This window comes from Balaenoptera borealis (assembly GCF_965194805.1).
Source record: "Balaenoptera borealis genome assembly, chromosome: 13".
Taxonomy (NCBI): domain Eukaryota; kingdom Metazoa; phylum Chordata; class Mammalia; order Artiodactyla; family Balaenopteridae; genus Balaenoptera; species Balaenoptera borealis.
The window spans coordinates 52,315,301-53,394,776 of record NC_138870.1 but is presented as its reverse complement, the minus strand read 5'-3'; the positions used below and the strand labels follow the sequence as shown (position 1 = coordinate 53,394,776).

General features: G+C 39.2%; 5 protein-coding genes, 4 long non-coding RNA genes and 1 pseudogene across 19 annotated transcripts; 4 read left to right on the top strand and 6 right to left on the bottom strand.

Annotated features, from left to right (window-relative positions):
• Positions 1-6,800: 6,800 nt before the first annotated feature.
• On the bottom strand, positions 6,801-45,875 carry RXYLT1 (ribitol xylosyltransferase 1). 2 transcript variants are annotated; one of them, XM_082351268.1, is made up of 6 exons: positions 45,541-45,875; positions 44,475-44,618; positions 40,085-40,187; positions 23,600-23,914; positions 21,358-21,528; positions 6,801-11,141 (listed from the first exon to the last, which is right to left on the bottom strand). In XM_082351268.1, the coding sequence occupies exons 1-6, from the start codon at positions 45,707-45,709 to the stop codon at positions 10,826-10,828; spliced, it is 1,218 nt and encodes a 405-aa protein (XP_082207394.1). In that variant the 5' UTR covers positions 45,710-45,875; the 3' UTR covers positions 6,801-10,825. The 2 variants fall into 2 exon arrangements, with proteins under 2 accessions (XP_082207394.1, XP_082207393.1); XM_082351267.1 differs by lacking the exon at positions 6,801-11,141 and adding an exon at positions 12,209-12,636 and having other exon boundaries at positions 45,541-45,871.
• Positions 45,876-85,757: 39,882 nt separating this feature from the next.
• LOC309609364 lies at positions 85,758-95,005 on the top strand. The gene is made up of 2 exons (XR_014233386.1): positions 85,758-91,990; positions 92,309-95,005. It is a non-coding gene; the product is annotated as an uncharacterized lncRNA (long non-coding RNA).
• A 62,208-nt stretch (positions 95,006-157,213) lies between these two features.
• LOC309609598 lies at positions 157,214-230,325 on the bottom strand. The gene is made up of 3 exons (XR_014233504.1): positions 193,903-230,325; positions 171,522-171,574; positions 157,214-157,356 (listed from the first exon to the last, which is right to left on the bottom strand). It is a non-coding gene; the product is annotated as an uncharacterized lncRNA (long non-coding RNA).
• Positions 230,326-395,757: 165,432 nt separating this feature from the next.
• On the top strand, positions 395,758-401,830 carry AVPR1A (arginine vasopressin receptor 1A). 2 transcript variants are annotated; one of them, XM_082350319.1, is made up of 2 exons: positions 395,758-399,063; positions 401,351-401,830. In XM_082350319.1, the coding sequence occupies exons 1-2, from the start codon at positions 398,088-398,090 to the stop codon at positions 401,635-401,637; spliced, it is 1,263 nt and encodes a 420-aa protein (XP_082206445.1). In that variant the 5' UTR covers positions 395,758-398,087; the 3' UTR covers positions 401,638-401,830. The 2 variants fall into 2 exon arrangements, with proteins under 2 accessions (XP_082206445.1, XP_082206446.1); XM_082350320.1 differs by having other exon boundaries at positions 395,758-399,059; positions 401,351-401,507.
• A 16,536-nt stretch (positions 401,831-418,366) lies between these two features.
• LOC309609181 lies at positions 418,367-424,393 on the bottom strand. The gene is made up of 2 exons (XR_014233304.1): positions 423,843-424,393; positions 418,367-423,533 (listed from the first exon to the last, which is right to left on the bottom strand). It is a non-coding gene; the product is annotated as an uncharacterized lncRNA (long non-coding RNA).
• A 5,552-nt stretch (positions 424,394-429,945) lies between these two features.
• LOC309609612 lies at positions 429,946-956,064 on the top strand. Its single transcript, XR_014233518.1, has 2 exons — positions 429,946-432,923; positions 955,729-956,064. It is a non-coding gene; the product is annotated as an uncharacterized lncRNA (long non-coding RNA).
• Positions 513,537-518,886, bottom strand: LOC309608678 (gamma-secretase subunit APH-1B pseudogene; annotated as a pseudogene). Its single transcript has one exon. The product of its transcript is annotated as a gamma-secretase subunit APH-1B pseudogene (transcript).
• Positions 607,829-608,506, bottom strand: LOC309609400 (selenoprotein H-like). Its single transcript, XM_082350824.1, has one exon. The coding sequence runs from the start codon at positions 608,397-608,399 to the stop codon at positions 608,031-608,033; it is 369 nt and encodes a 122-aa protein (XP_082206950.1). The 5' UTR covers positions 608,400-608,506; the 3' UTR covers positions 607,829-608,030.
• On the top strand, positions 632,892-908,678 carry PPM1H (protein phosphatase, Mg2+/Mn2+ dependent 1H). 3 transcript variants are annotated; one of them, XM_082351251.1, is made up of 10 exons: positions 632,900-642,296; positions 738,707-738,872; positions 764,767-765,111; positions 773,920-774,032; positions 821,011-821,095; positions 839,028-839,146; positions 863,426-863,489; positions 866,956-867,063; positions 884,251-884,402; positions 904,016-908,678. In XM_082351251.1, exons 1-10 carry the CDS (start codon positions 642,052-642,054, stop codon positions 904,161-904,163), a joined length of 1,545 nt encoding a protein of 514 aa, XP_082207377.1. In that variant the 5' UTR covers positions 632,900-642,051; the 3' UTR covers positions 904,164-908,678. The 3 variants fall into 3 exon arrangements, with proteins under 3 accessions (XP_082207379.1, XP_082207378.1, XP_082207377.1); XM_082351253.1 differs by lacking the exon at positions 884,251-884,402 and having other exon boundaries at positions 632,892-642,296; XM_082351252.1 differs by lacking the exons at positions 839,028-839,146; positions 863,426-863,489 and having other exon boundaries at positions 632,897-642,296.
• MON2 (MON2 homolog, regulator of endosome-to-Golgi trafficking) lies at positions 929,679-1,077,417 on the bottom strand. 6 transcript variants are annotated; one of them, XM_082351172.1, is made up of 36 exons: positions 1,076,901-1,077,417; positions 1,062,594-1,062,657; positions 1,054,022-1,054,149; positions 1,053,380-1,053,511; positions 1,050,534-1,050,663; positions 1,048,557-1,048,654; positions 1,047,330-1,047,455; positions 1,042,917-1,043,111; positions 1,032,600-1,032,724; positions 1,032,077-1,032,213; positions 1,031,131-1,031,284; positions 1,021,433-1,021,668; positions 1,019,158-1,019,239; positions 1,017,845-1,018,029; positions 1,016,946-1,017,058; positions 1,016,497-1,016,601; positions 1,016,058-1,016,138; positions 1,015,906-1,015,979; positions 1,015,726-1,015,816; positions 1,007,373-1,007,474; positions 1,006,098-1,006,208; positions 1,004,437-1,004,612; positions 1,002,442-1,002,604; positions 992,385-992,678; positions 990,140-990,338; positions 985,181-985,809; positions 981,099-981,242; positions 980,467-980,484; positions 980,050-980,178; positions 976,612-976,802; positions 970,592-970,652; positions 969,344-969,467; positions 966,210-966,417; positions 963,903-963,985; positions 939,984-950,323; positions 929,679-929,848 (listed from the first exon to the last, which is right to left on the bottom strand). In XM_082351172.1, the coding sequence occupies exons 1-35, from the start codon at positions 1,077,009-1,077,011 to the stop codon at positions 950,160-950,162; spliced, it is 5,163 nt and encodes a 1,720-aa protein (XP_082207298.1). In that variant the 5' UTR covers positions 1,077,012-1,077,417; the 3' UTR covers positions 929,679-929,848; positions 939,984-950,159. The 6 variants fall into 6 exon arrangements, with proteins under 6 accessions (XP_082207298.1, XP_082207299.1, XP_082207302.1 ...); XM_082351173.1 differs by having other exon boundaries at positions 941,114-950,323; XM_082351176.1 differs by lacking the exons at positions 929,679-929,848; positions 1,076,901-1,077,417 and adding an exon at positions 1,057,359-1,057,439 and having other exon boundaries at positions 944,864-950,323; positions 1,062,594-1,062,654.
• Positions 1,077,418-1,079,476: the final 2,059 nt, after the last annotated feature.

Sequence of the window (1,079,476 nt, the reverse complement as noted above, 5' to 3'; positions counted from 1 at the left end):
GGCTAGTCTCTGCCTTTTTGTGTCCCTTAATTTCTATCTAATTGTAATTGAAAAACATCGAAATAAAGCCTGGCTCTGCAGGGGAAGGTGCACCTAAATCTGGCAGATTCTGAAATACTTGGTCCTTGTATTAGTTAGGGTTCTCCAAAGAAACAGAACCAAAGTACATGTATTATAAGTACAAGGTACATGTACAAAGTACATGTATAATAAGTACAAGGTACTTATTATGAAGGATCAGCTCATGCGATTATGAAGGCTGAGAAGGCCCATGATCTGCTGTCTGCAAGCTGGAGACCCAGGAAAGCCATGGTATGGTTCTAGACCAAACCCAATGGCCTGAGGACCAAAGAAGCAAATGATTTAAGTCCCAATCTGAGTCCAAAGGCCCAAGAACCAGGAGTGCCAACTTCTGAGGACAGGAGCAGAGGGATGTCCCAATTAAGCAGGGGGAGCAAACTCACCATTCCGTACCAGGCCAGATCTGGGATGCAGCCTTTTGCTTGGGAAAGCAGCTATGGGAGGACTTTGGCTGTGATGTAGAATTCCATTGCATGTGTTCTTTGCCGACTGACTCTTAAGATTACATTTAAGAAGTGCAATCGTGTAGCTGCAGGTCCCTGTAGTTTGTGCAGTTTCGTTAGTTTTCTGCTGAATGACTACACCATATTTTATTTCTCTGTTCTCCTGTTGATGGACATTTATGCTGTTGGACAGTTTTTTGCTGTTATAAACAATGTTGCTATGAATATTTTTGAATTTGTTTCCCGATGCACAGGTGCAAGTTTCTTATAGGGTGATGCGTTGATAGCCCACTGGGATAATCAGTTTAAATGTGCAGCCAGGTTTTCAACTTAAGGGGAGTAGAATTGCCGGATTGCAGGGTATATGCATCGTTAACTTTATTATATGTGCTAAATTGCTCTCCAACGTGGTTTTACCAGTTTAAACTCTTCCAGCAGCACATGAAGGTACCCATTTTCCAACAAACTCAAATTTGACTTTAAAATTTTTGCCAATATGATGAGTCTAAAATGGTATCTCCTTTTTATTTAAATTTGCATTTCCGTGATTACTGGCAAGGATGAACATGTTTACATATGTTTATTGGCCATTTGTCTTTCCGCTTCCTTGAATTGTCTGGAAAATGTGAAACAATATAGGAGACAGTCCCTATGTGCATAGGACATGCTGCATGTGAAAACATAATTGGACCCCGATAGGCCTTGATGGTTATTTAAGTAGGATTTATTCAATTTAAGTAAACTTAAGTGAAATTTACATGAGGAACTAATAAATTTATTACATTTAATAAAATATAAGTAATCATATTTGTCTTTTCACATTAAAAAGAATGAAAAACTACTAAAGTTCTGAGAAACTTGAACACTGATTTTTGACAAAAATTTCCTACTCTTTAGATTTCTGATTGTACAGTCAGACTTCAATAACAAACCCATTTTTCATTAAATGAACACATTCTAGATTCTAATCATTTCACGTAAAAAGAATGGAATGCTTCTAACAATAAGGATACAATCTTAATTTTTAGGTTGTAAAGGAAAGGGACTTGACAGATAATCATGCCTGGGCACTGGTGGCTGGGTGTTCTGCTCAGTGGTTCCGAAGCTTCAGTGTGGGATACAGTCGCTAACTCCAAAGACCTATCTGTCCAAATACCAACAGCCCTCCTTTCCCCAATCCCAGAGTCTCCTTAGTTCGGAAATATCCGAAGCAAAGTCAGGAAAACCATGATGCTATTTGTGGTTTTAGATCGCCTTCTTCTGGCCAAAGCCTAAACTTGCACCGTGAAAGTAATTCACTTTCCACTGCATACTATAATTATTGATAAAATGTTTCTCTATCTCTACTTTTGTAACCTAAACTTCCCCAAATATATATAACATGTAAAGATTCATAATGAATATATTGTTATCTATCTATTATCTATTTTCCTGTCTACCGTCTAATCCAACTGTCACAGGCAGATAGATACAGATAGTAGGTGATAGAAAAGAGAAAAGGAAAACAAACCAAGCTAAGTCTTTATGACATGGAAATCCCCTCAGTAAGGTATTTTAAAGTGTTATCAATTGATAATTTACCCTTGACTTGATGTCTTTCCTTATATTCCATTTATTGTGTACCTTTTAATCCTGATATTTATCTAGTTCTCTGAAGTGATTTTTTCCTCCTGAAAGTGAAGTTGACTAAGCCCAAATCACAAAATTCATTATATCAGCCCATGTTTCTTTCCTTTCCTTTCCATTTATCCCTCCACTCCTTCCTACCATTCCTCCTTTATTCCCTCCTTAAAAAAAAAATCTTTTATAATTGCTTAAATGAATTTTAGTGCAATGCAAGGAATATTGGGGAACCCCAATACGGGGAAGATGATAGTCATCCATAATATATTCAGAAGGTTTCTCTATTTTTTACAATTGAAATATAGTTAATTTACAATGTTGGGTTAGTTTCAGGTATATAGAGAAGTGATTCAGATATGTGTGTGTGTATTCTTTTTCAGATTCTTTTTCATTATAGGTTATTAGAAGATATTGAATATAATTCTCTGTGCTATATAGTATGTCCTTGTTGTTTACCTATTTTATATATAGTAGTGTGTATATATTAATCCCAACCTAATTTATCCCTCCCTCCCCTCTTTCCCCTTTGGTAACCATAAATCTGTTTTCTATGTCTGTGAGTCTACTTCTTTTGTAAATAAATTCATTTGTATCATTTTTTGTGGTATCATATGATATCACATATATTTGTCTTTCTCTGTGTTACTTCACTTAATATGCTAATCTCTAGGTCCATCCATGCTGCTGCAAATATACATTATTTCATTTCCTTTTTATGGCTGAGTAATATTCCATTGTGTGTGTGTGTGTGTGTGTGTGTGTGTGTGTGTGTGTGTGTGTGTATACTACATCTTTATCTATTCATTTGTCAATGGATATTTAAGTTGCTTCCATGTCCTGGTTATTGTAAATAGTGCTGCTATGAACATTTGGGTGCATGCATCTTTTCAAATTAGAATTTTCTCTGGATATATGCCCAGGAGTGGAATTGCAGAATCATATGTAACTCTATTTTTAGTTTTTTAAGGAACCTTCATACTGTTCTCCATAGTGGCTGCACCAATTTACATTCTGACAGTGTAGGAGGGTTCCCTTTTCTCCACACCCTCTCCAGCATTTATTATTTGTAGACTTTAATGATGGCCATTCTGACTGGTGCGAGGTGATACCTCATTGTAGTTTTGATTTGCATTTCTCTCATAATCAGTGATATTGAGCATCTTTTCATGTGCCTGTTGGCCATCTGTATGCCTTCTTCAGAGAAATGTCTATTTAGATCTCCTGCCCATTTTTTCATTTTTTCATTTTTTTTTGATATTAAGCTGTATGAGCTGTTTGTATATTTTGGAAATTAAGCCCTTGTTGGTAGCATCGTTTGCAAATATTTTCTCCCAGTCCGCAGGTTGTAATTTCATTATGTTTATGGTTTCCCTTGCTGTGCAAAAGCATTTAAGTTTAATAAGGTCCCATTTGTTTATTTTTGCTTTTGTTTCCTTTGCTTTAGGAGGTGGATACAAAAAAATATTGCAGCGATTTATGTCAAAGAGTGTTCTGCCCATGTTTTCCTCTCGGAATTTTATAGTATCTGGTCTTATATTTAGGTCTTTAATCCATTTTGAGTTTATTTTTGTATGTGGTGTTAGAGTGTATTCTAATTTCATTCTTTTACCTGTAGCTGTCCAGTTTTCCCAGCATCACTTATTGAAGAGGCTGTCTTTTCCCCATTGTATATTTTTGGCTCCTTTGTCATAGATTAATTGACCATAAGTGCATGAGTTTATTTCTGGGCTTTTTATCCTATTCCATTGATCTATATGTCTGATTTTGTGCTAGTACCACACTGTTTTGATTACTGTAGCTTTGTAGTATAGTCTGAGGTCAGGGAGCATGATTCCTCTATTATTTTTGTTACTCATTAAGTTGAGCCAAGGTTTTGTTGGATTTACTTTTAATTAATTAATTTGTTTGTTTATACATTTGGAAATAATTGCATATGATGCAAAATTTATGCAATACCAAAATGTATACAGTGAGAAAAGTCTTTCACTTGTCAGCTTCCCTGCTGGGGGAGCAACCTCTATTGTCAATTCCTCAACACATGTATTTTATAAGAGAAACCCTCTGCACATGCTTAACAAAATAAAGAGGAATTTCAGGGTGACGACATATTACGTTCCTCATTTAATAAGAGAAAAAAGCATATGCCCTCAAATGCCCTTCTGGCATTTTCTACTAATCCTTCCTACATACACTTTGAGTGGTTCTTCAAGTGGGTAGGAACCCAGCAACCTCATTGCCTGGGAAACTGTTAGAAATGCAAATTCTCAGCCCTCTCCCAGACCTCCTGAATCAGAAACTCTGGGGGTGTTTTCCCAAACTCTTCAGGTGATTCTGATGTTTGCTAAAGTTTGAGAACAATGGCCTTAGAATATCAATGCCTGAGCCCCACCCCAGACTAGTGAACAGAATCACAAAGGTGGGTAGTTTAAATTTTCCTCAGGTAATCCTAATGTACAGCTAGTATTAAGAACTTGGGCTTGCTTAACTGAAAACATCCTGAGTTTCACCTCACCTCAAGCTTTTCTGATTCTTTACCTTTTCATCCTGTTATCATCTGCCTTGGGTGCCCAGTCTTCACTCCCATTTTACAGATAAGAAAGCTGAGAGTCAAAGAGATTGAGTTACTTATTCCAGAAAAGTAACTAGATATTGGTAGAGCTAGGTCTCAAAATCAATGTCCTTGGAATCCCTTGTCAGCGCATTTTCTGTTTGTCATGCTGCCACCTCTAGTTGATTGTGTACATGTTTTCTAAGAGGCTGTAAGCATTTAAGTGACTTATAAATGTCAGTTAGGAGATGACACCTAAATGAAGGGTGAATGAGTGAATGAATACAGGCCCTCTGCTGCTTCAAGTGGGTAAGAGTTCAACCATTTATCACAGACATGCTGATCATGCAGTAAGTCAATCACTGAGCAACTAAACAATGGAAAACCAAAGCTACCAAGTATTCAGAAAAGATGGGGTTAATGGATTTGATGTATAATTACAACATCTGGCATTTCACACTTTTTTGAATGGATTTGAATCTCTAACACTATGGTGTTTCTAAGAGACTTCTCATAATTACCTGTAGGTGCTGTCAATTTTAATTGGCTGTGTCCATACTGGGTCTTCCTGCCAATTACTTCCATTTTTTTTTATCTATAAAAGAGAACAATTGGTCCCATTTTTATTCACATCAAAGACATGACTTTGGGATGGAGGAAAACTCTTCTAAACATGAAAAACTTACCCTTTTACTCCATAAATATAGCAAACATTCAGCTTAGAGTTTTCTTTCTAGTCTAATCCAAAAGTTGTTCCTTTTTTGAATTTGCATCACTTAGTTCACTTAAGTAAAAAATAGATTTCAAGATTGTGGATTTGTAGGACCCAGTTAGGGTATCATGGTTGAGCGTAAGCTCTGGAGCCCAACTTTCCGTGTCTGAGTCCACCTCTTCCAGGTAATCATGGTGAACTCTTGGGCAGGACATGTAGGTCTGTCAAGCGTTGCAAGACCTGATTACTAATGAGATTTATGGGCCATTTATCTTTTTCTTTGGGACTAATACCATTTCTTTCCTTTGCCCATTTTTCTATTAGATTTTTTTTTCTTTTTCTTTTGAATCACAGTTATTCATATATTCTAAATCCCAATCCTTTGTCAGTTATATTATTCACTACATATAACTTCTATTTGTAGATTTTCTTTTGCCCTCTCCTTATGGTGCCTTTTGATAACTGTAAAATTTATCAACTTTAAAAAAAAAGGCTTCTGTTTATTGTATCATTGTAGAGGAATCCTTCCCTTTCCTGAATTTAGAAAGTTATTTTTCCTATATTTCTAAAGAGTATGTATTGGTTAATAATTTTGCTTTTTCATACTTTCATCTTTAATCCACCTGGAATTTATTTTTGCATATGCTGTGAGACATAGTTTAATTTCATTTTTTCCCATGGGGACAGTCATCTCAAAACTACTTATTGAAAAGTACATTGTTTCCAATGATCTACAATGTCCCTATGTCACATAAGTTTGCATACCTTTCACTTCTTATTCATTCTTGCCTTGGCTACTCTTGATCTTCTACTGTTTTGAAGAATGTCTCTTAATTGGTTCTTTTTAATGTTTCTTCAGGATTAGATTCTGGGGATACATTTTTACCAGGACTACTGCAGAAATGATATGTCCTCAATACATCCTTTCAGGAAGCACATGATATTTATTTCTCCTGTTACTGATAATGTAAATAGGATCACTTGGTTAAGTTGCTGTTTATCAGGTTTCTCAACTATAAACTACTATTTTTTCCCCTTGTAATTACTTTGAGACTATGTAAGTCTCCTGTTTCTTACCAGACTTTCACCCACTAGATTTAGAACGACTGGTCTAACCTATGAGAGAAGAGTGATTATCTTTTGTTTCATAGCAATGCATATGTCAGACTATAAGAATGGGAACCATCAGTGAAAGCAAAATGTACTAGTCAGGATGGGCTAGGTTATGCTTCTACAACAAACAACCCTCAAATCTCAGCAGCTTAACATAACAAAAGTTGATCTGTTTTGCTCTCCATGTTCCTTTGGTTGTCAGGGGGTTTCTGCTCACTCGGGGACACAGTCTGACTGAGGTTCATCTTGACAAAGGCTTTCATAACTGCTGAGGTAGAAAAAGGGAACAAGGTCAATTGTGCATTGTCTCTTAAAGCTTCTACCTGGAAGTGAAACATCACCTCTACTACACATCACTGACCAAAGTAAACCTTCAAGTGCGGGCAGTGAGTACAATCCTATAATGTGCTCAGGAGAGTAAAACTGGAATGGTTGAACAGGCCCCAGGACTCAACACTTTATATCCCAGAGTTTAGGTTTTAGCTAAATAGATTGCAGTAAATTGAACTGTTCTTCCCCATTTTTTCTCTCTTTTGGAAGGCAGAATGTGTTGATATACTCCTCCCTCCTCCCCACCCTCCTTGACTTCAGGCCTGGCCCTGTGACTGCTTTGACCAATGGAACATGAGCAGGTGACAGGATTTCAGCTCTGGGCAGAAGCTTCAAAATCTAGGGCAGGGGACTTCCCTGGTGCCCCAGTGATTAAGAATCCACCTTCCAGGGGCTTCCCTGGTGGCACAATGGTTAAGAATCCTCCTGCTAATGCAGGGGACACGGGTTCAAGCCCCGGTCTGGGAAGATCCCACATGCTGCAGAGCAACTAAGCCCGGGCGCCACAACTACTGAGCCTGCACTCTAGAGCCCGCAAGCCACAACTACTAAGCCCACATGCCACAACTACTGAGCCCACATGCCACAACTACTGAAGCCCACGCACCTAGAGCCCATGCTCCGCCACAAGAGAAGCCACTGTAATGAGAAGCCCGTGCACTGCAACGAGGAGTAGCCCCCGCTCACCACAACTAGAGAAAGCCCGCACACAGCAACAAAGACTCAACACAGCCAAAAATAAAATAAATTAAAAAAAAAAAAAAAGAATCCGCTTTCCAATGCAGGGGACACAGGAGGTTCGATTCCTGGTGGGGGAACTAAGATCCCACACGCTGCAGAGCAAGTAAGCCTGTGTGCCGCAACTACTGTGCCCGCATGCTCTAGACCCCGTGCACCACAACTAGAGAGCCCACGTGCCACAACTACTGAGCCCGCATGCTCTGGAGCCTGTGCACCACAATGAAGAGCCCACATGCTGCAACAAAAGATCCCGCATGCTGCAAGGAAGATCCCGCGGGCTGCAACTAAGACCCAATGCAGCCAAATAAAACAAAGAAATTAAAAAAACAAAAAAAATCAACCTTCAAACTAAAAAAACAAAAAATAAAATCTAGGGCACAATTCATCCCAGTGTGTGGAAGTAATTGCCCCTTTGCTATGGACTGAATGTTTGTGCCCCCCCTCCTGCCCCAAACTTATATGCTGAAGCCCTAACCCTCAATGTGATGGTATGGTATTTGGAGGTGAGACCTTTGGGAATAATTAAGTTTAGATGAAGTCATGAGGGCAGGGCTCTCATGATAGGATTAGTGTCCTTATAAGAAGAGGAGGAGACTGGAGCTTACTCTTCTCTCTGCCATGTAGGGACACAGTGAGATGGTGGCCATCTGTAAGCCAGGAAGAGAGCTCTCACCAGAACTTGACCATGCTGGCAACCTGATCTTGCACATCTAGCCTCCAGAACTGTGAGACATAAATTTCTATTGTTTAAGCCACCCATTTTATGGTATTTTGTTATGGCAGCCCAAGCTGATTAAAATACCCTTCCTCTTCTCACCCTCTACCATGAGAATACCCCAGAGAAAGGCCACTCCTTTATCTTTCATGGGTTCTGGAAAGGGAAGACATGTAGAACCAAGCTGAGCACAGCCCATCTGAGTCCATCAAAGTTGAAGCTGACCTGTAACCCCAAAGAAATGTGAAGAAGAAATAAATATTTTTGTTCTTGTAAGACACTAAGATTTGAGGTTGGTTGTTATCTAGGGTGATGGGAGTGAGACACTCTTTTTGAGTGCAAAATTCACAGGGTTTCAAACAACTCAGTAAGCAAGATGAGTGATATTTTTATGCAATGTTTTCAAAAAGGTCACAATTCATGCAAAAAGAATCCATGATGAACAAAATATCAAAAGTTTGAATAAAGACAAGATCAACAGTGCAACCTAGCCAAAGCTCACTAAAGGAAAGAGTTTTGATGCAATGAAAACCCAGATGGAGTTTCAGCAAATGGTAATGGACAGAAAACTGGTAAGACATAATGAATAAAATGTCAACATCAGTTAGAAACATGTTTCTGAGTTAATGATCCATTATCACATTTCCTGCTTTGTTTTTAGTGAGTTTTTAAAAGCTTTAAACAAATCAAACCTTTTAAACAACAGATTGCAAAAAAAGAGCAAAACAAAAAGAGAAAAAACAAACAAGGGACACATTAGGAATCTAGGCCCAAACTCTACCTTCCTGGAAAGGATTAGGAGCCAATTTGGAGGGGAAGGGTGGTATAGGGACGCCCCCTCCAGCCTGACAGGGGGAATTCCTTTTATGCTATGTGGTTTTCAAAAACAAGGCTTCTGGACAAAAATATAATTCAAAAAGATACATGCACCCCTATGTTTGTAGCAGCACTATTCACAATAGCCGAGATGGAGAAGCAACCTAAATGTCCATCGACAGATGAATGGATAAAGATGTGGTACATATATACAATGGAATACTCCTCAGCCATAAAAAAGAACGAAATAATGCCATTTGCAGCAACATGAATGGAACTAGAGATTATCATACTAAGTGAAGTCCAAGAGAAAGAGAAATACCATATGATATCGCTTATATGTGGAATCTAAAACACGACACAAATTAACATGTCTACGAAACAGAAACAGACTCACAGACATAGAGAACGGACTTGTCGTTGCCAAGGGGTGGGGGTGGGAGAGGGATGGAGTGGGAATTTGGGGTTAGCAGATGCAAACTATTATGTGCAGAATGGATAAACAACAAGGTCCGACTATATAGGACAGGGAACTATACTCAATATTCTATGATAAACCATAATGGAAAAGAATAAATATAAAAAAAGAAAAAAAATATATATCTGAATCACTTTGCTGTATAGCAGAAATTAACACATTGTAAATCAACTATATTTCAATTAAAAAATTAAAATACAAAACAAAAAAGGCTTCACTGTAGGCATATCCAGGTACACTATGTATACCCATAGTATATGTTACAAAATATCTAATGTATGAATGCATTCTACTGCCTGGCTACTTTCTGAGATGGAAAATTCTCTGGTACCGACAGACAAGCAACCAGAAATAGTGGAGTCCCATTCCAACACTGGCCTTAGACTGTATTTCTGGGTTAGTGAAGCTTTGAACTCAGATCTTGATAGGTTCTGGAGCTTGAGACTTTACAGACTCAACTTTGTCATGCAAACCTCCAGAACTATGTAGGGAGACTTCCATCTAACTCTGGAGGCAACAGATAGCTTAGAGTTGGCCTCTAGGTAAGTTACCAACAAACTCCATGTGGTAAGAAGGGATGTTGGTGGATAGTGGAAAATTTCTTTTGATATGATTCACTTTGTGTCTTGCTCCATGGTCTTGACATTCCAAAGGCTTTGCTGGCAACAAATACACCAATGCAGAAAGCACTCTGCGAAAGGATTATGGGCAATAATAGCAAGTACCACATTAAGAGAAAGATGGTCTAGTCTTGTTTGTAAAATTTAGTACAGAGACTCCTTTAACTTAGTCAAAGGAGAATTCTGTTACAACCTTGGACCTGGCATGCACTCCTGTTCAAGGGAAAGGCAAAATGGGGGCTCTGAAAGATGAAGCATCTTGTCATTGTTTTGGGTAGGCTCTTTTGGTTTGGAAGTCAGTTCAAGTAACCAGGGGCAAGGAGGGATGAAAGTTGAAGAAAGGAGATAATTCTGAGTACATACAATGGGGAAATAAAAAAGCAATCTCGAAGTTCATGGGAGCGGGAGCTGAAAACCCATCAGGGAACATCGCAACAGCTCTGGGGTCAGATTTCTCTCTCCTTGAGCTTGTTCTCAGCATCTCTGCTCCTCTCATAGCCCCGACGCTAGTTTATATAGCTTGTATTCCATTGCATCCTTTCCATCTCTGCTCCTGTAGCTGACTCCCAGTTTCTCAGTATTTCCTAGTTCAAAAAGGTCTTGAACTAGCTGTTTGCCTCAGTTATTATTCTTATTTTTTGGTACCAACGTCCAGGGTCATCAGGAAGCCTATTAAAAGGGTGCCCTTGAATAAAGTGCCCATAGCTGTCACCTGAAGTGTGGGACAAAGAGGAGAGACACTTGGTATAAAATGGCTCCCTGTGTGCGGTACCTTTAGCAGGGGCTATAGGAGGGGCAGTTTCCTCAGAACTGGATAGGGTTGTGGCAGGCACCAGGATGATTCTCCAATATGGTGCAAAGATGAGGTTCTTTATATCGAGGCTGCCAGACCTTCTGGTGATGTGGACACCCCTGTGGGAGCTACAGGTATAAGAAAGTGTGGGTAGTTTACACTTGTTCAGTAGCTATGGCCATTCATATAATGAGACAAAAAGCTTCTGGAAGGAATGATGTTAATTCCCTGATTTCACAGGAGTTAAGCCATAGGATTCCTGAGAAAATAAGAAGCCAGGCAAAGCAACTGATTGAGCCCAAAGTCGCCTGCATCCTTTCAGGAGCCCAAGGTCCTGAAGATACAAGACCACTCTCTCAGCCTTAATCAAAGCCGCTGCTCTCCGAGGGCATCAGACAGCCTTTGCACAAAGCACTCTCCTTTGAGTTGACTAGTCTTACTCCATGCTTCAATGACAACTTCTGTTGAGTTTAGATACTAATTTTCTGGCTCTTGACTGCCCCCAGTCCATGTTTTGTATGGGTTATGACCAAATTCTGTATCTAGGCACCTACCTCAACATACGTGATCCAACAAAACTTGAGTAATCTAAAAGTCTAACTCTGTAAGACTTGTCTGCATACATTCCTATCATGACATGATTACTCCCAAATTGTGGAAATGATCATGTGTTAAAATATTCAAATTTAACCCTATTATTAACTAGTAAGGAATGAAAAATGAATTAGAAATTATTACAATTATTGAGTACTTTATATATTATTTCATTTCAGATTTACAACCAACCCTATGAGGTACCATTATCTCCGTTCTACATGGAAAGGAACCAAGACTCAGAACAATGAGGTGGCTTGCTCAAGGTCCCCAGATAGTAGGTGCAGCGGTAAGGTTTTAACCCAGGTGTTGTCTAACTCCAAAGCCCAGTCTTTCCACTATACAATGCTGCTTCTCTAGAGCGGGTTTAAATGAATGAGAAGAGTTGATTATGCTGAATCACTCAACTTTGTACAAATGAGTTTGAGTAACATTTTAACTTTATTTTCAGGAGTGGCCCAATAAGGCTGTACTTGGTCAATACTACAGACATAATCTAGGGTCTAGGGGTAACTTAAAGAACATTAATAAATACACAAACACACGCATACATACCCAGTATTAGAAATGATTTAAAAAATCAGACCTTAGCTCAAAAAGATGAACTACAGTTAACCTTTATTGTTCTTTAGAAATGAACTTTCCACAATATTAATAAATCTCATTTTTAGCTCTGCTTTGAAGTACTGATACCACTGAAGTAACCTTTTTCTTCTCTGAATCTTTTCTTGTAAAATTATAGTTTTCTCTTTTTCTAAAATAGCAGGAAGTTCCTTCCAGTTCTTAATAAAGATAAAGGGAGCATTCATGGACTTGAGTAACTGCAGAGGAGCATTATGGTAAACAGATGAATTTGCACAGCTGCCAGCTGTCATTACGTCTTCTACCACGGGAACGGAGCCATAGGAGCAAGCCTCATATATTCTGTAACACTCCGTGTTCACTCCTGCTGGGCACAATGTGAGATCACTCTGAAGCAGAGCATCTTGATAATTCTTAAGGCTTTCATTTGTTTCTTGAGGCTGCCACCTAGAAAATCAGAAAAAAACCTGAAGTTTTCACTGTACTAAGCATAACTTTTGTGGAAGAAAATATTTTTTCTTTTAATGTTGGTTACAAGAAATGGTAAACACATTATAGAGATGGCAGGCAGAAGAGATGAATAAAATCTTGCCCAAATAGATTTCTTGAAAATATTTAAGAATTTGAGAAGTTTACAGCTACACATTTAAAAAAATCTAGTGGCCATACAATTTCTGAATGAAATTATATCAGCCAAAATTTTGTGAGTGCTTGTCTTCTTTCTCTACCTCACCCTCCATCCAAATTCCTGCCCTTATGGAGCTTATTATCACAGTTCTAGTGGTGGAGACAGACAGTAACCAGGTCAAGTCAGTAAATTATTTAGAAGGTGTTAAGTGCTGTGTGGAAAAATAAAGCAGAGAAGTGAGGCGGGAGTTTTTGGTAGGATGGTATTGCAACTGTAAATAGGTGATCAGGGAGTGTCTCACTGCATGGGCATCTGAGAGGGGAGCCAGAAGTGAGGAAGCAAACCACACAGATATCTGGGGGAAGAAGAGAGCACAGAGCAAGCATAAAGGCCATGAGATGGCATGTGCCAGTTCAAGGGACAGCAAGGAAGCCAGGGTGGCTAAAGCAGGGTAACTGAAGGGGAGAGGTGTAGAAGATGAAGTCAGAGCACCCATCACACAGAGTTTTGATCAGAGGGGTAACTGACATCATCTATGTTTTATCAGACTCTATCTGGCTGTTGTGTTGAGAATAGATTGTATGGGGCAAGGGTAGAAGCTGAGAGGCTAGTTAGAAAACTAGATGTTCCCTCCTGACTGTTCCAATTTTCTCAGTGAAATAAGCAATAGGGTCATAAGGTAAGAGCAGTTGGGAAGAGACAAGAAGGTATGAAAGTCTTCCAGGAGAGAGGAAGAATACATGGACAAGGGAGATGGATGACTGCTGGACACTCAAGGGTCAAGGTCATATATATATATATATTTTTTTTTTAATAAATTTATTTATTTTTATTTTTGGCTGCGTTGGGTCTTTGTTGCTGTGTGCGGGCTTTCTTTAGTTGCGGCGAGCAAGGGCTACTCTTTGTTGCAGTGTGCAGGCTTCTCACTGGGTGGCTTCTCTTGTTGTGGAGCATGGGCTCTAGGCACATGGGCTTCAGTAGTTGTGGCACGTGGGCTCAGTGGTTGTGGCTCGTGGGCTCTAGAGTGCAGGCTCAGTAGTTGTGGTGCACAGGCTTAGCTGCTCTGCGGCATGTGGGATCTTCCCGGACCAGGGCTCGAACCCGTGTCCCCTGCGTTGGCAGGCGGATTCTTAACCACTGCGCCACCAGGGAAGCCCAAGGTCATATATTTAAAGTGAGATCAATTGGTACCTTTCTCCAAGTGTGTTTGGCTGCACGGGTGAAGGTATGGAGCAGGTAAGAGAGCTGGATTTAACCAGAGTTAGGGTTTGCTAGATTAAGGAACTAGGAAGCTGAATGTATATGTGGTCATGATTGATTATGAAATTTAAGTGGGTAAAGAATAAAGTAAAGATGAGGTGGGTGAAGAACAATGAAAAGGTATTAGGAACAATGAACTGTAAGTCCCAGGTAAATTGCTGATGTCAGATTATTACAGGGAATGAGCTGGAATGATAGAAAATGATGTTTACAGAGAGAGATGCTGGAATTTGAGATCATGCAGTATGTGTAATCATAAGGTCTAGGAAATGACCATGACAGTGAATGGCTGAGGTCAAGTGGAGACCCAGATCACTGTGGGAGACGAAGTAAAGGAACTGCAAGACCAGTGTGATGGAAAGACCATCTATGTGGATTTGGGAATCACTAAGAATGAGGCTGGAAAAATGTCGGAGAGAGTGAGAGTATGCCAGGAACTAGACTCTTCAAAGAATTAAGGGGATAAACCCAAGGGTCAGTATATGATTTCTCTTTTCTTTTAGGAGTTTTTTAAAAATTAATTTTATATTGGAGTATAGTTGATTTACAATGTTGTATTAGTTTCAGGTGTACAGCAAAGTGAATCAGTTATACATATATATATCTCCACTCTTTTTTTAAGAGTCTTTTCCCATGTAGGCCATTAGAGAATATTGAGCAGAGTTCCCTGTGCTATAAATAGGTTCTTATTAGTTATCTACTTTATATATAGTAGTGTGTATATGTCAATCCCAATCTCCCAGTTTATCCCTTCCCCCTTATGATTTCAAAGAGAAAGAATAATGGATAGTTTTGTCTGCTGGTATGAGATTCAAAATTGGAGGTTTTAGGGAGGGAAAAGGGAGAGTGGTCTGGAAGCAGCAATGAGAAGCAAGGAGGACACCTACTCCACCTCCTGGCTCAATGGTAGGAGAGGGATTTCAAGAATAATTCTGTTCCCACAGTAAGCTTTGTTATTTTGCCCTCACTCATTCCATTCTAGGCACACTGTCCCTTGTTCCTCACACATAGTAAGCATGCTTCCACCTTAGGCCTTTATATTTGCTCTTCCCTCTGCCTGGGCAACTCTTCTCCCAAATAGACATGAGGCTCACCCCTCTGCCTTTTTCAGTCCTGTGCTTAAATGTAAACTTCTAACTAGCACTTTCCTTGGCTGTTCTAAAATATCAAATGCTCCACTCCTCATCCCAAGTCCTCTCTACATTCCCCTCCTCTGCTCAATTTTTTTACATGGTATTTATCACCATCTGACACTATATATATATGACACAATATATTTTATTGGTTTGCCTCCTCCAATAAGCATTTAAGTTCTAAGAGGGCATGGACTCTTTTGACTGTTTTGCTCACTGCTCTATCCCTTTATGGCTAAAATAGTTTTTGGCATATAGCAGTTGCTTGAAAAATATTTGTTGACTGAATGGATATAATATGATTACACTAGCCATTAGAGAAATGCAAATCAAAACTACAATGAGGTATCACCTCACACCAGTCAGAATGGCCATCATCAAAAAATCTACCAACAATAAATGCTGGAGAGGGTGTGGAGAAAAGGGAACCCACCTGCACTGTTGGTGGGAATGTAAATTGATACAGCCACTATGGAGAGCAGTATGGAGGTTCCTTAAAGAAACTAAAAATAGAACTACCATATGGCCCAGCAATCCACTACTGGGCATATACCCTGAGAAAACCATAATTCAACAAGAGTCATGTACCACAATGTTCATTGCAGCTCTATTTACAATAGCCAGGACATGGAAGCAACCTAAGTGTCCATCGACAGATGAATGGATAAAGAAGATGTGGCACATATATACAGTGGAATATTACTCAGCCATAAAAAGAAACAAAATTGAGTTATTTGTAGTGAGGTGGATGGACCTAGAGTCTGTCATACAGAGTGAAGTATGTTAGAAAGAGAAAATCAAATACCGTATGCTAACACATATATATGGACTCTAAAAAAAAAAAAGTTCTGAAGAACCCAGGGGCAGCACAGGAATAAAGATGCAGACGTAGAGAATGGACTTGAGGACACGGGGAGGGGGAAGGGTAAGCTGGGACGAAGTCAGAGAGTGGCATGGGCATATATACACTACCAAATGTAAAATAGATAGCTAGTGGGAAGCAGCCGCATAGCACAGGGAGATCAGCTCAGTGCTTTGTGACCACCTAGAGGGGTGGGATAGGGAGGGTGGGAGGGAGATGCAAGAGGGAGGGGATATGGGGATATACATATACGTATAGCTGATTCACTTTGTTATACAACAGAAACTAACACAACAGTGTAAAGCAATTATATTCCAATAAAGATGTTAAAAAAAATATATGATTGCGCTAGCAATACTGAATGGATATGATCACACTAGCAATAGAGTCAGGATTTCTTTTTTTCCCTTTTTTTTTTTTGTATTTCTATGCCTGATTGATTGGTTATTTTTTACAATTTCCAACCCCTTTTCTTTGAATGAAAGATTTCTTAAATTGTATAATGCTTTACAATTTTCAAAAGTTTCACACACATAATTTCATATAATCACATAATAACCCTTCTTCCTCCTCTACCTCTAAATTGCCTCTCCTGCTTCCCTCTCCTCACTGGTAACCACTAGCTTGTTCTCTGTATCTGTGAGTCTGCTTCTTTTTTGTCTTATTCACTAGTTTGTTGCATTTTTAAGATTCCACATTAAGTGATATTAAACAGTATTTGTCTTTCTCTGTCTGACTTATTTCACTTAGCATAACACCCTCCAAGTCCATCCATGTTGCTGCAAATGGCAAAATTTCGTTCTTTTTTATGGCTGATTAGTATTCCATTATATATATATACCACATCTTCTTTATCCATTCATCTGTTGATGGATGCTTGGTTTGCTTCCATATTTTGGCAGTTGTAAATAATGCTGCTATGAACATTGGGGTGCATGTATTGGTATCTTTTCAAATTAGTGTTTTTGTTTTTTTTCCAGTTTTTTTGTTTTTGTATATACCCAGGAGTGGAACTGCTGCATTACGCAGTGGTTCTATCTTTAGTTTTTTAAGAAATCTCCATACTGTTTTCCACAGCAGCTGCACCAGTTTACATTCCTACCAACAGTGCCCTTGTCTCCACATCCTCACCAATATTTGTTATTTGTGCTCTTTTTGATAGCCATTCTGACAGGTATAAGGTATAAGCCATTCTGACAGGTATGAGGTGATATCTCATTGTGGTTTTGCTTTGCATTTCCCTGATGATTACCAATGTTGAGCATCTTTTCATGTGTGTGTTGGCCATCTGCATTTCCTCTTTGGAAAAATGTCTTTTCAGTCCTTCTGCCCACTATTTAATCAGGTTGTTTGCTTTTTTGATGTTGAGTTGGATGAGCTGTTTATATATGTTGGATATCAACCCCTTATCAGTCGTATCATTTGCAAATATCTTCTCCCATTCAGTAGGTTGTTTTTTCATTCTGTTGATGGTTTCCTTTGCTGTGCAAAGGCTTTTAGGTTTAATTAGGTCCCATATGTTTATTTTTGCTTTTGCTTCCTTTACTTTAGGAGACAGATTCAAAAAAAATATTGCTGTGATTTATGTCAAAGAGTATTCTGCCTATGCTTTCTTCTAGGAATTTTATAGTATCTGGTCTTATATTTAGGTCTTTAATCCATTTTGAGCTTATTTTTTTTATGGTGTTAGCAAATGTTCTAATTTCATTCTTTTACAGGTAGCTGTCCAATTTTCCCAGCACCACTTATTGAAGAGAATGTCTTTTCTCCATTGTATATTCTTTCCTCCTTTGTCATAGCTAAATTGACCATAAGTGTGTGGGTTTATTTCTGTGCTCTCTAGTCTGTTCCATTGATCTATGTGTCTGTTTCTGTGCTGGTACCATACTGATTTGATGACTGCAGCTTTGTAGTATAGTCTGAAGCCAGGGAGCGTGATTCCTCCAGCTCTGTTTCTCTTTCTCAAGATTGTTTTGGCTATTTGGGGTCTTTCGTGTTTCCATACGAATTTTAAAATGATTTGTTCTAATTCTGTGAAGAATGCCACTGATATTTTGATAGGGATTGCATTGAATCTGTAGATTGCATTGGATAGTATGGTCATTTTAACAATATTAATTTTTTCAATCCAAGAACAAGGTATATCTTTCCATCTGTTTGTGTTATCTTCAATTTCTTTCATCAGTGTCTTATAGTTTTCTGAGTGTAGATCTTTTACCTCCCTAGGTAGGTTTATTCCTAGGTATTTTATTCTTTTTGACGAGATGGTATATGAGATTGTTTCCTTAATTTCTCTTTCTCATAGTTCATTGTTAGTGTACAGAAATGCAACCAACTTCTGTATATTAATTTTGAATCCTGCAACTCTACTGAATTCATTGATGAGCTCTAGTAGTTTTCTGGTGGCGTCTTTAGGATTTTCTATGTATAGTATCATGTCATCTGCAAATGTGACAGTTTTACTTCTTTCTTTCCAATTTGGATTCCTTTTGTTTCTTTTTCTTCTCTGATTGCTGTGGCTAGGACTTACAAAACTATGTTGAATAAAAGCAGTGAGAGTGGGCATCCTTGTCTTGTTCCTGATCTCAGAGGAAATGCTTTCAGCTTTTCACCATTGAGTATGATGTTAGCTGTGGATTTGTCATATACGGCTTTTTTATGTTGAGGTATGCTCCCTCTATGCCCACTTTCTGGAAAGTTTTTATCATAAATGGATGCTGAACTTTATCCAAAGTGTTTTCTATTGAGATGATTATATGGTTTTTATTCTTCACTTTTAAAATATTTATTTATTTTATTTATTTATTTTCTTTATTTTTTGGCTGTGTCGGGTCTTAGTTCTGGCACATGGGATCTCTGTTGAGGCATGTGGGAATCTTTTGTTACAGTGCACAGTCTCTTCATTGTGGCGCGCGTGCTTCTCTCTAGTTGTGGTGTGTAGATTTTCTCTCTCTAGTTGTGGCGTGTAGGCTCCAGAACACGTGGACTCTATAGTTTGTGGTACACGGGCTCTGTCATTGAGGCACGTGAGCTCAATAGCTGTGGTGTGTGGGCTTAGTTGCCCCGCAGCATGTAGGATCTTAGTTCCCCAACCAGGGATCAAACCCGTGTCCCCTGCATTGAAAGGTGCATTCTTAACCATTGGACCACCAGGGAAATCCTCCCAATTACTGTTTTTGATATCATATTCTACATCTAATTGTTTTGTGTATCCCTTAACACAGGGGTCCCAACCCCTGGGCCACAGACCAGCAGTGGTCCGTGTCCTGTTAGGAAATGGGCCGCACAGCAGGAGGTGAGTGGCGGGCGAGTGAGCAAAGCTCCATCTGTATTTACAGCCGCTCCCCAATGCTCTCATTACCACCTGAGCTCCACCTCCTGTCAGATCAGTGGCAGCATTAGATTCTCATAGGAGGGCGAACCCTACTGTGAACTGTGCATGTGAGGGATCTAAGTTGCACACTCCTTGAGAATCTAATGCCTGATGATCTGAGGTGGAGCTGAGGCAGCGATGCTAGCGCTGGGGAGCGGCTGCAAATACAGATTATCATTAGCACAGAGGTGTGACTGCACAGAGACCATAATAAATCAATTGCTTGCAGACTCATATCAAAACCCTATCAGTGGGACTTCCCTGGTGGCACAGTGGATAAGACTCCATGCTCCCAATGCAGGGGGCCTGGGTTCAATCCCTGGTCAGGGAACCCTGGTCAGGGAACCAGATGCCACATGCATGCTGCAACTAAGAGTTCACATGCCACAACTAAGGAGCCTGCGAGCCGCAACTAAGGAGCCCCAGACCACAACTAAGGAGCCTGACTGCCTCAACTAAGGAGCCCACGTGCTGCAACTAAGACCCGGCACAACCAAATAAGTAAATTAATTAAAAAAAAAAAAAAACCCTGTCAGTGAGTGGCAAGTGACAAGCTGCATCTTATGGAGTAGACTGGACATAAGCAACACACTTCGGGTGTCACTGTCTCCCATCACCCCCAGATGGGACCATCTAGCTGCAGGAAAACAAGCTCAGGGCTCCCACTGATTCTGTATTATGGTGAGTTGTATAATTATTTCATTATATATTACAATGTAATAATAATAGAAATAAAGTACACACAGTAAATGTAATGAATGCACTTGAATCATCCCCAAACCATCAACAGCCCCACCACCCCAAGTCTGTGGAAAAACTGTCTTCCACAAAACTGGTCCCTTGTGCCAAAAAGGTTGGGGACTGCTGCCTTAACTGCTTATCGTGGATATGGATGATTTTACTACTTTTGTATTTTAACCTCCCTACCAGCTTCGTGTGTGGTGATTTCCTACTTTCACTGTATGTTTGCCTTTACTTCTTTCATTTTGTAATCTTCTTCTTTCTAGTTGCGGCATTTTCTTTTTTCACTTAGAGAAGTTCCTTTAACATTTGTTGTAAGGCTGGTGCTGTACTCTTTTCGCTTCTGTTTGTCTGTAAAGCTTTTGATCACTCCATCAAATTTGAATGAGAGTCTTGCTGGGTAGAGTATTCTTGGTTGTAGTAGAGTCAGGCTTTCTAAAAGAGAGTATCTGCTCCAATTAATGTATTTCTAGATCTAAAAGGACATTTTTTTTTAGGCATTACTTCTCTGATGACTCTGCTTTACACATGAAACTCCATTTATTTATCTAAAAATAAAATAAATGATCCCCAAATTTCTTCCTTCAGTCCATGAACACCTGTTTCATGATTACCATGTAAAAGATGGAAGAAAGTTAACCCAGTTAAATCCATCCATTCATCCATCCATCCATCCATCCATCCATTCCCCACTTATCCTGGCCTACTTTATTCAAGGTCCTATGTTACATCTGGGGATTCAAAGAAGAATAGTACATGGCCTCTGTCCTCAGGGTGGTGTCAGGTTCCTGAAGGTGTGAGGAGTATGGCATGCCAGTCTTGGAACACTGAACTGGTTTGCCGAACATCTCAGAGATGAACCTAAGACTGTTACTGTCATTTTCAATCTCCTGTGTTCAAATCTGACTAACAAATATTATTGAGGAAACCTGAACAATTGACATTTGCATATGATAGTTACCAGCATTCCCCTTCAAGATGGACTATAGGAGAGTCTCTCTATTTTTAATGTATATAACATAGTTTCTTCACAACTTTAATTACTAATGTATCTTCTGGAGAAAGACTGGTATTAATGGAGTTAAAAATGTCTGTGAAAACCTGTGCTGTCACACAAAGCAACTCTCAGATTGGAGACAAAATGGATGAATCAAGTAGACATAGAACTTACTGTTCTCTTGCTGAAACCCAACAAAGCTTATCATTCCCATCTTGTTTCAAAATGTTCATTAGTGCTTGTCTGGATGAATTTTCATAAATGGTTCCTACGAAATTACACAAGTATGGTCTTTCATTATGCAGCATTGACCAATTCGCCTCCACCACAGGAAAATTCCTGTATCTATAAAAATAAGTACATGTGAGTTAATAATATATGACAATAGGGCTAGCAAAATTTCCATAATCCAACATCTTAGGTAGTATGATGATGTAGAGAAAAGAGATTTAAAATATGATTTTCTAAACCCCAAATTATAATTTTCCATTCTTACTTTGGAAAAGTTCCTAAATCTACTGACTTAAAAAAAAATTCTCACTTTGACATCTTTTACAAAATTGCTATAGAGACTATGTGCCTAAAGTGCTTTGTTTTTTCTATTCTTCAACTTCCATTACTTACCTGAAGTTATAAGGCAGGTTGAATTTAAGACCTTAAAGGTATAAAGAATCTTCTACATTCATAATAATCATGATTTAATTAATGTTTTAGGCAGGTGATGGAAAGATTACAGAATACATATTGCTATAACAAAGAACTCCAACTCCAAAGGCTTATCAAGTAGATAAAAAACAAAACCCCTACATCCCACACAGGAAAGGCCTGTTGCAACTGGCCCATTCTAATGGGCATTTGGTAATTCCAGGCATCAAATTATGTGCCTGAACTACAACCTTCACGTAACAGCAAAGCTTAACGTAACAGTTAGTCTATAACAGGTTTTCTCGATCTCAGCATTACTGCCATTTGGGCCAGATAATTCTCCATTGTGGAGGCTGTCCTCTACATTGTAAGATATTTAGCAGCAGCCCTGGCCTCTATCCACCAGATGCCAGTACAACCTCCTCTCTCCACTTGTAACAACCAAATATATCTCCAGACATTGCCAAATATCTCCTGGGGGCGGGGGTGGTGGTGAAATTGCACCTGGTTGAGAACCACTGATCTACAGAAAAGATACTGGCTTTGTCCAACATTACCAGAGTTACTGTGAAGAAGTAATTCTTTTGTTTCAAAACATTTTACAAATATAGGCTCTACAGAAGGGATAGATTTTTCAGAGCACCTTAAACTTGGCTATATCTAACAAACCTTTTTGTCTGCCCTATCCTAAGCCTGCTGAGTCAGAATTTTGTTGTGGAAGGCCAGGGAATATGTCTTATTAATGTGCTTTCCTGGTGATATTTGTGTAGCCAACTGGGCAGCAGTCTAAGGTCACATTTTGTAACCAGTGATAAAATAATGCATAACGAACATCTGATTCAAATACAGTATCATATTACTGAGCTATTTCATAATTCATCCATTCAACAAATATTTATTGAGTGCCTACTCTGTAGGCGCTGTTTTAGGCTCTACAGATAAAGTAGTGAACAAGAGACAAAAATCCCTGCCATCAGGAAGTTTATGTACTAGTGGCAACTTAAAGTCAACTTACTGTTATTCAAAGGCCCTCTATTAACAGAGTGATACAAAATAAGTTTCCAGTTCTATAGAAAGACTTTACATATATTACATACTATTTAATTACCCTTTCTTTTTACACAACAGATTTGTGCAAATTCTGTCAGTCTTAGTCGCAGACCTGAGTATATTATAATCCTCCCAAACCCCAGGGTCAGTGTGCTCTTCATTTAATATTGGATCTAAAGTAAGGATTTAAGGGGACTTTGCTGGCGGTCCAGTGGTTAAGACACCACGCTTCCACTGCAGGGGGCATGGGTTCGATTCCTGGTCAGGGAACTAGGATTCCACATGCCATGTGGCATGGCGTGCCCCCCCCCAAAAAAAAATAAAGTAAGGATTTAAGAAAACTCTGTATCTATATAGTTATATAGGTATAGTTATATAGATTCTATAATTGTTTTAAGAAGGTCCGTCTGTCTGCCATCCACTGCTAAACATTTCTGTAAGGTACTACTGATAAACTTGAAAATTCATCCTATGACTTGGGGTTCTAAAATACAAAAATGTAACTCATCTGCTCTCCTCATAAAAGTCTAAAATACTCTAAAAACATCATTATTATTACCAAAGCATGACACCAAACCATATTTTTGCCCATAGAAAAGGTTGTACATGGCCTCAATGAGCTCAGAAGAACTACATTTATTACAAATTTAAAACACAATCTTGCTGATACAGAAATTCAGATCTTAGAGTCTAAAAACATGTAATAATATTTGGTACTTACGTTGCTACTCCTAAAGGCCACTGAAAAACATCCATGTTATTAATCCAGGGGCTGTCATATATTATGAAAAGTAGTTCCACAGAGCCTCCATTTCTTTTGAGAAACTGGTTTATCCACTCATTATTACAATGTTCATTTCCAAGCAAAACAACAGCAAGATGCTGGAGTTTTTGAGTTTGCACTAAATTTTGTGCATAAAGTAACCACTGGGTGGCATAAAAGACCTTTGCTTTTTCTCTTCCATTTAGAATGAGTACCACATTATTCTCATCGACAGAGAAGTACCCTGGGACCACAGCTGGACCAGTGATGAAGCTGTTAAAAACAAAACAAAAACAAGAGACAAACAAAAAGAGAACAAAAGTATTTGGTATCAGAAGTTTTAAATCATTTTATATAAAGTATATAATGAAACTTAATCCATATTCTTTCTAGAAATAATTTCTATAACACATGTTTTTTTGAACAACTCTGGATGATGGGACATAGATGTAGATTAATGGGAAACTTTGGTTGTAGACAGATTAATTATATGCAAATTTGAAAGTACCCACAGGAAAAAATATTTACCTTATATATCTAGTAAAAGTATAAATATAAAAATTTGAATGGGAAGATATATATAACAAATTCACGATAGTTAGTGGTTGTCTCTTAGGAGGAAGGAAGAGGAAAGGGCCTGAGGAACAATACAAAGAGAGCATTTATTGCCTTTACTGGAAATATCTAATTCTTTTATGAGGAAAGTTAAATATCTGAAGCAAATATGACAGAGAGCCAGAATTTGTTAGTTCTAGGTGGTGGGTAAATGGGAATCTATTGTATTACTCTCTATTATTTAACGTATTTAAAAAATATCATAAAAGGAATAGATACATTTCATAACTCACATTTCATATTATGTGCTGCTTCAAACAACCAATACCATTGAAATATTTTACACGAATATGTATTAAATACAAAAAATACCATTTAACCTATCGTAAACTTAGTTACAATGGTCCTAGATCCTTTGCAACCTGCTCAAACATTTCTTTATAACTTGCTAGAATCTTTTAATATTTAGTACAAATATGCTGAAATCCTGCTTTTTTTGCTTATTGTTGGGGATAAAAACTAACATTATTAAATGCCTTTTATATACATGATACGTAGGCACTCTGCACAGGTTATCTTTAACCTCCACAACAACTCTGCAGAGGAGATTAGTCCCCCATTTTGCATTTGGGAAATCAGGCTTAAGTTGCACAACCTGTGACGGCAGCATCAAGTCTTGAATCAAGATCTAACTTCAGAGCTTGAGTCATTCCCATGACACTATGGTTAACAAGTACTCGAATTAGTAGATATTAGTTAAAACACAAAATATAAATATGTATTTTGTCTGTGTACGTACCGTATGAATTCTATGACATTATTCTACAGTGATAAGCTACAGGGATCAGAACTGCATTTTGAGTCTGCCTTGGACAGGAAGATGCCAAATAATTCAGCGATCATTTAGTAATTTAAGAGAATGGGCAGAATCTGTGGGGTTAGAAAGCACTTTAAAGAGGATGATGATAATTATGATAGGTTTAAAATACTTATTATTGGTAGTACATGAACACTTTTTCTCTCCTTTAAAATTATAGGTGGGAATAGTTCTAATTTTATTGATCGACACAAATTAACAAAAGTATGATTCATTCAGGGCACATTTGACCCATCTTGGAATCTCCACAGCTCTCTTTTTGTAGAATGGTCTCACATTCCGGCAAGCAGGCATGTCAGCTCTTATGCTCTGACTAATTGGTTTTCTAGACCTCAAGGCCATGTTCAAGTAATAGTGAAAGCCCCTGGGGTCGATGCTCCGGAGCTAAGGTATAGATCGGAGGTTCCCATATTTTCTTGGTTCCCAAGACTTTCAGTGTTTTAGTAATTTTTTCAAGCCAGAAGAAATGAGTAATGGTTCAGTTTTTTAAGTTGTTAGATCCAAATAACTTAGTATTTATGTCCTAAGAGCTTAGAAGCCACTTAAGAAATAATACACATACACTGAAGGAAAAAATAATATTCCTATTTCATTCTTAACTAACCACACATACTTAATAATGGGATGTGTGCACCCGTTGAGCACTACACAACTTCTCAAACCTCGGAATCAGAGAGGACACTACCACGGTCACTGCCTGTTCCACTTTGATTTTTGCACAGTACTTGGATTTGATCACAGCAACCATAGGAAATCCAGCTCCACAAATGTATGACATCTCTGAAATGGATGTAGGGTGATCTAATGTTGAAACTGTGAACTACCTCAAACTAGTTTGCATGGTGTTTGACAGATGTGAAGTATAATTGTGATTCCTACAAATATTTAAAATATTTTGTGGTGCCCCAGGGTGCTTTATTATACAGTTTGGAAAGCACAGATTTAGGTAAAGAAACTTTAGGGGTAAAAAAAAAAATCCCATAAGATTCAGATAGCTGTGTGTGTGCTGGGAGGTGTGTTAGTCAGACTGCAGTGGGTTGAGAAGTGAATGAGAAGTAAGGGGACAGTAAGAACTAAGTGGGGAGAAATGCAAATCAAAACTACAATGAGGTACCACCTCACGCCAGTCAGAATGGCCATCATTAAAATGTATACAAGTTACAAATGCTGGGGAGGGTGTGCAGAAAAGGGAACCTTCCTACACTGTTGGCGGGAATGTAAATTGGTGCAGCCACTATGGAAAACAGTTTGGAGGTTCCTCAAAAAACTAAAAATAGAGTTGCCATATGATCCAGCAATTCCACTACTGGGCATATACCCTGAGAAAACTGTAATTCAAAAAGAGTCAGGTACCAAAATGTTCATTGCAGCACTATTTACAATACAGATGAATGGATAAAGAAGATGTGGTACACATACACAATGGAATATTATTCAGCCATAAAAAATAATGAAATAATGCCATCTGCAGCAACATGGATGGACCTAGAGGTTTTCATACTAAATGAAGTAAGTCAGAAAGAAAAAGGCAAAAACCATATGATATCACTTATATGTGGAATCTAAAATATGACACAAATGAACTTATCTACAAAACAGACTCACAGACATAGAGAACAGACTTGTGGTTGCCAAGGGGGAGGGGGATGGGGGAGGGATGGATTGGGAGTTTGGGATTAGCAGATGCAAAGTATTATATATAGAATGGATAAACAAGCTTCTACTGTATAGCACAGGGAACTATATTCAACATCCTGTGATAAATGATAATGAAAAAGAATATGAAAAAGAATGTACATATATGTATAACTGAATCACTTTGCCGTACAGCAGAATTAACACAACACTGTAAATCAACTATACTTGAATAAAATAAATTAAAAAAAAGAAGTAAGTGGGGACAGTAAGTGTAGACAACTCTTCTGAAAGTGTGGATGAGAAGGTGAGAACGCAATAATGAGTGAAAGGTGGGAGACAAAGGAGCAAGGAAGTAACCGATGGAGCAAGGTCTTGGGATACGCAGAAGGGATACCCAGGTGGAGGGAGTTAATACTGAACACAGGTGAGGGAGATCACCTCATTGTCTGAGAGCTGAGGAAAGAGAGAAGGTTAGGTGAGGGATCACATAGAGATCATGTAGGCAAATGTTAGAGGAGCAGCTAGTTAAGGGAGATAATTGTGGATATTCTTGAGGAAATAGACGCAGGGTTGTCTGCTGAGAAAGCGAGGGTTAGGCAGGTGTTGGGTAGTGGCCTAGAGAAGAGTAGAAAAATCTGCTTTTATTCTTTCTGTATTTTCTGTCTTGAACGCATACTAGTTATCCAGTCATGCAAGCTAGAAACCAGGGAGCTGTCCCATTCAATTCTTGCTCTCATCTAATAATCCTTAAATTCTGATAGTTTTGTCCGCAAATTTCTAAAATTCCTGGCTCTGCCAGAATACCACTTCCCAATTTCATCCCTTATTTATATCTCTGCTGGATACTTATAGTTTCCTAACGCAATGTCCTGGTCTGCCTGCATTCAGCTGTCTCCTTCAAATCATTTTTCCACATGGCTACTAGAGACATCTACACAAAAAACATACATGACAATTACCACTATCTAGCTTAATCATCTTCAACTGCTTTTCACTGAACAAGAATAAAGTCCAAGAGCTTTAATGTGGCAAATACAAGGCCCATGATGATCTGGCCCTTGCCCTCCACTCCCAATATGAGCTACCCTACCCCATCTTCATGCTTTAGGGATTCTGAATGGTTTGCGATTCTATGCACAACCCAAGCTGTTTATCAGTTCTTAGGCCCAGATATTGCCTCTGCTGGGAATATAATCACTCCTCTCACTGCCTTCCTAAATCCTACTAATCTTTTAAGACTTAGCTCAGGTATCACCTCCTCTAGGAAGCCTTTCTTGATAGGCCCCATATCCACAACTCTACTCATATTGAGTTAGTGGCCTTCCCTCTATATTTACCTAACAACTAAGGAGTATGCACGTCCTTACCATTATGCTTTGTATAAGGTATAAAAATTATTTATGTGTTTATCTCAGCCACTAGTGTGTGAACTCCCTGAGGCTAGGGAAAAGTATTTTATTCACTTTGAAATCCTCAGAGCCTAGTATGAACTAACTAGCAGGCACTCAAGTAAATGTTGAATGAGTAAGCCATAATTCTCTTTAAGGGAGTTATCTGCTCTACCAATTTATTTAAGTTCTCCTACTGCATTTAAAATATAAATCAAGTTACAAAAATTCAATTTAATAATAAATTTCCAGCTATACATTTATTACATAAAGTAGGGCATATGTATGAGATATTATAGTATATTTATGAATGATAAAAGATGTATTTTAGTTTCCTAAAGTTATTAATCATGCATCAGTCACAAATATCCGTTAGCTGAGAAATGAACATATTTAAGGAGCTCATACACAGAATTTTAAAATGGTGACTTGCTCTTCTAGATTTCTTAGCATATATTTAATAGTCAGAACTTGTAATTTTCAATATTTATTCTTTTTCTGCTAGGTTTGGTTAAAAACTTCCTTCCCAATAAGTACTTTCAAAACTTACAAAGTCCAGAGAAATCATGTGAATATTGAGTTCTAAGCTGAACGTGAGCAAAATATATATTTTTTAGAATCCAATATAATTTTGTTTCATTTTTTCTAAATTCAATGAGTGCTACTGAACAAACGCTATATGCTATTATATTAAGTGAGTTACAGATAAGATTAATAATTGCCAGCTAAGAGTCTGGCAAATGCCTTGATAAAGAATAAGCGCACAGATTTCTCCTTAGCAACTGCGGGACCGCGGCGGCGCTTGCCTCCCGGGAGACAAGAGGTAACCTCAGTTTTGTATTTTCTTCGTACTTGAACCATATAGTTTAAAGTTTTTTTTAAAAACCCCTCCCCCTTGGAGTGGATTAACCAAGATGGCGGAGTAGAAGGACGTGCTCTCACTCCCTCTTGCGAGAGCACCAGAATCACAACTGGCTGCTGGACAATCATTGACAGGAAGACCCTGGACTTCACCAAGGAGGATACCCCACGTCCAAGGACAGAGGAGAAGCCACAGTGAGACGGTAAGAGGGGCGCAATCAGAGTAAAATCTAATCCCATAACTGCTGGGTGGGTGACTCACAGACTGGCGAACACTTATACCACAGAAGTCCACCCACTGGAGTGAAGGTTCTGAGCCCCATGTCAGGCTTCCCAACCTGGGGGTCCGGCAACGGGAGGAGGAATTCCTAGAGAATCAGACTTTGAAGCCTAGTGGGAATTGATTGCAGGACTTCGACAGGACTGGGGGAAACAGAGACCCCACTCTTGGAGGGCACACACAAAGTAGTGTGCGCATCGGGACCCAGGGGAAGGAGCAGTGACCCTGGGGAAGACTGAACCAGACCTACCTGCCAGTGTTGGGGGGTCTCCTGCAGAGGCGGGGGGTGGCTCTGTTTCACTGTGGGGACAAGGACTTTGGCAGCGGAGGTTCTGGGAAGTGCTCCTTGGCGTGAGCCCTCCCAGAGTCTGCCATTAACCCCACCAAAGAGCCCAGGTAGGCTCCAGTGTTGGGTTGCCTCAGGCAAAACAACCAACAGGGAGGGAACCCAGCCCCACCCATCAACAGTCAAGTGGATTAAAGTTTTACTGAGCTCTGACCGCCACAGCAACAGTCAGCTCTACCCACCACCAGAGCCTCCCATCAAGCCTCTTAGATAGCCTCAACCACCAGAGGGCAGACAGCAGAAGAAAAACTACAATCCTGCAGCCTGTGGACCAAAAACCAGTTACAGAAAGATAGACAAGATGAAAAGGCAGAGGGCTATGTACCAGATGAAGGAACAAGAAAAAACCCCAGAAAAACAACTAAATGAAGTGGAGATAGGCAACCTTTCAGAAAAAGAATTCAGAATAATGATAGTGAAGATGATCCAGGACCTCGGAATAAGAATGGAGGCAAAGATTGAGAAGATGCAAGAAATGATTAACAAAGACCTAGAAGAATTAAAGAACAAACAAACAGAGATGACCAATACAATAACTGAAATGAAAACTACACTAGAAGGAATCAACAGCAGAATAACTGAGGCAGAAGAACGGATAAGTGACCTGGAAGACAGAATGGTGGAATTCACTGCTGCGGAACAGACTAAAGAAAAAAGAATGAAAAGAAATGAAGACAGCTTAAGAGACCTCTGGGACAACATTAAACGCAACAACATTTGCATTATAGGGGTCCCAGAAGGAGAAGAGAGAGAGAAAGGACCAGAGAAAATATTTGAAGAGATTATAGTCGAAAACTTCCCTAACATAGGAAAGGAAATAGCCACCCAAGTCCAGGAAGTGCAGAGAGTCCCATACAGGATAAACCCAAGGAGAAACACGCTGAGACACATAGTAATCAAAGTGGCAAAAATTAAAGACAAAGAAAAATTATTGAAAGCAGCAAGGGAAAAACGACAAATAAAATACAAGGGAACTCCCATAAGGTTAACAGCTGATTTCTCAGCAGAAACTCTGCAAGCCAGAAGGGAGTGGCATGATATACTTAAAGTGATGAAAGGGAAGAACCTACAACCAAGATTACTCTACCCAGCAAGGATCTCATTTAGATTTGATGGAGAAATCAAAAGCTTTACAGACAAGCAAAAGCTAAGAGAATTCAGCACCACCAAACCAGCTCTACAACAAATGCTAAAGGAACTTCTCTAAGTGGGAAACACAAGAGAAGAAAAGGACCTACAAAAACAAACCCAAAACAATTAAGAAAATGGTCATAGGAACATACATATCGATAATTACCTTAAACGTGAATGGATTAAATGCCCCAACCAAAAGACATAGACTGGCTGAATGGATACAAAAACAAGACCCATATATATGCTGTCTACAAGAGACCCACTTTAGACCTAGGGACACATACAGACTAAAAGTGAGGGGATGGAAAAAGATATTCCATGCAAATGGAAATCAAAAGAAAGCTGGAGTAGCTATACTCATATCAGATAAAATAGACTTTAAAATAAAGAATGTTACAAGAGACAAGGAAGGACACTACATAATGATCAAGGGATCAATCCAAGAAGAAGATATAACAATTATAAATATATATGCACCCAACATAGGAGCACCTCAATACATAAGGCAACTGCTAACAGCTATAAAAGAGGAAATTGACAGTAACACAATCATAGTGGGGGACTTTAACACCTCACTTACACCAATGGACAGATCATCCAAAATGAAAATAAATAAGGAAACAGAAGCTTTAAATGACACAATAGACCAGATAGATTTAATTGATATATATAGGACATTCCATCCAAAAACAGCAGATTACACGTTCTTCTCAAGTGCGCACGGAACATTCTCCAGGATAGATCACATCTTGGGTCACAAATCAAGCCTCAGTAAATTTAAGAAAATTGAAATCATATCAAGCATCTTTTCTGACCACAACGCTATGAGATTAGAAATGAATTACAGGGAAAAAAACGTAAAAAAGACAAACACATGGAGGCTAAACAATACGTTACTAAATAACCAAGAGATCACTGAAGAAATCAAAGAGGAAATAAAAAAATACCTAGAGACAAATGACAATGAAAACACGATGACCCAAAACCTATGGGATGCAGAGAAAGCAGTTCTAAGAGGGAAGTTTATAGCTATACAAGCCTACCTAAAGAAACAAGAAAAATCTCAAGTAAACAATCTAACCTTACACCTAAAGAAACTAGAGAAAGAAGAACAAACAAAACCCAAAGTTAGCAGAAGGAAAGAAATCATAAAGATCAGAGCAGAAATAAATGAAATAGAAACAAAGAAAACAATAGCAAAGATCAATAAAACTAAAAGCTGGTTCTTTGAGAAGATAAACAAAATTGATAAGCCATTAGCCAGACTCATCAAGAAAAAGAGGGAGAGGACTAAAATCAATAAAATCAGAAATGAAAAAGGAGAAGTTACAACAGACACTGCAGAAATACAAAGCATCCTAAGAGACTACTACAAGCAACTCTATGCCAATAAAATGGACAACCTGGAAGAAATGGACAAATTCTTAGAATGGTATAACCTTCCAAGACTGAACCAGGAAGAAACAGAAAATATGAACAGACCAATCACAAGTAATGAAATTGAAACTGTGATTAAAAATCTTCCAACAAACAAAAGTCCAGGACCAGATGGCTTCACAGGTGAATTCTATCAAACATTTAGAGAAGAGCTAACACCCATCCTTCTCAAACTCTTCCAAAAAATTGCAGAGGAAGGAACACTCCCAAACTCATTCTATGAGGCCACCATCACCCTGATACCAAAACCAGACAAAGACACTACAAAAAAAGAAAATTACAGACCAATATCACTGATGAATATAGATGCAAAAATCCTCAACAAAATACTAGCAAACAGAATCCAACAACACATTAAAAGGATCATACACCACGATCAAGTGGGATTTATCCCAGGGATGCAAGGATTCTTCAATATACGCAAATCAATCAATGTGATACACCATATTAACAAATTGAAGAAGAAAAACCATATGATCATCTCAATAGATGCAGAAAAAGCTTTCGACAAAATTCAACACCCAGTTATGATAAAAACTCTCCAGAAAGTGGGCATACAGGGAACCTACCTCAACATAATAAAGGCCATATATGACAAACCCACAGCAAACATCATTCTCAATGGTGAAAAACTGAAAGCATTTCCTCTAAGATCAGGAACAAGACAAGGATGTCCACTCTCACCACTATTATTCAACATAGTTCTGGAAGTCCTAGCCACGGCAATCAGAGAAGAAAAAGAAATAAAAGGAATACAAATTGGAAAAGAAGAAGTAAAACTGTCACTGTTTGCGGATGACATGATACTATACATAGAGAATCCTAAAACTGCCACCAGAAAACTGCTAGAGCTAATTAATGAATATGGTAAAGTTGCAGGATACAAAATTAATGCACAGAAATCTCTTGCATTCCTATACACTAATGATGAAAAATCTGAAAGAGAAATTATGGAAACACTCCCATTTACCATTGCAACAAAACGAATAAAATACCTAGGAATAAACCTACCTAGGGAGACAAAAGACCTGTATGCAGAAAACTATAAGACACTGATGAAAGAAATTAAAGATGATACCAACAGATGGAGAGATATACCATGTTCTTGGATCGGAAGAATCAACATTGTGAAAATGAGTATACTACCCAAAGCAATCTACAGATTCAATGCAATCCCTATCAAATTACCAATGGCATTTTTTACGGAGCTAGAACAAATCATCTTAAAATTTGTATGGAGACACAAAAGACCCCGAATAGCCAAAGCAGTCTTGAGGCAAAAAAATGGAGCTGGAGGAATCAGACTCCCTGACTTCAGACTATACTACAAAGCTACAGTAATCAAGACAATATGGTACTGGCACAAAAACAGAAACATAGAGCAATGGAACAAGATAGAAAGCCCAGAGATTAACCCACGCACCTATGGTCAACTAATCTATGACAAAGGAGGCAAAGATATACAATGGAGAAAAGACAGTCTCTTCAATAAGTGGTGCTGGGAAAACTGGACAGCTACATGTAAAAGAATGAAATTAGAATACTCTCTAACACCATATACAAAAATAAACTCAAAATGGATTAGAGACCTAAATATAAGACTGGACACTATAAAACTCTTAGAGGAAAACATAGGAAGAACACTCTTTGACATCAATCACAGCAAGATCTTTTTTGATCCACCTCCTAGAGTAATGGAAATAAAAACAAAAATAAACAAATGGGACCTAATGAAACTTCAAAGCTTTTGCACAGCAAAGGAAACCATAAACAAGACGAAAAGACAACCCTCAGAATGGGAGAAAATATTTGCAAATGAATCAACGGAAAAAGGATTAATCTCCAAAATATATAAACAGCTCATTCAGCTCAATATTAAAGAAACAAACACCCCAATCCAAAAATGGGCAGAAGACCTAAATAGGCATTTCTCCAAAGAAGACATACAGATGGCCACGAAGCACATGAAAAGATGCTCAACATCACTAATTATTAGAGAAATGCAAATCAAAACTACAATGAGGTATCACCTCACTCCTGTTAGAATGGGCATCATCAGAAAATCTACAAACAACAAATGCTGGAGAGGGTGTGGAGAAAAGGGAACCCTCTTGCATTGTTGGTGGGAATGTAAATTGATACAGCCACTATGGAGAACAATATGGAGGTTCCTTAAAAAACTAAAAATAGAATTACCATATGACCCAGCAATCCAACTACTGGGCATATACCCAGAGAAAACCGTAATTCAAAAAGACACATGCACCCGAATGTTCATTGCAGCACTATTTACAATAGCCAGGTCATGGAAGCAACCTAAATGCCCATCAACAGACGAATGGATAAAGAAGTTGTGGTACATATATACAATGGAATATTACTCAGCCATAAAAAGGAATGAAATTGAGTCATTTGTTGAGACGTGGATGGATCTAGAGACTGTCATACAGAGTGAAGTAAGTCAGAAAGAGAAAAACAAATATCGTATATTAATGCATGTATGTGGAACCTAGAAAAATGGTACAGATGAGCCGGTTTGCAGGGCAGAAGTTGACACACAGATGTAGAGAATGGACATACGGACACCAAGGGGGGAAAACTGCGGTGGGGTGGGGATGGTGGTGTGCTGAATTGGGCGATTGGGATTGACATGTATACACTGATGTGTATAAAATTGATGCCTAATAAGAACCTGCAGTATAAAGCAACAAACAAACAAAACAACTAATACTAAACTTTCATTGGGTTATTTGTATGGAAATATGTTAATATAAATGTTTCAGACATTACATGAAATTTCTAAAAATCTTATATTTGTATTTGTATGGAAATATGTATGGAAATATGTTAATATAAATGTTTCAGACATTATATGAAATTTCTAAAAATCTTATATTTGTATTTGTATGGAAATATGTATGGAAATATGTTAATATAAATGTTTCAGACATTACATGAAATTTCTAAAAATCTTATATGTTCTGGTATAATGTTATAAGTAATAATCCTAGTTATTACTTTAAAATGTATATCTCAGAAATAACTAATTTTCTTGTCAACTGCATTATTATGAACTTTCATCAAATCTTTAACCATGGTCATTTTTAAGTCTTTTGTCATTTACAGACAGTTCTGGGTGTACTCTGATACTTTTGCAAATATGTTCCTATAAAAGGCTTTTATCTTCAAGAAATTCATGGAAAAGACTCTGACAAGTACAGGTTTCTGGTAACTGACTGTACTGCTGAACTGAATGAATAAGCATTTTCAGAACTCTAATGAAAAACTGATGAACTCATAAAAGTGCTAACAAAAGATCAAGATGAAAAAAAAAATTAATTACATGGGACTGAGTGAACTGATGAGGATGAGTATAATTTTTGTGACTTTCTGTCTGAATTAAAAAAAAAAAAAATCCCACAAGGACTCAGAGGCAAAGAATATACAAATCAATTTTCACTGCAAAGTAAAGGAGCTGTTACAGTGGAGGATTACTGGACTGAATGTCAATATTATGACATAGTATGAGTGTGTTTCATGTTTGGTAATTGCAATCATTGTTGCTTTTGTTGTGGTCATCCATGTACAATGCTTGGTGTCAGTCTATTTATCTCTTGTAAAAATAAAATACAGTGTGTGTGTGTGAAAAATAAATAAATAAAACAGATGCCAGGAAAAAAAAAAAAAAAAGCATGCAAAAAAAAAAAAACAGAATAAGTGCCCAAGCTAAACCATCCACATAGCTCTCAGCCATTGAATTCTACATCATTTTTGGTTAATAAATAGTTTTAGAAAATAGGTATACTGAACCCATGAATGGCCCTTACTTTTGAATAGCTGTTGCAATTCACCCTACTTTTGTGGCCAGCATCATTGCCATGACTCCATGCCTCCCGAATTTAGTGTTTATGATGGAACACTCCCACCCTCATACTAGCTTGGCTGGAGTGGGAGAATGGGCATTATGAAAAATTAACTATATTGTCTTTGTTTACAATGAAAATTTTATTTGAGATCTGTATTGATCTATGGTCCAGTATATGACTGAAATATAGTGTAGCCATTAATATTATCTATAAAAGCTTTCACTCACTGTAATGAGTAGTGAGCTCACTAAATTCTTATAATAGTAATATCTGGAAATTCTAAAAATAGGAATCAGACACATTTTATCGTGATCTTCAGAGATAAGTTCAACTTTTTCATAAGGAGCAGATGCTCATTGAAAATATAATTGAATTTAGGACTTCCCTGGTGGCGCAGTGGTTAAGAATCTGCCCGCCAATTCAGGGGACACAGGTTCATGCCCTGGTCGGGGAAGATCCCACATGCTGTGGAGCAACTAAGCCCATGCACCACAACTACTGAGCCTGCGCTCTAGAGCCCATGAGCCACAACTACTGAGCCTGCGCTCTAGAGCCTGTGTGCCATAACTACTGAAGCCCGCGTGCCTAGTGCCCATGCTCCGCAATGAGAGAAGCCACCGCAATGAGAAGCCCGCGCATCGCAACGAAGAGTGGTCCCCACTCGCCACAACTAGAGAAAGCCTGTGTGCAGCGACAAAAGACCCAACACAGACAAAAATAAATAAAATAAATATACTGATTTTTTTAAAAAAAAGAAAGTATAATTGAATTTAGATAACAACGAATTAAGTAATTTAGCATCTAACTTTTGTTTTATCAAATGGGCAGACATTTATATATCTTATGATAATGCCTGCACATGCACGTTACAGAATTCTGAAGGCAGTCTTATGGGGATAATCAAAGGTCATGATAAGCAGAAGACTCCTCCTAAGAAATTAAACATAAAGTTGCCCTTTGAAATTAAACTATAAATGAACATATGACGGATATGAGCAGAGACAGGCAAAGTTCCTTCAAGAGACAGAATAGGTGCCATGCTAGCTTGTAACCTAACTGAACACATTAACATAAAACATGTATCAAAAAAGTGTTTATTAGGAGGTATGTGGTGGAGAGATAATAGACAATAATGGAAACACAGAAAAAAGGAGAACTGAAAGGTAGGGAGATGTTGCAGTACCTATTTAAGTAACAGTAAAAATAATAAAACTAATAACAAGACTTCTATAGTGATTACCATGTGCCAGATACTGGTCTAAGCACTGTATATCTATTAGTGCGTTTAATCTTCAAAACAATCCTGTGAAATAGAAACTAATATTTACCTTAATAATTATTTTAAATTATTATATTATAATTATATATATTATCTATATATTATAATTATATATATTACATTATATTATAATTATTTCAAACTTAAGGAAATCCAGGCACTGAGAGGTTAAGAAACTTGCCAGGGTCAGACACTAGTAAGAGGTAAAGCTGGAATTGGAACTGAGATATTCTGGCTTCAGAGTCTGTGCCCTTAACAACTCAGTCACATTGCTACACTGCCCAGAGGTGACTGGACTTCACCAGGCTGCCTCACAAGTTCAGTTTTCCCTGCATGTATTCATCTATTCACATCCTGAGCACAGACTATGTATGGTACTGACTCAGTGGTGAACATGGAGTCATTCATTTCTTCCCTTCTGAAAAACACAGATTTGGAAGTGCTACATAGAGTTATATCCCACATTTTGATGCCATATTAATCAAACAACTTTCAAATATTTAGGTATCACCTGTAGTCTGCCTATATGGAAAGAATGTACTGGTCAAGCCAATACAAACATGTGGACTGACTGATAGTTCTATTTCCATTCTGAGTTATTTACTTGATATTCTGGATTACATTATTTGGGCCTATGAATAGATAAGAATCAGCATTCAGGAGGTTGATCGACCCTGGAACACTGAGGATACCCTTTCTATTTTCTGTCTCAGAAGTGTTGTGAAATTAATGTTAAATGATATAAGCTCTTTGTAAACTTAAAGGTTTATTTAAATAGAATGTATTTATGCTTAAAGGATTTTGATAGTATTTAGAGACTCTTTCTATATCTTCAAGATGAGCCATTACTGCCAATTCACTTTTGGTCAAATAAAAATGAATGTGTTGGGACCTCCCTGGTGGCGCAGTGGTTAAGAATCCACTTGCCAATGCAGGGGACACGGGTTCGAGCCCTGGTCTGGGAAGATCCCACGTGCCGCGGAGCAACTAAGCCCGTGCGCCACAACTACTGAGCCTGCACTCTAGAGCCCGTGAGCCACAACTACTGAAGCCCGTGCGCCTAGAGCCCGTGCTCCGCAACAAGAGAAACCACCACAATGAGAAGCACACGCACCACAATGAAGAGGAGTCCCCACTCGCTGCAACTATAAAAAGCCCGCGCGCAGCAACAAAGATCCAGTGCAGCCAAAAATAAATAAATAAAATAAATAACTTAAAAAAAAAAGAATGTGTCGAAACATTTAAGTTAGTACCCATGTAGCCTGATTCAAATCAAAACTTGAAATTTCATAAAAGTTTATTAATTTTGGATCAATTACGTATGCTACTTTCCATGAACCTAAAACTTTAATAAGCTGTTTAAAAAAATCTGCTACAATAGTGAACTTCCTTGAATACATAGTTCTCTTAAATTCTGAAAGGAAACAGCATTGTTATTTAATCATAATATAAAATCTCAGGTAAAAATTTCAGAAGGAAACAGGAAGTTAGTTTTTCTTTTGGGAGTTAATGTCGTTTGCTCAACACCTTTGCTGTAGTAACACTGTATATTAACTTCTCTATGAATTTCAAATAATTCTTTTGAAAATTCTAATATATATTGTAGGTAGACCTAATAGACTAATACTCATAACACATGTTTACTTTTAAAACAGCAAAATGTTAGATTTATATGCATAATATATATTTACTTTCAAACACCCAAATCCAACTATTTTAAGTTTAGGATTATGTATAAACTCTTCAATGGGATTAGATCAGTAGAAGCCTGGAGATAAAAGGAAAAATAATCATTACCAATGATGATTTAAAAGCCTGTTTACTTTTCAAGAATGATTACTTTGAAAAGATAATGCAATGAAATTGCTTTCCAAGTGTGTATACAGTAAATAAAGAATTAAAAGAGCAGTGAAAATTCAAATGAAACTGATATTAACTATAGCTCTTCCTCTTGATTTCTGTGAGAAATAAATGGAAACCTAAAGGAAACCATAATCTTTGGTTCACATTTTTTTCCCTTAATAATATAATTGTTAAATGAAATAAGCATTTTAAAATAATTATTTTTGGTTTTTATTTCAATATGAAGGCAAAATCTAATAGAAAATAGCATTCTTTCATTGTCACAATATTTCTAAATAAAATGATCTTAATTCTATTTAAAAATCTTCAGAAAATACGCAATCACAGATAAAAAGTTTTATAAAAATAAGAGTGTAAAAATGTCAATAATACATTGGTTTTATTGAATTAAAAAAAGATTTCTGAATATTGCAGTAAAATGGTAATCTATACTATCAAATCATGATAGAACTCATATATGAAATGTTTTGATAAAAATTTCAAAACTAATACCAGTAGCTTTGCTACCACGTGAATATATAAAAATATGTGAATCTATTACATGAAGGAGAAAAATAAAAATACTTTAAGTCTGCATATTATTCCCCCAACATATAGAATGTTACATGTTTATCAACAACCAAATGTTACAAAATTTAGAGCATGAACTTTTCCATATAATCAGAAATGTTTTGATTAAAATGAAATAGACACGATTCCAAAAAAACCCGTATTTTGTAACATCCAATTTTATAAGAAAATGTTTAAGGTAAGCTTTAACTACAAATACATATACATGAGATTTACCTCTCCATCCTTCACAAGTTGAAGTGAAAATATTTTCTATAAATATTGATATATTTTCCTCTGATTTTTCTTCTAGTATTTACATAAAAAATTGTACAGCAACATATAAAGGTTAATGTTGCACAATTAATACCTGTAATGTGTTCTTCCAACAACTAAATTTCCTTCTCTCTGCTGAGCAGTCACATCAGTGGGCTCAAGTAAACCTTCAAAAATATGCTCCCAGAGATACAAACCTGTAATTAAAAAAACAAAAAATGAAAGCATTTACCTTCTGGTGTACTCTAGTGTGTGAGATGAATTTATGTTCTGCTCTTTCATATCATTTGATCAGGAAACCAGATTCTATTCCTCTTTGGGCTCAAAATCATCAATATGGCAGCTAATGTATGAGAGACTAAACTCAGAGGTTGTCAGTGTAAAATGTGGGTTATATTAAAGACAAAAAACTCTCTTACTCTAAATTTGAGAAACCCCTAATTATCACTGGACCTTTACTACCTATCTTATCCTGAAATGTGTTATATTACAGTGTAAGTTACAATATGATTACAGTGTAAGTTACTGTATGATTAGGACTGTTTCTATATTATAACAAACTGGGGGTGGAGTCACCATCTTGTGCCAAACAGAACCAGAGAAGCTCATGTATGTACATATACATTCAATATGTCAAGGAGATATTACCTCCTCCCCACCTGAACACACATCCTTCACTGCATGATGCCCTCTGCAAACAAATGCCACTGTGTCTTTTCTCCTTAGGCTGGCCCCTACGTTTTATCATGATCTCACCTGAATGAAAGCTCTGAGAGTAGAGGTCTCAGAGCTCTGTATTGTCATACAATGAGGTAATCTGGAGATGAGGAGGTAATCAGGGAGCCCAATTACATAAATGTAACTAAAAAGTTACACTGAGAGATGTGTTTTGTTCCATTCTCATTACACCCTGGTACTAAAAGACACACACAAAACCCATGTTTAAAGACTTGGCTAATCAGATAAAGCTTTCCAAATATGGTAGGCTGAGTAATGCTTTCCTCCAACCCAAGATGTCCAAAGATGAAATCTCTAGCACCTATGAATGTTAACTTTACAAAGCAAAAGAGAACTTCTAAATGTGATTAAGATAAGGATGCTGAGGTGGAGAGATTATGGGTGGGTCCTATGTAATCACAAGGGTCCTCAGGAAAGGGAGGCAGGAGACTGAAAACGAGGGAAAGAGATGTGGGGAGCAAGCAGAAGTCAGAGTGACGTGGGGCTGTGAGTCAAGGAATGCAGGCAGTCACTAGAAACTGTAAAAGGCAAGGAAACAGATGCTCCTCTAGAGCCTCCAAAGGGAATATAGCCCTGTGGACACATTTTAGATTTCTGCCTTCAGAAACGTAAGCTAATAAACTTATGGTGACTGCAGTTAATAATACTGTATTGCATATTTGAGAGTTGCTAAGAAAGTAGATCTTAAAAGTTCTCATCACAAGAAAAAAAATTGTAACTATGTGAGGTGATGGATGTTCACTAGACTTACTATGTTGATCCTTTCAAAATATATACAATGTATCAAATCATTATGTAGTACACCTGAAACATATTTATATAATGTTATATGTCACTTACAGATCAATTAAAAAAATGTGTCGTTTTAAGCCACTAAATTTTTGGTAATTGGTTATGGCAGCTAAAGGAACCTATAGATTACGTAGCAATAGATTATGGTACCTGGAAATGGGGTGCTGCTGTAACAAATACTTAAAAATCTGGAAGTGCCTTTGGAATTGGGTAATGGGGAAAGGCTGGAAGAATTTTGAGAAGCATGATTAAAAAACACCTAGATTAGATTGTCTTGAACAGACTGTAGGTAGAAATATGGATGTTAGTGACTCAGTTCTGAAAACTCAGAAGAAAGTGAGGAGAACAGTAGAAAAAAACCTGTGTCATCTTAGAGAATACCGAAATCACCATAAACTGACTGTTGGTAAAAATATGCACATTATCACCTTAAAAACACCTACAAATAAAATTCTTTTTCTGTGGCCAGGCAGGCCCCATTTGAGACTGGCTTCTGCAGCCCAGTCCATGGAGGTGTTAGGGATGTGCACCAAAGTGCTTCCCAAACATCTGCAGGTTAGGGGAGGGGTCTGATTCTAAGTGAAAGTTGATGCTCAGGTTTCCCAGCCAGGTTTGTGTCCAGTCCTGAGACATGAAGCAGCAGACTGCCAGATCCAGAGTCCCTACAACTGAGGAGGGAGAGAGGATCCTGGAAACAGGACTGCTCTGGGTCTGAAGTGTTGCTAAATTTAAAATTAAAAAACAAAAACCTGACAACAGCTTTTAAATTGTCTTCTCCTATTTCATTGTATTTTTTTTAACTTGCCATAATGGTAGAAAAATATTTTGCTGAAATGATTTTGATGATTTTTGTCCTATCTTGTTTATAAAAGGAAAAGAAATATACATACTTCAAATTTTGTGACTTTGTGAAGGTTTCTTTAAGATGTGCATTCCTTTCTGCTTGCTCTAGCAAATGTTTTACTACTGGGAAAAAAAAATATGCACATTAAAATTGCTCTTGGTAGGGGCTCAGAAGGAAATGAGGAACATGTCATTAGAGACTGGAGAAAAGGGGATCTTTGTTATACAGTAGCAGAAAGTTTAGCTGAATTGTGTCCTGCAGTTATATGCAAAGCAGAACTTGTAAACGATAAACTTGGATAGTTAGCTGAAGAGATTTCTAAGTAAAGTGTTGAAGTTGTGGCCTGGTTTCATCTTGCTGATTACAGTAAAATATGAGTTGAAAAGAGAGACTGAGGAAAAAACTGGTAAGCAAAAAGGAACAATGACTTGATGATTTCGGAAATTCCTAGCCTATTCAGATTGCAAAAGAGGTGAAAAATTAGGAGATTCACTGTCAAGAAAGCATGCTCTGGAGAGAAGGCTAAGGATGTAGGTGACATCCTTTTGCTAATGCCTGGTCAGAATACTCAATCGCAAAGAGGGTTTTTTGAAAATATTAGGTGTTAATTTATGGATCTCCTTAGCCATCTCAGCAGAAGCTAGAAATAGAGATGGGATTATCCAGGTAAGACCTGTGGAGGAACTCTTGTCTATAAAAGCAAATCTTTGTGACATAAATGGGAGACCCACAAGGTTCTTGAGAATGTTATATTAGCAGAAACACTGCCAGCTTGGACTAAAAGGGACAGAGACAGCTTGAAATGAAACAAGCTTACTGGACTCCCAAAATCCTAATAGCAGGAACACAATGATAAAACTACTGAGCTGCAAACACATGCTAACCTTCCTGAAAATGGAAGGATGACTTCCCAAGCATGGAACTGAAAGCCCAGAAGTAAAGCTCTGAGCCACACAGTACTCCCAGGCACTGAAACCTAATGGAGTTTGCCTGGCTGGATATCAAAATTGCTTAAACCTGTGACCCCATTTTCCTTCCATTTTCTCCCTTTTGGAATGGGAATTTCTATAACTGGTATCCTATGACTGTGCCTAATGAATGCAGGGCTTGATAAAGCTCATCTGGACACTTTGTGCCTATTGGATTGAAATGAGAAAAGTCTGGAAACATGAAACCTGTTAAGAAGTCGATATAACTAAAAACTAGAATGGGGAAGTGGAAATTTAAAGGAAGAAATTAATATTAGAGATTTTGTAGAGAAAAAAATTGCTAGAACTTGATGACTGGATGCCTGGGTCTGGGTACTAGAACTTCAGAGGTCAGTAGTAATTTTCAAGGATGTATATATGTATGTATGCAAGTGTCTATGAATTTATGAAACATCATGGGTCAGGCACTACTATTCTGTTTACTTTCCTTTCACCTGGTACCTTCTATCCACATCCCTTACTGTACATAAATCTAACTAATGTTTTATGGCCAAAGAAAGCCCCTTCTAACTCACTAAATTCTTTGACTCTTCTGTCATTGAGGGTCCCCCATTCTCTAATTGAGCATATCATATAACTTGGAACACTACACTCTCATGATACTCAGAGCAAAAATGCTTCTGTGGGCAAACAAGTTTAATCAACTACATACTATATCCCCTTCTTAGACATTCACAATGAACACTGGCATATTAAAGGCTCTGACAAAGCCCTGCAATAAAGAACCATGTTCAACTTTGTTCAGTTCAATGTTTCCCAAACTTGTTTGGCCATTAAGGGCAGGGGCCACATCTTATACTCGTGCATCAAGTGTCCAATAAACACATAATTCCATGAAAATTCAGTTGACATAGGCATTTCAGTATAATTATGCATACACAACCCACTCTCTGTATTGACAAATAAAGCTGTGCTCTGCTAAAGACCAACAATAGAATATATGTGTGCATGTGTGTGTTTGTGTGTGTGCATTTACACAGATGTTGTCTAACAGAAAAGAGAAATGGAATATTGAGAAAAAGTGAAAAAATACATCAGGATGTCTTAACAAATGACGAAATAAACTGTAACTATATTAACAAAGTGCTTTTAACATGTCTTAGCTTTAAACATTAACTTACCAATGGCAGCTTTGCCCCAGATTTGTACATGGAAGTTTTTTTTCTCTTTTGTGGACTTATTTAATATCTGCAGTCTGTGTTTTTGCTCATTTTTTTCATCTTCTTCCCAAGGATTCCATTCTTCACTTCTCAAAGTAGACTGTTCTATGTTACAAAAAGAGTAACAAGTGTTACCAATAAGGTAGAGCTGCAGTTGTAGATAAATTCAAGCCATTTAAATTAGATGTTAGGGAGTTTTAATTGCATCCTAACTTCAATTTTTCAAAGACATAAAGCAACAGAATTTGAACTGGTTAAACACTGTAAAAATAAAAAAAGGAAATCATAATTTTGATTGAACCGTTACCCTGAAAGAGCTTGATATAAAATAATAAAATGTTAACACGAGGCAGGAAATCCTCTCTCCCAAACAAAGCCTTCTAAAATGACTGGGTACAGTAATATGCATCAAGTTACAAGTTTAACTTTTGCCAGTTCTTTACAGATCGCATATATGTAACGCAATCTATACATAAACACTTGACTTCAACATGAAAAGTGTCCCACAGTTTCAGATACTATTGCGCAAAATTCTGAAAGAAGGGAGAAATAAGCCTGAGTCCGATCCTGACATAGGTCAAAATACAAGAGAGGGGATCAAAACTTGGAGATGAAGCCCTCTGGCCTTCCGAAGTTGAGGCAGGATTAGAGAAGGCTCCTTGTTTCAATACGGGACTAGATGTCCTTAAGCCAGCGGCATTCCAGCGAATCTCTGGCATTTCGTGACAATATCTTGGATATTTAAGATGTATTTTAAAGGTGTGCACGCCTGTCAGCCCCAGGGATAGGGAGTGGGGACGGCGTGTGGGACAGGCGAGGACGGGGGCATTCATACATCCTCCAATCCCGAGGCCTGGGCTGGCTACCGAGAGCTGAAGGAGGAAAAGCGCACCCCGGGGCCCGGGGGCAATCCCGGACCCGAGAGCGGGACCGGTGGCCGCGCGGCTCCGCTAGCCCAGCCCCCACCAGCCCGCAGCCCGAGTCCCGGCGCGCAGCCGAGGAGGGAGGCCGCGGGTCGGTGTCCTACCTCGGCCGCGCCTCTCCCGCGCCGGGGCAGCCCCCTTCCTGAGGCCCCGCAAAGACGCGTCCTGCGTCCGGCGGCGGCGCCCGAAGAAGACGTGGTAGGCGGCGTAGATGGAGAAGAGGCAGTACAGGGCGATAAGAATCGAGCAGAGACGCTTCCGCGTCAGCCGCATCCCACTCAGCCTTCCCCTCAGGCCCCCACCACTGCGGAGATGGGCCTGAGGGGAAGCCGCCACTCAGCGCCGCGGCCCTACCGTCGCCGGGTGCAGAGCCAGGCCCTGCCGGAGGGAGTAGTCACCCGAAACGGACCCGCCCGCCGCTTCCGCCCCGACGCGCCCCGACCCCGCCCCTCGCCCCGCCCAGGACTCGCCCTCGGCCCCGCCCTCAGCCCCGCCTAAGCCTCTCTGCGGCTCCTCCGTCCCGCCCTGCCATCGGCCCCGCCCTTTCGGGGAGCGCTAAGATCCTTCTTGCCTCGGACTCTGGAATCGGGCGTTGGAAGACCGCACCTTCGCCCGCGCCAATCCCTGACCTCTGCAGTGTATCCACGGCCACTTTCAACCCTGCCCATCTTCCGATGTACAGAAAGACTTCACCATCACGTGACCGCAAAGAAAAAAAACCAAAACAGCGCCTTAGTCCGTTAAGGCCACATGAAGGCATGGACCATGGCAGTTTTTGTTCAACATGTGATCTTCATCCCAGCCTGCTGTATTGACAGACGAATGAATATAAATGTCCATTAAAAAATTTAAGTGGTGGTAAGTGGCACAACATTGGAATGTAATTCCCACTCAACGGTACACTTAGAAATGGTTAGAATGGCAAACATCATATTATATATATCTTGCTACAATAAAAATATGAAAAAAATTGAGTTTAATTACTATGATGTGACTTGAATGCACATAGGCATGCAGTCTTTTGTCAAATAGAGGCTGTAAAATTGAATGTTGTCTAACAATTTTCTATGTCAAGCCTTGCTAAGTTGGGCTATTTTCTTTTTTGGTCAGTTGTATCTGGTTTTGCTGTTCAACTTGTCTGGCAGTCTTCTTAGCTGGAAAGCTTGTAGGACATGAGTGTAGAGTAGACTGTTAGTTAGAGCTTTAAGTTGTGTTCTGACAGATTCAACTCTACCCCGATGCAGTCTTAACATTTCTGGATAAAGTTTCCAACCTCTCTGTTGGTAAAAGCTTACCTTTAATGAATTGGTTTTTTTAAAGATTTTTTTCCCTGTGGATGATTTTTAAATTCTTTATTGAATTTGTTACAATATTGCTTCTGTTTTATGTTTTGGTTTTTTGCCCGCAAGGCATGTGGGATCTTAGCTCCCCAATCATGGATGGAACCTGCACGCCCTTCATTGGAAGGGGAAGTCTTAACCACTGGACTGAACTTCATTTGAAACAATTTTGCTAGACTGTATGTGACAGCTGTCATATCAGCGTACATTAAAAAAAAAGACTTATCAGAATTGCTGAGTTTTCGTGTAGCCATTTTAATATTGAAGATGGAAGAAAAAAGCAACATTTTCAGCATATTATGATTTATTATTTCAAGAAAGGTAAAAATGCAACTGAAACACAAAAAAAGATCTGTGCAGTGTATGGAGAAGGTGCTGTGACCGATCAAACATGTCAAAATTGGTTTGAGAAGTTTCGTGCTAGAGATTTCTCGCTGGACGATGCTCCACGGTCGGGTAGACTAGCTGAAGTTGATAGCGATCAAATCAAGACATTAATTGAGAACAATCAACGTTATACCACGCGGGAGATAGCTCACATACTCAAAATATCCAAATCAAGCGTTGAAAATCATTTCCACCAGCTTGGCCATGTTAATTGCTATGATGTTTGGGTTCCACATAAGTTAAGCGAAAAAACCTTCTTGACAGGATTTCCGCATATGATTCTCTACTTAAATGTAATGAAAACATTCTTTTTTTTTTTTTTTTTTTTGGCTGCGCTGGGTCTTTGTTGTTGCGTGCGGGCTTTCTCTAGTTGCAGCGAGCGGGGGCTACTCTTCATTGCGGTGCGTGGGCTTCTCATTGCAGTGGCTTCTCTTGTTGTGGAGCATAGGCTCTAGGTGCATGGGCTTCAGTAGTTGCAGCAGGCGGCCTTCAGTAGCTGCGGCACGTGGGCTCAGTAGTTGTGGTGCGCGGGCTTAGTAGTTGCAGCTTGCAGGCATAGTTGTCCTGCGGCGCGTGGGATCTTAGTTCCCCGACCAGGGATCGAATCCGCGTCCCCTGCATTGGAAGGTGGATTCTTTACCACTGGACCACCAGGGAAGTCCCGGCTTCTCTCTCTCTCTCTCTCTCTCTTTTTAATGTATAAAGATTTTATTTGCAGCATTGTCTGTAGGGCCCAAAAGACTAGAAACTAGGTAAATGCTTATTAATAGGGAAATTAGTAAATAAATTATGGTCTATCCACACTGTGAATTAGACAGTATTTGGGCTTCTTATTTAATCTAGTAGTGATTATAAGAGAGAGGGTGTGTGGAATTTTAACTACCAAGCGGTAAAGATTTGATTTGGCTTTTAAATTTTTACCTATGTGATGGTTGAAATGACATTCTGTTGTTTTAATTATCATTTCCCTGGTTAATAGTGAGGGTAAGTATTTTTAAATTATATTTACTGTTTTTTTGTTTACCTCTTCTGTAAATTGTCCATATTTTTTGTACAGTTTTCTATTCATTGTTTATATTTTACTTTTGATTATACGACTTTTAAATTTACTTTCTATAGTAATTTGTTGTTTATTGTAACAAATATATTGCAAATCTATTTTTCCAATTTTTGGCTGGTCTACTAATTTTATTTATATTACCTTCTATTGTAAAGACATTCTAAATTTTAATATAGCTAAATTTATCAATCATTTTTATAGTTTGGTGTGTGTGTGGGTGTGTGTGTGCGTGTGTGTGTTCTTTAAGAAAAATTTACTTGGCACTAACAACAAAAGATCAGAAATAGAAATTAAGGAAACAATCCCATTTACCATCGCAACAAAAAGAATAAATTACCTAGGAATAAGACTACCTAAGGAGGCAAGACCTATACTCAGAAAACTGTAAGACACTGATGTAAGAAATCAAAGACCACACAAGCAGATGGAGAAATATACCACGTTCTTGGATTGGAAAAATCAATATTGTGAAAATAACTATACTACCCAAAGCAATCTACAGATTCAATGCAATCCCTATCAAGTTACCAATGGCATTTTTCACAGAATTTGAACAAAAAATTTTACAATTTGTATGGTAACACAAAAGACCTTGAATAGCCAAATAAATCTTGAGAAAGAAAAATGGAGCTGGAGGAATCAGTCTCCCTGACTTCAGACTATACTACAAAGCTACGGTAATCAAGACAGTATGGTACTGGCACAGAAACAGAAATATAGATCAACAGAACAGGATGGAAAGCCCAGAGATAAACCTATGCCCCGTGCTCAACTAATCTATGACAAAGGAGGCAAGGATATACAATGGAGAAAAGACAGTCTCTTCGATAAGTGGTGCTGGGAAAACCGGACGGCTACATGTAAAAGAATGAAATTAGAACACTCCCTAATACCATACACAAAAATAAACTCAAAATGGATTAAAGATCTAAATGTAAGGCCAGATACTATAAAACTTTTAGAGGAAAACATAAGCAGAATACTTTTTGACATAAATTGCAGCAATATCTTTTTTGACCCACCTCCTATAGTAATGAAAATGAAAACAAAAATAAACAAATGGGATCTAATTAAACTTAAAACTTTTACACAGCAAAGGAAACCATAAACAAAACCATAAAGTCAACCCTCAGAATGGGAGAAAATATTTGTAAACAAAGCAACTGACCAGGGATTAATCTCCAAAATATACAAACAGCTCATGCAGCTCAATATCAAAAAAACAAACAACCCAATCAAAAAATGGGTGGAAGACCTAAATAGATATTTCTCCAAAGAAGACATACAGATGGCCAAAAAGCACATGAAAAGATGCTCAACATCATTAATTATTAGAGAAATGCAAATCAAAACTACAAAGAGATATCACCTCACACCAGTCAGAATGGCCATCATCAAAAAATCTACAAGCAATAAATGCTGGAGAGGGTGTGGAGAAAAGGGAACCCTCTTGCACTGTTGGTGGGAATGAAAATTGATACAGCCACTATGGAGAACAGTATGGAGGTTTCTTAAAAAACTAAAAATAGATGTACCATATGATCCAGCAATCGCAGTCCTGGGCATATACCCTGAGAAAATCATAATTCAAATAGACACATGCACCCCAACGTTCACTGCAGCACTATTTACAATAGCCAGGACATGGAAGCAACCTAAATGTCCATCAACAGAGGAATGGATAAAGAAGATGTGGTATATATATACAATGGAATATTACTCAGCCACAAAGAGAAATGAAATAGTGCCATTTGCAGAGATGTGGATGGACCTAGAGACTGTCATACAGATTGAAGTAAGTCAGAAAGAGAAAAACAAATATTGTATAATATCACTTATATGTGGAATCTAGAAAAATGGCACAGATGGACTTATTTGCAAAGTAGAAATAGAAACACAGATGTAGAGGACAAACTTATGGATACCAAGGGGGAAAGGGGGGGTGGGATGAACTGGGAGATTGGGATTGACATATATACACACTACTATGTATAAAATAGATAACTAATGAGAACGTACTGTATAGCACAGGGAACTGTACTCAATGCTCTGTGGTGACCTAAATGGGAAGGAAATCTAAAAAAGAGGGGATATATGTATACATATAACTGATTCACTTTGCTGTACAGTAGAAACTAACACAACGTTGTAAATCAACTATACTCCAATAAAAATTTTAAAAAAAGAAAAATTTACTTGGAGTCAATTAAAAGTGTATTGAATTTATAGAATAAATAGAAATGACATGTTACAGTATTGAGACTTCCCACCTGTATGTTACAAATCATGCTATTAACAATTATTGTTAGATCATTGTTTAATGACTAATCTGCAGTACTCCCTCTGCCAACATCAGGATTTCTTGTATGTGTGGATCTAGTCTTATTTCTCTGCCTTTCCTGTGTCAGTTACTATAACTGTAACTCTCTTAGTTACTATTCACTAACTGTTTCAGTTACTAAAGGTTTATAATAAGTCTTTATATTTAGAAAGGCAAGTCTCCCTAACTTGTTCTTTTCTTTTTTTAAATGAAAAACTGCCTTGGCTATTCTTGGCCCTTTGCTTTTCCCTGTACATTAGAATTAATTTGTTAATTTCACTAAAAACCCCTCTTGAATTAGAATTGGAATCAGAATTTTATTGTATTTATAGAATAATTTGGGGATAATTGACTTTTAAAATATCGAATCTTTTAATCTATTTATGGGCATTCAAATTGTGCCCAATATAATTCTATACAAGCAAGGAACACGCTTATGTTTATCTCCTGTGGCCATGTGTGATATCCTCCAGGGCACAGGTCCTGATACACTCGTGTCAATGGAAAAATGTAAAAAACATAACATTGAGTGACAAGAACAAAGAACAGAAGAAAATGGATAGTAAGATACCATTTAGGTCTAACTTAAAGTCTTTCAATAAAGCTTTATAATTTTATCCATAATGTTTGCAAATCTTTTATTGGATTTTCTGTACTAGTTAGGTTTGGCTACATGTAGCAGAGACTCAAAATGACAGTGACTAAAGAGAGAAATTCATTTTACGCTGAACTGAAGTTTTGAATGAGGCAACGTCTTCACTTATCTCCATAATCCAGAAGAGGAGGAAGAAACAATAACTGATAAAAGTTTCTATTGCAAGAATAATCTGTATTTTAATCAAAACTTTCTGAACAAGAATAGTAACATGACAGAATTGAAAGTGATCCTAGTAACTGAATTGGAATCTTTTTTTTAAAAAAAAAGTTTATTTATTTATTTGGCTGCACCAGGTCTTTAGTTGGGGCATGAAGGATCTTCTAGTTGCAGCCTGTAAACTCTTAGTTGCGGCATGTGGGATCTAGTTCCCTGACCAGGGATCGAACCTGGGCCCCCTGCACTGGGAGCGTGGAGTCTTAGCCACTGGATGACCAGGAAAGTCCCTGACTTGGAACCTTAATCTTTTTATAATAAAGACAAAGGTAAGCCAGAAAGGCTTTCTTTGAAACAAATTATAGCTCATTACCTATAAAAAGGTGCACTCACTGAATCTTTTAAAAATTTAATTTAATTTCGTTTTTGTTTTATTTTTATTTAATGTTTAGATTTTTAAAAAATTTTATTTTCATTAATATTACGTCAATAATTTGATTAACAACCGTTTTAACATTTATTGTTAATTTATATTTTTATTTACTATGTTTATAAAGTTTTGTATTTGAAAAAATATATATATTTTTTGTATTTGAAAATATTATTTTTGTATTTGAAAATATTATTTTTGTATTTGAAAATATTATTTTTGTATTTAAAAATATAATTTTGTATTTGTATATATCATTTCAAATTTGAAAAGATCATTTTTGTATTTGAAGATATAAATGCATACCACTGAAAACACCATACTTTCCTGTCCATGTGCTGATCAATTCTGGACTAAATCATTCTTTCCTGTTTTTGACTAACCAGCACTGGGACCAGGCAAATCTAGCTTAGATAATTCCTCTTGGAAATACTTGCTCCTGGTTGTAAACCATTGAAAATATCTTACTTATCAAGAACTTGCTTTAAGACCTCAGTTTTGCTGTGTTTATCTACCCAAAACTATTATGTCATAAACTTTACCCAATCCCAACCAGTTCCCTGCCCTCCAAGACTCATCTTAAAATCATCTAGCTCAGTCCCTAAAACCTGACATGTATCCTGTCTTGATTTTATTCTTCTGAGTCATCACTCAGACTCTGTCCAGTTTGTGTCCTTCCTTACCACACTAACTCCAATAAACTTAGTTTTCATTGATCAACGGGTTTTTCTGGCATTCTTTTTGGGAAATGAAAACTTAGTTTACAAAATACTGTTAACAATATCACTACTGGTATTGGTCATATTTGAATGTTTGTAATTTTTTTCCTTGTGAGTTTATCAGGTAAAGGTTGTTACTTGTTTCCTGAGGGAGTTTCATTTGTCCTGGCTAATGGACAAATGAAAGTTGCACAACCCTGGGCTGGGTTGTGAAAATGTCTCTAGAGAATGGGATCTGTTTTTAATTGAGTTTCAACAGCTCAGGACATATTTTCCTTTCTTTTTATTGAAGTCTAATGTATAATGGAGATAATGAAGTATAAATGTAATATCCATATAGAAAAGGGCAATATCGTAAGTGTACAGTTTAATACATTTTCACAAATAGAACACCTTTCTGAAACTCACACCCAGACTAAGAACCAACATTACAGGCAGCTCAGAAGCCTGCCTGTCAGTCAATATCACTTCCATCCTGCAGAAGATAATCCCCATTTTATCACTGTCACTTGGGTCTGTTTGTATTTAAACTTTATGTAGCTTTCTGAACAGATTCTTTCATTCAACACTGTATTTGTAAGGTTCACGCGTATTTCTGTGTGGTGGTGTTGATCATTCTCATTGCTGTACAGCACTACAATGTGGGAAGACACTGCGATTGATTTACCTTGACTAATTTTGATATTATCTTAGCCTTTTGTTCTTGTTTAAGCAGATTTTGAACATTCAGATCCCACACATGTGAATGTAGCAGGCTTGGGATTTTTATTTTCCTGGGTTACTTTGTTTTACTTCCAAGTTTCTGAGCAGCCAATAAGTTAATTCATAGCTTCTACTACTATGGGCAGAATTTCCCATTTCTTTATGGATGGGACAGACTGAAACTCTAGACTTTATGTAAGGGGTTCAGTTCTACTCCCTTGCTTCACACAGGCCTGAAGTTGGATCTCCTGTTTTGTGGGGACATATCTGTTAGTTAATAACTACTCTCTCTCCATTGTGAATTGTTATTTTTATCACTCTTAAATGTCTTCTTTATTACGTTTAATTCCTTTTTGATTTGAACTCTACCTTAAATTGATATTTCCCTATCAGCTTTTTTTTTTTTTGCTTGTGGTTACAATTTAAATTGTCTGTTCCTTTTTTTTTTTTTTTTTTTTTTACTTTTCTGTTTTATTTTACTTTAGGTTTGTCTCTCAAGCAGCATATAGTTGGTTTTTACCTTTTAATTAGTATTTGCCTCATTATGGGACTCTAAACCTTTGTGTATGCAGTGATAATTGCTATATGCAGTCTTCTGCTAAACTTTGTTAAGCTTTGCATCTCTTGTGCATGTTTGCTCTTTCTTTTCTTTTTAATTTTTATTTTATATTGGAGCATAGTTGATTAACAATGTTGTGTTAGTTTCAGGTGTACAGGAAAGTGATTCAGTTATACATATACATGTATCTATTCTTTTTCAAATTCTTTTCCCATTTAGGTTATTACAGAATATTGAGCAGAGTTCCCTGTGCTATACAGTAGATCCTTGTTGGTTGTCTATTTTGAATATAGAAGTGTGTACATGTCAATCCCAAACTCCCAATCTATCCCTCCCCCCCACCCTTTCCCCCTGGTAACCATAAGTTCGTTCTCTAAGTCTGTGAGTCTGTTTCTGTTTTGTAAATAAGTTCATTTATATCATTTTTTAAAAAAGATTCTTCATATAAGCGATATCATATGATATTTGCCTTTCTTTGTCTGACTTACTTCACTTAGTATGATAATCCCCAGGTCCACCTATGTTGCTGCAAATGGCATTATTTCATTCTTTTTTTATGGCTGAGTAATATTCCATTGTATATATGTACCACATCTTCTTTATCTATTCATCTGTCGATGGACATTTAGGTTGCTTCCATGTCTTGGCTATTGTAAACAGTGCTGCAATGAACATTGGGGTACATGTATCCTTTCAAACCATGTTCTTCTCTGGGTATATGCCCAGTAGTGGAATTGCTGGGTCATATGGTAGTTCTATTTTTAGTTTTTTAAGGAACCTCCATACTGTTCTCCATAGTGGCTGTATCAATTGACATTCCCACCAACAGTGCAAGAGGGTTCCCTTTTCTCCACACCCTCTCTAGCATTTATTGTTGGTAGATTTTTTTTGATGATGGCCATTCTGACTGGTGTGAGGTGATATCTCATTGTAGTTTTGACTTCCATTTCTCTAATAATTAGTGATTTTGAGCATCTTTTCATGTGCTTTTTGGCCATCTGTACGTCTTCTTTGGAGAAATGTCTATTTAGGTTTTCCACCCATTTTTTGATTGGGTTGTTTGTTTTTTTGATATTGAGCCGCATGAGCTGTTTGTATATTTTGAAGATTAATCCCCTGTCAGTTGCTTTGTTTGCAAATATTTTCTCCCATTCTGAGGGTTGTCTTTTCGTTTTGTCTATGGTTTCCTTTGCTGTGCAAAAGCTTTTGAGCTTAATTGTTTATTTTTGTTTTTATTTCCATTACTCTAAGAGACGGCTCAAAAAAGACATTGCTGCAACTTATGTCAAAGAGTGTTCTGCCTATGTTTTCCTCTAAGTGTTTTATAGTATCTGGTCTTACATTTAAGTCTTTAATCCATTTTGAGTTTATTTTTGTTTATGGTATTAAAGAATGTTCTAATTTCATTTTTTTACATGTAGCTGTCCAGATTTCCCAGCACCATTTACTGAAGAGACCATTTATTCCTCCATTGTATATTCTTGCCTCCTTTGTCATAGATTAATTGACCATAGGTGTGTGGGTTTATTTCTGGGCTTTCTATCCTGTACCATTGATCTATATTTCTGTTTTTGCACCAGTACCGTACTGTTTTGATGACTGTAGCTTTGTAGTATAGTCTGAAGCCAGAGAGCATGATTCCTCCAACTCTGTTTTTCCTTCTCAAGATTGCTTTGGCTATTCGGGGTCTTCTGTGTCTCCATACAAATTTTAAGATTTTTTGTTTTAGCTCTGTGAGAAATGCCATTGGTAATTTGATAGGGGTTGTATTGAATCTGTAGATTGCCTTGGGTAGTGTAGTCATTTTGACAATATTGATTCTTTTAATCCAAGAACAAGGTATATCTTTCATCTGTTTGTGTGGTCTTCAATTTCTTTCATCAGCGTCTTATAGTTTTTGGAGTACAGGTCTTTTGTCTCCTTAGGTAGGTTTATTCCTAAGTATTTTATTCTTTTTGATGCAATTGCTCTTTCTTTTGTTTTTGATCTTTTGCTGTATGAATTTTCTTTAATTTGCTTTTAGCTTCTCCAGTGATTTGAAAAGAACTCTGTAACTGTTTTAATTAATTTTATAATTGTTTTGGTAAGTTTCATTTTTAGCAAAAAGAACTTTTAGTCTATATTTCTCCAGTTATTAAAGTAAAAAATACAGTGGTACATTTGATCCCTCCCCCCACCCCCACAAGTCATTGTGAGGATAACCTGGGTTTAGAGCAAAATGTCATTAAGTGACTGATTAGACATTCTACATTCTATTTTTCAGTACATGGTGGTGGTAGAATATATTACTGTTTAGCAATATTTGCAGTCCCTCCTCAGAGGGGGATTATACACTCTTGGCCTGTTAACTGATTTCAGGTGTGACCATATGACTTGCTTTGGCTAATACAATTTCGAGCAGAAGCATCCTGTGGCACTCTCAGGCAGAAACTGAAGAGTCAGCATGTGCTCTGCCATCCTCTTTTCCTTCTGTCACTGTGACTGGCATGTTCTGGATAGTTTCTGTTCCCTCAGCCTGTGTGCTGCTGGACTGAGGGTGATTATTATGCACAAAGTCCCACTGTTGATCTGCTGTGGACATATCCTGTGAGTGAGAAAAACTAACCTCAGGTTTTATAGGCCACTTAGAGTATAGGATTATTTGTTACCTCAGCATTACTTAGCTTCCCCTGACTGATACAAGGATGTTTGGAGAAGTGTCTGACAAGAGCTTTGGAATGAGTTTGCCCTCAGAAAATTAATTTAGTAAAATCTATCCACAATGTGGTAATTGCCTACTTTGGTAGTCAAGCAAGAGATTGTAAATGTGTTCTGGAATGTCCAAGAACTGTCCTGGGGCAAAGCAGTTCTGCTTCACAGGACAGAAATTAGTGGTCTCCTCAAGAGATACAGTTAGAGAGGCCCTTGAGAGCCAAATATTCAATAATGAAGGGTTTTGTCCTTGTCCTGAAGGCAGCAAGAATCTGGTAGATGGTCTTAAACACTCATTTCTCCATTCAACAAATAAGTACTGAACAATGATATGCTCATCATTAGTTTTAGTAATGGCACCAGCTGTGAGCAAAATAGTGTTCCTTCCTTGAGGCAAGATGACAAGCCATGTCCCTGACCCTGTGGTGATACCAGCATAGCCAACTCAAAAGTCTCTGACAGGACTACTCTTGCTTGTTGCCTTAAAAGTTACTATGAGAAATTTTGGATCAACAGTTGGTGGCGTAATTCATTCCACAGGAAAGTATGGAGCTACGTGCAAGATGTGTAACAAAGTCAGCTTAGAAAAACAAGATCTGAATGATTTGGGCCAATGTTCCAGTTTAGACAAGAAATATTGTAGGCTTGAAAGTTATCTTGTGATTAAAATAAATGTTGGGGTTTTGATGAGAGGAATTTAAATAATCTTTGTAATGGATTTTGTGTTCCTTGTCCTGACATTTTAGCTGCTTAAGTAAAAAGAAAAATTCCAGTTATTACAAATGGGGTTGTCCAAAGAAAATCCCCTGAAAATACTGTAATAAAACAATACTGTCAAGATGACCTATTCAGTTAAAAACTGTATTATACATAAAATTATACATTTCTGTATCTATGAATTGGGAATGTTTGATTGAGGGGAGAAATAATGTCACAAGGTTAATTCTAGATTTGTCATTAAAGACATCTGTGTTCAGAAATGAAGTCACTATTTTATAAGTAAACCATGTTTCTCAGGTTACTCCAATCTTGGGGGCAAAATAGAATAATAATGACAATTAAAAAGAAGAAATATCTCTCTGGCTCTGCCATTATTCCCTCTGCATGGACAGTTATCTCTTTGATATTTCTGCCAGAAGTGTCTTACATGTGATAAGTTGCCTGTTGCCTTCTCTTTCACTTTGGTTTGCTGGTGATGTCTTCTATGTGCAGTACTTAGGTAAGACCCAGTGCAGGTGCCATCACTACTGGTTCTGGGAGATGTGTACACTGATACTGCCCTGCCATATTGACATAGGTGGTACTGATATCTGTGCCAAGGTTCTCTTGACACTGCCAATACTGCTGGCATAGTATCCATTGACTATACAAAATATTGTCACCAATGCCACTTATATATAGCTCCTTTATCGTCTACTCATTTTTCTTCCTAAATAGATCTCTTTAGTCTTATTTCCATCATGCCTCAAAATATGCTCAGTCTTGCTTATGTTCTAGAATAAAGGCAGTTTAGAATCAACCTTGGATCTCAAAAACTTTTAGAACAATTGTATTGCTATCATTTGCAAAGGTCAGATATGGATGGGGACCCCTATCACTGAGTATATCTGAGCTAACATAATCTAGTCTGAACTGCCTCATGGAAGTGAGGATGAAAATATTTCCAGCAGCCTCCTCAAATAACCCATTATCTGTAAATGTTCTTGTCATTCAAATACACAGAGTTGTACAGTATTGCTCTCTGGTCTAACACCAGTTTTATTCTGTGCATACGAACAAGCTTAATTTAGGCAACATTTACCTCTAGAGGTAATTTGTTCCCTTTGGGATGTATATAGAAATCTTTCAGGGACTTTCCTTGTGGTCCAGTGGGTAAGACTCCGTGCTCCCAATGCAGGGGCCTCGGGTTTGATCCCTGGTCAGGGAATGAGATCCCACATGCATGCCACAACTAAGAGTCCGCATGCCACAACCAAAAATAATAAATAAATAAATAGATAAATACTAAAAAAAAATCTTTCAAATGCTGAACTCTATCTCTCCCTCCCTTTCTCCTGTCTTTTCTTTCTTCCATTTCTTTTTTCCTTCCTACCTCCCTCCCTTTCTTTCTTGCTCCCTTCCTTCCTTCCTTCTTTCCTTCCTCCCTTCCTTCCTTCCTTCCATCCTTCCTTCTTTCCTTCCTTCTCGTTTATAAGGCAATTCTCTATGAGTCTCTTATGTTTCTGCATGTCTTGTGAGCAAAGGCATTGACCATCTCTGGTCTGGACTATCTTTTCAAGGATGTTTGTATAGCAAACAGCATTGGAAAATGGAGATAGTGTCTTTCCCTGGAGCAAGAAAGCAGGGTTGTTTACTGTGCAGTATCATAAAGGTAATGATTTAATTTGGGGCAAAGAATTCAGGCAGGCTTACTGCCCATTACAGAAGATTCAAGTTCCCTAAGCTCAAGGTTTCTGTGCTTGATGAAGACACACTGCCTGTGCAACATCCACTTGGACCCTGTGCAGTGTCCCTGTGAGACAGCGGGGACAAGGGGAACTGGCACAAATGTGATCCGCAGGCTACTTGCTGTGCCTTTGTCTCTGACTCAGGAGTCTTATGCCTTCTGCCAGCACTCACAAAACTGTGCCAGGCTAAGTTATTAGCTTCCAAGTAAGGTAAAATCTCAAACTCATCACACTTCTTGACTCTTAAAGAGAGAGATGTAAGCTTCCCAACATTAAAATTTCTTTAAAATAAAACCAAAGGCAGAGGAAAGAATCTCTGAACTAGAGATATATCAGTAGAATCCTCAAAACCCCAAAAGCAAAGAAAACAAAGACCAACTAAAAAAAAAAAAAAAACAAAAACCAGAACAGAATATCCAAGGACTGTGGGACAACCACAAAATGTGTAACATATGTGTAATAGGAATACAAGAAGGAGAAGAAAGAAAGGAGAAGAAATATTTGAAACGATAATGACTGAGAATTCCTGCAAAGTAACCAGACACCAAAACACAGATCCAGGAAGCTCAGAGAACATGTTTCTAAAACCTTAGAAATATGTAGGCTATTTAGTTTGGCTGATTTCTGATAGAAAAAACCATGATAAAATATTCACAGATCTCTTTTCTTAGAGAGTTCTAGTTTGCAGCATATTAATTCTTAAACATATTAGGCAGTGGAAATCCTGATTTTCTCATTAATTTCAGACTTTATCTCTGTAAAACAAATGTATGACTCCTAAAGTTACTCACAGTTTTCAAATGTCTGAAGTCAGCTATCATAGCCTATCTCGTCTCCTTCAGTCTTCTATTTGAACTAAAATTTCTCCATCCTTTGATGAAATTCCTTCAATTGGTTTTGAGTCCAATCATCATCCTATACTTTCCTTTGAAAAAGTTCTACTATATATGCATTCTACTATAATATGCATCCAGTATTTCTATATACTGGCAAGTTTCAATAGTTCAATTATAAAATGAAAAGAAAAACCCTATACAATTTAAAATAGTTCCATAAAAAATAATTTAGGATAATTCTAACTAAAAGCATGTACAGAATCTATACACTAAAGCTTAAAAAAACACTCAATAACCTAATAAAAAAGAAAGACCCAAATGAGTGAAGAGAGATACCATGTTCATGGATTAGAAGACTTGATATAATTAAGATACCAATTTTTCTCAAACTGATATAAGATTTAAATGAATTCAAATAAAAATCCAATAAGGATATTTTGTAGACACAGATAAGCTGATTCTAAAGTTACATGTAAAGACACAGGAATTGCAATAGAACAATTCTGAAAAAAAAAAAAGAATGAAGTAGGATAACCATAGTACTTGATTTTGACTTATGATAAATCCACAGTAATCAAGATAGTGTGATACTGGTGAAACAATGGACTCGTCAATCAATGGAACAGAAGAGTCAAATATATAGTCAATTGATTTTTGACAAAGGTGCAAAGGCAATTCTATGAAGAAAGGGAACTTTTTTCAACAAATGGTGTTGGAATAATTGGACATCCATATTCAAAAAATCCTAATTTTACACCTTACACAAAAGTTAACTCAAAATAGATCATTGATATAAACATGAAATTATCAAGATTTTAGAAGTGTACATAGAAGAAAACCTGCATGACCTTGGGTTTGGGAAACAGTTTTTGGATACAACACCGAAGCATGATTTCTCAAAAATGGATAAATTGAACTTCATCAAAGTTAAAAACATTTGCTCTGCAAAAGACACCATTAAGACGATAATAAAGAGCAGACTGGAAGAAAACATCTGCAGATCATGTATCTGACAAAACAATGTACCCAGAATATATAAAGAACTCTCAAAACTTGACTGCAAGAAAACAAACACCCAGTGAAAAAATGAGCAAAAGACTTGAATAAATACTTCACCAAATAAGACATACAGATAGCAGATAAGTAAAAAGATGCTCAGCATCATTAGCCACTAGGGAAGTGTATGTTAAAAGCACTACACACTGATTAGAATGACTAAAAGAAACAAAAAACCAAACAAAAAACTAAAACAAAAAATAAAAAGAAGAACGAAAGACCCCCTAACACTACCAAGTGCTACTAAGAATGTGCTGACTGAGACTCTCATACACTGCTGCTGGGAAATGCAAAACGTCCCAGTTATTCTGGAAAATAATTTGGCAGTTCCTTATAAATGTAGACATACATTTACTATGACCCAGCAACCCCTTCCCCATGTTTTTCCCTAGAGAAATAAAAACTTATGTTCATGCAAAAAACTGTACAAAAAGGTTTATAGCAGTTTTATTCATAATCGCCAAGAACTGAACACAATCCAAGCGCCTTTCAATGGGTGAACACATAAATTGTGGTACCTCCATGTCATAGAATACTACTTAAGAATAAAAATAATGAACTATTGATGTACACAACGTGAATGAATCTCAAAGGAATTATACTAAGTGAAAGAAGTCTCAGAACGTTACATACTATATGATTGAATTTAAATGACATTCTGGACAGGGCAAAACTATGGAGACAGAGAAGAGATCAGTGGCTGTGAGCGTCTGTGGGTCTGGGAAGGATGTGCCTGAAAAGGGGTAGCAGGAGGGAATTTTTTAGGGTAATGAAATTATTTAGTATCTTGATTGTAGAGATGCTTACGTGAGTCTACACTGGTCTCAAAACTCAAAGAACTTTACATCAAAAATACTGTCTCCCACAGTATGGAGGTTCCTTTAAAAACTAAAAATAGAACTACCATACGACCCAGCAATCCCACTACTGGGCATATACCCTGAGAAAACTATAATTCAAAAAGAGTCATGCACCACAATGTTCATTGCAGCTCTATTTACAATAGCCAGGACATGGAAGCAACCTAAGTGTCCATTGACAGATGAATGGATAAAGAAGATGTGGCACATATATACAATGGAATATTACTCAGCCATAAAAAGAAACGAAATATATTTGTAGTGAGGTAGATGGACCTAGAGTCTGTCATGCAGAGTGAAGTAAGTCAGAAAGAGAAAAACAAATACTGTATGCTAACACATATATATGGAATCTTAAAAAAAAAATGGTCATGAAGAATCTAGGGGCAAGACAGGAATAAAGACGCAGACCTACTAGAGAATGGACTTGAGGACATGGGGAGGGGGAAGGGTAAGCTGGGACAAAGTGAGAGAGTGGTAGTGTATATATGGACATATATACACTACCAAATGTAAAATAGATAGCTAGTGGGAAGCAGTCGCATAGCACAGGGAGATCAGCTCCGTGCTTTGTGACCAGCTAGAAGGGTGGGATAGGGAGGTTGGGAGGGAGGGAGACGCAAGAGGGAAGAGATATGGGGATATATGTATATGTATAACTGATTCACTTCGTTATAGAGCAGAAACTAACACACCATTGTAAAGCAATTATACTCCAATAAAAATGTTAAAAAATAATAATAATTAAAAAATGAATTCCACAGAGTTTACAGAGTGTTGATAGCTACTTCTAATGGAATAATATATAGCCATTAAAAGAATGAGAGCTGCATGCTTTGCTGTGGAAAGAACTCCACAATGTATTGTTAAGAAGAAAAAAAGAAATGAAGGTTCAAAAAAAAAAAAAACCTCTCTCCCAAATCTACACACACACATGCACATAATATATATGTATGCCTATAGACATATATGTACACACATATTTTTGATTATGCTGGTGGATTATGCTTGGGTGTATGCATTCGTCAAAATTCATCGATACTTAAAATGGGTACACTTAATTTTATGTAAATTGTACCTGAATAAATTTGATTTTAAAAATGTGGCAACCAGACAGCAACAGAAAAGAACTGAACCTAAGGCTTTGGGTAATAACTAATTAGCATTAGGTAGAACTGGACTCTTCTCTACCTTGTTATATGCTCTATTGAGATCCATGAATTTTATTAATAAAGTATGCAATGATATTTATTGGGCAACCACAATGTTCAGAGTACTATGCTATGTGATATAAGAAATAGAGATGGTTTCTGCCTTTTGAAATATTCTCCAGTAATCATAAAAGAAATAGTATGAATATGTCATATGGAAATAGAACAAACATAAATTCCTGTACTTTTCTGCCTCACCTATGAAGTTATAAACTCTCTGAATATCAGCAGCAACTATTGGGAAATATAAACTACTTTTTAAGAGATTGATTGTACTAGTTCAAGTAAACAAAAATAATTGCCCTTAGGTAGTTTGAAATTAAAGTCATGGAAAATGTTAGCTTGTAAGATTAACTGGTTTGAAAGAGGTTTTAAACTATGAATCTCTTTCAGGGAAAAACAATCTGAGATTCTGTTAATATGGACGCTTTTAACTATATTCAACAAACATTATTTAGATTATTTGGGTTTTGGGTCCACATAATAGCTGACATTACCTCTTGTACCCAAAACACATATTAAGTATGTTTCACTAAATATATGTCTTGTGCAATCACTTGTGCACTGGGAAATAGATGCTGTGAACTGGAGCAAAGGGAATCTGCTGTGACTGTAAGAGGAAGAGTGACTAGTGTCAGAATTCACCACAGGAAAAAAAGGATGGGTAAAACTGCAGGATTTATGCTGCTTATGTTGCCTTCTTTGATAACCATATTTTGCATTAGGATATATATGAATCTTAAGATGTTGAAATTTTTTTTTATAAATTCTATTTTGTTTCTTGAGAAGTCGATTTGTAAACTTGTAAACTTCTTTTTTAAGTAACAAAATTGGTGATTTTTCTAGGAAGAAATGAAATATACTTTGCAGAAATTTTAAAACATTGAGATATAATTGACATATAATATTGTGTTACTTTCAGGTGTACAACATAATGATTCGATATATGTGTATATTGTGAAATGATCACCAAAATAAGTTTAGTTAACATCCATCACCACACAGTTACACATTTCTTTTTCTTATGATAAGAACTTTTAAGATATACTCTCTTAGCAACTTTCAAATATGCAATATGGTATTGTTAACTATAGTCACCATGCTGTACATTAATTACATATTCAGAATTTATTTATCTTATAACTGGAAGTTTGTACCTTTTGATCACCTTCACCCGTTTTGTCCACCTTTCACCCTACACCTTTGGTAACCATCAATCTGTTCTTTGAGTTTTTGATTCTACTGTATTTGCCTTTCTCTGTCTGACTTATTTTACATAGCATAACGCTATCAAGGTCCATCCATGTTGTTGCAAACGGCAGGTTTTCCTTCTTTTTTATGGCTAAATAATATTCCAATGTGATGTATATATACATATATCACATTTTCTTCATTCATTTATCTGTTGATGGACATTTAGGTTGTTTCCGTACCTTGGCTATTGTACTGTAAATAATCCTGAAATGCACATGGGGGTGCAGATATCTTTTGAGACAGTGATTTTGTTTCCTTTGTATCAATACCCAGGATTGGAACTGCTGGATCATATGGTGGTTCTATTTTTAATTTTTTGAGGAAACTCCATACTATTTTCCATAGTAGCTGCACCAATTTACCAACAGTGCACAAGGGTTCTCTTTTTTCCACATCCATGCCAGCATTTGTTATCTCTTGTCTTTTTGATAATAGTAGAAATTTTAATAAAAATCACAATCTTCCTATGAGGAAATATTTTTACTAAATTGATCTATGGTTTATGTGCCTTTTTACTTTATATAAATATAAATTACTTAAGTTACAGAATTATCAGCTGGATATTAACCTAACAAAATACTTGACTTCACAATAGAAAAAACTGAGACCAGAGTTTCTTAAATGATTTGTTCAGTCGCACAGGAAGTTTGTACAAGAATTGGTGCAAAACCTCAGAAGTCTAGCTGTCCAATCCACTTCTCCCCTGCCCCCCAGTGTAGTACATTGACTCTACACAATACATATACACACAGACACAAAAATTCACATGTAATCTCATGTCACACATAGTCACACACTATCAAACACATATAATGACTTATTCTGAGTATTGACTTCATAATTATAATTTGCATGTGACCAGACTAGTTTCCACATTTTTTTGATTAAAAATACTGGATAGGAGAATATATTTATTGCTATGCGATGATTATAAGATTTAACAAATAAGTTTTATCCTTCAGGTATTTGAAGTGGACACGTGAATAAAGAGATTTCCACTCCCCGCTCCCTACCCCGGGTCCACTATAAGAAGCAGGTACTCCAGCTGCAAAGCCTCAGTTTCAGATATGTCTGATTGTGGTCAACAGAATTATGGTCCCCAAGTAGATTCCATAGTCCCGAATCCATGGGACTATGAATATATTACCTTACATGGTAAAAGGGAACTTTGCAGATATAATAATAATTTGATATTAAAATAGGAAGATTCCTGGATTTTCTAGGTAGACCCAGTGTAATCACATGAGCCTTTAAACCAGAAGAAGGAGGCTGAAGAGTAAGTTAGAGAGATGCAGAGAAGTCAGACTGATTTGAAACACTAAGGATTTGGCACGCCGTTTCTGGCTTTAAAGGAGGGGGGTATGAACCAAGAACAGTGGGTATTTTCTAAAAGCTGTGAGTGACTCCCGGAAATGGGAACAATTGCTCCAGCAACCTGAAGGAGACTGGATGTGGATTCTCACTCAAGAGTTTCCAGAAAAGAGTCCAGGCCAGCCAGCATCTTGATGAGACTTTGACCAAAGGACCCATCTGAGTCCTCCTGCAATTCTGACTACAACTGTGAGATAATAAATGAGTAATGTTTTAAGCCACTAAATATGTAGTAAATTGTTACAGTAGCAATAGAAAATGACCATATGTGGAGGTTGGAAGGATCACCCACCAGAGGTGTCATGACTAAGATGCCTCCTGGGAATGAACTGGGCTTAAGAGAAGAGAAAGTTGGGGTACTTAGGGTTTTCCTTTGAAAATGTGTTGGGCTCAGAAGACTGAGACAATTTGGAGCATACGGCTTTGTGTATTTACTCAGATTGCTCGCTACTCAGTCCCTTGGACTCATGCTTAAGCCTTAGCTTTCAATAGAGAAGGAGTTAAAAAAAAAAAAGAGCTATTTCACAAAAATTTATATAAGATCCTGAAGCTATCAGATGCTGCTTTTTTGTTTTGTTTTTTTAAATAGCATATGTAACACAGTTTAACAAAGTTGAATTACTGTTGCTTTCCTCACAGGAAGGTTTCTACTGAAGTGTACTGGCATCCACATTGTTCAGAGTGCCTTGGACAATGAAAAAGCCACTTCTGAGAAGACACAGTGGAGGAACATGTTTCTAGACTTCCTACTGAATCCAACACAATCTCAGTAGCTTTAGAATGACAGTATTTTTATGTTGCTGACCTTTGCTTTAATTGTATAATTTTCTCAGATAAACTAGTTGCCTAAGATTACTGAACAAGATCTGTATTTCCAGACCTTAAAATATATGACCCAAATGAAGACTGGGGTCCATACCTTAGCTCATATAAAAAGGTGCTGAAATTAAGCATTACTTAGATATTTTAAAACTTGAAGCACTTACATATTTTGGTCCAAAATGGATTCTTTTTTTCAAATTATTTATTTATTTATTTATTTATTTTTGGCTGTGTTGGGTCTTCATTGCTGTCCGCAGGCTTTCTCTAGTTGCAGAGAGCGGGGGCTACTCTTCGTTGTAGTGCACAGGCTTCTCATTGCGGTGGCTTCTCTTGCTGCGGAGCATAGGCTCTAGGCGTGCGGGTTTCAGTAGTTGTGGCTCACGGGCTCTAGAGTGCAGGCTCAGTAGTTGTGGTGCATGGGCTTAGTTGCTCTGCAGCATGTGGGATCTTCCCGGACCAGGGATTGAGCCCATGTCCCCTGCACTGGCAGGTGGATTCTTAACCACTGTGCCTCCAGGGAAATCCCCAAAATGGATTCTTTTGATTCAAAATCTTGTATTCCCCAAGGGTAATACAACTTAGCTTAATGCTATTTGTATGTTGAACTTGGGGCTATAGAAATTTCTTTTCCCGGAAGTAAGAGACATTGAATAGATATTGAAAAGCCCTACAAAGTTCTGAGAAAAAGATCTCCACGATACATTATGACTTCTATGGAAATCTGGAAATGATTCATGAAATCTTCTTGGCTAGGTTGTGAGTATATGTTTCTGAACTTTCCTAATCCTTATTTTACTCTTGTGGGTTGCTTTTGCCAAAAGTTGCAAAATAAAAATTGCTTATTTTAGAGCTATAACTGAATATGGACCAAGGAGCTTTCTAAAAATGTAGTTTCAAATAGAAGATTTGGGATTATAGGAGTGATTCCAGGGAGGAGGCGAATGGGGGTAGAAATGGTATAAGAAAAGTGGGGAGGGAAAGAAAGCATGGAGTAACTGGGAAGCAGGGAGCACCCTAAATGGATTGCAGAGTTTATGTTGGGAGAAATGAAAGCTAATACTGGGGTCTGTTAGCTTGTTATTTAGGATTCATTGCAGGAGACAGAAACCATCCTAGATAGTCAAAGCAGTAAGGAATTTAATATAGGGAATTAGGTGCTTACAAAATTTTTAGAATGGAGAAGGAACAGATTCCAGGCTGGGCCTCCAGAAATGTCTTCAGAACAATAAAGAACTGACCTACGGGGGAGCTACCATGCTTGAGGCCTCATAAAGGCTGTGCCAAAGTCAAGACTACTACCACTGCCTGTATTGCCACTGTGCTTTTACCTCTGAACACCCATGAAACTGAAGAATGGATACTCATAGCTGCTCATAGCTTCTACCTTTAGGGAATCAGCTCAATACGATGCTTTCCAATACCCGGGAATCTGAAATGTAGTCACTTCCAAGGTGATGTTTGCTAGCAGAGACTGCCAAGATGATGACCTCTGATTGATATCTGCTCTTCTTGCCTGTGGGCAGAGCTTGAATGAAGAACCTTAGGCCTGAGGGAGTCAGAGTCATATTTTTAACTTTCTAGTTTTTCCAAATACAAGTGGATGAGACTTTGTGAGCCAATTCACAACTTCCACACACATTTGAGTAGGTCATGGAAGGCTGGGACCACAAAACTAAGGAATTAACTTACTCTTAGAAAGAAAAGTAGCTCACATATATTGAGTGCTTACAATATTCCAGGAATAGTTCAAACCACTTTTATATATAGTATCTTGTTCATTTTTCTCAATAACCCTATGAGAATTTATCTCTAATTTAAACATGAAGAAATTGAGGCACAGAGAGGCTAAATTACTTGAGAAAGATCACAGAACCATTGTTTGAACTCATGAACTGTGTTCTTTAAAAAAATTTTTTTTAAATTATTCTTTTATGGTGGTAACATTGATTTATAACATTATATGTTTCATGTGTGCAACATTATATTTCTAATTTTGTATACCCTACAATGTGCTCATCACCAAAAATGTATTTTCCATCTGTAACCATACTGTTGATTCCCTTTACCCATTCTCCCAACCCCGACTCCTTCCTCTCTGGTAACCATTACTCTGTTCTCTGTATCTACGTGTTTGTCTTTGTTTGGTTTGATTTGTTGATTTATTTTGTTTTGGTTTGTTTATTAGTTTTTTTATATTCCACATATGAGTGAAGTAGGCTACCTGGAGGTGGTAATGCCTCAATTAAGTTTTAGCATGAATAGTAGTTTTCCAGGTGAGGAAGATAGGAAAGAGCTGTGGAGATATGATGGAGCATGACTCATTTGGTAAGTTGCTGGTGGTTTTGTTTGGCTGCTATCTAGGGCATGGGATGAAGCAGCAAAAGATGGCATTACAGGGACAATCATGGAATAGATTCTAATAGGCCTCTGATTTCCTGCTAAGAGATTTGAATTTTAAACTGATCAGATTTTCACTTTCAAAAGATTAATCTATTTATATCGTGGAATATGAGTTAGATGGGGGCAAGGCAGTAGTTATTCAGGAATTGATATAGACCAGATGAGAAATGACGAGAGGGTGGAAGAGCAAGAGGACACAAGAAAAATGTAGGTAGTAGGACCACAGTTACATAGGGCCCAATGGGAGGTAGAAGAAGGAATGTGGGATTATTCCCAGATTTCTGGCTCCAGTACCATCCATTTGGTCATTGAGAGGAAGGGAGGTAGGTTCCATTTTGAACATATTGAAATTGAAGTACCTGTGGAATATGAATGGAAATGGTGGGTAGACTCCAGATTCCAGCTACTGAAAGTGAAAAGTAGAACCAGAAACATTCCGACTATAAAAGCCTCTGCTCTGGATAGCCCCAGGAGGCTTAAGGGGAGGTTAGTGGGTTAACATTGTTAGGCATCCCTCATATATGTTTTCTCATTGTGGACAAAGAGAGATATTCATCATACCTTTGGAGAACTATGAAGACTAAACAGAGTCATTATTTTTTAACTGGTAAGGGACTTGTGCCTAACATTCTTGGGGAACGTTTCTCTATACTCTGTTTTGCTTGAATGAGAACTATCCTCTAGTAATGGACTTGAGGTAGTCATCCCAAGTCTGTTGCTCACAGGGTTTTCTAAATGAAGAAAAAGTTTCCCCACTGTCTTTGCCATAAAATAGGGTTAGAGTGGTATATAGCTGGTGTTTTGTTGACCACTGAAAAAACCAGAAGGAATTTTCATTTAGCTCTTGGTAACAGAGAACTGATTATAGTGATGTAAACACATACAGATTCCTTTTTTTATGTAAAAAAGTCCAGAAATAGATATTCTAGTGCTGGTGAGGCAGCTTCATGAAATCTTCAAGGAGTCTGCCTTCTTTGACTTTCTTTTTCCCCACCATAATAGCATGTGGTTTTCTTTTTTAAAATAGATATATGGTCCAGATGGCTGTTGGATCTCTAGCTATCATATCCACATTTCCTGGAAACAAGAAAGATGAAGGGTGGAGGGGTAAAAAGGGCCTATCCAACAACCTCTGTTTACATGTCATTGACTAAACTTGGTCACATAACCAAACTAGCCACAAAGAAGGCTGGGAAATTAATTGCACCCATTACTATTCTAAATAAAATCAGAAGAAACCGAGAATGGATATTAGGTAGCTAACTAGCAGCCTCTGCCCCAAAGGATCCCAAAGATCAGTAATCCTTACAGTTATTCATTGATAAGTCAGAGACAGAGAAAGACAGAGATAACAAGAATTTTGAACAAAAAACAAACAATAAAATTTCCTTGCATTTGATAACTCCTTTTTGCCTAAAAAATAGATTATTAACCCAAGGGTCTGTGAACCTATTCCATAAATGGGATTTATGGGATTTTTTGAAACTCTTGGAATTTGGGAGAAAGCTTTTTTTTTTGGCCATGCCATGCAGCTTGTGGGATCTCTGTTCCCAACCAGGGATTGAACCCGGTCCCTCGGCAGTGAGAGCATGGAGTCCTAACACAGGACCGCCAGGGAATTCCCTTGGGGGGAAATTTTTGTGTTTATAGAAATGTGTATAATTTCTTAAGAAAATGGTCAAAATTTCATCTGTCCTGAGAAAACCTTTCTTAACTCATTAGAATTGTCCTCTCTTCTTGGATTTTAGAATAGTGACAATGTCTAAGATAACAACTTCGGATATAAGGGTGGCACCATTAGAAGGCCAGATGGAGGAGGTATGGGGTTGGATATGGAGCACATGGAAATGAATTGAGGTATGGATGCAGAACAAAGTTTATCCTTGGGGGTGTAGGATTCTGGCTGCTAACAGAATGGGAACGAGTGTGGCTTATAAGGCTGAAAGCAGTCTGATAATTTTTTAACCTAGTTCCCATTTGGGCATTAAAAAAACCCCACTTTATTGAGGTATAATTCACATACAAAAAAACTATACATATTTAATGTATACTGGGCATTCTTAATCAATTCTACCAAGACCCTATATTTGAAATAATGAAAATAATATTTCTTTTTTATGCATAAGCATGGTTCAATTCCATTATGTGAACTGTAATTATGTTCAAGATTCTCTTCTAAGCATCATAAAAGAGACAAAGTTAATGAAGCATAATATATTCTGAACCACAAACAGAGATGGCAAAAATAGGAAGACTCTGAATTCACCTCCTCCCATGGACACACCAAAACAATGACAATATACAGAACAACTCTCTCTGAGAAGGACCTGAAGACCTGCAGAAGAGCAGGATATAAAGAAAAAATTAAGGATATAAAGAAAAAAACTACACCAAGGTGGGTTAGGAGGGGAAAAGAAACGATCTAGTCAGGACCTGCACCCCTGGTGGATGACCCAAAAGAGGAAGGAGATATCACAAACTTGGAGGTCCTCCCTAAAGAGTGAGGGGTTCGAGCCCCACATTGGGCACACCAGCCCTGGTGACTGGCACTGGGAAGATGAGCTCCCTTAACTGGTTTTGAAAGCCAGCGGGGCTTATGACTGGGAGAGCCGGAGGGCTGTAGGAAACCGAGACTCCTCTCTTAAAGGGCTCACGCACACACTTAACTTGCTCTGAGTCCCAGCTCAGAGGCAGCAGATTGAAAAGCTCCTGGCCCTCTAGATGGCCTGCCAAGGCTACTCCAGCATGCCCCCCCCAGCCCATACCCAGCTCCAGCTCCAATCCCCCTGCTGAGAGGGTGGCCCCCTGCATGCCCTGAGAGAGGCGCTGGCTTGTGTGCTGAGCTCTGGTTCTAGCCTGTCTGGTTCCAGCATCCCCTCTATGCCCCTCCAAGGCAGTGGCCCACAGAGCACCCCAGAAGAAGCCTTGGCCTGCACCAGACTCTGGCTCTAGCCCCTCAGCTCCAAACCCCCTGCCAAAGGGGTAGCCCCTGGCACACCACGGAAGAAGCCCTGGCCTGTGCTAGGCTCCAGCTGTAGCCCCTCTAGTTTCAGTCCTCCCGCCCTTCCCACCAAGCTACAGCCCCTGGCACACGCTGAACTCTGGATCAAGCCCACCCTGCCAAGGTGGCTGCATAAGCACGCCTCAGAAAAAGTCCCAGCCACACTTACTACAGCTTCAGTCATAGAGACAACACAGAAAGTCAGACAAAAGTCAGACACAGAAAGAAGACAGAGGAATGTGCTCCAAACGAAAGAACAAGACAAAGCCCGAGGAAAAAACCCTAATAAAATGAAAATAATTAGTTTACCTGATAAAAGGTTCAAAGTAACAGTCATAAAAATGCTCACTGGAGGTAGGAGAAGAATAGAGAGACACATGAGAACTTCAACAAAGAGTTAGAAAATATAAAAAAGAACTAATCAGAGTTGAAGAATACAATAAATAAAATAAAAATACACTAGAAGGAATCAACAGCAGATTAGGTGATACAGAAGAACGAATAAGTGACCTGGAAGACAAAATAGTGGAAATCACCCCATCAGAGCAGCAAAAAGAAAAAAAAAGAATTTTAAAAAAATGAGGATAGTTTAAGGGACCTCTGGGACATCATCAAGTGTGCTAGCATTTGCATTATAGGGGTCCCAGAAAAAGAAGAAAGAGAGAAAAGGGCAGAAAAAGTATTTGATGAAAAAGTAATGGCTGAAAGTTTTCCTAACGTGGAAAAGGAAACAGATATCCAGGTCCAGGAAGCACAGGGAGTCACAAACAAGATGAACCCCAAGAGATACACACCACGACATATATACCATAAGTAAAATAGCAAAAGTTAAAGATAAAGAGAGAATTTTAAAGACAGCAAGAGAAAAACAAAAAGTCACATACAAGGGAAAAAGGTTATCACAAGGCTATATAAACCCAAAAGCCTATCAGCAGATGTTTTAGCAAAAACTTTACAGGCCAGAAGAGAGTGGCATAACATATCTAAAGTGCTGAAAGGAAAAAAACCTTACAACCAGGGATACTCTACCCAGCCAGGTTATCATTCAGAATTGAAGGAGAGGTAAAAAGTTTCCCAGACAAGCAAAAACTAAAAGAGTTCATCACCGTGAAACTGGCATTACAAGAAATGTTAAAGGGTCTTCTTTCAGTGAAAAAGAAAAGGCCATAACAAGAAATAAGAAAATATATGAAGGGAAAAAATCTCCAATCTCCCTGGTAAAGGCAAATACATAGTAAAGGCAGTGGATCAACAACTTAAAAAGCTAGTATGAAGGTTAAAAGACAAAAGTCATAAAATCAACAATAACTATAATGAGTAGCTAAGGGATACACAAAAAGATGTAAAGTATGATGTGAAAAACAAAATGTGGAGGGGGAATAAAAATGTAGAGCCTTTAGAATGTGTCTGAAGTTAAATGACTATTAGATTAAAACAAATCCAGTTGACTCTTGAACAACACAAGTTTAAATTGTGTGGGTCCACTTATATGCAGGTTTTTTCCAGTAAATGTATTGGAAAATTTTTTTGGAGATTTGCGACAATTTGAAAAAAGTTGCAGATGAACCATGTGGCTTAGAAATATTGAAAAAATTAAGAAAAAGTTAGGTATGTCATGAATGTAGAAAATATATGTAGATACTAGTCTATTTTATCATTTGCTACTTTAAAATATACACAAATCTATTACAAAATGTGAAAGTTTACCAAAACGTACACACACACATACACACACACACACAGACTGTACATGGCATTGCTCACAGTTGAGAGAAATGTAAACAAACGTAAAGATGCAGTATTAAACCATAACTACATAAAATTCACTGTAGTGTGTATTGTAATCCTGTAATAGTTTTGTAGCCACCTCCTGTTGCTATTGTGGTAAGCGCAAGCGTTGTGAGTGTCCACTTGAGACATCGTGTGATGCTAATCATCTCCATGTGAGCAGTTAGTCTCTTTAGTAAATTGTGTATTGCAGTAACAAGTGATGTCTCGTGGTTCTAGCATATATTTCATCATGTTTAGCCCAATACCGTAAACCTTGAGTAACACCATGGGATGCACATAATGTGCCACCAGTGATGCTGGAAGTGCTCCTAAGAAGCAGAGAAAAGTCATGACATTATAAGAAAAAGTTGAATTGCTAGACATGTACTGTAGATTGAGGTCTGCAGCTGTGGTTGCCTGCCATTTCCAGATAAATGAATCCAGTGTAAGGACCATTGTAAAAGGATAAAAGGAAATTTGTGAAGCCATTGCTGCAGCTATGCCAGCAGGTGCAAAAACCTTGCACTTTTTGTGAAATACCTTTTTACCTCAAATTGAAAATGCAGCTTTTATGTGGGTACAGGATTGCTATAAGAAAGACATACCTATAGATTCTAATATGATTTGAGAAAAACCAAAGTCATTATATGACAACTTAAAGCAAAAGTGAAGGATCTAAAGGTGGAGAAGTTAATGCCAGCAAAGGATGGTTTGATAATTTTAGAAAGAGTCTTGACTAAAAAATATTAAGATAACAGGAGAAGCAGCTTCTGCCAACCAAGTGCCCAGATGCCATTAAGAAAATCTTTAAAGAGAAAGGATGTCTGCCTGAACAGGTTTTTAGTGCATATGAAAGTGCCTTATTCTGGGGGGAAAAAAATGCCACAAAGGACATTTATCAGTAAGGAAGAGAAGCAAGCACCAGGATTTAAGGCAGGAAGGGATAGGCTAACTCTACTATTCTGTGCAAATGCAGTCAAGTTAATAAACAGGACTGCTTCTATCTATAAAGCTGCTAACACCTAAGCCTTGTAGGAAAAAGATAGACACCAGCTGCCAGTCTTTCAGTTGTACAACAAGATGGGCTGGACAATGAGAACACTTTTTCTGAAGTGGTTCCATCAATGCTTTGTCTCTGAAGTCAGGAAGTACCTTGACAGTAAGGGTCTGCCTTTTAAAGTTCTTTTGTTTTTGGACAATGCCCCTGGCTACCCAGAACCCCATGAGTTCAACACTGAAGGTGTCAATGTGGTCTACTTGCCCCCAAACACAACTTCTCTAATTCAGCCTCTAGATCAGGGGCTCCCAGAACATCATAAAAGTCTGGAAGGATTACATCATTGAAGATGCTACCACTGTAATAGAAAAAGCTGTGAAAGCCATCAATCCTGAAACAATAAATTCCTGCTGGAGAAAACTGTGCCCAGGTGTTGTGCATGACTTCACAGGAGTTACGGCAGAGCCAATCAAGGAAATCATGAAAGAGATGGTGGATATGGCAAAAAAAGGAGGGAGGTGAAGGGTTTCAAGGCATGGATCTTGGAGAAATTCAAGAACTAATAGACACCACACCAGAGGAATGAACAGAGGATGACTTGATGAGTGCTTCCAAACCAGTGCCAGACAATGAGGAAGAAGACATAGAAGAAGCAGTGACAGAACAAACTGAAATTAGACAATGTGGAAGAAGATTTCTGATTACTCAAGACTGCTTTTAACTTCTTTTATGACATGGACCCTTCTATGGTATGGGCACTGAAACTAAAGCAAATGGTGGAAGAAAGACTGGTATCATATAGAAACATTTTTAGAGAAATGAAAAAGCAAAAAAGTCAGACAGAAATTATGATGTATTTCCATAAAGTTATATCGAACGTACCTGCCTCCCTTTCCACCTCCTCCAACTCTTCTGCCTCTGCCACCCCTGAGGCAGCAAGACCAACCCCTTCTCTTCTTCCTCCTCCTCAGCTTACTCAATGTGAAGATGATGAGGATGAAGAACTTTATGATGATACACTTCCACTGAATGGAAACTCCCAAAATTAGAGTATAACCTTTAAAAATTGTGAATCACTATACTGTACACCTGTAACTTATATAATAGTGTACATCAACTATACTTCAATAGAAAAGAATAATAATAAAAAACACAAAATCTTTGGGATGTGGCCAAAGCAGTTCTAAGAGAGAAGTTGATAGCGATACAATTCTACATCAAGAAAAAAAAAGTCTCAAATAAACAACATAGCTTTATGTCTAAAGGAATTAGAAAAAGAAGAAAAAAATAAAGCTCAAAATTAGTAGAAGGAAGGAAATAATAAAGATCAGAGCAGAAATAAATGAAGTAGAGACCAAAAAACCAATAGAAAAGATCAATGAAACTAAGCGATGGTTCTTTGAAAAGATAAACAAAATTGATGAACCTTTAGCTAGACTCATTAAGAAAAAAAGGGAGAGGGCCCAAATAAATAAAATTAGAAATGAAAGAACAGAAGTAACAATGGCTATTATGGAAATATAAACAATCATAAGAGAATATTATGAATAATTGTATCCCAACAAAGTGGGCAATCTAGAAGAAATGGATAAATTCCTAGAAACCTACAATATTCCAAGACTGAATCAGAAAGAAATAGAAAATCTCAACAGACAAATTACCAGTAATGAAATTAAATCAGTAATAATAAAAAAAAAACTCCCAACAAATAAAAATCCAGGACCAGACAGGTACACAGGGGAATTCTACCAAACATTTAAAGAAGAATTAATACCTATCCTTCTCAAACTATATCATAAAAATTGAAGAGGAGGGAACACTTCCAAACTCATTCTAAGAGGCTATCATTACCCTGATACCAAAACCAGACAAATACACCACAAAATAAGAAAATTATAGCCCAATATCCCTGGTGAATATAGATGCAAAAATCCTCAACAAAAAATTAGCAAACCAAATTCAACAGTACATTAAAAGGATCATACATCATGATTAAGTGGGGTTAATTACAGGGATGTAAGGATGGTTCAATATCTGCAAATCAATCAACATGATACAACACATGAGCAAAATGAAGGATGAAAATCACATGACTATCTCAATAGATGCAGAAAAAGCATTTGACAAAATTCAACATCCATTCATGATAAAAACTCAATCAAGTGGGTATAGAGGGAACATACTTCAACATAATAAAAGTCATTTATGACAAACCCACAGCTAACATTATACTCACTGGTGAAAAGCTGAAAGATTTTCCTCTAAGATCAGGAACAAGATAATGTCTATTCTTGTCACTTTTATTTAACATAGTATTGAAAGTCCTAGCCACAGAAATCAGACAAGAAAAAGAAATGAAAATCATCCAATGTGGAAAGGAAGAAGTAAAAGTGTCACTGTTTGCAAATGGCATAATACTATGTATAGAAAACCCTAAAGATTCCACCAAAAAACTATTAGAACTAATAAATGAATTCAGTAAAGTTCCAGGATACAAAATTAATATACAGAAATCTGCTGCATTTCTACATACCAATAATGAACTATTAGAAAGAGTAATCAAGAAAACAATTTTATTTACAATTGCATCAAGAAGAATAAAACACCTAGGAATAAATCTACCCAAGGAAGTGAAAGACCTGTATTTGGAAAACAAGATATCAATGAAAGAAATGGAAGATAACACAAATAAATGGAAAGATATTCCATGTTCGTGGGCTGGAAGAATTAATATTGCTAAACTGTCTATACTACCCAAAGCAATCTATAGATTCAATGCAATCTTCATCAAAATACCCATAGCATTTTCCACAAAACTAGAACAAATAATTTAAAAATTTGTATGGAACCACAAAAGACCCTGAATAGTCAAAGCAATCCTGAGAAAAAAAAAAAGAACAAAGTAGGAGGTATCATGCTCCCTGATTTCAAACTATAACAAAGCTATTGTAATCAAAACAGTATGGTGCTGGCACAAAAACAGACGCATAGATATATGGAATAGAGAGCCCAGAAATAAACCCATGCTTATAATGTCAATTAATCTATGACAAAGGAGGCAAAAACATACAATGGAAAAAAGACAGTCTCTTCAATATGTGGTGTTGGGAAAACTGCACAGCTGAAAGATATAAAAGAATGAACTAGATTATTTTCTCCCACCATGTACAAAAACAAATTCAAAATGAATTAAAGACCTAGATGTAAGACCTGAAACCATAAAACTCCTAGAAGAAAACTTAGGCAGAACACTCTGACATAAATTGTAGCAATATTTTTTGGGGGGGATCTGTCTCTTTAGGCAAGGGAAATAAAGGCAAAAATAAACAAATGGAACTACATTAAACTAAAAAGGTTTTGCACAGCGAAGGAAACCATCAACAAAACCAAAAGGCAACCTAGTGAATAGAAGAAGATATTTGCAAATTATATGTCCAATAAGGTGGTAATTTCCAAAATACATATAGAATGAATACAACTTAATATAAAAAAATGGGCAGAGGACCTGAATAGACATTTTTCCAAAGATGACATACAGATAGCCAACAGGGACACGAAAAGATGCTCAACATCACTAATTATTAGTGAAATACAAGCAAAAGCCACAATGAGATATCATCTCACACCTGGGCTATCATCAAAAAGACAACAAATAATAAATGTTGGTGAGGATGTGGAGAAAAGGGAACCCTAGCACACTTTTGGTGGGAATGTAAATTCGTACAGCCACTATGGAAAACAGAATGGAGGTTTCTCAAAAAATTAAAAATAGAACTATCATATGATCCAGCAATTCCATTCCTGTGTATTTTTCAAAGAAACTGGAAACACTAATTTGAAAAGACGTATGTGCCCCAATGTTTATTGCAGCATTATTTACAATTGCTAAGGTATGGAAGCAACCTAAGTGACCATCAACAGAGGAATAGATAAAGAAGATGTGGTATATATATACAATGGAATATTACTCAGCCATAAAAAAGAATGAAACCTTGCCATATGTGACAACATGGATGAACCTGTATGGTATTACGCTAAGTGAAATAAGTTAGACAGAGAAAGACAAATACTGTATGTTTTCACTTATATGCGGAATCTAAAAAAACCCAAAAGGACAAATATTACAAAACAGAAATAGACTCACAGATACAGAGAACAAACCAGCAGCTGCCAGAGGGGAAGGTGGTGGGGCATGAACGAAATAGGGGAAGGGGATCAAGAGGTACACACTATCAGTTATAAAATAAGTAAGTCAGAGAAGTAATATATAGCACAGGGAATATAGTCAATATTATAATAACTTTGTATGGTGCATAATATAAAAATATAAAATCACTATGTTTTATACCTGAAACTAATATTGTCAGTCAACTGTATTCAATTAAAAAAAAAACCCAAACCAAACCAAGCCAAACCAAAACTAAATACAAAAAAACTAGTATTATAAACTGGGTGGCTTAAACTACAGAAATTTATTTCCTCCAAGTTCTGGAAACTGTATATCTGAGATCAAGTTTGTCATCAGGTTTGCTTTCTTCTCCCCTTGGCTTGTAGATGACTGCCTTCTACCTGTTTCCCTACATAAGTCTTCTCTGTGTTTTTGTGTCCTAATCTTTTTTAAAATTTATTTATTTATTTATTTTACTTTTGGCTGCCTTGGGTCCTACGTGCAGGCTTTCTCTAGTTGTGGTGAGTGGGGGCTACTCTTCGTTGTGGTGCACGGGCTTCTCATTACGATGGCTTCTCTTGCTGCAGAGCATGGGCTCTAGGCGCGCAGCCTTCAGTAGTTGCAGCACGCGGGCTCAGTAGTTGTGGCGCACGGGCTTAGTTGCCCCGTGGCGTGTGGGATCTTCCCCGACCAGGGCTCAAACCCGTATCCCCTGCATTGGCAGGCAGATTCGTAACCACTGCGTCACCAGGGAAGCCCCTGAAATCTTTAAAAATCTTATTTATTAAAAATAAGAGATGTATGTTCAACTTATTAAAAGTTTAATTTATTAGATATATTAGTACTATTTAGCACTTAGGAGGTTTTAGTTGTTTGAGCAGAGTACTTAACAAAGGGAAATTAATTAAAGTAGTTTAAAATGCTGCCGTGTTTTTAATTAAGTTTGCAAGTAGGATCAAACATTATTCAAAGACTCCTTGAAAGTTACTGTAAAAATTTGTCAATAGTTTTATCCATTATCAGAATAAATTTTGCCAGTTAAACTTAAATGGGAACCTTCAGGTTCTCACCTCCTTGTGGCAGCTCAAGGGAAAGGGCATTCCTCTTGGCATCTGTACAGACTCAGTGAAGGCACAGAGGTAATATTGGAGAATTACACAGAGATTCTTTCAAGTAAATTTATGGCTTATGACATAGACTCGGAAAATTTTGTGGATCTGACTTCCCATGTTCTTCTCTCCCAAGCTTCTTTTGCTGTAATGATGAACACTAGTAGATCTGGCAAAGCAGGCGGAGCCCATGTACACACAGGTGTGACTTGGGTAGTCTCAGAGGGTGGGTGAAAAACCACCTCTAATTCCCTCAAACCAGAAGAGTTACTAGACAAGACATAGCCTTCCAGTTGGAGAAATAAAGTAAGTCTCAACAACCGGTCCCTTATGTTTTGCTGGACAAACACAATGGCCATTTTCAACAGTATGTTAACAGTACCCCTCGAAATGGATTTTCGATATTTGCTCACTTATGACCATCCCTTCCTCTTCTGAGTATCATGGTATTTCCCCTTTAGTAAATGAACCCTCTCTCCAAGGCATAAGTGTGATAAGACCCACTTCTCCAGTGAATACCAATCACAAGGCAATTTTTTCTGAGGGGCCTTAGCTTGTACCTCTATATAGAAGAAAACCTGTAATTTTGAGGTTTTTAAGGCATTGGATATGCTAGCTATCTAGCTACTGGTTGGCGAGTGCCTTCTCCATTTTGTTTATGCAGTACAACTGTTAAACTAAATTAGAAGGGCTTATTTTAGACTCTGAGTCTGTGATGCCTTTTCCACAGTAGTAGAGGATAACATGAAACTTTTGTCTACTCATAAACCTCTTTGTGGTAGAGGGAATAAAACATTATTACACCAATTTTTAAAAGCATGTGTGTTTTCATTTTTATTGTAAATATTTTTCAGTTTTATTATTCTCTTTCAGTAAACAAGTTTTGTTCATTTTGCTGCTTTGCATTTCTCACTATTGAGTGTACAAAGTGTTATAGCCTCTTACTCTAAAATTATTTGATTTCATATTTAGTGGTGACTTTATTTCTAGGTTTCTGTGTTTTCCTAAATACCAACCAAGTATAAAATCTGATTGTCAGATACATTTCTGCCCCTCTCTTCGTTGAATTACTAGAATTTAAATACAGCTCAGCCTGCTAAAACAGAAGTGTTTTGTGAAATCCCTGACTTAATACATATTCAAATATACTTAAAATTTTAATGTAGAAATTATAGTATAATTCAACCAGTTATTTGACAACTTCTCAAAACAAATGGAGACCAGTTCATTGCAGAATGGTAATTAAATGTGCAACTGAAACCTGTGACTTAATAAATGTTTTGAAGTTTAATTCAAAGCCTCCATATGCTCTGCAATTATTAGCAAGTTCTCTTGTCAGTGTGGCATTTTTATTTCTATACTGGCAAACTGGATTCAAGAATATAAATTTTCTTCAGGCTCATCCAGTCAGCAGAGAAGCTGAAAAGAAATCTGCATCTTTTGGTTTCTAATTTTGTTTCATAAAATTTTTCTTTTTCACAGTTTTTTTTCAATCAATAAACCAAAAAAAAAAAATAGTGTTTATTGAGCATCTATGTTGAGGCCTTATAAGAAGTAGTGCAAATTAAAATTGTGTTATTATTTCAAATAATAACTAGGGGCAATTTGGTGTGTGGCCAGGAATTGGGAACAATTGATAAGGGGAAGATCAGGCAATAGGCCATTGCAATGGTCCTGCTAGACATTCTGAAGGCTTGAAATAAGGTAGTGGCAATAAAGATGGGGACAGAGATTGTGTAAGTTAGTTCCATGATAAAATTGACTTAATTTGGTGCCTTGTGAGATATAAATATTGAGGCTGAAATAAAGGTTGAAGATACTGTTGACCTGTTAATATGGGTGACTAAGCGAATGCATGCCTTTTACCAGTATTTGGAGGGCTCAATAAACATTACATTTTCCAGCCTTCCTTGCAAATAGAAGTGGCTATGTTACTAAATTCTGATCAATAATATTAAACAGAAGCTATTGGATTGGACTTATGGGAAAGATCCTTAAAAGAGATCAGACAGCTTTTGCCCTTCTTCCCTTTCTCCTTCATTTCTGATTGGCCTGGAATGTGGATGTGATGACTAAAGGTCTAGGGCCATCTTGGGCAAAAAAGCAACCATGAGGATGAAAACCATTCACTGATGATGGTGAATAAGAAAGATGGAAGGAGGCCAAGTGTCTGATGACAATGGAGCCAGCCACAGTCCTAGACTACTTACTTCCTGATACCTTTAATGTGAAAGAAATATAAACCTGCATCTTGTTTAGAAATTTCTTTCTGCAGCCAAACCTAATCTTAATTGATATAGGATTCTTTCATGAATTTCCTTTTGAACAGGTTAAATACGAGGACATCCAGATGTAGATATCAGTTGGATAGTTAACAAATGCATTGTAATTTCCTCAAGAGCCTGAGACAAAGCAGATGCTCAAAAAATATTTATTTAATGAGCTCAACAGAGCGGTCTGGAGGTGAAAGTTTTTTGAATTATTGGCAAACGAATCGTGGTTGTAGAATAACTTCACTTAACGGATATTATGTAGAATAAAAAGGCTAGCAAAGATAGAACATATATCTATATTTATATATCTGTCCTATTGAAGTTCCATAATAAGGAAAAGTAGTTGTAGCACACTACCTATGCCAACATTATACAATTGATGATAATGGAAGCACCAACTATGACCCCATTGGGATGATGAGGGAAGGGTAATAAAGTGAAGGAGATCATATCAAAGAGTCAAAGAATAATGACAAAACCAACAAATCAAGAAGTGGCATCACACACACATTTAGGGATATAGAGGAAATGAAAAAGAAACAGTCCAAGAGTTGAAAATGGTTGCCCCTGGGGGCATTAACTGGGAGTGGTATGTGGCGGAAAGGAGAATTGCTCTTTTTGGATCATCTACCGTTTGGTAGTATTTGATTTTTGAAAACCAGGTGCAACTATTAAAACAATTGCAACTATTTTTGATAATAAAAAGATATCTTTGATATTATTCTACTGTCTATACAATGGAAAGCTATTTTCAAAGATATAACAGAGAGGAATATAAAGGAACCAAAAGAGTTAAAAGAAGTAAGTATATCAGAGGCCATCCTATTAACTTTATTTTATAAAGGGACATGAAGATGAAGGAAAATGCAAATGACAATAAACCTCAAAACAGATGGAAGAAAAAAGATTAGAATGAAGATGGCTTTTTGCTTTTAAGTTTAAAACAGAAATCCAGTTCTAAGCATTCTATTGCTGACATACAATGAACACTCCAAAGATTTTGTCTCAGCAAAAACAATTTTGTAGAAAAGCTGCAATTCTATATTCTTCAAGTGAGTAGATTAGATTTTAATTTTGAGGAAAACAGAATCCAAGAGATTAAGAAAAAGGATGGAGAACAGTTATAAGAAGCTCATCAAAATATTGCTGATAAAATTGATATGAGATGTGAAATCCAATAAAGGGTCATTATTTGGAAAAGGAATCATTGTCAAATATCTCTAGAATAAAAAGGCCAGAAAATAGAAGAATAAATAAATAAATAAATCAGAACCAAAGGCTCATTGATAAGTGGGTGGACCGAAAGAAGTAACTTTTAATGACAACCTTTTGTAATTATTGATCTGTTTTGGCTTAAAATCATGTATTTTTGTGCTTATGTACCACCCTCTTCTAGTTTCTTTTTGTCTCCTTTCTTGCCTTCTTCTAATTTTATTACTTTTTGCCATTCCATTGTTTCCCCTTTGTTTGAATTTTAATTAAAGACATCTTTTAAAAATAATGGTGATATTAACATTTCTTTTCTGCCAGTTAAGAACAAAATTGATAATATTAGTTTGAAGTCCAAGTTATTTGGCAATTAATTCATTTATGTGCTGTCCAAATACACATTAAAAATTGTAGTGTATGTTCGAAGTCGATTTATCCTATATTGACTTTGGGTTATTATATATGCATGGAAAAAAGAAAAAACAAAAAAACCTAAACCCCATAGACAACTTCTTCTGAAGTAACACTGTGCAAGTAAAAACCAATAACACTATATCTGTACTGTCTCTAACTTACGTTCATATTATCACTCTGAAATTGTCCAGATATTACGATTATTTATAGAGCCTGAGGTTAATAGATCTGGATTAGTCTTTTTTCATAGTGAGCATTTTATATGAACTTCTATGGACTAATCTCCAAATAATTTGAAACAAACTATATTACACATTACAATGTAATTTGGATGTGGAATGGTTTTAAGGGTGTTTATATAGGTTTGAGTAACTCTAACTTTATTAGATAAGTCTATGAACCGAAAATCGTATACCTTGAGAGGGTTCTTAAAATCTCATTTGATCCAGTTCTATGCCTCTATACAGATGCCATTATTGCCATTTTGTTTCTGGAGGAAATGAGGCCCAGATTAGTTAAACTGATGGCTTATGCGCTCACAATCAGTAAGTGACAGAGGGAAAAGGGAGCACTGAGAGTCTTCCAGTCTTCCAGTAAAGTATAGTAATCCTCTTTCTGGTGCACTTTAGATCAGAAATCAGGATGGGAAGCAAATAATCCTGGGTAGGCATTTATTTATTTATTTATTTATTAAGATAAATAAATTTATTTATTTATTTTTGGCTGCATTGGGTCTTAGTTGCTGCGTGCGCGCTTTCTCTAGTTGCAGCGAGCGGGTGCTACTCTTTGTTGCAGAGCATGGGATCTAGGCACATGGGCTTCAGTAGTTGTGGCACACAGGCTCAGTAGTTGTGGCTCGCAGGCTCTAGAGTGCAGGCTCAGTAGTTGCGGCACACGGGCTTAGTTGCTCTGCGGCATGTGGGATCTTCCCAGACCAGGGCTCAAACCCGTGTCCCCTGCACTGGCAGGCGGATTCTTAACCACTGCGCCACCAGGGAAGTCCCCCTGGGTAGGCATTTAGGTATCTGTTTTTCCATATCTTCAAAGTCAGTTCATTTCTGTCCTTTCCCCAAAATCAAAGGGAAAAGAGAGATTTACAGTCTTTAGTGGAAATGATTTCATTCAAAGTGAGGATTTCATAATTTTCCATTTCTTCCTGACCTTTACTGATCTATTAGCTAGAGGAAAAGAATAAGATTAGGATGGGTTCTATTTTCAGATGTCTTGACAAAATTCCAGTGATTCGTCTTTCAATCTCTTGAGTGGGACTCCCATAGTCAAATCCAACCATGTGCAGCTTAATACTTCAACACGTACTAAAATACATGTGCTTTTAATAGATATTTGATGTAGTGGATACTATTTATAAAATGCTCTGAAGGACAATTGTCTTAATCTCACCACATATTTTTGTCATTTATTGTTAAATGGATACCCAGTTTTAACATATCATTTCATTGGGTCTTCTTCTAACCTATAAAAATTCAATTTAACAAGAAGACAATGCAGTTCAAGATTTGGGGATGAGTAATACCCAATTTCACTAAACTTATTTACAAATGAAGAAATCTACTTGGATTTCAGTTCCATTCTGCATTATGCTACTCTTAGGAAATTTGCTTTAAAAGTCCTGCTCCATTAGGCACTTTTTAAATTTTTTTAATTTATTTTTTAATAAATTTATTTATTTAATTTATTTATTTTTGGCTGTGTTGGGTCTTCACTGCTGCACGCGGGCTTTCTCTAGTTGTGGCGAGCGGGGGTTACTCTTCCTTGCGGTGCGCGGGCTTCTCATTGCGGTGGCTTCTCTTGTTGCAGAGCATGGGCTCTAGGCTCACAGGCTTCAGTAGTTGTGGCACACGGGCTCAGTAGTTGTGGCTTGCAGGCTCTAGAGCGCAGGCTCTGTAGTTGTGGTGCACGGGCTTAGTTGCTCCATGACATGTGGGATCTTCCCGGACCAGGGCTCAAACCTGTGTCCCCAGCATTGGCAGGAGGATTCTTTTTTTTTTTTTTTTTAAACATCTTTATTGGGGTATAATTGCTTTACAACGGTGTGTTTGTTTCTGCTTTATAACAAAGTGAATCAGCTATACATATACATATATTCCCATATCTCCTCCCTCTTGCGTCTCCCTCCCACCCTCCCTATCCCACCCCTCTAGGTGGTCACAAAGCACCGAGCTGATCTCCCTGGGCTATGCAGCTGCTTCCCACTAGCTATTTATTTTACATTTGGTAGTGTATATATGTCCATGCCACTCTCTCACTTCGTCCCAGCTTACCCTTCCCCCTCCCCGTGTCCTCATGTCCATTCTCTACATCTGCGTCTTTATTGGCAGGAGGATTCTTAACCACTGTGCCACCAGGGAAGCCTGGCACCTTTTTTTTAGTGACCTGCAAACTTACATGTGCCAATAGTTTTCATATTTGTTTTGTTCTAGAGCCAAATAGAGTTATTAATAACATTGTGAAATGTTTTTTTACAAATGTTAAAGATTAATAAACAGTGTAGTGGATGATTTCATATCTCCATGGTACATCAGCCTTTAGGATGAAACATGAGCATTCCAGTACTGTGCACAGCCATTCCCACAAAGTCTATTTCAAGCATTCTTCACACTTTGGCTTTGGCTAGGCTGCAAGAGTGTCACTAATGGATGCAATAAAATATTTTAAGATTAGCCCTTTCCTGGCATGACCTAGTATTGTATTTCTCAAACTAGAATCCCAGACCACTGTGATCCACAGTTACATTCTTACAAGAATTTTAAAATTTTATATTTTATTTCAATGAAAATCTTAAAAAAACACAAGTATATTTGGGGTTGTCTACATGCCTACTTTATAACCGAATGTGGTAATTTCAGATCTCGTGTTTGGTTTTGTGTTGTTCATGGCATAGTCTTAAGTGATGTTGTTTAAGTTTTAGTGGGGGAATATACCCTTCTGATCACTGGGGTCAGTGAATGTATGCTCAAGGTCAAAGAATTCTCTGACCTGGTCTGGCTCATTAGAAATGAAGACAAAGCTATTGCTTTCTACAGTGCTTCACAGAGAAGTCTGTGAATTGATAAATATTTAATCACACATTTTTTGGGTGTTATCTTTTCTAATAATTTTCTCAGACCCCTATTTTTATTAGGCCATGTAAAACTGCCTTGATTAAAAGTGTGGATATCCACTTGCAAATAATGTTATACTTTTCATACACCAGACTTTAAAAGAAATACACCAGACACAAAAATCAACTCAAAATGGATTAACGACTTAAACATAAGACTTGAGACTGTAAAACTCCTGGAAGAAAACATAGGGAAAAACTTTATGACATTGGTTTTGGCAGTGACTACACAGATATGATGTCAAAAGCACAGACAACAAAAGCAAAAATTAACAAGTGAGACTACATCAAACTAAAAAGATTTTGCACAACAAAGGAAACAATCAACAGAGTGAAACGGCCAACTGATGGAATGGGAGAAAATATTTGCAAACCATGTATTTGATAAGCAATTAATCTCCAAAATATATAAGGAACTCCTCCAACTCAACAACAACAACAACAACAAAACCCAAACTCATAACCTAATTACAAAATTGGATAAGGATTTAAATAGACATTTCTTCAAAGAAGACATATAAATGGTCAATAGGTATATGAAAAAATGCTCACTGTCACTAATTATCAGAGAAATTCAAATTAAAACACAATGAGGTATCACCTTGCACTTGTCAGGATAGCTATTATCAAAAAAAAAAAGAAAAGACAACAAGTGTTAGTAAGGACATGGAGAAAAGGGAACACTTGTACACTGTGGTGGGAATACATAATGTGCAGCCATTATGGAAAACAGTATGGAGGGTCCTCAAAAAATTAAAAATAGAACTACCATACGTTCCAGCAATCCCACTTCTGGGTATTTATTCAAAAGAATTGAAATCAGGATCTTGAAGAGATATTAGCACTCCCATATTCATTGCAGCACGATTCACTAAAACCAAGATGTGGAAAAAACATAAATGTCCATTGACAGAAAAATGGCTAAAGAAAATGTGGTATATACACATAATAAAATGCTACTCAGCCTTAGAAAAGAAGGAAATTCTGCAGTATGTGACAACAATGATGAACCTTGAGGACATTATGCTAAGTGAAACAAGCCAGTCACAGAAAGACAAATACTGCATGATTCAACTTTTATAAGACATCTAAAATAGTCAAATTCATAAAACCAAGGAATGGAATGGTGGTTCCAGGGGCAGGGGAGAGGTAGAAACGGGGATTTGCTAATCAACGGGCATAAAATCTAAACGACTCTGAGTAAAAGTGATCTCTCGATAACTTTGTTCTGTAACCATTTTCTTGATATTCTAAATTCCATTTCCTTCAAAATCAAAGTGTAATCTACTAACTTAATAGTCTCCACTACCATAGTAATGAATCATGTTCTGACTAGTGGCATATATTCATGAATATAATAGCTGGAAATGATTCAGCAAATTGTTTGCTGAGGATATCTTAATAATGTTTGTTGAGTTCATTGTCAAGTTCCTGGTCTAAACAGAAGGAATGAGGAGTTCGAACATCCTTATCACAACAGTTAACATTTATTGCTACTTGCTGATGTTGACACAGTGAGCATAATGCTTCTGGGGTATAATCAAATCTAATACAACAACCCATGAGAGTAGATACTCTTATTATCTGAATCCATTCTAAATGATTCTAATCTCCCTGATTTCCTACAGTTACCACTTTGTCCAGGGAAGTCCCTCCACCCTTCCTCCTAACCTCAGCTAATAACTTTGCCTTTATTCCACATCATTACAAAACCTAAGGCGATAAGATGCCAACTCCTTCATCTTACAACCACTAACTCTACAAACTTAACCTGCAACTGAGCTCATCTTCTCCCTCTTTCTACCCATTACAACTAACAAAGAACTAGTCCTTACATTTTGTAGAACCCATCACCTGTATCCTTTTAGGTGTGTGTGCATAAAAACATTTTTTTTCCAGTTTTATTGAGATATAATTGACATACATCACTGTATAAGTTTGAGGCATACAGCATGATGGTTTGATTTGCATACACTGTGAAATGATTACCACAATAGGTTCAGCTAACATCCATAATCTCAAATAGATACAATAAAAAGAAAAGAAAGCAAAAAAAAGAAAAAAGGGAAAACTTTTTCCTAGTAATGAGAACACTTAGGATTTAACTGTACCCTTTTTAAGAATGTTAAACCTTGGGTCTCTCTCTCTCTCTTGCATTATCAATTTTCTCTCTCTGTCTATCATGGATCATTTCCATCAACATGCAAATATGTTTTAGAATCTTTATTATTTATTAGTTTTTCCTGATGGGTTGGTGGCTTTCCTCTTACTCACTTTTAGAAGTACTTTATATTTTATGCATAATTACCTTTTCTTAGAAATGTTATAGATATATTCTGGTTTTTGTTTGTCTTTAACTTTATTTATTACGTATTTTGATATAAATATTCAAAAAAATTTTTAAATAACCAGAGCTTTAGTTTGCTCCCTTTATTGTTTCAGGGATTTGTGAATTGCTTAATAGGATCATTTTCTAATGCAAAATTTTCAAAATATTTTTCTGTTTTCTTCCAGTATTTTTTTAGTTTTACGTACACACTACCTAGAATTTATCTTTGTGTATATGTTAATGATCTATTTTTACATTTTATTTTCAGATCTATAGCTAAGTATCTTAATGTTATTTGCTAAATAGTTCACCACTATATGCCAACTTTGTCATGTACCTGATCTCCATACACATACGTGTGGTTTTTTTGTTTTTTTTTTTTGTTTTTAATTTTATTTACTTATTTAATTTTTTGGCTGCTTTGGGTCTTCATTGCTGTGCACAGGCTCTTCTCTAGTTGTGGCGAGCAGGGGCTACTCTTCGTTGCGGTGCGTGGGCTTCTCATTGTGGTGGCTTCTCTTGTTGCGGAGCACAGGATCTAGGCATGCGGGCTTCCGTAGTTGTGGCTCGTGGGTTCTAGAGCACAGTCTCAGTAGTTGTGGCTCATGGGCTCAGTAGTTGTGGCTCACGGGATCTAGAGCGCAGGCTCAGTAGTTGTGATGCATGGGCTTAGCTGCTCCGTGGCATCTGGGATCCTCCCAGACCAGGGATCGAACCCGTGTCCCCTGCATTGGCAGGCGGATTCTTAATCACTGCGCCACCAGGGAAGTCCCCCATACATGTGTTTTTGTACACTTCTTTTTTCTCCATTCATCTAATGTCTATGCATGGACAGATTTCTAGCTTTGCGGTATGTTTTAATATCTAATAGGGCCAATTCCTCTTCATTATTTTTCACTTTTCAGAATTTTCTAAGAAATTCTTGGATATTTAATTTTTTTTTTTTTCTTTTGGCTGCCTTGGGTCTTTGGTGCTGCACATGTGCTTTCTCTAGTTGTGGGGTGCAGGGGCTACTCTTCGTTGTGGTGGGCGGGCTTCTCATTGCAGTGGCTTCTCTTGTGGAGCACGGGCTCTAGGCATGCAGGCTTCAGTAGTTGTGGTGCATGGGCTCAGTAGTTGTGGCTTGTGGGCTCTAGAGTGCAGGCTCAGTAGTTGTGGTGCACGGGCTTAGTTGCTCCGTGGCATGTGGGATCTTCCTGGACCAGGGCTCGAACCTGTGTCCCCTGCATTGGCAGGCAGATTCTTAACCACTGTGCCACCAGGGAAGTCTCTTGGATACTTACTCTTAAAGATGACCGTTAACATTAGCTTTTATTACATTTTAAAATCCTATCAAGTTTTTGTTGTGGTTGCAATGACTATAACTTTGAGAAGACTTGACATTTATAGTAGTTACTCTTCTCATCCAGAAATATAAATTCATTATGGCTCCACATTCAGGTACACACTTATATCCTTTAATAAATTTTTTATAGATTACAGGAAGAAAGATGCAGAAGAAAGAACTTTTTAATAGTACTTTCACTTCTGCTGTCATTATTCATTAACTTAGATTACTCAAATTTAATTCAGAGTTAGATTGCAGTATAATTTCCACTGAGACATGAATTGCTGAGAAACTCATCCTTTGAAAGAGCATTTTCTGAGAGTAGAATTGGGAGAGTAACATTGTCTTTCAGGCAGAGTCCTTCTTTAGGGCCCCTAAACCAGATCCTGCTTTTGGGTGACAGGGATCACCTAGGTTCTCTTCCTTTGCATGCTTTGCTATTGCCATCATTTCCCAGGTTTCCTTTGAACTGCTTCCAATTTTTTTAAGGAGAAAACTTTAAATTTTGTCTATTCCAAATTCATTATTCTGGGCTATTGACTTAACATTTGAAAAAGTATGACTCATCTTAATTAACACTCATTAAATCCATCCCTCAGCTAATAGCATTTTAGTTCACCTGAACACAAGAGTTTCACTAACAATTAGAGAGGGAGATATGGGTAGTTCAGGTGTCCAGCAGAGAGTAGAGGGCTCTGGTATCCAGTCTGATCTATTTTTTTCACATGGTTCTGTGTGGCTTTACTCTGTCACTATTTTTAGTCACTTTTGAGTGAGAAGCAAAATGTCAGTTTCTGTGCATGAGAGTCAGATATTCAGTGCTTGCATGTTATAAATATCAGTAATGACAATGATAAAAGGTATGACTTACTGAACATTGATTCAATTCCAGATGCTCTTCTTAGGATTGTTAAACCAATAACATACTATAGCCACATAGAGAGGTTTTACGAGGCTCAATTTACAAACAAGGACATTGAAACTGCTCTAGGAAATGGCAAAGCCAGATTACAAACTGAGAAGTGTTGGGATTCACAGCCTCAAGCTGTTTCTCTACTACCCCACACAGCCTGCTCTTAACCATTAAATGATTTACCTACTGTGTTAGTGAGCTATGGCTACTGTAACAAATAACCACAAACTGCATGACTTAAAAGAATAGAAATTTATTCTCTCACAGTTCTGGAGGCTAAAAGTCCAAAATCATATCACTGGATAGAAATCAAAGTGCCGGTAGGGCAACACTTTCTCCAGACACTCTTGGGGAGAATCTATTCCTCACCTTTCCTGCAATTTACCTTCCAGACTCTGGCGGCTGCTGGCATTCCTTGATTTGTGGCTACATCACTCCAATATTTTTCTCTATCTTCACATCATTTTTTCCTCAGTGTGTGTGTGTGTGCGCGTGTGTGTGTGTGTCTTTCAAATCTCCCTTTAGCTTTCTTTAATAAGGATACATGTGATAACATTATGGACCACCTGGATAATCCAGAATAATCACCGCATCTCAAGATCATTAACTTACTTGATCATATCTGCAAAGACTCTTTTCAAAATAAGGTACCAGGGCTTCCCTGGTGGCGCAGTGGTTGAGAATCTGCCTGTCAATGCAGGGGACACGGGTTCGAGCCCTGGTCTGGGAAGATCCCACACGCCGCGGAGCAACTAGGCCCATGAGCCACAACTACTGAGCCTGCGCGTCTGGAGCCTGTGCTCCGCAACAAGAGAGGCCGCGATAGTGAGAGGCCCGCGCACCGCGATGAAGAGTGGCCCCCGCTCGCTGCAACTAGAGAAAGCCCTCGCACATAAACGAAGATCCAACACAGCCAAAAATAAATAAATAAATAAATAAATTTATTAAAAAAATAAATAAATAAGGTACCATTTATAGGTTCCAGGGAGTAGGACCTGTTATCTATGGAGGCCGTTATTCAGCCTACTATACTTACTCAATGTTCCAACTTGACCAAAAAAAAAGACAAGAATAAAGGTAAAGAAACTATTTCTTTAAGACACTCCCATTTTAAGTATGGAGAGAGACCCCAGTTCACCAATATGATGAGCCAAGAGAATTATAAAGACACCAAAAACTCCCAGAGGTCAGAAATGGATTTTTTGCACTAATCCTAGGAAGTCACCAGTATTTAGCTTAAGTACCTTGGATATAATAGATACCAAGAAATATTTGTTGAATTAAAATTTGGTAAAACATATGAAACTTTTAAAATAGAATTAACTAGTTATGCTACTTATTGATGGAAAACTTTAATTTTTTTTAAAAAAGGAAACAATACTAAGAAAAAGGTTAAGTATTGGGTTGGCCCAAAAGTTTGTTCAGGTTTTTCTATAAGATGTTACAGAAAAACCCTAATGAACTTTTTGGCCAATCCAGTAGGTAATAAGGAAGGACTAGGAATTTAATGAGATAATTGTAAGCATTGTTAAAGCATCCTCAGGGGAAAAAAAATGATTTGTTTTTAATCCAACAAATAACTTTTAAAAAATGTTTGAAGAATAAAAGGCAATAGACTTTTTCTTCAGCAGTTTAGACTCAGAGAGACCTTTACATGTCTATGTTAAAACAGTAACCTCAAATGCTTGATTGATTTGTAAAATTGTTTAAATTGACATGTGTAATAGCATAGCCAGGTGCAAATAAAACACAAAGCCAAATAAATGGGAGACTATCTGACAAGTATGTAGATTATGAGTTGTTAAAACTCGGAAATATTTATTTTCCTTCATTTGTCATTACTGATCTCTAATGAAATTTTTAAAGTATATTCATTATAAAAACAAAAACAAAGGGACAAGGGGCTTCCCTGGTGGCGCAGTGGTTAAGAATCTGTCTGCCAACACAGGGGACACGGGTTTGAGCCCTGGTCCGGGAAGATCCCACATGCCACAGAGCAACTAAGCCCATGCGCCACAACTACTGAGCCTGCTTGCCTAGAGCCTGTGCTCCACAACAAGAGAAGTCACCGCAATGAGAAGCCTGTGCACTGCAACGAAGAGTAGCCCCCGCTCGTTGCAACTAGAGAAAGCCCGCGCACAGTAACAAAGACCCAATGCAGCCAAAAATAAATAAATAAATAAACAAACAAACAAATAAAATAAAAATAAAAAATAAAAGAGGAAGGCCATGATATGACTGACATTTGAAAAAAAAAGAGGAAGGGTGGAAAGCTTACTGGTGTGAGGAGAGTTAGAGAGCAACTTAGAATTGCTGGATAAATGAGATTTGAGTTGACTCATGTTTAGTGAAAATAGTTTGTCCAGCTGCATGTTTTTTCCCAACTATTTACAGATGCTCAAGTGTAAATAATAGAGAAGACAGAGGGTCACAGACATCTAATGAGCACGTTCAAACTGTCTTTGTTGCAGGCTGATCAGTTAGCAAATAGTTATCTGCTAGCCATTCCACGTGGGACACTGTTAGGCATTAAGGAAAATGTAAAATAGAAGAAAGGACTTTCCCTTAAAGATATTAAAGTCTAAATGAGAGATAAGGCCTATCCAGGATAAGTCAACAGCAAGGCAGGAGTGCAAGGCCGCCCTAATAAAGGATTACTTGAACTCCTTCACTGGTGACAGGAAAGGGGAATCTGGGGGTCCACTGCACAGTCAAGATAATATTTACTGGAAACCATTCCTGACTGATGTAGGGACATGTACACGTAAGAGCATACACTTGAATCTCAAGAAGAAAAAAAAAATTTAATGGCTTCATCATTTTCTAGGACTAGTTTACTGCTCACATTTATATACTGGTCACAGTTAACTTAGGTCAAGATTATCTTCCTACCGTTATCTTTGAATAGTGTCACATACTGGTTAAGTGCACAGATTTCGGGTGAGACAAGCCTAGTTTCAATCCAAATTCAACCCATATTCCACCACTTCTTATAGACAAGCAAAACTGACACAGTTTTTTTTGTCAAAAACTGTGGAGGGTTTGAGATTTTATACCACTTTCAGCTAACAATTTAGCTTGCCTCAATTTTGTGGAGACTGGCACAAAACATGAGATTCCTGGATCAGAGACGAAGAACTTTGTTACCCACAGTATATAATTGATAGCATTAGCTTCATGTTAGTATAGGTTCTCCCTGCTCCCAAGAATCGGGGGCAATGAAGAGCAACCACAGTGTGTTTGTGTCACAATGAGGAATCCTTTGCTTCGGAAACCCAAATCTTTTATAAGGGGGCTGCCAGAAAACCTGTCCAACTTTTGCCTCAGAAAAAGACATTATTTTTATGATCCTGGATAGCAAGAAACCTACCCTCAAAAACAGGGGGAGATAGTATGTCTAGCTTCCAAGGCTTTTTGTTTTACAAATATCCTCAAAAAGATAGTCTGGAACAAAGTTTGTCAGTGTCTCTGCTCAGAAGACATGAAGAACTATGAGAAACACATGGAGAATTGTCTCCCAACACCTTTGGAAAGCAACTTGACCTCTGAAAGTGAGAAGAATAAAACCCTCCAATTATCATAGAATTTCCAGAACATTGAGACTGCACAGAGAGTACTTACAGGATACATGAAGCTAGAGGCCTTCATTCATAGAGGGAAAATATATAGCATTGGTTCTCTGATCTGTAAAAATGGAGATAATAACTATCTGTAGTATTATTTGATCAGCTAATATTAAATCATTAAATCAGCTAATATATAAAACTGTCCTGCACTTATTCAGTACCCCAAAATATTAGTTTCCCTTCCTTCCAATCAGAACTAGGGCTCATTCTTGAGAGACTGAGATAACTACACATGTTTTTTTGAATTTTCATTCTCCTCTTACATTTTTCTCATATATAACTTCACTTCCTTTGAAAAGTTCTTACATGTTTGACCCTTGAAGGATTTTGTATTCTCTGAGTTTAAGTCATTTTCACTCAGAGCCTGAATAGAGTATAGAACTGGAAAGAAAACTTAGATATAATTTTGTTCTATCTCACTATTTTGTAGGGATAGGACTAGTAGCTTGATTCAATAGGTTAAAATGAAATTTAGAAATTCTTTTGTTTAAAATATCCATAACTTCTTTTTTTTTTTTTTTAAACATCTTTATTGAAGTATAATTGCCTTACAATGGTGTGTTAGCTTCTGCTTTATAACAAAGTGAATCAGTTATACATATACAATATGTTCCCATTTCTCTTCCCTCTTGCATCTCCCTCCCTCCCACCCTCCCCATCCCACCCCTCTAGGTGGTCACAAAGCACCGAGCTGATCTCCCTGTGCTATGCGGCTGCTTCCCACTAGCTATCTATTTTACATTTGGTAGTGTATATATGTCCATGACACTCTCTCACCCTGTCACATCTCACCCCACCCCCTCCCCATTCCAAAACTTCTTAATATCTATGCCAAATATATTTGACAACATGAAATACCAGGAGGACTAACTTAAAGTTAAGATAGATTAAAACACACACATACACACATTGCCAAAATGTAGAAATGCCATGAGACATGATTTATTTGCTCATTCAAATAGAATAAACTGTAATTAAATGAGTTCAATTTTCTCAGCAAAAAATGGAGAAAGTAATACAACTTGCCTTAAATCAATGTTAGCAGAGTTGACTGAGATATAAACGACTTTGTTAACTGCAAAGTTTTATAAAATATTATTTATTCTGTGTTTTTAGAAATAAAATGATTGTGAAAAACAAGAAATCTGGCATTAAAGGAGACAACAAATGAGAAAGTATCTTGAAAACTGTAAATTATTATATTATGCAAATCTAAGTTTTTATATATGGAGACAGTTACAGAAACACTGATTTTCTCCACTTTAAATACTTAGTAGCTTAAACTAGACCAGAAAAACTCATTTTTTTGTTTACTTTTTAAAAAATATGAAATCTAACATTGTATAAGTCATGGTTTGGTCAGAAAAACAGAAAGATCTTTAGGTGTTTCAAGCAGGAGTGGACTTGAGATAGGGAATTGCACCACATGGGAAAGGCTGGGGTGATAAAAGTCAAGGAAATCTGTTGTTAGTTGGGAAATCAGAAAGTGGCAGAGATAAATGGAAAACTTGTCAGTGATTCTGGTGGCCAGAAGCATCAAAATAAATGATTCACAGAACCGTAGCTAGCTGCTGCAAAACCTCATGTTGGCTATTTTCTGAAGCCCAAGCATGTGCCTGCTGCTGGGTAGGAGTTTTGCTATTGGGTGTTTTTCACTGGCAGAATCTGAAAGGAAGCCTGCTAGCAAAGGGTTCTGGGAAATGTAACTGGCAGGTGTCCAGTGCCTGAAATGCAAGGGAGAGTATAGATGAAATGGGGATAGACACTGGAAGATACAAATAAGCAAAAAAATAAATAAACCAACAAACTAAAACCACCCTAATATCATCAAAACATTGATGTGGAAACGTACATATAATATTTATGTACGCTGTTACTGCAAAATGAAGCCAATCCAACAACCACCCCATTCCAGAAACAGAACTTTGCCAGTATCCTAGAAGCCTTCTTCCTGATCAGAGCATCTTTCCTCTCCCATGGAATTAACCACTACTCTGACTTTCATGATCATAATTTCTAGCAGTTCTTTTTTTTTTAAACTGAGATATAGGGCTTCCCTGGTGGCGCAGTGGTTGAGAATCTGCCTGCCAATGCAGGGGACACGGGTTCGAGCCCTGGTCTGGGAAGATCCCCCATGCCGCGGAGCAACTAGGCCCGTGAGCCACAACTACTGAGCCTGCGCGTCTGGAGCCTGTGCTCCGCAGCAAGAGAGGCCGCGATAGTGAGAGGCCCGCGCACTGCGATGAAGAGTGGCTCCCGCTTGCCACAACTAGAGAAAGCCCTCGCACAGAAACGAAGACCCAACACAGCCATAAATAAATAAATACATAAATATATAAATAAATAAAAATTAAACTGAGATATAATTGACATATAACATTATATTAGTTTTGGGCATACAACATAATGATTCAATATTTGTATATATTGTGAAATGATCATCACAATAAGTCTAGTTAACATCTATCCCCTCACATAATTTACAGATTATTTTTCTTGTCATGACAACTTTTAAGATCTATTCTCTTAGCAACTTTCAAATATACAATACAGTATTACTAACGACAGTCACCATGCTGTACATTACATCCCCAGGACTTATTTAATTTATAACTGGAATGCTATTTGTATTTTGTACCTTGTTCCTTAATATGAACATTATGTTTTTGAGACTCCTCCATGTTCTTTTACATAGTTGTAGTTGGTTCATTTTTGTTGCTGTATAGTATTCCATTGTAGAAAATACTGCAGCTTGTTTAACCATTTTACTGTTGTTTTCATTTTTTGGTACAGTGATAATGCTGTTATAAACATTCAGTTATTCTGGATGTGTGTGTGAGTTTCTCAAAGGTATATAATTAGGAGTGGAATTGTTGAGTCATAGGTAAACATATATTCAGCTTTCCTGGAAAATGTCAAAACTGTTTTCTAAAGTGGTTTTCCCAACTTATTTGCCAATGTTCAGGTAATAGAGTTTCTTTTTTTGGTCACACCACATGGTCTGTGGGATCTTAGTTCCCTGACCAGGGATCGAAACTGGACCCTTGTCAGTGAAAGCATGGAGTCCTAACCACTGGGCCACCAGGGAATTTCCTAGAGTTTCTATTACTCCATATTCTCAGAGAAATATGTTAGAGTTTAAAATTTTTGCTACTCTACTGGGAGTGTAATATAATCTAATGTGGGTTTAATTTGTATTTCCTGATTGCTAATAAAGAAAAGAAAACCCAGTAGAAAATGAGCAAAAGATCTCATCAGGCACTTCACAAAGAAGAAATCCTTGGACGCTTTGAGGACTTTTCCTACTTTGAATTTTTTGCATATTCTATTTTCACAACCCAGAATGATCTCCTGCTTTTTGTATGACTGGTTCTTTTCCTTCAGTTTGCAGCTTTTTGAGAGGCTATTCTTGTCCATCTTATCTAAATTTGTCCCTACTTTTTTTTTTTTTTAATCAGGGTACCTATTCTTTTGTATGGTAGCACTTATCACAATTTTTGTACTTGTCTATTTGTTTGTTTTCTTGTTTCTCTATTTTGTTAAATTGTAAGTACCACAAGGGTCAAGACTATGCCTGCCTAGTTAATGATCATATCCCATTTTGGTTGGCACATAGGAGATGCTCCATAAATATCTGTCAAATAAATGAATGAAATGGCTTGCCATTTGAAACAAAACAAAATTAAACTTTAATTCCTCCCTTACAATTTAGGCTTAAACAAATTCCATCTGGAGTAAAGAGTTAGGTGTTAATATTGAAATCCTAAAAGTGTTAAAATTAAAATACATGGGTGATAATTTTTCCAAACATGACACTAAAAGCAATTATCGTAAAGGAAAAGATTGATTACATAGCCTAGCTAAAAAATTAAAATCTTCTATTAGATAAAAATTTCATAAACAACATTAAAAGACAGATGACTGAGAAAAATTTTGCTAAATGTATAACAGATAGATGGCCGATAATGTTAAGAAAAATAAAATTTTAGTATTCAACAAGTAAAATGTAACACACAACTGTAAAAATAAGTGTATGTCATAAAATAACTTTATAAAAAATGATACAGATTCAGTGAACATATCAGCGATGCTCAACCTCATCAGAAATTATACAGCAAAGAGATTCATTTAAAAGAAATAATATTAGATAAGAAAGGATAAAAAGAATAATTACATATGTTTTGGTAGAGTGAGAAGGGAAACAGGGAACTTAAATTGGAATAATTTTTCTAGTATTCAAGCTAATTGAAACAGAGAGCCCTCTTCAAGTCAGGTGTTTATTCTAAGTACATATAATACAAACAATGGTAAATATGTAAGATTAAGTGCAGTGTTGTTTAAATTAGGAAAAATTAGAACCTTCCTAATGATTATTAGGAGGGCATATATTTTTTTCTTATATTAACATATTTCCATACAAATAACCCAATGAAAGTTTAGTATTAGTTGTTTTGTTTGTTTTTTTTATACTGCAGGTTCTTATTAGGCATCAATTTTATACACATCAGTGAATACATGTCAATCCCAATCGCCCAATTCAGCACACCACCATCCCCACCCCACCGCAGTTTTCCCCCCTTGGTGTCCATATGTCCATTCTAGGAGGGCATATTTTAACTAAACTGTAGTAAACAACTATAAAATGGAATAATATACAACCACTACAATGTGGGTTGTTAAGCTTTTATTGATATTAAACATCTGTCAGATGAGTCATACATTGGTTTATTTTTTATATACATGTATACACACAATATTTCAAATTGAAAGCAACATCTCAATGGATTCAAGACTATTAAGTGCTGTTGTCTAAACAGACTAGAAAATTTTAAACTGTAAAAATGAAACATGTACACATTATTTAAAATGCATAATGAAGAAAACCCATTGGTGTTGTGTTTTTCTTGTATGCCAGTAATTAAGCCACTACTGTTGGCACTGTTTGGTTTTCTATTTTAACACTGAAGGAGTGAAAGTATTTCCTATATTTATGAATTTACTATGAAAATCTTGGCAAAAAAAGAAAAAAAAGTGTCTGTCTAAAATGTGTGGGTGAAAACTGTTAATCAAGTGTGTTTCTAATTCCCCCCCCCCCCAAGTTGGACATCATCTGTAAACCCTAGGTTGCTTCAGGGGATTTCACTATTATATAAAATCAGTAAAATTAAAATGGAGTACTTGTATATATGCAACATTGTGTACAGAGGGGAGATACTGAATAGTATTAAACATTTTCGTCTTCCTTTACCTTTTATCCCCTACCTAATATCTAGTCTACTTTTTTAAATTTCAAACTTCACTGCGCTTTGAATTGATAATTCCAATTTTCACATTGTCATTGGAAACCATATCTAATAAAGGTTTTAGTTATTCCCATGGGGGAAAAAAAAACATTATGGTTTATTACAAGATACTGAATATAGTTCCTGTGCTATACAGTGGGTCCTTGTTGCTTATCTATTTTATATATAGTAGTTTGTATCTGTTAATCCCAAACTCCTAATTTATCTTTCCCCCCATATTTCCTCTTTGGTAACCATAAGTTTGTTTTCTATGTCTGTGGGTCTGTTTCTGTTTTATAAATAAGTTCATTTGTATCTATTTTTAGATTTCACATATAAGTGATATCATATGCTACTTGTCTTTCTCTGTCTGACTTACTTTGCTTAGTATGATAATCTCTAGGTCCATCCATGTTCATGCAAATGGCCTTATTTCATTCCTTTTAATGGCTGAGTAGTATTCCATTGTATATATATACCACATCTTCTTTATCCATTCATCTGTTGATGGACATTTAGGTTGTTTCCATGTCTTGGCTATTGTAAATAGTGCTGCTAAGAACATTGGGGTCCATGTATCTCTTCAAATTAGAGTTTTCTCTGGATATATGCCCAGGATTGGGATTGCTGGATCACATGGTAACTTTATTTTTAGTTTTTTTAAGGAACCTCCATACTGTTTTTCATTGGCTGCACAAATTTACATTCCTATCAACAGTGTAGGAGGGTTCCCTTTCCTCCAGACCCTGTCTAGCATTTATTATTTGTAGATTCTTTTTAATGATGGCCATTCTGACTGGTGTGAGGCGGTACCTCGTTGTAGTTTTGATTTGCATTTCTCTCATAATTAGCGATGTTGGGCATGTTTTCACATGCCTATTGGCCATCTGTATGTCTTCTTTGGAGAAATGTCTATTTAGGCATTCTGCCTGTTTGTTGATTGGGTTGTTTTGTGTTATTGAGTTGTATGAGCTGTTTTAATATTTTGGTAACTAATCCCTTGTTGGTTGCATGGTTTGCAAATATTTTCTCCCAGTCCATAGTTTGTCTTCTTGTTTTGTTGATGGTTTCCTCTGCTGTGCAAAAGCTTATAAGTTTGTGTTTATAAGTTTAATAGCTTATAAATCCCATTTATTTATTTTTACTTTTATTTCTATTGCCTTGGGAGACTGACCAAAGAAAACATTGCGACAATTTATGTCAGAGAATGTTTTCTCTATATTCTTTTCTAGGAGTTTTATGGTGTCATGTCTTATATTTAAGACTTTAAGCCAATTTGAGTTTATTTTTGTGTATGACGTGAGGGAGTGTTCTAACTTCGTTGATTTACATGCAGATGTCCAGCTTTCCCAATACCAGTTGCTGAAGAGTCTGTCTTTTCTCCATTGTATATTCTTGCCTCCTTTGTCAAAGATTAATTAACCGTAGGTGTGTGGATTTATTTCTCGGCTCTCTATTCTGTTCCATTGATCCATATGTCTGTTTTTGTGCCAATACCATGCTGGTTTTTTTTTTTTAATAAATTTATTTATTTATTTTTGGCTGTGTTGGGTCTTCATTTCTGTGTGAGGGCTTTCTCTAGTTGTGGCGAGCGGGGGCCACTCTTCATCGCGGTGCGCGGGCCTCTCACTATCACGGCCTCTCTTGTTGCGGAGCACAGGCTCCAGACGTGCACGCTCAGTAGCTGTGGCTCATGGACCCAGTTGCTCCGCGGCATGTGGGATCTTCCCAGACCAGGGCTTGAACCCGTGCCCCCTGCATTGGCAGGCAGATTCTCAACCACTGCGCCACCAGGGAAGCCCTACCATGCTGTTTTGATTACTGTAGCTTTGTAGTATTGTCTGAAGTCTAAGAGGGTTATGCCTCCAGCTTTGTTCTTTTTCCTCAGGATTGCTTTGGCAATTCTGTGTCTATTATGGTTCCATAAAAATTTCAGGATTATTTGTTCTAGCTCTATGAAAAATGTCACATGTAATTTGATAGGGATCACATTAAATCTGTAGGTTGCTTTGGCTAGTATGGCCATTTTAACAATTAATTCTTCCAATATAAGAGCATGGGATATCTTTCCATTTCTTTGAATCACCTGCAATTTCCTTTATCAGTATTTTATAGTTCTCAGCATACAAGTCTTTCACCTACTTGGTCAGGTTTATTCCTAAGTATTTTTTTTTTTTTGGATGCAATTTTAAAAGGGATTATTTTTTACTTTCTGTTTCTGGTATTTCATTGTTAGCATAAAGAAATGCAACAGATTTCAGTATGTTAATCTTGTATCCTGCTACCTTGCTGAATTCTTTTATCAGTTCTAGAAGTTTTTGTGTGAAGTCTTTAGTGTTTTCTATATATAGTATCATGTTATCTGTATATAATGACAATTTTACCTCTTCCCTTCTAATTTGGATAACTTTTATTTCTTTTTCTTGTCTGTTTGCTGTGGCCAGGACTTCTAATACTATGTTGAATAGAAGTGATGAAAGTGGGCATTCTTGTCTTGTTCTAGAATTTACTGGGAAGGCTTTCAGTTTTTCATCATTGAATATTATGTTAGCTGTGGGTCTGTCATAAATAGCTTTTATTATATTGAGATATGTTCCCTTTATACCCACTTTGGTAAAAGTTTTTTATCATGAATGGATGTTGGATTTTATCAAATGCTTTCTCTTCATTTATTGAGATGATCATGTGGTTTTTGTGTTTACTTTTGTTGATGTGGTGTATCACATTGATTGATTTACTGGGATGAATCCTACTTAATTGTGCGGTATGATCTTTTTTATATGTTGTTGGATAGGGTTTGCTGATATTTTGTTAAGAATTTTTGCATCTATATTCATCTAAGATATTGGCCTGTAATTTTCTTTTTTTGGTAGTGTCTTTGTCTGATTTTGGTGATGGTAACTTCACAGAATGACTTTGGGAGCGTTCTCTCCTCTTTAATCTTTTGAAAGAGTTTGAGAAGGATTGGTATAAGTTCTTATTTGTATGTTTGGTAGAATTCCCCAGTGAAGCCATCTGGTCCTGGACTTTTGTTTGCAGGGAGTTTTTAAAAAATTATTATTATAGTTTCTATTTCACTTCCAGTGATTGGTCTGTTTATTTATTTCTTCTTGATTCAGTTTTAGTGGGCTATATATTTTCAGAAACTTGTCCATTTCTTCTAGGTTGTCCAGTTTGTTGGCATTTAATTGTTCATAATATTCTCTTATGGTTTTTTGTATTTCTGCAGTATTGGTTGTTATTCCCCCTTGTTCATTTCTTACTTTGTTTATTTGGATCTTCTCTCTTTTCTTCTTGGTGAGCCTGGCCAGAAGTTTCTCAATTTTGTTTACCCTTTCAAAAAACCAGCTCTTGGTCTTACTGATTTTTCTTTTGTTTTTAAAATCTCTATTTTACTTACTTCCTCTCTGATCTTTATTATTTCCTTCCTTCTGCTAACTTTAGGTTTTGTGTGTTTTTTGTTTTTCTGTTTTTTTTCTAATTCTTCTAGGTGGTAGGTTAGGTTGTTTATTTGAGATTTTTCTTGTTTTCATTTATTTATTTATTTTTTGAGGAAGGCCTGTATCACTGTGAACTTCCCTCTTAGGATTGCTTTTGCTGTACCCCATCGATTTTGTATGGTTGTGCTTTTAAGAGAGCCCTTTTCTTCAACAGAGAATGAATATTATTTGCAAATGCCTATGGAACATTTACCATATTTGACCATGTATCCATTTATAAAGAAAACTTCAATAAAAATAATAAATATCCATATTCTCTGAATACATAACAAAGTAAATAGAAATTAATAAGAAAAGAATGGAATAAAATCTATTCAAGTTGGAAAAAATAAAAACACTTTTCTAAATGAATTTCTATCATTTTATAATGAAATGATATCAAAGTTGAAATCATAGACTGTGTGGAAAACATGACAAAGTATATTCAGAGAAATGTCTATAACTTCATAGGCAATTACTAGAAAACAAGAAAAATGGAAAATAAAAAAGCTCACCATTTAATTAAAATCAAGAAAAGTAATTATGATATGAGGAGAGAATTAATTATTAAAAAGAAACTAATAAAATAGAAAATAAACACAGAAAACAACCAAGGTTGGCTCTTTGTAAATACTAATAATTGAGACAAAATTTGGAACACACTTCAAGGAATAAGAAATGAAAAATATATGGAGGAGAATATAAAGTACGTAATGAGACCTCCTTTTCTATGGTGGATTAGGTTAGTTGGTTCAACTTTCATGCTTTAAACAATTACAAGTGCTGGACGAAATACATAAACCATATTCTTAAAAAGTACTAAAAATATGACAAGATAGAAAAATGATATCAACTCAAGGTTGAAGGGAAATTGGGAAGTCAGAAGGATAAGGGTAGCATAGATGCTACTTTGTCCTGAGGGCTTTTGCCCATTCTTGTCCATTAGAATGTTGGCTTCCACAGCTTCACAGGTAAAATGGATACAAATAAAGCCCAGTGATTGCTCAGAGTAGGAAGTCTAATAAGTGAATCTCTTCACATTAGGTTGGGAACCCCAAGAGTTATACTTTCAGGATAAAGGGAATTAGTAGTACACCAACACTGAAGAAGCTTTGCAGCCCCCAAATTACATCACCTGTGAAGTCTAAAATAAGTCAAGTCACAAAGTGGTACTAGACGAATGTGCCCCAAAGAGACTACAAGATCTTCTCTGCAGAATTATACTTTCATTCCAGGCTTCATATTATTCTTCCAAATAATACTTTTTCAGGGGTAGTGTACAACATACAGTCAAAAATAACAAGGAACACAAAGAAACAAAGCATTACAGATGAGAATCAGCAAATACTACAGTCAAAAGAAGAAAACCTGTGAATCTATAGATACCAGAATTACTAGATAGAGTATGTAAAACAACACTACAGTTGACCCTTAAACAATGCAGGGGTTAGGGGCACTGACCCCCATGCAGTTGAAAATCTGCATGCAACTTTACAGTTGGCTCTCCACATCTGAGGCTCCACATCCATGGATTCAACTAACCGGGGGTCATGTAGTACTGTAGTATGCATTTATTTAAAAAAAAAAAAAACCCATGTGTAAGTGCACCCATGCAGTTCAAACCCGTGTTTTTCAAGGATCAACTGTATTTACTGTTTAAATAAGTAAAAGGCAAAAATAAAAATGTATTTAGGAGACAGAAACCTATATAATGTGATCTAGCAGATTTGAAAATGAACCAAATAGAACAAGTTAGACAAAACTGGAATTTGTATACAGTAAGATAAATCAGAATAAAATTACCCAGAATGAATCAGATCATCAAAAAGATGAGGAGAAGACGGGTGAAGAAACCATGCTAGACAGGGCAGTAAGAACTAACATGAACTTAATCCGAGTTTCAGAAGAGCAGACAGAGAAAATAAGTAGGGGGATATTTTGAATTTTTGAGAAATAATAAAAACCACCAATCAGCAGGTTCAAGGAGCCCCCAAAACCCTAAGTAGGATAAATACATAAGAAAAAAATATAATTGATTATTTTCAGTGGATTAAGAGTTAGACTGACAATCAACTTCTCAATAGCACAATAGAAGATGGAAGACAATAGATTGTTATCTTCAATGTGCTGGGAAGTAAATAACAGCCAACTCTGAAGTTTATACTTAGTGAAAATATTTTCCAAAAATGAAGGTAAAATAAAAACATTTTTTAGATAAAAATATATAGTCTCTTCTTAGGGAAATTTCTAGAGATGTACATAGATAAAAGGAAAGACATGTTAGATGGGAGGCCTGGGATCCGAAAAAGAATGAAAAAGGAAACAAGTCTGTCAATAAATTTAAATGGGCATTTACTTTATAAAACAAAAGTAATGTCTATGGGGCTAAAAATGATGATTTGATTGTGTATAAGTCATCCCTCATTATTCGACGGCTACAAAATCAATTTTATTTCTATAAATCAAAACAAACAGAAAATAATAGAAATCACAAGAGCATCATAAAATTATCAAGTATTCAGAATAAATCTATTAAAATATGTACAATGCCTCATGGGAAAATTTTTTGAAAGATTTAACTGAGATATTTTATTTTTTAATTTCAAAAGGATTTTTTATTGTTGTTGAGTGTTTTTTAAATTTTATTTTATATTGGAGTATAGTTGATAAACAATGTTGTGTTAGTTTCAGGTATACAGCAAAGTGATTCAGTTATACATATACATGTATCTATTCTTTTTCAAATTCTTTTCCCATTTAGGTTGTTACAGAGTATTGAGCTGAGTTCTCTGTGCTATACCGTAGGTCCTTGTTGGTTGCCTATTTTAAATGTAGTTGTGTGTACATGTCAATCCCAAACTCCCAATCTATCCCTCCCCGCCACTCCTCCCCGCTGGTAACCATAAGTTTGTTCTCTAAGTCAGTGAGTCTGTTTCTGTTTTGTAAATAAATTTATTTGTATCATTTTTTTTAAGATTCTGCATATAAGCGATATTCTTTCTTTGTCTTTCTCTGCCTGACTTACTTCACTTAGTATGATAATCTCCAGGTCCATCCATATTGCTACACAAGGAGACCTGAATAAATGGTAAAATAGTTCATCTTTAAGAATTGAAGATTGCCTATTGTAAAGATGTCAGTTTACCCCAAATGATCTATAAATTCAATCTAATCTCAATCAAAATCCCACTAATTTTTTAACATATAAATTGACAAGCTGATTCTAAAATTATATGAAAATGCCAGAGGCAAAGAATAACCAACTCTATGTTAAAGAAGATCAAAGCCAAAGGATTTTAAACTCCAGATATAAAGACTTATTATAAATGGATAGTAATTAAGAGAGTGGTATTGGTATGTGTACAGAAATGAGTTGACTTAGCAGGTCTGATTGCTATCCTTTGATAGAACTGCTTATAAGGTTGGCCTTTGGCTGGTATCTGAGAACTTGAATTTCGGGAGGGTTCCCACTACCTAACTGAGAAGAGTGGCTCACCATGCCTAAACTATTTATGCAGATGATATGGTTTATGCTGACCACCTGCTTTTCTTCTGGGAGTCTGGGATGTGGGCATATGCCTATGTGACCAGCCCCCCATAAAAATCTTAGGTGCTGAGTCTCCAATGAAATTCCCTGCAGAATAACTTGCCCACAGACATACTTAGCAGTTGTCTCTTGACTGGTACTTTGAGATCCTTCAGCTATATCACTTAAGCTTGTAATGAGTGTTTTGCTTGGAAATGTTTCACTCTTAAGAGCTTCACAGAATCTAGGAGGTTGATGTGTAGTTGTGCATCAAAGGAGCTGGAATCAGCGGGTAAAAATGTCTTAGGTAATAAAGCTAATATACCACTGAATCAGCACTGATGAATCATTTCCTTAGCAGGATTTCAGTTGTTTGGCTAAGGAAAGTGTTTGTATTAGACTGAAATGTAAATTATCGGCCTCTATGAAGACTACTTGTAACTATAATCACACTACGTGTCAGGTGAGAATAAAACCATCCCTGAGATACTAATAACAGCACGGATGCCAACTCTTCTGTGAGAGTTCACAAGAAGTCCAGGAATGAGGTGACAGGCAATTTTCCTCTATGATCAAGACATTCAGTGCTTTGCTAACTGTTTATAATAATCTTTTAAATATACAACACTTTCTTTTTTATGGGTCATTTGGGTAAGACATGTAAAACAGTACGCCCAGAATTTCAGGGACTTCTACTTTCAGGAAATAGAGGCAATTTTGTCCTGATATTCCTCATCAGAGGAGCTGTTGGTTGCATTTATTTAAATGAAGAACAAAGTGGCATTGTGAACATTGAGAAATTCTCCTCCCTGGGTGTGGTCTGAACAATGATAAGTTGTGTTTTCAGGATCCCTGCATGTGGCAGTAAATAATGCAGAATTCAGCGTGTACATTGTAATAACAACTGCTCAAGTTCCTTCTATCATCAAGGGAAGTTACAGATGCTGAATGACAAAGGTGTTGGGTATGATTTGACTATGTGGAACAATGCTAGGGTCACTGCTTTCATTACTATAATTGATGAAAAAAGAAAAATACCAAGGAATGAATGTTGTATTTGACTCTTGCCATCATTATGGCAATTCCATGTTTCTCTGTAATAAGCAAAAGAAAAACTTGTTTCCCTGTCTCTATACCCCATGAAGGTGGCATTAATATACCCTCTTTTTATAGGTTAGAGACCATATTTTTTCCTGATTTTATATTACCAGAAAATCCACCCATTATACATGTTTTTCAGTGTCAGTTTCATAAACTAAAATGTGATAAAACACATCTCAAATATCAATTATCTGACCCTGTCTTTTCCAGAGTTCTCCATATTTTGACTGCTCTGATAAACATTTCTAATGATTCAGGAACTATCCATTTCAACAGACATAGCTCCCTTTTCTATAAAATCGGGTGTAAGCCATCAAGGACATATAGTAAGGCCATCATCCTAGAAGTAGTGATTTTGGGGTAAGAGAAAAATTATACCCTTTCTCTTTTGTGTCTTGTTATCTGTATGGTAAAATAAGGTTCGTTCATTCATCCATTCAATTGATATATTTATTTAATGTTAGCTACATGCCTAGAACTGTTTGGGACATAACAACTGAACAAAACAAGGTCCCTACCTTTGTGGACTTAACATTCTAGTTAGGGTAGACTGAATACACAGCCTATAACATGATAATACAATGTAATAGAATGTCAGGTGGTAATAAATGCTAGAAGAAAAATATAGCAGGGTGATAGAGTGAGGTGGTACTGGAGGGATGGCTGGACACAGAGAGTGAAGTGGTGTTAATTTCAAGCAAGGTGACTATCCTAGGGGATACCTTGTACCCTCAAGACATCCCTGCCCAAGCCCCTGATTTACCTCAAGCCAGGTCCTCCCTGCAGAGTACAGAGACAGAGCTTTAGGGAGCCTTTCTCCAAGGCCGTCAGGGCTGGCATCTACCTAGCACTTCTGGGTCTTGGCGATTTGTGGGTCTGGGAGAAGGCAGGGCTGGGATGCCTGACCTTCTTTGGCTGCATTGGGCAAGGTCAGGGTGGCAGGGACTGTGGTTGGTGTGGATGAAGGGGTGGGTGTTGTTTGCAGGGAGCCGTCCTCTGGTCTGCGGCAAGGGGAGGTGGAAGAGGGTGGCCTGGGTTAGGAGGGAAAATTAAAAAATTATTTTTTGGCAAGGTGGTCAGGGAAGTCCTCCCTAATAATCAGAGGCTTAAATGAAGAGAGGGAACAAGTAGAGGTCATATGGTCTGTGGGGAAAGAGCATCCTAGGCTGTGGGAACAGGGTGTGAAATTTGAATTCGAGGGCTAAGTGGGACTGTGTTGGAACCCACTAGAAAGAAAACAGAGAAGATATGGCTTTATGGAAGGGTCAAGGGCATTCTTGATGCTACTGTGCTGTGAAATCTGGCTCATCAGAGTAGAAAGACCACTCAAGAGATATGTTAGCCAGGAATAGAGTGTGCATTTGGCTGGAGCATTTCTATGTCTTGGGAACCTAAAGTGTATAAATTTAGGAGCAGGTCTTGATATGCATCTGCCTAAATAAAGGGGGCTGATCAACATTTGATGAAGTTGGCAGGACAAAATCCCAATATCTGACATATGACTAATACATATTAATTTAATTTATGGTTTCCTTCCCCCACCCTGCTTTATCTTTAAAGTTGCACTTCAGTTTTTAGATGGCAGCATATCCATAATTAAAAATGTACAAAGTTTCTGGAATATCTCCACAGACTGACTCACTTCTCCCAACTTTTCCTCCCATTATCCAACATCAGCTAAAAATTTGCTGAGATTTACTGCCTATAATGTCTTTCTTTCATTTTCCAAATATGAATTTATATGAAATATGCATTTCATATTTCACATCCATGGTTCTCAATCCAATATTTTGAAAACCCTCTTCCATCTCCCAAATCCCCAGGTTGAAAAGTCACTGTGTTAAGGTGTTCTGCCCTCACTCTCATTTTCTTTGGTAATATTTATTTAAATGGAGTGATCTAGTTTACTTACATGTGTTGCCTCTGATAAACTACATATAATTTCCATTACTAGAGGGATTTAAAATATTTTCTCCACCTTGATAGTTCAGTCTTGTGTTTCTCATTGTCCACCAACTTATAAACAGGAACTCTGGGAAAGACTGGCTTTTGATTGGCTCCAAAGACAGAAGTTATTACAGAGGAAATAAAGTATACTTGCAAGAACAAATATTTACTGAACACTCATCATGAGCTGGAATGTAGCAGTGAATATAATACCCAAAGTCCTGCTCTCATAGATCTTTAATCTCCTTTACTCTCATTGGAGGGTAGAATATCTTTAATGATAGTGGGAGGTAACCTTGAAAGATAACTTGGTTTATTCTCTGGCTTCTGGGAACGTAGAAACTTTAGAGTTGGAATATCATTCGTCTATTTGTTGGTTAAAAAAATTGCAGAGTAACTGTGGTTTGGATACTTAGATTACTGAGGTTTCATGCCTTAGTTCTTTTACTCTCAAAGTTAGTATGAAGTACTTTAATCTTATTCTACAGTTCTTTTTGTAAATCTTTTCTGTCTGATCTTGGAAAAAACTTGCTCATTTCATCAAATATTACATTAAAAAGTTCAGTAGCCTCTATTTTGCACAGATGTGATATTTTAGAACTATCTTAAAATTTTACTGGTATAATCTAATAAACACAAAAAAGGTTTATTAAGAAGAATAAACCAGTTTCTTTTTGTTTTAAAGTAAATTGAGCTGACAGCTAATAGAAGGTAAAACCTTTGTCAAGTTGGTGATAAGATGGTTGAAAGAATCAGCTGTTTTAATTAAAAAAAAAAAAAAACCTCAGAAACTAGAAGACTTATTTAGAATTGAAAGGTAAATGATGCTTCTTTCTTCCCAGGTATTTTTGACTAACAGTAATAAAGACTTCCTTGAGGTGCATTATTAAGGATGACCTAGGAATAAACCTACCTAAGGAGGCAAATGACCTATACTCAGAAAACTATAAGATGCTGATGAAAGAAATTGAAGACGACACAAACAGATGGAAGGATATACTGTGTTCTTGGATTGGAAGAATCAATATTGTTAAAATGACCATACTATCCAAGGCAATCTACAAATTCAATGCAATCCCTATCAAATATCCAATGACATTTTTCACAGAACTAGAACAAATCATTTTTAAATTTGTATGGAAACACAAAAGACCCTGAATACCCAAAACAATCTTGAGAAAGAAGAACAGAGCTGGAGGAATTATGCTCCCTGACTTCAGACTATACTACAAAGCTATAGTAGTATAACTACTATACTACTATAGTAATCAAAACAGTATGTTACTGGCACAAAAACAGACACATAGATCAATGAAACAGGTTAGAGATCTCAGAAATAAATCCACATGCTTATTGTCAATTAATCTATGACAAAGGAGGCAAGAATATACAATGGAGAAAAGACAGTCTCTTCAATAAGTGGTGCTGGGAAAACTGGATGGCTCCTGTAAAAGAATAAAATTAGAACATTCTCTGACACCATATACAAAAATAAACTCAAAATGGATTAAAGATCTAAATGTAAGACTGTACACTATAAAACTCCTAGAGGAAAAACATAGGTAGAACATTCTTTGACATAAATCACAGCAATATTTTTTTTGGATCTGTCTCCTAAGGCAAAGGAAATAAAAGTGACATAATGAAACTTAAAAGCTTTTGCACCGCAAAGGAAACCACTGACAAAATGAGAAGACAACCTACTGAATGGGAGAAAATATTTGAAAATGATATGACTGATAAGGGATTAATAGTGAACATATATAAACAGCTCATAAAACTCAACATCAAAAAAACAAAATAACTCAATTAAAAAATGGGCAAAAGAACTGAATAGACGTTTTTCCAAAGAGGAAATGCAGATGGCCAACAGGCACATGAAAAGATGCTGAGCATCACTGATCATCAGGAAAATGCAAATCAAAACCATAATGAGATATCATCTTACACCTGTCAGAATGGCTATCATCAAATGTTGGCGAGGATGTAGAGAAAAGTGAACCCTTGTACACTGTTGGTGGGAATGTAAATTGGTGCAGCCACTGTGGAAAACAGCATGGAGGTTTCTCATAAAACTAAAAATAGAACTACCATATGATCCAGCAATTCCATTCCTGGGTATATATCCAGAAAAAACAAAAAAACTAATTCAAAAAGATACATGCACCCTAATGTTCATAGCAGCATTATTTACAGTTGCCAAGATATGGAAGCAACCTAAGTGTCCATCAACAGATGAATGGATAAAGAAGATGTAGTATATATACACAATGGAATACCACTCAGCCATAAAAAGAATGAAATTTTGCCATTTGCAGCAACATGGATGGACTTGGAGGGCATTATGCTAAGTGCAATAAGTCAGACAGAGAAAGACAAATATTGTATGATATCACTTATATGTGGAACCTAAAAAATACAACAAACTAGTGACTATAACAAAAAAGAATCAGACTCAGAGATACAGAGAACAAACTAGTGGTTACCAGTGGGGAGAGGGCAGAGGGGAGGGGTAACATAAGGGTAGGGGAGTAAGAGGTACAAACTATTAGGCATAAAATAAGCTACAAGGATATATTGTACACCATGGGGAATATAGCCAATATTTTATAATAACTATAAATGGAGTATAACCTTTAAAAATTGTGAATCATTATATTGTACACCTGTAATTATATAATATTGAACAGCAACTGTACTTCAATAAAAAATAATGATGACCTAAACAAAAATGACAAACTATTATGTAAAAAGTATTTCTTTCTCATTCATCATTTTTAAATAGCCAGTTTGAGTGACTTACAAAGTACACATAGCCAATAAGTGGTGGGGCTAAGACCCATTTAGAGATGAAACCCACTAATGGATCCAACTAAAATGCAATTACATTTGTGTTATCTATAGACAAATTTATAATTGTGAATGAAAGCTGTTATTTACTTGGTAAAAAAAATAGGCAACTTTCAAATGTGGAGATGACGACTTCTGTCCCAATAGTTAAGTACCTGAAGAGGTTCCTTGGAGCACTGGTGGATATCTTAAAAGGGATTCTTGGTCAGTTGTTTGGGGAATGCTGCAGGTTCTGTTCCTCTCCTGATGGATTCACAATTCACATTTGTATATTAAAGGTCCTGAGAAAACCCATTGTAAAGAGGTCTTTTAAACTTCAACTCTGACTTGACTAACTCATTCACTACAGAACTCCCTTTTAATGTATATATTAAGGCAGAATCCTCTTTATGAAGTCTTGCTTTACTACTAGACAGTTCAGTTTCTGCTGGAGACATATAATGATGGTCTAAAACTTGAATGCATTTTTGAAACAGTAAGTTAATGAGTTTCTTAAATCACAAAATCATATACCCAAAAATATGCTTGGGGATTTGAGGTATGTGGGAAGCAGACAACTTATTCCTTCTTGGACTTTTATGGACCCCAGTTCTTGGGAAGTTCTTTTTATGGATTTGGCAATATCAGTTACTCCTCGGGGAGGTTGTGTCTGCTACACATCCATTCTGGATTACTAATTTTTTTAGACTTCTCTGACTTGGGACAGGCAATTTTGTTTAAGACTACTTGCTGGGAAAGTCTTATAATTATATGGATGTTACATATGACCATGAGACAGGACACCACAGTGATTGGGGGAAGTTCAAAATTATTGTAAAAATCCCACCAGTTTGCCTATGTAGAAAGAAACTAAAAGAAGATCACTAGTCCCTCCCAAAATTCCCCAAACTGAGAAATGCTTATTGACTTGACTTTAGATTTTTAAGCTACTTGATATATATTATTCACATATTAGATTCTTTGTCACCAAAGAAGCATGGAGTTTCACATTTTAATGTTAGATATAGGATATTGGAGCCAATATGGATACTAAAAGAAAATTAAGATAAAACAAAATTATTATTATCACTTATTATTTTCATTAGCTGTGAAGAAAAATACGTGGCAATATCCATGTTTATTAGGGCTAGAGACAGGACATTGAAATATTCCCTGGAAAATTTCAATTTAGGCTTATAGATTTTAAAACATTTCCTGAATTGGAGTAAGATGATTTAGGGCTTAACACTGGCAAGGATGACCAGGAGAGCAACTGTTTTAGAAATGTAATTCTCTGCAAAGTAATTTTAATATTTCAAATAATTCTAATATAAATCTCAATAGACTTTTCTTCTGAGGTTTGAAAATCATTTCTGAAATCATCTGGAAAAAGAAGTAGATGAGAATGTCCAAGAAATTTTGAGAAAAAAAATTTGTGTGGGAACTTTCAATACCGAATATTAAAACATACAAAACATCAGTAATTAATGAATCATAGTAGTGACCAATGAATAAGTTATAGACATAGAATAGAAAGGCAAGAAATCAACTCATATACATAGGAATTTATACCAAGATAAAGGTGGCATACTGAGCTAATGTGAACAGCAAAATCTTTTAATGAACAAAATAAGAAACGTATTATTTGAACAAGAGCAAAAAAGAATTTTCTCTCCTCCTTTATTAAAACGAACTCCTGTGGGCTTAAAGAGTTCAAAGTAAAATTAAGAATCCCTAAATATAAAAATATAAAAGATTTTCCAAGCCTAAAAGCAAGGAAAAACCAAAAGTAAAATATTGACAGATTTTTCCTCATAAAAATATTTTTAAATTAAAAGGCAAATTTGAAACCAGGAGATGGAGCCACAGCTTAAGACACTCCAGCACCCAGGTTCTCTGGGTGTTTCTGAGCAAATGCTTCCCACTATTCTAGAAGTAGCATTTCATTTACAAACTTGCAAGGAGAAAAGAGGTTTATGGCAATGTCTCATTCTCCTTCCAAATAGATTAATTTATAATAGACATAAAAGAAATGTATAGTTGGCCATTAAGTTCGGGAATTATTTTGCAAGAATAGTTTGTTTTTCATAACAACTTCTTCTGTACTCCAAGCCACATGTTTTTATATCTATTTCACGCTTATTTTATTCTGTTTAGTTCCACAGAAAGTGTGTATCAGTTTCTATTAAACATACGGATCATTATGTCTGAATCATAACAAAACCTGGTATTTGAATCAAGCCTTAAGTCAAGGGCAGGTATCCCAATGCCAACAAGAGCCAGGTATGTACAGTGATGACTGACATAGTGTATGAGCATGTGTAGTGGTGACTGTTATGCATGTCTCTCCAATTGTGGCTACAGGGAAATGCAAATTCTGTACTGCTAGACTTTCTTATTTCTAAAGAGAAACCGAAACCCTAAACTTTTATGTGAAATATCCAGATTTTTATCATTTTAAGCTATTCTAAAAAATTTACAAAACTCTCCAGGCTAAATAAATACCTTGAGACTACCAGTTGATGACCTTGCCTTAAGTAGTTTAGAGACAATTTTACATTTATTATCTCATTGGATCCTAAAGAGAGTGCTATGAAGTACTTTTAATTATTGTCATTTTATAATTATGGATAATGAGGTTGAGCACAATCAAGTAATTTGACCAAAGTCACACAACTAGTATGTAAATCTTCTGATTCCAATTCTGTCTAGAACATTTCCACTTTTTAAGTTTTTTCAGAACATGTTTTCTGAATATTGAAATGGACTTGGAATCAGACACCTGTTTATCACTATTCTGGTGCCGGTTTCTGCTGTTTCAATGCGACTTTGAATTTGACCTTTCTCATTTCAATTTATCTTCTGTCAGATGGGGGGCGGGCACTACTAGACCTTGTGGTTTCTATGGCCACTTCTAGTTCTGAAATCTCATGGTTTTCAGTCAATAACGTCATTGCCATTACCATTCATATATAAATATATATATGACTTCATATGACCCCGTGAGAGGCGGCTCAGGTCACCAGATAACGTTATGGCCATGATAATCTGGCTTACAAGGATTAGTCAGTAGATACAGGGCACCTTTCTTGCCCGTGCTATTTATATTTTTTGCATCTCTTTCTTGTCTCCACACAGTCTAAAAAGATACTAGATCTAATACCCTGAATAAATCAATCTGGTCCCTACTTTAAATTTAGGATTATGAAATCGATCTTTTATTTCTTTCCAGATACATACATTTTTGTAACGTGTAGCTATAAATTCAGTGGGCAGAGCAGAGATAAAGGGGCAAAAGGCAATTCTTGCTTGGAGTTCTCCTTTAATTATAATTTATAATTTATGACTCTTTCACACTTTCAATGAGTTTCTCTGCTTTTTTTTTTTTTTTTTTCCGGCTGCATTGGGTCTTCCTTGCTGTGCGCGGCTTTCTCTAGTTGCGGCGAGTGGGGGCTACTCTTCGTTGTGGTGCGTGGGCTTCTCACTGTGGTGGCTTCTCTTGTTGCAGAGCACGGGCTCTAGGCACGTGGACTTCAGTAGTTGTGGCTCCCTGGTTCTAGAGCACAGGCTCAGTAGTTGTGGCGCATGGGCTTAGTTGCTCCGCAGCATGTGGGATCTTCCCAGACCAGGGATCGAACCCATGTTCTCCACATTGGCAGGTGGATTCTCAACCACTTGCCCCACTTGCCACCAGGGTAGTCCCTCTCTGTTCTTTAATGAAATGGGATGCCATTAAATCAGTAACTCTAAGTTTTTTATATATATATATATATATATATATATATATATATATATATATATATATATATATATATATATATATATATATAAAACTGAATCACTTGCTGTATAGCAGAAATTACTGCAACATTGTAAAACAACTATACTTCAATAAAATAAATTAACAAAAAACTTTTAGTTAAGCACTATCTTCTAATTGACATTGAGGTATATGTAAAATATTAGAAGAGTGCCTGGCTCATAGTACTCACTATATGTGGTTAGCTATTTTACTACCATTACTATTGTTATTCCCAAGAAACGTTCTACATTACGCAGTCTCGGTGTCTCTCAAACATGCTATGTGTATGCCTAATTGCAAGCATTTTCTAATACCATTCCCTCTCCTAGGATTTCCCTCCACTTTCATCTCGGCCTGCGTAGATCCTATCTGTGCCATAAGGCCCACCTCACATTCCAGAGCAACTTCTCCCTCCTCTGAACTCCAGTAGTACTATTCAGACAGTCAAATCACTACTTAGCATAGCCCATTCATAACTTCTTTGCAGACAGATCAGGACTTCCACATTTCTGGCATCCATCACATGCCTGTCACATGGCATCTATCACATGGCCTAGTGGGGACTGGATACACCTTTCGTGTGTGCCAACTTTGTCCAGGCTTCTGATGTAAGATAAGGATAATTGTCTCAAACTTGTATGTTTTCTATTCATCTCTCATATTGCTTGGTATTTCTTACTGTGCTCACTAAGTACTTTTTGCACGTAGAATAACAATAGCATGTTTAGGAGTTTTGTTACATCAAATGCAAAATAGCTGGTTTGTTGACCACAATTTGGAATCTATCATTTGGACCTGATTCATTATAACCAGTCAGAGGTCTTTTTAATGTAATTTGGGCATATATTTAGAGTATGATGTTCTTAGTTTATTGAAGTCAATTATTTAAATTGGATACATTGTTGACATATACCTCTGCCAGGGATATATCTATTAGTATAATCCATAGCAGTAGCGGTAGAATAAATTATTGGCTCTAATATTTCACCTCTCTCTGCATCCACATCCTTGCCATGGCCTCTTAAAGGGTGTGATATAGTTCCCTGCCCTTTGGCTTTGAGTTTGGCCACATGACTTGCTTTGGGCAATGGAATGGGGCAGAAGTTATAGTGTACCAACTCTGCCAGGATTTAAGAGGCTTCCCATGTTTCTTATTTCCCTCGTGTACATTTATCATTGCCATGAGAAGAAAAAGCTCTCACTGGTCCAAGGATGAGAGACATGCCAACCCTCATCTGTGAAAATAAATCCTTGCTGTTATATATTACTGAGAATTTGGGGTTGTTTTTATACAAATTGAATGTAGCAATAGTAGACTGATAAAGCAGTCATGGTAATTTACCTTCCAATTCTATTATTACCATTAATCACCATATATAATATGTCCGTAACATCTAGCAGCTTCTTTTCAGTATTTTAAACTCCATTCCAATTTATTATTAATATTGCATAAGCATTAACAAGATAAAAGATGTAACATTATAAGATAATAGAGGAGAAAAGTGGTTGATAACTCATTCTTTAAATTTCAGCTTAAATATCACTTCTTCAAAGGGGCCTTCCCTGATCCTTCAATTTATATTAGGTACCTCTTCGATCCTCTCACATAGAAAACAGCCCTCTTCCTTTATACCTTGTCCATATTGGTAATTATATGATTGATTTTTATTTTTAAAATAATATTTATCACCCTCACTAGACTGTAATTCACAAAGGTGAGACCATGTCCTTTTTATTTACCACTCTACCCTTGCATCAAGTACAATACTTGCCAAAGAGTAGGCACTCAATACATAATTGTTAAATAAAGAAAAAGAAACAATTTAAGGATCTGATTATTACTGCAGCATGTTTGATGCTGTTCATCTGGTTAAAATCTCTTATTTTAAGCAGTTCTCTGACAGGTCATTTTCTGTCACTATCTCTGTAAGGTAGAAATAAAAAAGTCTTTATATGCTAGTATCTCTAGGTGGTTTATAAAACTCACATGTTCATTCTCTACAAAGAACGTCTTCAACTACAATTTGCCCCTTACCACATTATGGTGGGTTCTCCATATCACACAATGTTATAATACCTTGTGGTTTTCTGTTTTCACTGTTGAAGGTTTCCCAATGATCTGGGAATCCAAATTGTATGCAGATATATTTTTATATGAGTACAGAGGGAGCATACCATATCAATAGAGATTCAGAATGATTCAGTGGAAAAAAGTTTGGCTTGGGGAGTCAGAAAAGGGAGGATTTGTGTTTGAGTCCCAATTTTACATCTTCCTAATTAGGTTATTAACCTGAAAAACTGGGATGATAACTCTATTTCATGGAGTTGTTGTGAGGGGCAAATAAATTATGAAAAACTGCTCTGTAAACTGGACAGCATTACATAAATATTAATAATGTCAGTATCTATGTATACTTTATAGAATACGTATAGAAGATGTTGCATCAAACATTAAAGTTGTTCATAACCACTGCTAGAAATGCCCACTGCCATGCATTCTGGCTGACCTGAATGTTTATTTATTTTTTCTATTTTATTTAATTTTTAATTTTTTAAAATTAATTTTTATTGGAGTATAGTTGCTTAACAATGTTGTGTTAGTTTCTGCTGTACAGCAGAGTGAATCAGCTATACATATACATATACACCCTCTTTTTTAGACTTCCTTCCCATTTAGGTCACCACAGAGCACTGAGTAGACTTCCCTGTGCTATACAGTAGGTTCTCATTAGTTACCTGTTTTATACATAGTAGTGTATATATGTCAATCCCAATTTTGACCTGAACGTTTTTATTTTTTATTACTTTTTCTTTTTTTTAAATTGGAGTAGAGTTGCTTTACAATATTGTGTTAGTTTGTACCATACAGCAAAGTGAATCAGTTATACATATATATATATATCCTCTTTTTTGGATTTCCTTCTCTTTTAGGTCACCACAGAGCATTGAGTAGAGTTCCCTGTGCTATACAGTAGGCTCTGGTTAGTTATCTATTTTATGCATAGTGTCAATAGTGTGTATATGTCAATCCCAATCTCCCAATTCATCCCACCAGTCCCCTTTCCCCCTTGGTATCCATACGTTTGTTCCCTACGTCTGTGTCTCTATTTCTGCTTTGTAAATGAGATCGTCTATACCAATTTTTTCAGATTCCACATATATGCGATAATATATATTTGTTTTTCTCTTTCTGACTTACTCCACTCTGTATGACAGTCTCTAGGTCCATCCATGTCTCTACAAATGACCCAATTTCGTTCCTTTTTATGGCTGAGTAATATTCCATTGTATATATGTACCATATCTTCCTTATCCATTTGTCTGTCGATGGGCATTTAGGTTGTTTCCATGACCTGGCCATTGTAAATAGTGCTGCAATGAACATTGGGGTGCATGTGTCTTTTTGAATTATGGTTTTCTCTGGGTATATGCCCAGTAGTGGGATTGCTTGGTCATATAGTAGTTCTATTTTTAGTTTTTTAAGGAATCTCCATAGAGGCTGTATCAATTTACATTCCCACCAACAATGCACAGGGGTTCCTTTTTCTCCACACCCTCTCCAGCACTCACTGTTTGTAGATTTTTTGATGATGGCCATTCTGACTGGTGTGAGGTGATACTTCATTGTAGTTTTTTTTTTTTTTTAGAAGGGAAGGGACAGGAGTCAGCATAGGTGAATTTTTTTTTTATTTTATTTTTATTTATGGCTGTGTTGGGTCTTCGTTTCTGTGCGAGGGCTTTCTCTAGTTGTGGCGAGCGGGGGCCACTCTTCATCGCGGTGCACGGGCCTCTCACTATCGCGGCCTCTCTTGTTGCGGAGCACAGGCTCCAGATGCGCAGGCTTAGTAATTGTGGCTCACGGGCCCAGTTGCTCCGTGGTATGTGGGATCCTCCCAGACCAGGGCTCGAACCCGTGTCCCCTGCATTGGCAGGCAGATTCTCAACCACTGCACCACCAGGGAAGCCCCTCATTGTAGTTTTGATTTGCATTTGTCTAATAATTAGTGATGTTGAGCATCTTTTCATGTGTTTGTTGGTCATCTGTATATCTTCTTTGGAGAAATGTCTATTTAGGTCTTCTGCCCATTGTTTGATTGGGTTGTTTGTTTTTTTGATATTGAGCTGCATGAGCTGTTTGTGTATTTTGGAGATTAATCCTTTGCACCTATGGTCACCTAATCTATGACAGAAGAGGCCAGAATATACAATGGAGCAAAGATAGCCTCTTCAATAAGTGGTGCTGGGAAAACTGGACTGCTACATGTAAAAGAATGAAATTAGAACACTTCCTAACACCATACACAAAAATAAACTCAAAATGGATTAAAGACCTAAATGTAAGGCTAGACACTATAAAACTCTTAGAGGAAAACATAGGCAGACACTCTTTGACATAAATCACAGCAAGATCTTTTTTGACCCACCTCCTAGAGTAATGAGAATAAAACCAGAAATAAACAAATGGGACCTAATTAAACTTAAAAGCTTTTGCACAGCAAAGGAAACCATAAACAAGACGAAAAGACAACCCTCAGAATGGGAGAAAATATTTGCAAAGGAAGCAATTGACCTGAATGTTTTTAAATTTAGCTCCTACAATCAATAACTACAATGGGCCAGGTGATATTTTCTTTAACTATTCCCAAAAATTGGGGATTGTTAGCATTTACACTTACTAAAGGCATTCCCACAAAGCTAGAGGGGGGATGATTTTTAGTTTAGAAATTATGGTGGTCAAAGGTCATTGATCATAATATGGTACCTGAAATATATTCGGAGCATTTCATTGTTAAACCATTTCACCTCACTGAATCCATGAATCATGTTATCTTGTCATTAATATGTTTGTTAAATTGATTGAAAGAGATGTTGGTCATTTTCAAAATTTAGAACTTTTATGAAGAACAGGTGGGTTTATGTATTGACTCTAATTTGTCTTAGTGAAATTGATGGAGTGAATCTTTATGTCAAATACAGAGGTTTTCTATAGCAGAAATCCATTGATTCATCCATTTTATCCACATGCATAAAATCAAGCTTCAGCTGAGAAAAACATCATGACTAAGTATTCCTGACTGGTTTTATAAATCTTTGAACTCAGCATGAAGTTTATATCTAAACTCCTCTTGGCCTCATTTAAACGATTTTGAAGCAAAGTATTTCTCACAATAAACACACACTGCTGCCTTATGAAAGTCATGTTTACCACTATGATTTCTTGTAAAAGGAGCAAAGTGTTTTATCCAGAGCAACCAAGTCACATAGTATCCTCATTTCTCCATTTTGTTGCTATTTAAAATTGTAATAGCTGCAGAGATATTAAAGTGAAACATGTAATATGCCATGCAATGTAGAGGAACTTATGCATGAATTATCCCAAACAACTCAAGTCCCTTCTATAACAAAGCAGATTAAGCTAAAATTTTTATGTGGGGAATAATGGTTCAAATAGTTAGACATTTTTGATCTTTCTATATGATTCTTTGGGTAAAAATATCTGTAGTCTTTTCACAATAGTTAATTGAGTGAGTTGATTTACACATTTCCATAATAAAGAAAAATGCACATCAGACTATACTTTAGTCTAAATGTTAACACTTTTCAGGAGCAAATCCAGTTTTCGTACCTGCTGAGATGTACTTTGAGTAATAGCCTTCAGAGAGTCCTGTTAAAAATGCTTGACTAGTGCCTGGAACGAAGTAGAAGCTTGCTAAATGTGAGTGCTTTCCCTGTCCCCATTTTCTCCTGCTTCTTGAGAACTGAATCACATATTTTTCCTCGGTTTAGGATCGTTTGAGGTAACAGTCATTTAACTTAAATCATAACTAAAATTCATTTTTTTGTTCAAAGCATCCATATGAAATTGAGGCTGAAAAAATTGCCTTATTTCATGAACATCTTATGTTGTTTTTCTCAAGTGGCTTTGTTTCATTTTATACTGCTTTTTGAGAATTTCCTCCTGCTACGGGAGAATGGAATCTCATATATATTTTTGGTATAGGGTTGTTTATTTGAAGTAAGAGTCATTTAAATTAAATTATCAGTAAAATTCATTTTTTCTTCATAGCACCTGTATGAAATTAAGGCTGAAAAATTAGCTTTATTTCACAAACACCTTATGGTTTTCTTTGAGATGATTTTGTTTTCATTTTATACTTCTGATAATCATGGCTTGAATTCAGTTTACAGACACTCAGACTCTTCCAACACATTGAAGATTTGAAAATATCAACGTTTAACATAAACTAGGTAACTATATATAAAATTAAGAAGCACTTATGAATATAGCTATCCTTTAAAATTCCTTTTTAGTCTTTGTTTCTACTCAAAAGTTAAAATCAAATATATATAAAGCTTCCATTGATGTAACAGAGGCACTTACAGTTTTAGGATACCTGAGTTTAATATTTCCTCATTAAAAACAGAAACAGCAATTGAAAAAAAATGGAGTGGGGATGACAACTAGTTAAGTTAGTCCATTTAATATAAAGGTAGACAGTAAAATTGGCTTACCATGTAATTGAGTAATCCATTAAGATAAAATTATTCTATGTGAGAACGCCCAATTTATACCTAAAACAACATGCGATCTAGGGCAGTTAAACGTTGTTGGAAAAAACTACACAACTGTGCATCACTAAAATTTATGAGCACTAACCTCAAATGGGTCTAAAAGGCTGATATTCTTCTAATAAATTTACTTTTATATTCTCACATGATTATTTTACATTTTCTCCTCTATCCTCAAATCTCACACATTCTTCTCTCTCTCAGCTGAATTCATCTTCTGCTTTACTGAGGAAGACATATTCAGATGAGAAATTACATCATGTTTCCAATGATAAATATATCAACCTACCAGCACGTGGAGTTGCTTACTGTAACTGCTCTCCTGTTACAGTGGAAAATCATTCCCCCTCTCTTATCTAAACTCTCACCCTCTACTTAGATCCATCTCATCTTACCTACATGAAATAAATGCTATCTCTTCCTTCATAAAATTCTCCCTCTCCTTCTCTCATTTTCATCTTTCCCCATATCTCTACTCTCCTCTACAGCAATGCTTCTCAAAATATGGTCTGCATTTGTTGTCCTTCTGTTGACTTCCTATTTTCTTCTTGACCCAGTCTTATTTGGATTTCATCCTTACCATTCCACTACCTGTTCAACATTCCCACTTGTTCCTCCAACAGGTATCTCCAAGTTAACACATCCATATACATCTCTATTTGCCCCATGGAAAACATGTTCCTTAGATGCTGCTTTGAATTTTCATTTAAAATTGAGACATGCTTTACAGACAGTAAAACTTACATATATTAATTGTATAGTTTGATATTTACCGACACACAGACCTCTGTAACCTCCTTCCTGTACAAGCTGCAGAACAGTGCCATCAACCCAGAAAGTTCCTTCATGCCTCTTTTCTTGTCTATACTCCCACATGTAACCTCCACTGTCACTTCTATTATGATACTTTGGCCTAGTCTTGAATGTCATATACATAGAACAATATATGGACTCTTTGTGCTAGATGTATTTCAATCAAACAGTATTTCTGAGAGTTATCAATAGTTCTTTCTTAATGCAGTGTAGTATCCAATTGCATGAATATAACACAATTTACTTATTCCTTCTCCTCTTGATGGATATTTCTCTATTTCATTAAATTCTGTTCTTATCTTTATTATTTTCTTCCTTCCACCTTCCTTGTGCTTAATTTGTTCCTCTTTTTTTAGCTTCTTGAGGTCAAATTTTATCACTGATTACACACATTTCTTCTTCTCTAATATATGCATTTAGAAATAGAAAATTTCCTCTAAATCACTGTGTTAGCTATATCTCACAAGTTTTGATATTCTGTATTTTTATTTTACTTTAGTTCAAAATATTTTCTCATTGTCATTGTGTTTTCGACTCATGGATTATTTAGAATGTATTACTTAGTTTTAAAATATTTTGGGATTTTCTAGTTATCTTTTTGTTATTAATTTCTAATTAATTTCATTGTGATCAGAGAACATATTTGTATGATTTTAGTCCTTTGAAATTTATTGAAAATGATTTATATAGCTTTATATAGCATTCTATATATAGCATACAGCCTATTTTTGTTAATGTCTCATGTTCACTTGAAAATAATATGTATTCTGTGGTTGTTGGATATGATGGTGTATAATCGTCACTTAGGCCAAGTTGGTAAAGAGTGTTGTTCAATTGTCAATATGCCTTCTGATTTTTGTTGGCTTCCTCTATAAATTACAAAATGACCTGTATTAAAATCTCCAACTATCATAGTAGATTGTCTGTTTTACCTTTTGGTTCTGTTAATTTTGCTTCATATATTTAAATTCATATTTAAAGAAATACACATGGGATTTTTATCTCTTTCTGGTCAACTGGACCATTTATCTATATGAAATGCCCCTCTTTGTCGCTTATACAATCATTTGATCTCATATCTCATTTGATTGATATAAATAGTTCCAGACCAGCTTTCTTTAAAAAAAAATTTTTTTTTAATGTTTCAATCACCATTCACACCAGTTTTCTTATGGTTAGTGTTTACATGATGTAGTTTTTCTGAATCTTTTACTTTCAACTATTTGTATCTTTATGTTTAAAATATGTCTCTTGAAATGGCAAATAACTGGGTCTTTTTTTAAGTCCCATCTGACAATATCCATCTTTTAATTAGAGCATTTAATCTATTTATATAGATTTTAAGTAATTACTGATATGGATATTTTTGTTTTTCTGGGGTTTTTTTGATATGGATTTAAGTTACCTAATCTGCTATATGTTTATATTTGCCCCATCTGTCCTTTATTCTTTTTTTTTTTAATAAATAAATATTTATTTATTTATTTTTGGCTGCGTTGCGTCTTTGTTGCTGCATGAGGGCTTTCTCTAGTTGTGGCGAGCAGGGGCTACTCTTTGTTGCAGTGCGTGGGCTTCTCATTGCGGTGGCTTCCCTTGTTGCGGAGCACGGGCTCTAGGCACGTGGGCTTCAGTAGCTGTGGCACGCGGGCTAAGTAGCTGTGGTGCACGGACTTAGTTGCTCTGCAGCGTGTGGGATCTTCCCGGACCAGGGCTAGAACCCGTGTCCCCTGAATTGGCAGGCGGATTCTTAACCACTGCGCCATGAGGGAAGCCTCTGTCCTTGATTCTTTTATTTCTTTTTCCCTCCTTGTTTTGAAATAATCAACATTTTTTTCTCACTCCATTTCATTTTCTCCATTACCTTTTTAACTATAGCTCTTTGCATTACTTTTTTACTGGTCACTCTAAAGCTGTACTGTCCAATATCACAGCAACTAGAAAAATGGGGCTACTTAAATTTAAATTTACATTAGCAAAAATTAAATAAGTGTAAAAATTCAGCTTCTACTTGTGGGCAGTTATATAGGGATTATAATCTGCAAGGGGGTATGTGAGAGCAGACATCAATAGCAAGCGAAATTTTGGTGCACACATGGGTTTAGTGTCAATTCCTACAAACCTGGAATGGGGTAAAATCTGTCCTCACCTTCTCCAGTTTACCTTTCTGCTCTTCCTTCCTTGGTCTCCTTTGTGAACTCTTCTACATGTCACAAAGGATGAACCTCCTCAGGGTTTGGTCCTGTGCCCCCTTCTCTCCTCACCTGACATTCCCTGGGTGCTCTTATTTACCCCCATAGGAAGACTGTGTATTATATTTATTCAGAGCCTGTTGGCCCAGGGTCTACTATCCACTGGCCAGAGCCAACTGAATGTCCTACTATCAACAAATTCCCAAATAAAATATGGATAATCATAATATCTAAAGTATAACATTCTTGTCTGATAACTGAATGAGATAATCTATACGAAGAACAACAGTTGTCATAGTAAGTGCTCAATAAATAGTAGCTACAGCTACTATAATCATATTATCTTTCATTGCTAGCTCAATCCTGAATCTTATCATCACCTGACAAGTAAAGAAATTAGAGTTCAGAGATACTAAGTTTAGAGATGACAAGTCCAAGTTCACATAGCTCGACCACGAATAAGAGAGACCTCGTCTCTATTCAAAGTAGACCCCTTGTTACCCCTGAAAACGTAATGAATTTGCTCCCACATTCCTTTGCCCCTGCTGTTCTCCCTTGCCTCCACATTTGCCCAATCCTTGAGATTCAACGCCCCTGTCATCTCCTTTGCTAAGTTGTTCTAATATCTCCCTTCTCTCTGCTGCGTCTCTGTGCTGCCACCACACATCCTTAAAAGTATTAGTTTATCTTTCCAGCTCACTAAGATTCTCCAGGACACGTATTAGAGTTTATTAATTTTCAAACCTCTAGGATCAGGTATATGATGGTACTTATTGTGTGTTTCTTGAAAGAAAGAGTAAATGGATTAATGAAAGAATGAATGTAATGTAAGCCCTGACAGTTGGGTTTTCTTTTTTTTGCAAGTGCTGACTTAAGCTTTGATTGCCGAGGCATCCGCTTCAAAGAGGCATCTTCCACGAAGACGGCTCTACTGAATAAATGCATTGCCAACCATAGGACTAGTTAAAGAGCCAGGACCCCTCCCCTCCCTCCTATGTTTTAAAGATCTTGGTTGGTTTCCAGATAACTGACCGGTGGGCTGCTTGTTTTTTCTCTTCCTGCACATTAAATTCCCACTCTTATATTTAAAATTCACCAATAAAAAGGATCCTGCAAACGCCTTGGCTCCCTGACCCTTGACTCCAATAAAAGCAGAACCCTAGGCTCTCATGCTCATGCCCAGCCCCCCTTGCTCTCTCTCTCTCTCTCTCATCCTCTCTTTCTCTCTCTCTGTCCGTCTCTCCCTCCTCCCGACCTCACTGTGTGGCCCCAGGTGTGCTGTAATTTCTAGGACTTGTAGGTAATAAACCATGTCTCTTTCAAAATTTCCTCATGATTATTGTTGGGGGTGTCTTGCAATCCTAATAAGAACCACAAGGGCCAGTCCCACCACAACACTGGCTATGGATAGGCTGAGACCTGCAAGGAACAATGAATGAGTGAAAAAACACGTGTTTAAAGGCATTTGAAGTTAAGAGGCGAAGAAATGGGAGGTATTTCATCACTCCCTGTGCTTGCTGTGGGGAAGTCTTCCCCTGGGTTAGGCTGTTCAGTGAGCCCTGCAGGATTATCAGCTCAGTCAGATAACGCCAGTGCTGTGGGTTACACAGGACTATTTCTGCCTTCATTCATAACTTGGATGACTCAGGAAGTTGGGGTAGCCTTCCTGGGTTGACCTTACTGTGCATTTTATTCTATTTTTCTAGCTGACTGCATTAGTTGCTGGGAAGCCAGTTGTAAAAGGCAGAGCTTTTTGGGTTGAGTGCCCCACATGCCCTTCAATTAATTAGGGTCTAAAACCTTCGGGGCATATATATTCTTTTCCCTGGACAGGCACTGAAGTGTGTCTAGTGACCAGGGACATGCAAAAGAGGGACACTGGGCCATGGGACAATTTTAAGCAATGAAGAAGAAAAATGTGTCAAGGGAAAAGCTCTAAAGCTGTCATCATGAACAGCACAGGAGACATCAGACCACACTACTGAGGACAACTCAGTAATATGAAAATAAAATGAAAAAAAGGCAATTCACAAGAGGGATTAAACTAGACAACACAAAATTAAGGAAATTGATTTTCCAGAAGTGGCAAAACATAAGCAATTTAATGGAAACAGTTTGCGCAAGTGACCTTGTACCCCTAGCACTATAGTATATAAAAGGAAATTCAGAAATGTTACTATCCTCCTTACTGCTTCTCTCTTTTTAGACAGTAATTACTAGACAAATCGTAAAGGAAGGGGCTAACATTTTTAAATTCCTGTAGGCAGTTTACATAAAACTTTTCATCAAGTCTTCCCAACAATATATGAGATACGTATTATTATTCTCGTTGGCTCAGGGTTGGTCAAATAATGTATCTAAGGTCACACTGTGCAGGAGCAGAGTCAGAATTAAAACTCAAATCTGTCCTTAAATTATATTCATTAATCTCCCTGTGCTGCCTTACAGAATAACCCCCTTATAGAACAATCTTTCCTGTGACTTGGTGCCACTGCACTGAATCCAAAATTAGAGTGACAGTGTTCTTCTTAAGTAATAATGTGGTTACATTGGCAGTTATAGAACATCATTTTTTCTTAAAGAAAATTTTAAAATTGAGAAAAGTATCATGAATATTATAACAATACTCATATTCCATATGAGAAATACAGAATTTTAAACATTAGAAGAAAATATAGAAAAAATGTGTAACACTGGTGCTAAGGAAGGTTGTCTTATATAAAAAACAAAAAGAAAAATGATAAAACATGCTTAATAAATTTTATATCAAAATTTTAAATGTATGTTCAACAACAACACATAATCAAAGTTGAAGGTATGGGGCACAAAAGATAGAAGATAACCAAATTCGTATACAGAATATTTTTGTAAACCACCAAAAATCGATTTGAAAAAGAAAAATAACCTCACTGAAAATGGACAAAGGATACGAACAGGTAATAATCATAAGAGGAAACCCAAATGGTCTGAAAAAATGCTCAGCTATTTGAAAAATGTAAATTCAAGCAACAAGAAGATATCATTTCTAGTCATCAAATTGCCAAGAACATTAATTTGTTGGCAAGAATGCAAGGAAATAGGAACACTACACGTGGCTGTGGAAATGTAAATTGGAACAACCATTTTGGAGAGCAATTTGGCAATGTCTCATAAAACACTGAAGTGTAATGCTACGGATAGGCATATATTCTGGAATGGGTTTTGCATTTATGCTCAAGGAAACTGTAGAATGCTATTCATTGCAGTGGTGTTTATAACAGCAAAATAGAAGGAAAAAAAAGAAAACAACCTAAATGCACATTAGAAGTGAATAGATACATGACTAATGTTTCTAAACAAAATTCCATATAACAGTTAAGAGAAATTATCTATTTTTATACAGATATATAGATATAAACCTCTTCTGTGGAAAAAATAATTCATAGATCAATATTCACATTATATTTATCATATACAGTTTCTTTTAAAAGACACAAATTTTAAAAGGTATCCAAATTGGAAAGGAAGAAGTAAAACTGTCACTGTTGGCAGCTGGTATGATACTGTTCATAGAAAATCTTAAAGACACCAAAAAACCATTAGAACTAAAAAATGGATTCAGTCAAGTTGCAGGATAGAAAATTAATATACAGAACTATGTTGTGTTTCGATACACTAACAACAAACTATAATAAACAGAAGTTGAGAAAACAATCCCATTTACAACTGTATCAAAAAGAATAAAATACCTAGGAGCAAATCTAACCAAGGAAGTGAAAGACGATAAAACATTGATGAAAAACGTTGAAGACCACACAAACAAATGGAAAGCTATATCAGGCTCATGAATTAGAAGAATTAATATTATTAAAATGACCATACTACCCAAGGCAATCTACTACCCAAAGCAATCCCTATCAAAATTCCCAATGGTGGGACTTTCCTGGTGGTCCAGTGGATAAGACTCTGCGCTCCCAGTGCAGGGGGCCTGGGTTCAATCCCTGGTCAGGGAACTAGATCCTGCATGCATGCCACAACTAAGAAGTTCGCATGCCGCAATGAAGATGCCGAGTGCCGCAACTAAGACCCAGTGCAGCCTAAATGAAATACCTAAATTTCATTTATATTTCTCATATGCTGATTCTAACACTAGTTCCATTGACTGCCCCCCATGGTTGATCATGAACTCTGCCAAAGCCTGAGCTTCCAGGCAGGCGTCTACTTTCACAATGACACAATCTGCTGCCAGTCTCCTATAGGAGGCCAGTGTCATGAGCCGGTCATACCTGTCTTTTAAAGCATGTCTTGGAGCTTTTTCCTTTTTTTTTAAAAAGCATGTTTAGAAACTGATATCTTTGGGTATTTCCAGAATTACTATTTTGAAATATGTGTAATAAAAACTGTGACTATTTAGAAAAGCAGTTGTTAGCCATAAAAATAATAAGCTTACAAGTGAAAAAAAAAAAAAGACGAAATATGCTTCAAAAGCCCTTCTTGTTTCTGAAGGACAGTGAATAAAAATGCACATACATATTTAAGGCTATGGAACATATAAATATATATGTGATGATTTTTCTGAAATCGTTTTTCTGAGAATTTTTAAACTTCATCAGACTCCCCAAAAATTAAATTTCCAAGTCTGGAGAATCAAGTGAGAAGAGAGAGTCTAAAAGTGGTTTGGTGCTGCCAGAGTGCAGGCGCTGTGCTTCCCCAGTCTTCTGCATGGGCCTTGCTCCAATAATGGTATCTTGGCTTCAGCATCAAAGAACTCAGTTTACCTGTGAGATCACGAGCAATTATCCCCTCTTGGATATCACTGAGTTAATCAAATGCACATAAGCATTGATTATCTAGGTGGGAGTGTAGGGTGGTTGTAAAGGCTCATACTTTAAAGCTTTGTGTAAATCTAAAGGGAACTGAAAATAAAAACAAGTATTTTTCCATGTAGAAGTCATGGAAAGTATACAGGAGGCTGGCTTTATGAAGGTAAATTTCACATGCCCTTTTATGTAAGCTTAAGTTTAACTGGGCAATTCTTGTTTTTAATTATCCGTAGGGTTACTTTTAATTTTTCAGTGGTTTTATTCTCTTTTTCCCACTCTATTTCAATGCTATGAACAAATGTAGGAGTGAATTTTTTTCATGGACATTGGAGTTATTTCCTAGACCATACCAGTTGGGGTTAAAACTAAGATTCTAAAGCAGAAAAAGAGATCTCTCAAGGTCAAGATTCACGCCCCATTTATGAAGCCTATTTGGCCTGCCAATGATTTATACCATAATCATGCCTCCCTCTGCATTTCTGCATTTTTCTGAAACATCTTGGGGAACTCAGTACTCTGTGGGGATGTCTCAGACCAGCTGCATGGACATCACAAGTCAATATTTCTCTTGCTCCTAAAACATCCAGAGCCTGGGGGAAATTCTTTCCTGTGCCTTATCCAGGAAAGGGGCATGGCCCTCTTATTCTCCTAGATCACCAGATCTTTCTAGGATCCTATAATCTCCAACACTCCACCCTGGCTTTGTCTGGGCGAGGAATAGGAACACTGCAATTTTCTAAAATTTTTGTTTCCTCTCTAATCCTTTCCTTTCTCATCAGACCCAACAACCTTCTAGGCATTTATCCCTATTTGAAATTATCTCGTTTTTTATTTTTACATCTTTATTGGAGTATAATTGCTTTACAATGTTGTGTTAGTTTCTGCTGTACAACAAAGTGAATCAGCTATATGTATACATATATCCCCATATCACCCCCCTCTTGAGCCTCCCTCCTGCCCTCCCTATCCCACCCCTCTAGGTGGTCACAAAGCATCAAGCTGATCTCCCTGTGCTATGCAGCTGCTTCCCACTAGCTGTCCATTTTACATTTGGTAGTGTACATATGTCAATGCTACTCTCTCACTTCACCCCAGCTTCCCCTTCCCCCACTGTGTCCTCAGGCCCGTTCTCTACATCTGCATCTTTATTCCTGCCCTGTCACTAGGTTCATAAGTACAGTTTTTTTAGATTCCATATATATGTGTTAACATACGGTATTTGTTTTTCTCCTTCTGATTTACTTCACTCTGTATGACAGACTCTAGGTCCATCTACCTCATTACAAATAACTCAATTTCGTTTCTTTTTATGGCTGAGTGATACTCCACTGTATATATCTGCCACATCTTCTTCATCCATTCATCTGTCAATGGACACTTAGGTTGCTTCCATGACCTGGCTACTGTAAATAGTGCTGCAGTGAACGTTGGGGTACATGTCTGTTTTTGAATTATGGTTTTCTCAGGGTATATGCTCAGTAGTGGGATTGCTGGGTCGTATGGTAGTTCTATTTTTAGTTTTTTAAGGAACCTCCATACTGTTCTCCATAGTGGCTGTATCAATTTACATTCCCACCAACAGTGCAAGAGGGTTCCCTTTCCTCCACACCCTCTCCAGCATTTATTGTTTCTAGATTTTTTGATGATGGCCATTCTGACTGGTGTGAGGTGATACCTCATTGTGGTTTTGATTTGCATTTCTCTAATGATTAGTGATGTTGAGCATCTTTTCATGTGTTTGTTGGCAATTTGTATGTCTTTGGAGAAATGTCTATTTAGGTCTTCTGCCCATTATTTGATTGGGTTGTTTGTTTTTTTGATATTGAGCTGCATGAGTTGCTTGTATATTTTGGAGATTAATCCTTTGTCAGATGCTTCGTTTGCAAATATTTTCTCCCACTCTGAGGGTTGTCTTTTCGTCTTGTTTATGGTTTCCTTTGCTGTGCAAAAGCTTTAAAGTTTCATTAGGTCCCATTTGTTTATTTTTGTTTTTATTTCCATTTCTCTAGCAGGTGGGTCAAAAAGCATCTTGATGTGATTTATGTCATAGAGTGTTCTGCCTATGCTTCCCTCTAAGAGTTTGATAGTGTCTGGCCTTACATTTAGGTCTTTAATCCATTTTGAGTTTATTTTTGTGTATGGTGTTAGGGAGTGTTCTAATTTCATTCTTTTACATGTAGCTGTCCAGTTTTCCCAGCACCACTTATTGAAGAGGCTGTCTTTTCTCCATTGTCTATTCTTGCCTTCTTTGTCAAAGATAAGGTGATCATATGTGCGTGGGTTTATCTCTGGGCTTTCTATCCTGTTCCATTGATTTACATTTCTGTTATCTTGTTTATTTTTATGTTGACTTGTATACTGTTAGTACCTGATCACTGGAAACTAAATTTGAGGTTGAGACTTCTGTCTCATTCATCTCTATATTCCCAGTACCTAGAACAGTGCCTAACACACAGCAGTCACCCACTAAATACTTTCTGAACATGTGAATAGGATCAAGGGGACACTTTATTTAGTCATGGATAGAATTGCTTAAAAAGAGTGAACAGAATAAGAAAATTAATCAACTGTCCAGATGAATTTCAGCATCAATAACAGGTTCCTTTGGTACTGGTTTTATTTCAGAGAGAGAGACACACAGTGTAATTTTCATGAATGCAGAGAGCACAAAGGTCTTTTTGAAAAGGGAACATCCAAGTGACAAGAATGTTCCAAGAGAATGAGAGTGGACTGAAAAGTGTTAAATGTGTGTCAGTAAGGGAAGGAAAGGAAGAACATTTAGGGAAAAACAACTCTGGCTATATTTGAAGATGAGAGGCCTCAGGTTCTCACTTAGCACCCAGAACAGGATTCTGAATTATGAGAAACTTTGTTCTCAGCTGAATATTGTGCTATAACTAAGGAGGGCATACTGACTTTAAATATTAGGGTCTTTAGTGTAGAGAGTTGAGGGACCAAGAAAGAGTAAGGAAATACGAATGAAGCCAAAATAATAAAAGGAAAAAGAAACTTATTGAGTACTGATTTAAAGGGTAAAATCCAAAAGATCCAACTGTATGCTGTCTACCAGAGATACACTTAATATAAAACGCACATAGGTTGAAAGTAAATTGAGTGGATAAAGAAAGATATGCCATGCAAGCAGTAAGCATAGGAAAGCTGGTGACTATATTAATATCAGATAAAGTAAACCTCCAGACAAAGAATATTAAAAGATTAAAAAGGCATATTAGGGTCAATTCATCAGGAAGATGTGAAAATCATCAATGTGTATGCACCTAATAACAGAGCACCAAGATACATGGAATAAAAATGGACAGAATTGAAGGGAGACAGACAAATCCGCATTACAGTTGGAGGTTAAACTCTTTTTTATAATTGATAGAACAATTTCATAGAAAATCAGCAAAGGCATAGGATTTTTGAATACACTATCAACTACTTTGACAGAATTGATATTTATATAGACCACAGCCAACAATGGCAGAATACACATTCTTTTCAAGTACACATGTGATATAAACCAAGATAGACTATTTAGTATAGACTATATAGTGGGTCATAAAATAAGTCTCAATAAATTTAAAAAGACTAATAAAATCATACAGAGTATATTCCCTGGCCACAATAGAATTATACTAGAAATCAATAACAATAAGATATCTAGAGGAAATGCTAAGCATTTCCTCTAGATAATATACTTCTAAACAACTCATGGGTCAAAGAAAAATTACAAGGGGAATCAGAAAATAGTTTTAACTGAATGGTAAAGAAAATACATCATATTAAAATTTGTATGATGCAGCTTAAACAATGTTTAGAAGAAACTTTGTAACTTTAACTGCTTATTCTAGAAAAGAAGAAAGTTTTAAAATAAATTATCAATGCTTTCACCTTAAGAATCTGGAAAAAGAGAGTAAATTAAATCTAGGGTAAGAAAAGGAAAGTAATCGTAAAGATATGAGTACAAATAATTGGAACAGACAACTGACAAGCAATAGGGAAATTAGCACAGTAAAAAAATAGGTTCTCTGCATGAGCAACAAAATTGCTAAACTCCCAACTCAACTGATCAAGAAAAAAGAAAGACACAAATTATCCATAGCAAGCATGAAAGAATGGTACTCACTACAGGTCTAACTGATATGAAAAGAATAGTAAAGAAAAATTATGAGTAGCTTTTTTGCCAACAAATTTGATCATTTAGATGAAATAAACAAATTACTTGAAAACTGTAAATTACTGATTCAAGATGTAATAGAAAATTAAACAGCACCTTTAAAACACCCTGAGGTAATAATTAGACAGTTCCCTTTTACATAGGTGAAAGGGTTTTTGTTCCTGTTTTATGTGTGCATGTGTATATATGTGTATATAAAAACTGCTATATTGTAGTACAGTAATCTCATTTGTGATATAATCTCCCCTTGAAATACAAATGTAAGTCTCTGGATATTGGGCTTAGTTAAATGAACAATATATGACTAGATAAATGAACAATGGTTAGGATTCTCACCACTTACTGACAATAACAAAATCGTGTGTTCTAATTCAAATGTGAAATTGCTCTATCTGTTATATTTAACACTTTTTCCAAGAGCTTTTGTTTCTCTATTTTAAAGTTCACTTCTCAGTAGGTATGTAATTTTTATTCCCTTTACCAGCATAACAGCTGAGCTCTGTTTATGCATGTATGACTGAGCAAAAACCAAAAACTAAAACATAAAACTCAGCTACAGTTGCAGAAATTTATGTGAAAAAAGATTCAAGCTGGTTACTTTCTTCTAAAATTTTTCTTAGGGGTCAGTGTCAGTAAACTCAACCCAGAAAAGAAATTGATGGGCAAATGGTAAATTTCAAGATCTTATATTCTTTTTGCTCACTGGATCTGCCCCAACAGATACTTGTAATTGTTTAAGGAGAAGTCAGAGAGATTAAAATACACCAGAGAGTGTGAAGGGTATAAAAATCATCTCATGGTTCTGCTTTTCAAAAGGGCCTGCTAGGGTCTCATATTCCATGCATTCCAGAGAGTGTGAAAACCATAAAAACCGTGTTTTACTGGTTTTCTTGTAATGCAACCAAAGAATGGTAAGTTTCCACTTTTGGCTCTAAATAGAAAGCAAACGTGTCTGTTCCTAACATATCTCAGGCTCCCCTTTGATTTAGGTCTAAATATGGCCCTGGCCACCCCTGGGGCAGGTCCTGCAGTCCATCACTTGGTGGGTATTCCCAGTACAGAGTTGTGTGTTGTTGTTCTTATTCTGGGAGTGACTGGATAAAAACTATGCAGTAGAAGAAAAGCCTCCCTGAAGAGCCAAGCTAGAGTACTTTTTAAGTCCCACTGTTTACAGAACATATTTATACTGTTGGCAGGCAGGAAACACAAAAATGCAGAAATAAATCATAATGCATATATCAACTTGCACATTTATGGGAAAAAAAGTGCTAAAATCCCAGAATATTGTGAATATAACAGTGATAAGAATAATTTAATATTAGTTCAGGAAATCGAGGGTGTTGAATAAGAAGGAGTAAAAATAGATTTGTCCAACTAAAACGTTCAAGAATATAAGGCAAGGTTTTAATGGTAAAGAGCGAGAGTTGATGGACAGGACAGGTGGGGAGAAGAGCACAGCAGGACAACGGCACCCCACTAACTTGAGTCCTTAAGGGCGCTGTGTGAGCCCAGGGTGTGTCTCTTCTCTTCCTCATTCCTCTCTGTGACAGGCCCTGGAAAAAGGCTTAATGAATCTCTAGTTTACGTTTCCCTGAGGCTTCCCATCCTGCTTTCCTCTGCTGCCTCATAAGCTGTGGAAGGAAATGCAGTCTCCTAGTATTTTCCCAACTCTCCAGTACAGGATGCATGCCCCCCGACTTATTTGAGTTTGCTAGGGATTTTGACTGTTACAGGGGAACTTAATGGTTTAACCATCCCATATTTTTCCCTCCTTCCCTTTTTTCCTTCCCTCTCTCCCTCTCTCTCTCCCTCCACACCCAACCCCCACCCCTGCCCCAGTGCCCTTCAATGGTTGGAAGGAGATGAGAGCTATAGATCTTCTCCGCCCAATCACCTCTCTACCAGGTGGTATGTTACAAAGAAATAAAGTCTCAGACAGAATTCCACTGTGCCAACTGTGACTTATTAGCCAGCAAGCACAAAACAGGCATCAAACTGTGCCTGCTTGTTCAGTGAATTTGTAGCTCTCTCTCCTTTCCAACACCTGACAGCCCCTTGCATGAAACACTCAAAGCAAATGCAACAATATCTTAACGATAACCTAGCAGCAGGAGTAGCAAAACCTCTAAAATGTTTAAACATCTAGCCAGATGGAATCCTAAACCTGAGGTGCCATTTTCAGATATAGACGGCTGGGATTACTGAGTTTTTATACTTGTTCTTGCAAGAATGTAAGCACAAACAATAAGAGCAGAAAAAATTTCCAAGTCAGAGAAAGCCTCCAAAAGCTCACAATAAAATCCAGAAATTCTTGGAATTTAAGTGGAGAAATCCCAGAATATTTGTCCCCATGGAGAGACAAATAATAAATAGTTTTGAAATGCGTAAAATACCATGGTGGAGCTTCTTTGGAATAGGTTTTGTTTTAGGGAATGGCTCAATCTCACTACTCAGCTCAAACAGTTCTTGCACAAAAGACAGAAACTGAACCTGTAGTGAAATAGCACTGGGGTCTTCACAGTCTACAGAGCTGTTGTAATTCTTATAATGACCTTGCTCTCAGTATCAAGAGCCATGAAATATCATTCTAGTAGTGTGAGACCACATTAGGTGTAAAGAAAAGGCTATCATGATTTATGAGGTCTCAGATGAACACACACTTCTTATTCCTCATTCAGAGAAGGGAGAGATGTTTGGAGAGGCCTAGAACTCTAGGGGTGAGGTGGGTGTGGGTAGGTCATGCAGGTCAGGATTTATGAGAAACATGTATGCTGATTTAATCCCAAAATTTATTGCACAAAGAGCAACTGGAAATTAGCATAGGTCTCAGTCTAGACAGAGGTAACCTATTATTTTTATATCAAAAAGTATCTTGGGGACTTCCCTGGTGGCACAGTGGTTAGGAATCCGCCTGCCAGTGCAGGGGACACGGGTTCAATCCCTGATCCGGGAAGATCCCACGTGCTGTGGAGCAACCAAGCCCGCAAGCCACAACTACTGAGCCCACGCACCACAACTCCTGAAGCCCACACGCCCAGAGCCCATGCTCCTCAACAAGAGAAGCCACCGCAATGAGAAGCCCGCGCACCGCAACGAAGAAGAGTAGCCCCCGCTCCCCGCAACTAGAGAAAACCTGTGCGCAGCAACGAAGACCCAGCACAGCCAAAATTCCATTTAAAATAAATAAATTTATTTAAAAAAAAAAAAAAAGTATCTTGACTATTTGTCGCCTCAGTTACAGGCAGGGGTCATGACCTTGTCCCAGGAGCCTCTTCTGACTCCATTCAAAGGGGAGGAGTATTGTTCAGCTTGACCCTTCAGTAACATGAGCCCCATTTCTGGCCCGATCAACAAGTCATAACACCAGCGTCTCCAAAACCGTAATTACTCTTGTCCAGGTGTCTTTTTAAAAAAGAATCCAGGCAGCAGTCAATTATTCATATTAAGGGGATGTGTAGGGTGGGAATCATATGATTGAAATCCATAGTTATCTTAGTTTGCTGGGGCTGCCATAATAAAATAACAGACTGAGTGGCTTACACAACAAATTAATTTTCTCACAGTTCTGGAGTCCAGAAGTCCGAGTTCGGGATATCAGCAGCTTGGTTTCTTATGAGACCTCTCTCCCTGGCTGTGTCCTCACATGGTCTTTTGTATGTGTCTATGTCCAAATTTCTTCTTCTTACAAGGACATCAGTAATACCGGATTAGGGCCCACCCTAAGGACCGCATTCTAATGAAATCACCTCTTTACAGTCCTTAACGCCAACTGAATTACAGTCCTTAACGCCAACTGAATTACAGTCCTTAACTTCCATTCTGAGGTACTGGGGGTCAGGGCTCCAACATATGGATTTGTGGGGTGGGGGGAGAAGGAATACAGGTCAGCCTGTAACAACCAGTATTTAGGAGCTTCTTTTAAGTCAAATGTTTCTACTTTTTGTTTTCCTGAACTTATTAAAACTATTAATAAATTGCCATAAATATTTGGTTTGAGGTGGAAATGTCCTATCTGCTCAGCTGGCTGTGAAAACTAGAATTATGGTCAGGAAATAGACAGCTGGCTTCTTAAATTTAACCGACTCAAGTAAAAATCACCAAAAACACATATTCATCTTACAGTTTTGATGTTCTTTAGTTGCGCTGCAGCTCTCTCTTAAAAAGTGTGCAATATAATAAAACTTACATATTGCCTGTGTGAACCATAATACATAAACTTGAAAGATTAAGTTTCAAATATATATAAGGCCTCCAGTTAGGTATTTTTATTTCTTTTTAAGTGAAACATGAATTTTAAGGTCATTCCTCTTCTATGGAAAAATCAATATTTTAATACATAATGGACCTATGAGCATTGAATGTTTTTGCCTTAACAAATGCTGTGCCAATCCTGACACCCTGAGTGATTTATTTCTACTCGATGTGAACAGCTGCAATGGTGAGAACAATAGCACAGAAAATTGCATTGTTCAAGATACTTTGAATATTTCAGGAGACTTTACAGTTGGAAGCCCCATGCCAGGATTTGTTTCGTAATGTTAAGCTGGAAAAAAAGTGAATATGTCATTATAGTATGGCAATTAATTTGCTGTGACTGAAATCTTCCTGCCATTTGCGTTTCTCAAAAGAGAATACTGAAAATCAGGATCTAATCATTAGATGCTAGCCTCAAGTATCTTTCCTATGGAGTTTTATATTTGTGGGCACAACGAACTGGACAGTAAGTGCATATTAGGGGCTACCGATCTCTTATTAGAGGCTGAGAACTCTGTATACTGTGCACAGTGAAGGGTTTGTGTCAATAAAATTTCCATTAGTTTTGAGGTTCATAAACACCGTTCCTTAAAAGCATGCGTTGGCTCACAAACTATATGTATAAGGTGAGACAGTCTTCCATCACAAGCAACCTCTACAACGCATTGGTTTTCCTTAAGGTACTTACCACCTTATACATTTACGCCTTCTAGTGTAGTTTTTAGGTACATGTCTTGCTTCTCCTTCTTGCTTAGCATAACTCACCAAGGCAGAGACTTCTTATTCATCTCTCCGTGCTAGCCCAGGGCATTACGATGCCTCCCCAACACAGCACTGTGTGTTCTTCCTACTGTAGCAATTAACTGTTCCATAATTCCCTGTTTAAATACCCATCTCTTCTACTATACTACAAACTCTTGAGGACAGACTTGTTGACTCTTGCATAGTGTCTACTATGAGGTAACAACAGTGAAAGCCAGAATTTGTTAAGCACTTACTGCTAAATGCTTTTTCCTTGACAACTTGGAGAAAAGATTTGTTATTATTCTCAACTTACAAAGAAGGAAAGTTTAGGGTTAAAATTTGCCCAAGGATATATAGCTAGTAGAGTCAGAACCAACACTGAAAACCAAGTATGTCTGACTCCAAAGATTGTGTTCTTAATTAAGGATGAGGCTAAATGCCAACAGATAAGAGGGCTGGGGGTTGAAGGAATTTTAAATTGGCAATTTAGATTTAACAGCCTATCACGCAAGTATTCTAAACTTGGTACTCCAACCAATTCATTTCAGTTCATAAATACAGACTAAAGTCTCACTTTAACACTTAATAGCTTGTTTTTCTCTTAAAATAGAAATGATTTTCCCTATTTTCTGACATAGTAATGATTTGTAAAGTTTTCTTAGTTAAAATAATTCATCAAACAACTCATGATAATTCTATCAGCTAATGATAGCTACTGTGTATTGAGATCCTAATGTACAGCATCCTATACCTGTTTTGTTATATGCATGACTCTTTAAATTACTTGTTTAATGTTTGTCTTTGAGAATAGAGACCACGTGTTTCTCATTTCCCTCTAGTTCCCTCTCCTTTTTCCCCCATCCAGCATGGTGAGATTAGTAGATGATCAATAATTATTTGCTGATAGAACCTGCCAGGCATTTAAATGTATTTCAGCATTTGACATTCACAACAATGTGGGGGCGTTATTGTAGATAATTTAAATTAACTTACACCATAAATGCCCACAGTAAATGCCAGAGCTAGGCTCACCTCTATCTGTTTGATCCTACAGCTCACTCATTCTGCTGGAGCACACTGTCTCGTACTTGTGTAAGGTCTTCCCCTATGGTGTCTTTTAGATATAGAATTACATTGTTCTACGAGTGTATACAGCATATAGTGTCACAATACTAGTTGAATACTATTATTTTATTCCTCAGTTGATGAAAATTACTATGGGGCAGCACTGTTTTTGAATAGCATATTGCTGGAATTACATTCCCTAAGACTACCTTTGTTGACTTGTCTTTGAGAATCATAAATACTTTTAGAAGTTACTGACTATAAGTAATTCTGTTTTGCCACTATTGCTAACAAAATATTTGGTTTACCAGTTAATTCCTTCAAAGTTATATTTTATTAGATGGCAAGCAAGTAGAAGAAAAAGAAAAAGGAAAGCGATGGATAACTAGGATCTGATTTTTTTGGACTACTTAGGCAAAGCAATAACCCTATTTTACCACATACCAGGATTTTTATAGAAATTTCCGAGAAGGAGGAAACTACAGCATCCAAGACAAAAGATGATGGTCCCAAATGGCCCAAAACACTAAAGCCAAACTGGGGCTGCTCTGATGTCTTGCTTGCTCTGAGACGGTGCTGACCTCTCTGACTGAACTGCATCTGGATAAGGCTGTGGTAGGGCTGACTGCACCTCCCTCCTGTCCCATACGTAGCAGCTGTTACCCAAGTTCTCAGCAAAAGCTTTGCTGAGCTGATTTTTAACAGCACACCCCCTGACACGTGGAGAAATCTAAGTAAATAAACAGTAAGTTAAAAGTAATACTGTCTTTTGCTTCTAAAACATCCACAGGTTTTTCTGGAAGCATAAAAAAGAACCATGGAAGCTGGAAGAGATCTGGGGACAGATTTCCATCTGTCTACAGTCATTCCCAGCTAAAACAAGCTTGGCTAAAGGGGAGACTTTGAAGCAAGAGTAATGGAGCTGAATGAAGGAAACATTTCCTTATGCTTCTAACAGGGAAATCAGACTTATGTTGAGGAATGCAGCCCATAGGAAATAGATTGTCACATATACAGCCTTTAGGAAACAGCAACTAACTCTCTCTACTGTATGATGATGATTGTCTGAGGTTCAATTATTGGCTTATTTTAGGAAGAGAAAGTAGAAAGAAAATGTCTTACTTTTTTTTTTTCCAAGCAAAGAGCAATTATTTATGCTTACACTGACTTTTTTTTCCTATCACCTCAATGGGATAATTATAATTTGTCTTGGAATCTATGTTCTGTATTTCATTTGCTCTTACTGTTTAAGTTGAGAGTTTCCAAATTTCTATCTGCAGCCCTGACCATTCTGCTAAGGTTCAGATTTCTATTTTTAACACACCAATTGACTCATCCATCAATATATTCCACTTGATAAACTTATCAAGTCCAATACTGAATTCCCCATCAGCCACCCAAACCAGTTCCTCCTCCTGACTTGCCCACTTTTGTTAACTTTACCACCAAAATGAATCAGGCTGACAACCTGGGCCTCATCTTTTACTCATCTTTCCTTTTCAGCCTGGCATCCAATCAGTTCCCAAGACTCTGTTCTACTTCCATCAGGGCTCTACTTTTTGAGCTGTTGACACTGGGTAAGTCATTTAACCTCTTTGGGCCTCAGATTCCTAACCTGTAAAAAGAGAATACTACTACTAACTAGCCCATTGGATTAACTCCTTCTTCTAAGCAGTAACTGCTAAAGTTATACATGTATAATATGTACTGCACTGCTTGGAATAAAGAAAAGAGCTTCCTAATTTTCTTTTTCCCTTTTGCAATCCTCTCCCTAAATCTGGCCCTGCTATTTCTCAACTATATTAATTCAGTGTTTCCTAACTGGTCTGCTTGCCTTTTACTTCTCCATATTCAGATCAGTCCTACATTTTACAGATGAATATAGCCCATATTATGGCACATCCCTATTCAGTAATCTTTCATTAATTCATATTGCCTGAGGATATGGCCTAAGCTACTTTGCCTGGTATTAAAGACACCAAAAAGAATGGGCAAACTTCTCTGTATTCCTAAAATGCTTTGAAAGAATTAATTTTTGGTCATTTTATTTTCACTCACCCCACTCTCGAAATTATTAGCAGAAAAATAATTTGGTGTTTCCTACTGGAGGTGAGAGCTAGGAAATTGTCCAGTATATTTATTTGGCTGTTTGGTTTTCATTTCCCTTTCATCCAAAAACTTTTCTCCTTTCCTGGGTTTAATGAAAGAAATGCAAATCTGAAGCTTTGGCTATGAGCCACAACTAATTTTGAAATTATTCATAACACCTTGTTTTCTTAATTTTTAAAATATCACGAGGCGAACCTCAACGTTATAACTTTAATTCAAAATATCATGTCTGGAAATTGTCATTTATAATATGCTTCTTTATTTTCTCTCCACCTTCCCAAGGTGCTATTTCTCCTTTCTTTATGAGCTGTCATTTAATTTAACGTTCAGGCTTAGAAATATCTTTACAACAGTTAAACAAAAAATCCCACTGGACATTTAGAAATACTGCTATAGTTATATACCTTTTATTAGTGTTTATTGAGAGTCAACAGTATGCCAGAGGCTGCTGGTGACCACAAGACAGAGAAAATAAACCCTAACTACAGAAAGAAAATCTACCCTATCACTGTCTCGCAAGTTGTGAGGATCAGTGAGATACTGCATGCATCATACTTTGAACTGTTCAGAATACATGATTGGAATTTATTTACAATCACTTTCTTCTTGTTAGATTTGGGCGTCTAAGTCCTTCCAGAAACTTGGAAAACTAGCTGGTGGCTTAAGTACGGTATGTTGCTGAAAAGTTATAAATTAATCAGTTTCTAATTTCACAACTTTTTTGGGGGGAGGTCTGTTAAAACTCTCTTTAAACAATACTACATCCAATATGTTATTTCTGTCTTCTTTTCTAAAGGCTCATCATATATGGTCAGAGGACAGAGCTCAAAACTTTAATGGATTCTCACTGGCAAATTAAGACAATTCCAACTCCCTGTATGTCATATTTGGCCACAAATGATCTTTTCACTTTCTCTCCCATAACCCCCTTTTCACATGCTGCTCTTTTACTACACTGAACATTTTGCAGTTCCCTGATCTATATGTTGGGCTTTCTTACCCCCTGTCTTTGCTTACACTGATCACTTTACTTGGAACTCATTTATTTATTTATTCAATTATTAAACAAATGTTTATTGAACCTCTGACGTGTGCCAGGCACTATGTAGGCAAGGGAGAAACAACAGCGTCCAACGCATATTTAGACACTGACCTCATGAAGTTTACAACCTAGCGAGGAAAACAAACAAACGGAAGATAAGTAAGCATACAAATAAAGGGAATAGTCAGTAAAACCATGGTAAATGTAGTGAAGGAGACAAATAGCTTGAAACAGCTATTTGAAATAGCTTGAAACAGATTGAGACTGTTTGGGGATGAATGGGGGAGAAACATTACAGATAAAATGGTTAGGGGCGGCCGTTCTGAGGAGGTCACAGCTTAAGCTGATACATAAAGGATGAGGAGTTTGTCAATTCAAAGGTGAGGGAAGAGTTTTAGGACAGGAGGAACATCGACAAAAACTCAGACAGGAATGAGATTGGCCTATTCTAAGAACTGACAGAAAACAAATATGCCTGAAGCGTAGTGAGTGATGGGGAAAGAGGTGTAAAATGAGGCTGGAGTAGTTGTGAGGTTGTGTGCAAGAATTGAAGTAGGGAGACCAGTTGAAAGGACTACTGCAGCAGAACAGAAGAGATGTAGATGACTAAGGTGGTGGCTACAGAGATGGAGAGAAGTAGAATAATTCAATACGTACTTCGGAAGAAAAAAATCAAGGGACTTGCTAACATACGCAGGGAGTGATAAAAAGAGAGGAATACAAGATGACTTTTAGATTTCTAACTTGAGGAATCAGATCAAAAGTAATGATGCAAAGAGTAATGAAAAAAAGACATAATACAGATAAGATAGATTAAATCTGGGGCTTCCCTGGTGGTGCAGTGGTTACGAATCCGCCTGCCGCTGCAGGGGACACGGGTTTGAGCCCTGGTCTGGGAAGATCCCACATGCCGCAGAGCAACTAAGCCCGTGTGCCACAACTACTGAGCCTGTGCTCCAGAGCCCGCGAGCCACAACTACTGAAGCCCGCATGCCTAAAGCCCATGCTCCACAATGAGAAGCCACCGCAATAAGAAGCCTGTGCACCGCAACGAAGAGTAGCCCCTGCTCGCGGCAACTGGAGAAGGCCCGCATGCAGCAACAAAGACCCAACGCAGCAAAAAATAAATAAAAATAAAAATAAATAAATTTATTTTAAAAAAGATAGATTAAATCTTTTTAAAACTTCATGGAAGTAAATTTGAAAAGTGAGAGAAATGTTTTAATTATCTAGAAAAAAACAAATTATCAAAATGGACTGAAGAGGATCAAAAAATCTGAGTAGACTGATAACCATTAAATAAATGCATTAGTATAGATATCTTACTCCAACCCATATTTCAGACAGCTTTATAAGCTAGTTTTGTCAAATCTCCAATGGATATAATTTATTTATAAAAACCATTCTAGAAATGGTAGAAGAGGAGAAACTACCCAATTTATGAGGCTGGTGTAAGCTTGAAACAAAATCGGGTGAGTACTGTGTAAGTAAAGATTATTACAGGCCGACTTCACGTATAAACACAGAAAATATCCTGAATAAATTAGAAGGAAGTTGAATTGAGTAATGCATTAAGAATTCATTATGAACAGGAATGGTTTATTCATGTATATTCGGATGGTAAACATTAGTATGTCTTTTAATGTAATTTTCTATATTAATTAAAGGAGAAAAACCATATGGATCATTTCAATAGATGCAGAATAAGCATTCAATAAAGTCCAACATCTAAATGTTAAAAAATAAAACAGGATGCTGCTTTCACTCTTGTCCCAGTCACCATTCTATTCTCAACCTGTAACTAATGTGTTTAGTATAGAAGTCACTAAGATGATGTCATTCCCTTGCTCAGAACTCTTCAATTATTTCTTATTACATTTAGCAAAAATCCTCAAGATTCTTGCTGTGACCCAAGAGGCCCCGCAGGGTGTCATCTCTGTCTACCTTTCCACCCTCACTTTATGCTAATACGCTCTAACCTCAGGACATTAACACTTGTGATTTCCTCTGCCTAGAATGTTCTTTCTTATGGTATCTACATGATTTGTTCCCTACTTTCATTCAGGTCTCAAATGTTCAAATGCTACCTCTTCAAAGAGGCCTTTTAGGACATCTTATATGAATTAACTATTCCCCCCACCTCAACCTCCCCAATCCTTCTCCTTATGCAGCTTTGGGTTTTTTGGGAGGGAGGGGATAACATTTATTGCTACGTGATATTCTATTAGATGTTTATTTGTTCTCTCTCTCTTTCTTCCTTTCATAAGCTCCACGAGGATGGGTACCTTCCTCCTCTCCACCCCTCAACTGTTTTATCCTAATGTACTCAGAACCGTATCTGATACCTGGTAGGGTCCCAATAAATATTTACTGAATGAATGATAGATGCATGAATAATCTATTTCTAGGGCTACTTTTTGTGAGGACTGAATAAGGTAATACACAGTAAGTGTTCAAAGAAAGTTGCTTTTATAAAAAGACTAAGACGTTTAAAAATATTCCTCAGGGCCAGTCCTATATTTATATTGTACATGTACATAATACATCTATACCATATAAGACTTACCATTAAATTTTCAAGACATATTTATAAAGGAGTTAACCTTTTTTGATTTTTCTGCAATCCATTAAATTGAAACAAAATGTTAAATTTTATGAACTTATTTCTTCAAAATAAAATGTTAAGTCTTATGATGAAGAGTATAATATCAGGATAAAAAATAAGCCATTAGTGTAATAACTAATTATATTGGTATTTAAAAATTATATTGGTATTTTTTAACCATTAGAAGATCATGGTCCTGAATTTTTAAATTATCCTAGATATAACGAATCTCAGGATAGACTTTCTTCTCCTTTTTCGATCATAATTTATCATAAGGTATTTTATTAGGCTTATGAGGCTATACAAATACATTTTGATCCCTCAAGGCATTTATAATCTAAAAGGGAAGATATGCCATTATAGTGTGGGGTAGAAAATCATATATACCCTAAGTGGTTAGAGATAGAATGCTCTGGTTCACACTGGATAGAGACATTTCCTGTTGGAAGGATGGCGTGGGTGTGTCACTATAGTCACTTGTAAGAGGAATCAACTGGAGTTAATATATGACAAGTAACTATGGAATATCAGGGAAGGAATCACTATAGTGCTATCCTTTCAGTCAACCAATGCAAATTTTGAGTAAGAAACACCCTGTCCAACCTCTCTGAAATCGTTGGTAAAGGAGTTCAAAAAAGTGGGACTAGGAAACATGGGGGCTGCCCAAGGCATGCTAGGATATAGGCATGGAACTTTGTGAGTAACTAGAATAAACCAAAACTCATAGGTGAAAATCCCATGAGAGTTTGCAGCTTAGTGATTTTATAGAACACATACAAACAGAAGTTTAAGAATTTTAAATGAAGTTCATGCATAATCACAGGGAGTGATTCTGCAAGTAGATGTGCTCTGGCTATAGACTTTATCATTATTAATGAATATTTCATTTGATTAAATGACTTTTTAAAGGCACTACAGAAGTCGGCAACAGAGCCAAAATTAGAAAGAACTCTGGGTTCACAGTCCAACGTTTAGACTTATGTTTTGGTCATGAGGTTTCTTTGCAAACAGTGCTACTAATGAAGTTGAATTATTTTCCAAACTTTAAAACAAGCCAGCTTAGAAAGACTCAGACCATGATAATAACAGCTACCATTTACTAACAGGCACTATTAAGCACTATGCAAATACTATTTTTAACTCTTACAACAGTGCAAAATAGGCATTGATTGTTTTTTGGCTTAGAACCTAACCTACTAGGTCTGTAGGCTGTATGATGCCAGGGGCCGTGCTGTCCACCTGGATCTACTCACACCTGGGTTGGCTTCCAACACAGCCTTCTCTCCTTGTATTCTAAGCAAGGAAAAAGAGCAGTGCTCTTTCATGTTACTCTCAGCCAGAAAAGAGAGGGGATGCCCACTGGTACTGATAGAACTAACATTTATTGGGTGTCTGTCATGTGTCAATGTTATTCCAAGGATTTATGCATTTAATCTTTACAGGAACTTCGTGTGGTAGGTGTTAATATTTTCTCCCCCTTTCGCATGAGAACACTGAAGTACAGAGAGGTCTAGTAACTGGACCAAGATCATATATCTGGTAAGGTAGAGTACATTTTAATCCAATAGCCTGGTTCTAGAGACTGGGCAATGAATCACTCTGCTCTACTTCTCTTGGCAAAGAAATTTAGGTGAAGGCAATGAGACTCCTCTAGAATAAATCATTATTAAGGAGCCCAGATGCTTCTTATCCTGACAATTCAGTGCCTGATGCACGTAGAAGTTTTACTTCCCATTCCTTCCTTTCCTCTCCCTTCCCTCCCTTCCCATCTTTTCCCTTTTCTTTCCTTTCCTGCATTGTTTAATGTCTTCCTCAAATTTAACAATTATATATAAATAACATACCAATACTTCCATGTACATATTCATTATTACAAAGTACCTAAAGAGTTAATGTTCCCTCTACCTCCCCTCTCATTCTAACGTAACTTGCTTTTTGCAAGAGTCCTAGCCCACCTGGGGGCTCTTTCCATGTAGGTATATATTAATTTTCCTCATTCCTTTTAATTATTGTGCATATCCAAATATAGATATACCATAATTTATTCAAATATATATAATTTTATATATAATTATATACATTTATATAAATTTATTTGTATATTTATATACATAATTTTATATTATATAGAATATAAAATTTTAACATAGTAAATATATTTTATTATATATTTATTTACTTATTTAACATATATCTTATATATTATTTTTAGATTACATACTTGTTATTTCAGAGAATGCGGAAATAAACATACTTGCAAAACTTTGTGTATGTGCATGAATTGTTCTTTGGAATAGATACTTGGGAGTAGAACTGCTGGGTCCAAGAAGGCAATTGCAAATTTTAATTGAAACCACTAATTACCCACCAAATAGGCAGTAGCAATTTAAAGCAGACCAATTATATCCGAATGCCTATTTCCCCATATGCCAATACTTGATTATCTATTTTTTAATTTTGCTCATATGATGACCAATAATACATAATCTTCACATGATTTTATCAAGCTGAATATCTTTTCAGATGCTATTGGCTATTTCTTTTTCTATTTTTGCATCATTTCTTTGTATCTTTTTCCTATTTTCTATTAGTTTGTATACTTTCTTACTCATAGACTCATATTTTCTAGGTATTAAATGTGTATTTATTAATACACTGGCAACATTTCTCCCTATCAGTTGCTGGTCTTTTAATTTTTTCAGCTTTATTGAGGTATACATGACAACTAAAATCACAAAATATTTAAAGTGTATTTTAATTTTGCATATACTTCAACACACACTTTTCTTATTTTTTGTACAGAATTTTTTATAGGGTCAAATCTGATAATATTTTCTTTTAAAATGTTGGGGTTGTTTGTTGCTTAGAAGAACCTTCACTATCCCCAATCATTTTTTAGAAATTCCAATATTTTCTTTAATATTTTTATAATTCAGTTTCTTTTCCCATTTATTGATAGCTTTTTTTTCCCCCCCTTTTTTTAGTGAGGTCAAGAACAGTCTCATGTAGCCCTTATAGTCTGTTAGAAACCAATGCGAACATTCCCTTCCTGACCTCGGCACTTAGAAGTACAGTACGTGGTGGAGCTAAGGACCTTATGTGCTCATGGGAGCCCCTCTTCTGCTGCAGGCACAGATTTTAGTTCTTCTAAAATCAGCAAGTAAAATATAGCGGTATGTGGATTGGTTTTTCTCATGTTATTTGAACATTGCCAATGACTGCTTTCTGGAAATGACCAGAAATACTTTCCGGTAGAAATTGCTCTCTTTTGATCTGGGAGCCGTGGGAAGGATCACATCTCAGGGCAGCTGTCACAGTTAAATTGATCTGAGGATGTTCATGGAAAGGACCTGATTAACGAGTTCAAGGGGAAAATGGGCCCAGGTCCCTATGCTGGTGGATGTATTACACAGACAGTGAGCACTGGAAGGCATTCTCCACATCTTGTTCAACGTCTATAATTCTATGTCTGTATATCTATAATCAAAAATGAGGAAAGCAAGGTAAGAAAGTACCATTTGTTTAAGGTCACTCAGAGAGTAGGACAATGAGTAAACTAATATTGTACAGAAGACATGAAAAACAGAGAAGACAAAAAATATAAATATCACTTTATATTTATCAATATAAAGTGATAGGAACTATGCTGGCTTGCTGTGCTGACCTTTCAGCATTTCTGTAAAATATTCCAACCTTTGAGGTTGTTTAGAATCTCATCCCAAAATATGAAAAAATAAATATAACCTTGTAAATGTCCCCTCTAACTCATTCTGTGATAGAAAAGTCCTCATTTTCCCTACACCCTAAGGGCCCACAGACCTCTGCGGTTTTACCTTACATTAAAACTGTATATTGCTTTTCCTCATTTTCAAAGTACTTTCCCCTGAATGACTGCATTTGATTCTCACTTCAACCTGCTTCAATGAAATAAAATAAATTAAAATACATACATACATAACATCCCTCTGGTTTTTAGTATCACTAGAACATACTAAGATCATGCTTTTTCACCATCCCAACCTTAGACTTTTAATGATGTATTTTCTTTCTTGTGGCACTTTGTTAGTTCTCTCAGTAAAACCCTAAGGCAGTGCCTGCCACACTGTAGGACATCAATAAACTTTAAAAATTTTTGTTTGCCCTTTTGTAAATATGTGTTTAGTTATTTATTTCTGAATAGTGATATTTTTACAAAAGTATATACTATAAGAAGTTACCCTGGACCTCATCCCTGACCACCCGGTTCTCCTCCCACAGGGCTAATCCCAGGCCAGCACCTAGCAGTTGATTTAGAACTAGTGTGTATCTGGCTGTTTCCCAGCCCCCTGATCCAGAAAACTGTCAGTCTCTCTGCACCTGGAAGCCCCATTCTGGCCTTTGGGAGCTATGTTTAAGCAAGCGTTTTTCACACTTAAAAAAAAAAAAAAATCACAACCCACAATAAGAACCATATTTAAATAACACACACATTTCGGGAAACAGTACTTACTATTGCTATATGATATACCCTAATATTTTCAGTTCTGTTCCATTTTTTAACAACCCACTAAACGTGCACATATACATTTTCTCTCCCCAACTTAATTTGACTGAAGAATATTTCTTATTTTTCTTGCTGTAAAAGTTAGAGGCTTTGGTCACCAGGTGACTGAATGTTCAAGTTTGCCAGAGCTCCCCGCGCCATCTTGCTCCCACCCCTCTATCAAGATAAAGGAATTTAAATAAAAGGGCAAGACCACAGGGGCTAAGAGGAGAAAATAGCAGCAGCATTCTGAAAGCTGGACAGTAGACGGGCAAACGATAACAGATTTAACTGAAGCCTTTCCCTGGGAAAAGAAAGCCTAAAGGTTTCCGGCTGCAGAATCTCAGAAAGACTCGGGAGATGGAGGTCCCAGCTCCCCGTGAAAGAAGCTGCGTTTACCAAGAGGGCGTGACTTTTCCATGCGGTAATTTTCTACGCGGGTCGGGGGAGGGGCGTGGAGTGGATCAGACTTTGGATACACGGAGATGTTCAAAGAAGCTCCCTGCCTCGCCCTCCACTTCTGGCTCCCGCGGTCAGTGTCCACGTTGCCTGGGGCTAAGCTCCCTGTGGGCTCCGTGGCGCTCCGTCCCTCCTCAGCTTTGCGCTTTCCTCCACGCGTTCTGGCTACCGCTTCCTCCGCTGGGCTCCCTCAGCAACCCCCTCCAGACACTTTCTGTCTCTCAGAAACGGGTAGACAGCCCTGTTAGCTAATGGCTCTTCTTTTTCCGCTTGGTGCTTTAGAAGAAAAGCCTTTGTTATTATTATCAGCTTTTCCTTCAACGAGGGTTTTTAAAGGAGATCAGGTAAGATCATGCGCTCATACTGAATAGGAGCTCGCAGATAAATTTTTGGCTGGTTAATATCTGTGCATCCACATGAATATAGATAATGCAATACAGATAATATGCAAGTTACACAGCACAATAGTAACCCACTCCCTGACCTGTGACAACGCCAGTGACGCTCCCTGATGCCCCTCCTCAACTGCATCTCCTTCATCCCAGAGGTAATCGCTCTCCTAGATTGTGTGCTTACTGTGCCTTTGCTTTCTTTTATGGCTTTATCACATCTGTGTATCTTATTTTGCTAGTTTTATGAACATTGGATTGCATATAATCTCTTGAGACTATTTTTCAGTTACCATTTTGTTTCTAAAATCATCTCTGTTGATGTGAATACTTGTATTCTTTTATTTTCACTGCCCTGTAGTGTGAATATGCTGCCATTTATTTATTCATTTATCTGATAGTGGGTCATTCCAACTGTTTCTTTTTTCTCTTTTCTTTATGTTTTTATTCATGAACAATGCTTCTATGCATATTTTTCTACATGCTTTCTGATACAGATAAGCAAGAATTTCTCTGGCTTAGGAATGGAATTACCGAGTTGTAAGATATGCCCATGTCCAGCTTTACAAGATAATGCTAAATTGTTTTCCAAAGATCTTTTGCCACTTTACACTTCTAAAAACAATGAGTTCTCATTTTTGCACATTCTTGATAAAAATTTGCATTGTGAGACTTTAAAATTTTTTCCTATTCTCCTGGGAATAAAATGATTTCCCATTGTGGTATTAATTTTTTAACATTACATTCTGCACTGTGTATTGTATAATACAGAAAAGCACACAGAACATAAGAGTACAGATAAATGTTCACAAAATGAACCCGCAGATCAAGAAACAGTATTACAAGTACCCCAGTGACCCCCCTCCCTATGTTCCTTTCGACTCACTCTGCCTCTAAAGAACCACTATCCCAACTTCTAACAGCATTGACTAATTTATGTATGTACATCTTTGTGTGTGTCTGGCTGCATGCCTCAGTGTTATGATTTTTGAGATTCGTGCATACTGTGCATATGGTCTTAATTTTGAATTCCCAGCAAGGTCACTGTAACTCTACCCTGTCCTCTCTTTTTGTTCTATGACTCAACACATTTGGGACACACAGGTTTAGAATTGCTGCCCTAAGCAGCTTAGAGATCTAAGTTCTGTTGTCCTGTCCAGAGGGAAAACACAGAGTGGGAGAGGAGAGATGGATCAAAAGACGTTAGAGGCCAGAAAGACAACAGACCAGAGTAAGAAGGAACAGGGCAAAAAGTCCTAGAATAACTTCTATCAATGGTCAGGGAGCCTCTGAGTCTCCTGGCCATGTTGGTGGTCAGCTTGCTCTAAGTAGACTTTAGTAGACTTATACTCATTCACTATGTGAGGCGCTGAGGATTGAATGGTACACAGACCTTGCCCTCAAGAAACTCAGAATGGGAAAGAGAACTGATACATAGACAAACAAGTAATTGCAATATAAAATGATAGGAACTATGCTGGGAAGGGTAGCACCTAGAGGGAATTATGAAAGAGATGACCCTGCTTGAGAGGGAGGGGCTCAGGAAAGAGCCCTTTTGTTTTATCCAACAAAGAGCACTTTGCCTTAGTTTTTAAAGGATAAGCAGGAGTTTGCTAGGTAAACAGCAGTATACATACAGAAGAGTTTCCAGACACAGAAAATAATGTGCAAAGGAATGAGGTCTGAGGAAGCACAGTTTAATTATGGGACCTGAAAGTCTTTCACTAAATACACAGCAGAGTATGTATGTAGGCACTGAATGTTGAAGACTTAGGAAGAATTTTGATCATGAAGCCCCTTGTATGCCATGGTAAGAGTTTAGGACTTATCTACTAAACCACTAAAGTATTTTGTATAGGGAAAAACAACATTGGATCAGTGTTTTGGAGGGAGCGAGGAGAACTGATTGGTGAGTAGAAGATTGGCCAGAGGGTAACTCTAGTCCCATCTGTAGAAAATTTCTTGCTTACTCCATTCTTGCTCTGTTCTATTGCCCACCTGCTTCAGACTCTTTCCCTAAGTGTCCTTCCCATTGGGTGCTTTCACTTGACAGTAGAAAGTGGCTTCTATGATGTGGGGAATGGAGATGAAGGAAAGAGAATGAATTCAGTTGAAAGCCTCGATGGGAAGGTCAGGCCTAGGATGTAGCTTGGACAGCTGAAGAGGCGTGGAGTCCTCAAGGGTGGCAAAGTGGTGAAGAAACTCTTCATTTAAGGATGAGTCAGCACCGTGGGCACTGAGGTCAACTCAGTGGTAGAACTGAGTTGAAGAGGAAATACTGTGAGTTTGGTGCGAGAACCCTTGATGAATGTAAGGGATTGATCAGCAGGAAATTGACAGTGGCATGACAGCAGACATAGCCTATAAGCACAGGCTTGAAGGAAGATGGCTTTCTGCAGAAAGGGGGAGAAAAAGGATCTGGAAGTGACACTGGGTGGCTAAGAGAATGACAGCATTGTTCTGAGTCCCATGGCCATGGTGTATGGGAGGATGGTTGTCTCCATAGAAGAGGGTTCAAGGAGAGTAGTTTCACTGTGGGAAAGCCAGGTCCCATGAAGGGAAAGAGAGAGGAAAAATGGAAGGAGATATTTTTTTTTTAATTAATTAATTATTTATTTATTTATTTTTGGCTGCGTTGGGTCTTTGTTTCTGTGCGAGGGCTTTCTCTAGTTGTGGCAAGTGGGGGCCACTCTTCATCGCGGTGCGCGGGCCTCTCACTGTCGCGGCCTCTCTTGTTGCGGAGCACAGGCTCCAGATGCACAGGCTCAGTAGTTGTGGCTCACGGGCCTAGTTGCTCCGCGGCATGTGGGATCTTCCCAGACCAGGGCTCGAACCTGTGTCCCCTGCATTGGCAGGCAGACTCTCAACCATTGCGCCACCAGGGAAGCCCCGGAAGGAGATATTTTTAAAAAACAACTATTTATTCTTTTTCTTCATTATGATGGTTAATTTTGTGTGTCAACTTGGAGAGTGTTTTTGGTTGAGATTAACATTTAAATTGGTGAACTATGAATAAGCAAATTGCCCTCCATGATGGGAGTGGGCCTCATCCAATCAGTTAAAAGCTTGAATAGAACAAAAAGACCAGCCTTCCCAAGCAAGAGTGAATTCTCCAGCAGAAACCTTTGGATGTCCTGAACCACTGGCTCTCCTGGGTCTCCTGCCTGTCAGCCCAGACTACAGATTTTGGAGTGGTCAGCCTCCATCATTGCATGAGCCAATTCCTTATAATAAATCTCTATCTACACATCCTATTGGTTCTCCTTCTCTGGGGAACTCTGACTAATACATTTATCTGTCAGATTTTTCCTGTAGAGTATTTCACACAACATCAATCTATGGAGAGACTGGGGATTTAGGAGAGTTTGTTTACAAAGCAGCAAAGGTTCCAGAGGGCAGAAGGCAAAAATTTTAGAGGGAAAACAACTGTGGGTGGTCAATTAAGTCTTTGGAATAAGTGACAATGCATGGAAACTAGGAAGTTTGGGTGATGAGAAGCCCCATGATATCTAACTAAATTACTGATCTTCACACTAGAAATTGCAAACCCCAGGAGAGCTTGGAAAAATTCCAAAGTTGTGTAATCGAGATGCTGCTTGCAGCCTCTTCTGATGCATGTCAGGAGGCAACTCCTGTCTGCCTCTTTAGGTCACTTCCAGAAGCCACGGGGCTGAGACCTACTCTCTCAGCACAGGGACTGTGGTGCATCAGGGCCTAGGTCTTCAAAGACCCTTGACTCCTCCTTTTCTTCTCTGAACAGCTAGTTCAGATATGTTCATCTCTGTGGCATTCTGGAAGAGAAGGTTCTTCTTCACCTTCCTAAACATAACACTCCAGTGGTGTGCATTCCTGCTTAAATCTCTCAGGGAGAGGAAGCCACCTTGTGGTGTCCATATTTTACAGCCACAGGAGACAACTGTCCCTTTCCTCAGTTGGCCTGCAGCAAGGCTGTGTCTACCATCTCCTCTTCCATCAGAACTCAGCTACCTGGAAAAATGTGGCTCACTGTGACCATCCACCGGCACACTGGTGATTAGATGACCCCTCTTTAGGATGCCTAAAGGACTCTGCTAACCCCTGATTTTTCCTGCATAGTCTATCACAGTGTCTGAAACTTCCACCATTAGTGATCACTTTTCAGTGACGGCAAGAAAAACTCCTTCTTGGTCTCTATTCCCCAAGCCTATAATATCAGGAGGGGAGCCATGAATTAGGGATGATGTTTGATTACACCTAATTATCTTTTCTCCTTAGGCCCATTCAGAGAAAAATCAAACTTATTATTTGCCTCAATTGCTCTGTTTTCTTTTTGATAGAAAGTTTAGTAATGCTTAGTAATAAAGATGATGTTTTATCTAGGTGTCTCCGGTATTAACAAGTTGTCTATTATTCACATTCTTATAACGATATATTTTATCAATAATACTTCTCAAATATGCAAGTGTATAGTACCATCAGCAATATTATATAAAACCTTCTCTATACAAGGATAATGCAGTTCATACATCCCAACGGGACTTACTTTTTTTTTGGGGGGGACTTACGTTTTAAGAAGCCTCCTATGAACACCTTCCCATGTGCACATGCCATTGCTCATCTCATCATCATTATCACCTCAGTGCCCTTCCTGTTGCTTTGATGCTGGGCCATCATCTTCAGGGCCAAGAAGTGCAGGTTACTATTAAAATGTAAAAGATGAATAATCAAGTCATTATCAATTACTAAAAGCTTAGAAGTAATTAGGTTTATCAAATTTGATCAGGAAGCAGTCAGGAGTTGAGGGACTAGGACCCAAGAATGGTGAGTACACTTTGCTGAGGAATGGAATAAAAGGAGAGTGAAAAGACTGCATGCCTGGAGTTCTTCCAGTGGGGATGGATGTGGCGATGCCTCACAGGAAGGCCTCTCCAGAGCCAGAGCTACATGAACACCCAAGTGTAAGTGGGGTTTCCGTTTGGCTAGCGGGCCACTTGCACTGGAAGAGATGGAGCTAGACCTGGAGCTGGGAAAAATGAGAGTCATCTTCTTCCCTGTTCTGCCTGGAACCAGAAGCTTCATTAACTTAAATGAAGTTTTGCTGTCTGGGGTAGGGAAGAGGACAGCAAGAAGAGTCAATATAGGCACTATGGTTGAACACAGAAAATATGCACTGTTTTTAAAGGTTTGAGTTGGAGGTTTCTGAGACAGAGTAGAATAGAAATTGAGAAATAAAAATAAAGTGGTAGAAAGGAAGAAGACGGACATAATAATGCTGATGGTTAGGGGTACTGTGAATGGGGGCCCGGACGGTGCGGGAGAGAGAGAGAGATTCATCACCACAGGCCTAAAGAGTTCAGATAAAATCCCAGCAGCTCAGAAGCTTCTCAGGTATATACACAAAATGGAAGTCTTAGAAAAGATACATTTATCTGAATGGAAGACCAGAATTGACATGGTGGTCATTTGACTAAATGAAAGCACTGCAGGGTATTTTGTGGTGTATCAGCCCAGCAAGAAAATAAACAGTGATCTATTTGATGTTCTCTTTTCTGACTCATCTAGTTCTCTGATAAGACATCTCTTCATGGAAAACATAATCTCATGGCTAAGAGTGCATCTCAAAAACATTTTCCTAACTTCATATAATTTCTAAGTGAATTTCCCCAATCTATACACATAAAGAATAAGAGGTATGGGAATAAACTACTTTGATCTGCTGCACTTAATGGTGATTCAATTGATTCTACCATCTCTTACTTAGTGGATGTATTTCTTTGGTTTTATGTACCCCAAGCACCATCCCTTTTAGCACTAATAAAAATTTTAGAATAGTTCAGGAAGGTATTCTATTCCTTGTAATTTGGAGCCATGAACACTAATTACAGCTATTATATTGCATATAATATATTATTTTCATGCAATGATACAAATAATTATCTTTTATAGAACATTCCTTTAGGGAAGCTCAAGACTTAGACAGCCAAAGCACTGAATTAGCTGAATTAAACATGCATGCAAAGATCTAACCAAAAGGAGACTCTGGAAGGGTTTATACTAGAAAAGGATTAACCCTCAACCCCACTCCACAAAAAGTGTGGTAAATGTGCCCATCAAAAGTTGGCATAACCAGTTTAATGCAGTCGGGAAATATCTTAGACTTAGTATCATAGAGAATCCATAAACTAGAGGGAAAAATAACTTAGAAAGTTAGAAAGAAGTTGGGAGGTGATCTGGCACAGCTGCCTGGCTTTATGAAGACAAGGTATTAATATTTTTACTTGGCAGATGAGGAGACTGAGGTCTGAGCCCACCCAGCTAGTTAATGGCCAAGAATGAATTCAATCCTATGTTCTCATCTTTGGTACGTGTTATCTAGAGTTAATAAAAATTTTTTTAAATTTATGATATTTTAGAAAAGCAGAGCCAAAACCTTAATATATTAAATGAGAGAATTCAGAAGGGAGATGCAGGGGAAATAAATACTTACTCTTATTGAAAGCATAACATAGAAATGTATGGCTATATGACCTAGCATAGGAGACCTTGGGGAAAGAAAAGTTTTCTTCAATTATGGTGTAGGAAAAGGAGGTAGAAAATATTTTTAAAATCGGCTTTTCATGATCTGTGTTCATCTTTCAAATTTTTCTTCTATATTATTTCACCTAACCGCAAATACTTTCACAGAAGCACAATAGAGCTCTTCGCTAAGAGATCAAACAATTTGGCATTGCTTTTCTCTATTACAACCGCATTGCCACTGAAAGTTTCCCTAGGCTGTCGAGAGAAAGTATGTTTCCCTCTTTCCATATGGCACAAATATATTTAATTCACATTCTACTATTTATTATATGTTTTAAGATATAATTGATGTTCAATAGGATGAAAGAATTATGAACAAAATGACATATTCTCTTTCCTGTTATACTGTGATAGAAAGATCAGATTTCTTCTTTGCTTAAAAAATTTTTAATATATTAATCAAAATAGATGGGATAATTTTCTTCTTTGTTTTAGGATGAATTTCATATTTCACTTTTCCTTTGGGAAGCTTGGAAACTGAAATATGCTTTGGAGTAAACTTCGTAAGACTTACTATGGAGAGGACAAATTAAATTAATGTATAAGACTTTTAATAAATTAATTTTTATTGAAATATAGTTGATTCACAATATTATATTAGTGTCAGGTGTACAGCATAGTGATTCAGTATTTTTGCAGATTATACTCCATTATAAGTTACTACAAGATAATGGCTATCATTCCCTGTGCTATACAGTATATCCTTGTTGCTTATCTATTGTATACATAGTAATTTGTATCTGTCAACCCCATACCCCTAATTTGTCCCTCCCCACCTCCCTCTCCCCTTTTGTAACCACAAGTTTGTTTTCCATATTTGTGAATCTGTTTCTATTTTACATACACATTCATTTGTATTATTAGATTCCACATATAAGTGATATCATATAATATTTGTCTTTGTCTATTTCACTAAGCATAATATTTTCTAGGTCCATCCACATTGCTGCAAATGGCAGAATTACATGCTTTTTATGATTGAGTAATACTCCATGTTTTACATATACTACATCTTCTTAATACCATCATCTCTTGATGGGCACTTGGGCTCCTTCCATGTCTTGGCTATTGTAAATAATGCTGCTATGAACATTGGGGTACGTGTATCTTATCGAATTAGTGTTTTTGTTTTTTCTGAATATACACCCAGGAGTCGAACTGCTGGGTCATATGATAGTTCTATTTTTAGTTTTTTGAGGAACCTCCATACTGTTTTCCATAGTGGCTGCACTAATTTACACTCCCACCAACAGTGCAAGTGTTCCCTTTTCTCCACACCTTTCCAACATTTGTTATTTGTGGTCTTTTTGATGACAGCCATTATGACAGGAGTGAGGTTATATCTCACTGTTGTTTTGACTTGCAGATAAAGTACAAATCTTTTATCTTCACAACTAAAAAGGTTTGAACTGACCAAATATTATAAGACTAAGAAGACATGGAATGATCTTCTGGACAAAAAGAATCAAAATTATAGGACTTGAAGCAACTACAAAGATGATCTCCTTTCCCTTACATAGAATTACAACTGAATATGAGGCTTTTTGATTTAAACGCAGGAAAATATATGCTACCCTGAGAAAATTTTCTTGCATTTCCAGTTGGAAATGAAAGCAGTTGAAGGAAATAAAAAGTGCTCATCAATGGAAATTTTAGTGGACTAATAGAGTATCTCCATGAATAATTTACATATGCTGCCTATTCAAGATATCTTTGAACCAAGATGATGCGCTAGGTAAAAATTTTCTTCTCCTCAAATGACTCTAATTATTTTAGATTGAATAAGTCTTGCTTCATGATAGAACATTAAAGAAAACCAGAATCTGATTCTCAACAAAATCTCAGACATCAGTTAATACAGCTTGCATTATTACATTATTTACATTTAAATTCACAAAGCATTTCCTTGAATTTTTATGTCTTTTCGTTTCAAGGCATCGCTCTTCTTGATAATCTTATCTTGGTGAGGTACGAAGTGTATCATTTCATCCATTGCATAGGTACAGAGAGTTTAGGCAATTTGCTATAACTAATTCTAGATTATAATGTTCTCTTCTTCCTAACACATCATGTCTTTCTAATAAGGAGGGTTTTTCAAACTGGGGACATGAAGGTCATAGGTTAATCTAATACACACATATAAATAAAAATATACATTCTGGATCTTTTGGGTGGCTACTTTATAACTGAACACTCTGATAAAGTTTCAGGGCTCAAAATTATCTTGGTGTTTTCATTTATGCTGAGAGAAGGTCAAAAGATTTTAAGGCTTGTTGTAGGAAAAAGGCTTGTGATAGTTGAATCAGAGGCAAGCATACAGAGTCAACACAAGGTCAGAACTGCCAGCGCTATGCCACATTCAAGTTCCTGCATTATAGGAATCTGTATCACATGCATTTTAGGAGCTGATGTACTGGGCAGCTTATAATTAACAGCAAGTAGGGTAGTAAATAAACGATGAGCAAATATTCTCATTGTGATTTCAGTAACAACTGGATCAAATATCAGTGTAATGCAGATTTTAATAACACAACAAAGCTAATTTAAATTGAACTAAAAGGATTTATATAATTTAATTGAGAACAAATTAAAATCGACATTTGAGGAATGAAGGTTGGCAGGGTAATATATGTGAAGTGATATTATTCTGAGCTAGCCAACAATGACATTTTTAAAGACAATTTTGTCCATTCTACTTTTGTGAACAAGTATCTCTGTATTGGTATCATGAAGTTACAATACAAATATGGATCGAATCTAGAAATGGCCAAGACAGACAATCTTTCTGTTATTAACTTCAACATTGTTGATTTGTTTTCAGCAAACTACATTTATTACATTGAATTAATCTTTGAAAGTTGATGCACTGAATGAGTAGAGCTCTTGAGAAGCAAATCAACTATATTTTGTCTTCCATTGTTCCTTAAAATATATTTGGTGGGGATGAACGTTCCCTTCTGTGAGATGATGCATGAGACCAGGGCTAGCCCCATAGCATATTATAGTCCATCCACTCACTCAAAATAATAAAAAACCATCTGGCCACTTTAAAGTGCAAACACAGTCTTAATTTTGTATTTACAGGGGGCTTCCGTGGCTTCTTAGTTCAAGAGGAATTTCTTCTGTTTTGTCAAGAAAGGGCAGTTTCTTTAAGACATGGTGTCTACTTTGTGGGAGAGGGAATCTCTCTTCTGCTGGTTCTTTAATACTATTTTGTTTTAGTAGGGTCCTTATCTTTGCCTGCTTTCTTCCTCTCTTCACAAAGCCTACAAGGGCCACCACTTGAAGATCCTCCCTTTTCCCTAGAAGTGGAACCTTCCCAAGGGTGCCCTCTGTCATCCTAAACACTTTTAGGCCCTTTCCTTTACCCTTCCCACCTCCCACCCCCACCCCAGTGGCCAGAGCTCTGATCTACGAGACCACACGCCAACGCAGGGTAATTCTCCTTGAGGGAAGGACTCTCCCTCTGGGTGTGTCCTCATTGGTGTTACCCATGTTCCAGCATGACTGCAACCCCAAACCTGCTGCAGTGGCTTCTACATTCTGCAGTCCCTACAATCTTATTCCAGCTGTGGGCTCTAGGACAATGGCTGCTCGTCTCTGATGTTAAATTCCTCATTTAGGTGTACAGTACACTGAATAAATCTGTAGTATTTTCTGTCTTCTAATTGGGCAGTAGGCAATGGGTGATTTTGTTTGCTTTCCTTGTTGATCTGTGTGGTTTTTGAAAGTTGTTTAAAAGAGATTAAAATTTATGTGACTGCCATTATCCTATGGAAACTCAAAGGCTCCAATTATCTTTGAGAAGAAAAATAACCATAATTTAGAAAGATCAATTGTTAAGAATGTATGCTTTCTCAAATCATTCCCACACCCTTTTATTTAATCTTCAGAGAAAATTAGTCACTTCAACATGAGTAAATCAAAACAGATGGTTTTATGGTTATTTTAAAATGATATTTCCTTCACCCTCTGTTTTACACGTACTTTAAAATTTGTATCTAATCTACGAAATGCTGAAAGTTACCTGGTGTTAATTAGTTGTGATACAGTGTTTAATGAATTTGAGGGTCACTCATTTGGAGAAGATCAGAGATAGAATTCATGGAGCTTTCTTAATTACTGACTGCCCTTGCATAAAGAAAAGAGATAGAGACCCTCTTAAAAGCTGCTTTTCTCCTGGTTGTCTGAGAGATGAAATGCTATTACAAACTGCAAAACTTTAAGAGTTCATATGTTTGAATTATTTCAGCATGCATTTTCAGTTCTAGTGTAATCCGAGGCTCAATATATTTTTCTTGGAAAGTGCAATTTTTTTTTAAAATAAATTTTTATTTATTTATTTTATTTTTGGTTGCAGTGGGTCTTCATTGCTGCGCGCGGGCTTTCTCTAGTTGCGGTGAGCAGGGCTACACTTCATTGCGGTGCGGTGGCTTCTCTTGTTGCGGAGCCCGGGCTCTAGGCACGTGGGCTTCAGTAGTTGTGGCTCACGGGCTCTAGAGCGCAGGCTCAGTAGTTGTGGTGCATGGGCTTAACTGCTCTACGGCATGTGGGATCTTCCCGGACCACGGCTCAAACCTGTGTCCCCTGCATTGGCAGGCAGATTCTTAACCACCGCGCCACCAGGGAAGCCCGGAAAGTGCAATTTTAAAGCTATTACTATAACTAGGCATTATATTTTTTCAAATCTAATTCTATACTCAGTGTATGCTAAAGTTCCATTGACATCAAAGTAATTTAATTTTGAATTTATGCAGGGTCTTTATCAAAATCTATTGTTCATTAAAAAAAAAATTACTTGAGTCTAACTGAAATCAAAAGATGCTTCAAAATCCATTTAGCTTTTTAAAAATAACTTAATGTAGCTTTAACCTTAATAATAATTTTACTATTTAAGATTGGTTTTGTTCAGAGATTATTCTCATAGAGCGCGAAAATGCCACTTATTCTCTAGTGTCTTTTGTAATCATTTGAAACACTAAAAAATATTCAGAAGAGTATCACTATAATCAAATGTTCTATTTATACTGTCTTCTCCTCCAAGAAAATTAGAATTTCCTTATCATAGAAGAAGCTGTTTGATATTCTCTAATAATCACCGAACAGTTCAAATCAATAAAAAGCTATTGACTCAGCACCTTATGTGTAAGGTGCTGCAAAGGATAGGACAGAAGTAACATATGCCTTACTTTAAGACATTTATAGTTTAAAAGAAGATAATCAAGGATTTAACCAGTTAAAAAACATATGAATATGAATCTTACCATAATAAAGGGAGAACTAATATATTAAGGAAGTACAAAAGAGATACAGATCATCTCTGAAAAGGGAGATTAGGAAAGGATTTAAAGAAAGGTAAGCAGTATAGAATAATGATTAGTAAAGAGCCAGACTTACGATTTAATTTCTGCTACAACACTTACTAGCTGAAGAATAGTATTAATCAAACATTTATTAAATGTTCACTACTTGGCAGCACTATGCTAAACACTGTACATGTTATCTTTTTTAGTCCTATTATTAATTCTAAAATATTATTATTATAATATCAGATTTACAGATGAGAAAACTGAGGGTTGAAGAAGTTAGGCAACTTGTTCAAGTTCACACAGGTAGTGCCAAGATTTGAAGCCAGAAGCTGGGCTCTTAACTGCTACAATCTACTGCCTCCCTTTCCTAAGTGTAGATAAGTTGGCGTCTTTGAGCCCTAATTTCTTTGTTTTTAAAGTGGGGATAAGAAGACTAATGTCACTGGTTTGTTAAAGATTGAGTGAAATCGTTTGGAAAACCTCTAGTCCAGTACATGGAGTAATTGCTCAAAAATGGTTGCAAAAAAATTATTGACAGTTTACAAGATAATAAAATTTGGGATGGAGCTTGAAGAATGCATGAGGTGCAGGTAGGAAGGGAGGTCAGTGAAAAAGTTGGAAGTACACAAAACAAAGAATGAAGAACCAACATGTAACTGGAGCACAGGTATGGTTAGGGATTGATAAATTGATACCTTCCTGAGTAAAGTCTTGTGTCAGTTAGGAATATTAATATTTCAAGTGTTCAAAAAACCATCTCAACCGACTTAAACCAAAATGGAAATTAATGGGTTGAATGGTCCTGGGGGAGATCCTCTGGTGTAGGTTCAGCTTGATCTAGAACTCCAGCACCATCACTGATCTAATTTTCTAGCTCTGCTTTTTCTATGTGTGCTCTATCTGCAGGCAGGCTCTTTTGACTGGAATAAAAAGGCTGCAGCAGTCCTAAGCCTCATATTATCATAGCACCAAGCCTAGCAAAAGAGAGTCCAGCATATGCAGCAAAACTCCTGAGGTTCCCTTTGATTTGACAAGATTGAGTTTTCTGCTTTACTTTCTTTTGTTTTCCCCAACCCTAATAAGAGTGTCAGAGGAATGGGGTATTCAGAATCTAATTCTGTAACTGGGAGTGGAGTAAATCTCAGCAAAACAGATGACTAAAAATAGGGGATATGTGTTCTCTCAAAAGAAAATCAGGTACTTGTACAAGGAATGAGGGGGGATGGATAGAAGAACCTTATAGGTCTTTAAGGCAAACTGATAGTGCACTTGACGATAGAGAATCATTGAAGAAGGTTTTAATTTTACTTATTTTATATATTTTTTTAAACGGAGGAGTGATATGGTTGGAAGCTTTATGAAGAGTGATCTTGTAACAGTGTGAGGCTTTGTTTAATGGGAGAAGCTTGGAGGACTGGAACTAGGAAGCTATTTAAATATGGGTGGGTGGTAATAAGGATGTGACCTAGCATGGTAGTGGGAAGTAAAAGAGAAAAATGTGAAATAGATATTCCAGAAGCAGAGACCACAAAGTTTTACAAGTGATCAGATGCAGTGTACCTGATAATGTGCATGAAATGATTATTGATCATCTGTTGGAGTTAGATTATAAAGATGAGACAGCTAAAGATAGACCTTGGGGAACTAACTAAATTTAGGTTGCAAGACAAAGAAGAGCCAAGAAGGAGGAGCCAGAGGAAAAAGAAGGGAATCAAAAGCCAATCATGTCAAAACCAGGAGCATGGGATCTAGAATCAAACAATCTTGGACTCAAATACTGGCTCTACCACTTACTTATGATCTTGAGAAAATTCATCTCATTTTGGTTCAATTTTCCTAACCACAAATGAGGGAAACAACTCAGGGACTATTTCATATTTGGCTGAGATTAAATGAGATCATATATGGAAAGTGCCCAAGGAGGTGCACTGAGTAGTAACTGCTCAAACATATTAGCTATTAAAAGAAATACAGGCATATCTTAGAGATATCGTGGGTTCAGTTCCAGACCATCACGACAAAGTGAATAAGGCAATAAAGCAAGTCGCCTGAATTTTTTGGTTTTTCAGTGCATATAAAAGTTCTGTTTACACTTCACTTTATACTATTAAGTGTGCAATAGCATTATGTCTAAAAAAAATGTACATACCTTAATTAAAAAATACTTTATTGTTAAAAAATGCTATCAACTGAGACTTCAATGAATTGAAGTAGTAACATCAAAGATCACTGATCGCAATTCACTATAACAAATATAATAATAATAATGAAAAAGTTTAAAATATGAAAATTACAAAAATAGTACAAAGACATGAAATGAGCAAATGCTATTGGAAAAATGGTACCAATAGACTAGCTTGATGCACGGTTGCCACAAACCTTCAATTTGTAAAAAATACAGTATCCTGAAACTCAATAAAGTGAGGCACAATAAAATGAGGTATGACTAAACAGTAGAGATTTTCAGAAAGGGGATGATCCACACTATCAACTGGAAGAAAAAGATGAAAAAAGCCATGTGATGATTTATAGACGTGATTTTCAACAGGACAATTTCTGATAGGCTTAAAGTCATACTGAAGATGATTTAGGGTGTTCTGAAGACTAGAAACTTCTTATTGATGACTATGAGTTGTGAATTAATGTCATTTGCAACAATAAGATAGAAATTAAGTATGATGAGCTGACATGAATTCATAATAACAGCTTAAGTATCAGAATTTCAGTGATAATTTCAGTAGAAATGAATAACAAAATTGTAATAGCTGTTGATGTGCATTATAAAACTACTTTGGGTTAATATAATTTAATAATAAAATAGAATGAAATAACAATTGACATAGAATCTCTAAGTCAGTGTTTGCAGCATGAAACTTGGACAAAAATTCGGAACTGCTGACTTAGAATATCTGGGGTAGGCCTTGAAATCTATCTTTTAAAGGCACTCTCCAGATTATATGCACAATAGATTTCGAGACCTACTACTCTAATGCAGTAGCATAGTAGCCCACATAAAGTAACTAAAAAACAAATTTAGTGAGTAAATGATTTCAAAGAACTGCTACCCAGAGGCTGTTTCCTCATTAAAAAGCTGTCATTAAATGCAGAGGATCACCAGCCCCAGAAGCTCCAAGAAGAGCAAAACATTGACATTAGGTCTATATCTTGGATCAGTGTAGGATTGTTACATTTTAATTTATATGAAATATTCTACTCCTACCATGATTATTACTGGCTACCATATTTTGAGCCTTTTTTTAACAAGGCTATTAAACACTTCATATGCATTATATCACTGAATCATCTACACAGTCCTAAAGAACTATCAATGTTTGGTAGTGCAAACAAAGGCTTAGAGAGTTAAAACTTAGTAATTTTCCTTCCTTGCCCAAGATCTCACAGCTAGTAAGTGGACAAACACAGAGAGATCTTACTCTGGAGCTTAAGCTATGAACCCCTGTGCCATACTATCTTGCATTCTGTCAGAAACAACAGAGTCAAGGTCCAGAAGAGCAACAAGTAAATAAGTCACTAAACACAGAGAATTTCCACATAGGAAGGGATTTTGCAACACTCTTGACAAAAATGAACCTTTTGGGGGCTTTGGGTTCCTTTTATTTGGAACTCTCTGGGTTTCCTGGATCTTGATGCCTGTTTCCTTCCCCAGGTAAGGGAAGTTTACAGCCATTATTTCTTCAAATAAGTTTTCTGCCCTTTTCTCGATCTCTTCTCCTTCTAGGACCTCTATAACATGAAAGTTAGTATGCTTGATATTGTCCCATAAGTCCCCTAAGCTATCTGCACTTTTAAAAATTTTTTTTTCTTTTTGTTGCTCGGATTCAGTGAGTTCCACAACCCTGTCTTTGAGTTCACTGATCCTTTCTTCTGCTTCATCTAGTGTAACGTTGAACCTCTCCGGTATATTTTTCATTTCAGTTATTGTATTCTTCAGCTCTGTGACTTCTATTTGGTACTTTCGTGTATTTTCTGTCTCTTGGTTGAAGTTCTTACTGTGTTCATCCATTCTCCTTCTGACCTTGGTGAGCATATTTATGAGCATTACTTTAAACTCCTTAACAGATAAATTTCTTATCTCCATTTCATTAAGGTTTTTAAAAATGAGATTTTATCTTGTTCTTCTGCTTCAAACATATTCCTCTGTTTGCTCATTATGCTTGACTTGTTTATGTCTATGTATTAGGTGAAGCAGCCACCTCTCCCAGTCTTGAAAGAGTAGCCTTGTGTAGAAGATGAAACTTATCATTTAACCTTCTCCTAACTCTTGGTTGTGTCTCAAACTTTTATGATTGTCCAAGCCACCTATTTTATTTTTCATAGCTCCCAAGGCCTGTCAGTTTCCCAAAGAAGAAGATCACAATCAGCACCTAGATTCAGGCTGATTGGAAGCCAGACCCTCAGGCAGCAGTATTTTTAAAGCATACAAATATATATCAGTCCTGTGGGACTGCAAGTGAAAGCCCTGCTGGCCACCAGAGCCAGGCGATCTGGAGGTGTCCCCTGGATGACAGTCACAAAAACTGGGGCTCTAGATAAGTGTATAAGCTACTTTCTGGGCATACCAGTAAGCAGTATTGAGGCAGAGGGAGAATGCAAAGATAGCGTTCCCCCCAGCCTACGTTCCCTGAGAGCACCTCAATAGGCCTCTAGAAGTGTGTGCAACATGAAGCCTCCACCTCAGGCTGAAGCTCCAGGACAAGCAAATCAGCTTCTTTTCCAGTGCCCTGGGTGGGGGTGGTAGACTGCTGAGAACTGTCTCTCTGATTGTTACAGTCCCATGAGACCCAGGAACAAAAGTCCTCCTAGCCATCAGAGCCAGGTGATCCAGGTGTGCTCCTTGGGTGGCAGCCACAAAAACCAGGGTACCAGACATAAAAAGCAGGACACCAGACATGTGTGAAAGTTGCCCTGAAGAAAGGGTTCTATTTGTGCTCAAATGACTAGCACCCATAGTCTCTACCTTCAAAGGGCTTAGTCTACTGAGATCCAATCTACATACACAAAGCATTTGTGAGAAATTACATATTATTTTTTTCATAAATACTAAATGAAATTGCAGAGTAAATAAGAGCTGGAGGAACAGAGAATAAGAGTGCTTTGAATGAGATGATTTTAGAAGGTCTTCTCTGAGCACTTTGGCAAAATAATTTTAAAACATTCCTGCCACCCATATGCTCCAGAAGATATCTGGGTTGTGTCAAGGAGAATATATGGTCCCTTTTGAAAGGTTTCATTTGCTGGCAGAACATTGAGCTCTTAAGATTGGAAATTAAGACTGTACAACTGAATTTGATCCAAAGTGAAGTAATACACTGCTGCATTTTTGTAACTTTGTGACTTGTGAGGTTGCATATATGTCTTTTAGGCCAGTTAATACCTTCTGAGTACTCTCCAAGTTGACATTTTTCCTTAGAATTTTCTCCCTATGAAGACAATCCAGGTCTGTGCATGTTCTGTGGCTAAGTTTAATCAGCTTGCTCTCCAAGTTAGATGAAAATGGTTAAAGATATGATTGTGATTATCTTCTCCTGAGTGCTACATACTCCATTTTATGGCTAATAAACCACCCAGTGGGTCAATTTTCTTGGAATATGATATAATGATTAAGAGTTGTGTCTCAACTCTGACTGTAAAGAGGTTACTTCAACACTCTGAACTTTGAGTTCCTAATAACAATTGGGAAAATAAGAATATCTACCTCTATAAGGTATTGTATAGATGAAATGAAATAGTTCATGGAAAACACTTAGCAAACTTCCTGGCATATAATTAGTGCTTAAAATATTACTATTATCATTGTTAATGGAAGAGTACCAAGCTTCTCACCCTGGGCATTCTTGCTGCTGATCCTTTCTTCATGCTCTTCCTTCTCTGTGGTACATCCTAATTCTTGCTCTTAGTTCACTTAATATTCCAGGCATCCAAAGATTACTCAAGTTGCATTATGAATTTTCTTTCAAAGATTACTCAAGTTGCATTATGAATTTTCTTTCAGCTGCTTTTTCCTTTGTATGATCTCTGCTTGCATTTTCAATATCAAGTGTGGTACTTAAATGTAAGGCCTCTGGAGCTAGACTACCTGGGTTTGAATCTTGGCTTCCCACTTACTGGCTGGATGACCTTGGTTAATTTAATTAACCTCCCTGTGTCTTCTCTGTATAATGGGCATAAAAATAGGAACTATTATTATCTATCTCATAGGGGTGTTGTGGAGATAAATTAAAACAGATGAATTAGAACAATGTCTCATAAGTAATAACTACTAAATGTATACTAACTATAACCATTACTTTACATTTTTATATGAATTTCTTCTTTAATTGGTTCATATACTAAGTCCACATTATCAATTATACTATAAACTTCTTGAGATCAAGAACCATTGCTCATGTAACATTTACAGTACCCATCACAGCAATGGGTACACAGTAGATGTTCAATATTTGTTGACTGAGTGAGGTCAAGCAAAGTTATATGTAAATTATTGAGAGAAGAAGAGAAACACCCACATACTGAGCACCACTTACCTGCATCATATACATCTTATCAATTTATCTTCATAGCACCTTTGTGTGTGGAAGCTTTTTCTTCTACGTAAATAGGGTTTGTATGAAAATGAAATAATATTGCATGTAAAGTGCTCATCATAATGCTAGGCATGTAGAAAGTTAAATCGATGGCCTGAGGTCAAACAGCTAGTAAGGAATGCAACCAGGGATTGAAACTATGTCTTTGGGTTTTACTAACTCTATTATGCCAACAACTGCCAAAACATTACTTTGAAAAAAAGGCTTTGAGTTTATGGTGATGAGGTGGGGCTCTTAATAAATCTGTTCCAGAAAAACTGTTTTAATATTCTGCTGTTGTAAGATGATCTACAGATAAGGAGCTGGTTATTGGATGAATGATAGGGTCAGAGAAAAAAGCAATGAATTAGGAGCCAGGATCTAGTTCTTACCTTGGATTTGCCTTTTATAACTATTTGTGATTGAACCTTCCTTCAGTTTTCATCTGTAAAAGAGAAGGGTAAATTAGAAGAGAAAGCATCTCTAAGCTCCTTTTAACATCTAACATTCAAAATTATGACCTTAGTATAGAGAATCTTAAGATGTGGCACTCAATAGTCTAAGAAAAAAATTTCCTTGTTTTGGGCAGTCAGGGTAGAACTTCTTCCTATTTTCAGGAAGAAGCTGAAAAAAAAAATGCTTTGAACTACATGTTTGAGTGAGATTTTTTTTTGTCAGTATGTATTGCTGTTTCTGCCATGCTATCCTTAGTTGCATGGATACAGGAACACTGAAATCATTCCTCATTAATTGTGAGGAGAACATTCACAGACAGTAAGGCTATTTCCTTTGCTTCCAAAAAATGCAGAGCAAACATCATCTTCCAAACCCATTTCAGGGGTTTTCTCAGATAACCATGTTAGGACTTTAGTAATGTCATATAAGGTCAAAGAAATTCACATATTATTCCAGGATAAATGAGGTGGGGTCTGTGTAATGCCATATGTCTGAAGATTGAAAATACTGTTTATCAAAGGAATATTTTAATATACATAGATATTTGATACTGGGTATATTTTTAAGATGTTCTAGGTGGGGGAATAATGCTGAGTAGAATAAAATATCCCCAAATGGAGACTAATGATCTTGCATCAAAGGCAAAGAGAGCTACAATAAAGAAAAACATCTTGTTTTTAACTCAAAGGTAGATTGAACCTGTGATTTACATTTCTATGGAATCCTTAGAATACCATTTACTAATTGTATTTGTGGGAGTCCATTGTAATAATGAATCATTAAACTCTGAACACAACAGAGAATGAAATTGCCCTGAACTAAATGTGAGATGTGGAAAATCCCTTATTTATTTATTTTTTTGGCCACACCACACGGCATGTGAGATCTTATTTCCCCGAGAAGAGATTGACTTCTTCTCAAGTCAATCTTGAGAAGTCAGTAAGACTCCACCCAAGCCCCCTTGCAGTGGAAGCATGGAGTCTTAACCACTGGACTGCCAGGGAAGTCCTTAGATTTTATTAATAAATCAAAATTTTGTCTTATTTGTTGCTTGCTATATGTCCTAAAATGTACTGGACTTTTGGGAGCAGCAGAAGAAATATGCATGATTCCTGCACCCAGGAATAGTGTAGTTGAATGCCCTAAACTGTTGGGAATCACAGCAGGATGCTAATTTATAAGACACAGACTAAAACATTTTCAATGATTAGAGATTCAATTTGGGACAAGCTGAAAGGAAAGTTTTCAGGCAAGAGCAGTGATTGGTGCTAGACTTTAAGTGTCATTTCAAGACTTTGCTAAGAAATATACAGTAATAGGAAAATCAATAATATTTTCTCATGTTTACTATTTCCTGATTCCAGGTTTTTGCTCATGATATTCCTTCCCATCTGGAGTATTGCTCCTGCCAATGTAATCAATCACTTCTTTCAAAATCTGGCTCAGAACACACCTCTGCAGGAAATCTATCCTACTAATTCTTTTGTACTTCATCATTTTCAATAATTTTGTCTGACTGTGCTATTTTTCATTTTAATTGTTCTTGTGTCATTGGCTTGGGTGTACTGGTTTTGCCAAAATTAAACTACTAATGAGCAAAAGATATAACATCTTGTTCATTTGATATTATTTTCCTTTTATTATTTCATAACTCATTACAAGTTTTTGTACCAAGAAGATTGCTTGTTTCATGTAATTTATTTTTCTGAACGTTTAGAATGAAGTGGCATTCAGAAAAGCTCTTCTAATTCCTTAGTTTACCCCCTCCCATATTTTTCTCTCTTCCTCCTCACTTTATCATTTTCTATTTTTTAATGAGAGGCAATAGGTACAGGTAAAGAGTATGATCTTTAACATCAGACTGACTAAATGGTATACAATTCCATTTGTATAAAATTTTAGAAAAGACAGAACAGTGGCAACAGAATCAAATCAAAGAATGTGCTCTTGGCCAAGCCCACTCCAGCCCCAGCTGCCCCATCAAGGCACTTTGGCCCAGTGCTCTCTACACACTGCCTCTGGCCTGTACCCACTCCAGCTCCAGACAACCTGCCAAAGCTGCTAGGTGCAAGCAATCTACACAGGGGACACTCTCACATAAGGGCACTCTTTCAAGACTAGGAGAGGTTGCTGTTTCACCTAGTTCATAGAAACAAAAACCAAAGTCAAACAACATGAGGAGACAGAAGAATATGTTCCAAGCAAAAAAACATAATAAAAGCCCAGAAAAACCCTAATGAAATGTAGATAAGTGATTTACCTGATAAAGAGTTCAAAGAAATGGTCATATGGATGCTCATCCAACTTGGGAGAAGAATGGAGGAACTCAGTGTGAGCTTCAACAGAGACATAGAAAATATAAGAAAGAACCAATCAGAACTGAAGAATGCAATGAATGAAATGACAAATACACCAAAGGAAATCAATAGCAGATTTAGATGATGCAAAAGAATGGAAAAATGATGTGGAAGATAGACTACTAGAAATCACCCAATCAGAACATCAAAGAGAAGAAAGAATTCAAAAAAAAAAAAAAACAGAGGAGAGTTTAAGGTACCTCCAAGACAACATCAAGCATACTAACAGTCACATTGTAACAGTCCCAGAAGAAGAGAGAAAAGGGACAGAAAACTTTTTTGAAGAAATAATGGCTGAAAACTTCCTTAACTCAGGGAAGGAAACAGGCACCCAGGTATAGGAAGCATAGAGAGTCCCAGGCAAATGAACCCAAAGACATCCACACCAAGACATATTAAAATCAATATGGCAAAGGTAAAGATAAAGAGAGAATTTTAAAGGCAGTAAGAGAAAAACAACTAATCACATGCAAGGGAAACCTCATAAGACTATCAGATAATTTTTCAGCAGAAAATTATTGGCCAGAAGGGAGTGGCAGGATCTACTTAAAGTGATAAAAGGGAAAAAAAGCTTACAATCTAGAATACTCTATATGGAAGGTTATCTTTCAGAATTGAAGGAGAGATAAAGAGTTTCCCAGACAAGCAATATCTGAGGAGTTTATCACCACTAAACTGACCTTACAAAAAATGATAAAAATTCTCTTTAAGAAGAAAAGAAAAAGCCACAGCTAGGAATAAGAAAATATATGAAAGGAAAATTCTCACTGGTAAAGGCAAATATATAGTAAAAGCAGTGGTTCAGCCACTTAAAAAGTTAGAATGAAGATTAAAAGACAAAATTGGTATAATTAACACATTCCAGTAAGTAGTTATGGGATACACAAAATAAAAAGATGTAAAATATGGTGTCAAAAACAATACGTCTTAATGGGGGGAGCAAAAAATGTAGTGTTTTTTGAATGCTTTTGAACTTAAGCGACTATCAGCTTAAAATAGATGGCTAATATATAGGTTGAAACATATAAACCTCATAGTAACCACAAACCAAAAACTTACAATGGAAACCCAAAAAATAAAGAGAAAGGAATCTAAACATAACATCAAAGGAATCCATCAAACCACAATGGAAGAAACCAAGAGAAGAAGGGAGGAACAGAGAAGAAATATAAAAACAGCCAGAAAACAATTAACAAATGGCAGTAAGTATATACCTATCAGTAATTACTTTAAATGTAAATGGACTAAATACTCCAATCAAAAGATGTAAGGTGATTAAATGGCTAAAAAAACAAGACTCATCTACATGCTGCCTACAAGAGACTTACTTAAGATCTAAAGACACACATAGGCTGAAAGTGTGAGGATGAAAAAGATAATCCATACGTATGTAAAAGTAAGGAAAGCTGGGGTAGCAACTCTCATATCAGACAAAATAGACTTTAAAAGAAAGACTGTAACAAAAGAGAAGGAAGGGCATTACATAATGATAAAAGGCTCAATCCAACAAATGGATATAACATTTATAAACATTTATGTACCCAAAATAGGAGTACCTAAATTTGTAAAGCAATATTAACAGAATTAAATGGAGAAACAGACAATAATACAACAAGGGTAGGAGACTTTAATACCCCATCTACATCAAGGGGTAGTTCATCCAGGTAGAATATCAATAAGGAAACACTGACCTTAAACAACACATTAGACCAGAGGAACTTAGTAGATATATATGGAACATTCCATTCCAAAGCAGGAGAATATACATTCTTTTCCATTACACATGAAATATTCTCCAGTAAAGATCACATGCTAGGCTACAAAACAAGTCTCAATTAAGAAAGTTGAAATCATATCAAGAATCTTTTCTGACCATAAGGGCATGAGACTAGAAATGAACTATAAGAAAAACTCCAAAAACACAACACGTGGAGGCTAAAAAATGTGCTAATAAACAACCATGGGTCACTGAAGAAATCAAAGAGGAAATTAAAAAAATACCTCAAGACTAGTAAAAATGGAAACACAACAATCCAAAAGCTATGGAATGCAGCAAAAGCAGTTTTAAGAGGGAAGTTTATAGCAATAAAAAACTTCCCCAGGAAACAAGAAAAATTTCAAACACTCTAACCCTACACCTAAAGGAACTAGAAAAAGAAGAACAGAAAAAACAGAAAAAATAATAAAAATCAGAGCAGAAATAAATGAAATAGAGACTAAAAAATAATAGAAAGGATCAATGAAACTGAAAGCTGTTTATTAGAAAAGATAAACAAAATTGATAAACATTTAGCCAGATTCTCCAAGGAAAAAGGAGAGAGCACCAAAATATAAACCAGAATTAAAGAGGAGAAAATACAACTGACACCACAAAAATACAAAGGATCATAAGAGAATACTATGAAAAATTATATGCCAATGAATTAGACATCCCGAAGAAATGAATAAATTCCCAGAAACATACAATATTCTAAGACTGAATCATGAAGAAATAGAAAATCTGAATAGACTGATTACTAGTAATGAAATTGAGTCAGCAATAAAAAAAAAAAAAAACTCCCCCAAAACAGAAATCCAGGTCCAGATGGCTTCACCTGTGAAATCTACCAAACATTTAAAGGGTGTTAATGCCTTTCCTTCTCAAATTATTCAAAATATTGAAGAGAAAGGAACACTATCACACTCATTTTCTGAAACCAGCATTACCCTACTACCAAAACCAAAGACACCACAAAAAAGAAAATTACAGACCAATATCTCTGATAAACATAGATGAAAAATCCTCAACAAAATATTACAAACTGAATTCAACTGTACATGAAAAGCATCACACACCATGATCATTCATGGGGGGATTCATTTGAGGGATGCAAGAATGGTTTAACATCCATAAGTCAAGTCAATCAATGTGATACACCACATTAACAAAACAAAGAATAAAAACCATATATCATCTTAATAGATACAGAAAAAGTGTTTTAAAAAATTCAACATCCATTTATAATAAAAACTGTCAATAAAATGGGTATAGAGGGAATACACTTCAACATAGTAAAAGCCATATATGACAAACCCACAGCTAACATCATACGCAACATGAAAAGCTGAAAGATTTTCCTCTAAGATCAGGAATGAGAAGAGAATGCTCACTTTCACTACTTTTATTCCACATAGTATTAGAAGTCCTAGCCACAGCAATCAGGCAAGAGTAAGAAATAAAAGGCATCCAAATTGGAAAGGAAAAAGTAAAATTGTAATTATTTGCAGATGACATGATACTATATATAGAAAATCCAAAGACTCCATCAAAAAACTATTAGAACTAATACATGAATTCAGTAAAGTTGCAGGATACTAAATTAATATAAAGAAATCTGTTGCATTTCTATACACTAATAACAAACTATCAGAAAGAGAAATGAGGAGAAAAACCCCATTTGCAAAGGCATCCAGAAGAATAAAATACTGAGGAATAAATTTAACCAAGGAGGTGAAAAACCTATACTCTGAAAACTGTAAGATACTGAAGAAAGAAACTGAAGACAGCACAAATAAATGTAAAGATATACCATGTTAATGATATTAGAAGAATCAATATTATTAAAATGTCCATTCTATCCAAGGCAATCCATAGATTCAATGTAATCCCTATCAAAATGCCAATGTTATTTTTCACAGAACTAGAACAAATAATCCTAAAATATATATATAAACACAAAAGACCCTGACTAGCCAAAACAATCTTGAGGAAGAACAAAGCTGAAGGTATCACACTTCAAGACTTGAAACGATGCTACAAAGCTGTAGTAATCAAAATAGTATGGAATTGGCACAAGAACAGACACATAAAACAATGGAACAGAATAGAGAGTTCAGAAATATACCCATGTTCATATGGTCAATTAATCTACAACAAAGTAGTCAAGAATATACTGATACAATACAATGGGGAAAAGACATCCTCTTTAACAGTGTTGCAAAAACAGGATAGCTACACACACAGAGAATAATACTGAACCACTTTCTTACAGCATATACAAAAATAAACTCAAAATGGATCAAAGACTTAAACGTAAGACCTGAAACCATAAAACTCCAAAAAGAAAACAGAGGCAGTATGCTCTCCGACATTGGTCTTGGCAGTACTTTTTTTTGATCTGTCTACTCAGGTAAGGGTAACAAAATAAAAAAAAAAAAAAAGGGACTATGTCAAACTAAAAAGCTTTTGGATAGGAAGGAAATCACCAGCAAAATAAAAAGGCAACTTACTGAGAATACTTGCAAATGATATATCTGATAAGGGTGTGATATCCAAAATATAAAAAACTTATACAACTCAATATCGAGAAAAACAAACAAACAGCAAAAAGTGGGGAGAGGACCTGAATAGACATTTTTCAGAGAAGACACACAGATAGCCAATAGGCACATGAAAAGGTGCTCAAAATTTCTAATCATCAGGAAAATGTAAGTCAAAACCACCATGAGATACCACCTCATACCTGTCAGAATGGCTATTATCAAAAAGAAAAGAAACAATAAGTGTTGGTGAGGACATGGAGAAAAGGGAACCCTAGTACACTGTTGGTGGGAATGTAAATTGGTGCAGCCACTATGAAAAACAGGATGGAGGTTCCTCAGAAAACTAAAATTAGAACTACCATACAATCCATCAATTCTACTTCTAGGTATTTATCCAAAGAAAATGAACATTAATTTGAAATGGTACATGCACCCCAATGTTCATAGCAGCATTACTTACAATAGCCAAGATATGGAAGCAACCTAATTGTCCACTAATAGATGAATGGATAAAGATGAAGTGATATATATATATACATATATATATACACATATATATATATGTATATATATATGTGTATATATATATATATATATGTATATATATAAACATAAGGTGATATTACTCAGTCATGAAAAGAATGAAATCTTGCCATTTGTGACAACATGAATGGACCTAGAGGGTATTATGCTAAGTGAAATAAGTCCAACAGAGAAAGACAAATACCATATGATTTCACTTATATGTGCAATCTAAAAGACAAAACAAAAAAACAAACATAATAAAATGAAAACAGATTTATGGATACAGAAAACAAACTGGTGGTTTCCAGAGGGGTTGGGGTAAGGGGATGGATGAAATAGGTGAAGGGGATTAAGAGGTACAAACTTCTAGCTGTAAGGTACTTAAGTCATGGGGATGTAACCCACACTTGCAAGTACAGTCAATAATATTGTAATAATTTTGTATGGTGACAAATGCTAACTGGTCTTAACTGTGGTGATATTGATAATGTACAAGAATACCAAATTTCTATGTTATACGCTTGAAACTAATATATTTTATGTTAATTACAACTCAATTAAAAAAGAGGGATGTAGGAGGATTAGAGTCACAGAAGGAGAGGTGCTGATATATAGGTATATAGAGAGAGAGACAGAGAGAGAGAGAGAAGGAGGGAGACTTGAAGCTGCTATATAACTAGCCTTTGAGAGAGTTGGAGAGAACTGGGCCAGGAGCCAAAAAATGCAGGTGGCCTCCACAAGCTGGAAAAGGCAAGGAAACATAGTTTTCTCTAGAGGCTCCAGAAGGAAGGCGGCTCTGCCAACATCATCATGTAGCCTGTAAGTCCCATTTCTGACTTCTCACTTCCAGAACTGCAAGATAATAAACTTGTGTTTTTAGGCCCTTAAGTGGTAATTTGCTGCAAAAGCAACTGGAAACTAATATAATAAGAAAATACAGCGTTTTAGGAAATAGTGAGCAGCTCAGTTTGGATATGGTTTGTAGGGGAGTAATGGGAAATAGGGCTGAATCTGTAGGCTGGGGAGTGGAGCAAGCATCTTGGCATATAGTGAACATATAAATATTTGCTAAGTGCATTTTTTTTTTTTACTTATAATTATGGCTTCAGTTGTCTGTTCCTCAAATTCATATATTGAAATTCTAACCCCTAGTACCTCAGAATGTGACCTTACGTGGAAATAGGGTTATGGTGGATGAAAGTAGTTATGATGAGGTTATACTGGAGTGGAATGGGCCCCTAATTCAAGAGTACTGGTGTCCTTATAAAAAAGAGGAAATTGGGACACAGACTCACACACAGGGAGAATACCATGTGAAGATGAAGGCAGAGATTGGGGTAACGCTTCTATAGGCCAAGCACTATGAGCCAGCAAACCATGAGGAACTAGGTCACGGGCATGGATCAGATTCTTTCTCACAGCCCTTAAGAAGAAACCAACCCTGCTGACACCTTGATCTCAGACTTCTAGCCTCCACAGCTGTGAGATAATAAATGTTTGTTGTTTAAGCCACGCCATTTGTGGTACTTTGTTATGGCAGTCGTAGGAAACTAATACACATATATTTAGGAAAAAGTGGGGAGACATGGATGGGGTCAAAACTATAACTTAAAAGACTGACGACAGTGGTATGTGGCGTGGTCTGGAAAGTGAGAAAAGTCATAAGGGCTAAAATGGGAATGCAAGAGAAGGAAGAGAATCGAGAGTTAGCAGAGCAGTGCATTTTGGTGATTAAAATGTTCAAAGCTAAAATCATGGCACACAATGCTTAAGTGGACAACAGGACAAAATATTTGAAATCATGACTGTCCTAGAAAACCCAATCTGTGTCAGCAGTTCCCAAGAGTACTACACAGAACACTAGCCCCACAAAATGCTCTGAAAGAAAAGCATTTTTCAGTCAAATAAATTAGGAAAACAATATTTTAGAGTACTAAAGGCTCTAAGAAGTTTTGCAAAAAAGGAAATAAATTCAACTTGCTATAATTCAGCACTTCTCAAACTTATGTGACCATGCAACCCTTTCTTCATAGAACCCCTATTCATATACATGGAACATTCTTGGGACATCTTGCTCTAGCTGTGTCTCATTCTCTAAGACCCATACTGTCCAATACAGTATCAGTAGCCACATGTAGCTATAAAGCTTCTGAAATGTGGCTTGTCTGAACTGAAATACACTGTGAGTGTAATTATGCACTAGATTTCAAAGCCTTAGTATGAAAAAAAGAATGTAAAATATCTCATTAATAATTCTTATATTGATTGATATGTTAAAATAACAATACTTTGGATAGGCTGGGTTAAATAAAATGTTATTAAAATTAGTTTTACCTACTTATTAAAAAATTTTTAATGTGACTACTGGAAATTTAAACTTATATATATGGCCAAAAGTATATTCCTGTTGGAAGACACTGCTCTTGACTATCCTATTTGCTTAGTATTCTCTCTGATTTCTAGGTTCTTTTTAGAAAAGGACTGTTTTATTCTATTTGCAAACTATGAAGTTGGCTTACCACAGTTTCAGGGATGCTACTACAAGATATGGAACTCATGGACCAAAAAATAAACGATAGTTTACTACTCACAGTAACAATCACCAGAGTACCAATCTTTTTTTTTTTTCTTTTTGCACTAGTTCCCTGAGACCCAGTTCCCTTTGGCGATACGATACTTACATGCCTAAAGGGTGTCATTATAGGAGAGGAATTCTGAGTTTAGGAAGCCTTAATTTGTAGTAATCTGTTAGCATGCCTGTACTTTGCTCCAGAGGAATGCACTGCCTTTATTATGCTGAATGATAAGTATGTCTGCTCTTTGCTCTGGAAGAAGATACTATCTCTCTCCTCTAAGAGTGTAGTAAGCCTGCCCTTTGCTGTGAGTGAAGACATTAACTTTATCTTTGTTATACAAACGTCCTTGAAAAGATAATCAGGAAAAGGCAAGATGTGCAGAAATATAAGAATTGTCTCCTGGGACTTCCTTGGTGGCTCAGTGGTTAAGAGTCCACCTGTCAATGCAGGGCACATGGGTTCAAGCCCTGATCCGGGAAGATCTCACATGTCACAGAGCAACTAAGCCTGTGCGCCACAACTACTGAGCCTGCGCTCTAGAGCCCAAGAGCCACAACTACTGAGCTTGCGCACCTGGAGCCCATGCTCTGCAACAAGAGAAGCCACCGCAATGAGAAGCCTGTGCACCACAACAAAGAGTAGCCCCTGTTCGCCGCACCTAGAGAAAGCCCGCGCTCAGCAACAAAGACCCAATGCAGCCAAAAATAAATAAATAAATAGATTTATAAAAAAAAAAGAATTGTCTCCTAACAGTTGTCTTCTCCAAGTCCTTGTGACTGAGAAAATACGTGGAAATGAGGAACACTCATTGTCTTTCCAACCTGCGCTTAAGAGATTAAAGATGAGGAAAACCCTTAAATGGATATTCAGGACAGAATCTCATTCTCCAGTGTGTAAGAGAATATTAGAGTCTAGAAGGGGTTATGCTCTTCCGGCCACATTTTTGCCCTCCTGGATGTTGTCTTGGGAGCTAGATGATCATCTCTACTCAAGCTTCCTGGACTACTGCAATGCATCTATCAGAGCCTGATGAGAGCTCAAGCATGCACAGTATCTGACACTCCTACCATCTGTCTTGGATGATATTTTGGTTGGTGCCTTAATCACATGTCTTAATCACATTTTTCCTGAATAATAATAAAATATAATAATCATAAAGCATTATATATATAAACATGTGTAGTCAAATATATAATAAAGTACAGTATTTATAGGACTTATGTGATCAAATTCATAGCATCCACCTTCAAAAATCCTTTCAGTAATGCAGAAGATACAAAGATATATGAAACAAGATGCCTTTCCTCATAGAGTTTACAAACTAGCTGGGAAGCAACCACTAAATCCAGTAATAATACCATTGCATAAAGTACCTTTTGCAACTATCTTCTGCATTTTCAGGATCTTGTTTTGATTATTCCTGATGGTGGAAAAATGTTTCTCCTTTGGCAAATGATTAGATTTCTGTAAACATATCAAAGTCATTCATAGCCAAGTCTTGTAAGTTGAGTACAACAGTAGGGTATTACTACTTTTTATTATCATTATTTTTTTTGGCTGCATTGGGTCTTCAGTGCTGTGTGTGGGCTCTCTCTAGTTATGGCTAGCGAGGGCTACTCTTTGTTGCAGTGTGCGGGCTTCTCACTGTGGTGGCTTCTCTTGTTGTGGAGCATGGGCTCTAGGCACCCGGGCTTCAGTAGTTGTGGCACAGGGGCTCAGTAGTTGTGGCTCTCAGGCTCTAGAGCGCATGCTCAGTAGTTGTGGCGCATGGGCTTAATTGATCTGCGGCATGTGGGATCTTCCCGGACCAGGCTTGAACCCCTGTCCCCTGCATTGGCAGGCGGATTCTTAACCATTGTGCCACCAGGGAAGCACTATTACTACTTTTAAAAATAAGTAAAATATGATTTTAAGATTCTGTCTTATTGCTTTAAGGGGCTCATAAAGTAGTTTTACAGCAATTTCAAAAGAGGAGTTCCAAAACTATTTTGAGTTAAGGCAGCATTTCTTGAATAATTAAATAGTTACATAAAATGATTTGAAAGTGTATGCTCCTTCTGACTGCATAAATAATAGCAATAGTGTTTTAAAATCATTCTTTTACTCAACAGCCATGCCCTATTCCTTTGTGAGCATATTAATAACTTTTAATTATGGATCACTTACATTGTGCTAAATACTTTATATGTATTCTTCATCAAAAAATCCTATTTACATGGAGGAAACAGGCACAGAAAGGTGTGGTAACTTATCCAAGACAACTCAGTTACTTTGTAGCAGTTTCAGATTTTGATCAAAGGCGTACTTTGTATACATGCTGTTTCATCAAGCCAAAACTAAAGAGACAAAGTTTGAAATATGTGTAATTACATGTCAACTTCTGTGTTTTCATAAACATTTAACCAAAGATTAATACTTATTGTGCTGAAAATTCTTTTATTGACTTTTATACTCTACATCATATATATTGGTTCCATTCAGTGTCAATAGCTCATTTTCATATTCACTGTTTCCCCTGAGTACAAAAAGGATGTGAAAATCTCATGGAAGGTGTCAATCTGGTTTTGCCTTTAAGTGGGTTTGCAATCTGTTGTATTTATAGATTCAAAATAATAGACTGGGGAGTCAAGATGGCGGTGTGGGAAGATGCAGAGTTAGCATCTCCCTGCAACTAGGGCAACTGCTGGCCGCTGGTGGGGGGCTCTGATGCCCAAAGAGACGGGAGGAACCCCAAAGTGAACCAGTAGGACGCAGGGGGACTGAGGGGGGAGGAGAAGTGGAGGCCAGGCAATATCGGCTCCCCTGAGGCTGGGGAGATCAGGAGAGGCAGGTGGGAGGGACTCTGTGGGAAGAGCAGGAGATGCAGGCAGGAGGGACTTTCTGGGAAGAACAGGAGAGGAGCGGAGGGCGATCGCCCTGGCCACTTGGGCACAGGCAGCCTGCTGAGCTCCAAAGCCAGTCCCCTACCCTCCAAAGCCCCCTCCAGGCCACGTGGGTCCCTGGGGGCATAGAGGGAGGTCAGGGAGATCAGGAGAGGCAGGCGGGAGGGGCCCTCTCAGATCAGAGGAGCAGGAGGGGAGAGGAGGGCATTTGCTCCATCCACTCAAGCCCAGGAAGCCTGCTGGGCTCCCAGGTGAGGTGTCATGCCCTCTGAGAACAGGCGTGGTGGGCACGCCTGGGCCCCTTCTGTTCCTTGAGCCTAAGGCCCACCCCCAATGGTCCCCAGGGCTTTTCCAGCCCTGTGGGTCCTGAGCATTGGCCCACCCACTGCCCAAACCTCACCCTTGCTTAGGCCCCGCCCTCCACAGCCAAGGCCTCCTCCTGCCCCCTTTATATTTTTTTCCTTTTCCCTCCTCCTCCTTTTTTACAATTGTGGTACTGATGTACACTCCGGTTGCTGATTCATCTATATTTTTATTTATATTCTTTCTAACATATCTGTTAGTTTCCTAGTCTAATTTTATTTTTTACTTTGTTATTGTTCTCTTTGTTTTTTGTTGTCACCCCATGCGGCTTGTGGGATCTTGGTTCATGAGGCAGGGGTCAGGCCGAAGCTCCTGCAGTGGAAGCTCTGAGTCCAAACCACTGGACTAACAGAGAACCTCAGACCCCAGGGAATATTCATGGGAGTGAGGTTTCACGAAGTTCCTCATCTCAGCACCAAGACCCAGCTCTACGCAATAGCCTACAAACTCCAGTGTTGGAAGCCTCAGGCCAAACAACAAGTAAGACAGGAACACAATCCCACTCATAAAAAAAATAATAATAATGAGACAGCAAAAAATATGTCACAGATGAAGGAGCAAGGTAAAAATCTACAAGACCAAATAAATGAAGAGGAAATAAGCAATCTACCTGAAAAAGAATTCAGAGTAATGATAGTAAAGATGATCCAGAACCTTGGAAATAGAATGGAGGCACGGAGTGAGAAAATACAAGAAACGTTTAACAAAGATCTAGAAGAACTAAAGAACAAACAGAGATGAACAACACAATAACTGAAATGAAAAATACACTAGAAGGAATAAATAACAGAATAACTGAGGCAGAAGTCAAATAAGTGAGCTGGAAGACAAAATGGTGGAAATAACTGCTGAGGAGCAGAATAAAGAAAAAAGAATGAAAAGAATTGAAGACAATCTCAGAGACCTCTCGGACAATAATAAATGCACCAACGTTCGAATCATAGGGGTCCCAGAAGAAGAAGAGAAAAAGAAAGGGTCTGAGAAACTATTTGAAGAGATTATAGTCGATAACTTCCCTAACATGAAAAGGAAACAGTCACCCAAGTCCAGGAAGTACAGAGAGTCCCATACAGGATAAACCCTAGGAAAAACACACCAAGACACATACTAATCAAACTGATAAAAATTAAATTCGAAGAAAAAATATTAAAAACAGCAAGGGGAAAACAAAAAATAATATACAAAGGAATCCTCATAAGGTTATTAGCTGATTTTTCAGCAGAAATTCTGCAGGCCAGAAGGGAGTGGCAGGATATACTTAAACTGATGAAAGAGAAAAACCTACACCCAAGATTACTCTACCCAGCAAGGATCTCATTCAGATTTGATGGAGAAGTCAAAAGCTTTTCAGACAAGCAAAAGCTAAGAGAATTCAGCACCACCAAAGCAGCTTTACAACAAATGCTAAGGAAACTTCTCTAGTTTCCTTAGGCGGGAAACACAAGAGAAGAAAAAGATCCACAGAAACAAACCCAAAACAATTAAGAAAATGGTAATAGGAACATACATATTGATAATTACCTTGAATGTAAATGCATTAAATGCCCCAACCAAAAGACACAGACTGGCTGAATGGATACAAAAACAAGACCCATATATATGCTGTCTACAACAGACCCACTTCACACCAAGGGACACATACAGACTGAAAGTGAAGGGATGGAAAAAGATATTCCATGCAAATGGAAATCAAAAGAAAGCTGGAGTAGCAATACTCATATCAGATAAAACAGACTTAAAAATAAAGATTGTTACAAGAGATAAGGAGGGACACTACATAATGATCAAAGGATCAATCCAAGAAGAAGATACGACAATTATAAATGTTTATGCACCCAACATAGGTGCACCTCAATACATAAGGCAAATGCTAACAACTATGAAAGGAGAAATTGACAGTAACACAATAATAGTAGGGGACTTTAACACCCCACTTACACCAATGGACAGATCATCCAAACAGAAAATACATAAGGAAACACAAGCTTTAAATGACACAATAGACCAGATAGATTTAACTGATATTTACAGAGCATTCCAACCAAAAGTGGCAGAATACACTTTCTTCTCAAGTGCACATGGAACATTCTCCAGGATAGATCACATCTTGGGTCACAAATCAAGCCTTGGAAAATTTAAGAAAATTGAAATCATATCAAGCATCTTTTCTGACCACAACGATATGAGATTGGAAATCAATTACAGAAAAAACTCTAAAAAACACAAATATATGGAGGCTAAACAGTGCACTACTAAATAACCAAGAGATCACTGAAGAAATCAAAGAAGAAATTTAAAAAATACATAGAAACAAATGACAATGAAAACATGATGTCCCAAAACCTATGGGACACAGCAAAAGCAGTTCTAAGAAGGAAGTTTAAAGTAATACAATCTCACCTCAAGAAACAAGAAAAATCTCGAATAAGCAATCTAAGCCTACACTTAAAACAACTAGAGAAAGAAGAACAAAGAAAACCCAAAGTCAGTAAAAGTCAGTAGAAGGAAAGAGATCATAAAGATCAGAGCAGAAATAAATGAAATAGAAATGAAGAAAACAATAGCAAAGATCAATAAAACTAAAAGCTGGTTCTTTGAGAAGATAAACAAAATTGATAAATCCTTAGCCAGACTCATCAAGAAAAGAAGGAAAGGACTCAAATCAATAAAATTAGAAATGAAAAAAAAGGAGAAATCACAACTGACACTGCAGAAATACAAAGGATTATAAGGGACTACTACAAACAACTATATGCCAATAAAATGGACAACCATGAAGAAATGGACAAATTCTTGCAAAGGTACAATTTTCCAAGACTGAACCAGACAGAATTAGAAAATATAAACTGACCTATCACAAGTAATGAAATTGAAACTGTAATTACAAATCTTTAAACAAACAAAAGTCCAGGACCAGAAGGCTTCACAGGTGAAGTCTATCAAACATTTAGAGAAGAGCTAACACCAATCCTTCTCAAACTCTTCCAAGAAATTGCAGAGGGAGAAACACCCCCAAGTTCATTCTACGAAGCCACCATCACCCTGATATGAAAACCAGAGAAAGATATCACACGCACAAAAAATTATAGACCAATATCATTGATGAATATAGATGCAAAAATCCTGAACAAAATACTAGCACATAGAATGCAACAGCACATTAAAAGGATCATACACCATGATCAAGTGGGATTTATCCCAGTGACGCAAGGATTCTTCAATATACGCAAGTCAATCAATGTGATACACTACATTAACAAATTAAGGAATAAAAACCATATGATCATCTCAATTGATGCAGAAAAAGCTTTTGACAAAATTCAACACCAATTTGATAAAAACTCTCCAGAAAATGGGCAGAGGGAACCTACCTCAACATAATAAAGGCCATATATGACAAATCCACAGCAAGCATCATACTCAATGGTGTTAAAATGAAAGCTTTTCCAGTAAGATCAGGAACAAGACAAGGATGTCCACTATTGCCACTCCTTTTTTTTTTAAATTAATTTATTTATTTAATTTATTTAATTAATTTATTTTTGGCTGCGTTGGGTCTTCGTTGCTGCGTGCAGGCTTTCCCTAGTTGCAGCGAGCGGGGGCTACTCTTCGTTGAGGTGAGTAGGCAGTGGCTTCTCTTACTGCAGAGCATGGGCTCTAGGTGTGCGGGCTTCAGTAGTTGTGGCACGTGGGTTCAGTAGTTATGGCTCGTGGGCTGTAGAGCACAGGCTCTGTACTTGTGGCACATGGGCTTAGTTGCTCCGCGGCATGTGGGATCTTCCCGGACCAGGGCTCGAACCCATGTCCCCTGCATTGGCAGGCAGATTCTTAACCACTGTGCCACCAGGGAAGCCCTTACCACTCTTATTCAACATAGTTTTGGAAGTCCTAGCCATGGCAATCAGGGAAGAAAAATAAATAAAAGGAATACAAATTGGAAAAGAAGAAGTAAAACTGTCACTGTTTGCCAAGGACATGTTACTATCCAGAGAAAATCCTAAAGGTGCCACCAGAAAACTACCAGAAGTAATCAATGAATCTGGTAAGGTTGCAGGATACAAAATTAATGCACAGAAAACCTCTGGCATTCCTATACACCAACAACAAAAAATCATAAAGAGAAATTAAGGAAACACTCCCATTTACCACTGCAACAAAAAGAATAAAATACCTAGGAATAAACCTGCCTAAGGAGGCAAAGACTTGTACTCAGAAAACTATAAAACACTGATGAAAGAAATCAAGGATGCATAAACAGATGGAGAAATGTATCATGTTCTTGGATTGGAAGAATCAATATTGTGAAAATGACTATGCTACGCAAAGCAATTTACAGAGTCAATGCAATCCCTATCAAACTACCAATGGCATTCTTCACAGAATTAGAACAAAAAATTGCACAATTCATATGGAACCACAAAAGACCCTGAATAGCCAAAGCAATCTTGAGAAAGAAAAATGGAGCTGGAAGAATCAGGCTCCCCCACTTCAAACTATACCACAAAGCTACAGTAATCAAGACACTATGGTACTGGCACAAAAACAGAAATATAGATCAATGGTACAGGATAGAAAGCCCAGAGATAAACCCACACACATATGGTCACCTTATTTTTGATAAAGGAGGCAAGAATACAGAATGGAGAAAAGACAGCGTCTTCAATAAGTGGTGCTGCGAAAACTGGACAGCTACACGTAAAAGAATGAAATTAGAACACTATCTAACACCATACACAAAAATAAACCGCAAATGGATTAAAGACTTAAATGTAAGACAAGACACTATAAAACTCTTAGAGGAAAACATAGGAAAAACACTCTTTGACATAAAACACAGCAAGATCTTCTTTGACCCACCTCCTAGAGTAACAGAAATAAAAACAAAAATAAACAAAAGGGACTTAATTAACTTAAAAGCTTTTGCACAGCAAAGGAAACCATAAACAAGACAAAAAGACAACCTTCAGAATGGGAGAAAATATTTGCAAATGAAACAACGGACAAAGGATTAATCTCCAAAATCTCCAAAACAGCTCATGGAGCTCAATATCAAAAAACCAAACAATCCAGTTACAAAATGGGCGGAAGACCTAAATAGACATTTCACCAAGGAGGACATACAGATGGCCAAGAGGCACATGAAAAGATGCTCAACATCACTAATCATTAGAGAAATGCAAATTAAAACTAAAATGAAGTATCACCTCATGCCAGTCAGAATGGCCATTATCAAAAAATCTATAAACAATAAATGCTGTAAAGGGTTTGGTGAAAAGGGAACCCTTCTGCACTGTTCGTGGGAATGTAAATTGATACAACCACCATGGAGAACAGTATGGAGGTTCCTTAAAAAACTAAAAATAAAACTACCATATGACCCAGCAATCCCACTACTGGGCATATACCCTGAGAAATCCATAATTCAAAAAGAGTTATGTACCACAATGTTCATTGCAGCTCTATTTACAATAGCCAGACATGGAAGCAACCTAAGTGTCCATCAACAGGTGAATGGATAAAGAAGATGTGGCACATATATACAATGGAATATCACTCAGCCATAAAAGGAAACTAAATTGAGTTATTTGTAGTGAGGTGATAGACCTAGAGTCTATCATACAGAGTGAAGTAAGTCAGAAAGAGAAAAACAAATACCATATGCTAATGCATATATATGGAATCTAAAAAAAAAAAATGGTACTGATGAACCTAGTTTTAGGGCAGGAATAAACAGGTAGACATAGAGAATGGACTTGAGGACTTGGGGTGGGAGGGGAAAGCTGGGGCAAAGTGAGAGTAGCATCAACATATATACACCACCGAATGTAAAACAGTTGGCTGGTGGGAAGCAGCAGCATAGCACAGGGAGATCAGCTCAGTGCTTTGCGATGACCTAGAGGGGTGGGATAGGGAGGATGGGAGGGAGGCTCAAGAGGGAGGGGATATGGGGACATGTGTATGCATATGGCTGATTCGCTTTGCTGTGCAACAGAAGCTAACACAGTATTGTGAAGCAATTATACTCCAAAAAAGATCTATTAAAAAAATAATAGACAAAGTGAGATATAGAAAAGCCTTTGTATTCCATTAAACCATGTGTTTAAAAATGCTGCATACTCCTAAGAAGGAAATAGTCAGCTTCAAAAATCAAGGAGTAAGGTTGGGGCAGGGCACTCACTCAGGGGCAATGGAGTCTGGTCAAACTCTACCCTCAGGGTTTCTACTTCAACAATTGGGTAGCAGACCCTGCCCCAACAGGGCAGTGTTAACCATGGAGCAAAGAGGATGCCTGCCCAAAATCCAGTGCAGGCTCTGGATACCACAACGCCAATCATACTTCTTATCAAGGGGATAAGGGGCAGCACACTCTGAGGAAAAACATGGCTGGCATCCACACCAAAACCAGCCCTCACACCAAAAATACTGGACTCACACAGTCTACACAGGGAAGCTCCCACATAAAAACACCTCTTCAAGACCACAGTAGATAACAGTTTCTCTTAAATTCAGAGAGACAGAGAAAGCTAAGTAAAATGAAAAAGCGGAGGAACTACTCCCAATTAAAGAACAAGAGAAATCCCCTGAAAGAATAAATAATGAAACATGCTTCACCAGTCTACTATACCCTGAGTTCAAAAAGGAGGTAGCTGGATACAAGATACATATACAGAAATCAGTTGCATGTTTTTACACAAAAATGAAATATCAGAAAGAGAAAGAAAAACAAATCCTATTTAAAATCATGTACAAAATACCTAGGAATAAACTTAACCAAGGAGGTGAAAGACCTATATGCTGAAAACTATGAAATATTGATAAAGGAAACTGAAGTTGATTCAAAGAAATGGAAAGATATCCCATGCTCTTGGATTGGAAGAATTGATATTATTAAAATGGCTATACTACCCAAAGCAATCTACAGATTTAACGCAATACCTATCAAAATACCCATGACATTTTTCACAGAACTAGAACAAATGATCCTAAAATTTATACAGAACCACAAAAGACCCAGAATTACCAAAGCAATCCTTAGGAAAAAGAACAAAGCTGGAGGCATAACCGCCCAGACTTCAAACTATCCTACAAAGCTACAATGATCAAAACAGTGTGATACTGGCACAAAAACAGACATATAGATCAACAGAACAGAAGAGAAAGCCCAGAAATAAACCCATGCACCTACAGTCAATTAATCTATGGCAAAGGAGGCAAGAATATACAATGGAGAAAAGACAGTCTCTTCAACAAGTGCTGTTGGGAAAGCTGGACAGCTACATGTCAATCAATGAAACTAGAACACTCCCTCACACTGTACACAAAAATAAACTCAGAATGGTTTAAAGACACAAATATAAGACATGACACCATAAAACTCCTAGAAGAGAACATAGGCAAAACATCTCAGACATAAATCATAGGAATATCTTCTTAGATCAGTCTCCTAAAAGAAATAAAAGCAAAAAAAACCAAATAGGACCTAATCAAACTTAAAAGCTTTTGCATAACAAAGGAAACTATCAAAGTGAAAAGACAACCTACAGAATGCGAGAAAATATGTGTAAATGGTGCAACCAACAAGGGGTTAATATCTAAAACATACAAACATTTCATGAACTCAATATCAAAAAAAAAAAAGAACCCAATCAAAAAATGGGCAGAATATCTATATAGACATTTCTCCAAAGAAGACATACAGATGGACAACAGGTACATGAAAAGATGCTCAATATCACTAATTATTAGAGAAATGCAAATCAAAACCAGTGAGGTAACATCTCATACTGGTCAGAATGGCTATCATGAAAAAGTCTACAAATAATAAATCGTAGAGAGGGTGTGGAGAAAAGGGAACCCTCCTACAATGTTGGCAGGAATGTAATTTGTACAATCACTGTGGAAAACAGTATGGAGGGTCCTTAAACACTAAAAATAAAGCTACCATATGATCCAGCAATTCCACTCTTGGGTATATACCCAGAAAAGATAAAAACTCTAATTCAAAAAGAAACATGCACCCCAATGTTCATAGCAGCACTATTTATGATAGTCAAGCCATGAACACAACCCAGATACTCATTAACAGATGATTGTCTTATGAAGATGTGAATATATATATATATATATATATATATATATATATAAAATGGAGTATTACTCAGCCATAAAAAAGAATGAAATTCTATAATACCATTTGCAACAATGTGGATGAACCTAGAGAATACTATGCTTAGTGAAGTAACTCAGACAGAGAAAGACAAATATTATATGATATCATTTATATGTGGAATCTAAAAAATAATACAAATGAATCTATATACAAGACAGAAACAGACTCGCAGACATAGAAAACAAACTTATGTTTACCAAAGAGGAAAGGGAGAGGGGGAGGGATAAATCAGGAGTATACAATTAATAGATACAAACTATTGATACTATACATAAAATAGATAAGCAACAATGATTTATTATATAGCACAGGGAACTATATTCAATATCTTGTAATAACCTATAATGGAAAATAATCTGAAGAAAACATATATAACTGAATCACTTTGTTGTACACCTGAAACTCACAATATTGTGAATCAACTATACTTCAATTTTAAAAAATGCAAAAAAAAAAAAAAATTAACAAGGAGTAAGTACCAGTCTTCTTCCATAATCTAATAGGCTGCTTTGTGTAGAAACTTCTAGGTATAGGAAAATTGTAACTGAAGTCATTCTTTTAAGTCTTAGAAATGGAATATAAGTGTTTGTCCTTAGCTTTGAAGAGCAGTATAAAAATATGTCCCTGAAAATGGCTTAGTAATAAGATTTATTCATTCAGTTATTCATTCATTCATTCACATTTTAAATTCAACAAATAGTTATTTGGGACATTCTATGTGCGTAATACCATACTAGGGGATGCGGAGGATACAAAGATGCATAAAACAAGATGTCATCCTTCACAGAGTTTACAATCTAGTTGGGAAAATTAAATTTGTGCACAATTAACTTGACTGCAATGTAATATATGACCCAAGGAAATTTTTTCCATTTGATACAACCAACTTCACTGAGCACTTGTGTTCCTATGTCTTACTAGGTCCTAAGAATACAAATATGAATACAACACTTGTAATAACAGAAAAAGTCTTGGATTCAAGTTGGTCTTTATAAGGAATGACTGTGTAGCACTTAGAGCTTGAGGAAGAAGCAAGTTTCTTATCATCAGAGGCGTGATTCATAGGCTGGTGGTGACATTTCGGGAATATAGAGAGAAGGACTTAAAACACAAGCTGATTGGTCACAGGATTTGACCATTACCTTCTTTCCAATCTTGAGACTTTAAAATTTTGTGCTTCTTTCAAAGGTAGACAGGTGTTTCAGAAATTCTCAAGTCATCACGTGTCTGCTCCAGGTTTAGATGGAGTCTTCCTCCTATAGTGGAGTTGAAACATTTCTTTAGAAGTACTAGTGTTTGTTTGTTTTTTTAATATAAATTTATTTATTTACTTTTGGCTGCACTGGGTCTTCGTTGCTGCACGCAGGCTTTCTCTAGTTGTGGCGAGCGGGGGCTACTCTTTGTTGCGGTGTGAGGGTTTCTCATTGTGGTGGCTTCCCTTGTTGCGGAGCACAGGCTCTAGGCGCATGGGCTTCAGCAGTTGTGGCACATGGGCTCAGTAGTTGTGGCTCACGGGCTCTAGAGCACAGGCTCAGTAGTTGTGGCACATGGGCTTAGTTGCTCCGTGGCATATGGGATCTTCTGGACTAGGGCTCAAACCCGTGTCCCCTGCATTGGCAGGCGGATTCTTAACCACTGCGCCACCAGGGAAGTCCCCTAATCAGTGTTTTTAAACATAGCGAGTCCCATCAGCCCAGAGGACACTGTTTGTGGTCATTTTCTTTTTTTTTAAAAGCCTCATTCAAAGAGCATGTTTCTTCACTTAAAAAACTATGAAGTAATCACAAAGATCGATCCAAATTCAGTACATAGTATTGATATTTGGCCCTCTTAATAATGGCTTCCCGCAGTTTGTCCAAAAATCAAAACTTTTTTCTTCAAAGTATTTGACTCACTTCAAATAGCATGCAGAGTACTGTATTTGGGGCCAATTAATTGAATTTATCAAAAGTGAAAGGAAAATAGAGATCTATTACAGCAATTGCATGACGAGGCGACAATGCTCATTTTTAAAATATATTTTGAAGTACGGTCCTCTAAGTTGGTCTGCTTTCTTATTTTGGTTTAAAGGCTCAAGAGCAATGAAAATGAAGTATTTCCACATCCAAAATAACAATGTAAATTTCCATTTTGCTTTTTTCCTATAAAATTAGCCATAAATAATTGGATTAAAAAATTTGAGATGTGGAATTTTAATTGTTAAATTTTACTTCTGAGTCTTTCTCCTAAAGCTTCTCTTATAAAATTTTATCTCTGAAAGAAGAAGAATTTTCCAGTGGTTCTAGAACTGTCACTGCACAGGTTTCTAATCAGGAGGTTTGTTCTGTCATGAGCCCTTACCAAACATCTACTGTAGTAGATGGTGTAAGTTCTGGTGGCAAAGGGATTTCGATGAATTGGAGTTATAGAAATCAAACTGATGTTTGAATTATTACATCATCGCAGTGTGTGTGGACAGAACACCAGGGCCATCTAAATGGCAAACTAGGGGTGGTTTGGCCCCTTAGAGACAGAAGGTCAGAGTGAGAAACCGCTGGAGAGCATGCTTGCATTTAGAAAGTGGGTTTGAAAGTTTGTTGTTGTTTTAAACTAATTTGCAAAAACGGCAGCACATAGCCATGACTAAGACTGCAGATTTATAACGAGATTAGCGGGGTTCATATCCAAACGCTATTGCTTACGAGCTTTTTATTTTCTCTTTAGACAACTTCTTTAATTAACCATTCTGTGCTTCAGGGTCCTCATCTTTAAATTGGAGATGATATTAGGATCTCAGTAGTTGTGAGGATTGAATGAGTGAGTGATATATGTTAAGAGCTTTGACCAGTGCCAGACGTAGTAAACACTCATTAAATTCTCAACCCCACGAAATAGGTGTGACAGTTAATTTTATGTGTCAGTTTAATTGGGCCAAGGGATGCCCAGATAGCTGGTAAAACATTTTTTCTGGGTGTGTCTGTGAGGGTGTTTCTGGAAGAGATTAGCATTTGAATCAGTAGACTGCCCTCACCAACGCTGGTAGACATCATACAATCATTGAGAGCCTAAACAGAATAAAAAGGCAGAGGAAGGGAGAATTTGCTCTTTGCTTGGGACATCCATCTTCTCCTACCTTCATAAATCAGCACTCCTCGTTCTTGGGCCTTCAGACTTGGACTAACACCACTGGCCCCCTGCCCCTGGTCTTCATGTTTGGACTGGAGCTGCACCACTGGCTTCCTGGGCCTCCAGCTTGCAGGCAGCAGATCATGGGACTTAGCTTTCATAATCTCATGAGTCAATTAAATTTCACCATATATCTAGGTATATCCTATTGGTTCTGTTTCTCTAGAGAACTCTGATTGATACTAATATCAAAATCCCTACTTTATAGATGAAGAAGTTAAGGCACAAAACAATTAAGTAATTTGCCCAAGAGTACCGCCTGGTAAGTGGCAGAGATGGGTTTTGAACCCAGGCAGAGTGGCTTGAGATTGCATATGATGATCCCAGTATAAATAAGAAATTTTAGTTAAATTTTAGTGGCACTGTCAAGATCAGGTCTTGGTTGGTTAAAATATTGAATACTACATAAGAAAAATGTCTTTAAAGTATGAGTATTGCTAATAAAAACATTTAAGGCTATTAAGCCTCAGGGGAAAAAGAACAAGTTTCCTACAACTATGTCACTGAACCCTACTTTAATAGATAAAAGGAGAATGTTATCATAAAGGCTGTATTTAGATGAAATTTGAACCAATGGGTAAGGATAAGAGTGTACAGCTCATTCACTTAGGAATATTAATCTAATAAAATTGAATAAATTCCTTCCATTATTTTTCTTGGCCTACAGGGAAGTCAGTAAAAGCTAAAGTATGATAGAGTCACGTTAGGTCAGATTCAACTCAGAGTAGGGGTCTTGAGGAAGTGGTCTGAATTTTTTACAAATCTTTTTGACTTCTCTGGCCTGGCTGGAGTCATGTTTATACTGAACTATCTACAAGTTGCAGTTTCAAGTGTTTGCTTCCTGAAGCCACCAGCTTTCTGAGCACCTGCACATTACAAGGGAAAAGTGGGCAATTGCCATGCTGACACTGCGGTACAGCCCTGTGATTTAAGAGCACAGATGGTGGAGTCAGAACAAGGGGGTTTACAGTCCAGGGCTGCCACTTCCTTGCTACATGACATTCGACAAGTTACTTACCGGCTCTGCACTTTGTTTTCTTCAGGTACAAAAGGGAGATAGTAATGAAACCCACTTCATAGAGTTATTGTGAGGATTAAGCGAGTTCATATGAGTAAATCTTAGGTGGATGACCAACACATAGAAAGAATAATGGAAAGGTTAGCTCTTCTTAATGTTATTTGTGGTGGCTCACAGAGTCGCCTTGTTAACTTGGCTGATGTGTCCACTGGTGATGGATGTGTACACATCTATGCTTTAGTCACAATGTAGTAACAGAGTGAAACCTCGTTTAAGAATCAGGAAGCTAATCAGACCTTTAAATTAACATAACTTAAAAAACACGTTGATTTTATAAGGAAATAGTAAATTAAAATAGCACCATATGCTTTGTGACCACCTAGAGGGGTGGGATAGGGAGGGTGGGAGGGAGACGCAAGAGGGAGGAGATATGGGGATATATGTGTATGTACAGCTGATTCACTTTGTTATAAAGCAGAAGCGAACACAACACTGTAAAGCAATGATACTCCAATAAAGATGTTAAAAAAAAAAAAATAGCACCATGATGTTTTAAGAACTGAGTAAAGAGAGAACAGTGTTTAAACAAAATACCAGAAAACTCCCAATCTCAAATTTTTAGGATATCAGTTCAAGTTCAGTTCCATTTCTAATAGGTTTTAAATCTATCACATGAGGCACTCATCACTGATAAATTCTGCCAATACTCCTCATGTGTCTTAGGTTAGTCCCATAACATTTCTGAACCTCAATATTCTCATTTATAAAACCAAAGTACTCTTTGCCTTGTTTGATTCACTGGACAGTTGGGAGGGGGGTGAGATGCTATACCTAAAAGAAGCCCACTATCATAAAATATCAAACTGTTATAAGTTGGGCAAAATACTGTGTTACTGTAAGAATGATTCTTAGGCGTCACAATATCCTCAGGTTTAGAAAAGCAAATTAATCTAGTCTCGTAAAATCACAAGGACAGAAAAATAGACTAAAATTTTATAAAGATTCTTACCAAGTGTTGAAATGAAAAGATGTGCTGATTATACGAGATATGTAAATTCCTGCAATATTTCAGCCAGAGAGGATATTGCCACTCCCAAATCAGTAAGGCCATCACTCCACTAAAGAGAGGATGCAGAAGGCTGCTGAAGACATGATTTTATCCTGGGAATTCCAGGCTTTTGAGCAGACCAGGAAAGAGATGAGTTCTGGCCAGGAAGGCTTTTAGGGACTCTCATACCATATCAGAAGGGTAGCCCCCTTCTCTGCCTGTGTGTCCTGAATTCTTCTTCTCAGGTGCTGGACCCCGGAGAGGTAGAAGAAATCAGGCTGCGATTGCTGCTTCTATCTTTGCATTCACCATGTAAGAGAGCACATTGACGCAGCAATTCTTCTTGTAAGAACTGGTCCTACAGAAATACTTACACTGGTATGCATTAATATATGTTTAGCATGCAACATTGCTTGTGACACTGATAGCTAAAAATTGGAAACAATCTAAATGCCCACCGATCCGGAGTTTGTTAAATAAATTATGGTACATACAATCTATGGAATATTTACTCCATGTATGCAAAGCATTAAAAAATGAAGTAGATTTCCATGTAAGGACATGGAATGGTGTTCACAACGTACTAAGCAAAAACAGAAAGCTACACTACAGTGTGTGAAGTATGATACCACTTTTGGAAAGAAGTATAAAGCTCTTTTGCCCTCTCCTTATCCATATGTAAACGTGTATACATATATGTAAAAGCTCAGAAAAAATGTTTGTGAGAATGTACAACATATGTTAATAGTGGTTTCTTTTGGAAGGAGAACATGGGAGAGAGGACAATTTTTTACTTTACGCATTTCTGGATTGTTTGAATTTTTTATAGTGGGTGTTACTTTTCAATTAGGAAGACAGTCAATTAGGAAGACACTTTAAATACACACACAACCACACACACGAACTAAAGTCCAGGTAAATGTTGTAACCTGTCTCTTTAGCACCTTCTTATTCCCTCCTCCCCATTATCCTTACCTTGCCTAATTAATTCAAGTGCCACTCTGGACTACGTGCAGAGCTTCAAGGTCTAAATATCAAACCAGGAGGGTCCTCAGACTGTGTGGGTGACCACGCCCACTCCCTCCTTCTGGGACAGATTTTATTAGTAGCAGTTTGTGTTAATGGTCTTTGTGGCCCACGCCAAGCTGCTACCAACTCATCTTGTATGTATTACTTTAGGGCTCCATTCAGAACCCCTTGCACCTGCTGAGATTCTGCTTTTAATTTTCCATTGTTATAAGTGTTTTTCCTCAAATTTAAAAGTTTGCTGTTGGGTTGGACTTTATATTTTTTCACCAAAAAAGCAATGTTTGTATATTTTTCCCTAAAATGTTCTTTGTATCAATAATAACATGGTCTCTTGGTTCAGATGATCAACTACATTGATCTATAAGTCCTGTTTAATTCATTGAGCATCTGTTGAAACTGGAACAACTATTCTATTTACTGGACCGTTGCCAACATTGGATAGCCATGTGGCAACTGAATGTACCAGATTGGAAGCTTCCCTACCAAATATACTTACAGGTTGCCTTTATCATTTTCCATTTTAATGCATGTTTAAAATTTTTCTGATGATAAATGAATGCCTTTTGGGGTCTAGAATCAAAAAGATTTCCTGACATTTAAATAAATACTAGCACACACTCACTCCTGATGTTTGTAAGGAGTACATGTTTAGAATGATATAATTCCCAAGCACTATGACAGCAAACAATTTCCCCAGTAAGATGCAATACGGCATCACTAAATTTTTTTAATAATTCCTTCAAATCTCTAATAATTTTATAAATACAGTACTAAAGTTATATTTGAACTTCTTTATTTATGGCGGTTTTTATTTGTGTTTGTTTTTGATTGTTGTGCATTTTAGAATCAAACCTTTTTTCTTTTCTTTTTTTTTTAATCATTTACTAAAAGTCCCCATGTACAAGAAGACAAGTAGCAACAATGAAACCAACTTGATATGTGGATACTCTGCAGACAGCTAGGCCCATTCACTAGTGGAGAGACTCATTCTCCCCTTGATGCCACTTTATAACCTTAGCAAGATCACAACCTATCATGGGAATCAGTCACTTATAAATGGTTAAACAATGAAGGTTAAATTTGTGCATGCTAAGTACCATATTATATCACTTATATGTGGAATCTAAAATATGACACAAATTATCTATGAAACAAACAGATTCACACACATAGAGAACAGACTTGTGGTTGCCAAGGGGGAGGGGGAACAAGGGAGGGATGGAGTGGGAGTTTGGGATTAGCAGATGCAAAGTATTACATATAGAATGGATAAACAAGAAGGTCGTACTGTAGAGCACGGGGAACTATATTCAATATCCTATGATACATCATAATGGAAAAGAATATGAAAAAGAATGTATAAATATGTATAACTGAATCACTTTGCTATACAGCAGAAATTAACACATTGTAAGCCAACTATACTTTAATAAAATAAATTTAAAAAATTTGTGCATGCTTAAGTCCACTATATTTAAAGTGAATTAGCCAACACTAATAATCCCTTCTCTTTGTTGCTACTTGTCACTTTGTGGAAGAAAAGTGAGCCACCATTAAACAGTACTACCCTTCCGTCTCCAAGTTACCCTTCCAAACCTTTAGATGTACCTTAGTGGAAAAGGGTACAAATGGGACAATATATTTTCTTTGCTTCAGGATTCATGTTTCTGTTGGAAAGAGCACTGGACTTAGAGTCTGAATATCTGCCATTTCTAAGCTACGATGTTGACCAAGTCACTTAATCTCCTTGATCTACAGTGTCCACATTGCCACATGACATGTTAGGGCAGCAAAGATCTATAAAACTCCTAAGCTTCAGATCCAAATGTCTACCTGCCTATTAGACAATTCCAACTGGGCATCCTTTGCATATCCATTAAATATCTCAAAGATTACATGTCAAAACAGAACTCTTAATTTTTCCCATCATATTTGTCCCTATCTTTGTCTTCACCTATTTCAGTTAAGGGTTTCACCATGTTTCCAGTTTTTCAGGAAAAAAACCTAGGGGTCAGACGTCAGCAAGATGGCATAGAGGAGACCCTAGCCTCCATCCCCCAATGAAGATCAACAGTTAGACAGCTATCCACAAACAAGAATAGCTCTAGGAGAGCTCCAGAGTGCAACTTAAGAAAATTCAGCAACACAGCAGAGGAGAAAATCTGAGAATAACTGTACAGAGAAGGAAGAACGGTTTCATTTTGATTACTTCTTCAAATGGGCAGATATCTATGCACAGCTACAAGGATCACAAAATCAGGGAAACATGACTCCACCAAAGAAATACAGTAAACTTCCAATAACTGACGCCCCAAAAATGGAGATCCAGAAATTGCCTGACAAATAATTCAAAATAATTGTGCTCAATATGATCAGAGAGCTACAAGAGAACACAGGTACACAATTTAATGACAACCTACGGGATGGGAAAAATATCTGCAAACCAAATATCTGATACGGGGTTAATATCCAAAATATATAAAGAACTCATGCAACTCAATAGGAAAAAAAACAAATTACCAATTAAAAAATGGAAAAAGGACCTAAACAGACGTTTTTCCAAAGAAGACATATGAATGGCCAACGGGTACATGAAAAGGTGCTCAACATCACTAATCATAAGGGAACTGCAAGTCAAAAGCACAGTGAGACATCACCTCATGCCTGTTAGAGTGGCTGTCGTCAAAAAGCCAAGAGAGCAAATGCTGGCAAGAAGCCACCATGTGACCCTCTCAGGAACAACGACATGGTCCAGCAATGCCACTTCTGGGAATACACCCAAAGGAAACAAGACCACTATGCTGAAGAGATATCTGCACCCTCATGTCTACCGCAGTATTATTCACAACAGCCGAGACATGAAAATAACCTGCGTCCATCATGGATGAATAAAGAAGATGTAATACACATATATTATTCAGCTACAAAAAAAAGAAGGAAATCCTGCCACTTGTGACAACAGACAACATGGATGAACCTGGAGGGCATCATGCTAAGTAAAATAAGTCAGACAGAGAAAGACAAACACTATATGATGTCACTTAAATATGAAATCTAAAAGCATCAAACTCATAGATACAGAAAGTAGAATGGTGATTATCAGGAGTTGAGGGGTAGGAGAAATAGGGAAATGTTGGTCAAAGGGTACAAACTTTCAGTTGTAAGATGAATAAGTTCTGGGAATCTAGTATATGGTGTGGAGACTAGAGTTAACAATACTGTATTATATACTTGAAAGTTACTATTAGAGTGGAGCTTTAATAGTCTCTCCGTAACAACAAAAACAAAATGGTAACTATGTGAGGTGAAGGATATGTTAACTAACCTTATTTTGGTTATATTTTTGTATTCACAAAATATACTTGTATCAAATCATCACATTGTACACCTTAAATGTACACAATGCTATATGTCAATTATATCTCAATAAAGCTGGGAAAAAAAATCCCTAGGTGTCATATCCAAACCCACCTGTTAATCTTATTAGCTTAACCTCCAAAATACATCTGATCAGTTTTCATTATCTCTACTTCTCATCACCTCCAGTGCGATCACTGTTTTATTAGCCTCCTCTTTATTTCATTGGTGAGGGAGGGAATTCCATCCTAGGGTTATGGGGATGGCCAAACACAGCCAGCACTGGACAGATGAAAGTGACAGCAGTTTATTAGTCACGTATACTTACAGCCCAGGGGACACCACACACTATGCAGGGCCAAACAGAAGTTATACTTGGGAACAGAGTGAACAAGCAGAGGCTGAAAGAGACAGGCTTTGCAGTAGCAAGACGATGGGGTGTGCCCCAGTTCCTGCAGGAGGATGTGACTGTCTTGTTTCAATAATCCTGAGTGCTGCTGAAGAACCAAAATTTGCTACTCAGGGATGAGCAAGAATTGCACCCAGTCTGCTTGGTAAGGAGGGTTGTCTGGCTAGGGGACCTTATCTATGGGGCAGAGGGGGAGGGGAACTCGTGGTTAGGCAATTTGATGCCCTTCTGATTTTAGCAGATGTCAAAGCAATACATAATATTAATATTAGTTCTTTCACCACAGTCACCCTAGTCCAAGGCACTGTAATCTCTTATTGGAATTACTGTAGATTCTACTTCCTTAAAATTGCTTTCTTACAATCTTTCTACAACCTATTCTCCCAACAGCAGTTAGAACCATCTTTTACAAAAGATAATCAGATTATAACTCTCCCTACTTAACATCCCTCTATGACTTCCTGTGACATTTAGAATAAAACCGAAACTTCCTATGAAGGTCCACAAGTTTCAGATGATCTGGTTCCCACTTCCCTTTTCAGTCTCAAATACCGAACTCTTGGGCTCCCTCCCACTACCCTCACTTGAGCATAACTTCTGTCCTTTGAAAACACCAAGTTCATCGTAATCTTAGGGCATTTGTACCTGTGGTTATTTCTACTTGGAAAGCTCTTCCCAAAATCTGTGTTTAAATTCCTCCTCTTTATCACCCAGGTCTTTGTCAAATGTCGCTTTCTGAGAGAACTTACCTTGTGACTCAGCAAACACACCTTCCCTGTCACTCTCTGGCCCTGTACCTTGCTTCATTTTTTTCATAGCCACCTATTGCCACTTAAATTATCTTCAGTATTTATGAATTGATTTATTTTTAAGTTTTCCAAGGGCGAGGATTTTGTTTTGTTCACCATTGTACCCCTAATGCCTATAAAAGTGCCTGGCACATAGTAGATGCTTAATAAATATTTACTGAACAAAAGAATACAACTTATGTGTCTTTAAATCTCTGTTTAAACACTTCAGTCTGATACTCTCCTGCAGCCCTAGCATGATCTTAGGAACTCAAGGCTTCTAGGAATTTCAGCCTAAGAAAATAACCTTTTCTATTATTCTCCAAATATCTATCCTCATACCCTGAAGCTGAATCTACCAGTGGCTTTCTGAGGGCTAAAAAAGGATTTACTTTGATGAATCTCACTGTTGGTTCTTTCAATATGAAAACAGTCCAGTCCTGGCATCACACTTGTTTTTATGTTGTAGGAACCCTGCCTATCCCTGCTGGCTTGCTAATGCTCCTCATGGATTGTGATGTGAGAAGCACCAACCAAAAGGAAAGTTGCTTCTCAATATCTTCTCCCCCTTTTTGTATCCAAATATAAAACTAACCAGATCATTCTCCACTGAAATATAACTTTGCTGGCTTTCTTAATTATCTGTAGTATCCCACCCTCAGAGAGCTTGAATCAGCCTAAATTTATGAAGAGACTAGGCAGGATTCAGAATTTTGCTTCACCAAAAGTATGACCAAAGACTTGAGAGAAGGGAAAAAAAAAAAAAAAAAAGATGATTTGTCACAGAACTGAATTTGCCTTGGGAGAAAAAATTGATTTCCCCTAAGAAGTTGAGAGCTCTTCAATAAGCCTTAGGTCCACTGCTGACAAATTGGCTTTCCAATATTGCTTTCTTATGAAAATACATTCTAAATGGTATACCCCCTCCCACTAGCCATGGTGACTTAACAAATAAGGAAAGAATTATTTTCAACTTTCAAATTCTCCTTTGTTAAACAATAAAGGATGAGAGGTGAAAGTAAGGTTGAAATCCAATTTTTTTCCAAAGGCTGTATGTCTTTATTTTCACATTCTTACATATTCTTGCCTGAAGCAATGGTATTTTATGACCATTTAATTTCAAAAGTAAAGAGAAACGGCCCAGAGACATTCTTATCAGTATTAGGACACAATATCTACATCTTTTATGACAATATCCACTTAGTATTTACTTAACACTTCCCTCTCAATCATCTTCAATTATTATACAAATTGAGCTGGTGCCCAGTCAAGCATAAATACAAATTTATGGGTGAAATATTAAAGCAGAGATTATAAAAATGGCCAGTTACAAATATAGGCAAAAACTGATCTAAGGGAGCAAAATAATTGGACAACTTTTGTGTCTATAGTATTGCTGCTGAAGAGAGACAATTTTGGCTCAATACTTGACATATTTAGAATTCAACCTGTAGCTAAGTCAGTTTCATAGTGATTAAAATAGATGAATACTTTAGTGTTGACTCAGTTCACCCCAAACTCAAACAAACAACGAATGAAACAAATAACCAGCTTGATGTCTGGCTATATTGGTTATCTGCTGCTGCCATAAGAAATAACCACAAACGTAGCTGTTTAATACAACACACACATTTTTTACCTCTCAGGTCTGTAAGTCAGAAGTCCAGGTGGGTCTGACTGATTCCTCTGCTCTGGGTCGCGGAAGGTGAAATCAAGATGTTGGTTAGCCTGGGCCCTTATCTGGAGTCTTTGGGGGAGAATTCACTTCCCAGCTCACTCAGGTTGGTGGTGGAATTCAGTTCCTTGAGGTTGTAGAGCTAAGGTCCCCATTTCTTTCTTGGTTGTCAGCTGGGAGCCTCTTTTACCTTAGGGCTGCCTGTGCCCTTTATCACGCTGCTCACCCCACGAGGCTTTCAGTCTCTCTGCCTTCCCTTCTGCCTCACGCCTTCACTCACCAGCTGGAAAAAATATTCTGCTTTCAGCAGCTCATGTGATTAGATTGGGCCCACCTGGATAATCCAGAAGAATCTCTCTCTCGTTAGGCCTGTAAACTTGATTATAGCTGCAAAGTCCCTTTTGCCATATTCCAGGGTTTTAGATATTAGGGTGTGGACATCTTTGTGGGACCATTTTGCATACCACACTGGTTTATAAAGCTCCACCTAATATGGATTATAAATGTGAATTATAAAACTCTTGTTTTGGTACGTTACAGTCCCACTAACCTTCCTTCTCTTTCATGAATATGCTATGTCTATTTTTCTCCTCCGTTTTTGTACATTCTGTGCCTTTTGCTGGGAATGCTGTGCCCCAGATCCTCCTAAAGCTGATTCTTTTTCTTCATTCAGGTCTAAGTGTAAATGTCACCTCCTCTGAGGTGGTCTTCTTTGCAAGTTGCCTCTGTCCCTCAGTCACTCTGTCCCATTACATGATTTTATTTTATTTATAAGTTATCTTTATCATTTGTTTGTCTACCTGTTTATTGACTGCCTCAACCCATATGATTTAAGCTTCCTGAGGCCAGGGGCTGTAGCTGTCTTGCTTATTACTGCTTCTCCTATGTCAAGATCAATGCCTAGAACATGCGAAGATCTCAATATTTGTTGCCTATCCTGTGTTTTAGTTCTTCCTTTGAATAAATAAAATGATTTTGTACCACTTTACCTTTTAGTTAAAGCCAATACATTATTTTAATGAAAGATATTATAATAAATATATTTCACTTGCTGTGAAAATAGGTACATGTCTAAGCCTAAAACAAAACCAGATTGCAAGCAAATCGGGCAGCTGACGTTCTGTAAGGCTTAAAGTTGGGCTTCTCCACCCTGGCTGCAAATGAAAATCACCTGGGAAACATTAAAAAGAAATTGACTCTCAGTCCTCACACCAGACCAATTAAGGCAGAATCTCTGGAAATGGGGCTCTGGTATATTTAAAAATCTTCCCAGTGTCCTCCTGTAACGACCAGCAGCTGTTGCAGGAGCTCCAGAGCCTGAAAGCAGAGCTGAAGCTGGGGAAGTGGGTGCAGGGCCCACCCAGAGTGCCCCAGAGGAAGGGGCCCACAAGCAGAGTCAACAAATTCCACCGAAAGCAAAGTTACTGGTACTGGACTTAGTCTCCTACGACAATGTATTAGTTTGCTAGGGCTGCCACCATAAAGTACCACAAACTGTGTGGTTTAAACAACAGAAATTGTTGTCTCACAGTCTGGAGGCTAGACGTCCAAGGTCAATGTGTTGTCAAGGTTGGTTCCTTCTGAGGGCTGTGAGAGGAAGATCTATTCCAGGCCTCTCTCTTAGTTTCTCGTACTCGGCTGGCAATCTTTGGCATGCCTTCGCTTATAGATCTCTGCCTTTATCTTCACATGGCATTCTCCTGTGTCCTTGTCTGTCTCCAATTTTCTCTTCTTTATAAGGACTAGTCATATTGAATAAGGGGCCCACCCTACTTCAGTGTGACTCCTTAACTAATTACATCTGCCACAATTTTATTTCCAAATAACGTCACGTTCTGTGGTGCTGGGGGTCAGGTCCTCAACATATGAATTTGAGGAGGGGTACTGTTGGGCTGCACCCTGCAGGCCTGCAAGCCTTTTACTTGCCCAGCCTCAAGACTGAAGAAAGAGCCCTGGGTCAGTGACAGACATCGATGGTTAACAGATGGGATATCTTACATATCTGAAGCTAAAGGGTCCCGGAGCAACACCCTACTGTGGACATCAGATGGCAGGCAGGACAAGGCAGCAGCAGTCTTCGCTGTTGACAGGGCTGGGCGGCTGGGGGGTGGATAGGGAGACATCAGTTATAGGGAGAATTGACTATTGACGTCAGATTGGCTCATCGGTTACCAGGGAAACCAGCAGAGGGGCATAACTCTCTTAGCTCCTCCAGCCAAGTGCCTTCAAGAGGCAGAGGTCTTCCCTGTGTTAAACTATCAAAGGGGAGCCATTCTGATCTAAAGATTAGAACAGTCGCTAGCTGCGGGTAGGGGATAGGGCAAGTACGTAGGTATTTACTCATGTGCATAGCGTGTAGGTGAAGCAGGGGCTGGTGGAGCAGGGGCTGTACAGAGAGCTATCCTGGGTGGCCTGACCGTACAGGGACACACGGTTCCACCTATAAGTCACAAACACAAAACTAGAGAAGACACATGCCATGACTGTGTCCAGTCCTGGTCCTGGACTGAGGTCCTTGAGAGAGTGGAAGCACACACAGTGTGGCCTGCCTCTCAGGTAGGGACACTCTCCAGAGCTAGGAAGGTGGAGTGGAGCCCCGGCTGAGCACTGTGGTCACCTTGAGCTAAGGAGGCAGGAATGGGCGGCTGAGGCAGCTGGAATTTGCAAGATAGAGTACTAGAGAGGGAGGGCGTGGGGCAGGCTGGGAGGTGGGGGCAGAAGTCCACCTGGAGGTTCCCCGCAGGTGCTGGTCCAAGGGCGCAGGGCAAAACTCCATGAGGTATTGGAGGGTGGCCATTGCAGAGCTGAAAGCCAAAAGCTGAATTTGACCAATGGTGCTCTTGTAGACTGCATTTTAATTGATAACACTAGGGTTTTTGTACAAAATAGTAAGGATATGGATGTTATACCTTAATCTGTGAGGAATGTTCTTACATTTATTTTTGGGTCTAAATTAAGGATTAGTGGAGTTTTTTTTTTTTTTAATGAAAGAAGATAAATTGTCCCAGGATCCTGTATTAAGATAAATCTAAGGGTATTTCAAGTGATCTATCAATGGAATTAGATGAGAATATTTGGGTCTTTAGTTTCATCACCACTTAGGTTCCAGTGAATTTTGTGAATTTTTGCATCATCTGTTCCTAGAAGTTATTCTTCCCTGGCTCTGTGTCATCTGTCATAAGAGAGATACAAGTGAGAGCCCAGTGCTGGGGACATATGGCTGCCAGCTTGGCTACTGTGTTGAGAACAGATGGAGCACCTCTGACATTCTATTAAGACCCCAGAAAGTTCACACCTGAAGAGTAAGGGCCATCCCCTAGGATTAAAGACAAAAAGTAAAATATGTACTAACAAGAAAATAAATAAAACCAAGCCTGCTCAAAAGGATTGACTTAACAGATTAATACACAACACTGGAATTCCCTGGCAGTTCAGTGGTTAGGACTCCGTGTTTCCACTGCTGGGGTCTGGCGTTCAATCCCTGGTTGGGGAACTAAGATCCCACAAGCCGCATGGCATGGGCAAAAAAAAAAAAAAAGAAAAAAAAGATGTTTAAAAAAATACACAACACCAATTGAAGGAAGACAACCAATCCAGATTCTCTACCATGTATTATACGCAACATCCAGTGTATTATAAAAAAATGACTGGACATGCAAATAAGTAGGAAAATGTGACCCATAATCAAGAGAAAAGAGTCAACAAGCCTTGACTCCTACACTACACTACACAAAAATCAATTCAAGATGCAAATGTAAAAGTTAAAATTATAAAACACCTAGAAGAAAAGGTAGGGGAGTATCTTCATGACCTTGGAGGTAGACTAGGATTTCTAAGAGAGGACACAAGAGGCACTAACCATAAAAGGGAAAAAGTGTTAAACTGGACCTCATCAAAGTTAAAACCTCCCACACATCAAAAGACACCATTTAGGAAAAGAAACTGCAAGCTACGGATTGGAAGTATATATTTTCATTTCCTATAACCAACATATACACTTATGACCGGGATGTATGAAGAACTTCTATAAATCAATGAGAATAAGACAAATATCTTAAATGTTTTTTTTAAACAAGGCAAAGATGTCTTTCACACAAGAATTTATACGATGGCCAATAGGTGCATGAAAAGGTAAATCAAAAACACTAGGACCATTGCACATGTATTAGAAATGGCTAAAATTTAAAAATAGACTGGAAAAAACAAATGGTTGGTGAGGATGCAAAGCAAATGTAACCCTCATGCATTGTAGATAGTAAAATTGTACAACCACTGAAAAACTGGCAGTGTCTTACACAGTTAAACATCTCCATTCCTAGGTATTTTCCTAAGACAAATGGAAACTTAAAATTTTATCAATAAGGAGAATAGATAAACAAATCATGGAACATTTATACAATGGCATAATAGAGAACTAAAGAGCGAACAACTGTTCTACTCAACAACATGGATGAAATTCAAAAGCATTGTATTGAGTGAAAGAATTCAGACATAAAGATTACATTCTCTATGATACTATTTATGGGAAGTTTAAGAATGGTCAAAATTATATGGTGATAGTAATCAGAATGGTAATTGCTTCTGGGGAAGGAGACTGAGGCACGAGGGAATGGAAAGAGGCACAAGAAGTTAGTGTGACGAACATGTATTGGAGTGTTGGTTTTACAAATGTAACCTGTCAAAAGTCATCAAGTTGTACATTTTAGATGTGAATTTCACAGTATATAATTGACTTTAATAAAAATGTTTCACAATTGAAAAATTAGAAAGAGAAAAGAGAGGCCACTATGGCAAAAAATTGTACCCGTCTTTCACTTTGACCAGCTCTACTGGCAGACAGCTTAGTTTGCCAGATGTGACTGGGTTCCAGGTGGAACACTGCAGGGTTCTCAGCAGTTTGTTGTAGGCTTTGGGAGCCATGACTACCCAGTGGAACTCTGGGGTGGACTTCAGTGCCACAGAGGGGGTGAGAACCACGATGGAGCTTGGTTTTTGGCTGTTCCGAGGGAAGTCACGAGAAGTGGTAGCAGAGCTGCTGCCAGATGACATGAGACCAGGCCTTGTCCACAATAGCCTCCAATGGGAGTCAGTGGTGTGTGTATCCGTCATTGGCTTTTTGGTGGGTCTCTTATATTTGTTCAGACTTATACATTAGGTTAGAAGCTTATTTTATGTGCAAGGCTGGCTGCACAAACACTGGCTGCACTGATTCAGGTGAAGCATCAAGTTTTTGACATGCTTAGTTCTGTTCAAGAGGAATATTTAAATACTGAGTCGTATTTAGAAGATACCAGCCTAGGAAAAGAGTCATCAAAAACACAGAGCCTGGTGGACACATATGGAAAGTTGAAGAGAACCAACTCAATCCCAAAGGAGGAAATGACTTCTCTAGTAAAAGGAATAAAGAAAGAAAAGTCCAGACCCTCAAGACAGAAGGAGAGGATGGATGAAATTATAAGAACGATCCAGTCACCAGAAAATGACTTAAGAGACATCACAGTACAAGAAGACTTTTCAAACACTGCAGTGGCTGGAAGCCTGCATCCTTACTGTCCCGCACTAAGGGTCGGAAAGCAGAGCTCTTCACCTCCCTCCACTCAGACACCGTGTGCCACCAGGTTTGGTTCTCTACCTCCCCCCCTCCAAAATGAGGTCCGTCACTGTCTGTGCTTCTGGGAAGCACTTAAGAACCTTCCTTCACAGGCTGGAGTTTATTTTGTCCACCTTCACATTCTGAAATCAGATGTGAGTTCCTTTAAGGCTGATTCAAACTTCAAATGAACCAACTCTGGAATGCCAGAAATACACCAAGAAACTTGGGACACTTTAGAATTGTCTCTTTTCAAAAGGAATCTTGTTCATTATTTTAAGAATGGATGATACTTATGAGACTCACACTTGTGCTCAAAATAAAGCTTGATGGAACTTAGTTCTCAGAATAGTGTTTTGTAACGATTATTTTCATATAAATTTTATAAGTGAATTAGTTCTATTATTTTTTATATCCTATACATATTATATTTGTTTAATATATACAGTTTATAGCAGAAGGAGATATTTTAAGTGCAAAGGCAATTTTGGTTTGCCCAGACCTATATTTACTATAGTTATAAATCAATGAAAAGTAAAGTTCTTCTTTTCTTAATAAATAGTGCTTAGTTAAAAAGTTTGTTTTTTTAAGTGAATATACCACATATCATAATTGTGGGGTGTAGCTAAAGTGCTATAGAGGGAAATTTATAGCATTTAATGTTTCTATTCAATAAGAATAGATGGTTATTCATATAAGAATAAAGCCTAAAAAGGAAAAATGAAGAAAAGCCATTTATAGTGCTTTACAGAAGTTTTTAGCAATCCCAGTTCCTAGGCTACTCCCCAGATGATTTAAATCAGAATCTCAAAGGGTGAGACTAGACAGCAGTATTTTGTAAAGCTGTCCAGGGGATCCTCATGTGTGGTGAAAATTAAGGATCACTGATTTTAATGGTATGCAGAGCATTATATATAATTTCATTGTAAACCCATATAAAACCTATCTTACAGCTACTTTATCTTAATTATATAATGAAATACTCTTAACTACAAAAGAATAGTCCCATATAAACAGAAGAAAAAAAATTGTCAACAAAAGAATACTTTCATATAAAGTGATAATGAGATGGTGTGATATAGTAGAAAGATTACATTTTTAATCAGGAGATTTATTTATGGATTTATAATTAATAAATTAGTCAAGATTAAAAATTTTTTCTCATTTGATATGGTGTGGTTTCTTATTTTGTCTTCAGTTTCCTTATTTCTAAAATGATTGACTGAACTAAAATGTTTCCAGTGATTCCCAAGATCTTTTATGGCTATAAAATTCTTTGGTTTTAGAATAAGTAGAAAAATTTGGAGATAAAGGGATTAAGATGGAATTTTGACCTATTAAGAGCTACACTTTGTAATTAACCTTAAATGCAAAGAATGATGACACATCTCCTACAGACACATCTTTATATATTTTTCATCTCCCTTTCTAATTCCCTGTCACCCTCTTTTCTGGCTGGAATTTCATTGCTTCCTGATGTTATTATACTCATTGACCCAAACCTTTGTTCTGAATAAGTTACCTACTATCTGAGTATGAGCAATCGCCTTTTTATAATATTTATCAATACTAGTATGGTGTCCGCCAAACTGAAAATTTCCCAACTTCAGTTCTTCAGATCATGAACATAAATTATTTTCTTATTTCATCAATTAAACGAAGTACAAATTTATATACAGATATACAGAGAGTAAGCTATTGCTATAATATATAATATATAATCAGTAAGCTATTTCTACAATAATGCTGTTAAACTACTCCATATGCAGAGGCAAAGCCCAATACAAATATTTCTTGCCCTCAGTTATATGGTGGGTTAGGGCTTACCTGGGGTTCAGCTGATAGAGGCTGGGATTGGCTGGGCTTGGTTTTAGTCTATGGCTTGGGTCCAAGTCTGCTCCATATTCTCTCATCCCCTATGATCTAGCAGTTATCTGAGACAAAAGGCAGAAATGCAGGAGAGTTGAATGAAAACACACAATGCCTCTTAAGCTCTTAGTTCAGAACTTACACCTCATTACTTCTGCCTACATTTCATTGGCAAAAGTCCATGGCCAAGCTCCGTATCAATGGGGACTGAGAGTATAATTTACCACACTGAAGGAGGAGTAAATATTTATTGTACAATAGTCCATACTATCATATCTATCAATCCACACATAAAATGAAGGATACCCCTATTCTACATGATTTTTCTTTGCAGTTTTTGTTTTCTTAGGATGGTTCATCTGCAGAAAATCCTCTTCACATATCTGCAAATTTGCTTCAACAAATATTAACATCCTCCTAGCTTTAAGATGAGCAAAGCATTAGCAATGTGATTGGCCAGAAGTTGAGGGAAAAGCCAATAAAAGTTTTACAGTTAAAATTTTTCGACCTAATTTTTAAAAAACTATGATTTTTGTCTCTAAAAATCATAATCCTGGTGGAAAGAGTTGCTGATTTCTAGCAAAGCACTTAACCTCAAAGCAAATGTGGCAATTCAAAAAGAGTAATTTAGGTTTTCTTTCAGATGGCCTCTGAATCAGAACTTCTCCCCAGAAGGCAAAAAAAGTTTCTCTCATTAGAATGATTTTTATTCACAGAGAAATAAGGAAGAGCGGACATATAGGGATTGGTTGGATACTGGTTTCCCACAGCCTCAGTAATTATTATACTTGTGAAGTAAAACAAAAAATTTACAGAAAAAGGACTGCCTTGAAGGCTGGTAGACAAATTATCTCTGTCGACTGAAAGCAAAATAAGATTGACACTTAACTACTTAACTGTCAAGACACAGAAATGTTTTAAAAATCAAAACAAAAACATCCTGACTTCATGGTATTAAAACCCCTTGACCCTGTCTTAAAGTTCTTCCCTGTAAATTCAGACCTGAGCTGGAGTTCTGGTTTATCATAATGGGGTCTTTCTCAGCAGAATGAAATCTACCACATGACGGGGTTCAGAATTCGTCTTGCTGCCATAAACCCACTTCTTGTATGTCGGGATGATCTCCACGTTCTCGAGGTTTCCAGATCCTGGAATTCTCTCTTCTTTCTCGACTTCTCTGGAGCAACCAGTTTAGCCCACGCTGTCCAGCTGGATTTCTTTGTTGTTGACTTCCCGCCAGTAACCCGGCTCTCTTTTTGATAGCCTGTTGTGCTTCATCTCTTGTCAGTTCTTCATTTGGAGCTTGCGGCTTGATCTCCATGCAACCCTGGGTGTAAGAACTAGTCTTCTGTCCAGCTCTCAGCTGCTAGGCTGTACCAGCCAACGTGAACACCTATCCACTACACCACTTACCTTACCAAATACCTGACATGTGTCACCCCGTGGCCTACAGGTGTTAGCTTCTGTACCAAGGTTAACTCCCCTACGGCTACCGTACTGATTCCAGCTTTCTTCTTCCTCCCCCATCAATCTACACGCACAATGAGGGCTGCAAGCTCCTACAAGCAAAGTATTTGAGAAGTTGGGTCCTCAGTTAAATTTGTGTAGAAACGATGACTAGACAAATGAAGTAAGCCAGGCGCTGTGCAGCCTCCAATGAAGAAACTAGACATCAGCTGTATTTCTAAGTTATCTTAGTTTTTCTTTTGAGGAAATGAGAGTTATCTTAGGATTTGCATATGAAAGGTGGTTATTTACAAAACAACTCTCAATAGTAGAAACTTGCATCTTTATATTTGCATCAATAACTTTTTAATATAAGATTAAAGTACATGATTAGTTTTATACTGATCTTTGAGATGTTCACTTCCCATAAATGTGCCAGTACTTATATTGATTGTTATTATTGTCTTTTCATTAACTGAAATAATTTAAGATATCTTGGATATAAGCATGGACTGGGCAGTGTTAATAAAGCCATAGCCAACCATGTCAATTGGTGCTCTGCAAAGTTCAAATTTCTCTTTCTAGATGAATATAACAAAAGTCTGAAGTTCTTGTGCCAGGCGAACATATAACAAAGGGATATCTTTGAAAATGTAAAAACAAAAAAAACAAAAACCCGAAACAAAAAAAGGCAAAAAATATATATATATGAGAGGGTTTACAAATTTCCATGGCTGTAGGAGGCTGTAGCTCACCACATCTGTCAGGAGCTAAGAACTGGCCAGATTGAAGCCATGCATAAAGCACCACTACCTAACTCAATTGATGGGGCCTTTGCAAATAGAGTTTTCTAATTATCTCAGGAGTCTACTAGAATTTGGGCCTTGCTTTTTGGTGCCTTCCACGAACCTGTAATTTTGGGGCCTAGCACAACCATGTGGCTAAAATCTGTCTGATAATTGCTCACTCCAATACGTCATTGTCCCTATATCCCTATATCAAGAATAGCAACAAACTTTCAGAACCGCAGCCATGGAGAGGTTCCTGCCTCCAGGGCAAGGACTTGGAAAGGCAGGTGAGAAAAGACTGTGCTATAATCTCAATTTTATCTGCTTTATGCCTTTAAATAGACTTCTGTTTTTAAAAGGATTAGCTCACACAAATGCTTGTTTAATTGGCCTCATAGAGGTTAGGAAGGACTTGGGAGTCTCTGAGAGCTCTGAGAGTGCTAAGTCTTTACCAAGAAATCCAATCTAGCCTAGAGCATCTCTGGAGCAAGTTTCCCCAGGATCCCAAGGTAATTTAGTCATGACCTAGACTTATTTATTATTCTATACCCTTCTTCCCAATATGAATAAGGTTTATGGATCTCTTCTCTCTCAGGGGGCAGAATATACTAAAAAGTTATTACCTCTGCTTTTAATCTTGTAACATGGAAAACCCATAGATGCCTCAAATCCCATAAAGCTATAAGAACATTAAACTTTTATAATAGTTATTATGACTTTTCCAGACCCTGTGTTAGAGCCTCATAAGTATTATCTCCAGTCTCAAAAAAAAAAAATCCTAACAAAAACATACCACCACCACCACCAACAAAACCCCTGAGAGGCAGGTATTATTCCTATTTTACTAGATGAAGGAAAAGAGAATCGAGAAAGTCTAAGTGAGTTGCCTAATATCACAAAGCTAAGAACAGAATTTGAACATAGGTTCTCCTATACCCAAAGAATGTGGTCTCCCCCGGATTGTAGAAATGCATGTTAGGAGTGACTATTAATCATCTCAGTGGAGTTTCCTTGGTAACATTAATAAGGTAACATTAAAACTCATCTGATTACTCATTTCAGAGTAACAATTACAGATCGATTATCACTCCAAGGGTGTTTAATAAATTGGATTTTCTATGTAATTGAAAAGTTGGCATTGTCTATGTTTCATGACATTATATATCCTGGAAGGGAGCTTTATCAGTCATTTGTCTAAATTGGAAGAAAGACTAGCTCTTTTGTCTAAGAAGCAATTACAATGGCCCTGCTTATAAACTCCCCTAAGCAATTCTCATAGAACAAATACAATTATTCCCCTTTTGGACTACCAGATGTATACAATTTTGGAAACTACAGTACATTTTAGGCTCTGATACATTATTGCTATAGGCCAAGAAGATATACTTTTGGGCTTTTTAGAGAGACTATATTAATAAAAGAAAATGTTACATCTAGTCTGACTTTCCTAGGGAGCACAGTAATTCCTGAAATATTAAATAAAAAGTACACATGCGGGAGGAATTAAGTGCACTACACATCATCAGCAACAAATGCTTGGGGTTCCATATTTAGTTGACCAAGTGCCAATTATTGAGTGTCTCTAGATAAATTGGCAATTTTCTTAATAGTGTTTAAAAAAAAAACCAAAAAAATATATACATGAATGCACATGAAGTAACCGTTAAGAAAAACAGCAATGTGTGATTGTTACATTTTTAGACTTAATGTTTGAACTGATCCCAATAAAGGTGATACAACTTATTCCAGTTCACATGATTGTTAAATAAAAGAGCTAAAGAAGGGACAGTTATTTTGTAAGTAGTTCTTGGTGCAGCAAATGTCAGAATCCCAATTGTCTGATCTGGGGGATATTAACTAAAATTCAATGATAAAAAATAGCGGCAAAAGCAATATCTGAATGAGAATTTTGTCAATATTCCAAAGAAAAGGAATTTTAAAAGGTCACTTGTTACTGGTTAATGTTATGTTAATGAATGACACTAGGAAAGAAGCCAGCAAGTCAATTGTTAACATATCCTTTCCCACGAGATACTATGGCTAACTTGATCAAGACCAGTCTCTCCAGTTATGGCAAAATATAATTAAATAAAGTAGGGCTCCCTTCCCTGCTGTGAGTCTTTTATTGGAATCAAAGACAGATTCCCAGAGCTCTCTCAATCTTAACTGGCTATCTTCATTCAATCCCATCATATCACTCCTGTAAAACTAGCATTTCCTGAAATTTCACCTCAGAGCTGGGACAGCAAAGTCTGTTTGTTTGCACTGTGGTACCTTCCGTAAGAAAAGTACCATATTCTGGGTACAGAGTATTTAACTCTATTGGGAAAACTGGATAGCAGAGAAACCTGGAGTTTAAATAATCTTACTGGAACAAGGCAGACATTCTTAGCAAGGGATTTTAAAGGCAGTCAAGTGCTGCAGACAAAACAGTATGCTGTTAAAGATATTTTTCAAAAAAAGCTAAAACTGGACTCTCAAGCAAATGTAAAATGAGGACATGTAAAAAAATTATTTATATCATTAATTAAATGAGAGAACCAGAAAAGATGTTGGTTCAAAGGAGAATCCAAAGAACAGACACATTTATGATCAGGAATATTGAAATGAACTTGCAAATGGATCCCAACCTTTCCACACATGGGAGCGTTGTCTCTCTACTGGACAGAAGCCATTTGCATGTTCATAGACAAGAATCATTTGCATTGTCATCAGTTCTGGACAAGTTCATTTTAACTTCTACAGATGCGTAAAATATCCATGTCAAAGACAAAGGTAGACATCCTTATGGTTCAGGTAATTGCTCAAAGCTCCAGCATTCCACTGCGAGGACATCCAGTCATCAGAGAGGGAAGGTACGCAGTGGTGCGCCGGTAAATACTCAAAAATCAGCTCTCCAAAGAGCCCTCAAAAATCCAAACCTCGATTTGCAGCAGCTGTCAATACCCATAGTGTAAATGCTCCCCCTATGCTGGTTCCAAGCTACCAGTGTGTCATCACTGAAGGTGAGTGGGGAAAAGGGGTGCAGCAGTGCTGTTATATAGCATTTTCTCTGTGCAGATACAATAGACATAAATAAGCTCAAGAACATGATGACAGCAAAATGTAGTAAAATAATTGGAAAGTGATAGGGTTTGAGTATTTATTACCTCTGCTTATTTAGTTTGCTTACTGGTGTGCTGTTCTATGAGTTTTAACACTTGTGTAGATTTGTGGAACTACAATCAGTCAATAGAATAGTTTTTAAAAAAACCCTCCTTCCTGCTGCCTCCTTACCGTCATACACCTGCAAATTCCTAGCCCGTGGCAACCACTGATCTGTTGTCTATTACTATCGTTTTTCATTTTCCAAAATGCGAACTAAATAGGACCCTACAGGACATAATCGTCACAGACAGGCTCCTTTTTCTCAGCATAGCATCTTTCAGAATCAGCCAAGTTCTTGCATGTATCCATAGTTCCTTTTTATTGCTGAGTAGTATTTCATTGTTTGGATGTACCAGTTGGTTTGTCCATTCACCTGTTGAAGGATATTTGGGTTGTGTTCCATTTTTAGCTTAGATGATGAATAGAACTGCTATAAATGTTCATATATAGGTTTGTGTACGAACATGAGTTTTCATTTCTCTTAGGTAAACACACAGGAGTTGGATTGCTGGGATGGGGTAAATATATATATATTTTTTACTATTAAGCAGTTTTTAACTATTAAAAAGATAGCTTCTATGAACATCCATGTACAAGTCTTCATATGGACACATTCCTTTCTTTCTCTTGGGAAACAGCTAGGAGTGGAATAGCTGAGTTATGTGTTTTGTGTATGTTTAACTTTTTAAGAAATTGCCAAACTGTTTTCCAAAGTCATTGTGCCATTTCACATTCCAAACACCGCCACTCCTCATCACCACCAATGCCTGGCATGGTCAATATTTCAAATTGTAGACATTCTAATAGGTGTGTAGTGGTACCTCATTATGGCTTTGATTTGTGTTTTCCTAATGATTACTGATAATAAACATCCTTTAGTGCCTTATTTGCCATACGTATATCTTTTTGGTGACGTGTCTGTGTGTCTGTTCAAATCTTTTGGCAATGTTTCATTGGTTTGTTTTCTTATTCTGAAATAAGATAATGATTTGCAAATATTTTCTTCCAGTGGGTTGCGCTTTTTGTTCTTTTAAGAGTGTCTTTCAAAGAGCAGGCATTCTTAATTATGATTGTCTAATTTATTGTTTATTTTATGGACTGTGCTTTTGGTATTGTACCTATGAAATCTTTGCTTAAATCAAGGCAAGCCAGTAAATGACTTCTGAGTGTTAAAATTGCTAGGAGACAATTCTCCATAGGCCTCTCACATTTCAGCACCTCTTGGGAGCAGGGGCACTAAAGTGCCCTATTGTTCTGGACTAGGATATTTGTATAGAAAATCATCTCAGAAGGTAGAGATAGTGCCTCCCCCGGGAGCAAATGAGAGGTTTGTTAACTGACAATGCTTTTCTCTGGCACATAGGTTGGGTATGTTTACTTATAGCCAATTATAATAGATTAGCGTTCCCTAAGTTCAGGGTTCCATAGGTGTGATGCAAACCTAATTCATGCCCATGGCCCTCTCTGAAACACTCCTGTAGGACTTGAGAAACAAAGGAAATTGATGCTACCATGAAGTTTATGATACTTGCTTTGCAATGAGTATTTTTTTAAATTAATTAATTTATTTATTTTTGGCTGCGTTGGGTCTTTGTTGCTGCGCGTGGGCTTTCTCTAGTTGCGGCCAGCGGGGCCTACTCTTTGTTGTGGTGTGCGGGCTTCTCATTGTGGTGGCTTCTATTGTTGTGGAGCACGGGCTCTAGGCACGCGAGCTTCAGTAGTTGGGGCTCGCAGGCTCTAGAGCACAAGCTCAGTAGTTGTGGCGCACGGGCTTAGTTGCTCTGCGGCATGTGGGATCTTCCTGGACCAGGGCTCGAATCTGTGTCCCCTGCATTGGCAGGCGGATTCTTAACTGCTGTGCCACCAGAGAAGCTCTGCAATGAGTATTAAAGTCTTGTCTCTGATGGAAGAGTCTCATGTCTTGTGCCAGCACCCATGAAACTGTGGCAGGCTAACTTGTTAACTTACAAGAAGACTAAAATCTCATAACTTTCACAATTGTTGATAAAACCAACCTTACGTTTCTGGGATAAATCCCACGTGGTCATGATGAATTATCTTTTTTATATAGTGTTGGATCCAATTTGCCAAATTCTTTTTTCCTTTTTTTTTTTGGCTGTGCCACATGGCTTGCAGGATCTAAGTTCTCCAAACAGGAATCTAACCCAGGCCCCTGGCAGTGAAAGTCCAGAATCCTAACCACTGGACTGCAATCCTAACCACTGGAATTCCCAATTTGCCAAAATTTTTAAAAAGAAGTTTTGCAACTGTGTTTATGAAGATATTGATTTGTAGTTCCTTTTCTTATCATATCTTTTGTCTGATTTTGAAATCAGGGTTATGCTGACCTCACAGAATAATTCGGGCAGAATTTCCTCCTCCTCAAATTACCATAAGACTTTGCGTAGAATTGCTACTATTTATTCCTTTAATGTTTGGTAGAATTCACCAGTGAAGCCATCTGGGCCTAGGATTTTATTCATGGAGAGGTTTTAACTACAAAGGCAATTTTTAAAATAGATAAAGGGATATTTAGATTATCCATTTCTCCTTGAAAGAACTTTGGTAGTTTGTGTCTGTCAAGAAATTTGTCCATTTTATCTAAGTTATTGAATTCATTGTCATAAAGTTGTTATATATTCCGTTATTCTTTAAGTACCTGTAGAATCAGTATTGATGTTACCTCTCTCATTCCTGATTAATAATTATTTGTACGCTCTCTTTTATTCCTGGTTATTCTGGCTAGAGGTCCTTCAATTTTATTTTTGTCTAATGTATTAATTATCTAATGCTGAATAACAAATTACCACACAATTAGTGGCTTAAAACAATACACATTATTACCTCACAGTTTCTCTAGGTGAGGAATCTTGGCATGGCTTAGCCGGATCCTCTTCAAGGCTGCATTCAGACTGTTGGCCAAGGCTGGGTTCTTATCTGTAGGCTTGACTTGGGAAGGGTCCACTTTCAAGCTCATTCAGGTTGTTGGCAGAATTCATTTCCTTGCAGTTGTAAGACTAAGGGACCCAGACTCCTGCTGGCTGGTCACCTCAGCTCCTACATGGTGACCTCAGCTTCTTGCCACATGGGCCTCCTAACATGACTGCCTACCTCTTCAAAGGCAGCAACGGAAAAAGAGAGCAAGTCTGCTAGCAAGATGCAGTCTCATAAAAGGTAACAGAATCATGAGAGTCACAGCCTACCATCTTCGTCATGTAATAATCACAGGAATGACATTCCTTCACACTTGCCATATTCTATTGATTAGAAGCAGTAACAGGTCCAAGTCACACTCAAGGCGAGGGGTCACAGAAGGCATGAATACCAGCAGGCAGGGATCATGGGGCCCCCTTAAAATCTGTCCACCACATTTTAAAACAAGTTCTGGTTTCATTTAATTTCTGTATTGTTTTCCTGTTTTCTATTTTTTTGATTTCCACCCTGCATTTTATTCTTTCTTTTCTTCTGTTTGAACTTTGTGTTTTATTTGCTCTTATTTTTCTAGTTTCCTAGGGTGGAAGCAGATGTCACTGATTTAAGATCTTTATTCCTTTCTTTATAGCCCTTTACTGCTATCAATTTCCTTCTATGTAATTTTTTTGTGGCATCTCACTGTTTTATTTGTTGCATTTTATTTTCATCACTTCAAACTACTTTCTAATTTCTCTTTCTGATACTTCGTTGTTAGTGTATAGAAATACAACACATTTCTGTATATTAATTTTGTATCCTGCCTGAATACATTTATTAGTTCTAATAATTTTTGGTAGTATGCCATCATCGACAGTGACTAGGATTAGGACTTCCAATACTATATTGAATAAAAGTGGCAATAATGGGCATCCTTGTCTTGTTCCTGGTCTTAGAGGAAAAGCTTTCAGCTTTTCACTGCCGAGAATAATGTTGGCTATAGGTTTGTCATATGTGGCCTTGATTATGTTGATGAATGTTCCTTCAATACCCACTTTGTTGAGAATTTCTATCATAATGGATGTTGAATTTTGTCAGAAGTTTTTTCTGCATCTATTGAGATGATCATATAATTTTTATTCTTCAATTTGTTAATATGGTATATCACATTAATTTATTTGCATATATTGACAAATTTTAACGACAAGAAAAAAAATTCAAAAAAAAAAAAAGACCAACATGTGCTACTAAACAACAACTGAATCACCAAAAAAAGATGCAAAGTCACCCATGCATCTCTGGGATAAATCCCACTTGATTTAATATATTGTTGAATTTGCTTTGCTAAAATCTTGGTGAGGATATTTGTATCTATGTTCATCAGTGATATTGGCATGTAATTTTCTCTTTTTGTGGCGTCTTTGTCTGGTTTTGGTATCAGGGTGATGCTGGCCTTGTAGTATCAGTTTGGAAGCATTGCTTTCTCTTCAATTATTTTGGAATAGTTTGGAAGTGCTAACTCGTCTTCAAATGTTTGGCAGAATTCACCTGTGAAGCTGCTTGGTACTGGAATTTTGTTTGTTGGGAGTGTTCTTATTAGTGACTCAATTTCATTACTGGTAATTGGTCTCTTCATGTTTTCCATTTCTTCCTGATTCAGTCTTGGGAGATTGTATGTTTCTAGGAGTTTATCCATTTCTTTTGGGTTGTACATTTTATTGGTGTATAATTGTTCATAGAAATCTCTTACGATCCTTTCTATTTTTGTGGTGTGTGTTGTGACTTCTCTTTCATTGTTTATTTTATTTATTTGGGTACTCTTTTTTTTTTCCCTTGATGAGTCTGGCTAAAGGCTTATAATTTTGTTATAAAGCTTGTAATCTTTTCAAAGAACAAGCTTTTAGTTTCATTTTTCTTAAATTTTTCTACAGTCTTTTCAGTCTTTATTTCACTTATCCCTGCACTGACCTTTAATATTTCTCTCTTTCTACTAACATTGGGTTTTGGTTGTTCTTTTTCTAGTTCCTTTAGGTGTAAGATTAGATTGTATATTTGAGATTTTTCTTAATTCCTGGGGTAGGTTTGTTTTCTGTAAACTTCCCTCATAAAACTGCTTTGGCTGTATCCCATAGATTTTGGATAGTTTTGCTTCCATTTTCATTTGTCTCCATATATTATTTTTCCTCTGTGGTTTCTTCAGTGACTCATTTGTTATTTAGTAGTATATGTTAGCCTTTTTTTTTTTTTTTTTTTGCATTTTTTTCTTGTCGTTGATTTGTACTCTCAACTTTTTGTGGTAGGAAAAGATGTCTGATATTTCAGTCTTCTTACATCTATTGAGACTTGTTTTGTGGCCTAGCATGTGACCAAACGCTGGAGAATGTTCCATGTGCAGTTGAAAAACATGTGTGTTCTGCTGCTTTTTGATGGAATGTTCTATACATATCTATTAAGTCAATCTGGTATAATATATCATTTAAGGCCAGCGATGCCTTATTAATTTTCTGTCTGGATGATCTGTCCATTGATGTAAGTGAGTGTTAAAGTCCCCTACTATTATTGTGGTACTGTGAATTTCTCTCTTTTTGTCTGTTAATATTTGCTTTACATATTTAGGTGCTCCTATGTTGGGTGCATATATACTTACAACTGTGATATCTTTTTGTTGGATTGATCCCTTGATCATTATGTAATGTCATTCTTTGTCTTTTGCTACAGTCTTTGTTTTAAAGCCTGTTTTGTCTGATATAATTATTGCTACCCAAGCTTTATTTTTTAATTTCTATTTGTATGGAATACCTTTTCCTATCCCCTCATCTTCTGTCTGTGTGTGTCTTTAAATCTGAAGTGGGTCTCTTGTGACAGCATATATATGGACCTTGTTTTTTTATCCATTTAGTCACATATGTCTTTTGATGGGAACATTTAATCCATTTACAGCTAAAGTAATTATCTATAGGTATATACTTATTGCAATTGTGTTAAAAGTTTTGGGGTTGTTTTGTAGGTCTTTTTTGTTCTTTTTCTTTTGTGCTCTTCCCTTTGATTTGAAAACTATCTTTAGTGTCAAGTTTGAATTCCCTTCTCTTTTTTTCTCTGTTTATCAATTAAACGTTTTTGGTTTCTGGTTACCATGAAGTTTATATACAATAATATTTTTTAAGTTGATGATCTCTTAAGTTTCCACACATTCTAACATACTGCAATCTACCTCCCCCCAATGGTTACTGTTTTTGGACATCATATTTCACATGCTTTTGCTTTGTGTAACACTTAAGTACTTATTGTGATATAGGTGATTTTACTACTTTTGTCTTTTAACCATCCTACTAGCTTTATTAATGATTGATCTACTACCTTGACAGCATATTTGCCTTTACCAATGAGATTTTTCCTTTTATAATTTTCAAATTTGCAAATGTGGTCTTTTCTGCTTAGAGAAGTCTTTTTAACGTTTGTTGTAAAGTTGGTTTAGTAATTCTGATCTCTTTTAGCTTTTTTTTTTAATAGCTCTTTATTGGAGTATAATTGCTTCACAATACTGTGTTAGTTGCACAACAAAGTGAATCAGCCATATGCATACACATGTACCCATATCCCCTCCCTCTTGAACCTCCCTCTCATCCTCCCTACCCCACCCTTCTAGGTCATCTCAAAGCACCAAGCCAATCTCCTTGTGCTATGCTGCTGCTTCCCACCAGCCAACTGTTTTACATTTGGTGATGTATATATGTTGATGCTACTCTCACTTCGCCCCAGCTTTGCCCTCCCACCCCATGTCCTAAAGTCCATTTTCTATGTCTACCTCTTTATCTCTTTATTCCTGCCCTGCAACTAGGTTCATCAGTACTTTTTTTTTTTTTTTTTTAGATTCCACATATATGCGTTAGCATACAGTATTTGTTTTTCTCTTTCTGACTTACTTCACTCTGTATGACAGACTCTAGGTCCATCACCTCACTACAAATAACTCAATTTCGTTTCTTTTTATGGCTGAGTGATATTCCATTGTATATATGTGCCACATCTTTATCCATTCATCTGTTGATGGGCATTTAGGTTGTTTCTATGACCTGGCTATTGTAAATAGTGCTGCAATGAACATTGTGATACATGTCTCTTTTTGAATTATGGTTTTCTCAGGGCATATGCCCAGTAGTGGGATTGCTGGGTCATATGGTAGTTCTATTTTTAGTTTTTTAAGGAACCTCCATACTGTTCTCCATAGTGGCTGTATCAATTTACATTCCCACCAACAGTGCAGGAGGGTCCCCTTTTAACCACACCCTTTCCAGCATTTATTATTTGTAGATTTGTTGATAATGGCCATTCTGATTGGCGTGAGGTGATACCTCATTGTAGTTTTGATTTGCATTTCTCTAATAATTAGTGATGTTGAGCATATTTTCATGTGCCTCTTGGCCACCTGTATGTCTTCCTTGGTGAAATGTCTATTTAGGTCTTCCACCCATTTTGTAACTGGATTGTTTGTTTTTTTGATATTGAGCTCCATGAGCTGTTTGTGTATTTTGGAGATTAATCCTTTGTCTGTTGTTTCATTTGCAAATATTTTCTCCCATTCTGAGGGTTGTCTTTTTGTCTTGTTTATGGTTTCCTTTGCTGTACAAAAGCTTTTAAGTTTAATTAAGTCCCTTTTGTTTATTTTTGATTTTATTTCTGTTACTCTAGGAGGTGGCTCAAAGAAGATCTTGCTGTATTTTATGTCAAAGAGTGTTTTTCCTATGTTTTCCTCTAAGAGTTTTATAGTGTCTGGTCTTACATTTAAGTCTTTAACCCATTTGCGGTTTATTTTTGTGTATGGTGTTAGGTAGTGTTCTAATTTCATTCTTTTATGTGTAACTGTCCAGTTTTCCAAGCACCACTTATTGAAGAGGCTGTCTTTTCTCCATTGTATGTTCTTGCCTCCTTTGTCATAAATTAGGTGCCAATACGTGCCTGGGTTTATCTCTTGGCATTCTTTCCTCTACCATTGATCTATATTTCTGTTTTTGTGCCAGTACCATAGTGTCTTGATTACTGTAGCTTTGTGGTATAGTTTGTAGTCGGGGAGCCTGATTCCTCCAACTCCATTTCTCTTTCTCAAGATTGCTTTGGCTATTTGGGGTCTTTTGTGGTTCCATACGAATTGTGCAATTTTTTGTTCTAATTCTGTGAAGAATGCCATTGGTAGTTTGATAGGGATTGCATTGAATCTGTAAATTACTTTAGATAGTATAGTCATTTTCACAATATTGATTCTTCCAATCCAAGAGCATGGTATATTTCTCCACCTGTTTATGTCATCTTTGCTTTCTTTCATCAGTGTTTTATTGTTTTCTGAGTACAAGTCTTGGCCTCCTTAGGCAGGTTTATTCCTAGGTATTTTATTCTTTTTGTTGCAGTGGTAAATGGGAGTGTTTCCTTAATTTCTCTTTCTGATTTTTTGTTGTTGGTGTATAGGAATGCCAGAGAATTCTGTGCATTAATTTTGGATCCTGCGACCTTACCAAATTCATTGATTAGTTCTGGTAGTTTTCTGGTGGCATTTTTAGGATTTTCTCTGAATAGTATCATGTCATTGGCAAACAGTGACAGTTTTACTTCTTCTTTTGCAATTTGTATTCCTTTTATTTCTTTTTCTTCTCTGATTGCCATGGCTAGGACTTCCAAAACTATGTTGAATAATAGTGGTGAGAATGGACATCCTTGTCTTTTTCCTGATCTTAGAGGAAATGATTTCAGTTTTTCACCATGGAGAATGATGTTTGTTGTGGGTTTGTCGCATGTGGCCTTTACTATGTTGAGGTAGGTTCCCTCTATGCCCACTTTCTGGAGAGTTTTTATCATAAATGGGTGTTGAATTTTGTCAAAAGCTTTTTCTGCATCTATTGAGATGATCATATGGTTTTTATTCCTTAATTTGTTAATGTAATGTATCACATTGATTGATTTGCGTATACTGAAGAATCCATGCATCCCTGGGATGAATCCCACTTGATCATGGTGTATGATCCTTTTAATGTGTTGTTGGATTCTGTTTGCTAGTATGTGTTCAGGACTTTTGCATCTATATTCATCAGTGATATTGATGCATAATTTTCTTTTTTTTGTGATATCTTTTTCTGGTTTTGGCATCAGTGTGATGGTGGCTTCATAGAATGAATTTGAGAGTGTTTCTCCCTCTGCAATTTTTTGGATGAGTTTGAGAAGGATTGGTGCTCGCTCTTCTCTAAATGTTTGATAGAATTCGCCCGTGAAGCCTTCTGATCCTGGACTTTTGTTTGTTTAAAGATTTGTAATTAGAGTTTTAATTTCATTACTTGTGATAGGTCTGTTTATATTTTCTAATTCTTCCTGGTTCAGTCTTGGAAAATTGTACCTTTCCAAGAATTTGTCCATTTCTTCATGGTTGTCCATTTTATTGGCGTATAGTTGTTTGTAGTAGTCTCTTATAATCCTTTGATTCTGCAGTGTCAGTTATGATTTCTCCTTTTTCATTTCTGATTTTATTTATTTGAGTCCTCTTCCTTCTTTCTTGATTAGTCTGGCTAAGGATTTATCGATTTTGTTTATCTTCTCAAAGAACCAGCTTTTAGTTTTATTGATCTTTGCTATTGTTTTCTTCATTTCTATTTCCTTTATTTCTGCTCTGATCTTTATGACTTCTTTCCTTCTACTGACTTTGGGTTTTATTTGTTCTCCTTTCTCTAGTTGTTTTAAGTGTAGGGTTAGATTGTTTATTTGAGATTTTTCTTGTTTCTTGAGGTGAGATTGTATTGCTATAAACGTCCCTCTTGGAACTGCTTTTGCTGTGTCCCATAGGTTTTGAGTCATCGTGTTTTCATTGTCATTTGTTTCTATGTATTTTTTTATTTCTTCTTTGATTTCTTCAGTGATCTCTTGGTTATTTAGTAGCACACTGCTTAGCCTCCATGTATATGTGTTTTTTACAGTTTTTTTCTGTAATTGATTTCCAATTTCATAGCGTTGTGGTCAGAAAAGATGCTTGATATGATTTCAATTTTCTTAAATTTTCCGAGGCTTGATTTGTGACCCAAGATGTGATTTATCCTGGAGAATGTTCCATGCACACGTGAGAAGAAAGTGTAATCTGCCACTTTTGGTTGGAATGTTCTATAAATATCAATTAAGTCTATCTGGTCGATTGTGTCATTTAAAGCCTGTGTTTCCTTATTTATTTTCTTTTTGGATGATCTGTCCATTGGTGTAAATGGGGTGTTAAAGTCCCCTACTATTATTGTGTTACTGTCAATTTCTCCTTTCATAGTTGTTAGCATTTGCCTTATGTATTGAGGTGCTCCTATATTGGGTGCATAAACATTTAAAATTGTCATACCTTCTTCTTGGATTGATCCTTTGATCATTATGTAGTGTCCCTCCTTATCTCTTGTAACAGTCTTTATTTTTAAGTCTATTTTATCTGATATGAGTATCGCTACTCCAGCTTTCTTTTGATTTCCATTTGCATGCAATATCTTTTTCCATCCCTTCACTTTCAATCTGTATGTGTCCCTAGGTGTGAAGTGGGTCTCTTGTAGACAGCATATATATGGGTCTTGTTTTTGTATCCATTCAGCCAGTCTGTGTCTTTTGGTTGGGGCATTTAATGCATTTGCATTCAAGGTAATTATCGATATGTATGTTCCTATTACCTTTTTCTTAATTGTTTTGGGTTTGTTTTTGTGGGTCTTTTTCTTCTCTTGTGTTTCCCGCCTAGAGAAGATTCCTTAGCATTTGTCATAAAGCTGCTTTGGTGGTGCTGAATTCTCTTAGCTTTTGCTTGTCTGAAAAGCTTTTGACTTCTCCATCGAATCTGAATGAGATCCTTGCTGGGTAGAGTAATCTTGGTTGTACGTTTTTCTCTTTCATCACTTCAAGTATATCCTGCCACTCGCTTCTGGTTTGCAGAGTTTCCACTGAAAAATCAGCTAATAACCTCACGGGGATTCCTTTGTATGTTATTTTTTGTTTTTCTCTTGCTGCTTTTAATATTTTTTCTTTGAATTTAATTTTTGTTAGTTTGATTAATATGTGTCTTGGTGTGTTTTTCCTAGGGTTTATCCTGTATGGGACTCTCTGTACTTCCTGGACTTGGGTGACTATTTCCTTTCCCATTTTAGGGAATTTTTTGACTATAATCTCTTCAAATATTTTCTCAGACCCTTTCTTTTCTCTTCTTCTTCTGGGATCCCTATAGTTTGAATGTTGGTGTGCTTATTGTTGTCTCAGAGGTCTCTGAGATTGTCTTCAATTCTTTTCATTCTTTTTTCTTTATTCTGCTGCTTGGCAGGTATTTCCACCATTTTGTCTTCCAGCTCACTTATTCGTTCTTCTGCCTCAGTTATTCTGTTATTGATTCCTTCTAGTGTATTTTTCATTTCATTTATTGTGTTGTTCATCTCTGTTTGTTTGTTCTTTAGTTCTTCTAGATCTTTGTTAAACATTTCTTGTATTTTCTCAATCTGTGCCTCCATTCTATTTCCAAGATTCTGGATCATCTTTACTATCATTACTCTGAATTCTTTTTCAGGTAGATTGCCTATTTCCTCTTCATTTATTTGGTCTTATAGATTTTTACCTTGCTCCTTCATCTGTGACATTTTTTTTTGCTGTCTCATTATTATTATTATTTTTATGAGTGGGATTGTGTTCCTGTCTTACTTGTTGTTTGGCCTGAGGCTTCCAACCCTGGAGTTTGTAGGCAGTTGGGTAGAGCTGGGTCTTGGAGCTTAGATGAGGAACTTTGTGAAACCTCACTCCCATGAATATTCCCTGGGTTCTGAGGTTCTCAGTCCAGTGGTTAGGACTCAGAACTCCCACCCCAGGAGCTTTGGCCCAATCCTCTGCTCATGAACTAAGATCCCACAAGCTGCATGGGGCGGCAAAAAAAAAAAAAACAACAAGAAAAACAAGGAGAACAATAACAATGTAATAAATAAATTTAGACTAGGAAACTAACAGATATGTTAGAAAGAATATAAAAATAAAAATATAGAGGAATCAACAACCAGAAGCTACATCAGTACCACAATAGTAAAAAGAGGAGGAGGGAAAAGGAAATAAAAAAGGGGGAGGGGAAGGCCTTGGTTGTGGAGGGTGGGGCCTAACAAGGGCGAGGTTTGGCTGGTGGTCAGGGCCTATGCTTAGGACCAATAGGGCTGGAAAAGGCCCTGGGGTCTGTGAGGGGTGGGGCTTAGGCTCAAGAAACACAAGGGGCCCAGGTGTGCCCCCCCACCCCTGGTCTCAGAGGGCAGGGGACCTCACCTGGGAGCCCAGCAGGTTTCCTGGGCTGGAGTGGGTGGGGCAAATGCCCTCCTCTCCTCTCCTGCTCCTCTGGTCTGGGAGGCCCCCTCCCACCTGCCTCTCCTGATCTTCCTGGCCTCCCTCCTATGGCCCCAGGACTAATACAGCCTGGAGGGGGCTTTGTAGGGCAGGGGATCGGCCTGGGAACTCAGCAGGCTCCCCGGGCCCAAGTGGGTGGGGCAATCGCCCTCTGCTCCTCTCCCATTTCTCCTGGATGGCTCCTCCCACCTGCCTCTCCTGATCTCCCCAGCCTCCCTCCTATGCCCCCAAGGACCCACGTGGCCTGGATGGGGCTTAGGAGGGGGCATACCCGCTTGGGAGCTCAGCCGGCTCCCTGGCCCGAGTGGGCCAGATGATTGCCCTCCGCTCTTCTCCCGCTCTTCCTCGATAGTCCCTCCTGCCTGCCTCTCCTGATCTCCCTGACCTCAGGGGTTCTGATCCTGTCTGGCCTCCACTTCTCCTCCCCCCTCAGTCCCTCTATGTCCTACCGGTTCGCTTTGGGGTTCCTCCCGTCTACTTGGGCATCAGAGTACCTCACCAGCGGCCGGCAGTCGCCCAAGTTGTGGGGAGATGCTAACTCCCCGTCTTCCCACACTGTCATCTTGACTCTGCCTCTCTTTTAGTTTTTTCTTTTCTAAAACTCCTTATCTCTCCTTCAAATATGAATGATAGCCTTGATGGGTAGAATATTCTTGGTTGTAGGGTTATCCTTTCATCACTTTGAATATACCATGTCACTCTCTTCTGGCCTGCAGTTTCTGCTGAAAAGTCGGCTGATGGTCTTATGGGAGCTCCCTTGTACATAACTAGTTGATTTTCCCTTGCTGCTTTTAAGAATCTCTATCTTTAATTTTTGCCATTTTAATTATACTGTGTCTTGGTGTGGACCTCCTTTGGGTTGATCTTGTTTGGGACTGTGCTTCCTGGACCTGGATATCCGTTTCCTTTCCCAGGTTAGGGAAGTTTTCAGCTATAATGTCTTCAAATATGTTCTCCATCCTTTTCTCTCTGTCTTTTCCTTCTGGGAACCCTATGACAAGAATGCTATTACACTTGATGTTGTCACAGAGGTCTCTTAAACTATTCTCATTTTTAAAAATTCTTTTTTCTGTTCACCTTGGGTGATTACCACTCTATCCTCCAGATTGCTGATCTATTCCTCTGAATCATCGAATCTACTGTTGATTCTTTCTAATGTATTTTTTGTTTCAGTTATTGTACTCTCAGGTCTGTTTGGTTCTTCTTTATATTTTCTAACTCTGTTAAAATTCTCACTGTGTTCATCCATTTTTCTCCCAAGTCCATTGCCTCTTATTTCACTTCTTGATTCATGCACATTCTACCAATGCTCTCTACTTTATGCTTATTGATGAGTAAAGAAGAACTAAGTGGAATAAGAAGTACAAGTTGCCTGATCTTTCCTTTTTTTCTCTATGTCATCATTTTTAGCATAAGTGGTCGGCTAATACAGGGAAGTAACGTGAATTAAAAAGGCATGATAGGGTTCCTTGATTGTTTGTGTTTCTTAGAAAGTTATTCCCTTCTTTCTGTGTTCAAAGCAAGTTCTGTTTCAAACGGAAAGCAAGGCCTTTCAGGGCTGCCAGAACCCCTACTTACTTAGATATAGACATAACATGATTACCTTGCACTTAGGTACTCTTTGTATCTTGCTGAACTCCCATGCATCGGCGGTCCACCAGAATTCTGTGTTCATGGGGCATGGCAAATGCTATATGCAAATGAAGTGGCAAAGAATGGGATGGACACCCATATTGTACATATCTCCTCTGCTGACATGCATGCTCATTGTTCCCTTGGACTTCACATACAAAACACAAATTCAAAGATAAAAATGATTAAGAATTTTAAAAACCCAACAACAGAGCATTAAGCTAAGTGCAGGGCCTTTTTGAATGTGATACCCTGTGTGACTATAGAGATTACATAACCCAGAAGCCAACCCTGATTCATTGCAATACATTTTAATAAATATTGCTCTAACTCAGTATATGGTTTACTCCTTTGTAAAATAGTAACATTACCCACTTCTTAGTTTAATGAGTTAGATGAGTTAATATGTGAATTAGTCAGCAGTTGTCAAAACAATGTTGCATAACAAGCTACTCCAAAACCCAGTGACTTACAGCAGCATTTTTCTCTTACTTAAAGGCCTGTGGGTAGGCTGAATAGATGGGTTTCAGGCTACAGATCAGCCAGGTTTGGTTTCGGGTTTGCTCCACAATTCTCACCTTCTTTTTGAACCAGCACCCCTGGGGCATGTTCTCCTTATGGGCAACAACAGGAGCACAAGAGGGGCAGACTACATAGCCCACTGAGAGCTACTACTCACTCTACATCTGCAGCCATTTCATTGGTCAAAGTGAGTCACATGGCCTAAGTAAGTGGGCTGGTGCAATATTGAGATTTATAAGAAATACATATTTCATCATTCAAATATATATTTTCATATATATTTGGTCTTCATCCTAAGTTCCTGGCTCACAGCTCTTAAAATGCTTGAAATTTCCTGAGAGACCTGAGGTCTCTTGTCCTCAATTCCTGAAAATGCTTTAGGGAAGGTGAGTTTTGAGTCTCACCCAAGGGTGGGGGCTGTTTGCCAGGAGAAACAACCATGTGATTAGAGGGTTGGAACTTTTTGTCCTATCCACTGATTTCCAGGAAGAAGATAGGGGCTAGAGGTTGAATCAATCGTCAGTGGCCAATGAATTAGTCAATCATTACTATGTAATGAAGCCCCCATAAAAACCCAACAGGACAGATTTTTGCCCTTTTTTAGAGAGTTTCTGTCTGCCACAGTGCAGGGCTCCATGCTCCACTAGGACAGAATTACTTTTGTTCAGGACCTTGCTCTGTGCACCTCTTCATCTGGCTGTTGATTTGTATCCTTTAATGTTCTTTTATAATAAAGTGGTAATCTAGTGAGTAAATGGGGTTTCCTGAGTTCTGGGAGCTGTTCTAGAAAATTAATCAAACCCAAGAATAGTCTGTGGGAACCTCTGATTTGTAGCCCATCAGTCAGAAGTGCAGTTAACAACCTGGACTTGTCTGAAGTATCTGAAGTAAAAGGCAGTCTTGTGAACTGAGCCCTTTTCCCGTAGAATATGGTTCTATCTCTGGGTGGATAGTGTCAGAATTGAGTTGAGTTCTCGAACACCCTGCTAGTGTCTGAGAATTGCTTGTTGGTGTGGGTGAAGGCAACACACACACACACACACACACACACAAATTGGGTTCAGGAACCCTTTGCAGCAGGAATGTCCACTCTACCATAAGGGAAAAGAGCATGAATATTTGCTAAATTGTAATCCAGTCTATCTTGGTGCTATTTTTTGGACTCAATTTCCTAATTTATCTTTCTGATTCTACATCTTTTGTGGAGCTATGAAATGAATTTGAAGTTGTTGCCAAGTTTTCTGAATCTGGACACTACTAGGAGATTTTGTGTCTGTAGGTCTATAGTACAAAATACTGGGAGAACCTCTTTGGTGACCTGGCAGACTCATCATATGCCCTTATCTCTAGGGATCTTAGGAAGCCAGTGAAGAAGACACTGTGGTATTCCTGAGTGCTGGACCTGAAAGGGGTCACTACCAGGCTCAACAGGAGCCTTGATATTGGCTCCTGGGGATGCTGAGAGCACAAGAGCAACTGTCAGACTCAGCATGCTGAGAAGGAGACTTTGCCAGCTCCTGACACCCCACAAGAACCACAAATACTGATGTAGTGGATTCACTGTGCAGCATGCCAAGATAGGTAAGTGTGGGTCTAAGAAGACTGTGCTATGTAGATGCTTCTAGGCACACCATGTCAAGAGTCATCAAGAGATGTTAGCCTTTTTAAAATAAATATTCTAAAAAGAGGATAGATTTTTGTTTGAGTTTTATTTATTCTAATAAATGCTACAAACGTGGGGAAGGTAATGACTGTCTATGAAGAGATGTAAACTTTAAATTCAGAAACCCTTGGAGAGGGTTTGCTCTTACAATAGTAACTCTTTTTGGCTCTCAGATTCCTAAGAGAGGAGAAATCTAAAAAAAAGAGAGTTACATAGTTAACATGCTTCATTGTATGTAGTTTGACCCGGACTGCAGGCACCACTGATTTATAAATAACTGAACTGCTGCACAAATGTCTCTCTTGATTTAGCACCTTCTCAAAGAACAGTAAGAGTCCTTCAGAAATAAGGCCAGTATCTGCCCCAGCTACAAAACATACACCTCTCCTACCCAGCCCTGTAAAACCACAGATTCTGGCTTGCACCCTGATGAGGTAAGAATACTATCATGCTACCATCCCGTAGCTTAACTGTGGCAGCTATCAGGGATGTTAATCTGGTGTGCCAGTCTCCAAAGACATAATTACAAGTGTATTGTTAAGTATGTTGTTAGAAATGGTGGCTCCATCTCCAGACCAGAGTGCAAAAGTCTATTTAATTCATCCTATGGCTGTGGATTTTTGAGCTACCCTGGTGCCTGAGAAAAGAAGTTCTTAATTAGATCTGTGAAGCCACTGAAAGTGTATGAAAAATTAGGGTACACATGCATATGAGAATTTTTCCAGGAAGTGTGTCTATAGCTTTTAGGATATTCTCAAAAGGGTTCACAACACAAAGCCCAAGAACTACTAATTTAGAACATTGTTTATAAGAGAAATGGCTTTTCAGATCCAGAAAAACAAACTTACAAACAAACTTTTGGAAGCCAGCCTGCTGGGAAGCTGAGGGTTACAAATATATCTTGTAATGATGAATCATACTAAAATATGATTTTATGAAATTTTTAGTAAATGCTTGCTTTGATTTTGCTTTTAGTCCAAATTGATCTTAAAGTGTTCTTATACTTCTTATCCGCTCTGTCATTCCCTGAAATAACCCAAGGTACATAGGAACTCCAATATCAGATATTTCTATGAAACCGTTTATCTAGGCTTTTGTATTTCTTCTTTTGCATTTAAAATATATCTAAGTCCCTAAAGAGCCTTTGCTCTGGAGAATCAATGGGTCAGAGGTGAGAGAGAGAGTGCAAGGCTGTGGTTGAATATGAAAAATAGAAGTTTGGGGTTAAGGACACCTTGTCAGAGAGTGACACTGTTGATCTTCAGGGACTTGTAAATAATTCTGAAAAAACCTCAGCCCTGACCCAAGCCTTTTTAAGGTTCAAAACCTCAGGGCTAATTTTGCGTGTCCTTGCTGAATTTTCACATGGTCCGCAGTGCCTGCTTCCAGCTGGAACTGGATGTGGAAATACTTATACTGAAATAACATTAGGAAGGGAGCCCTGTGAGGTTTCTGATCTAACAGGAACCAAGGAAAACTGAAAATCCCAGGAGACTGTCTCATTTATTACTTTCATCTCTACTTCTACCTCATCCTAAGAAAGTCTGTGGGCTGACAAGGATCTTATATAAGAGACATTTTGTGAGATGTATCAGCCTTAGATCGCTTCGGAAATCCTAGTTTTAAAGAAACTTACAATAAAGTGAGTTTATCTGCATGTGAATTGCTCAAGAAATCATCCTTCACAGTGTTGGCATTACTGGAGGCTGCCATATTTTTTAGTTAAATATTTTTTCTTGATTTCTGACAAATGAATTCAGTGAAAGAAGGAGAAACCTCCTAGTTCTAGTCAGGTTATGTTTCTAGTTTCTCTCAAAAAGCAATTTATGTATTTATTCTTGCATAGAGTACACTAAGATTACTAAGAAGCATAACATATATAAGTCAAAATTTAAATATTGATTTATATGACCCAGATTAGACGTCTATGTTCTACTTATCCATGTATTATGCACTATAGCCAATAATCTCGTAAAAGTGTATCTGTGCTGGCAAGATGGGTGACTCTGCCTGCATGTGTAAGAGCAACATGTTTTAACAGGAGCAACGGGAGCAAAGAAGACACATCTGAGCATCGGAGCCCTGAGCTCTTTGTTTCTGCATTTACCTGGCAGGAGTGGTGGGTCTTTTCAACAACTTGTCCGCAGACCCAAGTCATGTGCGAAATGCCGAGTGCCCCTTTCTCAGCTCTGAAGTCTACTGAGAGTTGGAATCAGTTTTGTTTTCAGCTAAAGGGGGAGGTTTACATTGTGCATTTTGCTTATGTGTCATGCTAGATTGTTTATATACAATATAAAACCAACTGACTACACTTTCACATTTTGTAGCAAAATTGTACTCTGAAAATATAACACTTCTAAGGGAAGAAATAGGAATAGAAGGATGTTCCCAGGATTCTCAACAAAAAGAGAAGTCTCAAATCTTAGCTAAGTTGGGGAATATCTTTTCATACCTTCATTTTCCTAACAGATAATAAATTAATTTTTAAAAACCCTTTCTGAGTGATCACAGGTAAACAAATGGAATATTATTTCTTGAATGTTTCCAGAGTTGAACTATTATGTCATATTATGAGTTCCTCATGGGCAAACACTGTGTCTTGTTTATCTTCGTATTATTACATTTTTTGTTTTCTGTTTTTAATTCGTCAGAGCCTGGCATGGTGACTGGCGCACAGGAGAGACTCTGTAAATGTGTCTTTCATTTGCTCAATTTGGTCAAAAGGAGTACAGAATGGGAAAGTAAAGGTTCAAATTTCAAGCATGAACATCTTTGGGCAAAATCATTAAGTGGAAAAACGTATCTCCAGAATCCATCTACTTTCCCTTTCACTGCGTACATCACAGGTACCAGTGTAATTTTGCTGTTCTCTGGTTGAGATTATGGATTTCCACAGTGACATGGTCACCCAGACTGTTTCTCATGATTACATGGGTTCTTGATAAAATAAGAGTAGGTCATGGTGATACAGTGGGGGAGATCCCCACATAACATATGCTTTGAGCTCCTGGGAATGATATTCATAGTAAGAGGAGAGATATTTTAGGGTGTGGTGCCCTTGTAAAACTGCTGGGATTACAAATCACATCAAGCAGGAAATAGTCCTAGTTTCAGGCTTGGTTTTAAGGACTGGAGAGGAAGCAACATAATATCCCCCTGAGACAATACAGTCTTTCCCTTCATTTTGCAGATGGGAAAATTGAAAAATAGAGCATAAATGACTGCCCAATTTGACATTATGAGTTAGAGCTGGAGTTGGGAATAAAAACAAGTGACTGGACTATACTTCTATCATGTTAAGCATTTGTTTACCCAAAAATGTATATATTAACTTGGTCTACAACTTTGACTCTTTCTCTAGAAAGTGGTAATTATAGTTCCCCCAGCTGTAATTAATACATGTAACAAACATAAATCCTCCCCCTGGTATCCTGACATATCCAGTTTTCTAGCTCAGTTTGTATTTTTCTCATAAAGCTCAATAAAACTTTTAAAGCCTATTTTGAAATAATTTAAATATAGTGACAATTTTTTTCTTTTTAAGGGAAATCATATTTGCTGTGTGCTAAATTTAGATGAAGTGTTTTTCCTCCACATGTCTCTCATTTAGCTAGATGTTGAAGATTGGGTAATAAACTTTTTTATTTGACTGTGGCACTAACATAATATCTATATTGGAAGTCTTGATTTTTAAAAGCTATTTCAAGGGTATATTTTTGCAACAAGCTGCAATTTTTGTTAAATTCTCTTCAAACGATTTTAATGTTCTAGCTCTTCCTGGAAAGCACAGAGTGGAACAAAAACAACTATTTAAGTTATTTTTAAGTCTTCAATTTTGGGAGGCAAGCAGTCTTCTTCATAAGCAAACTCTCTTATTAATTAGGTTTCATTTAATTTATGTAATAAAAATTTATTTAACAATGCAATTTAAGGCACAGCAATATTCTAATGATATTTTGAGTGTATGAATAAAATACAGAATTGATTTCCCCTAGTCCATCCCACATAGCTGTGGCAATTGTTCTAGGGAAGTGTGCTGAATATTTAGGCAAGAAAAATATGGTATTGAGATCTGCATTAATAACAGAAATATCCAGGTCACCTTTAGAACCTTTTATTCATGACCCTGTCTGCATGCCCTGATCATGCTCAATCAGTAGTTTTGGCCACTTTATAATTGGAAATTCAGAACAGAAAACATAGTTTTCTCCAGATGTCTTGTCATATGGCAATTCCAGGTGAGGTCCCGCACAGTTTATTTAACACATAATATCCTAGTAATTATGGCACATTTAGAATAGATAATTTCTAAGACAAATCTGCAAGTACTTAGAAGGTAAATCCATACCTGAAGACTGATCCATCACTGAGGTTGGCTATTTTATGCCTCAGAGCAGTGGTTGACACTTCTGTTTCACACAACTTTCAGAGATGCCAAATTACACTTTTGGAGTGCATGGAACCTTTGGGAAATTAAGGTATTTTTCTGCCTTTAACCTTAGCCTTTAGTTAGAAAACCACTTGTATGTTTTGTCCCATTGGATTTTGTATTAATGAACCCCATATGTGCCAGACTATATATGACTTTAAAGGTAGGCAGTGAAAGAACAATTTCTGCTAGTGCATGTGCTCTTAGTTAACTGAAAATATGATGATTTTTATATGCTGTGAATTATAGCACCGTTTTGCATTGACTTAATGCAAGTTTGTCATTCTCAATATTCACTTATGGTTTCTATGCTAGGATACTGGGGGAACACAAAAAGTGAGGAAGAACATTTATCTGGAAAAATCTATCATAATAAATCTTCCATGTAACATATGTAATAATTCTTATCTTATTCTTTATAATACTTAAAAACATTAAGTATGAGGTAACATCCATTGTCAGCAAACAGGCTTATGGTACTAACTTTATTAACTCTAAATTTGAAAAATTATGAAGCCTATTTTGGACATTAAAACATGTATTTAAAAATTTCTGAATTCATCTCAACAAATTTAAGAGGATAGAAATTATATCAAGCATTTTTTCCAACCATAATGGTATGAAATTAGAAATCAATTACAGGAAGAAAAATAGAAAAAGAGCACAAACACGTGGAGACTAAACAACATGCTACTAAAATACCAGTGGGTCAATGAAGAAATCAAAGAGGAAATTAGAAGATACCTCAAAAAAAAAAATGAAAATGGAAACAAAGCTTTCCAAAATCTATGGGATGCAGCAAAAGCCATTCAAAGAGGAATGTTAATAACAATACAGGCCTACTTCAAAAACAAAGAAAAATCTCAAAAAACCCCAACCTAACCTACTATCCAAAGGAATTAGAAAAAGAAGGACAAACAAAGCCCAAAGTCACCAGAATGAAGGAAATAATAAAGATCAGAGAAGAAAGAAATAAATAGAGACCCCCCCCAAAAAACAACACACAATAGAAAATGTCAATGAAACCAAGAGGTGATTTTTTTAAAAAAATAAACAAAATTGATATACACTTAGCCTGGCTCATCACAAAGGAAAGAAAGAGGACCCAAATAAACAAAATAATAAATGAAAGAGAGAATAACAACTGATACCACAGAGATACAAAAAATCATAAGAGAATACTACATACAGTTATATGTCAACAAATTAGACAACCTAGAAGGAATAGACAAATTTCTAAAAACCTACAACTTTTCAAGACTGAATCAGGAAGAAATAGACAATCTGTACAGACTGGTCACTAGTAGTGAAATTGAATTTGTAACCAAAAAAACTCCCAGCAAACAAAAGTCCAGGACCGGATGGCTTCACAGGGGAATTCTACCACATGTATAAAGAAGAGCTAATACCTATCCTTCTCAAACATTCCAGAAAGTTGAAGATGATGGAACACTCCCAAATTCATTTTACAAGTCCACCATTACCTGATACCAAAACCAGACAAAGACACTACAAAAAAAAAAAAAAAATTACAGACCAATAACTGATGAATATAGATTAAAAAATCTTCAACAAAGTATTAGAAAACTGATTTCAACAATAAATAAAAAGGTCCATGCACCATGATCAAGTGGGATTTATTCCAGGGATGCAAGGATGGTTCAATATTTTCAAATGTGAATCAACGTGATACACCACATTTACAAAAGGAAGGATAAAAATCACATGATCATCCTAATAGATGCAGAGAACGTCTTTGACAAAATTCAACATCCATTCATGATAAAAACACTCATTAAAATTGGAATAGAGGGAACATATCTCAACCTAATAAAAGCCATTTATGACAAACCCACACTTAACATCATACTCGATAGTGAAAAGCTGAAAGCCTTTCCTCTAAAATTAGGAACAAGGCAAGGATGCCCACTCTCACCACTTCTATGTAACATAGTAACAGTATTGGAAGTCTTAGCCACAGCAATTAGACAAGAAAAAGAAATAAAAGGCATCCCAACTGGAAGGGAAGAAGTAAAACTGTCACTGTTTGCAGATGACATGATATTTTATATAGAAAACCCTAAAGTCTCCACCCCAAAACTATTAGAACTAATAAATAAATTCAGTAAAGTTGCAAGATACAAGATTACTATACAGAAATCAGTAGTTTTCTCTACACTAATTATGAACTATCAGAAAGAGGAAGCAAGAAAACAATCCCATTTAAAATCACATCAAAAGAAAAATACTTAGGAATAAACTTAACCAAGGAGGTGAAAGACCTATACTCTGAAAATTATAAAACATTGATGAAGGAAACTGAAGATGATACAAAGAGATGGAAAAATATCCCATGCTCTTGGATTGGGAGAATTAATATTGTTAAAATGGCCATACTACCCAAAGCAATCTACAGATTTAATGCAATCCCTATCAAAATACCCATGACATTTTTCACAGAACTAGAACAAATAATCCCGAAATTCATAAGAACTACAAAAGACCCCAAGTTGCCAAAGGAATTTGAAGAAAAAACGCAAAGCTGGAGAAACTATGCTCCATGACTTCAGACTATATTACAAAGCTACAGTAATCAAAACAGCATGACCCTGGTACAAAAACAGACACATAGATGAATGGAACAGAACAGAGAGCCCAGAAATAAACCTACACATTTATGGTTAATTAATCTATGACTAAGGAGGCAAGAATATATAATGGAGAAAAGACAGTCTCTTCAACAAGTGGTTCTGGGAAAACTGGACAGCTACTTGTAAAAGAATAAAATTAGAACATTTCTTCAAGTCATATACAAAAATAAACTCAAAATGGATTAAAGACCTGAATGTAAGACCTGAAAGCATAAAACTGCTACAACAGAACATTGGCAGAACACTCTGACATAAATCACAGCATTGTTTTTGTTTATTTGTTTGTTTGATTTGTCTCCTAAGGTAAAAGAAACAAAAGCAAAAATAAATAAATGGGACCTAATCAAACAAAAGCTTTTGCACAGCAAAAGAAACCATCAATAAACCAAAAGACAACTTACTGAATGTGAGAAAATATTTGCAAATGATATGACCAATAAGTGGTTAATATCCAAAATATACAAACAGCTCATACAACTCAATTTAAAAAAAAACCTGATTAAAAAATAGATGGGGCTTCCCTGGTGGCTCAGTGGTTGAGAATCTGCCTGCCGATGCAGGGGACATGGGTTCGAGCCCTGGTCTGGGAAGATCCCACATGCCACGGAGCAGCTGGGCCCGTGAGCCACAACTACTGAGCCTGCGCGTCTGGAGCCTGTGCTCCGCAACAAGAGAGGCCGCGATAGTGAGAGGCCCGCGCACCGCGATGAAGAGTGGCCCCCACTTGCCGCAACTAGAGAAAGCCCTCGCACAGAAACGAAGACCCAACACAGCCAAAAGTAAATAAATAAATAAATAATAATTAAAAAAAAAAAAGTCAAGCACGGATGGCATCTTTAAAAAATAAATAAATAAATACATCTAAAAAAAAAATAGATGGAAACCTGAATTTTTTAAAAAATATATGCTGATTGCCAACAGGTACCTGAAAATATGCTCAACATGGCTAATCATCAGAGAAAGGCAAAGCCAAACCACAATGAGATATCACCTCACCTTGTCAGAATGACAGTCATCAAAGCATCTACAAATAACAAATTTTGGAGAGGGTGTGGAGAAAAGGGAATATATTGGTGCCACCACTGTGGAAAACAGTATGGAGGTTCCTCAAAAAATTTAAAATAGAACTACCTTATGATCCAGCAATCCCACTCCTGGCTATATATCCAGAAGAAACAAAAACACTAATTCAAAAAGTATATGCACCCCAATGTTCATAGAGCATGGTTTACAATAGCCAAGATATGGAAACAACCCAAGTGCCCATCAACAGATGAATGAATAAAGAAGATGTGGTATGTATATATAATACATGTATATATAATGGAATTATATGTATATAAGGGAATATTAGCCATGAATAAGAATGAAATTTTGCCATTTTCATTTATGTAGATAGACCTAGAGAATATTATGCTAAGTGAAATAAGTCAGAGAGAGAAAGACAAATACTGTATTATATCACTTATATGTGGCATCTAAAAAAATAAAAACTAGTGAATATAATAAAAAAGAAAAGCAGAAACTAACACACCATTGTAAAGCAATTATACTCCAATAAAGATGTTTAAAAAATTTTTTTAAAATAAATAAATAAAAAAGAAAAAGATTCACAGATATAGAGAACAAGCTAGTGGTTATCAGTGGGGAGAGGGTGCGGGAGTGGCACGATAGGGGTATGGGATTAAGAGATCAAACTACTATGTATAAAATAAATAAGCAACAAGGATATAGTGTACTACATATTTAAATATAGCCATTATTTTGTAATAACTTAAAAAATTTTTTATTCTTTAAAATAACTTTTTTTATTGAAGTATAGTTGATTTACAATATCGTGTAAGTTCCAGGTGTACAGCACAGCGATTCAGTTATATATGTTTATAAGAATATATATATATAAGAATATATAAATATTCTTTTTCACATTCTTTTCCCTTATAGGTTATTACATAATACTGAATATAGTTCCCTGTGCTATACAGTAGGTCCTTGTTGGTTATCTATTTAATGCATAGTAATGTGTATATGTTAATCCCAGCCTCCTAACTTATCCCTCTCCCACCCCTCTTTCCCCTTTGGTAACCATAAGTTTGCTTTCTGTGTTTGTGAGTCTCTTTCTGTTTTGGAAATAAGTTCATTTGTGTCTTTTTTTTTTCTTTTAGATTACACATATAAGTAGTATCATATGATACTTGTCTTTCTCTGCCTGGCTTACTTCACTTAGTATGATAATCTCTAGGTCCATTCATGTTGTTGCAAATGGCATTATTTCATTCTTTTTTATGGCTGAGTAATATTCCATTGTATATATGTACCACATCTTCTATATCCATTCATCTGTTGGTGGACGTTTAGATTGCTTCCATGTCTTGGTCCCTTTCAATTATACTGATAGAGGACAGGAAGAACTCAGGATCCTGAGAGAAATGTATAGCTGAGTTTTGTTTATTTATTTGGAGGGACTAAACAAAACCTGTCTTTCTCTTAGGTATGCAGAACTCTGAGTAGGGAGTAAGCGAAATGAATCTATTTGTATTCAGGAGGCTAGGGGCTTTATATGAGAGAAGTGTTCAGGAGCCCAAAACTTGTTTCCTAAGATTCAAAGTTTGCAGAGACTTACTGTAATAAAGCAGGCTAGTCCTAATGGAAGTAAACAATACCACCCATAAGGTCATTGTACACACCCCCCCAAAAAAAATCCAACCTGAATCTAATCAAGCCTCTATCAATTTCCCAACTACACAAGAGGAATAAAGAACACATTAAGTGACACCACTGGGATGCAACTAGCAAAATCCACAAAAGGTCAAATCACACAAATTCTTAATATATATATATATATATATATATATATATATATATATATATATAGCAAAGGATAAAGAAGAAATGTAGAGGAGAAATCTTTAGAGTAAAATAGACTTAAGGGACCTGTTGCAATGTATTAACTTTGGATTCTGATTTGAACAAGAAAGTTATAAAAAATAAAGAATTTTTGTGAGACAACCAGGGAAATTTGAACAATGACTGGATATTTGATCATATGAAGAACTTGTTTATATTTTAAGTGTGATAATGGTACTGAGTTTAGATTTTCTTTGTAATAGTCCAGATCTTTTAGTGCTACAAACATTATTACAAATGGAATAATATGATGTCTAGGATTTCCTTCAAGACACTGGGGATGGGGAGGGTAAGTAAGGAAGAGTATTGATGAAAAAAATTGTCCATAAATTGAAAAAAATTGTTGAAACTGGGTGATGGGTATACTATGCTTTGGTATATGTTTGAAACATTCCATGATAAGCAGTAAAGATATAATAATAATAATTATTATTATTATGGCACTGGCATACAGCATGGGCACCCCGAAGCCTGGGTTAGGACCTGAATTATCATGAGCGTGCCTCAGCCGTGAGTGGACAGCATGGTCTGATCATCTGTGCAGGACTCTTCTTCAACAGCCTTACCATGTGGCGTAAATGAACAGACCAGGCTCCAGCTCCTACCCATTTGCTCTTTTGGAAGCTGGACTAGTACAGTTTGGATGGGGTTAAGCTCCTGGTGTTCTTGGATAAATTGAGGGGTAGAAAAAAACTTCCAGCAAGATATCCTGAAATTTTGGCCAGCAAGAAACAGTGAAGGCTCCAAAGGAAACTGGCATCATAAAAGAGATGAGTCTGTATTTCGGACATAGGGACTTAGTAAAACAGTTATATCAGTTATATAAGATTCACATCACCAACAGATTTTAATCCTCTGTTGATTTTTCCCCTACTTACTAGAAAACATATTTTCTAAGACTTCTGGAATTCTAGGTCCCAATGCTGATCAAGAGATAAAACAATTTTAATGCAGTTACTGTTTGAACAAAAATTGAATTGCATCATTTGCTGACCAAAGAGTTTTCCATCGCTCTTAAGATCACATTTAAACTTATTAACACAACCTAATAAGCTATTTTCCCCCTTCACCATACTCCAGCTTCATTTTCCTTCTTTCAGTTTCTTAACCCTCTTTAATGTCCCAGGTTTCTTCCACTTAGTATTCCCTCTTCCCAAAGTCCCTTCTCCATCATTTCCATCGTCTTAATCAATTCCTACTCATTGTTAGGACCTAGATTAAATATCTCTCAGGAATGTCTTCACTGATAGCTCTGTGTAGGATAGGTCCCCCTGATGAATGTTAGAATAACATCCTGCCCTTTGCATTTATAGAACTTCTACCTATAATTGTCTAAGCATTTGCATTCTTTTTGCTCTTTGTTCATCTCTGTAACAGGAATGAATGCTCTATGGCACTGGAACCATGTCTATTTTGTTCACTGTTTTATCCCCAGCACCTGGAGTGGGTTACACTGCTGCCTAATAAATATTTGCTGAATGAACGAAGGAAGGAAACCATGGTGTTTTCCTTATTAAAAATTCTGAAAGCCTTTTCCTCATATTTGGCAGACTACACTTGGGCTACTTATCAAGATTTGTTTTATTTAAATTCTTAGCTCTGTGTCATTGACAAAAACCACATTTCTAACAGTCTACTGTTTTGCTTCATCTAGTGACAGTGTTTTCATCAAAATGGCTATGGTGTGAGTACTATTTTCAGTTTTAAGTAAAATGAGAAGGGAAACAGAAGTTTTGCCTTTTTGCAGACAGGAATGACCAACAATAAGATGGTCAGATATTTAAACACAAATGTGTTGGCTCCAAATTTAATCTCAATGTCTTCAGCCTCCTAGACCAACAGTTATGATAGCATTTCCTATCGTAGTCCAAAGTCATCAGATCCTTACTTCTAGGTTTGTAGGACAACTTGGTTGTTTTTTCTTTTTAAAAAATCTGTCTTTAAAATTACACAAAAACATGTTTATTATTGAATAATCAGGAGATGTGAAGAAACAAGATGAACAATATCCCTCACATGCTCATTATCCAGAGACACCCTAAGTTGATATTCTGTTCTATCATCTATATAATTTCTATCTTCACAAAATGGATTCTAGTGTATGTACTGTTTGTAATATGATTGTTTTCACTCCAAGTGTTTACAAAATATGTGAGTCATATTGTGTTTGTTAAGCAAGGGAAACCCACATTTATTTCTAGGAACAGAGGTTTTGTTATGTGTTCCTCAGATTAGCACCATGCTCCCTGTGGACACCCAGTGGACGACTGTTGGCTGAGTCATGCTCAACTGCTGCTTTGTTTAGGTACAACATCATAAAATGTTTAAAAGAGTAACTCTGATGGTGGATATGCGACATACAGTACTCTGCTCTTTGTGGACATGTAAAGCTTATTGTTCTTACCCTTGGATTGACTGATTCCTCAGTGAGTTCCCATGGGACAAATCTCAAACTCTACCATCTGAAATTCATTCTTTCTCAGTATAAATGTGTTCAAAGTTAAAAGGTTTTATACTCTAAATTTTCTCTTGGAATGCTTCAACACTCAAACTTCCCAGTAAGTTCAATGTATTCTAATCTTAGTAATCTGAAACCTACTTAATATACTTCAGTTTGCCAGACCACGTAACTTCTGGTTGTAGTTATTTCACTAGACTTGTGAGGAATATCCCATCACCTGCCACTTTGTTTGGAGTTAAGCATAAGCAAATATAAATTCATTTTTACATCAACAATACTAAGAGGTACCCCTGCTTATCACATTAGTATATATGAAGGCTTATCTTCTCCAAGCCAAGCCAAAACAAAACAAATCAAGAACAACAACAATTTTTCCCTCACTAGTGTGCTTGATTATTCCAAATTGTTGAGGAATTACCAGTAAATCATTTATGTATTTTCTCATTTCTTGGCTCAACATTCTAACATCATTCCCGTGTGATAGGCTTATCTTCTCACTCTTCTCCAGATAAACCATGTGACTCAGAAGTAAACACATGGTCTTATAAAAGCACAATGACTTACACTGTATAATCACTATGTAATTATAGGAATGTAGAAAATACTAGAATAAATGCGCAAAGTGAGTTCATTCGTTCTGGAGTTCTTTGTTTATTCGTAATCCTTGGACACTGACCTCCAAATTTTTAAAAAGGTACCTTTATCCATATCTTCTTAATCTATGTCTTCTGAATATTTTCTGATGTGCTTCACTAGACCAAAATCCCTAAAGCAAATGCTCAGTGGAAACTACAGACATCGTACAGGCATCAAGTAATGGAAATTTCATTGCAATCACATATTGGCAAACCGTGCATTTTAACTGCTTCCACAGTTCACAGAAACAATGCAGATGTAAACATGTACTCAAATCCTGAAAGCTTTAAAGAATGCCCCTCTTTGTCATCTGAAGGTACTTTTGGTTGCCACAGAAAGGAGAAAGAAGGTTTGGCACTACCAGAACTGAAAGACCTTTTCATGATACTCTTTGCTTCTATTCTTCTGCCTGCAGTGTCAGAATGTTGCCAACAAGTGTAGTTGTCAATCATGGGGACAGAAAAAAGAATTGCTTGACTGATATAAAAGGAGGCATGGTCAGCCTTGTGTGCTCTCCCTTCCCTCAAAGCCTTGGCCACAGTGCAGATGAGAATTGCACAGAATTGAAAGGCACATTGATAGAAGGACAGAATAACAACTGACATCTAACAAAGAAGTACGCAGATTTTATGGAAACTATTTTGAATAAATAAGAATTGTCAAGTGTACATGTTTCCATGGCAACCTCTCCTGCTGTGTTGAATCTCATGAGATAGAAATTATAAAAACAAAACAAATGTAGTTAGGTACATATGCAGAGCCATTCCGAAGACCTCCAGGTACCTACCTAGAGGATATAGAGTACATTTCCTGGGCTCTTCTGTTCCACATTTATTGCTCCTCCTATCCTAGGAAGCCTCTTATTAATTAGTTTTGGCTGTTTGTGGCATTCATGACACCACATATACGAATAGTTTTAGTAAGAACCAACAGTAAGGTGGGAATGTAAATTGATACAGCCACTATGGAGAACAGTATGGAGGCTCCTTTAAAAACAGAACTACCATACGACCCAGCAATCCCACTACTGGGCATATACCCTGAGAAAACCATAATTCAAAAAGAGTCATGTACCAAAATGTTCACTGCAGCTCTATTTACAATAGCCAGGACATGGAAGCAACTTAAGTGTCCATTGACAGATGAATGGATAAAGAATATGTGGCACATATATACAATGGAATATTACTCAGCCATAAAAAGAAACAAAATTGAGTTATTTGTAGTGAGGTGGATGGACCTAGAGTCTGTCATACAGAGTGAAGTAAGTCAGACAGAGAAAAACAAATACTGTATGCTAACACATATATATGGAATCTAAAAAAAAAAGAAAAATAAATCTGGTTCTGCAGAACCTAGGGGCAGGACAGGAATAAAGATGCAGATGTAGAGAATGGACTTGAGGACACAGAGAGGGGGAAGGGTAAGCTGGGACAAAGTGAGAGAGTGGCATGGACATATTTACACTACCAAATGTAAAATAGATAGCTAGTGGGAAGCAGCCACATGGCACAGGGAGATCAGCTCGGTGCTTTGTGTCACCTAGAGGGGTGGGATAGGGAGGGTGGGAGGGAGACGCAAGAGGGAGGAGATATGCGGATATATGTATATGTATAGCTGATTTACTTTGTTATAAAGCAGAAACTAACACACCATTGTAAAGCAATTACACTCCAATAAAGATGTTTTAAAAAAAAAAAGAATGCTGGAGCAAGAGATTATCCATACAGAAAAAAGTAAACTTTTCCTCATATCAAACAAACAAACAAAACCAACAGTAAAGTGATATTATTTGCTAGGCACTGGGCTAAACCGTTCATCTTCTTTGTACACTCTCACAATAAGCATATGAGGATAGATGATTTTATTATCTCCATTTTACAGATAAGGAAAGTGAGGCAGAGAGATGTTAAATAACTTACCCAAGATTAGTCAGCTAAGAAAAAGCAGGGGCAGGGCAAAATCTTGATGTCAGTTCCATCTGGCTCAAAATTCCATGCTTTATACTGATAAGTTCAGCAATTGAGAAGTTGCTTGCTTCCTCTTAGATATTTTGACTAAAATTTAGGAGTGCTGTCCATCAGAGATGTTGCCTCTGTTGAGGTGATATTGTCCAAGCAGCAGGTTTGTACCTATTCATATTTGGTTATAATAGAGTACCCTCTTTAACAATTTGAGCCCTATGTATTTTAGGTATTTTTTACTCATTTTACTTTTGTTTATAAGTATTGATAGGAAACAATGTTAAAGGGAAGGACCTGGGGAGAGAAGCATTGATCCTTTTCACCCATCTGCTGCCTATGCCTGTCTTGCGCCATAGTTGTACCACAGCCAAGGGAGCTCTGCCTTGAAGGACCAAAGAACAAGACAAAATTGATCCACAGTAGCAAAGTTTCATCAAGAGCACAAAAATCCCCAAGAGTGGTTCGCCAGGTGCAGCTTCTTTGTATCTAACAGTATTATTACAATAGTTGAGCTCAGAAACTCTTAGAGCTTTTGGAAACAAAAATTATATTTAATATAACTTTCTATAAAGAAAATTACATACTGAAAACTAAAAATATTAGAGATGTAAAATGGTTGTGTTCTAGTATTTATGGATTCCATTTTGTATCACACATTTACTCTCTGGCAGATTGATAGGGATAGAATAAGATACTTACACAGCTAGAAATCCACTAGGGGAAGAGAGATCAAGAGAGACTTCAGGAGATCACCATAAGCTAGACACCAAGCAGAAAATGCCCAGAACATCTGGCAGCTATGCAACAATCAGAACATTTTGAAACTAAGCAGACTTATTTAGGCCGCTGCCACAGAAAAATGGATACAAGACCTGCATTTGGCCTTGGGAGATCTATAAGATAACAGACCCTGAAAAAACCCACATTCCTGCATATAGCTAAGACAGGAATACAGGTGAAAGGGGAAAGATACTAGGTGAAAGGGGACATTCTACTGAAACCTGAGATGAGTTACCATATTTTAGTATATGTTACCACTCTTTTGCTAATATACATATAGTGCCATGACAGGCCCGGTTAGATCATATAGGTTTAAAGGAGGAACTAATGATGTAAGCCTTGACGTCTACCCAAAAATGAAGGTGATCTTCTCCCCTCCCACTTGTTCTTTGATTATAAAAATGTAGCCTTCTTTGTTCTTGGAGCTGAGCTCCCTTGCCTGCCAGCTTGTATCTCTCACAAGTGTCCTATGATAATAAATTTACTCTTTGCCTGTCACTTTGCCTCTCACTGAATTCTTTCCGCACTGAGACAAAAGAACCTGAGCTTCAATAAGTCCTGAGACCAAGTGAGTGGTTTCAGTTAGAAGACAGTGGGTTCAGGGCCCGCCCCCCTCTTACTCTCACGCGCGCACACACAGCCCCACTGGCTCACTCGCATTCAAGCAGCCTCACTCTCTGCGGAGCTGCAGCCCAGACGTCTGGAACTACTGCACCAACTGCCACCGGGACTGCAGGAGATGCCCTGTGGCCCGGCATGACCCACCGCTGGCCCCCGCACCCGAGGCTCCTGCCCACACCACTGCCGCCAGGGACGGTGAGGTAATCAGGTACCCAGAGTCTTCAGCATTAATGTCTTCCCTTCTCAATGGTGTTTCTGGTGTCCACCTCAGGAGTCTCCTTGGCCAGCCCTGAAACACTTGAAAATTAAGCAGAGAATCCACTGCATATACTCTTCTTGAAAATTTCCATCGTATATGTTCAGAACTTTCTGAATAAGAATAAGGATTTGAAGTATTAAAATAGGGGGGAGACCTTCAAGATGGCAGAGGAGTAAGACGTGGAGATCACCTTCCTCCCCACAAACACATCAGAAATACATCTATGTGTGGAACAACTCCTACAGAACACCTACTGAACGCTGGGAGAAGACTTCAGACTTCCCAAAAGGCAAGAAACTCCCCACATACCTGGGTAGGGCAAAAGAAAAAAGAAAAAACAGAGACAAAAGAATAGGGATGGGACCTGCACCAGTGGGAGGGAGCTGTGAAGGAGGAAAAGTTTCCACACACTAGGAAGCCCCTTCACTGGTGGAGATGGGGGGTGGCAGAGGGAAGCTCCGGAGCCACGGAGGAGAGCGCAGCCACAGGGGTGCAGAGGGCAAAGCAGAGAGATTCCCACAAGAGACTCGGTGCCGACCAGCACTCACCAGCCTGAAAGGCTTGTCTGCTCACCCGCCGGGGCGGGTGGGGGCTGGGAGCTGAGGCTTGGGCTTCGGAGGTCAGATCCCAGGGACAGGACTGGGGTTGGCTGCGTGAACACAGCCTGAAGGGAGCTAGTGCGCCACAGCTAGCCAGCCAGGAGGGAGGCTGGGAAAAAGTCTGGACCTGCCTAAGAGGCAAGAGACCATTGTTTCAGGGTGCGCAAGGAGAGCGGATTCAGAGCACCACCTAAATGAGCTCCAGAGGCGGGTGGGAGCCGCGGCTATCAGCGCGGACACCAGAGACGGGCATGAAACGCTAAGGCTGCTGCTGCAGCCACCAAGAAGCCTGTGTGCAAGCACAGGTCACTCTCCACACCTCCCCTCCCGAGAGCCTGTGCAGCCCGCCACTGCCAGGGTCCCATGATCCAGGGACAACTTCCCTGCGCCTCAGACTGTGGCAATGTCACATTGGCCTCTGCCGCTGCAGGTTTGCCCCACATTCCATACCCCTCCTTCCCCCAGCCTGAGTGAGCCAGAGCCCCCTAATCAGCTGCTCCTTTAACCCTGTCCTGTCTGAGCAAAGAACAGATGCCCTCAGGCGACCTACATGCAGAGGCAGGGACAAATCCAAAACTGAACTCCAGGAGCTGTGTGAACAAAGAAGAGAAAGGGAAATTTCTCCCAGCAGCGTCAGGAGCAGCAGATTAAATCTCCACAATCAACTTGATGTACCCTGCATACCTGGAATACGTGAATAGACAATGAATCATCCCAAAATTGAGGCGGTGGACTTTGGGAGCAACTGTAGACTTGGGGTTTGCTTTCTGCATCTAATTTGTTTCTGGTTTTATGTTTCTCTGATTTTAGTATTTAGAGTTTATTATCATTGGTAGATTTTTTTTTTATTGATTTGGTTGCTCTCTTTTTTTTTCTTTTTTTGTTATATATAGATCTATATATATTTTTCCTTTTTCTCTTTTTGGGAGTGTGTATGTGTATGCTTCTTTGTGTGATTTTGTCTGGATAGATTTGCTTTTACCATTTGTCCGACGGTTCTGTCTCTCCTTTTTTTTTTTTTTTAATATAGTTTTTAGTGCTTGTTATCATTGGTGGATTTGTTTTTTGGTTTGGTTGCTCTCCCTCCCTCCCTCTTTTCTGTCTTTCTTTTCTTTTTTTCTTCCATCCTCCCTCCCTCCCTTCCTTCCTTCCTTCCTTTCTTTTTCCTCCCTTTTCTTCTGAACCATGTGGCTGACAGGGTCTTGGTTCTCTGGCTGGGTGTGAGGCCTGAGCCTCTGAGGTGGAAGAGCTGAGTTCAGGACATTGGCCCACCAGAGACCTCCTGGCCCCACATAATATCAAAAGGCGAAAGCTCTCCCAAGATCTCCATCTCAATGCTAAGACCCAGCTCCACTCAATGACCAGCAAGATACAGTGCTGGACACCCTATGCCAAACAACTAGCAAGACAGGAACACAACCCCACCCATTAGCAGAAAGCCTGCCTAAAATAATAGTAAGTACACAAACACCCCAAAACACACCACTGGACATGGTCCTGCCCACCAGAAGACAAGATCCAGCCTCATCCATCAGAACACAGGCACCAGTCTCCTCCACCAGGAAGCCCACACAACCCACTGAACCAACCTTACCCACTGGGAGCAGATACCAAAAACAAGGGGGAACTACGAACCTGCAGCCTGCAAAAAAGAGACCCCAAACACAGTAAGTTAAGCAAAATGAGAAGACAGAGAAACACACAGCAGATGAAGGAGCAAGGTAAAAACCCACCAGACCGAACAGATGAAGAGGAAATAGGCATCTACATGAAAAAGAATTCAGAGTAATGATAGTAAACATGATCCAAAATCTTGGAAATAGAATGGAGAAAATACAAGAAACGATTAACAAGGACCTAGAAGAACTAAAGAGCAAACAAACAATGATGAACAACACAATAAATGAAATTAAAAATTCTCTAGAAGGAATCAATAGCAGAATAACTGAGGCAGAAGAACGGATAAGTGACCTGGAAGATAAAATAGTGGAAATAATTACCACAGAGCAGAATAAAGAAAAAAGAATGAAAAGAATTGACGACAGTCAGAGACCTCTGGGACAACATTAAATGCACCAACATTCGAATTATAGGGGTCGCAGAAGAAGAGAAAAAAAAGGGACTGAGAAAATATTTGAAGGTATTATAGTTGAAAACTTCCCTAATATGGGTAAGGAAGTAGTCAAGTCCAGGAAGCACAGAGAGTCCCATACAGGATAAATGCAAGGAGAAACACGCCAAGACACATATTAATCAAACAATCAAAATTAAATACAAAGAAAAATATTAAAAGCAGCATGGGAAAAGCCAAAAATAACATACAAGGGTATCCCCACAATGTTAACAGCTGATCTTTCAGCAGAAACTCTGCAAGCCAGGAGGGAATGGCAGGACATACTTAAAGTGATGAAAGGGAAAAAGCTACAAGCAAGATTACTCTACCCATCAAAGATCTCATTCAGATTCAATGGAGAAATTAAAACCTTTACAGACAAGCAAAAGCTAAGAGAATTCAGCATCACCAAACCAGCTTTACAACAAATGCTCAAGGAACTTCTCTAGGCAGGAAACACAAGAGAAGGAAAAGACTTACAACAACAAAACCAAAACAATTAAGAAAATGGTAACAGGAACATACATCATGATAACTACCTTAAATGTAAATGGATTAAAAGCTCCAACCAAAAGACACAGACTTCAGAGGCCTCAACCAAGATGGTGGAGTAGAAGGACGTGCTCTCACTTCCTCTTGCAAGAACACCAGAATCACAACTAACTGCTGAACAATCATCAACAGAAAGACACTGGAACTCACCAAAAAAGATACCCCACATCCAAAGACAAAGGAGAAGCCACAATGAGATGGTAGGAGGGGCACAATCACCATAAAATCAAATCCCGTAACTGCTGGGTGGGTGATTCACAAACTGGAGAACACTTATACCACAGAAGTCCACCCACTGGAGTGAAGGTTTTCAGCCCCACATCAGGCTTCTGAACCTGGGGGTCCGATATTAAAAGGATCATACACCATGACCAAGTGGGACTTACCCCAGGGATGCAAGGATTCTTCAATATATGCAAATCAATCAATGTAATACACCATATTAACAAATTGAAGAATACAAACCATATGATCATCTCAACAGATGCACAAAAAGCTTTTGACAAAATTCAACACTGATTTATGATAAAAACTCTCCAGATAGTGGGCATGGAGGGAACCTACCTCAACATAATAAAGGCCATATACGACAAACCCACAGCAAACATCATTCTCAATGGATGAAAACTGAAATCATTTCCTCTAAGATCAGGAACAAGACAAGGATGTCCAGTCTCACCAGTATTATTCAACATAGTTTTGGAAGTCCTAGACACGGCAATCAGAGAAACAAAAGAAATAAAAGGAATAAAAATTGGAAAATAAGAAGTAAAACTGCCACTGTTTGCAGATGACATGATACTATACATAGAGGATCCTAAAGATGCCACCAGAAAACTACTAGAGCTAGTCAGTGAATTTGGTAAAGGTGCAGGGTACAAAATTAATGCACAGAAATTTCTTGCATTCCTATATACTAAAGATGAAAAATCTGAAAGAGAAATTAAGGAAACACTCCTATTTACTGCAACAAAAAGAATAAAATACCAAGGAATAAACCTACCTAGGGAGACAAAAGACCTGTATGCAGAAAACTATAAGACACTGATGAAAGAAATTAAGATGATACCAGAAGATGGAGAGATATACCATGTTCTTGGGTTGGAAGAATCAACATTGTGAAAATGACTCTACTACCCAAAGCAATCTACAGATTCAATGCAATCCCTGTCAAATTACCAATGGCATTTTTAAAAGAACTAGAACAAAAAATCTTAAAATTTGTGTGGAGACACAAAAGACCCTCAATAGCCAAAGCAGTCTTGAGGGAAAACAGCGGAGCTGGAGAAATCAGACTCCCTGACTTCAGACGATACTACAAAGCTACAGTAATCAAGACAATATGGTACTGGCACAAAAACAGAAATATAAATCAATGGAACAGGATAGAAAGCCCAGAGATAAACCCATGCACCTATACTAATCTATGACAAAGGAGGCAGGATATACAATGGAGAAAAGACAGACTCTTCAATAAGTGGTGTTGGGAAAACTGGACAGCTACATGAAAAAGAATAATTAGAACACTCCCTAACACCATACACAAAAATAAACTCAAAATGGATTAGAGACCTAAATGTAAGACCGGACACTATAAAACTCTTAGAGGAAAACATAGGAAGAACACTCTATGACATACATCACAGCAACATCCTTTTTGACCCACCTCCTAGAGTAATGGAAATAAAAGCAAAAATAAACAAATGGGACCTAATGAAATTTAAAAGCTTTTGCACAGCAAAGGAGAAGCCTTTTAACAAGACGAAAAGCCCACCCTCAGAATGGGAGAAAATATTTGCAAATGAATCAACGGACAAAGGATTAATCTCCAAAATATATAAACAGCTCATTCAGCTCAATATTAAAGAAACAAACAACCCAATCCAAAAATGGGCAGAAGACCTAAATAGACATTTCTCCAAAGAAGACATACAGATGGCCAAGAAGCACATGAAAAGCTGCTCAACATCACTAATTATTAGAGAAATGCAAATCAAAACTACAATGAGGTATCACCTCACACCAGTTACAATGGGCATCATCAGAAAATCTACAAACAACAAATGCTGGAGAGGGTGTGGAGAAAAGGGAACTGTCTTGCACTGTTGGTGGGAATGTAAATTGATACAGCCACTATGGAGAACAGTATGGAGGTTCCTTAAAAAACTAAAAATAGAATTACCATATGATCCAGCAATCCCACTCTTGGGCATATACCCAGAGAAAACCATAATTCACAAAGACACAAGCACCCCAATGTTCACTGCAGCACTATTTACAATAGCCAGGTCATGGAAGTAACCTAAATGCCCATTGACTGACAAATGGATAAAGAAGTTGTGGTACATATATACAATGGAATATTACTCAGCCATAAAAAGGAACGAAATTGGGTCATTTGTTGAGACGTGGATGGATCTAGAGACTGTCATACAGAGTGAAGTAAGTCAGAAAGAGAAAAACAAATATCGTATATTAATGCATATATGTGGAACCTAGAAGAATGGTACAGATGAACTGGTTTGCAGGGCAGAAATTGAGACACAGATGTAGAGAATAAACATATGGAAACCATGGTGGGAATGCGGCAGGTGGGTGGGGGTGGTGGTGTGATGAATTGGGTGATTGGGATTGACAGGTATACACTGATGTGTATAAAATTGATGAATAATAAGAACCTGCGGTATAAAAAACTAAATAAAATTCAAAAAAAAGAAAAGAAATAAAAGAATAAACTAGTTATACATGCAACAAAGTGGATACATAAAAAAAGTGCTGGGCTTCCCTGGTGGCACAGTGGTTGGGAGTCTGCCTGCCAATGCAGGGGACATGGGTTCGAGCCCTGGTCTGGGAAGATCCCACATGCCACAGAGCGGCTAGGCCAGTGAGCCACAATTACTGAGCCTGCGCGTCTGGAGCCTGTGCTCCACAACAGGAGAGGCCGCGATGGTGAGAGGCCCGTGCACCGCGATGAGGAGTGGCCCCACTTGCCGCAACTACAGAAAGCCCTCACACAGAAACAAAGACCCAACACAGCCAAAAATAAATAAATAAATAAATAAAAATTTTTTAAAAAAAGTGCTGAGTGATAAAAGCCATGCAGAAAAGAATACTTTATATATGTCTCCATTTATATAAAATTTAAAATTATATGAAATTAAAAAAAAAAAGACACAGACTGGCTGAAAGGATACAAAACCAAGACCTGTATATATGCTGTCTACACGAGACCCACTTCAGACCTAGGGACGCATACAGACTGAAAGTGAGGGGATGGAAAAAGATATTCGATGCAAATGGAAATCAAAAGGAAACTGGAGTAGCAATTCTCATACCAGACAAAATAGACTTTAAAATAAAGACTGTTACAAGAGACAAAGAAGGACACTACATAATAATCAAGGGATCAATACAAGAAGAAGATATAATAATTGTAAACATTTACGCACCCACATAGGAGCTCCTCAACACATAAGGCAAACACTAACAGCCATAAAAGGGTAAATCAACAGTAACGCAATAATAGTAGGGGACTTTAACACCCCACTTTCACCAATGGACAGATCATCCTAAATGAAAATAAATAAGGAAACACAAGCTTTAAATGACACATGAAACAAGATGGACTTAATTAATATTTATAGGACATTCCATCCCAAAACAACAGAATACACATTCTTCTCACGTGCTCATGGAACATTCTCCAGGTTAGGTCATATCTTCGGTCACAAATCAAGCCTTGGTAAGTTTAAGAAAATTGAAAGCGTATCAAGTATCTTTTCCGACCACAATGCTATGAGACTAGATATCACTTACAGGAGAAAATCTGTAAATAATACAATTACATGGAGGCTAAGCAATACAATACTAAATAACCAAGAGATCACTGAAGAAATCAAAGAGGAAACCAAAAAACACCTAGAAAAAAATGACAATGAAAACATGATGACCCAAAATGTATGGGATGCAACAAAAGCAGTTCTAAGAGGGAAGTTTATAGCAATACAATCTTACCTCAAGAAACAAGAAACATCTCAAATAAACAACTTAACCTTACACGTAAAGCAATTTGAAAAAGAAGAACAAAAAAATTTCCAAAATTAGCATAAGGAAAGAAATCATAAAAATCAGATCAGAAATAAATGAAAAAGAAATGAAGGAAATGATAGCAAAGATCAATAAAACTAAAAGCTTGTTCTTTGAGAAGATAAACAAAATTGATAAACCATTAGCCAGACTCATCAAGAAAAAAGGGAGGAGACTCAAATCAATAGACTTAGAAATGAAAAAGGAGAAGTAACAACTGACACTGCAGAAATACAAAGGATCATGAAAGATTACTACAAGCAACTATATGCTAATAAAATGGAAAACCTGGAAGAAATGGACAAATTCTTAGAAAAGCACAACCTTCCGAGACTGAACCAGGAAGAAATAGAAAATATAAACAGACCAATCACAAGCACTGAAATTGAAACTGTGATTAAAAAACTTCCAACAAACAAAAGCCCAGGACCAGATGGCTTCACAGGCGAATTCTATCAAACATTTAGAGAAGAGCTAACACCTATCCTTCTCAAACTCTTCCAAAATATAGCAGAGGGAGGAACACTCCCCAACTCATTCTACGAGGCCACCATCACCCTGATACCAAAACCAGACAAAGATGTCACAAAGAAAGAAAACTACAGGCCAATATCACTGATGAACATAGATGTAAAAATCCTCCACAAAATACTAGCAAACAAAATCCAACAGCACATTAAAAGGATCATACACCATGATCAAGTGGGGTTTATCCCAGGAATGCAAGGATTCTTCAGTATTCGCAAATCAATCATTGTGTTAAACCATATTAACAAATTGAAGGATAGAACCCATATGATCATCTCAACAGATGCAGAAAAAGCTTTCGATAAAATTCAACACCCATTTATGATAAAAACCCTCCAGAAAGTAGGCATAGCGGGAACTTACCTCAACATAATAAAGGCCATATATGACAAACCCACAGCCAACATCGTTCTCAATGTTGAAAAACTGAAAACATTTCCTCTAAAATCAGGAAGAAGACAAGGATGCCCACTCTCACCACTGTTATTCAACATAGTTTTGGAAGTCCTAGCCACAGCAATCAGAGAAGAAAAAGAAATAAAAGAAATCCAAATTGGAAAAGAAGAAGTAAAACTGTCCCTGTTTCCAGATAACATGAAACTATACATAGAGAATCCTAAAGATGTTACCAGAAAACTACTAGAGCTAATCAATGAATTTGCTAAAGTAGCAGGATACAAAATTAATGCACTGAAATCTCCTGCATTCCTATACATTAACAACGAAAAATCTGAAAGAGAAATTAAGGAAACATTCCCACCTACCACTGCAACAAAAAGAATAAAATACCTAGGAATAAACCTACCTAAGGAGACAAAAGACCTGTATGCAGAAAATTATAAGACACTGATGAAAGAAATCAAAGACGATTCAAACAAATGGAGAGATATACCATGTTCTTGGGCTGGAAGAATCAGCATTGTGAAAATGACTATACTACCCAAAGCAATCTACAGATTCAACGCAATCCCTATCAAACTACCAATGGCATTTTTCACAGAACTAGAACAAAAAATTTCACAATTTGTATGGAAACACAAAAGACCACAAATAGCCAAAGCAATCTTGAGAAAGAAAAACGGAGCTGGAGGAATCAGGCTCCTGGACTTCAGAGTATACTACAAAGCTACAGTAATCAAGACAATATGGTACTGGCTCCAAAACAGAAATATAGATCAATGGAACAGGAGAGAAAGCCCAGAGATAAACCCACGCGTATATGGTAACCTTATCTCAGATAAAGGAGGCAAGAATATACAATGGAGATAAGACAGCATCTTCAATAAGTGGTGCTGGGAAAACTGGACAGCTACATGTAAAAGAATGAAATTAGAACACTCCCTAACACCATACACAAAAATAAACTCAAAATGGATTAAAGACCTAAATGTAAGGCCAGACACTATCAAACTCTCAGAGGAAAACATAGGAAGAACACTCTATGACATACAACACAGCAACATCCTTTCCGACCCACCTCCTAGAGTAATGGAAATAAAAACAAAAATAAACAAATGGGACCTAATGAAACTTAAAAGCTTTTGCACAGCAAAGGAAACCATAAACAAGACGAAAAGACAACCCTCAGAATGGGAGAAAATATTTGCAAACAAAGCATCTGACAAAGGATTAATCTCCAAAATATACAAGCAGCTCATGCAGCTCAATATCAAAAAAACAAACAACCCAATCCAAAAATGCACAGAAGACCTAAATAGACATTTCTCCAAAGAAGATATACAGATTGCCAACAAACACATGAAAGGATGCTCAACATCACTAATCATTAGAGGAATGCAAATCAAAACTACAGTGAGGTATCACCTCACACCAGTCAGAATGGCCATCATCAAAAAATCTATAATCAATAAATGCTGGAGAGGGTGTGGAGAAAAGGGAACCCTCTTGCACTGTTGGTGGGAATGTAAATTGATACAGCCACTATGGAGAACAGTATGGAGGTTCCTTAAAGAAACTAAAAATAGAACTACCATACGACCCAGCAATCCCACTACTGGGCATATACCCTGAGAAAACCATAATTCAAAAAGAGACATGTTCCACAATGTTCATTGCAGCTCTATTTACAATAGCCAGGACATGGAAGCAACTTAAGTGTCCATCGACAGATGAATGGATAAAGAAGATGCGGCACATATATACAATGGAATATTACTCAGCCATAAAAAGAAACGAAATTGAGTTATTTGTAGTGAGGTGGATGGACCTAGAGTCTGTCATACAGTGTGAAGTAAGTCAGAAAGAGAAAATCAAATACCGTATGCTGACACATATATATGGAATCTAAAAAAACCAAAAAAATGGTTCTGAAGAACCTAGGGGCAGGACAGGAATAAAGATGCAGATGTAGAGAATGGACTTGAGGACACGGGGAGGGGGAAGGGTAAGCTGGGACGAAGTGAGAGAGTGGCATGAACATATATACACTACCAAATGTAAAATAGATTGCTAGTGGGAATCAGCCGCATGGCACAGGGAGATCAGCTTGGTGCTTTGTGTCCACCTAGAGGGCAGGATAGGGAGGGTGGGAGGGAGATGCAAGAGGGAGGAGATATGGGGATATATACATACATATAGCTGATTCAGTTTGTTATACAGCAGAAACTAACACACCATTGTAAAGCAACTATACTCCGATAAAGATGTTAAAAAAATATAAAAAATAAATAAAATAAAATGGCAACAAGATGATAAGACAGTTGGAAACAAATCTTACAAGAATTGTATAAAACCTTTATAAGAAAAACATTAAAACATGCCTAAAGCACACACAGACACACACACTTATGCACACACACAAGATTTTTAGTATACCATGTTTTTGAATAAAAAGATTCAAAATTGTAAAGATTTCAGTACTACCTGAGGTAATTTATAAATTAATGTGGCTCCCATTAAAATATTAGCAGTTTTTTTCCTTTGAGTTGCCTTTCTCCTGACCTCAAGCAAATTGAATTTGTCTTGACAAGTAGGACAATGGTTTTTCGAATTTTTTCTATCTCCCTCTACTCAGTCAGAACTTGGACTAATTTGAGCATGAGGTCAAGAAGATTAAAACACTTTTAATGAAGGATGAAAAAAGAAATAAGGGACGGAGAGAGAGAGATAGAGAAGGAATGACAAGGGAAAGAACAAATGGATTCTAGAGTTCATATACAAATTGAAATAAGAAAAATTAGCCAGGAAATCTCTTGGAAGAACAATGTAGGTATCAGATACTGAAACACATTAAAAAACCTCAATAATTACCACAGCATGGGGTGTATATATAATGGTACATAGAAGAGAATAGAAAATCCATGAACGGACCCAAGTACATATAAGAATTTAATATATAATAAAGATGGCATGTCAAATCAGTGGGGTAAGGATGAACCTTTAAAGAAATGAGACACTTGGTTGAATTTTGATACGACTGGAAGTCTCTGGGAAGAGTTACCTTTCAAAGTGATATTACTTAAAATGTGTTTCTCAGGCCATCTCATCAGAAAAATCAGTGACATGTTGTAATGCAGATTCTGAGGCTCCATTTGAATCATCCACTGAATTAAATACTTTTAAGGTTGCTCCTGAGAACTTCCACATTACCAAGCTTCCCAGATGATTCCGATGCACATAAGTTTGGGAACTACTGCTGTAAAGGGTCAGACTTGGCAGAGGGTAGCATAACAATGACACAGTCTCTTCACCTTGTGGGCAGCTGTATCTATCCTGCTACCTCAGCTCGCCCTCCTTTCTTCCCACTAGGTCTACAACCATTACATCTGGGCAACTAAAGGCAATTGAAAAGGGCATTGAGGACTTCCCTGGTGGGGCGGTGGTAAGAATCCACCTGCCAATGCAGGGGACATGGGTTCGAGCCCTGGTCCAGGAAGATCCCACATGCCGCAGAGCAACTAAGCCCATGTGCCACAACTACTGAGCCTACGCTCTACAGCCCGCGAGCCACAACTACTGAAGCCCGCACGCCTAGAGCTCGTGCTCTGCCACCGCAGTGAGAAGCCCACGCACTGCAACGAAGAGTAGCCCCCGCTCGCAGAAACTAGAGAAAGCCTGCATGCAGCAATGAAGACCCAATGCAGCCAAAAAAAAAAAAATTAAATTATATTTTAAAAAAGGGCATTGTCCCCACCTATTTTGTTTGAATGAAATATACAAAATCCTCTTTCAAATCCTTAGTTTAGCTAAGGTTGGAATTTCTTTAAAGAAATGTTCAGTAGAAAATAAAACAAATGCAAAGTTAAACAAATGGTTTTGGTCACTTAGTGCTGATTTCTTACTCTCACTTATCTAAAAGCTGAGCATCAGGATGACTAGGGCTGGAAAATGCAGGTGTTGTAACTAGCACTTATCACCCACGGAATTTAACATGTATTTTTGTGGTTTTGTTTTTAATGAGTGTCTCCTTTACTAGAATGTAAGGTCATAAGGATGGAAACCATGAGTGCTTGGCTCATCCCTGTATCCCAGCATCTAGCGCAGTGACAGCCACAGAGAATGGGCCCCTGGACAATACTGGCTGTATAACAAATAAACTTATTCCCAGTTCTGTTAATTTTTTTATTTTGTTTTGTTTTAATTATTTATTTATTTATTTATTTATTTATGCCTGTGTTGGGTCTTCGTTTCTGTGCAAGGGCTTTCTCTAGTTGTGGCAAGTGAGGGCCACTCTTCATCGCGGTGCGCGGGCCTCTCACTGTCGCGGCCTCTCTTGTTGCGGAACACAGGCTCCAGACGCGCAGGCTCAGTAATCCAGTTCTGTTAATTTTTAAGGTTGTCCAGGGTGGGTATTTGAGTGAATGCTGGGGAAAGATATTCAATAAGACAAATAATAACAGCTAATATTTACTGAGAGTATTTTGTATACCTATATATTACAGGCATACACATTACATGCATTATCTCAGTTTACTTTCATACAACCTTGGAAAGTAGATACCATCATTTTCCTTATTTTAAAGAGGACAAAAGCAAATATCTAGTTCAAAGTCATTTAGCTTGGAAGTGGCAGAGTTTAAACTCAATACTTGGTCTTTTCTGACTCTTAAGAGTCTGAGCTCTTAAGCACTAAATTCGACTGCTTCAATCTTCTTATTGACGTTTGTTTGGACTGACTTCATGTTCATGTCTGGTGGAATTATGTCCTGCTAGGACCTTCTTAGTTTTTTCTATCCCAGCTTTTGGGCTTCCAGATCATCTTTTCTGGACCCAACTGGGCTGTGTTTCTTTGCAGCTGCCTCGGCCCTCTTATATCCCTACCTTGTATCCTGGACCTTGAACTGTAGGATGATGGAGAAGCCTATGATCTGGCCTCCTCCATCCTGCCCTTATCTTGTGGTTAGTGCCTTCACCTCTTCTGGGCAATTCTGGGTTCCTGAAAATCCAACAGCTACCTTTATTCCATTTGTTTTTTGATTCAGTTAAGCATAGGCTAGTGGAATTTGATTTCATCTTACCTAGCATTTGAGCCCTGTCTCACTGAGCACCTAGGTAGCCTTGATGGGAAGACAACCTCTTTCGCTGGAGCCTACCTGTTCCTAATAATGTCCCTCTGAAGGCCAGAAGCAGATTCCCCATGTCTTCCTAATTTGAAGACTCACCCTTCTTTTAGGAATGCCAGTGAGGTTTCTACTCTCTGAGGAAAGCTTCAGGATCTCAGTCTGTGTAGGGAACAGAGTTGACTAACAGATACTGTGTCTAATAAATTTGCCTTGAGATGACATACCTCTACAAGATTCTCTTTGATGGTTTGCCATCTAAGGAAGTGGTTTCATAGAGTGTCATCATTATTCAAAATTCTATCAACCTTGGAGAGCAATAACTAATTAATTTCCAGGTTGGAAAATGGGTTATTTTTTTCAATGTACTCGTCAATTTTCATCATTGGACTGATAAACTGATTCATACTGTGCTACAGATGATTGATAATATTTCTGCCAACACAATATTCAGTCACAGCAAATATTTTAAGCAAAGGAGATAATTTCAATTATTAATTAGGAAGGAGTGATTTACATATTTTGGGAGGAAGTTGTTAAATTAGCTTGCCTATGATCCATGTACTTCCTCTACGGGGGCTGGGGTGGGGTTGAGGGACTATTCCAGGGAAGAGAAAAGAAGGCAATTGACTGATTTAGTCCCCTTGTCAATGGACTCCAGACCAACAGACTGATGATATTTGCTAGGAGGAAGAGTCCTTAACTATAATATGTTCTTAGTATATATTCTTGGCTAAAGGATCACTTAAAGTAAATAAACCCAGAATCTATGGATTTATGAGACAAGACTCCTTGGACAATGTCACATAGGCCAAATAACTCTCTGGCATATAAAATGCAGGTGTTTCATGGGAAGAAAGGGCTCGGAACCACACGGTCTGCCCCAGACCGCTTTGTGCTTTGTCCTTCTGTATTGCTTGTATTCTTGAAATGGTTAGCAAAATGATACTAGATGATATTTCTGCTTCATGTGACTTGACTGGAAAATTTGATTCTATATGGTAGCACATTTATCTATTCTCACAACCACCAAGTTGGATATTATTTATTTCATTTTACAAATGAAGAGTCTGAAACTTAGAGAAGTTAAGAAACCTCCCCAAAGTTACACAGCTGGTTAATAGAGGTACATACTCAGTGCCATTTATTTCTAAAGCTTATTCTTTCTATCATAACTTTTTCTAGTTTAAATACACTATTAGTTTGAGTTTTAAATGCTACTGCCTTTGGAAAGAAGCCAGATGATTCAAAAGTAGAGACAATGGGCCTTTAAGTCATTTTCAATGTCAAATTATTTCTTTCTTCAATGGTAAAGTTGCTATGGTGGTGGTTAGAAATCGGGTTTTACAGACAGCATGTGGAAGTGTACAATGAAACAATACATAGTAAGACTTCAAGTGGCTGTCTCAGAGGGTATGTTTAATAGTGTGAGATAATATCAAAGAATTGATGGCCTTTGTGCAGAGAGAAGATCACTTTCTCACCTAAATATATAATGGCTTAGCAACATTCGCAGCTGTGAATTTGAAAGCACCTGAAGCAGAGATACAGTCTAGATAGGAAAGCCATTCCAGGATAAAATGGGCAGCAGGGATTTTGGAGGTAGATTCAGCAATTTGCCCAATCCTGCACTGCAATATGAAAAAAAAAAAAAGAGTTATGTAAATATAGTCAAGAGGGGAAATCCACTAATATGAGAACTCTGAGAAGTTATGCTTAGAAGGACTAGAGAGACTCTACAATTGAGCTAAAATTGATAGTTTTAGTGCAAGGACATGGAAGATTAGCTGCAAATTATGCATAATGAGGAACACTAAATATAAAAAGGAAATGCTCTAAAGAAAAATCAGGTTCTAGTGCTGAAAAGAACAAGAATAGACAATTCTCAGAAAAAGAAATGACAATGGATAATAAAATACAGAAACTTCAACCTTTCTAACAATAATTTTAATCAAATTATCAACAATTAAGAAAAGGAAATAATCAATTTTGCTCTTCAGGTGGTAAAACAGTGGAGATTTAGGTCCTAGTGGAAGTTTAAATAGGCATCATCTTTCTGGAAATCAACTTAGGAATGTGTATTAAAAGCCTTAAACATGTTTATATTTTTGATTAAGTCTGGCATTAATTTATCTGAAAGAAAAAATTTGTAGCAGGATATGTATTGTGATTTATTTATAATAGTAAAATTGAAAATAGCTGAAAGGAGCAATAAAAATTATTAAACTTAATCATATGGCAAAAACATATTTTACAGGTATAAAATACATGTTCTCCTTAATAAGGCGTGAAGATGTACCCAGAGTATTATTTTTATAATAACAATGGTACTCTACAAAAAAATTTTGGTAGCCAAAATAAGCAGACTGGGAATATAGTTTTCTTTTAAAACGCCTCTTTTAGAATTCCTTTCGGGCAATAAATCTTCCAAGATTGCCTTCCCAGAGAGTGTTCTGATTGCCAAAGGAGACTAGGGGGGTCATGCTCCTAGAATTCAGATTTAGAAAGAATAACAGGCAGGACTAAAAAGATTCTTCAATAAAGGAGACTTTCCAATAAAGCACAATATGGAATTGCTCCCTTAGGTAAGGCAAGGAGAATAGATTACTCAAACTTTCATTTATATTGTAAAAATGACTTTATTAATAATGGCAACAACAAAATAGTGAAATCCCATATGACAATAATTGGAGTTCTAATATCCATTACTTAAAAAATGCATGATGACAGTTTCTGTGAATTCATATACTTTAAATTATTGACATTTTTCAATTGCAATAACATCTACATACATTTGAAAATAGAGGCTTGCATGTGCATGAGACACTCTGCTTATTCCGCCTATAGTCAAAGTTTGTAGTAGTATATGAATTCACAGATTCCTTACAATAATTCCAGGACCTCCCAGAGGGAATGGGAAACACTTGTATAGATTGGTGGCAAGATAAACTGGAAAAATCCTCTTGGCCTTCTTCTATTAGAAGCACACTAGCGTCAAGATAATTTAATCATGATTGGTATGTCAGAAATGGCATAATTTCTGATATCAGCAGAATACCGGGAGAACAAACTTTGGCAACTAATGTAACTAATCATTTTAGTTGCTCAGTGGCTCTCTTTCCATCTAGTGAATCAATGGCATTGCTTGCTTCTGAGGACAGGGAAAGGAGAAGGTTAGCCAGACCCATAGACTGAGAGCTAATCTGAAGTGCTTAATAGATATTTTTTAACTTACAGAAGGCACACTCATCTTAAATGAAGAAGCTTTTGATTTATAAGAACAAGTTTAAAGGCAAAGACATTATGTTTTGAAATCCAGAGGGACCTGGATTGGAAAATCAGGCCAGAGCTTGGAGGACTAAAGCAGAGTTCATAAAATATTAAATACAACATAGGAAGGGATGAAGGCTACGTATGAGGAGTTTATAGTACAGAACGGTCAAGAAACAAAACACCACCATTCTTCTGGGCTACACGGAGGATCCTAAAAAGAAAGAGAAAGGAAGTGTATTTGTCTGCGTGGGCTGCCATAACAAAATACCACAAACTGGACAACTTAGGCTAACAGACATTTATTTTCTCACAGTTCTGGAGGCTAGAAGTGTAAAAGCAAGACGCCAACACGGTTGGTTTCTGGTGACGACCCTCTTCCTGGCTTGCAGAGAACTATCTTCTCAATGTGTCCCCATATGGCCTCTTTTCTGTGCATACACACACACAGATCTCTGGTATCTTTTTGTCTTCTTATAAGGACACCAGTCTTATTGGATTAGCACTCATTTAACCTTAATTAGTTTTTAAAGACCCTATATTCAAATATAGTCATATTAGGGTTAGAACTTCAATGTATGAATTTTGAGGGGACACAGTTCAGACCATAACAGGTAGAGAAGAGAGAGAAGAATTAGGTGTAGATGGAGTTACCCCCATCTACCTCCTCCAAGAGAAGACCTGGAATGAGGTGTTGAGGGTATCAGGGTGAGCAATCAATCAATCGTGTCTATGTGATGCAGCCTTGATGAAAGCTCTGGACACAGAGACTCAGGTGAGCTTCCCTGGTTGGCAATACTCCATGCAGACTGTCACACTTCAGTGCTGGGAAATTAACGCACCATGACTACATAGGGAGAGAACAATGGAAACTCCAAAATTGGTACTCACTCATTCTTCCCTTGCCTGTTTTTAATTTGTATCCTTTCCTTGTAATAAACCATAACTATAATTGCTTACAGCGAGGTGTGTGAGCTCTCCTAGTGAATTACTGACTTTGAGGGTGGCTTTGGGGACCCTGTGAACTCACAGTTGGTGTTAGAAGAGGGGGTGATTTGTGGGGTTCTGCTGCTCCCTTTAACTCTTCATTTGTCTAACTGACGTAGAGGACCCAAGAAGAAAGGTACAGATCTGTAGAGGTGGGACAATTTATTGGATGACACACTCCTTCAACATTTTAAGTCTTGCCGAGTTTCCTCTTGTGCTTATGAGAATGTGTTAACTAGAATCTCAATATTTGTCCCTTTGTCATTGTAAAACTTCTGATATCTCCCTGGTCCTTCGATAAACACACACACACACACACACACACATAGACACACACTTCTGTCTGTTTATATGCTAATGTTTGGTCAGACCTGGCCAACTGGCTGTGTTGGCAAAGGGAGAACAAGGCCAGATTGTTTCTATTACTTTTCAAGTTCTCTTGGTGAAGAGAGTGAAGATGACATTGGCTCCTTGAGGTAGGACATAATACAAAAATTCACTAATGGCAAGAGGTGGAAGTTATCATTCAGAAATGGGAGAAGAGAGTCCTTGTCCCATTTTAAACTTAACTTTTATGACAAGGTCAAAATAATTTTTTAAAGGTCCTAGCTTTCAATTTATTACACATTTTAAAATCATTTTAAAACTAAAGTTACATTTTCTAACTCTCCCTAGAGAAGAGTTTAAATATATTCTTTTGCTCTCCTTAGAATGGTAATATTTGTATATTTTTCTCTCTCTAAATTAATGGCCTAATTTTTATGTCCCTCACATTCTAGCAAGTTAAATACATTGCTTTTAGTCTTGCTAAAAGTAAATAATATTAGCATCAGGCTAAATTATTAATTGTGATGGCACAGTTCTGGATGAAGAACTCTATTTACTGATTTTCCCATGTCTTAATACAAAACAGTGGGAGAGAGAAAATAATAAATAGATATATTATGCACATAAAAATAAACACCAGTAAAAATGTATGAAACATGATGGCAGTGAACAGAAGATTAAAATTTAAAGAGACTTACTAGATAAGCTTTAGTATCAGGGAATTGGAGTCAGTCAAAGGACACGTACACAAGCTCTGGAACATTACTATTAGCTTTCTACACTCACTGGCCTTCATCCTTTCATTAACCCATGTTAGAGCATTCAAAGATTGGCTAAAAGCTGAGAGCATTCAGTGATTAGTATCTATGAAAGACAAATGCTAGTTATTTTATAATAGTAATGGTAATAAAATATATAATAGCTGGTGTTGTCAGTCATTGTGCTAGATGCCTTTCCAGGATTACCTCAATAAATATTTATCAATCAAATCCTTCAAATCAATCTAATGATAGAGCCTGCTCTTTTAACAGATATGCTATATACATTCTTAGGAACATGAACAATATCTGATAATGATATCATGATTTAGTGTATAAAGCTCTTTTACTTTTATTATCTCATTCAATTTTTACAGCTAGTTGTAAAGACTCTCTCTCTTTACAGCTAGTTGTAAAGATTACTTTAATCTCTGGGCTCAGAGATTTTGATTTTTGAGTGACTAGTCTAAGGTTGTAACTGGCACAGTGTAACTTGAATCCAGATCTTTAAAATCTATTTCAAGTGCCATTTTCATTGTACCATAACTGGCTTTCTATGTGGCTACAAGTCAGGACAATATTAACTGGTTTAAAATTAGTATAGGTAAACTTCACATGTTTTAAGTATACAAATCAATGTGTTAACAAGCGCAAAATAACTAAGGTTCCCCTAGGTATTGCTCACTAGACTTTTCGAATTTTTTTGTTAATCTTCAGTTGGATTCCCAGTGAAAAGAGTCAATAGGAAAATGGAGAGAATGACATTGACCAGGAATTGGTAAGCTTTTTCTGTAGTGGGCTAGCTAGCTAGACCATAAGGTCTCCAGTTTCCATTGAAACTTCACAATTCTGCGGTTGTGTGGAGGCAACATAGATAATATGTAAATGAATGGGCCTGACCATATTCCAATAAAACTTTATTTACAAAATCAGGCAGCTGGCTGGATTTAACCCACAGTGCACAGTTTGCTAACCCCTAAGAGCTAAGAGGCTGAAAATAATCTCGAGTGGCTGCAGTTGTGGTCCTTAATCACCCACAACATATTCCTGAGAACTCTAACTTTTTTCTAATGTTGTCATCTAAAGATTGCATTCAAATAAATCTTAAATTGCCCAACTCGTGTAAAATATAGCTACCAATTCTAAGAAAAAAAGTATCTTACAAATAGAGAGCTAAATTACCTAGCTTCAAAACTGGACTTCTGCTACAGAATTTGCCTTTAAAAATTAATTAGGATGTAGTACATTCATTCTACTTCTCTTTTTTTTCTTTCTCCTGTGATCTAAAGTTTTCTATTGTTTATATATGCTTTGGCTTGGCATATTCTAAAACTGACTTCGTAACCCACCACACTCTGCCCATTTCAATTCTAATTGGGCTGTTCATCAAGACTCTGATGAACAACCCACATTATTTTTCAATAACTGCCCTCAATCTCTCTCCCTGTTTTCATATTCTCTATTCGTGTTCCATAATTGGCCACTTACAGGGAGGATGCATCAGTCTGCAGTCAGGGATAAGGACCTCTACATCTCTCAAGATAACATGTGCTGAGTTGTATTAGATAATACTGTATTTCTAATGTGTACAAATCTTATTTCCTGTATTGTACTGTAAGCTACTTTAGGGCAGGATTCATTTCTGTCTTTATATGACAAAGCCTAGGGTAGTCTTACTTAATAAATATTTGCTGAATGAATGGTTGGGTTTAATTTAGAGACTGATGTGTGAAATAAGTCAGAGAAAGACAAATACTGTATGATATCACTTATATGTGGAATCTAAAAAATAAAACTAGTGAATATAACAAAACAGAAACAGACTCACAGATATAGAGAACAAATTAGTAGTACCAGTAGGGAGAGGGAAGGAGGAGGGGAAAGGGAGGGGTAGGGAATTTAAAAACAGGGTTACTATGGGATTATATGAAATCATGTGTGTGAAACTTTTGAAAATTTTAAGACACTATAGAATTTAAAGAATCTTTCATTCATTAAAAAAAAGAAAAAGAAAAAAAGAAAACTATTACCCTGAAGATTTCACTGTTTAAATCTAAAAAAAAAAAAACAACGCCCCCCCTCCAAAAAAAAACTCAAAAAAACAACAGATTGTGGAGAATGCTTTTAAAATAACAGACAAGTATTTCAGAATGTTCTATGTCCTCAGTGCAGGAAAATGAATTGGGTCAATCAGTGCAGGCATAATCTTTATTAATGGAGATGTAAGAGACATGAACTCGACTCTACCCTCAAAAAATTCTTTAATGGAATTGGAGAGGCTAAGCCTACAAAAATGCTGAGAATAAAAAATAAACATGGTATGTTCCCAGTGGTTCTTTCAAAATAATGTTTCTAGGGTAAACTAATGTGAACATTAAGCTATATTTTCAATGGCTGCTGAATAATAAATGTTTATTAAGTCATCCAACAAATATTGATTGAGAATTACTGTGCACCAATGACTGTTTTAGGCACTGGTCTACGGCAGTGAACAAAAGACAGAAATATTTGCCCTCATAGATCTTACATTCTTGTAGGAAAAGAAAGACATTAAAAAAAGATAAGGACAGTATGTCATGAAGGGTCCCAGAATATGCCAGCCCAACATATGCCTATAAGGCATGTGGATTATTTTGAGCCGAAGGCCATTAAGAAGCAGCAGATACAAGAAAAGCTCTAAAAACAGAGCACAAGTTTTCTTTTTGTAAAGGAAATTTACATTTATAAAAGAAATTTCTATTTGTAAAGATGCCTCCCTCTCCTGTACCTGGAAGAGGAGGACTCTTAACTTCTATAAATGGAGAAGGCACCGACTTAAGTCTGCATAACAAACCTTACTAAAAAGCCCTTGTTTACCCTACCTTTCCTGGTGACCTTCCCATAATTTGTCTTTGCCCTGCAGAAACCTCAAACCCCTTTTCCATTGTTTTAGTGTGAGATGGTATATAAGCCCAAGTTCTAACCACCTCTTTGGGTCACTCATTGCTGGTTGCTCCCGTTTGAACACGCACAATGCACATATTAATTAACTTCTGTTTGTTTTTCTCTTGTTTATTTGTCTTTGGGCAGTCTAATTTACAAGGCCCTTGCTGGAGAAACTAAAATGTTCTTTTCCTCTCCTAGAGTTGTATGGCAGATAGTGACAAGCACTGCAGAGAAAAATAAATTAAAAAAAGTAAAAGGCAGTTTTAGGGGAGGGTTGGAATTTAAAATAAGCTAGCCAGGGAAAGCCTCACTAAGAAAGTGTCACTTCATTTAAGACTTGAAAGAAGTGAGGAAGTGAGCCACGCAGATATCTGCAGAGAAGCATTCCAAGCAGAGGGAACGCCAGTGCAAAGAGCCTGAGGTAGCAGCTTGCCTAGCATTTTCAAGGAATGAAAAGGTATCCAGGGTGGCTGAAGAGTAGTAAACAAGGAGGTAAAATCACAGGAGATGGAGTCAGAGAGGCAATGGGCTTTGTGAAGTCCGTGGCTTTTTTTTCTGAATGAGATGGAAAGCCATTGGAGAGTTTTAGGAAGAGGAGTAATGTGACCTAATAATATTCAAGGTCATCAGGAGGGAATTATGATGTAGGAGGGGGCATTGGAGGTATGAGGAGAAAGATGGAGGTATGAAATAGTCATCTAACAGAATGGGAGAGTGAAAGAAGCAGGATTCCTCAATAGGATCACTCTGGCTGCTGTGTTAGGGCAAATCTACCAAGAGGCTATTACCATAGGCTACATGAGAAATATGATGGCTTGGACCAGACTGGTGACACTGGAGGTTATGAGAAGTAGTTGGATTCTGTATTTATTTTGAAGATAGAACCACTGGGACTTGCTTACAGATAGGATATGGAGTGTAAAATAAAACCAAAGATAATACCAAGGTTTTTTGTTTTGTTTTTTACCTAAACAACTGGAAGAATGAAGTTGCCATTTACTGAAGTAGCATAGGGGAGATGTGAAAATTGCTGGTTGTGGAGAGGAGTATATCAGGAGCTTCTTCCATACATGTTAAGGTTGAGATATCAACTAGGCATACAAATGGAGATGCTGGATGTACAAATTGATAGTCAGAGATGAAAACTGAGATGGAGATATAAATTTGGAATCATCAGCATACAGATATTTAAGGTTCTGAGGTTGGATGTAATCAGCAAGGGAGACAGAGTAGGCTAGAAAAGTTAAGATTAAGGAGTAGAAAAATATGACAAACCTCAAGCAGAAATTCAAAGGCAAGTCCAGCGTGGCTGTAGATAAAGCTGTGAGAGTTTTGAGGACAGGAAAGAGCTGGCCAGAGCAGCCAGGAAGCACAGATATCTTATATGAGGTATTCTCATTCTTTCGTTCCTCTTCCTAAAGGACCCTTGCTGATTCTGGGTTGGAGAATCTTACGACTTTTCTCAGTACAGGAGTATAAGACAATAATCATGTCTTGCTCCGGTCACAATGTTGCAAAATCATTTTGTTTACTTGATTCAGAATATGCTTATCGATTCGACTGAGAGAAACGGTCACAGGAAGAAACAGTACCAGTATGGCTATGCTTCTAAAACCCAGTCCTGAAACGTTTGAAAGCTATTACCCAGCCTACATCCAGATATTTTCCCACCTTAATTCACAATTCCAGTGTTCCAACAACCTTACACCAGTTTTTAATAAAATTATTTGATTTCTTTCTTTTTTCTTTTTTTTTGGAAAGAAGGTTTATTCAGGGAGATAAACACTCCACAGACAGAGTGTGGCCATCTCAGAAGGTGACAGGCCAATTATTTGATTTCTATTCATTGCCTATTTTCACAAAGTTATATGCTCTATCTCCATTACACTTTTGTATATTTTGATGTTTTGTGAATATTCTAGAAAAATTATACTTTAAACATCCTCCCATGATATGCTGAGAACTTTTTTAGACAGTACGTGAGGGCAGAGTGAGGTGCCCCTGAGAACTTAGAGATAAAGGAGATGAGTTTGTCTTCTGAGAAACAAATGACTTAAATCAGCACAAGATGGGAGGAGATAGAATGTCTTCCAGCCCCAGAACAGCTCTCTGATCAGGGACAGCTAACTTGGCTCAATCTGAAATATTTATATCTGAGTAAAAACAGTATCAAAAGAACTTGGGGACAAGCAGAGAAAATGAAGCAGTGATTGAATTTAGGAAACTTGAGAATTCTAGAGCCATACTTTGCTGTGAGGTTAGCATACTTCAGTTGGTCAAATCCTCCTCAGGAATATCCACCTCCTTTTCCCTTATTCCTTGCTAAGACAGCCATATTCTTATTAATATTTTGGGGGAAGGAGGTCCTTTGAGTAGTGTAATTGATCATTTTGGTCACTGATAAAGGATTACAAGCCTCTCCATGAAAGAAACAATTGCATTGTGGCTTCCATGGAAGTCTGGAGTGAGGTTAGCATTAGTCCATTGACCAGAGACTTATTATCAATGGGTGCTGAGAAGTCAAGTTTTAGAGCATGTAATGCTGAGGACCACACACAAGACTCTGATAGCATCATCAGGTTCACCCCACCCAGTGAGGTCTTATAGGCGGTCAGCAAACCCTCTCCAAGTGACTCACCTTCAATTTCTCTCCTGTGGCCTTTCTTCCACATACAACTTCTATCCACACCTTTATAACCACTAGGTTAGTAATTAAGCCACATAGCATTCTGTGAGAAAAGCAGACCACAATTATTAGTAAAGACTTAATACATGTGTGTGGATAAGTGAATTAATAATTAATTTCTATTTTACCTTTGGCAGTGTATATATGTCAATGCCACTCTCTCACTTCGTCTCAGCTTACCCTTCCCTCTCCCCGTGTCCTCAAGTCCATTCTCTACGTCTGCATCTTTATTCCTGTCCTGTCCCTAGGTTCTTCAGAACCCTTATTTTTTTAGATTCCATATATATGTGTTAGCATACGGTATTTGTTTTTCTCTTTCTGACTTACTTCACTCTGTCTGACAGACTCTAGTGGGAAGCAGCCGCATAGCACAGCGAGATCAGCTCGGTGGTCTGTGACCACCTAGAGGGGTGGGATAGGGAGGGAGAGAGGGAGATGCAAGAGGGAGGGGATATGGAGATACATGTATACATATAGCTGATTCACTTTGTTATATAGCAGCAACTAACATAACAATGTAAAGCAATTATACCTCAATAAAGATGTTAAAAAAATTAATTTCTTGTTGGAAAATAGAGATTAAGACATTAGGTCACACAGGCAGCCAATCACAAAGGCACGATTTAATAATATCATATTCATGGCCTTTTTGATGGGTTTCCCCATACCCCCTCAGTAGAATGGCATATCAAAGGCACTTTCCTGTAAACCCTATGAGAATGATCTCATGTTTAATGCATTCAAAGAGACCCCCCCGCCACCAAAACACGTTTGAACTTATTGCTTCTGGATCATTTCTCCTTTCAATCCTATGCTACTTAATGATGATTAATAGAACTTAAAAAATGCATAAAGCAAAACAAATATCATATAATATCACTTACATGTGGAATCTAGAAAAATGGTACACATGAACTTATCTGCAAAGCAGAAACAGAGTCACAGATGTAGAGAACAAACTTATGGATACCAAGGGGGAAATCTGGGGGGTGGGATGAATTGGGAGACTGGGATTGACATATATACACTACTATGTATAAAATAGATAACTAATGAGAACCTACTGTATAACACAGGGAACTCTACTCAGTGCTCTGTGGTGACCTAAATGGGAAGGAAATCTAAAAAAGAATGGATATACGTATACAAATAACTGATTCACTTTGCTGTACAGAAGAAACTAACACAACATTGTAAAGCAACTATACTCCAATAAAAATTAGCTAAAAAAATTAAAAATTTAAAAAAAGAATGCATAAAGCAATTTCTTCCAAGAAATAGAATTAGGTAATCCAATAATTATGCTTAGGAATTTTTTCATTTTAATGTTTTCTGGTGAATCTTAAGAGAGGAAAATAGGTAAGTTTTTCTGTTTTGTTTATTTCCAAAATTCACTGACTCTAAAATGTATTAATGCAGATATGGCAAAAGAATAAGATGTACACCAACCACTAAGCCCACATTTACTAACTACATCATCAATCTTTAAATTTTGTGAAGGCATAAAAATATAAAATGGCCCTTTCTCTAAGTGTTTTAAATGCAAAGTGGTATATTTAGGGAAAACATCAGAATACATTTACTATCATGCCTTGTAATTTAAATATTTTTTCATACTTATTTTAGTAACATTGACTTATATTTGGACAGTGATGGAATATTTGCATCTCTAAAGTGAAGATAAATCAGTGCAGAAATGAGTAGGAAGAGATAGCCTTTAAGATGACAGTTTACTCAAGTAGAAGGATGTTTCAAGGTGAATGGTAACTTTTAGACACACAATTGAACTGATCTTTCCTTGGTTTGACATAGAAATCTAAACACTCATTCATGAAATGGTCTAAAATTTTTCAAGTTGTTTGAGAAATTGTATATGATTCAAATATGCAACTAATCTCAAATAGACAGACATTCTCTAAACCATATGCTTGTGCAAGGAATTATGAGAATATTATTGTATTCTAATTTTATTATTTATTTTTTAAATGAAGATTTTCTTTGTTATTTTCCAGAATAGAATGAACATATATTTTAAATTATGTTTCTATTTATTCCCAGCCTCCTCCCTAGATTTTGGATGAGTCCAGATGAAATTTTAGTAAATTAAATTATGGTGTTTTGGTTTCAAGTCTAATCATATCTACTGACCACAAGACTTAAAAATGTGTTTTAAGGGACATCCCTGGTGGGGCAGTGGTTAAGAATCTGCCTGCCAATGCAGGGGTCACTGGTTCGATCCCTGGTCCGGGAAGACCCCACATGCCGTGGAGCAACTAAGCCCGTGCACCACAACTACTGAGCCTGGGCTCTAGAGCCCACGAGCCACAACTACTGAGCCCACACGCCACAACTACTGAAGCCTGTGCACCCTAGAGCCCACGCACTGCAACTACTGAGCCCATGCACTGCAACTACTGAAGCCCGCGTGCCTACAGCCCATGCTCCACAACAAGAGAAGCCACCGCAATGAGAAGCCCACATACCACAACAAAGAGTAGCCCCGCTCGCTGCAACTAGCAAAAGCCCGTGTGCAGCAACAAAGACCCAACGCAGCCAAAAAATAAAAAAATGTGTTTTAATTAGAATGATATTTTCCAGTTGTTGAGAAAATTTTAAATTGTATAACAAAATTTTAACATTGAAAAGGACCTCTGGATCTATTTCAATCCTCTTATGTAAGAGAGAAAGAAACAATACCTAACAGAAGTTTAGCAAATTATTCCACATCACACTAACTCAACTTAGTAACAGTTTCATGACTAAATTCAGATTGTTTGACTCCAAGTATCATGATAATTTCATCATAGCATATTTGTAAAAAATATGCTCTTTAATTTCCAAATATAGGATACTATAAGATATTTAATTTTCCTTACAAATTCTTAACTGAATGTTACTCCTAGGAATTTCCTTACCATTTTCACCATCAGAAGCTATTTAGTAAGCTCTATTTGATGAGTTATCATGATGCGTATATTACAAGGCCTTGGGGAGAAACAGCTTCCAGGATCTAGGGATCACCACCCACAACACCGCTTATGGGTGAGAACTATTCTGTAGCATTGCAGTTAACTCGCTCAGTCTCAACACAGAATCAAACAGATGAGCACGAGAGTATTAAACTGATTATTGTGTAGGCTTGGTCACCAGAAGTGTTCCAAACCACGGTTAGAGCTTAGCCATGGAGATGAACTGCATGTGTTCTAGCCCCAACTCAGGGATCTTAGGCTAGTTATAGAATGTTTTGGGGTCTCAGTTTCCTCATCTTTAAAATGGAGTTAATAAGAGTAGCTACCTCATATGTATTCCATAATGAATATGAGTAAATATATATAAATGACTTAGGTTAACTAAGTGTTGGGTATAGTATAATTGCTCAGCAAATGTTAGCTTGAATTATAATCATTATTATTATTACCTGACTTTTATTGTGAAACTTCACAGATAAGCCACTTACTCTCTGTAGAAAATCTGTCCCACTCTCAATCACAGAAAAATCATAGACTTTCAAGAAAATAGCTTTACAGAATTAGAGTCAAGAAAATGTTAAGAAAAAAATGCAAAAGTATCCCAGTTCAGCTGTACGAATATAAAGTATAGATACCAAACCCTTTTCACCATGAAACAGAATATACAAAATGAAACATATATTTTATTTTCTTACTCAAAGTAATTCTTCTAGATACAAATTGCTACTACTAGCCTGGTCCCAGGCAAGTAGTTTACTACAAAGCTAAATTCTGCAATTATGCATTAATAAGAGAATCTTTATGGAAAACATATGTATTGACTCAACCCAGTGATGACTTTTTTTTTTAAAGCTTATCCCATGTAACGTCCTTAGTTATCTATTCAAAATTGACTTGGCAATGTCCATTTGGATGAAGTAAGAAGTAATTTCCTCTGTAAGCTATCACGTGCTCTCAACATACAGACTAAATAGTATAACTTTAAAATGTTGAACTGTCATTAAACAGTTGGGTATCTGATAATAATTTTAGCTTTTCTATTGAAATAGGAGTAATAAGGGGATCTTAACCTTAGAAAAAGAGGTAGAGATTGATGAAACAGACATTTTTGCATAAGATAATGAATAATTACAAAATGAGAGCACTGTCTCATATTGTATTAGAGATTGATTAATGGACCAAGTTTTCCAAAGTTAATGGAAACAAGAGGGGAAATATGTTTGTGTGTCTAAGTGAAAGTAGGTTTTAAACTGGGAGAGACTCTCACAGTATCATTAATCTATGACTTCATGCCCTGGAGATCCAATTGACTTGAGGAGAAGTTGCTGGAATTGATACAATTGAAGCAAAAATAAATAAAATATTTTTTCATCTTTTATAATATTAATTTTTCAGACCTCAAAACATACTTTTTCTTCTGTTTCAAATTTAACAATTAGGAAAATATTTATATTAAAATTCTGTTATATTAGTCTCATTAATAAGTTTTAAATTACTACAAAAGAAAAAGGATCATGATTGACTATGTATTCAAATTACTAACAGTTAATCAAAGTAAGTCCACCAGTGCCACTTAATAGTCTGATGAAAAGTGCATGAACATCTTCCTTCTCTGTTTCAGGTCAATCAAATATCCCACTGAAAACTGTCAAAAGGAAATGAGCTTTATCCACATATTGGCCTTGCTTGAGAATAATCTCTAAAATTTCATAAGCCTCACTAAATTTTGGATCATCAGATGCCCCCTATTCTAAGTATTTTCAAATATAAGTGAAAAGCTCTACATGTAAGAAGTACTAATTGAATCTTTGGATTCAATTATGAGTAATAGGTAATAAAATAATTTCCATTTAGCATTTCTTAAAAGTCAGGTTTGTTGAGGTAAAATTTACATACAATAAAATTCATCTTTTATAGTTTTGTCACTTCTATAAGTTTTGTCAAATGCATACAGTTGCATAACTATCACCACAATTAAGATACTTAATTAACATCAAGTCCTTTCTCCTCCAAAGTTTCCTCTTTTCCCTTTTCAGTCAACCTCTTCCCCTTTCCTCTATTACCTGATAACCACTGATTTGTTTTCTACCCCTATAATTTTTCCTTTTCCAGATTGTTACATAATGGAATCACAGAATATGTAGCCTTCTGAATCTTCCATCTTTCACTTAGGATAATACAATCGGGATTCATCCTGTAGTTGCATGTATTAGTAGTTCATTCCTTTTTCTTACTGAATAATATTTTATTGTATGGATGTACTACAGTCTATTATTTGTTTGGGTTTGAATAATTTTTTCATTCCCATTTGATCATATGTTTCTCTAACATTTTTGAATTATATAACATTTGAATTAAAACAATGGAGGGACAAAGAAATTTGACTTATGAAGAGGAATTTTCTCTTGTATCTTTCTTTATCCTAAGGATAAGGAGTGTCTCTGCCTCATCCACTCTTGAAGGTGCACCCAAGGTCTCACGTGCACTGGGACCCAGCACAAAGCAGTAACTCCATAGGAACCTGGGCTAGAATTACCTAGGGGTTTTGGAGGGTCTCCTGGGGAGGCAGGGGTTGGGTGTAGTTCACTGTGGGAACAAGGACACTGGTAGCAGAGGCCCCAGGGAATACCAATCAGTGTGAGCTCTCCCAGAGGTCCCCATTTCAGCATGAAAACCCTGGCCCACCCAACAGCCTGCAGGCTCCAGTTCTGTAACACCTCAGGGCAAACAACCAGCAAGACAGGAACATAGCCCACCCATCAGCAGACAGGCTGCTTAAAGTCATACTGAGCTCAGAGCCACCCCAAAGCACACCGCTTGACATGGCCCTGCCCACCAGAGGGACAAGACACAGCTTCACCCACCAGAGGGCAGGAACCAGTTCCTCACACCAGGAATCCTGCACAAGACCCTGGACCAACCTCACCCCCCAGGGGGTGGACAACAGAAGCAAGAGGAATTACAATCCTGCAGCCTGAAGAAAGGAGACCACAAACACAGTAAGTTAGATAAAATGAGATGACAGAGAAATATGTTGCAGATGAAGGAGCAAGATAAAAACCTACAAAGAATAACTAAATGAAGAGGAGATAGGCAAACTACCTGAAAAAGAATTCAGAGTAATGATAGTAAAGATGATCCAAAATCTCAGAAACAGGATGGAGGCACAGACCAAGAAGATAAAAGAAATGTTTAACAAGGAGCTAGAAGATTTAAAGAACAAACAAATATATATGAACAACACAATAACAAAATGAAAAATACACTAGAAGGAATCAACAGCCAAATAACTGAGACAGAAGAATGAATAAGTGAGGTGGAAGACAGAGTGGTGGAAATCACTGCCACAGAACAGAATAAAGAAAAAAGAATGAAAAGAAATGAGGATAGTCTCAGAGACCTCTGGGACAGCATTAAACCCATCAACACTTGCATTATAGGGGTCCCAGAAGAAGAAGAGAAAGAGAAAGGGCCTGAGAAAATATTTGAAGATATTATAGTTGAAAACTACCCTAACATGGGAAAGGAAATAGTCACCCAAATCCAGGAAGCACAGACAGTCCCATACAGGATAAACCCAAGGAGAAACATGCCAAGACATATATTAATCAAACTAAAAAACTTAAATACAAAGAAAAAATATTAAAAGCAACAAGGGAAAAGCAAAAAATAACATACAAGGGAATCCCCATAAAGTATTCAGCCGATTTTTCAGCAGAAACTCTGCAGACTGGAAGGGAGTGGCACGATATATTTAAAGTGATGAAAGTGAAAAACCTGCAACCAAGAATACTCTAGCCAGCAAGGCTCCCAATCAGATTTGAAGGAGAAATAAAAAGCTTTACAGACAAGGAAAAGCTAAGAGAATTCAGCACCACCAAACCAGCTTTGACTCAAATGCTAAAGGAACTTATATAAGCAGGGGGTGGAAAAAAAGAGGCCATAATGAGAAACAAGAAAAACACAAATGGGAAAGCTCACCGGTAAAGGCAAACATACAATAAAAGTAGGAAATCATCCACACACAAATATGATATCAAAACTAGCAACCATGAGAAGAGGAGAGTACAAATGAGTAAATGGAAATTGCATTTGAAATTAAGAGACCAGAAACTTAAAAGAACCTTGTACATATATAGACTGTGATATCAAAACATCATGGGAAATGCAAACCAAAAACTATAATAGATACACACACCAAAAAGGAAAAGCAACCCAAACACAACACTAAAGATGGTCATCAAGCCACAAGAGAAGAGAACAAAAGAGGAAGGGAAGAAAAAAGACCTACAAAAGCAAACCCAAAACAATTAAGAAAATGGCAGTAGAAACATATATATCGATAATTACCTTAAATGTAAATGGATTAAATGCTCCAACCAAAAGACACAGACTGGCTGAATGGAGACAAAAACAAGATCCGTATATATGCTGTCTACAAGAGACCCACTTCAGACCTAGGGACACATACAAACTAAAAGTGAGGGGATGGAAAAAGTTATTCCATGCAAATGGAAATTAAAAGAAAGATGGAGTAGCAATACTCATACCAGACAAAATAGACTTTAAAATAAAGACAGATACAAGAGACAAGGAAGGACACTACATAATGATCAAGGGATCAATCCAAGAAGAAGATATAACAATTGTAAATATATATGCACTCAACATAGGAGGACCTCAATATATAAGGCTAATGTTAACAGCCATAAAGGGAGAAATCGACAGTAACATAGTAATAGTGAGGGACTTTAATACCCTACTTATGCAAGTGGACAGATCATCCAGACAGAAAATCAATAAGGAAACACAAGCCTTAAATGATACATTAGACCAGATAGACTTAATTGATATTTATAGGACATTCCATCCAAAAGCAGCAGAATACACTTCTTTCTCAAGGGCACATGGAACATTCTCCAGAATATATCACATCTTGGACCACAAATCAAGCCTCAGTAAATTTAAGAAAATTTAAATCTTATCAAGCATCTTTTCCAACCACAACACTATGAGATTAGAAATCAATTACAGGAAAAAAAACTGTAAAAAACACAAATACATGGAGGCGAAACAATATTTTACTAAAAAACCAATGGATCACTAAAGAAATCAAAGAGGAAATCAAAAAATATCTAGAGGCAAATGACAATGAAAACATGACAATCCAAAACCTATGGGATGCAGCAAAAGCAGTTCTAAGAGGGAAGTTTACAGCAGTACAAGCTTACCTCAGGAAGCAAGAAAAATCTCAAATAAACAACCTAATCTTACATTTAAAGCAACTAGAGAAAGATAAACAAACAAAACCCAAAGTTAGTAGAAGGAAAGACATCATAAAGATTGGAGCAGAAATAAATGAAATAGAGATGAAGAAAACAATAGCAAAGATCAATGAAACTAAAAGCTGGTTCTTTGAGAAGATAAACAAAATTCATAAACCTTTAGCCAGACTCATGAAGAAAAAAAAAGGAAGAGGACTCAAATTAATAAAATTAGAAGTGAAAAAGGAAAAGTTACAACTGACAACATAGAAATACAAAGGGTCATAAGGGACTACCACAATTAACTATATGCCAATAAAATGAACAACCTAGAAGAAATGGACAAATTCTTAGAAAGGTACAACCTTCCAAGACTGAACCAGGAAGAAATAGAAAATATGAACAGACCAGTCACAACTACTGAAATTGAAACTGTGATTTAAAAACTTCCAACAAACAAAAGTCCAGGACCAGGTGGATTCACAGATGAATTCTATCAAACATTTAGAGAAGAGTTAACACCTATCCTTCTCAAACTCTTCCAAAAAATTCCAGAGGAAGGAACACTCCCAAGCTCAGTCTCCAAGGCCACCACAACCCTGATACCAAAACCAGACAAAGATATCACAAAAAATGATTATAGACCAATATCACTGATGAACATAGATGCAAAAATCCTCAACAAAATACTAGCAAGCCAAATCAAACAATACATTAAAAGGATCATACATCATGATCAAGTGGTATTTATCCCAGGGATGCAAGGATGTTTCAATATCAGTAAATCAATCAATATGATACATCATATTAGCAAATTGAAGAATAAAAAAATCATAAAATCATCTCAATAGATGCAGAAAAAACTTTTCACAAAATTCAACATGCATTTATGATAAAAATTGTCAACAAAGTGAATATAGAGGGAACATACCTCAATATAATAGAAGCCATATATGATAAGCCCACAACCAACATCATACTCAATGGTGAAAAGCTGAAAGATTTTCCTCTAAGATCAGGAACAAGACAAGAATAACAACTAATACCACTTTTTAAAAAAATTTTATTTATTTATTTATTTATTTATTTATTTATGGCTGTGTTGGGTCTTCGTTTCTGTGCAAGGGCTTTCTCTAGTTGCGGCAAGCGGGGGCCAGTCTTCATCGCGGTGCATGGGCCTCTATCGCAGCCTCTCTTGTTGCGGAGCACAGGCTCCAGACGCACAGGCTTAGTAGTTGTGGTTCACGGGCCTAGTTGCTCCGCGGCATGTGGGATCTTCCCAGACCAGGGCTCGAACCCATGTCCCCTGCATTGGCAGGCAGATTCTCAACCACTGCACCACCAGGGAAGCCCAACTAATGCCACTTTTATTCAACATAGTATTTATTGGAAGTTCTAGCCACAGTAATCAGAGAAGAAAAAGAAATAAAAGGAATCCAAACTGGAAAGGAAGAAGTAAAACTGTCACTCTTTGCAAGACACCACCAAAACACTGTTAGAACTAATAAATGAATTCATCAAGTTGCATGATACAAAATGAATATACAGAGGTATCTTGCATTACTATACACTAATAATGAACTATCAGAAAGAGAAATCAAGAAAACAATCCCATTTACAATTACACCAAAAGACCTATACTTGGAAAACTATAAGACATTGATGAAAGAAATTGAAGATGACACAAATAAAAAGATATATTGTGCTCATGGATTGGATGAATTAGTATTGTTAAAATGACCATACTATGGAAGGCAATCTACAGATTCAACGAAATCCCTATCAAAATACCAATGGCATTTTTCATAGAACCAAAACAAACAATTCTAAAATCTGTATAGAACAACAGAAGACCCCAAATGTCCAAAATAATCTTGAGAAAGAAGAACGAAGGAGGAAGTACCACACGCCCTGATTTCAAACTATACTACAAAGCTACAATAGTCAAAATAGTATGGTACTGGCATAAAAATAGGCACATAGATCAATGGGACAAAATTAAAAGCCCAGAAATAAACCCACATTTATATGGTCAATTAACCTATGATAGGGAATCAAGAATACGCAATGGGTTAAAGGCAGCCTCTTCAATAAATGGTGTTGGGAAAACTGGACAGCTGCATGCAAAAGAATAAAACTGGACTACTTCCTATACCATAAACAAAAATAAACTAAAAATGAATTAAAGATTTAAGTGTAAGACCTGAAACTGTAAATCTCCTAGAAGAAAACATGGTCAGTATGCCCTTTGACATGGGTCTTAGGAATATTTTTTGGATCCTTCTCCTCACACAAGGGAAACAAAAGCAAAAATAAACAAATGAGAACACATCAAACTAAAAAAGATTTTGCACAGCAAAGGAAACCATCAACAAAACAAAAAGGCAGTCTACTGGATAAGATATTTGCAAATGATATATTTGATAAGGGCTTAATACCCCAAATACACAAAGAACTCATACAACTCAACATCAAAACAAACAAACAACGCAATTGAAAAATGGGCAGAAGAGTTGAACAGACATTTTTCCAAAGAGACATACAGATGGCCAATAGACACATAAAAAGATGCTCAATGTCACTAATCATCAGGGAAATGCAAATCAAAACCACAATGAGGTATCATCTCACACCCATCAGAATGGCTATCATCAAAAAGACAACAAATAATAAACGTTGGTGAGGATGTAGAGAAAAGGGAAACCTTGCACACTGCTGTTGGGATTTTAAGTTGGTAAAGTCGCTACAGGAAACAGTATGGAGATGCCTCAAAAATTAAAAATAGAACTACCATATGATCCAGCAATTCCACTCCTGGGTATTTATCCAAAGAAAAAAAACTAATTAGAAACGACATTGCACCCTATGATCATCGCAGCTTTATTTACAATAGCCAAGATATGGAAGCAACCCAAGTGCCCATCAATAGATGAATGCATAAAGAACAGGTGATTTTATATATATATATATATATATATATATATATATATACATATACATACACACATGTAATGGAGTATTGCTCACCATAAAAATAAAAACATGACAACATGGATGAACCTAGAAGGTATCATCCTAAGTGAAATAAATCTAACCAAAAAAGACAAATACCATATGATCTCATTTATATGTGAAATCTGAAAAACAAAACAAAGAAAACAGACTCACAGATATGAAGAACAGGTTGTTGACAGAGGGGAGGGGTGTGGTGGATTGAATGAACTAGGTGAAGGGAATTAAGAGGTAAAAACTTCTAGTTATAAAATATTTGGCTACAGGGATGTAATATACAGCATAAGGAATATGGTCAATAATAGTGTAATAACTTTGTATGGGGACAGACTTATTGCGGTGATCATTTCATAATCTATATAAATGTCAAATCACTGTGTTGTACATCTGAAATGGACATAATAGTGTATGTCAACTAAATCTCAATAAAAAATAAAAAAGAAAATGTTCACTTTTTAACAAAAAATTTTGAGACACATACAAAAGAGAAAGTATGGCCCATACAAAGGTAAATAAAAGACAGTCAATAGGTACTGTCCCTGAGAAAGAACAAACATTGGGCCTAGTAGAAAAAGACATAAAATCAGCTGTTACAAATATGCTCTAAGGACTAAAGAAAACAGTTTCTAAAAATTAAAAGGATATATGAGAAAAATCTCTTACCAAATAGAGAATATCAGTAGAGATAGAAATTATTTAAAAATAACCAAATAGGGAAGCTGGGACAAAGTGAGAGAGTAGCACTGACATATATACACTACCAAATGTAAAATGGATGGCTAGTGGGAAGCAGCAGCATAGCACAGGGAGATCAGCTTGATGCTTTGTGATGACCTAGAGGGGTGGGATAGGGAGGGTGAGAGGGAGGCTCAAGACGGAGGGGATATGGGGATATATGCGTATATATAGCTGATTCACTTTGTTGTACAGCAGAAACTAACACAACATTGTAAAGCAATTATACTCTAATAAAGATATATATAAAAAAAATAACAGGGCTTCCCTGGTGGCACAGTGGTTGAGAATCTGCCTGCCAATGCAGGGGACATGGGTTCGAGCCCTGGTCTGGGAAGATCCCACATGCCGCGGAGCAACTAGGCCCGTGAGCCACAATTGCTGAGCCTGTGCGTCTGGAGCCTGTACTCCGCAACAAGAGAGGCCGCGATAGTGAGAGGCCCGCGCACCGCGATGAAGAGTGGCCCCCACTTGCCGCAACTAGAGAAAGCCCTTGCACAGAAACGAAGACCCAACACAGCCATAAATAAATAAATTAATTAATTAATTAAAAAAAAATAACAAAATAGAATTTCTGGAGTTGAAAAGTACAATAGCTAAAATAGAAAATTCATTAGAGAGTCTCAACAGCAGATTTGAGCAGCTATAAAAAAGAGTTAGGGGCTTCCCTGGTGGCGCAGTGGTTGGGAGTCTGCCTGCTAGTGCGGGGGACGCGGATTCGAGCCCTGGTCTGGGAGGATCCCACATGCCGCGGAGTGGCTGGGCCCGTGGGCCACAACTGCTGAGCCTGCGTGTCTGGAGCCTGTGCTCTGTGGCAGGAGGGGCTGCGGTGGTGGGAGGCCCGCGCACCGCGATGAAGAGTGGCCCCCGCACGCCGCAAGTCGAGGAGGCCCTCGCACAGAAACGAAGACCCAATGCAGCCAAAACTAAAATAATTCATTAATTAATTAATTAAAAGAAAAAAAAATTAAAAAAAAAAAAAAAAAGAGTTAACAAACTGGAAGATAGGCCAATTGATATTTATCCAGTTTGAGGAACAGAAGAAAAACAACAATGAAGACAAAGGAACAGAGATTTGGAGACCTGTGGGATACCATCAAGTATATCAACAAAACGTGTAGCCCAAAAGGAGAGAGAGAGACTATCTGAAGAAATAACAGCTGAAAACGTCTCAAATTTGATGAAAAACACTAACCTGCACATTCAAGAATCTCAACAAAATCCAAGAAGTATAAATGAGACGTACTTCTACACACATTGTAGTCAAACTGTCAAAAAAAAAATGACAAAGGAGACAAAGAGAGAATCTTGAAAGCGGAAAGAGAAAAGTGACTCATCACAAACAGGGATACTAAAAAAAATCAGGCTGAAATGAAAGGATACTAAATAGCAATCTGAATCCACAAAAATTATACAGAGTACTAGTAAAGGTAAGTACATAGGTAAATACATAAGACAATAAAAAATTATTTTTGGAAGGCTCTTCTTTTCACATCTGATTTAAAAGAAAACTGCATAAAGCAATAATTACAAAATTCTGTTGATAGGCTTTAACATAAGAATTTAAATTGAATGGTCATAATTGTACAAAGGAGGAGAGAAGGGAATGGTACTATACTGGAACAAAATTTATGTATAATAGTAAAATTAAGTTGGTATTAATCCAAACAAGATTGTTTCAAATTAAGATGTCAATTGTAATCTCCAGGGCAACTACTAAGAAAATAGTTAAATAAAATTAAATAAATAAAGTAAAGGGACAATAAGGAAATTAAAATGGAACCCTAGAAAATATCTGTTTAGCACAAAAGAAACGGTATTAGAGAAACAGAGGCACAGAAAAGACAGGACATAAAAAACTAATGGCAGGCATCAAACCTACTTTACCAGTAATTACATTAAATGTAAATAGACTAAAACTCCCAATCTAAGTTCCTAGTATTTCTAGAGCTGTAGGAGAAAATATTGCTACTATTTGAAAGGCTGCAAGGGAAACAGTGTCCTCAGGGAAAAGCCAAGTTTCCAGTGAAGAAAAAAGATGAAGAGAAGCACAGTGAAATGGTTTCAAAAGTTGAGAAGGAGTGGAAGAATGAGATAAAACTGGGGATGACAGAACCTTGTGGAGATTAGAGTATGAAAGATAAAGAAGAAGGTGGAATTCTAGGGCTTCTTTTGGCATCCCAAGTAATTGAGATAAAAGGCATGAGATTAGTCTTGGTGGATGGACTCAAGGCTGTGAGCCTTGGTGGAAGGGGCGGCTGTCTGTGGCTCCCTCCTGAATCTTGTTAATTGGATCTGCAAAGAGACATTTGAGAATCATGAACATATGGATGATATTTAAGGCCACAGGGGCTAGAAGAAATATAGAGGGTGAATATAAACAGAGAGAAGAATATAAGCCCTGGGGCATTCCAGCATAGGAATATAAGAGGGGTCTAACACATAGTGGAAGGAAAAATAACAGCTAGTGAGGCAAGACAATAACCAGGAGTAAGTGGTGGCCCAGAGGCCAAGTGAGGAATGTAGTTCAACAAGAATAAGTGGTTAACTGGATTTAATGCTGCTGTTAGGCAAGTAAGATGAAGACTTAAAATTTACCACTGGTTTTGATAATACGAAGATTTTGATAAGACAGTCAGTGAAGTTGGGAGCATGAACAAAAATGTAATTAGAAAGTCAAGAGAGAATGGGAAAGGATTGTCGAAAGAAGCAACACTGAGAGAGGGTTGATTTAAAAAAACTGGTTTTCATCAATTTGTTTAAACAAATTATTTATTCAAAATAATCCATGTATTAAACTAGCTAGCAGAAACCTGATGTTTTAACCTGGGCTTATGCTAAAGCAGAGCCTGAAATAAAGGCTTAATGTCTTAGTCATTTTTAGCTGCTATAACAAGATACCATAGACTGGGTGGCTTACACAACTAACGTTTATTTCTCACAGTTCTGAAGGCTGGGAAATCCAAGATTGAGGCAGATGCAGCGTCTGGTGAGAGGTTGCTTTCTGGCTTGTAGACATCCACCTTCTCACTGTATCCTCATGTGGTGGAAAAAGAGAGATAGGAAAGGGTTGGCTGGGGAGGGGAAGCAAGCTCTCTGGTGTCTTCTAAGACCACTAATCCCATCCTGACCTCTCAAAGTCCCCATCTCTAAATACAATTACACTGGGGATTAGGGTTTAGTATATGAAATTTTGGAGAACACAAACATTCAGTTCATTGTATTGGCATACAGATAGTTTATTTGGGAATTTGATTCCAGGCAGCAAGAAGGTAGAAGAGAGAAGGAAAAAGAGAGGATGGGAAAGTCAACTCAATGCAAGGATGAGATTTCTAGTCGGCTGTGGGTGCCTAGTTTCAGTCCTACTTGGATTTTTGAGAACCCATATAATCCAGGTAAAGTGTCCACTCTCACCACTTCTATTCAACATAGTACTGAAAGTCCTAGCCAGAGCTATTAGGCAAGAAAAAGAGATAATATGTATCCAAATCAGAAAGGAAGAAGTAAAACTATCTCAGTTTGTAGATGACATGATCTTACATGCAGAAACCCCTAAAAGAGTCCACAAAAAACTGTCAGAACTAATAGAGAAATTCAGCAGTGTTGTAGGATGCAAAATCAATGTACGAAAATTAGTTGCATTTCTATACACTAATAAAGGCATATCTCATTTTATTGTGCTTCACTTTATCGTGCTTCCTTGATGTTGCATTTTTTACAAATTGAAGGTTTGTGGCAACCCTGTGTCAAGCAAGTCCATTGGCACCATTTGTCCACAGCATTTGCTCACTTCATATCTCTGTGTCACATTTTGGTAATTCTCACAATATTTCAAACATTTTCATTATTATTATATTTGTTCTTGTGATCAGTGATTTTTTTTTTAAGAATTTTTTAAAAAATAAATTTATTTATTTTATTTATTTATTTTTGGCTGCGTTGGGTCTTCATTGCTGTGCGCGGGCTTTCTCTAGTTGCAGCGAGCGGGGGCTACTCTTCGTTGTGGTGCACAGGCTTCTCATTGCGGTGGCTTCTCTTGTTGCAGAGCAGGGCTCTAGGCGTGTGGGCTTCAGTAGTTGTGGCATGTGGGCTCAGTAGCTGTGGCTCTTGGGCTCTAGAGCGCAGGCTCAGTAGTTGTGGTGCACAGGCTTAGTTGCTCCGCGGCATGTGGGATCTTCCTGGACCAGGTCTCGGCCCCATATCCCCTGCATTGGCAGGTGGATTCTTAACCACTGCGCCACCAGGGAAGCCTGATCAGTGATCTTTGATGTTACTATTGTAATTGTTTTGGGGGCACCACGAACTGTGCCCATATAAGACAAGAAACCTAATCACTAAATGTTGTATATGTTCTGACTGCTCCACTCACTGGCCATTCCCCTGCTTCTCTCTGTCTCCTCAGGCCTCCCTATTCCCTGAGACACAAAAATATTGAAATTAGGCCAATAAATAACCCTACAATGGCCTCTAAGTGTTAAGTGAAAGGAAGAGTCTCTTGCCTCTCACTTCAAATCAACAGCTAGAAATGATTAAGCTTAGTGAGGAAGGCATGTCAAAAGCCAAGATGAGCAAAAAGCTAAGCCTCTAGCACCAAACAGTTAGCCAAGTTGTGAATACAAAGGAAAAGTTCTTGGAGGAAATTAAAAGTGCTACTCCAGTGAACACATGAATAAGAAACTGAAACAGCCTTATTGCTGTTAAAATAGGACGCTACCAGATGATATCATTGTGAATAACACCAATCTGTAACAACAACAAATTGAAATTTACACAGTTGATAGGAGGATGTACTCAATACTCCAAATTATTAGTATGAATTTCATATAACACACAGCCTTGCAAGTCCAGAGACTTAATCTTATCAGCGCCCAGGGTTTATCTGACTTGGAAGAGCTGCCATACTGATCTAAGTCACATAAGACTGATAGGTAAGCAAGAATGCTACACACACGCTCTGGATGAAAACTTAACTTTGGTTCAAATCACATCTCCACAACTTGTTAGTATCACTTTGAAAAAGTTTTCCAATCTCTTTGAGTTTCCATTTCCCTGTCTTTAATATGTAGATAATGATGGCTAGTTTATAGAATTGTTATGAGGATTATGCAAAATATAATAAGAAGAGGCAGGGCAGCATAGTGGTAAAGAACAGGGACTCTGGAGCCAGACTTGTTTGAGTTCAAATCCTGTCTCTATTACTTACTAGCTGTGTGACCTTGGGTAAATCATTTAAATTTTCTATGGCTCAGTTATTCAACCAGAAATGGTGAACAATAATATCTCCTTATCTCACCAAGTTGTTTGGATGATTAAACTAATCAACAGGCATAAAGTGCTTAGAAGAGCGTACCTGGAACATACTAAGTTCTGAATAAGTATGATTATGATGATATAAAATGCTTAACCCGGTGTCCAAAATATAGGAGGTATTTTAAAAAATGGAATTCTATCCATTGACTATATAACTCAAGATCTAAACTTACAGTGAACTACCACAATGATAGATCATGCAGGAGGGAAGAGGAGAGAATGCAGATATTTTAGAAAATAAGTTTTCTAAGTGATTCTTCCAAAAACTCTCAACACCTTGTTTCCCTAAAAACCACTGCTAGAGAGATACGGTCATTATCATCCACTGGGTCAATGAACAGTTTATAGTTAACGGGCTTTGAGATCAGCTAGATCGGGGTTGGAATCAGCTCGCTCTTAGTTGCTCAAAAAGTGGTAGCTATTACAATGAGAAATAAAGCTGTCAAGGATACCCGGATAATCTAGCTGGTTCTTACTTTCTCATGGATAAACTAATACACAGAAATCAGGTTTAAATCTAGAAGGTTGCATGGTGCACAGAAATCAGGTTTAAATCTAGAAGGTTGCATGGTTCAGAACATGGGGAACTGTCTGGAAGAATCAAAGTTTTCATGTCCCTCACTAGAATGTAAGCTCTATGAAGACACTTTGGTGTCCGTTTATTTCACTGTTGCATTTACAGAACCTAAACAATGCACATAATAGGCACAGCACCTAAACAATGCACAGTTATATTGACTATATAATTTATAGTCAATAAACTATTTCGAATGAATAAATGAATAAAAGGATATGGACAGATTTTACTCTTGGGTCAGGACAACTTTGTCCCTGGAAAATGCTTAGGTAAGGCACTGCCAATGTGTGCCTTTTTGACTACAGTTTTTCTTGTTTCCATTGCTAGCCTTTCTTCTGATTGAGATATTCTTTCTTTAAATATTTTAGTATATTCAGACTGATTACTATCTTACTTGACCTAGTATTCATGCATTATTTAAGAAGAGTTTGCAAATATGTACCATGATCAGTTCTCAGTTAATTGTATAATTTAACCCTCAAAGTATAAACTTAGTTGTAAGTTTATCAGAGGTAGAACCTGTAGGAAAATTACCCTTAAGCTCATTTATAAAATATTCTACCTTCAACAGGCTAAACTGATTTTTTTTCTGCTTGTACAACATTTTCATATCTTTGGTTATGCCCTGAAAAGTATCCCTAACTTTCTAAATGCAAGCTTTTTCAGATTTCTTTTTTAAAACTTCTATGTACAAAATGGGCTACTTTTTACCGTCATCTTTAAATATGTAACAAAAGAAGAATTTTTCATTTTAAGCATAGTAAAATTTGTAACAAAAGTGTTACCAAAAAACTGATATAAAGAAACATCCCGGGCTTCCCTGGTGGTGCAGTAGTTAGGAATCTGCCTGCCAACGCAGGGGACACGGGTTCGAGCCCTGGTTTGGGAAGATCCCACATACCGCGGAGCAACTAAGCCCGTGTGACACGAAAAAAAAAAATCCCAACTTAGATTTTCCAAGATAAAAATAAGTAAAAGTAAATATGTAGCAAGATCATTTGTTATTAACGCTTAACATACTGAGATAATTTATAGCAAATGTCAGTAAAATGTGGTGAAGGGGAGCCTGTTGTAATTCCATCAGAGATGGCTAATACAAGGTTAAAATGTGCCGCCAGCAAGGCAATCAAACAGCAGTGTAGTTATTGAAGGGGAAGCCCTCAAGCTTACATAACTGATTCATATTTATAATTTTATATTTAACACTGTTTATGGAGGCAATTAATCAAAGGAAAAAACAATGTTATTTAAACTTGAAACTGCATGCCAATGGTTTCTAAGCATCAAGGTTGAAAATTTCAGATACCTAATTTAGCAAAACTAAATCACTTTGCTGTACACCAGAAACTAACACAACATTGTAAATCAACTATACTTCAATAAAAAAAATTTAAAAACCTTCCTTGTCTCTGCTCCCCAGACCTCTCCACACACAGACACATTAAACTGCCACTGAACGCGCCACAAAATAATGGAAAGGGGGTCATTTGGCGAATGTTGAATATTTGATGTGTTAAATATTTGCTGAATACTCAGCCCACCTACTCTGCCCAGACTGGAATCTAAGGGAAATTTACTAGGAGCCTGTGGGGAGGCAGGCAACGTGTTAAGTTCTGTGGTATAGAAAAGTGACTCTGATTCAGAGATTGCCCTCAAGTAGCTTGCACTCTGGAAGAGGTCAATGACATACATGCTCATTAAAACAAAAACAAACTTTTAACATTGAGTCATGAGTTACAAGGTCCCTGATCACAAATTGTGAGCTTCGAGTAGAGAGATTTTTTTTTTGGAGTGAGGTATGGTAGAATCAGAAAAGAGTTCATAGAGGGATGGCAGGGAGTGAAATTTGAGGTAGACTTAGAAAAAATATCAGGAAGGGACAGCGATCTTCTATGGTAGCTAACCTCACTATTTTCTCTCCATCCCTTTTGTCCTCTCTGCTTCCCATGCTAGTCTGTACAAAATAATTAGCAGCATCAATTGCTTGTTTTTGCCTCCTTTCCCATTTCTCTGCTGTCCCATTGGTTTTTTAAGCCCCCAACGTAACAATATTGCTTTCTTTTATGCATTTTTTACTCCACATAATTTTTATGAGACACATTCATATAGGTACATGTATCAATATTTCATTTTAAAAATTGTTGAATAGTATTCTCTTGTAGGATACACCACAATTTGCTTATGCATTCACCTGTTGATGAGCATTTGGGTTGCTTCAAATTTTGAGCTATTATATATAAAGCTGCTATGAACATCCACATGTAAATCACTGCATGAGCATTTGCTCTCTTGGTAGGTGTGTGCTTAACTTGTTAAGAGACTGCTTTCCACAGAGGTTGTACTATTTTACATTGAGAGTTTCCCTACATCCTCACCAAAACTTGGTATGGTCAGTCTTTTCAATTCTAGCCATTTAAATGGTGTGTACGGAGGTTTCATTATGGTTGTAGTTGCACAATGATGTTTTGCATCTTTTCATGCGCTTATCTGATATTCACACATCTTCTTCGGTGAAGTGTTTATCCAAATATTTTGCCCATTTCATTAATAAATCATATTAATTTCAAATTTTGAGAGTTCTTACATATTCAGAATACAAGTCCTTTATCAGATATATGCTTTGCAAATATTTTATCCCAGTCTGTGGCTTATTTTATAAGTTGTCTCAGTAATTTTTTAAGGTTTTCACTTAGGGAAGTATTTAATTTTTTTTTCTTCAGTTGCACTAATCACATTTCAGTGCACAAAAGCCATATATGGCTAGCGGCTGCCTTACTGGACAGCACAGATAGAGGACATTTCCATCACTGTAGAAAGTTCTACTGTACAGTGCTGCTCTAGAATGTACATATGTATTTAATGCACTGTGTATAAATATTTCACACATCCACACACACCACTGAAAAAATACCTATGACTATTTTTGTGGTATTATTTAACATGGTTTTGTAAACAGTATTATAAGAAATTGGATGTTTTTCAAACGGAATAAAAGCAAAACAAATCTGGAACTCAACCTAGAGTCAGTTTTCCTGTTTCAGGTCATTCAGTTATATTTTAGAACGTATGCACTTCCTTAGCTTAAGCAGAAAGTCAAATTGAAAAGTTTCAAGGGGTTATTTGATAATGAAGCTAAAAGGGATGATTCCTGCTTATGTTTTTAAATCAGCTAACCCAAAACTACCAAACTGCAACACAGGATAGGTATAATGAGGAAAAGAATTACTAATTTAGTAATTTTTTTTGAAATACTGAGAATACCCACTTAATTTTCAACTTAATGCTGTAAAAAATAATTGTATGTGAAAAATTACATATCCTTCTGATAGCAAAAGGCATTATGTACACTTAAAATTCTTCTTACTAATTCATGCTTTTCCCCATAAACTCCAACAATATCTACTACCTTCTTTCTACTATGTATGAGAAGGAAGGTCTGTCTGAGGATTGTTCATCTTCAGAAACCCTTTCTCAAGAAATAATCTCCTGGTACTTCCCCCAACACCTGCCTCTCTAGTTATATTTATTGACTTTAGTTGAGTTTTAACAGGTTGCAGTTAATAAGCAACAGAATCACTTGGCCAGAATTTCCATAAAACCAAAAGCTACTTCTTATGTAAAACTATCCAGTGTTAATCATTTGTAAGAGATAAATTTAATAAACTGTAATAATTGACTTTTGTGGTATTTTTGACCTTTCAACTAAATAGAGTGAACTGAAATTGTGAAAACTGTTTTTTTCCTATTAAATAGAATAAACTGAAATTGTGAAAACTGTTTTTTTTCTGTTAAACCTCCCATATGGATGGCTTAATGGCACAGTCCTATTCACACAAATGAATGGACGAATGAATGAATGAATGAATGAATAAAACAAGAACCTGGTCAATCCAAAGCTTCAATCTCCTCCACAACATACCCAGGCTCTAATTAAAAGTCCACTAAGGACAGAGAATTTGCTGCCTCCTGAGAAAACGAGTTTGCTTTTGCACACTCTAACTGCACAGATAGCTCCCTTCATGGACCTGAAATTATTCTCCTTATACTTTCCAACTACAGGGTTCTAGTGTAGTTCCCTAGGTCCGCAAAGGACAAATCCAATTCTGCCTGCCCCTATATCCTTCAAATATTGGAAAATAAAGTATGAAACACTCCATCTCTCTCTCTCTCCCTCTCTCCTTCTCTCTTTCTCTCTCTCTCTCTCTCACACACACAGACAAATACACACACACACACACACACCCCACAACCAAATTTTTATTCTTTTTGTTAATCCTTCAAATTGTTTTCATCCTTTCTTTAAATGACAGACTCTCATTCTTTTGCTATCCTCTGAACACTGGTTTATTGTGAGTCTTTAAAACTGTAGTGCACAGCACAGATGGAGCCAAAACACAACTCTGGAAATGGTAGGTTAAGGCAGGATTACCTTCCCCTTCACTATCAACTCTGTCTTTATATTATGCTGCCTCTTTTTTTGAGATCATACTTGCTTTTTTGGCTCCCACATCACAGTTCTGACGAATATTCTCCAGAAAGTTCTGAGTCATACACTCCTGAGGTTACCTTCTATTCAGCTCTCATCAGAAGCACACAACAGACTTACGGACTCACTCGGAGCCCTGTCACTCACACTATCCAGTCTTTCTCATAAGAACTGTAGGGAAGCCATGCCTGCCTCATCTGTGCTTATTGAATTACTGTATGGAATTTTAGGGCCACTTAAGAAAACTGATGTCCAAAAAGGGGAAGTGACTTGCTAATTGCCACACAGCTAGATATCAACAGAGTCCCTTCCTCCTGGTCCTGCGTTCTTTCCACATACAACATCTGGCTGTATTCTGAACTAGTGGGAAGCCTATATTTGCCCCTATTACACTTATTTTCATGGGAAGTTTATCCTTACCAGAGTCATTTGGGTATGTGTTTTTAATAACCATAGTTAAAAGTACTCAATCTGAAAACATACACAGAGACACTAACTCATTTTACTCACACTCTGTGGTTTTAGTGTACTTGCTCATCCGTCATCATTTATTGTCTTGGGTTCCATCCCAGCTCATCTTAACTGCAGATTTTATAAGAATTTCACCCATGTCCTCAACCAAATCATTATTAAAACTATTGAACTGGACAGAATCAAAGATGGAGTTCTTCAACGAGATTCTAGAAACCTTCATAGAAACATCAATTCATTAATAACAATTATTTGGATTTGGTCAATCAAGCCATTACAAATCCTTCCAGCCACCTCTCCCTTCATATCTGCCTCACTCACCATATGCTGCCTCTATTCTTCCAAAAAGAATCTCAAGAATCTGTCAAGCATCCTGCTGAAATCCAGTGATACTGCCCACACTGCTCTATCAGCTTCATGGTAAAAGGAAATTAGGTTTTTCTGATGCAGTCAATTTAGTAGTTTAAGGACTTCATCTAAAGCCTTGTACTGGAAGTGTGGTGCTAAGACCAGTGTCAGCAGTGTCACTTAGGCGTGTGTTAGAAATACAAGATCTGATCTGAGATCTCCAACTCAAATTCAGAATCTTTCTTTCAGTGAGATCCCCAGGTTTTCGTGTTCATGTTAAATCTGAAAAGCATTTCCCTAAAGATGTTTTACTGTATAAAATAACTTCAGATATTATGCCTAATTTCTTTATTGCTACTTTTCTTTCATGTCAACAAGAAACTACCATCAAAATATTTCAAATGAAAAATACTTATTAAAATACTAATTCTAAAAAGCAGGATACAAAATTACATAGATAGATAGGTAGATAGATAGGAATATATACTAGAATAACAACTATTTTATAACAACAAAAAAATTCTTTAAAAAATGGGAACTAATGGACCAAAATAGGTCTGGTTGTCTTTGGATACTGAAATGTAGTTTGCACAGTATAAGGCATGACCTGGTTAAACAGAACAGTCACTGAGGTTCTGCACCATGAGGAAAGTAGGAGATTAGTGGTCCTACGTGAGAAGTCTTAAGGACTCCATATGTTTGTCCAGTAGAGGAATCCATTTTCAGCTCATGCCTCGACTAAGAAGTGGCTCTCTCTATGGAACAACAGCTCACAGCGTCCTGTTCATCACTGTCTTAGAGAAAACAACACAAAGTGATCCGTTCAGACCAAGACTCATGCTACTTGAAGCTATGTAGTAGGGCTTGTTAAACAGAAAGTGTAGCTATTCCCCAGGAACTATTAGCTAACTGTCTGATGGCAGGAATTTTGCCAAGTTTATTGTGGGGACTCAAGGCTCCCTTATCAACTGCTTGCAAAGTGGACTCTATGTCAGGTTCTAAACAGAGAGTGACAATAAGTAAGTACACTGCCACACTGAAATGACCCACCCCAGTTGAGACCAGCAGAGAACCCAAAAGAGGATGAGTAGAACTTGAAAAATAAGAATTTCTGTCAGATGGGGCTGGGCTCCTCTCCTAATCACATGCGATATTAGAATCTTACAATATATCTTTTATATTTTGTAGCATGCATTAAGTTCAAGTTAATGTGAAATTCTTATCCAAAGCATGTATTACATCATTCTCAAAAAGTCTTTTTGTTGTTTCCTAAAGGTTTATGTTAAACAATAATATGTAGATGAATTTGGGTAGATACTTGACCTCAGTTGTTTGTACTTGGCTGGTGCTGTCAAGACCTTGTGTAAGCAAAAGCAAGTTAAATGCCACCTCTAACAAAATTGTCTTTAATTATTAAACAAAGGTTGTTAGACTTAAAGAAATATGAGTGATTTCCTGATTTTCTCTTATTTTCACTTTTCTGAATGTTGCAGTTTTCTAAAATGAGTTCATATTACTTTTATTTTATTTATTTAAATAAATTTATTTATTTTATTTGTTTATTTTTGGCTGTGTTGGGTCTTCATTGCAGTGCGCGGGCTTCTCATTGTGGTGGCTTCTCTTGTTGCAGAACATGGGCTCTAGGTGCGCGGGCTTCAGTAGTTGTGGCATGCGGGTTCCAGTAGTTGTGGCTCTCAGGCTCTAGAGCACAGGCTCAGTAGTTGTGGCACACGGACTTAGTTGCTCCACAGCATGTGGGATATTCCCAGACCAGAGCTTGAACCCGTGTGCCCTGCATTGGCAGGCAGATTCTTAACCACTGCGCCACCAGGGAAGTCCCTATTTTATTTTTTTTTATTGCGGTAAAACACTTAACATGAGATCTAGCCTTTGGAAAATTTTTAAGTGTATAATACAGTATTGTTAATTATAGGTTGTACAGAAGATCTCTAGAACTTATTCATCTTGTATAACTGAAACTTTATATCCATCAAATAGCAACTCTCCATTTCCCTGTCCCTGAAGCCCCTGATAACCACCATTCTACTCTCTGCTTTTGAGTTTGACTATTTTAGATTCCTCATACACGTGATCACATGTATTATTTGTCCTCCTGTGTCTGTAGTGCTTCGTTTAATAATGTCCTCTGGGTTCATTCATGTTGTCACATATGACAGGATTTCCTTCTTTTTAAGGCTAAAGAATATTCCATTGCATTGTATACCACATTTTCTTCATTCCTCTGTTGATGGGCATTAGGTTGTTTCCATATCTTGATTAGTATGAATAATTGTGCAGTGAAAAAACGGGAGTGCAGATATCTCTTTGGGATCCTAATTTCAATTATTTTGGATATATACCCAGAAGTGGGATTGCTGGCTTATATGGTGTTTCTATTTTTAGTGTTTTGAGGAAACTCCACACTGTTTTCCATATTAGTTGCACCATTTTACAATCCCACCAACAGTGTATAAGAATTCAATTTCTCCACATCCTCACCCAAACTTTTTGTCCTTTTTTTTTTTTTTTTTCTTTTTTGAAGAAAAATCAATGAACCTTGCATTTAAAAGTTCTGCCATAGGGGAATCTATAGATTTAAAGAAACTTAAGAGACATATTGAACAACCATAAATATATACCTTATTTGGATCCTGATTCAAATAAACTTTAAAAAGCTAATAACATTAACTGAAAATTTTAACATCATCTGGATTTTTCATGATATTGAGACATTATTGCTAGTTTTGGTGTAATATGTTTTATGTTTTGTTAATGAGTATCATAAAAGATACATACACTGAAATATTGACAAATATCTAGAATCTGCTTGGAAATAATATGGAAAAAAGTTGTTGGAGAGAGAGATAAAACAAGATTGCCCAGGAGTTGATAAGTAATGAAGGTGGGTGAGAGGTATATGGGGATTTTTTACACTCTTCTGTTTTGTATATGTTTAAAATTTTCCATTAAAAAAGTTAAATAAAATCCAGCCATAAATTTTCATGCAAATTGAATCCTTTTCAATTTTGTCTTTGTTTTTTTTTTCAATAATAACCATTACTTTTTAAAAAGTGCAACTTGTTTTCTCAGACTCATTCCCTTAGTAATCTGAATCCTGGCTTAACATCCCAGTGAATTAAGTCCTCTTGGCTTACAACAGAGATATTTTGGCTTGGAAAATCCTTAATCAACCTTTTCCTTGATGCACTGCAAAGTACAAAAAAATGTCCTGATTTTTCTGGTGACTTTTCAGGGACTTAGCACAAGGTTCTTGCTGTAGAGTTCATTATTCAGATGTTTGTACTAACTCTTGCATCTAAAATATTAACTTCTTTGGATAGGTGTACAGAACTGAAATAAGTGTGCACCCTTGAAAAACATGGAGAGACAGTACTTTATCCTGAAAATTCTCTCCTACGACGTCCTTCTTTGCCTTACCTCTAACCTGCTTGCTGCTCTTGACCATTTTGAGCACTTTTCTTAGGTAAACTGCATAAATAGTACTGAGGTGAATCAAGACAAAATTGTTTGTAGCCTACTGAGAGGTAAATGCCATAAAAGGCAAGAATCTGGTGGTAGCCACTGCTTCAAATTTCAAAATTAGTTCCTACTTCTCTTCCAGCAGGATCTATTTTTTCAGACTAAGTCAAATAGTTTGCATCTTAATGTATAGATGACTGACGTCCTACAGAGTATCTATTCAAGTGATGTCTAAATCACTTCAAATATATGTTGGAAGAAGATGAGAGATAATTAGAAAGACTGTGGGAGATAGGAAAGGGGAGCATTACTATAACACAATGTGTATTGTTTTATTTTAAGCTAATATATTTGGTTTCGAGGTCATTTCCACTATTGCACAAAATTTATTCATGTACTTCATTGCTTATTGCTAAGTGTTTCTGAATTTGTAAATGCCCCATAACACCAAAGATGTGCATTCATCTTTGACCTAGGTTCATTTGGAGACACAAGTTAATTCAGGTGGCAAAAAACTTTTCAATTATTTCTCAGTATAACATTGTAAATGTTCATTTTGCCACCAAATACCAAATCATACACTTTCTTTTCCTTAAAAAAACTTAAACAAAAACCTAACAGTAAAATAAAACTAATTGAGAGTTTCAGGTATGTGAGTACTGTTTTTTAAAAATAAAAATATAATAAAGAATTCTGAGCCAAACAATAGAGACTAAAATAGGCTGGAGAGAGACAGGTACTGAAATATACTTTTTCACCTCTGAAACCAAAGGTTCAAATTTGCATAATCATTAACTGTACCTATTTCTGGTCTTAACTAGTCCTTTGAAATATCCATTTTGTTTGATGTGGGCTCCGAAACATGTTTGGGCAACAAGCATGATAAATGTTTACCCTAACACCACACCAGCCTTATCTGGTGCAAGGTTTAATAACCTTCAATGACCTCATTCATTCAAAAGTATGCTTCTTGTTGAGAGTGCTTTAATTACTCCATCACCATTTGCACTTCCCATAGAACTAAGGACTAATTTAACACCATATGAGCTTTACATTAAGCGTTAAACATGATTTCAAAATATGACACCAATATTTTTTTCCAATCTTAATCTGTATCATGTTTCAGTTTATGTGGGCATCTTTGAAATTATTGATCTGTTTTTCTGTGTACTCTATGCCCTTGCTGAAGTCTGTACTTACAAACTGTTTATTGTGCCCTGCATGGCTCTGATTTTGAAATTCCAATTTGGAAAGCTTTATTTACTCGGATTCCATAAGGCTGATCTTGTGGTCAAAAAGAAGATTTTGTTCCTTCTCATGTGAGGCTTGTGAAAAAGAAGGCATCAAAATGTGTTCTCTTCTAAAGAGACCCTTCACATTCCTATTGGCTTTGGAGTAGTCAGGAAAACAAAACGAAAAAAGAGGAACAAACTTGCCTCCTAGTTCGTTTTTGCTCATCTGTGACACTCCCCTTTATACCCTATGTTGATGCATCAGGAATTTTATGCAGTCAATAAGTCATTCAGCTAGAAGCCTCCTACCATCAAAATTTCTAGTCGAGCTGGCAGTTTAATGGTGGGTGTGTTGTGACAGTGGCCAAGGCTCGTCAGGCTTCTGGACACAGATATGGTCATAAGCATGAAGTACTCTGTGTCTACTCCCTGATGGTAAGAGGGTGGGGTGCCATCAAGGGGCTCCTAGAAAGAAAAGAGCTCACTGTGGGCCTCACTGACCTCCACAATCACAGCAAGCAACACTTTGCCAGTATATATTGGTAATACCATTCTTTTCTTAAGTGTCAAGTATTTAGCACTTGGTGCCCCTATGACATGTGGTGTTTTATACCCAAGATTTATTTGTTTGAGCTCATCATAACATATTGCAGACAATGAAGTAAGTTCTTTTTTATTATGTAACTAAAATTTTCCTATGGTTAAAATATCTTAAACAGCTCAGGACAATACATAATGAAAAATGAGTTTCCCTTCATCTATTCTGAAATTTTCTATGTAATACGCATAGATAGATAAATAGATATAGATATATCTGTAAACGCAGACAGTAAACCTTATTAATATAAAGGGATATTCTAAAACCATTTAAAAAGAATCAAGTGGATCTCTAGATGCTGACATGTAAATTGTGTCTAACAAATATTAGTGTAATGTATAAATGCTTTTTTCACTTGATTATTTTTTACAAATTCCTATTCCAACTCTAATTTTTTTAACCAATTTTATTTCGATGAACACTTAGGTATTCCTAATATTTTAGAGTTAACATCCTTGTACAATATCTTTGTATGCCGACAGAGTATTGGTTTCTGGAAGCTGAATTACTGGATCTAAGAGCAGAGATTCTGATAGATGGACCAAATTGCTCTCCAAAGAGATCCTATGAACAGTGTACGAATTGGTCTGATTCTCTACATTCTTGCTGGCAATTGGAATTATCAAATGTTTTTGTTTTTGCTAACTGATAGGGTAACAACGCACTATTTACCAGTCTTTCTTAACTATGAATGAGTTTGAAATACATTTCTTATATTTATACACCATTTGAATTTGCTTGGTGTGAACTCACTTATCTTTTGCCCATTTATCTACCTGGTTGTTTATGTTTATTGATTGATTTATAAAGCTCTTTACTTTTAATATGTAAAGGAAATTTGCTGCAGTTAAGGAAATTAATACTAAATGTTTTTCCCTTTTGTTGTTAAACTTCGTTATGGCTTTTTTTCCCTTTAATGGTCAAGCAGAAAAATTTAATTATCATGTAGTCAAATTTGCCCATCTATCCTCTGCAGCTTCTAAGTTTTTGTGTTTTGCTCAGAAAGGCCTTCTCCAATCCAGAATTATGAAAATACTCGCCTGTTTTAATAATATTACAACTTCATGTTCCCACTTGAATATGTGAGTCATCTGGAAAATGTTGTGTGTAAGGAGTGAGGATCAGTTTTATTTTTTCCAAATGGCTAGACTTTTGCTCCGACAAACTTTATTATTTTGTCTGTTTTACCACTGACATCTGATTCCACTCTTCATATACTGAATTCCAAAATGAATTTGTCTTCATTTTTGAACTTTCTATTCTATTCCATTGATCAAATTAATCTTCATAAACAAAGTATCTTCTAATGAACACTTGAATGTCCTTTATATCTCTGGCTGTTCCACTCGTCTATTGCTATTCAATAAATCATTTCAGAACTTAATGGCTTAAAACAACAGTTTGTTGTTCAGCATGATTCTGTGGGTTGCCAATAGGGGAGGTCCTTCTGCTGGCCTTTCCTGGGATCACTCATGTGGCTGCAGTCATTTGACCGCTTAACGGGGAGTCGAGGGTCCAGATGGATTCACTCACATATCTGAAAGTTGATGCTGGCTGTCCATTGGGACACCACGGTTCTCTTCTCATGGATTTTCATCCCCTAGTAGGTTATCCTGGGTTTCCTCACACCCTGGTGGTCTCAGAGTTCCAAGAAGGCAAGCCCCAAAGCATAAGCACGTACCAAGTCTCTGATTCCCTCTCTCCCTCAACACGTGTTCCATTGACAGAGTAAGTCATATGGCCAAGCTCAAAGGTCATGTTTAAGAGGACTTAGACTGCTCCATTGATGGCAGAAGTGACTAAGAATTTGTGGTGTTTTTAATCCACCACACTGGCTATTAACTTAATTTCATTTCTAATTTTGCATGTTTGTACCGTTTGTACTTTCTTTTCCTTATTCTTGATTGGGATTAGTTGTGGTCTATATATTTTACCGTTTCAGGGATTTTCTCTCCAGAGAACTGTCTTGGGTACATTTATTGTCTAAAATTTTTCTCTGTGTATGTATGCATAAAATATATAAGTATTCTACTTATTATATATTATTATGTTTTCTTTTTATAAAATTACATATTACACATAATACATACTCTGCCCTCTAAGAGTACTGCTTTAGCTTGATTATATTTTCATTCTCATTATTTTCTAAATATTCTGCAATTGCAATCCTGATTTTATATTTTGAATGGTGGTAAAAGAGAGCCAATTTTTGTATGTTTATTGCAAATTTTTTAAAAAGAGACTGGGGCTTCCCTGGTGGTGCAGTGGTTAAGAATCTGCCTGCCAACGCAGGGGACACAGATTCGAGCCCTGGTCCGGGAAGATCCCACGTGCCGCGGAACAGCTAAGCCCGTGCACCACAACTACTGAGCCTGTGCTCTAGAGCCCATGAGCCACAACTACTGAGCCCACGTGCTGCAACTACTGAAGCCCACGCACCTAGAGCCCATGCTCCACAACGAGAAGCCACCACTATGAGAAGTCCACGCACCGCAACGAAGAGTAGCTCCCGCTCGCCACAACTAGAGAAAGCCCGCGCTCAGCAACAAAGATCCAACGCAGCCAAAAAAAAATAATAATAAAATTAAATTAAAAAATAAAAAGAGACTGAACTTTGTAATACATTTAAATTGTAGCAATTATTGAGCTACTAATTGTGACCTAATTTACATTTGTATAAATTGGAAACATAATGAATAAAAAAGGGTTATTCTGTGTTGTCAGGTTACAGCCTTCCGTGTGTTTGTGTATGTGTAATTGATAAAGGAAATGTTTTCAATACATATGTATGCATAGACATATTTGCCTATATAATGTTTTCAGAACACAGACTTTGATATTTTATAGAAATGGGTGCAGATAAGTCATAAGAGAATTTGTATAAATGTAGTATTGGCCATAAATTAGTCCACAAAGATTACCTCAATAATTCCTAAATTTAAATAAAGTACAAAATATAACTTCTGAGTTTAATTAACAAGTAATAATAAAAATAAAATGCAAAAAAAATCCCCTCTTAAATAATCCTATTCAAAATGAAAGTCAAAACTGAAATTGAAAAATATTTAGAAATAGAATGAAAATAGAATGAATGAGATCAGCCTGAAGCAGTTCTTGGAAGATAGATATACATATATCCATGTCCATATACACACCATTTCTTTAACTAATTTTGTTTTTTGGATTCTTTATGTCTTTACTTATATTTTGTCTACTTGATTTGTGTATCTATTCATCCTAGTAATTCCTGCAATCTTTGCCTTAATAATTTTAATAATGTCATTTCATAAAGATTCTTAAGATTTAATCTTCATTGTAGATCATACCTTTATCATTATAAAATTCCCTTCTTCATCATCTTTACAGCTTTTTGCCTTGAACTCAAACTTTTCTGATATTGATATATGTCCATTTTTTGGGGGGGGGGAAGGGAGGGTAATTTCCTGGTATATGTTTACTTTGGTGTTCTTGATCTATGAAATTCAAAAACTTAATTTCCCCGCCCAAGAACAAAATATGTTTCAAGTCTCAAAAATAAAATTTTTTCTCAATCCAGAGACATTTTATCTTCCACCTGTGGGGTTCTCTACTTCCCAAACATTATGTGTCATTGTTTTGGTTCCCTTTCACTGAACGCACATTTATTAATTTTTCTTCTGTTTCTTTAATCTTATGGTCTTTTGCATTTTCATACACTGAAGCCTTTCTTCCACATCAATCATTTTATTTTTGTTAGATATTTTGCCTTATTGTTTCTAATTTGTGTTCATTATATAATAACATTGATTTGAGCCTTAATTATTTCCTTAGGTCTACACTGTTCTTTTTGTCTCATTCTGTCATTTTGTATTGTAGGGGAGGAAAAAGTTTTCCTCGACCCGCTTATGGTCCCTGGCTAGGTCTGAAAAGTAAACTCACAAACAGATTAAAAAGAAAAAAAGCATACAGATTTATTTAATATAAACTTCACAGGACACAGGAGACTTCATAATAAAATGAAGACCCAAAGACAGTTAGACCTGAGTCTTTTTATGCTAGGTTTGATCAAGAGTACACAGTCGTGGGATAGGTCAAGGAGTAAGAGGTAATTATAGTCAACTTGGGGAAACCTAACAAGGCCTGCTTGTTCAGATTCTTCCAGGTATCCCTTTCTCTTTGGAGACAAGGATGTTCCTCTCACATGAGGGTTTTAATGCTTGTTTCAAGGGAGAAGGGCAAAGGAAGGTCAGAGTGACCTTCTTTCTTCCGTCATTTTCTCAAATTTCTTCTTAAAATATACAGTACACCAAGATGCCATATTTTGGGGTAGTGCGTCTTGAACCCCATCAGTGTCTACTATTCGAATCCTCAATTTATTGACTTTGGCTCTCATTCATTTATTCCAAAGCATGAAGCACTTGTGGGAAACATTTTTGTTTCTTGGGGCATATTTTCCTTCAAACTGGATTCTTTCATGTATCCTTTCCTTGATATGTTTTTCCTTTCTTTTGTATATTCACATTTTTGATGATGTGACTCAACAGTGGCTATGATAGAAAACCTTGGTGAAAATTGAGACACCACAAAAGATTTGAAACTCTTGATTCTTGTCTTCTCTTAACCTAAATCTGTATTAGAAGATACTCTATGTATCCCATAGTACCTTGTGCTTACTGCTACTGTTGAACTTATATTTTATTGTAATTGCTTATTTGCCTGTACTTTCCATTAAATCATTGCTGCTCAGAGAATAGTTCCAGTCAATCTGCATCACAGTAACCCCAGGGGCTTATTGAAAATAAAGATGCTTGGGTCCGTCCCCACATCTACTGAATCTAAACTACTGACGGTGGATCTTAGGAATCTGCATTGTAAACTCAAGTCTTGGAAAGCACTTTTGCATTAATTCTGAGCTCCTTGGAGGTACTTGCTCATCATGGTATTTCTAGGCTTATTATAGTAACCAACAATAAAATACGGGCTCAAGATACCAGTATTGGACAAAGAAGTAAATGAATAAATTTACATATCACATGTACTCTAAAGTAATATGTGTTAACGAAAGAAGGAGACAACAACAGTTAAATTTCGGTCTTCTTTTTTCACCTTTGCCTAGTCTAGTGAAACAGTGTAATGTTTTATGAAGTCTTCCCATGACTTTTTCCTCTAGTTTTTCCATCATCAGAATCCTAAAAAATTATTTCAATGAAACATAAGAAAGTGTCTCATGCAATGAAAACTCTGTACTGAAAGCACTTGACTTGGAATGTCATTTAGTGATTGAAAACTATTTGGTTCCAGAAGTAGCATCATCAGCAATCCAATGTTGATAAGCTCTAACAGATTTAGATTTGGCAAAGACCTTTCCCCTTAGTTGGAACAGAAAGGAGTTGATTGCAATAACATAACATTGTGAAATACACTGGCTTTGGAGTCTTTCAGACATATGTTTGAGTCTCATTTCTGTCTCTTACTATCTTAAACTCCATACCTTTTCAAGAACTGTTATGATGATAATACATGTGATTACACATGTAAGTAATTAAGCATTAACATGTACCAATAAGTTATAATGATTATTTTTAAAATTATAAATAATTTGAGAATAAAGTATGAATAAATAAATAATTATGTCTGAGAGGTACTGTAAGTTTAATAATTGTAGTTATAGGCAAGGACAATTTCAGTATACAATATTAATTATGTAGAAAAATATTTAAAATTTGTAAGTATGACCTATATAATAAAAAATTGGGAAAGTGGGTAGAAGTATAATAGATTATAAATCCAAATTTACCAGTGTTTTTAATTAAAAGCATTCTGGGAAGTAGCATGCAGTTCATTCCAAGTGCCTGAGCAGTGATCATGAAAGAAAGGAGGGTGTTGCTTAACTTTGGCAGAAGATCCTGTTCTCGTCAACAAGAAAAATCAGAACATCAATCAAAGCATTTGATGGCATATGTTGAAAGTTCAGAAGCACAGGGCTATTCAAGTCCTAGTAGCTTGAGCAAACGTATGACAATGAAGATCTCATAAAAGAGCCAAGACAGACTTTAGAGACAAGTTCCACATCACTATGAAGATAAAATTCTGCTATCCATCTTTATTTCAGTTTGGCTGGGAATCTGGTTCCTGGCTAATGCTGCCATTTACAATAAATATAAGAATCAAACATAAAATTTGGGAATAACTTTAATGGATTGTGAGATGGAATTAGAACATCCAATAAAACTGTGTATCTCTGGTCAAATCTAAGAAATTTAGCCTTATAAATACCACATTTTCAAAATTTCTAATGGAAATGCTTTGACCAATTTTACCTCACCATGAGATTTTAATGCCAAAGCAATTATATAGTTCGCTGTTTGATTAGATAATCATTTTTTTATTCTCTTAGGGAAAGTGAATATTTTTAGCTTTCAGCTGAATTCATATAGAGGCTAGATGCAGATAAACTTTTCTTCTTCTACCATGTAAATTTCCATTTCCTCAGAGAATGCTGTACCAGATGCAATATATTGGTCACTCTTTCACATGTCTGCTATGTTGTGCTGACTTTTCACCTTCCACTAACATTCATTTTAGAAAGTACATCAATCCTATGTGGAATAGCCCCCACAGAGGACGTTTTTTCTCCCCTCTTCCTCTCCCCACCCCACCCCATGGTTTACCTGCAACAATGACATGAAAATTTAGCACTGCAACAAATAAATATGTCCTTTCAATAAACCATCATATTTCTTTCTCAGACACACAAATTTTCTCCAAGCTTGAAATCCATCAACTTGATTAAAATGTACATTGTGCTATAATAGTTGAGCCAGAGAGCATCCACTAAGATGCAAAGTTTCTTAGCATCACTGAATTCACACCTCCTCCAGGTCCAAGTTTGTTCTAAAATAAATTTTGATTTAGAAGAACAATTTTTAATTCACAGTATCTGTAATCATGATTATTTTTAACACACACATTATTTATAAGTTCATAATAATCATAATGTCATTTATTGAGTATAAGCACCATATTAAATTTTTTACACACGTATAATGTCATTTTTATTGCTTATCTTCTCTTAGTACAGAGCACAGTGCTTGCTGAATGAATGTCTGCATTCATGACTGCACGGATTAGGGCATATAAACTTGATTCCAAGTTGTTTATATTTCCAAAGGTACAACTAAGAGCAGGTTCTTTCTCTTCTAAAATTAACATTTGGTGTAAAATAGATAGCTAGTGGGAAGCAGCCACATAGCACAGGGAGATCAGCTCGGTGCTTTTTGACCACCTAGAGGGGTGGGATAGGGAGGGTAGGAGGGAGAGGCAAGAGGGAGGGGATATGGGGATATATGTATATGTATAGCTGATTTACTTTGTTATACAGCAGAAACTAACATATCATTGTAAAGCAATTATACTCCAATAAAGATTTTTTTTAAAAAGTAAATAAATAAAAGTATTAAAATAAAAATAAGTAAATAAATAAAATTAATATTTGGCTTTTATTAAGCATTTATTAACAGTAGGCACTGTTCTATACTCTTTACATGCTTTATCTTATTTCATCCTCAGAACAACCTTATCAGGTAGATGCCATTATCACAATCCCTCATAAGAATGAGACAACAGAAACACAAAGTGGCTGTTCAGTTAAGCAGTTTGCCCCGTGGTCATAACATTTATGTGTAGTGAAACTAGGATCATGAACGCATGCGGCCTGGCCACAGAGAACACTGCTGAGCCAGAGTGCATTACCCTGCCTCCCAGAGGTGTCATGGGTGGGATTTACACAAGAACACCTTTCTCTGATACTAGCACCTATTATTCCTAGGCCAGCCCTCTCCCCTCTGGGCAGGTTGGCCATGCTGCCAATAGAGAAAAGGGGAGAATATGCATTCCCCTGAGTCCTTGAGAAAACTGGACTCCGGTCCATCTGATCAGAAAACCAACAGGCAGTAGTTGTGGAATCTGGTAAATGCACATGTGTTTCCTTTTATAGAACTGGTATCAAGGTACCCCAGAGAGAAAAAAAGACTGACTTTTAAAGGAGTTAACTGAGTGTCATCTTGACTCTTCATAAGATTGGCTAGGCATCAGAGACCAGGCACAAGTACTACCAACGTTTTTAAAGCATGCTACTACATCATTCACACCCTGACATTTTAAATACAACATTTGAGAATAAATTTAAACTGCTGCATTATAATCAAGTTGTGTAAGCCTGATTCATCTTTAAGGTCTATAGGCATCAACTAATTTGGGATACAGTCAGGTGAGAAAGCTCCAGTGTAAAGAGGTGACCACAAAGGGAACCTAAAATTCTTAAAGGATTTTTTTCCCTTGGGTCCCCTTAGCATTATAATGCCTTTGCGTAGCGAATTATCTGAAACAGAAACCCTTCAGAAAGAAAAAAAAAATACACAGAAACAACTTCTATATATGTGTTCTAAGCTAATACGTCATTCATTAATCAATAATTATTTATTTATACTTTTTGACCTAGTAATTTTACTCTTCGGACATTTCAGGAACATCACACAAATAAATCATCAGAGTCATAAAAATTTGTATTCAGTATTACACACTGCAGCACTATTTGTAATAGAGAAAATTTAATAATATGAAAAATTTTAGTAACTTAAAGTCATTTATACAATGAAATATTCTACAGCTATTATACCAATGACTAGTGACAACAGAAAATGTTTCTCTTTTGCACAGTAAGGGAAACCATCAACAAAACAAAAAGACAACCTACTGAATGGGAAAATATTATTTGCAAATGATGTAGCCAATGAGGGGTTAATATCCAAAATACATACAGTTCATACAACTCAATATCAAAATAACTAAAAACCTAATAAAAAGTGGGCAGAAGACCTGAATAGACATTTTTCCAAAGAAGACATATAGATGGTTAACAGGCACATGAAAAGATGCTTAACACTGCTAATCATTAAAGAAATGCAAATCAAAACAACAGTGAGATATCACTTCACACCTGTCAGAACGGTTATCATTAAAAAGTCTGCAAGTAGAGGGACACAAGAAGGATTCGTACTTGGGAGGGCCCCATAGGTTTCACGCCTGCTTGAGCTAGTACGACTAAGCAAAAGTAATCAAATACAAAGGTTAAAGTAAAAGAAACTGATCCAGTATGGAGTCAGGTTTGTTCTTTCCGATTACACACTGAGTTTCTGTGATGGACCAGACATTGTAATAGGCACTAGAGAAACAAGGATATTCACAGTCCTCAAGGATCTTCCCTGCTGGTTTGCGAGGAAATGCTTTAAGTACATGTTGAAAATTATATCCCATAAACAAAAATCTAGGTCTGAGTTCATGTTAAAAGGAATTCCACAGACAAGAAATTCCCGGAGCATTTTTAAAAAACAATGGCAATAGCATTCATCCTTACTGCAGAGGAAAGCTTTGTGCCATCCATTAAAAAAAAAAGTCACATAGCTAAGACGTGGGAGTGTCCCATTTCCTGGAAGCAGTCAATAAAATCAATCTGCAGTTCTGGAGGCTGGGAAGTCTAAGATCAAAAGTGCCTGCCAATTCAGTTCCTGTATAAACTCCATGAAGCCAGACATTTTTGACTGCTTTTTACTACTGGAATCCATGGACGTAGATTAGTTCCTGGTTCATAATTTTCAGAAGGACTGGAGAAGTGCAGAGATGAGAATGACTCTCAGAATTATAGCAGCTTGGAAATCCTGAACAAAAGCCAGTCTGACAAGGCAGAAAGGTATAGAAAATGAATATTTTGAGATTGGTTCAAGATGGTGGAGGAGAAGAACGTGTGCTCACTCACTCTTGTGAGAGCACCAGAATCACAGCTAACTAATGAGCAATCATTGACAGAAAGACACTGGAACTTACCAAAAAAGATACGCCACATCCAAAGACAAAGGAGAAGCCACAATGAGACGGGAGGAGGGGAGCAATCACAATAAAATCAAATCCCATGACCACTGGCTGGGTGACTCACAAACTGGAGGACAATTATACCACAGAAGTCCACCCACTGGAGTGAAGGTTCTGAGACCCACGTCAGGCTTCCCAACCTGGGGGTCCGGCAATGGGAGGAGGAATTCCTAGAGAATCAGACTTTGAAGCCTAGCAGGATTTGACTGCAGGACTTCAGTAGGACTGGGGGAAACAGAGACTTCACTCTTGGAGGGCACACACAAAATAGTGTGCACATTAGGACCCAGGGGGAAGGAGCAGTGACCCCATAGGACACTGAACCAGACCTACTTGCTAGTGTTGGAGGATCTCCTGCAGAGGTGGCGGGTGGCTGTGGCTCACCGTGGGGACAAGGACACTGGCAGCAGAAGTTCTGGGAAGTACTCTTTGGTGTGAGCCGTCCCAGAGACTGCCATTAGCCCCACCAAAAAGCCCGGGTAGGCTCCAGTGTTGGGTCACCTCAGGCCAAACAACCAACAGGGAGGGAACCCAGCCCCACCCATCAGCAATCAAGAGGATTAAAGTTTTACTGAGCTCTGCCCACCAGAGCAACAGCCAGCTCTACCTACCACCAGTCCCTCCCATCAGGAAGCTTGCACAAGCCTCTTAGATAGCCTCATCCACCAGAGGGCAGACAGCAGAAGCAAGAAGAACTACAATCCTGCAGCCTGTGGAATGAAAACCACATTCACAGAAAGATACACAAAATGAAAAGGCAGAGGATTATGTACCAGATGAAGGAACAAGATAAAACTCCAGAAAAACAACTAAATGAAGTGGAGATAGGCAACTTCCAGAAAAAGAATTCCAAATAATGATAGTGAAGATGATCCAGGACCTCGGAAAAATAATGGAGGCAAAGATTGAGAAGGTGCAAGAAATGTTTAACAAAGACCTAGAAGAATTAAAGAACAAACAAGAGATCAACAATACAATAACTGAAATGAAAAATACACCAGAAGGAATTGATAGCAGAGTAACAGAGGTAGAAGAATGCAGAAGTGACCTGGAAGACACAATGGTGGAATTCACTGTCACAGAACAAAATAAAGAAAAAAGAATGAAAAGAAATTAAGACAGCCTAAGAGACCTCTGGGACAATATTAAACGCACCAACATTCACATAATAGGGGTCCCAGAAGGAGACGAGAGAGAGAAAGGACCTGAGAAAATATCTGAAAAGATTATAGTCGAAAACTTCCCTAACATGGGAAAGGAAATAGCCACCCAGGAAGTCCAGGAAGTGCAGAGAGACCCAGGCAGGATAAACCCAAGGAGAAACACACTGAGACACAGTATAATCAAATTGACAAAAATTAAAGAAAAATTATTAAAAGCCACAAGGGAAAAATAACAAATAACATACAAGGGAATGCCCATAAGGTTAACAGCTGATTTCTCAGCAGAAACTCTACAAGCCAGAAGGGAGTGGTATGACATATTTAAAGTGATGAAAGGGAATAACCTACAACCAAGACTACTCCACCTGGCAAGGATCTCATTCAGATTCGATGGAGAAATCAAAAGCTTTACATACAAGCAAAAGCTAAGAAAATTCAGCACCACCAAACCAGCCTTACAACAAATGCTAAAAGAACTTCTCTAAGTGGGAAACACAAGAGAAGAAAAGGACCTACAAAAAGTAACCCAGAACAATTAAGAAAATGGTAATGGGAACATACATATTGATAATTACCTTAAATGTGAATGTATTAAATGCTCCAACCAAAAGACACAGGCTCACTGAATAGATACAAAAACAAGACCCATATATATGCTGTCTACAAGAGACCCACTTCAGACCTAGGCACACATACAGACTGAAAGTGAGGGGATGGAAAAACATATTCCATGCAAATGGAAATCAAAAGAAAGCTGGAGTAGCAATACCCATATCAGATAAAATAGACTTTAAAATAAAGACTATTACAAGAGACAAAGAAGGACACTACATAATGATCAAGGGATCAATCCAAGAAGAAGATATAACAACTGTAAATATTTATGCAATACATAAATCAATACACAAGGCAAATACTAACAGCTATAAAATAGTAAATCGACAGTAACACAGTAATAGTGGGGGAATTTAACAACTCACTTACACCAATGGACAGATCATCAAAACAGAAAACTAATGAGGAAACACAAGCTTTAAATGACACAATACACCAGAGACATTTAATTGACACTTATAAGGCATTCCATCCAAAACCAGCAGATTACACTTTCTTCTCAAGTGCACATAGAACATTCTCCAGGATAGATCACATCTTGGGTCACAAATCAAGCCTCAGTAAATTTAAGAAAATTGAAATCATATCAAGCATCTTTTCTGACCACAATGCTATAAAATTAGAAATCAATTACAGGGGAAAAAGTGTAAAAAACACAAACACATGGAGGCTAAGCAATACGTTACTAAATAATCAAAAGACCACTTAAGAAATCAAAGAGGAAATCAAAAAATACCTAGAGACAAATGACAATGAAAACACGATGATCCAAAACCTATGGGATGCAGCAAAACCAGTTCTAAGAGGGAAGTTTATAGCAATACAATCCTACTTCAAGAAACAAGAAAAATCTCAAATAAACAATCTAACCTTACACCTAAAGGAACTGGAGAAAGAAGAACAAACAAAATCCAAAGTTAGTAGAAGGAAAGAAATCATAAAGATCAGAGCAGAAATAAATGAAATAGAAACAAAGAAAACAATAGCAAAGATCAATAAAACTAAAAGCTGGTTCTTTAAGAAGATAAACAAAATTGATAAACCTTTAGCCAGACTCATCAAGAAAAACAGGGAGAGGACTCAAATCAATAAAATTAGAAATGAAAAAGGAGAAGTTACAACAGACATTGCAGAAATACAAAGCATCATAAGAGACTACTACAAGCAACTCTATGCCAATAAAATGGACAATCTGGAAGAAATGGACAATTTCGTAGAAAGGTATAACCTTCCAAGACTGAACCAGGAAGAACTAGAAAATATGAACAGACCAATCACAAGGAATGAAATTGAAACTGTGATTAAAATTTTCCCAACAAACCAAAGTCCAGGACCAGATTGCTTCACAGGTGAATTCTATCAAACATTTAGAGAAGAGCTAACACCCATCCTTCTCAAACTCTTCCAAAAAACTGCAGAGGAAGGAACACTCCCAAACTCATTCTACAAGGCCACCATCATTCTGATATCAAAACCAGACAAAGATACTACAAAAAAGGAAAATTACAGACCAATACCACTGATGAATATAGATGCAAAAATCCTCATCAAAATACTAGCAAACAGAATCCAACAGCACATTAAAAGGATCATACACCATGATCAAGTGGGACTTATCCCAGGGAAGCAAGGATTCTTCAATATATGCATATCAATCAATGTGATAAACCATATTAACAAACTGAAGAATAAAAACCATATGATCACGTCAATAGATGCAGAAAAAGCTTTTGACAAAATTCAACACCCATTTATGATAAAAACTCTCCAGAAAGTGGGCATAGAGGGAATCTACCTCAACATAATAAAGGCCATATATGACAAACCCACAGCAAACATCATTCTCAATGGTGAAAAACTGAAAGCTTTTCCTCTAAGATCAGGAACAAGACAAGGATGTCCACTCTCAGGATTATTATTCAACATAGTTTTGGAAGTCCTAGCCATGGCAATCAGAGAAGAAAAAGAAATACAAGGAATACAAATTGGAAAAGAAGAAGTAAAACTGTCACTGTTTGTTTGCAGATGACATGACACTATACATACAGAATCCTAAAGATGCCACCAGAAAACTGCTAGAGCTAATCAATGAATTTGGTAAAGTTGCAGGATACAAAATTAATGCACAGAAATCTCTTGTATTCCTATACACTAGCAATGAAAGATCCGAAAGAGAAATTAAGGAAACAATCTCATTCAACATTGCAACAAAAAGAATAAAATACCGGGGCTTCCCTGGTGGCGCAGTGGTTGAGAATCTGCCTGCTAGTGCAGGGGACACGGGTTCACGCCCTGGTCTGGGAAGATCCTACATGCCGTGGAGCAACTGGGCCCGTGAGCCACAACTACTGAGCCTGCAAGTCTGGAGCCTGTGCTCCGCAACAAGAGAGGCCACGATAGTGAGAGGCCCGCAAACCGCGATGAAGAGTGGCCCCTGCTTGCTGCAACTAGAGAAAGCTCTAGCACAGAAACGAAGACCCAACATAGCAATCAATCAATCAATCAATCAATCAATCTTTAAAAAAAAATAAAAAAGAATAAAATATCTAGGACTAAATCTGCCTAAGGAGGTAAAAGACCTGTACTCAGAAAATGATAAGACACTGATGAAAGAAATCAAAGATGACACAAACAGATGGAGAGATATACCATGTTCTTGGATTGGAAGAATCAATATTGTGAAAATGACTATACTACCCAAAGCAATCTACAGATTCAATGCAATTCCTATCAAATTACCAATGGAATTTTTTACAGTACTGGAAAAAAAAAACCTTAAAATTTGTATGGAGACACAAAAGACCCTGAATAGCCAAAGCAATCTTGAGAAAGAAAAACGGAGCTGGAGGAATCAGACTCCCTGACTTCAGACTATACTACAAAGCTACAGTAATCAAGACACTATGGTACTAGCACAAAAAGAGAAATATAGATCAATGGAACAGGATAGAAAGCCCAGGGATAAACCCACGCACCTATGGTCAACTAGTCTACGACAAAGAAGGCAAGGATATACAATGGAGAAAAGACAGTCTCTTCAATAAGTGGTGCTGGGAAACCTAGACAGCTACATGTAAAAGAATGAAATTAGAACACTCCCTAACACCATACACAAAAATAAACTCAAAATTGATTAAAGACCTAAATGTAAGACTGGGCACTATAAAATTCTTAGAGGAAAACATAGGAAGAACACTCTTTGACATAAATCACAGCAAGATCTTTTTTGAGCCACCTCCTAGACTAACGGAAATAAAAACAAAAATAAACAAGTGGAACCTAATGAAACTTAAAAGCTTTTGCACAGCAAAGGAAACTACAAACAAGACGAAAAGACAGCCCTCAGAAAGGGAGAAAGTATTTGCAAATGAATCAACGGACAAAGGATTAATCTCCAAAATATATAAACAGCTCATGCAGCTCAATATTAAAAAAAAAAAACCCAATCCAAAAATGGGCAGAAGACCTAAATAGACATTTCTCCAAAGAAGATATACAGATGGCCAAGAAGCACATGAAAAGCTGCTCAACATCACTAATTATTAGAGAAATGCAAATCAAAACTACAATGAGGTATCACCTCACACCAGTTAGAATGGGCATCATCAGAAAATCTACAAACAACCAGTGCTGGAGAGGGTGTGGAGATAAGGGAACCTTCTTGCACTGTTGGTGGGAATGTAAATTGATACATCCACTATGGAGAACAGTATGGAGGTTCCTTAAAAAACTAAGAATAAAATTACCATATGACCCAGCAATCCCACTACTGGGCACATACCCAGAGAAAACCATAATTCAAAAAGAGACATGTACCCCAATGTTCATTGCAGCACTATTTACAGCAGCCAGGTCATGGAAGCAACCTAAGTGCCCATCAACAGATGAATGGATAAAGATGTGGTACATATATACAATGGAATATTACTCATCCATAAAAAGGAATGAAATTGGGTCATTTGTAGAGATGTGGATGGACCTAGAGACTCATACAGAGTGAAGTAAGTCAGAAAAAGAAAAACAAATATCATATATTAATTTATATATGTGGAATCTAGAAAAATGGTACAGATGAACTGGTTTGCAAGGCAGAAATAGAGACACAGAGGTAGAGAAAAAAATGTATGGACACAAAGGGGAGGAAGCAGGGTGGAGGGGTGGGGGGATGAACTGGGAGATTGGGACTGACATATATATACACTGATATGTATAAAATAGATAACTAATAAGAACCTGCTGTATAAAAATAAATTAATTAATTAAAAAAATGAAATAAAAAGTCTGCAAGTAACAAACATTGGTAAGGATATGGGAAAGGGGGACACAATGTAAATTGGTGCAGCCACTAAGGAAAACAGTATGGAAGTTCCTCAAAAAACTAAAAATAGAACTACCATACAATCCAACAATTCTACTCCTGGGTATATATCTGGAAAAAACAATACACTAATTTGAAAAGATACATGCACCCCAATGTTCACAGCAGCACTATTTCCAACAACCAAGTCATGGCAGCAACCCAAGTGCCCATCAACAGACTAATGGATAAAGAAGATGTATTATATATACATACAATTGAATATTACTAAGCCATAAAAAAAGAATGAAATTCTGCCATTTGCAGCAATATGGTTGGACCTAGAGAATATTATGCTTAGTGAAATAAGTCAGACAAAAACAAATTCTGTATATTACTGATAAGTGGAATCTAAAAAATAATACAAATGAGTGTATATACAAAACAGAAACAGACTCACAGATATGGAAAACAAAGTTGTGGTTACCAAAGAGGATAGGGAAGGGGGGAACAACAAATTAGGGGTACAGATTAAATGTATGTATAAAATAGATAAGCAACAAAGATGTATCGTATAGCATAGGGAATTATAACCATTATCTTGTAATAACTTATAATACAGTATAAGCTGCAAAAATACTGAATCCCTATGCCACAAACCTGAAACTAATATAATATTGTAAATCAACAATATATAAATTTAAAAAACAAAATGTTTCTGATATTATACCAAGGTAAAAAAAAGATATACAGTATGATCTCAGTTTTGTAAAAGAAAAATATATATACACAAAAAAGGACTGAAAAGAAAAAATATTAAAATATAATATTGGATATCTCTAGATGATGGGCTTATGGATGATTTCTATTTTTTTTATAACTTTCAGTCTTTCTCAATTTTCCTACAATGATGATATATTATTTTTTATATATGAAAAAATACTTTGGGACTTCCCTGGTGGGGCAGTGGTTAAGAATCCGCCTGCCAATACACGGGACATGGGTTTGAGCCCTGGTCCGGGAAGATCCCACATGCCACGGAGCAACTAAACCCGTGCACCACAACTACTGAGCCTGCGCTCTAGAGCCCACCAGCCACAACTACTGAGCCTGTGTGCCACAACTACTGAAGCCCGCATGCCTAGAGCCCGTGCTCCACAACAAGAGAAGCCACTGCAATGAGAAGCTCGTGCACCGCAACAAAAGAGTAGCCCCCGCTCGCCGCAACTAGAGAAAGTCCGCGCATAGCAACGAAGACCCAACGCAGCCAAAAAATAAATTAATAATTAATTTTTAAAAATAAGAAAAGAAAAAATGCTTTAATACAGTGGTTTCATGACGAGTTGCTAGCTATAGACTTCCAGAGGCAGGGGCAGAGTCAGCTGTAGGGACATGAATCAAGGTTTGTGTGGTGTTTGGAAAAGGTAAGGGGACTGTGTTCATTCTGTCTCTTAGGGTACTATACATCATGGACCCGAAGATTAAAATGTGACCAGCGAATATGTGTTAGAAGGGAGGAAGAGTAGCATTTCTGTCGTTCCCACCACAGAACATTAGCATCACTACGTTTTTCTTCAGTGAGTCTTGTTCCAACCAGAAAAATAGCTTCTTATTTTATTTTTATACTTTATTATATGGTTGATATTTTAAACATTTATCCCTAAAAGTAATGTCAGTTTCCTCTGATTATGTATTTCTTTTTACTTAAATAGCCAGAATAGGCTCAATGGAACTAAATACCCTGGACATCAATTACAGGTGACAGAAATCAGTTGCTCCCTTAAAGATTTTATTGCAATTTCCATGGGATGAAGAATAGAAGCTTCTACTGTATGTTCATCACCAAGCTTCTAGCAACATCAGCTGTGTGATTATGGTAACTGCTGGGCCTTACAACTTTGGCAAAGGTTTTGGAAAGAAAATATTGTGGAAGCATCATAACCAGGATAAATATGCATATTGGGTTGTAATTCATGAATAGTGCAGCAAACGTTGCATTTTTGGAACTCCCACATCTAATCAATGCATAACATTGACTCAATTGTTTGGGCTTTATTCTTATGGCTCTAAATGCCATAGTTTTTAAAATGGCATTTCTCTTAGTCCTTGAATCTGCCAATGAATCACTCTCTTGAGCAGAAGCTTGTATGTGTGTGGACTAAGAGTTAATTAGGTAGGGTTATGATTTCCTATCTTTCAAAAAAGTATATACCCAAGAAACAGCTTTATAAAAGTATATATATAAGAAACAGCTTCCAAGATTTCATTTACAAGCGATAGTTTCACAGACCTTTCTATAGGCTGTTTAACATGCCAAATTTGGTTCACTGAAAAGAGCTGTTCAAGAATGTCTCCATGAATGTCACATTCAAAGTTGTATGTTATCATGTATTTGAGAAATCCCCAGATAAATGGCATGGTTTTCAAGATAAACTTTGATTTTTTTTTAATGAGCCAGCCAACAGTCTTTTACTGGGAGCAAAACTACTTAAGATCACCCCCTTTCTAAATCACTGCAACAAAATCCACAGAACCTCCAGAATGAATAACATGACACTGTAGCATTTAGTCTCTTGGCATATCTAGCATGGATTATAGCTTCTGTTTCCCTCAGGATAGAAGTTATGGCTTCACATGTTTTTTGCCCCATTGACTCATAGAGGCTGCATTATCTCCCCATCCATTGATCTTCCCATTTTCCTGTTTCTCCATTTCATCTATATATCCCTGTATATATTTTAGACTTAGGCAACAATTAAATCAATGATATAACTTTCTATTGATATTTCACAATCCTCAACAGAATAATTAGTCTAGAAAATATAATTATACATAGTATATCGTCTTTGTATGCCAGGCGAATTTTAATGACAATGAATACTGTTAAAATAATAATTAAGGAACAAAACATTTATAAATTTAAGGCAATGGATTATTTATTTAAGCTTCATATCTCACACAAAGTTCTCATAAAATAAAAGTATTAAGACAGTCAAAAAAAAGGATTTATGGATTCATAAGAACTATTATATACTGAGTGCCTGCCACTTGCCAGAATTTACCTACACTAAACTCATTACCATATTTCGAATTGAATGAATTTGTCCCCAAATCACACTATTATGAAGAGGAAGCTCCTCAAAATTCAGGTCTATTGATTCCAAAGTCTGTACTCTTTAAAAAAAAATAGCTTTATGATTTCTTATTTACTATCTCTGTATTCAAATAATTCCTGTAAGATTTGGGGAAGCAGAGGGAGGGTCACTTTTACCAGAACTAAAATCAAGAGGGTTGTTTAGATTATTTTAGGGAGAAGGGACAATCATTCACTTAATTCTCTCAATTATTGATGCTTTTATGCAGGTGGAAAAAATGGTCTTGTAAAGTCCATGTTTGCATTAGTAATATGAAATTGTTCTCAAATATTTATTCATTAAAATAAGGTCATTAAAATAACATACAATCATGAAGTCAAATCAGTTGTTGGACTGTTTTCGCAACAGTGCAGTGAATTAGGTATTGGTATCAGCCTCATTTTACAGAAAAGGAAACTCAGACACAGAGTGAATTAAGTAACTTGACCATAGCTAATGACTGGTAGTTCTGGGGTTAAACCCAGGTACCCACTTTACTGACTCCCACAGATGATGATGAGAACTGACCCCAAGTTTTAACTGCATGGCAACCCTAACTTTCATGTGAATTTTAAAAATACACTATGTTGGGCTTCCCTGGTGGCAGTGGTTAAGAAGCTGCTTGCCATTGCAGGGGATACGGGTTCGATCTCTGGTCCAGGAAGATCCCACATGCTGCAGAGCAACTAAGCCCGTGCGCCACAACTACTGAGCCTGTGCTCTAGAGCCCACGAGCCACAACTACTGAGCCTGCGTGCCACAACTACTGAAGCCCATGCGCCTAGAGCCCGTGCTCTGCAACAAGAGGAGCCGCCGCAATGAGAAGCCCGCACACTGCAGTGAAGAGTAGCCCCTGCTCATCACAACTAGAGAAAGTCGCGCACAGCAACGAAGACCCAAAGCAGCCAAAGATAAATAAATAAATTTATTTAAAAAATACACTATGCTAATGAATTTATGCCATAGAACATTTTAAATAAACAAGTGAATAAATTATGTACACAATCCTTTAATTTGGGCTACATGTAAATAATGATTGAAACATTGTGTAATTATATAAATATTATGTGTTCCTGCTTTGAAAATATTTCAAAATTTATCATCTGAGTAAAAATAAGTATGTTGACTTAGTGATTTTGAATTTCTGGTATTTCTTATTTCAAGTTTCTTTAATTAATTCTGTGTTTGTAGGTAGAACATAAAACACGTAAGGCAAAATCAATATGCAATGATTTTGGGGGGATACCTTGATTATGAACAATTAGAATTAGGTTAAAGTAGATTCTGAGGATGTGTGTGCATATTACCAATTGGTAGTAAAAGTAGAAGATATATTCTGAAATGACCTAGGAGAGTATAAAGACACAATTTGCAAAAAAGAATTAACTTCAAGTTCAGGCTGTGTTCAAGGATGGTATTGACAAAGAATACCAGATAGTGACTAATTCTCTATCATTTTGGTTGGTTCTGGAATGCATCGCATGAATTTTTTTGCATGATATTTTCTCTCCTGATTTGGGTTTTCGAAGATCAGTCTAAAAATAAATTTCTATTTTCTGGATCAGATAAACTGATGGTAAGGAGAAGCAGTCCGGTTGTATTAAAGAGCGGCAGGAGGTCAGCTGTGTATTTACACTGCAGTTATCATCAGTCTGTCTTGAGACTCAGCACATTTGTGCTTTATACACTAAGCCATGTTTCCACAGGAATGAACAGCATGGAGAGGTGTTGGTTTATAACCTAACTGACCCAAACTGCAGTAATGAAATAGACGGAACAGAAGTTGCAGTTCCTTTGGTTGTAGAAACCTATTCTTAATTTTTTTTCCACCCCAACACATCAAAAGATACAACACATCTCACCGTTACCAGTGGGTTACCCGAACAGGGGTCTCATGATGGATGAGGGGACCTGCTAGTGTATAAAGTCCTGGAGGAAAGCTATACGTGTTTTTAAAATCCTACCGAAGGGATTCAGATACCCTGCCCAGCTCATCTTAGAAAATGACTCAGTGAGAAAGGGAATTCTAAGGAGCAAAATTCGGTACATTCAGTGAACAGTCTATAAGTATCTATCATAGATAATGATGACAGCTATTATTGCCACTAATAACACTTACTGCATCCTCTAGATTATTTTTTAATTTAGTACTATAATCATTCTGAAGAATTGTGTGCCCTTGTTCTATGTTAAAGACTGTTTTTGCTTTTAAGTTTATGAGGGCCTTATAAAATAAGAACCTATAAAACTATTAAAAGATAATTCCCTTCATCTTGTTGAATTCTTGCTTCTGTTAGAGATCTGGAGGCCCAAATGGTGTTTTTCAATTATTCTACATGCACTGCCAAAGAAAATTGTCTTAGTCAGTTTGGGCTGCTATAACAAAGTACCATAGACAGTGGCTTGAACAACATTTATTTCTCATAGTTCTGGAGGTTGGGAAATCCAAGATCACCGTGTGTGCAGATCAGTGTCTGGTAAGGGCCCCTTCCTGGCTTGCAAATGGCTGTTTCCTCACAAGGCAAAAAGAGGGCACCGATCTCCCTCTTCTTCTAGGGTCACTAATTCCATCATGGGTTGCTCCATTCTCATGACCTCATTTAACCTAATTGTCTCTCAAAGGCTCCATCTCCAAATACCATCACATTGGGGATTAGGCCCTCAACATATGAATGGGGGGGATGCAAAATTCAGCCCATAGCAACAATAATATACAAAATTCAATAATAATGATAAGTTATTTGCCTATAAAATGCCATGGATAAAAATGCTTCTATTTGTACCTCCATCATAGTTTCTCCTATCATTTGTGATAGCATCTTCCATAAGGCCCTAGCCAGGGAATGTGAAAGGAGGAAAAACTCCTAAAGAAAGATATTCAGAACTGAGAAACCAGAAGAACTATAATACATTCTGTAGTTTGATTCTAACTAGGTCATTGGAATCTTTAGCAAAATTCCACATTATGACGGTGACAGCCCTTTCAGTGAGGTCCTTTTGAAATTCAAGTAACTAAACGATTTTAAGTCCATCTATTGATAAAATGGACTAGACTTATTAAATAACTCCAAAGAACTATTCCGTATTAATTAGGATTCTCTCTCTCTTATTCATTCTTCTTCCCTCCTTCCTTTCTTTCTTTTCTCTCCTTTTTCTCTTGCTTGTTTTTTACTTTTCTGAGGAGATAACAGAACTGATGTGTCTGGTGTGGAGGAACACACTTCAGCAACCTCCACGTGGAGCAAGCCTCTCTCTCCAAAGTGAAATTGCAGTGGTTTCCAATGATATATTAGCTAGTGCCACCACACTTTTCAGAAGGGAACACAAGGAAGTTAACTTCAATTTAATTGCTTCACAGAAAAAAAAATTCTATCTTCTTGTTTCCTCAACTAGGCTCTCAGCAGTTTCTGTTAAGAACAGGTAAAATCAAGGGATGTGAGCAATGGATCACATGACCATGTGACCTAATGTTTTGTAAACCAAGCAGAGGTTTCCAAACCTCTCAGGTCTCTCACAGGGTGGTATCATGTTCAAGATCATTTCAAATGTTCTTCAGACTAAAATGAGGGTTAGAACAGCAAGAGAAAAATGTAATTATTTCAATCTACCCAATATTTTAGTTTCTCTATACAGAGGTGAAAAGAGCATGCGTATGTTATTTCAGGAGTTCCTCAGGGACAATTTCCTTTGGGACCAATGTAAAATCACTTAGAGCAACTAAACAAACTTTCCTACCTAAAACTTGAGAGACTCAAGAAAAGGTTAATTCGAGGAGACAAATGCTGTAACTTCTTCAAACAAAATATCTCCACTGATAAAGCAGGTGACATGCTCAGATCTCTTGTCCCTTACAGAGGAGCCCTTATTTTCTGCCCAGATATTTTCTTCATCATAATTCTAAAAATCACATATTATATCATTGTGAAATTATGGGAGAATTCAGCATCTTCTTTGCTCTCCAAGATATTGTACATAATCCTAAATTTTAAAATTTTTTGATTGCTACATTGTAAATAATTCCCTAAATCTACTAAATAATTCACTGAGACTATAAATCCTGTTCCTATATAAAGAAGGAACAATCAAGACCAAAATTAAACATACATAATTCTTGTTTTATTACACTTCCAATGTAGCCTTGTATTTAATTTTTCTTATCCTAAGTGTCTTTAAAAAATTAGTGGGGCTTCCCTGGTGGCGCAGTGGTTAGGAATCCACCTGCCAATGTAGGGGACACGGGTTCGAGCCCTGGTCTGGGAAGATCCCACATGCCGCGGAGCAACTAGGCCCATGAGCCACAACTACTGAGCCTGCGCGTCTGGAGCCTGTGCTCCGCAACAGGAAAGACCGCGATAGTGAGAGGCCCGCGCACCGGGATGAAGAGTGGCCCCCGCTTGCTGCAACTAGAGAAAGCCCTCGCGCAGAAACGAAGACCCAACACAGCCAAAAATAAATAAATAATTTTTTTAAAAAATTATTTAGTGATTTGATAGAAGTTCTTTTATCTATATTATTAAATTAAGCAGTACTCACCATGCCTGGGCCAAGGATGAATCTAAAGAATGCTCTTTCTATATATGTTCAGAGATTTATTTGGATGTTACATAGAATTCATTAACCGTTCATTCATTCAAAAATACCTAGTGAGCACCAATATATGCAGGCACTATTCTACACACTGGAGATACAGTAATGACCCAGGTCCTTATTCTCAGAGGGAAAGACAGACAATAAATGAACAAATATATAATATGTTGGGTGGTGAGAGGTTTCAGGAAGAAAAACAAAGCAAGAAAAACTGGGAGTTTGGCTTGAACTGGGAGTGAGGCTTTTTTTTTTTTTTTTTGACAAGATGAGTCAGGAAAAGGTCCTGTGTTAAGGTTACATGTCCACAAAAACCTGAATAAAGTGAGGGAAAGAGCCATGTGGATATTTGCAGAAACAGTGAGCCTGACAGTTGGAACAGTTTAATGTAAGACCTGAGGAGAGGATGCATATAATCTGTTTAATAAAGAGCAAAGAGGTAGTGTGGGAAGTAGAAGTGAGAAAGAGAGTGATGGGAGATGAAATCAGAAAGGTAGCCTCCAGGATTGTCCCACTAGGACCCACCTCTGATCCCTATACTGTTGTGCTAGCCATTCCTACAGTGAACAGAGGGACCTATGTAGCCAGTAGGACGCTGTGGAGATCATGGTGTTTGACTTACAATAAAAGACGTTGAGGTTTTCACTTGGCTCACAGTGGAAGCGCTCTCTCTGGGGAAAGTCAGTGTCACATGGTGAGGGCAATCAACAGTCCCAAGGAGAGTCCATGTGGTGAGGAACTGAGGCCTTGGCCAAAAGCCAGCTTTAACTTGCCAGCCATGTGAGTGAGCGGCACATGACTTCAGTCCCAGCTGACATCATGACTGCCTCTCATGGGAGATCCTGAGTCAGACCCACCCAGTGAAGCCCCGCCATGATTTCTTGACTCACAGAAACTGTGCGAGATAATAAATGGTTGTTCTTGTTTAAAGGCCGTACGTTTTGGGAGTAATTTGTTCTGTAGCAATTGATGACTAATACAGTAGAGCTTTGCAGACCATGGCAAGGACGTTAGATTTTATTCTAAGTAAGATGGGAAGACATTGGAGGGACTTAGTCTGATTTAGATTTTTAAATAATCACTTTGCTTACCATATAGATAATAGACTATAAAAGGGATTAAAGCAGAGAGATGAAGTAGAAGGTTTCAGTAAGGATCTGGGTCAAAGGTGATTGTGACAAGGACTGGGGTATGAAAGCAGTGGAAGTAGTCTAAAGGAGCTAGATTTTGGATGTATTTTGAAGGTAGACCCGAAAAACTTTCCTGGAGAATGGTTCCGAATTTACCACTACAATTTATATGTATAAAATAATTTCTCCAAAAGTTCAAATGCAGAATTCTTCAAAAAGCGGATCACTCACAATTCATCCATAATAAACCTCTGCTCACTATCTTCATCTTATTTTTCATGAATTAAAGATAGGTAAATTATAAAAGGATTTAATGATAACTGCTGCCTGCTAGAGTATCTGGTAGAAAGTTCATCTCTTGATTCTGTACATCAATATAGTGACACTTGCATGGTTTAATAGAACACCTCTGAATAACAACTTTGCATGCAATGGAATAGAATCACTTTTCTAAAAATATGCCAATGAATCTGGATTACCAATGTAAAATAAAGAAAATAATATCAATGAATTACAGTAATTTGCATGGTTCAAATACATTTAATGGTGGCAATCATTTTAGTATGTATATATGCATATTTTAAATTACTGTAATAGAAAAGATGAATATCAGTTTTTAAGAACAGTGAGAATTTAGCCTATAAATAAAATTAGCCTATAAATCACCTAAATATTACCTGCCCAGGGACTGTTTGAAAAGGAAAGAAAGAAAACATTTAGGGAAAGGGATGGAGAACCTAGAATAAATGAAGAAAAGTCTCTTTCATTTTAATTTACTGCTTCTGGGATGGAGAAAAGATTGCTGCAGACTGTACCTCAATATCCAGTCTTAGTAATAGATTCCCCCACCTTTTAACTGGGCACATCTCGATCAACCTTATCGACATATTTTATATCTTTCCTTGCAGTTGAGTGTGAACATGTAACATTTGGACAGTGGTATGTGGATGGAAGTGATGTGTGCAATTCTGGTGCCACCTCCTTGATAAGCTTGCCTGCTACTTTATCCTTCCCACTGGCTAGAATGCTGACAGGAGGCGAGCCAGTACCAACTGCATGGTCAAGAAAGACACCAGACATGGCAGAGCAGTAAGATGGAAGAAACCTGGGCGCTTTCCAGCCCAGGAATGCTCACCTCCCTTTTGACTATTTTGGAAGAGGGGGAAAAGATTTCTCTCCTGGGTAAACCACTATTATTTAACACTCTTTGTTATAACAACCTATCTTGTACACTAAGTCCCACAGTTGAGGATTAAAAAAAAATCTCGTTCAGTTCTCTTTTTTTGAGTGGATCCTATTCCTGTTAGGCACCGGGGATAAAATGGTGACCAAATTTGATCTCTGCCATCATGAAACTTAAAGAACAGTGGAGGAGAAACACAGTAAAGAAATAATCCTACAAATAAATGTGAAACTACAAACTGTGACACTAGTTTCATCATTTAGGGACATTCAAGGCAAGTTAATTCCCTTTCCACATGATTACTTTCAAAATATTTGAAATCTCAAAATTCTCGCAGCTTAAGTAGAAACAATTATTATTATTAAACAATTATTAAATTATTAAACAATTATTTCCAACATTCCTCTCATGATATGGTTTGGAGTTTCTTTGTAATTGAGTCACTCCAAAAAACTTACATCCTTCTTGATATGCAATGACTCAAATGGAATTTATTAATTCAGATGTGATCCAACTGGAACAGAATTTGAGTACATATTAGTTTTATATAAATGCTATAACAAATTGCCACAAATTTAGTGGCTTAAAATAACACAAACGTGTTCTCTTACAGTTCTGGAAGTCCAAAATCTTTTGGTGTTAAATGTTCATCTAGACATTTCTGTGCATAGGTTCTTGGTGTGTTTACATAATTGCTAGTCTACTGTATATACAATCTTATGTCCCTTTTGTACTTATAAACATTTTTTCCATGTTATCGGTCTTCTTAAAAAGTCCAAAATGAGTCTCATAGGGGTGAAATCAAGGTGTTGTCAGGGTTGGTTCCTTCTGGAGGCTCTGAGGTACAACCTTTTTTCTTGTCTTTTCTAGCTTCTGGAGACCACCTATGTTCCTTGGCTAGTGACCCCTTCCTTGTATCACATTGCATTTCTCCCCCTGCTTCTGTTGTCACATCACATTTTCTCTTTTCTGTAGTCAAATCTCTCTCTGTGTCCTTTTTATAAGGATACTTCTTGCAATAATTACATTTAAGGCCTATCTCAGTAATCCAGGATAATCTTCCCATCTCAAGATCCTTCATTTAATCACATCTGTGAAGTCCCTTTTCCATATAAGGGAACATTCACAGGTTCCAGGAGTTAGGACTTGAAAATCTCTGGGAGCCATTATGCAGTCACACTTCAGCCTAGAATTAAATTTATTGGCAGATAAAACTTCAAAATTCTTTATACATGTTGTTAACAGGCACCTCCCTTACCCTGTACTTACGGACTTGGATTTTTAGTACTCAGATGAAAGACTAGATTCTCAATACCCTTAGTAAATTCTGCCTGTTAGATTTAATCCATGGAGATGGTCACGAAATTTTTGAATCCATACTCTTTCATGTGGCATGTTTAATCTATCCATTTAATTTCTAAGGTATCAAAGGATTTCAACACATGATTTTGTCTGTTTTTAAAAGTCTGATATGATGAAGTTTCAGTGTACATGTGCAGGGGATTATCATAGCTCAATAGTCCTGAGACCAAGGCTGAGGAAACTAACCAAGCTAGCAGGAATGCTGCTAAAGAGTAGGCTAAAAGCCCATTCACAGTCTCCCTGGGGCACTGTCCTGCTCCAATCCAGTGTGTGGGCTATGGAAAGGAAAAGATTTCTCAGCAGGGATAGCTGAGGCCAGTGATTTCAGGACTTCATCTATTTACAGCAGAACCTGGTGTGAGGTTGAAGGCACAGGTAATAAAGTCCAACCTTCTCAGGGCAAAGAGCTAGCAAAATCTACATGAAGAATCAACTTAGTTGAGGTTCAGACTAGAGCTCCTAATCCAGTGAAGAAGAGTGCTCACCAGAAAACCAAGGCAGAAGTCATCATGTTTACTGAGCCGACTTGCAAGGAGGCTGAAGCTTAGCTGACAGGCAAATGCCCTTCCCTGTCACATACCAGGCGGAGGTCGAGAAGACTACCTCGAGATCTTACTCTCTGATGTACTGGTCAGGACTGAATCAGAAACCAGAGGACTGAGACTCTGGGTTGGAAGGCCTCTAGCCTGAAGAGTATCTGGGGAAGAGAGGGACTCATGAATTACAGAATTCCAGCCCTGGAAAAGGTGGAGTAAAGGCTCTAGTTTAGTATTTTATCCTTTAAAATTAATCTGCTCTTAATACAAACCCTGTTACCAGAAAGTTGCCATTCTTTTGGCAAGGTATTTAAGATGCTCCAGTGAATGGTGATGACTAATGCATATGGGGTGCTTGGCCTTCTTCTAAGTGCTTTGAAGTACATTAACCTGTGTAATCCTCACAAGAAGCCATGAAGATGAAGAAACTGAAATGTAAAGAGACTAAGTAACTTGTTCAAGATTACACAGCTAGTGAGGATTTGAACGCACGTGCTCTTCTCCTGAGGCTATGCTTGTAATCACCAGGATGTGCTGCCTCTTCTGTGCCATACCCTTTCAGTAGCCCTCACTTTGTATGGTGCCTTGCACATAACCAAAGCCCAATAAATATTGTTGCATTCACAGATAAATGAGGATGGATGTGTTTGTGAATGGATAGATGGAGGAAACCCCATATGGGAGAACACAGCTTTATTTTATTAAAAAAAAAAATCCTGAGAATCCTCCTATTATAGAGTGTTTCACAAAGCAGAAAAGTGTCACTTTGCTAATAACCAACTTGTCTCTGTCTTTTATTACTAAATGCTTTCTGTGAAGCTTCCACAACTCAAATAGGACCCAAACTGGCTAAGTACCATAAACAGTATGTGCAGCTTTTTTTAAAAATTCAGAAATAAAAGGGAACGTGATAATAGATGGAACAAAGATATTCTGAGCCAAACATAAGAAATTGCCTACACTCTTCCATTACTCTGTTCTTGTGTCAAAAGTAGCTCTTTAAATACTCACTATTCATATTTCTAGTAAAAGACATAGTATTTGTTAAACTCTGACTTGAATGAAGGTGAATGGCAGGAAAGGGAGCTTTGTCATCAATATTTTCCCTCCTGGTATAATTTTCTCTTCATTGTATTGTAAAATTAAGTCTAAGATTATAAGTGATTTTTCAAAATGCTTGGACAACATTGCTACTATTTTTGATTGTCTTATTTTAGTATTTTGCAGGTTCCGTACATTGAGTATGACCCTATTCTTAACAAATAAAGCATTTTCCCAGGTATTTTTTATACTGTGATGTTTTAAGAACACATTTCTGTTTAAAGTAGCAATTCTAATCCCAACAAATATTATCCAGCTGGGCCTGAGTGAAAATTTTCTTTCTACTTCTTCTGAATCAAAATTCCTTTTTACATAATGTGGGAAGAAAAATTGTAGGGAAAAAAATCCGCCATTTCCTTAAGCATTTAGGTTTTCATCCAAGTGTTGTTGACCTAGTCACTTAATGCATGCCAGATTGTTTGAACATATTTAAATTTGGGGGGTTGGCAGACTTTCAAATAACTGAAAGCTGAATGGTGTCCTTGATAAAAATTACTTTCTACAGAGAGCCTCTGTGGATTGACTGTTAAAAAATCATTTTCGTATTTTGTGCTTTGGCCTACAGCCCACGCTTTTTGGCCTTGTCTGGTCATCTAGCCATATTTTCACAACAACTCAAGTGATAGAATCTTTTCCAGTATCATTTGATATGGTTGCAGCTGTCCTTGTTGGCCTTTCTATTTACCCAGACAGAGAGCAAAGGGCAAATTGTTTTCTCAGTTGAACTCAAACAAAAACAGTAAAAATTTATTTTTAGTTTCAGGTCTCACCTACGTCATATGTGGACTCCTTTTTACCCTCTCTTCAAGGACTAATGGCTTGATGCCTCGATCTTTAAGTCAAGGTGGTTTTCTATAGTCAGTCTTCCTTTTATTCATTCATTAACTTGTTCATTCAACAAAATTTCATTGAGTGCCTACCATGTGCCCAGTTCTATAATACACAAGTAAATAATATTGATCATTGCCCTTGAAGACATGGCAGCCTAATGGGAATGAGGGATGTGTGAACAGGCATTAGAATGCTATGTGCAAAATGCAAAGTGATACTATAGAGGTAAGTATGAGTATTATGGAATCTCAGATGAGAGAGAGCGATGGGGAGTGGGGAGGCACTGGGAGGGAGGACTAGAAACTATTTAATCTAATAGTGACTTTTATTCTAACATTTTGATTTTGAGGGACTTTTTGATGTTTTTGATTCATTTCTATCGTCATTATTATGTATGAGGTGATACAATATACTAGAATATACTATATATTTCAATATACTAGAATATACTGTATACTAGAAAGAGAACAGACTTGAAATCCAGTTCTGTCACCTACTACCTTATATCTTTGACAAATGACTTAACCTTTCTATGCTTGGTGTACTAGTTTTTTTTTTTTTTGGAGGGGGGAACAGTTTTAGATTTACAGAAAAATTGCAAAGATGGTACAGAGGGTTCCCTATAACCCACACCCAATTTCCCCCATTACTGACATCTTATAATTTGTTACAATTAATGAAATAATATTCATAAGTTATTATTAACTAAAACCCATACTTTGTTCATATTTCCTTAGTGTTTGCCAACTATACTTTTTCTGTGCTAAGATACCATCTGGGGTACCACACTATATTCAGTCATGTATCCTTAGGCTCCTCCTGGCTGTGATAGTTTCTCAAAGTTTCCTTGTTTCTTTTGAGCCTGACAGTTTAGAGGAGTGCTAATCATTATTTCACAGAATGTCCTCCAACTGGAGTTTGTCCGATGTTTTTCTCCTGATTACACTGGGGTTATGGGTTTTTAGGAGGAACACCACAGAGATAAAATAACAGTTTTCTTGCATTCTTGCTATTAGCATGACTTATCACTGTTGATGTTGACTTTGAACACTTGGCTGAGGTAGTGTTTGTCAAGTTTCTTTATTGTAAAATGATTCTTTTATCCCTATTTCCATACTCCGGGCTCTTTGGAAGGAAATCACTATGCCCACAGCCCACCCTTAAAGATGGGGAGTCGTGGGCTTCCCTGGTGGCACAGTGGTTGAGAATCTGCCTGCTAATGCAGGGGACACGGGTTCGAGCCCTGGTCTGGGAGGATCCCACATGCTGCGGAGCAACTAGGCCCGTGAGCCACAACTACTGAGCCTGCGCGTCTGGAGCCTGTGCCCCGCAACAAGAGAGGCCGCGATAGTGAGAGGCCCGCGCACCGCAATGAAGAGTGGCCCCCACTCGCCGTAACTAGAGAAAGCTCTCGCACAGAAACGAAGACCCAACACAGCCAAAAATAAATAAATAAAATTTAAAAGGAAAAAAAAAAAAAAAAAAAAGATGGGGAGTCGTACTCCACCTTTTTGAGGACAGAGAATCTACATAAATTACTTTTAATTCTTCTCTATGGGCTTTCTCTTCCTCCCCATTTATTTAATTCTTCAATCATTTATTTATGTAAGTATGGACTCATAGATATTTATTGTATACTTTGTTGTATTAGAGTTTTATTGATAGAATGTCTGACTTCCAAACTCCCCTTTCTATTTACAAGAATGTTCTCATTGCCTAATACTCCGAGCAGCTAGGGCTCAGCCAATCTGATGCTCCCAGTGGAGCTTAAATCTCAAGCAAATGTTATAAGGCACAGCATTCAGTTCACAGCAGTGGTATCCAGGGTTCAATGCAGTGATTCTTCTCAGCAGTAGTGTCTGGCATTGGTGCTCAGGACAGCATCCAACCAGGCTGTGCTCTGCAGTTTCTGCCACCCAGCCTCCAACAGCACCTGCTCATCTTGAGAACCTGGTTTTCCAGCCTTCCTCACATACTTCCAATAATTTCCTTTCCTGATTAACCCAGCTAGGGTTCATTTCTGTTGCTTGCTATCAAGAACCTGCAAATATTTTTATATCCTAGTAGATTATATATTTGTTGGGTGTATGTTTAAATGTACATAGATAGTTTTGAGCTATAAATCCCTCATGTTTCTTACTGTGTTAATTCAATACTGTTTTTAAGATCAATTTGGCAGTTTGTTTATCTGGTGCTTCTCCTTTACCTAGTGCATAATATCTCATCCACATTCTACTTATTCATGTTGCCGTGGTGAGCGACAATGGCCTCCCTTCGCTACTACCGAGAACATCGTGAGGACAAACATCCTTGTATCTGTCCCTGTATGGACCTGTGCAAGGGTTTCTCTGAGATACACCTCAGAAGAATAATTACTGGGCTGTAAGGTATAAACATATTTTATTTCTCTGATGTGTTTTTCCAGCATAGCTGTAACCATTTACACTTTCTCCAATAGGGAATGGAGTTCCTATCTATCCACATCTTGAACAAATTTGGTATCATCCACTTTCTAATTTTTGTCATTCAAATGAGAATCAAGTGGTATCTTATAGATATTTAAACATGCATTTTCTGATTACTATTAAGTTTGAGCATCTGTTCCAGTACATGTTAGCTATTTCTCCCTTGTAAATATCTCTACATATCTTTTGTTCGTTTTTCTATCTGCTCTTCCAGCATATACATGGAACCATTTATGGCCTATCTATTCTGTTCCATAAGTTTACTTGTCTATACCTGAACTAGTCCCACACTGTTTTTATTTCTATGACATTGCACTGTTCCTTAATGGCTACATCTCCTCACTTTGTTCCTTATTTTCAAAATTAACTTTTCATGAACCTTTATTCTTCCACATACTTTTTAGAATGGTTTTTTTATATTCATCAAAAATACGGTGGAAATTTCTTGTGAGTCAATAGGAAATAATTTTCTATTTACTTTTGAAAAACTTAGAATTTTCTATTTTTCTATAAATTTATATATTTCATCTGGGCTATATTTATTTGAAAATTAAATTAAATTTCAAATTAAATTAAATTTTAGACATCTGTTTTGTTATTTTATCTTTTCACTATTTTTATTGGCATTTTCTTTTTATATAGGTTAGACTTACAAGAAATTTATGTATCTTATTAATCCTTTCAAAGAATGATTTATTAAAAGCTTTATAATTTTTCTTCTAAGCACTGCTCTAGCTCTGTCCCACACAGTTTGACATGTACTTCTTTGTTATTTGATTCTAAATATTTCATTGTTCCCCTAATGATTGCTTCTTTAACTCAAAGTTCCACAATATTGTGTCTTTTTCCTGCTTTGTTTAGTTTTCAGACTTGTGGGATTTTATTAACCACTGTTTTGCTATGAATTCTAATTTTATTTCATTGTAGTTAGAAAATATAATCTGTATAATGTTAATTCTTTAAATTTTATTGATGAGTCTTTTGTGGCTTTGCTTATGGTCAGTTCTTTGTAATTGTTCCATGTGTCCACAAACACAAAAAATGTATCAATGCCTATATATTGAATAGATCTATTAGTTCAAACTCAATGTATTATTCAAATATTTTCTGTCTTCACACAAAAACTGCTACAACTGATAAATGAATTCAGCAAGGTAGCAGGATACAAGATTAACATACAGAAATTGGTTGCATTTCTTTAACAATGAAATACCAGAAAGGGAATGTAAAAAAACAATACCTTTTAAAATTGCACCAAACAAAACAACTTAGGACCAATTATTTGACCAAGGAGGTGAAAGACTTATATGCTGAGAACTATAAAACATTAATAAAGGAAATTAAAGATGATTCAAAGAAATTAAAAGATATCCCATGCTCTTATATTGGAAGAATTCTTATTGTTAAAATAGCCATACTATCCAAAGCAATCTAAAGATTTAATGGATCCCTATCAAATTCCCCATGACATTCTTTACAGAACTGAACAAATAATCCTGAAATTTATATGGAACCATAAAAGACCCAGAATAGCTGAAGCAAGCCTGAGGAAAAAGAACAAAGCAGGAGGCATAACGCTCCCAGACTTCAGATACTGCTACAAAGCTACAGTAATCAAAACAGTGTGGTACTGGCACAAAAACAGACATATGGACCAGTGGAACAGAACAGAGCGCACCAAAATAAACCCACACACTTATGGTCAATTAATCTTCAACAAAGGAGGCAAGAATATACAATGGGAAAAAGACAGTCTCTTCAGCAAGTGGTGCTGAGAAAGTTGGACAGCTGCACATAAATCAGTGAAGTTAGCACACACTCTATCACCGTACACAAAAATGAACTCAAAATGGCTTAAAGACTTAAACATAAGATATGACACCATAAAACTCCTAGAAGAAAACATAGGCAAAACATTCTCTGACATAAATCGTACCACTCTTTTCTTAGGTTGGTCTCCCAAGGCAACAGAAGTAAAAACAAAAATAAACAAATATGACCTAAATGTACAAGCTTTTTCACAGCAAAGAAAATCACAAACAAAACAAAAAGACAACCTATGGAATGGGAGAAAATATTTGCAAATGATGTGACGGACAAGGGCTTAACTTCCAAAATATACAAACAGCTCACACAACTTAACAACAAAAAAACAAACAACCCAACTGAAAAATAGGCAGAAGACCTAAATAGACATTTCTCCAAAGAAGACATACAGATGGCCAATAGACACATGAAAAGATGCTCAACATTGCTAATTATTGGAGAAATGCAAGTCAAAACTGCAATGAGGTACCACCTCACACCAGTCAGAACGGCCATCATTAAAAAGTCTACAAATAATAAATGCTGGAGAGGGTATGGAGAAAAGGGAACCCTCCTACACTGTTGGTGGAAATGCAAGTTGGTGCAACCACAATGGAAAACAGTATGTAGGTTCCTTAAACAACTAAAAATAGAATTACCATATGATCCAGCAATTCCACTACTGGGCATATATCTGGACAGAACTATAATTCAAAAATATACATGCACCCCTATGTTCATAGCAGCACTACTCACAATAGCCAAGACATGGAAACAACCTAAATGTCCATTGACAGATGAGTAGATAAAGAAGATGTGGTACATATGCACAGTGGAATGCTACTCACCATAGAAAAAAGAATGAAATAATACAATCTGCAGCAACATGGGTGGGACTAGAGATTGTCATACTGAGTGAAGTAAGTCAGAAAGGGAAAGGCAAATACCGTATGATATCATTTATATGTGGAATCTAAAATATGACACGAATGAACCTGTCTATAAAACAGAAACAGACTCACAGACATAGAGAACAGACTTGTGGTTGCCAAGGGGTGGGGGAGTTAGGGGGCATGGACTGGGAGTTTGGAATTAGCAGATGAAAACTATTACATATAGAATGGATAAACAACAAGGTGCTACTGTATAGCACAGGGAACCATATTCAATATCCTGACATAAACCATAATGGAAAAGAATATAAAAAAGAACACATGTATATATATATGTGTGTGTATACATATATATATGTATATATATGTATAACTGAATCACTTTGCTGTATAGTGAAATTAACATAACATTGTAAATCAACTATAATTCAATTAAAAAATATTTTCTCTTTATTATTTTCTTTTACACCTTTATTGGAGTATAATTGCTTTACAATGTTGTGTTAGTTTCTGCTTTATAACAAAGTGAATCAGCTATATGTATACATACATCGCCATATACCCTCCCTCTTGTGCCTCCCTCCCACCCTCCCTATGCCTCTCCTCTAGGTGGTCACAAAACACTGAGCAGATCTCCCTGTGCTATGCAGCTGCTTCCCACTAGCTATCTATTTTACATTTGGTAGTGTATATATGTCAATTCTACTCTCTCACTTCGTCCCAGCTTACCCTTCCCCCTCCCTGTGTCCTCAAGTCCATTCTCTATGTCTGCATCTTTATTCCTGTCCTGCCCCTAAGTTCATCAGAACCAATTTCTTTTTTTAGATTCCATATATATGTGTTAGTATATGGTATTTGTTTTTCTCTTTCTGACTTACTTCACTCTGTATGACAGACTCTAACTCCATCCACCTCATTACAAATACCTCCATTTCATTTCTTTTTATGGCTGAGTAATATTCCATTGTATATATGTACCACATCTTCTTTATCCGTTCATCTGTCAGTGGACACTTAGGTTGCTTCCATGTCCTGGCTATTGTAAATTCTGCTGCAATGAACATTGTGGTACATGTCTCTTTTTGAATTATGGTTTTCTCAGGGTATATGCCCAGTAGTGGGATTGCTGGGTCATATGGTAATTCTATTTTTAGTTTTTTAAGGAACCTCCATATGGTTCTCCATAGTGGCTGTATCAATTTATTTCCCACCAACAGTGCAAGAGGGTTCCCATTTCGCCACACCCTCTCCAGCATTTATTGTTTGTAGATTTTTTGATGAAGGCCATTCTGACTCGTGTGAGGTGATACCTCATTGTGGTTTTGATTTGCATTTCTCTATTGATTAGTGATGTTGAACATCCTTTCATGTGTTTGTTGGCAATCAGTATATCTTCTTTGGAGAAATGTCTATTTAGGTTTTCTGCCCATTTTTGGATTGGGTTGTTTGTTTTTTTGATATTGAGCTGCATGAACTGCTTCTATATTTTGGAGATAATCCTTTGTCAGTTGCTTCGTTTGTAGATATTTTCTCCCATTCTGAGGGTTGTCTTTTTGTCTTGTTTATGGTTTCCTTTGCTGTGCAAAAGCTTTTAAGTTTCATTAGGTCCCATTTGTTTATTTTTGTTTTTATTTCCATTACTCTAGGTGGTGGGTCAAAAGGATCTTGCTGTGACTTATGTCATAAAGAGTTTTATAGTGTCTGGTCTTACCTTTAGGTCTTTAACCCATTTTGAGTTTACTTTTCTGTATGGTGTTAGGGAGTGTTCTAATTTCATTCTTTTACATGTAGCTGTCCACTTTCCAAGCACCATTTATTGAAGACGCTGTCTGTCCTCCATTGTATATTCTTGCCTCCTTTCTCAAAGACAAGGTAACCACATTTGTGTGGGTTTATCTCTGGGCTTTCTATCCTGTTCCATTCATCTATATTTCTGCTTTTGTGCCAGTACCATACTGTCTTGAATAATGTGGCTTTGTAGTATAGTGTGAAGTCAGGGAGCCTGATTCCTCCAACTCCATTTTTCTTTCTCAAGATTGCTTTTGCTATTCGGGGTCTTTTGTGTTTCCATACAAATTGTGAAATTTTCTAGTTCTGTGAAAAATGCCATTGGTATTTTGATAGGGATTGCATTGAATCTGTAGTTTGCTTTAGGTAATATAGTCATTTTCACAATGTTGATTCTTCCAGTCCAAGAACATGGTATATTGGTACATCTCTCCATCTGTTTGATCATCTTTGATTTCTTTCATCAGTGTCTTATAGTTTTCTGAGTACAGGTCTTTTGTCTCCTTAGGTAGGTTTATTCCTAGGTATTTTATTCTTTTTGTTGCAATGGTAAATGGGAGTGTTTCCTTAATTTCTCTTTCAGATTTTTTGTTGTTAGTTTATAGGAATGCAAGAGATTTCTGTGCATTAATTTTGTATCCTGCAACTTTACCAAATTCATTGATTAGCTCTAGTAGTTTTCTGGTAACATCTTTAGGATTCTGTATGTATAGTATCATGTCATCTGCAAACAGTGACAGTTTTACTTCTTCTTTTCCAATTTGGATTTCTTTTATTTCTTTTTCTTCTCTGATTGCTGTGGCTAAAACTTCCAAAGATATGTTGAATAATAGTGGTGAGAGTGGGCAACCTTGTCTTGTTCCTGGTCTTAAACGAAATGGTTTCAGTTTTTCACCATTGAGAACGATGTTGGCTGTGGGTTTGTCATATATGGCCTTTATTATATTGAGGTAGGTTCTCTCTATGCCCACTTTCTGGAGAGTTTTTACCATAAATCGGTGATGAATTTTGTCAAAGCTTTTCTGAATCTATTGAGATGATCATATGGTTTCTGTACTTCAATTTGTTAATATGGTGTATCACATTGATTGACTTGCATATATTGAAGAATCCTTGCATTCCTGGGATAAACCCCACTTGATTAGGGTGTATGATCCTTTTTTATGTGCTGTTGGATTCTGTTTGCTAGTATTTTGTTGAGGATATTTGCATCTAAGTTCATCAGAGATATTGGCCTGTAGTTTTCTTTTTTTGTGACATCTTTATCTGGTTTTGGTATCAGGGTGATGGTGGCCTCGTAGAATGAGTTTGGGAGTGCTCCTCCCTCTGTTATATTTTGGAAGAGTTTGAGAAGGATAGGTGTTAGCTCTTCTCTAAATGTTTGATAGAATTCGCCTGTGAAGCCATCTGGTCCAGGGCTTTTGTTTGTTGGAAGATTTCTAATCACAGTTTCAATTTCAGTGCTTGTGATTGGTCTGTTCATATTTTCTATTTCTTCCTGGTTCAGTCTCAGAAGGTTGTACTTTTCTAAGAATTTGTCCATTTCTTCCAGGTTGTCCATTTTATTTGCATATAGTTGCTTGTAGTAGTCTCTCATGATCCTTTGTATTTCTGCAATGTCAGTTGTTATTTCTGCTTTTTCATTTCTAATTCTACTGATTTGAGTCTTCCCTTTTTTTCTTGATGAGTCTGGCTAATGGTTTATCAATTTTGTTTATCTTCTCAAAGAAGCAGCTTTTAGTTTTATTGATCTTTGCCATTGTTTCCTTCATTTCTTTTTCATTTATTTCCGATATGATCTGATTTTTTTGATTTATTTCCTTCCTCTAACTTTGGGTTTTGTTTGTTCTTCTTTCTCTAAATGCTTTAGGTGTAAGGTTAGATTGTTTATTTGAGATTTTTCTTGTTTCTTGAGGTAGGATTGTATTGCTATAAACTTCCCTCTTAGAACTGCTTTTGCTGCATCCCATAGGTTTTGAGTCGTGTTTTCATTGTCATTTGTTTCTAGGTATTTTTAGATTTCCTCTTTGATTTCTTCAGTGATCTCTTGGTTATTTAGTAGTGTATTGTTTAACCTCCCTGTGTTTGCATTTTTTACAGTTTTTGTCCTGTAATTGATATCTAGTCTCATAGCACTGTGGTTGGAAAAGATATTTGATACAATTTCAATTTTCTTAAATTTACCAAGGCTTGATTTGTGACCCAAGATATGATCTATCCTGGAGAATGTACCATGTGCACTTGAGAAGAAAGTGTATTCTCTTGTTTTAGGATGGAATGTCCTATAAATATCAGTTAATTCCATCTGGTCTAATGTGTCATTTAAAGCTTGTGTTTCCTTATTTTCATTTCGGATGATGTTTCCATTGGTGAAAGTGGGTGTTAAAGTCCCCTACTATTATTGTGTTACTGTCAGTTTCCCTTTTTATGGCTGTTGGCATCTGCCTTATGTATTGAGGTGCTCCTATGTTGGGTGCATAAATATTTACAACTGTTATATCTTCTTCTTGGATTGATCCCTTGGTCATTATGTAGTGTCCTTCCTTGTCTCTTGTAATAGTCCTTACTTTAAAGTCTATTTTGTCTGATATGAGTATTGCTACTCCAGATTTCTTTTGATATCAATTTGCATGGAATATCTTTTTCCATTCCCTCACTTTCAGTCCGTATGTGTCCCTAGGTCTGAAGTGGGTCTCTTGTAGATAGCATATATATGCGTCTTGTTTTTGTATACATTCAGCCAGTCTGCATCTTTTTGTCAGAGCATTTAATCCATTCATATTTAAGGTAATTATCGATATGTATGTTCCTATTACCATTTTCTTAATTGTTTTGGGTTTGTTTCTGTATGTCTTTTCCTTCTCTTGTTTTTCCTGCCTAGAGAAGTTCCTTTAGCATTTGTTGTAAGGCTGGTTTGGTGGTCTGAATTCTCTTAATTTTTGCTTGTCTGCAAAGGTTTTAATTTCTCCATCGAATCTGAATGAGATCCTTGCCGGGTAGAGTAATCTTGGTCGTGGTTTTTTCACTTTCATTACTTTAAATATGTCCTGCCACTCCCTATGGGAGTTCCCTTGTCTGTTATTTGTTGCTTTTCCCTTGCTGCTTTTAACATTTTTTAATTTTTTATAGTTGGATTAATACGTGTCTTGGTGTGTTTCTCCTTGGATTTATCCTGTATGGGACTCCCTGTGCTTCCTGGACTTGATTAACTATCTCTTTTCCCATGTTATGGAAGTTTTTGACTATAATCTCTTCAAATATTTTCTCAGACCCTTTCTTTCTCTCTTCTTCTGGGACACCTATAATTCGAATGTTGGTGCGTTTAATGTTGTCCCAGAAGTCTCTGAGACTATCCTCAATTCTTTTCATTCTTTTTCTTTATTCTGCTCTGTGGCAATTATTTCCACTATTCTATCTTCCAGGTCACTTATCCGTTTTTCTACCTCAGTTATTCTGATATTGATTCCTTCTAGAGTATTTTTAATTTCATTTATTGTGTTATTCATCATTGTTTGTTTGCTCTTTAGTTCTTCTAGGTCCTTGTTAAGTGTTTCTTGTATTTTCTCCATTCTATTTCCGAGATTTTGGATCATTTTTACTATCATTACTCTGAATTGTTTTTCAGGTAGACTGCCTATTTCCTCTTCATTTGTTTGGTCTGGTGGGTTTTTACCTTGCTCCTTCATCTGCTGCGTATTTCTCTGTCTTCTCATTTTGTTTAACTTACTGTGTTTGGGGTCTCCTTTTTGCAGGCTGCAGGTTTGTAGTTCTTTTTATTTTTGGTGTCTGTCCCCGGTGGGTGAGGTTGGTTCAGTAGCTTGTGTAGGCTTCCTGGTGTGGGGGATGGGAGGGACTGGTGCCTGTGTTCTGGTTAGTGGGCCTGGATCTTGTCCCTCTGGTGGGCAGGGCCATGTCTGGTGGTGTGTTTTGGGGTGTCTGTGAACTTAGTATGACTTTAGGCAGCCTCTCTGCTAATGGGTGGCATTGTGTTCCTGTCTTGCTAGTTGTTTGGCATGGGGCATCCAGCAGTGGAGCTTGCTGGCCATTCGGTGGAGCTGGGTCTTAGTGTTGAGACGGCCATCTCCGGAAGAGCTCTCGCCAATTAATATTATGTGAGGCCAGGAGGTCTCTGGTGGTCCAATGTCCTGGACTTGGCTCTCCCACCTCAGGCCTGACACCCAGCCGGCACACCAGGACCCTGCCAGCCACACGGCATGGAAGAAAAGGAAGATTAAAAAAAAAAAAGAAGAGACAGAACCCCAAAACAGATGGTAAAAGCAAAACTAAACAGACAAAATCACACAAAGAAACATATACACACACTCATAAAAAAGAAAAGAAAAACAAAAACAAAAAACTAGAAACAAAAAACGAACAGACAGAACCCCGAGACAAACGGTAAAAGCAAAACTAAATAGACAAAATCACGCAAAGAAACATACACACACACTCACAAAAAGAGATAAAAAAAAAGAGCAACCAAACCAATAAACAAACCCACCAATGAAAACAAGCACTAAAAACTAAACTATGATAAATATAAAATCAAGAACAAATTAAACGCAGAAAGCAAACCCCAAGGCTACAGTTGCTTCCAAAGTCCACCACCTCAATTTTGGGAACATTTTTTGTCTATTCAGGTATTCCACAGATGCAGGGTTTATCAAGCTGATTGCAGGGATTTAATCTGCTGCTCCTGAGGCTGCTGGGAGAGATTTCCCTTTCTCTTCTTTGTTCGCACAGCTCCTGGGGTTCAGCTTTGATTTTGGCCCCACCTCTGCATGTAAGCTGCCCTCAGGCGTCTGTTCCCCACCCAGAGAGGAGGGGGTTAAAACAGTGGCTGATTAGGGCTCTCTTGCTCATTCAGGCCAGGGAGAGGGAGGGGTATGGTAGTCATAATTGGAATGTGGGGCGGGGGCATGCCTGCAGCAGCAGAAGCCAGCATGACATTGCAACAGCTTGAGGACTGCCATGTATTCTCCTGGGGAAATTGGCCCTGGATCACAGGACCCTGGCAGTGGCGTGCTGCACAGGATCCCGGGGTGGGGGTGTGTGTGTAGGGAGTGACCTGTGTTTGCACATAGGATTCTTGGTGGCTGTGGCAGCAGCAGTAGCAGTCCCTGCCTTCCTCTGGGGTCCAAGATGATAGCCACGGCTCACTCTCATCTCTGGAGCTCGCTTAGGCAGTGCTCTGCCATCTGTGGGCACACAAGAGCAGGAATCCCTTCTCCTTGTGCACCCTGAAACAATGGTCTCTTGCCTCTCTGGCAGGTACAGACTTCTTCCTGAACTCCCTCCCAGCTAGCTGTGGTGCACTAGCCCCCTTCAGGCTGTCTTCAGGCAGCCAACCCCAGTCCTCTCCCTGGGATCTGACCTCTGAAGCCCGAGTCTCAGCTCCCAGCCCACACCCATCCCGGTGGGTGAGCAGACAAGCGTCTCAGGCTGGTGAGTGATGGTCAGCACCGATCCTCTGTGTGGGAATCTCTGCACTTTGCCCTCTGCACCCTTGTTACTGCTCTCTCCTCTGTGGCTCCAAAGCTTCCCCCCATCCTGTCCTCACCAGTGAAGGGGTTTTCTAGTGTGTGGAAACTTTTCCTCCTTCACAGCTCCCTCCCAGAGGCTCAGGTCCTGTCCTTATTCTTTTGTGTCTGATTTTTCTTTTTTCTTTTGCTCTACCCAGGTACATGGGGAGTTTCTTGCCTTTTGGGAAGTCTGAGGTCTTCTGTAGGAGTTGTTCCACATGTAGATGTATTTTTGATGTATTTGTGGGGAAGAAGGTGATTTCCCCATCCTACTCCTCTGCCATCTTGAAGGTCTCCTCTGTCTTTAATTATACTTCATCTGATTGCTTATCAATTTCTAAGAGGAATTTGTTGAAATCCTAGCTATAATTATTGATTTATCTCTTTCTCCTAGTAGTTATGCTTATGTGTTTTAAGGGTATGCTAATGACTTTATGTATCCTTATCTTTTTAACCATTATTTAATGACTCTTTTTCATAACTTTTTAATCTTTGAATTTTACTTTGTCTGACACAAAATTGCTGCTCACATTTTTGTGATATGTGGTTTTCAGTCTATTTATTCCAATGTTCTGTAACCTTTCACTTTAAGCATATATTATAACTGCTGGTCCTTAATTTTTTCTAACCTGAAACACTCTGTGTTTCAAACCATTATTTGTATTTGGCATTATGACCATTATACCAGAACTTACTTCTACCATATTATTTAAAATTTTCTATTTAACTATAATGTTTTCTCCTTTTCTACCTTCCTGTGGAGGGATAAAATTTTCTTCTACTTGCTTGAAGATTAATCTCTTAAACTTCATACCTCTATCTTCCCCTCAAGGAAGACAAGTGATTTTGCACACTTAGTCTGTCCCTACCCCAATTCCCTCTGTCTTACCGATAGTTCTAGAATGTCATGCATATACTTAGTGGTTTCTGTTAATCTTCACTAAATTACTATTTTTTAAATAAATTTATTTATTTACTTATTTTTGGCTGCATTGGGTCTTTGTCGCTGCACGTGGGCTTTCTCTAGTTGCAGCAAGCGTGGGCTACCCTTCGTTGCGGTGCGTGGGCTTCTCATTGCAGTGGCTTCTCTTGTTGCGGAGCACGGGCTCTGGGCGTGTGGGCTTCAGTGGTTGTGGCACACAGGCTCAGTAGTTGTGGCTCACGGGCTCTAGAGAGCAGGCTCAGCAGTTGTGGCGTAAGAGCTTAGTTGCTCTTCATGTGGGATCTTCCCGGAGCAGGGCTTGAACGCGTGTGCCCTGCATTGGCAGGTGGATTCTTAATGACTGCGCCACCAGGGAAGTCCCTTCACTAAATTATTTATCCATCTTCTCTTTCCCCTTTATTGCCCAGATTCTTCCTGGGTTAATTTCTCTCTCAGCTGTTATACTTCCTACAAAAATGCTTTCATCTTTGCACAGAAGATCTTCTGAGGCTTATGCATTTGAAAATATCTTTATAGCAATTCAAATTTAAATGATTATTACTGGATATAAAATTCTAAGTTCAAAGTTTTTCTTTATCAGCACCTAGGAAATATTACTTCATTATCTTCTTCTTTCCTGTGTCTGTCTTCCAAAGTTTGTATCAGTCTTAGTCTGTTTTCTTTATAAATGTTTTGCTCTTTCTCTCTAGAAGCTTTAAGAATGTTCTCTTTTATGTTTTCAAATTCCATGATAATCTGTTTATATGAGATATTTCTTTTTCTACCCTGTTTGATTCTGGGAATGTTTGGCTCTTCATTTTTTCACATTTTTGCTATATAATATATAGATCTTCATACTTCCTCTTTCATCACAATGTTTGTTAAGTTTTTATCTCTATTATATTTCATACCAATTATTTCCTATAAAACTTCATATTCTTATTTCTCTTTTATCTCTTGGAGGAAATTTATTATGTTTATTTCAAACTTTTGTTCAGTCTGTATCATTAATCCTGCTCATCTGGCATAAATCATTGTTTTACTATCTCCTTTATAAAGTGGTTGTGTTCCTCACATATCTGGTCATTATTCCTGAGAACTCATTCTCCTTGTGGGTATCAGCCACTCAAGCTAGCAGAGGGGTGGGGAGCAAAGCATAGGCCCTGCTTATCCACTCGTGGGGACTTCAAGTGGCCAGGGAGGAGAAATGGTTTTCTCCTCATAGAACCTTTCTATTCTTTTACCCATTCACTGCTCTTTCCCAAAACTTTAATGTCCTTACCATAGTGTGGCAGGAGGTAGAGGAAGGGGTAAGATCAGGAGGTTCAGGGGCTGGATATCCACATTCCCTAGTCAGGCCTCTGGAACTCTCCTGATGTTCCTCCTACAACCCAGGGCAACTGTGGCTTTTCTACTCCAAACTGCAATGCTCCAAGGAATGATCTGCCCAAAGCCATGTGCAGGTGTTGAAAGAGGACCACTTCAAAGGCTTCCCCAGTGCATCCCATGACCGTGGTGACCTCTCCACCCTAGGCTGCCTTTCTTACCCACCTACTGATCACAACTACCTTCTGTCTCCCTATTTTATCTTTAGTTCTTCGGATTTACATCCTTTCCTCTCACTTTGAAATCATCCTCTGATGTTGGGTAGAAAGATGGAGACTTCAGTCTAGTTGGCCATCATAGTATTGTCCCTACTCACCCCCAACACTTTTTCCACCCTCATTCTTCACCATCCCTCCCTCCTCTGCCCCCAAAGATGGCATAGCTACACAGAGGCATACTTCAGGACAGTGCTCTCCATCCAAAAAAACATGGTGGGACAAAGAGAGGAGGTAGAACGAGGAAGATGTACACAGAGGAAGGAAGCTCCCCCTAAAGCTCAGTGACTCCTGTGTTGCAAATTTCTACTTGGAGTAGATTTATTTTGACTATGATTCTTAATCCCAGCTACACATTATAATCATCTGTCATTTCAAAAGCTTCCCAGGTGATTCTAAGGTGCAGCAGAGGTTGAGAGTCACTTGCCTTATAGCAATCTACGGAGACCCTATCTTAACCCTTGGAATGCTGGACAGAGAGGAGCTTTAGAAATTCCACATTGCCGTCAACTGTTACAGACAGTATGCCACTATTAGCAATGTTACAGATTTGGGAGTCTGAGAGGAACCAGATAAGGCTGAGAAAAAGTATACAGGGAAGAAGTATACAAATGCAAACTTCAAGAGACAGCTGTTTAGCAAAGTCACTTTGGTAATAACACTACATGGTAGGAAAGTTTATAAGAAGGTGGTAAATCCCAGTGATGTAAGAGGACGTCCTTAATAAGCAATTGAGTAACAATTAAAAACCTGCCTTTGGGATGTGGAACATCACTAGAGAACTGAATTAGCAGGTAATAGATTTACTCTCTATGGCAAGCAAAAACACACAGTCATAACAAAGGCATCATTCTTAATCAGGAAGAAAACTACTAATCTTTTTGGCTCCTTAATTTTTATATTGATAAAAAATTTAATTTAATTAAAAAATTAATTATTTATAATTAGTATTATTAATTATAAAAATTAATTACTTATAATTAACATTATAATTATTAGTATAATTTATAATTCTATAAAGTGTTTAAAGTATTATCACATTAGGAATGTCTGGTTTTTGTTTTTAATCTACAGATAATCCATGTGGCAGTTTGGTCTATCATATGAGGGTTGCTATATGAGGAAATGTCCTTTACCTAACATCAAAATGGATTGCTTAACACTGCTTCAAAGAATGTGAAGTGTGAAAGTAACACTGAAGTTTCTCAAAATATTTGCCTCAGTGGCTGGGAAAGAATCAGCCTGAACACAAGTAACTGGTTGCCTTCTAGATCTAGAAATTCATTTTGAGCTCTTGAGTCAGCAAATATTTATTTTAGGCTTGTAGCATATGAGGCTCTATCTTAGGAACTACATGCTGGGCATTAAGCAGCTTAAAGTCCCTACTGTTTCTTCCAACATCAATATGCGTGTGCTGGTAGACTTTTTGATTTTATTAAATTAACTCAGGCTTTTAGGTAAATATTCTGTTAATTCAAAGTTCAAATTTCCTGTCAAGGATCTTCCTGTCCTCTCAAAGAATCCTCTCTCCCCTCCTCTTTCCCACAGTGATGTCTGGGTTCAAAAGGTTGAGCTTTGGAGAAAAGGGACTCTCCTGCTTCCCTGCTAGTTCCCACTGGCCTCTGGTTGAGGTGTAATTAATCCCTCCTGACCTTTCTATGGAGGTCTTGATGGACCTCTGGCTAACGTCCTACAGCTGGTGGAATTAGGGGCGTGTCCTCTCTGTAGAGTGAGGGAATTCCAGCCTCCTGGCTGACACACTTTGTCTCCACTGTGGCTCTTCGGTACTCAGGTGCTCGGAGCCTCAGGCCTATCCTCCAACTGATCCTTGGCTCCAGCTGCCCATGTTCCCAGCCACTGCCATCAGGTCACCTCCCTGGAGCGCGCTGCAGCTGCTTTTTTCCAACAAAAAACTCTTACTGATATCTATGTGCCCGCTCTAGATTCCAAGGCCATCACTCTGACCTGACATTATAGCACCCGTGAACACGTTAAAAGATGGAATTTTAAAAAGGAAATTCAAAATCCACTTCGCCTTTACTCTCAACACTAATACCTCACATACTAACACCTTTCTTAGAGCACTTTTCATTTTCAATAGTATTTTCTCTTGAACCGAAATATACAATTGATTTGGCGTTTGTCACAATATGAGTTGGACAGGCAAGAAACTCCTGATTTTTAAAAGAGGAAACTGAGATACAGCCTGATCAAGGTTATTGGCCAAAGTCACACAGCCGCCAAGTCGGAGCTAAGACTAGAGCCCAGGACTCAGCTTCTCATCTGATGCTTGCTCGTTCCCCAATGCTTCCTTCCATTACACCTGGAGACAGATGTCTTTGTACAGCATTATTGTGATTGCCATGTACAACAAACAGAAACAAGCCTTTAAATAATCTTACCAGAATAATGGAACAGAATTATTTAATTAGTGAGATGCATAATTTGCATCTCTTTATTTGGAATTCAATTCTAATGAAAAATTGCCTAAACTGGTCAACAGAATCAAATTAGTTATATGTTTTTTCAACCAATGAACTCAATTTACTTAGAAATTCTAGAAAAAAAAAAAAAAATGGCAAAGGCTTCCCTGGTGGCGCAGTGGTTGAGAGTCTGCCTGCCAATGCAGGGAACACGGGTTCGAGCCCTGGTCCGGGGGGATCCCACATGCTGCGGGGCAACTGGGCCCGTGAGCCACGACTACTGAGCCTGCGCGTCTGGAGCCTGTGCTCCGCAACAGGAGAGGCCGCGATAGTGAGAGGCCCGCGCACCGCAATGAAGAGTGGCCCCCGCTTGCCGCAACTAGAGAAAGCCCTCGCACAGAAACGAAGACCCAACACAGCCAAAAATAATAAATAAATAAATAAATAGATAGTCACTCACCAATTAAAAAAAAAAAAAACAGGCAAATGATGTTTGGAATGATTATCTGGCATTGAGAAAGTACAGAACAGCACTAGTCTAAATATCTCACCATATACCTATAGACAAGTACTGTCTATAATAATTAAGTTTAGAAAGGAGTAAACTATATTGTGGTAATAATTTCATGATGTATGTAAGTCAAATTACTATGCTGTATATCTTAAATTCATACAGTGCTGTAAGTCAATTATGCCTCAATAAAACTGGAAGAAAGATAGATCTCCAAAGCAAAACAGGAGTAAATTAATTCTTCCATAATGGCACCCATAGTGAAAGAAAAATCTACATATTTATTTTAAACCTACACTCTGTGTAATTTCATCTCCTTCTTTCAGAAAGAAATTCTACCAGAGTTAACGTTCCCTTTTTATTTTACATTATCTCCCCGCTGGCTTCTGTTTCATTATGTTCTATTCTGCATCTCAGTTAGAAGAAAAGAAGGGAAGGTTATTACAGTCTTCTTTCTGAACAATCAATAGATATCTTTTATTTTCTAATCTCTGTCCACTCACAGCAATGTGCTTTGTGTTGCTAATAAAGCAATAAAAAAGTATCCTAGTGCAGCAGGAAGAAATGTCACCTCCTCATATAGAAAAACAATTTGCTTTGGCTATACATAGCAACTTTCTGACCCCAAACGTGGCTTGATAGAATTATTTGTGGGAGTAATTCTCCCAAATTAATGGTAGAATTAAAAAGTTACCAATGGCTTAGTTTACACAGGGGAAGGAGGAATAATTCGGGTTGGCCGTGTGTATCTAGAAGCTAGGGCTTGTACCATTATGTCAGTTCTATGGACAAGGAGGATCTGGGATGGTGGGAAGAATTAAGGGAGCAGTCTATGGTGGGCACAATGCCATACTGGATTCCCATTTTTGACCTAATTTGGTCTCTTATAATTTGTGAGGCTTAAAGAAGACACATAGCTGCCTTGTCCTGAGCTCCCTCATTTGTAAAGGAAGTGTCTCATCCAGAGGCTTCTCTGATCCTGTCCCTAGGCTCTGCTGCCCTCCATCCCATAAGCCTGGGGCTAGGTTCTGGCATGGGTGGTCAGGAAAAATCCTCATCCCAGGCAGCAGAGATGTAAGTTTCATCATGCCAGTGCTCCCAAACTCATCCTCAAGACCATGACTCTACAGCTGTTTTTCCCCACAGTACTCTAGCCACCATCCTGCCTGGCCATCTGCAGTGGTCTCCTAACTGGGATCTCTGCACTTATTCTCTTTCTCTTCCACCTATTTGCACATCAAGCCAGGGTAATCTTTTTAAAAGACACATGTTATTATGTCTCTCCCTTATTAAAATTGCTTCAACTTTTTCCCTTCCTGTACTTAAAACCCAGTATCTTTCAATGTGCCTGTGAGACTGCATGATTTGCCCCTGCCTACCTCACCAGCTCCATCCATCCTGATACAGTGCTACAGTCAGACTGGCTTTCTTTTTTTTCTGTTTTTTTTTTAAATTTTATTTATTTATTAATTTATTTATTTGTGGCTGTGTTGGTTCTTCGTTTCTGTGTGAGGGCTTTCTCCAGTTGTGGCGAGCGGGGGCCACTCTTCACCGCGGTGCGCGGGCCTCTCACTGTCGCGGCCTCTCGTTGCGGAGCACAGGCTCCAGACACACAGGCTCAGTAGTTGTGGCACACGGGCCTAGTTGCTCCACGGCATGTGGGATCCTCCCAGACCAGGGCTCGAACCCGTGTCCCCTGCATCGGCAGGCAGACTCTCAACCACTGCGCCACCAGGGAAGCCCTGGCTTTCTTTTTGTTCTCACAAATAACCCTCCCTCTTTTCTTTCTCGAGAATCTCCACTGCCTGTTCTCTCTTCCCTACTTGTTATCTGTCTCCCTGGCTGGAACATAAGCTTCCTGATGGCAGGATCTGCTATATCCCCCAGCTCCTTCCACAGTGTTTTAAACATGGTAAGTATCAGTAAACTCTTCTGGATAAACCATTAATGAAGTTACCTTGGCTGTTACCTAGTTTCAGTCTTGTGGCCAAATTCTGATGACTATGTTTTCCTTGTGACTAAGTTTCTGTCTTGACAGCTTTCCTAGTTCACCACTTACATTCATCATCACAATTCTCTGCCCTTTCATATAAAAAGAAAAAAAAAGTTGATAAAATTAAAGAACTATTTTTACAATGCAGAAGATTCATTTCACAATAGGACTTAACAACAGAACTCTAGAGTAATTTAAGTACTTGATTTAAATTATTTGATTTTCCAAAATTCAATTTACACAATATCCTTTGGAAACAAATCATTGCATGTTTGAACTAGAAGCAATCTTATAATTCATCTGTGTACTCAGATATCAAATGAAGGAATCAATACCCAGAGAGGTCTGCTGACTTGGTGGTTTGCCTAAGGTGGCCCTGGGTTACGACCTGTGGACAATCTACTAAGAAAAGGCAATACTGTGTTTAGAAAAAAATTCAGAGATGTTATATTTAATGAGCATGCTTCAACCATAAATTTCTCTTAAAAATAATTTATTAGAGTTGGCATACACCAGCACAACCAGTGGAGTTCATATAAATGGCCAATATTGAATAGATGCTCATTAAACATTTATTTATTGAGTTACTGAATGATAAAAGGAAATGAAAAGTTGGGAGCTGAAGGGGAAGCATTAGTCTGTAGAATTTCCTGGAGTTTCCCCAAATCAGTTACACTTAAGTATAACATGCTAAGATTGGTGGAAGCAAGACAGCTGCCAAGTTTTTAGAAATTTCAAGAGGGGAATGACTGCTGTCAATATTGCAGACTCATCATTTTTAATATAAAACTTGGAAAAAACCTTTTTCCTTCTTTTATTAATAATTAAGTTAAATTAGTTACATTTTTCACACCAAAAAGAAAGTGTTTTAGAAGAGATGCAACTAAAAGAAACATAATCAACTTTATCTCTAAATAATTATGAAAATGTCCCCCAAAGTCACTATTTCTTGTACAGTGTTCTAACTAGAAAGCTCGTTGTCTGCATCAATCCTACCCCCCTTCAAGTCTCATCCTACATCTGTTTCTCAGCCCAAGCCTTTACTTATAATTCATATAGATATAACTGTTATTTTTATTAATACTGTGGTACCCATTACCTCCATTGTATACATAAAAAGCGCTTATCACCCATCCCCCACATTTTAGAAGTCACCTGTCTTGTAAAGTATTATTCCCTACTTGTATGAGGTGTATACGCCTTGTTTCTCTTAACTGCAAGAGAAATTTTTTGAACACAGGACACTACACTGTCTTTCATAGTCTCCACAGTGTCAAGCACAGTGGACCTAATGAAAGATTGATGAATCCAATTAAATAAATGACAACATAGCAGGAAGGCTGATACTCTATAAGTGGGAATGACACAGCTGGAACAATTTTAGAGAGGAAGTATTCATGAGACTAATGGCCATTCATAGGACATGACGAGAATTATGATGTATGGATTAACATGTTTTCCAAGAAGTGATGTGCATGTGTTTTTATTACACAAAACCAACATGGTCAGTGAATAATATGAAGTTTCCTCTTCAGATTTATGCCAGAATAAACTATAAATACACATATCTTCCTTCACAGGCATACTATGATTTGGGTTATCTATTATTGTCTAAAACTAATTGCTTTAAACAACAATTTTATTTCGCTCATAATCTTGTGGGCTAGGATTACTGCAAAGGTTAAGTGAGATAGCTTGTCTCCAACCCACATGCTGTTGCCTGCAACAGCTGGAGCTGGAGGTGATCTCGGAGAGGCAGCAGTGAATGGGGGCATGAAGAGAGATCTTAATTCCCTGCCCAGGAATTGAACCTGGGTAGCCTGGATGAAAACCAGGAATCCTGGCCACCACACCCCCTGGCTCTTGCCCCCAGTGAAAAATGCATTTCTCACGGAGGCAAAACTGCAAAAACAGGGACAAGGATTATTATTAGAGACATAGCACAACAACAAGTGGGAGAGCACACAGAGAACAGTTCGCTCAGAAGCAAGGTAGAGATGCACACCCGGAGAGAAAGGGTGTGGGCATCCTCCCTAATGAGGAGGAGTGCAGTAAAGGGGCGGTTAGGTCATTTATACAGGGCAGTTCTTCCGGGTCTTTGTTTACCTTGGGTCAATTATCTGGTTTCTTTTTCCACACCTGCCCTGCCCTAGGACCCTCCCCGACATGCGTGTGCAACTTTTTTCCAAGATGGATTACAGCCCAGAAGCCTATGGGACGGCCTTAGCATCACATATTATGGGGTGGTGCCCCTCCTTTATGACCCAAGGAGCCTTTCTGCGCATGTGCAATGTTTCCCTTGCCCCAAGGATGGGAACTGTATGACCTCCTGATCTTTTAACAGGGTTTAGTCCCACTCTGTCCCTGCCATAAAAATGTCCAATGTCCAGATATTTACCCTATTTCTGTTGCTGGTTTTTATATAGCGGTGCAGATCTCGAAATATACACAGGAGTCCGGTCATAAATATGTAGTCCTGGAGCCCGTTTGTCTCTTGCTTCAGGAAAAGTAAACGGGGCTGGTAATGAATGTCTGGCCTGGAGCCCATCTTATTCTCACCCCAGGGAGTGTGAACAGGAGGCCACTTGTAAATGTCTAGCCCGGAGCCCATCCGTCTCCTGCCTCAGAGGGTCCCACGTACAGGATGGTTTCTTCCTTCACATGGTTGGTGCCTTGGCACTCCTCAGCCTCTCACTCTCTCCACATGGCATCTCATCCTCTAGGGCTTCCTCATATGCTTTGGGCTTCTCAGCACATGGTGGTCCCTAAGCAGTCATATGTCTTATAGATTAGCAGGCCTCCAGGAGTGTTCCAAGAAAGAAGAAGGGGAAACTGTCAGTCTCTGGAGGTCTGGGCCTGAAATTTAACAGCATCATTTCTGCTGTATTCTTTGGTCAAAACAGTCATGGAGCCCTCCTAGATTCAAGGAAATGGGACATATACACCCTTCTCAATGGAAGGAAAATAATAGAATTACACCCTTTTAAAATCTGCCATATGAGTTTACCATCTTTCTATAAAACTAAGTTTCTGTGTGGACACTGTCAACTTGATTTATCTTGGACACGTGAGCTCTGGACACATTCTGAACTTCTGCCCAAATGAACACTCATATTCTGCTTCAACAATTTCCCTGGACTATCATGTAAAGCTTTTCTTGAATTGCTTTGGAGGAGGTGAGACAAAGAGGTGCCTCTTCTGCACTGTCCCAGCCTACTCTCTACATATCAGTCTTTCCTGGGTCTTTCTCTTTTGCAGTCCAGATTCATAAGCTGGAACCCACAGTTCTTCAGGGATGGACATCACAGGTCCAGAATCCCCTGAAATTGTAACAAAACTTTGTGTACATGCCTTTTCCAAGGAAAGACCTATTGGCTTCATCAACTTCTTGGAACATTTTTCATTTCCAAAAAAGATTAAGAACCACTCTGCTAGGAGATTTTATGCTCGTTTTTCCCTTTTTAACTTTCTGTTTTTGAAATGTATTCAATTCAAGATGGCAGGCTGTGTTTGAAATCCTCTGGCAAGGCCATCTCTCTGGTTATGGCTCAGGTGTGTGTTATGTATGCTAGATGTGAAGAGAAGGTCATCACCACTGATGACCAGTGGTGAGATTCTCACCCTCAAACTTTAAATGAAAGATTCAACAGTAGAGCATTCAACATTCAATACAGGTGCTGAGTACTTCTTTCTAGAGACATTTATGGGCTATTACCAAGACAAAAATCTTCATAATGTAGGAATTTCTTTCATTCAATTTAGTTAGCTAGCATGATCCCACAAGCCACGTGGTGCGGCAAAAAAAAAAAAAAAAAAATTACTGTAAATAATTCTGGGAAAAAAAAGTGGAGTCAGTATCCCTTTCCTCCTTTCCTCTCCTCATTTATGCAAAGAAAGGCCTGGATAGAATTCAGCCATCCATTGCAAATCTGAGATCAACAGGTAGGTTTTAATATGTGAGGTGAACACCTGTTGTGTTTGCCAGCTTAGTATCCTCTCCCTCTTTTCTGGAAACGGCAACACTATTTTTTAGGAGGGATCCATTTCATGCAGTTCACGTAAGGCTGTTTTCACCCATTTACAGATGTAACCAGGCCAAGCCAATCACAGAATCCCATTTTGCTGTTTGCTATGATTACCCCAAAGATGGGCATATGGTCCAGCCTGAACAGAATTCTCCCTAGGAAATTTCTATTAGGTCTACTGAGAAATATACTCTCTTTTCACTGGGGTTGTGGAAACGAATCTCTGACTGCTAAGAAGCATCTTGACCAAAGCATGAAGAAAGCCTAAAAAATTAAGAGAGATGGAGGTCTGATGACAGTGTATACCCCTTGGATGCAGCCTTGCATGAAGCTTTGTGCCTCTGCACTTCTTATTTTTTTGCTAAAGCAAGTTAGTGCTGAGTTTCTGCCCTTGGACAGATGAATACTTATTAATACAATGAGAACTCTCCCCCAAATTCCATAATTGAATTGGCATTTGTCTAATGAGATTTAAACTTGGTATAAACTTTCTTTACACTTGCCTAAAACACAAAACCTTCCTGATGATTTGTTTTATAATAAGACTCCAAGAAAAAAAATGTAATGCCATAATATCATAAAGTACAACAAGTAGAAGAGAACTTGGAGGCCATATTAATTGTTGGTAATTACTTTGAGAAGAAAGGGAGAAAGATTTTTGCTCACTGGCTATGCGCTAGACTGGCTATATCCTCCCCATCTTGTTTCCCTTCCTTGGCACAACGGAGTACCTCATTTCCCAGCCTCCCTTACAATGATGTTACAACTCTGAGATTGATTCTAGAATGTAGTCAAAAGTCATGTATGCCACTTCCAGATTGGTCCCCTAAAATTTCTCTTGAAATCCTTAGCTTATTATCCTGCCTTCCCAACCTCCTACCCACTTGAGAATTAGTCTGGAAATAGAATATTCCAAGGAACCCCTTGATAGAAGAAGCCTGGACCTCTGTATCACTGCTCGGAATAAAGCTACCCAATTTGCATTGGACTTTGCATGAGCAAGAAATAAATTTTTGTGTGAAGCCACTGAGATAGGGTTTTTGTGTTATCAGAGGACGTAGCCCATTCTAACCTAACTAATACACTGGTTAGTTATAGAAGTCTTTTCTCTTGTGGGGAATTTGAATAAGGGGAAAAACAGAAAGGAAACTTTAAAGAATAAGATTCCATATAGGTTTAGATGATGTACATAATGATAATGGGGTGTAGAGAAAAGAGAGAGAAGAAAGTTTTCATGGGCAAAGCTTGAGGGCTTGTTGAATAAAAGTTTCAAGAGTATCTGAGTATGTGATAATTTGGGAGAAGGGGAAATGTTCTTATAGAGTTTGAATTAGGCCCTTTATTCTTTAAGTTACAGAGGAAAAATTAGAATTTCTATGTAACTAATTTTGACTGATAGACTGAGCTTCTTTGAAGAGAATCCCATGCGTAGAATGAGCCATGTAAGGTGCCAGTTTACATATACTGAGGTATTTGCCTATGTCTCTTCAATGTATTATTTCTGTGATTAAAAAAATAGATATTTTTAATGACACTATTTTGATTTTCTTACTCTCCAGCCCCTCTTTCCCTCTGAAAGAAGCACTTGTTATGAGTAGCCAACCCAAATATCTAGGAGGCTATCTGCACAGACAAGTGCCAACCATCCACCTTGCATTCTCTCAAGTAATTTCAAGAAAGAATATAAATCCCTGAATAGGCAGGGACTTACTGTTTTACATGCTGATTTAATGCCCACTAAAATATCATGCACCTCTCAAATGTTAATAACACACCAAAAAATGTACTTGTGCTGATGGTGGGCATTTTAAACACCTGACGCCCATTCTACTTACTAATATATGTAATATACTTTACAAATATATTAATAAATTGCTTAATCTTAAAAAAAAAGAAAGAATATAAAAAGCAGAGTTATGCACCTGGCTTCATTTTATGTCATTTACAAATCTAAACATCCATAGCATCTGGAGTTCAAGAATGCCAGTAAGGGGAGATATTATTTTTGAGCTCAGAAAGGGGAACACAGAGATGCTTGATAATAGACATTAATGCTGCTTCACAATATATGTGGCTCTCTTCCCTCCTCTGGGCACACAGCAACCTTTCACTTCCAAGCCTTCTTAGGATAGGCATGGCCAACCATGTGGCTAGCTCCAGTTGATAAAGTATCAGTGAAAGTGATGTGTATCACTTCTGGGCAAAATTATTTAAGACCTTGTGCATGATTCTGCATCTTCCCTTCTCTCTGCTGCAGCCACTGGTGACACTGCAGAGGATAGAGCCCCCCATCAGCTGGATCCCTCAATAAGGAGCACACGGAGTAAAGCCCCAACTATCCATAATAGACAGAAGCATGAGTAAGCAATAAATCTTGATTGTTTTAAGACCCTAGAATTTGGAGGTTGTTTGTTGCTTTAACATAACCTGACTTATCCTGACTGATGCATGCACCAAATATGGTGTTGGGAAGAGTGATGACCCCAATTTAAAGTAGGAAACTAGAAGGACGTTCTGTTATTGAAAACACTTTCCTGTGCCTGGTATATTACTCGGTCTTTCTAAAATTATTATGTGTTTGGTATTAGCAACCCTATTTTACAAAGAGGTTAAGGTCTTATTAAGAAACCATGCAGCTAGGAACAGGATTCAAGTAAGATCTCTTTGCATAAAAGTCTAGGTATAATTAGCTAACTGATTGGTGATGCCAAGAGACAAGTTATGAAAAAGTTCAAACCTTTTAGACATCCAGGAGTTCTAAAACAGGAAGGCTACTCAGATTGAGCTAAAACTCCATTTCTTAAAAAAATTTCTCTATTGACATCTATTGATGCCAAGGAGGCAGCTAGAATTGAAATCAGCCAGTCAGGAAGCAACACAGTAAATGAAATAATTCCAAGAGGAAAAGTTTAAAAAAAGAAAGCTTCAATAGGCAACTCAAAATAAAATCTTCCCCTCCCTTCATAACAACCACTTCAAATTCTTCCCCAAGTTAGGGCAGCAATCTAACAAGATCCACAGATTTGAAGACAAGGGGACAGAAATAAGCAACACTTGACGAGGACGTTCAGTCATGCCAACCTTTTGTTGAAATCCTGTAGCAGCAAATCAATTCACTTACTGAGTAATCATTAGACATTAGCTGAGCATTCACTAACTGTTACTATGAAAAAAGGACTGACATTAAAAGACAATGCTGACTAGACTTTTAAAAAACAAACAGGGGAGAGAAAAAAAATTTTAATAATGATAGTACAATAAGAAATTAGTGGTGGTGTGCTGAATTGGGCGATTGGGATTGACATGTATACACTGATGTGTATAAAATTGATGCCTAATAAGAACCTGCAGTATAAAAAAACAAACAAAACAACTAATACTAAACTTTCATTGGGTTATTTGTATGGAAATATGTTAATATAAATGTTTCAGACATTACATGAAATTTCTAAAAATCTTATATTTGTATTTGTATGGAAATATGTATGGAAATATGTTAATATAAATGTTTCAGACATTGCATGAAATTTCTAAAAATCTTATATGTTCTGGTATAATGTTATAAGTAATAATCCTAGTTATTACTTTAAAATGTATATCTCAGAAATAACTAATTTTCTTGTCAACTGCATTATTATGAACTTTCATCAAATCTTTAACCGTGGTCATTTTTAAGTCTTTTGTCATTTACAGACAGTTCTGGATGTACTCTGATGATTTTGCAAATATGTTCCTATAAAAGGGTTTCATCTTCAAGAAATTCATGGAAAAGACTCTGACAAGTACAGGTTTCTGGTAACTGACTGTACTGCTGAACTGAATGAATAAGCATTTTCAGAACTCTAATGAAAAACTGATGAACTCATAAAAGTGCTAACAAAAGATCAAGATGAAAAAAAAAATTAATTACATGGGACTGAGTGAACTGATGAGGATGAGTATAATTTGTGTGACTTTCTGTCTGAATTTTAAAAAAAAAAAAAATCCCACAAGGACTCAGAGGCAAAGAATATACAAATCAATTTTCACTGCAAAGTAAAGGAGCTGTTACAGTGAAGGATTACTGGACTGAATGTCAATATTATGACATAGTATGAGTGTGTTTCATGTTTGGTAATTGCAATCATTGTTGCTTTTGTTGTGGTCATCCATGTACAATGCTTGGTGTCAGTCTATTTATCTCTTGTAAAAATAAAATACAGTGTGTGTGTGTGGAAAAAAAAAAAAAAAAAGAAATTAGACTTTCCAGTGTTTGATTAATACCAGATGGAATATAGAGAGACATGATATAAGATAGTTTATATTGCACAGATCAGTTCTCTATTGCAAGGACCTAGACAGAAGGAACGAAGCCAAAACATTCACAGGGGACCATTACAACCAAATAAGTGTACAGCTGAATTTTAAGAAATAGCAGTGGAAGCACTAGGAGAGAAGGATATGAAAGAAGTAAAAGCTGTTCTGGCAATGGGAAAATTCAGAAGCTTTAGGATCTTCTATTTTAAGTTCATATTACAGTGGGGGTGAAACTGATGCCATTGTACACTTGCTTCATTTGATCAGAACAGTGTGTTTTTTTAATTTAAATCTGAACAATGTTAAGGAAGACACAGACTTACTTATCTAAATACAATTTCCCTCACTTCCTACTGTTCTGTACCTTGAATAAATGTTACATGTCTGGCCTCTGAAGGCATTTCCCTGCTTTACAAAAAATTAAAAATACATTTTATTAAAACAGAATCTTAAATCAGAATGTGACCATCAGAATGGTAGCTACGGGGTGCAGGGTGTTTGGGTGAAGCAGAAGAAAGAGGAGAAAGGGAAACAAAATGAATAACAAGAGATGAGTAAGTATATCTTTACGCGGGTATGTTCTGTGCTTCAGATTTATTAAAACCTCCCAAAATAAAGAACTCTCATAATGTTGGATGTTTATTTAAATGCTTCAGAAAAGACTATGTTGAGAAGCTTCAAATGTCAGGGGGAAAGTGGAATATAGGTTTTCTTTTAATGTTGGGTTGCTTTTAATTAAAAGTAAATCTTCTAAAAGCCTTTAATTTTTAGTTAAAAGTAAAATTTCTAAAAGCCTTCAATGTTTTGCTCAGCACTACATGCACAAGATGAAGGACGGAAAGTACTCCCTTGAAATTGCTTATCCTGGGAGGGTGGACGCCTCCTTCAATGGGAGTGTGTGGGAGGAGTTTCAGAAATATTTCAGAGTCACTTGCAAACTACACAAGACCTTGTAATATTGTCTCTCTTTCTACAGTTCCTCAGAAATTCTGCTACGCCTCCTCATTTTTCCTTTCCATGGAAATCACTGTCCTAAAGCAATTGCTACTAATGGGTAAATGTCAAGCATCTTGTTGGTGTCTCTGGGGTGGAGCAAAGTGGATAACTATTGGTTATGCGATCTCATAAAATGTATTAGAATTTCTAAAACACTTCTAAAAGGGAAGTCATTCTGTGGTTCTTCACAGGAAACACTTGGAGAGTGCAACTTCATTTATACGAGTTTACACTTTTCATTCCTTTAGTTAGACATCTTAAGATGGAATTGTTTTAAAATTTTATTTTTGGAGAGAATTCAATTTATTATTTGCAACAAGAACATTAATACTCTCAGGTATCTGGATCAAAATGCAAAGAAGGATGGGGGAACAGATTGGAGGCTTAATAGGTCATTTTCTAACCTGACACATTCACAGCGCTTTTGTACAACTCTTTATGTGAAGCTCAAAAGGATGTTTTTTGAGATACATTTAAAGCAACAAGTAGAGGAAAGTGCATTAATACTATCTCATATGTTGAAAAGTAATGATGCATGCAGAAGTACTTGAAATATCAACTGATGTATTTTTTTATTCTCAGTAAATCCTAGCTCTTCCAAGTTGTCCAGCAGCTCTGCTCTGATTGTAGAAATCATCATTCATTGCTCTGTGCGTGTATGGGAAAGGGAATAAGGGAAGGAAAGAGAGGGGAGGTGCAATTTCTATCCTGAAATAAAACAGTCATTGTTCAGCTGTGAACTTTAAAAGAGAGCTAAGTCCATAGCAGATAAATAGTATAAAATCCAAAGAGTGTTTGACTTGCAAATGCCAGAATCTTGAAAAAGAAGAGGTTTTCAGGTATTCTAAAACCTGTGTTTGTGTTTTAAGAGTAAAACCTGGTTGATATAAGGAATAGAGCTTATCATGCCTTGGATCACAGAATGGAAACGGATTCTGACTGTAAAACTGAAGAAGAATCTTCCCACCTGATAAAGATCCTTTCTAGAGAGCAGGGAGGAGTTTGGGGAGGATTCGGAGAAAAGATCAAGAAAGTGAGATCTTAGTGTGGGCCCCTCCTTTTTGCCCAACACATTTTATGTTTGAAACCACAGGGAAGAGGAAATAGAAACTCCTGGGTATATTTGGAAATACAAAGTAGACGAGGGTTTTATCTCATTTTCAGGTTGGAATTCTGGAGGAAAAGTCTTTACAGAGTATCACTAGACATACCCAGGGTGGAAGGAAGAGCATATCTATGAAATTAAGTATGTTTAAGCAAAGAGAATCTGAGATGGCCCACCATACTTAACTCCCTATGAACACAGAGGAGATTTTTTAAAGTTCTTGTATACCCAAGGGGAAAAGAAGTAGCTGAGGACTTACAGAAGGAGGCCAGATAGCCAGTCTTCATGGTGAAGGGTGGGAAACTCCAAAGTAGAGACTTAGCTTAGCCAGTCAAGCTGAGGACAAATGGTCTATCTGAGTAAGTCTAGGGGGATGAGCAGTGTCAGCAAGAGAGGAGAGGGACAAAAGCAGAAGGAAACACTGAGTGTTCCTCCCTTACTCCAACCCGGAGCCAAGACCATGCCTTGCCTGTGACAGAAGAACAAGAGGACCAGCTAGAAAAGCTATGGACCTCAGCATGGGATGTAGCAAAAGATTGAGTCATATCCCCAAGACCACACAGGGCTGCTAAAACATAAATTCTTAAAAGATAAAATCACGAGTCTCATGCAAATCTAAAATGAACGTGTGCTAAAGTTTTGTTCAACTTATTAATTAAGAAGGAAACTGACAAGATGTTGAGATCTGTTCAAGGGAGAATTTGAAGAAATTATGTAAGCAGTCAGGTATGCTGAACTGAATTTGCTAATAGATACAAGCTTATGATTATCCTATAGGACCATAAAATGAAACGATTGGAATTGTCTTTTCTATAGGGCAGAAATCAACTGCATTTCTATTGGACCAAATTCATTTGCATCACTCTAGGCAAGAATCACTTGCATCACTATCAGTTACCTTCTAAGAGTTGTAAAATAGGCTAGTTAATAGAAAGTTAATTTCTTATTATTATTTAGTTTTAATATTTTAGTATCAAAATCTTTTCCAGGAAAAAAATTGAACGCACATATTATAAAAATTGGCTTAAAAATACTGAGGGAGGGGCTTCCCTGGTGGCGCAGTGGTTGGGAGTCTGCCTGCTAGTGCAGGGGACACGGGTTCGAGCCCTGGTCTGGGAGGATCCCGCATGCCGCGGAGCAACTGGGCCCGTGAGCCACAACTGCTGAGCCTGCGCGTCTGGAGCCTGTGCTCTGCAACAGGAGAGGCCACAGTAGTGGGAGGCCCGCGCACCGCAGTGAAGAGTGGTCCCCGCTTGCTGCAACTGGAGGAAGCCCTCGCGCAGAAACGAAGACCCAACACAGCCAAATAAATAAATAAAAATAAATAATAATTTAAAAGGTGCTAATAATTAAAAAAAAAAAAATACTGAGGGAGCATCGTGACAGAGAAAACTTAATGCAGTATAAAATGCAAATGGTATTCTACACCATACATTGTTCTGAGACTCACATCAAATGATATATTTTTAATCCTATAAAATACAAGGTAAAAATTGGTAAGAGGTCACATATAATTGGTCTCTTTTTAAGTGATATTACAATTGACTTGATTAATTTTATGCTACTGCCAGTAAGTATAGTACTTCAAGCTAACTCACAAAATTATAATTAATAAAAATATTTTTTACATTTGCATAGTGAAAACATAAATATTCTCATATGTATGCATTGGTTCAATTGTTAAATTTGAAAATTATGATATGTTAGGCTCTACTGGGAATAAATATATCCTTTGTCCTTCTCTTGTTCATAGACAATTATATGTCAAAATATTTATTATATTTACTATTTTGGACTCTCCAATTGTAGTTTTAATCAGATTTTTTCAATGACTAAGATGCTTCTGTTACCCAAAGTGTATTTTCCTCTAAGCCACATCATTGAGCATACACATTATATTTCAAGTATTAGAACATTAGTTAATTTGCTTGATTAAAACAAAGTAATAAAACCAAAAAATATTTTTAAGTACTAGTTTTATTTTCTAATGATTATTGTGTACTGGAATATACCCTTATTACTAAAACTAATTGCCAAATCCAGGATATCTTCCCGAGGCTGTATTTTGGAGTTTTGTGAAGACAATATGAGATTTATAATAAGGTTTAAATTGTATAAGATGTTGTGTGGCCCATTTCTAGAGTTGCCTGGCTTACTTAGCCAATGTTTCTTTCCAATGAAAGTTCCAGTCAAATCAGAAGGATCTAGAAGGTGAAGCCTGAATTTGCTCACATGGAGCATAAAAAACCAGTTTTTAATTTGTCAACAATTGTTAAGAGATGAAAGGAAAACATCTCTTTCAAAGCCATGAAGCAGACTCTCAAGGGATCTTCAGATAGTCAAGAGTTACCACTGAAATTCAAAAGCTTCTTGCTCCCTCAGCCCCGTCCAATCATGTGGACAAATGGACTCTGTGACAGTCATGGTAAGAATATGGCAATAGAAAAAATGTTTTCTACCTAGACCAGGCTCTCCATTGTCAGGCAGACAGCAAACATGGAGAGAGTTCTACATCAGAAACAAGTTAATAGAGAGAATAAGAACACAGTCTTGGGAGAAAGAAAATCCAAAAAATGAAATCCGAACAAGGCTAATACTGGTTCTGTGTTCCTGGGTAATTTATTTAACCTCTCTGAGATGACCACTTCATTTGTAAAAGGGCAGTTAATCCATCGCGTTGCATTTGTGAGGATTAAGTAAGATAATGTACGCAAAACCCTTGTTACAGCTCCTGCTACTCATGGTCAATAAATACCATGTATTTTTATTGTGTAATTTATAACAGCTCAAAGAACAGAAGCAAAAGTAAAATTTCTCACTCAAGCAGTTCCTGTGTCATAATTCAACACTCCTAGATTCTATTTATAAGTTATTTTGAAAAACAACTGTCCTATCAAAAAGACATATCTGTCCCTATAGGAATGGCCTACTGGAGAACAATCCCCTCATTCTTCAACAGTTCCAGGTAAAGCTAGTCATCTCAATTGCCAACCCCAGCTTTCAAGTTCTCCACATACAATATCACCACCACAGACATAATTTTTATTATCAACCAATAAAGATTAAGCGATCATCCAAAGGGTACCAGAAACCTAAGCACACACCATATACACAAATAGGACCGCTCTAAGTTCAGGTAAATATGTATCATTTACCAGGGAATTTATGTAGAACCAAAAGCAAGGAAGTACTAATGGATGAGCTGGATAGCTGTGGCACTGTTCTCTGGTATTGATCAAAATAAGAATGCCCAGACATTGACCTTGGTATGAAGCATCAGGTGTGAAAGCTCAGCCCAAATAATGCTGTTTAAATTATGGCATCATCTGGGCTTGGCATGGCAAACAGGAAGTATTTTGTGTGCCATCTCCAGGCAATTTAGAGTGACTTCCTGAATGCTGTGTTGAGTCAGATACGCTGGTTGGGTCTGAAGTCAGCTGGAAAGAATATAGGGATCTAATAGCAGTGTGTGCTTTGGGCACAGGATGAGGGCATGGCATCCTGTGTGTCTCCTATTTGGCGCCTGGGATGTAGTCATATTTGGAAAGAGGATATACTATAAATTTTCTGGATCAAGTCATCTGCAATAGTAACTGACAGGTAGAAAATACCCTCATCCAGGAGGTGGCTCAAGTGAAGTACTGTTTCACAGAACTGGGTGAGAAAGGAAATCAGCTTGTGCAATGGCAAACCAGGTCTCACCAAGGTGCATGAACACTGGTTCCACTGAGTCTCTCATAGAATATACGACAAAAAAATTAGAAGAATTATCATCATGGCTTAAGCTCTGAAGGTTGATCAATTCATTTTTCAGAAATCCAAAAATTACCCCAAATAATAGTTTGTAGTTCCTCAATTAGAAAACAAACACAGGCTTGAAGAAATTAAACTTTAGCTTCTCCTGATGTTTAAGAGAAATTTCTCAGAAGGACCAAAACTTACAAAAGAATAAAACAGCCACCTTTTCTAACAGTTCTAACAATTTAAGTGAGCCTAAGCTATCTATGAAGGCCCCAGTCTTATGAAAATCTCTTTCTAGAAGAAGAGCTAACACTACTTCTTTAATTATTTTATGGGCAGTCACATCACTAGTTGCAAGAGTAGCTGGACAAATTTTCATCAAAAACTGAACATACGTTTGGGATTGTATGACTTGATCTAGTACCTCTGGGTACACTCAAAATTCAGTCACCCAGGAGAGACCAAAGAAAGGTACGCTGCCACCAAAAAAAATAAAACTAAGAAATAATGAGTCTCGTGGGCCTGCCAAATAAAAAACAAAGAAAAACAAAGCATATTGTGTACAATGATACATGCACACGCGCACACACACACACACACACACACACACACACACACACACACACAAAACTTCAATATGAGGAGCCCCAAACTGAAAGTCACATGAAAAATAAGAAATTTGCCTAATAAACTTAATGTTCAAGAGAAGGGAATTTCCAAGATGCAGCAGCTGATTGGCAAAGGAACCACTTTTCATAAGATCATTTCTAAATATCTGTGTTCCTGTGTGAGCAACAGCAGGGATTTATTTATTTAATAATGGTTAGAGATTCTTTTGATCAAGCCAGCTGGTCATCATAAGGAAGAATAGCTGCTCCACATTCCAGAATGCTGCTAGAAAGGGGATGCAAACCTAATTAGAAACAAACTTCTTTGAGTCAGACAATTTTTTTTTGTAAATTTTTAAATTGAATTAAGTTGACATACAATAATATGTTAGTTTCAGGTGTGCAATGCAGTGATTTGACATTTAAATACATTACAAAATGATCACTATAATATCAATATGTCTAGTAACCAACTGCCATCATACAAAATTATTAAAGTATCATTGACTATATTCCTTATGCTGTATATTACATCCCATGATTATTTATTTCATCACTGGAAGTTTGTACCTTTTAATCCCCTTCACCTATTTTGTCCAACCCTCAACCCCCCTCCCCTCTGGCAACCACCAGTTTGCTCTCTGGATCTATAAGTCTGTAGACGCTTGTTTTGTTTGTTTGTTTGCTTTGTTTTTTAGATTCCACATATAAGTCAGATCATGCAGTATTTGTCTTTGTCTGACTTCTTTCACTTAGCAAAATACTCTTTAGGTCCATCCATGGTGTCATGATGGCAAGACTTCATTCTTTTTTATGGGTGAGTAATATTCTATTGCATATATATACATTTTCTTTATCCATTCATCTGTTGATGTGCACTTAGGTTTCTTTCCATATCTTGCTATTGTAAATAATGCTGCAATGAACATACTAGGTGCATATATCTTTTCAAATTAGTGTTTCTGCTTTCTTCAGGTAAATACCCAGAAGTGGAATTGCTGGATCATATGGTAGTTCTATTTTTAATTTTTTAAGGAATCTCTGTACAGTTTTCCATAGTAGCTGCAATTTACATTCCCACCAACAGTGCACGAGGGTTCCCTTTTTCCCACATCCTCACCAACACTTGCTATTTGTTGTGAGTCAGCCCAGCTTAAAAGGAAGTAATGGAACCCTAGCTTCTGATCATCTACTATGCCTTGTTCTGTGAATATCTGTCAAGAGGTTCAACAACAATTCATTTCCCACAAATGTCTGGAAATGATGCATGAGGGCTCCCTTCTGATACAGAACGTCCAAACTATCTTCCCTTCCTGCACGTAGCACGTTATTGACAAGTTTGTCCAAAATCCAAAGAACTCTTCATAAAAAAACTGACGGGGCAATATTAGAAAAACCTAATATGACAGAATGTATTTTCCAAAGTTGACTTGTAATCTAGCAGAAGGGATACATGATTTCTGAGATGAGTTCATAAAGGGCAATGTAGTTACTGCTTGATTCTCTTGGAACATTTCATTCTTGGAGTCAAGCTGCCATGTTTGGTGAGTGGGGCTTCAGATAATTCCACTCCATAGTTGTCAATGACCTCCAGCATTTGAGTTTTCCCAGCTGAGACCCCAACATTGTAGAGCAGAGACAAGCCATCTTTGTTTGTCCTTTGTTTGTCCTTTGTTTGTCCTTTGTCACAATTTCCTGAACAAAAAAATCTGTAAACATAATGAAATGATTGTTTTCCTACAACACTAAATCTAGGGTGGTTTGTTTTATAGCAACAGTAACTAGGACAGATTTGGGTGCCTGGAAGATGGAGTGCTGGTTTGGGACCGAGCATCAGGTAGAGGCTAGAAGAGCCCAGCAGACTGTTAATAGAAGCCTAATGTGCCTCAAAGGACTGTCAGTGAGGGATTAAAGCAAAGTCAGGAAAATACTATTGGCAGCTGGGGCAAAGGGGATCCTTAATGAAGCAGCAGAAAGTTTGGAAACACTGGTACCTGAGGTGACACAGGATATTTTCCTAATAAACTTAATGACCTAGCTAAGAGAATTTCTAGGCAGAATATTGAAAGTGAAACCAGACTCCTTCTCACTGCCTGTATTAAAATGTGATGAGAGAGGAACTAAAGAATAAACTGTTAAATATGAAGGAGCCAAGACTTTCTGGGTTCAAAATTAAAACAGTTTCTCTTCCTCAGCCTCTCAAGGCTTTAAGTTGTTCTCAAATTAAGGAAAGGCATTAGAAGGGTAGGATTCTAAGGTCTTTGTTAAGACTTCAGAAAGATTTAAGGTGGTCTGAAACCCTTTCAAACACAGTCCTTTTAACTATCTTAATTGTGTACCTCAGATCCTTTCCTTTAAGCAATAGGGCTTCTAAGAATCTTAAAAGCATTAAGGGAATGAAGAGCTTATCCCAGAGAAATCTGTGGCGGTAACATTTATCTACAGGAGTAGATTATAAATTAAGATACAGCAAGTTTATGACCTTTTTAAAGGAACTGGATCAACTTAGGTTAAAAGGGACAGATTAGGGACTTCCCTCGTGGTCCAGTGGTTAAGAATCCTCCTTCCAATGCAGGGGACGCAGGTTCGATCCCTGGTCAGGTAACTAAGATCCCACATGCTACGGGGCAACTAAGCCTGTACGCTGCAACTACTGAGCCCGCGTGCCACAACTACAGAGCCCACGTGCTCTGGAGCCCACCTGCCACAATCAAGAGCCCATGCGCAGCAATGAAAGATCCCGCGTGCCACAACTAAGACCCAATGCAGCCAAAAATAAAATAAATAAATATTTTTTAAAAATAATAATAATAAATAAAAGGGACAGATTATACAAAATGAGGGTTAGTCTTTGGATCTCTAAACTATCATGGGCAGTAAGAAAACTATCCATGTACAAATACAGTCTCCTTTTTATGGAAGAGGAAGAGTGACTCAAAGTACAGAAATAAGTTCCCAGAGAATGGAGTCTAGAGCCAGGGAGAATAACTCCTGGCAAGCAGAACTGAACCCTAATCAAGGAACTGGCTACATGCATCTGGCCGAATTTCAGAATTGCCATGGACCAGTGACCTTTGTGTGCCTCCTGTTTTCCCTCTTTTAGTAGAGAATGTCTATGGCCGCTACCACCATAGTGCATTTGAGGAGTGTGCGGGGGCAGGGGGAGGGGAGTGGAGATTCAGATAATTTATCTCTTTAGTTCAAAAGTCTTTGGGTCAAGTGGACCCGTAATCAAGGAGTTGCACCCAAGGAACCAATCTAAAGAGACTCGTTTACGCTGTCCCCTGGGGTGAGCAGCCGCAGTTGGGATGACAGTGGCGCCTGCAGTGAGCACAGCTACAGCAAGTCAGGTATCAGCGGCTCATCCTTTGTGGAGCTGGACCTGGACGGTGAGGGACACCTTGGGGGCCAAGGCTGAGCCCTGAGGCTGAGCCCCTGGGGGCTGACACGTGGCCCCTGGAGCCCAGTACCCCTGAGAAGGGAGAGGAGCAACCTGCAGCCTACACCTTCCTACGGTGCAGCTGCTAAGGAACTGCGCAGACAATTCATCCCTCTTCCTCCTCCACCTCCCGGGCTCAGGCTGGGGCCACGGGTCTCAGGGGGACCTGACTTCTACCGCCCTGGGCCTCTGGCTAAGCCTTCTCTCCAGTGCCCTCTCGGCTCCCAGGGCCAGAGGAGCCAAAACTGTTGTCTGCACCCAGCCCCTGGGGCACCCAGCCGCCGGGGCTGCCACCCCTGTTACATCTTTTTTCAGATTCACGTTGGAGCTTCCAGGACCCAGAATAAAGCAAACGATTTTCTTTGTTTCAAAAGAAAAATAGATATAGATGACAAATAGATTTTGATCTGATGCCATAGTGGGATGAGACCTGGGGTTTGTGGGGAGGAGATAAGTATATTTAAATGTGAGAGGAGGGGCTTCCCTGGTGGCACAGTGGTTGAGAATCTGCCTGCCAATGCACGGGACACGGGTTCGAGCCCTGGTTTGGGAAGATCCCACATGCCACGGAGCAACTAAGCCCGTGAGCCACAACTACTGAGCCTGCGCGTCTGGAGCCTGTGCTCCGCAACAAGAGAGGCCGCGATAGTGAGAGGCCCGCACATCGCCATGAAGACTGGCCCCTGCTTGCCGCAACTAGAGAAAGCCCTCGCACAGAAACGAAGACCCAACACAGCCATAAATTAATTAATTAATTAATTTTAAAAAAATGTGAGAGGGGTGTAGCATATTAATATGTTCCAAAGATGGCAGCAACAATATCTCCAATCCTCCGTGCTAATCTTTGATACTCCTTCTACCCAGAGATGAGACCTATGCTCCCTCCTCTTGATTCTGACTAAGGCATAAGTGATATAATGTGACTTGTGCAGCTAGGTCAGAAAAGGCAAAAAGCAAGTGAGACACTTGCTTTTTAAATCCCAACAGACCACATGGAGAAGCCATGGACAGAACAGCCAAGAGCTCCATCTGAGGTCCCATCTGAAGTGCATCATCAACCCCAACCATGTGAGTGAGTGAGTCTTTTGATGATTCCAGCGCCCAGCCTTAGAGTCTTCTCAGCTGAGATCTCAGACAGTGTGGAACAAAGATAAGCCATGCCCACTTTTCCTCTTTGAATTCCTGACCCACAGACTCTGAGAGCAAAATTACATGGCTGCCAACTTACACCATGAAATTAGATGGTTTGTTATGCATTCATTGTAACTGGAACCCACATTTGCACTAAGTTTAATATGTAATTTGCAAGGGGCAAGCACTCACTGTCCTGGGAATTCTTTTAAACTGGTGGGTATTCTAGAAAATCTAAATAAGGGATTTAAAAATAATAATAATTTTGCATCAATATTTAAAGGGATATGTACAGATATCTAAGATATCTAACAGGCGGTCTAAAGGGGAGCTGGGCGGCAGACATCTCCAGCCTTCCTGTTACTGTCACTTTCATCACCCTGCTTCCTGCCTGCATTTTTGGACAGAAAGCAAAATTTTAAAAATTAAAACTAGAGAAAGAAAAATTATTATTAAAAGAGTAAGATAAAAAATAAAAGACATAGGAAATAGTTAAATGTCAAAGGGCTAAAACGTTAAGAAGAATAAGCAGAAGATAACAGCAATAACACGAATGGCCAATAATAGATAAGAGAACTCAGAAAACAGTGGAAAGAACAAGTTTTAGAATCAGCTATACCTGGGTTTAATTGTGCTCCATCATTTATAAGTTTCACAGCACTAAATATGTCATTGAGTCTTAGTTTCCACAATTGCAAAATGGAAATAATAATGTCTGCTTTTGCAGGGTGATTATGAGAATCAAAAGATACTAAATCTGTCAATGGCACTAACACAGTGTCTGGTACACAGCATCCTATAAAAAACATTGGCTGCTATGATAACATACAAAAATATGAGGCTTTTCCTCTGCAAGTACCTCCATAGAAAGGGGGAGTCCAAAGTGTTTACCTTGAGTCTCAGACTGCCTGACCATGTGTCAGCTCTAAATCTCAGTTAATAAGCTTATTAAAAATAAGACTGATAATAACTCTTCATAGAAATAGGTCATTTTGCATAAAACCTCACCTACTACACAGGGCTGTTATGAGGATAAAATGTGGCAATGTGTGTGGAAAGTATTTTGTGAATTATGAAATGCTAAGTAAACATCAGGTGTTACTATTCTTCATTCCTAGTAGTCTTTAGACCAGTATGCATACAGCCTATTACTCGTCACAGTTTTTGTTTAATTTTCTTTTTAATAGAGAAGCTCTCACACAGAAAGAAAATAATTTTGTGAGATAAAAAGTACGGGAATGGAGCCTGATGCATTGTCCTGTAAATGTAATTTATTTAAACAAATAGTGCTCTTACCAGATTTCCCCTGGAGATGTCAATGCTAGGTGACAATATTTTTATAATGCTTTACTTCAGGGGAGCCTGAAGCATTTTACCTGCACCTTCAACATATTAAAACTTTTATCAGAATATCTATTATTAAAAATATTGTACTTGTTTCCCTTTAGTTCAATTTGTAATTGAATCTCACATAGGAGCAATAGCTACCAAAGCAAGAAGTGTGCGTAATTTTTCTAAAACTGTCAATGATACTGGAAAAAAGAGAACTCCAAAGCCCAGGGAAGTTATTGGGAGTCATGACAGATCTTCAAGCAAAATCAAAATATTCTATCTTTGGATGATACACTAATAACTGAAGGATTTTTTTGTATTAATCATTTCTCCTTTGAACCTCTCAAAACAATGCTCACAGGGAAAAAAATCACAAACTCACGGATAAAATTGTTAACAAACAGTGTTATCTCCTCGGTGTACATCATTTCAATCACAATTGACAGAAATTTTAAAAATCTGTATTACATTACAGCACACCATTTTGCTTGCCAGAGAACCAGTTATTTTAGGTATTTCTTAACTAAAAAGAATCAATTTAATAACTAAAAACTTTAATGTCAACAGGCTGAACGATATGCTATCCAAATGTCTTCTAGTATCTGCTCTCTAGCAATGTGATGCTTCCGTTTAGAGTGCTGGGCAAGTTGGGAGGGAGGGGGTTCATCCGTCTGCTCAAAGTTTGTGTGAGATGGGTTGCAGCTGGGACTTGATTCCATTTAACAGGGTGTTTGCCTCTTTCCCAGAAACAGAATGCAGAACCCTCCCAGAGATGAGTCTCACCTGGAATACCTGCTGGGACGCTCAGATTTTGATCTAACCCACTGTTTCCTCAGAGAAACTATGCCCCTGCCTCCCTGCCATTTCCTGCAGTAACCCCTACAGATGCGAAGCAGAAAAGGCACAAGCTTGGTGGACAGATAAAGCTGTATTAGAGACATAGTCCCGTCACTTACTAGTTGGTTGATCTTGGGCAAGTCCTTTAACAACAACTGAGCCTCAGTTTTCTCATCTGTTAAAATGGGGATAATGGGGCTTCCCTGGTGGCGCAGTGGTTGAGAATCTGCCTGCCAATGCAGGGGACACGGGTTCGAGCCCTGGTCTGGGAAGATCCCACATGCCACGGAGCAACTAAGCCCGTGAGCCACAACTACTGAGCCTGCGCGTCTGGAGCCTGTGCTCCGCAACAAGAGAGGCCGCGATAGTGAGAGGCCTGTGCACCGCGATGAAGAGTGGCCCCCGCTCGCCGCAACTAGAGAAAGCCCTCGCACAGAAACAAAGACCCAACACAGCCATAAAAAGAAAGAAAGAAAGAAAGAAAGAAGCTTTCATTTAAAAAAAAAAAATGGGGATAATGATAATTACCTAAATATTTATGCATGAGGAGAGGGTGAAAAATGAGATATGTTTTAAAGCACAGCAGACTACAGCATATTAGGTCTAGGTACTCAATAAGCACATTTCCTTTGTGTAAATATCTAACAAAGGGGCTTGTTTCCACTGTGAAAATAAACATCCCAAACTGTGTTCAATGGGATCATATGCCCATCTTAAATTTATTCTAACTTTAATTTTACTAAACCTTGGATCTTTCAAACACAATTGATGCTGTTATATTAAAGTGAATCAGAGTTTAAATAGAACATGAATATCTCTAATTCTATATTTCAATCTCTTAAAGTCCAAGAATTTTATCATATAGCCCAGTGGTTTTTCAGTCAGAGGTGATTTTGCACCTCAAGGGGAACTTCACTCATGTCTGGAGACAACTTTCGTTGTCACAGCACACGGAGTTCGTCTGACCTCTAGGCATGATGCCAAACATCCTACAATGCAAAAGACAGCTCCCCAAACAAAGAATTATTTGGCCCAAAGTATTAATAGTGCCAAGCTGAGAAAATATGCATTTTCATTCATTCACTCGACAAACAATTATTAAACAACCACCGTACGCCAGGCATTGTGCTGGATGCCAAGATAAACCGATAAGGGAGAAACAGTTCCTGAATTCAGAGTCCGAGTAATAGGAAAGACAGTCAATTGAATAAGCAATTAAACATAGAATATGGGAATACACTTCGATACATGAGAATAAAATGTCTCCACACTTCTAGAAAAACTATCATCTTATAGCATGGTAACAGATAACCACAGAAGTGGCTATTATAAACCTTTCCAATTAATCAATGACACTCAATACAGTCATGGAAACAAGTAAATCCAGAACAGGTTTTTAAACCTATCTAACTAATCAGTGACAACTTACTTCAGTGAACATGCCTCTAAAAGCCAACCAGTCAGTGTCAGCCCATGTTCTGAAAGTCAGCAACTAGGAGAACTCAGGCCAGGGAGCTCACTTCTACAGTTGACACCAACCCACTACTTCCACTGTAGCCAACCAAAACACAAAACATGCTTCCAAATCTAACGTCAACCGACTCTTGCTTCTGGAACCAACTCAAAATATGCTTCTGCATCCAGTGCAAACCTAACACCCAAAGCTGGAAAAACATTGGAATTCATGCCAAATCTTTAAGAAAAAGCAAAGTATAGTACCACTGAAAATACACAAATGGAAATCTTTTTCATATTAATAATTTCTCCTCTGAGCCTCCAGAAACACTTCTCATTGTGAAAAAAAAATCATGGAATCATGACTAGGATTGTTAACAATGTTTTCTTCTAGGTTCAATATATTTTTAACTCAAGACCCTTTGATAAACATGAAATACTCCCCACTACTCCAACCTTTCCCTGGAAACCCCATTCTGATGTGTAATACTGCCTGGCACAATGCACCACACCTGAGGCTGGTTGAAAACTCCATTCTAGAAAGATTAGTCATCAACACATTATATAAAAAACAAATGGGGAAAAGGGAGTTTGGATTGGTGGAGTCAGAGTTGTGAGATAGTTAAATGCGTCTTCATAGAGAGTCCAGATGAAAATACAGGGAGGGCCTCAGCCGAGGCAGAAGTACAAAGATTCAGAATCAGCACTACTTGGTGATAAATTTCATCAAGGAATAAGGGATTGGGAGGACTAAAGGAAGAGCCATCATGCTCATATGGGCCATCGGTTGATACCACTCACTGGAGGGGTCAAACATAGAAGGGAGAGAATGTTTGGGGGGGGCAGATGATTAGTGTCAGATACGTGGAATCTGAGGGTTCTGCAGAACAAAATGGAGATGTAAACTAAAAAGGTAAATATTTAAGTATGATTCTGAAGAAATAGTCTGGGCTACAGATACAGATTGGGAAATTCTCACATATAGCTTGTCATTGAAGCCCTAAGAGTAAATGAGGTGGCCAGGAGACCACAAAGATAATCCTCTACATTTGTGGTTAAAAAGCTGTGACATAAAGATGAACACCATGACAGAGCAGACCAGGATAGTAAAAGGTGCAGGACTTAACGTGATGACAGAAATATGATCGGACAGGACCAGAGCACTTTTCATTTAATTATAGCTGACAAGGGACTTTGCCAATTCCCAAGAAAAGAAGAATTGTAGTATAAAAACAAATACTAAATAATATTTTTAGGCAGCTTGTATATCTAATTAAACCAAATCAATACATACTTAGTTTGTGTATAAACTGTGGTCTACCTCATTTCAAACTGGGAATTTCTTGTTGAGCAATAATTCTCTTGAGCATATTTACAAAATTCCATTCTATGTTTCTCCTCAGAAAAAAACCCAAAACAGAAACCGAAAACTGCTGAACCACTAAATAATTTCACACACTATCCAAGGATATTCTTTCAGTCTATTTAGAGGTCTTATCTAAGATATAGCCACTTGAGTGATGTTTCTGTGTCTTCTGTAAAATTTTGAAATGTAACATGTTCTGAAATCCACGTTTCTTATGCAATGCTAATTGTGACTAATTTATACTTATGCTTTTATCCAGGAAAGAATGTATCTCTGCACATTAAGAAATGTAAGTCTACAAATATTTACAAGACATGATGGAGATTATAATAGCTACATTTTATTAACCACTTACTAGAGGATAACATGCATATCATGAAGATACAGGTAAATAACCTAGGGCTTAAAGAGTTAAATACTTTGTTAAAGTTATAGAACTTGAAAATGGTGATGTTTTCACTACACTTTACACCATGTGACTACTTCAAGGATCATACTCCCAGCCTCTTATTAGGTACGTGTGTGTGACCTTGGGCAAGTGGCTTATCTATGTTTCAAGCTTCTCATCTATAAATTATTACTGTTACCGAAAGCTCGGCCTCTCTGTACCCTGGTGCTGAATCAAATCCTGGAGATAGAGTTTTGGGTGAAGTAGAAAAGGATAGCTTTATTGCTTTGCCAGGCAAAGGGAGACACACTGGGCTTCTGCCTTGAAAAACTGTGTGTCTCAACCCCAGAGGATTTTTTTTATTAGTTATCTATTTTATACATATTAGTGTATATATGTCAATCCCAATTTCCCAATTTATCCCACCCACCCCCCCCGCTTTCCCCCTTCGGTGTCTATACGTTTGTTCTCTACATCTGTTTCTCTATTTCTCCCTTTCAAACCTGTTCATCTGTAGCATTTTTCTAGATTCCACATATATGCATTAATATACGATATTTGTTTTTCTCTTTCTGACTTACTTCACCCTGTATGACAGTCTCTAGGTCCATCCATGTCTCTACAAATGACCCAATTTCGTTCCTTTTTATGGATGAGTAATATTCCACTGTACATATGTACCACATCTTCTTTATCCATTCATCTGTCGATGGGCATTTAGGTTACTTCCATGACCTGGCTATTGTAAATAGTGCTGCAGTGAACATTATGTTACATGACTCTTTTTGAATTATGGTTTTCTCTAGGTACATGCCCAGTAGTGGGATTGCTGGGTCATATGGTAATTCTATTTTTAGTATTTTAAGGAACCTCCATACTGTTCCCCATAGTGGCTGTATCAATTTACATTCCCACCAACAGTGCAAGAGGGTTCGCTTTTCTCCACACCCTCTCCAGCATTTGCTGTTTGGAGATTTTCTGATGATGCCCATTCTAACTGGTGTGAGGTAATACCTCATTGTAGTTTTGATTTGCATTTCTCTAATAATTAGTGATGCTGAGCAGCTTCTCATGTACCTCTTGGCCATCTGTATGTCTTCCTTGGAGAGATGTCTATTTAAGTCTTCTGCCCATTTTTTGATTGTGTTGTTTGTTTTTCTAATATTGAGCTGCATGAGCTGTTTATATATTTTGGAGATTAGTCCTTTGTCCCTTGATTCATTTGCAAATATTTTCTTCCATTCTGAGGGTTGTCTTTTCGTCTTGCTTATAGTTTCCTTTGCAGTGCGAAAGCTTTTAAGTTTCATTAGGTCCCATTTGTTTATTTTTGTGTTTATTTCCATTACTCCAGGAGGTGATTCAAAAAAGATCTTGCTGTGATTTATGTCAAAGAGTGTTGTTCCTATGTTTTCCTCTAACAGTTTTATAGTGTCTGGTCTTACATGTAGGTCTTTAATCCATTTGGAGTTTATTTTTTTGTATGGTGTTAGGGAGTGTTCTAATTTCATTCTTTTACATATAGCTGTCCAGTTTTCCCAGCACCACTTATTGAAGAGGCTGTGTTTTCTCCATTGTATATCTTGCCTCCTTTGTCATAGATTAGTTGACCATAGGTGCGTGGGTTTATCTCTGGGCTTTCTATCCTAGGAATAAAAAGGAGGTAAAAGACCTGTACTCAGAAAACTATAAGACACTGATGAAAGAAATCAAAGATGACACAAACAGATGGAGAGATATACCATGTTCTTGGATTGGAAGAATCAATATTGTGAAAATGACTGTATTACCCAAAGCAATCCACAGATTCAATGCAATCCCTATCAAATTACCAATGGCATTTTTTACAGAACTAGAACAAAAAGCTTAAAATTTGTATGGGGACACAAAAGACCCCAAATAGCCAAAGCACTCTTGAGGGAAAAAAATGGAACTGGAGGAATCAGACACCCTGACATCAGACTATACTACAAAGCTACAGTAATCAAGACAATATGGTACTGGCACAAAAACAGAAACTCCAGAGGATTAGATGAAGGGTTTTATAGCAGTGGTTCAAAGGTGGGGTCTCTGACAAGATTAGGGTGTGAGCAGGGCTTCCACTCCATTCATCTTATCTCAGGTTGTCTTAATCTTGATGAGCTTCTCTGATCCCTTTAATCTTGCCTCAGGTGGTTTCTTGGCTGCTCCTGGCCTTGATTAGCAACTGTTCAAATCCGCCCTTTGGAACTAAGAGTAGGTCATGGAGGCTGGAGTCTTGCCTATAAGAAACGGTGGACAAAAGGAGGCCTCTGTGCCTGGGCTCCACTCGGTTTCAGTGCCTGGGAGCCCCACAGGGCCCCACTCTGTTTCACTACTTACATCATGTTTGTGGAGTTTAAGAATTAATACATATAAAAAATGTAGAATAACTCTGGCAATATAAGTGCTTAATAAAGGTCAGCTATGAATATTTATTATTATTATTGTTTTATTAGACTTCCTGTCTTTCTTCCAATTAATCACTATATGATGGCTGAAAGCTCCTAACTAAAATAATGATGGTAAGGATAATGTGTCTTGGTGTGTTTTTCCTAGGGTTTATCCTGTATGGGACTCTCTGTGCTTCCTGGACTTGGGTGAATATTTCCTTTCCCATTTTAGGGAAGTTTTTGACTATAGCCTCTTCAAATATTTTCTCAGACCCTTTCTTTTTCTCTTCTTCTTCTGGGACCCCTATAATTCAAACGTTGGTGCATTTAGTGTTGTCCCAGAGGTCTCTGTGATTGTCTTCAATTCTTTTAACTCTTTTTTCTTTATTATGCTCCTCAGCAGTTATTTCTACCATTTTGTCTTCCAGCTCACTTATTCGTTCTTCTGCCTCAGTTATTCTGTTATTGATTCCTTCTAGTTTATTTTTCAATTCAATTATTGTGTTGTTCATCTCTGTTTGTTTGTTCTTTAGTTCTTCTAGATCTTTCTTAAACATTTTTTGTACTTTCTCAGTCCATGCCTCCATTCTATTTCCGAGATTCTGGATCATCGTTACTATCATTACTCCGAATTCTTTTTCAGGTAGATTGCCTATTTCCTCTTCATTTATTTGGTCTTGTAGGTTTTTACCTTGCTCCTTCATCTGTGACATATTTTTTTGCCATCTCATTTTTTTTTTTTTTAAATGAGTGTGATTGTGTTCCTGTCTTACTGGTTGTTTGGCCTGAGGCTTCCAACACTGGAGTTTGTAGGCTATTGGGTAGAGCTGGGTCTTGCCACTGAGATGAGGAACTCTGTGAGACCTACTCCCATGAATGTTCCCTGGGGTCTGAGGTTCTCTGTTAGTCCAGTGGTTCAGACTCAGAGCTCCCACCGCAGGAGCTTTGGCCTAACCCCAGTCTCGTGAACCAAGATCCCGCAAGCCGCGTGGGATGGCAAAAAAGAAAAAAGAGAACAATAACAAAGTTAAAAATAAAATTAGACTAGGAAACTAATGGATATGTTAAAAAGAATATAAAAATAAAAATATAAATGCATCAACATCCAGAAGGTACATCAGTACCACAATAGTGAAAAAGAGAAGGAGGGAAAAGAAAAAAATAAACGGGGGCAGGGGGGAAGGCGTTGGCTGTGGAGGGCGGGGCCTAAGCATGTTTTGGCTGGTGCGCGGGGCCAATGCTCAGGACCCACAGGGCTGGAAAAGGCCCTGGGGGCTGTGGGGGGGTGGAGCTTAGGCTCAAGGAACAGAAGGGGCCCAGGCATGCCCCCCACCCCTGGTCTCAGAGGGCAGGGGACCTCACCTGGGAGCCCAACAGCCTTCCTGCCCTTGAGCAGGTGGGGTAAACGCCCTCCTCTCCTCTCCTGCTCCTCTTGTCTGGGAGGGTCCCTCCTGCCTGCCTCTCCTGATCTCCCCAGCCTCCCTCCTATTCCAAGACCAGTGCGGCCGTCGGGGAGCAGGGGGGGCCCTTGGAGGGCAGGGGACCGGCCTGGGAGTTCAGCGGGCTCCTGGGCCCGAGTGGGCGGGACAATTGCCCTCTGCTCCTCTCCTGCTCTTCCCAGAGAGCCCCTCCTGCCTGCTTCTCCTGATATCCCTGGCCTCAGGGGCACTGATCCTGTCTGGCCTCCACTTCTCCTCCCCCTTTAGTCCCACTATGTCCTACTGGTTCACTTTAGGGTTCCTCCTGTCTCCTTGGGCATCAGAGTCTTCCACCAGCAGCCGGTAGGCACCCTAGTTGTGGCGAGACGCTAATTCCGCGTCTTCCCACACCACCATCTTGACTCCGCCTCTGAGATCTGTGTTTTAGAAAAGCCTCTTATTTTCCTTATTTGCATTTTCCCATCTTTTTCTTATTAAGTTAGTCAAAGTGTGTCTATTTTATTTCCCCTACAAGAGCTACTCTTTGGTTTAATTTATTATATCATTATTTTCTGTTTTCTCTTTTACTGCTTCCATTTTTTATCATTAAGTTCCTATTTCTACTCTCTTTACATTTATATTTTTTTCTTATAGCTTCTGATAGTTGTCTTAATTCACTGATTTTTATTCTTCTTGTTTATTAAAATAAATATTTAATGCTATGACTTATCTTCTGAATATTCTTTAGCTATATACATTTTATATGTATAATATATTGCTGTATATGAATATAACATATATTATAGATAAAATACAATATATATGAAATATATATAGTATATATGAAATTTTAAAAATGTAAGATGCATAACTAAGAAATATATATACACAATATACAGAGCTAAAGAACTATTCAGAAGATAATATGTAGCATTAAATATTTTTGTAATATTTAATATTTATATTCACATATGAATATCTTAGAAATAAAAGTATATATTATATAATAATATTTCCTAGGTATTCTGTAATTTGATTTGTATTTCGTTTGATCTAAGAGTTGATTCAAAAGCAGTTTTTTTTGTTTGTTTGTTTTGGCCCTGCCTCGTGGCACAAAGGATATCAGTTCCCCGACCAGGGATCGAACCCACGCCCCCTATAGTGGAAGCATGGAGTCCTAACCACTGGACTGCCAGGGAAGTCCCAAGGAGTTTTTTATTTGATTGTTTAGTTTCATTTTGTTTAAATCCAACTGGTCAGGGTACTTGATGTTCTGCTTCTGTTATCAATTTCTAGATTAAATACATAATAATCAGATAATGTTGTATGTACTGTTTTAATTTTTATTACATGAGCGTATGAAAAGAGGGTGTATTTTTTGTTTTTAAAATACAGGTTTGATATAAATAAATTAGATATAACTTATTAAACACGTTACTTAGCTTTTAATACCCTTATTTAATTTTTATTGATTTAATCTGTTACGGCTAAGAGAATTTACTTAAATTCTCCTACTATCAATACTATTGTAGTTCTATTTATTTTTGTATCTCCTAAGTTTGCTTGATGAATTTTTCCTCCTTCCCGACTTTTGTTGGGTTGATAAAATTCACTACATTCCATATCTGTCTTCAGCTAGTTTGGAGGCTATAGATTTTCTTTCCTTTTCATTGATTTCCTTAATTTTTAAAAAGCATACTTAACTATGAAAGTTTCTAACAACACATTAATCTTCTATGTTGAGTAACAAATTATCACAAATGTAATGACTTAATGCAACATAGTGGCTCCCATTTCTGTAGGTCAGAAGTCTGGCATGACCCAATTGGGTTCTCTGCTTTGGGTCTCACAAGCCAATATCAAGATGTTGACCAGGCTGGGCTCTTGTTTGGAGGTCCTAGGAAAGAATCTGCTTCCAAGCTCATTCAAATTGTTGACCAATTTCAGCTCCTTGCAGTTGTGGAACTGAGGTCCCCATTTCCTTGCTGGCTGTCAGTGAGGGCTTCTCACAGCTCCAGGAAGTTGCCTCAATTCCTCTTCATATGGCCTCCTACTTCTTTAAACCAGCAACAACACACTGAATCCCACCTTGTGCTTCTACTCCCTCTGACTTTCACTTCTACTTGCTGACCAGAGAAAGCTCTCTGAATTTAAGGGCCCATGTGATTGGATCAGGCCCAACCTAGATAATCTCCCTGTCTTAAGGTCAACAGTATGATAAACATAACACAATCACAGAAGTGATAACTCAGCATATTCACAGCTTCCGGGGATTAAGGAGGGACATTTTGGGGTACCATTTCAGAAATTCTGCATGTGGCAAACAACACCTAAATTTATTCCATATTTCTTTCTTCTGATACACACGCTTACACCCTAGTGCATCACACCCGTTGAAGACCCTATCCCTTATATTTATTTTTCTTTTTAAAAAAAAAAATTTATTTATTTACTTACTTACTTACTTATTTATTTGGCTGCTCCAGGTCTTACTTGCGGCACACGGGATCTTTGTTGTGACTTAAAAGCTTTTGCACAGCAAAGGAAACCATAAACAAGACCAAAAGACAACCCTCAGAATGGGAGAAAATATTTGCAAATGAAGCAACTGACAAAGGATTAATCTCCAAGATTTCCAAGCAGCTCATGCAGCTCAATAACAAAAAAACAAACAACCTAATCCAAAAATGGGCAGAAGACCTAAATAGACATTTCTCCAAAGAAGATACACAGATTGCCAACAGACACATGAAAGAATGCTCAACATCCTTAATCATTAGAGAAATGCAAATCAAAACCACAATGAAGTATCACCTCACACCAGTCAGAATGGCCATCATCAAAAAATCTAGAAACAATAAATGCTGGAGAGGGTGTGGAGAAAAGGGAACACTCTTGCACTGTTGGTGGGAATGTAAATTGATACAGCCACTATGGAGAACAGTATGGAGGTTCCTTAAAAAACTACAAATAGAACTACCATACGACCCAGCAATCCCACTACTGGGCATATACCCTGAGAAAACCATAGGTCAAAAAGAGTCATGTACCAAAATGTTCATTGCAGCTCTATTTACAATAGCCAGGACATGGAAGCAACCTAAATGTCCATCGACAGATGAATGGATAAAGAAGATGTGGCACATATATACAATGGAATATTACTCAGCCATAAAAAGAAATGAAATGGAGGTATTTGTAATGAGGTGGATGGAGTTCGAGTCTGTCATACAGAGTGAAGTAAGTCAGAAAGAGAAAAACAAATACAGTATGCTAACACATATATACGGAATCTAAGGGAAAAAAAAAAAAAAGGCCATGAAGAACCTAGTGGCCAAGACGGGAATAAAGACACAGACCTACTAGAGAATGGACTTGAGGATATGGGGAGGGGGTGGGGTGAGATGTGACAGGGTAAGAGAGTGTCATGGACATATATACACTACCAAATGTAAAATAGATAGCTAGTGGGAAGCAGGCGCATAGCACAGGGAGATCAGCTCGGTGCTTTGTGACCACCTAGAGGGGTGGGATGGGGAGGGTGGGAGGGAGGGAGATGCAAGAGGGAAGAGAAATGGGAACATATTGTATATGTATAACTGATTCACTTTGTTATAAAGCAGAAGCTAACACACCATTGTAAGGCAATTATACTTCAATAAAGATGTTTCCCTTTAAAAACGCACATGGATTCACAAAAATGCAAAAAGCTGTGACAATTCCAGAAATCAAGGGAAAGGGATCAAGCATTTGCAAGAATCTGGGAAAAATTTCTACACTAAGACAGAGGAAGTTAATTTAAAAGAACAGTGTTGTGGTCACCTTGCCTAAAAACAAAACAGCACAACCCATTAGTAAATAAGCATAGAAAGGTTCAGCTGTGGCCCCTCTGTTAATTTCTAGCTCACTAGAAATTAATTAATTAATTAATTAATTAATTTCAGAGCTTTCACTCCATACAGAAAACATGTAAACACCACGTTAGCATTTTCAGAGATGGTTAAGAATCCTGACCACCCATCAGTTCAGGGAAGGTTGGAATAATACCAGGTATGGTCCTAAAGTCAGCAAAACAGTAAAAAACTGGTACAGTCCAAATGACCCTTGAAAATTCTCCAAGTAAGGCTTCATGGAGATGAACATACTACCTCTCTATGAGTCAAACACAATCAGTGTCTTCTCTAGCATTAGAAGCCGGAAGACATGGCTGGCTTGTGCCTGAGAATAACGTTGTTTGAACAATCAATATCCTGGATCACACACAGCATTTTAAGATGACAGATAATGGGAACTGAACCAAACAGAAAAGAATAGACTCCTTTTATCCTTCTTTCGAGGCATATGCTTAATAGGTGGAATTCCAAGTAGAGTCCACTGCCAATACCTCCCCAGTTTCTCTCTTCTTCTCACTCTGTCTGGGACATATAGCTAAATTAATGTAAGCTGAGTGTGCAAAAGATATGATGACTCCACTGATTGTCCCTTCCTGAATTAGTCCAGTTGCATTTTTGTGAATCCATGTGCGTTTTTAAAGGGAATTTAGAAGTAATTCAAACACCTCTTCCCAAAACCCTGTGGCCAGAGGTAGAGGGGTAAGACACATCTGGTGGCACGGCACTCTGGGATATGCAGTCACCTAACATGATATATTTCAATGGTAACTAAAGCAGGATGAGTTCTGGTAGCAGTGGATATTGTGGGATATTTCAGTGTTTTTCAAAGTATAACCCACAGACCATCTATGTGCTTGTTATAAATAGAGATTTTTGTGCTTTACTCTAAATCCATTGAACCTGGAGGGAGTGATTCAGTGATTCTCCAGAAGAACTCAGAGAACTCACAAAAGCTCTTATACTCATGTTTATCATTTATTACAGTAAATGATACAGATTAAAATTAGCGAACAAGAAAGGCACCGAGGGCTGAATTCAGGAGAGCACAAGTGTGAGATTCCAGTTGTCCTCATCCAATGGAGTCATATAGATAGCGCTTAATTCTCCCAGTGACAACGTGTGACAACATGTTCAAAGTACTGCTAACTAGGGAGGCTCGCCTGAGCTATAGTGTAGTAGAGTCAGGCATGCAGGCATGGAGTGCCCACGTGATGGACCTTAGTTTCTCAGTCTCCAGCACCTCCAGAGGTGAAACTGGTGGCCCAAGGCCACCACCATAAAGAACACTGTTAGCATAAACTATCTGACATGGGGGAGGGAAAGAGGGAGGAGGAAAAGGAAAAAGAGGGATAATTGTCCAAATAGACATCAAGACTTGTTATGAAACTATAATAATAAGACAGTGTGGGTTTGGAATAGGAATAGATAACCTAGAAAATTTACATATACATGAAAATTTGATTTATGACAGAGTTTTGTCATTGCAGATCAACAGGGAAAGGAGAAGGTTTTTTTCCTATAAATCCTGCTGAATCAATTGGTCATCTATATGAACCAAACAATGACAATAGATCCCTATGTCCCACCATCAACAAGAATCATTTCCAAGTGGGTTAAATGTGTAGACAGAATTTAAAATCTTTTATAAGAAAAGAATTATTAAAATATCTATAAAGCCTTGATATTTAGAAGAATTTCTTAGGCAAGACATGAAAGACATTGCTTAGGCTAATCATAAAAGAAGAAACTAGTAAACTCAGGTACAGTAAAATTAATAACTGTTATTTATGAAAAGATGGCATCATACAAGAGAAAGACTAACCTCTAAGTAGACAAAAAGATACACTGTGGATTAGTATCCAGATATATGAGGAACTTCTATAAATCAACAAGAGAAAAAGATAAAGAACCGGTAGTAGGGGCTTCCCTGGTGGCGCAGTGGTTGAGAGTCTGCCTGCTGGTGCAGGGGACGCGGGTTCGAGCTCTGGTCTGGGAGGATCCCACGTGCCGCGGAGCAACTAGGCCCGTGAGCCACAGCTGCTGAGCCTGTGCGTCTGGAGCCTGTGCTCCGCAACAGGAGAGGCCGCGACAGTGAGAGGCCCGCGCACCACGATGAAGAGTGGCCCCCACTTGCCGCAACTAGAGAAAGCCCTCACACAGAAACGAAGACCCAACACAGCCAAAAATAAATAAATAAATAAATTAAAAAAAAAAAAAAAAACCGGTAGTAAATTGGGCAACGTATAGAAAGAGCATTATATCAAAAAAAAAAAAAAAAGAAAGAAAGAAAAATAATGGCAAATAAATATATGAAAATATGTTCAACATTCTTATTAAACAATAATATTCAAATTAAGACCACTGTGATAATTCCATTTACTCTAGATTGATGAAAATTAAATCTGATAATAACATGTGTTGGCAAGAATATAAAATAATGGGAACTAAACTACTGCTAATGAAAGAACTACCACTTTGGAAGACAATTTGGATATTCACATATGCCATGACCCAGCAATTCTGCTCATAGATCCCTCGAGATCTCTTGTACATGTGTGCCAGGAGAAATAAACAAGAATGTTCATAGCCACATTATTTATGAGAGCAAAAAACTTAATGCATTCCAAATGTCCATTGACAAGGAAATAAATTTTGGTATATTTATAGGATGAACAGTAAACTGTAGTTAAAATGAAAGAATCGTAGCCTATATAACAACATGGATGAATCTTAATATTTCTAACACTGGGTGGCAAAAAACAAATTACATAGGATTATATATAATGTGATGTCATCACTATATAGCTAAAAAATAAGCCTAACTAACCAAAATATTGTTAGGGATCTCTCTCTCTCTCTCTCTCTCTCTCTCTCTCTCTCTCTCTCTATATATATATATATATATACATAACAACTGTAATACAACCATTCGCTTTTACAAAATGAAAGAACATAAAAAGCATAAATTATTATCTATGATAGGTGAGAAAGCAGGAGGGTGAGAGAAGGAAGGAACATACAGGTAAATGCAAAGTGTTGTTTTATTTCTTGAGTAAGGTGATCAGTTCATGTGTAATGATTTTATTTTTATGATTCATAACTTCAGTTGCATATGTATTATCAACTGTTCTATGATACAGTACTTTATTTGCAACTGTAGAAACAGGAGGCTTAGAAGAGAATTGGGGACAGGATATATAGATGGATTTTTTTTTTTCTTTTTTTTTTTTGCTATAAAGAGGAGCAGAAAAATGGAGCAAAAACTGTGGGGTTTATGAGGTCAAGGGAAAGTTTTATTTTAAGATGGGAGATATTACAGAATATTTATAAGTCGATGGGAATAAACCAGTTGAGAGGGGAAAACTGATGATTTCAGAAGCAAAATCCTTAAGTAGATGAGAGGGGAAGAGATCCAGTGAACTGGTGAGAAGATGGGGAAATTGACACTATAAAAGAAGTAGCGGCAGAAGATGTGGGTATGGCTGCAGGTAAATCGCTAGAGGGAGGGGTGTTAAGTTCTCTTCTGATTTATGTCCATTTCTCATGTGAAATAAGAATGAAGATCATTAGATGAGAGTGAGGAAGTGTAGAGGGTGATGGGGAATTAAAATAAAAGAAGGTGTGGAAGAGTTATCTTGCCAGTTATCTTGACAAGTCATTGTGTTTTTCTTGTCAATTTCAGCTGCTCTGCTACAGGAACAAAACTGCATTTAACAAAAAGTGGAATTTTTCCATAGGAAGTACAATCTTTTTTTAAAGAGAGGGCAAGGAGAAATGTGAATTCAAAAGAATTAATTAAACTAATGGACTATGGAATGTAAAATAGGTAAGGAGATAAGTGAGGACCTAGAGAATGATGATGGATATCAAAAGTTGGCAGGTTAGTGGGTTAGAGGGTTCTGGAGGTACCTAAGACTTGTTTATTCAATAAATGATATTGGAATAACTAGCCATTGCAAGGGGGTAGTAGAATCCCTAATTCACCCCTCACACCAAAATAAGTTCTAAGTGACATGAAAACCTAAAATTTAACAATATACATCAATAAAAATGCATATATACATAACAGCTATAATTTCAATTTGAAAAAGACCTTCTAAGCATGTCATTGAAGGAAATGTTTGATAAATATGACTAGAAGAAAATTAAAAACTTCTGTATTACAAAAATATGCAAATATGTATATATAATTCTTACCAATCAATATCAAAAAAAGTATAGCCAAATAGAAAATTAATCAAAAGATATATGTAAGCAATATATAAAAGAAGAAATACAAAAAGTTAGAAATATTTGAGAAGATATTCAACCCCACTAGAAAGCAAAGAAATAGAAATTAAATTTAAAAGCAAATTAAATAAGGTAAATGATAAACTGGGGAAAATATCATATATATATTAGAACGCTTCCAAATAAAAAGAAAACTAAGAATGCTACCAGAAATGTACCAAAAATGTAACTACTTTGCAAAAGAAGAAATATAATTAGATAAGATGTTTATGGAAGATATTTAACCTCATTATTTGTCAATCAATACACATTCAAACAATTAGTTATTCATTTATCAAATTTGGAAAGACTTTTTTTTAATTATTATTATTTATTTATTTATTTATTTATGGCTGTGTTGGGTCTTCGTTTCTGTGCGAGGGCTTTCTCCAGTTGTGGCAAGTGGGGGCCACTCTTCATCGCGTTGCGCGGGCCTCTCACTATCGCGGCCTCTCTTGTTGCGGAGCACAGGCTCCAGACGCGCAGGCTCAGTAATTGTGGCTCACGGGCCTAGTTGCTCCGCGGCATGTGGGATCTTCCCAGACCAGGACTCAAACCCGTGTCCCCTGCATTGGCAGGCAGATTCTCAACCACTGCGCCACCAGGGAAGCCCGGAAAGACTTCTTTTTAATGAAGAGATTCCATGCCCATAAAGCTGTGGAAAATGGGCACTCCCATGCATTGCTGATTAATTATTATATGTTATATAATAAGGCTGATATATTGTGATTTGATAATAAGGTCAAATTTTTATATAACCTTTGACCCAGTAATTCTACTTTCAGAACTTTAACCTTAGGAAATAAACATGGATCTGAGTAAAGAGGTATCTGTAATCAGCATTGTGTGTAAGGGGCAGGCAGGTGGGGTGGGGGCAGGGGTGAAGGGAGAATGTAAGAAATCCAGGAGGTCAAAACTACTCTCCTCCTCAAAAAAAGAAAAACATATAAAATAAATAAGTTAGGTGCATCGATGGGATGGAAAAGTCTGAAGCCATAAAATTGATGATATAGAAGAATATTCAATGACATGGAGAAAAGTTTACAATATGTTGTGAATTTGAAAAATCAGATTATATTATATAATATGGTCTAATTTTAGTTTTATAAAAGATATACACACAGGAAAAGAACTGGAAAAGCATAAGCAAATGATAAGTGTGATTATCTATGGATGCTGGGAGCAGTATGAAACATTTAAATTTTCTTTACATTTTTCTCTGTTTTCACATTGGTATAAAATAATATTGTTCTAGGAAGAAAATACAGCTATTATCATTATAAATGAATAAATATAGCTTCTTTTTCTTCTTCCCCTTATTCATAACCACAGTAAAAGTAATATGAAAAGTGTGTTCCAGATTTTTTGTCTGCCCAGGTCTTCTATGGCTGAGTACTCCAAGTTAACATTCCATTATGATAAAATAAATCCATACAGGATTTAGTTGTGTGACACAACTTTTTTAAATGCTGCATTGTTGTGATAGATCCTCTTTGAAAGAATAGTTATATTCTTGAGAAGATGGACTGGCTTTTCAAACACAAGATAGGCAGAGATTCTGGAAAGTATAAAAGTCTTCTCTCAAGATCAGTTACATAATAATTCTTCCTTTTTAATACTGTATTCCATGTAGGAATAAAGAAAGAGCATCAGACATTCATTTGATTGCAGGCACTTAGGAAATTGTAATGATGATGTCTTTATAGTTATTTCATTCTACTGACTTACCATGCACTCAGAAAACATTTTCAGATAAAAGTCTGTTTGGGAACACTGAGGCAAAGCCCCAAATATTTCAAACCTATTCTATTTTACATCCATATCTTAAATATACTTGGAGAAATTAAACCTTAGAGATTCTTACATATACATAGAGGTTGTAGTCCAAATGGATTAAACCTTTTCTCAGGCAACGTGTCTGCTTTATCCAGGGATAAATTAGTTGTAAATATGTAATTAGCACCAGGAAAATCCTAATAGAAAATAAAATGCAACATATTTCATATCAATCACAGTCCTCCCTGGTAATAGCAAAAAAAGAGATCTTCAGAAACTTTCAAGCATCTGGCAAGTGTGTGTGAGGCGGCAGACAGAAGAGGTAAGAGGAGTGGATGTAGAAATGGAACGTATTTCTTCAAAACTAACCCCTTGTCAAACCTCAAAAAAGAAGAAAAGGAGAAGCAAAAAGAATTTTTGTCTATTTTAAAAAGATAGTATTCACAGTAGACAAACAAAATAATGATAGTATCACAATTCCTGATGCCAGCACCCTTCAAACAACACAAACCTTTTCTCTTGTGAAAAAGGAATTAATGAATACACAGAGGTGGATTCAATGATGCCGACTCACTAAAAGAATGTGTCTTGATGATTATCAAATTCTAAGCATAATATTGAAGTTGCCGAACTATGAAAATGCAGAGAATCCAAATAAATACTTATTCGTCAGAAGCAAAATTTTTAAACTCAACATTTTAAATGTGCTTATATTTTTTAAAGTTTTAAATTAAATCAACCATATAATTTTTAATGCAAACAATTTTCTGAACATATGATATCAATAGTAAATTTAGAAATCTTCCTTTGGAATGGCTTTTCTACTAATGCAGTATTGACTGACTTAGAATTTTTCAAATTCAAAACAAGTGATGAGATTTTAATTTTTCATCAACAAATATTAGGATATTTGAGATTTTGTTGAGCATGGGAGCCTCTCTTTAATGCCATAGCTCTGTTTTCTAATAGACAAGCCCATTTTATCACATAAGAAAATAAAACTTTTTAAATAGTACCAAATTCCGTCCTCATTTTTCATTTGACCCCATAGAGTAAACAGTATTATAATGAAGACATGATGTTTTTCCATGTCTGACATGCAGCATTTTTTAGAATCCAGTGTGTGTGTGTGTGTGTGTGTGTGTGTGTGTGTGTGTGTTAAAGACAATCATTCACTGGGTAATCTTAAAATCAAATATACACTTACCTGTCCAGGATTCGTGAGGCAGAAAGGTGACTAGAATCATTGAAGACCCTCTAGATATAAAAGCTGATTCTTTGTTTTCATGGAGATACTAGAGAGATTTAGGTGCTTAAGGATGGCTCCTCAAGAACTCATCCCTAATTTATCCAATCATCAAACACTTTCTGAAATGTATGTTCCTTCAGCACTCAAAAAACAGTTTCTGTTACAATGTTTGTTAATTCTTTCTGCAAATATGTGTTAAATGCTTGTGATGTATATGGGAAGCAGTAGGGCACAGAGGTTAGAACACAGGCCTGGACTTCAGACGGACTGATGTGTGACTCAGCCCAGCCACTTGGAGTCTTGTGACTTTGGTTAAGTTGCTTAACCTCCCTAACCTTTGTTTTATTCACCTGTAAAGTGGGATAATAATAAGTATATTCCTATACACAGTTTATTTTAAATATTACTTGAAAGAGTAAATAAAATAATAAATTTAAAGCTCTTAGCTCAAGAATTAAGAGCTTATTCAGCGTTGGTAAATATTAATATTATCTATTATTATTTATTCTACTACTGCTACTATCCTGTACTTAGTTTACTAACGAGAAAGCCAAAGATATAGAATAACCAGAGCAGATCCTACCTGATCTCTTAGTCTTAAAGGAGAACATATCATACACAGATGAAATGTTAAGTAACCACCCAAGTACCCCACATGAGTCTGTAAGATGCAGGAACATGAGGTTACAGGTGGCAGTACAGTGTGATGGTTATGATTGTAAATTCTGCCAGAGTCTGTTCCTTCTGTTCAAATCCTTATTCTAATACTGACCAACTGTGTCACCCAAGGCTAGTTAGTTAACCTCTCTGTGCCTCTGTTTCCTCAAAGGTAAAGTGAAATAATAAGAGTACATCCCTTAGAGGGTCATTGGGAGAATTAAATGAAGTAAAGCACTTGTGAGAGTGCCTGGCCCAAAGTGTTTACTAAATGTTAGTGACCATTACACACTTCTTGGTATCCAGCTCAAGACCTAGCAGAGTGATGTGCAACAAATATTTGTTGATTTGCTAGAAGTAATGGTATGAATACCACACTACAGCCCTGTGACTAGAGTGTCATTAATTTGTAATTGAAGGGGAAAGAGTCATTGTGGGCTATGGAAGTAAAATGAATGCTCCTACAGATACCCAATTTCTTCCCTTTTCTCACTAAGACAAGGAAGTAAACTGAAAGTTTAAGGAAAGGAAGAAGAACATATGCATTGCAGCTATAAAGCAGTACATAAGGTAATATGATAAACTAAATGTAACCCATTGACATTGGGCATCTCTGCCCCTGGACTTCCTGATTTGACTAAATCTGGTGGTAGTTCCCCAGACTTCTGGAACTCCAAGTACATTTACTCAGTGTTCTTCAAACTGTATCCATTGTCCTGTGACATGTTCATCACTATTCCATGGGGAAAGTAAAAGGACGGGTGTTTTCCATGGTCAAATAGCTTTGGGAAACACTGATAAACACAGTTAAGTAGGTTTCTCAGTGGTTTTTTATGTATGAATCTCTAGGAGAGAATAAGATGTAAATACAAAACTTCCCCCAGTGTATTCAACTGTGGAACTCTTTTCTCATAGAAAACCTATCATTATTTTCTATTGCACAGAAGGGAGGTAGGGAAATGCTGCTTTAATTGGAAGGAAAAATCTTATCAGCAAAATAACAAGTAATATGGAAGATATTTACATATTTGGGGGGAAAGGGGAGAATTAATATTTTGAATACCCATGAAATGCCAGAAACTTAAATGACAACTTAAGTAATCCTTGCAGTCACTGCATTATGTTTTATCACCAAGATTTTACAGATGAAGAATTTGAAGCTCAAAGATTAAAATAAAGTCACACAGCTATTGTAGTAAGGGAAAGGGGTGCCTGTTTTCATTAACTGAAATACTTCTTAAATATATGGAATTGCAAACTGGAAGAAGGAAGACTGACAGAGAAAGGTAACTCCAGGACAAGTATGCACAGCTTCCATTTTTTTCTTTTCATCATTTCACCCCCAAAATATGTTAACTGAAATCCACTGAGAATAAGATGGGGAAAGTAGTAAGTCTTAATACAAGAAGTACAGAGCAAATACAAATTGCTCTAAGACAAAGCACAAGATGCCACAGAAAATACTGACTATGTTCTTTTCACATTTTAGGACCACAATTCCTTTACCCTCCACTGAGTAATTTTCATAGCAGATACATGAATAGTGAGTCAGTATTTCAGTGGTCCTGGTTTCCTTTGAATAGAGAACCAGTAAAACCAAGACAAACACATTTTAAAAACTCCATAGTTTAAAAGAGGGACCGGGTTGTGGAATCTGCCTTGAACATTTTTTCATATATATATATATATATATATATATATATATATATATATATATATATATATATACATACACACACATATGTATCATATATATGTGTGTATATATATATATACACATATGTATCATATATATGTGTATATATATAATACACACAAGTAATTAGTACTATTGTTCACTGAAGAAGAATATCTTCCAATTGTGTCCACCAATGTAACCTAACAAGTTATTTTTATAACTTGGATATAGTTTTATTATTGGATCAGAGGGCCTGACACAGATGAATGATTTCCTGAGAGGCTACCACACCATCTGTCTGGAATAAGAACACGCAAAGGAACTTTGGTAACCCTGTACTGTAGATTCCTTCCCTTCAGGAAACCTCAAAGCTCAAAGGTGTAGGGCCAAGGGCAATAAAATCGCCAGGTTCTGGCCAATGGACCACTTTTGCAATACTCTGGGACACTAGGGTCAGACAACATTATTTTTCATATGCAACATTAATAATGTAATTTGTGACTCCAAAGAAGGTCACCTCTCCAAGTCAGTGACTATTACCTAATTGCTTGAAGGATTTTTCCAGACAGGTGGTCTGGAAATATTTTACTTTTTGACGTCTCTGAACTTTTCAAATCTTTTGCCTCCTAGATATCTTGGAGAAAGTGAGACAACGCCACACACCTTGTAGTTTTGAGAGCATTTCCCCAAATAGAACATTGTCTTACTTGATCCTCAAAGTAACCTCAGAAGTAGGTAAGGCGGGTACTTTCATTCCCTTTTTAAAGATGTATAAACTGAGGCTTATGCAGTCACAATGAAGGACTCCCAGGGTCGAGTCCAGCACTCTTAGTGTGACAGCCTTGGGACTCAGCGTGCATGAACTGGGAAGCAAAGTGGAATTATCACTGAGAACTGCATCTCAGAAAATCTTTTGGTTTCTTTGCCTACATTTCATAGATATTCTTCTCAGACAATCAAATTTATACCATGGCCACAATATACAAATGTTCTGACCAAAAAGTCATGCTCGTGTATCTACAGAGTAGATAACCTTATAAAGTGTTTTTCCTTTTTTCTTCTTTTGTGAAATAGCCTGAAAACCGCTCCCCCTTGCCGTCCTTCCAAGCGTATCTTCACCAAAGTTTAAAGGCAGAGCTAAGGTAGAGAGAGTTAGTAATCCTGCCCGTCTCGTGCCCCGCAGCTGGGCTCCAGCTGTCCAGAGTAACTAATTAATAGGTAGGTGGTCTTTTCTCTCTTTGCTTCAGAGTCTCTTTTCTGCCTGGAGGTTGCCTCCTTCTCACCCACCAGCACAAGGAACCTGGCGGCTTTTCGCTCCGGTGTCCTGGACAGCGCTGCCTGGGCGAGGAGATGTCCCCACGATTCAGTAGTAACCAGACGAAGTCCCCACGGACTACTGTGGCCCAAATCCCGCCCATCCCAGCTGTGGGAATCAGGCTTTTCCCGGAGAAAACCCCAGGAATCAAGTTTACAGAAAACTCCTTAAGTCCCACCCACCCCCCAACACGCTCCCAGCCCCAGGGGAAACTGGAAAACCAGGAGACGTTCCTTTTCCCCGCTGTAGATAAGTGCACTGTACAAGCAGCCGCTGGGACTGTGAGCGCGTCCTTCCGGTCCGCGAACGCGGGCAGGGTAACAAACAGCAGGCATCAAAGTTACCGGGAAGAGAGCGCCCTTTAAGTCACCCAGTTGTTACCCTACAGAGGAGGGTGGAGAGGAGCGGGGTTGGTGTGAGACGAAATTCCCGTAGCCAAGTTGCCCTGAGAATAAAATTAGACTGGCTTCCCCGGGATGGGCGGACTCGCTGCGGAGGGAGACACCCAAGCTGAAGCAGGTGGGCACACGCGCCAAGTTCAGCATCAAGAGCACCCGCGCGGGCGGTGGACTCGGGATTTCTGGGTATCACGTTGACAGCGTCTGTTGAAGTCAAATGCGGGGGTTAAGGTGACCCTTGAGGGAGGCTAGAGGAAATGATGGTAAACCCTGAAAAGGCATGACACGTCCAGATCTCCAAGGTTTTTTTTTAGAAGAAAAGAGAGGGAAAGCGCCACGGTCAACCCCCTATTACGCCAAGTAATCCGCGAGTTCCCCAGCCCCACCCCTGCAGCAGCGATGCGAAGAGGACAAATCACCAACGTAGGGAGGGGGGAAAAAAGAAAACCCCCAGGGGAGAGGGAAGGGAGGCAGCGAGTGTAGGCACCGAGCAGTCTCCAACCACTGGGGCGAGAGGGAGCGCGATCTGGGGAAACAAACTCCACATCAATAATTTGAGTTTGGAGCCCAGTGCTTTCAGAGACTCGGAGCGCACCTCCCCAGCTTCGCCCGAGTTGAGACAGGGCAGCGCAGGCAAAGGGGCGGGCAATTCGACCGAGAGCGGCTGAGCTGGCTGGTGGGACACGCTGCGCCCGGAGACGCCCGCGAGAGAGCGAGCAGAGCCCGGCTCGCGGTGAGCGCTGCAGGGAGGGAGCGCACCGCGCGAGCAGGCGGGAAGGGAGCGGGCCTCCGCCGAGGCCGAGGAGGCGCTGCACGGACAGCATGAGTTTCTCCGGGAGCCCCGGCGCGGGGCCCGCGGGCAACTCCAGCCCATGGTGGCCTCTGGCCGCCAGCGGTGCCAACACCAGCGGGGAAGCGGAGGCGCTCGGGAAAGACGACAGCCCGCTGGCGGACGAGCGCAACGAGGAGCTGGCCAAGCTGGAGATCGCCGTGCTGGCCGTGATTTTCGTGGTGGCCGTGCTGGGTAACGGCAGTGTGCTGCTGGCGCTGCACCGCACGTCTCGCAAGGCGTCCCGCATGCACCTCTTCATCCGCCACCTCAGCCTGGCCGACCTGGCCGTCGCTCTCTTCCAGGTGCTGCCTCAGCTGTGCTGGGACATCACCTACCGTTTCCGCGGACCCGACGGGCTCTGCCGCGTGGTGAAGCACCTGCAGGTGTTCGCCATGTTCGCATCGGCGTACATGCTGGTGGTCATGACCGCCGACCGCTACATCGCCGTGTGCCACCCGCTGAAGACGCTGCAGCAGCCGGCGCGCCGCTCGCGCCTCATGATCGCCGCCGCCTGGGTGCTGAGCTTCGTGCTGAGCACTCCACAGTGCTTCGTCTTCTCCGTGGTCGAAGTGAGCAACGTCACCAAGGCCTACGACTGCTGGGCCAACTTCATCCAGCCCTGGGGTCTCCCCGCCTACGTGACCTGGATGACCGGCAGCATCTTCGTGGCGCCCGTGGTCAGCCTGGGCACCTGCTACGGCTTCATCTGCTACCACATCTGGCGCAACGTCCGCGGAAAGACTGCGGTGCGCCAGGGCGAGGGCGCCCGCGCGGAGGGCGCAGGTGGCGCCTTCCACCAGGGGCTCCTGCTCGCGCCGTGTGTCAGCAGCGTGAAGACAATTTCCCGCGCCAAGATCCGCACGGTGAAGATGACCTTCGTGATCGTGACGGCTTACATCGTTTGCTGGGCGCCCTTCTTCATCATCCAGATGTGGTCTGTCTGGGATAAGAATTTCCCCTGGGTCGGTAGGTCTCGGGACGATGGAGTAAGGTGCACAGATGGGGTCTGTGTGCTTGGGGGGGGGGGGGAGGGAAGGGAGAGAGTTTCTTTTCATAACATCCTCCAGGGCAATAGTTTTTAAACTTCGTGCATGAGAATCACATCTTGAGCGGAACTGTTAAAGGCCAAAGTCGTGGGGTCCCCACCCCAGACGTTTTGATTCAGTAGATCTGGAATGGGGCCCAGGAATCTGCATTTGTAACGAGCTCCTAAGACCACAAATCCAGAAAACTGTGCTCTAGAGTCAGCCGCGCAATTACAGAACAGAATAATGACTTTTTGCCAAAGCACTAATCGCTGTGTTAATACCCTGCTTTCAAGTCTGTTGGATTCCGAGAAATATGTATACTGTCACAACTGCTTTTTGCTAGTTTGTGAAAAGTATCGCAATGTAAAATTTTTGTAGAAATGCCCCAAAGTAAGGGTAAAATGGACGTATTTTTCATTTGAAAACAGTTTTATTTATTCTTCATCCAGTCAATAAATATAATTATGCATATTATGTACCAGATTTTATGCTAAGTCCTGGGGGTATGAAGATTAAATGTGTTGAAGAAAGATTCTTAAGTCAGTAATTTTAATTTGGCATTTTAGCTAGTGTTCCATTTCTTATCATAATGTTTTGATTTTTTCCTACAATTACTTTAACACTTTTTTCTCCCCAGTGTTTCAAAGCAGGATTATTGATAAACTCTAAATTTGTTAGACTGATTCATTAGTCTTTCAGCACTAACTTGACCACACAGCTGTACATCTCTCCACACAACTCTTGTAGTTTTCTGAGAATGTCCTCCGCACCTACTAGCTCATTTGATTTTAATTCCTTCACAAACTAGGAAAACCAGCTTCATAAGAACTTACCCCCAAAAGCATTATTTAATATTGTATCTTGAAAAAAAATTTCCTTTCATAAGGAAAAAAAAATTTTTTTTCACATCAAATATATTACAGAAATGTTACTGACAACAACTGTAATTGAGAAATAGGTATCTGGGAAGAAGTGTCTCCTTTTGTTATTTGGGATTGGGCTAGGGAGTATTTGTGATATACTTTGAAAGTTGTATGTACAAATTAAACACTTGAGAGTGAATTTAATTCAAACAAATAAAAGTAATGGCTATAATAGCACTGATGATGAAAAATACAACATAAATGCTATATTTCCTGTCTTGTTTGATCTTGGCAGCCTCTTAAGTATTGCCAATCAAATAAAAAATTCAGCCTATTTGTTGCTTTAACAGGATTCAGACATAATTACTAAAAAATTCTTCACTTGTGCACAGGTATGTCGATGATTTCCATTCTTTTTGAATACAGTCTTAGTCACGGATGCTGATCACCTTTAAGAGTAGCATCTTAGCACAAAGTTTGATTAACTAACCTGTAATTTATTCTGGCACAACAAGAGTGAGAAGACCCAAGCTCATAATTAATAAGGGAAAATCAGTGCTTGCCTATTATTCTTATCTTTAGAAAAGGTATATTCTCAGTGCAATAGTTCTATGGTGAAAGGTTATATTTATGTAGTTTACCAGTGCAAATACACAAAAAATAGTTCAAAGGACTGTTAGAATTTCTTAATTTATCTGTTCTTCATAATATAATTTAATTGTTCAAGCCACAATCAAAGATGGTTTTCTTTTAAAATCAAACGAAGCTTCTAATTAACCAAAGGAAACAACTAAATAGTGTATCTTTCAGGGACCTATTTCAACTATCCCCTTCGGTATAGATTTCTTATTACAAGAATATGTTTAATATTAAAAAATTTAAAACAACTAAACATGGTCCATAATGTCATACTTTTGCCTGAGTTATCAGGATAGATATAATTTGGTATATGTGGCTATAGCCTCTAGAAATTTCACTGAAATGGAAGCCATTCTCTAAGTGCTGTGTTCATTAGCACACGCTAGTGCTAACACAAAGGATTCCAAACTTTATTGTTATTTAATATTCTTAACCTCTTGAAAGTCCCACTCATTCTACTTAAATATTTTAATAGTGGTTTAAAATACCTGAATTAATTTCAATTTAATTAATTTCAATTAAAATATTAATTACAAAAATATTTTACAACCAAGCAATTTCCATTCACCAACCATTTCCCTGACTGATAAACAAAATACTTTATTTTCTATATTGACCCATAACATTTTCCAGCTTTCATGAACCAACAGAAAAATGAGTTTATCCAGTGCTGTCACTTGCCTTTGACTAGTTAAATGCTCTCCCCTTATGTTTCCCATACAGAGTCGGAAAACCCGGCCACCACCATCACTGCATTACTGGCTTCCTTGAACAGTTGCTGCAATCCCTGGATATACATGTTTTTTAGTGGCCATCTCCTGCAAGACTGTATCCAAAGCTTCCCATGCTGCCAAAACATGAAGCAAACATTCAACAAAGAAGATTCTGACAGTACGAACCGAAAACAGACTTCCTTCACTAACAACCGAAGCCCCACATATAGGACCGGCGCGTGGAAGGACTCAGCTAAATCTTCCAAGTCCATCCAATTCATTCCTGTTTCATCCTGAGCATGCAGCCTGACTCCTGTAATGGACTTTTCAGCCCACTGACCGAATCCAACTAGAAATTACTAGAACAAATATAAGATAAATTGATCTGTTGAGTACAAGACTGTGTTTCTAGTTGCATTTTCACATTGCTACATGCAAAAGCTATGAATTGTTTTATACGGAATTTTAATAAAAACATGCTACACTAAAATCTGCAGACCTAATTCCCAGAAATAACATAAGTCATTTCTAAAGGAAAAATCATAACCACATGGCTTTATGTTTTGCTGTGGGTTTCTTTTCTTTTTATTTCTGACATAACTAAGGTTTGGTTGGTTTAGAAGTCATATAATGTAGGGGTATTATTTCTGAACAAAGTAAGCTCATCATCAGCCTTAGGGTTTGAAAGAAATTAGAAGAGACTTCAGAGAAATTATGTTTCCGTCCAGTAAAATCAATTTATGTATCAGAAAATGAGGCATATTGAGTAGGGGGTGCCTGTTGCAGAGTGGAAAGAGGAAAGTTCTGTTAGAAGCTATAAATCACCTCCATTTCAAAACAGAAACTTTAAAACTGGCAGTTCCCTCCTTTGGTTCCTCATGTTTTATTGGTTCTGAAAAGCATGATTACCAAGATGCTGAAGGTTAGAGAAAATGTTGTCAACTGGCCGATAATATCTTTTTCTTCCCGCTGCAAAGTTGCTTTAAGGTCAGATTTGTATGCCAAATATCCAATTTTACTAGAAGAGTAGAAAGGGTAGATTGCCCAAGGTATTACATAGGCTTTCTCTAGAAAATTGTAAACATGTTTTGACCAGTGTTATAAGGTATCCTGTGCTATACTGGATACTAACACCATCATTACTTCATGTCTGAGGAATCCAGATTCATAGATATGAGTCTCCTAAAGAATGTCTCAGGATACTGAATGTTCCCTCATGTTTAATTAAAAATAACTTGGTCCTTCCTTCTGATCACCCACCCGTCGAACAGTCTCACAGTGGAGGAGAAGCAGGGCTGGGCAGGATGAGGGCGGGGAAATAGAAAGAAAACTGCTCTGCATCTAGTCTGGCTTCCTTCGTTATTAAGTGCATGACTTTAGGCAAATGGCTTAAAAAGACATAAAGCCTCCATTTCCTAGGCTGTACGATGGCATTGATAACACTTACCTCACAGGGTCGTTGTAAGGACGAAATGAAATCAAGTGTGTGAAAAGATCTTCCTAAACTGTCAAGTGCTGTATGAGTGTTAGCTCTTGCTTTTATTACAGTCTTTTGCCCGGGTGGCGGGTCTTCAAAACTGAACAGCTTTTTCCTGTTTGCTTTGCATTAACCAGAATGTGTTGGTTTCATGTCTGGCATACAAAATCCTAAAATTTAAATATAGCTCTGCTGATTAATCGGAAAGCATCGCCAACAGCCACTGTTAAGTCTAACTTCTGCCTAACCAAAGCTTTCCTATTTAAAGAGAGAATTTGCTTTCCTTTGATTGCAGGTAAATTGAAGCCAGCCAAGAGAATCAATTTCTTTCATTTCTAAACACAGATAAATTACAACACTACTTGGCTGCTGTTACTGCATTTTTCATTAATGGAACTCAGTGGGGTTTTTTTGAGCTATTTTGTCTGGCTCCTTTTCCTTCTTAGAGACCTTGCAATGATTTGAGGATACATCATAAATACTTTGCACCCATTAGAGGAAGTAATAGCTATTTTAATAGTATTATTGTTTTTTTAAAACTTTGTCAATAAGAAACTGAGCACTGAATGGCACGATGAGAACCTGGAACCATCAACCTCACTCCTCTTCATTCTCTTGCCTTTCCAAATTCTCAGGCCTTTTTCTCCCTGGATTTATATGCCTAAAAAAAAAAATGTTTCCAAATGTTTTATAGAGATTAAGCCCTTAGGTTTAGAATTCTGCTTTTTTAAAAATAACAAATATGTCTCTTAAAGGGCATTGTCCATTATGAGCCATCAATTAAATTCATCAATTCTTCATTATTTGAGTCATAGCAGCATCTCAGTATCCCTGCCCTCTGTAACGTTGTCAGCCCTTTTGACAACTTTACTTTGACAACTCAAAACTAAAGCCATTTGGGTTGGAACAAATATGAGCCCGCTTTTTTCTAAACACAATTCCAAAATAATAACCTCATAGTTCTTTTATAGATTGTTTCAAAATGTTGACGTGTATCTCCAAGTAAAAAAATTCAGTTTGAATCTTATTTCCAGGAACATCTCTCAAATAAGGTGCAAATTAACCTACCCAGCCATGTTTTCTCCTTTTAAGTGCATCAGATAGTAGAAAAGGGACTGGGGAGACACCAGAAGAGCTGGGTGCTAGTTCTGCACTAGGCAAGTACATGGTCTTATTCTTTGTGGTTTAGGCTGAGAAGCTTAACTTACCTAGCTGCTAAACCTTCCTAATGTTATACACCCAGGAATGGCATTTAGATCTCCCAAAACAATATTCCAAATTGGAAGAGTCCTGACCATCTATTTCAGAAGAAAGGAAATTGTAGGTGGTAAGGAAGAAGAGTATACTGGGAAGGGAAGATTTCCCTTTCTTGACCAAAGAGAAGACCTGAGATATCTTAACAAATGAAGGTTTGCAGTCAAGGATAAATGTGTTGCATCACCTTATTTTATTTGGCAGTTACCTGTGGGAAGATCCTGCAAGTATACAATATTAATGTACCTATGTACATTATAGGTATGGGGAATGCAATTGATAACCCACCAGTAAGGAGAAACTGGTGATATTTCTATTGGACATTTGATAAACATTAATTGATGATGAAAAAACCATTTTTAAGTACATATTAAGTGCTTAATGGGTTAATTTTTGGACATGTATTTTTAAAGTGTAAAAATAACTGTGAAGGAAATTAGTGAAATTCTTTGGTTAATTAAATATTTGTCCTACACACAGAACTTCCACCATCAGCAAAGAAGTCTCATGCCATGATTGAGGGAAGGGTTTTTGTTTTTTTTTTTAAGAGAGGGAGGTATTTTTTTATTTTTATTTTATTTTATTTTTTTGGCCACATGCATGGCATGAAGGATCTTAGTTCCCCCACCAGGGATGGAACCCTGTGGAAGCACGGTGTTCTAACCACTGGACCACCAGGGAAATCCTGGGTGTGGTTTTTAAAGAGAAAAAAAATCAAGTAGTCTTAATAACATGCAGTACCCTTCCAAACTTATTATAGTTCCTAGAATGGACAACCACTGATGATTAAGAAACACAACTTTCATTCTGTTATTCACAAGTAAAGTAATCCAATTAGGTTAAATTTTTATGTTTTTCAGACTCTAAAACCTATATTTTTGTAACATAATTGGACACTCAGAGCTTTAAATTATAGCTTCAGAGTTCGACCCTACCATAATTAGTAGCCATCTAGAGAGAAATTAAGCCTCATCCTTAACCCCAAATATCAGAGATTTGGTTCCTTTAAACCCATGTAAATTGGGCCCTTACAGATTTTCATACTGGAGGCAACTTCTTTATTTAGACTAAGCTCAGGGCAGGGCCACCTGGACTGCTAGTCCTGGAGGTGTAGAAGCAGCCACTGTATCCCCGCCCTTTCCCTCCCTGTGGTCCTTTTAGTGCCACTCAGTGTCATTGGCAACACTTGACATCATGAGTAGCACGTGGAGAATAAATATTAGAGAATGTTTCTTAATTACAATTTGACCTCTGCCAATTTGAGCAAAAATTTAAGAACTATTCACAGGAAGAGTTATTTCCTTTAAGGCCCCAAGAGAGCCTTAAATGGGTTGAATCACATAAATTCCAGTGCACACATAGGCATTTTAAGAATATTGTTCTAACTCAGTTTTTAGGTACATTAAATTATGATGAATGAAAATGTACATGTGACCTATAGTATGTCAGCATCAAAAATATATATTATAGGTGAAAATTAAATGCCACTTTTTATTATAGATATATATAATGGATACATATCACACCTTTTTACATTAATTTATATGTTAAATAAAAACAAAGTGTTATAGAGTGAATTAAATATTTTTGTGTTCCAGGGTCAAATTAGCAAATTCAGAAAGGGAAATCTGAGAATAAGTCTGATAGTAATATCAGAATAATTAACAATTAGCATTAATATAAAATAATTAGCATTTCCACAATTGAGAGTAGTTGTCTTTATATCACAGGATTTCTGACTTAACATATTCTATGATGCTTTAGCTCATTATTATAGCAAGTTTATTAAGAATTGATGTTGTATATTTAGTATTCCATTTTTGGAACTGCTTTTTCAAATGTTCTGTATCTCCTAGCTTATTATGCTGTATAGAAGAATTTCAGTGTGTTTTCTTGGGACAGTTGTATGGTTATGGTTTTGATGAATATTGAAATGTTTTGTGATTGTATCTAATATTTGGTCCTTTACAGAAAAAAATAGCTTGTGGGATTATATTGAAATAACTGGTAGATTTATTACTCAGTTTTATTGTGTATTAGCTTGATTCTATAAATAAAAATGAATATCAAATTTGACAAATGGATAAAGAAGATGTGGTGTATATATACAATGGAATATTATTCAGTCATAAAAAGAATGAAGTTCTGACATTTGCAGCAACATGAATGGACCTAGAAAGTATTATGCTTAGTGAAATAAGTCAGAGAAAGACAAATACCGTATTATATCACTTATATGCGGCATCTAAGAAATAATGCAAATGAATGTATATAGCAAAACAGAAATAGACTCACAGATATCGAAAACAAACTTGAGGTTACCAAAGGGGAGAGAGAAGCGGGGAGGGAAAAATTAGGGGTAGAGGATTAACAGGTACAAACTACTATATATAAAATACATAAGCAATGAGGATATATTGTAGAGCACAGGGAATTATAGCCATTATCTTGTAATAAATCTTAATAGAGTATAATCTTTAAAAATACTGAATCATTGTGCTATACACCTGGAACTAATAAAATATTATAAATCAACTATAGTTCAATTGTAAAAATGTCTGATCAAAAAAAGGAAAAAAAATCAAATTTGAAATAATTCTCTTACAATCTCGTTTAATAAAAAAATATATTTCAAGTTAATTATGCTGATTTTGAAAAAAACATAGACCTGCTCTACAGCTGGTAACTATTGATAGGTTAATATCTGAGCACAAATGTGTTCATGTTTATACTCTTTGACTATAGTGAGAACAGGTGAAACTCTGTAACTGCCTTTTCAATAAATTATAGTCACAAAAGCAAATTAATTTTGTTATATATTAAGAAAACAAAAATTATTGGGTTAGCTGAGGTCTTGTGTGTCATCCTCTAAAAATGTCATCTGTTTACTTGTTTCTAGAACTTGGTGAGACTGACTTCTGGGCCCATTTAATAGTCTTTCAAATCGTAATTCTTTACCCTGTGGGCTAATAAATTCAGATCATATTAACTTTCAACTTATGTTGTAACATTATTTCTCTTTTACAAGTTAAACCTTAATAGCATAAGCTAAAAGGTTTATTTTGAGTTTGGCTTAAATTCTAGAAGCAGTGAATGCCCAGAATGGAAGAAAGGGAATTTGAAGTCTTTATTTTAAAACACTGTTATTTTAAAACTCACTTATTTTAAACACTTATAAACGTTTTAGAATAAACAGGATTCTACCAAAGCATATTTTCACAAGGTCCTACGAATCAGGTAGAACTGAAATAATACTTTCATTGTATACGAGACGAGACTCATAAAGAAATGCGCTAGTGTAAAATTCATTCATTCACTCATTCTCTATATGTATCCCTTCTGAATCTCTAGAGTTAAATGTTTCTTCCCTTCTGCTTTCCAAATGCCCTCTAAATACCTTCACTACGACACACAGCAAAATGATTTGCAATGTTGGTTTATTGGCCTATCTTCTCCATGACAACCACATCGTGTTTACCTTTTAAGTAAAAGGTATGTCTTCTTCACCTTTGCATCTTCATACAGTAGATGCTGTCTATAGTAGCTGCGTGACTAATATACTTAATATAGATATTCTAAATATAAAATATATATATGGTAATTATATGTTACACATGTTAGACATTGTGAGTGTTTAACAAAAGTGAGAAGCTTTAATTATCAATATAAGAGCATTGTACAATAAAAAAAAAAAATTAAAACAAAAAAAGGACTGTACCAGGGAATCAAAAACCCCAAGTTTTCCCACCATCAATAGCTGAATGATCTTGGGAAAATCACTTTAATAAATCTGGAGAGCCTAACTAATATCATCTTGATTGAGAAAAATGAACTTATAGATTCAAACTCAATCTTATTAGAAAGGCTTTGTCACCACCACAGTAGTGGACACTCGTCCCTAGGCACAACCCAGTGGAATCCAGCAGAACTTAAGTAAAGTGTACGTTTACCCCCTCCCCAAATCCCAGCTTCCATGGTTCACCAAGTCATCCATGTTTTGACCACAACCACTCTCATTAACTTGTCTGTCATAAGTATCTACTGCCTAGATGGATGCCTTAAACCGTGAGATTTCTGTGCTCTCTCTCTCCTTTGATATCCAAATAAAATAGTTTTAGCCTCATCTCATGCATTGTGCAAAGTCTGTGCCTTTCTGTAGATCGAAGCGGAATCCTGAGTATTATGAACTCCTCCTTCTTTTGAACTCTCAATCCACAGCTCATTAGTTTACTTCTCATGACTATTTTTTTCTTCACTCATTCCCCCTGACACCTTCCAACAACTCTCTGAGCACTTGGCTTCCCTGTGTGATGGGGTTCCCCTAAAGGATGGAGTATCACATAGAGGTTTAGATTATGCCTCAGATGAGACAGTGATTCATGGTAAGTGTTTTAAAGGTCCATGGCCATCCATTCTCAGGTGGATTAGTTGCTAATCATTCTTGCCTTTAGGACCTTGCTGGCTGCCATCTTGCTCAAGTTTCTTCTCTCTACCAAGACCCCGAATCCTTGTTTTTACAAATGTCAGTAATTAATCTTTCTTCCACTTCATTTTGTAGAATTATTTAGCTTTTATTTGCCTAAAGCCCTCTCACTTAGACTCTGTCTTTCAAAACAGTGCATTGTCTGTAAGGTGTTTCCTCAAGCAAAAGAGCCATTTTCATCCCCAAAGGAATACTGTCTTTTTCCAAGATCAAAGAGTTCAAACTGCATTGAGCTTTTAAAATAACCTCTTTGTGAAATGCAAATAAAAACTACAATGAGGTATCACCTCACACCGTCAGAATGCCCATCATCAAAAAATCTACAAACAGTAAATGCTGGAGAGGTTGTGGAGAAAAGGGAACCCTCCTACACTGTTGGTTGGAATGTAAATTGGTACAACCATTATGGAGAACAGTATGGGGGTTCCTTAAGACACTGAATATGGAACTACCATATGATCCAACAATCCCACTCCTGGGCATATATCCAGAGAAAACCATAATTCAAAAAGATACATGCACCCCAGTGTCCATTGCAGCACTATATTTACAATAGCCAAGACATGGAAGCAACCTAAATGTCCATCGACAGAGGAATGGATAAAGAAGATGTGGGACATATACACAATGGAATATTACTCAGACATAAAAAAGAATGAAATAATGTCATTTGCAGCAACATGGATGGACCTAGAGATTGTCATAATGAGTAAGTCAGACAAAGGCGGCTATCATATGATATCACTTATATGTGGAATCTAAAAAAATGGTACAAATGAACATATTTACAAAGCAGATATAGAGTCACAGATGTAGAAAACAAACCTATGGTTACCAGGGGGGAAAGGAGGGAGGGATAAATTTGGAGATTGGGATTGACATGTACACACTACTATATATAAAACAGATAACTAATAAGGACCTACTGTATAGCACAGGGAACTCTACTCGATACTCTGTAATGACCTATATGGGAAAATAATCTAAAAAAGAGTGGATATATATACATGTATAACTGATTCACTTTGCTATACACCTGAAACTAACACAACATTGTAAATCAACTATACTCCAATAAAATTTTTAAAAAATAAAATAAAATAACCTCTTTTTCTTCATTTCTTTTATGCTAGTCATGAAACATATGTATGGTGCCTAAATAATTCAGATTTTGCCTTTTTTTATGCATTTTGTGTAACTTTCACACAATTGATTCATGTTGGATTCCTCTCTGTTCTCACAGGTGCACGGTTATAAGATCATCTCAAAATACTCTTAACAGATATTCATCTCATAATACTCTTGGATGAAGGCCAGTTAGAGATGGCTGGTTTTCTATTCCTTCTTGATTACTGTATATATTCTTTTTGTTCATGTGCAAATTACGTAACATTCCTTTCCATAGCAGTCAAACATAAGCAAATGCACAGGCTAATGTGAGATATAACTATAGATACAGATATATAATAGACGTTATTTTTTCAGAGCAGTTTTAGGTACACTGCAAAATTGAGTGGAAGGTACAGAAATTTCCCATATACCCCCTACCCCTACACACGCACAGTCTCTCTCATTATCAACATCAGCCACGCGAGTGGTACATTTGCTACAATCAATGAACTTAAACTGACACATCATCATCACCCAGAATCCACAGTTTACATTAGGGCTGTACATTCCATGGCTTTGGACAAATGTATAATGATATGTATCCACCATTATGGTATCATAAAGAGTATTTTCCTCTGTGCTCCACTATTTATCCCCCCTGCCCCATGTCTCCCCCACTTCCAGAAACCACTGATATAATTTTTACTTTCTCTGTATACAGAGTTTTGTGTGTTATATTTTTATAGCCATTGTATTCTTAATGCCCTGGCCCAGATCTTTGCTCCAGCTTACCTAATTATTACCTCATCATATAAAGTAGATTCATATAAAATACATTCAGCAACAACTCTGATATTTTAATACAAATGGAAACATAAGCAAAAAAAAAAAATTCTGCCTCAATTACTCTTTCACCTGGCCCCAGACATCTGTCAAAACCTCTGCTAGAGGCATTTACACGCTTCTCCTCTTTCTCTTTCTCCCTCCTCCTCATACCAACTCTAAAGCATTCTCCATTTCCCAGCCCCTATTTTCCAGCTATGGCTCAGCTTTTAAGCAATAGCACCAAAATGTTCAAAGGAACAGGGCTCTTCCACAATCTGAATGTGATTGATGTGTCATGTTCCTCAGGTCCTGAGTTTGTCAGTGAGAAATCCAGGACCAAGAACATGCAAAAGTGCTTACTCTTGAGGAGCTCTTGAAAGCAAAAGAACAGTCTATAAACAGTGAGAGCCTTTAGAAAACCCAAAGAATCTGAAGATTGGAGATAACAAAGATCTCAGATAAGATTCTTATCTAACTCCAATTTTTTCAAAAAAAATCCGACACACAAAATATGAATATTTGGGAGATATTTCAACTGATAATTATCCTTCAATTGCTTCATTTTGTAGAAACACCACTTACTACTGCATCCAAATAAACTACCAACCCTCTGACACAAAATAGTGCAGAAAAATGGTTAAGCTGCTTGGGATGGAAACAATGACAAAGATAGAAGAGGAAAATCAGCCATTTGGAAGTTTTTGTAAATGTGCATAAATGTCTTTTCCCCCCATTTCTATTTTAAGTTACAGTGTATCTTGAGAAGAATTCTGAAGGAACTTCAATAAGATGATTAAAGTTTAGATAACTATAAAAATCAGCCTCCAGGTATTTTTTTAATGGCTTACTTACCTAAGCAAAACTGTAATTTCCTTTAGCAAATATATAAACTATTCAATAAAGGAAGGGATCTTTACTCTTTACTATATATAAATATTTAATATATAGTCAATGGGTGATTACATACATGGTGTGGGAATGAATGTTTTGAGTAGGTGAATAAGATATTTTTTGGTGTCCAACATGAGCTAAGTATATCATGGTTCACTTGTTTCAAAACCATTCTCTGCTTTTCCTGTTTACGTTATGGGATTATGAGTCTGTGAATTTCAAGGCCTGCACTGACATTCCAGGAGATATAAAAAGTTTAAGATCTTTGGAAAATAAAATGCTAAAATCATTTATATCTTCATTGGGATGAGGAGCTACTAAAATTAGCCTTTATCATTTCAAATCTTTTGATTCATGAATTTCTCTGTAGAAATTAGAAGTGTGACCAGCTTAACAGTTCTATTGGTAAATGAGAGATGAAGGGAGACCTATCATTAGGTTTTATGAATTTTCATATTTTTTCTGAATATTTTAGGCTTAATTAGGTGTTATTTTTCTCTCTTGTTCAGAAGAGATGGATATGTCAGAAAACATATCTCTGAACATTTCAGGAAGAGGAGAGAAAAATTCTCATCAGCTATACTTCTTTAACTTTGGAAAGGATCACTACTTCTAGCCATCTTGCATATGCCTTTGCCTTTGCCTGTCCATCTTTGGGTTGAGTAGGGGGCAGGGTGCTGGAGCTAAAAATAAATCTCTACACTAGATTATTTCATTTCTTAATCTGAAAATTCTTTCTCCTTCCCAGTAACTGGCACTAGACATTGATGGTCCATTTAGCCCTGTAATGCATTCCTCTCTTGTGCTCACCAGCTTCTGTGACCCAGCCAGGCTCCAGCCCACGTGCAGCTAGAGATCAACTCCTTCCAGCTTGGCTTTTTAATCCTTGCTATTACAACTCCCATCAGCCCATCTGTTTCCACGTTTTCATTCCTCAAACCAGTGATTCTTCAACTTTGATGTGCAAATAACCTGGGGATCTTACTCAAATGCAGATTCTGACTCAGTGGATTCTGATTCACTAGGGTGAATTATAAGATACTGGCTTTCCAACAGCCTCCCCAGTGATGGCATGACTGCTGCTCTGCGCACACTTTAAGGAGCAAAAGGCCTTAGAGGGTCTTGAGGATTTTTTCGATGTGAAGATGTAAAGTACTGCTTAACCATTTTCAAAGTTTTATCCCAGATTGGTTCCATATCTGGGATATATAGCCTCTGAAATGTCAAAATAAAAGCAAATTGTCCAGTCTGGTCACTTCCTGGCAAGTGATCTCTGAGGTTCCTTATTCTGCTTCTCTCACCAGAGTGTTATCCTCAGGATTTCCATTTGTAGTTACCAGATTCCAGACCAGGAACGTTGAAAATAGAGAGAATGGATCTGGGAACTCAAAGGCTAAAGTAAAAGTAACTTTAGAAAATGAGTCTGTTTCTGACAAGAAAAGCGGGGGTGGGGAGGGGAACCCTGCCCTCCAGTATAGAAGATTTTCCCTACCTAACTACCCTATGATCACAATCTCTCTCATAAAGACCAATCCTCTATACCCCTTGTTTCTAAAAGAGACACCTGAGTATCTCTCCTATAATAAGTCTTTCCCCACCGGCAAGACGATTAAGCTGTACTCCCACAGCATCTGGACATAGTCAGCTCATAGTAGCATCATTAATCTATTGAAAATGTTCTATCTGATAAATGCACATCTTTATCTTTACTACGCTTACCTCCACACTTTTAAATAATATACATATTCTTTAATTCACGCATTTATTTAAGTTACTTATTGACTTCCTGTTATGAGAGATTCAGCACAGTTCCCTTCACCTTTCCTCTCCCACCTTCACAATACAGCTATACTGCCAATACTTTAGTTAATTTAATAATCAGTGTTACATCATTATGATGTAGAAAACAAGACTACAAGCTCAGAACTTAAAAAGAAGATGGTAATTATTTATTAAAAAACTCCACTGGGGAAGAAAGAAGGAGCATGCTCATGAGCCAGCGTCTGGACAACCACATTCCTGGATTCCGTAACATTTATAAATTATAGGCTTGCTTTCTCACATGAGGACAACTTAAGACCCTAAGACCCCCTCCAAGCATTGCCTTGTAGTCAGAGTGTTCGAGAACCCTCAAATCATTCAGGTAGGAAAAAAGAGACCACCTCATAGTCCTCAAGTTGGACCCTGTACAATAAATAATGAGCTTCAAGAAGACTTATAAGAGGTACTGAAAGCATATATTTGAATGAGGTCACAGCATCTGTCCAGTAAAACATTTATACGGGAAGTCACGGTGCCCATCCAAGGAAGTAAAACATTAAGGATCTCTTTGATAATGGAACTGTGAAGTGTTTTTCTCTAATTATTGACATCCAGTACTCATTCTTTAACAAGATTCTTTATGAAATAGAATCTAGCCCTAGAGAAAAATGTAAAAGAGCTACTATTTATTGCCCATTTTCTAAATCTGATAGGCACTGTCCTAAGCATTACCCTTATAGTTTCACCCTTCATACTTAGGAAAATCTTATTATTTAAGTTAGGAAACGGACATTCAGAGCACTTGCCAAAGACCATAGAGAAACCAAAGTCAGAGCAAGAATTTAAAACCAGGCCCATGTGAATGCTGTTTGCTCTTACCAGTGAGGCTGTGCTGCTTCAGAGGAATGGGCAGTTTGCTGTTGCTGCCCCTGCTTCTCTATTCCGTGTCATTTCCCTCACTTCTACCAAAATGTGTTCAAATAAACACTTACACAACAGTCATAACTCAACATATCTCACCTCTCTAATGAAGGATTAACATGTTAATTTTTTCATCATGAATGAAATGGATGGCTTTCCCCCCATTTAAATATATCTAAGGCCTTAGGGGACTAGATAAACTTTTATTTTGGTGAGCATTTCTGAAATCATTCCACCTATATAACAGTCTAATCCTTGCAAAGAGTTAAATCTCTAAATAGAAATTAGACTCTACTGAATAAGTTCCCCTATTCTCAGCAGCTCTGTATAAACTTTCTAGCACAGGGCTGGCAGCCAGGAAACACATGATGTGTATTAGTTTTCATGCCGTTTCAGATCCTTATATCGTTAACTGTAAATATATTACAGATTGTCCTCATGTAATGACAGTGTTCATTCATTTAACACTTATTGAGTACCTACTAGATGCTGGAGAGTTTTCTAGGCACTAGGGATATACTGGTGAACAAGACAGACAATAAGCAAACAAAAGAAGTGTCAAATGAAAACAAGTGCTATGAAGAAAAATGATACAGAGAATGGATAGCGACTAGCGTAGAGAAGAAGGACCATTTTATGTGGCATGATGGGAAAAGCTCTTGGATAAGATGCTATTTTTAAGTAGAGACCTGAAGACAGTGAGGGAGCCTTGTGGACATCTAAGGGATGAATGTTGTAGGGAGATAAAGCAACAAGTACAAAGGCGTTGACACAGGAGAATAATTAATGGTCAGAGAGATGCAGGAGGCTGGAGTGGATGAGAGAGGTAGAGAGTAGTATGTGATAATGTCATAAATCGGGGTGTGGTGTGGAAGCGGGGGACCTGGTGGACGTCAGGGGCCTTGGGGTTTTCAGTTTAACATGAAAGGTCAATGGAGGATTTGAGGCAGAGGAACAACAAATCTAATTTGTATTTTACAGGATGGTTCTGGCAGCTGTGTTGGGAATAGACCACATAGAAACAAGGACTGCAGCGGGAAGAGCAGTAAGGGAGCTTCTGCAAAAGAGCTGAACGACAAGTGCTGATGGCTCAGGCTGGAATGGTGGCGGAGGGGGTTGTGTGAAGCCATGGGATACTAGGTAAATTTTGAGTGTAAAATTGATCAGTTTACTAATGGAGTGGATGAAGATTTCAGAGAAAGAAAGGAGTCATGAATGATCCAGCGTTTTGACCTGAGCAAAGTAAAGGACAGTGCTTCGCTTTACTCTAATGGAGAAAACGAGGGATGAGCAGGTCTGGAGATATTAAAATTGAGATACTTATTAGACATAAGAAGGTTAACACTTGAGACTGCATGTCAGTCTGCCTCTCAACAAGGACTATACAGAATCAACACATATCATACAAAATGTAATATTAGAGACATTCTGGTTAACCCCAGACATAAGAATATCAGATAGGCAGCTGGATACAGGAAAATTGTCAGGGCTGGAGGCAAAAATTTGGGAGTCATTAGTACACAGATGGCATTTAAGTCTGGGGGTTGGAGGAGACCCTCTAGGGAATGAGAGTATCTAGGAAAAAGAGAATATTTGTGAAACCAGAGACTGATACATTCTAGTTGTCATGCCTTCCTGGGGCCCCATGCCACACACACCCAATCATATCTGTGCTGACTAGGCAGAAGCTGGTATAAGGCAGAAATTGACCACTGAAGCCACCTTAAACTTAACAATTCCTTTTTAAAAATAAAGAGCAGTACTGTTTTTGAACAAATGGTGAAAAGGTAGTGGCGTCAGCTTAGGCAGCAGGGCTTTATAGCAGCTGGAACTACTAAAAAGCCACACTTCATTTCCAGCAGCCTAAAACTACAGAAATACAAATGGTATAAATTTACACAGACTCCAAGTAATAATAATATTCTTTGGAAAATGTTGGAATAGAAAATATCGAGCTAATTTCATATACTTCAGCATGAAAACAGAGAGGGGCAAAAAAGAAAACACTGAAGTACTACACTTCAACAGTAGAATGTTTTTAAACTAGCACACTGCTCTTGTTCTGAATTATTAGTGCATTTTGAATGTGTCTAAAAGCCATTGATAAAATAAAGCACACTGCTTTATTGATGGAATCAGTGCTTAATATAGTATCAAAATTCTTGTAAATGCTTATAAGATATTTATTTAATCCTCATGAAAACTGTATGAGGTAGAAACTATTACTGCCCCTGTCTTAGAGGTGAGCACAGTGAGGCATAGAGAGGAGAAGAAACTTGCCTAAGTTTACACCTCTAGGAAGATCCAGCCAGGATGTGAACCCAGCAGTGAGGCTGCAGAGACTTCACTTTATGCCATTCTGCCTCTCAACAAAGACTTTCAATTTTATACTAAACGTTGCCACTAGAGATAATCTGATTATCATCAGGACCAGTAAGAATTTCTATTATTACCATTGCTATTTACTGTTGTTCTAAAAGTTTTCAAAAAGCAATAAAACATGAACTAGAAATAAAATACAAATATAGAGGATATGGAGTTATCAAAATTTGCCCATGATGTGATTACGTAACATAAAAACCCAAAATAATTCATTGCAAAGCTATTAAAATTAGTAAGACTACTAGACAAAAACAAAGAGCATTTGTGTTTACCACCAGTGATTAGAAAGACAATAGACTGAAAAAAACATTCTTTCACGATATTAACTATCTGGAAATAAACAATACAAAATGTTGGAATCTATATAAATAAAATTATGAAGTTTTAAATGAGATATATAAAATAAGGCTTAACTAAATGGACATAATATGTTTTTGAATAGGAAGACAACGTAAGATGGCAATTTTTCTTAATGTATAATTTTAACAGTTTCAACAACAAAAAATCACTGATAATATTTTTGAGCCTTACCAGGTGTTTGAGAGTAGATCTGAGGACACCAAAATGTTGACAGTGGTTATACCTAGGGAAGGGAGGAAGTGGAAAAGTGAGGACAGGGAAGAACATGGAATTTCAGCTTTTCCTATTATATTTCAATAATGTTTCCATTTTTTAATGACATTATACTTTAAGAATTACCAAAGACTTTTTTAAAAATAAGTTTATCTATGTAACGAGATTTTGGCAAGAATAGATAAGATCTTTAAAGGGAAGGAGTGACAGCCCTCCCATATACTGACACATATTTCAAGGTCACTGGCACAGATGTAAACAGAAAAACTGATGAAACAGAACAGACTGTCCATAAATAGATTCTATTTCAGATTTCATATGAGTTTTATATGATAATGAAGTTCTGACAAATCAATAAAGAAGACAGTCATTATTCTAATAAATGGTGCTGATACAATTGTTTAGTAATTCAGAACAAAAAAAATCAATGCAGTTTCTCATTTCATTCCATGCTCCCACATTAAGCCTGGAAAGACTGAAGAGTTAAATAGTGGAAGATAACAAATTTGAGCCCTTACCAAAATTCTGGAGTGAGGAGAATCTTTTCAGTATAAAATTATAATGGGAAAACCCACAAAATAAAAAGATGAATGGATTCGACCTCAAGTAGCTTTAATATTTCTCTTAGCACCCTTTAAAAAATAGTAAAAGTAAGGCATAAGACATATTTAAATATATTATGATCTCTAATTAAATTTCATGCCTGGAATTTTCCTATATACCCCTGAAATATACTATCTCAGAAGACAGAGGTAAAACCAAAGATTATTTGCAAGAAACACAAAGGCAGCATCATATATATGTCCCATTGATCTGCTCAGAACAAACAGAAGGCCAAAAAATATACAGATCTACAGACATTTAAAATGTTCCATCAGGCATTGTTTAAGTTACAATGGAGAGGAAAAAGAATGGATAGTCCAGGTAAAGGTAAAAACACCTTTCCATGCTAGATCTTTAGTCAGCTAGTACATCTGACAAGATTCTGTTGACCCTTGGACATGATTGGAAAGCCAATACTTTCTTTCCTATGACTTCATCTGGACATGTGGTTAAAAGGTACAGATCATGTGGATATCTGGAGAAATGGCTACTTTTCAAACACAGAAGAGAAATTTTACTTTTAGGCAGTGTCTTAGTCTGTTCGGCCTGCTGTAATAAACTACCATGAACCGAGTGGCTTATAAACAACAGAAATTTCTTTCTCATAATTCTGGATCAAGGGACCTGCAGATTCAGTGTTTGGGTGTCTAGTGAGAGCCTGCTTCCTGGTTCATAGACTGCTGTCTTCTTGCTGTAACCTCACATGGTGGAAGGGGCAAGGGATTTCTCTGGGGTCTCTTTCATAAATTTATTTATTCTTTATTGTTGGCTGAGTTGGGTCTTTGTTGCTGCATGTGGGTTTTCTCTAGTTCAGCAAGCGGGGGCTACTCTTTGTTGCAGTGCGAGGGCTTCTCACTGCGGTGGCTTCTCTTCTTGCGGAGCTCGGGCTCTAGGCACACAGGCTTCAGCAGTTGTGGCTCATGGCTCTAGAGAGCAGGCTCAGTAGTTGCGGCACAAGGGCTTAGTTGCTCTGCGGCATGTGGGATCTTCCTGGACCAGGGCTCGAACCCGTGTCCCCTGCATTGGCAAGCGGATTCTTAACCACTGTGCCACCAGGGAAGTCCCTCTGGGGTCTCTTTTAAAAGAACATTAATCTCATTCATGAAGGCCCCATTCTCATGACCTGATCGCCTCCTAAAGGTCCCACCTCCAAATACCATCATACTGGGGATTAAGTCTCAACATATGAATTCTGGGGGGACACAAACATTCAGTTTATGGCAGGCAGTCTATAAAAGTCTATTTTATGTGAGTTCTTCTCCAAATTTTAAGAGTTATAAGACAAACATATTCTGTAAAATCATATCTAAAATTATACTTATCTTCTATATATTTATCTATTGCCATCCTCTCAAATTTGATGGGCTATGAAGCTGAACTATAATCTGAATGACAGCTTTTCATTAAAAGGTATTTCAAGTCTATCCATGGAATTAAAGGCACATGAGTCAGACCTCATCTAAAACTAGACCTAATTTACTTGATTAAAAACAGTTGTACCGACAAAAGAATTTTTATCTTTCCACTTGTTTTCAACGTGACTGCACACTGAGAAAATATATATTTTTATGGTTTTAGCATTTTCTAAATAAGGTCCATATGAAGGCAATGTATGAAATAAAAATTCAAAAGCAGTAGAAAATTTTAAATTTTAGAGTATTGAATATAAAACTGCAGATATTTTTATACAATGCTTAAAATCAGATTTTCCTTTGAACAACAGGGGTTTTTTCCTCCTAAAAATTCATATCTAAAAACAATTTTGTACAGCTCATTTGACATTCGGTGACTTCCCACCCCCAAAGAAATGCTAAGGGACCCCTGAACCTCAGCTACCAGATATAACTCCTTGACTTTTGACCAGTCCCATTCCAGACCAAGCACAAATTGGACTTATCCCCACTGACCTTGTGATTTGGGTTATACCCCAACAGGAGTCGGATGTCCTCCATCTAGGCTACTTCTCCTAGCCTCGTGTCTGTACCTAGCTTAATCCGATGTTGAATTTTTATAATGTTGTTTTGAGATTTTTTTTATTCACAAGTCTGCTTCACCATTAGACCAGTGGTTCCACTGTGTGTGCATTTAAACCACCTGGGGAACTTAGAAAACATAAAATACCCCACCCTAAACCAGAATCACATCAGAAACTCAGAAGAGAAGCCTGGGTGTTGGTCTTTCAAAAAGTACTTCCCAGGTAATTCAACTATACAATCAGGGCTTAAAAACAACTGGACCAGGCTACGAGATTCTCAGAACTGGAGCTCTTAGAGTCCCTATTTATTAAGCACTGCCAGCTCCCTGGGGTGGGGGCTGACATACATGATCTTATTTATTCCATGTAACTAAACCCACTGAATAAGTATTAATACCTCCATTTTGCAAATACTGAAAGTGAAACTCAGGTAGACTAAGCAATTTTTTCTAGGTTATACATATTTTACGTTTGGGAGCCAGGATATTATCTCAGTGCCTGGAAGACAGTAGACACTGAATAAATATTTGTTGATTGAATGAATGTGAGTATATGAATGACTCTGAATCCCATGCCTCGTACACTACAGCATACTGCCTCTCTGGTCTTCATATTCTCGGAGCATTCAATCTTTGTAAAGCCTAAATCAGATTCTAAATAATGACTGATGAATAAATGAATGCATCAACCAGTAGACTGATTAATAGACCAATCGATATTAGATGATCAGATGAATGTGTGATACTTTCCCCTACTCCAACCTGCAATTTCAGAGACAGCAGAGTGGACTATTTTTCTTCATGCATAATAATCTGACTGGGAGGTAATCCTAATGGTGTTTTGGCATTTACTCTGATATCTTACAGTTCTGAGTTGCCAGAATGTTAAAATTAGAAACGTGATTTCCTCCCTGCTGTCTGCTTTCATTTTTCTGTGGCTCCACAAAACCCTAGGTGGCTCTCTCTCCAGGTAGATTTCACCAGCATTTCCCAACACTGCTCCTGCTGCCATCCCCTTATTGCTTCCCTGCTTCTAACTGGATCAAACAGAAGCTAAATATTTCCACATGTTACAGTGGTTATTTATGGAGAAAGTTACCTGGTAGTACCCAGACTGCTGACTTAGGACCTAGGCTCCAAAGATCAGGTTTATTTCTCTTGAGTGTATACCTTTGAGTGGGATTTTTAGGGTAGATGTATATTTAGCTTTACTAGATACAACTATACAGTTAAAGTGGTTGTACCAGTTTATGCTCTCAACAGAAAAAATATGAGAATTCCTTTTCCTCCACATCCTCTCCAACACTTGGTATTATTAATTTCAATCTCCCCCTCCTCCTTCTTCTTTCTTTCTCTCTCTCTTTCTCTCCTTTGTTAACTGAATTGAAGAAGCTGTATTAATATGATCTGGATTGGACTCTGGTCCTGGCCACCATCCTCCTACTTGACCTGCTGTATCTCAGCCCTGAGAGCCCACTTCTGTATTCTATACTCTACTCTGTGATGCTGGGGCTGGGGCCTGCAATCTAAATTTCCCAGACTCCTTTGCCAACTTGTTGTCTGTTAGATTCTCTAATAGGAGGCACTAGTAGACTGGAAATTGGGAGCAACTATAGGTGTCTCTTCAGCTATGGAGGACAGCCTCACCTCCAGAACTCAGATGCTTTCAGCACTGCCCAGCACATCACACCCCCATTGGCGGTCTAAGTGACCAAACACAGAGTGCCCCCATAGAGATCTAAACTACTAGTTTTGATACACTCCCCCCACCTGAGGTACTAGCACCAGCCATGCCTTCCACCTCCTTTTATAGAGGTCCCAGCACTTGCTGTAAGGCACCCCTCTTAAAGATCTGATCACCTGCTATGTGTAAGCACTTCCTCCAAGCTCCTAAATTCTGTAACACTTCCTCTCCTTTTACCTTCCCACAGCTCTAGGTGGGATAGATGATCCCTGAAGTTTCTAATATCTGGGTTATTCTCTTAGCCTCCCCTTTTTGCTTTTTCATCCTTCCAACTTGTGTGTAACAAATTTCCTATACTAAATCTCCCCTCTTTGAAAGATCTAGTGTTGTTCAGTTTTCTTGAAACAGTCATGTGGTCTTATACAAGTCACCTACCTCATATACAAGGTCTCTTCTAGCTTTTTATCTCTCTCCCTTGGCCAATCTTACAATTGCTATTATCACAAAAGTCCCTAGATTGGGACCTCCTTAAAGAGGCCCTGTGTGGCCTCTGCCAGGGATGAAAGCCTTTATAGAGGAGTCATGTTTGAGAAGAATTTCTCTTAGGAGGATTTCACTGAATGCCCTCAAGACAAAACAAAGGAGAAAGAGGAAAAGAGAAGAGGAGAGAGAGAGAGAGAGTGGAAAATTTCAATAGTGCAGGCAATTCTTCCCACCATTCCACTCCATGAGCTAAGTCTACATTGATTATGAGATGGAAGATGTAGATCCACCTTTCTCTGCATTTCCATGAGATTCTCATAACATGACTGTATCACCCTGCTGAATACAAGCCTCGCGCTCAGAGATGTATATACATATTTCATACAACATGACCCTTGAAGGAAAGCAATGCTTCATCTTGTACTCAACTAAAGAGAAATTAACCTGATCCACCTTGGCATAGTAAATGCCCAATCCTAATCCTTTCAAACGGATTGCTGAGGGTGGTGTTACCTATACTAAATTTTTGTCCTATGTTCTGACTTTAGAACATAAGCTGCCAGTAAAATGTAGCTTCTCTGTATGGGTCAGTGGGAAGTTTAAGTTCCATACAACTAAATGACCTATGTAGGATCTAATTAAGCACCTCCCTGAAGTTTCCAAATCAATAGCTGAAATTTCTCAGACAGGAGATTCTATCATCTCTTTGTCCTACACATTAGCCTAGAATATGGTCCAACAGTTGCCTTAACCAAGAGCACAAGGTATTCTCCTACTATGTTCCCTTTTAGCCTTCATTTTTCGAGCCAGGGGGAGACTTCTCGCTTATGGGCTCTGGTTGCCTATAATGATCGGGTCCTGAAGTTGACATCTATTGTTGATCTGCCTGTTGTTCCCCGCATACCCTGCACCACTCTCAGTCATATCTGCATAACCTAAGTTTTAAGATGAAGAAAAGGGTAGGGATTGCCTGGTACATAGGACCATGGCAATAAGAACAGATAAGGAGAAATGCTAAGTGGAGGTCTCTGAGCAACATGAGGACATTAGTATTAGGCACAAATTATGGAGACAAAGCAGGAGGTAGAAGAGAGGATGCTGTGATGGGAAGGGAGGGGCTGAGTCACATCACTTGAGATCTATGTAAAGTGTAAGTAAATCAGTGTTTTTCCATGGCATTCAAAGCCTTCAATTCAATGAACCATAATTAACATAAATGAATAAAACACTGGCTGTGGCCTTAAAAATAGTATAATACATGAACATAGAAAATCAGACATTTTCAGATCCATGTAATATGGTAAATTATAAGAGAGATGAGTATAGAGAAAATCTAGGAAGCCCAGAGAGTGGGCATGAAATCAATCATGTGGCAAATAATTTTCTAGACCAACTATCTGATTTGTGTTAGGCATATAATCTTTCCATCTAGCCCAGAATGAAGACAAAGACTTCAGTGAGACAATTATAAATTGACAAGAGAAAAACATCTAGTTGAACATTCCATTCTCTCTACTCAAGCCTGATCCAACATGTCTACTGAAGATGACTTCTCATGTTTAGAGGCGCTTTGTGGAAACTATCACCAGCTGTTACAGCAGGTCCTGGAGCAGGAGATAAACTCTGGGGATTGGCAAAGAAGAGAAGAGGCTGTACCGGAGAAAACCCAAGGGAAGAAATATATAGTTAATTCAATTTCCCAGGCTGACTGTATTTGACTTGTTCTGTTTCACCACACCCCCCCCCCAAAAAAATGTGTTCCAGATGAGAGCCTTTTTTTTTTTTTAATTATTTATTTATTTATTTTTGGCTGTGTTGGGTCTTCGTTTCTGTGCGAGGGCTTTCTCTAGTTGCGGCAAGCGGGGGCCACTCTTCATCGCGGTGCGCGGGCCTTTCACTATTGTGACCTCTCTTGTTGCGGAGCACAGGCTCCAGACGCGCAGGCTCAGTAGTTGTGGCTCACGGGCCTAGTTGCTCCGCGGCATGTGGGATCTTCCCAGACCAGGGCTCGAACCCGTGTCCCCTGCATCGGCAGGCAGATTCTCAACCACTGTGCCACCAGGGAAGCCCCAGATGAGAGCCTTTTAAAGAGAGTGTGAAAATGAGCCCAGCTCTCCCAAGCCATCCATATTTTATCATGCCTAGGATTACACAAGGTCACTGCAGAGGAAATAGCTCTCTTTCCTGGGTTGGATCTAAGCACTCAGACTTTGCATTTCTGTTGCCCTAGCCAAAGAGATCTCAAAATTCTCCTTTGTCCTCTTCCCTGACATCAGATATTGAGCTCTCCAATTTACATAAGGTCTAGTCTCTTCCTACTTTTACCATCTTCCCTTCCTAATCCAGACTGTCCATCGCTCAAAAACTTATCTGCAAAAGTACACTCTGAATCACATATTTACAAGTCCCTTTGGGCTCCTGAATTAAGCTGAAATTATCTCCTAGGCATTCAGTGCCCTTGGATTCAAGGAACCGAAATTAACATAGAAGAATTAGATACTGACTATGACCTTAAAGATAGTCCAGTGAAATCTTAGAAGAAAAGTTTTTCATCTCATTTCTTTTAGGAAAGAATATAGGTAGCACTGTTCTGGACACAAAAGGTAGGATCCAAAACAGTTGCCTGGGCAACTTAAAAAGTCTACTATAAATGAGAAAACTACTCAAAAAATTGTTTGGGCTTCCCTGGTGGCGCAGTGGTTAAGAATCCGCCTGCCAATTCAGGGGACACGGGTTCGAGCCCTGGTCCGCAAAGATCCCATATGCCATGGAGCAACTAAGCCCGGGCGCCACAACTACTGAGCCTGCGCTCTAGAGCCCGTGAGCCACAACTGCTGAAGCCCGTGCGCTTGGAGCCCGTGCTCCACAACAAGAGAAGCCACCGCAATGAGAAGCCCACGCACCGCAACGAAGAGTAGCCCCCGCTCGCCGCAACTAGAGAAAGCCCGCGTGCAGCAACGAAGACCAAACGCAGCCAAAAATAAATAAATTAAATTTTAAAAAAATAGTTTGTTTGAAATGCACTATGCGTATCATTGTGCTTAACTCTGCCCCTGTAGATTCCTGGTAAATGGTAAAAACAAATGTTCAGTATTTTTATCACAAACTACTATCCAAACCTAGAAAAGCTTTGCCTGCACACAGTCCCACAAGCTCATGTTATCTTTTATGTAATGAGTTTAACCGGTGATGCTCCTGCTTCCCCAGGTTTGCTAAGAGGAACATCACACTCTAGGATCCTCAGGGTCGCACGCTGGGCTGTATCTTTAACTTCACCCCTTTCTTTACATTCTATCTGCAACCAGTCAACTAGTTCTGAAGGTTTATCAGTCTCATGGTTTGCAGGAGTTCTCCTTTCTCTCTACATCACTGCCAACACCTAGACAAAGACTTCTGCCACCACCTTCTTGTAAGAGCAATCCTGAACTCTGATTGAAGTGGCTTTGATTTGTGTCTCTTTCCTCTACATGACATTGGCCAAGTCACTATCCTCTCCAAGTTTCCTTATCCTTAAAATGAGACTAATAATACCTGCTCACAGGATTAATATACTTAGAATTAAAGGCTTAAATTTCTAAGAAATTGCACATAAAGCATCTTTCACAAAATAATGTTATGCACATATAAAGCACTGTTATACATGTGTTATTGCTGTTGTGTCAGCTTCCTCTTCTGTCTTCCTGTTTCTACTGTCTTCCCTTCCTCATCCAGGCGGCCCACTGCTAAAATCTATTATTCCAAAAATACTCATGTAATCATACTGCTTTTCAGCTCAAGAATTTAAAATGACTGCCTTTGACCCCTTATTTAAGCCCAAATTATCTCCATGGCATTGAAAGTGTTTCAATTCAGTGATCTGGAATTAGTGTAGATGAATAAAACATTGACCGAGGCTTTAAAAATAGTGGAATGCATGGACATGCAAGCAGGCACTGTGATATTCATGCAATATAGTAAATTGTAAGAGAGAAGACCATATGGAGTCTATTTCTGTGTATGGTGTGAGGGAGGGTTCTAACTTCATTGATTTACATGTGGCTGCCCAGCTTTCCCAACACCATTTGCTGAAGAGACTGTTTGCTCCATTGTATATTCTTGCCTCCTTTGTTGAAGATTAACTGACAAGTAAACTCAAAATGGCTTAAAGTCTTAAATATAAGACATGGCACCATGAAACTCCTAGAAGAGAACATAGGCAAAACATTCTCTGACGTAAATCGTAGCAATTTCTTCTTAGGTCAGTCTCCCAAGGCAATAGAAAATTAAAGCAAAAATAAATGGGACCTTATCAAACTTATAAAGCCTTTGCACAGCAAAGGAAACCATCAACAAAATGAAAAGACAACCTATGCAATGGGAAAAATATTTGCAAATGATGCAACCGACAAGGGCTTAATTTCCAAAATATACAAACATAATAATACAATTCAATAACAACAACAAAAAAGAAACCATCAACCCAATCAAAAAATGGACAGAAGACCTAAATAGACATTTCTCCAAAGAAGACATACAGATGGCCAACAGGCACATGAAAAGATGCTCGACATCACTAATAACTAGGGAAATACAAATCAAAACTACAATGAAGTATTACCTCACACTGGTCAGAATGGCCATCACCAAAAAGTCTACAAATGATAAATGCTGGAGAAGGCTGTGGAGAAAAGGGAATCCTCCCTACACTGTTGGTGGGAATGTAAATTGGCGCAGCCACTATGGAGAACAGTATGGAGGTTCCTTAAAAAACTAAAAATAGAACTACCATACGACCCAGCAATCCCACTACTGGGCATATACCCTGAGAAAACCATAATTCAAAAAGAGTCATGTACCAAAATGTTCATTGCAGCTCTATTTACAATAGCCAGGACATGGAAGCAACCTAAGTGTCCATCGACAGATGAATGGATAAAGAAAATGTGGCACATATATACAATGGAATATCACTCAGCCATAAAAAGAAACAAAATTGAGTTATTTGTAGTGAGGTGGATGGACCTAGAGTCTGTCATACAGAGTGAAGTAAGTCAGAAAGAGAAAAACAAATACCGTAGGCTAACACATATATATGGAATCTTAAAAAAAAAAAAAAAAGGTCATGAAGAACCTAGGGGCAAGACAGGAATAAAGACACAGACCTACTAGAGAATGGACTTGAGGATACAGGGAGGGGGAAGGGTAAGCTGGGATGAAGTGAGAGAGTGGCATGGACATATATACACTACCAAACGTAAAATAGATAGCTAGTGGGAAGCAGCCGCATAGCACAGGGAGATCAGCTCGGTGCTTTGCGACCACCTAGAGGGGTGGGATAGGGAGAGTGGGAGGGAGGGAGACGCAAGAGGGAAGAGATATGGGGACATATGTATATGTAAACTGATTCACTTTGTTATAAAGCAGAAACTAACACACCATAGTAAAGCAATTATACTCCAATAAAGATGTTAAGAAAAAAATAAAATAAAATAAAGTGAACCTAAATAAAAAAAAAAGAGATGTATCTGTGGCTTTCTGGAAATGATAAGGGAGATGAAGGAGGAGAAACTCTCTGTCCTGTGCTGTCTCCTGCTTACCACCTTCAAATTCAGTTGTTCCGTAACATCATGCTTGGAGTTGCCCTAGCCACCTTTGGACCATTGGTCCCCTGGTCAGGGACCTAGAGCCCTGACACCACTGAGCTCTCAAACCATCCCTGGAGGCTCCCTGCCTCTGGGCACTATGTGAGGTGAGAAATATAGACCTCTCCTCTCTTAGTTAAGCAACCACACATCAGGGGGTCTTTTACTTACTGTGCACGTGTCACGTGTACTTGTGCCTAAAGCTGTCCTGACCGGTATGCATCAGTGCACTATATCATTTAGGGTCAAATCTGATTTTTTTGAGAAAATACTTTTTAGCATTGTTTTTAGAATTATTCACAAATATGAATGTGTATGCATTATCAAATATAGAGTCTGACCTAGACAAAATTGTGAAATACATGGAGTAGTTTTGGATCACCTTTTGCCCACTGGACCACTACTCCATGCCCTCACTGCCCCTCAGAAATCTTACTCCTGGGTACCCCGACTATGACACACTCCTGGGGCTTCCATCCCAAACAACATGTGGGGTACTAGTCAACAACTTGCTCCAGGAGCTTCATGGCATTTGCCAGACTGGTATACCATAATAATGACAGCAATATTACTAACCTGTATGGAAATTTACCATGTGTCAAGCATCTTACATGCACTATCTCATTTGATTCTCTCAGCAGCCATATAAAAAAGGTAGAATTATTAGCCCATTTTGCTGACAAAAAAGTGAAGATTAAGAACGATAAAGAACTTTCCTAAGTCTCACAGTTAGTCAGTGGTATAGCAGGGAAGGAAATGCAGGTCAACTTCATACCAAGTTCATACTCTTATCCACTATGCAATATACCTTCTATCTTAGGTAGAATGTGGATCTTTTTGTCAAGGAAATACCCCTAGTCTATACCAATTACTCTGTTGACTGAATCAGTGCAAAAAGATTTAGAGGTTTGCCGTCCAGGAATTAAACAACTTGCTTATATGACTCTATTCTCTGTAACATTTTCCTTTTACACTAAGTTTTTTTGTCAAGTCTTAGAAATAAATCTACAAAGTACAGTTCAGGAAAAAAACATCTTAAAATTCACACTCCATTTTATTCTCTAAAGGACATAAGGCTGTTCAGATAAATTTATATACCACAAAGGAATTTTTTTAATGATGGGGAAATTATTTCATAAATAAAATAAGACCAAGTGTAAGATTAGCCATGGGAATACATGCCACACTATCATGTATGGCTGACGGAGGTGGGTCTCACATTTGCAGTTTCCTGGCAAAGAGGGGATGTGATCAATTATGAAATTCAGTGTCATAAGCTAAACCCAAACCAGCCATTCCAGAGAAGAACAGCTTGTTCTGACACCAAGAATCAAGAAAATGATCTTCCACTGTCTTCCAAAATAGAAACAGTGCATCTCAAAAACTGGGGAAGAAACATAATGTCTTAGAATATTTTAATGTTTTCTTCCTGGGTACTCTGTTTTCAAAGAAAATCACACCCAACCTCAAATATCTACTAGACATTTGACTTTGTAAACAATTTTACTAGTTTTAGAATAATTCTGATAAGGAATTTTGGAGTATTTTTTGCTTGTAGGGTAAAATTTGAGTCACTGATACATTCATATTTGGGGGGTATAATTTTAGGTTAAATTTAGATATTCTACATTATGGGGTATTGGCTTACAAAGAAAAAAATCACTGGACTACATGTTAGAAGATATTACTCTAGTTGTAATAACAGTGTGGTGTTTCAGAGCTCAGTTTTAGATTCAAACAGAGCTAAGTTTGAATCACACGTCTGCCATTTACAAATAGTATGATATTTGGATGAGCTATTTCATCTTTCTGAGTTTGGTTTCTTCATTTGTGAAATGGGGATGATATTAATTGCCTTTGGGTGGTGTTTTGAGAATTAATTATGCATCCAATTAATGATTGACATCAATGTCATTACCATTCTAACAAGTCATATGATGTTCAGCAAGTTACTTTCTGGGCTTTGGCTTCCAGATCTATAAAATGAAGGGACTGGACTAGATGAGATCTAATTCCTTGTCCAAATTTTATATCCTATGAATCCTATGATTCATTATTACTTGTTTTCTTTTCTGTGTCTTCATAGCATATCAACAGACATATTATTGTTTTTGGCAACATGTATTATGATTTGTTTTTCCCCATGCCTTTTTCAATGCCAAGCCTGACATTTAAAGAGTGGTCAAGAAATGTTTATTTGAAAAAAAACCCAAATGTTTACTTGTGAATGAACAAATAAATAAATGACTAGATGAATGAATGAATAATAATATCATATAATCCATGATAATAAACTACTATGAAAAGGAGATAAAAAAAGAACTATTCATTTTGAACTATATTCCAGAGTATATATTTAAGGAGTCTTTCCAAAGTAGAAAATCATAATAATTTTTATTCTTATCTAAATTCAGGTAAAGAAAAAAAATTAGTCATGGTGGGAGTTTTGTAATAATGAAAGGGAGAAGACAAATCTAAGGCTATGAACATAAATTAATACTTTTTAAAGCGATCTACATATCACTGACAGCCTATGAGATTCTCAGTTCATCACAGCCCTCTCCCTGGACAATTTCAAAACTGTATTTTGCCTTCAAGTAAACTCAAGAATGGATATATGTATATATATAACTGATTCACTTTGCTGTACACCTGAAACTAACACGTTTTAAATCAACTATACTCCAATTAAAAAAAAAATGTTTAAGTAAACTCAAAAAAAAGATGGTTTTTGTTTCGTTGGTTTTGCTTTTTTGTTTTATTTTTTGCTATTACCTTCCATATGATTTTGAAATCATTTTTTAAAAGTAAACCTATGTCTACAATTTATGTAGTTATAAATAAAGTACCAGTTTAAAAAAAAAAGCTAATAAGACATGGTTTTTGCTGCCTGTGGGCCTAATATGTAACCACTTGATTAAATTTGTTTTCACCTGGGCATCGTTAAAACGGTTTAACACCTCTGGGTTTGATAAAATTTCGACTTTCTTCCAGGCCCTAACTCTCAAAAGAGAGTGGTACAATTATTTTAATGTGGCCTCAGATGGAGATTATGCCTTGTCACTTGAGATAAGTTTAAAGTATTTAGTCACAACCCTGGAAAATTTGGAGTTAACTCTTTATGGTGCCCTCAACTTGAATACCTATTTTAAATAATTTTTTCTGCCTTTCTTGGCTAAGCCAATAGGCCCTATTTTATGGGTAAATGAAATAGGGAGTTATCAGAGTTCCAGTAAGGAACTAGAGGAAAATTTGAAGATATAGAAGTCCGTTTCCTTTTTAAGATATTTATTACTTCTGCTGCTTTATTTTTAGAACATTATTGGGGAATTTGAGTTTAAAAGGTATATCGAATGAGCTATAATCATAGCAATGGACTGCAGAGGTTTTCTTAACCTCTACAGTTGATAAAGTTGATAGACTTAAAGTTGATAGACTGAAGAAGTTGATACAACTGGCAACTTTTAAAAGCAAACCTCAAAGGATACAATTTTTTTCATAAAGACAAAAAAAGTATGTGTATGTGTGCTTGTGTGTGTGTGAGAGAGACTGAAATCTCAACAAACAGGAGGAAATGGAAGATGTGACAGAGCAACTAGCTTAGATCTATTTTTTAAAGTCTTTAACATCCACCACTAAATCCCTCTACCAACTAGAAACCTCTCTCCTAGGTCTTCTCTGCTAATGAGCAGCTTTTTCTGTTTAGCTGAGTACTTGTTGACCTACTTGGTTATTCTTTTGATGCCCTATTGGGGTAGCTGAGGAGTCTGTGCTGTGATTCATGGAAAGGGATTAAAAGAGTGCATTCATCACACCTTTAATTCTTTAGTTTGCCTCCAAATTATTCCCACAAATATTTTAAAAGCAAGAAAATATTACTTTAAAAAAATCAAAGGAATGAAGTCATTATATATTAAATAAACAAGAAAGTTTTGAAATAGTATGAACATTACAATCCCTATTTTATATTGTTCATATTTCTATACACAACACACACACACAGCCAAAAACAGAAAAAATACACAACAGTGTTTCCCAAAATTTGCTCCATGGAAAACCAATTCCTTACCATGCTAAACAGTACTAGATAGATAGACAGATAGATAGATAGATAGATAGATAGATAGACTTAAACATATATATATAGATATAAACAGATTTCTTTACTACAGGCTGTCTCAATCTGTTATATGATGACTGTGAAACTCCTATGATAAAATATGTAGTTGTAATGGGATAAATCCTGTTCCCATTACGAAAAGAATTTTCTAGAATACAACTTAAGGTATGACACCAAGCTTTCATTCTATCAATTTAAAGAGGAAAACATGCTCTCGTTTCTTCTGGGATTTCTCCCTACTCCCTGGAGCTGGGATATAGTTTTGGAATCTCAGGCAGTGTTAATGCATGTGTGGGGATAGAGGCAAGGACAAGGCTGGTAAATGACACAAATCTAGCCCCACTTGCCGCAGGTGATCAATACACACCAGCTGATATTGAATTATAAATCACTCTCTTCTTTTGCTTCTTGGGGAATGCTTCTAAGGCCAAGCTGAGACCCAGGAATATTTCACAAAGTTGCCCAAAGTCCCTTCTGCTTAGATATGCCAAGAATGAATTCTCAGGTCTTCCTACTCCCTTTCCTTTTCTTCTGCCCAGTTTAGGTAAATCTCTTTCTTAACTGGTCTGGAGGAGAAGAGGCAGTGATGAGAACAGTGTAATACCCACTCTCAGTGGCATCCTGGAATCAGAGAAGCTCATGAGTGCCAACTGTTAAATATTCAGAAATTTTGCAAGGACTTAGGCTTGACCTTGGTAACTTGACACTGGCCATGGTGTAAGTATTTATATCATGGGAATCAATATATGCCACAGTTAAGGCTTCCTGCCCTCTTCCTCCATAGGGAGCTGGTTGTTAAACATTTGTCTGCACCTCACTGCATTCTCCCCTTTCTCCAGCCCCCTTTCAACTTCTGGTCACATATAAGATTTGTAGACTATTTCTATTTCTGTCCTACTTCATGCCCCACCCCCAAGCCAAGTGAAGTATAGTTGGCTATTGTTTAAATTGGTGGAAGAAACGGGGAACAGGAGAAAGACAGGAAGAGCATTAAACATAAGTTAATACTATCAGCTACACAGTAATTTCCAAACTTATTTGATCAAGGAACCTAATTCTCTGAGAGAATGCTGACATACTTTAGTAATTGGGGGTGGGGGAAAGCCTTAATTCACGAAAAAAATAGTTTAAAACTGTGCATGCTCACAGCTCAAGATTTTAAAGAATATTTAACGTCTATTCAATTGGTTAAAAAAATTCTGCAAATCCATACTCTACTCTCTGAACCCAATTTTTGGTTGGAATGAAAAAAAGCAGAAACCAACAAAGATAATGTTACTTATTTCTTTTTCTAACACCTCAACTCCGTGGGGGTATTAACATTCATTCAACAAACAAACATTAAGTGCCACTATATTCCAGGCATTATTCTAAACACTGAGAATACAACAATGAACAAAACTGATAAGATTCCTAAAGAGGTGTTGTTTCTATGAGACTAAAAAAGTTTCCAACTCCAATATATTCTCTCCTCTTCCCAGTTATCTCCTTATACAGGCTTACCGGGTGGGGAGTTGGAGGGAGTATATACAAGCTTTCTAGCCAACCTTGTACTTTACACAGTGCTCATTTCATCAGTGAGAAACAATATACCCAACACTAAAAAACCTGCCAGTGTCAAAAGGTACAAATGAATCTTAAATGCATAACACTATGTGAAAGAAGCCAGTTGGGAAAGTGGATACTGTATGATTCCAATTATATGGCATTCTGGAAAAGACACAGTGATAGCAATGGTAAAAAGATCTGTGCTTGCCAGAAATTTAGGGGTGGGGAGAAAAATTGGATAGGGGAGGCACAGGGATGTTTTAGGGTAGTGAAACTATTCTGTATGATACTATAATGTTGGATAGATGGCATTATACATTTGTCAAAACCCATAGAACTTTACAGCACAAAGATCGAACCTTGGTATGCAATTTTTTAAAAATTATTTAGAAAGCTGTGGGATCCCAGGATGAAATGCGGAATTTGACAAAGTAATCTAATTGCATTACAAATGTAGGAAACAACTTCACTGAAGGGGGTGGGGAAAAAAGATGCTGACATAGGTAACTCTGGAGATGAATGGAGCCTGTAATACTAAAGGCAAAGGAACTACACATAAGAATATACATTCATGGTTAAAGTTGTTTCCCATAGGAGTATAGGTTAACAATTCTAATACTTTATACACATACTCTGAGATTGGACAATTAAGTGAATGGATGGCAGATTGTGGGAGCCAGGTTTCTCACTGTTGGAGTGGGAATTTACAGAAGAGCAAGTATAGGCGACAATGATCTATGTGGTAACAGATTAGAGTCGGAGACATCAGTATGAACTCATGTTTATTATAATATCAATACAGATATTTATATATAGAAATGTGTATATACACAGGTTAGTATATACACAAATATTTCTTTGCTCTGTCAGCAGAGAGGGTCTAGAAGCAATGACACCCCAGAAGCAGTAAGCACACCTCACACCCAGATTTTTGTTTCTAATGCCATTTTCTAAAAAAAACCAACTAGGGCTCCTGGGAAAAATGTCGAATTTTAAGGATTGGGGCAATAAATATAGAAGATGAACCTGGAATATCTTGTAGTGCCAGGAAGTAGAAAAGTGCTCAAAAAATTAAAAACTCTGACCTATGTCAAAGGGACACAGGAGGGCAACAAAATAAATAGTTACTAAAATTATAAGCCAACATATAAAAAAAATCCATGAGTCTGTACTAATATAAATAGATGATTGAATAAATAAGTGGAGGAAAAGAGACAAATCTCCCAAACAGAAAATTCCAAATAATTTATGTAGTTACTGCGCCTTCAAGGAGGTAGAGCATAACTCCTCACCCCTTCAAATGTGGTGACCTCCTCCCAAAGAGTACAGTATGGAAAAGGGGAAAAAAGAGTAACTACAATTGGGAATCCTGGCAAATACTACCTAAGGCAGGTGAGGTACTGTTTTACAGTAGTAATACACAATGAATTTTATAGGAAAGTAACTACACTGAAAATTAAAGGAAGATTGTACTTTCTGTTTAGAAACTTTACTAAAATTCATTCAACATCTCAGAAAATTACTTCCTCAATGGCAGCACCATTCATTTTTGTGAAACACTGATGTCGCATACTGTCAGTCTGAATTTCTAGCTGTTACATTCATGTGGGTATTAACATACTTTTTAGCTCACATTTTATAATATAAAATATAGTTTTAAAATTTCAATAATATTTACTTGAAAACTGAAATTGAATTTTATGATTTCAATCACAGACATTCATCAATATGTCTACTCTACCAACATGATTTTCTAATGAAGAAATGAATCAAGATTAAGTAAACTTTTTAAAAAGTCTTGTAAGAATAAAGATCTTATTTATTTTAGAATAACACAATCAAAAAGCATAGTAAGCCATATAATATTAAAGAAAAATAATCTTAACAGCTATACAAAAGGCTATGGTTTAACAAAAAGAATACAAATGAAATCATTTATTTTTTTGAGCAATAATATTATTTTGAGAAGAATCAATGAGATGTGAAAGATACCAAAAGTCAGCTGTGCCATGAATAGCAATTGGAAAAATTTGATTTATAAATGGATAAAGTGGGATGAAGTTTTATTATTTGCATATATAAGTATCATATGGAACAAACAGTCATAGAAAAAAATGTCATTTTTTAAATGATGGACCTTAGCTAGAAAGGGGTTGTCTATATTAAAACACTTAAAATTCTTTTACGGAAAAATTCCCTTTTTCCAATTTCATTACTTGTGTAAAAAGATGCACAGCTATAGCTGGTTGACAATGTGGGTTTTAACTTTTACAAAAAGTAGCATCAAGTTCTTTAGCATTTAACTACATATTCATGAACAAGGTGTGGTTGGCAAGAATCTTTGTGAAAGTCTTCACAAATGAAAGAATGCTGTTAGAAGTTTCATTAAATTGAGAGTAATCCCTTGAATAATAGATGATTTTATAAACTGACCATTGGCAACAAAGAAGAGTTTTAATATTATCCTACACATGGAAGTAAAATGGCTCTACATAGGAAATTGTTTAATGAAATTTTATTCAGTATTAGATACACCGTAGAATTTTTAGTTCAAAGGATTAACATTAAATTTTAACTACTACTAAATGATACAGTATATTTTTTACATATATTTGAAATCGTAAATGGGGTACTTAAGCTGCAAGAAAACTAGGGAAATTATAGTAAAAAAATTATCATGAGATCGATTAACAAACTTATTTAAAAAGAATCTTGATCACTGATTATTTTCAATTCTTGCTTTGGAAGAGTTGGGAAAAAAACAGGCTTAAAGATACCAATTTGAAAATATTACTCTTATTTGTACACTATTTTTAAAGAATAATGATTAGATTTAAAGAGCTCTGTGAAATGCACAACCGCCTACTGAATCATTAATTCCTTTGAAAAAGATTTGGGACACCTTAGCCATCTTTTATGTACAACTTTTCAGGGGGGAAGTAAAGAGGCTGAAATACAGTTGTCCCACAGCATCTACAAGGAACTGGTTCCAGGATCCCCGGAATACTGAAATCTGCAGATGTGGAGCCCACAGATATAGAACCCGCAGATACAGAGGGCTGCACTTATTTTAGCATTTCATACTTCATAGTTAATGTAGCTACTTCAAAGACAATGCATCAGTTACAAATATGTAACTTGCCATATATTGATGAAAACATTTAAAATGCAAAGATCTCCTATAACATTGTTAATAAAGATTGTTTTTAAAATATTTCATTTTGCTGTAATATCATATATTTTGAAATTTTATAGAGCCATAATAAGAATATTATATTGTAAAAATTCTATATTGAAATTATTTATTAAATTTGGGGGCTGGCCGCTGTTTTTTGATCTTACTCTATATAGGACTATTGCACAAATTTTCTATAGTCTCTTTTATTACTATATTTTTTTCCAAGTCAACCTCTATGTACCATCACCTTTTGAAGAATTTGGTACCTGAGATATTTTTTAAAGACAAGAGACTGGCCGACTAAAAATCTGGACACTGCCTTTGATTTCAGGTCCTGACCCCTTCTAAACCAGCCCTGGTAATTTCTGTTCATTCTCCACACCCCAACCCACCTCATAAACACTCCTCAGTGCCTTTCTGGGTATAAGAAAATAGGAGAATGGTGAAGAGAGACAGAAGTGCAGGAGAGTCCTCTGAAGTATTAAGGACCAACTAGAGGTCGGCACAATGAAATGAACTTGACAACAGTTCTTATGATTATTTCCCCGCCCCGCCCCCGCCCCACCCACCGCTAGCTGCCTGGGTCCAGGCAGAGTTAAAGGGGAGTCAAATTTAACCAGGGTTTGGATTTTGCCAAAGTTTCTAACCTTGCAGTAGTGGGTCAAGGGAACTAAGGCTGTGTACAACCGATTAGAGTGAGTGTAATAACTGTGATCACTGTTTACAAGTTATGGCATCACTGTCCTTGTATTTGTCCATGTCCCAGAAGCAACATCAGTTTCAGAGGATTTGTATCTATGCCTCCAAAACAGAAGTCATCCTGCCACTTCCAAAATTAAATATCTCTTTTTGTAGGAAGTGAGGATGAGAGTAGTGTTTGTGTTAGCAGTGAGCCCTGAATTTGTTTGTATCTTTATGTATGTGATCTACACAAACTTTCACCAATAAAATCTCATATTTTCACATGAAAAGTAGAAATTTTACTGTGAAGGACTTTTAGATAAGGGTTGGGCCCTTCAGTCAAGGTGACATGACTATTCTCTAGCAAGCTTCTTGGCAGACAGTCAGCACTTGAAGTCAACGGAAATCTCAATCTCATCCTTTATTTCACAAAACAGAGATCTGTTTTGATTTCAAAGCAAGGAAGTTAAATAAACAGGCCAAGACAATGCCACCTTTTATGTTTGAGGACAATACTGCTCTAAATGATTTCCTTTAAGGTCACTGCAATGGTTAGATCATCACCAAGTTTCTCTTTAGAGCCCCGATTGCACCTCACTGGGAGCTTCCAGTAATAAGCCCTCTTAGCCAGACACCTAATGGCTTTAGCTCCTCAAAAGCGGCACTAGTCAATCCACTGGCAAAATAAGCACAAAATGAAAAACACTTTTAATCTATGAAATGGGGAGGGGGTTCAGTTTTATTACTCAAAAGTAATTTCAGTTTTCAGAGTTAAATCTACTAATACATGAAGGAGCAGAAAAAAGATTTAAAAAACTGAAGGGACCTACAATCTGACTTCTATCAACTGAAAGAGAGATGGCTTGAGGGAAGGAGGCCAATAAGGACAGGATAAAGGGATTCTACATAAGAAAATTTTGACATAGAGGTGGCGTATTTGCCAAAAACAAAAATTTATCCTAGAAGAAAAAATGAAATTATTTCAGAATGAATTATTCAGGTGGTACTTAAAAGTGGTTATTAGATCAGCCATTTAAAACTGAACTTACTAGTCATGTCAAACACATAGTCAAATACTTTTACTTTTTTTCCATTTGACCATGAGTAGTTTATTTTGATACGTAACATGAAAACAAAACTGCTATTTGGGGGGAAAAGAAGGAAAAACTATAGTCAGCTTCTAAACACAGTCTCCCGGATGAATGGCTCTTTTGTTTGGGAGATTCATAGACCTTTTTAATTATGCAAAGAATGCCCAAAAACCTATATAGGGAGCAGTGAGGCAAAAAAAGAGATAAATGTCTCTGCATATTCAAGTGCTATGACATCTGTAATTTACTTTAAAATACTTCAGCATAGATAGAGTGACATTATGTATTAGTAAGGCTAAAATACAACTCGGGCACATTCAGATGTTCTAATAAGGATTTCACACTGACATGATGGAAGGGAGCAGGGGAGACAGCTAGATTTTATCCAAAAGGCCCTACACTCCAGAAAGAACTACTATAAGCACTTTGGTGACCTTCTTCTCTGATCAGCAACTGACATTTTGTTAATGAGCATAATGGTGAAATTTGTAATTATCAGCATAAGCGAAGTTAGAAATAGCCTCTCACCAGTGAAAATAGTACTACTCAAGATATGTAAATTGGCTAAACTAGTTTAGCACAGGGATTGGCAGACTAGGACCCACAGGCCAAATTTGGGCCCCCTTAGTTTTAGACCCCTTAGTTTTATTAGACCTGTGAGCTAAGAGTAGTTTTTACAGTTTTTAATGATTGGGAAAAAATTTTAAAGACGATTTCGTGACATGTGCAAATTATATAAAATTAGCTTTTGGCATCCATAAACAAAATCTTATTAGAACACAGCCACAATCATTTGTTTATGTATTTCTAGGGCACGGATCAGCAAATGTTTTCTGTAGAGGGTAAGAGAGTAAACAGTTCAGGCTTCACGGGGCAAACCATCTCTATCACAACACTCAATTCTGTTATTGTAGAATAATGGCAGATATAGATAATACAAAAATGAATTGGTGCGTCCCAACATAACTTTATTCTGTAAAGATGGGCAGGATTTGGCCTGTGGGCCATAGTTGGCCAACTCAAGGTCTATGGCTACTTTTACAATACAATCACAGAGTTCAGTAGTTGCAACAGAGACCAAATGGCCTAAGAAACCTAAAACATTTTCTATTTGGTCCTTTAAGGAAAAAGTTTGTCAACCCCTAACTTTAGAATATAAGCTCAGTGAGATCAGGGACCTTGGCCTTCCTGTCTGTAACTATATTCCCAGAACTTATTTTTTTTTTTTTTTTTTAACATCTTTATTGAAGTATAATTGCCTTACAATAGTGTGTTAGCTTCTGCTTTATAACAAAGTGAATCAGTTATACATATACAATATGTTCCCATTTCTCTTCCCTCTTGCATCTCCCTCCCTCCCACCCTCCCCATCCCACCCCTCTAGGTGGTCACAAAGCACCGAGCTGATCTCCCTGTGCTATGCGGCTGCTTCCCACTAGCTATCTATTTTACATTTGGTAGTGTATATATGTCCATGACACTCTCTTACCCTGTCACATCTCACCCCACCCCCTCCCCCTATCCTCAAGTCCATTCTCTAGTAGGTCTGTGTCTTTATTCCCGTCTTGCCACTAGGTTCTTCATGGCCTTTTTTTTTTTTCCTTAGATTCCGTATATATGTGTTAGCATACTGTATTTGTTTTTCTCTTTCTGACTTACTTCACTCTGTATGACAGACTCTAACTCCATCCACCTCATTACAAATACCTCCATTTCATTTCTTTTTATGGCTGAGTAATATTCCATTGTATATATGTGCCACATCTTCTTTATCCATTCATCTGTCGATGGACATTTAGGTTGCTTCCAGGTCCTGGCTATTGTAAATAGAGCTGCAATGAACATTGTGGTACATGACACTTTTTGACCTATGGTTTTCTCAGGGTATATGCCCAGTAGTGGGATTGCTGGGTCGTATGGTAGTTCTATTTGTAGTTTTTTAAGGAACCTCCATACTGTTCTCCATAGTGGCTGTATCAATTTACATTCCCACCAACAGTGCAAGAGTGTTCCCTTTCCTCCACATCCTCTCCAGCATTTATTGTTTCTAGATTTTTTGATGATGGCCATTCTGACCGGTGTGAGATGATATCTCATTGTAGTTTTGATTTGCATTTCTCTAATGATTAATGATGTTGAGCATTCTTTCATGTGTCTGTAGGCCATCTGTATATCTTCTTTGGAGAAATGTCTATTTAGGTCTTCTGCCCATTTTTGGATTGGGTTGTTCGTTTTTTTGTTATTGAGCTGCATGAGCTGCTTGTAAATCTTGGAGATTAATCCTTTGTCAGTTGCTTCATTTGCAAATATTTTCTCCCATTCTAAGGGTTGTCTTTTGGTCTTGTTTATGGTTTCCTTTGCTGTGCAAAAGCTTTTAAGTTTCATTAGGTCCCATTTGTTTATTTGTGTTCTTATTTCCATTTCTCTGGGAGCTGGGTCAAAAAGAATCTTGCTGTGATGTGTGTCATAGAGTGTTCTGCCTATGTTTTCCTCTAAGAGTTTGATAGTGTCTGGCCTTACACTTAGGTCTTTAATCCATTTGGAGTTTATTTTTGTGCATGGTGTCAGGGAGTGTTCTAATTTCATACTTTTACATGTACCTGTCCAATTTTCCCAGCACCACTTATTGAAGAGGCTGTCTTTTCTCCACTGTATATGCTTGCCTCCTTTATCAAAGATAAGGTGACCATATGTGTGTGGGTTTATCTCTGGGCTTTCTATCCTGTTCCATTGGTCTATATTTCTGTTTTTGTGCCAGTACCAAACTGTCTTGATTACTGAAGCTTTGTAGTATAGTCTGAAGTCAGGGAGCCTGATTCCCCCAGCTCCATTTTTCGTTCTCAAGATTGCTTTGGCTATTCGGGGTCTTTTGTGTTTCCATACAAATTGTGAAATTTTTTGTTCTAGTTCTGTGAAAAATGCCAGTGGTAGTTTGATAGGAATTGCATTGAATCTGTAGATTGCTTTGGGTAGTAGAGTCATTTTCACAATGTTGATTCTTCCAATCCAGGAACATGGTATATCTCTCCATCTATTTGTATCATCTTTAATTTCTTTCATCAGTGTCTTATAATTTTCTGCATACAGGTCTTTTGTCTCCTTAGGTAGGTTTATTCCTAGATATCTTATTCTTTTTGTTGCAATGGTAAACGGGAGTGTTTTCTTAATTTCACTTTCAGATTTTTCGTCATTAGTGTATAGAAATGCAAGCGATTTCTGTGCATTAATTTTGTATCCTGCTACTTTACCAAATTCATTGATTAGCTCTAGGAGTTTTCTGGTAGCCTCTTTAGGATTCTCTATGTATAGTATCATGTCATCTGCAAATAGTGACAGCTTTACTTCTTCTTTTCCGATTTGGATTCCTTTTATTTCTTTGTCTTCTCTGATTGCTGTGGCTAGGACTTCCAAAACTATGTTGAATAATAGTGGTGAGAGTGGGCAACCTTGTCTTGTTCCTGATCTTAGTGGAAATGGTTTCAGTTTTTCACCATTGAGGACAATGTTGGCTGTGGGTTTGTCATATATGGTCTTTATTATGTTGAGGAAAGTTCCCTCTATGCCTACTTTCTGCAGGGCTTTTATCATAAATGGGTGTTGAATTTTGTCGAAAGCTTTCTCTGCATCTATTGAGATGATCATATGGTTTTTCTCCTTCAATTTGTTAATATGGTGTATCACATTGATTGATTTGCGTATATTGAAGAATCCTTGCATTCCTGGGATAAACCCCACTTGATCATGGTGTATGATCCTTTTAATGTGCTGTTGGATTCTGTTTGCTAGTATTTTGTTGAGGATTTTTGCATCTATGTTCATCAGTGATATTGGCCTGTAGTTTTCTTTCTTTGTGACATCTTTGTCTGGTTTTGGTATCAGGGTGATGGTGGCCTCGTAGAATGAGTTTGGGAGTGTTCCTCCCTCTGCAATATTTTGGAAGAGTTTGAGAAGGATAGGTGTTAGCTCTTCTCTAAATGTTTGATAGAATTCACCTGTGAAGCCATCTGGTCCTGGGCTTTTGTTTGTTGGAAGGTTTTTAATCACAGTTTCAATTTCAGTGCTTGTGATTGGTCTGTTCATATTTTCTATTTCTTCCTGGTTCAGTCTCGGCAGTTTGTGCATTTCTAAGAATCTGTCCATTTCTTCCAGGTTGTCCATTTTATTGGCATAGAGCTGCTTGTAGTAATCTCTCATGATCTTTTGTATTTCTGCAGTGTCAGTGGTTATTTCTCCTTTTTCATTTCTAATTCTATTGATCTGAGTCTTCTCCCTTTTTCTCTTGATGAGTCTGGCTAATGGTTTATCAATTTTGTTTATCTTCTCAAAGAACCAGCTTTTAGTTTTATTGATTTTTGCTATTGTTTCCTTCATTTCTTTTTCATTTATTTCTGACCTGATCTTTATAATTTCTTTCCTTCTGCTGGCTTTGGGGTTTTTTTGTTCTTCTTTCTCTAATTGCTTTAGGTGCAAGGTTAGGTTGTTTATTCGAGATGTTTCCTGTTTCTTGAGGTAGGCTTGTATTGCTATAAACTTCCCTCTTAGCACTGCTTTTGCTGCGTCCCATAGGTTTTGGGTCGTCGTATCTCCATTGTCATTTATTTCTAGGTATTTTTTGATTTCCCCTTTGATTTCCTCAGTAATCACTTCATTATTAAGTAATGTATTGTGTAGCCTCCATGTGTTTGTATATTTTACAGATCTTTTCCTGTAATTGATATCTAGTCTCATAGCATTGTGGTCGGAAAAGATACTTGATACGATTTCAATTTTCTTAAATTTACCAAGGCTTGATTTGTGACCCAAGATATGATCTATCCTGGAGAATGTTCCATGAGCACTTGAGAAAAATGTGTATTCTGTTGTTTTTGGGTGGAATGTCCTATAAATATCAATTAAGTCCATCTTGTTTAATGTATCATTTAAAGCTTGTGTTTCCTTATTTATTTTCATTTTGGATGATCTGTCCATTGGTGAAAGTGGGGTGTTAAAGTCCCCTACTATGATTGTGTTGCTGTCGATTTCCCCTTCCAGAACTTATTAATAGAACAGTGCCTGGCACTTGGTAGGCACTTGAAATTATTTGTTAAATGAATGAACAAATATAAACATAAACTTGCTGTGCCTGAAAAATCACTGTCCCACCGTGCAGCTTATTCCATTTTGGAACAGGCTAGTGTTTTGCCTTATAGTGAAGTTGAAATCTGTCTCCCTATAACTTCTACCCAAGATCCCAGTTATGCACTCCTCTGCCACTCATAAAATCCTAATCTGGGAGGGCGATCTATCAAGATGGCAACCTAGATTGTTCCTGACTTTACTTCCCCCCACGAGAAGAACGACTAATAACTATTCAAGAACAAGACACCACTGAGAGAATCCTAGAACACAGGGGTGAGGCTGAAGCACCCCCTGTACCACAGAGACCAATACAGACTGCATTAGAAGGGAAGAGAAGTGGCTACACGTTGAGTGCATTGCCCTTTCCCCAGGCCAGGACAGCGCCATGCAGACAGCTCTCCCCTGAACCTCTGGTTCCTCCAGTGGGAAAAGAGAACCTAGCAGGGACAACCAGTTCTCCCCAGAATCGTGGGTCACTTTGAGGGAGCCCCTACCCTGATCTTGCATCACGGGGACGGCAGGGGAGTCTGTGGAGCTAAACCACTGGTAACTTGACCGTGATGGAGAAGCGGGGAGGGGCCTGCAATAACCAGCACACGGATCCTGGCAGACCGAGCTTACACCTGCAGTGCCCAACCAGTGATCCCAGCCAGCGGCTTTGCTCATCTGCACAACAAAGTCAGGGGCACGTTCTGACCAGGGAACTGTGTGGGGTGTAGATCTGCCTGATTCAGATCCTCAAAGGAGGAGTTTTGCTGGCCCCCGAGCTCAGTTTCTCCTGCCCAGGCAAGGAGCTGAATCACAGCCCCACTCACTATGGAGAATGTCTTCTGGCCCCCTCTGCCCAGAAGAGCTGGAGACAACTCCTGGAAGCTGTGCAGCCCAGTATCACTCAAGCCAAGATATGGGCAGACAGAGCTGATAGTTTGCGGAACGAAGCCGGCGACTCTAGTTGGTCAGGAAGCTTGGGGTGTGGGTTGGCTTGAGTTAAGACAACAAGCAAAGAACCTCACCAGTTTTAGAGCTGCTTCTCCCACTGTGCCTGGGCAGGGAATCTAACTTGCAGCCCTGCTCACTGAATACAGCCTACAGCCTGCCCAACCAGGAGACCTAACCAGAGCACACAGGAAGCTGCAGAGCCAATCCAACAGCCCCATGTACAGTGGTGCTTGAACAGAGAGCACAGTCCGTGGCTTCCCCCATATGTGGAACAACACCAGTGGTCTCACCTGACCAGGGGATTCAGTGCACACTCTGGCCTCATTCAGGTCCCCAAACAACAAGCTGTACGGGCCCTGGGTCCCATCCTGCTGCCCTGCCAGGTCAGGGAAGTTAATTCACAGCCTCATTGACTACTGAATATAGTACTCAGCCCTGACCATCTAGTAAGCTTAACCAGAGAATCCAGGCAACCTCAGAACCCATCCTACAGCCTCATTTGGGTAGGAAACCAAGCTAGCAGTCCTATTCAAGAGTTCTTAGCCAGTGGCACACCCCCATCCCTGTCCTCAGAGCTCAAACAGTTACCTTGCCCAAAAATAGACCATAAGGGACTTCCCTGGTGGTCCAGCGGTTAAGACTCCACGCTCCCAATGTAGGGGGCCCGGGTTCAATCCCTGGTTGGGGAACTAGATCCCGCAGGCCGCAACTAAGAGCCTGCATGCTGCAACAAAGATCCTACATGCTGCAACTAAGACCCGGTGCAGCCAAATAAATAAATAAATAAAAACTTAATTAAAAAAAAAATAGACCATAAAAGCAGGCCTCACCTGCCCCAGGACATTACCAGCAGGCACACTCAGAAACCCAAACTATGCCAACTCTGAAGAACCACCTCTGCCAAAGCAAGCCTATAAAGTCTGGAAGAGGAGCCTGATTACTCAAATGCACAGATACCAACATAAGGAATCAAGAATCACAAAAAATCAGGTAAATAAGACACCACTAAAGGTAACTAATAAAGCTCCAATAACTGACCCTAAAGAAATGGAGATCTATGAACTGTCAGCTGAAGAATTCAGAATAATCCTCTTAAAGAACTTCAGTAAACTACAGGAAAACATAGGCAGGCAGCTAAAAGAAATTGGGAAAATGACACATGAACAAAACAAGAAGTTTGACAAGGAAATAGCAATCATAAAAAAAAAAAAAACCCAAAATGTAAACAGAAGTCCTGGAGCTGAAAAATAAAATACAGTAACTGAACTAAAGAATTCAATAAAGAGTTTCAAAAGCAGACTCAACCATGCAGTAAAAAGAATCAGCAACCTAGAGAATAGAACATTGGAAGTTACCCTATCAGAGGAGCAAAAGGAAAAAATAATGAAAAAGAATGAAGATGAACTAAGTCAGAGAAGGACAAATATCATATGATATTGCTCATATGTGGAATCTGAAAAAATGGTACAAATGAACTTATTTACAAAACAGAAAGAGAATCACAGATGTAGAAAAGAAACTTACGGTTACCAAGGGGGAAAGGGGGTAGAGGGATAAATTGGGAGATTGGGATTGACACATACACACTATCATATATAAAATAGATAACTAATAAGAACCTACTGTATAGAACAGGGAACTCTACTCAATACTCTGTAATGACCTACATGGGAAAAGAATCTAAAAAATGAGTGGATATACATATATGTATAGCTGATTCACTTTGCTGTACGCCTGAAACTAACACAACACTGCAAATCAACTATACTCCAATAAATATTAATTTAACAAAATGAAGAAAGCCTCTGGAATTATGGGACATAAGGAAAAGAAATAATATTCACATTATGAGAGTTCCAGAAGGAGAAGAGGACAAGGGAACGGAAAGTATATTTAAAGCAACAATGGCTGAAAACTTCCCAAACCTAGGGAGAGAAATAGACATGAAGATCCATGAGGCCCAAAGGACCTCAAATAGTTTGAACCCATATAGGACTACAGTGAGACACATTATAGTTAAATTGTCAAAAATCAAAGACAAAGAAAGAATTTTAAGCACAGCAAGAGAAAAAAAAGAAGACATATACAAGAGAACCCCATAACTCTATTGGTGGATTTCTCGACAGAAAATTTTCAGACCAGGAGAGAATGAGATGACATATTCTAAATGTTGAAAGACAATAAATGTCAACCAAGAATTCTATACCCAGCAAAGCTGTCCTTCAGAGACAAAGCAGAAGAAAGGAAATACTAAAGATTAGAGAAGAAATAAATGAAATGGAGAACAGAAAAACAACAGAAAAGATTAACCGAACTAAAAGTTGGTCCTTTGAAAAGATTGAAAAAACGGACAAATTGCTAGCTAGACTAACCAAGGAAAAAAGAGAAAGGACCCAAATCAACAAAATTATAAATGAAAAATGAGACATTACAACTGATACTGCAGAAACTCAAAGGATCATAACTATACACCAACAAACTGGACAACCTAAAAGCAATGGAAAAATTCTTAGAAGCATGCAACTCACCAAGACTGAATCAGGAAGAAATAGAAAATGTGAATAGACCGATTGCTGGTAAGGGGATTAAATCAATAATCAAAAATCTCCCAACAAAGAAAAGCCCAGGACCAAATGGCGCCACTGGTGAATTTTACCAAAAATTTAAAGAATTAACAATACCCTTCTCAAACTCTTCCAAAAAATCAAAGAGGACTGCACACTCACAGACTCATTTTACAAGGCCGGCATTACCTGATACCAATACCAGAAAAGAACACTGATAGAAAACTGCATGCCAATATCCCTGATGAATATAGATGCAAAGATTCTCAATAAAATACTAGCAAACCAAATTCAGCAGCACATTAAAAGGATCATACACCATGAGCAAGTGCGATTTATCCCTAAGATGCAAGGATGGTTCAACATACACAAATCAATCAATGTGCTATGTCACATTAATAGAATGAAAGAAAAGAATCATATGATCATCTCAGTAGACACAGAAAAGGCAGTTTACACAATTCAATATCCATTAATGATAAAAACTCTTAATGAATCAGGCATAGAAGTAACATATCTCAACATAATAAAGGCCATATATGATAAGCCCACACCTAACATCATACTTAATAGTGAAGGGTTGAAACCTTTTCCTCTAAGATCAGGAACAAGGCAAGGGTAATCATTCTCACCACTCCTATTCAAACACAGTACTAGAAGTCCCAGCTAGAGCAATCAGGAAAGTAAAAGAAATAAAAGGTATCAGAATTGAAAATGAAGAAGTAAAATTGTCTCATTTGCAGATGACATAATCTTATATATAGAAAATCCTAAAGACTCAACCAAAAAACTGTTAGACCTAAAAAATTAACTGAGTAAAGTTGTAGGCTACAAATTGACATACAAAAACCAGTAGTGTTTCTATACACTAACAACAAATTTTCTGAAAAATAAAAGAAATTAATCTCATTTACAGTAGCATCAAAAACAATAAAATACTTAGGAATAAATTTAACTAAAGAAGTGAAAGTTCTCTGAAAATTACAAGACATTGATGAAAGAAACTGAAGGAGGCACAAATAAATGGAAAGGTATCCCTTGTTCATGGATTGATACTGTCAAAATGTCGATACTACCAAAGTCATTTATAGATTCAGTGCAATCCCTATCAAGTTTCCAATGACATTTTTTACAGGAGTAGAAAAAACACTCCTAAAATATATATGAAACCACAAATGACCCCGAATAGCCAAAGAAATCCTGAGAAAGACAAACAATGCAGGAGGCATCGCACTTCCTGATTTCAAGCTATCCTATAAAACTGTAGTCATCAAAACAGGATGGTTCTGGCATAAAAACAGACAAATACACCAATGGAACAGAATCGAGAGCCCAGAAATAAACCCAAGCACATACAGTCAGCTAATATTTGACAAGGAGCCAAGAATACTCAGTGGGGAAATGAGAGTCTTCAATAACGGCTGCTGGGATAATTGGATATTCACATGTAAAAGAATGAAACTGGACCCATATCTTACACCACTCATAAAAGCTAACTCAAAATGGATTGAAGACTTAAATGTAAGACCTGAAACCATGAACCTCATAGTAGAAAACATAGGAATAAAGCTCCTTGACATGGGTCTTAGTAATAATTTTCTGGATATGACAGCTAAAGCCCAAGCAGCAAAATAAAAAATAAACAAGTGGGACTAAATCAAACTAAGAAGCTTCTACACAGTAAAAGAAGCTATCAACATAGTGAAAAGGCAACTTATGCAACAGGAAAAAATATATGCAAACCATATATCTGATAAGGGGTTAATATTCAAAATATATAAAGAAATTATATACTTAAAAAATTTATATATATATATATATATTTTTTAATTTTTTGGCTGCATCAGATCTTTGTTGCTGTGCACGGGCTTTCTCTAGTTGCAGTGAGCAGGGGCTACTCTTTGTTGAGGTGCACGGACTTCTCATTGTGGTGGCTTCCCTTGTTGCAGAGCATGGGCTCTAGAGTGCACAGGCTTCAGTAGTTGTGGCATGTGGGCTCAGAAGTTGTGGCACACAGAATCAGTTAGTTGTGGCTCATGGGCTCTAGAGCGCAGGCTCAGTAGTTGTGGCGCACAGGATTAGTTGCTCCGTGGCATGTGGGATCTTCCCGGACCAGGGATCGAACCAGTGTCCCCTGCACTGGCAGGCAGATTCTTAACCACTGTGCCACCAGGGAAGTCTCCAAGAACTCATATAATTCAACAGCAAAAATAAATAAATAACCCAATTTAAAAATGGGCAAAAGACCTGAACAGATATTTCTTCAAAGAAACATACATGAAAAGGCAACAGGTACATGAAAAGATCCTCCATATCACTAGTCATTAGGGAAATGCAAATTAAAACCACAACAAGATATCACCTCATATCTGTTAGCCATCATCAAAAAGACAAGAGATAACAAATGCTGTTGTGGATGCAGAGAAAAGAGAAATTCTTATGCCCTGTTGGTGGGACTGTAAATTAGTGAAGCCACTATGGAAAATAGTATAGAGGACCCTCAAAAATTAAAAATAGAACTATCATATGATTCAGCAACTCCACTTCTGGGAATATCTCCAAAGGAAACGAAAACACTAACTTGAAAAGATATCTGTACCCCCATGTTTATAGCAACATTATTTACAATAGCCAAGACATGGAAACAACTTAAGTGTCCACTGATGGATGAAGAGATAAAGACGCTGTGGTATATATAATACAATGGAATATTACTTAGCCATTAAAAAAAACCAAGGAAATCCTACCTTTGTGACAACATGAATGGACCTTGAAGGCATTATGCTAAGTTAAAAAAGTCAGAGAAAGATAAATACTGTATGATCTCACTTATATTTGGAATAATAATTTTTAAAAACCCCACAAACCCATAAAAAAAGAGATCAGAGTTATGGTTACCAGAGGCAGAGGGTGGGTGGAGGAGAAATGGAGGAAGGTGGTCAAAAGGCACAAACTTCCAGTTCTAAGATAAATAAGTAGTAGGGATGTAACGTACAACACGATGACTAGGGCCAACACTGTTGTACGATATATAGGAACACTGTTAAGAGTAAATTCTATGAGTTCTCATCACAAGGAGAAATTTTGTCTGTTTTTCTTTTTTCATTCTTTTTCTTCTAAATGAGAAGATGGATGTTAGCTGAACCTACTGTGGTAATCATTTTGCAATATATGTAAATCAAACCATAATGCTGTAGGCCTTATACAGTGATATAGGTCAATTATTTCTCAATAAAGCTGGAGGAAAAAAACCCTAATCGATCTTCTACCTGCAACTTCTTCAAATATTTGAAGATGATTATGTTCCCTTTAGACTGAACAGTCTTTGGTGCTCCATCCCACATGATTTTTGAGTCCCTTAAAAGACTAGGGGCCCTCTATGAAGATTAATAATCCACAAATCCCTGGGCTTCCCTGGTGGCGCAGTGGTTGAGAATCTGCCTGCCAATGCAGGGGACACGGGTTCGAGCCCTGATCTGGGAAGATCCCACATGCCGCGGAGCAACTAGGCCCGTGAGCCACAACTACTGATCTTGCGCGTCTGGAGCCTGTGCTCCACAACGAGAGGCCACGATAGTGAGAGGCTCGCGCACTGCGATGAAGAGTGGCCCCCGATTGCCGCAACTAGAGAAAGCCCTCGCACAGAAACGAAGACCCAACACAGCCAAAAATAAATAAATTAATTAATTAATTATTTTTAAAAAGGATGCCATTATTTGGCATCTATATTAAATAATCCACAAATCCCTGTTTATTTTCAAAAACTTAACCACGGAATTAGGAACAAAAGGTCAGTGCAGCCAAAATCTGCTAATGTTCTACTTTGTCATTGGAAAATGTGGCAATACAGAATGTTATTCTCCTTTAAATGTCCAGTAAATGAAATGATTTGTCAAATGCTGGAAAGTATTCTTATTACATGAAGAGTTGACAACAGATACAGCAGAATTCTACTCATCTTAGTATTCTTCTTTTTATCCTGTCTAAAAAAGTTGTCTACAGATCTCTCTAAACTCTGGAGAGATATAAAATTATTCTTAAATAACTGATTAAGTAAATTTGTTTCTTTAGCAAGTCATGCTCACTTAGTAAGTGACAACTAGCAATTTTTGGTTACCTTTAACCTTCTCATTGGCATTTGTAAGAATGCCACTTCCAGAAAAGCTTTATACAACCAATAATTTGATTTCATTTTCAGTCTTTAGAAACACTCAGCCTGTTTTTTTGCTACATCCCAGACCCTATAGCTACATTCAGTGATTTACTTCCCCATTTATGTCATTCTCCTAACCTCCTTTCCCTCGAGGTTCTCCCATGACTGAAGGACAATTTTAAGCTACTCTGCTCTGTCCTATTACAGTGAACTGAGACAGTTAATAGTATTTCTAACATACTAAGACAACTCTCATACAATTTTGCTGCTAACCAATGTACCTTTTACAGCAGATGGGCCATTGTGAAATATAATTAACTAAGACATACCGACGAGAAACACAAATATTACTTTTTCACCTGGAGAGCTAGATGGAATTGCAGAAGATTGATGAAATCTAATGAAATTTAATGAACTCCAACTACAGTGTCTGGGCCCCTAGTGAACATGGATTCTCATAGCAGCTTTGCCTTTGGTTCTACTTACAGGATAGGATAATCCAGTGTTTTGTAGGTGCTCTTCTTGTACCAGAAACAAACAAAAAGGTAGAGAGAGTTTTCTCCAAATGATTCTAATCTTGGAAACTCACTAAGCAGAGGTCAACTATAACAGACTGTTGAGCTAGAAATTATGTGTCCACTTCCTTTATTAAGAAACACTTTTCAAAGACCCTAGAAAATCAAATTGCCACTTAGGGGGTTCAGAAATAATCAAGACCACTAGTGACAGCAGTGTGTGAAGTGATGTGAAAAGAATGCAGACATTAGATCAAGAAACATCTGGAGCTGAACCCTCCCTCTGTCACTTGCTAGCTCTGCCATACTGGGGAAGTTTCTGCATTACTCTGGGTTTCAGCTTCTTCATCTGTGATAGGGGACCACCTGCCTTCGCCTTGTGAAGACGAAGCCATATAAACGTATAAGACATCTAATTAATATAAAATAGGCACCCAACAAATGTCAGTTCCCTTTAGTGCCAACAAATGTGGAATGATCCCTTTCTCTTGGTTTTACAGAAAACAAAATAAATTGTAGGAAGGGGTTTCCCAGGAGTTAGGACTTTCAGTGCTAACATCCTGGGGCACATTGTTCCAAGGGCTGCATTTGATAAACTATTCCAAGTTTTAAACAAGTGGCTATTAGTTCCTTCTTGATGTTGAATAGTGTTTTCTTTTTTTAATAGTTTATTTATTTATTTATGGCAGTGTTGGGTCTTCGTTGCTGCACACAGGCTTCCTCTCGTTGCCGTGAGCAGGGGCTACTCTTTGTTGCGGTGCGCAGGCTTCTCATTGCGGTGGCTTCTCTTGTTGCGGAGCACGGGCTCTAGGCACACGGGCTTCAGTAGTTGCGGCACGTGGGCTCAGTAGTTGTGGCTCCCAGGCTCTAGAGCGCAGGCTCAGTAGTTGTGGCGCACGGGCTTAGTTGCTCAACGGCATGTGGGATCTTCCCAAACCAGGGCTCGAACCCGTGTCCCCTGCATTGGCAGGCGGATTCTTAACCACTGTGCCACCAGGGAAGTCCCTGAATAGTATTCTTTATTGTTTTGTGAAGTAGAACTGAAAAACAGATACTCATTATGTTGATAATCTGTTTTTATTAACTTCATTGAAGATTGTAAGTACTTTTACAGTAGTGATTCTTAATGGGACATTTGGTAATTCTGGAAACATTTTTAGTTATCACAACCAGGAGCTGTGGGAGGGTGCTACTGTCATCTAGTGGGTAGAGCCAGGGATGCTACTAAAGATCTTCCATGTGCAGGAGAGCGTCCCCTCTTTTCTGCTCTTCCCTCTCCTCCCCTTCCCCCAGAACAAAGAATTATCCAGCCCAAAATGTCAATAGTGCTGAGGTTGGGAAACCCTGTTTACAGGCTAAATAATCCCTATTCTCTTTATATTTCTTCATAAATACATGTAAAGACAGTTCATAAAAAAACTAATGGCATATCTGCCATCTCTCCACCATCTCTCCCACTTTTATATAACCCAATGATTATGATAGTGTAGATTTGTGTAGCGTTTTAGAATTTACAAGGTGCTTTTATGTGATATCTCACTTAACTCAGACAACACTGTGAGGAATCCGTTTTTAATAATTCTCATTTTACACATTTTACCTAAGACCATACTTAAGGGCAGCGCTGAGACTCAAACCCAAGACGTCTGGCCCTAAGTCTTTCCACTGCCTCCTGCTCCACTCCTCATTCTGAACAATGCTATTCTCAACAGAAAGAACCCACTAAGGCAATGGATCTCAACTGAGGATGCACATGAGAATAACCCAGGGAGATTTTTTAAATAGAGATTTATGGCCTATCAAATCTACTATATCTGAATCTCTGAGAATAGGGTCAGACATGTATGTTTTCTAAGAGCACCCCTACACATGCCCACTTCTGGTGCATCTCATCTGGTTCAGAACACAAATCAAGTGATAATAATAATCTTTCTGGGAGCATTTACATGTTCAAATTCCTTAATCCAAAGAAATAAATCTCTGATGGTATTTCAGGCACCAGAGAGCCTTGAGTGTGGTGGGAATAGTTTTGTGTTGGTGAAGTCTCTCAATTACTCAAAAGTGACTGATGTTTTCATCTAATTTTAAGACTTTTCTTTTTGATTCTGGGTCAGAGTAATTTTTTAAATGGGGCTCTGTTTGTTTTCTCCTGTATATTTTCGATGTCCCTCAGATACTTATACACAGTAGATTTCATAACAAGAAACACAATACATTAAAAAGCAAGACACTGGCAAGAAAAGTCCATTAAAGGCCAAATTAGTGTGGAAGACGGCAGGATCACTGTCATACAGCTCCCGTGTCTCTACTTCAGGTCCTTCCAGTACTAGCTGTCATTTCTCAAACTTGCTTACCTGACAAACTCCCATGTGGCTCTGTACTTCTTTTTACCATAATACCCCTGAGGACTGAATTGAGGCTTGTAATGATCGTTACAGATTATTTATTTAAGTGCACTGCTCTGCAGTGTTCTCTCTGTGGTCCAGCAGCATAGGCATCACCTATGAACCTGTTAGAAATGCAGAATCTACCTTGGAGCAAGGTTTCCAGGTGATGCCCATTCAAGTTGGAGGCACAGTGTTCCAGTGACTTTTCCCACCAACACCCTTGAGAGGCTTCCCCAAACCAGTCATACTAATAATAATGGTTCAACACTGCAGCAATGCTCGAAGACAGTGGCTCCCAAAACTGTGGCCCTCAGACCAGCAACAGCAGCACCACCTGGCAACTTGCTAGAAATGCACATTCCAGGCCTATCTCAGGCATACTGAGAGTGGGGCTCAGTAATCTGTGTGCTTTTTTAAGTTGAAATATAGTTGACATACAATATTATGCTAGTTTCAGGGCTTCCCTGGTGGCACAGTGGTTGAGAATCTGCCTGCCAATGCAGGGGACACGGGTTCGAGCCCTGGTCTGGGAAGATCCCACATGCCACGGAGCAACTAGGCCCGTGAGCCACAACTACTGAGCCTGCGCGTCTGGAGCCTGTGCTCCGCAGCAAGAGAGGCCGCGACAGTGAGAGGCCCGCGCACCCTGATGAAGAGTGGCCCCCGCTTGCCGCAACTAGAGAAAGCCCTCGCACAGAAACGAAGACCCAACACAGCCATAAATTAATTCATTAATTAATTTTAAAAAAGAAAAAGAAAAGAATATTATGTTAGGGGCTTCCCTGGTGGCGCAGTGGTTGAGAATCTGCCTGCCAATGCAGGGTACGCGGGTTCGAGCCCTGGTCTGGGAAGATCCCACATGCCGCGGAGCAGCTGGGCCCGTGAGCCACAACTACTGAGCCTGCGCGTCTGGAGCCTGTGCTCCGCAACAAGAGAGGCCGTGATAGTGAGAGACCCGCGCACCGTGATCAAGAGTGGCCCCCACTTGCTGCAACTAGAGAAAGCCCTCGCACAGAAACGAAGACCCAACACAGCCATAAATTAATTAATTAATTAATTAATTAATTTTAAAAAATAAAAAGAAAAGAATATTATGTTAGTTTCAGATGTACTACATGATGATCTGACATTTGCATATGCCCTGAAATGATCACACGATTAGTCTAGTAGTCACCTGACCCCATACGAAGTTATTCCAATATTATTGGCCATATTCCTTATGCCATATATTACACCCCTGAGTACTCTGTGTTTTTAAAAAACCCTTCAAGCGATTCTTGTTGGCTATAGTATGGTAAAGTCGGTGTGGCCACAGGAAGAGGTGATGACAAGGCTCAGCAGAAGTTTATTATTCTCACAGGTCCCAGAGAGAGAGTCACCGCATGTCAGGCAGGGTCACAGGGCAAAACACTAGGTGGTCAGGAGGCAGAAGACACAAGTGAGCAGAAGCTTTAAGCAGAGGCTTTATTGGGGTCTCCAGGGAAATGCAAGACAAGGCAGAGTAAACAGTTTAGGACTGGCTAGTTTAAATAATTCTGGTGGGCTCTGACATAGGTGTGGTCCCTAGTCACTTGATACCTGGCCCTGGGATGATACCTGATACCTGGGGCAGGGGAAAGACTGGCTTGGAGTTTGGAGAGTTAGATAAGGAGGTAGTTGGGGTAATATAAACTTGGGATTTGTTGGTTTGCATATGAAAAGCATACTCTAGGCAAGGTATTATTATCTTTAGGTATTAGCTGGCCCTGGGAGGGCCAGTCCCTCCCCAGCCAGAAAGGTTTTTTAAGATATTAAAACTTCTTATACAGAAAACTGAAAATACATGTATTTACAAGACCTTCTAATGCATGCTCAAGTTTAAAAACCATTTCTCTGAGGCAGAAGTTATCAACCCTAGCTTCATACCGAAATAATCTGGGGAGCTTTTAGTAAATATGAATACCTGTGTCCAACCCCAGACCAATTAAATCAGAATTTGAACAGACACATTGCAAGGGTGATTCTAATGTGCCATCAGGGTTCATAACTGAGGCTCTGAAGAAAGGTAAGCATGGTTGATAAAGTATTACAGATCTGATCTAGTGTTTGTACAGCCTGACTGATTTTGGCGGGGTGGGGGGGGCTGGGGGGAGATATCCTGGCTTCACCTTCCCCACCCCTAATTTGTCTCAGGTGGTTGTGAGGGATTATTTGGTTTTTTTAATGATTTGGTTTTTTAAGAGACATAATCATTACACATTTCTCGTAAAGTTTGGAAATATTAAAAAATTCATGAATTTAGTCTGCGAGTTGTTTTTGCTGATGGTAAATTGTCTGAAATTACCGTAAAACTAGAAATTTAAGGATCAAAGAAATGTTAAGAAAGAGGTTGAAGAAAATATTTTTCTAAGTAAAATTATAAGTAGACAAATTAATATTTTTATTCCTACCAAGCTTACTTTGGAATCTTGGGTATATATCTTTATTGTGACCACAAATATTGCATCAGAAAATTAGTGAGGACCATACAGCTCCGTTGGCAATGATTTTCAGAGGATGGTTTTCTAGGTGGACAGGTAAACAAGAACATTTCCACATGTTAGCTCTGCCAGGTAAATCCAGCACTAGATCAGAAACTCAAACGGTGACCCCTCCTTTTCATATATAGTATTTTTTCAACAAAAATAATGATTCTGAAATTGGATGTGGATGAAAATTGCTTTTGGATCAAAACACACACAAAAAAGAATACTGCACAGTTTGTTCTTGTCCCAATTTTTATCACAATACACTCATTCTGCAGTGGTTTTCACCATCAAAAAATATTTTTATATTGACATTAGAGCTGACTTGCAGGACATGTGGCGCACAGGTGAATGTTGTTTCAAGGCAACATTTCAGGTCTTGAGTTAATCGCCTTTGCTAGTTGCTGGCTGTTGAGTTTAGGTGGTTAAAGTTCAGTCACAATGAAACTAATCAGGAGTTGGTTCTCTGGGTGTACCTGTTACCTTTGCTCTCTTTAATAACTACACTTGAGTAATCTCGTAGGCATATCCCATTTATCAAGAGAGGAAAATAGAAAAGACCAGGAATCAGGAAAAAGCTATTTCCACTACTAAGAAATAACTCAAAGCTTTGGTCCAGGTGTAACAATTATTTAGCACACAGGCTGCTACTCTCCCTCCCATATCTGTGTTAGGAATCACTAATCAATTATGGCTTTCCTTTTCTCTGAGTTAGGACACAGCCTCAGAATTCTCAACATAAAGGCCCAGACTACTACTTTTCAATCATGGGGAGACTTTTTGTTTTCCATATTGACAATGCATCAAGAAAATCATCTCTCTATATAACTAGATATATCTTTATTACTGGCTTTCTAAATTTGGTGAGCAAAAGTAACAGAGAATCCCTCTACAGATTGTACACTGTGAGGCTACATATTTTATAGAAAATATTTTTTTTTTATTTTGCACAATAACTAACTTTCCCTTAAAAATTGCAAATACAATGGTATCAATCATATACTGTGTGATCTGGATCCTATGGTGGTATAGTTAAGATAAAAAGGACACTTTTCATAACAAGCATCAGAAAGATCCCTAATTCTTATAATTTTTTTCAACTCATGAAAAAAGGGTTACTAGAGAATTTCTTAATCCATTAAAAAATATAATAAGTGTTACTTCTAAGGTATAACCATGAACTGGCAGCGAACCATCTAGAACTTCCATGGCAATAGTCTGGGATGATTTCTCAAGTCACACAAAACTCATTCAGAGGACTTCACCAAGCACTAGTGTCAGCCATAGCCCTGGCTGAGTGAACAAATATCTTCAAAGCAGATTTGGGGAAAGAAATCAATGTAGGGCAGAAAGTAGCAAATACTTTTTTCAGTTATTATTTTCAAGGTACTTTGCTAATCACTGTCAAAAATACAAAGTATTAACGTGAATCTTTCCCTAGGGAGGTTTGTAACAAATTGAAGGAATTATGCCTTGAAAAGTTAAACAATAGTCTAAGGCAACATGGTGATAAATAAATGATTGGTACAAGCCAAGAAGCCCCAATTATTTTTTACAAAGGAGTGAATTTTTCTCTTTCCCAAAAATCTCAAGAGAAGCCAAGAATGATGAAAAGCACCCTGGTACTGGTAACCTACAAGGCAGACATGTTTTCAAATCCAGAATCTGTGGTTTACTATCCATGTAGACTCAGGTAAGTGTCAGGTCACTGAGTATCTCTAAGCATTGGTTCCCTAATCTGTAAAATAAGGTTAATAATCCTAATAGCCTCTTCATAGGACTGCTGTAAAGATTAAATGAGATAATGTATAGAAAGAGGTTAGCATGGTACCGCTCATGAAGTAGGTGCTCAATAAATGGTACATTATCATCGTATCATCATTGTGCTGCAGAAGCTGAGATAGGGAGCTCATGGAGGATGGTATCCTTACAATTGTGACCACTTTGGAGATTCCTCAGACAATGGACTGCTCTGTTGTTTGATAATCCTATATAGACAGTCAGTTCCATAAATGCAGACAAAAACTAACACGAGCTGATGTAATCAAGAATGGCTTTATGCTGGAAGCAGTCCTTTCATTGTGCCTTAACTAATATGTAGATGTTGGACAGGCGGAGAAGAAAATATAAGCAAGAATACCTTGGGCACGGTGTGTCTGGGAAATAGCAAGTAAGGAGCCAGTTAGAGCGGGTAGCGTTGGGGAGTGGCAGGAAGTTGCACGGGAGTAGAGGCTTGGGATGAGCAGCTCAACAAAGCAGAGACCAATCCCTATTGGTCTCCCTATTGTGAACCCTCTGTTTCAGACAAATTGGACCCTACATTTCTTCTCACCCACAGCCATTTAGAATACATGGCTTTAATGGTTTTGTAAAGGGAAAGATTTACATAGTTAAAACTTGCCATTATTGTCTCTACACAAGAGTACCATGCACTGTGAAATGAACTCTCTCGTCTTTTAAAAAATATATGAAAATGTCCATGTCTTTTAAGTTGGATAAAACGTGAAACACTTTTCTCTTCCCATGCACTGTGAAGAAAAACCAAACTCCACTTTATTTTATTTTTGTAACTCATCAATATTCTTCAGATTGAATCTACTCACCCCATTCCCTCCACAAAAACCCATGCAGAGGGCTTCACCAGTCTGACACTGGTGATAGCCTCATAAAGCCCCAGAATTAGTAAATAGGTAATTTCAAAGTGAATGGGTAAATTAGGCCAAACATATCTTGTCCTTAGTGAACTAAAGGTGAGAATACCACTTACTGTCTATCCTCTGTGCCACGTAATGTGCTAGTGCTTTACAAGTACCATTATTTAATTCTTACAACCACCCTATGTGTGTAGCCATTAATAACCCCATCTCACAGAGACAAACCGTGAGGCTGAGAGTACATAAGCAAGCTGCCCAAGGTCACACAGATATTAAATGAAGGAGCCAGCTCTTGAACTTGGGTCTGCCTGATGCCAAAGCCACCATGCTGTACTGCTTCCCAAAGGGCATCCATAGGACCTAGTGGCCAAGCTCAGAGAAAAACTGCCTATACAAATCAGAATTCTTAAGAAGAAAGGCCTCAAGCAGACAACTGTCAATTGTTTATATTAATGGCTAGAGACAATAATTGATAATCTCAATCTATTTGGGGTAATTTAAAATGGCCATTTGTACTCCTTGATTGAGAAAACAAATGTTGTAAGTAACTAATGCCTGCAGACTTGAGAAGAAACTTTAGAAATATACCAAAAACTATTTTTAATGTAGCCTTTGGTAAACAGACCTAGTTTACCAGATACTGCATTTGACCCCTTAAATTTTAAGGTCTATTGCCAGCCCACCCTTGGCTATATCCCCAATGAAATATCTGCTCTAAAAGATGAAGCACTCTTGCTATAGGAAAACTCTAGATTTATTTTTCCTATAGAAACCATTACTATCCTAATAATTTTCATGTTTATGTTTTCTTCAGGCAATTCCTAAAGTTATTTCTTTAAAAGGGAAAAAGCCAAAGCTTTCTCTGAAACTTCTCAGTTTTTATGGATACAATCCCATGGTTAAGAAAAAAAATAGTCTGTAGAGCCTACATTTATTTAGTCTAACTGTGGTTTGGTGACTTAGAAGAAATATTGTGAGTGGTATTTTTAGTCCTGCCCTCAGAGAAGTTAAGACCTTAATCCATTGTCTTTGGATTTGGACAACACTTACAGTTAGAAACATGTGCTCACACAGAAGAAAGACAATGGACCAAAGTCTATGTTCCTAATTGTAAGTGTTCAAGCTCTGTGGTTGGCAGCATTGTGTAATGATTAAGAGTCGAGCTTCACAGTTGGAGAGACTGGTCATGATCCTCAGCTGTTATCACTTACCATGAGTGTGACTTTGAGCAAAGTGCTTAACTCCTTTGAACTTCATTTTCATGTACATATGTGTACCTAATGTGTGTATGTAAATAAAGTGGGGTGCATAATATACCTGACATGTAGCAAGCATGCAATAAATGGAAGCTTATTATTGTTACCATTAGCTTATACGGGATTTGCCCTTCAAAGGGTCCTTAAGTTTGGGAGTTTTCTGAAGAATTTGGTAATATCCAGTGTCTATCTTCCATTCTTTGTGAACTGGGCGCCAAGAGGAATTATTCCGTTTGCCCAAAATTACAGCTAAGTCCCAAGACAGTACCCCATAATCTAGGTTCAGAGAGATGCTGGTCAGTTGCCAGATCTTGGAGACAACCAACCATCTTCCTTCAAAGTTCAACGAGAGGTGCCCTACCACCAACCACTCCTCCCCACCCCATCCACATAAGGAGAGACTGAGAGATGAGAGGTATGGGTGCTTATACACCTAAGCAGGAGGGAGAAAGAAGGGAGAAATGGTGGGGTTGAGACAGGGAACAGAGGAGCAACCTGCACTTCTACCAATTGACACAACAAACTTAATCGTGTTTCCCCGGGCTGAATGGACACCCCAAAGAAAACAGGTAGGCTTGATCTGACTTTTAAGTATCCCTCCCAAGAGGACCTCCCAGGCAGTAGTGGATGTATCTCCTTTAGTAGAGGCTGAGGTAAGGCTACAGGGGGCAGAAGAGCCAGAGCCAGATATCTTGCGGGGCTGACGACTTAATCTGTAGCCTGGTGCAAAATGAAAGTTGCATGGGTTGGGGTGTCAGTCTCCCTTGCTTGCACACTTCCTTGGCTCCAGCCCACAGCAGATGAGCAACCCCCAGGACTGCTACCTCTGTGCGGGGATACGCTGAATGATGAGCGCCTGAATGGAGGGGTTAGGGGCAGGGAGAAGGCCAAGAGGCCCTAAAGGAGCCACCTGCCAAAGGCGCTGAGGCATTTCCTTGGCCCACCCGACCCTGACTCTCCCCATGCCTGCATCCAGGCGATGATGGAACTTGAGTCTTCCCCACCACCACCACTGTAATTCTCTCACTGCCCTGGGCAGAAGGTGGGAGCTGTAGTCTGCCAGGAGAGGGAGGCAGAGCAAGCCCTGTCACTAGGGAACAGAGAGAACATGATGGAGACCTCGCCCAGGGGAGGGAAGGAGCTACCAAGACAGGACCACGCAAGAGCTGAGGCTCCAAGCCGCCCAGCCAACGCTCCATTGTCCTATTGGACTCCACTTACAAAACACAAATCAAAGGTAAAATTATTAAGAATTTCAAGATGGCAACTGCAGAGCATTAAACTCCCAGGGATGGGGGGCATTTCTGAGCACAAAGTCCTGTGTCACTGTTCTCAGTTCCCACAGTTTCCACACTCACAAAGCCCTGCTCCTATATCAGGGAACTGGGCAGCAAGAAGCCGTGTAGAACCATCAAAGCACCCACAGATGCCCGCCATGAGACAGCCAACATTTGGACGGGTGCTTCAGGGATTGATCAATAGCGAGTCAGTGGTAACCAGGACAACAGTACTTGCCAATCAGGGAGAAGTCTGAAACCCTACTCAGGTAAGTAAGAGGGGCTTTCTCTTCTTGCCCCTCCTTCTCCCTGTCCCTAGCCCTGGAAGAGGGAAGAGGGATAAGAGTATAATGAGATCAGCCCTCATCACAACTAGAGCAAGTGATGGGGTTACCCTGGGCTGGTGGGAGAGAAGGAGAGCTCTGAATTACACTGAGATTGACATTTTAAACTGCAAGGGGTTAAAATGACTTTTGTTTAAAAATCACTGAAAATAAAGAAATACATACAGCCAACTTATAATTGAAGGAACTGTTTCCCAGTGGAAAGGGGATTCAACACAACCCAGTTAGAAGGCACTTACTGGGGAATAAAGACATTTCATGGTGATCCCCTAAGGAATGAGACTCCTCAATAAACTGGCAACATACACTTGTCCATAGTGGCCGAGCTGGCCTCACTCGGTTGGCACACCCCTACACAGGTCATGCATTTGCAAACTCCAGGGCCTTCTAGAGCCACAGGAGTGACACAGACATGGGCAAGTCACCCTGGCTGCTGCCAACACCTGTCTGGCCCACAGCAGAAGGGACATTAAAATACTTAGGTAACTCAGCACACAGACAACAGACGTTCAACCTAAGTTAAAGTTACTCACTCCTGAGGGTGTCTGAGCTCAAAATATGAAGCTCTGAGCAAATTATAAATCAACATTTACTGAGCATCTACCAAGAAGGAGACAAAGAAAATTATTCCACCCCTGCAAGTTTACTACAGTCTACTTAGAGGCCCAATATATAAGTGCTGCCACCCAGAGTTTGTTACCAGGTAAAAGTGCAATAAAATTCAGGAAAGACAGAAATTTGCCCAGGCTGGAGTAGTCAGTGGAAGATCCACAAAGGAAGGGAGGGCTTCAGCTGTACTAGGAAGGAATGCATAGGCTTTGTTTGGAGCAGCATGGGCAAAGGCACACAGGGATCAAGTGTGTGTCCAGTCAGTGGGAAATGCAGCCTCAATGTCACAGAAGGCAGGGGAGCTGTCAGGTATATGACTAAATAGATGGGGAGGGAATTATGAAGAATGTGAAGGAAAAAAACACCCAACTCATCGTCCAGATGCTTTATATGATCTATTTCATTTCGTTTCATTCTTACAAAAATTCTAAGACTCAGACTCAATCACATAAAAACCATAGTCAGTATAAGCTACCTGGTGTGGCCCAGGTAAACAAAAACACTCTTAACAAGGCCCTCAGGTAAAAAAACAAAACAAAACAAAACAAAACTCTTAACAGGCACAATATTCCAATAGCTTAGAGGTTATTTCTAAGAAGCTGGGCAAGGGCTAAACTTCCTTTGGAATGTGTAGGGTTTGGACAGTGCAGACCTACTGAGTTAATCCTTTACTGCACAAATAGACATTATTTATAATTGAATAAACTAATACTCTGAGAGCTTAGGTTACTTTTTCAATATTTACTAGATGTAAACACTCTATCCAGGGTTTCGATCTACTTTTGTTTGAATCCAAAATCTGTGCTCTTTCCACTATCAGCACACTGCTTCCTCTCCAGGTACTGAAAGTCAAATAGGTGATTAGATATGATTCTGAAAAAATCTGAGGGTCAATAAAGGTCTAACAGAAGGATATGGCATATGGAAATCAGGGTTCTAAGAGGATTTCAGAATTACTTTTCAATATTAAGGGAAAAAATGATTTGTAAAAGGGAAGAGAAGAGACAGGTATCAGCTACGAGATTTTTGCAGTGATCCAAGCAGAATGCAATAAGCTCATAGCTGTAAGAATATAAAGGAAGGTATATGTGAGCTATTTGCAAGAAAAGAAATTACAGAACTTTGTTAAAGACTGGATATTGGGAGGAGGAGCTTCAAGATGGCGGAAGGGTAACGCGTGGAGATCAACTTCCTCCCCACAAATACATCAGAAATACTTCTACATGTGGAACAACTCCTACAGAACACCCACTGAACGCTGGCAGAAGACCTCAGACCTCCCAAAAGGCAAGAAACTCCCCACGTACCTGGGTAGGGCAAAAGAAAAAAGAAAACACAGAGACAAAAGAATAGGGACGGGACCTGCACCAGTGGGAGGGAGCCATGAAGGAGGAAAGGTTTCCACACACTAGGAAGCCCCTTTGCGGGCGGAGACTGTGGGTGCCGGAGTGGGGAGCTTCAGAGCCACAGAGGAGAGTGCAGCCACAGGGGTGCGGAGGGCAAAGTGGAGAGATTCCCGCACAGAGGATCGGTGCCAAGCAGCACTCACCAGCCTGAGAGGCTTGTCTGCTCACCCGCCGGGGCGGGGCGGGTCTGGGAGCTGAGGCTCAGGCTTTGGTCGGATTGCAGGGAGAGGACTGGGGTTGGCGGCATGAACACAGCCTGTAGGGGTTAGTGCACCACAGCTAGCCGGGAGGGAGTCTGGGAAAAGGTCTGGAGCTGCTGAACAGGCAAGAGACTTTTTCTTGCCTCTTTGTTTCCTGGTGCGTGAGGAGAGGGGATTAAGAGCACTGCTTAAAGGAGCTCCAGAGACAGGCGCGAGCCATGGCTATCAGCGCAGACCCCAGAGACAAGCATGAGATGCTAAGGCTGCCGCTGCCGCCACCAAGAACCCTGTGTGCGAGCACAGGTCACTATCCACACCTCCCCTCCCGGGAGCCAGTGCAGCCCGCCTCTGCCAGGGTCCCGTGATCCAGAGACAACTTCCCCGGGAGAACGCACGGCGTGCCTCAGGCTGCTGCAACGTCACGCCGGCCTCTGACGCCGCAGGCTCGCCCCGCGTCCATACCCCTCCCTCCCCCTGGCCTGAGTGAGCCAGAGCCCCCGAATCAGCTGCTCCTTTAACCCCGTCCTGTCTGAGCGAAGAACAGACGCCCTCAGGCGATCTACACGCAGAGGCGGGTCCAAATCCAAAGCTGAACCCCAGGAGCTGTGCGGACAAAGAGGAGAAAGGGAAATCTCTCCCAGCAGCCTCGGGAGCAGCAGATTAAATCTCCACAATCCACTTGAAGTACCCTGCATCTGTGGAATACCTGAATAGACAACGAATCATTCCAAATTGAAGAGGTGGACTTTGGGAGCAACGATATATATATATTTTTCCCTTTTTCTCTTTTTGTGAGTGTGTATGTGTATGCTTCTGTGTGTGATTTTGTCTGTATAGCTTTGCTTTTACCATTTGTCCTAGGGTTCTGTCTGTCCATTTTTCTTTTTTTAGTATCGTTTTTAGCACTTGTTATCATTGGTGGATTTGTTTTTTGGTTTGGCTGCTCTCTTCTTTCTTTCTTTTTTTTTTTATTAATTTTTAAAAAATTTTTTTAAATTATAAAAAGTTTTTAATTATTTTTTAAAATATTTTTAATAATTTAAATTTTAAATTTAAAAATTTAAAAATTTTTAATAATTTTTTAAAATAATTATTTAAAATTAAAATTTTTTAATAATTATTTTTTAATATTTTAAATTTTTTAATAATTATTTTTATTTTAATAACTTTATTTTATTTTATTTTACTTTACTTTACTTTATCTTCATCTTTCTTTCTTTCTTTTGTTCCTCCCTTTTATTCTGAGCCGTGTGGATGACAGGCTCTTGGTGCTCCAGCCAGGTGTCAGGGCCGTGCCTCTCAGGTGGGAGAGCCAAGTTCAGGACACTGGTCCAAAAGAGACCTCCCAGCTCCACGTAATATCAAACAGCGAAAATCTCCCAGAGATCTCCATCTCAACGCCAAGTCCCAGATCCACTCAACAACCAGCAAGCTACAGTGCTGGACACCCTATGCCAAACAACTAGCAAGACAGGAACACAACCCCATCCATTAGCAGAAAGGCTGCCTAAAATCATAATAAGGCCACAGACACCCCAAAACACACCACCAGACGTGGACCTGCCCACTAGAAAGACAAGATCCAGCCTCATCCACCAGAACACAGGCACTAGTCCCCTCCACCAGGAAGCCTACACAACCCACTGAACCAACCTTAGTCACTGGGGACAGACACCAAAAGCAATGGGAACTAGGAATCTACAGCCTGCGAAAAGGAGACCCCAAACACAGTAAGTTAAGCAAAATGAGAAGACAGAGAAACACACAGCAGATGAAGGAGCAAGGCAAAACCAACCAGACCTAACAAATGAAGAGGAAATAGGCAGTCTACCTGAAAAAGAATTCAGAATAATGATAGTAAAGATGATCCAAAATCTTGGAAATAGAATGGAGAAAATACAAGAAACGTTTAACAAGGACCTAGAAGAACTAAACAGCAAACAAACAGTGATGAACAACACAATAAATGAAATTTAAAATTCTCTACAAGGGATCAATAGCAGAATAACTGAGGCAGAGGAACGGATAAGTGACCTGGAAGATAAAATAGTGGAAATAACTACTGCAGAGCAGAATAAACAAAAAAGAATGAAAAGAATTGAGGACAGTCTCAGAGACTCTGGGACAACATTAAACGCACCAACATTTGAATTATAGGGGTCCCAGAAGAAGAAGAGAAAAAGAAAGGGACTGAGAAAATATTTGAAGAGATTATAGTTGAAAACTTCCTTAATACGGGAAAGGAAATAGTTAATCGAGTCCAGGAAGCATAGAGAGTCCCATACAGGATAAATCCAAGGAGAAACACACCAAGACACATATTAATCAAACTATCAAAAATTAAATACAAAGAAAAAACATTAAAAGCAGCAAGGGAAAAACAACAAATAACACACAAGGGAATCCCCATAAGGATAACAGCTGATCTTTCAGAGAAACTCTGCAAGCCAAAAGGGACTGGCAGGACATATTTAAAGTGATGAAGGAGAAAAACCTAAAACCAAGAGTACTCTACCCAGCAAGGATCTCATTCAGATTCCACGGAGAAATTAAAACCTTTACAGACAAGCAAAAGCTAAGAGAATTAAGCACCACCAAACCAGCTTTACAACAAATGCTAAAGGAACTTCTCTAGGCAGGAAACACAAGAGAAGGAAAAGACCTACAATAACAAACCCAAAACAATTAAGAACATGGTAATAGGAACATACATATCGATAATTACCTTAAATGTAAATAGATTAAATGCTCCAACCAAAAGACATAGACTGGCTGAAGGATACAAAAACAAGACCCATATATATGCTGTCTATAAGAGACAAACTTCAGACCTAGGGACACATACAGACTGAAAGTGAGGGGATGGAAAAAGATATTCCATGTAAACGGAAATCAAAAGAAAGCTGGAGTAGCAATACTCGTATCAGACAAAATAGACTTTAAAATAAAGACTGTTACAAAAGATAAGGAAGGACACTACACAGTGATCAAGGGATCAATCCAAGAAGAAGATATAACAATTATAAGTGTTTATATACCCAACATAGGAGCACCTCAATACATAAGGCAAATGCTAACAACCATGAAAGGGGAAATCAACAGTAAGACAATAATAGTAGGGGACTTTAACACCCCACTTACACCAATGGACAGATCATCCAAAATGAAAATAAATAAGGAAACACAAGCTTTAAATGATACATTAAACAAAATGGACTTAATTGATATTTATAGGACATTCCATCCAAAAAGAACAGAATACACATTCTTCTCAAGTACTCATGGAACATTCTCCAGGATAGATCATATCTTGGATCACAAATCAAGCCTTGGTAAATTTAAGAAAGTTGAAATCTTATCAAGTATCTTTTCTGACCACAACGCTATGAGACTAGATATCAATTACAGGAAAAAATCTGTAAGAAATACAAACACATGGAGGCTAAACAACACACTACTTAATAACCAAGAGATCACTGAAGAAATCAAAGAGGAAATCAAAATATACCTAGAAACAAATGACAATGAAAACACAATGACCCAAAACCTATGGGATGCAGCAAAAGCAGTTCTAAGAGGGAAGTTTATAGCTATACAAGCCTACCTTAAGAAACAAGAAACATCTCAAATAAACAACCTAACCTTACACCTAAAGCAATTAGAGAAAGAAGAACAAAAAAAAACCCAAAGTTAGCAGAAGGAAAGAAATCATAAAGATCAGATCAGAAATAAATGAAAAAGAAATGAAGGAAACAACAGCAAAGATCAAAAAAACTAAAAGCTGGTTCTTTGAGACGATAAACAAAATTGATAAACCATTAGTCAGACTCATCAAGAAAAAAAGAGAAGACTCAAAACAGTAGAATTAGAAATGAAAAAGGAGAAGTAACAACTGACACTGCAGAAATACAAAGGATCATGAGAGACTACTACAAGCAACTATATGCAAATAAAATGGACAACCTGTAACAAACGGACAAATTCTTGGAAATGCACAACCTTCTGAGACTGAACCAGGAAGAAATAGAAAATATGAACAGAGCAATCACAAGCACTGAAATTGAAACTGTGATTAAAAATCTTCCAACAAATCTTCCAACAAACAAAAGCCCAGGACCAGATGGCTTCACAGGCCATCAATGTATCAAACATTTAGAGAAGAGCTAACACCTGTCCTTCTCAAACTCTTCCAAAATATAACAGAGGGAGGAACACTCCCAAACTCATTCTACAAGGCCTCAATCACCCTGATACCAAAACCAGATAAAGATGTCACAAAAAAAGAAAACTACAGGCCAATATCTCTGATGAACATGAATGCAAAAATCCTCAACAAAATACTAGCAAACAGAATCCAACATCACATAAAAAAGGATCATACACCCTAATCAAGTGGGGTTTATCCCAGGAATGCAAGGATTCTTCAATATATGCAAATCATTCAATGTGATACACCATATTAACAAATTGAAGTATAGAAACTATATCAATAGATTCAGAAAAGCTTTCACAAAATTCATCACCGATTTATGGTAAAAACTCTCCAGAAAGTGGGCATAGAGAGAACCTACCTCAACATAATAAAGGCCATATATGACAAAAACACAGCCAACATCGTTCTCAATGGTGAAAAACTGAAACCATTTCCTCTAAGATCAGGAACAAGACAAGGTTGCCCACTCTCACCACTATTATTCAACATAGTTTTGGAAGTTTTAGCCACAGCAATCAGAGAAGAAAAAGAAATAAAAGGAATCCAAATCGGAAAAGAAGAAGTAAAGCTGTCACTGTTTGCAGATGACATGATACTATACATAGAGAATCCTAAAGATGCTACCAGAAAACTCCTAGAGCTAATCAATGAATTTGGTAAAGTAGCAGGAAACAAAATTAATGCACAGAAATCTCTTGCATTCCTATACACTAATGATGAAAAATCTGAAAGTGAAGTTAAGAAAACACTCCCATTTACCACTGCAACAAAAAGAATAAAATACCTAGGAATAAACCTACCTAAGGAGACAAAAGACCTGTATGCAGAAAATTATAAGACACTGATTGAAGAAATTAAAGATGATACATATAGATGGAGAGATATACCATGTTCTTGGATTGGAAGAATCAACATTGTGAAAATGCCTATACTACCCAAAGCAATCTACAGATTCAATGCAATCCCTGTCAAATTACCAATGGCATTTTTCACAGAACTAGAACAAAAAATTTCCCAATTTGTATGGAAACACAAAAGACCCCAAATAGCCAAAGCAATCTTGAGAAAGAAAACAGAGCTGGAGGAATCAGGCTCCCGGCCTTCAGACTATACTACAGTAATCAAGACAGTATGGTACTGGCACAAAAACAGAAACATAGATCAATGGAAGAGGATAGAAAGCCCAGAGATAAACCTACGCACATATGGTCACCTTAACTTTGATAAAGGAGGCAAGAATATACAGTGGAGGAAAGACAGCCTCTTCAGTAAGTGGTGCTGGGAAAACTGGACAGCTACATGTAAAAGAATGAAATTAGAACACTCCCTAACACCATACACAAAAATAAACTCAAAATGGATTAAAGACCTAAATGTAAGGCCAGACACTATCAAACTCTTAGAGGAAAACATAGGCAGAACACTCTATGACATAAATCACAGCAAGATCCTCTTTGCCCCAACTCCTAGAGGAATGGAAATAAAAACAAAAAATAAAAAAATGGGACCTAATGAAACTTAAAAGCTTTTGCACAGCAAAGGAAACCATAAACAAGATCAAAAGACAACCCTCAGAATGGGAGAAAATATTTGCAAATGAAGCAACTGACAAAGGATTAATCTCCAAGATTTACAAGCAGCTCATGCAGCTCAATAACAAAAAAATGAACAACCCAATCCAAAAATGGGCAGAAGACCTAAATAGACATTTCTCCAAAGAAGATATACAGATGGCCTACAGACACATGAAAGAATGCTCAACATCATTAATCATTAGAGAAATGCAAATCAAAACTACAATGAGATATCATCTCACACCAGTCAGAATGGCCATCATCAAAAAATCTACAAACAATAAATGCTGGAGAGGGTGTGGAGGAGAGGGAACCCTCTTGCACTGTTGGTGGGAATGTAAATTGATACAGCCACTATGGAGAACAGTATGGAGGTTCCTTAAAAAACTAAAAATAGAACTACCATACGACCCAGCAATCCCACTACTGGGCATATACCCTGAGAAAACCATAGGTCAAAAAGAGTCATGTACCAAAATGTTCATTGCAGCTCTATTTACAATAGCCAGGACATGGAAGCAACCTAAATGTCCATCAACAGATGAATGGATAAAGAAGATGTGGCACATATATACAATGGAATATTACTCAGCCATAAAAAGAAATGAAATGGAGGTATTTGTAATGAGGTGGATGGAGTTAGAGTCTGTCATACAGAGTGAAGTAAGTCAGAAAGAGAAAAACAAATACCGTATGCTAACACATATATACGGAATCTAAGGAAAAAAAAAAAAAGACCATGAAGAACCTAGTGGCAAGACGGGAATAAAGACACAGACCTACTAGAGAATGGACTTGAGGATATGGGGAGGGGGTGGGGTGAGATGTGACAGGATAAGAGAGTGTCATGGACATATATACACTACCAAATGTAAAATAGATAGCTAGTGGGAAGCAGGCGCATAGCACAGGGAGATCAGCTCGGTGCTTTGTGACCACCTAGAGGGGTGGGATGGGGAGGGTGGGAGGGAGGGAGATGCAAGAGGGAAGAGAAATGGGAACATATTGTATATGTATAACTGATTCACTTTGTTATAAAGCAGAAGCTAACACACCATTGTAAGGCAATTATACTTCAATAAAGATGTTTAAAAAAAAAAAAAATGGGACCTAATGAAACTTAAAAGCTTTTGCACAGCAAAGGAAACCATAAACAAGATGAAAAGACAACCCTCAGAATGGGAGAAAATATTTGCAAATGAAGCAACTGACAAAGGATTAATCTCCAAAATTTACAAGCAGCTCATGCAGCTCAATATCAAAAAAACAAACAACCCAATCCGAAAATGGGCGGAAGACCTAAATAGACATTTCTCCAAAGAAGATATACAGATTGCCAACAAACACATGAAAGAATGCTCAACATCATTAATCATTAGAGAAATGCAAATCAAAACTACAATGAGATATCATCTCACACCAGTCAGAATGGCCATCATCAAAAAATCTACAAACAATAAATGCTGGAGAGGGTGTGGAGAAAAGGGAACCCTCTTGCACTGTTGGTGGGAATGTAAATTGACACAGCCACTATGGAGAACAGTAGGGAGGTTCCTTAAAAAACTAAAAATAGGGCTTCCCTGGTGGCGCAGTGGTTGAGAACCTGCCTGCCGATGCAGGGGATGCGGGTTCGAGCCCTGGTCTGGGAGGATCCCACATGCCGCGGAGCAACTAGGCCCGTGAGCCACAACTACTGAGCCTGCGCGTCTGGAGCCTGTGCTCCGCAACAAGAGAGGCCACGACAGTGAGAGGCCCGTGCACCGCGATGAAGAGTGGCCCCGCTTGCCACAACTGGAGAAAGCCCTCGCACAGAAATGAAGACCCAACACAGCCAAGAATGAATAAATAAATAAATAATAATTTAAAAAAAAAAAAAAAAAACTAAAAATAGAACTACCATACAACCCAGCAATCCCACTACTGGGCATATACCCTGAGAAAACCATAATTCGAAAAGAGTCATGTACCATAATGTTCATTGCAGCTCTATTTACAATAGCCAGGACCTGGAAGCAACCTAAGTGTCCATCAACAGATGAATGGATAAAGAAGATGTGGCACATATGTACAATGGAATATTACTCAGCCATAAAAAGAAACGAAATTGAGTTATTTGTAGTGAGGTGGATGGACCTAGAGTCTGTCATACAGAGTGAAGTAAGTCAGAAAGAGAAAAACAAATACCATATGCTAAAAGATATATATGGAATCTAAAAAAAAAAGTGGTCATGAAGAACCTAGGGGCAGGAGAGGAATAAAGATGCAGACCTACTAGAGAATGGACTTGAGGATACAGGGAGGGGAAAGGGTAAGCTGGGACAAAATGAGAGAGTGGCATGGACATATATACACTACCAAACGTAAAATAGATAGCTAGTGGGAAGCAGCTGCATAGCACAGGGAGATCAGCTCGGTGCTTTGTGACCACCTAGAGGGGTGGGATAAGGAGGGTGGGAGGGAAGGAGACGCAAGAGGGAAGAGATATGGGGACATGTGTATATGTATAACTGATTCACTTTGTTATAAAGCAGAAACTAACACACCATGGTAAAGCAATTATACGCCAATAAAGATGTTAAAAAAAAAAAAAAAAGGACTGGATATTGGGGAGAGAAAAGGAGAGTAAGAGATACCAGGAGTTCTCATGATACCCATTACTTTTTATGCTTGTGTTACATTTGATAGCTCCTTTAATTCTCACCACAATGCTACGTCATTGGAATTATTATTCCATTTTTAGAGATAAGGAAACAGAGCCTCCGAGAACTGAACCACCTTGCAAAAGTCTTAAAGTTAGCAGCAAACCTAATTATGCCTGAGTTAGAAAGCCCATGCACTTTCCTAATCATTGTGCTACCTTCCTTGGGAGGTTAGAAAAATGCTGATGGTTCTGTCAAAGCGGAAGGAAGTTGATTGGTTCAGTTTTGAATGCGCTAAATTTGAGATTAACAGAGTAGCAGCTCTGTGGAGATATGTGGTATTATCTAATGGATCTTACATTTTTATTAAATCTTCCACAGTCTACTCTTATTATCAGTGCAGTTCTTCGTGGAGAACTCTGCTTTATTATTTAACATTTCTCCAGATAAGCTTAGAGATCAAAGACTCATGTGCAGGCAAAATGAATGTATTTTAAAAATTGAATAAAAATAACTATATTCCTTAAAAAAGCGCTTGGCCTACATTTTGGGCCTCGGAAGTTTAGCTGCTTATAATTCCATGTGCATAAGGCAGTAGGATTCAAGAAAGACTGACTAGTGCTATGCAGAAAAAAAAAAAATGCATCCAAATAGAAAAAAAAACAAAATCTACTCAAAGATTCTAAAGATACAAAATGTTAGCCTATGCATAAGGAAGGTGTTTGGCTTCTTCCTCAGACCCAACAGTAAAAGTAACATTCAATTCAACATCCACCAATGAAGAGGAAACCAGTGGTGTTATTTCCATCTGAAAAGAACATGTTCTAATTCACAGCAATCTTGAAACCCAGCACAGAAAACAATATCACACTCAGGCTGTTGCACATCTATTAAATTCTAAAACTATATTCTTTCCTCATCCTTCTCTGAGAGGGTCACCACCCAGCCTGAAGGTGGAGGTCTGTAATCAGTAAAGATACACTCACCACTTTGCTAGGTAATTATTTTGTTTCAAGGCATATTACACAGTGTTCTAACGAACCCAAGTTATGGTGGAACAAAAAATAAAACTTTGACTAAATCTGTGCATCCAGGAGAAGATAATACTGTAGCCAGGAAACGTCACCATAGAGGCCCCCTTGCTTCCTCTGCCAGGCTAGTCATTACCTCGCCTGAGGCACGTTGCATGGTGATCTGAGGGCGAAAGTTGAAGAAAATCTCTGAAGAAAATCTTTGACTTATAAGTCTGTAAATATGGGACTTATCATATCCAGGAAACGTCATGAGAGTTGTTATAACAGGAACTATTGGCCCTCTGGGAAGCTGCAGGATTTCTTGGATTCAGTTTTTGAATATGAGCCAGAGGCAGATCCAAACCAAGAAATATGGATTGATGACGAGAGAAAGAACGAAGAAAGGTTCTTTCTAACCTTTCTTCTCTAAGAATAACCTTTCTTCTCTAAGAATATGTCTACCAAAGAGCCCTGATGATTCTGATTATTTGTCTTACTGTTTACCTTTCAGTTTCTTAAATACATAGCATAGCTATTACCGTGTTCTATCTAATCCATTAATGAAAGCAGGTCAGAATTTCACTCTCTTCTGTGACATCCCAGTTGAGATGAAATTTATTTTAACATGGCCTGCCCGCTTACCCCTCCTACCTTATTCTTCGTCCTACCACCACCCATTGCACCATAAATTCAAGCCACTGAAAACTCATCTATCCTATTTGAGTCTTTGCACAAGCTGTTCCCACTGACTGGAGTGACCTGGCAAGACTCCAGTTTATTTGAGAGGCTAATTCTTACTCATCCTTCAAAATTCAGCTCAGAGCCATAACTCCAGGCTGCTCTCCCTGGGCCCCTCTGACTCCCATGTAAGAGGTCATTCCCCTTCTGTGCTCCATAAGCAATGGCTGCTCACCCCTCCCATAGCACTGATGCTGAATAACATGTGTCCATTCCTGCATCTAGTACTACCACTAGACTGTGAGTTCTTTGAGGCCAAGGACAGTGTCTATTACACTAGGATCCCCAAGATACCATATATGTACTATTTAGCACCTAATAATCACTAGTAAATGTTATAGGATGAATACGTGATTAAATACAATTCAATACATACTTGGAAGCAACAACCTGCTATTAGAGAGTTAATACAACCCAAGTAGACACATCATAATGAGGTGTGATCTAAATAACAAATGTGCTTCTATGATAGACTTTTCTGCTTCCAAGCTTGCCCTCATCATCCTTTTTCACTCCGCCACAGAATGCTCTTTCTGAACAAAAGTCATTGTGTGCATGGCCCTTCACGATCTGGCCTGGATTACTTCTCTGGTTTTGTTCCTCACACAAACCTCCTCCTAAACCCCATTATGACCGTACTCAGAGCACACTGCAATCACTCCTTCACAATGCGCACATACAAAAAGCACCAAGTCAGTGTTTAATAAGTAGAAAAGGCCAAGCATTCTGTGATGTACTAAAGCTTGTAGATTGTAACTGAGTGGGAAAATCTTAGCTACATTTAGGTCCAATAACCTCCTATATGCCAGGCACTGAGTTAGGTACCAGGAGAATAAAGATGTACTCCCAATCTACTATATAATAGGGTAAAGAAGACACATAAGCAGATAATTTATTTTTTTAAATAAATTCAATAAAATAAATTGAATATAGTAAAATAAAACTTTGCACAGTTCAGAAAAGATGAGAAGATGATTCTTGAGCAAGTCCTGAAGGATGAATGTCTATCAGTTTAAGAAAGGGCAATTCAGGCAAAAGGCATGGTGGTATGAGACAGTACAGTATAGGCTAAAAGCTATGAGTGATAGAATCAAGGGATGGTGGTGACGTGAACTAAAACAATCACACTAGAGATGGAGCAGAGGGGCTCAATTCAGGAAATAAATAGACCTAGGATCAGTATCCTTGATGATGATGATGGAACTGGGGAGGAGGGGGAGAGAGGAAGGTGATGACACGTGGAGAAGGAGCAGTTTGGGAGTGGGATGGGGAAGAAAATGAGTTCCAGTTTCAACACACAGAGTTTAGATATCTGGGGCGCCTCAAGTCACCATAAGCTGTAGACAGTTTGATATATAAGCAGATGTGTGCAGTGGGCAGTTTGATATACAACCCAGGTTCTTATAATCAGAGTGGGAAATCTAAGACCATAAAAGAAAATGAGATTGCTTGAGGAGAGCATGTACAGAAGAAGAAGCAAAGAACAAGAACAGAGCTCAGGGTCATAGGGAAGAGGCAGGGGAGTAGCCCAGGAAGATAGTCAAAGGAAACAGGAAGAAGTTGCATAACCAGGGGTGAGTAGTTGATCAAAGTCAAGGACGTAGAGTTTGAAAGAAGAAATCAAGAGTGAAAATTGCAGTAGAGTAGTCCAAAAAGATAAGGGCAGGAAAATGACCATTAGGTTTGGCAAGATGAATGTCATCGGCAGGGAGGATTCCATGGGATGATGGGGCTGAGGCCAAATTGCAGAGAATTGATACATGAAAAGCAGGTGAGGAAAGGGAGACAGTGAGTGTGGGATGACCCTTAAAGAAGCTGAATGAGAAGGGAAGAAAAAGAAAGAGGGTAATACTGGAGGTGGGCAGGGAAAAGAAATGGTGGTTCCACAGTCACAGGAAAAACAGGAAAAATTAGAAGACAGGAGAGTTATGAGCATGTTGAGAACTGGGGAGGGGAAACCAATAAACCAAACAAACAAAAAGGAAAACAAAGTAATGTTCACTAAAAATGAGCTCCTTGGTGCCTTGGATTGTGTCTTTTTCTTTTCTTCTCCCTCAGTCTCAGCACAGCGCTTGACACACAAGTATCCAAGGTCTGTTAAATGAATATGCGAGTGAGTAAATGATGACACAACATCCCCGAGGAAACCAGCAGAAAGTCATCAAGGGCCTCAAGTGAGACTGACCTTGAACATGGAAAAAGACACCACATCCTCTGAAACAGAAAGATATGAGGGAAAAACAGATTTCTACACTAGAGCTTTCTCACACTGATAGATTAACTTATGGACTCGCAAATGCAAGTATTTAAAATCTGCTAATTAATTGTTATGTGCTATTATTTTATGTACTGTTTCAACACTTCTTGAATGGACATTTTCAGGAAGGCAAAATACATTCTTTCTGGCCTTCTGATCTATATTTCTATCATATTACTCCTTAAAAGACATTAAGACCCTTAAGAATATAAACCTTGACCTTTTCTTACTTTATTTTTTTAAAATAAATGATCTAGCAGAGAAGGGGAAATTGATGATGCATCAGAAAGAACCTGACTGGGGTTCTGACTAATTACTAGATAAGTAATAAGCAATGTCTTTGAGAAGTTGAGGATTGATGAGATTTAGGAAGTAAGTGGAGGGACCGGGCTAAAACAGGGAGGAATCATCAGTTTGTCCATCATATCCTCATCCGTTAAGTCACTCAGACTTCTCGGCTATCAGATTGACTGTTGTGGTAACCCAGTGCTTGTGTTCAAATCACCCTCATTTTACTTAATAATGGCCCAGAGAAGCTGTAAAGTGCTTCCTTTAAGTGAAAAGGTGAAAAGTTCTCGACTTAATAAGGAAAAATAAAATTGAGTGCTGACGTTACGTTGCTAAGATCTACAATAAGAACAAATCTATCGGGGGATTAACCAAGATGGCGGAGTAGAAGGACGTGCTCTCTCTCCCTCTTGCGAGAGCACCAGAATCACAACTGGCTGCTGGACAATCATTGACAGGAAGACCCTGGACTTCACCAAGGAGGATACCCCACGTCCAAGGACAGAGGAGAAGCCACAGTGAGACGGTAGGAGGGGCGCAATCAGAGTAAAATCTAATCCCATAACTGCTGGGTGGGTGACTCACAGACTGGCGAACACTTATACCACAGAAGTCCACCCACTGGAGTGAAGCTTCTGAGCCCCACGTCAGGCTTCCCAACCTGGGGGTCCGGCAACAGGAGGAGGAATTCCTAGAGAATCAGACTTTGAAGCCTAGTGGGAATTGATTGCAGGACTTCGACACGATTGGTGGAAACAGAGACCCCACTCTTGGAGGGCACACACAAAGTAGTGTGAGCATCGGGAACCAGGGGAAGGAGCAGTGACCCTGGGGGAGACTGAACCAGACCTACCTGCTGGTGTTGGGGGGTCTCCTGCAGAGGCGGGGGGTGGCTCTGTTTCACTGTGGGGACAAGGACTCTGGCAGCGGAGGTTCTGGGAAGTGCTCCTTGGCGTGAGCCCTCCCAGAGTCTGCCATTAACCCCACCAAAGAGCCCAGGTAGGCTCCAGTGTTGGGTTGCCTCAGGCAAAACAACCAACAGGGAGGGAACCCAGCCCCACCCATCAACAGTCAAGTGGATTAAAGTTTTACTGAGCTCTGACCGCCAAAGCAACAGTCAGCTCTACCCACCACCAGAGCCTCCCATCAAGCCTCTTAGATAGCCTCAACCGCCAGAGGGCAGACAGCAGAAGCAAGAAAAACTACAATCCTGCAGCCTGTGGACCAAAAACCACAGTTACAGAAAGATAGACAAGATGAAAAGGCAGAGGGCTATGTACCAGATGAAGGAACAAGAAAAAACCCCAGAAAAACAACTAAATGAAGTGGAGATAGGCAACCTTCCAGAAAAAGAATTCAGAATAATGATAGTGAAGATGATCCAGGACCTCGGAATAAGAATGGAGGCAAAGATTGAGAAGATGCAAGAAATGATTAACAAAGACCTAGAACAATTAAAGAACAAACAAACAGAGGTGAACAATACAATAACTGAAATGAAAACTACACTAGAAGGAATCAATAGCAGAATAACTGAGGCAGAAGAACGGATAAGTGACCTGGAAGACAGAATGGTGGAATTCACTGCTGCGGAACAGACTAAAGAAAAAAGAATGAAAAGAAATGAAGACAGCCTAAGAGACCTCTGGGACAACATTAAACGCAACAACATTCGCATTATAGGGGTCCCAGAAGGTGAAGAGAGAGAGAAAGGACCAGAGAAAATATTTGAACAGATTATAGTCGAAAACTTCCCTAACATGGGAAAGGCAATAGCCACCCAAGTCCAGGAAGCGCAGAGAGTCCCATACAGGATAAACCCAAGGAGAAACACGCTGAGACACATAGTAATCAAATTCACAAAAATTAAAGACAAAGAAAAATTATTGAAAGCAGCAAGGGAAAAACGACAAATAACATACAAGGGAACTCCCATAAGGTTAACCGCTGATTTCTCAGCAGAAACTCTGCAAGCCAGAAGGGAGTGGCATGATATATTTAAAGTGATGAAAGGGAAGAACCTACAACCAAGATTACTCTACCTGGCAAGGATCTCATTTAGATTTGATGGAGAAATCAAAAGCTTTACAGACAAGCAAAAGCTAAGAGAATTCAGCACCACCAAACCAGCTCTACAACAAATGCTAAAGGAACTTCTCTAAGTGGGAAACACAAAAGAAAAGGACCTACAAAAACAAACCCAAAACAATTAAGAAAATGGTCATAGGAACATACATATTGATAATTACCTTAAACGTGAATGGATTAAATGCCCCAACCAAAAGACATAGACTGGCTGAATGGATACAACAACAAGACCCATATATATGCTGTCTACAAGAGACCCACTTTAGACCTAGGGACACATACAGACTGAAAGTGAGGGGATGGAAAAAGATATTCCATGCAAATGGAAATCAAAAGAAAGCTGGAGTAGCTATACTCATATCAGATAAAATAGACTTTAAAATAGAGAATGTTACAAGAGACAAGGAAGGACACTACATAGTGATCAAGGGATCAATCCAAGAAGAAGATATAACAATTATAAATATATATACACCCAACATAGGAGCACCACAATACATAAGGCAACTGCTAACAGCTATAAAAGAGGAAATTGACAGTAACACAATCATAGTGGGGGACTTTAACACCTCACTTACACCAATGGACAGATCATCCAAAATGAAAATAAATAAGGAAACAGAAGCTTTAAATGACACAATAGACCAGATAGATTTAATTGATATATATAGGACATTCCATCCAAAAACAGCAGATTACACGTTCTTCTCAAGTGCGCACGGAACATTCTCCAGGATAGGTCACATCTTGGGTCACAAATCAAGCCTCAGTAAATTTAAGAAAATTGAAATCATATCAAGCATCTTTTCTGACCACAACGCTATGAGATCAGAAATGAATTACAGGGGAAAAAACGTAAAAAAGACAAACACATGGAGGCTAAACAATACGTTACTAAATAACCAAGAGATCACTGAAGAAATCAAACAGGAAATAAAAAAATACCTAGAGATAAATGACAATGAAAACACGACAACCCAAAACCTATGGGATGCAGCGAAAGCAGTTCTAAGAGGGAAGTTTATAGCTATACAAGCCTACCTAAAGAAACAAGAAAAAGCTCAAGTAAACAGTCTAACCTTACACCTAAAGAAACTAGAGAAAGAAGAACAAACAAAACCCAAATTTAGCAGAAGGAAAGAAATCATAAAGATCAGAGCAGAAATAAATGAAATAGAAACAAAGAAAACAATAGCAAAAATCAATAAAACTAAAAGTTGGTTCTTTGAGAAGATAAACAAAATTGACAAGCCATTAGCCAGACTCATCAAGAAAAAGAGGGAGAGGACTCAAATCAATAAAATCAGAAATGAAAAAGGAGAAGTTACAACAGACACCGCAGATATACAAAGCATCCTAAGAGACTACTACAAGCAACTCTATGCCAATAAAATGGACAACCTGGAAGAAATGGACAAATTCTTAGAAAGGTATAACCTTCCAAGACTGAACCAGGAAGAAACAGAAAATATGAACAGACCAATCACAAGTAATGAAATTGAAACTGTGATTAAAACTCTTCCAACAAACAAAAGTCCAGGACCAGATGGCTTCACAGGTGAATTCTAGCAAACATTTAGAGAAGAGCTAACACCTATCCTTCTCAAACTCTTCCAAAAAATTGCAGAGGAAGGAACACTCCCAAACTCATTCTATGAGGCCACCATCACCCTGATACCAAAACCAGACAAAGACACTACAAAAAAAGAAAATTACAGACCAATATCACTGATGAATATAGATGCAAAAATCCTCAACAAAATACTAGCAAACAGAATCCAACAACACATTAAAAGGATCATACACCACGATCAAGTGGGATTTATCCCAGGGATGCAAGGATTCTTCAATATATGCAAATCAATCAATGTGATACACCATATTAACAAACTGAAGAAGAAAAACCATATGATCATCTCAATAGATGCAGAAAAAGCTTTCAACAAAATTCAACACCCATTTATGATAAAAACTCTCCAGAAAGTGGGCATAGAGGGAACCTACCTCAACATAATAAAGGCCATATATGACAAACCCACAGCAAACATCATTCTCAATGGTGAAAAACTGAAAGCATTTCCTCTAAGATCAGGAACGAGACAAGGATGTCCACTCTCACCACTATTATTCAACATAGTTCTGGAAGTCCTAGCCACGGCAATCAGAGAAGAAAAAGAAATAAAAGGAATCCAAATCGGAAAAGAAGAAGTAAAACTGTCACTGTTTGCGGATGACATGATACTATACATAGAGAATCCTAAAACTGCCACCAGAAAACTGCTAGAGCTAATTAATGAATATGGTAAAGTTGCAGGATACAAAATTAATGCACAGAAATCTCTTGCATTCCTATACACTAATGATGAAAAATCTGAAAGAAAAATTATGGAAACACTCCCATTTACCATTGCAACAAAAAGAATAAAATACCTAGGAATAAACCTACCTAGGGAGACAAAAGACCTGTATGCAGAAAACTATAAGACACTGATGAAAGAAATTAAAGATGATACCAACAGATGGAGAGATATACCATATTCTTGGATTGGAAGAATCAACATTGTGAAAATGCCTATACTACCCAAAGCAATCTACAGATTCAATGCAATCCCTATCAAATTACCAATGGCATTTTTTACGGAGCTAGAACAAATCATCTTAAAATTTGTATGGAGACACAAAAGACCCCGAATAGCCAAAGCAGTCCTGAGGCAAAAAAATGGAGCTGGAGGAATCAGACTCCCTGACTTCAGACTATACTACAAAGCTACAGTAATCAAGACAATATGGTACTGGCACCAAAACAGAAACATAGATCAATGGAACAAGATAGAAAGCCCAGATATTAACCCATGCACCTATGGTCAACTAATCTATGACAAAGGAGGCAAAGATATACAATGGAGAAAAGACAGTCTCTTCAATAAGTGGTGCTGGGAAAACTGGACAGCTACATGTAAAAGAATGAAATTAGAATACTCCCTAACACCATACACAAAAATAAACTCAAAATGGATTCGAGACCTAAACGTAAGACTGGACACTGTAAAACTCTTAGAGGAAAACATAGGAAGAACACTCTTTGACATCAATCACAGCAAGATCTTTTTTGATCCACCTCCTAGAGTAATGGAAATAAAAACAAAAATAAACAAATGGGACCTAATGAAACTTCAAAGCTTTTGCACAGCAAACGAAACCATAAACAAGACGAAAAGACAACCCTCAGAATGGGAGAAAATATTTGCAAACGAATCAACGGACAAAGGATTAATCTCCAAAATATATAAACAGCTCATTCAGCTCAATATTAAAGAAACAAACACCCCAATCCAAAAATGGGCAGAAGACCTAAATAGACATTTCTCCAAAGAAGACATACAGACGGCCACGAAGCACATGAAAAGATGCTCAACATCACTAATTATTAGAGAAATGCAAATCAAAACTACAATGAGGTATCACCTCACTCCTGTTAGAATGGGCATCATCAGAAAATCAACAAACAACAAATGCTGGAGAGGGTGTGGAGAAAAGGGAACCCTCTTGCACTGTTGGTGGGAATGTAAATTGATACAGCCACTATGGAGAACAATATGGAGGTTCCTTAAAAAACTAAAAATAGAATTACCATATGACCCTGCAATCCCACTACTGGGCATATACCCAGAGAAAACCGTAATTCAAAAAGACACATGCACCCGAATGTTCATTGCAGCACTATTTACAATAGCCAGGTCATGGAAGCAACCTAAATGCCCATCAACAGACGAATGGATAAAGAAGATGTGGTACATATATACAATGGAATATTACTCAGCCATAAAAAGAAACGAAATTGAGTCATTTGTTGAGAAGTGGATGGATCTAGAGACTGTCATACAGAGTGAAGTAAGTCAGAAAGAGAAAAACAAATATCGTATATTAATGCATGTATGTGGAACCTAGAAAAATGGTACAGATGAGCCGGTTTGCAGGGCAGAAGTTGAGACACAGATGTAGAGAATGGACATATGGACACCAAGGGGGGAAAACTGCGGTGGGGTGGGGATGGTGGTGTGCTGAATTGGGCGATTGGGATTGACATGTATACACTGATGTGTATAAAATTGATGCCTAATAAGAACCTGCAGTATAAACAAACAAACAAACAAAACAACTAATACTAAACTTTCATTGGGTTACTTGTATGGAAATATGTTAATATAAATGTTTCAGACATTACATGAAATTTCTAAAAATCTAAAAAAATATATATATATATCATGATCTTCAACTTCAAGTCATTGCAATTTAACAAATGTTGCAGTGCTTACTGCATGCAAGGCACTGTGCTAGCTGGTTAACTTCCCTCCTCCCCCACACTCAGTGTTGTCAGACATGTGTCAGACATGGTCCTTTTAAAAATCCATTGTTGCTTTTCACTTGCCTCTCAGAGAGTATTAAAGATATGAATCGTGAAAAAAAAAAAAAAAAAAAGAAGAAACTGATTTTCTGAGACAAACCTCTTGTACAAAATAAATTGAGAGATAATAAATCTCTATATAAAAATGATTGTACACACACACACTTATATGCCCACAAACACATATTTACCTTTCATTTTAAACAAATCACTAGGAAAATAAGGGTTGAAGGAAAAGTTCCTTGTTCCTTTACAAGGTAGGCAAATCAACATAGGGTAAAATTAATACCCCAAGTCACCTAATCTATTTTGGAATAGTAAAACCAAAAGAGATGAAGAATCAGTTTTATCTTGGGGAAGTTGTTTCTGATTTTAAAATGTAAGCACAATACACATGATGATAAAATGGACTTCTCAACTCAGAATAAATGAACTTTTATGAGTGTACATAACTCTAAAGTAATGATAATGAAGTAATTCAAATAAAGGGAAGGTTGGTGTGTGAGATGTCTCCAAAATTTTTCATAATATTTGGTTTTCCCTTTCCTTAGGACTTCTTTTAAACAAGGCGAAAACTTAAGGTTTTCTGGCCTGTTTTGGACAAGTTGTTATGAATTTTAGCATCTCATCTTTAAATCTCTATTCTTGAACTCCAAATGTTTCCCTCGATTACAGTGTACAGTAATAAACAACTGCTACTCTCTGCTTGTTCCCACCCACTTGTACAAGTAAGTCTGTAGTATTTCAGGATCTCTGATTTGGTTTTCAAGAGGCTTTTTCTTGTCACTGGCTCTCCTCCATTTCTGCTGACCCAGGCTTCCAAGAGTGTGAGGGATAATGGGATACACTCTCCGAAGAGTTTGATGCCTCTCTTTTTATTTGTTTTGCTCATCACTGTATTAAAAACATAAAATTCTAACTGAGTAAATTTGAAGATCGAATTGGCTTTATTCAATGATTTATGAATCAGGCAGCATCCCATTGAGCAAGTAGAAAGGAGCTCTGCGGAGCTGTAAAAAATGCAAGAACTTTACAGGCAGGAGGGGGCAGAAAAGGGAAGTTTCTAGCTAAGAGTGGATTGTTTCAGGCAGGGTCACCTTCCTTTTGGGGGAAGGTGGGGGGTCACTCCTCTAGTGCTGACCAGGTAATTCCAGATCTATTGGTGAAAGGTCTCATTCCTGAGAGAGGCTGAAACTGCAATTAGGTTAGCTATTAAGTCTTGGTTTGCTGACGTGGGACTTAGCACAGGTGACTCCATTTGTGGTTTGTTGTTTCTTTACTAACAACTGTATCTCATTCCTAGCTCTTAACCCCAGTACCTAGATACTTGCTGGTGAATGGATGACCAGACCAGTGAATTCAGAATTTCAGAGAAGTTCTTTATAATGAGAGACAGGCAGAGAAATGGCAGTTCTACCACCCAGTAAGTTTTGAACTCTTGCAGGTCTGATGCCCAAATCAAGCGTGGGAACGTGAACAGTGAGACTGAGTGAAAACACAGCAGTTCTTTGTGTTTCTGTTAGAGGAACACTGGTGGGAGACAGAGGACAAAGGAAGGAGACACAGGACTGGAGTGACCTCAGCTGGGGGTGGGGTTTCACAGTGTTGGGTGCTGCAGAGAGGTAGTCAGCAGGAGCAGGGGCTGTGTACATCATCAGAGGCATTTTTTATTTTATTTTATTGTTTTTATTGACGTATAGTTGATTTACAATCTTGTGCCAATCTGCTGTATGGCAAAGTGACTCAGTTATACACATATAGACATTCTTTTTTTATATTCTTTTCCATTACAGTTTATCACAGGATATTGACTCTAGTTCCCTGTGCTGTAGAGTAGGACCTTGTTGTTTATCCCTCCTATATATAATAGTTTACATCTGCTAATGCCACACTCCCAGCCCTTCCCTCTCCCACCCCCCTCCTCCTTGGCAACCACAAGTCTGTTCTCTATGTCTGTGAGTCTGTTGCTGTTTCATAGATAGGTTCATTTGTGCCATACTTTAGATTCCACATGTAAGTGGTATCACATGGTATTTGTCTCTCTCTTTCTGACTTACTTCACTTAATAATCTCTAGTTGCATCCATGTTGCTGCAGTCATCAAAGGCATTTTAGAAGAGGCTCTGCTTGCCATAGCTTCTGGCAGCGTTGCTTCCTACAGTGGAAAGAAGAATGTTGTTGATGGGAATTCCCAAAGTTAGGCTAAAGTGGGGGTGAAGTAACTTTTCTAGGTGAAGAGGTGATCTTTTCTTTTTTTGATTTGTATGTGTGTGTTTTATTATATATTAGTCTCTTAAATCAAATAGAAGACAAAAAGTGGAGCTACAAACCAAAGTTACAACAGTACTAGCTTTTCTCGTCGCCCGTCTGTCTACTTTTACCAGAGGTCTTTATTTCTTCATAAGACTTTGAGCTACTGTCCAGGGTCCTTGGCTGCAACCTGAAGAAGTCCCTGGGGCAGGCGGGTCTGGTGGTTAAGAACTCTCTCAACTCTTGATTAACTGGGAATGTCTTGATTTCTCCCTCATTTTCGAAGGAAAGTTTTGCTAGATATAGGATTCTTGGTTGACGGTTTCTTTCCTTCAACACTTCAAGTACATTGAGTCATGCCATCTGGCCTCCGAGGCTCCTGATGAGAAATCTGCTCAATGACCTTCCTGGCAAACCTTCTCTCAGCTTCACAGACTTTCATAATGTACCGTATCATGTCTTATGCAACAGAACATTTTGCATAGTATCGTGAAGTCAGTTAAGTTGTAACGTTATTTTGAGACCAGAATTTAAGGAAAAGGAATTGAACATTTCAAGTGTAGACATTATGAGGTCTCTAAAATTATTACACATTTTCAAACTAGAAATAAAAAGGCCACTGAAGTATCCTGCAGATTTTTATTTATAACAAAGTGAATACCAATATCTAATAACACACATAAAGAAAAATTTCTTTGGGATCCTTTTTCCTAAGTGTAAAGGGGCCTTGAACTCAAAAAGTGAGAAAACCACTGTGGTGTATCCCCAGCGGTGATGGGTCCATTTCTTGCTCTGACCTCAGAGTGCACCATTGTGATGTACTTCACAAAGCCCTATGAAAGAGAAAGGTGGGCCCACGTTTTTGGTCCTTAGAGCCCAGGAAGCTGCTTTTGGTGACCTGACGGCCTTGGACCTACAGTTAGCTTGTGTTTTCCTTGTTTCTGCCATTTTGTTGATTTTCGTTTCTCTTTTCTCTACTCTTTTTTATTTGTCTCATTGTTCTTTCTACAGTTAGCATAGTGAGTATTGTTGGTATAGTTAATACTTGATTAGCATAGTTAGTGTAGTTAGTACTAGTTAGCGCTGTTGGTACAGTTAGCGTAGTTAGCGTTGTTAGTAGAGACAGCATACTTAGCCCTGTTAGTACAGTTAGCATTGTTAGTTAGCGTAGTTAGCGTTGCTAGGTAGTGCTGTCAGTCAGTGTAGTTAGCAGATCACCAGGATGCAGGGCCTCACAGCCAAATCTGCTGGCAAGAAGGCTCATATTGATGACTTCGAGATCCTCCACACCATTGGTGAAGGCACCTTCGGTAAAGTGAAGTTGGCCCGGCACATTCTGACCGGGACACAGGTGGCTGTGAAGGTCATAAAGAAAAGGCGTCAGAGCTTCTCAAGTGTCCAGGCACTTTTCCAGGAAGTGTGCAGTCTGAAGGCTCTGAATCACCCCAATGTTGTAAAACTGCTGGGGGTGATTGACACAAAGGAGACTTTTTTCGTGGTGATGGAGTACCTCAGTGGGGGGGACATGTACCGCTATTTGAAGACCCATGGCCATATGACAGAGGCGCAGGCCCGAGGCCCGTTCCAGCAGCTGGTCTCCGCCCTGCAGCACTGCCACCAGAGGGGCATCGTGCACCGGGACCTGAAGCCACTGAGCCTCCTCTTTGATTCCAACATGAATATCAAACTTACAGACTTTGGCCTCAGCAACAAGTGTGATGACACTGTCCAACTGGACACGATCTGCGACACACACCCTTATGCTGCCCCGGAACTCCTCCTGGGGCAGAGCTCCAGCAGCCCTGCGGTGGACGTGTGGAGCTTGGGAGTAGTGCTGTACACCATGGTAACTGGGTCCCAGCCCTTTGTGGGAAAAGACTTCCAGGAGCTGCGGAAGCAAATCCTACAAGGGCAATACCCCATCCCACCTTATCTGTCTTTGAAGATAAGGGATCTGTTACAAAAAATGATTGCCCTCAACCCCAGTGACAGAGGCACCTTACCTGACCTCATGAGGCATCCATGGGTCAACATGGGCCAGAAGGAGCCACTCCAGCCACCCTGTGAAGAGGACCTGGAGGTGACAGTGGTGAGGACTCCGGGCTTGACTTGCGACCAGATCCAGGACACTGGGACAGGCAGTGTGAGCTCCAAGAAACCCAAGGTGGAGGTCTCCATCATAACTCTGAAGCCCTTCTCTTGCGGGGACCTCTGTGGCAGTGAACTTGAGGCTTCTCCAAGCCCTGTGGTGTCCTCCCTGCAAACCAGGTGGCTCTACCACAGAAAAAATGTGCCGCTGCAGGAAGACCAGCAGGCAGGGCAGAAGACCGGTGAGTCTGCCTGTCCCCCACCCAGCCTGGAGTCGAGGACTGCCACCCCCAGCCCAGCCCCCCAGTGTGGCACTGGGACATCCACCTCCAGCAGCAGCAGCAAGACTGGAGCCCCAGAGGGAAGCAGCTGCCCCCTGGGTGTGTCCAACACTGGAAGGTCCTCCCACGCTGGGCAGCCTGAGAGTGTGTCCTCATCCACTGTCTCTGGCCAGAGCCAGAAAAAGCAAGGGGTGGCTGGGAGAATCTGGAACTTTATTTTGAAACATCTTTGTTGCAAGCTGCCCAGCATGAGGCGTCATAATAAAGTGAGCCCATGTGAACCCCATGGATCACCGAGGCAGGAAGGTCAGGCCGCTGCGCTCCCTGAGGCCCGGTGCAGGGGAAGAGGAGTGTGTTCTCTGCACGGCCTTCAGAAGCATCGTATCCAAGACCCTGGCCAGCTCAGAGGATGGTCCGGAGCAGCCCGGGCGACCGAAAGCGAGGCCACCGTGGCTGCAAGTCTGCCCCTCAACCCCCACCTGGGTGAAACTTCAGAGACTGGACTGTCACTCCTGGGGCACGCCTCCCCTCCCCCACTCTTCTGTCTTCCGTGTTGGTGGGGGAGGGGGATAGTTCTTGTTCCAAGAACTCCTGGGTTCTTCCAATTCTAGTTAATAAACTTGATGCTCCAGAAAAAAAAAAGAACAAATCTATCTGTGAAACTGAAGAGGAAAGGAGAAATTTGTGCTAGTTTTGATGTTGAACCTCAAACTGCATAGTAAGTGCTTAAGATGGACAAGGCAATCAATTTGTACAATAAGATATTCTGAGAGAGAGAGGGAGAGATCACATTCACATAAACTTTATTACAGTACATGGTTATAATTGTTCTATTTTATTATTAGTTACTGCTGTTAATTTCTTACTGTGCCTAATTCATAAAATAAACTTTATCATAGTATGTATCCATAGAAAACAACATAGTAAATATAGGGGTTAGGACTATCCGTGCTTATAGGCACCCACTCAGGGTCTTCGAACATATACCCCACAGATAAGGGGGGAAACTGTACATGAATAACTGAAACAGTATTTACTCTTGTTATGTGCTATGAACTCCACCCAGTACTATCCTGTTCTCGCCTGTTTAGTTTCTTCAATACACAATTTGAAAAACAAGGGTCTAGAAAAGTGAAAGAAGGCATGGACTAGAGAGATGAAGTGGGACTGCCAGGCAGCAGGGAGGGTCCACTCGAGATTAATGGGGATAAATTTCACGTGAGCCCAGTAGTCATGGTTGTAGGGTTCTCCACCATGTTCAGCTGCAAGGAGGCAGGCATGGAGTAGGCAGAGAGTTAGATTTAACTAGGATTGCGGTTTTCCAGGCACCTGTGCTGAAGGATGAAGCAAGGGCATCTGGGAGCTTTAAGGGGGTTACTATAATGTCAAAGCATGGAATCTAGGACAGGTAAGACTGTAACATGAGGTTAAGATAGAGAGTTAGAGAAGAAGAAGAGGTGGTCAATCAATGGACTGAAGGTCTGGTGGGGCTGGAAAAGTGAGGACAGCACGTCAGAGAGAGTGAGCTAGCAAAACAGGATGCAATGGTGGGAAAGTAGGTGCTTGAAACCGAGATTAAGGTAGGAACTAATTTTTGGTAAACACACGGGCATGGGTGTGACCATGGGAGTGAATGATTGGGGTAAGGAAAAGGACAAGATCCCTGGAGAAAAGGAGGTTAAGCAATCAAGAGCAGGGGATGTTGAAAAGATCATTTAGGGCTTCCCTGGTGGCACAGTGGTTAAGAATCTGCCTGCCAATGCAGGGGACACGGGTTCGAGCCCTGGTCTGGGAAGATCCCACATGCCACGGAGCAACTAAGCCCGTGTGCCACAACTGCTGAGCCTATGCTCTAGAGCCCGCAAGCTACAACCACTGAGCCCACGTACCACAACTACTGAAGCCTACACACCTAGAGCCTGTGCTCTGCAACAAGAGAAGCCACCGCAATGAGAAGCCCGCACACTGCAATGAAGAGTAGCCCCCGCTCACCACAACTAGAGAAAGCCTGTGCACAGCAACAAAGACCCAACGCAGCCAAAAATAAATAAATAAATTTATTAAAAAAAAAAAAAAAAAAGATCATTTATCTGGATCCTGAAATAACCAACAATTGTCACAAGAATTTTAAGAAAACGGCAGTGAGCCAGGAGCTAAAAATATTAAAGAAATGAGGAGGAGGGACCAGAAGTAGAGGACCGCGGCAAGCAGGGGCTGCAGAATAATCTGATGGCGAGGAATTCCAAGCTGGATTTGGGGAGGTGGAAGGGAACATGGTCAGGGATGGCAATGAGGAGCCGGCAGGCACCTCCTGCCCCTCCAGACCCAGTGGTAAGAAGAGTGCAGGAGGGAAGGCAGCACGAGAGAGAGGATCAGGGAAGCAGGGTCCTCATGCAGGAGCCAGGTTTCCATTGAGCAAAGAAGTAAAAGGAATAACATACACATTTTGCAGATGACAGATCTGGAGTTCTGAAGAGCACAGGAAGGTAGAAAGAGGAGAGGAATAGGCCTGGTTAGCAGATGTACAGAGCCATATGAGGATGGACATCTTGTAACTGACTGAAGAAAGAAAACTAAAAAGAGTGAAATTCTGCCATTTTCAGCAACGTGGATGGACCTAGAGAATATTATGCTTAGTGAAATGTCAGACAAAGACAAATACTGTACGATATCACTTATACGCGGAATCTAAAAAATAACACAAACGAATGAATATAGCAAAGCAGAAACAGACTAACAGATACAGAAAACAAACTAAGGGTCACCAGTGGGGAGAGGGGAGGGAGGAGGAGCAAGATTGTGGTAGGGGATTAAGAGAAACAAACTACTGTGTCTAAAATAAATAAGCGACAAGAATATATTGTACAGCACAGGGAATAATAGCTATTATCTTGTAATAACTTTTAACATAAAAATACTGAATCACTATGCTGTATACCTGAAACTAACACTATAAATCAACTATACTTCAATATAAAATGAAAACTAAATAAATCTAATAATTCAATTTAAATACACTTCATTTACATGAATGCCAGGCCTTTTAACTAAGTGATAGGGAAAACTGCTTTGATTCTGCTTTCCTTTAGACGGTATCAGCACAGTCACCATTCATATTACATTCTTTACCACCGTTTGACCTCTCATTGTCTATCAAACAGATTGTTCTCATTCTTTAGTACTCTTCGTTTTTTACCCATCAATAAATGCAGTAAAATTAACAATAGAGTTGAATTTCCTAGAGAGGATAACCTTTTCACTTAACATTAACTCAAGAACCAAATGAACTTTCCATTCGAAAGCTGTGGATCAAACACAAATACCAAACTAAAAAGGTTGAAGTCTGGTACCAATTAATATACTTCAAAGAAAATCTAAACTTATTACAGAGTTCCCACAGAACCACCTAAATTTCACCCAAGAACATGGAAGCATTCATCAAAAAACTTTAAAATTCTTGCTTTGTCATACTGTCATGAGAACACAACATGGGGGCACCACCAAGGCTCCCGTGATCCAGGCCCTCATACCACCTCTGCGCCCGGTCCTCATAGGGACAGACCCAAGAGCTCCAAAGCAGCCTCAGGACCAGACTCCTGTGGGTGGACCACACGCAGAGGTGGGGATAAAACCAAAGCTGAACCCCAGGGACGGGGCAACTAATAAAGATGATCAAAAATCTTTTCATCAGCTGTACAAGCTACAGATTAAATCCCAACGATCAGTTAGGTAGACCCTGTGTCTATGAAATATTGAGTAGACAGTGAGTGTACCCACAAATGAAAAAGGTCTCGCTCTGGCAGCTGTGGACTTTGGGGGCAGCACATGCAGGAACTGGGCCAGATCAGAGTCTGAGTGGTCCCCACAGGGCCGACGGCAGGTCCAGAGACCAGCCCAGAGGCGGGGAGAGCCTCTTGGAGAGGCGGAGGTGGGCTGTGGCTCATGGCGTGTGCAAGAACACCAGGGAAGCATGGTATTACTAATATTTTTATTATGTTTTGATTAATTGTTGTTGTTGGTTCTGGCTTTTTTTTGGTTTTTTGTTTGTTTGTTGCTGTTTTAGCATTTTTTTAAAATTTTATTTAGTCTTTTGGGATCTTTGTGTTTTATATTTTTTATTTTTATTTCTATTTTTACTTTGCTTTTCTGTTGTTCTGTGTTTTTTCCCTTTTTTAAAAATCATCTTTATTGGTTCTGTTTCTTTGCTTTATTCTTCAGTTGGCACACTGTTTTGGTTTTGTTTTTAGGTTTTGTGTTTTTGTTAGTTCTGGTTATAAATTGTTTGATTTCATTTTTGGGTTCCTCAGTTTAGTTGTTCTCTTGCTTTTTGTTTTATTTGGTTCTGTTTTTGTTTCTTTTGCGTGTGTGTGTGTGTGTCCTTGTTTCTGTTTTTGTTTGTTTGATTTTGTTTTTACCATTTGCCTGGGGTTCTGTTTGTCCTTTTTTTTCTTTAATATATTTTTTATTTTTTTAATATTTCTATTTCTACGTTGCTTTTCTGTTCTGTCTTCTTTCCCTTTTTCTTTTTTTTATCATTTTTGTTGGTTTGTTTTGTTACTTTGCTTCATTTTTCAGTTGGCACTCTGCTTTAGTTTTGTCTTTTGGTTTTGTGTTTTTGTTAGTTCTCTTTTTAATTGTTTGATTTTGCTCTTAGGTTCTTTTGTTTGTCTGGTTGTTCTCTTGCTTTTTGTTTTATTTGGTTCTGTTTTTGTTTCTTTTGTGTGTGTGCATGTTTCCTTGTTTCTGTTTTTGCTTATTTGATTTTACTTTTTACCATTTGTCTGGAGTTTTGTTTTTTGTTTTTTGTTTTTAATCCCCTTTGTTGCCAGAACAAGAGACTTGCAGAATCGTGGTTCCCTGACCCAAAGTCGGGCCTGGGGCTCTGGGGTGGGAGCAGGATGCTGGACCACTAGAGAATTCCCAGCCCCAGGGAAGATTAATCACCGAGAGCTCTCACAAAGGACTCTATTTGAATCACAGAACCGGCTCCACCCAACTGCCTGCAGCCCCCAGCACTGGACACCTCACACCAAACAACAAACAAGGCAGGAACACAAAACCACCCATCAGCACACAGACTATCTGAAGTCATACTAAGCTCACAAACACCCCAAAACACACCAACTGACACGGCCCTGCTCATCAGAGGGAAAAGACTCAGCTCCACCCACCAGAACGCTGGCACCAGTCCCTCCCATCAGGAAGCCTACACAAGACACTGGACCAACCTCACCACTGAGGGCAGAAAACAGAAGCAAGAGGAACTATGACACTGCAGCTTAGGGAAAGGAGATCGCAAATACTGTAAACTAGACAAAATGAAAAGACAGAGAAATATCTTGCAGACAAAGGAGCAAGATAAAAACCCACAAGACCAAATAAATGAAGAGGAAATAGGCAAACTACCTGAAAAAGAATTCAGTGTAATGATAGTAGAGATGATCCAAACTCTCAGAAGTAGAATGGAGAAAATACAAGAAACGTTTAACAAGGACCTAGAAGAACTAAAGAGCAAACAAGCAGTAATGAAAATGCAACATGGGCTCCACCCACTGGACACTTTATGTTAATGCAATGTTACCCTTTAACATTGGCAATTAGAGGTTTTCATTCATTCACTTATTTATTGGTAAATTTATCTATTATCTTCTATAGACCCTTGTGACACAATAGTAAACACAAAAAACAAAAATTTCTGTCTTCATTGAGCTTATATTTTAGTGTATAAAATTTAGTGTATAAGTATAAAAAAATTTTTTTTATTTTGTTCATTACAATAAAATACAGGAAACTGTGTAATAGGTATCCTGGTTAAAGCTAAATGATAAGACTTTGGAAACCTGATGAATAAAAGTTCAAAAAAAGAGCCTTTTAATTAAAAGTTACCAAACTTTTTTTATTTTCTGGAGAACAGGAATTCACCTTTAAGGCAGTATGTTCTCTATGGCAATAAAAGCACACATCCTGTGTATTCACTATCCCCTTGCATTTTTTAAACAGTTTTTTGAATCTATTACTATATAGTTCATCATTTTAAAATCTTTAGTCATTTTCACTTTACAAAAATGGTATCATGCTGTATGTGATTGGAGGATGACTTCCTTTTTCATTTCATATTATATTGATAAAATTCTTGACAGTGCAAATGTACCACAGTTCACTTACCCACCCTTCCATTGATGGGCATTTATGTCCTTTCCAGGTTTTTCCTATTGTAAACAGTACTTCTATGTTCATGCTGCCAATGTCCCCAGGTGCATATGCATTAGAGATTTTCTTAGCTATATTCCTAGAGTGGAATTGCTGAGTCATGGGCTATGTAAATGTTCAACACTTTGAGATAATGACAAGCTGTTTAGAGTGACAGCAACAAACTATACTCCCTCCAGAAATTTATAATGGGTTATTTGAAACTAAATCCTCTCTAACACTTCATATGTTCAGATTTTTTCATTTTGGCAGTTAAATGGATAAAAAAATGTGCCTCATTATGGTCTTGACCAGAACCGTGAATGATGTCAAGTACGTCATCACTGCTTTATTATCCTCTTGCGTGAAACGTTTGTCCACGTCCCCCTGCCCCAAACTCTTATGTTGTGTCATTTATGCTTTCCTTTTTATTTGTAGGAAGTCCCAATGTACTCTTTTAGTTCTTCATTTTCAAATAATTTAAACTTACAGAAAAGTTGAGAGAAGAATACAAAGTATTTCTATGTATAGCGTTCACCCATTCCACAGCTGTTAACATTTTATCACATCTGCCTTATTCTCCTTCTTTTCTCTTTTCTTTTCCTCTCTCTCCCTCTCTCTCTCTCCCCCTTCCTGCATATGTGTGCACGCGTGTGTGGTTTTTTTCTCTGAACCATTTCAGAGAGTAAGTTTTCATGACACCCCATTATTCATCGATAATTTACTGTGTATTTCCTAAAAACAAAGTCTCCTACATGGCCAAATATGACTATCGAAATCAAGAGAATAGTACTGATATGTAACTATGCACTCCATTCAAATTATGCTAATTGTCCCCACAGTTTCTTTCCTGGTCCTGGATGTAATCCCAGATCAAATGTTGCTGTCACTGTCGTGTCTCTTTCATCTCCAATTTGGAACAGTTCGTTGGTCTTTTGTCTTCCATGACCTTGACACTTTTGAAAAGTACAGGCCAGTTACTTTGTAGACAGTCCCTTGTTTGGGGGTTTCCTCATAATTACCTTTAGGTTATGCATTATTGGCCAGAACACCACAGAAGTGATTCTGTGTCCTTCTCAGTGTGCCCTTTATGGAGGCACATGACGTTAATTTGTCTCATAACTGGTGAAGTTAACTGTTATTAACTGGATAATTTGGTGTCTGGCCAATTTCTCTACTATAAAGTTATGCAATAAGTATTTTGAGCTTACTAATTAACATCCAATTAATAAGTATTTGGGGTACTTTGATACTACGTAAATATCCACCACATATTTCTCCACATGCTCTTATCTCACTCTCTTAATTATAGCTTCACATTACTGATACCCGGTACTTCAGAAATATCTTGGCTATTTTTTTAACCCTTTGTCGTCCATCTAAATTGTGAAAACATCGGGGAATTCCCTGGTGGCGCAGTGGTTAAGAATCCACCTGCTGGGACTTCCCTGGTGGCACAGTGGTTAAGAATCCGCCTGCCAATGCAGGGGACATGGGTTCAAGCCCTGGTCCAGGAAGATCCCACATGCCGCGGAGCAACTAAGCCCATGCACCACAACTACTGAGCCTGCGCTCTAGAGCCTGCAAGCCACAACTACTGAGCCCGCATGCCACAACTACTGAAGCCCACGCACCTAGAGCCCATTCTCGGCAACAAGAGAAGACACTGCAATGAGAAGCCCACGCACTGCAACAACGAGTAGCCCCCACTCACCGCAACTAGAGAATGCCCATGCGCAGCAACGAAGACCCAATGCAGCCAAAAATAAATAATTTTTTTTTTTTAAAAAAGGGTTTCTTTTAAAAAACAAAAAAGAATCCACCTGCCAATGCAGGGACACGGGTTCGAGCCCTGGTCTGGGAAGATCCCACATGCCATGGAGCAACGGAGCCTGTGTGCCACAACTACTGAGTCTGTGCTCTAGAGCCTACAAGCCACAACTATTGAGCCCACGTGCCACAACTACTGAAGCCTGCTCACCTAGAGCCCATGCTCCACAACAAGAGAAGACACCACAATGAGAAGCCCGCGTACCGCAACGTAGAGTAGCCCCCGCTTGCCGCAGCTAGAGAAAGCCCACGCACAGCAAAGAAGAAGACCCAACACAGTCAAAAATACAATATAAATAAATTAATAAATTTATAAAAATAAAAAGTAAAAATTAAATTGTGAAAACAGCTTACCACATTCCATGATTTTGATTGCACTTGCTTTTTTTTTTTTAACATCTTTATTGGAGTATAATTGCTTCACAATGTTGTGTTAGTTTCTGCTGTATAACAAAGTGAATCAGCTATACGTATACATATATCCCCATATCCCCTCCCTCTTGCGTCTCCCTCCTACCCTCCCTATCCCACCCTTCTAGGTGGTCACAAAGCACTGAGCTGATCTCCCTGTGCTATGCAGTTGCTTCTCACTAGCTATCTATTTTACATTTGGCAGTGTATATATGTCAATGCTACCCTCTCACTTTGTCCCAGCTTACCCTTCCCCCCACTGTGTCCTCAAGTCAATTCTCTACATCTGTGTCTTTATTCCTGTCCTGCCCCTACGTTCATCAGAACCTTTTTTTTTTTTTTAAGATTCCATATATATGTGTTAGCATATGGTATTTGTTTTCTCTTTCTGACTTACTTCACTCTGTATGACAGACTCTAGGTCCATCCACCTCACTACAAATAGTTCAAGTTTGTTTCTTTTTATGGCTGAGTAATATTCCATTGTATATATGTGCCACAACTTCTTTATCCATTCATCTGCTGATGGACACTTAGGTTGCTTCCATGTCCTGGGTATTGTAAATAGTGCCACAATGAACACTGTGGTACATGTCTCTTTTTGAATTATGGTTTTCTCAGGGTATATGCCCAAGAGTGGGATTGCTGGGTCATACGGTAGCTCTATTTTTAGTTTTGTAAGGAACCTCCATACTGTTCTCCATAGTGACTGTATCAATTTACATTCCCACCAACAGTGCAAGAGGGTTCCCTTTTCTCCACACCCTCTCCACCATTTATTGTTTCACTGCGCTTGCTTTGAATCTAAAATTCAAGTTGGGGAGAACTGGCATCTTTATGCTATTGTCTTCCTTCCCATAGACATGATATGTCTCTCCATCTATTCAGTTTCTCTTTTATAGCTCTTAATAAAGTTTTACAATTTTCTTTACAGAGGTCTTCTTGGAGAAATTGCTCCAGGAAACTGAACAACTGGTTTCAAAAACTGGGCTTGGTACAGCTCAATTTGAAGTGGATATTGAAGTTGCGTCTATACATGACGGATACTTAAGATTGACAGTGAAATGTCTTTGACTTTAGAGACTTCTAATGGAGTTGGAACACCCACCACCTCTTCCCCCTCTCCTGACCTGTGACCACTGTTCAGCTTCCCTCTTGAGAAGTCAGTAGAAGCTAGAGTGCATAGAGATACTGTTACGATGAAGGAGAAACCTGAGATAGAAGAAGAACCTGGGGCCAGAATTCTGTTATCCTAAGAGAAACATTGTTTTTCTGTGGGAGAGGATGGCAGCATTCAGCAATGAAGACTATGGAAGGAACCACAAGGAGGATTGTGGGAGGAGATATTTAGGAAACTAGGCGACATCCATCAGGAAACACTTTTGAGTAGGTATTCAAAAAGTGATGGACCACTGTTCCACAAACATCCCATTGTCATCAACCCACACCATTATAAATTACAGTCAGAGGGGTGTCCCAATCAGCAGGTATCCACCCAGACCAAGAGATCACAAGGCAAAGTTCCCTAGCTTCTGCTACTGACACCAAAGCCAGAGTGGCAAAAGAAGATTTATGCGAGATGGAGAGGAGGAGCCTTGCTAGTGACTTATAAATTCTACAGTGACAGTCCCGCAGTAGCTTAATATCCCAACAAGCTACAAGAGCACAGCATTCAAGAGAGTACAATTCCACAAGGGCCAACACCATGTGGTCCCTCATGATTTGGCTTGATTCACGCATAGAATTCAGAATACCAGTGGACTCAATGACCTCGTGACACTCTTTTGAGAGTTGGTCATCAGGAGTTTACAGTCATTATTCCTGGCCAAAATAAATAGTTTAATAAGATTTAACAAGCAGCTGAGAAAAATATAACAAGGATGTTATCTTGTGAAAATCAAAATGCCTCACCAGTAACACCTCACACACAGTCAGAATGGCCATCACTAAAATGTCTACAAATAATAAATGCTAGAGAGGGTGTGGAGAAAATGTAACCCTCCTACACTGTTGGTGGGAATGTAAGTTGTCACAGGCACTATGGAGAACAGTATGGAGGTTCCTCAGAAAACTAAAAATAGAATTACCATATGATCCAGCAATCTCACTCCTGGGCATATATCTGGGCAAAATTATAATTTGAAAAGATACATCCACCCCTATGTTCATAGCAACACTGTTTACAATAGCCAAGACATGGAAACAACCTAAATGCCCATCGACAGATGAACGGATAAAGAAGATGTGGTACATATATACAATGGAATACTACTCAGCCATAAAAAAGAATGAAATCATGTCATTTGCAGCAACATGGATGGAACTAGAGATTATGATACTAAGTGAAGTAAGTCAGACAGAGAAAGACAAATATCATATATCACTTATATGTGGAATTAAAATATGACACAAATTAACTTATCTATGAAACAGAAATAAATTCACAGACATAGAAAACAGACTTGTGGTTGCCAAAAGGGAGGGGAGGTGGGGGAGGGATGGACTATGAGTTTGGGGTTAGTAGATGCAAACTATTACATATAGAATGGATAAGCAGCAAGGTCATACTGTATAGCACAGGGAACTATATTCAATATCTTGAGATAAACCATAATGGAAAGAATGTAAAAAAGAATGTGTGTGTTTGTGTGTGTGTGTGTGTGTGTGTATGTCAGTTTGCTGTACAGCAACAATTAACACAACACTGTAAATAAACTATACTTCATTTTTAAAAAATGCCTCACCAGGACGAATGCCTTTTACGGAGATCTACCACACCTCTGCCACAGAAATGGGCCAAGGGAGTCCCTACAGGCAGGGCCTAGCTTTCTCCAGAAAATAGTTCTGTGCTGCTCCCTCCCACAAACAATTAAACAATCAAAACTCAAAAATGATTCTTTTAGCCTGAAATTTTGAAAGCATCTGTTAGTTTTCCACGATAGCCCTTAAAACTCAGTAATGCATGCTTAAAATGTCAAATATTAAGTAATATAACTTCCTGATGAGTTTTTCAATATAATTTAGCTGAAAAATGTACTCTCAGGTAACTAAATATATTGACCAATTTTGTAGGCCAATTAAAGGTTAAATGCCTAAAATGATGATTTTTGCTTTAGAGTGGTATTTAGGTCATTTTCTTTGACAGAAATTAGAGGCAGAACTAGTTTCTATGGAGACAAATTCATGACAGCTCTCATACACATCTCCTACCACAGTTATAATTCCATTTTGCCAGTAACTCACTCTGTGACCTGTGGAAGAGTGCAACTTAATCATGTGCTTAGATTTAGAAACGGTCAGGGGTTTTTTTTGTTTTTTTTTGTTTTTTTACTTTCGGCTGCGTTGGGTCTTCATTGCTGCGTGCGGGCCTTCTCTAGTTGCGGCGAGTGGGGACTACTCTTCATTGTGCTGCGGTGGCTTCTCTTGTTGCAGAGCATGGGCTCTAGGCGCGTGGGCTTCAGTAGTTGTGGCACATGGGCTCAACAGTTGTGGCTCACGGGCTCTAGAGCACAGGCTCAGTAGCTGTGGCGCACGGGCTTTGCTGCTCTGTGGCATGTGGGATCTTCCTGGACCAGGGCTCGAACCCGTGTCCCCTGCATTGGCAGGCGGATTCTTAACCACTGTGCCATCAGGGAAGCCCCAGATATGTTTTTATTTAATTTAAGCTTGTCAAAAATAGCTTCAGTAGGAAGATATCAATCATAACAACTATCCTAGCCATCAGTAGTTAAACCAAGATATTATATAGCCAGTGGAGGGAAAATGTAATTCAAGGCAGGAGAGGAAGAAATGAGAAAGAAATCCCAGTGAATTCAATCTGAGTAGTTAGAGTTCTGAAATGACTGATGATAGGTCCAACCGATGAAATATTTCTACCTCTAGCCTAGTCATATAACATTTTATAATTGTCTAAGTTATTTTTACAAAATGTGATGCTCATGAACATGAAGAAATTAAGATTTGTATTTATAAACACATAAAAATACATGCAGGGCTTCCCTGGTGGCGCAGTAGTTAAAAATCCACCTGCCAATGCAGGGGACACGGGTTCAAGCCCTGGTCCGGGAAGATCCCACATGCCGTGGAGCAGCTAAGCCCATGTGCCACAACTACTGAGCCTGTGCTCTAGAGCCCACAAGCCACAACCACTGAGCCTGCGCACCTAGAGCCCGTGCTCTGCAACAAGAGAAGCCACCGCGGTGAGAAGCCCATGCGCCGTAACGAAGAGTAGCCCCCACTCAACACAAATAGAGAAAGCCCACGTGCAGCAACAAAGACCCAACAGCCATAAATAAATAAATAAGAATACATGCAGTATACACTTAACAGTTCTTATCTCCTTGGCCCATGGGTGAGAAAGTTCAGAATACTGATCAAACAGTAATCTGATTTGAGACCTTTGTCTTTAGCTTAACAAATCCAGCTAATGACCTTTGTAAACCACCCCCAAAGGGATTAAACATTTCAGAGCATAGAAAATATACTATACTGAATTTGGATAACTTTGGATAAACAAAGATTGTATCCTTTTCATTTATCCAAAGGCACTTTCTTTCTTAGTAGGAAACGTATAATTCTGATTTCATTTATTCCATTTTCAAGGGCTTCCATTTGCTCCTCTCTGAAACAAACAGACCCAAAATATGTCCTGTGGACCTCTACCTTCCCTTTTACCCACCACATTCTTTCTTCCATGGGTGCCCTCTTGTGCAGGTTGGTAGTGAGAAAGGGCAGGGGCAACCTGGGACCAAAACCCCGACCCACTGCTTCCTAGCCCAGTGACTTGGAGCATGTGATTACAGCCTGCACCTCATTTTCCTCTCTGTATATCCATCTGGCAGAGTGCTTACAGATGTGACATAATATATGTACCACGCCTGGCTCATAATAACACTCAGAAAATTGTAGCTACTCTCTTCATCACATGGGTGCTGTCCTCTATTTATAGATGCTGCCTCTCCCCAGCTATAGGGTTTTTCTTTGCTAACTAAACAATTTGGCCATTCCCTCTGACACATTACTTTCACAATCCATTTACATCTACCATGAGACCAAATGAGCCATGAGGATCTTTGATTTATTTTAAAATTAGTGATTCTCTTTAATTTTCTTCTGATGTGACCTGAATTTTAATGCCACATCATTATGTGAAATGAGCACTTGAAGAATAAGCCACCCTGGAATGTAAATTGGTGCAGAGTTGCCATATGATCCAGCAATCCCACTCCTGAGCATATATCTGGACAAAACTATAATTCAAAAAGATACATGAACCCCTAAGTTCATAGCAGTACTGTTTACAATAGCCAAGACATGGAAACAACCTAAACGTCCATCGACAGATGAATGGATAAAGAAGATGTGGTACATATATACAATGGAATACTACTCAGCCATTAAAAAAGAATGAAACAGTGCCATTTGCAGCAACACGGATGGACCTAGAGATTATAATACTAAGTGAAGTGAGTAAGAGAAAGACAAATACATGATACCACTTACACGTGGAATCTAAAAAAATACGGCACAAATAAATATCTACGAAACAGAAACAGACTCACAGACATACAGAACAGACTTGTGGTTGCCAAGGGGGAGAGGAGGTGAGGGAAGGAAGTATTGGGAGTTTGGGATTAGCAGATGCAAACTAGTATATATAGGATGGATAAACAACAAGGTCCTATAGCACAGGAAACTGTATTCAATATCCTGTGTTAAACCATAATGGAAAATAATATGAAAAAAATGTAAATATATGTATAACTGAATCACTTTGCTGTAGAGCAGAAATTAACACAACATTGTAAATCAACTATACGTCAATAAAATTTAAAAAAAAGAATAAGCAACCCTGGAGGTCCCTGTAGGAGCAAAGCCCTCACATATTAAGGGCAGGGAATGGTAGAGGGCTCTAAGAAATGGAATGCCTGGTGTCCCTAAGAGGCTCTGAGAATGGAAGAACCTAGTCCAATGACCAGAAGAAGGATTTGGGGTTCAGAGAGTCTTGGGATCCCTTCCTTGCTCTGCTCCCCCCATACCACTTGACCCTGATAGGTCATCTTCCTTCTCCAAACCTCAGCTGTCTCCCCGTAGACCTGATACAATAATACCTACCTCATGGTTCACTGTGAGGACTGGATACGAAAATATATGTCAAACATTTAACTGGGATAAACACTCAATAAAAGATAACAGCAGCAGGACCAGTAGTACTCTTCATTTCTAAGATGCTGAAGGATACAAACTATAGTTTGTTTTGCACTGTTCTTTCATTGAAATGTAGGTGATGGTGAGAATGGTGATGTGTTCTCTGTGGGAGGCAGGCAAGTATGTACTGTGTACTGTGTACTTGTACAGGCAAGTATTCTGTACTGTGTGTTTGACATTGATGGGGAATCTTAGTGCTGCTGTAGCAGGCAAGAAAAACAAGTAGGATGGCTAAACTCTTAAGACGTGCTAAATAAAGACAGTAAGTCAACAGATGCAGTAAAAGCTTTTGACAAAATTCAACACCCATTTATGATAAAAAACTCTCCAGAAAGTAGGCATAGAGGGAACTTACCTCAACGTAATAAAGGCCATATATAACAAACCCACAGCAAACATCATTCTCAATGGTGAAAAACTGAAACCATTTCCTCTAAGATCAGGAACAAGACAAGATTGTCCACTCTCACCACTATTATTCAACATAGTTTTGGAAGTTTTAGCCAAGCGATCAGAGAAGAAAAAGAAATAAAAGGAATCCAAATTGGAAAAGGAGAAGTAAAACTGTCACTGTTTGCAGATGACATGATACTATACATAGATAATCCTAAAGATGCCACCAGAAAACTACTAGAGCTAATCAATGAATTTGGTAAAGTAGCAGGATACAAAATTAATACACAGAAATCTCTTGCATTCCTATACAATTATACAACAAAAGATCAGAAAGAGAAATTAAGGAAACAATCCCATCCACCACTGCAACAAAAAGAATAAAATACCTAGGAATAAACCTACCTAAGGAGATAAAAGACCTGTATGCGGAAAACTATAAGACACTGATGAAAGAAATCAAAGATGACACCAACAGATGGAGAGATACACCATGTTCTTGGATTGGAAGAATCAATGTTGTGAAAATGATTTTACTATGCAAAGCAATCTACAGATTCAATGCAATGCCTATCAAACTACAAATGGCATTTTTCACAGAACTAGAACAAAAAATCTTAAAGTTTGTATGGAGACACAAAAGACCTCGAATAGCCAAAGCAGTCTTGAGGGAAAAAAAACAGAGGTGGAATCAGACTCCCTGACTTCAGACTATACTACAAAGCTACAGTAATCAAGATGATATGGTACTGGCACAAAGACAGAAATATAGATCAATGGAACAGGATAGAAAGCCCAGAGATAAACCCATGCACCTATGGTCAACTAATCTATGACAAAGGAGACAAGGATATACAATGGAGAAAAGACAGTCTCTTCAATAAGTGGTGCTGGGAAAACTGGACAGCTACATGTAAAAGAATGAAATTAGAACACTCCCTAACACCATACACAAAAATAAACTCAAAATGGATACGAGACCTAAATGTAAGACTGGACACTATAAAACTCTTAGAGGAAAACATAGGAAGAACACTCTTTGACATAAATCACAGCAAGATCTTTTTTGAATCACCTCCTAGAGTAACGGAAATAAAAACAAAAATAAACAAATGGGACCTAATGAAACTTAAAAACTTTTGCAAAGCAAAGGAAACTATAATCAAGACGAAAAGACAACCCTCAGAATGGGAGAAAATATTTGCAAATGAATCAACGGACAAAGGATTAATCTCCAAAATATATAAACAGCTCATGCAGCTCAACATTAAGAAAACAAACAACACAATCCAAAAATGGGCAGAAGACCTAAATAGACATTTCTCCAAAGAAGACATACAGATGGCCAAGAAGCACATGAAAAGCTGCTCAACATCACTAATTATTAGAGAAAGGCAAATCAAAACTACAATGAGTATACTACCAAATGTAAAATAGATGGCTAGTGGGAAGCAGCTGGGTAGCACAGGGAGATCAGCTGGGTGCTTTGTGACCACCTAGAGGGGTGGGATAGGGAGGGTGGGAGGGAGACGCAAGAGGACGGAGATATGGGGATATGTGTATATGTATAGCTGATTCCCTTTGTTATAAAGCAGAAACTAACACACCATTGTAAAGCAATTATACTCCAATAAAGATGTTAAAAAAAAAAAAACTACAATGAAGTATCACTTCACACCAGTTAGAATGGGCATCATCAGAAAATCTACAAACAACAAATGCTGGAGAGGGTGTGGAGAAAAGGGAACCATCTTGCACTGTTGGTGGGAATGTAAATTGATACAACCACTATGGAGAACAGTATGGAGGTTCCTTAAAAAACTAAAAATAGGGGCTTCCCTGGTGGCACAGTGGTTAAGAATCTGCCTGCCAATGCAGGGGACACAGGTTCGAACCCTGGTCCGAGAAGATCCCACATGCCACAGAGCAACTAAGCCTGTGTGCCACAACTACTGAGCCTGTGCTCTAGAGCCCGTGTGCCACAACAACTGAGCCCGAGTGCCACAACAACTGAAGCCTGCACACTCTAGGGCCTGTGCTCCACAACAAGAGAAGCCACTGCAATGAGAAGCCCACACACCGCAAGGGAGAGTAGCCCCCGCTCACCACAACTAGAGAAAGCCCACACAGCAACGAAGACCCAATGCAGCCAAAAACAAAATAAATAAATAAATTTATAAAAAAAAAAAAAACTAAACTAAAAATAGAATTACCACATGACCCAGCAATCCCACTACTGGGCATATACCCAGAGAAAACCATAATTCAAAAAGACACATGCACCCCAATGTTCATTGCAGCACTATTTACAACAGCCAGGTCATGGAAGCAACCTAAATGCCCACTGACAGACGAATGGATAAAGGAGATGTAGTACATATATACAGTGGAATACTACTCATCCATAAAAAGGAACGAAAGTGGGTCATTTGTAGAGACATAGATGGATCTAGAGACTGTCATACAGAGTGAAGTAATCAGAAAGAGAAAAACAAATATCGTATATTAACGCATCTATGTGGAACCTAGAAAAATGGTACAGATGAGCCAGTTTGCAAGGCAGAAATAGACACACAGATGTAGAGAACAAACGTATGGACACCAAGGTGGGGGAAGTGGCGGGGGGGTGGTGGTGGGATGAATTCGGAGATTGGGATTGACATGTATAGGCTAATATGTATAAAATGGATAACTAATAAGAACCTGCTGTATCAAAAATTAAAAAAAGATAGTAAGCAAGTGGCTCTTGTGAGATGTGAGCAGAATTCACAAGGTGTGCAGTTAAGTACAAACAGTTGGCAATCAGTAAGACATGTTCAAGATAGAAGGAATGAATTATATGGTTTTTTAAGAGACTATTCAGAGCGCTTACTTATATAGGGAAAATGATGGAAGGACCAAATCATAAGGTACAAATCAAGCCTCCTTCAGACTGACACACTTCACCTCTCAGTTGGCCAGCCATGGGGGCCTCATTTTGGCTTTGCATGCACTCTGCCAAAGAAAGCAAGCTCATGGCTGCCCAGAAAACTAATTGGTCAGCTCCAGCTGTGGTCAGGTATCCTTGCCTCCGTATCAACAGACACGTGTTGACTCCACACACTCTGAGCCTGCTAAGCCCCCTTGTTCAAACTCAGCTCTGGTCTTTGCAATCACACCATGCAACAAAGAGAGAGTTGGGGAGGGGCAGTGGAAAGAAGGAAGAGGGAGAAAGGGAGGAGAGAAGGAAAGAGAAAGGACATAGGAAGGGTTGAGTAACACAGGATTCAGTAATGTGGTCCTTCTACTCCATCCTAAGTGTGTCAACTTACCCCCTTCCTCTTTTCTCTTGCTATTCGACGCGCTTTCTGTCAATCAATAAACCATGTGATTGGAGCATCTGAACTTAGCCTGTGAGACTTTCTGTTCTATGACCTCTGGGATGGCTTGCCCAGAGTGTACTGAGAGGCTACCATCGCGTCAAGGTAATTTCTCATAGGACATATTTTTCTTTGGCATCAGAATTTCGTTTGAGAGAAGAACCCATTGATATTTTTCTATAAATCCATCAAATTGGTGTTCTTTTGCACCAGAGAGCAATAAAGCTTTTCCCCACATTTTTCTGGTGAAAGCAATTTTGATACCTTGTTAATGTTTGAAGAACTAGTAATTTCGTCTGAAATGGCAGCCTTTCCTTCCAGGCAATTGTTTCTAGATACATTCCCTGCTGTTATCTGACCTCCCTTTATTTTCTCATCATGGAGTTTCAGATTGTTTGCTTTCTTTAAACTGATGGTCAGCACTCCAAGTGTCACTGTTACCCTGATTAGGCTAGAGACACAGCAGTGCCAGGAAAAGCAGCAGAAACCCAAGCTCATGGGACAGTGGCCACAGCCCGCCTGAAATCACTCCTACCCGGCCGCATGCTTTTGTCTTTCTTTTCTTTCCTTCCTCCCTTCTTCCCTCCCTCCCTTCCTTTCTCTACCCCTTCCTCTCTCCTTTTCTTCCTCTCTTCCCCCTCTCTCTCTCATTCTCTCTTCTTTTTTCATCTTCTTTCATTTTTTTTACCCACAGCCCTCTTTTTCCCATCTCAGGAACCACACATGAATCCACTTGGGGCTCCACTCGGAATCATTTCTCTGCTCTAAAAATTAAGGTTTTGTTCATTATACCAAGCTTGCCTCCTGGACTTCCCAGAAAATGAGATCTCTCCTGGGAGATTTCTCAGTCCTTTGTGCACATAAGCCCCTGGAAGACCCACCCCACTAATTAGTCAGGCATGTTGATACTAATCTTAACTCAAGCACCAGCCTCTTGCTACATGTACATAAAATGATGTCTTAACACCCAGGGGGAGGCTTGTAACAGGGTTAGTCTGTTCGCGGAAGGGATTAGGGGAAGTTTGGGTCATTTTCCCTCTGTGTCCTCCACGGTCACACGGATTGGATCACCTTCTGGCCAGGATAACATCATGCACTGATTGGCTTGCACCTGGGGCCCTTCAACCAATCCCTGGGACACGGAAGGTGATCTCACAAGCTGCTAGAAGTAGGCAGCTGAAGGTGGGGTCAATGGCACCAAAGCTGCAGGGCTGCTCCACAGTAGAGAGAACAGTGGTTTCCCCGAGCAAAATTGGGTACTATTAGAAGGATGGAAGAAAGGGAATTGATTATGCGCAGGCAACAAGCCATGTGCACTGCGCCCAGAACATGGAATCCTCCGGACTACAGGTGCTCCATACATCCCTGACGAATGTATTATTTTATGAGATTTTATCAACTAATTTCCTCTAAATCCACTATGTGCTTACTGAAAGTTAATGTAACTGAAGGTCACTTATCTCCTGTCCCTCACAGCTGCATTAAGCATTTTGAGACGATAGGACTGAGTCATTTCAGAAAAACGAATACAGTTCTGCCTCCTGCTTCTTAAATGCGAACTGTTAAGGATGATTATTTAAGTTGCAATTTAACTACTGGCTGTTGAACTCAGACATGCCATTCACTTAAGAACCAGGTGTATCAGCAGTCTTGTCTTCAATACCTTTCTTGCTTATTTCCACGCTGCGTTCCTATCAAAGTTAATTTCTTGCTGTGATACAATACAATGTGATGCAGCCTTCCAAAATTCAAGTCCATTTCAGACTGTTTTCCACATTTTAAGCATACTTTTCTGTCAGGGTCAAGAAGAATCCAAGCTCAGGGGACATGACCTTGTATTGTCTTATTATCATTCAATGAATCTTTTCCCAGCAATTCTCTGGGGGTTCTTCTGTATCTTTCGCCAGCTCCCAATCAGAGGGTCTCCGTATTTTAACTTGCAATATTACTTTCTGCTGAGCATAATGCATGGTTGGGTCAAAAGATCTGCAACTTGAATTCTAGCTCCCAGACTAATTCACCATGTTTACACAGAGGACAACTTCTGTTTCCAGAGGGCACTCAACTCACCTTTAGGGTGTGGTTTGTGCTTCAGTAGTAAAAGCAGTGTGATTTTACAAGTTGTTCCAATCAGATACTTGGTTAGACCCAGCTTTCTCTAAGGAAACCAAAGGTTTACGGTTGCCCTTGCAACCAAGACCTGCCTGAGCTCTGACTCCTGACTAGAGCTGACTGATGATTTCAGTTTCTTGTAGGAGCTGGGGTGGAGGGTGTAGAAGAAGATGTGAGTGTGTTAAAATGTACCCAGGATCTGTTTCAATCACAGAATGTAAGGTAACAGACACAGAGACAATTTCCTTTAGAGAGGAGGCAAGTGTAAGTGACTTACACTTCCCAAGAGGAGGGGATGCGTCATGCTACACAGGGCACGTGGGTTAATGCCAGGGTCAGTCAGGAGGCAGAAGGAGTGAAGGGAAAGCATGGCCCACTACTGTAGTTTCTACAGGAAGGAAGGAATGGGCAAGGCAGGGTAGGCACGTTGAGCAAGCTCAGGTTTGGATGGTTCAATAATTTCAGTGGGCTCTGGGCTATGGGGTGGTCTCTAGTGGCAGTTAGGGCAGGGGAAATACTGGCTCAGTGTGTGAGAGTCAAATAAAGGAGGTGGCTGGTGAGAAGGCCTTTGAAGTGGTTGGCTTGCGCGTGAAAGTCTCACAGGCAAGTTGTTTATCTGCAGGAATTAGCTAGCCCTGGGAGGGGCGGTCTCTCCAGGCTTAGCATCATAAAATACAGAAAATAGAAACCACGATTAGTACAATGAGGTAAACGGAGAAGACATTAACATTTGCATGGATTGTATAAAGAAGCAGGGCAAGCATCGCACATGTGAATCACAGGACAAATGTGTCCTGGATCACTGCTGGGCTTTCATGATGTCCTTCCTGTTTGCCTGTCCATTCAACAGCCACCCGGTACCCCCTTGTTCTGCACCAGGCCCCTCTCACAAAGAACTTCTATTCACACCCAACTTAAAGCTCACGCATGTGGAGGTTATTTCCCAAAGTGGTTTGAGCTGGAAAGCAACTGGTCTTACACGAAGGTAACTTTGCTGTCTTCCTCCGTCTTTCTGCCAGTTGTCCTGGACCGAGATAAACGGGAGCCAAAAACTAGATTTGCCTGAGCAGCCACTGATGAACATGAGGAAACTCACTCTACCACAGTGATGCAGTACAGAATGGAATGGTGATATTCAGTCCTCTCCCTCATTCTTGTATCCAATCACCGAGTCCTGCTGATTTTATCTTATAAATACATTTTTAAATGTTTCCTACTCCCAGTCGTCTCTGGTGTCCCAGCCCTAGGTCAGGTCTTTATTATCTCTCACTCATATTAGAGCATTAACCTCATAAATGGTCTTCCTGCCTCTGGTCTTGCCTCCCTCAAATTCACTCTCCACACAGCTGAAGAAATCGCTTAAAATGTCAATCCAGCTATGGCATTCCATGGCTAAATCCCTTCATCGTCTCCCTTGTGGGCAGAAGTAGTCCTCAGACTCTTCAATTTACAGGATAATTTATTTTTAATTAGAAACTTACATAAAGATGCCAAATTTACGTTTCGCTAAGGAAGGACAATTTAAAAAAAAAAACAAAAAACTATATTCTATCAAAATCCTTCCATAAAAGATAATTTAAAACTATGCACATACATACACACGCATGTGCACACAATGTGGTCTCAGAAAAACTGTCAGTCTCTTCCACTGAAAAAACTTAAGTTTGTGAAAAACTCTCCACACGTCCCCAAAGAAGTGAAATTGTTATCTCCCATTGGCTCCATTCTGCAGAGACTAGCATGGCATTCAAGGCCTCCAGTGAGCTGGCCCCTGGCTGCCATTCTTGGCTTATCCCTCCCAGCCTAAGATCCAGCAGCTTGTCACTGCTCACCCACACTGAGCACCACTGAAACTCTTCCCACCTCCCCCTTGCTCAAGCTGCCTCCGTGGGTCAGGCGTGGATGGACTGCTCCTCCCACGGCCGTGCCACTCCTCTGCGTGGCTAACTTAGTTGATCATGCAGCACCCAGAAAAGGAGTTCCATCCTCTAGAACCACCCTCTCACTCCTTACACACTCATGTCCCCATCCCTCGAGATGAGTTTAAATAATTCAATAATGCCTTGTGCAAATCAGTTCCCTTATTCTTAACATATTTATCTACATCGTGCCTTGCAAAAGTATCTGCTTTTTCACTTCTTTCTTCTGCTAGATGGCAGTTCTACACACCAGTAATCAGGGATGGCATATTTTCATTTTTATGTCAACAGCATCTAGCATGGTGACTCTTGACATGACATGGGCATTCAAAAATGTTTACTGACTAAAACAGTAAATGAATAGATAGCTACATTTCAAAAGACTATGTGATGATAAGAAATCTTATTATGAAACCATTTTAAATTCTTCAGAAAAAAAGATAATGTATAAATTAATTTTTATTGGGTATACTTTTTTAAATTTATTTTTTATTGAAGTATAGTTGAATTACAATGTTGTGTTAATTACTACTGTACAGCAAAGTGACTCAGTTATACATATATATACATTCTTTTTCATATTCTTTTCCATTATGGTTTATCACAGGATACTATTGAGTATACTTTTACTTCAGCCTTCTTTAGGTAGGTGGCGCCACCTTACAAAAATAAGACAACCACTTCATTCTCCGCCCCATCTCATTTTATTAATTCAAGAGGGCAGTCAATTCTCTGCCTATTCCCTAATCCACAGATACCTTATCACCTAGAAAAATTTGAGGATAGGAAAGTTTTGCTTAGTGTTCTAAAACTTTCACAGTCAAAAAAAAAAAAATGACAGATGCTAACCATGTTTTTTGTTGCTGTGATAATGCATGCCTCAGTGTAATGCTTATTCCCTGAAGAAAGTGTCTTTAAAAACTGGCCACAGGATAATTATAATACCCTTGATGGTAGTTTCTGTTAAAACATTGCTGGGAATAATCCTGATCCTGGCTTAGAGCTCCAATGTGAAATCGGGGATTTCCAATGCTATAAATGGTGTCAGAGCAAGCCAACTGCACCTAAGGAGTATTTAACCTTAGTTTTTCCAGTGCTCACTAATATGAGGGCACACATGAGAAAATGACCGAAAATGAGGGCTCTGGAATCAGATTACTTGAGTTTTAAACCTGTATCCTTCACTTGCTGGCCAACTGACCTCGGACAATTTAAATTGTATCTTCCTTGAAAGTCTTATCCAGAAAATGGGGACAAATTAGTATGCAGTTCATAAGGTTGTTGTGAGGATTAAATGATACAATCCATCTAAAGTGCTTGGCTCTCAAATAATTTCTTTTTTACTTGCTCTCTTTCCTGCCTGCCCATGTGGGACTCCAACCCGCTGAATTCTACCTACTACAAACAAATGAAGTATACTGTCCATTTAGCTGTTCTGAAATTGCCCTGTTTCTTCACTCTGCTCCAGCTCTCTGATAACTTACCACCCTCACCTCATAATGTCCTCCAAGTACTGTAGTATCCCACCAGATACCATTGCCGAAGCATCCCAGCACTGTCACCCAGCAGTGTCACAGTGGAGCCCCTTAGGTGCCGAAGACATTGGTCCTGGCACCCTAAGGTCTAAGGCTCTTTCAGATTGCACTGATGACACACCATCCTTACCACTCCGCCCCCACTGCATCCCCCCTTAGTCCATAAGGATTGGGCTCAGGACGGAGCCAAGGAAACAACACAAAGTTCTCAGAATTACCCTCACTTCTGTCTTTCTAGGTCAAGCTGGAGGTACCAAGAGGGGAACTCGCTCCCAGGAGATTCTTTGGTCTCTCAAAACAAAAAAATGGAGCCAACTAATTTTCTGGTCATACCTAACAAGTCTGAACCCAACTGCTGGTGAGCACAGCATCATTCAGAAAGGGCGCTTCCCCTTGATATAAGGACAGCCTGCAGCTCTTTTTTGGTCATCCCAAGCCAAACTCCCTCAAAGTTAGAAATAAGGGAAATAACTGTTATCGCTAGGCTTGTTCTGCAGGTTACTTTGGGGACCGACATAAGGATTTACTTCTATTACATAAGCCTTGAAAGCCTGGCTCTATCAGAAACTCCAGACACATCCAGCAGGAGCCAGAATTGCTCACTGTCACAAACCAACAATGACAAAAAGAAAATGCTTTCTAAACTTCTCCATTTCTTTACTGCATGTGTTTTTTGGCTTGGATTATCTTTCTAGATATGTGACTAAAGTGAAGTTCAACTGAACTGTAACATGTTAGATATCAACCCTTGCAAAATGCAGGCTTTCCTGGTTTCCAAAAACTAAAAAAGTTTTACATTTCCTTGTTACTATATAAAAATGTCAGCTGGATGAGACCATGTACATTTATGAATTCAAAGGAATAGCAGTAAGCTCAAGAAATTTCAGTTGCTTATAACAAAACACCAAAAGCAGCCAAGCATGAAGCACTATTTCATACTGAAAGTGGCTGGAATGAAAACTTTGGTTCTTTGAGAGGCAGTGTGGTTTTCTAGAAAGATCTTTGGTTCCAACTCTACCATTAACTAGCTTTGCAGACTTGGGCTCCCTTTTCTCTACATCCGTTCCAACACTCGCTATTTCTTGTCTTTTTGATAATAGTCATTCTAACAGGCCTGACATGATATCTCATTGTGGTTTTGATTTGCATTTCCCTAATAATTCGTGATGTTGAGCATATTTTCACGTGCCTGTTGGCCGCTTGTATGCCTTCCTTGGAAAAATGTCTATACAGATCCTCTGCCCAATTTTTAATCAGCTGTTTATTATGTTGTTGAGTTGTATGAGTTATTTCAGATATTCACCCCTTATTGGATATAAGATAGGTTGTCTTTCATTTTGTTTATGGTTCCCTTTGGTGTGCAGAAACTTTATTTTGATGTAGTCCCATTTGTTTATTTTTGCTTTTGTTTGCCTTGCCTGAGGTGACAGATCCAGAAAGAAGTTGCTAAAACCGATGTCAAAGACCATACTGCCTATGTTTTCCTCTAGGAGTTTTATGGTTTTAGGCCTTATATTTAAGTCTTTAATTCATTTTGAGTTAATTTTTGTGTATGACATAAGATAGTGGTCTAATTTCATTCTTTTGCTTGTGACAGTCCAGTTTTCCCAACATCATTTAGAGAAGAGACTGTCCTTTCTCCATTGTATATTTTTTACTCCTATCTCATAAATTAATTGTCCATATATGTGTGGAATAATTTCTGGGCTTTCAATTCTGTTCTATTGGATATGTGTGTCCACTTCTGCCATTACTATAGCTTTGTAGCTATAGCTTTGATTACTATAGCTTTGTAGAATAATTGAAAATATATTTGAGAATAATTTGAAATCGGGGAGTGTGATACCTCCAGATTTGTTCTTTCTTCTCAAGATTGCTTTGGCTATTCAGAGTCTTCTGTGGTTCTATATAAACTTTAAGATTTTTGTTCTATTTCTGTGAAAAAATGTCTCTGAGATTTTGATAGGAATGGTATTTAATCTATGGACTGCTTTGTGTTATATGGACATTTTAAGTGTTCATTCTTGCAATCCATGAGCATGAAATATCTTTCCTTTTTTGTGTGTCTTCTTCAGTTTCTTTCATCAATCTCTTATAGTTTTCAGTGTACAGGTCTTTCAGCTCCTTGGTTAAATTTATTCCTAGGTATTTTATTTTCTTTGTTGCAAAAGCAAATGAATTGTTCTCTTAGTTTCTCTTTCTGCTAGTTGATTGTTAGTGTACAGAAACACAACAGATTTTTATATATTGATTTTCTCTCCTCAACTTTACTGTATTCTTTTATCATTTCAACAGTTTTTTTGGTGGAGTCTTTAGGATTTTCTAAATATAACATGTCATCCACAAATAGTGATGGTTTTAATTCTTCCTTTCAAATATGGATGCATTTTATTTCTTTTTCTTGCCTAATTTTTCTGGCTAAGACTTGCAGTACTGTGCTGAGTAAGAGTGGTGAGAGTGGGCAATTTTGTCTTGTTCCTGATCTTCGAGTGATAGTTTTCAGTTTTTCACCATTGAGTATGATGTTAACTGTGGATTTGTCATATATGGTCTTCATTATGTTGAGGTACAACCTTTCTATACCCAATTTAATGAGAGTTTTTATTATAAATGGAGGTTGAACCTTGTCAAATGTTTTTTATGCATCTATTAAGATGATCATATGATTTTTATCCTTCATTTTGTTAAAATGGTGTATCATCTTGATTGATTTGCAGATGTTGAACCATGCTTACATTTCTGGAATAAATCCCACTTGATCCTGATGTAGCATCCTTTTAATGTATAGCTGTATTTGGTTTGCAAATATTTTGTTGAGGATTTTTGTATCTGTGTTCCTCAGAGATATCGGCTGTAATTTTCTTGTGTTGTCCTTGTCTGGTTTTGGTCTCAGGGTAATATTAGCCTCATAAAATGAGGTAGGCAGCATTCCCTCCTCTTCAACTTTTTGGAAGAGTTTGAGAAGAACAGGTATTAAATCTTCTTTAAATGTTTAGTAGAATTCACCAATGAAGCCATCTAGTCAGGACTTTAGTTTTTTGGGAAGTTTTAAATTATTGCTTCAATCTCCTTAATAGTGATCTGTCAATTCAGATTTTCTATTGCTTCAGTCAGTCTCAGAAGGTTGTATGAGTCTAAGAATTTATCCATTTTTTTTCCTAGGTTTTCCAATTTGTTGGTGCATAGCTGTTCACAGGAGTCTCACAGTCCTTTGTATCTCTGTGCTATTCATTGTAACTTCTCTTTTGTTTCTGATTTTATTTTAGTCTTCTCTCTTTTTTTCTCAGTGAGTTTAGCTAAAGTTTTGTCAATTTTATTTTTTCAAAGAACCAGCTCTTAGTTTCACTGATCTTTTCTATTGTCTTTTTAGTCTCCATTTCATTTATTTCCATTCTGATCTTTATTATTTCTTTCCTTCTACTGACTTTGTGCTTAGTTTGTTCTTCTTTTTCTAATTCCTTTAGGTGTAGGGTTAGATTGTTTATTTGAAAATTTTCTTGTTTCTTTAGGTAAGCCTGTATTGCTACAAACTTCCCTCTTAGTACCACTTTTGCTGCATCCCATAGATTTTGGTATGTCATTTTTTTCATTTTCACTTGTCTTCAGGTTTGTTTGGCGTTTTTTTCTCCTTGATTTCTTCATTGACTCAGTAGTTGTTCAGTAGCATGTTGTTTAGCCTCCATCTATTTGTGATTTTTCTAGCTTTCTTCTTGTAGTTGATGTCTAGTTTTATACTGTTTTTGTCAGAAAAAAAGTGCTTGATATAATTTCAGTCTTCTTAAATTTATTGAGACTCTTTTGTGTCCCAACATATGGTCTATCCTTGAGAATATTCCATATGCACTTGAGAAGAATGTATTCTGCTGCATTTGGATGGAATGTTTTATATATATCTATTAAGTCTATCAGGTCTAATGTTTCATTTAAGGTCAGTGTTTCCTGGTTGACTTTCTGTCTGGATGGCATATCCATTAATGTAAGCATGCTGTTAAAATCTCCTACTATTATTGTGTTGCTGTCAACTTCTCCCTTTAGGTCTGTTAATAATTGTTTTATATATTTTGGTGCTCCTATGTTAAATGCATATATATATTAATAAATATTACACCTTCTTGATGGTTGTTCCCTTTATCATTACAAAATGTCATTCTTTGTCTCTTGGTTTGTTTGTTTTGGTTTGGCTTTTTTGGCTTGAAGTCTATTTTATCTGATATGAGTATAGCTACACCCACTTTCTTTTGGCTTACCATTTGCTCAAAGTATCGTCTTCCATCCCATCACTTTGAGCCTATATTTGTCTTTAGAGCTGAGATGAGTCTCCTGGAGGCATTATATAGTTGGGTCTTGCTTATTACTCCACCCACAGCCACTCTGTGTCTTTTGATCAGTGGATTCAATCCATTTACATTTAGGATGATTATTAATAAACGAGGACTTAATACTTCCATTTTACCTTTTGTTTACTGCTTGCTCTATATGTCCATTGTCTCTTTTTCCTTGTGTTTCTGTGTTTCTCTTTTTTCTGTGTTTCTCTTTTTCCTTGTGTTTCCTTGTGCTTCCTGACTCCCATTAGAAAGGGCAACACTTAGACTAGATGATCATTAGTAAGTCAGTACAATCTATTACTGTAGTTAGAAGCACAGCCCACCATGTTCTCACAAAACAGGGTACAAGTGAAGCATGGGAAAACAGTTCACAGAGATGATAGCCCTTTAGCCTTTTGTCACTTCAGAACTTCAAAAGACAAAGGCTAACCAGGATTTGACATTCAGATACTTGCTTGCTAAGCACAAGCTGAGTTAGGAGATAGCTAAACATCTGATTCTTATTCAGTTACAGTGTTATCAGGAAGTTCCTATTTGGACATCGATGGCTCTCAACCTGGCTGCACATCGAAGTCATCTAGGAAGCTTTAAAAATTACCAAATGCCCAGATGAATTAAATCTGGAGGGTGGAGCCCAGAAATCAGTATTCTTTATGTTTCCCCAGGTGATTCTAACATGCAGTCAGTCTGCACACCACTGATGTATCCCTTTCAGAAAGCTGTTGCATGAAAGCCATATTGTATCCAGATAATTTTGTATTTTCTAACCCCCACCAGGAAAAGGGATTTTTAGAAAAAGGCACAGCTGTGCTTCTCTCAAGAGGCAGCTTAGTGTTTGGTAAGTGCTGGTTCTCACAGGTTATCTGGAGCGCGTGTTGAAGAGGAGGGAGCCCTTGTCTTGGCAGAGCAGGCAGAGTTTCAGGCTTTGGCAGCTGCCTCCAGAAGCAAAGGATGCCCAGATGCCCCTGAGCACCAGGATGATGTATGCTGACACCAGATTTAATCCACAACGAGGATTTATGAAGGTCAGGGCTGACACCAGCAGATGGGTGGGAAGGACTACAGAAGGGCATACCACTTTTTCTTCTCACAGCCATCAAAAAACACGAATGCCCCAGAACCCATGCAGCAATATGATCACCAACGTCATGAAAGCTGAATTTAGGAAGAACTGGGGAGGGTTTCCATGAATGCCCACTGTGCCCGGCCCCAAGGAGTCAGACAGGGTATTTACAAAGGAAAATGCTCCCCTCATGATTCCAAAGCCCAAGCCAGAAACATAAGCCAGCAATCGCATAGAGGGTGCTATGTCATCTGGGTTTATACTCTTCAAACCTTCACTGGCTTTTTTTTAGAGTTCGTAATATGCAAACTGGAACATTTCTTGGATAAGGACTGAGACTAACGTGCCAAAGATCAGATATTTCTGTATTGGTCCATCTTTGTTGTCAGCAGTGATTGCTGCCATGGACCAAACAAGGGAGGAAAGCAGCAGAGACACCAACCAGAAGCTCTGATGATGAGGAAGATGATGTGCAAGGGCCCAGCGGTGATGGTGAAGATGTAGAGGGCTAGCACAGGACCGAAGGCCATGAAGGCGCAGCCCAAGAACACAGCCACTGTCAAGGCCATCACCCGGGGGTCTGGGGGGAACGCAGGGGCACTGAGCACTGACAGAGCTGAGCCTGCGGGCAAAGGCGCAGGGCAGAGTGGAGGGGCAGAGGCGGGTTCTGTTGCTAGATTTTTTCTTAAAGCTGGTGAATTCTCTCTTCCACATCATCTGCTCTATTTCCAATGCATTCTTCATCTCATTTATTGAGTTCTTTAGCTCCAGAACTTCCGGGGTTTTTAGCATTTCTACCTCCTCGGTAACACATTCCTTTTGTTCATTAATTTTACTGCTGAACTCACTGAACTGCCTTTCTGAGTCTTCTGGTAGCTGGTTGAGTTTCTTCACAACAGCTATTTCGAATTCTCTATCAGTTAGATCACAATACTTCATCATGACTTTAAGTTTGGTTTCAGGAGACCTGTCGTTTTCTTTTTGTCATACTGTGTTACTATGGGTTTTCATGGTGCCTGGTAAGTCGTTTCTCTGACAACACATTTTAAGTAGTGAACATCTTTCTTGTTAGGTGAAGCTTTGTTTACTTTGATTCTAAAAATTACCAGGCTACGGGCTTCCCTGGTGGCACAGTGGTTGAGAATCTGCCTGCCAATGCAGGAGACATGGGTTCGAGCCCTGGTCTGGGAAGATCCCACATGCCGCGGAGCAACTGGACCCGTGAGCCACAACTACTGAGCCTGCGCGTCTGGAGCCTGTGCTCCGCAACAGGAGAGGCCGCGACAGTGAGAGGCCCGCGCACCGCGATGAAGAGTGGCCCCCGCTTGCCGCAACTAGAGAAAGCCCTCGCACAGAAACGAAGACACAACACAGCCAAAAATAAATAAATAAATAAATAAATTTAGTAAAAAAAATAAAAATAAAAATTACCAGGTTGATAATTAGAGGACTTTCTCTTTTTTTCAGTCGGTGGTACTACAGCACAAGCTTTCGGTTTCTCTTCCCTGAGTTGCCTCCGGCTGTATTTGAGAATCGGCACCTTCCGCTCTCCAGCGCCTCTGCCAGGGGTGTTGCCAGCGCTTATGCTCCCGGGATCGCTGGTGCCTTGCTCCTGCCAGTGTTGTTGCTGCCACTGACGTTGCCTCTGACGGCACCAGGATGGCAGGCACCTCCACCATGCCCAAGGTCACCTGGGCTGTGGGCCTGGCCACTGTGGCCGGGGGAGGGAGGTGGGGAGGGAACAAGGGTTAGGGGTGTCTTCTCTGCATCTGGGGCTGTCGGGATCGCAGGCGCTGCTGTCACGGCTGGGGATTCTGGAGTCTCGGGCACCACGGTGGCTGCAAGGACCAGGGTCATTGGCCCTGCAGCCACTGCCACCGGGTTCCTTGTGGCCATGGGTGCCACTGTGGCCAGGAGGCCACAGTCACGGGCGCCTGCTCCTCTGCTGCTACCAGCTCCCTGGGGCTGCGGCTCAGCTTCCATGGCCGGGGGCCAGCGTCACAGGCACTGCCTCCTTGCTCCCCCAGTTCTGCCTCTTCTGTGTGCCCCAATCCCCCAACCTCACATGTACAGACGTGTGGATCTCTCTGGCATCCTGGGGTGTTGGAACACCTTGGCTGAGGAATCTTTGCTGAGTTACGGATGTTTTACTAGTTGTAGATTGAATCGGAACGATAAAGAGCGTGTCTCTTGTGCCTATATCCACCACGTTTTGACCACTAGTCTGACTTTAGAATTTTCCTTGCCACTTGGTCCTTATTATAATCCTATAAACTATGAATCTCTGAGGAAAAAACTGGGCCTTAAGAAGTTAGATAACTTTTCCAAGGCCACACAGCTTGTAAGCGATGAAATTGGGATTTAAACCACATCTATTTGATTCCAAAGCCTCTATTTTTTCATCTATCAAAAAGGAGGTTTAATTGGATAATCTCTGAGGTTCCTAGAGATCCAGATTTCAGTGAGTCTATGGCTGGAATAAAGGATTATCTCAGCAGGCCTGGGTTGTCCAAATCTTGCACATTCCAAAGAAAATTTTGGTCCTTGTCTCGTTCCTGAGAGATAATCTCTAAGACTTTGCAACATCCTGCCTAATAAGAGTATTTCTGTTTTTCTGGGAACTTGGACCACTCCAGATAATTTATACTGACAATGCATATTTATTTATGGTGGGGCCGTGTGCCATGTAGTAATCGCTTGACCCTTGGAGGGGTTGGAGATTGAGTAAATAAGGCCACCCATATGGGCAATCAACCATGCCAATGTGACCAACCCCCAATAAAAACCATGGACACCAAGGTTTGGTTGAGCTTCCCTGGCAGAAGGTATTTCATGTGTGTTGTGACGTGTCACTGCTGGGAGAATTAAACACTGTCTGTGTATCTCTACTGGGAGAGGACATTAGAAACTTATGTCTGGTCTCTCCTGGACTCTGCCTTACGAACCTTTTACTTCTGCTGCTTTTCAGCTGTATCCCTTTGCTATAATAACCCATAGAAGTGAATATAACAGCTTTTCTGAGTTCTGTGAGTCCTTCTTGCTAATCATTTAACCCAAAAGTGGCCTTGGGGATTACCAAGCATACTGTGATTATTCTCAATTGTTTGTTGTCAACTCAGTATTACTGCTTCTTTGCCATCCAGAGAACCCAAGAGTGACATTTCTCAAAATTACTTTCCCCATATGATTATGAGGATTTGCCAATGAGAGACATTTTCATGAAACTTGGAAAGCAGAAGAGAAAGAGAAGCTATATTTGGCAGAAGAACTTTCAGTCAGATGCACAGACCAAGAATCAACAAACTTTTTCTGTAAAGGGCTAGACAGTAAATAGCTTAGTCTTTGCAGGCCAAACATTCTCTCTCACAACTACTAAACTCTGTCACTGTAAAGCAAAAGCAGCCATAAACAATATATAAACAAGTGAGTATAGCTATGTTCCAATAAACTTTATTTATGGACACTGAAATTAAATTCCATGTAATCATCACATGTCACAAAATATTATTCTGCTTTTGTTTTTTTTTCAACGATTTAAAAGCGTAAGTCTATTCTTAGCTCCCACACTGTACAAAAATAGGTGGCAGGCCAGATTTTTCCCATGACCATAGTTTGCCAACCCCTCACACAGAGAGTCAGCAGATATAGGATTCACAGTGGTGTCTTAGTGAGCTCTTAAGATCCACCCATTTCAGTGTTTCGGGGTGGGACTCTCAGAAATGGCTTCTCTGATTCTGATCCCCTAGCCTTTCAGATGGTTTGTAGGTCTTTAATTTCCTCTTTTAAAACACTTCATGCTTGAAATATACAGAGTGGTTTCTGCTTTAATGACCAAACTCTGGCTCTTAGAACGTTTAGTATTGGCAGCAGTTTCAGTAAAACAGAACCTCAAATAAGAGAATCTGCACTTTGTTCTACAATCTAAATGAATTTAAAATATGTAATAACCGGGGCTTCCCTGGTGGCGCAGTGGTTGAGAATCTGCCTGCCAATGCAGGGGACACGGGTTCGAGCCCTGGTCTGGGAAGATCCCACATACTGCGGAGCAACTAGGCCCACGAGCCACAATTAGTGAGCCTGCGCGTCTAGAGCCTGTGCTCCGCAACAAGAGAGGCCGTGATAATGAGAGGCTCGCGCACTGCGATGAAGAGTGGCCCCCGCTCACCGCAACTGGAGAAAGCCCTCTCACAGAAACGAAGACCCAACACAGCCATAAATAAATAAATAAATAAATAAAATTAAACAGATTGTTTTTTAAAAAAAAAAAAAGACGTAATAACCTCATTGCTAGTAAAAAGTGCATTTTTTGGTGCACAACATGCAATGACAAAATCATTCCTAAAATTTCCACTTCTAGTTGCCTAGAATTAAGTATCTAGAGAGAACTCAGTGTTGAAAGACTAAAGGACTATTGCAATAGCATGTTCGAGTAGGAAGTCTGATGACAGGGACTAGAGAGCTGACTGAATACATAACACTGCAGCCTACAGAAGGAAAACTTTAAAATTCTCAAGAAGTCAGAGAACCAAAGAGCCTTTCAGACTGTCCTGAAAGAACCTTTTATTTCTTGTAGCTACAGGGTTGAGATATCTGAAAATCAAAACCAAAATATGATCCTATCGTTGGCTGGATAACTATGAAAGTTGAACTCATAGTGAAGTTTGTCAAGCATCTTTTGTAAAAGTTAGGGTGTTGACTGGGAAAGAATGGGACCATGAGAATTGAAATGGGGCACTTGGAGAGATTCCGAAGGGAAGAAGAGACCATCACTCTCTACTGGCAGTAGCAGGCAGATGCTGAGCAGATGATGGATGAGAAGCACACAGCACCTGGGGACCACCCACTGCAATGTTGCTGGCTGAGATTATTGGCAGTGAGCCTCTTGATCTGCCCTTCCCTATCCCATCTGACAGGTGGGAAACCTCTAATCTCCTATATTCAGATACAAAGAGTAATTTCTATGTGCTTAAAAGAACACTCAGTAATATAATGACTAAACATGTTATCCAAACTATTAGAAAATTTGTTAATATGACATTGCACTTCTCAGCAATGCTAAACAAAAGGATTGTGCAAACCTGAAAAAGTAAGCCATGTTGCTAAAACAGGTAGGAATGGGTGGATATTGGTGAGTGTTCCCAGCCACGCGTACCATATATAACACGTTAGGACCCATGTATGTTTCCTAGACAGATACTGAGGAAATTTTCTCTGCATTAAGAGCTTTTGAGTCTTTTTATCTTTGTAGCTCAAGACCCTGTGCACTCAGTAAATGCTTATTTAGCATCTTGATTTGCCTGAGCAGAATGAATCCCTCCCTGCCCAACTGTTATTGACACCTTAATAGTCAACAACTAATATTATCAGCAATAATCAGCAATATAGCACTATTACATTAAAAGTCCCACAGTTGGGGGACTTCCCTGGTGGCACAGTGGTAAGACTTCACACTCCCAATGCAGGGGGCCTGGGTTCGATCCCCGGTTAGGGAAGTAGATCCCACATGCATGCCACAACTAAGAGTTTGCATGCCACAACTAAGGAGCCCACGTGTCACAACTAAGAAGCCAGAGAGCCACAACTAAGGAGCCCTGGAGCCGCAACTAAGGAGCCTGCCTGCTGCAACTAAGACCCAGGGCAACCAAATAAATAAATAAATATAGTAAAAAAATAAATAAATAAAAGTCCCAAAAAAAGTTGGCCTGTCTCACAAAGACCTTCAGATGGGGTCATGGATTATTTATTTTGTTTGGTCTAAAGCAACCCAACTTTCACTTCATATTTGCAAATTTGCACATTTCCAAACAAGGGAATTTTAGAACTTGGATATATTCAATGAAATTATGACTTGTTTTCCAAAATTTATGTGAATGTATTTTAGAACACAAAGAACACCCTATTTCTACTGTCAAAATTATTTTCCTTGCTTTAAACATAGTATGCCATGATTTAAACCTAAATAGATTTTTAAGGAAAGCATACTTTTCCATAGAATTTAGCTTTCTGTACTAATAAGATCTTTGGAAAGAATTCTATTGAATATTTTAAAATTACATTTGTAAAACTGCTATATGAAGGATTTTTCGTAGCATATTTTGGGTTATAAAGTTACTTTACACACATACAATAAAAGCCTCTCCTTGTGACGTGTTTCTTCATCTAGTGGGTAATATCTAGGGGACTTTTGATGCTAATAAAGTTCAAGAAAGAATACATAAAAGAAGAACACTCTATCAATCAACATTTCTGGATATATAAATATAACCATTTTATGGAAATTAACTAGCACTACTGGCCAATAGAGCACTTAGAAAAAGTTCAACAAAATAATGGAAAAAGCAGTATCAATGTGACATGTCTAAATAAATAAATAAATAAATAAAACCAAATTTTATCTGTTTATTTCTTTCTGAAGGCAGCATTGGCCATTTAATCTCAACATTCTGAATTTATTTCCACTGAGAGTAGGCACTTTGAAAGTCGGGACTTCAGTTCACCACTTCACTCAGCACTTAGAATATCAAGTGTAAGTAAAGCCCTCAGTTAGTATTCTTTTAATGACTGTAGCATGAATGGATAGAAAAATTTTTGTTACATTTTATTCTACCTTTATTTTTCCTCCACCCCACCCCCACTCATTAAAGACTGCATTTTTTAAAAGTTTAAGGACTCCATGTCTGCTCCAGTTACCATTAGCAACCTCTCAGACCATATATCTTATGTTTGCTCAACATCATCACTTGAATAACTTTCTTACAGACACCTCAAACTGAACCTGGGGTCTTTCCCTGCTCTCCCTCCCCTGCCTCACCATCCCTACCCCCAAGGTGCCCCCTATCTCAATAAACATCTCAACAATCTACCAGCTATCATCAAGGATCTTCCTTTACCTCTTCTTTTTTCTTACTCCCTAGATCCAGTCACTACTAAGCCCCGTAAGTTTTATTTCCAAAATCCTTTGCCAATCCATCTACCAGTCTTTCTTTCCACTAACACTAATCTGCACCCAACTCCATGTTAACCTGGCAAAAGGCTTTTAATTCTCTCTGCATTCACACTTGCCCCTCTAATTCATTCTTTGTAACTCAGCCAGAGAGATCTTTTTAAAACTCACACTAATTCAAGACTGGCTCCTGTTTAAAACCTTTCAATGAGGATAAGGAGAAAAGGGAACCCGTGCTCACACTCAGTGGGAATACAAATTGGTGCAGCCACTGTGGAAAACAGTATGGAGGTTTCTCAAAATATTAAAAATAGAGCTACCATATGATTCAGCCATCCCACGCCTAGGTATATATCCACAGGAAATGACAACAAGATATTGAAGAAATATCTGCACTTCCATGTTCACTGCAGCATTATTCACAATAGCCAGCACATGGAAACAACCTACGTGCCCATCAATGGATGAATGGATAAAGAAGATGTGGTGTGTGTATATACATTATTCCACTACACAATGGAATTCAGCCATAAGAAGGAAGGAAATCCTGCCACTTGCAACAACATAGATGGGCCTTGAGGGCATTATGCTAAGTGAAATAATCCAAACAGAGAAAGATAAATACTGCGTGGTATCTCTTATACGTGGAAGTTTTTTAAAAAGTCAAACTCTTAGAAACAGAGAGCAGAAAAATAGTGCCAGAGGCTATGGGGTGGTAGAAATAGGGAGAGGCTGATAAAAAGGTACAAACTTTCAACTGTTAAGATGAATAAGGTCTGAGGATCTAATGTAAAATATGGTGACTATAGTTGATAACATTGTCATATATAATATAAATTTGCTAAGAGAGTAGAACAAAAATTTTCTCACCAAAAAATAATAGCAAATAAACAAATATGTGTGGTGGCAGATGCATTAATTAAAGATTGGGGGAATTCTTTCACCATGTATATATATCAAATCACCACAATGTACATTTTATTAATAAATATCTTACAATTTTATTTGTCAATTATACCTCAATAAAACTGAAAAAAAAAATAAAATAAAATATAGATTTCCTTGTGGAAAAAAAAAACACAACACCATTCAAAGGCTTGTTTCCTTATGATTGACCTCTGCCTACATCTTCAGCCTCATTTTGTGTCACCATCCCCTCATTCATAACCACTCTCTTGTTGTGTTGCTGAGAAAGACAAGAGAGAGAGAGAGATCCATAATTCAATCAGAGGATATTTAGATAGCTTTAGACAGGAAGATCCGAGAATAAATAGATTAGTTTAATTCAATCAAGTGGTGAAGTAAGCTGGGTTGGGATTTTCAGACTCAAATCAGACAGAATTAGATAATGTTCAAAGTGAATCCGGGATATGTGCATTGTGAGAATACATTATCTGGAGGGCATGGAATTAAAAAAAAAAAAAAAAAAAAAAAAAACTCGTACTAGTTAGTAGCAAGGAGAAAATCAAACCTAAGACCACGCCAAAATTCTCCAGCCAATCAGCAGCCTCAGTGTGCTGGGATTTTTTTTGCCTCAATTTGCTTGAGAAGATAACCTCCATATTCTTGGAATAGTAAAAGCATTCTACTGATAGGCACCGGGCCACCACATGCAACTGTGCTGGGTGTGCACCGCCCAACTCTGGATTCTACCTAGTAGAGAGGAGCTGATATGACTGCTGCCCCCACAGTCAGGAAACCGTGCAGGCAGCCACACAGAGCAGTCTTCTTGAGTAAGTATATCTTACCTCCAGGTAAAATGTTAATACTTCTGTGTTAAGTTCGAGAAAAAAAATTTGTAATCAGTGGTTTGGTCTAGTATAGTTACTATTTTAAGCATTTGTAATATTGAAGAGAACTTAGCATATTAGAATACCTACAAGATTAGATTTACGAATCAGTAGGAAACAGCAGATTCAAACTGGGGAAATCTGAGAAAAGTTTTAATAAGGAGACTACTAAAAAGGGGTAAACAGTAGTATGAAGCTAGTGACAGTGGCAATTACCCATCAAGTCCTGAAGAGCATGAAGACAGTGTCATTACCAGAACCCAGAGGCAGAGAGGGTTGTATGGTATTGTGCTCTTAAAGTCAATCATTCCATCTGTCCTTCCTGACTTCTATTCCATCAGCCCTGCCAAGGATTTTATTCCCTGTGATATATCTCTTTCTGCTTAAAATACCTAGATTGGTTACTATTTCCTGCACTAAATCTGGACTGGCACAGATACCCAAAACAGTAGCAGAGACTAGACCTTCAAGGAGAGAAATGTGGGATTGATTATTTAATCTGATTGGATTGAATACAGGGATTATCTAGAGACTATGAAAAGTGAGACATTTGTAGTTCATGTACTAGCAAAATGATTGCTTAACTTATCACCTGTGATTTCTTAGAATGAAGTAACTATTGCAAGCAAAGCTTTACCAGAGAGCTTGGCAATTATAGTGGGAGTGGGTAATACAACAACTGTCTTGAAGAGCTTGGAAAGAGATTTTTAATTTTTATTTTAAAACATGTCCATAAAACCAGTAGTCTCCTTTAACTAGTCTAAACAAATCTCATATCCTTAAACCATAGGGCTCATGTACCTGAAAATCAGAATATGTTCCCAAAGAGTACAGAATTACAATATAAGTTTAATTCAGAGGAATAAATAATCTAACCTTACACCTAAAAGAACTAGCAAAAGAAAAACAAATGAAGCCCAAGACCAGTAGAAGAAAGGAAATAATAAAGATCAGAGTGAAATAAATGAGACAAAAAAAAACAATAGAAAAAAATCAGTGAAACAAAGAGCTGGTTCTTCGAAAGATAAAATTGACAAACTTTTAACCAAACTCATTAAGAAAAAAAAAAAAAGGCTCTAATAAAATCAGAAATGAAAAAGGAGAAATAACAATGGATATCACAGAAATACAAAGGATTATAATAGACTATTATGAGCAGCTATATGCCAACAAATTGAACAACCTAGAAGAAATGGACAAATACTTAGAATCATATAACCTTCCAAGACTGAATCAGGAAGAAATAGAAAATTTGAATAGATGAACTACTAGTAAGGAGTTGAATCAGTAATCAAAAAACCTCCCAATAACAAAAGTACAGGGCCAGATAGCTTCACAGGTGAATTCTATCAAACATTCAAGAAGGATCTAATACCTATCCTTCTCAAACTCTTCCAAAATATTGAAGAGGAGGGAACGTTACCTAACTCATTTTAAGAGGCCAACATTACCCTGACACCAAAACCAAAAACATATAACAAAAAAATGATAGGCCAATACCTCTGATGAACATAGCTGTAAAAATCCTCAACAAAATATTAGCAAACTGAATAGAACAATACATTAAAAGGATTATACACTCTCGTCAAGTAGGATTTATTCCAGGGATACACGGATAGTTCAACATCTGCAAATCAATCAACGTGATACACCATATTAGCAAAAAGAAGTATAAAAACCATATGATCATCTCGATAAACACATAAAAAGTATGTGACAAGATTCAACACACCCTTATAATAAAAACTATCAATAAAATGAATATAGAAGAAACATACCTCAACATAATAAAGTCTATGTAGGAGAAAATAACATCTAACATCATACTCAATGGTGAAAAACTGACAGCTATCTCTCCAAAATCAAGAACAAGACTTTCACTGCTCTTATTCAACGTGGTATTGGAAGTCCTAGCCAGAGCAATTGGACAAGAAAAAGATATAAAAGACATCCATATTGGAAAGGAAGAAATAAAACTATCACTATTTGCATATGACAGGGTTTTATATATAGGAAACCCTACAGATTCCACACACACACAAAAAAAAAACTATTAGAAATAATAATAAAGTTTCAGGGTACAAAATCACATACAAAAATCTGTTGTGTTCTTATACACTAACAATAAGTTGGAAGAAAGAAGTTAAGAAAATAATCCCATTTATAATCACAACAAAAAGAACAAAATACCTAGGGATAAATTTAACCAAGGAGGTGAAAGACCTTTACATGGAAAACTATAGGATATTGTTGAAAGAAATTGAAGAAGACACAAATAAATGGAAAACTATTCCATACTCATGGAATGGAAGAATTGTCATTATTAAAATGTCCATATTACCTAAAACAATCTGCAGATTCAATGAAATCCCTATCAAAAAATCCCAAGGACATTTTTCACAGAAATATAACAAAGAAATCTAAAATTTATATGGAGCCACAAAAGACTCTGAATAGCCAAAGCAATCCTGAGACACAAGAACAAATCCAGAGGTAACACACTCCCTGATTTCAAATTATACTACAAAGCTATAGTAATCAAAACAGCATGGCATTTGCACAAACACACACACACACACACACACACACACACAGATCAATGGAACAGAATTGAGAACCCAGAAATAAACCCATACATATACAATTAATTTACAACAAAGGAGCAAAGAACCTACAATGGAGAGAGAACAGTCTCTTCAATAAATGGTGTCGGCAAAATGGGACAGCCACAACCCCAAAAATGAAACTAGAACACCTATCTCATAACATACACAAAAATGGATTAAACTCATCTCAAAATGGATTAAACACTTGAATGTAAGACCTGAAACCATAAAACTCCTAGAAGAAAACATAGGCAGTGCTTTATTGACATTAGCTTTAGCAATATTTTTCTGGATATGTCTCTTCAGGCAAGAAAAACAAAGGCAAAAATAAACAAATGGGACTACATCAAACTAAAAAGCTGCTCACAGGAAAGAAACCATCAACAAATTGAAAAGACAACCTACTAAATGGGAGAAGATATTTGCAAATCATATACCAACAAGGGGTTAATAACCCAAATATATAAAGAACTCATAGAACTCAACTTCAACAACAAAAGAACAAATAACCTGATTAAAAAATGGGCAGATATCTGAATAGACATTTTTCCAAAAACATACAGATGCCCAACAGGGACATGAAAAGATGTTCAACATCACTAATTATTAGGTAAATGCAAATCAGAACCACGATGAAATATCATCTCACTCCTGTTAGAATGGTTATTATCAAAAAGGCAAGAAATAACAAGTGGTGGCAAGAACATGGAGGAAAGGGAACCCTCCCAACACTGTTGGTGGGAATGCGAATTGGTGCAGCCACTATGGAGAACAGTATGGAGATTCCTCAAAAAATTAAGAATAGAACTACCAGATGATCCAGCTATCCCACCTCTGGGTATTTACCCAAAGAATGTGAAAACACTAAATAGAAAAGACATATGCACCCTTATGTTCATCACGGCATTATTTGCAATAGCCAATATATGGAAATGACCTAAGTGCTCACCAGGGAATGAAAGGCTAATGAAGAAATGGTATATATATATATATATATATATATATATATATATATATATATATACACATATACATACACATACATATATATTAGATATATACATAATGGAATACTACTCAGCCATTAAAAAAGTTGAAATCTTGCCATTTGCAACAACATGAATGGATTATATTATGTAAATGAAATAAGACAGAGAAAGACAAATACCACATGATTACATTTAGATGCAGAATAAAAAACAAACAAAATAATAATTAATGACCAAACCAAACCAAATAAAAATAAACAGGTAAATATGGAGATCAGAGAAGTGGCTACCAGAGACGAAGGGGCTAGGTGGAGGGTGAAATGGGTAAAGGGGATCAACTGTATGGTGATGGGTGAAAACTAATTTTTTTGGTGGTGGGCATGCTTTAATGTATACAGAAGTCGAAATATAATGTACACAGGAAACTTATATAATGTTATAAACCAATGTTACCTTAATAAAAAATAAATTTTTTAAAAATTTTATTTCAGAGGCTCATCAGGCTTTTTATGTGAGAGCTAGGATATTGTTTGGAAAAACTGAGGCTTAAGAACTGGAATAGGGCCATTGGATGGATTTAGATGACTCCAAACTCCTCAAACCTACTAAATCTCCTTGAGCAGTTGCATCAGTTTTCAATTGCTGCATAACAAATTACCCCAAAACTTAGTGGCTTAAAATAACAAACATTTATCATCTCATGGCTTCTGAGGGTCAGGAATCTGGACCCAGCATAGCGGTTGCTTCTGACTCAGGGTCTCAGAGGCTGTTATGAACCTGAAGCTCGGGCTGCAGTCAGCTCCTGTTTTGACTGGTGAAGGACCCACTTCCAGGCTCACTCACAAGGCTACTGGAAAGCCAAGGTTCTCACTGGCTGTTGGCCAGAGACATCAACTTCTTGCCACATACACCTCTCCAAAAGGTAGCTAGATTCCCTCAGAGCAAGTGAGCAAGACTGAGAAAAGATGCCCAAGATAGAAACCACAATCTCTTTGTATCCTAACCTTAGAAGTGACATTCCATTACTCTTTCCATATTTTGTTGTGAGTCACTATACCCAGTCCCCACACAAGGACAGTCGTGAATACTGAGAGGTGGAAAATATTGGGGCCACCTTCAAGGTTGCCTAGCAATAGAAGTCTCTCTTCTCTTGGCTGCGGTTACTCAAGTAGCCTCCACTTTTAGGGACCTCATGTGACAGAGCAGCAAGTTAACTTTCCAGAGGGTGACTGTTCCCCTCATGTCCCCCTCCTTTTGCCCCCTTATTTTCCCAGACAGTGGTGTGCTAGAACCAGCTCATACCAGCTCTTGAGAGCTGAGTGTGCATGTCGTTTCCCAGCTCCAGGTACAGAGACTTCGGGTTAGTAGTTTGAAAATGACCATGGTGAGTATTTACACTATGGAACTGTCAAATGCCACAAGTCAGCTTTTTCAGAGGGCTGATTTACTAGCACACTACTGCCCCAGACATATAATAAAGTCAGATTCCATTATGCTTTAGAGGGAGAAGTACAGAGTCTGATGCTGGAAGATAAGGCCAAACAAATTGCAATGTCATGCTAATATCTATTTGCAGAAACCATGGTATTTAGTGTGGGAATGCATTCTAAGGCTGCTAGCCCGAGGCCTTTACATCAGGCCAAGAGCTCCTATGTGATTCCACTGACTGCGATTCCACACAGGATGTAGCTGGGTAAACAGTTAGGCCTGGTTAGAGGAGACTATAGTTGGTTGATCAAAAACTGCCCTTGATGGAGCCCTAAAATAAACTGAGTGTGCCATCAGCAAAATTCAGAATGTAGGAAATGCTACAGGTAAAACAGCCCAAGTTCTTCAAAGAATAAGTTATGAGAAAAATAAAGGAATGGATGGTGAATGTAGAGATTTGAAGAAAACTGAAAGACGATCAACCCAAAAATATGGGCAAGGCTAAACTAAAACAGTAGGATGCACAATTGGGTGCTAAAACTCTAAAGAAACACAAGGAAGGCATTACTATAAGAATCAGGATAGCGATGCTTTCATGGGGAGGCAGGGGTTGTGAGTGGAATAAGGCACATGGAAGAGCTGAACGGAGGCTGGGAAAGTGACATCTTGACCTGAAGTGGTGATTACAAAGGTGCTTACTTTATAACAATTAAGCTCTACACGTGTTCTGTGTAATTTTTGGCATGTGTTTTATTTTACAATTCTAAAAAGTTAATAGTAACACAGACATATGATTATTGACATGGTAAGAGTTCAGTCCATAACTCTTTATTGATCACTCTCTCTGCCTTTGTAGATATTACTTAGTGTGAGATGATAAACAGATAAGAATGTAATATGAAGGGTAAGTGCTGTGAAGAAAATGAAGCAGATAAGGAGGTTGGAGAGTGATGGAGGCAATTATTTTAGATAAAGTTGTGAGGGAACTCCTACCTGAGTGACATTTGAGCAGAGACCTGATGGAGAAAGGAGGGAGCTGTAAGAGAGATGGAAGAATACTGCAGGCAATGGAAACAGCGAGGCCTGGAGTGGGAGTGTGATGGGAGTGGTGGAGAAGCAGCAGGGAGGCCAGGGCTGCCAGACAAGAGTAAATGAGGGGATTCCATATATATGTGTTAGCATACGGTATTTGTTTTTCTCTTTCTGACTTACTTCACTCTGTATGACAGACTCTAGGTCCATCCACCTCACTACAAATATCTCAATTTCGTTTCTTTTTATGGCTGAGTAATATTCCATTGTATATACGTGCCATATCTTCTTTATCCATTCATCCGATGATGGACACTTAGGTTGCTTCCATGTCCTGGCTATTGTAAATAGAGCTGCAATGAACATTTTGGTACATGACTCTTTTTAAAAAAAGGTCATGAAGAACCCAGGGGTAAGACGGGAATAAAGACACAGACCTACTAGATAATGGACTTGAGGATATGGGGAGGGAGAAGGGTAAGCTGTGACAAAGTGAGAGAGTGGCATGGACATATATACACTACCAAATGTAAAATAGACGGCTAGTGGGAAGCAGCTGCGTAGCACAGGGAGATCAGCTGGGTGCTTTGTGACCACCTAGAGGGGTGGGATAGGGAGGGTGGGAGGGAGACGCAAGAGGGAAGAGATATGGGAACATATGTATATGTATAACTGATTCACTTTGTTATAAAGCAGAAACTAACACACCATTGTAAAGCAATTATACTCCAATAAAGATGTTAAAAAATAAATAAATAAATAAATAAATAAAAATTTTTTTTAAATGAAAAAAAAAAGAGTATATGAGGGGAAAGGACCGGATGTGAGGTCCAGAGGTTCCCCGAGGCCAGATCTTATGCAGCCTTAAGGCTAACTTTTGAGTACTGGATGCGGATTTCAAAGCAGTACAAATACGTTTTTTAGAAATGTGGTACAGTCCATTTTTGAAGTATATACTTATTTATATAAAACAAAGTGTTTTTTAAAAATAAAATCATCATCTCAACTTCGTTACTGCCTATTCCCCTTGTAGTAAATTGACAGAACAGAGGCATTAACATAGCAGAAGCTTCTTGCGCACAAAAAAAAGATTACTACCAACAGCATCTGCTAAGATGTCCAAACAACCTCTCAGCTATCTTCAGCCAAGCAGAGAATAATGCTGCTTTTTAACTACTCCTTAAATCAAGTGTCTTTAACCACAGATTTTTTTTTTTTTAAAGCTAACTCTGCTGGAAAAATATCTTGGTTGGGGCTAGTTCATTTCTCTTACCTGTGTATTCAGTAGAACCATATGTAAATTATAACAGATAAGATTTGGGGTAAAAACTAGAAGGCATATCTTGATGACATATGGTATAAAATAGAGGGAAAGAAATTACTAAAGTAGTTTTTGTAATAATTTCTTCTGTCAAGTTTTAAGAATAAAATTGACCTAAGCCAATTTAGCCATTTCACAATTGTCAGCTTCTCTTTGATGACTCTTGATGCCTCCAAAGATTAGAAGTAAGTGAGAGCTATAGATCTCCTACCTCATGACCTCTCTACCAGGCAGACCAGGATGAAAGCAAAATTTGGACTGAATTCTGCTCTACATACAAACTTTTTTTTCAAGATTCGTATACCCTGTTCACACAAAAGCTAAGATACCTGTACAATATTTCTAGCCAACCACATATTTCATACCCCATCAATTCTCCAAAGAAACATTATTTCAAATACTTCTTATGCTAATTAACGAACACTTGCAGATTTCAATAACAATATTTGAAATGCTGTGGTCAGTTATTTCTATAGTGTGGGTTCCTGAATAGTCTTTCAAATGCTAATTAACCACTCATGGAGTGTGTGTTTCCGATTAAAGTACTTCAAATGTTCTAATCATTCCTATGATGTAGGTTAAACAGACACACACTTCGACATTACTCTGACTTATGCACTGAAGCATTTTTTAAATGAATTACCCATTGATCTAACAGGATCTAGCCTAGATTAATTTAGATAAAAGCCTCCTTGGGAAAAGGAAGGTTGACTAGCTGACATCCTGTGGTCTCCCTCTTGGTCAGTGACTCTTGAACACCTTACAATACACCCTTGGGCAGCTTTCAGAGAGCTTTGTATTATCGCTACATGCAGCATGATAAAAGTAACAGTTTTTATGGCTGGCCATCAGAGGTCAGTAAACCCCTGCTTATTCAATATTTTCCATTTACCATCTTTTTTTTAGAACAAGAAGAGTTATAAATTAATTTACATGCAGCTTGGGAGACTTTTCTCAATCTTTAAAGAAGTAAAAGAAATAACAATTCTCCAAAGAAATCTAGAAAATTCTTGACCCATGGGCAGAAGACTCTTTCCCCACTTCAACCACCATCTTATGTATAGCTTAAAATTAAAGCTTCTGCATAAATTCTAACAGCGTACTCCTGGATTTAAAGCAAGGATTCAACCATCATCATTTCCATTTACAGGGGAAAAAAAGAGAAAGAAAAATTCAAACTAAAACTTTTAAAAGAATGTAGATTACTAAGCTAAAAGATAATTCCTATTATTTGTATTCTTACATTAAGTTCCCAACTTTTAATTATTTTAGCTTTACAATGATCTTTGAGGTATGTAGGGAGGTATTATTTTCTCGGTTTTACAGAATAAGAAAGCAATACAGAGCAGTATGCAACTAGCCTGAGGTCCAAAATCTGGTTCATAACTCAGAGCCCTCAATATGTTTACCTTCTTTAAACTTCATTACAGGCTACCTTATATCTTTATTACAGCACACATGTGCTTATTTATGTCCTTCTCTACAATGACAATGACATAGTAAGCTCCTTTGGGGCAGGAATCCAGTCCCTTCTCAATCACCCCACAATGACTTGAAAGTTAATCAACAAATTCAATTTGCTAACTAAATAACTAAATTGAATTTGCCTGGTCTCTGTGTCTTCCCATAAACTCTGTAGGACACACACACACACACACACACACACACACACACACACACACTCACACACACTGGTAGGCATCCCCTCAAACCTGGAGACAATGCTGGTTGCATGATAAGTCTGAACAACATCATAAAAAACCTGTCTATTCAACTCTAGACATACCAGCTATGTTTATTCACTAGAGCAGATCTTCAAACAAATTGATTTTATACCCCAGCAACAAAAATATATAGGCATGCATCCCTAATATATAGATATGTATTTATAAATTACAAATATGCATATCTATTAATATTTATTTATATTTCAAAACATACTCAAATGGAAAAATAAATATTATAAAATAAAGATGAAATAAAAATATGTTTAGGTAATTATATATTTTATTTCCTTTATAAGGGCACAAAAATACTTTTTGATCTCTCTAAGTATTATTATAATAATATTCTATAATACCAATATGATTGAACTCTTACCTCCATGTTTATAATTTATTTATAAATTACAAATATTTAGGAACATTCCAACACACACACACAAGAACAGAATTTTTAAATGACTGAAAGATGTGATAACATATTTTAAATAATTCTGCACCATCTTTTTAGTGCCACAAAAACACCTTCTTGTTCTCACATCATTTTTTCTCGGATTATCGCAATTCAAAGGCTTGAGTTTATTTGGATACTTGGTTTAACAGCTATAGAAGCTAAAGAAGTAACCCCATAAAAACATGCTATAATATTGGCATCCATTCATACTTCAAATAGTGTTTAATAATTTTGCATTTTATTATACAAGATTATATTATCATTGTTTTTAATCTCATGAAGAAATTCACACTAATAAAAAATAGTACTACCATTTTCTTGTAGATGACTTATGCTTGTACTATTAGTATTATAGTTTCTTATACTCTTTGTAAGAATCTCTTTACACCACTGGTCCATTGGGGAAGATTATCTTACTTAAGCCAGATAAAATAATATCTAACTCCCCTGCAGTGTCATATGTCACAACGCACTGAAATAGAGGAAGGAGACAAGACAGCCACTTGTGTGTGAGCCTCTTCCTGTGGGCAGACTCCTGCTCTGCTCTAAAAGTATCTCATCTACCTCCACAATTTGTGACCCTATGACATGTGCACTGAACCGAGTGTCAATATATATATTAAATATTCTGAAAGCGTAGAGTCTTTTGTATCATTTTAGAAAAAAATAAATAGAAATTCAAATATTTTCTTTTCATATGCCAATGGATCGTGCCCACACCTAAGGCTGACACCCCCTTCCTGTCCCCTGCTTTGGTGACCACTGCTAGAGGAGGGGGTCCAATTAAACATAGGACCTCCACAGTAGGGCCTCATGGCTCCACAACAGGGCCAGGCCCAATCAGAGGCAGAAAAAGTCACTGTATTTGTTTTCTATTGCTGAATAACTATAGTACCACAAACTTAGTGGCTTAAAGCAACATGCACTGATTATATCACACTCCCTGGGATTGGATTCTGGGCATGGCTTAGCTTAGGGTCCCCTGCTTAAGGTCCTCCAAGGCTGCAACTGAGTTATTAGCCGGGGTTGGGTTCTCATCTGGAGGCTGCGCTGTGGAAGGATCCACCTCCCCACTCGCATGGTTGACAGCATTCGGGTCCTTGTGACTGTAGGATTGAGAGCTTCTGGGTTTTGCTGGCTGTTGGGCAGAGGCTGTTCTTAGCTCCTAGAGCCTGCCCAGAGTTTCTTGCCACATGGGGTTCCTCAACATAGCTACTTCCTTCCTCACAGCCAGCTAGGGAGAGACAGAGAACCAGCAAGACCAGAGCTACAAATCTATGCAATGTAATCACATGTTCATTAACTCATAATCATGTCCCTCCATCACCTGTACCCTAACATTTAGAAGCAAGTCACAGGGGCCACCCAAACTCAAGAAAAAGGGAAAGACACAAGAGAATGAATATTAGGAGGTGGGGATCTTGGGACCACCTTCAGAGTCTGTCTTGCCACCTCACTATCTGCTGTCAAAGAGGAAAAGATGCAAAAATAAATACTGAAAATAACTAGTTTTTTAAATGAGCTTAAGCTTAAAATCTACCTCATTGTAAAAGAGTTACCAGCTGAAGCAACTTTCAATTATATACACTTTAGAAGGCTAATGTTTCACAACTTTTTCAGAGCAGGGTCTTCTGTTGGCATCTGAGCACAACCTCCTACATTCTCTGTGTTATATTTCCTGGAACCCCTTGCCAAGAGGATTCTGAGTTACATTTCATCAGTGGGAGGCCCTCAGTCAAGGTTTGGAAGGCAGAAGGGGGAATGACAGACCCATCCTTGCACCCACGTTGTGTGGGCAGATATTATGTGGCTGTGAGGCTTCGAAACAGCCTCCAAACATTTCCTTTGGTGCTCCCAGCGGGGGGGGGGGCACCCCAAGTTCTTTCCTGCGATTCCTGCAACTTCCTCACTCTCTGGAAGTTAATGGCACACCTGATCATTAATGTCAGCTTTCCCTTACCTTCTCTTCTCCTGCCCTTTTGGCAACATCTAATTACCTGAATTCAAACCCCTCCCACTTGAATCTACACAGCTACTTCTGTTTTCCTGACTGAACCTTGACTCTACACAGGGTTAAAGTCCTTTTTAAGGCTCACCATACTGAATCCTCCTTGACTTCCTCTCTGGCCCAGACATAAATATTGTCATCAGTTTAGTGTTTGTCCTTCTGGATCACACACACACACACACAAAAAAATATCTGGTATTGTTTTGTATGTTTTTCTAACACACAATGTATTGTGAGTGTTCTGGTCATCTACTGGTAACAAACCACACAAAAATTTACTGGTGTATAAAACAACTAACATTTACTATGTTCACAATTCTGTGAGTCAGAAATTAGGGCAGGGCATAGGAGAGATGGCTCATCTTGCTTCACATGTCTGGGGCCTCAGTCTGGGTGGCTCAAAAGACGAGGGATGGCTGGGATGGCTTGACTAGGTCATATGTGCAGGACCTTGGTTTTCTCTACGTGGCATCTGCTGGGACTGTGATGGCCAAGATGGCAGCTTCACTCACATGTCTGTTGCCTTGGCTGAGATGGCGGAATGGCTGAAATAGCAAGGACTGGCTGACATCTTCCTCTCTCCACACACAGCATTCTCAGGACAACTGCACTTCTTACATAGCAGATGACTTCTCCCCAGAGCAAGAGTTACAATAACTAGGTCTAAGAGACCCAGGAGGAAGCTGCAAAGCTTCTCTCAACCTAACCCCAGAAGTCCCAGAATCACTTCTGCCATATTCTATTGGTTAAGGAAGTTATTAAGACCATCCCGGATTCAAGATGAGGGCAGGAAGAGAATCAACCTCTTGCTGGAGGAATGGCACGTGCATACAGAGGGAAGGAAGTGATGGCGCCACCTTAGATACAAGTTACCACAGTGAATAGCATTTTTTTTAACATCTTTATTGGAGTATAATTGCTTTACAATGGTGTGTTAGTTTCTGCTTTATAACAAAGTGAACCAGTTATACATATACATATGTTCCCATATCTCTTCCCTCTTGCATCTCCCTCCCTCCCACCCTCCCTATCCCACCCCTCTAAGTGGTCACAAACCACTGAGCTGATCTCCCTGTTCTATGCGGCTGCTTCCCACTAGCTATTTTACATTTGGTAGTGTATATATGTCCATGCCACTCTCTCACTTTGTCACAGGTTACCCTTCCCCCTCCCCATATCCTCAAGTCCATTCTCTAGTAGGTCTGTGTCTTTATTCCCATCTTGCCCCTAGGTTCTTCATGACATTTTTTTTGTAACTAGGTTTTCACTCAGCAATAAGCCTTGGAGAGCTACCCAAGTTGGTCCATATTTCATTTCTTCTAACTGCTGCATAACATTGCCTAAGACCGTACCAAAATTTATTTAGATACTTGCTCCTTTAGGGACATTTAGGTGGTTTCCATTTTTTTAATTTAAAAAATCATTCTTGAATATATTTATTTTTGTTTATATTCCAGTATGTCTAAGGTTAATACTGAGAAGTGAAGTTATATTTTAGCATTGTAAGGTATAAACATATTTAATAGATACAATCAACTTGCCCTCTAAGCTGGCTCATCCAGTTTATATTCCCCCATGAATGTCTGACAGTATCCAGTTTCCCTCACAGTCACTGGATACTATCAAATTTTTTGAATGTGTGCCAATTTGATTGGTGAAAAATAGTATCTCACTCTTTTTAGTTTTTATTGCTCTGATACTATGAATGCTTACTCACCATTGGGTTTGTTCTTCTGTGAGTTGCCTATTCATATCTTTGGCCCATTTTTCCATTGTAGTTTCTTATGTTTCTATTTATTTAGGAAACTATTTGTCTAGTCTGGATTCTAATCCTCTCTCTCTTACCTATTCACAGAAGATTTTGATGAAAGTCAGGATCCTGGCTACCGGGCTCAAATGAAGAGGAAGGCTCAGAGCTCTGCGGCTCAAAGTCACTGCATCTACTTCATCATTTAGCTGAAAGCTACATTCCAGAATCCCAAAGATTCCCCAGGCAAAATCCCATCCTTCAAGTTACAAATTATACTGTTGACAGCATCTTAAAGTATGGTTCTCAACCAATGGTCTCAGAATCACCTGGTACTTGTGAAAAATACAGATTCCTGGGCAGTGCCCGAGGTCAACATCACCAGAATTTCATGGAGTGGGTCCTAGGAATATGCATTTTTAACTCTCTATTTACTACTAGTCACCACTAAAGTTTGAAAACCACTACTTTAAGCACAAGTCAGAAATTTATTCTAAGAGTGGAGGAAAGGAAGAGGTGATACTATGCCACCTCCTGATTTGCTATGGGAAGGAAAAATACAACCACATTATCCTGGAATCTCAGGGCTAGAAACATCTTAAAGAACACCTGACCCAATGGTTCTTAAAGCTGCTTGGTGTCGGCGTCACCTGCAGAGATTCGCCCAGATCCACTAAGTCTGAAGGTCAGGTCAAACATCAGCATTTGTAAAACGCTATATTCTATGTCAGGCACCGTGCGTCAAGAACCACTAGCCTAATTCAAACCCTCTACTTTACAGAAAAGGAAACTCAGATCAAGTGAGTTTATATCATTTGTCTAGGGTGTTCCAGACACTAGTGGCCAAGAACTTAGCTGTCCTGACCAGATGTCCAGTGTTCTATTATTTAACAGTTGCTCTAGAAGGGCTGATTTTACTTGGAAAGGGTTAATGTTGGAAATACTTTGGTTAAAGTGTTTTCAGAATATTGGTAAATGTTCTTTTCTAAAAATCAATTCTGTACTTAGGTCTGTATTTATATAAGAGCTAAAAGGATAAGCTGCCAGACCTCTGACCGTAGCAGAATTACTGCAAGAAGCACAGCTATAATTACACATAAAGCTATTCCCATTATCTACTTTTTCCTCAAGCGGCTTTAAAAACCAAGCATTACACATCTATACATGCGTAACTGATCAGGACTTGAATATTTGTACTTTTTGACCATGTCACACTAGCATGTTCTCAGAGACAGGAAGTCATATGAAATATAATCAAGTATTACCATTTTCATTCATCCTTACTCATTTTTTCATTTTTCACTTTCTCTTTTCCTTGTGTTCTTTTTCATAAGATACCCTAAAAAAAGCCCTGCATGGTTGAGGCAGATAAGCCTTTGGGAGGGAGGAATCCAGGTTCTAATCATTACTGTGCTCTAGTTGCAGCATACTAGACAATTCTTTGAATGTCCCCATCTTCTTTTTCTATTCTGCAAGATGGATGAGATAATCCATGCTCTGTTTATCTCATAGGATCACAATGAGGGAAGAACTGTCAAAGCAGTTTACAAACATAAGCATTTTAGACATATGATCTATTACTATCATGATGTTCTTGTAACAAGGCAGACATTAAGGGTACGACAAGTCCATTGGAAACCACACCCAAAGGAGTTTCCTGAAATTGTATCTCTCAGATGTATTGTGTCTCACCCATGAGTTGCCCCAAAGGCATAATTCTATAGAGGATACACAAAACTGGAAAAGTAAAATTCTCAAAGAATATACAAATAAAGAGTCAAATATCCTTTTTGTTGGCTGCTAACTCCCTGTCTAAATAATCACGAATCCTTTCTTAAATTCTATGCCTTTGTCCCAGATCTTAACAGCCTAAAATTTTCTCTCACTTTCTTAATGTTCCCTTTTAGTTTTTTTTTTATCTCTGTCCTTCCCAACACACACAAAAACATAGTCCAAAAGGAAACACAGAACTACAAAAAAATTAATACCTAAGGCACTTATTTTAAAAATTTTTAATTGGATAACAAAATAGCATTTATCAAATAGGATAATATCCTACAATGGCAAGAACTCTTGTGGGTATTTTTTTGTCTTTTGGGGAAATAGGAAGGAAGAGTACATCTTTACTGATTAGGAAAATAATCTGAGCTTACAGTAAATGGGAGAAATTATGTAAAAAAGACAGTTATCACTTATCCAGAGATAATCATGTTCAACATTCTCACATATGAAAAATGTGAAAAAATGGTTATCTCATGGTATTTTCTTCCAGTCTTTCTTTTATAAAAATAGAGAAATATACTGGCACATGTTTCAAAATTAAATGAAACTGTACATACAATTTTGGGTACTCATCTTCTTTTATTTAATATTTTATCATGAATACTGTTTCTACCCTTTTTGTTGGTTTGTTTCTTGGTTTGTTTCTATCATTTTTCATAATCACAATTTTAGTGGTTTTATTTTACTCCATTATATAGAAGAACCATAATGTAATTTTTTATTCTCTTATTGTTAGATGCATTAACATAATAATAACTACTATTTATTGAATACTTAGACGGTGCCTGTAATTGTGGCAATAACCTTATATACATTTTTTCCTCATAATAGATTTTATTTTTTTCAGCAGTTTTAGGTTTATAGCAAAACTGAGAGGAAGGCACAAAGATTTCCCAAATACATCCTGCCCCTGCACATGCATAGAGACCCCCATTGTCAATAATCCCCTCCAGAGTGGTACATGTGTTACAGCTGATGAACCTACACTGACACATCATAATCACTCAAAGTCCACAGTTTATGTTAGGATTCAAACCATCATATTGTACCCTTTAAGTATATTACAATTTTATTCATCAATTATACCTCAATAAAGCTGAGAAAAAATGCATACTTAGCAAAAAGTCTCCGGAGTTGTCATTTAATTAAACTACTTACTTCTTTGGTAGATACGGAAAAGTAAAACTTAAGTGGCATACCTTTATAAAATAGCTCATAATTGGCTTGTTTTACTATGCTGTTTGTATCAAAGCATAGTGCATTTTAAAGAATCCATTTATATGTTTGCAAAACTCCTGTTTCTCTCTAAAATAACAAAATGCCATGGATATCCAGGAGAACTATCTTCCCATAATGAGAAAAGTAGAGGAGGGGAATAAGAGTCTCCCGTTGTACGTAAACTTTCTCTCAGAAGAGCCTCTAGCTAACTCCACTATCAGCAGCTACTTAAACATTGATAGAAATGAAGCCACCCTAGGCTGAAAAATAATGGAAAAGAGGGTTGAAAAAGATGGAAAATACAACCTGCTTTCATCTTAGGATAGCTAGGATATTGCCTCTTAAATAAAAGAATATGCGTTACAAAAGGGATGTAGCTGTTGAGTATTTGATCTCCTAACATTTCATATTGGAAAAACAAAATTGATGCCACGGGTAGTAACGACATGGAGCAAAATGAAAACTGTGGAGTATTTACTGGGCAGAAAGTAAAAGAATAAAAAACAATATGGCAATATTTTAAAGGGACAGTTCTTAGAAGAATAAGATTTAATGGGCTTCATGTCATGGTGGGATTGGTTAAATCTCCCTGCATAGTCATTACAACAAACTATAATCCAAAAGCTGACTTTCTTTCTTTTTGGATGGGGGTATTCATGTTCAGTCTGTGTTTAATCAACATAACAAAGAATATACCGGTGCTTTTATGAATAAGAAAGAAATTTATAGAGAGGGATCCTTGGAAAACCACGACAGAGGAGAACATGTTAGCGTATTTCCAAAGAGCATCTGGTGGCTTGAAAGGAAACAGACATGGCTTATGGACTGTAATAGCTGCCCATCTACAATGAGAGGCATCCAAGAAATTACTTTTTTTGTTTGTTTGTTTGGTAGGTAATGCCATTTCTATGATAAGGATCCCCATTTGTGAACTTTAGGATAGCTCATAAAAGGTAAGTAAGAATGGAAAAGCATGCGAATTTGAGACATCTGCCTTTGAACCATCTTAAGACTGGCTAACAGACTTGTACCTTCAGGGCAGATTACACAAATAATAGGGCACCTAAAGGAGCATCCAAGGGTCAAAACTGCAGAGAAACAAAAAGCTTCTGAAAGGAATCAAGGTTTTTCAGGGACTCTTCACCTGAACTGCTTGCTTCTTGAAGAGCAGTATGGTCCAGTGGAAAGAGCATTGGCATTGGAGTCATGCATACCTGGGTTCACGATCTGGTTCTGCTACCTAATTACTGCTTAACTTCCTTGAAATTTCATTTCCTCTTCTGTAAAATGGGGATAATATACCTATTCTATAGGGTGGTCATATTAACTGAGGTAGTAACTATAAAAAATTAATAAACAGAAACCTCAGTTAAATAGAGTAGGGTGATCAGAAGGGGAAGCTCTCATGTCCTGTGACGATACAGAGCCCAAATGCAAGAAGAAAGACTCTTCTTTCTTGGCAAGGACTCAGCTAACGAAAAGCCATGGACTCTGTGTTTACTATAGCCCACCCAACTTCCTTTTCCCCTCTATAACAGCTTTCTCCTTCCCTTGCTGGGGGAGGGAGGGGGGATCTTGCACATGGCTCACCCTGGTTGCAGACCCCAAATTGCAATTCTCTGCTAATCTCAAATAAACCCCTCTTTGCTGGAGAAACATGTGGCAGCCTATTTATTTTAGGTCAACACAACCATGGATAAAGTACCTAATATATAGTCCATGTCCGATAAAGGTCACTATTATTATTAGAGGCAAGAAATAATAGACTCCTGAAATGTTTGAGCTGAAGCCCCCCTTTGGTGATCACTTAGCGGAACATCAATGTTGTCTAGAGAAAGCTGAGATCCAGGGAGGGTTACAGACTTGGCCCTACCACCCTTGAGCTTCAGTGGCATTCAAACGACTCCTCAGAGCCCCAGCAGTTCCACAAAGTCTGCTCAGGAACCTGCCCAGAGGGTGGGGAGAGAGGACAAAGATGACCTCCTATCCCACCTCAACACAGCCACTCCACTTTTCTCCCTTGTGTATGTTGGACGTTCATGTAAATCTTTGTTTAAAGATGGAGGATCATGGCCAAAGAGATGTTAGAGAAACTGCTGCACTGGGCTGCCAGCCCATTTGAGAAACCTAAGTGAACACTTGATATAAGAGGGAAGTATGTGCCCCATTCCAGAGCCATGGGACCTGGGAGAGCTCGTGTCACTGTGTGGTGGTTGAAGCATACGTCCCAGCAAAGGTTGTGAGGGTCCCTTCCATGCCCAACATGGCGCACACACACACCCCCCTCTAAGCCTGCCTCAACGCCATGATCACTCAGGAACACATCTGCCTTCACTGACATTAATCAGAGACACAGGAGCCAAGAACTTATCTGCCAGGATCAGAGAGAACACTCACACTCTGTGGGGGCCTCAGAGACATACAATAACTAGAAGTAAAGAGGAGAGGCTAAAGTAGTCTCCTCCCTGACCCTGGACACCAGATCCTCTCTGTGAAACAAGACTGGGAGGGGGATCTCAGGAAAAACTTGGTTCTTAAATTGTACAAGCTAGTGTGACCCAAGCCAGGTTTTATACAAAGCTAATGGTCTCAGAGTTAAATACTAACTTCACCTTTACCGTATTAGTCAGAGTTCTCCAGAGAAACAGAACCGATACGATGCATGATGAGAGAGATTTATTTTTTAAAATTGCTTCATGAGAATGTGGAGTCTGGCAAGGCCAAAATTTGTAGGGCAGACCAGCAGGCTGGAAATTCCAGAAAGAGTTGATGTTGCATCTTGAGTCAGAAGGCAGTCTGGGACTTCCCTGGTCATGCAGTGGTTAAGAATCCACCTGCCAGTGCAGGGGACACGGGTTGGTTCCCTGGTCGGGGAAGATCCCATATGCCGCGGAGCAACTAAGCCCGTGAGCCACAACTACTGAGCCCATGTGCCACAACTACTGAAGCCTGTGCGCTCTAGAGCCTGTGAGCCACAACTACTGAAGCCCGCGTGCCTAGAGCCAGTGCTCCACAACAGGAGAAGCCACCGCAACGAGAAGCCCGCACACCGCAACAAAGAGTAGCCCCCGCTTGCTGCAATGAGAGAAAGCCCATGTGCAGCAATGAAGACCCAATGCAGCCAAAAAACAAAAATACAAAAAAACAAAAAAAACCACAAGAACAAAAACTCTGCTAAAAGAAAAAGAAAAAAAAAAAGGCAGTCTGGAGGCAGAATTCCTCCCTCCTCAGAGGACCTCACTCTTTTCTCTTAAGACCTTCAAGTAATTGAATGAGCCCCACCCATATTACCAAAAATAATCTGTTTTACTCAGTATCTACCGATTTCATGCTAATCACATCTAAAACAACACACGTTCACAGCAACATCTGGACTGGTGTTTGACCAAACCACAGGGCTCTATAGCCTAGCCAAGTTGACAGGTAAAATTAACCACCACAGTGACCATGTGAAGACAGGAGATGTCTGATTGTTGGTAGATTTTTGTGCTTTTTAAATATTATTTACCTGTGCATGCTAGGTTTTTTGTTTGTTTGTCTTTGGTCCTTATCCACACATGCTAAGGCAACATTTGAATTACTATACTAGTTAGCTGTTGCCACATAAAGACAACCACTCAGAAACTTAGTGGCTATAAGCATCGAGTATTAGTTCAGTTCACAATTCTCGCCAGGCTCAGCTGGGCAGTTCTAGTCTTGGGTGGATTTACTCATATGTCTGAGGTCAGGTGCTGGGTAAGTCAAGCGCTTCAGGGGCTGGGACGGCCCACCTCTGCTCCATACGGTCTCCCATCCCCCATCAGGCTAACTCAGGCTTGTTCATCCAGAGGAGACAGGGGTCCCTAAAGACAGCAAAAGCATGCCAAGGCCTCTTGAGGCCCCAGCTTGCAAGGACTGGAGAGACAGGGTTGCCTCTTCACTGGAGATGCTGCAAAGTGGCACTGCAGAGGGCACAGCTGTAGGAATAATTGTAGCCATTTTTGCAAACAATCTTCCAGAGCTCCCCTCAAGAAGAGTATCAACTAGCCCCTTAATGCCTGACACATAATGCAAGGTCAATGACTATGCTCTCCCTTCCCAATCCTTTTAGTCATCATTTTGAAAGCAATTCAAATTTTCACAAATACAGGCAGGCTACTGTTGACCAGAAAGACAGAGACTGCCAGATATTTCTCCAGCAAGGATGGCTTTATTCGAGATCAGCGGAGAATTGCGATTGGAGACTTGCAACCATGGTGAGCCACGTCACGTCACCCCGCAGCGAGGGAAGGAGAAGCCTTCCGGAGAGGGGAAAGGGAGTTGCGGGGGCAGGGGCAACAGTAAACACAGAGTCCAGGGCTTTTCATTGGCTGAGTCCTTGTCAGGAAAGAAGAGGAGGCCTTCTTCTTCCTTGTGGGCTCTGCTATCATCACAGGGTATGATGCTCCCTGCTGTTCCCCCTCTGGTCTCCCCATTCTGTTTAACTGAGGTTTCTGTTTATTAACTTCTTACACTATCATTTCTGATTCACACCATTATCCTGTGCTGTTCTCTCCACTGGGAGTCCTAGAAAGGTGGGAATAGAAAAGAAATTGAGAGAATCTTTGTCTATACCCTGCACCCCAAAGCACTATCACTGGATATATTCTATAAAGGTGAATATTTCCCTTCTAAAGAACAGAGTTGTTTTTTTTTTTTTTTTTTGGCTGCGTTGGGTCTTCGTTGCTGCGCGCGGGCTTTTCTCTAGTTGAGGCGAGCGGGGGCTACTCTTCGTTGCGGTGCGCGGGCTTCTCATTGCGGTAGCTTCTCTTGTTGCGGAGCACAGGCTCTAGGCTCACGGGCTTCACTAGTTGTGGCTCACGGGCTCAGTAGTTGTGGCTCACGGGCTGTAGAGCGCAGGCTCAGTAGTTGTGACGCACGGGCTTAGTTGCTCCGCCACATGTGGGATCTTCCAGGACCAGGGCTCAAACCCGTGTCCCCTGCATTGGCAGGCAGATTCTTAACCACTGCACCACCAGGGAAGCCCAAGAACAGAGATTTTTAGTCATTCCTAAGCATGTGAGTGTCTTATAAACAACTGTTGCTATTCCTCTAATATTGCTCAAACTTATTTCTTTATTGTCCCCACCCCAAGCCTTTCTAATCATCACCCTCATGAAATTTTACTACCACAGATACACTGTATCCCTTGCTTCACACATAAAAAGAGTAGGGTGTGTTTAGGCCCCCCGTTTCGCCCCCCGTGTTGGGAATATGTGCTCAACGTTCTCGTAACAGCTTCTTCTCCAGGCCCTGACCATCCCTGCCCTCCCTGCCATACCCCCAAGTCAAGCCAGGGTTTGCCTATATTCAGCTTTAATCATCAGCCAGGGGCTGCTGACACCAGTGAATCTGTCTTCACGTGACAAATAATAAAAACAGGAAGACAGGAGAGAAAACCAAGTGGAATTTCATAATAAGGCCGTAACTGACAGGGACAAGCCAAAGGGGAAAAAAATCACCAGTTATGACTGAAGACTGAATCACTATCCAGAACTATCAAACCCCAAAACAAAATCCATGCCCACCCTTGTGGAAACTCAAGATATAGATTGCTTTCAAACCAATACGGTTCCATGTTTTCCTGCTCTTTCTTCTTTTGTGTGTGTGTGCGCATGCATGTGCCAGTGTAGGTGCATTATGGAGCAATTAAGCATAAATTAGGTATTAGTTGGTATTTCTTCCTGACGTGTTTAGAATCTTTCCGATATCTTTTACTTTGTTAAGCTGACTCAGTGATATGTTCCGGCCAATCTAATTTCCAGAAGCAGTGTTTTTGTTGACCTCCAAGCTTATTAATTTTCTATTACCTTGTTAAATCTCTAAAAAAGATTTCTTAGGAAATGACATATTGAACAAAACCTCCAAGAACATGCTAAATTTGCACTTGACATATAATCAAGAAAATCTAGTACCTGTGTTGTGTATATTTGAAAACATAATTATACCATGGCATAATAAAAAAAAATCTAACCACAGGTAATTAGTGTGCCTATACTCTGATTTCCTGAATGAAGTGACTAAAGCACCTTCCCAGAATGAATTTTGAGGAAATTATTTGTTGACTGGTTCTTTTTGGTACGTATGATCATCTGTTTTTGAGTTGGACATTATTTTCTCTTATTCTGGCATTTTAAGCTGAATTATTTGCCTAATTTTCCCCAAAACAGGTATTGTTAGGAATTAAACTTAAAGAACAATGACAGGGACTTCCCTGGTGGCACAGTGGCTGGGAATCCGCCTGCCAATGCAGGGGGCGCAGGTTCTATTCCTGGTCCGGGAAGATCCCACATGCCACGGAGCAACTAAAACCTGTGTGCCACAACTACTGAGCCTGCGCTCTAGAGCCCACATGCCACAATTACTGAAGCCCGCATGCCTAGAGCCCACGCTCCGCAACAGGAGAAGCCACCACAATGAGAAGCCCACTCGCCACAACTGGAGAAAGCCCGTGCGCAGCAATGAAGACCCAACTCAGCCAAAATAAATAAACAAATTTATAAAGAACAGTGACAAAGTAAATTCAGCCAATGCAAGCTATATCCTTAGGCCACTAAACAACATGATTCTCTGTACCTTCAAAGACTGAGAGAATCTTAAACCAGGAGCCAGAGATTTCATGGCTAAGAAGGATTGGGTTAACTGCCCTGAACTTCTTGAAGCACGAAGTTCTTAGTTTGATTCCCTCGCTCTTTGGGCTAGAGTAAGTGAGGTGCTTGGTACATTCATTGTGAAGTCTGTGCTTCACTGGGCTTTAAGCAATGACTGATAGGGAATCAAATATGGTTCCAATTTAAAGTGTAAAAAAAAAGAAAAAGAAAAGTGAAAGGAACAAGGAAACCAGCACTCACATCACTGATAGGAATGGAATTTGCTACCGCATGTCTAGAGGGTAGGCAACAGAATACATCAAAAGCCTAATGTGTGCATGCCCTATGACGCAGCAAATGGACTTCTAGAAATGTATTCTAAAGAACTAACAATGAACACAACGTTGTAAAGCAACTATACTCCAATAAAAATTAATTAAAAAAAAAAAAAAAGAGGGACTTCCCTGGTGGCACTGTGGTTAAGACTCCACTCTCCCAATACAGGGGGCCTGGGTTCGATCCCTGGTCAGGGAACTAGATCCCACATGCATGCCTCAACTAAGAGTTTGCATCCGGCAACTAAGACCCAGCACAACCAACTAAATAAATTAATATTTTTTTAAAAAAAGAACTAACAATGTATGTGCCCAAAGGTGTACTATAAGAATAATAATTGCAGAGTTATTTATGATTTATTATAAGCCTCTAGCTATCTACTAGAGGGAAATAGTTAAATAAAGAGTGGTGGATCCAAACATTTCCTTACAAAAACAGGTAACAAAACTACACTGAAATATCAATTATAAGTGAAATAGTCTAGTCAGAAAAAGACAAATACTATATGATTCCACTTATATGAGGTCCCTAGCGTAGTCAAATTCCTAGAGACAGAAAGTAGAATGGTGGTTGTCAGGGGCTGGGAGAGGGGAGAACAGGGAGTTATTGTTTAATGGGTATAGAATTTCAGTTAAGAAAGGTGAAAAAGTTCTGGAGATTGGTTTCACAACAATGTGAATGTACTTAAATGTACACTTAAAGATGGTCAAGGGCTTCCCTGGTGGCACAGTGGTTGAGAATCTGCCTGCCAATGCAGGGGACACGGGTTCGAGCCCTGGTGTGGGAAGATCCCACATGCCGTGGAGCAACTAAGCCCGTGCACCACAACTACTGAGCCTGCACGTCTGGAGCCTGTGCTCCGCAACGGGAGAGGCCACGATAGTGAGAGGCCCGCGCACCGCGATGAAGAGTGGCCCCCGCTCGCTGCAACTAGAGAAAGCCCTCGCACAGAAACGAAGACCCAACACAGCCAAAAATAAATAAATAAATAAATAAATAAATAAAACAAAAAAAACACGCACATGATGTTAAAAAAAAAAAAAAAGTCCTTGGGCAAAATCCTTATATTAAAAAAAAAAAAAAAAAAGATGGTCAAGATGGTAAATTTTATACTATGCATGTTTTACCACAATTAAAAATTTTATATCTTAAAGATGGTATTATGAGTAGTTTAATTTTTCCCCATTTTGTTTGTCTGCATTTTCTAAATATTTTCTATAAATGTATTTTGTTTATAATAAAGGGGAGCCTAATTATATGAAAAAAAGAAAACCCATTCCATCTCTAGTTAAAATTATTTTTAGCGGCTAATAACTCTGTGTGACAGACACACCCCCATATTTGCCTAAAGAAGACATACACAGTCTTCAAGACTCAAGTTGAGTCCACCTTCCCTAAGAAATCTTCCTATATGACCTCAGTGACAATTCTTTCCCATTCTCACAGCATCTGTAATAACAATAATAATACTTAATGTTATTAGGTGCTTAATATGTAACTAGCACAAAGATTAAGATATTATTTCACCTCCTAATAATGACATTTAAGTAGGTGTCATCATCCCCATTATACAGGTGAGGAAACTGAGAAGAGACACAAAATATCCTGAACTGTAAAAGAGATTACAATCTATGTCTACCTGCTCCAGAACCCACATTCCTATACTGTCTCTCATATCTTGCAAGGCTATGAAGAATGCTGTGCTGGCTTCCCTCATTTTCTGCAACAGAATTTTCAACCAATATCTAGCAGGATGATATTTTTGAAATATTTTTTTTTCCTTTCTCCCATTCCCATCTGCAGAGATGCTAGGTTCTGAGCTCCTTGCCACTGACTAGAGATACGGTAGATCCAAAAGTAGAACATGGCTGAAAAGACTCTTCCTGACTGTGACTTCTGAGGACTCCAGAAATAACAAGATGTTTGCAGTCGGCTTCATGAAAAGGAGCAGGTGTTCCCTCCATCAGCAAGCCCATACTCCCACTCACCCATCCTTTTAAAAAGGAACAGAGGAAGAAGCAGCATCAGGAGAGAAGGGAGAGCAGGGACCTGGGTGGGTATCTGTGAGAGGGGCCCAACATCCCACTTCTCATGTTGGAGTTAGGGTGAGTGAGTGATTGTGGTGCCTATCTGAGTAGACACGGATCACAGAGAATTTCAGAAAAATTACTGTGCCCCAGAGGGTGATAAATACCTCAATTATAGCACTAAAGGAGAGAGAGGCTTTGTTTCTGAAGGGGCCACAAAAAGAGGGGCTTCTAGATGGTGACCAACCAAGCTCATCCCTTGGGTTGGGCAACCAGGGCAACAGCCCAGACCTCATACTAGGAGGAAGTCATGGCCTCATCAAAATTTGGTGTTATTGTACACTGTCTGGGATGTGCTTCAAAATAATCTAGTGTAGTAGGGATATGGATGAAACAACCACTTATGATTATTGCAGCTGGGTGATGCATACTTGGGGTTCACTTTTCTTATTTTTGGATATGTTTAATTAAGTTTTTCATAATTTTTAGAATTTTAACTTTGAAATTTCTGCCTTTAATCATATCTAAAAAGTCTTAGAGATACCAGCAATGAAGCTCCTTTCCAACTGTAATTATCTTGAGCTTGTCTGCCCCACACTGGTTGAGTTGCCCTAGACCCTACTCACTTCTAAGGAAGACACTGCCAGTATAGATCAATGCAAGGACTGATGGGACAATGTATATTTCATTGATACCTGCATGTTACTGAGAATTCATTCCTTCTTTCTCTCCTTCCAAGGCCTTGGGCCTTACTACATAAGCCCCCTGGAACTTGTTAGATACACTCCTAGGAGGAAGGTATGTACCACAAATTGAGATTGCATTTCTAAATAATAGAAGCAGAGTTAAAGGGAAATAAAGTTAGATTTCTTATGCCTGAGCCTATGCTTTAAAATTCTTACTTGCTAAAATATTTTCAAGGTGCTCACTATACACTGCCACTGCCTAGTAAGCTAGCCAATGTCTGATTCCACTGGTTCTAATCAAACACATACAAAAGTATACACATGCCATACTTGATATACAAAGATGAAGTGGTTGATGTATCATCTAAAGGGATTTAGTGTTAGTAGAGATTCCTGGTACCTGGGGAAATTCTATTGGGTTTAAGCTCCACCAAACAGAAGGCATTTTGTAATAATGCTTGTCTTACTTTTGTCAGCAGACCGTTCTCTAAATTAGCTTAAATTTTTAACCCTTACTTGCAAAGCTTTCTGATAAAATCTGGTAATAACACAACAGTTTGAATTTAAGCACCAATTAGATTTTGAAATGAAAGAATGAGATTGGTTTTCAACCCTACACTTTAAAGGATGGACAGGTCAAGCTTCCCTGGTGGCGCAGTGGTTAAGAATCTGCCTGCCAATGCAGGGGACATGGGTTTGAGGCCAGGTCCGGGAAGATCCCACATGCCGCGGAGCAACTAAACCCGTGAGCCACAACTACTGAGCCCGTGCACCACAACTACTGAAGCCCGCACGCCTAGAGCCCATGCTCTGCAACAAGAAAAGCCACCACAATGAGAAGCCCGTGCACCACAATGAAGAGTAGCTCCCGCCTGCCGCAACTAGAGAAAGCCCGTGCGCAGCAACGAAGACCCAACGCAGCCAAAAATAAATAAATAAATAAATAAAGATGGATGGGTCATTTTGTTTGGGCATCCCAGATTCTAAATGCCTGACTGCTCTTGATATAAGTCAGGACTATGTTAGCTACCCCATAAAAGAGGTGTTTCCAGGGCAGCCTGAGGCAACAGGCTGCATATTCAGGGCCTGCAGCTGCTGTCATACCTGCTAAGACCCACTGGAAGAAGACCTGCTTTTCCTAATAGAACGGGGACTAAGGTCTTCCCAGTTTCCTTGGATGCCCACCAGGAACCAAGACAACATCCCCCTTTCCACTGTTTGCAGGTGCTGGTATCTGAGGGTGAGAAACCATAACCCTTTACTCCCACTGCTGAATTTCCCCTTTCCTCCCTACTAAGTCTAGGGAGGGTAAGAGGCAGCACTAAGGCTTGCATTTGTTTCTCCCCTAATTTTTGAATCTGTACACTCAGTCTAAGGTTCACTTTTTTATAAGAGGGAGTTGCTCCTGGTCTCACTCTTGGACTCTGACCAAACACAAATAGGCTTTGAATTCTATCTCTAGTAGTGGTCATGGGCTACACCCACCCACGTGTACATTTATTGACTTTATTCTCCACGTGAACTATAGATTGTATTTACAAGATGGCCAGCTTAGGTCGGGACTTTCATCTTTCACAAATGAACAAATAAAGGTGATTGGTAAAACGATTTTGTGGCTTTCTAGCTCTGTGACACTTGATAGGTTTTTTAATCGGTCTGGGCTTTGGTTTCTCCATAGGTAAAGTGGACCTAATACTATCCACATTATTATAAATGTATTTAGAATACTTAACAGTGTCTAGCATATAGTAAGTGCTCAATAAATGCTAGCTCTGATACACAAATGTGCCCAGAAAATGAAAGGCACCAAAACAAGTTAAAATCTCCACATCTAGGGACATGGTCAAAAACAAAAACAAACCCAAAAACTCAAAGGTGGAGAAATACCATATTCTTTGTGTTATTTCTGACTGACACAGTGTGAGGCTCCCCCGGAGAAAGCAGAATAGGGAGCTGCAGCTGGCATGAAAGTTGAAGGTCAGGACAAGTTAAACACTTTACACAGGGTCTGTCATAAAAGATGTACTCCTTTTATGAAAATCTAAAGAACACCAAAAATATTGAACTGGACTGACCTGCAATGTCAGTGTGTGTGTGTGGATATGTGTGTGTGTCTGTATGTTAAGCTGAATTGAGTTGCGTACCTTTCTAATTGCTTTACATATACAGTCAGCCCTCCATATCCGCAGGTTCTGTACCTGGGATTCAACCAACTACAGATGGAAAATATTTGGGAATAAAAAATTCCAGAAAGTTCCAAAAATCAAAACTTGAATTTGCCCCACCAGCAACTATAGCATTTACATTGTATTACAACTATTTACATAGCATTTATGTTGTATTAGGCCTTATAAATAATCTAGAGATGATCTGAAGTACACGGGAGGATGTGCATAGGTAATATGCAAATACTATGCCATTTTATGGGACTTGAGCATCCATGGATTTTGGTATCCACAGGGGGTTCCGGAACCAATCCCCCACAGATACCGAGAGAAGACTGTATAATACAACCAAACTTCATTTAAAAACCCCTTTCAGGGCTTCCCGGGTGGCGTGGTGGTTAAGAATCCGCCTGCCAATGCAGGGGACACGGGTTCGAGCCCTGGCCCGGTAAGATCCCACATGTCACAGAGCAACTAAGCCCGTGTGCCACAACTACTGAAGCCCGCGCACCTAGAGCCCGTGCTCCACAACAAGAGAAGCCACCGCAATGAGAAGCCCGCGCACCGCAACGAAGAGTAGCCCTCGCTCGTCGCAACTAGAGAAAGTCCGCGCGTGGCAACGAAGACCCAATGCAGCCAAAAATAAATAAATTTTTAAAATAAATTAAAAATAAATAAATAAATAAAAACCCCTTTCAGGGAATTCCCTGGTGGTCCAGGGGTTAGGACTTGGCGCTTTCACTGCTGAGGGCCCGGGTTCAATCCTTGGCCGGGGAACTAAGATCCCTTAAGCCGCACGGCATGGCCAAAAATAAATAAATAAACAAAAATTAAAATTAAAAGGAAATAATAAAAATAAAAACCCCTTTTTAACATCAGCATCCTCAAAGAGCGAGAGCTGGGATACAAACCCATGAAGTCAAACACGAACTCACACACCTAAGCCCTATGTCATGTGGTTCCCTGCCCCAGTGTATTGCCTTATAGTTCTTAATAACTTGGAAGCTCCCAAACCTGGCCTTATGCATCCAGCAAAATGAATAACAAGGTAAGAACTTGGCCTACACCTCAGTAATGCAAATTTAGTAGATATAAATGACCTGGCCACCCCATGCAACTCTACTGGTGCCCTTAGTTGCTTTTGCTCTGGAGGTGAATGACATATAGCATGACATGGGAAGACCTCGAGCACAAAACAGCAGTCACAGAAGTTACTCTCTGCCTGAAAGAAGCACAGGGGCCCCTCTTGCCCTGATCAAATTTCTATCGGCGAGCAAAAAGCTACACTCTTTTTCTCCAAAGAATAAAAAGATATTGAATTCCTACCCTGTGTCTTTTATATGGAAATGATCGAGGTATTCTGCTTTCTTTGAAAGTTTCTGATTGCAGTATCTGGAGTCTCTTCTCTTTCAATAACTGAACAGCATATGTCTGACCTGTCTTTTTACTCAAAACCTAGTCCTGTTTGCCAGCTTCCATTTATGCTCAAAATGCACCAATTTCAGTTGGAAATTTTCCAATTTCAGTTGGAAAAAAAAAAAAAGTGGATAGGGACAAGGGTTCATTAAACCAAGACATTTTTATTTCATCTTAGGCGTGCGTCCTGGAGCTACAGTGTTGGTAACAATTCTCACTGTGGAAAAAAATAATCTTATTTGAAGAGTAAATAATACACTAGTTGACTCTGTTGACAGTAGATTCCTAGAGTAAATTTTTGATTGACAGAGCAGGTTCTGATGTCAATCCCTGGTCCCACACTATGTACCAGTGCATGTCATCAGGTGAGATTCTACTAGTAAGTTCCAGTTTTCCCACCTGTAAAATGGGGTCTTGATGATGAAGAGCGTTCTTAACACGTAAGGTTCAACTGAGGATTAAACAAGACCCTCCACGTACCTGGCCTAACACAATGTCTGCCACATATAGGTGCTTGATACTATGAGCTGTTATGATAAATCATTTGAGAAAAATTATCCCCAAGATTCTCATTGTATTTCTTTTTCAGTTAAATCTACTATAGGTGCTTTGAGATGCTAGTGTATGTTTCCTCCATTCAGACTGCTCTTTTGTTGATAACGTGTTCTGACTCCAAAATCATAGCCTTACTCATTACTGAAGGTGTAGTTTGTCTGTGGGTTTTGTACAATAATCGGCCAAATAGGACCCTTAGTGACTATAATAAAATGGTGAATTAAATTTTCTCATTAGTTGGAAAAAATTATTTCTGTTTCTATCCATGTAGCTTAAAACTTTTCTGAGATAAATCAATTTGTTTTTATTTCTAAATACTTATAGTATGCCTAAGATGGTTGGAAAGAACGCAAGATTTGAGTCACACAGATTTGGATTTGAATTCTGTGCCCATAATTTACCTCACCTATAAATAAATCTAGAATTCAAGATGTGGCTGTAATTTTTCTTCAAGTGAGGGTGATAAGGCAAAAAGAAATACCTCAATTTTAGAGGGTTATGGTTTTCTTTAACTTCCAAAATGAAATACAGATCTATCTAGAAGTAGAGATAGGGTAGAATATGATTCCAAAAACATCAGAAAGCAAAAGGGTAACATACCCAAAAGTATAAAAAGAAACTATGTGGAATAGTTCAGATTTTAAGCACAAACATTCCGAATAAGAATGAATAATTTAGTGGCAAAAAATATGAATAAATGAATGAATAAGCTCTTCCTATTCCTTACATCAGTAAAGGGATATTTCTCAGCCTTTCTTTCCATGTGCTCTGAAAAATGTAACATATGAGATGCTAGCCTTACTGCAACATTGATTTCAGTGATGGTGAAAAAGCCAAGAAAAACAAATAAGCAAACAAACAAGTAAATTAAATGACTGCTTGAGTTATCAGGAGGCTAAGTGCCTTTATAATGAGATAAGTGCCCTTATAAAAGAGTCTCCAGAGAGCTCCCTGACCCCCTTCTGCCATGTGAGGATACGAGAGGTCGGCAGTCTGCAACTCAGGGCCTGGCCACGGTGGCTCTCTCATCTTGGACTTCCAGCCTCCAGAACTGAGAGAAATACATTTCTGTCGGTTATAAGCCACCCAGTCTCTGGTATTTTGTTACAGCAGCCCAAACAGACTAAGACGTATCATAAGTCGTCTTTTGTATCTGGTGCATTTATTTTAGAATGCTGTTTTTGAGATCATGCATGTGGTCGCATGTATTTTTATCACTGAACAGTATTCCGTTAAATAGGTTTACCTACATTTTGTTGATCCATTTACCAGTTGATGGACATTCAGCTGTTACCAGTTTAGGACTATTTTGAATAGTACTGTTAGGAACATTCACATACCAGTGTATGTGTAGACGTATGTTTTCATTTCTCTAAGGTAGACACCTGGGAGTTGACTGGTTGGATTATATGATAGGTGTATGTTTAACTTTTTAAGAAACTGCTAAAATTTTCTAGTGGTCGTACCGTTTCGTATTATTGGACTGACTTACAATTCATCATATTTTAACTATATAAATCCACCCTTTATTGTCTTTGTTTGTTTGTTTACAAACAAAATTCTACATTTGGAGTATTATTCTTCATTCTGCAATTTTTCTGAGTCTGCTTCTCAGTCACACACACACACACACACACACACACACACACACACAAACACACACACACACACACACATACCAGAGCCAGGCAAAATCCCTTAAGCATCTCTGCCCTTGATCTGGGGTCTTAGAGCCAGGCTGATGGGGAAACCAACAATATATTGGATTTAGCCAATGACTATAATTGACTATTTTCACTTACATGATTAGCTTCCTTTTCAAAGTCAGCCTTAGGACAGAGAAAAAAATATTTTTCTGGGCCAAAAAAAAAAAAAAAAAATAGCCAGCAAATCTACATGAAAATGGAAGATGGCCTGAAGCAGCTTGGTCTTAAGTGACCCTTAAAATGAGACCAGAGAAGAAGCCATCTTTTCAAAGTTCATTTCTTTTAAAACAATCCGCAAGGTTGATTTGTTACACCATAAAATAGAGAACTAGATGAGAATAACAAACAGAAGGAAAAAGAGTTTTTTAAAGAATTAGCAAAATTGACACCCTGTCTCATTTTCTTACTTCACCCTTAGTGTTCTTTACTCCTAGTTCTGTTCAAAAGAATCATTGCTTTGTGTTACTTTAAAAAACCCACAGTCCTCCTTAAGCCAACAGTCATGCGTGCTAATAAAAATTGCTTTTGCTAATAAGAGGATTTAGTCTTACCCCAAATTTTCAGTTCTTATCCAGGAACAAAAATATGCCTGTCTTTCCTTGTTTCTTATCTTTTAAAGTCATTTAAATTGTTAAAGAAATAACATTAACAGCATAATTCCATTAGATTTGTCCACAGTAAGAAAACTACCTTGAAAAATGTCCTTGGTGTGAATTTTAGGAATGATGACTAAATGTCCCTCTCACTTACTTTAGGCATTTGCTCCTTGTCAGCAGGATGACGTTATAACTCCCATCAGTTGAACATGTACTTTGGGTTGTCTGTGAATAGGATGGGTTTGACCTGATCCAGCTCCACTCACCAAACTCTTAGGACCAATACCAGGTATTTACAGAATTCAATTACAATTTCCTTGAAATTTTATAGAAATTACCAAAAAATAAGTCAGACTTTTTCCTTAAAATTCCATGTATCATACCTGGAAATTCTTCTGAATTCAGCTCATATTCAAGTCAGGATTTAGAAATGTATTTGGGGGCACTTGCCCCTCCCTCAGCTACCTTTTCTCAGAATATACCCATGTTTGTAGCTGCTATGGACTTATTGCCTCTGATCCTCACCAGATGCCAGTCCCAGCACCACCTCCAGATTATTGGACCACTTGACTAAGGGAAGTTAATCTATTGGTTGAACAATAATTATATGATTCCCTCTCTGAAGAATTGGAACCAAAAGCAAAATGACTATTGACAAATGGTACTGGGATTTAGCACTAACACTCACGCAGAGGTAAAGCCAGTGTTGGGGCAATGGCAAGTTAGAGCCACTCACATGCTGAGATTATGGGAGATCTGAGTAAGAAGAGGAAGAAGATCCACAGGAAGTAAAATAAACAGACAAACAGAGAAATCAGAGGTGAGAGACCAAACAGAGAAAGAAAACAAAATCAAAGAGAGACAGAATTTACTTAATTCTGACATCGTAATTCTCCTTTCCAGTCTGCAGAAAGTTTAGCTATACTTTGTTTCCAGATTAGTAGGCCATAGATGACTTTAGGGTTGTTCATCATGTTCTTATAAAATGGGCATATTAATCAAAGTAACTTGAATTTTTTTTCTCCTGTTTCCTCCTTACATTTTATGGTTGGGGTAGGAGAGTTTTTTCCCTACCCCTGTTTGAAATTTCTTTTCTGCTCATACAACGTAACACCTGACGATCAATCTAAATAGTGAAGAATAGTCTCAAATCTTGTTATTTATAATGTCCAGTTCAATGCTAGGGCAAAGCTTCCAATTTCCCTCAAAGTTATAGCTACTTCCTATGGGGGGTACGATTCTCCACGGGTCTCCCATGTTTCTGCATAGCTGCTAGAGGCACTGACTTTCCTTTGTTCTGCACCATTTTTCAAGGCTCTTTGTATAGTAAACAGCCTTAGACAGAGATAGTGTCTTCCTTAGGAGGAAAGAGCAGACTGCTTCCTGTTCAGTATAATAAAGAAATGTCTCCCTCTGGAGAAAAGGGCAGGTATGTTTACTATTCATTAAAAAACATTTGTCAGACATAGAAAACAAACTTATGGTTACCAAAGGGGAAGTGGGGAAGGGATAAACTGGGAGTATAGGATTAACCTCCATATATAAAATAGATAAACAATAAGGATTTACTGGATAGCACAGGGAAGTATATTCAATATCTTGTAATAAACTATAATGGAATAGAATAAAAAAAGAATATAGGTGTATACATATATATGTATAACTGAATCACATATGTATATATAATTGAATACACTCAGATGTATACATATATGTATGTATGTATAACTGAATCACACCTGAAACTAAGACAATGTTGTAAATCAACTATACTTCAAAAAAAACACCAACAACAACACTCAATTTCCCTAAGTTTAGAGTCCCCCTCCTATAGCAGAATCCACTGTGTATGCAGGTGCAATCTGGCCCTCTTCGCATCACCCTGTGGGAATTGAGGCTCAGGGAACTCGCTTAAAAATACCATTGCTGTGAGTAAAAAACTGTTCTTTGTCTCTGGCCCAGGAGTCTTTTGTCTTCTACCAGCATCCATGAAACTATAGCAGGCTAAACTGCAAGTAGGGGAAACTCTCAGACCCTTCACAGTTCTTGACAATTCCTTCCCTCCAGGTAGGAACTTTCACCCAGGGAAATGTATAATACTAGCCTTTTCATCAGTTCTCACCATTTCCTCTTCTACTCACTGGCTACTTTCTGGTTCCTAAAGGGCTAAGGGAGTGGTCAGTGAGAGGATGGAGAGGCGAAGGAAAAGAAGGTTCTTACCTATCACTGTCAAAAGCAGGTTTCTCCCCCTCTGGAAGCCTGATATATGTTTGCACTGCTTCTTGTATGGGTTCTTTAAGGAATCCATTGCTAGGCATCTCTTCTGGAAGTTCCTCTAACTCAGACGAATGTATCTTTCAATAGGATGACACCATTATTTCTTTCACAGCCCCAAAGTATCCTGCCATCCACCTTCAGCCTCTATCTGCTGCAATCCCATCACCCATTCTGATGGCCCTACTGAAAGAACCTAATCCAACATCCCATTGCCTCTCTGATGTATATGGTCCACCTGTGATCCTCAGGAGGCACCTGGGCATCTTTGTCCTGGCAAATTTGAGGAGTGCAGCCTCACCCCAAAGCAACCTCCTCTCAGTCTGCTCTGGCACATCAGGTCAGACACCAATGCTCAGTCTCCTCCATCTGCTCTCTCAGTTAGTCCTGCTGAAACCACCTTTCCTAGGTTGGAAGGGAGAACCAGACCCCACAAACCTCTACCTTCTGAAGGAAGGGAGGGAGAAAGCACACAGCACAACTCTAAGAAATACTTTTCACAAATTCTGGCTCCTTAATCTCCAACACCGCAAACCTTTATATCCTCTAGTGTTTGAAATTCCCATTTTAATGTACTGTCATTCTTACAATAACTCATCTTTTCACTTGTGCCAGTTTTGGTGGGTTTCTGATAACCAAAGGATCCTTAAAGAACGGATCAACTATGATAATTTAATATCTTTATTTCTGTCTCTCCAAACAGGAGGATTTATTTTGAGATGACACCCCAGGTACTTTAACATGGACTTTCATGTGGTTTTGTTTCATTTTATGAAATGGTGTGTTGATGAAAAGTTGTATCTCCTGTATATAACAAAATGTATAAATTTTATGCCAACAAATTAGAGAACCTAGATGAAAAGGATAAATTCCAAGAAACACACAAAATATCAAAACTGACTCAAGAAGACAGAAAGTCTGAATTGACCTTTAACAAATAAGGAGATTAAATTAGCACTCAAAAAACTCACCAGAAATAAAAGCCCAGGGTCAGTTGGCTTCACTGAAGAATCCTACTAAACTTTTAAAGATTAATTAACACTAATACTTTACAAATTTTTCCAAAACATAGAAGAGGGAACACTTCTCAACTCATTTTATGAGGCCAGGATTACCTGGATACCAAAATCAGAGATATCACAAGAGATGGAAAACCACAGACCAATCTCCCCTATGAATATAGATGCAAAAATTCTTAACAAATCCAGCAAACTGAATCCAGCAACATAGCAAAAGAATTATATACCATGACTATGCTAAGCATGTCTTTTTATCCCGATGCTTTGAAATCTGAGGCCTTGCTGACTCTGTACCTCCCAGGGCTGGCCAAATCCTAGAGACAGTAAACAACTCACCTCTTCCTGCTCTTCTCAAATGCAAACCAACCAATTCAGAGCCCTACCTCAACTACCTCCTTCATCCATCTCTCATAGGGTTCTCACAGTCTGTGCCACTGTTCCTCTACACCAAACATCCTGATCCAGGTACCAGACAACTAGAGACAGCACCTACAGCCCAGAGCCCACTGAAATTATTCAAACTAGCCAGCCTTAAACTTGCTTATCCTGCTTTCCCCTTTTCTTCCCATGGAAACCACAATAAAGATACTTGCCCACATTTTTCCCTCCCTCCTTCTATCTCCTGACTGACCACGGTGCTTCCTCCAGGCGCCCCTTCCACCCCACATGGCATAACATGTCCCTCTTCTTGGAAACCGTGAGCAATAAACTATCTTTTTGATGGCAACTGTCTCCTGATCTTTTGGCCTCACCACCTCTGAATAATAATAAAACCCACATCTTAAAACAATAACCAAGTAGAATTTATCCCAGGAATATAAGATTGGTTCAACATACAAAAATCAATGTAAACACCAGATTAGTAGGACAAAAATCACATGATAATATCAATAGTCATAGAAAAAGCATTTGACAAAACGCAACATCCTTCCATTATAAAATCACTCAACAAACTAAGAATAGCAGAGAGTTTTCTCAATCTGATAAGGGCATCGACAAAAACTCACAGCTAGGGACTTCCCTGGTAGCACAGTGGTTAAGAATCCGCCTGCCAATGCAGGGGACACGGGTTTGAGCCCTGGTCGGGGAAGATCCCATATGCCACGGAGCAACTAAGCCTGTGCACCATAATTACTGAGCCCACGTGCTACGACTACTGAAGCCCGCGTGCCTAGAGTCCGTGCTCCACAACAAGAGAAGCCACTGCAACGAGAAGATCGCACACCACAATGAAGAGTAGCCCCCGCCAGCCGCAACTAGAGAAAGCCCGCGCACAGCAATGAAGACCCAACGCAGCCAAAAATTAATTAATTAATTAATTAATTTAAAAAAAAAACTCACAGCTAGGGCTTCCCTGGTGGCACAGTGGTTAAGAAACCGCCTGCCAATGCAGGGGACACGGGTTCGAGCCCTGGTCGGGGAAGATCCCACATGCCACGGAGCAACTAAGCCCGTGCACCACAACCTGCGCTCTAGAGCCCGCGAGCCACAACTACTGAAGCCTGTGCACCGCAATGAAGAGTAGCCCCTGCAACTAGAGAAAGCCCACGCGCAGCAACAAAGACCCAATGCAGCCAAAAATAAATAAATAAAATAAATTTTAAAAACTCACAGCTAACACTGGTGAAACAATGGTGAAATATAGAAAGTTTACTTCCTAAGATCAGAAACAAGACAAGGATGTCTAGTCTTACCACGTCTATTCAGCATTGTTCCAGAGGTTCTAGACAGGGCAATAAGGCAAGGTTAATAAATAAAAACCATCCAAATTGGAAAGGAAGAAGTAAAACTATCTCCATTTGTAAGTGATATGATATATGTAGAAAATCCTAAGAAATCCACAAAAAACTATTAGAGCTAATCAATGAGTTCTGCAAGGTTGCAGGTTACAAGATCAACATATAAAAATCAATTGTATTTTTATACACTAACAATGAACAACCCCAAAATAAAATTAATAAAATAATTTCATTTACAATAGCATCTACGAAAGAATAAAAGTCAGGAATAAATTTAACAAAATAAGTATAATATTTATACATGTTGAAAGAAATTAAGACCTAAGAAAGCAGAAAGACATCAATGTTCACAGACTGGAAGACTTAATTTTGTTCAGATGACCATACTACCCAAGTTGTTCTACAAACTCAGTGCAATCCCTATCAAAACCCCACCTGTTTTTCTTCACAAGTGGGATTCATATGGAAATGCAGGAACCCAGAATAGTCAAAACAATCTTGTTTGCAAATGAAAGTTGAAAGACTTGCATATCATGATTTCAAAACTTACTACAAAGCTAAAATAAACAAAATCATGTTGTTCTGAAAGAAGCATAGGTATATGGATCAGTGGAATAAAATTGAGAGTCCAGAAAGAAACCCACATATTTGAAGGCAACTGATTTCTGACAAGGATGCCAAGAAATTTCAATGGGGAAAAGAATAGTCCTTTCAAGAAATGGTGCTGGGACAACTTGATATAAAAGAAGATATACAAATGGCCAATAAGCACTGAAACCATGATCAACATGATTAGTAATTAGAGGAATGCAAATTAAAACCACAGTGAGATACCATTTCATACCAACTAGAATGGCTATAATAAAAAAGACAATAATATTTGTTGAGGATGTAGAGAAACTGGAATCTTCATACATTGTTGATGGGAATTTAAAATGGTGTAGACACTTTGGAAAACAATTTGGCAGTTCCTCAAATACTTAAACGTACAGTTACAATACAACCCAGCATTTCCACTCCTAGGTGTACATTCCAGAGAATTTAATGGCTTAGTACTAAAGTTACATTGGATTTAGAATATGAATTGGAGAGATTTCAAGCTTTTTCTAAGGCTTGGAAAAGTTTAACACAAATATCATCTGTTCTTTAAGGTTAGATAAAACTCAGTGGTAAATATATCTGGTCCTGATGATTTTTTTTTTCCAGTGGTAACTACAAGAAAAGCACTTGACAAAATTCAACATCCATTAATGATAAAAACTCACAGTAAACTAGAAGAGAACTTCCTCAATTCGATACAAGGATATCTATGAAAAACTTACAGGTAACATTATACATATTTGTGAACTATTGAAGCTTTTCTCCTAAAGATAGAGAAAAAAGTTAAAGTGTCCACTCTCACTATCTTCTACTTAACATTTCATTGGAGGTCTTAGCCAGTGTAATAAGGCAATAAAATAAAATGCACAAAATTGAAAAGAAGGAATAAAATAATCTTTAGTCACAGATGACATTATTGTCTACAAAGGAAACCCTAAGGAATCTACAATAAAAATATTAAAACTAGAAAGTGAGTTAGTAAGGTTGCAATATGCATGGCCAATATACAATCAACTTATTATATATTAGCCTTAAGAAAACTGGAAAATCCCAATAATAATTTGGCAGTCTTCTTTAATATAGAAATTAGTGAGATGACTATAAAATTTATACAGAAATGCAAAGGACTTAAAATAGCCAAAACAATGCTACAAAAGAAGAATAAAGTTGGAAAATTCACACTAGCTTATTTTAAGACTTTCTTTAAAGCTAAATAATCAAGAAAGTATGGTATTGAGATAACAATGGATAAATAGATTAAAGGATCAGAATAAAGAGATCGGCATGACCCACATTATATGGTCAACTGATTTTCAGCAAGGGCAATTCAATGGGGAAAGAAAAATCTTTTCAATAAATGATACTGGAACAAATCAATACTCATATGGAAAAAAACTGAATCTCAACACACTCTCATTTGATACACAAAAACAGAGATGGAAAATAGATCCCATGTACAAGTTAAAACTAAAAAACTTTTATTATAAACATAACAAAAGATTATTGTAAACCTAACACAGGCATATTTCTTATAGGACACAAAAAGTATGAATCATAAAAAAACAAATTGAAAAAAATTGACTTATCAAAATTTAAAAAGTTCTACTTTTCTAAAGACACTGTAAACAAAATGAAAAGTCAATCTTGGGTTTCCCTGGTGGCGCAGTGGTTAAGAACCCGCCTGCCAACACAGGGGACACCGGTTCGAGCCCTGGTCCAGGAAGATCCCACATGGCACAGAGCAACTAAGCCCGGGCGCCACAACTACTGAACCTGCGCTCTAGAGCCCATGAGCCACAACTACTGAGTCCATGTGCTACGATTACTGAAGCCTGCATGCCTAGAGCCCATGCTCTGCAATGAGAAGCCCACACACTGCAATGAAGAGTAGCCCCTGCTCGCTGCAACTAGAGAAAGCCTGCGCGCAGCAACGAAGCCAAAGATAAATAAAATAAATAAATAAATTTATTTATTTATTTTTTAAAAAGTCAATCTAGAGACTGGAAGTAAATATTTGCAATGTATCTATAAAGGTCTTATACTCAGAATGTATAAAGTATTCTTACAACTCAGTAATAACAAAAGTAGCAGACTTCCCTGGTGGCGCAGTGGTTAAGAATCTGCCTGCCAATTCAGGGGACATGGGTTAGATCCCTGGTCCGGGAAGATCCCACATGGCACGGAGCATCTAAGCCCGGGAACCACAACTACTGAACCTGTGCTCTAGAGCCCACAAGCCACAACTACTGAAGCCCACGTGCCTAGAGCCCATGCTCTGCAACAAGAGAAGCCACCGCAATGAGAAACCCGCACACCGCAATGAAGAGTAGACCCTGCTCGCCACAACTAGAGAAAGCCCACGTGCAGCAACGAAGACCCAACGCGGACAAAAAAAAAAAGTAGCAATCCAATTTTTTAAAATGGACAAAATATTTGAAAAGACCCCTCATGAAAGAACACATTTAAATATCAAACAATTACATCAAAAGGTGGTTAACTTAGTCATCAAAGAAATAAAAATTAAAACAGAGATAAGATACTAAAAAAAAAAGATACTAGCCAGTTACAAGGATTAAAATTTAAAAGACTGGTAACCCTAAGTTTTGACAAATACATGAAGCAATTGTAACTCTAATACATTAATGTTGGAAATGTTGAATGATGTAACCATTTTGGAAAATAGTTTGGCAGTTTCTTACAAAGTTAAACATACATTTACTATGTGATACGGAAATTCCACTTCTAGGTTTTCATCCAAGAAAAATGGAAGCATATGTTCATACAAAGACTTACACATAAATATTCATAGCAGCTTTATTCAAAATAGCCAGAAACCAGAAACAACCCAGATATTCATCAACAGGTGAACCATGGTATATTCATACAATAGAATACTATTCAGCAATAAAACAGAACATGTTACCACTCTGCATAATAAAAATATATAAATCTCACAAACATTATGCTAAGTGAAAGAAGCTAGACACAAAAGAGTACATACTTTATGTCCTTTCACGTGAAACTGTTAAAATGACAAATCTACAGTGATTAAAAGCAGATTAGCAGTTGCCTGAAGTAGGGGGTGAGAGGTGAGGATTGAATGGAAAAGGATACAAGGGGTAATAGGAATGTTTTGTATTTGGAGGTAATGGGTATTCTTTATATTTCAATTGTGGTGGTAGTTATATGGGTGAATATATTTGTCAGACTTCACTGAACTGTAGACTTGAAAATGTGTGTTTTACTGTACATAAATTATACTTCAATAAAGTTGGTACATGAAATACTATACACCCACCCAAGTGGCTACAGTTAAAGACTGACAACAGCAAATGCTGATAAGGATGGAATATGCAACAGCTGTTAATGGGGAGAAGACATTGCTGGTGGGAGTATAAAATGACACAAATACTTTGGGAAATTGCCAGTTTCTTATAAAGTTAAGCATATACTCATCTTATGACCCAGGAATTCCCCTCCTAAGTATTTTCTAGAGAGAAATAAAAACATGTGACCACACAGAAACTTGCACATGAATGTCCATAACAGCTTTAAACATAATAGCAACAAACTGAAACAACCCAAATGTCATTCAACCTATGGAAGAATAAACAAATGTGGTATATCCATACAATGAGATACTACTCACTAATAGAAAGGAACAAACTGATAATTGTAGCAACAAAGACGATCATTCCACTTACATAAAATTCAAGAATAAGCACCACTAACTCTATGATGCTGAAAATCAGAACAACTCTTACCTTTGCAGTAAGGATTCATCGGCAGAGGCACAAGGGGACCTTCTGAAGTGATGCTCGTGTTCCATATATTGATAGGGGTTTAAGATCTGTCCTTTTCACAATAAGTAAGCTATATTTCAATTTAAAAAAACTCAGCTGTGAAACTTTCTGATCCTTTTTAGTCTCTCTCACAATCCAATCTTAAGAAAGCACATAAAATAATACCTAAAAAGAAAAAAAGATACATGTTCTTGGTTGGGAAGACTTAATAGCATATGAATATCACCACTTGTAAGTACAAATAATATTAAGTTGAATACATTTTCAATTAAAATCTCAACAGAGTTTTTTCATGGTTATTTCATTTTGTTTTCATAAGTGAATCAAATAGATTTAAATAGATTTAAATTTTATATGGAAAGATAATGCCCAAGAAAAGTGAAGGAAAATACAAAAAGAGAGCCAGTGAAAGAGATTTTCTTTAAAAAAATCAGAACATACAACAAAGTCATTATAATCAAAACAACATGGCATCAGCATAGAAACTGACAAACAGATCAACAGCACTAGCTAGAATATATTTCCCATCCTCCCTTGTAGTTAGGGGTAGCCATGCATCTGAGCTCTGGCATATAAAATGACCATGGAAATGTTGTTTACCACCTCCAAGCTTACATGCCTGATTCTCTACGTACTTTCCCTCTTCTGGCTAACTGGAATAGCAATGACTCCCTAGGAAGGCTTAGAAGCCTCATGTTGAAGACAGAGGGGCCATAAGGTAGAAGGAGTCAGAGTTCCTGAATCACTGGTTGGAAGAGACAACCCAGGAGAGCTTCCACCCAGAAACACCCAAATTGGACACTCTGGCAAAAAGGAAATAATTTTTATAATGTTAAGCCACTGAGAATGGGGGGATTTACATGTTATAGCAGTTAGTGATAAAGACACAAATTCAATTCAGAATAAAGAGTAGATTGGAATTCCCTGGTGGTCCAGTGGTAAAAAATCCGCCTTGCAATGCAGGGGATGCGGGTTCAATCCCTGGTCAGGGAACTAAGATCCCGCATGCCGCGGAGCAACTAAGCCCATGTGTCACAACTACTGAGTTCAGATGCCTCAATTAGAGACAACATGCCACAAACCACAGAGCCCATGTGCTCTGGAACCCTTGCACTACAACTAGAGAGACCACGTTCCCTGAGGCCTGAAACGCCACAACTAGAGAAGAGAAAACTCACACACCACAACTAGAAAGAAGCCCGCTCGCTGCAACAAAGGATCCCGTGTGCCACAACTAAGACCAAATGCAGCCAAAAATAAATAAAATAAAATAAATAATAAATCTTTTTAAAAAGTTAGACCTTTATATCATACATAGTGCTGAACTGAGGGTGGACTAAAGAGTTGGTATTTTTTCTAAAAAAAACCAAATATTTTAAGAACTCTTTCTGACTACATATACAAACAAACGGTTACCTTTTGACCAAGACTGGAAACTCTGAAGCTATTTTAAATGGTGTCATTTAAAAATCAACATAGAAGCCTCTTAGATAGCCTCATCCACCAGACGGCAGACAGCAGAAGCAAGAAGAACTACAATCCTGCAGCCTGTGAAACAAAAACCACATTCACAGAAAGACAGACAAGATGAAAAGGCAGAGACCTATGTACCAGATGAAGGAACAAGATAAAACCCCAGAAAAACAACTAAATGAAGTGGAGATAGGCAACCTTCCAGAAAAAGAATTCAGAATAATGATAGTGACGATGATCTAGGACCTCGGAAAAAGAATGGAGGCAAAGGTCGAGAAGATGCAAGAAATGTTTAACAAACACCTAGAAGAATTAAAGAACAAACAAACAGAGATGAACAATACAATAACTGAAATGAAATATATACTAGAAGGAATCAATAGCAGAATAACTGAGGCAGAAGAACAGATAAGTGACCTGGAAGACAGAATGGTGGAATTCACTGCTGTGGAACAGAATAAAGAAAAAAGAATGAAAAGAAATGAAGACAGCCTAAGAGACCTCTGGGACAGCATAAAACGCACCAACATTCGCATTATAGGGGTCCCAGAGGGAGAAGAGAGAAAGGACCCGAGAAAATATTTGAAGAGATTATAGTCAAAAACTTCCCTAACATGGGAAAGGAAATAGCCACCCAAGTCCAGGAAGCACAGAGAGTCCCATATAGGATAAACCCAAGGAGAAACACGCCAAGACACATAGTAATCAAATCAGCAAAAATTAAAGACAAAGAAAAATTATTGAATGCAGCAAGAGAAAAACGACAAATAACATACAAGGGAACTCCCATAAGGTTAACAGCTGATTTCTCAGCAGAAACTCTACAAGCCAGAAGGGAGTGGCATGACATATAAAGTGATGAAAGGGAAGAACCTACAACCAAGAGTACTCTACACAGCAAGGATTTCATTCAGATTCGATGTGGAAATCAAAAGCTTTACAGACAAGCAAAAGCTAAGAGAAATCAGCACCACCAAACCAGCTCTACAACAAATGCTAAAGGAACTTCTCTAAGTGGGAAACACAAGAGAAGAAAAGGACCTACAAAACAAACCCAAAACAATTAAGAAAATGGTCATAGGAACATACATATCGATAATTACCTTAAATGTGAATGGATTAAAGGCTCCAACCAAAAGACACAGGCTTGCTGAATGGATACAAAAACAACACCCATATATATGCTGTCTACAAGAGACCCACTTCAGACCTAGGGACACATACAGACTGAAAAGTGAAGGGATGGAAAAAGATAGTCCATGCAAATGGAAATCAAAAGAAAGCTGGAGTAGCAATACTCATATCAGATAAAATAGACTTTAAAATAAAGAATGTTACAAGAGACAAGGAAGGACACTACATAATGATCAAGGGATCAATCCAAGAAGAAGTTATAACAATTATAAATCTATATGCACCCAACATAGGAGCACCTCAATACATAAGGCAACTGCTAACAGCTATAAAAGAGGAAAGTGACAGTAACACAATAATAGTGGGGGGACTTTAACACCTCACTTACACCAATGGACAGATCATCCAAACAAAAAATTAATAAGGAAACACAAGATTTAAATGATACAATAGACCAGATAGATTTAATTGATATTTATAGGACACCCCATCCAAAAATAACACAATACACTTTCTTCTCAAGTGCGCACAGAACATTCGCCAGGATTGATCATATCTTGGGTCACAAATCAAGCCTCAGTAAATTTAAGAAAACTGAAGTCATACCAAGCATCTTTTCTGACCACAGTGCTATAAGATTAGAAATCAATTACAGGGAAAAAAAATGTAAAATACACAAACACATGGAGGCTAAATAATACGTTACTAAATAACCAAGAGATCACTGAAGAAATCAGAGAGGGAATCAAAAAATACCTAGAGACAAATGACAATGAAAACACGACGATCCAAAACCTATGGGATGCAGCAAAAGCAGTTCTAAGAGGGAAGTTTATAGCAATACAATCCTATCTCAAGAAACAACAAACATCTCAAATAAACAATCTAACCTTACACCTAAAAGAACTAGAAAAAGAAGAACAAACAAAACCCAAAGTTAGTAGAAGGAAAGAAATCATAAAGATTAGAGCAGAAATAAATGAAATAGAAACAAAGAAAACAATAGCAAAGATCAATAAAACTAAAAGCTGGTTCTTTGAGAAGATACACAAAATTGATAAACCATTAGCCAGACTCACCAAGAAAAAGAGAGGACTCAAATCAATAAAATTAGAAATGAAAAAGGAGAAGTTACAACAGACACCGCAGAAATACAAAGCATCCTAAGAGACTACTACAAGCAACTCTATGCCAATAAAATGGACAACCTGGAAGAAATGGACAAATTCTTAGAAAGGTATGACCTTCCAAGACTGAACCAGGAAGAAACAGAAAATATGAACAGACCAATCACAAGTAATGAAATTGAAACTGTGATTAAAACTCTTCCAACAAACAAAAGTCCAGGACCAGATGGCTTCACAGGTGAATTCTATAAAAAATTTAGAGAAGAGCTAACACCCGTCCTTCTCAAACTCTTCCAAAAAATTGCAGAGGAAGGAATACTCCCAAACTCATTCTATGAGGCCACCATCACCCTGATAGCAAAACCAGAGAAAAATACTACAAAAAAAGAAAATTACAGACCAATATCACTGATGAATATAGATGCAAAAATCCTCAACAAAATACTAGCAAACAGAATCCAACAACACATTAAAAGGATCATACACCATGATCAAGTGGGATTTATCCCAGGGATGCAAGGATTCTTCAATATATGCAAATCAATCAATGTGATACAGCATATCAACAAATTGAAGAAGAAAAACCATATGATCATCTCAATAGATGCAGAAAAACCTTCTGACAAAATTCAACTCCCATTTATGATAAAAACTCTCCAGAAAGTGGGCATAGAGGGAACCTACCTCAACATAATAAAGGCCATATATGACAAACCCACAGCAAACATCATTCTCAATGGTGAAAAACTGAAAGCATTTCCTCTAAGATCAGGAACAAGACAAGGATGTCCACTCTCACCACTATTATTCAACATAGTTTTGGAAGTCCCAGCCACGGCAATCAGAGAAGAAAAAGAAATAAAAGGAATACAAATTGGAAAAGAAGAAGTAAAACTGTCACTGTTTGCAGATAACATGATACTATATATAGAGAATCCCAAAGATGCCACCAGAAAACTACTAGAGCTAATCAATGAATTTGGTAAAGTTGCAGGATACAAAATTAATGCACAGAAATCTCTTGCATTCCTATACACTAATAACGAAAAATCTGAAAGAGAAATTAAGGAAACACTCCCATTTACCACTGCAACAAAAAGAATAAAATACCTAGGAATAAACCTACCTAGGGAGACAAAAGACCTGTATGCAGAAAACTATAAGACACTGATGAAAGAAATTAAAGATGATACCAACAGATGGAGAGATATACCATGTTCTTGAATTGGAAGAATCAATATTGTGAAAATAACTATACTACCCAAAGCAATCTACAGATTCAATGCAATCTCTATCAAATTACCAATGGCATTTTTTACAGACCTAGAATGAAAAATCTTAAAATTTGTATGGAGACACAAAAGACACCGAATAGCCAAAGCAGTCTTGAGGGAAAAAAAAGGAGCTGGAGGAATCAGGCTCCCGGACTTCAGAGTATACTACAAAGCTATAGTAATCAAGACAATATGATACTGGCACAAAAACAGAAAGATAGATCAACAGAACAGGATAGAAAGCCCAGAGATAAACCCACGTACCTATGGTCAACTAATCTTTGACAAAGGGGGCGAGGATATACAATGGAGAAAAGACAGTCTCTTCAATATGTGGGGCTGGGAGAACTGGACTGCTACAGTTGCCTAACACCATACACAAAAAGAAACTCAAAATGGATTAGAGACCTAAATGTAAGATTGGACACTATAAAACTCCTAGAGGAAAACATAGGAAGAACACTCTTGGACATAAATCACAGCAAGATCTGTTTTGATCCACCTCCTAGAGTAATGGAAATAAAAACAAAAATAAACAAATGGGACCTAATGAAACTTAAAAGTTTTTGCACAGCAAAGGAAACCATAAACAAGACGAAAAGACAACCCCCAGAATGGGAGAAAACATTTGCAAATGAATCAACGGACAAAGGATTAATCTCCAAAATACATAAACAGCTCATGCAGCTCAATATTTTTTTTTAATAGATTTATTTATTTATTTATTTTTGGCTGTGTTGGGTCTTCGTTTCTGTGTGTGGGCCTTCTCCAGTTGCGGCAAGCGGGGACCACTCTTCATCGCGGTGCACGGTCCTCTCACTGTCACGGCCTCTCCCGTTGTGGAGCACAGGCTCCAGACGCGCAGGCTCAGTAGTTGTGGCTCACGGGCCCAGCCACTCCGCGGCATGTGGGATCTTCCCGGACTGGGGCACAAACCCGTGTCCCCTGCATTGGCAGGCAGATTCCCAACCACTGCGCCACCAGGGAAGCCCAGCAGCTCAATATTAAAAAACAAACAACCCAATCCAAAAATGGGCAGAAGACCTAAATAGACATTTCTCCAAAGAAGACATACAGATGGCCAAGAAGCACATGAAAAGCTGCTCAACATCACTAATTATTAGAGAAATGCAAATCAAAACTACAATGGGGTATCACCTCACAGCAGTTAGAATGGGCATCATCAGAAAATCTACAAACAACAAATGCTGGAGAGGGTGTGGAGAAAAGGAAACCCTCTTGCACTGTTGGTGGGAATGTAAATTGATACAGCCACTATGGAGAACACTATGGAGGGTCCTTAAAAAACTAAAAATAGAATTACCATATGACCCAGCAATCCCACTACTGGGCATATGCCCAGAGAAAACCATAATTCAAAAAGACACATGCACCCCAATGTTCACTGTAGCACTATTTACAATAGCCAGGTCATGGAAGCAACCTAAATGCCCATCAACAGATGAATGGACAAAGAAGATGTGGTACATATATACAATGGAATATTACTCAGCCCTAAAAAGGAATGAAATTGGGTCTTTTGTAGGACGTGGATGCATCTAGAGACTGTCATACAGAGCGTTGTAAGTCAGAAAGAGAAAAACAAATATCGTATATTAACGCATATATGTGGAACCTAGAAAAATGGTACAGATGAACTGGTTTTCAGGGCAGAAATTGAGACACAGATGCAGAGAACAAACGTATGGACACCAAGCGGGGGAAGTGGCTGGGTGGGGTGGGGGGTGGTGTGAGAAAAAAGAAATCAACATGAACCTATTTAAACTGTAACGTTACAAATAGTAGAGACTGGGTCATAAAAGGCATTGCAACTTCCTCCTCTCTCTGGGATTTCTCAGTCTGTAGGAGGCTAACCGTCTCAGTGTCAGCAGCCCTATAGAGAGGCTGACGAGGTAGGGAACTGAAGCCTTCTGCCCACAGCCAGTCCGTTTACAGTAGTCCCCACCACCACCAACCACCCCGCAACCCGCCCTTATCTGAGGTTTCGATTTCCTCAGTTTCAGCTACCAGCGGTCAACTCTGGTCCGAAAATATTAAATGGAAAATTCCAGAAATAAACAATTCATTTACGAGCCAACCTGAGTTGCATGATGAAATCTCACAATGTCCTGTTCCCTCCTACCCTGGACGTGAATCATCCCTTTGTCCAGAGTATTAGTATCATTAGTCACTTAGTAGCCATGTCCACAATCAGATCGACTGTCATGGGATCCCAGTGCTTGCATTCAATAACTCTTATTTTACTTAATAACGGCCCCGAAGCACAAGAGTAGTGATGGTGGCAATTCAGATTTGCCAAAGAGAAGCTATAAAGTGCTTCCTTTAAGTAAAAAGGTAAACATTCCTGAATAAGGAAAGAAAAAAAATATCATGTGCTGATCTTCTATCCGTGAAACTGTGAAGAAAGGATAAGAAATTCATGCAGGTTTTGCTGCTGCACCTCAAACTGCAAAAGTTACAGCCACAGTACATAGTAAATGTTTAGTTAAGATGGAAAAGGCATTAAATTTGTACAATAAGATATTTGAGAGAGACCACATTCACATAACTTTTATTACAGTGTATTGTTATAATTGTTCTATTTTATTATTGTTATTAATCTCTTATTGCACCTAACTGATAAACTAAACTTTATTATAGGTATGTACGTATAGGAAATAACATAGTATGTATAAGGTTCGGTACTATCTGCGGTTCCAGGCATCTACTGGGGTCTTGGAATGTATCCCCTGTGAATAAGGGGGAACCACTGTATATGTATATGAGCAGGTGACAGACACTCTTCTAAGATCTCCACATAGATTAGCTCATTTAATTCTCATACCTCTTTGATGTAGGTTTTACAATCTTGATTTTACAGATAAAAAACATTATGAAACTTCCCCAAGGTCACACAGCTTATAAGTGGTGGTGCTGGGATGCAAACACATTCCTGGTCTTAATTACACACATTACTAGGTTATTAATATGATTTGGAGGTGAGGGCAAAGGACTGGAGGGCTGGAGAGTGGAGAGAGGAAGAAGCTAAATGAATGTAGGGAAAAAAATGACTGAATGAAGAAAACAATATTATAATATTATTACAAACTGTCTTAATTAAAACTAAATCACTGTAGTTCCTATTTTTATTAAGGTTTCATTCATTCAACAAATATTGGGTTGGCCAAAAGGTTCATCCGGGTTTTTCCATAAGATGCTATGGAAAAACCTGAACGAAACTTTTGACCAACCCAATATTTAATGAGCACCTACTATATGCCAGGCAGTATACCAGATGCTGGGGAAAACAGTGAGTAAGATATAGCCTCAGTCTACTCAAGGCATTGATGGTAGTAGGAGATGGAGGTCAGCAACTTTGCCCTATAATGAAGTCATGTGACCCTCCTCACACCTGTAATCCCAACAGGACAGATAATCTGTTTTCAAATCACACTAAAAAAAATAATAAAGAGTACATTGAGGGCTTCCCTGGTGGCGCAGTGGTTGAGAGTCTGCCTGCCAATGCAGGGCACACGGGTTCGAGCCCTGGTCTGGGAAGATCCCACGTGCCGTGGAGCAACCAGGCCCGTGAGCCACAATTACTGAGCCTGCACGTCTGGAGCTTGTGCTCCCCAACAAGAGAGGCCACAACAGTGAAAGGCCCGCGCACCGCGATGAAGAGTGGTCCCCACCTGCCACAACTAGAGAAAGCCCTCGCACAGAAACAAAGACCTAACACAGCCATAAATAAAATAAATAAATAATTTAAAAAAAAAAAAAAGAGTACATTGATATTTGCAAATCAACTATGCCAGTCAATCAACACTGTTAACTTTCTTCAATTCCTCCTACTAAACCTTTCCAGGCAGTTAGGCTCAAACACTATAGGTGTACCTAGCATTAATCCCATAGGCTCCAGTGACCATAAAATCTAAACCATAACAGAATAAAAACAAGAAGCAAATAATACTTGATTTGTAAGTCTTTCTGAGGTTTCTGAGGTTCAGTAGATGATCAGAGCTTCGGTCATAGCAGAAAAAAGAAGTCATATATATCCTTTGATCCAGTATTTAAGTTAAGTGGTTTGGATTTATACACAGAAACTAAATCCATAAATGCACAAATCCATGCTGATTCCATTTGGATGAAGACTTTCTGCAGTGTCATTTATCCAGGTTCACACAGGAATTGTTCAGACACTCTCTTTAGAACCACTCTTCAAACTACTTTATACATTGAAGCCGATTATACTAACAAAGTATTTGCTGAATGAGTGGAGTGTCTCAGAATACCAAATGCTGATTTTGCAAAAATCCTCTCAATTAGAATCCGTTTGTGGAAGCCAAAAATCTGGCAAGTAAGGAAGCATTTGATTATTAGAGACTCACTGGAACAAACTGTGCTCGTATTCATTCCTATTTCATAAACTACCTTAAAAATAGGCATGGAATAACGTCCTAGGGTTTTTTCCTATGAAAGTACATCAAGGCAAAATAAGCTCATTAAGCACCTCACTGCAGAACAGGCAAGAGAGAAAGAGACTGAGGCCCACTGGGCAGGGCATTTTCTCTCTTCGCTTTTATAATTCTGGGGAATTATAAAACTCGCTTCTATAATTCTTTTATAATTGTTGGCTCTTGCAAAAGAGCCAAAAAAAGAAAGAAGGCATTGAACTTTCCTCTGAAGCAGCCCCTAGTGCATTGACTGGCAGGGAGTATTCAATCTTTTGAATGAATGAATGGTTCTCCAAATGCTTTTTCTACCACTCGCCCTCTTTCTCCTTATGACCTGGTCACACAGGTTTCTTTTTGCCTTTCCTGTCCCTATCTCAGGGTCTTTGCACTTGCAGACTTCACCAAAAATCTGTCCCTGATTTTCCCACAGGTTTCCACTCGTATTTCATGTTGTAAAGAGTCCTTCCCTGGCTACTTTCTGCAAAGGAATCCCACCCTCTAGACCCACCCCATTCTTTCCCTTTTCCTTGTTCTGTTTTCTACAGCAGGCACCACTCTCTGCAGTTCTCTCCTTCATTTATTTTTTACTTGTTTGTTGCCTGTTTCCCTCCCTGTAGAAGGTGGGCTCTGTGAGAGCAGAACCTTGCCCAGTTGAGTCACTGCTCTAGTCCTAGAGCCTAGCACTGTGCCAGGCACATAACAGTCAGTATTTGCTGAATCAGTGAATGAATGAACGAGGACCAAAAAAGCTTGCAAATGCCTGTTCTAGCTCAAGCTAGATACTCTCATTGGATTTTCCTTGAAAATCCACTGAAAAACCTGATGTAGACTCAGAAATCATCTTTTTTAGAGGATTATTAAGCGATTAAATCATGCTGGGTATTGCCACTTGGGTATCACAAGGCCAACAGCTACTTTTTTGCCCCAGGGCATGCTCTTTCATTTCCTGACCAATCTGGGTCAAGGTTTAAAAACTAGAAGAAAAGGTGAGAGAGCACCACTCATTTAAGTCAACAATGCTGGTTTTATTTCCCTGATGTCTCTGTGGGCTAGTTACTTAGACAGCCCATTCCTCCAATTTCCTCTTCTCAACTGTGGGGCTAATAGGGCTATTAAGAGGATTAATGAGACCATGTTTCTGTAATATTCTGTTTACCTTCTGTAAAAGGTGCTGCATGCATTTTTTTAAAAACATAATTAGCACGCTAATTCCTTCTCTTCTCCTGGCTTTCCTTTTTGTTTCTAACACAGTGTCCGGGGTTCCATTTCCTCCCCACCACAAATTACAGAAAGTCATTACCACTGCATAATTGCAGCTTAAGGGGGCCTCTGAGGTAAGCGTCTGTTTTGTAAACCACAGCTCTCCTTGCCTCCTGGCACTGTATCCGTGGTTGGGATGATATGCTGGTAAACATGATGATGATGATGGCTCTGACAGCCTTATTCCTTTAGGTGTCATTACTGCAGGAATCAGCAGACACCCAGGCTCCACCCTGGTCATGGAGGCTGACTGGATTCTAAGCATTAACACTGCAATTATACAAATGCTCCTGATGACTTTCCCCTTCTCATTATTTTTATCATTTGGGGAATCATCCAAGTCTTGCATAAAAATAGTTTTAACTATGTCTGCTGGTGCACACCTCCACAGATTTTACTCTGTGTTCTCTGGTGCCCCCACATCGTTTTGCTTATTTATGGGGACAAGGAGGGTGATGTGCTAAAAGGTTTACACTTCGCTAAAAATCCTGATAACCTCTGTGTCACTACTCACGGTAGCTACATGCAGACAAGGTATCCACTTCCCACAAGTAGGACCGTCCATGAAAATGAGAAGAAAACTTGTGCTCTCAGTTAGCTGTGGGAAAGCTGATATACTGGGTGCCGGAGCCTGGGATCCCCTGGACAGTGTATACGGTAGCAGCAACCAGCTTGCCACCATCCTCCAGAGGGAAAAGGTCAAGTCATCCATCCACCGGTGTACCCTAGAGCCTGGTGTCCAGGATGCTGAACACCTACTCTGGTCTTGAGCACATATACTTTGGGATCTTAGCTCTCAAACATGCCAAGTACCTTCCTGATTTAGGACATTCAAATATGCTTATTGTGTCTGCCTGGAACTTTACTGTCTCAAATCATCAACAACTTAATTCCTAATCATCCTTTTGGCGTATGTGAAATGTCACTTTCTCAGGTGAAACCTCCCTGATCACCCAGAATAGATCAAAGCATCAGTTAGGAAGTGTTGGCTGCAAGCAACAGAAAACCCATCTAGAAGTGTCTTTAACAATGAGAGTGTATTTTCCTCACCTAACAAGCATTCTATAGACATATAGTTCTGAATAGGCTCAGAGGTTCAAAGTCATATTACAGTCCTAGGTGAGCTTTCTGCCATTTTCTTGACTTTCCCCTCACGATCACAAATAGCTGCCACAGCTCCAAGCATCATGTTCTCATGTGGCAATATCTAAAGTAGGAAACAAAGAGAAGATTTTCTCCACACATGTTTCTCTCTGTAACAGGAGGCAAAATCTTTCCCCAGAGTGTCTCTGTCCAGCAGACTTCCGCTCAGATATCACTGGACAGGATTTACTCACATCCCCATACTCTATACATGCTAGGGAAGTGGGGGATCTGACGTTTGGTCTCTAAAGGAAGGAAATTTTATTGGCCAAGGAGAAGGGTTGTTGGGCAGGCAATCAGCAATGCCCACCGAAGCAGCTTCTCCCATTTATATGTTCTTATAACACCCTGTACCTTTCCTTTGTTTCTCTTATAACGATTTTTATTATGTAATCACCCCTCTGAACTGTATACTCCATGAAAGCAGAGTCTATGCCTTACATGTTCATCGTTATATTCCTGTTTCCTAGCACAGTGCTTGGCCCCAGGTCCAGCTACATAATCTGTGGGACCCATGCAACATGGCAAGTGGGGCTCCTTGTTCAAAAAGCAGGACAGACGTACTACTAAAAGCATTAAAACATAAAGCGTTTTCCTTCCATGTTCTCTCTCCCTCTAAAATTGTAATTTGTTAGGATGAATTTTTACCATTCATCTTTATATTGTGTTTCCAGCTTTAAACGCAAATGTGAGTGCATTTAACACATGTGTGGAAACATCAGAACTACGGTTTGTACTTTGTAGCTTGCACATGCATGTGTATATTCTTACCAGAAGAGCAGATATGCTACACACAACTAACTCAATTATTTTAATTCACTTCTTTATATATGCACATTCTGCCATCACTGTCTACCCTCAGCTTACTTGGGAGTGCAAAATGGCTGAAAGGAAAGGCACTATCTTTCCCTTTCTATATCATCATCATTTTCAATGAAACAAACTAAGAAAGGATAAGTTTCCTTGATTATCCATGCTTCTTAGAACACCAGTGCTTTCTTTCTGTGTTTGAAGCAAGTTCTGGTTTAAATGGAAATCGTGACCTCTTGGGGCTGTCAGGACTCCTGCATAATTAGTCCTAGATGGAACATGCTTATCTTATACTAGCTTAGAGTCTCACTGAACTCCTGCCCATCACGGGTCCACTGGAATTCTGTACCCACGAGTATCACATATGCTATATGGGAATGGGCAGCAAAGAATAAGTTAGACACCCATGTGGTGTGTATCTCCTCTGCTCACGCTCCACTGTCCCATCAGACTTCACTTAAAAAATCACATGTTCAACCACGAAGTTAAGAATTTCAAGATGGTGACAGCAAAGCATTAAACCAAGCACAGTTCCCTTCTGAGTAAGAGATCTTCTATGACTGCACAGGTCATATGCCCATCCAGCCGGAGCTGTCTGTTTCGTCTAGGTGCTCAATAAATGTTTAATGAATGAATGAATATATGAATGCATCTCTTTGACCTGCCTTCTGATAACTTCCACATGTTTCTGACATTTCTTCTGAATGAGATCCTCAGGCTCTTAAAGCCTTCCCCTAATTATACTAAGTTTTGATGGAAGGCATACTAAGCTCTTAATAGTTCGAGCATGTAGGGACAACCTGGAGGAAGGCGAAAATGCTGAAAAACTGGATCAGAGGAGTTTAAAGATGAAGTCAACAGTCCAAAATTCAGGGCCCTATAAAATGGATAAACAACAAGGACTTACTGTATAGCACAAGGAACTATATTCAATATCTTATAATACCCTATAATGGAAAAGAATCTGAAAAAGAATATATATAACTGAATCACTTTGTGGTATACCTGAAACATTGTAAATCAACTATATTTCAGTATAAAAATAAAAATTTAAAAACAAAATACAGGGCCCAAAGAGGCATATGAAAAGATGCTCAACATCACTAATCATCAGAGAAATGCAAATCAAAACCACAATGGGATATCACCTCACACCTGTCAGAAGGGCTATCATCAAAAATAACACAAATAATAAATGTTGGTGAGGATGTGGAGAAAAGGGAACCCTTGTTCATTGTTGGTGGGAATGTAAACTGGTGCAACCACTATGAAAAACAGTATGGAGGTTCCTCAAAAACCTAAAATAGAACCACCATATGATCCAACAACTCCACACCTGGGTATATATCTGGAAAAAAATGAAAACACTAATTCAAAAAGAGACATGAAAGCCAATGTTCACAGCAGCATTGTTTACAATTGCCAAGTTATGGAAGCAACCTAAGTGTCCATCAACAGATGAATGGATTCAGAAGATGTGGTGTATATATACAATGGAATACTACTTGGCCATAAAAAAGAACAAAATTTTGCCATTTGCAACAACATGAATGGACTTGGAGTGCATTATACTAACTGAAATAAGTCAGACAGAGAAAGACAAATACTGTATGTTATCACTTATGTGTGGAATCTAAAAAATGAAACAAACTAATGAATATAACAAAAAAAACCAGACTCACAGATATAGAAAGCAAATTAGTGATTACTAGTGGGGTGAGGGAAGAGGGGAGGGGCAACATAGGGATAAGAAATTAAGAGCTACAAACTACTAGGTATAAAATAAATAAGCTACAAGGATACATTGTACAGCACAGGAAAAATAGCCAATATTTTATAATAATTATAAACTGACTATAATCTTTAAAAAAAGTGAATCACTATGCTGTACAACTGAAATTTATATAATATTGTAAATCAACTATACCTCAATAAAAACAAACAAACAACAACAACAAAATAGAGGGTGCACAGGATCAAAGGAAACTTGGATTGGGGCTTCTGGCCTCATTGTCTGTGGGACGGTCTCAGCACAATAGCAAACCTGAAATGGGGCCAAGCAGCTGTACAACTTGGTGCCAACTGCATCCATCAGTGTGAATGGTGCTCCCTGAAGTTGTGAAGTAGTGGCCTGGACTGGGCACTGTAGTTCCTTGTAATTAGAAGCACAGAATTGACAGGGGAAATAAGAAGAAACTGACAAGCCTAGAAAAGATGTAAGGCCCTACCCAGGTGGGCTAATATTTAACACAGAATCCCAGACCATATAGAAAGTGCAGTCTTAAACTAGAAATTGAGACCCAAATCCAAGTATAAGTGGTTGGGGTCATTCCATAGCTTCGACTCAGTAGGGACACAGGTAGTGCCTACTAAGTTACATACAAATGAAAAAAAATCAATATGTGTCAGAGTTTTTGCCATTTTATGCAGAGATGACTCATCTCTCCGACAAGAATATAGCATTTTCAAAGGCAAGAGGTGCTCTGTTCTGGCTTTTCAGGAAAAGCCAGCTAAATTTTCAAACTGGCTTCTCCATGTGGTCTTAGGCAAGCTATTAAACCTTCTTGAGCCCTTCTTTTTATCTCTAAAAACGAGGACTGGAAGCCCTACTTCACAGGGTTGATGTGATAGCAAATGTGAACCATCTAGCACAGTGCCTGCCACATAATAATTCTCAAAACAGAGAGTGGCTATTACTATTATTATTATTTTAGTTTTCCTATTCTTCAAGACACTTGTTGGCTTGACCACTTCAAAAGCTTATATTATGAAACTCTTAGAGAAAGTATAAGCTAAAATGTGTACTTTCATGTCAAAAAGAAACATACTTTAATATTAAAAAGACCATTCCTCTGTTTAAAAACTTCCAATCGTACAAAATCCTTGCAAAATTAAATTCTTGCCTCATATATTTACTTCCTAACAGTCCCTATGCTGCAGTCAGTCCTGGCTATCCATTGCTCCCCTAAATATTACTCACGGCTTCCTGTCTTTGATCAAGCCACCCAGATATTTGAACTTCCTTCGTTCACTACTCCCCAAGTTCTCCATGAAGCTGCTATTGGCAATGCACCTGTCTGTAATCTCTACTTCTGCAGTGCCTCACTTTGACTTTCCTTATTCTATCTAGAAGACTTAACATACGTGTTTACTTTCTTTTTTTTTTTTTATTTTGGCTGTATTGGGTTTTTGTTGCTGCGTGCAGGCTTTCTCTAGTTGTGGCGAGCGAGGGCTACTCTTCCTTGCGGTTGCGAGGGATTCACGTTGCGGTGGCTTCTCTTGTTGTGGAGCATGAGCTCTAGGCACATGGGCTTCAGTAGCTGCAGCACACGGGCTCAGTAGTTGTGGTGTGCGGGCTTCAGTAGTTGTGGTGCACGCGCTTAGTTGCTCAGTGGCACGTGGGATCTTCCCGGACCAGGGATCGAACCATGTCCCGTGCACTGGCTGGCGGATTCTTAACCACTGTGCCACCCAGGGAAGTCCCCTGTTTACTTTTTAAAGTAAATAAGTTGCCTTTATTTGTGTCTTTTCTCAGGGTTTGAATTGGATACCTCCCTAAGTATATGCCTGTGAAAATACCTCCTTTCTTTCTGAAGTGTCTACAGTTCTGCATCAACCTTTGGAAAGTACTAGAACTTTTCATTCTTTTTGCTCTCTGTGTAACGAACAACTTTATACTATAAACTTCCAAGCCTCACCCCTGAAGTATGACTCTCACAAGGTACTTTTTTGGCTTCAACCTGCTTGAGAACTAATAAACTCTCAAATTTTGAAAGGAGCAATTTCTTTCCACAAAAGAACCTGTTAATCCACTAAGAGAGGTCAAGTGGTCTTTTAAACTTCTAAGTATTTCTACAAAAGCTATATAGTTCATTATGTTTTCCAAATACTGAATTTTACTTCAGTCAGCCATCAGCTTACAAATGTACTCCTAATCTCGTAACTTAAAAACAAACAAATAACTACCTTGACTATAAACTTCTTGGAAGACTTGAACCTTCTTGGAAGAGTTGCCTCTAGTCAAGAACTCTACTTCCACATTCTCAATTGATTCTGATATGCCTCATCCTGAACCATACCACCAAGACTGTTTTACTATGATCTCTATTTTGCCAACTCCATAGGTCACTTCTCTTTCATCTTTCAGCCGCAATCATCACAGTTGCTCACTCCGTCATTCTTAAAATACCTCCTTTCTTGGAAACCATAAACAAAATGAAAAGATAACATACAGAATGGGAGAAAATATTTGCAAACGATGCAACCAACAAGGGATTAAACTCCAAAATATACAAATAGCTCATGCAGCTCAATATCAAAAAACACAAACAACCCAATCAAAAAATGGGCAGAAGATATAAATAGACATTTCTCCAAAGAAGACATACAGATGGCTAAAAGGCACATGAAAAGATGCACAACAATGCTAATCATCAGAGAAATGCAAATCGAAACTACAGTGAGGTATCACCTCACACCAGTCATAATGGCCATCATTAAAAAGTCTACAAATAATAAATGCTAGAGAGGGTGTCGAGAAAAGGGAACCTTCCTACACTGTTGGTTGGAATGTAAATTGATACAGCCACTATGCAGAACAGTATGGAGGTTCCTTAAAAAACTAAAAAGAGAGTTACCATATGATACAGCAATCCCACTCCTGGGCATATATCTTGAGAAAACTGTAATTCAAAAAGATACATGCACCCCAATGTTCATCTCAGCATTATTTACAATAACCAAGACATGGAAGCAACATAAATGTCCACTGACAGATGAATGGATAAAGAAGATGTGTTATATATACATACAATGGAATACTACTCAGCCATAAAAAAGAGTGAAAATATGCCATTTGCAGCAAGATGGATGCACTTAAGATTATCATACTGAGTGAAGTAAGCCAGACAGAGAAAGACAAATATCATATGATATCACTTATATGTGGAATCTTTAAAAAAAAGAAAAAGAAACAAATGAATTGATATACAAAAGAGAAACAGACCCACAGACATAGAAAATAAACTTGTGGTTACCAAAGGGGAAAGGTGGGGGAGATAAATTGGGAATTCAGGATTGACATATACACAGTACTATATATAAAATAGATAACTAACAAGGACCTACTGTATAGCACAGGGAACTATACTCAATATATTATGGTGACCTATGGGGGAAAATAATCTGAAAAAAGAATATATATATGCGTGTGTATAACTGAATCGCTTTGCTGTACACCTGAAACTAACACAACATTGTAAATCAACCATAGTTCAATTAAAAAACAAAAATAAAATAAAAAGAAATACCTCCTTTCTTGGCTGTCATGACATCACACTTCCCAGGTTCTGCTTTTATCTCACTGAGCTGCTACCTTTCAAATACCTTTTCTGAGTACTCCTCTTCTCCTCAACCTCTAAATGTTGGAATGGGCTAGAGCTGAGTAACAAACCCTTTTAGATCTCATCCAATCCAACATTCAAATTACATCTACAAGATGATGAATGCCAAATCAAATCTCCAGGTTTGTCTTAGTCATGAAATTTAAGTCCTTGGACTTACACACCCAATGGCCTCCTTGACATCTTCACTTACACGGCTCAGAGATAACATGGTTACAACAACTCTTGACTCCATAACCCTTCCCCAGTCTCACTTTCCTCCAGCTTCACCAATCCCAGCAAAAGGCACCACCATCCACACAGTGTCTCCAGTTGAAAATCTGTAACTTAAACTTGATTCCTTTCTCTCCTTCACCCTCCACATCTAATCTACCTGCTAGTCCTGTCCTCTCTATCATCAGTAATGTCCAGAATCATCCATATCGCTGCTTCTCCTCCAACCAAATCTCTCGCATAAGCCAACCTTACTTCTCACCTGGACTTGTAGCAACAGCTTCCTCACTGGCCTCACGCCTCCATTCAAGTACCTTGCTCTCCTGCAAAATATTCTTCATAATATTTTCTTTTAAAAATGTTTGATCTGGTAAAATGTATTTTAGTATGTGATCTTTTTAAAAATGTGATTTTTTTAAAGATGTATAACAGACCAAGTCACCCCCTATTCTCATCCTAACTGAAAACCCCTGGATGGCTTCCAATCACGTTTAGAATAAAAGCAAAGCCCTCCATAATCTGGCCCCACTTGTCTCTTACCACTCTCTTCTCACCCACTCCACCACAGAAATATTCCTCAAACACACAGATTATTTCAACCCAAGGCCTTTGCACTAGCTTTTTCCCTCTGCTTAGAATATTCTTCCAATCATTCTTTGCATAATTGCATGTTTCTTGTCACTTAGTTCTCAGCTTGAGTTTTGCCTCCCCCAACAGACCTTTCCTGACCACCTAATCTACAGTATCCCTTCCCACTAATATCTTTCTATCCCATCACGTTGGCACTTATCATATTCAATACTCTTTCTTTCCTTCCTTCTTTCCCTCCGTCTCTTCATTTCTATGTTTTGCCCAAATTATGTCTCAGAATATAATAAGCTCCATGTGAGCAGGGTCCTTGTCTATCTTAATTATCACTGCATACTGGTGCCTAAACTGTCCCTGACACATGGCAGAAGCTCAGTATTTGTATGTTTATGCTCCTTTACACACACACACTCACACACACACACACTACTGAACTACAAGGGCACACATAATTCATGATTCGGCTATCACGAAGCAGACAAGGTAAGATTTCAGAACTCAGGTCTGTAGTTATCAGTCTGTTGTTTTCAGGTCTGTAGTTATCAACTCTGAGATAACTAAGAATTAGTCATGCTAAGTCTAAGAAGAACCCAGCAAGGGAAAGGAACTCATGATCGCAGTCTGAAGGAAGGTAGATGGATGCTTCTTTTCCAAACAGCCCTAGGGGCTACCTACCAAAGAAAGCAGGAAATCATCATACTAGGGACATTCCACTCACTGGGTGGTAAGGAAGTGTCTGAATCTCTCCTCCACCCCACCTATCCCATCTTGATGTGAGCCCTAGGCCATTTCACTTATTAAAGTCAACAGCTCTGACCATTACCAATCTGCTTCACATTTTCATCCTCCTCTTGACCGTTTTTTCAACAAAACTCCAATAGGGTAGCATAAAAGAAAAGGGATTTGTTCAGAGTCAAGCAATGACTGGGAAAAAATCAGAAATACCAAGAGACAAGCAGGTAAGCAATGTCAGAAAACACAAAAGCAGTAAAAATTATGTAGGAAAATATTTTCACTTCAATATAGATTTTACTTGCTTTTTAAACATTTCAAACCCATTAAATCTTAGATCTTTACAAATGTTCTCTGAGACTTGAACAGTATTTGAGGAGCATCGATCAGTCCTCTTCTTTAACTCCTGAAGTAGAAAAACACATCACTCCTATTGAAAAAATCATTCTGGGTATGGACTGAATTCTTCCAGAAAATATGGAAGTACGTATCAGATAAGCTCTTCTTTTATCCCCAAAAGAATTTTCTGAATTCTTTTGAAAATTCAAAAGGGGGAATTTTCTGAAATGTTTCACTTATACTACCTTACCAGATGCTCCAGAAAAAAAAAAAGTTTCAGAGTATTAAATATTTGAAAACTAATAAAGTAAGGTTGCCAGTTTCTCAGTATTTATTAAGTTGATAAGTAGTAAATAAGGGCAAATATTGAATATGAAAAATATTATTTCCTAAAGTTTTGTTTGTCTGTTTTTACAAGATGCAAATGCACTAACATTTTACTTGTAATTTTCCCCATAAATTCACTGACTTAAAATATGCTTCTAGAAAAAGGCAGCCTTTTAGCAAGATGAACAATAACAGAATGTAGCTTATTAATGGACATACTTGTAAATTTCCATCCTTTTAAATGAGTCATTAAAATAGACACTCTAAATTTAAGAAATGATGTTTGATTGTTTAATAAGTTACCAAAAAAAAAAACCCTCAATAAATCATACTGAACATTTAGTTTGACAAAAATGAGATTTTTTCAGCAACTCCTCACTGTTATACTGTTTTTCTCTTCCACAATTTATCTGCGTTTCCATCATCTCTAATAAGATAATTGTACCTATTCTGGAAATTAAGGCCAAATGTTTAAGTGATAATATAATTATTATTTTTTCCAGAACCCTCAATATTTAAAATATTAATTAGCATATTTATATTCACCAAGGGGAAGGAATAAATATTTGGCTTGGATAGTCTTTTATTTTTTATTAATTTTTTTCATTTGCTTTTGCTCTTAAGACAGATGGTTTTAACACAAATGGAGTAAAATCAGGATTGTTGTTTGTTAAGGAATCATCTGTTCCTGATGTTTACACCTTACCTTTAAAGCATAATCCTATGTCGCAGCATCACAGCTTGTTATTGCGAAAACAAGAGCTCTGATGTGGTTTCCTGACGTGACATAAAAGTATACTTTGTGCTGCACTGGGTCATATTTTTTTTAAAGGTGGGAAGCATTATGCTTTTTTTAAAGGGGCATTCCAGATGGAAAAATACATTACACTAAAGACTTGGTTTGTATAAATCATTTGGAGAAGATAGTAAACTGTAGATAGGAACTATAGAATAAACACATAAGAGCAGCATTAGGGGTTAACCAGTGGAGAGTTACTCTAATTGCAGAGGATTCCAAATTTTATTTTTAAAATCATCGCAGGTAAAAGTTTCTAAAAAGGAAGAGTTGGGGAATCAAAAGTATTCTTCAAGATGAGAATGTCTGCAGCTATACAGAGTCACAGATCAGAGAGCTCGACGAGGCCATGAGAGTCCTATAGAAAGACGCATAGGACAGTGGCTACGGGTCCATATGCAAGGCTAGGGTCAGAGAGCCTACATTTGAATCAAGATTCCACAATTTCAGCTCTGTGAACTTACCCAAACTACTGATTTCTCTCAGTCTCTTATTTCTCTTCTGTGTGAAAGGTTTATATTGACGACATAGTATAGGGTGTTAAGAGGATTATTTAAGCTAATGTATGCAGTGTGCTTAACAATGCCCACTGTAGAGTAAGTAATCCATGAGTGTTAACTATTGTGATTTAGCCATAAATGAAGCACAGGAGACCCAGACAGATCGTGTGATTTACCCAAGCAATTAGTTAATATTTGCGAAATCTTTGGCTCCGGGTTTCCACTTCTAGACTATGGGATAGACAAAGATTTATTAAGACATAGTCCCTGAACTTCAGTGGCTAGAGAATGAGTATGTGAACTGGAAAGAGTAAACACTTTTGTTATAGAAACTAGGTTAACATTCCAGAACTGCTCCTTATAGCTATATGACCTGGGCCAATCATCTTGATTTTTCATAGTTTCAGTTCCTTCATTTATAAACTCTGTTTCATGGGGTTACTGTATCTCTCATGTACATACAGTGCCCGGAACATGGTAGATCTTCCATAAATAGTTTCTATGGCTAGAAGAAAAAATAATATTGAGTTCACATCATGACAGTCGTCTTTCATTCCTCCCCATCTCAAAGGAGGCAGACACGGGAGTTACTATAAAACATAGGCATGCCTACAAAAATAAAGTTAATTTAATTCTTGTTTTGAGGCTATTTTGCAGGATTGTGTAGTCCCCTGAAGTAACAGGAAGTACTCTCAGATGTCCCAAAACAATGGCTGGGACACACCAACCTCATATAAGAAAGCCATTCTCAGTGAATGGCAGGAGACACCCATCCCTATGTGTTGAACAAATACTGCCTGGTATGCAGTCCCAGTTGGCACCTCTACCTCCAAAGTGCCTCCTGCCTCTTGTCATGAGCTCCACAGCAAATGTCAACAGCTTTGTTATAAGGAAGTAGGTAGCAGTAAGATTTTGAATCAAGATATCCAAATACTAAACCTAAAAGTATTACTTAACAGTGATCCGTTAGTTTGCAATTATTTATGGTAACTGGGAAATACACTAGCAAATGCTATCAGATATAAGTGAAAAACTTTATTTTAGTTGTCAGTTATCACCTCCTCTCCTTCAAACATTTACAAGTGTTGCTAACAAGGAAAAAAAAAATGTACTGATTTTGACTTTCACCTCCATTGTCCCATGAAAAAAGAAAATTAAGAGGCAAGAAGCAGAGAGCATGAACAGCCAGACTAGATACCTAGACTCAGAACACGTAACCCTGACAATAATAGCAACGCGTCATAATTGGCCAGCTCACCAAGAAAAGAGAAAACGGCACTAGAACCTCAGGGACGCTATCATTTTAGGGAGCAACTGCTTTTATTCTGTCCTTAACATTTTGATCCAGGGAGCATTTATGGCTTCTTTATATTCTCATTCTCTCTCTGTCTCTCTTTCTCTCTCTCTCTCTCTTTTTCTCTCTTTCTCTCTCTCTCTCTCTTTCTCTCTCTCGCTCTCTCTCTCTCTCTCTCTCTCAGCTTCTGAAGAGTTTCTTGGAAACTACACATTAATGGTTCTTCTTGTTTTTCATAACAGTAACTCAGATGAGCAGGAAAAAAATCCAACCACAGCTGCTTTTCTAGCAATTTTAATGGGTTCAACTTTTAAGCTGCCCTCTATGGCTCCCACCAAGCAGTGAATTAAACCAAGACTTGTAGTACTTGACCCATTTCCCATTATCCTTTGAGAGGATTTTTCAACCATTCCTTACTTCACTAACACAAACTTTGTCTCTTACGTAGCTAGTTTTCCTGGCCAGAGAGTGTCCATCCTCTTTTAGCCTGGATTTTGATCTGTACTACACTCTATACTTATTCCCAATTTGGATTGTCAATTTGCTAAGTGAAACATTTCCAAATATCCACTGAAAAGAGGAAGACAGTCTATTAAAGGGAACTGACAAACCACGGGACAAGTCACAAGTGGCATCCTGGGCCTTCTCGGGCCCCAGGTCACTTCAGTCTCTAGGCCTGATGAAGGAGAGGCAGAGAAAAGAATATGGGTGGACTCGTGATCATCTGATAAAAGAAACTAACCAGCAAAATGACTAAGCCATGTAAGTGGCATATACTTTACAAGGGAATGAACGTCAAGACTCTTGGAAATATGTGACAGGAGACTACTTCTAGGTGTTTTGGTGGATTTTAGAATTCTGAAAGTGTGTGTGTGTTTGCGTGTGTTGGAGACCTTAAACTTTATGTGTCTCATTCGTTATGGATTATTCTAAAAATACAGGGTCTTTATGCTTGAATGGTAAGTACAGTCAGAGGCTCAAAAAGCAAAGGCCTTTAATTTATAGGACTTTTTTTTTTTTTTTAAAGAAGTACATGGGAAGCGGGTTATTTTGGGTATACAGTCTAAGCAATCTTAATGACTAAGTTGTGGCAATGAAAAAACTATATAAGAAGTTTTCAAAGTTAGTCTTTTCTATTTTTAGATATTCTTTTGCATTTTACCTTTGACTATTACTTGTACTATGTATCTGCCTATTAAGTAAATGAGCAGTTTAAGTTAAACAGTATTTATAGCACTCAAAGCTGCCTCTAAGTGATCATATTGCTTTGTTTTTCAAACACAATAATGTGTGTGTGTGCATGTGTGTATACTGATATGCTAATTGCCCTCCTTACACTAAACACGAATTTGTGTCTCTAATATTACACCTGGACATTGGATCCTGAAAGGTACAAATCACTCTCAGTTTTCTCTATTAATCCTCCTACCTGGCACCATTTTGACTGTTGGATAAATATTTACTGAATACTAAAATCAGTTTTTAAAAGCCTGTAGATGTTTGTGACTCTTGGAGATCTGCTTTTGCATACTGCTTTCACTTAAAGAGAACACTATTGCTGCCAGCTCTTAAAGAAGTGACACTGTTTGCCATAATTATTTTTCAGTTACGGTCTGGTAGGTTATCTTGCTTTAAGCTGTGTTCCAATAAATTTTTAAGTTATTTCTCCTTCCCTATCTTTCGATGCCTTAAACTAGTGTCAGGACAAGTGAGAAAGAAGTTTGGGAACAAATTACACCAACGCATGATTGCATCCCTGAGTTTAGGGGCTGAAATAAACATACAGCTTCAAAGAGGATATGGACAAAGAGGGAACGGTTAGAGGGGGAAAGGGGAAGGAAACATGTGAGTGAAAAGCATAGGGAAATATGGGTGGCACATGGCCCCTAGTATACTGACTCTAAGAAAAAATAAACAAGTGGTCCTACATTAAACTAAAAAGCTTTGCACAATGACGGGAACTATCAACAAAATAAAGGCTACCTACTAAATGGGAGAAGATATTTGCAAATGATATATCCAATAAGGGGTTAATATCCAAAATATACAAAGAACTCAAACAACTCAACATCAGAAAAAACAAACAACGCAACTTAAAAATGAACAGAGGAACTGAATAGACATTTTTCCAAAGAAGACATATAGATGGGCAACAGGCACGTGAAAAGATGCTCTATATCACTAATCATCAGAGAAATGAAAATCAAAACTATAATTAGATATCACTTCATACCTGTAAGAACGGCTTTTATCAAAAAGACAACAAATAACAAGTGATGGTGAGAATGTGGAGAAAAGGGAACACTTGTGCACTGCTGGCGGGAAAGTACATTGGTGCAGCCACTATGGAAGACAGGATGGAGATTCCTCAAAAAATTAAAAATAGAACTACCATATGATCCACATTTCCACTCCTGGGTATTTATCCAAAGAAAATGAAAACACTAATTAGAAAAGACAGGGAATTTCCTGGTGGTCCAGTGGTGAGGACTCTCTGTTTTCACTGCCGAGGGCCCGGGTTCGATGTCCGGTCGGGGAGCTAAGATCCCTCAAGCCACGTGGTGCAGCCAAAAAAAAAAAAGAAAAGAAAAGATAGATGCACCCCTATGTTCACTGCAGCATTACTGACAATAGCTAAGATATGGAAGGAACCTAAGTGTCCATTAATAGATAAATGGATAAAGACGATGGGGTATATATACATATATATACATATAAATATATAATGGAATATTACTCAGCCACTATTCAAAAAAAGAATGAAATCGTGCCATTTTTGACAACACAGATTGACCTAGAGAGTATTATGTTAAGTGAAATTAGTCAGACAGAGAAAGACAAATACTGTATGACTTCACTTATATGTGGAATCTAAAAAACAAAACAAATTAACATACATAACAAAACAGAAACAGAGTCATAGATTCAGAGAACAAATAGATGGCTTCCAGAGAGGAGGGCAGTTGGGAGAGGAGAGAATAGGTGAGGGAGATTAAGAGGTACAAACTTCCAGTTGTAAAATAAATGAGTCACAGTTGTGAAATGTACAGTATGGGGAACATAGTCAATAATTATGTAATTGTATGGTGACAGATCATAACTAGACTTAATCGGGGTGATTATTTTTAAGTGTATAGGAATGTCAAATCACTATACTGTGTAATAGTAAGTAATGTAGTGTTGTAGGTCAATTATACTTCAAAAACAAACACATAGTAAAAGAGATCAGATTTGTGGTTACCAGAGGTGGGGAGTGGGAGGAGGGGGAATCGAATGAAGGTGGTCAAAAGGTACAAACTTCCAGTTGTAAGATAAGTACTAGGGATTAATGTGCAACATGATAAATATAACTAACACTGCTGTATGTCATGTATGAAAGTTGTTAAGAATAAATCCTGAGTTCTCATTACAAGAAAAAAATTCTTTTTTCTATTTCTTTAATTTTGTGCCTATATGAGACGATGGATGTTCGCTAAACTTACTGCGGTAATAATTTCATGATGTGTGTAAGTCAAATCATTATGCTGCACACCTTAAACTTATACAGTGCTGTGTGTCAATTATATCTCAATAAAACTGGAAGAAAAAAATTAAACATTCACAAAGCACTTTTACAGACAATATTTCTCAGCACCTGAATGAAGAAGAGAATATCTTGATCTCAGAGAGGAAAAGCGGCTCAGAAAGGTTGAGTGATCTGCCCAAGGTTACACAGCTAGTACACAAATAGTAGAGCAGGTATATAGCCACTAACGTCACCACTGCCATCATCTTTGTTATCATCATTATGCCAGACCATCATTTTTTTCTCTGGGTACATGACCAACCACTATTCCATTCCTTTGCCCAAGTGTCTGTAGACACCACAGTGAAATATATTCAAGTACTACTTAATAAAGGGTGAATGTAATCATGGGAGAATGACAAACTTTCTAGATATTAGGCAAATTACCATTACTTATTTTTCAACTGTAAACTGTATATAGGAACAATAAGCTCTGACAAATAAATAGGGAATTATATTTTGAAATCTCTCTAGGTATATTTAGATTATTTGAAATATAAAATAACAAAAAACAACAGCAACAACAGTGATGGAGCTTTACTATATGCTAGGCCTCTTCTATGTGCTTTACACTCTATAAGGTGAAAACTATGACTATCCTTGTTTTACAGATGAGGAAACTGAGGCACGTGTCCAGTGGCTGGAGGCATACAGCTGGGAAGCAGTAGCATCCTGCAGCATCCTGGCCCTGAGTCCTCTGTGGACCAGGATACTATATAATCTTACGTATTGATCTCAAAATAAAGTAATTCTAGGAGATTTTATTAACAACTCAATAACTATCTGTATATTTTTTATTATAAATTCATTCAATTTTACATTATGCCTTTGAAGTTTTTTCTTGAAAATGGCTTAATAGCATCATCTCCCTTATGACACTTAAAATATTCTTTGTACGTGTTTTTTAAATTACTAAAGTAAACATAACCCTAGTGTAAGAAAAGAAACTAAAACATTACAGAAATATATGAAAAGACAGTTACAGTTCTGTGTAAATTGAGCTCCTCCTCCCACCATTGATAATTACTACTAACACCATCAACTCGCTTTAAACCATCTCAGTTATAATTAACTCGCTTAAAAGTTGAGTCCTAAACCTTCAGCAATACACATGTTCAGTGCTCGGCGAACTGCACCCACTGAAGGCTTTCACGGCAATGACAGCAGGTAGGCAGCGTCCAATGCATTTAGTCAGTGCAATGACTATTGCATCACAGGCTTTATTTTATCTCCATCCCTCAGCCTGTCCCAGGGTGACTTCAGTGGAGTCCAGGCCAGCGTCAGTACAGCTGCGCCCGGCAACTTCCAGTGGGTGCTTCAATCGCACTGAGAGGAAAGGGAAAAGATGTCAACTGAGAAGAACTAATTGGAGCAAAGAAAGAGAGAGAAAGGAAACAGCAGGCAGGACGAGATGTTCTTTAAAGAAAATCAAGAAAGCCATTCTCTTGTTGCTGGGAAGCAATCTCTGAAGATAATTCCAAAGGAGAAACTTCAGAGTATTTGGGCAAGTTTAAATTCATTCAGCACATATCAATCATCACCTACTATACACCAGGCATTATGCTAGGTGCTGCGAATATAAAGGTGAGCCATCTAGACATGTTTCCTGATGCAAGATGCTTACAGTAGAAAAGCAAAGACATATATTAATTAAATAATCACACAAATATAATGTAAAATTAAAACTGTGATAACTGTTAAGAAGGAAAGTTATACAGTGATATTTCGAAAAGATCTCATATAGATGACTAAATTTCCGTGTGCTATGAGTAGGGGGGAAAGTTACTCATTACTTTAAAGTTCACACTCAATCCTTCACTCAGTAATCAAGGGATAAACGGTGCTTTTGTGACGCACGTAGTCTGGTTAGAGAAAACATGCCAGACGTGTGACTGATTTGATTTTATGGATCCAGGGCCAAAAGCAATGCTGGGCACATTTGAATTTGCTCACGCTTCAGCTACAGCTTTTTGAAACTGATAAACAGCAATGCAGAGAGGGATCAAAGGGTAGAAAATGCATATGGCAAGCAGGGTTTGGAATCAGGCAAGCTGAAAGGCAGATACGTTTTGCATAATATCAGAGACACGGGTTTGATCCCTGGTCCGGAAGATCCCACATGTCGCGGAGCAACTAAGCCCGTGCGCCACAACTACTGAGCCTGCACTCTAGAGCCCGCGAGCCACAACCACTGAGCCCGTGTGCCACAACTACTGAAGCCTGCGTGCCTAGAGCCCGTGCTCTGCAACAAGAGAAGCCACCGCAATGAGAAGCCTGCACACCACAACGAAGAGAAGCCCCCTCTCTCAGCAACAAGAGAAAGCCCGCATGCAGCAACAAAAACCTAACGCAGCCAAAAATAAGTAAATAAATAAAATTTTTTAAATAATAAAATTAAATTAAAAAAATTAAAATATATCTATATGAAATTTCCTGGCAGTCTAGTGGTTAGGACTCAGCACTCTCACTGCCAGGGCCCAGGTTCGATCCCTGGTCAGGGAACTAAGATCCCGCAAGCCACAAGGTACAGCCAAAAATAAAATAAAATAAAAATAAATAAATAAATATCTATAATTGCATACATGGAAGAGAACTTAAATTTCTAGTTCATTATACTTATTTAACAGACAAGGAGACTGCCAACCATCATCCAACTAAAGGAATAAGAGCAGAATTTTTAAATACTCTAAAATGTTTATCTCCACATGATATTTGCATTTTCTATTACTATGGATAAATTAATCAACCAGTAAATACTGATTGATCCCATGTGACAGACAATAAGTTTACTGGAGCTCAAGAAGAAAGAGATCGTCAAGGGCTCAGTGGTCAGGGAAGCAGGGTCTAGAGGGAGCAGGAGGGGTTGGGAAAAGTGACACTGACAGCTTCACGAGGGTAAGGCTATGCGTCTTTCATTCACATATCAATCAGGTATAGCACACATATTCTGGCATGTGGTACACTTTCAATGCATATTGGTTAAATGAATAAACAGAAGATGAAGAGATCGAGCACAAAAAAACCCAATATCATCAAAGTCAGAGAGGTGGGATTGTGCATGGTATTTAAGAGAATTGCAAATAGATCAATCTAGCACAGAGCCGGAATAAAGAAGTACTGGGACTGGGCACATACCCTGAGAAAACCATAATTCAAAAAGAGTCATGTACCACAATGTTCACTGCAGCACTATTTACAATAGCCAGGACATGGAAGCAACCTAAGTGTCCATTGACAGATGAATGGATAAAGAAGATGTGGCACATATATACAATGGAATATTACTCATCCATAAAAAGAAACGAAACTAAGTTATTTGTAGTGAGGTGGATGGACCTAGAGTCTGTCATACAGAGTGAAGTAAGTCAGAAAGAGAAAAACAAATACCATATGCTGACACATATATATGGAATCTAAAAAAAAAAAAAAAAATGGTTCTGAGGAACCTAGGGGCAGGACAGGAATAAAAACACAGACGTAGAGAATGGACTTGAGGACACGGTGAGGGGGAAGGGTAAGCTGGGACAAAGTGAGAGAACAGCATTGACATATATACACTACCAAATGTAAAATAGATAGCTAGTGGGAAGCAGCTGCATGGCAGGACAGGGAGATCAGCTCAGTGCTTTGCGACCACCTAGAGGGGTGGGATGGGGAGGGTGGGAGGGAGATGCAAGAGGGAGGGGATATGATGATATACATATGCATATAGCTGATTCATTTTGTTATACAGCAGAAACTAACACAACACTGTAAAGCAATTATACTCCAATAAAGATGTTAAAAAAAAAAAAAAAACTCCCTCTGAGGTTAAACTCCACTGGCAGAAGATAATCTCTGGTCTCAGGTCTTATGAACCCCACCCTCTAAAGCTGTGCTGTCCTATACAATGACCACTAGCCACCCAAGGCTACTGAGCACTTGTAATGGAGCTAGTGCAGACTGAGAAACTAGATTTTTTTCTTTTACTTAATTTTAATTCATTTAAATTTAAATGAAAAAAGTGAAGCAGTGTAAAATATTTTTCAATTAAACACAAATTTATTGTTTTGGTAGGACTACGTTTCTCTTTAATCATTGAAAAATTAGCATCTGAATTGAAATTTATGCTATAAGTATAAAACACACTGAATTTCAAAGACTTAGCACAAAAAAGTTTAAAGCACCTCATTAATTTTTATTTGACAGCATGTTGAAGTAAGAATATTTTGGATATATCCGTTTAAATAAATTACTAAAATTAATCATTAATTTCCTTTTCCTTTTTTCAATGTGACTATTAGAATATTTAAAATTTCATGTGTGGTTCACATTACATTTCTTTTGGATGGTACTGCTTTAACTAAAGATCAGCCCCCTAAACCAAGTCTTATTTCCCCAGGTCAGTGATTATATCAGATGCCCTCAGAGTCTTTCAATAAAACAGTCCTAACTAATCAGCAGACTTTGGGCAAAAGTTTTTAAAAAAGTAAACCAATTAGAAAATCCACTAGTTAGCATACTTCTGAACTTAAGTCATTTGTTGGAATGCATTTTTCCTTTGCCTTCCTCTTACTAATTAGTACCTGTCCCCCAAAGGTAATGTGTTTGAACTTTACAAGAATGCATAAAATCTGCATGGTATGACTTTTCTAATGGTAAGACAGGATCAAACAAATTTTCACCCAAAGAAAGATAGCTTAAATCAAGATCTAAAATACTCATTAAGTTAAAAAGTGATTGCCCTTCAGGCTAAATCTCTGAACAGCACTTCAGTTATTTTGTTTCTATGTTTAGACATCAGCTACATCTTATCTTTAGCTTTAGTGATTACAGTAACAAAGAAAGAAATCAAGGAGGCTGGAAAGGCCTATTTTGTATAAACTTTATTGTGAGCCTGACATTTTAAATATGACAAGTATGTAACTAATATAACAAGTATCGTATTCTGTGCCAACATTTTTGGGACCTTCTGGGGTGTAGCCCATATTTGTAGCCATGTTTGCAGGACATGGCTTAGCCCCTCCTTCACCACTGCTAATTGGACAAGGAATTTGTATCAGACCAAAGCTGGGCCAATCAGAATCTCTTCTTGGAATTTAGACTGGGAATATAGAAACTGGACTTTATTTGGTTTCTGGTGAATGTTAGAGATAAGTCAGGATAAGCGGAGGCTGGGACCAACAGGTGCAGGCCACAGCATAGTAAAATAATCTACAATAAGATTGAGGAAAAATAAAGTAAATGTGCCAAAAGAAGCAGAGCCAAGAGATCAAACATTCTAGGAAAGATAGAGTGAATAACATTGGATTTGAATTTTCTAGATCCTGGTTCCAGCGCCTTACAACTTATCTCTGTAATTATTACTCTACAGTTACTAGGGGTACCTTCAGATATTCAATAAATTCCTCTTTTTTGTTTGTTTCTATTCTAACCTAAGCTAGTTTATATGAGTTTCAGTTCTGACAGGATCATTGATCCTTGCTTTCATCAGGCAGGCACTGGGACCTGTTGTGAAATTATTTAATAGGAAATTAATGAATAAAATTAATACAGAAAATTAATAAATAAGATATAAATAAAATGATAAAAATGTAGTACCCTGAAAGAAAAAAACAAAGTGATTATCCAGAAAAGATATTTTTCCTTGAATTCAAACAAATATATTGGTACTCATAATGTACAACTTCTATTTCTATATTAAAAGTAGAAAGAGGAGAAAATTAAAACAGGAGGAAGAAAATAAAAGAGGAAGAAACAAGTCACCTCTTGACTTTTCTTTCCTTCAGCAATGTCTACTCTTCCCCCTTTTGTTTTTATTTAAGATCCTCCAATCAAAAGTAAGCTAGGTGAGGGACTTGCCTGGTGGCACAATGGTTAAGAATCTGCCTGCCAATGCAGGGGACACGGGTTCGAGCTCTGCTCAGGGAAGATCCCACATGCTGCGGAGCAACTAAGCTCATGTGCCACAACTACTGAACCTGCGCTCTAGAGCCCGTGAGCCACAACTACTGAGCCCACGTGCCGCAACTACTGAAGCCCGCACACCTAGAGCCCGAGCTCCGCAACAAGAGAAGCCACCGCAATGAGAAGCCCGCGCACTGCAACAAAGAATAGCCCCCACTCGCCGCAACTAGAGAAAGCCCGCGTGCAGCAGCAAAGACCCAATGCAGCCAAAAATAAAACATAAATAAATAAATAAATTTATTTTTTTAAAAAGTAAGCTAGGTGAGGATCTGAGAGATAGGAATGTATGAATTAGCAAATAGTAAGCTTCTAATAAGAGCACAACATTATATAAGGTTGTTGAGGGAATCAGCAGGAAAAAAGCACTGATCCTCGTATATAGGGAACTACAATCTGGTTATCAAGATAACACCAACACCAGAGTCATTACTTGGACCTAGAAAATTGGAGTGATTTTTCTTGGCTCTGAGTCTCAGAAAAAGGGTAGGTCTCATGGGAGTCAGGTTCACTAGAGCAAAAATAGAAGTACACTCAGGATAGAATCAGATCCTTAGTCAGATGGAATATCCAAATTATCATCAAGGTGGAAACAGACTCACAGCCAGGAATACTGAGCGTTAAGTCTAAAGAGAGAGTTAGAGATTAAAAAAAATAAGAAAGAAAAGTAGATGTAAAGCTGACAGGATGCAGATCATAATAAATATAAAGGAGGAGCAGACCAAGATAAGTAGATTAACAAGATCATGACCAGCAAGAGCTAGTAAGTGCGCTGTTGTATGGGGCTGAATAAGAGGCCCAGTGAGTGATGGTTGCTCACAATGAAGGTGAATGGTTCTGACAACAGACAGTATTTGAGCAACATGAAGTCCAGAGTCAACCCATAATCCCATACTCCTCACCAAGGCAAAGTCTGCCCCAACCAACACTCTCCCTACCTTGAAAGCACAGCTGATTGCTTGCAATTTAGTCCAGTCATCTAGTCCAACCCATTAATTCTGAAGACAAAGCTATTACATAACTTTATCAAAGCCATACAGCCAGTGGCAAAGTCAGGACTAAAATCTGAATTTCCTGATTGTTAGTCCAACTCTGCCATGTTGAAAACTTTCTTTTTCCTTCTAAGCTGCTCTATCAAAAGTTCATTTTTAACTTTTAGTCTCTCAGTAGGGAGTTTTCCATATCAAATTCTCCCCAGTTCTGCATACCTTAACACTCTTTCATTATCCCCAACAGCAGACCTGGGTCTTTTGTCTCTCCAGGTGTAGAGAGAACTAAAGGAAAAGAGGAGAAAATAACTGAGGACTGGATTGGTGAAAGAAGTTTCATCAAGATATTTGAATTTGATCTGAATTTTGAATAATAAGTATGATTTAAAGAAGAAGAAGGAACAAGGGAGGAGATCCTGGGAAAATGAAGATCGTCACTAAGAATGTGATGTACCAAAGCCCAAGTCTTGCAACAGTATGAAGGGGAGAGAGACAGAAAGAAAGAGGTGGGGGAGAGAGAGGGAGGGAGCGACAGAGAGAGAAAGAAAGATGCTTCAGTCACAGCCTTCAAATTACAGAAGAATGCTAAGAGCTCCCCTTCACAGGTATATCCTCCCCAACACCTCCATCCATAGAGCTGAATAAATATTTATTTGAGAGACAGAAATGTCCATGGTTAACATTGCTTGACCACTGAAATATATTTGGAACTATAAAAAATGGAATCCTTCCCAATAGGTGTCCTGCTGAAATGCAGTAATGTTGTTTTATACTTTTCATATTTCTTCATGTTTTAAGAGCCTCCAAAAATCTTTCTTACACCGATGGCTCATTCCAATGTTGGCATCTTCTAGAACCACGACTGTGCCCCTGGTCTTTCCTTCCCTCTGTGGTTGCTCTGTCCCTCCATTCCCTCAAGCATTTCCCCACAGAAGTAAACCAGACATTCTCCTCTCTTCCTTTTTAAAAATATTTATGTTTTACCAAATTAATATGTGTATATTGTTTCAATTCATAAGCAGTAACATAGGGACCATAACAATAAAAAGCAGTCCCCTGCCTCACATGTGCCCACCCAAGTCCTGCTTCATTCTCACTAATGACCTAACTGCCCATTTTTGAATCATAAAAACAGAACTTCAGAAGAAGTGGTATATATAAATATATACACAATGGAATAGTATTCAGCCATGAGAAAGAAGGGAATCCTGCCCTTGTGACAACACGGGTGGCCCTTGAAGGCGTTATGCCGAGTGAAGTAAGACAGAGAAACATAAATACTATATGGCATCACTAATATGTGTAATCTAAATAAAAAGTCAAACTCATAGAAACAGAGAGTAAAAAGTCGTTGCCAGGGGCTTCCCTGGTGGCACAGTGGTTGAGAATCCGCCTGCCAATGCAGGGGACACGGGTTCGAGCCCTGGTCTGGGAAGATCCCACATGCCGCGGAGCAACTGGGCCCGTGAGCCACAATTACTGAGCCTGCGCGTCTGGAGCCTGTGCTCCGCAACAAGAGAGGCCACGATAGTGAGAGGCCCGTGCACCGCGATGAAGAGTGGCCCCCACTTGCCGCAACTAGAGAAAGCCCTCGCACAGAAACAAAGACCCAACACAGCCATAAATAAATAAATAAATAAATAAATAAAAATTTTTTTAAAAAGGCGTTGCCAGGGGCTGGAGGGTGGAGAAAATAGGGAGAGGTTGGTAAAAGAGTTCAAACTTTCAGCTATATGATGAATAAGGTCTGAGAATCAAATGCAAAACCTGGTGACTAGAGTTGATAACACTGTATTGTATAACCGAAATTTTCTAAGAGAGAACTTCAATGTTGTCACCAGAAAACAAAACAAAAACAAAAAACCCAGAACTTCCACAAGTCCCCACCACATCTCCCATCTACCGTGGTTTCTCCCATTACTCTGGATGAGCTCAGATGAGGCCAGGCCCCAGTCTGAGCACTAGACCCTATCCCCTTTCATTTGCTCTGTAACAACAATCCTCCCCTCTCTCTCCTGCAGCATCCATTTTTCCCCTCTCTACGGAACGTTCCCATTAGCACTTACGCATGCCATTAATCCTTCCATCTAAAAAAATTAAAACTTATCTTGACCCCCTCTGCTCCCTCCAAGTTCCACTGCTTTTCTCTTTCTTCATCACACACACCCACAGAAACTACCTGAAACAGCTGCCAACACTCACTGTCTCCCATTCTCTCCCCCTGCCTCTCTTGAACCCAGCTGCAGCCAGCCTTTCATCCCCTCCACTCCACTGAAATTGTTCTTGTCAGGTTAATAAGGACCATCTGATGCCAAATTCCTCTCCTAACTTGACCTGGCAGCAGTGTTTAGAATAGTAGGTCACTGTCCTGGAAATACTGCCATCACTTGGCTTCCAGGACACAACACTCTCCTGGTTTTTCTCCTCCCTCTTTGTTCCTTCTGAATCTCTTTTGCTGCTTACTCTGACCTTTCAATGTTGGAATTCCTTCAGGTTCAGTCCTAAGACCTCTCATTTTACCTGCATGCACTCCCTACACGATCCCAACCCAAGGCTTTAAATCCATCTATGCACTGATGACTGCCAAATTTTTATCTCCAACCGAAACCTGTTCCCTTAAACTCCAGACTCATCTCTATCCAACTGCCTACTCGATATCTTCACGAGGATGCCTAATAGACATCTCAAACTCGATTCATCCAAACCTGAGCTCTTGATTTCCCCTGCACCTGGTCTTCCAGCATCTGCTACCCATCTCTTTTGATGGCCCTCCATTCTTCCAGTTGCTCAACGAACCACAGAGTCATCATTAAATTCTTTTTTACATCCCAAATCGAATCCATCAATAACTCTTGTTAATTTAGCTTCAAATTATACCCAGAATTCAACCATGTCTTACCACTCTTACTGTTACTGCCTAGATTAGTTCAATAGCCTCCTACCTAGAGCCTCCCTATCAACAGCCTCCCATATTTCTGTCCTTGCCCCCTTTCAGTATAGTCTTCACACAGAGAGGCCCTTTTAAAGCACCAGCCAGGTCACATTCCTCATGTGTGCACAATCCTCCAAGGGCTTCCTCTCTCACACACAGTGCAAGTCCTCACTGAAGCCTTTAAAGCACATACATCCGGCCCTCTGGTGCCTCTCTGCACTCACCTACTTCTCTGATCCCCGTCTTGCTAAGCCCTCTTCAACTGCACTGGCCGTCTTGAACTTCTGAACATTCCAGGCATAATCCCACTTTAGCATCTTTGCATTTGCTGCTTCCTCTGCTTTGACTGCTTTGTGCAGATATTTTCTGTGAAGCTTTCCCTGGCTATGCTGTCTAAAGTTTCAGTCTCCCTTCCTGACATGTCCTATCACCTCTTGCTGCTTTATTAATTTTTTTCCTTACTACTTATCACTAACATACTAAATACTTTGTCATAATGTTTATTGTTGGTTTTTCTCATTAAAATGTACGCTCCATGATAGCAGGGCCTCTCTGTTTTGGATTTCTGCTACTTCTCAGGCACTCTGAACAGTGCCTGCACAGAGCAACTCAATCTTGCTTGAAGTCATATATTACAGTTCTCTGTTTTATAGACCGAGAAACTACTACACACACACACACACACAAAAACTGACACTACCCATGTTAACTGGTGAGGCTTGATCTGAAACTTGGGAGTCCTGACTCCCAAGGCTGAGCTCTTTCCATTTTTCCAGGATATTGTCCACCAACAGATTTAGAATTTTCAACGTAAAGGTCTTTCAACAACAGGAGAAATCTGTTGCAGCTAGAAAATGGGCAACATTTTCCCTTAAATTGGCTGTTCACACACTTAGATTATTGCTTCATACTTGTACATATACATGCAAACAAACACACAAGGATAATCACTGCAACATTCTATGTAAGAGCAGAAATTAGAAAATCCCGAACATCCATCAATAGAAAACTGGTTAAATAAATTATGTCGCATTCATCCAGTGGAATACTTCTGCAGACGTGAAAAAGTTTGAGGTAAAGTCCATAAGTACTAGTTAGGAATCGTATCTCCAAAATACATTACCTGTGTTACAATTTCTTATACACAATTCCAAAATCCAAAACACTCTAGAAACTGTAAGTTTTTTTTGAAACTTAACTGGCGTCAAAACCCGACCAGTCCTAAACTCACCTGACAGTAAGTATTTACCTGCCTTGACATGAAAATATGTCAAGTCTTAACTGGCCTCACGTGGTATGGATCGAATAGTCACACTTCCCAGCAGAAAACAATGGAATGTGTTTAATTATGGGGTGCTGCCTCAGACTACACCAGCTGTTACGTGATATTTGGTATATGCACCGTATCACTACTCTAAAATCCAAAAGATTCTGAACTCCTAAACTCAACTGGCCCCAAAGGCTCCCAACAAGGAATTACAGCCTACACTAAGTGAACGAACAAATACAGAAGATTATCTATGGGACGAACCAATTTGTATAGAAGATACATACACGGGTTTAGGCCTGGAAATTCTGAGAAGAGTATGTCTTTTTTTTATAAAGAAAGACTTTACACTGATTATTTCTAAGGAGTGGAACAGAAGGCAGTGTTGAATATCCATCATCACAGGAAACAGTTCATCTCCTGGGGCGGCGGCAGGAGGGAATTCCTGGGTCTCTCTCTGCAGGGCTGCCATGACACAATTCAGTCTCAAGCAGCTGGCATCCCTTTTTGTCTCAACTAAAGATTGCAAGCTCTAGCAACAGAAGCTGACTGACCCACCTTACGTCACATCCCCTGTGAATGGGGGCAGGGTGGAGAGGTGTGAGGAAGTCTCCTTTGACTGGTGGGACAGATGGTACCTCCTCGAACGAGGCAGCGCTGAGACTCGTACAGAAACAGAGGGGAATGACCTGCTGGGCCAACAACTAAAACAGATGTCAGCAATGCATGGACTATATATCTACCACTGGCTACTTGCCTGTTAGTAACTGGGTAGACTTCTTGATTCCTCTGGGCCTCTAACCTCTTACAGCTCTACCAGGTTGCTGAAGGACTGGACGCAATGTCTCTCAGACTTGAAAGTACATTCAAACCACCTAGGGATCTTGTTAAAAATACAGATTCTGATTCAGCAGGTCTGGGCTGGCTTGCACGAGTTCTCAGGTGATGCTGAAGTTGCAAAGCCCCAGAGGACTATGCTGTGGCTTGCAGGTGATGAGATGCTAAGCCAAAGTGAGGAAAATTTGAGTCTTGAATGATCTACTTTATAGATGTGAGACAGGGTTCGAAACTTCCTTTGTGGCCCAGTTTACTGCAAACATTGAAAGTAGAGACAGAGCCACTAATGGGGCTTGTCCTTGGTGAAAGCAAGCAACTTTCATTTCACCATTAATCTGATCATTAATCAATAAGGCAAAAATTTGTCCATATAATAACACTCTGAAATATAACCTAAGAGCTTTAACATCAACCATTTAGGTACTTAAGAAACAAATGGTCCTAACTTTGGCTTAGAGCTAATATAAAAGAATCACTTTTTAAGGTTTTCATAATTAATGTAAACTTCAGAGAATTTTTTAGAACTATAGGCCAATCCATTGTCCAATAATACCAGGATATTAACCAACAGAATTTAGCTTGGGAGGCCCCTGGGGAAGGCCTAGGTCTTCATTTATGGCTGTTCAGAGTCAAGTACACAGATAGGTTTCAATAAATAATTAAATATAATGGAACTGGGGGACTCTAAAGTGAGTTGAGTACAGTACTAAAGGTACTGCAATGAGTTTTGTTTATCTAAGGTTGTGCCTACATTAGGAAGTCAAATCCCCCTCTGACAGGTTTGATGGTGTTTCTTCGTCTACATTAGGTATAATTTTAGAAGTCCAGTACTCTCGTGTCAGACATTTTCCAAATTACACTTTCAGACCAGAAACCACATCAGAAACCTGAACTGACTGCAACATTAATTACCCCGAAACAGACATCCCCCACCTCTGCCAGGTTTCTTCCATTCTGTGTCCTCTCCCTGGCATTACACTGGCATGCCCTGGGAACCCCAGGGGTCGGGAAAGCCAAACAAGACAATTACCTGCGAATGACTGAACAGGACGCAGTTCTGGATGTTTCAAGTTCTAATTCACCTGAGAGACATGAAGCAGTTGACATTTTTTTTAATCCTCAAAAGGTAGCATCTTGTCCCAAGTGGACAGGTTAAAACCTCAGGTGCCGTGGGACACTAGGCAGGGAGGGCTAAAAATAACTATAAGGAAAGGGCTTCTAAGTAATAAGAAACAAAGGTTTTAAAATGAATAAATACTTAATACGACAAGTGGTAACAAGGAGCATCTGGAAGCCCTCAGCCCAGAAGGCAAGCTTTTTCCACTTAAAGTTGGCAAACCCTCTGTCACTGGTTACAGCAGGCGTTTCCAGAAGGTTATCAAGGTATCCAGAGCAACACAGGGGAGTCCTCTGGAGAAGGCGTGCCCCTCCAGCAGGAGAAGAAAGGAGGGGCATTTAAGAGCTACTCACTTAACTTTCAAGTACACAATTGTTGTTAACTCTAATCACAATGTTGTGTGTTAGATCCCGAGAACTTATTCATCTTCTATCTGGAAGTTTGTACTTTTTGACCAACATCTCCCCATTTCCTCCCCCCCAAGCCCCTCCCCCCATAACCACCATTCTACCCTCTGTTTCCACGAATTCGGCTTTTACAGATTCCACATATAAGTAATAGCATACCGAAACCGTGCCCCGTAGCGGTAAAGAACCCATTGCTAACAAATTCTTTTTTTTTTTTTTTTTTTATATCAAACCCAAATACTTTAATTTTTATTAAACCAATCCAAGAACTTTTCAGTGCCTTACTAGAGGATTGCCTCACAACTGAACCACCGTTTCTGGAGGAGAAGAAACCACAGCTTCAGGCACATGACTGAAGTTTGGCCATGTCCCGTCATAAATGCTCCAACATCACCAGGGACAGAGGCTCAGCGTGAGGACTTCTGCCCAAACCTCCCTACGAAAGGTACTTCTTCAGCTCGTTCACCACCTCTTGAGGCTCAGGGAACTTGAGTTTGCGTGGGGGCCCCTTCTTAATCCCAGTCCAGAGCTCCGCACTGCTGCCGTCGGGTCGCAGCAGTGTCACCTCGAAGCTGCCCCTCCGGGGCTTGGTAGGGTTCACCTTCACTGGAAGCTCCGGGGCCTCCAGGCGCAGCGCCTGGCTCAGGGCCGCGGCGTTGCGCCCGTAGACGCGTCAGCTCATGCAATGCTCGATAACGACGCTCGCCTCCTCCACTCCCTTCTGGCTGCTAGCCGGCTTCTCCCGCTTCTCGGCCGCTGCGGCCAGCGCCGCCTCGGCCTTCCGCTTCCTCCCGCGGGAAGCCATGGCGCCTGGAGCCCGGCTGGGAACCCAGCCGACCTGGGGCGGGAATAGGGTGGAGGTGCGGCCACCGAGGAGGCCAGCCAAGCTCCGAGATCCAAACCACAACCCACTCCGCTAACAAATTCTTGAGCTTACCTTACAGGACAGCAGAAAAGGAAGCAGGTTGGTAGAATCACCTCCGCTTATAACACTTCAGAACTGGCTGAAACCGGTTGGAGCCGATATAGCTGATTGGAGTCTGCGCAGAGTAGACTTGCTTGTCCGATGGATGACCTTCTGACGTCACAGCCCGAATTTCCATTGCATGTTTCATGTTAACTCCCCCAAACTTGCACCTGCGACCCAAGAAGTATAAAGTCCTGTTTGCATCTGCGCATAAGAACCCATCACTCCCTCAAACTCCACAGCCAGCCGGTTTTTTCCCTTGTCTTCACTACCCCAAAACCCTAACCCTTAATCTATCCACCTCGCCTCGCTGTTGGGGAGACAGATTTGAGCCCTGCCTCCTGTCTCCTTGCCAGCGGACCTCACAATAAAGCTTTTCTTTTCTCAAAAGCCCGTGCCCTAGTATTAGCTTCTACGGGCGTCAGGTGGCGAGCACTTTGCTCAGTGACAGTGCAGCATTTGTCTATCTTTGTCTAATTTCACGTAGCAGGATGCCCTCAAGGCCCAGACATGTCACAATGGCAGAATTTCCTTCCTTCTCACGGCTGAATAATATTCCATCATATATGTATACTGCTTCTTTATCCAGTCATCTGAAACTTGTTAAGAAACTAGATCTTGGGGGCTTCCCTGGAGGTCCAGTGGTTAAGACTCGGTGCTTCCACCGCAGGGGGGCCTGGGTTTGATCCCTGGTCAGTGAGCTAAAATCACATGTGTTGCACAGCGGACCAAAAAAAAGGAAAAGAAAGAAAGTAGATCTGAAATGTTCTTAGCCGCCCCCCCGCCCCAAAAAAAGGGTAATTATGTGATGTGATGGAGGTGTTAGCTAACAGTATGGTATGTTGGTTCCAAACCTCAGGGGTTCCATGGGTCAAATCTGAAACTGACCCCCATACAAGGAGGGCAAGGAGAGATGGGGAGGAAGAGGCAGACCACTCTAGATTGGTAGACGGCAGGTTTAACAAGCAAGGGAACTGATACATGAGGCTTGTCTTGGGCGGCTGCAAGACAAGCAGATTCTCTGCACCCACCAGAACCTGAAAAGTTTATATAGAGGCCTTAGTGGGGTTTATTTACATATTCAGTTCAGGTGGTCTCAACAACACCTTACCTTCTCAAGGCTGTGTCCTTGAAAATGGCTCCTACTGTGGGCACGGTGGGCAGAACATGCCCTCCAAGGACAGGGGAGGGGGTGACAAGCCTTCGATGCCTGGATCCAGCTCATGGGTCAAACGGCAGTCACGTCCTCTTGATTACCTTGTACAGCACAGTGGTAATCATCTTGTCATATACAAGCGCATGCCTTAAACTTATACAATGTTCTGTGTCAATTATATCTCAATGAAACTAGAAAAATTTTTAAATATACAAACAAATACACACACATTCTACAGTCCATAATTTCCATCTGTAGGTAGATTCTTTTCTGTAAACTGGAGGAAATCTAACACAGCTGCATAAGGGAATGTGTACAGGGGAGTTAACTGAGCTTTCTTTATAATAGCAAAATATTGAAATTCACCTTACTGCCTATGAACAGAAGATGGATTGAAAATCTAAGGCATCGTGCAACAGGAAGTTATTTAGTAGGTAAAATTAATGAAATACAGCCACATGAATATGTGTAGAGAAATCTTTAAAACAATACTGAGTGGGGAAAAAAAGCCTTCTGCTATGGTAAAAACTGAAAACATCCAAATCAGTACCACGTATTGATGAAAACATGTGGGTGAAGGGAATAGGTGAAAACATGGGTGGAAAGAGGAATCATCAGCCTAAGACAGCTGTTACCTCTGGGAAGGGAAGTGGGGGATTGTATCAATATGGGTACAAGTGTAGTTACAACTGTATTATAAATGAGTTTTTAATTTAAAAGATCTGAAACAAATATGTCAAAACATTTACATTTTAGGGCTAGGACTGCTAGCTCCCACCTCATTTTGTTCTTCCCTTTCTTTCATTCTTTAAGATCTGCTGCAATGACAAGGGAAACTATAATTAGGAGCTCTGGGCAGCTATTGGTACTGCTGCTGCCTTAAGTAACTGTGGTTTTTTTGTTTTGTTTTTCATATGGTTATGAAAACTGAAAGTTACAGTGGGGAACACAACGTAAAAGAAAAAGACTGTGTAGAAGTCAACGAATGCAAATATCTGAGAAACCCCACAAAAGAAGAACATTCCATGTAATTAGGCCAGACGCTATATATTTGCCTCTAGAGAAATTTCCAGGTCACACTGAGAGTGTCTGAAACTACTGGAACCTTAGGTAAGGACCAGGAAAAGCATCAGCAATATGACATACTTTATTTAGTAACCTGGATGTAAAATGTATATTAAAGAGAGATAAGAAGAATTAAAATACTTTGAAAGACAGGTGTCATTTAAATGCTAAAGGGTTCTAATTGTAGGTTTGTGTGTGTGTGTGTGAATTTTAGTAGCTTCTAACTTAATTATGAATAAGCAGAGTACTATTTTTAATCTTCTTTGTTCCATGTCTATTCCAAAACGTAGAGAATTTGCATTTTAGTTTAACAATAGTTAGCAATATTATTAAGTCCATGGCACTCCTGCAAGGACAATCCTAGAGACCGTGGGCTACAAAGATAGAAAACTGTGCTTTGAAGTCAAAACTGTGCTTTAAAGTCAAAATTGTATTTAAATCTTGCTTCCCCTACTTACTGGTTGTATGAACCTGGTTGAATCAGTAATGTCTCTGAGTCTTAGCTTCTCATTTATTTAAGAGGAATGCCTACTAAGCTAATTATTTCCCACATTGTTACATTGTTGCCATAGAATTAAATAAGGTAACTTTATAAAAGAGCGGTCCCCAACCTTTATGGCACCAGGAACCGGTTTCGTGGAAGACAATTTTACCACGGACGGCGGCGGGCGGGGGTTGGGGGGGGCGGTGGAGGGACGGTCGTTCAGGCAGTAAATGCGAGGAATGGGGAGCTGCAGATGAAGCTTCGCTCGCTCACCCACCGCTCACCTCCTGCTGTGCGGCCCGGTCCCTAACACCCCGGGGGTTGGGGCCCCCTGCTATAAAGTACCTGGTGTATGAGGTATTATCTGTGCTTAATAAATGGTAAATGCTTTGGTTGTTATCAACAAGAAACAGAGGTGAAAATTCTTCCTGAATATCACAAAATGTTACAATTAGTGGGAAAACAAAAGTCAGTCAAATGTTTAGCTTGTATGATGCAAAACTAGTCTGACTACATTTTTTTACTAAATTGCTTTACTTTTTGTAGAATTTACTGAATTTTGTTTTGTTTTTAAATAGGAAGAAACTGTGTGCCTGGATATGTTAAAATCATCCTAATCATAAACTCATCAAAAGCACCTCTCATATTTTGTTGATTCAATAGAGAAGTTTAATAAATTTTAGTTAATCCATTGAACTATTCTCAATGTCAGGAAAATATCTAAATTTCACGGTCCTAGGGAAAGCAGTAAACACTTACGTGGTCCTCAGATGGTATATGGCCTTTTACCAGGCATTTCAGAGAACTGTTAAAGAAAGGTCACGATTTCAGCCTTCAAGGGGCTTAAAATTCTTTTAATCAACTTTCTGAGGTATAATAGTCATACAGTAAATTACACGTGTCTACAATGTACAATCTGATAAATTTTCACACAGATGTACACCTCTGAAACCATCCCCAAAATCAAGACAATGAACAAATGCTTTTCCACCAAGAGTTCTTCCTCCTGCCCCTTTGTAATTCCTCTATACTCCCCCTGGTTCTGTGGCAACCATTGCTCTGTTTTCTGTCACTATAGGTGAGTTTGCATTTCCTGAAATTTTATACAAATGGAATTATACAAAATGTATTCTTTTATGCCTGGCTTATTTCATCAGCATAATTATTTTGAGATCCATTCTTGTGGTCGCATGTATCAATAGTTCATTTTTTATTGCTGAGTAGTAAGTCCATTATCTGGATATACCATAATTTGTTTATTTATTCACCATTGGTGACATTTGGGTTGAATTCACTTATGGACTATTGTGCATAAGGTTGCTATGAAGATCTGGGTACAAGTCTTTACATGGACATATATTCTCATTTATCTTGAGAAAGTACTAAGGGTGGAATGGCTGTAACAGAAAATGTATGCTTAACCTTTAAAGAAACTGCCATCTGTTTTTCAAAGTGGTTGTATCATTTTGCATTCCCAGGAGCAGTATAGAAGAATTCCAGTTCCTCCATATCTTCATCAATACTCGATATGGTCAGTTGTCTTAATTTTGATAGAAATATAGTGATATCTCATTTCGATTTTACTTTTTATTTCAAGGGGCTTAAATTTGATACAAACTTGTCATAAACATGAATATATGAAAACACATAGACTAATTATGAGTGACCATTAAGGAGAGTGAGTCAAACTTACTTTAGAGTATAGCAAGCCAAGGGAAGAAGACGACTTCCTATGGAAGACTAGTATAAGTTTGTTATTTTAAAAATTCAAGAAATCTCTGTTTTCTGGAAGCTTAAAAATCTAACTTTTAAAAATGGGGGGACTTCTCTGGTGGCGCAGTGGTTAAGAATCCACCTGCCAATGCATGGGACATGGGTTCAAGCCCTGGTCCAGGAAGATCCCACATGCCGCGGAGCAACTAAGCCCGTGCACCACAACTACTGAGCCTGCACTCTAGAGTCCACGAGCCACAACTACTAAGCCTGTGCACCACAACTACTGAAGCCCGCACGCCTAGTGCCCGTGCTCCACAACAAGAGAAGCCACCGCAATGAGAAGCCTGTGCACCACAACGAAGAGTAGCCCCCACTCGCTGCAACTAGAGAAAGCCTGTGCACAGCAACAAAGACCCAACACAGCCAAAAATAAATAAATTTATTTAAAAAATAATAATAAAAAATAAAAATGCGGCATATAGGCAACAGATGAGAGAAAGTTCACCTGATGCTAGAATAATCAAGGTTTCCAGAAGGATGGGATTTGAGTTGAGCAAGATTTTGATATGTAGAAATGTTGGAACTGGAGTATTTTCAGGCAGAGAAAATGAAATTAATATAATTGGAATAATATAAATGGAAGAAGATTAAATTCATTTCTGGTATGACAGAAATAATAGAAAACTTCCTGCCTCTGAGACCTAGGTGAAATTGCCTTGAACCCCTTTATTTCAAGACCAGTGGTACACAGATCTCTCTCCTGCCCTCTGTGCCTCTTGTTTCTGTCTCCACACAATGCCTCTGCCCTACATCATAAAGACCCTTAACCTAAAACTGAGCTTCCTTTTTAGATGCATAAAAAACCTCATTCACATCAAGCCTTCTGGGGACAAGCAGATTTTGGAGGTGATTGTAGACTGTGGTGGTGAAGGGTGGAGAGGGTCAGACTGTGGCCTGAATAGCCTTCTTCTAATTTGATGGGTAAAACAAGGGGAAGATTTCCTGGAAGCCAGGTATCAGTAGCCAGCAGATCAGAATTCGTCCTGCCTGGAGGCCTGGAGGCCTCCAAGCTGGTTGCTATTGCCACACCTTTCTCTCCCACCACGAACTGGGAAGGTGCAGTGATCTCAAGAATGTCACTGTCGGGCTTCCCTGGTGGCGCAGTGGTTGAGAATCTGCCTGCCAATGCAGGGGACACGGGTTCGAGCCCTGGTCTGGGAGGATCCCACATGCCGCGGAGCAACTGGGCCCGTGCGCCACAACTACTGAGCTTGCGCGTCTGAAGCCTGTGCTCCGCAACAAGAGAGGCCGCGATAGTGAGAGGCCCGCGCACCGCGATGAAGAGTGGCCCCCGCTTGCCGCAACGAGAGAAAGCCGTCGCACAGAAACGAAGACCCAACACAGCCATAAATAAATAAATAAATAAATAAATAAATAAATAAAAAATCCGTGGACTCCCATACGCTTATGTAATAATCCACGAGCTCATTCTATAAAAAAAAATTAAAAAAAAAAAGAATGTCACCGTCAGCACAGCTCCCCCTATCATACACTCCCCTCCTCTTCATGGAAAATCATATGGTTTTCACTTTTTTAAGTGGTCAGTAGACAATTAGTCTAAAGTGGGGTCTAAGAGGACAACTAGATTAGAAAATAGCTCTAGAATGTGAAGGTTTGCCAATGGGGAAACCTTTTGGCAGAAGTCCAAATTAAGTCCAAAATCATGGAGCAAGTCAAGCCAATTATGGATGCTCTGGTGGTCAGGGAGATTAAGAAAGTCAAGTAATAGGCTTCAGAAGTGGGAGACTCTAAGAAAAGAAGATGCTGGGGGACAGGAATACAGTCACTGATGAACTAGGGTTTAAGGCATGGAAACTGGTGTTCAAGGTAGGTACTGAGTAACCAGAAAATACACCTGGGATCAGTTTCTTGGAGATCTAAGATCAGAGTTCACAGTAATAGCTCAATGCCTCTAGTACAGTATTATGGTTAAGAAGCCCAGCCTTTGGACTCAGAAAACACTGAGTTCCAATCCCAGCTCTGCTACTTACTAACTAAATAACCTAAAGTTAATATCTCTCTCAGCTTCGATTTCCACATCTGTAAGATAGAGATGATAATATAACCTACCTGCCTGTAAAGATTAATTGAGGTGAATAAGTCTTAGAGTCATCCTTGACTTCCCTCTTTCCAACACAGCCCTTCCAGATAATCCTGTTGCTCTGTGTTCAGAACAAATATCTAGTATCTGATCATTTCTCACCGACTCCATCGTTACTATTTGGTCTGAGCCCCAGTCTTTGCTTGCCTGCATTATTATATAGGAACAACTACCTTCTAACTCATTACCCTGATTCCACTCTTGTTCCCCTTTCCAGAGTGATCCATTTAAACATAAGAGGCTCAAATCCTCCAGTTGCTCCCTATTTCATTCCAAGTCAAAGTCCTTATCATAGTCCAAAGGCCCTATAGGATCAACCCTCAAGTCCAGCCACTCTGACCTCTTTACTGTTTCTTAAACCCAACAAACACATTCTTGACTTAGAGCCTCTGAGCTGAGTGTTCCTTCTGGTCAACATGTTCTTTGTCCGGGTATCCACATGGTTAACTAGCTCATGGGCTTCAAATCTTTCCTCACATATCACCTTCTCAGTAAAGTCCATCCTGACCCACCCATTTAAGATTATAGCCCACCTCCCTTCCAGTACACAGATACTCTCCTCCCTTTCCCTGCTCTATATTTTTCATAACATTTACCACCTTCCTACATACTCTATGACTTACTTATTGATTATGCTTATTATTTGTCTCTGCCCACTAGTGTTTAAGATCTACAAGGCAAGATTTTCTGTCTGTGTTATTTACTGATGTATTCCAAACACCAAGGGCAGGCCTGCTTGGCACACAGGAGGCACTTGAAAAATATTTACTGAATGAATGAATAATGATACATGAAATGCACTCAGCACATTGCCTGATACACAGTAAGCGTTTATTTAATGATAGTCTTAAAAAGGTGAGAGTTTAGCTTTGATATTTTTATAGAGTCAGGGAATGACCGCTGGCATAAGTTCTGGAATCAGAGATAATGCTGGACTTGAAGGGAAGCATTAGACAGGACCAGCCTCTGGGCTTATAGGCACATGGTGATGAAAAACCACACAGCCTACACACAGACCTACTTCACGTAGCATGCTGCATTGTATTTCATTAGATCTGTCCTTCCTTAGTATTTTTATATTTTCTTTCTTTCTTTAAATAAAATTACTTCAACTCATTTAACCTTTCTTCAAAGACATAGCTTCCAATCTTTCATCCTTATTATTACTCTGTGAGCCCTATGAAATTAGCTCTCCCGTAGTTCTTTTGAATAAATGTGAAGCTCATAGCTGAATATTGGAGACAGACAAAATAATCCCCCATCAGGAAGGCTATTTTGAAGCCTTTGATTGTCACACACTGAGGAATAAGAGCACAGAGCAGCCCCCTTTGTGTAGATGACAAGGCTACCTCAGCAAGGTATCATCCTGGTTTCCATCTTTTCAAATTCACGGTCCCTTCGGCTGGAAAACGATCAAGAGGAGAACACACTTCTTGGAATCTTCAGTGGTAAGAACATTGTATAACAAATGCTGCATCCAGAATCCCCCAAAGTGGCTTTCCTAAGAGTGTCTGCTCCATAGTGATTTAACAGAATATTAACAGTTGTTCTCAGGGAAAAGGGGGGAAGGGTGATTCTTCACAGTCAATTTAATTTAAGAAACTACATAATCAACTTTAAGCAGATTACTGCAAGATTCCTGGAGATTTCATTTATTGATATACAACTGTGAATATCCAAGAGGATGGCATAATATGCAACTTTTCCTAAATTCATTAGGTAAAGGAGGCCCTTTTTGAAAGAGTTTCTTCCTGGACAGTGGAAAGATTGAGATTTGTGTCTCTGCCTGGTGGACAGACCAACAAGGCACAGCCTGTGTATATGAGCTAACTGCCCAACTACTAGATGCCAACCAGACCATGCTGCATATTTTCTCCCCTATACCTATTTCCATCCGGCAACGTAGAAACAGTGTCCCTTTTGAGGTCAACCATGTGTTCTTCAACTTCAAGACTGGCGTCTGCTTTGTGTCTGTTGAACATTGGGTTTGGGACTTGGGGTTCTGGCCTGAACAATATGGAATCTATCTGCCCAATGCCAGTGTGATTCCACGGGTACCTCTGTTCTAGTGAAGAACTGTCCTTGTAAAACAACCTGACCGTGCTTTCCAGGAGCTGGGACCATTAGCTGGGCCATCCCATTAATCAAGGACTTATCGCTCCTGGCATCCTGGGATCTGCTGGGGCCCTGTTTTCAGATTCTGGAAGCTACTAGAAGAATGTTCTTTCGTCAGATTTACAGCTTCTGCTGCTCTAAGGCAGCCCCTGGTCTATTGAGTGGAAACCCACAGCGAGCACAGGGAAATGCTGGATTGGGAGAGGTCCTCACCCTCCCCTCACGCCAGGCCCTTGAAATCACCTTCTGTGGTTTCAAGACTGGGACCAGGACTCAGAGCTGAAAGTCAAACTAGCTCAAAAAATGTTTGGAGACATTTCTGTCCACGCTGTGAACAATGAAGTGGTCCCCTGAGCCCAACCCAACCCTGAATTGTATGGCGTAGAAAATTATTTTGTTATCTTGAAATTCTTTTCAAACATGGAGAGAATAAATATATTTTATTTATAAAAAAAAAAGGAAGAGTTTCTTGAGAGGCCTGTTTCATTCATTCAACAAATATTAATGGAACACCTACTATGTGCACACGTTGTGAGCACCCAGGATTCAGAGGCAGATGGGACACACACAGCCCTTGTCCTCAGGGGATTTACAGTCTAGTAGAGAAGACACACAAGAAACTCTTATCTGAAAGTTGATGAATGTGAAGGAAGGTAAAATATAGGCTGCCATAAGAACATTTAAGAGAGAATGGTATTTAGTAAATGCACTTTGAAAAAAATCTGATTTCATTGTTTTCATGAATAGATTTTATCTTTATGTGATGATCACAAATTGCTGATCATTTATTGTGCCCGCAACACTGTGCTAAGTGATATTGGGAAATGGAGATGCATAAGACATGAACCTTGTTTTAAAAGAACTTCTCTAACTGAAGTGCAGACCAATAAAAATAAAATAAAATAAATAATGAACGCCAGAACAAAATTACACATAAATTTGAATGGTTCAAATGCCCATTAAAATGGTACCTATCTTTCAAAGACTAAGGTATCATAGCTTCTGGGAAGCTCTCTCCCAAATCTTAAAACTTAGGCTGATTTTTTTTTTTTGTAATATCTTTATTGGAGTATAATTGCCTTACAATGTTGTGTTAGTTTCTGCTGTATAACTCCTTTTTTTGGGGGGGGTCTATTTTTTTTTAACATCTTTATTGGACTATAATTGCTTTACAGTGGTGTGTTAGTTTCTGCTTTATAACAAAGTGAATCAGTTATACATACACATATGTCCCCATATCTCTTCCCTCTTGCGTCTCCCTCCCTCCCACCCTCCCTATCCCACCCCTCTAGATGGTCACAAAACACCGAGCTGATCTCCCTGTGCCATGCAGCTGCTTCCCACTACCTATCTATTTTACGTTTGGTAGTGTATATATGTCCATGCCACTCTCTCACTTTGTCCCAGCTTACCCTTCCCCCTCCCCATATCCTCAAGTCCATTCTCTAGTAGGTCTGCATCTTTATTCCTGTCTTGCCCCTAGGTTCTTCATGACCATTTTTTTTTTTTTTTTTTAGATTCCATATATATGTGTTAGCATACGGTATTTGTTTTTCTCTTTCTGACTTACTTCACTCTATATGACAGACTCTAGGTCCATCCACCTCACTACAAATAACTCAATTTTGCTTCCTTTTATGGCTGAGTAATATTCCATTGTGTATATGTGCCACATCTTCTTTATCCATTCATCTGTTGATGGACACTTAGGTCGCTTCCATGTCCTGGCTATTGTAAATAGAGCTGCAATGAACATTATGGTACATGACTCTTTTTGAATTATGGTTTTCTCAGGGTATATGCCCAGTAGTGGGATTGCTGGGTCGTATGGTAGTTCTATTTTTAGTTTTTTAAGGAAACTCCATACTGTTCTCCATAGTGGCTGTATCAAATTACATTCCCACCAACAGTGCAAGAGGGTTCCCTTTTCTCCACACCCTCTCCAGCATTTATTGTTTGTAGATTTTTTGATGATGGGTATTCTGACCGGTGTGAGATGATATCTCATTGTAGTTTTGATTTGCATTTCTCTAATGATTAGTGATGTTGAGCATTCTTTCCTGTGTTTGTTGGCAATCTGTATATCTTCTTTGGAGAAATGTCTGTTTAGGTCTTCTGCCCATTTTTGGATTGGGTTGTTTGTTTTTTTGATATTGAGCTGCATGAGCTGCTTGTAAATTTTGGAGATTAATCCTTTGTCAGTTGCTTCATTTGCAAATATTTTCTCCCATTCTGAGGGTTGTCTTTTCGTCTTGTTTATGGTTTCGTTTGCTGTGCAAAAGCTTTTAAGTTTCATTAGGTCCCATTTGTTTATTTTTGTTTTTATTTCCATTTCCCTAGGAGGTGGGTCAAAAAGGATCTTGCTGTGATTTATGTCATAGAGTGTTCTGCCTATGTTTTCCTCTAAGAGTTTGATAGTGTCTGGCCTTACATTTAGGTCTTTAATCCATTTGGAGTTTATTTTTGTGTATGGTGTTAAGAAATGTTCTAATTTCATTCTTTTACATGTAGCTGTCCAGTTTTCCCAGCACCACATATTGAAGAGGCTGTCTTTTCTCCATTGTATATTCTTGCCTCCTTTATCAAAGATTAGGTGACCATATGTGCGTGGGTTTATCTCTGGGCTTTCTATCCTGTTCCATTGATCTATATTTCTGTTTTTGTGCCAGTACCATACTGTCTTGATTACTGTAGATTTGTAGTATAGTCTGAAGTCAGGGAGCCTTAAGCTGATTTTTTTCAGTACTTTTCACACACTGCCTTATAAGATAGTGATTTGCGATCCACCAAACCAGTCAGCTTTGTGGCACAGGTGCTGGGTCTTTTACATCCTTGCATTCCTCACAGTGCTCTATTATTTGTGGGAACCAGCAAGATACAATGGTTAAATCAAAAGCTTTGGAGTCCTATCGACTGGTTGGACTCTGGTGTTGGTTAGAAACCTTGGGAGCTTCCTGGGTGAAATCTGAAACCGACCTCGTACTTGGAGGGCAAGGAGAGACTTAAGTAAGAGGCACTCCATGTTAGTAAGCAGCCGGTTTAACAAGCAAGGGAACTTAATTACCAGGCTTGTCTTGCACGGAGCAAGACTAGATCTCCACACTCACCCACCAGAATCTTAAAGTTCCTATAGAGGCCTTAACTGGGTTCAGTCACATACCCTGGGCTCAACAACACGTTACTATCTCAAGGCTGTGTCCTTGAGTCAGCTTCCAGTCTAGGGAAGGCAAGTGGAACCTACATTCCAAGGATAGGGGAGGGGGGGAGGGGCCTCCAATTGTCCCCGTCCATCTTGTGGGTCAACCAGTGGTCACATCCTCCCAATGACCTCCTCCAATACCTGGCTCTGGCATTCACTAGCTGTATGACTTTGTGCAAATCTCTTAATTCTTTGAGCCTCAATTTTCTTGTTGTTAAAGTGGATAAAAAATACCCATATCTACCTAATTGTATCATTGTTTGAGCAGAGATCTGTTTAGCAGAGCTGATGCGTATCAAAGAAATTAGTGCCTGACATAGTAAGTACTCCATAATGGAAGATATTGTTATGTCTGTTGTTATTGCTCAATGACCCATAAGTGCTTTGACAATATAGGTGCCGGGGGAAAGGGAGAAGGGGGTCAGGCACCACAGGACATGGTCCATCACCTCAGTGTCGCTCACAAAGTTCCAGCATAACTAAAGATGGAAAAGGTTTGAAAAGTTTCCCGTGGACTAACTAGCTACTACAGATTGGGGTTAAGGGGCTGCAAGATGGGATAAATGATGTTGAACAGACATGGAGAAGTCTGATGATGGCGGTACAGAGGACATTGATATATGGGCTGAAATGTTCAGATTTAATCTCAAGACAATGGATAAAACTGAAGACTAATGAAGAAGAAATAGCCTTCAAGAAAGATTAACCTGCCAACCATGATCAACAGGAATAGATGGAAAGAATAGCATCTAAGACCAGTAAATGACAGCCATGTGAAATAATAAAGTTGCCAGATCTAACACAGAGACTTTGCACTTTTGTTCACAATCAGTGATAATTCATTAAGTGAATGACAGCCTAAATAAAAGGGGAGTTAGGGGAGAATTTACAACGTATGTTCAAGGTTGGTTCATTGTCATGAATTGAATTGCCTAGATCATGATTCTGAAAGATGAATTCCAGGATGGCATGGGGCCTATCGTGAACCACCAAATAATTCCTCATGAAACCATACTTTTCCTTAAGACAATAACAGTTTCATCATGTGGTTAATTTAGTCACCAGACACAGATTATATTCACCTAGGGAATTTCCATGGCTTTTTAACAATGACACAAATTAAATACGTTGTGGGAAAAGCAGGTAAGGGAAGAGTTAAATCATTTCCGGGAGTCTCTTGGAAGAATACTCGTATTTCTTTAAAGAATTTTTTTCACAAGCCGTTTTCTGTCTTGCATTTGTTTTACAGAAGAAAAAGTAAATGTTGAAAATAGCTAAATGAGAACATAATGATAAAATTGGTTATTTTAAAAGATCTGTTTTACCTTCTTGAAATAATAAAATACTCAATTTGACCTTGTAATATGCTAATGACTTTCTGGATCAAGATAGAAATTTGAAGGTGCAATGTTTGATTTTTTTTTTCAAGTGCTGCGGTTAAAGTCATGGGAACATAATACCCCTTTTTATTCTCCTTCTTCTCCACGGACTAACCTGGGGAGCTTTGTTCTTGAAGATTCTCATTAGAATTATGAATGCATTTTCCCTTAGAAATAATGCTATAAATGAATATGTATACTTGGAATATTATTAGTTCTATATGCAAGGTGTTTAATTTCCAGGCTAGACCACAGAAGCTAGTTCAGCCATAATATACTTAGTATATCGCAAATTAATTTTTGACACACAACCTGTTCATAATTTCAGGACTCTCTGAACACTTAAACTTTGGGCCATCAACTACAATCAGGCAATTCCTGTTAAAATGACAAGAGGATTCATAGTAGCAAAATTTATACTTGACCTTCTCTACAACTCTTGCATTGCGGATTTCAAAATTCATATATTCTCAGGATGCTAGAGCTGTTGTTATCTTTACAATCACTCAAGCCACCTCCTCATTCTATATATGAAGGAACTGAGGCCAAAGGGGTGAAATGATTTATGCAAGGTCACTCAGCTAGGTTAGTAGGCAAGTTAGGGCTTAAAAACAGCTACCAAATTTTATAAACTCTGTTCTCAACGGAGAAAATACCATTTATTCATTCATTCATTCATTCATTCTTCATTCATCTATTGAAGAAGCATTTGCTGCATGACTCCAATGTACAGAATTTTATGCTAGCTGCTGAGAGAAATCAAAGAAGAATACAAATTGGCCTTTGCTCTTAACTAACAAAATCTAATTGGGCATAAAGGCAGAACATTAGAAAATTAAATTCCTGCACAAGAGTTACATAAATATAAAAGTTATGTCAGCATACATGATTAAATGTGAATTGAGTTATTTAGATGATGTGTTATGAGTTCAGAGGATGTAGAAATCAAGGTGGATTTGAGGTGTCCGGAAAATATTCATAAAAGACAGAATTTAGATCCACCCACCCATCTGTCCATTCAATAGACACTGCTGAGCACACATTTATTCCCATGTACTAAACCAAACCCCAGGAACTAAGGATGAAAGATATCGTCTTTGATCTCCAAGATTCACAGTCTAATGGGGAAGGCAAAGAAAAGAGGGCAAGAAACAAGAGGTAGCAGTTGCACGTGCCGTAAAGTATAAACAGAGGCAGGATGGGATTAGGTAGGCCAACAATACAACTAGGACACACATACTGACTGAAAAAATAAAATGAATTGGGAGTGGAAAACATAAGGTAATTTTTAAAACTTGCATAACTGAAAACATTAGCAGAGCAAATTTTAAAAATAACTGCAGTGGTAGTAGGTAGCAACATTTTACTTAACCAGTCAAGGAAGGGCTGCTGTCCTATAGAAGAAAAAAAAAAAAGAAAGAAATCTTTACAATTATACTAGTAAAAAAATGCATTTGGCAGAGACTGTATTGACCTAAATGGAAACCTCTATGGACAAAACACTCAACGAAGTGTGTTCCTCACCTCCAGAAAAATAAAATAAAATAAAATAAAATAAAAAAGACAACTAGGGCACAAAATTTAAGGAAGCATTCCCTCTCAAGGCCTCGCAAGTGCAGACTCAGCACTTGCACAGACCCAGAAGGTAGTGTCTCCTTAAATTTTGCACCCTAGACATCTTACTTGCCTCACCCTAGTCCTGGCCCAGTAGCATTACTTAGCCATCATACAAAGTGGCAGAATGGTGTAAATCACAACAAAACAAAACCCAGAAAACCCTGAATAGGGTTTGAATAAAATCTGTCACTAATCACTATTTGATCTTGAATAAGTTTTTTCACATCTCTGGGCCTCGGTTACCTCTTCTGCATAATGAAGAGGTTGACCTAGATTAGTGTTATTCGGACTATGACCTGCACAACATATGGAATCTTCAGAAATAACTCAGATAAGGAGGGACTGAGTGGCAGAGTGGCAGATCCCACACCCTTGCTTTAACCAGACTAGCCATCTTTTATTGGTTTTATTTGAGATGATCCTTACACATTCATTTTTTTCTGTTTCAATGATTTTTTTAAAAAAATCAGTTAGAAAAATCAAACATCAGGTTGATCCTAGATAATCTCTAATGCTTTTGACAGTTGTCCATTTGCCTTTCTATGACAGCTCTGGCTTCCGCCAAGGGTCAGTGAAAAGAGTTATAGTTTCAATGACTGGTGGTACTGAGTAGCGTCCAAGGGTATTGATCTCTTGTCAGTCCTGTGGTGAGCACATGAATCTGGTTCTTCCCATGTGAAGTGCTAAATGAGTTTTGGTGAGTTGGGTGGAGAATAGGAAATGAGAGATAGGCTGAAAAATTCAATCAATTTGATGTTAATCTAGGGGTGTGGTGAAAGTTAACAATCTTTGAGTCTGATGGTGCTTTGGAGTTGAAACTATGAAGTACTGATGCAATCAAGTTTCATGCCCTTAAAATGATGCCCCATGATTCTCATAGTACTTTCTGTCTCCCCTTCAGAAATACCACTTAGTCAATGATTGGTCACAAATTATCACACATCAGGTACTTGTTGAACAAATCCTGGACTAACTTTGTGATTAACAGCTAAGTAAATTATTTGCTCCATTCTAAGAAACAAGTTAATGATCTCTAAAGATCTATGAGCCTTCACAAACATGCTAAATAAATAATCAGGAGAAGGGGTACAGTAGGAAAATGGATAAGAAAAAGCACAGTAGCCTGGTTTGTGTCTGTGTGGTGACATAGTTATTTAAGTCATTATTTAGAATGTGAGTAAAAACATAGCCATTATCCTACTGTGTAAAACAAAAATGGATAACCTCATGCTCTAAATGGTAAATACAAAGAATGACTTTTAGTTTTAAGAACATGGACAAAATTATAAACCTCAGCCCCATACCCAAATTGGGAGAGGTACCTCAAAAACAGGATGAAGAGAAAGGAAGATCCTAGAAGAATTCACCTAGGGAACACCTACTTCATGTCAGCATTTTGAAGACATTATCTCAGTTAATACGACAACTTAAGCTGAACAGTATTAGTCCTGCATGTGCATGAAGAAACCAAGCTTCAGAGAGATTAAGCAAGTTTCCAAGTCATAAAGCTAGTAATAAATGGCAGAGTTGGTCTCCAAATCCAGATCTAATTCCAAAGTGAGTGTTTTTCCAGTACAATCCCAAGGATGTGAAGGAAAGAATATAAAAATATAATCATTTTCAGGGTTAGTCCAGTGTGTGAGAATCGTAGTTCCAAAGAAAACACAATATGAGGAGAAGCAAGGGTGTGTTGGGGAAAAAAGTCAGAACCTTGTGAAAACCCATTCAGTCCCTTAAGAGTTCTCTAAGTGAAAGGTGAGTGAAGAGGAGGAGAAGATGAGAATGTGATAAAATCCAAAACATACTCAGTTTCCTATAGCTTCTAGAAAGTTGGGGGCACGATTGTTTAGTTCACCATGGTATACCCCAGCACTTAGCTTAATGCCTGACTTGTTGAATCAATAAATAAATATCTAATGAAAGTTGAGGAGGTGGAGGTGGAGTTGCAGTTACAATCCCAAGCCCGTGACAAATATGGTTTTTTAATGTACATGTACTCACTACATGTGTATTAAGAGGAAATGTATGCCTTTTGTTGAATAATGGCCATATTCTTGAAGGTTTTGCCTTTATTTCAAACTCATCTTTACTTCTAGATTGAATAGGTAATTGCTTGTTGAGTGTGTTTCAATCCCAGCACCTCTCCTGACAGGGTAGAGACTTCCCTCCTGTATCTGCTTATTGCCAGTAAATTTAAATGTAAATGAAACAGGAAATTAGAATGAGATTCTTTCTAATTCAGTCTGAATGAGGCAATAACCAGAGTACCAAAGAAAGACTGAGGCACTCCCCTACGGACACCATATGCAGATTTACAAAAGAAATGAACCTGAGAAATCACTCCTCAACCCTTGATTCCCTCAGTCAATTGGACACCATATAAAGACTTTGGATTGGAAAGTTGTGTTCTCTAAATTTGGAGACACAGAGTACCAGTGCCTGATTCACACATGAGGAAACTTAACGTGGTTCTGGAGAGGGGCCTGAGTCCCACCTGGGAAGTGTAGACAGTGAGAGAAGGCGCTGACTACTTAGTGAGGAAGACAGGAGAGGACCGCTGTTGCAGCATCAACCACATTCCCAGAGTTTTGTGGGCAAAGATGTTCATTCTCAGGGACCAGTGGCTTGGGTTGTACTGGGTCTTGCCCAATAAAGCCATCTGGAGTGGACTGAGATCTTTTGCAGAAAGAAGCTGAGGCGGATCTGTTACCAAACCAAACTTGGGTCACCTGTGTGCAGTAAAGCCAATCAACTGGCACTGGGTTGTGGTGAAGGAAAGTGCAGTGTTTATTGCAGGCGCCAAGCAAGGAGCCCAGGGCAGCTAGTGCTCAAAACACCCCAACTCTCTGATGGGTTTCAGCAAATCATTTTTTTAAACTTTTTATTTTGTATTGGACTATAGCTGATTAACAATGTTGTGATAGTTTCAGGTGTACAGCAAAGTGATTCAGTTATACATATACATGTATCTATTCTTTTTCAAATTCTTTTCCCATTTAGGTTGTTACATAATATTGAGCAGAGCATTTTTAAATGCAAGGTGAGGGAGGGGAGTCACAGGGTATGTCATCAGCTCATGCACTATTCTCTGGTTCGTTGATGGTGAGGTAACAGGATGGTGTCACAAGGATTACCAATATCAATCCTCAGGCTCCAGTAGGTCTGGGGGCTATATGCTCATGGTCATCAAGTAGTTAATTTCTTCCATTTGGGGGAGGTTTTTAGCATCTGTAAAACAACTCAGGAAATATGCATCAGATACTGTTATCTAGATTCTAGATACTTCAGAGAGGAGATAAAGCAGAGGATATGGGGGCCGGGGGTGGTCTGTCCCAGGAAGGTCCCACAAGGTCCGGCTCGGTTACAAAACCCCTGGCTGTCCAGGGCTGATGAAGGAATCCAACAAAGTTTCTTCTGCCCTTTCAAGGGACCTGCTTGAGAGAAGGACTTAGCAGAGATGTTGTCAGCATGAACTGTCAGCCTCGGGTAAAGAGTACAAAGACAGGCCCTGGCAGATCGCCTTTCCTCTCTCCATGTACCCCACTCACCTTTGGGTCTTGTGGGGTCCAAAACAGCAACTCACCTGGTGAGTAGAAAGACAATGGAGCAAAAGAATCATAATCCCCTTTCCCCCTGCAGACTTCTGTCCTGAGACTAACCTGGACCAGGCTGGAGGAGAAGGAGTCCAGAGTTTCGATAATTAAACAAGATGGGACATTCTAGTTACTAAATTGAAACTGTTTTTACCAAAAGTGACTATAGGACTTTTTTTAATATAATGTTTTATTTATTTATTTATTTATTTTTGGCCGCGATGGGTCTTCGTTGCTGCCCACGGGCTTTCTCTAGCTGCAGAGAGTGGGGGCTACTCCTCGTTGCGGTGCACGGGCTTCTCACTGCGGTGGCTTCTCTTGCTGCGGAGCAAGGGCTCTAGGCGTGCGGGCTTCAGTAGTTGCAGTGGGCTCAGCAGTTGTGGCGCACAGGCTTAGTTGCTCCATGGTGTGTGGGATCTTCCCGGACCAGAGATTGAACCCATGTCCCCTGCATTGGCAGGCAGATTCTAAACTACTGTGCCACCAGGGAAGTCCCTATAGGACTTTTTATTTTCTGAGAGTGACCAGAAAAGATACGCCTGCCTAAGACCTCATTTAGGATGGTCAAGTATCATTTTCAAAAGATAAAAGCGTGACTCTCATGTAAGCATAGAATAAGCACGTCAACTCATTGGTGAGAGCCAGAAGGATGTTAATGCTGGTTCAATGAGCATTTGAGAAACTGAATATTTGTGGGAACTGAATAAGGAGAGAATATTGGAAGACTGTGAGATTAGAAACTAAAATGGCTAAACTCCTAGAGGGCTATACAACCATAACCGTTGGGTAATTTTTTTCTATCAGAAATCATTTGGATCTCTACTGCACAAAAATCTAAAAGTTAACAAAATGTAGGCCCTAATCAACAGTAACAAACCATGACATATTCCCCTAAAAAATTAAGTAATCCTTGGGTGGACCTGTGAGATGATACTCCAGTATGACACAGAAAGAACATATAGCCATCCTCTTGCCTTTGTTCCAAGTTTTTAATAATTTTTCTTAATAAAGATCAGGGGAAATTAGCTCTTCTCTATCCTTAATCAATTTTTTTTTGTTTTTTTAAAAAGTTTATTTATTTATTTATTTTTGGCTGTGTTGGGTCTTAGTTTCTGTGTGAGGGCTTTCTCTAGTCGTGGCGAGTGGGGGCCACTCTTCATCGCGGTGCGCAGGCCTCTCACTGTCGCGGCCTCTCTTGTTGTGGAGCACAGGCTCCAGATGCACAGGTTCAGTAGTTGTGGCTCACGGGCCCAGTTGCTCCGCGGCATGTGGGATCTTCCCAGACCAGGGCTCGAACCCGTGTCCCCTGCATTGGCAGGCAGATTCTCAACCACTGAGCCACCAGGGAAGCCCCTCCTTAATCAATTTTAAAGAGCTGTGTAAGATGGCAATAAGTTTGCATTTTGATCATGATCTATGAGATGCGGTTGATCAACTATAAACTATTGTTCAAATATATACTGGATATATATTTTCAGGCCCGAAAATGTGGCTCATGACTTTCTCTCCTGACCAGAAGAGCAGAGATTTGGCAATCCAATTCATCATCAGGGCACAAGACTCAGAGGGCTGGACTTGAGGAAAGAGGAAGGAAGACTTGAGACAAACGTCTGAATAATCACAGAACCACGAGAGGGCAAACGCCTGGGAAAGGCTGATGTTCAAAAACAGTATTTCGGATGGTCTCTGGGGATAGAAGTGGTACAATTAGGAAGAAGGCATGGAAAGTAAACCTGGCATCTTGCACAACTTTTGTTTCTGGCCTTCTCCAAAGCAATAATAGGGTCTGTTTGTTTTCAACTGTAGCCTCCATTAAGGTTCTACATTTTTCCAAGTAACCTAACATTTCTTCCTTAAAAAGAAAAATAGGCACAACTGTCTACTTGACCAAAACCTTGATGCATATTTAGTTTAATCTAGTTATTGACAGGAAACTTCAATAAGACAACCCAGTGTTCTGTAGGCATTGCTTTTTGTAATTTAAGATAGCCAAATGTTCTACAATTCAAAATTATGTTTTGTTCCTTGTTACCAATAGACTACACATACCAGTAATTCCTCTACAGAGTGTTCTGACATTACAAATGTTTGTGGTAGCCAATTCAAAGGAACATAGTGGTTGTTTAAGAAGATGATACAATCTCCTTTGGTCAAACATAGTATTTTTTTTTTCTTCTAACAAGCAAAATGACATATCCTAGCCAGAAGTGTCTTTGTTTTGCTTCTGTAGAAAAACTGATCTGCCACGCAGCGTTTTTGCCAGGCTGTTGCGGTTCATGCTTTCTTTGAACATGGTCATGAAGAGTTAACTGCTGCCTATTATAGTCTGCTGTCCTCCTGTAATCTAACCCTGGAATTGGGCAGCTGACGAAGCAATGGAGTCTTTCTTACAGATCCCCAAGCTAAAACAAACAAAGAAGCAGATATGTGATTCCAAAGAAAAATGCTTCTACTATGAAAGTGGTGGGACAGCAACAGGAATAGTAGAACACTGAAAGGAAGGAAAAACCCTACACTATCCCACAGTAGAAAAAAGAATGGACAAAATAGCTCCAGGAAGGAGTGGAGTGAGAAAAACAATATTACAATGGTGATCTTTTCTAATGCAGAGGATGATCAGAACATAATTTTTGAAGCATAGAACTTCATCCTTTTTTTCTCTAAAATCATGGGGAAAAAACAGTCTTGCTTGATAAATGGAAAATATAGAAGAATTTGTAAAAGGAGGAGCAATGGGCTTAGCACTACATGTAGACTTTTCAAAAGAATTCCTTAAAATTACAGATAAAAGGGTCCTTAAAAGATCCAGTACTTAGTGTTTGTTTATTTGAAAAATCAGTAAATGTGGGCAAAAAAAAAATTTTTTTTTTCAAAATCCCTTCATCTTTCCACACTGTGTATAATGAGGAATACTGACTTTGCCAAGTACTGATCTTGCACTAATGAGAACATTTTTTTTTTAAGAAAGGTTGAAAATGAATGTTTTGATTCCCAATAACATATACTAAGAGATAAAAATCAGAGATATATAGTTACATATAACCCCAAATTACTTACATATGTCTTTGGAATGAATAAATTTATACTTCTACTTGAATCTAGTTCAAGTAGGAAATTATAATCTTTCAAAAAAAACAAGTGGAGTAACACTGAAGCCTCAAAAGGGAATTGCAGTCCACTTCTCCCATTGCTTCATAGACTTAACTCAGACCTGAAAGTCTGCCTTGTCTCTCTAAGTTCCTTTCTAGAAAACACCTTTCATGAAGTGAGACGAAGAAGAAAGATGGAGGTAATTAACTGCTTTGTTTAAAAGGCTTCTCAAGGTAGTTGAGACAGGGATAAAAAGAAAAGATAATGTCAGGTGCTGAATTGAAATGTGGAACTGGGACATAGTATAATGAACCTCTTCACTTTCAGATTTTTAGTGTCCAGCTTGCTGTGATGCTGAATGTGTTCAGAATGAAAAGCAAAACAAGCAAACAAACAAAAAACAAGAAAGGTAGTGAGAACATCAGCAGAGGATTTAAAAGTTTTCTATCTTTTACTTTCTGGAAAAAAAACAGTGACATTTTTGTATCCTTGTGAAAATCTCACTCTGAACTCTTTTTGGCAGAAAGAATGAGAAACCAGTATCCATCTTTGATTGCATAATGGAGGTTCAAGTCTTATTCTCCTTTTAAGGGGGAAGGGGCGGTTTCTTGGCATGTTTAGAGGCTACAAACAAGCTCTTAATTGCCCTTCACACAGGGACCTCTTAGTGAAAATAATAGTTACCATTTATTAAATGTCTACTAGGTGCCAGGCACACTGTAGGCATTTTAAGTATGCTATTCTAGAGTATCTCAATGACACAAATTTCCAAATTATTCTACAAAGTTTCAGCAGCTAATGCTGATGAGCCTCATTGCTGAAAAAAGCACAGTATTACATGTGCTCTGACACATACAAGCACTAATTGCTAATAAGCTTCTTCAGACTTGTCATCCTGCTACATTTAAGAAAAACCCAAGTTAGTTTTTTTAAAAACTAAGTTTTTTAACTGTCGTGTTTTACAAACTTTGGTAATTTCTGAAAATGTTTTTCTATTGTTTTCATGAACAATAGCAAAACAATGAAAAAGAAGTATGTACTAGGAAAGAAAACGTTGGTGGAAAAGACAGTTAGAAACCACTGATGGATAGTATTCATGAAAAACCAAGATTAATTAAAATTGATTCTGGGGACTTCACTGGTGGCGCAGTGGTTAAGAATCTACCTGCCGATGCAGGGGACACAGGTTTGAGCCCTGATCCAGGAAGAACCCACATGCCACAATGCAACTAAGCCCATGTGCCACAACTACTGAGCCTGCACTCTAGAGTCCGCGAGCCACAACTACCGAAGCCCATGCTCCTATAGCCCATGCTACGCAACAATAGAAGCCACTGCGACGGGAAGCCTGTGCACCACAAGGAAGAGTAGCTCCCCACAAAAACAAAAATATAGATCAATGGAATAGGATAGAAAGCCCAGAGATAAACCCACACACATATGGTCACCTTATCTTTGATAAAGAAGGCAAGAATAAACAATGGAGAAAAGACAGCCTCTTCAATAAGTGGTGCTGGGAAAACTGGACAGCTACATGTAAAAGAATGAAATTAGAACACTCCCTAACACCATACACAAAAATAAACTCCAAATGGATTAAAGACCTAAATGTAAGGCCAGACACTATCAAACTCTTAGAGGAAAACATAAGCAGAACACTCTATGACATAAATCACAGCAAGACCCTTTTTGACCCATCTCCTGGAGAAATGGAAATAAAAACAAAAATAAACAAATGGGACCTAATGAAACTTAAAAGCTTTGCACAGCAAAGGAAACCATAGACAAGATGAAAAGACAACCCTTAGAATGGGAGAAAATATTTGCAAATGAAGCAACTGACAGAGGATTAATCTCCAAAATATATAAGCAGCTCATGCAGCTCAGTATCAAAAAAACAAACAACACAATCCAAAAATGGGCAGAAGACCTAAACAGACATTTATCCAGAGAAGACATACAGATTGCCAACAAACACAGGAAAGAATGCTCAACATCACTAATCATTAGAGAAATGCAAATCAAAACTACAATGAGATATCACCTCATACCAGTCAGAATGGTCATCACGAAAAAATCTACAACAATAAACGCTGGAGAGGGTGTGGAGAAAAGGGAACCCTCTTGCACTGTTGGTGGGAATGTCAATTGATACAGCCACTATGGAGAGCAGTATGGAGTTTCCTTAAAAAACTAAAAATAGAACTACCATATGACCCAGCAATCCCACTACTGGGCTTATACCCCGAGAAAACCATAATTCAAAAAGAGTCATGTACCACAATGTTCATTGCAGCTCTATTTCCAATAGCAAGGACACGGAAGCAACCTAAGTGTCCATGACAGATGAATGGATAAAGAAGATGTGGCACATATATACAATGGAATATTACTCAGCCATAAAAAGAAATGAAATTGAGTTATTTGTAGTGAGATGGATAGACCTAGAGTCTGTCATACAGAGTGAAGTAAGTCAGAAAGAGAAAAATAAATATTGTATGCTAACACTTACATATGGAATCTAAAAAAAAAGGTTCTGAAGAACCTAGGGGCAGGACAGGAATAAAGACACAGGTGTAGAGAATGGACTTGAGGACACGGGGAGGGAGAAGGGTAAGCTGTGACGAAGTGAGAGAGTGGCATGGACATATATACACTACCAAATGTAGAATAGATAGCTAGTGGGAAGCAGCTGCAGAGCACAGGGAGATCAGCTCGGTGCTTTGTGAGGGGTGGGATAGGGAGGGTGGGAGGGAGACATAAGAGGGAGGAGATATGGGGATGTATGTATACATATAGCTGAGTCACTTTGTTATACAGCAAAGTGTATACACATTTGTATGTATACATATAGCTGAGTCACTTTGTTATACAGCAGAAATTAACACAACATTGTAAAGCAATTATACTCCAATAAAGATGTTAAAAAAAAAAAAAAGAGGAGTTCCTGCTCGCCGCAACTAGAGAAAGCCCGCATGCAGCAACAGACCCAATGCAGCCAAAAATAAATAAATAAAAATAAATAAATTTATTAAAAAAATTGATTCTGAATTTCAAATTGAAAATTCAGTAACAGACGTTTCTCATGTTCACCTAAAATAAACAGACTGCCAGTTATTTCTTCAGCAAAAAAATGGTTTTATTCAAGATCAGCAAAGAATTGCAATTCCAGGTCTGCAACCATGGCAAGTCACATGGAAAAGTTGTCGCTGCCCCCTCCCCCTCCTCCTTCCCCAGTGAAAGAGAACTCTTTTAAAGCGAGGGAATGGAAGTTGGGAAGGCTATAGTAGACAAAGAGTCTATTGGAGGAGTTGAGAGTTCTGAAGTATAGTGGCTTTTCATTGGCTGAGTTGTGACAGTCTTTCATTGGCTGAGCTCTTGCCAGGCAAGAACAGGAAGTCCTTCTTCCCGTGGGCTCAGCTATCATCATAGGGTGTGAGACTTTCCCCGTCTGGCCTCCCAACTCTATTTTAATGGAGACTTTTATTAATTTTAACACACTTTTTAAAACAATTTAATGGAAATACCAAAGGTGTTAAGTATAGGGGCATTCAAAATACATTTATATTCAAATTTAGGGCACAGTTTTGTTTTCCAGATGTATTAAATGCTTTTCAACATATGGAATCATCTGACTTGTATACTGAGGATATTTATATTAAATCTGGTAACCCCCGGACACCAAAATTAGGATGCTATAGATACTGGCCTGGGTTTATGAACATTTTACCTCCATCTTCTTTTACTCTAGAAAGTACTACTAAAACCCTCTAATTTGATCTTTAAAGTGAGAGACTTATTGTTGGCATTCCCTCTTTGCCATAGTTGTTTATTTACTTATTTATTTATTTAACCTGTATTTAATACATATAATGTAACAGTAAATCTTATAGATTCAAAGAGAAAAAAGAAACAGCCCCTTTTTTTCCAATTATCTTACATTGCGGGAATCAGATAATTTTAACACAATGTGATGTGCTACAATTAGGGAAAGACTTATGTAAAGATGCTTTGGGAATATAGAGAAGGAAGCTCTAGCTGCTGAAAGGATGTGAGGGATATAAAAAAGTTTAGGAGTTAGCCATGGGGTGTTTGGGGGAGGGACAGAGGAAAGGCTTGCAGCATTTCAGGCAAAAGGAAACAGCCTGTTCTGACAAGAGGGTGGGGTAAAGAACACCACATTCTAAAAATGACAAGTAATGAGTAAGGCTGCAGCACAGAATTGTTGGAATGGAGGACAGATTAACCTATGTCTGGAAAGGTAATCAGAACCAAATCATAAAGGCTCATGGTGAGGTTTTTAACCAAGTAGACAATTGAAGAGTTTATGGAAGGAAATTACATCACCAGGTGCTCTGTTTAGAAAGCTCCTTTTTCCTGTTGTATGGAAGATAGCTCCACCTGAAGAGTGGCACTCTCACTTTCTCAGCAAGAAACTGCTGAGAAGTCTGAGTATATATAGGGGAGACAGACTGGGAAGTATTTGAAAGGCAGGTCAAAACTAGTTGACAGACTGATATGGGAAGATGACAAAAGGGAAGAAATAGAGGATCCCTCCCAGATTTCTAGATTGGGTAGGTGGATACTGATGTCATTAACTGAGACTATAGTCTCAGGAGAAGGAGTAGAGTCATGGTCATGAATTCTGTTTGTGATATGTTTATTTTGAGGTACCTAGGAGATACACAAGTGGAGAATTCTGAGCCAGATTAAAACCCTATAAGGCCTCAGGCATTGAAAAATTATATCTAGTGCCTTAGTCCCAGCAATCAAACTAAAAACAATACAAAGTCATAAAAAGATATAAGGAAGGCCAAAAATGTTTTGCTTTTTCTAATAATGACCATTTTGGTACTTTTAAAAAACATTACCCAAAATGAAGATTTTAAAAATATATGTTATACATATTTATTTATATAAAAATCTATATTTATATAAATGTACTGACTTATATAAATATATTTATATATTACTTTTTTTTTTCTGCCCCTGCTTGGCAGATGACAGAAACATGTGCGTAGACAGACTGCGTATTGGGTAATGCAGCCTGGGAGATGATTAGGAGGAAATGGTCAATCCTACTTCTTTCTCTACAGTGTCCCATATGCTGAAGAATTTACAGATCTGCCCAAGACGAATGTACTTGGGGTTTTACACTAACGTAAGCCCATGGAAATCAAGCAGAAGAGAGGGGCAGTTCACATGTAACTGAATAGAACCGGTGTATGAGTCTCATTCATGGCTATTCTTGTTCTGTACCCATTTAGAGTCAAGGCACTTGGGCCACTGCTTATTTTTTTTGATATATTCCCTCACTTCCATGTCTGCCTGTCCATTAAGTAAATAGCACATGTTTCTCATATGCCAGTGTTTCTCAAATGGTTTCTATCAGAATCTCCTGGATGACTTGTTAAACTAGATTGTTGGGTACCACCCCTACGGGTTCTGATTCAATAGATGTGGGATGGAGCCAGAGAATTTACTTTTCTAACAAGTTTATAGGGAATCTTCTGGTTGCTGGTCCAGGCAGTGCAATCTCATATGCCAATTTTCCACAGCCAACCAATTAGAAGAGAATTGAGACAATATATTAATTTTTAAATTCACTGAAGTAGACACAGGGAAAAATTTTGTAAAAGTAGGATATGTTCATTATGAAGGGATAACCAGAGTAATTGGGGTGGGTGGTCTTGCTTTTGAATGAAATCTGAGATTATTGCCATGACAGTCTACTTTGTTTTGGTTTTGGAAAGCTGACCCTAAAAATATTCACAGGCAAGCATAAAAATTCTCTTTACTTTGATTGAAAATGCAATTGATGACAAAAAGGACAAAACAACTAACTCTGCATTTCCAGATATTCTAAATAGCTGTCACATATACTGGCATAGAACAAAACTGATCCTTTGAGGGAATAAAAAGTAATTTGAGAGCGTTTATAGTTCTTAGTTAAGAAGCTGTCTTTAGTTGCTTGATTTCTGAATTTTTGTGAACCACATGCCCTTCTCTGAGTAAAAACTAATTTTCCCATTGAGTAAACAATCTTCATTGGCTGCTTGACTCAGACCACTATTGCCTTGGAAGAATAATCCTGATAGCAGGTATTTTTAAATGGCAGGAGAATGTCAGGCTAGATCACACTTAAAAAGAGATGTTAACATGGGAAGTCTTGAAAACAGGTTGGTAATATTATAATTTTTTAAAAGATATTTCAGTATAATAGAATTTAGAATTTTCATACAACTTTAGTATGACTTAGGCAGCTCCCAAATTAGAAACAAGTTCTATCTAAAAAACTGGAAAGTAGTTTGTTCGGAATTTGGAACAATTTCCAAATGACATTATCGTATTTATAACATTCTGAGGTTTCTAAGAAATTTTAAAATTTCTGAATCTATAGAAAATTTACAAAACCCTTAAGATAACCAAAATACCAGGTCTTTACCTGGAAAAGGAAGAAAAAAATCTTTCATAATGAAAAGTTTCTATTTGATGGAATGTGAAAGTACACAGTGGGACTGGGTCCTACTTCATTCCTAGCTGTGTGGTCTTAGACAAGTCATTTACCTTCCCCAATTTCAGTTTCCTCAATAGTAAACAGGTAGTGTTGATTAACAATGTTTAACTTATAAAGTGTTGAAGAGAACTGGAAACAAGGCTTGTAAACTTTCCTTCCCTCACAGGGCAGGGTGCTGTCAGTATTGTAATGTAGATTATTCATTTATTAACCATCCACCCTCTATCAGGAAGAAGACTAGGAATTTCCGTGTTTTCCATTTAATCATCAAAATAATCCTATGTGGTAGGTGTTTCTATTTCCCTTTTTGTAAGTAGAAATCAAAAAAAGGAAATGGTTTAAAATTTTAATATTAAAAACTAGTCCCTAAGGAAAAAATAGATTTAAGTAGAAAAGGTTGATAACTCTGGGCCAACATTAGTTATATCATATTTATAGCTATTTTCTCACTGATCCTTGCAGCTACCCTATGAGACTAGAATGATTATTTTTTTCCATTTTATACATGAGTATTCTGATAATCGGCACATTTCAGAGTCTAATCTACAATAGGTATTATGGGACCAGGAATTAAGTGAGAGGGATTCAGGTTTATACAATTCCCGCATCAGTTACAAAGCAGTGGTTTCAGTAGGACAATGTGGGCATAGGATAAAATAGTCTATAGAAAGTGGCCCATGGGAAAGTAAGAGAAAAAGTCAGATGTAATCCATTGGTTGAATGTACCAGATATTCTGAAATTAGGTGTCTGTGATCTAGAAAATGTGTGTACTTGGTGGTAGTAAAATTTGCTGAGACTCTATAACTCTGTACTCAAAAATTAGTTATAAATCTCTTGGTTCATAAGGAAATTGTTATTTGTAAATGAAAGGTTTTGTTTACTATGAAGAAATAAATAAATCCCTCTTACGAAGTCAAAGATTTTCAGCCAGTACATTACTACATATGAAACTGGAATCTAAACTGTTTCTGAAGCAAAAGCAAGTTAATGTTAACTATTTTAATATTATATCCTGGTTGATATCATCAGGTTACCAGTTTTGTGTGAAGCAGAGACCCACATGACGATATTATTATGGCCCTGCGGCGGGGAAGTGTGGAGTCCTAATCACTGGACTGCCAGGGAAGTCCCATCCATATTATTACCAATCTGGATATTGATTGAAGTTAGCTAAGCCTTATCTTATCAGATATCAGAGGTTAAGGAAGTTCTGCTTACAGGTATGACAAATCTTAAGTGATAACATAAGATCGTTAAGAAAACTGAGGGTATAAATATAACAGATTTGGTCATTCAAACAAGTTACATTCTTCTCTGAATGGATTTTTTTTTTTTTTAAAGAATTAATTTACCAGGAATTCCCTGGCAGTTCAGTGGTTAGGACGCCACACTTCCACTGTAGGGGGCATGGGTATGATCCCTGGTCAAGGAACTAAGATCTGCATGCCCCAAGGCCCAGCCAAAAAAAAAAAAAAAAGGAATTAATTTATCAACTGAGCCCTGAGCCCTATTACTTGTTAGGCATTAGGCTAAGTGCTGGAAATACAAAGATGAGTAAGAATGTTCTTGCCCTGTAGGATTTCACTATCTAATGGGAAGGCATAGATAAACTGCTAGATACAATAAATACAAGGAGGCATGAACCTACAGCTGTGAGAGCGTTGAGTCCTGGAACGGCATTATTCATCCTTCTCCTAGCCTGACTTCCAAACGAACATTTACTTTCTACTTGAAACCCAAATCTCCTTGATTATTTTTAAATTTTTTGTTCCTATGTACCCTTCACCCAGTTTTCCCCTAATGTTGACATCAAAACTAAGAAATTAACATTCATACACTGTTGTAGTAGGTTGTGCCTTTTTTGTCCCCAATCTGAGAATTCCTCAGGCTTGCCTTGACTTTCAGAATCTGGACACTTAAAAAAAAATTTTATACAATTTTTAAAGGTTACACTCCATTTACATATATTAAAAAATATTGACTTTATTCCCCATGTTTTAAAATACATCCTTGTAGCCTATCTTATACCCAATAGTTTGTACCTTCCACCTTGACACTTCTGAAGATACCTGGTCAGGTATCTTGTAGAATATCTTTGGTTTGGGTCTGACTTGTGTTTTCTCATGATTATACTGAGGTTAAGGATTTGGGGAAGAATACCATGAAGTAAAGTGTTCTTTTCATCATGTAATGTCAGCAGGTATAGGATGTTAATGTATCACTGCTGGTGATGTTAACCTCGATCACTTGTTTTAGGTGATGACTGCCAGGTTTTTTTCACTGTAAGTTACTTTTTTTCCTTTTGTAATTAATTAATATCTGGGGAGATTCCTTGATATTTTGACTGAAGAAATTATCCAGACCTTTTTTTTTCTCCTTGAAAATAGTCTTATTGATGGCACAGAGTCATTGAATAGCCAAAACCATAGTATCATAGGCCTAGAAATGAGATATGTTTATACAAAGAATATCCAAGTATAAGGTCTATGTATCTATCCTGTAAATGAATGTTCTATTAAAGTCTTCAAACTCACATTTTCCAGGGGAAAAGAGAACTCAAGAGAGACAAATGAAGGGTATCTTTTGATGACCGGAGCATACACACACGGTATAACAAACACATTAATTACTACACCATTTGAATTTAGGGAATAAATGACTAACTCTAAAGCTGGGAGCAGAGATAACTACCAAATTTGCACCTGTAATAGGTAAGAAAGGTACTTTTTTAGGGGCTCCCCTAAAAGTGATGACTACACCATTTTAATGAGAATTTACCTCCTAGCTGAAGCACTGATCTTCATGAATGACATAATTGAGGAGTAAATTACATGGAAAATATTTCTCTGTAAAATCCTGGGATGGGACACTGACCTTAGAGGTGGGTGTATAGCTAAGACAGTAGATTTATCAGTTAGCCGTGAACACATACTAAAGAAATATTTAAAGGAGAACAGGCATGGAATTCCTGTTTTGCCTGTTAGCAGAACAAAGTTTGCTGTGCAAAGTTAAAGATATGCCAACACTTTCCCATGACAGATAATAACGAGGTTACAGAGAAACAGTAAAATAACTGCTTACAAAACGTTCGTTGGTTCACAAATATGGCTAATATTACCAAATTTTATTATGCTAAATATCCTATTTGAGAAAAAATTTGGAAGCCTACAGAAAATATTAACAGTGGTAATCCTCTGGGGAAATGTTTTGGAGTCTTTTACTTTCTTCATTTACAGTTCTGTACTATTGAACTTTATTGACCATGACTGGGTACTACTTTTAAGTTGAAAAATAAATCCTTTTTCTAGTAAATACTAAAGCCTTGCCCTAAGGTGAAATGAAGGGAAGAACATAGTAAATTCATCTCAGTAGAGGTTTATTACTGAAGTATCCATAGGACGTTGTTAAAAGGTAATCGTTCTACAACAAAAGCTTGAGAAGGGGATTCTAAATTTCTATGAGACTCAGTGGATGCCAGGGCTTGTGGTTGGTTGGTTGTTTAACCACTATATTGAGATTTCCCATTCAGAAGCAGTTTATAATTAACAAAGCAAAGGTTGAGAAGACTTGTTTAGATTTTGCATCTTTTAGAATCCTGCCCCCAATTTTAAAATTAGGGAAAGGGGGCCAAGATAAAATTACATTTCTGTTTTGTGAAAAGTAATAAAAGAACTCATTGACAGGAATGGTATTTCACTGAAAGGTTGAATGTTGTTTTTTTTACATAACCATTTGGTATATAGTAAACCAGAGTACCTATTCATGAAAAAGCCAAAGGGGAAAATGCCTTAAAAAATATTATAGATACTGAATAAAGGGGGATCAGTGAAGTTTACCCAGGCCTCCCCTAAAAGCCAGGATTCTAATTCCTTTTCAAAGAATTATCTTCCCATCCAAAACCTGGGCTGCTCCCCGCCCCCCTCCATAAAGGGGCCTGTATTCCCTCCTGAATTCCAAGTGAGCCATTCAGCGCTTAACTCCACAAGTAACACAGAATCCTGGCAAATTACGTGGTAGGCAAACATAGGAACAGGATACAGAATAAGTAAACATGAACAGGATACAGCTCTCTTGCGAAAAACAATTTTTAAGCCAGTATTTAACAAATGTTACCCCCCTAATGAAGCACATTTATCGGTTTTTCACAAACATTTGTTTTGTTTTAATACAAGGTCAACGCAAACTTTTATCGTTTGCAGACATTTATTCACTTTTACTTTAGCATTTGAGTTGCTTTGTTCTATTTAAATTCCTTCAGTTTTAAAGTGCCCCTAATTCTATAACAATGTTTCGAAGTAAGAAAAGGCTGCATTAAGTGTATCAAGGGTCAGCTTTGAAAAGATACTTTGGTTTTGCTGCTATGTTGAAGGAAAATGCTTGTATAAACCTATTAAGCAGTTAAGCACTAGGTAAAATGGTGCTTGCTTCTGATTTCTTAGAGCTCTTTCGTTTTCTTCGCCATTAAGCTTATTCTGGGTTCGAAACAGGGTCTGCTCCGCAGATAATGATGCGTGTGGTGGTAATGAAAGAAAAAGAAAAGGAATTTTAGAAATGCCTAGGGAAAAACTTTTAATGATTTTTGTGCAACCACTGTGGGTTGTTGCTTTTTGTTTCTTGAAAGCTCCGAAATCTCTCACACCAGGTGTTCCTCTTTCCACTACAGGACTTGGAGCCGTCCCACCGGGATTCCACCTGTCTCCCCTTTCAGCTCCCGAAGTTTTCTTTCTCGAAGGCGTAGGCAGCATTTCTCCGCGAGTGGATTCCTCAACTGGCTTTTCCCAGAGGCCCGGCTCCACGTGACCTCCCCTAACACCTGTACCGCCATCAGCTCACAGCGCCCCCATCCTCTCCGCCAGGTACAGACCCGGCCTGGCTCCTCCTCCCCAGGAGGTCACGGTCCGGGTGCGAGCCTGGCTCGGGCCGGCAGGGGAGGGGCTGAGCTACAGCCCCGCAGTCGCTGGAGCCCTTGCGGCCGGATTATCACATGACGCGACGGCGGCGGTAGCCTTGGCAGCAGCCGCTCCGGCTCCGCGGGCTCGCCGGGTGGGCTCAGTTCCGCTCACGCAGGAGTCGAGCGCAGCGGGCGGGGAAGGGACCTGCTGAAGCTGCGGCCGCCCAGCCGCTCCCGGAGCGCGCGGCATCTCCCCCGGCCCGGCCGGCCCGCTCCATGCCGCTCCATTGCGGAAGTGTAGCGGGGGGAGGGGGCGGCGGCGGCGGCACGGAGCGCGGGAGGCCGGAGCTCGGCCCCCTGCAGCACTAGGCTCTGGGAGCAGCGCGGCGCGCCCACCGGCCCGGCTGCCCGTGCGCCCGCCGCAGCCTGCATGCCCCGCGCTGCGCCTCGCCCGGCCCCAGCCGCCGCCCACTGCTCGCACCGCTGCTGCCTGGCGCCGGAGTAATATGCTCACTCGAGTGAAATCTGCCGTGGCCAATTTCATGGGCGGCATCATGGCTGGCAGCTCAGGCTCCGAGCACGGCGGCGGCGGCTGCGGAGGCTCGGACCTGCCCCTGCGCTTCCCCTACGGGCGACCCGAGTTCCTGGCGCTGTCTCAGGACGAGGTGGAGTGCAGCGCCGACCACATCGCCCGCCCCATCCTCATTCTCAAGGAGACCCGGCGGCTGCCCTGGGCCACTGGCTACGCAGAGTGAGTGCAGCGACACCGGCGGCGCCCCTGCTCTCCTCGCGGCCCTTCCCTGCACGCTTCCAGCCCTCCTCCCTCCTTGTTCCTCGGCCCCAGGGCCCTCCGCTGGCTGCTGGCGTCCAGGCCTCGGCGGGCACTTCTTTACTGACACTGCCCATTTCTCTTTTCTCCTACTCCCCTTTCCCCCAACCGCGAGGGCGCGGCGTCTCCAGCCCGGGTTTGGGTGGTAGATGGGTGGGTGGCAGCGCTGGACCGTGGGAAAGCTAAGGCTGGACGCGGCTGTGAATCTGGTGGCTGTGACACTTGGAAGAAAGAGCGTGGAACAGCTCTGCTGAAGTTTGAAACACAGCAGGGAAAGCTGGTATCTGTGCTCCCATTCCCCCCAAATCTTTGTGCCTCCGCGTGAAGTTTGTGGGGTAGAGCTTGGAGGAACTGTCCCTGCGCCAGGGTTTGCGGGGTGGGGCGGTTGTCGGAGCCCTGGGAGCGGCCGCGGTCCCGTGCTTGGTTGCACAGTTCAGAAGGTCTCAGCTTCTCTGATTTCAGCCTAAGAGCTCATTCGCTTCTCCTTTAGCAGGTAGGAAAACCCTGCGCCTTTAGTAAACGGCCAGTACTATTTCCCCCAGTCCTTGGGGAGGGGGAAACTTCTTCCAGGTGTCTAATGATAGCATTTTGGTAATCAGTTTTGGCGATTAAGTGAGAGTTTGAGTGATCTACTATTTCAAGAACCGATTGAGTTATGTTGACCACCTGGAGTGGAACTGGGAAAGGAGAGAGCAAGGATTTTAATGACCTTCCTCCAACCCTACGGCTACTCTTCCATTGACCATTGATGACCGTCTTATGAACGATAGGGTAATGTTTCTTCCCCTATTCAGCGTTATGAAACTGGGAAACTCGGAAGGTGGAATTTACCAGACCAGAGTTCCGGGATTAATAATGACCAGGTGGGTGTGCAAAACTGCACGCAAACCCTTGGTGCCTGGCACACCTGCCCCTTTTCCTTTAACTCCATCCGCTCTGTAATCTTGGCCCTCCCTTACCGGTCACAGCCTCGCCCGCTGATTGGTTCATCGGGGAACCAATCAGCTCTCCCGACGCCTGGGCGCTTCGATGCTGACCCTGTTCTGGTGGCCCGGATACCCCCGAGCAGGCTTGGTTCCCGACGCTCCGGGTTCCCGGGCAAGGGTTGGTTTGGGAGACGCTCTTCCTAGAATCTCGAATTCTCTTTTCTTTTGCCTTTCATTATACAACTGTTTCTCCACTGGCTGAAATAGAAAATATATATAAATGGGGATAGATGACTAGAGTGTGAAAAAACAGTGAGGAAACAGAAGTGAGAGTGATGGGTGCTAAAACAATAAAATTTAACACATAATAAAGGGCAAAGCATGGTAGAGAACGGTGAGGTTGGGGAGGTAAAAAATATCATTATACGTTTAAGGAGAAAGCTAAAGCAAAAACACCTGTGTGAGGGAAAAGTCCCTGCCAAAACACCAAGTACTGTTTCCTATTGAAAAAAAAAAAAAAAAATTTAAACGACCATTTGGACCTTTGCAAGGCCAAAGGCAACTTGGAGGCATACGTTGTCCTACAATTCTGTAGGTGGGGGACCTCGTGCCTGTCAAAAACCTAAATGTGTAGGGCCCATTGTCACTCCAGTGGGTTCCCCAGGGCAAGGGCACCTATCTGAAGGGCAGAGAGATAAGAAGAAAGATGTTAAAACACAGAATGTGGAAGCTACTTGGACACGTAAAAGGAGTACCTCAGTTAGCAGGAAGGAAAGGAAAGGGGAAAAAAACAACCCGTTTCAAAATGTTTGGATCCTATGACAAGCACACGATGTGCCAAGGGCTGTAAAGAATATAAGGGAATCTGAAATGAGCCGTGTGGGAGGGGTAGTCAGTTTCCTTATCTCTAAGAAGCTTATCTTACCCTAGACTAGGACATGAGGGAGGTTCACTTGTAGGTTAGAAAGGCCACTGTAAGAGGTTTAATTATTAAAGCTAGTTATAAAAGTAGTACATACTTGTTAATTCAAGCAAAGACCTGTATACAAATGTTGTCTTGTCACTTCCCTCCGTCAGATGTTGTACTGTACCACTTCCTCAAACTTTGAACTATAGTTTATCTTCCTGCAAAAATACATCCTGAATGATCAAAATGGCTGAAATAGGGAAGGCGAGAGACAGACAAGTAGGAACTGTGGTTATGGTCAGAGGCCACTACCAGTAATACTGCGCAGGATCTACTGGGAGGAGGAATTCTCTTTGTTCTGGAACGTACCTTAGATGGATAGAATTGGTAGGAAGATTGCTCAGAGTGGGGATCAGAGGGGTGCTCAGAGTCAGAGCCTGAATCAGAAGCGGTTTGTTTACCTTTCCAGAAAGTGAGCTACTTTCTAAGCCTTCCTGGGGGGGAAGAATTGGCATCACTTGGTGACTGAAGAGTTAGAGGAGAGCTGAACTCTAGTGTTGTTGAACTTTTGGATGGTAGGGAAAAAAAAAAGGTGAAATGGTCTATTTTTTGCAATTTATTGTTAATCCCTTTCAGAAGGAGATACTCTGTAGGTTATAGAACTAGAGAATTAGCTTAAGTGATCCCTGTAAGATTTGGGGATCCAGAAACAGAAGTCCCTCATTTATTCAGTATTTATTGGCATTGTGCGAGGTGGAATTTCCTGGCTCCTCAGAAAGCCTCCTATTGTGGCTGAGAAGTTTAGCCATTTGATTCAGGGCTGTATGCTAGGTTGTAAAGCATTGTAGTTAACAGATAACATCCATGGAGCTAAAATCTTTCCAAAAACATTGATTAGCAAGTTTTATTTTTTAGTTTGGTGTTGAATCACTGACTTAGCCTGTTAGACCCGCTCAGAGAGAGCCCATGGGAAACAATAGTCTGACCCAGAGACCTCACATGGTAGCTGCTTCCTTTCTTTTCCACAAGTTTAAATAACCACCCAAGTGCTTCAAGGACCCGGAAGTCAGTTCAGTTTTTAATGGGTTAGAAGTGCATTTTGACTTTTCTTCTTCTTGACCTTTTACCCAACCTCTTTCCCACTGATGGTCAGTTGGATGTAGTGGATGTGGAGTTTGTGCCTGAAACTACGACAGTAGATAATGCCAGAGAATGTGCAGTGCCCTGTATATGAAAGCATCATATTCAAGTTTTATCAGTGGTAAATTTCTTTGCTTGTACAGAAAGAATAAATCATAATTATAGTATTATCTTATTTAGATTATAGCTGTAACTATGCATTTTTTTCCTATTACCTTTCTTATAAAAGTGCCCCAGACATGGGTATTTAAAGAAAGCTACTTTGAGAGTTTCTGTTAAATGTGCATTATGTAAGTTCTTTCTGTCTCACGAAGTTCAAGATTGTGAAAATTTTGTTGAAATCTAACCTTATTTAAATCCAGCAAACGGCCCACAAGTATTTGGATTTATTTTGGAATCTGTAGGCTCTTCCATCTCCCCAGTCATTGGCACTAATTAGCAATTACGAATAAATTGCATTAGTTGGCTGTGTATTGTTGATAGCAGAGAAACCCTATTTCTCCCTGGCCGCAAAGCTCAGAAATCCCCTGCCCTTTGTTTTTCCCTTCTGGCCTCCTCTAGCACACCCACCCCTCTTACACCTGGTAGCAGAGCTCCTCCCTGGGAACTCCCTCTGACTTTTGCAACTGAAGAACCTTGAGGTTCTCCGCTTCTTGTTGGATAAGGAGGAAAAGAAATGAATGGGGTGTGGTGTTGGGGGGCTTTCACTTAACAGAGCTCCCCATAGCGCTTTTCTGCAGATTCGTGCAGAGTAGCCTAAAATATTTCATCTACCTTTTTACTAACCTGCAGAAGGTATTAATTTCCTATTTTAAAGCAGGTGGCTAAGCTCTCCTCCATTTTTCAGATTATAATGAAGTCATCCCCTGTGGGGTGGAGCTCCTGGGCTGTCCCTTTTCTTAGGAACATGGATCAGCTTCCTTCAAAGACTAGTGATGCTTCAGGCAGAGGACTTAATTATCGTGAGGGGTTGTGTTTATCCTGTGTTGCAGCCCCAGTTACATAGACATTGTCTCTGATTTTGCCCCACCACACGGTGCTTCCTTATTATATCAGTAGTTACATCCGTACCGACTGATAACTTAAAACTGACTGCATAATAGAATTGTTTTCTAAAAATGTATAATATTATTGAAGATAGTTTAGAAATTTGAGATGTAATTGACATATAACATACTAGTTTAAAGTGTACAACATAATGATTCAATATATGCATGTATTGTGAAATAATCACCACAGTAAGTCTAGTTAACACCCATCACCACACACAGATACAGTTTTTTTTTCTTGTGATGAGAACTTTTAGCAACTTTCAAATATACAATACAGTATTATTAACTATAGTCACCATGCTGTACATTACATCCCCAGGACTTATTTATTTGATAAATGGAAGTTTGTACAATTCTGTGTCTGTGAGTTGTTTTCTTCTTTTCATTTTTTTAGGTAAGAAGCGGATTTATTTAGAGAGAAACACACTCCACAGACAGAGTGTGGGCCATCTCAGAAGGCGAGAGTGGCCAGTTTTTTTTTTTCTTTAAGATGCCAAATATAAGTGAGATCATATGATATTTGTCTTTCTCTGAGTTATTTCACTTAGCATAATGCCCTTAAGGTCCAGTCATGTTGTTGTAAATGGCAGGATTTCCTTCTTTTTTATGGCTGAATAATATTCCAACATATATATGGAATATATATATATATATATATCTCATATTTTTTTAATTCATCCATTGATGGACACTTAGGTTGTTTCCATGTCTTGGCTGCTGTAAATAATGTTGCAGTGAACTTGGTAATGCAGATATCTTTTTGAGTTAGGATTTTTGTTTCCTTCAGATAAATACCTAGAAGTGAAATTGCTAGATCATATGATAGTTCTATTTTTAATTTTTTGAGAGATCTCTGTACTGTTTTCCATATTGGTTACACTAATTTACCTTCCCATCAATAATGCACAAAGGTTCCTTTTTTTCCACATCTTTATCGACACATGTTATTTCTCATCTTTTTGATAATAGCCATTCTAAGAGGTGTGAGGTGGTATTTTATTGTGGTTTTGATTTGCACTTCCCTCATGATTAGTGATACTGAACACCTTTTCATGTACCTATTGGCCATCTATACGTCTTTGGCAAAATGTCTATTTGTATCCTCCACTCATTTTAAAAATTAGATTTTTTTTTTTTGCTGTTTACTTATATGAGTTCTTTATATATTTTGGCTATAAACCGCTTATCAGATATGTGATTTGCAAATATTTTCTCCCATTCGGTAGATTGCCTTTTCATTTTGTTGATGGTTTCCTTTGCTGTGCAGAAGCTTTTGAGTTTGATGTAGTTCCACTTGTTTGTTTTTACTCTTGTTGCCTTTGCTTTTGGTGTCAAATCCAAAAACTCATCAGCAAGATCGATGTCAAGGAGCCTACTGCCTATGTTTTCTAGGAGTTTTATGGGTTCAGGTCTTACATTCAAGTCTTTAATCCATTTTGAGTTAATTTCATGTATGATGTAAGGTAGTAATTTAGTTTTTCTTTTGCATGTGCTGTCCATTTTCCCCAACACCACTTATTGAAGAGACTGACCTTTCCCCATTGTATGTTCTTGGCTGCTTTGTCATAAATTAATTTACCATATAGGCATAAGTTTATTTCTGGACTCTCTGTTTTGCTCCATTGATCTATGTGTCTGTTTTCATGCCAATACCATACTGTTTGGATTTACTATCACTTTATAATATAGTTTTAAATCAGGAAGTGTGATGCCTCCAGTTTTGTTCTTGTTAAAGATTACTTTGGCTATTTGAGGTCTAATGTGGTTCCATACAAATTTTAGGATTGTTTGTTCTATTTCTGTGAAAGATGCCATTGTAATTTTGATAGGAATTGCATTGAAACTGTAGATTGCTTTGAGTAGTATGGACATTTTAACAATATTCTTTCAACTCATGATCATAAAATATCTTTTCATTTATTTGTGTCTTCAACTTAATTTTATCAGTGTCTTATAGTTTTCAGTGTGCAGGTCTTTTACCTCCTTGGTTAAATTTATTCCTATTTTATTCTTTTTAATGCATGTAAATGGACTTGTTTTCTTAATTAAAAAAATTTTAAAATAAGTTAATTTTAAAATTCAGTGTCTTTATAATTTTCTCTGATTTGCCTAATGTGAACAGAGGATTGATATTTTTCCCCCTTGAATTTATGCCATTCTCCCTCAGGAAACAAACAACATTCATCTGCTTCCGTTACTTCTCTCATCCAAGCAATGAAATCATTTCATTCGTATGCTGGGTCCATAATATAAGACACAATCATCATCCTCAAGAAAATCTTATGGCATAGTCTTTCCCCCTTTCGTGTCATTCTTTGAAATTAAATTGAAGTGAAATCATGGACTATTAAGATTACAAGAGACCAACACTGCGGGTGGGGGAAGTTGTTTGTTTTGTTTTTAATGTCTTAATGCTTCTGGGCAATTTCAAATCTCAGTATTTGGAGCCTTTAAGTCACACTAGAGAAGCAAATTGTTCTTTTCAGCAAGCATTATGATTAGCTGCGAAGTTCTCTGTACCTGAAGGTCGCAAGACCTTTATACATACCTGTATAAAGGTATGAATAAAGAAAAAATTATCCTGACACTTGTTAAAAAGGTAAGAAAGACTTTATTCAAGGCTATTGCAGTAGGGGCATTGTATTAGGGGAGAGAGATCAGACTCAACTCCAACTACAGCAAAGACAGATGGAAATTTATAACCCAAGAACAGAGTGATGAGGTCAGTGGATGGAAGATTACTAAGAGGAAACATCAAGGGTAGGGGGATTCTTGCTGAAGGTAGGTCAAGGAGTTATACATCAAAGGTAGGAGATGAGGAAATTGATCAGATATCAAGGGTGATCAGATTTGACTGCTAAGTAGGGACATAAAAAAACCAAATTTCTTATTTACTATCATCAGTGGTTCATGAAATAAAGGATATTTTAAATCAGAAGTGTAGAGGCATATAATCTCAGCAAAAAGAACAGTTTTTAGTTTTTTGAAAATGCTATGCTCGTAGTTTTCTAATTTTTCACAGACTCAAAACCATGTATTTTACCTGTCCTGGAGGATTCCCAAGACCCTTTACAGTTTTAAACTTTGTGAGTTACTGGGGTTAGGCTGAGAACCAGTGTCTTTCCTTCCAGGCTGAGGTTATTCCCAGTGGGGCCTGCTGTCTCCTTTATTGTGATTACAATTTTGAATTCCCCCAGTAGTTTATTATGAAAATTTTCAAATATCCAGAAAAGTTGAAACCATTATATACTTAGCACCCGTATGTGCCCACCATCTAGATTCTGCAATGCACATTTTGCTATATTTGCTTAATCATTTGCCTATCCATCAATCCATTCTGGTTATTTTTAAGTGTGTATTTCTTTTGGTCCAGTGGCATTGATTTATGCTATTACGTTATTTTCCACAGTAAATTAAAAGTTAGGTTTGAGTAGCTTTGACTTTCTCAGTCGAGAAAACCGCCAAACCATTAGGTCCTCATCCATGTTGGGGGGGGGGGCAGGAGGGGACCCAGATTTAACTCTTACAACTTGGTGCCCTGCAAATGCTCACTCAGCCCGTACGCTTTCCGTAACTTAGTACTCACATAACTGAGAGCTTTACGTGGGGTCAAACTGAAAAGTAGAAATAGTTGACATCTCTTTGCTGTGCTCTTGTTCAATTAAATCAGTGGGAAATTGGTTTAAAACTTGAGTCACTCCTCTTTTCAGCCGGTAGCCAGTCAGGTGAAAATTATCTGAGGAGTAGTCTGTTTAAAAAAGACTTCAGAATGTGTTGCCTGAAAAGTGCTTAGTGAATAATAAAGACACCGTTTTGCTTTGTTTACCCTACTTCTGAAGCAGATGTAATCCACTCCGAAATTTAGGGAAATTAAAGTACTTGCTTAATTGCTCTTTTTCCAGTGAGGAATGTGAATCCATTGTGCTTTCTTTGTTATACTATTTCTGACTTAGTTTTCTTTAAATGACTGTAAAATTTAAATGCTTACCTGTATTTTCTTTCTATGCTTATTTATGAGAAAAAATAATGATACCACCGAGTTACATCTGTAGAGCTCTGTACAGTCCCTGCCATGTATACTTACATATAAGCATCTGTTATCCATGTTTAATAAAAGGAAAATGAGGCCCAGAGAGAACTTAAGTTACTTTAGAATCTCATACTGTCCCGTGATCCTAGTGACCATGGCTGAATCATTGAACCTGACCATTTATTGTGTAAAATTTTTCATTAATAAAAAGGCATCATATCCTCATAAACAAAATGCCACAGAAGAGAGTGTGTAATGTATTTAATTACTCCAAGGAAACTAATAAAGCCTAATCTCTAGGTGTCTTTAAATTCTGTAAGGGCAAATTAGCACATCAAGTTTTGTATGAAAGGATGCTTTTCAAAGCTTTTAAAAATAGTTCTACTGAGTATAATAGACTTTTTAAAAATTAACTTTCTTAATATATGTGCGTTTCCTGTGTTTAACAGTCCAGATATTTTCAAAATTACCATCTTTTCCTAACTTCATATTGCTTTTTTCCCCCCCTATTTTAATGTTTTTGGAAACCCTGTAAATCTTAAAACCAATCTGTACATTTTATGTAGTGATGTTTTTCTAAAGTTAATAAATAGATCATGTGTTTTACTGTTAACAGCTACTTAGACATGAGGAAATAGACTGAGGAATTTTGAATAATGGGGCCCAAGTCCTGAGTCAGGTTTTATGAGACAGTACTTTTAAAAATTACTTTGAGAGTTCTGTTACCTAAGTTCTTACTTCTTACTTAAGCACAATCAAGTCTGAATGCGAATGTTTCAACTTCGAGGGCCAGCAAGGCCAGCAGTGCTCAGAGTGGCCTTCGTTCGCTGGTCCTTGGCCTCATGGGCTCCTGCAGGGCTGTCTTGGGGAGTGCGTGCCTTGGCCTCTTGGACTAGTCGGGTCTAATGGAGCCTTGCTGGCTGGCTGGGCTGTGTAATGAATCATTGCAGGGCTGTGGGGCTGGCAGAGAGATCAATTATTTGCCAAGCTGAGGGGACTGAAGTGATTCGCGCACTCTACTGTCCTTTCAGGGCGTTGACAGACAGACATTTAAGCTATTGAAGAAGAGTGCCTTTCTACCAGATAACCTTTTTCACATAAGCATAGGAGGGGAAAAAAATCTCAAGTGATAAATTGATTTTCTAAATAAAAGTGCAGTGAATGATTGAATTGCTATATTTAAGCGGTTGGCCACTGTGTACTAATAGTCATTCTTTACCTTTTTGAAAAGGTGAACATTGACAAGTTACGTTTAGAACACACAACTGGCAAAAATAAGAGATAGAAAATAAGTGCTTAGTAGGAAGCAGATTTTAAGGGAAGCTGAATATGCATAGCTCGTAAGAGGATGTCAGGGGACGGAGGGAAGCAAACTGGTATTACTCTAGAAAGAACTATTAAGTGGGTTTTTTGTTGTTGTTTGTTTTGGTTTTGTTTTTGTTTTAATACAGAAGAGGAAATAGCCACAGTATTTTGTTGCCAATAAATAGCCTATGAGGATATTATAGCCTAAAATATATGTTTGGGAAAAACCAAGCGATTTTTTTAGCCTTTACCCCGTAAAGTAGGGTTTAGAATAGAGCCAAAGAGCCAGATTAGATGGCCTCTTGGCACCCTGCCCTGTGGTTATTAATAATGGGGCCATGCTGCCTGGTCGTTAGAACCAGGTGTCCAGAGCTGGGCTGGTGATTCAGTGCAGCAGCAAATGGGAGGAAAAGAAGAATTGGCAATTCAGACTACAGCAGCTGGTGTTTATTTTTTAAAATATCCAGGTGCTCAGATGGGAATGGCAGGGGCCTGTCGTTGAAGCCCTGCCTCTCCTCCTCTCTCTGTGTCCCTGGTCATCAGGTCGGTGCTGACAGCGGCCACTTGGCCACGCTGGCCCTTTCCCACCTCGTATCCCACCTGAAGCCCTGCCCGCTGCCTTGCCATCCTCGGGGCACCACGAGGTGTCATGGGTCTTGGGTGTCATGGGTCTTGGGTGGTGCGGTGGATTCCCTCCGGTCCTGCTTCCCAACCTTCTCACTATTATGGACCCATTTATTTATTTATTTCCTTGGATGGATCCCTCATGAACGATTTTGTCCAGCAAGCTGTATAAATTAAGTATTGCTGCCCCTTAACATTTTTTTAACCAGACACAGTATTTTCTAACCAGTAGGAGGGGTGGGTGTGGTAATAACATTTAAGCCAAATGCAAAGGATTAACCTTTGTTTCAGTTACTGTATGAGTCCTTACTGCGCACAACCTATTTTTCATCAGCTTTTTCCCCTTCAGTATTTAAAATAGCTTAGGTCTGTTATTGCTGCCTTCCCTGATTCGTAAGGAGCGTGGACCACAAGTTAGAACTCTGCTGACAGGCTTGGCTTTTGTACCATCCCTGGGTTTTCAGCTCAGACTCATGTCAAGATTATTTTGTTTGGGATTCGAATGTGTAACACCTTCCCAGAGCACGTTTCTTCAAAGTCCCCGATGTCGTTTTCCTTGTTGAAAAATGATGTTTTAATAGTTTTATTTTCTTGGCTCGCGAAGTGTTGCAAGTTGCCTGAGAAGCCTGATGCTTATCAGCTGTAGATTTAATTAAACTCATGAGAGAGTTTTGTTTTTTCTAGCAGAGTTTTGACCCTTGGGCAAAAGTTTATCTTGTAACAATTTTTTTAAAATTAATTAATTTTTATTTATTTTTGGCTGCGTTGGGTCTTCGTGGCTGCGCGCGGGCTTTCTCTAGTCGCGGTGCACGGGCTTCTCATGGCGGTGGTTTTTCCTGTTGCAGAGCACGGGCTCCAGGGCGCTCGGGCTTCAGTAGTTGTGGCACATGGGCTCCACGGGCTCAGTAGTTGTGGCTCATGGGCCCTACAGCGTGAGCTCAGTAGTTGTGGCGCACGGGCTTAGCTGCTCCACAGCATGTGGGATCTTCCCGGACCAGGGCTCGAACCCATGTCTCCTGCACCGGAAGGCAGACTCCCAACCACTGTGCCACCAGGGAAGCCGTCTTGTAACAATTTCTATCATCCACTGACTATGGGTGAGAAGAACTTAAAAACATCTTTAGATGTCTTCTAACCTGCCAAGGTAGAGGAAGGCATTGATCAGTCAGGAATATAGAATTAGAGTTTTTAAAATGATATACTTTTTTTCCTCATCACAGAATTGATATGTGTGCACTGTGGGCACTTTAAAATTCTTATAAGTACTATAAAGAACATAAAAATTATCCATAAATTCTATCATTCATAATCAGCTTCAACTGATAATTTGTATCTCTAAGTACATTTGTATTTGTTTACAAAATGGGATAATTCTACATACTGATTAGTTTTTTCACCTGAAATGGAGTGACTATCGCTCCATGTAAATACATATTTTACTGTCATTTTTAATAGCTCCATTGTATTCCATTGATGATTTTAGCATACATTTTTTTGGTGGTAACCAATTTTTTACTATTAAAAACAGTCCTGGGATGGACTTCCCTGGCAGTCCAGTGGTTGAGACTCCCCCTTCCACTGCAGGGGGCTTGGGTTCGATCCCTGGTCGGGGAGCTAAGATCCCACATGCCGTGTGGTGTGGCCAAAAAAAAAAAAAACAAAAAACACCAGTCCTGGGATGACTATCCTTGAAGCCGAATCTTCATTAAACCATAATTTGAAAAGTGACATGTTTTCTGGGAAACATGTTCACATTGGACTTCTCCAGTATTTCTAGTGACATTATTCAATGGTTTGAAAAGATCAACGTTCAGGGTGAACATTATTTTGAGAAATGGCAGTTATGTACTTTACTTCAAAGTACTTTACCAAAGTAATGTTTTTGGTGAGCCAGGCTTCTTTTTTATATTTAGGATTAAATAATTTGGTTTAGAAAAATGACCCTTAAGGACTAGTTTAAGACCCTATTCTGAAGAATTCCCCAATGATTCTGTCATGTCTTCAGAGCTAAAGGCACTCATTGGCTGTCATGCATTTGAGAGATAATTGGTGACATCTTTTGTTTTTATTTAATTGTTTGAACTTTTAATGAATAATCTTGAGGGTGTGGGCATTGTCGTATACATTTTAATTCCTCTAATACTTAATATAGAGCTGTATACATTAATGCTCAAATATATATACTGGAAATAGTGGGGGGACATAATGAATATAGTTCTTTTAATTTCAAATGAAGCAAAGGTCACCTTTGTTCTATAGGCTGATTTCAAATTATGAGCTCAACACCTGGGAATATAACAGTTACCACAACATTTGCAAATTTCAGACAAATGTCTGAATGTTACTAAGTGTCTATTGGAGGCATTGCATGGTGTTCTCTGCATCTGGACTGCCCTGTGGGGAAACAGGGAAAAAATGCATTAGCTTTCTGACTCTTAGCTGGAGGTAAGCAGTGAGAACAGAAAAAGTAGATTTCTTGGTGTATATTAATGAGTGGCTGGGAATGGAAGTCTGTCTGTATGGATACTGAGTTCAGAAACCCACTGAAGTTTCTTTCTTTTTTTTTTTTAATTAATTAATTAATTAATTAACTTATTTTTGGCTGTGTTGGGTCTTCGCTGCTGCGTGCGGGCTTTCTCTAGTTGTGGCAAGTGGGGGCTATGCTTTGTTGCAGTGCGCAGGCTTCTCATTGCAGTGGTTTCTCTTTGTTGCGGAGCACGGGCCCTAGAGCACGTGGGCTTCAGTAGTTGTGGCACATGGGCTCAGTAGTTGTGGCGCACGGGCTTAGTTGTGCCACGGCATGTGGGATCTTCCCAGACCAGGGCTCGAACCCGTGTCCCCTGCATTGGCAGGCGGATTCTTAACCACTGTGCCACTAGGGAAGTCCACCCACTGAAGTTTCTGAACATCATCAGTCCTTTGTCTGCCCTCTCACCTGCTCAGGTTTTTTTGTTTTTTTCTCTCCTTCATTTTCTTTCTGTTGTTTTTTTGGGGAGTGAGGGTGGAGGTTTGGTATATTCATAAGATGCTTGCTCATTAATCCTTTCTCAGTGCACAAGCTGAAGCATTATTGAATTAAGCACAATCTATGATTTAGTTCACCTATGGATTAGATTGTTTGTACTGAAGCTTGCACTTTTGGTTTAGTATGAAAACTCAAAGTCACACAAGGTAATTGGTCCATTTCCCTCTCTGACCAACCCCAGCCCGATATCTTCTAACTTAAAATCATGTGCATGTAGATATGCACCAGTTAGAATAAAATTCTTTACTCAAATTTAATTTCATTAAATTCTACTCCTAAATTGGTGTCGGTTCCCAAGCTGACCCTGAGTTTTTGTTTTTGTCAGCTATACACATAAATCTCAGAGATACAGTAGTTTCAGTTCCAGACCACTGCAATAAAGTGAATATCACCAATAAAGTAAGTCACATGAATTTTTCGGTTTTCCCAGTGCATATAAAATTTATGTTTACACTCTACTGTAGTCCAGTGAGTGTACAATAGCATTAGGTCTGAGAAAAATGTACATACCTTAGGTAAAAAAATACCTTATTGCTAAAAAATGCTAACCATCATATTAGCCTTCCGTGAGTTGTAATCTTTTACATCTTTATTGTAATCTGTTACAATAGTAACATCAAAGATCACTCATCATAGATAACCATAACAAACATAATAACTGAAAAAAATGGAAATATTGCAAATATTACCAAAATGTGATACAGAGACATGAAGTGAGCAAATCCTGTTGGAAAAATGGTGCCGATAGATTTGCTTGATGCAGGGTTGCTACAAACCTTCAATTTGTAAAAAAAAAAAAAAAAAAAAAAAAAAAAAAAAATGCAGTATCTATGAAGCACAATAAAATGAGTGCAATAAAATGAGGTATGCCTGTATATATGTTATATTTACTGTACTGGAAATTAAAACTGAGAAATTAAAAAAAAATTTATAAATTTAGTTAAAAAGAAACTTGGAAACATATTTAATAAAAAATACCCATGTTTTCCAGAACAAAACTCAATTTAGTAAGAAGAGTGGCATCCTTATACACAAGTCCCTTTAGTGTCTGCCTTAATAGAAGACAGCTGGATTCGTATCTGCTTCTGCACTTAATAGGTTGTACTATCACACTCATGAGTAAACTCCACTCATACTCATGAAAGAATGAGTGTGAAAAAGGAAAGTAACATCATAGCATTATGATGAAAATACTTTTGACCTCATGTATCCCTTGAAAGGGTCTTTGAGTTTCCCTGGGGTTCCCAGATCATACTTTGAGAACTGCCAGTGTGGCGAATAAACAGTTAACATAACTTTCTGCCTTACTATTTTATTTGGCTGCGCCGGGTCTTAGTTGCTGCGTTTGGGATCTTCTTTGCGGTGTGTGGGATCTAGTTCCCTGATCAGGGATCGATCCCGAGCCCCCTGCGTTGGGAGTGCGGAGTATTAGCCACTGGACCACCAAGGAAGTCCCTCTGTCCTATTTTTTGAACTGTATTTTACAGATAGAAAACCTTAGACCACTTTAAAAAAGTTCCAGTGGAATGTATCAATAGCTCTTCCACTTCCAATATGAATGTTTGTACTGATTCAGATATACACTTCCACACTCTCTGTGGTTTTTATTCCAGATGGTGGAGTACTTTGTTTGCTCCAAAGGGCCGTGTGTTGTTATGTTTGGGCTATTTAAGACCATTAGACAGTTGAGAGGGGTTAGTATTGTCCACCTTTAATAGATAATAAAAACAATAGGGGTCAGAATTTGCTAGAGTTAGGGTTAAAAGTACAAATCTTTGAGCACTTTAGGTTTATGGCAATTCTGGGATTATTTAGTAGTGTATTGTACTGGTTTTCTTTGTATCGTTTATCACAGATTTGCTGTATACTTCACATGAGCTAAGGGGCAAAATATACAGAGATTTTAAGAGGCTTACATTCTTGTTGGGAAGATAAATTCATGAAAAGATTAAAATCTAAGCCTAGTGTGACATAGGAGTAGCATGGTGCTGGGGGAAGATGAGAACCTCAGAGATGCAGCTTGAGGTCATCCTGGCTCTTCTAACCAGCTCATGGCTTCAGCAAGCTGGTTCACTTTATTAGTTCTCAGTTAAGTCATTGACTGAGTCCTTTCCAGCTAGCAGGTGCTGAGTAAGTAGCATAACAGAGGTTGTGCACTGATTAGTTATTTTTTACTGACTTGTAAGGTACTTGTATACAGTTCATAAAAGTTAATGCTTTTTCATTTGCCTTATTTGTTTTATCATAAAATCTCTGGAGGATCTGTTGGCTGATTTGCACGTTAGCAAAGGTGGTAGTGAATTGAAAATCTAATTACATGTGATTTAATGATACAAACTTCTGAATCTAACAGCCTGGTAAACTCAGGGTGGTAGAATGGAGACTAAGCCTCTTGCCTGGAGGATGGCCTTCCGTCCCCACATCCTTTGCAGCAATGAAGAATGAGCACCCAGCACAGACTGTAACACTGTTTCTAGAACAAGCAAAATAAAAAATTCTAAACAAACAAACAGCTTATCCTGGATTAAAAGGGACTAAATTTATAGGCTTTTCCCCCCCTCTAGTTCTTTGAGAGTAATGAGGCAGTCACTGTATCTGTCCAGAAAAGTTTTGATTTGAAGTATTCGTGTAGAAGGACCCATTTTTATCAGTGAGGCAGGTAAAATTATGGTGGTGATGATTCTAGCATAATTGGTTCCCGTTGGTTCCACTCTGGGATGTCCTTTTTTAAGGCATGATTCAGTTAGAGCCAAACCATAATTTGTAAAGTATGTAGATGTCTGCATAGAGTATATGAAAAGTTGAAACAGATGTGAAATTGGTTGAAACCTACTGATCCTTCCAGAAAAAAAGGAATGAAGATCACAACCAGTGTTGAATTTAGTTCCTCTGGTTAGCCCCAAGTTGCCTGAGGGTGGGTGACCTGAGGACATCTGTAGTGCTCTCAGAATTGTGCTGTCACTTGGTACAGAGCTAATGTCCTCTACTTTGGCAGTTAAACTGCTGTGGAAAGCAGCTGTACTTGATGTAATTTAAATCAATATCTTGTGCTTGTATGCGGCCCTGCAGCCACTTTATTACTCTACTCCTGTCAGCATCTCTGACCTAAGAGTAAAGGACGCAGTATCTTGCTTCAGATTTGGTTTTGAAAACTCATGGAGGTCAAATTACATTTTAAAAGCACTGGGAAGCTGGCTACCTAAAGTTTGTCACTGTGGGACATATTTTCACAGTGTTGAGAATAGTTCTGTTAATCAGTATTGGTTCTTTGTGAGTTGATGTTGAATATGCTATATTTTTCTATAGTGGAGGATAAAGGTAGTGGTAGGTTCATTTCAGATGTCAAGTGACCAGCTGCTTCAGTAGCTTCAGTAGCTCTTTGAAGATCATCAGGGGTAAATGGCTAGGAATGAGTGGTTGGGTCATTACCTACTTCAGCTTCCTCCCTATTTTGCTTTTTTGATACTCTAAGAGGATTGATTTACTTTCGGTATCTTTGTTCATACCAGAATTGCTTGAGCATCCATTTCTATAGTAGGGTTATTCCAATTTAAATAGGAACGATTCAAAACAGTATGTGCGGGCTTCCCTGGTGGCGCAGTGGTTGAGAATCCGCCTGCCAATGCAGGGAACACGGGTTCGAGCCCTGGTCTGGGAAGATCCCACATGCCACGGAGCAATTAGGCCCGTGAGCCACAATTACTGAGCCTGCGCGTCTGGAGCCTGTGCTCTGCAACAAGAGAGGCCACGACAGCGAGAGGCCCGCGCACCGCGATGAAGAGTGGCCCCCGCTTGCCGCAACTAGAGAAAGCCCTCGCACAGAAACGAAGACCCAACACAGCCATAAATAAATAAGTAAACCCAAAGTTAAAAAAACAAAACAAAACAAAACAGTATGTGCCACTAATTTTTCTCATAAGAAACACTCTTAGTGTTTGAACTTAAATTACATGTCCTTTCCTGGGATATATTTATTTTTACCATATCTCAAAGCAGGGTTTTACCTCATCTGTAAAGCTAGTTTTGCAGTATTATTAGGAAACTAAGTAATTTAGTTGTTTTGTTCCTTAAATATAATAGGTTAGGTATTTATAAGTTGAAGGGTGAGTTATCTCCATTTCATACCATATGGCATTCAAGCTTTTTAGAATATGTTATGGGACACACACCAAAAACAAAACAGAAAATGTTTAGATTGTGTTATGTTAGTAAAATAAACAGTTTGATTATTTTCTTTAATAAACATAATTTTAACAATCTATGATCAGTAATGCCCACTTTTTTTTTTTTTACAGTAAAAACCATTGAATCATATACTTTATTTTATTTTTTAACATCTTTATTGGAGTATAATTGCTTTACAATGGTGTGTTTGTTAGTTTCTGCTTTATAACAAAGTGAATCACTTATACATATACATATGTCCTCATATCTCTTCCCTCTTGCGTCTCCCTCCCTCCCACTCTCCCTATCCCACCCCTCTAGGTGGTCACAAAGCACCGAGCTGATCTCCCTGTGCTATGCGGCTGCTTCCCACTAGCTATCTATTTTACGTTTGGTAGTGTATATATGTCCATGCTACTCTCTCACTTCGTCCCAGCTTACCCTTCCCTCTCCCCGTATCCTCAAGTCCATTCTCTAGTAGGTCTGTGTCTTTATTCCCGTCTTGCCCCTAGGTTCTTCATGACCATTTATTTTGTTTGTTTTGTTTAGATTCCATATATATGTGTTAGCATACGGTATTTGTTTTTCTCTTTCTGACTTACTTCACTCTGTATGACAGACTCTAAGTCCATCCACCTCACTACAATTAACTCAATTTCGTTTCTTTTTATGGCTAATATTCCATTGTATATATGTGCCACATCTTCTTTATCCATTCATCTGTTGATGGACGCTTAGGTTGCTTCCATGTCCTGGCTATTGTAAATAGAGCTGCAATGAACATTTTGGTACATGACTCTTTTTGAATTATGGTTTTCTTAGGGTATATGCCCAGTAGTGGGATTGCTGAGTCGTTTGGTAGTTCTGTTTTTAGTTTTTTAAGGAACCTCCCTACTGTTCTCCATAGTGGCTGTATCAATTTACATTCCCACCAACAGTGCAAGAGGATTCCCTTTTCTCCATACCCTCTCCAGCATTTATTGTTTGTAGATTTTTTGATGATGGCCAGCCATTCTGACCAATGTGAGATGATATCTCGTTGTAGTTTTGTTTTGTATTTCTCTAATGATTAATGATGTTGAGCATTCTTTCATGTGCTTGTTGGCAATCTGTATATCTTCTTTGGCAAAATGTCTGTTTAGGTCTTCTGCCCATTTTTGGATTGGGTTGTTTGTTTCTTTGATATTGAGTTGAATAAAGCCCACTTTTAATAAGCCATACCGGGTACAAATAAAACTTAGATTATGTCAGCTAGGTTGACAGGAAAGATTGTTAATTCAGTTTTCAGTCAGTTAACATTTATTAAACTCCTACTGAATATAAAGCTCTAAAGTATGAAAAAAAATGCATTCCCTATCTTCAAGAAGTTCACAGGTTAGCCGGGGAGATATAGTATGTGTCTAACTATAATACAGTGAGCTACTGTGATAAAGGAGTTGAACAGATGCAGTGGGAACTCAGCAAATGGGAACTCAGCCTATAAATTTAGTCCCTCAATTCTAGTGTGATTGGGGAAAATGGGAAGGGGTTTAGAAAAGCTGACACTGGTCTAACTCTTGAGGAATGGGTATTGGATAGAGGAGGCATATGAGGGAAACAACAGCGTGAGTAAAAGCATGATGGTGTGAAAGTGGCTATTTCTGGGAATTAGAATTACCTTTTGAGACAATTTGTAGGTATACATTTGTTGAAGCTCCTCAGAGAAAATCTCCACATGGAGCCCGAACCGCCTGGCACTAGACATAGAATGATCCTCTCTTCTTATGGAAAGAGTGGGTGCTGATAAAAGTTTGATGGCTCTTTTTGTTTGCCAGGCATGGCCTCTGTAATCTCCTGTAAGATTTGTGCTTCCCTTCATTATGGTAAAAAGAACCGTATCTGAATGATGCTTCTGTATTTAGAAATCCTGCTGGGCTGCTCTTGGGATGTGCACCTTCACGTTATGTATTGAGGAATGGAGGGGAAATGGGAGATCAGACCTAGTGGGATTTGTCATGGATGGAGGTCTAAGGTGAATTCACTGTGGACCACAACTCTTGCTACAGGAAAGGTAGTAATGATGAGGGGCATCCTCCCTCGTGTGCTGGTGGCATCACCTGGATGTGTCCTGCAGAGGCTCTGCTACAGTCTGTGCCAAACACCACCTGGCCTACCTGATTGAATCACCAGGGAAGTAGAGCACATTCTAGAAAACAGGATAGTAGAACTTGAAGGCCCTGCCTAAGGCACAGAGCTGCAGACACTGCTGGTACTGCCTGTGTTTGACAAGATATTAGAGGGCCACTGAAACCCTAAGCCAATTTTTCTTTTGCCCTGAGATTTCTGACTCATTGCAATTAAAATCAAAGTAAGACCTAGTCCAGAAAGTGTCAGACCTTAAAAAAAAAAAAAAAAGTGCACAGAGGCCAGGGACAGGGCTGAAAAGGGAGATTGAGGTGAAGAGAGTGAAGGCCCTTGTATATCATAATAAGGAATTTTATACCATAAATAGTAGGTAGCCACAAAGGATGTTTTTTAGTAATCAGGTGTTGGGAATAACATGATGAGATATTTTGGAAAAATAACTGGCAGGCATAGGAGAGAAACAGAGGTGAAGGTGAGGTATGATGGTGAATGAAAGAAGAGGGGACTGTTGGAGGGCTTCAAGATGTAGAGCTAGCAGACTGCAGGGGCTGATTGGGAATGAGGAGGAGGTATGCAGTAGGGACATTGAGCACTTTACCCCTTCTCTGATTCTCTTCTTGTCAGGACGCATGGGAGGCTTAGACTTTTCTGCTCCCTTTTAAGCTAGGTGAGCCCATATGACTAGTGCTGCCCAGTGTGTTGTGAGCGGAAGTCAAATGTCACTTCCAGGCTGAAGCATTTAACTGTAGTTGGAAGACCTTCCAATATCATCTTTCTCTCATACAATAGTGACAAGGCTGTGTGTTTCAGATGGTTCAGCTACAGGTTGGTGGACCCTCAGTCCACTGAGTCCCTATAGTGGGGACATTGCCCTGTAGGGTTGTTCAGGTCTATAGTGATCAGTATCTGTTGTGTGAAGCTACTAGGATTTGGGGGATGTTTGTTACATAGCATATCGTGACTAATGCATGGTGGTAGCTTGTAGCCTATATTTGTAGATGGAACCTGCAGTGGAAAATCAGGTTTTACTTATTGTATTTCATTATAGGTGCCACCTGAGAAAGAACCTGCACCCATGCTGGGTTAGAGTTAGGTCGATTTCTTTGTAGGATTTCTTAGAGCTTGTAATTCACTGTGGAGAATTTTGAAACTGAGGGACAGTATGTGTTGCTTCCTAAACGTATCTGACTATGAAATCCATTTACTCACCTTTTTCGGTAAGTGCACTTATTAACATTTTGAGGAACACAGTTAAGGAAATACCGAATTACACAGCCATAATGGTCTAGGCCTGACACTAATTGCATAAACCAAGAAGAGTCTTCAACTGGAAAGGAAGGGTAGATTTGAGGGAAAAGTTGAAAGAAGGGTGGACAGGAGTGGGACTGACTGGATGTTTAAAGGAAGAGTAAAGAGGTTTAATTGTTTTCAGTTGCCGTCTCATTTCCGATTGATTCCTTGCCAGTCTGCATAGTGCCTTTCCAGACCTTTTCCTTTTCCCTCCAACTATCAATCCCATTCGTGCCTCCCTCTGTGTTGCTAGAGACCCTTACCTTCCCCCCTTACTGGATCTTTGTTCAGCACAAGCTCCTCTTTCAGGCCACCTTGGGACCTCTTTAACATCATCTTTCTTGTCCCCTGCTGTTGGAGATGGAGAAATGTTCTGCTAGAAGTGTTAACGCCTTCTCTCCCTGCCACATACGCTCATATGTGCCCTGACTTCCATTTCCTCTATTTGTAATCCCAGCATCTTGACTCTTCTCGTAGCCTCCCCCTTGGCCCAAAGGTGTGCTAAGTCATTGCTATTGGGTCAAACGGCACATCCCCTCTTCTAGTCCGTATCTCCCCTTCAAGTTACTGGACCCAAAGTTGCTCTCTTTCTGTAACCACTTTATTTCTTTCCTTACACAAACACACATATAATGCTTACTGTACGCCAAGAATCCTTCTGGGCGCCAGAGACACAAAGACGGATTAGAGAGACCGCTTCCCCCAAGATGTCTGGTGGGAGACCCATCCAACTGAACAGCGCAGGGCATCGTGGGGAGACAGAGCCCAGGGCGAGGACGTCAGAGAAGGCTACCCACAGGAGGCGTGGCTGAACGGTAAAGAAGTCAGCCAGCCACTGGAAGGGCTGGAGAGGAGAGAGGGGTGGGTGCACAGAGGGGTGAGAGTAGGATGCACACCAGAAACTGTGGGTGGTCTCCATGCGTTGCTTCTACTTCAGTGCTCCTCAGGAAGATGCTTGCCCAAGGTCACCAGTGACTTTTTAGGTTCAAGCAGTCGCTTAAATTTGTTCACCTTCCACATCCTCACCGGAGCAGTCGTTGCTGCTACTCACTCTCTAGTCTATGAACTCTTGTATCTCTTAACTTCTGGAGACTCCTTCCTTCTGGTCCTTTTTCTAATTTTCTAACTCTGCTCCGTTTTCTTCTCAGAAATCTCCTTTCAATAGCGCTGTTCCCGGGCTCTCCAAACCTCTCCCCGCCTTCTCTTCACCCTCTCCATTAGCTGTTTCATCCATATGACTTTCACTGGAATTTGAATTTATCTTTAGCCTTGCCTCTCTCCTGAACATTTCCCGTGGTCCCCTCTGCTGTGATCATCCCTTCAGTATGCCTGCCTATATTGTGTGCTTTGCATGAGTCCGAATTTAGATTTGTTTGAAATATGAGTGCAAATTACAGGAGTTGTAAAGGACATGGTATGTATTCCTTGCTCATGTATCATTCATGAGCTAATGGTTTCTGACAGTGCCAGGTGGAAGCAGTTGGATAATGCCAAGACCTCACTGTGCCAATACCTATGAACAACTGGGGAACAAATCTGCCTTTAGTTTCCAGAGCTACACTGGTCTGTTAATAAAATTCTGTTGTGTAGGTTTTCTGGCAAGATAGCTTGTTCTCTTCTTGTTCAATTACATTATGGTGGCTACTTTTTTTTTTTTGGTAAATTGCCATATAATTCAGAATAACCTGCATTTGTCTTGTTAGTTTTATTTTCATTTTAATTTTTGGCTGCACTATGTGGCGTGCAGGACCTTAGTTCCCCAGCGAGGGATCGAACCTGGGCCCCCTGCATTGGGAGTGCAGAGTCTTAACCACTGGACCGCCAGGGAAGTTCCTGTCTTGTTAGTTTTATTAAAGAAAAAAAAAAAACAAACAAACCAATTGAGTACGTGTATATTGAGTCAGAGTTACTTTTTGGGATGCCATAGGTAGAAAGTGAATTAACTACTCTTGTAGAATGTTTACATTTCTGCCAAGAGCTTGCTAATGGTGTTCACCAGTTATTTCCAGTTCTGTTGGGGACGCGGCTATTCACCATCTTCCCTTCCTCGACAACCTGGGGACCTTCTAGACAGTGGGCTCTGTCCTCCCTGGTGAGGACATGTGGAGCCAACCTGAAATGGGCGTGTAGAGTGTGTGACAAAGAAACCTTTGTGAACACAGCATAATATAGCCCATCCTTCCTGATGTACCTTTGCAAACTGTGTCAATATTTGGGAAATTAAAGTCAGTGGTTGCCTGGGGTATGAAAGTGGTTCTAGATTTTTCTTTTTCTTTATTTATTTCATTGAAATATAGTTGACATACAAATTCTAGATTTTCTTAATATCTCAGGCAGTAAATTGGGACCGTGAAGAAATAATTCTCCGATAAATGAATGAGTTGTGTAGCTTATGAAGTGGGTTTCACTACTTACCTGAATTTCTGATTAGAGTCCTTTAATATAATCAGCATTTTGTGGCCTTAAGGCTCGCAGGAGTATTGTGAAATAGATGTCATCTTTTCCTTTTTTATTGAAAAAGGGAAACAGGTGAGTTACTCAAAGGTTTAATAAGGTTAGTCAACAAATATTGCCAGGTGCTGTGGCAGACTTTGGGATTGAATAGTAACCAAGATAAAACCTGGGCCTTCAGGAACTTAATCTAGTAGAGGAGAAAAACAGCAATTAAAGTATCACGTGATAAGTGCTGGTATGGGGGAGGCTTAGGGTGTTAGGGGCAGGAAGGGAGGGCTACCTAACCCTGAGCTGTGGTGCTGAGGGGGTGACGTTGGTTCAGCTGAGATTTGTTGGACACTTTCTCTGTGCAGGTAATGGGATGGGTGTTGGGGATACAGTGGAGGAGAAAAGCGTGGTCCTTGTCCTCACAGAGCCTGTTGTCAAAGCTGAGACTGAAGGATGAGTGGTAATTAGTGGGAATCAGCCAACGGATCCCCTGAAAGTGGAAACCTATGTGCAAAGGCCTGAAAATAAGTAAATGCTCGGGTCGTAAGACGAGCTGCAGAGGAGCCAGGGACCAGAGGCTGAATGGCCTCGCACACAGTGAGGACTCCAAGCACGCTTGTGAAATAATTGTGAAGAGCATACTTATGTAATTAAGGTCAGTGAATGAATTGTACAAGATCACATACACACTTCCTGGAAATATAATATCTTATGCCAAAAAAACCCCACAAAAAACCAAACCCAACAAATTTTGGATGCTACATTTGATTAAGAAACTTGTTAAAATGGAAAGTTCCCTTTTGGGAGAATAAGGAGAATAATGTAGGGTTTAAAAGTTGGGCAAATGAGTGTAGTTTACAGCTCGTAATATTGTTGGGGAGAAAAAGAGGAGTCGAGGGTGACTCCAGAGTTTTGGGCCTGAGAAACAGGGTGAATAAACGGTAGCTCCATCTTCCAATAGTAAGTCAGGGAGGCCCGGCGAGGAGCGGGTGTAGTGCTGTCCTCTAAACAGTGGTCTCCAGAGTTCTTTGGCCCAGTCCAACCCCAGATCAGCTCCTTCTAGCTGACACTTAATGGCAGTTTCCACATCTGTGAGCCAGGGGTTAGTCCTAACTCACAGGGCGCTTGTGAGTATTAAACAAATGTGAGAACAAGAAAGATGGTAAATAATTATCTGTAATTATTTGTTTAATATATACTCCACTCTTACTGGAAGCTCCTTCAGGGCAAGGTCTACATCTGTTTTGTTTACTGCTCTATTCCCAGCCCGGAACCCATAAGTGAGACAGAACTCCCAATAATGATACAAGGGGATCCTGTCCGGGAGGGAAAATAATTTTCTCTCTACCCTTCTGGCTTCTTGGCTGAGACACTGCCCACTCCCCCACTCTGGTAATAAAGACATATTAGCAGGAGTAAAACAGAAGTTAAATCACATGTATACCTCCTGTATACATAGGAGATATCCAGGGAAACTGTATAACTTCCCGAAATGCCCCAAGCTATCACTTTTTTTTTTTTTTTTTTTTTTTGCCTGTGTGGTCCTGGTAGTGAAAGCACAGAGTCCCAACCACTGGACCTCCAGGGAATTCCCCTGAGTGATCGCCTTAAATACCTTCAGCTAAAGACAGAAGAAGATGTGAGAGCCAGTTTTAGGAGGTTATTAGGAAAAGCACAGTAAACAAGGGTAGGGTTGTTGTGCAGAGTTACATTGCTGCCTCTCCACTGATAATAGTTTATAGAGATTTAGTCATCCTCCTCTGTCTGGTACCAAGAGGGAAGCACCCTTACAAATGGAAATTTCCCCTCTATGCTTAAATGTCTCTTACAAAGGGTAACGTCTACTAGGTTTTCAGAGTTTCTCTGGTGCTTGCTGTTTCTTAAAAATAACCAGCTCAAGATCATCCTTATGCCAAAGAGGCATACTTGGGGGTGGCGTATTTTGTTCCCCTTCAGTTCCAAAGAAATTTAATTGCCTAAAATCAAGGAGGCATTATTTAAAGGTCAAAAAACAGCTGGAGCATCTCCGTGAAACCAGCTGGCTGGGAGTTCCTCCGTTGGGCTGTAGATCCAGATCCCTCCTGGTCACGACTCTGACTTGGTGGTTGTCCACTCGTGTTAATTATCAGGTGGGTCAGACCTGTATCCTCTGCAAGCCTGAGACTTTTGAGCCAGAGGAGCAATGTCTTGGAGCTTTATTGTACGTGGAATGTATTTGTTACCTAATGCCTAATGTATTTGTCTCCTAGGGCTGCAGTAAAAAAAAAAAAAAAAAAATCACCACCAGATGAGTGGCTTAAAACAACAGAAATTTCTTTTCCCACAGTTCTGGAACCAGAAGCCTGAAATCTAGATATCGGCAGGGCCATCCTCCTTCTGAAGGCTCTAGGGGAGAATCCATTCTTTGCCTCTTTTGGCTTCTTCTGGTGGCTGCTGGCATTCCTTGGCTTGTGGTCACATCACTCCAATCTCTGCCTCCGAGGTCACATTGCCTTCTCTCGTGTTTGTGACATATCTCTCATTTCACCCTTATAAGGACACTTGTCATGGTTGGCCATATTCTTTGTAGTATCTAGGAAGTCTACAAGGTGTGGCATTAATTTTGCCTTGATTTCCATTAGCACTCCCTATTTTCAATCTTAAGACGTTTAAGCTCTGAGACATTTTCTTATATTGTACTTTGGACTACCAGTTTTGCTCCATCGGCTCTGCTGTCTTATGTATGGTTAAAATACATTTATGCGTCCTTGCAAAATGTGATGTTATAATAACATCTGTCATTTATTGAGATCCTCTGTTCTAGGGGTGGATTGCCAGGATTCTCTCTCATTTGTACGTGAGCCTTTATCTTTTTTTTTTTAAGTTAATTAATTAATTTTATTTTTGGCTGCGTTGGGTCTTCTTTGCTGTGCGTGAGCTTTCTCTAGTTGCGGTGAGCAGGGGCTGCTCTTCGTTGAAGTGTGTGGGCTTCTCACTGCGGTGGCTCCTCTTGTTGGTTGCAGAGCATGGGCTCTAGGCGCTCGGGCTTCAGTAGTTGTGGCACATGGGCTTAGTTCCTCTGTGGCATGTGGGATCTTCCCGGACCAGGGCTCGAACCCGTGTCCCCTGTGTTGGCAGGTGGATTCTTAACCACTGTGCCACCAGGGAAGCCCCAGTCCTTTTAGTTCCTTTATTCATTGTTCCCATGTTCTGGAATAGTTTCTCAAGGTTATCTATCCCCTGTGGTACTGTGGGGAGGAGGAAATCTTCCTCTTCTCTTCTAGGTTCTTCCGGCTGGTCTAAGAATTAAGTTGACATGAGACAGATTAACAGGAGAAGATTGAACAAAAGTTTAATAACATGTATACATGGGGGAGACCAAGACTGAGTAACTCACCAAAATAGCTGAAATGCTCACCTTCAGTACCATCTTCAGCTAAAGACAAAAGAGGATGTTGGGGGTAGGGGCTTGGGACTTACAAGTGGAGGAAGGCAATTGCCATGGAGATGGAAAAGCAAATATTTGGTAATGTTTGCTGGGCCTTGCAGAGACAATGGGACACAGAGTGGCCTCTGATCTCTGAGTCCTCCCCTCCCCCTACACCTAGCCTGTCTATGCCGATATCTGGTGATAGCTCTATTCCTGGAACAGACTAGTTAGGGAGAAGATCAAAGTTTCTTCCTGAGCCGTTTGGGCCTTGACTGTTTTCAGCTCAGAAATAATCCGAAGAGACATTTTGGGGTGGCCAGTTTTGCTCCCCTAGAGTACTAGTTTAGTTTTTTGTGGTATTTGCTTTTCACTACTGAAAATGAAGGTTTTTATTTCAGCAATTACATTAAATTTTCTGTTCTTTCTTTTCTTGTGTCATACAAGCAACGCTTTTTGCTTAAGAATAAGAATCAAAGAAAATTTTTTTTCAAATTGGCCTGTTTCATGAGGCTAATAACTTCTTTTGGGAGTGTGAGAGTAAAAGAGGATGTTTCTCAAAGTTTTGCTTGTAATCATCCTTGTTTAGTAAAAGTAAAAGCAAATCAAGTCCATCTGGTGGTTCTTTTTCTATGCTATGTGTTGTGATCATGGTATCACTAGCCCAGATGCAGGTCTGGCTTCATGGGTGAGCAACTCGTGCATGGAGGAGAGTCCTGTGCTTGGCTAAATGCTCGGCCATTGCCTTCTTGAAATTCTTATCAGTTTTGAGCAAGGGACCCCCACATTTTCATTTTGCAAGTGGGCCTCATGAATGATCCAGCTGTTCCTGTGTCTATGGAACCTATGTACACATTTTTAAAGAGGACTCTATATTTCTCCAGGTGGATACAGCCCCTGCTGTCATACCTTGGCTCCTCAGCATATTTGTGCAGTGGACATGCTACCCAACCTTATATGGCCTTCTTGGTGGTTCCCCCCCCCCCCCCCTTGCATGTATTCAGAATGCAGATAATAACTTTTGGTTAGTAGAAATATGCTTTTCTTGCCTGTTTAGGTAGGCTTTTAAAAATGAAATAAAAATAATCACAGCTCCATTCCTGATGACCTGTTAGGGATGCGTGATTGTGATTGTAAGCAAATCGATGAGCAGGGTGTCCTCTACTTGTCCTCAACACTTACTTTTCTCTTGCGTACTATATCTTAAAATAAATGGAATGTTAATTTCTCTTCTGCCTCAGGCTTTAAAAAAATGATCTTAATTAATGTTGCCCTAATAGCTTCAGAGGCTGGTGTTAAAGTTGTTGCACTCTGTCCTGACTGAATGTAGAGAGAGCGTCGCAAGGACGGTCCCGAGGAGGAGGGAGTAGGTCTCTGTCAGCTGCGGGGAGCTGGGTGTCGCTAGGCACCCTTTTGCAGACCTGAAGCTGAAGGGCAGGCTGGTTTGGAGAGCTCATCTCACTGTGTCTGGCTGTAGAAAGCTTACAATGAGTATTCCTGCCCTTTCTTGATCCAGGTACGCATTCCAATTTTCCAGGTCACGCAGGGAGTTATTGAAATCCAGGCTAGGGTGATAGCCCTTTATGTGAGAAATATTCATCGGATCAACGAAGGAGAATTAGATCAGGGGCTTATTTATGGTGCTTTTATTTTAGTTTCAGAGTCAAGGCTTTTGACTTTGCAATTCATCTGAGAAAGAACTCTTGACAGGCAGTCCCAGTATAAAGAATGGGGCAGAGAACCCAAAGGACACCGGACAATGAGAGAGCGTGCAGGCGTTGGCAGTAGGCCTGGACACTCAGTTCCTCTGAAGAATTGCAGTTTGCTCATTTTCTCGGAACTCCACTTTCTCCATCTATAGAACTAGGGAGATGATATCTAGCTCCCAAGATTTGTGGTGATGAAATGAGTTGATGATGGAAATTTCCCCACGCGGTGCCTGGCACACGTTGGTGCTCTTTCTAGTCTTTCTCCCATTAGGGAGCGTTTAGAGCGCGTGTCTTAGGTGGGGGGAAGGGCAGGAGGGAGAGCTGTGGAAAGAATAGTCTGCAGCCTTTCGAAAGAAAAACATTACTTTTGTAAAGAGAGAAGGCACCAGGGACCAGGAGACCCAAGGATTAGGAGGTGATCTGTTTTGGTTTAACCCCTTCTTCAGAGGAAAATGGGTCAGTGGAATCTTCCAAAACTTTCTCAGCTCCAACTCACCCTCTTCCACATCTAAAACTTCACGTGGCATTTAATTGCTCCAGGCACATTAGCATTCCTGATCATTTCAGGCTCATTTTATTGCAGAGCTGAAAGAGAAGGAATTTGTTGTTATGCTGTACATGTCTGATTACATTTACACAACGAACTGATGCTGGAGTCTGTTGTGGTTAATTTCCAATTATACCCATGTCCTACTTTTAAGAGACAAACTATGGAAGAAGGACTCTTATCCACTGTGTAGCATTTCTTTCTTCTCTGTTTTCTTCTATTGTTGCCTTATCTTTTGTTTCCCTCGGGCCAATGTGATGGAAGAAGTAGACTACTGTATTTCTGAATAGTCTTTCATGTGGAGAAATAGAGTTTACACCCTCTGGACATTCTGTTGGTGACCTACTTTTATAGTCTTTACTGCCCAAAGGTTTTTGTTTGTAGAGAGAAGCACCTTCTACTATGTGTACCTCAAACTATTAAATTTGTATCCATAATCAAACTTTAAAAATCAATTTCTTAAATGGTTCTTCAATCTACTTAAACATGGTTGTAGACTTAAAATTTTAAACAATTTAAACTACAGTGATGGTTCTTCTGAATACTACAACCACTGTAAACAGCACACAAAGATCCAGTGATTACGAAACACATAACACACACCTATTCTAAAATACTAATGCCATGGGTGTTCATTTATTGTTCTTTAACCTGTTAACTTTCCAAGGTTTGAGCAACGTATATTTTGATAACTTCTAGTGTTAGAACAAAGTCCATTTTGACACTTTCCTGGGCATATAATAATACAGTTGTACAGTTCCACAATTACGGAAGCCTCATCGGAGCCAGAGAAATAGTCTGACCAGCTGAGATGACAGGATCTAGTTATCAGCTGATTGATTTTTGGTCGTCTGTATTTGTCAACTCCAAGCCACTGGTCATCTGGCTAGGCCCCTTTTTATACCTGTCCTCCATTTGTTATATCAATAAGACTTTGGACCCATGCTTTCCATACAGGTCCTAGTTTTTTTGCAGCATGGTGTTCCCCCCAGAATGTTATATTCTCTAAACTTTGCTTGGCTGGCGTTTCATGGACCATCGCCCTGTCACCCTGGTGTTTGCCAGGTCTCTGTGCTTGATTGGAAGCTTACATGTGCTTTGTTACTACCTGACTCCACTTAGCAGGGCCATCTAGGGGTATCATCTCCTAGGGTGTGAGGGATGAGGTCTGCAGTTAGTGCACCTCTTAATACATTTAGCTAATTCATCATCTTGACACTCCTCTCAGTTTCCTTCCCGCTAGTTATAAAGTGCACTAATGCTTGTTTGTTACTGGTCTACTCTACCTTTGCTAGGACTAGTATTAGGATGTTCCCTGCATTTACCCTTCTCTACTTAAAGAAATACAGGCACACCTCGGAGATATTGCAGGTTCAGTTCTAGACCACCACAAAAATATTGCAGTAAAACGAGTCACACAAACGTTTCGGTTTCCCAGTGCATATAGAAGTTATGTTTACACTCTTCTGAAGTCTATTAAGTGTGCAGTAGGTATGTATCTATACCTTAATTAAAAAATAATGCTGTTGGGTAAATGGGGCTGATGGTCTTGCTCAATGTGAGGTTGCCACAAACCTTCAGTTTGTAAAAAATGCAGTATCTGTGAAGCACAAAAAGCCAAGTGCAATAAGACAAGGTTTGTCTGTATTTAATAGAGGAAACAAAACACCTAGCACTCTTCTATTATTATTATTATTTTTTTAAAGATCTATTTTTAAATTTAAATTTAATTTAATTTACCTTTGGCTGCGTTGGGTCTTTGTTGCTGCGCGTGCAGGCTTTCTCTAGTTGCAGCGAGCAGGGGCTACTCTTTGTTGCAGTGTGCAGGCTTCTCATTGTGGTGGCTTCTCTTGTTGCGGCGTGCAGGCTCTAGGTGCGCAGGCTTCAGTAGTTGCGGCACGTGGGCTCAGTAGTTGCGGTGCGAGGGCTCTAGAGCGCAGGCTCAGTAGTTGTGGCTCACGGGCCTAGTTGCTCCGCCGCATGTGGGATCTTCCTGGACCAGGGCTCGAACCCGTGTCCCCTGCATTGGCAGGCGGATTCTTAACCACTTTGCCACCAGGGAAGCCCTCTTCTATTATTAAAATCAGCAAAGCACTAGACTCATACTCTCTTCCCTTCTTTAGCATGATAACGCCTTGTTGTATACTTTAGATGAACTTTTCTTGTTTGGGCATCATTACGAACTCATGACTTTCACCTTTGCATTGCATTACTACCTTTGATGCCCACGTTATCCCATCTTGGCCAGGGATTTGTCCTTTCAGCACTACTCTTAACCTCTGTGAATGTCTTCTACCTTTCTGGTGTCACTGGTTGGACCTTGCCCATCCTCAGTTTTCCCTGTCCCAAGATACGTAGTTGTCTACCCTCCAACAATCCTTGGTTCCTTCCTTTTGAGAATAGTTTGAAACAAAACTCTGGGTGCTCGTTTTATGTAACAAGTACTTATACGATGTTAACTATGTGCCAGGTATTGTTCCAAACTCTGTATAAATATTGTCTCATTCATTTCTTGTAACAATCCTCTGAACTGTTATGATTTCTATTGAATAGATGAGGAAACTGAAGCCCAGAAAAGACAAGTAACTTGTCCAGGGTCACACACCTAGTAAGTGGCCAAACCAGCATTTGAACCCAGGAAGTGGGGCTCTGAAATTGTCTCTGCTGCTTGGGGGTGACATGCATGTTGCTGGCGTGGCAGAAAGCTGTTGCAGCTGTTGGGCTGTATCTAGGTTAGAGCTGGAACGTTTTTCTTGTAAAATTTCTGTGTTCCATTGATTTTTCCAGGAAATTAACGTTCCGTATGGTAAAACACCATCGATATTAGACACACTATTTTTTTATAAACTAGTAGGGGGGGAAAACCCCACTGCAGACCTAACTAGGACACAGTGCCCACACTGATGATCTTGGGTGACTCCTGAATAGAGCACGCCAGCCTCTGTGGCTTTGAACCCTCTTTGTTACCAAGTGAGGCAGCTTCTCCTGCCTTCCCTGTCATTGCTTTGGCACATGACAGCAATCCCTTTGTACGTTTATCATGACAGAATGCGCAAAGCTTTGTCTGCCGGTGAGTTTCTTCCCTTCTTCGGTCCCACGAAGCAGTTGGGTGTAGCATGGCAAGAAAATAGGGCACAAGAAATGTTGCTTTGCTCAAAATCAATTTCATACCCCCTGGCTCTCTCTGTGGGCCTCGGTGTGCACATGACCACTTTTTGTTTCAATGCTGAATGGGGAGAGTAGCCTGGGAGGCTTTTTCAATAGTATCTTAGACCCACAGGAGAAATACCAACAGTGCACATAATTCAGTTGAAGTGGTGGTAGGAAGAAAAGTTTTAACCAGTTCAAGTTTATATTATGTTTCAATGCCCTATTCATCTTAGGCTATCAGGTTTCATCAGTCACTAAGACTTTCTGTTACAGGGCGCCTCTAACAGAAGTGTATTACCCAGTAATTAGACGGAATGCGAACATGTTAAGTGTACAGATTTTAGAGTTGCCCTTACATTGCTCAGTTCTCTTCTAGAAACTGTTGGCCATCTTACAAATTTGTTTTTGTTTTTTTGTTTTTTTTGGCTGCGTTGGGTCTTAGTTGTGGCATGCAGGCTTCGTTGAGGCATGCGGGATCTTTTGTTGCAGCATGCGGGCTTCTCTGTAGTTGTGGCGTGCGGGTTTTCTCTTCTCTAGTTGTGGCGTGGGCTCCAGAGCTCGTGGGCTCTGTAGTTTTTGCGGCACAAGAGCTCTGTAGTTGAGGCGCGTGGGGTCAGTAGTTGTGGCGTGCAGGCTTAGTTGCCCCGCGGCATGTGGGATCTTAGTTCCCTGACCAGGGATCGAACCCAAGTCCCCTGCATTGGAAAGTGGATTCTTTACCACTGGACCACCAGGGAAGTCCCTTGCAAATCTGTTTTGACTAACATTCATACATTACCTAGTTGCTAAGTAATATTTTTGAGTGTTCAATTCTTTTAGACTCTGCACCCCTCTGTTCTCCCTCCCTGCTTCCTGAAGTGACAACTAGTCATGATGCTGGATGTTTGGTACTTACCAAGTTTGCAAATCTTAAGTGAAGTTGATAGTGTTTCGTTTTTTCTGCCACCAGAGAGGCTGGGATAGGTGGATATTCTCTATCATTTTCTATCCTGCCGGATCTAAAAGCGTGGGCAGAATTCTTATCCTCAGTGGTTAAGTAATACCTAGCTCTCAGGCCTAGTTGCTACTTAACCAGAATCCATTTTATCCACCATTGTTATTTTCCCGCCCCTTCCTTCAAATGTCATGAAAGCCCTGAAATATGGAGGATGAAATTGCATCAAGGATGGAAGTCTTAAAATAATAATTCAGGGTATTTCTGGACCAAGAATGTACTTGACTTCTTATTGCTTTGTCTTGAGTCAAACTCTGTGGTCTCCTTTTAGCATATTTGCACTGACACGCTTCCACCCCTTCACCAGCTGTTTTTATCTTAATTTTAAAGCATTAAAGAGGCTTTCAGATTTGAGGTTGGTTGATGGAGGCATCTCCAAAGGAATGAATCGTGCTGCTTAGTTTAAATGGGAAGAACTAGGATTCTGATGGTGTCTTAAAATGCTGTGGCCATGAAGCTTGACTCTCACCAGTATATTATCTAGTCTGTCATTCAGGAGGGGGTCAGCAGTAGCCTTTAGAGTTGACTCACAAAGTGAAATATCCATGATGGGCAGTATGGTCGTGTTCCCCCGAAACCCACCAATTTGGTTGCTACCTAAGTACTCATTAAAAATCGGTGAATAAATATATAGTCTAATTGGATTAGTTCGGTCCCCTTAATAGGGAGATACTCCTTTCTCCATAGGAGATAGACGTGTACCTGTACGGTTATCTCCAAACTGTGGCTGGCGTTTCAAATCACGAGTGGGTCTTCCATCTAGAGTAGATCCTCACCAGTTCTATTTCCACTATCATTCTATCGTTCTGAGGAGTAACAGTGTTTACTACAGTCATGAGAACCTCAAGTTTTAAGCCCTTCCTGTGTTCTGGGCACCGGGCTAAGGATTGTTATGTGTATTATCTTAATTAATCCTCAAGGTAGCTCTGTGCTGTCGGGAAAGTTACCATGTAGATGAAGAACTGATTCTCAGAGGATAAGTGACTTGTCCAGGGCTTCAGCCATCAAGGGAAGGTCAGGATTCTGACCCAGGTAGACTGCTTCCGGGGTGGGCGTGGGGACACCCCATGAGCTTTGGTCCTCACTAGGCTGTGCCCAAGAGGACTGGGAAGGAGCCCTGAGGCCGTGCGCTTAGTCTGGAAAACATTTGGGAAGGAGCTCTGAGGCCGTGCGCTTAGTCTGGAAAGCATTCGAGTGTTGTGCAGTCTCAAACAGTGCCACAGCATCTCGGCTTCGTAAATATTTAAAAAATCCTACCCTTTTTAAAAAGCATTTTATATTTGGTTATTCAGTGCTCTGAATTGGTTTCAGAGGAACCCTCTAAAGTAAACCACGGTCAGTTATATTATTTCTCATTTGTTTTGCATTTTATCATCCCCTTTTATCCTAATCTTGGGAGCTTGTGTCAGAATTAGTCGCTTATAGAACTCCCCCCCACCCCACGCCCCTACCCCGGCCTTAATTTGGAACCAAAACCTCCTTGCACTTGCCCACCCAGCTTCACCTCCAGGGTGAATGGCATTCAAGAGCCGCAGGGATGCCCGGAGCAGAGGCTCTGTCTCCTCAAAGCCCCTTGCCAGGGACTTCCTACCACGGCACCTTACAGCATGTTAATCGGCATGAATTAGCCCGCATAGGAAGGGTTTCCTTTCCCTGTTAGGAAAGTTCAGGACGCGTCTCACTTGGAGAACAGCTCTGCTCTTGTAATTCAGCTTGATAGCCGTAACAGTAAGCGTCTGTGTGCTACTGTGGTTGCACTTTTGTCAGGCAGCTTCTATAAAGATGTGTATCATTTTAGAGTAAGTACCACTGGCAATTCCCATCAGCACAAAAGCGTAATTTTCCCCAAATGCCTCTGTTGCCCGAGGACATAAACTGTCATGGGCTCTCCCCGGCTTGCTTCAGATTTTGTCTGTGAAGTGGCAAGCTTTTTATAACACCCGACAGCGAGTTCCATTATTAATGATCCTCAGTCACTTCCTCCAGTTTGAGTAATTTAAAAATAGAAATAGAGAACTAATTGGATTCGGTTGCTGATAATTGTCATTCCTTCACTGTAAATGTAAACTCACCTCTTAAAGGTTTTTTTAAATTAAATTTATTTATTTATTTAATTATTTTGGGCTGCATTGGGTCTTTGTTGCTTTGCGCAGGCTTTCTCTAGTTGTGGCGAGCAGGGGCTACTCTTCATTGCGGTGCGTGGGCTTCTCATTGCGGTGGCTTCTCTTGTCGTGGAGCAAGGGCTCTAGGCGCGTGGGCTCAGTAGTTGTGGCGCACGGGCTTAGTTGCTCTGCGGCATGTGGGATCTTCCCGGACCAGGGCTCGAACCCATGTCCCCTGCATTGGCAGGCGGATTCTTAACCACTGCTCCACCAGGGAAGCCCCTCTCTTAAGGGCTTTGAAAAGGTGGCTTTGGAGACTTGGGGACATGTGGTTATCAGTGAAAACGAATACTCACTATGAAACAGGAATCTCTCCACTGTGATTAGAAGGCACCAAACGTGTAGGACTGGAATCTCTCCGCTGTTCCATTCTGAGCAAACTACCTGTCACAGAAACCTCTGTGTTCTGTGGATGTGGGATTTTTATTAGCCCTGAGAAGACCAAGGGGCATATCTTGGTTTAGGTGATGGTGGTGGTGGGGGGAAAGGCTGAGAGTTCGCTGGAGAGGATGAGATCTGAGATGTGACTTGGAAACCATATCACAGCACAGGGAGATGGAAATCTGTGGGAGCGCCGAGAAGGGGACTCTCAAGTTTGGTCCTCACTCTGGAAACGGAAACAGAATTTGCAAGGTAAGCACGGCAGTTGGGCAGGAGTACTTTGAAGCCAGAGTTCAGAATTTACATCCCATCTGTGCCACCGGCCTTGGCCTCACTCTCTTTGTAAAATCAAAAACTCGTGCCAGGATTAAATGAGACGATATAAGGACGATGCTGGCCACCGAGGAGATGCTTAGAGGACATTAGCTCCCTCCGTCTCCCCCACGCCCTTCATAGACGTCTTTCCTCTCTTTTCCTGATGACGAATTAGTGTTCAGAGAAATTAAATGGCTTGCCTGAGTGACACAATTGGGGCTGCACTCAGATCTTTTTAGTCCTGTTACCTCTTCCTCTTCAAGACGGTTGTGTGTACTTTACAAATGTAAGGCCTGCTTTACAAATGTAAGGCTCTGGACTGGCTGGGGTGCAAGGCTGTTTGAGCTTTGTCTTCACAGCTGCATCTAGTTGTGTTGGTTTACATACGAATGAAGGTTGTTGATTTGTCTCAGCAAAGCTGGCCTGTCCCTGTGGTTCCCTGTGGTTAGTGGTTGGTACCCCTACAAAAGCTCTTCTAATACCTAAGTACTTGGATGTTTAAAAACATTACCAAAATGTGTCCTTTTAAAAGAGGGGGGTGTGCTTCCAAGGCACATCTGTCAATTTCTTGTAAATTTAACCATTTCTCCATTGACTTACATTCTACTCTCTGTTGTGTTGGGTTTTTTTGATCTTCAGTTGTCAGGGGCCCCTGTTAACCTTTTTTTTTTTAATATAAATTTATTTATTTAATTTTTGGCTGCGTTGGGTCTTCGTTGCTGCATGCGGGCTTTCTCTAGTTACATCGAGCAAGGGCTACTCTTTGTTGTGGTGAGCGGGCTTCTCATTGCAGTGGCTTCTCTTGTTGTGGCTCACGGGCTCTAGACCCACGAGCTTCAGTAGTTGTGGCACACAGGCTTAGTTGCTCTGCGGCATGTGGCATCTTCCCGGACCAGGGTTCGAACCTGTGTCCCCTGCGTTGGCAGGCGGATTTTTAACCACTGTGCCACCAGGGAAGTCCCCCTGTTACCTTTTTGTTTCTTTCCCCAGGCTATCTGTCAGGTAGTTAATCAACCGTAAACAAACACATAAGTACACCCAGGAGTTTTAAGGGAAAGAATAAAGACTTTCATAATACCACAATCCTATAATTTATGTTTAACAGTATGATATACTGTATGCCCCAATTTCTAAATTCAGGAGCAAGAATATTACTGTTATAACATGTATTACTGTTAATATGTGTTATCTTTCCCAGCTCCGTATATTGATGCTTTGGTTACAGCTTATCCCTAATTGTGGTCAGCATGCCTTGAATGCTCATTAGAAATCATGATGTACACAAAGCCTTCCAGTGGCCTCCTAATTGTCTTAAAACCAATTGAAGGCTGTTTCTCTTTCAGTTGAAGGTTGACTTTCCTGTCGTTTCCCCTTCAGTAAGGAGTAAAGTGATATCACACATTTTAAGGTGTATAAACTAGGAAAACCACATAACTGGAAAATAATAAATATTGAAGTTTGCATGAGTTATCCAAGCATTTGATAATATATCTCAGGAAGTTGTCTGGAGAAATGTGGGTTGATCATTACCAAATAAATTTTTACCTCTAACTGGCTGCCTTTTTGAAGCTTCTTTGCAAGTCTGCCTGTTTTCTAAATTTGGAAAAATCTGTGTATTTGAGCTTTGAAAAGATAGTCTCTTAGCAACACGGAAGGACAAAGAGGAACAAATTAAGTAAGAAGTGTGCTATTATTTGTGTATATTGTCAGTGTTTTGAAAACCACCCTAAAGGTAGGTTTTTTTTTAAGCTGTTTATAACGTTTGATCAATTTAAAACTTAACAAAAACAGGAGTGGTGTGTTTTTCCTCCTCTGTGCCTTTTTTTTCTTTGTCTCCTCACACTGTATATTTTTGCTCACTTGAAGGACATACGTGGGCATTCTAAATTAAGAATTAATTAAAAGTGTCTTCTTTTAATTAATTAATTAAAAGAAGTCCCAGAAGGAGAGGTTTTATAGTGAAGTTGTTACCTGGGCTGAGCTGGGAAATCCAGCAGGGACCCTGCTTTCTCTGTCGTGTTCTATTGGTGAAAGCAAGCTACAGGGCCAACCCAGATGGGAGAAAGGGGAAATGAATTTGTCTCTGATGGAAGGAGTGGTACATGTACATAAGGCATAGAAGGAATTTCTGGTGTCCATTTTGGAAATGATTTTTTACATAAATTAAAGGAGTATTCATTTATGCCTCGGTTACTATGTCCCACTGATTCGGAGATGTTCATTCCCTCCACCCCTACACACACTTTTTAATATCTCTCAAATCAGGATGTGTCTTACAGTGATAGCATCTTATCACCGTTGGCTAGACAGCACTGATACATTGTTGTCATTACCTCTGATTGTGCAGATGTGGACATAGCAGTTATGTTTATGTATATTGTTGGTAATATACATGATGAGATTAATTGTATATGAAAGGTCTTCCAAATATTACATCATGATTCAACACTGAAATAAAAGGTTTTTGTGTACATAGAAAGCTATAGAACCAGAACAACAGGTTGTAAATTTAGTATCAGTGAAGCAAATTTTTGTTAGGGAAATGACCACAGTTACTGGTTTTTGCAAAAAAAAAAACCGAAAAAACAACCAAGAGCTTCGGGGCACCTGAGACAAGATAAGTAGCTGAAGTTGTGTTACAGAGTTATGGCAAAATATTGTCTTCCACATAATGAATTATGTAGCTTGAAAACAGGAGAGGTTGGTAGACCCCTTCAAACAGATGAAAGGAACTTCAAAGCAATAAGTAGCTGGTGTGTCCAGTTCATAAGCTGTTCAGGACTGTTGCTGAGGTGTATAGAACATCAGTTTATCAAACTTTCTGCCAACATAGAGCTGTAGCTGCTGTTTTTCTAGTGGTTTGTAATTTGGAGAAAAATTGAGTTTAGACAGATAGGAAATGCTGATAAAATCCTAGTGTTCTTTAAAAGGCTCTGAAGTTTTTCTGTAATGGTAAAGGTGCTAGTGAGATCAAAGTCACGAGCATGGGCTATGAGAGGAAGTTATTGCTGTGATACTTTGCACAATTGCTGATGGCTGAAAGTTGCAGCTTTAATCATAAACTAAAGACATTTCCCAAAGACGTTATTGTGCATGTGCACGCATGTATGCGGCCCTTTGAGTCACCAAAAATATGAGTCCTAGTTATCTGAAACGCCTTCTGTTATGGCACCTGGTAAGAACAAGAAAGTGCCAGTCTCAAAATTGGTATATTGGTATATTGTCTGGCAGCTGAAAGAATGTTCCAGAGACAACAGTGAGGCATCAGGTGGGAAAAAATGGACATCAGCAACAGAGTTAAAGTGATTCAGAAGAGTCAAGAAGATGTGTTAGGAATATCTTAACCAGTTTATTATTATTATTTTTTTACTGTAGGTGCATGAGTGATATATGATAAATCTATCTAAAACCTTTTTCAATCATTATAAAATAGCTCTAAGTGACCAGACAGCATTATGTTTACTTGGCAGCATTTTTCTCAGTGGTGTGCAAACTGAGGGTTCATCTTAAAATCAACTGCATCTTAGACTCAATAAATATGTGCCAGGCGCTGAGCCTAAATTGCTGCTTTCATGGAGTTTCCAGTTTAAGGGGTTTCCAGTTTATGGGAGTATTTCTACTCAAGCCCCAACATGCATTTCAATATGCACTTTCTTTTTTTTTTTAATTAATTAATTAATTTATTTTTGGCTGTGTTGGGTCTTCGTTTCTGTGCGAGGGCTTTCTCTAGTTGCGGCGAGCGGGGGCCACTCTTCATCGCGGTGCATGGGCCTCTCACTATTGCGGCAGAGCACAAGCTCCGGACACGGAGGCTCGGTAGTTGTGGCTCACGGGCCTAGTTGCTCCGCGGCATGTGGGATCTTCCCGGACCAGGGCTTGAACCCGTGTGCCCTGCATTGGCAGGCAGACTCTCAACCACTGCGCCACCAGGGAAGCCCCAAAATGCACTTTCATAGAGTATATAAGATCAAAATTATTAAGCAATTATATCACTTTTATGGAAAAATAAGCTCCAAATTCCAAACAGCCAAATCTTAAAGGACTTAAGTGTTAGACTTATTTTCTTTCTGTTTTATATATGTATGTTGTATATTCCCAGCTAATCAGTAAGTTCTGAGTGTATTGTATACCTTTTTTTTGCTTATTTTGCTTATTCTAAAACTTCCTCATTGTTTTCACAACAATTTCTGCAGGTGGTAAATGTTCCACAACCTTTTGGTGTTTTAATAGAGCAGTTTTAGGTTCACAGCAAAATTGAGAGGAAGGTACAGAGAGTTCCCGTCTACTCCCTACCCCCGAACATGCAGAGCCTCTTTCATTATCAGTATCCACCACCAGAGTGGTACAGTCGGCTACATTCCATGAACCTACGTTAGTATATCATTACCACCCAGAGACCATAGTCTACATTAAGGGTTCACTCTTAGTGTTATACATTCTATGAGTTTTGACAAATGTATAATGACATGTATCCACCATTATACATAATGACAAATGTATAATGACGTGTAATCTCATACAGAATAGTTTCACTGCCCTGGAAATCCTCTGTGCTCTGCTGATTCATCCCTCCCTCCCCCTAGCCCCTGGCAGCCACTGATCTTTTTACTGTCTCCATAGTTTTGCCTCTTTCAGAATGTCATAGAGTTGGAATCATTCAAAATGTAGCCTTTTCAGATGGGCCTCTTTCACTTAATAACATGCATTTAAGGTTCCTCCATGTCCTTTGATAGCTTGATAGTTCATTTCTTTTTAGCACTAAATGATAGTACATTTTCTGGATATAGCACAGTTTATCCACTCACCTTCTGAAGGACATCTTGGTTGCTTCCAAATTTTGGCAATTATGAATAAAGCTGCTATAAGCATCCATATGTAGGTTTCTGTGTGGGCATACATTTTCAACTACACTGGATTCCAAGGATTGTGACTGCTGGATAATATGCTAAGACTATGTTCAGTTTTGTAAGAAACCACCCAGTGGTCTTCCAAAGTGACGGTACCATTTTGCATTCCCACCAGCAATGAATTAGAGTTCCTGTTGCTCCCCATCCTCACCAGCATTGGGTGTTGACAGTGTGCTGAATTTTGGCCATTCTAATAAGTGTGTAGTGGTATCTTGTTTTAATCTGCATATTTCTGATGACATATGATGTGGAGCACCTTTTTTTTGCTTACTTGCCATCTGTATATCTTCAGATGCTTATTTGCCATCTGTATGTCTTCTTTTGGTGAGGTGTCTCTTAAGGTCTTCAGCCTGTTTTTTAATCAGGTTGTTTGTTTTCTTGTTATTGACTTCTAAGCGTTCTTTGTATATTTTGGGTAACAGTCCTGCATCAGATATGTCTTTTGCAAATATTTCTGAACTTTTAAAACACAAGTGACATCAGACTTATATTTCTAAAAATCAAGCATTTTTTTCTATTGTAAAAATAACAGCATAGAAAACTATAAAGAAGAAATATTTGCCCCACATTTGGGGCAAGTTGTCTCCCATAGTACCCTGCAGTGCCCTGGGGCAGAACCCTGGTCTCCCCACCCCAGCTCTGGCACCTGTTAACACCCCTCACACCACACAGGACTGACATGGCACCGTTACTTGATCAAGATGTAAAGCCCTCCTAAAGGGGCAGGAACTAGGACTGTACAGTTGACTCCAATAGTAGTAGGTATTGAATGAAATGTAGAGTCTCAATACACAGATAATTGCTATAAATAGCTTCCCTCATTTTTGCATATGCATATTTTCATTTTAATTTATTAGATTTAAACATTTTCCAATATTTGACTCATTCTGTTTTTGAGAAATATCTATTTGTCATGTTTGCAGTTTTTAGGACAATAACCCTAGTTATCTAGAAATGTATTTTTAAGCATAGTAACCACTAGCCACATGTGGCTATCTAAATTTAAATGTAAATTAATGAAAATTAAAATGTCATTTCCTCAGTCTCACTAGCTATACTTCAAGGGCTCAATAGCCACATGTGGCTACTATATTGGACAGTGCAGGTCTAGAACTTTTCTATCATTTGAGAAATTTCTATTGAGTGGATTGCTGGGGAGAGAAACCAGATACAGGGAGACCAGTTAGGTGGTGTTTGCATAATGTCAAGCAAGAGATGACAGCTTGAACTAGGCAGTGACAGGGTTCAAGGAGAAGGGGGCATTAAGTCAGAACTGAAGAGAGGATAAGCTTGATCTGGGCCGAGGTGTGAAGAGGTTAGGTTGATGTTAGGGTTCAACGAGAGAAGCCTAAAGGACGGGTAGGTAGTAGGTAGATATCTGTCTTTGTATGTGGAAGGGATTTATTATGGGAATTGGCTTTGCACTTGAGGGCTGGCTAGGCAAGCTGGAACCCCACAGGCTCAAGCTGAAGCTTGTTGCTCACAGTTGGAGTGTGTCCTGCCTCTCTCTTTTCTTCCCTCTCTTCCTCTGTATTCCCCTCCCTCGGCCCTTACCTCCTCCTCACTCTCTCTCCCCAGCTCTCCTTCCTCCCCCTCCTTTCTTCCCTCTTTCCCTCTTCCTCCCTCTTTTTCTCCCTCTCACCATCTCCCCACCCCCATGCCTTCTACTGATTAAGTCAGCCCACCAAGGATAATCTCCTTTAAGGTCAACTGATTAGGGACTTTAGTTGTATCTGCAATATCTCTTCACAGCAGCATGAAGATAAGTGTTGAGTAGTTAGAAGCGTGTGCCTGTGTGCAGGCTGCAAGATGGTCGTGCCTCCCTTCAAAATCCTCCAGCTCTCACAAGAGACTCTTCTTTGTAGCCCATGTTAATCAGAAACACACTAGAAAGGGAATTCTGGGAAATAAAGTTTAGCCTGGCCAAATGGCCACCACAAAGCCATCACAGACTACTCCCAGTTTTCTGATTAGGCAACTGTGTGAATACTAAGTTAGGTGAACTGAGATGAGGGTTACAAGAGGAAGACATTTGGGGTGGAGGGGAGCAGCTGATGAATTCAGGTGTGGTTTTCTGAGGTTTGAAGTACTGCCGACCATCACGTATCCTGCTCATAAGTCTGGGCCCAGGAACTAAGAGGGGTCTGGGCTGAAGACACGGATGGTGGGCCCTGAGTGCAGACATGGTCGTGAGAACCAGGTGTTGCACTAGTCACCTGGTGCACAGCGCAAAGAGAGCCTGGGACAGGGAATGTCCACACCTAGGGGGCTGAGGACAGAAGTGGAGCCAAAACAGAAGCTGAGCTAGAATTGTTACAAGGTGGGGGCTGAGCACGGACAGGCGAGAGGATCGTGGTGGCGGGCAGAGTGGCACGCGTTCTCTCCCCAGCCCAGGTGGAGGAGCAGCCCCCTGTCTGAGAAGGACGTGGTGGGAGTGGTATTGAGGGTGCTGACCTGTGATCACGGAGAGCCCCCAAGGAAGTCAGAGTGGGTCGCTCAAGCATGTGTTTTCCGTGCTGCCGCCAGGCCAGGGGTGGCCAACCCCAGTGCCCGCTGTGCTCCAGCAGGGAGCAGAAGCTCTTAATCCAAATGTGGGGCCCAGGCTTCACAGAAGAAATAATGAAAGTTAAGATCTCTGGGACGGGTGAGAATTAGCCAAGTAAAAAGCAAACCTAATGCTCCACCTCCTTCCCCAGTAATTCTGGTCAAACCTGATCTTTGCAAAAAAAAAATTTTTTTTTTTAAAACAGTGTTTCATAACCTAGTCTGCTCTCTCTACTGAGAAGATGTCTGTTTTCTACTAAATTACATCTTCAAAATTCTATCACGTAAGTATATTGTATATATAATTTTGTGTGTGTGTGTGAAAATGTTTCATTTTTACCATTTTTTCTCTTTCTCCTTTTATCAAGGAGCATGCTTAAATTAGGGTAGAATTCATCTTATTCTCCAAAGGTCCATTTTTAAAGTTGGTAGGTTTTGAAAAGTAAAGCACTTCAGTAATAGAAGCTGTCCAGACCTGTGGACATTTGCCTCTAGCAGAGGTGATTTAAGAATAGATACCTAGAAGAGGGCCGTGTGGGAAGACGTGGAGTTAGCGTCTCCCCACAACCAGGGTGCCTGCCGGCCACTGGTGGGGTCTGTGACACCCAAGGAGATGGGAGGAACCCCAAAGTGAACCAGTAGGATGTAGGGGGACTGAGGGAGGAGGAGAAGTGGAGGCCAAACAGGATCAGCACCCCTGAGGCCGGGGAGATCAGGAGAGGCAGTTGGAAGGAGCCATCCAGGAGGAGCGGGAGAGAAGCAGAGGGTGATTGCCCTGCCCACTCGGGCCCAGGGAGCCTGTTGAGCTCCCAGGCCGATCCTCTGCCCTCCAAAGCCCCCTCCAGGTCGTGTGGGTCCTTGGGGGCATAGGAAGGAGGCTGAGGGGAGAACAGGAGAGGCAGGTGGGAGGGGCCCTGTGAGACGGGAGGAGCAGGAGAGGAGAGGAGGGGGTTTGCCCCGCCCACTTGAGCCCAGGAAGCCTGCTGGGCTCCCAGGTGAGGTCCCTGCCCTCTGAGACCAGGGGTGGGGGGCCTGGGCCCCTTCTGTTCCTTGAGCCTAAGCCCCACCCCTCCACAGCCCCCAGGGCCTTTTCCAGCCATGTGGGTACTGAGCATTGGCCCTGCCCATGGCCCAAACCTCACCCTTGCTTGCACCCTGCCCTCCACAGCCAAGGCCCCCCCCCCCTTTTTTTTCTTTTCCCTCCTCTGCTTTTTTACTATTATGGTACTGATATACCTTCCAGCTGTTGATTCATCTATATTTTTATTTTTATATTCTTCCTAACATATCTGTTAGTTTCCTAGTCTAATTTTATTTTTTACTTTGTTATTGTTGTTTGTGTTTTTTTTTTTTTGCCACCCCAGGTGGCTTGCGGGATCTTAGTTCACGAGCCCGGGGTTGGGCCAAAGCTCCTGCTGTGGGAGTTCTGAGTTCGAACCACTGGACTAACAGAGAACCTCAGACCCCGGGGAATATTCATCGGAGTGAAGTCTCACAGAGTTCCTCATCTTAGCACCAAGACCAAGCTCTACCCAATAGCCTACAAACCCCAGTGTTAGAGAAACCTCAGGCCAAACAACCAGTAAGACAGGAACATAATCCCACTCATAAAAAAAAGAGACGGCAAGAAAATATGTCACAAATGAAGGAGCAAGGTAAAAACCTACAAGACCAAATAAATGAAGAGGAAATAGGCAATCCACCTGAAAAAGAATTCAGAGTAATGATAGTAAAGATGATCCAGAATCTTGGAAATAGAATAGAGGCACAGATTGAGAAAATACAAGAAATGTTTAACAAAGATCTAGAGGAATTAAAGAATAAACAAACAGAGATGAACAATACAATAACTGAAATGAAAAATACACTAGAAGGAATCAATAACAGAATTACTGGGGCAGAAGAACAAATAAGTGAGCTGGAAGACAAAATGGTGGAAATAACTGCCGAGGAGCAGAATAAAGAAAAAAGAATGAAAAGAATTGAAGGCAATCTCAGAGACCTCTGGGACAACACTAAATGCACCAACATTCGAATTATAGGGGTCCCAGAAGAAGAAGAGAAAAACAAAGGGTCTGAGAAAATATTTTGACAGTTTATAGTGGAAAACTTCCCTAACATGGGAAAGGAAATAGTCACCCAAGTCCAGGAAGCACAGACAGTCCCATACAGGATGAACCCTAGGAAAAACACACCAAGACACATTAATCAAACTAACAAAAATTAAATTCAAAGAAAAAATATTAAAAACATCAAGGGAAAAACAAAAAACATACAAAGGAATCCCCATAAGGTTATCAGCTGGTTTTTCAGCGGGAAAGTCTGCAGGCCAGAAGGGAGTGGCAGGATATACTTAAAGTGATGAAAGAGAAAGACCTACAACCAAGGTTAATCTACCCAGCAAGGATCTCATTCAGATTCCATGGAGAAATTAAAACCTTTTCAGACAAGCAAAAGCTAAGAGAATTCAGCACCACCAAACCAACTTTAAACAAATGCTAAAGAAACTTCTCTAAGCGGGAAACACAAGAAAAGGAAAAGACCCACAAAAACAAACCCAAAACAAGTAAGGAAATGGTAATTGAAACATACATATCACTAATAACCTTGAATGTAAATGGATTAAATGCCCCAACCAAAAGACAAAGACCGGCTGAATGGATACAAAAACAAGACCCATATATATGCTGTCTACAAGAGACCCACTTCGGACCTAGGGACACATACAGACTGAAAGTGAGGGGATGGAAGAAGGTATTCCATGCAGATGGAAATCAAAAGAAAGCTGCAGTAGCAGTACTCGTATCAGATAAAATAGACTTTAAAGACTGTTACAAGACGTAAGGAGGGACACTCCATAATGATCAAAGGATCAATCCAAGAAGAAGATATAACAATTATAAATGTTTATGCACCCAACATAGGAGTACCTCAATACATAAGGCAAATGCTAACAACCATGAAAGGAGAAATCGACAGTAATACAATAATAGTAGGGGACTTTAACACCCTAGTTTCACAAATGGACAGATCATCCAAAATAAAAATAAGTAAGGAAACACAAGCTTTAGATGATACATTAAACAAGATGGACTTAATTGATATTTATAGGACATTCCATCCAAAAACAACAGAATACACTTTCTTCTCAAGTGCTCATGGAACATTCTCCTGGATAGATCCTATCTTGGGTCACAAATCAAGCCTTGGTAAATAAAATTGAAATCGTATCAAGTATCTTTTCCAAACACAACAGTATGAGACTAGATATCAATTATAGGAAAAAATCTGCAAAAAAAAACACATGGAGGCCAAAGAATACACTACTTAATAAACAAGAGATCACTGAAGAGATCAAAGAGGAAATAAAAAAATACCTAGAAACAAATGACAATGAAAACATGACGGCCCAAAACTATGGGATGCAGCAAAAGCAGTTCTAAGAGGGAAGTTTATACTAATCCGACCTCAAGAAACAAGAAACATCTCAAATAAACAACCTAACGTTACATGTAAAGCAATTAGAGAAAGAAAAGCAAAAAAACCCCCAAAGTTAGCAGAAGGAAAGAAATCATAAAGATCAGATCAGAAATAAATGAAAAAGAAATGAAGAAAACAGTAGCAAAGATCAATAAAACTAAAAGCTGGTTCTTTGAGAAGATAAGCAAAATTGATAAACTATTAGCCAGACTCATCAAGAAAAAGAGGGAGAAGACTCAAATCAATAGAATTAGAAATGAAAAAGGAGAAGTAACAACTGACACTGCAGAAATACAAAGGATCATGAGAGATTACTACAACTATATGCCAATAAAATGGACAACCTGGAAGAAATGGACACATTATTAGAAAAGCACAACCTTCCGAGACTGAACCAGGAAGAAACAGAAAATACAAACAGACCAATCACAAGCACTGAAATTGAAACTGTGATTAAAAATCTTCCAACAAACAAAAGCCCAGGACCAGATGGCTTCACAGGTGAATTCTATCAAACATTTAGAGAAGACCTAACACCTATCCTTCTCAAACTCTCCCAAAATATAGCAGAGGGAGGAACACTCCCAAACTCATTCTACGAGGCCACCATCACCCTGATACCAAAACCAGACAAAGATGTCATAAAGAAAACTACAGGCCAATATCACTGATGAACACAGATGCAAAAATCCTCAACAAAATACTAGCAAACAGAATCCAACAACACATTAAAAGGATCATACCCCATGATCAAGTGGGGTTTATCCCAGGAATGCAAGGATTCTTCAATATATGCAAATCAATCAATGTGATAAACCATATTAACAAACTGAAGGAGAAAAACCATATGATCATCTCAATAGATGCAGAAGAAGCTTTCTACAATATTCAACATTCATTTATGATAAAAGCCCTCCAGGAAGTAAGGAACTTACCTCAACATAATAAAGACCATATATGACAAATTCACAGCCAACATCATTCTCAATGGTGAAAAACTGAAAGCATTTCCTCTAAGATCAGGAACAAGACAAGGTCTTCCACTCTCACCACTGTTATTCAACATAGTTTTGGAAGTTTTAGCCACAGCAATCAGAGAAGAAAAAGAAATAAAAGGAATACAAATCAGAAAAGAAGAAGCAAAGCTGTCACTGTTTGCAGATGACATGATACTACACTTAGAGAATCCTAAAGGTGCTACCAGAAAACTACTAGAGCTAATTAATGAGTTTGGTAAAATAGCAGGATATAAAATTAATGCACAGAAATCTCTTGCATTCCTGTACACTAATAATGAAAAACCTGAAAGAGAAATTAAGGAAACACTCCCAGTTACCACTGCAACAAAAAGAATAAAATACCTAGGAATAAACCTACCTAAGGAGACAAAAGACCCATATGCAGAAAACTATAAGACACTGATGAAAGAAATTAAAGATGATACAAACAGATGGAGAGCTATACCATGTTCTTGGATTGGAAGAATCAACATTGTGAAAATGACTATACTACCCAAAGCAATCTACAGATTCAGTGCAATCTCTATCAAATTACCAATGACATTTTTCACAGAACTAGAACAAAATATTTCACAATTTGTATGGAAACACAAAAGACCCCGAATAGCCAAAGCAATCTTGAGAAAGAAAAACGGAGCTGGAGGAATCAGGCTCCTGGACTTCAGACTATACTACAAAGCTGCAATAATCAAGACAGTATGGTACTGGCACAAAAACAAATATAGATCAATGGAACAGGATAGAAAGCCCAGAGATAAACCCACGCACATATGGTCACCTTCGTTTTGATAAAGGAGGCAAGAATATAGAATGGAGGAAAGACAGCCTCTTCAGTAAGTGGTGCTGGGAAAACTGGACAGCTACATGTAAAAGAATGAAATTAGAACACTCCCTAACACCATACACAAAAATAAACTGAAAATGGATTAAAGACCTAAATGTAAAGCCAGACACTATCAAACTCTTATAGGAGAATACTCTATGACATAAATCACAGCAAGATCCTTTTTGACCCACCTCCTAGGGAAATGGAAATAAAAACAAAAATAAACAAATGGGACCTAATGAAACTTAAAAGCTTTTGCACAGCAAAGGAAACCATAAACAAAATGAAAAGACAACCCTCAGAATGGGAGAAAATACTTGCAAATGAAGCAACTGACAAAGGATTAATCTCCAAAATTTACAAGCAGCTCATGCAGCTCAATATCAAAAAAACAAACAACCCAATCCAAAAATAGGCAGAAGACCTAAATAGACATTTCTCCAAACAAGATATACAGATTGCCAACAAACACATGAAAGAATGCTCAACATCATTAATCATTAGAGAAAAGCAAATCAAAACTACAATGAAATATCACCTCACACTGGTCAGAATGGCCATCATCAAAAAATCTAGAAACAATAAATGCTGGAGAGGGTGTGGAGAAAAGTGAACCCTCTTGCACTGTTGGTGGGAATGTAAATTCATATAGCCACTATGGAGAACAGTATGGAGGTTCCTTAAAAAGCTAACAATTGGGGCTTCCCTGGTGGCACAGTGGTTGAGAGTCTGCCTGCCAATGTGGGGGACGCGAGTTCGAGCCCTGGTTTGGGAGGATCCCACATGCCGTGGAGCAACTGGGCCCGTGGGCCACAACTGCTGAGACTGCACGTCTGGAGCCTGTGCTCTGCAATGAGAGAGGCCACGATGGTGAGAGGCCTGCGCACCGCGATGAGGAGTGGCCCCCGCTTGCCACAACTAGAGAAGGCCCTCGCACAGTAACGAAGACCCAACACAGACATAAATAAATGAATAAATAAAATTTTAAAAAAAAGCTAACAATAGAACTACCATCTGACCCAACAATCCCATTACTGGGCATATACCCTGAGAAAACCATAATTCAAAAAGAGTCATGTAACACAATGTTCATTGCAGTACTATTTGCAATAGCCTGGACATGGAAGCAATCTAAGTGTCCATGGACAGATGAATGGATAAGAAGATGTGGCACATATGTACAATGGAATATTACTCAGCCATAAAAAGAAACGAAATTGAGTTATTTGTAGTGTGGTGGATGGAACTAGAGTCTGTCATACAAAGTGAAGTAAGTTAGAAAGAGAAAAACAAATACCGTATGCTAACACATATATATGGAATCTAAAAAAAAAAAAAAGGTTCTGAAGAACCTAGGGGCAGGAGAGGAATAAAGACACAGGTGTAGAGAATGGACTTGAGGACACAGGGAGGGGGAAGGGTAAGCTGGGACGAACTGAGAGAGTGGCATGGACATACATACACTACCAAATGTAAAATAGATAGCTAGTGGGAAGCAGCCACATAGCACAGGGAGATCAGCTCAGTGCTTTGTGACCACCTAGAGGGGTGGGATAGGGAGGGTGGGAGGGAGACGCAAGAGGGAGGAGATATGGGGATATATGTATATGTACAGCTGATTCACTTTGTTATGTAGCAGAAACTAACACACCATTGTAAGGCAATTATACTCCAATAAAGATGTTAAAAAAGAAAGAAAAAGAAATGCTGATGAAGGGAACCCCCTCCCCAGAGATTCCAATTTAATCTGCAGAGGAGCCTGGCCAGCAATACTATTTTTAAGTGTCATGGAATATTCTAGTGTGCAGCCAGGGTTGAACCCCTGGTTTAATCATAGCATTTATATCTATTTTAGATAGAGGGAGAGAAGAGCTTCTTGAGGAGGACAGGGAGAGAAAGTAAAACACTTCCCCCTAAAAAGTGACTCATTTCAACAGTCCATTTTCCCTCCGTGCCCCGCCTCAGGAGGGCAAGGCACTGGTACCAATGGACAGGATCAAGCCTATGTAATGAAAATCAACTTGTGTGTGAAAGATTCGACGCCAACAGAACAGAACCCACTTGCCATCACAGGTGATATGAATAAGAGAAAATATTTTTATCAGATACCTTTAAAGCAATGGTTTTTAGTTTTTTGTTTTAGACAGCAGAACCATGACTTCAAATCTTTTTTCAAACTCTGTCCTTCACCCACCAGCCACCACCGTCCCCTGAGACCCTTCTTAGGAACACTTGGGTTCCTCAAAACAGTTTAAAGACCAAAAAGCATCAAGTGTTAAAGCTACTTTAGCCTCGAGTAGAAGCTAAAATAAGCAAAAAAGCATCAGATTGAAACCAGCTGTTCCATAACGAACAATCAAACCATGGTCTATTATTTCCTCTTGAGGTTTCCCCCTCTGATAGAGCCCTAAATAGAGTATCTTTCCGTCTCACTTGCACGTGACACCCTGATGGGGCTCAAGAACATTTTTCTCCTTTCAGCATAGATAATATTTTTAAAAAGGAAATAGATACTGGAAAGTAAATGAAGTTTAGTTTTAGACATTAAAATTTAATGCATCAGACATACTCTTTCCTTCCTCATTCTTTATTTAGAATATCTGAGCTAGCATCCCTGCAAAGACAAAACCATAATAATCAATGTATGATCTCAACTGGGAACTTAGTATCTAATAGACCTAACCTGTATTAACCATTCTCATGCGTTCTGTGTGGTTTCACTCTGCAAGTGTGTGTGTGAACTATCCCCTCCCTTGGGGTGGCAATATAAGTTGTAGCAGTGGATAGTGCTTTAAGATCTCAGGTGGTCTGGGGTCTGGGACTGGACTTCTGCTGGGCCACTTACCAGTAGCATGACCTTGGGCAAATTCCTTAACCTCCCCAAGACTCCATTGCTTCATCTCAAGATGGGAGTAATCGTGTATAGAGAGAGATCGAGTAGTTGGGAGTAATCATATAGAGAGAGAGATCGAGTAGTTGGGAGTAATCAAGGGGAGACAGCCTATTTAAGTGTTTAGCAGAGTGCTGTGCACATGGAAAGCGGAACTGATGTAGTTACTGTAACATATGGTACCTTGGAACAAAATGCTTTCTGTCCTCTGGGAGCTTATCATCTAGGGGAGATAAGCAGTTGGAAAGTTTTTTTGTGTGTGTGTGCAATAAATATTTATGGATCACTTGCTCTGGTCCAAGTCCTGGTTGAGGGGCTGGAAATGCAGCTGTGGCATGAGACAGAACAGAGCTCTGCCAGAGAAGCCTTAGTTCTACTGGAACACGTGCAAGGGGAGAACGGAAACGGGTGGGGTGCATTAGTAGGAGGAGATAGCTTGTGAGCCTGGCCCTTCAACAGGGTGGAGGGCAAGGGGCATTTCAGACTGTCAGGCATGACCAAAGTCGGCACGGGGAGGGTGTCAGAGTTCATGAAAGAAAAATCAAAGAACAGATCAGTAGTGAGGGATGAGGCTGAAAAGTAGCTAGATTAGTGATAGAAGCCACGGTGGAGAGCATTGGCCACTTCCTAGGTGAGAGGCAGCCATTCTCTGTAAAAAGTGCTTCACTGCATGAAGATATGCTAATAGTATCTCCTGGTCTGTGTTCATTAACCAGGAAGCCCAGTGCATCCATGGACACAACAGCCACAAGAATAGCCTGTAATATCAGGCTGCTGACACAGCGTAAGTCCCCGGAGGAAGACACTGCCAAGATTAAAAAAGATTTGGCTAAGAATACGCCTCCAGAATGGCTGTCTCAGACTGAGCATAGACTGTATTTCTAATCAGAGCAAAATATACATAGTCTAGGTCAGGGAACACCCTACGCCCATTTCTGAGATAAGAGACTGCAAGAAATAAACTGGGCAACAGCATGTTTGTAGAAGCAGAAAGAACGTAAACTCTTACTCAAGCTGGCACAAGGGTTGACTCGAGCTTGACCTGGTACTGTGCTAAACGAAAGCCAGAGCATGTGAGTGTGTGCTAAAATAAAATGGTAGGTGGCGGTTACATCATCTGACTTGGTGCCTGTGGGCAACTGGGCACCACTTAGGAACTAGTCATTGAACTTCTGTAACAGAATGTCGGGTTTGCAAGGGACTGCTAAGGGTGTCCACATCTAGCCAGGCTTTCTACATTATTTCTGTTCAGTGGCATGCAGCCTCCATTGAACCCTCCAACAGGGTGAACTCAGACACTGGGGCAACCCCACTGCATCTTGGACAGGAGATTCTGCTCTTGGGTCCAGTTCTACCTGTTGGAGACATTCAGGTGGGGTGTTATACACACTCCTCCCATGTGACAGCATGTCATTCCAAGACAGCTCTCCTGCCTACCTGTATTTTCATTTTCTTGAGTTGAACATCCTTGTGGAACATGGCTTTCAGTCTTTTCACCATCTTGTTTGCTTGTCTCCATATATGAGGTTTTTTTCCTCACTCCTTTCATGGGTGGCTGTTTTATGGGTGGGCTGCTGTAACAAAAATGCCATTAACTGGGTGGCTTAAACATCAAACATTTATTTCTCACACTTCGGGAGGCTGGGAAGTCCAAGGCTCCAGCAGATTCTGTGTCTGGTAGGATCCCACTTCCTGGTTCATAGATGACCGTCTTTTGCTCTGTCCTCACATGAAGGAAGGGACTAGAGAGCTCTTGGGATCCCTTTTACAAGGGCACTAATTCCATTCATGAGGGCTCCACCCTAATGACTTAATCGCCTCCCACATGCTCCACCTCCAAATACCACCCCCTTGGGGGTTAGGTTTTCCACATATGAACTGGATGATGGGGAGACACAAATATTCAGCCTGTGGCAGTGACCTAAGGCACTGAATGCATCATTCAACAAATGGCCTGATTTGCCTTCAGTAGAGCAAGATCATGGATGGCCACCTTCATCGTCCTAAGCTGTTATTTCTGTTAGTGGAGCCTAAGGCCACACCAGTGGTTTTAGTGCTGGCGTATTGAGCTTACTTGTCTGCTAAAACCTGTAGAGGTGGTTTTGTTTTGTTTTTTGATTATTTAACCAGCATCTCCTAAGTTTTTGCTCTCCTTCCTGTGTTTGACCTGTTTTTGACAACCCAAGTTTAGACCTTTTATGGATCCCTGTTTTATTTCTCCAGCTTGTAAAAATGATTGAATCCTGATTCAGTGGGACAGGAAATTCACTCTCATCCCTGCTTTTTCCCAACCACACATATGATAACCTTGCCTTCTGTGTTGCTATTAAAGTTGAAGATCATGTTCATCAGGCTGAGTGAAGAATGAGTCGGCCCTCCCCCTGTTCCTCCCAAGCTGGGGACCCATCAGCAGGCTTTGGACATGCTCATTATTAATTCTTCAAATTGTTCTATCCCAATTTACCGTCTAGTCCATGAGAACATCATGAGAACCTTCTCAGAGGTCTAGTGAAGCCCAGTTTTCTCCCTGATTTCTTCCTCTAACTGATCGCACTGTGGAAACAACACAGTTTCCAAGTTGTTGGAATAAAGGATAGAACCATACCAGGTGGCTTGAACCCATTTTGAACCAGCTAACCGCTCTTTTACAATCTTTTTATTCATCTTGGACTTTCATTCTGCCTTCCTAATGTTCGTTTACTTTTTTACATCTAAAGAAAATTTTCTTTAAAGGAGCCAAATATAATTCCATTAACACCAAGCACCAGAAATACCCCTTCCTTGATTTGCTGTATAAAAATATTCATGATTTTTTTTAACAAAAGAGCTGACTCCTAGAAGCTTAATTTTGTTGTCTATAAAATTTCTGCAATCTCCAGTTCATTCTGGCGTTTGGGATTCCCCATGTCATCCTCCTGCATTCACCCTAAGTGCTTTTCCTTCAAGGTATTTGGTTTTGGTTCTGTGCCTTCCTCACTTTTAGTGTGATCTCTTAAAATCTGAGCAGCGTTATTGGTTCCCATAGCAACGCTCACTTTTCTTCTCATTGGGGTTTTTTGGAGATTGCCTAATCAGTTTCCAGACTTCATGAACACTCTTTTGTTTTAGCATCTCATGCTCTAGAGTCATGTCTGTGTTGTCTGAGAACTTCCAACCTAAGCTTTGCCTTTCACTGGCTATATGACCCAAAATTGTGCCTCTAAGCAAGAAACAATAAGACACCTTCCAGGCTTGAATCTGTGTATAAATAAAAGAGGGTCCCACCAATGCTTGGGTGCTGAATGGCCATCACAACCCTGAGGTGAGTGCCTGTGGGAACTGGGCCGAGGCAGTAAGACCCTTGCCTTTTTGCAGAAGACAGATGTGAGAATAGCTGTGATTTGGCTGTTATTCTCTCCATGCTCCTTCCTGTATGTTCTTTCCACTCCTCAGTTCTCATGGTGTAGAAATCCAAGGGTGAGTGTTCAAGTGTTATACAGTTCAGTCTTGGGACTGAAAATGGCAAGAGTTTATTTTTCATTCTTAAATTAACATAAAGCACAGAAGCTATATAAATGTGTTCATGCTGTTCTTAAGATAATGTCATCTGAATTTTCTTTGAAAGGCATGCTTTCAAATGTCTTTTTCTATGTGGATGAGAATGTTTTTCAATTTGGTCTTGGACTTTCCTAAATAGGGAATAATCTCTGACCTTGGGAAAGGGTCTCAGCAGTCTGCAGTCAGCTGTGTCCCAGTTTCTCAGGTCCCAAGTCTTGATAACAGCTTAGAAAGCCTGTTGCAGCAGTGTTTGGGGAGTGCCTTCTATATTTGGCTCAAAGTAATATGGAGACAGTTGACTATATTAAAGGTAGCCGGCTGCCATAACCAGCTAGAGAACTTGGCTATCTCTTCACTTCAGATTCATGCCCTGCTTTTAATATTTATTTGAGGTTAAGATGTTAAAGGTGCATGCTTGGACTTGCACACATCCAGTTCCCTGGTCCTTTGGATTTGCCTAATCAAACTTCTTTATCTTTTCACAGTCACTCTTGTCTGTCTATGTTGCCACTACCCTATACCAGCCACCATCTTGCCATGATCTAAATGGTCTCCTCACTGTCATTGTCTCCCTTCAATTCATTGTCTAGATTGGACAGCAGCCAAAGTGATCTTCTTAAAATGCAAGGCAGATCGCAGCATTAAAACCCTTTAGTGAGTGCCTCTGACATTTGGATAAAACCCCCAATTTTTTACAGTCTACATTGAGGCCATGATCTGCCTCTGAAATATCTCTTCAGCTCTGTCTTCTAGCACATGGCCCCTTTTCCGAGGTGTTTTCTGCCTCAGGGCCTTTGCACCTGTTTCCTTCTGCTGGAACCACTCTTCTCTCTCCCTCCTCACCTGGCTGACTTCATGCCTCAGCCTAAAGGTCACTTCCTCAAAGACGTTTTCTTTAACATTCCCATCTAAGTATGGGCTCCTTGTTAAATTCGCTCAGAGCTCTTGATTACTTTCCTTCTGAGTCATTATCATAGTTTGTAATTATGTCCTTAAATCTGTGTCCTCACAGACTGTCAAGTTTATGGCGCTAGAGACCATGTTTGTTCTGTCTTCTGCTCTAGCCCCCCACAACCGTTTACACATCCTGATACGTACTGTGCCTCTAAATATTTGTTGAATGAATCTGTAGATGAATGGGTTAGTGCTATGTCGTCCTAGAAAATGTGGTAGAAGGGAAAAGGCTGTGGCATTGCAATAAAGAGATGTGGATTCTAGACCCCGTTCTGCCATTTAGCAGCTCTGTCTAATCTCTTGACCTCCTTGTGTTCCAGTTGCCTTTTGTTTAAGTTGGGAATAATGGTCTTGACCTACCTACCTTGGGGAGATGTTGCAGGGATCAGATGAGTCATTGTGTAGGTGAACCTTTTTGGGAACTGCATGGTAAAGTACCTTTTCGTCCTTTGTCATTGGCTTGTGAGTGACTAACAGAGGATAAACGGAACTGAAGGACTTGGAGCTGGGCCAGTGTGAAACCTGGGGACAGAGCAGATGCCAGGCACAGGAGGTGTGCATGTTCACGTGTAGTTGAGGAAGATGTGCAGAGCTGCCTGGGCTCATTCAACCAGGAGCCTGTGCTAAGGGTTCCTTTGGTAGAGCACGTGTTGGATGTAAAAAGGGTCCTGATGCTTAGTCTTACCTATTTGCATACCATTTCCACTTGGTGGCCACATGCCATTATGAAAAGGTACTCAACTCAGAGAGAGATGTTTTGAAATACAGTCCTAACCCTGCCACTGACCAGGTCTGTGACCTTAGAAACATATTTAACCCCTGTTTCTCTGTTTCCTTACTATAAAATAGATTGGCAAGAAAAATATTACTGTTCTTATTTCCTAGAGGGTTGTTGGGAAAGATTGAATGAAATAATATATGTAAACATGCTTTGGAAATATATAAGGTATTATATGCAGAAAGTAGTGTTAAAATTCAAAATTGTAGAATAATTCATTCAATAACTGCCTTAAAGCACCTCCTTTGCTCATACTTTATAGGTAGATTTCTTGGTAATACATTTTCCTTGAATAATTTAATTGGCAGTCAGGGTACTTAAGAATGCAGTAACTACTGCATGCAGATTTGTAGACCCCTTTGGGAGGAGAATTTCCATACATTCTGATCGATCTACAGGCAGTATATTTTGATGAATATTTGCTAGCAAGAGAGAAACTCTCACTGTTTTTGCATGGGGACTGCTAAAATGTATGCAAATGTAACTAAATTTTTTTTTTTTCAGTCAGAGAAGTCATGCATGTAGAGTATAAAAGATCTGATAGAGAGATTGAGCAGGGAAATGTGCCTCCAGCTAATACTATTTGAGTAGACTACCTATTGACATCGATTGATTTTGAACAGTACCAAAAATTTAATGATAGTGGGTTTTTTTTATAATTTTCTTTTTATTTATTTATTTATTTGGCTGCACCGGGTTTACGGTTTTAGTTGTGGCATGCAGGATCTTTTAGTTGCGCCGTGCGGGATCTAGTTCCCTGACCAGGGATCGAACCCGGGCCCTCTGCATTGGGAGCGTGGAGTCTTAACCACTGCACCACCAGGGGAGTCCCAATGATAGTGTTTTAACATCAAAGATGCCATCACATTCAATCTATGTCATATGTAAAATTCATCTTGATTTCAGAAGAATTAAAATGTTAAAATCAGATCTTAGAATCCAGGACGTGTGCCATCCTGTTGCCCCTCTAGCTGGTGTTATGTCTTAGAGACTTAGGAGTTAAGGACAGGCTGTAATGCATCTTCTAGAACCATGGGCACTTCTTACTTCTCTCAGAACTCCTCTGTTGATGGTACCATGCCCTAAAGTTGTTTTGACATTGTAGTACTTCTGTCTCTTATTATGAATTAAAATGGCTTCCTTAGGTGTGTGAAATTTTAGGCTAGAGCAGAAAATCATTGAAGTTGTGTCCTTCCAATTAACATATTTATACTTCAGCTCAGAAATTCTGATGAGATTGCAAAAGCTGCGTGTAAGTTTATGGCGAAGCATTTGGCAAGAAACTAAATGTTTCATTTATTTCCATAGATCTAAGTTTAAAAGCTTAGTAAGAGCTTATAGCATGATTTTGCAAATCCTGGAAATTAATATTTAAATTCTCTGCCTCACAGTGAAAGTTATAGATGCCACAGTTCTGCCCTATGTCATCCTTAAGTTCTTTTGTTGTTTTTGTTAAATTGACATATAATTCACATACCATACAGTTCGTCCCTTTAAAATGTACAATTTGTTGGTTTTCAGTATATTCATATGGTTGTGCAACCATTACAGTTGTTTAATTCCAGTAACTTTTCATCACCCCAAAAAGAAACCCTATTCCATTAGCATGATTCCTTATTCTCCCTTCCCCAGCCCCTGGCAACCACTAATCTATTTGCTGTTTCTATGGATGTGCCTATTCTGGACATTTCATATAAATGGCACCATACAATATATGGTCTTTTATGTCTGACTTCCTTCACTCAGCATAATGTTTGCAGGGTTCATCTGTGTTGTAGTTTATATCAGTTCTTCCTTTTTATGGCTAATATTCTGTGGTGTGGTATACCACATTTTGTTTATCCATTCATCAGTTGATACGCATTTGGGTTGTTTCTCTTTTTGGGTTATTATGAATAATTCTGTTATGAACATTTATATACAAGTTTTTGCATGAACATATATTCTCAGTTCTCTTGGATACATACTTAGGAGTGGAATTGCTGGGTCTTATGGTAACTCTGTTTAACTTTTTCAGGAACCGCCAAACTGTTTTCCAAACTGCACCATTTTACATTCCCAACACCAATGTATGATGGTTCTAGTTTCTCCACATTCTTGTCAACACTTGGTATTTTCTATCTTTTTGATTATAGCCATTCTAGTTGGAGTGAAGTGGTATCTCATTGTGGGTTTGATTTGCATTTCCCTAATGATTAAATGTTGAGCACTTCTTCAGGTGCTTATTGGCTATTTGTATACTTATTTGGAGAATGTCTATTTGAATCTTTTGCCCATATGTTCTAACACTGACATTAAGCTCCTGATTGTTCCCCAGCCTAGGTAACACCCTATCATCCTCCCATGTTCCTACCCCTAACATGAACAGAATCATGCTGTCCAGTTACCAAAGCCAGGAACCTAGAAATCTTCTCACCCACTAAGCACATTTAATCTGTTAGTATGTCCTGTAGTTTCTTCCTCCATAGTATCAAAGCCATCCTTTTTCCATTCCCTCTGTCACTACCTTGCTTTAGGCTTGTTACAGAGCAAAAGGCTCAGTTCTCAACGCTCAGAGAAGTTAATACTATGGCACTGGCTTTTGAGAAAAGAAAAGGCTTTATTGGGAGGTCAGCTGGCAAGAAGACAGGAGGCAGGGCTCTCAAATTGTTACTGAACGGAACTTGGGTCTTCTCGCCCACCATGCAGCGAAGCCAATTTACTGACAGCGGGTTGTGGTGAAGGAAAGTACAGCGTTTATTGCAGGCACCAAGCAAGGAGAACCGGGTGGCTCGTGCTCAAAAGACCCAGACTCCCTGGGAAGGGAAGGGCTTTTAAAGACAACATTTGGGGTGAGGGTTGCAGGATGCATGACTTCTGATTGGTTGGTGGTGAGGTAACAGGGTGGTGTTTCAGGAATCCTAATCATCAACCTTCTGGTTCCAACCAGTCTGGAGTCTACCTGCTTGTGGCTATCTTCCACCTGGGTGAGGTTTTAGTTCCTGCAGGAAACTCAATGATACATGTTAGATTGTTAGGTATATCCCTTGAGGAGAAACTAGGACTCTGTTTTATAGCTGAATGATTGTTTCTTGACTGCTTTTCCTTTGTTAATGCATTCCCTCACTTCCCTAATTAATAACTGCTTGAGTCTGCTCTTTGGAACTCAGAGAAGGCCTAAGAGACTGAAGCCTTTTTCTACAAACAAGAAACAGGGGACACGGAGGGCCTTTTGTACCTGGGAAGGCCCCACAGGGTCCTGCTCAGTTTCAATCCCCACAAGACAAGAAAGAGAATAAAGTTTTACATAGAGAAGTTAATCATAAACTCGGCAGGAGAACTTGGTTTTAGGGGCTTGATTTAAAAATCTGCCTCCCTGATCTGGGGTTCAGTCAAGCTTTTAAGAGTTGGGGAGGAGGGTTGGTCTGCAGAAGCGCAGGCAGGGCAGGTTTCCCCTGGAGGGCTCTGGAACTTGGCCCTTTATGGTAAGGTGTGGTAAAGGGGCTTCAGCACCAGATCTTCTTGGACAGCGGACTCTTGGCTTCTGAAAGGATTCCGGGGTTCAGGTTCTGGTCACGTACTGGTCCTTCGGTTCATGGGTGGAGAAACTTTGGTTCCAGGTGTCGTTTGAGGTCAAAATCGTCTCCTCTATGCATGTTTTGTGCATGACTTGCGGTTTTCTTCTGTTGTGTCTGGAAAACAACTCAGTATATTGTTAGAAACTGGGTAGGGCCAGTTTAGGGCTGGTTCTGTGGTTACAGGCTCTCCTCCCATGTCTTCTGAAAAACTGAAATGGCCTCTTCACTGATCTCCCCTACCTGCAACCTGCCTCTCATCTCTCTTCTACGTGTCTGCAGCGAATCTGCTGAAAATCCTGTCAGGGCTCCCCAAATCCTAGGCCAACGGCCAGACCCCTGAAGGTGGCCTGCAAGGCCTTGGCTCCTTCCCTTTCACAAGCCTGGGATTCTTCAGAATGGAGTTCAAGATCGGCTGCGTCTCTGGATGACCTCCTGACTCAAGGCATCTCCAGTCTTGGTTTTGTCCTTTCCGTCTCCCTTCACAATACCTGCCCGTGTTTTTGTCATAGCATTTATCTCACAGCACCATGTGGGCTCTTTGTTTGTTTGTGTTTTGCCCCAGCTGTCTCAATGCTTTTGTAGTTTCTGGGAGACAGTAACCCCTCAAATGCTTACCGAACACGTACCCCCTGAGTCCCCACAGCGTGCTGGGTGTTTGGGGCATCCGTCATGGTCCTGTCTCTCCACGAAGGGTTGGGAAGGCCTCTCACTCTGAGGCAGTGAAAGGTGACTTGTAAAGTCGGAGCAGAAGCCAGCCCAGAGAAGAATCGGGGCAAGAGTGGTTCAGGAGTCTGCACAAACGGTGTGGAGTGTTTAAAGGCCTGAAGTAAAATAAAAAGATCTTGGTATGTTTGAAGAACTGAAAAAAAGACCCGAGACTAGAATCAGACGGACACTCTTGAAGCTGGTGACGGAGGCAGGGGGCAGGGGTGTTAGGCCGGGTGAAGGGACTTTCAAGCATGCTGGGAGATCATTGAAAGGAGTTAGAGCGGGAGACCCATTCTGTCACGTTTCAGTTTTAAGTTAGAATATCCTCAGGGAGATTTTTCATGTGTTGGTTGTTTGGAGGGTGGTGAGGGTGGACATTTAGACTCTGCTGTCTAAACGGGCAGCAGAGAGGAGTTGTGGTATGGTGGTTAAGATGTGGACTCTGGAGAACAAACGTATGGACAGCAAGGGGGGGGAAGTGGCTGGGGGGGATGGTGGTGGGATGAATTGGGAGACTGGGATTGACATATATATGCTAATAGGTCTAAAATAGATAACTAATAAGAAACTGCTGTATTAAAAATAAATAAAATAAAATTCAAAAATTCAACAAAAAAAAAAGATGTGGACTCTGGACTCACATCGCCTGCATTCACATCCTGCCTCTGTTACTCTGTGACCTTGCACAAGTTACTCAGCTTCTCTGTGCCTCAGTTTGCACGTGTATGAAATGGGACCATTGACATTACATGTCCTTTTGTGTTATGAGGATTAAATGAGTTAATATGTGTAAAGCATTTAGAACAAATTTTGGCATGAATCGCCAAATAAATGTCTTATTACCACGGTTGAAAGTAACATATTTTAAAAGCATGACTTTAGTAACACCTCCAAAACATTATTTGTAATGTACTAAAAATAGGCAGTAAGATGTAAATACTGTGAAAACAAAGGTACAGGAGAAACACTAGGAAGATGGTTATTTTCATTTCACTGTGCTTTATACCCTTGTTTTTAATATCTACAGCCAAATATGACGTGGTGGTGAAGGCGTGGATAAAATTGGTGCGCTTCGAGGTGCAGCTGGGGACACGGGTCACATTGTTCTGTGTGACCATGTGGACTTTGCAGCTGTAGTTGGTGATTAAGATACAGTGAGTGGTTAAGACTGGGGCTGACACATGTGAATTTCCTAAATATCCCAATCTAGAAACTCCTCTGTAAAGGCATTGGGTCTGAGCTGTATAGTGTTTCAAGCTGCCGACAAAGTCAGCTTCCTCAGACTCTTTGATATTCCTTTAATTCAGAAGTCTAACATGTTCAATAAATGGTTGATTGTTTAAAAACATAAAGACTGGGGCTGGGAGGCATTCACATCTGGCTTGATCCAGGCCTTGCTATTTTTTCCCTGTGTGATCCTGGGCAAGTTTTACAAGCTCAGGGAGCCTCGGCTCTGTAAGTGAGAAATGGGGTATCCTCAGGAGCTCATTGGGCGTTGAGGGCGGTCCATGAAAATGCATGAAAAGCGCTCTGCACAGTGTCTGTCTGGTGCCGGTGCTCATGCATATTGAAGCGGCTGCTGCTATTTTGTATCTTCTCTGGAGCCCTTCTTTTCCCCATTTACCTTTCCCGTAGCTCCAGTATCGCATCTTTTTCTGGTAATATTTACACCGTATATGGTAATGTTTTTTAATGGAAGTGCAAATAGTGTTTAAAAGTAAAAGTTAAATTTCAAGCTCATTATCTGCTGAGATTAGTCACTACAACAGTAAACATTTGACGACAGTTGATAAGTTGGTGTTGAGTGGACATCAACTTAGTTTTTAAAATTCAGCTGTGGATTTTTTATTTGGGGACAGGGGTGATGGAGGTGTGACAGTCGCTCGTTAGCCTGGGTTCCCCTTCACTGCCAGAGCGGTGAGAGGTCAGCCTGGTCAGCGAGGCAGGAAGAGCCTTGCTGGGGGCAGTGGCAGGAAATGGGCACCAGATTGGGACCCACATGTTCTGCAGAGTCAGATGTTACATGGTCCTTAGAGGGAATAAATCATGAATGCGTTAATTTCTAGATTTTGTTGAGGGAACATAAATTGAGCAGAGAGACCCATGGTCTCATATAGCTGGCTTACAAGAAATTTTATTGACCTTGAGCTGGTAGTAAGGCAAAGAAAAGAACAACAACAAAAAACTCTACTTTCAGGCCCTTGGTACCACACTGCAGCACTACAGGTTTAGGTCAAGCCAAAGTTTAAGGGGTGATCATGCATTTGGCACTTTTGGTTGCCTAAGCTGCTCTTGACCTTGTTGGAGTCCCACAGTCCTATTATTCCTTGTTAGAAGCGGTGAGAAACTGAAACCATTATGGCAAAATGAAAACAGAACCAACCCACTGGAATGAGCCTGGAGCTTAATATGGGCACATTACACCAACTGGTTGGAGCCCAGGGAGAAGCAGTGCATTTTGTTTTGCTTGTGACACTGCCCTTTGGACATCATAGGCAAATTCCAAGAGAATGTTTGCTTTCCCTGCTGGATAAATGTACTCTGAAGACTTCCGGAAAGAGAAGCTGGTTTAAAGTAATTGTGTTAGCTATGATGATGTCACAGAATGTTTTGTTCCCCTGGAGTTATATTTAGCACTAATGTGGGGAAGGTAAGCTCAGGAGCCAGGTAGATAAGAGGGCAAAAGAATCAAAGGGGAAAGTTTAAGGATAAAAAGTTTGAAGGGCCCTTGATCTGGTGCAACATAGATTTTTCACCACTCATAATGTGTAATAAATGACTTGATTATCTGATCTGAGCACCGTGGAGGGTAAAGGCCTGAGAGCAAGGACTTAGCATTAAATTAGCACAGACAGATTGAAAGTCTGAGCCAAACTTAATGCTCCAAATCGAGCCTATATTAATAATAAACCCTTCATAATCAAGAGGCAGGTTACAAATTACCCTGTGCTTCCTTAAGTGCTGAGAGCATTTGAGGATCAACTCAGTCTTTTGGTGCATTTTTCTGGGTTGTGAATGAGCCACAGGCAAGGCTGGAACTGGAGGTATTTCTTGAATCAACATTTATGGAATGCCGACCTTCTGTGCAAGCCTGAGGCAGGAGGGCGAGAGTTGGGGGAGCAGAGCAGGGAAATACTGGTTAACACTGGCCCTTAGGGGTGTGAGTCTCGGACTCAATTCTAGGGGACGGAATAGAGAAAGGAGAAGAGTACTGTGTTATTTATCGATGGGCAACAAGTTACACTAATCTTAGTGGCTTAAAGCAAACATGTATTATCTCGCACAGTTTCTGTGGGTCAGGAATCTGGGAGCAGCTTATCTGGGTGGTCCTGGCTGAGTCTCTCATGAGATTGTCATGCAGACATTAGCTGATACCAAAGTTATTGGGCTTGGCTGGGGCCGGAGGATCCATTTCTTAGATGCTCACTCACATGGCTGGCACATTAGTGCAGGTTTTTAGCAGGAACCCTCAGTTCTTTGCCACATGTCCTCAATACATGGTGGGTGGCTTCCCCAGAACACATGATTCAAAAGAAAGGGCAAGGAGTTAGCTTTGATGCCTTTTATTATAGATTCATATGCCATTGTTTACACCATACTTTCTGGTTTAGAATAAAGCCATTAAGTCTTGCTCACATTCAGGAGGGAGGGAATTAGGCGCCCACTTTTCAGAGAAAGGGGTATTGAGGGATTTGTGGACAAATTTTAAAGCTGTCAGAGGTGTTAAGTGCGCATGTCAGGAAGTACCAAGGTCAGGGCTACAAACTAGGGTGCTGGAGGGACAGGACGAGGCAGGTGATTTACATCCCAGTGGGATAGGGGAACATCCAAAGGACAGGGTCGGGAAGCTTGCTGAGAGCAAGGGACAGGAGAAGAAAGTAGAGAAAAGGCTTTACTCTGGGCTCTTATGACCTTTCCTCTAAGCACTCCTGTATTTCAGTGACACCCCGTCCTCCCATCTGATATGATAACTAGGCAGCTTGGAAGGGAATTCACCACAGTCTTTGGCCTACTTAAATACTTAATGAAAAAAAGTTCTCGTGCTGAGTAGGAGGTTTAGAAGATTTATAAAATAAGCTGAGGCCCAGTAGTGACTGTGACTACCCCAGTCCAACCCTCTTCCATTCCTTATATACAAGACAGTTACTCCTGCTCAAGAACAATTTAGGTTTTCCGCTGTACTTTATAGGGAGTTTGAAAAATGTGTTTTTTCATTTTTATCTGCAACTGGAGAGACATAGCTATTAGAAGTGAGGTCTTTAACAACCAGAGAGGAAAGAAATGATAAAGTTCCAGATTAAGTGGTCTAGAGGAATGCAGTAGGAATTCCAATGAGGGTGAGATTCACGTGGGAAGGTTTGGAAGGAGGGAGGTTAAAACAGAAGCTGAACCCTAAAGGGCGTGTGGGATTGCACTAGAGCAACAGAGGAGGGGAAGGCTCTGTAAGTGGGAGGGATGAGGGAGAGGAGCCGCATGGGTCTCAGGCTGGCAGTTTGTGGGATGGTTGGAGGCCAGCTGGCTTTGGCAGAGGAGTTATTCTGGGGGAGCAAATTAGGTTGGGTGAAGTCTTTGTGAAGGGCTGGGACCAGACCCTTCTCAGGCTCCTAAATAAACTGAGACAGTGTCACCTTGTCAGAAGGGGCTTCTTCAGAGGCCCTCCCTAGTGACAGGCAATCTTAACTGACGAAAATGAACGAAAGGAGAAGTAATCATCCGTAAGATTTGGCTGGCCATTCTTCCGCTTTGCTGAGAGAACAGTCATTTCACCTGAATGAGGAGGGGGCCTTTTTCTGAAAGATGATCACCATGTTGCCAAATACTTTGTACTATGAAAGTTTATGATTTCCTGTTAAGAGTGTTCAAATTATCATCTTAAAGCTTAGCTTTTTAAAAAATCATCTTAAAATATTCTACTGAGGCTTTTTAGACTTAGAAATTATTTTCAAAGGTCCTGTAGGGGTGACAGTTGACTCCAATATGCACCTTTTCTTGTTAGCTGAACTTCCTTGAGTTGCACATTCAAAACCTATTTCTCAGTACAACACAAAATTATTTTACCCGTATTGCACCAGGGTACGTAAATCTGTTTCACTATTGCACGATAATTCTGGTTTTTGTGTGTGTGTGTTTTTTAAATTTTTATTATGGTAGAAACCACTTAACAATTACCTACTATTTTTTTTTTTATTAATTTTTTCATTTTATTTTATTTATTTTTGGCTGCGTTGGGTCTTCGTTGCCGCATGCAGGCTTTCTCTAATTGCGGCAAGCGGGGGCTACTCTTCATTGCGCCGTGCAGGCTTCTCACTGCTGTGGCTTCTCTTGTTGCGGAGCATGGGCTCTAGGTGCGTGGGCTTCAGTAGTTGCAGCACGCAAGCTCAGTAGTTGTGGCTTGTGGGCTCTGGAGCACAGGCTCAGTAGTTGTGGCGCACGGGCTTAGTTGCTCCGCGGCATGTGGGATCTTCCCGGACCAGGGCTCGAACCCATGTCCCCTGCGTTGGCAGGCGGATTCTTAACCACTGCGCCACCAGGGAAGTCTGATAATTCTGGTTTTAAGAAAGGTTACTTTGTTTTGAGAAATTGTTTCTCAATAGGAAAAGAGGGTCAAGGGCTAAAGAGGCTTTAACCTTCAAAATTAATTTTCCTACATGAATTTCAATAAGAAAGTTTTCATGTAATTCTAAGTGTATTTTGTTATTGCAATGTAAAAATAAATTGGTCAGTCTAAACTGACAAGGAGAATCATTGAACAAGTTCTGAGTGGCATGTACTACCAGACAAAACCAGGTGTTTAGAGCAAATCCTGGTTGTGTACATGAGACTGTCAATTGAGTGGCCAGCCCCTCTAGGTTTGCATTACCTTATTTCTTCAAGAGTAATGCCTGTTCCTGATTTAAAAACCGAAACAAAACAAAACAAAAACCATATTGGTCCTTGTTCTACAAATCGTGTACCGTGCTTCAAAAGGAATGCCATATCCAACTTTCTTAATGCAAACTTGCTCTGTAGAAGAAATGCCCACCTCTTATTGCTTCTAGACCAGGGTTTATGAACCTTGGCACTATTGACATTTTGGGTGGGATAGTTATTTGTTTAGGGAACTGTCCTGTGCACTGTAGAATGTTTAACAGCATCTCAGGCCTCTCCCCATTAGATGCCAGCAGTATTCCTTTCCCTGGTTGTTACAACCAAAATGTCTCCAGACCTCGTCAAATGTCCCCTGGCAGACAAGTCTGGAAAATGAGATTATAACATTGATGCGTATGAATGGAGTGAGAAAAGACCCTGTGTCCCACAGTTAGGTGTATTGTTTTGTCAGTTTTTATCAGGGGCCTCAATAGGGAGAAAAGCTTTGGGATTGTATTTTAGGATCCATGAATTCTGTCGGCTGATTAGGCAATGACCTTGTCATCATCTGTTGACTCTCTTTCCTTTCTCTGTCCAAAGAAAAAATATCCCGGAACTCTTTTCCAGCTTTAAAATTACAGCTGTTTCTTTCCCCAAATCTTGGTCCTTAGTTCTCCTTTTTCATTCATTTTAACTGAAGCTATGGCTCAGAACAACTGTACCAACAGTAGCAATAATCCTCTAGTGCCGGATTAATTTTTACTTAACAAGCAAATCCAAAAATTTCCATATTTAGGTTTATAGAGAATAACAATATAATTTACACGTTTGTTTTCTTTCAGAGAATGTTCATGTAATGGATACATTTCCTCAAGTATGAAAGTGAATCAGTTGAGTATTTGTCTCTGAGAAATGAAATGCATCTGATCAGCAATTTAGCCATAGAATTAGAAACCCCTTCTCATTTTAAATGAGTATCTCTGAATTAGGAATATTTGGGTTATACAAGTACACATATGTGAATAACAGAGTGGTTGGAGTTATAATTATCTTTATTTAAACAGCTCTGTAGGTGGAACCCATCTTGTATAATGTAATTTCAATGAATTTAAAGTACTTCGAGTAATTCTTAGGGTTGTATGACACTGTTCTACCTTACAGAACAAAATATCTTCATTAAGAAAACTACTGAATTTTCGCTAAAGCACTTTCAAAAGATTGAAATGATGTGTGTTAAATTAACAATAAAGGATAAACTGGTGCTTTACTATACCTCTGCCTTTTATATAAGAGAATGATGGAAATCTCTGACTAATGGTTTTTCTCAGCACACTTGACTTTTTCTTGGGTCAAATGGTTCTACAGAAAATACTGATGTGGCTGGCTTTTTTTTTTTTAAAGGAATTCCTTTATTTTTATTATTTATTTATTTTTGGCTGTGTTGGGTCTTCGTTTCTGTGCGAGGGCTTTCTCTAGTTGTGGCGAGCGGGGGCCACTCTTCATCGAGGTGCTCGGGCCTCTCACTATCGCGGCCTCTCTTGTTGCGGAGCACAGGCTCCAGACGCGCAGGCTCAGTAGTTGTGGCTCATGGGCCCAGTTGCCCCGCGGCATGTGGGATCTTCCCAGACCGGGGCTCGAACCCGTGTCCCCTGCATTGGCAGGCAGACTCTCAACCACTGCGCCACCAGGGAAGCCCCTGACTTTCTTTACTGCCACTAGATTTATTTCATAAGGGAAGGTAGCTGTCTGTACATATTTATGAAAGCTGTACATCAAGCTTGCTAGGTTTTTTACTTTTCTTTTTATTCCAGGTTCCTTGCAGTTTTGCCCTCACAGAAATATTTTAAAAGGCGTGAGTGGTTTCATCAAAAAGCCTTTGTTAGAGGCCTAAAGATCATCATCATTCAGGTATCTGAAAGCCTTGAAGTCTTGGGTGTAGGGCTCAGAAGTTTTCACACCAGTTTGCCACTCTCAGACATTCACGTTTATTTATGTAGTATATGGTCAGAAGCCCTCATATCTGTGCTTTTGTGCAAAAAACCTCTCTCAAAGGTTGTGTCTTCCAGTGAAAAACTCTCACTACCTTCTCATCACTGCCACCCTCTGACCACAAGAGCCTGTGCCTCTCCTGGGGGCAGCACGCGTGGCCAGCAGCCGTCTTACATCCTATCCCCTGATTTCCTGATCTGCCTAATTTCCAGTGGATTCTCTTTAAGATTTCATTCTTTTTATCTCAGCAGCCCACTCTCTAGGCGTTTCATGATCTTTAATTTCTGACCACCTTTCCAGGTAGAAAACTCCGGAGCAGAGTTTCTCTGTAGTTTGGTGTACCTCAGAAGGCTCTGAGGCAACAATCAGAAACGTTGGTGACCCATGGATCCCACTTGCTCATAAGTGTATTTTATTTGGCCCACACAGTGTTTTCAAAATCTAGAAAATTTCCGTAGCGTAGATTCTTGGCTTCTCTTAAAATGCCAGGAGACTTGGCAATACTGAGCCATATTCCCATCATCAGCTGGAGCTGGGCTCAGGCTGCCCGCCTTTAGCAGGACACATGCTCTTCAGTTTGCTGCAGGCACCACCGTGCCCTAGATGCACCATTCTGGCCCGGGAAGCATTTGGGTCTGTGCCCTGCTCTAAGGAAAATGAGACCTTCCTTCCAGGAAGTCTTAGCAGTGAGGGTTCACTTCCTCATCTGCCTGTTCTGCTACAACCATATGGTTTCTCTTCTGGAATTAAAATAGCTACTCTTCAGAGTGAGATGGAGAGTAGTAAGACCTGTATTTGAATACACAAAGTGTGTAATGCCCTGGTAGGAGAAAACTACTCATAAAAAGTAGTCACAGGGACGGGCGGTGGGGGAAAAAAAATCTTTTGAAGTCTTATAAATTTCCATTTTGGAGTTCACCCATTTCATTAGAAGTTCTCTGCTTTACCTGTAGGAAAAAAAAAAAAAAAGTAGTCAGGAAGTCAGTACAGGGAGAAACAATTTCACAAGTGGAGAAAGAGAAGCAACAAATGTTTCATTTTAGTGCTTCCTAATGACACCCTGAATGCCATGCAAGATGTTGCTGGCCCAGGTGCTTTGCAGAGGTTCTGTCTAATCCTTATAAAAGCCTGGGAGGAAGGTGGTTCTAGTAGCCCCAGTTCACAGAGGAGAGAGATGAGAAATGAGGCTCATGGCTTCTTTTGCAAGGTGGGGTAAGGTGGGATTTTAACCTAGTCTAGTTTGATTTTTTTTTTTTTTTTGGCTGCGCCGCACAGCATGCGGGATCCTAGTTCCCCAACCAGGGATTGAACCCATCCCCCCTGCAGTGGAAGCTCGGAGTCTTAACCACTGGACTGCCAGGGAAGTCCCTAGTTCGATTTTTAAATTGGTGCTGTTCTTCACAAACCTCACCACCTGTCTTAGTAAGTTTCCAATGTCATCTTACTCGTGTTGCATTTTTATTTTAAACATCTTTATTGGAGTATAATTGCTTTACAATGGTGTGTTAGTTTCTGCTTTATAACACAGTGAATCAGCTATATGTATACATATATCCCCATATCTCCTTCATGTTGCATTTTGCTGTGATTAGGGAGACCTGAGACTCAGTTTTCTTATGTGGAAAAAATAGAGGTGTCATGCCTACTCTTCCAGTTTTGCAGGGAGTTGGAGGGTTAATTGAGATGATGTATGTGGAAGGGCTGGGTAAATGATGAAACACTAGATAACCAGAGGTGGTACGGTTCTATTTTCCCACCTCTAGGTTCATACCTGTTGGTGTCCTGGCCCGGAAACTTAGCAACAATTCAGGCTGCTGTGAATTGGAGACAGGGATGTTGGAACATAATCCTTTAGAAACAGGGCTTATGGTTTTGTTGTAAATGTAACCTTTACGTTTCGAAGGAGCGTGAGGCCTGACAAACCTTTCAACAGTGAGTTGTAGGTATAGTGTTAGACAGGGATTCAACACTTCATAATCAGGGTTAGGGTCATGTGATCTTGAACAAATTGGACAATTTTCTATAATTCAGTTTCCTCATCTGAAAGTTGAAACCGTTCATCCAAATCACTTCCAAAGTCCCAGCTACAGTTTCCCACCATCATCAATTTAATTGACCTTGAAGTGTGTGCCTGTTTTGTTAGTTTCTTATTTTTTATACTGAATATTTATCAAGGTTGTTAGCCTTGTGAGGAATACTTTCAGATGTTTCAATTGCTGGTTCCTTTCCACACTCCTGCCCCACCTCCCCAAAGGACCAACACACATCCTCACACTCTTTCCGCCTCTTGTGTTTATGGAGATCTCTGTTATTTTTAAATCTGTGCTTGTGACTTTTGAATGTCTTTTAAGAAGTAAAAGAGAGGCCTACTGAGAAATCCTGCCCAGAAAGAAGGCCCCCAGAGCCTTGGGCATCAGGTGATAGCTTTGTTCCTCTTTATTCAGGTGATATACTTCCTAACTTGAGATTTTTTAAATGCAGTGTTGAAGGCTTTGCATCTGCAGTTGTTGCATAAGACAATGAGCAGTGCTAATTTGGAAGAGGAACGAGACCATTCCTTTGCTAACTGATGTGAGTGAGCAGCTATTCAGGGCTTAGATGACTAGCTGCAGTTGTGACAGAATCATTTTCTGTCATTTGCTGAGGCAGTGAACTTCCTCCAAAATGTGGCCAGTGCTGTTATTAAAGATAATGCATCACACTGTTTAAAATACAAGTCACTGCAGGGTTCATTTTGAAAATAGAAGTTTGAGTGTCTTGGTTTACCTCTGGAGCAGGAAGAGGGATAGAAATTTGAACAAATGACTGATTCCGTAGCTGGTTGTGAAATTGTGACCTGCCTGTGTTTGGAGATCTGACCTTGCTTTTTAATACACTCTTTCCCCCACGTTTTCTGGATGAATGTTGATGAGGAGCTGGAATTGAAGATCACATGCTTTCTGGAGGCGTGTTTCCTAATTAAGTCACTTCCTTAAGTGACACCTCTGGTGTCTCTTCCAGGGCTGTATTTCCCACTATGGTAATTATCAGCTTGTTGCTGCTAACTTAGCTTTTATAGGATTTTAGCTAGTTTGTAGATAATTTGAGGCAAATAGTGAAAAATTAATGGTACCATTTTATGTATGAAGATTTGAGTTAAGGAAGACATGAAAGCCTTAAACTGGCCTTTAAACTATATTCTCCTTGAAAGTCTATTACGGACAAAAAAATTTTTTTGTACCGCTTTACTGCTCATCTTCCCTATCAGGCAGAGGGTGGGTGAAGGGTACTGAAAGCTCCTCTATTTTATCAAAGCACTTAAATTATAAAGGTGTTATTGCTGGGCAATGAAACTCTCAATAAGTATTGAAGTATGTATATAGTAATAATTACTCTTATCCCTTTATTTAAGATCTTAAGAAGATTTAGATTAACAGCGTTTCACTTTTGCTTTCGATTGAGTAATAGACACAGAGCCAAATAAGACCAGCAAAATTAGGGGTCAGCTTTTAAAGCGTGAGCAGACCTGGCTAGAAACCATAGGAATGGCCCAGAGGGAGCGGGGCAGTGGGGGAGGGAGATTGCGTATCTGCAGGTGGGTGCTGAAATGCCAGCCCTATAAGGGATGTTGTGTAGTCAGTTACGAAAAACTAATGAAGAACAATAACAAAAAAATTTATCCACTTCACAGTTACCCATGCCAGGGCTGATAAATCAGCACGAGGTAGCCAGTAGTGCAAGAAACCCCAGGAAAAAGGGGTCGCCAATCTCCACTGGTGCCTCTAATAACCATAACATCTATTTGTTTGTACCTAAATACCAATCTCTGAGTCATACCCTGTGGGCAGCACAAAGATGAATAGTACTGAGTTCTTACTCATTGGGCTCTTGTCAGTTTAATAGGGTAGAAAGATCCCTGAGTATATAATTATAATAAAGGTTGTTTCCGGTAACCCCTGAAAGAGTCAGAAAAAATCAATGGAACATCCCAGTAAGAGAGATTCTCTGGGGCTAATTGAGAGAAGAGCTGGGAGAGTGTTTTTTGTTTTTTTTTTAAAACTTACAGGAATAAAGGAATACAGGAATACAGGAATAAAGTAACTTACAGGAATAAAGTAATTTTTTTTTTAAACAACTAAGATTATTTGGGTAACAACTGTAAAAACTGGTTGTCTTTGCTCCCACTGAACACCAACCACCATGCTCCGCCCCTCGGTTCTTAACCAGCCCAAGAGAAGTTATCCATTTCATCCAAGATGCCTTGGGACCACTAAAAGGAGTTTGTATTATACATTTTTAGTTTCTCAGAGTAGTAGCATTCCTTCCTTTCTTTGTTTGTTGGATATTTGGGTGCTGTCTTGGTGCCAACCCTTTTGCCAGCTGCTACGGATGCTGTGGTAAAGAAGGCACTCGTTGGAAGGCAGATGTATTGAATAATGTCCTGTGAACTGAGAAGGGACTTTAAGACCGGGAAACACAGCAGGCAACTCCATGAAGTACAGTTATGAAGTTTATCGTGGGTAACTTACATACAGGCAGGATTGGGCAGACGATGATCCAGAGGCATTGGCAGCTGCACTCCGAGCCACCAAAAAGAGTGCAAGGGGGGCTTCCCTGGTGGTGCAGTGGTTAAGAATCCGCCTGCCAATGCAAGGGACGTGGGTTCGAGCCCTGCTCCGGGAAGATCCCACATGCTGCAGAGCAGCGAAGCCCGCGCACCACAACTACTGAGCCTGCGCTCTAGAGCCCGCGAGCCACAACTACTGAGCCCGTGTGCCACAACTACTGAAGCCTGGGTGCCTAGAGCCCGTGCTCCACAACAAGAGAAGACACCTCAATGAGAAGCCTGCACACCGCAAAGAAGAGTAGCCCCCGCTCACTGCAACTAGAGAAAGCCGGCGCGCAGCAACAAAGACCTGATGCAGCCAGAAACAAACAAACAAACAAAAAAAGAGTACAGGGGGGTTTAAAGGAGGCCAAAGCTAAAAACAGAATCTGACTACTAAGGGAGAAGCATGTATACACCAACAGGAGTAAGGTTTTTTCCTATCCCGGAGAGTCTCACTGACAATCTGTGACAGCAAAAGGCGTTCTTCCAGTTTTCATATTAGATGAGGGCAAGGGTGAAAGTTGATAGAGAACTTCTCTGGCTTGGGTGCATTCCTTGTGAGTAGGCTAAAGCTCCATCACACCGGGGTGGGGTTGTGGGGGTACAGTAATAGTGCGTGCCTAAGGTGGAGCTGACGAATGGGAGTCAGTGTGGTCCAGCTATACAACACTTCTTCCCTTTCTTTCTCCACCCTTCTACCGCCCCATCCCCGAGGGTGTATGTGTATGCACGTGTGCGCACGCGCGCACACACAGAGTTTATATCTTCATTGAAGGTAGGGATTATATGATTCCAGAAGACTCTTCCACATCTTCAAGTTCGATTTGTAAATTGCTCTCATTATCACATAGACACATTAGATTTATGTGTAGCTCAATTTAAAAAAGACAACATCATTCGTAGGTAATTTAATATTTAGCATGGCTGTGGAGGTGAAATAAATTATTGTGATGAGATAAACACGTGCATAGTAACCTGTAAAGCTGTAGGACCTCTCCAGCTCTTGACATCTCCCAGGCTTTTTGATATAGGTATTGCTTCACTTTCTTAGTTACAGTTTTTGGTGTGATACCAGATACAATGTTAGACTCTGTTTGGCATCAGTTCATTTAAAAATTGTTGACAAAGACTCTCTTGAAAATGATCCTGGGACATTTCTGCATCCAACCAAGATGGAGTAGCGGGGATTGGATTTATCCTACAACCTGAAACAAGCAAAAAACAAAAGGCAAACCAAATACCTTTGAACAGCGGTTTTAGGGACACTGGGTATCAGGTAATAAAGGTTCCCTGTTCTCTGAGAGATAGGAAACAAATGAGGTGAGCCCTCCAGTGGTCCCAGCTTTGAGAGAGGGGAAGCCCCAATGGAACCAAGCAAACTGCCTGAGTTGAAGAAGAGCTGAGAGTCTGAGGAGACCAAGGAGGCTAGATTTCCCAGAACAGCATTCTGAAGAGGAGAAAGCTCTACCGAGAGAATTTTCCAGAGATCTGCAGGGTAGTGTCCCTCCAGTATTCAACAGAGTTCTGATCAGCTCATTCATGAGACCAAACTAGCTGAGACTGGAGAAGCCATTTGAAGGGATTAGAGGAACAGCATCCAGTGCTCACACAGAGCCAAGAATAATTCCTGTTGCCATCAGCCAGACTGGAAGACGTTATCACTCATGGAGCATTGGGTAGAGTGCTCAGAAGGGTCTTGCCTTCCATAGTGGGGAATAATTAGCCCTAGATTAAACTTTCTAGTCCTGCCCTTAAAAGGAATCTTAAAAGGAAAATCTGAAACTGTGTCCCAGAACAAAGCTCAGAAATATTCATAGGTATACAAAAATATCTAGTACCCAACAAGATAAAACTCATTGTCTGGGATGCAATAAAAAATTACCAGGCATGCAAGGAAGCAGGACAATAAGACTCAGTTGTTAACTTTGTTTGACAGTCTGTCTCAGGTGCAAACCAAGCAAGTTTTCTGCAGAATGCTCTACGTTTTAGTTGTTCCCTCGTGAGGTTTAACCAGATTCTCTATCCCCTTTGTTTTTTGTAAACTGGAATTTATGCCTACAGGCTTGGTTAGATTGGGAAGCATGCTTTATAGGCAATGCTTTTTATTGCATCAAACCAGAAGGCATATAATGTCAGATTATTACTCACAGGATACATGTGAGATCATTTGATTAAGATTGTGATCATCGCGTCTTTCCCTTGTAAAGGTGTGTTTATTCCTATGAAATTGGCATGTCATCTGTGAGGTGATACTTTGGCACTATGTGAATATCTTTTTGCCAATCATCTTTCACCTGAGGGTTTTAGCAAGTTGACAACTTGGTCCAAACTCATTACATTGTTGGAGATTGCAAAATGATTGTTTTTTTAACTGTCAATTCTTTGGTGTACTTTATGGCATTTTTCTGTAGAGAGGATTTTTCTATATTAACTGGGGATCAACTACAGTTCTTCCAAAAAATGACAGGATCATTACTTAATTTCTCTCCTTTAATTATCAATTTTCAGAATAAGTAGCAAGCATCAATAGTCACTCCCACTGGTAACAATTTAGTCTTTGTTTTGTTTTGTTGTGTTTTTTTTTTTGACTATCACTGTGGATTCTGGATTGAGGATTTTTTTTTCCTCTATGTAAAAATCTGTTTATTTTTGATACTCTAATTTTCTCAGATTTAACCAGTTACAGACCCTTCAAACATGCTCCTGTGTCCTTCTGAAATGCCCTATTATCTTTAAGTACTTCTGTGCTTTCTAGTCCAAAAAGCTACCTCTGATTCACCTTGTACTTATATTGTCTCCTATTAGCAACCAGCCATTTACCCAGAGGCCAGGTTTCTTTCAGTGGGAAAGGGGTTTAGAAACCAATGTCTGGGTGCCCAGAGTGCTCACTCTGCTGCAGTATCATTGCTTCCAGACCTTTGCAAGTAGACAGAGTTATGAAATATATGTGTCTCAGCAATTGAAATTCTATTGTTATTTCCAACTCAAATTTAACATTATAAGGTTTTTCTTAATTTGGATTTATTTATTGCCTCACATTAAAAATCTTAGGTCTTAATAAATAACATTGATGTTTCCTATATCCTAATAATAATAGTTTCAAATTTTCAATACCAATATTTCTGCTAACAGTAAAAACCACTGAGCGAATGTTAAGATTTTTTTGTCCTTTTTCCTCTTTAGATTATATCCCCACAGTTGTTCCAAAGCGACTTCTAATAACCCGTATGATTAGATTACTGAATTAGTAGTTTGAATTTGTTTTCAACTATGGAGTATGAGGTTTATTTTTTGTTTATTTTTCATTTTTGATTTAATTTTCAAAAGTCAAAATTATTATTATTTTTTTAAAATAAATTTATTTATTTTTGGCTGCGTTGAGTCTTCACTGCTGCACGTGAGCTTTCTCTAGTTGCGGTGATCAGGGGCTACCCTTTGTTGTGGTGCACGGGCTTCTCATTGCGGTGGCTTCTCTTGTTGCAGAGCACAGGCTCTAGGCTCACGGGCTTCAGTAGTTGTGGCTCGCGGGCTCTAGAGCACAGACTCAGTAGTTGTGGCGCACGGGCTTAGTTGCTCTGCGGCATGTGGGATCTTCCTGGACCAGGGCTCGAACCTGTGTCCCCTGCATTGGCAGGCAGATTCTTAACCATTGCGCCACCAGGGAAACCCTCAAAATTATTTTTTAAAAAAGATATATGTACTTTAAAAAGTCTAGGTTCCATTCCTTTCTTCACCCCATCCCTCCCACACATAACCCCATAGTTTATTCTTTCAGTGCTTTATTTATGTGTGTTCTTATTTTCTCTTTTCTTATTAAAAAAGACAGTATAATATTGCTTTTTTCCATTTCTATATCCTGGAGATCAGAGTAGTGATATAGATTTTTTTTAAAAACAGCAAAAATACTTCTGTTCATGAAACGATCATTAAAATCTCTGTTTACCAGAAGTTATCAGAGTTTTTAAAGATTAGTATGAGAGTTTAAAAGTGTAAATTATCAGTAAATCTTTGACTACAAAAACACATACATTAAATTTTTGGAATGTCTATACAGTGTTGGAGTTTGGAGCCAATTGAAAAGGTGTCAGTTATTGTTCAGTTACTCTATAAATTGTTATTTACGTATTTAGGAATTTGTGGGAGACTTCAGAGCAGTTGTTTAAACAGGTCACCTTTGGATTAGACCTAAAGTCTATTTATGGAGAGGTATGGATGATATTTTAAGTTCTTTTCCCAGCTTATTCATAAAAACAAGCAGACAAGTGAAGAACTTCCCTGGAACTAGTCCATTCACTCTCAGTGTATTGTATTACCTTAAAACTCTCCTTTCTCTGGGAGGGGAGAGGATTTTAGTACTTTGGATTTTATAGTCCTTACCAGTGGCCACGAATAAGCTCTTAATTGCCAGATCTAGTAGATACTTAAACTTTTCCTGGCACCTGACACTTTGCCTTCTTAAATCCTCGCCTCCTTGGCTTCTGTGATATCAGCTGACCCTGAATTTTTCTTCTGAATCTGCAAACTTTCTCAGCTTCCTTTCTCTGCAGTGTAGGGAGTGGTGAGGTTTAGACTTTAGAATCAGGTGGGGATCTGAGTCTGGATTTATCTTTCGATAGCTGTCTGAACCTGGGTTAGTCAACTTTCTGGATTCAATTTTTATAAAATGGGACAAATAATACCTCTCCCATCTATCTTATTTTTGGGAGGCTCAGAAGAGATAATGTACAATTAAATTATAAAGTCTTAACAAGTGTTATATTAGTCATTTTTCTTTTTTTTTTCCTGAGCTTCACTGTTTTTAAAAAAAAAAAAAATTAATTAATTAATTAACTTTTGGCTGCATTGGGTCTTCGTTGCTGTGCACGGGCTTTCTCTAGTTACGGTGAACCGGGACTACACTTCGTTGCCGTGTGCGGTCTTCTCAGTGCGGTGGCTTCTCTTGTTGCAGAGCTCGGGCTCTAGCACGCGGGTTTCAGTAGTTGTGGCATGCAGGCTCAGTAGTTGTGGTGTATGGGCATGTGGGATCTTCCTGGACCAGGGATCGAACCCATGTCCCCTGCATTGGCAGGCGGATTCTAAACCACTGCACCATCAGGGAGGTCCCTAGTCATTTTTCTTAATAGTAGAAAGTATCTTATAGTTAATAATTTGGATGAGAGACAGTGTATAATTATCTTTGATAGGAGGATAGTTGGCCCAGATGGTAATTGACCTCCCAGACTGGATATGCTAAACGATCAGCATGGCCTCCACCCCTTTGTTTTGCAGCCACTTCCACCATTGGAAACAATCATCCTGTGTCTCGCCTTTCCCTCCCCCTACCCCCTCTTCCCATTTCTTTTTTATTGCCAACATGAATGAGTCCCAGGTGTGGTACTCAAACTCTCTTCCTCTGCAGCTAGTGACCCCATAGAGCCCTCCCAGGACTCATTCTCATCTCCTTCATGGGGAGTCCCGACTGCTCTAGTCAAGCTCCTGCCACGCACAGTGACTGACCCCCTCCCCGTCAAGTTTATGTTCCTGCCATCATAAGTCCATGCCTCACTGGGTTCTTCCTTTCCATCTCTAGAAGCGTCTTGAGCTTCTGACTCTAGCAGTACTAACCAGCACCAGAGGCTTATAAACTAGCATACTGTTCTTTAGCTTAGTGGCATGAGGCTGAGGGTGCCTCATTCCCTCATTGGAGGGAACTCTAGTCCCTGGCCAACTCAAAGCAACTGTGTTTTATCTAGGCTAGTGCTACTCAGTGTCATCAGTAAACCAGAAACATCACCCCCACTTGGGAACTTTTCTTGGTCCTACCTTACATCTACTGATTCAGAATCTCTTGCTGTGGGACCGATGTTTTCAGAAGTCCTCCAGGTGACTTGTAGGCACACAAAGGTTTGAAAACCATTATAAACAACAGAGATTGGTATTCTAAATGTACTTTTCCATGGAAACAGTGTCATAATTGTATTTGTGGTCATTCAGTATTGTGCTTTATGGTTTAGTAAAATTTCCAGGTAAGCCTGTAAATGGATCTAATGTTGTTTTGGTCAAAACGTATATTGAGTCAATCAGTTGTCTTATTCACACACTTTTGAACTTATAGCCCTTTAGGAATGCATTAATAAGTTAGAAAGTATTTTGAAAATGTAGACTGTGAGAATTGTGTACTGCTTTTATTATTTACTGATTAATTCATATTTCATGTCAATGCAGAAAGGATATGTTACAACCAGCTTACAAAATTATGCAATTTAGAAAGGTAATGAAATGAAAACTACCCTCATGGCCCTTTTTATGAAGAAAAATTCTTCCTCCTGATTTCCTCTCATGCTTCTGGTTCCGCTATTAAAATTCATTCTCAGCCATTTGGAGCCTGTTTCTTACTACAACCAGGATTCTGCAACAATGAGATCTATTTTAATCTCTAGATTGAAATGCAGTAAGGAAGGTAAACAGTTACCTCATTTCGAGTCTGTGGAATTTCCAACAATTTCTGAGACTTATGTAAGTACCTCCGTGTCCCAGGGTCATGGTTGGGAGTGGTGATTAGTTCTCATTTGCTAAATTTCTTATAATTGAACATCCTACTGTCTCCTGATGGTAAACATCAGGAATAGTTATCTACATTAGCTTAGCATTTATTCATAGAATGCAGCTTTAAAAAAAAAAAGTCTTCTCAATAAACGTTGGTTAGCTCAATTGATAACAAGTTAAAGATATTCAGAGACTAAATATGCCTGACCAGAGGCTCCCAGAATTGTATCTCAATGTCTCTTTTTGGTCATAACTGTCAAATTTTTGCTGTTTTTTATTTTTATTTTTTTAGTTTCTCTTTTACTGCTTAGGATAGGTATCTAGAGATTCTTGAGCTTGTGATAAGAATTTTAACCCCAAGTTACTATTTCTTCCTTTAAGTCAACAAATATTTCATTCTAGCTATTTGACTACCTGCTGTATATGAGACACTACAGTAGTCTCTGAGAATACAAAATCAAATAAGATTCTACCTCTACCTTCATAGTACTTAATTATTACTATAACAGTAGTACAAGTGAGTGTGTGTGAGTGCTGGGTGTTTTTAGACTCCTTAAGTAGCAATTGACAGCCACCCAAGGGGAATTTGCTATAGGATATTGGGGTTACCCCAATATTTGAGGAATAAATGAGTCTTGGGAACAGCTAGGTCTAGGGAGTCTTGGTCTAGGGACTCAAACTCCACTGATACTCTTTTTTTAAAAAATTAATTAATTATTTTTTTGGCTGCATTGGGTCTTCATTGCTGCGCGCAGGCTTTCTCTAGTTGCAGTGAGCAGGGGCTACTCTTCTTTGCGGTGCGCGGGCTTCTCATTGTGGTGGCTTCTCTTGCTGCAGAGCATGGGCTCTAGGCACGTGGGCTTCAGTAGTTGTGGCTCGTGGGCTCTACAGCACAGGCTCAGTAGTTGTGGTGCATGGGCTTAGTTGCTCTGCAGCATGTGGGATCTTTCCGGACCAGGGCTCGAACCCGTGTCCCATGCATTGGCAGGAGGATTCTTAACTACTGCACCACCAGGGAAGTCCCGATATTCTCTTTATTTCTAATTTGTACTGTACTGTTACATAATGCTTCATTTCTCCTTTGTCTCTCTCTCTCTTTCTCTCTTTGTCTCTGTCTCTCTTCCCTCTATCTCCCCTACCTTTTTTCTTTCATTTTTCATGGAAGGGCCCTAATTGGCTCACCTACAGTCAAGTGGCCATCCCTAGACCAATCATGTGTGGCCAGGGAACAATTCTATGAGGGGGATGGAGGAGGGTAGGAAGGAAAGACAATGTCTAGAAGAAAGTGGGTCTGGACAGGTAAAACTTGTCTCTGCCAGGTCTTTGCCAAGCCCTTTACATTTATTCATTCTCTCAAGTCCTCAAAGTAGCCCAATTTTATAGTTAGAGAAACTGAGTTTTAGGAAGGTTAATTAACTTACCCAAGTCACACAACTAGTAAGTGGCAGAGCTAGGAAACTAGCCCAAGTTTCTGGTAATTTCCTTCATTTTAACCACTGCACTACTTAATGGCTACATTGCAGTGTTTAAGAACTACAATAAAGAAATGCATGTGAAGCAGCCTTAGGATGATGTGGTCCTTAAACTGAGTGTTGAAGGCCGGGGGTGGGGTGGGGATTTGTCAGGCAAAAGGAAGATAGATCATTCCAGGTGGAGGAGAAGGCATGTGGGAGGAAATTGTGGCATGCAACAACACTGCTTTCTGTAAGCCACAGGATGGTTTTTATGGCTGAGAATAAGATGTGAGGAGAGCAGATGGGAAGGCTGAGGATATGGATGGGGCCAGACCATGCAGACCCTTGTGTGGCAAACTAAGGAGTTTATGTTTTACCCTGAAATCTTCAGAGTCCATTTGAAGGACGTGGAACATGGGAGAGACATGGCCATATTCATGGTTGAGAACTATAAGTCTTGGCATGCTCTACAGGATTTATTGGGGGAGGGCCAACTGGTTGGGAGGTTTCTGCAGTGGTGCCCAGAGGTTGCTATGAGGGCCTGAACCAGGCATGGGAGTTGGGGGATCTAAGTCATAGCTGTGAGGTAGAAATCTACAGGCTGAGGGACTAGATGTGGGTGAGAGTAAGAAGCTAGGAGGACAGGGACATTCTTCGGAATTCTTGGCCCACTAAGACAGGAACACCACAAGGATGGTATTTGAGACAGAGGTAGGCAGCAGAAAGAAGGAGAAAATTCATGCAGGTTTGGTCAGCTTGAATGTATGCAAGATGCAGATGCAGGTATCCTGAAGGCATTCAGAAATGCACGTCAGACACCCCAGAGATCAGTACTGTAGGTATGAATATGGCAGTGCTTACTGTTTCCATCTTCAGGGGAGCCTTGGGAATAGAGATCTCCCAGAGCAAGCTTGGTAGGAAGAAAAACCAAATGGGAGTCCCAGGGAACAGCAGCCTTTGAGGCTCACTTGCTTATCCCCACATAAGGGCTAGTGCGGATAGGAAGTTTGAGTTAATCACATTCCTATTGTATAGAGACTTGCTATATGTCAAATATGGTTTACTAGGTATCAGAGGATTATCTTAGAATGGCTGTAAACCATGTTCCATAATAAATTAATTTTGGCTCAAAAAGCAGTTTAAGATTTCCCATTAACTGGAGGTGGGGACAGGGGCAGATACAGACTCAACAGTAGAAAAGAATTCTTAGAAATTCCCTTTCAAGCAGAGATCCTCAGAGTACCCCTGAAAGGTGATCAACCAGCTTTTGGACCTTTCCAGTGAAGGGGATTCCTACTTTCTGATGTAACTCGTTGCATTGCTGGGCAGCTTCTGATAGTGTCAGAATTGCCTTTCTGCTGCTTCCGGCTCCCCCTCGGGCCTCTGGAATTTCCCTCCTGCGCGGCCATCCTGGCCAAGGCCACCTTGGTGTAGGCTGTCCCTGTTAAAAGAGCTAGTGAGCTGAGAAGCCGAGCTAGTGTACTGAATTAAGAATATGCAGATTGGGCTTCCCTGGTGGCGCAGTGGTTAAGAATCTGCCTGCCAATGCAGGGGACACGGGTTTGATCCCTGGTGCGGGAAGATCCCACATACCCTGGAGCAGCTAAGCCCGTGAGCCATAATTACTGAGCCTGCGCTCTAGAGCCCCCGAGCCACAACTACTGAGCCCACGTGCCGCAACTACTGAAGCCTGCATGCCTAGAGCCTGTGCTCTGCAACAAGAGAAGCCACCGCAATGAGAAGCCCACGCACCGCAACAAAGAGTAGCCCCCGCTCACTGCAACTAGAGAAAAACGCGCACAGCAACGAAGACCCAAAGCAGCCAGAAAGAAAGACAGAGAGAGAGAGAGAGAAAGAGAGAAAGGAAGAAAGAAAGAAAGAATATGCAGATTGTGACCAGCTGAAAGAGGTGGCAAAAGCCACCCACACAGGGGTGGCCAGTGGCTTCCTCAGCATCCAACTCCCATTTTGGGGAAGTGAAACCCACGGGTCGTTTTGATGGAAGACACAGTCTTAATACACCCATACAAAGGAAGTACAGTCACAAGATTAGTAATTTACAGATTCCAGAATCGAGGGGGTGCCATGAGCCGGGGGAAGGGCAGCTCTCTGTCCCAGGTCAGCAGCAAGCAGGAGATAGAGCAAGGTAGCAAGCATCTATGACAGTCACTCCTGGATGTCCCTGGGGGATTTGTTCCAGGACCCCCCACAGATTCTAAACTCTGTGGATGCTCAAGTCCCTGATATAAAATGACGTTGTACAGTGAATACAGCCTATCCTCAGTATTTGTAGGTTTCACATCCTCAGATAAGGAGGGCCAGCTGTACTCATAAAGTGGTTGGGGTGGAGGAACTGACTGTTTAAAACATTTTTATTGGGGTGGAGTTGATTTACAATGTTGTGTTAGTTTCCGGTATACAGCACAGTGAATCAGTTACGCATATACATATATCCACTTTCCTTGGGCTTAACTCTAAGTGGTTAATTTCAAAACTGCCCTGGGACAAGCAAAGTGGGAACTTAACGATGGGCATCCTAAACTCAAGTCCTCATCTGAATGTCCAGACTCTGGATGTGAGCAGGGTTACCATACTGTAAAATGCCTAAGCAGCAACTCAGAAAAGCAAAAGTTGTTTTTCTCAAAAGATTTTCTCATCACAGCAATCACTTGGTTATGAGGGGAGACCAGCAGTAGAGCTCAGATTAAGATTCTACCTAGAGGTGCCCTAGGTGCTCTGGTTTATCAACCACTTCTCTGCTGGAGATGTTTGGGGCTCACTTTACATGTCTTGCTCTCATGAGCACTCATAAGTAAATAATTTTTTTCTTTGGAACATAGATATATTTTCCTTGAATTGATTTGAGGGGACACCCTCATGAAAAAAACATATATATATTTTTTGACTGTGCCCTGCAGCTTGAGGGATCTTATTTCCCCAAGCAGGGATCAAACCCATGCCCTCGGCATTGAAAGTGCAGAGTCCGTTAATAACCACTGGACCGCCAGGGAATTCGCCTCCCCCCCGCCCCGGTAAAAATATTTTAAGCTTTTAGAAACAAATAGGCAGGCTTAGAACTCATTCATTATTCTAGTGCCCCCATTGATGTTATGGAGAGAATATGAGTTCCTTTGTTCATTCAACTAACTTATTGAGTGCCTACTCCCTGCTGTGTGACTTGAGATGTGGGAAAACATAACCAAAATCAACATCCAGCATTAGGAAGCATATCTATCTTTAACTAATTGAAATAATGGGGTGGTATTGGGCATCCAGTTTTAAACAGTTGACATTCTTGTCAGTGCCTTTGTCTCCTTCAAGGTCATAGCAAAGTCTCGTGGTACTTTCTAGCTTTTTGAGGGTGGGGAGATCAGTTTTCCTAAAATGGAACCCAGATTTGGCCCTTCTAGGGCCTCAAGGGTTAAACTAGCATGTTCTTTTCCTTATAAATTAGGGAGGCTTGGTTTGTTAACTGAGCTTTGTCATGGGTCTGGGCACAAAGGTAGAAATGTTGGATCAGATAAAAATCAGCTTTCAGAGGACTATTTTGTTGTTGTTCAGGCTTTAATCTGGAAACAAAACAGACTTTCTCTACAGGTTCATTAACACAAGGGTGAAGATTTTCCAAAGCAGATTATTTTTAGTTAAAATAAATGTGTTTTTTAAAAACAACGACTGAAGTAATGAGGGGAAAATTAATTATTGTTCTTAATGTACATTTGTAGTAATAATGTACTTGCTCAGAAAAAAAAAATGTTGGAGTGCTGAAACCATATGATATGTCACAATTCCTTCTTGCAATACCTGTGTTCTATTTATAGGCTGTTGTGCAACTAATTACAAGAGCATCGCTTGTGTGAACATAATACATCATTTAAAACCTCAGTGACTCTGAGAAAATGCCAGAAAGGCTTGTCTAGGACGTTTAACTGAATCTTTTTCCAGATGATACTGGTGGGGTCAATAAAATGAGGATCATGCCACACCTCTCTAGTGTTTAGGGTTACAAGCATTCACTCAGCTGTTAGATGGAAAGGACTTTAAACGGTTCTGTTTTGCAACAGTCAGACAAGTACCCTGTGAGGAAAGTACTACTCATTGCCCCTGTCTTACTGATAAGAAACAGAGGCACAGGGAGATAAAGTAGCTTACTGAAAGTCCTGCAGCTACTTTCTGGCTGACCCAGCCTTTAGACCTGGGGAATCTGGTTCCAGAGTCTCTCTGCTCTTAAGGGCTTTACCCAACTGCCTCCCAAATTTCCAGCAGAAATCTGCTTGCCTGCACCCCACCAGGTGCATCCTGCTCTGTTGTGTGTTTAGGGGCACAGCCGGCGTGTTTGAGGAAAGTAGATGAGTGGCCTTCACCTCTCCAGTGAAGGACAGAGCACATTTTTAAAGATCTTTTCTAAAGCAGGAACTCAGAAATCCCAATTTAGAGTGTTCTTACCACCAAACAGTCCTCTTCTGTATAAAATTACTCATCTTGTGTTGCTTTAAGGTTAAAAAGGAAAATATCAGAGCCCTAGATGGCCCAGAACTTCCTTTATCCCAGAGCAAGGGAAAAACCAAGATTGTATCTGGGTTTTTGAGGAAACTGGTGATTAAAAATTTATGTATTTTATTTGATGTCTGTTGAGATTAGCGTCCTTTTATCTTTTGCTTTCATTTCATTAGTTTCTGGCTTTTTAAAGTTCGCTTTTTTTAGGTTACACGCTTCAAATCGACTTTCACTTTGTCTTGAAAAATACATTTCTCTAACATTGCTGATAGGAATGATACATCTGGTCAAATAAATAAAGAGCACCTTATCTTTAGCAGTGTAGTGGCCTCAAGCACATTGCTTTTTTTTTTTTTTTAATTGCCAACAGGAGCTAACAGCTATGTGCAAGTAGCAATGTTCTAAACCCGCAAAAAAGTTATTTTTCTGCTCTATTTAATGCAAAACTTCCAAACTCGAAATCCTTTTTTAGGTAGGCCTTTATTTTGATTTCACTTGACCCCCACAGAGCTGCACTGTGGCCTTGTATGGGAATTGCTCCAGCATCTGACAGAGTGCAGACTTCCTGATTTAAATGTGGAAGTTGGTCTTTGGTGTTATCAATGGTTTTGCTAAGAGGACCCAGAGACTAATTGAAAGGAAATGCCCAATGGCAGCTTTCTGGTTTTTACCTTTACTATATTAAAAGTTCGTTTCTAAACAGCCAATGTGAAGACGAAAACATTGATATTTATGTAGGAAGATCTTTGGGACAATACTATATCTTCTTTTGATCTATGGTGTTCATTTTTTAATCTTCAGTTATCCAATTACATTGGTGAGGGAGCTAGGAGCTGACGATGGCCCCCAAATGCTAGCAGCGAAGTATATCCAAAGCTAACATTACAAGTAACACCAATATGCACATTATATTCTATCCAAACCTACATCTCTCTCTTTGCTTCACTTATATATTATATGTAGTGATATGAAATTGTCAGTATCGGACTGTTTTTGACCTATAAAAACAATTTCAGAACATTCAGTCTAATAGTTTATTTCAGGGCTCAGCACATTTTCTGTAAAGGTATAGGTCATAAATACTATAGGCTTGGCGGGCAGACAGTCTCTGTGGAAACTACTAACTGCCATTGTACCTGGAGGCCCACAATAAACAATACATAAATGAATGAATGTGGCTGTGTTCCAATAAAACTTTATTTATGGACATGGAAATGTGAATTTCATGTAATTTTCACATGTCACATAATATTCTTTTGATTTTTTTTTTCCAACTACTTAAAAATGTAATAAACGTTCTCGGCTTGGGGGCCATACAAAACCAAGCAGTGGCCCGAATTTCACCCACAAGCCATAGTTTGCCAACCCCTAGTTAAGCTGAAGTTGGCTGCCACTGCCTTTTGTAATTTCTGGTACCAAGAACTTTCTGTTCACTCTCCTAAAACCAATTTCATTATCTCCTCCAGAACTCCCCACCCCAAGCCTTGTTTCACCTTCTCATCTCCCTTCGTAATCCGAGTCCTGCATTTGCTCACCCTGCCAGTGGACACCTGGGCAGCGTCGTCTTTGCTCCTCTCTCCTCCACTACCCATGTCCAGCAGGTCTTAACTAGGAATTCTCAGTTCTTTCACCTGCTCTGAAACCTTCTGTTCGCTTCCATCCAGAGCCACTGCTTGATTCATGACCTCTTTGTCACCTGGACTGTTATAAAAGACCCTAGCTGGTCTCTTCACTTTTGTCATTTATCCTCTGTAATCCATCCTCCATCAGGCCACTACTGTTATTTTCCTAAACAGTTTTTATCATATCGGATCCTTCTTTAAAGCATCTTAGATTCTTCCCATGGGTCATAGGCTCTATAGGGTAAAGTTCCTATAGAATTTCATGGTCTAGTTCTGATGTAGCTCCCTCACCAAGCCTATACTTAAGTCACACCCACCCCTCTTTATAAAGTTCACATCACTCTGTTTTCAGAGGTTATTCCTATGCCTGGAGGGCCTTGCCTTGCTTTTTCTCTGATTCTTGATTTCCTCCTTTATTCCATGAGGCTGAGCTCAGGTGCCACCTCAGCTGTGACACTTTCCATGACTCTTCTTTTGCAGAATTGTCTCCTCCTCTGCATTTTCAGGTCTCTTGTGACATATATCTTGGGTGTGGCATCCGTCGGAACAACTCAGTTATTTATAGGAAGGTGTCTCTACTATGTAGGTGACTATGGGCTCCCTGGGGGTAGAAGCCATGCCCTAGTCTTCTTGCTTTACGCCCTCTTGGCTACACAATATTTTAAAGTAATTATTTCAATCAAGTTGTACTATGTATCTAATAACTTTCTTGGTTTACTTATGAAGTTGCAGAGATCTAATTACAGGGTTGCAGAATCCAGTGCCTTTGGGGCCAGCTGGTGACTTAATGGCAGAAGTGGACAGAGTGAGGTCTGGGGTGAGCTAGCGAGGAATGCCTCATCTCTGATCGTTGTCACCCAAGAGTGTGACAGGTGTTGCTGACGGTATTATTTTCCAAGAGAAATGAGAAAACTAAGATTTTTAATATAAATATCCCAGTTTTCCTTTTAATTAATTAATTAATTAATGGCTGCATTGGGTCTTCGTTGCTGCGTGCAGGCTTTCTCTAGTTGTGGCGAGCGGGGGCTACTCTTCGTTGCGGTGTGCGGGCTTCTCGTTGTAGTGGCTTCTCTTTTGTGGAGCCTGGGCTCTAGGCGCACAGGCTTCAGTAGTTGTGGCACGTGGGCTCAGTAGTTGTGGCACGTGGGCTCAGTAGTTGTGGCACGTAGGCTCAGTAGTTGTAGCTCGAGTGCTCTAGAGCACAGGCTCAGTAGTTGTGGCGCACGGGCTTAGTTGCTCTGCGGCATGTGGGATCTTCCCGGACCAGGGCTCGAACCCGTGTCCCCTGCATTGGCAGGCGGACTCTTAACCACTGCACCACCAGGGAAGCCCCCGGTTTTTCAATATGGGCAACTACAAATTCACCTTCTAAAGAAATACCTTGTGGGCACAACTTCTAAAATACCAACCTGTCTGTCGGCTGGATGTGGCCCTTGAGACCCCAGTTAGCAGCCCCCGATTGGTCACATCTCTTCATTAGCCACGGACAGGGCCTGGGAACCAGAGCGTGCAAGGCTGCCTGATGGGAGAAGGCCTTGCATGTGTGTGCTCTGTTCTCAGCCTGTGTTCATCCTGCCGTCTTGACACTCTGCCTCCTCCACCTGCTGGTGCTTAGCCATCTTCCAAGGTGTGAAAGCCAGACACCACAGAGAGTTCCATGGTTTTCCATCCTTTCTCCTCCCTGGTGACACCCACCGGGCCGTTAACTGAATGGGCTGGGGTGACCTCCTGTTCCGCCTCCTCCCTGGAGGTGGCTGAAACCATCTGGGAGAACATCCATTAGGAACATCCATTCTTGATGGATGTTCTGGCTGTTTTTGCTGATGGCTGTTAGCGAAGGCTTTTGTTCCTAGTCAGAGCCCTGGTTTTCTAGTACACCAAGAATGTTATTCTTGGTGTTATTAACGCCCTTGGAGCTAGGAATTAAGTTGTCCTTCTGTTCCAGCCTGTCTGGGTGGTCAGTAACCACTTCAGAGAATCACATGAAACATCGCCTGCGGGGTTATGTAGGAAAGAGAATTTTAATAATTGATCGCTATATTTGGTCTCCCGTAAAGGATTGCTTTCCCACCCTTCCCCCTACAGCCCTTTGCTGTCTGCTTCTCACTTGTATATGAATCAGCAGCAGCTCAGTTCACCTGATGGCCTTTCTAAAATGCTTGCTCCTTCTTACTCAGTGTGATTACTGGCTGTTTAGCGGTATTAACACTTCGTGTAAACTTTTTAGTCTAAACTGTCCAGGCTTTTATTTCCTTTAAAAACAAAGCAATAGAATAATACCAAAAAAAAAAAAGATCAAACCCAACCAAATTCTCTCTTTGGTCTTTTTCTGTGGGTCTGGGACCTGAGCTGCTGAGACCAGGAGCCTGGGGAGAGATGGCCTCGTTGGGTAGATCTGGGTGGGAACCTAGAAGTAGCACGTTCCTAACCGTGTGGCGCTTTCCCGTGTACAGAACACTGTCACAAAACACACAGTGCTTGTGTGTTGCAACCACTTTGAGAAGAGGGCTCAGAGGAGCCGGTGGCCTTGCTCAAGGGCCGTGTTCAGGGAGGTGTCATGCCGTGCCTCTTGTAGGCTCTGGCTGCCTGGATGCGACCCCGTGACCTTGAGGCTGACAGAGGGACACTGACAGAAAGAAGAGGGAAGAGAGGTTCCCCTCAAACTCACAGAACTTGATAAAGTCCTCTGGGCCCAACACAAGAGGCAGCTGGCTTGTGTTGGATATATTATTATTAAGTAATAATATTGAGTACTCACTGTGTACTGTTAAATACCTGTTATGCTAGGACATTTAATTCTATCGGAAGTGACAGTTTTCATCCCCATTTTAGAGGCAGAAAGTAAACTTACTGTGCTTGAGAACAGACGGCAAGTTTGAACTTGGTCTACCTGACCATTGTCTCTGTTGGTTCTTCTGCTGAGTACCTCGCGGTGCCAAGGGGGAGGGGTTGGTAATGCATGACTTGACCCTTGTGACACGTGGGAATTCTTCCAAAACATTATCAACTGTGACTATCCTTTGTGGATTGACTGTCCTGTAAATCCTTTTGAAAATGTTTCCATTGTCAGTTCTCTGGACCAGTGGCTGTTGTGACAGGGGCTCACTACTTGAGAAGAGTTACTCATCTGAATTTAGTGATAGGAACCTGCTCTGTGTGTTATATTATCAGGTGAATGTCCTTAAGGTCAAGGTTTTGAGCAGATGAGAAGGCAGGTAACTTGATAATTTAACAGTTGCCATTAAAACCAGGATTTTTCTGCTGAAATTCAGGTGGAGTTGATTTTTTAAAAATTTGTGACTAGAATATTTTACAAACAGAAAGAAGGAAAACAGGTTTCCCACGTGTGTGATAGTAGCACAGAATGAATCACTTGCTCTTTTTAAATAGGGTCTTCTACTGCTACAAATCTCATGGTCACATTCACGCCTGGTGTTCAGGTCATAGCTTCCAGTTGTATCTGATACACGCATAGGATTTTGGACTTCCAAGACCTTAAAATTCTGTGTTTACCTATTTTTACAAGGGGAAAAAAAATCTAGGTGTTTCGGTCCAGTTGAGGGTAGGTTGGTAGATTAATGCAGTCCATAATTGAATTTAACTTTGTCACGTGTCTCTCTCCTAGGGCAAACATATCCTGATCTTCTAAGGGAAGGAAGAACTGGATGTAAACTTTCCATGTTGAAGACATAGTAGTTAACCTTCCCCTTCATGGTCTCACAATTCTCCCACTTGAATTTTAACCCTAACTTCAGAATTTCCCAATTCTTTAATTTAGATGACTAATATCCCCTCTCCCGAACACATAAATTTTAGCAACTCCCAGAATTTAATCTGGGAAGTACTACTAAGCAACTGAGGTTTGCAGAAGTTAAGCAACTTGACCAAACACTCTGCTGTCCAGTAGTTGTGACTTTAAAAAGAGGAGAACAGTGGTTGCCAACTCTAGAGTCCACAGAGGATTACATGAGTTAATTACTACATGTAAAATGCTAACAGCAGTCCCTGGCACATGATTAGTTCTCAACAAGTGTAAGATACTGTTATTACTCTACATGTAGGAAGTAGCAGAGTTGATTTCTGTCTGGTTTCATTCATTCTTTCAGCAGACGTTTGTTGAGCACCTGCTATGTGCTATGTTCTGGGGAGATAGCCCATCATCTTAACCATTGTGCATTATTACTTCCAGTTTAATTTCAAGGAAGATGTTCTCCCCCTTTGTAGGAAATTGGAAAATAATGACACCAAAGAGATGATGATTCATGGTCCACCAACGTTTTGTCTTTAAGTCTTCAAAATAAGCATCATGGGTGGGTATTGCTTAAAGAAAGGACATCTTGAAGTCATTCCTGTTGATCTCAAGATAGTGCTGACTTTTTGCTGGAGCCTATGATAAGAAGAGAATGTAGCTACTGATATAGTTGCTCACATTAAAAAAAAAAAATTGAACCTATTGACAGAATGATGCTTCTGAACTCAGGAAACACAGTTTTTCTCAATTTACTTTTAGAGGAATTGGAGGTTTTATATATATTTAGTAAACAAAGCATTTGCCTTTGAAGAACAAAATGAAATATTTAAGTTGATAGAGGTCAAGCTTTTTAAAGCCAAAATAAATTGAGAAAAATCAGGTCTTTCTACTAAAGCTGTACTGAGTCAGGAATTTGAAATAATATGAAATATTGGATAGCAGTTGTGTGTTTTAAAAAGGCAATGGCTTTAATTAAAATGACTATCATCTGGATAATAATCAGATATCTGACCAAACAGGCTTCCAGGTTTGGGGCTGCTGTCTTCCCTCTAGGTTGACGTTTCTGACTTTTTGATATTTCGTCAGTGTCGTTCACAAGCTGTATTTGCTTGAAATGGCAAAGGAAGTCCACCCTTGATTGTTCTTCACAGTTCCCTGGCTTTGATGAGTCCTTGCTGGACATCCTTCTCAACGAAGTGCCGATAAGAATACACACACAATAGAAAAATAAAACAACTGAAAGCTGAAGCAGAAAGAGCTGAGACTCTGCTGTATTTAGCTGTGTGACCTTGTGTAAGCCACAGTATTCCTGGGCCCTGGGTTTCTCTTGCATAAAATAAAGTTTCTAGGGTCTCTTGCTGAAGTTAGGTCAACTTTGGAATTTAATATCCACCAAGAGAGATAGGAGATGTACAGCACATTCAGGGGACAGTGATTCGTGATTTATGTAATTATAGTAGCTTTGTTGACTGTTGGAAAATAGCAGTGGCAGATGAGTCAGCCTGGCGTGTAGCTATCGGAGATCAGTGAGATGCTTTTTTTGTTAAACTTATGCTTTAGTCAGGTTTTTTTTTTAGGTCCCAATGGTCAGGGTGATGCCAAGTTCCAGAAATAGAAGCTCAGATCTTGTTCAGAGGACACTGTGGAGGGGACGGTTGTCACGAACTTGTTTTCCTAGCCGAGCCTCCACTTTGGCTTTCCCTAGGGAAGATGTTAGTGGGTGACCATGGGGGTGTAACATCACCATCCAGCAAACCATCCGCCCCAAACATGTTGCTTGGAAGTCACTATCAGTGACAGAGAAGAAGCAGGTGGTATTTCAAATCTCCTTCCTCTGCCTGGTTTGGTTCTCCAAAAATCCATGTGAAAGGGAAACTCCAGACAAATGCATGTTCTGTATTAGGAGCTCCAGCTGCAAACACCTGGACTAAACGTGGGCTCCTCTAGAGACAGGCAGATCTGAACCATCCATCCTTCATCCTTCCTCTGGGTGCCTTCTCCAGTAGCTAGAGAATCAGGGAGAGAATCCCCTTTCTCTCAGGCACGGACCCGAGCTTGCCTAATCTGCTTATTCCGTGCTTCCCCACACAGCCCAGCTGGTCCTCCCACCGACTGATGCAAATCCCCATGTATAATAGGAAGAGGTTGGGCTGGGGGTCAAAGGAGGCCTCACTCTGAATCCCAGCAGCGCTCCTTCCTGGCTGTGGAACTTGGGATAACTTAACTTGGGCAGCAAGCATAGTGGTATTAATAGTCTTATGCAGGTAGTGTGTGTCTTCATCGTGTCGTCAAGAATTGCACTGTATTCTTTCTTAATTTTTTTTTATTGGAGTACAGTTGCTTTACAGTGTTGTTTCTGCTGTACAGCAAAGTGAATCAACTATACGTATACATCTACCCCCTCTTTTTTGGATTTCCTTCCCATTTAGGTCACCACAGAGCACTGAGTAGAGTTCCCTGTGCTCTACAGTAGATTCTCAGCATTGTATTCTTAAACCTTGTGAAAACGCCTCCTCCTTAGAGGAGAGAGAGTGAAGGTGGGGCCGAAAACTAGACCTTGACCTTTTCCTCCCTTCATCCCTGAGAGGGTGTGGAGGCAGATTTGACCTCACAGAGATCAGCAGGGACCCTGCCTCCTACGAGGGACCCCCCGCCACGAGGACAATGATCTTCATATTCTGTAAGCAACGATCTACTTTAAAAAAAAAAAGAATCTTACACAAAACTGTCGTGTGTAAAATGAGTTAAAGACTTTCGTTTATAAAAATATGGTTAAGTTGAAATTTATAATAAACTCAGGAAGAACGATAAAGCAGTTTCAGTGAACAGAAATTTGAAATAACGGAGAGAGTAGATGACTTTTATGATCTTTTTCCTATTACATATAGATAAGTAATTGCAAAATTTTTTTAAACATATATTTGTATTTCCAAATAAAGTCCTTCAATCAGTTATTTATTTATTTATGGCTGTGTTGGGTCTTCGTTTCTGTGCGAGGGCTTTCTCCAGTTGCGGCAAGCGGGGGCCCACTCTTCATCGCGGTGCGCTGGCCTTACACTATCGCGGCCTCTCCCGTTGCAGAGAACAGGCTCCAGACGCGCAGGCTCAGCAGTTGTGGCTCACGGGCCCAGTTGCTCTGTGGCATGTGGGATCTTCCCAGACCAGGGCTCGAACCCGTGTCCCCTGCATTAGCAGGCAGATTCTCAACCACTGCGCCACCAGGGAAGCCCCAATTTTTTTTTTTTTAATTCATTTATTTTTGGCTGCGTTGGGTCTTTGTTGCTGCGTGCGGGCTTTCTTTAGTTGTGGCGAGCGAGGGCTACTCTTGGATGCGGTGCACGGGCTTCTCGTTGCGGTGGCTTCTCTTGTTGCGGAGCACGGGCTCTAGGCGCGCGGACTTAAGTAGTTGTGGCACACGGGCTCAGTAGTTGTGGCACACGGGCCTATCTGCTCTGTGGCATGTGGGATCCTCCCAGACCAGGGCTTGAACCCGTGTCCCTGGCATTGGCAGGCAGATTCTTAACCACTGTGCCACCAGGGAAGTCCCTCAAATGGTATTTTTTTAAACAGATCTTCTTTGAATCAAGTGATACTGGTCAGAGAGAAAAGATAGAAGGCTTATTATGCCAAAGCTGCCCAAAATATATAGACTAGCATGTATTTGTTCACATGTAACAGATGGGAATCAACTTTTAAATTATTGCACTTTTTTCCAAAATGCTTATACATTTAAAAAATGAATTTAAAGTAAATGTTAAAACATCTGAAATACCTCCGTAGAATCCCAAGGTTTGGTAGAAGACTGTTCAAAACACACTCCCTGAAGTCTTACAGCACTCAGATCTCAATTTGCTCTCTGTTTCCTGTTTGATTGTAGCGTACAGTTTTCAATACTGAAAGCTATTTGATATAAAAAATGGTGACATCTGAATAAGGTCTGCCGTCTGGTTGTCAGTGCTGGATCAGTGTCAGTTGCTTGTTTTGATATTGTACTTGAGTGATATAAAATGTTGCTTTTGGGGGAAGTTGGGTGAAGGGTGCATGAGACTCTCTATACTATTTTTGCAGTTTACTCTGAGTTTATAATTATTTCAGAATTTAGAATTCTTTATAAAAAGTCATTTGAAAATGATCATTTTCTAATTAATTGTTAGGAGGGAGTACAACAAGCCTGAGTGGTGTATATACCACACTTTTAAAGTGGATTTCCATCTATCTTACCTTATTTAAAAAAAAAGCATCTTTCTTTCCTTGCCACTGAGTCTGTATCCTCCACACTCACTCTGTCACCTACTGTGACACTGTTGAAATTTTGGAAAGAAAACACAGCCAATGGCAAATCAAGGAGAGCTCTCTTTCAGGAAAACTAATTTAGCTGCCGCTTAATTACTTAATAAGAAAATGGTGCCGAAACCCAAGAGTTCATTCTGCAGTCACCTGATACAGAAAAAGGTCTATGAATGATGTAGCATGTTTTTCTGAAGCATTCCTGTGCTCAAACCATTAGTAATTAGGCCAGAGAATATCAACAGGCCATGAGATCATAGGGCCAGACGTACAAATCAGCATGCCCTATAGTCTGTTGTGATGATGCAACATGAGGCGTGTTATTCTACATGAGAAAAGATAAAGGAGTGAAGATAATTTTAAAAGAATAAACCTTTGATCCATTCACTTCTCCGTGTGTAAAGTAAAAGTGGTCATGGCAGTCATGAAATATAGTTCTCTGTTCTCTTGGATTTTACAGTGTGCTGTAAATTACTGCCTTGTTCTTTGATAAGATTGATGGTGGTTTTGCTCTATCACTTGGAGAAATGCAACAGAATTCCCTGAGCCAGCCGTCTGTCTTCAATGTAATTGGCAAAAAGAGTGATTGTCTTGAGTGTTTTGACTAGAAATGTATTGGTGGGGTTGATCAGGTCTATCAGACACCTGCGAAGGTGAGCTGACCTCAGCACATTGCTTTAGCAAATGTTTTAACATATGCTGGTAGAATTACATTTAAAAAAAATCCATTTACTCCACCAAGCCTGTAAGGTCCTGTGCATTAAGTAGGGCATTCGTTCTGTGCCAGTTGTGAAGCCTGCCTGGGCTGACCTGAGGGACCAGGCTCTCAGCTCTCCAGACACCACTCTGTCTGACCGGCTTTTCTGGCTTCTCCTCCAGGGTTATCAATGCCGGGAAGAGCACACACAATGAAGACCAAGCCAGCTGTGAGGTGCTCACCGTGAAGAAGAAAGCAGGGGCCGTTACCTCAACCCCAAACAGGAACTCAGCTAAGAGACGGTCCTCACTTCCCAACGGGGAGGGGCTGCAGCTGAAGGAGAACTCGGTAAGACCCTCCCTCATCCCCCGTTCTCGGGTGAGAGGAACATGCACGCTGTGGCCCCATCGTGGGATGTTCGGAATGGAAGAGAGAAAAGCCATGTCCCCAGAGTTAGTGGAGTGGCAGGTCTGTGCTCAGGGTATCACACCGTCACAGCGAAGGTGACACATGGAGTTAGGAGGAGCTGGTGTTGAATTCCCTGGCGGTCCAGTGGTTAGAACTCCGAGCTTCCACTGCTGGGGGCCCGGGTTCCATCCCTGGTTGGGGAACTAGGATCCTGCAAGCCGAGCAGCATGGCCAAAGTAAACAAACAAACAAACAAATAAATGGAACAGCTAGTGTTTAGGTTCTAAACCTTTAAAGTAAAGGAAACACCCATATCATGTATGAGATTTGCTGCAAGAATTAGTATATATGTTTGGTGGTTTTCAAGAAGCCACTTCAAGGTTTTTGTGAAGGAGATGGTCCCTGGAAGCCTCGCAGAAGGAGTGGGAGGAACTCTAGCCATCGGCTTGCGGCCCTGCTAGCACGACTCTGCCCCTCTCCTCCCCTTGCCTGCCCCTTAGAGTTGCCCAGTTGGAACCTTGCTTGATGCTCTTCCAAATTAATATTCGTTTCAACTGGCCCAAAGCCCTTGCATCCTATGGGGCAGCCCTCCAGACCGAATGCCCTGTTGACAAACCACAGAGCGTTTCTCCTCTTTCCAATTTCTGGAGAACAAAGCAGACATCCTTGGAAAGTTCTGAAGAAGCTCTCAGAAAAGTATAGGGAATAATCAGCACTCTGTCCATCAGCAGATTTAGTCCTACAGAAAAGAGACGTTAAATGGGATGACCCCAATGTGACTATTTATTCTAATGGTCTTAGGATATTTTTGTATGTAAATTTTTATAGGATTGTAAAGGATCTAGGAATCTCTTCTTAGTCTAAGTGATAGTGTCTTATTGCATTTGCGCTTAGGGAATAAGAGTAGTGATTTATTTTGTTAGCATGAGTTCCACTTAGGGTTAGAAAACACAGTGACCTATGGAGATTCATCAGTTGTACTTGCTTTCAAGGCTGAAGGAAGCACTGATTAGGCCTCTCCCAAAAAGCGAGAGTCAGGGACCCAGATGGGCAGGACAAAATAATACTGGTTAAGTGCATGGGCTCTGGAGTAAGACGTTTCAGAACAGTCCATTGCTTAAAGCTGTTCAGTTTGGGGATAGTTATTTATTCTTTGAGCCTCACCCTTTCTCTTCTCTAAAAAGGAAGAATAATAATGGTAACTACCAAAAAAAAAAAAAATGGTAACTACCAAATACAGTGGAAGAGGCTAGTTGCAAGAAATCCAACAGTCCATGTGAAGTCTTGAGCCAGTGTCATCATTAATAAATCCTTGATCAATGCTAGTGATTATTACCCTAAAGTCAGTTCTACTTGTGTAATCCTCTGCGGATAATGCCCACTGAGTTTTCATTCATTTGTAAACTGGAGATCACACAATGTCTTTCGTACCTACTTGATGGACTTATTTTGAGGGTTGAGTTTTTATGGAAAAGGGCTCAGAAAATGTGAGACATTAGTGATAATTGGGTATGGGTGCCAGTGACTTAATGTTGCTCTTTCCCCTGGCAGGTGTCCTCTGCCACTGGATATAAAGTGATTTCTGTAAAACTAAGTCAGCGTTGACATTTGGCTGAAGGCCTGTGGGTGATGGCGTTTTCCCTTGTTGCTAAGTTCCTCCTAGAAGTGGAACCAGGAGTAACTTTTTACCTTTCTTTCCTTAAGAACAGTGAAACCAGCGCATAAGCCCTTTCGGATGGAGCCAGGGCCCTCCTTTGTGATGGCTCTGAACCTCTGTGGGGTCCATGAGCCACTAGGAGGCAGCAAGGACATGCCATGCAGAGCCGGCACCTCTCCCCCTGCATGCCTGCCTTGGCCACGGCAGCTTCACTTCCACCTGCCTTACATATTAGGCTCCTTATTAGAGTTTAAGGCAAGAGCTGTGCTGCCTTTTTCCTTTGAATTGTGGGAAATTATACATAAAATAAAAGTTACCATTTTAACCATTTTTAGGTGTATAGTGCAGTGGCATCAAATACATTCATATTGTTGTGCAACCATCAGTATCATCCATCTCCTGAACTTTTTCATCTTCCCAAACTGCAACTCTGTACCCATTAAACACTAACTACCCCTTCCTTCTCTCCCCCTTCCCCTCCCCGCCCCCCGTCCCTGGCAACTACCATTCTATTTCCTGTCCCAGTGAATTTGACTACTCTAGGGACCTCCTATAAGTGGAATCATATAATATTTGTCTTTTTGTAGTTGGCATATATCACTTACCATAATGTCTTCAAAGATTATCCATGTTGTAGGATGCGTCATAATCTTATTCCTTTTTAAGGCTGAATAATATTCTGTTGTGTGCATACATACCATTTTGTTTATCCCTTCATCCATCGATGGACACTTGCTTTCATTGTCTATTGTGAATATTACCACTATGAACATGGGTGTTTGAATACCTGTTTGAGTCCCTGCTTTTGATTCTTTTGAATATACGCGCAGAGTGGAGTTGTTGGGTGATACGGTAATTCTGTTCAGTATTTTGAGGAACCACCATGCTGTTTTGCACAACAGCTGCACCATTTTACATTCCCGCCAGCAGTACACAAGAGTTCCAATTTCTGCACATTTTTGCCAACACTTGTTAATTTCTGTTTTTCTAAAATAATAGCCGCCCTAATGAGTGTGAAGTGGTACCTCATTGTAGGTATGTATTTCCCATGATTAGCGATGTTGAACATCTTTTCATGTGCTTCTTATTGGCCAGATATATCTCCTTTAAAGAAATGTCTGTTCAGGCCCTTTGCCCATTTTAAAATTAGGTTGTCTGTTTCATTGTTGTTGTTTGTGCTGCTTTCTAAAAGCTTGAAAAGCATAATCTAGTGCGCCAGGTGACTCACTGAGTGCGGGCTGTGTTCCAGGAACTGGATGCTGAGGATTCGGCAGGGAATAAAACAGACAACAATCCCTCCCTACAGGGAGCTTGCGTTCTTTGACGGCGACAAGCAATTCAAATATATAGCGAGGCAGATAAACACTACGGAGAAAAACAAAGTAGGGAAGCAGTAATAATAGGAAGCGTGAGCCGCAGGGTGGTTAAAGGAGGTGTCAGACCTGAAAGGGGCAGCTGTTGGGAGGAAGAGCCTTCTGACATCCTAGGCAACTGTAAGAACGCTGAGGCAGGAACAGGCTTGCAGTTTCTCAAAGAATCTGCCAGGAAGCCCGTGCGTCTGGAGCAGACATAGTAAAGCCTGGATTGCAGGTGACATTGTCAGAAAGGTTATAGAGGAGTGAGGCCAAGTGGCAGGACCTCAAGGCCGTTATCACGACTTTGGCTGCTACGCTGAATGAACAGTTTTGCTAGCAGAGGTCACTGGATATACTGCTTAAAAGAGGCCGGTGATTTTTGCCATCTAAAGACATCCCTTAACTCAGATATGGTGACACTGAGGAAAGGGCAGTGACGGCATAGGGCCCAGGGCAAGAAAACATCCGCAGGAGACAAGTAAGGTGGGTCTCCCCCTTTCCCCCTGTGATTCTCTTCCTTCACCCGGCAAATGTGTGCTGAGGTCTGAGTCTGCACGCTGGGCCTTGGGGCTGAGGAGATGAACTCGGTACAGTTCCCATCCCCCTCGAGCAGAGTTGGGGAGGGGAGGAGGCGTCGATAAGCAGCAGCGCTACAGTGGAGTGAGTTTTAGGGGAAAGAGAAGAAGTCCAGGTTGTGTGGACGCCTAGCTCAGATTGGCCCCTGGTGGTTTGGGGAGCAGTGGAGGGGAGAGGCTGGGTCAGGTGAGGTAAGGCTCCCTGGAGAAGTGACATTTGAGCTGTCGGAATTAACCAAGCAAATAAGAGAAAGGGGAGCTCCTGACAGAGGGAACGTGCAAATGCGGAGACAGGCTGGCGTGTGAGTACGTGGGGCATGTCTTCCCGTGTTTGGGAGCACGTGTAGTCACTTGGAGGGGAATGAGACAGGAGCAGCAAGCAGGTGTCACACGTGAGGGCCATTGAATGCCCTAATAAGCTGGAATTTTAACCCGTGACTTCAGACAAGGGCATAATGGACTCATGACAGTGGGGGGGCTGACTTGGAAGACCAGGGGAGCACACCTAGAGGCTGGGACACCTAGGAGTCTGGCTCGTGCAGAAATCTGGGTGAGAAATGATGAAAGCTCGAAATAAGGCAGTGATTAGAGCAAGGGGCAGGCTCGGAAGAGATGATGTGAGAGGTACTGTTGAGGTTGACCAGGTGACCAACTATGTCGGGCAGGGGAGTGTGGGAGATGCCAGGTTTCAGCCACTGGGTGCTGGTCCTTGAAAGTGGACCCCTGGGGCAGGCACAGGTTCAAGGTGAGGAGATGGGCGGAAATGGCGACTTGAGTTTTGGGGATGCTAACTTTCCAGGGGGGAGTGTATTGTAGGAAGTTAGAGCTGAGGGATTGGAGCTCAGAGCAAGTCTAGGGGGGCTTAGAATTCAGGAGTTACAAGCCCAAAGGAATTCCAAGAAGAGAGGGGAGCTGTCAGGAGCAGAAGTAGCAATGCTGTGGGCCACAGAGAGGTCAAGAAAAATAAGGATGAAAAAATGGCAAATACTATTATAAGCAAGAAATGCAGCAACAGGATAAATAATGGCATCATTATTTCATTTGCAAACAGAGAGTTGACAGGCATGAAGGATGGTGAAAGGAAGATGCATGGACTCTCTCCAGAAAACATGTGATGAATTTCTCCCTCCTTTTCGACCTCTTCATCCCCAACAAACTTTGTACAGTCAAAATAAATATTTCCACAAGACTTCTTTAACGTATAATATCACCTTCATCTTGGAGATTGAAGAAAGCCTGAAGTTTCCTGTAAGATCACATTAGATTCACCATGAAAAGAGGAATCATCACAGGAATTTTTTTATATGTTAGAAACATAGGAGGGACTTCCCTGGCAGTCCAGTGGTTAAGACTCCGCACTTCTGCCGCAGGGGGCGCAGGTTTGATCCCTGGTAGGGGAACTAAGATCCCGCATGTCACGCAGCATGGCCAAAAAAAAAGAAAGAAAGAAAGATCAGTGATGTACAAGGAATTCAATTCAGCAGGAGCCTAACTTTGTATTTGATAACATAGGGTAGTTGGGTAGCAGTGAGATGATTATTTATCACTACAGATAATTATTGATTGGTATAAAGATTATAAGACAACTTTAAATTTTTTAAAACTTTTTATTTTATATTGGAGTATAGTTGATTAGCAATGTTGTGTTTCCGGTGTACAGCAAAGTGATTCAGTGATACATATACATGTATCTATTCTTTTTCAAATTCTTTTCCCTTTGAGGTTGTTACAGAATATTGAGCAGCGTTCCCTGTGCTCTACGGTAGGTCCTTGTTGGTTAACCATTTTAAATATAGCAGTATGTACCTGTCAGCTTTAAGCCGTCAGTCATGCCAACTTATAGAGAATTATTTTATCCTATTAGTACAAGTAATTGTGTAGCCAAAGGAGTCAAATTAATCCTCCTGTTTTAAAACAAAAAAGATTTTGGTGGATAAAATAACATACACTCTGTTTTGCTTCTCGTAGCTTCCACGAGGCATTTGCTGAAGGAACGTTGTTTCCTGTATTTGGGTGAGCTCTTGACAGCAGCGCCTTACTTATAAGAAAGAAAATACAAATTAATTTCAGGTTCCATCTACATATAAAGGAAAATGTCAGGAGCAGAAGAAGCCATGTTCGAGAGAAGTCATAAAACTTAAAAGGAATACAAACAAAAGAGTTCCAAGGTGTTCTGTGCTATAGTTTTTTAGCCTGAAGAAATGCAGTGGGATATGGTGAATTACTGATTGTGTCCTCCCTTAAAAAATACTCGGCAGTGGATCTAGTTTTTTCTTTTTAATTTAGAGTTTAGTGATATAATTAGTGAAATAAAGAAAGAAACATTTCTCTTTCGAGGAATAAGGAAGAGAAGTTTTGAGATCTCTGGATATGAAGTGACTATGAAGGAGAGAAGGATGTTTTCTGTGACAAGTTGGGGGTGGACTTTTCCTGTGCCGGCATCGCGTTGGGTAGTTGGTGTCTGAAGAACCTTTAGCCCACAGTCAGGCAGGTAGGAAATTGATACTCCGTGGCAATGTGCAATCCTCTCCACATTCCTACGCCTCTGATTATTTGTTTGGGGACATAGGGTGTATAGCTAGGAAAGAAGAGAATCTAGAATGCCAGCATTTCTGAAAGACATTGTCATAGAATCGTCCCTTAGGGAAGATGCTGTAAGCTTGTTGAGGGCAACACCCTCTCCCCCAGCATCCTCCTGCCTTCCTCCTACTGAAGCCTTTTTAATTCACCTGATCATGACTTGTGGGAACTAATCACCATTACTAGGTTTTCTTTCCTTTAATTTGAAAGGTGTTAAGAAGTCCTTATTTATTGTACTGATTGCCACCCGCAAGTGAAAACAGCTTTTCCAAGAGCTTTTGTTTTTCAGTTCCCAAGTACATAGTCATTCTAGGAATGGGATAAAAAGAGGACCATAGCATATGGCTTCTCTGGGGAGGGAGAAAGAGTTCACTCTTAAGGGCATCTCATAACCTTAGTATTAAGATGATCTTATGTAAGATGTGTGGGTGGGAGATAGGGCATTGTGGCAATAACCAGGACATTCTCCCCCCACATCTGACTCCCTGTTTTGAAAGAGATTATTTTTGGCTTAAGCCGAATCGTGTGGACACACGCATTCTAAGTCTTATTTCCTTCAGAGCCCCCTTATGTTGTTTTAGTCAAAACAAATCAAAGTATGTGGTTTCAGTGTCTGTTAGTTCAGTGTCTAATTACAATAACAGGAGATGGCTGTGTCCACATCACGGCCAAGTTCATCAGCAGGGAAGAGGAAAGCTGATTATCTTTCTCAGCAGAGGATAGGGCAGCACTGTGGGAATTCCAGGCAAATAGGATCAAATTGGGGTGGGGAGAGGTAAAAAGGAAATGAGAAGGGGCCTTTTCAACTCTCTGGAGTGAAGATTTGCTGTTCTTTTTATCTGTTTTCTGTAAGAAGGACTCAGTCAGCCCCCCCAGAACATTAAATGAAGGTTTCCCGTGGTTCCATAGTGGCAGGCCTTCTGGGGCATTTGGCCACGTTTGGCTGTCTGCTTCCTGCAATGATGTCAGCTATAAAAAACAATAGGAGCGTCCTTTTATTTCTCTCATTGTGTTTATTACTCTAAATTTTCCCTCTCAACTAAGGTCTTTGTTCTGAGCATGTCAAGAAAAACATAACATTTCCATTTATCTACTTAGATTTTTTTGAAGCTGGCGTGCAGTGGTTTCTCTCAAAACTCTTATCTCTTGGTTCCAGGGATTAGAACTCTTGCCAGTGATTAAGAAGAAAGACTTTACAACTAGGAATTGTTCAGGGTGATGTCAGTTAGAATAACTTTACAGTTCCCTCCTCAGTGGGAATTGATTCACTCTGTAGACCAGGTTTGACCAAGATGTACCTAGTTGCTGAGAACGCAACTCAAACTTGGTTCCTCAATAGATTTTCCCACTGTGGCAAATCTTAAGGCTAAAGGAAAATAAATGGTGCTGAGATGGAAGTTTCTCCTTGTTTCACTTGCAGTCTGATTTCCCCAGAGCTTTAGGTGGGAAGAACATTGGCAAGAGCAATAAGCTCTTGAGATTTTCTTTTCTTCTTCTTCTTATTTTTTTAAAACCCAATATTCGGCATTCATGTGCCAGACACAGCACTGATCTTAGTGCTTTGCCAATATTAATTCCTTTAACCTCATAATACATACATAAGTATGTACTATTCTTATCTTTATTCTACCAATGAGGTAACCGAGGCACAGAACTGGAAAGTGTGGAGCTTGGGTTCAACCCAGGCAGTCTGGCCTCCGAGCCTATACACACTGGTAACATGCTGCCTCTTTATCCATTAGCAGCTGGGAAATATGGCAGGAAAATCTCCTTGGAAAAGTATGAAATGAAAGAAGAACAACTCCTACTGTTGAGATGTATAATTTCAATATAATTTGATGCTAAAATTTTTCTCATTTCCATTAGGATTTCTGTTTTGAATTAGGAGTTATTTAGCAGTCTCCCCTGTCGGCTCAGAAACTGGATAACAGCTCTTATTGATTCAGGTGAAGAACACAATGGAAATGAAATTGTTCATCATCTTATAGTCCATTTTTTTCTTGCTAAATTATTGAAGACCATTGTTTGCCTGAAACCATGGCAAGTAGAAAAAGCCTTCGGATTGAACAATAATGAGTGCCTTGAGTTTGAATCCCAGCTCTGCCACCCACTAGACGTTACCTTGTGAAAGTTAGATGACCTCTCGATGCCTCAGTTTCCTCATCTGCTGATTAGGGGTAATAGTTCCTACTTCATAAGATTATTAGAATTAAATGAGTTAAAAATATGAAAAGTGGGACTTCCCTGGTGGTGCAGTGGTTAAGAATCCGCCTGCCAATGCAGGGGACATGGGTTTGAGCCCTGGTCCGGGAAGATCCCACATGCCGCGGAGCAACTAAGCCCGTGCGCCACAACTACTGAGCCTGCGCTCTAGAGCCCATGAACCACAACTACTGAGCCCGCATGCCACAACTGCTGAAGCCTGCATGCCAAGAGCCTGTGCTCCGCAACAAGAGAAGCCACTGCAATGAGAAACCCGCGCACCGCAACGGAAAGTAGCCCCCGCTCGCTGCAACTAGAGAAAGCCGGTGCACAGCAACGAAGACCCAACGCGGCCAAAATAAATAAATAAATAAAATTTTTAAAATACGAGAAATGCTTAGAATAGTGTTTGGCATGTAGTAAATGCTCAATTAATATTATCTGTTGTTATTCTAACAGTGGAGTTTGCAGCTGCATTTCAATATTATATCTCATTACTTGTGTTTCTACTGTAAACTAATTTAAGGAGAAGCTTTTGATGTATAGAATAATAGTTTGAGAACATTCCCGAGCTAATTTTTGAGTCTAGAATAAAGCATCACACAACTTAGCCAAAACGATCACCAACTTTATACTTCCCGTCTCTCAGAAATTTTTATTTAACAGTGTTTTTACATATGGCACTAAATTGCCATTTAAAAACAAAAACCAAACGTACTTATCCTACATCTTATTGTCTCATAAAGTGGAAGAATCGAACCAAAGACATCTGTGTTTAGTATTATCAGATCCTGAGAAGGAAGCAGTGCTCTTTTACATATATGAGAATAAGAGATCTTTCTCATTAGGGAACAAAATATTGGACTAATTTAGTCAGAAAGAGACGTATGTTAAGAACAAACAAACTAACTGTGCTGTACGGGCATGATTCCAAGTGGACAGCAGTAGAACGTGGGCCCAAGGAAAGACTTGTCACGAAGTTTCTTCACATCTTAGCTTCATCATCAGTGGATTTATTCTTCTGTCACGAAGTTTCTTCACATCTTAGCTTCATCATCAGCGGATTTATTCTTCTGCCTCATACTGTGCTGCTGTGAGATCACATGAACTGGTGACTGAAAGCTCTGTGGATGAAATGCCTAAAAACAGATACTCTAATTCTGCACCCTCATCCTTGCTGTGATACCTTGAAGCCTGGCCAGAAACTTGGTGGAAATCAAGTCATACAGTAGCTTATAGTGGGGATCAGAGGAGTATGTCAGCTCTCTGTTTCCCCAGTGGAAAATAAGTCATCCCTCTTCTTGGGCAAGAAAGGAGGGAGGCAAGTGTGTACCATGTTCATACTGAGCCTTTTGTAAAATTGACCAAAGGATTTAACTCAAAGTGGGATTTCCACATTTGTGATATTCCTTTCATGCTGTCCTCAGGTGATCTGAATACCTGGTGGGTTGGGACAGGGAGGGGAAGTTGAGGGTGAAATTAGCGGTGAACCTGTGTCTTCGGGGAAGGCAACCAGGAGGATGACACCACTTTTTCCTGTAGGACAGCTGTTTCTAGAGTAGCCATCTCCAAGCCATCAGTTAAAGACAGTATTTTTGAGTATATACCCTTAATATACGTGTTCATTTATTGATACATAGCCATACTACTGAATATCCATCTAGTATATATTTAACAATTATAAAAGCATGTTAAGTATTTAAAATATAAAGGCAATAAAGATGAAAAGGCAATATTTTAAAATATAACAGCTAACAGTTACATGGTGTTGATTATATGCCAGGCATTGTTCTGTGTGTTTTTCATGCAGTAACCCATTTACTGTCTTGTTAAGAGCAGAGACTTCTTGTTTCCATGAGCTTATATCTCAAGGCACAATTCATCATTAACAATCGCAAGTATAATTCCATATTTCAACTGTCTCCTTGAGCACATCAGATACTTTTGGCTAGAATGGTTATTATTATTGTCAGATATGACTAGTTGTCATTGCTTGGAGTGGGAAGTGCCAGGTGTGACATGTTCTTTTTTTGCTCATGTTTTCTATTAGCAATTTCTTTGCAGGGATTCTTAGAAACCTCTATTTTGTGAGGGATAATTGAGTTAAAAACTTCATAATATAATGTGCAAGACCACTCCGTTGGGAGCACATGTACCCAGGAATACGTCGCGATAAGCCAGAGCTAACAGAAGCGCCAGGGCACCAATGCTCCATCATGTCCTGGAGACTTACCGACCCTGTGAGGGCGCCAGTGTCAGCCTGTATGAGAAATACTAGCCAAGGTTAATTTTCTTCTTCCACATTAGGTGAAACAATATGAAAGAATTTCTAATTCTAACGTTCTCCTCTTACATGCCGACTGAGTGTTTTAAGCTCCCCCTCGACTTTGCGTGCTCTCTTGTGGAAAGCGCTCATCTGGAAGGGAGAGCGGTGAAGCGGGCTTGCAAACTGTGAGCGCTTGTGCGGTGGGTATGCGATGCAAAGCCTGGTTTCTTTGAGCTGGTACCAGTGTGTCAAACCTCATTCTTTGGTATTCTTTGTGTTTCCTACCTTACATCTCAACACTTGTGTAGGGCTCCACAGGAAACATTTGAGGTTTTCTCTAGAATCTCCCCTTCTTTGTCAGCATGCTGGAGGAGGGGTTGCCTCATTGTCTCCTACATGGCTCACGAAGGCTGTTTTGCCTGTGGGTCCCCCAGAGCTGAGGGGCATGTGATGTGGCTCCTGTTTCAATAGGGCTAAAACCGAGGCTATGGCTTTTTGACCTCCTTGCTTAGCTGTGCTGGAATTACAGCTGCAGCTGCATGGACACAAGCTGCTTGCCTTCGAACTTATTTTAGCTTGTTGTTCGGTGGATACATTTCTGTTTGGTGCAATCTTATACTTCTTGAAAGGCCCAAGGAACCCTTCCCAGATAAAACTTACTAAGTTCTGGCATTATATATGATCATGAAAATGGGAAAAAGAAAATAAGCAATATGATTAAAAAGCAGTTTCTAGAACTTTAGAGAAAGGAGGATATAACATTGAGCCTACTTTAGTGAAATCCTAAAAGAGAAACTGAACTTTAAACTCCCAATTTGTTACCTTCTGGAATATTCCTTAGTCTTATTGCAGATGTATTCCTGAAAAGGGGTGGGAATGTGTGTGTGTGTATTATAAATTACATAGAAGGCTATTTTTTTTTTTTTTTTGTAAAGGAAATAACTTAGAATGCAACTGGAAAACTTTTTTTTTTTAATTTTTATTTATTTATTTATTTTTATTTTTGGCTGCTTTGGGTCTTTGTTGCTGCGTGCAGGCTTTTCTCTAGTTGCGGCCAGCGGGGGCTACTCTTCGTTGCGGTTCCCGGGCTTCTCATTGGGTGGCTTCTCTTGTTGCAGAGCACGGGCTCTAGGCGCCCAGGCTTCAGTAGTTGTGGCACACGGGCTCAGTAGTTGTGGCTCGTGGGCTCTAGAGCGCAGGCTCAGTAGTTGTGGCACATGGGCTCAGTAGTTGTGGCTCACGGGCTCTAGAGCACAGGCTCAGTAGTTGTGGCGCACGGGCTTCGTTGCTTCGCGGCATGTGGGATCTTCCCGGACCAGGGCTCAAACCCGTGTTCCCTGCATTGGCAGGCGGGTTTTTAACCACTGTGCCACCAGGGAAGTCCCAAAATTCTTATTTCTTAAACTGCTATATTGCTTTGAAAAAATAAAGACGAATGAAAAAATCCATTTTCTCCCTTCCTTTCTTTGTATATTTAGTAGTTATTGAGCTTTTAGTAGTTACTGAGTAGTTCTATACCAGGGACGCCCTGGAATGCCATAGTGAATGAGACACACGTGAGTGTCCGCCTAGGCCGATACAGACATGTCCGGCAATTCCACACCAGTGGGATAAACACTGTTGTAGGGGATGTACAGGGGCTGAGGTGGTTCAGGCAGGCTTGGTGGGGAGGTGCTGCTTCCACTGAAAACTGAAGGATAAGCAGTTATCCAAGCAGAGGGCCAAAGATGAAGGCAGAAGAAAAACATGACACTTACAGTCTTACAAGTGAGGCAGAGTTAGAAGAGAGAGGACGAGAGCATTCCCGACCACTGACAAGGAGCAAGAGAGGAGCAGCACCTAGATCATGCAGAGCCCGCGAGCATCCAGAAGACGGAAAAGTACTTTAAGAGCAGTAGGGGGTGATGGAAGGTTCTATGCCGTGACGGAATACAGGTGTATTTGCAATGAAATTGCAGACTTGCGATGCGTTGAAAGCACTGTGTTCATGTAAGTTGGAATTTTTCAGTCCTCTCTCGTAGATTCCCAGCTCCAGCCCCAGCTGCCTTATTCCCAGCTCAGACCCCTGACGTCATTGTAGTCCCTTGATGCTGGTGTGACATTGAGGAGGTGTTCATTCCTCAGGTTTCTCAGATGTGACTTTATGCCTCACACCGTGCACTCTTATCTGAAAGCAGCCGATGGCACCGTTTCAAGTAAAGAAGAGGGTGAGGGAGAATCAGGTCCTCGTATTATCCGTTTCAGAATAAATGTATGGCACGTCCTGTTTGATCACGATACTTTCAAAAGTAGATCTGAATTCTCTGTTAATGTCTCGGTCCCATTTCAAACACCACATAGCCCACTCCAACCTCATATTTCTCCTTGAAATGTCTCATGAAGTCCTCTCTCCTGGCCCAGTGGTACTACCCTGATCTAGGCCCTCTTTGCCTCAGGATAGACCTCTGTGAGCCCCTTAAATTCTGGTGCTTCCTTTTCGCGGTGCGCCTGCAGAACGCGTCGGCATCCGTGCTCCCCCGGCCCGGCTCTCAGCACTTTTCAGGGGCGGAGGCATCTCCTTACTCCTCGTGGCCCGAGGCAGCAAACTGGGGCTCCTGGTCTGCCTTGCTGGACTCCAGAACCTCACCCGGACCTGAACCTGGCCCTCAAGGTCGGCCTTAATCAGGTCACTGTCCCCATGGGCCTCCATATATATTTATATATATTGCTCTTTTCACCTGCATTGCCTATTAGTTGCGCCCTTTTCGCAGAATATTCTTTCTTTCAATCCATCATTGCCCAAGCACGTGGACAGACAGTCACGGACAATATGATGAATGCTGCAGTCAGGGTGGGCACAGGGGGCAGTGGGGGCTTCCAGGAGGAGGTGACAGTTAAGGTGATGACTAAAAGACAGGTGGGGGGGGAGGCGGAGGGGGAGGGGTAGTCGTGGTTTGTTGAGAGCTGCAAGCATTGTAGTTTTTTTTGTTTTAAGTTTTGGATTTTTCTTTACTTTGAAAAACATTAAGTATCAACTAAAAAATACACCATGCAAAAGAAGGAAAAACACCTCATTTTTAGTACCTATAACAACACTTTCCCCCGTTTTTGAGCAAGACACTCAAGCATTGTAGTTTTGCGTGGGTGGGATTTGGGGTAAGAGATGGAATGTGGAGAGAGAATCAGAGCCTGCAAACCCGGGCTCATAGCCTGGAGTCAGCCTGCCGGGCAGGTTGTTAGGCTGGTAAAAGACAGTGATCAGATTTTGTGTTTTTTGAAAAACTCAGGTTCCAGAGTGAAGTGGATTCATGAGCCAGGTGTCCATTAGGGCAAGCTTTCCCTCCAGGGCTGGGCGGAGTGCCGGCTGGTTAGAGCATGAACTCTGATCCCAGCTGCATCGCTTAATAGATGGTAACCTGGAGTGGTTACCTTCTCTGTCCCTCATTTTCCTCCTGTAAAATGCGGATAGTAACCACACCTCCTAGGGTGGTTATTCATAGGATTGTAGTAAGGATTAAATGAGCGGATATTTGTAAAGCATTTAGAATATCGCCTGTCAAATGATGGGAAGGGTGCTCTAGGGCCGTAACTGGCTGTGTCTGTGCCTTTGTGGTCTTTTAGACTCTCATAGCTGAGCTGGCATCAGAGTGTGTGGTGAGAGCCTGCTTTGTGTTTATTTCCCCACACAGTATATCACGCATTTGAAGTTCCTGCCATAGGAGGACAGTGAAGGTTTTGAAATCTCTTGATGGGCTTGGTTTTATCTAGTTCAGAGGCTTTCAAAATTTTATTTTAAACTGTCGAATTCTTTTATCCAAAATCTTTTGCAAAACCCTGATGTTTATAACTGATGAAACTGATGAAACTGTGCTGCTCTGGTTGGAATAATAGTCATAGGGACTCATCACTTCAACAGCCACTAACCTTCCTCTTTCCTAAGGCACCTATTCAGAACTAAGGAACACAGTTTGGATACCACTAGTCTGATCAGTTTAGGGAGATGTAAGTGACTCATCCAAGGTCGTACACTGAACCCATGGCAGATTTGGGACTAGAATGTAGGTCTCCTGATGGCTTAGCAGCCCCCTTTCCATTAGACCAGGGGTTCTCAACTGTGACTGCGTGTTAGAACCCCCTGGGAAGCTTTAAAGAAGACGAATGGTGGGGCGCCACCTTCAGAGACACTGCTTTTAATGGGTCTGGGCTTGGCCCCTGCATCAACCTGTGCTGGATTTATTCAGCCTACACTTGATTTGTGGAAAGAAACTTTCTTTGTGGAAAAAATTATGTCTTACAAGTTTTAGCTGTGAAAATTATTAATTGCGTTTAAAAAATTTGCTGTACCAGACTTTATAGCACTGTGCAGAGGTGTTCTCAAAAGGAGAATGTTGAGCCCTTCTGAGCCCCACGTCAGAAGTCCCTCAACCAAGCTGCCTCGTGACTGTTTAAAAATTCCCCAGATATTTTGTCAGCTGGTGGTGGTTTCGGTAGCTGCAGAATGCTCTGTGTTGTTGAAGGAAATGGTTGGATTACTTGTCAGAAAAATTACAGACTTGCCTTTTTAAAATGTTGTAGCATTCCATGGCAGTGTGGCTCATTATTTCATGGGGCTTGATCTTCTTTGATTCAAATCATGACTCTGGAAACTTGGTAAATTTTGGTGTCACAGAATCTGTGCCCAGACGCTGACATGACTGCTGCTATCCCATCCCTCGCCTGACCCTGCTGCAGCTTCCTCAGAGATGTTTGCTGGATTTTAATTTAATCAGGTATAGAAGGACTGTGTGCATAGGTTTCGCTCAGGTGGCCTTGGGCCCTTTGGGGAACTGGATGTGATGAACAAGGAATCCTTTCCTTTTGCCACTTTTCCCTATTTGTGGGGATGTAATATGGCAATATGTACTTTACTAATGCAGCAAGTAGCAGGAGCTAGCGGTGGGGTTGGCAATCCTTGCAGAGTAGTGATGAGCATAGATGATAACTCAGAATGTGCAGACGGACAATGCTATTTCTATTGGCGACCGAGTCACAGATACTGCTGATACCGCTGTGCTGTGTTGCCGACACGGGGAAATGACAAATTTCAGAGGTCTGTGGAAATAAAGGTGGATTCATGGACTCTCTGAACGCCCTAAATTAAGAACATTTTCCTGGGGGTTCAGGTTTATTCCCAGTGGACATCCACTTCTGCCTCCTTCAGATTCTTTTCTGTGCTTGTGGGCTCCTCCTTCCTGCCACGTATGCCGCAAGTCCCAGGATACTATGCACCCTTGCTTCTCCACGTGCCCAGCTCTTGTTACAGAATCTCACAGCAGTGGCTCATCGAAATGTCATGAAGCCCATGTGACAGCTTGCCCAGGGCCTGTGCAGCATCCACAACCAGACCTCAAGGGCCCAGGCTCCTTCTGACCTCCTGCCCCCACACCCTGGGCTGCAGCTTTCAGCCTTTTTGGCAAGAGGGTTATGCTACCTCCAGGTGTCGCTACTGTGACCCAGGCAGGAAGAAAGGGGGAAGGATAAAGGGGAAAAGACCAGACCCATTGAGTTGTCCTTTTTTGTCAAGAAATCTGTAAGTTTCCTGGAAGTGTCCACCCAGGACACTTCTTCTTGCAGCTCACTGGCCAGAGTGAGGCTATGTGACCACACAGAGCTGCGAGGGAGTCTGGGATGTATTTTTAGTGGATAAGTTGCCGTCCCAAACAGAATCAGTAGTGAGGAGGAAGGGAGGATAGACCCTGCATGAGCATCTACCAGAATCAGCCCCGTCACCTGAGCCTCCTGCTACTTTCCTCTCCTGGGCTGCCATATCACCTCTCAGTCCATCCAAATTCTACTTGTCCTGTCTTCAAGGTCCACCTCTCCCCCACTTCCCCAGCCCACACTGGTCTGTCCTTCTTAGACATTGAACTTGCAGGATTAGCAGAGGCATCAGAGTCTTCTAAAGAAGTTCCCTCACCCCTGCCATTTTGGTGAAGAACTGAAGCCCAGAAAATGACTTACCTGAGATCATATTGTAATGGTAATGATAGCAGTGCCCCTAACGCCACACGCACACACACGCATACACATACACACACACACACACACATGCACATGTGCACACACGCACATGCACATGCATACACGCACGCACACGCATACGTGCACACACCGCATACACATACACACGCGCATGCACACAGACACACGCACATGCATACACCTACACACGCACACGCGCACACACACACACGCACGCGCGCGTGTGCCCGCTTGCTCCAAATGTGTTACTTAGCTACTGATGAGGCATAAATTACCTCTTAACCTCCCCAGTACTCCTCTGCCATAAGGTAGCTATCACCTGCCTTGTAGTTCCCAGGAAACCATGGCACAGAGATGTTAAGCAACAGGGACGTCCAGCTCTAGAGTGACCCAGACAGGGTCCAGGGCCTGGACTGCCTTCCTCTCCTTGCTCTGTCTCCCACTCAGCTGATTGGTATTGAAGATGCCATTTGAGTCCAGATCTTCTAATCCTTAGGTCATTGTTTTTTCCACTTAACTTTCCTCGGAGATAATGTGCTTGTTCCTTCTCTTTACGGTGCTTTTAGTCATTCATAAGTGTTTCTTCCTGCCTGGATTTGATTGTGTCTTATTAGGGTGGTATTTACCTCCTAACTGACATCCTCACTTTCACCCTTTATTCCGTCCTAATCCTCACAGCTTAGCTTGAATGACCTTTTTTTGTTTTGTTTTGTTTTTTAATAGATCTTTACTGGAGTATAATTGCTTCACAATACTGGGTTAGTTTCTGTTGTGCAACAAAGTGAATCAGCCATGTGCATACATATATCCCCATATCCCCTCCCTCTTGAGCCTCCCTCCCACCCTCCCTATCCCACCCCTCTAGGTCATCACAAAGCACTGAGCTTATCTCCCTGTGCTATGTGGCTGCTTCCCACTAGCTATCTATTTGACATTTAGTAGTGTATATATGTCTATGCTACTCTCACTTTGCCCCAGCTTCCCCCTCCCACCCCGTGTCCTCAAGTCCATTTTCTATGTCTACCTCTTTACTTCTGCCCTGCAACTAGGTTCATCAGTACCATTTTTCTTTTTTCTTTTTAGATTCCATATATAACTATTAGCATACGGTATTTGTTTTCCTCTTTCTGACTTAACTTCACTCTGTATGACAGACTCTAGGTCCATCCACCTCACTACAAATAACTCAATTTCGCTTCTTTTTATGGCTGAGCAATATTCCATTGTATATATGTGCCACATCTTCTTTATCCATTCATCTGTTGATGGACACTTAGGTTGCTTCCATGTCCTGGCTATTGTAAATAGAGCTGCAATGAACATTGTGGTACATGACTCTTTTTGAGTTATGATTTTCTCAGGGTATATGCCCAGTAGTGGGATTGCTGGGTCATATGGTATTTCTTTTTTTAGTTTTTTGAGGAACCTCCATACTGTTCTCCATAGTGGTTGTATCAGTTTACATTCCCACCAACAGTGCAGGGGGGTTCCCTTTACAGCACACCCTTTCCAGCATTTATTGTTTCTACATTTTTTGATAACGGCCATTCTGACCATTTTCATTGTAGTTTTGATTTGCATTTCTCTAATAATTAGTGATGTTGAACATCTTTTCATGTGCCTCTTGGCCATCTGTATGTCTTCTCTGGTGAAATGTCTATTTAGGTCTTCTGCCCATTTTTTAATTGAATTGTTTGTTTTTTTGGTATTGAGCTCCATGAGCTGTTTGTATGTTTTGGAGATTAATCCTTGGTCTGTTGTTTAATTTGCAAATATTTTCTCCCATTCTGAGGGTTGTCTTTTCGTCTTGTTTATGGTTTCCTTTGCTGTGCAAAAGCTTTTAAGTTTCATTAGGTCACATTTGTTTATTTTTGTTTTTATTTCCATTTCCCTAGGAGGTGGGTCAAAAAGCATCTTGCTGTGATTTATGTCACAGAGTGTTCTGCCTATACTTTCCTCTAAGAGTTTGATAGTGTCTGGCCTTACATTTAGGTCTTTAATCCATTTTGAGTTTATTTTTGTGTATGGTATTGGGTAGTGTTCTAATTTCATTCTTTTACATGTAGCTGTCCAGTTTTCCCAGCACCCTTTATTGAAGAGGCTGTCTTTTCTCCATTGTAAGTTCCTGCCTCCGTTGTCATAAATTAGGTGACCATATGTGCATGGGTTTATCTCTGGGCTTTCTATCCCGTACCATTGATCTACATTTCTGTTTTTGTGCCACTACCATAGTGTCTTGATTACTGTAGCTTTGTAATATAGTTTGAAGTCAGGGAGCCTGATTCCTCCAGCTCCATTTTTCTTCCTCAACATTGCTTTGGCTATTTGAGGTCTTTTGTGTTTCCATACGAATTGTAAAATTTTTGTTCTAATTCTGTGAAAAATGCCATTGGTAGTTTGATAGGGATTGCATTGAATCTGTAGATTGCTTTGGGTAGTATAGTCATTTTCACAATATTGATTCTTCCAGTCCAAGAACTTGCATCTGTTTGTGTCATCTTTGATTTCTTTCATCAGTGTTTTATAGTTTTCTGAGTACAGGTCTTTCGCCTCCTTAGATAGGTTTATTCCTAGGTATTTGATTCTTTTTGTTGCAATGGCAAATGGGATTGTTTCCTTAATTTCTCTTTCTGATTTTTCCTTGTTAGTGTATAGGAATACCAGAGATTTCTGTGCATTAATTTTGTATCCTGCAACCTTACCAAATTCATTGATTAGTTCTAGTAGGTTTTGGTGGCATCTTTAGGATTTTCTGTGTCTAGTATCATGTCATCTGCAAACAGTGGCAGTTTTACTTCTTCTTTTCCAATTTGTATCCCTTCTGTTTCTTTTTCTTCTCTGTTTGCCATGGCTAGGATTTCCAAAACTATGTTGAATAAGAGTGGCGAGAGTGGATATCCTTGTCTTGTTCCTGATCTTAGTGGAAATGCTTTCAGCTTTTCACCGTTGAGAATGATGCTTGTGGGTTTGTCATATATGGCCTTTATTATGTTGATGTAGGTTCCCTCTATGCCCATTTTCTGGAGAGTTTTTATCATAAATGGGTGTTGAATTTTGTCAAAAGCTTTTTCTGCATCTATTGAGATGATCATATGGTTTTTATTCCTTAATTTGTTAATAGGGTATATCACATTGATTGACTTGCGTATACTGAAGAATCTTTGCATCCCTGCGATAAAGCCCACTTGATCATGGTGTATGATCCTTTTAATATGTTGTTGGATTCTGTTTGCTAGTATTTTATTCAGGATTTTGGCATCTATGTTCATAAGTGATATTGGTCTATAATTTTCTTTTTTTGTGATATCTTTGTCTGGTTTTGGTATCAGGGTGATGGTGGCTTCGTAGAATGAATTTAGGAGTGTTCCTCCCTCTGCTATATTTTGGAAGAGTTTGAGAAGGATCGGTGTTAGCTCTTCTCTAAACGTTTGATAGAATTCACCTGTGAAGCCATCTGGTCCTGGACTTTTGTTTGTTGGAAGATTTTTAGTTACAGTTTCAATTTCAGTACTTGTGATAGGTCTGTTTATATTTTCTAATTCTTCCTGGTTCAGTCTTGGAAAATTGTACCTTTCAAAGAATTTGTCCATTTGTTCGTGGTTGTCCATTTTATTGGCATATAGTTGTTTGTAGTAGTCTCTTATAATCCTTTGTATTTCTGCAGTGTCAGTTGTGATTTCTCCTTTTTCATTTCTAATTTTATTGATTTATGTCCTCTCCCTGTTTTTCTTGATGAGTCTGGATAAGGGTTTGTCAATTTTGTTTACCTTCTCAAAGAACCAGCTTTTAGTATTATTGATCTTTGATATTGTTTTCTTCATTTCTGTTTCATTTATTTCTGCGCTGATCTTTATGATTTTCTTTCCTTCTAACTTTGGGTTTTCTTTGTTCTTCTTTCTCTAGTTGCTTTAGGTGTAGTGTTAGATTGTTTATTTGAGATTTTTCTTGTTTCTTGAGGTGAGATTGAATTGCTATAGCTTCCGTCTTAGAACTGCTTTTGCTGCGTCCCATAGGTTTTAGGTCATTGAGTTTTCATTGTCATTTGTTTCTATGTATTTTTTTATTTCTTCTTTGATTTCTTCAGTGATCTCTTGGTTATTTAGTAGCGCACTGTTTAGGTTCCATGTGTTTGTGGTTTTTACAGTTTTTTTCCTATAATTGATTTCCAATCTCATAGTGTTGTGGTCAGAAAAGATGCTGGATATAATTTCAATTTTCTTAAATTTTCCGAGGCTTGATTTGTGACCCAAGATGTGATCTATCCTGGAGAATGCACATCCGTGTGCACTTGAGAAGAAAGTGTACTCTGCCACTTTCGGGTGGAATGTTCTATAAATATCAAATCTATCTGGTCTATTGTGTCATTTAAAGCTTGTGTTTCCTTGTTTATTTTCTGTTTGGATGACCTATCCATTGGTGTAAGTGGGGTGTTAAAGTCCCCTACTACTATTGTGTTACTGTCTATTTCCCCTTTCATGGTTGTTAGCATTTGCCTTATGTATTCAGGTGCTCCTGTGTGGGGTGCATAAACATTTATAATTGTTATATCTTCTTCTTGGATTGATCTCTTGATCACTGTGTAGTGTCCTTCCTTATCTCTTGTAACAGTCTTTATTTTAAAGTCTATCTTATCTGATACAAGTATTGCTACTGCAGCTTTCTTTTGATTTCCATTTGCATGGAATATCTTTTCCCATCCCTTCACTATCAGTCCTTATGTGTCCCTAGGTCTGAAGTGGGTTTCTTGTAGACAGCATATATATGGGTCTTGTTTTTGTGTCCATTCAGCCAGCCTGTGTCTTTTGGTTGGGGCATTTAATCCATTTACATTCAAGGTTATTATTGATATGTATGTTCCTTTTACCATTTTCTTGTTTTCGGTTTGTTTTTGTGGGTCTTTTTCTTCTCTTGTGTTTCCTGCTTAGAGAAGTTTCTTTAGCATTTATTGTAAATCTGGCTTGGTGGTGCTGAATTCTGTTAGCTTTTGTTTGTCTGAAAAGCTTTTGATTTCTCCATCAAATCTGAATGAGATCCTTGCTGGGCAGAGTAATCTTGGGTGTAGGTTTTTCTCTTTCATCACTTTAAGTATATCCTGCCCCTCCCTTCTGGCCTGCAGAGTTTCTGCTGAAAAATCAGCTGATAACCTTATGGGGATTCCTTTGTATGTTATTTTTTGTTTTTCCCTTGTGCTTTTAATATTTTTTCTTTGAATTTAATTTTTGTTAGTTTGATTAATATGTGTCTTGGTGTGTTTTATCCTGTATGGGACTGTGTGCTTCCTGGCCTTGGGTGACTATTTCCTTTGCCATGTTAGGGAAGTTTTCCACTGTAATGTGTTCAAATATTTTCTCAGACCCTTTTTCTTTTTTCTTTTTCTTAATTTATTTAAAAATTTTTCTATACAGCAGGTTCTCAGACCCTTTCTTTTTCTCTTCTTCTTCTGAGACCCCTATAATTCGAATGTTGGTGCATTTAGTGTTGTCCCAGAGGTCTCTGAGATTGCCTTCAATTCTTTTCATTCTTTTTTCTTTATTCTGCTCCTCGGCAGTTATTTCCACCATTTTGTCTTCCAGCTCACTTATTCGTTCTTCTGCCTCAGTTATTCTGTTATTGATTCCTTCTAGTGTGTTTTTCATTTCACTTATTGTGTGGTTCATCTCTGTTTGTTTGTTCTTTAGTTCTTCTAGATCTTTGTTAAACATTTCTTGTATTTTCTCAATCCGTGCCTCCATTCTATTTCTGAGATTCTGGATCATCTTTACTATCATTACTCTGAATTCTTTTTCAGGTAGATTGCCTATTTCGTCTTCATTTATTTGGTCTTGTAGATTTTTACCTTGCTCCTTCATCTGTGACATATTTTTTGCTGTCTCTTCTTTTTTTCTTCCTTTTTTTAATGAGTGGGATTGTGTTCCTATCTTACTGGTTGTTGGGCCTTAGGCTTCCAACACCAGAGTTTGTTGGCTGTTGGGTAGTGCTGGGTCCTGGTGCTGAGATGAGGACCTCTGGGAGACTTCACTCCGATGAATATTCCCTAGGGTCTGAAGTTCTCTGTTAGTCCAGTGGTTCAGACTCAGAGCTCCCACCGCAGGAGCTTTGGGCCAACCCCCGGCTCATGAACCAAGATGCCGCCAGCTGCACAGGGTGGTAAAAAAGAAAAAAAAAAAAGGAGAACAATAACAAAGTAAAAAATAAAATTAGGTGAGGAAACTAACAGATATGTTAGGAAAAAAATAAAAATAAAAATATAGGTGAAATAACAACTAGAAGGTAAAACAGAACCACAGTAATAAAAAAGAGGAGGAGAAAAAAAAAAGAGGTGGAAAAGGCCTTGGCTGTGGAGGGTGGGGCCTAAGCAGGGGCGGGGTTTGGGTGGTGGGCAGGGCCTATGCTTAGGACCCACAGGGCTGGAAAAGGCCCTGGGAGCTGTGGGGGGGTGGGGCTTAGCCTCAACGGAACAGAAGGGGCCCAGGCATGCCTCCCGCCTCTGGTCTCAGAAGGCAGGGGACCTCACCTGGGAGCCCAGCAGGCTTCCTGGGCTTGAGTGGGTGGGGCAAACGCCCTCCTCTCCTGCTCTTCCGGTCCAGGACGTCCCCTGCCACCTGCCTCTCCTGGTCTTCCTGGCCTCCCTCCTATGCCCCCAGGGCCTATGCGGCCTGGAGGGGGCTTTGGAGGGCAGGGGACCAGCCTAGGAGCTCAGCAGGCTCCCTGGGCCCAAGTGGGTGGGGCAGACGTCCTCTGCTCCTCTCCTGCTCCTTGGGTCCCAGAGGGCCCCTCCCGCCTGCCTCTCTTGTTCTCTCCCGGCCTCTCTCCTATGCCCCCAGGACCAACCCGGTCCAGAGGGGACTTGTGAGGACATAGGACCTGGCCTGAGAGCCGGGCAGACTTCCCCAGCCAGTTGGGCAGGGGAAACGCTGCGTGCGCTCCGCCCTGATCCGAGCCCCTGAGGGTCCCTCCAGGCACTGGAGGGTTCCCAGAACCCCTCCCCACTCTCAGCCACACCTCAGGGGCACCGGTCCTGTCCAGCCTCCACTTCTCCTCCCCCTTCAGTCCCCCCATGTCCTACCGGTTCGATGGGGGGTTCTTCCCATCTCCTTGGGCATCGGGGTCCCCCCACCAGCGTCCGGCAGGTGCCCTAGTTGTGGGGCGATGCGAACTCTGTGTCTTCCCACTGCCATCTTCTCACCTTTAGCTTGAATGATCTTTTAAAAATACAAATCAATTTTCTAACTCCCACTTCAATCAATGGCTTTCTGTTACTCTTAAGCTTAAGCCAAGATCCTTCATGTGTCCTGGAAGGACTGAGTGGTCCAACTACTACCTCCTTCTCCAGTCTCATGTCATCTCCCTCCTTTCCTGCCTCTGTGCCCTGTTCAGCCACATGGCCATGGTCCAGTCTCCTCTTGCTCATCACACACCTTCTACCACGGAGCCTTTGCACCTGCTGTTGCTGCTGCCTGGTGTTCTCTCCTTTCCTCTCCTTATCTTGTGAATTTCCAGTGGTCCTCAGCCTGTCCTCATGTCCTCAGGAAGCCTCCTCCAATACGTCCCTTTGCAGGCTGGCCTCACAGCACTTTGTCACCCTCACCAGAATTATGATCTTACGTTTATTTGTGTGATTATTTGATCAGTGTCTGTCTCCTCTGCTGGATTCTTAAAATCAGACCCTGTCTCTATATCTTTCATCTAGTCTTTCATCCCCACTACCTACTTTTGTGCCTGTCACAGAAAGAGTGCTCAGTAAATATTTGTTGACAAAAAAAAAAAAAAGACTATTTTATCTCTAAGCATCTAGCACAGAATCGAGTAGAAACAAAGTTTTAAAGGGCACAAATAGAGTAATGGCATATGTCACCCTAAGTACACAGTATCTTCCAGCATCATTCTAAGAATGACCAAAATGGTGGTTACCAGGGACCGGAGGGTGGGGGGGATAAGGAAAGTTGTTGGATTAAAGTACAAACTTGTAAGGAGTAGTAAAAAGGTCCTAGAGATATAATGCATAGACATTAATGCATAGTGAACATAGACAACAGTATTGTATTATAATAATCAAACTTGCTAGGAGATTAGATCTTAATTATTCTAACCACAAAAAAACACAATTATAGATATGCTAGCTATTGCTATGATGGCAACTATGTCACAACATATAAATGTATCAAATAAGCATGTTGTACACCTTAAATTTATACAATGTTATAGGTCAAATACCTTCAATTAAAAAAGTAAGATAGACCAAAAGAACTTTATATAATGGCTTCAACTAAAAAAAAAAGAATTCAACATTTATTGCTGCAGGCTAGATAAGCCTAGTTGTCAGTAGTGGATGTTATATGCACCTTACCTATTTCATCTCAGTATTTAATATCTTATCCCTCTAGCAACACCATAATTGAGCTGCTTTTTTTTTTCCCCCTATAGCTAAGATCTTAGGCATATGTGATTCAGACATGGTTCTTAAAAGTGTTCATCTTGAAATAGTCTCAAAATCAACCAGCAGGTACAAGATCTGTGGTAGATGAGGGAACATGGGCTGCACGTAGCTTTAGGGTAGGAAGAGAAAGCCAAGATGCTGAGTGACAGCTGGAAAACTGAGGGGAGTAGGAAACATGAAGAGGAGATTTGAATTGACTGCATCTTGTGAAGGTTGGACTAGACTGGGTGTTCAAGGGAAAAACATGTTCTACAAATTCAGGATGTAGACATAAGCAGATGAGGCAATTATCTGAGAGTGTAAAAGCCCTATGAGGGGGAAATGGGTCTACTTATCTCCCCTTGAAGAATCTGTAAAAAAGACCTAACTTTTTGCAAAGACTCCAGGTCAACCCTGCTTGGGGGTTGCAGCAGAAGGGAGGTGAGGAGTTAGCTGTTGAAACTGTAAAGACCTACCTGTTTGTATGGAGTTTTACCTCTCATTTCTGCATATCAAATTAAAGTAGATCTCACCCCAGCTGAGCGGGTGGTGACTTGGACTCCTGCCCTGGGTGGACAGGCAGGGACCACTTTCTCCCTGGGGTGGTGGTAACAGCAGCGATGAATCTGGGGACCCTTCCCTAAGTGTTTTGCTCTGTTCGGACCCCCGTTGTTTGCAGACAGACAACCAGATGGACGCGCTGACCCCCGGAGGTGTCGCGCCCTCACCCTGGGGCAGTGGCCACTGCGTTTCTCACTCGTCCTTGTCGCCCTCCTCCTGCAGGAATCAGAAGGCGTCTCCTGCCACTACTGGTCGCTGTTTGACGGTCACGCGGGGTCCGGGGCTGCTGTGGTGGCATCCCGCCTGCTGCAGCACCACGTCACGGAGCAGCTGCAGGACATCGTGGAGATCCTGAAGAACTCGGCCGTGCTGCCGCCCACCTGCCTGGGCGAGGAGCCCGACCACACACCCGCGAACAGCCGGACTCTGACCCGCGCGGCCTCGCTCCGCGGAGGGGTGGGCGCCCCCGGCTCCCCCAGCACCCCGCCCACGCGCTTCTTCACCGAGAAGAAGATCCCGCACGAGTGCCTCGTCATCGGGGCTCTTGAAAGTGCATTCAAGGAAATGGTAGGTATCACTGAAGACTCTAGGGCAGCAGGGGCCCAGGTGGTCACTTCAGCCACATACTTGTTTCTTAGAAAGTTCCCTGGAAGGGCATGTCTCTGACCTGTCCACTTGCTGCATGGTCCCCTCCGTCTTCTCCTTTTACAGCAGGACTTCCATTCTCAAAAGAAGTGGGCAGCAAGAGAGTTCTAGCATCCAGTGCTGGCAAAGGTGTAAAAGAAGATGGAAGAGGGATAGTGCATGAGGTGATAGGCTTATTAAATGGATGCATATTGCTTCGCTTTCTGCCAACTCTTATGGATGCCAGCTGGTAGGATTGAACTTAATTGAAACTGTGAGCTCGGTTGCCATCTGTTTTACACGTGTGTACGAATTCCAGGTGTTTGGGGAAATGGAGCTTTTAGTGAAGTGCTCAGAAGTACCCTTGCTGTACAGATCTAATCTGAGAACAGCTATTTTCCCATGATTGGCAGTGTGGTTCCCACTGCTTAGAGCAAGTAGGGGCCAGTATCCAAGAATTATTTGTTTTACTTGGGAACGTGGATTTGTTTGTACATTTAAATTTGAATATGTCTGATCAAGGGATTCAGCCTCCCTCCTGAGAACACACTAAGCTGCCCTCCCAGTGTCCCCTGCTTGTCCCTCTGGCCGGTGAGAATGCACATAGAAGGTCTCTTCTGTGCCACCCCCTTGAGCTCACTTTATACTGAGGCAATTATTTGGGTTCCAAAGACTTTCTCTCCCAAGCAGCATCCTGCATGCAGATACAGTAGGAGATGTGTAAAGATGTTATAAGGACTAGAGTAAGGTGAGTGGGCAGTAGTGTCCTTAAAACCTGGAGATTAAAAAGTGATGACAAGCTCTTAGGTAGAGCAAGAGCAGCTAGAAGCGCCTCTGCAGAATTGAATGTCCACACCGTGCACATTCCAGGATCTCACGATGTCAGGTTGAGCGCTAATGAGAGGAGAAAAGTAAATAATATTAAACAGCGTCGTCTGATTTGCTTACAAGGCAAAAAATTGTTCATATACTCATACCTCTAATTTGCAGTCTCTCCTCACTTTAACTCATTTCTTCTTTGGTTCCAACGTTTCTCTCCTTGTCACATATTTACCCTTTGAGTAGCAGGTGGTTTAAAATGCACCTCCATCTCAGGAGTATCTGGGAGCCTTCAATCCCAAGAAAAACACCAGGAGGCAAGAAAAGATTATTTAGGAAAAAAGGAGTCAAGGTAGTAAAATTGACTCCTCCTTGGGCTTGGTATAAAAAATCTCCCTCTATCATGGAAGCTCTGATGTGAATAGCTGTTTCTAAACATGGGTGCTCAGAAAGCTAAATATTTAATTGAGATAAAAATTTGACGGCGGACCGTGCCGCTAATGGGAGAAAAAGTCAGCTTACATGACAGAAGTGAAAAAAAACAAGAAATTTTGGCTTTTTTATTTCCTTCGGTAATTGCTAGTACTATGAGGTATCTCTCACTTCGAACTGCTGTATTCTCCACTTTATCCACTAGAGGCCAATGTCACATTGAGTCAAGCCTCCACACGGATCTCAGACTGTTTCTGCCCATTAATGGCGCAGGGTTCCTAGCAACTACTGTACTTGAGAGGCTCATTCAGAAAAATACTTAGTAAAGAGCCCCATTCTTGTTTTTTAAATTTTAAAAAACTTTTCACTAGCTGGTTCATTACCAGAGATTTTCCTTGGACACTTGGTTGCCAGCGAAAACATCACTTCACTTTCCTGTGTAATTCATTCAATCCATAAATATTTGTTGAGAACTAACTGTAAGCCAGGCCTAACTGGGAAGAGAGCATGGAAGAAATTAGGCAAAGACAGATATTAAACAGATACAATATAAATGGGAAGGGCCTCGAGAGGAGAAATGCAGAGTAGGTAGGAATCTGGATAAAGAGATGAAGTAGGGTTCCCTGGAGAAGCGATGCTGTCAGGGAGTGGGAGGAAAGCAGACAGAACGTGGGAGCTGGGAGAGTGCTCTGGGCAGAGACAACCGTTGGTGTGAAGACCCACATCACGGAGAGAACCCAGATGGGCCAAAGGCAGCAAGCTGACGTCCACCGTGGTTAGATGCAGGTTTCAAGGGTAGGGACGCTGTAAGGTGACTTGGAGAGGCCATCTGTAACCAGCCTGTGGATGACTTGCTGTGCCATAATATGAATTTTGGGCCTTAAGCCATTCTGTTCTTTTCTAATCCACCCCACCCTATAGCTTCTTCTTCACACTTAACGTTTTTCCCAGATTGTCTCTCTAGCCCCCAGCGTGCCTGCTACCTGGGCTTTGCACCATGTGCTTGGCCTTATTAAGTGAGAATACTCATCATTCCTTGGTTCTCCTGGTTCTTGGCAGTGTGGCCCTACCTCCTGCACGGCTGGGGACTGAGCCAGCTGATGCCTGTTGGCCCAGAATAGTTATTAATACTGTCCCCTTTTACTCTCGAAAGTGTCCCTGTCTGGGTGATGTCATATGTTTACCCTAATTATAGAGAGATGCTCTAGTTTTTTCTTTGCTTCATCAGGGACTTCAGGAAAAATCTACTCCAGTGTCACAGAAAAGTGCCTGACTTCGCCATTAAATAGCTTGGGTCGAGCTTCAGAACTTAGGACAGAGAAATTATATAGCATACTATGGAAGGCCATTGTCAACTCATAAAAAATACTTTTTCTTTCCTCCCTTTCTCGCTATTAGGTTTTGAGAGTCAGGGTTTAAAGGTAAACTTTGGTTTGAAATGCTCAACACACAGCTGATTTCCTTATTCTGTTGGCCTGACCTTGGTGGTTCCTCCTTAGACCTTTCCAAAGGGAGCAGGTTTGGAATCTCCCGGCCATTCTTAATTTTTTTTCTTCACAACAGCCAGCTACTTTCTGACTTTCTAGGTGTTCTTTAGGTATTGCAGGTTTTATGCCATTCTGATCCCCTGTAATAGGAAAACTCAATATTGAATAAGAGTCAGCCATTTCAGCTTTGTGGCTCTCTTGCTTTCTCCTGCACTTTCAATCCCTAAAAATTCCCCATGCCCAGCACCTCAGCCTCAAATTTGCTGCACTGATGACATCTTTGCAGCGACCCCTCCTGAGATTCAGAATGTAACTTACAATATCTTTAAAGGCAAAGCTTGCCTTTCGTTTGGGGTTTTGCCTTATTTATGACAGTTCAGCAAAGTAGAATCAGAGGTCATTCCTCTCTCCCCACCTCGCACCAGTTCCCTTCTCAATTACTTATATTTTATAACCAGCATTCTTCTAGACACCATGGGGGTCTAGAAGGAAAAGATTGGATTTTGTATCTGGGGGTATTTGTCGTCACATTATACAAACACAGAGATAGATAGTATCTCATTTGTTTTAATGTTCTGAGTGACATTAAGTGGAATGTTCATATCTATCTGAAAGAGAAAATTGGATAAAAAGATTCAGAAACACCAGACCAGAATAAATAGTATCTATTTCTAGGAAAAAGTAGGTACTCGTCGAAAAAATAAAGGCTAACAGAAGTGGGGGGGGGGGATGCTGTGAACAAGAGGAGACGGTAAGTTTCATCAAATGCTGTAAGCCTCTTTGAAAGCACTGCTTTTCCTCTTCTCTTTGACCCTGGGGTTGCCTGGTACAGTACGTGGCTTGTGAGGAGGTGACCTCTGACTGCGGGCCTCTGAGCCATGCTGGCAGAAGTGGGTCTGCCCTGTGGTCCCCTATTGTATCTCATCTTGGATCTCCCTTCAGAGTAAAGGCTGCGTGGCCAAGCTCCTCCTGTGTCCACCATGGAAAATGAACCCTCGCTTCCAAAAGGACCAGGATCTCAGGAACTTTCTGACTGACTGCATTTCTGCTTCCCAACTACACTTTGTAACAATGCCTACTTCTGCAGCTAAGTTTTGTCACCTGTTATGTTTAGGTGGTTGCTTGGCTCAGGATGACAGATACGAAGCAGATAAATGTCTTCTAAGTCCTGATGTCAATCTCCTTCCTACTTCTATACCCTCCAAAAACAGGGAGGTCATGTCAGAAGTCACTTCCATTGTTGGTATAGTTGCAGGAGACCTTTGCCCTCCTAGGAATCAGAAGCAAGTCAGCAGTGATGACCTTTTTACCTATAGAAATTGAGTTATAGACACAGGCAGGAGCATCTCAAAATTCTGTCCTATTTCCTTTTCAGTGTGGGTGTAGGTTCCTCGCCACAGTGAAGAATGTTTTGGAGGTTTGATTGTTATGGAGGGAGTAAAATGGCAACATTTTAACTTGTGAAACTAGCATACATCTTACTGTCCCTGAGTAAATGGTTGGAAATACCACTCAGCTTGGCTTTGTTGGTAAAAACCATATGGTGACATTATGGTGAAAAAGGAGGACGAATGCAAAGCTAATTTATAGTTTATAAATTTTAATGGTTTTGAAAACTAGAATATTCATGGTAAGTGGACCTGTTGGTCTGTCTGTATTTAAGCTAGAGGTTTTTTGTTTTTGTTTTGTCTTTGTTTTTAGAAGAACAGGAAGTTCTTCCAAGAAGGAATGAGCATGTGATTCCACCAACAGCCAGCAGGTGGCAATATTAGGCAGTGCTGGCTTTTCCCTTCCCCATTGCCTGCCTGACAGATTGGCCTCTCAGAATAAACCGAAATCAGGCCCAGATACTAAAACCATGCAGAATCTTATTATTTGTGACTGACGCTATTAGCAATGTGCTCAGAACCATGTTTTAACCCAGTTAGGGGGAGGTGCCGGGTCCTATTGAAACCACCCAACACTCGCTCCCTTCTGGTGTTTGATATTGCTTTCCTTTTGCAACCTGAAACTGGTAGGAAACAAAGAATGATCCTGGAGCTGCATCATCTGTGGGACTTTCGAACCAAATTACAATGATCCTGAGCAATATATTTTCTTTCTTGCAATTCTTTCCTGCTGAATCAGTCTCCTTTCACACACATTCTTTTTTCCCTTCACTGCTCTCATTCTTCCTTGCAACAAAAAGGAGCAAAATACAATCCCAAGTCTTAAAAATTGGATCAATTCTTTGATTTAGAGATAAACCTTGCTTAAATGTAATATTTAGACAGATACAACACAGGATAAATCAGTTCTGCTAGGTAGAAAGCAGCCTTGAGAGGGACCCTTGATTGAACAGATAAATCAATTATCTTGTTAATGGAATCTTCTGAGTCACTTGAGTTGATCCTTTTAGATCATACTTGAAAAGGAATGATAGTATGTACATGTGTTTTGCTGGTAATTTATTCTAGACTTATGTCTTGAGGTTCATGACAGCTAAAATGGGGGAGATATTCCAAATCCGTCTTTGTTTAGCACAAGCAGTGGGCAGTTTTTCCGTGATTTCCTTAATCTTTTGAAAAAATTACCCAAACTTCTTGAGGGATACATTTTTTTTTTTTAATGTAGAGTGTGAGAAGCTTAAGCTAACTGGAAAAGTTAAGAGTTTGAAGAAATTAGGTAGTTAATTCAACAGTAAATATATCTTTATTGACTTCATTTATCATGTTTGATCTGGTAGTAAAAGAACCACCCAGATGGTCCTTTAATGTTCCTTTTAGTACTAAGATTTTGTGAAACATCTTTTAAAGAGGAGTAGGTGGTGTAGGAAAAAAATGTGCTATTTTGGCTTGTAGGGAGGGGAGGGGGAACAATTATTTTTAGAATATGTTCTACTTACACCAAGTTTTAGAAGAAGAAATAAAAGAGCATATTTTCATGTCAGTGAATCCTACAGGGCGGATGAAGTCTGTGGAAACACATCTTTCAAATCCTTTCACTGTGATCCCAGAGAGCACACATGTAATTAAAGTGTGCGTCTGAGCGCACACGCATATGTCTATTACCACGCAGAGGCGGTAAGTGATGAAAGCATGAGCATGTTAGCAAAGTTTCTTGTGTAAAAAATAGCTAGACTTTGGTCCACTGTTTATGTGGAAATGTTGCCAAATTTGCATTCCTTATGCCGGGGGAACTGCAGAGGGAAGGTAGGAAAAGATGAAAGAAACAATGAAATCAATTAGAAAAAAATATTGACTCACGCTATTAATGTCATAACAAGGCATTCAATGGGCAGGCTAACTGGAATGTTTCCCCCTAAATGAAAGGCAAATGTGAACTCTGCTGGAGCAGAAAATCTTAGTGTCAAACACTCTATCTTGATATTTTTTTAAAGGATGAAATAATTTTATAATCAGATTTTCTGGTGATGTAAACCATGATAAGTAATGCACCTACGATGCAGAATAAACTTGTTTGTCTGAGTCCCAGAGGAATTCTTTGCCGTGGGCGGCTCTTTCACGTGGACCCCGTGTACTTTTTGGATCGCACCAATGGTTTTAAGTCTGTCAAGCATCATTCACACTCCGGTCCGTAAGCAGTTGGGTGCTTAAAGGATTTTTACTCAAAACTGCCTTTCATTCAGACTTTAGGTATTCAAACAAATAGTGATTCTGGATGTGAAAGGCCAGAGCAGTTCTTTCCAGTGTATTAAAAATGTTAGTATTGAGTGTGGGCTTTATATACCAGTTTCTATATTAATTTGTTGAAATATGTATCTATCATAATATCAACTTAATTTTATTTATTTAAATGCAAAAAAATTGCATAAACCTGCCCGCAAACTCCTGTGTGAATAGGATTGTTGGTTCTGTTTTGATGCACTGTTTGGAGGTTCAACAGATGGAACTTCTGACGTCTCGATGTTTTCTTTCCCCTCTTTCACTTTCTTGTGACGGTCTTTCCCTGCTGACGTGTGTCCCTCCTCCTCGTCACCCTCCAGCCTCCTGCCATCCCTGCTTGAGTTCTAATAACCATTCATTCATTCATTCCTGTCAATTGACTGCGTGTTATTGGAAGCCTGGGTTCCTGCTTAATTACAATCTCAGTGAGTGTTTATGCACGTTGTAAGCTTTTCATTTATGAATGGTGGAACACATCTCATGTTAAGGCAGAGGTAAAACGGTGGGGACATAATTGGAAACCCAGGCGTTTTATAATGTATTTCTTTATTTGCCCATTGAATAGACATTTATTAAATTACCTTTTACTTGGCCCAGTATGGGTGTTGAGGATCTAGCAGTGAGCAAGAAAGGTCTCTGCTCTCAGTCATGGGATCCAGACTGTGGGGAGAATCTAGCTGGTCTCCGAAGCCCCTCATCTACGCCGTCTAATTTAATCCTCATGACAGCCCCTTTAAGCTAATTTATACAGAGTTTGTAAATAAATTTTAAAAATTCAGTGTGGTCTTTGGAGGTGGTCCTCGTGCTTGACCCGTCTGCAGCACGTGATGTTGTCATTCACTCAACCCCTTTTTGGAATTTTTCTTCACCTTCTTCTAAACCATCACATCCCATATAGTACACTCATTCTTACCCCTCCCGATGGTTCCGCAGCCTTCCCCCCACCCCCTGCCCTTACCCTTTACTCAGTTCATTCCCAGTATGTTAGTTTCTCCCAGGTCTTGTCTTTGTACTTTTTCTCGCCTTACATTTTGACCAATACTGTGTTCTTAATCTGTTTTCAAAGCTCAGGCTCTTCTCCTGTTTCCAGTTTCTCCTTGGTGATTTATCTGACTTTGTGTTATCGCCTTTGGCCTCTGGAGCACAGCAGCTGCCGATAAATGCTGGATTACTGAATTATCGCCGCTTTCCATCAGGAGGCTGGCTGAAGCAGCTGAGTTCTAATTCTGTGGGTTTCTAAGCATCACAAACGGGCCCTGGCCCTTGGTCAGCCGACAGCAGCCTCAGAATCAGCCAGGGCACCATTTCCTCCTCTTCTGTACCCCACCCTCGTCCTGTCTTCCTTGGCCCCAACAATAGATGGCGATGAGAACATTGGGCATTATTTTGGCCAGCATTCGGTTTATTTTCCTAACTCAACTCTCATTTTTCTGAGGTCACGGAACCCTGGCTTCTGTCACTGACACAGCATTTCACAAAGACATCTGTCTGGAGGTTGATGCATCTCTGTCCATAGGAATGTGGTTCTATTTTTAATTTCCTTGGGGAGACCTCATTAGGTGGCAGGTGATAAGTACTAGGCTTTAGAGGAGGAGAACCCAACTGGAATCCAAACTCCAGCGGGGTAAATATGGGCAAGTTCCCCACTTGTCTGCATCTGAACAGTGAGGTTAATGATACAGTTGTGAGAATGAGATGCGATTCTATATGTAAAGTGCTTCTCGCACTGCCTGATGTAGAGCAAGTGCTCACTGCAGGTTGGCTGATACTATGCGTGTGTGTCCCTCTTGTGAATTGGTGGCCTTGGGAAGAGGAAGTCAGTTCAGAGTTCAGAAGCTTCTATCTTTGATCAGTAAGACGGGGGTGGACTCCTGCCCAAGTTGAATTGAGGACACAGTCCTTCAAGTCACCTGTCTCGTCTAGCTGTAAAGGAATTTATTTATTGGAGACTTTGGGGTTAAAAACATTGTTCAGGTCCAAGCACTCGACATTATTAGCCTCTCTAATCTGTTTTCCACAGCAGCTCAGGCTGTCCATACAAAGACTGAATTTTCCGTAAGCCATGATATTTATTAAATACAATTGGTTTAATTCTTCTCATTTTTGTCTGATTATATCTGTTTGCCTTCCCTTGTTTCCTGTCTCTGGTCCGCAGATGGTCTGGTAGGCGACAGTTTTATGCCAGTGTCCTCTCCAGAAATGCTTGTCAGGTGATAGAAAGCCAGTACTAAAGATTTTCTTGTCCCTTTTTCGAATCGTATTCAGATCTTAGGGCTGTGTGGAGGGAACAAGGCTAAGACAGTCTTTGTTCCTGTACAGTCCAGTACTAACTTTGTCTTCTTCTCCAGGACCTACAAATCGAACGAGAGAGGAGTTCATACAATATATCTGGTGGTTGCACAGCCCTCATTGTGGTTTGCCTTTTGGGGAAGCTGTACGTGGCAAATGCTGGGGACAGCAGGTAAGCAGATTAGCCCTCTGGTTCTTTCTAAAGTTTAATGCCTTCCTTTAATTTTTTAATCTTTTTTAAAAAAGTTAAATGCTTAGAAATAAAATAATCCTGCTTGGGATTAGATATTGAGAAAGATCAGCCTTCTACATCTGGATAAGAGTGCATTTAAGAAGACTCATCAGGCTGGTATTTAAAGATACGGGTGGTCTTCTCCTTACTTGTCTGTAGTAGCAGTTTATATATATATATATATATATATATATATATATATATATATATATATATATATATACACACACACTTGTGTTTAACCTAAACTAGTAGTATCCAAATGTTTTTTGACTTCAGAACGTGATTTTCAATGAAAGCTTATTAGCAGGGACATAATATGTGAGAGAGACGAGGAGGGAGGAAAGAGATTTGAATGAAATGGGTGTTTGGAGGGGCCCGGGGAGGACTCCCCAGCTAGTTCCTTTTCTACTCGGTAACTTTCCCCTGTGTCCCCTCCCAGAAGCCCAGGAGTGTCTCATTTTATGCATGTGCCCCTACAGGCTGCATTTTCCTCTCTTCTGGGTTCAACTGAGAGGAATTTGGGGCAAGAGATGGTGGTTAACACTTATGCTATCCAGTATTACCAGAAATCAGATAGACTTGTGTTTTAATCTTCTTTTAAATGACTGATATGTGCTCACTTTAGGTATGGCCACATCTGTTATTTAGTCTGTATTAAATTACAGACTTTGTGAAAAGTGTTGCAATATGTATTATACATTTCTCCGCCCCTTGAGTAACAAAATATGTTGGCCTTCTAGCAGGACTTTTTGCCAAAGGCCGACTCTTTATTCTGAAAGCAGTCAAAGTACTGGACTCTAATCATGATGTCCTCAGAGGATGAGTGACTTCCCTACACGGGCTGTGGGCTAAAGATGCTGTCATTCCTCCAGCTCCTTCCTCTGGGTCACATGCCTCTTCTCAACATCACTGCTTGGTCTAGCCCTCCCGTGAGGTCGGACCCTCCCCTCCCCTGACTCCCTCAGGCAATCAGTGAATTCCAGAGAGCAGGAGAGCCTGAGGGAGTTTCCAGTCACCCTAGTTAAGCATCCTCTCCCTGTCTTCCCACTAAAGATTCTGGAGACCAAAGGACAGTGACCTGCCAACGCAGCAGTATTTGGAGTTTGAAGATTGCTGTTTTTGGAAGGTCTGTTTATTTTTAAGGTTTATGTGGATTTCTGTTCTTCTCTCTCAGTTTCAATATAAAATTTTTCCAGGTAAGTGGAAGTGAATATAAGATGCCATGTTTATCTCATGGCTTCTATTCCCTAGTGGTCCTAGCAGGAGACAGACTCCAATTCGCATGGATCAACTGAATGAAGGAGTGAAAGGGGACCGGCGAGGAGCATTGAGACCAGGAGGGCATTGAAGCCCCCTAGGCCTGCAGGGTCCAGGGAGGAAATGCTACAGCCAAGCCCAGGAGAGGGGGCCACGGATGAGGGCCCCTAGGCAGGGGCCACAGGAGAGAATGGGAGGAAATACTCTGACTTCTCCTTCCTATCCCGCTTTCTCCTACCAGGGTCTCCCATTGGATGAGCCTGGCTGGGATGAGGGTCAGAGAGGTTGGTCAGCCAGGGCGCAGACACAGGCCAAGATTGCATCTCCAGGGTGGGGGGCAAGTGGAAAGTCACCAGCACATCTGCTCCTCTTGCCCTCCCCAGGGTTGGAGCATCTTGAAAATAGGAATCCTCATCTCCCAGGGCCTTGTTAAGATACACACTGAGGAGCCGGTCTCTGAGCCCTTGTTCCGTTCTGGATCTTGAGCTTGCTGAAGACAGATGAGCAAGTCAGGGGATGATTCCTTTCTGTTCTGAGTAAAACCGAATCGATGATACAGCTTCTGCACTCATAGTCACCTTTAGTCTGGATGTCTGGTTCCGTGTTTTTCGAAAAGAGTTTGCTTTCCTGGCCCTTCCAGTGACGAAGGTGGTGACCGAGGGCTTTGTTCCTGCCCCTCGTCCCAGGGAAGCATCTTTCACCAGAGGACCCCACACTCGGAAGGTAACCCAACTTCCATGCCCAGAGTATCTTTATGTTGGATTATGCCTTCCAGAGAAGCACCTCCTCCCCAACGCCCTGTCCGCGTTTTTGAGCACAGTTTCCTTCAAAGCTCTGAGCTCCCTGACAGAGCCGCCTCCCCAGCCAGCCAGGGCTTCAGCCCTGCTTCCCAGAAGCCCAGTGCCCTGTCCAGGACCTTGCGTCCCACCCCACCCCCTTTTAAGTGCCAGTGTCTAGACCAGATCTTGATTTCCTCATCTATAAACATGGTGATATTGGACTAAATATTAATTTCTAAACATTCTGGCATTCTAAAGATTGTCACTATGAGGAGTGACACTTTTGGAAAGTAAAGTGGTGCTCTAAAGGTTGATCTTTTGGTTACTTTATCTTTCTTAGAGTCAGGTTTTGAAATTGTCTAGTAACTGAAGTTCCTATGTTTCTAAGTGTCCGCATAAGTGTGATGTTTTACATGTTATTCCTAATTTGAAAAGCTTAACAGGTGCTTTTGTCCTTATTAAAGCTGTAAAGCACACCCCCCTCCCCACCGACTACACAAATTATGAGAAAACAGCATCTCTAAAACCTAATCAGCTTAATTACATTTGTAGTATTCTGGCCCCAGTATCCAGATATGAATTTGGGGTTTTACGGCTGACGGGTTGGGTTTGCTGTTCACTTACGGGTCATGTGTCATGTAGAAACGTAAGAGCAATATGAGTTTGTATTGTAAGCACTGTCCAAAAAATAACTTGTAGGACACTTAATAGTTAGTGTATTTTCAGCTCTTGTATAAACAATACATATTTGATATCATCTTACGTAGGATCATTGCCTAGTTTATGACTAATAACATAGGTGTTTGTGTTTACAAATATATTCAGTTCTTCCCAAGAAACAGCAACTAAGTGAATTTTTATCAGACCTACTTAAATGTAGGTCCATTATGACTTATGGACAAGTAGTAGTGAATCCAAGGGCTCAGTTTAAACAAATGGTCAGGCCAGCAGAGAATTCTGACAACAGAGCCCTGATTAATTGCTAATTTTTCTTCTTTACTGTCAGATATTGGCTGCCCGTCTGTTTGCTTTAAATCTTGACAGTTTTGAGAGTGAAGCAAATCTTTGTCATAGGATCACTACCCCATAATTATTTACACTTAGGAAAAAAGAACCTTTGCACTGGTTTGATTTGGAAACTATTGGTGGTCAGGAACTGGTTTTTTTGTTTGTTTTGTTTTTTAATTTTTAAATTTTTTTAAATTTTATAAATTTTATTTTTTTATACAGCAGGTTCTTGTTAGTTATCCATTTTATACATATCAGTGTATACATGTCAATCCCAATCTCCCAATTCATCACACCACCACCCCCCCCACCACTTTCCCCCCCTTGGTGTCCATACGTTTGTTCTCTACATCTGTGTCTCAATTTCTGTCCTGCAAACCAGTTCATCTGTACCATTTTTCTAGGTTCCACATATATACGTTAATATACAATATTTGTTTTTCTCTTTCTAACTTACTTCACTCTGTATGACAGTCTCTAGATGCATCTACATCTCTACAAATGACCCAATTTCATACCTTTATATGGCTGAGTAATATTCCTTTGTATATATGTACCACATCTTCTTTATCCATTCATCTGTCGATGGGCATTTAGGTTGCTTCCATGACCTGGCTATTGTAAATAGTGCTGCAGTGAACATTGGTGTGCATGTATCTTTTTGAATTCTGGTTTTTTCTGGGTATATGCCCAGTAGTGGGATTGCTGGGTCATATGGTAATTCTATTTTTAGTTTTTTAAGGAACCTCCATACTGTTCTCCATAGTGGCTGTATCAATTTACATTCCCACCATCAGTGCAAGAGGGTTCCCTTTTCTCCACACCCTCTCCAGCATTCGTTGTTTGTAGATTTTCTGATGATGCCCATTCTAACTGGTGTGAGGTGATACCTCATTGTAGTTTTGATTTGCATTTCTCTAATAATTAGTGATGTTGAGCAGCTTTTCATGTGCTTCTTGGCCATCTGTATGTCTTCTTTGGAGAAATGTCTATTTAGGTCTTCTGCCCATTTTTGGATTGGGTTGTTCGTTTTCTTAATGTTGAGCTGCATGAGCTGTTTATATATTTTGGAGATTAATCCTTTGTCCGTTGATTTGTTTGCAAATATTTTCTCCCATTCTGAGGGTTGTCTTTTCATCTTGTTTGTAGTTTCCTTTGCTTTGCAAAAGCTTTTAAGTTTCATTAGCTCCCATTTGTTTATTTTTGTTTTTATTTCCATTACTCTCGGAGGTGGATCAAAAAAGATCTTGCTGTGATTTATGTCAAAGAGTGTTCTTCCTATGTTTTCCTCTAAGAGTTTTATAGTGTCCAGTCTTATATTTAGGTCTCTAATCCATTTTGAGTTTATTTTTGTGTATGGTGTTAGGGAGTGTTCTAATTTCATTCTTTTGCACGTAGCTGTCCAGTTTTCCCAGCACCACTTATTGAAGAGACTGTCTTTTCTCCATTGTGTATCCTTGACTCCTTTGTCATAGATTAGTTGACCATAGGTGCATGAGTTTACCTCTGGGCTTTCTGTCCTGTTCCATTGATCTATATTTCTGTTTTTGTGCCAGTACCATATTGTCTTGATTACTGTAGCTTTGTAGTATAGTCTGAAGTCAGGGAGTCTGATTCCTCCAGCTCCATTTTTTTCCCTCAAGACTGCTTTGCCTATTCAGGGTCTTTTGTGTCTCCATACAAATTTTAAGATTTTTTTGTTCTAGTTCTGTAAAAAATGCCACTGGTAATTTGATAGGGATGCATTGAATCTTTAGATTGCTTTGGGTAATATAGTCATTTTCACAATATTGATTCTTCCAATCCAAGAACATGATATATCTCTCCATCTGTTTGTATCATCTTTAATTTCTTCCATCAGTGTCTTACAGTTTTCTGCATACAGGTCTTTTGTCTCCCTAGGTAGGTTTATTCCTAGGTTTTTTATTGTTTTTGTTTCAGTGATAAATGGGAGTGTTTCATTAATTTCTCTTTCAGATTTTTCATCATCAGTGTATAGGAATGCAAGAGATTTCCGTGCATTAATTTTGTATCCTGCTGCTTTGCCAAATTCATTGATTAGCTCTAGTAGTTTTCTGGTGGCATCTTAGGATTATCTATGTATAGTATCATGCCATCTGCAAACAGTCACAGTTTTACTTCTTCTTTTCCAATTTGTATTCCTTTTTCTTCTCTGACTGCCGTAGCTAGGACTTCCACAACTATGTTGAATAAGAGTGGCAAGAATGGACATCCTTGTCTTGTTCCTGATCTTAGAGGAAATGCTTTCAGTTTTTCACCATTGAGAATGATGTTTGCTGTGGGTTTGTCGTATATAGCTTTTATTATGTTGAGGTAGGTTCCCTCTATGCCCACTTTCTGGAGAGTTTTTATCATAAATTGGTGTTGAATTTTGTCAAAAGCTTTTTCTGCATCTATTGAGACGATCATATAGTTTTTATTCTTCAATTTGTTAATATGGTGTATCACATTGATTGATTTGCGTATATTGAAGAATCCTTGCATCCCTGGGATAAATCCCACTTGATCATGGTGTATGATCCTTTTAATGTGTTGTTGGATTCTGTTTGCTGGTATTTTGTTGAGGATTTTTGCATCTATATTCATCAGTGATATTGGTCTGTAATTTTCTTTTTCTGTAGTATCTTTGTCTGGTTTTGCTGTCAGGGTGATGGTGGCCTCATAGAATGAGTTTGGGAGTGTTCCTTCCTCTGCAATTTTTTGGAAGAGTTTGAGAAGGATGGGTGTTAGCTCCTCTCTAAATGTTTGATAGAATTCACCTGTGAAGCCATCTGGTCCTGGACTTTTGTTTGTTGGAAGATTTTTAATCACAGTTTCAATTTCATTACTTGTGATTGATCTGTTCATATTTTCTGTTTCTTCCTGATTCACTCTTGGAAAGTTATACCTTTCTAAGAATTTGTCCATTTCTTCCAGGTTGTCCATTTTATTGGCGTAGAGTTGCTTGTAGTAGTCTCTTAGGATGCTTTGTATTTCTGTGGTGTCTGTTGTAACTTCTCCTTTTTCATTTCTAATTTTATTGATTTGAGTCCTCTCCCTCTTTCTCTTTATGAGTCTGGCTAATGGTTTATCAATTTTGTTTATCTTCTCAAAGAACCAGCTTTTAGTTTTATTGATCTGTGCTATTGTTTTCTTTGTTTCTATTTCTGCTCTGAGCTTTATGATTTCTTTCCTTCTGCTAACTTTGGGTTTTGTTTGTTCTTCTTTCTCTAGTTCCTTTAGGTGTAAGGTTAAATTGTTTATTTGAGAGTTTTCTTGTTTCTTGAGGTAGGCTTGTATTGCTATTGACTTCCCTCTTAGAACTGCTTTTGCTGCATCCCGTAGGTTTTGGATCATTGTGTTTTCGTTGTCATTTGTCTCTAGGTATTTTTTGATTTCCTCTTTGATTTCTTCAGTGATCTCTTGGTTATTTAGTAATGTATTGTTTAGCCTCCATGTGTTTGTGTTTTTTGCATTTTTTTCCCTATAATTGATTTCTAATCTCGTAGCATTGTGGTCAGAAAAGTTGCTTGATATGATTTCAATTTTCTTAAGCTTACTGAGGCTTGATTTGTGACCCAAGATGTGATCTATCCTGGAGAATGTTCCATGCACACTTGAGAAAAAAGTGTAATCTGCTGTTTTTGGATGGAAAGTCCTATAAATATCAATTAAATCTTTCTGGTCTATTTTGTCATTTAAAGCTTGTGTTTCCTTATTAATTTTCTGTTTTGATGATCTGTCCATTGGTGTAAGGAAGGTGTTAAAGTCCCCCACTGTTATTGTGTTAACTGTCGATTTCCTCTTTTATAGCTGTTAGCAGTTGCCTTATGTATTTAGATGCTCCTATGTTGGGTGCATATATATTTATAATTGTTATATCTTCTTCTTGGATTGCTCCCTTGATCATTATGTAGTGTCCTTCCTTGTCTCTTGTAACATTCTTTATTTTAAAGTCTATTTTATCTGATATGAGAGTTGCTACTCCAGCTTTCTTTTGATTTTCATTTGCATGGAATATCTTTTTCCATCCCCTCACTTTCAGTCTGTATGTGTTCCTAGGTCTGATGTGGGTCTCTTGTAGACAGCATATATATGGGTCTTGTTTTTGTATGTATTCAGCGAGCCAGTGTCTTTCGGTTGGAGCATTTAATCCATTCATGTTTAAGGTAATTATCAATATGTATGTTACTGTTACTGTTTTCTTAATTGTTATGGGTTTGTTTTTGTAGATCCTTTTCTTCTTTTGTGTTTCCCACTTAGAGAAATTCCTTTAGCATTTATTGTAGAACTGGTTTGGTGGTGCTGAATTCTCTTAGCTTTTGCTTGTCTGTAAAGCTTTTGATTTCTCCATGGAATCTGAATGTGATCCTTGCCAGGTAGAGTAATCTTGGTTATAGGTTCTTCCCTTTCATCACTTTAAATATGTCATGCCACTCCTTTCTGGCGTGTAGAGTTTCTGCTAGAGAAATCAGCTGTTAACCTTATGGGAGTTCCCTTGTATGTTTTTTTTCGTTTTTCCCTTGTTGCTTTCAATAATTTTTCTTTGTCTTTAATTTTTGTCAATTTGATTACTGTGTGTTTCAGCGTGTTTCTCCTTGGGTTTATCCTGCCTTAGACTCTCTGCACTTACTGGACTTGGGTGGCTCTTTCCTTTCCCAGGTTAGGGAAGTTTTCGACTATAATCTCTTCCAATATTTTCTCATGTCCTTTCTCTCTCTCTTCTCCTTCTGGGACCCCTGTAATGCAAATATTGTTGCGTTTAATGTTGTCCCAGAGGTCTCTTAGGCTGTCTTCATTTCTTTTCATTCTTTTTTCTTTACTCTGTTCTGCAGCAGTGAATTCCACCATTCTGTCTTCCAGGTCAGTTGTCCATTCTTCTGCCTCAGTTATTCTGCTATTGATTCCTTCTAGTGTATTTTTCATTTCAGTTATTGTATTGTTCATCTCTCTTTGTTTGTTCTTTAATTCTTCTACGTCTTTGTTAAACATTTCTTGCATCTTCTCGATCTTTGCCTCCATTCTTTTTCTGAGGTTCTGGATCATCTTCACTATCATTATTCTGAATTCTTTTTCTGGAAGGTTGCCTGTTTCCAATTCATTTAGTTGTTTTTCTGGGGTTCATCTTGTTCCTTCATCTGGTACATAGCCCTCTGCCCTTTCATCTTGTCTATCTTTCTGTGAATGTGGTTTTTGTTCCACAGGCTGCAGGATTGTAGTTTTTCTTGCTTCTGGTGGATGAGGCTATCTAAGAGGCTTGTGCAAGTTTCCTGATGGGAGGGACTGGTGGTGAGTAGAGCTGTGTGTTACTCTGGTGAGCAGAGCTCAGTAAAACTTTAATCCCCTTGTCTGCTGATGGCTGGGGCTGAGTTCCCTCCCTGTTGGTTGTTTGGCCTGAGGCGACCCAGCACTGGAGCCTACCCAGGCTCTTTGGTGGGGCTAATGGCAGACTCTGGGAGGGCTCACGGCAAGGAGTACTTCCCATAACTTCTGCTGCCAGTGTCCTTGTCCTCACGGTAAGACACAGCCACCCCCCGCCTCTGCAGGAGACCCTCCAACACTAGCAGGTATGTCTGGTTCTGTCTCCTATGGGGCCATGCTCCTTCCCCTGGGTCCAGGTGTGCACACTACTTTGTGTGTGCCCTCCAAGAGTGGAGTCTCTGATTCCCCCAGTCCTGTCGAAGTCCTGCAATCAAATCCCGCTAGCCTTCAAAGTCTGATTCTCTAGGAATTCCTCCTCCTGTTGACGAACCCCCAGGTTTGGAAGCCTGACGTGGGGCTCAGAACCTCCACTCCAGTGGGTGGACTTCTGTGGTATAAGTGTTCTCCAGTTTGTGAGTCACCCACCCAGCAGTTACAGGATTTGATTTTATTGTGATTGCGCCCCTCCCACTGTCTCATTGTGGCTTCTCCTTTGTCTTTGGATGTGGGGTATCTTTTTTGCTGAGTTCCAGTGTCTTCCTGTCGATGATTGTTCAGCAGTTAGTTGTGATTCTGGTGCTCTCTCAAGAGGAAGTGAGAGCACGTCCTTCTATTACACTATCTTGAACCAATCTCGGAACTGTTTTTTAAGCTGCTTCATGGGCTGTGAATCATCTGATTTACCATCAGGGGCATGTGTGCTTGGGGGTTGTATTCAGAAGAAGCTTCCTGATGCTCTATGTGGCTTACTGGTTTCTGAGTCAACGACCACCCTCGGTGTGGGATGGTCCATAGTGATGCTAGGTGATCAGCCTGGGACAGCCTTGCCTTGCCCTCCCCTCCGCAACCGAGGTAACCAGCCACAGAGGGTCGTGAGATAACTACTTGATGCAGCCAGTTGCTTTATTTTTCCCAGTCAAAAGCAGCCAACTCAACACCTAGGGGATCATAAGGGACTAGGAAAGAAGCAGATGGTGGGCGGTTTTTTCACTTCAAGCAAAAATGAACTGGTGGCATGCAAATGTCATGCAAAACAATGTGTAAAGTGTCACCCATTGTATCTGAGTCATACACTCCTTCGGGCCCTGAGTGATTCTTCAGTTTAAGAAGATGCTTTGACTCCATTTTGGAAGTTAATTTCATTTTATTTCTGGAGGGCTAAGGTACTGAGGAGGCAAAGCCATTACCACTTATTTCAAACAGTGTCTAAAGGTTTGGCAACTGAGACTAGGTGAACTCATTCAGAGTAAAGAAGACCATTTAAGATTTGCTAAGTTCATGATTCCACTCTTGCCAGATTGAAGTAACAGCAGCAAAAAGACAGATAATAAGTGCTAGGCACATGTTAAATACTCTAAAAGACAATCATATTTAGTTCTCTCACCAATTTAGTGAGAAGTAGGCATTGTTAATATCAGGTAAATGTACTGAAGCACACTGAGGTGAAGAGATTTGCCCAAGGTCCCACAGCTACTAAGGAACAGGGCTGCCATCCCTCTCATGAATGAAAGTCAGAGCACCAAGTTCTCAGTCAATGCCCTGTACCCTGGGATGTCCCATCCATGCTAAGACTCACGCAGTGTTTTTGTTTTTCACATTTTAATGTCTCTAAAATGAACAGTTTCTAACTAACATTTTTTCTTTCCTGTTTGCATGTAAAATAATGACATACCTATGATCAGTGGCATCTTTCATTTCACATAAAATGGTTTATGGGGTGTAGTTGAGGGGATGGTTGCATTTAGAAGCTATTTTAAATGCACTGCAGTCGTGAAGCATGTAAGCTTTGGGTGGTCCAGTTTATTCATTTATGATATAGGCAATGCCCCTTCCTCCAACTGAGGGCTGCCATTCCCTTCCAAAAGTCCCAGGGTTCTCTGAGAACATGTTAAATTTTGCGTTTTCATTTTGATGGTAATCAAAAGAACATTAGCATTTTCTGGATCTTCTCGATGCCTCTCATAAATGATAACTGCCATGAATTCGGACCCCCATTTTGTCTTGCTTACCATTTCTCTGTCAGCCAAGGGTATGTAGACTTTTTCAAGATGAGTGACAGGAATCCAAGGAATACAGGGCCATCTTTTTGAGGATTCTCCTAGGAAAAGGCTGCAAAGGTTGAATGTGTCTGTGAAGCAGCTCTGTATAAAAAGCCGTCCACAGATCGTCCTTAAAACAAAGCCAGTACTACCAGCCAGGATGGTTTTCTTTTATTTCTCTTTTCCTCGTTTTCAGTTTTTCAGAATTACCCTCATGTAAGTTAAAGCTTTCCATATGCATTCACAGGTGAATTCCTCCGGCCAAGTCTGAATTTTCTTGCGGATAGGAGCTAGGTATTAAACAAGACTTAACATTTCTAGATTCAAAACCAATTACACATCTCAGACTTCTCCCCTTTACTAGTGGTAAGATAATGAAACTGTGTAACTGCTTCCAACCCAAGGAAATGCAAAAAACTGTTCATTCCTTTTTATGCTCGTGGATATCAATGGCCAGCACAGAACCTTTCTGAAACTGCTTATTGCTAACAAGTGGTTCATCTATCCACACCTGCCAGGAAGCTGTTTCTTTGATAGTAGCCTTCCTCTGAGTTCAGAATAGATTTGATCTTTTTCCATCAGCTATATTAAGTTCACCACAACTCTCACTTTCTTTGACAAATGTCTGAAAAACGGAACAGAAAGAAACCATAATTTACCACCATTCTCTACTATGAAAGTTGAGCTGCTGTTTGGGCCTTTTTCTTCATGTACCCCCGCCCCGCCCATCTTTTTAGTATATATCCCTTAGCTATACCCATAACCTGCAGGAGGGACTAGCAGAAAGAAAATATTGCTATCAGATGATCACAAATACATGCAAAGACGTGGAGACCACGTGATGGCTCAAAACAGTCTTTACTTTTCCTATCAAGCCACTCGCTGTCAATGCAGAGGGCACTAAAGAGGCCCTTCTCTCTCCGGATTTCCTCCTTTTCTCTTCCCCTTGGATTTTTTTCAACCTTCTTTCTGACAGCCCTTGCCCTAAATCAGTGGTTCTCAGAGTGTGGTCCCCAAACCAGCAGCAGTAGCAACCATTAAAAAAGCAAATTTTTGTTAGAAAAGCAAATCCTAGGGCTCTACCCCTGACCTACTAGATCAGAAACCCAGGGATGGGACCCAGCGCTCCGTGTTAGAGCAACCCTCCAGGTGATTTTGCTGTATGGAAGAACCACTGCTTTAAAGTCTGAGGAGCCAGGAAGGAGCCAGTCTGTCCTCAGGGTATAAAAATCGTAGCTGTTCCTGGCCTGAGCCTAGAGCATCAAACTTTGAACACTGTCAAGCATCTATCAGCCTCCGCTGCAGACACATACCACACGCAGGGGAGCTTCTATGGCGATGTTTCCGCCCCAGTGCTATCCCACACAGGTGCAGGGGCCCCGCCTGCACCTCTGTCAGCTGTCTGCAGATTCCTCCTTGCCATCCTGATATTATGGAACGTAGGTCCATTTCTTCGAAAAGTGGGAGCTGGGGTAAGGATTTCTTGCATGGTCTAGCTCCTCATCTCAGACGCCCGCTGACTGCTGGGAGGTTCTGAAGCCCCCATCCCACTGTACACCAGGCTATAGCTCCCTTATCTGAAGTGGGTCAGATGTGGTCCTGTGTGGACTTTTGGTCCCTTGTTGGGCCCCTGGGAGAGTGTAGTTCTGGCTGTGGTTCCCTATCCCAACCAAGTATGCTCTTAACAACCTCCCTTTGCTCCTAGCCCACTGAGGGGCTGGGCTGGGGAGTCTCATGGACTTGGTGGAAGTGGAGTCTTTGCACTTAACAAACATTGGCATGAGATGATTGTGGTCAAGATAGTGACCTTATCTATCCCTGGCTGCTAAGATAGGAAACAGTGGGTCAGTGACAGGAAGGAACTTTCTAGTGGAGAACCCCAAGGCTTTATCTGTGGGCCATTCTAGCGTACACCAAAATTTTCAACACCTAACCATCTAATTTGCTGATGATGTGAAACCAAGTAAGATGAACCAGCAAGATTCAAAAAGACCTTTAGTGCCTGGGAAGGTGAGCTAAAACTAACCAGGGGATGTTTAACCACAGTCAAGGTAAAGTGTAACATCTATTGAGCGTGGGGTGGGGTTATCTAGCAGAATAGCAGAATCAAGGATTGAAGCTTATCAATGGTTTTAGTTTATCAATGGTAAAAAAAAAAAATACACTTAAAAAGGTATTTAAGTGGACAGTAAATTCAGTCTGATCAGTAGTGTGATGTAGACACTAGAACCTAATGTAATCAATAGGCTGCAGCATTTGCAGTATAAGGCAAATAATAACTAATGGTTTTGGTTGGCTTACTTTGTCCTAAGCACTGTTTCTAGTTTCTAGGGCTTTACCTGAATAACCTAACTCATCCACACACCAACCCTGTGGGGGAAGTACTATTATTAGTCTCATTTTACACATGAAGTTCCTCTCTAGGTGACACAATTCAGCCGGGGCATGAATGAACAGGAGCCCTCCAAAGAGAAACCTGAGTGGTGAAGGGGTTTGGAACCATGTTTGAAGGAATGAGAAAAACTCAAACAAATTAACACACATTGTAAATCAACTCTACTTCAGTAAAATTGAAAAAAAAGAAAAATCAAACAAAACTCAAACAAACTAGAGTTTTTTCAGCCATGTGAAAAGATAACTTGTGTTGCTGTGAAAGAGATCCTTAGGTATTTGTCAGATATGGGGGAGGGTGGTAAGGCTTGCTCTCCATGAGTCTGGGACAGAGGTGACAGCCACAGGAGGACAGAGTGGTGGTTAAGAGCACGCTGCCTGGGTGGAATCTTGGCTCTCCTACTTCTAGTTGTACCTGATCTTGGGCAATCTCATGTTTTCTTTGCCTCAGTTTTGTCATCTGTAAATGAAGATGGTGAGAGCATCCACTTCCCAGGTGAGGATTAGATGAGCAGGTGAGTGTTAGGCACTTAGCACAGGGCCGGGGCCGCGGTAACCGCTTATCAACAGTGAAATGCTGTTCTCGTTATCGTACTCAATACGAGCTCAGCGAGAGCTGTCCAGAGAGGCAGTGAGCTGACACAGAAAACAGTAGGTTCTCTATTAGAAAAGTATTTGTGCATCACTGTATAACTACCTGGCAAGGATGTTGGACTAAATAATTTGATTTTTCATGGTCCCCATTAAGCACTAGGTTTCTGTGACTTTAGGAGTATCTAAAAAATACTGTGACTGTTTTCATTTTTCCTTCTTTTTATAAGAGTTTAATCTCATGCTTTGTATAAGGAAAGGTACAAATATTTCCTGCTGTATGATGGGCTATAGGTAGGTTGAGTGCAGAAACAATAGGCCCTCAAATTCACTGGCCTAGAAAAGCAGTGGCTTTGTCTCTTTCAGGCATGCAGGCATCTAGGATGAAGGAGGTCTGTCATCTTTACACTTGGCTTCCAAGGTCACTAGGGGCATCTCCCCAACAAGAGCATGGAGGGACCCCTCAAGAAAGGTTTTTATGGTCCCGGCCTAGAAGAGGCACACATCACATCTGCATGCTTTTCACTGGCTAGAATTCAGGTTCATGGCCATCCTGAGAAACAAGACTCCTGGGAAATGTAGTAGTCTATAAATTATGTCTTCAGGCTCAAGGGAATTTATTTTGATCAACATTTTGGAAGTTTCAGCCACCACTGGGCATTGAGAAGGGAATTCACATTAGGTTTAATAAGTGATGGTGTCTTTATTCATGATTGTTACATTTTTTCCCATGGACTTGATGAAGCGTGGGTGTCATCTTTAAAGCCCCCAAACCAATGATCTCTTTTGTTACTTTAATTTTGTCACTGTCAGTTTTAAAAGAGCTGCAGTAAGTTCAGCTTAAATTGTCAGGCAGTGAAGAAATAGCTGTCTCACTATGATCCACTTTAATCTTGCAGAAGAACACATTTGAATAATAAAAAAACCTACAAGTAAACAGCATACCAAATATTTGTCTTTAGAAAGTTCATCATAGAAAGCAATACTCATTTCATGCTAAAGAAGAAAGGTTATATTAAGCAGGTAGGATATGACTGTACTACTGTCTTAACACCTTCTGTTCCTTTGAGGTTATTTTAAAATTCTTAGTTATGCTGTTGAGGTTTTTAAGTGACATACCAGTTCAGTTTAAGAGTGTAGCCTCTTTTCTGCTCTCAAACTGCAGTTCTTCAGTGTTTTATTTGGGCACATTTCCTCTCCTTGATGTTATCCTTAATAGAGTCGAAATAATGACTATAGATGGATCATTTATAAATACATCTCAATCAATCTTAAGTTTATTTATGTTAAACTTGTACAATTCATTGTGTGTGTATTATACAGTCAGAGCCCCAAAGTAACGGTAAGGTATAAATTAACTAAAATGCCATGGGAGGAGCAGGGTTCAACAACTGTTTGGATGCCTGCATGCGCCAGGCACATGCTAGGGAAACGTAGTGAATGAGGCAAAGGCCCTGTCTTCAGGGCACTTACAGTTGCGGGGCGCTGGAGGGCAGGGAATCAAGCTTCCATTTACAATGCAGTGTGAAGGGTTAAGTGCAGGTGTTAGGATAAGCCCTCAGCTTTAATGAGTAGAGGCTGCCTTGGGTTAAAGGGGGAAACTGTAGCACACATGGGATTATGTTCTTTGACTTCAAGAATGGCAGTGACATGAGGGTACTTCACAGGTCAAAATCCATTGCTACAGAGTTATGCAGGTAGACCCACTTGCATTTTTTTTTTTTTTTAATTTATTTTTGGCCGTGTTGGGTCTTCGTTTCTGTGCGAGGGCTTTCTCTAGTTGTGGCAAGCGGGGGCCACTCTTCACCGCGGTGCGCGGGCCTCTCACTGTCGCGGCCTCTCTTGTTTTGGAGCACAGGCTCCAGACGCGCAGGCTCAGTAGTTGTGGTGCACGGGCCTAGTTGCTCCGTGGCATGTGGGATCTTCCCAGACCAGGGCTTGAACCCACGTCCCCTGCATTGGCAGGCAGATTCTCAACCACTGCGCCACCAGGGAAGCCCCCGACCCACTTGCTTTATTATTCCATGGGGTCACTGTTGTGGTTGTGAATAGTGCTTGAAAACTTGGTTGGCGATGGGGTCATTTGTAGTATGGGTGTTTTTAGTGGGACACTACTCGTTTTTGTTAACTGTGAGCCTCATTGAACTGTTATCAGTAGGAAATGGTATATGGACGTCTTTCATGTGTCATGACAGGGTGTTTCTATTCACTGAGCAGTCCCTCTTGGGGTGCAGTGGATGGTTATCTGGTAGTTAGTTGGCTCTGGGGAGTTCACTGGACAAGATGGGCATTTAACCTTCAACTTTGCCCTCACTTGTGTGAGCAAGTCCGCAGACTCCCCAGGACCAAAGGTGGTTTGGCTGTTAGTGGCGAGAAGGGAGGAAGGGGGGTGTCAGCCCCTGGAAGAGAGCTGGTATTGTGGCAATACCACATGGTGAAATGGGATGAGCCTGGGATACTGGGGTTTACAAGAGCCAGACCTCACCCTCTCAGACAACATCTCAGCTTTCCTGCTGTGGAAGGGGCTGGTTCCCACTCTTCAGGACCCCATGCAGGTCAGAGATACCGTGTATGAAGCACATGGACCGAGTATGGCAGGTGGTCATTCCTTCATTCACCAAATCTGTGTTGAGTCCGCACCTCGTCATGGTGCCTGCACTGTCGTAGGCATAAACAAACCCCCTGCCCTCGTGGGGCTTACAGACTCGTCGGCAAAACAGGTAATAAGCAAGGCGAATAAGTGAAATGTTGAGTATGCTAGATGGTGATGAGTGCTAGAGAGAAAAAATAAGACAGGAGAAGGGCTCAGTAGTTACAGGCGGGGTTGTAGTTTCAGATGGGAAACCAATGAAAGCATCACTGAGGAAAAGGCTTTTGAGAAAAGGTCTGAAGGAGGTAAGGCACGAGCTGAGCAGATATTGGGGGAATGCGTGCTGGCAGACAAAATAGCAAAGCCCTTTGAGCCAGGAATGTGCCTTTTAGTAGATGAGGATGGGAGAGAAATGTACAGAGTAAGAGACGGGTAGGGGTGAGGCAGGGAGGTGCCGGCAGGGCCCAGGCACTGTCAACGAACCCGCTCTCTAGTTTGACTCTTCAAATAACTGAGCCATTTCCCTGGCTCTAGTTCTAAAACCTTCATTCCGTCTTGCACACGAAACCCTAAGTAATTCTGTAAATTCATAAACAGTTGAATCTATGCAAGGCCTTAAAGACTGTCTTCTAGAGTGGTATATACACTTTTTTTAAAAAGCAATGGAACTGTTGCTTGTCTGTTTTCTAGTAGAATCTTATGCACGTTCCCAATTTATAAAAACAGCTGAAGGTGGGAGCCATTCCAGCCGACGTCTGGGACCAGGTTGAGCGCTCACACTGGCTCCTCTTTCCCAAGGTGGTGCCCGGGGCTGCTCTGTGGGACACAAAAGCCACCTAAACTTGGTCTGAAGGTTGGTGACCTGGACCAGAGATGCCAAACTTGCTTGCACATCAGAATCACCTGGGGAATTTTCCCCCTTTTTTTATTTGCTTTGTTTTCAACATTTTATTGTGAAAATTTTGAAACGCACAGAAAAGTTGAGAGACTCACGGTGCACTCCTGTATCCCTACTACTTAAATTCTGCAATTGCCATACTCACATTTTAATCACATATATGTGTATCTCCCTGTCTCTCTGTCGATCCAATGCCGAGAGTACATGGACCCAATCCGTGTACCCATGTGGGAGATTTGTTTATTTTTTAATAAAAATGGTCAGTCCTCTATTTTCAGGCTTACTGAACCACAATCATTGAAGGTGGGGCTGGGAGTCTTTATTTTAAAAGCACTCCAGGTGATTCTGGTGTAACCACTCTGGGAACCACTGGTCTAGTCTAAATCTTCTTTTTTTGCTGGTAAGGAAAATGAGGCCCAGACAAGTTGCCCTTCTCAAGTTCCCACAGGTAGCTGGCAGCAGGGATAGAATTAGAACCCAGGTTTTGTGGGACCCCACCTCTTCCCTTCCAAGATTCTTTTTGGTTTCTACTCAGCAACATCAGCCCTTTCTAAAATCAAATAATACACCTGCCCTACTCTTCCTCTCAGTTAGCAGTTTGCTGAGCCACTAGCTATCTTAGGGAGTTGTGAAGAATACTTCGTTTTCTTGTTGGTTGAAAGTTTCAAGCATTATTGAGATGAAAGAGCACAAGTGTCACGTGTCGCCCTGGGTTGCTTCAGTGAGGCAGTAGGAGAACGAGCGCTGGGCTGGGAGCCCAGAGGCAGGAAGAGAAGCTCCAGCCCTTTCCCAGACTGTGGAGTGGTTGAAAATTCACATGACTCTCGGAGCCTCAGTTCCCTGCTTTGAAAACAAGCCGTTAAAAAGATCTTGTTAACTGATCTCAGAGGTGTCTTCCAGCTCTGAAATGTGTGACCGTTAAACTAACATCCAGCCAGAGACTGACCTGGCCAGTCAGCTCCCTGTTCTCCTGAGGCCCTGATGCATTCTCCTCCCGTCTTGCTGGCTTAGATGCCAGAAGACAGATGAGACGCCTCATAGAAGCTTTCGCTTGCCACCTCTGCCAGCCGTGACGGGAACCCTGAGAACAGTCCTGCAGGGCTTCCCCCAGATCCTGGGCTCCTGGTAGCTTGGAGACTGTCCAGGGCTGACCTCCACGTCCTTCAGGCCCTCAGAGGCCCTGATTCCTGGGTCTAGCGCCATGTCTGCCACCCAGATATTAACACTGAGCATTTTTCAAAGCTTGACTTGCCTCTTATTCTGAACTAGCAGCTCACAGCCTGGCGGCAGCCTGTGAACCTAAGCAGTGGGCACCACCTTTCCCTTAGTGTTGCATCGTGCCCTCCAAACCAGAAGCTGACTCTCCTGTGCCCTTTTGTTTTAAACACTGCCCACCCAGGGGGCCACCAACTCCTGCTATTACCACTACCACTATCAATACCATTGTTCCTATTACTACCACCGCCACTGCTGTTAACCATTGCCACCAGTATTACTACTAGCACTATAACACCACTGCCACTACCACTAGCACTACTGCCACTACTACTGGTAGTACTACCACCATTAACACTACCGTTACTGCTACTACCACTAGCACTGCACCTACCTCTACTACTAGCACTATAACACCACTGCCACTACCACTAGCACTACTGCCACTACTACTGGTAGTACTACCACCATTAACACTACCGTTACTGCTACTACCACTAGCACTAGTACTGCTGCTACCACTACTACTGGTAGTACTGCACCTCCCTCTACTACCACCACCACTTCTTTCTTTCTTTTTTTCTTTTTTTTAATTCTACCATTCCTTTTTTTTTTTTTTTTTTTGGCTGCGTTGGGTCTTCGTTGCTGCGCGTGGGCTTTCTCTAGTTGCGGCGAGCGGGGGCTACTCTTCGTTGTGGTGCATGGGCTTCTCATTGCAGTCGCTTCTCTTGTTGCAGAGCACGGACTCTAGCCACACGGGCTTCGGTAGTTGTGGCACACAGGCTCAGTAGTTGTGGTGAACAGGCTTAGTTGCTCCGCGGTATGTGGGATCTTCCCAGACCAGGGCTCGAACCCGTGTCCCCTGCATTGGCAGGCGGATGCTTAACCACTGTGCCACCAGGGAAGCCCACCACCACCACTTCTGACACTGCCTGCCACTCTGCTGGCAGAGCCGGTCAAGCTGACTGGGTTTCATGTTTCCACCCTTTACTCTCCCCACCCATCCAGGTTCCCTTTGACTCATCCCTCTGGTCCCCCGTCCCCAAGGGAAACACTTTTCCAGAATCCCTCCTTAGGTGTTCACGGCATCACAGATCTCAAGGGGCAGCCAGTGCCCCTTCCTCCCGAGGGAGCAGGAGGTTTTTTCCTCAGGTCACAGCTTGGTATGGTTTGGGTTCAGGCTCTGATTCAGGCCAGCTTCGTGCCTCAGATGGGTGGCACTGCTCTTTGACTCTGTCATCGTTTGTGTGAATAACCCCAGGTTGATGTGGGTTATGAAAAATAATGATACTATGAAATGAAACATTAGATGTAAATCTAAAATAAGATTTTCAGAGTGTGGCTAAGCAGACCCATACCTCAAGGGTACGTGTGGGTCTCTGGCTGGAGGACGATTCAGGGCACAGAATGGCCTGGTGATTAAGCATGCGTACTTGGAACTCACGTGGGCCGGCCCGAGTTGGGATTCCAGTTGCACAACTTACAGCCTGACTTAGGGCAAAGTACAGGATCCCTCTAAGACGAAGTTTGCTCATCTATGTGATTAAAATAATAATAGCCCCCTTCGTGGAACTGTTATATTAAATGAGAGAGTGCACGTAAGGCATTCATCTTATGTGCCTGGTACATAGTAAGCACTCAGTTCACGTTAGCTATTGCGTGTGTTAAAACAGAAGAGTCAGAAATGCTAGATATTGGTTAAAAGTGCAGAGTTTGGAACCAGGCAGCCTGAGTTTGAATTCCAGCTCCATCACGTCCTGTGTGATCTTGAGCAAGTTACTTAACCATTCTGGGTGTGTTACCTCATCTGTAAAATAGGAATTGTAACAATCCCTATCTCACAGAGTCCTGTGAGGATTCAATGAATTAATTTAATTCAAAAAGTATTTGCATGTCCACTGTTCTCCAGGCAGTATTCAAGGAACTAGATACTTAGTTAATGATGGGACGGAAACGTCCGTCCTCGTGGAGCTTGCATTTGGAGGAGGGGCGGGGTACGGGTAGGGGGAGACTGGTAATCAATAAAATAAAGAAGTAAAACATATAATGACTGCAAAAGCATTAAACGTTACATGCTGATTGATTGCTTTTGAAGTGTTTAGACAAGTGCCTGTCTGCCATATGGAAAGCATTTAGTAAATGTGAGTTATTAATATTGATTTCGATACATTCTTATTGCTGTTACTACTCATACTATAAATAGTGTTTGCCACTTTAATATATCTTAGTTTATATTTTTAAAATGGTGCAAGGTAAAATACTTTTTGCATTGCAGTATAGACATGAATATGAAAGGGCTACGTTAACTTCTGATTTAAAAGTGTGAGTTATGGACTTTTTGGATAGCATTCCCAAGCTGTTTTAGGACTCCACTGTGGAGTAAAACTCATCTTAGCCAATACTGCTGCCAAGTATTAGCGCTGGACTCTAGAACTCTGTTCTTACCAAATTAGATCTAGAACAATTCAAGCCAGCATACTCTATAAGACCAGGTGTTGGGTGGGGTTGGTGGGTGTCTATCAAGTTTAAATTATGCTCTAGGTAGTTTGGGGGCACACTAGGCAGCCTATAATATTCTTTCCAGCTCTCAAGTTTAATGATTTTTTGTTTTCTATCCTAGTGTTTTTGACAAGCAATGGCTGTCTCTAAGTAACACAGAAAAGTCCTTTTTCAGCAAAGCTCTTTAAAAAGCCTCCAGGCTCTTAGGCATTTGACAAACAAACACTTTCTTTTTTTTTCTTGCAAGACTCAGCTGTGAAGTCAAGCTCATGCTTCCCAGGGAGCTCAGTGGCACAGAAGCCCTCACGTGCCCTCAGTCGAGCTGCTAGACCCCGAGCCTACCTGACCCTCTGCCTCGGGCTGAGCTTGGCGTTCAGCGCTTGGATATTTAGCTTTTCTCTTCCAGGCAAGCAAGAGGCTTTTGAGGTTGCAGAGGGGGAACTCATTCCCTACTGTGGGCCATGCGGCCTGCCTGCAAAAATTGGATTCATGCAATTAATTTTCACACTGATTCATCTCTCTACTGGCTCCCCATCCCCCCACCCCCCATTTTGGTTCTTTTCTGTGTCAGAGTTTATGTATTGTTTTTTTCCTCCCCTCTCTGTCTCATTCTTTGTGAATCTGAGCTGGCAGGTCATAATGATAATTGCCACCAGTATTTCAAGGACATATGGTCCCTCTTCCAAATGGGCTGCTCTGGCTCTCAATGTTAGTAGGTCATCTAAAAAAATGGCTAGACTGTATTATGTACTTCTCACACTCTACATTTAGGTAAAATCTCATAACAAAAGCCCAATGAATAAAAGAGATAAGAACATTTATGGTAGAGCAGGCTATATAGTGTTTAATAGAACAGACTCTGGAGACAGCCTAGCTGGGTTCTGGTCCTAGCTATGCCACTTATCATAGTGCTGTGTGACCTTGAACAAAGTTCCCAACCTCTCTGTGCCTTTGCTCCCTTAACAGTGAAATGGGGATAATAAAAGACCTTATCTCTAATAAGGTTAGTAAAACGATAATAAGTGTGTAAAATGCTAAGCATAGTTCCTGGCATCTAGTACATGTTCAATAAATGTTTGTTTTTATTACTGTAATGATAATGATAATTATTATTGTTAACATTATTTTTATCCCCCATCAACAGTCTCTTTGGGTTTTCCACTGAGTTGTTAAAAACCACCGTGCAGTACTGTGCTTTCAACACCATACTTTTCATGTGGTGTTTTTACCTGTAGAAGACATTGAATAAATGTCAAATAAAATGGACCCAACAAACCAACCTTCGTGCTGTGTTGCAGAAGGGATATTTAATTATTTAGCTTATGAGCAGCGTCTCAAGCAGGCTGAGTTTGTTTAGGCCACAAGATTGGCTGTGCTGGTGAATGGGCAGCGGTACCCTCTTGCCCTCCGCTTCAGGACTGAGTGGCGTCTCGTGGGATGCTGCATCCAGCCTCCCGTACATGTCACGGCCATCATGACTTGCTGCTTGAAAGGCTGCAGTCGTGTTCCACATGGGAACACCCCCATACATGCATTTTAGCTTTTCCTGAGCTTGGGATCTGCAGACAACCTCCTTATCCCAGAATAGTGCCGGTCTGGAGGCCAGAGCCTTTGGGAGGTGACAGTGCCACACCAGGAAGAGCTAAACACTGCCCTTCTGCAGAGCCTCTGTGGTTTCTTATGCCGAGGCACTGATTACTCTTTTAACTACATTGCCAACAGGCAGCCTTCTGGTTGACCCAACATTTCTATAAGAACTCTCAGACCTACGGCACTAGAGAGGTCCAGTGGTGCTTGGGAGAGAGAGAGCCCTCATGGGTTTCCTAGCATAGCTGTGCATAGTGTGTGTAGTATGGTTACCTGAAAATGTACGAGGACCTGTGCAAAATGAGTATGTCCCAGGTGAGGCTTCGAAGAAATCGAGTAACAGGGTTACAAAGCCAGACAAAGCCCAGCTATCTTTTCTTTCATCATTTGGTTTTTCATAGGAGTTTACACTTAGCTGTATTTAGCTGCAGGGATATAGTGATTTCTTCCACTAGTGTTCTTGGTCCCATCTCCTCCTGAAGCAGACTCTACCCATCCTTTCTACCGTCCCTGTCTTCATCGGTCCCCTTCCTTCTGGCTTCTTCCCCTCTGCCTGAAGACATGCTCACAGCTCCCTCGTCTTACGCAAGCTTCCCCTCACTGCTCTGTCCGCCTCCAGTCAGTTCCCTTCATGTCCAAGCTCCTCCCACGAGATGGGCGTCCCCTGGCTCCACCTCTCCGCTCAGGACAGCCTCGACTGTGTCCCCGCCACGTCCCTGGAATACAGTTTCCTTCCCCACCTTACTCACCCTGCTGTATGGGAGAGCAAGCTAGCTGCTCCCCAGACCCTTTCCCTCTTGTTCCAGGCACAGGGCATTGACTACCCTCCCCAGCTGCTGTATGGGAGCGTAGGTGTGGCTATGTGACTAAGTTTCAGCCAGGGAGGTGTGAGCAGAGGTGAGGCCTGACCCATAAAAACCTCTTACACAATGTAATGGCTTAATTGTGTCCCAACCCTAACCCTCATATCTGTGAATGTGACCTTCTTTGGAAATGGGGTCTTTGCAGATTTAATGAAGGTGGAAGTTAAGATGAAGTCATACTGGATTAGGGTGGGCCTTAAATCCAAGGACTCGTGTTCTTATAAGAAGGCCATGTGAAGACAGAGATGGCGGGAGGGTGACAGGTGAAGATGGAGACCAAGATTGGGGTTAACCTGACAAGCTAAGGAACACCAAGGAATGCTAGGAAGAGGCAAGGAAAGATCCTCCCCTAGAGCCTTCAGAAGAAGCATGGCCCTGCTGACACCTTATTTCAGACTTTTAGCCTCCAGAGCTGTAAGGGAGTAGATTTCTGTTATTTTAGGCCATCAGGTTTGAGGCAGTTTATGCCAGTCCCAGGAAACTGTTTTGCACACCCATCCTCTCTTCCCTCTTCTGCCAACTGGTTGCTGACAGATGAGGGTGACCTCGGCAGAGAGCCGGAGCAGGCGGACCACCTGGCAGCCTGATTCCCTATGAGGCCCCTCCCCCACCTCCAAGCTGCTACCTGGACTGTATGTTTCACAGGTGAAATAAACTTGTGCGGCACTAAGCCGCTGAGACTTGGAGGGTTTATCTGTTACAACAGCTAGTATTTCCTTAACTAAAACACCCGCTTACTTGCCAAGGGACTGATGGCAGCTGCTGTAAATACACACTCAACCTTTCCCTCCTGGAAACAGTCTCTCTGACGGTTTCCAGAATTTCACCCTCTCATTTCCTCTCTCCCTCCTTCACTGCTGGTTCCTCTTCATGCCTGCCCCCTAAAAAGCAGCCCACCCCCAGGGTTTCCTCTCCCGCCAGCTTCTCCATACCTCATCCCTGAGTCCTCTCATGCACCTGCATCTCCCACTTACTCTGATGTTACCTAGATATATAAGCCCACACCAGACCTCTCTCTCCCATCTCGGGCCCCGTGGCCACCCGCCTCTGGTCATCTCACTGCACCCCCTTCTCTGCACAATGTCAGGAGGCTTCCGGGGGGGCAGTGGCAGGGTCGGCCTTCTAACTGTCCTCAGACTTTGTCACTCGTCTTCGCACCACATCCCCAAGCCTAACCCATTTTCTGAGCCTCTGGCTTGGCACGTAGGGTAACGGCTCTCCAGGTATCTGTCGGTCAGGGTAACCATACTTCTCAGTGTTCTGAAAGATTCTGTTGAGAGAAACAGTGCGTAGGGAGAATTTCCAGTCCTAACATCCCTCTAGAAATTCCCAAGTTTGTCCCTGGATTGAGGCCGACCCTCACATATGTGGCCACCCGAAATGGTTTTCTGAACAGCTTTCTGATGACACGAGCTTGGAGAAGGTTAGGAGGAATAGCTCTGGGAAACGTGTTGCTGGATTTACTGCAGGGGTCCTGCTGAGGGACTTGTCCATTTCATCACACAGTGTCCTCTTTCCTACGTACCACTGGGCACTTTTCTCTGATGTGCTCTTTAGGGAAAGAACTGGGGTTAAGGGGGAGAGGAGTTTTTTTTTTTGGACCCTGAGGTGAGTAGTAGACCAGTTGTGGTGGTTTTGTTGTTGCCTGTCATGAAACATTTGCAGCCGCTTTTTGGACAGTTAAGAGCCTTACAGCACATGTTTTTGGTATTAACTTAATTCCTAGCTTCCTCTGATCTTCCCTAGTTTTATTTTCCACATGTATTTATTTTTTTATTTTATCTTGTGTGTATTTATGTAATCTCTGTTTAAATCCTTTCTGGAACAAGGTAAAGTCTGAATAAATAAGATGTCGCTGTAAACCTGTTCACACTTAAAAAGTGTCCAAAACTAGAGGAATTTTCTTTTCCAAAATGGTGCCCTTTTCCTGTGTTCCCAGTTTGATGGTGTCACCAAGCAGCCCATTACTTAAACTAGAACCCTAGGATAGCCTAACGGTGCCCGCTCTCTTTCTCGTCCCTTCTCCCCTCCCACATCTGCTACACTTCCTGTCCGTAGCCAACAGCGTCTTTTGTAGGCTCCGAAAAGGAGCCTCACCAGGGGTCCTTACAGGGATCGCTGCTTCACTGGTGCCCAGCCAGTCAGTCAGTCCCCAAGACCACAGACACCCGTGGCCACCCCACGTCCCTTTTGAAAGCCCATCAGTGACTTCTCGTCTTCAGAATCAAGTCCAGACTCTTTGGACTTCTTTGTCAGCCTCTCTGCTCCTTCATCTCCTGCCACTTCTTAGCCCTGCACCCCCACACCCCAGTAGTACCAGAGCATATGCTTACCCCTCCCTGAACCAAGCCGTCCTCTGCCCCTTGTCTTCATAGCTGCCGCTGCTTCCCTCCTTGTCTGTTGAGCAGCCCCCCGGAATGTCTTCTACAAGACTCAACTTAGACGTCACCTCTTCCTTGAGATCTTTCCCGTGTTCCCTGTGACTTCCTAGGCAGCGACCTGTTTATGGTGCCCTTGTGTGTGCCCGGGACGCCAGGGTCTCCCCTTCTCTGTGCTCTTGCTTCTCTTTCCACACCGCAGCATAATTGCAATTCTCTCCTTCTCTCCCCTGATAGGCCAGAGCTCATTTGTGGCAGGAATCAAATCTTCTCTTTGTATCCCCTCAAAGCTCTGCCAGAAGCAGGCTCAGTTCCGCTTAGTTGTTCCAAAAAATTGCTTGTAAATAGTATTGTTGTTTTCAAAGACCATGACACTGTTGATACCGTTGTGGGCTTTATCATATTCTATAAAGGAGCCGGGGCAGGTAGATGCGCTTAATCCAGGGGTGACACTAAATGGTGGGACCTGCAGCGTGAAGGAGACGGCTAGTTGCGGGGGCAGCACCCGCCTCTGTCCCAGTGATCATGGGCTCCCCGCACCGTCCCCAGCTCCCATCCCGTCTGACCCATGTCCTGTGGTTCTGGCTTCACATGGCACCGGGAATACATCTCTTCTGTGTTGTTCCATTGCCCACCTTCAGGCAGGACTGGCCCTTCTTTCACTGGAGCTTCAGCGACAGACTCCTGTTTCCCTCTTCCAGCTCTGTCCTGCACCGTCCACTTTCCACACGCAAGAATGACCTTTGTAAAAGAGAAATCCTCTGCTCTGAGCCCTGCAGAGCTTATTGTTGATCTCGTTTGAACTCTTCTGACAGCCCGCCCCGTCCTCTGATGGCCCAGCCCGCCTCACTAGCCCTCCAGGCCTGTCTCGTCTTCCTCACTGAGCTTCATCCAGCCCTGGCACACGCCAGGCCTCCCCGCCATGGTCTTTGCGCACACACTTGCTTTCGCCCGCACTGCTTTCCCCCCGGCTCTGCAGTTGGATCCCCCTGCCAGTCCTTCGGGCCTCCCTGTCTGAGGCCCCCATCTTCCTACTCAGATCACTGCGCCTCCCAGCGCTGAAAGCTCCGTGCAGCAGTGACTCTTCCCTCGGGTCCTCTGCCGGATCCCCGGGCCCCACGTAGGGTAGGCACTCAGGGAATATTTGCCCAAAGAAAGAAAATAAGGGAGAGGAAGAAAGGTCCTGGAAGTTTGAATTTGATCAGTACAAGTACGGTGTTCCTGGGGCTCCCATTACGCTCAAGGTCACATGGTTTTGATTTAGGTCCATTTTTTATGATTAAAAATGTCCAGCCACTTTGGAGGCTGAGGCCTCCATATGTCCAGAGGGTTGGTGTTCACTGTAGCTCGGACCCATGGTTGAGACGCATTTGCCACAGATTGGCGGTTTGGCCCTCTCTGGCGTTGGCAGCCCTGATCTCCTCTCTGGAATTGAGGGCGTACCTACATTTCCAGTGCACGTTTTCCCCTCTCGGCAATGTAGGACACAAGCCGAGGGACTTGGCTGTCCCCAGATGGTACCTCTCAACATACCGGTTCCAGAGTAAGTGATCTCTCCAGGTGCACACTCTCTCTTTCCTTCTGGGTCACTCCCATTTGTTCTCATTTCACTATTTTTGTCCCTGGTAATTGTCTGGGGAGGAATTCACCAGAGTTCAACATTTTTTGTATTATCAGATTTTTCAAAGGAGAGAAGTGAGAAGGGTGGTCGCCCCTAGCATGGAGCAAGAAACCAAGAGCAGGAAAGAAAGGTAGCAGCTGGATCAAGGCAGGGATCTCAGATGGGGAAGAACCCTCACCTTTGCGAGAGGGCAGCTGAATGCAGCAGTGGCGTCCCTAAATGTTCAGAAACAACCAAACAACCAGGAGTTTAGATGGGAAATAACAGACCTCCGTGGGCAGGAGGAAGCACAGCATATTCAAGAAAGAACCCTGAGGTGAACGTTTAGACATGGGTTTCAGTCTGGCCGAGCCACTAACTTCCCTAGATCTTGGGTTCTTCATCCCTAAAATGAAACGACTGTCCTGTGAGGATTTTAAAGCTCAAAAAATTTCCGTGAAGAAACGTCATGTATCGCATTTCTGCACTATGCACCTCTGGGAAGTGTTTAACGAACTGCAGTAAGTTTTGGAGTCACATTAGTGATTTCAACTTTCTGTGTTTGACACCTGTTCTCTCTGATGATCCCCCCGAGAGAGGAGTTGCTGAGGAAGAACTGAGCTGGAGGCTGTCATGTGGTTGTAGCAATTTCTGTTGTACTCCCACCTGCTTTGTCAAGTAGTGAACAATTAGCCTCACAGCCAAACGGCAATCCTCCACACAAGAGGCAGGTGATCTGAAGTCAGGTTCCCCTCGGGAGTGTTCACTCTGCCTGGATTCAGTGCCCAGCCCTTGATTCAAGCTCACAAATATATCTCCATAACGCACCATGCAGTACAACTTAAGTTTTGTGATCTAGCAGAGTCAGACTGGCTTGTGGTTAGAACCTAATCTTCAACCTGAGACTCAGTGCTTACCCCTCAGAATGACTCTAGGTCTTTCAGCTGTTTTACCATCTTTTATAGGAAAAGTAATTTTTTTTTTAAAAGTCATTCTGGGACGTGGCCTCTCCATCCACAGCCTTTCATGGAGAAGAGAAATCCACTCAGGGGCCAGGTAGTTCCTGACTGTGAAATCCTTCTTGGGTCAAATGCCCCTTTCTTTTCTCCATGGTTTAAAGGTATAAGTAAAAGTGTGGGGAGAAAGATACGAAGTTTGGCAAAGCTTATGTCCTACTGCCAAGATAGAACAAACCTTGATTCGGTCAAGAAGCTGAGTTTTTTGGGTTAACGGTCCCAATGAATTCTCCCACATTCGTTCTCCGATGATCGTGCATTATAGATCATCTTTAAATTCCTTAGACCTCAAAAACTGGCAAGAACTGTTTTAACTACAAATAAACACATAAGCCGTATAAATACAGAAATCCCACACATGCAGGGACCTCCCTTTGGTGAGAATGCTGTAGGCATGGATGAATCACGCTCAGATAGTTTTCATCTGTGAGGTTGACACGAACTCTGACGCCACCAGACCTCAAGGCAAAAATAGATGCCCTTCAAAGACTTTGTAACTTCCAAGAATCATCCATGTGGAAACCAAATGGAGGTGTTGATTCTCATGAAAGAGATCTCACAACTACAGCGAGTGACTCTGAGTGATCCCAGCCAAACACGAGAAAGTGTTAACTTTTTCATCTGTGATTGAAAGAATGTGATCGTGATTAGGATACATGACCTGAGGATTCTGGGGCAGTTTTAAGCACTTAGCTTCAAGCACTACAGTTTAGCCTTTTGAGCAGCAAACTCATGTTTCAAATTATAACAGACGTCTCTGTTAATCCTCTAATCGCTTCTTAACCTCACTCCTAAATTGCACCAGGCTGAGGCTGTAAAGGTTTGCATGTGGAAAGCCTCCATCTGCCTTTCTCCTCTGAGGGGTGGTTGTGAATGGGACCAAGCGCCACTGGGAACAGGACGATTGTGCCCTAGGAGCCTCTTGTTCTGTGGAGTGTGTGCCTTGCTGACTGATGCTAAACATTGGAAACGTACATTTGAATAGGTCCATAGAAATCGGAATTTGATGGATGGCGTTTGCCCTGAGTGTTTTGTGGAGTGGTGTTATGGTAGGGAGTGCCTCTCCAACGGGGTTATTTATTAGAAGAACAAGCTTACAACTTGAACTTTTTCCCCAGAAGAACATTGGAAAATAGCATATCTATAGTGGCACATTTCTGGTGGATTTACTAGGGTGCGTTTTTCTTCCGGTGAATTGACCTCTTCATTAATCTGTTTTCTTCACTCCTGTGAGATATACAAGGGTGAACTGGTTTATTTTTATTTTACAGTTTGAGGAAGAAGGTAAACTCTAAGTAGCTAGTCTAGAGCTGAAGGTATTTTTTTATTCACCTGAAGAGTTTAAGTTTTTCCAATGTGTTAGCCCACAGTATGACTATTTCCCGTCCATTTTTGTGTCGCAAATGGGAATGGCATCCCTAGACTTTCATGGAAGCTAGGTTTCTGCTTTTGGCACTACTAATCCCAGTGAAAACGGGAACTGGTTTATCTGTGGAAAGTCACGCTCCCGATTGTGTTGGTAATGTGCTTTTCCTGTCTCTTGAGTACTGTTTGTACTCAGATAATTCAGATAATTCAGATTCACAACCACAGCCTGAGGCAGAGTGCGGATAACAGGTCATGTGGCTGAGACCCCCCCCCCCCCCCCCCCCCCCCCCCCCGCAGGCAGTTGGAATGACTCAGTTGCCGGCATACTTAAAGAACCAGTGCCCATCCTCCACCGCCCCCGCCCCCCCCCCCCACCGCCCTTGGACCACAGATCTCTCTTCTCGGCTTCGCCCTTGGGATTCCTCTTGCTGGTCACCCACCTTCCCCCAATCTCATTTTCCAGCTGGACCAATTATGGCATTGAGTGCTCCCTGGGAACTCTGGAAGAAGGAGATTTCTCTTCTCTGAGCCCTTGGAGATACTCTTTGGCTTTGGGGGACTCTTGACTGACATCACAGCTACCGCTTCAGTCAGCTTAACCAGGTCCAGCTGGTTTGTGGTAAGAAATCCTGGTTTCTCTCTCCCGCTCGTAGCTGCGGTTCCTGGCAGAGATGCCTCCACGGGTTCCTAGCCTTTCTTGTGCTGTTCCTAGCTCTGTCAGTCAGCTTCTCCGAGATTCAGTTGCCCTCCCTCCTCTCATCCCCCCCTCCTACTCTGTTCTTAAATTTCTCAGTAAATACTCTTCACCTTTTCACAACCACATTCCCAGGGTTACCAGCTCAGCGGCATCTTAGAACTCCCCAGCCTGGACCTCCTTTTTGCTTATGACAAGCCTCTCGTGCAGGAACTTATTTTGTATATTTATATGCACATGTTTACTTTATGAAACAGTTTGTCAAAACAAAACAGAAACAAACAGCAAACTTGTTACTGTTACGTAAGCAGTAGATGTTACTGGTATACAGCTTTAAAAAATACAAATAAATAAGATTAAGAAAAGAAAGGCATATTCCTATCACATAGATATGATCACTCACTCTCCCACTTGATGGTCCTTCAGATACTCAAAGGCACCTATTGTGACCATCCACAAATCTTCTCTTCTTCAGAGGAAACATCCCTGGTTTCCTTCACATGGTCTTCGGAGAGCTGGTTAGAGCCCCTCAGCCCCAGGTCTCTGGCCCTGGCCCTCTTCTTCTGGAATTTCCCTGTTCACACATGGCACCACCCAGCACTGAACTGACCCATGCTGTGTGGAGTGATGGCCCCCCCCCTTGTCAGGACAGCATCGTTGAGCCCACTCTCACTTTCCTATCAGTCATGCCACAGAGCCAAATCATGATGACCGTCTGTTGGAACTGAAACTCTTTAATTTTGCAGCTATTTCAACCACTTTTAATTTACCTCTTTTTACTTAAACTGTTCCTATCCTTCGTGGTCAACCAAAAGATCATGAACAATTTTGTTGGTTTCTAAAGTCCAAATAGATAGATACTCTGCCTTTGGCATGTCTTTTACCTGGAAGAAAAAAAGAGATGGAGGAAGAGGGCTTGGGAAGGGACAGGCTTTCATCTTAGTGGACTCAGGCAGACCACCAGTGACCACTGCTTTCCTTTTTTAGCCCTCACGAGCCTTGCCTTTAATGACCTACTCTAGAATCTTCCTCCAGATTGATATCAGGTCCCTCCTTGTTAGTTTACAGAATCCATTGTTTCCTTTGTTGAAAAGGGAACCTGAGTTGCCTGTCTCTAATCTCTGGTCACATCTTTCCTTCACTGCTGTTCCTCCCAGATTCCTGACAGAACTGTGAAAGCCTCATCTTCAAGTACTTTTAGGGCCCTGGGATGTAATCTGTTGAAGCCAGAAGACTTGATCCCATTTATTGCAGCAGAGTTCTCTTCTGTAATATTTTCATCTATCTTGGGCCTTAGTTTTTTGTTTTTTTAAACTCGTGGTTATTTTCTCCTTCCACCTGACAAGTAAAATAGAAATAAATTAGTACTTCTCCTTCTTTGTCATCCATCAACTTTACACCTGTAGTTTCCAGCAGCCAATTAGTCTCTTCCTCAATCACCTCAATTTTTCAAATATAACTAAGGAAGGTCACTTCTGTTGTCTTCACCATGTTCCATAGGTATAAGTCTATTCTGGGTTTTAAGTTTGTGAACAGTTTTGATTGGTGGGTGTTACTGTCCGTTCTTGGCCAACTTCCCATCAGAAGTAATAGGGTCTTAAATTAACACCATACTAATGAATGGTCTGAGTGTTTGCAAAATGGGAAAAATATAAGGTCCAAAATACATTACTTTGCATGTCAGAGAGATTCCTATGTGTGAAATAAGACCTACTAGGTAAGCTATAGAGGAGCAATGACATTCTGCAGAGATGAATTAAAGCTCAACTCGATTTCTGGAAGGTCCCAGGGGAGGAATTAGAAGCTGCAGAGCTGAGCCCTGAAAACTCTAATTCACAGGTCCTATTCTGGACCCTGCCAACCAATCCGCAAAAGTTGAACAGGGAACTATATGGACAGAGGATAAGGCAGAGGAACTCATTTTGTAAGTAATACATTTTGGCCGTAAATCCCCATGCAGTCCCTTCATGAGCCAGACTGGAACATATTGGGGTCTTCTTTTGTTTAAGCTGGAATCAGGACCCAGAACAGTCTGTCTGCCTCTTTCCCCCAGTCCCGGTGATGAGGGAGAGTCATTCCAGAGAAGCAGCAAATACAAAAATAAAATGTGAACCAGAACAAGAAAGCCCCCAAACTTCTAATGAGAACTAGTTGAAGTCAGGGTAGCAGGAGCACACCTTGAGCTCTCATACCTGGCAAATTATTGAAGAGAGGAGTTAGAATGGAGAAAACCAAGGGGCCAGGAGAGAGGGGGAGAGAACTTGGTTTTCTTACAGGCAGCCCCCCTCCCTGATCTCAGCCCCCGTTACCTCTGAAGCTTTGTGAATGCAGTGCCTCTCAAAAAAGAAAATGGAATCAGAGAGAGAGCAGCCCTGATTTTTCACCTGACAAGGTTTTTGGGAGTAGATGGTACAGCTCCCAAGAGTGAAACCCACTGTGTCCCTAGGCTGTAGCTCAGCCAAGGGCATCCATCCCTGAATTTGACCTACACTCGGTAGGAAAGTGAAGAGCGGTTAAGAAATGTTCCTCCCCCAGTCAGATTTGGGAACTATTGCACAGTTACCTAGTCTTAGAGAACAGTGACACATTTTACTATACTAAAGGCTCCAAAAAGTCCTGTGACAAAGAAAAGTGTTTCCCAAACTCTTCTGAGCATGCATTTTTTTGGTGGTTTCCTATTATCACTCAGAAGAGTGTTCCATGGAAAACATTGTAGGGGGCAACTTCAATTCATCGATTTACTCTGTGAAGTGAGTTCAACAGGTAAATGAGGGAATGGACCCATTTTCTATGGTCTCGCTTAATATTAATCCCCACGTTCTATATCCATTCCCTGGAATACTTGTTTCAGTTCCATAGTTTTAACTACCATATAAACATAACTGTTCCCAACTCTCTCTTTCTAGCACTGACTTCATTCCTGAGTACCATACCCACATTTCCAGCTGTGTACTCATTAGCCCTTCTCCCTGGGCATCAGGCACGTGTGCTGAACTCAACATGTCCAAATCAAAATGCAGTGTCTTCTCCTCCAGATGGGCCTCTCTTCCCGTCTCTCCTGTCCTTATAGCGTCATCACCCTCCATTGTCCAACCTGGGCATTGCAATAGATTCTAAGACCTTTTCATCTCCTTTACTTGGGAGAATATATTTTTAGATTATATACATTTAATAAATACACACATAATTTTAAAAATTTAATATATTATACCTCTGAGACGTTTCTGTTTCCACAGACATAGTCCAGACTCTCACTTTTCATTTGGACAATTGTAATAGCCTCAGGTAAATTATGGGCTCAGTGGAATTTTTGCAGGGAAAGGGAATTTGGCATGGGAACCTTTAGTATATCTGTTTGTCAAAATGAAATCTTAAGTTACAGATATGCTTGGAAAAATCTGAAGGAGATTATGGCATTAATATTAATGGACAGCGTGGGGTTTTAAAGCTAGTGATCAAGAGAAGCAGGAGTGCTCCATTACTACCCTGTCAATCTCCCTTCTTTTCCGTGGAGTTCTGGGGGTACCTGAACACGTGACTAGAAATGACAGTGGGAAATCAGCATGCCATTTCATCATTAAAGCCTAAGTGGGGTCACTAGATACACTGTTTGGTTTTTTTTTTTTTTTTACCTCCTTCATACAGTTCTTTAGGATCACAATTGTGGACAGTTATTGTACAAAATAACAAAATTCCAAGTAATGACTGTTCTACTTTGACTTGTAGATATGTATGTTTCCCTTAGTGATTCAATCAGCTATGCTTAATAAGTCATGCTTAAAGTCCTTTTGCACATAAACTCATTTAATCTGAAGAAAGAGGTATTTTCCCTTTTTCAAATGGGGAAAATTGAGTGTCAGAGGGGCTCCTAGCATGGCTAGTTCATAGCTTGAGCTAGACTTTGAACTCTGAGCCCTTGGTCACTTTCCACTGCACCTCAACTGGCTCCCCAAACCCAAATGATGGTTATGTTCAGTGGATGAGAGATGGGCTTCCCAAGCCTTTCTATGTGAAGAACTGACATGGGGTAACCATCAGCTGGTAGAGCCAGGAAGCCCTGCAGGCGAGGCACCCAAACTGTTATCTAACCACTGGGCCACAGATAAGCCAACTGCCCTGCCAGGTGAAGTCATGTCGTAGCTTATTTTGGGCAGGGGCATGTGGCACCGAGGATGACCTGTTTACTTCCATGGTATAGGTTGTAAGACTTTCTAAGTACATTATACAGTACACAGTCTAAAGTGAATGTTTATGGATCCGACTTTGCCCTCACACCACAGATGTAGTTCCTGATTTATAGCATCATAAAGAAACAACAATAAAGGATGCTTCAAGATTCTTGGCAGGCAAGTATAGACAAAGCTTCCTCATGTCCTTTTGAAGAATTTCAGGGACGGAGACCCCTTGGAATTGGCTTCGGTCAATGTATAATGTGAAGATTAGGAAATTCTTTTCTTGTTTCCAACCATAGAATCTTACTGATTTGATTAAATAGAATTTCCTCTTGTCTGTGTTGCTCTGAGCATGAAGAAACTGGTCACTCACCATTCCTTCAATAAAATGATTTCAAATTGCGTGAAGGAGATTGTGATCAAATCACTGCTCGTTTTTTCCTTCAGGCTAAAATACCATAATTGCTTTAACCTCCTTCAAAGCATCTATTTTCCATCCCTTACATTGTTTTTATTTCTTTCCTTGGAACTCAGTTCAGTTGCTCCATGGCATTGCCCTTTTAAAATAGAGTGGTTGGAACTGGACACACCTGTGTCCAATTGTAACTAATATGGAGCATTGGTAAAGAGGTTGCTTCCCAGACTCTGCATGTTCTACCTGCCTTGGCACACAAACAGTGAGCTATTGTCATCATCAGTTATTTAAAAGAAAGGGAAGGAGGAAGGGAGGGAGGGAGGGAGGAGGAGAGGGAGGGGGAGGAAAGGGGGCGGGGGAGGGGGAGGGGAGGGAGGGAGGAGGGGAGGCCTCACCCAGTCTGGCTACTTGATAGGAGGAGAAAAATGTGCTCGTTTTGGGGCTTGAGAAGTGTTTGTGTACATTTGTGCGGGGGGACCGTGGAGTGCTGTAGATTATAGGTATTGATCCTGCACCTGAGAAGAACAGAATATACACCCTGTGACACAAATGGAAATGGAACCACTAAGTGTTCAATATGTGCATTGAGATCGAAGCACACAGGCAAAACTTTGCCAACTAAGTGCTTTTGAAACTGTGCAAAATAAGAAACCGCTGTGGGATTTTCAGAAATAAATTTAGTTTGAACTCTGCAATCCTTTAAGAGAAAGTTTTAAAATTCACCAACTGGGAATGCAAAATGGTGCTGCCACTTTCAAAAACTGATTGGCAGTTCCTCAAAATGTTAAACATGGAGTTACCGTGCGACCCAGCAATTCCACTCCTAGGTAGATAGCCAAGAGAACTGAGAATATATATTCCCATAAAAACTTGTACAGGAATGTTTACAACGATGTTATTCACAATAGCCAAAGAGTGGAGACAACCTAAATGTCCATCCACTAATGAATGGATAAACAAAATGTGGTGTATCCTTACAGCGGAGTATTCATTCAGCCATAAAAAGGAATGAGGTACTGACGCCTGATATAACACGATGAACCTTGAAAACGTTATTTTAAGTGGAAGAAACCAGGCACAAAAGGCCGTGTATTACAGGATCTCATTTATGTGAGCTATCCAAAACAGGCAAATCTATAGAGACAGAAAACAGATTAGTGGTTGACATGGGTTAGGGGGGAGGCGGGGGGAATGGGGAGTGACTGCTAATGAGTATGGGGAGCAGTTCTTTTTGAGGTGCTGAAAGTGTTTTGGAATTAGATAGTGGTGATGGCTGCACACCCTTGTGAATATACTAAAAACAACTGAATTGTACACTTTACAAGGGTGAATTTTATGGAATGTGAAATATATATATATATTTTTAAAATTTATTTATTTATTTATGGCTGTGTTGGGTCTTCGTTTCTGTGCGAGGGCTTTTTCTAGTTGCGGCGAGTGGGGGCCATTCTTCATCGCGGTGCGCGGGCCTCTCACTGTCGCGGCCTCTCTTGTTGCGGAGCACAGGCTCTAGACGCGCAGGCTCAGTAATTGTGGCTCACGGGCCTAGTTGCTCCGCGGCATGTGGGACCTTCCCAGACCAGGGCTCGAACCCGTGTCCCCTGCATTGGCAGGCAGATTCTCAACCACTGCGCCACCAGGGAAGCCCTGGAATATATTTTTTAAAAATGAATAAACAACCCCACCGTTAATATACACATGGACCCCTTATCATTATTTTTAGAAATAAGCACCTCAAAAAGTTTTCTTTCATGACTGTAAGGCTTCTACCTGGTGTGGAAAATATTGTGCCAGTGCACTTGGTGTCATGAATGTTGCTGGTATAGCAAGATGTTTGTAGAAAGTGGCTGAATTATGACGTTGAGAAATTATTCTGGGTGGTGTGAATACAAACTGGGCTGCTTGCGAGGAAAACAGGAACATCTGACTCAGTTATTGCTCTGCGAGCGGTCATTTATTTTTGCTGCTACTGAAAGATCTGAATTTTTTTTTCCTGACCATTTTTTGGTGAATATTTTTGCTGATACACTTGCGTATTTGAGGTTCTGTTAAATGAATCATCGTATTTGCAACTTTTTTCTTTAGTATCCATTCTGGAAATGGAATGACTAAAAACACACCAAAGCCAATTCCAGGCTCCTGGGATTATTTTTTTCCCTTCAGCTATTTTTTGACCCCTCTAATTAGCACCAACAGCCTGGATGTTGTCTGATGGTGGTAACCCCAGCTTACTCCATCAGCTGCCCTGCTTTCTTTTCCATCGACACATTTCTAGTACTTCTGAAGGAGACAGATGCTTCTGCTGCATCTGAAGAGGGTTCACAAGGTCTGATGCTTTTTGACAAAATGGATGCCTCCTCCCTGTACTTCGGAATTGATACGCGCTGTCAAAACAGGTTTTCTGAATGGTTGCTCTTTGTCACCTTGTACCAGGTTTTCTCCTCCATTCTGGAAAATGTGCAGTTTAATGTTGCGTTTCGAATCACTTTCAGCTGAAAAAGCGTGTAATGGAATCAGGTCAGAGATGCCTTTTGTTTGCAGCTTTGCGTTCCAAGGGGACTGGTGACAACAGTGAAAGTACATCGGGGGGCTTGCTGGATAATGGGCTCCTTGTCCTTTATGGTTTAAAAGAAGCACTAAGGGTGACTTCTCCCATCCTGGCACTTCTGTATTGGTTTATATTTATGAGAATCTAAATTTGGGGGATTACCTCCTCCTGAGAGGGAAAGTAGTAGCTGTAGTAATTTGTTCGTATTTCTCCACTCTGCAGACATTCGGCTTATTTTCAGAATCACTGAAATTTAGACCTGGGAGGTGCCTTGTCCTTACCCCTTCTTTTTATTGGCAAGGACACCAAGACCCAGAGCTAGCGATTAACCTAAGGTGGGGCTGGCACCTACAAGTTCTGGTTCCCAAGCCAGTGCCACCACACCACCTCACTACCAGCGATGGGGCACATGGACAGGTACCCCTCAGCGCTGTGGACTTTCTGAGCAGAGAGAGGGCCTGACATCGGCCGTTGCCCCACAGTAGTGCTTTGTCTTTCCCATTACAACCTCCCATGTAAACTGGCAGAACTTACCACAACCCAGAAAGATTCCTCCTGTATGTCGTACACTCACGCACCCTTTGCTACACATGTGGGCGGTTTCCGTGCTGCAGGACTGGCTGGCCGCTTGACTGCTTGAGATGGGAATGAAGTTCTGTGCTACCTGGACTCTTGCAAACACTAGCCCCAGAGCACTTTGCTTTGCCGGCCAGCAGTTCCTGTGCTGCACAGGGAAGAAACCAAGGGGTATGGCAAAGTGACGCAACTTGGTTTGGATGCTGCCTTCAGGAGTGAGCTTGAGCCCTGACTTTCATCTTACTTAACCTTTCCCTCCGTGGAGACTGGCCTGCTGGACACTATTAACTGCCTCTCAAGTCCAGCAGCCTGGCGATTTTGAAGTTCTTTTCCATTTCAGCTCTGCAGAGAGATTCTACCTTTAAGCTTGGAGATTTTCATATATATATGAATATATGTAATGTTTATAAATGGAGATTTATATGTGGAGATTTTTATACATAAATATATCTATATTGTATATAATCTACATCTATAACTTTAAATCTATGTATATAAGGGATATATATATATATATATTAATTTTTCCCCATTCTTTGTGCCTCTTGGACCTTCTATTGAGGCTGAAAGCCTATATGCTCATTAATTGTCCTTATACCAAGTTTACATAGTACCTATTTGCAAAACCACTTGTGAATTTTAGTATTTTGTTTGGTCTTAAGGCCGAAGTTTTTACCTTGAGGAGGCAGGAGGGCTGACAGGTGGTCTGCTCTGCAGTGCCCTAGGCAGAGCACTGGCTTCTAAGCTTCCTGAGGCTCACAGAAAGGAAGTGCTGGCTGGAGTTCTCCTGCATTTGTCCTCCAGCATTCTCCAGACTTCCTCTTAAAACTTCAGTGTGTTGCTCCTTTGCTTGAATCTGAAGCTTTCTCGATAGTCACAGCCGATGACGTAAGAGCTGTGCAGCGCACCGAGGCAACGTGGTCTCGTTTCACTGAAGGCTGGAAAGGAGGGTGTGTGAATGAGCCTCTACTATTCAAAGCTAGTAGTGTCCTGGGGCTAGGGGGAACTTTCTGAAACACTCCAAGAGGGTGTTGTACACCGTGAGACCATTCCAGAGCGTAGCTGTGAACATAAGCTACAGCACATTGCCCACAACACTCACCAGTATATGTTGAGTTCTGCTTGCCCTGGAAAGAGGGAGATGTCTTCTAAGCAGTAGGAAGTGTAGCTGGCTGTTTGCTCCCTCCTGCTCCGCTTACTCCCAGCAGTGATCTCTAAGGGGAAGTGCCTCTCCCATCCCACGGCCACATCCAAACCCCTGGATGGCTGCCTCGGCCTTGAACTCTGCAAGTCGTGTGGTGGTAGGCAGCTCACAGGCAGTGGATGCAGTCATTGAGGTGGGGCAGTGGGGGATGTTTTGTTTTGTTTTTGCCTTATCAAAGTGTCACTGATTTAACACACTGAAAATTTCCCTGTGGCCAATGAAAAAAAGTATTACACGGATGCATACTGTCAGTGCCTAAGAGGCATAGTTTCAGGTTCTTAGGTCCTCAGAGAAACGTGTGTGTCAGGGTAGTTCAGAATGCCCAGGCTGTGGCAGGAAGGGGAGGATTACATATGCACAGACCCTTCTGTACGCCTAAAATAAATGGAATCTAGCCATCCAGGGGAGGGGCTGATGAATCCTCGAGTCACCCCATTCATTCTTCATTCAGAACGTCTTTCTGCCGTTTTCATTTGTGAGCGTGATTGGCAGTTCTGAACCTACTTCTGTGGGTCTCCTCTTAGAACACAAGTGATAGAAGAAGGTACAGACATTTTTGGTCTTAACCAGTTCTCATTTTTATAACAAAATTCTGCCACTGGCTTCTTAGTTAGTGGCTTCTGGTGCAGCTACAGGAGAGTTTTGCAGTCGCACCTGAGCTCTGAGAGACGTTTGGGCCCCAGGAAGAATTCTGTGGTCACTTAATGCTTGGGTCCCACCAGGGTTCACGAAGACTGGTAGTGCTACAAAGATGAATTAGCATTTAGTAGGATTCCGGGCCTTTTGTGAATATGCAGCCAAATCTGGGCAAATAAATTCCTCTTCAGAATTTACAAAAGGAATGTTTCACGATTCCTGTAAGTCAAACCATACAAAGATATGTAAAGGAAAATTAACTTTCTCTCCCACTTCCATGCCTTTCTCCCTACTCATTCAAACATAATTTATATTATCAGACAGCCAGGTGGCCAGGTGGCCAGTTAGTACAGTGACAGCCTTATTCACTCTCTGATAGTGCAGGCAAGAGGCAAAGAGAAAGCAAAGTGTTGCGTTTTCCGCACACAAGGGCACCGGGCCAGGGTCAGGTGATGACATGCAGCAGGGCGGGAGGAATCTTCTAGGTGTTGAGGAGCTCTGAACAAAAGGCTGTGCCTTTGGACCAAGGGATGGGGGTGGGATGGCAGGTAGGTGGTGGAGAAGGGGAAGGAGTAGGAGTGGAAAAGTGCTGAGTCAGAGTGGGGAAAAGTATCTTAGCCAAGACTCCTGGTAGAGGTGCCTAGGCTGGGTAGGCAGAAAAGTATGTAAATGTGACCTGGGTAGGCAGAAAAGTATGTAAATGGGTGGAGAGAGGGAGCCGTGGCCTGCAGCTCCCCTCAGAGACTGCAGAGCCCTGGCTGGGCACCAGCGGTGGGGAGGGCAGCTTCCCCGCAGGCCTGCCCGGTAGAGCCTTTGCAGAGCCTGAAGGAGCACACATAGGATTTTGGCCTGGAATCAGATACTTCGTGTATATTGGGTATCTATATATAGTTTTTGTTTTTATAAAAATGGGATTATTCCACATATTATTACTCTGCAACGTGCTTTTCTTAACAATACATCATGGATACCTGCAGGTCACAAAACAGACTTAACTTTTTAAGTGACTGTGTAACATATTATAGATTACACACCAATCCATTCAACAATTCCCCCTTTTGATAAACATTCATACTGTTTCCAGTCTTTGCCACAACAAGTAATGTCAAATATGAATTGTTGACTTGTAATGAACCTTTCATTTCTTTAGGATATATTCCCCACAGTAGGGTGGCTGAACCATTTTTTTATGGAGTTACAATTTTAAGAGATTTAAAAAGTATAACAATCTATGTTCCCTTTAATTACGAGAATGACTTTTTCCCCTCACCTTATGAGAACTATTATATATTGTTAATGTTTTCAATAGATGTTTGCCAATCTGATGAGCAAAAATTACATTACTTTTACTTTAATTTACCTCTTCCTGGACCAGTGAGGTAGAGCTTCTTTTCATATGTTTATTGAACATTTGCATTTTCCCTTCTGGTCAGTTGCCTAATCACATTTTTTATTGTTTTTTTTTTCTTTTGCTTGTTTGTCAGATGCCTTTGGAAAGTATCACTCCTGCTCTGAGACGGGATTTAACAGGAGTTAGTGTGATCTCCTTAAGAGAAACTGTAAAATTGAGAGAATATCTGAAATGAGCATCCTATTTGGCCCTTTATTTTTCTCTTGACCAGTTTACGTTCTGACCAGCTTGGGGAACAAAAAGTAAATCTTTTTGACTCCAAATTGTGACATTCAAGGATATAAGTAGCAGAATTTTCTAGCACCTGTTCTCTGAACTCAAATTTCTCATCAGTTAGGAATAAATTGCCCTTATCCTGTCATGTGCCTCATATGGGGGGTGGGGTTTAAAAACTATCAGTGTTTTTGCTTTACCTCCTCTTTTCCCATCCTTGCAGTTGACGTTAAACCTTATCATTCGCCGTGTTACGAATACTGCTCCGTCTCTTAGACTGGGTAAGAAGTTAAAGCATGTGTATTTCAGTTAGTCTCTGTAAATGAAAGGCTAGCCTTAACTTTGCAGAATATGCTCAGGAACCACCACCTCTGTATGGTATGGGATGCCAGGTGGGAAGTGGTTGCTAGTTGGTGAAATCACCCAACCCCTGGTGACTCCCTCACCTAGTCTCTGGCCAAACACTGAGTAGGTGAATGAAATGTCATACTGACCACAGTCATATCCACAGGTCTGGACCTGAGGCCCCAGAAGAAAGGTCAGGGCATGTGCCTAACCCTCCTTGACACTCGCTGCTCTATAGCTTTTTTTTCCATGTTTAGTAAAAACATTTCATAAAATAATGAAGTAGAAGATATGAAGTCTATAAGGATCCTATGATGAGAGAATGTAGCTTTAAAGGCATTTCTCTACTTTATTGGTTGTTTAGTACAGCCTTCATATGCACTCTGTTCCCTTTGAAACCCCTTCCTCTCACTGCCCTACTCCAGATTGGAGACCAGCTCTCTGACAAATTGATCCCTAGATCAGAGGGATGAAAGAGAGAAAGATCAAAAGGAAGCCGGGAATCACATAGGAAGAGGCATCATGATGCAGGGACTGGAAAGTTTGGCTGCCAGACTTGCTGTCATTCTTTAATCCATGGGTGTCTCATAAAGGAAAAACTCGGTAGTTCAAACAGAAGTGAAGAATGTTCTGTACATAAGTGGACTTAGATATAATGATCTATTTATGAAAGTAATTAGGTAGGGTTACCCCAGCAGTGAACATTGGAGTTGAATGCCGATACCTCGTTGTGTACGAATTTGAAATGCAAAAACAGAGTAAACATAGCGGTGGCTGTATTCTCCCTCCCCTGCCCACTGAGGACAGGGGCCCTGCCTAGTTTTCCCTTATCTTTTGAGTTACTTTTCAGTGGTGATTCAGCCAGAACAACAACATCCTTTTGGGTCCATTGTCTTTTTGTAAAACCAGTGAAAAGGCATGTGGATTTTTGAGGGCTCAGGCTGTAGACAGACAGTTACAGATCATGTTATTAAGAGAAGTCTTATTTGGGGCCTTCACTTCTGGACACGTCTGTTCATCCACCCAAGTCCAGCTCACTCTTCATCCATTTAGTCGCTTATCCCTCAGCAAATAGTTATTGCGTGTCTGTCACAGGCCACACACTGAGTGCTGGAGATTCAGAAACCAGGGCTTAGGCTCTGCCCAGAAGACATCCTCAGGTAGTTAGAGACAGCCACAGAGGCCAGCCGTCTCGGTGAGACTGGTAAGGGCTGTGGTACACCAGGCACGCGACCCCACGGGGTCACGGAGAAGGGGCATCGAAGGTAGACCAGGAGGGCATTCTCCTGGACTGACTCTCAGAGAGGAATCAGTTGGCCAGAAGAAGGGAGAGCAAGTGTGAGACTGAAACCAGAAATACAGGCAAAACCCAGATAATGAAGGAAAGTGGAAATGCTGGGAAGGCACCCAGGGGCTTGCAGTAGGGGATCTGACGTGATGCGAGTAATGCTTTTAAATCATCTTGGTGACCCTGGGGAACAGAGCTCCTGAGTCAGGCAGACAAGCTCTGATGCGGCCTGAACCCAGGCACTAACAGAAGAAACCAAGGAAAGGGACAGATTCTCATGCTACTGAGGGGATAAACTCTGCAGGATTGCTGCCTGTTTGCATGTGTAGAGGGAGAAAAGTGAGATGGCTTCTGGAATACCCCCCCCGCCCCCTGCTGGAAAGGGATGCTGTCCCCTGAGACAGGGGCTGCTGGAAGGACAGATTTTGGGGTGTGGTGGGGCAGAATCATTAAGGCTGAAACACGTCGAGTCTGAGACGCCAGTGAGTATCCAAGTGAATATTTGTTGGCAGTTGGCTGTTCCAGGCTGGAGCACAGCAGAGACGTGTGGGCCGGAAAGGATGTTTGGAATCATCGGCATATGTCATGGTTGAAGCCATCGATTCGTCCAGTAAATATTAAGGGCGCACAGTCAGGGCCTGCTTCATGGGGTTGTGACCTTTGCAGGCCGCCACATTTGCCTTAATGTTCTGCCATCACAGTCTTGAAATTCTCATTAATTTTTGAACGAGAGGACCTGCATTTTTATTTGGCCCGGACCCTAGAAATTCTGTAGCCAGTACTGCTTGTAACTGCCTGGGTCTGTGCACAGTAGTGGGGCCTCGGCGTGAGCAGGACGGACGTGGTTCTCGCCTTAGGAGCTTATGGGCCAGCCTGGAAGGCGGACAGTTAAGCAATGAGTGACAGAACAGGGTGTGTCCCATATTAGGGGCACCAGGCTAACAGAGCACGTAGGAGAGGCCTCTAAACCAAATCTTGGGGGTTACAGGGTTGGGAAGCGAGCACCCAGGGAGGGGGTAGAGAGACTGAATGGCAGCCCGCAACCCCAGGGGAGTCTGAGAGGAGTGTCCTGGGAGGTCGGAGGGAGACCAGGAGGAGCAGTGTCCCAGAAGCTGGGGTCGGGAGGGACCGACACATGCTGCCTAGGAAGCTGGGAATGAGGCCATGGTCAGGGGGTGTAGCAGCAAAGAGGCCGTTCGGGGACTGGTGAGAACAGTCAGGTAGAGAGAGGTGCAAGAAACGAATTTACCTGTATTTGAGGGATCGGTGGGAGGTGAGGAAGTAGAGCCCCTGAATGTAGATTAATGTGTACGTTAATGTGTAATGCATGTGTAAACCTTGGTTTAGGAGGAAAGAAAGGGGAAAGGACCCTGAAAGTGGGTTTCAGATGAGGAGAGTATTGTTTGTTCGGTTTTCGTTTCGGTTTCTGTTTTGTTTGATTTTCAACACAAAGTGTTTTGAGTGTGGCAGGAAAGCCAGTAGAGAGAGAGGTAGGGAATGCAGAGGGAATAACTGACGTAGGGAAGACTCCGGGGTTGGAAGTGATGGATGTACTCACCTGGTCAGGAGGAGAAGAGGAAGAGATGGCTGAGGGAGCAGGTGCGATTCCAGGCGAAGGCCCCCTCGGCTCTGTGACGTCCACCCAACTCTCCTTGTGTAAGCGCACATCCGCTCCCTCCTAGTTCTGCTCTCTTCCTCCCTCAGACTCAAGGCAAAGCTTCTCCTAAGTTCCCTCATCTGTTCTTATATTCAATTAATATTCATGGGGCTCCTGCTAGGTGACAGGCAAGATACCAAGCATCTGGAATATGAGAGTGAACAAAACAGACCAGGCCCCCGACCTCCTGACGCTTAGGTCCTGGAAGAGGCTCTTGCGTGGTCTGGTTGGCTCCTCCCCACAGGCCCACGCTGCCTGACCCCCCATCGTCCACCGTCCCTTCCTTCCTCCTCTTACCGTGATCATTTACTTCCCTCCCGGATACCCACCTTTCTTAGTCTGAGCCTGGAAGCTGGAATTCAGGGGCCACGTAGGAAAAGGGAGGGAAAAGAATTAAGACTAGCTTTTAGCAAAATTTTGAAACAGCAGATTGCTGTGGGAATTTACTGCATAATGCCTTTTGCTCTAGTGCCCCACATTCTCTGGGGCCTTCTTGCTACTTGAAGATTAGGCCCTAACCTTGACCTTCCTGACCCCTCCTTTCAAGTTCTCCAAGTTTCTCCAGCCTCTATCAAAACCCCTACTCTTATTACAGTTCTTCTCAGCTGATAAGTAGGACAAAGACAATTTCAATTAACTCACACTGATTTGTGAATGGTGGATATCACCTTTCTTGGGGTTGGGGGAGGTGGTTGCATTTTACAAGTGACTCTGGGTTTATAACAAGGAATCTTTAATTTGTCCTATTTTCGGCAGCATAATAAAAGAAGTGATACGAGTATTACAGCAAGAGCCACCCTCTTCCCAGGGTCAGCCCCCGCAAAATTTTTCCGTTTTCTTACAGCTTCCACCATTTTTCTCCTAGATCCATAAATTCTCTAAGGCCCCCAAGATTTTTATTGTCATCTCCTCCCTTGCCTGCCCCCCTCCACTAGTTTCTATGACAGCAGCAACTGGGCATGGGTGGTGAGGGGTTAGCAGGGGAGGGGGTCGAGCAGCTGCAGCCATTTATAGGGATCGTTGCCAAGTCAGGACTGCCTGCCTCTGCAGTGGGAGGGAGGGGTGCCCGGGGCTTCTTGGCACAAAAAAATGCAGCCTCCCCATGTGAGTGAGACATCCACCCAGAGCCGAGCTCATTGATGGTATTCCCCGTGCTTGTGGCTCTTCACAGAGAAGTGTGCTGGGTCCCCAGGTCTCTGGCTCCCTGATACCAGGAGCTTTGTGGTTCGAACAGAATGCAGTTCCCCTAGCCACTTGGATTTGTCGTAGAAATGGCAGCCTTCCGCCACAACTGATCGATAGCTGGCAAGCGGCTGCAGGGACCACTGCGGAACAAGGTCTGAGCATAGGAGGCTCCACCGAGAACAGGCTTAGGGAAGGTTGCTCCACAGTTATCAATCCGGCAACTCCTCTTTTAGGCGTCTGCTTTGGGGAACTCTGTTCTCTCAAAAGTCCCGGAGTCGGCAGTAGCTGTTGGGCACATTTTGGAGAGTATGTGAATTTCCTGAGCTTTAAGATGAGATAAGAGTGGTTTTCCTGGACCCAGGATATTACCGTAGAAACTCAGGAGCCTAGGTCCGGTGTTCTTAGCTTTTAACGTGCCTCTGCCTCTGAATTCCCTGGGCATCTTACGGCAATGCAGATTCCGATACAGGAAGTCTGCGGTGGAACCCGAGGGTCTGCATTTCTAACAAGCTGCTGGCTCACAGACACTGAGTAACGAGGATCTGGAGCTGCACTGTCTACTACACTAGCCCTCTTGTGACTGCTTAACTTAAAGCTAAATGAATTAAAATTAAATAAAATTAAAAATTCAGTTTCTCAGCTTGCACTCACCGTGATTCAAATGCTCAGTACCCACATGAGGCTGGTTGCTGCCATGTTGGACTGCACAGATTAAAACACAAGTTTTAATGATCACACACAGTTCCACTGGAGAGCACTAGTCTAGAGTGAGCCTCTGGGCATCATTCATTGATTCATTCATTTATTCACTGACCATCTATTACGTGCCAAGTATTATACTTGGTGCTGGGTATTAACCTAGCAGAACAAGTAAACATGCGCTAACGAGAATGTCATGCTCTTAAAGATACTTACAGTGTGGTGAGTTGGTAACACCGAGCTTTGCTGTGCAAGTCAGAGGAAAAAGGATCCTCTGAGAGTTTCAGGTGTATTCTGAACTAAGCTATGGAGTTATGACAGAATCGAGGTACTTATGAGATTGGCTGCTGACATGCATTTTCACCATTTCAGGGCCATAATCCTCAGAAATGGAGAGATCATCCCCATGTCTTCGGAATTCACCCCTGAGACTGAGCGCCAGCGACTTCAGTACCTGGTAAGAGTCACGTAGGTCTGGCAGAGTGCCGCGGCGTCAGGGCTGGCGTCGGAGCTGTTTTGGAGGAACATGTTGCTATTGACCTGGGAGCAGGCCCACAGCAGTAAAACGACATATGGCATTAACACCCCCATACGCACCTCCTGGATCACACATCCTGGCTCCGTGTGTGACGACACACCCCACCTCCGTGCATTTATTATTGTGGCTGGTTTCCTCCCATCTGTGACCGATCAAAGACATGGCATGCTCTGTTTCCTTTAATGGCTTGGTATGTACAATACAAAATGTGGTGGTAAAGAATGCTGGTACGTTTTCCCCAGGCCTGCCACTCACTTTAACTCAACCAGAGGGTTCAGACGAGTCTGAATCTCGTGTGAGCAGGGTGGCAGCCCCCAGAGTCTGATGACACACCATGACTTCCTGCTCCGATGTGAAGTCTCAGGGGCCCTTTGGGAGAAATGCAGAAAATCTGTGTCTACCCTGAAAATAAATTCTCCATGTTAGATTTCCCTCTTCGGAGTGAAATGATGAGAGGGCTCTAGGAGGGCTGCTCAGTTTTTCAGATCTTGAGAATTTTTGCTTCTTCGAAAATTTGAGCTTTCTGAAAAACAGAGTATTCCCTGCCCTCAAACTCCAGGGGTAGGGTGTTAGGCTTAGGCTTTCAGTTCTACAACGATGATCATCCAGGATTACTTTGCAGTGGGCATCTTTCGGCACTAGCTGTGAATAGTAGTTCTGCGGATGAAATGTTTTCTTGCCAACTGGCTTTCTTTTTAGACGACAAGGCTAAGGTAGTGACCGCCTGCTCTTAGGAAAGAACTGATCCAGCCTACTCCAAAAGGACTTCGCTCACGTCTCTGAATTCCAGCATGTGGGAACAGTCAGGATTTGATGACTTTGGCTGATTTAGCAAGAAGTTGTGCACTTCCCTCAATTCCCTTGACTGTGTTGTGTTGGTTTTACTCAGTAGCGAAGCTGTGTTGCTTTTGGTACTTACCTGGTCCATAAGACAACAGGAATCCAAAGCCAAGGTAAAAACGTTTCTTCACTCTTTTACTGCTGTTATTTTTCCAACGTATCTGTTGCTACTTTCAAGCAGATAAACTTGAAGCCCCTCCGGGGGGCCCAGATGTTAGAGCCTTTCACTTTCTTTGGCCATCCAGGCAGGGGGAAGGGACCGGCTGCTGCCGGCAGGACCTCGTCCTGCTCCCATCCTTAGGCACCAGCTGGGTCGCTTTGTTGCAAGTCTCTTAACCTTTCCAGACCTTGGTCTGGCACTTATAAAGTAGAGAGCTAGACCAGAGGGCCACCGAGGACCTCAGAGCTGCGAGGGTCCCTTCCAAGTAGAGTTCATAGCGCCCGGCCTCCTTGCCACCTGGCTGGCTCTCTCCAGTCCATCTTCCACAAAGCCCCCCCGCACCACGTGATCATCACATAGATCTTGTCACTCTCTTCCCTAAAAACCTGTGGCTCCCCGCAGTATACAGAAGGCAGACCCAGAATTGGGCCCCCCGCCCGCCTCTCCAGCATCATCTCTTCGCTGCCCTCACCAGTGACACAGTGCAGCCCGGCTGCAGCCACGGAGAACCAACCGTCTTCCATTTCCAGGACACACTGTGATCTCTCCGATCTCCATGCCTTTGGAAATATGCTCTGCCTGGAGAGCCCTTCCCTTTGTGTCTGCCGGGAAAACTCCTCCTCATACTTTGAGACCCCAAAAGAAATGTCGCTTCCTCTAGGACGTGTCCCCTACCCCTCGCAGGGGGCCAGTCCCCGGTGCTCACACAGCGCCCTGTGGAAGCCCACAGCCTGGCTGTCAGCGTGTGGTATTGTATTGCTTTTTCCAAGTTCCGTGTCCCCTTCCAGACTGAGTCCCGGAGGGCAGGCCCCTTACCTTAGGGACCTCACGTTGTCAGTACCTAGCACAGAGCTCATACTGAATCAAGGTGTATTGACTAAAGGGGCCAGTGTTCGTATTGATGTCTGGGTCATTACCACACAGCACCTCCCCTCCTTCCCCTGAAACCGCTCACAGCGGCACCAGGCCTTTGCCTCCCATGCCTCAGCCCCTCCCTGTCCCATGACCTCCGTGACCCTTAGTAAAAACCATTTCCTGTTTTACTGCTAAAGGCGATGAGTAATAGCAGATCCACTTTTTTATTTTGAAATACTTTCACACTTTCACGTGGCAAGAATGATACCAAGAGCTTAAAACATTAACTTTTAAGGAGGGAGGGGAATGCTGACATTGTTCCGATTCAGATTCCAGTATCAGTGGTCTGTTTTGGGACGGTCGGAATAAGATGCATGTGGCTTCAGAGCTCAGCCTTGTCACGTGACTGCGTCTGTGATTTCTACAAGGCCCTTCACTGAGCCCCGGCTTCACTGTCAGTAATGGGCACAGAAAACCCCAGAAGGCAGGTGCAAAGGTGAAATAATATATTTGTGGAAGTAATATAATATATGTGGAAGTTTTTGTGGCACATAATACTCATTTGGTTATTGTTGGATGAATCAAAGTCTTGCCACTTCAGATTCTACTGGCCTTCACACCTCAGTGATATTGTCCCTTTATGTTTATTTAAGAATCACTCCTAATGGTCCTAAAATTACTGTGTATTTTGATGTTACTCTTGCACAGTCAGTGGACACTAGTAGCCCCCAGAACAGAGTCTAATACCTGAATTTCTAAAAGGTGAGAACACTGCTCCCATTCTCTGTCGTCCTTTTACTCCTGAAGCATATAGGCTACTCTATATGGAAATTACATCTAAAATTTTCTCCTCAGACAACAGGAGTGTAAATGACCAAAACATAAAATATCCTGGCTGTCCAGCTTCCTATTCCATCAGGAATCTAGGAGTGTGTGCTTTGGAATGAAGAAATCCAGTAATAATAGTCACATGATCTGTGATGTGAATCTTCGTGGTGAAGTATTTGAGAGCATTAGGAGACTGGTAGTATAAAATAACCTTGTGGTGAAATCTTTATGTAATGGATTTCAGAGAATTGGGAGGTTTATAGCATAAAATCTTGAAAATAATATCAATTATGAGAGGAAAACACAGTGTGATGTGGACTTCTCTCAGCCCAGCCCAAGCAAGAGCTGTGTGACCTCAAGTCTCTCACACAATGTCTCTGAATCTCCTTTCCTCCTGAGTGAAATGTGTAGGAATACTTCTCTTGAAATATTCATTACATGTTCTGAGGTCATAGTGAAAAGTAATCTCATGATAACATAAAATACAAAATGTATCTTATAATTTTAGGTACATCTAATCCAACCAATTCATTTTTGGGGAACATCAGTTCCCTTGAACTAATTGTGAACCACTTTTGTGCAAGGAGAGCTGTTGTATCCTTTACATAATCTAAATGAATTAGTACGTCACCAGAAAGTTAACACAATGTATTCCTTATTCTTAGGTCAAATCAAATTTCATTTTCATGATGTCTGAAGAAACATTTATGATAGAACCATGAAAACTTCCAGGTCCCTAGAGACTTGGTTTGAGCAGATGACTGCAGTCCCAGGGCTGTTTGACTTGTAGAAATGGTTAATGATTTTCTTAGAGGTGGGGAGGGTTCGGAGCCCTTTGTACATGAATCGTTTTGATCCACGTCGAACAGGAATGTTCTTGGTATGCACAGTCCAGACGTTCGGGGATTACAGAACTGGAAGCAGATTACACGATGATGGATGTGGCAGGCACATTAATTTTGTTTGGTCTTGCTTCCTGACCTCAGAGGGCCCTTCAGACAGCTCCCTGGGTAATGTGAACTTTGTTCTGTAGATTCTTGGGCTGGGTGATTAATCAAGCAGGCTTGAGGTTTTGACTTGTTCACATGGAATGTGGCAGGTGTGCGATGGAGGGGTCAGGGGCCGTGCACTTCTGCCCCAGCAGTCAGGGAGAGTTGATGATCCTACGAGTCACGACTAAGCCTTGCTTTTTTTCTCGCTGGGCTTTTTTTTTTTTTTTTTTTTTAACGTTTCCAGGGTGATTGAAATAAAATATGTAAGGGGGTCCACCAAGCTAGACAGAATGTTTTGATGGAGTCAATGCCCAAATAGGAGGGAAAGCAGCCTGGTTTGTGGGCGTTTCTCGGCAGCGTTTACTTCTCTGATGCTGCAGCTTCCAGGAAATCACCCCCACTTTTGCTTCAGGTGACAGCTAGGAATGGATCTCCCTCTAGGGGGGACCTCTATAGCCCTGAGGTGTGAGAGTCATGGCTTCCCCCTCCATTCTGCCTAGACATATTTATAAACTCTGATTTGATTACATTAAGATGTGCTGGTATCATCAGACCTTCAAATGTACGTCTGTCCTTGTAGATAATCCAAGTCTGCAGCTGTTTATCATCAAGGGCAATGTACAGAAGAGATGAAAGTGGGTTTCAAATGCACATTTGATACACACAAGTGCAACATTATCTGAGGTGATTTCTTGCGGTGTCCTTGGAACTGTCCGCAGCCTTCTACACCAAGTCTGGTTTGATTTGTCTGCCGTTTCCCTAGTGCTGAGCTTGGAAATGTTTCAAGGGGAACAGCATTGTACCTCTTGGCTCTCTGGGATTTTTCACGCTCAAGAGTTATCTCCCAAGAAGTATATTCCTTAAGCCTGAACCTGCTTTTAAGACAAGAGGCTAGGGCTTCCCTGGTGGCGCAGTGGTTGAGAATCTGCCTGCCAATGCAGGGGACACGGGTTTGAGCCCTGGTCTGGGAAGATCCCACATGCCGCAGAGCAGCTAGGCCCGTGAGCCACAACTACTGAGCCTGCGCGTCTGGAGCCCATGCTCTGCAACAAGGGAGGCTGAGATAATGAGAGGCCCGCGCACCGTGATGAAGAGTGGCCCCCGCTTGCCACAACTAGAGAAAGCCCTCGCACAGAAACGAAGACTCAACACAGCCAAAAATAAATAAATAAATAAATAAAAAGGAAAAAAAAAAAAAAGAAAAGAAAAAAATACTAGCCTTGCCTTTCCTTAGCTAAGGCTATTAAAAAAAAAAAAAAAAAAAAAAGACAAGAGGCTATAATTGGGAAGGGTCATATGTGCTAGTGAGTAAAAATGGCTGGCCTGCCACCTGGACAGGGCCCTTAACCTTGAGAGCAGGTTGTTAAGCCCGGGAGCCTGGCTGCAGTCACAGGGAGACAACTTCACCACTGCTCTGCTTTGCCTGACGGCTGAGTCAGGGACAAATCCACTCCAACCCCGCCTCTCTCCCCATTTAACCCCCCTTTGCAAAACTGCATTTGAGTTTCAAAATCTTGAATTAAAAAAACGGCAGGCTAAAGTGGTTGACATTTTTCATATTCACTATAGGTTCCATTGATCACACCAGCATCATGAAGAAGCCAGGAGAATTTTAGAGCATGAATTTGGCACTGCCCAGGGTTTCAGAGGCAGAACTTATATGTGGCTGCCCTCGGAGCACTGCCTGGCTTCAGGAGGACTCTGAAGACATTAGCCCTTATAACTGAACCTCGCCGCTTCTAGAGCCTCATTTTGAAAATGAATATAAATGGATGTATTATTTATTCCAGGTTGGGAGAGGTCAGAAACTTAGCATGGAGGCATGCTAAACCTACTATGCAGACCTAAGAAAATGAATTCCACACAGCTGAACAAAATCATCATGAGAAGGAATCCCTACATTTTCTTCTTTAAAAAAAAATTAGTCTTTCTGCGCGGTTGCTACACATCAATGATCTTTAGACTCTAAAGCCCCTATCCCCCAAAACATTCTGAATAAAAAGTTGGGCACATAAAACTGGAGCCATCCGCCCATAGGGTCCCTTGAGAATTGATCTTAGTGTAAGGAAGCAAGATAATGTCATACATCCTTTAAATATATTAAAGTTAAATATGCTTTGAGAGAGGTAGATAGGATTCACTGAAGTTTATTAGGGCAAAAACTTAACTGTAAAATGCTTTCTGTGCTTTTAGTTGCTTTATCTGTGAATTAGGGTAATTGCAGGACCCTCACAGGATTGGAATGAGGGTTAATGAGTTAATATTTGTAGTGCTTACAATAGGGCCTAGATCAGAGGCAAAATAAAATTTCTTAGTTTTCAAATATAACTATATATGAACTTTTTCATGGCCATCCTGTCATTGGGACTACTGTGGCCTTTTATAAAATTTCTCAATTGCATTTGCTTATGCAAAGAGATTGGAGATATGCAGGCATGCATATCTTTTTTGCTGACCTGCGTTGTTCACTCTACAAATGAATGCCTTTCCCCAGATTTTTACTGGGGAAGAAAAAGCATTAGGCATATGAATATGGAAACCTTATATGTTTTATGTAAATGAACACTTTTTACCCCTTATTCTATACATTAAACTGTTGTAGAGTTGACAAATCTAGGCAATTTTGTTTAATATCTCTATTTGTATTCCAGTTTCCATGTGACTCCTTTATCATAAGATCTCAATTTTACAATTTTAAAGTTGTTTTGGGGGCATGCTACTTCTCTGTGGCTGATGAGTGCAATCCCATGTCGAAATTTAAATGTGAACCTTCCTTGAGATCCACATAAACCAGACAGAATTTTATTTAATATCCAATTCTGTAATAGCTTATATACACAAGCTTGGTTTTTGCTACTTTGAGATTTTAAGGACAATTAAGACAGAGAGAATTTTTTATGAAAGACTCCAACCCATATGTGTTTAGGTCTTGGTCATTTCACATTTTTCCTTCTTCTTCTTCTTCTTTTTTTTTTTTTAACCCAAACCAGAATATTCTCCTCCTGCACTATACATCAGGCAGCCAGCCTTGGCTTTGGAAGAGCCATCTCCTTTGACTCTTTGTATGACCGTCAGTGATCACCAGTGGCTTGGCCGACTTTATTAATTTCATTTCATTTGTGACCTTAGACTTTCTATCAGGATAAATCATCTTGAAGTGTAAGGCTTCCAATCCTCCTCTCATATAACCTGACAAGGTTTTTTTCCCCCCCCTAAGGGCAAGAAAGAGGAGAGATTATTCAGTTTTTTAAAGGATGTATATTGAACACTGAAAATCCTCATTTTGATAACTTGCTTTCACATACTGAGAGTTCTAAACATTTAAAAAATTAATTCATATAAAATTTTTCTGGGTAGATGACTTTACATTCCTCTTCTGGAATGTGACTTCTCATTTCATGCATGAGTATTTTTAACTTTCCATATTCTGCTGATGGGAGTGGAAATTGGAACAACTACTTCGAAAAAGGATTTGACCCAGCAGTTTCACTCCTAGGTATATACCTAACAAAGTGTGTACCACTGTTTACACCAAAAGACAAGAATGTGCATAGCAGCACTGTTTGTAAGAGCCCAAGCTGGAAACTATCCAAATGCCATGGAGAGTAGAATGGATAAATAAACTGTTCAAATAATAAATGCTGGAGAGGGTGTGGAGAAAAGGGAACCCTCTTGCACTGTTGGTGGGAATGTAAATTGATACAGCCACTATGGAGAACAGTATGGAGGTTCCTTAAAAAACTAAAAATAGAATTACCATATGACCCAGCAATCCCACTCCTGGACATATATCCGGAAAAGATGAAAACTCTAATTCAAAAAAAGATACATGCACCCAGAGTTCATACCAGCACTATTTCAGTAGCCAAGACATGGAAGCAACCTAAGTGCCCAATGACAAATGAATGGATTAAGAAGACGTGGTACATATATACAATGGAATATCACCCAGCCATAAGAAAGAATGAAATAATGCCATTTGCAGCAACATGGATGGACCTAGAGATTATCATACTAAGTGAAGTAAGTCAGAAAGAGAAAGACAAATACCATGTGATATCACTTATATGTGGAATCTAAAAAAAGACACAAATAAACTTATTTACAAAACAGAAATAGATTCACAGACATAGAAAACAAACTTATGGTTACCAAAGGGGAAGTGGGGGAGAGGGATAAATCAGGAATTTGAGATTAACATATATACACTACTATATATAAAATAGATAAACAACAAGGTCCTACTGTACAGCACAGGGAACTATATTCAATATCTTGTAATAACCTATAATGGAAAAGAATCTGAAAAAGATATATACATATAAAACTTGTAAGCATAACAAATAAGATTAGACATCAAAAAAAAAACTGAATCACTTTGCTGTACACCTGAAACACTGTAAATCAACTATACTTCAATTAAAAAATTTTTAAAATTTTTAAAAATAATGAAAAGAAGATCCTTTTCAGATTCGCTCTGACCCCACCAGGTGATCCCACTCTTTGTTCCTTACCCCTGAATATAGCTCCATTTCCACCCATTCTGCCTTCCTCATTCTCCCCTGCCAATGCGTGAGCTCTAAGCAGAGGGGTCTCTTTTTTATATTTTGAATCCCTAACCCCTGGTACCTACACCTGCAGGAGCTCATGTGTTAGTTGTGTGAGTTCCATTGGCTGGATACCCCAAAACCTGGGATAATCCCCTTATTGGCTGGCACTACTCATTGGCAAGCTGACCACAAAGCAGCAGAAGGAAAATTCATTCGAAGGAGGAAGCATTTTGTGTTCCCCAGCAGGCAATTTTTTTTTTTAAGTTTGTTTTTTAATACTTCTTAAGGCCTTGGCTTTTTTTTTTAATTAATTAATTAATTAATTTATTTATTTATTTATTTTTGGCTGTGTTGGGTCTTCGCTTCTGCATGAGGGCTTTCTCCAGCTGCAGCGAGCGGGGGCCACTCTTCATCGCGGTGCGCGGGCCTCTCACTATCGCGGCCTCTCTTGTTGTGGAGCACAGGCTCTAGAGCACAGGCTCAGTAGCTGTGGCTCACGGGCCCAGTTGCTCCGCGGCATGTGGGATCCTCCCAGACCAGGGCTCGAACCCGTGTCCCCTGCATTGGCAGGCAGATTCCCAACCACTGCGCCACCAGGGAAGCCCCCCAGCAGGCAGTTTTGAGTAACCTTGGGAAGCCAGCATCTCAGTGTCCGCAGGAAGCCTGGTTCTCAGCCTGCTCCCAAACCCAGTACATACATATCCCTCCCTGGGATCTGGGTGCCTGCTTCTACTCCCTGTTTTCTCCCCGCCTTGCATCCCCAAGATGCTCAAAGCTCTCCCCTAGCCCAGGATGGTGGGGCTCACGTCCATGTTCTCTGGAGCGAGACAGACCTGGGTTCGGGGACGCACTCTGCTCTACTGAGAGGCTTCCTGGAAGGTCCCAGAAGGCCTCTCTTCCTCAGGCTTGTCCCCTCCTAGTATGGCTCAGTCCCTCTGTGACTCAGAGACTCTCACTGGGATGGGACAGTTGTGTTTCTTCACAGTGCTGTGCTCACCTCCATCCCCTTCCCTTGAAGCTGGTTTCTGCCCAGGACTAGAGAGGAGAGCAGCCAGAAGAAGATGCTCAATCCTCCCGCCCCATCTCTGGTGTCCTGGCATTTCTTGACACAGCAGGTTACTCCAGCATCCTTTCCCTAGAGAAGATGCCTCTTCTTGTTCCTGGCCAGATGTAACCATGTCTGGAAATGTCTTCTTATTAGCTGCCCAGACACTTAAGTGTCAAGGATATGTGCTACCCTCTTTTTTTTTTTTTTTTAGCAAACCTGTACTCTCCAGAGTCCTTAAAAGACTCTTGACCACCTGCCTTTGGTTTTGCGTGGGCAGTGGTTACCAAGCCTTTCCTCCCAGGTACCATTGGTGGTGCACACCTGAACTCCAGGTGTACCTCCACCCCTCTCCCTTCAGTTAGGAGCATTCAGTTATGCTTCCTTGAAGGAAGGCCTCAAAATTTAGGATAAAAATGGAGGTACAAAAAGAGGTCCAGTTTTTTTTTTTTTGTTTTTGTTTTTTTAACATGTGGCAGGCCAGCACACTTTAAATTGGATTTTAGTATAAAACACATTTCTAGGTTTCTGGTTGGCAGGCTTATTCGGTAGAGAAGAGACATAATATAATTTAGATGTTCTTAGGATTGTAAAATATCATGGGGTTTTCAATGGTATGACTGCACCCACATGCTTGTTGTTTTACAGGAAGGTATCTATGAAATTATAAAAAGTTAACTAAATCCAAAATATGTAATGTGTGTCCAAGATTGTTTTCATGTGCCATGGACCTAAGTTTTATCTTTTTCTAAAGATTGAAAGCTATGTTGTATTATTTTGTAAAGTTTCAATGATCACTAAAAGGTGACTGTGTAAAGCAGGTCAGAATGTTCTGTATTCATTCTTCCAGCAAATACTTATTTAGAGCCTTTACTGTGATCAGTGCTATGCTAGGCACTAAAGCGTAGCTGAGGTTTTAAAAATAATGAACATATTTAAGTGTAGCTGGTATTACTTGTGTCATCATGCAGATGTTTCTAACATACATATATCCAAATAGCATCATCAAAGAGAAAAAGCTAAAATATATCCAAGCATAGCAGATAAATAAGGAGAGTGTCCAGAATTTTCATTTTGCAGGTGGACATGGGACCTTAAATGTGTGCTTGCTCCCATTTTGGATATTGATCCCATTAAGGTCCACATTTTTAATAGGCCAGCATCCCTAGGAGATGTGCCTTGGAAAGGGGCAGTCGTCATGTACACATGTTTATGAGCTGCCCAGGTATGAGCAGTGGAGTAAAATATGCCAGAATTGTCCATGAATCCTACAAGTTTGGGGTCAGAAAATCATTGGATTTTATTGCTGAAAGGAACCTAACAAATTCCAGCTCCCACGTTTTGCAGACTCTAAAATTTGTGTGTGTTGCTTACACTGTATTGTAAGTAAAATCACTTTCGAGGCTCAAGATTCCAAAATGCTGACTTGAGCAATGCTTCCAGCAGGGCAGGCCAGCACTAGTGAAGAAACGCTCACCAGTCCACGTTATTTGAATGCTGGGCAGATCCTAAGAAATTTTTGAGTCCACAAGTTGCTGGGCCACTCTGCTTCTGAGAACAAAATATCTCTGCTGGCCCGTTGGGAAGCAGTACGCTTCAGCATCCCCTGCGTTGGAGCCAAGCCTCTGCCTGGGGTGGCCCTTTCCAGTGATTTTAGCATTCCCTCAAACTATTGGAGTAAGAAGGGGCAGTTAAGCTCCTTTCAACAATTTTTTAAGACACAGTTTAATAACTGGGTTCTGAAAAAATAACAAATTTTAGAGTATTTTTAAAATGAAAGTAATCCATGTTCAATGGTAGAAATATTCATGAATATAGATAAGTTAAAAAGAAAACCATCAGACAATACTGTATAATATTTTGATGACTTTGAGTGTATATACATATATAAACAGGTATACATATAACACCATGTAATGGACTGAATGTATGTATCCCTCCCCTCACATTCATATGTTGAAGCCCTAACTCCAATGTACTGAATTTGGAGATAGGGCCTTTACAGAAGTAATTAAGGTTAAATGAGGTCATAAGAGTGGGCCCTGATTTGATAGGATTAGTTTCCTGGTAAGAAGAGATACCAGAAAGCTCGATTTCTTGCTCCACGAGAGCACAGAGGAAAGGCCTTGTGAGATGCAGCAAGAAGGCAGCAGTCTGCAAGCCGGGAAGAGAGCCCTCACCAGGCAGTGAATCTGCTGGCATCTTGATCTTAGACTTCCCAGACTCCAGGCTATGAGAAATATTTTTTTGTTGTTTTAAATCCCTCCTTCTGTGGTATTTTGATATGACAGCCTGAGCTAAGATAGACTGTCTATGCAAACTTTCATGAGTATTACACAAAAAGATACACTAATAAGTGTGTGTTTTCCTCAGAAAACCAACAGGTATGTGTCCCATTATATTTTAGCATCTCCTTTTTTGTTCATCAGCCACCTATTTGTTCTACTTGTACTTAGTTCTTGAGTTTTTTTGTTGTTGTTGCTGTTGTTTTTTAACATCAGTAACTCCATCAGGTCTGACAAATACAACAGGAGTGAGTATTGAAAATGTTGGTAAGAAGGAAGCCTACAACTAGGATGCAGATGGTGATTTTGTTTTTTAACATCTTTATTGGAGTATAATTGCTTTACAATGGTGTGTTAATTTCTGCTTTATAACAAAGTGAATCAATTATACATATACATATATCCCCATACCTCTTCCCTCTTGCGTCTCCCTCCTCCCACCCTCCCCATCCCACCCCTCTAGGTGGTCACAGACCACCGAGCTGATCTCCCTGTGCTATGTGGCTGCTTCCCACTAGCTATCTATTTTACATTTGGTAGTGTATATATATCCATGCCACTCTCTCACTTTGTGCCAGCTTACCCTTCCCCCTCCCCATATCCTTAAGTCCATTCTCTAGTAGGTCTGCATCTTTAGTCCTGTCTTGCCCCTAGGTTCTTCATGACCATTTTTTTTTTTTTGGTTTTTAGATTCCATATATATGTGTTAGCATACAGTATTTGTTTTTCTCTTTCTGACTTACTTCATTCTGTATGACAGACTCTAGGTCCATCCACCTCACTACAAATAACTCAATTTCGTTTCTTTTTATGGCTGAGTAATATTCCATTGTATAATATGTGCCACATCTTCTTTATCCATTCATCTGTTGATGGACACTTAGGTTGCTTCCATGTCCTGGCTATTGCAAATAGAGCTGCAGTGAACATTGTGGTACATGACTCTCTTTGAATTATGGTTTTCTCAGGGTATATGCCCAGTAGTGGGATTGCTGAGTCGTATGGTAGTTCTATTTTTAGTTTTTTAAGGAACCTCCATACTGTTCTCCATAGTGGCTGTATCAATTTACATTCCCACCAACAGTGCAAGAGGGTTCCCTTTTCTCCACACCCTCTCCAGCATTTATTGTTTGTAGATTTTTTGATGATGGGTATTCTGACCGGTGTGAGATGATATCTCATTGTAGTTTTGATTTGCATTTCTCTAATGATTAATGATGTTGAGCATTCTTTCATGTGTTTGTTGGCAATCTGTATATCTTCTTTGGAGAAATGTCTATGTAGGTCTTCTGCCCATTTTTGGATTGGGTTGTTTGGTTTTTTGATATTGAGCTGCATGAGCTGCTTGTAAATTTTGGAGAGTAATCCTTTGTCAGTTGCTTCATTTGCAAATATTTTCTCCCATTCTGAGGGTTGTCTTTTCGTCTTGTTTATGGTTTCCTTTGCTGTGCAAAAGCTTTTAAGTTTAATTAAGTCCCTTTTGTTTATTTTTGTTTTTATTTCCATTTCTCTAGGAGGTGGGTCAAAAAGAATCTTGCTGTGATTTATGTCAGAGAGTGTTCTGCCTATGTTTTCCTCTAAGAGTTTGATAGTGTCTGGCCTTACATTTAGGTCTTTAACCCATTTTGAGTTTATTTTTGTGTATGGTGTTAGGGAGTGTTCTAATTTCATTCTTTTACATGTAGCTGTCCAGTTTTCCCAGCACCACTTATTGAAGAGGCTGTCTTTTCTCCACTGTATATTCTTGCCTCCTTTATCAAAGATAAGGTGACCATATTTGTGTGGGTTTATCTCTGGGCTTTCTATCCTGTTCCACTGATCTATATTTCTGTTTTTGTGCCAGTACCATACTGTGTTGATTACTGTAGCTTTGTAGTATAGTCTGAAGTCAGGGAGCCTGATTCCTCCAGCTCCGTTTTTCTTTCTCAAGATTGCTTTGGCTATTCGGGGTCTTTTGTGTTTCCATACAAATTGTGAAATATTTTGTTCTAGTTCTGTGAAAAATGCCAGTGGTAGTTTGATAGGGATTGCATTGAATCTGTAGGTTGCTTTGGGTAGTATAGTCATTTTCACAGTGTTGATTCTTCCAATCCAAGAATGTGGTATATCTCTCCATCTGTTTGTATCATCTTTAATTTCTTTCATCAGTGTCCTGTAATTTTCTGCATACAGGTCTTTTGTCTCCTTAGGTAGGTTTATTCCTAGATATTTTATTCTTTTAGTTGCAATGGTAAATGAGAGTGTTTTCTTAATTTCACTTTCAGATTTTTCATCATTAGTGTATAGGAATGCAAAAGATTTCTGTGCGTTAGTTTTGTATCCTGCTACTTTACCGCAGGTGGTGATTTTGAAGCACTGTAAATACATGTCACGGCAGGATATGTCCTAGGTACACATGGAATACACATGCATTCTGTGGTCGGCATGATTGTAATGGAAAATGTGTCATGTAACATGTGAAATGTGCTGTGGCAACTAGCCAGAGGAAGAAAAATAACCACAAAGAGAGAGAAATCCAAGGGTGTGACATCCGTATCAGTGGGGGATGAATATCACAGTAATTCCTCAGAGCTAGGGCACCCTTTTTCCTCTTACCTTTTGACATACTGGAAGTTGGGATATTTTACGGTTTATTGTTTCTGTCAGCCAGGTGGCAGGCATGACATGGCTGTCATCTCCTAGGCATGAGCAAACATCAAAAGAGCAGCACCAAAACTTCAGGACTCGCATCCAGCAGCTTGAAGGAAAACGTGCAGACAAAAGTGAAGCACTTTTTGGATGCAACTAGTCATGCAGAGGGGCTTGGGGAGGAGTGACCGGACTTGCTCAGCCACATTCCCGAGGTGGGAGTCAGAAGCAAGGGGGCTCTGGATGCTTGCAAAGCTGGCTTCTGTCTTGTAGTTCTTCTGTGGGTTGTTTAAGGAATGCCGCATGACCAATGCACCCCTGAAACACAGCCCGCTCTTGTGTGGAAAATCACGAACACGGGATGATTCAGAGTTGGAAAGCAATGAGTGCCATTGGATTCTAAATGTGAAAACGTTTTGGAACAATGTTAACTGATGCACTTCACTTATATATTCCTTCCTAAATATGCACACTAGTGATAGATAGTAGAATTTTGTCTACGTCTAAAGGAGTTCTTTCAAAAATAATAAATTAAAAATTTGAAGTGGTAAAGAAAGCACCGTGCATCGTTTAATTGGCAGCTTTTTTTGCCCTTCCTTAGAGGTAACAAAATAATGGTGCATCTAATAAAGGGCATCTTAGAACTGATGAAATACGGTAGCCTGTTGTTATAAGGAGAGAAGCAGGAGTTTTGTTGAGACCCTGAAAGGCTCTGCCTGTGAAGGGGCAACGGATGTCACAGGTGACACACGGTTCAAGGCCCCGTTGAGGCTGCCCATCCCCAGAAGGAGAGGCGAGGTGGCCTCTGCAGACAGCAAGCTGCTGGGGAGTTCCCAGCTACCCTGCAGACTTCTCCCGGTACAACAGTCCAGGCAAATGTATTCCAGCAGAAAGGGCATGAGGGTACAAAATGTACTTAGGAATGGCCTTTGCATCCTAACCTATGTGTTATGGAATGTATATGTGTATTGTGTACCTATGTTTATACACATGCATACTCATTTATGTATACATGTATGTCCTATATAGATCTGTACATATATATGACACGATTCATATAAGCTCATACACTTGCACACTCACAGACACATTGTTTGATATGCTGTTTTTCACAAATCAGCTCTTTCTGTGTAATTACATATCCTGTATAACACCTTTGTATGTGATTGCACAGAATTCTTCTGTATGGATTTATGCTAGTTTAATCACTCGTATTATTAAATGATTTCTTCTTGCTACTTGAGGAACATCCTCATGGCCAAGTTGTGTGCAGATCTGTAATTTTTTGTTAACTGGATCATCATGGGTGCCTATTTGTGGTTCATACTTGGCATGGATCACAGGCCTGTTGTTGCCCACTTACTGTTTTTTGTAAATGTGTGTAGGTTAAAGGGCCAACATAAGGGTTAGGATGGGGGTTATGGGTTTGATATTAAGCTTAAGCTCTAGAACCACCCATTCCTGGCTGATAGCCTTGGGCTAGGTGTCTTAACCTCTCTGGACCTTAGTTTCCTCCTTTGTAAATTGAGTCTATGACATGTGCTTTGCAGGATTGTTGAGGTAATAACATAAGGTGTATCAAGTGCCTGACACATGGTAACCCCTAAATCAGTGTCACTCCAGCTTGGAGGGCAGGGGGTAGACAAAAACGCCATGCTAATTCAGTCCCAAAGTTCTGAGAGATGATAGAGGGTACATAAAAATGCTGCTGTTCATTGATTGTTAATGCCTCTGGTCCTTAGTTTTCATGGGTGGACCAAAATAAAGGAGAGGAATAAAATGGTATCTACTCTGTAAGTACATCTGGCTTTGTGGGCGTGACTTGTGCAGTTGCCCAGGGCCCTGCACTTGGTTTAATGCTCTGCTGTCACCTTCTTGAAATTTTTAATTTTGAATAGAGGTTCCATATTTTCCTTGTGCACTGGGCCCCACTGATTAGGTAGCCAGTCCCGCCCATAAGGTTGGTGGGGGTGTGCAATGAGAGCTCAAGAAATACTTACTGTAGTACTCAGGATGCAATAGGGCTCCATAATTACCAGAGGGCTAAATTATTTTCTTTTTACGAGCAGAGACAATCATAAGTGCACTGTAGATGTCATTTCATTTCATTATTAAAACAGTATGAGATAAATCTGCAGTTAATCTCAATGTACAGGTAAAGAGACTGAGGCCCAAGCAGTTAAATCACCCACTAAAATCACACAGCTTATAAACGCAGAGCTTGGATTCAAACCCAAATTCGTTTCATCCAAAGTCTACCCCATTGACCTGCGCTATGAGTATTATTTCCCTTCCTTCCTCCCTACCTCCCCGCAAGGAACTTCTTTGTAAAACCCAGTGTTTAAGTGTCCTTGATACCCATAGGCAGCCCAAGCCTCGTCCCCAGCAGAGGTTTCAGGGCCCCTCGAAGATGATCCAGAATTCCCCTCCGACCTGGAGCCTGTTGGTTACAGCAGACAGGACCGCCCCTCTTCTCATTCTCAGTTCTGTCCCATCCTGTCCCCAAAGGCTGCTCAGCATCACTGGCTCAGAGTTCTTTTAGCTGGTCCAATCTGACCAGCCTGGGGACAGTTCAGCTTGCTTCCTTTGACTCTTGATGCGCTTAGCTTCTGGTGACTATCATCCAGCTGAGACCTCCAGACCACCATGAGAATCAGTGGGAGATCTGCCAGTGTCAGGTCCTGGGGGAAAGAGGCTGTGGGAGATGCCTTTTTCCAGGAGACCGAGGATATGGCCATCTGTCCTGCGGCAGGGAGCCCTGGCTTTCCTACAGTGCCAGGCCGTGATTTGCTCCACCCACTCTTTTCCCTGCCAGAAAGAGAGAGAGACAAGATCCATTCCCGTACACCGCTAATAAGCAGGTATACGGCTTGGTACGGGGCGGCTCCGGGGCAGGTCTGCTTACAGCGTGTGGCCTCTGAGCAGGGAAGTCCATACCTGAGCATTTCATCTCTTGGCTAACTGGATTTGAATTTTGAGTGTGACAATGAGACTGTTTGTTGTTTCAAAGCAATTCCCTAAGTGGCTGTTTGCTCAAGACTTTTGTAGTGTGAACAGAGATTGGGGGGAGGGGAAGAAGCCATCTGTTCTGGAACAGTCTTCCAATTACATGATCAAATTACTGCAGAGCAAAATGGAGGGAGTCCAACAGAAAGTTCCTGTCTGGTGCATCCAGTCCCAACCCGCTCTCTCAGGCCATTGTGTTGACCTGGAGACCCACATGCAGCTTTCAGAGGCCAGGCCCAGTAACTAGGCGTACAAATAGGAGGCGAGCAGAGAAAGCCAAGGAGGAGAGAGTCAGGGGGAGCTTTCCTACCTCCTCACCGTGCCATTCAGCCCAAGTGAAACCACCTTGAATTTGAATTAAAAAGTGAACCTTTTCCTTGCTTGAGGGATACACGTCTTTGATTACCATTAGTTTTATCATCTCCAATGAAAAAGTCACATTCCTTTATAAATTAGATTCATGATTTTTATTTGTTGATATTCTATTTGTATTTAGAGTCTTCAGTCTATTTATCTCCCTTAAAATTTGAGAACAGTATTCTTGTTTCTGAAATGTGGGCTGTCTCAATTTGCAAAACATCCTTGGGTCTTATTTTTTCCTCTAAATATGTGTGGGTTTGTTTTTTTTTTTTTTTTTTCTTTTCTTTTCTTTTTGCTATTAGGCATTCATGCAGCCTCACTTGCTGGGAAATGAGTTCACACATTTGGAGTTTCCAAGGAGAGTACAGAGAAAGGAACTTGGGAAGAAGATGCTCTACAGGGACTTTAATATGACAGGCTGGTAAGAATACGCCTCCCTCTGCCTTGGCACTGCTGCAGCGTGTGTGAAGGAAGCGCCACCACCGTAAAAAGCCACTTCCGCACTTCGGATCAGGATGTGCAGCCAGAGACCTGGGTTTGTGGGGAAGGAAAAGGGGCTACGCCCACTTCTGCTGCTTTTCGCCTGGGCGCCAGTTCTCCCATCTGGGTGTTGGTTTGCTTTTCTGCTCTCTGAGGCCCTCCTTGGGGACACTAGACCCACGAAGCTGATGTAATTCCTCACTTCACACAGAGCAAGCATTGGGGGGCTTTTAAAAACACATTAAACTCGGGTTTTTAGGTTAGGGTTACTAAAGAGGTAGCGGGGCTCAAAGGAATGAACCAGAGCTCTATTTGGCCTGACCAGTTTAGATTTGAATCATAACTCTGACCTTTCTGAATAGGCAAAGTTGGATAAACTACTTAACCCCTGTGAGTGCCATTTCCCATGAATAAAGTGAAAAGAATACTCTTTGAAGGGTGGTTGTAAGGGTCAGAGGTAATGAGCTGTCCTCACGATTTCATCACATTCATATCGAAATAAGAACTCTTGGCAAGGGGCATCTTGTTCCCCAAACGCACCGATAGAAGGCACCAAAACCGTTTGTATGTGTCAGTAGCTAACACTGACTAAGACCTCATCGGCTTCTTCCAACTGAAAAATAGATGTGATGATAAAGTAAATTTCATAGGGTTGGTGTAAGGATGAAATGAGAGAGCAGTGCCTGGCACAAAGAAGTGTAGGAGAAGATTTGCTCTAGGCCCTGCGATCCTGACCAGGGAGCCTCCTGCCAGGCTGGAGGTCAGCAGAAGGAAGCAGTGGCTTCTTTCCTCACCACGTCCCCAACACAGGTGACATAAAGTAAATTCCACTATCTCTTCTTCTTTGACCGGAATAGCTATAACAGATGGTCACAGCCCAAATTCCCATGGTGATGACTTCTAGGCTGGGAATCTACTCCTAGGGTACGTACTGTCTTAAAGAGACAGTCAAGCCACTCGGGAGGATCAGAGGCTGATCTAAGGCACGTCCGGTTGTCCTTTGCCATCCAAAGAGAAGGTCCTCACCAGTATCCTCTCTTCTTCTAGAAAAGGGTCAGCAAGTTATGGCCTGAGAGCCAAATTCCACCCCCCACCCCTTTCCGTAAATAAGTTTTAAAAGTACAGCCACGCTCGTTTGTTTATGTTTGATCTGTGACTACCTTCATACAACAACAGGGCAGTTGAGCGGTTGCAGCAGAGCCTGAAATATTTACCCCTGCTCTAAAACGTGATGGATTTATCGGAAAGGGTTCACCATATTTGCAGCTCTGAGTTCTGGAGTTTTGTTGCCCCAGACTGGGTTTTCTTGCAAATTCATTTTTATTCAGTCAGCAAAATCAGCACTCCTTACAGAAAAGTTTAAGGTGAGGGATTGTGTAATTCAGAAAACCGTGGCAGAGTTTGGTCTGGTTTTTGTAGAATTTGGAAAGATGGAAGGAAAGGCATCCCAGGGTAGGAACCCACGTGGTTGTAAACACATAAACTAATAGAGCAGATCTAAGAGACAGCTCAGGAAATGGCCAAAATTGGGGGGGGGGGTGCGGGGGGAGCGGCTGTGGGAAATTAGGCTGAGTCGGTACCGAGGGAACGTAACAGAAGCTGGGAAGCCAGGCAGAGACATTAGGATTTACTGTGGGAGGCTGCAGGTTACACTTGTGTGTTTTGGCGGAGAATGAAATGGTGAAAGCGGTGTTGTAGGAAGCTTGCTGTAAGAGGAGTTTGAAGGAGACTGACCAGGAGAGAAAGCAGATCCAGGTACCCAGAAGAAAAACTGTCGTAGCAATATGTATGTGAGATCTCTAGAGCCAAATAGAGGGATGGAAGCAGAAAACAGAGAAGGCGAGGAAATGAACAAGAAACTAGATGACTTAGGCCAAGGGATAAATATAAGAGGTAAGGCATCAATGACTCGAATTATACTAGCCTGTAAGCCCCCTGTGGGGCAGCCCAGTGCCTCGTCCTTTGCCCGACATGTAGCCGATGGGCCGTGTTTGTTTATTGGATGAAGGAAGAAGAGTGCGATCCACAGACGTCGATGGGGGGCAGGCCGACGTGGAGGTGGTCAGTGGGAAGGGTAGGAATAAGGAGCCTGTACACGAGCCATGCTGAGCTCGAGGCGAGGCTGTTTGTATGCTTTTTCTATGCCAAAAAGGCAAATGAGATCTCAGCCGTCAAAACCAACTTGGTAAACAAATGGCTAAAGATTACCCCTTTTTATAGTTTTTTAAAATGCAGATAAGTTCAGGGATTCGATTACATCCAACCGTTATACACACACAGTCACTCTCTTCTTTGCTCTCTATCTCAGGTACGTGCACACAAACACACATCAGCGGGGTCTTAAGCAAGTAAATAGCCCATAAATGGGCTCTCTCTAATTGTACGGAACTCCACAGAAGGTACCGAATTAACTGAGGAGCCAAGACTGAGAATGGCTTCAGTCAGACATGATTTGCTCGTTTGTTTCAGCAAAGTTCCCTGCATGGCTGTTGGCTCACAGCTTTGGCTACGAGCAGAGATTGATGCACGTCTTTGTATATTTCCTATCTGTTGTGACTTAACGATTTGAAAATGATGCTTAAGGAAAAGGAGAGCTCTTTACATCTTTGTTGGAAGAAGTTGGGAAGTTTAAAACCAGTTTAGACCACTGCCTATGTAAACTCCACCCACACACACCCCCCACCCCCAACTTTAATGAGTTCTTTTAAAAAATGTTTATAACCTCTCACAGAAAACCTCAAATCTAGCAGTTATTTTTTAGGACTGAAGAAACATGGGCTCCCAATTTCCTACCTTTTCTGAGTTGTCTATAGAGAGAGAAGGGCTGGCAAATTAATTCAATGGAAAGAGAGATGAGGTTCAGCAGGATCCCTTTTCCCACAAAAGCCTCAAGTTACTACCAAGCTGTTGGGATTGGTTGAAGGTGGACTGGTGAGTATTGGCAATGCGTCATGCTCAAGGAGACAGATGAGTCCTCACCTCGTCCCTCCTTTATGTTTCTTGCCTCCCGAATTAGCCTTGGCCTGTGAACTTGCGTCTCTGAAACCTTTCTAACAAATAGGGGTTCACCTATTTCCAACTGTTGAACCCTTGTAGCAAAGACCTAGTTGTGGAAATTTTTATCTGCCTGCTTGTTCCCCCACTAATCATGGGGGGCTAGCTGACAGTGAGTGGGAGAGCTAAGGGCCAGGCCTTGTGATGAGGCCTTTACGTGACTCTTCATGTTGAACAATCCTATGAACTAGGTACATTTTACAGATGAGGAAACTGAGGCACAGGGGCCGAGTTGCTCAAGGTCACACAACTAGTAAGAGGAGAAGCCAGTCTGTGACCGCAGGCAGCCTCACTTCAGGGTATACACCGTTCACTACAGTGCTGAACTGCCAAATGCCCAATGATTCCTCCTCCTCGTTCCATTTTGCAGTTGAGCAGATTGAGGCTCAGAGGGGATTAAGTGGTTTACTCAGCTTCCACTAGTGCAAAAATGTCAGAATAACCCAGGTTTCTGACTTTTAACCCCGGGCTCTTTCTGATACAATGCATCAACTTTTCTTCAGGGTAAGATCAGACATAATTATTCGGTTCTGAGCTGCGATGGACATTTAAGCAGGGGACCTCCCTCTACCAGGATCAGTGTCTCCTTGACAGTCCTTTAGAGGACAAGAGGGTGGAATGACGCATTTCAGGAGCTGCTGAGGTAGTAACTTTTCTAGTTCCCGGTCTGACCTGACGGACCATTGGCCAAATGAAACGGTGATGCTTCCCACTCGTCACTAAGGTCTGTGCGTGGACTGGGGCCACGTGGTGATGATGGGGAAGATCCCCAAAGAACCGAATCTCCTTTACTTAGGAAAATCGATCGCTCTCATTAGAGGAGCACCCTGCCAGCTTTCTGCGGTGTGCCTGCAGCCGGGAGGCAGTGGCGGGGTGGGGGCGGGGGGAGGGCGTCGGCTCTGGGAAGCCTCGTCTTGTAATTAAGGATGAGTCTGTGGCCTCCTGACGGGGATCCTTTCTCTCCCACCCTCACGCTTTCTCGGAGACCGTGGAGCAGCTTGGCAGGCCCAGGTTGCACAGAGGACAAAAGGTTGCGGCCACCAGGACCTTCCTAATGAAATCCGTCTCGCACCTGGCTCCTCCGCCTCCCTTTCCCAGCCTGCTCAGGTCGTTTACACAGTGGCTTGATTTACGATGGCGTTTTCTAACAGCGCCCCCAGTGCTGAGTCGGTCCCTGACGCGTCCCAGCTCTCGCCTTCTGTGCCTGGTGTCGTTGGTCCTGGCGCCAGAACTCTGGCCTTGGACTCGGCGCGAGCCGCTGCCCTTCCTCCCTGGCCCTTTGTGTGGAGCTGCTGTTGCACGACGCACACTAGCTGGCGTTGTGAGCAGAGTGTCCAGACCCACGGCCCTCTGAGCCGTCTCAGGCCGTAATTTGCTGGCAGGCGTCTGTGTTCCCGGGCTGAAACAACAGTTTCTCACAGCTGGCTTTGTGGCACCAAGTCCCTGCTCCTGTGACCGCTGGTGATTGCGCTTTCTTGTGTAGGATCTGTGTTCTTCGTGCTCTGTGTCCAGCCGCGTGGGGTGATGAGCAAGCCGGGGCCCCGGCAGGACAAGGGAGGGCGCTGTAGCTTCACCCCTGGCGTCAGGCCAGACTCTCCAGCAGCTGTTCCTGGGCTGATGGGATTTGTTGAGAGCGAGGGCCAAAGACGACGAGAAGTCCATCGTGTGAATGCAAGATTGCTTCCAGATGGTTCTGGTTAAGAGTAAAGTACACCAGAATTCTTTCTTTAAGCAGAGCCTTTTAAACATTCATAATGGTCTTGTTTCAGGGGCAGGCTGGACCAGTAACTTGAGATCGCATGGCTTACTTAGGAAGGAGAGTGCTGCCTTGGGAGATAAGCTCCTTGGATACTGCTCCTTGCTCTGCCAAGGTTCTGGGGCCTCGGGCCAATCCTGGGCCTAAGTCTCTCGTTTGATAAAATACTTTCTTTGCCCTTCACTGCCAACCTCCATGTCTGGTGGTGGAAGGGCTTTGCTCTGCTTTTCAGAGCTTCTGGAAAAGACAGATTCCATTAGGAAAATTCCAGTGATGGTAACCTTTCATTTTTATCTCTTGCAGCCCTTAACTCTTTATGATTCTAACTTGATGACACATCAGGGTAATTGTTGCCTCTTGTCTTTCCCTTGAAACTAAGAGCGAATCAGAGGCTTTTCCCCTGGGAACAGAGTGGGGTCCACCACCATTTTCTCCTCTTAGCATTCACTACGTTTATGAAGGCAAAGGAAAGCTTTTCTATTCTGTGTCCACTCCAGCCGAGTGGCCACTAGACACTTGTGGCCATTTAAATATAAATTAGTTAAAATTAAATAAAAGTAAAAATTTGTTTCCCAAGTCACACCAGCCACATCTCAGTTGCTCAGGAGCCACATGTGGCTCGTGACTACTGAAGTGGCCATTGCAGATACAGATTTCCATCATCACAAAAAGTCCTACCTGATGGCACTGCAGTCTAGATAAAGTAAGGATGCGGGTCTAACTGGGGTGAGGAACAGTGCCAGGAGCTGTCTGTAACTGAACAACCCAACAGCAAAGAGTTCAAAAAAAAAAAAAAAGCTGAGCCTGGATGGGGAGAACAGAACGGTGTGGCCACATTTTGTGGCTTCTGGCCCCGCTACAGAGTCCAAAAGTGGGGGATGGGCTTTCCTCTCCTTTTGAGATCTTCAGGGGCGTAAGTCACTGTGTTTAGGGATGACGGTCTGCAGCGGTCGCTCACTGGCGAGCCTGCTGGCCGGCCTGAAGGAAGACCCGTTCCATCTGCCCTGGTCAGTAGCACACCTCTCTCCTCTAGCCGTTCCCCGCCACCTCCTGGACTGCGCCAGCTGTCGGGCGCTTGTATTCATCTTGCTTTTCCTTTCACTTCTTGAAGAGTATTTCAGACCCTGAGGATCGGAGTAAAACGCAACTTCCCTTGCAACCCTTTCCTTTCTGTTCAGGGTGACCTTTATTCCCAGTCTGCAGCCTGGAGCCCAGCTCGGGGTTGAGCGCTGCAGTCTCACAGCATTGGGCTTCTTACCAACCATCCAAACATCTCCTGGAGAGAAACTCACTGGGAGCAGCCTCCCAGCATGAGTCTGGAGCTGCTGGGTCGAGTTTCACAAATAACGTAGATACGCCTTCTGTCTTATTTTTTATTGCTCTTTTCAATGCCCTCTGACAGTGCGTTCAGGCAGGCTGACAGGGAAGGGGATAAGCAGATTGAGAAATGCCACAGAATGCTTTATGAAGCCAGCTCCAGAGCTATACCCGCATTTAATATAAATTGATTTATTGAATCAAGCACAGAAGCCCTGTTACAGAAACCCCAGGCTTTATCCTCTAGAGGACCACCTAATAAAGCAGCCCCAACTGACACTCCTCGTTAGCTTTTCCACTGATCCCCAGGCAGATTTTAAAGGGACAGTGTCCCTCCTTTGGGCTGACTTTGTATGTTGGCCATGCCTATGGGTCTAATTAGCTCAGCATTATTAGTCTTACTAGGAAAGCCTGCATTATCTAGCAGCTTGACTTTTGAGTTTTAAGGAGTAATTGGAAAATTCAAACCTCTTCCTCCTCTTGATTTTAATCACCTTTAACCCAGTCTTTGGAAATTTACCTGCAGATGGCCCTGACGCCCATCGTTGAGGCACGGAAGGATTTTTCCGGTCCCTCCTTGGTGTAAATCCTGACGTTACTGTTGGGCCACAGACCTCACCGAGGAGGCGTTTTATACTCACCAGAGAAATAGCACATTTTAATTTTATAATTACTTCACGAGAAAGCAGGCCATTCCCGAGTTAAACCTGGGATTAATTTCCTCCCAGCAACTTGTATTTTCAAATTTAATGATTATGGGCTACCTTGGCTGCAGTCTGATTACTGAAAGCGATCTGGAAATCTGACTTTGTGGAGAGAAGAGGGGCTTGGATGGCATTTCAGAGAATTTTAACCCCAAACCTCAGTAGATTGTAGTAGATGGGGATTGGCCAGAACAGGAATGAGGTGCCTGAGAAGTCCCCGTGTTCCCAGCTCCTCTGGGGCCCGGACTGAAGGCAGAGCCGGTCAGCCTCACGTCAGGAGGGGCCGCTCCCGGGCTCCCAGAGCAGAGATGATGAATGGTTATTTGCGAGGTGCATGTTCTGCATCTTTTCAAGATTTGTGGCTCTGGTCGCAGGAGCAGCAGGGAGGAAAGCCGGCCCTGCTGCGTGTAGCACATCTCCCCGACAGTGATAAATGACTAATTGCTCCCCGCCCTCCTTCCTGCCGCCCTGCCCATGAGGCCTGGAGAGGCTGAGAGATCTTTGCAAATGGTTGGAAACCCAGACAGGCGTTGTCAGGCCACAGAGAGGAGAAAGAAAAGAGATGCCCAGCCAGCTAGCTCCCTATTGGTCGTCCACTCTCCCTTTACACACTCCTGCGCCTCTCTCTGCTTTAATGATAAAGTGTAAATGTGTTGTTCCTAAAGTGGCCAAACTACTTCCAAGCTTTTCCTTCCCCCTCAGACCCTGTGAACAGTCACACACTTATCTGTGCCCCTTCCTATACCTCCGAGAAGCGGGGTCTCTGCTGCTTCTCCCCAGTGATCGTTGTTTGAGGTTGTCTAGTACGTGGGTGGGAGCAACTTAGCTCTTCCAGTCATCTGGGGAAGTTTTAGGGTGTCAAGTGCTTGCCCAAATCCCTGTTAAAATAGCCAGTGTCCTTTTAGCCAAGGAACCCCAGGACCCACTTGTTTTTATATTTGACATGCCTTTACTGTACATCTGAGGCATATTAGACATTGCCTCCTGGTTAAGAACAAGGGATATGGAGCTAGACCGCCTGGTGGGAACAGTCCCCAGGTGTGGCTGGGACACATCGTGTTGCCTCTCTCTGCCTCAGTTTCCCCGTGTGTAAATGGGGCTAATGGCTGAGCGTAATAATCAAATGGCATGAGTTAGTCTGGTTGATTGCATTGACCGGAGCATGGCATGGAGTAAGTGCTGTGTGTGTCTGATAATATAATCATTAGACGTTATGGAGGCTGGAAGGGCCAGCAAGATGTGACCCTTGCCTCGGGAGGTTTACGGCCTAATAATATGTGTTGAGATGCTTGTTTCTCAATTGTAATGAGAGGCTAAAAACCTAAAAGAAAAAGGAAGGCAGTTTAGAGAAGCAAGAGACTGAAGATCAGGGAGGGCTGGCCACTTCCGCTGGGCAGGTCTGTCCAGCAGCTGCTGTGCCCACTTCTTATCTATAAGAGACCACCCCCCTCAGTACAGTCGGAAACCCCTCTGTCACTGGGGGCTGCTGGGTAGGGTGTTTTTTGTGTTATTTGCTTGTGGGGGGTTTTTGTTTGTTTGTTTGGGTTTTTTTTTAATCCATCCACAGACTTCCCATCTGCCTCTGCGCTGGACCTTTTGAGGCACTGCTGCAGCCCTCCTGAGGCACAGCCCAGGAGCCGGGTTTCCAAGACCCTCCGTGGCCAAAGCGTGTCCCCACGAAGGCAGGATCTTGTCAGATAAGGCAGTGCTCACGTCATAGAGATGGTCAGCTGGCCCAGGGGCTGGTCAGCTTTCTGGAAATTGATCAAATGATTCTATTTTCCATATAAATCTGTTCTTAAAATCTCAGGAGTGAGGGAGGTAGATCTGTTGAAATTTGTGCATGAATAACCAAAGCAAGACAGAATACAGGGCTTATAAAAAGGGGGTTTGAAGAAAAAAGGCCCTGTGGCTGTGGAAGAGGGAGTAGTGGTTTTGAGGAGGGGAGATTGGGACTGGGGAAGACTCAGTGGAGAAGGTCGTGTTTGAACCAAAGGTCTGAAATAGGAGAGGAGTTTCAAGAGGGTTGAGGGCAGGAGGGAAGGACATTCTGAGCAGAGTATATAGCACAAGTGGAAGCCCAGGGGCATGAAGATAAGTTGTGTGTTCTGGGAATGTGGAAGCTGAAGGTAATATTCAAAATATTTTGATGGTCAACATGGAGGAATAGGCTACATTCGGGTCCTGGAAGCCCCCCTGCTGTGCCAGGCATTAATTCTTTCTTCCTCCCTCCCTCCCTTCATTGCTACACGAGGGCCCTCCAGCTGCAGCAAGCGGGGGCCACTCTCCGTTGCAGTGCGTGGGCTTCTCATTGTGGTGGCTTCTCTTGTTGCGGAGCACGGGCTCTAGGTGCACGGGCTTCAGTAGTTGCAGCACACGGGCTCAGTAGTTGTGGCGCACGGGCCTATCTGCTCCGTGGCATGTGGGATCCTCCCGGATCAGGTCTCGAACCCGCGTCCCCTGCATTGGCAGGCGGATTCCCAACCACTGAGCCACCAGGGAAGTCCGCATTAATTCTTTATTTACCACATCATGGGGATATTAGGGGAGAATCCAGAGCAGCAGATGGGGGCAGCTGGGGACTTGGGACAGTCATTATTTGCTAGCCAGTACAGGAGTTTGTCAGTGTTTTCGACTTCCGTACTCACTTATTGGTACGTATCAGCTAGATAGTATTCCTGATGATAGCCTAACATAAGTGAGGGAAACTTTGAATGCCATGCTGAGGATGGCAATAACTAACATAATTTTATTTTCCCACCCTTGAGAGCTCTACACCTCTATGAAGTATGAAAATGACACACAGCAGGACAGAAATATAGGGCTGACAGTATATTTAGAAGGACATATGGTCCAATCCTCAGCCTATTTATAAGATCCTGTTTTTAAGGAAATTCCAGAGAAGTGAGTGCTATAACACACCAACAAATTTCCAGGTACTTTACAAGCCTGCCAAGGAAACATTTTCCTATGTCCAACCTACACTCCTCAAGTTACAAAATTTCACTCTCACCAGAGATAGATAAAGTTTTTCTTTTCCCTGCCACCCCTTCTCTGCCCACCAGGTTTCAGAGTAGGAAATCAGTGTTTCTGGTTTCAAGCTGACAATCCCATAAAGGTCCCATGGCTTGAGGGCCTCTTCATCAGAGTCAGCTGGGGTGCAGGTTTAAACCCCTGGGTTCTGGGCTTACCCCAGGAATCCACATAGGAGAGTTGGAGAACCACCCCTCCACACCCTGAAAGATCTCATTCTACCTTCATGTTCCTCTGACCTTCAGACAAGTCAATCCAAGACTTATTCAGAGCAAGGCAAGGTCTTATGTCTGTCCCTCGCTGAAGAGCTAAGAACGCGTCTTTCTGTAAGAACTAGAAATGCTGGTAACACCTCCCCTTTTTATCCTTCACCTTGTTACTCTGGCAAAGGCAATGAGACTCTGCCAGCTCTAGGTTCAGATTCCACCAGGATTAAATCAGCTGTGTCCGCCTCCCCAGTCAAATCAAGCGCTCTGTGGCCTAAAGGACAGAGTCCTGGGCTTTATCTATCTCTGTGGGGTGATTAGTTTAACTATTACTTACTCATTCAGTGAACTGGGTGTTGTGCTGGGCTTTGGAGAAACAAAGAGGATAAAAATAGTCCCTGACCCCATGGTGCTTACAATCAAGTGTAGGACAAACCCATACCCAAACTGGCAGAGGAATGTTGACCCACAAGGAAGCTTTTTCACCTGGGGTGATTATTAAAAACATTCCAGAATCCCTGAGGTCCTGGACTCTGGGGTTTTTTTTTTTTTTAGCCTCCCTCCCAGGTGATTCTTGTATATCCGTAAACATTGACCTTGGGCAGCCCCAGTCATTCTTACCATGGTTAGGACGAGCAACAGCTTGCAGAAATGATTGATTAACGAGCGCTGGGCACACTGGGCTCCTTAGCAGGGTTGTGACTCCAGCCCCCTGCTTATCCTGCTGGTGCTTGGGAACCTCTTTGTCTACCTGCATGGACCAAAGACCGTGTTCAGGAGGGGGCTGTGGATGGGACCTGCAGGGCAGGATAAGGAGTGATGAAGCCCTTAGGTGCCAACAGTTGGTCGGAGTTGAATTGAGCCTTTCTTTTTCTTTATTGATACTTGTGGCCGTGACCTGGCTAGTTCAGGCCTCAGGCATGGTATAGATACGTGGGCTAGGTCAGGAGACCATGCTCCCGGGGTATGTAACTTGCTGGTTTCTCATTCCTGTTCATCCTGAGTAAATGGTACTCCCTCCCCAAATTTGCCTAATCCTTCTGGGTGGCCTTGGATCCCTTCGTGAAAAACTGGGCATCTAAGTGTGAAGATTTAAGGTCTCTCAATTTATAATCAACAGAACGACTTGAGAGCCAGACCTCAGGTTAAACCTAATTCTGCAGTGACCTTGAACATCCACCGTATTGTCAAGGGAAGAAGCAGTCTGAGAAGGTGGTATGTTTAAACTTGCATGCGACTTACTTCTGTTAAAACCTGGAGAGGGGTAGACCCTAAAAATTTTTATGATATACTCTGGGGATGAGATTAGTAATTAAGCATTCTTGTTGCATATCATGCCATTTTATGGTATTTACACAGATTCACAGCTCTTCAAGGATGGGCAGAGGACCATAGTTAAGAGCACAATGCACTTTGCTGCAGACCTGGAAATGAGCTTAACCTCTGTTGTTTCCTAGCGGTGTGACCTCCATTTTCTTTCCTTGTGTAATGGGGTTCATGTTAATACCTGTCTTAAAAGGTTGTTCTAAAAAATCATCTAAGTTTTAAAAATATAAGCGCTTAGAACAGTGCCTAGAGCGAAGCAAGTGCACAATAAACGTTGGGTATATTAGAATTCCGTAAGTGTTAGGGGTGAGGTGATGGTGCAAGCTTTCACACTTGCTGCCTTTGCAGTCCATCATCTAAAGCAGTAGGGCCACCCTGAGGCAGGAGCCGAGAGTGCTACGTTCCCCCCACTGGAAGTGTTGGCAGCCCTCACCCCAGGCCCGTGCTTCTTACCCCGGGGTCTCGAGTAATGTGGGTGTTAGCTGAGGATTCCGGAAGAGTATAGTCATCTACAGGATAAGCATCTAATTCAACTGAAGATTTGGGGGTGGAGGAAGATATTTTTGAGCTTTGAAATAAATGTTGTGTGTGTGTGCTTATGCAAAATTCTCATCGCTTTTTAAGAAAGAAGACTTGAAAAAGCATTGGTGTTTACTCTGAGATACTTGAGCTCGGCCTAGTGTGATGTTACCTGTTCAAGGGCACTTGAATGGAAATATTGAAAGGATGTAGCATAGGTTAGAGCCCCAGTGTGTAAGTGCTTCTTCCAGGGGATAACTGTAGGACTTGGTGCTCTGGGCTACAAATATCTACATGACCAGAGAGAGAATCTTTGTGAGGCAGGGCTGCAAGACCAGCATGGAGGAACTGGCCTCTGCAGTAAAACCCTCTTTGTAGCAAACAGTTTGCTGTTTTCTCCCCACCACTCATGGATATGGGGTCAATTTTGGTTATTTCCTGATCCGTATATATTGACTTGGTCTCATAGGACATAAAGGCCGATGTCAATGAAATTCATGTTTGTTTCAGAATGAATGGTCCCTGAGGAAGCAGAAATCATTCCATATTCGTGTGCTCATAAAACAAGGATCTCTGATTCATACCTGTGGGAGATCTAAATGTTATTGATTAGAATATGAAGCTCTCCTAGCCAAGTGCTAATGCACACCAAGTGGATACTGAATCAGAAATCATTTCCAAATCTGAAATTTCCCTAAAAGTCATCCAGAATGTTTTGTCCTGAAATATTATTTGTTCTGTTTTGCACGTGTACCTGATTGATTATATTTTCAAAAGACTGATTCAAAGCATTTTTTTCCATGTGAATCCTTTCCCACTGCTCACCTTGGGCCCGTGAGTCAAGAGATGACCCTTACTTTATTTAACTCCATATGCCCAGCACCTGTGCAAGTGCCTGGCACGTAGTAGGTGCTCAGTAAGTATTCACGAATGAATCTGGTAGAACCCGTTGCTCTCATCTCTGGTCAAAGCCTGATCTCCTGATGTGGAGCTACCAGGAGCAGCTATCCAAATTCCTTTCTACACATTTCCAACTGTGAGTGGGGACCCATTTGGGGGTTGTGCAATCAGTTTGGTGTATGGAGAGTTTGGTGTATGGAGATGTGCATTTTACATTAAGTTGCACAGGGAGAAAAGAAAATATCAAAGTGGATATCACATGGTAAACATAAATATTGTTTTTTGAGGTGTGTGTGGGTGTACACTGGGTTAACAAGATTGATATGTGTCTTTGAAAGTCACAGAGTGTGAAACCTCTGCTCCGACCCAGCGGATGCTCCCAGGGGACATGGACCAGTGACGTGAACGCAAGCCCTTTGCGTCTCGCCGCCACCAGAGGCCTGGCGGTAGGAAGAGGAGTGTTTAGGCCAAAAGAGAGGCATGGTTACCACTCGCAGAACGCCAGGCGGGCTCTGGTCCAGGCATGCTGACGGGAGGAAGGGGAGAGGTAGGCATTTTCCCAGGGCTTGTGGGTCGGCCCTACTAATGGGTGCCGGCGGGGGGGGGGGGGGCGGTGTTTCCTCAAGGGCAACGGCAATGTCAGGAACAGAGCTTGCCCCCCATTATGAAAAAAAGTTTTCCTGCAGAGAGGGCCGGAAGGTTTCCCCTTCCACTGGTTTCTCTCATCACAGCCAGCCGTACACAAGCTGGGCTGCACGGTACCTGCCAGCTCTCTTCAGTTACATCACCAAACAGTAATCACACTCTTACAGTTCAAGCATGCTGTTCGTGCCTGAATCCAGACTGTTGCACTGTATTAGCACCAGCGCACCAACTTGTGTATAGCTCAGGGCCTGCAGGCTTCCAACTAATTTAAACGACAGCCCAAGGACCAAAAGGAGAAAATAAAGTGGCATTTGTTGGTGGAGGCTTGGCCTCACAGGGGGACTTTCCCAGGAATCCAGTAATTAAGATACCCATTGACAACAACTCCTGGCACATAAATCCAGGGACCCAGTGCATCAAAATATGACCCCATCCCTCAAAACTCAGATCTACAACTAAGGAAAGCCTGCTTGTATATACAGTGGTGAGCCTGTGTCAGAGAAGATACTCCTAACCCCCAGCCTACCTGCTGGGTAGGGGATGTTTCTTAGCCTCTTGCTACTCACCCTGGGGCCCCGAGCGCGGCCTCTCAGCCTTACTCCCTGGCTCCGACTTGAGCCTGACCTCATTAAGTTTGGCTCACATTCACCCTCCCTGACAGTTGGGGGACACTTTTCCAGCATATTAAGATTTCATCCAAAGACAAATTTAAGAAATTTGGGGGGAATTTCTTAACTGTGAATCTTTGAAACCAGGAAAAGGGGCCTCTTACAAGAAGGCATTAAAAAAATAAGAGTCAGACCTGACAAAGTACCAAAATCTTGTGTTGCCTTAAAGGAAACGCAAGCACAGATATTCATACAGCGAGGAGGGGGGCATGGGCCGCCCACTGCAGGGCCATCTCCAGGAGCAGGAAGCAGCCTCCACTTTCTGAGCTCTGTGGTTAGGCTTTGGGCTCGACTCCTTTGCAAATACAGAGGGCTGGCAGGAAAAAGGAAGAATGAGGTGATTGCCAATCCCGCGTTGCTTTTTCCAGGAAGGTCTGGGGGAGGATGGGTGTGGAGAGAGCTGAGTTGGTGGGAGAGCCTCTGCGGATTCTGTGAATTGCTTAATTGAGGTCATGCCAAGCTCTTAAAAGCCACAAGTAGCATTTGGGCTCTCGGCATGTGTCTGTTCCTGACCAGCCAGGCCTCGGTGATGTTTCATCCCAGGCCTCCTGGGATTCAGGCTTCTGTTGAGATTTGGTTGTTAGAAGCCAGAGATGGGGACCAGAGCCTGAGACACTCTGTCTACCATCCTCCATCCAAACCTGCTCAGCCCCTCTGAGATGTGCCTCTGTCTGCCTAGGACTTAGTGTCTGTCTGGGCAAACGAGACTTCCTGGGGCTTAACCTCCCTCTTAGAAGGGCGCTGAGCTTCTAGCTGAGAGGGGAAGATTCTCCATTTATGACTATTTCAGGCCAACCCCAAAGCACCCCCTTTAGATTATTAGCTCGGAGATACCCTTCTGAGTCTCTGAGTCTTCACTTTCTGGTGGAACCATAGACCTTTCCAGATGAAAGTTGCACAGGTGCTCTCCTTCATGCTTTGGTATCACTAGCGGCAGTAGAAAAAGTATGAATTGGGGTGTCTCGGGGGTTCAGCAGGAAGCAGTTTTCCTGGGGGAATGTGCTGTCCTCCTGCCTGTGGGGACCGGTTATCTGTGCTCTACCTCCCCAGTGATGAGGGACGCTCCTAAGACTGTAATAGCCACAACTTAGAGTTAAATAGCACCTTATCCTTCTTCACAAAGGACTTTCCCAGACATATTTGCATTTAATCCTTGGAAACTTCTGTGAAGAAAGGCAGCTGAAGAAGCAAATGCAGTGAGGTTGCGGGACTTTGCCAAGTTCACACAGCAAGTCCACGTGAGGACTCAGCTGTGACTTCAGAACCTCTGACTCTGCGCCCGCAGTGGACTCTGCCAGGCGGGGAGAATCCAGGAAGAAAGACTCCCAGGGGAGGAGAGCCGTCCAAGGCCACGTCGAGAGGTCAGCGAGTGGAAGAATGTGACTCACTGGTGTGTGTCACTGGAACCGCAGGAGTGGATGATCAAGATGAGGCAGTCCCCGAAGGAAGAGGGTCCATCACAACCCTCAGAAGGGGTCACATTCTTCTTAAATGACTTTGAAGTCCCACCAAGGAAATTAAGACTTAGGGAAGCAAGTGCTATTTCCATCCCTCTTTCTAGTTAAAAGTCAGGACTTAGGAGAGAAGGGAGAGCATGGGAAGTGATCTATGTGGATGGTGCCAAATCATGAACGTTGGGTCCCTGGCCTGTGGGTTACGAAGTCAGAGCGGGGGCTGTGGCTGGGAATGGAGGAATCCAGCAAAGATGAGAAAGAACTTTCTTAAGTGGGGACTTGCCTTCCCAAGTAGACTTTCGCCTGAGTTAATATGGAAGAAGAAAATTGTCTAGGTAACACCGTAGACCCTGGAGAACCACTGCACCAAAAGCTACCATTCTGGAGGTGACGCCTAGGAATTATCACGAGAAAGCGATAAGCAAGAAGATCATAAACGCCATTTTTATAACTTTATGACTATCTACAAATACGTATTGGTGATAAAAGGGAACCTAAAATTTTAATATAATGGAGTAAACAGAAATCCAAGGTATCACTGATGGAACTCAACCCCAAATTTCAGCCCCAGAAAAGCTTGCTGTTAAGGAAAAATGAGCGGGGAAGCGTGTGCTAAAGAGGAGGTGGCAGCCTTTATTCATGTATTCATCCGTTTAGCTAGTATCTACTTTACATCCACAATGTGCCCGCACGGTTGTCGATATGAGGATAGAACAGTGAATAAGACAAAATCCCTGGCTGCATGGAGCTAATGTTTTAGAGGGGGAGGCAGAATGAGTCAATTAATAAATACGGTAGTTTCCAACTGTGCTGTGTTAAGTACCTTGCAGAGCTGAGACAAGAGCAGGGAGCGCCATGCTTTTATTTATTTATTTATTTATAAAAATTATTTATTTATTTATTTATTTATTTTTGGCTGCGTTGGGTCTTCGTTTCTGTGTGAGGGCTTTCTCTAGTTGCGGCGAGCGGGGGCCACTCTTCATCGCGGTGCGCGGGCCTCTCACTATCGCGGCCTCTCGTTGCGGAGCACACGCTCCAGACGCGCAGGCTCAGTAGTTGTGGCTCGCGGGCCCAGTTGCTCCGCAGCACGTGGGATCTTCCCAGACCAGGGCTCGAACCCGTGTCCCCTGCATTGGCAGGCGGATTCTCAGCCACTGCGCCACCAGGGAAGCCCAGCACCATACTTTTAGACGAGCGGTTGCAGAAGGCGCTCTGCGGGATGGCCAGGAGCCGGCTCTGTGAGGTCTGGAGGAAGAATGGCCCAGGAAGAGGGAAGGACGAGCCCCCGTGGCACGTTGAAGAAACAGGAAGAAAGCTAGTGTCCCGAGCACGTGGCAGAGTATAAAAGATGTCAGAGCAGTGTCAAAGATCAGACCATGGAGGGCCTCATCGCTGGGTTATATTTTAAGATGATAGAAAGCCACTGGAGAATTTTAAGCCGAGGAGTGATGACTGTGGATGGAAAGAGAAATGGCTGTGGAAGATGTGCTTGCAGGCCTCTCGGCCAGTCTGAAAATACAAGCAAAGGTTTTTCTGGTAAAAATTGCAAAATGGATACAGAGACGAGACGTGTTCATCCAGGAGGAGTCGTATAATTGCTACTCATCAGAAGGGTGAAAAGACATCACTGTGGCTGCCGGGGTATCTCTTGAGTTCAAACGTTCAGTGAATGTGTCTAAAATGTATACTCCAAGGAGCAGCCCACAGCCAGGCAAGACCGGGGCAGGAAAAGGATGTGCATGTGAGTGAGCATGGGCTGAGACTTAGAAAGCAGCCACTGAAAACAAGACTTTTTGCTTTTGTTTTGTGAATACATAAAGAACAAGAAAATATGACAGGGCAGAATAAAGCCACTGCCTGGAGTAAGTAGCATTCGCTGATTTGCTCACTTAATCGAACATCTATTGGGCACTCATTATATGCTGAGCAGTCTTTTAGGTACCAGGGATGCCACAGGTAGCAAAACAAAAATCTCCGTCCTCATAGAACTTAAGTGGGGGGCAGGGCGCACAGGGGAGCAGTCGAGAAAATAAACAAAATAAGTAAAATACTTAAAATGTTAGGTGGCAGGAGATGCCTGAAGAAAAAGAAAGCAAAGAAGGGGAATAGGAAGTTTGGGGGTGGGGAGTGATTTTTAAAGAAGGTCATTTTATTACTTGGCTTTTATTTCAAGTATGATGGGAAAGCCATTGGAGGGTTTGAGTAGGGTAATGACGTTATCTGACATTTTAAAATAATTACTCTGGTTGCTCTGAGAATAGAGGTAAAGGACAAAACTGAACAGTTTTCAACACCTTCACTGCCGTCACTGTAGCTGTGGCACCATCCTCTCTTGCCTAGATTATTGCAGGGAGGCCCGATGAGGCAATTGCAGTGCTGTAGGCCGAAGAAGATGGTGTGACATGAATAAACAAAATACTCAACTCTTGTTGTGTTTCCTTCTTGCTAGAGGATCAAGAAGGTGAGGCATTCTAAGCTGTTAGCAAGAAAAATATTGTAAACATTTGCCACAAGTGGAGGCTGGATCCAGAAACAAGAGTAGCCAGAAGGTAGTTAGAAGGGCGGGACCGAGTGGGTGGGGTGGGGGGGGACCTGGCCCGAGAGCCACAGCAAAGGAGTGAGAGGGGAGGTGACTTAGAGTGCAAATCTCAGAGGAGAGGATGCTTTTGATGCAGCCCATGTGACCAGGTGCTGATGGGGAGCAGTGAAGAAGGTCATCAGGAAGTAGGTAGGAGTTGTAAGGTCAGGATTCCAGAAGCACCATCACAACATGTAAAGTTGCTGAGAATAACATGCAGGGGAAAGAATGGGAAAGCAATCTGTAAACCTAAACCAAAGTCCTCAGGGAAGGTGGGAGAATGCCCTGAAAGGGGAGGGAGGGGTGTGGGAGCAGAGGAGGGGCAGAAGGAGAGCTGCAGTCTGGAAGGGCCAGGCTGATGGGGGAGCAATCAGTGCCTCTCTCTTGCCTTAGGAGTGAGAGCAGTTTGAAGGATCCGCATCCCCTGGAGGTTGTATAATCTGCGGAACAACTTGGGTTCACTAATAAGTCAAGCTCAATTAGCAATCTCCAACGTTTTGATAGGGTGTCTAGGCTGGTTGATCGTGGCAATAGTGTACATGGATGTATTTTGACTTTGTGAGAAAGTTGATGGTTTCTTCTCTTAGTCTTTGGACAAGATGGAGAAATACTGTGTGGACAGCAGTTCAGTTGCTTCATAGATGGCCTGAGAGCTACACCCAAAGAGTCTAAAATTCGTGAGGACAGTGTCTCTCTGGATCAGTGTCTTCAGGCTTTTTTAGTCCTAAATCACCCCCTGCCCCACCACCCAGTAATTTAAACATGGATATCTCATTGTCTGCCCTCTGCTGTTGAGTCTGTCTTCTGTGTTTCCACCAGACAAGAACACGATTTTTCAAATTGCACTTACTTTCATCCACTTGTCTTCAAAAAATATTGATATACCCTTTGTCTGGTTAGGTTGACCTGGAGGAAGGTCTCTAATGGCTTGGTTCTGCTTAGCATTGTTTTTTTTTTCTTCAATGACCTGGATGAAGATGGCAGAGCTGGTTATCAAATTTAACGTGACATAGCATAGAAGGAGAGCTGATTTGTTTGGATGAAAGGATATGGATTCAGATGTCCCTTGGTGGGTTGGAACGATGGATTGAAACTAGCAAGATAATAAGGGCAATGGAGTTTTCCACTCAAAGTAAAATATTCATTGCATGAGTGTAAACTTAGAGGAAGACGATGAGTCAAGAAACCTTCTCAAGTCTTTTTTCTTGTGGACTGACTGCGGTTTTGTTTGGTTGGGTTTTTTGCTTGTTTGTTTTCACTCATTGTTTCATTATATGACCCTAAACCATGCAGAGACGTGTACCTGCACATACCGCCAATATAAGCTACAGTCATTTAAAAAAGAGCAAGGTCTAAATCAAAGAAGTAATCATTTCATTCTTTTGTGGACCACATCTTAAGTGTTTTCAGTTCTGAGTGCCATTCTTTGAGGACTGCGACAAACTAGAAGGCTCCGAGAGGGCCCCTCGCGCAGTATTTGGTGCTCAGTTAATAAATACTGGTTGAATGGATGGTTAGGGATGGTGCCTCAGGTCCTGTGAAGGACAGTTGATGAGACTAGGAAAGAGGAAACTTTGAGATAGCTCTCTTCAAATATTTGCAGAGCTCTGAAGTAGAAGAAAGACTAGATTTCTTTCATGTTTTCCCAGAAGACAGACCAACACATCAATGGGTGACTGGGTCAATTTAAAAAAGAATTTCCCAGGGCTGTTCTCCAGTGGCACTGCAAAGTTAGTCCGGTAAAACTCCTCAGACAAAGACTATCTACAGCAGCCCATTCGATGACAGAGGCCAGGACCAGTGTGAGGGGTGTTGAAGGAGGGATTCCTGCATTTGGGGTACAGCCAACTTAGTGGCCTTCTGGTCTCTTCCAGAGCTGGGCTTCTCCTTCCAGTGGGTCCAGATCAATGGTGCCTTGTCTTTTCAGCTTTGCAGAATCAACGCTGCAAGGGGAACTATTACACTTACTTTTAAAAATGTTTAATGGAAACTTCTGAGGATACCGCCTGGAGTTAGGGAAAGCCCTTTAATTTATTTAGCCCTTTTTAAGCCTTGCATTTTTTTTTTTTTCTCATCTCATCCTTGTGTCAGTTGGCCTCATAAATATTCGTAAAGGAATTGACCCCAAATGAGAGTCTAAATATCTTTCCTAAGCCTTTCAGTTTTGCTTTCTTGTAACAAGTAATTATTTGAATATGATCTCTGGTCAGTTATATTATTGTAAACTAGTGAGTAATCTATTTGGGGAGGTTTTTCTGGGGGGTGTTGTTGTTTTTTGGCCACACCGCGAGGTTCGCAGGATCTTGGTTCCCCAGCCAGGGATTAAACCCGGGCCCCGGCAGTGAAAGTGCTGAGTCTTAACCACTGGACTGCCAGGGAATTCCCTGTTTGGGGAGTTTTTAAAAAAATTTAATCAGGATTTCGGGAACCGTAAGATCTGACGTGAAGGAATAGACTTTATCTCTTCATCTTAGGCCCTAAGTACGTCGATGTCCTAGAGCTCTCAAGCTTCCAACCTCTCGTATCCTCTCACTTCCCCCAGCGGAGAGGAGTGGAAGCCAAGGACACTTGGGAAGCGTACAGATTCAAGCCCACAGCCTAGACATGGACTACGGATGTAATATGAACAGCAGAAGCTGAGGTGGCCCCTTAAGCTGCAAGACAGATTGAGGGAGGCCTGCAGTCTGTGGGAGAGGACTCCGTCGGACTCCTTGGCCACAGGCAAAATGACCTGGGAAGCGGTGGCTTCTGCAACTTCCCTGTGTTCTTCCCTGTAGGCTGTGTTGGGGAACAGCTGCTGGTTTTGTCCCCTCATGGTCACCTTTTGCTCTTTTGCCTCACACAGAAAATTCCCCTTCCTTTTCTGCCAAAAGTTCCCCATCATTGCCTGCTTTTTACCCACTGGGAGGTGGGCAATAATGGTCTCATTTGAGACTCTTCAACTAGAATGAGAAACCTGCAGAGCTAAACCCTGACATCACATTTCTTTGGTGTGTTTTCTGGGACAGTCTGAGTTTAGCTTAAGGGCCGCTGACACGGGATACGATCTCGGGAGAGTAACGTAACCTCTCTGGGCCTCGATCTCCTCATCTGTCAGATGGGACACTGCAGGGTCTTTGAGAGATTTTAGACGTGGTACGCAAATACCCAGCCCAGTGTCTGGCCTTGTACAAGGTGTTCAGTAAGTTACAGCTGAGGTCACTATTATTAGCTGTCATTGATTTACACCGTCTTTAATCACGTTACCAGTTTTAACTCTTGAGTATTTTGTTCTTTGTTATTTAAGACTTTAACCATGGCGGGAAGTCCACTTACCGTCACGTGATGATCTGTGCTTCAGACTCTGAAAGCCTGCCGGGGGGCAGGTGCTCTGCGTTCTCTTCTTATTTGTAGCTATTCACCCTGGTCATTTGTTGGGGAGGGGCGGGGAGGGGGCTCATATTTGATTGAAAACCAACCATGGCAGGAACAGAATAAACCTTTCTTTCCCAGAGCTGTCTTTTCCATTTTCAATTTTTTTGTTGTTCTTGAAGATGAAGAAACAGGGGCTAAAATGTAATATTAGCACTTGTGGTGGTCTTGTTCCTGTGGGTGACAACGCCAGGATGAGTGTTTGCCTTTCAGAGCTGTGGTGACACGGACTTCACTCTCCTGAAATTCTCTGCCCTGAGAGAACTCGATTGCCTGGGCTTATGGTAGAGTCAGAGGACAGTTTTTTGCTGCCTTTTCAAGCTTGTTCAGAGTGCTCTTAGCCTGTCTCCGCTGAGCTCTAAGTAATTTCCAGTCCTTGATTCTAGAGCTGCCACCTTCTGCCTCACGAGTGATTCCAGACTCTGTGCCTGGATCTCCAGGCCCAGCCCCTCCCTGGGGACCGTCCCCACTGCATCCTCCTCTCTGTCTGAACCTGTCTTCTTACTCTCCACACTTCCTCCCTTCGGTCCCCAAGCCCTGCTTGTGCCCACTATGCAGCCTTTCTCAAGCCATTACCCCCTTTCCCTTGAGCCATGTAGTCTGTCGTCTTTAGGGTCAAGGTGACAGGGGGCTTATTGCTGAACCGATTTTGAATGTTAGCTAATGATTTGGGTCTGCAGTAGTGGTTCTCAACCGTGGCTGCACGCTGGAATCACTTGGGAAGCTTTAAAAAAATTCCTGGTACCTGTGTCCCATCCCCAGAAGTTCACATTTAATTGCTCTGGGATGTGACCTGAGCATCAGGATTTTTAAAGCCTCCCCAGGTGATTCCATATGCAGCCAAGACGGAGAACCACTGGTCTACAAACTCATTCAATCCCCGAGCGGAGTGCATTCTAATAATAGCTCTGTTTGGTCCCCAAGTGACTTGGATACCACAGTGTCTTAAATAGTTCATGGGAGTATAGAAACATCACAGTAGCTATTTCCACTTTGTGTTAATTTGGTAGATTTGGGGGAAGGCAATAGTATGGTTCCTTTTTCGAAAATTCAATTCATGGCATACCGCTGGGCCCACTTGACGGTAGCAGCAGCAGCAACTAGCTTTTATCAAGCTCTCAGCATGTGCCAGGCACTGGGCTAAATACTTCCTAAGCTCGTCACATTCATCAGCCCATTTTTATCCTCACAACAAGCCCAGGATTTTTTGGCCTCTCTGCTTAAGGAGGAAACTGAGGTCCAGAGAGGCTTATCCACTCGCCCAGGGCTGTACAGAAAGCAATGCTAAACTCAGGCGCAGACACGTCCAGTGCCCAGACTTCACTGTTCCTCTACCCTCTGCGAAAGAACTTAACCAAATAACTTCCTAGAAAATAAGGATGTGCCTGCTTTAGCTTTGGGGTTGAGCCCTTTTTCAATTGGGTTGCATTCTTTTGTATATCAAGCTCCTTCATAAATTTGATGTCAGGTTCACTCCCCAGCTGCCTAGATATATCCAGGACCAGGGGGCACGTCACAAATTAATTTTTTTTTCATGCACTCAGGAGATATTAGTTGAGAAAAGCGTCTTGCTTCTAGCCTCTAACCTAGCAGAACCTACCCCATCTGTTACTTAGTCTTCCTACCACTTCTCTGAGGAATTGAATAGGCAATGTTGTCCCCATTCTGCAGAAAGGGGGACTGGTGTGCCACGTATTAGCTTTCTACTAAATACTAGCGATGGCTACCACTTCTTGAGTACTTACTAAGTGCCGGGCTCTGTGCTAAGCTCTTCACATCCTGTGTGATTATCCTCATTTACAGATGAGGAAACGTAGACCCGAAAAGGTGGAGCCACTTGCCCAGGGTTATACAGCTAGTAACTGGGTACCACGTCTGCTTGTTTGTTTTTTAACTTCCTTGTGAGCAAAATCGCGAGACGTGGCCTTCGTTTGCTCGCTCACCATAGCCTGGCCAGCCTCTGCTGTGTGTGTCGTGGCATCTGGACAACCATGTCTGGAATAAACCATTGACGCGTGAAGTGGATTTTCTTCCTGTGTGTCGAATGGCCATTTAATAGCTATCGTGAAACAAAGGATTTTCTGCCAACCTTGAATATCGTGCTGAGGTCAAGCAGGCTCTAAATATTCCTTCTCCAGCCGTCCCAGCACGAGGCTGCTTTGGCGTAAACAGCCCCCGAAGGTGAGGACTGGCTCTTGGAGCAGTTTCACCGCCCCCCATCCATCGCTGAGCGCTGCTGTTTCTTTCGGTTCCAGATTAATGACAAGAATCCTGCCACTGTTGCTGGGGATGGATCTTCATTACCGCACGGACACTAAATGCTTAAGACAGGAACCTATCACCCCTGCTCGCTAATTGTGAATATGCCAGCTCGTTTTGTCTCTCTTCAAGCCTGTAATGCTGTAATGACTTGGTATTTTCTGGTTCGTTCAAATATGTACACGTACACACACACACACACACACACACACACACACACACACACACACTATGACTGTTCATACAGAAAGAGATCCGCAGTGTGGTGACCGACGGAGTCTCAGGGAAAATAAAGTACCTGGCGGCCTGTGTCAGGGCAGCAGGTCACTAATTGAGTGCAAACCTTTTTTTTTTTTTTTTTTTTTTTTAATGTTGTTTATCCCCCTACAGGGCATACAAAACCATTGAGGAGGATGACTTGAAGTTTCCCCTTATATATGGAGAAGGCAAGAAGGTAGGCACGTGCCCGCCCCGGACTCAGAGAACAAGGCTCTGTCTCCACGGAGCCCGTGGTGATCTGTGTGTTCCACTCGGCAGCTCACGATTTTATAGCCTTGACAGCTTGAAAGAATATCCCCTCCATCATCCTTCAGGCCTCCTGTCTTGAGGGTCCAAGGAGTGGCAGGGTCGGGGGCCGGGGGTGGTGAGCATGAGGGACTAAAGTCAATTTGGTGAAAATGACATCCCCCTTCTCAATCCATTTGAATAACTTTTTCACAGTGTTTAAACACGACCGCTTTCACATACATCATCTCCTTGTGTATCTGACAACAAGCCACGAGGCAGGCAGAGCTGGCTGTCTTATATCCCTTTGGTAGATGAGGCAGCTGGGACTCCGAGGTTGAAACTGCTCAGGCAGTCACGCGGCTGGCGAGGGGTGGTACCAGATGTTGAGCCATGGCCTTCTGCTTCCTTCTTGCGCCCTCACAGCCCACCACGGAAGCTCAGGCTTTGCAAGGTGGCTTCTCCACTTGCCCCCTGGAAAGGGGACCCGAAGTTCCACCCTGATTACACTATAGGATCACATGGACCAGATCCCAGGCGGAGATAGCAAAGACCATCCACCACCAGCTCCCAGGGCCTCAGTCAGAATCAAACATTGCTGAGCTGGAGGAAGGCTGTTGATCTTAAAGTGGTCTCTGAGCAGAGACCGGAGAGGGCTGCAGTCCTGGAGCAGAGATGAGGAAGCTTTGAAGCCATTTCCCAGGAAGAACAAACACCTTCCGAATCATTGCATTCTCCCTCCAAACACGAATACATTTCAACTAGGCGCTGAGAGTTCCAATTAGAAGTGAAAAATGTGGTCACATTGAAAAGAATCTTCGGCTGAAATTTTTTTCAGCATTTGATAGCTTTTATCAGGATGAAGTGACTCATAAGAAAACCGAAGGAGGCCTTCATGGGCAGAACTTGAGTGTACGTGTGGGCATGTGCATGCGTGCTTGCGTGTGTGTGTGTGAAAGAGAACACACAGGATTAGGTTTTGGGCTCAGTGTAGCCCAGCAGTGATTTCACTGGAAGGAGACATTTCATGGAGGGAAGTGACACACAACGATTTGATCAATAAATGCATCATTTTCCAAACTAACTTGCCCCATCCCTGGTTGAGAATCATGACAGGGAAGAGCTCTACTCTTGGTAGGGTTTCGTGTATCTTTGTGTAGAGTGGGCACCATCAATGCACATCACTCAGCCCAGTGATCTACGCCTACAGCTGCAGTTCTTTGTGGTGCTGAAATTCTCAGTATTACCCTGCTGCTACCCAGTGAGCCCCAGTAAGCTCAGGACCACATCCTGTTGCCTTTGTATCCTTGGTACCTGTCCAGCCTGGTACTTGACACATGGCAGGCCGTCAGTAAATGCATGAGTATTTAATAAGCTATTCAGTTATGTTCAGTGTACTCTCCTTGGTACAACAAGAAAGTGGAAAAATGTGTTCTTCAAAGATTATCAGCAAAAAGATTTAAAAGAGCAAGGGTTTTCCCAGTTCAGCAAACAGTTCAATTCACCAGGACATCATGTTCCTCTAGCATTTCAGTTAATTAGGGCTTGACAGTTCTGTGATATGTAGCTGACAAGTTCAGTCATTGTACCTGTTGACCTATTTAAAAGCCACTGTGGCGTCAGTCTGCTCCAGGCCTGCCCTGTACCAAAGTAGCATGCCCCCTCTGTCCCAGGAGTCCATGATCTCCGGAGAAAGCTTTACAACACATCAGTTCTGTCTTGATCTTTTACAGGGCTTTTCTCCTTCCTCTCTGCACACACCTCCCCAGAAGTTTCAGAATACTTTTCACTGCTGTTACTTTTCATTTGATTTCTGCCAATGCTTTGAAGGACTTGTGTGGGACATGTAAACAAGTTCAGTAACTAGCAGAAATATCAGATTTCTTTGGACTAAAACATCCAACCAGAGAAGGTGCCACAGCAGGAAAGAGAGCAGAACGGCTATGAGGGACTCAGAATGTCCACGTTTAGAGCTGAACGCGTCTCAGCTAGAAGGGAGCTGGGCCAGGCCCCCAGCAGAGCAGTGCCAGATCAGAGGTCCCCAGGTTCACATTCCTGTGTCTGCATTTCACCCCCTTTGATTCTTGCCTTTGAAATATGTGTTACGGTTTCATTTCCACTCGACTGTAAACCTGCCCGCCTTCTGATGTGAAACCAGCTCCAAAATCCACAGCTTTTTGGGGGAAAGTAGGATGAGGATATGGTAATGTGTTAGATTCATGTCTTAGCGTTTATTAGTTATTCTTATTACCCAAGCATTAGAACGAGGATTCAAGTTCAGGTCTTTGAACGATGACGCTACACCAGGTATAGTGTCGCTAATCCAGGTGTTAGAGCAGTGGGGGTCAGTCCACCCAGAATGCCTGTCACTCCAGCCCTCTGTGTTTACCTGTCTTGATGCTGGATATCCTTCTGCACAAAAATGTAGTGCCCCCTGCTCCAGGGAAGCTTCTTAGTAGAATTTTTACCTCCTCTGAACTCATACAACCCATTGTTCATGTGTCTTTCAGCACTCAGCCATATTCCATATGTTGTTAATTAGACATGTACCTCTTAGCCTCCCTTACCAAGTTCCTTTGTAGGAGAGACCAGGCCTTAGATATTTGTCCCCCCACAGCATGGTGTATGCACATAGTAGGTGCTCAATAAAGGTTTGGGTAAATCAAATCTGTGGCCTCCCAGGAGATCATTGGTCTGACAGTGTAGGCATTAGTTTAATCGTATTGCTTCCTTAAAGCATTTGGACAACCACGTAGAGAAAGCTACAGATGGTGTGGTCTCAGCTATAAGGTCTCTGTGTGTATTTACAGCAAAGTGACATCATGTTCCTTTCCACCCAGATGGAATTTGTGAAGATGTTAGCAGGACAGGTTATAGAGTTGCTAATGGTTTGTTTTCTCCAGCCATAAAGTGTAATATATGAGCTTTGGGTGGGCAGGATCTGCCTCTGACGTTTTTACATCTTTTATCACAGAACTAGAGACGTAGCAGGTGTTCAGTAAATACTTGAAGGATGGGTGTATAGCAGATGGGTGGGTGGATGGCTGGATGGGGGGATGGGCAGATGGTTGGATTTGGTCTGAATTGATTTCAGTAGCTGTAGACATCACAGATGTATTTAGTTTATTGGACACCCTTCCCTCCAGTCTCTGCAAAAGAAATCTGAAATGAGACAGCAGCAGTCCATTAGAATTAAGATAATTGCTAGAAAAGCCACTCCTCAAGTATGCAAGTGACCTTGGTGGGCCCTTCCTTGGAAACAAGTACCCACAGAAGTTAGCAGCCAGGGGCATGGAGAGGGGCAGGAAGAACCGGAAAAATGACTGCTTCTCTCTTAGCCCGTGGCAGCTACACTGTGGTGGGAATACTTTCTCTGTGTGTGTGTGTTTCTGACGACCCTCTGCTTATACTCCTAGGCCCGAGTAATGGCGACTATTGGAGTGACCAGGGGACTTGGGGACCATGACCTGAAGGTGCATGACTCCAACATCTGCATAAAGCCATTCCTGTCTTCAGCGCCAGAGGTACCGCATGAGGTGTTCGTTTCTATTCGGTACCAGAACATGTTTTCTACATTGTTCTTCCCATGACTCACACCCCATATCCAGACGGTAGCCAACTTGTGTCACATGTACTTCTGCAGTGTCTCTCGAGTCTGTTTCTTTTCCCCACTCCATTCTCACTTTGACTGTGCTGGTTCCTCCCTCGTGGCCTCCCGCCCAGACGGCTGCACAGCCCCTAGTGGCATTCCTTGCCTCCTCAGTCCAGCCCACATATTGCCATCAGGCCAATTTTCCTAAACAACTACTCTTGACACCTGTTTGCTCAGAAACCTTCAACAACACCCCAAGGCTCAGAGACTAAAGCGCAAACTCCTTCACTTGGCATTCAAGGCTTGTTATATAATTTGGTCTAACTTAAAAAAAAAAAAAATCTGATCTTTGTTCCCCTACGCCAGCCAGAATGAACTTGCTATTTTTTGTACGTGACCTTCAGTTTCCCATATTTGCTCAAACCATGCTGTCTGCCTCGTATGCCCTTCCTCCCCATCTCCAAACATCTGAATTCTCTTTTTTCTCTAGAGTTTTACTTAAATGCTCCTCCTGCTTTCCCCTCCCCCAACCAGAAGTCATGTCTCCTCCTACTCTAGATACACGTAGAGCAGCTGCCTCTTACAGCGTTTTCACTTTCTGCCTTGTGGCATGGTGGTTCGTGTATATACTTTGTCCCCTCTTAGATTTTTAATTGCCTAGAAAGCTGATGTCATTCAGTTGATGTTTAGAGAAGTTAACTGAAAAACAAGTTGTCATATATTTGGTTTAAAAAATCATTTTTCTTATAATACAGGAAACAATGTCAAGTTCTATTTCAAGGTGTATCATTTAGAAAAGATATTGTTTGTAAGTGATAGAAAGCTCTAAGTAACAGTAGTTTAGGGGTATATTTTCTGAAATATCAAGGAGGCTGGAATTTGGTGGTTGTTCATGTTGGTGCAGCACCTCCAGTGTGCCAGGGGTGACACCTCTGCTGCTTTTTTTCCTTCGTACTTGCAAGATGGTGACAGCAGCCCCAAACATAACATTTTCATGCAAGGCAGGAAGGAGGGTACAGCCTATCTGTCCCAGTAGACATTCACTTGCATCTCACTGGCCAAAACTGTCACATGACCGCTCCTAGCAGCAAAGGAGGTTGGGAGAGTGAGAGAAATGTTTGCAATTTGTACAGTAGAGGAGAGCCAGGGAGGGGTGAGTCGGGAACCAGCGGTATCTGCATACCGTGTAATGAACTGTTGAAACGGTGCCTCGCACGGGAAATGCCCTGAATGTTTAGACATAGCTCCATCTGCATGTTCTTCCCAAGGGTGGGTGCTGTGTTTGTAGCGAAGGCTCTTTTTGTTGGAGGAAACAGAAACCCACTCATGCTGACTCAAAAAAAGGAGGTGTTTATTTTAATAATGTCGGAAGAGATATTTATGGGGGTCCACAAGAAGAACCCTTGAAGAGCCAGGCTTTATGGGAGCGAAGGTGGCTCTGGAACCCAGGCAGCCCTGAGACCAGCCACGCTGCATATGTCTCTGCCACCAGACAGCCCAGGTTCTGACTCCCCCAGCTGCACGTTCCCAGAGAGGAATCTCATTGGCCCGACTCACCTTTTCTACGAGGTCACAAGTGACTTCCCAGCCTGTAGACTGTGTCCACTCCAGAGCCAGCGATGGGCACCATCAGCCACCCAGGCCTACCCCTTTGGCAGGGCTGTGAGCAGGGCTAGTTCCTGTAGAGTCCCTTATTGCTGAGGCTGACATCTAAAATAGATCTAGCCACAGGAGGTTAAGAGGTTAAGAGAGGGAAATCTCTAGTAAACAGCAGGCGTGGAAGATACGCACATTTCCTGATATCACCCAGGATGTCAAGTGAGGTCAGCTTGGTGGAAATAATAATTACCATCTGCAGATGTCTCTCTTTTCGCCTTCATAGCAATTCTGCATGGTAAGAACCATGATGATATAAAAGTGTCCAAGGTTCCCTGGAAGTTGGCGGATCCCTGCTCCCTCTATTCTGGCCCACAGAAGGATCCCTGAATTACTGCTGAAACTCCTCCTGGCCAGAGAAAACCAATAAATATTGGGTTGGCCAAAAAGTCCGTTCAGATTTTTCCAGAACGTCGTATGGAGAACCCGAACGAACTTTTTGGCCAAGCCAATACTAGACTCATGGACGTCTATATTTTCCCCCTTGGGAGGGAGGCATTTATCAGGCATATTAAATGGTACTGTCACCTTTCTAGTTTACAAAACACACAGGTAAAGTGTGACTATGTTGGGGGTGAGGACTTCTCAGGAAACACTCATTAACCATTTTGCTCCTTAAAGGAGAGTGAAAACCTTCTCACCCTCCCCACCCCCCATACACACACACACACACACACACACACACACACACACACACACACACACACACACACACATTTTCTATATAAAGTGAGAAGTTTGGTTTGGTTTTCAGAAGAATCATCTCTATGCAGTTAGGTTATAGATCTTCCAATCACTGTGCTACTGTGGATCCCAAGAAAAGACTGTAGGTTTAAAACTTGGGCCAGCATGGCAGAGTCCCCGAGGACTGATGAAAAATCTCAGTTGGTTGATTAGAAACTTCATGTCACCTGTCTGGAAGTCTGGGCCGGACAATATACTTTTTTTTTTTTTTTTTAACGTGCAGCATCTCATTTAATCCTCACAACAATTCTGTGAGGTGTGTATGGTTTTTATACCCATTTTACAGACCAGGAAATTGAGATCCAAGGAAGTAAATTAACTCCCCCATGGTTGTATAGTTATTAACTAACAAGATGATCCTTGTACTCAAGTTTATCCAATTCGATCAGGCTCTTGTAGGAGAGGGAAGCTGAGTTCAAGGAAATCTTTTTGGGTAGTGTTGAAGGGACCCACTGAGTACTGTTTCAAGGGGCTCTGAAGAGAGTACCTCTGTCTTGGGACCTTAGTGGCCAGAGTTCCTCAGAAATACGGCCGGCCTCAGACTGCAGTTGTAGAAAATGATGGTGTGGTAGAAAAAGTAATTGGGAAAGACAGGACTGGCCTTCTGTGTGTGCCACCCTAGGCCAGACAGAATTGTGCAAAATGAGATTGTGCACCTATAATTTAGCTTAATGGGTATGTAGTGTAAATCTCAAGATTCTTTTGCACGAGATTAAAATTGTTGTACATTTTAAATGCTTCCAGATGGAGAGGCCTTAGCCAGAGCCAGGAAAGGGGGAGGAAGGTTAGAGGGAAGAGGGGGGAGCAGCTTGAATCAGCTCTGATGCAGGAGTGCAGAAGAAAAGATGGGTACAGGGAAACCCCACATCCCCAGTCTTGGGGCAGAAACTCCTTTTCCCTGGGTGGCAGTGATAAAGTCAGACCCTGGAGAAACAGCTAGGGGGCTTCTGTTGGGAGCCCACAAAGCCGGGTTAAATTTATTTAAACCATCTAATAAGGAATAACTGGCTCCCTTGCTGCCTTTATTCCCCCACCTGCACCCCAAGCCTACCCTGGCTTTCTAACCGTGACTTCCTAAGAACATTCCCCTGCTACGCTTCATCTTTGCCAAGCATGGATCTTTATTTCACATTTGGGTTCTAAATTTCAAACTCAGCTCAGGCTGGTAGTTTTAACAGTCGCAAGGAAGTGGGGTATGTGTGTGTGTGGGGGGGTTGTGTGGAATGTGATTTAGTTCTAAGAAAAAAGGCTCAAAAATCTTCTTGGAAATCAGCATTGTTCCCATTCATCATTGTAGCTCCTAATTTGACTTGATGAGTTAAATAAAAATAAATCAAAACCATGTGGATCAAATTTACGTAAAAAATGCACAGGGGTTTAAAAATTAAGAGAAGCGTTTCTAGCCAAACACATTTTTGGTTTTGCTGAACACAAGGCACTGGAAAAATCTCGAGTTTGCCAAACCCAAAGAGCGGCCGCCAGGTTTGCTGAGCCTCCCACATATCTTCCCAGGTCGAAGGTAGGGAATCTCTGGCCGAGAACTGAATTCCACAGGAGGCCCCCATCAACCCAGCGCGGGTCTGTCCGCCGAGCGTAGGAAGCGTTTTGACCCTCCCCTGGTCCACGGCATCATTCCCCCGTGTAACTGGAGCCTCTCCTCCGTAAGGGAAACACCCGCATCAGGTCTCCCATCCTCTCGCTCAATGAAGCTCATCGCTGTTCAGCATTTGTGTATCACCCTAGAGTTCAAGTGGAGAAGGAGAGGATTTGTGAATTCAGAGTCACTCTGCACCTTCTTTTCCAGCTGTTCTCCACCCCATCCAGCACACACCTCATGACCTATTCCTCAGACAGCGCGGCCCAGGCCTGCAGCCTAAACCTCCAGATGTTCTCTACTCCGCACCCCTTTCTGGCCTGTGACAGGCCCTCCCTAGAGCTAGGATTCCTCTTAATGTCTTTCTCGCTTTCTGGCCTCTACTCCAGGACTGTGCTGTTGACTTTAGGCCCCTTTCAGGCTCTTGGAAGAATGAGGTCTTTTTCTGTCTGGGGGCCGGTTTGCAAAGCCAACCCCATCAACTCAGCAGTCCCCCCTCCTCCCGCCCCTGCCAGACTGAACCACAAGGAGCCTGATTTTCTCTTGGCTTCATTTTTCCTCTCCTTGGTGTTCAGGATTCCTGTCAGCTGTTTTCTGTGACTCCAGCTCACTCATTTAGGTCATTCTGGGTTCTCTTCATCTAGATTTTATTTTTTTCTTTCATCTGAAACAGGCTTCTCTGAAAGAAGGAAGACCTTAGGCTCCAGTATCTGAACTCCCTCCCTAGCACCGGCATTACCTGTGACCTCTACAAGTTCTTTCAGCCTGCTTTCCCCCTGCCTGCAGGTGGGGTGGAAATGCCTAGATTGACAAGGTGCTGGGAAAAACAAATGAGAACATCTGTGGAATTGCGTGGCACAAGGTCTGGTACATGGTCGGAGATGGTCAGTAAAAACATTAGTCTTCCTTATCCACTGGCTTCTGGAAGCCTTTGCACTTACAGGGGATTCCCAGTATTCACTTTCATGTGCAGAGAAGAATGACTATCTTGTTTGACACTCCCCTGTTGTCTCCCATGAAAACATGAACAATATTTAAGATCTCAGGTTGACTTCTGAACGTTTACGGTCTTCTGATTCTCAGTAGCTTTTCATGCCCCAAGCCAAAATCCCGTTTTGGGAATGAGCATGTTTTACTGTATTGTGTACTTTCTGCAGTCTGGCCAATTCATAAAAAAACAATATTGGTGCACAGTGATACGGGGAGATGGCTGGGCTACATTAAATGAAACAAAATACGATTGTATATACGAAAAGTTGATCATAAGTAGGTAAAAAAGTTATGTGCCTATGTATACACATATACACATATATAAAAATATAGGTCTTGAGAAGGAAATTTTCTCGAACGTTACAGTAATTATCTTTGGGTGGTAGAGGAGGAATTAAAAAATTCCCTAGACCCCTCAAAAATACCTTAGGAGGTAGTGTGATATTGTGGTTAGAAACTCAGACCTGGTAATCAGTCGTGGGCTCAAGCTCTATCTCTTTACTTACTAGCTGGGTGATCTTGAGAAAGTTACTTTACCTAAATCTCAGTTTCCTCCTCAGTAAAAAGAGGACACAGGGTTGTTATACCCAGGAACGCAAGGAACAAGTTAAATGACATATAAAAAGTACTTAAAACAGAATCTGGCATAATAAACATTAGCTCGTAGCTCCTATTCCATCAAGACCACAAAATCTCACTGGCTGTTTACACAGAGAGTAAACATGAGTCCAATCGTGTTTATCGAGGAGCACAGTGGGGGACATGTCCTCAAGGAATTAGAATTTTTGGCCACTTGGAAGGCCAGAGAATCGTCAGCCATAAACCCTGTGAGTCCTGCTTCCTAAGGGACTAGGGGAATTCAGAGAAGGGAGAGAGCACCATCTAATCTGAAGAAGAAGGACAAGATAAGTAGAACAAGGAAAAGAAGGAAGCAGTAGTGAGTCTGGGGTGAAGTAAAATTTGCCTTACAGAATCAGTTTGGAAGATTAGCTTGAAGGGCTATTGGCTATAATCAAGCGAATTATCATGGAGGGCCTAGAACTGGACCCGAGGCAGCAGATCAGGTCTTCAGCAAGGGGAGCAGCATAAGTGAGTGTGGCGGTGGAAGGCTTAGCTTGTAACAGCACGTGGATGGGGGGTGCAGAGGGAGGGGGGTGCAGGCGGGGAGGCCACCGTAGAGGTGAAACCATGTGGCAGTGAGGCTTTGAGCTGGGGCAGGGACCAGGAAAGCCAAAAGGTGGCACATGGGAGAGGCATTTCACAAAACAATGTAACAAGAACCGAGGGCACACTCGATTTTTAGAGGATGAAGCAGGGTGAAATTTTTAAAAAATTAAAAATAAACTTTGCTTTCTAGCCTATGAGAAAGGAAGAAGGTTGCTTGTTGGGGTCTGAGGAGGAAAAATAATTTTATCCTTTTTCCCTCTGAGTTTTCTGAACCAATTTAAAAAACAGACACAGGAGTCTGGGATGAAAATAACTTTATAGCGAGGATAAAGTTAGACTGGAAACCGCGGTTTGGATCTAAGACCAAAATGGACTCTTTATTCCTCACCTCCAGCCCTCAAATTAAACTTGCCTCCTGGACTGGCTCTCATCTCCCCAGACCACAAAGGGAGGTTTTCCTGGTATTTACCTGCTGGAGGACAGGAACAGAGGGGCAGGTGCTGCTTATGGACAAGTAGGGACCAAGGAGAAAACTCCAGCGGGCTCGCCGTCCCACGTCCCTTCTCACCAATCCTATAGGGAGAGGGCCCATCGCAATACAATGCCTTTGTGCCTTTGTTGACTACAAAACAACTTAGAGGCTTGACGGGAAAATTTATTATTCTCTTTCATACTTCTGTGGGTTGAATGGGCTCAGCTGGGTGCTTCTTACGTGGTCACAGTTGGATATCAGTCGGGGCTGGAGTCATCTGAAGGCTAGATGGGCTGCACGTCCAAAACGGCTCTCTCACATGGTTGGCAGTTGATGTGGGCTCTCAGCTGCGTGTTGAGCCGAGGCAGCTACACACAGCCTCTCCATGTGGTTTTGGCTTCTCATGGCATTACTGCAGCTGGATTCTGAGAGGAAACATCCCAAGAGCAGTGGTTCGAGAGACTGAGGCAGAAGCTACAAAGCTTTTTAAGACCTAGCTTCAGGAGTCCCATAACATCACCTCTTCCACATTCTGGTGATTAAGGAAATCACTAAGGCGGGTCCATATTTGAGGAGAGGAGACCTAGAATCCACCCTTGATGGGAGGAGCAGCATGCTTGTACAGGGAGGGAAGGAAGTGATGGTGGTCATTTTGGAGACCTTCTACCATCGCCTTCCTGTAGAAGTGTCCTCCCTGCTGTGAAATCTTGAGGGTTAGGGTAATCATCTATCTTTCCAGTGCAAACTAATATAAGTTGATGCATTAGTTATTTACCTAGTTAATTAAGAAAGGAAACCTAGTTTGCAGTGTAGAGGCAGATTTACAATGATGCTAATTAATTAAATGTAAGTATCAGGGTCCTTCACTCAGACCAGCCTTCAATGAGTTCTGGTTGTTACTGGGAAATGTAGACAGTTCTGTGTGGTGAGGAGAGGCAAGGTTATAATCAGGAATCATTTCCTTGCAATCATTTCTCAAAAGAAAGGGACCTCATTTTCCATGGTTCCAGTAATCTGTTGCAATTTCTCTTCTCATTCCTAATAAACATTCACATTAGTATCTAAGTTTGTATTCATAATTATTTCTGTGTTCTTTTTCTTAAAGAGAGCTCCCCAGAAAGACAAATACTGTATCATCTCACTTATATGTGGAACCAAAAACAATAAACAAAACCCCCAAGAAACAGCAACAAAAAACCAAAACGCAAAGAGATCAGACTTGCAGCTACCAGAGGTGGGGACAAAGGGGAATTAGAGGAAGGTGCTCAAAAGGTAAGACTCCCAGTTATAAGATAAATAACTACTAGGGATGTAATGTACAGCGTGATGACTATAGTTTCCCATGTATTGTACTGCTGTACAATATACAGGAAAGTTGTTAAGAGAGTAAATCCTAAGAGTTCTCATCACAAAGAAAAAAACATTTTCCTTTTATTCTTCTGTTTTCTCTTTTTATTGCATGTATATGAGAAGATGGATGTTAGCTGAACCTACCGTGGTAATCATTTCACAATATATAAATCAAACCGTCATGCTGTATGCCTGAAATTTATACAGTGATGTATGTCAATTATTTCTCAGTAAAGCTGGGGGAAAAAATGCTCCCCAAATTGTACAAACTTCAGGCCTTACAAGCCCTGGATCCCCCTGTACAAAGGGAAAATGATGAGTTCTGTCTAAAGATACTTTGATAATTTACAGCAGTTGTATTTGGCACTTTTTTTTTTTTAACCAGTCTTATTGAGATATAATTGACATATGAGATCGTATAAATTTAAGATGTACAGTGTTTTGATGTGTTATACTTACATACAGCTGACCCCTGAACAACATGAGGTTGAATGGCACGGTCCACTTATATATGGGTTTTTTTCCATATGTTATGGAAAAACCCAAATGAATTTTTTGGCCAACCCAATACTACAGTACTACACAGTCCGAGTATGGTTGAACCGCAGATGTAGAGGAACCACACATACAGAGGCTGACTATATAAGTTATATGCAGAGTTTCAGCTGCGCAGAGGGTCAGCGCCCCTAACCCCCTAGTTGTTCGAGGATCAGCTGTATCGCAAGATGATTATCACGGTAGTGTTAGCTAACACCCCTATCACATCACTAATTACCGTTCCTTTTCTGTATAACTTGCAGGTATATAACCCAGTATTACATACAGATTATGTATATACATTATATATAGTGTGTATATGTGTGTGTGTGTGTATATATAATACAGTATATACACATTATATTTAACTATAATCACCATGCTGTACTTTGGATTCCCAGAACTTATTCATCTTATAACTGGAAGTTTGTGCCCTTTGACCATCATCTCTCCATTTCTCTCCCCACCCCCTCCCCCCTGAAAAACCACCACTTTCCTCTATGTTCTATAAGTTCAGTTTTATGGGCAGTTTTCTGACTCTCTTCTCTAGTGCCACATGTCTGCAGCATCTCATACATCTGCTTCTCAGTTGGGTTGATGCCCCCTTGGGGGTATATGCTCCCCTCCCATCACCACCACCACTTTGAAAATGTCTGGGGGAAAAACAATCACATGTTAAGAGTGTATAGAACTGCTTTCATTGATTCTGGTACCATCTGACCTTATACATACAGGAGAGACTTCATGCCGTAGCCTGTCCATCTCCATCTCTAATTCTCCAGTCTAGCTGTAAAAAATCACTCGTGATGCACCTGTGTGTCATCCATATGGATGGTTCCCATTAGGAACTGTCTTGAGATTTGCTAACCAGCTATTTGAGATTTACTTGTACACACACCAGAAAGTCTAGCTTTTGAAATTTGTGGTCACACAAGGGAAGCCAACCTGTATATTGTGTCAAACATTCCTTCTCATTGGAGATTATTCCCTGCTGATTCTCTCCTGAACAATAATAATTTCACTTGAATGTTTCAAGTGAGTATCTTTCTTTTTTTTGCGTTAATTTATTGTATTACCTCATATAAGAATAGTTTGAGGAGTTTGTTAAAGAATGCAAACCCCTGGAATCCACTTCCTGAAAATCTGAATCACTAGGTGTAGGGTGGGGTCCTAGCAATTTTCACATTTTTAGACACTTCTGCAGCAGGTGATCCAAAGAGCACTCTTTGAATAACACTGTCATAAGCTGTTCTTCACTGTGTTTCAGGAACTTTAGTTTAATAATCCTGAAGTCATCCATGCTCTAGTCCTACATTGCATGATTCCTTCTCACCATGCCTGTGGCTCCGTTCTAGGCTGGTAGGTTAGGGCTACTACACACCTCACTCTCTGCTTGCTCACAGGTCTGCCGAGACCTGGGCTGCTTGCAAGCAGTGGGGTTAACGTTGCCACATGACAGGTATCCCATAGCTTACCAGGGCTGATTGGGTCTCCTCTTCTAAGGCAAGATACATAGTAACTTGCTCTCCTGCTCAGTGGAGATCCCTAAAATCCTGCCTTTGTGAAACGAGTCCTGTGAAGTAGTAACACACTGTGGTTATTAGGTTCAGTCCCAATGGCCAGAAGTAGCAGCTACAAGAATAAAGAACAGTAGTCATTTAATTATTTACATGCCGGGAGACCAGATAACTTACCCTCTCAACCGGGACATTTTTGAGAGTCAGTGGGGACACTATTAACAATTATGCTGGGAAAGCAGCACAAACCCAAACTATCTCAGGCAAACAGGGATGGACGGTCACTCTGTATCTGCCTCCCCCGCCTCCTAAATGGATTTGACATGACTCTGTCTACACAGCACCCATGTACTTTCACTCGCAGGCTGGGATTTCCTCTGACCCTGATCTCTGCAAACGGGCATTTTAATGAACACAAATGTAATCCTCAAATGACTAACAAGCTGGACTCAAGTCCATTTGTTCACTGATGCATTCAGTGAGCCTTGGATTCTGTGATGAACAAGCCATTGGAATCCCAGAGAAAGGAGTAGATGATAGGAGTGTCCCCATCTGTAAAGGGAATTCCTTCCTCTATAGCTTACCTCCCAAAGTTGTAAAGTTCTGGCCTCGCATGGAGAAAATGAAAGCCTTAACGCTATCGCGGCCGGGCACTGGGTACAACTTTAGACTCTCTATGTACTACCTAATATCTTAGCTGGTTTAGAAACTTTTTCAGTTGTTAGATGGTATCCACCCTCAAAAGGCAAATGTTTGTTTTGTCTGTAGACTCCAAAAAAAAAAAGAAAAACACCAAACCTCAAGAATATCTGTGGTGCATTTCACATAGAAAATTATACCCACAGCCAAAACAACCAGCTCCTTTGGGGGTAGGAGGAACAGCCAACATATTTGTCATATTTTAATGTCCCTTGATTCATTTGCAGTCAGACGCTCTGAGGTCATGTGGTCAATCCCATCCAGGTCGAACTCATCCTGCGATGAAAGAGTCGGGGATGGTAGAGCCATAAGCATCCCCAGTGGCCACATCATCCTAACCTTTCATTTCACAAAGGGAGACACTGAAGACATTTGAGAAGCCTCATCCCTTACCACTCCCCAGTGGAAATCCAGTACTGTAGCCAAGCCAAACGACGCAAAGCCGCCCTAGCACACCAGCCCGCTCTCTCATTCCCAGGCGTTGGGCCCCTGCAGTTCCCGCTCCATGTAAGATACGTGATGCCCAAAGTCCTCCGTCCTGACACTCCCCATCTGGTAAATCAGGACTTCTTCATTTCATACTCCCGGCAGGTTGTCAAGAGATTTTAAAATGTGAATGAACAAAGTGGTTTTGCCTAACTACTAAGGGGCAGAGGTGGGTCTCAAACCCAAGTCTTTTGCCACCAAATTCAGTGTGTATTTCATGACATCATCTAGTGTAGATAGAATCACAATAGAGAATTCGGGTGCAATCTTGGTGGCCTGCCAGCATGCCAGTATTGAAATAATCCACTCGGTTTGTTGGACTGTGACGAAATATGCTAGAGTTTTATTTTCTTCTGGTACAAGTGCTATGTTCAACGTTCTGCAGGTTGAGCTTTTGGGTTAGTTGGCCACGGAGGGTGGAGAGGAAAAGAGTTTGTACTCTTCTTACTTTCCACCACCTACTGGCAGCCTTTACCTTGGGGACCACTTGACTTCTCTGCCAAAACATGATTGAGAGTCCCAATCACTGTCATTTTAAGTGAGACTTTAGGAAATGAACACCAGGTCCCTTGGGTTCACCCTTAACTCATCTCCTTTCACCAACTAGCTTACTTTCAGGTGTACTGCCCTGAGATCAGAGCCATAAAACAATAACATGCTGTGCATTAGAATGTGTAGTTCTCTTCCACATTATCTCATTTGATCTTTGTAACAGCTTTGTGAGAAAGGTAGAGTGGGTGTTATAATATTTATTTTTCTTGTCTTCTTTTTTTTTCCATTTTTTTAACAATGATTTCAGGGATGAGAAAATTGAGAGCTAAAGAAATAAAGGATTCGTCTCCAGTCCCAAGGCTGGTTAGAAGCAGAGACCCGAAGCGAGGGCTCCTAATAACCCAGGCGGGGGGGGGTGGTGGTTCTGCTCCTGCACACAGCTGGGACTGAGCTGCTGGAGCACCTTGTCCTACCCCAAATACTTAAACGGGAAAAAGGGTTTGGAGGATGTGCTGAGCTGATAAAGATGTGAGAGCCGTGAGGACATCCTAGAGGAGCCACCAAGACTTGGCAAATGGGAGCATTGATGGATTCTTTCAAACAGTGGCTTCAGAAAGCAGCGTCAGCTTACAGCAGTATGAGCTCTCACAGGCCACTGAAATTTCCTCAGGAACAGAGCAAAGGGGCGAACAGATATTAGACAGGCACTGAAACAGCAGCCAGCTGAGCTCTGAGTGGAGGCACCGCGTTAAAGAGTTGTGTGTCCCCACTCCCCCGTAAAGCAGGGGCCCGGTGACCACGGTAAGGGTGACTCTAAGTGCTCTAGCGTTGGGGGGCAGCTGTGAGAGCCGTCAGCACCTGGCTTATTCAGGGGCATACTAGCCACGACCCTTGGTGACCCCAGACTTCCTCCTGTCCCCCCACCACCGAACGCTGAGTGTTTTTTGTTTATTAGCAGCTCCCCTGAGGATAGGGGACGAAAAGGAAAGAGTCTGCTACTCCTGTTAAGTCTCAGCGCGTCACAGTTTGGTGACTGCCAGGGAGCGTCGGCGTTTACAAGCTAAAACGGTCGGGTCATCACGAGGTGAGGGGGTCTTCGGAATGGATCTCATATGAATTCTTTTTCTTTCTCTTTTCTTCCCATTTATTCTTTGTCTCAGCAAGTATGTCCTGAAGATCTAGTGGTGTTTACTCTATGAAAGTTATGGCGAGGCCCACAGAAGAAGTGCAAAATGGGATCTCTGGCCTCTGGAGGTTTAGTCTGGGGGGAAGAGAAGGTGACCAGCTCTCAGGGTGTTCGCTGGAAGCAGGACAAGGGTAAATGTCCAGCAAGCGAAATGCTTCCCTTGGTGGTTTATTGTGTGGTTTCCAAGTGCTAGACTCTGTGCTCTGCTCGGGGGGCAGAAACAAATAGGACAACTCAGACCTCGCCCCAGGGGAGCTTATTGCCTAAGACCATGTTTTCAAGGTGAGGTTCCCCCATCACTTGCTTTGGAATTACCCTTGTTTACATAGGCTGATGCCTGGGCTCAGATCTACACAATCAGAATCTTTAAAGGTGGGTCCCGGAATCTTAATTAGCACCCCAAGTGATTCTTAAACACCTTAAAGTTTGAGAATAACTACTCATGTGGAAGAGACAGACAAGTGAACCCAGACTGGTACAAACAGGTGAGTACTGTGCTAGTGAACATGAAAGGGATTGTGTCTGCAGAGAACCAGGGAAAAGAAAGGGAAATCCTCAGGTCTTCCTCAGGGTTACTCTGGCAGCGGAGGGTGGCACTGTGTCCCCCTCAGCCTCTCTTCTTCACCACCAGTCTAACACTGTGTCCACATCCTCTTAATCCAGAGGAGTGGCAGGTCCCCAAAAGGAAGGAAAGGGAGGCACAGCAAGGGACCTGTGGAAAGTCACCTCACTGGTTCAGATCTCTGTTCACATGGTGTCTTCCCAGAGACGCCCGCCTTAACCACATCTTCTAAAATGGCTCTTTTGTCACTCTCCTTACCTGCCTGACTTTTCTTCAAGCACCTGTCATCTTCTGGCATTGTAATTTATTTGTGTGTCTATTGCACCTAGTTTAGAAGTTGTGAGGACTTTGTCACTTTTGTTCACAGCTGTTGGCACATAGTAAGTGCTCAATAAACACGTCGTGAAGGGTTCAGGAGGGCAGATGGATCCACCCCGGCCTCATCTCTCCACGGCTCAAATTCTGTTGCTCTGAGAAACAGCAAGAGTCTCAGGATGCCCATGGCCTTTCTTGGCAGATGGGCACGCGGGAAGGAGCTAGTAGGACCCTGCCCATGTTCTCCAGAGCCCCTTCCCACAAAGGCCTTTGCAGATCGTATCTCTCTCCTCCCAGAGACTGTCTTCCTCATGTCTGAGTCCTGGGGAGCCACAGAGCCCGTTACTTTTGATGTGAAGCGTCCCGGAACATTAAGAAGCTATTTGAGGAATGGAACAGGGAGGTCCGGGGAGGCGAGTGTGGTCTGATTGAGGAGGCCCTGCAACAGCTTTGGGGAGGGAAGGTCGGGTCTCCAGAGCCCACTGGAATCCTTTGAAGCCCTAGCCGCTGGGGAGGATGAGCGTGCAGTTGGATGTCTTACACGGCAGTACGGCTTTTCCGAGAGCGTTTGCACAAAATGTTCTGCATCACAGGTTAATGTGTAAGACACGAGTTGTAAGTGGAAAGTTGGCAAAGTCCTTTGGAAACTGGCTAAAGGGCAGGAAACAAAGGGTAGCAGTAAAAAAAAAAAAAAAAAAAAACCTAAAAGGATGTTAATTGGGGAGTGCCTCAGGGAGTAGGGTTGAGACTAGCTTTTTATTATTTACATAAAAATTGCTTGGAGAATGGTACTGAAAGGGATTTTCATGTTGGCTAAGGAAACTGCATTAGAGAGTTGTGTGTGGAAATGTGAATAGTGGAATTAGGGAAGGATTCAATTTATTGATGGAAGTGAAGAGGAACATTTTATAACATGTTGCTATTTATCAACCCACACCCGTTTTGTGGGCCAGATTTCCATTTGAATAGGATAGCTTCAGCTTAAAACAACTAAAATCTCCACGCTTTGGGGCCGCAGAAAGCACTTGAAGAGAGTTCGGCACCCTACACGCAGGGCAGGTCCTGAAATGAAACAGATGTTTATCTTCGACCTTAGAAACCTCTCTTTTAAAAGGAGCTGCAGGGCAGGTGGCATCTCCTAGTTCGCTAGAAGCATAAGGTGCTACAAGCACCTGACATCCACATCTCCCTACCTCCCTTTATAAGAAACATTTTCTCTCCTGTGGAGCTCAAAGTATCACAGAAATTTATTGTAGATCTACCCCCATAAGAAGCGAGCAGTCTCTCGTAAGCAAAGTTATTGCACGCTGGAAGTAACAACACAGTGACACAGGGCTTGAAATTAGGAGCCCAGGGGTGACGTTTGCTATCCTCGCCATAGCCTCCCCTAGGGGGTAGTCTACACAGGCATCACAGAGGCCACTGAGCCCTTGGACTCCTTGTTGCAGACCAGTAGGACTCCTCCGTGGCCTCAGTAGTCAGTGTGGTCCAGGAACCAGCAGCACCACGTGGGAGCAAGTTAGAAATGCAGGCTCTCAGGCCCCACCCCAGAAGTGAATTGGAATCTCCCTTTTAGTAGGGTCCCGGGCTGATTCCTGTGCACATCAGCATTTCAGAAGCACCTGCTCTAAGACACCCAGGGACCATAGAAGGTAAAGCAGAGGGGATCCGGTTGCCGCTAGAGTAAAAATCGAACCACATGAGTTCAGCAGCCTGAAGACAAAATTCTGGCATTTGGGACTTCCCAGTCTGTTGTAAACTTAAGATTCCCCCCTCCTGTTTTCTTTAATTTGGTCTCTAGGGCGCCGTGCCTTGTCTAGAATGTAAACTTCCTCTGCCTTTTGAGAGGAAGATGTTAAAAGCCAGTCCAGTCTTCCCCCGAGTGCTCTTCTCCTGAGTGCGGTCCATGCGCTGCGCCATTAGCTAATTGTTGCCGTCTTGTTCACCGGCCACAAAGGCTGTTTTTCATTTGAGCTCATTTTCCAAAAACTCTGTGGGCAAGCGTGGGGCATTTTGTTGTTTTCTGCTGCTGGGTGTGGGCTGTTCGTCCATAGGACCAGCCCTGTGGCAGGCAGGGCGTCACTGGCCTGGGCAGACCTTCCTGAAACATAGGAGGCTTGGCTTTTGAAGATGTGGATGGGAACGTCTGCAGGCCTCTTGGAATTGTATTCTCTCGAGATCTGAGATGACCTGACAGTGGTTGTGTGTGATGGGACACGGGAACAGCTGCCTACACTCCATCCGCCTTCCCTCCCCTCCCTTCCCTTTCTTTCCCTTCCCCTCCCTTCCCCTGGCCTACACCTTTCACTCAGGCTTGTTTTTAGAAAACAGGACAATGAGGTGGGGTTGAAAGAGCTGGAAGATTGATGAAATTGACCTGCCTTTGTCCTCAGCTCATGAAGTGGTGTAGGCAGGGGCTGGTCCCGTCCGATTAGTAGGGAATAGCAATGAAATCCCAAACTCCTCTCCCTCCCATCCTGCCCGAGTAGGGGGAACATGGAGTTGTGGCCTAATGCAAGCAAGCCTTGATTTTTATTATTATTCTTTTTGCTAAGGTCACTATGTTCTTTTCCAAGAGTTGAGGGGGATGTCCAAATAGCCAAGTCATTCCAGGTACTAGAGGTGAGGACAGACTTAAAGTCTGTCGAGACACACTTAGGAGATTCAGACTTGGCGTGTGTCCTTTGTGATTTAGGCTTGACTGAGGCTTCTCAAACCTGCGTGTAGTATCAGAGCCCCATCGTTGCATGAGATAAGTCCAGCCCCATGGGCCTCAGAGCAGGTAAGCCAAAAGGTATCAAGTGAGTACATGAAATGAAGTGTATCTCCTTAGTCCTAAACCAATACACGCAGAGTAGCTGCCTTGGATCCTAGACTGGCCTTATCTCCCCCGCAGACTGAGAGCTCAGAAGCAGGGAAATCAGCTGTTTATCTTTATACTTAGAGCACCCGGCACAGAGCAGGCCCTTAATAAATGTCTGTGGGATGGATGTGCAAAGGAAGGAAGGCAACAAGCCTCCGGCTGCTCTTCTAGCTACTGCTGTATCTATTGTGAGTCATTGTTCCAGCCACATTTCAGGCATTACATTTTCAATTAATTTCTTCCTTGTCGACTATTAACTTATTGGGCTCATTCACAGTTGTGTTTGGGGCCCGATATGCCTGTACAGCAAGTCTTCAAAGGAGGCTACCCCTGGGCCACAAAGCTTGCTGCATACCCAAGCGCCTTAGAGCGCGCACCTAAAAACCACTGGGCTGGGCAGGAAAAGGGAAGGGAAGTCAGAAGCCAGTCTGCTAGGGGGAATAATGTGCTCCCAACTTCTTAAGCAGGGGTATTGGCTGTTCATTTCAGGTAAGAGTCTACGATCTCTCCAGATACGAGCATGGAGCAGACGATGTGCTGATCTTGGCCACTGACGGACTCTGGGATGTTTTATCCAATGAAGAAGTGGCAGAAGCGATCACTCAGTTTCTCCCTAACTGTGATCCAGATGACCCTCACAGGTTTGTGCATCTCTGTGATTGGAGGGTTGTTCCTCAAGCGGTCTTTCATGTGGCTGAAATAAATACTAATCTTGCACTTTTCATCATTCATTCTGATATAGATGGTTTAGTAAGCAAACCGCAAAAGGGACTACATTTCTTATTAGAGGTACTTTCACAGCCAAATAAAAATCCTCCTTAAGTTAAACCTAGATACAAGTGGTAAAGAATTTGTTTTGTGAGATATTTCAGCAGTGTATCTTTCTCACATTCTTACTTCATATCCTACAAAGTGGGAATAATCCAAGTTGTGATCCTCCTGGTAAGAATGAGATCAAATGCTCCCAGCATTGATTTCCATCCGTTGAGGAACTGTTTCTTTCAAGAAACATTGGGAAAGGAGAGAAAGATTAAAGTAGGGATTCCTTATAGCATGATGGCCGTGTAAACATCCTAAACAACCCTAGGTGACTCAGAAATAAACAGAAATCCCCTCTGGAGAAAGGCACCTTTCACTTAGAACACAAGGAAATAAGTCACCGTGAGTGAAAACCAGCAGAAACAATAGACAGCAGAGTTGGACCTATAAATATTATTGGATTTATCAGCCAAAAAATATAAATAAATATTTTAACATGTTTCAGAAATGTTTTTAAAAGCATTGAAATCATGCATAAGGACAAAAGACTATAAATGACTGTGCAGATTTTTAAAATAAAGAAATGGGACTTCTGGAGATGAAAAATATAAAAATAGGAACTACAAATTCAATGGATTAAACAGATTGGAGACAGTTGAAGTGTACACTGATGGAACTGAAAAACTGATCTGAACAATCCAGAATATGGCTCAAAGAGACAAAGAGAGGGAAAGTATGAAATGAGATTGAGAGTAGGAAGATAACTAAGATGCTGTAAAAAGAATTGCAAAAGGAAATACTGTAGAAAACGGGAAGAAAAAAAACAAGTTCCAATCGAGAATTGTTGAATGATATTAAACCTAAGATCCAGAAAGCCCAACAGATCTCAAGCAGAAGAAATAAAGAGATAATTTTAAGTAGATATTTTATAATGAAACTGAAGAATTTAAACAAAAAAGATACTAAAAGCAGCCAGAAAGACAAAACAGATACATAAGAATAGCATTTACAGTGATAGCTGACTTTTCAGAAATAACAGTAGAAGCCAAGACAGTGGAGTTATATCTTCAGTTGGCTAAGAAAAGCAGCTCTCAATTTTTAGAATTTTTATATACAGTAAAGATATCAATAAAGAGGATGAAGTAAAAGCATTTTGAGGCAGAACAAAACTGAGAAATTTTACTGCCACCCAGCCTTCTCTGAAGAAGATTCTATAGGACGTCCTCAGATAAGAAAAGGAAATGATCCCAGATGGAAGATTGAGAAGTAAGATGGATTATTAAGCTATTAGTAAATAGGTATACTTAAACATACACTAACTGTATAAAAACTGCAATAAGAATGTCTAATATGTGGTTAAAAATGATAAAATACTGAATAAAAACAGCATAATAAATTGGCCAGTGGGGATAGTAATCAGCTAAAGTATGCTATGGTTCTACTTGAAAAGAGGTTAAAAGTGTTTAACTTTAGACTTTAAATGTGTTTAAATAGCTAAGAAAACGAATAAAAGAATAGAAAGTGTAATTTTCAAACTAGTCAAGCCCACATAGAATTAAAAGCCAAACTTCTAAACAGCTTATAAATCAAAAAATTGTAATAAAAATTAGAAATTACCAGGGCCTAAATAATAAGAATACTACATATCAAGACTTTAAAGGCTGAATTCTGAGCCCTTTTCCCACCCTAATTTAATGAGCTATGCATAGGTGAAAAGCTCTACTCATCCCTGACCTGCCAGAAGTGACTATATTCCTTCCATATCATAAAGGAACTTTTTCCAACCCTCTGAACCTCCCAGTTCCCCAGATCACAGGGACCCTGCCCACAAGCTCCAGGCTCCTGACCACAGAAAAAGAAAAAGAGCCCCTTAACCATAGAGAAAGGTATTTCTCAGAATAAGATCTAGAAGGCTGCTTTGTGCTACTGGGCTAATTCCGCCCATATTATTCCTATAAACATGTACATAAGAATTCTTATAACTTCACAGTTCTGAGGGGCCACAGGAGTGGAGCTGTCTACTTGTGCTGTGTGCTCTTTTCCTGCATATAGGCTGTTAGTAAACCACTGTCCTAATTTAAAAATTTAGGTCTGCGGTCCTTATTTCAACAACAGCATCTAGATTAAGAATTAAAAACAACAGAATAAACCCAGGAAAAGTAATGGAAGGAAAAATTAAAGATAACAAAAAAGAGAATATACAATAAAAATAAACAGTAAAGCCAAAATTTGTTTCTTTAAAACAACTAACACATTAGGAAAATGCAAATCAAACCACTTTGACATACTACCTCACACCCATTATGTTGGCTATTTAAAAACAAACAAACGAAGAGAAAAAAACAAGTGTTGGTGAGAATGTGGAGAAATTGGAACGTCTTGTGCATTACTGGTGAGAATGTAAAACGGTGCAGCTTCTATGGAAAACAATATGGTGATTAAACATATAATTATATCCATCAATTCTACTTCTGGGTATGTACCCCAAAATGAGTGAAAGCAGGGACTCAAATAGGTACTTGTACACCCATGTTCATAGCAGCATTATTCACAATAGCAAAAAGGTGGAAGCAACCCAAGTGTCCATCAACAGATTAAATGGGATAAACAAAATGTGGTATATAATACAATGGAATATTAATCAGTCTTAAAAAGGAATGAAATTCTCACACATGCTACAAAATGGATGGACCTTGAAGACATTATGCTCAGTGAAATAAGCCAGTGAGAGAAGGAAAAACATTGCATGATTCCACTTACATGAGGTCCCTGGAGTCGTCAAATTCATAGGGACAGAAAGTAGAATGGTGGTTGCCAGGCGCCGGGCCGGGGGGATAGGGAGTTGGTGTTTAATGGTTATAGCATTTCAGTTTGGGAAGAGGAGAAAGTTCTGGAGATAAATGGTGGTAGTAGTTATACAACAATGTGAATGTACTTAATGCCACAGAACTGTATACTTTAAAATGGTGAAAATGTGAATTTTTATGTTATGTGTATTTTACCACAAAAAATAATTTCTCAAAAAAAAGCAAATTAAAAAGAAAACTAACAAAGTAGATAAATTTCCCTTAAGACTAATCAAAAACAAGGGGGTCCAGCAAATAAATAATATTAGCAATAAAAAACAGTAATAACAGATGCGGCAGTAATGAACCTATACATATTCTTTAATAGGAACATTGTTAAAATATTAATTTTCCCTAAATTGATCTTTAGAGTGAGTAGAATTATAACCAAAATTCCAGTGAAGTATTCATGGAACTTCATAAGCTGATTCTGAGATATATATGGAAGAACAAAATGCCAAGAATGTTTGTGACATTTCTGTATGGGTCTTACCCTTCTAGATACTAGTACAAAATCAGAACAATTAAGATGGTGCAGAAAAATGAAAAATGGATCCTTCCCTCACACCATACACTAAAATCAAGTCCAGGCAAGTTAAGACTTAACTGTGAAAGGAAAAGTAAATACAACTTTTAGGAAATAGCATAGGAGACTATCTTTATGATCTTATAGTAACAAAGGATTTCTTAAACAAGATACAGAAAGCACAAACAAGAAAAGATTGATAACCTTGACTACGTTAGGATTACCAACTTTGGTTCTTCAAAAGACAACATATAGAGAATAAAATGGCAACGTGTGAACTGGGAGAAGATCTTTGCAATTTGTATAACCAAAGAGGGATTCATACGCATAAAATATAATGAACTGTCACAGATCAATAAAGACAACACAAATAACCCAATAGAAAAATGAGCAAGTACCAAACAGTCATCATGCAGAAGAAAATTAATGGCCAATAAATATATGAAAAAAACTTCAACAGTCAGAGGAGTAGAAATAATTAAAAACATGTAGAACAACTGCAGATGGATTTGTGAATGTAGAAAGACTCTGAAGACAGCTTGGCATATGCATATCTTATAACCCAGAAGCTCCACTCTTAGGTCTGTACCTTGGAGCAGTGGTTCTGAAAGTGTGGTCTTTGGGTCACATGGCATCAGCATCGTCTGAGAACTTGCTAGAAATACAAATCTTCAGGCTCAACCCCAGATCTACCAAATAAAACTCCCAACGGTAGGACCCAGGGATCTGTGTTTTAACAAACAACCCAGGTTTTCTTTTTATTCTGGTGCTGGTGTAATCCAATTTATACAAAAAGATATCCACACAATTGTTTTTATTGTAAAAATTGGAAGCAACCTGCATGTCCAACCATAGGATGGATAAACAAAGAATAGAATAATTCACAGTCCTCAAATGAGAGTGAACCAAAGCTGTGATCTTTAACAGAGAAGAATCTGAAAGACATAATGTTGAGTTTAATAAGCCAGTCATAGAAGAATACACATACTATGATTCTATTTACATAAAGTAGGAAGTTAACAATATATCACTTAGGGATACAGATATTAAAATTATAACAAAAAGCAAGAGAATTAACCCAAAATTTGGATAATGGTTTCCTTGGGAAGAGAGGTGGCAGAGGGGGATGTGTGCTTGTGGAGAGGCCCATAGTGAGCTTCTAAGATATTTACTGGTAATGTTCTGTTCCTTTAGCTACATGGTAGGTATATGATTGTTCATGTTATTTATAACTGTATATCTTTTTCATGCATTTGTATGTATGTTAGCTATGAGAGGCAGTGTAGTCTAGTGGTTAACAGTGTGGATCTAGCCAGACTGCCTGAGGTTAAATCCTGGTTCTGCCCCTTCTAGACTTTGTGACCTTTGTGACCTTGGGGAGGTTTCTTAACCTCTCCATGCCTCAGATTCCTCATCTGTAAAATGGGGGTTCCAGTAGTTCTGACCTCATCCTTATATATAAAGTGAAGTGCCTGGTATATAGTAAGCACTACTGGTATTTGTTGTTCTTATTCTGTGTTTGTTGCTATACTTACATGTTTCATATATTTCACAACAACAACAAAAAATTCCTTCAGGAAAAAATTAAAGCTAGACATTCTTTCTCTTTCTAGAATTGTTTGTATAATTTTTCTCAGGCACAAAGGAATTGATGGTACTGCAAACAAGATTCTTTTATTTGAATACATTTTTTTTCCTGTTGAGCTTTTAGTTTTAATCTGCGTTTTATATCCTACTTGTTAGCAACATTCTCCTGTTGATTTTCTCTACTGTAATTATTTTCATAAAGCTTTGCGAAGTCATCTGACAGGTATGAGTGAAAAGGCACCCAACACTTTTTAAAATCTCTCCAAGCTGGCTTGGTTTTCCTTACCAGCCCTTGTCTCTCCATGGCAACAAATCTGCCCTCCAGGGAGTGGTAACCTGTGGGCAGTGCTGTCACTGGGCAGGTGTATGCCAGGTCAGAATAGGTTCCTAGGTTCATGGGATCTGTTACCTACAGGGTTTACAGGGATCTCCATGGAACAAAAGGGCGCGAAAGAAAAAGGTTTTGAATTTGCCTTTCAGGGAAGATGGCAAACCAAAGCCTAAGAAAGAATCCTGTATCAGATAGAAGAATGAGTGAAAGGAAAGGTTATAAAATGGGCACAGTTTCATTGCTAAAAGAGATGAAATATCTGACTGGAGATCAGAAAAATTCTGGTTGGTTTTTTTTTTTTTTTTTAATTTATTTATTTATCTATTTATTTTTGGCTGCATTGGGTCTTCGTTTGCTCACGGTCTTTCTCTACTTGCGGTGAGCGGGGCGGGGGTGGGGATGGGCTACTCTTCGTTGTGGTGCGAGGGCTTCTCATTGCGGTGGCTTCTCTCGTTGCGGAGCACGGGCTCTAGGCGCGCGGACTTCCGTAGTTGTGGCTCGCAGGCTTAGATGCTCCACGGCATGTGGGATCTTCCCAGACCAGGGCTCGAACCCATGTCCCCTGCATTGGCAGGCAGATTCTCAACCACTGCGCCACCAGGGAAGCCCCTCTAGTTGGTTTTTGGCATCTTAAAACAGTGAGACCTTATGGGGGAAGGTATCTTCTTTGCCAAATAATTCCCATTCAGATTCATTCATCTGGGAAATATTAAGGACCTATTTTATAAGCCATGGCCACTGGGGAAGAATTTGTGAAGAGAACAGACCAGGTCCCTGCCCTCTTGGAGTTTAAAGTCTAGAGGTTACAAAAGCATAAGGAAGTTAGAATATGAATGATTAAAAAGATAGCACAAGGGGTAGGCAAGAAAGCTTCCCACTAGAAGGGATGTCTATGAGGGGTAAATGAGTGTGTGCCAGTCAATGCAAGGTGGGGCAACATTGGGGAGGGAGAACATGGTGCTTTCAAGGAGCCCAACAGTCAGTATGGCTGCCTGGGCTTAGTGTGGGGTAGTGTCCACAGATGAGGTGTGAGAGGTGAACGGGGCAGGTCGTGTCAGACCTCAAGCACTGACAAAATGAATGAATGTGAAGATTAGTTGGAGGGAAGAGAGTCTGTGATAATGATATGGAATTTGTGTAATTCATTCATTCTGATCCACAATCAGAAAGCATTCTGGAAAATCTGATGGTGTAAATATGAGTTATGGATTGTTTCTCTACCCCTCTGTGCTCCTTAGTAATTTAAGCCCTATTGGGAAATCAGATAAACTTAACTTATTTCAAACTCAGGACTTAGGCATTATGTAAAATGATGTTGTTTGTCTTTCATGTGTGTGCCATATTTGCATTTATCTTTGTGATTTGGAAGGAGGGTACCACACTCATACCCAGGCTTAGTGTGTCTCCTTGGGAGGCCCATGGAGAGCTCAGTCCCAAAAGCCACAGCAGTGGGTTTCCTGACGGTGCCCTCCCAACTGGGAGCTGTTCTGACCTTGTAATGCAAAGTAGAAATAGGCGTGGAAGTTGTCCTGATAACGTTTAGCCTAAGTCATAATTTCTGTGATGAAGAAAGACCTGCTGTCATACCCTTCCCAAGGCTCTGTGAGTTCTTACTTAGCCAGAAGGATACATTTCTCCCCAGATGTAGCCCAGGACCACAGGTTTGCCTATTTAGTCATGTGAGTGGTGGGAATAGAGGGTTTCTGGGTCCAGACCTGAGGGATCTGACCAGGCTGGCCGATCGTTTGATGGAAAATGAGAAAGGGAAGATGCACTCTACAAGGTGGGCCTCCTGAGAGATAGGAAGGGCAACAAAGCAACAAGAACAACAAAATGTTTCTTCACTTGACGTTTTGAATGGGCCTGTTTTACTTTGAGTTTTGCTTTGTGTTTGCCCAGTTTTGTCTAGAAATTCAGCAGGACAGAAGGAGGCAGGGCATTAGTCCTGTGACAGGAAGGACTTTAAGGTTTTGCCATTTGATTATTTGGCTTTTGTTCATGTTGTGTGTAGGTTTTTTCTTTTTCTTCTCCTCTTCGTGGCAGCCATTCTTGACAAATTGCCCGCACTGTCTTCCTCTGATGACATCCTTCCCAATAAAAAATTTAAAATACCATCTCCCCCTCCAGGATGCATTGTGAGGGAAGAGGTGATTAAGAGAGAGATATGTTTGCGAAGTTCTGACCCTCACACCATCCTCTCTGGCAGAGGTGGGGTAAAAATGAACTATATGACCTTCCTGACCCCAGTGTATCTTATTAAGTCCTTTTGCTGTTTTGAACTGTCTCGAGAAAGGAGCCAGAAAATTAAAAGGAGGCCTTGTGGACAGGCCAGAACATGAGTGCAGTTGCTCTTTTTCTTTCTTTTCTTTTTACTGGATTACGCCCTGAAGTGTAGCAGAGCTGGCAGCTCCGTGCATCCTTTGTGGGGTCATGAAATGAACCGTTGACAGGAAATATACCAAGATCACATTTTCAGGTGGCCTGGTTGGAATTCACGGGGGTTGGGCTACACAACCTGTCATTCTCTTTACTAATTCCAGTAAGATTCTCTTAGGAGGCCTAAACATCCTGCAGAATTTGGAAAGGGTGCTTAGAGAAAGGCGTGGAAGGGGTTTTCTGAGGCAAAATATCTCAGACTGATTATCTCCTCTGTAAGGCTGGAGGTTTAGTGGCAGGTCTCCCAGAAAGAATATTCAAAATGGAGGCAAGTATGTAAACATGCAAAGAAGATGCTTAGTAATATGTTAGAAAGGAATAAATTGTTAATATTACTAACGGAGACAGGTGTGGGCAAAGCTGAGTGGACCTCGGGCCAAAGAACACATGAAAACATGACATGGATTTACATTCCAAATGCCCAGGCAAGACTTGGCAAGGGTTTTTTTTGCCCAGTCCTTCATTTCCCAAAACCTGTCTGTGGAAACCTCACCTTGGTAACTTGGACCAAATGACCCTCAGTGCCCCTGCCATGTCACTCTGGGGGCTTATGAAGGGGTCTTAAATCTGTAAGTACCAACATAATGTAAACTCCAGACAGCATCTCCCTAATAAGAGAAGCCTTCTTGATGGTCACGCTTCAAATGTTCTTCATATCCATGCTGTCCTTGGCTCTGATAACTGTGGGCCTCACTGATAAGGAAGAGGTGAATCAGTAGAAAGTTAACAGTAGAACACCCACCAAAACTGACAGCAGGACATTAACGCAGGTATTAAATGCTAGTTTGTATTACCTTGATAATATGAAACATTTTGGCAAAAGACAAAGGTTCTTTTTATGAAATCTTTCTGTGAGTTGGCTGAACTAACTTCTCCCATTGCCATATGGTTTTGAAAAACTGTGCCTCAAATGTAAAAAGGAAGGGTTCCTCCCATCGCCGGCCCCAACCTCACATCAGTTACAGGTTTTAAGAACAAATTGGTGAGTGTTTTATCTCGTGTTGAAGACTAGATAAAATCTGCATTTTTGTTTCTTTTGCAATGTTGAGCATATTCAGACCCGTGGGAATGTGGATGTCAGCCCACCATCCTGCCCTTGACAGCCTCTGAACTGCCCACTGCCAGGCCCACCTTTCCTTCCTCAGTGCTGTTGATATGGCCATTGGAGCAGAGCTGTGTGGCCACTTAGTTGGAACATAAGGGCATTTTATTTATTTTATTTTATTAAATTTATTTATTTATTTATTTATTTATTTATTTATGGCTGTGTCGGGTCTTCATTGCTGCACGCGGGCTTTTTCTAGTTGCGGCGAGAGGGGCTACTCTTCGTTGCGGTGCGCGGGCTTCTCATTGCAGTGGCTTCTCGTTGCAGAGCTCGGGCTCTAGGTGCGTGGGCTTCAGTAGTTGTGGCACACGGGCTCAGTAGTTGTGGCTCGTGGGCTCTAGGCACGTGGGCTTCAGTAGTTGTGGTGCACAGGCTTAGCTGCTCCTCGGCATGTGGGATCTTCCCGGACCAGGGATCGAACCCATGTCTCCTGCACTGGCAGGCAGATTCTTAACCACTGCGCCACCAGGGGAGCCCCCCTCAGGGCATTTTAAAGGGCTTCCCAGGGACGCTGCAGAAGAAAATAGTCTGCTCTGCCCCCTCCTATTGAAATGTTGCTGTTTGGGATTTGAACTAAAATAAGCTCACACCACCTTGAGAAACCAGGAAGCTGGTGCCGGGGCAGAGAGGCGGACGAGGCCTGGTGGGTGTTCTCGCCATCTCCCATGGGGGTGGTCAGCTCTCCCTAGTCGGTGGCCTTGCCCCTGCTGACGCACGGACCCCCAGGGGACACGGGGACAGTGTTGTGGGCAGCGGCGGTTCCCGTGTCTCAGGGTACTCCGCCTGAGTGAAGTCCCCGCACTCCAGGCAGGGGACCGAAGCTGGTGTGGGCACCTTCAGTGGCTTCAGAGCCAGACGAGGGACACATGCGGCTCGGCTCCCAGCAGTGAGCCCGAGGCGGGCCTCCTCCCAGGACAAGTTGCCTGGTTCTGAGCACGACAAAGAGCCCCCTCCAAGTCACCCGCCCTCACCCCACCTACCCCGTTACCATAGATCCCTGCCACCGTTCCCAAGCTTGGGAGAGCTTTTCTACCTCTTCAATCTCAGAGGCCTGCTCAGAATGCAAAGAGGATTCCTCCTCCTGTTCCCATCATACTCTATTCCTGCGGGGCCTCAGCAGATGGAAGCTGCCTTTTATATGCAAATATTCGGAACCCATTAATTCCCCAGTTCCTGCCACCTACCCTCCCTCTTGTAAGACCCTGTCTGTACCATCCAAATGGCACACAGAAGTTCCTGCCCAACTAGAACTGTTGGCTTTAAGGCCAGGTTACAGCCTGAGGCCTGAAACAGACTTATTTTTGACACTCCAATCTGCTGATTCAGATGTGGTCTTGTGGGAGGAGACTCTACAAAAGGTGGATGACTGCGGGCGAAACTCTTGGTGGGGGAGGGAGGCCTTTTATGTCTAATGAGGGAGATGCTCTAGGAAGGTTATTGTTTACCCCGGCAGGACCTTTGAGGCATGCACTAGCATTAGTCCAGATTCGAGAGGCTAAGGAGTTTCCCCAGAGCCCCCCATGTGGGCGGTGGTGCAGCCATGCTGGGACCCGTGGCAGCCCAGCCCACACCTGGGGCCCTTCGTACACCCCGCTGAAGAGGTGAAGAGCTAAGAAGTGCCCAGCGGTGGCAAGGACGACGGAGACGATGGAGGATTTGCCCTCTGGCCTCCTTCCACCCTGACCTTAGCGTCAGTGGCTGTGAAAAGAGCCTCGGGCCTTCCCATGGTCCTTCAGCCCCTCTTCCTTTTCTGCTTTTCTTCTCTCCCCTGCTGTCCCTCCTCTGCTCCCTCCTGCTCGGCCCGAGGAAGCCTCTGCGCCAGGCCCTGTGCGCCTGCCAAGTCAGACCCCTCCCGGCCGCCGCCCCTTTCAGCAGAGCTCAGCGGATCAATACGGAAAGCTTCAGCCAGAGAAGAAAAATGCTCTCAAAGCACAAAACTGGTCTCCCTGGGAGACTCTTCGTTAGGAGGGGTGAGTACCCCAGCTACTCCCGTACTACTTCCCTGATGCGGTCTGACCGAGCCTTCCGAATGAGGCCCTCAGGCCGGGCCCTGCTGCCGCCCCACATCCAGCTTCCAGAATCACGGGGCTCCTGGGCCGCCTCGGCATCCCGGACGGGGTATAACGGAATCCACGACCCTTTCGCTGTCATCAGCTGTACCATATTCTTCTCTGCTGCTCTCCTGTATATTCTGTATTTATATTTCATGTTTTGTTTTTTTTTTTAAAGACAGCTTTCCATCTTTTTTATTATTTTTTTTTTATTTTTATTTTATGGCTGTGTTGGGTCTTCGTTTCTGTGCAAGGGCTTTCTCTAATTGCAGCAAGTGGGGGCCCCTCTTCATCGCTGTGCGCGGGCCTCTCACTATCACGGCCTCTCTTGTTGCGGAGCACAGGCTCCAGACACGCAGGCTCAGTAGTTGTGGCTCACGGGCCTAGTTGCTCCGCGGCATGTGGGATCCTCCCAGACCAGGGCTCAAACCCGTGTCCCCTGCATTGGCAGGCAGATCCTCAACCACTGCGCCACCAGGGAAGCCCTATATTTCATGTTTTGACTCAGATTCTCTCCCACTGCTCCCTGCGCCCTTCAGTCTCTGGCACGTGTGCCTTTGTGTTCAGCCTGAGCACCAAACTCAGTAGAACCCTCCTGTCTTCCTGCCACATGAAGCAGTCTTTTTCGTTGTTACCAAACCAGACAGCCCTTGTCAGGTAGAAATTGGAGGAGAATGAAATGGAGGAGAGGAGAAGCAGTCCTTTCCCTCCAGAGGAAATGTTTCTTCTTTTCCTCAGGCACCAGTCTTGATATAAAGCAACCTTAAAGGTGGTTTCCTGCCTGGGGGCCAGATGGCGCTTGACTAAGGATGCTGATGAGTTCTAAAGTGTCCATCAGCCTGGCTGAGATGGGAGCTGGGGCAAAAAAACCTTCTAAGAACTAGGTGCCTGTGGTTGTGTTGAGTCGATCAGCTTATGAGGAAAGATCCCCACAAGTGGCCTCATTTTACCTAAACACCATTTGTGACTTCATTTCCATACTGTGTCTCCTGTAGCATGAAGGAAACATCAGGAAACCAGTCCTAGAGTTCAGCTGCACTGTTCAGTTACTGCAAGCAGCATCTAATCAGTGCCCTTCAGTTGTCTGCGCAGACTGCTCTTTTACAGGGGGGATGTTGCATTTGCATTCGCTAGGGAAGCCTCACAAAGAGAAGTCAGGTGGAGGAATCTGCGCTCCTGGCCACAGTGTTGGAAGAAATGGTCCAAGGCATTCTCCCTCAGCTTCCCGCTCAGGTTGGGGCATCCTTCCTGCAGCACATGGATGATGGGAAGAACCTGATGAAACTGAGGTTCTGTGAGGAGAGGGGGTGGGTAGGCCCGCCACACAGGAAAGCGTGAGGCTAAACCTCACACCACACGTGGGGTATGGGGATCCTAAGCCAAGAATCGCACCTAAAACATGTTCTAGAACTGGAAGAACCCATAACGTCCCCCAGTGAAGGCACATTTAAAAATCTTTGTAGATAACCCAAGGCACACAGTAAACAACCCTACTGAAGAGAGGCTTCTATCTCACCTTCAAACCTACCATGAGAAAGGATAACTAGATACAACAGAGCCTTCCCTCTGTCCCCCCAAAGAAAACCTAACAGAACAGGATGAAAGAAACTTTAAACATGTACAAATAGAACCATAAGGTAAGAAGAGATGGATTTGGAAAAGAACCAAATAGAAATTTGCAATGGTGAAAAATATGTCATCGAAATAAAGTAACTCACTGAATGGAGAGATAGTAAACTGCTAAAGTATGAATTAGTGAACTGAAAGATATTACCAAGAGATTTTAAAAAAACAGGAAAGAGGCTGAAATCTGGAAGGTAAAATGAGAAGGATCTAACAGGAGAAAATACAAAACTATGGAGGAAACATAAAAAATAGAGGGGAATCAGTATTCAAAAAGTTCATGGTTGAAAATTTTCCAGAATCAGAAATATCTTCTCAGTTTGAAGGAGTAAAACTAATTTCCAACCATGATAAATAAAAAGAAATCCTCATTATTATGTCTCAGTGGAACTTCATACCATCAACAACAAAATATCAACAATAACAATTTAATAAGCTACCAATGAGAAAAGACATTTACTTATAAAAAAATGAAACAAGGGCTTCCCTGGTGGTACAGTGGTTAAGAGTCCGCCTCCCAATGCAGGGGACACGGGTTTGAGCCCTGGTCCGGGAAGATCCCACGTGCCGCGGAGCAACTAAGCCCGGGTGCCACCAACTGCTGAGCCTGAGCTCTAGAGCCCATGCTCTGTAGCAAGAGAAGCCACTGCAGTGAGAAGCCTGCGCACCGCAACTAAGAGTAGCCCCGCCCACCGCAACTAGAGAAGGCCCGTGCACAGCAACAGACCCAAAGCAGCCAAAAATAATAAATAAATCAAATAAATAAATTTATTTAAAAAAATGAAACAAGACAGACTTCTCAACAAGAGAGGTCAGAAAAGATGAAATATTATTAGGTCCAAACTGCTAAGGGAAAATAAGTCAGTCTAGAATTCTATACCCGATAAAGCTATGATCCAAGGTTAAAGGCAAAAATAAAGATTTTTGTGGCCCCAAACCTTGGTGAGTTTATCCCTCACAGACCATTGTTAAAAGAATTACTAAAAATGTACTTCAACAGAAGGAAATCAAGTCCAGAAGAAAGGAATGGACTTCGAAGAGCAAAGAAGTTAGTATGTTGGTTTATATACATTATAATAATGACTTAATAGGAGTTTAAAAACAAGGCAAAATTAAAATAGTAGGCAATAACATGACAGATGAAAGAAGGCATTCTAATATCTTTTTATTTTCTGGAGGACACAAATATTGATTGACATATATTAAAAACCTAAGCATAGCTGCTAAAACAACAGAAATAATCACTTCTCAACTAGTAGAGAGAGGAAAAAGGTATTCAAGAAAGCAATCAACCTGACAGAAATCAAGAAGGAAAGAAAAATAGAAAATACTAAATAAATTTTATGTATGTATGTATATGTGTGTGTGAATGATGGCAAAAATAAATTCAGAATAGCGGTTTTTATAATAAACAGGTTTAACTTGCATCTTAGTAAGAATAAAGGTGAGATTTTATTTATTTATTTATTATTATTTTTTTTTATCCATTCGTCTGTTGATGGGCATTTAGGTTGCTTCCATGACCTGGCTATTGTAAATAGTGCTGCAATGAACATTCGGGTGCATGTGTCTTTTTGAATTACGGTTTTCTCTGGGTATATGCCCAGTAGTGGGGTTGCTGGGTCATATGGTAATTCTATTTTTAGTTTTTTAAGGAACCTCCATATTGTTCTCCATAGTGGCTGTATCAATTTACATTCCCACCAACAGTGCAAGAGGGTTCCCTTTTCTCCACACCCTCTCCAGCATTTGTTGTTTGTAGATTTTCTGATGATGCCCATTCTAACTGGTGTGAGGTGATACCTCATTGTAGTTTTGATTTGCATTTCTCTAATAATTAGTGATGTTGAGCATCTTTTCATGTGCTTCGTGGCCGTCTGTATGTCTTCTTTGGAGAAATGTCTATTTAGGTCTTCTGCCCATTTTTGGATTGGGGTGTTTGTTTCTTTGATATTGAGCTGAATGAGCTGTTTATATATTTTGGAGATTAATCCTTTGTCCGTTGATTCATTTGCAAATATTTTCTCCCATTCTGAGGGTTGTCTTTTCGTCTTGTTTATGGTTTCCTTTGCTGTGCAAAAGCTTTGAAGTTTCATTAGGTCCCACTTGTTTATTTTTGTTTTTATTTCCATTACCCTAGGAGGTGGATCAAAAAAGATCTTGCTGTGATTTATGTCAAAGAGTGTTCTTCCTATGTTTTCCTCTAAGAGTTTTATAGTGTCCAGTCTTATATTTAGGTCTCTAATCCATTTTGAGTTTATTTTTGTGTATGGTGTTAGGGAGTATTCTAATTTCATTCTTTTACATGTAGCTGTCCAGTTTTCCCAGCACCACTTATTGAAGAGACTGTCTTTTCTCCATTGTATATCTTTGCCTCCTTTGTCATAGATTAGTTGACCATAGGTGCGTGGGTTAATCTCTGGAGATTTTATTTTAATTAGCCATCTACCAATAATGAAATACACTTTAAATAATACAAAGTTTAGAAGTCCTACAGTGCCTTGTGGAATTTATCATTGGTGAATATCAGGTTGAGAAGGTAGCACTGAAAACGACTATGATTTCCTACTTAAGAGACTGGGGACAGCATTAACTAAGGATGATAGATGAGAAAGTCCCACCTTGGCAGTGAAAAGTAAGTTAACATTTATTGACTCTTCCTGAGTCCTAACTGGGGCCTACCAAGGAAAGTTAGAAGAGCTGTGCCATGTGTCATGGAAGCCCAGACATAGGAGAACTTGGAGTGTGCAGTGGTGTGGTGGGCAAGCCAACCTCAACACCTCCCACCTCTGCAAACAAAAAGGAGAACTCAGGAGAAAAGACAGGAGATGTCAAGAATAAAGAAGATGGCCAGAAGTACAGTATCTGTGCTGGAGAAAAGTCAAGTGGAATGAGCACGGAGAAGTGTAGGAGGCCGGATTAGCAGGGTATTGGACCTACTGGTAAGAAATGAAGGAAGAAAAAGGGAAGTAAGAAATTGAGGAAGCAAAAATGGGTCTTCTCTCTCTCAAGAGTTCACCTAAGGGAATACAGAGTGGATGACAGAGAGAAATGCAGGCTCAAGGGAAGTTATCTTGGCATAGGCAATAACCAGTTTTGAGAATAAAACCTTAATTTTCTAGAGCCCTTGGGTTTCCTGGGTAACCATCTTTTCTAGGTGACCTAATGCCGCTTTTTAAAATGCCAAAGCTAATTTTGACCATTTGTTCAATACCCAAAGTCTCCAGCAATAGCAATATCAGCATGGTCTCTTGCCTTTAACTATGGGTGATGCTCTTATGTGACTTAAATAAAACGAGGTAGGCACTGTTTTGATTTTAACTTTTTTTAATTGAAGTATACCTGATTTACAATATTGTGTTAGTTTCAGGTGTACAGCAAAGCGATTCAGTTTTAAATGTATTTTTTTCAGACTCTTTTCCATTATAGGTTATTACAAGATATTGAATATAGTTCCCTGTGCTACACAGTAAATCCTTGTTGTTTATCTATTTTATATATAGTAGTATGTATCTGTTAATCCCATACTCCTAATTTATCCCCTCCCCCTTTTCCCCTTTGGTAACCATCAGTTTGTTTTCTATGTCTGTGAGTCTGTTTTGTAAGTAGATTGATTTGTATTATTTTTTTAGATTCCACATGTAAGTGATATAATATTTTTCTTTCTCTGTCTGACTTTATTTAGTATGATATTCCCTAGGTTCATCCATGTTGCTGCAAACGGCAGTATTTCATTCTTTTTTATGGCCGAGTAATAGTCTATTGTGTGTGTGTATACACACATACACACACACACACCCCACATCTTCTTTATCCATTCATCTGTTGATGGGCACTTGGGTTGTTTCCATGTCTTGGCTATTGTAAATAGTGCTGCTGTGAACACTGGGGTGCATGTATCTTTTCAAACTAGAGTTTTTATCTTTTCTGGACATATGCCCAGGAGTGGGATTGCCGGATCATGTGGTAGCTCTATTTTCAGTTTTTGTAAGGAACCTCCATACTGTTCTCCCTAGTGGCTATACCAATTTGCATTCCCACCAACAGTGTAGGAGGATTCCCTTTCTCCACACTCTCTCCAGCATTTATTGTTTGTAGACTTTTTTTAAAAAATTAATTTATTTAATTAATTTATTTTTGGCTGCGTTGGATCTTCGTTGCTGCGTGCAGGCTTTCTCTAGTTGCAGTGAGCGGGGGCTACTTTTCGTTGTGGTGCGCATGCTTCTCTCCTTGCAGAGCACAGGCTCTAGGCACACCAGCTTCAGTAGTTGTGGTTCACTGGCTCTAGAGTGCAGGCTCAGTAGTTGTGGTGCATGGGCTTCGTTGCTCCACGGCATGTGGGATCTTCCTGGACCAGGGATCGGACCCATGACCCCTGCATTGGCAGGCAATTCTTAACCACTGCACCACCAGGGAAGTCCTGTTTGTAGACTTTTTGATGAAGGCCATTTTGGCCAGAGTGAGGTGATACCTCATTGTAGTTTCTATTTGCATTTCTCTAATGATTAGTGATGCTGAGCATCTTTTCCTGTGCCTCTTGGCCATCTGCATGTCTTCTTTGGAGAAATGTCTATTTAGGTCTTCTGCCCATTTTTTGATTGGGTTTTTTGTGTTCTTTTGATATTGAGATGTATGAGCTGTCTATATATTTTGGACATTAAGCCTTTCATTTAACCTTGTTCTGATCTCAGCCGTTGCCCCATGACCGCGGGACCTGTGATTTACCACAGAGACCGGTCCTGACTTCCTTCATCTGTTTTTTTAACATCTTTAAGTAACTTCCTTTTGCTGCCAGCCACCTTTTCTCATTACTTGCCATAATCTTCTGTGTCTAGTTTGCTCATGAGCTGAGTTAAGGTGTGTTCAGCCCTGACAGATGAATCTACAAACTAGTATACTGCCTCAGCCAGCTTTCTGAACTTGAAAGGCTAAGGTCTAGACCCTGGTCAATCACTAGGATAATAAACATCAACTGATTTTGATGGTAGACTTTCCCTGTGAGGTTTTTTCTCAGACATACAATTCAATATAAACCCAAGAGTAACCTGGGGTGAGCATCTGAGAGCTCTTCTGAATATAGTATGTGAGTGGCAGTATGTGGATAAGGGGGCATGTATTTGGCTCTTTAGCCAAAGGCCTCTTTGGAGTCCTTTCTGTTTATTTCGTGATCTCAGCAGGAAGAGAACCCTCAGAAGGGCTAACTGGTGGCATCTTCCCTCAAGTGTTAACTTGAGATACTTCTGCCTCAAAACTGGTAATTCTCTCAATAAGGATAGAAAAAGAAGGTGTCTCTCCTACTCACCTACCACCCATCCTCTAGGAGGAAAGTCACTTATTTTGTATTAACTAAAATAGCCTCTCTCTGCCACCTTTAGTGTGTGCTACACTTATCTCTGCCTGGGCTGTCTGAGTAGACTTGAGTCTCAAAGACTCTACAGCCTGGAATCTTAACAATCCTGAGATTATTTGCTACAGACCTTGTTCTTAAGTAATGTAACAATGGGGCTAGATGCAGGTCTCTTTTAACATGAGAGTCACTTAATCCATAAGGGGTTTTAACAGAAGAAATGCAAGAGGCTTCTGGTGTTCTGAATTCCATAACTCACAGTTCTGAAGGCAAGGCCGAGTGACATTCCAAGCAGGGAAAGGCTACAGTAACATCAGGGTGGTCTGTTGTTTAACAGGCTGGCTTCCAAGAGGCCTTCCTTACAGGGTGACATTTATTATCTTGGTGATTTACCAGAGTCTGGCTTACAGCTTCTCAGGTTCAGAAACTGGTTTAATCAACACACAAAGAACAGATTCATTATCAGAGCCGGGCTCACCTTAACCAAGCTTTCATGATTGATCTGCAAACTGAAGAAATGCCAGTTGACATTTATATGGAGAAATAGGACTGACGTTCTTAAAGTACAAATGACTAGCTCACTCTTTCTCTGTCGGCAGCCCACACAGGGAGGCAGATCATAATTAGAAGGTTATATGGTGAACATGAAGTCAAAATCAAGGGAAACTGTATATTCTATGGCAGAAGCTAGGAGTCTTCCATCCTCACTAAATATGGTCCTACCAGTGGAACTAAATTTCTTTGAAATCTGTTGGATAAGACTCTCTCTGCCTCAATCTGTATTTGGACAGACACCTGCCAATGTTTTTTTCTCTTTGTTTTGGGCCTCAAGGCTAACCTAGGCTATATACACCCAAATCACCTCCCACATTAGTCTTTTTCTAGATTTTAATACTTTCCATCCATTTATGGCATAGTCATTATTCTTCTTTGAGTTTATGCTCTAAGTCTCAGTGAGCAATCTTATTTTCAAATTCTTTGGGATCCCTCACTGTACTCACAGTGGTGAAGAGAAGAGTGTGGCATTGATGAGGGTGGATGGTACAGCTCGACCACACCGAGGTTCCCCAGTCATGTACCAATAAAACCTTCGCATTTTTACTATGCTCCTTTGCTACCTGTGCTATCATTAACATTTTTCTTTAAATCAACTCACTTTTTAAAAACAATTTATTTAAAAAGGAGATTTACCCCTACCATAAGTGGAAAATGACCATCCTTTGTCCTAAAAGCAACGTGGCTCTAAAAATAAACATATTGGAAACAAAAAGTTCTTATTTTTCCCATGTGCTTTTTTAGCTACACACTGTTTGCTGTAGAAAGCTCTGCTCCTGAGCAGATATGTGTTAAAGATACACCAGCACTAAACTGGGACTCATCAAAATTCTCAAAAGAGGACTGAAAAGCAGAACAATTTAGGAGATTATTTATTGTATGTAGAATCTTGTCCATCTACCACCTAACTAGTAGTCTCCCATTAGGCATCACACATTTGGGAAAAAGATGGCCTAGGTTTTTGTGACTTTAAAGGTGTTTGAAAACTGTTCATACAGTTGTAGTGATGCCTCCTTCCCAGCCTCGCCCGACCCCCGATTCTGCCTGATGCCACACTGACAGTCTCGTTCCTGCTTCTCCCCATACAGGTACACACTGGCGGCTCAGGACCTGGTGATGCGTGCCCGTGGCGTCCTGAAGGACAGAGGATGGCGGATATCCAATGACCGACTGGGCTCCGGAGACGACATCTCTGTATATGTCATTCCTTTAATACATGGAAACAAACTGTCATGAAAACAGCCCAGGGTTTTAGAAGGACAGAAGGGAAGAAAGCTGGGATGCCTCTGGGCAGGGCGGGGCTGGGAAGTGCCCCAGCAGAGTTCCAGATGATGCCACCTCTTCCCAGCCCAGGTGGGAAGCTTGCTGCTGAAAGGCCTCTGGCTGAGCTTCAAGAGGACCCTTGGGTTTCAGTTTCCTCGTTAGTAACAGGTCTGGATACTCAACAAGGGCAAAATGTAAAGGCTGCTACTGAGTGTTGTGTTTCTATCGGTTCCTTTCATAGGCCTCCTAGGTGGCTATTGCCCATTTGGGGGCACATCCATCATATTTATTTTATCCAGAGTAGCTGGGGCAGCCCTTTTCGGGTGTCACTGGCAGAAGACTCTTCAGCCTGCCAAGCTGCCAACTTCCCTACGGGTTAAACGTGCTGCATTGGAGAGTTGGGGATCATGCCTCAGAAGATGTAAGCGCCCATCTTCTAGTAAGCCTGAGATTTATTTCAGGGAACACTATCTGTGTGTGTGTGTGTCTCTCTCTCTCTTTACTGTTTTTTGGTGCCGGTGGGGTGCGGCAGGGACTTTTTTTCTTTTTTGACATTCCTTGAATCTTAATTGTTTTCCTTCCATAGAACAGGCCTGGGACTTTCCAGGCCCCTGCCAAGGAATCTGTGTGTCCAAGTCCAGCCCAGACCGTCCCCATATCCCGTAGCCCACACCACCCAGGCCGCCATCTGGAGCGGTGCCCTGGCTGATGGAGTTCAGTCTTTGTTATGTAACAGTTTGTCCCTGAGTTGCATTTTCTCACCAAATCAGTGTGTTTTCGTGGAAATATGGGTGTTTCTTTGGACCCACAGTTCCTCTGTCATCTTCAAGGGCCCCCCTGGTGTGGTTGAGGTCTCTCTGGGAGAGTCTGGATTTCGTTTCTGGAACGGTTGGCCCTCCCCCAGCCGCTGTGCCATAGGGACAGACACAAAGCAGAGTTGAAGCGAGCAGTTTAAGAGGGTCCTTGTATCAGTCAGTTCACCAGACCCCATCCGAGGACCACTCCTCCATCTGGATCCAGGTTCCGTGGACGGGGACTGTCCCTAAGCCCCCTCCAAATAACATGTGAAGGAGCAGAGTTCTGTCAAGAAGCAGCTGTCTCCGCCTCCCCATCATATCTGGGCAAGGCCCGCTCAGAGTGGCCATTTGATAAAAGTGAATTTGAATCAGGCTGACTGGTCGTCCTCAGGCTGGGCACTCTCTTCCTTCTCCACGGGATCATGTCCCAGCCCCCCAAGTACCAAGACCCCTGTTCCCACTGTCACTCCACCTCTGGGTGTTCCTCACAAGCACAGCAGCAGCAGACAGGTCAGATCTACCTGGGGCTCCTCGGCCGGCAGGACTCGCAAAATAGTGTTTAGAAATCACTTTTAGGCAGACCGCTTCTGGGCATAGGGGGACCTTACAGAGCAGTGTCCAATCACTGAGTCTTCTCCCTGCAGACCGCCTGTGGTAGCGTCACCATCTTGACTACTTTTTGTAATAAGACATGCTTCCCACCCATTAGAGACAAAGGTCATTGGTGTGATTCCCCCAGAAGGCTGGAGAGCCAGTTCCACTTCTCCTGTTTGTTCCATCCCTTCCCCAGAGGGGAGGACAGGAACCTTTCCTCTGGGATAGTGGATCACCTGCGTTTACATTCTTGGAATGTAGATATTTTCTTAGGAATGTCCTGGAGCCTTCCTGCTTCGGAATGTATTCATCCCACAGTGAGGAGACAACGCCTGGTCTGGCAGGTGAAGTATGGCGGGAATTCACCCACCGAGCGTTTGCCAAAATGTTGTTTGGGAAGAACTGGACTCACTGGTCCCTTGTCAGGAGTCATCGTCATCTGACGGCTTCCCTCCTCCTTCAGGAAATCTTAGCCACCCCCAGCGTCTCTGTGGGGAGAAGTCTGTGGTAAACCATTCGCTGCCCTGGCAGAACAGGATGCTCTGGGGAAACAGGCAGGCATCCTACAACCGTGTGGTCCGCTTTCTGTTGCTGCTCTGACTCTCAGAACCACGTACGAATTTGGAAACTTGAGGAGGTTTTACATGGAGGACTCTGAGCTGCCTTCTTTGGGAAGCTGTCCTCGCAAGCAGTCACCTCTTCCCCGTGTTCCCACTGCCTTTCACTTCTTTTATTTCCGGGGCTTCTATCTGGGCCCTACCTTGAGCTTCTCTGGTTTTATTCAAGGCACCAGAGTCAGAGTTTGCGTGTGCATATCATATAGATGTCATAACAACCTGGACTCAATTCTCCAATTCATTGCCTGCCAAGGCATGTCTCAGCAAATACTCTGGAAGCCCCTGATTCAATTTATCCTAAAGTCTTGAGTATTTAGTCCTACTGGATTTAGTTAGAAAGGTGTCTAGGAATTCTCTTTATAAGCCCCCTTGGGTGGAAAGATCTTAGTAGCAAGCTGAAGCCATGTTGTCAGTTTGGGGGATTGGAAGGAAACCATAAATGAGATGAATAAATCAAATGTGGAAAAAAAATGATTTGTTAATGCCCGCGGCAGGTCTGCCCAGCACCGATATTGCTCTGTGAATTGAGCTTACTCAGTTTTAGCCTTATTTTTCCCCCTTGGAGCATTCCTGGAAAGGTCAAAAGGCAACACACTCAAAATTCTGCAGAACATATTTATACGTGGTTCTGGGATCTTGCGTATCTGACTTACAGTCAAGTCTGCTTGCCCTAGTAGCCTCAGAGGAAGTCTTATTTAATAAAAAGCTTTCGATTTCCTAGTCAAGTCTTTACGGTTATCTGGGGGGGGGAGGGGTGTGGCCACTTCCTTTAATGAAAGCCTCTCTCAGTTCTAAATCTCTTTGCTGGACTGGCACTTGCTCTTCAGAATATTTGGTGACACTCTTTTCCTTAAAGAGAGCAAATTCGCACTCCATCCACACTGCGGCATTTTGTCAGGCAACAGCCAAACCTGTGTTCTCTCAAAACCTGAAATCAGAGCAGTGCCAGAAGCCAGAAAACTGGAGGGTGTGTTCTCCTGTGGTTGTGCTTGCCTAACTGCTGTTCTTACAGAGGGAACAGAGAAGTGAAAGTCGGGCTAGGCCAAGTACTCAGCTTTCTAATAGGACAGAGCCCCCAAAGTGGGAATTTGTTATTTTCCACAGTTTACAGTTTTGGGGAATTTGGGGTATTTAATTTTTTAATCCCTAGCAGTTTACCTCCATGAGGCTGCATGAGGTCAGCTGTGCTCATTCTTTTTGTACTCTTCTAAGTATTCATTTACTTCTTGGAAAGAATCACAGCTGTCAGTAGATACTGGTGGGCAAGGATGAGAGTCCCAGTATCCAGAGCTGGCCTCAGATCTTGGCCATTCGGGCAGGGTTTTCAGTTCACCAAGAGCACTAGCGTGGAAACACTTGGAAAAAAATCTCCCACATCTTTACGACTCTGGTCTAACCTCCTTCCTCATCTGCCAATCAACTTTATTTACAAGGCCACGAGTAGTCAGTGGTTTTCTTTCCACCACAGTCTGAGGATCTTACCTTTCCTTAAGCAGCCCAGCAGCTCCACTGTTTTCAGACTGAACATGTTAAACTTAATGAGATTCTATTTTTGGTAAGTTCGTGCTACTGGGACACATGAAGAAAGCAGTGAGAGTCACTGTCTATGCAAAAACCCACCAGGCTGACCCTAAAAGGTAGCAGATCTAAGAAAACAGTAAAACAGTATCTGGCCACCGGACAGAATTTTACATTAGGAACTTGGATTTTTGAAGACTTTCAATTGCAGAGACATGTCACAGCCTGCACACCATAAACCCCCCAAGTGTACTTTGGTTCTGTGTGGGTGATGTGACTTATGTGCATACACTGGGGTTTTTCAGGGGACACTACATGAGCAGCCCCACCTGCCCCTTCGGTAAGTACCGTGGAGGCTCTTTGTGGTTCAAGTGTCAGTGCAGGGCGTGCTGCTCTTTCTAATCCACGTGATTTGTGTAAATAGCTTTAATTTTGCCTTTGCGTCTTAGATGTTTTGTTTATGTAGCGACCAGGTAGACAGTGACCAAATGAGGCTTTAAGTGTATTGTTTTCTACTGTGATGTACTTGAAGGAGAGTCTCGTGTCCTCCACTCTTCCAATCTTCCATAGTATTTTGTGTTTGGGGTGTCCTGAGGTTACTCTATTACTCCTGTTTTGCTTCCATTTTCTTTGTTTCTTTTGGAAACCCAGGGAGGCCCACAGTGGAGATCATTTGTAAGGACCATATCATGGTCTGGGTTTCCAAGAAAATACCCTACGTACAGTGAATGAGAGGAATCTGCCTGAAAATGGTTTCGGAACCATGTACCTTTATGCTTTGTGATTGTGAAACCTTGACTTTTGTAACCCAAAAATGAAAACTGTTTAGTAAAGGGGATCTATTTTGTGTGTTTTGAAACTTAGGTGCAATGTTCCCTGGAAAAAGCTAAAGAAATGTATATGCTCAATGCCATTTTAAAATAAAATATTATACATATGTATATAGGACACCTTTAGCAAAACGTTTTTGTGTCATTTCGTTTAATTCACTAAGAAGTTTCTTCGTACCAGGTAGTGGAATGAGTTGAGAGGGTCATGGCCTCATGGGGAGTCATCAACTGTGAACAGACTCAAAAGAAAATCAGACGGGAATGGATGCCAACACTATAAATCTTCACAGGAATCAGCAGTAAAAGCTGTACATTTCATCAGTGCCTCTAGAACTACCATGGATATTACTCCCAAGAACTACTCCCAACAGGTAATTCTTTTTTTTTTTTTTTTCCATTAAGGATAACTGACAGACAGCATTATATTAGTTTCAGGTGTACAGCATAACGATGCAGTGTGTGCATATTGTGAAACGATCATCACATTAAGTCTAGCGAACATCCATCACCATACAGCATTACTAACTTTTTTTCCTTGTGATGAGAACTTTTAAGATTTACTCTCTCAGCAACTTTCAAGTACGCACTACAGTGTCATTAGCAAATACTATGCAATTATAGTATAGCCACCATGTTGTACATTACACCCCCAGTAGTCAGTGGGGGTGTAATGTACAACATATTGCAATTTGCATAGCAATTTGCATAGCAAATACTATGCAATTATAGTATAGCCACCATGTTGTACATTACACCCCCAGTAGTCAGTGATTTATTTTATAACTGGAAGTCTGTACCCATTTCACCAACTCCCCACCCTGTGCCTCTAGCAATCACCAATCTGTTCTCTGTATCCATGAATTAGGTTTTTTAAAAATTAATTATTCAGGTCCCACATATAAGTGAGCTCATACAAGATTTGTCTTTCATAGGACATAGCATAATGACTTGGCATGATGCCCCGAAGATCCACCCGTGTTGTCACAAATGGCAAGATTTCATTCTTTTTTATGGCTGAATAATATTCCATTATAGCTCCATCTCTATCCCTATCATTGATCTATCTATAAAAATACATACACACCACAGTTTCTTTATCCATTCATCCTTTGAGGGACATTTAGGTTGTTTCCATATCTGGGCTATTGTAAATAATGCTGCAGTGAACATGAGGGTACATATAACTTTTTAAATTAGTATTTTCATTTTCCTTGGAGAAATACCCAGAAGTGGAATTGTGGGATCATATGGTAGTTCTATTTAATTTTTTGAGGAATCTCCATACTGTTTTCCATAGTGGCTGCACCAATTTATGTTCCCAACAACGTTTTTCTCCACATCCTGCTAACACTTATTATTTCTTGTCTTTTTGATAATAACCCTTCTGAGAGGTATGAGGTGATGTCTCATGGTTTTGATTGGCATTTCCCTGATGATTAGTGATGCTGAGCCTCTTTTCATGGACCTGTTGGCCATCTGTATGTCTTCATTGGAAAAATGTCTATTCAGATCCTCTGCCCATTTTTTAATTGATTTTTTTTGAGTTGTATGAGTTCTTTATATATTTTGGATATTAACCATTTATCCGATAAATGTCTACGATTTGTAAATATTTTCTCCCATTTAGTAGGTTGCTTTTTCATTTTGTTGATGGTTTCCTTTGCTGTTCAGAAGCTTTTTAGTTTGATGTAGTCCCTCTTGTTTATTTTTGCCTTGGGTGCCAAATCCAAAAAATGTTTGCCAAGACCAAGGTCAAAGAGCTTATTACCACCTACGTTTTCTTCTAGGAACCTTATGGTTTCAGGTCTTACATTCAAGTCTTTAATTGTTTATGGTGTAAGTAGTGGTCCAGTTTCATTCTTTTGCATGTGGCTGTCCAGTTTTCAATGCACCATTTATTGAAAAGAGTGTCCTTTCCCCAATGTATATTCTTGGCTCCTCTGTTATAAATTAATTGACCGTATATGCATGAGTTTATTTCTGAGCTCTCTATTCTGTTCCACTGATCTGTATGTCTGTTTTCATGCCAATACCATACTGTTTTGATTACTATAGCTTTGTAATAGAGTTTGAAATCAGGGAACATGATGCTTACAGCTTTTTTCTTCTTTCTCAGTGTTGCTTTGGCTATGCAGGGTTTTTGTGGTTCCATATAAATTTTAGAATTGTTTGTTCTATTTCTGTGGAAAATGCCATTGGAGTTTTGATAGGGATTGCATTGAATCTGTACATTGCTTTAGGTAGTAAGGACATTTTAACAATATTAATTCTTCCAGTCCATCAGCACAGTATATCTTTCCATTTATTTGTGTCTTCAATATCTTTCATCAATGTCTTATAGTTTTCAGTGTACAGGTCTTTCACCTGCTTGGTTAAATTTATTCCTAGGAATTTTATTCTTTTTGATACAATTGTAAATGTGATTGTTCCTTTAATTTCTCTTTCTGATAGTCTGTTATTAGTGTATAGAAATGGAACAGATTTCAATGTACTAATTTTGTATCTTGCAACTTTACTGAATTCATTTATTAGTTCTAACAGTTTTGTAGAAAGTCTTTAGGGCTTTTTTTTTTTTTAACATATACTATCATGTGATTTGCAAATAGTGACAGTTTTACTTCTTTCTTTCCAATTTGGGTGCCTTTTATTTCTTTCTCTTGCTTAATTTCTCTGGTTATGACTTCCAACACTATGTTCAATAAAAGTGGCAAGAGTGAGCATCCTCATCTTGTTCCTGATCTTAGAGGAAAAGTTTTCAGCTTTTCATCACTGAGTATGATGTTAGGTATGGGCTTGTTATATATGGTCTCTATTATATTCAGGTAAATTCCCTCTGTATCCACTTTGTTGAGGGTGTTTATCATAAATGGATGTTGGAATTTTGTCAAATGCTTTTTCTGCATCTATTGAGATGATCATATAATTTTTATCTTTCAATTTGTTAGTGTGATGTATCACATTGTTTTGTGGATATTGAACCACCCTTGCAACCTTGGAATAAATTCCACTTGATCATGATGTATGATCCTTTTAATGTATGGTTGAATTTGGTTTACTAATAATTTGTTGAGGATTTCTGCCTCTATGTTTATCAGGGATATTGGCCTATAATTTTCTTTCCTGGTGATGTCCTAATCTGGTTTTGGTATCAGGGTAATACTGGCCTCATAAAATGAGTTTGGAAGTGTTCCCTTCTCTTTTTTGGGAAGAGTTTGAGAAGGATTAGTATTAATTCTTCTTTGAAAGTTGGTTAGAATTCACCAGTGAAGCCATCTGATCCTGGACTTTTGTTTTTCTTGGGAGGTCTTACTAATTTAGTCTCCTTACTAGGAATTGGTCTGTTCAGACTTCCTATTTCCTCATGATTCAGTCTTGGAAGGTTGTATGTTTCTAGGAATGTATCCATTTCTTCTACGTTGTTCAATTTGTTGGCATATCGTTGTTCAATTTGTTGGCATATCATTGTTCATAGTAGTCTCATGATCCTTTGTATTTCTGTGGCATCAGTTGTAATGTCTCCTCTTTAATTTCTTTCAGCCCTCTCTCTTTTTCTTTTGATGAGTCTCACTAAAGGTTTGTCAGTTTTATCTTTCAGAGAACCAGCTCCTGGTTTCATTGATATTTTCTATTCTTAGTCTATTACTTCATTTCTATTCTTAGTCTGTTATTTCATTTATTTCTGCTCTGATCTTTGTTATTTCCTTCTTTCTACTAACTTTGGGCTGTTTTTGTTCTTTTCTAATTCCCTGAGGTATAAAGTTAGATTGTTTATTTGAGATTTGCTTGTTTCATGAGGTATATACATTTATCACTATGAACTTCCTTCTTAGAACTTCTTTTGCTGCACCCCATAGGTTTTCATGTGTTATACTTCCATTTTCACTTGTCTCAAGGGTTTTTTAATTTCTCTATTGACCCATTGATTTTTTCAGTAGCTTGTTTAATTGCCACATATTTGTGAATTTTCCAATTTTATTCTTGTAATTGATTTCTACTTTCATAGCACTGTGGTCAGAAAATATGCCTGATATGATTTCAGTCTTCTTAAATTTGTTAAGACTTTTTTGTGGCTTAACACATGGTCTATCCTGGAGAATGTCCCATGCACACTTGAAAAAAAATGTATGTTCTATTGCCATTGGATGGAATGTTTTCTATATGTCTGTTACGTCCATCTTGTCTAATGTGTCATTTAAGGCATATGTTTATTGATTTTCTGTCTTAGTGATATCTCTATTGATGTGGGTTATTAAAGTCCCCTTCTATTATTGTATTGCTGTCTGTTTCTCCCGTTAGGTATGTTAGTATTTCTCTCACAAGTAGTGCTTAGCGTATCAGATTACCTCTTGAAAGCTGTAGTAGACTGTCTCCAAAGCTGGCTGCCAACTATGCCTTCTATGTTGGTTTGCAAATGCTCCTTTTCTTATCAAGAGGTGGTATTTGTATCCCCATCCCTTGAATTGGTCTGGCCTGTGACTTGCGTTGATTAATAGAATGAAGAAATGACACTCTGAGAATTCCAAGCCTAGGTCTCTAGAGGTCTGATACCATAAGTGAGGCCCAGCCACTTCTCAGCTGTTTAAGCCATTCCTGCTGAGTTCACAGACATCACAGGACAGGGAGGAAAACCATCCACACTGAGCCCTGCCTGAATTCCTGACCCACAGAAACATGAGCAAATAAATGGTTTTGGTTTCAAGCCACTAAGATTTGGGTAGTTTATGATACAGCAATAGATAACTGAAACAAAGTATAGACAACCTGGTTCTGGAGGATTTGGGGTAAAGTGATTAAAAATATCAACTAAAAGAAGAAAATGACATTGAGAAAGTACATTTGTACTTGGGAAATAATCCTCCTTTTGGAACCTGGTAGAGTGAATGGGGGAAACAAACTTATAGCAATAGTGCAGAGACTCTAACATGGCTGTGATGGTATCTGAGCAAGAGTTCTCCGCCCCACCTATGCTTCTGCTTCTTTGTGCAGCTTAAAATGATCATTAGTAAGCCAGGAAAATTATGACTATTGGGGCTATGACTCTAGATCGGGGAAACAAAGGTCTTTAAGCCCTCACTAATGATAAGCCCATCCCATGTTGTACCTTTATGACTGTTGGGAGAGTCAAGTGGTTCTTTGGCTCCTAAGACTGTTGCTTGAGAGTGTTAGCTTATATCCGAGTAGAAACATAATTTTTAAATTGTGAGTATGAGAATTAAAAAAAATTCTCCTCCTCATCTAAAAATCCCCATCTACAAAATACTTCAAACTTGTTGCCATCCCAGTTTTTTCATTTAATTAAATGACAGGCCAAAGAGTGAATTATATATCCTAGCAATTAGTCTGCCTTTTTAATTGCTTTTTCTATCATTAGAGCCCTGAAAAGACTGCTGCTCTCTTAGTACATCTCCCTACATTTTTTGGCCTCATGTCTTTCACTTTTGATGAGATTTTACAGCCACCTAACCTCCTTTGCTTTATTGATTCCACTTAGGCTGCCTTCAAGAGATTCAGATAGTGACTGAGCATGAGACGGAGGCAGGGTGCACCGTGACTGCCTTGCAAGGACCAGGTCTGATCAGTTTGGTGGTCCAAGGGGACCATGGACAGATCTTTGGAAAGTGTGAATGCAGATCTGGAGGACAACACTATTCTAAAAGGGGCATACAAATATGAGCTTTCTCTTTTACCCTCTTTTTAAATTTTAATTTACAAATCTAGTCACAAAAAAGTAAAAATAGATAAGCCCATTCAGAAGGCACTGTTGTGAGGTGGGAGTGGGTTTGGGGAAATTGTTGACATAAGGATAGGAGAAAAGTGAAGTTGCAGCAGCAAAATATCTCAGAACAAGTCATTTCACACTCTTTAAGCACTACTAGTACATTAGTAACCAGTCATCTCTGATTAAAGAACTGCAGAACCTGAAAATAGTAGTCTTAGCAGTTCTGAGTTTGACATTACCTCCTTTTTGAATTTGGTCAGTGAGAAAAAAAGTTGGGAGGACGTGCTGGAGAACTGTAAAATTTCTACTCTCCTGTCCTAGGTGAAAAAAAATCAAATTTCTGATTCCTGGAAGCTCTAAACGTTAAGTCAGGGGACATTTGGCCAATCTACCAATTGCACAATAGAATTTGAAAGAAAATTAACAGCGTGGTTGTTTTCATACTTATGAACAATATAAGTGCTATCATTATTAGTATTGTATGCCTTAAAATACAATGCAAACAGACTCAAATATACATTACAACATCATCTATAAATACCTGGGAATTGCTTCAAACATAAAGTGAGGAGGAGGAGTTGAGGGCACACAGATAAAAACAAGATTGGCCATGTTGGAGAAAGTTATGCAAACTTGGAAATAAAAGGATGACTGCATGTTTTTTCAGTGTCTTTCCTGGAATATCATCTACCAGGTCCACCCAAGAATGATTCAATTCTTCGGTTAGGGTTCAGCAAACTTTTTCTGTAAAGAGCCAGACAGTAAATATTTAGGCTTCAGGGGTCATTTAGACTCTGTCACTCAAATCTGCTTTGGATCTGAGCTAGGATCTGTTCTAAAATGGTAAAAAGTCAAGCTTAATATCTTGATCAGAAGTATTAATTCATGAAAATATGGCCTGATCGTGCTGCTCTGGTGTGAAATGAATGAAAAAGTCAAATACATTAGTATACACTAGTGGCCTCTAATTAAGAAAAAACAGATGAGTAATCATTTACCTTGTTTTATTGGGTTACAAACAGAAAATAATTTATAAATTTGCCAGTTTTTTTATTGCTAAGATAGTCTTCTATTCAGCTTTTAGCCACAATGGTGGTGGATGCATCAGGGTTGTGATACTGTTATTTCCTCAGTACTAAGACACCATCAGTTCTGCCACCAACTCAAAGCAGTTAAAATTTTTTTTTAATTTTCAAGGAGGATGTTAACCCATCATTTACCACACTCCAGCAATGAGGCAAAGAAAAACATGCATGCATTATGGTCTTGTTATGTGTTGTTATGTATTATATATTTATTAGGCCCTTTGCTGGGCACTTGATATCTGGGTTCTTTTATCTTCTTCTCGGGTAAATATTGTCACATTTTATAAATGAGCAAATAATTTCATTCCATTGTGATCAGAGAGCCTACTTTGTATGATTTCAGTCCTTTTAAATTTATTGAGGTTTGTTTTATTGCCTATCATATACTCTATCCTGGAGAATGTTCCATTTGAACATGAGAAGAATGTGTATTCTACTGCTGTTGGATAGAGTGTTCTGTAGTTGTCTATTAGATCTAATCAGTTAACTCCTCTATTTCATTGTTGATCTTCTGCCTAGTTGTTCTACCCATTATTGAAAGTGAGGTATTTAAAGTCTCCAACTGTTATTGTTGAATTGTCTGTTTCTCTCTTCAGTTCATCATTTTTTCCTCTGTCTTTTGGGACTCTGTTGTTAGGTGCATATATGTTTATATTTGTTATCCTTTTCTGGTAGATTAACCCTTTTTTTTTTTTAATTTTTTTATTATTATTTATTTTTATTATTTATTTTTGGCTGTGTTGGGTCTTCGTTTCTGTGCAAGGGCTTTCTCTAGTTGTGGCAAGCGGGGGCCACTCTTCATCGCGGTGTGCAGGCCTCTCACTGTCGTGGCCTCTCTTGTTGTGGAGCACAGGCTCCAGATGCGCAGGCTCAGTAGTTGTGGCTCACGGACCTAGTTGCTCCGCGGCATGTGGGATCCTCCCAGACCAGGGCTCGAACCTGTGTCCCCTGCATTGGCAGGCAGACTCCCAACCACTGCGCCACCAGGGAAGCCCTAACCCTTTTATCATTATAAAATGTCCTTCTTTGTCTCCAGTAACAGTTTTTATCTTAAAGTCTATTTTATTTATGCTTTGAATAATTTTATTAAGGTAAAAACAGATCCGTATTTGATCCAGAAGATTCCTCACAAAATTTCATTTCCATCTGCAAGGCATTTGACCAATAAACATGCCAGACATTCCTAGAAACGCACTGACAAAGTGCATATGATTTTAAAGACATTCTCTAATCAAATAAAACAAGATTCCTTAAGTACAGAAAAAAAAGTCTATTTTGTTTGTTATTTGTATAGCCACTCTAGCTCTTATCTGGTTATTTTTTGCTTGGTATATCTTTTTCCATTCTTTCATTATGAGCCATTTTGTAATTTTAAATCTAAGGTGTCTCTTATAAAGAGAATATAGTTAGATCATATTTTTAAATTCATTCTGGCAATTTCCACCTTTTGATAGAAATGTTTAGTCCATATACTTTTAATGTAACTATTGATAATGTAGGACTTATGTTTACCATTTTATTATTTGTCTTCTGTGTGTTTACCATTTTATTATTTGTCTTCTGTGTGTCTTATGTCTTTTTTGTTTCTCTATTCTTCCATTATTGCCTTCTTTTAAATAATTTCTAGTACACCATTTTAATTCCCTTGTTTCTTTACTATATTCTTAAAGTTATTTTCTTAGTGGTTTCCCTGGAGATTACAATTAGCATCTTAACTTAAAACAACCTAGTTTGTATTAATGCCAAATTAATTTCAATAGTATACAAAAACTTTGCCCCAGTAAACACTTCCATTCCTTTCCTCTTCCATTGTGCTATTATTTATCATGCAAATTACATCTCTATACAATATAAGCCTATCAAAAGTTTAATAATCATTGTTTGATGCATTGTCTCTTAAATTATATAGAAGGAAAGAGTTATAAACAAAAGTACATTTATACAGTCTTTTATAATTCCCATATATATCCTTTTTTCTTCCTGTGGATTCCAGTTACTATCTAGTATCCTTTCATTTCAGCCTGAAGGATTCTTTTTAGTATTTCTTGTAAAACATGTCTGCTTGGGACAAATTCAGTTGTTTATCTGGGAATGTCTTAATTTCTCCTTCATTTTCTGAAGGATAATTTTGCTAGATATCAAATTCTTATCTGACAGGTTTGTTGTCTTGTTTTGTTTTTTTACCTTTCAGCACTTTAAATATATCATCCCACCACCTTCTAGCCTCCATGGTTTAATTTGGGATCTTATTGAAGATCCCTTGCATGTGATGAGTTACTTTTTTCTTGATGCTTTCAAGAGATTGACTATGATGTGTCTAGGTGTGATCTCTGAGCTTATCTTACTTGGAGTTCACTGAGCCTATTGGATATGTAGATTAATGTTTTTCATCAAATTTGGAGCACACCTTCAATGCTGTGGAAAGCAATTCACAACTCTACCTTGCCCTTCACTTCCTGCTTTTGCAGAGCTTTAAGGTCAGGCAGGTCTTTCCTGGGCATGCATACTGCCCTGCACATGTGCAAGGACTTTTAGGTCTTCAGTAATATGCTGTAGCTTTTCAAAGGTCTCTATGGACATCTTCACCAGTTTTTTCCTTTTTCAGGTTTTTGGTCAGCTTCTTGTTAACCTCAACTGGTATGACTGCCTTAGATAGCTATGATGTTAAACAAACAATTTTTGCTGATTGTTTTCAACTAACAAACACCTTGGGGATAGAGTTGTTCACACAGAGCTGGTCAAGTTAAGACAAGCCCTGAGAATGGGGCCTTTCCAGAGAGTGAGATTCAAAGAGTGACAGTTCTCTGGGGCTGGGGCTTTTGGGGGAGCTACAAACCCTATCTATCTACCCCCAATCTGCAAACCCAAATCTGCTAGTCTGCTGGATCTCAGAGATAGTATAGTTGCAAGGCTGTTGTTGTTCAAGGCTACTACAGATGTGGAGAGAGCATAAGGAAATTGGTCCAGTTAAAATGCTGCCTTATTCCTATCAAGATTCAGCTGTTCTTGAATAAACACTCCTTGGATTGTTGCAATCCTTTGCTTAGTTTCCAGAGTTCTGAAAAAGGTGATTTTGGCAATTTTTGCCAGTATTCTCTTTGCTTATATGGAGTAATGGATTTTTAGAGGTCGTTATTCTACCATTCCAGAAGCACTTCTCCAGATGAGGAAATAAAGGTTCAGGTAGGTTAAGTAGTTGCCCAAGGACCCAGAGCCAAGCAGCACCAAAGCCAGGATTTCAAATCCAAGGTTCTATTTTACACTCAACTGCCTCTCCCTACAACAACAGTTTTCTGGAACATCTCATAAGAGAATAAGCAGTGGTTACAAAACCTCCATCATGTACATACTTATTTAGACAACATTTTTAACAAAGCCCTGTCACATGGATCTCCATTCCTGAACTTTGAACTTTGTACCAATTAAGCAGTATCATCTGACCCACCAATATCATCTTCTATAAAATGTATTTCTGCCACAGGCATTTTATTTCCCTCTCACTCTAGTTTGACTCTTACTCAGCTGAAGCTCTATGCCAGCATCTCCTTAGCACTTATGATGAAGGTTTATGTTGGCAAGACTTATTTTCAGCATGAAATTGAGTACCAGAGTCAAATATAAGGCCCTTACCCAAGCAGAATAAACAAACAGTGTGCTACCCCAGGGGTACTAGGCACAATACCTGAACTTTCTATAAATTTTTCAGTAACAAACAAGTGAGCAGCAGGTAAGCGTCAGCTCTCCATGCTTGCCAATTAATAGCTGAAGAAGAGGAGATACCCAGGGTCTGGAAGAACTGAACAAAATTATGTTCAAATTCCTCTTGAACGAGAAGTGTGCTTAAAACATCCTACATTCTTGAGCACTGACCTGTAATAAAAGTAATGTAAAAGGTAAATCTTTTACCAGGGTGCCCAGCTGCACTATTTATTACAAAACCTGAAGTGTCGGGATGGAGAGTCATTTACTGCAGTGGTATCAATATTACAGCTCTTGACATCTCTCTTTATGGGCTCAGTTGACCTGAAATAAGAAAACCATTTCACATACTAACAGGGCATTTTTTGATGATCCACTTTGACCTCTGCCTCTGGGCTTAGCAATAAGAGTGATAAGATGATGACATTTTTAATAGAACAAAACCCAAAGACTTTAAGCTTAAGGGAACCTAAATCCAACAATGCAGTAGCCATGAACATTTAATTAGTTAATACCTATCTCTTCCTGCAGGGATTTTAGTCCCTGCCTGCACACTAAAATCACCTGGGAGCTTAAATAAAAGTCCTCAAACCAATTAAATCTGAATCCCCCCAGGGAGGGACCCAGCCATTAGTATTTTTGAAATGTTCTCCAGTTGATTCTAATGTGAGAACCACTATGTAAAGATATTAAGGACACACACACCAGAACTAGCGTTGGCAGATTTCACAAATAAACAAACAGTATAAGACATCTAGTTAAATCTAAATTTCAGATAAACAAAGAATTTTTTAAAATATAAGTATGTCCTATGCACTATTTTGGACATACTTATATAATTATTTGCTGTTCCTCTGAAATTCAAATTTAAATGGATGTCCTGTATTTTATCTGTAAAACCTATACAGGACAAAACTGAAAAACAGTAGGGGCACAAATAAAGCTCCACCAACAGAAATTTCGCTGGTTAGTTTCTTATCAAAAAAGAAGATCACCTGGAACATAACAAAAAGTCATGCCAGGCCAAAGCCATCCTGAGGGAGAGAGTTTTCAAGTCCCGGAGGAGGAGGGAGAGCCACAGGCACGTTGCAGGCAGGCTTCCTTAGTGCCTGCATTAGTTTGCTACGGCTGCCATAACAAAACACCACAGACTGGGTAGCTTAAACAAAAGAAATTATTTTCTCACAATTCTGGAAGCCAGAGGTCCACGATCAAGGTGTTGGCAGGTTTGGTTTCTCCCGGGGCCTCTCTCCTTGGCTTGGCTTGGCCTTTTTTGCTGTCCTCGCGTAGTCTTTTGCCTGTGTGCATGCATCCCTGGCGTCTCTTTGTCCACATTTCCTCCTATAAGGACACCAGTCATATTGGACTAGGCCCCACCCGCGTGACCTCATTTTACCTTAATGACCTCTTTAAAGGCTCTATCTCCAAATACAGTCACATTCTGAGGTAGTGTGGGCTTGGATTGACAAGTGATTTTTCGGGAGACACATTTCAGCCCATAACAGTGCCCCTCACTGGACTGCAGGCCTGCGGGAGGCTGTGGGGTGGCATGGTCTGATGTCCTCTTCCCAGTGCCACCCTAGCCCAGGAGAGTGACTGTGCCCCTGAGCTACCAGGAAAATGGAAAGGGGAGTTTCTGAGGGAAGGGACAGAAATGAGGGTCAGGAGGGCAGGAGAGGATCCACTCTTTTCTGGGAAGAAAGGGGTTAAGAGTGATGCCCTCAGATGGGAAGAGGATTAGAGGAAGGGAAGGGGACCATGTTAAACCAAGAGGGATCGTATGCAGAAGAAAGGAATATGAACACACTACCCACTCTTCCGGAGCTTGAGGGCACTAGGAAAGGGAGTAGAAATCACGATTTCTAGAGCCAAGGGGAAAACCGTAGAAACTGACCCCTAGCAACACTGCTGCCTGTTTCCTCTGTCCCTTTTAGGGGGAAAAAACTGCCTCAAATGTTATGACGCTTTGCACAGGACACAGAGAGGAGCTTGCCCGGTCGTCATTTCATTGAATTCTCGGGCTTGGTCAGCCTTTAAGAACACAGTTCATTGTCTCCAAGCAGCTGACCTGGGTTTTTCTGCTCTCGGGCATGAATATGCATGGTAAGGAGCCCCAGATGTGCCGAGGCTGCTGGCAGGTTTTCAGGACTTGCAGGCTCACAAGCACACGCGCCGGTCTGCTCGGGTTTTAGGCGGTGCCAGCGGAAAGAAGAGCCAAGAAGTTTCCCTCCCGGGGGTTGTTACTGCGAGTCCGTCCCCGCTGGATGCGTGGGCAACACCCGGCAGGGAGGGCTCGGGCGGGTGCAGCAGGACCTGGGGGAGGACGGAATCTTGACCTAGGGTTTTGGATGGGGGTTAAAGCACAGCACTCTCCTATTTTCTCACGTTCCACGTTTGCAAAGAGCTCGGCGGGGAACCAGCTAACAGTGCAAGGGGGAAATCCAGCCACAAAACCACTGAACTCTTCCAGGGTGGTGAGCCCCTGAGGTGCCTGTGCCCCAGCTTCTGGCGCCTTTGTCCCTGGGCCCACCGCGCGCTCTGGGCGGAAGGTCGCCGGCGAGGGCGGCCCGGGGGGCTCACCCGCCCCGAGACTGGCTGCCTGGCCCAAGGCCAAGTCCCGCCGCGGCCACTCTCTGCCATTCCGACGTGAGTGAAGGCTCCTTAATAAGAGTGTAAATAAAAACCGGGCTGAGAAATGAGTTTTCCATGCCAGCAATCACCGGCCGAACCTCGGCTGTAAATAGCCTGGCGGAGCCGCGCAGATGGAGTCCCCGCACCTGGGGGATCGGGCCATCTCTGAGCAGCGCCGGGGCCACAGCTGGGCGCAGCCCAGACGCCAGTCCTCCGGGAGGCCGCGCGCGCCGGGCCCGGATTCTGCAACCACAGATAACGCGCCGCCCGGCGGGCCCCCTCCCCTCCCCTCCCCCGCACTGGAATCATCCTAGCCTGCTATGTCCTCGGGAGGGACGGACCGCCAGGCCCCCTAATTTATGGTCATTGGTGTAATAGCTCTAACGTGATTTATCTGACCGCAGAGGAGATGGCAAACGCTTGGAGATGAATGATTGGCCGGGCAGGCTTTGTGCATTTCTGATTGGCCTTATTAATTTCGAGCAGAGCTGGGCAGCAGCCTCTTGACTGAGACAAGGAAGTCAACTTGGCAGCAGCCTCTACGTAGAGCCAGTTGGGGCCTGGCAAAGGTTTAGCTTTGGCACAAACTGAAGGAATAATGTATTGCTTAAAAATTCGGGGAGTTTGACAGAATGTGCTAGCATACTGATTAAAGCAGATTTCGTTTGAGAGAGGGTAAGGATCTTTTGATTTGACAAATTCCTTCCCCCCCCCCCACTTTGTGTTTGTATAGGCCTTGGGGGTAGGAGGGAGAGCAGGAAGAGTATTTTTTTGTTTTTTATTTTTAATGTTTGAGTGAGGGGCAGCGGGATGCAACACTTACTGCTTAGAAGGGAAGGAATTTGGGGGAATCATGGGGCAAAAAAGTATCCAGAACATCCTTCTAAAAATGTTACATTTCACAATCATTTGTGTGGGGAAAAAGATTTCTTGCCTTTTGAGTTCTCTTCAGACATCACAACTAGTATTTACGGTATATATAAATTACTGGATAAGCACACCAATATACCACACTTTCACAAGATCATTACTCTGTGTCACTGTAGTAACTGTCATTTAAATGTCACCCTTGAGTGATGCGACTTAGCCCCTTGAATAAAAGGGACCAGATAAGAATATTGGGGGAGTTAACAATATTTAGTGGAAACTATTTCCATATGAATGAATTACAAATTCAGTAGGGGTGAATATGCAATTTAAATGTACACATATTCATTTACTGTATTTATTTGTGCGTGTAGGACTCAAATGTAGACACACAGCACTAGGCAACCCCCAAATACAATCCTGAACACTCTGTTCCTCAGGGGAACCAGAACAAAGCCAGAGTGAGAGCAAGAGAACGTGACTGCTTGGGGAGGGGGCAGGTTGGTGTCACACGTGCAGTGGCACAATCATTTCTTTCATTTATAGCTCTAACCAGAAAAATAGACTGCGAGCAGCTGAGTACCAATTTATTTTGCTGCCTGAACCAATGAGTGGTTGCCTTAAATGTCATTGAGCTGGAAGGCTGTGCATTTCATTCCCTGCCAGGTTACAGGAAGCTTTGAAGCAGGTCGAGAAGGCGCCCAGTAATTGTCCTGCCACCTATCAAGGTGGGCAAGTGCAATCCTGCCAGGTAGAATTGGCCCAGTGGGGGATGAGAGCTGCCTGTCGTCACTGACGCATCTCATCAAATGCTGCTTGAGTAGAAATGAAGGTGGCCCGTTTAGTCCTATTACAAGAGCCAAGTGGAGCAGAAGGTAAGGGTTACCTTCCAGAACAACAAAAATGGATTTGGAGGTTAGGAGCGGGGACTTGTTTGGGCCACAGGCCATAGAATGTGCACGCGACACACAGGTCCTGCGTCCAGCTCCCTAAATGTGTAACACATGAAATAAGTCCAGTTAACAGAGGTATGAAGGAGTGCTGTGGAGAATCAGAGATTAAGAGTCTAGAAGGGTCAGGGAAGGTTTTCCGTGTTGACCACTGCACTGGGTCATGAAGGATGAGTAGGAGTTGGTCCAGGATAGAGGGTGAAGGTCATGCTGGCCACGGGTGGATCATGGAGCATAAAGGAAAGGAGGCAAAGAACAATCCTGTTTAGTGCCTGATGAGGATCCTGTGTGTACAAGTTCAAGCTGCATCTCACCTCTCTGTGAAACTAAACGCTTATAAGATGCCAGAAATTTCGCCCCCTAATAAAGATTAGCAGTCAGGTGTCTCCTAACTTTCTCAAGACCTTAATGGAAAACCATGTATGTTTCTTTAAGCACATCTAGCCGTAATGACTGCAAGCAAACCAAAACCACAAAAGAGAACTAAACTCTGAACTCCGAGTGTAACTGTTTTTAGCTTAAAATAATCCTTCTCCACTAATTTGACATGTGACCCAGAAACAAATACTAAGTGCTATCTCTCCAGCTTTCCAACTGAAGTCTGGTCTCTAAGGACAGACAGGCTGGCAGCGAAGCAGCGGCATTCCCTCCATCCACACAAAGGTCTGGCTCTGCCCCTCCGCCTTTCCCCACTGGGCTGCTCTCTGGACACTGCAGGAAACTCATCTGTCATCACAACAAAAATCAGCTCCGTTCGTTTGCCTTCTTTTGTTCACTGGGAAGCTCCCTCCCAGGTCACTCGGTAGATGCTTCTCTTTCTTCCTTTCTTCCTCAGCCTCCCAGCGTCCTCCTCCTCCCTCTGAACTGCTCATTGTCAAAGATCGGAATTATGACTGCGGAACTGACTGCTGCCCTCAGTTAAAGAAAAAAGGAAAGCACCTCTTTTGTCTTACTTCAGTCCACCTCACAGGCTGTGTCTTGTATCAGCTCTAGTTTTCTCTATAAAGATGTAGTGGTACTAACCTTGTCTCAGAGAATACACATTCCCTTAGTTGTGGGTCCTGGGCCATCACAAACAGCATTCCCAAGTCCTCTATTCTCATATGCAGCCCATTTCCTATCTTACCTGAAAGTAGCTCCTTCCCTTTTTGGCTGTATTGTTTCAATACTTCCCTGTGATTTGGATTTGAGCTTTTTCAGAGGCTTCCTTGAAGAAATCACAGTGCCTGTGTATCAAGGTCAGGAGCCTGTATAGCCCAGGGGCTTGCCAAGGGGTCTTGCACTTGTGAACAGCAGTTCTGGGTGACTGACAGGCCTTGGGGTTTTATTCATTCATTTTGCAAACTTTACAGAAGCCCCTTCACTTCTCTTAGGGGATGTGGAGAGGAATAAGAAGCCTCTGGTCTCGGGCCACAGACCTTAAGTGTGTAACGCTCACATGAGAGAGTACAATGAGAGAGGTATGAAGAGAGCTGTGGAAAATCAGAGAACGCGTTTAAGCGTCTGCAAGGAAGCGCATCTCTCCCACATGTGTTGGTCATGGCACTGGGTCAGGAAGGATAAAGAGGAATCAAGGGGAGGAGGGGTGGAAGGTCACGCCAGCCACGGGTGGAAAACAAAGCTTAAGTGAGAGGAGGAAAAGTAGGACAGGTGGAGAGAAGAGGCAGGGAGGCATCTATGGGGTCGATTAGAAAAGAGAATAAACAAAGGGAAAGATGGATATGGACAGGAGTGCAAAGGGGAACCAGTAATTGTCTCCACTACTACTTGGCTGCACCCACGCCTTGAATAGCCAGGCGCACTCCCAGGGCAAACACCGTCCTGACTATACTATATCCATTTCACCAGAAGATGCTGAAGCTTCAGGAAACGAGTGACTTAGAATGGTCACAATATGTTACTAAGAGCATAAGGCAGGTATAGAAAAAGGACAAAAAGACCCAGGCATTAATAAGTTGCGAAGAAAATACACTGAAATGGTATTAGCTCTGGGTGGTAGGATTATGAATTATTTTAATTTTCTTCTTTTTACTTATCTGGATTTTCTATCCTATGGTGAGCATGAATACTACTTCATAGGCTACTAACTGAGTAATCTTTAATAAAACATTTCCTGATAAAAGGGTTCCTAAAGTTTAAGTTCACGATGATGGTATCTGATCCTTAAATAGAAAAGCAAAGGTAAAAAGCTAGGACTATCTCATTCAGCGTGCAGGCTTTGTACAGATAACTTGGGTTATGTCTCATTTATACGTACGTAAATACTGCAGCCACCGCCATCCTCCCTCTATGCACAAGGGCAGAGACAAGCCTACAGCCATCTTAGTATCCCCCACCCCTAAGGCAACAGCTCACATAAGCAGATGCACATTTAATGAATGTTGTTTAACGAAGGATTCCTAGACCTTCTGACCTTAAAACCAGGACCCTTTCCACTACAAGATGTTTCTCGTACTTCAGCATGCATCACAATTATCTGGAAGGCTTGTTAAGACACAGAATCCTGGGCCCCACCCCCAGAACTTCAAATTTCATAGGTCTGGGGTAGACCTGAGAATATCTGCATTTCTAACGGGTTCCCAGGAGATGCTGATGCTGTTGATCTGGGACCAGACTAGGAGAACCACTGCTCTTTCATACTGTCTGCAGGTGGAAGGGTCCTAAGGGCTGCCTGCAGTCGCACATACTTTCACAACCACGACTTGAAAGAATGCTCCAAAAGATACCACGAAGAAGGGTTACAGCTAAAATAGCTGGCAGAGAGCTGAAATGACCAAGAATGCTTCTAATTCAACAGCTTATTTATTACATTTTGTCCAGTACTAGGACTCATTGTTTGGTATCTTCAAAAATCATGGAGTTTGGTCATGGAGTCCAGAATAGCACACAGGAAATGGAAAATAATGATATGTACAGTTGGATGACAAAATGTGTGGTACTGAGAAGTTCTATGAGAGAGTAGGGAGGGACCAATGTTAACTAGACTTGAAAGGCAAAGCTTTACTGAAAATCTAGTTTGAGACCTTGGAGGATGCTATTTAGGGTATTTATTGCTGTATAGCAGATCACCCCGAAACTTAGTAGCTTAAAACTACTATCGAGGGACTTCCCTGGCGGTCCAGTGGTTAAGACTTCGCCTTCCAATGCAGGGGGTGCGGGTTCAATCCCTGGTTGGGGAGCTAAGATCCCACATGCCTCGCAGCCAAAAAACCAAAACATAAAACAGAAGCAATATTGTAACAAATTCAATAAAGACTTTAAAAATGGTCCAGATCAAAAAATCTTAAAAAAAAAAAAAAAACCAAAAAACTACTATCATTATCTCATGGTTCTGTAGGCTGACTGTACTCAACTGGGTGGCCCTGCCTGGGATCTTTCGAGTAGTTACAGTCAGAGAGTAGCTGGGACTGGACTCGCCTCGAGGCTCAGCTGGGCTGGTTGGCTAACGTGGCTTCTTCACTCCCATGCTGATGGCTCAGCCTCCTCCACGTGGCTTGTCTGCCTGGACTTATTAACGGCAACGGCAGTTCAGGGCTCCAAGAGACAGGAAACCGCCCGTCCTCTCTTAAAGAGCAGGCCCAGCATTGGCAGAGTGTCACTTCTGCCACAGTCTATTGGTGAAATTAGTCACAGTCAAGCCCAGGTTCAAGGGGGCAGAGGAGTATCTCCCAGTGGGGGAGCGGCATGTGCACAGAGAAGAAACTGATGGCAGCCATCTCTGGAGACAAGCTACCACAGATGGGCAGGCAGAGCAGACAACATAGAGCATGAAGATGCAAGAACCAGATGGGGGCCGGGAGGAGATGTGAAAGCTTGTACACAAGAAAAATCAAAGGAGCTGAAAACTGAAATGAAGCGTCTGGGTCGGATCTGATAAACAATGGGGGAAATCACTGTAAGTTCTTAGGTAGCAAAGTGGCTTTCACTCACTCAACACACCCACGTGCATTGTTCGCCTGCTCGCATCAGGCTGGAGTGGTGTACATACAAACATACACAAGGCAGGCACGGGCCAGCCGCCACAGATCAGAGTTTAGTGGGAGATGCACATGAGTGAACAGGCACTTACAGTTCGGTGTGATGATTGCTAACAAAGGGGAAAGTGTAGGGTGTTATGAGAGCATCTAACTCAGATAAGGAAGCAGGAGGGGAGAAGGGGGGTAGCTCAATTTTTTTTCTTTTTTCTTTTTTTTTTTTCTTTCAAGATCCCTCTAACAAAAGTTCCTGGGCAAGACTGGAGGAGGGAAAGACAGAAGCCAAGGAGACCAGTTAGAGCACTGTAGCTAGACAGGTGATTAGAATTAGACACTGTAAATCTCCTCCATCTCTAATGAATGAAGATGCAGCCCTGATAGGGAGTATGCCTAGAGCATGATGGGTGTTAAAGTTGTCACATCTTCCCTTTTAAAGATTTGGTCCTACCCAATATATAAAGTCATCTGATAAAACTTGTAAAATGACAACAGGTGGTTGGAAAGCGCCCGAAGCATTATTGGGCACACCTGGGAGATCACATCAAAGGCAGCTGTGTGGAGTGTTCCTTCTCATGCCCCGGAAGCACCTCCCAGATTCCAAAGAAAGAGCTTATTGTACTCTCGGAGGCACACGGAGTCACTGAGTAACCTTTCGGGGAGGAATTTTGATTTTTTTGTGCTTGTCTACATTAGATAAGCTCGTGTCTTTAGGACAACACCTGCAGTAAGTTGCTTATATGCTGCTCCAAGGAAACAGGACTGCTGATTGTAATCCCAGAGAAATCGCTTTCCACCAGAAAGGGGGCTCCACTTGGTCCTCCGAGTGGTGGCGCTGGGCCCAGCCCCGCTTCCCACATGTAGTGCACCGCCAAATGCACAGTAGAGGATCAATGACTATTTGACTAGCTAGGGTGTATCAAATTTTTACAGATCACAGATGGCAATGGGGTGAGGTACACACAAAGTACTTAACTCTCCATCCTCGACTCTGTCAGGAGCTCTAAGTGTGCAGTTAACTATTTAGAGAAATGGAGGAGGTTCTAATGTACTACCGAGGGCACAGGAATAACAGTTACACTGAGCCCTGGTATAGAGTACACTGGAATAACTTTGCTATGGAAAATGGTGACAGCTAAGTCAACAAGATGAGGTGGCATCTCCTGTTTGTCACTCTTCCCATTACTGTTTCGAGCCTGTTTTCAGGCATCTCTTTTCCTGTCTACTCCTTTTGTTCTTTGCTTGCTTTCATTCAAGATTCTTCCCCAGAGACTGTGTGGGTATGGAGGGGAAGGGAGGGAATTGGTAGGAATGTCCATTTTCCTCTTGCTAGCTTGGGCTTCTGCTAGCTCCCACCAGAGTAGAAGAGGGGAGCTGGAGAGAAGACCACTGGGGAAAAGAGAAGTGGAGGCAACAGGAGGCCCGAGGCAATGTGGGGAAGAACCTCCCTGGCCCAAGGCAGGGCAGAGGATAAATACTGAGATAGATAGGAAGCGAAGAGACCACTCTAAGCAGCAGTCAGCCAGCAAGCCGGCCAGCCTGGCCCTTTGCTGACTTTCCTCTCCCTTGCTTTTGCTTTGTCTTTTCCCTGGTAATGGCACCTTACTTGGAAAGAGAGGAGGAGGAAATTTGGGTTCATCAATTTTAGATATTTAGTTGTTCACAGTTAAATGCTGTATTAGTTTTCTATTGCTGCTGTAATATTACTACAAGCTTAATGACTTAAAGCAACACAGATTTATTATCATATAATTCTGGAGTTCAGAAATCTGAAATGGGTCTCACTGGGCTAAAATCGTGGTGTCAGCAGGACTTTCTGAAGGTTCTAGAAGAGACTACACTTCTTTGCCTTTTCCAGCTTCTAGAGGCAACCTGGGTCCCTATTACACTGTGATTGCATTGGGCTCACCAGGTAATCCAGGATAGTCTCCCTATTTTAAGGGCAGCTGATTAGCAACCTTAACTCCATCTGCAATCATAATTCTTCTTTGCTGTGTAACCTAACATATTCATAGGTTCTGGGGATTTAGGATGTGGACATCACAGGGTGGGAGTGGGTGGGGTTGACCTCAAACACTGTATAACCTTTCTGAAACTACACTGTTTCAAATTTTTCCTAGTACTCTTGAAAACCAAGAAGAACTCAATGTCAGTTGTTTGTTTTTCCTCTTATGGGTTTGCTGGAAACAGAAGTAACAATCCTAACCATCTGTCATTTAAACAAGGGAAGATTTATTGCTTTTGACTAAAAAGACACTTGTCACAATAGCAGTACTACACCCTTCCGCAAAGACAGAGCCCCTCTTGCAGGGGCCGCAGCATACCATCAGCATGTCACCTGGCTCCACTCTCTTACCGGTGCTGCACAGTGCTCTTTGCCCTGAAAGGCAGTCAAGAGGATATGACACTGTAACAAAGGGGCAACACACAGATCCACCGTCCTGGGAGACTCCGCCATTTATTTGGATCAGTTTTATAGTCTCTATAGAATGGAAAGGCTATCATGCAAAATGACTCCTGGCCGTTTATTTGTCGACTCAAGCAATGGGACACAACTGCTAGCAAGCTTAAGAGGGGTGCTCTAGTCCCAGACAGGCTAGACTTCAATCGACAAGAGAAGACTTGGATTGGCTATTGTTTTTGACAATGTTGGTAGACATCACAATTAGGCAGGGGAGATAAAGAGCTAACATTACCAAAGAATAATTTTTTAAGAAAATAATACATTCTGCATTTTATCTTTTTCTGAGCCATTTCCTGAATATTCCTTTAAACTGGCAATAGGACCATTTCCCTGATGACAAAAGGCCGTTCTTTAAGTGGTAAGGTACATATACAATTTCAGGAGCGTAGAATGGTAAGTGTGTGTGTGTGTGTGTGTGTGTGTGTGTGTGTGTGTGTGTGAGAAAGAGATTAAGATTGAAATTATATAAGTGTATTAAGCATGTGAAAGAGACTTCAGACTACTTCAAGTAGCTACCATTTATGAACACTCCTTGTGTCAGGACTTTGTTGGGCACTTTAGGTATATTATCTGTGATCCTCAGAACGACATTTCATTGTAGGTATTACAAATAGGAAACTGAGGATCAATGAGATTAAGAAATTCACCTGAGGCCACACAGCTGTTAAACAGCAGAGAGAGGAAATAACCCTCTGGCCACCTGATCTAAAGCCCTCGCTCCCTCTTGCACAGAATAACTCACTGCTGGATCATCCATGCCTCTAAGGTTAAGTGGTGGCAATGGAAATATGTATCGATAGAAGTTCCACTGCCAGGACCCTGAAGTCACCAGGTTCTGTCCTCGCCTCCTCAACCTACTAACTCCCCAGCCAGCACTGACTCCCACAGTTTCCTGATTAGTGACTTGCCTAGAGCCCCATGACGAGTCAGCAGGATGTAACTGTGAGTGTGCCTCTCGTTTCTGGTGCCACATCACTTCTCCCCAGAAGTCAGGCAAACAAGAAGAGGGAAGAAATGAAGAAACTGAGCAAAAAAGGTGCGGGGGGAGACAAACTCGGCACATTCATTTGTGTAGGAATGAGTAGCTCAATTTTGCAGATCACTGAAAAAGTTAGACATACTATTTGCCATGCAAAGACTACAGAGCACTGCCCTGCCAAACGTGGAAACTGATTTTTCCATCATTTACTTGGCCTCATTATTAGACTGCATCCTCAGAGAAGATCTATCTTTTAACTCAAATTCAATATTTGACCAAACAACTAAAAATGTTAATAAAAACAAACAAAACCAAAATCAACAAGAGCCTAAATATTAGGGAAAATTCCTTTTGTGAATTAAATTCACTTAGTAATAAATTCATTTTTAAGGTTAGATGGCTTCCTTTTCATTAAGGCTTTGCAAGCTTTTGATTTACAGAAAGATGTTATTGTTAATGGAGTTCAATTTTCCTGAGAATTCAGCATCATTTTGAAAGCTGAGAGTGCATAGGCATTCTAATATTATGCAGAAACCATCTCCCAGGCCCTACACAGTGCACACTGCCCAACTGTTGTTGGAACCAGTCCTGCAGAATAAGTGGTCTCTCTAACTTATCTTATCCCCATAGAAGCTAGTATATTGGAGGAGTCACAGTGATACTCATTAATACTGGTTAAATAAAGAAATGTGTATTTATGTACACATATTCACTGGCTCATAGAATTACACAAGCACATTTATTTTCCAAGGCAAAACAATTCAGGTAAAACTGCCCTCCTCTTTTCCTGTACCCCTTCTTTCAAAAATTCTCTTCCTTTTAGGTTTTCTTCTTCAACACTGCTATTGACATTAATTTTAATTAGATTAGAATCCTCTACAAAATGCTGGGGAAGAGGAGACAAAAGATACATTTGACCTAGACTCCAAGCTTCACAGATGGTATATAACATGGAGAAGAGCCAGAACAGATTTTAGCACAGTGTTCTACACTATATTACATCCCTAAAGGGTGGCCACTGTCTATTAGAAAAGAACATGAATGGCATGACTTGAGAATCAACTTCAGGGTCCTTACCAAAAGTAGACTCAGGCAGCCTACAAAAATGCTTGAAATTTTAGCTAACTCCACAGGGTAAACACTGAAGGTTGCTATTGCAATCATCCAAGTAAAATTTTTGTGTTAACACTTTAGTATTATTCATGTTAATTATCTAGTCACTCTATAAGTCTTTGAAAAAATAAGGTAGGCAAGTTCAGAGTTTGGATGACAGTAAAATGCCAGAGAAAGTCTGGAGCATATGGAGAGGCCTGGTGGCATGGAGGAGGGGTTGGGGGAGTAGAGAGCCCTGGTGAACAAAAAATCAGCAGGAGGGAACTGGATACCATGGGTAAAGATAATGTCACCGACAGGAAAGAGAATGATAAAGGAAACTAGCATTTACAAAAAAATAATTACACACCAGGTAGGCCCTGTGTTCAGTACTTAGCATGTATTAAAATATGAGATTCAAGACAAAAGAGAATTTTTGTGCTTACTTATAGTCACTCAAGCTACATTCAAATATATTTACTGTTGTTTTATTATGTGATTTAAAATGACAAAAAAAGGGGGTGGGGTAGAAAAGCAATGAGAATAGTACCTTTTCCTAGAGGAAAAGTACCATTCCTCTAGGTCTAAAAACCTGTGAACTAGAGAGACAAATTTTCTGTCCCCCACATACCCAATATACATGGTAGGGTAGACAGGCATAGGATAATCACTACAAATACCCCCATTCAAAAAGGGAGAAAACACCATAGGCATGTGGCAGTCTCTCACCCACAGCAAATCAAACTGGGCACATGTTGCCAATTCCTTGATTAAGGTTCACTTCTATTGCCTGCGATGATTCTCCTCAGCTCTTGGCTCCATCCTCTGAGGTATTCTTCCTACTCCATAAAATATTCCTGCCTGTAGAAGTTCTAGGGTCTAAAAGCTTCTTTTCATTTTGAAGCCATCTCTATTCCTTATAGTTCAAGCTGATAGTATTTCTACAATGTAATTTTCTTAAAAGCTTTGTAAGTTTCCTATGAATCTTATTGATCTCATTGGGGTTTACTTCATTAGACAAAAGCCACATCAACAAATCTTGCCTACATGAGGCTCCCTGTAAGGCATCACCTTAAATTTTTCTGGGGTCTTAATAAAGGATTTCACAGTCTAATCCTTAGTTTCATCTTTACCCTGAGAACTTTTCATGACAGAGCTGTGCATTTGATTTTGTCCTGAGGCCTTTTTTTTACTTTGGGAATATTCTGCTGCAAGAGACTGGTCATCAGAAAAGGGTTTTCTTTTCTAACCCAGCAAGTCCTGACTTTTATATATTTCCTCAAAATTTTGCTTGAAAACTGAATAATTTCTTCTCTAGCTCATCATTATCTGTATTTCATGATATCAGCTAAAAGAAACCAGTAGAAACTTTAAAACTTTAGCTTGAAAACTGTTCGGGCTGATGCATCAGTTCATTAAGTATTATTTTCTATTTCTACATTATCCTAAGCAGCAGTTTTATTAACAAGAGCTTTTCCTCCAACTTTAATAATTTTTTCCTCACTTTCCTTTAAGCCCTACTGACAACCTCAAGATCCATCATATTTCTGCTACTAATCTCTTCAAGGCCCTTCCAACATATGTGGGCAGCTCAGCTGCAAAGCCACGGTCATGTGTTTTAGGTTTTGTTATAGTAATACTCCATTTCCAGGTCCCCAAACCATTTCTGGTTATCTACACTATGTAACAAATTACCCCAAAACTTTGGCTTAAAACGACAACCACAATTTTATTATTATCTCTCATGGTTCTGGGGCTTTACTAAACTTGCCTACATGGTTCTTGCTTAGGGTGTGTCCTAAGCTTGCAGCAGATGGTAGCTGGTACTGGAATCATCTGGGACTTGCTCATTCATATGCATGGTGCCTAGTTTGGGAAGACTTAAAATAGCTGGGGCAGGCACAGCTGGGTTTCCTCAGATCTCTCTCCGTATGTCTATGTGATCTCCCCATGGTCCTTTCAGAATGGAAACTTCAGGGTAGCTGTTCTATAAACGCCATTAGGGTCAAGAGAAAGGAACACAGACTATCGTCACAAATCTGAGTGATGATGGTCAAAAGCAGATCAGGGTCACATACATTCAAATGTATTAAATTATTCCAACATTTTATTCTCCAAGAAAGACCTATTTCTCTCCTCACTTAATGAGAGAAAGGGAGGCGGGGTAAGGGTGGAACCAAATGTTCTATCAGGATAGCTAAGTTCTAAAGCAGGGGTCAGCAAACTGGCCTGCAGGCCAAATCTGGCCTATGGCATGTTTTTAGTATTGCCCATGAGCTGAGAATGATTTTACATTTTTAAAGAGGAAGAAGAAGAAGGAGAAGAAGGAAGAGGAGGGACAGGAAAAGAAGAAAGCAAAGGAGGAGAAACAGCAGCATATGCAATAAAGACCATATATGACCCACAAAGCCTAGAATATTTAATATCTGGCCCTTTACAGGAAATGTTTGTTGATCCCTACTCTAAAGCACTTTCAAATGTTTTCAGATGTTACTACAGATAAAACAGCAAACCTATTGCTAGGATGCTTTTAACATAAAGAGTTTCCTCACAAAAATAGAGTAGATAGTGTAACAACACAGAATCTTGCCAAATCAATTATCCCTTTTCTATTGTATATTCAATCCTGAATCTCCATATTCCCTCTCATTTTTCCTCTATCCACCTACCAACAGTCTTATCTCCTCATTAATAAGCAATCGTTCTTCCCCTACCACCTCCTTCAAGTTTTGTGTGTGCAATTTTCTTTTCCTCTTGTGTAACTTCTCTCCTCAAAAGACATAAATGTTTGTTATTCCTGAAGAACAGTCAAAAAGGCAACCTATCGAATGGGAGAAAATATCTGCAGCTCATATTTCTGAAAAGGGGTTAATATCCAAAATATATAAAGAATTCATGTAGCTCATTAGCAAAAACAAACAATTTGATTAAAAAATGGGCAGAGAATCCAAATAGACATTTTTCCAAAGAAGACATACAGATGGCCAACAGGACATGAAAAAGTACTCAACATCACTAATTATCAGGGAAATGCAAATCAAAACCATGATGAGATATTACCCCACACCTGTTAGAGTGGTTATTATCAAAAAGATAAGAAATAAGTGTTGGCGAGGATGTAGAGAAAATGAAATCATTGTGCACTGTTCGTGGGAATGTAAACAGATGCAGCCACTACGGAAAACAGTATAGAAAAATTAAAAATAGAGCTACCAATTCCAGCAATTCCACTTCTGGGTATTTATTGCAAAGAAATGAGAACATTTACTCAAAAAGATAATAGGAACCCCCATGTTCACTGCAGCATTATTTACAATAGCCAAGATATGGAAACTACCTAAGTCTTCATAAATGGATGAATGGATAAAGAAAATGTGGTATATATAAATACAATGGAATACTATGCAGCCATAAAAAAGAATGAAATCTTGCCATCTGTGACAAAATGGATGGAACTTGAGGGCATTATGCTAAGTGAAATAAGTCAGACAGAGAAAAAGAAATACCATATGATCTTACATATATGTGGAATCTAAAAAAATAAAATTAAATAACTGAATTCAGTTATTCTGGTGGTTGCCAGAGGCAAGGGGTGGGGGGTAGCCAAAACGGGTTGAAGGTGGTCAAAAGGTACAGACTTCCAGTTATAAAATAATTAAGTCATGTGGATGTAATGTACAGCACTGTGATTAAAGTTAACAATACTGTATGTTATTATTTGACAGCTGCTAAGAGCACAGATCTTAAAAGTTCTCATCACAAGAAAAAAATTGTAACTATGTGTGGTGATGGATGTTCACTAGACTTATTGTGGTGATCATTCTGCAATATAAACATATACCAAATCTTTATGTTGTACACATCAAACTAATATAAAATTATATGTCAATTATATCTCAATTAAAAAAAAAAGAACAGGCACGCGGGCTTCGCTAGTTACAGCACGAGGGCTTAGTTGCAGTATGTGGGATCTTAGTTCCCTGACCAGGGATCAAACCCGGGCCCCCTGCATTGGGAGCGTGGTGTCTTAACCACTGGACCACCAGGTAAGTCCCATGAATCTTAATACAGTTTTGTTCAAGTTCAAAGCGGTATGAAACACACATAATTGTAGTCTGTTACTCCACCAGAGAGCAATTAGAGATTATTCATTTATAACAGAAAACAGTGTTACAACTACATGTATGATCTAAACTGCCAGTGTCTGTGGATACTTTTTAGTTCCTAGTTTACTTTTCTGTGACATTTGACACTATTTGACCTTCTGAGAAACCTTGACCTTCATGATAAAACACTCTCGATTACATCATAACAGAACTAACACTCAATTATATTTGAAACCCGGCTAAAGGCAAATGGTATATTTTCAGAAAGAGTTGTTTGAGGTGGAATAAGAAAAAAGAGCTAGGAACTTACCCTGTAAAATCAACACAAGGCTCCTATCTTGGGTTTGTTTGTTCATAACCAAATCTGTACTGTTGGGCGTCAATGGTGCAGTTTAAAAGGATCCTATCCACAAATTTAGTGCCCAGAAGTCTGTGTAGGCACAATTCCATTACATGTGCACAAAACAGCGCTTTTAAAGAAAGATAACTGCAAAATGAAAATCTAACAACAACAAAAAATAACTCTCAACTTCAGATAAAAAAGCACACTCTATTCCATGTAAAACTAATATTTCTCTTAAACAAATTCAGAAAACACCTCAACGTATTACAGCAGATAATACAAGGCTAAAAGGTAAGCCAGCCAGAGTATCACTGAATATCAACCACAATTGTAATGCTCATCTCCAAGACTCCAATTCCACTTTTAGAATGACTACTAGAGACAACAAACATCAAGACATTTAAATTACAAGATCTATTCTAAGTGTTCCGTACTTCCCTCCCCTCAGCTCTTTCACCCACTTTTTCTTCTGCCAGGTCTCAAAGGTAACCTAGGTCACTAATGCTTTTCTCACCTGCCCACATTTTGATTCTTAGGCACTTCATGTTCTGTCTTTTCTAAATGCATCGACCTTCGGGGCAGTGACCTAGCCATACAATTATTCTGCTTTCCCCACGGTGCCTAACAGCACTATCCTAACAAAAACATTTAGTGAATTGTGTTAGACAATCATTCAAGTGATTTAAATATTTTTGCCTGTATTACCTAGATATCAGTGGCACCAATGACTTTTTAGATTTTACGACAATGGCCATAATTGTCCTCTTGGGTATTACCGATCTGGCCTAATTCACTTTTGAAGGTGACTGTCCTATTTTCCTTTTGTTGCAGAAATTATAGAAGGAGTGTTCAGTGGGGGAAGTAGTACCTCTCCTGTCAGTTCCCCCCCCCCCTCCACTATGGAGGAGGTGGGATGTGACATACGAGAGGGAGAAAGGATGGGTTAGCCATGAAGAAATCCCAGCCTTCCTGGCACCTAGTTCCCATACACTGAAGAGCCTCTCTCTGCTGTCAGGCTCCTCAGGCAAGAATTCTTTGGGGCCACTCCACAGACACAATGTCTTGAGTACACCCTGGCCCACCTACCAAAAGGCAACTGTATGTTTAAACAGCTTATAAACAAAAGCTTTTGTATATAAGATTAACAATCAGGAATTCTGACTTTGGGGCATGAAGCCAAACTGCTTCCCAAGAATCTTCTCCAGGTGTCCCATATACAAAATTAACATCTACATTTCCAATAATTGAGGATGACATTTATTAAAACGTTATTACCATAACTCAGCTTTCCTTTGGTCTGGTACTTATTGAGGACACCCAAACACTGCCTTATTCTTTCCCATCCGTGGCTTTTTGCTAATACAAATTACTTAAATGCTTGACAACTGATCAACAAAAAAGTCAATTGTGCCAAGTAAATGTCAAAAACATCAAGATTGGAAAGTTGCACTTTTGATAAGGCAAATTCATCTTGTAGGAAACTGTCAACAGTAAAAATGTTCAGTAGGTAATTTTCATCGGTGTGTACAGAAATGTAAAAGTGAAATGCAAAAGTGAAAGGCTCATTTTTAATACTGGAGATTAGAGCAGAAATATAACTATGGTACTAAAAACAAGTTGGCTGAGAGAGCAGTATTTTCTCTTGTAATTTAGCAAACAAGAAAAACATATAGAAGTACCTTTATATCCAACAACTGAAAATGTTCCTACTATGTGGGCAACATACAGTTCTGGATGAAGTTTACTTTAAAAGCAGAAGATAAACTGTGAATACTTTATCTGTATACTTCAGCTTCCTATCTGCTGATCCATTAAAGTTCAATAAATTACTGGCAGAATCTGTAATACTTTTGGGCACAAATTAACAACTGCTGATCCCCTATAAAATGTTAAATAGTGGGAAAGATGACCTGTCGGATGAGAATTAGCATGGCTGGCTGAATGGAGTATTTTGGAAAATGAAAATTATTATACTACAATTAGAATTTTATTAGTTTCTCCATAAATCAAGATTTGACGTAGCACCCAAAGATTTTCATCATTTAAAAGAATTGGCACTTAATAAAGTCCTGAATTTTCTTTGATATCAAGAAAGCAAACTCCAAGAGCCAACTCTCAAATATTTTATGCATTTTAAGATTCAACATAAGGTTCTATACTGTCCTTCCCACAATGAGGCAGCTCCATCCAGATGAGATCAGATTGAGCAAGGTTCTCTCTCAAAGCTAAACCAAACCAAATCAAGGCATACTTATTAGATAACTTTTGAATTACGAAAGCATCAAACTCCTCCTGAAGGGGACAAAAAGGATTCGGCTGGTTTTAGTTTTTTCTCCTTATATGTGCCTTTTTCTTAGTAAAGAATTGCCTTCGTTTTTTTCAATTATGCATCAAAAATTAAAACACAGAATGTTTGTGATTACATCACAAAGCTAATTATTCTGCACAAATCAAAACCGGATCAGTTTTCTAAGAAAAGTACTAAAATTTACCACCAATTTCTCTCAGTGAAATTAAAATTTTAGAAATACAATCATCTTTTCCACCCAGACTTCAGGGTATTTAAAATATCGAGTAATTTCATTAGTTTTCCAAACTACATTTTCTTTATAAAAATTGGATCATCCTGCTTGGAGTAGTGGTCCCTCACAAATCAAAATGGGCAATCTTAGTATCCAGAAACCACACTTCTAGCTCCTACCTAGATCCTTTCCTCCCACACTGAAATGCAATGATATAAGTGATTATGAGAATCAAAAGCCAAAAAATCCCACCACACCGGCAGAATTTGAGCCCCCAAAGTTAAACTAAAAAGAAAGGGGAAAAAAAGCACAGCACACTGTAAAGAGAATTTATTTGCCTCATACATTAAAAAGTCTCAATAGTGCATTTAACTATAAATTCAATCTTCTTATTCAAGGAGTTGCAAACAAAGTTTAAACAGAAACTTTTAATTGCTTTGGGTTTACATTTTAAAAGCTCTTAGATTTACCGAGAGAACATATCAAAAAAACAGATTTGAACTGTTAAGGCATAAACTTTATAATTAATGGGTCTACTATTCCGCCCCTAATGCCAGTTCTGCACAAGATACCTCACACCACTCCGACCCACAGATAAAGAATGAAGTAAAACAGGTACAAACTAAATCTTGCATAAACTACTGAAAGAAGCGGTAAAATTATTTAGGGTGGAAAAGTTATGTCAATCTCTCTCGCAATTTCATTCCTTCCTTTTCGAGCAAATAGCGACTCCAAAGACTTAGGTCTTCCCCAGCTTTACACACGTCCCCGTCCACCCCTCTCCCCGCAGTCCCTTCCTCCCTCCGGGAAAATGTACAACTAACGGTTTCCGTGGTGGCCGGCCCTGCCGGGGCTCGGCGGGCTGCCCCCGCGCCCCGGAAAACAAAGGGGATTCCCAGCCATTGTCCTCCGCGGCGCTGAGCATCACCAGCACTAGCAAGGCAGTAGCTTGCGCAGTTATCTCCACAGCGGGCAATGTCACAACCCGACCAACAGCACAAACTACTACCTCAGCCAGGGCCATGGTGTCAGGGAGGCACCGGACCACGCTGAGGCGAGCGAGGCGGCTCCGGCGCTCCTTCGTCCATCCTCAGCCGCCGACGTCGGCCCGGCGCCCCTGCCCTTCCCCGCCGCGCCCGCAGACCCCGCCCAGCACCGAGCCGCTCGGCCGCACCAGGCGCGCCCCGGGAGCTCCGGGCATCACAGCGGCGCCGGCGCCCGGGGGAGGCCGGGCCGGCGTCCTCTACGTAACCGACAGCTCTGGAAAGAGAAAAGGTGCGGAGGGGTCCTGGCGGAGGCAGCCGCTCCCTCCACCGCCCCGAGGGGACGCCGTCCCCCGGGCCACTCGAAAGCATGAAATGGGCGGCAAAAGCGCAGCAGACGCCTACGGGACCCGGACGGTCCCCGAGAGGCAGCAAGCAGCGCTCCCGCGCTTCGCCCGTCGCGCTCCCGCCACGTCTCCGGGCTGTGCCGCCCGCTCCCCTCCCTGCGGTGGGGGCTGGGCGGCGGCTGGGCCCCCACCGTTGCCGCGCTTCCCACACCCGCGCGAGGCCGGCTCTCCGCCCGGAACGCCGGGGCGCTTCCCGCAGAGGCGACACCGACTCCGGCGCCGCAACCAGAAACCACGGCACAGCCCAGAAGTCCCCAGGCCACCCGCTCCCCAGCACCCTTCGGGGAAATCTCGTGCACCTCTGCAGGAGGCGAGAATAAAACAAACAAAAACCCCGTAAAACTGAAACCGGGCCGGGCGGCGGCATGGGTGGCAGTGGCAGTGGCAGCGGTAGCAGCCCGGCGAGCGCGGACACACGCCCCGTCTCGCGCTCCGCTGCTCCAGTGAGTCCGGACGAACCATAGAGATCACTTAAGGAGGCTCGCGCGCTACTCCCCACCACGTGACCGCCCCGCCAGGCCGCCCCCCGCGCCGCCATCTTACATCCGGGACCGAGGCGGCGTCCCTTTTCCCCGACTTGGCAAAACTTCGACGTGTCACTAGAAATCAGCCCCTAAAGGGGGGGACCCCGATTCCACGTCACCAAAGTGCTGAGGCCGTGGGCCATGCCCCCCAATCCGCTTTACGGGGCAAAGTGGAGCCCCTAACTTCTCTCGGTTTTTGCCCGCAAAGAAAATGGCGGCACTTACCGCCGTCTAAGTGGACACGTTGTCTTCTGGCCGGGGTTTAAAGTTTCTGGCACCTCCTTTCGCATCCGGCAAGGACACCGCCACATGCGCTCCACCCCGCGGCGTGGCCGCCGTGCTACATTACGCAGAAAACCGGCGGGAAAGCTGCTGCACCGCTTACTTTAATGCGCAGGCTCCTGGGACTTGTGGGTGGTTTTTTTTTTTTTTTTTTTTTTTTTTTAAAGGCCAAGTTTGGGAAAAGGCTGGCTGCCGTGAGCCCCATCTGCTTTGGGGCCAGGCAAGTTACTTTTTGTCTCCCATTTTGAGACTTTCTGTGAAGTTAACAAATCATTGTGAAGAAAAAGTAAGCAGGGGTTGCCAGTAAAGATACGGAACGTCTAGTTAAATTCAAATTTCAGATAAACGAATAGTTTTTTAGTATATGTATGTCCCATATACAAAAAAAAAATTGTTTATTTGAACTTCAAATTAAACTGGCGTCCTATATTTTTTTATCTGCTAAATCTGGCAATACTGTTAGTCATCACGCTCCTGAAAATCCAGACCACATAACAAAAGTAAGGAATGGAGGAACTGAAGTGTGTGTTCAGATTTGGAACTGACTCTGCGCGGAGACTTCGATCCCTTCACGAAGGCCAGAGGGCTGAGGTCCAGACTCCAAACTACGCACAAGGGACGTCCATGTGCTTTTTGGACAAGCAGGTTTTCTCTTCCTTTAAACCAGCACAATCTAATTTTGATAACATCCTCTCAGCGAAAGAATCTCATGCAAATTAAAGATTACGTAACACTGGGTTTTCATTTCTATTCTGTATAGTATTGGTGATGGGACACAATTTCTTGAACAAATTTTCATATTAAAAAGCATCCTGCCTGACATGTTTCAAAACAAAATTTGTAATATGCAAATTAAGAAAATAAAATATACTTGGTTTATTTGGGTTTTTTTGGCTGTGCCACTTGGCTTGTGGGATCTTAGTTCCCTGACCAGGGATGGAACCCAGGCCCTTGGCCGTGAAAATACAGAGTGTAACCACTGGACCATCAGGGAATTCATTAAAATATACTTGGGTATGCCCACTAACTGACCGATCTCAATGTCACGCTTGTACGCATTTCAAAGCAACTGCTAAAGGTAGTTTGCCTGCGATGTTCAATCGGAACTACTTCCAATTAACAATATGTATTTTTGTATATATTGAACATACTTGCAATTAAGTGCCTTACTTGACAAAGTTGACAAAATTGACTGCATCACAGTGATGCTTACCACAAAGTCTGTAGAAACTTCACTAATAGTTTCATTATGATTCACACCACCTTGTTCCCATAAGCAATGATTGGGTTGCCATGGCCGTCATCCCCCACTGCTCATTCACTGTACACTGGACCACATTATCCTCCACCATAGCAAATGTCATTTGTCATGATGGTCCAGATATTCAAATGGTCATCAGTTATTTGGTCTACAGTATACAGATACATTAGAGCAATAAAATTTCCAAATAAATTTAGTCATTACACTAATTGTATCAGATTCCTTTCCACAATTAACCTGTTTTTGAGTGTTGACACCAATGTACTCATCATCCACACACAATGTGCTGTTATCAACTCTTTCTTTTCCTCCACCCATGATATCCAGAATCTAATCATCCTTTCCTTTCCTAATGTGAGCATGCTCACCTTATCAATCCTTCACCATGACCTCACAGCAGAAAAACTGCAACAGCTTCCTACCTTAGCTCTCCCTACTCTATATTCCTTCCACTTTATCCTGCTTATAACTGCAAGTTTATCTTCCTTAGTTTCATAATATACTCCTAAAAATAATCACTCCAAACTCCTGCCACCTCAAATCTAAATTACTCTGCTTGGCTTTCAAGGAATTTCATGAACGGGCCTCAATCCCTTACCGTCAACCTTGTTTCACACAACACATCGAAATGTACTCTCTCAGTTTCCTCATATCTGAGAGATATGCCTTGCTCACGTTATTTGTCTTTACCTGAAATACCCTCCAATATCCTTTGGACCCAACTAGCTATCAGCACCTGGAAGCCCCCAATGACTTCTGTCCATACAGCAAGGATACAGTTATGAATATACACATAGTAGGTTCTCAGTATGCTGTGGTTGTCCAGTAAAAGGCAAAAAACTGATCTCTCTGTGAGAAGGTATGGGTTTTCTGACCATTTCTTGAATGACGTGGGCCAAAATTTTTGTTTGTTTTATGTAACATCTACCAGTTACCGTGTGCCCTGGGACAGTTCTTCACAACACTTCTTTTTAAAATCCTAATAAACAACTCTATGAGTTAAACACTACTATGAACTCTATGTTACAGATGAGGAAGCCAAATCAGATTAATTAACCCGAGGTCACACATCAAGTAAGTAACAGTGCTGAAATTTGAATCTAGGAAGTCTAGCCCCAAACTCTGGGCTCTTAACCACTAAGCTATTGGTTATAATATAACCTCTTATAACAAACTACAAATCAGTAAGATGTCTTAAACTCTCTTGGACCAAATAAAAACCCAGTGTATGGGGCTTCCCTGGTGGCGCAGTGGCTGAGAATCTGCCTGCCAATGCAGGGGACACGGGTTCGAGCCCTGGTCCAGGAAGATCCCACATGCCGCGGAGCAATGAAGCCCATGCGCCACAACTGCTGAGCCTGCGCTCTAGAGCCCGCGAGCCACAACTACTGAGTCCCCGTGCCACAACTACTGAAGCCTGCATGCCTAGAGCCTGTGCTCTGCAGCAAGAGAAGCCACCGCAATGAGAAGCCCACGCACCGCAACAAAGAGTAGCCCCCGCTCTCCACAACTAGAGAAAGCCAGTGCACAGCAACGAAGACCCAACACAGCCAAAAATAAATAAATAAATTTTAAAAAAATAATAAACAAATAAATAGGAGTGCTCATAAAACAAAAGAGATAATTAAGAGAGTCTAATCCAGATGAGGATTATGTTCTTTACTTGACCTAAAATTTTAACACAGTTATAAACCTTCTTTCTTTCTAAACTGCTGAGAGATATTTCATAATGTCCTTCTGACTGTATATTCTTTTTTTCATTTTATATATTAATAGTTTCAACAAAGGTCTCAAAAACACATCTCCATTATTATATTTTATGAAAGTTTTTCCAAGTTCATACAAATGTTTGAATCACTTATGAAGTCTATAAACAGAGGCAATGACATGGGATGTCACTGAAGTGTTGAACCTCATGGGGATGAGGATGTAAACAAAGTATATGAAAGAAAAAAAATGAAAAATTTATCAGATCTGAAAGTAAATTCTCAAAGTGGTTATGACTTTAAGTTATACTGAGAAAACTAGTACTGCTAGAACATAATTAAAAACCTAGAATCATGCTGAGTGGTAACTGTAAAGCAAATTAAGGATCTATGTAATCACAGCCACATCTATGCAGTTTTTGCGAAAAATCTATCCTAGGCCACCAAGAATATTTGGGTTTGAAGCCAAGAGACTTTCATGATTATAATACATAACTGATACATCTCAACAACATAAAAATTGCAAGGAGGAAGTGTAACAACAGCAGTATTACTTTCAAGAACTGTGTTGGGAACTAAAAAAGAATCTCACAAAATTAGATAAATATATCCAGTCTGACATAAACACCATATGGTAACTGCCTTAAGAGACAGGAGTTGTATGTTATGTGTTAAAATTATGACACAGAGGTAGTAAAAGCTGGAAAGCAAATGCAATTTGCACAGTTGGGTCTGAAGTCTAATCTTTTATTTTTCTAGATAAAAAGAATAAGATTGCAATATTATAGCGTTGGATTTTTTCTCCATCTACTAAAACTTCATGGAAAGGAGCAGTTGGTATTATATTGCAATAGTTTCCCACAATGGTGGCATGGTTTAGCAGATCTTCCCTGGTGGCACTATTTATTGAATGTTTAAAGTGAAATTTAATATAACCACATTTGCAGCAACTGAAACTGATCTCAAAATTCAAGGGTACAATAATTTTCTTTTTTCTGAGGGGCTAGAATCAATCCCACAGTGTGATTAAGAATGTTTCAACTGACCTCTATATCATTATAAGCATCAACCATATGGATACCAAATACACCCAAGAAAGACTTGAAGATGAGTACTATAACATTCCAAGTCTTCTATCAAAGAATACTGCTTTCAACAGAAAAATAGAAACAGCTGAAATACATGGGCAATATGCTGCTTCTAAGTCCTCCTTGAAAGTAGGCACCATGCAAATATTATAAATCAACAAATAATATTTAGATAACATATAAAATAGTTCAAAGTATCTGCCTCCAAAAACAAATAAAAAGACCTCCCCCCAAAAAGACAAAAAAACCCCAAAAACTCATGAATGAGTTTAAAGACTCCCTTTTGAGAAAAGTGGTATGATCTCTCTATTTACATAAAAGACATGATTGTTCCAAGTTTAGCTGCTGAATTCAACACATGTATAGCAATCTCATTTTGTGAGCATCCTGGCTGCCGAATCTTGTAGATTCAGAAAGATAGTAGGAGCTATAGCCACATATTACTTTAACTTGTTCAGCTATTTTGAAATGGCAGGGGGACTCCACCTTTGCAAAAAAGCAACAGTGGCCAAAGTAGAAGGTATTTCCAGAATCTCATTTAATAGAAAGGCAGTTGGCAGTGGCTCTACCACTAATAGCTCTGTTTCTTCTGAACAGATATAGGTGAAATTAGAAGAAAACCTGGAAGAAAAGAGGCAGAGAATGAAAGAGAAATGAAAGGAGAAAAAGAGAAACTAGGGGAATGTATAAGAAAGGAAATAAGGTAAACATACAATTTAAAAAAGGAGAAAAGGGGAGAAAAATATATAGTCAAAGATCTCAATTAATAGTACAGTAATAAATTTATCAAACAACTACCCCAAGAATGTCATTACCAAATCAACTCAAAATTCAAACTATGTATTGTTTTCTCTAAAGAATGAGTGAGTAACTCATTATCATCTGTTTTAGAGATAAGAAAACAGAGTCTTTGAAAAGTTAACAGGCTTGAAACTAAGTAAGAGGCAGAGCCTCAGCTCCTCACTGCCTCACAATTCGTCAGGATTACTAAGAGTTGTTTATATTCACAAAAGGATCACAACATGCTCCTTTAAAGAGAGCCAACACTGCTAGGCATTCAAAATTACTAGATTTGTAAGAAATTGATATTTATCTAAATCCTCTGAAATAGTTTTTATATAAGACAGACATTATAACTTTCTTTCCCAATCTATAAAAACTCTTCATTCAAACTGAAAGCACTACTCTACTTAGCAGAGGTTTTAAAAAAATTTAGTTCAAGTGATTTTGAAGCATTAAAAACTGCTTTCCCATAGTATATAAATTGGTAACACACCAGGCGGTATGAACTCCTGGTTCTTCTCACAAATGGTTAAAAAAAAAAAAAAAGCAAAATTCACTCTAATAATGTAGATAAATACAACCCTGCAACACTAAGCAGAGTAAAATGTGGTACTTTACACAAGATGAGCATATCTGCCCCAAAGGCCAAACCTGATAAGCAGAAATCTAAAGAACATACTAGGCTGCTGCTGGCAATGCTTTCATGAGACCATTTTTGTCTACATTTGTGGTAGTTTTCCGTTAAAAAAAAAAAGGTAATCAACAATATTCTCGGGCTGGACATAGATTAATTCTCCAAAGGCATCTAAATCTCCACGATTAATTTCTATAGCAATCACAGGTACTGTGAATCACAAGAACTGTGCCTTGGCTAGCCAGATGTCACATCACCTACAGCAGACTCTTGAGGATTTGGTTGCCCGTCTGAATTATTCTACATTTGAGAAGAATGTATTAGTCATTATATAATAACTACACTGTCATTCATTAACACAGTTAACAATGATAACCTCATTAATACTTTTGAGTTGACTCTTTGGCGCAATGGTTACCTAGGACTAGAGGTACCAAATTGTGATGATGAACAAAATACTCTAAGGTTACAATGAGAAAGGACAACCTAGTTATTGGCCTGCTACAGAATTAAATTAAGTGAATGTTATTCATCACAGTAAAATGTATGTGCTGAATTGTTCATCTCTTCCTTCTGGTACTACATATAATTTAAGGAATATAGCAAGAGATGAATTAATAATCACACGGGAAAAACAGGTAAGAAACAACATAGCTGTTAATAAAATTTAAAGTGAAAGCAAGTGAAAAGTGGGTCTCTCTAAGCCAGACTTTTATGCACCTAACAGGCTTCTCAGAAATGAATGTTACTCACAAAAGTATACAGTAAAACTAACAAAACTTTAACACTAGTTTTTATAAAGAAATACTAAATAAGAAACTACAAAATGACCTTTTCCTTTTTGGCATTATAGGAAACTAAAAAGTAAGTTATTCAAGTTGAAAATTAGTTTGTTTCCTTTTTAATGGAAAAAATAGCCAGAAAAGGACCTTAATCCAATTGTTGGCATACGCCAGTTGTCCAGCAATCCATATAAGACAGGCACTGTCAGGGACAAAAGATGATTATGTGAGGCTTAAAACTCATTGTATTTATAATATGTATCCCAAAGGACATTATTACTACTGTTTCAAGGACCAGTCATAGTCTCAAATGTGCTATAAAATGATCTTAGCTTTGGGAGCTTCCTTTTTGAATCTCCTAGCATCTATCAATAGTAATCTCACACAGCCCAGTTCTTCTAGTAACTAAAGAAGGCAATTCATACCAACAAGACAAGGGCAATGTGTTAACCTCCCCAGGGATCAGGATATTTTAGAAAATGCAGCCTTGACTCAAGGGAATGAATTGCTAGTAGTGATTCCTGGGGGTGGCAGGAGATATTCTGGGAGGAAAAACCTGTCAAATTATACCACAAGGTGGGCAGCCCACTTTGCTTGTCACTAAGACTGGGATGATTACCATACTATATGGTATTTACAAATTCACCATATTTATGCCTTTTTTTTTTCTGTAGGGCATGGTCCTAGTATTGAAAACTAATACAATGTTAGCTAAAACTACTCAGTTTATATAAGTATATGCTGCATACCCTTGACTCACATTTAACTTTCACTGGAGAATAATTATTCTGATTGCAATTGATCTGTTATTTCTCAAGAACAGACATAATTTTTACTTCATGTAAATTCATGGCAATATTTTTAACGTGTTACTGAATTGGAACACTACCCTTCTTATTCAATTTCAACACTTTATCAGTGATATGCAGATTTTTCTAATTCCCAGTTTAACATATCCAAATACAGAAAATAAACTAAATACACAGATTGAATTTTTTTTTTCACAACTTTAAGGAAATGCTGAAGATAGTATCTAGGAAATGCCATATCTTACCTTAATTTTAGGTGAAATTATAAAATAGAAATTCATTAATTAGTGTAAAGAAAAATAATACCCCCTCAAAAAAAATGACCTTAACACATGTTTACAGATACTAGTGCAAATTAAATACACAATTACAACAGCCTCAAAATTGTATCTAATTCATTACTCAATTCTAATATCCTCTTGTAGTTTTATACTTATTCTAGAGAGGCTGAAATTTATAAATTCTATTAAAATCAAAGGCCTTCCAGAACACTAAAATAATACTAAGACCATTGTAATTTCTTACGAATAATCATTTTTAAACATCTTTGAGTCTTCACATAAATAATTATGAAAATTTAACTCAGAAGAAAAATATAATACCATAATCCATTAAAGAAAAAATACAGTGAGCTAGGCCAGTTTTTTAAGAAATAATTAAGTTAGTGTATTCAAGAGCACTTTTCTTCTTCACTAAGATAGGAAAGTGAAACAAAATTAGCATTTTACTCCATGACAGAAAGTTTACTGTACTTCTAAATGCTTCACGTCTCTAAAAATACACTTCTCATTGTTTTAGAATACACACATATTTTATATTTGTGGTTTAGCATAGTTATTTTCTTCTTGAGAATATATTACAAAATGAAGCACTCAAATGAACAAAACCTCACAGCAAAATTTTAGGAAATCTAAAATTATCTTGCCTGGGTCATATTTCAAAGACAGTGATCAATGTTGTTAGTCAGTGGGGAAAAAAAAATCAGTAGAAATATAAAATAGTCTTTAAAATCCAGACAGCAAATATAAAAAGAGACAGACTTAAGTGAAATCTGGGAAAGATATTTAAAGAAATGAGGTATGATGGAGTCATAGTGCTACAATTTACCTCAATATATTCAGTTTTAATAATAACCTATACTTCAAAGTTGCAATATCAGCAAATCATAAACTATCTGCTGCTGTGTTCTCATGACCTTTCTGGTCAGATGTTTAATAGTCATTAGTAAATACATTTAAAATAAGCATTAAGCTAAATGCATGATCATACGGTAAGCATATCTGCCACTTAAGAAGGCAAATTATAATTTAAAATGTAAGCAATTTTGTATTAATAATAAATACAGTTTCAAGCATTTAACATTATCAATATTTTAAAAATTTAAATAATAAATGCAACTATTTTATACAGAACTTTACCATTTATTATACACACAAGTATATCAGTTCCCTTTGTTTACAAAGGCTGGTTATAGACAATATGGAATGTTACAGTACCATCTTGCATAAAATTTTAGTACAATTTTGTACTAGAAAAAGGGCACAAAAACACCAGCCTAATAAATCTGACTAAATGAAATATCTTTTCTTTCTTTTTAAAAAGTACATCATTAACACATACACCACAAACTGTACATAAGCTTACTTTTAAATCACCAACTGAAGATATGGTAGCAGGTATGTTGTAGTATTAACTATCTCTCCCATCAGTTTAATTTATTAAAGGCTTGCACTGCTACTCATTCAGGAACCTTTGTTGACATGTAAGCTTGTAATATGAATTACTTAACTCAGGTAAGTACAATTTAAAGGAGGCTAACAACAGCTGCCAAGAATTATTTGTAGTAAGAAACGTCCTTCTCACAGAAAATTCACTGAGGAGCAAACATTTTTGTATATCATTCTTCTTAAAATTTATTGTAGCTGGTCAAGATTCTCCATTTTGAACTTTGGATGCTGGTGGTTGCATGAAATCCTTAAAAGGAACTAGTGCCTCTTTAAGTGCAGAGCAGACTTCTGAAGATGAGCAGGTGATGCATTCTACTAAAGTTGGGTATAAGGCAATTACTTGTGCCCAGGTATTTCCATCAACTGTAATGCAAAAAGTATAAAACCTCAAAAAAGAGTGGATTGAAATAGCAGATTATCCAGTTAACATATACACAATCCTTTAAACACAAGGCAAAAAAAAAAAAAATCCAAAATATGGAAATTCCACAAGCTTGTACCTTTTCTTTCTTAAAACTTTGGAAGACTTCCTGCAATATTTAATAAGGTATGAGGGAAAAATATATGATCAATGTGCAGAATCATCAATACCACCAAATTTGATAAAGTACATTTAAAATGATACTTCAATATGTGAAGGTCTTGGAAGCTAACAAAACAACTTAGAATAATTCAAACCTTTGTCATTTTCAGTATAATAGCCAGAGAAGAAAGTGTACTTTTCAAGAACAATTAGAAAACAGTTCAACTTTTTATGCAGTTATATGCTAAAAAATATATATATCTTAAATAATTTTCCTAATAATGTCAATATTGATTTTAACTTCAAATGACCACACATAGATCCATTCTTCTCTTATACTGTTTGCTAATCCTTAATGTATCTGACTAGATTTAAGCTGTAGTGGGGAGGGACATTTCTGCCTTCCTCATCACTATTATGAACAGCTAGTACAGTTAAATGTTATTTGGTGAACGGACAAAAGTGTTGTATCACGATTACTTTGTGATTTCCTCATACTCTGAGATCACATATTACATTTCTATTTTCCTGTAAGTACTGTGCGTATTGTTGAGAGTGTAATACACGATAAAACCTGATGACAGATTTTTCTTAGAAAGTATACGTATATGGCACTTGGCAGAACAAATCTCAAATTGCGGAGGCAGTGTAGTATAAAAGAAAGAACACTATACTATGCATAACGAGCTTTGGTTCCGTTTTTCACTCAAATTTACTGAGTGTCAACTAAGTGTCTAAAAACCTTCCTGAAATAAGTTAGTGCTGGGTGTCCCTGAACAAGTCATATAATTTCTTGTATCTTGACTTTCACTATAGAATAAAGAAATGAGGTTCTCAAACTAGTGTTCTTCAAGTTACTTCTTTAAAAAAAACTGATGGTCAAGTAAGTTTGGCAAATGTTGTATGTATAATCTTCCTTTTGGGGGATTCATAATTCACACAGGTTCATAGTTAAAGAATAGGTTTAACTTTAATCCAGTCCAAGGTTTCCAAAATTAATTTGATTATGGAATTTTTCCCCATTCAGTATCTACTGACATCCCTCATCATTAAAATTCATTCCTTAGTACATGTCTTGGGAAATGCTAACCCGCTCATTTAATCTCTTCTCCACCTCAACAAGGGCTTCCTCAGAGTGGAGGTGGGAAGAAGAAAAGGGGTGTGGGGCTGATGGGTATTGGTGAGGGAGGGAATGTCAGGCCAGAGCTGTTCTGCTTTTAGCTGTTTTGTATGTTGGAAATCCACATCAGATTCCATTTGTAAAAAGAATTTTGCTGCTTAACAGCAACAACAAAAAAGAAACATTAAAAAAACCAATGGCCTAAGTAGTTTTAAACAGTCTGCTCCAGCTGTTGTCTATAAAACTTTCCACTAATCATTTAACAAAAGATTACATAGAGAGAATTCTGGGAAATGGCAAAGTAGTAAGTACCAGGAATCTGTCTGCCCACCTAGACAACAACTGAACGGGCAGAATCTGATGCAACTATTTTGGAACTCTGGAGTCTACTGAAGGCTTCCAACTTCCAGAGGAAGACCTGGATAGTATATTGCAGTTAATTTTCGTCAATCTAAGCCCTTAGCACAGTAGCAGCTACCCATCCTCTATTCCTAGCCATGTGGTAAGCAGTTGTGCAGGTGTTCCTGGAGCAGCTTGCACGCAGCTTGTGGGAGGCCAGGGTGGGAAAACAGGACCCTATACTCCAAATATTAGGGGTCTGTGCTCTAATTGCTGCTTCTGATCACAGAGGTGCAAAGAGGCTTCAAGAACAAAAGAAAAAACAAATAATTCAAAAATGGGCAAAGGACTTAAATAGACATTTCTCCAAGAAGATATACAAATGGTCGATAAAGCACATGAAAAGATGCTCAACACCATTAACCATTAGGAAAATGCAAATCAAAACAACAATGAGACACCACCTCATGCTTAATAGAATAGCTACTATAAAACAACAAACAAACAGAAAACAAGTGTAGGTGAGGCTGTAGAGAAAACAGAACCCTTGTTCACTGTTGGTGGCAATGTAAAATGGTACAGCCACTGTGGGAAACAGTATGGTGATACCTCAAAAAATAAAAAATAGAATTTACCATATGACCCAGCAATTCCACTTCTGGTATATACCCAAAAGAATTAAAAGCAGGGTCTCAAAGAGATATCTGTACACACATGTTCATAGCAGCATTATTCACAACAGCTAACACCACGCAAGCAACCCAAGTGTCCACCAATGGATGAATGGATATATAAAGATATATACACACACAATGGAATATTATTCGGCCTCAAAAAAGAAGGAAAACTGCAACATACTAAAATATGGACGAACCTTAACAACATTAGCTAAGTGAAATAAGCCAGTCACAAAAAGGCAAATACTGTATGTTTCAACTTATATGAGGTACTTAGAGTAGTCAAGATCATAGAGATAAAAAGTAGAATGGTGATTACCAGGGGCTAGGAGAAGTGGGGAATGGGGAGTTATTGTTTAACAAGTACAGAGTTTCAGTTATAAAATGAAAAGAGTTATGGACATGGCTAGTGGTGATGGTTGCCAACATTGTGAATGTATTTAATGCCGCTGAAAAAATTGTTACCATAGTAAGTTTTGTTACATGTATTTTACTGCAATAAAAGAATTTGGGGGGAAAAAAAAAAGATTGCATAGATTGAAAGCTATCTAGATTGGCCCACATAGTCAACTGACCAAACTTATTCTTGGTTTATTATAGGAAAATACAAAAATACATTATTTAAGATAACATCTTAAACTCAGGGGAAGCTACTCAAATTTCTTAAATTAAAATATGTTTTAAAAACTAACCATAGATCTTCATGGGCACTTTGGACTTAACTATCAAAAACAATGAAAAAGCTGTATGTATTGATATGGAAGAATCTCCATGATATTTTATGAAGTGGAAAAAATGAAGAGTGTTCAGAACAGTAGGTAAAACATTGGGCTATTATGCATATTAATTCGTGTTGAAAACTGGGGGCGTGTTGGAGCACAGTTGACTTTTGAACAACACAGGTCTGAACTGTGTGGATCCGCTTATACACAGTAAAGACTATAGTGCTACACAATCCCCAGTTGGCTGAATCCAAGGATGTAGAATCCCGGATACAGAAGAACCATCTAACTGCTTGGAAGGTCAGCACCCCTAACTCCTGCATTGTTCAAGGGCTGACTACATATGTATTTTGTATTTACATAATAAACTTATGGAAGGATCGACAAACTAATAAAAATGGTTGACTATGGTAATGTAAGAGCTGGGCAGATACAGAACAGGGGAAAGACATGTTCCCTCTACATCTTTCAATATTTTTGAATTTTTGAACCATGTATATGTTTACTACCTATTCAAATTTTTAATTAAAGATCAAGTAAGGTGATAAATAAGTCCAACAAATGCCTCCTGTCCCACTAGAAAACCCTAAAACAAATAACAAATGTTCTAAACAAATGTTGGGTGAACACTGGTTCCAAAACTTGTAGCCATCCCCTAGAATTAATTTTGGACTGGCTACGAGCATGTCCAACATATTTCTGCTGGGAAGGCCTGGCCTTCTCTAACTTATCTTCTTTTTTTCTGTTTCTTAATGAAGCTTATCATAACATTTTAATATGTTACTATATCATCATCATCATTTATGGTTACATTTAATTTAAATCTTCACTTAATATGCCCAGAGGTATAATTCAAACTCAAACGATTTTTAACATTAATTTAGTTAGATCATCTATCATTACTAGGCTGCCCTACCCATGGCCCATTGACTTTGTAAAAAACAGGTTACTAAGTTTTCCTTTTCCTTCCCTTTTCTTCCTTTATACAAATTCTGGTTACATTCTTGACAGCTATCTAAAGATCATAAAAAATAATGCAAGTACTATGCACTGAAATACATTTTCTGTTTTTAATACATCTATAGCAATAACATGAAAAATAGAGAATTTCCTGTTTATTTCTTAAGTATAACATATTTCTAAGAATCAAATTCTATCCTGTGATCTAATAAAGATTTTACTGGTCTCGAGGAAATCAATGCATGGTCTCCCTCTCTGAAAATTCAACCAGAACATTTTATTAAGATAACTCAAATTTGAACTTGATGGGATAAATTAAGGACACTGTTCCAGAATTTTTCTTAGAAATTCTACCTCTTCTTTTGGGTTGAATATACACAAGTCTACTGCCTCTTAATATCCAGTATAATACTCACGCTTTCTAGGCCAAAGTAACAGTCAGTGAATTTTGAAAACAGAAAAATATGTATTTAATTGTGTAACAACTGACAGGAACAAATATCCTGGGACTCACTTATTAGGCATTTATTAGGAACCTACTTTTTTCTTGGTTATTAAAAGTAATGCTGCTTAAAGCGCCAGTCTGCTAAGGTGCTTGTGCCAGAATGTAAATAAACACACTTCCTTCTATAACAAAGTCTTATATAAAAAGTCAGCTGAACCAGTGTGCTCAGTGACACAATTGACTTATACTCTGATGCCAGCTCTTTATCTTGTCCTGGACCAGCAGCTGGTCCAAAAAAAAAAAAAAAAACACACACACACTTTGAGCAGCAGTGTTGTAAAGGATTCAAAATAGAATAAAACATGGTTCAAATAGCCTGTCAAGAAGTTTACACTTTAAGAGGCATGAGTCATGTACATGTATAACTATAATACAAACAGAGTGTTTTAAGACAAAGGCACACATAAAAGAGCTACAAGTTCACCAAAAAAAGAAATTGCTCACCTTTAAGGAATAAAAACAAGGCTTAAAAGTGGTGTGATATCTGAACAGGGTGGATATAGGCAGGAGAATGGAATGAGCAAAGGACTAGGAATACTTGGATAGACTAAGAATTTTAGTTTGGTGAGAGAGCAGGATATATGAAGTCTAGTGGGAAATAAAGCGTGAATAGAATGGAGTCAGACAGTAGTACTCTTTGTATTTGGTAGGTTATGGTAAATGAAAAAGATTATTTTGTTTTGTTTTACAAGGATGGAAAAATGAATGACCAAAGCTGCACTTTTGGAAAAATCATTTCTGGCATTAATGTAAAGAATGGATTGGATAGAAATGAGTGACAGAAAGAGGAAACAAATGAGAAAAGGCTATAAAAATAATTCAAAGTTTCTTACATCTATATGATAAATCACTACAAATGCAGAACAGAAGCCTCCTACAACCCAAAAAAGTCAGTCATGTTCTACATTAAAAATATATAAAGGGGCTTCCCTGGTGGCGCAGTGGTTGAGAATCTGCCTGCTAATGCAGGGGACACGGGTTCGAGCCCTGGTCTGGGAAGATCCCACATGCCGCGGAACAACTGGGCCCGTGAGCCACAACTACTGAGCCTGCGCGTCTGGAGCCTGTGCTCCACAACAGGAGAGGCCGCGATAGTGAGACGCCTGCGCACCGCGATGAAGAGTGGCTCCCACTTGCCGCAACTGGAGAAAGCCCTCGCACAGAAACGAAGACCCAACACAGCCAAAAATAAATATAAAAATAAATAAGTAAATAAGACCCGGTGCAACCAAATAAATAAATAAATATTAAAAAAAAATATATATATATATATAAAATATAAATTATCTATATTCAGACCAATTTAGTTTAAAAAAAATCCAGCCAGACTGTGAAGTCAGGATCATAGCAGTGTGAGAAGCTCCCTTTGTCTCTTCCCTTCAATCTATAGCTAGTAAAACATCCATAACTCAATAAAAGTGTCTCTGCCCAATACACCAGGATCCCAAAGAATTCCACACACCTGTACAACTATACATAAGAGTGGATGGACTAGGAATTCCCTGGTGGCGCAGTGGTTAGGACTCCGCACTCTCAATGCCAAGGGCCTGGGTTCAATCCCTGGTCAGGGAACTAAGATCCCACAAGCAGTGTGGCCAAAAAAAAAAAGAGTGGATGGGCTGAAACACACAGAGGAGGCAGGACCAGGGAAAAGGTGGAGGTGGTACCTGCAGTCCTAGATCCCCAGCTACAGCAGCTAAGCCTGCAGCCTCAGAAAACCTGGTAGCAGCAGGGCAGGTGATGCACATGACTCCAGCTTCTCAGCCACAGCAGTGGCTAAGGCTACAGGGAACTAGGCAACAACAGGGCCTGCAACGTTATCCCTCCAGTCATGCAGGCACATGTGACTCTGGCCCTTTTGCCCATAGCAGCAGCGCCCATGAAACTGATAACCCTGGATGTGGCAAAAGCACCCAAGACCTCAGCTCCTCACCCCAACCACCCTCTGTCCCCACTGCAGTGGACCCAGGAGCATGGATCCAGGAGATCCCAGACATGGTGGACACACCTGCTATCTCAGTGCTACAGGCAGCGACACCAGTGACAACAGCGACACTGGCAGCAGCAAGGTACCAGCAACCCTAAAAGCATAAGCATTGACAACAAGGGCACCAGACAACACCTCTAGCAGAGGCAGTGGAGGATGGAAAGTGCCAATTCTCAAATATAACCATAGGCAACTCAGGTAAGAGAAACCAAAAACTTGTACTATAGTGCCACCTACTGAAAAACAAAAGAAGGGCCTCTAATTACTAACCTGTTAAATTGTTAGAGTCAAATAAAAAAGAAGCCTTACTAAAGAAAAGAGGTGTGTGTTACTTCAAATATATCAGAGGAACAACTCATCAAGCACCATGAAAAACCAGAGCAATATGGTATCACAAAAGTAAATGACAGTTCTCCAGAAACCAAACTTAAAATTAAACAATACTGCAATCTAACTGACAGAATTCAAAATAGCTGTCCTAAAGAAATTCAACAAGCTACAAGAAAACTCAGAAAGGTAGTTCGATGAGCTTAGGAATAATATTAATGAGCAGAGGAATACATTACCAAAGAAACTGAAACTCTGAAAAGGAACCAAACAGGAATTCTGGAGCCAAAGAACTCAAATGAGATGAAGAATGCATAAGAACATATGGGAAATAGAGCAGACCATATGGAAGAGAGAATTAGCTAGCTCAAAGATAGAAATCAAGAAATCAATACAAGTAGAAGAGGAAAGAGAGCTAAGATCTAAAAAAAAATGAAGAAATTCTATAAGAACTATCCAACTCTATTAGGAAAAGCAACATCAGAATAATGAGTATCCCAAGAGAAGGGGGCAGAGGGTTTATTTAAAGAAATAATAGCTGAGACCTTCCTAAACCTGGGGAAGGAACTGGATATACAAGTCCATGAAGCTAAGAGAACAGCTAATTACCTCAATGCAAAAAGACCTTCTCCAAGACATATTAAAACTGTGAAAAATCAATGACAGAGAAAGAATTTTAAAAGCATCCAGGGAAAAAAGAATGGTAACCTACCATTAGGTAACTCATTAGGTTATCAGCAGATTTCTCATAAGAAAATCTACAGGCCAGGAGAGAATGGAATGACATACTCAAAATGTTGAAAGATTAAAAACTATCAGCCAAGCATACTCTATCCAGCAAAGTTATCCTTCAGATATGAAGGAGAAATAAAGCCTTTCCCAGACAAACAAGCTGAGGGAGTTCATCAACAAAGACCTGCCCTACAAGAAATGTTGAAAGGAGCTCTTCTACTTGAAACAAAAAGGTAAAAGTACACAAAACATTGAATAAGGTGATAATACAGACAAAATCTTTTAAATACTTAATTACAGCATAAAGGTTAAAGGGGAAAAAGCAGTAAAAAATAACTATTTTAATTTAGTAACAAAATCACAACATAAAAAAGGATAATTTGAGACAACAAGAAACACAGAAGGGGAATAGGAAAAGGACAGAACCTGTATAGGCAAATAAAAAAAACATGCTATCAGCAGAAAAAGAAATATTTCATCTATGAGACATGTCATAAACATCAAGGTAAACACAATATATAAATCTAGAGCAGAAATTCAAAACATAAAAAAGGAGAAAACTGAGACAAACATCATAAAAAACCCAGCAAATGAAACTGGCAGAAACACAAGGAAAGAGAAACAATGGAGATATAGACCAACCAGAAAACAAAAGATAAAATGGCAGTACTCAGTCCTCATCCATCAATAATCACCCTAAATGTAAATGGATTGAATTCACCAATCAAAAGACATAGAGTGGTTGGATGGATTAAAAAATAAGGCCCAAGTACATGCTGCCTCCAGGAGACTCATGTCAGCTCTGAAGACAAACACAGGCTCAAAATGAAGGGATGGAAGATGATACTTCAAGCACATGACAGCCAAAAGAAAGTGGATGTACCCATACTCATATCAGACAAAATACACTTCAAGCCAAAAAAGGTAACGAGAGACAAAGATGAACACTATATAATGATAAAGGGGAAAATTCATCAAGAAGACATAACAGTTTGTACCTAACAGTTAATATGTATGTACCTAACATAAAAGCACCAAAATATATAAAGCAATTATTAATACATCTAAAGGGAGAAACTGACAGCAACACAGTAATAGTAGGTGACTTTGACACCCCACTTACAGCAATGGATAGATCATTCAGACAGAAAGTCAACAAAGAAATAGTGGCCTTCAATGAAACATTAGACCAGATGGGCTTGATAGATTTATACAGACCATGCCATCCAAACGCACCAGAATACACATTCTTCTGAAGTGCACATGGAACATTATTAAGGACAGACCATATGTTGGGGTACAAAACAAGTCTCAATAAATTTAAGAAGACTGAAACCATATCAAACATCTTTTCTGATCACAAATGGTATGACACTAGAAATCAACTACAAAAAGAAAGCTGGAAAAATCACAAATATGTGGAAACTAAAAAACATGCTACTGAACAACTATTGGGTCAATGAAGAAAGCAAAGGATAAATTTTAAAAATACCTGAAGACAAATGGAAACAAAAATACAACATTTCAAATCTATGGGATGCAGCAAAAGTGGTATTTATGGGGAAGTTTATAGCAATACAGGCCTGCCTCAAGAAACAAGAAAAATCTCAAAAAATCTAACCTTACACCTAAAGGAACTAGAAAAGGGCAAATGAAGCCCAAAGTCAGTAGAAGAAAGGAAATAATAAAGAGCAGAGCAGAAATAACAGAAATAGAGACTAAAAATACAATAGCAAAGATCAATAAAACTAAGAGGTGCTTCTTACAAAAGAGCAACAAAACTGAGAAACCTTTAGCTAGACTCACTGAGGAAAAAAGAGAAGGCTTAGATGAATAAAATCAAAAACAAAAGAGGAGAGGGACTTCCCTGGTGGTCCAGTGGTTAAGACTCTGTACTTCCACTGCAGGGGGCACGAATCTGATCTCTGGTTGGGGAACTAAGATCCCACATACCATGCAGCATGGCCAAAAAAATTTAAAAAAAAAAAAAAAAGAGGAGAAATAACAACAGATACCACAAAAATAGAAAATATTATGAGAATACTATGAACAGCTATATGCCAACAAAATGGACAACGTAGATGAAATGGATAAGTTCTTAGAATCATACAATCTTCCAAGACTGAATCATGAAGAAACAGGAAATCTGAATAGACTGATCCCTAGCAAGGGGACTGAAAAAGTAATAAAAAAAACCTCATAAAAAACCAAAAATCCAGGACCAGATGGCTTCAGAGGTGAATTCTACCAAACATGCAAAGAAAATTTAATACTAATGCTTCCTAAATTCTTCCAAAAAATAGAAGGGGAGGGAATGCTTCCTAACTCATTTTACAAGGCCACCATTACCCTGATACCAAAATCAAATAAGGACAACAAAGAAAAAAGAAAATTGCAAGCCAATATGTCTGTTGAACATAAATGCAAGCACTGTCAACAAAATATTAGCAAACTGAACTCAACAATACGTTGAAAGGATCATACACAATGATTAAGTGGGATTTATTCCAGAGATACAAATTAATTTCAACTGCAAATTAATCAACATGATACACCACATTAACAAAATGGATAAAAACGTTATGATCATCTCAACAGATACAGGAAAAGCATTTGACAAGATTCAACACCTATTTTTCTAATAAAAACTCTCAATAAAATGGAGATAGAGGACTGTACCTCAACATAATAAAAGTTGTATGACAAATCCACAGCTAACATCATACACAATGGTGAAAAATTGAAAGCCATCTCTCTAAGATCAGGAAAAGGACAAGAATGCCCACTCTCACCACTCTTATTCAACATGGTATTGGAAGTCTTAACCAAAGCAATTAGGCAAGAGAAAGAAATAAAAGGCATCAAAATTGGAAAGGAAGACATAAAACTATCACTATTTCCGGATGACATGATTTTATATATAGAAAATCCTAAAGACTCCACCAAAAAACTGTTAGGAATAATAAATGAATATATTAAAGTTGCAGGGTACGAAATCAACATACACAAATCTGTTGCATTCTGTACACTAGCAACAAACTATCAGAAAGAGAAATTAGGAAAACAGTCTCATTTACAATCGCAGCAAAAAGAATAAATACCTAGGAACAAATTTAACCAAGGAGGTGAAAGAACCTGTACACTGAAAACTATAAGACACTGGTGAAAGAAACTGAAGACGCAAAGGAATAGAAAGATATTCCATACTCATGGATTGGAAGAATTAACATTGTTAAAATGTCCATATTACCTAAAGCAACTTACAGAGTCAATGTAATCCCTATCAAAACCCCAATGATATTTTTCACAGAAATAGAACAAAAAAATCCGAAAATTTATATGGAACCACAAAAGACCCTGAAGAGCAAAGCAATCCTGAGAAAAAAGAACAAAGCTGTAGGTATCACACTCCCTGTTTTCAAATTGTACTACAAAACTGTAGCAATCAAAACAGCCTGGTATTGCCAGCAAAACAGACACACAGATCAATGGAATTCAGTTGAGAGCCTAGAAATAAACCCACACACATATGGACAATTAATTTACATCAAAAGAACAAAGAACATACAATGGAGAAAGGATAGTGTCTTCAATAAAAGGTGTTGGGAAAACTGGACAGCCAGACACAAAAGAATAAAACTAGACCACTATCTTACTTATCTTACACCAGACACAAAAATCAACTCAAAATGGATTAAAGACTTGAATGTAAGACCTGAAACCATAAAAATCCTAGACAAAAACATAGGCAGTACACTCATTCACACTGGTCTTAGAAATATCTTTCTGGATATATCTCCCCAGGCAAGGGTAAGAAAAGCAAAAATAAATAAATGAGTGTATCAAACTAAAAAGCTTCTGCACAGCAAAGGAAACTATCAACAAAATGAAAAGATTACCTACCAAATGGAAGAAGATATTTGCAAATCATTATATCTGATAAGGGGTTAATATCCTAAATACATAAAGAACTCATACAACTCAACAACAAAAAAACAAACAACTCGATTAAAAAATGGGCAGAGGATCTGAATAGACATTTTTCTAAAAAAAGACATACAGATGGCCATAGGCACATGAAAAGATTCTCAACATGACTAATCATTGGGGAGATGCAAATCAAAACCACAATGAAATATAACCTCATGCCCATTAGAATGACTACTATTGAAAAGGCAAGAAAATAACAAATGTTAGGATATGGAGGGGAAAGGGAATCCTTATACAATGTCAGTGAAAATGTAAATTTGTGTAGCCACTATGGAAAACAGTATGGAGGTTTCTCAAAAAATTAAGACTAGAACTACATATGATCCAGCAATTACACTTCTGGGCATTTATCTGAAGAATACGAAAATACTAATCTGAAAAGATACATGCATCCCCTGTTCATCACAGCGTTATTTACAATAGCCAAGAAATGGAAACATCAACGGATTAATGGCTAAAGACGATGCTCTATACACACACACACGTATATACATATATATACAATGGGATACTACTACTCAGCCATAAAAAAGAAGGAAATCTTGCCACTTGCAACAGCATGATGGAACTTGAGGGTATTATGCTAAGCGAAATAAGTCAGATGGAGAAAGACAAATACTGTATGATTTCACTCATATGTGGAATATTTTTTTAAAAAAATAATAAACAAACCAAACCAAATAAAAACAAACACATAGATACAGAGAACAGAGTAGTGGTTACCAGAAGGGAAGGGAGATGGGGGAGGGTGAAATGGATAAAGGGGGACAACTGTACGGTGATGGATAAAAACTAAACTTTTGGTGGTGAGCACACTAGTGTAGTATATACACAAGTAAAAATATAATGTTGTACACATGAAACATATAATGTTATAAACCAATCATACATCAATAAATAAAATAATAATAATAATAAACTACAAGGAGGTATCACTTCAAACCTGTTTGAATGGTGTCGTCAAAAAAAGAAGAAATATTAAGTGTTAGCAAGGATGTGGAGAAAAGGGAACCCTTGTGCCCTGTGCATGGGAATGTAATTTAGTACAACCACCATGAAAAACTGTATAGGGTTTCTTCAAAAAATTAAAAATAGAACTACCATATGATCCAGCAACTCCACTTCTAGGCATATGTCCAAAGAAAAAGGAAACAGGATCTCAAAGAGATAACTGCACCCCCATGTTCATTGTAGCATTACTCACAATAGCCAAGACATAGAAACAACCTAAGTGTCCATCAATGGATGAATGGATAATGATGTGCTACATGTGTATATGTATATTTATATATATTTGTAAACACACATACATACACACACAACAAAATATTATTCAACCGTGAGAAAGAAGAAAATCCTGCCTTTTGAGACAATGGGATGGACCTGAGGGCATTATGTTAAGTGAAATGTCACATAGAGATAGACAAATACTATATTATGATAGCGCTTATATGTGGAATCTAAAAGAGCTGAACTCATAGAAACAGAGGGTAGAACGGTGGTTGCCAATTCTGGGAGGGTCAGGGAAATGGGTAGATGTTGGTGAAATGGTACAAACTTCCAGGTATAAGATGAATAAATTCCAGGGATTTAATATACAGCATGGTGATTACAGTTAAAAATACTGTGTTATATACTTGCAAGTTGCTAAGAGAGTAGATCTTAAAATGTTCTCAGCACAGACAAGGAATGGTAATTGTGTGACATGATGGAGGTGTTAGCTAACACTTCCATGGTAAACATATTGCAATATAAAAGGGTATCAAATCAACAAGTTGTATACCTTCAACTTATACACGGTTGTATGTCAACTACATCTTAAAGCTGGGGGGAAAAAAAGTCAGCAAAATTTGTTTAAAATAAAGAAAACATTACAAAGTAACTTTACTTAATTGACATCCTAATGGACTTGCTGCTTTGTTGTCATAAGGCCTGGAGAAAAAAAGTCTTATAGCTGTTATGTTCCTAAAACTCAGTTAACTTAATAGTAGTACAAAAATACAACACAAATAGAATGTAAATGTTATAAATTTAGAATAACTGAGTTTCCAAGCACTTACCATTCTCAGGCTGAGTTTTCTTAAGTGAATCAATGAGAGTACTGACTGCTTTTAAGACAAATATGATTTCTGTTACTTGTTGCCTAAAAAAAAGATGGGAGATATTTCCATCAAGATTTTAAGATATGCCATGTGTGTTTTGTACTAAGTTATACAAATAGACATACTTTGGAAAGCACTGAACACAAAACAATGCAAAGTTAATATTAGTTTTAAATTCTTATAAAAGAAAATCATTTCATTAACATGTACTTCAGTGTGCAATTAAGATTTATAGTTATTCTAAGTTATCAACATTAAAACGGGGGAGGCAATCTACTCATGCAGATCTAAATTTATTAGTAAGGTATTTTCATAGAACTACTTCAAATTAAAACACTGTACAAGATGTGCTTTTAAAACTTCTACAGCAGTTTTTCTTTTTTTCTTTTTTTAACTTATTAGTACTAAAAGAGATTTGCCAAAGCTTAAAGGGAAATAAAGATCACTATTACCCCCTTCACATATTTTATCATGCTGTTAAAAGTATCTTTAAAATCACAATAGTAGTTATTTAACTTTCTAAAACAACAAATTAGAAATATGCTCAAAATCAACCCCAAGGTGACACTGGAGACACTGGCAATGAAGAATGAACTTGGAGTAAAGGACCAACAAGAGTAGTTTGATTTCTTTCTTTCTCCTTGCAGAAATATATCTCTTCTGCTCTACAGTCCTCCCCCACACCCTACTCCTGGTATGAATCTGTGTTATCATTCAACAGATAAGATTTTCCTAATACTATGACAGGGTACTATTTCAAGCCTCCCTTTGTAAGTATACAAGTATCTTATTGTGTTGCAGTGTAGGTTTTTAGGAAATAATGCAATAATACTGTATCAAACATAGAATGATACAATATAACAACTATAAATAAGACTCAATTTAAAGCAATAAACACTTAAAACACAAAAAATGAAGGAAAGCGGCTTTCTGAAATCCAATAATATCTTATACTCCAATAAAAATATTCCAATCAAGGCAACTCTATTACTGCTTTTCCAAGTATGCTTCAGAGGTCAATTTTAATAAATCAATTTTCAATCATGACAATAACCAAATTACTAACATTTGTCTTTGGAATGTTTTTGTATAAAATCCACTAGGAGGTATAATTTATGTTCTAGAAATTCAAAATACAGTGGATGCTAAAAGTAGAAATACAAATGGCAAATAAGCATTGGTAATTAAAAAAAGAAAAGAAAAATTAAAAAAAGCAAACTACTATGTGGCTATTTCTTCATTCATCAAATTTTTAAAAAGATAAAATAAGTGATAAAATGGCAAATAATTTTAAACTGCTAAAAATTGAGGGAAAAGACAGTCATATACTCCTGAGAGAACATAAACTGACAGAAGTCTCTAACAGGCAATTTGTAATATGTATCAAAACCTTTAAAATGTCTATATCTTTTGACAGGTCAATCCCAACTCTGGAGATTTATTCTAAGTAAATAAGAATGTACACAAAGACTTAGGGTTAGTGATTTACTGCCTTATGAGATGGGACCTGAAATGATTTTCCTAACTCTTTCCTGACTTTGATAACTTTGTCTTCCAATATTATTTTCTGTTTGCTTCATTTGCTTTGCCTTAAACTCTAACTTACACATTAAAAAATAGATTGGCAACATAACGCAATTTATGATTGTATTTTTTGATGAATTCTGATATATACCCCAACTTTGATTAGCCTTGGCTTAGCAGAAAGACCTAGATCCCCTTCAGTTGGCATGGCTTGACTACATGAGAAGCAAATCAGTTTAGGTACAAGGGCTTAATTAAGCAAATTAGATGAAAAGAAGATCTAAGATATGGCTAGATGACTTACAGAGAAACCTAGAAATAAATGACTGTAAAACAAACTAGGAAGTTCATAAAGTATGATTTATCTATTATTTTCTCTCTAGAGAGATTCACGATCATGTGTTCATACAGACCCACAAGTCCTTACCCAGAAATCCTTGAGAAGATATATTTTAGAATTCAATTTTTTTCTAATTCAAATAAGTAATTTGGTATATATACCATATATTACTTAACCTCCATGAGCAGTATGAAAAAGCACCCCATAATAAAACACAGTAATATATCTGCAGCAAAACTTATGAATATTTACACTGTATGGGATAAATAAAATTATAAACAGCCTCAGGTTAAGTTCAGATCACTTATGAAAACACTTGATTTCCAGAGCTTTTTAAAATTATTAATAACTATGACAGTGTATTTCCTTCTTTAATTAAAAAAGTATATATATACATATACCTTGGAAGAGGGCATTTACCACTTAATCTTTCATCCTCTATATAACGATGTAGTACATCCTGAGACCTCTTTAGAAGCACTGAGAGTGCCATTCGTGAGATGTAGCCTTCTTGAGGTGTTGTGACTTTATTACTGAAGGAAAACTGGAGCAGTGTTTCAAAACACATTTTAGAAAATTCTTCTCTCAAACGAATATCAATCTCTGCTTCTGTAGAATTAACAATGTTTGATGGTTAATACAAGGTTAAATAAATATGCCTTAATGACACAATTCTTAGCAAACTAGGAATAGAAGGAAATTCCTTAACTGATAAAGAGCATCTATGAAAAACTTATACCATACATATATATATATATGTACACAGAGAGAGAGAGAGAGAGAAACAGTTTTCCCCCTTGCAAGGTCAAAAAACAAGGCAAGACTATCCACTCTCATCACTTCAACATTTTTCTTGTCTTGGTCTTTTTATACACTTCAACGGCACTAGAGTACCTCTCAATAATCTTCCACATGGTCAAACTTGGAATAATCCATTTGTCTGTTTCTTTCTTTCTTTTTTTCTCTTGGCAACATCTTCCCTGGACCCTGACCTCTGCTCCCGTCTGGACTAGTTGCTCTCTGGACATACTGTCCAGTTATATCCTGGAACTAGTCTTTGGCCTTACCCTGTGAGTTGTTTTTTTCTCTCTTGTGTTATATCTTACTTTCTAGACCTCATGCTTTCCCTTTCCTTGATTTACCCCTTTGTTTTCACAGGGCATATTCTGTAGTACCTGAGAAAGTGAATGGGAAGTACAAATTGTGAGACCTTACATTTCTGAAAATGTCATTTTACTGGGGTGCTCAAAGTGTGGTTCCTAGCAGCATCAGCACCACCAGAGAACTTGCTGGAAATGCAAATTCTCATGCCTCACCCCAGACCTACTGAATCAGAAACTCTGGGGTTACAGCCCAGCAATGACTTCACTCCAGGTGAGGATAATGCACGCTGACATTTGAGAATTACCATTCTACACTCCTCACTTGGCCAAAAGTGGGCCTAGGTATAAAACTCCATGTTAAAAATCTTTTCCATTTATGACTATGAAACCACAGCCTCAATGTCTCTGAGCACCCAGTGTTGCTGAGAATTGCAATGTCCTTTTGATACAACCCTTTTGTGTTTGAACTTTTTTCTTTTCTTTTTGAAATCTTTTAGCATCTTCTCTTTATTTCTATTATTCTGGTATTTCATGATGACATGTCTTATTGTGAGTCTTTTTTCTTTCACTATTCTGGGTACTGAGACATGGCTTTTAATCTGCAGATTTGTATCTTCAGTTTGTTTCTCTGATAATTTCCTCTCCTAGCTTTTCTCTATTCTCTCTTTCTGAAAGACCTATTGTCAGATGTTAGATCCCTCAGATCCATTTTATTTCTTTCTTCTCATACTGTCCACTTGTTTGTCTTTGCTCTACTTCTGGGTTATATTTCCTTAATGTTTTCTTCCAACCCTTCATTGAACATATTTCAGCTATCATATTTTTAGCTTCTTTGAGCTCTTTCATGTTCTGATTGTTCCATTTTAATAGCATTCTTCTTGTTTCATGAATGTAAAATCTTTTATCTCCTTAAGCATCCTAATTATATATTTTTTTAAATAAATGTTTTCTATGGCTCTGCATTTTATCTCTTTCCTACCAGTTTCTTTCACCCTCTCTTCATTTGTTTTGGTCTTTCTCTTTTGTGTTGGAAGATTTCCTCAAACGTCTGTGAGCTGTGGCTGTCAGATCATACTTAAGAGCAGGGGACCAAAAATAATCACTGGAACCTCTGTGTTTATAGCTTGGTCTTGTGTATTAGCAGGAAAGACTTTGTATGTATATGTTTAAAGAAAAGTCCAAGTTAAAGCTGAGAAATTTGTGTCCAATGGTCAAGTCACTGGAAGAACGTACATGTACCTTCTTTATCTTGGTACATTTAATATTATAAATGGCAAGAGGTATCATCAGAAAACTGTTAGAAAAATTATACACGGTAACTTGGTAGTCCTTATTTAGCTTAGAATATTTACATATAATTATAAACATGGTTCTTAAAATGTATTTTATAAAAAATTTATCTATAATTTTTAAATATTCTTAATAAAAAGTTGACTACATTAAGATAAATGGACTTCAAAATTTTTTCTCTGTGAGGTTCTAATGTTTTCAAACCTGCACTTTACCAGATTAATTTTAAAAACTGTCTGGGCTAGGAAAAAGAAGCAGTTTGTGAAGTAAGCAGTATCTAGTGGTCAAACTGTACATAGAAATGCTCTTTAAAGTGTTTACCACAGTTTAGTAGAATTTAGTCACAGCTCCAGTAAATTCTGGGGACTAACGATATGCATGGCACAAATTTAGAACTTTTTAATTATCTCACCAAAAAAATCACATTATGGTGCCACGATTACATTTAACACTTGAGCATAGGTTTAAAAAAAAGAAATAATAGCAAAAAGCAACTTACATCTCATCTCCCAATATGGTACATCAAAAGAAGCATGTGGTCCTTTTTAAGGATGAACTTTGGTCTCCAGCCTTAAGACTGTGGGCAATTTTTTTCAACCTTTCTAAACCCATTTCCCCTCTGTAATACAGTAGAACCTATCCTCACAGAAATGTTGTGAGGAATGAGATTAATATTCTAGCATAATACCCTGCACATTGTGGTCATTCACTAAATCTTAGTTCCCTTAACAAATGTTAAGGATTTTTTTTTTTTAATGGACTAACTTTGCAATTTATAGTCCTGAGAGGTTGGTATTAATATCTTTATTTTACAGATGACAAAACTGACACTTAACCAACTACTAACTGGCAGAATACACATTCATTACTTCCCAATAATCCATGACTTCACAAAACTGGTGATTTATGTCAGCCTGCAATGATTTAGGTGGATTCCATAAGTGCTTTGCAATTTAATTCATCATAGAATATTTACCACATTTTCCCCTCATAAAGCTTAATGTTCTATATCACATTCTTAACCATTCTCCCGTTTACATTTACCACAATTGTAGGAGTAAACATTTCTAGTAGAAGTCAGCTTCTTCAAAAGTGCTTCAATACTTATTAACATTAAAAAAAAAATCATTGAAATAACATACCTGTAAATGAAGATGACTGAGAATGTATTGATCCCTTATTAAGCATAGTCATTATCTGACCAACAAATTCCTTAGGAATAAAATTGGCATAAGGTAGTATCTCAGTGCTGATAAGCTGAACTACCTAAAACAAAAGATGCAAATTCAAAGGTATTTTTTTTTCTTTAAAGAGACTAACTCAAATGATAATTTCTAGAGTAAAATTTAAATCTTATTTTAAAAGAAAATCAGTTAAAGAATCTTTCTTAATAGAAGTATACAACCATTTTAAGGATAGTCTGTTTCCCTCATCTGTCTTAGTAAGTAACTTTATTACAAAATAGTCAATACTATAAACTATTTACTATACAATAACTTCAATAAATTTTGATCTGCAACATGATAAGTGCAAAGAGCGCTCTGGAGAAAAAAATCAGCATATGAAATGTATCCATGTTAGAATAAAATATCTAAAACAGGATTAAGAACATGATTTAAATCTCCTTTTAGAACCATAAAAATGAGCCATTAAGAAGTAAAGTTATATTCATTTTTGTTAAATAGCTTATTTCTAACATACAATGTGTTATTTTGCCTTTTGAAGAGAAAGAAGAAAAGTTTGAAGAAGAGTTTGCAAGAGTTAGCATAGCAATGGGACAAAAGGCAATATTTTGCATCTATATATCGATATGATGCCTATGCTTTCTATGTAATTTATTTGATTTATTTAAAAGTTCCCTTATCCCACTTAAAGGGAAAAAATAACCCCCCCCAACAAAAAAAATCCATAACCAAAAACTACTTCTTTAAATTCCATTTATAATCAGCAAAATATATTCTTTAAAAAAAATTCATTATTTGCTTCTACATCTGGTTAAAAACAGAAAAATCTGAGCAACTTACTGATTAATTTAAATACAAACATCTGATTTGTCAAACTATAAAGTAAGCTCTCAAATACATGCTCACTGACTGATGGATTTATTTTACTAAATCAACTGCTTTTTAAAATTATTAAATGGACACAACTAAGTATCTGGACAACATGCACATAGCACAAAGCTAACAAATGTAAGAAAGTAATTTTATAAATGTCAGTGCTTTAAAAATTAAACTTTAACCTTTGTGTTTTAATGCTTTTAGGTTCAAGCTCAACCTATCACTTTACTTTTTTTTTTTTTTTTTTTTTAGCAATTTTACAGTTTCAACATTTCTACTATTTGGTTTTCATAAATGGTCACAGGAAAATGTTTTAAATAGCTTCCTCACCTCAACATCAATACTTTCATTTCTTTGAAATTCTTGAATAGAGAGGTTATCTGGAGGTATGCTAAAAAATAAATAAATAAAAGACTTGATTTTTAAAGGTAAAATATTTCCTTAAAATACAAACAGAAAATAAACAAACAGAATTCGAGTATCAAAAGAATATATTTTCTCACCCAAGTTAGAACATTATCATTTATTTAAAAGAACAGTATTTTTAATTAATTAGTATAAATGACTAAGCTAATTACAAACATGAAATTCTAGCTACAAAAATACTTAGTCCAATCTTGAACTAAATAAAATCTGTAGAACAAAACTTCTTTTAATACTATGAATGAAAAACAAAGAAAAGTAAAGATACTATCATCTGGAGTTACAGCAAAAATTACCACTGTGCCAAAAACTGAATTCACTTATATTGCCAGTGACAAAAACTGAATTCACTTATATTGCCAGTGATTTCAGAGAGAGTTAAAAGAGCCTTGGTCAAGATGCTGAATTATTCACTCAGCGACAGCCCATTGATCATTAATTTGTAATAAAGACAATATACTAAATATCTTTACAGTAAAAGATAGAGAACATATGGAAAGAAGTGGACTGACTCAGACTTTCTAAAACAAAACAGTGTTCCAACAAGATCAGAATAAATCAACAGTTCCGAGGGAACCAAAGCTAATTCTAGACCCTGTGGCTCTGAATAAGAATGAGCAGTATAGTTCTATTAAACTTATGAAACAATGAAATATTAAGCACTTAAAAACAGCTGAGAATAGGATGGTAATGATTGTAACAATAATAATGACAGCAAAAATTAGAGAGCCAGCCACTGTATTAAGAGCTTTATTTACATTATCTCCTATGTTCCACAGTAACCACATGTATTATCATGTAATTGACAGAAGAGGAAAGCTGAAGCTTCGAATGGCTAGTAATATGACCAAGAACACATCATAAATAAATGACAAGCCCACAATCTGAACCTAGATTTATATGATATTTGAGCCTAAGTTCTTCTCTTTTATAAAAGTTATAAATGTAAAAATAGTATTATCATATTTAGATTTAGAGGTACAGTATAGAGTTTTGTATCTAGAGCTATTTTTGCTCTATTTGGTATTATTTGGTTTATCTAATCACAGGTATTAAAATATACACACACACAAAGACAAATACCAACTGGCTAACTATTGTACTAATAAAAAAAAAGCTTATCAGGAACATACAGTATTAATATTATTGGCATCACATATCAGAAACACTGAACCTTATTTTTTTTTTTTGAGACTTCCATTTTTTTTTAATAGATCTCATTTATTTATTTGTTCATTTTTGGCTGTGTTGGGTCTTCATTGCTGCACGCGGGCCTTCTCTAGTTGTGGCGTGTGGGGGCTACTCTTCATTGCAGTGCGCGGGCTTCTCATTTCAGTGGCTTCTCTTGTTGCGGAGCATGGGCTCTAGGCGCACGAGCTTCAGTAGTTGTGGCTCACGGGCTCTAGAGCGCAGGCTCAGTAGTTGTGGCACACAGGTTTAGTTGCTCCACGGCCTGCGGAATCTTCCTGGACCAGGGCTCAAACCCGTTTTCCCCTGCATTGGCAGGCGGATTCTTAACCACTGTGCCACCAGGGAAGCCCCTGAACTGTAGTTTTAAAATATCTTATAATGAGGGAAGAGAGTAGCATACAAAGCTGAAAGGTTCACTCTTCCTAATCCTAATGATCAATAAAATCAGGAATTTATTCAATTGTGCACAGGTTGAATATTCTGATCTCAGAACTCACACTAATGTTTATTTAATTTATAGTTAGTATCCTTTCTAGATACTGTGAGCATATCAAAAAACATTGGTTGAGCTTTTAAAAACACAGATGATTAACAGAATTTACCTATAAATTATAAAGGGAGATAGTCAATATTGCAGGTACAAATGGGCCATATAAGATCTGTATAGTCTCTAAGTTTGAGGAGTACAGTAGTTAGTAATTTTAAAAAGTTTTTTTTCATGAATCTTTATTGAAAGAAAAGAGGCTTCAAACTGATAAAGTATTATGTGTATTTTTCATCAGTTCTCTCTGAATGGTACATTAAAATTATTTTTTGAGATATAATTCATACACCATAAAATTCACCCTTTTAAATTGCGTAATTCAGCTTTTTAGTATATTCACAAAGTTGTGCAATGGTCACCTCTTTTACTTCTAGAACATTTTCATCACCTCCAAAAGAAACTCTGTATCCATTAGTAGTCACTCCCCATTCTACCCTCCTCCCAACTCTGATAACCATTAATCTATTTTCTATCTCTACTGATTTGCCTATTCTGGATATATCACATAAATGAGATCACATAATATATGGTCTTTTGTGTCTGGGTTCTTTCACTTAGCATAATGTTTTCAAGATTCATCTGTGTTGTAACATGCATCAGTATTTCATTCCTTTTTATGGCTGAATATTCCACTGTATGGATGTACATATCACATTTAATTTATCTATTCATCAGTTGAACATTTGGATTGTTTTCATTTTTTGGCTGTTGTAATGCTGCTATAAACATTAGTGTACAAGTTTTTGTGTGAACACATTCATTTCAATTCTTTTGGGTAGTACTTAGTGATTTTTAACTGAAGGTCAACAGACCATTAATTGTCTGAATTCCCACTAGCCCACGTGTCTTCTAGAGGACAAGTACCATGTTTTGGTACTCAAAGGGTGGCTGAATGAATTCCTAACAGACTTTAGGTGTCCACCAGGTTACAGCCCTTATGTTTCTCATTTTTAATTGTTTTTCTTTCACTCATTTAAACAATTCATTCACTTATGATAGTCCTCAGTGATGTCCAAAGCCTCTCGTTTCTTCTAGTTGATTTTGGTTTTATTTGTTTTGTTTGTTACTGTACTGTTACTGTATGAAAGCAGCTTGCAGACCATAAACAGTTGGGAAACATCACAGAGAAAGGCATGGTTGTTCACACAGTCTTTGAGTATCAGTAATTAGGTTAAAAAACTTATAAAATGTTCCAATATAAAAGATACTCAAATATTCATATTATCTAAAAACCTAAGTCATGCTATTCCAATCAACATCCCAAAACACTCTTCCTACTGTTCAAATACTACTACTGATGGATTTCAATTATAGAACATTGTGTATATGTGCCATAAAATAAAATTTAAAATCTAACAGTTTGTGATTATCCAAAGTAATCAATTATTTGGAAAACAAAAACAAAGGCAAAATCTTCTCATGAAACTGTGAAAATGTGCATGGTTTTTAAGTTCTCTTAGTGAGCACTGCATTTTTATCATCAACTAACTAATAAAAGCTTTCACTTTGAGCCTTAAGGTATTTTTTGGACTAGGAAATAAAAACTAAATTGGCTTTATCCATGTAACCTATTCAATTAAAAACACTGATTAAAACATTAAGTCAAAATACATAAAATAATTGTGGACTTTTACAACTAGTCAAATCAATTAATTCAGTCTTACAATTAAGGACAATGATGCCAAATGAGAGGAAATGACCAGTTCAAGGTGAACAGAAAGTAGGTGGCAGAGTCAAGAGTAGGCCACAGGTCTCCTGACTCTCAATACAGGGTATCTTTCTATTACTTCATGTAGTAGAAGGCTTAAATGTGTAACTAGAATAACCACAACTTAGAACACTGATTCTGTGTTACTTAGTACCAGAATTCAGTACCTTTATTTTTTTTCTAGCCATTTAAAAAAACCCCAAATTTAGGGGTAAACTTCCTAGTCCCAGTTATTTAGAGTTTTGGTCTTTAAGTTTTTAGTTTAAAATATAGCTGTTTCATGGTAAAGGATATGGATAATGTCAGTTTCTCTTAAGTGAAAGAAATAATGATTATGAGGATAATAGTAGGAGCAAGCATTTTAACAGAAGCACTTACATTCCAGGAACTATTCTAAACATTCATTTAAATGACTTAATCCTCACAATAACCCTATGAGTTAGGTAGCATTACTATTCCTATTTAGCAGATGAGGAAAATGAGTCACTGAAAGATAAATAACTTGTACAAAATATCACAGTTACAAAGCTGTACAGTTGGGATTTGAATCCAGGTAATCTGGCTCCTGAGTCAATGCTCTTATCCTCTATGTTAACTGTTTCTTAAACTGTGTGATTTTTCAACATACTCAATATACTCAAACCTTTAATGTAAGTAGGGCCTCCAACAGGCAAAATACTGTAATGAAATTATACTACAACTGCATGAATACAAAAATTACATAAAATGTTAATTACCTATTATTAGGCCTTTGTTTCTCTACCTACTTTCCTGTACACAAAGAAAGTACTTAAGAAACTGAATTTAATAAAATAAGAACAAAGCTTGCAAAATGAAGAATGTTCAATAAGAAACGTGAGAATAAGAAAGATGGTGGAAAGACTCAGTCATAGGAAAAGAAATTCTTAAAGAAGTTTTACTCATTTCAAAAAAAATGATCTAAGCTCATTCAACTTATTAATAGGGCAACATACATACACAGACAGAAGATTGAGAAAGAAAAAGAAAAGTTTAAATTTCTAAATCTGTTTGCCTCATACAAATTAACGTAGTGACTTAGGCAACAGAGTCCACAAAGGAACTCAAATACCCAGGGTTATTTTAAAAATGAAAACATAATTTGCTTAAACATGCTTTGTGAGTCACTATGATTTTCCTGCATACATTCAATACAAAGAATATGCTTGCATTGGTATTAATAAGATTTCTAGAGTTGAGAAATATATAAGAAAGCAAAACAAAGTCTGACCAGTTATGGAAACAGAAATTACAATCACATGTCATTACTTCCAATTCTAAAATATCAGATAAGCCTTTACAGAGAAAAATGAAAGTTAACCTTCTGCACTCTACAACTTTTCTTAATAACTAAACCACATTAGAAAGATAGAAACTCTTCAGTTAAATCCTTCTGTTGTAGACTCATCTGATCATTATCAATATGCCAATGTAGGTTTTCCTTCAAGTACATGAAATTTATAATTTAAATGGTTTCAAACTAATAATTTTTAATGATTAAATAGCAGTGCATGACACATTCGTCATTCTATAGTTTTAAAAAATGATTAATGGATTAAAAAAACAGAAAAACTTTTGTTGTCACAGAATTTCACCACTATAGCACAAAGGAAAATTAGATTGTAGGAGTACTGAAGACTACCTACCTATCACAGCTATTACGGATAAGTCCACCTTTAGTAAAATGGCACATTTGAGATTCGTGCTGCCAAACAGAACTCCCTGTGATGATGGGAATGTTCAGTGGTCTGCAGTGCCCACTAGAGCAACCACTAGCCACACACGGCAATGGTGAAACGCGGCGAGTGGGGATGAAGAACTGAGTTGTTAATGTGACTCAGTTAATTGAAAATGTAAGTTAAGGGTAGCTAGTGACTGCTGTATTAGACAGTACAGCTCTAGACAGACTGCAGCAGACTCCTCGTTCAAAAAATTCCGTATTCTAATTACCCTATTCTCATTCAGTGAGGGGTCAAAACAGCATCCTTAAGATACACCCCCAGTTGGAGAGTATACAATGAAAATTCCATTCTTCTTTGCAAAACTTAAACATCTTAAAGAGCTGTTCATTATTACCAATGATCTTATTTATTCTCAAAAAACCTCATTTTCTGAAGTTGTTTTTCTCCTGTAATGCTAAATGGGCATCAGATTTTTTAAATGGATCTTCTTAACTTCATCAAATTAAAACCATGGCTCCTTAATTATGATGCATTCATGTGACCTTATATATAGACCCCTGTCTTACAACCAAAACACTATATGAAGAGCAAAAATCTCCACTGCTCACAGATAATGTACCCAGTGGATAAATGCCTAATCCACTTCTTCTTTGTATACAATCTAGCAATCTTAAGAGTCAATTACTTTGTTAATGAATAATGAGAAATACTGTTTTAGAGCAATTACAGGTATAATGTGTACTTCTTGAAAGACTGTCTTAACTGTAAAAATGAATAAGCTGACCTTTTCGTAAAGAGAAAGTCTTCAAAAGTGTTGGCTAGTTCTGGCCACATACTGTCAAATTTTCCAGAAGAAGCATGCTGCCGGGCAACAGGTAGCCCAATAGAAAGAACTTTGAGGAGGGAAGATACTGCTAGCTTCCATGTGCTTTCAGAAGGGCAGGAATACTTCAAACTGAGAGGAACCCTAAGAGTCTGTGAAAATAAAGACAGTTTAAGATAAGTACTAATTAAAACAAACACACACAGCTTTAATTACTTTAAAAAAGACTATAGCTGAGAGCAAAAAATAATAACATAGGTATTTTCATTTTAAATAGGATGTTATTTTCTAGAAAGACCAATTCTCAGACATGTTCCTCAAATCACACTGCCTAGAAAGATACACTTTTTTTTTTTTTTTTTGGCCACACCCCGAGGCATATGGGATCTTAGCTCCCTGACCAGGGATAGAACCCGCACCCTCAGCACTGAAAGCACAGAGTCCTAACCACTGGACCGCCAAGGAATTCCCTAGAAAGATATACTTTTAAGTCCTATGTCCATTTTATAAACAATGACCCTGAATAAGGATTGAATAACCTTTTTGAACCTCGGTTTCACATCATAAAAAATAGGGATGTTTTCTGAAAAGTTAAGAGTAAGAAACTTACAATTTTGCAGCTTCTCCAACTTGATGTTATAAAATTAGAGCATTCTGCCATAGTTCTCCTGGCAGAAAATAATTTGACTGATGGGGTTTCTCCCATCCAAGAGAGATCAATACTGCTTGTATTTTTTCACTAATGGTTAGGTAAACATGGCCTAGAGTATCATTACTTTGAAGTCTTATACTTTATCTTTAAAATTCTTTGAATTTTATATTCTACACTAACATTTTAATGTATTTTTTTCCTTTTCCAAATATTTGAGAAAAATTGATAATTCAAGAACTTGGTTTATTTTATCTTTAACGCTTGAGGACACAGCACAGCATTTGAACTATGTCTAGTGACTAAAATATTGAGACTTACTTTTTAATTGGTCAACTTCTGAGACAGGTTGCTGTTAATCATTAAAGAACTAATTCAGTGGTTCAGAATGAATTTCTCTGGTCATAGTACTATCCAACAACTAGAAGACTAGACTGACCAAACTATCACAGTGAGTTATCCCAGAGCACCATCAATAAATAGTTTCAGCATATCGTCTGATAATGTGCATTAGACTGAAAATTCAGCTTTTATATAAAAATTCTAGTCTGAGAAAGATAAAGAGTAGAAGAGATATATTTTCATATTTTAATGTTACGGAGTGAACATAAAACCTGATTTCATCATCCTCCACACAAATGATTACTGAATACTCACACAGTGAACATGTGAACCATTACATATTAGCATGAAACGGGCCTCTACTAACAGATAATTAGCCTACCCAGAATCTATTTATCCCTTTCCCCTCCCCACATCCAGTTGGAAATTAGGGTAAAGAGATGATTAGTTTATTAAGCCAATTAATCTACTCCATTTCTCTGGCCATAATCACTGGTTCAAGACTGGGCATGGGACTAAAGCCAATTCACTTAATTTTAGTAACTTAAGAAGAATCTGATACCCCCCCCTCCCGCACACACACACACACCTGCTACTGACATATAATCCCCTTATTAGCCTACAACTATGAGGGGAAACATAGTTAGGATGCAGTCAACCCCTTGGAAAGCAGAACAGGGAAAAAAATTTTGGATTTTGGTGATAGTACTGAACCACTGGATCAACCAACCCTAAAGCCCTCCATCTCTGCATTTTCCAACTAAGCCTGCCCCTTTATTGTTAAAGCTAGTCAGAGCCTGAATTTCTGTCATATGCAAACAAAAGAATACTAAATTATATACGAGCCACTCTGAATTAACATGTTACAACTCAAGATTAGATAAATGAAAAGTATGGTTTACTACTAGATTAATATTTTACCAATGTCAAGGGAATGTTAAGCACAGCAAATATATTTATACATTTATTTTTTAAAATATTTAAGCAACTAATACAGAGATTGGCATATAGTATATACTCAGTAAATGTATATGGAACTGGAAAATTCAGTTCTTGCTGTCACGAAGCTCACAATTTCTGAGGAAGGAAGAGCCTTGTCCAATTAACCACAATGCAATGTAGTAAGTGGCATCAATGAAGTGTTCCGGAGTACAGAAAACTGATTATTTAATTCCTTAAAAAATACAGACTGATTCATGTCACTCCTCCATGTTCAAACCTTCAATGGTTAAAGAATAAAATCTGATGCCTTATGATGGCTTGTAATACCCATAGCCACTTTTTCAGACCTATTCCAGGCCCTGCCACCTCCCTAAGTGGGATTTCTCAACACTGCTTTAAAAATATACCATGATCTTTTATATTGCTTAATTGATCTATATCTCCTTCTCCCTTTTTGCTGGTACTCCTTCTTCAAATGTTACTTCTGTTAATCCTTGCCAAGATTCCCTAGGCAGCGTAGTTATTTCCTAGTCTATTGAGGGAAGGGGGAACCTAACTTTTTATTCAACACTGACTACTTGGCAAGTATCATTAAATGCCATATCTCAATTGAATCTCTTAATGGTTAAGACATGAAATTTGTATTGGTATTACCCTTCTTTTTTTTTTTTTTTTAACGGTTAGGATGGTTGTCATTATTACTCTTTTGTAGAGTGACCAACTGCCCCCATCTACCCTGGACTGAGGGGTTTCCTTGAATGTGAGGCTTTTTTAGTTTTTTTTTTTTTTTTTTTTTAAACTGGGAGGTGAACAAGATCTAGGAGAATTTTTTATTTATTTATTTATTTATTGTTGGCTGTGTTGGGTCTTCGTTTCTGTGCGAGGGCTTTCTCTAGTTGCGGCAAGTGGTGGCCACTCCTCATCGCGGTGCACGGGCCTCTCACCATCGCGGCCTCACTTGTTGCGGGGCACAGGCTCCAGACGCGCAGGCTCAGCAGTTGTGGCTCACGGGCTTGGTTGCTCCGCGGCATGTGGGATCTTCCCAGACCAGGGCTCGAACCCGTGTCCCCTGCATTGGCAGGCAGACTCTCAACCACTGTGCCACCAGGGAAGCCCCTACCCTTCTTTTACAGATGACAAACACTCTCAGGCTCATTTGCCCCCAAATCATAGAGCATCCTGTCCTAAGAAACAGGATGCTTATTGTCTTATGTGTCAAAATTTAAGAATCATAAAAAATCTAATGTACTCTTACTTTAAAATATTTTTCATTAAAAAAACCTTCTCGTTTTAAAAAAGCGGCTTCCTAAATAATATCCATGAATGTTGGAGAAGAGTAATTATAAATAATAACAAATTATATTTTCCATTTATCTCAATATATGATAATATATTATTACCTAAAGAGAAATTTCAATAATACTGACATTATTAAATGAAAGTAGAGAAATTTAAAAAAAAAATACCTTAATAATATTCTGGAGTACTTTCTCATTCACCACTGCTTTGTGACAGGCTGTTTTTTGGTATAAATCCACAACTACTTCTAAAGACCTCTCAGCAAATGGTACATAATTCAAGGCTACCCATTCCGCCTAGAAAGTAATATTTTCACAGAGTTAAAATAAAAATGAGATTAAATGAAATCACATTGTTTTCAAAGCGAAAGCTTCTTTGTCTTAAAGTTTAGGCCTTGGTTTTAGGCCAGATTATATTACATGCAAAGTTTTCAAAGAGATACGTACTTCATGAAAGAATAATTTTCAGCCAGGCAAAAAGTAAAACTATCAGAAAAAGTACATAGAGCATTCTATCAAAAACTGGGAAAGATGTACTTTATTTGTTGCCAATAGGTTAGGACAATTTTAGGAAATTTAACTCACCGGTGCAAATAGTTGGATCTATTGTGATTCCATTGTGTTGCAAGACAAATAGAATGAGAAAAGTTAATACACATTAAAACTACGTTTCGGACCACGTAAAATTATAATTTTTATGTTGAGTGAACAAAATCAGCATGTGCATGCATTCAGAAATTTACTTTTCCCCTAAGCCAAAACAAAGTTAAAATTTGCCAGCTATGGCTATAAAAATCTTTTATGTAAAATCCAACTAAATTTCACACCAGTAGTAGACTTCTTATTTAGTACACACAGATTTCTTCATTTTGTATTGCAGATATCTTTTAGATAAGATTAGGCTTAGGGATTTAGAAGCCATTTTATAGTGGGGTGAGGACACAAAGGAAGGAACTTCGAAGAAAAAGTAACATGAAAGGCCAAACTTTCTGGAGACCCACTTGGGAAAAGAAAGTATAAACAAACAAACAAACAAAAGGAACACAGAAAAGGTCTTCCACATAGTGTTTCTTTTCAGCTTAAACTGTTAACATACACATGAAAGTTTATTTGTGAATGAAAATTTTCTGGGATAATCAAAGTCCACCTTAAGTGGAACTGACTATATTTATAAGCTATGAAATCTTACAGAGTAAATATAATTTATAGCAAATTACCTGATTATATTTTGCATTTGCAATGTGTTTTGTTTCTAGCTGTCCATACTGTGGAGGTTTACAGGAAAATTCTACAAATGCCAATAACTGGTCAAATATAGCTGGATACATTATCTGCATGTTTTCCGGTCCTATACAGATGGCCTATAAAAACAATATATGAACAGTAGAATGCATAATCTGAACTCCATTAAGTTCTTTACTGTATATGCTTTTGTTTAACCAAAGAATCGAAAAGACTGTCCTATTTTATGTTAAGTATTATACAATTTTTTATAAGCCCTGAAGGACATTTAAGCTATTTTAAACTATTATTGAATAAAGTGTAGGCTAAATGTATTAATCAGCTAAAAAACGTTTTTTAATTAAAAGTGTGGCTTATTACTTAGCAGACTAAACAAAGGGCAAGCACTTAAAGAGAAATCCCAGGCAGTTCTGAGGTTCCACAATCTGATCATTTGTTCAGTAATATACGCATCAGACCATTTACAATGCTTCACTGACTAAGATGATATTGACTTCTACTTAAGTGATGGCATTAATTTATTGAAATGACAGCTGATTCCTGCATCATGCCTGGTCCACAGACTTTAACAAATAATCATGTTCATTACAGTCAGGAAAATAAGTTATGAATAAAAATTTGTTTCTAAAAGAAATGTATACAGTATATTAATTTTTAACAGGGCAGAGTATATTTAGTGTCTAATGTATCTAAATATATAGACTTGATTTAAAACAAGAAAATTTTAATAGAAATTAAACTTAATACTACAAATAATTTCATAAAACAAAGAATACATATTCTGACACTGCAGATTTTAATTATTTCAAATACATTGAAAGTACTTAAAAATAAATCTTATGTTTTTATTTTCTCTAGCAACAAATGTGTTTTCTCCTCCCATCCTTTCATATTTTCCTGTTTTAGTGTTCGTTTTTCTCTGTGCGAAAAATATTTAATGATATGTTATGGAGTATCTAAAATATATTTGTGCTTTACAAAACAAAAAGCATGATCATTCTACACTTGAGGTACCCTCAAAATACAAAATCAAAATTCAAAGCATTTCAAAATTTTAAGGAATTTCTTTAAAAAGATGTGCACAACATTTATATTTTCATGCAATCATGGCTTTTATAACCTGTCAGATAAAAGACTAGCTTTATTTTCCCTCAGAGAAGAGGTAGCCATTTAGCTTTAACTGGTGTTTTAGATAAAATTATCCTGAGGTACAAAGTAGAAAAGCAAAGTGCTGCCCATTAGTACATTAGATTATCCTATAATTACAATGTGAAAGTAGAACAAAGATATCTAATACCATCTTTCCCTACTTGGTTACTTTTCTCAGAAACAGTGAATCATGAACTTGCAAGGTATACAGCCTAAAAAAATTCTCTCTACTAACTACTTCTAATAGTTTCACGGTCTTCTTTATTAACCCCTTGCTGAGTCTTAACTCTTACAAGTAAACAAGTAGTAATTACGTGGAAAAGATATAATTACCCTAAATGAATTCTTTTATTTTCAGTGACAAAGGAAGGGAGGGAGGGAGGGAGGGAAAAGTCTGTGTGGAGACCTTAGAACACTAAGTATCAAAATTTTTCTGAAAATACCTTAGCAACAAATAATGACCTGGACTATATGTTTTGATTTTCAGTGATCCTTTATTAAAAAAAAAAAAAAACCTAATAGTGTTACAGTTGAATTCTGGAATCTTAAAATGCATAATATGGAACCAACTCTTTTTTTTTTTTTTTTTTACAACAAACTTCCTCTAAGAAAAAGTTATTATTGGCTTTCTTCAGTATTCTGAAGTTTATCAGAAAAGCCTATATATAAATCTGGTAACAGATTTTAGTCCAAAAGCTAAGAATCAATAAGCAATCTGGACAACAGTTCCTATTAGTCCTTGAAAACTGTGTATGTGAAAAAAAGAAAAGAAACTGGACATCTAACCTCTGACATGGTACAAGCCTTCTCTTATTAAGTCATTTAAAATAATTCAATCCGTGTAGCAATAAATAAGATAGATGCAGTCTCCTGATCTCAGAACTCAGGGAAAGCAGATAATATTAATTCTCAGGTCCCCCATGTATGCCAAAATATCTTGGCCAAAAAAAAAAGTTAGCCTACATGACTAAATCATTTTGGTTGTGAACTAGGGATTTGAAAACCAAGGAAAAGACTATGACCCTGAAACCCTAAACAATGTAAAAGTAAACATGAAATTAGAAATGAGTTTTTCCTTTAGGAAGGAAAACAGCTTTTAATCAATAAAATGTTTTGCAGAATAGCTTATTAGTTTATGAATAAAGTCCCAAAGCAAGTAAATTTTGCTTGTGAAAAAATTTTCTGACACCTGTAGGGGGAAATATAAAAACACCCTTACTTGGAAAAAAAAAAAAGAAAGAAAAAATAAAAACACTCTTTACTAATAATGAAATATGTTTTCTGTTAGGAAATATTAAAGACCCCATATATTTGAATCACATTCAAGTATTATGAAACATCATTTAGATAATCACATAAGTAATAAACAATGGCTAGAGTGAAAATTAGTAATGCAAAATGATATCAATTTATATAAATAAAACTTCCTAAGTTTCCAACAATAAAACTTCCTAAGTTTCCAACTGAAGGTATATACTGCTTTAAAAGCCATTAAAAGTTCAAAGCTTAGAACAAATTCCTAGTAGTTGGGAAGAATGAGTCTATTTGTTTTCTTATTGCAAAAGCAGCAGGTTTTTTTGTAAATAAAATTATATACTTTTCTCCCTGGAAAAAAGTTTTGGGGGTTTGTTGTTTGCTTTTTGTTTACTATCCTCTACACATATATAAAAGCTTGAATTAAACATCTGAAAGTTCTAGATTATGGGTATCTCACAAGGCCTATGCTCTCTTTCTCTAATATATTAATTTTTCCATTCCCTCTAAGGCAGTGTATAAGCAACTTATGTTCACAGTCAGGGAGAAAAAAGTTATTATTGACAGGCTACTTTTCTTCCCCCACTGGAAATAAAAGCAGCTCTTTTGATTTCAATTATGGAAAACTGATATCCCTATAATAAAGTTTTTAAAATGCCAGATTCTCTTAGATTTTAAGTTTCTACACAATTTGTTTCTCTGCACAGTGTAACTAGGGGTAAAGAGATCAAGGAATTACTGCTCAGCTAGACTTCCTCCAGAGTCATTCAAGGCGTATTATGGTGTAGTAGAAACCACCATTCTTACTGTGAAAGTTTTCTTCAATCCAGTTGGATACAAGGCAATCATTTAATTAGAATACATGATCTTCAGTACACAAGTGGCTACTGATAACACATGTGTAATCAGATTCTAATACTTGCATTCTAATTTTGTTAGAATGTCATAGCTACTTTGTTGGGATTGCTGGCTCTTCAGGTGGCATTTTTTTTGTTTAGCATTTTGGTTGTTGTGAATTGTGCTAATAATTACCTTGACAGTTTAAAAAATTATTTGATTTTGATCTGGTCTTGCTTGCTAACTGGAATCTGCTCAATAATTTTTAGGTCTGTTTTAATATATATATACATATATATTTTGCAGTAACCAAACACACATAGGTTAAAATATATCTTTTTAAAATTTCTGTGAGAAAAATACTTTATAAATTTATTCTTACTCCTTTTTTAAAAAATATAGGCTTCCAACAATTCCAGAGCTAAATTTAAGTACAGATGAAAGAAACCAAAATATAATCCCATGGCTTATTAATTTTCTAATTATAGAAATACTTTACTAAAGTTGTCATTCCAAAAGTATATCCTCTTGTGAAGAGTTGTATGAACAAACCAAAAAAGCTGGTGAATAGAAGCAAGAGAATGCAGGCAGTTTCTTAAAGACTCTCAAAATAAACCTGAAATATCTTTTAAAATATATTAGAAAAATAAAAGTTTTAAAAATAACTGGATCTTTACAATCTTGAATTCATCCCAAAGTATACATACACAACAATCTTGATGATCCAGAATTTATCCCAAAAAATATATAGCAAAGTAAAAAAAGTTCCAGAGAACCATATGCAATATTGCTTAGACAGCCACTAAAATTCTATTACCTTTTGGAGAACATCTAGAGCTGTAAGTACAGCTTCCTGTAAACTTGTCAAAACTGCTTCAGTATAAGATGGAAGAATGAAAGGGGATGCATCTGAACTTATTGGGACTGAAATGGCACTGTGTAGTATGACTCCCAACTTCTGCAAATCATCCATGTTGAAACCAGTTTTTATGTGTTGGTAAAGAGCGGGAAATATCTGAATTAAAGCTGTAAGAAAAGGCTGGCTGGGAATGAAAGTTAGTTTATCAAAAGTAATGGGAGGCTTAGTGCTTTCAGATCCAACTCTATACCAGGTATTCCATGCAGCCCACCAGAGATTCAAATCTTCAAGCTCATCAGTAACTATGGGTGGCTCAGAGCTGCTGTATCTTCCAAGTCTTTCTCCAATGGAATCTGTTCTTACAAATGGCCTGTTCAGGCCAGGGCCTGATATGGACCCTAAAAGGACAGGCACAGGGACATGAACTGCAGGTGGTGTCTCAGGCTTATCTGAGTCTCTGACAGGGGTCACAATCTGTAAAATTTCCTGGAAGCTTTTCAGCGCAGCCAGAGATACTTCATTGTTTTTGCTGAGTGCTGCTGATTGTATATGGTCAAGAAGAACATCCCATGCTCTTGAAAAATCTCCTATATTAGGAAGAGGAAAAAAAAATTTATCACCATAAAAGTGATCAAATTTTCTCTTACTATTAGACACTTTAAAGTTTATTTGCTTTATTTTTCTGCTTAAATTCCTATAGAACTAGAAAAAATACGCTAAGGTACTAACAATGTGAATTAAAATCATTACAACCCAAAAATCCAGTAAAAACTTTTTGTCAGCTACAGGAACAAACAGCATCAAGAAGAGGATAATGAGTATATCAAACAAGGTTTTGGTCTTAAAAATAAAACTCTGTAAATGTATGTATACATGTTTCTATTCTAGTACTTTTGCCTAAGGAGAACAGAATAGAAACTTAAGAGGGTGAAAACAAAAACTTTTCAGTAACATCTTCAGTCTATCCACCTACCTTTATTAATGACTAAGTAAGACGTTCCCATTCTTAAGCATATTGGAAAAGTTATAACAGTATGATACATGTTTTTTTATCTGTCTAAATGTTTAAAATAAACTGTAAATCATACTCCATAAACATCTAAACTTTACACTTTGGTTTTCATATTTAAATAATTTTACAGTAGCAGAATTTTCTTAAACATTTTTCCCCCTATCAGTGAGTTGCCAGGAGAAAATGCACCATAAAGATTAGACTGTCCTTTTACAATGAGTCTAAATTTATTTCTCCCATGTAAAACCAAGTCGACTGATCTACCATCAGCAGAGCACGGGCTGAATGGTAGCTGTTGTTTCCACTAATCAATTCAATCTCTTGCTCTACTCCTGTGACCAACTAAGCACGTTTATAATGAGACTCTCTATGGCCAGGTGCGGTTTGTTCCTATAAAGCCCAGCAAAAAATGGTCTTGTTCCTACAGACATCTAGCCCAATGGCTTTGTTAGTAGCATGGATTATTACCCACCTATTTGTATTTAAATAATGCAAAAATCAGAGGAACTGACATTCTACAAAGGATAACATAAGTAGGCTATGAAATAGAGATAACTGAGGTTTAAAGAATTTCACTTCACAAAAGCTATCAAAGACTAGATGTTTTTTCAAGAAGGGATAAACCCATGTGACTGAGGAAGCATTCAGTTAATTGGAAAGCTGGAACTAAGTCTGGTATAAAACAGTAAGTACTGCTCTGCCTTTATAGGATAAATGATAACACTTGCCCAGTTATATGTCTCTTCCTCTCCATACTCTTTTTTTAAAAAAAATTGAAGTATAATTTACATACAATAAAAAACAGATTTTTCCGTAAGCTGTTCAAGGAGTTTTAAAAATTTTTGTCTAAAAACTATCAAAACAACAAAACAAAATACCTCTGCTTGTTGCCATTCCAGTCCAAAAGTCAGATGAAACATTACATTTCCCCACCAGAATGGTGACCAAGTCTCAGATTTAGAATATTCCATGCCATAGGAAGGAAAAAAACCTGCAATTCTTTCATTAATATATTCTATGTCTAGGAAGAAGTCTTCTTTCTAAAAGACTAGGTATAATTATATATTGCACATGGTTATGTTAAAAATATTAACTGCATTATTTAAAAATATTTTTAAAATTTTTTATACAATTTTTAAAGGTTACACTCTATTTACAATTATTACAAAATACTGGCTACATTCCAGTGTTGTAAAATACATCCTTGTAGCCTATCTTATACCCAGTAGTTTGCAGCTCCCAGTCCCCCACCCCTATATTGCCCCACTTCACCCCTGTCCCCACTGGTAACCACTAGTTCGTTCTCTGTATCTGTGAGTCTGCTTCTTTTTTGTTATATTCACTAGTTTGTTGTATTTTTTAGATTCTACATGGAAGTGATATCATACAGTATTTGTCTTTCTCTGTCTGACTCACTTCATTTAGCATAATGCCCTGCAAGTCTACCCATGTTGCTGCAAATGGCAAAATTTTCAAGTACAAGAAAAAAACTGCAAAAAACCACAAACATGTGGAGGCTAAACAATATGCTACTAAACAGCCAATGGATCACTGAAGAAATCAAAGAGGAAATCAAAAAATACCTACAGACAAATGAAAATGAAAATACAATGATCCAAAACCTTTGGGACGCCAGCAAAAGCAGTTCTAATAGGAAAGTTTATAGCAATACGAGCTTACTTCAGGAAATAAGAAAAATCTCAAATGAACAACCTAACTTTACACCTAAAGGAACTAGAGAAAAAAGAACAAAACCCAAAGTTAGTAGAAGGAAAGAAATCATAAAGATCAGAGCAGAAATAAATGAAATAGAGACTAAAAGAACAATAGAAAAGATCAATGAAACTAAAAGCTGCTTCTTTGAAAAGATAAACCAAATTGACAAACCTTCAGCCAGACTCATCAAGAAAAAAAGGGAGAGGGCCCAAATCAATAAAATCAGAAATGAAAAAGGAGCAGTCACAACTGACACCACAGAAATACAAAGAATCATAAGAGACTTCTATGAACAACTATACACCAATAAAATGGACAACCTAGAAGAAATGGACAAATTCTTTGAAAGAATCTCCCAAGACTGAACCAGGAAGAAACAGAAAATATGAACAATTATTGGTAATGAAATTGAATCAGTAATTTAAAAACTCCAACGAACAAAAGTCCAGGACCAGATGGCTTCACAGGTGAATTCTACCAAACATTTAGAGAAGAGTTAACACCTGTCCTTCTCAAACTACTCAAAAAAAAACTGCAGAGGAAGGAACACTTCTGAACCATTCTATGAGCATCACCCTGACACCATAATCTTATTCTAAAATGATAAAAACCATTTCCTAGTGTTCAAATTATAAAAAATCATCAAAGCTACATGAACTGCATCATGTCTTCATTTTTAAAAATCTAAATCTACCTATTAGTTCTTAGCTTTTAAGATAAAGTAACTATCACAGAGGTAGTAAAAATGATGCTTATTTGTCAAAACTCAGCAAATATACAGTTAAGATTGGCGCATTTCATTATATGTAAATTTTACATGAAAACAAAAAACTAAGATTTAAAATGTGCATGTATGTACATTATATATATGTATGTGTATATATAAAATAGAGAGAGCCCTAAAGTGCCCATGATGAACACCACACAAAAATGCCTATGAAAAGAGTAAATATGCTTATGCTTTAACATAATGAGGGGGGGGAAAAGCCAACCATAAAATAATAAATTAAAAAAATAATATGTACAACTTGTTCACAATTATGTACAAAAGTACTTCTGTTCACTTTTCTCAACCACTCCCATCCCTACCACTAGCATTGAAGGAAGGTATTATAATCTACACCAGAGTTTCTCAATCTCAATACTACTGACATTTTGGGTGGGATAATCCTTTGCTGTAGGGCCTGTCCTGTGCACTGTAAGATGTGTAGCAGCATCCCTGGCTGCTACTCCCCCCACAAGCCAGTAGTGCATGTCCTTCCCCAGTTGTGACAACCAAAACTGTCTCCAGACATTGTCAAATATCCTGTGGGGGGAGGGAGTAGGTTGGGCAAAATTGGCCCTGGTTGAGAGGCACTGATCTACACCACCAACAGTTTCCTCACCAGTCTAACAGTATCCTACCATTCTTCTTTGTGGACATTCCATTCCACACATACCATCTGAAGTGATATTTCTGAACTGCATATCTGATCATATCACATCATGGATTAAAGCCTTCCAGTGGTTTTCAGTGCTCTTAGAATGAAGTCTTAACTTTTGAACATAACCTACAAAGTGTTCCATGCTCTGGCCTCTCTCTACCTCTACATCCTCATGTGGAATCACACTTTTCCGTGTTCTCTTCATCCCAGACCTTCAAACATGCCGGCGTCCTCACCATCCCCATCTCCTCAATCTTCTCCCATCTCTTTTACACATTCTCTCTGCCTGTAAGGCTCTTCCCAGTTCCTCCTACCCTTGCCTGATGAACTACTACTCAGATAAAATACTGCTTTCTCAGGGAAGCCTATACATATCGCACTGGCCTGGTCAAATATCTATTATAAGCACACAATCTATTATACGCTCCTTTTAGCACTGATCATTGTAGAAATTTTGTATTTATTTATGCAATTATAGTTCTTCCCTCATACCCATGATATAGCAAGGACGGTAGCATTTGGCTCATCACTGTATCCCCTAGAGACTCACCCGCAGTAGGTGCACAGTACATTTTTTTTCAGTGAAATGAATGAAAACGTGCATATGCTCATGCACACACCACACATAACACAAAGACTGGCAGTTAAGATGGATTATTCTTGGAAAGTAGTATTGTATATGAACTTTAAAGAATCTCCTGTATTTTCCAAATTTCCTTTAACATTAATTATTTGTATACTCAGAAAAAAAAACTGTGTATCTACCTAAAGGTTGCAGTAAATATCTTCTAGTGTTGAAGATTCTTGCTACTCCAGCCAATGTTAAAACCCATGTCTCAGCCCACTGCTTCTCTGCTGTGTCCCTTGAATGATGAATGAGAATATTGCCACCTCCGGACTCAATCTTTTCTTTGTCTGCAGTGGTAGAAGACTCTCGAACTCGGTCCAATAGATGAAAGAGAACCTAAATATTTATAACAATGCATAAAAAAAGTATTGATAACACAGCTCAAGTAACAGCATAGAAAATTAGGCATTGTTACAAAGAATTACACCTGACATTCTGATCAATCCCCATATATTAGATGACACTGACCAACAGAGGTGTCCTTATATTAAGTTTATCCTTAAGGTCATGGAATATGAAAAATTAAAATAAATTGCATAGACTATTGTCTAAGACTTACTGAGCTGAGGCGCCAATGGAGCATCTAGGGGGTAACGTACAAGAAGGGAATGAAGCTAAGGAGAGGGATCCAGGCAAATATATAACTATGAGTGACATTTGGACAGAGGTTACTGCTGAAACTTCAGGACTGGATGAAGGTGCTTGAAAAACATCAAGCAGGAGGCCGTTGGGATTTGGGGAATGTTTACATTTAAAATGTAGAATCAGAGGAAGTAATAGGAGCCAAAAAAATAAAATAAAAATTGAACAGAGAAGCATACGCATGCTGTGGAACAGAAGCCAAAGGAAGAGAAATTTCAAGGAAAAAATAATCAGCAGTATTAAATGCTACAAAAAATGAGTAGGATAAGGATTGAGCATAGGGCAAGAGACTTGGCAATTAGAAGACTACCTGTAGAGCCTATGAACAATTTGTGTGGTTCTAAAAATATGGTCTCAGAACCATCAGCATCACCTGGGAGCTTCACAAACATGCAAATTCTCAGTCCCCGCACCAGGGGAAAGAAATCAGAAACTCTAGGGGGTTGGGGACAGTGGCTCAAGCAATTTGTTCTTTAATAAGTCCTCTAGGAGATTCTGTTACATGCTAATGTTTAAGATATTCTGAAGTAGAATAATCTGTATATGAAATTACAAGGGGGTAAGGGAATGCAGAGGAAGTGAGAAAGAAAAAAAATTATTGAGATTTAGGCAGCAAGATTAACAATGAAGCTGTCTGAAAAGAAAACAGGAATCAGAGAAAATATCAGTTTGTTTTTTAAAACAGTAAAGGACTCTTCAGCATGTTTGTGAACTGAGAAGCCAGGGGATAGAGTTGAAACAGAAGACACAAGAGGGGACTTCCCTGGTGGTCCAGTGGTTAAGACTACGCTCCCAATGCAGGGGGCCCGGGTTCGATCCCTGACATCCCTCATGCCGTGTGGTGCAGCTAGTAAAAAAAAAAACAAAGAAAACCAGAAGACATAGGAGTGGGGAGCAGGGCTTTTAATTATTTTTATTAGGGAACATACATTATCAATTTTTTAAGAAGACATTCTGGGGTCTTTTTATTAAACTGAAAACATTGTTAAATACAATGAAGGTTTACCATTTTGCCTACCATCAAACTTGCTGATTTCAAAAATTCACAAAAGCAATGAAAAGATTATAAATAGAATTTTATTAAAATGGAACAGATTAAACAAAAAACAGAGAGCTTTTAGCAAAGAGGGGATGCTCACTAATAAGCTGTTGACTTTGTAAGAACATTTTAAAAAGAAGATAAAATTGAAAAATTAAAAAATGAAACTGCATATTTAATGAACAAACATGGAATTTACAAATTGGAGGTGGTTTTTGTTTGGTGAGTTTGCAAGTAAATTTCACTATTGCTGAAATTCTTTATTTATAAAATTTTCATTTGACTATATTATATTTGAATTATAGGTAGTGGTTTAGCAACTACTAGTTCTATTACCACAGGGGAAAACAAGGAGAAAGGGAAGTGCAAAGGAGATAAAGAGATAAAAAGATGAGGCTTTTAGTATTTAATCTGATCTATGTGAGGTGCAATTAAAAATACGACAAAGCTAACATTTTCTGTTTTGCCAAATGCACAGACGGAAACTCTTCTTTAAAAATTAATAGGAAGAAAAAGAATATATATGTATAACTGAATCACGTTCAGTGAAAGTGAGACTAACACAACATTTTAAATCAACTAGACTTCAATAAAAAAACTAAAAATTAAAAAAATTTTAAATTAATAGGAACAAGTTTAATTGAAAAAGTATATAAGCATATCTCAATTAAGAACTGATAACTCAAGCTATTTTACAGTACCTTCCAAATAACAGTGTGCCACGTTGAGTGCTGTAATAAAGTTCCATGTGCACCAATTGTCGAAAACAGAGTTTGCCCTGCACTCTTCCTGACAGCAGGACGGGGGTCCACACATAGTTCACCCAATTTTGCATAAAGACACAACCACAAGCAATCAAATGGTGGTGCAGGGTGGAACGGCCGATTTAAAACCACTCCTTTCTCTTCTGCCTGCTTTTGCTGTGCTGCCTCTTCGTTATTTAATTCTTTTTCAATAGTTTCTCCTCTTTGAAAAAAATAATCTGAAATATTCCACTAAAAAGCAAAGGAGAAAATATCAATTTATTCATAGATTTTATTTTAAACACATAGATATGCAACACATACTTTTTCAGAATTAAAAAAACACTTATTTCAGAAACTCCTTTTCAAGTAGAATGGATTTAATGAAAATATCTCCTCTTCTGTCAAGTGTCTCTATCTGATTTCAGAATTTGAGGGAGCAATCTTGTGCTAACATTAATAATTTGAAAAAATTGGTGCAGTCAATGTGGAAAACAGTATGGAGGTTCCTCAAAAAACTAAAAATAGAACTACCATATGATCCAGAAATTCCATTCCTGGATATATATTTGGAAAAAATGAAAACACTAATCTGAAAAGACACATGCACCCCAATGTTCATAGCAGCACTATTTACAATAGCCAAGATATAGAGTACCTAAGTGCCCATCAACAGATGAATGGATAAAGAAGATGTGGTAGCTAGATAGGTAAATAAATAGATTGTATATATTACATATATATATGTATATCTGTCTATATCTCTCTATATATACATACATGTACACACGCACACACACACACACACACACACACACACACTATGGAATACTACTCAGCCATAAAGAAGAATGAAAATTTGCCTTTTTCAACAACATGGATGAACCTGGAAGGTATTATGCTTAGTGAAATAAGTCAGACAAAGAAAGACAAATATTGTATGTTATCATTTATATGCAGAATCTAAGATGATTCAAACAAATGAATACAACAAAAGAGAAAGAGACTCATACAGAACAAACGAGAGGGGAGATGGAAGTGGGAAGGGACAATATAGGAATAGGAGATTAAGAGGTATAAACTATTATGTATAAAATAAACAAGCTACAAGGAAATATTGTAAAGCACAGGGAATATAGCCAATATTTTATAATAACTTTAAATGGAGTATAATCATAAAATTTTGAATCACTATGTTGTATACCTGAAACTAATATAATATTATAAATCAACTATACCTCAATAAATAAAAGAAAAAAAAAGAAAACAAGTTGGTTCTACCTAGAAAGTTGAACATGCACATACATAAAGACCCAGCAATTCCAATGTAGGCTATGTGCCCTCAAAAAATTCCTTGCACAAGTGCAAGAATCTTTATGGCAGCATTGCTCGTAATTGCAAAGACCAAGAAATAATCCAAATGTTCACCAAAGGTAGACTGGATCATTAAATTGTGGTATAATCATACAATGAAATACTTCATGATTAAATCACCAGGGATGAATCTCAAAAATAAATGTTGAGCAAAGAAACAACAAAAGATTAAAGTATGATTCTACTTATTCTGTTTCATAAACAGGCAACTGCAAACAATATATTATTTAAGTATAAAAGCATAAAGTGATAAAAACTATAAAGAAAAACAGGGAAGCAAGTAACAGAAATTTCAGGATACAAATGACTTTGACAGAGGAGACCAGTGCAATCTGAGAGGGGCATATGAAGGGTCTTAAGTAGGGTGACGTGCCATTTCCTGGCAACACTGAATTAACCAACCACTCTTTGGGAGCAATTAAATACTCAACATGCCTATGTTTTCCCCCATGATTACATTTTTAATTGTAAAATATTAACTTATCTAGTTGTAAGGAACATTAAGTTTGACTTTAAAAACTTGTGAATTATAATATGCATTTAAAAGAGTCTAAATAATTGCCTTTAAATAAATGTATACTGTTTACTTCTCTATATGTTTAATGTAACATTAACAATACCTTAACATAGATTTTATTTCTATACTCAAGATAAGTGAAATGAGGCTCAAGAGGTCAATAGTTTAACAATGAACAAGATGCAGACAGAATTAAAATAGTACATGTATATCTGTTTCCGCAGTCTTAAAATAGTACATGTATATCTGTTTCCGCAGTCTAGGCTCTCTCACTATTATATGCTATCTCCTACAGGACTATGTAAATGGTAAAGTCTTTATTGAAGCTTTACTTCCTAAATAAGCAGTACATAAAAATGTTACTACTGTCAGAAAGAGAAAGAAAAATACCATATGATATCACTTATATTTGGAATATAAAATACGATACAAATGCACCTACCTATGAAACAGAAACAGACTCACACACATAAAGAACAAACTTGTGGTTGCCAAGGGGAAGAGGGGTGAGGGATGGATGGATTAGGAATTTGGGGTTAGCAGATACAAACTATTTAGAATTGATAAACAACAAGGTCCTACTGTATCTAGCACAGGGAACTATACTCAATATCCTATGATAAACCATAATGGAAAGGAATATAAAAGATAATGTATATATATGTATAACTGAATTACTTTGCCGTACAGCAGAAATTAACACAACATTGTAAATCAACTATACTTCAATTAAAAAAAAAATGTTACTACCAAAATAACGTTAAAAATCAGTTACCCTTGAGACAGCAGAAGCAAGAAGAACTACAATTCTGCAGCCTGTGGAACAAAAACCACATTCACAGAAAGATACACAAAATGAAAAGGCAGAGGACTATGTACCAGATGAAGGAACAAGATAAAACCCCAGAAAAACAACTAAATGAAGTAGAGATAGGCAACCTTCCAGAAAAAGAATTCAGAATAATGATAGTGAACATGATCCAGGACCTCGGAAAAAGAATGGAGGCAAAGACTGAGAAGATGCAAGAAATGTTTAACAAAGACCTAGAAGAATTAAAGAACAAACACCTAGAAGAATTACAGAATGAACAAACAGAGATGAACAGTACAATAACTGAAATGAAAAACATACTGGAAGGAATCAATAGCAGAATAACTGAGGCAGAAGAACGGATAAGTGACCTGGAAGACAGAATTGTGGAATTCACTGCCTCAGAACAGAATAAAGAAAATAGAATGAAAAGAAATGAAGACAGCCTAAGAGACCTCTGGGACAACATGAAATGCACCAACATTTGCATTAGAGGAGTCCCAGAAGAAGAAGAGAGAAAGGACCCAAGAAAATATTTGAAGAGATTATAGCTGAAAACTTCCCTAACATGGGAAAAGAAATAGCTGCCCAAATCCAGGAAGTGCAGAGAGTCCCAGGTAGGATAAACCCAAGGAGAAACACGCCGAGACACAGAGTAATCAAACTGACAAAAATTAAAGACAAAGAAAAATTATTAAGAGCAACAAGGGAAAAATGACAAATAACATACAAGGGAACTCCCATAAGGTTAACAGCTGATTTCTCAGCAGACACTCTACAAGCCAGAAAGGGGTGGCATGATATATTTTAAGTGATTAAAGGGAAGCACCTACAACCAAGATTACTCTACCCGGCAAGGATCTCATTCAGATTTGATGGAGAAATGAAAACCTTTACAGATAAGCAAAAGCTAAGAGAATTCAGCACCACCAAACCAGCTCTGCAGCAAATGCTACAGAAACTTCTCTAAGTGGGAAACACAAGAGAAGAAAAGAACCTACAAAAACAACCCAAAACAATTAAGAAATGGTAATAGGAACATACATATCGATAATTACCTTAAATGTGAATGGATTAAATGCTCCAACCAAAAGACACAGGCTCGCTGAATGGATACAAAAACAAGACCCGTATATATGCTGTTGACAAGAGACCCCCTTCAGACCTAGGGACACATACAGACTGAAAGTGAGGGGATGGAAAAAGATATTCCATGCAAATGGAAATCAAAAGAAAGCTGGAGTAGCAACTCTCATATCAGACAAAATAGACTTTAAAATAAAGACTATTACAAAGAAGGACACTACATAATGATCAAGGGATCAATTCAAGAAGATATAACAATTGTAAATATTTATGCACCTAACACAGGAGCACCTCAATACATAATGCAAATGCTAACAGCCATAAAAGGGGAAATCGACAGTAACACAATCATACTAGGGGACTTTAACACCCCACTTTCACCAGTGAACAGATCATCCAAAATGAAAATAAATAAGGAAACACAAGCTTTAAATGATACATTAAACAAGATGGACTTAATTGATATTTATAGGACATTCCATCCAAAACCAACAGAATACACTTTCGTCTCAAGTGCTCATGGAACATTCTCCAGGAAAGATCATATCTTGGGTCAAAAATCAAGCCTTGGTAAATTTACGAAAATTGAAATCATATCAAGTATCTTTTCCGATCACAATGCTATGAGACTAGATATCAATTACAGGAAAAAATCTGTAAAAAATACAAACACATGGAGGCTAAACAATACACTACTAAATAACCAAGAGATCACTGAAGAAATCAAAGAGGAAATCAAAAAATACTAACAAACAAATGACAATGAAAACACGATGACCCAAAACCTATGGGATGCAGCAAAAGCAGTTCTAAGAGGGAAGTTTATAGCAATACAATCCTTCCTCAAGAAACAAGAAACAACTCAAATAAACAGCCTAACCTTACACCCAAAGCAATTAGACAAAGAAGAACAAAAAAACCCCAAAGTTAGCAGAAGGGAATCATAAAGATCAAATCAGAAATAAGTGAAAAAGAAATAAAGGAAACAATAGCAAAGATCAATATAGCTAAAATCTGATTCTTTGAGAAGATAAACAAAATTGATAAACCATTAGCCAGACTCATCAAGAAAAAGAGGGAGGGATTTCCCTGGTGGTCCAGTGGGTAGGACTCCACGTTCCCAATGCAGGGGGCCCCGGTTCAATCCCTGGTCGGGGAACTAGATCCCACATTCCACAACTCAAAAAAAAAAGATCCCGCATGCAGTAACTAAGACTCATCACAGCCAAATAAATAAATAAATAAATATTTTTTTAAAAAAAAGAAAAAGAGGGAGAAGACTCAAATCAATAGAATTAGAAATGAAAAAGGAGAAGTAACAACTGACACTGCAGAAATACAAAGGATCATGAGAGATTACTACAAGCAACTATATGCCAATAAAATGGACAGCCTGGAAGAAATGGATACATTCTTAGAAAAGCACAACCTTCCGAGACTGAACCAGGAAGAAATAGAAAATATAAACAGACCAATCACAAGCACTGAAATTGAGACTGTGATTAAAAATCTGCCAACAAACAAGAGCCCAGGATGAGATGGCTTCACAGGTGAAATCTATCATTTAGAAAAGAGCTAACACCGATCCTTCTCAAACTCTTCCAAAAAACTGCAGAGGAAGGAACACTCCCAAACTCATTCTACGAGGCCACCATCACCCTGATACCAAAACCAGACAGAGATACTACAAAAAAAGAAAATTACAGACCACTATCACTGATGACTACAGATGCAAAAATCCTCCACAAAATACTAGCAAACATAATCCAACAACACATTAAAAGGATCATACACCATGATCAAGTGGGATTTATCCCAGGGACGCAAGGATTCTTCAATATATGCAAATCAATCAATGTGATACCATATTGTGATACCACAAAGTGAAGAATAAAAACCATATGATCACGTCAATAGATGCAGAAAAAGCTTCTGACAAAACTCAACACCCATTTATGATAAAAACTCTCCAGAAAGTGGGCATAGAGGGAACCTACCTCAACATAATAAAGGCCATATATGACAAACCCACAGCAAATATCATTCTCAATGGTGAAAAACTGAAAGCCTTTCTTCTAAGATCAGGAACGAGACAAGGATGTCCACTCTTGCCACTATTATTCAACATAGTTTTGGAAGTCCTAATCACAGCAATCAGAGAAGAAAAAGAAATAAAAGGAATACAAATTTGAAAAGAAGTAAAACTGTCACTGTTTGCATATGACATGATACTATACACAGATAATCCTAAAGATGCCATCAGGAAACTACTAGAGCTAATCAATGAATTCGGTAAAGTAGCAGGATACAAAATTAATGCACAGAAATCTCTTGTATTCCTATACACTAACAACGAAAGATCAGAAAGAGAAATTAAGAAAACAATCCCATTCAACATTGCAACAAAAAGAATAAAATATCTAGGAATAAACCTACCTAAGGAAGTAAAGACCTGTACTCAGAAAACTATAAGATACTGATGAAAGAAATCAAAGATGACACAAACAGATGGAGAGATACACCATGTTCTTGGATTGGAAGAATCAATATTGTGAAAATGACTATACTACCCAAAGCCATCTACAGATTCAATGCAATCCCTATCAAATTACCTGTGGCAATTTTTACAGAACTAGAACAAAAAATCTTAAAATCTGTATGGAGGCACAAAAGACCCCGAATAGCCAAAGCAATCTTGAGGGAAAAAAACAGACCTGGAGCAATCAGACTCCCTGACTTCAGGCTATACTACAAAGCTACAGTAATCAAGATAATTTGGTACTGGCACAAAGACAGAAATATAGTTCAATGGAACAGGATAGAAAGCCCAGTGATAAACCCATGCACCTATGGTCAAATAATCTGTGACAAAGGAGGCAAGGATATACAGTGGAGAAAAGACAGTCTCTTCAATAAGTGGTGCTGGGAAAACTGGACAGCTACATGTAAAAGAATGAAGTTAGAACCCTCCCTAACACCATACACAAAAATAAACTCAAAATGGATTAGAAACCTAAATGTAAGACCGGACACTATAAAACTCTGAGAGGAAAACATAGGAAGAACACTCTTTGACATAAATCACAGCAAGATCTTTTTTGACCCACCTCCTAGAGTAATGGAAATAAAAACAAAAATAAACAAATGGGACCAAATGAAACTTAAAAGCTTTTGCACAGCAAAGGAAACCATAAACAAGACGAAAAGACAACCCTCAGAATGGGAGAAAATATTTGCAAATGAATCAACAGACAAAGAATTAATCTCCACAATATATAAACAGTTCATGCAGTTCAATATTTAAAAAACAAACAACCCAATCCAAAAATGGGCAGAAGACCTAAATAGACATTTCTACAAAGAAGACATACAGATGGCCAAGAGGCACAGGAAAAGCTGCTCGGACTTCCCTGGTGGCGCAGTTGTTAAGAATCCGCTTACCAATGCAGGGGACAGGGGTTCGAGCCCTGGTCCGGGAAGATCTCACATGCCGCAAAGCAACTAAGCCCGCGAGCCACAAATACTGAGCCTGCATGCCACAACTATTGAAGCTCACGTGCCTAGAGCCCATGCTCCGTAACAAGAGAAGCCACCACAATGAGAAGCCCGCACACCGCAACAAAGAGTAGCCCCTGCTCTCTGCAACTAGAGAAAGCCCGTGCGCAGCAACGAAGACCCAATGCAGCCATAAATGAATAAATAAATAAATTTAGAAATAAAAAAAATAAGATGCATTGAGGCTTAAAAAAAAAAAACAAAAGCTGCTCAACATCACTAATTATTAGAGAAATACAAATCAAAACTACAATGAGGTATCACCTCACACCGGTTGGAATGGGCATCATCAGAAAACCTACAAACAACAAATGCTGGGGAGGGTGTGGAGAAAAGGGAATCCTCTTGCACTGTTGGTGGGAATGTAAATTGATACAGCCACTATGGAGAACAGTATGGAGGTTCCTTAAAAAATTAAAAATACAATTATCATATGACCCAGCAATCCCACTACTGGGCATCTACCCAGAGAAAACCGTAATTCAAAAAGACACATGCACCCGAATGTTCATTGCAGCACTATTTACAATAGCCAGGTCATGGAAGCAACCTAAATGCCCATCAACAGACGAATGGATAAAGAAGATGTGGTACATATATACAATGGAATATTACTCAGCCATAAAAAGGAACGAAATTGAGTCATTTGTTGAGACGTGGATGGATCTAGAGACTGTCATACAGAGTGAAGTAAGTCAGAAAGAGAAAAACAAATATCGTATATTAATGCATGTATGCGGAACCTAGAAAAATGGTACAGATGAGCCAGTTTGCAGGGCAGAAGTTGAGACACAGATGTAGAGAATGGACATATGGACACCAAGGGGGGAAAACTGCGGTGGGGTGGGGATGGTGGTGTGCTGAATTGGGCGATTGGGATTGACATGTATACACTGATGTGTATAAAACTGATGCCTAATAAGAACCTGCAGTATAAAAAAACAAACAAAACAACTAATACTAAACTTTCATTGGGTTATTTGTATGGAAATATGTTAATATAAATGTTTCAGACATTACATGAAATTTCTAAAAATCTTATATTTGTATTTGTATGGAAATATGTATGGAAATATGTTAATATAAATGTTTCAGACATTACATGAAATTTCTAAAAATCATATTTGTATTTGTATGGAAATATGTATGGAAATATGTTAATATAAATGTTTCAGACATTACATGAAATTTCTAAAAATCTTATATTTGTACTTGTATGGAAATATGTATGGAAATATGTTAATATAAATGTTTCAGACATTACATGAAATTTCTAAAAATCTTATATGTTCTGATATAATGTTATAAGTAATAATCCTAGTTATTACTTTAAAATGTATATCTCAGAAATAACTAATTTTCTTGTCAACTGCATTATTATGAACTTTCATCAAATCTTTAACCGTGGTCATTTTTAAGTCTTTTGTCATTTACAGACAGTTCTGGGTGTACTCTGATGATTTTGCAAATATGTTCCTATAAAAGGGTTTCATCTTCAAGAAATTCATGGAAAAGACTCTGACAAGTACAGGTTTCTGGTAACGGACTGTACTGCTGAACTGAATGAATAAGCATTTTCAGAACTCTAATGAAAAACTGATGAACTCATAAAAGTGCTAACAAAAGATCAAGATGAAAAAAAAAAATTAATTACATGGGACTGAGTGAACTGATGAGGATGAGTATAATTTTTGTGACTTTCTGTCTGAATTAAAAAAAAAAAAAAAAAATCCCACAAGGACTCAGAGGCAAAGAATATACAAATCAATTTTCACTGCAAAGTAAAGGAGCTGTTACAGTGGAGGATTACTGGACTGAATGTCAATATTAGGACATAGTATGAGTGTGTTTCATGTTTCGTAATTGCAATCATTGTTGCTTTTGTTGTGGTCATCCATGTACAATGCTTGGTGTCAGTCGATTTATCTCTTGTAAAAATAAAATACAGTGTGTGTGTGTGAAAAAAAAAAAAAAAAAAAAAGAAGATGTGGTACATGTACACAATGGAATATTACTCAGCCATAAAAAGGAACGAAATTGGGTCATTTGTTCAGACGTGGATGGACCTAGAGACTGTGATACAGAGTGAAGTAAGTCAGAAAGAGAAAAACAAATATCGTATATTAACACATATATGTGGAATCTAGAAAAAGGGTACAAATGAACCAGTTTGCAAGGCAGAAATAGAGACACAGATGTAGAGAACAAATGTATGGACACCAAGTGGGGGAAAGGGGGTAGTGGTGGTGGTGGTGGGATGAATTGGGAGATTAGGATTGACATATATACACTAATATGTATAAAATAGATAATAAGAACCTGCTGTATAAAAAAATAAATAAAATTAAATTTAAAAAGAAATCAATTACCGTTCACAGCAGAGTCAACTGAATATTTCTCTTGTATGTACAATTATTTTACTAAATCCTCCCATAACAAACCTTACAAAAGCCAAATTTCAGCTCAATATATCAAAATTATTCCAAATACTCTGCTTTTAAATAATTATTTCTTAAATGATATTATTTAACCCTTCATACAAGGTATTAGTTTGGTACTTAAAAGTCATTTAAATGACTCTTATAGAGTCAAAAGCATAGCATTAGCTTGGCATTCACTCTCAATTGCAAACAGTGATTTCTAGATTATATAAGGAAGGCAATGATACTTACCAATAAACCTATTGAAGTTAAACTAATATTAAGTTCTTGGTTATGAAGTCCAAAGCTACCTGCAACATCTACAACTATCTGCAGGCAAGTGCAAGGCATTGTTGGTAGAAAATCTGTCACAACCAACTGAAGACACTGGAATGCAGTTCGTATCAAGGATTCTCTGAAAATACAGAAGAAAAGAAATTTATACTCATGTATTTAACAGAAATGCAAGGAAAAATACATACCTTACAATAATCCGAAGTAAAATTTTATTTTAAAATTCGAACAAGAAAATCTTCTCTAACATAGATCATAGAGTACTTCAACATTTACATAAATGTAAAAAAAGATATGCTTACTTAAAAATAATTAACAAATAAAAATAAAGAAAGTAGCTCACAGGAATAAGAAATAAAAGCAGTAAACTAAAAAAAAAGAAACTATGTACTAATGCCATATTATTTCTATCTTGCATCAACTAGTCAAACAAAACACAGACATTGAATGAAAAAGGGAAATTGGATACAGCTACTTTCTCACCACTGTACCCTCAATATCTAGCATGGTGCCTAGCACAGGAGAATACACACAATTCACTCACTGAATGAAAATGAGTTCCTTATTCTTTTATATCTATACGATATTTTATTTAAAATTCTACACCTAGTCTGTAAAAGTAAAGAGTAATTTTGTATTTCAAATGAAGACAATAAGAAGTATATGGTTTTGGAGAAAAATTCTGGTGGTGAAAAAAAATAATAAAAACATTAAAATAGCTAACACATTGAGCATTTACTATATCGTGTACTTTCTAAGTATTTTACATGTATTAATTAATTTCATCCTTACAACACACTCTATTTTATAACTGTTCGGATGATCTAGGCTTTGGCTGATATCTTTCCACTTTAATCATCTCGTATTTTATAGTATATAAGGAAATTTGTTATTACAAATAAATAAGAAAAATTAATTTTCCACAGGAGTCTCAAGCATTTCAATCATGTAAAACTCCTAAACTAGTCATCAAAACAAGACGAGTCCTGCCACAGAATTACAGACAAATATATCCAAATGTTTGCTAAATCTCGCCACTGCAAGGTACTACGTTAAATTAAACAAGTCCATACATTTCCTCCAATTGTGCTCTTCCTTCTGTATTCCCTATTTAGTTAATAATACCACCACCCACTAAGCTGCCTAAGTCACAAATCTTGGAGTCATCCCTGATTCTGTTTGCTATTTCTGCCTTCACCCCAACAGTCAACCTATTAAGTAGCTCAAATCCATCTCCTCCTATTTCTAGAGAGTGCTGCAGGATTTCCCATTTACCCCTCCATGCTACTGACATAATGAGGTATCTCAAACACATAACAAATCACATCATTCCTCTGCTTAAAATCCTAAAATTCCTCCCAAACGTACGGAGGATAAGTCCAAATAATTTATAAAGGCATATAAGGTCCTTTATAGTTTTGACTCTGCCCCACTCCACAGGCATATACCCCTCCCACTGGAGTTCTTCTATTCTTTTGCAGCATAACAAACTACTCTGTTACTAGGACCCTAGGCCTTGCTCCTTTTCCACAGGTTTCTACTTTCAGAGCAGGAACTATTTATCCATGTAATCAGACTAACTAGCAAGTATAGTATATGTAGAGGGGTCAAACACTAAATGCTCATTTACATCTTACCAAATTGTTTACCAAAAGGAAACTCAACCTTTGGATGTGTTTCAAAGTTTGTTAGATTGATGCATTTTTCTTATTGTTAAGTAAGAACCTTGTATTCATGTATAAATGGCAAAGAAACAGCAATTTTTCCATCCTTCCAAAACAAACATGAGCCCTAAGAATTCCCTATAGCCACTTGAAGGTAGGGTAAGAAAAACTATTCTAGATCTTAAACTTAAGCAGGAAGGGCATACATAAAAAATTAACCATCATCCCAAGATTTTAGGAGGGATTCCCTTTCCCTACCACTTTTTGGATGTTAATTTTAAACACTTACCCTTGATCATTTCTGATTGCTCCCATAACTCCAAGCACTAATGGCCATCCAGGCCCAAGACTGTCTCCCTGACTCTGCAGAATCTGCAACACACATTCTAATTGCTTGAGTCGGATATCTGGATGGTTAACACTGGACATCTCCTTTAATGGGTTCAGTAAAAGCAACTGCAGCCTCTGAAAAGGACGCAAGAAGCTAATTAGAAAGAGAAGTCCCAGAACATGGAAAGGCTCTGCTATTGCCTTTCAAGTTTAAATTCACCTCCTCTCAGACTGCAATGGTAAAGAGAATTTTTTTAGTAAAATAAACATTGAAAAAGATTTCTCTAACAGTAATCATTAGGATTATTTTGGCATCTATGTCTTTTTTTTTAATAAGAGAAAATGAAAATCAATCTTTAAGATGCTACATTTCAGGATAAATAGGGAGTGATCTTATGTTAAAAGGTATTAATTATAGACCCATATATAAATGAATCTCACTAAAGGAAATATATCTATATATACCCAGCTCTATTTGGAGAGAAGAAAACAATTCCCAATTTCTAAAATTACCTTTCATTTACTCTATTAATGCATACCCCATGTATTGAAATTTAAAAGTCTCAGTACTCCTAAAAATGAACAAGTACAGTAGACAAAGATGACATAAAACCACAAAATGTTTTTACTGTTGCAAAGTGAAAAAAACACTTTGTTCTATTCTTTTCAGCATTTGAAAGCACTTGCTTCATTTTTAATTTTTTTCTCTCCAGGGATTCATTTGGTTCACTGACTGAACAAACATTTATTAAGCTCTCACCATGTGCCAGGTATTAAGCTGGATGCTGAGGATATATACACAAACAGGGCTTTTGTTACAAAAAAACTTAAATTGTAGTAGGAAAAAAATATGAAATCACTAAAATGAAAGCTCTATAAAAATGATCTTCTCTGTCCTGTTCATCATTCTATTCCCAGGCAGCTAAAATACTGCCTGGCATAGCATGCACTCAGTATTATTTGTTGAGGAAACTTGTAGACTGTAACTACATACAATACAGTAAGATAACAGGGCAATGGGAAGGGCTGTTAAATGCCTCATTCCTACTCAACCTTCAAATCATAAAACTCTGGTGTACCTTTTAGAAACTGTATAAGATATATGTGAATGATTATGGGAGTCAGGACAAAGGATTCATGACAAAAGTAAACTCTGAAAGTATAAAATAACCTTTAAAAGTATTTAAAAATAAAAATCTATTTTATTGTGCTTTCCTCTTCTGCCACTCGTTTCTCCCAATGTAAGGGTAATGAGTGGGAAAAATAAAAATAGAGACAGGTAAGGACCAAAGGAAAAGAGGCTAATAAAGTATGGCCCCAAAATGAAGCCTTGGCACTTCATGAAGAGGGAAACTTCTAGACCGGGAGACCAATTCTAGGTAATTTATTAACTTAGTTCAGTGTTATTAACAAGAAAAATTTTTAATACAGATAATCCTAAAAATCTAGACATATCAACCTTCTGTAAGAGATCCATGGCCGACAAATAAAATAGAATATTAACCAATAAGATCCACTTTTAGACTATCATCTATTTGATAAATTAAGAAAAGTTACACATGGGAGAGGATGATCTTACATTAAGTACTTTTAAAAAAGAGATAAGTTTTTTTTTTTTACCTGGTTTTGTGAAAGTGGAGGATCATGGTTAAATGTTAATCCTGCTTTAATAAGTGAAGTTAAAGCTTCTGCTCCCCATTCTCTCATTCGAGAGTTTGGATGCTGGCACACCTAAGGGTACACATGTAGAAAAAAAATTAATATTTAATTTGTATACTGAACTATGCATCTCACATCAGTTTGAGAAAAGAAAAATTAAAACATCACATTTTCTATTCTTTCATATTTAAAAAAAATTTTTTTTAATTTAAAAAAATTATATCAAATGTGCATCAATATTTAAAAAATTATATCAAATATGCATCAATAAAGGTTGAAGAATATACGAAAATATCCAAAAGCTTACCTTCTGAATAAGAGGCAAGAGGAAGCAATAGAGAGACAGAAGATAAAAAATGAAACTAAACAAGTCACAGAAAAGAAAGGATTTCATAAAGGTAAATGATATCATCAGAATAAACAAAAGCAGCAGATACTCAGGTTCCTAATCAGGTCTATCTTCATAATCAAACACTGAGCTAAAATTTGAAAAACTTTTTTGCCATTTGATGAGAATACCATAATGAAGAAATCTGCATATATTCTTTAAAAGCTTATAAAAGTAATCCCAATAAAATGGAGAGAAAAAAAGAAAGAAAAGACAAGCACATTTTTTTCCTATGAGGAATAATACCTTTCTCAGATTACTAAAATAATGTGAAACAATCACAGCAACCTAAACCTAAACTGCACATAAACATGTATTCCATAGAAGCAGCTGTTATTAAGAAGCAGCTAATTCTTCAGATTCACCCCAGTCTGAATACAAGAGAATAGAAATCCAAATAAAATTCCCTGGCACTATCTATAATTAGTGATACCAAATAGATTTTTTTCCCTTTGTAGAAGAGCCACCTCATAATCACAGGAAAGGCTGTAAAGGAGCAGTGTTTAGTACGAAGTCTCAGTGCTAACTGCCTTGAAGTTTCAGAACTAGCTGAAGGTGAGGGGATAAAAAGATTATATAATAAAAGAAAGGGGTCCCAAGCTATCAGCTGAAGGAGACTTCAGAGATTTCATTGATATATCATCCACTTTCAGCCAAAAAAGTCAACCTATTCCTTCACCAAAACGATTACTATAAAACTTTAGTCCCTGATAAAATATATAGACAGAAGTACAAGGAAAAAAATGTTAATGCTGATTTTTCTTATGGTTATCCACAATTATTAATTCACTGTGTATGTCTTTATCCTAAACAAAAAGTAAATATAATAATTAAGAAAAAGAGGTTACCTCCAGTAGATGGCCAGTTAGAGGTCTCCATAGAATTTCTATTCGGTGCATGTTAACTAGACCAGTTTCTAACAATTTGGCAACAGCAAAAAGAGATGGTTCCTAGAGAGAAAACATAATACATTTTTATATTATAAGGAGAATCTGAGTATTTCACTTGTAAATGAAACTGAGAATACTGTGAAGAGCGTGACTATAATTAATATATGATTAATTCGCAGTAAATAGAACAAAACCTCAGTTATCATAAGACAAGCCTTTCTGCCCACCCTCAAGTAACTAGAATAGCTCCTAATTGGAAAATTTGGTTGGGAAGAGAATGCTTTAGTGGGGAAAGAGTGAAAATTCAAAAATTATACCAGACACACAGAATGGCTAGTCTTCTGACCAGAAGGAAAGAATTTGCCTATGGACTGGATTGTGACTCCCACCCCCCAAACTTCATATGCTGTAACTCTAACCCCCAGTCTGATGGTATATGGAGATAGGGTCTATATAGAGGTAATTCAGGTTAAATGAGATCATAAGGGTGGGGCCCCAACACGATAAGATTAATGTCCTTATAAGAAGAAACACCAAAGAGCTTGTGAGCTCAGGCACACTCCTTTTCCCTCTTCTTCCCCCTTTTCCCTCTCTCCCTGCCATGTGAGGACACAGTGAGAAGGCAGCCATCTTTCAATCCAGGAAGAGCGTCCACACCAGAACTGATTATGCTGGCAACCTGATTTTGGACTTCCAGCTTCCAGAACTATGAGAAAATTAATTTCTATAGTTTAAGTTATCCAGTCTACAGTATTTTGTTATGGCAGGCTAAGCTGACTGATATATATTCTTATTAGTGAAGTCTTCAAATGCTCAGGGTTTATGTGTTAATATCAGGAAATATGAAAAACAAAAACAAAAAACAGAAAGGAGGCAACAGAGATCAGGGGAAAGAAGCATGATGTCAAGAAGAGGCAGAGATCAGCGCTGTCAGTTTAGACACTAACAGAAAAGTTGCAGACAGAAGACAAACCCCGTTCCTTAGTCGCTGGCATTTCAACAACAGAAAGGGAGTCAGTGTACCTCATAAATGGCTAAATTAGAGTACCTGGTCCATGTGTTATAAGAACAGTTTCAGTAAAAGGATCAAAGGGCAACTATCTCTAACCCAATATTAATAGAGGTAGTAAAATATACTTAAATGCAAACTAAGCTGACTAAAACCATGAGAATTTTTTGATGAGTGGCTGTGAACCACTTTTGTGAACAAAAGGCAACTGAAATTTTAAAAGCAAATTAAGAGGATAATAGTTTTACAATTTTTAAGGAAAAAGATTTCGTTATTACTCTATACTCAACATTTTTACAGGGCTGATAAAAATCTCTTATGGAAATGAGTTATTATCTTTCTTTCCTAGTAAAAGCCGTTGAACCAAGTACCCTGGGGTCTAAGACAAATATAGTCAGGTTGACCCTTCCTGCATGTGCTAATGCTGTAGGTACCCTAAAAATTTTTGTGGTAGAAAAATTCACCATTCTAGAGACAATATGATACAGTAGTTAAGACTGATGTCTATGAACTTTTAACATGTCCGTACTACCACTTAATAGCTATGTAACCTTGAGTAATTTTTTTTATTGAGGTATAACTGATTTATGATATTAGTTTCAGGTATACAACATAGTGATTCATAATTTTTATAGATTATATTCCATTTATAGTTACTACAAAATATTGGCTATATTCCCTGTGCCATACAATATAACCTTGTTGCTTATTTATTTTATACATAACAGTTTGTACCTCTTAATTCCCTTACCCTATTTGCCCCTTCCTCCTTTCCTCTCCTCACTGGTAACTACTAGTTTGCTTTTTTTTTATTATATTCACTAGTTTTGGGGGGGGGGGTTGTTTTGTTTTGTGTTTTTTTTTTTTATTCCACATATAGGTGATAAATACAGTATTTGTCTTTCTCTGTCTGACATATTTCACTAAGCATAATACCTTCCAAGTCCATCCATGTTGTTGCAAATTTCATGCTTTTTTAAGGCTACTAATTTTTTTTAATCTATGAAATGGAGATAATAATATACAGAAATGACCTCACGTTAGAAAGTGCCTGGCACATAATAAGTCCTCATAAATGTTGCCTAGTATTACCTCCTCCTTTTCCTCCTTCTTCTTATTCTAATGAGGATACACAGAGGAATCACGTAGCATTTAAAAGAATGTATATGTCCAGACCTCATACCCAAAGATTCTTACATTCATGAAGCCTAGAAAGTGGCCCTGACTTGTGCATTTTTAAAACATACCATACCTGACTTTGATGCACACAAAACTTAGAGCCACAAGTGAAGTGGTTAAGAATGGAGCTCTGGGGCTTCCCTGGTGGTACAGTGGTTAAGAATCTGCCTGCCAATGCAGGGGACACGGGTTCGAGCCCTGGTCCGGGAAGATCACACATGCCACCGAGCAACTAAGCCCATGCACCACAACTACTGAGCCTGCACTCTAGAGCCTGCAAGCCACAACTACTGAGCCTGTGCGCAACAACTACTGAGGCCCGCGCGCCTAGAGCCCGTGCTCCACAACAAGAGAAGCCATCGCAGTGAGAAGTCTGCTCACCGCAACGAAGAGTAGGCCCCGCTCTCCACAACTAGAGAAAAAGCCTGCGTGCAGCAACGAAGGCCCAATGCAGCCAAAAATACAATAAAGAAAATAAATAAATTAAAAAAAAAAAAAAAAGAATGGAGCTCTGGAATGAGACATATGTCGGTTCAAATCCAAGTTCTACCAATTACTAAATAGGTGACCCTAGGCAGGTTATTTAAGCTAGCTTTTTGTTTTTTTGTTTTTTTTTTTTCCACACACACACTGTATTTTATTTTTACAAGAGATAAATAGACTGACACCAAGCATTGTACATGGATGACCACAACAAAAGCAACAATGATTGCAATTACCAAACATGAAACACACTCATACTATGTCATAATATTGACATTCAGTCCAGTAATCCTCCACTGTAACAGCTCCTTTACTTTGCAGTGAAAATTGATTTGTATATTCTTTGCCTCTGAGTCCTTGTGGGATTTTTTTTTTTTTTAATTCAGACAGAAAGTCACAAAAATTATACTCATCCTCATCAGTTCACTCAGTCCCATGTAATTAATTTTTTTTTTCATCTTGATCTTTTGTTAGCACTTTTATGAGTTCATCAGTTTTTCATTAGAGTTCTGAAAATGCTTATTCATTCAGTTCAGCAGTACAGTCAGTTACCAGAAACCTGTACTTGTCAGAGTCTTTTCCATGAATTTCTTGAAGATGAAACCCTTTTATAGGAACATATTTGCAAAATCATCAGAGTACACCCAGAACTGTCTGTAAATGACAAAAGACTTAAAAATGACCACGGTTAAAGATTTGATGAAAGTTCATAATAATGCAGTTGACAAGAAAATTAGTTATTTCTGAGATATACATTTTAAAGTAATAACTAGGATTATTACTTATAACATTATACCAGAACATATAAGATTTTTAGAAATTTCATGCAATGTCTGAAACATTTATATTAACATATTTCCATGCATATTTCCATACAAATACAAATATAAGATTTTTAGAAATTTCATGTAATGTCTGAAACATTTATATTAACATATTTCCATACATATTTCCATACAAATACAAATATAAGATTTTTAGAAATTTCATGTAATGTCTGAAACATTTATATTAACATATTTCCATACAAATAACCCAATGAAAGTTTAGTATTAGTTGTTTTGTTTGTTTTTTTATACTGCAGGTTCTTATTAGGCATCAATTTTATACACATCAGTGTATACATGTCAATCCCAATCGCCCAATTCAGCACACCACCATCCCCACCTCACCGCAGTTTTCCCCCCTTGGTGTCCATATGTCCATTCTCTACATCTGTGTCTCAACTTCTGCCCTGCAAACTGGCTCATCTGTACCATTTTTCTAGGTTCCGCATACATGCATTAATATACGATATTTGTTTTTCTCTTTCTGACTTACTTCACTCTGTATGACAGTCTCTAGATCCATCCACGTCTCAACAAATGACTCAATTTCGTTCCTTTTTATGGCTGAGTAATATTCCATTGTATATATGTACCACATCTTCTTTATCCATTCGTCTGTTGATGGGCATTTAGGTTGCTTCCATGACCTGGCTATTGTAAATAGTGCTGCAATGAACATTCGGGTGCATGTGTCTTTTTGAATTACGGTTTTCTCTGGGTAGATGCCCAGTAGTGGGATTGCTGGGTCATATGATAATTGTATTTTTAATTTTTTAAGGAACCTCCATATTGTTCTCCATACTGGCTGTATCAATTTACATTCCCACCAACAGTGCAAGAGGTTTCCCTTTTCTCCACACCCTCTCCAGCATTTGTTGTTTGTAGATTTTCTGATGATGCCCATTCTAACAGGAGTGAGGTGATACCTCATTGTTGTTTTGATTTGCATTTCTCTAATAATTAGTGATGTTGAGCATCTTTTCATGTGCTTCGTGGCCGTCTGTATGTCTTCTTTGGAGAAATGTCTACTTAGGTCTTCTGCCCATTTTTGGATTGGGGTGTTTGTTTCTTTGATATTGAGCTGAATGAGCTGTTTATATATTTTGGAGATTAATCCTTTGTCCGTTGATTCATTTGCAAATATTTTCTCCCATTCTGAGGGTTGTCTTTTCGTCTTGTTTATGGTTTCCTTTGCTGTGCAAAAGCTTTGAAGTTTCATTAGGTCCCACTTGTTTATTTTTGTTTTTATTTCCATTACTCTAGGAGGTGGATCAAAAAAAGATCTTGCTGTGATTTATGTCAAAGAGTGTTCTTCCTATGTTTTCCTCTAAGAGTTTTATAGTGTCCAGTCTTATATTTAGGTCTCTAATCCATTTTGAGTTTATTTTTCTGTATGGTGTTAGGGAGTATTCTAATTTCATTCTTTTACATGTAGCTGTCCAGTTTTCCCAGCACCACTTATTGAAGAGACTGTCTTTTCTCCATTGTATATCTTTGCCTCCTTTGTCATAGATTAGTTGACCATAGGTGCATGGGTTAATCTCTGGGCTTTCTATCTTGTTCCATTGATCTATGTTTCTGTTTTTGTGCCAGTACCATATTGTCTTGATTACTGTAGCTTTGTAGTATAGTCTGAAGTCTGGGAGTCTGATTCCTCCAGCTCCATTTTTTTGCCTCAAGACTGCTTTGGCTATTCGGGGTCTTTTGTGTCTCCATACAAATTTTAAGATGATTTGTTCTAGCTCCGTAAAAAATGCCATTGGTAATTTGATAGGGATTGCACTGAATCTGTAGATTGCTTTGGGTAGTATACTCATTTTCACAATGTTGATTCTTCCAATCCAAGAACATGGTATATCTCTCCATCTGTTGGTATCATCTTTAATTTCTTTCATCAGTGTCTTATAGTTTTCTGCATACAGGTCTTTTGTCTCCCTAGGTAGGTTTATTCCTAGGTATTTTATTCTTTTTGTTGCAATGGTAAATGGGAGTGTTTCCATAATTTCTCTTTCAGATTTTTCATCATTAGTGTATAGGAATGCAAGAGATTTCTGTGCATTAATTTTGTATCCTGCAACTTTACCATATTCATTAATTAGCTCTAGCAGTTTTCTGGTGGCAGTTTTAGGATTCTCTATGTATAGTATCATGTCATCCGCAAACAGTGACAGTTTTACTTCTTCCTTTCCAATTTGGATTCCTTTTATTTCTTTTTCTTCTCTGATTGCCGTGGCTAGGACTTCCAGAACTATGTTGAATAATAGTGGTGAGAGTGGACATCCTTGTCTCGTTCCTGATCTTAGAGGAAATGATTTCAGTTTTTCACCATTGAGAATGATGTTTGCTGTGGGTTTGTCATATATGGCCTTTATTATGTTGAGGTAGGTTACCTCTATGCCCACTTTCTGGAGAGTTTTTATCATAAATGGGTGTTGAGTTTTGTCAGAAGCTTTTTCTGCATCTACTGACGTGATCATATGGTTTTTATTCTTCACTTTGTGGTATCACAATATGGTATCACATTGATTGATTTGCATATATTGAAGAATCCTTGCGTCCCTGGGATAAATCCCACTTAGTTTTATATTTCATCTGTAAAAAGAGGTTACTACTACTGAACCTGACAGAGTTGTCTTAAATTTTTTAAGGAACCTCCATATTGTTTTATATGTTAGTACCTGACATACAGTAAACAAAGAATAATAGCTCTTTCATTATTTTTGTTGTTGTTATACTGAGTTTGGTAATATGCCTGCACAAGTATCATCAATATTGCCCCCTTCTACAAAAGAATTTGCAAGCTTTACCATCAGCTACCTCCTCAACACATTAGCACAAATTCCTGAAATGAGGACCAAAAATGAGACGACTGGTCACTTTAAAGCCACACCTAAAGGACAATGATATATACATTTTAATTCCTAAGCTATTTAATTCACTCAGAACAGCTGACATTGATAAACTTTTAAAAAAAGTAAAAAAATACAAATGTTTCTACTTATTTTAACATCTGAACATTTATAAATTTTTATAGAAAGCACAAGTGAATAATAAACTGTTTTACACCTCCATAAAAATAATTTTTATAAAGTTCATACTTGAATACTTCTAAAAACTTTTATTTCCATTCCTTATTCACCACATTACTTTACAAAATTAAATCCTAAAATGGAGAGATGTGACCCCATTCTCAGGGAAGTCATCTCTATTCCAGTGTATCCATTTTCTCAACATCTGTTCCCCCCAAGCCTCTCTGAAATATCACATCTACTCCTACAACTCTATTGAAATTATACTCCTCAAGGTGAACAATAAACTAATAATACTCAAATCTATTTTTTCCTCAATCCTCACTGATTCCCGACTTCATGTAACATTTTTCTCTTCTGACTTCCATGAACCTGCCCCTTCATACATATATATCTCCTACCGTTCCTTCAATATTCAGCTCCAATCACAAATTTATCTTGATTAGTTTTAATTCATTTTAGTAAAAATATGTACTAAAAAATCTTATGTAACAAGTCAATAAGGATTCAGAAAATAGGTCTCATATCACTTAATATCTATACCATTTATTTAGACTCTCTTACCACCTTAACTGCCACTTATCCATGGGCCAAGTGGTTTACATGCTCTTTTAAAGGAGAAATCTTACATTTCCTAGCAGAGTGTCATGTACATAGTAAACATACTGTACTTGTTGAGTGAATACATAAATTCTCAAGCCATTACCATATAAACTTGCTCAGATTTCATTAAGGTACTCTATTAAAAATATTATACTTTTGTGTTAAGAATTAATCTTAAGGATGTAGGATTATTGAAGGTATCAAGAATTTGATTACTTCACTGTATTTCATATTATCCTTGCCTTGATTTGGAGTAAACTATAATATATATTTTCAAATACCTGCATGTTTATGTAATTCTCTACGTGCTTTAATATACAAAACTTTGCCCTAGTAAGATCTTATTGGCTAATCTTTAAATGAATTACATGAGCCAAGATGACAAGCCACAGTACCCAGAATTATAATTAAGGACTAGGCAGACAACATAATTTTGGATCCTACAGTTGGATATTAAATAAACCATAAGCTGCATTCTCTGCTTTTCTAATTATTTTCTGGGTGTCTTCATTTATTTGTAAATGGTCCAAGTACTATATTTATTCATTTTAAAATGTAGAAAGCATTTTATTTTAAATAATTTCTAAGGTATAAATAAACCCAAATATTCCCATGCTTTTCCAAGTTTAACAGAAAATGATATTTTGAGTATACAAAGAAATGTTCTCAAAAGTACTGTTCTATTCATTTAGTCAACAAACAAAGCAAAAGTTTAACTTTCAAGGTAGGGAGAATCATTACCTTCAGAAAGAAATGATTAGCACCTTATTTTCCAACCCAACGAAGGCAAGAGAAACTGAGACATATATTCCTTGATTTAAAACTTGTACTGCCCCAATCATAAGTTGTAGTCATGAGGATTACTGTGACATTTTGTGGAACACATTTATAAATGTGGTATTGAGTTATTCTTTATAGAAATATTTTAAATAATATTCAGTACATGAGAGAAATGGACACAATTTAAAATCATAATACATACTGGCACATACCATAAGCCAAAAAATGTCCTCTTCACTCTCCCTTCAACAAATAACAACCATAAATATAAAAACCCAACAGAGCAGGGCTAGCCTACAAGGTATTAGTCCCACTTGTAAAACGCTAAGATCATAATGAATACACACCTTATTAAACAAAATAATATACCATATTTAACACAGAAAGGTAGAATATCACACCTTATTATTTCCATAGGCCATATCCATTGCTTCTAGGGATAAGGAACAAAGTGCATTTATTAAATGATGCAATGATACGTCATCAAGATACCTAAAAAAAAAAAGAAGAAATAAGACATTCTGATATAAAATATACAGCTAACAATAACGTTTGTATCAATTAAAAAAACTGACTCTTACTGTGAGCTTTCAAACAATCTTGAAAGTATGTTGGAAATCACTGGCAAGTCTGTCATCACTGCTGTTGTTAGAACCTAAGAGAAGAATAAAATTAAATGTAACATATAAACATTTTGCGAAGTACTAATTGAGTAAGAATGACTAGAGCTTACTGTACTGGGTCCTTCTACAGCTCTCCCAGGTTTCAAGGCACCACCACTACTAGGCTTTAATCCCAGAATCCATACTAGATGCTGTAAAAAAAAAAAAAAAAAAAAATCAAAACAAAGAAATTTATAAACCTACAAAAATTCCAGTAACTAAAACTAAAATCAGTAGTAGGTATCTAATAACTAAATATAAATTAGTAATTAATATTCATACAAAAGACTTATTACACCAAGCATAGGCAGTAGAACAGGCCATTATAAGAAACATCCCATTGCTTTGTACACTATGAGCCATGTCTTTTTTCTTTTTCTGACTTCTCCTTTTTCATACTTACTGTCTATTCAGGCCTGCCCAAAGCACTGATAGGCAATGGTGAGTTTAACCGTTAGCATTTAGATATTAAAAACAACATTGGCCTCTGACCCAGAGGCTACAACATACCTGTAGAGTTGCCAAGACAAGTTGCCATGATGTTCCAAGAACAGCCCCATGGCAGTGTGCCAAGTTAAGTAAAGTCCTCATACACTGGATATTTTTGGAAGTTAGCTATATGAAAAAAGGATATATTTGCAAGAACTGTTATGCATTCTTGAAAATTATAAGCTTATAAAGAAGTATTAACGTATTCAAATTTTTTTACTAAAAAACAAAAATATTAAGAAAATAGGCTTGGATGGTTTTGTACAGAACAAATTCATTTGCTTAAAAGTTGTGTTATCATAGTTGGTTATAATAATGTCACTCCATATTTACCTAGTTTTTCTAAAAGTATCATTCAGATAAAAGTAAGTATAATGATGAATTTTGAGAAACATAAAAAAAGGTACGGAAGATTTCCTTGATAGTTAATTGGTATTAATTGGTTACCAAGAAAAGAAAAAGTACTTTACCATTACTGTCCCTTGAGGCTGGACTGCTAGTGGTTGACCCACTGCCACAACTTGCTGGTGAGATTCACTTGATGGACTGATCATCATAACACTTTGGCCCTGAATGGAATATGCTAGAACACAAAGGAAAACCTAAATAACTAAAATATACTTTTCATGTTGTACTCAAAGTAATGTTATATTTTAAAACATTAATTTGATTAAAATAAGTTCAACTATGACATTTATTTAGTTACCTATTATCTATATGCAAACATTCTGAAAACTCAGGAGGTGCAAAAACAAAGACAAGTTAGGCAAATATTAAGTTATTTTATATATAACTTTAACAAATTATAAAACTTTGGTAGATTGCTTCACAAGCAAAATAGAATTTAGGACACTTACTATTTTAAACATGTATTCCCAGTAAACTTTTCTACTTAAAGTTAGAAGAGAGACCAATACTCACATTTTCAGTTTGAAAACTGAGCATCACACTGAAATTTATTTATATGACATGTAACATGTAACAAAGTAATCAACAAGAAAAAAAACTTTTTGAATGTCAACTTAATCTAAGTGGTGGCAAACATTCCTGTTCTACTAGTTCCATTAAAAACAAAACAAACTAACCACTCCCATTTCAGTAGTATGCTAGAGTTTACAAAGGACTTCTAGATTTATCTTCTTTTATCCTCACAATCATTGTTTAAAATTGGTATTATTCTGCCCTACTCCCACCTTCATTGTTTCAAAAAGATGGAAGAAATTGAGGCTCAGGGACATTAACTTCCCACAGAGGTCAGAGACTCAGTGAGTGGAAAAGCAGAGGCTTGAACTCAGAATTTCTATAATCTCTTCCCTATGCCATGTCACCCCACTAGATGAAGAGAACTCTGAGGAAGCTGAAATCTTACATTTGTTGGGAAGTGTGGCTGCAGTGGTGGTATTCAATACAGTAAGAGCGTAATGCGGAGGCAGGGAACCTTTGCATATTGCAGTTATAAAGGCATCTCTTGAAGTTACAAGGCCCAGTCTTCCACAAAGAGCAGCCATAGTCAGTTCAGCTTTTAAAATATTCTCAGTGGCAGCTTCATCTGTGCTGAAAAGAAAAAGTATTTTATTTAGTATGATTAATTTATTTTAAATTATGCTGCCAAACATGATGTGGAATTAGGCAGTCAGTAAAGTTTTAAGAAAATCTATTTAAAACGTTGTCAAAATCAGTCTACTTAAGAAGAACGTTTAACTGATAAACCTCTGAAAATTTGAACTGGTTAAAAGCAATTTATGACACATATATTCATTAATGAAGAAAATGGTCAAGAACTCAAAGATATAACTTAAAAATATCAAGCATTTTAAAATCAGTAAATTCTATAATTCTGAAGAAAAACATCAAAAAAAATTGAATAATATAATCATCATTGTAAAAGTAGTAGTAAAGCTTAAAATGAAAAAGGCATTCTGTGGATAAAGAAGATGTGGCACATATATACAATGGAATATTACTCAACCATAAAAAGAAACAAAATTGAGTTATTTGTAGTGAGGTGGATGGACCTAGAGTCTGTCATACAGAGTGAAGTAAGTCAAAAAGAGAAAAACAAATAACGTATGCTAACACATATATATGGAATCTAAAAAAAAAAAAAAGATTCTGATGAATCTAGGGGCAGGACAGGAATAAAGACACAGATGTAGAGAATGGACTTGAGGACATGGGGAGGGGGAAGGGTAAGCTGGGACGAAGTGAGAGAGTAGCACTGACATATATACACTACCAAATGTAAAATAGATAGCTAGTGGGAAGCAGCCACATAGCATAGCACAGGGAGATCAACTCGGTGCTTTGTGTCCACCTAGAGGGGTGGGATGGGGGGGAGGGAGACGCAAGAGGGAGGAGATATGGGGCTATATGTATATTGATTCACTTTGTTATACAGCAGAAACTAACACACCATTGTAAAACAATTATACTCCAATAAAGATGTTAAAAAAAAAAAAGAAAAGAAAAAGGCATTCTGTTATTTTAGGATTGTATTTTTCCATTATAACATGTGACAATAGGATGGGGGAGGAGAATGGCAGAAAAATAATAACATTCCACAAACATAAAAACTAATATTAGGAAATAATTCTCTGGATAAATTTAAGGAAACCATTTTAATGGTTTGTTGTTTTCTTTTTAACTGCCACATGCAATATAAAACTTACAAAGACTTAATACCTGGCATCAAGAAGGAGTGAGAGTGCAGCAAGCAGACCACACCAGCAGGCATTCACCATTTCTTCCCAAACAGCTCTACTAACTTAAAGGAAAAACATACAATATTTAATGATAATTATAGATGTCACAGCACTTGACAATATGTCAAACTCTATAATCCCCCTTATCACTTGGTAATATAGCAAATATTCCAAAAACAACTCAATTATTAAATACTAAAGCTGTAACATTTAATATATATCTGAATAAATGAAAATTTTAAAACCATACCATAGTTTCAGAATTCAAGAAGTCTTTTTTTTTTTCGGTTGTGCCGTGTGGCTTGTGGGATCTTAGTTCACCCACCAGGGATGGAACCTGGTCCCTCAGCAGTGAGAGTGCAGAGTCCTAAACACTGGACCACCAGGGAATTCCCAAGAAGTTTTAAAACTGAGTTGTTTTAACATATCAATGGTAAGATCTTTCTTACAAAAGTGACCTTCAAAATATATATATATATTTATATATATAATATCAGTTCCTATTCCCTTCCATTTCATTGGGCCAAACTTTCGGCCTGTGTGACCAGCTGGCAGTGAGACACTGTGATAAGCAGGCTCAGCCACGAGACTGGTTACATACACTGTAAATCGTGCAAATAAGTAAATACACAGAGTAAAATAGGATCAAGTTTCTCACTGTTGGAGAAGGAAATTACAAATATGGAAAGTTAAAAGTAAACCCTGTGGTATTAAACTGGAATTGAAAAAATTGGTGTGACCTCATGGTATTTAATATAGAGAGATATATGTTTTTATTTTTATTTATTTATTTTTTAAAGATCTTTTTAAAAATTTATTTATTTATTTATTTATTTATGGCTGTGTGGGGCCTTCATTGCCGCGCGCGGGCTTTCTCTAGTTGCGGCGAGCGGGGGGGCTACACTTCATTGCGGTACGCGGGCTTCTCATTGTGGTGGCTCCTCTTGTTGCGGAGCATGGGCTCTAGGTGTGCGGGCTTCAGCAGTTGTGGCTCGCGGGCTCCAGAGTGCAGGCTCAGTAGTTGTGGCGCATGGGCTTAGTTGCTCCGTGGCATGTGGGATCTTCCCAGACCAGGGTTCGAATGTGTCCCCTGCATTGGCAGGTAGATTCTTAACCACTGCACCACCAGGGAAGTCCCAAGATACATATATTTTAAATGTAGATAGACGTGTGCTCATGTATGTGTGTATTTCTATTCAAGTACCAAGAAGCATACCTAATGCCCATGTGTTAGTTTCTAAATACTATTCTCTACTAAAAGGAACTAGGGCTCCTTGGAAAAATAACTGACTCCTAGGTTAAGCAAGAAAAATCCAAGATGATCTTAGAACATTCTGCTGTATCAGACAGTAAGGTAGTGCTCAGATAATGACAAAAGGACATGGGATGATAAAAGGACACAGGGGCTGGCTTGAAAGGGCTCCCAAATGGCCATGTCAGGGATAATGAGCGTCAAACCAAATAATGATAATCAAAGATTGTAACTCTTTGAATAAAATAGGAATCCGAGAGTCTACACTAATACAAATAAATAAATGAAACAAAATAAATGAGGAAGAAGGGAAAGCTCTCTTTTACAGGTGTCTCAAAGTATTTCTCCAGAAAAAGTTAACAATTAACTTTATACTGAAGAAACAAGGCACACATCATACTAACCAAATGATAAAAGTTAACATCACCAGTGTATAGCATTGCAACATTTCTGTGGTAGCTCTGCCAAAAATGAATATATTGAATCTAATTGAGGGAACAAAAACAAACCCAAGTTGACTGGGCTGTTCTCTTCAAAAATGTCAAGGTCATATAAAACATGGAAAAATTAAGGAATTGTTCCAGACTGAAGGAGAGTGTAGAGACATGCAACTGAATTCAACATGTAATCCTAGACCATAAAGGACATCACTGAGGCAAATGGCAAAATTTGAAGGACATGTGGGATTCGATGACATATTGAATGGATGCTAAATTTCTGATGGTGACTATACTGTGGTTAAGTAGGAAACTGTCCTTATTTTTAGAAAATACACTTTAAAGTACTAAGGGGTAATGGGCAACATGTCTGCAACTTATTCTCAAATAGTTCAGAAAAAAAGTATAGTGACATGTATATAGAGAGAATGATAATGCAAATATGGTAGTTAACAATTGGAATATCATGGTAAAGGATATATGGAAACTATTATTTTTGCAATTTCCCTGTAAATTTAAAATTATTTCAAAATAAAAATTAAAAATACAGAATCATAATAATATACCTATTGCTTTATCCATTTGGTCTGATGTTGACTGTAATTCTTGCTGTTCTGATGACTGTGTTGGTGAAGAAACTGCTTCAGTGGTAGTAGTCTGACATTCTGTTTCAACCTCTCCTAACTCTCCTTCAATCATACTAGTGATTCCACGTACAAGGTCTAGCAAACAATGGAATGCCACGGACATAGCATAACCTTCTGGTATAGTCGGGGGCTCAACTTTGTCCAACATCTCTAGGCTGAAATTATGAAAAAATCAGATGCTTAATGAGAAGCCACAATGATGAAAATATATATAACTATTTTCATAATCTGTAGACTACAGAAATTAAGATTAACAGAATAGCAAAAGTAAATGGTCACTACTGGGTTTCTTTCCTTTGGAGGACAGATCCCTTCATGGTATTCTAAGAAACTGATTAGAAAAATTAAGGCCTGACCAGTATGATAACTGATTATCTTAATAAATCACTTTTTGCTTCTCCCCCAAGTTGTGCCAGTATTTTCATTAATTGTTGACATTAGAAAAAAGACTTACATACAAAATAGAAAAAGACAGATTACAACCCATCTCAAACTCTGACTTAGCTGCTTTTAAAATAAGCTGCTATATAAAATCGGTAAACAACAAGGACCTACTACATAGCACAGGGAACTATACTCAATATCCTGTAATAACCTGTAATGGAAAAGAATCTGAAAAAGAGTATCTATAAATATTTATGTATAACTGAAATCACTTTGCTGTACACTTGAAACTAACACAATATTGTAAATTAAGTATAATTTTAAAAAGGTAATAAATAAATAAAATAAGATGTTATAAAATCAAATCAATCCTATAAAGAGGAAAAGAAGCTTTCATACTAGGGAAAATTACTACTGTGAGATATCCAGCTCATCTGTCATCCTATAATCTCAGATACAATTGGTCAACTGGGTAAGGTAATACCTAAAGCATCAGTGTGTCACGTTCAAATTTTAGAGCAAGTTATACTCCATAATTAGGACATAGCTTTCAGACGGAAAGACAACAAACCTTTTGTTTTAAATCATGACAAACAGGTTTTAAGTTCCTTAAAATGGAAATCTGTCAAGATAATTCAATGGAGAAAGAATAATTCAATGGGGAAAGAACTAATGGATATTCACATGTAAAAGAGTGATACTGGAGCCTTACCTCATACCATTTACAAAAATTAACTCAAAATGAATCAACTGGGGCTTCCCTGGTGGCTCAGTGGTTGAGAATCTGCCTGCCAACGCAGGGGACACGGGTTCAAGCCCTGGTCTGGGAAGATCCCACATGACACGGAGCAACTAGGCCCGTGAGCCACAATTACTGAGCCTGCGCTCCACAACAAGAGAGGCCGCGATAGTGAGAGGCCCGCGCACCGTGATGAAGAGTGGCCCCCACTTGCCGTAACTAGAGAAAGCCCTCGCACAGGAACGAAGACCCAACACAGCCATAAATAAATAAATAAATAACATTTTTTTAAAAATTAAAAAAAAAAAAATGAATCAATGACCTAAGTGTAAGATCTAAAACTAAAAACTCTTAGAAGAAAACATGGGCAAAAATCTTTATGACCTCAAATTATGAAATGGTTTGTTAGGTATGATATCAAAATGCATAAGCGACCAAAGGAAAAACAGATAAACTGAATTCATCAAAATTAAAAATGATCGTGCTTCAAAGGACACTATCAAGAAAATGAAAAGACAATCCATAGAATGCAAGAAAATTTTTGCAAATCATATATCTGATAAGGGACTAGATCTTGAATATGTAAGAACTTTCACAACTCAATAATAATAATTTTAAAAACCCAATTAAAAAGGAGCAAAGGATTTCAGTAGATATTTCTCCCAAGATGATATATAAATGGCCAATAAGCACATGAATGAGATGCTCAATGTCACTGGTCATTAGAGAAATACAAATTTGAAACACAGTAATATACCACTTACCCACTAGGACGGCTATAATCAAAAGACAGTAACAAGTATTGCTAAGGATGTGGTGAAACTTAAACCCTCACACATTGTTGGTGAAAATGTAAAATGGTGTGGTCGCTTGGGAAAACAGCTTGGCAGTTCATCAGAAAGTAAAACGTAGAGTAACTATATGGCCCAGCAATTCCACTCCTAGGTATACATCCAGTAGAAATGAAAACATCTATGCAAAAACTTGCAGGCAAATGCTCATAGCAGCATTATTCATAGCCAAATAGTGGAAACAACCCAAATGCCCATCAACTGACAATGAGATAAACAAAATGTGGTATTACCATACAGTGGAATATTATTCAGCCACAAACAGAAAGTACTGGTACAACCTGCAACATAGATGAACCTTCAAAACATTATGCTGAATAAAAGAAGCCTGACACACAAGAATATTTATTGTATGATTCCATTCATATGAAATATCCAGAACAAGCAAATCAACAGAGAAAGTAGATTAGTAGTTGCTAAGGGGTAGGGAAAGGGAGATTGGAGAATGACTGCTTATGGATATGGCTTTTTTTTTTTCTGGGGTGACGAAAAAGTTCTGAAATTAGATGGTGCTTATGGTTGCCTAATGTCTGAATATAATAAAACCATGAACTGTACATTGTAAAAGGGCAAATTTTATCCTATGTTACTTATATCTCAAAAACAAAATTGAAATCACTAAAGATTATAATAAGAAAAGCTAATAAAAGTATTCCAAACTCAAATTCTAGAAGTTTCCTAATCATAATCAATATAAGGTAGGAAATTTATAAAGATGTAAAACTCAGAATAAACAATAAAAACACCTATGTATACCTATCATTTATTGAGCAATTTACTCTCAGCTTGGGACACTAAGGGGTTTTTTTTTAATGTACCTCATTTAACTCCTCACAAAAACCCTAAGAGATACAGATGATGAAACTGTGAACTATGGTGACAGTTATCAGTCAGCAGTTTTTAACCCAAGTTCGACTCTAAAGCCTATCAATTTAACCCTTATGGGCCAACTCTCAGTATTTTTAAAATTTAGGTAATCAATACAAACATATTTATATTACTGATCAAGATATTTAAGCTCAAATGGGGAAGTGAAGTTTATGGGTTTAATCTTTGCCAGGCCAATGAGCCTTAAAGAGCCACATACTAAACCAATCAGTGCCAAGCATCTTGTTAGACAAATCTCTGTTCTCAAAGAATATATCGTCTATTGGGAAAATGCATCTAAAACAGATAAAATACTCCTAAACATCACAAACTCTAATTCCCAAATTCTGTGGTACAGACTTTAAGCACTAGAATAGTTGAGAAAAAGGTAATTTATACCACAAACCTAAACAAACCCACACTTTCTTAACTGTTTCAGTGCTGCTTTATTATAATTACTACACAAACTCTACTTTTAGATTAAAGCTAAACCATTTATTTAAATATTTTAAAATTAAGGTCAAGTTGAAAAAAACTATCACAAGCCCAACTTTGAAGGGAGCCATAGTATAATAAATCTGAAAGAATATATTGTCATCAATTATGTCAAAACTACTTGTCTATATGTCACTTAAGTTTTCAAATTATTACACACTTAAGAAGTCAAAAAAGAATTGTATACACAATTAAGATTTATATGTATGTCTTCAAAGAAAACAGTGAAAATCATTTTATACTAAAACTCACAATGAATGAATAAAAGATACCAATTCAACAGGTAAGTCCCAATGTGAACATACTAACCCATTTACAAAAGAAACCCAATATTTTCTGTCTATTTATGATTTCAGAAGTGAGTAATGTCAGTATCTATAGCACTGAAAAAAAGAAAAGAAAATCCATTTATATGTTCCTTTAGAGATTTAGTCCTAACCTTGTATTAAAGATAAGAAAATTAAGATCAGGTGAAATAAAGTGCCCTACTCAAAATCATAGAATTTAGTAGCAGAACTAGTTAAAATCCAAGTCTCTTAATTGATGAGGATTAAATAATCAATAAACAACTTGGTAGAGACTTCTATTAATAAAAAAAAAGCAATTCTGCAACTTGGCCAAGTATTTACTCTCCGGTTATTTGTTCTTATTTTTCTTCCTCAATCATGTATCTTCACTCTTTCCTTTTAATTATGTCTTTGCACAAGCAAAAGCTGAGAGAATTCAGCACCGCCAAACCAGCTTTACAACAAATGCTAAAGGAACTTCTCTAGGCAGGAAACACTAGAGAAGGAAAAGACCTACAATAACAAACCCAAAACAATTAAGAAAATGGGAATAGGAACATACATATCGATAACTACCTGAAATGTAAATGGATTAAAAGCTCCAACCAAAAGACACAGACTGGCTGAATGGATACAAAAACAAGACCCATATATATGCTGTCTACAAGAGACCCACTTCAGACCTAGGGACACATACAGACTGAAAGTCAGGGGATGGAAAAAGATATTCCATGCAAATGGAAATCAAAAGAAAGTTGGAGTAGCAATTCTCATATCAGACAAAATAGATTTTAAAATAAAGACTATTACATGAGACAAAGAAGGACACTACAAAATGATCAAGGGATCAATCCAAGAAGAAGATATAACAATTGTAAATATTTATGCACCCAACATAGGAGCACCTCAATACATAATGCAAATGCTAACAGCCATAAAAGAGGAAATCAACAGTAACACAATCATAGTAGGGGACTTTAACACCCCACTTTCACCAATGGACAGATCATCCAAAATGAAAATAAATAAGGAAACACAAGCTTTAAATGACACACTAAACAAGATGGACTTGATTGATATTTATACGACATTCCATCCCAAAACAGCAGATTACACTTTCTTCTCAAGTGCTCATGGAACATTCCCCAGAATAGATCCTATCTTGGGTCACAAATCAAGCTTTGGTAAATTTAAGAAAACTGAAATCATATCAAGTATCTTTTCTGACCACAACGCTATGAGACTAGATATCAATTACAGGAAAAAACCTGTAAAAAAGCAAACATATGGAGGCTAAACAATACACTACTAAATAACCAAGAGATCACTGAGGAAATCAGAAAATACCTAGAAACAAATGACAATGAAAACATGACGACCCAAAACCTATGCAATGCAGCAAAAGCAGTTCTAAGAGGGAAGTTTAGAGCAATACAATCCTATCTCAAGAAACAAGAAACATCTCAAATAACTTAACCTTACACCTAAAGCAATGAGAGAAAGAAGAAAAAAAGAACCCCCAAAGTTAGCAGAAGGAAAGAAATCATAAAGACCAGATCAGAAATAAATGAAAAAGAAATGAAGGAAACGATAGCAAAGATCAATAAAACTAAGAGCTGGTTCTTTGAGAAGATAAACAAAATTGATAAACCATTAGCCAGACTCATCAAGAAAAAAAGGGAGAAGACTCAAATCAATAGAATTAGAAATGAATAAAGGAGAAGTAACAACTGACATGGCAGAAATACAAAGGATCATGAGAGATTACTACAAGCAACTATATGCCAATAAAATGGACAGCCTGGAAGAAATGGACACATTCTTAGAAAAGCAAAACCTTCCAAGACTGAACCAGGAAGAAACAGAAAATATAAACAGACCAATCACAAGCACTGAAATTGAGACTGTGATTAAAAATCTTCCAACAAACAGGAGTCCAGGACCACATGGCTTCACAGGTGAATTCTATCAAACATTTAGAGAAAAGCTAACACCTATCCTTCTCAAACACTTCTAAAATATAGCAGAGGGAAGAACACTCCCAAACTCATTCTACAAGGCCACCATCACCCTGATACCAAAACCAGACAAAGATGTCACAAAGAAAGAAAACTACAGGCCAATATCACTGATGAACATAGATGCAAAAATCCTCCACAAAATACTAGCAAACAGACTCCAACAGCACATTAAACAGATCATACACCATGATCAAGTGGGGTATACCCCAGGAATGCAAGGATTCTTCAATATACGCAAATCAATCAATGTGATAAACCATATTAACAAACTGAAAGAGAAAAACCATATGATCATGTCAATAGCTGCAGAAAAAGCTTTTGACAAAATTCAACACACATTTATGAGAAAAACCCTCCAGAAAGCAGGCACAGAGGGAACTTACCTCAACATAATAAAGGCCATATATGACTAACCCACAGCCAACATAGTTCTCAATGATGAAAAGCTGAAACCATTTCCTCTAAGATCAGGAACAAGACAAGGTCTTCCAGTCTCAACCACTATTATTCAACAGTTTTGGAATTTTCAACCACAGCAATCAGAGAAGAAAAAGAAATAAAAGGAATCCAAATCGGAAAAGAAGTAAAGCTGTCACTGTTTGCAGATGACATGATATTATATATAGAGAATCCTAAAGATGCTACCAGAAAACTACTAGAGCTAATCAATGAATTTGGTAAAGTAGCAGGATATAAAATTAATGCACAGAAATCTCTTGCATTCCTATACACTAATGATGTAAAATCTGAGAGAGAAATTAAGGAAACACTCCCATTTACCACTGCAACAAAAAGAATAACATACCTAGGAATAAACCTACCTAAGGAGGCAAAAGACCTGTATGAAGAAAACTATAAGACACTGATGAAAGAAATTAAACATGATACAAACAGAAGGCGAGATATACCATGTTCTTGGATTGGAAGAATCAACAATGTGAAATGACTATACTACCCAAAGCAATCTACATATTCAATGCAATCCCTATCAAACTACCAATGGCATTTTTCACAGAACTAGAACAAAAAATTTCACAATTTGTATGGAAACACAAATGACCGTGAATAGCCAAAGCAATCTTGAGAAAGAAAACTGGAGCTGGAGAAATCAGGCTCCCTGACTTCAGACTATACTACAAAGCTACAGTAATCAAGACAGTATGGTATAAAAACAGAAATATAGATCAATGGAACAGGATAGAAAGGCCAGAGATAAACCCACGTGCATATGGCCACCTTATTTTTGATAAAGGAGGCAAGAATATACAATGGAGAAAAGACAGCCTCTTCAATAAGTGGTGCTGGGAAAACTGGACAGCTACATGTAAAAGAATGAAATTAGAACACTGCCTAACACCATATACAAAAATAAACTCTAAATGGATTAAAGACCTAAATGTAAGACCAGACACTATAAAACTCTTAGAGGAAAACACAGGAAGAACACTGTATGACATAAATCACAGCAAGATCCTTTTTGACCCACCTCCTAGAGAAATGGAAATAAAAACAAAAATAAACAAATGGGATCTAATGAAACTTAAAAGCTTTTGCACAGCAAAGGAAAACATAAACAAGACGAAAAGACAACCCTCAGAATGGGAGAAAATATTTGCAAATGAAGCAACTGACAAAGGATTAATCTCCAAAATTTACAAGCAGCTCATGCAGCTCAATATCAAAAAACAAACTACCCAATCCAAAAATGGGCAGAAGATCTAAACAGACATCTCTCCAAAGAAGACATACAGATTGCCAACAAACACATGAAAGGATGCTCAACATCACTAATCATTAGAGAAATGCAAATCAAAACTACAATGAGGTAGCACCTCATACCAGTCAGAATGGCCATCATCAAAAAATCTACAAACAATAAATGCTGGAGAGGGTGTGGAGAAAAGGGAACCCTCTTGCACTGTTGGTGGGAATGTAAATTGATACAGCCACTATGGAAAACAGTATGGAGATTCCTTAGAAAACTAAAAATAGAACTACCATACGACCCAGCAATCCCACTACTGGGCATATACCCTGAGAAAACCATAATTCAAAAAGAGTCATGTACCACAATGTTCACTGCAGCACTATTTACAATAGCTAGGACATGGAAGCAACCTAAGTGTCCATCAACAGATGAATGGATAAAGAAGATGTGGCACATATATACAATGGAATATTACTCAGCCATAAAATGAAACGAAATTGAGTTACTTGTAGTTAGGTGGATGGACCTAGAATCTGTCATACAGAGTGAAGTAAGTCAGAATAAGAAAAACAAATACCGTATGCTAACACATATACATGGAATCTTAAAAAAAAAGGTTCTGAAGAACCTAGGGGCAGGACAGGAATAAAGATGCAGTTGTAGAGAATGGACTTGAGGACACGGGGAGGGGGAAGGGTAAGCTGGGACGAAGTGAGAGAGTGGTATGGACATATATACACTACCAAACGTAAAATCGATAGCTAGTGGGAAGCAGCCACATAGCACAGGGAGATCAACTTGGTGCTTTGTGACCACCTAGAAGGGTGGGATAGGGAGGGTAGGAGGGAGACCCAAGAGGGAGGAGATATGGGGATATATGTATACATAGAGCTGATTCACCTTGTTATAGAGCAGAAATTAACACAACATTGTAAAGCAATTATACTCTAATAAAGATGTTAAAAAAGTAATAATTATGTCTTTGCTTACTCTTATTTCCTCAGATATATCCTTTCTGTTCCTAGCTTCACTGTGATCACTCTCTACACCCTTATAACTTGCTTTTTCTTCAAACAGTTAACCACTACCCAATATGATACTGTATGTTTATTTGCATCTTTATTGACTATCTCACTCACTAAAATGTAAGGTCCACAAGAGCAGCAATTTTGTTCTGTGTTGGGATTGTTTCAATTTAAAAAATGAGGTGGGATAATGAATGAGATAATTATTAACATCTCCTTCAGTGCTAGAAATCTGATTCTTTTACAACCTGATACTCTAGTATACTCAATCATTAGCCTCTGTAGCAAGGCAAAGCCTGCATGAGACAGTAACTTCAATCTTTTAAGTGACTAAGAATAACAATATTTCAGTCCTCCATGACTCTTTACTTTTACAATTTTAGGCAAAATAAAAAGCTGCACAGTAAAATATCATTGTGATGATACAATGCAGGCTGACATATCATACAAATTCATGATTTAAACTAGTCAGAGATTCTGCTTCACAGTTTAAGTCTTGATTTACTGTCACTGGAACAGTGTTTTAATTATGCATATCAATTACTCAAAATATATTAATTAACTGCCTCACAACTGTGGCAATGTTAAACACATGTAGTATCGGTTGCTTTATCTCTGTAAGCACTACAGTTCACTAAGACTTACTTAAGAAAAATCAACAATACACTGCTGAATATGTAGTTGTTAAACTGAAATGTCTAATGACAAATTTTTAAATAACACATGTGGAATCCATTAAACACTTTAATTAATTAAACTAAAAGTTCCATGTGTTAAACCCTAAAAGTGTGATCAGCCAAACACTTAACTATTCACATAGAGAATCCTGAAAGGTAGATATATCACTACTCCCATTTTATAGTTGAGTGCACTGAGATTTTTAAATAGGTAAACTAATTTGCTGAAGGTAACTCAGTATCAGAAGACCTAAGTCCACAAGGCCTGAAATCAAGCCACATACTTAAATCAAAAAGCCATACAGAACAAGTGGATAGGTCCTTAGGTAAAGAAATCACATTCTGTTTTATAATGCTGTTAACAGTCCTCAAGTAGTACAAAAGAAAACAAACAAAATCCAGTCCTAGATAAAATTCTCAAAATATGACAAAAGAAAATTAGTTCTTAAATATGTTAGAAATAGTAGGTCTAAAATTTTAAATATAACGGAGAGAAACATTTTAGTATAAAATATAAACCCCAACAATAACATTCCTTACAAAATAATGTTACTACTACTTACTAGGTTGCTTTAGCACTGCCTTGTACTGTTACAGTCAGAATAGGTATCCAAGTTCCCCTATATTCAAATGCTGGTAGCAAAGTAACACCTCCACCAATCCCCAACATTCCTGAGTTAGCTGGTGCTGAGACAGGGCCACCTGAATTATTGCTTCCTGTTAGATAAGGGAAAGCAAGCAAAGACACCAATTTACTACTTAATTACAAATCCATAATATTCAAACACTTGGTCAATTTTTTTAAATTATGCTATAGGAATGGATACTGCACAAATAAATGAAATTTATCAATCCTATTTTGGCTACTAGAGAGTCTCCCTGTTTCCCCAAAACACCATTTCCTTCTTTATATAAAAGGTACTAATGAGTAAAAATACTGACAAACTATGTAACATACCTTTTGTTAAATCACTTTTTATCAGAGGTGGGAATAAAGGACAAAAGAGACCACTAATCAGAAAGTTAAAAATGGAAGAGAAAGAAGTTAAAGGGAACAAGAAGCTATACACTGATCCAAACTTAAATCATGTTCACCTGTTTTGTTAAAAGAATGACTAACAGACCTCCTTAGTTACTACCTTAGTAGTAACCACACTCTTTAAAGAGAGGCACCAAATGAAGATTCTTCTAAAATGAAAATTAGCATCTAAACTTTTGTTCTTATGTGATGAGAGGAACTGAAAGTATATCAGAGAAGAAAATATATTCTGGAAAGAAATAAACATAGTTACCTCAGTGAGATCAAATTATTCTTTAAGTGTAAATCTTTATATTTATATATACAACATAAAATATTATAAAGAAATATAATAAAATATTATAAAATAAATATATATTTAGGTAACCTCAATTTCTCTAGTCACAGGATTTCTATAAATATCCTCTCAGAATACTGAATATTGTAAATTATGGCAGAATGTAAAAACCAAAATATGACTAAGCCTTTACCAGCTTGGTTTGTCGTAGCAGGATTTCCAGTAGGAGGGACAAGAAACAAGGACTGGATAAAAGATCCCAGTGCATTCACAATATCACGAAAAACCTTGGTAGAATGCTGTTTCATATCATAGGACTGACAAAATGACCTGTAAAATAATTTTAAATGTTTCTGGAGAAAATATTTGATTAAAAATTTTTAACTTTTTTTAATAGCAAGTAATGTTGATAAATCAGTCTCAATGCTATACTTAAAACTTCTTCATCACACCTGAGTGATTTTTACTAACTCTGGACAAAGGCTCAGAATGAGGTCAGTGTTCTAAAAAAATTATCTTGGCCATATTAACTCAGTAAATTCAATTGATGGCAACCCCTAACCACACTTTTTGCCCACACCTACACCCCTCCATATACATACAATATACAATTTTCTTTGTTTAGAAATCATTATTATTTGAAATAAATATTTAAGCTCTTCCTGCTAGCATAAATATTAACCTATCCATTTAACAAAATATTGCTGAGGTTTTACCTCAATAGCTGAGGCTGCACACAGAGTCTGTGTATTGATTCCACCGCAACAGCTCGTAGCCACTGTGGTTTATCTGCATCCAGAAATTTCACCAGAAGTGACAGAAATATTTCACATTCAGTTACCTAAAAAATACAACATTTTTAATAATATTTCTTTAAATCTAAGAATTATAAATTATATTCTTATTCTTACTCCTATGGACAAACCAATAAAATCTTTTAATTTTACATAAAGTATGATCCATAATGGGGAGCAGAGAAAAAGAAAAGAAGGGAAAAGTAGTTATATATGGAAAAGATAGCAGTAAAAATAATCAGTGTCTCTCTAAATATAGCATCAAAAACTCACACTAATGATCTTCTAACATGGTTCATCTTTTATACCTATTCTTTAGAAAGCACTATGCACCATCATGCCATCCTCATTCCTGGAAGGCAGCATGTATCATGTACACTCATGTACCCTTCATTAATATCACTTTTTCCATATGTTCTTATGCTGCTTAAGAAACAAAGAGGCAATAAGCCAAAGAATGTTTAGCATATATTTTCTAGTAGGAAAACAAGAAGGAACCTGTAGCAGTTGACAGGTGTTAAGATATATAAAGTATTCAGAACAAGGCTTGGTACATAGTTTTGCATTATTAACTATTAGTTATTACCTTTGGTATTAATATAAACCACCTCCTTTGCAAGCTCTTTATAAATAAATAACAACATTTAAAGCATATTCTTGACATTATTCATTAAATGTCTGATAACTGAACGAATGAACAAACGAAAAGTAACCAGTTTATTCAAAGGTTGTTTCTGTTACATATTTGTTGAGGACACAGCAGGACCTCTGGGAGGTAAGAATTAACCTGACATTGTGATCACTAGGCCAAACTAAATCATACTTCCACACCAAGGACAGCAGGTTATTGGACGTTTTAGCTGGGGGTGCTCCAAAATGAGTGAGCATAATGCGAGGCAAGGAATTGTGAGAATAGAGGAGCCCTCAGGATTTTAGCCCAAAGTCTTAGCAGTTGGTATTTTCTAATGCCTTTTAGGTAGATGCTTAAAAATAGGACATAATTATGAGGATAAAGTAGGAGGGATAACTAAAAACAATTTCATCCTTAGACTGCTATGACTGGGTAAGTCATAAGGCAGAGCTTTGTCACTGTCCTAAACTTGATATGGTTGAAAAGCACTAGATCAGAAATCACATGGTTCAGCTTCTTTACCCACCAACTTTGTAGATGACAACAAGCTAGGTAACTTCTTATAAATACAGGATAAAAGTACCTGCACCTTCCTGAGACCTCAAATGAGAAAAATATAAGGGTAAAAAAATCCCCTAAAGATGACAAAGTGACATGCAAATGCACAGTGCTTACTATTTTTTCTAAATAAAATTACCCCTTTTTGTAAAGAACTGAAAAGGAGAGAATCATGCTAGTGACTCACTCACTGGGCAACAGTTTTATCTACTGAAGAGTTTTAACATGAGTAGGTCCTTCAAAATGTGTACTATCTGCTTTAGAGTAAAAGTAGAATTTAAAATGGTGACAGAATTAAAGCTCACTGGTTAGGTTTTCAAGCCAGAAAATAAAGGCTCTCAGAAACATCAAGTACATCACAGCCAAAGGAATTATTAATGTTATAAAACTTGCCTTGAAGAGTTTCCTTTCATTTCCTCTCCTATGAAAAAGTGACTACAGTACAAATCAAACAATCACTCAATTTTATACTACAGCCACTAAAATCTTGTGATTTGGGTAAAAGAGAGAGCCTCTCTCCTGAGGTCTGGAGCTTTGCTCTTGCTTCTTCCCTCCTTGCCAAGTGTGAAACTCTGATCAGAGAACTAGTGGCTGAGGACAATGAATTGTCCTCAAGGGTATCTATCAATGGAAGGTGCCTATTGTGAATCTAAGTTAAGCCTTTCCCCCAAGAGGCTGCACTCATATGAAACAGGTATCTATGGTCCAAGTCCAACTCTTGTGGCACAAAAGTACTCCGTGAACACCATTATACTAACATGAAGGGTGATGAATGTTTCTGAATTCCTATAGTCCTTTGGTACCAAATAATAGTCAAGAGACAACTGATGTTTAAGATGAATCAAAGCCATCCTGGTGGAAATTTTCATCGAAATACCACATAGATGTCTGATAAGGTATCATGTACATAAGATAACTGTTTGCTTAGGAGACAATGAAGAAAGTCTTGTAGAATATTTAAATGCAGGAGTCTATTTCTCAGGAGCTGTTTAGTGCTAACAACCTTAGAGCTAGTGGATTTGTTAGTGATAAGATCCTTTGTGAGAGAAATATATGTAAAGACGTGGAAAATTAAGTTGCACAAGTCAATTTAGCCCATTCATTCCTTTTTAAAAGCAGTAAGTCAAAGGCAGAAAAGAGATATGCTTGCCACTTACAACTAAGTTTAGTAAACTCCTTAAAGATATGTTCCTAAAAAAGACATCTGGGCATGGAGCCTAAGTGTATCAGAGAGCAGAAGAGCACCTAGCTCAGATGACAGAACGTGGAAAGAATATAGTGTACTACCTATATTATATCTGTACCTGAATGACTGGAGCATTCTAATTTCTTCTAATCACTCTCTATATATTAACAGAAGATTAGTTATCTTCTCCGCCCTGAGCTACTTGATAGAATAAGAGATAAGCTGGTGAATACTGGGGAAGAACACTGATTCTCCAGTGCAGTGGTTCCCAAAGTGTGGTCCCTCAGACCATTTCATTACATCTGTAACATCACACTATTTTCATAATAAGACTAAGATATTACTTGCCATTTTTAATGTATTGACATTTGTACTGATGACTCAACACAGTGGTGGGTGAAACAGCTGGTGCTTTAGCAAGATCAAGGCAGTAGCACCGAACTGTACTAGTGTCATTGTATTCTTCACCATCACACACAGTTAAGAAAAATAAAAGGGTCTGTTTCACCTAAGGACCACAATCACAATGAATAAAAATAAAATAACAAATAACAAATAAAATACAATTATTGATTTTATTAAATCTGACCCATACGTGCATGTCTTTGTAATTTTCTGTGTGACAAAACAGGAAGTACACATGAAGTACTTTTGCTGTGTATCAAAGTACAATGGCTGTCTGAAGGAAAGGCACAGCTGGGAACTGACCTAATCACTTTTTTTCTCCTATGAGAACCATTTTAACTAAAAGAGTATATGGCAAACTATGACTATTTAGACTTGTGTATATTGCAGATATTTTCTCAAAAATTAACCAAGTAAGCCTGTCACTTTTGGGGAAACAATGGACAGTATTTATTGTCAATGATAAGATTCAAGCTTTCAAACAAATATTAGAATTTTGGAAAACTTATATCTGCTGTTGTGACCTTGACAGCTTTTTAAAAACAAAAGACTCTTCTGATAAATGGTTGCTGATATTAACACGTGTGATTTTTGGTACTGTATAAAGTATTAACATTTGGAACATTTGCTCAACCATAATAAATGATGCATGGGTAAAGGATACAATTGAAGCATCAGATGAATCAATGAATTTTAACGTAACAGAGTATAAAAATGTCATTACCATGGTTTCATATTCTACACCTTTAAGAAAGAGTCACTGGTTCAGTTTGGTATAAGGTCGAAGAAGAATATATACTATTACCTGAAAATGCCATTAAAATAATTCTGCCTTTTCCAACTATATATCATTGTGAGGACAGATTTTCTTCATATGCTTTGACCAAAACAACATATCACAAAATAATGAAAATAGAAGAAGGTACGAGAATCCAGCTATCTTCTATTAAGCCAGACATTAAAGAAATTTGCAAAAAATATAAAACAATGTTTTTTTTTCCTTTGGAAAATATAGGTACCTTTCACGAAAATAAATTTTTCTGTTAACATGTAATGAGTTTTAGTATCATCTCAGACTTAATTTTTAATACAGTAAATAATGTTAGAAATAATCCACATAAATGAAAGCTCCTCAATATTTTTAAAGAGTATAAAGGGGTCCTACAACCAAAAAGTATAAGAATTACTACTCTAGTATGTCCTTTAAGATGTATCATTTCCAGGTTTAAATATAGAAAACACAGGAGAAATAAGAGAGATGCATTCCACATCAATCACGTATCTCACCCCACAACAACCACACTTCTAACATTTGCCCTTGGAGAAACTAGAATGTCTGAACTGTTCCATACTAATGAGTCAAGTCTCCATGTAACAAATTATAACACTGAGGAATTAATGTCATATCTGAAGAATTCATCTTTGCAGCACAGTCCTAGAGCTGCCTTGTTATGAAGGGAAGTTTTACCAGCTGGTCATCACGCCCAATTGATAAGTGAAGAATAGAAGCAGGCTTTTCTCTTCCTTCAAACAGCAACATTCAATCTTTACTGTAGCTGGTTGTGCTTTTATCTCTCCCCATTCTGTCCCCCCAAATCGAGGAGACTAAGATCAAAATACAGAGAATGGTAGAGGAGCAGTACAGGAAACTTGGCACTGGCAGCCTTGGCGAGAGGAAGAAATGAGAACTAAGAAAACAGTGAAGAATAAAATGCAGTGGGGTTAAGAGTGTGGGTTTTGGGGGTGTAAAAGAATTACTTAACATCTAGCTCTGCAGCTTATAAACTGTATGATCTCAGGCAAACTACATAAATATCCTGAACCTCATTTTTTCAGCTGTAAAATAGAAATACAAAGGCCTGCTTTATAGGGTTGTAGTAAAGTCTAAATGAATGAATGTAAAGTACTTGTTAGTATCCAGAATATATGCACTCAATAACAGCAATTTCATCTAAAACTGAAATTACTAAAGAATAAGATTTCTGTAGCTCTGAAAAAGTCACTGGACGAACAGCTAGATAACAAGTGGTGAACAGAAACCAAATGCCTTAGTCTGCTTGAGCTGCCATAACAAAATACCATAGACTGGGTGGCTTAGATAACAGAAATTTATTTCTCACAGTTCTAGAGGCTGGAAGTCTGAGATCGGGGTGGCAGCATGGTTGGGTTCTGGTGAGAGCTCTTTTTCTGGCTTGCAGGTGGCTGCGTTACTACTGTGTCCTCACATGTTAGACAGAGAGAGAGAGCACGCTCTCCAGTATCTCTTTGTATAAGGTCACTAATTCTATCATGGGGGCCCTACCTTCATGACCTCGTCTAACCTAATTATCTCCCAAAGATCTCATCTCCAAATACTGTCACAGTTGGGGGGGTTAGGGCTTCAACATATAAATTTTGAAGGGATACAATTCAGCACCAAGTTTTATAAAAATAAAAGATAATTAAGTTGGTAATTCTTGATTTGGGAACAGAAACAAAATGTGAATTCTGCATTTGTCGTGGTGAAGATGTAAGCATGCTGTATTATTGTGGAGAACAGAAAAAAGACTGGGTTCTCCTTTTCTGATTAGCGGATATGAAAAGGAAAAGGAGAAATGTCTTCTCTTTCTATAGTCTTATGTTAATTTAACTAGTTAAACATGTATTTTAGAGAGGGAAAAGAGAGAAGCCCTCCGAAGACAACTCTGATAATATTTAAGGAATAAATAGTGAAGTGATATATATTCGGCCTAGTCACAGGTAATAAACTCTCTGTTTTTGTTCACCTGGGAAAGACTTCATTTCTCCTTCGTTTTGAAGGAAAGTTTTGATTAGTATTCTTGATTGACAGTTTTTCCTTTCAGTACTTTGAATATATCACCCCATTCCCTTCTGGCTGGCAAGGTTTCTGCTGAGAAGTCTGCTGAAAATCTTATGAAAGCTCCCTTGCACATGAAGAGTCACTTTTCTTTTTCTGCTTTAAAGATATTTTGTCTGTGACTTTTGACAGCTTGATTATAATGTGTCTCGGTTTAGGTCTCTTGAATTAATCCCAGTTGGAATTCTTTGAGCTTCATGAATTTGTATGTCCACTTCCTTCTTCAAATTTGGGAAGTTTCAGCCATTACTTCTTCAAATAGGCTCTCTGCCCCTTTCCCTCCTCATCTAAGACTCCCATAATGCATTGTGAAATAATAAGAAATATATATGTTGGTCTCCACCCCTGAGGTTAGGAGAGCTGCTAAAACCCTTGTAAATAGGGGTGGTTAGGAGCATCTTTTGTTCTAAGAATTGACTTCTGACCCCGGTTCCTGACACACATCTCCTAAAACCCTTGTAATTTCCTGAATGATAGGAGCATCTGACACAGTGCTCCTAAATCCCTTGGAATTTCCTAGGTAACAGGAGTATCTTTTGTTCTAATGAGGCAACTCTCAATGGACTCTGGGATAGGGGTTAGTTACCAGAAAGAGCAAACCATGATTAGAAGCTTGGTACTTTCAGCCCCACCCTCCATTCTCTGGAGTGGGAAGAGGGGTGGAAATTGAGTTAATAATCAATCATGCCTACATGATGAAACCTCCCTAAAAATCGCCAAAATATGGAGTTTGGGGAACATCCAGGTTAGTGAACACATTTACATGACAGAAGGGTGGCATACCCCAGCTTCACAGGGACAGAAGCTCCTGCTCTCAGGACCCTTCCAGAATTCATCCTATGTATCTCTTCATCTGCCTGTTCATTGGTATCCTTTAAAATATCCTTTCTAATAAATTGGCAAAAGTAAGTAAAATGTTTTCCTGGGTTCTGTGAGCCACTTTATCAAGTTATTGAACCCCAAGAAGGGGTCATGGGAACCTCCAATTTGTAGTCAAGTTAGACAGAAGTTGTTGGTAACCTGGGGATCCACTACTTGGGACTGGCATCTAAAACAGGGGACAGTCTCGCAGACTGATCCCTTAACCTATGGGGCCTGTGCTAACTCTGGTAGATGTCAGAATTTAATCAAAATGTAAGACACCTGGCTGTCAGAGAACTGGTCAGTGTGGGAAAAATATCCACGTTTGGTTACAGAGGTATTGTGAGTGTGAAAGTAAAACACGGTGCGCTTTTCCTAGACATGCGTATACTGGTCTACTTGAGGTGTCCCATAGGGTCTCTTCATTCTTTTTTCTTTTTTGCTCCTCTGACTGGATAATTTCAAATACCTGTCTTCAACTTTGCTGATTCTTCCTTCTGCTTGATCCAGTCTGCTATTTCCTCTAGTGAATTTTTTCAATTCAGTTACTGTATTCTTCAGCTTCAGAATTTGTTTGTTTCTTTTTTATAGTTTCTCTTTGTTGATATTCTCATTTTGTTCATATACCATTTTCCTGACTAGTTGTCTGTGTTCTCTTTTAGCTCTCTGAGCATCTTTGTGATGGTTATTTTGAATTCTTTGTTGGGTAACTCACTTATCTCCATTTCTTTAGGGACAGTTTCTGGAGGTTTATTTTGCTCCTTTGGTTAGGCCATGTTTTCCTGTTTATTTGTATGTCTTCTTATTTTCTGTTGAAATTTGGGCATTTGAAAAAACAGCTAACTCTTTTAGTCTTTATGGACTGGCTTTGTACAGGGAAAGATCTTTATCAATCAGCCCAGCTAGAGATTTTGGGGTCATCTCAAACCTTTTCTGTCAATGTGTCCTCTCTGGGCTTATGTGTGTAATTTCCCAGGTAAAGAGGTTTGCCGATTTCTACTCAGGAGCTCCCCCTGGTGTCTGTATGTAGTACGGCAGTCTGTGGTGCTGTATCAAGTCAAGGTACTGGTGCTTCCCCTGGTGTCTGTCTGTGTTACTATAATCTCCCTGGTGCTGTGGCAAGCCACAGAGCTTGACTTTGATCTCAGCAGGCCCCCAGGCATCTAAGTATGTTTCTGTCTTTCTTGTAAGTGTCCAAGAGTCAGGTGAGACAAAAATCAGTCCCTTGGGCAGTACCCCCAAAAGTCAGGATATTGGTTGCATATTTCACCCTTCTTTTCCACCTGAAGGAGAAGCCATAAATTGGGAATTTCCCTTGATCATACCATGTTGTGCTGTGCCAGGAGTGGGATGAGGTACAGCGGGTAAGTGCAATGGGTTTTCCTATCCACTCTAATGAACCTTTTCTTGGCCTTGGACTTGCCTGGGGTGCTGTAATTTCTAAGCTGGTTTCTAAAGATCTCACAAGGGCAATCTGTTCTGTATATTGTTAAGTTGGTGTCTCCATGAGGGGTAGAGTGCCTGGAGCTTCCTATTCTATCATCTTGTCACTCTGCTGTACATTTTTTTAAAAGTTTCTTTGTGGATAGAAACAGACTATAAATAAACACAATACAGAAAATATAACAGCTGATGGGTAAAAGCTTTCCATCTTTAGAGAAACTAATCTACCTTTCTTAAAAAAGAAGAACTTTAAAAGACTCTTAAACCCTTGGCACCAAGCCCTGATAGTTTACAGTTCCCTAAATAGCAACACTTTTTTTTAAATTTAACTTTGTTTTTCTTATATAGCAGGTTCTTATTAGTTATCTATTTTATACATATTAGTGTATATACATCAAACCCAATCTCCGAATTCATCCCACCACCATCACCCCCCTCCTCGCTTTCCCCCCTTGTTCTCCATACATTTGTTCTCTACATATGTGTCTCCATCTCTGCCTTGCAAACTGGTTCATCTGTACCATTTTTCTAGATTCCACATATGTGCGTTAATATACGATATTTTTCTCTTTCTGACTTACTTCACTCGTATGACAGTCTCTAGGTCCATCCACGTCTCAACAAATGACCCAATTTTGTTCCTTTTTATGGCTGAGTAATATTCCATTGTATATATGTACCACAACTTCTTTATCCATTCGGCATAGCATAGCATTCGGCATGGGCATTTAGGTTGCTTCCATGACCTGGCTACTGTAAATAGTGCTGCAATGAACACTGGGGTGCATGTGTCTTTTTGAATTACGGTTTTCTCTGGGTATATGCCCAGTAGTGGGACTGCTGGGTCATATGGTAATTCTGTTTTTAGATTTTTTAAGGAACCTCCATACTGTTCTCCATAGTGGCTGTATCAATTTACATTCCCACCAACAGTGCAAGAGGGTTCCCTTTTCTCCACACCCTCTCCAGCATTTGTTGTCTGTAGATTTTCTGATGATGCCCATTCTAACTGGTGTGAGGTAATACCTCGTTGTAGTCTTGATTTGCACTTCTCTAATAATTAGTGATGTTGAGCAGCTTTTCCTGTGCCTCTTGGCCATCTGTATGTCTTCTTTGGTGAAATGTCTATTTAGGTCTTCTGACCATTTCTGGATTGGGTTGTTTGTTTTTTTAATATTGAGCTGCATGAGCTGTTTATATATTTTGGAGATTAATCCTTTGTCCGTTGATTTGTTTGCAAATATTTTCTCCCATTCTGAGGTTGTCTTTTCGTCTTGTTTATAGTTTCCTTTGCTGTGCAAAAGCTTTTAAGTTTCATTAGGTCCCATTTGTTTATTTTTGTTTTTATTTTCATTACTCTAGGAGGTGGGTCAAAAAAGATCTTGCTGTGATTTACATCAAAGAGTGTTCTTCCTATGTTTTCCTCTAAGAGCTTTATAGTATCAGGTCTTACATTTAGGTCTTTAATCCATTTGGAGTTTATTTTTGTGTATGGTGTTAGGGAGTGTTCTAATTTCATTTTTAGCAACACATTCTGAAATGACTTGATTTCCTACAGTATTGCCAAACAATGTATTAAATATATTACAGATATACCTCACGTGGCCAGAAATAATTATAACTACAGTGCTTATAAAGACTATTTCTAAATGCATTTTACATAAATGGACTTGGAATATGAAAAGAACATCTATGACAAGTATAACATAAATATGGAAAAAACCTTTTTTTTAAAATGGTCTCCATAGAATTTAGTATAAACTACCTATACGGTCTAATAGTTTGTTATGTTGTTGGTTATCGCTAACATTTAGCATATTGACTTTTCATAGATGATCTATAACCAATTACTTTTGTTAATTAAAATTAAGGTAAAATGCTGAATTTGACTTAACATAAAATTAAAAAGAAACATACCATCATATACCATTTTCTCTGAAAAATATTTAAGAGTCAATCATTACATTGAAAGTATTATGATCTGGAATATCACAACATATCCTGCATCCAAAAATTTATGCAAAATAGATATAATATTAGACTGAAAGTAAAAATTGATTTCTAATGCTAGAATTCACCAAATCTGATAACAGGCCATGACTCTTCCTGACATACATTAAAAATGCCACATAAACATAAGAAAGGGAAGAATGAACTTTTGAGTACCTAAGAGAGTACCTATAGGTACTCAAAAAAAAAAAGTTTGCTTAACTGAAGTGAAAAAGCTAAATACATCATCTTCTCAGAAGAGACTTCATGCAATTACACACACAAACACATATGAGAATTAGCACTTACCAAAAGACTGTAAAATTGCTTAATCAGAACAGATACTACTCTCAGCAAACGCATGCAGATAGGAAAATATGGTTTTTCAACTGGTGCTGGAGAAGATGAAGTGCCGGAACCTTGTCTGAACTTTATATTTGGAGAAAAGAGCTTTATCACAAGAGGACATACCCTTTCTTTGAGGAGGAAACTAAATTCCTGATGCTATTTGCAAAGATTAAAAAAAAAAAAAAGAAAAAAAAAGAATTAACTTAGTTTGTACTTAATGCTTATAAAACAGTCTCACAGTTAATAATAATCTTTAATAATCAGTATGAATAATTTAGCTTTATTATAAGTTTATACAGTTTATTATTTTACCGTTTTACACACAATTCTGAAATTAGTATTGTTCTTTGAGAATATAAGATCAAACAATATTTCAAGAAGTTTTAAAAAGAATCTAAATTAAAAAGGAACATTTAATAATTTGGAATTAAAATGATGTTTATTACTAGGAATTTTAATTTTAGTAGGACACTAGCAATTAAAAACATAAAGAACAAAAGAAAGAAAACAGATTACACAAATTCAAACAGATAAAGCATTCAAATAGGCAGCTGACAAAAAATCTGATTAATAAAGTATAATAAATTATATAATTCAGATTTTATTTTGCAAAGATAATTCTATTCATGCATAGAAGATTTACTAATTAATATTTTGTTCTACTTAGATTGCTTGAACAGAACACAATGAGCTGATAAAAACACAATGACAAACAAGCATAATTATTTTAAAGTCTGGGAATCTTGCAAAGAATTCTTAAATTTTACTTATAATCATGGCATATTATGCAGAAAAGCTCCCTTAACCTATTAATGCTTTGACTATATTAGCCAAAAGTAGTCCCATTATACTGACAATACAAGGTCCAGTCTACATTTAATGTCTAACCTCAAATATATATTATTCTGTTGTTTTAAGCATCTCAATTTCATTGAAGCCGCAAACAAAGAAACAATAAGAAAAATCTACCAATCTAATCCTTTAATCTTACCAAAAAAAAAGGAAAAATAAGGCATAGAGCAGTTTATTTGTTCAGAATCACAAAATTTGTAAAATGTATTTTTTTAAAAAAATCAGGTTCATTCAAGGAAAAAAATCAGCTTCACTAGAGGAAAAAAAAAGAAAGAAAACACAGATAAGTAAAAAGATAAAAATAAAAGCTTTGCTTCATCTCACCTCCCAGAGATAAGTTAGTCAGTCATCATTGTTGACTCCAAATATATATATCCTTCTAGTCTTTTATATCCATTTTAATGTACTTTTAATTCTTCCCCCCAAAAAATGGGATCTTAAGAGTTAAGTGATTTGAAATTCTACTCTCAAATCTACAGTAGTTTCACAAAATGAAAAGCATAGTTGTCCGTTTTCATACTTTATTAAATAACCTTAGGTACTGGTTAATTCATAAATATTACAGACAACTCTGAAAAGTTTTATCTATTCACTTTTCCCCCTCACTATTCAACTAACTGCAACTGGGTTTCCTCCACAACCCCCATCAACCACTCCATCTCCACTGAAACTATTCTCATTATACTCATGATCTCTGTGGACAAAGCAAACACTGCTCTTTCAGTCTTACCAAATTTCTTTGAAGCACCTGACATAACTGATTACTTGGTTCATCTTGAAGTTTTCTCTGCTTTTGTCTTTTATTATGCCGCAGTCTCTCAGATGCATTCCTACATTTCTGGCCCCCATGTTCTTAGTCTCTTTTGTATGCTCATCCTCTCGTGCCCAACCATTTAACAGTGAGGTTCCTCAGAGCTCCAGAATATCAGGTCCTCACTTCCATATGTTATTGCCATAGGTGATCTCATTCACTCCCATATCTTCAATTAGCAACTATATGCCAGTGAAGTTTAAATTTATAACTTTAACCCAAAACCTTACTTCTGAGCTCACGATGCATAAATTAAACTGCCATTTTGTGTACACTCAGGTATCTCAAAATGAGTAAGTTCAAAACTGAATAAACTATCCTTTCCAGCAAAAGTTCTGCCCATAGAGTAATCCACCTTAGTAGCAAGCAACACACTGCTCAAGCCAGAAGGCCAAAAGTCATCTTTGACTAATAAAGTATAATTAGTCCTATAACTCACTGATTTTATTTTGAAGAAGGTAAAAGACTGCTTTTTTTCCTCACATTTCAATGATGTATTCAGCATTTACTTGCTGACTCTTTAATATGTACCGAGCACTGTGCTAGGTAAAGGAATTCAAGGTTAAGTTCGATTTTGTCCCTGCCCTTATAGAGCTCATTTTCTAAAAGAGAAGAGAGATCCTTTCTTAGAGTCACTGCTCTGGAATATTCTTTTCCTATACTACCTATTTCCCCCAACTAACTACTCTTTATCTTTCAGGGGAAAGCTTCATAGCCTTCATTCATCACCAACTCTCCACCAGGTTTGGTACCTATGTTACTCATTTCCATAGCACTTTTTATACTTTTCCCTCACAGCACTCATCATGGCTTATCATTCAGTCAATGTTTTTCTTCCAATTAGATTGGTAAGTGCCATAAGGGCAGGAATTTTACCTGTCTTACTTAAATTCTGTATCCTTGGCACTGAACACATGAACTAGCATATTGTAAGGGATTGGTAAACTTTGATTGGATGAGTGAATAATGAGTGAATGAAAGCAAATATTTATCTCTTGAAGAAAACTTTGTAGGTATAAATTTTAGGATCTTACACAGAATAATTCTTTTTTTTCCTCTGCATTATAGCAGGAAGAATAAAGTAGAATAGATTTATTATGGGCACAATAAATCTGGAAACATTTTTTCAAATCTTTTCCTACAAAATTAAAAAACATAATCCAAACTATAGACATTTCAAATTCAAATTCATTGTCTATGGCCATACCACCCTGAATGTGCCCGATCTCGTCAAATTCAAATTCATTTACAAATTCATTCACTCATTCATTTAAATATTTATTGAACACCTGTCATATGCCAGGCACCGCTATAGGCACCTATACAACAGTGAACTAAGTCCCTGCCTCATAGAGCTTACTTTCCTGTAGGGGAAGTGAGAAGATCAACTAATGTACAAATACGTATGTCAGGAGGAAATAAGTGATATAAAGAAAAATAACAAGGAGTAAGAAAGACAAGGGTGCTGCCATGAAAAAAAGCTGCCATTTTACACAGTGGTGGGGAAGGTTTATCTGGTAGGTTGACCATTGAGTAAAGACCTCAAAAGAGTGAGAGAACAAGCCATATGGGAGAAAAGCATTCCGGGTTCAGGAAGCAGGAAGTACAAAGGCCTAGGAGCAGGAGTCCACCTGGGTCATTTAGGAACAACAAGAATGACAGTGTGGCTAAAGGGTGAGGGCACTTACAAACTATGAAACCTTAGACAAACTATTTAACCCTCTTAAAGTCTTAGCTTCCTCCTGTGTAAAGTAGGAATAATTGGTACTTCTCAGGCATTTGTGCAGCTTAAAGAGAGTATGATATATAAGGAATTTAGCAAAGTCATAGCATGGAGTAGGCAGTCCAAAGTGGTAGCTGTTACAACTATCAGTTTATACAAGATGATTAGTCGAGTTGTATCTAAACTTATCCTATACTAATACAAGAAAGGGAATCATCAGTTAATATTGTTCATTATCATTGAAAGCACTGAACAGTTGTCTAACATGGACCAAAAATTATGAACCATGTAGTAAAAGTTTCAGTCCCAGCTCTTGGGCTAAAGGACCTTCTACTTTTTTTGCACTTGATTCACACATTTTGTAGGTAAGAGCAAGGATAAAATAGATGACTTAGGGAGGGGCAGCATGGTAGGGAAAGGAGCTAGAGTAGTAGTTAAAAGTTCTAAATTTTTGTTCAAGATCTGCTAATAACTAAAGAACCCCATGTAAATCACTGAATCACTTTTGGACTTTAGCTTCTTACAAATAAAATGAAAAGTTTGAATTCTTTCTCACTTTTTCCCCTATTAACCTTCTGTTTTGAAATATTCTGTATAGCACATTAAATTTATTAAGCATTGACGACTTCTTTTTTCCATTTAAATTATGTTAAAGCACAAAGCAGCATATAAACAAGTAAAAAAATTAGTAACAATTTTTTAAGGCTTTTAAATATTATAAAAATAGCTCACGTACCACATTCCTCTGTACACCCTTAGATTGGGAAATGCTTGACTAGACACTCTAGGAATTCCTTCTAATGTTAAAATTTCAAACTGCTTGGGCACAACAAAAGTTAAGATATCAGCAAATTATTATATGTCTAAAGTCTGAGGTTATAATTTTTTGCATCTTTTAATGTGGGGGAAAAATACATTAACTCTCTTGAAAAATATCTGTGAAAAAATTAAAGATTAATTTTGTTGCAAGATACTACAAATGGCTTACTTGTAAAAAGACTTGTGGAAAATCATTCAAGACTGACTCAAGTAATTCGAGGCCAAATGTTCGGGTCATTTCTGTCATGCCTACTAGCCAGTAAGGGGCATCAGCATTAACCAACTGACAAAGGTCCTGGGAAAATAAATCAAACAATGAATAAAAAATAAATAAAATATTTCACATGCTGGAATGAAATGTCCTTTCATTTTATAGTTCATAAAATTTTTTTTAAAGTATCTCTTCTTAAATAATAGGTTTTACTCCTTAGAAACTAAGTACTGGTAATTCAAATTTTGATTAATTGTATAGTTGATTATATAAATAAACTAAATATATAGACTGCACAGATAAATTGTTATTCTAACACGGTTTTAATGAAAAACCACTTAACCTTTTAATCAAAATTAATAAAATTTTCAGTGCAGGTTAATCTTATTTTATTCATGACAAGTAATGTAAAAATCAGGTATTTGCATATCAAATTACATTAGGTAGAACAGAAGTTTAGTACTTTAATTTTCCTATTAAAGGAAGTATTTTATATGACTAGTCATCCCTAATATATCTAGTTCAGGGTTTAATTCATTTTATTTCCTTAAAGTGAAACATAACATTTTATCGTGTTAATTAGCTATAGATGCTCTTTAATGTTTTAGAATTTTTTTAAATACAGGTATCACGGGCTTTTCAAAAGTTCGCTTTACCACTTAGCTTTTACAGAAGACCTAAGTTAGCACCTGTTTTCTCTAACCAGAAGAAATCTGAAGAGGATTTTCACTTTTTCAGGAAAAAAAAAAGGCAAAAGTGAAAACCGTGTCAGCACTTGCTTTGCCGCGAGCCCATAGTAGAGGCAGCACACACCCCAGGCAGCGCGAGTGGTACCGCCAAGCTCTTTCCCCGGGAACCACACTCAGCATCTCAGCATCAAGCTGCCATAGCTTTGAACTGTGTGAGCATCTGTGCTTTATCTCGATCTATTTTGTGCATTCGTTAGGTAATTGTGTACTAAGGTAATTGCTTTTTCACTTTAGGCCACTTTGGCTTATGAAAGGTTTCACAGAAATGTGCTACTGTCAGATAGTGGGGGAAACCTGTACCTCTTTTGACACTTTATAATTGGACAATTAAAAAAAAATGACACTTAAAAAACTGAATCAGATACAAAATTCCAAAATCAAAAATTCATACAAAACTATATTGTATAATAAAAATTATTCTTATCAACTGAAATACCTGGAAAAGCATATATGCATCTTTAGCACAAGGTTTGAGGGTACTGACAGATCTTCTGTTACTATTTCCTTGGACTAGTACTGGTTGTTCTACAACATCTGCAATCAAAATTAGAGGGGTTTTAGGAGTTCATAATGACCTTTAATAAATCATATATACTGTCTAAAAGGTATGTTTAAAATAAATACTTATTTATAGAATTATAAACTTAATAACTTCAGAACCATGCCTCCAAAATGGAAAGAAAAATTGGGAATCCCATTTTTATACAAAATGCCATAAAAATCACTCTTCACTATCTTACATTCATTTTAATAAACTTAGTATCTTTACACATACATTTGATTTTCTCAGTACCCCTTTCTCCAGTCTCTTTATTTCATGGATTTAAAATCCACATGATCTTTGAATGTACCATTAAATATCAAACATATAAATATTTATCACATGGTTAATTTCTCTATCATCTCTCCATCTTCAAAAGAATTAGCTGCTTGATCTGCCACAAGTACTATGTCAGTCACAGGTATTGAATAGCTAAGAGTCAACTAGACTGGGGCTTCCCAATTTCTTTGAATACTAAGAAGATATCATTCCCTGTAAGTTATGACAGTCTGTTTTGAATAAATGTTGATTCAATGACTACTTGAAAAGAAAGAGTTTCTAAGTATTTTCTACCTTATTAGAAAGTATTAAATGAGATATTAGTCTTTAGAGACACACAGCCAAAACTACCAATCCAGAACTTATATTGAGATTATGAATATACAAGACATTCAAACTGGAGAACTGCCCTCTTTTATCCCTTAAGTTTAATTCCTTAATATTCCAAACTGCTAGAATTCCACCTGCATTTCCCCTAGGAAAAGTGAGACCAAAGTCAGTGGGAATATTCTAATAAACCAACAGATTAAATGTCTGAAACTGAATGTGAAAAATCTGACCAATGGTTAATTTCAGGAAAAGTGAAGCAATTATTAGAGTAGGCAGCATTATCATTACTTACTAGTATTGCCGTTTTTTACCAGTATTACCAAAAAAACACCAAATGATATGAAAGATTGCTAATATGAAGAGTTTAAGGGGAAAGAAAAAACTATCTAAAGGGAAAAAAAAGTTTAATCTTTTGTTTCTTGACTCCATAAAACAGAGAGGTTGCTCTTGGTAGCACCTTATGATCTTTTCAACTGATCACGGGAAAAAATTTACGTTTCATCCAATAAGGGTAACAAATGAAAAAAATGTTAAAAGTTATCAAATTATAAAAATTATAACAGAAACATAGTATCTGTAAGCTCTGTGACAGGACATGTTTCTAAGTTTTTAGGAAATGTTGTAAATCACAAAGAAAAAGATGCTAAAAATTACAAGTATTTGATGAAAATATGAAAATATTAAACTTTACATAATATAAATATTCTTGATTAATACATGTTAACTGGCAGAGACAAAGATTCACATGAGGGAAGCTCACTCTTGGGACTTTACCCTAAAGAAATAATTCAGATGGAAATATATATGTAGGAAGACACTCAAAACAATACTAAACTATTGAACATAAGCAGTTCATTAAATTATAGAATAGCCACAAAATATAATGCAACCATTAAAATTTCAATTACAAAAATAAAAAAAATAACATGAAAAATTCATACAATGTAATGTTTGGCTAAAAATACTTATAATGCAACATCTGGTGTGAAATGTGAAATTATCATCTTCAATATGAAATTATGAATATGTTAGAAATAAACATGGAAAATAGAGTCCACTTCTTAGGGTGATAAAATTATGGGGGATTTATCTTTTGAATTGCCATTATCAATAATAATGAAGTTAAAATAAACATACTTTTTAAAGTATTCTAATTTTTAGGTAGCCTAAGTTCATAGGGGAATGGCTGACAATCAATAAAAGAGAAAAGCATGTATGTTAGAGCCACCCACTGTCAAAAGGAAACAACTTTTTTCACTTTACCTCTGTGTCGTTCATCTTCAGCAACCATCCTCTCAAAAACAACAGTAACAACTTGTCGCACTGTAGCAGCAGCTGTATTATTTGTAATATTATCTTTTGTGAAGTGTAGTCGAAAACAGAGAACAATTGCCTAAAAAAACAATTTCCATTTAGTGTGAAATAAGATTGAGGAACACGGTTATTATCTTTATTTTATCTGATGTAACCCAAAATTAAATAATTTGTTTCGCTGCTTCAATCACCTACACTAAAAGTCTCACTCTTTTATATAATAAAACTACAAAAAGCTCAGGATTTTGAAATAATTCAAACTCTCAGTAAATACATAGACACATAAGATTAACCAAGGTAATGTGAAATACTCCTTTCACAATCTGGTTCTTTTAACATGTACATAATAATGTGTTGTGCTTTTGTTTTCCCAGAACGACTTTTTTTTTGCAAATAGCAAGTACTCAAACTTTGTTGTATCACTAAATCACTTGGAGAAATACTATATAAACTTGCTAAGCATATAAATGAATCATTTTTTCTTTTAAAATCAACTTTATTAAGGTATAATTTATATACAACAACTGTATCCCTTTAAAGTATATAATTTTATGAGTTCTGACAGTTATATTCACCTATGGAACTACTGCCACAATCAAGTATAAGACATTTCCACCATCCTAAAAGTTTCCTTGTGCTCTTGCAGTCCATTTTTTCCTCCACCCTTGGCCCCAGGTAACCACCAATCTGCTTTTATCACTATAGATTAGCTGGTATTTTCTATACAAATAGAATCATTCAGTATGTGCTCTTTTCTGTCTGGTTTCTTTCACTTGTAATATTTGTGAAATTCATCCACGTTTTTCTTTGTAACAGTAATTTGTACTTTTTTATTCCATGGTATGAGTATACCACATTCTAATTATCCATTCACCTCCTGATAGACATTTGGGTTGTTTCAGTTTTTGGCTACTGTACATAAAGCTGCTGTGAACATTCACATACAAATCTCAATGAGGACATGTATTTTCATTTACCTGGGTAAGTAAACACCTAAGAGTGAAATGGACAGATCACATAGTAAGTATAAGTTAAAATTTTAAAGAAACTGTTTTCCAAAGTTGCTTTACAATTTTATATTCCTGCCAGCAGTATGTGTGAGTTCAAAATTATTCCATATTCTCAACAACACTTGATATGGTCAGTCCTTTTAAATCTTAACTATTCTAATGGGTGTGTAATAATATCTCCTTGTGGTTTTAATTTGCTTTTCCCTCATAACTAAAGATTCTGAGGCACTTTCCATGTATTCATTAGTCAGTTGAATAGATTATTTTGTAAAGTGTCTGTTGAAATCATTTGTCCATTTTTTATCGGGTTGTCTTATAAATGAGTTGTAAGAGTGTTTTTAATAAATTCTAGATAAAAGTCCTTTGTCAGATATTTGTGAATATTTCCCCCCATTCTGTGGCTTCTTTTATGGTTCATGGATTTGTGCCCTACTTAAGAAGTCTCTACCTACCCCAAGGTCACAAAAATTTTCTCCTATGTGTTCTTCTAGAAGTTTTACAGTTTTAAAAGAAGCCATTCTTGGAGGAAAACATAATAATGGTATTTTTAAATGCTATGCCTTATCATATTAATTATATTAAACATTTAAAAGAAAACAAGCCTTTGATACCACTAACACTTTTAAAATTTCAACATAAAAGAAAAGTACATGTTATAGAGAAGCTTTCCTATTACCCAATTTTATATTATTTCTTCATACTTCATTTTTCATCCCCAAATATTATATTTCCAAATTAACCAAAATAAATCCTATATTTATTTATAAAACTATAATCAGTTCTTATTGCTTGGGTAGGTCAAATGATAACCTTTTATAAAATTTTAAATATATGTATCAGAACAATAATTTGATAGCTAGAAACCAAGAGGAACTACATAGAACAAACATATATATAAAAAGACATTAAATATTTTATAAAGCAGGTATGGGGTAAAAGAATAAGCTATTTGCAATTAAGTAAAATCTCATTATATCCTAAGAACATCAAATGAATAACTAGAAGAGAGATATAGTCTCTATACAGTATACTGTGATGGTATACTTTGCTACTTTACAAGTCAACCATTCTTAAAGGCATACAAATTATAATACAACTATTACTGAAACTCCAACAATTTCCCTAAATAGTAAACCATTAAGTAAAGACTGTTTTTTATATTACTCGCTGTACTGTCTGTTCTTTAGAAATATTTCTTAATTTTAAAAAACTTTTTAAAGAGTGAAACAAATAATAGAACAGCTGTTATATGTTCCTAAAGAGGGTGGGAATAAGAAAGGAATGAGAAATAGCTATCATACATGCAGCCTTACCTAGTATCAATGTATCAATGCCAAAAGGACATTCTTCCAGATACTTAAGGGACAGATTTAAACTATCTGGCTTACATAACATATATATATGTGAAATTATTTTTAAAAGGGGGAAAGGGAGAGCTATCAGGAATACCCCAGGTAATTGTGGAGAACACTGATACCTCAAAACACATTTTTTTTTCTTTTCCTCTTTCTCTATTCCTTTTCTTCTGCTACTTTTCTTTTTCCACATCTTATTCATAACTAAGCCTGTCAGCTATATCCAAGGGGCTCTGCTTCATCACCCTAACCTGATTTCACTTCTAACCTGTGAAAAACAAAGCACCGATGGCTTTTAACATGCAATGTGCATTATCGCAATAGCTACAGGAAAGGTGCTGTTCAAACAGCACCAGGCTTTTCTCTTTCAGTCAGCTTATTCAAATACTGTTTCAAAGCACTTACGAACTTTGAAAAACAGGCTTCCTACCTTTGAGAGTGCCTCGTCATGAACTACTGTATTGGTTGTTAAAAGAACAAGAACTGTTTGAAGCAGCTTAAGTTCTTCAAGACTATTTTCCATTAGCTGCCAAAGCATGTTAATTATATTTCCAGCTGCAGTCTGTAAAACAATTATTTTAATTATTGTCAACAAATAAAATATAGGTGTTTGGGTCCCTAAATAAGAAAAGTGATGCAGATTCATAGTGATGAAATGTTTCTCCTTATTTTACCGTCATAAGGTCAGATACAAACAATACACTTAAGTTAACAAACAACAAATTATCACTTCAGATAATCTAGCAAACAGTCATGATTTTCTCTCCTACCTTTTAAAAAATAATTTATGAATAATATTCTCTGTCAGTGATATTGAAAACATGCTTGGTTCTTAAGATTTCATCTATATTAGTGAACTACAAATTCTTAGATTACAAATGACTTGACAAAATGTACTTCGTTCTTTATTCTGAGCATTTAATAATGAGACAATTTGGTAACCTTTTAAAATTAAGCCAATGTCCTTCAAGCACTGTTGTACATTAAAATATCAGGTATGTTTTATTCTCTCCTTATGAAAACTCATGATTTGATTTGTAAGTGCACAGTTCAGATAAAATCTTCACATTACCTCAGACACAACCTCATGGGACATGAGCCTCTGAATGGCGGCTAAACATAGCTGAGTGATCTTCGGTTCCTTGGTTCCACAACCCATTAGAAAAGGCTGAACAACCTCTGAGCTGTTCTCTTTCAATGCTTTATTTGGAACACATATAAAATAAAATTTTAAATATAATTCATAAATAAGAATATTTTTATATAATTACAACCAGTAATGACAATCTTAATAAAAAATCACTAATGTAAAATTAATACCAAAATAAAAATCAAGCAGTAAGAGTTAAAATACTTCACATAAATACTACAGACTTTGTATCTGAACTACTCCCCCTTAAGTTCAGCTCTCCCATGCCTTTCTCCTGACACTCCTTTGGTTCTCCTCCATCTTCTTCTATAGACTCTTTAATGGCAATTTCTCAGAAGTTCTATCCTGCCTCAGAGAAAGACTCTATTTCTTCAATAGTGCAGAAGGAAAAACAGGAATAAGAATTCATATTCTAGAGCAGAAAAGTAATTAAAAATAGTATATACATCAACCCCACCACATTTCTGAATGAATATTCAGAAACTCCCTAGAATTTTATTATATGCCTTGAATTCATTGGCTCTAATTTCTTCTTCAAGAAGTAAACTCATTAAAAACAATAACATTACTCCTCTTATTACTGAAATATTGCTTTAAACTAATTGGATGCACGTGCTGTAATTCCAAATCTTAAAATAACTCCTTCTACCAAGCCAATACTTTCAGAAGTTTTAAAATGGCAACAAGAATGTAAAAGATTAGAAAATGCACAAACTGAATTATACATTATTAAATTTACAAAATGAAATTCAATCAATACACACTTACTGAATGGCTACACAAAGATGAACAAGACAGGTTTGTCATCCTCAGGGAATTTGAATAAATAACATAAAATTCCAAGTCAAGAGAACTTTAAACTTACGTGTTTGGTATTTGTTTTCAAATGTACTACATCCATCAATTATTTTTTGAAGTTAAGAATTGTAATAAAGACACAGAAATCTGAGTTTTAACATGTTTTTCAAAAGAAATTGTGAGAAAGTCATCCAGAATCACCTTTAAAAGTGTAAAACTAGTGTTAACATTAATTTTATCATTTAAATCCCCTTCTTTCTTCTCCCAAAGCTCCCTGTATGGTATGGCAAATAAAGACCACTATTTACTACAGCATGCTCTGCAAAGTCCCTCAGTATGCCAGTATAAATCACTGATTTAGCACAGCTAAGAGAAGGCAAATATGACTGGCAAAGAACAGTGTTTTCAAAAAAGCTCCCTTGCCTTACTTCCTTGTTTTCTTGTGCATAAAGGTTTTGAATCAAAACCAGAGACATAAAATTTCCATAACAATGTCACAAAACATTTACATGAGTGATTAAAAGATGACAATAAAGCTCAAAAAATACTATTCTGAAGCAGTAAATATCCTGCTATATTCAATTCTGCCAGAATCACTGAAGTATGAGGCCTTCCCTAACTCTGCAGAACATTCCAAATTATTAAATCTTGTTCAGGCAAATATAAGTTTTCAATACTAACAAGTGGCACTTATAATTTTTATTACATTAACATGTGTTTCTCATTTGAGTATCACAATACTCATATAGAGTTTACAGGGTATGATTTGGACGAAGTAACACAATAAGTAGGTGGTAAAACCAGAAACTGAAAATGTCTTCTAATCCCTGGTTCACTATTCTTCCCACAACATTATGCTGCCACTCTTTAAGGTAAACAGCATTTGATGCAAATGGAAATTAAAAGAGTCAAAAGTGTCTAAGAGAAACCAATTGCCTGAAGTCTTCAGATGAATGGAGAAAAAACAATGTACTTTCATAGAGGCTCTGATAACAATGATTTTAAGACACACCCATATCGCCAGAAAGAAAATCAGTGCCAATTACCTTTGCCAATTAAACTATGATACGATGAATTCTAATCACTTATACCTTTTCCTCACTATTTCATACTCTAGGCCAAGAAGGCCATTGTTATTTCTTATCTTTTTGATAATAGCCATTCTAACAGGCGTAAGGTGATATCCTCATTGTGGTTTTGATTTGCATATCCCTGATGATTAATGATGTTGAGCATCTTTTCATGTACCTGTTGGCCATCTGTATATCTTCTTTGTAAAAATGTCTATTTAGATCTTCTGTCCAATCTTTAATTGGATTGTTTGTTTGGGATGCCTCATTGATGGAGAGTACTTCACTATTGTCTCTGAGATATTCTTCTAAGCCAATGACACCCATTCTGCATGCTTTGATGGTAGTGCTTTTTTTGACCTTACCATAAGATGTTAACAGGAAGTTTTTGCACAACAACTAGGGTGACATTTCAAATAGCAATGAAACTTACGCAATACCAACAATGCACGTTAACTCAACTGATGTGATAGTATGAACAAGTTCACACATGCACTGAAAAAGACAACTACAACACTACCTGGCCCACAGTGATTCTAAGATACCATTAATTGTAAAGTGCATACCAATTTGGGGAATATTAACACGTGAAAAAACTGTGTATCTTAGAATGAATAAAATAAGGTGAGTTACACTGAAATATTGTATACATGTCAGTCACAGTTATCCAGATCTATCAAGCTGAGTTAAGCTAATAATAAAAGTAATTTTTAACTCTATTTTAATGTAAGTCAAAGGTACCCTTCCTACTTTTTTTTCTCCCAGTTTATATGAGAATATAATGGTCAAAGGAAATTTCTGTTATCCAGAATAGATGATCAAGAACAACCAAAAAATAAAACCTATTGATCTACTGTATTTTTTGAAACATAATGTGAAAAACGGAAACATATCTACCATATCTAGATCACAATGAAGTAATACAAAGATCATTTTTTAAAAGTTTCTAATTATTTTTCTCTTCTGTTAAATGTCATAATGGTCCTAAGAAGCAGAAATTAATTCTACTCTTCTAATTGAGCAATTGCTGCTTTCTCTTTATAAACAATAATTTTAATTACATGCATTTAAGGGTGGCTTTACATAAAAAGCTTCCCACGGGTTTAGAGTTTAGAAACCACATTGAGGAAAAGGCTGTGCAGCATTATAAAGACATCTTGCCGTAACCATTTTTTAAAAAATCATTCCATGGAAAAAAGAGGAAAAGGTCAACTCTTTTTAATCAAAACTTGGCGGGTGGGCGGGGGATGGGGAGAAAAGAAAAAGTTTATTTTCTACCTAAGTCCCTTAAGAAGCACAACTCCTTTAACAGAATAACACTGTGTGTTTGATAAATATATTTTATTTCCAAATTTTATAACTGTGAGATCAAATGATGCACTTTCACACACCTGAAAGAGGTCCAGCAGGTCCCCATATCCTAGGGGTTTCCTTGCTCTGAGCAGTTTCACTGCAAAATTGCAGTTTTTATCCTGGAAAAAAAGAATTAAACTAGGATACCCCACTATGAATCACACTAATAGGGGTTAATAAAAGTTTTATTATAAATTTTAACAGTCATTAAATAACAAATTATAATTCTTGTGAAAGAAAGAAAATGTGATGCAGACATGATTGCTACCCTCAAAACCCTTAAAATCTAGTTATGGGCAAGACTGATATTTCTAACATTAAAAAAATTTTAATGGTTCAAAATGTCTGAAAATATTTTAAATGATTCAATATGAGGACAAATAAAAGTATGAGCAGCTTCATCTTAAAAGTACATTACAGGAAAAGGAAGAATGATGTTGGTACAATTGGTTAGTAATTTTGCAAAAGAAAAAAAATCTAGGTCCTCATGTCACCCCATATATTATTAAGAAAAAAATCAAACCATAGAAAAACTAGAAGACAATGAAAATGATTATCAACTACGTGGAAGGAGAAGGACTGCCTAAATGGAGAGCAACAAATAAGAAAAATTAGTTAAATTATGTAAAAATTAAAAGCATCTAGATAAAAAATTAAAAGGTAAATGATGCAGAAAATATGATATAAACATGAGAAGTTAATATTTTTGCTATATAAATAGCTCAATTTGATAAAGAAAACACAAGAACTCCAAAAAAAGTAAAAATAAAATAATTTAATAATTCAGAGAAAAATGTTCAACATTAAAAAGAAATGTCAATTAAAATGAGAAGCCATTGCTTGTTCAATTACCAAAAATATTTTTTAAAATAATAATCTGGCAAAGATGCTATAAAAATATACTCACATATTGTCAGTAAAGGCATAAACTTTTATCTTTTCAGAAAGTGGTATGATGACAAATTCTAAGAACATGTTCATGCCCTTTAATTTAATAATTTCTAGAAATGTACGTTAAAGAAATAATTCTAAATATTGAAACATGCCTAACATAAAGGAATTGTTAAATAAACTACAATCACTTGATGAAATATGGAACAATTTAAAAAATTAGAAAAGATGGCATCAAAAAAAGTATATATGATATAATATTATAAAAGGCAGGATACAAATTAAAACTGTTTAACTTTTTTTTAAAAGGGGGGAAAACAATAAATAAGAACACATTATATGGCAGAGAAATCTCTCTGACCCATTACGTCAGTTTGTGAGCAAGGCATTAAGTACAGCCCCCTGTATCTTCTATCCCGGATTATAGGAATAGTCTACCAACAGACCTCTGTCTTACTGATGATACATTGAAATACAACTTTCACACTGCTGTCAGAGTAATGTACAGAGTTTAAAAATATTAATATGAATGTGTCGCCTTCCTGATTCAAACTCTTTCCATCAAGCTGCTCAGGAAGTTACACAATGGCAATAGTTGGATAGTGTATCCAAATAGACCGAACTGTTTTATACCTCATGTATTTAAGTAACTTCCCTTACTTATAGCTTCTACACCTTATTTGCCTGGCTAACTCCTTTTCAAGCATCAAGACTCAGCTTCAGATTCCCAGGTTGGGTTAGGAGCCTTCCCAATGTTCTTGTAACAAGCCTGTCTATACTTCCATCTTGGCATTTACCATACAGCCTCAGAATTCTCTGTTTAGGGTCTGTCTCCTTCATTACTCTATTAACTGGCTGACATGAACTAAATATGACAAAATTCATGTACTCAAATAATCATAACATGAAAAGTTAAAGAAAGGTAGAAAAATATACTAGAGGCAGAACTCAGAGACTTACTTGCACTTTGGAGTGACTCACTTATTAGCTTACATTTAAGGAGGGCTTACTATTTATTTCCCATGTAATGTGCTAACTACTAGCAATATAAGGGAGAATAAGACATTGATCCTGACCTCAGGAAGTATGTCACCTGGAAGGGAAAATTTCTGGCAAAGAACTACAAAAAGTAAATGGAGGAGCAGGTAAGCTAAACAGAACGAATGGCACAAACATACTTTTCAAATATATTTCTTGTATTAACATATAGATTGCAGGTGAATAATATTACCCATCTTTTTATCTCCCCTAGTGATTCTTACATAATTATTTCTTTATTAAGAATATGTTATATGATATATTCTATAGATGTTTGCAAAATATCACAGGTATATGTACTGATAAAATATACTGAAAAAAATCAACAGATAAATTACCTTTTAATGTCAGAAAAAAAATTCCAAAGTATATTTACTCACTGCTACTTAAATTAGAGACCTTTTAGTAATAAGACTATGTAGATATGAAAAGGATGAGGGAAACTGTGAGGAAAGAAGAACACAAATCATACATAATGATTATCTATGTAAAAATTCTCTATGCATACTGACAGTAGATGAAAGCAGTCATAGGTGGATGTAACTGTTATGGTTTTCAGTTAGGGGTTAAATATACAATTTTAAAATATCACAACTTCATTGAGCTCCTTGTTTCAAATATTTATTAAAATAGCAGATTCTCTGTTTATGTAATTTTTGTGTAACACAAGCCTTCTCAATTTCAAGCATATTTATTGTAAGCTGGGATAATAAAAAGTTTGTAATATATGGCAGTCAAATGTAAGATTAAGGCACCTGGCCTTCTAAATGAAAAACTTTATGTTGCTTGCTATCTCTCATTTGCAGTTTTAAAAAGGCAATGTTGAGATAATGATCTGTATATTTGCATCGATGCTGACATTACCTGGCATAGCATTCCCACTTATGTCAGCATTCATGACAGCAGTGAAAACAAAGAAAAATAAACATTAAAGGAGGATGCTTAAAAGAAGGGGAGATGTAAAGCAAAGACTTATTCTTCAATGTAAATAAACTTTCCTTGGAAAATAAATCTAAGAAAACTAAAGTTGGTTAAAATCTATGCTAAGTACTGCTTAATCAGATTAGTCGATCCTAATTAAGGGTTCTGATTTTTATAGCAACCTTTTATATTTTCTGAATATGCAGAGATATCTGAGAATTCAGTATCTCATTCCATTTGAGACTCCTCAATTGTTTGATATCTTTAACATCCATTACAGCACAGAAGTAGTAACCTATAGTCTTTAGAACTACAGAGAAGTAAACACTTCTCAGGAAATAAAAAAGTTAACTAAAAATTTTTCTCAGTGTTAACTATACCTTGAATTAAGTACTTTAGAAATGACATATTGACTAATTTAAACTCTTTCCTTTTTCTTAGGAGCCTTTGATTTTTCAAGATGACAATGGTCTAAAATCTACAAATTTTTACTTATCGATTGCTATAAATACTTGGTTAAAATACTAGAAAAAAGTTTAAATGCTAATATAGCTCCTCAAGTACATGGTTGGATGCTATGGATATTAAAGCATGAACTATTAACTGCATGTGCATAAAGATTTGTTCTAACTTGATTTACATAAAGCTAACTGAACTAAAATGAAATTAATAGCCAGCTTATATATTAAACTCATACTGAGACAAAATTTTTCTTACTTGTCCTTAATATGAATTAGACACTTTACTTGGTACAGAACTCTGTAACAGACAGTGATTCTCTGAAGAAATCAGTCTTTTTAAAAATTCTTCTATCAACTACAGACTTAATGAAAATTTCTATTATTGGAGATTAAGGACTTACCATGATATCAGCAATGACAGTAGCAAAAGTAAATATTTGTAATGATATTCTAATATGATCGGCCTATGATGTCTCCAACTTAAAAATACCCAGGCCCATAATTTATCTTGAAACATTAATTTCCTCATGGTAGCTAATCAACCCAACATGCATCTCCCAAACCCACTTGCCCATCCTCCCAATCCAACCATACATACCTGTGCCTTTACCCACCACTTCACTATACCCCTTTTCTCAACATGCACACAGAGCATTATCCAATGCTGTGAATAATGTTATAAAACTCTTTGGTGTTTTGTCAGAATGTTCAAAATCAGAGAAGCTGTGAAAAACAGATGCAACTTAACAGGGCTAACCCTAAGCTGACAAGTGAAATCCACTCTCACCTGTCACCCCTAAACTGCCCCCAAAGTCTTCATTACATTTTGTAATTCTCTTTGAAATTCCACCATTTAGGGATTTACTGGTATTCTTCTTTTAAAAATGTAAAGAGCCTTAAGAGAGTTAAAGAGATTCTTTACTATTTGGACTTTGTGTAAATTAACTTAATAGGACTGCTTTTCTCCTATAACTAGCTGAGACCAATAGCACTACTGGAATTGGAAATGCAGATTGAAGGATCAGCGAAGTAAGCAATGGTTAAATATAAACACCTGGGAGGGAGTAGCTAGTGTCAAAACCTCACGATACCGTGGCAGCACACTGCAGCAGGAAGAACATCGGCTCTGAACAGCCCAGGATTTGAATCTGATTCCACCACTTACCATGTGACCTTAGGCCAGTAACTTAAATCTCTTTGCATCTCAATTTGCTCTACTATTAAATATTTCCCCACAAGGTTGTCATATAAGAAAGAGTGGCCCAAATGCCTCACATGTAACAGATTCTCAAAAAATGCCAGTTTCCTTCTTTTCCATGTTCATTACTGAGGCAAGAAGAGAAAGGCACCAAGGAAAAGGAAGAAGCAGACTGAGTATCAAAAGGGTGCCAGAGAGAAACTCTTGAAAATTCCTCCCTGAAAAGCAGGGTCAATCAGAAGAATGTTAAGAAAACACTTTTCTCTGCCCCATTCCCATTTTTTCTTCATGACCATGTTGTCTTAGTCTCAGGACTCAAAACTCATATAGTACTACTAAATTTTTAATGCTATATTATGACCTTCTTATATTGTATTAAAAATAAAATAGGTCTTGGAAGGTGGTCTGAGAACCAATCTTCCATTCAATTCAACAAATATTAATCGAATGTCTCTTATGGGTAAGATGTATCTTAGGTGATGGTTAAGAGGTGGAGGACAATACAACGATGAGTAAGCAAGATCCTTTCCTTCAAGGAGTTAGTAGTTTTAAGTTTTCTGATTTCAGAGAATCGTACAGCATTCATCTCTGGGAAACCCAATTAGTTGATAAGTTAGGGACTTTCACATGTTCTTTATCATTATGGATAGCATGTTGGGGCATAAGAAAGAGATGCTATAAAAAAACTTATGGGTTTTAAGATTCTACTTTTACTATTAGTCAAATTTTCATTAATTGTTGAATTTTTAATGCAAAAAAATTACCTGCCAAAATTTCGGTGTTTCGTGCAGCTATTGTTTTAACTTTTATTATTCCTGATTCAGCAGCCTGCAAGAATAAAAATAATTAGAACATAAAACTTACTATCAACATGAATTATCTAGGGAAAAGAAATCATATATGATAAAATCTCAAGCACAGAGTCAGTCACTATTATTTTTTTATTTTCCAAACTTCAGATACTAAAGCCTAGTAGTGAAACACACATTAAATGGAATAAAATGTGATTAATTTGATGATTCACATGTAAACTCTGCACTACAGCATGCTGCCTTTCTATGCCTTAAAATGCACCTGGAATCCCCAGTCTCTCACATTTAAATCTTCAGAAAATAAAAAATAATAAACAAAAACAAAGCCTAATGAAAAAAATTAGGTTTCTCTTTCCCATTTCACACTTCTCTCTCAACCATAAAAAAAATTGCAAAACACTGCAAAATCAAGTAAAACTGCTTTGAATTGGAATAGAATGAATAACCAAGAACTCTGTCACTACTTTTAGACTGCGTTTTTTTAAACACCCATTCAGTTTTCATAAGGTGTCTCATCACTTCAACATAAGTATGTTGAGCTGGCAGTACTTGAAAGTCATATGGCATTTTACACTATGCCACAGAACTGTGGTGTTCAATATGGGAGCCATTTGGCTACATGTGGCTACTAAGCACTTTATATGTGGCTAGCCTGAATTGAGTTGTGTTCTAAGTATAAAATATACACTAGATTTTGAAGACTTAGTATGAAAAAAAGAATGTAAACTACCCCTTAAATATTTACATTGATTAAATGTCGAAATGATATATATACTGGGTTATATATATACTGGTTTGAATATACTGGGTTAAATATATATTATTAAAATTAAATGTCTGTTTCTTTTTACTTTTTTAATGCAATTTAAAATTACATATATGGACTGCATATTCAGCCCACATTATACTTCTACTGGACACTGTTGACATAAAATATTGATATATAACATCCATTACAGAAACTCAGGACATTTTTACTATCAAGAAATATGCCAATTTTATACTGATCTCCATACCTCCAAAAATAATAAATACTCATATATGTTCAAGTTTTCCTATTAATTTGCTTGCTACTTGTTCATTGATTTTATCTCCTACTGTTTACTAAGGGACAAGTGGTAGCAGGCTCTAAAGGTTTAAAAATAATTATGGAAGAACCCAGTGTCCTTTGGGTTATTAGGTTGAGAACCAGTGGATTAATGCATAAAACAAATAACACATTGTAGGCTATACAATGTATAGCAGACCTTCGTCATTTTGTTGGCTTCCAAGCACGTGAAGCCCTTGCCTGTGAGCGGAGAACTCAACTTCATGAGTTTTGATGCAAGACAGAGCCTATCTTCCACTATTCAAAATTTAAAATGCCAGATACTTGTTTTCCCACATACCCTGGCAGCCTCTGACTATCCAAATAGGCACACCCGCCAGGAATTTTGAATACGGAGGCCAGTGGCACAGAAAAGCAGAGACAAGATGGAATTCTGTCTAACAGCCACAGTGGAGCCAGCATCTAGTTTCCAAGGGCAGTGACGGCAGCAGAACCAGTGGTGGCATGGGGCGGCCAGCACAACCAGCAGTGCAATCTAAGGCACCCAGTCACCGTTCAGCAGAGACAACAGTAATGGTCTCAACTGGCAATGAGTTTTGCTGTGATTCTTAGCTGTTCAGCCTCCCTTCGTTCCTGTAATTTCTAAGGCTCGCTCCATCCAGCCTTCTACCAATTCTGTGAGCCCCTCAATGTTTTATCAGTAAACTTAATTTCTGCTTAAATCAGCCCGAGTCAGCTTTCATTGCTCACAGCTAAGAAGCCTAATGGATACACCACAACTTACTCCTACAACTTTAAGAGATGGAAATGTCCCACATTAAGTGAACACAGCTACTAGCAGGAAAATACAGTCAAAATAAATTACTCCAGGGAAAAATTATTGATTTTCTGATTATCTGGGGGCAGTGCATATTAGAAACACCAGGAGCCTTAAAAAAAAAAAAAAAAAAAAAGCCTGATGCCCAGGTTGCAACCCATTTCAATTAAATCAGAATGACTGCCAGTGGGAGTCAAGCACTGGTATTTTTTAAAATCTTCAGGTGATTCCAATATGCAGCAAAATTTAAGAGGCTACTGTAATAACATAAGCAAAAGATGATGGTGGATAGGCCTGAGGTGACAGTGACTGAGATGGTAAGGAGTGGTCAGATTCTGGATACACTATGAAGATATACAAACCATAACAAATTTACTACTATAAAAATTCAGTAACACCGAAATTATTATGTATACTTTGTTATACTCATACACCATCTCAAACTCTCTTAGGTAATTTTCTTACTGAGCCAACTGAAATTAATCTGTGGTCACTGAGCTTTCTTCCATCATCATTTTCAAATGTTCAAACTCTCCCCCTCCTTACTATGGCCCTATGTACCCTGCATATGCTCAATTCAGTATTTCATTCTATTTCAGTATCAACAGAGACTGATCAAACTAAACCATCATAAATCCCAATGTAATCTGTCCTAACTTCCTGAATTCTAGTCAGTTTCCAAAATCAGTCGGGTAGCATAGTGGATGCTAGATGCAGGTAAAGGATTTCAAATTTGCCAGACACTATTTTGATTTCCTCAGATAAATAAGAACTGACCCATGTATGAATCATAAATAAGTTATAAAAAATATATATTTAACAAATATTTTTATATGTACACACGATAAGGAAAATAATGGGTGCTTTTTCCTTAAGTAGTTCCAAAGTAACAAGTGTTTTAAAAGACATATAACCAGTATTTTCATTCAAAGACTCAAGAAATCACCAAAAGGACTGTTACCTCAGATATAATTAGAACTATCTCACAGCTCCTAATTTTTTACATCCAACTTTCTATTGTCAAACTCTGAAACTGTACCATCTTATTCTCATAGGTACCCTGTGTTGCTGGAAAGTTTCACTATCAATGTTTATTGACAACACTTGTATATCACAGTCCCCCTAGTCACTGCAGTGCTACTTCATACCTCAGCCTAGCCTACATCTTTAAGTGTCCTGTATAAATGCAAGTATTCAGCCCAGATTTCCTTCTATTTATCAGAGACTGTCTGTGTGAAGAAGAGTCTTTAACTTCTTGCTTTAAAAGTAACCCCTACTCTGATTAGATACTTATATATCCATAGGGGAACTACTCAATTATTTTTTATATATATTTTATTTATTTTATTTTTGGCTGCATTGGGTCTTCGTTCCTGCGCGCAGGCTTTTCTCTGGTTGTGGAGAGCAAGGGTTACTCTTTGTTGCGGTGCACAGGCTTCTCATTGCGGTGGCTTCTCTTGTTGCAGAGCATGGGCTCTAGGCGTGAAGGTTTCAGTAGTTGTGGCACACGGGCTCAGTAGTTGTGGCTCGCGGGCTCTAGAGCACAAGCTCAGTAGTTGTGGTGCATGGGCTTAGTTGCTCCGCGGCATGTGGGATCTTCCCAGACCAGGGCTCGAACCCGTGTCCCCTGCATTGGCAGGCGGCTTCTTAACCACTGCGCCACCAGGGAAGCCCCTCAATTGTAAATATAGTTATTTTTTTCCTGAACTGGCCCTTATGGAAAAAAAAAAAAGTGCCAGTTCTGTAGACTTGAATAGGGATGATATAAGTTATGGTGGGTAACCTAAAATCTCTATTCCTGAGGGCAATCTATGAGTTGGGAAACAAAACCAGAAGTATTAAATACACTGCAGCATTTAATATTTGTTAATCTTAAAATTAATGTCTCTCAAGAAATATTTTTCTTCTCTTTCTCAAAATTTTTTGCTTACCCAAACAGACACACCCACCAGAGACTCTGAATATGGAAGCTAGCAGTATAGAAAAGCAGAGACAAGAGAGAATGCTGACTCCTCTTTCAAGAGCACACAGAATATCCTTGGCCTCACTTCTCAATAAACTCTTCCTGGGCAATCTCAATCCTATGGTTTCAATTACTTTCTAAAGGCTGAAGAATCCTAAATTATATTCCTGTCCCTTAACTGTCTCCTAAACTATAAGATTTATTAACCTATATATTTTAAAGGCACCTTAAATTCCAAATATTCAAAACGGATGCTATTATCTCTCACACACACACCCCCAACTTCCACCTCAGCCCCAGAAAAACCTGTTTCTTCTTCCTAACATCTTTATTTTTCCGAACAGCGGCAGCACACATCCAGTCACTGACCAGACACCTGGGGTTTCTCCCTCATCCCACAAATATAATCAGCCACAAAGGCTATATAGCGAACATCTCTTATACTCTTTTTTCTTCTCAAATGCCACTTCTACACCTTAGTTCAAACTTCTCATTATCAACCTAAACTAAGAGATTTCTCTATTTCAAATCTTGTGCTCCACCCATCCACTGTCTCAACTCTTCAGTGGTCCCCCAGAACCCACCTCTACTAGTGTTTCTCAAAACTGAGTAGTGTAAGGACATCTTTTAAAAGTAAAACAAAAAAATCTCATGGACCTATCCAGTCACTGACAAATTTAAGTATTTATAAATGAAATTAGGAATAAACTCCTTATTTTTATAGCTCTTAAATTATAAAGCCAACACATTCACAATAAAGTGAACACTAAGTTAATGTGACAAATAAAGCTTTGCTGAAATTAAACCACTGCTAACAACATGAAGATAGTGCAGGTTTTTCTGATTTTGGCACTCCTGTAGTACCATGAGCAGTGACAGAAATAATTTTTTCCATCACCTTCTTTCCATGGCAAGTATCAAAAAGCCCTTCCATCTTTGTGGATTGTCTATGGTTTGTACCTATGGTTAATCCCACTCCTCCTACGACGTGTCTGTTTCTCTACTCTAGCTGTAAGCCCCATGAGCATAAGAAATATATTTCATTCATCTCCCCGTATTACTAATGCCTATCACAGTGCCTAGCATACAGGGGCTATGTAATAAACATTCCTAAATAAACAAATGAAAAGTTCTAAACAGAGGGAGGGACTTTACTGCCCACTCACTGAAAAATAAAAATACGGAGGAAATTTGATCCAGAGATTCACAATGTCATCAGGACTGCAGTTTCACTTCTCTACCATTCTCTTGGTTCTGTCCTGTTCCCTGGGTAGGTTCATCCTCAGGCTGCTCCCAACCTTGGCAATAAAATTAGTTACAGCCATTCTACACCTCACAACTTCATATGACACTATCCAGAAAGAGAGAAAAGGTCTCTTCCAGTAGCTCTTGAGGAAGAGAGAGGAAGCTTTCCCTTTCCAGGATCACTCACTGGCATTATGTGACTTGGGCAGAAATAGAGGTGGGGATGGGGAGGGTTAAATTAGATTAAACTAATCAAGGTATCCTGGAGCAAGGAATGAGATTAATTCATCTAAATTCAAAGGGTTGAAAATGAAGGAAGAGTGCAGCCTACCATTGAAAGAAGCAAGAGGGAATGAATGCTAGGAAGGGAATTAGCAAATGTCCACTACTAGAACCACATACAAATTTACAATAATAATAATACTGCTTCTCTTCACCAAAGCTTGTATGTTGTATTTTTAAAAACAAAACAAAAAACATATTTATTTTTTATAACATCTATGAGAGTAGAGCCTCAAAATTAGAAGAAATTTACCAAAGCTCCAAATTAATTATTCACAGGATGTAGCATGAAACAAGAGCTAAAGAAGAAATGTGAAATTCAAGTTAATGGCAAGTTAAGGAGAATAATGTACTCAAAAGATACTAGGGAGGTATGAAGCTGCCTGTAGACTTATGATTTCAGATGTCAGGTAAAATCAAAAGACCTAAAGTCAAGTCCTCACTTGGGAATACCTAATAGATCTAGAACACTCCCTAGAGGACAATATGCTCATTAAACAATTACTACATTGAAACCAGTAAGATTTTCTTCTGTAACATGTAATTAGTCTAAAATCCCAAAGCTCTGAAAAATATATACCTATATGGCATCCTATTCAAAACCTCTGGACTAAAAAATAAAAACAAAACAAAACAAACAAAGAAAAACCTCTGGCTTCTAGGAAACAAATTTCCTTAAGATACATATCAAATGAAAGACTGAAGTGCAGATTACATGTGGATAGCTAAAAATATATATGTGGTATACCTACATATATGGTATCCCTTTTTTTTCCTTCTTCAAAAATTTAATCTCCAACAAGTATCTAATTAGCACCTCTCAGATATACAAATGTTTTGAACTATGATGGACAGAAGGATAAACAAAGATGCAAAACTGACCCTTAAGGAGCAATTTAGAAAAGAAAATACCATAGCAGAAGGTAAAAAACATAAGAGTTATAAGGGTGCTCGCTTCAGCAGCACATATACTAAAATTGGAATGATACAGAGAAGATTAGCATGGCCCCTGCGCAAGGGTGACACGCAAATTGGTGAAGCATTCCATATTTTTAAAGATGTTAAAAAAAAAAGTTATAAGGAAATAACTTATAAAGTAAGCTTAAATGAAAGTTAAGAAAGCAGAAGAAAACATATTAGCTTGAAAAGTCTGGGCTGGAGCTGCAACTGTTCTTGCCCCAGCAATCAGCTAGTACATGGCACACAGCTGGTGTTCAAAAATTATCTCAGGAACAAATGAATGAATATATGAATGAGTGAATGAGGGAAGAAATGAGAACATTATCTGTAAAGTTGGTTCATTCATGCAACAAATAAATAAGCAACATGGCTTAAATTAAAGGTAGAATTTTAACTTTAAAAAAATGGAAGGAGGTGATTCCAGGACAGCAAAAGGAACCTCAAAAGCCACAGCATGGAAGAGGGAAGGAGTATTTGGAGAATGGGCATATTTGGCATATGAAGAGAATATGGGCATATTTGGAGAATGAATGGCAGGCAATAGAGTTTGGCTGAATTATAAACACATTTGAGGAAAAACTGAGGGTGATGAAAGAAGGTTGGGAAGATCAAGAAGGTCTTAAATGCTATGCTGAGGAGTTCCATAAGTACAGAGTAGCCACTGAGAGTTTCTGACCTGTTCAGGTACATTAATCTGGTGGTAACATGGTCTTTTGTGACATTAATGCACATCAAAGCTCAGTCATAAGATTGAAACCTGGAGCTAGAATAATAGCTAAGAAAATAGAAAAGAGGTGAGATATGTTAGAAATTACAGAGCTGGAAGGAACATCTGACAATGAATACAATGTAAAGAGAGTTGAGGGAGAGAAGACAGCCACATATAACTAAGGTAAGCAACAGTGATAAATACCATTAACAGAACAAGTGAAATGTGGGGACAGGACAAGTTTTAAGAAAAGTAAGTTCAATTACCAGAAGTTCTATCTGAAGTATGTGAAAGATACTCTGGTAGATATGTTTAACAGATAGCTGGGAACACAGGTCTAAGCTCAGTAAAGAGAGCAGAGTTAATGAAGTAGACTTAGAAGTCATCAGCACTGTAGTAAGGCCAGAGCAATGGGAGTAGATGAGAGTGCAAAGGAGATGGGCACAGAGAAAGAAGAGGTCTCAAGACAGAACTTGGGATACACCTATATGTAAAGAAAAAGAGAAGGAATACTGAGAGAGGGAGGAGAAATAGAAAAGTAGAGTGTTGCAAAAGTCAAAATGAGAATGACAAATAGCAACAAATAGCCATGTTGCAATAGAGTCAATGGATGCAACATTCCTAACCTAGTGGAAAGACAGTATTTTACTCAACTCTTGAGTTAACTTCAAGAAGATAAAGGCAGTTTCTCATTGATTTTTGTATTTCCTGCCATGATTTACACTTAAGAAACTAACTTCTATTAAATGATAAGAGTAATAGCAAAACCCTCTATTTTCTACATGGTTAAAAATAAGCTACACTTCTATAAAAGAAAAAAGGAGGAAAATATTTCCATTTTTGGAGACTGTCTTCCTTTTTGGTTTATTAGCCTGAAACAATGTTTTATTTCTTCTATGTCACCAAAGCACAATGCTAAGAAGATAATAGCATTCTTTTTTGACTAAACTATGTTTTCATTGACCTTTAATCTCTATTCATTTTCATGAAAGTAAAAATACAATGGTCAAAATCTTAGTAAAAAAATAAGCTATGTATGCTTTACACTTTAACAATAAATTTCAGTGGCTATGGTACTAACTTTCATAAATATATAAAACATGTTATAGACTAATCAAAAGCTTTTTAAAAAGCTCTCATTGTAAAATGCTCTTAGAATACTGCAATAAGCTTGTAAAATTTTCCTAGATGTCCTGGTGAAAATGTTACTGCTTAAACCGCATAGCACAGGGAGATCAGCTCTGTGCTTTGTGACCACCTAGAGGGGTGGGATAGGGAGGGCGGGAGGGAGGGAGATGCAAGAGGGAAGAGACATGGGAACATATGTATATGTATAACTGATTCACTTTGTTATAAAGCAGAAACTAACACACCATTGTAAAGCAATTATACTCCAATAAAGGTGTTAAAAAAAATGTTACTGCTTATATTATTCTCGAAGTTAACATCTAAAATATTTATCAGAAGAAAATGAATTTAATAGACCGTAGGAATCTAATGTACCTTTTCTGGAATAAAGTCAACAGCAGCATAAAAAAAAGAGCAGAGTCAAAATCTAAGATCACTAGCATGTCTACATAACTATGTAAAATTGCATTATACAGGAAAGTAAGTCTTGACCAAAATAATTTATAACTCCTTACCACATTTGTCATACTGTTCTGACTAGTGTTGACACGTTTTTTGAATAAATTGTGAAAACTAGTTTATTTCAGTGTATAAAACATGGATTTATTCTTTATGCTAATGAGGGAAAGAACACAACTGGCTGTATCATGAGCAAATTTCTCTGACCAACGTCAACAGGAAGAAAACTATAGTACGTTATAGGATACTAAACAAAAACAGCTCCCAATTAAGCATGTATAAATGATCCAGCCCTCATTCTTCACTGTCATAAGGTCCTGAAAACGAGATCTTCACCCTAGCGGAAGAGCCAGCTGACTTGGGCCTCAGTCCCCAAATAGCTGGTTGAAGGGAAAATCCTGTCATGGTAAGTAGAGGGCATCTCTCTCACCAAGGGTCCCCGCTCAGCCAGCTAATGCATAAAAACACCAGACACTGAGGAACTCTACCACAGGAACCTTTGTTTTTATAGGCAAAAATCCCTGCCAACCAAAACTTAAATGTATAAGAAGAAACAAGGTACATAGCCTGGGAAGACTACTTGTACTTTATAATATACACCCTTACTGATTCCACTTCATTTAAAAAGAGAGAGAAAAAAACCATCCTCAATCCTAATTCTAACCACCTCAAGTCAAACGACCTTCATTCCCTTTCCTCTTCTATCACCCACTCCCTGGACTTCATCATCCTCTAGTGCAGCGTCACTTGGCAATCTGAAATCCAATATCTCCACTTTTGTCCCTTTTGTCCTTATCCTTCTAGCTCTCTCACTCCCCAAGACCACTGCTCTTGGATTAAAGTGTTCCAATTCAATTAAATTGCTGCTACTCCCTTAACCTTTCCATCTTCCAATCAATCAAAGCTGTCTTCGATTGCCTTCTTTGGGAATCCAACCTAGATCTCATGATCCATCATCATTTCAACCACTTTTCCTGCGAAGACTCTTAAGTGTTCCAAGTCAATTTCTCCTTCACTTCTACAAAGTGATCCACTGCTCCCCTCAAACTTCCTACCTATCACTATTTTCACCACAAACTACTCCTAGCAACAAGCTTGTTTCCTATCTTAACAAGAAAACAGAGGCCATAGGTCAAACTGTCCACAACTTCTTATCCCTCCATTATGCCCCTCGTTCAAATTTATTACATTCAAACCATTTTTTTCTTTTACCCTTCTTCTGTCAGAAGATAATGTGTCCCTTCTCAGATTGAAAGCCAGTTCATACACTTAAGCCCTTGAAACTCCAGCTTTCTCAGGGACCTTGCTCTAGCCAAGTATTCCCTTTCTCTCCCATATCCCTAACCTTAGTCACCCCAGCTGCCTCTTTCCCTTTAATGCTGTTATTTCCCAAAGTTCCTCCTGATGTTCTCATTCTATACACTCTTCCTGGACCATTTTATCTACTCCTATGGTTTCTACTAACATGTATAACCGATACTCCTAAATCTAAAATTCTAGACTTCCCTCTTAAGTGCCAAACCATCATTTTCAAACACCTACTGATCATTTCCACTTGGATGTCACACATAAATCTTAAACTTAATATTCATGACTACTCATTTTCTCCAAAAACATTTTCTCCTCTTAGTGATTTACCCAGTTTCCCAAGCCAGAAACCTGGGAGGCATCACAGATTTCGTTTTCTATGTTATAAAAAGGTCACTGTGCCCTGGTAATTTTACCTGCTAAATCTCTCTAATCCATACTCTCTCTTTCACCCATGTCTACCACAATGCAAGCAACTTTCTGTCTACCCCTACTGCTACCTCAATGCAGACAATCATCTCTATAAAATTTGCTCTCTATGCCTCAATCTCAATCCTCTCTAATTCTTCCCTTCAGTACTGTTACTGTAATGTTACTGAATATAAATTTGATATTACTCCCTCTCTTAAAAAGCCTTAATGGCTTCCAATCACCTTCAGCATGAAATTTCTTTTACGTGGAATACAAACGTGCTATTTCCTCTGCCTAGAATGACCCCCTTCTTCTGTTGGCTGGCTTCTACTCATCCTATAAAGACTCAGCTCAGGAATTACAAACTCGCTCTGACCACACTTCTAGGCTCAATTAGATCCCCCTCATCTGTTTCCACAGAGTAGTGCCTGCCAATAGAAATGACCAAAAAGGTTTTATTCGTTAAATACATAAAACCTCAGAGTTTACTGCCTCTGAAGGCCACTGAATGAATATCAATTACACAAAAGTGATTTTACAAAGTTTTAAAGTAATTTTTAAGACAATGAAAAAAAATTTTTCATACAAATATTCCAGAACAAATTAGCTAGTACGCCTATGCTAAAAAAAAAAAAAAAAAGGCTTCCCTGGTGGCGCAGTGGTTGAGAATCCGCCTGCCAATTCAGGGAACATGGGTTCGAGCCCTGGTCCGGGAAGATCCCACATGCCACGGAGCAACTAAGCCCATGCGCCACAACTACTGAGCCTGCACTCTACAGCCCACGAGCCACAACTACTGAGCCTGCATGCCACAACTACTGAAGCCCACGCGCCTAGACCGCATGCTCCGCAATAAGAGAAGCCACCACAATGAAGCCCGTGCACCACAGTGAGGAGTAGCCCCCGCTAGCGGTAACTGGAGAAAGCCTGCACGCAGCAACAAAGACCCAACGCAGCCAAAAATAAATAAATAAAATAAATAAATTTATTAAAGAAAGAAAGAGAGAGAGAGAGAAAGAAAGAAAGAAAAGTTATACTGCTGAAGCATGAAAATTCATATTTAAGGAAAATGAGAAAAAAGAGGAAGGACTGTATTGCTGTTATTATTTAATTACTATCTTTATTATAAAATGACAAAATGATATTATAGCCACTATAAAAACAACTTAATATGCAAACTGTTTTGTAAGTGAAAACAATTAAGATGGAGAAAACTGTAGAAAATCCAAAGATAAGTAATAAATATCAGTAAGTAAGGCGTTACCCTTTATCAACACTCTTTTCTTCTGTTTTTGTAACAGATTTGAAATCTTAAAAAATCCAGCTTATTATTAAGAAAAATATTAGAGCCAAGCACTATGGCCAAAAAGGTAGAAATTATTAATACTTAAAGACTAAACATAGAATGTCTCACTTCATTCTACCTTGTTTATAAAGTAATGGAGAGGGACTTCCCTGGTGGCACAGTGGTTAAGAATCCGCCTGCCAATGCAGGCGACACGGGTTCAAGCCCTGGTCCGAGAAGATCCCACACGTCGCTGAGCAACTAAGCCCGTGCACCACAACTACTGAGCCCGCGCTCTAGAGGCCATGAGCCACAAGTACTGAAGTTCCCGCGCCTAGAGCCTGTGCTCCGCAACAAGAGAAGCCACCATTCGCCCCAACTAGAGAAAGCCTTCACACAGCAAAGATCCAAAGCAGCCAAAAAAAAAAAAAAAGTAATGCGGAAGGAGACCAAAGCACATGTGCAGTTAGCACTGTATTGTATTAAGTTCTTGAGTAGGCTTCTAAGTAGTTCAAAATGACTATTTTTCAGATAATGTTTGTGAAGATACTGGGAGGATGTTAACCAGCAAATCAGTATACAGATGGAAAAGCTTCTTATACTTAGAAAGGCTTTGCCTTAGAGTCTACCAAGCACACTTCTCCCCTGACACCCACCCTCTTAAAAAATAACTACTACTAAAAACTTACCAGTTCTTTTAAGAACAAAAGTCAAAATACAGCACTGCTATCAAATTACCAGGGGAAATTTAATTCAGCTAAAATATTTCTTGAAAGTCAAGCCTCCCTCCTAAAAAACCATCACTATTAGGCTAATTACTTCATTCTTGTTTTACACTTGTGACACAGTCAAGGTTTTTTTTTTCAATTCCTAAAGGACTGCCCTAAGCATATTAAAAGTGCCACTGGTTAAGAAGTCAAAGTTCTTATATCCAACAAATTCTTGTGGAGCCTGTACTATACACAAAATTATGTATCAGAGATAATCACACCAAAAGTTACTTTTGCCATAACCTAAAAGACTAGGTGCAATTACTAAATACCTCTTTAGCTAAGGTTCAAGTAAAAAAAGCTAATGAGCTTTATTGAAAGTTCCTAGATTAGAAAGGGATTGAGTTTTAGAACTTTGTAAATTAGCTGTTTGGAGCTCTGAATGCATTTTCCAATAGAAACAATGTAATAAACGGCAATTAAATCCGCAAGCCAGCCCACAAAAGCCTATGAGACAGAGGAATCACAATTTTTATATGGATTATAAGAACTGGGGATAGCCGGTTCTATAAATTATTGTTAAAATTACAAAACAGGATTTGAAATTTTCTAATTTCCTTACAATTAGAACAGCCTATTTCTTTAAAATTATTTAAAATGGCCAAATTCTTTAAAATACTTTTTATAACTTTGAACAGATCATATAGAGAAAATAATGAAAATCGATATCAAAACAAATTACTGACTGTCTGAAATAAAACTTATAATAGTCATATTTCCAAAAGTGGCACATCTGGTTTCCATCATTGGGTAGGTAATATTTTCTTACTTTATTAAAAAAATTACTAGATGGAGTTTGTTGAAGAATGATGAGACCAAAGCACTTACAGAAAAGTTAAGGTTCCTTAGAAGTCTAAAATTCAAACTTTACTGGGTAAGTTCTAATTATGAAATTGCAGGTACTCCAAACTACATTAAATAGGAAGAAATATAAAATAATTGCTTTTACAAAAATGTCACTGAAATATCTTATTTCAGAAACGTGAAAAGAAATTGAGTAGCATCTTTAAAAAGTTTAAGAGAAATAAAATGGCATCTTAAGATAAAAAGCCAACAGAGACTAAATGTTAATAATTTCTATTCAGGAACTATTTGGAGAATTTAATTTGTATTTATTATTAACTTGAGCCTATTTAATAATATGTTTTTTCCCTCTTAAGACTTTCTCACCATAATGTAATAAACCCACTATTTAACCCTATTTTACATCTGAAAGAAAACTGAAGCTCAACGAGGTTAAGTAAGATGTCTTTCTGTTTTGCTAGCACTTAAATTCAGGTGTATTCTATTTGAGTCTAAGCCCAAACTTCTCAGTACAGTATTGCTCATAACAAGGCTTAAATGGTTCCTGTGGCTCTTCACTGTTTGTCCTAAGTCAGGTGTCTCTAGATAATTGAATACTTCATGAGATTGATAAGAGTTAAGCTGCATGACCCATGACAAGAAGGAAAGCTACTTCCAATTGAGCGATATATACTATAAAGGCAAAGGGGCACAGACTGTACAACAACTATGATTATTAATTTTTAGAAGCAACAAACATAAGTTTCTGAATCCTGCCGTGACCAATTTCGTGTTTGAAAACGGCCAGAAAAAGGGAGGGTACCATACACCTAGCTGAATTCGCTGAATCGGCTCACGCCGCGAACTTCGTTCCTAAATCTGGTGGACAGGACGGTAGAGAAAATGAAAGCGCCTCACACTCGCCAAAGCAAACTATAAAAACGCTTGTGAAAAACCCACCGGTTCGTACATCTGGAAAGGTGGAGGGCCAAAGGGGAATCAGACAGGGCTGGAGGATGCAAGTGAAGGACGGGGTCTAACAGGACCGGCTATGCTCACCGTGCCTTCTCCCGAAGTCGCCCGAAGCTTACCTCCTTGACAGGTGGGAATTTCTTCTTGCATTCCAGGGACAGGGCCCGCAAGTCGCTCTGCATATTCTCCAGCAGCTTCTTAACCGCCTCGGGGCTGTTGGTGCCAGACATGATCCACCAAGCTCCGTGTCAATTTCTGAGCGGCGAAAACGAACTCCGGCACTTGTCAGCTCCGTGGGCGACAGGCAGCTCCTTCCAGGCGCCTCCGGCCCTTGGGCTGTCCGCCTCTAGGGCTCCGCGGGGGCTCGGCCCGGCCTGGGCAGCGAGCCCGAGCGCCCCCGACAGCCTCCTCGCAACTCCCCCGGCTCTTATCCGAGGGGCCCCCGCAGTCGCCCCGCCCCGCTAGCCTCCGCCGGCTCTGGCAGAGGAGCCCACAAGGTGGGCAAGTCCCTCCCGCTGACGCAGGCCGGGCCACACCGGTTGTCACCAGCCAAGCTGGTGAGAAGCTTCAGCGCTGTCTCCCCAGACCTCCCAGACTCCCCGACGCCATTAGCCGAGTCGCCCACAATTCCGAGCGCGGCCGGGACACGTCAGCTGCACTTCCGGGCACCGCGGCCACCGCCTCCGCCGCGGCCAACCCGGGCGGCGAGCCTCAGGCAGGGCGTGGCCAGGGGCGTGGTCACGCTCCGGGCAGGCCCGGATCAGGCCCGGGGAGCTTCACGGGGCCCCAGCTCCCGGCCTCCGAGCCGGCTTAAGGCGCAGTTTGCCTCGAGATTTGCTTCCTTTTAGGTGACAGGTGTCTGAATAGAGCCCCTGGTACTCGTTGTTGTACCTCTTTGCGTATGTTTGTGTTAAATTGTATTTCGGTGTAAACAGTTTGCTTCCTTTCGGATTAATCTTCATTTGTCTTGTCCCTCTTCATTTCTGCCCCTTCGAATCTCGGGGCTAGTGGCCCCAAATCAACGCTTACCTTCTGTTAATTTTTTCCCCCCTGAGGACCTAAATTGCAATTCCTCCACAGAGTTGTACAAAGCATGCTGGTGCACTTACTGCGGAGCAGTCACTTATTTTCCTAATCTGTGAAATGGAACATTAAACTGCCCTCTATTCCAAACCCTCCGCTGGTTTTCCATTTTACCCAAAGTAAAAGCCAGAATTCCTCTTTTCACCTACCTGGCGCTCTGCGATCTGTCTCGCCTCCTTTACTGCGGGTCTGTCTCCTCGCTAAAATGAAAGTTTCAGAAGCGTTGGGCTTTTTTTGTTTTGTTTTGTTTTTTTCTGTTTTGTTCCCTGCTGTATCTCCAGTGTTTAGAACAGTGCTTGGCGCAAAGTATTTGTTGAATGAATGGATACCCTACTGAAAACAGCATTTTGATGCTCAAATAAGGAACCCATATAAAAGCCTTCATTAGGTCTGAAGTGCCAAATACATGGGAGGCAAAGATAAACAGAAACGTCATCTGTGCTTCTCCGAAGATCCAGGTCAGTATACTTTTGCCCAAGACATTTCGCAGCTAATGAGTAGGAAGCAAAGAAAGGTAGAGGGAAAGCCTGAACCAGGGTAAAGGTAGGAGATGAAGAAATGAACACCTTCAGACAACTGAGCTAATGACACCTTAACAGGACGGAAGACAGGGACCTATGAGATTTTCAGTGGGTGGCAGTGTTGATTGTAAAATAAGAAGGCCTTGCGCCACAAGTAATTTGTAAACTAATTTCTTTTTTTTTTTTTTTTCCTCTGAGACAAAGCAAAGCAAGGGTGAATAAAGGTGGCAGATGAGGTAAAAGTAGGGAGGTCCTAGAACAGTAACTTGGATCATTTGTGCCTATCACACAACTTCTGGGAAACTTGACAGCTGTATTAAAAGATGTGAATTTAGCAAAAAAATAAAAATAAAAGCTTCAGCAGAATTGTCACAAAAGCAGCCACAGACAATGTGCAAAGGAATGGGCACAGCTGTGTTCCAATAAAGCTTTATTTCCAAAAAAAAAAAGGAAAAAATACTTTGGCAGAATACAGGAATATGTGGCAGATGTTATTCTTGAGGTCCCAGGGAGCTTTTTAAAAATGAGCCTCTAATAACTGGCCTAGTAATCTATGACAAGGGTCCCCAACTCCCCAGGCCATGGACGGGTACTGGTCCACAGCCTGTTAGGAACCTGGCCACACGGCAGGAGGTGAGCGGCCAGCAAGCAAAGCTTCATCTGCCGCTCCCCATTGCTCCCCATCGCTCGCATTACCACCTGAACCATTCCCCCCGCACCATCCGTGGAAAAATTGTCTTCCACGAAACCAGTCCTTGGTGCCAAAAAGGTTGGGGACTGCTGCTCTAGGATCAAGATCCCATCTAGTGCCTTTTCCTATGTAGCCAATTTTTCTATTGAAATTTGTTTTTTTAATAAATTTATTTATTTAATTTATTTAGTTTTGGCTGCGTTGGGTCTTCGTTGCTGTGCATGGGCTTTCTCCAGTTGCGGTGAGCGGGGGCTACTCATGGTTGCAGTGCACAGGCTTCTCATTGCGGTGGCTTCTCTTGTCGCGGAGCACGGGCTCTAGGCGCACGGACTTCAGTAGTTGTGGCACGTGGGCTCAGTAGTTGTGGCTTGTGGGCTCAGCAGTTGTGGCGCACGGGCTT

Excerpts from the sequence above, each read along its gene's own strand:
- RXYLT1 (XM_082351267.1), bottom strand. The coding sequence starts at position 45,709 with ATGCGGCTGACGCGGAAGCGTCTCTGCTCGATTCTTATCGCCCTGTAC. Across the intron at positions 40,188-44,474 it reads CTGGGGCAAAGCTGCCATTG|GTTTGTATCTCTGGGAGCAT; the intron begins GTAAGTTAATGT and ends TTTTAATTACAG. Across the intron at positions 21,529-23,599 it reads TGGCCTTTAGGAGTAGCAAC|ATACAGGAATTTTCCTGTGG; the intron begins GTAAGTACCAAA and ends TTATTTTTATAG.
- AVPR1A (XM_082350319.1), top strand. The coding sequence starts at position 398,088 with ATGAGTTTCTCCGGGAGCCCCGGCGCGGGGCCCGCGGGCAACTCCAGC. Across the intron at positions 399,064-401,350 it reads TAAGAATTTCCCCTGGGTCG|AGTCGGAAAACCCGGCCACC; the intron begins GTAGGTCTCGGG and ends TTTCCCATACAG.
- PPM1H (XM_082351251.1), top strand. The coding sequence starts at position 642,052 with ATGCTCACTCGAGTGAAATCTGCCGTGGCCAATTTCATGGGCGGCATC. Across the intron at positions 821,096-839,027 it reads GCCAGCGACTTCAGTACCTG|GCATTCATGCAGCCTCACTT; the intron begins GTAAGAGTCACG and ends TTTTGCTATTAG. Across the intron at positions 863,490-866,955 it reads TATATGGAGAAGGCAAGAAG|GCCCGAGTAATGGCGACTAT; the intron begins GTAGGCACGTGC and ends TTATACTCCTAG.
- MON2 (XM_082351172.1), bottom strand. The coding sequence starts at position 1,077,011 with ATGTCTGGCACCAACAGCCCCGAGGCGGTTAAGAAGCTGCTGGAGAAT. Across the intron at positions 1,006,209-1,007,372 it reads TAACTGGCCATCTACTGGAG|GTGTGCCAGCATCCAAACTC; the intron begins GTAACCTCTTTT and ends GTGTACCCTTAG. Across the intron at positions 963,986-966,209 it reads GGTAAATGCCCTCTTCCAAG|GCAACAAGTAACAGAAATCA; the intron begins GTATATGTATAT and ends TCTTTTTTTTAG.